At 42.0% G+C, this 1,067,642-nt stretch overlaps 12 protein-coding genes and 10 long non-coding RNA genes across 79 annotated transcripts; 12 read left to right on the top strand and 10 right to left on the bottom strand.

Moving 5' to 3' along the window:
- Window positions 1–7,095: 7,095 nt before the first annotated feature.
- On the top strand, window positions 7,096–11,271 carry LOC119713961 (uncharacterized). Its single transcript, XR_005261109.2, has 3 exons — window positions 7,096–7,355; window positions 7,773–10,401; window positions 10,663–11,271. It is a non-coding gene; the product is annotated as an uncharacterized lncRNA (long non-coding RNA).
- Window positions 11,272–22,395: 11,124 nt separating this feature from the next.
- On the bottom strand, window positions 22,396–59,129 carry PIK3CG (phosphatidylinositol-4,5-bisphosphate 3-kinase catalytic subunit gamma). Of its 3 annotated transcripts, none has more exons than XM_072032638.1 (11): window positions 58,743–59,129; window positions 50,488–52,503; window positions 46,149–46,214; window positions 45,825–46,050; window positions 42,479–42,582; window positions 40,685–40,831; window positions 39,859–39,949; window positions 35,751–35,881; window positions 33,525–33,636; window positions 29,570–29,727; window positions 22,396–24,409 (listed from the first exon to the last, which is right to left on the bottom strand). In XM_072032638.1, the coding sequence occupies exons 2-11, from the start codon at window positions 52,489–52,491 to the stop codon at window positions 24,128–24,130; spliced, it is 3,321 nt and encodes a 1,106-aa protein (XP_071888739.1). In that variant the 5' UTR covers window positions 52,492–52,503; window positions 58,743–59,129; the 3' UTR covers window positions 22,396–24,127. The 3 variants fall into 3 exon arrangements, with proteins under 3 accessions (XP_071888739.1, XP_071888723.1, XP_071888732.1); XM_072032622.1 differs by lacking the exon at window positions 58,743–59,129 and adding an exon at window positions 58,454–58,681; XM_072032631.1 differs by lacking the exon at window positions 58,743–59,129 and adding an exon at window positions 53,757–53,934.
- Window positions 59,130–83,356: 24,227 nt separating this feature from the next.
- CCDC71L (coiled-coil domain containing 71 like) lies at window positions 83,357–85,189 on the top strand. Its single transcript, XM_027459190.3, has one exon. It carries the CDS (start codon window positions 83,532–83,534, stop codon window positions 84,387–84,389), a length of 858 nt encoding a protein of 285 aa, XP_027314991.2. The 5' UTR covers window positions 83,357–83,531; the 3' UTR covers window positions 84,390–85,189.
- Window positions 85,190–99,782: 14,593 nt separating this feature from the next.
- LOC106018386 (uncharacterized) lies at window positions 99,783–122,758 on the top strand. The gene is made up of 4 exons (XR_003497760.3): window positions 99,783–100,049; window positions 104,061–104,347; window positions 119,565–119,739; window positions 121,277–122,758. It is a non-coding gene; the product is annotated as an uncharacterized lncRNA (long non-coding RNA).
- Window positions 122,759–135,683: 12,925 nt separating this feature from the next.
- On the top strand, window positions 135,684–179,453 carry LOC119715581 (uncharacterized). The gene is made up of 4 exons (XR_005262799.2): window positions 135,684–137,257; window positions 171,409–171,759; window positions 175,534–175,625; window positions 176,659–179,453. It is a non-coding gene; the product is annotated as an uncharacterized lncRNA (long non-coding RNA).
- Window positions 179,454–214,333: 34,880 nt separating this feature from the next.
- On the top strand, window positions 214,334–244,539 carry NAMPT (nicotinamide phosphoribosyltransferase). Of its 2 annotated transcripts, XM_027459200.3 has the most exons (12): window positions 214,334–214,501; window positions 224,627–224,783; window positions 225,990–226,093; window positions 228,911–229,039; window positions 229,512–229,670; window positions 230,033–230,169; window positions 232,282–232,507; window positions 233,734–233,853; window positions 236,717–236,734; window positions 239,513–239,653; window positions 239,789–239,923; window positions 242,426–244,539. In XM_027459200.3, exons 1-12 carry the CDS (start codon window positions 214,442–214,444, stop codon window positions 242,537–242,539), a joined length of 1,500 nt encoding a protein of 499 aa, XP_027315001.1. In that variant the 5' UTR covers window positions 214,334–214,441; the 3' UTR covers window positions 242,540–244,539. The 2 variants fall into 2 exon arrangements, with proteins under 2 accessions (XP_027315001.1, XP_027315003.1); XM_027459202.3 differs by lacking the exon at window positions 236,717–236,734 and having other exon boundaries at window positions 214,336–214,501.
- A 32,047-nt stretch (window positions 244,540–276,586) lies between these two features.
- Window positions 276,587–285,530, top strand: SYPL1 (synaptophysin like 1). Of its 2 annotated transcripts, none has more exons than XM_021275353.4 (6): window positions 276,587–276,605; window positions 281,352–281,421; window positions 282,145–282,263; window positions 282,678–282,882; window positions 283,728–283,916; window positions 284,770–285,530. In XM_021275353.4, the coding sequence occupies exons 2-6, from the start codon at window positions 281,353–281,355 to the stop codon at window positions 284,896–284,898; spliced, it is 711 nt and encodes a 236-aa protein (XP_021131028.2). In that variant the 5' UTR covers window positions 276,587–276,605; window position 281,352; the 3' UTR covers window positions 284,899–285,530. The 2 variants fall into 2 exon arrangements, with proteins under 2 accessions (XP_021131028.2, XP_071888693.1); XM_072032592.1 differs by lacking the exon at window positions 276,587–276,605 and adding an exon at window positions 280,962–281,171.
- A 12,740-nt stretch (window positions 285,531–298,270) lies between these two features.
- CDHR3 (cadherin related family member 3) lies at window positions 298,271–331,722 on the bottom strand. The gene is made up of 19 exons (XM_021275346.4): window positions 331,491–331,722; window positions 328,339–328,541; window positions 326,986–327,154; window positions 324,632–324,717; window positions 323,344–323,438; window positions 323,135–323,239; window positions 319,487–319,635; window positions 318,007–318,196; window positions 316,087–316,255; window positions 314,449–314,548; window positions 314,206–314,304; window positions 311,137–311,363; window positions 309,937–310,108; window positions 308,617–308,861; window positions 305,736–305,917; window positions 304,377–304,390; window positions 302,653–302,684; window positions 302,065–302,113; window positions 298,271–299,615 (listed from the first exon to the last, which is right to left on the bottom strand). Exons 1-19 carry the CDS (start codon window positions 331,558–331,560, stop codon window positions 299,314–299,316), a joined length of 2,658 nt encoding a protein of 885 aa, XP_021131021.4. The 5' UTR covers window positions 331,561–331,722; the 3' UTR covers window positions 298,271–299,313.
- A 23,007-nt stretch (window positions 331,723–354,729) lies between these two features.
- On the top strand, window positions 354,730–469,255 carry ATXN7L1 (ataxin 7 like 1). 9 transcript variants are annotated; one of them, XM_038179308.2, is made up of 12 exons: window positions 354,730–355,056; window positions 355,574–355,642; window positions 394,346–394,450; window positions 436,393–436,615; window positions 444,675–444,958; window positions 449,702–449,784; window positions 450,647–450,903; window positions 453,329–453,521; window positions 454,713–454,834; window positions 458,063–459,014; window positions 463,020–463,094; window positions 467,118–469,255. In XM_038179308.2, exons 1-12 carry the CDS (start codon window positions 354,942–354,944, stop codon window positions 467,175–467,177), a joined length of 2,538 nt encoding a protein of 845 aa, XP_038035236.2. In that variant the 5' UTR covers window positions 354,730–354,941; the 3' UTR covers window positions 467,178–469,255. The 9 variants fall into 9 exon arrangements, with proteins under 9 accessions (XP_038035236.2, XP_038035267.2, XP_038035247.2 ...); XM_038179319.2 differs by having other exon boundaries at window positions 354,731–355,056; window positions 466,586–469,255; XM_038179329.2 differs by having other exon boundaries at window positions 354,731–355,056; window positions 466,157–469,255.
- Window positions 463,857–475,145, bottom strand: LOC140001327 (uncharacterized). The gene is made up of 3 exons (XR_011806451.1): window positions 474,720–475,145; window positions 469,743–469,851; window positions 463,857–463,983 (listed from the first exon to the last, which is right to left on the bottom strand). It is a non-coding gene; the product is annotated as an uncharacterized lncRNA (long non-coding RNA).
- A 301-nt stretch (window positions 475,146–475,446) lies between these two features.
- Window positions 475,447–477,321, top strand: EFCAB10 (EF-hand calcium binding domain 10). 2 transcript variants are annotated; one of them, XM_038185762.2, is made up of 4 exons: window positions 475,447–475,701; window positions 475,911–476,075; window positions 476,349–476,433; window positions 476,927–477,321. In XM_038185762.2, exons 1-4 carry the CDS (start codon window positions 475,602–475,604, stop codon window positions 476,961–476,963), a joined length of 387 nt encoding a protein of 128 aa, XP_038041690.2. In that variant the 5' UTR covers window positions 475,447–475,601; the 3' UTR covers window positions 476,964–477,321. The 2 variants fall into 2 exon arrangements, with proteins under 2 accessions (XP_038041690.2, XP_038041688.2); XM_038185760.2 differs by having other exon boundaries at window positions 475,447–475,725.
- A 61-nt stretch (window positions 477,322–477,382) lies between these two features.
- RINT1 (RAD50 interactor 1) lies at window positions 477,383–487,420 on the bottom strand. The gene is made up of 14 exons (XM_038185705.2): window positions 487,027–487,420; window positions 486,437–486,632; window positions 486,033–486,274; window positions 485,643–485,816; window positions 485,416–485,565; window positions 484,104–484,260; window positions 483,469–483,579; window positions 483,062–483,287; window positions 482,246–482,383; window positions 481,334–481,533; window positions 480,314–480,528; window positions 479,474–479,654; window positions 479,270–479,388; window positions 477,383–478,113 (listed from the first exon to the last, which is right to left on the bottom strand). Exons 1-14 carry the CDS (start codon window positions 487,044–487,046, stop codon window positions 477,897–477,899), a joined length of 2,346 nt encoding a protein of 781 aa, XP_038041633.2. The 5' UTR covers window positions 487,047–487,420; the 3' UTR covers window positions 477,383–477,896.
- Window positions 487,421–487,853: 433 nt separating this feature from the next.
- PUS7 (pseudouridine synthase 7) lies at window positions 487,854–508,896 on the bottom strand. Of its 10 annotated transcripts, none has more exons than XM_038185708.2 (18): window positions 508,779–508,896; window positions 507,880–508,045; window positions 506,935–507,013; window positions 505,866–506,259; window positions 503,892–503,994; window positions 503,675–503,776; window positions 502,677–502,821; window positions 498,105–498,216; window positions 496,771–496,848; window positions 494,975–495,103; window positions 494,614–494,739; window positions 494,277–494,338; window positions 493,963–494,123; window positions 492,996–493,122; window positions 492,415–492,516; window positions 489,812–489,941; window positions 488,678–488,769; window positions 487,854–488,220 (listed from the first exon to the last, which is right to left on the bottom strand). In XM_038185708.2, the coding sequence occupies exons 4-18, from the start codon at window positions 506,228–506,230 to the stop codon at window positions 488,084–488,086; spliced, it is 1,971 nt and encodes a 656-aa protein (XP_038041636.1). In that variant the 5' UTR covers window positions 506,231–506,259; window positions 506,935–507,013; window positions 507,880–508,045; window positions 508,779–508,896; the 3' UTR covers window positions 487,854–488,083. The 10 variants fall into 10 exon arrangements, with proteins under 10 accessions (XP_038041636.1, XP_038041657.1, XP_038041676.1 ...); XM_038185729.2 differs by having other exon boundaries at window positions 507,980–508,045; XM_038185748.2 differs by having other exon boundaries at window positions 503,898–503,994; window positions 508,779–508,895.
- LOC106018331 (uncharacterized) lies at window positions 508,304–513,557 on the top strand. The gene is made up of 4 exons (XR_011806452.1): window positions 508,304–508,478; window positions 510,943–511,175; window positions 512,849–512,979; window positions 513,095–513,557. It is a non-coding gene; the product is annotated as an uncharacterized lncRNA (long non-coding RNA).
- A 7,337-nt stretch (window positions 513,558–520,894) lies between these two features.
- On the top strand, window positions 520,895–671,267 carry SRPK2 (SRSF protein kinase 2). 18 transcript variants are annotated; one of them, XM_038176256.2, is made up of 19 exons: window positions 525,524–525,645; window positions 525,750–525,834; window positions 530,211–530,289; window positions 580,292–580,355; window positions 627,008–627,159; window positions 633,635–633,743; window positions 634,242–634,329; window positions 634,565–634,652; window positions 640,039–640,145; window positions 645,099–645,264; window positions 647,418–647,443; window positions 648,951–649,197; window positions 649,805–650,293; window positions 655,108–655,208; window positions 655,300–655,407; window positions 665,012–665,081; window positions 665,796–665,888; window positions 666,323–666,415; window positions 669,628–671,267. In XM_038176256.2, exons 4-19 carry the CDS (start codon window positions 580,318–580,320, stop codon window positions 669,810–669,812), a joined length of 2,160 nt encoding a protein of 719 aa, XP_038032184.1. In that variant the 5' UTR covers window positions 525,524–525,645; window positions 525,750–525,834; window positions 530,211–530,289; window positions 580,292–580,317; the 3' UTR covers window positions 669,813–671,267. The 18 variants fall into 18 exon arrangements, with proteins under 18 accessions (XP_038032167.1, XP_038032148.1, XP_071888599.1 ...); XM_072032455.1 differs by lacking the exon at window positions 525,524–525,645 and adding an exon at window positions 529,695–529,830 and having other exon boundaries at window positions 525,782–525,834; XM_072032498.1 differs by lacking the exons at window positions 525,524–525,645; window positions 525,750–525,834 and adding an exon at window positions 525,453–525,471.
- Window positions 665,834–739,284, bottom strand: KMT2E (lysine methyltransferase 2E (inactive)). 13 transcript variants are annotated; one of them, XM_072032234.1, is made up of 29 exons: window positions 738,398–739,283; window positions 730,622–730,681; window positions 720,281–720,465; window positions 712,421–712,532; window positions 711,835–712,064; window positions 710,196–710,276; window positions 709,357–709,415; window positions 705,368–705,540; window positions 703,982–704,020; window positions 702,039–702,251; window positions 700,530–700,660; window positions 699,357–699,474; window positions 699,095–699,204; window positions 697,916–698,177; window positions 695,812–695,910; window positions 688,602–688,766; window positions 687,453–687,761; window positions 685,117–685,371; window positions 684,799–684,943; window positions 683,800–684,053; window positions 683,606–683,662; window positions 681,537–682,100; window positions 678,582–678,880; window positions 676,578–676,666; window positions 676,359–676,478; window positions 676,113–676,204; window positions 673,695–675,152; window positions 672,307–672,409; window positions 665,834–665,979 (listed from the first exon to the last, which is right to left on the bottom strand). In XM_072032234.1, exons 3-29 carry the CDS (start codon window positions 720,349–720,351, stop codon window positions 665,849–665,851), a joined length of 5,739 nt encoding a protein of 1,912 aa, XP_071888335.1. In that variant the 5' UTR covers window positions 720,352–720,465; window positions 730,622–730,681; window positions 738,398–739,283; the 3' UTR covers window positions 665,834–665,848. The 13 variants fall into 13 exon arrangements, with proteins under 13 accessions (XP_071888335.1, XP_027319503.1, XP_071888542.1 ...); XM_027463702.3 differs by lacking the exon at window positions 730,622–730,681; XM_072032297.1 differs by lacking the exons at window positions 665,834–665,979; window positions 730,622–730,681 and adding an exon at window positions 668,526–669,358.
- A 97-nt stretch (window positions 739,285–739,381) lies between these two features.
- On the top strand, window positions 739,382–765,486 carry LOC106018873 (uncharacterized). Of its 3 annotated transcripts, XR_005264253.2 has the most exons (3): window positions 739,382–740,085; window positions 762,651–762,791; window positions 763,861–765,486. It is a non-coding gene; the product is annotated as an uncharacterized lncRNA (long non-coding RNA). The 3 variants fall into 3 exon arrangements; XR_005264251.2 differs by having other exon boundaries at window positions 762,651–765,486; XR_005264252.2 differs by having other exon boundaries at window positions 739,382–740,110; window positions 762,651–765,486.
- A 9,798-nt stretch (window positions 765,487–775,284) lies between these two features.
- LOC140001311 (uncharacterized) lies at window positions 775,285–779,710 on the bottom strand. Its single transcript, XR_011806407.1, has 3 exons — window positions 778,230–779,710; window positions 777,784–777,891; window positions 775,285–776,514 (listed from the first exon to the last, which is right to left on the bottom strand). It is a non-coding gene; the product is annotated as an uncharacterized lncRNA (long non-coding RNA).
- Window positions 779,711–780,989: 1,279 nt separating this feature from the next.
- Window positions 780,990–794,940, top strand: LOC140001309 (uncharacterized). Of its 3 annotated transcripts, XR_011806406.1 has the most exons (4): window positions 781,159–781,813; window positions 783,057–783,178; window positions 784,884–785,001; window positions 791,322–794,940. It is a non-coding gene; the product is annotated as an uncharacterized lncRNA (long non-coding RNA). The 3 variants fall into 3 exon arrangements; XR_011806403.1 differs by having other exon boundaries at window positions 780,990–781,813; window positions 783,057–785,001; XR_011806404.1 differs by lacking the exon at window positions 791,322–794,940 and having other exon boundaries at window positions 781,432–781,813; window positions 784,884–787,017.
- Window positions 782,823–787,803, bottom strand: LOC119716356 (uncharacterized). The gene is made up of 2 exons (XR_005264254.2): window positions 787,011–787,803; window positions 782,823–786,164 (listed from the first exon to the last, which is right to left on the bottom strand). It is a non-coding gene; the product is annotated as an uncharacterized lncRNA (long non-coding RNA).
- LHFPL3 (LHFPL tetraspan subfamily member 3) lies at window positions 792,125–1,040,328 on the bottom strand. 3 transcript variants are annotated; one of them, XM_072032514.1, is made up of 4 exons: window positions 1,039,796–1,040,328; window positions 868,886–869,122; window positions 826,748–826,775; window positions 792,125–794,649 (listed from the first exon to the last, which is right to left on the bottom strand). In XM_072032514.1, exons 1-3 carry the CDS (start codon window positions 1,040,262–1,040,264, stop codon window positions 826,759–826,761), a joined length of 723 nt encoding a protein of 240 aa, XP_071888615.1. In that variant the 5' UTR covers window positions 1,040,265–1,040,328; the 3' UTR covers window positions 792,125–794,649; window positions 826,748–826,758. The 3 variants fall into 3 exon arrangements, with proteins under 3 accessions (XP_071888615.1, XP_027319673.1, XP_027319670.1); XM_027463872.3 differs by having other exon boundaries at window positions 792,126–794,649; window positions 826,728–826,775; window positions 1,039,796–1,040,326; XM_027463869.3 differs by lacking the exon at window positions 826,748–826,775 and having other exon boundaries at window positions 792,127–794,649; window positions 1,039,796–1,040,325.
- An 11,537-nt stretch (window positions 1,040,329–1,051,865) lies between these two features.
- Window positions 1,051,866–1,055,851, bottom strand: LOC140001413 (uncharacterized). Its single transcript, XR_011806630.1, has 3 exons — window positions 1,055,646–1,055,851; window positions 1,053,439–1,053,654; window positions 1,051,866–1,052,791 (listed from the first exon to the last, which is right to left on the bottom strand). It is a non-coding gene; the product is annotated as an uncharacterized lncRNA (long non-coding RNA).
- Window positions 1,055,852–1,067,642: the final 11,791 nt, after the last annotated feature.

Below are 1,067,642 nucleotides of genomic sequence, written 5' to 3'. Positions count from 1 at the left end.
CTAAAGTGAAATTCACTGCTTTTTAGCACTGTCCAGCCTGAGAAATATCTCTGTGGTCAAGCCAAGTCCTCTGGGGATAGACCACAAGTGCAGTCTGGGCTGCAGAAGATTGCTCTACCAGCAGGCCCTAAAAGTGGCAGAAATTTCCTGCTGTTGGCCAGGCTGGCCAGCACACTCACGCTTTCATGCCATGCCCCAGTGCCGAGATGTCCTGACCACATCTGCCCTTACAAAGCCCTACCAGCATACCGTGCAGCCACATACGCTGCTGTGGCCAAGAATCAAGTGCAGCAGGAGGGCTGACACCTGTACACTGTGGGCAGATGCATATCTTGGTCAGTTTAAAAGGTGTTTTAGCTAGAAATGATTCATTTCTACATTTCACAGTGATTCATTTAAAATTCAAGGAGCTTAAAATCCCTCTCACACCATTGAGAAGGCTCACCTGTTTGTGGTTAGGTTGAGAAGAAACCTCAGAACTCTGAGGAAACCTCCAGGAAGAGTTGATCCTTGGTCCAACTATCCACTTGGTGCCTATCTTCTGTGAGCATACCATATTTCATTTACTGGAGTCTTCCAGGACCAAAGGGATTGTCATCTCTGAGGTCTTGTCACAGCCAGACAAGGCTGTCTATTAATCTAGGGATTTATTAATCTAGGAATTTATTATCAGCATAGAAAAGTGTTTAAGCATGTATTCAAGGACCTCCCTAGCTTGCTAGAGCTTCCCATATGCCCAGACATCATTCAAGTGAAAGGAGATTCCTCCTCTTAGGACATCGCCACGAGTCAGTCTTTGATATCTATATGCAAAACTGGGACAACTTGAACAAGAGATTCCTAATTGGTGGGACCCTGAAGAATTACTCTATTTTAAATTTTTTAAAATAGCCCAAAATATATGTGTCTAGTGAGACTTAGCTTGAGTTTTGATGCATCTCAAAGAAGGGCAGTGAATTTTGTAGTTGAACTTGGTGTCACCTGGTTTCCTTTGATACTTTCTGTTCCAAGGAGCTTGCCTTGACTTTTAAATTGCTTTTAAATCCTTGTAAGGGGGTCAGCTGTCCCAAAATGTGCTATAGTCTAGCAGAGTGAGCAATTAGGTAACGAGAGGATCAGTTCACACCTCTTTGATAAGTTTGATTAATTTGTACCGATTTTCATGTGTCATTCAGCTGTGAGCATCATCTTGAAATGAAAGAGAAAATAAAAACTTTAAAAATCCTTCTGGATTGAAAAGGTATTGGGCAGAACTTTACCTCGACAATTACTGAGAAAATGAAGTAAAGCTTCTGTCGTATCGTTCTCTCTTTGCCAGTAGATGCACTCTTCATAACACACTGCTTAACAGCTTTGCCAATCTGTCCCTTCACCTGGTTTGAGGTAGTGGAAAAAACTAGGAGAATACAGGTAGCAGCTGAGAAATAGCAAGAGCTGTGTCTCCTGCATGACTTTTCTAGACATCATGCTTTCGAAAACAGACTGGGACTGCTCCTGTCAGAGATCAGAGAAAGATCTTTTCTGAGCATGCAGAGGATAATGAACAGAGCCCAGGAGGGAGGACAGACTTTCAAGGCTTGTCTTTACCAGGATAAATGAAGATTTAGTAAATTTAATAAACTTGAGCTAACAAAGTCCATCCAACATCCAATAGCCATTTTCCTGCCAGCTTCCCACTGTTTGCCTGATAGAAACATCTTTCTCCAGTGCTTCCAAAAATGTTCTCTTGAGTACCCGTCTTCTGATTAACCCTGGCTAAGCCCTGCAATGCAATACACACAGAACATGCCCCATACAGGTCAGACATGATTTTCTCTAGAGGGAAAAGTAAGCACACTACTGGAGAACAGGCTTTTAAAGAAACCCACTTTGTCACCTTCTTGAAGGTAAGAAAGACTATCGTTTTCTGGTTGGATCAGCTGCACAGCTAGCCCAGAAATAAGAGACCCCGACCTCTTCACCCATAGTAGTCTCTGCCCTGTGATGGCAACCTAACAGCTCCCCGTGGTAGTTCTCAATGGAAAGAGAGTTTGTATGGTACTGCAAAAATCAGGGTAGAAATTACTGGAGAAATTGGGTGCATTTCCTGATATATTTTTTTATTAAGATTTTTGCTTTGTGCTAATCCTTTTGTCCCGACTTTTAAAATTTTAAATGCAAACAAACTTCGCATTCTGCATGATTAAAAGCTGCTGCTGACAAACAACTTGAATGCCTTCATGTTTTCTGTTTGCTTCCAAATCTCTTTATCTATATGCCTTTGCAGGCTCTTGATCTTGCAATAGCTGGTTTGTAAGTTTTGAACAACCACAGTTTGTAACAACAATCACACATCAATTTCTGATCTTCACAAATGGCTTTAAAATGTCACAGATATATTTACTTTTTTTTTTTTTTCCTTTTCTTCTTCTTCTCTGTTTACAAACCAGCTCACGCTGGCTTACTGGGCAAATCTTACTTACAGAATGTTCTTATTAGCAGATTTTAATGGTAATCACTCAGCCATGGATTCTTTCAGCAAAAACAAACATGCAGCTGTGCAGGTTCATAGTTTCCTGTTTTTCTGTTTTTCTGATTAGAATGATATATCACTATTATTATTCTACCAAAGGCATTACCAAAACCAAATCCATTTGTCAGAAGAATGTTCAGTTCTATCAACAACATAAAAAACTAGTACCTGTAATTCATCAATCAAATTTAAATTTACAACTTAAATTTACAACTCTTTTGCTGGATTCTTCTGTTCTCCTTCTCGTATGTTTTGTTCTGCCTGTTCTTATTGTTCTGTGGATTTGAAACATGTAACTCTTCCTGTGCCTAAGTTTATCGAGAACACAAAGGACCAAGTAGCCATTTGCATACTCAAGCCAAATTCTTACTTACGTCAATGAGGGTTTTCCATGATCTGGCAGAAAAGCCAAATTAAAAATGTGGGGTGGAAGGAATCCACCTCAGAAAACAGAATAACAGTGAAGTAAATGAAATAGCCCCTGCCATTTTCAGCAGCAATTCCTTATCAGCTTAATGTGACCAAAGGTTCAAAGGGTTTTACCCCAAAATGGCACCCCTGCTAACCCTTGAGCGTGGTTTTCTGTCCTCTCGCTTGTATCATCTTTCAGCACTTGTATGTGGTCAATCAAATTAGACACCTGACAGATCTGAATCATCATGCTGACAAAAGAGCAGTAGGAGGAGTATCAGACCATCCTTTTATCAGCAATTCAAATTTAGTTTGGCTTACACTTGCCATGAAACAGTCTTCAACCATCCTTATTTACTGTGATAATCAGGTCACAAGAATTGCAGAATATCAGATTTTCTGACCTCATGTCTCTTACTTTTCCACTCACCCTAGCCCTTTTTTAACCCAAAATCTGGCTTTCCAGGAACTATGAGCTTCATGACTTATTGTGAATGCTGCATACAATGGTTATTTATTCAGTGAATGAATGGCTGTTGATTTTCTTTTAAATCTCTGGTTTTGTGATCCCTGGTATGTATCCATGGCTGAATATTCTCTCTTATAAAATCCATCATTTTATGTACCTCACTTTGGGCACTAACAATCACCTGTAATTTCACAAAAAATGAGCAGAACTTTTAGTCAGTATAGCAAGTGCTGAATTTGCCATTAAAAGCAAACCTTCTTGTTTTAAAAGTCATGAGATAAAATGACAGCATACATGTAGCAGACAAGCTGTTTAAGTATCTTATGCTCATACGGTGTCCTACTCTGTTCACAAAAATGGCATTCTACATTGTCAACACAACCTGTTAAATGGCTAACAGAGACATCACTCAAACTAGCTGACAACAGAAAGTCATCAAATGGAGATGTTCCCCAGGAACTGACAGTAGGCTGTTTCTATTCAACATCTCCCACATTCACTTGGAAGTAAATACAAATGTTGCTGGTATAATTTCCAGGTGACACAATACCCATTTGAATGGTGATATCAGTGAGCTCAGGCAGGTGCAGAGCAGTCTGGATCTCTTGTCCATTTAAATGAACTTTCTTTATTCAGCTACATATTAAGTCATTGACTTGAGAACAAAGAGCGCAAGATGTTTCTGCAGAATGGGAGGACTTTATCTTGGAGAGCAGTGCTTCTGAAAGGGTTTACGGATCCAAATGGAGAAAACAGCTCAACTTGAACGCCTAGTATAAATCTGTAGCGAAATGAGATGAGGAATTTCTTGGGTGTTTCAGGAGGGAGACAGTAAATAGGAAGGGGGGATTTTCTCTTTGTGAAACTATTGAGACTAGTACCAATGTACAAGTGTACAGCCTATAGTTTTGGTGTTCATATGTTCAAATGAATATTGAGAAACAGGATCTGTGCAGAAAAGAGACATCAGAATTATTCATAAGCTGAAGAAAATGCCTTAAGGTGAAAAGACTGGGAGAGTTTGTTATTATTATCAAAAGGAAGACTGAAATTTCACTTCATTATAAATGCCTCCAGAAGAGGAAAACACAAGGTACGGAAGGTTTTTTAAAGTAGCCAAGAAAGACAACCAGGAAACAACAGTTTGAAGTTGAAGGATAGCCTTCCAACCAGAGTCAATGAGTCGTGCATATTTAACAGCAAAGATTAAACAGTTGGAACCCAAGGTAGAAGAGAAGTGGTACACTCTTTGTCCCTTGATGGCAGCTCTGTATTCCTGCTTGGATAACAGACTTTATCCAGAAAAATGCTCTTCTGCTCAGTAGAAGAGGCTTATACAAGATGATCTGAGTGACGAAGGCTATTTTGAACATATGAACACAGTTTAGATAGTCTAGTGGTTCCTTCTAGCCCCTTTAAGGTAAAGAATAGTACGGGTCTCATTTATCAGAAATGGTTCAACATCTTCTCTTGGAAAGTAAATCTGTTTACTGTCTCTAGAGGAATACTTGAAGTAACCAATAATTCAGTGAAGATTATGTCTGTAGTTTTAAAAATTCAGTGTAAAAAGCTCTTCCACTCATAATGCAAATAAAAATGGTGCAGTAATTGATACAAGATATGACACAGGAGCTGCTGTACCACACAGCAAATTATTGATGTCTCTGAGGTGAAATGAAACACAAATATCCTAAAATGGTGCAGTATTTCTTAGCTCTTATGAAAGATGAAGTAATAGAAATTCATGGTATGAATATAATTTTAAAAACCTACAGTCACCACTATGGATGCTTTGGTATTTTTTAAATCCAAAAGAGCTGTCCTGAATGGGTAATTTTGCTTTTCACTTTCCTTGAGGGAGCTGGGGAATCTAATGATTTGTGAAAAAAATGAACCTTCTTGCTACAAAGCTTTTTCTCCTTTTACTTGCACCGAGTTTAGCTCTGAAATCTTCAGATCATCTGCTGTGTGGTAAAAACAAGGTCCAAAGGAGTAGAAATGGTTGTTGGATGGAAAAAGAAAGAACCCTACAATTCCATGCTTTGCATTGCTCAATAACTGCCAGATTTCCTCCAAAAAAAAAGTCTATTATACATTTATTGGGACCTAACTTCTGAAAGGAGGGATTCAGAGATGCAGTCTGTGATTCTAAGTGATGTTGTCCTCTAGGGAAGAGGCAACCTTTTTAGTAAGCATTAAATGTGGGTTTTGTTTTTTGGGGTGTGTGTTTTTGTTTGTTTGTATTTGTTTTAATATTTTTTTTTTTCCTGATAGATTTAATTGCTATTTATTATTTTCTTGAATAATTTAGTATTTATTCTTGGCAGGAAGAATAAAGCATCTGCGTAAGTATCAGTGCAACAGGACATATAAACACCAGCTGAATTGTTTTCCTGATTTTGAACCTTAATGCAGTGGCAATATTCCTGAAAGCATTCATCCTGTGAAAACTAAGAATGGTTTCGTTCTTCCCCCAGCAAGGATGTGTTTCTTTCTCCATTTATGTGTCTCTACACATCTACACTGAGCTTGAATTGGGTAGGTGGACACACAAGGCTGTATGACAGACATGCTATCGGGCATTAGTGGACATCAGACCACAGAAGTTCAGGTACTTCTGAGTCTGTGAAGGAAGGCATGCAGTTGGAAATACCACATTTGAGAGAAAAACCTTAATTCAAAACAGCACATCTTAAAGGACAAATGTGGACACTTAGAGCTGTGCACTGGAGTGCCAAGTCTCCAGTTTGTCTCAGGATGGTTTGTTTATAAGAACTGGTAAATGTGTATTTGATTAAAAAATAATCCAAATGTAATGACCTTTACAGATCCTGGAACAAAAGGACTGCCTTTCTCTATGTCTCTGTCATATGAGTGTATGCATGTGCACATATGAAAAAATACAGGCATATACATACATAGATGCCTGTATATGACAATACTATTTCTATTTTGGCAGAACCTAGAGACCCCATCATATTAATCACTCTACAAATGTAGGTATTTTAGCTTAGTTGACTTGCAGTAAGTTAAAACTTGCTATTCAGTGTAGACTTATGGATCATCAAAAAAAGGGATGGGATTATTTTTGATACTTTTATAAGAAACAGAAATATTTACATTTTTAAGTAAAATTCATAATTGCACCACCCTTTCAATACTCCAGCTTTAGCCCCAGGAGTGGAATACAAACAGTGCCAGACATGCATTCCCATGAGTTTTTTATCGTTGTTTTCGACACGATCTATTTTTGTTCAATTCTATGGGAAATGCACACACTTTGTGCAGTTGCCAGAACGTGATTTCCCAATGCCCCCTCTATATCCAAGTGTGCTTTTTTTTCAGATTCAAGCCTGTTTGCAAGAGCACTTTTTCATGTTTGATCGTGTAAGTAATCCTTGCTCATGCTGAACCCATTTGCTGAGGACAACGGTTACATATGTGGAGCTGAAAGGTCAACCACGTGAGTTAACCAAAGTCCCACCCTGACAGTAACAGTTGGTTCTTCTTCCTTTTTCAGGGTCTGTCATTATTCGTGCTCACTCCACCTAAAGGCTGTGTGCACGTAGCTCCGTTGGGAGCCGATGGGGCAGAATTTTGGCTTTGTTCAGATTCGGCTGAGTGTAACAGACCCCAGCGGTTGTTGGGGTGATGGTCACGTTTTGCTGAAATCCCTCTCTCTGGGCCTACATTGCAGGGCTATTTGGAGGCTGCCCAAATTCGCAGCAGATTAATCCGTAGGAACCATCCACGAGCTGAGGCTAGCCAAAGCACGTCAGGCTTCAGACTGATTTACAACACAGCAGTTGCATAAGGAGCTATGGAGAGGTTAAAGCTGATAATGAATTTGTTGTACAAGAGAGCGGATTTGGCTGTGGAACCTGCCCCAAAAGGACAATTTAACGAAATAAGGACATGGTTCTTAGTCAGCATATCCACTCAAGTCTACATGGTGCTTTTCAGGTCAGCATCATTTTCTGCCCTAAGATCACTTTCACTTGATGGTCTTTTTTTTTTTTTTTTTTTTTTTTTTTTTTTTTTTTTTTTCTCATTTACCTTAAGGGTTTCTTTGTGTGTTAAAATCCATCTGACAATGCCCTTACAGCCATACAACCCATGCTGTTATGTCATTACCACAGAGCCTGGTCAATGTCTTCTGTTCAAACACACAATTGCAGTCCCAGTTCAGTCCTTTCTGCAGTGCCCTAGGCATGTCCAGACAGCATATAAATGGGCCATCACTGCAGAAGATTTCTTCCAAGCTCTCTTGCACCATGCCATGCAAAAGATATCACTGGCCCCAGCCCTGATTCATCTGCAGGGTGAGCCCCACAGCACCTGCACCATGATGTCCTCCATAAATGTCCTCTTTTCTTACAGCATTATCCAGAAGAACCTTCAAAGAAATAGGAAAAGGAAGAAATGTGGTCTCAAGGCCAGATATGCAGGTTAGTAGTCTTCTCTACTTCTTTTGCCTGCCTCAATTTATATATTGTATCTCAAATATGAGCTTGTTCCCAGAGCTTTGGCCTGTCTGATTGCTTGAGGACACTTACCCCCCACAACACATACAGCAAGGAGCCAGGATCCAGAGGAGTCTTGCCCTGTGGATTTCTCCATCATCCATCTAGGTTATGGCACAGCCTCTCTGTCCCTTAGGGACTTGGACCACAAGCAGCTGGGTCTGACAGGAAGATAAACTTATGAAGGAAGGAGGAGAAATATTGTAAAATCTGGCACCAGTGTGGAGCCAGATCTCCATGAACTGGCACAGAAGTGGAGACTCTCAAGCTGGCAACATCAAGAGGAGCCTCAGGGAGGAGACGGCCAGGACCATCCACAGAAATAATTGTGCCAAAAGCATCTTTCCCTGAATAACCAAGAACTCCCACTGAAGAAAGTATGCTCCCGTCCTTCCAGGTCAGCCTCCAAAATGATTGTTTTCAAAAACTGTCTACTGAGTCTATTTGACAAAGAAAATTTGCATTAGGTACATACTGCAGCAGTCTTCCTTCCTCCCAAAAGAACAAAAAGAAGGAAAACAAAACGAAACAAAATTAAACAAAAACAAAACAAAACAAAACAAAAACAAAACAAAACAATAAAACCCACCCACAGTGTAACCAAGAGCCTCAAGGGCTTGTATGCTTGTCCCTGGTAATGTCTCTGGCCTGTCAGGTATTTCTAAGATGTGGGCTCTAAACACTTCAAACTATGGTGCCTATAAGAGATCTGGCTTTGAAAATGAGTTGAGGCTTATTTTCACACAGGTTTTATAGACTGTCATGAGCAATCACCTCAGGACCTCTGAGCGGGAAATGGGTCTTGGCAGACAGCACAGCTTCCAAAGTCCTCTTGGCTCAGCATGCTTCTCAAAATCATATCATCTCCTTCTCCTAAGTGTAAGTGTTCAGAAGGTCCAAATGTCTCGTGGCAGACCCCCTCTAAAGGAGAGGCCACTGGGGTGGAATCACCAACAGGGACTTCAAAACAGAACCTGGCTCCCTGTATAGGAAGGAGATGGAGTCAGTAGATATCCTGTTTTACCACCATTAGTCTGCCAGATTGTCCTGTGGGATCTGGCAGCAAGGTCCAGCCGGTCTTATCCTTATTATAGAGTGGGATAATGAGGGGACAGAAAGATTCTCAGTGTGTGAGCAGTGCCCACACTGCTGCCTTGGCTGGCTCCCAATATGATACCAGGCTGAGATCTTTTCCTTAATCCAGAAAGTGCTAGCCTGGTTTTATGGGCCTCTCCAAGGAATCAGTTTTCCATGGATTAGGATACCTGGAGAAGCCCGGTCATGACTGCAGCTGCAGGTGGGAGGGAAGGATCTGGGATTGTACCGCTCTCCTTACCTGTCCTAGGTGGTCCAGACCAGGCCCATCTGCAAATCTGGTGTGCACTTCCAGAAATGAGACTCTTCTCTGTGAGTCTCTACTATTTTTTTCTTGTTCCTTCCAGATGCAGATAAATACCTACTGTTATTAAATATCCATGATTTAGTAAAGCATTAAACATTGTTTCATTTTAAAAGTGCAGCATTTGCTATTTTAACCTTTAGAACATATAAACATTTTAAAAATTATTCTGTTGTATAAACAAATCTTTGTTTAGAAGGGTGATGTCTTGAAAAAGACTTCTACAAAAAAATTTGACATATTTTAATTGATGGCTTTAGTTTTCTTTTTGTGTCCCAACCATTGGCATACTTCAGTTCAGATGTCAACATTCTTATGCCTGGAAGCTGGAGAATAAAAATAGTTACACTCCCAAAAAGAGGCGGTGCTGAGGGTGAAAGGTCCTGATCTTGCAAGTTCTTGCTCAAATGGAAACTCAATGGGACTACTAGGGTGAGGAGAAATTAGTCACCCAACAGCAATTGCAAAATGAGGCTGAGTTCCACGACTAAAATGGTAACAGCTCAAACATGGAAAAGCTTAATCATTCTGCTGGAACAGGGCAAGCGGGAGTGTAAAAATCTGTGATTTTTAGAGAAGTGACCACGTCTGAAAACCACTGGATATGTTTTGAAAACAGATGAGAACATCCTGCTAAGTGCTTAGACTGCAATGTTGTCTTAAAAAATTGTTGTTTTTTTCTTTTGTTTTTATATTTAATATAGATGAGCTACAGTGACTGCAGAAGGGTTTTGAAGCCAAAATTGTATTCATGTCAATATTAACAATGCTTTAGGCTAGACAGAAAGCTTGAAAGCTATGCGTTAACATAAATAAAAATCAGTGGATTTTTGGAATGACTTCATTCTGTGACCTTAAAAAGAGTTTCCTTGGCACAGTAAGATGACCTTATCCTTGAAAAAATGTACTACATGGCAGGAATGTATTATGTGGCAGAAATGTCTTTATTTCTATTGCAAAGAGGGGTCCTGACACAGGACAGAAAACCTACTTTTATTCCAAGCAATCCAGCTTGTACATATGAAACCCAGAGAGAATGAACACATCAGGACAGAACCATGCCAACTGTCTGACTCCTGAGATAAGGGTAAGTGCCTAATAGCTGCTTTCCAGACAAAGAGTACTCAGCTAAGGACCAGGGTACGTGTCAAGAAGGTTTTAAAGAGGAACATTACTCACAGCTCAACAGTGATTAAAGAATATTGAAATAAGCTGCAGAACCCTCTCTTCTTTCAGTGATCCAAGTGAAGGAAAAAATATCCCTCAACATTTTTTGCCTCCAGACCTGTCTAACCTGGAGCCCCACCAACTCTGATGCTGAACATCTCTGTGCTGATTTTCAATTTAGGTTTGCTAGAAGAGGCAGACCCACTTCCAGGACTCAAGGACTGTCCAGATGGCATGCCCAGATCCTGCATGAGGACTCTGCCACACATGACCAGCTTCAAAGCCATTTGTATCAAAATGCATTTTCAAGAGGAGAAGATCCCTAAATCTGAATCCTTCAAAACATCACAGTTAATGCAGTAGCAATGTGTAGTTCTCAGCTTCTGAAAGGGCACCTAATCTTTTGAATTGCTGGTCCCATCGCCCTTTGCTCCTTTTGTGACATTTCTGAATTTCCCTCTGAGAGATAACGATCTCATGAATACTTATGTAACTTCATAATTTCCTTCTTATCTGTAGTTTGTGGAAGTTACTCCCTAGCTGAAGGTTAGAAATGGAAAATTTCTCCAGCACAAAATTCCTTCATTAGGACATCTTGGTGGTTCTCTCATGGAGAAATTAATGGGCAATACAGAAATCCTTTCTATTGTTACAACGCAATTGATTCTCTTTCTCCTCTATCTTTTCCACTGGGAGAAAAAAATAAATAAATGTCTCTTTGAACATAGTTGTTATTGTTCCTTATATAATAAACTATACAGAGTCTTCCCTTTATGTGTCTAGAGACCCATCTTTAGTCAATGCTACTTCTTTCCTTAGTTCTGATTATCTCCAAAAGTATTTGCTGTGTTTGGAATTACAAAGTAATTACCTTCTCCAGATCTCAGTGCTTTCCTCTATTTTTCTAGATCTTGATGTTGTAAGTAGATGTGTGCACATGGGTCTCTGTGTCTGACCTGCTTTTGCTGTTGGATCAAAGTCTAACATTTTATTTCTCAGAATTGTTTTGTAAACTGTGCAAGACCACAATTTATTAATTATCTGGGGGAAAGATCAAGCGTCTTGAAAAAATCATGGATATCTCATACTTTTGTGTCATTTTAAAGTTTGTTCTTGGAACTTGTTGATGCCTGAGCTACTAGTAACTAGATTGGTCTGGCTCAGTTTGGGGGGATATAATCCATGATCTTCTCATGGATCCATGAAGAAGTTGCTTCTTTTCCTGTGATTAGCTCATTTCCTGAGCAAAGTAAGCCTTCACATTACATTAAGTGGGTCTTCCACAGTTTGTTATTTATTAGAAGGCCTGTTCTTTGTAGAAGCCAATTCCTTCTTAAATACTGCTCATTTTTCTGTGACCCACTCTGACAGCTGTGACAATCTGTTTGTCACAGACGTTAGTGCATCCCAATTTATATGTTAGAAGTAACTGGCGATGGAGCTTCTTATTTGTGGGTTTAGGACCTTAAACGTGGTGTGAAAATTTACCAGATTACTCTATGTTTTTTAAAATGAAGTGTTAAGAAATTTCTCTTTAACTTTGCATTTCAATGAGTTCTCTTGGAGGAATGATGCTTATCTGGAAAAAAATCTGAGATTTCCTGATTATTCTCTGTGTTATAGGTACGATAACATGGCAGTGTGGGAATAGAGCAGGCTGAGGCAGGTAGCGGGCAGTTTGCCATTCTGGGTGAATTGTTTCTGGCTTGGTACCATATGCCTGACGATGGCATGTGTCTTCTCAGGAAGGACAAATTGCTCTCCTTCATGTTTGGCAAGCTCCTGCTGGCAGGCCAACCAGGCCTATATTTAGTACTGGTCCTGTTTAGCCAACAAGCTGGGAAAATTGTCATGATGATGCAACGAGAGATTTACTGAGGCTGTTTTCCAAGAGCTGAAGAAGACATGGTTGAAATGGGCTTTGAATTTCCAGATCTGAGTTTTGTTGTTCCCGTTTTCTTTGGGTACGGTACATCTTGCTCCCAAGCCCAGGCTGCAGCAACAACTAGAGATCATTCCAATTTTGTATTGCTGGGATTCCTATGAAGCGGGCTATTTTGATATACAGCTTGGCACCCAAAACTTTGCTCTCATTTTTCTGTTGAGATCCGGCTGTAGCTTCCTCCTTCCCTGCTACTCTGGTAGCACGTGGCTCTCTGGCTACCTAAAGCATGTCTGCTTCCAGATGTGCTGTGAGCAGAGATCCAGAGTGCAGCAACAATTTTCCTTATCTAAACCCTCTTTGCCTGTCATCTGCCATGGGCATGTATCCTACGTACCACTCGAAAAGCTCCTGATATCGAAGGCAATGTAAGCCCTGATGCTCACTGTTCTTTCCCCTTATGAAAAAGCAACACCAGGAACCTCTCAGAGAAGTGAAGAGGTACCATGGGCTTATCTTATTTATTTAATTCCCACCCAGAATTGGCCACAGGGACATCCAGTATTCAAGCAGAGCATCCAATGTGCTTTCTTCCAGAAAACATTCCTGTGGGAATGATCACCACACTGAGAGGAACATTCGTACTGTTCTCAGTGATTGCTTCAGTCCTGGATACGTACTGTTTGCATTTAAGTTACATTTTCAGCTGGAAATTTAATCTGTACTTAAGCTTTGCACATATAACAGTGTTTAGCAGAAGTATGAAAGAAATTACCTCTTGAGGAGAAAAAGAAGCAAATATCCCAATGTAAACATGATTTTATTGTCTTTGTTTAAGCTGTGTGAAGGAATGGAGATCCATATGGGATGAACTAAACTAAACAGTCCTTTTATTAACAAAACTTTTCAAATGCACTCTGCTCAGCAACAGCTCAAGTCACATGAAAAAAAAATATTAAGGAGGGCTCTACTTTTTTCTTCCTTGCTTTAAAAATCCATACGTCAGGATACTTGCTTGTGTCTTGCCACATATTCTCATACACAAAGGAATTTTGGAGGTATTTTTTAAAGTATTATCAAGAAGTACCATAATAAATCTTCTTTCATCTGAAACAAGCATAGTTTTTGGGTCTTGTAGCTACAGCAAAGCATGAAAACTCAGCTGTGCTTGGGTTAGCTCTATTGGTATTTTCTCTTCTATATACTAAGCAGGAGGTTCCTGGGACTTGCTAACATTGCACGCATGTTCTCTGCATTTGCTGTTTCAGCATTCCTGGCAGCATCTTGCACAAATAAGAGCACGGACTCTGCTGTTATCTCTGCGTGTCCATTCCCTGTATACAAAAATTAGGTTGGCCTGCTGATTTAATTACTGCAAAGACAGGTCATCACTGACGTTTCTTGTGGAAGTTTTCAGTGATTTGACACTTTTTGTTACAGTACAATTTCTAGCTCCTCTCCCAGTGAACAAATGTTGATTAATAACTCTTGGCATCAGAAATAACTCACAGCTTTTGCTTATTTTCAGCAGTTTAGTAAACTGAGGGAAGGTCTTGACAATCTTCATTTGCTTTGATTAGTAGCTGATTGACTGTGTTTGTATCTTTCTCAGCTTTCTGTCCACTGGGCCAAGAACAGTATGGAGAGCTGCTTGTGCATGTCTGAAATATCCATCCTGTACAAATCCCCTCAGATGTTTGTAGTGTTGCCTTAAATAAATTCATTGCAAACTCCTAATCTAGCAAACACTGCCACATAATGGCTTGGGGGTATGCACATTCTCCAAGTCATCTGCCAGAGAGATACTTGCTTCATCCAAGAGTCTTTCTTCCATGAATAAAGTAGTGTAGAGAATAGTGCGAGCTGCAAACCAATTGTTGGAGAGTAGGCACTCAGGAGTGATGCATGCTCCTACCTTTATAGGAATAGTTGTGCTGTTTTCCTTGCAGACTTAAGAAATATTGAAAGAATGCTTTCATTTGGGCAAAACAGCCAAGAAACTAAGTTATGGTAAGGAACAGTCAGCCCAACTCTCATCTCTCAAGGCCTTGCTGATGTTTGGTCTGAAGGCAGATTGTAGTAAGAACTTGTCCTGTTGCATCTCCTCTGCCAGCTGTCCCTTCTTTAAGGCCTTTTTAATCAACAAAACCACTGAGCAGGGATGGATTCCCAGACTAGGTCCTGACTAGTGACAAATAGCACCTTCCTTTTATTTTTTTGCACTTACATTCAGTTCAGCAAGCCACCGTGTGTTAGTTTTAGGTGTTGGTAGAGGTGTTAGAGAAGCATTTTGCAAGTTGGTTTCTCAGTCAGGCAGCCCGGGCTTGAGTGGTGCCAAATGCAGTATGTGTGCATGGGCTGGACTCTTCCATGGGCCTTGCTACTCCCATTGAGCTTCCTAAGCTCAAGGCTTTGTTAACCACAGAATCTAGGAAAAAGCACACAGCCAATTAACAAGAAACATTTTGCTCTGAGCAAATTGTAGAGACTAAATGGGATACATGGACGTGAACATCTATTTAAGACCGAAGGTTCTCGTGTTGTACACCTCTCCCCCTCACAACCTGGGAGCTTTGAGGGATTCTGTCACAGCCTGATTTGCTTTATTGCTGGCTCCCATGTTGTGTGACTGAGTTTGAAAAATTGCTGTAATAATCAGCTATCAGCGGGTAATGGTTTCCTCGGAGTTAAGAAAGAGCAGCCGCCAACTCCTGCTATGCTCTGTTGGATGCATTGGGCATCATCATCAGGCTCCTTGGGTTCCAGCTTCTGGTATTTTGAATGAGGGAAACGATCTCTAACTATTTTTGATCATTCTTGCTGGGGAAGAACATGGCCCATCTTTCCCTATGTGTACCATTCCAAGAGGTCTCCTGAGTATTTTTTTTCAGTACTATTGAGGTATTTGAGTTGCAATGACGATGTTCTCCATTTCTGTAATCCATACTCTAGAGGCAGCTTTGTTTCTTCTTCCCAAAAGTCTTTGGTAGCCAAGAAAACTGGGTTGTTCTGTAAGTTAAACAGATCTCCTAAATTCCCCTAAAGGACTGATTGTCATAAGGGATTCATTGTCTCGTTGATCTCCTTTTATTTCCGGTAGACACTGAAAAGTTTGGGGGAATTATCTGTTTGCGTCTCTCCAGATGTCATTCTTTTTCAGCCTTCTTAAAAAAAATAGATATATTTTTCCTTATGGACTTATATTGATTTTAATGCCATACCTCTATTTATTTATTTTTTTAAACCATACCCTTTATGTATTTGTGAAATTTTGGACATCTACAGATACATCTTTTCCTGCTGGAGCAGAAATGTTGTGATATGGACATTTGTGCCCTAGTCTGCTCCCATGAAGCTTCTCCCCATAGCACTGCTGTCCTAACTGAGGCCAGCAAGTTGTCTACTTCTAGTGTTGCTTTAATTGTTCCAGGAGTTGTGGTATCCATTAAGTTTTTTGGGAGGTCTTGCTGTAAACTACATGTTATTTGCTGTATTTAAACAAATCCTGGCAGGCAGTTCCCATCTGTAGCATGGTTTCCATTTCTTTTTGAGATTTAATTATTTTTAATTGCTTTCCTGTGATTCAGTCTCAGGTTTTATTCTCTTGATCTCGTAAATAGCACTGATGGGTATTTTGTGTGCTTTAACTTTGATGCTGTTGCAAATTAGGGTATTGTGATTATGGTAAAGCCTTTTCTATGAACCTCGTTATTGGCCTCTTTCTTGTGAAGATGATGTACAAAAGGGATCTCTCTGAAGTCTGGCCTGCAAGCGGTGCTGAAGGTAGATAAATCACTTCTCAGCAGGTCCAGTCAGTGATGCCACTAGCTAGACTGGCTAGTTTTGGGTAGATTCACACATGTTAGGATAACTACACTGTGGTGGTCCCACACTATCACTTCAAGCCTTAGTCATCCTAGAAAAGAACTTTTTTTGTTTGTTGCCATGTCCCTCTTGTTATCTTGGTTTATTTCTGTTACTACCGCACTAGCTGCATTACGATGCCACTTTTCCAGTCAAATATGAAATAAAAATATTTATTACAAAGTTCCCTCTCCACCCTGAGCCTGTTGATACCAGTACTCAGGAGGGAGAATACAGAACATTATGCTGGGTCTTCCAGTGCTTTGCACCCTGAAGCGTACAGAGACATCTTTTCCTGGTTTCTTTTGCTGTCAGGTTCCTTTTTGGAAGGGATTCACTGTCAGGAGAATTTTTAGCAAGTTTGTCCCAGTGCAGATACCAGCAGGTGTTGCTGGTATCTGCAGCTACCTGCACTTTTGGCATTTGGTTCTCTCGCTATCATTCCGTGGTGCATTTCCTGGCTGCTAAAAGTGGTCAGTGTACTCTGGTTTTAGTTTTAGAGCTCCAAGGAAAAGCAACAAGAGCTGAGAATTGGGGCGAAGATCCTGAGCTGCAGCAGGGAATAACCATTCACATTATGGCTTTATCCACTGATAAAACAAACAAACCAAGTTCATATTTTATAAAGTGCATTTATTCTCATTGGATAATCCTGATAATATAAGTACTAAGGACTGCTTTGTGAAAAAAGACCTTTTCTTTGTGAAAGGGAAAGTTTTGCAGTAAACTAAAGACCACTCTGCCTAGGTTGGGTTTTTCCCAGCATTTATGTGGGTGGCTAATTCCATAAAAATATTCCTCCACACATAGATCTTCGCAGCTCATGCAAATCTTTATTGAGACACATGAGGTAGCAGAATAGCACACTATTTTTCTTGCATGTTCACTTTTTTTTTTTCTTTTTTTTTTTTTTTTGGTTGCATTTTGTAGGCCTGGTATAGAAAAGGAATAGGGGGTCAGGTGGGAAAGCAGTCCAACAGAGAACTAAGAGAGTGGGGAACAGTTGGTGGCTGGCTTCTTGGAGGGCTGTAGGGCTGTAGGATGCTTGCATCTCTGTGCGCATCCAGGGCCGGCTTTTCAGAGGAAAATATTTGGAGATGCACACAGGGATGGAGGAGTAGAAGGGAGTTAAAAAAGACAAGGCACTAAAAATATATTGATGCGTTAGTTTTTTTTTTTTTTTTTTTTTAAATCATAGAATCATAGAATCATTAGGGTTGGGAAAGACCTTCAAGATCATCTGGTCCAACCACCCCCCTATCACCAATGTCACCCACTAACCCATGGCCCTCTTGAGTTTGGGGTGCAGGGCTTGGGATTGAGCCCCCTTGAAGACAGATGGTTCTTTTCTTCTGGTGCTAACAACTCTGTGAAAACAGTGTCTCTTTCTCTTTTTTTTTTAAATCCTAATGCTATACATTGTTGACTGTGTTTAGATGGCTTGTGGGAATACAGATCTCCAGAGGACAGGGTAAACTAAACAAGCTTTTATATAAGGATAAATAAGGATCTTTGAGTGCACACTGGTCTCTGAAGTGCTCATGGTAGCATTTATAGAAAAAAGCAGAGGGAGAATAAGAAAAGGAGAACAGCAGGAATAAATGAGACTTTAGGAAACAAGTCTTCCAAGAGATGCATTCTGCAAGTCCCTCAGAGGGACATTTAACTAACGTTCAGTTAACTAACTATGGCTGTATGGATCCCGTGAAGCGGTCCTTTCAGTAATGTACCTTCTCTGACAAGGGAATTGGTTTGGACTCTGCTGGTGGTGGGCTGGGAGCCCTCGAGGGGTGTGCATGGTGTCACTCAAGGCTCAGCAGCCTGCTTTTTGTTTGGGAAAAGCTGAGTGCCTGGTGCAGAATGTCATAAAATGGCTTCGGTCTGGCCTTTGGTGCAGCACACCCTTACCTCAAAGACTTAGAGCACACAGCTTATCCTGGCACTTGAAGCCCATCTACTTAATGACTTCTAAACCCCCTTTTACCCTGTTTTGCCCAGCTTTTTGCCAGGGTTGCTGCCACAGGGTTCCTGAGGGCCTGGGAAGGTGCAGCCGCACCCAATGGCCACCGACTCCCCACGAAGCTGGTGCCAGAGCCCACAGGACTTTGAATTCTCCGGTCCTGTTGGAAACCGCTCTTCAGCCTCCATCGGTGTGCCCTCATGGTATCGGATGCCCAGAGAAGATCCCTGAGAAATGAACATTTGGCTCATTAACACCTCCTCAGAACATGAGGCCTGCTGTGGCATAATGAACACCGGCCTGCCCCTGAACTGGCATCGTCCTGACCTGCAGGGCCCCTGCCCGGAGCATTTCGGTTTCAGACCCCTTTAAAGTTACGGAGCTCTCTGGGTATTTTTCTCTCCAGGCAGTCAGAATTACTGTTTTGTAAAGTTTGGGAAACACATCATATTCTGTGGGAAAGAAAGAGGCTTGTGAAACAGTGATGCTGTCGAGAAGCTCATCAAAATGAAAGATACCTTGACTGGAGGGAGAGCGCTTCCTGAAGAGATCTGTTTATCTCGCCGAGATTCTCTTCTGCGGAGACATTTGACAGCAGAGCAGAAGAGCTGCCATCCTGCATCACAGCCAGAACCTGTCCAGCCCGGTCTCCTGTCTCTGACAGAGGCCAGCTTCAAATGCTTCAGGGAAAAATACATTTCCATCACAATGGGAAATAACGTCCCCATGCGATGAGCTCGATGCCAATCCCAGACACCTGCCCATTGATTTGGGGTGGAGGCACAAGACTGACTGTTCCTTTACAATTTATTATTTTAAATCTCAGGTAATTTAACAGTAAATATTCTTAGCAAAATTCAGCTCGGTCCCTATCTTGAATTGTTAATGATAGTTTGTCAAGAAACTGCATTGCAGCACCAGATTTCTCTATGACTGTTACCCAACAGTCGTAGCCTTGGTAGCCTTTTTTGGGTGTAATTAGCTTAGTCTAGATAAAAGGAGATATATTCAGAGGCAAAGGAGGCTCTTGTACAAAGACTGAGCTGTAGTTTTAAGACTGTTTTGCACTATGGGCCATTAACACATTTCTGTTTTCTTTTCCTCTCTCCTTTCAGGCATCTTGCCTGGTTATCCCACATTTAGTACACCAGATTTTACCTCCTTTCTTTTTGTGTCTCAATGTTTTATCTTTTTCAGCAATGCTGCTACATACAGTTTGCTTTTTCCATTTATTTCTTCATGCACTTCATGCAGAGTGTCAGCAAACTCTGGCCATACACACTACAGCCTGGAGAGCACGACCAGCCTTTGCGAACTGACTTGTGAAGCTGAATGCCAGAGATTGCAACAAAGTGTGGGATGTACTCGTACTTACTAGATATAGCACTTCTGCCATACACGGGTCTCTTTTGTTATCTAAAATTAACTGTGTTTCTGGCACGGTGCTGCTGCTGTTTCCAAAGTGACAGCCTCTTCTTTTGCATCCCCAGGAGATCACCTGAGTAATGGTACACCTTTTTCTAAACACCGCCTACCTGTATTGTGGAGGGCTCTTGTCTAACGCTACCTTTCATGCTCTGAAATTACAAACCCCTGTTCCCAGGGGCAGGCAGGGACAAGGTTCTCCTGTCAAGTGCCCACCTGCTCATTATCACCAGACAGGACACCAACCTTTCTCTTCCTGGGTGAAAGACTCACTGGTGCTAGGCTGCTTTCAAAGCTTTTTTTTTTTTTTTTTTTTTTTTAATTGACTGTTGTCAAAAGCTAGGAAAAAAACATGCTTTTCTGATTGTCTCCTCCTGCATCGTATTAGGACCAGTTGCCAATGCCCCGCTCCTCTCTGAAATGACGATATAAGAACATTACATGGCTATAGCCCTATCGCTTGCATCTTTTGATTAGTCTTTATTATTTAATGGTATAAGTGCAGGCAAGCTGCTTTCTTTTCTCTAGCATCAGTTTTGCTTCCTGTAAACCTGCCACAAAGTTTCATATCAGGACTTTTTTTGGCCAGTTCTGCCTCCAAAATGCAGACTGGGTTGAGCGTGGCTGAACCTCTTCCTGTAGATTTCTGTGTTGATTTCTGGGTTGCTATTTCCAACCTACTGTATAATTTGCAGCCAGAAGATTCTTGTTTTTTTGTTTTTTGTTTTTTGTTTGTTTGTTTGATTGTTTGTTTGTTTGTTTGTTTTTTTCAGGTACTTCACTGTTAATGGGATATTCAAAAGGCTCAGTAGACCTTCTAGACATTTTGGTACCTTGGATTTTCACTTTAGGTATTATTTTCAAGGCTACATGACATAGAGTAAGAAACTCACTGGCACAGTTTGCAATCTACTTAATCTATGGCACTACTCGTGGATTTGCAGAGCAGATAGTAATAAAGGTTTATCATGAAAAATACCCTAAAAGTTGTAATTCCCATTTGTATTTTTCTCAAGTCAGTTGTTCTTACCTGTATTTCTGTATCATCAGATGTATTTTACAGGAAACTCAGCTAAGTACGTATTAATTAAGGCTAAATATTCTGCTAATGGTTAAATACCTCTAACAAGTGCAACCATTGCATTCAAGGGAGATCTAAATATCGTGGCATTGTACACCTCAGCCTTACAACCTCTCTTCCTTCCTGTCCCAGAATATATTTAGGCTGGAGCCTTGGAGACACACTCCTTGCTAACCCACATCTTTACGATCCTGCTGGAGCCAAAGCGTACGTGAAGTCACAACGGAGTCTGAGGCACTGCCTCTAAGAATAGAATCAAATTGCCACTGTTAGGTGAGGCAATGACGTGAATTTACGCTACTGGAAAAATATAACGCATCTTAAAAGAACAACAACAAAAAAAGACCTTAAAAATAACTTTAAAAAATAATTAAAAAAAATCTTTGGGATAACAGCAGGAAAGGATGATAATTGAAACCTACTCAGAAAAATTAGTAATTTTCTCTCTCTGCATGCTGTGCTAGAGCCTGTGAAAAACGTGTTTAGTGATTAATTTACATTTCCTGCTTTATAGCCCTTATGAAAAGGCTATTTTGGAGGGCTGGTCTATTTAGAGCGTGCTTAGGCGTTGAAAGACGTTGGGCCCAAACTCAGCACATTGTGGTCCAACTCCCTGCTCGGGCAGCTGCAGCTGTCGTAAAAAAAACACCTTCCAAAGTCTTGGGTGCTCAGCCACCCCTGCACAAGGCAACAGCTGGGCACTGCACCCTGCATCCCACTACCAGCAGCCCCAGAACCTGGCCAGGGAAGTGAAGACCCATCCTCGTGCCCAGCCCTCAGTATGCCCCAGCCACCTCCTCACTTGCAGAGCAATTCCATTCCACCTTGAGGCCAGGCTGCCTCAAAACACATCTCTGCTTTTATTTCCCCACCTCCTTGGCCAAAAAACAGTCTGTTGTGGGCGTAGGTTAAGAGAGGCACGTAACAGTCAACAGATCATCAGCCACATGAATGCATGGCTACTTAAAAACGAAGTGGCAGCAGGCTAATAGCTCGTTGTGTAGGTAAAAAAAGAGTCTGAGCAGCTACCGTTGACCTCCCAGAAGTTGGGCAAACACCCAACACACTGCTCACCGCTGCCTGGCAGCCCAGCTGCATGCTTCTTGGGCAAGATGAAGAAGCCTGCTAATTATTTCAGCACAGTGGTGGTTGAGATGTCTGTAACAAATACCGTACTTAATTCAGTGTAGCACATTGTAAACTGTTGATAAAACTGACTGGTGTAAGCTTAGTGTACGACTAAACAGTCTTCCTCTGGGTGCAGGTTTCTTGTAGACCTTTATCTGCATATGGAGGCTGATTTAGCAATGCCTTTTCCCTTGAAATTGTGATTAGCATTTACTTGACCATGTTGCATTTGAATTTAGCAGTAGATTTACCTGTTCTTTTAAAACCAGGAACTTACTAAAATCTTCAGATTTTTCTTTAAAGAACAAAACAGGAATGAATTAAGTGCTGCTATAAAATGGTAATATTCTTTTCACACTTTACCATTATAGTAATTGAAATTCTAACACTATAGACTCTTAAAATTGAAGATATTTGATATTCTCTGAAGTTATTAATATGGAACTAAAATAATTCCTCTAAGTGGAACTTTGGATATGCTTTCTTACTGAGACTACACAGTCTTGAAATGACTGGGTGACAATATTTACTGATATTTTGGGGGGAAAGTGCTTATTCATGAAGGAAAATCAAATGAATAGAACATGTCAATTTATTTCAGATCTACAAAATACAAATCTAAAAATATGATTTTACAGACAATATTCACCATTTAGTTTATATTTTAGTACGTTCTTAAGCCTATCTTGTAGAGAATGATAATAGAACAACAAAATATTCTACATTTTAACTTTTTAGATTTCCTTAACTGAGTCTGTCATATACATCAAAAATATTGCTGTGCACAGTAACCAACTAAATATCTATATTTCAAAAAGAGGTTGCCTGTGTCTCTTGACAGAGACACCAATTACAGTACATTTATTAAAAATCCTTCCAGAATACACTCAGTAGTAACAGTGGCAGCAGTAGTTAAAATCTTAAAAGTTCTGTGAAATTATCGAAGCAAATGATAACAGAATTACAAAATTCAGTTAATCATGTAAATGTAATGTAAAACCCATGTAAAACTACTATGAAAGAAGAAATTACACAGGCACAAGTGCAAAAAAGCAATATTGTAAGCCATCTTCTCTCTTTGGTAAAAATCAATTAGGAGGAAGTATACTATAATAATTGAAGTCACAGACTAACTCATGCTATTTTTTTTTCTTACTGTAGGGAGACCACATGATTTGCAGGTATCCTACAGAACACAAGTTAAAATTCTGCTTGACACTGCCCATTTTTTCCTCTTTAAAGTTTAAATATTGAAATTAAAGATAAGGTTTCTTTTTCTTTCATAAATAGCTTTTCAGTAGTATAGTCTCTTCAAGAATTTAAAAATAAATAGCAAAATATACACAATTTCAAAGATTATACTTAAATTCCTTATGGGTATATCCTGAAAATATATCTCCAAAGAATAAATAACTTTGGGTTTCTTGAATATTTGGTAAAATGTCAATTACTCTTCTGTAAGGACTTTTCTCTGAGGAGTAAGGAAGTACCATTGCTTTTTCTATAAAGCTTTTACTATACAGGTGGCATTTGAGTAAATTTACAGTAAGAATATAATCTGTAATATAATACGGACCTTCCCCATTAAAAAAATACAGTAAAAAAAACTTCCAAAAATAAACCTTCAAAATTTCAGGTTCAAACCTGAGGAGCTTCCAGGGAACTCTGAAGTTCTCCTGGAGCGACAGTCATGCTCAGCTGTGTATGTCACAGGCTAAAATAACAGTAAGGGAATTTCTTCTAACAGTAGAATCAAAGCTGTTACCTACTGACAACACATTAAAAATCCAAAAAGAACAAAATGTTAGGAAAGGGACAAAGGGGAGTGATGTGGGTGAAGAACACTTGAGTGTAAACCATCCTGAGAAAGAAATACATTTCCTACAGGCATTTCAATGTATTTTAAATTGACTCTTTTTCCCCATTTGAAGGGCTTGACCCTCATGAACAATTAAGGTAATACCACGGAAAATTTCTATTGGAGTTTACAGGTTATCATCTTACTCAAGCTCCTCCTTCACTATTACTAAAGAAAAAAAAAAAGCAGGCCACATCAGCAAAGCAGCTAGGTAACAGAATCCAGCAACTTGAAACATCATTAGGCATTCAGGAAAAAATAAAAAGATCTTCACTGCAGGAAGATCTTCTGGAGCAGCAAAGCAAAAGCCCTTGCCTTTTTGAAGATCCATTTAAGCTGCCAGCAAAGTAAAGGCAGTTTCGACTGCTCATTTATTCGGAATGCATAAATAATAACATGTAGATTCGCTAACTTCCTATTCACACCTACAGCTAATTTACATAAAATGTTAAGCAGAATGCTTTTCTACTCCTTGCTTGATTCCAAGCACAAGATGTAAAAACCAGTTAAATTGCACAGTCCAGCCCTTATCCCTGCAAACCTCTATCTGATCAAGAAAATGCTTTTTGGCATCTTCTTCGCTTTTCCCTACTGTCAGTGCATCCCGGATATATTCGATATCCTCTTTGCTGGTTAATTGGGGCATTCCAGTCATTAGCATCATGGAGAACAGGATGATCAGCAGGTTTGTGTGATGTCGAAGAGCTAAATAAGCCTTCACGCATACATCCTACAAAAGAGAAGAATTGTTTGTTAATTGATGAGGTCAACTGAAATGGATGGTTTAAGATTTTCACAGGAACTCAGGTATGAAGTGCTCTCACTGACCAGCACTATTCAATTACTGGCACACATCAGACAGAGGAGACCCAAGGGAGCTGTTCATCTGAGCAGAAACATTAAATTGATGTCTGCATCCCTTGCTCGCTTTTACTTCATTCATGAACACACCTGAGGGCAACAAGTCCTCTTCTGGTGTACAAACAAAAGGCGCTGTTTAATAATATTATATTAATTGCTAGAGCGTAAAGCCTTGGCTTCACCAAGATTTCAGATTAATTTCCCTGTTGTATAATCCCTTCCCACGACTGTTAAAGAGCCAGCAGTAATTCATCATCTTCCTCTAAAGCTGGTAGGTTCCCATTTAAAGACTGTGGGACAGCAAGTGATACAGAACAAAGCAGCACCTCCAGGGGTCTATTCTTCATTTTATATATACGTCTATAAAACGTGCAGAGGTGATGGCTTGCTAATGGAGAAGGTTTTTCAGGCTTGGTGTTCTGTGGAATTTTTCCATCTGACAGCTCTAGTTTGAACTCAGGCACGCTGCCTGGCTTTAGGACTGCTATGTTTACTGTCATACTGGATTCAATGGATTATTGTTCTTGTTGTTGTTTTTTAATTGCATTTTCACTTCCATATATAAATAATCTGTGCTTAGCAGCATAAACTTTAGAAGAATGAAATTTCTGCAGCTTGGAAAAACATGAAATGCCTTTTGAAAGAATACTTAATGATAAGTGACTGATACATAAATTGAAATGATTATTTCTTGTATTAAATTTATTACTCATTTACTTTTAGAAATAACATTTTAAGGAAAACAATGCAACGAAGAAATCAATCAAACATTACAAAGTTAAATTGGACCTGCAATGCAGAAATGTAAAAAGATGAGAAATATTTCCAGGAAGGCTGCTACTATTAAAACCTAAGCTGAAGCAATGCTGATTTTTACCCAACTAAATATTCATATTAACATTTCCAGAAATTTATATGTATGTATTTAAAAATTATATGAAATGTGTGTGTTTTAACGTAAATCCTACCAAATCTCATTAGCTCTCTGGAATTCGGTTTATTTTTCACATGGTGTATGGGTTTTTCTTGTTCCTTAGAAACAGTAAGAATTGCACAAATAATCTTAACATCTATCACTGTTCACATCAGCATCATCAGGACAAACAACCAGACAGGTTAGGAAGATACAAAGGAAGAAAGATGATACTTTGAAGATCTGTCTGTAGGGTTTCTTTCTTTCTTATTTTTTTTTCTTCTCTATTGCCTGGGCCCTTAAATCTTTCTCTCTAAATTTCCAAATAAATCCTGTCCCAAAATAAGATGAGAACTTACAAACTCTAATGTCAGTTTAGTTCTTGCAAAGCAGAAGATGAATTGCAATGGTCAAAGCACAATTTACAATAGAAAACACAACCATCTTTTCACAGGGATTAGTTTCTCTCCATGACACTAGGAAAAAAAAATTCTACTTATGTGTATCAACTTCAAACAGGGAAATCTTGTCACAAGAGTTAGCGTGTGTTTTGTTCCTCTTGAAAGAGATGAAAGCTCTTTATAGTTATATCAAAGAAGGTTTTGCATTTCTCTATGGATGATATATTTTGCTACTGAAGGTGTCTGAAGACAGAGAAACAATTATGCAGTCAAGAAACTGGCATCACTACATCTCAAAGGCAGTCCTTGTAAGAATTCAAAAGATTAAAAAAATCTGCATCTGCTTGTTACAGTTATTTATTCAGGCAGGAATTGAACAGGGGGTTGAATTAACATCTTTCAAGAAAAGTCATTTTTGTTACTTCTGAGAAAGGCTGAGAGAATCAAAAGTAACACAGATGTGTGTGTCAAGGGTATGTGAATACCATGGGATTAGGAAAAAAACTGTTGACTAATATAAAGCCACGGGCAGAATGAGAGGAGCTGAGGAGAAACCAACCCCCCTTATCCAATAGACAACAAAGAACAATTGATTAATTTGACAGCTTGAAATTGTCATAAGTGTTAGTATCCTAAAGGTCAAACATTTTTTTAATATAAACTGTCCAAGTTCTGTTATATAGGTCATCCCTTTCCTGTACAGTATAATACAGAAAAAGTGTTTTTCAGTGATGAATTGTACATCCTTCGTCTTTCTGTCACCTTTATTTGGAAACAAATGGTACAACCAGAAGAGATTATTGGATTAGCAGTGAAAATACAGACCAAGTCAGCGGGGTAAAGTAATGAAAAAAATAATTAATTAAATAAATGAGATATAATGAATGAAAGTTCATTCATAACTCAATGGAAAAACTAGTAAAGAAAAATTGAGGGGAACTAATGACAGCTATGTGGACAAAGCTCTAAAGACCAGGAAGGTCATCCTACTGAAAAACTTAGATCTTCTAAGTGAAAAACTTGCATGCACATAGGAGTAAAAAAGTTGCACGGGTTTCAGCCAAAGGCTGGAAAGGAAATGCTACCACATTTGACACTTACAGGAGGAGAAATCTGGACAGTACTGAGGCATCTGAAAAATTCACAGATGGTACAGAAAAATACTTGTCTTCTCAGATTAAGTCATGCTTATCAAATATTGTTTTCTGCTAAACATTTCTGTCATGTCATTAATAACCTCTGGCATCTATTTTTTTTTAAACCATTGTGAGAAAAACAAACAAAAAGGGACTCAAAATTCAGACTAACAGCTAATAGAAGTGAGCTTTGCTGCCAGTTTCATAAAGGCTGCCACGCCACTGACAGCTTTAAAAGTTCAGCAATAACTAGCTATACTTGGTGGCAGTGGATTTAATCAAAGTTACCTGTCTAATAAGCCTTCTCTGTCGCCTGCAGTATGAGCTGTGGCTAACATATCTGTAGGGACTCTATCCAATAGGTGACAGAGAAATAAAATTAAAAAACTCATAGATATTTTCAAATATTAAAAGACTAAGGCCTGTAAAAACAAAGGATTCCTCTAAAGTACAACATATTTAATGTAGCTGAAGTACAAATTAATGAGAGATGCTCTTAAAAATTAATGAAGGATAAATGCTGAGACTTCTCCATTAATACTTGAATGAGTCAGCAGGCACAATGAATGAATCCCTATTAGGAAACACGATAAAACCAGCCAGTTGAAAAGTAAAGTTATCATTTTGTTTACTTTTGTACTCTGAACATATAATTTAAAAAGTGTTTCTTTCCAGCAAAATATGTGATGCATGTCCTGCTCCATGTTACTGTTTTACTTGTATAAAAGTATTTTGCTTTCAGCTTTCTTTTTGTTGGTCTTTGAGACAGAAAAGCCTTTCTTAGAAAAACCTTTTAATGTAGTACCAGTATAGCAGGTTGTTAACAGTACGTAATGAAGCAGAACTATACATGAACTCACATTTTTTTCAGTCAGTATTACTCTGTCTGTGTCTAAATCACCCCACTTAAAATGACCAGGTCACATACCACAGTCACAGTTCACAAAGGTAAAGCTTGTTAATCGCTGCTCAACTGGTTAACGACACTAATGGAACTGATACTGGCACTATCACAGCATTTCTGAACAGTCAGAGTAAAAAAAAAAATAAAAATAAGAAATTGTATTCAGTCAAAGCCAGGACTTGCTACTGTATTACAAAGGCATTGCTTACCAAAGAACTGCTAAGACCAAAATCACCTCCTGTTACTTTTGGTATTTGAGCTGCTGCAGTAAAGGTCAGGCATTCTCTGAAGAGCTGCATGATCCATATACACTAACACAACATCACCTCTCTGTAGACAGTAAGACGTTGCTACTCTTCCAATTCTCTATTAGCACGCTTTCATATTTTGAACTGTTTTCTGCTTCCAAACCAGACGCTTTCTATGAGATGAAATATCCCAGATGGGTGTTCTGGCCCCACATGTGGGGAAGGCTTACAGCTGCTGAACGGCCACCCTTCTTGTATGCACAACAGGTTGCAGGCTTCTTTAAGAGCACAGGCTCAGCATTCCCCACTTCCAGAGCAAAACCTACCCTGCTTCTAAACCATTTGAGCTACAAGCCCCCTTCGAAACACCCACACTGTAATAAAGCTAGGCCTTGTGCCAAATAAAGATTCAAAAATCACACCTGGTTGTTTGGTTATTTTCAGAGGTCTGAGCTCAAGGATGACAATTGCCTCGATATTTGCTGTACAATAACGTGTATGTTCAAAGGGATGTATTCACTATCCAACAGTAGGTACTTATAACTGAAAAACAAACCCCTTACCATGTCAGAAAGACTGGTTCATCCAAAGAGAATCCAGACATCTGATTTAGTCTTCTGCTCTGAGTCTAAGACTGGGGGAGACTTTTTCTTTTTATCATACATGGAACTTCCTTTCAAATCAGGCACATATTTAAAGTTCTTGAAGTTGTGCACAGGAATACTGCTCCAGATACACATTTATCTCTGCTCAGCCATGCTCTCAGACACTTCACTAAACATACTAAACAACATTTTGCTTTGTCTCCTCCTTGCCGAGGTCCTACACAAGGTTAACAAAATCACAACTGTTTTTGTTCACTTTCAAACTGAAACTGCAATAGAATAAATTTTTAGCACTTTTCTTCTCTTTCAGAGCATTAAGTCCATCCGCTTCACAAAACCAGAATGTGATATGGTTTAGTACCACTGTACATTTCTGTCCAGATGCAGTAAGCTGAGCCCCAGGACAAGAGAGCAGAAGCAGGAGGAGTAACACTGGCACAGCCAGATGAGGAGCACCTACTTGGACTACACAGAGGTCTCTGCTTAATGCTGTCAGTCTCCTCTACTGTCACAAATACTGATGTCCCCCCCCAAATATTTTCGATCCAAACAAGAAACAAAGAAAGGACTGCCTGTCTGGTCTGCTGCTAACTGAAACCTGTCAGTGTGGCTTTGTGGGTGTTTGCATCCTAGTTCCCATAATCCTACAGATAATGTTTGCTTTTAGCTGGAGCTAAAATATCCCAGAATTGTATTACGATTCGGTAAATTTTATTAACATAATACCCAGGAGCACAGGCCTTTGAAATCTAAGGCACTAATGTTCATTTCAGAGAGTAACAAACACTGCTTAATTGACTTACAGCTAAATATTCACTTTACCTGAAATTTGTGGAAATGGAGACTTGTCTTCTTTCCGGAAGTCCCCATGACAAACAGAAAATCCGGAGTCAGCACAAAAGGAACTCTTTCCTTATTAATTCCAAGGAAGCTTTTGTAATTCCCAAGAATATGTCCGAAATCAATATGAAAAAGGTTACCTTCATAAAAAGAAGTCACAGTTAGGCTCGAATACAATAAATTGTCAAGAACACTTATTTGGATTCAACTAGATTTCCACAATCTCTTTTTTGGGGGTAAATATGATTGTTCTTTAGTTCATCAGAAAACACTATTTTCTCTCTTTTTTTTTTTGAAATACATAATCATGTCCTCCTGGCAAAGCTACTTTTTGTTTGTCTTTGGAAGTTGTTAAAAACCAGGCCCAACTGCTGTGTTTTCTAAATATACACTCACAACTTTTCAAAAATGAAGCAAGGATTAATTTGGATGCCTCAGCTCCCTAACAAACAGATTCCAGCACATCACTGCATGGAACAGGCTTCTGATTACCTTACACATTCCCAGGGATTCTGGCGCTGTCCAGCTCCTTGGCTAATGCCAGGCACTAGAACATGCTTCTTCCTCACCGAGCTGCATTACCAATTTATGTACCTTCTTGTACTGAATAAGTTTGCCTTACCACCCTCTGGATAACTTTGAGATCGTGGTACATTATCAGGTCCCAAGAAAGTGATGAAAAAAATCCATTTTTAAGGACTGCTACATCTGTAGGACCAGAGTGCCCTGCCGCTCTTCAGATTACTTTATTACTTTGGTTGGCAGACAAGATGTAAAGAGAATGTTTACTTAAAAACATGTATTTGTAGTAATTTGTAATAATGGCATATGTACATAAAAAGATGAAACATCAAATGATGTAGGATGATACTTGGTAGTGACCCTTAGGGGGACCATCCTTAGATGTTCCAGCATTTCAGGCAGCTTTCGAGTCCCCATAACCTACCCCACATCCTTCTGGCTTCTGTTGTTCAAGACAGCCTGTGCTAAACTCTCCTGCTAACCTGCTCCTGATTACACATGAATAACCTTTCCTTCACTGTCTCCCTTTCTACTGACCTGTCCCTCAATTTTCTGCCAAGAGGCACTTACACTGAATTACATAATACTTATAGTACTATGTATATATTAATGTTGAATTTAGAGCCTTTTTCTTTTTTTTCCCTCAAGGACTTCTGGTGAACTTTTTTTTTTTATTATTATTGTAGTCTCCAATTAGCTCATTTCTGCCTTCAGGGTACTTCCTCTCTCCAGCCTTCAACTAGTAAAACTTTAACTACAATATGATTAATATTAAATATACAGTCATCTAACTAAGCCCAAAAGTATTTTCTGTCTCTTCACGTTATGTGAAGACTAATTATGAAGTAACAAGCTCATGAAACCAGAAGTAAATTTCTTAGACCAAATAAAACCCCTTCATATGTACTGCTTGATCCGGGGTCCTTTCTGGGACTTACATAGAGAAGTAAAATTGGGGGTGAATCACTACACAGTCACAGAAATAATTGCCAAGATTTGTAATACAAAAAATTTAGGTTCTTTCAGGAGGCTTGCCACCACATGGTGAGATGCTTCTTTCCTCAGGTTTGGCATGGGACAAAAGGGCCACAGAATGCTCATGTAACATGCTTGCACAGCCAACTTACACAAAGAAATCTGTGATTTATCACATCTTTAAACATATCAATGGACTATTCACAGCTGACACGGTTGTGTTGACCTACTGAGTTACTTGTGAATGGTCTAGACAATGTCCTCCTCTAGACATTGATGTTAAGTAGACAACAGTCTGGTATTCACGGACCAGCAACCTTCTGGAAACACACCTGGTGCTCTTGCATCAGCTCTTCAGTCAGGTGACCAAAAGCAGCAACCCTGCAAGAGTATCTCCCCAACTCAAGCTCAGGGTAGCTCTTGTTGGTTGGTCCAGGGGTGCCGCCCAGCGAAGATCTCTGATGTTGCAGAGAGTATGAGAGACTGATAATTTCCCCAATTTTAGTTCATTAGTGGGTGTGATTAATCTTAAAGGTGCCAATTTGTCAAGTGTGCTTTGCCCCTGCTTTAGTATGCTTATGTTTAAATTGCTTTTAGTATGCTCACTTTTCTGATTATGCTTATGTTTAAAAGGAAAAATAGAAGCTGGTGTTTGTGCACCTAAGGTTATCTGCCACTATAAAATCACTGCAGCTTGGCATTCAGTTTGATGTCACTTTGTGTTCTGGTAAACAAGGAACCCTTTTGTCCTATGACAAACCATCCCGCAGACTTCAGTAGCAAAACCACCACACTCCACGTACACTTTCTAGGATTTTCTACAAAGGTATATAAACCAGTTATGTTCTTCCAGTAACACACAGTCCAGTAACATCTGCATTCTGACAGCAGGTGAATAGCTGTCTCCTTTGTGAATTTTTTTGGCTTTTAGATCTTGTATCTAGACATAAAGATTACTTTTACATTCCTCATGACTTAGTTTGCAACAAACTCATCCTTGGAAAAGAACTGCATTGTTAATGATAAATATCTAGAGCTTCTAAGAAGGCCAAAAGGGGCGATGATAGGCTTCAATGTCACCCAAATACCTGAATTTGTAAGCAATGCTGACAGAACTGGATACTTTTTCTTCATTCATTGTTACATGAAATATTTATTAGATTAAAACATAAATCTAGTGAAGTGTAGACAGTCATAGAATCATAGAATCATAGAATATCCTGAGTTGGAAGGGACCCTTAAGGATCATCAAGTCCAACTCTTGACACCGCACAGGTCTACCCAAAAGTTCAGACCATGTGACTAAGCGCACAGTCCAATCTCTTCTTAAATTCAGTCAGGCTCGGTGCTGTGACCACTTCCCTGGGGAGCCTGTTCCAGTGTGCAACCACTCTCTCTGTGAAGAACCCCCTCCTGATGTCAAGCCTAAACTTCCCCTGCCTCAGCTTAACCCCGTTCCCGCGGGTCCTGTCGCTGGTGTTAATGGAGAAAAGGTCTCCTGCCTCTCGACACCCCCTTACGAGGAAGTTGTAGACTGCGATGAGGTCTCCCCTCAGCCTCCTCTTCTCCAGGCTGAACAGGCCCAGTGCCCTCAGCCGTTCCTCGTACGTCTTCCCCTCCAGGCCTTTCACCATCTTCGTAGCCCTCCTCTGGACACTCTCCAACAGTTTCATGTCCTTTTTATACTGTGGTGCCCAGAACTGCACACAGTACTCGAGGTGAGGCCGCACCAGCGCAGAGTAGAGCGGGACAATCACCTCCCTTGACCTACTAGCGATGCCGTGCTTGATGCACCCCAGGACACGGTTGGCCCTCCTGGCTGCCAGGGCACACTGCTGGCTCATATTCAACTTGCTGTCTACCACGACCCCCAGATCCCTCTCTTCTAGGCTGCTCTCCAGCATCTCATCGCCCAGTCTGTACGTGCAGCCAGGGTTTCCCCGTCCCAGGTGCAGGACCCGGCACTTGCTCTTATTGAACTTCATGCGGTTGGCGATCGCCCAGCTCTCCAACCTATCCAGATCCCTCTGCAAGGCCTTTCCACCCTCATTCGAGTCCACAACTCCTCCAAGTTTGGTGTCATCGGCAAACTTGCTCAAAATACCTTCTATTCCTACATCCAGATCGTTTATAAAAATATTGAAAAGTACCGGCCCTAAAATGGAGCCTTGAGGGACCCCACTAGTGACCGCCCGCCAGCCTGACGCAGCGCCATTCACCATAACCCTTTGGGCCCTGCCCGTTAGCCAATTGCTCACCCATCGTATGATGTTTTTATTTAGCTCTATGGTGGACGTTTTGTCCAGTAGGATCCTATGGGAAACCGTGTCAAAAGCCTTGCTGAAGTCCAAAAAAATCACATCAGCTGGCCTCACATCTTCCTCGAAAATCTCAAAAAAAAAAAAACAAACACAACAACCATCAACAAGCCCAAACTCACCTGTTTCTGTAATCATAATGTTATCGTTGTGTCTGTCTCCTATTCCAAGTACAAAGGTTGCCACACAGTATCCAGCACAGGAATAAACAAACCTTTCCACAGCTGCCTGAAACTAAAAATAGATATTAGAGATGTTAAATGCTTCAGTGCTACAAACTAACATTTCTTCAGTCATTCTCAAATTTGTATGCCTTTCTGCCAATGTGTATCAAGCAAAAGTTAAACAAACTGTCTTAAAAAGAACACTGTTGCACAGCAGAGATTATGATCATAACCTGCACTGCACTGGCTGTGGCTCTACACCTTAGCTCAAGTAAAATAAGCGTACAGTTGTTCACACCATCTGAGAAAGAATAAGGGGAAGCGTGGGGAGCCTTTCCTCATTCCTCATTCCCCTGTGCTGCTTGGGGAGAGGGTGCAGAAGACAGTGAATGGGGAGAAGGTGTTTTTAGTTTGCTTTTAGGTTCTCACTGCTCTAGCTTGTTAGTAACAGGTAATAAATTACCTTAATCTTCCTACGTTGAGTCTTTTTTGCCCGTGACAATAATTGTTGAGCGATCTCCCCATCCTTATTTCAACCCTTGAGCCCTTTGCAACGTGTTTTCTCCCCCTTTCCCTTTAAGGAGGGGGAGTGAGAGAGTGGCTGTGGTGGAGTTCAGCTGCCCAGATGGATCAAAACACAACGGGGCATCCACAGCTCCTCTGGGCAACCTGTTCCAGTGCCTCAGCACCTTTTGAGTGAAGAATTTCCTCCTAACACCTCATCTAAATCTCTACTCTTTTAGTTTAAAACCATTCCCCCTTGTTCTTTCATTGTCTGTCTGAGCAAAAAGTTGTTCTCCATCTTTTTTTATAAGACCAGTTAAGTATTGAAAAGCTGCAATGTCTCCCTGGAGCCTTTTCTTCTCCAGGCTGAACAACCCCATCTCCCTCAGCCCTTCTTCACAGGAGAGGTGCTCCAGCCCTCTGATCATCTCTGTGGCCCTCCTCTGGACCTGCTCTAACAGCCCCACACCCTTCTTGTGCTGGGGGCCCCAGACCCAGTTGCAGGGCTCCAGGTGGGGCCTCCCAAGGGCAGAGCAGAGGGGCACAATCCCCTCCCTCCCCTGCTGGCCACCCCTCTGTTGATGCAGCCCAGGACGCAGTTGGCCTTCTGGGCTGCAGGCACACGCTGTTGGCTCGTGTCAAGCCTTTTGTCCACCAGAACCCCCAAATCCTTCTCTGCAGGACTGCTCTCAATGAGTTCTTCTTCCAGTCTGTGCTCATGTCTGGGATTGCCCCAACCCAGGTGCAGCACCTTGCACTTGGACTTGTTGAACCTCACTAGGTTCACATAGGCCTACTTCTCAAGCTCATCCAGGTCCCTTAGGATGGCATCCCTTCCTTCTGGGGTATCGACTGCCCCACTCAGCTTGGTGTCATCTGCAAACTTGCTGAGGGTGCACTTGATCCCACTGCCTGTGTCATTGACAAAGATATTAAACAGAGCCGGTCCCAGGACAGACCCCTGAGGGACATTGCTCATCACTGGCTTCCATTTGGACACAGAGTCATTGACTGGAACTCACTGGGTGCAGCCTTTAAGCCAACTCCTTATCCAGTGAATAAGAATAAGGAATTGGCTTCCTAAATAAAGGAGTTGTGAGTACCCAAACCTGTGCTTAAAATACTCTAAAGCCACACTGCCTCTCAGCGCTCCTAGATGTCCTTTCAATCTGCTCCTCGTGTATCACTTCCAAATAACACTGACAAAGGAGCCATTTCTAAAGCATCCTGTTACTCAGGAGCCCGGCTGCCAGCTGGATGCAGAAGGCTCTTTCACAAATGCTCACAGCTGAGTGAAGGGAAAATGAATGGATTTTTCAAACTCACTTAAGTAACAAAACCGTAAACACAACCGTGTTACAGTTAGAAACCCTCAATTAGTAGGGTGCATTGTAAAACTCTGTGTCCTGCTTTAGGCTGGGGCACAGTTAATCTTCTTCACAGGAGCTGGTATGGTGCCATGTTTCAGATTTAGGAGGAAAATAATGTTGACAGCACAGCGATGTTTTAGTTGTTGCTGGGTAGTAAACTGTCTTCATTTCATCACACAAGTTTTAGGTGTTTTTCCCCTGATTCTCTCCTCCATCCCACTGTGGGGCAGAGTAAGCAAACAGCTCTGTTGTGCTTAGCTTCCTGAAGGGTTAAACCACAACACCCTATTTCAAATTTCAAAGAACTCACCTTCTCCTCAATGACACATCTTTCCTTCAGCCACTGGTTGAGTATTTCATCCTTAAATGCGCCGGTGTTACCAACTGTACTCTGCTGGATTTTGGCAATTGTTGTAGCATCTTTCACAATTTCAATCATTCCTACAGAAAGCAAAGGAGAAAAGCCAGAATTTATATTAAATGTACATTAAAGCATATATAATATGCAAAATAATATTTTAAACTGCAGTTTTTATACCAACCACATAATATCATTGCTTGTGAGCAGCTGTTTATTTTACAAGCAACAGTGGTTCTTGCCCACTCCTGGCTGAAGCCAGCCAGAGCTCCGAACTACCCAGGCATCCTGAACTCTTCCATAAGAATGTAAAACCTTTTAAAATGGAAAGAATCAGGCAATGAGTGTGCGTGAGGCTGCACGAGGCTTTTCCTGAGCAGAGAAACCACCTCTCCTGTCCTGATACCCTACAGGAGCCTGGGTACCACCCACTTGCTGAAAAGCTTCTTCCCAGCTTCACCGATTTGAGGAGCTGAAGAGAAGCCACAGCCTTGGGGTAGCCTAGAAACAAAAGTGATACCAGAGGAGCAGTGATGCAGATAGAGCTATTGTGGGCCCTCCCACAGTAAATCCCATTTAAGCTTTCATGTGCATACACACAAAAAGGTTCAGGAATACCAGCGTGCCAGTGGGTTGCTGGTGGAAAACTCTTGCTGTAGGTGCGTACACGTTGGTACAAGTCAGTAAGGACACACTGCTCTTCACCAGGAGAGAAACACAATCCAACAACCAGTCTTTTTCCCACTGGCCATGGGAGGGTCGCAGCAGACAAGGGTGAAAGTCCCAAAACTGAACAGATCCTCACAAAATCAAATCAGTGCATCACAGCAATATGTGTAGAAACATGGAATTTACCATTCATACTAACAAGTCATACAAAAATAGGGTACCCTAGAGAGAGAAAGAAGAAAGGGAGGCTACATTGCAATGCTGCACTGTAGCCAAGACCAGCAGATGTGGTCTCCTCTTATATTCTATATGCCTGTATGAAGGAAGGTCAGATTTCAGATGAATTTATTTGGTAACTGGAAATATATTTTCTTCCTCCAGTTCAAGTTCAACAGTTTCTTATAGGTAAAAGCCTGGCGTCAGTTCCAGCTGAATGATAAGTAACCAAACAGAAATATCCCTTCCTCTCAGAAGTGACTCAAAGCAGTTTCTGATTTGGATTCAGTTTGACTATCTGAAACAGATTTCTACTTATTCATAGTCCTACTCTTCTGCAAGTAGTGAATTATGTGCAAACTTTTCAGTAACAGAAAAAAGAATAGTAATCTCCAGCTCCATGCATAGATAAATTCTCCTCTGTCTTCTATGCATAGATAAATTCTCCCCTGGTGGTATTTCCTCTGTCATGAAAAAGACGTGGTTTTGTTTGTAACTAAACTATTGTGGAAATATGACCTCCAAAAACCACCACCACCAATTTAAAAAAATGCATTTTGGTTTGTGCTTGTCAAGCTGTTTTCCTCCTCAGTGAGCTCCAGATCACATTCCAGCTGTTGAAAGCTTCCCCCTTCTGTGCTCACAAATCTCCCTCTACCGGTCAACAGCTTCTTGATTCCAGGGGAGTGGAGCTGTTGCAGGAGGCATCTTCTGCTTTCATTTTCAAGTTCTCCCAGCAAAGCTGTATTGATTAGCAGTGTGAAAAGCCTGCAGATTTTAAAGCAGATGCTCACGGAAACCTTTTACTGATCATTCTTCACTGTAGTGCCAAAAGACTGATACAAAACCTACACAAAATGTTGTAGAGATTATTCTGCCTGAGTAAATACTTTAAAGGCACCAAGGTAAAAATAAAAATAAAATGCTGAAATAGTAAATCTCTACTGGCAAAACCCTCTAAATACAGATCTGTCTCTCTGTAGGTATGGTTAGTCTTAGGCTTCAGTTACTGGGAAAAAGTGTCTCAACTGAGCTGCATTCAACTGGGAGGAATCCACAGAGTTTCTAGGGATCTGTGGTACTAAAGCAGGTGACTTTTACATTATGTGCCAGCTTGAACTTTTTAAATTTGGCAGTGATACAGCTTAGTAAGTAGTGATAATTGCTCTGCCGAGCCAGGAACATATGGCAACGTCAAGGGGAGAGATAATAGGGTACGATCTTTTACTGGTGATACACAGAAGAGAAAGTTCTTCCTCCTGAGGTCTATTTGGCAGCAGCAGTGGAGAGGGCAGATGTTTCCTACACTGCAAACTGCATTAAATGCAGATGTCTCCAGCAGACTGAGAAAGATCTATACAGTAGGGGATACCAGCCAGGTGTCAGGAAATCTGTAAGATGCTCGGCTGTTTTCTTATACTCAGTGTAAAATGTGGTATTGTCCTGGTGTAAATACACAGAGAATGCCCCAAGTTTCACGGAAATATTATGAGGTAGGGAAGAAGCAGCTTGGAAGAAAACCACAAATTAGTATCATGAAGTAAATGTTTGCATGTCACCACTCTTTGGCTGTGTTCCAAACACGCATAAGCTCTACATCAAAGCGCCCCAGATTGGGTATTACTAATATAGGCTGCAGGTATTCTCAGCAAAAGGAACAGAAGCCTTTATGTGATTAACCATGCCCCTACTGTGGTGCTGGGGGGGTGCTAAATTCTTACATCTCCACCATGCAAGTAGGAAAACTAACAATTATTTCCTAATCAAAAACCAAAGAATGGGGAGTCAATTAAGAATTCATGAAAGAAACCTGAAGTCTCTAAGTTGGATATGAGAATGCTATGGTCACTAGCAGAATTCCTGCATTTTCCCCAATTATTTCAATATGTTACATTGCCTTAAGATGATTTTAAATAAAATTAAACAAAATCCTGAAATCTGTCTAAAAGAAAATAGTTGTTTTTTTATAACCTACATAAGGGTAAAAAGCCCCAAAACAACACAACTCTTGTATTTACAGTCAAAGTGCAGTTAGGATTTTGATATATCGTGTTCCATTTCCTTTATTAGAATTCTACCAATATGATTTATTTAGGTTTAAAACACTTATATTAAGGAAACTCTTGTGTGTCATGCAACTGATTATTTTATCAGCAAGACTGGGTTCTCTGCATTGCTGAGAAATCTTGAAGCCAAAAGAAAAGATGATAAAAATTTGATGTGGCAATGTATTTTAGAGAGGAAGTATATTGCAGGTATTTATTAAAAAGAATTCTTAATTTTATTGCAACTCAGTTCATCATTCTTCAATCCATAAAGCAAAATATATTGTAGAAAGAAAATAGAAGTAAAAAGCTGGAGATGATGGGAGATATGTGGCAGTATTTATATTATCATTACTTTATCTATCCACGCAGTTACTATCATACTGCTAACCACACAGATGACAGGAGTTAACAACCTTAATAATTTTTACACATGTCCAGGCTTTGAGTAAATGGCAGAGCAGTACTTGTTAATCCGTCTCACTGATGCATGGTTTATACCTGCCAAAGTGTTCTTTTCAGCACCAAAGCTTCATTTGGACATGGCTGACTTTTCTACATCAAGGAGGTTTTTCCTCCAGCCAGTTGTTCATGAACTGGTCAGTAAAATTAACTCTACAAACAATTCTGTATTATCTGGGTACTAGGAAACTGTACAAAGTGGATGTGCTAGGATACATAATATATGCAAACTCAATCACAGTGAGTCAGCTTGGAGCCATCAGAAAGTACAAATTATAAATCAGTTTGGCATTTCTGGGTGTAAATGGACTTTTCCCAAGCTAATCAAGCTGCTCTACACACCATCACATGGTCCTCCTGGAAGCTTCAAAAGCATCTCCTTGATTTCTCCCAGCATAAATTCTAGAAAACAGATGATCTAATGCCCAATGAGGACTATTGACTGAACAGCCTGTTAACTAATGTTGTTGCTTTTATGTAGTACAAGGTATGAAGTTTTAGGTCAAGAAAAAACACAGATGTTTTGTTAGTTTAATCCTTTTCTCTGTTTTGTTCTTATTAATACATTAAAAAACACCTGGAATAAGTCATTCACTTTCACCACTTCTTCATGCCAAGTATGAATAAATGATATTAAATTTCTAATTACAGTAAGCATGATCTCATACCTATTTTGTTCCCTGTAGAAATACAGCCATACGGTAGCAAACAGAGGTCCAAGGATTCTGCTTCCCAAATGGATTCCATAATTCGAAGAATCTAGTAAAAACAAAATGCATACACTAAGTTATTTCAAGTTGTTTGGGCATTATTTATTACTCACAGAAATAATACCACCCATACGTCTGAGACAGGGCTGAGCTTACTTGTCTTTTGCTGCTTGAGAGATAAACACAGAAAGCATTCAGCCATTTAAGATTATCACTTACAGAACCCGGATTAATATTTCCTATCCTGTCCTGTGCTCAGGCTCTCTCTGGTGTTTTATAAAGTATTAATAAGTACCTTGTGTGATTTCTACATGATATGAGATTGAACACATTAGTAAGTACACCCATTTTCCCCCATAAATACTACCAAAAGTGCTAACAAGCCAGTTTGTCAGAACAATTGATGAAATATTACTGCAGCAATGGTACCTGCCAATTTCTTTTTCATTTGTAACTTCACCCATTGCATAAATAAATCATAGAAACTCTTTGGAAACCAGGCCATCTTGCACTAAATAACAGATTCCTTCTCTAGAACACTAAAATGTGGAGTATGGATGGCATATGGCAGGAAAAAACAGGGTAGCAGTAACATAAAACACTGTAGTACAAAAAGAAGATCCAGTTTTAATATCAGCTTCTCATACAGCTTAAAAAATGAAAGACAGCCTCCTATTTCATGTGGACAGTAAAGAAAACGCGTACATTTCTGACAAGTAAAACAATAGTTAAACATTCACACTATTCACTTTACAGCTGTAACACAGCATTTTAGCTATCATACCTGTAAAATAAGCATGTCCTGGCGGAGGTCATCACCGTGTTTGAAGATGATGCCTATGGTTTCATTTGATAGAGCGGTTGGATCTGCACATTTAAACTCAAGCCACAGGGGCTTCTTCTTAGATGCCATCACTTTACATTTTTCTATCTGTGAAAGACACATTTATTGCTAGGCATTGTACTCCAACATAACACAGCTAACCTTTTCATACGTCAGCTACAGAGTAGTTCACAAGCCTTCAACCTGTTATACCACACGAAACACGCTGAAATGACATGTAAAGAATGGTACTCAGCTGCCACCGAAAACCTCCTGAACCTGCAAAGCTTTTAACACCCTCCATGATAAAGGGAAAGGCATGCCCTGACTCTCTGAAACTGGATTTAACTTGTAAATCTGCTTCGGACAGAAAGAACTTTTGAACCAGGAATAAAAGCTTCTGACATAATTGGCAAATATTGAACTTCCCAACAGCACTCTGAGAGCTGCTTTGCAAACCAGGAAAATAATAGTTGTCCAATGCGATTTGCCACATCATCTACCCTCATGACTTCTAGTCACCTCGGTTATTCCAGAGTGCTTGATTTAATTCAATTTCCTAAGCAAATCATTCAGTCAAATTCATGTGGAAAATGGCACTTGTGAAAGTAATTTAACATAATAATTCATAAAATAACAGAATAAACACTCATTTAGCTTTGCTAGATTTTTAATCTTGAGAAGTTCAACAATGAAACTACAGAAATTACATAATTTCAAATGTTTTCTCAACTAATTATGTCTAACATGAAAGAGTAGTATTAACACTTTCCATTCTGAAATTCCTAGGTCTTTGTTGGAACACAACCATGTACAGTAAAGGCATCTAAAATCTAGGATCTAAATCTAGATCTAGGCATCTAAAAAAGCATTTGCACGCTAGTATTTGAGAGCTGACCGAATTAATGCCAGAAAAAGAGTATTTTGGAATATTTGTGTTTTGTAGATTGAGGTTCTGAGCTTGCAGTTTGAAAGAAAACAGTTTTTACAATTATTTTTTTTTAAGAAAAAAATGCTTATCTTCGAATGTACTAGAAACACTGATTTTGCTCCTCATATCTGGTTTAGAATGTTCAAATTTCAGGCTAAGAGGATTTTAAGCTTATGAACAAGTAACACTTGCTAGAATGAAGAAGAAATTAAAGCTTACCAATGTAGCTCATTGTATCAAATGTGTCTGTTCATACAGTTTGAAGAAAAAAAAATGAAAGGCTGTAGCCCATCTATTTTTGGGCATAACTACTTTCCTTTGTAAATTAATTGCTTCCTGTATCTAGGAAGGTCCTGGTAGGGCTGCACGCTTCCTGTTGTGAAGGAAAACTAGAAAACCCTGAAATATGTTTTATTTTGAAGTCTATTTTTTATTAAAATGTTAAATCAATGAAGTCTAAATGTTAAAAAAAGTATAAAAAATGATGATATTTAAACTAAGATTTTGAAGAAGTCAGAAATTTTATATTCTTGAGTAAATAATGTTTGAATTGACTTCTGTTCTCACAGTACCTCTGTTGTGCCCAGCTGGGAGGTGTCAGCTCTTTCGGTCTGAAGATAGACTAGGCTGTAGCCTGTGCACCAAGGCACATGTTTAGTTAGCAGAAACATGGACAGATATGGAGAAATAATATCAGTTACCCAAATGAGTACCCTACTGACTGACTTGCGGGGTATCATCATATTTCATGCAAAAATTTTTACCAAATGAAACATACTTGCAAATAGGAGATTCTTTTTCAAAAAAGGATTTGTACTACTTACCACTAGGGCTCCTGCTCGTAGCCCAGGATCATATGGGACTCTAAAACTTTCTGGAAGTTTGCTGCTCTGTAGTTTTTCAAGCTTCTGTCTAAGCTGTGCAATAACTGCAATTGCAAGTAAGAAAAGTTATTGAAATCAGAAGTTGGAAGGAAAAAAGTTATAGCATATCAAACTTGTTAAGCATCACGATTTAGCTAAGAGAGTCCCCATTTAGTTTTAAATTGCTTTCCTCAAGGATGTTCTCATTTGAAGAAAGAAGGAAAACTTGCTTTATGAATGGAGCTGTTTCAGACACTTAATGCTAAAGTCTTCAAGCATCTCACAAATCATGAGCCCTCTACACGGTGTTGAAAGTACTACACAGTGCTTGGTGTTCTTCTGAAGACTATCTCTAGGGTTTAGGAGATTACATTAAAATGTCACTCTTCATTTAAAAAGAGCAAAACAACACAGTACAACACACAAAAATATATTTTGACCTTATAACTGCCAAGGAAAAATCGATACATCTACTTCAAAGGCTCAGAAGGAAGAAGCAACTAAAAGCACCCAGCATTTTCCATTATTTTGACCTATCTCATTGCACTTACAGCCAGACTCACGGCTTTTGAATTCTTGGAGCATTGTGTACTATAACCATAAGGCATTCAACTACAGAGATACTGAATTTACCATCCAAGGTTTCCTGTTGCAGCCTTGTTAACCTCACATTCCAGGAAGAAGAAAATTTGCAGCTTATTTTAAAAATACAAGGTTTTTTTATGTTTACATATAAACTCAATCTCTTTATTCATAAAACCTCAAGCTTTTGAGTCTTTAGCTTGAAGCAGTGTGCATAATACCATACGTGATGCACTCTGCTCATCTCAGCTAACAGGCCTGAGAAATATAAGCAAGACATTGGATATTACCCTTTGTTAGGAGAAATACCTGAATGCTACTCTAAAGAAAAAATAATGAACCTACACAACAGAGACTAAATACACATGTTCAAGAACTTTTGGTGCTAAAAATTAGAAAGCAAAGAAATATTTTAACGAGAAAGTTTGCCATGGACCTGGATACCTAATATATACAAAATTATGACATTTCAAAACTGCCATCCAATTAAGAAAGTCAAGCAAAGAGAATTCACACAATACACATGGGAAACCTATTCTAAATGCTTTTCTAAAAGAAGTATCTAGAAATGCCAGGCAATTGATGTGAATGGTTAAAAAAAAAAAATAAATCTGACAGCAAAGATACAGGAGCTGACAGTAAAAATTAGGCGTTAGCTGATTTTAAAACACAAGCAAAAGCACTTGCTAAAACAATTTCCAAGTTGACCTAGCTTAAGAACAAAGTACTATGCATTTTAAGAAAAGAAACAGCTGCAAAGGCACATACTTGGAAGACAAATCATCTAATACAGTGGTGATGAAAGCAGACAATCCTATCTAAGCTGGTAATACTATGATCTTAAGAACTTATTTATTATTACTTGTTATGTTTAAGTATAAACAAAGAGATTACATGAAAAGTGAAAGTTTGATGGCATGATTACTACTGGAGTACCACAGACCTAAAAGCAAATTAAAAAAATATAAAAAATCCACAAGCATGAGAGGAAGAAAAATATATACAAGAATTAGAGGAGTCAGCATGACAGAATGAAATGAAACAGTCTAAAGCATTCAGGCTTAAAATATAAATAAATAAGAGTATTAGGAATGGTAGGGCAAATAAGCAATAAGCTAAGCAAGAAACCTTAGGAAATACATTTAAAAAAATTAAGAAGTATAGAACGCCTATAGGAAAAATTATATCCTCAGTAATCTGAGAATAAATTAAACTAGATATGTCATTAGTAGGACAGTCTGAATGGAAGCCTTATTCAGTGGAAATGTCAATTATGTAAGACTTCTCTAACTGTTCTGCTGTAGATTAAATACAGAGATTGTTTAATTTCAAAATCTGGTGGGTGTTAATGTGATTGCTTTCTCCTGAAACTTTTCTTCTTTTCCCACATACCCCTCACAGATAATGCATTATGGAAACCACTGCTGCTACAGACGTACATCTGCAAGGCTGTAAGTTTCTTTCTGAAGCATTTGAATCTGACCAAATGTGTTTAGATTATATAGCACTTTTAGATAAATTTAAAATGCTGTTTACCAAGAATATTTCATATTCATTTAGTAAGTCTTGTGATTCACATTATGTGGCAATGTAACTGATACCACATATATTGAAGAATAAATGCATATTTCCCTTTAAATTTCTTTGTGATTTCAGAAAGTGACTTTTTCAAGTGACAAACAATTTTAGTAACAAAGGCAGTACCCAATGCTCTGTGTTTATACCATGGTTTTGATAGAGGAATCTCCAACCCCAAACAATCTCTCCTACCAGCCAGTAAGTACAACAGGCAGCTCCTCAGAGGCCTCCTCACTCCTCCAGACAAGGTCTGCAAGAACATCTGCATCCTGACCACCACCCCAGCCATCTCCATGTAACCAGAGCAGGAATGACTTTCTGAACCAAGGACTTTGTGGCCTAGAACACACTAGGCTGAACACACGGGAGGAGCTGGTCTCTCTCCACTGCTTTTAGGATTTGAATATTGTCATATGTCTCGTGCACTTAGTCCCAGCTCCAAGCAACTAACAGGAATAATGACAAAAAAGCTTTTAAGGAAGTCGGTAAAACAAAACAAAACAAAAAACCCTGTTTCCAAAGCAGTGCTTACAGGAACTGAAAGCAACAATACCACATTTGTGTCTCACAGGACTCCTATTCATCACATCACAAAGCACCAAAGATGTGCTCTGATTCAGGGCTGATCCACCAGCTTCTTTGTGACCTAGCAGAGACTGTCCTCAACTCTTCCATGGTCTTGCCAAGGGTGCTGGAGTGACTGCTTAGGATAAGGCTGTGTTTCTTGGCAAGTGTCCTTGTTTGTGTTCATTTCCAGTTAATGTTTGTGCCCTGGGTCGGTACTTTTTCCAGTGCTGGCATTGAACTAAAGGACATGTACAAGATCTTAACCTCCCAGTTGCATGGCATGAGGTTCATGAAGATAAGTTAAAGCAGCATGAAAATGTACGGTCTACAATAATAATATTCCTTCTTTTTGGGGTGGAAAGAGCAAACAAATGTATTATTAGTTCAATCACTATCAACTTACACTGGCATTTTATAAAAAGTACTAACAGCACCCTTTGACTGTCTGTGTAGACAGATATCTACAGCATCATCTATCCATGATTTTTTTTAATAAACAGTACAATTTGATGTCTATATTTTCACACTCAAAGGGAAAAACAATACTATTACAAATGTAGAAACGCCTGTTAGTGCATACCTTGAGAAGTGACATCGTATTTTTCTGCAGAAACCGATTTTATCTCCATTGTGACTTTATGCAGCAATTCAATTACTTGAACCTGTTTCATGAAATCGTGCAGCATTGCTTTTCCACAGCCCCTAAGATAGGCTTCCAGGATCACAGCAAATCTCTGCTGGTAGTGCATGGACTGGGCAATCTCGCTTCTTAAAAACCAAAACAAGAAGTGACCGATTCTTTTGTTCTAGAGGTGAAGTAAAACATTACAATTAGCACACGTGACAATTTCTTGACATGTTGCCAGTAATGTAGCATGAGTTGGCTGTATTTTAAAGTACTTACCCTCAAACCCCGTTTTAGCAGAAATCTAGCTAATGCACTGTCATGGTACGGCTCAAATTTCACAGCCTGAGTAGCACAAACAGAGAAGACATGTTAGTAACATATTTAAGGCACTTACATTTTATAGTTGCATTTAATACTTTACAGATGACATACAGAATACACTGATGTAAGAGAAGAAACTGTAATAAAACAGGCCTTTGGAGAAAACAACATTGAAGAACAAATAAATGCCTTTGTTTGTGCGTGCTTCATTCAGCAAGCTCCTTCTATCTGCAACAAGTTCTTTTCAGATTTGTTATTGATGGCACAAATAAAAGCAAGGCAGGGGCTGGCTAAGCAGTGAGACCAATCCGAGCTCATGAATGCCAGTGAAACAACCCAACACCATTTTCAGGCCACAGCAAAAACCAATAAAATGAGAACAGTCTGCAGTCTGCCTGACACAGGGAATGCTTGAAAAGATTATTGCCGAATGAAATTATGTGTTTGTAATCATTTTTTAATTAAATTTTAATTTGGAAGCACCATTTTTTGACTAAATCTACCACCTCAGGACTCAGGCACCAGGGTTTGTGGCTGTGATCCCCAGTACTAACAGCAGCAGCAGAGGATGGAGGAGCAGCTTTTCAGTGCACCTGATCTCAGGCTCTCTGCCCTTCAGCCCCTAACGAACCCCAAATGGAAGGAAGGCTCTGATACATGCCCTATTCTGATGGAGTACAACTAAGAGGAAGACTTCACCAGAGCTTTTTTTTCTTAATGACTCCATGAGCACAGACCTTTTTTCTCTTCCAACAGCCACTCCCTTCCACCCAAGCCCGCAGATATTTCAATGCTGCTGCCAACACAGGGTGGAAACAAGAAGTCAACAACTTTTTTGAAGTGTCAGGACTGGATTATTATTTTTTTAAACTGTTATTCTCACCCTCACCACAACAACCAAGTGTCTACAAAAAAAGAAAAGAGGCCTGTCACATGTTCAGGCACTGGGCTGTGGTGGGGAACTTGTCCACTTCAAGTGGGTTTTCCAGCAGCTTCTTTCCTGTTGATTGAAGGAGCCGAGATCCAAGGAGGATCAGATTGAGGCTAATGGGGAAGAAAGGTAGGCATGTATATCCCGTGACATGAAAAGGGAAGTAAGAAGCAAACAATCTCTGAACAGTCACAAAATCCCTCACGTGGACAGAGGTGGCTGGCGAATGGCGTCAGGTTCTGGAAACAGCGAGCCAGGAAGCAGGGAGATTAAGGACAAAGGGATGTGCAGAGAGCCTGGTGCGTGCTCTATGCTCAGCTTTCAGAAGCATCAAAGTATGCCAACCTCTAGCGATAGCTATTCAACACAATATAATGGCTCTTTCAAGACCACTCTGCCCTACAGCTTGCAAAGGAGCAACCAAGGCACCACAAGAGGCCTACAAAATTCATCAAACCAGTCACAGGGTCCTATGAGCTCTTAAAAGTATCGCAGCACGCAGCTGTATTTTTATTAGTAGTATTAAAATATCAACACCATTTCTGAAATGTAAATACTCTTGCGGGTTTATTCAAGAGAAAAAAAAAATCAACCTTTTTCAGTCAGCCCTCTAGAATGAAGCAACCCATAAAAAGCTGTGAAGCCTTGTTCCTTCCAGCTGCTGAATGACATTGAAGGAAGCCAAGCACCAGACTTGCCCTTCAAGAGTCTCATAATTCTGCAAGAGCTGTCTTGACCATCTCTGCAATACTGTTTTATTTCCCTAAGCAATAACATCTTATTTAGGAAAGATAATGGGTGCTCACAAGCATATATTGATTATAAGATAAATACAACCTTTTACTTTGCCTGCGAGACTATGGCTATGAGGTTTTTTTTTGTTTTTGTTTAATAAAAAAACTCTTTTCACTGCAACAAGGCACCCAAAAGCAATGATTATTGCATAAATTTCAATGGATTTGCTTGCAGGTCCAAGACAGGCTATCACAAACCTTGTTGCGGTATATGTTTTGCTGAACGTTTGTACTGCATATCCCTGAAAAACAACTTCAGAATGAAACACAGCCAAACAACCAGCCATTGTTTCCAAACAAGACCTCCGCAAGTTGCAAATGTATTTTAACATAAAAGAATACTAAAAACATGTATTATGAGTATCCTTATTATGCTTGTTTTTTAGAAATAATTATTTTGTCAGTCTAACTTTTCTTTTTTCTTCACAGAGGCAATTATCAACATTTGAACACCAATAATAAAAGGTAGCCACTAAAAAAGTCTGCTGGCACTTCATCAGGTCCCTGCATGTCAGCGCCTTGTTCGTTCACCAACAGAAAACCTTTACTCACTGCTATATACAAGCAGCTCAATCTTTTTTTTTGTTGGTGTTTGTTTTTCAATGGATTTTGCTGTGTTTTCACTATCCTGACCACGTTTCATCAACTGCACAGAGAACCACAGACCTTTACAGGGAGTTCAGTGGATTTATTTAGGGCATGGCTACTTCTGTCTGGGATAAGCTGGTCGGTAAATAAAACATTCGATTTCTAGCTGTGCTGGGAGGTAGGATGGGAATATCCTGTGCTCAGTGACATAAGCCTTAAAGCTTTCACAAAGGCACGCATGTGGAAAGCGATGACTGTTCTCAGAAGAGACATTTTGGATGTGTCTATCAGAGCAGAGGAATGCCTAACATTCATTCATTCTCTGAAAAGTGTGGATTTTCAAACACGCTGTGGTATCAATGCTCTGCTGCAGGGTGCTGAAGGCCTGTGCTCTGTAATTAGCTATGGAAGAAAAGACGAGAGAGCAGCTGAGAGATGAAAGTTGGGAACTAGTAATTTTTTCCCTCTTGGGGATGACAGTATTTTAATTTCATGATACGTTTCTTACTGAAAATGGCACTGTAATGTTAAAATACTATGACTTTATGCTACACTAATTTAATTTACTGTTAGAGAAAGAGATGCTCTTTAAAACTCTCCAGAATTGTATTTCCTGAAAGCAAATCATTTAAAAAACACATTAAAAAAAAGATTATTTCGCCCTCCTTCTCTTAGGCACGTTGATATCAACCAAACACCATCCCAAACCCCTCATTTGGCTACAAAAGCGAATAAAATCGCTGAGCCACACGTAGACTGCAAACCTTGCAGCCAAGCGTATTTATAGCAGCAGCTCCGTGGGAGGTCCAATGAGGTAACCACCGCGGTTCCTTTGGTTAATGCATAAGTGCATAAATTCTGCCTGGGGAGCCTAATCTTCAGACAAGCGAAGACAAGGCTAAAAAGACTTGTTTAAAGCATTACTGATGTGCAGCAAAGTCTGGAAACCAAACTGCATTTTCGCAGTAACCAGGGCTCTCTCGGAGCACACATAAATTAAAAGCCCCATCCCACAGGTTCCCAGGCTGCAGCATTTCCTTTTTTTTTTTTAAATGCCAATTCTGTCCTCTGATTCTCTGAAAAAAAAATAAAATATATTTCCTGCTCTGCAGGCTGACAGCCCTTCCATGCGAACCAGAGACCTGTCAGCTCGGGGAAGCCTGCGGAGTCGCCGTGCTCCAGGGGACGCGTTTACCACGAAGGGCTGTGGGGTTGCACCTTTCATCAGCCATCAGACTCGGCTTCGCTGCTGACAGCCTGCCCAGCTCCAGCACCACTTTGCGGAAAACAAACTGACCAGTTTGCTTGGATAACTGCTATAAACTTTCCAAGCATTTCATCTAGCAGATCGCACACAAAGCACTGCAAATAAATACAGTAGTGATTCATTTCCACTAAAAACAGTTTTTTTCATGCAACTTCCCAGAATGAATTAATTTTATGTATGGAGACAAAACATCCTTTTATTTACTGTAAAAATTGTTTAGAACCTTCTAAATAAATTTAGCCCCCTTAACGGACCAAGACCATTGCCACACATTACGTAACTACACTGTCATTCTTGACCTAAAATCCAACCTGTTTTTTTATTTGTGCCTTCGCTGTGTTAACATCTGCTTTTGCTTCCTTTCTCTCTAGAAATTGGTAAAGCTGATCAACAGTTTGTCAGTGCTGTGGGATTCAGACCTGACGTGACCAGGGTTAGAGACAGCACAGTTGGGATTTGCGCCCAACATATGCCAATGTTGACAATTTTCAGAAAAACACACTGTTTTAAATACGAGGCAACAGTGCCACAAAAATAATAATGTAGACAAAAGATGGAAGTGGATGGTATGTTTTGGGTTAATTTGGTTAGTACCACTGCTTTGATTAAAGACCAAAGACTTCAAAACCAGGGCCACTCGCAGGCATGGGAATGGTTATGTGGTAATGCAAATATTCTCAGAAGCCAGAGACCAAGAATGCAAATACCCCTTACCTGCACAAGCTGCAGAAGATAATGAAGAACGTCATCATCTTCTAAACTTTCCAGTTTTTGAACTGCCATTGCTCGTACATTTTCATCGGAAAAGTTGCAGTCCAGAAGTTGCATTGTGAGTCCAACATCTAAAGTGCTTTGATCCCACGCCTCCTTTTTAGCTAGCAACTGGTACGTTTTGGCCACTGTTTCTTGTTGTCCCCATTTGACAGAGCTAAGCAGCTTAGGATACGCCTTGGGGTGCTTTATGCTTTCATATCTAAAGTGCCACAACAGTTCTTTGTCCTCGGGAGAAAGTGGGTTAAGTGGGTCAGTTGCGATGATCTCTTCAAGTTGTTTGCGAAGCTGGTTGGGCATTTCAGCTCGAGTCCTGTCCCCTTGGGAGTCAGATGTTATCCTGTGCTTGGGCAAGGCAATTGGGTGACAGTACTTGTCCAGCACGATCGAGATAGCCATGGAGTTTTCTTTATCTGGATTAGTTGCCGATGTGAGTTTGTCTGCATTGATACTTCCTTGTTCTTCCCCCTTGCCCGGGATTTTCCACATGTGGAGCACATACTCCCCACTTCGTAGCAGGAAGCGGTGATCTATCAGCAGAAGGTTTACATAATAGAGAAGCTGGGTTTTGCACTTCGAATCGGAGTTGGGGGAGTCATGAGACTGAAGGTTGGTCTTTGTGGACAGTCCCTGCGCTTTACCACAGTATATCTGAAGATTCAGCAGTGCTCCCTTAGGCAGATCCTTGATCTTGATATCAAACTCCAGCCAGATGTTCCACAGAACCTCCTCGGTAAAAGGCTTCGAGGAAGTCCTCCTCTGCGAAAGGAGCTGTTGCCCGTGTTGAATGTTAGCCTCAACAAACACCGTAAGATCAGTATTTCTTGGTAAAACTGGGATGTCAATGCCAATTATTTTCACCCTAAATTTCCTGTTACAGTCCCACAAAGAGATAGTGAAGACCCTCTCGTGATCTTTTCCGTCTATTGTCAATTGTTCATGATACCCTGTAACTCCTGTACAGTCATCCACCAACGGCCACTCCTCCTTCTGAACCTCATCCTCGCTTGGGTCGGGGGGGTTGTCTAACACCAGGTGGATTTCCTCCCCATTCTTAAGGCATTGTCTTATCCAGTGAAAATCTTTGATCGGTGTCTCTCCAGTAATGTACTCATCTCTGCCACAAATCCTGAGAACGAAATCCAATTCGCTGTGGTCTTCAGGAATATCCATCAAAGATTTCTTCTTCGCCATTTTTGTGAAAAAGCTATGGAGAATCATATCTGGAGTGTCATCTATTGACACTTTAATTTTTTGGCTCGTTGTTCCTCTGTGTATGATTATGAAAATGTTATTATTAGTGATCTTCTTAAACAAATACTCTGGGAGTGGCTTAGATGTAGTCCATGGGTGCATCGCATACAGTTTAGGATCCCTACAGGCTACCTCTATCATTCGTGGAGTGACTAATCTGCGGCGGGTAAATTCTAGCTCATCATCATGCACGTTGCTCACATCGGTAACATCATAACCAATTAGATTGTTAAGCTGCCGCTGAAATTCCTGAACTTCCTCTGATGGTTTTTGTTTCTGGACAACGTATATCTTGCCTACCTTCTTCTGTAACACTTTCCAGTACAGTATGCAGTCTAAGGTCTGTAATACTTGATGCTTATCATAAATTTCATACCACTGCCCCTTCTTCTGATACTGGAGAATGAACTGATCCGGGGTGAATGCCTGGTAGAAGTCTGTGGTTTGGCTCATCTCTATTGCACGCATCCAAATCTGTGCTTTCATTTGCTCGACTGTACAGTTTCCAGCTATTTCGAGTAACATCATTTCCGGTATTTTAGTATGTTTGTTGCTTGTAGGTAAAATGAACTCAATGGCTATCAGTTCCATTGAGGACAAATTACTCGATGTACAGTAAGGTTTCATTCTTCTCCTCCTTCGTTTGTTTTCCTCTCTCATAACAACAGGCTGTTCATAATCCCCCAGCTCCATGCCAGAAGAAATCTAGCAAAACATAGAAATATTCGGTTATTTTCTCATCTAGATTTTACTTTACTTTTTTTAATTCTTCGTAATTAAAATCACAGGCCAGTCCGAACCCTGCTATGTGTTTTTTAGATTTCCTCTTCCCCTTAATTTCTGGCCATAAAAATTTGATTTATATAAACCACTCCAGATGTAATGTATTCAATCGAAAACCAAATATAACAAAAAACCCCAATGATTAAGTAATTAAAAAAGAGTTTTTAAACAGCCTTTCCAGATTTCACTAAGTGGTCTGACTGTATATTTCTGCCATACTGACTTGCTTTTGCTTCTCTTTAATCAAATTGATTCTTCTGCTGCTTCTTCTGTTTTGATGTTGTTGGTATTAACATAAGTGGATTTTCATAGAAATCAAAAGACACACTATGAGCACAACACTGTCCTACCAAGCTCTAGGAAAGGCTGAAATGAACAAAACAAGGACTTAATTTGCAGACTGGACAGAAGTGAGCCTACTCCCATTTTCCTCTGCCTCTCTTCTTAGTAATGAGGAATAAGGACTTACACCCCAAAAAATCCCTTAAGGTTCAAAAGTCTAGTTCTTGAGACAATTGTTTAATATGTATCTGAATTTACACCTAGCGTCCTTCGATGTGCTTTTTAAAAATAAATCAATTCACCAGACTGGTAACACCCAACCATTTTAAAAGCCAGGACTTCCAGTATAAGCTATTACATTGTTACAGAAGAAAAAACACCTAAATTGGGGGTTGGAACTAGATGATTTTAAGGTGCTTTCCAACTCACCCCATTCTATGGTTCTATGACATTTCATTACCCTATACATCCCATCACACCTAAAGCAGCTGTAAAACAATTTTGAATGTCAGTAGTTTACCGTGTTGGCTTTCAGTAAATAAAAAATGTTTGCCGTTAATCTCCATTAATCAATATTAAAGTGGAAGTTATTCACCAAGAGTCCGGGAGAGGAAGGCGGCGTTGGTCGGATGCACTCACACGAGCTGAGTAAAGTTAAGTTACAGCGATACATGAACATCTTTTTCAGATGTTTTTTACAAAAAAACCTTCCTCTAACTGCTGCAAGAACTCAAACGCCATCGTAACGATGCCCTAGCAGATAACAGAACAAGATAAAAATATCTTAAACTGAAACAATATAACGTGCTAATGAAAATTATTTTTTCAAGTCCCGGAAAGCAAACAACTGTGGACACCACCTTTATCACTAACAAAACACAAGGAAATATTACCTGCTTATCAAAGAAAGGCTGAATTGCTGAAGACGACTCATTTGTTTAATTTCTGAAGTTCCTTTTTTTTTTTTTTTTTTAAAGGAAGATCATTCACACAACAAATTCTTTGTTTAAGCTGTTCTGCTTTTCTTGCTCGCCCTCCTATCCAGATGCAAAGGAAGTGCTGCACTTACCAGGAAGGAAGTTTTAACCAAGTTGATTATACATACGATTGCTCATTTTTTAAAAAAGTCAGAATGCTTTTCCTGTTACAACAGTAAAAATACATTTGCCGTACAGCAATTTAATTTTAACACACATGCATACAAGACACGCTTACAGCCTGTCTTTAGCACGGGCACAGACTGCTAAAAATAATGTGGGTGGTAAAACTGATGAATCTAAATAAAACTTCTTTAAAATACTGTGAGGATAAAATATATTTTAGGGAACCTAACTACATTACAAGAGTGGAATAAATCATACTAGGTAAAATAAAGCAATTTGCAACGTTTCCTTATTTTTATTTGCATGGAGGTAGCCCTTTGAGGACTCCCAACTTAAATTATTTACAGTTTTTTAAGCCAATCTTTGTACAAACATCACGTGGAGTTGGTATATTCCAAGGACCTTGCATGGCAGCCTCACTGACAGAACCACTGGGCAATCTCCCTCCTCGTGCTTTAATTCACCCGGTTATGATTACAAACACCCGGTGAAACCCATTGGAAACAATGACTTAAGATTTGGAAAGAATTTAAATTATGGACTTTCAGCCTTAATTCTTGTGATGAACTGCAACCTGAAGAGCTGTTCCTTTGCCAAAAATAATCCCTAAAGGAAAGGATTTGGGAAAGTATTTACAAATCAGAAAGGAAAGACAGAAAAAACTCTAATCTTACCCTTTTTCCTGTGATTTTTCCAGGGAAATACTGACAATTTTGAAGAGCAGTAAGTAAATGCATGCTACAGAAATGATGACTTTAAGAAAAAGAAAAAAATATAAGACAACTGAAAGGTATTTTAGCAACAGTGAAGTGATGGTGTCTTTTTTTTTTTTTTTTTAAGATACACTTTCTTTTTATCTCATTAGACACCGCCTTTACTAAAAAGAAAAAGAAAAAAAAAATACAACTCCCCCTGTATTGGCAAAAAAAGTATCTGATAGCCTCTTACTGCCTCTAACGTGCCATGCACAACCTCTGATATTAGCACTTTGCCAAGGTTAAGAAAGGAAAATATTCTCCAAAGTACATAACTCTTCTTACTCCTAGCACTGTTTTGCTTGGCAATTAAGACTGATTTCTTTTTACAGATTATATTTTCTTTTCTACAATATTTCTGGAAGCAAGTTCAGGGAAAACACACCCTGTCCCAGCTACCTTTAGCTTTTAGAGTCAGTCTTTGAAATTTCTCAAGGAATTTGTGAAGGTGCCCTGGACATTTTGCCACTGCCACGAGATCTAGCAGTTCTGGCAACAACATCTCCACAACTCATCATTTGGACACGTGCAGCCCATCAGCTCTCATCAGCTGCAGCCTCTGCAGGATCCCAGCACTGCACACAACTTTCCTCCCCACTGAAAAAACGTGCATGGTGCTGGAAAACTTGAGCACTCACCCTTCAGCCTCAACAGCAGCACCCAGGATGGTGGAGGAGAAGGAGCAGCCAGTATGAAATGCAAAGGAAAAGGAGCTGGAGGAGTAGGAAAAGAAATGGAGCAATGTTGAAGGGGGAAATGTGTTGGCAAAACCTATGTTTTGACATTCCCTGACTTTGCAGCACTCTTGCAGAGTCTGTATTTTGAAGCATAATATCTAAAACCCATAATATAGTCAGGAATTTCATGTAGGTTTCTCCATTTAAGCATAAGCTATCAGCAGTGTGACTTTTCATGCCGACCGGCAACGTAGTTTTCTCACAAATACCCCTCATTCCAGCAGTCCCCATGCTGACCTTTCAGGTAAACCTGGACCCGTTGCAGTTTCATTGCTTTTTGCCAGACTTAGGACAGCACGCCTGCTTAAAATGTCCTAATTTTGCCACCACGTGATATGCACATAAGGATAAACTTTTCAAAGCCATATACAGATATATTCCATCTCCTCCTAAGCTGTCATAGCTCTTCTCCATTGATCATGACTACCAAGATGCTTTCAAATGAAGCACCTCTGCCTCAGGCAGCAGAGAATTACCCTGCATGCTGCTCAACTGCTCTAATTATTGGGCATTTTCATCCACTTAAAAAGTCCAGGAGAGCAATACTGTGGGAGAATCAGATATTCCCCAGCAAACTGCATTAGCTACAATGCAAAATGTGTGATGCTTGTGCAACTGCCCATACAAGATGCTCTTCTCCCACGTTCATTTACCATGTCTAGTCCAATCTAGACTTCCAACTCCATTCCCAGTTCAGCTCTGAGCCCTCTTCATGAGCTTCAGAAGCAGTTTTTGGACCAATGACCATCTCTAACCTCTGCCCCTGTCAGACTGGTGACCATCTCTAACCTCTGTCTCTGCCATGACAGACAGAAAAGTGTCCCCACTCTTACAGTGATGCCAAAATTGTACCCATTTCTTGCTAATCCATGTGTGGGCAAGGCCCAAACGCATTTCCTCATTCATATACATCGGAAAACATTTATAACTGAAAATCTTTTAAAATAACTTCCCAAAACCTTTGTTGTGCCAAAGCATTACTTCCAGTATTGACTTTTGCATATGCCTATTGCAACACCACCACGAAAAAAATTTAAAAAATCAACCCTTGTTTTTCTAATTCTTGCAAGCCTCAGCAATTTTGAATTTCCCTGTATCAGGAGAAGTGTCCCACCACTGGCTTGTGAATCCTGATGGGGTGCAATGGAGCAGGAGGAGATGGGCCTGTAAAAGGCAACAAAGAAAAGCAAACATGCTCACCTTCATCTCCCATCATGGTCCTATCTAACCACTCAGCTCAGCAAACTGATCACAGCAGCAACAGAAAAAATTGGTTAACTTTCAGCTGGATCAGTTCCTTGATCTTACTCAACACTTGCAGGAGTGGCAGGGCAAGGAAGGGAAAAGAAGGGAGGGGAATGGAACCAGCACTGGTAAGGGTAACAGGGACTGAAACATTCACAGCGGGATTAGGAGATAAATTCATGAGTAAACTTGTGAAGTGATTTGAGAACACTGGTTGAAAGGTGCTTTAAAAAGACAATGTGGTATTATCGTGGTTACTTCATACATTCTGCTGCCAAAACAAGTGTAAAAAAATCAATAGATTGTGTTTGATTTTTACTAGTTTATTCTTTACTAGTTATTATAATGATTTTTTTTTTCTTACTAGTTTCTGCTTCTGGTTTAATTCACCATGTGAAAAACATATTTTAAATTAGTCTTTTCATGTTAGTGTTAACTCCTTCCCAGACAATATAAGCTACAAGAAAATAGGCACTATCAGAGCAAGAATTACCTCATGCACACGTTATGCAAATATAATAATAACCCATTTACATTCACTCTTTCAGATAAAGCTAGCTTTCGAGATAAATGCAGAAAAAAGCAAGCACAAATGACATGACCCGAAGGTTTCCAAGTAACAAACTACATCTGCTTGCCAGCATTGTTCTGTAGGAGACTGCTTTGCATTTGCTAGATAAGAGTAAAATTTATCTCCCTAATGTATGTATTATGATGCGGTCCCAAACTACACAGACAACACACACTCATACATTAAATACGAAAACAACCACGAACACTGTTCTGCTTAGTTCTTTTGTCAAATCCGCTAGCAGCTACTGACTTTCAAGGGAACTAAAACAATGCAGGTTCCCATTAGCAAGTAAACTTCACCAATATAGCCGTGTTCTTCATCAGAAAGTATCCTGCCCAGCAGACACACCTCAACACCTCCGCCAGAAGGCTGTGCAGCGGAGCAGACTGCAATATTACCAGGACTGTGAATATTTTCAGGACCCCCCCTATCCTCACCACAAACCTCTGCATACTTTGGTTTCTTCTAAAGGTGTCTCTTTGGGATAGATACCCCAAATCAAACAAAACCTTCCAGCTGGTTCCAAAAATTTTGGGCAGGGCGTTTGGCAGAGTTCTGGCTGTGTACGTGACAGGTGATCTACCTTTAGAGCAGCGCTTCACAGAGCCTGGAAACACACAGAGCGCAGCTATGGCTCCTGCAGTGACTGTTAGGATACAGCCTATCCTTTAAAGTTGCGCTCCTTTTCCCAAATACCGATCTTTACCGATATTTTTTACACTGAAATCCAACTCCACAACGCCCTAAGCGACGCCTGCAGCCATTTTTGGGGGGGTCAGGGCAGATTGTACGGTCTACACGAGCCAGGCGGGCACGAGAAACCCTAACTTGCGAGACGAGGCAATACGGATATTTCCTGAGGAGCAGCAGAGCTGACTCAGGATCCGAATCCCGGCGGGCACAGCCTGCTCCAGCCGCTTGCAGCACCCCCTGCCTCCAGCCTTCCCCCCAGCCCCGTGCGGAGCGCGTCCCCCGCCCTGAGATGGCGGCCACCGCCGTGCGCCCCGGGGAAGGGGGGGGCGCCTCCAAACCCCAGCGCTGCCACCTCCAGGGGCCGGGCAGGGCCGGGCCGCGGAGCACCGAGCCCCCGCCGGTGCCCTGCGAGGCTCGGCAGGGCAGGGCTTGGGCCGGCCCGGGGTAGGGTCCAGCGGCGCCCCCCGGGCCGCAGCTACTCACCGCAGCGGCGGGGCCGCGGCCCGGCTCCGCGCAGGTGCCTCGGTCTCAGCGGGGAGCGGAGCGGGCCGGGGGCCGGGCGGGAGGCTCCATGGCCGGCGGGAGGCAGCTCCGCAGCCGCCGCCAATCACACGGAGAGGGAACCGGCGCTGGGGCCTCCCCGCCCCGCTCGGCCCGGCCCCGGCCTCCTCAGCTTCAGCCTCAGCTTCAGCCCCGGGCGCTGCGGGGTCCCCGTCCCGTCCCGTCCCGTCCCGTCCCGTCCCAGCGAGCCGAGGACCAGCTTGGTCCTTACCGGGACCTGCCCGGGCTGTCCCCGAACAGCCCTGCTGATGGTGGGCTGCTCCAGGGCTCCGTGGCCTTCTCCTCTGGAAGGGCTTTCATGCTGGCTGATGAGATGTCTACTTGTGCAGGATTAGCCTCTTACTTCTCCTAACCCTATTTTTTTTCTTCCATCTACTTTTGGTTTGAAGGCGCTGGATTCTTGCTGTCCTGCTGGCCTGGCATCTCCAGGCCCCGCAGCCCTGCCTCTCTGCCTTTTGGTCGTGTTCCTCAGCCCCCTGGTGATTCCCGTAGCCTGCCCCTGGGCTCCTGCCAAAGGGGCCGCATGGGTTTTGGAAGGCGCTGCTCTGAGCTGGACACCGCAGTCCTCCCGCTACGGCCCTGCCAAGGCTGCCCGCAGCAGGAGCATTAATTCATCCGCCTTCCAGAGCCAAGACTCAAATTGTAGCACAGGCATAACAAACCCTCTGCTTCCAACCCAAACAAACAGCACCCCGCTACAACCCATTCACTCCCTGGGCTGCTGCCTGCTCCGCTCTGGAAGGAGCTGAGTATTTGTATCTCCTCACCTCTGTTTTGAAACGGGTAACAAAGTTATCTCAGTGATTGTACCCAGACCTTTTCTGACCTTGATCTTGCAATGAGATTCAGAGGTGAACCCCCGTGTGGCAAGGAGCCCACATGCTTGCCCTGAACGACGTGCTGACAGAAGGTGACGTCTTCAGGGAGTGCTTGACAAGATCATAGGTTTCCACACAGACTATAAAAGGGAATCTGAATGCTCTATGTGCTCTGTGTTAACCTCCATAGAGCGAAAAATATCAGAAGAGAGTAACTGGTGTGTTCCTGTGTATTCCTCATACAGATGCTATTGTAAAAGTTTGGATAATTGTCATTATAACAGTGGAGTTCTTTTGACTTAAAAAATCATCTGCATGACAATGCTAAGAGTTGTAATACCAGCCTGAAGCAGAAAGTAATTCAGAAACGATAGTATAAACACGGAGTTTCAAAATTAATGTGTTACACTGAGCAGTGGCTAAATGAAAGTGTAACTATGTACGGCTTCAAGTTCCCTTTTTACAAAGGTGGAAGCAAAATGAAAGCCTTTAACAACCTTCACATGATGTGCCTGCAGCACAGGGGAAACGTGGTGAAGATTCACTGACTTTGTGCTTGTTTTTGTCTGATACAGTTGGTAATATTGGTCAGAGAAGTTCAGCTTTGCACAGCACGTGTATTACTGAATGCTTTAAAATAGATTAGAAAACCTTATCAAATAGGAAGCCTCTTTTTTGTTGTTGTTGGCTGGGTCCCCAGATGGATCACTGCAGGAACAGAAATACAGCCAGTTTGGCTACTAATCCTGTTAAAATCCATGGACTTTATTTGGGGATGCACAAACATATGGAGATTTGAGCAGATGAATAAAAAAGACCTTCATTTGTCAAAAGGCAAATACAGAGGGAATAATTTACAGCCTGAGCAAATGACATGTTTCATGTGTCACTTCAGCCAGAATTGTATAAAATATTTTTAAATAGCTATAAATCAACATAATACTATTTGCAATGAAAGAATAAATTATTTTCTAGACACTATTTGAGAAAAGGAGGTAAAATATTTTGTAAGGTGTTACAGAAAAACTGAAAATCTTTGTCATTTCAGGATTCAGTAGCTTAATCAATTATTATTATTTTTTTTCATTTAATTTTCAGCTCCTGTATATTCTGCCCACTTATTTATTGCCCTTTGTGGCAAGTACAGGCTTTCCTGTTACCAAGCGTGCTCTCTTTATAGGTTGCATAGGTGTTAGAAATATATATTTTAACATTATTTTATCCTGTTGGTTTTCAAAAGTGACTTTAATCCGTTTCCATAATCTATCACTTTCTATTTTTTTCAGTCAACAGCAGTCTGCACAATACATTGAAATGCACATTTCACCATATAAAAATGGAGCTCTAAACATTCAGGAATACCATAGCTTAATGAAGGAAGGTGAAGAATACAATTTGGTATTTAAATGAAGCTGATTTAATCAAAATTAGTCATGCAAAGAAGCAATCATTTTGCTAATATAATCTTGTGGGGTGCAGTCAAAATGCAATTATTTCCTTTATCTTTCAGCTGTAATAAAAATATGACAAGCAATTGCTGTCATGATCTTTAATGGGAGTTTTGGAGGCTGGAAAAATGTAAGATGGTATCTTTTGTGTCCTCTGCACAGTCAAACATCAGTTTTTATGTTGCTTCATGGAGAACTGAGATAAAGAATAACAGACCCATTAAATGCTCAGAAACAACTTTATGTACCAACATATGTTGGAAATTGGTGTGAATGTTCTATTGTCATTGACAGACTGGGTTCATTGCAGTTTACGGAACAGTATATAATAGTTTGTGCTTTTATTATTTTTTTGTTCCTATATTGCTATCAGAGAAACAATTTTAATTGCAGAAACTTTATAGGTCCAACACCAATAAAGCCAGAGCCTGGTCACCTCATGCCAGCAATAGCTCCACTCACTTTTGTAATTGCTTCCTTATGTAAAGCACATTGAAAAAAACATTGTGTGATACGTTGTGCTTTATGATAGAATCACAGAATGGTTTGGGATGGAAGGGACCTTAAAGAACATCTCATTCCAAGCCCCCTGCCATGGGCAGGGACACCTCCCACCAGACCAGGATGCCCAAAGCCTCATCCAGCCTGGCCTTGAACATTTCCAGGCATGAGGCAGCCACAGCTTCTCTGGACAATGGTTGGTAGCTTTCTCCTTTCTTGCAGAATTTATAAATTGGAGTTTTCTAAGTGAGTCATAAACACTTTATGATGCATTCAGTTCAGGATTGAAAATAAATTGACAAAATGTCTTTATTTTACAGCTCTGCCCTGAAAACTGGTCATGTAAATATCCGATCAGCTCTGTTAACTTCATTGTAGTTGCTTTGTCCTTATGCAAGATCATATGTTAACTTTGGTATCAAAAGTAAGTTTTTTGTTCTTGCTATAACTTTGCAACAAGCAGAGGAGTGAGCTGGACTTTCTTTGGCTTTTGCATCGTGTTCTGGGTATGGTGGCTGCTCATGTAATGGCTGGAGCTGACAGCTAAGTGTAGCCTGCAGTTCTGTCTACCCCTCACAAGTTTATTTCATGGGAAGGGAAAGGCAACTTCTCTCTTTTTATGCCAGTTCTCATTCACTGCTTGGGGAAGCAGTAGAGTGCTGCTTCCTGAAGCAGTGAATGAGAACTGGCATAAAAACTGTAAAAGACTCTGGGGGAGAGTGGTGGGATCCAGAAGAAGAGCAAATGAAGGTTGTGCTCTTGCTGCAGAACCCCTCTCCGAAGGGATGCTAACAGGCAGTTACATCCTCTGTAAATCTTTCAAGATCTGTTGAATGTAACCCTGTGGCCTGGTTGAGAACGGCCTCTGTGAACCTCAAAGCAGAGGCAGGAAAGCTCAAATGAGGAAAAGACGAGTCTTGTCCATCTCTAGTCCCTTCTCCTCCAAGAAATGCCTGCTCCTTCCTTTTCTTGTGCTAGGTCTGTGCTCCTGCCGATCTAGATTCTGCCTAAAATCCCTCATTTCAAACACCTCAAGCTTTCAAAACAGGAAGCAGCAGGTGTTCAGAAGGCTTCCGAGATACATCTGCTGAAGGCTTTGTCTCCCATTTTACTGATTTAGGTTCTTGCCCTTCAGAAAAGGTATTTAAAGCACAGGGGTGGGAGTACAAGCTGTTTCCTCCCTGTACCTCTGAAAGTTACATACACACAGCAGTTGAGATGTAAAACTCACGTAATACCTCTCACTGGCTTGAATACATATTTTATCTCTCTCCATGTCTGCGTGGGTTTGTCAGACAGCAATGTTATTCCTCATGGCACCACAGTGTGTGTAAGCAGATCCTTTAAGACCACTGTTTATTCATAAGAGGTGGGTAAACTCACAAGGAGTTTGCGGCTGCTGTCAGAGGTCTCAGTGTTAGGTGGTGATGCAACATTGCATCATCTGGGACCTGGCAGAGGAAATGAAAGAGGACAGAAATAGAAATGTAAAGGAGTGCACACTTTAATGAGGCTTCTAGTCTAATAGAGAGCATTATATTAAGTACTCCTAAATATAAGGTACGGATAGCATTTGCTCAGTCTCTGAAACTCACTCTCACCAAACATAATGAGCCTAATTGGCTGCCCATAGGTTGCAGTGCGAAGCTTCTCTGCGTCAGCTCTCAACTGCATTGCTATTCTCACTGGCCATTATCCTACTGTCTCCATATTTATTACTCTTAATATCTGAAAATTTGCTCTGCTCCATGCTTATTTGTTGGTGCATTCTTCTGTCTGTGAGGGAGTAAATGTGTTCGAATTACATAGGCATTATGTGATGGGAGACTTTTATCAGAGGATTTATGTATTTCTGTTGTTGTAAATGAGCAATGTAAAATGCTTTCCTTTTAAATTGTCTCATTGCATCCTTCTGTGTATTTAAATAACATATCCTTTACACAAGTGTTTCTTACAGGAGTTCTAGGCACCCTGCTGGCTAATTGATCTGCTGTCATAAAACTCGGGAGTACTAAAAAGACATTCACGTAGGAATATATTTGGTCCTCACAGTTTAGTTGGATACAGAATCAGCAACAAAGAAAGCTCTTTCCAAGCCTCATCTTTTCTGGAAACATACCCTTAACCTTCTCCAAAAGCCCTAGCAGATGGCCTTAGCAGACTGCCCAGAAGATCACCACATTTGGGTTATTCCGGACCAGAGATGAGGATTTAGTTCCAAAGTGCTGAGTCCCGTGTGTGTGGGCAGATCTGTTTCTTTTATGAGGAGGCTGGGAATCCTGTTTGGGTGCTGTGGTTGCATCTGCAGCACTCCACATGCAGGAGACAGTACCTCATCGCAGTGAGGCACTTTGGTAAACAAATACCTAGCCTCACACTGGAATACAGAGCTTCTTTCTTTACAGACAAGTCAAAGTCTTGACAGACAGACTAGCATAACTAAAGTTAATAAAAAGCCAGATTCAGACCTGGAACTTTACGTATGTGCTTCATAGAAATGAAAAGGTAAAAAAGTAGAGAACCAGTAGGATGGGAAGGGTCAACCCTTATGCTCAAAAGAGGGCAGTGTTATGCTGTGGGTTCATATTCATACTTCATCACATGGCAATCTGTCTTGTATAGACAGTCATGCATTGAGTGTGTCTGTGAGGGCTAGAGACACATGGGAGCATCACCCAAGTAAAACAGCTGATACTGCCAGACATCGTGTGTATTTTAGGATTCCTCGAGTTACCGTCACAAATATTGCATTACCTATGAAATACATGTCCCATACTTTCCTACCTATAGTTGAGAGCCAGGGTTCTCCAGCATGCTTTTGTGAAACTTCTTTAGTCTTTTCCTTTTTGCAGCATGAAGCCTGAGCTGTTCAGTGGGGGAGGACTTGGTACCTCAGCACAGTTTGTGTGGGACTGTCCTGGTCCATCTTGGAAGGCAGTAATCAAAGTCCTGGTCAGAGCCTGCTCTTCACACCACATGTTTCTTATGCCCCAGCTCTGCAGGAAAGACAACCGTGCCCTATTTTCCTTTGAACTGCAGTTCTGCAACCCTAAACACCAGGGGAATGTAACACTATCTGTCTCTGCTCCATGGCTCAGCTGCAGCCACACCACATCATGTATTAGCTAGTTAGGTGTGTGATACAAATTTTTAATGTTTTTTATTTTTTGCCCTTAAAATTTAGCAGGTGGCCAGAACATGCTTTCCAGAGCATGCAGGGCATGATGATCCCAAGTACATTATTCAGACTAGTGTACCCCCAGGCTTTGTCAGGCCAGCTTGCCTGTGTGCAGCTCTGTGGCTATAAACAGGAAGGGCATGGAGTCGGATCTCTTCACGGTAGTTCATCTGGTTGTCTATCAACTACTGAAGAGACATAGCCCACAATATTCATCTCCTGAACAACGTTCAGAGTCTCTCTGATGCATTTCAGAAGCTACAGGAAGTCCTCCTAAATTCACATAATGAGGCAGACATACAGGAGCCTTGTGTTTCATCCCAGCAGGAAGCAATTGTTCTTCCCTGTGAAGCTGATGCTCTTTCCCAGTATTCTTCCTGTGTACCTCCAATAACAAAATGCTTTGGCTGAGATGATATAATTTTCCATGTCGAAGAGGTGACTGAACACTAGACAGACCAGATGCTGCAGTGTTTCCACAGTATACCTCAGTACCCCAAAAGAGTCAGGTAGGTGGACAATAAAGATATATATATGAGGTACACATGGGAAGATACACACGGGCGCTCCTTCAGTGGTCTCAGATGATCCAAAATACTCCAGATAGTCCTTGGACTCTTCTTGGATTCCATTAAAAAGAAGAAAGTAGATGGGTGGAAGGTGAATCTCTGCTATGCCTGGAGGAGGATGCTTCCATCTAGGAAAGGCCATTCTACCAGGAATGACCTTCCTTCACTGAGGAGTGATTGGTATTAGGGATGAACCTAATGAACAAACTTAATGAATAACCCGATTGGATGAACCCTGAATGAATGAGTGAGTTTGAGGGCTATATTTTGATAATCTCTTGAGAAGAGGCTATTCCCCTGACGGGCCACAGAAGCTCACTTAGCTGAGTTGGTCTTAGACACAGAAGTTCTGGGATTGCACTGCAGATGTGGTGGGAAGCATGTCCTTGATAAGGATGGTGAGAATTGGGATCAGTACCTTGGAGCTGCCCTGAGGAAGGGAGATCTGCTGGCACAGCACTGTGTGATCTCTTGAATGTCAGTGCCTGCACAGAAGATGGGGCCTCTCAGGCTTTCAGCACCTCAGAAAGCAAACCCCAGAAGTGTCTAATGACCTGTATCTTGACAGGCTGAGCTCTGGAGATGGAACCACACTTTGGTTCATCTTTATTTTTGCCTCTGTTTCAAGTAATAGATGGCATAGTGTCTGCAGATGAAAGGGATCTTTGAAAAGGTTTTTATGGGAGTTTAGGAATTGAGGGTGTGGATCCAGGAGAGTCTTAATGAGGAGGAGCAGCCCAGAAGACCATGGCCTGTGGTGTGCTCAATACATGAGATGCTTGTGTTTGCTGCAAAGTAAAGAACAGGGTTTGCTGAGCTTGTTTAAGTCTCTGAGTGCCACTTAGATCTAGCAACAAGATGCTCAGGGCTGTGTCCATCTGCTATGAAAGAAGGCATGTCAAAAGCTGGTTGATCTGAAATCCCAGATTTAGCTTACAAAATGTCTCCACTGCTCCAATTGTCAGATGAGTACCACGAACTAACCTGTCTGAAACCTATGGCAGACAAAATGTTATGAAGGCCACTGGACTCTACAAGCTGTCCTCAACTAACAAGAACATTGTTTAAGTAATTCATAGTCGATGCACAGAAAATAAATAAATGGTCTGTTTTTGTGCGCACATGGTGCATGTGTGACAGTGGCAGTATTGTGTTGGCAGTCATTTCAAAGGGACTTGGCACTACCCCATTATCCAGCCTTAATTCCATGAAAGAAGGAATACAAAAAGCAAGGATTCTCTTCACTAGTGATTATGGGGGAAATAAAAGCTGTTTGAATCTTAGTTAGTCTGATAATCCTGTTTAAACAAATTATGTACGTTGAAACTGTGGATTTCTGAGATAAGCGTATCTGCCACAGGTCCTGCAGGCAGGGGGAGGGAAGGGCTTGTGTTTGATGTGCTGGGGGACACACGTGTGCCATTTCTGGCCCTGGTACTTGCCAGGAAATTGAACACAAGCCTGGATTCAGCCTATGGAGAGGGTTTAATGTCTTTGGAGGTGTTTTGTTTGTCTATCCATACTGACTGCAAAGGAGTCCATAGTGTGACTAGGCTAGGAGTTTCTGTTTAGCTGTCATGAGCGCAGGCATTTTGGTAGCACTCTTGGCCACAAAAGTAAATTAAATTAACTCCCTAGGGCACAGGTTTTCTGCACTGCTGTCCTGTTGGACGACGCGACGTGCCCCTTCAGCCCTGGCAGCACAGAGGGTGGCTGTGGGGCGAGCACCTAGCCCCATAACTAACAGCACCGACGGTCTTTCCCTGCAGCTCCCATATGGAGGCCGCTCCCCTGACGGGCTCTCCAGAGGCCACCCCCCCGCCATGTCCCCGCTCCCTGTGCCTCTTGCGTCACAGCCGCGGGTGTGACGCCATCAGCAGCCCTGGCTGTGCCGCTGCTGCGTCACGGGGCCGGGCGGGAGGCGAGCGTTGTGCTGTGGTGACACCTGGCGGGCGGGCGGGCGAAGCAGCGGGCAGGCGCCATGGCGGCGCTGCCTCTTGTGGCGTGCACTCGTCCCGCGCGGTGCTCCTTTTCCTGAGAAATAAAACGGGAAGGCGAAGAGTGAGGAGAGTCTGGCTGGGGTTTTCTTCGAAGCCCCGCCACAAAGTCCCCATCTTATTTCATGGGGGTCTTTGGCTTCTTTGCTGTGCCCGTCACCGTCGCTTCACTGGGGGCATGGGCAGAAATGTTAGTCTCTGAAGGTGTCCTGCAGGTTTTTGTTGGTTAATGTCTGAAGGACTTAAAGGTCCTTAGGGTGTGGAAATGCAAAGTATTCGTGTGGTTATGGAGGAAAGTTGGCAAAATGATTTTAGCGCATCTGTGCTACAATTATGTGTATCATCTGCAACGAGCATTGGCAGAGCGCGCACATCGCACCGAGTCACCACATAGTCACATAAGCACCCAAAGCAGTTCTAGACACAGTTGACAGGAACAGAACAGGCACAAGAGTGACTTCTCTCTTGTTCAGACAGGAGAACAAGCTCAGGGCTGGAGCACCTCTCCTATGAAGCCAGGCTGAAGAGAGCTGGGGTTGTTCAGCCCGGAGAAGAGTCCAGGGAGACCTTATCGTGGTCTTTCAATACTCAAAGGGAACTTTTAAGAAGGATGGAGAGAGGCTTAGAGACTTTTTACAAGGGCATGTAGTGATAGAATAAGTGGTGATGGCTTCAAACTAAAAGAAAGTAGATTTAGATTAGATACAAGAAATAAATTCTTTACAATGAGGGTGGTGAGGCACTGGCACAGGCTGCCCAGAGAAGCTGTGGATGCCCCATCCCTGGAGATGTTCAAGGCCAGGCTGGATGGGGCTTTGGGCAACCTGGGCTGGTGGGAGGTGTCCCTGCCCAAGGCAGGATGGGTGGACTAGATGATCTTTAAGGTCCTGTCCAACGCAACCCATTCTGTGATTTCCAGCTTGCCTCTTCCACGGGTTATGGCTGGGGGCTACTGGCAGAGCTCACCTGTCCTGGGGCTCCACACAGACCAGCGAGGCTGCTGACATCTTAAGGCTGCTATTATATAGGTCTCTCACATAAGAGGTCAGTCTGAAACCAGCACTGAGGAATGTGACACGGTGGCTGCTGGTGCTGGTGCTGTGTCAGACCTCCTGGCTGCTGTCATCTCCCAGCAACGTGAATCTTCCTGACTCCATTTTCTGCAGAAAGTTTCCCTACCTTATGTGTGTACCTTGCATGAATGCTGCCTCTGCTTTTGTTGTTCTTTTCCAGCAGTTCTACTATCTCCCTTGCCTCAGTTGTACATTGTCTGGCTTTGAGGAATTTACATACTTTATTTCTCCTGCTTTCTAAATCAGACAACTACCCCAAGCATGAAGGGCTGTGTGAGTGGTATTAGAAATACAGAACCTGTCATGTATGATGCATGGCATCAACTCAAAGGTGTTCAAATCTGACCGCCACCCCAGACTCACCTTTTTCCTCAAACCCTCTACCTTTGAACACTCTTAAATGAAAGCTACTGACATCCCAGTTATTAAACTGAATACTGAATATTATCTGCCAGAATACGGAGAGGATGGTGAGAAATTCTGCACCTTCATAGCGCCAGCAGATCTGATTGGGGGTCGATGGATGGACAATGAGCCAGCTTCTGCTCAAAGTCATGAACTGACAGTTATCCCTGATGCAGAAAAGCAGAGTACGGGACAAGGTTATTATTAAATTCAGATGTAAAGATCCTGGTCAAGATATCAGCAAAAGAGATAGAGAAAATACTGTCAGCTTTAGTAAATGAAGTCACATGATTATGAACATAACTATTCCCCCAGTAACGTGAGATGGGATCAAGTTATACTTGATTAAAAATACAAGCAAACAAACAAAAACAAACATACAAAAAAAAAAAAAAAGAAAGAAAAGAAAAGAATATAAATAGAATGGAGGGTGACTTATCAAAATTAATATTTAAAAAGGAAAAGTCACCGTTCTTGGAGATCAGTATGAAGTTGAATGGTACACAGTCAGCGATGTTACTCGATTTCAAAACAGGGCTTTTCTTGAGTGAATGGAATGTTTTAGGAAACTTTTAGCTTGAAGTTGAAATTAAAAACCCTAGATTTCCATTAATAAATTGTAATTGAATTTAGAATAATCCCATAACTCAAAAAAAAGCCACCTTGGATTTAAAAGTTTTCCAGGAAGTCGGTATGGGTGGGGAGAAGCATTAATTGCCCCTTGGGAGCTGGCAGTGGCACTCCCCTTCCTGCCCTGCTGTCCTGAGCCTTTCTGGCCATAGGCGAGGGACCATGTTTGCTAAGTGGCAGGGGGTCTCAGTCTTTCATTGATTAGGAAAAAAAAAACAACCAAAAAAAAAAAAAAAAAAAACCACAGACAATTGCCAGCTCTGGTGAGGGCAAGACAGCTTGTTTCCAACAGGAAGCGCTGGAAGTCCCCGGGAGTCTCAGTGCAAGGGACTGCTGGGAGGGACACTCTGTGGTCTTAGGCTGGAGAAAATCCTACTGTAAATGTTGTTTTATTGTTGGTTTGGGTTTGACTGTTCGTTTTTGTTGCTTGTTTTGTTTTTCCTAGAGAAAAGGAAGAGAGGGGAGAGGAGAGATGCTGGTTGTTTCTGTCTAGAAACAGAAAATATGTGCCCTTTGACTTGATCTGCTTGGAGTGGGTGTAGCTTGATGACGTGTTCAGCCAAAGACCCTCCACATGGAGTGTTCATGTGTTCCAACCTCCATTCCTACCAGTCACGGGGCAGCAAAGGTAAAGGAGCTGCCTGGTGTGTGGGAGTGAGTCTTGCCATCCTCTGCTGCTCTGCAGTGACAGGAGAGGGTATGGATGGGCCAAAGGCAGGATGGTTCTGCCCACAAAACTGGTGAAACCGACGTCATTTGTATTGCTGCTGCATGCAGTGACCTCCAAAGACCTTTAAGAAGGAGGAAATTAATGCACAGAGGTGAGGTTACAGCATTAGTGATGTACAACAGGCAGCTAGAAGGCAAATGACTCATTTGGGCTGGGCAGAGATGGTGACACAGCAGGGAAGGTCTCGTGCTCATAGCCATGCAGTGACGACTGGTAAGAAGTCGGGTGAGGACATTTCAGACTGCAGGGGAGGAGTGCAGTGCCATGCAGTGAAGCAGGGCATATCCCTCATTCTCAGTCAGCTGTGTTTGTCTGGCCATCACTTTATGAAACTTTAAGACAGTTTGCTGTTTTATGGCTTCATTTCACTGTCTTGTGTGCTTTTGCAAGCTCATTCAGTGATGTATCGCACAACCAAATCCACCCAGTAACAAACACCGCGTTAATAAAATAACCTTGATATTAGTGGAATATTTGTAGGCAGGCAGGCAGGCGGCTGCAAACAGCTAGCTACAGATGCGTATGCTGAATTCAAAACTTCACGGCAACACCTTGGCATTAACTGAAGCGCAGCGTCTGAAGGGTGGCCTTAGTTTTGGAGCAACGCTGAGTAGAGGGAGGTTTGCTGTACAACGCCCAGGACACTCTGTCCTGTCCTGGATCACAGGATGCCCAGTTCCAGGATTTTCCTGTGGCCATGCTGACCACAGTGAGTAACAGTGCGGGCAAGGAATGGAGGTTGCTGGTACAACAGCGGCAAGAGGGAGTGTTTCCCACAAGTATCCAGAGCAAGTGTCTGTGCAGCACCAACACTGCTTGGCCCCCATTCTGTCAAAAATCTTTGGGAAAGTGGCAGCAGTATCTGTCCTGTTCCCCCTTTGCCTTATGGTGATCCTGATGTCCATTTATCTTGGGCAAAGGGTGCTCACTGTATCATCTCTGGACTTTTTTTCTTTTTCCTGCTTGCAGTGGATCCAGAAGAATTCTCTTGTATCATCTCAGTACATCTAATGCTTGGACAATGGAAGAGCTGTATGACATTGTATGTCAGTGCCTAGAAAAAGAAGAATGCCATCCTGGGGCATACACACCACCTACTTCAATCTGTTTTAAACACATACATTCAAAACAACTGGAATTGAAAGGCCACTTTTTTTTCTTTTTTTTTTTTTTTTTTTTTTTTTTTTTTAACCTTTAATTGAATAGTTAGGCATTTTCCATGGGCATTTCAGCATTGATGTTAGATGCCTAAACTAAGTGTGCAATTACCTCCCTTCGGTTTCTGTATTAGGACAAGACCAGAAGATATTTTTATTAGCTTTCTGTGTTTCTATTTCTTCTTGTTAAACTACTTCGTCCAGTAACTACTGCCTTGTATTAACATATTTCCAGTTAAAAATGGTTATGGTGATAATTTATTTTTCTTTTATTATTTTTTCTTTTTTATTTCTTATAATTGCAGTCTTTGAGGTCTGCTTATGATTACAGCAATCATGACAGACGCCTTTTACCAGCATTTTTTCCTTTTTAAATCAAGTGCAAAGCTTGTGAACAAAAATCACAAGTTTCCTTATGGGCTTTTCCCTGGCTTAGTTTTCACATGCTAGAAGGGAACCCTGGGCCCCTGTCTCTGCCATGCTTCCCATTCTCAAATTAGGCCCACCCTGTTGCAGTATCCTTCAGAACTACAGTCCCTGTAGTGTTAATTATTATCTTCATCATCATCAACAGACCAACTACCAAGTATGTGCCTGGAGAAGGACTGGCATCTCCAGGCTGTTCTCTGGGCATGATCCTGGGGACACAACCAGGCTTCTCACTAGCACATCCAAACCAAGATCCTGTGGTATGACTTCATTTAATAGTGCTTGGTAGATTATTTTCAGCCAGGAATTTGTCTAATTGTACTCTGAATCATGTCAGCTTCTGAAACCCATGGCATCTTGCAATCGATTCTACAGCTTAACTGTGCACTGCATAGCAAACTGTCCCTTTGGTTTGCCACCTGACAATTTGATTTTATGCCTTCGAGGTCTCGAATTGTGAGCAACAGTGCATGAACATTCCCTATTTGTTTTTCCCATGCACATTTCATATTTCTGCCATAAATCTATTTTTCATAGGCAAAAAGTCCAAGCACTCATTTCTTGCACAGAAACCACCCTGTTGCTTCTTCTCCCCTGTCAAGTTTCTTCCTCACAACTTTCCTAGTTCTGCTTTACCAAAGCTATTGATATACCAAAGCTATTGTGTTCAAAGGGGTGACGATAATTTATAATCACATTGATATTTTATATTGTTCTTTACTTTATTCTCATTTCTTTTACTAATAATGCTTATTTTCTTAAAGAGTGTATCACCAGGACTTAGTTGCCCCTTGGAGAGAGGAGGATGATGGATCCACAGCTTGCTAAATCTCATCCAAAGACTTGTGATAATAGATTCTTGGGAAGGGGCACTCTCAGCACATAGTCCAGTGCTCCACCAAAACCAAAGAATTCACACACAGGCACAGAAAGGGTTTGCTCCTCACTGGCTGGCTATGATTAATCTTATTTCAGGAACTTTGCTTGCATCTATGCAAACACATACTTAGCAAAGCGATGATAGCAGTGTATATTGCTGCCTAGTGGAAATTACTGCCAATGGTAATTTCCAAGCTGTTGCAACTGCAGTGTAAGGAAGACCGAAGACTTTTAGAGCTATCACATCTTTTCTACAATGTTTGTGAAGCTTGGGAGAATGTTTTTTGCCAAGAGCAGCTACAAACATTCCTTCCAACGTGGAATGATTGAACCACAAGTTTCTGGTTAACCCACTGCAACCTATCGAGTTTCACTCTTGATCTCCTCCTTTCTATAACGCCTGTGGCCCTGTGCACTGGATGCATCCAGGTCTTGAGTCTGTGGCACTAATAATGCATCAATTTCTTCATGAAATTAGGTCCTTCTGGTCTGTTGTTCTTAGCCTTTCAGCACATCTCCTTAAAACTCTCTACGTTCTCCTTCTTGCAATTCTTTCCAGAGTAATTTGAACCCCACCTGTTGGTTTCCAGAATGTGTTTGTTGCATAGCAGGCCCCCAGAGTTCCTGGCCAGCTGATGTTGTGAATGCTAAAAATTCATGTGGCTTACAGGAAGTCTGAGCACAATCACAGCCAAGAACTTCACCAAAGCTTTCAGGAATTCCCAATCCCAGTAGTTTGTGGTTAGAGGTGAGGGTAAGGATGGGGGAGCTCTGTGCTAGAGGCAGGATGCTGGGGTGAGCTTAGCTTCTGTGGTCTTGCCTCCAGCAGGTTTACTTTTGTTTCTCTGTGGCCTCTTGGTTGCTTCAGAGCAGCAGCACTCCACCTACCGTGGATGCTTGTAATAATAAAAAGGAGGCAATAGGTAGCTGGGATGGAGAAGCATCAGCTCAGAAGGGTGGGGATACACTTAAAAAAAGAAGACAGCTCCTTGGGGCCACAGAGGAAAATTGGGAATGGTGGAAACCATTCCTTCAGGTGACCATTTGTGGGTTGTGCTGTAATAAGGCACTGTGTGCAGCGATACCACAAAGTCTTGGCTCTTCGCAAACATAACGGGAGATGAAACTTCAGAAGGTGGTGGTGTCAACGACAGCAGTTCCCTCACCATTGACACTGGTGATGTTGACACTGGGAGCTGCAGCCACTTGTTCTTCGCCGTGTTTCTACCTCTCTTTGTTTTTTTTTGTTAGGAAAGAAAACATCAAGGCAGCTGGGAGCAGAGCTCTTGGTCAGCAACTGTGCCTGACCTACAGAACAAAAAGAATTGGGTGAAACCAGTTGTTTTCTGCAGCTGGCCACTACCACAGAACTTCATTCTATCCCAATGTAGTCATTTGTCAGAGCCCTCAGTGCCTCCCCCAGCTCCTAAGAGTTTATCTGGCTGAGTTGGGCTCTGCTTCTTCACTGGTAAGAGCTGTTGTGAATGAAATTAAAGGACTGGGCCTTTCCCTCCTTCCCTTGGGAGCCACTTTGGAGTTGGTGCTCTTTTTCCTGGCCCTGCTTGAGCTACATTGCAGCTGTGCAGCAGCTGTAGGCACTTGGTCTCGTGCCTCCTCAGTTCTGACCTGGACACACTGACTTGACTTCCAGCCTTCCCCTCAGACCTCATCAAGACAGACTTTCCCAGGTGATCAAATGGCTTAAGGAAGACTCTCATCATTGTCTCCAGACTTGTTCCTGGTCTGGACTCACTAACTCAGCTTCCTGATGCCTTGTTGGTGAGGTGCTGCTCCTGCCACCCACAGCTCGTGGCTCACATTCCCTTGGTGTTGTCTTCTAGAATTCTGCATTTTGAATTTAGAAAGCGTTAGACATGGTGAAGTGTATTTTGATGTCAGATAAGCTTGGCAGGAAAGAGGGGTTTTGTCCTGAAGATATTTTTAAATTTTCCAAAAATACCTTCTCTTGCTGCAGGCCTCGGTATTTTCAGAGTAGTTCTGTTGGTGCCAGTGAGCTATACGAATGGAATCCTGCACTGTGCTTGCCAGAGTTTGAGAGAACTCAGCTGAAAAGCAACAATGAGTAAGATAGAGTTGGAAGTCGAACATGGATGAGCCAAGTAGTTTTTGTCTATACCAGGAGCTGTATATCCAAACAACTTTCCAGTGAAAACTTCTACCTAGCTTTTCTAGGTTCGTTCATCTTTAATGTCAGCCCAGGCACATGCCGTGCTGAAAATAATGCCTTTTTACTGGCCATGACTGAATGGTGCATCTCTGGATCAGAACATGGAGATGTTATTGAAAGTGGAAATAGCTAGGGATGTGAAGGAAAATATGAACTGGTAAGGAAAGCTGATGTACTAGAAGGTAGTCCATGGGGAGGGATTGGAGAAGGCTGCACAGGAGCTGAACTGGTTTGGCAATAACCAATTTCTTTTTGACAGAGATCTCTCCACATCTACTGTGAGCATCACATAACTGATGGAGGCTAATTTAGGGAAGAGGTTGGCCAAAGGAAGCAATCAGTCTTGACTGAAAGCATATTTACACCCATGGTAGAATTAATTTCACTATAGTCAGGACTGCTAGAGATTAACTATCTAAACTAGTCATAAAATCAGTCAGATAAATGAATGAAATGCCCAAATCCACCCTGCCAACTAGCTTACAACAGACAGTTTAGCAATTTAAAATGTCCAATTTATTTCACCATCAGGTGAGCCAGTTCTGCCCCAGCAATTTCTCTACTTATTTGCTAATCCCTTTCTAATCCTTCCACTTTTCTATCATTGGCCAACTCTTCATCTTCCTGTGTTCCAACCTCTCCTAGCACAAGAGCTTTCTGCTAGGAAATTCCTGCCAGCAGGGAAGGCCATTGTGTAGCTCTCTACTTTGTTAAGATAGAATATTTATTAGTATTTTTTTTTTTTACCAAATTTCATACAAATACAGATTTTACTTGGCAAGATCAGCAGTGATTCAATTCTTCATGATTGACAATTTTTACTGTAGTCTTACAGTCTCAGCTTTTCAGTTTTCTCTATTGTTTCTTTCCTGGTTTATTTTTCCTTTGCTATTACTGTGTACATGACATGTACATATCAAGAGCTAAATATCACCATAATCATTCTGTAAGTAAATTGTTCAGTTCTATAACCATTGTGGGACTAAACAAGTCACACACCAAGCAAAGCAAACATGTTGTAATATATTAGTCACTGGAAGGAAGCGCTGCTTTTGGAAATGCTGGCTTGTTTTGGCAGGAAGCAAATGAGCAGGAATTTCAGTGATTCAGCTTTCAGTCTGGGAGGGACAATCAGGAAGAATTGGATCACAAAGAACCTAGAGAAGGACAGGAGAACTCAAGGACTATGAAAGGAAAAATAGTTCTAGTGCATGTAATATGTAATGTTTAGACTAAATGTAATATTTCTCTGTTACACTATGTCCAATCCATCTGTACAGACCTGAGATTAAAGACTTTGGTCTTTGTTTCTTAAGCAATTTACTGCATTTCTGAAAGACCATTTTCAGTTACTTGTAAATGAGCCAGTCATCCACCTGAAGCCAGTGAGGTTTGCTGAGGATGAGCCTGCCCTGAATATCAGTGTTTGTGTTTTTTTTGAGACTTTACAATAATTCAGATCATATAGAAAGCCAAGACCTCAGCTAGCATCAGTCATTATATCTGTATTGAAATTAAGATTATCTACAGCTATGGAATATCTTTTCTTTAATTTCAACATGTACGATCTTTTTAGATCTACCCGTTCTCAAGATAGTCTTTAAGGTTCCAAATTTTATATCAGTATTCTCGAAATTAGTCAAAATAATTAATGTGTTCCAAACATCCAGTTTAGATATTTATTCTGTGCTGAGGCTATTTCACAATATTTTTAAATAGGTTATAAGGCATGGTGTCAACCGAGTGTTAGCGAACTGCAAATTATTAGAATATCGTGGGAAATGGATATAAATCACAGCTCGGGCTTTTGGAACTAGAAGCGCAATGAGTAGAAAATAGTGCAACTAAAAATAACACGGGCACACTTCTGGCAGGCTTCAAGCCAGGGAAGGATCTTAATTTGGGAAACACTCCCGGAGCGAGGCGGCGCCTCCCTTTCAGCCGGGTATCCTGGCTGTGGCTCAGGTCTGTATGGATGCTGGCAGTGCCTACCCGGGTTGCTAGCTCTGGCTCAGGTCTGTATGCATGCTGGCACTGCTGCACTCCACAGGCACCCAGCTCCTTTTGCCACCTCGCCGCGGCTGTAGAGGTCCCTCAGCAGGAGGAGCTGGGGAGTGTGGAGATAAGCCTTCCAGGCTTTTGAAGCCCATGCCTAACTCCGAGCACAAAAGAGAAATTCAAAAGGAGGTGTTGATGCTAACAACCGACATCTACATACTAATTGAGTGCTTACAGCACATTCACTGAAACAAGCCCCTTTTCTACCAAGGCGTTTGAAGCTCACACTCCTCATTCCCGTGGAAGTGCCATGAAAGACCCGAAACAGGATGGGTTCCTACCACCTTCTGTAAAACAAACACGGCGGCAGTGAGAGCGGCAGGATTCGTGTGGACAAAGAGGACGACGAAGAGGGAGCCTGCCTAAGTCGTGGTTCAGTGACAGAGTAAAGCTGTTCTAAGTACCCATTTAATAACACCACGACCGTGCGGCATAAATTGCTGAGCCAGTGTGGATTCCCTCACTTATTTCATTCCAAGCAGTCTGAAGGGTAACTTTCTCTCCATGGGCTTTATGCTGGATCACGTAGCATGCCCTCCCTAGGCCAGCATAAAACATAAATCCAATATAAACATTGCATTGTATCCGGTGGCAAGTTCAACAAAAAAAATCAATTGTGTGCTCGCACTGTTCTGGGTTGAATTTGTGCTGTCAGATAATGTGGTAAAGCTCAAATCTGGTAAAGAGGAAGCACACAAAAAAATCATGAAAAGAATTCTTAAGCTGACGTGTGCACTAACACTTGGCATCAAGAAATAACATTTAAATAATAAGGTTATTAATTAATTCTTCATAAACTTTAAAAATTGTCTGCTTTGAGACAAGGAAGTGAAGTTCACATTGGATTTAACAGTCTCAGTACTTTAAATAGAGTGGCTCAGGAAACACAGTGTGACTGATATAAAATTACGAGGTCTACAATGCGTGAGAACCATGTTCTAGAGCAAAATACTTATTTGGAAGCGGAATTTGGAATCTGGAATGAAATTGAGTAAGTAACACCAGACGGATCCATCATCTAATAATTTTAAACCATTGTTAACGTACATTTCAAGACTGAAAACACACCAGTTTGGGAAAATACCACAGAGCATTTTTAATTCTATAAATGAGGATTATGACTTGAAGGATATACAATAGGACCATGCTTTAGACAGAATGTAACTGAAGATGTAGAAGAAGATGAATGTTCCAGGATACATTTTACTATCAGTAAAGAGAAGAAAATTATTATTATTATTATTATTAATAATAATAATAATAATAATAAAGAGAATAACACAAAAAATATATATAAAAAGAAATGATCTGCCTTTTCTCAATCACTGGAGACTTGCAGGGAACTCTGGAGATCATCTAATCCAACCCCATGGCTCAAAGCAGGGTCAGCTAAATCAGGTTGCTCAGGACTGTGGCCAGCTGGGTTCTGAACATCTCCAAGGACAGAGAGTCTGCAACTTCTCTGGGTTACCTGGTCTAATGTGCAATCACCCTTACAGCAAAGACCTTTATTTCTTACGTTGCTGTGCAGTCAGCTGACATCCTTTGACAGCTCCTTTACCCGTGGAACAGCGGAACATCTCCTGTGAGTTAAAAGACCACCTCCTGCTGTTCTAGCCTCAGTGGGAGGCCCCAGGCACTCCCTGCAGCCTGCCACCTGCACAGCTGCATCCTCCCACTGAAGCTCCATCTGGAAGTTGGCCTAGGATAAAATGAGTGGGAACAGAAAGTGGAATAGTGAAATACGTAGTCCTAAATAATCTCATTTATGGAAACATTTATTCTAGAAAAAGATTTTTATTTTTTTTCCCCCTCCTGATCTAGCATACGTAATTTCCACAAGCTGCATGCTGTATCTACACTGCTTCCCCCATTTCATTTCCCAGCCTACCAGCTTAATCGGTGAAGGCAATACAGTGCAGCTACCATGATGTCTCTCAGTTGGCATTGGTTTTCCACACACGGCACCATAGTTTAAGAACTGCTACCTTGTCTATTATAAAGCTAAGATCAGGTGAATCACTTTAGACATAGAAAAGACAGCAGATTTGGGAATACACACAAAGCCAACATGATTGATTAAGCAGATGGCTAAGTTGGACTGAAGGGAATAAGAAAAAAAAAAAAAATATATATATATATATATATATAAAGATGGAATAAAAACAGGATTAGCAAGAAAATTTTTCACTTTGGATATATAAATCACAAACTTTCTAACATTTTAGACTAAGAGAGCATTACTGACCCTCAAGACTGCAGTGACCATCAGCCCTGCTATTATCAGCATTCGTTAATAGCAGGACAATGATATGTGACACATGGTTCATATGGTTACGTGCACCACATACAGATTACTTTCCAGAATGCAGAAACAAATGTTAAACGGCATCTGCTGAAATATCTTCTAGGAGAGCTTTCTGTATCACAGAGCATGCTTCTTTGTGCATTTTTATGTTTACTATTGCTTGAGGGGTTTTTTGAATGTATCAAAGTCTTCTGCTAAAATATGTTTGACATTTTTTCCTCTTCCAAACATTATTGCCAAAGAATGCTATTAAAATAAAATGCTTATTTAAAAAAAAAAATCCTTTCTTCCCCTCTGCGTATAGTCAGTCACTATTTTGAAAGAGTCTTTACTGAGGCTATGAAGAAAAGAGAAAAACGAAGATGCAATAATCAGAACTAGCGGAATACACTTTACCTCAGGCTCCATCTTTGCTGGGTTTCTGCCCTAGCTGTTGATGGGCTCTGTAACCTCTGTACCCTTTTCTCTACGAATGCTTCATAGCTTTGCAGTTCTGTAATATGTTCTTCCACTCATGTTCACCACTTCAAATGGCGAACTCTGTAATGTCTGCAACCCCTTCTCATCTTTACGTTCAGTATGGGGGCACATGTTTCCATGTTGGCACTCAAAAATTTGCTGGAAAAATGAACTCCACGGAGGAATTGTAAGTCATCTGAAAAAAAGTACTTCTTTTAGGTCATTTAAAAATTCTTGCTCCATAACTTCATGTGCTCCCCTTTCATTCTCGGTTATGAAAACTAAGACATAATCATTTCCTATCTGCCTTCTTTGTACCATCACAGTTTCATAAACCGTTAACATATTCCTCCTCAGCCATCTGTTTTTCAAACTGAAGAGCCTCAGCTTATTTAATCTCTCTTCATACAGAAGGTGTTCCAAATTCCTGCTTATCCTAGTCACCCTTCTTTGTATCACTACTATATCCTTTTAGAGACAGTAGGACTAGAAATGCATGGTATCCAAGATCTGTGGAGGCACAATGGACATATTCAGCAGAATGCCGTTTCTATTTTGCTTTCTTTCATTTCCTTTCATAGCATTTCCTAACATCTTATTTCCCTTTTTGACTGCCACTACATTAGCAGTTTCTTAAAAAATATAGACAGTGACTCCCCTTCCCTCCCCCCCCCCCCCCTCTATTTTCTGAATAACTGATTGAAAGACTATTATTGCAAATTATTTGCTTTTGCCTCTCACTAAAAGTACATCAGGAATTTTGCCAGTACTTGTCTGGGCACAACTCAGACCAAGGAACTTGATGACTGTTGGGTAACATCTGAAGCTTAGCTTCAAATATATGTAGAGTCATGCTTGCAGTGTCACCCAAGGTCTCCTGAAAGTGTGCTAAAGACATTCAGGGAACAATGTGACTGAAGCAGTCTGCTAGTTAATGCAACCTCTCAACAGCAGAGGAAAATATAGTGAAAAAGGGTGATTATTTTTAAGGGTGTCAGACAGTAAAAGACTGTCCTTGCTAACCTAAGTAGAACAAAATGAGTTTGCTAGAGGAAAAGCCCCAGCAACAGAAGTGGTGTGACTTAATATCCCGGACATTAGGGCTATTGAGCACGTCTCAAAACTCAGTGTGACCATATGTACAGATAACAATTTAATATTTACCATCAGTTCTTGGCACTAGGCAGGAATTATTTAAGAAATACAATGTCAATGCAGTAGTGTGTCATTAATACTTCATTCCCTTTCTTTAGAATTCTATAAAGAAATTCTAATAAATGGAACAAAGATTACCAGATTTTTTTTCTTCTGTTTCAGTGTAGATATTCACTACATTTTTTAGAAAGGTTGTTAGAAATTAAGGAGATCTACAGAAAATAAAGGCATTGTGTCCATATACCTTAGTCAACTCATTTTAATCCACTTCTTCATTCTATTCATCTGGTATCGAAAGGCAATATTTACTTACATAACTCAGGAGTGCTGTGAGTGATAATTAATGCTTATAGGAAGTGGTATGATTGAAATGAAGATGTACTTCCAAAGCATTATTAATTTTATTATCATCATTATTACTCTACTGGGCTATTGTAAATTACTGAAAGAGCCAATTACCATGGATTTTCCCAAGATGACTTCGTAAGGTATTAAAAGGAGAATGTTACACTGCAGAAAACTACAATGAAGTTGTAAAGCTGAGATTACAGTCTATGCTGTACAATGGTGTCATCCATGCTGGAAGCAAAAAAAAAGTCAAAATAATTTGTAAGTGCCAATTAAAACAAAAATGTACTAATCTGTCCTTTACCTTGTGGATACAGTGACTCCTTTACTGCTGGCTGAAAAGTTCCCACCTCCACCGCAATGACATTTAACTCATATGCCAGAAATGTTTGTAATTTCAGAAAAAAAGGTCATGGTCATGATTATAAGCAACTGGGTTTCTGAAGTTTAATGAGGACCCACTTATCAACTGAGCTGCTGAATATGATGGTGAGGAAGCTCCCACCGCTGAGAACATGAGCACAGGTCAGCTCCTGTGGTCCAGCTGGCAATGAGACTTGGCTGCCCCATGGCTGGAAGCAGGCATGTGTGCAGAGTGTGACGAACTGCAGCACAGCTGGATCAAGAGATGCCTGGCAATAAGGCTTCCAGCTATGGGTTCTTATCCTCTGTGTTATAGGATACCTTCCTCAGGTAAAGCAATCTGCCTGCATCACTGTGCTCTAAAGTGTGCTGTGAAATGAATCCAATTAAAATCTGCACTAACAACATTGTTTGGGGAAAGAGAGTTTTTGAAAATAGAGATCATTTATAAAGCTGGTTTGGAATATGGCTAAACCTCGAGATTGTCCCCATGAAGATTTAAAACAGTTTTGTTAATACTCACTTTAATTGGTTATTTGGATTAATATTCTTGAATTTCCCATGAACACAAACCAAATTATACTGTGAAGAAAATTCACTTATTTCCACTGGCAGTAAGAAATAATTTCTTATGCATAATTTCTGCCTCTTATTTGAGAAGCTTCCTAGACATTCCAATTTAGGTTCTTGATGAGTTGAGAATAAAAGATTTCCCTATTCTAAACTGAAAGATTAATTACAGAACAAAGACTGCATATGAAGAAAAATAATGTTATTCCTCAGCCCGTACTGACGCTTAGAGAAAGTAATTAGTTAGGAGTCTAATCAAACCCCAAGTAGGGTTTGTAGGGAAGGTTAAACCATCTCAGGTCTTGCTGACACTTTGCTGTTCTGGGTGCTGGAAAGCTTTGATTTAACTGAAACAATCCAAGAACCTGAGAAGATACTCTTCCTGTGACAGCAATCTCCGAATTATCGGAAAGCGTGGTCTAGAGGGACAAGGGGACTTATGGCAGCTGACGAAGTTGTCCTATAAAGCTGCAAGCATGGCAGTGTCATGCAGGACAAGAAGGCAGTGTGTACTCATTGAGCTGATGATGCTCATAAAGGGCTCAACTAATGCAAAGACTAATTTGTTTGGGACTTCCTTACAGGACTGCTTTGCTGGGATATGAAGCCAATCCCAATGACGCTGTGAACATTTCAATGTCTTGATGCTGTTGTTGAGTTACTGACCAATGTGTTGACGTTAAAAAGCCCTTCTGCAGGATCAGGATGGTTGTACTCAAACATTGCATGGCGGACTTCATCGTATCATGCCTGGTCACCCATTTTGGGTCAGGCTGGATGTTGGGAAGATGTTCTTTAAGTGTGGTTGTAGAGTGCAACAGGCATCCTGAAGAGGTGGTTGATGTCCTGTGCCTGTCATTGCCCAAAAGGCGGCTGGATAATGCCCCCAACAATACACTTTATTTGGTTTAGTTACTTTAGAAACTTTAGTTACTTTATTTATTGTTTAGCCCAGAAGTGGTCATGCAGGTGGACTTGGTGATCATCGTAGGGCCTTTTCAACTCAACTATGGGATTCTATTCCACGCTGTTGTTTGACTCAGCCTTTGCTCAAGCTCTGGGGCAAGCCCACCCTTCGAAGCCTCTACCCCTTGTGTGCAGCGCCTCGCCCTTACGGCATGGAGGTCGTGTGAGGCCCGCCAGACCCCGCCACCACCGCTGGCCGATGGCGACCAGGGTGACACAACCTCCGAGCACCAAGCTGCCGGGAGCTGTCCCCTGAGGCAAGCAAGATGCCGCCAGCCGGGCACATGGCAGCACATGGCGACATGAGGGACCCGCCCGCGCCCCGGCGCTGCCCCTCAGGGCACGCCCTGCCCCGGGAGCCCTCCACCACCGCGGGGGCGAGTCCTGCCCTCGGGGACGAAGCCCCCCTCAGCACTCCGAGGGGTCTCCACCTCGCTCCCCTCATCGAGGAGCACCCGGAGCCCCCCGAGGGCCGCTCGCAGCGGGCTGAGGGCGGTGTTTGGGGCCGCCGCCACGCGTTTCAAACGGGCCAACCGCCGGGCGCGGAGGGAGGGCGGGCCGCGGCGCAGTCCCCGCCTGGGACTTTAAAGCGCCATTTTGTGCCGGGCGGCCGCGATCGATCGGCGCTCCCAGCCGGCGGGCGGGCGGTGGCGGAGGAGCGGCGGGCGCCCGGCTGGCGGAGCGGCGCCCGTCCTCTCTTCGCCTCCCCGCGCCTCCTTCGCGCTCCCCCCCCCCTCTTTTTTTTTTTTTTTTCCTCGCCCCTCCGCCTCCATGACCCGCAGTCGGAAGCAGGCGGCGCTGGAGAGAGGAGCCGGGAGGATGAACCACGAAGCGGGGAGCGCCGCGGAGGGGGCCCGGGAGGAGGTGGCGGTGGAGGCGGCGGCGGGGGCAGCAGCGGCAGCGGCGGCAGCAGCCGATGGTGGCGGAGCGGCGGCGGCCGCTTGGGGGCTGCAAGGGGAGGCGGAGAAAGTTGTGTACTCGCGGTCGCAGGTCTCCTTCGCCGGCACCAAGGCGCTGAGCGACGCCCTGAAGCTCTTCATGCCCAAGTCCACCGAGTTCATGAGCTCCGACTCGGAGCTCTGGAACTTCCTCTGCAGCCTCAAGCACGAGTTCTCCCCGGTCATCCTCCGCAGCAAGGACGTCTACGGCTACGCCTCCTGCCGCGCCGTCGTCCCCGACCCGCCGCCGCCCTCCTCCGAGCGGCCCCGCCGCCGCCCCGGCAAGCGGCGCCTCCCGGCAGCCGCCGCCGCCAAGCGCCGGGCCGTGGCCGCGGGGGGCAGCGCCAAGCGGCGGCGGAGGCGGCGGCGACGCAGGAGGGGACGGGGGTGGCAGCGCCAAGCGGCGGCGGTGCCGGGCGAGAAGGAGGAGAAGGAGGAGGAGGAGGAGGAGGACAGCGAGCGGGGCGCCCCGGCGCAGGGGCCGGCTTGGGAGCCGTTCGGCGGCCGGTCGCTGGAGGAGATCTGGCAGGCGGCCACCCCCCGCCTCACCTCCTTCCCCACCATCCGGGTGCGGGGCAGCGTGTGGAGCCGGCGGAGCCTGGCGGCGGCGCTGCGGCGGGCGCAGCGGATCCTCGGCGTGGACCTGGCCCCCGTGGTGCGGGTGCGCCGCCTGCCCGTGGCGCCGTCGTGAGGCCGCGGCCGCCGCCCGGCTCTGCCCCGCCGCGGACAAAGAGACCGATATCAGTCACCTGTTTACATTGCTTTCGTCTGGATCATGTCCTTCTGCTGCACTTTACGGCTCGCTCGGACTCGGGACGGGGCGCCGGGACCCCCACCACGACCCCCTTTCCTCTTCCCCCCCCCCCCCCCCCCCCCGGTACCGGGGGCAGCCTGCGGGGCTCCGGCCTCTTGCAGGCTCCGCGCGTGGGGACCAAGTTCCGCTTCCACTTCTCCCCCTTCGGGCTACCTCACTGGTCCAGAAGTCCACCCAAGAAGTTATTTTCCAAAGGAACTTTTCTTTCATGCTTGTATAATAAAGCACCATCCGATTCTCGCTGTCCCCCCCCTCCCTCCCCTTTTCCGACGGATTATGTATGCTTTGTGGTGTTGCACTAGTATGTGCTCAGGGTATTTTGAATCCCAAGCATTCCCAAGTTTCAGTTTACTCTGATCAAGGATGCGTAAAGAATGGAGGTTCAGGACTTGTGGCTGTTCTTGATGGTGCAAAAAAAAAAAAAAAAAAAAAAAAAACCAACAAAAAAACCTTTTTTTTTTCAATTTCATGGGCTTAGTGATATATAAAGATGTATTGCGCAGTATAATTGTTACACTTTTGTATCTAAAGTCATTTTTAAAGTTTTCTAGTTGAACTAAGTATTTGTTTCTATTGAGCACCTAAAGATAGAATCATCCTGATATTTTATAAACCTGTTTACTTTAGGGAAGCTCATTTGGTCAACCTAAGTGAACTTAATAAAAGGCAAAGAACAAGCGGCGTTTCAGTTCAATGAAACTGGACTGCACAGGGATGGGTTCTTTGGTGGCGTACGCCATGTATGTGCCTGGTGAAGGCACCAGGGGTGTCTCCTGAAAACAAATTTAGGGTTTGTGAAAAATGTAACTACTCATCAAAGCAGTTCCTAGGTGTCTGAAGGTGAACTGTGATACGATGTTGGCATTAACGGCAAAAAAAGGAGTCCTCACATGACCCAAACACCACACTGAAGTGCCTATCTCTGCAGCAAGACTTCAAGCCTGATCGCTTCAGCGCTGGTTGTCAACCTGGAGCTCTAAGATGGTTAGAGGTTGATAATCATATCCATGTAATTACTTGCACATAATTATTTTCATAAACCTCTTCTGGGTTTCACAGTGGACTGTGATACAAGATTCATAACGTAGTTGGACTATTTTGCCTGAAAAACACCATCTTGTCATTCTGTCTCGTGGGCATTCCCTCCTGAATATGATTTTTTAAGGGCTTTCCTTAGGTTTTGCCCAGTGTGGTTGGTGTATGAGAGGCAAAGGTATGGGGGGACTTTTTTTTTCCGAGCTTGGGGAAGAACAAGAAGTGCTTGGTGAGAGAGAGTTTGTGTCCCTAGTATCCTAGCAAACAAGAAACTTCTCAGTTTCCACAGTGGAATGAATGACTTCACAGCTTGTTTATAGAATGGTTTGGTGACTTTAAATTTCTTTTCTGATTGCTATTGACTCCTTGTTGCCTGCTCTTCCTGGAGGTAATAAGACAGCTAGATGTGTAGAGGGTGTTTGCAAAAATTTGCTAATGCTAACCTGAAGCAAACAGCTTCTGAAACCTGTTTATATTACATAGTTCTTACCTAGCAAAGCTGCCAAGTTCTTATTCTTCCAAACTAACAATCTATTCTATAACCATTAGGCTTTTGAAATTGTTTACATAACGTTAGACTGCCTGCTGATTGCTGCAGTAGTGCCACGTCACATTTCAGAAGGGAATTAGGAAATGAAAGTTCAAGGGTGCATATTGTTGAGCTATTTCTCTGGCTATAATACCTGCTCAAATCTAAAAGCAACATTGTGTTGATTTAAAACTCAATATGACATTTTGCAGCATGACCAAATGCCAAGGCTCCAAGTATTTCAGTTTTGACTCTAAAAATGCAACTTAAGAGGGTTGTTGCTAATACTTGAAGTCTGTAGTTGACTTCACTGATGTTCTGCTCCTCCTGTTAGGTCGATTTCTTTAGTATACTTTTGAAAAATCTGTGTAGAGAAATGATAAAATTTAAGCAATTGTCTTGTGCAGATTTTTCACATAACCCATCAACAGGAGTGGGACAGACTGGGTCAAATTTCAGGGGCAGAGTTAAGGCTGCCAGAGGTATGATATGGGAGATACCATATTAAAATTTGTGCTGCCTTGTTTTGAGTGTTGTACTGAAATGTTCTTTGTGGGTACAAAGAAGTGTGAAATATCTCTAGCTCTGTTGAGTGACTCTTCTGGTGCAGGCTGTATGCAGGGGTGCAGTGTGTTTTGCTGGTACCCTGTTAGGAAGTTGGATTAAGATCTGCCAGCTGCACTTAGAGGTTCTCAGCTGAGCTATTTCAGTCTGTGAATTCAGTTGGGGGAGGCGGGGGGCGGATCTTTAGTCAGGTTTTCTGATAAATTAACGTGCTGAAATAGCTCAGCAAAGGGCTGGTTTACAGGAGAGAGTGTGAAAGCTAACAGCTTACAGGAAAGCTAACACGGCTTAAGCTCATGGTTGTATTCATGACAGTTTGTTGCAATCCACTGCAGGATTACCTGTAGTCCGGTTCATCCCCTCTTTTCCCTCTCAAAACAGCAGTCCCTAACTACATCTTTGTCTTTGTGCTCATCTGAGGAAGCTACTCACTCAGAAACCTGTTCTATTTTAGTTTTGGCCAGGTTGATGGTTGTCAGATTTTTTTGGTCCTCCTAGCTGCCGACCAGAGCTGAGGACCTTCAGAAAGGCATATGCAAAACTGCTGCAATATTGAATTAGACAATTTTAAAGCATAGAAGCCTTAGGTTTTATATCATATGAAGGATTAATAATGTTATTGTACTTTATCTATACAGATGCTGTTGGAGAAAGTGTAATGGATTAGATGGATTTCTGGTCTTACTCGGTGTGGCTGTTCGTATGCACTGTGAGCAGTGTGAAAGGTGTGATTTGCCTTATTTAACTCAGTGGGTTTCATTATCCTTTCATATGGGGATGCTTCTGAGACTGACAAAATGCAGGCCCAGAATAAATCCAGTGTACAATGCCCGTTCAGTCAGCACGGCTGGTTTCATATTAAACAGGAATCTTGTGGTAGCCTCTGTTGCCAGACTTCTGTTGCAGTAGCTGGTTCCCTCCCATATGAGCTCCCCTCATACAATGACTTTGTGTTCTGGAAGTTGTTCTCTTTCCTTTACCAAAATGTGAATTTTTATCCAATCATTCAAAGATTATTGAATTTCAGAATGCCACAGTGCCAGAAAGAGTTGTGTGATGGCCCCAGACATCAAGGAGAGGTTTGAGACAACCATTGTGTCTAACACGTTGCATAGTGTAGGCTTTGGATTCAAGAGGCAGTGCCTTCCTCTGAGTCATTGTGCAAGCACATTGTTCAGGACTGAAGTTTGTAAAAGGAGAAAGCACTGCCTTGCAAAAATTTTTCCCTACCATAATATTGCGTAGAAGTTTTCACATCAAAAGGATCAAACTGTACAACTGGTCCTTGAAACCATCTGTTGCCAGCTTGTAAACAACAAGCGCTGTATCTGCCCAAGCCTCATGCAGAGCATTGTTGTACAGATTTGCCAATGGCAAGACTTGTGGTACTTGGATTTTGCTCTGAACGGGTAGGGCATGTTGTGTGTGTCTATATTTCCTTGCCTACCAAAAGCAAAGGGCAAAGAGAATCTAGTTTGTAGATTTGATTCCTAACAATTTTTCACTTTACTGCTTAGCAAGCCAGAGTCCTGGGCTCTTCACGCTACTTAAAAGAGTTGATTTGTGCTAATTTACAGGTGATTGATGCTGTAGTCTGAGCTCAAAGTTTGCATGCACAGGAAACCAGTAGTACCGAAAACATCTGTATTTCTTTTTGACCCAGTGGACCGGAACATTAAGAACATTTTCTAATTTGTATATATGGATCAAAACCACTGATTTTATGTTGAACAAAATGTGTTGTTTGACTTCAATTGCTGTGTTTTTAATTGTGTTTACAAATACAGGAAATCTGGAAGCAAAGGACTATATTCACAAGAGGTTTTAGACACTACCCACAGAAAGGGTCAATTCACATCAAGTAACATAATAGATAAGGAATCCTGGACTTCTAGAGACCCAAATCCCAATACCCTCTTTGTCTCATTTGGAGGAGGAACTTAGAAATCCTGTGTCCTGAGGACCAGGTTACAGCAGCTTGAAGTATTTCACTCTACGCAATAAATATTCACTGAGCTACAGAAAATTCCCAGATATTGGGGAATTTAGGGTACACCTTGGCTCTTCATCCAGTATTTATTCTAGCTGAGCATAACTACATTAACAGGGAAGAGTGAGGCAGACCATTCCCGAATCTTCTGTGGTAGGACAGTGACTCCAAATGTGCACTGCTCATGACCATTTATTCCCAAACTATCACGAGGCATCCCATATGTACGGTAATAGGACAATACAGGAGCATTCTGGAATATTTCTTATCCCTAATCAAGGTAAAGCCATTTTTCCATTCTGTAAAAATAAAGCATATTTCCTTAAAAGTAGTGTCTAAATATCTTTATGGAACTATGAAAAAGTTCTTTCAGCTCTTTTGTTGTAGCTGCTACTTTCTTAAGAAAAAAAAAAGAGCCAAAAATATTTCCAGGGTTGTTATCAAGAGTAGAGTCTCATTTATCCACTTATTTACTGTGAAACTCCACAGGAAACTGCTGAATAAGTAAGGCTTGACATTATAGGAGATGGAAGAAATGAGCCTTCATTCATGTAGTTCATTTTTGCTCTGACAGGTGTGCAAATTAGCCAAACAGGAAAGTGCGGGGTTCCCTGTGCTCTCCACTGGGATTTAAGAAAGCTTCCTTACCAGTTCTCTTTCAGACTCCTTATTTCAGATTATAGAAGATGAGGCTCAATAGTCTTGAAGTTAAAATGCTGCCAACAGGAAAACTTTGTCCCTTGCACTGCTCTGATCATTCTGTTTTTTTTTTTTTTTTTTTTTTTTTCCTCACTGCTTCTTCAGGAATGCAGGCAGTCTGTACCCACCATCTTTTTGTAGGCTGGTTTAGAGGAGAGAGACTGAATTGAACAGCTCAAAGGAGATGGGAGATGAAATACATGCACTGAAAGATAGCTTTTTATTTTTTTGGTGTTTTAGTGTCTTGTGTTTAGTTGGCTTCTTCTTCCCACCTTCACTCTTTACTCTCCCTTCAGCCATCTCTTTGCTTGTGCAACTGGTTACTCTGCCTTCAGCCATCTCTAATTACCCATTGCTTTGCTTGTGCAACTGAGCTGCTTATTTGTCAGCTTATGTTTGGTCTGTGCCAAATCAGCTTGCTATAGAATGACCTGTGAAGATAGGACATGCTTACAAGCATATATACTGGTAACAGGTATTATCCTAGCCTCGTATTTGGACAGCACTGGACCGTAGTCAAAATACCAGATGCTGTTTCCAATGGATGGTATTTCCTGGATGAGAGGTAAGAAACTGAACTGAAAGAACCTGATGTGATGATTCTTTGTGGTTGAGGGTGCGTGTTCCAAGATGACTTTTTGAAAAGGACGGAAAGTTTCTTTCCATGTACCCATAAATACATATACTTAAACACTAAGATGAAGGTGCTATGTTATTTTTTTATTTTTTTATTTTTTTTTCTCCACTTGAGCAGTTGCAATAACAACCGCCCACTTTGTTCATCCCAGGGTTGTTAAAATCATTTATAACAGAAATTGTCCCATGGCTCCATAAGGTACCTGGTGAATACTGAGCACATACTTCCAAATTAACAGTGCAGTGTCAGGTTGTGTAGGTAGCCGACACAACACGTTCACCCCCTCTAAGGATATGTGGCTGTTCAACTGTTAGTACAGGCTGGGACTAGTGATGCAAATTTTCTTGAAAAAGAGCATAAAGAGTGGGTTAGGACATGGGCTGAGCTGCTCTTGTTCTTCACGTTAGCCAGCCTCCAAGGTAGTGGTTCTAAATATCAATGATTTCCTAATTGCACAAAGCATAACTGTATGTCAAATACTAAATCTTATAGAAAGTATATATAATAACTTGATAGCTTGTAATTTGTATGTACACACATCCACGCACATAACAAAGCAGTTCTCTTGCAGATGCTTTTCTAATTTTCATTTGTTCAATGCCATTGTGTTCAATATATGCCCCACATTTGTGTGCTATACAGAATCAGCAAAACTGTTTCAAGACCACAACAATCCTACCTGGAAACTACCTTGGATATATAGATGCAGATGTAGAGCTTAGTGATATGGTTTAGTGGAGGACTGGTTAGTGTTAGGTCAGAGGTTGGACTAGGTGATCTTGGAGGTCTCTTCCAACCTAGATGATTCTGTGATATTTCCTAATGGTTATCCCATTCAGAAAACCCTTTCCAGCATGATTTCTGTGGACTTCTACCTTACGTGGAGTCCACTGTTAAATTGTGGTATAATCTCCACTTAGCACTTGCAATCTTGGGAGGCTGTGGGGGGACTTTAGCTCCTTCAGAAGGATGAGTATCTGATCTATCTTTTACTTTTCCAGAGGAAGCAATGACAGAAAGAAAATCTTAAAATCAATTTTTGTCTTAGGTAGAAGACTGAGAAGTGCCATTCCTGCTGCTGTTGACTGGCCTTCAGCAGGAAGGGTCAAAGAGCTCAGACACAAAGTACCTTCCACTTAAGTACTTTTTCCAGGAAGAAACAGAGAGTACCTCTTCCTGTGAAGGGACAGAAATAATGCTGTGCTGATTTTGAACGGCTTTTGATGTCGCTGTAAATGTCAGGTGTGATTTTTTTTTTCATATAAATTCTCAGTACTTTGTACCTTAGCTTATGCCAAAGGTTAGACAGCTTTTCTTTTTATCCCTTTAAGGAACCCAAAGTTTAAATCTTTAAAGTGCTGACCCCACTCTTTTTCTTCTCAAAGATGCATCCATCACTCAGGAAGCTGTGCTGGTAGAACATAGAATAATTCAGGTTTTAGGGCCTGACAGAGGTTACCTGGTCAACAGCATCCTCCACAAGCAAGCACAGATTAAAGTTGTTTTGAAAAGTAGTCCTTCAAAGATATCCTATATACTCTTAAAAAGACAGAGAAGAAATAAAGGAGGAAATAATCAGAAGCAAGAGTGTGAGGAAAATATCTGGGGCTGAAACCCACAATGAAAAAATCAGGTCCCAGTCCTTTATGTTGTAGAATCTGTACATTGTGACAAAAATGCCATTTGGAGCTTTTTTTCGTCTTTTCATGGATGGTCACATTAATGTTGCTGAACAGAAAGATCCTAATACTTGTTTCTGGAAAAGTGGGAAGCGTTAGAAGAGAAAGTGGACGAAACTTTGGACAAATTCTGTTTTTTGAAATCATTCCATCTACTTTACAGCCCTTGCCTCAAATTCCACCCTTTCAGTGTAGTTCTGTAATTTGACAAAGTTCCAAAGAGCAATAAGTTGTGCTACAGATTATACCCTAGCTGCTCTTAAAATACATTAAATATTTGAATGCTGATTAGATCCATCAAATGTGCTCATTTATTAGCAATAAATAATGATCCTTTATGTAAAAGATGTGCATAAATTACTTTGATCTGAACATAAATTTCACTTCATTGTCCAGTATCTAACAGAAGCTGTTTCATCCTGCTTTCCACCAGACCATGTGTCTTTAATAATCCCCTGATGTTTTTATTCTTCTGAATTGGCTTAGCATTTTTTGTCATTGTCCATTTCCTCACTTCTAGCTTCCTCTTCCATATTTCCAAAGTATGTAAGAGTCTTCCTGAATCCTTCCTATTAAAAAAATAAAAATAAAAAAATCCCAATCACAGTGATCACGTCCCACTTGGAACAACATGAATGAGACAAAACCCCAAGGTTTTTGGAGAGCTGCCTGCAATAATCTTGAAAAATCAAAGTTTAACTTCATGAAAAATGTCCTATTTAAAGGAAAAGGAAAACACAAAGCAGCCAATTTTTTGCATGATTTATTTTGTTGACATTTTTATCAAAACATATATTTTATTTTTGCAAAGCGCCTTTCATTAAATATTTAGAAAATTCAATTTTTGACAAAAGAGAAAATGTAACATGAAGGTGGAAGCTGCTTAGCTGTTTCTTACTTTATTTTTATTTGTTATTTTTGACACTTCAGTGTATATAAATGCAGAAAAAATGTAGCAGTTGAGCGCTGGGAACTCACTTATTTTCAGAGATTTTATCCACTGCTTTCTTGATTCAAGTGCCTAGTCCAGGATTTTGTAGGTACCTGTCTAGATGAATCACTGGTTGGATGAGCTGGTCAGATGGGAACTGGCTGGGCAAGAGGTCCTTGTGTTAGGCACACCTCTCACATGCATGGTAGGATATAGGATCACCATGGGATCAGGGACGACCCTGCTGATGCTTAGCATCCCCACTCTCTCAAGGCACTCCTCTGGATGAAGGCAGTCTGAAACCTGGGTCGTTGCATGCTGTGCAGGTTTTTCTCTGGGGGACAGAGTGTAAAAAACCCACCATTTCAGAATTGCAGTGCTCTGTTCTGCCTCACTGGAATTCTGTATAATATCAGGAGCACTAGACAAGGAAATAATATATCATGTCAGCAGTGTTGCTAATTAATGTGTAAATCATTTTGCTCACTTTTCCCCATCACAAGATTGGCTTAAAAAAAAAAAAAATTGAAAGATTTTAAAATGATATATGCGCCTGCAACTTTTGTGAGTCACTAAATTTCATGCTTTTCAAGATTTTCTTTGCCTCCAAGAACGGAATCTCATTTTAATTTTGAATGATAAATAAGTTTTCTCAGTCTAGGAATGGGGACAGTAAGAAAAACATCAAATACCATGATCCTGGCAATAAAATCCCAAAGAGTTGGCAGTCGTGGGTCAGAGAAGACAAGGCTTGGGAGGGAGCCAGAGCCTGCCTGTGAACAGCAGCAGCAGGCTGGAGACAGCTGTCTGGAATCTGTCTGGGCAGCAGGCACCCCAGGAGATGAGAGAGTCATGCAGGGAAGCAGCTTTTTGCTGCTATGGGAGCCATAACATCAGAGCTTGTTTCCACTTAAAGGGGTTTCCTGTTAAAACTACAACTGGCAAACCCTGCCCACGAAGATGAAATTTAGACAGCTTCCCAGAATGGCGCTACATGAGCAGAGAGGAGTCGCTCTGTGCATAAAAGCATCTGTATTAGAAGGTTTGTTGGCATGGTTATGTGGTTTGAGAATGGGTGCTGGGTTTTGTTTTGTTTTTAAATTAGTGGAGGACAAGGCTATAGGAAAGGGAGAGGAGAAAGTAGCAAAGGGATCCTCAAGTTACAAATCTCTAGTTGTGACTGTTAACAATTGCAATATTAGGTCAGACCAGGATTCCGCAGGTCTTAGGACCTGTGAGGAGGTGATGATGGCTGTTGGTAGCAAAGAAGTCTTCTGCTACTCCCATGAAAGCTGGGAATGCTTGTGGAAATGTATCATGAAGTCTGTAGGTTTGCAAAGCTTGGAGCACATCCCATTCTTTGATCTGGGCTTCTTGTGCACAGAAGTCCCATCAAATACACTAATCATGATTGCCAGTTGGAACATGGATCTGAGGTCATGATTGAACATGAGGACATGTTCAGTCATATTATCTATCCATTTTCTGCTCGTCTTGGTGGCTGCAGTCTAGACATAAATCATCTGTGCTGTGCTCAGGAAGACCTAAGTTTCAGAACATCTTCTGGTGGATAATTTTATAGAATCACCTAATTCTTTTCTCTTCAATTCACTTCAATTCAGTTCAGTCCTGCTGATGTCTGTCTAGTGTAGAAGAAGGAAAGCTTGGATCCCTGTGATAGCATAATGCAGGTATTTAAGCTTCCACCACTCCAGACAGGTCTGGAGGTGCTGGGCTTGAACACAAACTCAGGCCTAGGTTTGATGAACAGTTAGGCAAAGCCAGAGAAAAGGCTGGCTGATCATGGAGATCACAACATCTGAGAGTGTGCTAGGCCTGACGAGGCCTGGGGCTTGCTGTGTGTGCCCGTACAGACTGCAGAGTCAGCCCAAAGGCAGCGAGTGCTGCTCAAGTAGTGACCTACTCGGGAGGAAAGCAGCATGTGGATGTGGTTACTAACACCACAGCTGAGCGTGAGTGTTGTGTGAGAAGAGCTGCTATTCCTCCACCTGTCTCACGATCTGCCCACGCTTTGACCACGCACTTGCTCGCTTTGACTATCCTCCCTCGCACCCGTCAGGAGGATCCACACCATCCAGCTCAGACACATCTAAACGGATAGCATCTCCTTCAGTAGGTCTAGAAAAGCGTCTGCTTCTCTTCCCTAATATTACAGTGAACATGGCATTTGCTTTCAGAGATTTTCACATGAATTAAGTGCCTAAGGCTATGTCTGCGGGAATGTTTTCCTTCAAAGCTATAGTAAGGTTTTGAAGTGAACTCACTGACTACTCCCATTTACCATGTGTTGATTTGGTATGCAAAGCAGCCTTGGTGTCTGTGAACCAGCTTCCTTTAGGAGGAGACTTAATCAGAAACTCAACACCAAATGCACACCTAATGTGCTCCAGTGACTAATGAAGATACAACGATCTGGAGCAATGAGCAGGGTGACCTGGCACAGAGTCGTCTGGCATGTACTGCATATGTACCAGCTACTGGAAATCTTCTGAAACCACTAAAAATTTCTGCAACATCCTCAGTATGTTTTCTGCCATACAAAGAGCCATTTTCTTTTTTCTTTTTTCTTTTTTTTTTTCTTTTCAAAATTTCTCAATGTACATTTAGATCAAGAAAAGTGAATGCCACGACTTCAGCAAAAGGGGATCTCAAATTGTACAGGTGTATATCAACAGACCCTGCGTGGTTATGGGATCTAGCAGACCACATAATGGCACAAACAGGGCAAAGTAGTTCAGGGGAAGCTACTGAGAAATGAAGACAGGAAACCTGACTGTACCCTCTAGCTTGCCTTGTTGGAAAGGGCTGAAAGATCTCCTCAGCTCGTGGCTGCTTTTTGGTGTGGATGTCTGTGAAGAGATTTTTGAAAATCAGTTTAGATTTTGGCATACTGGAACGACAAGAGCCCAAAATTGGGGAAGAGGTGATGAATGTGAAAAGTCCCTACAGAGTGGATGAAGGCAGGAGTTTTCCCTTTGACTTTCAAAATCCCACAGAACCAATAGCAGGGCTATGGCTGTGTCCCAGGCAGAATATATGCCCCCATAAAACTCTGCTTATGAGCTCTCACTGCTATCAAAAAACCACTGGCATGTTAAAACACCTTGTTACTAGTGGCAACCATCTTCTGCTAGTCTAATTTCTGTCCTTTCAAGGAGTGGGAGGGGATAAAGTGGCATTTCTTGTTTGCTTAGGAAGCTACGGCATCCTCTGCATTCCTGCACGGGTCAGTCCTCCCTCAGCTGCTTTTGCAGCCCACGGTCCATGGCCAGGCACTTACAAGCTTGTCAGCACTGCTGTAACCCAGTCTTCCCCCACGCTGGTACCTGGAGGCAGACCCGCCCCACCATCTCCTGCCCTCTCCTAACCGGTCACTTGCCCATCCTCATTTTCCCTCTGCAGAATTACTTTGTCTAGTTGAAAGATAAAAATAATTCGCCATTTTCTAGGGACAGATCCTAAGAGACATTCTCAAGGGAAAAGCACTAAGCAGCAGAACAAATAAATGAAGAGTACAATTCTGTGACACAATGATGTTTCCCTGTACTGTGAAATAAAATTGTCAGAAATGGAGAGCAACATTTTTTTTTTCCTTTTTTTTTTTTTTTCTCCAACCTGTGTTCTTTTTGCTGTTCCACCTCTCACAGAATAGCTATGTGTTGCCTCAGGACTTGTTTCCCACAGGGCTTACAGCCATAAAGCACAGGGTGTAGTGTGTCTTGTGAGGAAGTCATGGCCAGTTTGTAGGTCACAGACCAAAAAGACCCAAACCAACATCTAATATGTCCTGAGAGCAGCATTATGAGGAGATTATATCTCTTCTGTGTGACTTGCCAAGGACATCTTAGTTCTTGCCTCCTGTGGTCTACTGTTACAATAAACTGGAGCCCTGTTGCTTAGGCAGAGTTTCTAATAATTGGGAGGAATTAGAGAGAGCTGTGGGAATGCACTGAGGTCCTGAGCACTGCTGGAGAGCCGAGTGCCTTAAAACACTGAAGTGAGATAATTCCCATTTCAGGTCAATACATATTAACAAAAAAATGAAAGTGAAAACCGAGGCACACCGACAGACAAAGAACATTTTAAAGCTGCAGAATTAGTTACTGGGAGCTATGGATACACTAAGTTTAGCCATCAAGCTTTTACACTCAATTTGAACAATTTGGTCTCTGCAAATTAACATCTGCCCATCTCTGTGATGTGCTGTAGAAATCCTGGGACATTCCAGGCATTTGCCCATTCCTTCTCTGCTGCTGTGCATCTCTGGTGCTTGCCCCTGGCTGGAGCTCAAAGGGTTTTTCCCTCTGAACTCAGCCAGACCTGTTCCCATCCCAGTCCTGGCAGGATGACATGAGGCACCCCACAGCACGCCACAAGCACCGGGTCTCCCAGCATGGACGTGCAGCTTATGGGACAAATTGCTTCCTAACACAGAGTACAAGTGGTGTTTTCCATCTACCCTGACCTCACTTCCAACATCAGCTGAGGTCGTGGGATCTGGTTTCAAGATTGGAAGCAAAATTATTGAGAGTAAGTACAACTCTAAATGAAATACCTACATATCTTTAACAACAAGGGACCTTTTCAGCCTTTCAGCCCTTCCACGATGGTGGCCACTCCAGAGCCTCTCGCTGTTGAAGCTGCCAACTCCAGTGCCCCTTGTTTTTACCTTAAATCTGAGTAAATCCTTAAATCCAACTTTGGTTTTACCTTAAATCTGATCCCTTGTTTATTACTCAAGACCAACATGATCAAGCAATGGTCTTACTCTATTTCTTCTAAAATCCTGTCCTTTACCATTTATCAGTTTTGTTCTTTTCCATTTCGCTCAGTGTGAATGCAGTTCCGATGAGCCCTGTTTCCATGTTCAGAAACAGAAAAGCAAATACAGCCTGGGGGCCTGTCCTCTTGGTTTGGTGCTTGTGTGCATGTCTCTTGAGTTCTTCAGACTGCTTCCAGCTGAGACAGCACTGGTATTTGTTCAGGAGGTTTGCTGGGTGTTTCTGCAATAAAGACCATGCTACAAAAGATTTATCATTGAATGATAGAGCACCATCCTTTTGCAGGTGTGGGCTTAGGGCAGGCAGCCCATCTCTCGCAGGTCCCATCTGTGTCTGTAGCAATTCTCAGCTAACTTTTGGCTGGCTGGGGTTGCAGTTTGGTGTTCTCTGTCAGCTTTGCCTCGTGTCTCCAGAGAAACGACACAGGGGAAATTACTGTATGCTAGATACGCTGCCCTGGTCGGTGTGACATCCACAGATAGCACTGCCTTGAAGGAGACATGAGTTCACCTGATCTGAGTGCTTGTAGTGTCTCTCTGAGCTTAACACGGGAAGCTGCTGGGATCGCTGCACAAGTTCTGGGGCCTGGGGACACTGCAAGGAGGTGGAGAGGAAGGGTTTGTGGCTATGACAATGTTTTTCCATAATTTATTACTAAAGGACTCAAGTTCACTTCTCAGCCAGTTTACACAACATAGAGATGTGAGGGATTTATGCACCCATGGCATCAAAGATCACCATTGTTCTCTTCTGTCTTGATTCCCAGACCTTGCCCATCATCCTGGTGTGACCCTTGCTGCCTGCTGATGCACATCAGCACATCAGCCTCTGTGTCCGAGGCTGAATTCCTCAGCACTAGAGATAAGGTGTCCTTGATTGCTGGCCCGTGCCCATGTAATGCCTTACAGGGAAGTCATTACTAGGTATGGCTGAGCCAAATCTGCCCCTCAAGAATATCTTTTTTGAATGCAATAACCTGAAAAAAAAATGAGAGGAAAAAAAAAAAAAAAGCCCAAAACAAAGCAGAAAAAACATCAAGCAAACAGGACAAGGACCACAACTCTAAAATACCTGCCAGCACTCAGGGTGGTGAAAGGCAAGCTGCAGCAATGAGAATCCTAAGAGACAGCATTGCATTTGGCATTCAGGCACTTGTGTGATCTGCATCTTGGGAATCCCTTAGCAAAATGAGGAAAGAGTTTCCAATCTAAAAGAAAAAAAAAAATGACAGAAACTGGGAGTGAAAATTCACCTTGTTTAATTTATGGTGTGTCCATGCTTATATCCTCCATAAATCTTGGAGAAGAGGGGGCCAGTCATAGCTCTCCCACTCACCTTTAATCCACAGTGCTGTTTCTCTGCAGACTTGAAGTTCCAGAGAAATAGGATTTATCTTTGGATTTTATGTTTGTTTTTGTTGGTGGGAGAATTTTTCTGCTTTCTTAGCTGAGGGAAAATGAATCATTGTGCAGTGGGAGGCTCAGACACAAGGTTGAACAAGAATGAATTTCTTGTTGTTGTGAACTGGAGAGCACAAATCTCAACACCTTTAAGTAAATATTTGTTCACAAGCTTTTCACAGTCTTTTGTGGTAAGGAAACAGAAATAATCCATACTGTCTAAAAATATATTAGGAGCCTGTAAAAATTGTACTTTGTAAATACACAATCATCTCAAATATAACACTGTATCTTCTTCCATTTGATATTTTGATATTCTGATAGTTTAATTATGAAGCATTCAGAATTGCATAAAATCTCATTTATTTTTTACATTATGTTTGAAAAGGTAGACATTTTTCATATACTCAAAGCCTAGAAAACTTCAGCATGTCTTTCACATATCATCACACAAACAAAGCACATCGTAGAGCCCTTGTTTTGTGTGAAATGTTTTGACTCAAATAGCTGGTGATGAATAAAGAGAGACAGGTATATATATGTGCGTGTATGTGTGCATATATCTCTGTATACAAAGACAGATTTGATATGTGGTGACTGTAGCACCCCCTTAATCAAATATAATTCAATTGCAAGTTAGTGTACATCTCCTATCTGAAAATAACATGTTGTTAAGAAATGAATGCTATAAACAGGGAAAGAAAATCAGGTTTTGGATTGTTTATGCATTTGACAAGATGCTGAGCATTGTCATTGTCATTCTTCTTTCTCTATTAGAAAATAGTGAATTAATTTCTTCTTTCCTTATAAAATCAGAGAAACATTCTTATATACAGAAAACAAGATTGTGAAATTCCCAAAGTTTGCAAGGAATTTGGAAGGGAGATAAAGGACTTGTAAACATGCTGAGCTGGCTTTAAAAGCTGATAAATTTCAATTTGCATGTGCCCATTCAAATCCATGTATAACCTTGCTATGGCAACAGCATTACTGGAGAGAATTAACATAGAGATAGACTTGGTATTACTTTTCTTCTTGTTTCAGACTGCTCAAATAACAATAGCAAGAGTGGAAGTGCCCGTTGTGCCAAGAACAATAAAGTGGATGCACGGAGTCTGAGAATTCTTGGCAACAAATATCTCAAACCAATTAGGCCCTAATATGAAATATTTTTAGATTTGGATTCCTTTCATTGGATGTGCAGAGGATAAGACTCCTTGAAGCAATTTGCTAGTTCTCTTTTTCCGTTTCTGGAAATGCATGCAATTCTTGTAAGTAGAATCTACTTTTGATTCCGGGAGAAATTCTCATTCATTTTGGATTTATTTATTTATTTATTATTATTATTCTTTAATTTCAGCACACTAACCCAAACTGCATTGTGTGATATAATGAAAAAAAACTGCAAAATGTAGCAAGGGACTAGTGAGAGAGAAGACTTTCCTGGAAGTCTTGAGGTCTCTTCCAACCTAGAAATTCTGTGATTCTGTGAGGAACTCCAGTTTTCTGAGGAAATCATGGTGTTCAGTGTTTTCTGTGAAACACGGAGCACCTCAGCCAGCAGGTCTGTAGGTGGTCATCATGGTGCTGCCTCTAATAATGCCATCTTGAACCTTGAAATACTTGTTCATACTGTAGCACCATGAGTTCTCTTATCACGTGGGACTACATTTCCATTAAAAAGGTGGGGGAAAAGACATGCATAACTCTTAAAACTGTAGAGTATGTGAATTCCAACCTCTTAAAAAATATGACAACTCTAATCTATATTTGTTTAAAATTCTTAATGAATGGATGAAGAGCACAATTTTCAGGATCTGGATTTTATTTTTATTTTATTTTTGCATGGCATATTGTGCCTTTGCTCCTTAAGAAAACAGTCTGACACTAGAAGCAATAACCACAAGGTGAGAGCCTGGACTCTAACATGCAAGGGTTCCATTGGCTTCATTTTCTAATTCTCAGCTTGACCACAGCACAGCCATGGTTCTTGGGTAAGAAGGAGGACAATTTTGGTTCTGCTCCACACAGAACCCCATTCTTCTCCTGCTGAAATCAGTGATGAAATCCCTCTGAATTCAGTGGAAGCAGGATTGAACTAGCAACTTTCAACAAAGGCGTCATTGTTCGGCATCGCAGGGGTCTGGGATGCTGGTGATGCCTTTCCTCTTTGTGCTCACTTCCTCCGCCTCATTAAGGCTGTGGCTTTTGGTTTTTCAGCTCTGGGGTGTCTGTTTGCCGTTGGGTGTCTGCGATGTTTTGTGGGCTCTGGTGTCTACTGCACTAGAAGACAGATGTTCCTGGGAGTCTTGCAAACAAGTCTTATTGCAGGGGAACGGGGTCTCTGCTCCTACTTTAAATGCATAAAATCTGAGATAGGTCTTGCATTACATTCCAGATCACATTTGCATGACTGATTATTTTTGCCTTTTTCGTTTGTTTGTGTAATGTCAGCAGTAAAAGGTAACTTAAACCCCAAGAGGCTGACTTAAGTGCCTTGCGTTGCTTTCGCTTTGTTGTGTCACTCAGCAGTGTTTCCTACACGCAGGACTTCAGCAAGCTTCATTTCCTGCGCTGAAGTGGTAGCAAAACAGCATAAAGAGAGCCTGGGAAATTGAGAATTATGGGAGGTATCAAGACCTCAAGTCTTGTAAGAGGTCCCTGGAGGAGCACCGAGCTGTCGTTGCAGAGATCAGGTACAGGCACTAACAGCCTGGTTAAGTAGGTGCAGGCAAGCCACAGGGAGAGTCTTCAGGCAACTGCAGGGGAGAGAGGGGGCAGCCAGTGTCAAGAGGATAGTAGGTATTTCTGTGAGTCTAGGCTTTCAAAATGATACTGTTTTTTAGATTTTGATACATAATGATACTGATTTTGCAAGCTAAACTATTCAGATTAATTACCGCGTATTTTCATTCTTTCTAATTACTGTAAAGGTTAGAGAGATATATTTGTTCCAAATTAAATTTTATTCTCAAGCTCGAGTACATGCTTAGATTAATTCTACCTGAAGTAGGTGAACTATTTTGGTTTTATGAAGCAATCTGGTCAAATTTCCCAACTGGGCATTTTAAAAAGAGAAATCTGAGACATCAAATGTGCTGGCCGTCCCTTGATGAAGAGACCTTTCCCCTGCAGGGAAATCAGCAGTTAATGTTATTCACTCCACATTTCAAAAGCACTTCGGCTATAAATTGCAAAGGTATAGTTCAAATATATTTTTAATTACCACTAGTTTTTTTGAGGCTCTCAGAGGTGGCAGATAGATTGTTAGAGCGATGTCATATCTGGGTGCATGTATTTACTAGTGGAAGATAATAAAAAAAAAAAAAAAACAAAAAAACAGTCTCTCTGCAAGTCTCCAAACCAGCTGAGGAGGATTTGTCCCCAGCTTCCCCTGTTGCCCTTGGGAGCCAATGCCACAGCCCTTCCATCGCACCCCGACCCGTGGTCCCCTAGGACGTGGGATGAGGCTGGAGCATCTCCATGGCTTGGGAAGAAGCTCCCCATGAAGTGGCTCAGGTACTGCTGCCCACACCTGGCATTTTCAGCTGCACGCTTATGCCAAGGTCAAGAGCCACCAAACTCCTCTTTGCAGCAGCCAGCATTACAGAGCCTGTGTATTGTATCCTGCCTTGGGAGACCTTGAGGAAGCAGCGTGAAAACCGTGTTTATAAAAGGATGTGAGATATAAACTAACACTCCCTTTCTGATATCTGAGGATTTATCTTGCAGTAAAATTCCTCCTGGGAAAGCGGCAAAAATTCAACCCCGGTGTTAATTGGGGATCGCATAAACCCCATTTATCTGAATTTACATACAGAAGAGAAGGTAGTATGATAAAAGAGAAATTTAACTATTCATCCCTCTCTGCAACTATAAACACAATTTTCACTGTGTTTATGCTTGACTGTCTACAAAGGCCCTGTGATGCAGAAAAGGGATGCTCGGTCCCCGGAGCACAACTCTGCCAGGGCTGAGCACTTGGGCCGATGCAGTGGGTGTAGTGAACCCAGTGATGCTCTGCAGAGGAGGACAGGAGCTATGGTCATGACATGGAAGATAAATCCAGGGCAGGATTTCAAGTGGGAAGAGCTGTGGTCAGAGACAGGAGTCAGGAAGGAGGACAGTGTTTCTGAAAGAAACACTGCCCGAGCAACAAGGATGAGTAAATGGGATAATTACCAGGAATTTACAGAAGCATTAGTGCAATCATGGGATGGACTTTACTTGATCAGAGATGGCAGTGGAGGAGCCAGGAGTAAGCTCCAGGTTAAGAGCTGGAATGCTGGAGAATTTACTGGATTTTAATAGCCAATGAGAAGAATATTAATTTAGTTTTGAGATATCAGGAGACTTTGCAGGAAAAGAAAATGAGGGAAAGACATGAGTCTGGCCAGTCATTCACAGCTATTGATGAAGATGTGATTATAACTGGGAAAAGGGATTTAGATAAAGAGGTATAAAAGGAAAGCAGGATAACACCTCCATAGAGTATAACCCTGAACAAAACAAAAGGGATAACAGGAAGAAAATGTCAATAGGCAAAGGATACACCTGGCTGTTGAAGGCAAGGGAGAGGTAGAGAAAAATGGAAAAGCAACTCTTGTTCTAGAGACAGAGGTGGAGGGGCCACTTCAATGCACCAGGGAGTGAGAAGCTGGTTGGGGGAAGAAAAGGAAATCAAAATACTGGGAGCAGAAGCCTTGAGGTTTTGAGAAGCCTGGAGATGGGGGGAGGAGGGAGAGCAAGCAGCGAGCAGAGAGGAGGTGGAGCTGGGCAGGCAATTAAAATGCCCTGGGCTCTGGGGGACAAGGAAAGAAACCCAGGGAAAGACTGGTTGTTGAGAGGCTGGGAGTGTGGGCCAGGGGGAGTGTGGACACATGAGCCAGAATAACAGTTGGGTCAGGGGGTGCACTGGAAAATGAGCAGCAGAGAAAGTTTGGTAATTCATCCTCACACAAAGCCTTTTCCCTTCATATCTGAACGTGCCTGTTTCTGTCAGCTTGATTAAATCAGCCGGTTGATCTTATTTATCCAGGTGATGGGTGGGTGCTGATACATAGCCCTCAGGAGCACATAGAACCTATAGGAAGAACTGATTTATGGGTCAGCAGCGAAAATTAATAGATAAACAAAACAAAACAAAACAAAACAAAACAAGCATGGTGGTTCTAAACAAAAATTACATTCCCACCATTCTTTGTTGTTGTTGTTCTGATGAAAGAACAAGAACAGAAACAAAATTCTCTGCATCCAATGAGAAGAAAAATATCTGATTCCAGGTCTTTGCGAGGAATGCTGGAGGAGCAAAGCAGAGAACTTTCCCTCCCGTTGATGCTGCAGGAGCCGGAGCCGTGCCGTGCCCCACAGGAGTGAGGGGGAGCACAGACCACATGCGGAGAGGCCACATTTCACTCCCGGCAGTGGGAATTCAACCCTGCTGCTCCCTGGTGACTCCCTAAGTCCTGGGCTGGCAGTCCTCTGCTCACCAAATTTTGTACAAGGCACAAATTCCCACCAACAGGGACTGGTGTGTGTCACCTGCCCGGCTGCTCTCCTCTCTGGGAAGGTAGGCAGATTTACATCTACCTCGTGCTCAGTTCAGGCCATGGCTTTTAATAAAATTCCTCCATCTGTCACAAGGGTGTGCTGAGGGGTGATGTTAGGGGCAGCTCTGCCAACCTGCCGGCAGCCAAAGCTGGTCCATGAATGAGTTAATGGGGCAGGAAACAAGTGAGGAAAAGAGTGATTCCATGGCCTGAGTCTGGTGTGACATGTAAAGACCAGAGGAACTAGTTAAATTTGCTTTACAAGGCCTCATCTTTTGAAGATGACAGAATTATTTGGGATGACCTAACACATGGTCATCCCAAAGTGTCCCTGCCCATGGCAGAGATGTTGAAACTAACTGAACTTTAAAGGTCCCTTCCAACCCAAACCATTTCATGAGGCTGTGACTCTACATCCAGCCACCCTGGACGAGGCACAGGACTCCCTCCCAGCTGTCATGCCAAGCCCAATGGGCACAAGGTAGCTGAAGCAGCACAGTTAGCAAACCATGGGCAATAAGCAGCAGCCACTGGTGGCATGTGTGTTTCCAGAGGCTCAGTGTCTCCCTCTGAGCAACAATTACTGGCAAGGACCACAGACTCATTTGCTGAGCTCATTGTGCTCTGGGGCAGCGAATATACCTTTTGGTCTAAATGCGGTGCTCAGAAAAGAAGAAATTAAAGAAGAAGAAAGAAGAAGAAATTAAATCTTGCTCCATGCCCTGCCTTCCTTGCTGCTCGGAAGCTGTATGGCTGATGGGGGTCGGTCTGCTCCCAGCTGCAGAGAGGTGCCAGGTCCCACTTCCCAAAAAGGGCTCCCCGATTTGCCAACCCTGCACCCACAGCTGAAGCAGAGGGGATAAAGCTCTTGGCCAGTTGCTCCATTTGGAGGTACAAAACCCCCAAGCTCTCTGGCTCCCACCACTGCCCTGGCTCAGCCGAGCTCCCTGCACCTCTCCCAGCCCTGCAGTGGGACTCGGCCGGTGCTCGCCGCGAGCTCAGCATGCTCGCGCCGCTGAAGCGAGGTCTGTTTAATACTTGTCTGTGCTCCATGTGTAAATATTATGAGGAATATGTAAAAGAATCTCCTGAAAGCCACTTTATGCTGATGTTACCATGAATAGATTATTGTCCTTTTATGGCTGAGGGACAGGCTTTGTAATTTACAGTGCATTTTATAATCTCTCTGATTTCTCTGGCACCGGCAGTAGCCAGCAAATATCTATTCATAACAAAGAGGACAGCGTTAGGATCGCTGTGTAACAGGAGAAAGAAGGACGGTGGAAGGGTGATTTATGATTCCTCAAACCAAACAGTTTTATCTGCTCACTCAAAGGCAGACTGCCTTCCTAAGAAAAAGTTATTGCTGTGTAAACAGGTGATAAATAATCATTTATAATGAGACAACTTAAACAGGTGATATGAGTTATTTCATAAAAAAGTACAGATAACTTTTACCCATGCTTTGGCAGCAACCTCATTAATGGTAAGGGTCCCATTTAATTAACCCTTGGCTATGCTGCTTTGGACTTTCCTTTACCCGTTCTGCAGGCAGCGTGACCTCCTCCCACCTGCTTTATCGTGGAGTGTTTTTTGTACGACTGAAACTCCAAAATGCTGCCAGCATTTAAAAGATTTGCAGCAGAAGAGAGCCCAGAGGTTTTCTGTTAACCTTAAAAGCAGTGGGGAATGTGGGCTAAACCCAGACATCCAAAGCGGCATGAGATCCAAGAGGAGCTCTTGGCTCCACCTCTGCTCATCAATTTTCCTGGTAGCTGCAGGCTGTTAACTCTGTATGAGGGGACAAACACGAACACAGAGCCATAAACCAGGGCTGCCTCATCTCTGGGAGTATTTCAGCACTTGTAGAGGAGCATCAGAGATAGCTTTTTTGGTGGCTTGGACAGTTGAGGACACAGATGGTCAGGTGGAGCTGTGGAGAAGGTCCCAGGCTCTGATGGATCTCATCTGATCAGGGGGGGTATGAAAGCAGCAGCCCTTTGGTTTGGTTCTTTATATTTACTAAAGGCTAATTTTACGAACATCCCTGGCTGGAGAAAGCGTATACAACTAAAAATAACTTGAAATGAATTTAAGCCAGAATCAGCCCACCTGGCGGTCGCAAACACAGTTATCTCCTGTTCCTTCCTTCCTTCCTCGCCTCCTGCCTCTCTGCGGCTCAGTTTAACCCGAGCACAGGTGTCTTCCTGTGCACCAGCACTGGGGGGATGAAGCGACTGCTCTCCTCTTAAACCAGGGCAGTTTGATCACTGGTGCTGATTTACTGGTGAATCGGAGCAGAGAGATGCTCATGTGCTGCCAGTGCTTCCCTTCTGAGCCTCAGCAATCACCCAAATGCCAGAGGGAGCTGGTGAGATGGGACCACAGGGTGGTTGTCCCACCGGAGCTGCAGAGGTCACCTCAAGGTGACTGTAAACAGACCTGGTGGAGGAAGAGGCAGCACCATGCTGGCCAAAGCCAAATATGACCATGAGCAGTGTCAGCACAGCTTGTAAGATAATAGGAAGTCCTATCCTGGGCTCTCTGCCTTCCCTTTACTCCTTTCAACTTCTCTTCGACTCTCAGTGGTGACCAGCTGAGATCTTCTGCCCATCACAGTTGAAGGGGGATAAGCAGATGTAGACACTTCAGTGGTTTTATGTAGCTATGCTTATTTTGTGTGTGTGTAAAACACGCCTGTCTCATGTTCCTTTGAAAGAAGGTTTTCAAAGGCTGCAATTTCTCAGCACTGCAAAGTTGATCCAAACCTAGATTGAAGGAGAGGTGAGGCAGAGCTGCTCAGCCAGTTCTGCCTCTGGACACAGGGGATCCAGTCACCAGCCGTGGATGTTTTCTGGAGATGGGACTGGGTTCAAGGGGCTGTCTCTCACATTTTTCAGCAACTCCTACGAGGACCTGAGCACATCACTACTACCCTCTGCATTTGCATATGTGAAATGAAGGTAAAGATGCTCACTTTTCTGAATCTCTGGATCTACAGAAGAAAGGCACCACATAGATGAGGTCTGAATACGAAATCAGGACCAAAAGGTAGCCTGCAGGACAGCTCTCAAACCATCTTTGAGGTGTCTATTTTAGCAATCCTCCAAGGACATGCTACTGCCCTTGTGCACGAGTGGCTGCCTGGACCTGTGAGATGTGGGGGACGTGTAGGGAGGTTCCAAAACAGGGGCCACCCCACAGCGCTCTGGAGGATTTCTTGCTTTCTATTTGGATTGATGATGGAGTTGCACAGTGTTAGCCCAGTGTTCCACCACAGGTTTTATTTTTATCTATGCACGTGAAACAAGTTCACATGCTGAATGATAATTTGAAATGTCAGGTTGAACTCTAAATGAAAGACACCAAATACGTTGGCAAGAAAGCAAAATCCATGGCTGCTGTCATGCAGTTTGCTGCCTATTGATAAGCTTTGAGAAAAGGCAGATGTGGTGTGTCAGTGGCAGCCCCAGTTGCTGGTGCTGGGAGTGGGGTGGGAGCAAGCCTGTGCTGCTGTCCCCTCTCTGTGCCCCCTCCAAATCACCTACTGATAACTTGCCTGGCACCTTGTTGCTCAGCCTGCCCCTCAGGACAGTAGCACTGTGCCTACATGGGTGGCAGAGGTGGCTTCTTCCCCTGTTCATCCAACCCATCCAGCAATGGGCATCTCGCTGATGAATGTGGGCCTGACCCTAAGGAACTGCCAGCACATTCCCCTTCCCTGGGAAAATGCACTCACCCCCTGGGCACTGAGGGGAGCAGGGCTGGAGTGGCCAAAGGATGGAAAAAAAGACAGAGAGACAAAAGGAAATGGAGCAGAGAACAAAGTTGTGGTGGGGAAGGGTGCACCAAGTGCCCATTGCTCCCAGTGCCCCTGTCCCGCTGTGAGCATCCCCTTTCCAAACTGCATTCCCAGCATTATCCCCTTCCCTTCTCCCTCCTGGCTCCTGTGTGCAATTTGACTCCTCTGGGCATGGGACTCAACCAGGACAGGACCCCTTGGCCTGGAGGAGAGGATGATGAGTTGGGGGATCAGGTCCGAATAACAGCCCTGCTCTACCAGCAGCTCCCTGCCTCCCTGGGGCCACCACAGCTACCTGTGCTCTCTGGGAAGGGAAACCATAATCCTTATCTACCCGTGGCATGGAGATAAAGAGGGGAGGTTACAGTGGGATGAATTTAGGAGGCATGCAATAAAACTGAAGGATGTCATTACTTACAGTTCTTCATCTGATTTCCCAGCCATGTTCATGCCCATCACATTTCTTCAAACAAGTATCTGGCCCTCATGTGAATCCAGATGAATTATGTCTGCGTTCTCTTTACTCCCCGTGTTCATACTTCCATAAAATATGCAATTGATTTCATACAGCACAAGGTGCTCGTTTTAAGTCCATGGCTGCCTGCTACGTATAGAGACTCTTGCATTATTATTTGTTCTCTTGCTTTTCTCCCGAGTGTGATTAGATTTGTCAAACACAGCAGCCACCAGCATCACTCTTACTGTGTCTTTTGGAAGTTTATATTGCTCTCAACTTGCTTTGATTTGATTCTTGATAGCTCAAGATTTTCTCATGACTGTAGAACAGAAATTATTAGTATTTCTGTTAAGGGTTCATTAACAAACTGCATCAGCTCCAGAGGAGGCCAGACACGGTGCAAGGTTCAAATATTTCATCCACACCAGTTCTTTCCCCACTTTTTCTTTATTCTTGTTTTTACAAACTGCTCCTCATTTTGTTAATGCGCATAATTTTCTTACTGAGCACAGACTGGAACGAAGAGTTTGATATTATTTAATGGGATTTTTTAATGGGACTGAGGCTTTCAGCTGAGATCTGAACACTGTACCAGAGCTAACGTGGATGATTATGGTAAATGATGAAACCTGAATAGGCAAAGAATACATGGAAAAAGAAAGTGTTTTCAAATCTCCTGAGCTTGAAATTCATCCTAAAGGTAGTGGGAGCCAGCAGAAGCAACTGCAGGGCCATTAGTCACTGTCTGTGGGCACTCATGGTGGATGGTTGTGTTTCAGAGGACTAGAAAAAATACGCATGTGCATACACACAAACAAAATATATATCAAAATATATATAAGAAAGGGGAGAAAGAAAGTCTCAGATATTTACAGACCAGTCTGCCAAGATTCAGTTCTCAGAAAAATACCGTAAAAAATAAGAAAACAGATAATAAATAAAGCAACAGCCAGCACATATCTGTCAAGAACATATAATGACAGACCAATTTAATCTATTTCTGAAAAAAAGGATGAGACCTTGTTGATAGGAATAAAGCAGTTGGCTTCACATTTCTTGTAACAATTGTCCACAGATTAATTCAAACTCTGGTGAACAGGCAACATATCTCATGGCTATAGTCCTTTCCAGCCTAATCATCATCAAGCGAGTGCATGCCCTGTCTCTGCCCGGTCAGGCTACATCTGTACAAAATGTAGAGTTTGGTCATTGCCCCTACACCCTCACATCCCCTAGCACATCTAGATGGAGCTCTTTTTACAACCGAGGCCTTCTTTGATCTACCCTTAGTTCTTGAATCTTAGCTTGACTAACACCTTTCATTCATTCTCTCCCTTTTGGCACATTTCTCCTTGAAAATGTAGAGACATTTTAATTTAACCATTGATATTCAGACCCCTGGAGCTGCTGAGCCTCCAGTCTTCCCTGAGCTCTGTGCATATGGGTACAGTCTGTTTTTTGAAGCTCACTTTGAAGTCCGTGTTCATGAAGTCAGTGACCGCACCCAGAGCAGGAGGCTGTATGGGCATCCTCTGGGATGCACATTTTAGACCTACAACCCATCTGCTGTTGGTAGACCTAAGACACTGCCAAGAGTTTAGCACTGGGATTCAAAACCAGCATGTAGCAGAAAACCCTGGAGAAGAAAGTCTGCAGAAATTTCTCCTTGTGAAACTTTTGTGTGCCTTTTGAAGAGGTTAGCATTTCCAGCCCAGTCTGTATCAGCACCAAAGGTGTCATCTATTCTAGTGAGCTAAACAGTGCCCGGGTTGACTTGAGTGCTTGCCTGCAGCCATCCCAGATGTTTAACTGTTGGCATTCTGCCTGGCATGATTTTGTGCCAGTTGGCAGTCCCCATGCAATTCCCAGGCCCAGTTTGGGAGAGGGCAATAAGCCTCTTCCTTATAGGCAGTACGTATGGAGACACAGGAGTGTAGCCAAGTGGATGTGCGTTCTGCCACACCATTTGTCCTTAAGGCAAAAGAACAAGTCCTGGACCAGTTTAATTTACCCATATAAGCAAAGAGACTGCATAAAAACTGTGCAAGGACTTGCCCATTGGCCAAGAGGTAACTGGGTGAGAGGTTTTTGAGTCTAACTCTGGCACAGTACAACTCTGTTCCAGATTTCCTGGAAATCCAGAAGTGAAACTCATCACCAGTATTCCAGCCTTCAGTGACGCTTATGAAGCCAGAAATTGGCTCAAACAACAAAGCTAGAGCTTAAGGACAAATAATCCACAGCAGCAATAAAATATGGGGAAGCAGGAAAAATAGGTCCTAGTGGGGACTATGTTCCTATTCCCCTTGCCAACATCAACTGAAATAGCTGCTTGGGTTCAGTGGGGTGGCATCCCTTTGTAGGGTCATCATGGAGCTCCAGCTCCTCAGATCTCTTGGAGAACAGATGGAAAGCTAAAGACTGAGTCTATTCCTTGGAATTCATGGGGGCAAATCTAGATGTCACTCTGGTCAGTACTCATCTTCTCTGAGCTGTCAGGGGCAGACCGCAGCTCACCTGGGACCCAGTTCAAGTATGGGTCTGCCTGTCTCTTGGGTGTTACTGGACTCTGCAAATAATACTGCCCTATGCCAATTTCTCAGGAACACATCCGCACCATATGACAGGGTCTGCTCTTCTGTAGCAGAAAATGAATTGGCCTGCCATGCCAGTCTTCACCACATTTATCCCCATCATGATTTATCCTTCCTTCCCTGCTAGAGTGGGATCCCTTTCTTGGAAGGCCTGTGGGCCCACAGCCTTTGGCTGCCCCAAGGAAGGGGTAGACTACATGTTTCAGAGAATTAGATCCCAGAGCGGTGAGGAAGGTCTCTTGATGCTGCCATGTCCAAGTATTGGCCAGGCTCGAGATATTCTGCTGTGTCTGTCGTACTGTGCAAAATAAATGTGAATTTATTTTGGGGTTGTACATGAAGCATCAGATTTTCTTCCCAGTCCCATAACAACCAGAGGGACTGAACACACTGCAAATTAGCTCAGTGTCTTCTTCCCATTGTTTCAACAACAGCCCTACTCAGCTTTCCAAGATACTCCAGGCTGATCTGTTTCCTTGGACATCTCCAGAAAATTAACCTGGGCATTCTAATGTATGCTTTCTGAATACTTTTTTCCATAACACTCGTGAATTGCCTCCACCTCTATTCAAACCCCAATACTTAGAAAGGTAAAGGCAGATGTAACTGTGGTCAGCACCATCTTGTGGATGCAGTTTTGACCCCAGGATATACAGATGTTATTGGTAAGGGACCATCTTCTCTAGAAAGAAGCAAAATATTTCACAGCAGGAAGACCTTTGTTCTTTTATTTATTTATTATTTTATTATTTTATTCATGGGGATCAGAAGACATTTTTTTGTCTGGTAGTTTGAATAGGTCTGATTTGCCTTGGTAGGAATCGATTCTGCTCAGGTAAACTGTGAGCTGAAGGACAAAAGGTTGCCCATTAGTTTGGCTAAAGCCAAGTTTCGTCACTTGGAGCTCCTTTCAGGCCTTCACAGAGCCCTGTGTCCTTTCAGAGCAAGGGTGTGCTGAGATGCCTGTTCACTTGAAGAAACCTGAAACAAACCTCCATGCTGTTGTAAATACCTGGGGCACTGTCTGTGGTCACCAAGGAAGAGTTGACAAGTGGGCAATCTTCTTCAGGATATGTTGATCCATGTATACATTCACTTTCTTTCCTCTTTTTTCCTCCTCACAGGAGTCTAGTAAGTGTCTCCATGAGCTCAGACTGAAGCAGTCTGTGGACTTATGAACTTATGGCCTTTATCTTGACTTGGATTGGAGTACCTTAGTACATACTGCTAATATTGATAATGTTTCAAGTGCTTACGAGACACTTCCATCCAGAGATTGGATACACATGTATGGCATTCTTGAAGAAACAATGATGAGTCAGAGAATAGACCTACCAATGACTTCAGCAAGGTTTTGGCATCATTCCACTTTACAGTCTAAGAAAATACAGGCTAGATAAGGACAAATCTTCTGGAAAAATTTGCTCAAAGGATAGTTATCAGTGGTCCATAGTGATAGTCTTCTTTGAATAGATTCTCTACGGACCAATTCCAGGCCACACAGAAGTTAATATATCCATTAATGGTCTTGACACAGGAATAGACCATACTCTCACTGATGTTTGTGGATGATCAAATCTGGGGCAGGAAGAAATGTGAACCCTTTGAAAGGCAGGGTTAGAACTGAAAAAGTTCCCAACCAATTACAGCAAGAACCTAAAATAAATAGCCAATAAACCCGTAAGGAGAAGGGCAAAGTATGATGCATGGGTAGTAATAGGCAACTGCACAAATACAAATTGGGTAACTGCCTAAGCAGCAGCTCTGCAGAGATGGAGCTAGTGATTAAAGATGAATATGAGTCATAGGTTTTGTGCTGCTATGAAAGAAGGCAGATGCCTCATTCAGATATGTAAAGAGGAGTCATAAGGAAGATGCAGTCAGTATTTCTTCTTTGACTTTATTCATCCCTTCAAGACTTCAGTAGTTTTGTCCATTCTGGAGGACTGCACTTTGCCATACCAACCGGACATTTCCTTGAAAAAGTCAGGGAGCAGATTTTTGCCTGGAGAAAAACAAACAAACAAACCAAAACAAACAAAGAAAAAAAAAAGAGAGAGAGAGAGAGGAAGAGAAAGAATTTGGATAGGTTCATCTAGAGAAGATAAGACTGAAGGGGAGAAAAATGTATGGTGTAATAGTCTTTGTATGGTTATGATAAAAGATTGCTACACAGAGTACAGGGCAGCAAGTCATATGGAAAGATATTGGAACAAACTTAAGGAAAGTGTGTTTTGGCATAGATGGCCTAGAAGACCTCAGTATTTTAGGAACAGATTTTAAAATACCAGTGAGGATTCATTAGATATAATCAGTCCTGTGCTGAGGTTATGAGGTGAGACAAGATGGCACCTCTGCTCCCCATCACTCCTGTCACAAATGATTCCACAATTCTGTGATTTGATTTTATTTTTTAATTCAGTACCTGAATTCGATTTAATGAATTCAACGTTCTGCCTGATTTGTTAACCTATTTACTTTATCTCCAATATATATTTTTTTTCAGGTAGCATCCCCCTCTTCCCTCCCCTGCTCTCTGACAGCCTTATCTCAATGCCTTTGCTGTCCTCATTTGCCCAATAGACAATCTTTCATATCATTAGTTTTTCTCACAACAACACCCCATAAACAGCAATTTTCTTCAGCTGCACATTCAAATGTGTTGATTCAATGTGTTTTTCACCTTTAAGCATACAAAGGTGAATCATCTTTTTTTTGTTCCTTCTTTTTCTTTGCATTCTCGGATGAGTGATGAGCTGTGTCCTCCCAATGACAAACATTCTTCTCTCACACCCATGGGCCAAAATCTCTACATTAGGGATCTAAACAAAAGTGTGTTTTACAAGATCAAAAATGAGTGGAAGGGTAATAATAATAAAAAGTCTATTAGAAAACTGAGATTATTAGATAATTAACAGATACTTAGGCCTGTTCTCACCCCAATTTAGATATTTAAGCAAGAGACTTGAGTGGCAACCGTAGCTGGCTTCATGCACAGTGAACTGGGAGAGCGAAGCATTTCTTGTGGGTGATTCATCCTGACTAACACTAAATTGCCTGCTCAGGTTGCCAACAGCAGGACTCAAGGGAGGATCTGGCTTCTGGTTGGGGGCCGTAAAATCTGGCTGGGAGACAGGAGGCACTCAGGTGGCACCAGGAAGCACTGTAGTGACCAGCAACCATTGAGCCTGTTTATGGTTAAAAGGAAAAGGGCAGTAAGTTGTTTGGGAGAGTGGGAACTTCAATTGAAAATGTTTTCCTGAGATGGTGGGAAGATATTTGCAGCAACTGAGTTTTTTTCAGTGCTACACACGGCTGTAATATGTTCCAGGAACCTCATTTCAAGAACTCTGATTTGGTTGATCTTAATATGCTTAATGCTTAATTTTTCCAGGTTTTGGCCAGTTAACAAATTCATTTTGTGCAAGGAAAACAACTTGGTGAAGCTGTGTGCAAATCCTGCCTGTTTGGTTAGCTCAAAGTGGTAAAAAAAGAAAACCCAGCTAAGCTGCACTGGGGAGTGGTGCTTTGACTCATCGCTGCTTCCTGTAGATCCGTATCTCCTCTCCTCTGCTTGACCCTTAGCTGTAACTTCTACCTACAAGTGATCCAGGTGGGTTGGAGAGCTCCTTCTTGCCTGCCTCAGAGGGCTGGATAATTTCAGTTTTCCACTAGATACATAAGGGATCCAAACCACAAGTCCAAGTGATTCAGCTCTCAACTTTGTGTCATGCTCTCTGTTTGATCTTTGCAAGACAGTGTGGGTTTGTTCATCCAAGGAAAGGACTGCATGCCCTGTCTGAACTAGCAGAGCCCTCTGAACATCACCCAGGAGCAAAGAAATAATTTCCCAGCTCTCTGAGATGTGTTTCTAGCACCTCGCTACTGACCCTTCCTTTTCTGTTGCATAAACCTTATCTCCACTCACAAGTCCTTCCTCAAGACCAGTGCTTCTTATCATCTTCCATCTGCCCCAGAACATGCCCACCACCCACTGTCCTGTCGTCATATCTTCCAGAAAACACTTTTGAGTGTCAGCCCACGGCCAGCACTACTGGGGGGAGCTCCCCAAAGCCAAAACCACCTCCATGAGTTCCTCAGGATGGCAGCCACATCAGGCTGAGCCCCCTGCATTGGGTGTGCAGGACTGCTTGTCCTTGTACTCCACTGTTAGTCAATACTTGCCTGTTGTCTGTGGTGCTATATTTAAATGGTGAACTGCTAGGAGCACACCCTGTCCTTTCATTTTGTGATTGCACTGTGCCTCATATAATGGGGTATTGCTTCATGACTTGTGCTGTTAGGAATGGATGCAAAGCAAATAAATAATATTAATGCTAATAAGAATCTTTCCTTATTTCCTCCTTTTGTCTTTCTTTCATTTGTTTCTTTTATATTCGCTGTTATATTTGTGCTTATGTCACTTAAATAAAAGAGCTACTCAAATGCAGCTTGTTTTTTATCTTCCCAGAGAATGTTCACTTCTTTGTCCAAAGTTAAAAAAATGAATACCAAATCAACCAACATGGAGGTTGTTTTTAATCAAGTAATTTATCTTGGCAAGCCCTGCTGCTGTTTGGCAAAACAATCCATTTCTGTCTCAGCAGAAGCCCGTGCATTCTATTGAAGCTAATCCTTGATTCATTTGATTTTCTGTTTAGTTTGATCAGTACCTCAACGAACAGCTCTTTTGTATTAAAAATAATAATAATAATAAAGTAGCTTACACTTTTCTTTTTGATCACTTTAAGAACTGATTCTGAATAATTTACTTCGTTGCTAGAAAACAACCTCTTTTCCCCACAAACACATCATGCAAAATACAAGACATTTACAGCTGTGGCTAGATATTTTTTTTTCTACAAAGAGTAAATTTGTCATCAAATGTTGTTTTAGTTATTCCCAAGCTATTTGTATATCTGAGAAAAATGTGCTAAGTAGTTTTGGCTAGGCACTGGATTCCAAAGTGTGTCAGAGTGAAGATATCCACGTTTTATGTAGCAGTCTTTGGTCAGTGATATCTAAGATGTAGAAGACTTGTCCATAATCCTGAACTTGGCATGCAGGATCTCAACCCTGCTTCTTTGGAGAGTGCTCTGTGCAGCAGCCCATGGGTATTCACGGGAAAGAGTTGACCACAATGTTCTGAAGTCCTACTCGGGGTGGGATGTTGCAACATCCTTTACTATTATCAAGGGTTAGAAAACAGAGCTCCATACACCATAGCAAGATATAAATTGTTAATAAAGCTCTTTTTTTTTTTTTTTTTTTTTTTTTGGTGTTGTCTTATTTCTTAGAAAAAAAATATGTTACCAGATACTTATACTCAGGTAAGCAAAAGAAAAGACTCACATTTTAGGTACAAAATACCAGATTGTCATTAAACCACAGGGAATTTCTGCTTCTAATGTGGTTGGGCAGCAGCCTAATGGAAAGAATGAGACTGCATTTTTCATGTGAGCAACTTGGTCCCCATTTGTATGTTCAGTGCATCCCAGAGAATTAATGGATCTGTAAATGAACTACTGAAATGGTAAGAGTTATCTACATATTTCATTTATTTTATAATAGCTGTTAATCTTACACAGCCTGATTTGATAAAACAGATCATCAGATCTTGATTTTTGTGTGCTTAATTTAAACTGTAATTAACTGTGCATTATACATGTAAATTGCAATGCAGAAGTCTCTAAAAGTACATGAGGATGGAACTACAGTCCAAAAACAAGTGTAAGAAGCTGAATTGGTAAATTCCCCCTGAGTGAGGAAAAAAGCCCCAGACTGTGTGGATGAAAAGGAAAGGCTACAAAAGATAGCAAGCCAACCCTTCTCATTGGGTTCCCAGGTATACCATGAGGAGGAAAGGTAGAAAGTAATGTAGGGGGCCATGTCCATCAGAGCTTCCTGCCCACCATGTCCCTTCTGAGCAGGACTTGCTGTGATAAAGCCTGGCTGCTTCCATGGCTCAAATTGCAGGCAGCCTTGAGGGGGAATGTAAATGTGAATGGGGAGGCAATGCTGTTGCACAGACTAGCTACTGTATTAGTGAAAGGAATAGATATCTGAAGCATAGATATGCACTGAACTCAGGCTGACAATATTTGGCATGCTGACCCTTGGTCCAAACCCTTTATGTAACTCTGAAGTTGAGTAAAAGCAGACATACAAATAATAGTTCTTGTGTGATGAAGTTTAGTGAAGATCCAGATCTATAATAAAAATAAGAAACTTCCCTTACAGTGACTCCAGTGCCTTAACACCAGCTTATGCTCTTGTTCCATGGTCACATTAAGCCAACTTGAATCCTGGTGCAGGTCAAGTCTTGCTCCCCACTGCTCCAGGACACATCCCACCTTTCCTTCTCTCCTCGTTCCCTTCTACCAGAACACACACTGATGTGGCCAGGCAATACACAGGTTCTGGGAATTCATCTTACTTGAAGCATGACCTCTATCCCCCCAAAAGCATTGCCTCCATTTCCCTACAGGACCATCCTTGGGGTGAACCACCAACAGCAAAACCCGGGACCTGCTGGTTTTAGCCAGCTACTGCTCTCTCTCCTTTTAGAGGAGCTAACTTTTCAGGGCCAAAAACTCTCAGAAAGAGAAAAGTTTTCCAAAAATTTTCAAAACTTTTACAGAAATGACTTGAATAAATTAAGTACCTCTGTATTAAGGCAATTAATTGCTCTTTGTACTTTGCCTGAAATATGTTCTTTTTTCCTTCTACCCTGTTGTTATAAAGCTTCAGTAAGGATCTGTTCTTGGTTTCAAGATAAAACAAGAGAAAATTCCACTCTTCTATCTTCTTGACACCATCTGTTCCTTTTTCCCTTCCTCTTTTTCATTTTATCTTTACATATATATTTATTAGAGCACCTTCATATAGTTGTGAAAGAGATTTGAGTGATGTGTTCTCCAAGAATTGCCTATGATCTTCAGCATAGCTAGAGGAAACTACACATTAATATGCCTTAGGTGGAGGGACAAATACCTCAGCAGGCACACACCTTTAGCAGGTATTTATTTTTGAAAATAGACCAGTAAACAGCCGTGCTAGAGCTTGCAAAACCTTTTGGTGTGTAATTATTATTGCCCTATGACTCTATCCCTGTACAATGAAAACTCTTCTATCATAGGTCAATGCAAACATTTAATGAGTTAAGAAAATGCTTTCCTTTGATGGAAATGGACTCTTTATGGGGTGCCAGTGCTAAAAGACCTTGGTTCCTTGACATGTTTTTTTTACACTGCTAAAAAGGAAAAAAAAAAATCTAAAAAGATTACTTGGTTTAGATGTTTAGGGTAACCAAACACAGGTCTCCCCTTTGATTTAAATGTATTCCAAATCACCACATAGCTTGCAGAAAATGAGTATTTTCCCTGTTTCTGTGAGAGGAGATGACAAAAGGTACTATCACGTTTGGTGATACCTGGTGAATTTCTTGGCACATTCAATAGAAAGCAAAAACCTGTTTAAGTTGATTGTACCTGAAAATCTTTTATAGTAAGCACATTGTTAAGCTGAAAGTGAGATGTCCAAAGCAACTGTTGGCATATTTACAGGTTTGCAATGTGTAAAGTGAGGAAAATGGGTCATGCTGTCTACAGTAAAGAGCATGAATACAGCCATTGTCTTGACAATTTGAGAAGACCCCTGTATCTATGCTGCACCTCGTTCCTGTGCAGAGAAAACTTCAGCATATGGGGGTGCTCTAAGGCAACTCACCCCTCACACATGCTAGGACATAAGGCAGAGGTCATTTGCCCCTAACTAATCCTATCATAGATCAGTACTCGTAATGTGATCCATCTGCTGATCTGCAAGGTCATTTCTTCAGTTCCTCATGTCCTGCAAAGTCATTCCTCCAGTCAACATCTTTTCCTCTGGACCTTGGGTCACCTAGCCTGTTGTTCAGTATTGTCAGGGTATGGCCAATGTGTTCTACATTCTTATCTCCACTATCTTCAGCTATTGGTAGTTGTATATACCTTAAATTGTCGTTGTTCTTTAGCTCATCATTTTATTATGAATGCCTGGTGCAGCTCTCTAACTGAAAGTTGTTTAAAGGGCGTTTGATAAACCTATTTCTTCTCCATGATCCAGTTTGTAAAGACTTTATTTGTGTTAGACAAGTAGTCCTTCCCTTGCCCATCTGAACCCTGCACCACAGACGGAGTCACAAGGGCTGTGAGACATACTGCCTGGGTAAATAAATGGGACAACAATGCTAGCAGTTACTCCTTCTAGAACAACGGTGCCATGTAAGGTCATATTTATTTTCATAGCCTTTGTTTTTTGACCTGTTGATTGTAAGACCTTATTGTTTTGCTGTTCTGACTAAGCCATTTGTCTTTTGTTGTATCTCATCTGCTGATGAATAGATATCCCCAGCAAACCGAGGCTGCCAAACACCCCTGGGACTCCAGTCTCCGTGCCAGATATTTGTTACATAGCAGTACACGACACTGCAGGGAGATGATGTACCTTTGTCTATGCCGGCAGTGACATCAAAGCAATCATTTAATTTCTGGTGTACTGAGAAAGCCATTGGAAAACGTGAGTGATTTTACAATGAAATCTGTACATTTTCAGTGTCTTGCTATAGCAGCACCACTGTCAAATGCTTTCTTACAGTCACTGAAGTGTAAGAGTACTAGTTGCCATTAATTTATTTGTTCATTAGCATTATGTAGTGTGAAGGTATGGTCAATGAACAAAGCAGGAGGAAGGAAACCAGATAGCTCTATTTCTCGTCATGGTAGCTTCTCTTCAGAGTAATTGTACAAAGTCCTTTCTTGGACAGGAGCATTATTTACCTCCCGTTGTTTCAATCACTTACATCTTTCTTAGGCAATTCTGTCATGGTGTATTTCCTCCTTTCCTTTGAGGTGAGTTTTAGTCCCTGTTCCCTACTGTAATTTCATTCTTCATATTACTTGCTTTGAGTGGAAGTACACTTATTTTCCTGGCTGTCAGTGTTTATAGCTCTGCAGTTTGCTGTTGAAAATCTTCAGTTCACCTTTGGCAGTCTTTGTGAATATCCAGCTCCTCTATCTTACTTACAGTACCATGTTCAGTCCTGTTTCAGTTGGGGATCTATTTAGTGCACAACAGAAGTGGTCCATGATCCACATTGACATGGCCTGCCTTCCCCTTTGTTTTCTGTGCTTGTAGTGATTCGCTTATCTTTGCTTCCTTTGGAAAGTCCCGACAGAGTCTAAACCATGTCAGGGAATGTGCTTCTGATGGGTCTCTAGGTCTAGTCTACGTGATGGGAAAGGGATTCAAAGTCCTTCCAGACGGAAAATTCATTTGAAGGGGAAGAAGTTGGCAACCATCCCATGATGCTTCCTATTACATGATTGAACTGTTGACTTTTGGTGACCATTTTTAAAGGGCCTTCTAATCAGAAAAACAATAATTTCAATAATCTTTCAATTTCAAAATCTCAAAATTTCAATTTGACCATATAATTATGCCCTTCATTCCACTAGAAATACTGCAGTTAAAATAAAGAGAATAATCTTGCTCCAATCATGAAATACTTGAAATGTGTAAAATATTTATTTTCCTTTGCTTCAAGAGAGCCACATGGAAGAATCTTGATGAGACATAATTTTTTCTTGTTTCTGTGAACTACCATCAAAAGTAGTGACTTGTTTTATATGTAAAATATGAACTTAGGCACTCTGCTCCAGCAACTTAGTTTGTGTAATTATATGCTTTAGTGAATAATATAAGTCATATTACTGTGATTAACATTTGTAAATCACCAAGTGTGTAATGGTCACCTCCAGTTATTAAACCAACAACACAACTATCTGAGCAATTTTAACAGATGTTAAGCTACATGGGCTACAAAAACAATTGATAATGCTGGAGAACAACTGTTTCTGTGGACACTTTTGGAAGGCTTCAATGTCAAACAACTAAATAAGCTTCGATAGGCCAGGAAGTTCTGTACGTAACTGGCCTTTGCCTCATGTCACAGGATAATGATGGTTTTCTTCTTTGTGTGATTAGTTTATGACTTTTTTCATTAAAGTCTGAGCCTTTCTGTCATTATTCATCATCTGCATATGCTTTTCCTTAGGCTGGCACCTGCACTTGAGGCTGGTACCTGCACTTTGCTGAAAACCTCCATGCAAAGACTGACATTCTTGTCAGGACACTTTCAAGAAAACTGTACTGAACCAAGGTCAAAGTTGGCTCGAAACCTCTTGGAGAACACGGTGGAGTGCACTGCCCTTGCATCTGACTCATGGAAAACAGCTGCCCCATCCTGCCTGAGAGCAAAGTGGTTTACAAACAGCATGAGGCCACGCCTAAACCCTTGGACAGTAAGAGATGTAAGACCACAGGAAGCATTGACTTTTCCACACCAAGAACGTGGAAGCTCCTCCATTTGTTAAGTGCTATGAACCAAAAGGCCAACAGACTGCTGTCAGTAAATCCAAATGCTGCCATCACAGCAGCTGCCCAGGAGCACAGAGGTGGGGATTAATAGAACCTGCCAAAGCCAAGCACATAAAGAACTTCATCAAAATACATCAGTGCGTCAGATATCCCTTTGCTTTCAATATTAAGAATAAACAAAGGTCACACTGTCACCAGATCACAAAAGCTTGCCGGGCTTGATGCTATTTTTTGCTGAGTTGCTCAAGAATTAGAGAATAGTTGGCAATTTCATTCACAAATATTTGCACTCCTAATGGGGCAGTGGAAGCATGGATGACTGGAAAAGACATGACTGGTCCACATCTGGGGAGAAGACAAATGAGCTCTAAAGCTACCAGGCAGCAGTTTTGCTGTCTCCTTGTTAGGAAACTTTCTGTTAGAGCGACATACAGAGCTGAAAGCCTCTACTAAAATGTGTTTGGCATCCAGCTCCAACTTCTGAGTCAATGGTCTGGCACAGTCCACCTAGAAAGTGGCTACCAAAAGGAACCAGAGGCAGCAGCTGTGCTGCCTGCCTGCTCAGGAGCTTTGTGCACTCTGGGGCAGTGCCTGCTGCATTGGGAAGTCCCGTCCTTTTTCTCATCATCCAAAAGCTCGGCAACAGCAATCTTCATGTCTCTTTTGGCAGCCGTCCCAGTAGCACAAGAGCACTCTGTGATGGACTCTTTGGTTTCTAGGCTTGGATGACTACTTCTTAGACTTTATAACAGCAACTTTTCATGCTGTCTTCCATGGCTTATAGATAAAATGGCACTGTGGAAGAAATAGTAGGCATAGTCTCTTCAAGAGTCCTTTAGACCTGATCAGGGATTTTAAGCTCTCCTTCTTTAAGATATATGGACCCCCCCCCCCCAAGGAGGAATGGATTTTGAACCTCTGCTCTCAGACAGATCTCCTTTTAACATGTGGAATTCCAAAAGCAATGACAGATTGGAAACTCATGCCAAAGTCGCTGAAGCATTTAATAGAGCCCGAGGAAGCTAGTGTCAATCTTTCCTTTGTCCAGAACTACTTTAACAAAGTATGCGACCTCTTCGAACTCTCTCGATGGCTCGCGTGAAATGAAATCTAGCCTAAGTGCGGTAATCTGGGGGCATTAAATTACGTTTAACCTAAATCGTTAACAGTTGTTGATTCTCCACGTTGTAATTACATTGGCTACAAACGGGATCGAGTCCACAGCACGGAGGAGACGTCAGTGGGGTGACTGGGAACTGACAGGCAGCCGCGCCAATCCCCGGCGCGGGGCTGGGAGGGCTCGGCGAGGGAGGGGGACTCCGCACATATGTCCAGAAATTGCTGCAGTGGATGGCTTGGCTCGGCTCTCGCTGCTATTTAAAGGCACATGAGCTGCATGTTAAATTGGGCATTAGTAGTTGCCTGGCTCGCCAGCTTACAGCTGGTTTGGCAGCGCTGTACAGCTCTCCTCTTGGGGGGCTGAGGACAAAATGAAGGCAGGGGCTGTAAGGACAGAAATTGTAGGACATGAGGGGATAACTCCTGCTTGTCCTATTGAGATGAGTGTTTCATCAGGGCAATTCCTTGAAACAGAACAGCATTAGCAAATTAAGAGCGTAGTCTGCCACTGTGCTTGGAGTTGCCAAGAAATGCCTGGTTTCTTCCACGAAGAGCCTGCTCAGATAAACCTCTCTACTTTTCGTTGAAGATAAGGAGCAGTGTTTGCAAGCAGAGGATTTGCCTGTTGCCTAGCCTGAACAGCCAGCTGGGATGCTCATTGTCAGCAGTTATCCCAGCATGGCAGGAAGCGGGAGTAAAGCCTCAGGACACCTTTCCTACTTACTGTAAGGAAAAAAAAAAAAAAGAAAAAGAAAAAAAAAGAAAAAAAAAAAGGAATCTGTTAAATCCATAAATTGTGGTCTAAAATACCTATCAGCTCACTAACAAACTATTACCAAAGGGTTTTAAAATGTTAGTGAATGAGACAGGAACTATAGCACAAAAGAACTGAAGCTGTGCCTATACTAGCAAATGAAATGTGCCTGGGGCCATTCCCTGGCACTGAGGCCGGTTGGCAAGGAGCAGCCTGCATCCATAGCATTAACCTCTTTTACCCTCCAAAACAGGGTGGTCGCATGGAAACTGGTGCTGGGAACAGTCCCTGGCCCACAGTGCTTCTGAACCCTTCCCAGAAACAGGGCAGGGGAGAGCTGGCTGGCACCGGCCCACGTGCCAAGAACTGTGCCACGAATTTCACCGTGGGGAGGATGGGGAGTGCTTGGAGCACCCCAGTGCTGTCAGACCTCGTGGTGTTGAGTGAATTCCAGCCTCTGCTATGGACAAGAAAAATCTCCCAGTGAATGAGAGCAGCTCCACCCTTTTATGCTCTTGGTTAGGAGCACAAGAACATGTAAGACGTGTACTTTGCCCTGAAAGCCTTGCTGGCAGGAGTCACAGCCCTCGTGCTGTGGGTGGGCGCACACCTCCTCTGCAGTGCAGATGTGCCTATCTGTGCCAAACAGGAGCTATTTAATTTTTTATTTTTTTTTTAATATAGTTTTTCCTATGACTTTTGTGGTGTTTTAAGGCTTTGTTTTCCTGTAACTGTTACGTTAATGTTTCGCCCTCTGAAATTTCTGATCCATACTTTCTCCTCTCAGCCATTTCTAATACAGTTTTGCATCCCTGAATTTCATTTTCATGACAAAAGATGTCAATCAATAGCCCTAAATAAGACAGACGCAATATTTGTTGTGACTGGAAGACAACTGTACTCATTTATTTAAAGCAAAATAAATAATAATAATAAAAAAAAAAAAAGTCACAGGCAAGGGGAATGCCAACTTCTAACAGCAGATTTACTCATAAATCAGAACAATGCAGCGCTGCCTGGCTGGACTGGCCATGTAGCTGGGGCTGTGGTTTTGTAATGCAACATGTTCAGTGGCAATGCTGGTTTCAATTATTCTCACTATCGTCTGTTCCCATCACAGAACTGACATTTCTTGGCAGGATTTTTTTTTTTTTAATCGGATCAGTCCCCTAATCCAGTTCAAAATGCAGTACTGCAAGCAGTTGTGCTGTCACAACCAAATGGGCTGAAGATGAGCAGTCAGGAGAGAGGAGATGGAGAGTGGGAGCCAGGGAAGGTACCTGATATTGAGTTTGCACTGAGTTTATATCTGTTTTCTGTTTCTAATGCGTGCTGTGTTTTGCTTTCTGCTTCTCCAATGGGTGAAACATGATCTGAGGAGATGGTGAGTTCAGGATTCACGGTTATCCCCTCCTTGTTCTGTGCACCTTCCTTCTCAGGCCTCACTGCTGTTTTATCCCACGCTCCTTCACTGCTTTGGCAAAGTGGCACTTAGGCTTCCTCTTTCCAAGAAGGGATCGCTCAGAAGGCAGGATGTGTTTTCACAGCAAATACCAGCTTCATTTACCCCTGTAAAGACTGGTAGATATGGCCAACGTGACTACCCCTTTCAGAGTGAGTCCCCATTCCAGCAGGACTTCATGATCGTCCAAGTTTCTTCATACTTCAGTAAAAATTTAACTGCTATCAGATGGTTAATGCAGTTAACAGCAGTGACGAAAGGGGAAGAACTGAGCACAACAGAAGGAACAGATTAGGGAGAACTCCCTCAATGAGACATTTTCAGCTCAGTTGGGTCCAATGAAAGTCACACTGGAGTGCTTAGGGACAAGACTGAAGCAATCCCAGAGGTTTTTGCAGCTAAACCCAGCTCTCTGGCATCTGTGGTTGAATTACCCAGTTTGCAGATTATCTCTGCCACATATGCAGAGATAGGTAGTGTCTGACATGGCTCATTAGCACAAGAGCCACATGAATGAAGCGTAGCAGATTACAGGGTCATGTTGGGCCTGGAAATAGTCTAACAATCTCCATTCAAGATGAGGCTAAGGCCTTCCCTCAGAAAGTCTGTCCGGATGTGAGCTGACTGCACTTGTACCTGTGTCATATCCCCTGGCATGCTCTGGGAGAATCACCTGCTGAGGTGCAGCGTGAGGAAAGTGGTGGGGGTCGTTTCCAGCCCACTGCTATGCCCATCCAAAAAGCCTTGTTCAACATGAGTTCAAAATAAGTCCAACTAGATCTGAGTTAATTCCATAAAAAGACCTTGGACCATCTCTGTGTTGTATTCCCACAGACCTTCATGGTTCTTTGTATCCATCACCCAGCAGGTTTCAAACCTCCTGGGGCCCCAGAAAGGAGCTGACAGTACCTTGGAGGATTTGTGATGCTGCAGAAGAATGAAAAAGGGACAGACTTAAAAAAAAAAAATAAAAAAAAAAAAATGAAGGGTCAGTATGGGTCAGACCAAAAGGATGAATACAAAAAGCAAGCCAAAATGTCTAAGACCAGGGGGCAGGTTGGCCTCACCTGCAGTCCTGGTGACACAGCCCCTGACCAGAGGCCAGAAGTGGTCCAGCTTGTCCAGCTGTGGTGCCTCTATGCCCCTTCGCCACTGGCTTCCCAGAAGCAGAGGCAAGCCCTGTGCTGCCTGTTGGATCGTGCCGGGGAGAAGAAACTCAAGTATGAAGCTGAGAGCACACAGGGGTTTGCCAAGTGTAAGTCACATCGAAACAGCTCAATATTTTCTGTGCCTCGTTACCATCCTGTTTGTGTCTGTGTCTTTTCCTGCTCTCATTTTCTGGTGCTTTCCAGCATTTCCCAAGGACGCAGGTGATGTCACCAACCCCAGCGCTGGGGAGCTCCTCACTGCAGCCTTGTTCCTGGGAAATGCAGCAGCTCGATGGCACAGCTCCTGCCCAGATCTGTGCTTCAGTGGTAGCCTTTCCCCGGCAGCTTTTCCCAACAAAAGGATCATTTAACCACTGATTCATCTTCTAGACTAGGTAAATGTTAGCTGCTACTCCAAGCATCAAAAGGCTTTTACTGAAATCACAACAACATATGAGGAGACAGAAATGTTTAGATAAGGTATCTAAACAACCCTGCGCCAATTACACTAGAATAAGAAAGAAAAATAAATAGCCTCCTTAAAGCATCTTAAAGTAGCAGTTTAATTCTGGATTGGATTTATGTAGATGTTAGAGTTCCTCCATGACAGCTGTACTCACTCCTACACTACGTCAGTGCATGGTACCTTGCTGGAAAAGGTTGTGCAAGTGTCCTAAATGTCTGCTTCCATACCCCGAGATATTTTGACGTCTGTTTAGATGAAGAAAATCTGCAACTCCAGACACTGTCTGGAAGAATCTACTTCAAAATAGCAAGGATGAAATAAGAGAGATGTTTATCTCTCTGTGAAAACCACTGTGAAAAATCAAGCGCTAATACGCTGTCCCGCATGCTTGGCAAACCACTTCTCCATGTGCCACATCCAAGGAACTTCACTGTGTGATTCACCTGCACTGAGCAGTGATCGTTTCAGTATTTTCCAGCCCCTCAGCTGCTTAACACCTTACGTATCACATACCTGACAGGAGGCTGCATTACACCCGTGACTCAGATTTTTCTCCTGCGGTAATTATACTCCTACAGCAGAAGTGGAGGTTTCGTGCCTTTGTCACCACGGCTAATGGATGTGTCTGCGTGCTGACATCGCTGTGAGTTATCCACCCGTCTCCCAGCTATCGGGGGGAGATCGGTGTGACTCACCCCTGGGGTGCCAACTCAGACCGGCGAGGAAACAGTTCCTCCTTGTTTCTTTCCTCTTTGAATGTTGCTCTGTATAAATAGCAAAATCTGAAACAATCAATCCCACAACCATATTTTAGGGCAGATATAATGACTCAGTTGCAGGATCTCACCTTCTCGCTGATGCCAACAGCACAGCCGTCCATGTCAGAGCTGGTCGCTTTAGGCTCCCTTTCATTCGATGGGGGGAAATAGGCACTTCTAGGGCACGACTCATCCTGATGAGGTTAAATATCAGCCTTAGCGCGAGGTGAGTCATCTCCTAAAAGTGCTTCTTCTGCCTGCTGGCTCCAGGGACTGCCTGCACAACAAGTGGCTGCATCGACGGCTGTGCTGCCGGTAACCTGCAGCGATGGGTGACGAGTCCTGCTCCAGGAGAGTCAGAAACAAGTGCAAATGCATCTAGAGATCTGACAACATATCCTGCCGTGACATCCAGATGTAGCCTCCCACCCTTCTCTACATGACTTCTTTTCCTTTTATTATATTTTTATTGCATAGACAATGTTTGAGCAGATACACTGGATTAAATAGTGTAGGGCAGTATTGCTTGCCAAATATGTCAAAGTTGAGTTCTTTCTTTCATGCCTGTAAGATTTCTTTTTGTAAAGATAAAACACCCCACATACCCTTACCACCACCCCTTGAATCAGTACAGATTTCTCATAATGTAAAACCAAAATCTCTGCTTGAATCAGAATTATCTGGTCACCCTTCAGCCCTGGGTCACCTTGGAAAGGCTCGCAGTAAGGGCTGGAGTGGTGTAGGGTGCCAAGCCTCCAGTACAGGGGCTGTTCCCATTGTTTTCCACTGGGAAAACCCCACGAGCACCTGTGACATAAAAGTCTGGCACCCACTGGAGAAATGGGACACCCAACCTGAAGGAGGCAGGAGCTGCTGTCCCATGTGGTGGCAGGAGGTAGCGCGGGGTGGTGGTGGGACCTTTGGAAACTCTCCTGCAACCGTCTGGACACGGATTTGACTTTTTGCTTCACTGTGTTTTTCTGTTCTGAGCCAGGAGCTCACATGTTGAGCTGGGTGCCCACCCAGATTCAGTCTTTAAAAAAACGAATGGCTGATTTGCCAACCTACCAGTTTGCAGACCTAGTTTCCAAAGAAGCAGCACAATGTGTTGGGATTCTTTTAAGGATTTGAAATGCTCCTTTGGATGTTTTCCCAGGGTGGTTTTTATTTTATTTTGACTTATACATCCAGTAAAAAGGATCATATCTAATCCCAACTCTAATGCCATTGGCTATGTTTTAAGTACAATCCTAGAATGAAACACTTTTGCTTAACACTCTTTTTGGGGAGGGAGAGAGAGAAAAGGAAGGGCCTAGCAACAACAACAAAATCTATAACATTTAACAACAATTTTTTTTAACGAGTCACACATCAGCTCTTTCAGGATTATAATGAATTTTAATGAAAGTAGATTTAAAGTAGTGTTAAGTCAATTTGTACAGTTATGAAAAGTAGATAGGTGAAAAAGAGAAAATGAAAAAGCTGCAGTTTACAATAACTTTGTTGTGATGTCTTGGTCCAAACCAAGTAACAGGGATGTTTACTGAGGAACACCTAAAAAACCTTACCTGATGTTATTTCTGAAACAGGCTGCTCCGGGTGTGGTAAAACCCAACAGTGATGCTGTGCAGAGCAGAACAGAGGCACAGCCAGTGTCCCTTTTCTGAAATGTGTCATCCCACATTCGTGTATGGCCATTCGGGTTTTGAGCAAGGGGGTGTCTGTAGGGTGTCATGCCTAACTACTCTTACATCCAGATCTTCAGCTAATTGTGATTCATTTTATAATTAATCAGTGTTGTGATTAACCAGAGTGCCATTTCATAAACATTTCATGCAGGTTTCCTCGCTCCTTGTTCATAGACAGCCCCATCCAGAACTCAAAGCTCCATTGCCCAGCCTTCTACCCTCCCACTCTTCCTTTTCTGCCTTCGTGCTCTGAAATAAAGCTTTTTTCCCTGTCTTCCTCACCATCTGACATAGCGCCAGAGGATAAGATATCCAGGCACTGGTGTTCTCCTCCCAGTGATAATGAACACTCCTGGCTCTGGCTGGCACTCAGGGCAGCTGGGCAAGTCATGCCCCCGCAGTTCCCAGCTCCCCTTCACCTTCCCAAGAGCCACAGCAATGCCTGATACCACGCACTTTCAAGCAGGATCAAAATAATGTTGTAAAATGTGATAAGGCTCACAAAATGATTTAGCTGGCTGAGGCCATGCATGAGAAACACGGAGGTGTCGGGCGGTAGTGGAGAGAGGCAGGAGGACAGGCTCCTTCCTGACCCTACATCTCCTCAGCCCCCTGAAGTCACGCCATGCACGTGGCCCTACTGGCAGGGGCAGGGTCCCATCCTGGCAGAAAAGGCAGGGGTTCATGCACAGGGTTTTTCAGAACTGCCTCCAATTATTCTTAATGATCAGGCATGATTGCAGCACATTTTGAACCAGGGACCTGGAAAGTTTTGACAAGCTTTATCAAAAGTTTTGCAGTTCATCTCAAGGACTAGCATTACAATTAATGTCGTTTTCTAGTTTATAGTCATAATCCTGGAGCAAGAGCTGACAATTGTTAATTTTATGCTTTCTTTCTTTCCTGTTACCCATTATGTCAGCATATTTCATTTATGCTAGGCTTTCTGAAATCAATCTTCATTTTAATGTATAGTCCCCTATTGCCTTTTTTTCAGTAAACAGCTGAAGATTTAGTGTTGGCTTCTAACACTGAATCCATTTATGATAGTTTACATAATCAGATTTTCAGTGCTCTATAAATCTGTCTTGAAATACTTGGATTGCTCCAGGACTAAACTGGTTAACTTTCTGAACTGTTTTTCATCATTTGTGTACATTTCACCATTTTAAGAAACTGTTAAGATGCTATTTTGGTAGGGCTTTAGCACCTTCCATGTGTCATTGATTTTTTTTCCCCCAATGGGGGATTTCTACAAATGAATGTTTTATTTTAAAAGAAGAACTGCCTCAGTCATAAATATCTCTTAAGCTACTAAACGTCAAACTTTCTTGTGGCAATAGGGTAATTCATCTCTTGAATATAGTGGTTGGCTTTTGCAATTAAACATAGTGATGAAATTTCACTGGGAAGAACAAGCAAAACTAGCCGAAATATTAACATACAGATGGGCGGTGAACCTGTGAAGCAGCTCTGATGGGAAGCAGCTCTGATGGGAAGCAGGAATGTGCTCCCAGAGGCTGCCCAGGGGTTTTCTTCTAGGTTTGGTTTCCTGCTTTTAACTGCTGAGGAGCATCAGGGCTACCAGGAGCAAGATAGACACGGGTCCAATGCACAGCAGTGCAACCAGGGCTTTGAAATCATCCCTCTGCCCAGTGGAGGACCAGGTGTCCCTGAGCATTGTGGTTTGCTCTGTGTCCTTCAGCAGCAGGACAAAAAAGTAACTGGAGAGCTGAACTGATGGGCATAAGGACTGCTGGAGGAAGCCTAGGTGTTACCCAGGGACGTGTTGCTTCACCACCATCAGTTTTAGGAGACTTCAGCTGCGTCACTGCTCAATATACAGGAGCCATGTTCCTGAGAAGGAACTGGAGGGAGAAGCCCCTGAGCTTCTTCTGGCTGGGCTGGAGCGTGGAGTCACAGCTGGGATCACTTGCAATTGCAAGGTGAATTTGACCTGCAGCTGATCCTTCCTTGAAGCCCAATGTGTCTTCCTCTCCAACGCGAGGCCAGCTCTACAGAGTTACAGCCCATTTCAGAAGCTCAGCTGCTAAATTGATCACATTAAATCAGAGAAATTTTCTCATGAGGAAACACACTGACTTGGGTTCACACCTCCTCATATAATGTTGTCTCAAAACAAGCACTTTGAACTCGGTTTATAGCTTTGCACACTGGGGTATTATTAAATCTTTTTTAGAAGCTGAACCATTGTGGAGAGTGGAGAAAATTGCATCTGGATGTATCCTGTAAGTGTGGACTGATGTTAGATATGAAGTGCCTGAGTTCAAGGCTGGGAGATAACAGCTTTGCAAAGGCACAGCTGGCTTGGGTTCTTCCCTGTGATAATGTTCCCTGCAACACTAAGGGTAAGTAAGCAAATGAGAACGTGGGGTTAACTGGAGCAAATCCACTGTAACGCAGCTGCAGTTGGATAAGTATCACTTTGTTTACCTCATACTAATGAAGAGGACTTAACCAAAACAGTCAAATCAGTGTCTGGTTTAAAACATTTTGGTCCCAGCCAACACCTAGATGTTGGGAGGTGTATTTCTGATACACAGACTCCCCAGAGGAGAAGAAAGCTGACAAAAGGAACAAGTGGTGTGGAAGGGACAAAATAGAGGAAAGAGCTAGAAAGGGTCAAGTCTAAAGTGAAGTCTTGGGAAAAATAAATTTTCCTGGGCAGCAAAATTGCCGAGGAGGTACCTGGTAAATTTATGATGCCTTCATGGCTGCACAGCCCCATGGCTGTTGAGTGTTAGATTGCTCTGTTAGACAGAGATGTAAATTCTGCCTAAGCCCTCCAGTAGTTTCTTGTGATGGTGTCCTGGACTTTGCCCCTGAACTCAAAAAGAAAAAAAAAAAAAAAAAAAAAAAGGAAAAATAATCGTGTTGCTTAGTCAAGAACATGTGATCCTTGTAACAAGGGTGGAGCAGCAATGTGAAGTGAAGGAGAGAGTCAGCACCCACCAGTCCCTGTGCCACCTGGTGTAGTCCTCTGTGACACATGTTGAGTCATAACTCTGCCCCAATGGGAGGATATCCCCCTGTGGGGCCTGCAGCTCTCCGGCTGCCCCATTGGAGCTGGGCACAGCTTTGTTGCCTACCCTGGGCAACACTATGACCCATATATATGACCCTAGAGTGCCATCTCAGGAGGACTGTTCAGTGGTTGGGGTATAGCAGGCAGGCAAGACCATCTCCCCACAGCATGGTTTCTCATTCCAGCAGAGATCAGAGGGACGAAGATCCTTTTTACTACCTGTTCACGTCAGAGATCGATCTGAGCTAGGTTCCCAAATTCACATACATTTGAACTTCAACCTAAATGAGGCTGTGTGGTCAGGGACCAAACCCAGAGGGCTAATGTTCAGTTCCTTGAATCAGGGAAGAAGAGAGATGGGCCTGGATAAAAGCGCATGTGTGTGCAAAAGAGAAAGAATCATTGATGCAGGCAGAAGCTGTGTTGTGCACCTCTGGGTTCGCCTCTGTTTCCAGCCCCAGCATACGCAGAAAAGCTGTTCCTGGCTTTCCAAATCAGGCAGGCACAGTCAGTGTATTCATGGACCTGAATCAAGTTACTGTGTAAAGGACGGTCCAGCTGAACATCAGGAGAGTCAGGCTCCTTCTGCCGAGTACTTTGATACGAGAGGTGAGGGATCTCTAACAAGCTATGTTGACATATAACATGTATAAGTGATGTATGACATATAAAATACATATTAGGCTGCTGGTTGCAATCTAATGTGCACAGATTTGTAATGAAATATGTGCGTGACTGTTCATGGGATTGACATTTTTACAAGTGTGGAAAGGTGGAGCACACATTGCTACACAAGGCTACTCCTGGTAATCAGAGCTGTTAGGGAAAGAATGTGAAAAGGAATTAGTGTTGATGGGAGAAATGTGGATTTTGATAAGGGAAGCACCATCACTCATTCCTAATGAGAATCAAATGTATTACTGGTTGTGTGTAAATTTAAAAGGCTCTCTGGTATGATAATCACAAAGCAATGGCAGCCAGACCTTGGGTCTGAAGCAGCTGGAAGAATCACAAAATTATTCGGGTTGGAGGGACTTTAAAGCCCACCCAGTGTCACCCCCTGCCATGGGCAGGGACACCTCCCATCAGCCCAGGCTGCCCAAAGCCCCATCCAGCCTGGCCTTGAGCACCTCCAGGGATGGGGCATCCACAGCTTCTCTGGGCAGCCTGTGCCAGGGCCTCACCACCCTCAGAGTAAAGAATGTCTTCCAAATACCTAACCTAAGTCTGCCCTTTTTAAATTTAAAGCTATTCCCCCACGTTCTGTCACTACACCCCCTGACAAAGAGTCCCTCCCCAGCTTTCCTGCAGGCCCCCTTAGGCACTGGCAGGCTGCTGTAAGGTCTACCTGCAGCCTTCTCTTCTCCAGGCTGAGCAGCCTCAGCCTGTCTTCATAGGAGAGGGGCTCCAGCCATTTGTAGCCCTCCTCTGGACTCTTTCCAATACTCCAATGATGGACTGAGGCTGCAGCCCCTCCTTGGTAGCTTGCTGCCCACACATTGGGGCTCCACGTTAAGTGATCTGCCTCCAACACGCGGGGAGGGCATCAGTGCTCAGCCAGGGACATGCTGCTGACATCCTGGCTTTGGGGCTCTTTCCCACCATTCACCTGATGAAACACCACATGCCCCTTTAAAGAGAGCCTATTCAACTTTGAAAAAAAAAGAATTAGAGAGAAAAAAAAAAGGAGGGTGTAAACTGGATGTCCTCCACTTATACTCAAATTCTCTGATCAAATAACACAGTGCTCAGCAATAGACTCGCTGTTTGTCTGTGATATCCCAAACTTAATTTAGCTACTATTAGGTTGTAAGTTTTAAGGTAGACCACTGAGGTAGAGTCAGGATAGGCAAAGCAGCCCCTGGAGGTAATCAGTCAAAAATACGTCTAACAAACAACAAACTCATGGCATGGATTTCGAAACAATGAGATAAAACAGAGATGGTGTGACAGTGTTTGTTCTCTTTCTGTTTCCTGAGCCTTCAGGGTTCATGTCTTCTCTCCAGCCAGCAGAGTCTGAAATACAACTTTTAAAAGTGGAGGTGCTCCTGTAATTTCTTGACACTTTTAAATGCATGTATAAATGTGATTTCTTAATTAACTATGAGCAGTTGGATGAAGATGTATCAGGAGAAAGCTTTTCAAATCATATTTATAAACAAATTGCTAATCTCTTCAAATCCATAATTACCCATCACAGCTGATGAGCACTGCAAATATCTTCTAAGACACAGTTAACCCCTTATAGCTGTTCAAAATGTGAGTTGTTACACCTTTGTAACTGGTGTTATAGGGAACTTTTGTATGAAGTTTGTACTCTGTGAACTGGGATTTAAGACGAAAGCAAATATTGCAAAACTGATAAAATCTGGAGAACTGGCAGAAGCATACTGGCACGGAGAGCCAAGTGTGAGACACCCAGTACACTCCTGGAGGCTTGTTCCTTAACATGAACAGAAAGCTGAAAGCACTGTTTGGCTGCCTCAAGTGCTAACCGTGCCCATGGTTTTGTCTCTCAGCACTTCCTTTCCTACCTTGCACATCTCCAAAATATGCCGAATAAGCTGTGGATACCACCACTTCTGCTGCTGGTGGGGAGCTCAAGGGGTGGGGAGATGGCTGTATCCAACCCAGCTCCTCCACATGTAGGCTGTGCTTGGGGCAGTCCGGCACAAGCCCCATTCATGCCCCATCGCCTCCAGAAGGTCCAGCAGGAAAGTGCATGATTATCTATTTCATGCTCATGGGCAGACGTCAAACTTCTGGTGCATGATGAAACCATGGTGCTGAGCACTTTTCAGGGCACAGCTTGAAGTTTTCAACCCCAGCTTCCCTGAAGGAGCCACAGGTCAGCCTGGTGCCACATATCTCCCAGCCCTGTGCCCTGCTGCATAAGGAGAGATGTCAGCCACAGGAGAGCTGCTACCCAAGGTAACGTCTGGCCCACTGCTTGGGGGAGAAAGCTGGGGGCTGGCAGAGCCAGCTGGTGCCCTGCTGCCCAGGGCTCATTGTTTCACAGTGTTTGGTAGCCCCAGCCTTCTCTGAACAGCAGTCATACAACTGCCAGGCTTCTATCTGGGGGGCATGCTGGTAAATGCAGTTATTGTAGAATCACAGAATGGCTTGGGTTAGAAGGGACCTCAAAGACCACCCAGTTCCAACCCCCTGCCATGGGCAGGGACACTTCCCACCCGACCAGGTTGCCCAAAGCTCCATCCAGCCTGGCCTTGAACACCTCCAGGGATGGGGCGTCCAACAATGGCAACATCCTCTCTTTACAATTTTATATTATCATTACTAAATAGAGGACAAAAACCTCATCCTAACTAATTTGAATTTTTTACTTACATGATGACTGTGAAAAGGGTGGGTGCAGATATTCCTGGGTTCCTCCCTCAATGCCCCTTGGCAGAGACCATGTTTGTCTCCATCAGTTCAGGATGGATATTTGGAAGATATCAATCTCCCTGTTTTGCCTAACCTGGGATCTGAGCACCCTTTCTGCAGAAACAATTTTTCAGGAGCTTTTTCATGGCTCACACTGGTCACACTTGCTTGTGCAATATGGTATTTGAAGTCACTTCAAAACAGCCCCTGAAATGTGCTGCTGTATATTTAAGAAGCCTGACACAAAGGCTTCAGGAACAGACTGGAAGAAACCAATGGCACCCTCTGATGTGGATATTTCTTGCAGATATATTCCTTGATCTTCCTATTTGGACATGTGGTAATGAAGTAAAAAAGTCAGCAGAGTCTACCTCCACTATCTCATTCTTAAGACTTTTGAGAGTAAAATAAGGGAGCATTTCAAGAGATTCCTGCTGCATCCACCAGCTAATCCCTGGCCTTGAGTGTGCTGTGAAGCGCATTACAGTGTGTCCAAATAATGAGAATTACTGCTGGCAATGAAAGGAGGAGCTTAGCATCAAGGACAACATCCAGCCTTATCATGTTCCCATGCAGTCTGTTGAAGATAACAAAAAGAGATTGCTCCAACCAACAATTTTTGTGCATCTCTAGTGTTTAATAGTCTCAAAAATGATCCCAAAGGCTCTTGGATGGCAAAGACCTTTGCATACAGTAAATATTTTAATAGCTCATTCTCCAGATTTGTTCCTGGCAGAAAATACTTACATTTTTTTCCTAAGTTTGTTTTGAACCTGACTGTATTTATTTTGGGATGAGGAGGCCTGCTAGATGCTTTTTTCCATTCCTGAGACTGGACTCTGATGAAGCTGATGAAACACTAGAAGTGGTAGCACTTTGTTCATCTTCTGGTTTGTCTCCTGCACTAGGCTGAGCTGAAAGTTGAGTACAGGCTTTACCTTAAGCCTTCCAGGTGGCAACCAACACGTGGAGTCCCTGGTCTCTCAAATTAAGCCCGCAGCCTTTCCCAGGGACATGGTGGCATCCCCAGCACTGCACAGCTCAGCGCTCAACAGCAGCAGGAAGAAAGGCAAGATCTCTGCAGTGCTGCAGCACACAGCATTTCTTCCATGAGGCGCATGAGGTTTTGTGGTTCAGAAACATTTTCAGGACCTGGTTTTCTATTCCCTGGAGTTTCTACTCGCAAATCAGACAGTCATATGCCGAACTGCTTGGAGAAAAGAAGCTGAAGCCTTAATTTTAGAGTGAAAAATGTATTTCCGGATAGAGTCCGTAGATTCACGTCTAATTCCATGTTGTGTATTAACACACACAAACTGGTGGCACAGCTTGCTTTGTGGAGACAATGCAAGGCAGAAGTGAGCTGCCGTTGAAGCCAAAGTACTGCTTCTGCGGGCCACGAGGGAATCGGGATCATCTTCAGGAATGGAGGCGAATGAAGTCCTTGGCCAGGTTTCTAGTGCAGCTATTTCATTCCCACGATGTTTCTCTTGGGGCTGCCTCTCCTAAGGGAAAACTCCTACTGCTGCCTGCCTCCTGTTTCACAAAATGAGGGGGTATTTTTCAGCCAGCTCAAGCCTCTGAGCAGGTTTACCGTAAGGCTGTGCTAGCAGAGCAGAAGCAATGGCCCAGGGGCTGGCTGAAGCAAGGGAAGGGCAGGAGCTGGGCAGTGCATGCTCAGAGGAAAGCCCAGGGTGCCACAGCTGCACAGCACAAGCTGGTTTCTGCAGGAAACTAATGCTTCCCCCCTGCACCTGTGAAGAAGTTCAGCAGAAGTTCAGCAGAAGTTCCAAGCTGACCATCAGACAAAATCTTTACTTTCTCAAATTTGTAAGTAATGATTCTTAAACTCTTGAGATTGGTGACATTGGTTTTTGTATGCCTTTCACTCATAGCTTTCCAACCTTTAGTTAAATGACGGTTCCTTCTGAAGGGACACCATTTGCAGAGCTGGGTAAATTCACAGCAAAATGACTGTGGGTGAGTGAAGGGCGGTGTGTTCGCCATAAGCAAACAGAACCAGGACAACCCACTGCTGGGCAGACCTTGCCCTGAAGGCTGTGGGGTCCATCCCCACCACAGCTTCACTGCTAAGCCCTATTCCCTGGTGGCACAGCACAGCGCAGCAGGAAGCACTCACTGCGCACCAGCCCTCTGGGGATTTCCCTGGCTGTCCCTGAGCGTGTCTTGTCAGCATTATCTGGGAGTTCAGGACTCAGGGTGAAGCTCTGTCTCCTTGTTTCCTTCTCCTTTCTTGATGCCCTATGCCCTAGATTTACATTTACAGCTTGATAATTCCAGGCAAATTTCCCTGGTCAGGATGCAGTGGTGGATGGCCATGCACTTTGATACCTGAGATAAGAGCTTCCACTGTTGGCTGACTTCCATACATGTAAGATTTTAAATACTCCTTCTGTCTGTAGGGAGTGCTGACATTGCTTTAAACGGGATATGTGACCGCATCCTAAGCCTAGGTGCTGGCCCACAGCCACTGGAGGGTTTTGAGAGGGTCTTTATCATAGTGGGATGGGGCTGAGCCTCCACACAGGCTTGGTGCAGAGCCCACATTCAGCTGGACTCCAAAATCCATCCTCTGTCTAAGCCATCAATGGTTGCTGATGGTTGTAAGCAAATGCAGTGGTGTAGTGGGCCTAGAACATGGAGGTATTTTGGTAAAAAGAGGGTCTCCAACGATGATGGGAAAGAAAACAGAGTGGATGTGAAGCAGGGGCACAGTCACACAGTGGAACTCAGCACATCAGTGCCCAGGTGCGTGCATGCACACAGAGCAAAGGATGTACATGGAGCTGGGCTTGGGGAGATGCCCCCTCCCTTCACATCTCAAGGCCACAATATCAGCATGGAGTGTTTTGGGTTTGGTGGGTCAGCAGTGGCTGTAGGGCTGTGGGTGGTGGAGGGGGCTCCTTCTGTCCCTCTGTAATTGTGGCCATCAGCCCTATGACACTGGTTGTGGGGGAGGCTGAGCACACAGCAAGGGGACCATCGTGGTGGGGACTGAGCTCCAGGCACAAGGAGAAGCATGGGGCTGGCCTCAGCCATCACCTCCTCTCATGTCCTTTGGCTGATTTCTGGACCTTTGTGTGTCGTGCAGGAGCTGGCAGGGTTTGGGTCTGAAGCTTCCCCACTTGGGAGGGCGATGAGATGCCAAGGAGGATAATTGTGCTGGAGGGAGGGATTTAGCGCACCCCAGTGCCTCCCAGTGCCGCATTAGTCACGAAGGTCGCAGCTATTAACGGACAGAGCCCTGGTGTGTGCCAAGCTGCTCACGTTCCCAGCTTCCTGTTTCCACCCACTAATTTGCACCGGAAGGGAAGTATTTGAGTGTCAGACATTTTCTCTGGGACACGAAGGTCTCAAGGCTGAGCAGAATGCTTCTCCCACCCACTGGTTAATGGGAATGAGGAGAGGAGGGGGAAAAACTACCACAAGGCTTTGCCTTTATAAACTATCTACTTAAACTCCCCAAGGGGGCTGAAGAGCAAGAACTGAAGTGAGAAGCACCCAGAGGAATGCTTCTCCTACTGTCCTTGTGTGTATAAGGAGAGCGCTGGCAGACCCAGCTACACACAAGCTTTCTAACAAGATCTCCTCAAATGACACTCTGAGCATCCACATACAAGCCAGAATTGCCTGAGCAGTGGAAATGAAATGGGAAAACCTGATTCCTGCGAGGGAGCACGTCCATGGGGCGAAGGCTTGGGCTGCTGCTCCAGGAGTGCTTGGCAGCAGTCGGCACAGCTGCGGGAAGCGGTTACCTCCCTTGTGCTGATACAACCCGTAGTGCTGCCGTGTGGTAAATGAGATCAGAGAAATGAGCTGGCAGGAAAATTACTTTTTTTTTTTTTTTTTCCTTTTTTTTTTTTTTCAGCTGGGTGAGTTTTCAGCCAGATCAGTTCCCCAGGCCAGTTCATGGTGCAGCTGCACATCTGCTGGTGATGGCATGGCACGACTGCAATACAAAACCAGGCTGGAGGCACAGACGAGGCAGACTACTTTCAAAGGAAAATGCTCAAATGGCTACAGCCTGAACGAGCTCTGGAGCTTCTCCTTCCTAACCGTTAACAAAAGCTGTGTTAGGCAATGTCCGCAGAGATCATGAGGTTTTGCACTGGGGTAGGTCTGCTCTCCTTCCAAATATCTGTCTTTGAATGCTGGCTCCCCCTCCCCAGCGAACATGTGCAAGATGAGCAGATGAGATAAGGAAGTCAGGCAGGAGGACAGATACCAAAGCGCTGGGTGAGACCCACTGCGGCAGCTTCCTGCTGCCAAAATGCTTCCACAAGTGGCGGGGACCATGCAGAGATGCCCAGCTTGGCAAAGCAGGTGTCTGGGCAGGATGCAGGGAAGAAATGTGAAATGGAGGTGCACACAGAGAAGTCAATCTGCAATTTTATTTTATTTTTTTTTAATGATGAAAAGAAGTTGCTGAGGGCTAATGGCATTGGGTGAATAACAGATGGGCAGAATGGGACACGTATCTGTAAACCTCACCAGAGGGATGCTGGATGCTGTGCCATCGTCTATGTGAGCTGTCCTGAGCACACTGAAAGAAAAGTGAGAAATCTTAATTTTCTCACTGTGTGAGAAATGACATCACTATCCTTGTGTCTGAGAAGCTGACTTCATCCCAAATAACATTACTTTACCGGAATCTTTCCAAGCCCTAAGATGGACATTTTTCAGTGAGCCACTTCCTTTCTGCATTTCCCAGTGCACAGCTGACGTGAACAGACACGGCACGTCACAGCCTGGAACAATTTCCAGCCCTGCCGTAGGTCAGCGGCTATGCCATGTCTGCAGAGCAATTTGGCATATTTTGAGTTTAACCCAGCAAATCAGATCAGCTTCTTAAAATGATTTTGTTTTCTGCACTCCAAGAAAAGCAGTGTACTTCAGCTGAAAGAGTGAGAGATTCTTTTCTCAGAAGACTGACTATAATGTGAGCATTTATTGAGAAATTGCATGTGGGAGTCATAAAGCAAACAAAGATCAGTCCTACAGAAAAGCACAACCACACAACAGAAAAGGGTAATTTCAAGTTCATTACCCAAAATGATTGTTGTCTGTATGAAGGGGAATTGTGATATTTAGGATGTCCACTGGAATGTGAAGCATTCTTCAGTTCTGGGAAGAAACATATTTACTTTGCTGATTGATTCAATAATCTGTGCTTTGGGTAACTAGTGAACACTGGCTCCTTCCATTTAAGAGGAACACTCTGAGGCTGTATTTCTCGAACCCGCATATCCTTAAGCCTTTTTGGGGGGCTTTTCACGTTGCCTTGAGGCCAAGACTGTAACTTCTCACCACTGGATTATATCACGATTGGAGTGAAGTAGAGGCAGCACTGCTTATGTCAAAGTACACACTAAAAAGATTTCAAAAAATAACATTGCTGTGGGCAATGCCTACAGAATACGTCTTTTTTTAGGATCACGCAGACTCTGCAAAGGAATATCTTTATACTCCAAATTTACTTGGATCCTATCAGGAGTGAAACCATACAGATCTGGCAGATAGATAACAAAGAGATGAATTGTAAATTCTGCCTGTACAGATCCACCTGTGCTGTGTCTCCTGATATCCTGGAAATCTTCTTTGACCCTGAAACTCCTCACTCGTGTGCTTGCCTTTATGACTTTAGGGCTTGATCTGCTGGAGTCAGGGGGAAGCTTTGCTCCTGATTACAGTGGGGCATGTCTGGGCTCAGCCTGAGCACGGATGGAGCTGAAACTGCAGCTTTTCTCCTGCCTGCTTATCTACACCTTTGGACTGCAGTTTAACTGTGCCAATTTCACCCAACCCCCTGAGTTCACCTCATGCTTTGCTCCATGCTGTCACCTTTGCTCCCTTTGGGATCCCCTTCTTTACCCGAGTCCTAGCTTACCTATTATTGCTCAAGGTAAGAGCAGCTGTGCTGGTTTGGACCCTCTAACCTGTCTATCTCTTCTGCCTTCAACACTGGCAATACGCAGACACCTAGGAAAATGTTAAGAGCAGAATTAACATAACTATCACATCTCCCTTAACACTGCTGCAGCTTCCAGCTATTTTCATCTCAAAGGATTTCCTGAACCTGCTGTGGCATGGACCCCTCCAAACACCCTAGGAGAGCTTGTAAGCTCCTTGCAATTCCTGTGTCCTTTGGAAAGAACTTCCTTGGCAAGTCTACTGCCTGCTGCATGACCAGCCTCTTCCTTTTGTTTGCTTTGGATTCGGCTCCTAGCTCCATTAGCTGGTGCCTCGTTCCTGTCCTGGAGGCACAATGAACACTCAATCCCTCTCCACCCTATGCTATTAACAATTTCATAGCTTTCTGCATGCAGTAACCCCATCTCATCTCCTTTCCAGTTTGAGAAGCCCCAACCTCCTGCATGGTACAGCAATCAGGCTTTTGCTCATCCTGTTACACTCCTCTGAACCTTTCCAACTGCTTTGCTAACCTTTCAGAGGGGCCAGAACTGCACACGGTATTCAAGGAATGGCTGAAAGATGGATTTATATAGAGGCACAGTAATGTTCACTGTTTTGTTGGCTATTCCTTTCCCATATTCCATAACAGTTATTTGTTCTTTGACTGTTACTGAGCATTGATTTGATATTTTCAAGGAAGTGTTTTCAGTAGATCTACCGTGGCCTCCTTCCTGAGTAGTAATTGTGAGCAGAGACTGTTTTATACATGAAGCTGGAGCTGCTTCTCCCTAAGTGCATTCATTGCTTTACATCTGCCTAGGCTGAGTCTCCTTTGCCATTATATAAGCTGCTAACTCTATCTTACAAGGTCCTTCTTGAGTTCTTCACTGCCTGACCTCATTTTCCCTCCATATACCTCCGTATTGTCATTAAAGTTTGTCACCTCCCTCCTCACCTCCTGCAGATCTCTGCTCCAGCTTTCCTCTGCTGATAACCTCTCTGCCCTTTCTTTGCTTTCCCCTTTGTGAGGACTCAAAGTATCCTTCAGATTTGTTCACTTGGACTCATCACCCATCATGTGCTTATCTGCAGCCTACACTGTCAAGAAGAGCCATCATTTTCTTTATTCTTTTGGACCCTACCAGCACTCCCCTTTGCCCAGCGGTTGTAATCATGGCCTGGCCCCTGCAGAAATGCCCTGGGTGAAGCCTCCTGCCCTGTGCTTCAGCTCAGCTTCTGGGTTCGTGTTCACACTTTGAACAGAGCTGTACCAAACTTTCAGTGCCTGCAGGGAGGCTGTCCCCGCTGCAAGGCCTGTTGTGAGAGATGCCAGAGGGAGAACAGCAGGACCGGGTGCTTCTGCCAGGCAGCTGAAGGAACATTTAGGAATCTTTAGAATTATGCATGATGTCATTCCCAATTTTTTTCGAGTCTTTAGTGAATAGCATCATGGGTTTTGTTATTAGGTAAAAAAAAAAAAAAAAAAAAAAAAAGATTTATTATCCTATTTTGACCCCAGTGGTTAGCCAAAGTTTGGATTGTTTCAGTTAATTCTTTAGCATTGGGTTTGTTTTAAAAACGAGCTGCTTATTTACAAAGAACAGGCGCTGCCTTCTTTGCTTAACATGAGGAAACACTTTGTTTGCAGCTCCGAGCTCTTTTCCAGCCAGTGGTTCATGCAGCTTGTTTTACCAGGCAATACCTGGCAAGGCATTTTGCCGAGCTTGCTTGGCTCCCTCGGCTCCCTCGTGTCATGTGCCTGCATTTTGGATGGTGGCTCCTATTGTTCCAGACAGTTGATTCCATAAAGGATGTTAATTGTTCCTTTTTGTTTAATGGGAACTAAAAGAGCTGGAATACCTTCCATTCCCAACAGTCTGGAACATGATTCATGACAGAAGGAACTAGTGGTCTTCCAGATGTGTTCATTTTTCAAGAAGTAGCATTGTCAGTCTGAAAACTCAACTTTTCTTAACTATTTTCTTTTGTCTGTAAAGCACAATTCAGTCATGTAGTGTCCTCATCACTCGGACACCTCAGTTCTGGGGAAGCACTGCTAAAGTCAAGCCTTTCAGTACCAATAACACACTTCAGTGACCACCAGTGGAAGCAATTTTAGCTAGGCTCAAGACTTTTAGAGATTAACCAGCTGGTTAGTGTTCCCAGCCGACAATTATAAAGTAGTGTGCTGTATCTTTACTTGTTTTCAAGAATTTCTAAATAGGCTGTCTCTAATGAGAGAGTTAGGGAGACAAGCAGTTAATTTGGAAACTAGGGTTGGCCTCACTGACATTCAGAAATTGCCACATCCTTTTGCATGACACAGAAAATTTTCAATAGGTCTGTGCAATTCCAAAAACGCATGTGGCAACCACTGACTCCAGCTCCTGGCTCCAGAGCTTTGCTTCTCCTCCTTGTGGGAACATCTCATGGTCTTTTCTGGTGATCCTTCTCCTAAGGATGGTGTGGTTTTTCCTCCCTCCCTTCAGACTGGTCCATACTACACGAACATGTCTCTGAGACCTCAGGTGACACAGTAGGAGACGCAGACCTCCCACAGCCTGGTACAAGTCCCGTTCTTTATTACATTGCCCAACTCCATTGTTCATAACCACGTTTAAATGCAGACAGGCCTTACAGACCATCCAGGCACTACCACCGTTATTGACCACTTGTCATTCTCTTATCAGTGTGTGGTGTAACACAACTCATTGCAATGGTGCTATTCTACACCACAGGAAGATACCCAAAGAGAAGACAGCATTGTTCCTGCAACCTAGAATCAAGGGATGTTCTTTTCTTTTCTTTTTTTCTTTTCTTTTCTTTTCTTTTCTTTTCTTTTCTTTTCTTTTCTTTTCTTTTCTTTTCTTTTCTTTTCTTTTCTTTTCTTTTCTTTTCTTTTCTTTTCTTTTCTTTTCTTTTCTTTTCTTTTCTTTTCTTTTCTTTTCTTTTCTTTTCTTTTCTTCTTCTCTTCTCTTCTCTTCTCTTCTCTTCTCTTCTCTTCTCTTCTCTTCTCTTCTCTTCTCTTCTCTTCTCTTCTCTTCTCTTCTCTTCTCTTCTCTTCTCTTCTCTTCTCTTCTCTTCTCTTCTCTTCTCTTTTCTTTTTTCTTTTCTTCTTCTCTTCTCTTCTCTTCTCTTCTCTTCTCTTCTCTTCTCTTCTCTTCTCTTCTCTTCTCTTCTCTTCTCTTCTCTTCTCTTCTCTTCTCTTCTCTTCTCTTCTCTTCTCTTCTCTTCTCTTCTCTTCTCTTCTCTTCTCTTCTCTTTTCTCTTCTCTTTTTTCTTTTCTTTTCCCTTCCTCCCTCCCTCCCTTCCTTCCTTCCTTCCTTCCTTCCTTCCTTCCTTCCTTCCTTCCTTCCTTCCTTCCTTCCTTCCTTCCTTCCTTCCTTCCTTCCTTCCTTCCTTCCTTCTTTCCTTCTTCCTTTCTTTCTTCCTTCCTTTCTTCCTTTCTTTCCCTCCCTGCCTTCCTTCTTTTTTGTTTTGCATGTCTGACTTGGCATTTTCTCAGCTATGTACTAGCAAAACAGGCTCTCCACTTTGCTTCAGAGAGAACAACAGAGAGACCTTGCTAACCACCACCTTTTGGTGCTCATTCTCCACTGCAGAGGACACAAAGGCTTTTTCTCAAGAGACAATACTGCTTTTCCCATTACTGCTTCTTCTTGTCATGTTCCACTTTACAAGACATATTTCCAGCTGAATGTGTGTATAAATAGCAAAGCCAAAGAAGCTCTCCAGCTGTGTGAGTTACAGTATGTTACCCACCATGGGTTTGTTCGCTCTGGTGCATGTCAGCACGAGTGTAAAATCCCCGTGGGCAGCATGATGGACTGTTGCAGACACACAAGTCTTCTGTAACTGTAACTTTGGTTAATATTCTTTCTTGGGTTTCTTTTTGCCTCCAGAAGCTCAAAGAGCCATTGACTGTCCAGAGAGAGCCTGGCCAAGCCTTCCTAATGCAGAACTGATGTGAAAACACAAAGCATCAAGACCCTTTTCCACCTTTTTCTCCTGCACTGAGATATGGGCAGCTTTCTGCATGCATCCTACATGTACATTCATGGTTAACACACTCTGAGACAGGGTCTGGTGTGTCCGAGCAGGTCTTCTGGGTAGCTGGAGGTGATCACACGCAACCTGCTAAATCACCAAAAGCTCATGAGTTTCTCTCAATGGCCCTGCCATTATGCCCAGATGAATGGAAACAGAACAGGAGCTGCTGCCTATAGAAAATGCACTCATTTTGCAGAAGCTGTGTGGTTGCAGTCCTTGCTGTATCACAGAGCACTCGCATGGCAGGAGGAGCCTGCAACCTGCTAGGTCTGAGGACTTCAGACAGTGTTGTCCAGGGCTTCTCCCACTGAATAATTCTTCCTTAGGAAAGCCCCAATGTTTTTAGCAGCTGAGCACTGAATTCATGTATTTCTGCACAAGGTACAGTGGGTAGGGATGAGACGCTGGACAGGCAGTGTCTTTTGAGAATATATTAGACAGTTCTACATCCACAGAGGGAACCAGGCTGTGGTGTCACCTCCTGCTGCTAAGCTCCAACTGCTGAGAGAAGAAGGGTGTTGGTGCCAGCGAGACGCCCTGGTTTAGGAACAAATGACACTTTTTAACCAGGCCCATGTGAGATGTTTCTGCAACAGAAAGAAGGACAAGGGCTGCTGTTGCAATGACTTCCGCTGGTAACCATCAGCAGTTAATGCTGAGACAGTGTTTCTTTAGTAATCTCAGGCTTTCAAGTATTTGTTAACTAAGCAAAAATCCTTTATTTGGCAGAAATTTGGCACATTAAATAGGAATTCATTAGGAATTCCATTGCTCTTTTTTTCACCCAAAGAAGTCTGGTGATTTTCTATTCTTCTTTTTGGATTCCTTCTGGCTATTTTAAATGTAAAAACAATTTAAATTATATTGACATTTTCGTACATTTTCCCATCACTGAGAGCATTTTTATGGACTTAGAGAGCTTGTCACTTGTTAATCTATGTGTCATACAAAAAATAGATCAGTCATTATTTGTAGTTTAGTTTCTGTTTGCATTTCTTGCTGACTTATCTCCTCTTGAGCCTGGGCTTGCAACAGCTGCTGTAACAGGCTCGTTACCCATAACCTACATCTACACTTGCTTGACAAACTGGAATGAAAGCAGCGGGTTGAGCATGTCTTTCTGGATAACAGTGGACTTAATTGTCTACTGCCTCTTAGCTGGGTGGAACAAGCACAATGTCACCATATCGTTGTATCGTGCCACATCACTGTATGTCACGTAAGCAGCTCTATGCGATGCAGAGCAGTGGAAAGGAGTGTCTGATGGCAACATGCAGCCCCAGAGGCCTTCGGCTATTTGTGCCTAAGACTCATTCAGGTCTGCCTCAGATCTGAGTGGTGTAAGCTTTGTTTTAAATCTTCATAATAATGAACAGAAGCTACACTAAAAAGAAAACAACAACAAACAAACAAATAAATAAAGCTGTCTTGAACTGATGCAAGCCAATGAATTACAATGAAACCATTCTTTTTATTGGATAATGCAATCCTTGCTGCAGATATAAAAATGCAAAATGCTTGTTATGTGTTTAGTTTGGACTCTAAAGTATTTTGTTGGAAACTAGTGATCTCACCTCTCAGATGCAATTAATAGAAACTTCCTATATAGCACATGTGGTGTAAGTAAGTGCATTTCCCCAAATAATAAAGTAATAATGCACTACACATTTATTATTCATTCCATTGCAGGTTAGTCTTGTTTCCCTTGATCCAATCATAAAACATTAGTTGCAACTCTGAGAAAATCCTTTTAGCAGGAAAAAAAAAAAAAAAAAAAAAAAAAAAAGACAGATTAATAACTCTTGTGAGTGGGGAAGTAGCTCTGGACTGGTGGATTTAGACTCCATTTATGATCAGCTCCTGGTGCACAATAACCTAGATCTTGTCCAAACAGCAGTTCTTCCAAAGGAACCTGGCCTTGAATTTGCATCTATAGCCACTCTCAGTCCAAAAAATATATACATGTCTATATTTTCCTTACACTATACATCAAGAAAGCAAATATTCTGGTGCAGTTGAGCAGCTGCTCAACCTGGCAGACAGAAGCCTGGCAGACAGGTGGGCAGGGTGAAGGACAGCATCAAGCACTGCAGCTAACCAAATGCTTGCTAATCTCCGCCTTTAGCATGCAGCAAGCATGAGGGAGCAAGCTCTGATCTGGAAGAAGATTTGGTGAGAAAGAGCAAACATGCTATAAATTAACACCCTTACTGATGTAATGGAAACCTTCCTGCGTTAACAACCTGCTAGACAGGGGGGTGATGGATCCCACTGCCCAGCAGTGCCCCCTATCACAGGGTAAATCTGCACGCTGTGACAGAGGGGTGGAGATGAATGAAGTAGGAGCAGCTGTCCCAGATGAGACCTGACCTGGTTGCAGCCATGGCATTCCCCACATGCAGCACTGGACCACTGTGTGTTGCACCTGTGGTCCTGTTGCAGTCACGGATCTGCCTCCAGCAGAGGCACAGATGAGATTTGATAAAATCCATGATTTTAAAAAATCATAAACAGCCCAAGTGTGCTGTGGTGCAGCTAGACTTGTCTTCTTTGCCTCTGAAGCTCCCTATTACCAGGAGCCCCTGACTGAGGACAGAGATTTAGCCCCATCCATGCGATGCCCTGCCAGGCTGTGTCACTAGGGCACTGCCGAGAACATGGGTCTGCTCCTGCACCTTCCACCGCATCCTCCCCTGTGCCTCTGCAGGAAACACCAGTCCCTGTTATTTACTGTGGGGAATTCTGCACAGCAATTTCCTAAACTGCCCAGGATCTCAGCCATCTGGGGGAGGACTATACAGGCAACTGCTCTGTCAGCTCTCTTCCTCATGCCTCTTTTGTGGATGTGCGCATGTAATCCCACCAAGGGCTCTGGGCTAGCAGCTTGTGTTGTTATAGTCAATGACAAGTTTGCTCAAAACAAGTGTCTTGCTGTTGTCACTTTATATGTGTTTTTGAGGGATGCTCTGTGGTGTCTGAGAGGCTAGGGTTGTTGAGTAGGGGAACACCATGTAGCAAGGTCAAAAGCCCTGGTTAATCCTGACAAAAAGCTGTTCCCAGCAGTGGGTCTTGCAGGAATGAACTGGGAGGGTCAGTCCAAGGCTGGCCTTTTCTATCAGGAGAAGATGTTTTATGTTCAAGTCTTCCGGTGGTAAAAATGCTGGAGGATGGTTGTTTTCTTCAGCCTGGCCTGAACAGGGAAGAAGAGGGAGGTGTGGTGGTGCTTGACTTGCTGCCCTGCCTTTCAGGAGGCCATGACCAGGATCCTATCTTTGCATCAGATTTTATACCCCTAATAGCTGTCACATGCTTGCTGTTGAGAAAACAAGACCTTTTCACAGAACAAAGCCTAGCATGCAGTTTCTAGTGTCCACAAGGCTGGGTGCTCCCTCTCTGCTTCTGGTACAGGCTAAGGGCAGGTTGGCTTGTGGAGGCACAAATAAACATGTACCTAGGTAGATGGCCTTTTGAGTCTGCTTTAATGCATTTTGACAGCATCCTTTCCTCTCTCTCTTGTACTTCTCTTGCTCTTCAACAGCAGATTTCAGTGTGCGTGACTGCTGGGCTCAGACCTTATTCACTTAGAGCAAGGGACCCTGACTAAGGAGGTTGTTTTATGAAGATCTGATGGAGTAAAGGGATAAATGAGAGGGACTGGCATGCAGGTGCATTGTGTATGTTGGTGCTTCTCTATCTTTGACAGATATCTCTCATAGAAGGGAGTTATTAAGTGGAAAACGTCCATCAGAAACCTTAGCACCAGAGAGGCTGCAAACGATGGAGCAGAGTGCTCAAGCAAAAACGATTTTGGTAAATGAGTAAAAGGGAAGAAGCCACCACAGTTTTTCCTCTCTTGAGCAAGAGGCAGCTCAGATGTCCACGCAGCGTACAGGCCCTGGAGCCAACAAAAAGAATCAAGCAATGGTGCTGGTGGGAGGGCTGAGGCGGAAGTGGAGGACGGTACTGGCAAAGCAGGGCACAAGGGCACAGAAGGGGCTGCTCACACCATCACACCCCTACCTGCTTGGCCCATTTTCATTTTTTCCCCCTAAAAAAAAAAAAAAAAAAAAAAAAAAAAAAAAAAAAAAAAAAAGGCTATTTGTCATGGTTTCATATTTGGGTAGGGAAAATCTGTTCACTGAGCACCAGTTTGGCATAATTTTCCTTTTTGCCAGTTGAGGGTTTGGGCCAGGACTATTTACAATGACGCTGTTAAATCTGAGGTCAGGGCTTGCTGCTGGCTGGAGGTTTGCCCTCTGGTCCTACTTCTGCTTTTATGTCTCTTTCATCTGCACAATTCAGGATGAAATGTTCTCATTCTGTTTGTGGCTTGGTTTACACTTTGGTTAAACAAGAAAAATAAATGTACTGTGCTGGGGTGCTTGCTTGTTCTCCACCAGACATGACCTTACACATGTAGAAAGTGCTTTAGACATAAAAAAAAATAAAAAGAAAAAAAAAAGGCAAAAGAAAGCTGGAGCTGTAGCAATCAAGAGGCAAAAGCTACCAGGAAGGTAAAATGTCATCCAAACACAGCAGCAACGGAGCCACCAGCCAGGTCCTGGAGCCACTCCCTGGCTGCGGCATCCTGCCAGGAAATCAGGTGCTGCGGCCGCTGCCAGGAAGCTGTTGTTTTTTAACCATGTCCCTTGGAATGTGGCCTTAGGCACAACACTCCTGCTGGGCTGTCTCCTTGCAGCTCCATCTCCATGTCTCCTATTCATCCGCGCTTAAATCTCTCTCTCTTCCTGTCTTCTGCTGGTGTTCCTTCACAGAAACCTCTCCCTTCTTGCTCATGAACATGGAGGAGGATGGCGCTTCTTGTGGCATCCTCTGTTCCCAAGGACCAAGGCTCTCTGGGCTTCTAGCAGCATCCTAATTATCCAAATTCAATTTTCTTCCAAGCCTTTCTCTATTGAAATGAACAATACCTCCAGCATCAGATGGGTCAGAGGATCAGGAGTCTATGCTAGCACCATGAGGATTTTGCCCTTGCAGACAGGAGGAAGTGCAACAGAAGGAACCATTTTCTCAGTAACTGTATTTACATGAAGTCTGGCTATCCCATCTCAGTCCTGTGCAGTGTGACACCTATACAAGACTGTATTACCCCAACTCCTCCAAATACCTGTTTGCTTCTTAAGATTCTGCCTGTTGTTTTGGAGGGCAGCAAGTGTGCGCTGAGAGCTGTCAAGCCCTTCCCATGCCCAACACGGTGTAATCTCCCCGTCCACACCAGGCTGACACTGCCTGTCATTTCTGCAAATGCAAACCTCTCCCCCTCTGTACGCATCATTGCAGAGGGAACACGCAGCACAGCTCAAAATCCATCCCTGTGTGCGGTGATGTTTCATAGGATGGGTGCTGCAGACTCATTTCTGCAATGTAGCTAACAGACAACAACATATATTACCAACAGAAGTAAGCAAATTTAAAATTAATGAGAAATCCTTTTGCCCCACATAGTTGCAATTTATTTTCTGCTGGTGTGGAGCCCCGAGGACCTCTTTGGGCTTTTCTAGCATCTGCAGTCCCATGGCTGCTGCTCAGGCTTTTTTTTTTTTTTTTTTTTTTTTTTCTTTTCTTATTTTTCTGCCTATCTTGGCACACAGTTTTACAGTGCTTCTCTCCTCCTTGCCTCTCATGCATGAAACCCTTCTGACACAATACACAGCAAACCCTCCAGCACTCATGTGTTTGGGAACGGGAGAAGCACTTGTGTTTCACTGCAAGCTTGTTCCATCTGAGATCCTGAAATGATTTACAATAATTATGCTCATTTTCAGGCACCACTTTTAGGGTTATTTGGCCTAGTCCCTAATTGTATTAACAGTGGGATGGCAGCGGTACTAGACAGTGTCAGCAGTTTCTCCATATGCTTCAAAAAGGATGTTTTTGCTGCAAAGACAAGCACTATGACAGCTGGTTTCTTCCAGTGGTTCTTTTAAGATGCAAGAAAGAGAAGAATTTGTCTTTGAAGACACAAATTTGTCTATATTGTGGCAGAGCTGATGCCCTTGTGACAACAGAGCCCTGACCAGGCACATCACAGCGCAGGAGCTGGCCTGTTTCTGGACAGCACCTCCAGTTGTGCTCACCGTTACAAGCCCAGCTCCCAAGTTCTACAGCCACAGAAAATACTGGAAAATTTTATGTGATGGAATACGTAGCTTGCCTGAGACAGAGCTCTGCGGAGGCTGCTTAGCTCATGTCACATGTTCTCTGCTCTTGCAAGCCCTTTTCTGAATAGGAAGTAAATTAAAAGGAAGTTATTGAGTGCTTTGATGAGAGCTATTTGTAAACCATTTCAATTATTTTTTCCCATCGTGGAAGCTGTGGAAGCCAACACGTGCTCTTTGCGGGGTGTTTGCAATGAGACATGGCCACATCTGTGAAAGGTTCCTGCCTTGGACACGGGTCCTGCCCAGCCGCTGTCAGGAGCAGGCCCAGCTGGCAAGAGCCGGGGCTGGCAAAGCAACCAGAACGTTTGTGTATCTGTTGGTTTGCTTTTGGGTTTGGGTTGGCTCCCCCCACCCCCGACTAAGACAGAAGACTTCTCCAATTAGCCCTGAGTGATTTACGGTTTAGTCATTTCAGCTGAACACTCTAAAAGTCGCTGCAACTGCGACAAAAGCGTTCACTGAGTTTTACAGGAAAATGAGCCTGCCCTCTAGCTGCTGAGCGCACACACTTTAGGCCTTTCTGTATTGCCGTTTCTGCAGGAGGCAGGGGTTCATGCCAGCTTTGCTTCCTCCAGTGCTTCTTGAGTCCTGCTGCTCCTCGCTGAGCCCAGGCCTCCAACTGGGCCCACTGGGTGCCTCGGTGGCCTGACACGGCCACCTGGGGCTTTGGCACAATGACACTGCTTCTCCATCTGCAGGGCAGCAGCTCACGACATGCATTCATCTGCATTGCCTTCACTGCAGTGATGAAACAGATCCTGAAGGGCAGGAATGTTTTTCGCAGGCCTTGCCGTTGTCACTAATTGTAGTGGTTTTGTGTAGTCACAAGGTGGAATACTCCTGGTACATCGCACCTAAGGTCAGCACCTGAATTTAATCCAGGTGTAGGATCAGAACCACATCAAACATGGGTTCAAGTGCCAATTCATATCTGTATATATATACTCTGGCTAAAATCATCTTGAAACATGCTGGAGAAAACAACAGGCTACCTGTGTGTAAGAGGGTCAGTACTCTAAAATTGTAATGCCTCTGAAATGCTAGAAAGGTTTGGCATTTTGGAGTTTTACACAGTGAGAAGACAAATAAATACTTATTCTTACTTGTATATACTGGTGTAGTGACTTGTGGCACTGTACAAACAAACAGTACAAAACAGAGACGGGGCTGTAGATTAAGAAGCCAACAGCCTGAGGCACGTGTTGCTTCAAGAAACAGGGTGCACCTTGAAGACATCTAAGGTTTTGGGACTGAGTAATTAAAAGGACTGCAAGTAAACAGTAACTCAGAGTGTGGCTGGATAGAGAGTTGGCTTAGAAAAAATGAGAAGAGATGGCACCATAAGGATCTTTCCACTGTATTGCCTCACCTTCTGTTGGTTGCTCTGGAGTACATCTAGAAGGTCCAGAATACAAGATCAAGCCCTGAGCATAAAATAATAGAGGGGAAAAAGGAGAAGAAAGCAAGAATGGAAAAGAGGAGAAAGAGGAGCACTTTCCCCCGCTCAGACTGGGCAGAAGCCATATGTAATCTGCCTTGTTTCATTGGCAAATGCTTTTAAGGGTGCTAGCAGGTTTTCTTGTTGACCATGGTGAAGCCTGGCAATGGCCATGTGTAGCAGGAAGATGTGCCAGAGCTGGACAAAAGCTCTTCAGATAATTTATGGCCCCAAACAACCACTTCTGGAGCAGACCAGACATTCACAAACACAAACTTCTCCAAATGGCCTCAAAGGAAATAATGGAAAACCATTTCAAGAAAGTTGGGAGTCTATTTTTAAAAGGTCAGAGAATTTATTTCAGAATAAGGAAACTTAGCTGGCATTTTTAAAATGGATTATCCAGTTTCCCAGCATTTGCAATGAAATGCAAAGAATGAACGTTTGGGGAAAGGCTCCTTCTTTACTGCTGCCGGTGCCTAATGCGGTTGCTGGAGATAATGTGGTTCAGTTCTGGATCCTTTCTTTTCCCCGAGTGTCTTAGAAACCCATCGCCCAAATGGGAGGATGACAAAGCCCTTCCATTAGTAACTGCAAACATGTGCTCTTGACTGTGACAAGCTGGAGTTGGGCTCATCCTAAGTGACCGTGCTGATGGCAGTCCTCCAAGAGGTTTCTGTCAACCTCTTCTGCAGACAGCATTTCACTTAAGGGCTGGCTGAGGCATAGGGGTATTTATTAACATAGTGGTTAGGCTGCCATGCTGAGACATGAGAAAGAGTAATCAAGTTAACTCTTCTGGAGACAAAACATAGTTCTTAGTCAAAACTTCCTCTTCTTGGAGAAATGCCCCAACCACAAGGCTATACATTGAATGTAGGGCACTCAAAGTGTTGAGCTGAACAACAAAGTCCTCCCTGGCCCTTGTAAGAAGTTACTTGGATTTTATCCAACCTGTGAATTTTGCAGCAAGTGTCTGCCATGACTGAATGCTTGGAAGTAAAAAGTACAAGCTCTTCTCCTCCAGGCATTTAGTTAAGTTGGTGAGAGATAGGGGTATGGTGAGCAGCTGAAGGGGCTGGATTCTGGGACAGCTTTCTGAGTGGTGGGCAAACAGGAGAGCCGTAAACTAAGGCCAAGGTAGTGGAAATTTCTTGGGGGGGGGAGGGAGGCCCAGGGTGCAGTGAAGAGCGAGAACTTGCTACAGCTGATGAGAGGAGGCCCTTGGGTGGGCTGTTATTGGGGTCATTTGCAAGGGTGCTGGCGCACCTTGCGGTGTCTGACCACACTTACATGCCAGTACATTTGTGCACCATGCATACCAGCATTGTGCCTAAACTTGCTTCTTCACCAGCAAGGTGAGAAATAGCTAACTGGCAAAAGCAGTGAGTCTAAAATCATGTTTAATAAGGAATTTCCCACTTCAGAAGCCACTAGGTGGCATATGAGGTGTAGCAGAAGTGAAGCACGGTAGCTGCCGGCAGAACAAGCTCCCCAGCAGGCAGGCATGGTTAGAGGGGCCGACACCTGTCCCGAGCACAATTGTGCAAAAGTCATCTCGTTGCAGTAATTCAGTATTCCAAAACGTCACAAATGTGTGGGAGGTTTTTCTTTTTTCTGTATATATATAAAGAAAAAAAAAATGTAGACCTTGGCAGGCCAAGTGTGAGCTGTTGTAGCAGCTATCAGTTACCTCTCACTGTGTTTTCACTTAGAATTTATACAGTCTTATTTCACATGAACATTCACTGGCTAGGAATTTATCTTGAGCTCAATATATTTCATAAAGGTCACTGAACTGTCACCATTAGTCTGCTGCTGCAGGGGACAGTTTCGAAGCAGTTGCCCAGCTCTGTCACCTCTACTGTGTATTGAATCAATTTGGACATTTTCTTAGATATTTTTAATATACTTTTTTATTGAACAAATGCCAACAAATATCCAGGGCAAACCTATCTGACTGCTCAGGGCTAGCTATTTCTAGCGATAGGTCACAAATACATCTTTGTTTCTAATAGCTGAAAGCATCTCCTACACTGTGCTTTTGATTCATTCCTCCAGAGGAATTTGCAAATAATGCCACAGAAGGCTCTTAAATTCCCCCAGTGAAACGCTGACATACGCCTGCTTGGAAATAATCCTCTGAATCCTGGCCCTCTGAATCACTGCGTGACAGCACAGAGTGATATTTTCTCCCAGCTTGCAGGCATATTGTCATTTGGAAGACAAAACTTGGTTAATCAACTTATGGAATAGCATGTCAAATTATATGAATATTAAGGATCACCTCCACAAAAATGTGGAAGTAGAAGTAGCCTTCACTGTATGCAGAAAGCTACGTGGAACCTACTAAGGGGTCCTGTATCCGGGAAGAAAGAGGAAGAGAGATATTTTAAAAGACAAAGATGGAGATTAGACACATGACTTCTACATGTGACATACTTTGTACAGCCACCATGAAAACTGCTGGCTGGACTTGTGAAAGGTGAGGGCAGGGACAAGCTCCCACGCTATTGCTTGCAATGATAACTCAGGCCCTAATTTGATTATGAATGATGGGACCCGTTATTAGCCCTAGAGATGGCTTCCGGCGTTTGTATTTCTGCCCCAGCCAGTATGTGGGTAGGGTTGGCTGGATGGTGGCCACAGATGTCAAGGTCCGTCAGGATTGTATGCTTTCTGCCACTTGAAATCTTGAGAGGATTGATAAATAAAGCAACATTTTAGGAGTTTTAGGAAAGATTTGCTGGATTGAACACGTGCTTTTTCAGCAGAAACACCACCTAGGGCTTTTCAGAGCAAACTAAAGTGGTTCCTGTTGCAATCTCAGCATTAGCTGTCAAAACATCCCTCTTGGTGGCTCTCTTGCTCCTGTGGTATGTAAGGTCTGTGTGAGAATGGCTTTAGGCTCCGCAGTTCAGAAAAACCTGCAGAACTAAGCAAAAAAGATTGACAGAATACAGCCTCTTAAAACAAACAAACAAACAAACCACCAAACCAAACCAAACCAAACCAAACCAAACCAAACCAAACAAACAAACAATAAAAACAACAAGACAATCCAAACCCAAACAAACAAGTTATTTAGTAATTTCTGGGTTATTTTTTCCCTTCTGTCTAAGACTCAGGCTATAACGATCGGAACAGGGGAGCTCTATACATTTTACTGTTTTGAAGCTCTGTTGTGTGGGAGCACTGCTAGACCTATCCTGTGTTACTTAGAATAACAATAAGTAAACCTGAGTAAAAATTTTGAGGGAGTATTGAATTTACTAGGAAGCTCAACCTGCCTGTCTCTGATTATCGTTGTCTCCTGTGCTCTACCTACTTCTGGCATAGTGCCCTCTTCCTTGCTTTTGCCAAGTGCTTCAGCTTATTTCCAGCTCTGTGAACAAGTGCTTCCCCAGCTGAGGTCCCAGATGATGAGCGTGCCCTTGGCATTTAAGTTCATATAAATGAAAGGACAGCTCACTCACCAACTGGTGTCCCAGACCGTGCAATAAGAAGTAGGTTAACTCTGTACTGCCTAAAGTAGAAGGTGGTTTACTCTTCAATGCATTTACTTTTGACATGCTGAGGTGGCATGCTGTAGCCACACAGGTAGAAAGACCTTCCTGTAGCAAGGACAGGTCTTGTGGTAGAGACCCCATGAGCAACACCCAGATGGAGAAGGGTTTGCTATCCCACAGGTGTCAGAGAAATCAGAGATGTCCATTGTCATATTTGGGGATGAGCCCAGGCTCCTGGGGCTTTGCTGTTTAATAGGAAGGCCACAGAAATCTTTCTCATCTCCATAATAACCTAGAGGTCACTAAAAAGACATTTATGGGCAATGACATACCAAGCATCAGTCCCTGCTCTGACATGGTTTGAGGCCAGTGCTCACCACCTTTTTGCCTGCAGCCAGCATGATTGGATAAGGCATGAGGGGGATCCTTTTCTCTTAGGAGAGCAGTTCCACCTTGTTCTAGTTAAAGGTTGTTTGCTGGAAGCTCAGCCTTGCTTTCCTGCCACCTGACTGCTATCCTACCTGAAGGCTGTTTGCTCTCCCAGGACTGGGGATGGTCTCTCTCAGGGCAGAGATTGTGTGCCCACATTTCTGTAGCATTGTGGCCTTATGTTGGTTGCCTGGACTGATAAGTTCAAGTTTTTGACATTTGTCCTCTGATGATGAGCTGTTTCAGTTCCCAGTAGTGTCGCCTTCAGTTGGGTTTTGACAGCAAAACAGGGTATTGGCTGGGCATTAGCAGATGAATTTGGACTAGGGAAGGAACCTTGAAACCACTTTCCTCTTTGTTATATACTCTGGGATCTACACCACCCCGCTGATCATAAGGAAGGTTGCTGCAAAGGACTAACTGGTACCTCAGGTCTGAGCTGTGGCCATATCAAACCTGATCTGTTCTACAGGGTCCTGGCTGCACATACTGGGCTTCCCACAGCGGGTATGAGCAGAGGAGGTTTCTGTTCCTACTGCAACACCAGTTCCCCTTAGGATTTTAGCTGAGCTCACCACTTTTCCACCCGGCCTTCTTGAAAAAAGATCATTTGGCCTCACTGCTGGAAAGAGCTTGTTTGCTCACTAAAAGCTGGTCCAAAGCCTGATCCAAACTCAGTGATGTAAGGCACACATAGGGAGGAGCCCTGGTATTTGGGCTCAGGCCATGCTAGCAGTGAAGGTGTGCCAGCAGCATTCCTCCGTCAGCAGAGGTGGTTTTTCTGCAATAGCCATGTTGACTGAGAGAGTTGTATTGCCCTACACCCTTAAAAAAATAGTTAATCTGTAAAAACTTTGCAAAGTAGATGCTGATCCAGGTTTTGTACTTTGATAGTGAGGTAGAAATACCTACCGAAGGTTTCTTAGGACAATGGAAAAATAATGCAGTTCCCTGGGCAGCACTAGGTTTGGGTGGCATTTCAGGGAAGAAGCTCATGATTGTGTGTGTTTAATTTCCAGCTGTAGGCTTGTAGTGCACGTTCCTAGCTAAAGTGTCACCTTTGGTTTTCCAGGCACTGTGTAGAGCTGTGTGGTACAAGCCATGACACACGCAGAGGCAGTGCACTTGTAGAGCATGGACCTCTGCAAGAGCACACAGGTCTTCTTCACAGGAAGGTCAGTCATTTAAAGAATCAGCTTGACATCACTTCACAATTAAAAAAAGGCTTTGACACATTCAAACCTTGCATATTGAATGCTGAAATGCTTTGAATGTGAATATTTTGAATGTTGACGTATTTTTATTAGGCTATGAAAAAAGAATGTTCTCTCCTGGGGGTGCCACAATACAGCTTTCAGCCTTACTCCAATGGGTGTTTACATATTTTCTTATTTTTTCTTATGAAATGTCATTGGAATCATCCTGTTTCATGGGGATTCAGAGTTTCAACATGACTGTGGTTTCCTCATGCATGGCTTTCTGTTATAAAATTTTCAGCCTTTTCTAGCTATGTCCCTGGCTAACTCAGAATCAGTACATCTACCTGCGGTACAGTTGTGCTCTAAGAAATTCCCTCAACTGCAGTGTTTTAATAAAAGCTGCACCGATGCATGAATGTTTGAAATCTGGCTAGAAACATCTTACCTCCAGTGCAGTATATTCTGAAAGAGCTTTGCGATTAGAATAAAACCTCCCTTCTCTTTCATCTGTGACCTACTTTACAAGAATTTCTATCAAAAAGCATAAATATCTGCTGACTAAAACTCTATACATTTCATCTTTTACCCCGGGATCTTAAAACCTTTTATTAACATTCACAATTAACCTCTCAGCAGTCCAGCTGCCCCCCTAGGTGACGCTCATTGCATGTTCTGGGAAACTGAGGAACTGGAGGCAGAGGTCTGACGTGCTGAGTTATCACGCAAGCCTAGGAGACTGTCAGCAGCAGTCTCATTTCCCAGAAACTCAGGACAGTTTTGTTTCACTATCTGAGTGTCTTCCCCTGAACCTGGTCATAAAATTAACTGTGAAGAGGAAAAGCTCTTCTGGCACACAGGCCGTGGAAATCCTTAGGATGTTTTGCTCTTCCTCAGTTCCCTTACAATCTATTAGTACACATGATGTGATGTTTTACTGTAAAACTTAGGGGATTCAAATTGCGCTCTGCCAGGAAGTGAAACAGTGAGGAAGAAAAAGAGGGGAGCCAAAGTCATTCCAGATCCTCAGCTTGTCCTTGAGATCCTCTGCCAAAACGTGGTGCCTGCGCTGCCCTGTATTTTTAGTTTCTTTTATCATGAGACTGAAGAGCTGGACAGATACCAGGAAAACTAATGGACTGACTGACTATGCAGAGGCACAGTAAATGGGAATAGTCATCATGTCCTGACAGCTGCACCAAATAAACAAGGTGAGGGAGGGAAGATGTCTTCTGAGCTACGGTTCTGCAATTGCACATGACAGAACTGAGAGAAAACATTTTTCCACCCGGAAACGTTATTCTTTTGGGGGTCCTTATTCTCCTCCTGCAACAGCCTGTTATAAACATGGACAGCACCATGAGTAATATGTCCTAGCTAGAGGTTTGGGAATAGACTTCTTTAAGCTACAGAACAGAAATGCCTTTTTAAATGCCTTTATACCATCTCATTGCAGTGCTTACATTTGCTGGCAAAAATTCTGAAGGGTTTTCATTCTATTCTATTCTATTCTATTCTATTCTATTCTATTCTATTCTATTCTATTCTATTCTATTCTATTCTATTCTATTCTATTCTATTCTTTATTTCATTCTAGCAGATGCAGTTGATAGTGATGATAGCAGCCATACAGTGTAATTAGCAGTGTTGCTCTTCTGATTTTGGCTTAAGCTTCTTGAAGGCAAGGCTTTTGTGAGCTGCAAATCAAGGACACTCTTGTGAGTGCTTTCCTGGCTTCTAGAAGGTGATCAGTAGTGACAGCTAAAGATCCTATCTATTATTTATCAGCTTTATCATAGTTTTGAGTTTTGCCCTTTATATCATGCAGGAAGCGGAGTGAAGTAATAAAACACCTCTGCATGGGAAATGATTTAACATTGCATGGATTGATCTAAAAATAAACCAGACATGAAGCCAGGTATAGGGAATGTGGATGCTAGAAGCTTTATGGAAGAGGCAGGTTGCCAGATGCTGGGCCTTCTTTAGCGACAGCTCTTCATGATCTCTTTCATTTTTAAAAACTGGAGCATCCATCCACACTGAAAATCAGAAAAGGTGGTTTCATTGCTCATGTCTGCAGAGGATGGCGGGCAAGCGTGTCCCAGAGACTATTGTTATTACCCAAAGTGCAACATCAGCTCTGAAAAATGACGTTTCTAGGACCGGTCCTGGCTGAGATTTCCACTGAGAAGCCCTGCTGCTGCCCTGTCCCTGCAGGATGCCCTGTTCCTGGGCACGTGCCTCTCCCAGCCTGCACAGACCTTGCAGACCTTGCCTCATGTTCTGCACCAGGAGGTGCTGCTGCCTGGAAGTCTGCATAAGAAAGGCACTCGGGCTCTCTAAAGTATCATGTAAATATCATTTAAACGCTGTTTGTTAGAGCTAGCACTGTAAAGAAAGAGAGAATAGCACACACAGTTTTACATCCCTTTTGATGACAGGAACCAGATGGAGAAATTTGTCCTGTGGCTGAGGGTTGCAGCTCGACATGGGAAATGCAGTGCATGGATGCATTGGTTGCTCCATGAGTGGCCCACAGACAGCAGTGGTCTGCTTAGGACCACTGCACCAGGCCATGCTGAGGCTTCCTCAGACCCCAATATCTTGCAAAACCTGGCTCCAGTCACACCAACCCTAGGCAGCACGTGTCCTGTGCTCCAGCCAGCAGCACCGTGCAGGTGGTGGGGGCTCACAGGGGGACCTCAGCACTGCAGACCTGCTCTGCACCAGGACATTATGTGCCAAGGATTTTGCATTCATGAGCTGGGCTGCCAGCAGTGGTAATTATGGCTTGGGCATATGGGCTAATCCCTTGCCTCTTGCTGTGAGATCACTGTCCTTGTAGCACATCTTTCAACAAGACACCTGTAAAAAACACTCAGCAAGTGAAAACTCAACCTTAATTCAGTGTTGCCAAACTCCTGAGTGTCACTAAGCAGATGTTCTTAAGCCATTGTAGGTTGAGGATTAACTGACCCAAGTAGGATAAACGTCACTGCCATGAGTGTGTTTGTCTTTCTGCACTGGCTGATTCACCAGGCTTGGTTTTGGTTTTCCATCTATTGTAGAAAAATCAGGTCTGGATCTCCTGTCACACACCCCTGCTGTGATTGCTCAGGCTTTTGCTAAGGGAGTGGAAAATGCCACCAAAGCAGAAGAACAGCACTTGTGCTCCTTGGGACTTGGGCACACTGCTCCAAGCAGGCAGAGGATGCATTGTCAGCGATGAATATTTAAGCAATAACAACAGGTCCATGGTGAAGAAGAAGCAGGACTTGGTCTAAGACCTGCCCATCTCCATCCCTACTAACCCTGCATCCCACTGGCCTCACTGGTGGGTTACCCAAGGAGCTTCCCCCTGGAGCTGGAGGCATGTGGGATGTCTCCCAGGGGAGATGGGGAGCCCTGAGAGGGGTCCTTGGAGCAGGGTGCTACCTCTCCCCGAGCACCCGATGGGTGATGGAGGGCTTTTCTTTATCCCTTCAGCTCAAGTGGGAGAGAAAATTGGAATATGCAGGCACACAGAGGTGTGTGGGGACCCTGAGCTGATAGGAGTGGGGACCCTGGACCCATCGTGCCTGGTGGCTGCCTGGACCACCCCTGTGGTGCTGCGTTTGATGGGTGATGCCTGAAAAGCACTGGTCCCTCAGCTCACAGCACTGTGCAAGGGCTCTACCACAAGGAAAATTGGTTTGGCACTTCTTGCTCAGTGCTTTACCATCTGTTTGGCCAGGATAAGTTTATTTTTCTCTGCCTGAAAGCAATATCTTTTAAATGGAGTTACCTTAACCTCCACAGAGGGTTATTACAAGTTATTTGGGCACATCTGGAGTGTACAGTGCAGCTGCTCAGGCTTCAAAAATCAGATTATCCTTTCCTTTTAAAACCTAGAGGAATGTGATCTTGAGCGGTGAGTCACTAACTGTGACGTAATCATCTGGACTGTTTCTGCTTAAAAAAGAGTCTCTGAGCATCAAACGGCAGTGCAGGGTACTGGAGGATGGACAAAAGCCTCCGGGCACTTCGTTCCAAGGGAAACCCAGCAGGGAATGTGCCTGGACCTGGTGGCAAGGGGCTGTGTCCCTGTGTCTGCAGGATGCAGGGTGCAGGATGCCTGATGTGGGGTGCAGGATGCTGGGTACAGGAAAGGGGATGCAGGATGCAAGATATGGGATGTGGGCATAGGCAGATGGACTCAGCCTGCAGCTAGGCATGCTCCTGCCCCACAGCATGCAGCACAGTACAGGAGGAAGCAATTCAGCATTGTGGAAATTGCACTGACCTGAAACAAAAGCAAATACCCAGGAAAAAAAAAAAAAAAAAAAAAAAAAGTGTGTTTTCCCTCACAGCTGTTAGGCAAATCCCTGGGCTGCAGACTTGCAGCCTGAGTGGGGAGGAAGTCTGGGAGCAGGGCTCTTCTCCTGCCCTCCCACCACTTCTGCCTCCCCTCCAGCATATGCCACCAGTGCGGTCCCTCCTGTCCCCATCAGCACAGCCCATCCTGTCCCCAAGCCCTGCAGCAGGGCTCTGTGCCCCAGCCATGGTCCCATGTGCAATGGGGTGGTGAGGACAGCACCGGGGTCCAGGCTTCCCCCCAGACCCTAGCACAGCAGATATCAGAGAGCACAGTGTGGATATGGTTGGAGAGCAGCCTCTCGCTTGCTCTTTCATTAGTCAATGAGTAATAATGCAATAAGCTGGTGAATGTCCTCTCGTTCCTGGTGGTGCCCCTGGACTTGCAAGTCCCCTGCTTGACTTCAGCAGAGCCTTTTGCACTTGTGTAACCTGGCCGTGCTGTTATACAACTACCTCTGTCTACAGGTGTTCTGGTTTCACTTGTGATTCATATCACGCAGGGGCTGAAACATGCTCGCTGGCTCCAGCAGAACAAAAGTCACGCAGCATTATGTAGGCTAAGGTTCATAGCACCTGGCCTCTTGAGCTGCAATAGCCATATCAAACAGATTGACAGTGGTTAATATTTACAGGACCAAAGATCACAGAAAATCAACAATGTGCGTGAGGTGACCGCGAAACAAAACTTTGAAGCCAGAGCTGATAACACTAAGGTGAAACTTTTCAAATGAAGGGGCCAGCAAAAATAACCATCAGTGTCTGGAATGTCTTCTTTCCCTCCTACACCCCCTTGTGCAACCCTGCACGTACAGCTTAGACTGAAAGCTTCTGACCCCAAAGCCAGGCTTTATATCACATGCTTCAGTAAAAGGATTTGTGATAGGCAAAGGGAGCACCAGGCTAATTCCAAAAGTATCTAGTTCATGTAATGCTTTCTTGGAATTTGTGTAACAACCAAGTATTGCAGGCTGGGGCTCCCTAAGCTGCTTCATGGTCTGTAGGATGTTGGCCAATTGACATTTTTTTCTGGACACAGCTCCCACTTGCAGACCAATAACATTGTGTACTCCCAGGTTTTGGCATCATGCAGGGTGAGATAAGACACAGAAGGAAACAGGCAGAAGAGCATGGCCTCCCCTCCAGCTGTTCAGCTGCAATGAGTGTTTCTGAGGTGAGGCCCAGGGAAGGTTTCTCCTGAAGTCACTCCAGTGCTGCACCCTCACACCAAAGCAAGGATCTCTGGATGTTCGCTCTGGATACTCTGTCTGGATGTTCACACTGCACCTCCTGCTTGGCAGCCCCAGCATAAATCCGAGTGGAGAGCAGGGCAGCAGTCCCACACCTGGGGACAAGGGCTCCATTTATTTTTTTGGAAAGCATCCTCATGCAGGGCCTGTCCCTGGCCAGGTGTCCAACCTCAGTCACAGCACAATCCAACAGTGTACAAAAGCTGGGGTGGAGCAGTGGTGCACCACATTTGCTGTTCATCGTGTCACAGATGATGCTCTAACTGCAGGCTTGTTTGTGGAGCAAGGAGTTAAGCTAGGGCTGGATGCAGATTGGGGCTCAGTCCCCTTGCACTGGGCTTGGGAAAGTGAAGGCAGGCAAAGATGGCATCTGAGGAGGCAATGTCACAAGAGAGGTGCAGAGGTGACCAGTCGTGGCCAGCAATTATGCTAAAGGCATCTAAAGAGGACCAAGTAATTGTACCTGTGGCCACAGAGCTCAGATGTAATCCCAGTAAGGAGGAAGACTTACTGCAAAGGGGTTGTGCTGGGGCTGCCCAGTGCTGTCCCCGAAGGATTCTTCTCTGGTCTTGCAATCCCTCAGCCTTGCATCCCAGAATATCCCTGAAACAAGAAATCTGGGGAAGGAGCCTCCCATAACCACCCCACAACCACCAAAGTTTACCCTTTCACTCCCCACAACCTGGAATGGCTGAGATATTTCTCTGAGATACTCTCCCTTCACAAATGCAGAGCGACCCCTCTGCACAGTTGAGTTGTTTGCTATTTAAATCGGCAGTTTTCAACCTGCAGCCCATGAAGTCCCAAGGGCAGGAGGTAAATAACCAACAAATGGGAAGACTCTTGTCAGAAGGCTTAAATTTGCCCCAGGGGGAATCCCACATCTGTTGGGGAAAATATCTGGGCCCATAAATGTAAAATGGTCCACAGCCTCCCAGATGCGTGTTTGCCCATAAAACATCTACTGTTCTTGTGGAGCTGCATTCCTGTGGAGTTAGAGTTTAGCCACATGATAAAAATAGCCAGGGCTAGCATTTGGAAAAGTTGCCCATGTTTTGTAAATTTGTAAAAAAAGCCATTATGCAAAAACAGTTGTGTCATGCCCGTGTCTTTTAATATCGCAGGGATTTAAATCTTGGCTAACCCAACTGGCCGGGCCAGTTCTTTTATAATCCTGAAGAAAAAAAATGTGAAGTCATGTGTATTCTGTGCGGGGCTCTATTTTTATTTCTCATATGCTTCTAGCTCTTTCTCCATTGCTAAACTGCTTGCATAATACATCGCAATTTTAATTCAGGTAGAAAAACAATCTGTGGCTCTTGGTGGCCCAGGCAGTAGGAAATGTTTTACCAGCAAAATTGGTCAGGTAGTTTTACTTGTAACTGAGGAAGAGGAGGGAGGTTCAACCACGTGAAGCTGGCAGTATTTCTATATTCTAGCATTTATTAACAAGACAAGGCAGGGATTTTATTTACTCTCAGAGGGATTGGTTTTCAATGCTGTGAGGCAATTTCGTGCCACACATGGAAAGCTCTGCTTAAACCCTCCGAAGGGTGCAAGTGAGTTAAGCAGAGACTGTCATTTCACCCGGTCCCATTAAACAGGGCATTCAGCATACAAAATGCTTCTGGGCCGTGAGCTCATCTTGCCACTTCCATATTTATTGAAGATAACACAGAATTAGGCAGCACTAATGACACTAAATGACATTTAGCTCTCTGCAGTGTGATTGCAAATGGCTTCATTGAAGTAGGCACGTACTGCTTGCCGTGTTTTGCAGACATGGAGGCTGAAGTGCAGAGGCAAGCTGCGCAAGGTGACAAAATGCTAACTGGCAGCTGGGGCTAGGACCCAGTCCTGCTATATTTTTGAGTGCCCTTGTGTGACATGTGTCCAGACTTTGCCTTATGGACCAGCTTCGGCTTTGCCTCTGCACTGCCAGCCCTCTGACCTGTCAGCCACTGGGATATCTCTGGGGATTTGAAAGGTTCATCTCCTCCTGGCCCCAGGTATGAACTAGCTGTGCTCCTGATCTTTTACTCACACCAGCACTTTAAACCCTTACATCTTACATCTTCATCCCTGGAAGTTATGTAAGAAAATATTCAGTAGCTGTTGTTGCAAAGTGTTATGTGGGCAGCTGTGCAGTTGGATTAGAGGATCCCCTGAGATCTGCTCCAGTCCTAACCGATTTTACTTCAATGACTAAAAACTGTTGCCATCCAATTTTCTGGAAGAGATGTGCTGCAGCAGCCCCAGCTGTTTATCACCTGCCATCTTTTGAGAGCTGTGGTTGCTCTAGTTTTCATCCTCCAGATCCTTTGCTGAGGCCACCAGTGCCTTAGGACAAATGTACCAGGTTTGCTGTCTAACCAATGGCTGATGGTTTGGATCTTGAAGTTGTAGGTCATGTGCCAGCAGCAGAATCCTCTCAAATTAAACACCAGCTGTCCACAGTACACTTGGTTTTCATCCATTTGGCTTTCTGGGCACCTTAGCCTAGTTGGGAACCATCAAAGAGCCCAGCTAGGCCCCCGCCTGTGGCACAACGCTCTTCACAGAACCACAGAAAGGTGCCGGCCCTCTGGAGCCCTCTGGAGACCATGTACTCCAACCCCTGCCCAAGCAGGGACACCCAGAGCAGGCTGCCCAGGACCATGTCCAGGCGGCTTCTGAAGGTCTCCAAGGAGGAGACCCCACAGCCTCTGTGGGCAGCCTGTGCCAGTGCTCAGTCACCCACACAGCGCAGAAGTGCTCCTGGTGTTCAGATGGAGCCTCCTGTGTCCCAGGTTGTGCCCATTGCTTCTAGGCCTGCCACTGGGCACCACTGAAAAGAGCCTGGCTCCATCTTTTTTGTACTCTCCCTTCAGGCATTTATAGACATTGATGAGATCCCCCTGAGCCTCCTCTTCTGCAGGTCCCAGCTCTCTCAGCCTGTTCGTGTAGCAGACGTCCTCCAGTCCCTTCATCATCTTTGTGGCTCTTTGTTGGACTCTTTCCAGTATGTCCACATCTCTTCTGTACTGGGGGGTCCAGAACTGGGCACAGTGCTCCAGGTGCAACCCCACCAATGCTGACTAGAAAGGAAGGGTCATATAGCAGTGGAGAGGGATCACCTTCCTGAGCTTGAAAGACGCTGATCCCACTCCACTACTAAAATACATCTTTCATAAAATATGAGTTTGCTTTTTACAGGATGGGCAAATCCTTTCATAACTTGACTGGATTTATTGAAGCCTATTGACTGTGCTGTACAAGCACTTCAGCAACCCCTGAAAAATTGCTTAGGTCACCACTTGCAGGGGATCTCTCACATTTTTATGCCTGCCCCATACATACACATGCATGTAGTTTGCATTGTATGTTCAACATGTATATATGGAGTTTGATTCCCATTGTCACATTACCTGAGCACCTCCTTTTGCACTTTTGAGAAGGGAAACACTATTATCCCTGCTTAACAAATAGCTGACTGAGGCATGAGGAGTGTAAAGCCCAGATAAGGGGTGTCTGCACCCTCCCAACCTCTCACTGGAAGTCCAATGGGAATTAGATAAGAAAATGCTTTTGGGGTTGTGCAGCTTAATTACTTTTCTGGGGTCACTGAGCACAGCTATAAAGAATTAAGTTTAGATTTCAAACTAGCACGTTATCTACCAGACCATCTCCCTTTCCCTGTCCATGGAGGTAGAATTATAACATTCACCTAAGACAAAAAAGTTGCTGTCCTTGGCAAGTACTTACATACTTGACTGAGTAGTTTCTTTGGTTTCATAGCTTAATTCAAATCCAAATATGAATCCAATTATTTCTCAGCACCCTAGGAATGTGATTTTTCTATGACTGCTGGTTTTGAATTGTCACTGCTTTGAAATCTTTTAAGCTAGAACTCTTAGACATTACACACATTTATACCTGTCACATTGCATTCTCCTGCTTGCTTTTGAAAAGAAGGAATCATTAATGTTGCTTTTTGTTTGTTTGCTTGTTTGTTTCTCATGGGAAAATTTATTTTCTCTTTCTAGAATTACATTGAAATAGAGAATTAAAATTGAGCCTTTGTGCTTTTTTCAGTTAATTGGCTACTGTACACTATTTTTCTCTCAAAACTGTGTGTTGACTTATTTAATGCATGCCATTGTCATTTCCAAAGCTTTCATTTTGCAGGGAATTTAGATGCACATCTTTGGTCCTTTGAATGTGACACATCACATTTCTACAAACGTTTGCTTTTTCTTAATTCCTCTGTTCTTTGAAGGCATCCTTCTCTGTGGTTGAGATGCATTCCAGCTTAAAATTAAGTTCCCTCCCAACACCAGCTGTTTTCTTCAATTCCCTTTGAAATAGGAGCCTGTATGCAAGGGTATGAATGACATGTGGCAGGTAAAATGCATTATCCCTGGGGCTATCTCTTGCTTCAAAATTTGGTGCCTTAAAGCCAGGCATTTGCCTTGGGAGGTGAAATGCACAACCCTGCACCCTGTTGGGCACCCACGGACCCCTTTATAACGCACACAAGAGCACATGGTCTCAGGCTGGGACCCAAAATGGTCAGCAGTCCAGGCAAGTCTCACAGATCTGTTACACTGAGGGCAAGGCAGGACCTAAACACCAGTCTTCAGGCAGCTCAGCCAGCATTATGGGCTGGCATCCCCAGAGGTGATTCATTAGAGTGGATCATCATGGATTTTTCTTTCACAGAACCAAGCATGACTCACTCTTCTAAAACTGGACTGGAGGAAAAGATGGCCCACATGTTCCCCTTGGCATGATAGTTTGAGTTTTCTAAACAGTCCACGGCAAATTTCCCATTTCTGATTGTACTGTGGGACAAATTTGATGGCATTACCCATCTACAAGCACAAAGAAACATTTCCATTTTTTGTTGAAATCAAGTACTTCTTAGGGCATGCTGGCATTTCTTCTGGTTCCTGATTCCTAGTCAAGAATAGAGAGAGGTGCCAACTCGTATCTTACTATGACTTATAGTGCCTCAAATTTCTTATCAGATGAGGTGATTCAGGAGCTGTGATTCAGAGATTGACTTGTACTTTGGTAGTAAACATTTACCTTCTGGGTTGGGCTTTTTTGTTTGTCTGTTTGTTCTTAGATTTGCTATATAAGGTCTGAATGGTTTTACTGGATAGGCTTCTCAGGTGCAAATCTGCAAAGTCAGTGCAGAAATAGCATGACTGCAGCAATTTTAGGCCTATCAGCCTGACTCAGGGAATGTATCTGGAAAAGATCCCTGCTCAGTATACTTTCAGAGTGCAGTTGTGATAATCGTGTCCAGGATTGTAAATATTACCCTCCTCTTACCCTCCACACTTACCCTGGGAGGTACTTCAGATACCTCTATCCCTGACCTGCAAGCTCTGTCCACATGTAGAGCAGCAGGTCCGTGCAGCTGTCCTGGCTGTGTCCCCTCCCAGCTTCTTCCCACTTTCTAGGGGGGCAGAGTGGGAAAAGGAGAAAGCCTTGGGGCTGTGCAAGCATCCTTCAGCAAGAGCTCAAACATCGACGTGTTATCAACTCTGGTTTAGCCACATATCCAAACCACAGCACTATATGGGCTGCTGTGAAGAAAGTTAACTCCATCACACACAAGGTCACACAAACTCCTGCTCAGGAGGGAAAAAGATTAATTAAATCCCGTTCCCATTGCTTGTTCCTGCTTTTTACACCACAACGTGGCAAGCAACCACACAGGGCCAGTCTGGGCAATAAGGAGAAGAAACAGGGGCTCCCTGCCCTGGTGAATGCAAGGTCCACTAGACCAGTGCAGGCCACTTGTGTTCCCCTCCCTCCAGGGGTGTCTGACACCCATTTTTGTGCCCTCAGACAGCTTCAGCACTAGGGCTCTTCCCATTCAGCCCCAGTTCCTGGAAGAAGTTCTTCCAGATCCTCTACTGGCATGGGAAAGAATTCAATTTACCATGCTTACCTTAGATAAAAAAGCCTGGTATTCAGCATTTCTGCACCTAGTGAGATGCCAGATGTTGCTGGAGTGTGCTGGATGTGTTATGGGATGCAGAACTGGACAGATTCAGCCCCCAGGTTGCCTAGCATGGAGCCATGTCTGCATCTGGGCTGGGACATGGGCACTGAGCAGTCCATTTCTTTTCATTTTTCTTTAAAAATCTACCATGATCTTCAGTCTTTAAGTAGTTAATACTACTATCATTAGCAAGATGCAGGGAAGTGTTCAACTTGAGATGAAATGCATAGTTATAATTGTCTTTGTCCTTTTTTGATCTGTTGGTGCACCAGAAAGAACCTGAGCACTCTATGTTCACCAGGATAACAAAGGCAACCTGTATGTTGCCACACACACATTGACTAGTGCCAATAGTAATTAAATTTCAGTGTCACAGGATCAAGACAAATAAAAATACTAATGGCAGGAAATCAGCTCTACTGTTTATAATACACTCAATTACAGCTGTGTCTATTCAGAGGTGGGGAGGCAAGGAGGAAGTCTGAAGCCTTAGGTATTTCATAGGCCATCAAATCGCAAGATGGAGCCAGATCCGTCCACATAAATATTTATACTCGAGAGACAAAGCTGCAGCACGTTCTTGGCTGATGTGAAGAGTCTTCAGCTGATGTGAATTTTCAAGGCTTGTTCTTTCCAGCAGGGCTGTGACAATTCACATCAGCAGAGAGGCTGCTACTCTGTAATTAGTCAAATCTTGGAACAGGAACTGCTGTCACCTTCCCATCTACCCTGCTCTCTGCGCACAGTTGCTACTTAACCAGCCGCAAAAAGCGCTGCGTATCAGAGCATCTCAACAGTGCACTGAGCAGAAGAATACCTGGGATTCGGGCTCTCTGTCAGACAGGCAGAGCCACAGACAACAACAGCATTAATTCAGGATCTTTAGTTGTATTAGAAGATCAAAGATCAGCAGATCAAAGGCGACAGTTTCTTTTCAAAAAGCCAGATGCAAGAGTCAGGATGAAGATGCTCCTGAGCCATCACTGCTGGTTTATGGTGAGAGAGCTGGTGCAGTGTGGGCGGCCAAGCTCTCCCATCTGGGCACGAGCATCTTCCTCTGATCACAGCCTGGGTCAGTCCTGCACACATCAGGTCTGCAAAATTGGCTTGTGCCCTGAGTGCTGCATCTAGAGAAGCAGTGTATTAGTGCACATAAAATAACAGAACAATTGCTGAGGTGACATGGACAAGAAAAGCCATTATAAAATGGAAACAAAACAAAACAACAACAACAAAAAAGTTAATGACATTTTACTGTATAAAGCGAACACAAAGCCCAAGACAAACCAGGGTTTTCCCATAGGCTGTGCAGGACACCCCTGGCTCCAGTGTGGGCCTGGGCTTGCAGGGCCTGCCCTCTGCCATCGCCAGCGCTACCTAGTCCTCCTCGCCAGGGAGGGCTGCTTCTTCAGCAGCTTATTGCTATTTCGAAGATGTGTTGCCCTTCAGGAAAATCACCGGAGTGGGCGTTTTGTTTCCAGAATTGACTTTTCCCGAGGCTTTCACAGCAGTGCTGTCTGCGTGGGCTCCCACGCTGTTCTCTCTGAAACAACCGAGGTTGATTCTGTTTTTGGCAGCTTGTACAGAATTTGATTGCTTTTGCTCTGGACCATGACTATATTTCTGCTTCTGGTATTTGCAGAGTCAGGACATGCCCTGGTACATGCTGTCCTTAAGGATGTCTGAATACAGAGGCCATCCCCTCTACTGGAATCAGCCCTGGCCACTTCTCCAGTGAAAATCATAAACCTGCAGAAGAGGGTAACCACAAGGCGCCTTCACACACCAGTGCAGATGACAGAAGTAATATGCAACTTCTTAAAAACAGAGTAAAGGGGTAGACGACATTCACCTTGGCATCACAGCACTATGAAGATGGACAGCTACTGCTCTCCTCTCTGACTGCACCTTCTTGCAACCGGTTCTTTGTCAAACAGACATTGACTTATCCCTGAGTGAATACTGTACAGTTTATCAGAGAGTAGATGAAAAGGTAAAATGCTTTCTGACCACAGCTTTACATCACCCCCTTCCTGCATAATTTGATTGTGGAACCTCCAGCAATCTGTGAACATAATTTCCAGACTATTCTTAGAAAGGAAATGTGTGTGTGAGAGTGAGAGAGAGAGAGAGTTGTGTGGGTGTGTTTATATATATGAATATATACATGTTTTGCTCATTGCCCTTTATTACCAAGTTTCTCGACCGCAGCCACATCTGGCCAGACCTCCAACAAGCAACAGCTTTGAGCGTGCAAGACCAGGAATGGCACCAGGCCTGGCTGGGCTCTGGAAAGTGCCAGCGTGCTGCCAGGATGGGCTTGCTCCTGTGCGTGGTGATGACCATTTTGGGCAGCTCTTGGTGTCTGAGAGACGTGAAGAGAGATCCCCATGGGTCATGGCCATGGTGGCCATGTATGGCCTGCAGGGTCCAGTGGGCTGGGGATTTAGGGATCACCACAGGCCACACATAATGACTGGAAACTGCCCGGAGTGCTTCTGGTTTCAAAACCACATCCATCCTGACTGGACTGCTGTTGGATGTCATCAAGGACCCGAAGTCCTGGGGGCCTGGCAGAGGCTGTTGGAGGTGGGTGTGCAGGCAGAGTGGGGCGGCACTGCTGTTCCCCATGCTGGGTCCCACGTTGGGTGTGACCAAGGAAGCCACCCCCTGCCTGTGGGCCTCTTTCTGTGACCCTGCCCAGATCCCACTAAGGGAGAGAGGAGCTTACAAGCCCAGAGGCCATCAAAACATGGCTGGAGCATGTACATGTGTTTGCCAGGGCTTATGGGAGGCTGGGGGGCCATTTTGTGCTGTAGCATAGGCGCAGCTGGAGTGGAGGGATGTAGGAGGGAAGGGGGAACAGCCGTGACGGGCCATTTTGTGCTGTGGCATGGGAACAGCTTGAGTGGAAGCTAGTCTGCATAGGGATGTAGGAGTGAAGGGGGAATGGCTGTGATGGCCATGGCCAGCTGCATAGCCAGGCTTGGATGCTCGGTGCTTCAGGTCCCCTTAATTACCAGCCTGTCAGTCTCCAGTAATATTGGAAGAACTGGTACAGCCGCCATTAATAAATAATTAAAGGAAGGCAATAAGCTTAGTGTTGCACAACCTAGATTTATGAAAGGTATTATAGTCTCATTTTAAAAGTAATATTACAATAGTTTGAGAAATTTGGCTAATAAACACGTGTAGCAATATGCTTAGACTTGTGTAAGGAAGCTTGCTTCATCATAACCCGTACTCTGACTAAGATAAAAGATAAGACAAAATTGACACTGGATCTTTGTCTTTTTCAGGAAAGATCCAGAAGAAAGCAATCATTATTGACAATGTTAGAGGAACTGGTAAAAATAAAACAAACAAGCAAAAACCGAACAACCTAACATGAGCAAATACTGCATGTTTTGGTTTGGTAAAATATATTATGGTATATCTAGGCACAAAAAATGCAGGTCACATTGGCCTACAAGGCAATCTGTCTTGCAGAGCAGTAATTCTGGAAGAGGTTGGCGCTCACTAACCTCTTCAGGAACCACCTCATCGGTTGTAATGAAATTGTAGTGTGATGTTGGGACCTTCAAGGTAAATGCTCGTTACTGAGCAGAAGCAGAAAGGTTTGTGGCCTCCACATTTGGTGCTGGTGCAGCTATGGTGTCCAGTTGTGAAGTGCACACTGCAACAGAGATATCAAAAAATAAGAGAAAGTTTAGCAAAGAGCAATGCCATCTGATTGCTCAAAGAACCTCTTACAGGTTCATCTGCTTGTCTTCTCTAAGCTATGCCAAAGGGTTTTGATGGTACTGACACTAATACAACAGCCTTCTGTCCTTGCAGTTGATAGAAGAGTTTATGTGAGAAATACAATTTTTTATTTTTTTTTTTTCACTAATGAGGGTGATGATTGATTGTCATAGACTTGATATCCCTGGAGAAGTTTGCAGTCAATGTTTTTTGAAAGATATCCTCAAATTCAACTGTAGCTACCTGGCTTGATGGTTAACGGCAATCACACAGCTCAGCTATATGCAGAACTGAAAGTTTGAGTTCAGTTATCTTCTCTTCCTTACATGCAATGTTCGACATCTTGGTGAATGTCAGAAAGCAACTAGATTTGTGTAAGTGAGTGCAGGGCAGGCAATAAATACACTCTTCCTTCCCTCTGGGGAGAGCCAGTGCTTGTGGTACCTGCTGTGTCCCAGTGCTAGCTATGCTGCTCCCAGCATGTACCCGAGCAGCAGAACAGACTTCTATTGCATACTAAGACATGTCAGATGTAAACTGTAGAGTCCCAGTGCTTATGTATCTTGGTGAACTCTATTCTAATCTCCAAGGCTATGCTGTGTGATTGCAGGGCACATCACGACTGATGACTTCACGTGAAGTCACCTGAAGTGTGAAGTCATCAATACTGACCTCGGTGCAGTGGGAAGGTGCCAAGGGGATGCAGGGTCCTGCGAATCCACCTTCATGCAGCCTTGATCCTCCTCCGGGTCCTTATGCTGGCATTTTGGGCCTCTCCATTCACTTGGGGGAAACTTTGCCAGCTGCAGATCTCTGAAGGAGAGCTGGATAGGAGACAGCTAGTGGCAGTGCCTAGGGCAAACTGGCAAATCCAGCTATGTACATGAAGCTCATCACTCCAGCACCTGCACCGACTATCTGCCCAGTCCTAATTGCTGGTAGCCAACACTTTAACTTCACCTCTTGTCTGTGTGGGCTATATCATGCTCTCATCCAATTGCATTAAGAGTGAATGGATGTAAAGCTCTGATCTTTGAAGCTTCTCATGGGTGGCTTTAAAGCAAAGCATTGTGATCATCACCTGCTACAACTCCAGGCTGCCAAATCACCCTCAGTGCCTGTTGGTACTTGCAGCCTTGTACATAACAGTTCACCTGGTGGCCTGTAAACAAGTGCTCCTGAAGGTGCTGTGTGGCTCTGCACAGCACACACAAACGGTCCAGCTGCAGTCCTCTGTCCTTCTCATCAGTCCCTGGAAACAGCATCGCTGGAAAAGTGCATTTAATATAATGCTGAGATTATGTCCATGTGTGCATACACAGATATCCACATAAGAGAGCTGTATATATATAATATATCTATACTACAGACCAAGTATAATACATAACATGTAAATAACATAATCATGAAGTACTACAGTGTATTTATATAAGCTATAGATGCACACACACATATGTACATGTATGTCTGCATGGAGCAAGCAACAACACGCGTCTGTGAGTATAATCGAATGCACGACCACCGCACACACGCCTGTCACTTTTTCTTAGCACCTTAAGCCTGGTGTGAATACACAGCTTATAAGGGCACTCAGCTGATAGCTCAGGCGTGGAAGCTTCTCATTCTGCCCTGTTCAACACTGTCAGCAGCCCTGTGAGCTGCTTAATCCTGTCCTGTTGATGCACAGCAATTTAGCTCGGATGAACCCATTTCTGGTGTGATAAGATATCGAGGCTGGCTGCGAGTAAAAACAAACCTCCAGGCTGGATTTGCACAAGCAGTCTTAACACAGGGGCTTTCTCCACTGTGAGGACTGTCTGTGAGCACTTCAAACCCATTTTTTCCTCTCAATTATTATCTTGAGAAAACGAAGGCTTTGAAGAGATTTTAGAATAAAGAGCAAAAACTAAAAATCTGCCATTCGGTGTGTTGTGTTTAGCAAAATCCTTTATTTTCACTTCGAATGCTCATTTAAAAGCAGGCAGCCAAGAGCACAAGACATTTGATTATTCTGTTGTTATAGGCAAGAAGGTTCAGGAACGAGGACAACAAACCAGATGTCATCACTATTACTTGAGACTCTTCTTTCAAAGGTCACAGATGCTAGGAGGCCAGGTCAGTGAGAAATGCTAGCTGCTTCCACAAGCTTCCTACTTCTTTGTTCTTTCTTTATGACTGTATATTCAAATACAGTAGCTCATCTGCTTTCCCAGCTCAGACTATTAAGATTTTGTGCATATATATATTCATCCCATTTCTGGTTTTGGATTTGATCATTGCTTTTAGTAAGGTGCAGAAGTAATTTTTGCTGTATAATCCTATAAAATCAAAGAATTATTCTTCCAAGGCTTCTTATTTTGTGTTTGAAAAAAAAAAAAAAAAAAAAAAAAAAAAGCAGCTACCAAATGTGAACTGCTTCAGTGCCATGGCTTGGTTTGCTGACCATATTGTAGCAATGAAGTTTGCAAAGCCTCACCTGACAAACTGTTAAAAATTTCCACACTGTCTCATTCTCCACATTGCAATAAATATCACACCCCACCTTAGAAGCAGTCAAAAGTCAGGTCTTTGGGACATTTGATACTTTATTTTTGTATCTTAGGCCACACTACAAAATATGTCTTCAAATCACTTTTTGATTTGCATAAACAAGGAATGTACAATTTCAGGTGTAAAAAGGCACCCAAGATAGTTTTTAAGTCCTTTTTGACTGGTCTTAAGAGACCTGTGCAGTACAAGCTATTTAAGCTGGCTCTTATTGTGTAAGGATAAACACCACAAGCACAGAGAAGTGACTTCCCTTCAAGACCAGTGCCTGGTGCGTAGGTGCACCTGCTGGAGCCGTCCCTTTGTCAGGCAGACACAAGGGATGCAGAGATATTTTTAGTCTTTATACATTTTTTTTTTTCTTCTAACCCATGAAGGACAGCATTCTGGGACAAGAACCACGTCATCCAGTGAGTCACGAGAATTGCCTGTAGGACAGTGTATTGTTTCCAGCCAGCGTGCAGCTTGCCAGGAGCGCAGACATGCTTTGCTTCCCATCAGTTCTCAGCAGCTCAGCCCCTGGCTCATAGCAAACACTCTCCCCTTGGTATTTCAGCAGGAATGCTCCTCAGTCATGAATTTTTCCACTGTCTTTTTACAGGTGCATCTTCTGTTTTTGCGCCAGGGATTCAACCATCCTGTTAGAGGTATCACCAAAATGATATTTCGGAGATATTCCACATTCCCTACACCTCTGCCAGCTCGGGGCAGGAGTCAGCCTGAAGTTGCAGCAGGTGTTCAGCACAAGCCTCTCTGCTTAGCACTTCCCAGCATAGAGACCAGCTTTGCTTATTTATACTTTGGTGCCTTCCTCAAGGATTTATCTCCAGGCCACCTCAAGCCATGGAAAGGGAACATGTGCCCCCCAAGCAGGACAAAGCAGGGCAGTTATCCCTCCACCCGTGGTACTCCTACAGCTGTTGTCCTCATTCCCTCTACCTGCTTGCCCTCAGACCACAGTCCCTGTCTTCTCCACTCAACAGACATTGTCACTCAGTCCATAAAATCCCTCTGTGGATGTTAAATACCCTTTGGTTTTGTTTCTCTATTTCTCAGGCAATGTTGTTGTGGATGGAAAATGTTCTTTTATCTCCTCTCTGTCCTCTCTAGTTTGGTTTCTCTCCATTTACTCCTTTTGGTGGCCAAGTTGCAATCCAGGACATATTACCTCCCACTCTTCTCACCTTCCTGCACCTGTCTGCAAAAGCACCTCATCTGCTTTGAACTGTTCCTGAAATAAAGGTACTGGTTCTGCTAGCAAAGGAGATGCCAAGTGAGACTTCTGAGCAGCTTATGTCAGAATGTGATTTAAATAATGCCTGCCTTTCCTTGGCACCAGGTGATGCTTCATGGGACTGAGCTTCCGAATGCAGAGCTGGGAAGGATGAAATATAACACTAACCTTTAAGGCATCTCCAGAAACTCTAAATGTGTCACTGATGAAATGTCAAGAGCAGTGCTCTTAGGTACTTTATCTAGGCTGTATGAAGTGAAAATCCAAGTGCTTTGCTACATGTGCTAATCGATACGTATCACTGAATCAAATCATTATGTAATACGTATGCCTTATTCTCCCTCTTCTCCATATGCACACTTCTAGGTGTTATCATTTTAAAATGAATGACATTTATTTGAAAATATGATGAGGGATATGTGCATGACTGTAGTATATGGCTTTGGACTCAGTCATCTGAGCGTGCATGAGCAGAAAAATGTCAAAGCTTCATTTAAAAGTATTCTGAGACATTTCTCTTGTGAGAACCCCTGAATTAGTCAATGCAGGGACCAAGAGCCACATCCAGGATGTGCTTCAAGAGCCCCCCAGAAAGCCGAGAGCAGTGCTGAGAGCCAGAACTCCTTTGGCACCAATCTCTGCAGGGCTCAGAAAGGTCAGGGAAGAGATTGTATGACATGTTGCCACTCCCAGAAAAATGAACTCAATGGTCAGGAGGTGTCTGTGTTCCTGAATGGCCGTATCAAGCACGAGTGTATGATCAGATTAACAGACCTTTTATGGTCCTAACCAAGCAGATTGCGTGTGTGTACACTGGTCGTCAGCATGGGAAATTCCTTTGGCTTTCAGGGGCTATTTAAGTGCATGAAGTTAAGCCAAGGTGTGATTGCAGTCTTCACAGCGGTTTTGCATGGCCTCCATTCCAAAACTAAGTTAATGCAATCGGGTCCTTGAGCCCACATTGAAATCGGATCTTCAACTGCTTCCACATGTCCACACTCTTGTCATACAACTTGTGCAACCGGAGAGGTAAAAGCACCTCTCACACAAGCAAAGTAATGGCCAGAATTTACATGGGAGAGTGAAAGGAATTGAAAAATGTGTTATCGTGATAGCACCATCTTCAAATCAGTAGCAGCTGAGAATGAAACATTTTCTGAAAAGATTTAGTGTTGGTTTTCCCAGATATTTGCAAAACTGTGTTTGAATCAAACACCGGATCCAATGGCTAACCCAGATTTCTGTGTAGCAGGCTGCTGTAATTTCCATCTCTTCCTTTGGTCTCATTCTTGGACTTTGTACATCCATTACATCCAACAGCCCAAATTACAACTAGCACTGATGGTACCTTTTCTGGGTATAGCACTGAGGCTCCTAGGACCGAAAAATGGCAAGGACAGAGCTGAATTTATACTGGTCATGCAAGATCTCAGTTCCCCAGGACAACTTACAAAACACCTGAATTTCAGTGCACGTGCTCTGCAGACATTTGATAATCCCTTAAAACACATCAGTTCAGTACCAAGGACTGAGGGTAAGTAGCTTGTATTGAGGAATGGATGGTAAAACTGGTACAGTGCTGCTGCGAACTTTGAAGCAAGGCATCCAGCTGACAGGCCCATGGAGAAAAGGTAATTTATTAAAAAGTTAACTAACACCTTGCCATCAACAGAAATTCATATGTTCAGCCTCTAACAACACCAGCTTCTCAGACTGGCTTCTTCTCCCATAAGTACAGAGACAGCAAGAGTAAATAGCTATATTACATGGAAGAAATGTGATAGGCAACAGTGTTTGTATATATATACGTGTGAATACGATGCATATATAATAAATGTATACACTGCATGTGTAAACAGCAGATTTGGAAACACTTAAATGCAACTAGCATTCTAGTAGAGAGCTACCATGTGTCATTCATGCATGCGTTAAACTTCACATACACACCTCGGCTGTTTACTGCACTGATGCTAGGATAAGTTCCCAGCCTGATTGCTCGGCTCCACAGACCGGGACCAAAACTCTGCTCTGCTCCTGTAGAGTAAGAGATGCCCATGAGTCTGAAATTTTTAAAACAGAATTTGGAATTGACAGTAGCAAAAAATGGTGCTTCTAAAATATTTATGGAAACATTTTACTTCAAGCATTTGGAGGCTGGTCAGGCTTCTGAAAATAAAAACAAAACAAAACAAAACCCTGAAAGAAACTAGTGTGGTTTTCTGTTGTCTTATGGCTGCTTTTTTTCCTCTTTTAGCTACAGGAAAGAAAATACCAGGAAATGATTCTAAACCCCAAGTTTAAACCTCTCACATAGTCCCCAGGACTCTCCTTCCCTGTGGATGAACAGATCTGACTACAGCATGTCTTTTGAAAAGCCATTCTTGAAATTCATCTTGAACATTGATGTTTGCTTCTGTATTTTACAGGCAACAACTTGTGTTCTGAATGCAGTAGAAGCAGCCTCTTCAAACAGATTTTACAATAGGTTTGGGCAAAGTTTTCCTGAGACCATCTTCTCCCCACACCTCCTTTTCCTTTTGCCATATGAGCAGGGCACTTTTTTTTTTTTTTTTTTTTTTTTTTTTTTCTGAGGTGGTTAAACTAATTTGTGGAGACAAGCATGTAACATGTACACTGTAAGAGCCAGCATTTAACTTCCTGGTAGAAACATTTCTCGTGAAGGACTGGCAATGCTTTGGCAGATTTTTGGGTAGAGGAAGGAGAGGGGGATGGAAGTGAACAGAAGGTAAAAAGGGGGGATTTTTTTTGTTCAATACTGCTGCCAGTAAATATGTGATACCCACTAATACTGGTTTCAGACTAGACACCAGTGAAACAACTTGCTCGAGAGAACTTATACCAACTTGTATTTGCTCATGTTGCCTTTCCTTCTTTTAAATATAGATATTGAAGGAAGGCCTTTGGTGGCTGTATTCTGGCTGTATTTTTGTGTTCTCTCGCAGCACAGGCGCTGGAAACTGACGCACATTAACCACAGCCAGCATCACTCAGGTGAGGCACAGGAGAAGCTTTAACAGCTTTGTTGTCAGACAGAAACCATAAGAAATAATGATGGTTTTCCACATATACCCAGCACAATAGCTCAGAATAGATCAGCAATGAGCCTCACTGGCTACTTTTTTTACCTGCCAGGACTAGTGCTGATGGCCACAATGCTTTAACGCTTCACATTCCCAAGGACACCAAGCCTGTGGCCCCCAAAATTTAAGGTTTTACCATTGAGTGTGGACTTGGGCAGTAACCTGAAAGCAGAAGACACACTGCAAAGTCACACCCTATTTGTATGGCAGTAACATATCCCGTACCCAGATCCGAGCCGTTCCCACCTAATGCTGGTTTTATAACACACAGTACCACTCAGGAGCTCTCTGTCAGCAGACCCCTGGAAGTGAATTACTGACGTGGGAAGCCACAGGAGAAGAAATCCAACAGAAACATCTCTTTATTTTGTAGCTGAAATGAAAAAGCATCCCCTAAGGGTGCAGCAGTGCGTGGAGCCCAGCGTTGTGCTCTTAGGTGCCTCTTTCGTTACCTTGACTGCTGTGAGCTCTGGATCCAGCCTCAAACAGGCCCATGGGAGAGCAAAGACAAGAAAGCCTCAACCCCCTACACAAAACCTGCTGCTAGGGCATGGTATTTTCCAGAGATTTACATTCTACTCTGATTTATCTGAAGCACTTAAAAGTTCTCCTGAAGGAAGAGCTCTCACTTGTGCCAAGTCTCAGATTTCTACTCCCTGTTTCATCAGCTGTAGAGCTATTCTAAAACACATTTCAACAATTATTTTATAATGGAAACTATATAGTTTTTCCCCTTCTTCATGTCTTGCTAGGAAACTGATTTATTTTTTTTAAAGCTCGAGCTGACTCCAGGCAGTTTCAGTATTGCTATTGAAGTTCTCTACTCCTCAGTTGCCTGAGGTTTTATTTGGTGCACCCTAACAACCATAACAGGTTTTCATTTCAGAATCTCATCCCACAGTGTTCCTCATTATTGTTTCATGAAATACTTTCTCACAACAGTTGCAGAGGGCCGGTAGGTATCACTGCCTTTCACTGTCTCTGCAAAAGAGAGTTATCTGTCATGACCACGAAGCCAATGGCAAAAACAACGAAACAATCCAGGTACTCCACACTTTATCTACCAAGCCATAAGAGCAGTGTCCCTTTCCAGCAGGTCCCTCGCTTTGTACATGTCACAAAACTTCAGTACTGAAAGTTTCAGGTAGCCAACAAAACCTCTCTACCCGTTTGCCATGTCCTCCTCGGTCAGGCACTGGGACAGGTTGCCCAGGGAGGTGGTGGAGTCACCATCCCTGGGGGTGTTCAAGGAGAGGTTGGACGTGGTGCTTGGAGACATGGGTTAGTGGTGCCATTATGGATAGGGGGGCGGTTGGTCCCATCTTACCAGTAGGGACCAAGGCAAAGGGGTTATCTTGACTGTAGCGAGGCTTTAGATGCTGTCTTCAAAAAAGACATGAAGTAAGGGCTAGACAAATGCCCAAAGAGTTGTGCTGCATCGAGGATTGCATTAGGCAGCACTAGGCCTTCACCAGCAGGTCAAGAGAGGTGGTCCTTCTCTGCTTGGCACTGGGGTGTTGTGTCTCATTCTGGGCTCCCCAGTACAAGGCAGGCATGAACATACTGGAGTGAGTCCAGCAATTGAGTGAGTGGACAAACTGGAGCAAGTCCGTGAAGATGATGGACTGGAGGATCAGTGTGGGGCGAGACAGAGAGAGCTGGGAGTTTTCAGCCTGGAGAAGAGAAGGCTCAGGGGCATTTTGTCAATGTCTATGAATACCTGATGCGAGGAGTAAAAAAGGCAGAGACAGTCTTCACAGTGGCGCACAGTAACAGGAAAAGAGGAAATGGGCACAAATTGAAATACAGGAAATTGCACTTAAAAAAAAAAAAAAAAAAAAAAAAAAGCTTTTTTACTGTGAAGATTCTCAAAAAACAGAGCAGGTTGCCCTGAAAGGGTGTGGAGTTTCCATCACTGAAGATTTTTAAAGCCAGGCTGGACACAGCTGTGAGCAGCCTGCTGTAGCTGACCCTGCTAAGGGCAGGGGAGTTGGATGAGATGATCTCCAGAAGTGCCTTCAAACCTCATCCATGCTGTGGCTCTGCGTTCCTATGGTATTGCTTGTAAGTGCCTCTGATCCTCAGCTCCTGGCCTGTGGCATGGGCAGCAAAGGAGCAGCCTGCCCCTTCTTCAGTGAGGCTAAACTCTCATCAGTTCTAGTCACATCACTCACAGTACGCACAGATACGATGGCTGGGAGCTCAGTGCACAATTTCATCTGCCACCCCTGTCCAGGGACAGGAGTCTCCACGGTGCCAGAGCAGTAATCCCCTCAAATCACACCAGCCCAAATGCTCAAGAATATGTTAGAGCATTTCTATCTGCTTTGAACTGATGCAAGGAAAACAGCTTAATACACTGATAGAAAAAGAAATAATAAAATAAAGTTATTTATGTTTTTATCAAGCTCCCTTTCAATTGTTGAGATAAGGTGGACTAAATCCAGAGGAACTGCAAGTTTTCTTTTATTAGTGATAAAATCTAAGTTGTGGTTGGAAACATCAAGGGGATTGAATAGGCTTAACAAAGAGACTCCTAAATTCCTCAGGAGACCTGTGAGTGTGGAGTCCAGATCTGTCAGAGCTAGGAAGCGCGTGGCACGTTGCCAGCAGTCAGCTCAGCAGCCTTTGGAGAAGAAAAAACCACCTTTTTGTTCAACATCCCTTGGTAGCTTGCCAACCTCCTTGTTACTCACTAACTCAACTGTCTCTAGAACATACACTCTCTGGTCTAAGCCGTGAGATTCAAAACACGGCTTAATAAGTAAGCAGCAAGGAGATGGGAATTACACCATATCAAAACTTTTCAGGGGACACAGATGGTTCAGCTCCTTGACAGCATGATGCCCCGGCTAGTCAATGAGTTTTGCGTGGTGGAGCCACTACTTTGCAGGCACTGAGTCCTCCTCGTTAGCAGTCTGACCTCTTCCCTTCTGGAAAGCAATGGGCTTGCAGGGACACAGAGGGGTAGTGCAGAGGGAAGGACCAAGGGGAGAAAAGCCAAACAAGGGGAGCAGATGGAAGAGCAGCTGGCAAACAAGTCTGAAGCCATGAAATCCCACCTGTTTTCCAGGCACCTCTGCCCCAAGGGGATTCCTGGAAATCGCACTGAGCCTCTGTGGAAGGAGAGGTGGATTTCCCCGATCTGACAGAGGGCCGCTTGCTGCCAGGTCTCATGTTCATTCCCAAAAGTGCAGGGAAGCTGAGCGCCTACCCTCTCCCATAATTTCTCTAGAAATGTTCTCAGAGAGGTTGAAGCATCCTGAAAAATTAGCTCCATTTTGACCCTGGGTGTTTCTGTTCAGGTGGCTGGAGATTGCTGAAGATACAGGGCTCTGCCAACAAGGTCACTTCAATAAATATAAAGTCTCCACATACAGCAGCAATTAGTACCGTGTAAAGAGACATAGGATAAAATGCTCTTGCACCAGTAACTAACAATACTGTATTATAATCATAGTGATCACGAGTCTCTCTTCTTCCCCTTCAAAAAATCCCAAATTTACATTTATTCTATTTTCATTCATGCCTGTCACTGGAGAAGCTCAGCCATGATCACAGGTGACAAAGCCATTTCCAAAGCTAGCCAGAGACCCTGTGGCACACACTACAAGGGGTGGGGGAAGAAAGGGATACAAGGGCAAAGGAAAGGATGTTCCCAAACACGTTGTTTGCTCTGAAACGTTAAACATTTTGCAGTTGCCTTGACCATTTGCAGAGTGCTCTCTATAAAACATTCATCATTTGCTATCCCATTAATCACAGTAAGTGAATCAGTAAATAGCAGTGATGAATGTAAGATATGTGTCAGCAAACACTGATTTTTTTTTTTCTAAACAAAACTCTGTCTAGCTCTAGAGGAAACTCTCAAAAAAAAAAAAAAAAAAAAAAAAAAAGGCTGCATGCTCACAGATCTCAGCAAAATGTGCACAAGAATCCAGGGTTTGGCTGGTTCTCCTGCGTCTGGGAATTCAGTGATTTGCGATGCTTCACTTTTTTTAATTTCAAGTAGCAATGTGAGTTTGCTTCTTCTGCAGCGCAGAGTGTATTGGCGGTGTCATTTCCCTTGAATAGCCTTTTCGTCTGAAATGCAGCTCGTGTTCCCTTCAGCATGACAAATAACACACTTCATATCCCCCCAGAGCCTGGAAAATCTGAGATGAGATTGGCAGTGCAGTATAAAAAGAGATGCCCTCAAAAAGGAGAAAACAGAGGCAAAAATGTTTGGCCTGGGTGGAAATAATCACTGGCACTTCCAGCTGCAAACAGTCCTCTGATTTCAAGCTGTCTTTCAATGTGAAATGGCTTTCCCTCACCACGTTTGTGCAGCACCTAGCACAGTTGCACCCTCATCTTCACTGTGGGTTTCTGGCACTGAAAACAAAAACAAAAAACAAACAAAAAAAAAAAAAGAGAGAGAGACTGAGCTTATAAAGAAATACACAACCACATGCATTCTTGCTTGAGATATCCACTGAAGTCAACAGAACATGCCCTCACCAAAAAATTAAATCCAGGCATGGGTCTTAGTACAGCTTCAACTGTGAACATCACAGAATAATGCTATGTCCAAACAAAAAAAAAAACAAAAACTTTCTCAACTAATCCCACATTTCAGAGCCAGGAAAGTTGGGAGTTTCTTTTTAAAAGATAAAACACGCAGGTGGTCTGCCATTTGCTGTGGGTACATAAAAGGAGTATTACACAGATATCTAAGGAGAAATGGATGGATCTGGCAGATGGCATCACGCTCAGGGTTAGCCAAATCCCCTCTCAGGCACAGGAGCCCATATGGCCAAGCAGAAATGCTTTCTGCCACAAACCTTTTGCACGCCTTTGTGGCATTTCTGTGCTTGAGAGTGGAAGCATGTCAGCTCACAGTCTTGCTGTGATAAAACAAAAAGACATATTTTGGCAAAGCATGTTCATTCTCAGGACCTCCTCAGCCCTGAAACTCTCCTCCCCTCATCTTAGTCTCTGCTTAGTCTGAGTGCTAATCATGGCTCCTGCAGAGCATAGAAGGTGGTTATCAGTGGTTTTGTAAGCCACATTTTCAAGAAGGGACAAACCCCCCGCCTGGCAGGTTTCTGCCTATGCAGAAAATCAGCAAGGTATCTCTGAGAAGCTGGGAGAGTGCTGACCATCTGGAGACAGCTGCCAAGGGGAGCCAGCAAGAGTGACCAGCGCTGATGGTTGAGCTTTGCAAAAAGCTCAATACTTCTCCTTGGTCTTGACACTGGTGGTGCCTCTGATAATTTTCAGCTTGTGGGTTTTAACATATATATATACATATATATGTTAGATATATATAAACACATATAGATATATGTTAAATCCCACAAGCATATGTATATATGTTAAATATATATATAAACATATATATATGTTAAATCCCACAAGCTGAAAATTATCATATATATGTATATATGCTTTGTTCAAATCTACTGGAGGGCTGAAGCATATCCTATACATTCTTACTACTTACATTCACAAACATCCATGGTGTCCATATCTTGCAGTTGTCTCCTACCTGCTGCTTTTCACACTCAGCCCAAGGTGCCACATGCTTGTATCTGCAAGCTTGCGGGTAGGCAGGAAAATCTGGACTGGGGGCCACTGTAGAGACACGGTGACCTTCCAGGGCCATGTACAACAGTGAGATAAGGCTGGGGGAGATTTTACTGAGAGACCCCACACTCAGCACAGTGTCCCCAGGCTGCCCCTGCCTGGTGCTTTTGGTACATGACCTGCACATGCAGAGACCATGCAAACCAGCTGGATGGCAGGAGGAGGAAGGGGAGGAAGAAAAGTCAAAAATGGGAGAAAAAAGTGAGGCAGGGCAAGGAGATAAGAAGCATGGTTTGGCTTAGAGATAAGGGGAGGAAGCACCATAAAAATTTGATGGGGAGAGAGGAAGAATCAGTAATTTTCAACTTCCACCCCCCTTTTTGCCTTTCCTGAGACCTGAGATTGCCTCTTTACCATCTTGTTCTGCTCCAGCCTCACTTACAAACATCCCCAACACCTTGCAAAAGCTGCACTGGCTTTCATTTTCTCCTCCTCTTGTCCCAGCCCTCCCTCCAGCTCATGCTGTGCCTGAACAGTTGGGCATCGGAGCTGCTGCCCCGCTGCTCACTCCAGCTCATTTTGAGCCCATCCAGGCTTGTCAGTGGGATGCCTTAGATTTTAGTCTCCTGCAATAAGCCAAAGAGGGGCAGAGCCCAGGACATAGCACTGGTTTGTGGTCAGCAAAAAAATCATCAGAAAGGTCCTCAGCACTGGTGAGCCCAGGCCACGAGCACCATGCCCAGACAAAGTCAGGGCTGGCATGGGCTGGGGGCTGTTCCTTGCAGAGTCTTTGGATGCAGCTGTCTGTTTGGGGAATAAGAAGGTCGGGCTATATGAACACCAGTCAAAACATGCTGGGGCATCTGGGACAAAACAGATTTTTATCTCCTCACAAAAACAGCCTCATCATCACACAAGTCTTCAGTGTGGCCTTTTTCTTTCTTCTCGTGGCCTTTCTTTTTCTCCAGTAGAGGGGGACAGTCACCTCCCTTGCCCTGCTAGCCACCCTGCAGCCCAGGAAATGGCTGGCCTTCTGGACTGCAAGCACACATCGCTGGCTCATGTTGAGCTTCTCATCCACCAGCACCCCCAGGGCCTTCTCCTCAGAGCTGCTCTCAATCCATTCTCCACCCAGCCTGGGTTTGTGCTTGGGATTGCCCTGGCCCAGCTGCAGGACCTTGCCCTTGGCCTTGTTGAACCTCATGAGGTAGCACAGGCCCACCTCTCAGGCCTGCCCAGGTCCCTCTGGGTGGCATCCCTTCCCTCCTGCGTGTCGGCCACACCACACAGCTTGGTGCCATCGGCAGACTTGGTGAGAGTGCACTCGATCCCACTGTCCATGTCACTGACAAAGATGTTACACAGCACCAGTACCAACACCAGTCCCTGAGGAATGCCACTTGTCACTCCAACTCTTTAAGTGCAACCATCCAGCCAATTCCTTACCCACTGAATGGTCCATCCATCAGATCCATGCCTCTCAAATTTAGAGACAAGGATGTTGTGCAGGACAGTGTCCAAGGCTTTGCACAAGTCCAGGTAGATGACATTAGTTGCTATTCTTTTACCCACCAATGCCATAGCCCTGTCATAGAAGGCCTCCGGATTTGTCAGGCAAGATTCACCCTTAGTGAAGCCACATTGGCTGTCACCAATCTAGCACAGTTTCCAGAAGGATCTGCTCCATGATGTTGCTGGGTACAGAGGTGAGACTGACTGGCCTGTAGTTCTCTTGGGCTTTTTTTCTGTTTTAAAAATGGGGGTTATGTTTCCACTTTTGCAGTCACTGGAAACTTCACCAGACTGCCACGACTTCTCAAAGATGATGGACCATGGCTCAGTAACTTCAAAGTCTAAATGCACTTCCCAAAACAAGGCTAGTAACTGTTGCATCTCCAGGTTTCATATTCAGGATTTTATTACTCTGGAATAAGCACCTTCCATGTCATGGAAGAGAACTATGCATCTCTGTAATTCCTAGCAATAACTTTGCTCACATTATCAGTCAACCTACCATTGCTGCTCGCCTCAGCTTTTGCCTCTCTTCCCTCCTTGTACCCAGTCTCAAGGGTCAGTCTGTCAGGTTCTGGCAGACCCTAACAGATCCTGGCTACCAGGCATGTCAGGATTCAGTCTAACTTTAGGGCATAGGTCACTGAGACAGGAAAATGCTGAATGGAAAGTTCATGAAGTCTCTGAGAGAGTGGGCCTTGAAAGGGCACCTCTGAGGACACAGACTGGAAGGCAGCTGGGTTCCTGCTGGCATGCTGAGCTCAGCACTGGGCGTCTTGAATATCAGGAAGCACTCACAAATTCACAGTGGCTACACTGTATGCCTGGGCTTTAAGAGGAATCCCAACATGGAAGTGGGATTCAATTATGATAAAGTTGACTTATTTTGTTTTTTTCTCCACGTATCACCAGGGGGTGAATTTTCATTCTCACGTAAAAGTTGTCTGCCTCCATGTAGATAGCACTGGAAACCTAACACTAGAGTACAGATGGGAAAATCCCTGTTTGCATAATATTTATTCTGGAACAATAAGCTTGTATTTGCCTTTCTGAGCATAGCCCACTGCAAAGCAGGGGATACTTTTACTCCCCAAATCCTTCTTATCCCATGCTCCCGTTGGAACATGCAGCAGCCTCACCACCTCAGCATGTTTTTATGGAGGCCGCTGCGAAGGGTGAGGTGGCAAAGGCTTCTTGTGACCAGGAAGCCGATGGCCACAGGGTTCAGTCAGTGTGGGCATGGCTCTGCCAGCCAGAAGGACATGTGTGGCAGGAGGACAGCTGCTCACTCCCCGTTGTTGGCTTGCTGATGGGAGGAGCAGCGTTAGCTGGAGGATTGCGTTATCTGTGAGGGTCAGGAAACAAGCCGTCAGCCTGCTCTTGTGCAAGGCTGCGCGTTATAAAGATACGCCCCCATTTTACAGCCGGCAGCCTGACAAATGGCCACAAAATGCCAGGGAGCCACTGTGGTGCCTGGCTGCTCCCTCCAAGCCCTCCCTTGAGCTGGCCGCCCTCAGGCAGGTCAGCCCATGTTGAGCCCCATGCCACCTGTGTCCATTGACCACAAGCTCATCTCAGCACGACACTGCCACCAGCATTTCCGAGCCACTGAGGCATAGGTTGGCCTGGACTCCTGTTTGGCTGTAAGCACAAGAAAGGGAGAGGGTACTGGTGTATTTGGGAAAAAAAAATGTAGAAAATTGGTTTCATTCACACCATTTCATTGTTTTAGCTCTAGTTCAGTTTCAGGAGCTTGTCACCCCTCAGCAGGGATGGCCCTGTGACAGAAACAAAGTCTCTTTGTTTGCTCCAGGTCCCTGGGCCCCTCTGGGAGCAGTCTCCCACTGAACTGTCTCAAATGCTTTTTCCTGCAGTAAGCTTTGAGCTTGTTTCATTTTATCCCACTTCCTTGGGGAGTCATCCTGCATAAAAAGGCTGTAACTCTTTTCCCTGACAGGTCCTTAAGATATATTGTAACTGTATTTCATATGGATGCAAAGAGGCTGGCAGCATTAAATTCAGATGGAGCCATTCATCACAAGAGGTTAGCAAGGGTGAATATAATTTAATAACACGATGAAATTTCTTTTTCTGTTTTTTGCTGGAACCCCAAAGCTGTGGGCAAGAATATTTCAGGCCTGGGATCCAGATCTTGTCACTTTTGAGTCACAGTGGGCACAGTCCTGGGGGCATTGCTGGAGGGAAAGACTGACAAGAGTATGATAGTTCTGGGGGTAGCTGCTATTTTCTGAAACTTTTGCATCTATTTTATTTTCTGTTGATCAGGAAAGCTCTGAGTGGAAACCAGATGGTACTAATTTGCTCAGGGTTATTGCTGGTCAAAATTAAACAGTGTTGTGCTACATTCCCACAGATAGCTATTAAGATGGAGATTATTATTATTTATTCATTGGTATTTCAGTGGTGTTCAGTTCAGAGTGAAGCCTATCTCAGCTGGGCAGTATTCACAAATATACACAGGCAGCGTTACAGTTCTTTGTCCCAAGAAACCTAAACCTGAAGTGAAAGCCCCAGATGCAGAGTGCCTTGACCTCAGGCTGTTATCAAATACTTCTCTCTACTATTTCAAAACCCATTTCTCAGTACTATGGTTTCTCTTTTTTCCTCCTCAACATGAGAATAAGACTAGGTGCCATATTACAGCAACTGGTAGCTGGGATGACTGTGAAGACATGCTTCAGTGAACTGCTTAGGCTGCTTCAGCTCTGCTGCAAAAGTTGTTGATATTGGTTGCTTTTCCTTAGCAAAACACCCTCTGCCACATTCTGAGCTAACCTAGGCCTCCTGCACCCATCTGACAGCTGCTTCAATTGGTAAAACACAAGCAAAACTGCATCTCCTGGAGATTTGTCCCTGGGGCAGTTTTTTTCTTCTTACTGAGGAAAAGAGACTGCATGATGCAGTGCTTGTAACAGAAACATTTTCCTGAAGCAGTTCTTGACAAATCCACTAGCCTTCTTAAAGTCTGTATTTAAATAGTGGTCTAGCACTAGCAAGCACTGTGGTTAGAGAACCTCAGCAGCTGGGTGTCCTACTTGGCAAGTCTGGGGCAGGAAAACAGCACTTCAGAAAGACAAAGTGTCTTTGGGGGCCTGGAGAGAAGAGGAAAACAGAGCCACAATTTAATCCCCATTTACCTTTGCACAAGAAATCAGCCCAATTTAATAAGATTAACAAGAGGGTTGTGAGTCCACCTTACTTCCTCTGTTAGCCTGAACTGCTTTGATGAACATACCTGTTATGCTCCAGTACATGATAACATGCAAATAGTGAAATGCATTGATGGCAAATATCAAAATGAAGAAAAGTTTAAAGTTTGTGTTACTGTTATCCTAACAGTTTACTCCCAATTAACTCCTTATAAACTGTGCTACAAATGAGGGAGAGGCCAGTGATCCTCTTAAAATGGTAGAGCAAAGTCATAGGTTTGGGTAAATAAAAGTATCTGCAACACTGACTGATCATTTTGGACAATATTACAATTTTTCTTGGGAAGCTTAAAATCCAGAAAAAAAAAATAAATGAATAAATCCTTTCAAACAGTAATCCAAGAATAGAGATATTCATATTCTGAAGGCCAAGAAAACATCTCAGTGTGGTAGGAGCTGTTAGACTTAGGTTCTAAATATGAAACTCAAGTCTGTCCCACAGTTATAATTGCAACATATCTGGGTATCAGGGCTGTGCTTCTCAGCACAACCAGTGCACCTGTCAGCAGTTCCCTGGGTGGCCCAGGAACTCCACTGCTTGCCTTCAGAACAGCTCAGTGTGGTGGTTTTACCCAGCTGGGCAGCCGAACTCCACCACAACCATTCTCTTGCTCCCCCTCCTCATAGAAAAAGGGGGAGAAAACACAATGAAAATGGCTCCGGAGTTGAGATAAGGACAGGAAGATCACTGGTTACTATCACAAGCAAAACAGACTCAGCATAGGGAGATTAATATAATTTATTGCCTTTCGCTAGCAGACTAGAACAGTGAGAAACTAAAAGAAAATAAAAAACATCTCCCTCTCCATCCACTCTGTTCTACGTCCTTCCCCCAAGCAGCACAGGGGAACGGGGAATGGAGGCTGTGGTCAGTCCCTAACACTATCTGCACTGCTCCTTCTCGGTCACTCTGTCCTGCTCCATGTGGGGTCCCACAGGCAGCAGCTCTTCAAGAACTGCTCCCACACGGCACCGTACCACAGGGTCCATCCCCCAGGAGCAAACAATTCCAGCACGGGTCCCCCATGGGTGGGTGGCAGCTCCCCCCAGACCCCTGCTCCTGCGTGGGCTCCTCTCCACGGGCTGCAGCTCCAGCCCGGGGCCTGCTCCTGCGGGGGCTCTCCATGGGCCGCAGCCTCCTCCAGGCCACATCCCCCTGCCCCACTGGGGGCTCCTCCACGGGCTGCAGCGTGGAGATCTGCTCCATATGGGACCCATGGGCTGCAGGGGGACAGCCTGCTCCACCAGGGGCCTCTCCACAGGCTGCAGGGGAACTGCTGCTGCCTGCCTGGAGCACCTCCTGCCCTCCTGCTGCACTCACCTTGGGGGCTGCAGGGCTGGTTCTTACTCCTTTCTCCCAGCTGCTGTTGTGCAAGAGTTTATTCTCCTTTCTTAAATCTGCTCTTACAGAGACACAACCAACATTGCTCACTGGCTCAGCTCTGGCTAGCAACAGATCCCTTTTGGAGCTCACTGGAGCTGGCTCTGATCTAACTTGGGGCAGCTTCTAGGCCCTTCTCACAAAGGCTACCCCTGCTACCAAAATCTTGCCATGTAAACCCAATTCAATCAGATATTAGGGCTGGTCTGAGACAACATTCTGCCTTGAAAGCAGGTCAGAACTCCTCGTTGCCTCCATAATTAAGTACTTGACTCATAGGAGTTCTATGCATGGGAATTTTGGTAATTTCTACAGATTCTCCCACATTGCTCCTGCTGCACCTTTGTACACCTAAAAGCGAACGTGTTGATTAACATCCTGGGTGGAGTGTCCTTGAGCTTCTCACACAGTTCTGCTGCTTCTGCAGTTGCAAAAAGCTGTACATAGATAAGACATTTGCAAATAGCACAAACTGTTCCTGCAGATGCAGAAATAGTCATGTAGGACAGGCTTTTGTACTGGTTTTATGGTTAAGAAATTTAAAACATGCTTTGTATGTAGCTGTCATGGACAAAACAGTCTGGAGTTGGGAAATTTTACTTGAATTAATGTATTGCCAGGCCACACCAATTTCTGATCGCTGATTTGGAAAGTGAGGGAAATGACACAATTACACAGACCCATTCATGAATCTCAGTCCTTCCCTGTCTCAAATTCCCTTATATCTGCCACAGTTATAACCTATGGCCAAGTGGCGGGTGGCATAGGAAGTTGAAGTGGTGGGTGTGATGTCTTTCTGCTGCCCTGCATGTAAGTTTCTACCACGCTTCATTTAATGATTCCTGATGCTTAGTGAAATGGTTTCTGCCATGCTGCACAGGCTTCTGCTGCTCTGTCCTGTAGTGTCCCTCCTCTGGAGCGAGTCTCCCATGGGCCACAGTCCTTCAAGCATGTCCTTGCCCCAATGTGGGTCACCCGTGGGCTGCAGACCCTCAGAGATGGACATGCCTTTGGGTGGAGATTCCCCCTCTCCAGCCCCCTGTGGCTGCCAGTTTCTTTCTCACATATGTTTGGATAGGGGGATCCAGTGCTCCTCTGGATGGGATTTTGGCACATGACAGCATAATTTGGGTACATGGTGTGTTTTTTCATCATATTCTTTTAAGTAATTTCAGGGCAGGCTGGAACCACCCACACGTGGTGGGTCATAACCTTACTGCTGCAAATGGCTGCTGCTTTCAGAGAGCAGCATCTGCCCACTGCAGATAACAGCAGTGCATTATGAATTGTCATGCAGGACACGGGGTGGCTTGCAACCGAGAACTTGCATAACCCTTGTAGTTGGGAATCGTGTTGACACTGGGCAGTGACCACCTGCTATGAGAGATATGGCTCCCCTTGTGAGAGCTACCTTATGATAAGATGGGGGAAAAGAGGTTTTCTTTTAATCACTCTGCCATTGAGTGTCTCTGCAATACTGGGATGCATGAGAAATGGTTATTAAAATACCTTCATATAATACCCTCTGAAAGATACAGAGCTCAGTATATCCCCAAAAGTATGAACATGAGAGTTAACTCTGCCTATCAGCAGTTGGTTCACTTAAATTAGAAAATGCACTAACTGTCTTAGAAGTAGAGCCAAACATTATCAGAGCGGATTTTTTTTTTTTGTTTATGCTGCCAAATGAAGGCAGTTTGAAAAGCAGCTGTCTGTCCATCCCTTGGAAAGCATTGCAACGGGAGAAACCTGGCAGCCGGGTGTCTGCCAAGTACTGTTCCGACTTTAGGGTGAATTCCAGCCCTATAATTGTGCTATCTCTGTGTATGTGTGTGTGTATAAGGGGGAATCTGCTGAGATTGCAGAGTGGAAGTCAAAGCCCTACCCACAGCCAGCCTGCACACAGCCACCATCCTCTGTGCTCTTTAAATAGAGATCTGGGACCACTGAGGCTTACATAAAGTGTCTCAAACAATTTGTCTGTGCAGTTACACTCTGAGCTGGGAAAATAGTCTCCTGCACATCACATAAGAGCTATGCAGGCCAGCTCCAGCTGTGCCTGTTTGGGGAAGGGATTAAAGAAAGGTTTAAGCGCATGGGGACAACCTGCAGAAGTGCTGCATTTGGGTGAACTCCATGCTTGATGCTTCTTCTGACTTACTCTGGGTTTTCAGTTTTGGTTGCTTTTAGCACCAACACTGCTATATCTGAAAGTGCAATGACTGCTGTAATTCAATCACTTCAAAAAATACTATGATCTAAATAATTTCTGACAGCTGTATTTGTACTTATCTAAATTTATAAAGAACGATGTAGACTCTGGTAGTGGTTATAAATCCCTCAATACCCTCAGATGTTACAGTCTATGATTAGTGCACTGTGAAATCTAAAGATTCTTTTCAGAATGTGCTTTTAAATGAAAAAAGCCATGGCAGCTTCTTGGGGAATGCTGTTTGCAGTGGCCAGGCACTTAATTTTAATGCTGATCCCTAATCCTACTTCCAGTAATTCAAAAGTGGAAATAAAATTGTACTACTACACAATTACAAAGGCAGTTAATTCTGCCATCAGCAGATGTGATGGCTAAAAGATCCCCTTAATCACAGACACATGATGTCTGAATGATAGACTCCTGGATGAGAGGATAAATACCAATGTGAAAGTGAAACATTAGCAAACATTTCACGTAAAATGGAAGTTACGTATTGTGCAAGAATGTCTGAGTCACAGATATATTATATAGTAATATCAGATGTTGCAGACTGTGAAAATGATACCGTTAGTATAGGAAGAAACTCCTTCTGAACCCACCAGGCAGATATAACACACAGAGATCAGTTAACCTGCAACAAGCTGCGTGCATTGACTATTATGGCAATAGTAATTTAATTTAATTCCTATGTGTAATTTATCTCAGGAATACATAGATGAATAAATGGTTTTGTATATGTGTGTCACTATTTCGGGACTGTTGCAAACTTCTACTATCATACAATAAGGATTTCTCAGAGGGACTCACGAGTTAGTGGTGTTTACCCCAGGGTAATTACTGTCACTCCATATGTTCCTTTCATCTGTCAGATACAGTAAATCGGGACAAGGTCTGCCAAGTGATGAATTCCTGCTTTCACGAATTCCTTTAAAGATGCTCAAACTTCAACGGTTCTTCTCAGACACCAGATGAAAGTAGCTTCAGCCATTAGACAGCTGAGTTTTGCTGCGTATATTCTCCCAAGACCAAGAGAATGGAGATTCCTTGAGGACATGTGAAGGTGATCGCTGACAACATATTCTCAGCTGGCAGTACTTCAGCACATAATAAATAGCTGGAATAAATCCAGCTATTTTGGGGGAGTTGTATAAAGACTAATCTAATTCAGAATTCCTGTGCAAATGTTAATAGGTAAAATGACATAAGATTATTTTAAATCCAGCCTGTCTTCCTCCCTCCTTCTGCACTCTCTTTCTTTTATTTTTCCTAAACATTTTTTTTCTTGGCTTTAAAGTCCCCAATCACATTTTCATAGTACATAATTATATATGGAAAAATCTGGAAACTGGAGGGCTGTTTAATTTCTGTGTATGCATATGGGCTATGCTGTAGTCCATGTGAGTTATTATATTCCTTCTAAAAGCATTGGAAACAGCAAAGGACAGTATGTTTCTGCAACTTGTGAAAGGCTGCAGCTGTCTATTTAATTAGTCTGAGATGGCATTTTTTCTGGAGTCGGTTGAGTTAAGAAGTTGTGAGCTGTGGACTGCTAGCTGTCTAGGCTGACATGCAATAGCTTCAGGGTATTTGAACCTCTGCATTCACAGAGGAAGATAAGAATTTTCAAGGCTGCATATGAGCAATATGCTTTATAAAAGAATATTTAAAACTGTGCAGCTGGAGACCTTATATTCATCGTCAACAAAGCATAGTTTTATTTAAGAGACTGAGTGTCCAAACTTACCTAGATATTTCTCTGTTCAGCACTCGATGAGTAAAAAAATAAAAAAAATAAAAATACAGCTTGGTCATACCCCTGTTATAAGGCATGCGCTGGAAAAGACCTGGCTCAGATTTTGCTTGTTGTGTAATTTCACCATTACAGTTATCTGTAGTTCAAAGCAGGTTCCAGGCAATGTCAGACATCTCGGTGTTACGGAAAACAAATGTTCATCTACATGTACGTTTCTCCCTGGGTATGTCTGCAGAATGCATTTACTGTATGTTCTGGAGTGAACTCCTGGGCCAAAACTGCTGCTGTCAAATTGTTATATCTCACTGGCAGCTAGGATCAGGCCATGGGGTGGCAATACTCTTTTAACACATTCAGCTCAGCAGATGTCTATGCTTCAGATCACAGAGAGAGGAGTTGGACAAGCACAAGAAAAGGGAGGGAGCAGAAGAGTTAGTTCATGCACAGTATGTTAAGGATACAATAGGAAATGCCATTCTCTGGTGAGACTTTATAAGCAACTCTGATTAGTGAGAGAATTGAGCACCTCTTGCTGGTTCAGGTAGTCCCCTGGGAAAGCAGATTCAATGTCTTTGAATACAGAGACAAAGCACTTTCCATGCTTGCTGAACACTTCAACCAACCCTTACTGGCAGTGAAGCAGGGATCTGGCTTGCACAAAGGACCATCTTTGAGGATTAGAACTGGTACAGAGGGACAGAGTCCACCTGATGAGGTGGGGCAACAGCATCTTTGTCAAAAGGCTGGCCATGCTTTAAGAGCTAAAAAGATTGGGAAATGGAGGTTATGACCCACCGTTAAGTGAGGAAACAGAGGTTAGCAGTGGGAAGCAAATGATGCAAGCAGGTGGGAATGAGAGGTATGTCAGGAATGATAAGAGAGGGGAAAAGGACACCTACCTATGTAGTAGGGGTAGATGACATGTTGGTTGAGAGCCTGTGGGTTAGGATCAGAAGACAGGCCAGTAAAGTTGACATTGTGGTGAGACTTTGTAAGAGAACACATGATCAAGGTGAGAAAGTGGATGAAATCTTTTTCTAACAATTCATGAAAGTCTCTGGATCACAGATGTATTAGTTCTTCTGAGGAGTTTCAGCCTGACACCTGCTGGAAGGGCCACAAGGTGAGATGTCAGCAATACAGATTTCTGAAGGATGTGAGGAATAATTTCACAGAATCACAGAACCACAGAATTTCTAGGTTGGAAGAGACCTCAAGATCATCGAGTCCAACCTCTGAAACAGGTTGGACTTTCAAATTTCTTAAACAGGAACTGAATGGGCAAACCAGGAGTGACGTACAGCTGGATCTGATATTCACAAAGAAGAAAGAACTGCTTGTGGATGTGATTATCAGTGGCAGCCTTGGCTGCAGTGACTATGAAAATAACAGGGATTGAGATCCTAAGGGGATAAGGAAGGCAAAAACGACAGTGTAGACCCTGTGTCTTAGCAGAGCTTTATCAGACTTCAGCTTTATCAGACAACGGGCAGGTGGGATCCCATGGGAAACAGTTCTGAAGTAGCTCGGGAAAGCTGCCAAGGCCCTTAGTACAACATCCTCCAAGAACGAGTGCAATATACAGGATGTCAAGTAGCTCTGTCAGGAGACTGGGTGGTGTAAATAGGGCACTCATGACTAAGCCCCAGTGCAATCAAATAGCATACAGGAAGTGGAAGCAGAGATAGGCACCAGATGAGGAATTTAGAAGGCACACAGAGATGGGGTTAGGAAAGCCAAAGTTCAAGTAGAGTTGAAACTTGCCAGAGATGTGAAGGGTAACAGGTACTTCTACCACTACATCAGTAGTAGGAGGCTGAACAAGGAATATATGGAACCCTTGTTGAATGGGGTAGGCTATTTAGTGAGACTGGACACAGAAAGCTGAGGTACGTAGCCCCATCTTAGCCTCATCTTTTGTTAACAAGGTCTCTTGGGCATCTGGACTGAAAGGCCAGGTTCAAGGAGGAGAAGAACTACCAGCAATGATGAGGGTCAAGATTTGTAAGGATTCAGCCCATCCAAGTACCTGGGACCAGACAGGCTGCACCCAACAGTGCTGAGAGAATTTGGCAATATTGTAGTGAGGTCCCTCTGTCATTTTTGAAAGGTTAAGTATATTGGGGAAGGTCCCCAATAAGTTGAGAGAGCCAAATATTTCACCCATTTTCAAAAAAGGCATGGTCAGCATTACTGTAAGTTATGGGATAAGACCATTTGGAGCCCATTTATGAGCACATGAAGGAGAAGACGGTGATTTGGAACAGTGTGCATGGTTTCTGGAAAGAGAAAATCATACCTAACCAATCTCATCGTCTTCTATGATAAAATTATTGGATTTGTGGTAAGGGGAGAGAAATGGATGTAACTCACTTTCGTTTTAGCAAGGTTTTTGACATACTGTCAATTTAATGTCAAATTACATAAAATTGACAGGTAAGGAGGGAGAACCAGTCAGTATTCTCAAGGCCATGGCAGCCACTCAGAGGGACCTGGTCAGCCTAGAGGAATGGACCACTGAGAATCTTCCAAGAATCCACAAGGACACGTGCAAAGTTCTGCACCTGCAGCAGAAGAACCCCAGGCAACTATACAGGTTGGACACTGGCTGGAGAGCAACTTCATTGAAAAAAGACCCGCGGGTCTTGGCAGACAGCAAGCTGAACATAAGCCAATGGTGTGGCCTGGCAGCAAAGGCTGGCAGCCTCCCGGAGTGCATGAATAGGAGCAGTGCAAGTAGATTGAGCCAAGTGATTATCTCTCTTGGCATTCATTAGACTGCATCTGAAATACCGCATCTGCCCTCCAATACAAGAGAGATGCTGATCAACTGGAATAAGATCAGTGGACATTCAGAACAATCAAGGGGCTGCAGCAGATTCTCCAGGAAGGGATGCTAGGCTTCTGTAACCTGGAGAAGAGAAGGCTCTAAGTGATCCAAGGCAGAAGAGCAAAAGATAATGGGCATAAATTGAAACAATAGAGCTTCAGACTGGATATGAGAAAAAAAATCATGAATTTTCAAAGTCAAAAGTCTGTTCTAATTTCAAATAGAACAGATTGTCCAGAGAAGTTGTAGAGTCTCCATTCTTGGAGGATTTCAAGAATCAACTGGATAAAGCCCTGAGCAACATGGTCCAATCTCAAAGATGACTCTGAGAGCTCTTAATGTCCGTTATAACCTTAATTATTCTGTAATTTTATGCACTTCATGGAGAGCTCATTGATGTTGGAGCTTGCCTCTGTGCCCCACTCTCAGTGGGCTTGGATGTGACACACCATGGATTCAGGTAGGGACTGGAAGAAGTTCTAATGGCTTTTAGTGGAAGACACCTCCAACATACACTGGCCTTACAATTGTTTGTGCATGCTGGGGCTGGTTACTGTGAAGATGTAAGAGGTTCCTATCTTGCTTAGTTTTACCAGAAAGTTCTTATTTCTGCCATCCTTTCCTCCTTCTTCTATCATACCACTGGAATGGTTCTGCTGCTGACTGCTTGGACTTGTGGGAATGCCAGTGGGACCTGACAACAGGTAGATGTTTTCCAAAGAGATGGAGAAGGGGACATCATAGTCCAGGAAGTTCTGGAAAAGGAAAGGGGAGTGGGACAAAGTGCTGCACTGATTTTTACCATGTAAGGCAAATAAATGTAACTGCAATATCACTGACAGTAACACCACAACACCAGGCCAATTACAGGAAATGAAAGCAGATGCTGTTCAAAGGAGTTTTCCTCCCAGAACTGCAATCACAATGTACATAACCAACACAACAGTTGCAGTATGCTCTTAACCACAGTAACTGATGTGATGTAACTGATTTCTGAACATAAGTCCTCTCCAGCAGATGACAAAAAGGGGAAAGTCCTCTTTAACAAAACCAGTACACTCTACCATCTGTAGGTGGTCTACAACAACAAGAATGATGGGGACAGATTTAAAAAATGCTTGCATTCACAGTTCATTCCTTTCATGTCCCTTTCTCCCTTCTCTTGGGATTGAAGCAAATGCACAAAGCAAGGCAGTCACCAGTGTTAGGCTTCTGGGTAGTCAAGAATCATGGCATGAAGACTGAAGATGACGGTGACAGAAGAAAGAAGTGGTTTCTTGATTCCACTGGATGGACTTCACCTAGATCACTGTTCTTGATGTTGGATGGGAATGACAGAGTGTCCCAGGTTTCCTCTACCATAACAGACTTTATATGAAGGCCAAACTACAAGCAGCACCACGATGAATGCTCAAAGTTTTCATCTTGATCATCTTAAGTGAAATCATTTTTGACACACTCTTGACCATAGACCCCGTATTCAAAAAAAAAAAAAAAAAAAAAAAAAAGTAGTGCCTGTGCCAATGGGTCCTGCCTGTTGAGTGCAGGGCTTCTTCTTTGAACTACATTATAGGTCATTGAGTAACACAAGCAAAGTGAAGTCAGAGTGAGGTACGCAATGACAAAAGCCCAAGAAAAAATGGTCACTCTACCAGGTGAATACATGGAATAGAAATCAAGGGCTAAACATAATTAAATACTAGAAACTGTTCTGAACCCAGAGCCTGGGACACAATCTTTGCTTCCCCAAAAAATCAGTGGACATTTAAAAAATGGTTACATTTCTGTATGCTTTAGTTTCCCAATTTGTTAAATGAAAATAATGTCGCATACTTGGTATATTTTATAGGCTTCTTTCCTTCAATGTTCAAAGGGCTCTAAGATCTTAAAAGGGTAGACTGATGTTGAACTACAAAACATATTCTTTTTGACTGCCATCTTATTGATCAAAATCTCTCATATATTTGGAAATACTCTCCCTGAATTGCAGTGACATTTCAAAACTACACAGCAGTGTCTGACAACATATGAAAAATAACCTGAAGACCCTTATTCCAAATAAGCTGAAGAGATGAGAAATTTATTCAGAATGCTGGATTAATGTTCTTATGTGTAAAAAATCTCTAAGATTCTGTAAGATAATAAAGCCACAAATAAATCAAAGTATAAATTATTTCATCTCAAATCTCTTTGGGTTTCTGATCTGGCTGCAGCAAGAGGCAGAAAAAATGTTAAATTTCAGATCCTGCAGGAAAAACAAACAAACAAACAAAAAACTATTAAAGAAATCTGCATGTTGCACATAAAAAGGCATTTACCAAGCAATGTCTGTTTAACCAAGTTTCCACTAAGGACGTTTTCCAATATCTGACTGCATTGATGACATTAACAAAACCTTCCAACAATTTTTACATGACAATATAGTGATGTGGACACTTTTATTTTCATTCTTTAATGCTAGACTTGGTGAATATTGCATAAACAATCAGTGACTGATACTTTTAAAGTAAAAATGCAGTCCATTTTAATAAGGGTGTGTACCTCTCATCTTGTCCACTGATAGTCTGGAGAAAGTAAAAATCTACAACTGTTCCTGCTGGTGCTTTTAATATTGACAAACCCAGCTGTTGGGAGCTTAATCAGATTTAATTTAATACTCGTGATTTGATATGCAGTCATGATAATGTGAAATACAACAATTTTATTTATTATTTAAAAGACATAGAATCATAGAATATCCTGAGTTGGAAAGGACCCACAAGGATCATCCAGTCCAACTCCTGGCTTCACACAGGACCACCCAAAGTCAGACCATGTGTCTGAGAGCGCTGCCCAAACACTTCTTGAACTCCGGCAGCTCAGTGCTGTGCCCACTGCCCTGGGGAGCCTGTCCCAGTGCCCGACCACCCTCTGGGTGCAGAACCTTTCCCTAACCCCCAGCCTGACCCTCCCCTGTCCCAGCTCCATGCCGTTCCCTCGGGTCCTGTCGCTGTCCCCAGAGAGCAGAGCTCAGCGCCTGCCCCTCCGCTCCCCTCGTGAGGGAGCTGCAGGCCGCCATGAGGCCTCCCCTCAGCCTGCTCTGCTCGGGGCTGAGCAAACCAAGGGGCCTCAGCCATCCTCATACATCTTGCCCTCTAGGCCCTTCACAATCTTTGCTTTATCAAGCATGTAAAAAGAAATATGTTATTGGTACAGGTCTCTGTTGATCTTTGAAGGACTTAATTGTTATGATTAAACCAAGCTGCATGGATCAGGGAAAAAAAGGGGGGGAGGGAGGGGATTGAAATGCTGCGCTAATTAAGTCTTTTGTCTTTGTTGAATCAGAGTTCACATGCAATAATATATTTTACTTTAACCCTAAGGGGCAAAATTTCAACTTAAATTTGTGAAATTCTGTAATGATTACACCAGTTCTACATAGCAGTAACCACTACTGAATTTAATATGCTTATGCCTCATTTATATCAATATAACAGAGTGAAGCAAGGCCAAAGTATTTTAAATTGACTCTTCTTAACCTTTCCTATTCACACAGCAATGTGTATGTAATTAGTATGTATGAACGGAGTAAAAGTTAATGCTCCAGCAGTGCCCTTAAGAACTGGACTATCTGTACTTGCTCGATTGCCACTAAGTTCCAGGTAGAGCCACGCAGACCTGAGCTGTAGAAGATTAAAGCATTTCAATCCTGCTGCTTCTGTGATAACTGCTAGGGGTTGCTCAGAAAATGTTAAGTGAAGTTCAGGTTTTCCCCAGTCACCTACAAGCAAGAGCATTAAATCAATGCAGGAATTCGCTATCATTTTCTAGATAGCCCCGATGAAGATCAGAAATTTTATAGAAGATAAAATACAACATGATATTTTATTCATGAGTAATTCACAGTAGTGTTCACAGAAATATTGGGAGTTCTTGGCTCCTTATGATGAATTTACAGACTTTAAAATCTTTCTCAAAAAGTAAACAGAAATATCTACATGGAGAAAGATTTCAGTATGTGTTGCTTGTACAGACTCGTCCCACCATCCTGAGCTCACTTCCTGAACTAGAATAACTGATTTACTTTCACATGAACTACAACAATTAGAGGAAGTAGTTACTACAGCAATTAGCCAAAGGTATTTACATTGCTTGTAGTGTCCTTCAGAAGTGTTCTTCAGGCATGCATTTGCATACTACACGCCCTGATCTGATGGGTCTCCCAGTCTGCTCATTGCACCCATCAAGAAAAGAAGTGTGAGGTTAACCTTTGTGAGGTTATTGCCTGTACACAGTAAAAGGGTAACATGATTCATGTCCCACATGGTAGTCATCTTCCTCCCTTGCTGGCATAACATTCAAGTCTTCCACAATCTCTGCCTGTGGTGACAGAGATCACCATTTATTGTGATGCCAATGGCCTTTGCTGTAACCTCCACAAGGAAGTTAGGGCATGTGCAATGAGCTAACTGTTCATCACAGAGCTCACAAAATGCTTCCAGCTGCCCACCAAGCTTGGAATTACTCAGATCTGTATGGTTACAGTCCCTCAGTACTGTATTGTCTGAGCAACTGGTTGGGGAGTTTTCTGATTTAACAGGTATGAGCCACTGAGTAGCTAGAACTAACAGAGCTCATAAATACATACAAGCTTTAAATATTTATTATTATTATTATTTATTAATTATTTTATTATTATTAAAGAGAAGTTCAAATAAAACATTTCCTTGCTTGCTGCCAACTGATTAATTAGGCAAGAGCATGCTTGGACTTCCAGGAACCCCCAGAAGCATGGAAGATCCAACTTTGGTGCTCCAACACAAAGTGAGGACCCCAGAAACCCTGCAACTGCTGAGTCTGAAGCTTCTAGGTTCATTCACTCTTCCCAGCGCTTCCAGCCTGCTAATTCACTTCATCTTTCTGGAACTCCAAGCAGAGCATCCAGGTTGTGCACTGCAGCTGAAGTGGATGTCTGGAAGCTGAGGTCTCTGCTCCAATTTCAACATTTTTAAAGTCTGTTTTTAATAAAATATTTGTATTTATATTAAAAAATATATTAAGAAATTCCTTCGCAGCAAATACTGGCATTTCTACCTTTGTTTCTAACATAAAGATTTTTCATCACACACAAATTGCCCACAAGGCAGATATTTCTGTTTTCACCAGCTCTGCTCAAGATTTGTTCATGTATCTATCATTATGACATGCCTGTAAGACAGAAAAATACAACCACCCTCATGTTACAGAGAAGAAATAGGCAGCAGGCTTGCCAGCTGGTAAAGAGGACTTCAAATGATACACCAGAGAACAGTGATAATAGCTTGCAGTTAAGCAAGGGAGGTCAGGTTGGTAAGTACATGGGACAAGCTGATGGGAGCAAGAAAGCCCTTGGGAAGGATAAAACAGATGTAAAAGGGCCACCTCAGATGCCTACATGTAAACATATGCAGTTAGAGAAACAAAGAGGAGCAGCAAGACTCCACATTTGGATACAGAGCTATGATATCACGTGAATCATGGAGACATTATGAGATAAGTTATACCAGCAGAATTCTGGCATGTTTGGATGGACGGATGGATGGACAGATGGACGGACAGACAGACAAAGGCTCTGTATGGAAATATTAAAACATTGCTCAGGAACTTACAGATGAAGTCAGGAAAGGCAGAGTTAAGCCTTGTGAGGGACATCAAGTGCAACAAGAGCTTCTACTGCTGCATTAGTGAATGGGATGGGTGATTTACTGACTGTGGGCACAGATAAGTCTGAAGTACTCAATAATTCCTTCACCTCAGTCACCACCAGCAAGGTCTCCCAGGCCACTGTGTCTAGAAGTAGGAGCAAAGAATTTCTTTCTCCCTGGAAGAAGATTGAGGCAAGTACCTCTTGAGAAATCTTGTCTCATCCAACATGATCAGATCACTCATACACTATGAGGTGAGGCTGAGCTTTTTTAGCCTAGAGAAGGCTTTAGGGAACACCTAATAGCAGCCTTCCAGAGTCTACAAGATTGAAACAGAGGAGGTTCTAGATGGATATAAGGGGAAAATAATTACTGGGAAGATGAAGCATTTGGAACAAATTGTCCAGAGAGACTGGGGAATCTCTGTCCTTGGAAATTTTCAAGACCTGACATGATAAAGCCCTGGGCAATGTGGTCTGAATTCCGTATCGACCTGCTTTGAGCAGCAGGCCAGACTAGAGATCTTCAGAGGTCCCTTCCAACCTGGACAGTTCTATGAATTATCACACAGAGTTGAAGTGAGTTGCCTTAAATCCATCGGGAAATGGTGAGAAAAGAAATGGGCTAGAGATTTGCCAAGATTCAGCTCACTTTTTTTTTTTTTTATTCTTTCTGATGCATGTCCTCTCTACCCAGATCAAAATAATGCAGTATTTTTAGAGACTACTTAGTACACTGTTGCATCCAGGAATATCTTCTAAGCCCCAGGTCTGAATGTAGAACCAAAGCTCATCCTGATTGCACCTGGAGCTCCCACATCACCCTCGTGAGACTGGAAATTCACAGCAGTCCTCCTTGCCCTGACCCTACCTTGCACACTATACAAAATAATCCCAGGTACATCTCTTGGAAAGCTGATCTGCTAGAATAGATGCTAAGGTGGATAGTCAGCAGCCAAAACACCCATGTACGAAAATGTGAATCGAAACATAAATGAAGATTCCTGATTTAGTGGAACTGCTGAGAACCTCCCCGTAGCCATGACTCATCAGAGGGGTGGGGAAGATTGCTCCAGCAGTGTTTGCATAGCCAAGGATCACTGACCCTTTCTTCTACATGTAGACTGTCATTGTCTTCTGGATCATCTATTTTCAGTCTTTCTTTTCACACCCACTCTTTTGCATTGCTCCAGCCTAGATAGTTTATCCCTCACTGTTCTCTGTACATTTCCCTTGAGGAGGAAACGTTTTGACTCTTTAGTAGTTCAGCATGGAGTAGAGCATTGTTTCTTGAGCTACACAATCAGATTTTCCCCCCACCCCCTCCAGTTTCCATTCTCTATAAAAGAAACCACTGGGATTAACAAATGTACAATATATATCAGGCCATCATAATGTAAATCTTAAAAGCCTCACAAATGTAAACCTTTTAATTGGAATCAAATTGTTATCAAATTAGATAACAAAATATCAAAAGATCTTTGTGACAGTAGGAGTTAGTTGAGCGGATAATGCAAAAACACTGAGAAATATAAGGTGAAACAGAAATAAATCCTCTTAAAAGGAATATGGATTAATTTCCACTACTATGATCAGGTTGTAAAAGAGAGAAAATAGTACTATGTAGACCATAGAAGGAGATACCTGCAGAGAAAAAATAGATCAGATATCAGAAACCTTCTGCCTCCCCAGCAAGAAGAAAGGAAGTGTTGCCAGCAGCAGGAAAAGAGCTGCTTTAGACAGAGAAAATGTATGAGAAGATGAAAATATAAGGAAGGGACTGATTCAATGTAGTAAAATTAACAGCAGCTATGGAAAGTTTCACATTTCATTTGATACCGAGGGTTGTCATAAGCCAACTATTCACCTCACTGGGTTTGTTGGATCACGATACCTGAAACCTTTATGGAATAAATATTACTTGCTACCTGGTCAGCTAGAGACCTGACTTTTTAATTTTATGCTAAAGATTATCCCATTTCCATGTCTAAAATGCAATAATGCCAGAGAGCTGATTATTGCTTCATCCCAAGCAATAACCTCACTGCTGGTTTGACACATAACTCCTGCCTCTAAAATCAGCAGTCTAAAACCTCATGCCTGTTTCTACTCACTTGGAGATCTCAGGATCTAATCTACAGAGACATAAATATTAAAAGTCACCTTGCTAATGATCCCAGAGGAAGGACTAGCTATAAACGAGTGGGGTTTCAGGGGTGTTTTTTAATTATTTGGTTCATTTCTTGAGAGCACTGAGGAAGAAATGAGACAGTAGACAGGAACTGAGTTCAGGGAGCTTGGCAAACCAGGTTGAGAAGAGAAGCTGGCAAGAAAATACCGTGTGCAGGGGGCCGTGCTGTAATTCAGCTCCATGCAATTTATCGGATTGACAAACTCTCCAAATGTTGCCAAAGTGAAAAGGGAAAGCCAGACCCTACAGGTACTTGTTGGGAAGGTGCAATCCAAATAACATTGCTCAAACTGGGATCCCACGTTGACTCCCGATGCAGCACAAGCTGTTACATAGCATGGTTGCCATCTCTCTTCCTCCTGGGCTCAGGCAGCTTTTCCTTCCTTTCCACTGCCTCTTGTAGCTTCTCATAATTTGAGGTAATACGGTGGTTGTTTTTTTATTTATTTGTAGAATCAGAGAATGCATCAATCTGGCATGTATTGATCAGAAATTGATGCACAATCTTCATCCCTATCTCCTCCTGCCACACAGCAGTCTTTCATCTCCATTTTTGATTTCATGTTTAAACAAAGTCTTAAAAGAAAAATAGGACAAAGGCGAGTAAAGTAGATTTAAAAAAAAAAAAAAAAAAAAAAGCATTCATAGAAAACTCTGTGCAGCTGTATATAATGTAGTAGGTGCCTTTGTGTTTAGCCCAAAGACTTTCTTGGTGCTGGTCATTTTGTTTCTGTGCACACCCACAGCTGCCCCAGCACCTCGGCCTGCCAGCATCCACAGACAACATCCCTCTGCTTGCATCCAGCGAGCATTTCTAGGCCACGCTTCATGCACGCTAATGGGATTAAGGTCTTTGCAAAATGCAGCTGCAATCTTTCCCTTCGTGGAGAGCGAGAGCTGAAAACTGCCCACCCATTTAAATGACAGCCCAGCAGAAAGAGGCTGCTGCTCCCAGCGTGTGCCCTCCAGCTGAGCTTCCTGGCCAAGGGAGCCCAGGCTGCCTGCCAACCTGCTCAAGGTTGTCTGCCATAGAGAGAATGGGAGATGGATTGGGTCTGAAAGGGAGCAGAAGAGACCTATGTCTAATCTATACCCTAAAATCTGTGCTGGGAGCCCTGTCTGCTGCTCCAGTGAGTGGATTTTGCATAAACCAGTCAACAGAGATCTTGTGAAGCACAGTGTCCTGTGCCAGTGCAAATATTGTGTAAGACTGCTGTTTTTTTAAAAAAATAACTTTTCTTGCCAAGATCATTTCTGTCTGGGACATCAGAAAGAAAGATCTCCAGCTCTGCAAAAGCGTGCACACAGTCACACACTACTTCATCACTTCTGCGATTATTCACCAAACGTGCTGACTTTAATCCTGCTCAAGTCAATAAATCCACTAACACCCTAAATTTAAGCACACAAGGTGGTTTTTGTGGGTTATGGGTTTAGGCTATTGTTCTAAATCCCTCTGTTTTCCTTCACTGTTACCTTCAGAAGCAACAGAATGCAAACCCAAATATCAATTCCCATGATTTCAATTTCAAATTCCCTGATCTGAAGATATTCTCTTAGACAATTTCCACCTCTTTTATTTTTTTCCAGCTTTCCACTTCTGCACGGGAGAAGCAGAAGCCATGGCACAGCCAGCAGCAGTTCAAATGCACCAGCACTGAGTGAGCAGAAATGATTCTGCATCCGCATGCAGGGCTTGCTCACCTAGAGCTAGGATGACTTAGCAGAACAGCCCTGCATCTGTATGCAGTATCTCAGCTCCAGCCACAGGTACTAATATCCTTGCTGACGGCCTGAAAGGGCTTTAATTTTCCCCATAGCCAAATCCTAAAGCCTGTGATGAGCTGTTATGAAAATGGACATCAGTCCTGGTCCCTTTATCATCTAAATATTCGCACTCCTTGGCAACAGTAAGAGCGAGATCTTGTTCCCATTTAGAAAGGGTGCAAGTAAAAAAAAAATCACACATTTCTTTAAACTTTTAGTGCAACAAAATTTTGTAGCCTTGTGATATTTTTTTTACCAGAATACTCCCTGCTCAGTGCTGCTTGCCCTCCGTACCATTCTTCTAGAGAGCAGAAATAAATTATTCATTATTTTCTCTCTTTAAAGAGACAGTATGCAAGGTCCTGAGCTCACTGAAGTCAGTGGTGGCTTGGACTACTGACTGGGGAAGTGCTGCCTGTTACGGGATCATGCCTAAGTAGAAAGTGTCTGAGTATGTTAACACGACCCCAGTTCAAGGCTGAAGTTCATGTGAGGAGACTGGTTGATGTCACCGGCCGTGAAACCGCCACTCCTACAACCGACGGGTTGAAGCACAATGGTAGTAAGTGTCAGGGCTGCCTCCTGTTTTTTACAAATCTGTTGATTTATCTCATTTATCTGAAAAAAACAGCACAAATGTTACAGAAACTGGGTGATCACCAATCTTCCATGTTGCCAACACAGCAAAACCAGAAATTCCATGGAATCAGAGTTCCTAAAGTACTACAGGTTTTTCTTCCTGAGTATACAGAAGTAAAATAAATAGAAATGTGACCTTCACCTTGCTGGAATGAGCATGGAGACCTGGATCACTGGGAAGCCATCTCTGGGCTTTCTAAACCTGACAACTGTAGTTTGGTGCTCAGATCTATCTGTGGCAGTGTGGTTGGACTTTGCATGTTTTGCTAACACAACAGCACATTGGGAATTGTTAACCTGTTAACCTGTTGTTAATTCTTACCTGGACACACAACTGGACATCTCACTCTCTTTGGAAATGGTTCTTTCAAATACACAACAAAAGACTAGCTTTGTTTGAGGTCTCTTGTCCCTCCAAACCATAGAAAACTCAGTCACACTCCATGGACAATGCAGTTGCTGCTACTGCAAAAATGCAGAGGCTCTGGTTTAAATCAGTCCTTACCACATTAGGCGACAAACAAACACAGAATTAGAAGTGGTCTCAGCTCCAGAGGACTTACAATTTATTGTTTTACTCCAGAGCAGTAAAAAGTGATTAAATTACAAATGTTATTCTACAGAAATGACAGTAAAATCTTCACACTGTACCATAACAGCACAAATTCTCCATCGGCCAAACAATGCTGAAGAAACTATTTAGAAGTACTTCTGAATCCTGAAATAAATTTACTGGAAATGGTTCCCTCTTCTTCCTGTAAAAGCCAGACGCATTAATTAACATGAGCTCTATTTGCCCAATCTGAGCCTCAGGGCACTCTAATGAAGTGGAGGAAATTTGGTTTGGGAGGCAAAGAAAATACTCTGTGCTTACTTGGTTTAAAAGAAAAAGAAACTGAGCTGTTGGGATGTTTGGGAACCTTGACGTGTTGGCAAAGCACAAGTGATCCAGTCTAATATTCATGATAGCTACCCTCCTTCCTCCCACAGTCCACAGATAACATTTAACTAGCTGTGGAGGGTGATTTCAGCTGCACATTGTGCCTCAGACACAGTCAGTGTAGCTCAGAGGTTATTAATACAAAGTTCATTGGCTCAGGTGCAGCGCTGCACAAACAAGGTTAAACAGCGCTGAGTGTGCCGGTTCAGATCTGGAAGTGGCTGCGCCGTTTTTATGTGATCTGGGAAGTGATGAGTAAGCTTTACTGACCAAGCTCGCTCCATTCACTGTGTATCTGAACCACACGACAAAACCAGGAAGACTCAGACGTGCAGCACAGGAACTTTTACTCATGGAAAGACATCAGATCCAGCAAGCCCCAGCTCAGGAAGGTCTGTCTTGATCCAAGCTGGTTCTAGGCAGATGTACTCAAATATCCATGCACAACACTTAACTCGTGAGGAATCTTGAGCAGTGGCAAAACACAGAGCAGAGACACCTGAGTGGCTCTTTGTGGAGGGAGCCTCAGGACTCAGCCAAAGCTGCCAGACTGTGGTGCATCCACAGTGACTATGCAGAAGCAGTCAAGTAGCTCGGCATCTTCAGAAACTTCAGGGGATCCTGTGGCATTCGTACATCTGTGTGGCAGCATTTTCAAGTTATCTCACCTTCACATTACTCTGGGCAGTAAAGTGATTGAACTTTTACTCCCTAGTGAAAACCTCAGTACGGGTTATGCATTGCATGTCGAGAAATAAATATTAATGTGCTGAATAAAGGCATAATCATAACCTGAAATGAGGTTAGCCTTATGAACCTGAAACTCACCTCTTCCAAAAACCAAGGCAAGAGGTCTGGCAGCATATCTGGAAGGCTAAGAATCCAATCCCCAGCTGAAATACATACATCTGCTTCTAAAGATAAGACCTAATGGTGAGATGGAGCTCTCAGGAGGGTATATAGAAAACCTGACCCATTGTGATCCACTTTGTGAAACCACAAAGCCTGATAACCATTTGAAGGCTGGTTGTCCTGAGATGTGAATCTTGCTGCCCCAGGTCCTGCAGTCGTATAAACACCTCTTGGTAGGCTGCAGTTCAGAAAAAAAGATGCTACACCATGGACTCAACAGGAACTTCAGTAGACAGACCACCAAGCAGTATTTTAACAGAATATTTGTTCGTGTATACACACACACACATATACATACAGAGAGAGACAAAAGATCTAAACATCAAATTACATATAATCTAGTGTGGCTGCCCACCAAAAGGCTGTGCCATCTCCCGTAAACAGAGCCTTGCACTGGATTTGACCTTGTCCTATAGCACATTCCTCTTATTTTCAGACGTTACGTTCAGTTATTTATACAGCCTGCATAACACAGAATTTTTAAAGAGTACTTTGAGTTATGATTTAATGAGGCTTCTACACAAGCCTTTGATAAACTACAAGGGAGAAACACCAGTGCTTGCTTCATTCACTGACTATGATTTAAAGTGATGTGTCAGGATTTTCTTTTATTCACTTCTGTGCAAAATAATCCTCTCCATGACTCCCTGTGATCGTGATTCTATTTAATAAGACTATTGATGGATACTGTTTTTAGCAATAAGAATAAAATTCTCAAGCCTAATGAAATCTACTTGGATGGTGCTAAAATCTTAGCCAGTTGTGTGCTGATTAACTCTGGAGCCCCTTCCATGGTGAAAGAGTAGTACCACGAGAACACAGAGGAAGCATTGGGGTGCTGCGGAGTGGTGTAGGGTGGGAAGGGTTAGGAAGGATAAAAGGAGACTGAGCAGACTTAGTCTTGAAAAAAAAAAAAGTCTCCAGGTTCCACTCTTTTCGTTATAGCTCCCAAATAAACAGTGGTATGCACTGAGGTGGAGAGACGCAGATGTCTGATACCATCCAGCAATTCCAACCTGTCAGGCATGGAGGCATTTGGTGCCAACCATTATAAGCTTAAACTCCACAAGTACTAGCTGCACCAACCTGTACAAAACCTAAAGCACAAAGCAGGGCAGCTAGAGCTCTGCTCTTTCACCTACATATTTGAACAGAAATGATGAGTAGTATTTAAAGATAGTCTGTGTACTCTGCTCTGATGAGGCTACACCTCAAGCACTGTGTTCAGCTTTGGGCCCCTCAGCACCAGAAGGACATGGAGGCCCTGGAGCGTGTCCAGAGCAGGGCTACGAAGCTGGTGAAGGGCCTGGAGCACAAGTCCTGTGAGGAGCGGCTGAGGGCACTGGGGGTGTTTGGGCTGGAGCAGAGGAGGCTCAGGGCAGACCTTATTGCTCTCTGCAGCTACCTGAAGGGAAGGTGTGGGGAGCTGGGGGTCGGCCTCTTCTCACAGGGAACTGGTGACAGGACCAGAGGGAATGGCCTCGAGTTGTGCCAGGGGAGGTTCAGGCTGGCAATGAGGAGCCATTTCTGCTCAGAAAGAGCAGTCAGGCACTGGGACGGGTTGCCCAGGGAGGTGGTGGAGTCACCGTCCCTGGGGGTGTTCAAGGAGAGGTTGGACGTGGTGCTTGGGGACAGGGGTTAGTGGTGGCATTGGTGGCAGGGGGTGGTTGGACCAGATGGTCTTGGAGGGCTTTTCAAATCTGAATGATTCTCTGATTCTGTGAGAATACTGACATTTAATTTGTTGATATACCATGGAATTACCACCAACATAAACACAGCTCAAAGGATTGGTCTGAGCTCAGAATTACCAAACTAACCTGAAATTCTTCAGGTGCGAAATTCACACTGTGTATAACCATGGTGTGTGCAGAAATTTCAGTCACGTGGCTCTTCTGTGCAGCTGCGACACGACTCTCACAGCTAGAGGAAATAAATACCCAGTTTTGCAATAGTGACCAAAGTGATATGATCTAATCTCCATCCTACTCTGGCTGTCCTTACACACCTTCCAATACATCAGGCTGAGAACACATTTTCAGGAGAGCTTCCCCCCAACTGCAGCAGCGGGCTACATTACAGGCTTCATATACATAAAATGCTGACTGGACACTTCTACTATGAAGAATATCACTTCTTATCAGAAATCCTCGGGGAGAAAAACACGTCCATGGATTAATATGGCTTTATTAAACCCACCATTAGGGCTCTGTTTATTAGAAATACCTAAAATGAGTACCTCTAACAGTGTGTCATATGTCAAAGGAAAATGTTAGAAGATAATTAATGAAGATCGCCGGCTCTGTCGGTAGGCTAAACGGTGTCAGAACCGATTTAGCTGAACCTGCATTTAAACTGAAGGACATTTCCTTGTGGGGTGCCATCTGAAACGAGAAGTTACACCCCACGTAAACTACAAATCCTTGTTTCGATGAGCTGGGTGATCAGCCCGAAGATGGGTTCAGGGATAACGTGGCAAATACAGCACGGACATCAGGCTTTGGGGTCCCGAGGACCACCTCTCCCACTGCCGCAGCAGCATTTAATTTTTTCCCAGATGTCAAATGCGTCCCCTTAACCAGCAAGGCGTGATTTAACGCGGCTCCGTTCAGCACAGTGCCATTTCCCATTAATGCCCTGACTTTACAATATTTCAGCGCAGATACGGCTTCGGCTGCGCTCACGGGAGCTAAGTGAACCCATTCCTCGGGCTCTGGCACGCCGTAAGGCGCAGGGAGCCAGCAGGAGGAGCGGGGAGATGCTGACAATTAAAAACCTCGTCTGAGCACATCATTAATCGTGGTACCGAGGGCTGGGGGATCCGCCACCAGCGCTCTGCAGCCTGGAAACGTCAGGGTTTTAGGAAAAAAGGAGCCGTGTGGCGTGGGTCTGACTTTTGGCAATTTAGGGGAGCGATGCGATTAATTCACTGCTAATTAGGGTGGCTGTTTTCCGAACGGGGAGGAGGGTTTCCCCGTCGCTGCCGGGAAATGTGGCCGTGCGGGATGCTCAGGGGCAGTGGGGGCAGCTCGCCTTCCACCTCCAGCCCCCCCCTGCCGGGAGAGCCCTGCAGGAATTGGGGCAGGAGCAAAGCGAGACCCCCCCGCTCCCCCCCCCCCAGCACCCCGCAGCGCGCCCCCGCCTCCAGCCCATGGAGCGCGCGCACAGGGCCGCTCGCTGACGTCACCAGCCCCTCCCCCAGGCATCGCGCGGCGCCCCCGCGTCACCGCCGCCCCGCCCTCCTTTCCCCCTGGCCCAATAGCGAGCCGCCCTCCCCCCGCCGCGCGGCGGGGACCAATCAGCGCGCGGGGAGCGCCGCGCCCAGGCCCCGCCCACACAGCGCCCGCGGGGCCCGCCCCCCTCCCGCGGCGGCGCAGCCCCAGTCCGCGCCGTGCCCGTGCCCGCGCCTCGCCCCGTGCTCGCTCCCGCGCCGCTGCCGGGGCCCCGGCGCCATGGAGTGCGCGGCGGCGGGGGCCGAGTTCAACATCCTGCTGGCCACCGACTCCTACAAGGTGCGTGGGGAGCCGGGGGGGGGAGCACCGAGCGGGGGGGGAACCGTTGGAACCGTTGGGAACGTTGGGATCGTTTCTCCCCCCCCCCCCCCCACCCGGTGGCCGTTAGCGGGGCCGGGAGCCCCTCAGGCTGTGGGGGGGGCGGGTTCGGCGCCGGGGCCGGTGCCCCGAGCACGTGTGGGCCGCGGCGGGGGGAAACGAAAGCGCGGCGGCTGCGGGAGGTTTCGTATCCGGCGGGGAGCCGGGCGTGCCCTGCGGCACCGGCACCCGGCCCGCCCCGCAGCCCCTTCCCCGCTCCCCGATTCCGTCGTTTTTCAGCCCAAAACGCCGTCAGCGCGGCAGGAGGTGAGTGCGGCCCGGCCCCGGGCTGCCCGGAGCTGACCCCTCAGCCCCTGAGCACCGGGCCTGCGGGATGCCGAGCGCGGTGCTACACACGCTGCCTCATCACCTAGAAAAAACTAACTTTATTTTCCCTTCAGGAGCTGGCTTGCAATTCAGAGAGGTGTTCGGGGCGCTAAGCACAGCCACAGTACCACTGCTTACTCTATTACAGTCCCTAAAAGGTTTATCCGCTCACGGGGGGCACATTTATACAATTCAGGCCCCCTGTTCGCAGGAAGGTGAGCTGGAGCCTGCAGGATGCTGATAAGATCTCAGAGCATCTCCTCGAGGGCTCGTGGAGCTGCTTTCATTCAGGGCTTAACCTGGCACCGCTGCTCTTTAAGGTCCACGCTCAGTGTTCATTGTTAACCTTGGTTCAAATGTGGAAGATCCGCTTCTCTTCCATGGTCGGGACAAATAGCACCCAGTACTGTGGGCACGGGTTTAAACAGCATCTATTTTAATTCTAACGTGCCACTGCTTCCCTTAAATTCACTGCATCTGGTCAGGGATTAGTGCTAGTGAGGAGAACTGGGATGACAGACGGCATTTGCTTCAGTCTCGTTTGCTGATTTGGTAACAGCCCCCAAGTTGTAGAAATCCTAAAGGAGTCAAGTAAAGGGCTGAGTTTTTTTCTAGTTCAAATTTAATTTGGATGAAGTTGTCTGTGGCGATTAGGAGCGTTTTCTATTGTATCAGAAGCAGTTGGAGTTGCCTGCTTTGCTTTGTTAGGGCCATTCAAATTGTTTATCTTCCCATGTACTTTGTTCCAAGTCTTAAAAGCTCCAATATCGTTGAACAATGCTTTTACAAGTAGCTTCTTTTATCTTGTTAGGTAACAGGAGCGAGCATCACTTACCTTCTCCCTGGATGATACTGTCATTTCCTAATCAATGAAGCACACTTAGTGGAAGCACTTTCAGCAACAATCGTGCTAAAATAGCTGGTAGTCTACAACACCAGACTTCTTACAGGAGTTACCAAGTGCTCTGATTAGCAATTAGAACAAAATTGAGAGTTGATGTTGTGTTTTTCTTCTTTTTTTCAATATTTCTGCTCTATCCGCAGTCGCAGCATCTGTTTGTGTGCAGCACACAACAATCACACCGTGAGGCAGAACACGTAGCTGTGCTGAGAAGTTTGCTTGGTGATCCCGACACAGATCCATACGAGCTAACGGTGGTGGCGAAAGCCACGTGAAAATAAACAGCTCAGGGACAAAATGTGCAGTGTCCCGACCAGCACGGCCCTAGCTCAGGCAGCTGTCCATGAGTAACAAGTTGGGGTGTCCCCGGCTCATATCTGTCACAACTCATTAGTTTGAGGCAGGACAGTGCTGGCTCCGCTGTCCCACTTCTGTGTTGCTACAATGGAAAATTTGGGATGGCGAGAAAATTGGTGACTGGTTTAAGTGCCTATCAAAATCCAGGAACAAGTACCGTAAAGCAAAGTAATTTGGTAGGCAAAGATTTTTCCACTGACAGCTGATCCGGCCTCCTCCCTCCCAAACCGCTTTCCTGTCTGGGTATGTGTCACAGGAGGTTTCATCTCAAGTCACAGACGATTATCAAACACCCAGTTTCAGTATCGTACTTAATTCTCATGAGCTCCGTTTTCCTGGATAGGAGTTTATTCCCAGCAGGTGAATTTCAGACTTCCTACACCCTGAACCCAGTACTCAGATTCCTCTGTGAATCAGGGCTTATGGATCTGTGCAAGTGCTCCATGATTTCGAGATAAGGTTTCAGATTGCCTAGCTTATCTCTAGCCCCAATAACAATATAAATGTTTTAAATCTGATGATTTTTTCCCTCCCTTAGTACTTTGTTGCATATTCTTAAGCTTCTACAAGTCCCCCAAGAGTATAACTCCCCGTGTGCTGGGTATTCAATGCCATCCCCTCCAGGTCTGGGTGTGGGCATCTGGTATGGTGTGTATGTGTCTTGCTAAACAACTAAAAATGTAGGTAAAAACACATTTTTTAATTCTTCGGACCACAAGACTTTGAAGAAGTTGACCCATGCAGAGTTATTTGGGGAAGTGTTTTGTGCTGATGCCCGATGCAGTGATGATACTTCTAGCTGTGAAGCTTTCTGCTGGTGACCCAGTGTAGCTGACAAAGGCCAGCACGTGAGGTCAGGATCCTCGTTGCTAGTTTGAGAGCTGCAGGAGGGGCCATCAGCAACTTCACTCCTTGAAGTTGACAGTGCCTCATGCAAGCAAACTGCATGCTGTCTTGTTCTGTCTGTACCAGGAAGTTCCTCACTCTGGTTTTTCTTTTTTTTTTTTTCTCCTCCTTATCAGGGGTTAATGTGCCCTAATGTTGCCCTTCCTCCCAGCAGGGCTGTATCATTCCTCCCTGTGGTGCCTTTCTCATGCCCCTCTCTGGCAGGTTTGCTCCCTCATGGTGCTTCCCAGCAAAAGGTCCCACGTCCTTCAGCTCCTCATCTATTCGGTGCTGCTGACACGCTGCCTCTCTCCTTTCTCTTTGATTCCCAGCGCTCTGTTCATCCCACGTTTGTTTGTTTGTGCACAGGCAACAAATCTTCCAGGGAATCCCTATCAGAGACCGTCATGGGGACAGCTTGGCAGAGCTGTGAGCCCGGCCTGGAGAGTGTGAAGAGCGAGGGGAAGGGCTGGCGGAGGGAGGCACGAGCCTCGTTTGCTAAAGCAGTGATAGCTTCTGTTGTTCTTACCAGTGGGCTGCCTGGCTGCTGCTTGGGATGGTGTGTAATTAAGCTGATAGCTCTAACAAGCTGCGATGCAATTACTCCATAGGAGGAGTGACTTGCCATCGGGACTGTAAATGAGATCTGTTTCTCTTTCGGGATGCTCCGAGGCAGCTTAAATATTTTTGCTTAACTCCATACATCTTCCATGTTGAATCTTAATTATTTGTCGTTGCGAGTGACTTCTTACGCTCGGTGTGGATGCAGAAGAGCACTTGTGAAGCATTTCACACCGGTGTGTTTATTCTCAGGCTCCGGCAGGCAGCACATGCTTTATTTAGAAGGCTGTAGGTATGCGAGGAAGAGTCATGAGTAGCCTTCAGCTTATTGGGTTTGATTAGTACTCAATGGTGGCATATTATTCTTCTTTGGGGCACATATATGTGGATATATATTTATTTTAATTGATAGGAGTTGGACTCAATGATCCTTGTGGGTCCCTTCCAACTCGGGATAAGCTATGATTCTAATTAAAATCTTCTGGTAGGGGTGCAAATGTGTTTTGTTGCCTCCTGTAATTTTGCCAGTGGAAGATAACAGAACCTTCTGGGCTGGCATTCGTTGTAGGAAGCAGCCTTTGCTCTGTCAGGGGCTGTTATCTTCCAAATTTTGACAGCCACGTGGTGGTGTCCCAGCCCCCAGGTCGTCATCGCTCTGAGGGAACACTGCAACAGGACAGGATTCGGACAGTTTTTAAATGAATGGGAAGTACACCTTCACTGAGTCATCGCAGCTTTCGTTTTCAAAAAGTTAAATGTGTCTCCTTTACATTTAAGGATCAGGAAACTTACAGCAGTATGAGAAATACTACAGAGGACTACTTAAACATGTGTGAACAGCAAACATAAGGTGTTTTGTCATCTTTGTTATGATAATCTTGGATGCAAAACACTGGAATTTGGGGAGGTAAAGAAATCTGTTGTAAAGTGTTACCTTGTTTTAAACATTTTTTTTGAGCATTTTAGAATACGTTTGGTTACAGTGCTTACACCTGACCTTGTTTTGTAGATTAATGTATGCGTGGTCATTTTGAGCATCTCTTGCTGTTATGAGCAGCTTCCACAGAAGTTTGGTTGCATGCATGTGCTTCCCTTACTTTTCAGAGTACTGACTGATCTGTTAACTATTTCTTGTTCACCTCTCATCCTCTTATTTTTTAACCTGTAAGTAAGAGATGATGGATGAAGTAGAATACAGAGACATTCAGAGTGATAGAATATCAACTTTCAGTCTCGGTCATAAGCTGAATTAGTTTCTCCTTCTCATCTATAAGAGCCCCAATATTCTTACTTAAACACTTCCCTAATCTGTGTTTGCTATGCTTGTGCCACTTAAAGTCATCTGGGGTCTCTCTGAGGCTATTTTCTTATGGTAATTCGAAGTTCATATATATGATCAAAATAAGAAGATTGTACTTGACTATTATTTATTTCTTATGCTTGCTTGCAAGCATCTTGCACTTAACAAAAAGGGCATTTGACAATGGTAGGTTAACTTCTTAAAGGTTGATTCTTCTGTGGTTGCCTTTTGTGTTCAGATAAGTTTATTGTTTAACCACACCAACTTTGGGTTTGGTTTTCATTTCTACTTTTATTTGTGGTACTTGTTCCTTATGTGACTGCTTTGGAAGCAGCAAAAGCATCCTTGTTGCATCTGATTGCTAGTCACAGGTTTTTTCTTCCCGAAGAGGGTCAGCAATAACTGCTGTTAGTTATGCCTCATCCCAGTGAGGTATATTTGATAAAGCATTTCCTTTGTTCCCTATTACTGGTTCACTTCCTCCGTTGTCAGCTGTGTTTTCCACAGAGGTTATGGGCAAGCTTTGCTTTGAATCCTTCCATGGGTTGAACCCAATGAAGGGTTAGGTGAAGTGCTCTTTCAATCACTGCCTCCCTCTCCCTACACAAGGTTTTCACCTGGTAATACCAGCACTCCGGCTCTTACAGGTGCTTCCTAGAAGTCTCTCCAGCAGAAATGCCTGAAGCCGCCCTGTAGTAAAGTCACCTCATTCAGCGGGTTGTATGTGGGGGTGAGGATCCCCCAAACACATCTCTTCCAGCACTAGTTAGTTCAACGAGCCGTTCTGACACCTCATCCTACAACTTTGGCTCTTCTTTTTGTCACTTACAACAATTCTTACCTATACTGACATGGATATAGCCCATTTTGGTGTATGAACGAGGCTAGCAGTGGTGAGCAAGCCATAATTTGTGCCCTAATAACTTTTTGCAGATCCTGAAGTGACCCAGTTGCATTGCCCATCTACTAACTTCCTTCATTCCACATTCCTTCAGGCTTATTTTCTCCCTGATTCTCCCTAGTTTCCCCCTGATGCTGTGTTTCTGCCTTGGTTTCAGTAGCTGGGCTGTTCTGTATCTATTTTGCAATAGTTTTCAACTATCCCAGAAAATTCAAGTACCTTCGTAGTTGAACTGGCGTTATCTTATCACTCGTGGAGTTACAGTACAGGCCAGACCCTGCTGGTAGATCTCTGCGTTTTGTTTTCTTTGCTGCAGACGGGGCTCAGAGGCATCTTTCTGATGGTTTGTGGTATCAGCGTGTTGAACATCAGGAATAAACCACTGCTGGAGAATTTGGCCACACCTGACTCCTGTACTTACGTCAGACCTGGTTCCCCTCCTGTTCTCAAATGCTTGATGTGTATAGACTTAAACAACCTTTTTAAAGTAGTTTTACTGCGAACTCCTGTACATCAAAGCTTATAAACGCAGGCTGTTACTCCAAAGGGTTTATCATCTAGCCTAAAAAAAGATTTAATACAGCCCTTTGCCTCAGTTCTCCCTGTTTTGTTATGAGTACCTGTTAATTCATTTCTCTTAAAATGTGACTTTAATATTGGGTGTTTTCTTGGGGTGTTTCCTTGGATGCCTGACCCAAATCTGATTTGTGCTTTATGTTCTTCTCAGATGGCTGACTAGATTTAGCTACACAGATGAAGTCCTCACAGAGGTGTTCCTTGCCCAGCATGCACCTTTTCTTGGATTAAATTTAATAAGGAGCAATCACAACTGGAGGATAGGTGCAGTCCTAGTACATAACCTTGTTGTAGATGGCTGGTTGTCAGACTTGGAGTGGACAAAACCTAAACCACAGTCTTGAACTAAGTACCAAAAGGCATTAGAAGATATTTTGGAGTTCTGTTTTTTTTTGGTGGTGGTGATGGTGATGGTTTTTTTTTGTAAGGGGTCTCTTAATCCCCTACTGGGACTTTGGTTTGGTTTCTGTTTGTTTCTGTAGAACAGGGGTTTTCTGTTGAGTTTCTAGTCACTTCTGCTTATCGAGAGCCTGTCTGTACAGGTCCAGCTTCTGTCATCCCCTACCCGAAAGCATGGGTTTACCAATGCTGTCTCAATCTGTAAATCACATAAAACACATTTCAAATGCCACCCGTTGTCAGGAATTGTTTTTTCTACTCTTAAGTAGAATACAGAGAGAATCAAAACATCTGACGACAAGGGCAGCTCTGGCAATTTTCAAAGTGTACTTTTCCTTGTGCAAGCGCCTTGTAGTTCTGTTTGTGTGGTTGGTTGTAGAGTTTGTTTTGATTTGTTTTCCACTGGCGCTCTGTCTCTTCTGTGAGCGTTCCCACTCCCTAGGGCTTGATCCTTCCTCATATTTCATTTATTTTCTACCCCAGACATTTGACTACGTATCCAAGTGCCTGCCCATCACTCTGGTGCATGGCTATTAATTTCCTACCTCCCAGACATCCAGAAATCCCTGCTAATGGTGAGAGCTGTGGTGATGCTTATTAGACAGATGTGCCTCCTAGGCACCTTCTATGCCCTGCCTGGTAGCTTGCAGGCACAGCTGGGGCCAGACGAGTGCCCTCTGGCTGATGGCTGCGTGCTGGAGGCTCAGGGTGACACCGTGACTTAGCACAGCAGGGACCTGGAGGGTTGGGAATGGATCCAGAGAGCTGCAGCTCCTGCTGAACCCGTCGAGAACAGGGGAAATGGCTCTTGTGGATGACTTCTCACACACCTGGAGTAAGCAGTGGTGGGAAGATTTGGGCCTTTCATGCTGTGCTTGTGCCTTTAAGTACCGAGAAGTCTGTGAGATCCTTGCGGACGCCCAGTGGGGATTTTGATTTTTGTAGCTAAAACCAATAGCTCTGTAGAGCATCAAAGACAAGCATAAGATATTTTAAGATTGCAAAGGTGAAGTTTGCTTAGATGTGAAATATCCTAATTGCCAAGGATGTGTATTTTTCACTGTCCAAATAGATTCTAGTATGTGAAGAATAGAATTAAATGTTACACATGTAACTGTTGGAAAATAAATCATCTTTCAGGTACTTGATGAAATTTAATTGATAAACTGACACTTCTTTCACAAGCAATTTTTATCTAGGTTGTCATCCTTAGAGAACTTTTCTGGAAGCTAGTGGATATACACTTTCAGATTAAGATCTAATCCAAAGTCAGAAAAAAAAATCTAAACCTGTGATTTACTGTTTGAGGAACTTGAGTGCATCTTTTTTAGGTTGAAACTGCCAGCAAGGTGGTTTGATGGAGCTGTTTCCCCAGGCATGCTCCTTAAAGGATTAATAGGGCTGTTGGCTTTCCAGCTGGGTTTCAACATTCAGCTTCCAGTCTACAGCCAGAGCACCGTGTTTTGGGATCATGCTTCAAAGCACAGCTAGGATGGGAAGTCCATGAGGAAAACCGCATTGAAATGTGCCAGGGGAAGGTGGCACCAACTCACTGTGTGCGCTGCACATCTGAAGTGAATCTGGGGCCTGTATCCCATTGACAGAGAGAAATGTTTAGCTGGAGGAGATGCCTTGGAACAGCAAAAGCCAGAGTTGTCTTTTTTTTAAGCTGGTACCTCAGGGTCATGCAAGTTTTCATGATAATGTAGGTGCTAACTTCAGCAACCTGCCTTTGTAACTTGGATAATTAAACTTTGTTAAAGAGACTTGATTTGGCAGTCCCATGTGGATGTAGGTTTGGTTTGTTTGTGGGTTTTTTTTACCTTGCTTGAGCCATTGTGGATAAAACAACAACATTGCATCTTTTTGTTCCAGATCATATTCAAGAAATCAAGGTATTGGTTTGGGGAATTGTTCGGGGGACGCTGGCTGTGTGCATTTGGAGCTGGCGCGCTCTGTCGAGTGCTTCTGAAATCATGAAGCTGTAGCATGCAAATAGGATGAAGAATGAAAATCAAGTTAACCGGAGTTCCCAAGTGATATAATCAAACGAGAAGCCCCAGCTTAAAGTCCTGTCCCTTACGTGCTCACAAAAAAGAACAAATTTTTTCACGTTAGGGGATTGTGTGGGTGCCCATACTCTGGTTAGTCAGCAAGACGTGACAAACAGTGTATTGTTAGACTGCTCCGTGGTAGGTTTTTTGGATTGTTGTGTGGTTTTGTGTGGTTGTGGTTTTGTGCATGTGGTAATGGGGTGAGCAGAACTGCCTGGGCTGGCACTGGGATTCACTTTGTTGGGAGTTCTGCCTAGAACTGGGAGCGGGCATGTTGCAAATAGTGGGGTGAGTCTTTTCCTAATAGAAACCAAATCTGTTGGGCAGTTTTTGGCTTTGGTTTTGACGTGATTAGCAGTAGGCATTCTCCCTTTGGAGATTCAAAACTGTTTTTTAAATCCTTTAATAGACAATTTTATCAATACAGGTAAGGGAAACTTTCACATGTTTTACTTTGAAAGTGTCAGAGGTGCATTTTAAAAAGACAGGACAATGCTAAACTGTCCTTTTTCTAATTCAGTGTGGTGTTGGAAAGGACACTCTTTAGGATGGTTTGGAGTAAGGAATAGCAGCAAGTGTAACTCGTAGTTGAGATAATAAATGTGGACATTTCAGAAAAATCCAGACATGTATTTCATGCCTTTTTCAAGTTTTGTTCTTGTGTGTGATGTTGCTTTACTCAGCTGTAGGAACAGTTTTCTCTTATGGAGTGCATAGACTTGTTCACAGACTTTTCTTAATAATTTTAGAAAAAATGTTGATACCTCACCTCTGGGTATGCCTTAAGCTGCTTTATGTGTCCTGTAATTTCAACATTCAGATTTACAATATCAACGTTACATCACTTTGTGTGTGTGTGTGTAATATGGAATTAGAGGTTTTGCATGGGATTTGCTTTTTACATACTAGTAGATAACAATTTTGCAGATTTAAGTTGCTAATGTTAAAAGTGTAGCTGTTTCAAACAACACATTACCCTAAGTAAATTTATGGGTAGGTTTATTAATTACTAGTAGTTAATAAAAGCTGGTGTGGCTGAATCCAGCTTACCTGGATATGTTCGTGTGACCAATTTCCATGTGGTACACGCTTTCAGACTGCAACTTTTCATGCTTCCTCTATGCCAAATGTGAACTTTGTCAGAAATTGGAAAAAAGTACAAAAGGGGAGGTACAAACCCCAAGCAGATCTCGTAACAGCATTACCAGCAGTAACAGGTTTGTAAGCTGGCTTTAACATAATCTCAGCTTGAGAAATGCACTCTGCCCGTGGATAATGGGACGCTTGGGTAGGTGCCATTGTCGGTGCCTTCTTGAGTCTCGATGGCTTTCACCTGAATTGCGTGATTATAGCCTTCAGCACTTAACTACAAGCAGAGACCTCCATGTTGGTAGTGGAAGACAGCTCTTGGGCTTGGCCAAAGCCTGGTGGAGTGAAAACTGCCTGGGTAGGTAGGTCAGTGCCCAGTGCTGATCCTAAAATCCCAGCCTGTGTCCTTCCTGGTTGAGTGCTGGCCATGAAGGCTACTGGGGAAAAAGGCCTGTTACGGAAGCAAAAAATAAGATAAAGGAGACAGACCTCTGAACTGAAAACTGAAGAAGTGGGAAATCCCCCAAAGACTTGCTGACTGTAGAGTGTAAACAGGGAATAGTCCAGAAGAGTTGGAGTTACTGTAAGCTTTAACATACAAAGAGCTCTGCTGCAAACCCTAATATTGCCCAATGACTTTTGATTTCTCTTTTTGCAGTGTTGTTTCAAGTACTTACTGAAGTTTTTCTTAACGTAGGTTACACACTACAAGCAATATCCACCTAACACAAGCAAAGTATATTCCTACTTCGAATGTCGTGAAAAGAAGACGGAAAATTCCAAATTAAGGAAAGTGAAATACGAAGAAACCGTTTTTTATGGCTTGCAATACATTCTGAATAAATACTTAAAAGGTAACTGACTCAAAAGTGAAACTTTACCTGAAAATAAATACCTTAATTTTTCTGAAGTCTTTCTGGAGTTGTAGAATTTTAAACAATTCCAGACTATTTTGGTGCAGTACAGGTATTGGCAGGCATAAGATTTTATTTATGTGATTTTGAAAATGAGATGACCGCCCTTGTTAAAAAAGTACTGACTTCTAAATTCAGGCACCATTCTACTGTTTCTTTGTGACAATGAGTTACTAAAAACAAAGAGGTGTTTGTATCCATACTTCAGGGGGTTAAATTGAAATGAATTGAAGTGGAACAAGACTTCATAGAACCACACGGAGGTACACTTCATATTTTGAACATGAATTTTAGTCTATTTGCTGATTTATTTAGTGTGTAAGGCAGTAATGTTAATTTCCCTTAGATTTTTGTTGCCACTCAGATTGCTGAACAAGGCAGCTACATGTGAACATGTTTTCAATATTGACAATTTTAAGAGTAACATCTGAAAAATCCATGGTGGCATTTAAGACTTCGCTTGCTTTTTTGCATTATGTGTGAATGTCATCTGTTCTGACCCAAATGCAAATTGCCTTCTGCCAGGCTTGGGAAGGACAACTTTAGCCATATAGCTTACTTGTCTTTTATCTTGAACCAGAATTCGTAAATCTCTCTGCAAGTTCTGCCAGATATTGGAATTAGACTAAAATCAAAGCGCTTGATAATCTTTTCTGTAGCAATCTGAGGATTGTTCTCTAACATTGCAAATAAAAGATTGGTCACAAAGCAGCAGCAATGATTCAAGTAATGCGGTTAGTCTGTCTGTTTGTGTCACAGAAGTGCTTAATCTGATTTTTTAAGGCCTCTATAGGGATTCTTTCTGGAGCAGCATAGCTTGAGACCTGAGCTAGTCAGGTTGTGTCTTCTGTGTGCTGAGTTGCACAATCGTCACGCTCCTCCAGGAAAGCCACAGATAAACAAAACCCTTGACAGGTTATTAACCATCATAAAATAGAAAGCTGAAACTTTTCTTGAGTCACCTGCTGACCCCAGTTCCCTTAGCATCCTAATCTATGTAATAACTTAAATTTGGTTTGAGCATAGCTGATTTACTGCACTTGACATGTTTCCTGTGTTGTTATTTTTTTGAGGCAAAGTAACTTTTCTGTGTCTGAACCTATTTGTTAGTATTTCCTAATCTTTCATTTGTTTCTGGAACCACAGGTAAAGTGGTAACCAAAGAGAAAATCAAGGAAGCCAAAGAAGTGTATAGGGAGCACTTTCAAGACGACGTCTTCAATGAAAAGGGATGGAACTATATTCTGGAGGTAAAAATTTATGAAAATAATGCAAGGTCATCCTGAAGGATTTATGTATAAACTGTAAAATAAATTTCACAGTCTCTTCTTTAAATCAAGATATTTTAACCGTAATACCAAGGTGTGGGTAAATTTAGCTTTTTCATACAGTGTACAGGGAGTAGAAGCAGTCAGAGAATAATCATATAATTGCAAGTCCATGGAGGAAAAACAATTTTCATCCTTTTGGATGCCAAATACAGCTTTGCAGGTAATAAGGATTTATGGCTGCTGTCAGCCAGTTAGAATAAGTGGGGGCTTATTGGCAAGTCTCCATTTATAATATAGTGCTTAGTGGTTGGTTGCATCATTTATATTGCTTTCTGTAACTAATCATAACCATTTTTATTCCAATGCAGGAAGCATTACAACTTCTTGTATGTGTAAATAGTTCCAGAAAATGTGTTTTGTTCAATTGTTTCCTACATTTTCCAGAGATACTTAAGTTGAACTTCATTATGAAATACAAGGCTTGAGGATTTGACACAGAAATCTTCCCAAGTATTTCCTCAATTTTCCTCTTTCCCTTTTGTTTAAAATGTAGCAGTCTTCAAGTAATTGCAAATATCTCTTCTGTGTAAAGCCAGCAGATTCAGAGTAGTAACACTCATCAGAGTTCTAATTTCTGCTGGTGAATTAAATACCAGGTTTCATTGTGGATTCTTATGAATGGCATTTGATGCTTGACAACACAATTTTTAGCCTTTTGCATTTATTTTCATGTGGATACCCTGACTGAATGTATTTTTTGGTGGCATCTGCGAATATATCTGGATGTCATCTTGCAATAAGGGTGAGCCATAAGGAGTGCAAAACAGAAAAGTGAATTTAAGTGTTGAAAATGGCAGCGAGGTAAATAACATTGTTCTCTAAGAGGGACTTAGATGTTTGTAGAGCACTTGTATCTGTTTGAAACAACTACAGTTGTGAATTAAAGACATATTTTTAAGTTATGTTATAGATTGTGGGCTACACTAATCTCTATTTAATCTTGACCCCTCTTGGGCTAAACTGAATCAATACCTTGTTAATGCTGCATGTCTGTCCACACTGAGTTTTGATATGGTTTAACTAAACCTGTTTCAATGGCTTATTCAAAATAGCCTTCCCAAGCGCCCTCTGTGTACTTTATTCCTTGTGTTCTTTATTCCTTGGTCAGATTTTCTTGCTAAAACAATACATATATAAAAAACAAATACAATTTCCATGTTGTTCTTAGATGCTAATGGCACACAAAGTGGAATGGTTTGTTCCCTTTGGGTGCTTGTCTGCCCTTACGAGCACCCAGAGATGTTCCTCTACCCATCTCTACTACTGCCTGCTCTCTCTGACTGTTAACTAGTATGTTGTGTTAGGTAAAGTGGAGGGAGCAATGGCTGTATGAGTGACATGCCAAAATGAATTTGAAATGTATGTACATGAACTTGTACAGAGTAAATGAAGAAGTAAATACCTATAGGATGGAGGGGATGGAAAGGAGGAATGGGATTCCTGTGGAATGAGGGGATGGGGTAGAGGCTGGAAGCAAACAGGAGCTGGTGAGGAGCATTAGAGATGTAAGCCCTGAACATATGGAGTTGATCTGGGCTAAAAAGGATATAAATTACGATTTTTGTGTGAAATGCTTACCAGACACACTCTGCGTACATTCAGGAGATACCTCATTACAGAAGGAAGCTGACTCTACCTGAAAATTGTGAAAGATGCTATAGCATTATGATGAATTACAGTATTTTGATGAATGGTGCTATAGTGTTATGACACGACCCTGTTGCTTTTTCTGTGGACAAAATGAACACCTTTAGCAACTTTTAAATCTGTTTTGTTTTTCCACTAAGTTTACTTCTGATTAAATCAGTAATACATAATTTTGAGCCTTTTTGAAGGCCTCTTTATACTTTATTAAACCAAAGCTGTTATCTCCAAATCTGACAACTAAACCCTGCGTGGTATGTAAACGCAACTTGCTTCAGCATCTTACACTTCAGAAGAAACCTTTTAACTATAGTATAGAAAAGATCTTTGTTGAGTTTGGGGCACTGGTAACAATTTTCGTTACTTTTAAAGAAGTAATATCACGCGAAGATTTCTGTCAAAAAGTACTGACGTGCAAAATGTTTTAAGTATTGTCAGTTTAGCTTGCAAAGTTATAATTACTGTTTTAGAACTACTGTTTGCAACTTACTCTTTTGCAGAAGGCATACTCCACAAAATATTCTTTCAGGGATGAAAGACTGAATTTGACAGAAGAATGACACTTCAGGATTGGATTTCATGTGTAGTGAATAGTTGAGATGACAAAATATTCTTTTTGATAGATGCTAAATAGATCCTACTCTAATAAATTAACAAAGCACGCATCTAGACCAAGCAAAACTAGCGATTTTTGTTTAAGGTCTACATAATAGCTAAACAGTTGGGATTTTTTGCTTTCTTCATGTGAAAACCGAATAGCAGATATTTCTTGTTCTGTGAATAGAGCATATTTATTTTTATTGACTATTTAAGCTTTTATGCACCAAGGAACGAAAGTGATAACCAGAATTTGGATTGATAAAGATACTCTATATAATTTATTTTTTAGGTTATGGAGTTTTTTTTATGCGTTTTTCTTACTCATTTGGATTGGTCAATATATAAACAAACTGAATTATTTTTAAGGTATAAAGAAAAAACTAAAAAGCTTTATCAATAAACTCACAGACTGACTTTTATCCACTGCAGTTAAGTATGAGAAGTAGGTTTCAACGTTCCTGTTACCTAACAATATTGCTGTTTCTCACACAGAAATATGATGGTCATCTTCCTATTGAAATAAAAGCGGTTCCTGAGGGCTCTGTCATTCCCAGAGGAAATGTTCTCTTCACAGTAGAAAACACAGATCCAGAATGCTACTGGCTCACAAATTGGATTGAGGTCAGTTTTGGAAGGCTAGTATATTTTTCTAAACAAATATTAACGCACTTAATTTAAGGGTTGAATCCCTTAATGGCTTAAAGAGATTGTCTAGCAGCTTTCATCTTTTGCTTTAAGTAAGCCTGGATTCTTTCTTCAGTGCTTACCTTTTCCCACTACCTGGCAAGTGACTGTAATAGTTTTTACAGGAAATTCACAGCAGTACTTTTATTAATGAGGAAAAGAGGAGGAAGGGAGATAAATGTCTGTAGCTTGGGAGCAATAAGTCCCAAGATGGCCAGTACTTACCCTACCTTATAAAGGTATTATAAAGGCAAATTACTTTAACCTAAAGCAAAATGTTGGAGCCATCAGTACTTTCTGAATGGGTGATGAAAATAAATAGCCCTTTTTGCAACTGATTAAATACCAAGTGGGGATTTTGGAATCCTAAGCAAACTTGCACCTAATAATGTGTTGGGTTTTGTTTTAGACTATTCTTGTTCAGTCATGGTATCCAATCACAGTAGCTACAAATTCTAGAGAGCAGAAAAAGATTTTGGCCAAGTATTTGCTGGAGACTTCTGGCAGCTTAGAAGGACTGGAATATAAACTGCATGACTTCGGCTACAGAGGAGTTTCTTCACAAGAGGTAATGCTACTTTTCTAGTAATTGGAGAAGCCTGATCCTTCTTAACTATAAGGGATAGCAGCATGTATTTGTTAACAGTTACATCTATGTGCAGCAGTGAAATTGTGAATACACAAGAGCACTGCATTTGGGCTTATGTGGAGTGGGTAAATCTGGGTGGGTGGGTGTGTCTGAGCTGTGTCTGAGTACTAAGCTGGGAGAGCTTTCTTCGACGTAGAAACTGTCTTTCCTGTGTAAATGCATTAAGAGTGTATTGGTGAAACAGGAACTGAGTCAAAGTTTTGCTTCAATCTAGTGCTAGCCAGTAACTGGTTTTAGGCTTCTATATTTGGCCTGGCAACTGAGAGCTGCATCTTTTTCAGACTGCAGGAATAGGAGCGTCAGCTCATTTGGTGAACTTCAAAGGAACAGACACTGTAGCTGGAATTGCATTAATTAAAAAATACTATGGAACAAAAGATCCGGTTCCAGGGTATTCTGTTCCAGCTGCTGAACACAGGTAAGATTTTTGGCTATCAAAACTTTTTTTTTTTTTAAATAGAAAAGTTACATGTTGTTAAACTTACTCATCTTTGTATTCAGAATTTTTTCACTTAAAAGGATGAGGCAGGCTTAAACTGTTTCATTTATACCACACAGTATTAGCCATGACTGACTCAGCTATAATGGCTAAAGTTCGATACTGATGTCTTCTGCATGTTCTAGGGGCATAGCAATGGTATGTTTTTTTTTTTTAACTCAAAATGTTTTTTTTTTAAATGTTTTTAACTATAAACTTCTTAACACAGTCTAAGTAAAGTAGGAGTTGAACTCAATGATCATTGTGGCTCCCTTCCAATCAGGATATTCAGTGATTCTGTGATTCTACATGTAGGTGATTTTTAGAATGGACTTGGGGGCTTACAGGCAAAAGTAGTTATTGAGGATTCATGTTATGAACTTTAAATTTGTTCTAAACATAAAATAGTAGCATGAAAAATTGTGTAAGATGCACCTTTAGGCTTTCACAGATCATGTTCTCCCTCTGAAAGAGGCTGTTCTAAAGCTTCCTATCAGCGTAACTAATTCAGCCAATTGATCCTTAATCTTGCACTGAGTTGTTCACAAGCTTGAGAGTAAGGAACTGGTCTCAAACAGGTAATTGAGATGAAGGAAGAGCTCTTGGTGTTGAGATAGGAATCGTGTACAAGGTCAGGAGTGAGTGCAAATCTTTGGATTTCACTTGTGTGTGTCTCTGCATACTGAAATGAGCACAATATAAAGGAAGGGCCAGTTGTGTTTTTCTCCTAGCAAGTGCAAATGCAGTTCTTTTGAATAGGGTTATTTTCAGTCAGAATTGTAAGATAGATAACACAAGTTCAAGTGATTAGTTCTAACATGATTATCTTTGAAGGTACATCACTTCATATAATTTTCTGGACCATTGCAATAGTGCTGTTCTAAAACTGCTGCTTGATCAGTAGATATAACAAAATTTGTCTGACTCATCTCTGATTATCTTAATACTACAGTTAAATCAAAAAATGATTAATAAAGCGACTATAAAATCCTTTGTAATGAAAGGAAACATGTGGAAGCATCTTTTGTACAGCAAGTTGAAGTGGTAGTATGAGAGCAGACAGCTTTAGTGTGTTAGTTTGTATTGCCAAATACAGACTGCAATAACTCTTTTCAAGCTAGAACAACAGAAGAGTCTTGTGCAAGAGACCCAAATTGTTCCAGAATTGTTCTGCTGTTCCACAACTTCCAGGGTGAAGTTGTGTTGTGTGTGTAGTGTTCACTTCTGGTACACCACCAGGGTGGTTCCTGTGAGTGCCCCAACCTCCTGGAAAAGAATTTTTTGAATCTTCATTACCATGAAGATTGGGCTCATGTACAAAGTCAATGCTAGTATTTTATGGTACAAATTCAATGCACACTAGCTCTTACTGCACACCTACACTTGGTATGCGTGCATTTAGTGTTCACACACAAGTTATTGATGAAAGTTATGTCTGCTGCTCTACAACAGCCACGTACAGGCAGCTGCTGCAGATCAGCTGGCATTCAGTAACCTAGTACCTCTAAGAACAAGTCTGTTTGATATGCTTGCCTGTACCCTTGTACCAAGGGTAATGCTCTGAGGTTCCTGTAGAAGAACCTTTGTATCAGTGAGCTTAATGGCTTTAAATCATTATACAAAAAAGGCAAATAAATTTTCTGTTTAAGTTTTTTTCTTATTTATGCTGCTAGTTCTCAACTTCCCTTTTTATGGTCTGAGGTTGCCAGAGCAGATGGTCTGTTCTTGAATTTGTAGTTCCCTAATCGTCTGAATGTCAAATTTAAGAGAAACTCTAACAAAAGGTTTTTTTTGATATTTTTTTTTTTTTAAAAAGTAACGTGAAAGAAGTTTCATGTGCCCAGTGTTTGAGTTGCAAAGATGAATCCAGGTTGCTGTTAATGCATTTACTATCAGTGTAGCACAGAGCTGATAAACACATAGTTTGTGCTCTCCTGTAATCACATTGCCTATCGTTATCCTGAATTATTTCTTGTAGAAAGTACAGGATGTGAGGATGTGTGATTTAATGCAAATGCTCCTCTAATACGTATTTTTCAATTGACTTCACAGTACTATAACGGCTTGGGGGAAAGATCACGAAAAAGATGCTTTTGAACACATAGTAACACAGTTTTCTTCAGTGCCTGTATCTGTGGTTAGCGACAGCTACGACATTTACAATGCTTGTGAAAAAATATGGGGTGATGACTTAAGGCATATAATTGAAGCCCGAAGTCCAGAGGCGCCACTTATTATTAGACCAGATTCTGGGAATCCTCTTGACACTGTTTTAAAGGTAATGTTTTCTTGAAGTCATTTGTATACGTGATTGGGAAGGACAATTTTTTGTTTTGTAATGACAGGCCAGTAAACATAGGAAAAAAATATTCTAACTTAGTATGTTTATTATGCTTTGGATTTTTTTTATCTATGAAAAATCTAAATGTTTACCTTATTTAAATGTAGATATGGCAACTGTTTTGCAATCTGAATGTTTTTATTGTTTTCTTCAAAACCATTCTTGCATACCGTTCCTTGAAGCCTTTACAAGAGTTACCAGTTTTGATGGACTAATGATGCTGGAATGATTCTATAAAGAAGTATTTCGTCACTTAGTACCAAATAAAAGGGAGAAAAAACTTGAGTATTGATAAATGCTAGGCAAGTAAGACATTTTACCTCCAAGATTAGGTATCTTGGAGTCCTGTATTAATGTAATTTTGCTATTTTATGCTACAAATACATATTTAGTGCTCTTCTCCCTTTTGTAACACTTCCGTTTAAGTCAGTGACATGACCTTTAAGTTGAAAAGTATTTCTTGCCTTCTAGCTGTAGAGAGAGAATGATGATTGTTGCGATTTTACAACAAAAGTTGTTGTTACCTTCTGAATTTGAGGAGCTCTCAATACTGTTTTAATAAGAAAGTAGGGGAGATTTTAGGTATGTTGGTAGTCTATCAGATCCATATAGCTTTGAACACTTTTTTTTTTCCCTTTGGGGCAAATGACATAACAAATAGGAACTTTGAATAATCTTTCTCAGAGCTGATAAGAAAAATCCCATCTGGAGAGTTTAATTTTAATTATTGATGGCTAACAGAATCTTAGAAAACTGAAAGCCTCATTCACTATCTTAATGGAGGTCAAAGGAAGAGCAGAATATTCAGCTGACTCATGAATAGCAATAAATGACACAACTGAAGAGAGAAAGGAGGGCAGCATGGATCTGATAGCTTTTGGGTACAAATGCATAAAGGCTACATATTCTGTGACTGCTTTAATCTAACACCTTTTGCTACAATGGCTGGCATGCTTTTTGTTTGTATATCTACAGGGATATATTTAGAGCAGGATACATGGGCATACTCATGAATTTGTGCTTGGGTTTTGTTTTTTTTTTTTTTATTTGTTTGGTTTGTTATGGTTTGTTTTTAGCATGAATCAAATGTGGAAATTGGTTTCTTTACTGGAATGGCAGATTTTTATTTTTATTTTGAGCTATTTCCCTTCTCCTTCCCATAGGTCTTGGAGATCTTAGGGAAGAAGTTTCCCATTACAGAGAACTCTAAAGGCTACAAACTGCTGCCACCCTATCTCAGAGTTATTCAAGGGGATGGTGTGGATATCAACACGTTGCAAGAGGTAGGAGATCCTGTTCGTGTATAAGGGTGACGCTGGTTATATTGCTGTTTCATCTGGAATCTGTTATGACTAGTCAGGTGTTGCAGCTTCTGTACTGACCCCACCCTGCCCTTCATCCTAGACACTGGCAATGATACCCTAACGCATAAAATGCATTCATTAAAAGCCCACAGGGAGTTATTAAGATGCATAAAAAACTAAGAGGCATATCCTAATCTTACTGTCGTAACCGTTCTACTCCCACTGTCTATCCCTTTGTTTGCTTTTATCCTGCTTGTCAAGCCTAATTCAAATCAAAACCTGGCAGTATTTGGTCCTTTCATTGATACCTAAAGCACACTGCATGACTGCTGTGCTGTAGCAATAGTAGTAATTAACTGGTTTAGCTCATCAGTTATGTATGTTCTGAAGAGTGCTTGCACTCAGATTTTGAAGGTGTGTTTTGTGAAGGTGACCATTTAAAAATGAACATAATGGAGGTAAGGAGTCTACTGATTTGGCAGCTAATGGAATAAAGATTGTTGAAAGCCCCAGAAATTGTGAATTACAGGTCTGTGGTCTGAATCAAATTGGACTATGTTGCACCACTGATGTTTGAGTCTGGTAAATACACAAATTCTTAGTAATAATACAAAAAGGGCAATTTCAGTAAGATCAAAAAAAAATAGTTCTTCAGTGGATGCTGTGTGCTAGAAACTAGTTACAGATTGACCACTGTTTGCTAGATAGAGATACTAATATAATGCAGTTATAAAGGTATAGGCTGCAGATGATGAGGGGGAGGAGGACTTGATTTTGTCAGGCTTGTCCTGGGTCCTTCATCATTAACTGTACTGGAGTTCCAAACCAGAAATAAGTTGGATAAACTTCAGATGAATTTCACTGGATTTTATTGAACCTTGTCCTAGCTTCCGAGGCTGGCACACCTTTAGACTCTTCTTAACAAAGTTGACTTTTGCTGCTTCTCAAATTAGGTAAGAGAGGATAGCAAGCTTATTTTCTCACTGGCGTGAAACTATCTGCATATTTAACATGGGCACATCATGTTAAGCTCAACCACAGAATTCCAAAGATGTTTGTCACTCACATCCTTAGAGAGCAGTTAATACTGACATTGTTTCCTGATGTGCCAGCTGTACTGCAGTTACGCACCGTAGTTTTGTTCCTATAGCCTTTGAAGCAAATTTGTTTTCTTCCTGTGGCTTTTTGAGAATAATTTGTGCTAATAAGCTTAATGAAACACAAGCATGAGAGGTTAATAACTAGAAAGGAAGTCTTATGGTTAGATACTAAGGGAAGAGACTTATTAATAACTTCTCAATGACTGTTAAACAGGATTTAAGCGTGACTTGATGCCTGTGTTAGGCAAAATATGTACTTGTAGAGATTTTCCTGTGTCTGTGACAGGAAAAAAATGGGAACAGTAATCCTTTTCTGTAAGGAACTCAAAAACTTCACTTTGTAGGTTACACCTGGCAAAATTTGTAGAGGCAAGCTCATGTAGTATTGATTGTACTCAAACAGTGGGCCACAAAGATACTGAAGGGAGCAGAGCACCTCTCCTATGAGGAGAAGCTGAGAAAGCTTGTTCAGCCTGCAGAAGAGGACGGATCCCTCAGGGGGATCTCAGCAATGTCTATAAATACCTGAAGGGAGAGGGCAAAGACGATGAAGCCAGACTGTTTTTGATGGTGGCCAGTGCCAGGACAAGAAGCAATGGGCACAAACTGAAACAAAAGAGGTTCTGCCAGAACATCAAGCAGCACTTTTGTACTGTTTGTGTGACTAAGCACTGGCACAGGCTGCCCAGGGAGGTTGTGAATTCTCCTCCTTGGAAATCTTCAAAAGCTGCCTGGACGTGAGGTAGTCCTGGGCAACCTGCTCCAGGGCAAGCAGGGGGTTGGGCCAGGTGGCCTCCAGAGGTCCTTTCCAACTTCAGCCATTCTGTGGAAATGACAAAACTATTGTTCAAGTATTTGTGTTAGAGGATAAAATGAACTCCAAGCTCTAAACAGAGCAGGAAATTAATTCTAGTAGCTAATGGGAGAGGATAAGAGGCAGAAGGAGAAGTTCTTTGTTTAGATGATCTGCCTGTTCATGTATCTTTCTCAATCAAACTGTGGCTGATTATGAGGAAAAGTCTTATCTGGAATATATAGAAGGGGGTTGAGGATTCGGTTCCTCAAGGCTTACGGAGCTGACAGAACTCATTGCTGCTTAGTGGCCGCCTTCTGATCCTTTTCTGATTCTGTAATCTTGCTCTGCACCTCATGTCAGCTCTGGTCATTAAACAAATTTAGCCCACAAATGTAGCAGCGAATGAACTTGGCCAAAACCAATTTTCTTTTGTTTTAATGAACAACATTGACTCATGAAAGGGGCCAGTAACCACCAGTACAACAAAAGAGTAAAACCAAACTGTTGTCCTGAGTTGGGGGAAGCAGAAAAGGAAGAAAGAGACACTTCTCATTTGGCAGCAACAACTATTTTTGGAGCAAAAAGGCCACGAGCTTGCAGCCTAATTTTGGTCATGTTTAAGATGTCGTGGATTTCTTTCCTTTTATGTCAGCAAAACCCAAGTTTCTTCATTTTTTTTCATAAAGAAGTTTACATGAACAAATTTGAATGCATTGTCATGGCTATCTGTTTTTCCCTCTTAAAACCTATGCAAGTGATTGTTCTAATTACTTCGTATCAGCCTTAGACCGACCTGTTGTTATGGATCAGGTGAAAGGTAATTGGTACAATAGGAAAACATAGAATGAGCAATGACAAAGAGTCTCATTTAAATATCAGACCTAGCTGAAAGAAAAATACAGAAAACAGAGTGTAAACTGGATTTTAAAATTCTTTGTTTTAATAGGGATTGCTGGTAGAACAGGTAAGGAACCTTTTCTGACTTTCTTCTAGCATTTTCACTTTTAAAAATCATTCCAATCTGCTAACTCCACAATATACTACACTTTCAAAGGATTTTCTTTGAACATTCAATTTCCAGATGTCTTTAAATGGTTATAAAGAAAAACAAATCCTCTAACCTGGAGTCACAATTGATGTATTAGTCATGCTCATAATGGTTAGGGCAAGCTAGTCAAAACCCTGTCACTGAAGCTGCTCTCTGTATAAGTTTGGGAGTGTGAGGCAATGAGTTGTTCTGCATTGTTTTTCTTCTGGAGGATTTAGTTGTTTGGGATCTCCTGCTTTTCTTCTTCCCCATTACTGCTTCTGTTTGCCATCTCTTCTCCATACCTGAGGAAGCTGTAATCTGGGGCGCTGCCGTGGGTCACTGGTAGAAGTCAGGACTGTCTTTCAGCTTAGTTTAGATTTCCCTTCCCTTCTGCCCCTCACTGGCCAAAGATCAGTCTAAGGAAATTCCTTGATAGAGAATGGAAAGATAGAAGCAAGTTCTTCACCCGGGGTAAGTAAGAAGTTGTACCTGTAGTATGAGATGAACAAACTCTCTAAATTAGATCAGGATTTCCAGCTGAAAGAGGGATCCCATTTCTTATCTAGGCAAAGGGGCTGAGCGGCCACGTCCCAGCTGTGTTATACTTGTACCTGTAGAATATGTTATCCTCCAAGTATTGAAGAATGTGAAGTCTAAGCATGGGCACAGGGTATTGTTTATACCACGTAGTTTTCCTAAATCTTGCAGACATATTCAAGTGAATTCGGTGTCAGACCTGTCTATAAAACTGGATAAGTTGTGGGGCAGAATATATTGGCTCAGGCTTGGCCAACAGTTTACCTGACTTCAGGCTTGGTCAGTGTCTGGACAGAACTTGCTCAGAATCCAGGTGGAGCTTACCAACACCTCCCTTTTCAAAAGACAGTGTAGATAAGCAGAGCCATGTCCGGGAGTCAAGGCTAGCTTCTTTCTGTCTTATTGAGTCTCATAGTTGAAAGGGTATTCAAAATCCCTTTTTTTACCCTTCCTTTATCACATTCAGTAACTTCTGAGGTGCTTAAGGGAGAATCTCATTTGCACCATGATGATACTAAATCCCTTATCCTCCATGGATACCCATTTTAAAACTGCTTCCAGAACTTAATCACCTGAAAACATACCTTCCTTTTGTAGAAGGTCACTGTCTGAAAGGGTGGAATGGCTACTATAAAAATCCACAGGATTTTCACGTAATGAGGCAGTATTTGTTCAGGACATAGTCCTGAAACCCAAGGGTTTCCCTAAGAAAAGTCACAGAGGTGGAGCCAGAGATTGCTTTTGCTTGGTTTGTTCGATGAGGCTGAGTAAGTAGTTACTCAGGGATGAGGAAGACTCGCTGATGATATCTCTACTGGGAAAATCTGCTAAAAATCTAGTGGGAAATTGTTCGAGGTGTACCCTCAAATTATGGCTCTGCAGGCCACCTGTACCCTCAAATTATGGCTCTGCAGGCCACCTTTCGTGTTGGCTGGCTTCTGTCAGGCATTCAGACTTTGAGAGTATCCTTGAGACAGGCAGTCTACATGTGACTAAATGGATAAATAAAAAGAAAACTACTATATATTTTTGTTTACATTAACTACCCATTTACCATTGTCTAAAATTGGAGTGGTCTTTTTTTTTTTCCCTTCATATAAAAGTTTGATTTTGCCTTAGCTGTCCTTTGAAGAAATGACTTCACATCAGTAACTCCTAGAACAGTCGTGTTAAGTGCTACCGTAGTGTTTTCCTTTGCAGGAGGACAAAAAAGATTACCCCATTTCACATGACACTGATTTCTGAAACTCTGCACTGTTCCATGTGGATTGTGTGCTTCCGTTCTGCTCCTCACCTTCCTTTTTCTGGATGGATGGGATTTTGCTATTTCACCTCCTCTGAAGTTTTCTCACCCACTTTTGTTATTGAAATATTTAGGAGATAGGGGTTCAAACACTCTTATTGGGGTCAAAGCCACCTTTTCAGTCTGCAATAGGGATGACAGGTCAGGGAAACAAATCTTGCTTGCTTATGAGCATGACTAAGCTAGCACCCATGACTCCAAGCTAGAGGATGCTATGTTTGTGTGGATAGAGTGTGGTGAGGAGGATGGGAGTGCTGTGGTAAGTTTTAAATTGACTGTTGATACCCATGCAGTTCACGTTAATCTGTATCTGCTTGAGAAGATGCCAAGGCAAACATTTTAAGCAACTTTATGTATTTCCATTTCCCATCCTCTAAATTGCCAATCTTAATTCTAGATGTGATATTTTTTCAGAACTGCTCTGCTGAAGTCATTGGTCAAAGCGGGTAATATCTTTCTGGAGTTGATGAGCAAGATGATTGCTTTGTTTCAGGACACAAGCTATGCTTTGAGGACTGCCCATATTTCTGAAAAATCAGAAGGCTCTGAAATAACTCCCATGAAGTCTTTTGTTTTCTCTAATTGTCTGGGCATTGTATTGCTGTGCTACCCTAGTTTGGAAAGGATATGTGCCAGCATTGTAATAGTTTTTCAGCAAAAACTTTCTATAATTATCCTGTGCTGTAATCGCAATGAAAAACACAAACAGTATGCCAAGTATTGGCAGCCTTGTTACATATATCTCCTGGAAACTGAATGTTAGTTGGTTTAATTGTCTGTAAAAGCATCTTGTTTAAGTAGTAGTATATTTTATGGAAAAAAATGGCGTGGTCTAAAAGCATGTTCCATCATAGTTTTCTTTTTATTATTAGATTGTGGAAGGAATGAAGAAGAATAAATGGAGTATTGAGAATATCGCCTTTGGATCTGGCGGAGCGTTGTTGCAGAAACTAACCAGAGATCTCTTAAACTGTTCCTTCAAATGTAGCTACGTGGTGACCAACGGTCTTGGGGTATGTCTCTTACTACATCTATCATTATGCTGTCAGTAGAGGCCTCTTGAAAACTGTTTCATGTTTCCTGTTACATTACCACCATCAGCATAAGGTACACAAGTCTGACAAAGTCCGATGTTCCTTTCATTTTAGGTAAATGTCTTCAAGGATCCAGTAGCCGATCCAAACAAACGGTCAAAGAAAGGCCGACTGTCTTTGCATAGGACACCCGCTGGAGATTATGTGACACTTGAAGAAGGCAAGGGAGATCTTGAAGAGTATGGACAGGTATGAATTGTCAAGATTTATTACATCATTCCTCATGCAAAAATTGACTGACAGAAGACAGGTTGTAACTTAATTTCACACCTTGTTTCCAATTGTCTTTTTGTTCATCTCCTGTCTCACTACTTCAGAAGTGTCCCCAGTGCCAAATTTGGTAACAATAGAGTGCTAGGATGTTAGTAGAATGTTCAGGCTTGAAAACTAGCTCACTCTATTTTGTTTGTGTTTAGAAATAAGAGACTGATGCTTATTTTTCACAAAACTAGTGTCTCATAATGTAGCAGGACATAAAAACTATGAGTGTCCAAAGGAGAGCAACAAAAATGGTTAAAGATCTAGAGGGCAAGATGTACAAGGAGCAGCTGAGGTCCCTTGGTTTGCTCAGCCCCGAGCAGAGCAGGCTGAGGGGAGGCCTCATGGCGGCCTGCAGCTCCCTCACAAGGGGAGCGGAGGGGCAGGCGCTGAGCTCTGCTCTCTGGGGACAGCGACAGGACCCGAGGGAACGGCATGGAGCTGGGACAGGGGAGGGTCAGGCTGGGGCTTAGGGAAAGGTTCTGCACCCAGAGGGTGGTCGGGCACTGGGACAGGCTCCCCAGGGCAGTGGGCATGGCACCGAGCCTGACAGAGTTCAAGACGTGTTTGGATAATGCTCTCAGACACGACGCTTGGTCTGATTTTTGGGTGGTCCTGTGTGAAGCTGGGAGTTGGACCCCTGTGAGTCCCTTTCTACTTGGAATATTCTATGAGAAAATGTTAACAAAGTACTTTTGTATGAGTCATATATTTGAATAGTAGCTTGAGGAGGAGGGAGGTGGACAGGCTTAACTAAACCTGTTTCTACTTTCGCATTGAGATTTGTAAATAGTTCCTTCAGGTGGTAATGCTCTACCTGGAGTAGTTTCAAGATGTAAATTAGTCTACAAAGTCTGTTCCCTTGTTAAGTCTTTACAATCACAAAATTAAGTGCTATTTCAGTAAAATAAGTGCAATCTTTAGGCCAATCTCAGCTTTTCAGATGGAGATCTGAAGTATTCAGTGAACTGGCAACAGAATGCTGAACTGTATGTTGAGTCTCTTCCTGAATTAAGAGTACTGAAAGTAAACACGTTATCAAATTGCACTTCAGTCATTAAAAGCTGGAAAATTGAGTTTTCTGGTACGTACAGGGACATTTCTGTGCTACAAGGCAGAGGGATGTTTCCAGGCATGCTGTTTAAGCATAAAAGTGAGATCTCTGAGAAATTTAAACATAGAAGACAAACAGTTATATACTCTGTAGATAACGTGCTCTTGATGCAAAGACCTAAGAACAAAAAAAAAGACTCCAACTGGGAGTGTAATAATAGGGCGAGGCATAACTACTTTAAACAGAAATAGGGTAGATTTAGATTAGATATAAGGAAGAAATCCTATACTATGAGGGTGGCAAGACACTAAAACAAGTTGCCCAGAGAAGCTGTGGATGCCCCATCCCTGTAAGCGTCCAAGGCCAGGCTGGATGGGGCTTTGGGCAGCCTGGTCTGGTGAGAGGTGTCCCTGCCCATGGCAGGGGGTTGGAACTGGGTGATCTTTAAGGTCCCATCCAACCCAAACCATTCTGTGTACTTTCAGAGTTGTGTATACACATATGCATGTATCTGTTTGTGATGCACATTCATATATATCTATAAATATATTTGTGGGGGGGTATATGTACACACAAATGGGAGTTAGTGGTAAGAAGGTCTTCCAAACAACTCAGTCACATCCCTTGGGGTCTGAATTAACTTGATGTGTGGTCCCTTCATTTTTGACAGGGGAAAGAATTCATAAAGTAGTTTTCTGTAGTGGGATGTTAGAGGAGGTTTTATATGTGGTACAGGTTCTTTGGAACTCTGGGAAATGGTGGGGAGATATGTTCCTTTGTGGGCCCCGATTCCCTAAAGCCATGGGTCAATAGGTCACCAGGGAAAGCAGCTGTCCAACATTGCTTTTGTGCTAACTTTTCTGTGCAAAGCTATGTGTATTGCCCTTTCACTGTGCTACTTGTGAGCACTTCTTAATACATTTTTATAGATTTTCCTAATGGTCCATTTTGCATGAAAAAGAGTTGTGTGGTTTTTTTTTTCCCCCGTAATTGGTGTAGAGAAAAATAAGATTTAATCTAAACATCTCTAATTTAATTGTACTTAAAATTTGGTTGGTTGTCTCCTTTCCAACTAGCTGGTCTAGTGGGATATATTTAGCTTATGGATTTATTTTTTTTGTCTGTGGCCTGATGTGGACAACTTACTTCAGGGACTTCTCAGCACAAAACTTCTGTCTGTGCACAGGATGGACTAAATCCTTTCTTCTGTCTCACTTTTAGGGAAAGTTACCAGACAGAGCTGAAAAGATGTAGTATGTTGACAGTCAAAAACTCTCGTTTCATCAGTCTTGCTTTTAAGTTTATATGTAGCTTGTGTAATCTGTGTTGTTTGTTCATTTGGCAAACGAATCTTGCTAAAACAGTGGTGTTTCTTGCAGGACCTCCTTCATACAGTATTTAAGAACGGAAAGGTAACGAAGTCGTATTCATTTGATGAAGTAAGACAAAATGCCAGGCTGAAGAACAGTGAACTAGAAATGGCGTCTCACTAAGTTTCATTCCTTGTCCGTGTATGTGTGTGTAACAAGTATGTACTGCATAGCTACTGGGTTTACTGTACAGATTTGTGTGTTTGTGTTTTATGACATTGTAGCCAAATTATTTGTTGGTTTATGGACATACTGCCCTATCTTTTGCCAGTCTTTAGAAAAGATGAAATCAGGAAATGGTACTTACAATGTAAAACGTATTTAATGCTAAAGTGTGCTTTTTAGGGCCCTTTGCCAGTAGTGACTCAATCTGGTATTGATCTTTTCACAAATGAGACAGAGCTGAGAAACTTTTTTATATATAACAGAATATCACAAAATGGATTTACATAAAATTATCATGATTGCTTTATGTTTATATTTAACTTGTATTTTTGTACAAACAAGATTGTGTAAAATATATTTAAAGTTTCAATAATTAAGTCTTTCCAACTTTTCATGATTTTTATGAGCACAGACTTTCAAGAAAATATTTGGTGGGGGGGAGAATCCATTGCCTTTTGTCCATTAATCAGCAAATAAAACATGGCCTTAAAGTTTGTTGTGACATTGTACCATTTGACGACTAAATCAGGACTTGTATCTCCTTAAGATCCCATAGAATTGCTGACCTCACCGTTTCTTGTAGTTGTCTGTATTTAGTTAATCTACATTAAAGAAAATTACTGTTCTTACTAGAAGGTTTAGGTACTACAGACCTTGCTGGCATGGTAAGGTGTATAAACGGAATGCCAAATTTGAAAGGATTCTCTACTGCAACTTAACTTGCCAAGTCTATCCCACTTGGCACATGCACCTCAATATTTTAAGAGTAAAGTTTTTAAGAGATCTCCTCTTCCACTATAGAATATATGTGTAAAATACTGAAATATGGAAGCGGTGTATTTTAAAGTAATTACACTTCTGGGTTTATTTTTCATATACTGTAAGTGACATGACTTTAAAGCAAAATACTGGACTCGGTAGTGCACTTTTTTACTTTTTTGTATTTTTTTCATTGATTTGCCTTTTGTCAGACTGGATGTTAAATTGTAAAAAAAAAAAAAAAAAAAGTTTAACTATTTTTGTTAACAACTTTAATAAAACTTTATGCTAGCCAAACTCCTACATGAATGGCAGACCTGTTTCCCCTTCTCCCCTGTCTCACTGGGGCGAGGAGGGGCTTTTATTTTGCAGAGGGTAATTGTAAAAACAAGGTTTCAGAGAGAGTTTTGAACTGTATGCACTTGATTGTACTTGCTCTCTGTATATGCTTGATTTGAATATCTGCTAGAAGACAAAACTGTTGAGGATTTTATTTGAGAAGCTATGTAGTAACCTCTGAAATGTTTGGTAGTACTGTAGGATGGCTCTCACTAGAAAAGGAATACCTCCCTTATTTAAAGAAAAAAAAAAGCAAAAACAAATGGTTTCTGTATTTTGTTTATGATCAACTGTCAGACAATGACTTAATATACTGATGTAATTAATGCTTCTAATTAGAAAATGATGTTACAGGAAAATGTTAGGGGTCCTCTAAAATCACTTAAGCCTACAAAAATTATACAAAATATGCTTTTAAAGGAAGATTGAAAAGCCATACTTCATTGTTTTTATTCTGTCACCAAGGACCACATCAAAGCATTCACAATATTTCCAGGGTTTGTGGTTAAGACATTTATGCCCAGTCTCAGTAGTTCTTGTTAATAAAAACTTGTTTTCCACTCTTAGTGTACGTAATTATACATTTAAGTGATGTCTTGTTTCAAAAATAGTGCTTTAGTAAAACTTTAAATGCTGACCTTTCACACTGAGGAACTGCCTTCCCTTTGCTATTAATGATATTGTTTGTATTTGGCCAAGAAAGAATTTAAATCTGGACTTAGGATCAATAGCAGGTAAATAGTACAGAGCCTATTTTACTCCTCCAGATATGTACTAGGGAATTTTATGATGTACGGTTTAAAAAATAAGAGTAAATGCTGCTTTCATTCTGTACCAATAAAAATTTTGATAACTATTAACTACCCATAACTGATATTTTTGTACTTGAACAGTGAGGATATGCTGTGGAAGCACTGTTTTCTTGTGTAACAAAGAAATGCATCAGTAGTTGTTCAGTGTTCTCTAAAACTTAGCGTGTTAGCTGGAGACTTAAAGCAGATTTTCTACCTGTGCATGTCACTCAGAAGGTTGTCACGTCACTCATTTTAATAAATGCTAATATCTTTTTAAAGGGGGAGGAGGGAGGCAGAACACCTGGTGCTATTCACACCTGAATACATGTCTTTGTGTTTGGCAGTTTGATGTTCTGGGCATCAAGGAGTTGATAAAACTTACTACAGTGCTTGAACCATACAGTATCCTGATTCTTCCACATAAAAGCAAACAGCATGTTTAAGTTTGCTTTAATTTACTAGATTTGTAGTCATTGATATATTTTAATTATCCCCATTTCATAATATAACACAGTATTTGTATTTAAAAATAGGAATTGGGAGTTTTGTGTTAATACACTTATTTGTAACCATATTTAGCATAAGAAACGGATTTTATAAAACTATTTTTTCTTAAGCTGCATGATTATGAAAAGATGCTTTTTTCATACTTTGAAAGACCTGAGGAGAGAACAGAAGAGTATTTAACTGTTCGGTTTGCCAAAGTCAAAACAACGTTTAAACATTTTTTTTGTGTAGGTTTTTACATTCCTTCTTAAACTGTTTAGTGAAGAATAAGTATTCCTCACTTAAATCCTCTGTTAAAGTAATTTTAATGTATTTGGCATCAAATACCAGTATGTAATACACATGGAAATAAAGTTTAGTTCTGGCAGTGAAAATAAGAGCCATTTGACTGTGTCTTAAAGTTGTGATGTTGGGCATCAGATTCCATTCATGTGCTCTTTGTTGCCAAACACAGATTGGAGTACAGCTTGGTGTCATAGTCTGCTGTAGGAGAACTGCCCTGTTGGCTCGCTTGCAGTTTGTGGTCAGCTTAGTTCTAAAGAAGAAAAGGAAAACTGGATTATTTTTTCCCTCTTCTGTTTTTCTCTTGCAAAGTGTGAGCACGTTTGTACTTCAGTATCTGGTGTGCTTTTGCTTAAAAATGAAGCACTTGAATTTGCTATGAGGTCATATCCTCCATTTACATTTCACATAATCCTTTATCAAAGATTCATTATTTTTATTTAGATTTTTTACCTCTAAAGCAGTTAAAAATGCTTTAGTAGCTATCAAAAATACCAGCTTTTTAATAGAGAGAATGTCTCCAGTCCCTTTGGACAGGATTTTCCTAACTGGAAGGAATAACACATTTAGTCCTACATAACTTTAAATTGTACCTTAAGCACAGTCTCTAACACGCATGTAAAGATTATTTATCTTTGTTTCCAGTCCCTTTAGGTTGTGCTGAACCATAAAAAAGGACACCTGTAGCCTACAATAATGGCCTTTAACACTTGAAATCAAAGTCTGTTGTGTTATCTTTACAGAGAGCATACACAGCATAAGTGGTAGGTAAGCAGGGCTCTTCCTCCTCCTTTCCATGCTGCTGCAAACATTCAGGTGTAACGCTCCAGCTCTTCTTACCCTAGGTAGCCTTGCTGCAAGTTAAAAGTGACTGCCAGTGGTTAAGTGTGCTTTGGTGGGCTCTCAGATCATCGTGCAAAGGAGTCTACAGAGAAACTTCAAGCCTCAAACTGTGCAGGAGAAGGCAAGGGATTTGCAAATGTCTCTCTTTTTGCCCCCCCCCTGCTTCCCCCCCCCCGATTTCTGCTGTAATTATTAAAATAGTATCTGTGCTGAGTTGCTCAAGGCTGGAACTATGAGTTTGTGTTTGAGCAATGGTAATTACCTCTCCATGCAGTAATGTGTGTTTCTGCTTGTCCATGAGAGTCCCATGGGGATCCTGTAGGTACACACCTCTGTGAAATTTGTAAACAGCTTAGTGAAAGGCGATCCCCTTGTTTTTAACCTGACAAATAGAGGCATGTTGTGTGAGGAGCTGCATGCCTTCTAAATAACTTGGCCATCAGAAATAAGGCAATTCTGAAATTGAAGCTACTCCATAAAGTCAGGCTTGCTGAAATCACAATTGTAAACCCTAGACAATTTTTTCATTGCTTTACTGATAGCACAGCCAACCTTGCTAATCATTTAAAAACATCCATTTCGTTTATCTAAGATATTTGTTTTTTATGGTAAGTGATGAGAAGTACTTAATACAGCTTTACCAAAAAGTATTTTCCTGTAGCGTTCTTGTATTGATAGGTAACCTGTTTTCTGCTGTGAGGTAATACAGAGTTATTCAAAAGACTTGGGAGTGAAGTCAGTAGGATTCTTCTCAAGTAATGTATTTTGATCAATATTGTTTCCTTACAGCTCTTTATCTCTGCTTTTTGAATAGAATTTTTAGACTTTTCAATTTCTGATGAGGTTTCCTGGAACCAGAACTGTAGTTCTCTATCCTGCTCCTGGCTGGAGCAGGGAGGTCTCCTAAGGAGAGGGAGGGAGGAGTCCCTCATGACTTTAGTAGTGTTTTTATTTCCCTCTTCTACAACTCCTCTGAGAAGAATGACAAGTTTATAGCTAGTTTATAGCTAGTTTACCATTAGGTCAAAAATCAGAACATTTGGATTTTACAGCCCCTTTTTCTCCAGCAGTTTAGGTTGTATCTAAATCAATTAAGATTGGTTCTAGATCTCTAAGATATAATTAAACAAGGATACATTATTACTATATGCAACACTACGTTGTTGTTGTTTTATTGATTAATACTGTGAGACTTGGAAATCCGATTCTTGGGGGTTGTTGCCTACGCCTGTGTCAAGTACATATATTGGATAGAGCCAGGGAATTATAAATTATTGAAAATGGCTTCAGCATTTTCTGAAACTAAGGTATTTAAGAAATTCAAGTGGATGGATAAAGAATGCATGGAAGGATCTGAGGGGTGGGAATTTTTCACTTCTTTGTCACTAGATTGTGTTATTAATGTAGCTATTTAAAGCTTTCACATCACCTCCTTTTTATGAAAGAGGATGAAGAAGCATAATGAGTATTCATACCACCAAAAGAGTAATAAAAAAATGTCAGGTGAATTGCATGGACTAAAAACCTTATACCTGCTAAAGAAAAGTGGTTATCAGTCTTGATCTTCCTTTTTCTTACTAAAAGGAAGAGAAGAAAGCTCCTTTGTCAGGTTGATTGGGATGCAGTTTCCTCAGCTGACTAAAGAAAGCAAGCTAGCATGCTCTGCCTGTTGAGGGAGTTCTTCATGTTCCAAGAGATGTTACCCTACTTTAAGCCTAAGGAACTGCGGCTTGTTTTTTGGTGTGTCAGAAAGATGACCTATCCAGCAATTGAAGAGGATAATCTGCAGGTTAAATGGCTTTGGGTATGGATACGTCTGTAAGTCACAGAAGGGTCAGAGCATGACAACTAATCTCCCTCGGGTGAGGGTGCCTCCCCTTGATTTCTGTCTCAGCTGAGGAGGTTCAAGTCTATCCTATAATCTGTTGCAAGAAGCATTGAGGCTGTTCAGCCAAAACAGAGGGTGGCCGTGTCCATGTGATAACAAAGCAGTGGTGTGCTAATGTGCCCCAGCCTAACGTTAATCCATTTTTCAAGGCTTATAGCTACTTGTTAAGCCAAATGCTGATGACAAACTTCATTAAAGCTACCATTCTTCCCACACCCTGTGGTTTTTGCAGCCTCGCCTCCAGCACTCTCGCCTGAAGACCATTATTTGCTTTTATTGCAGCTATAAATCTGCACAAGGTAAAGGGAAGATTTCACCTCTGTACAAGGTTTTGCAATCTTTACACCTTTAGACAAAAGCAAATAGATTAGTACAGGAAAACCAAAAAAGAAAGCTGTCCCGGTGCAGCCTTTCATGTCCTGACTTGTGACCATGAAAATGATAATATACATGAGCCTGGCAAAACCAAAAGCATTTGTTCTCTTAAAAATTATACATGCTGTGATGCCATATACTGAAACATACAGTTAGTCTTTCTAATTGCTAAAACATTGCTGAATACTCAAACAGTTTAGCTTGGTTTCTGCAGCTGTTTCTTGACTCACCAGTCTCAGCCAGATTCCAGAGGCTGTGCACACACAGTTAATCCCATCAGACAAGGAGGCAGCGCTGCACGCAGAGCAGCAAGACGAAGTGCTCAAATATACAGAGTGCAATGCTGTGTCTTGTAACCACTGTGAAATTCCAAACACTCTGAAAGACACATCCCGCTGCAGTCCTGATCACCTGAGGGGGGAAAAATGCATTTTTGCTGGGTTTCGTTAAGACTAATTCAGCTCCAGCTCTGCTTCTACCTGTGGATGCTATTCGAGTGGATATTTTGTCATACGAAAGTGTGTGCATGTTCCATCCCTGATTGTTTTTTTTACAGCCTGTATGAAACTGGGAAAGACACGTAAAGAGTTTTATCAGTTTCTTCCATGCTACAACAACAGTCCTGCTCAAAGGCATTGTGACACGAGAACCCGTGTGGTTATTGAATATGTGGTGTGCTGTAAACCAGCATGAGAAGAGCATGAAAGTGACTTTGCAGGTTGTGATATGATCATAAGTAATAACTCCTTCCCAAGTCAACCAATTAGACACAAACACTGTCACTCCGGTGATTGTTGTATTGTAGGAAACACGAGAGAGGTGTGTTGGCTAAGGCTGCCTCTAGTTCTTTTTCAGCTGACTTTCTTTATCCACCACCCCCAGCCTGCAGATCATGGATTTCCCAAGCCACAGGAAACACATTGTATTTACCAACTTATCAATAGTCTTTTCTTTCTTGAATTTGTCCAGTCTCTCCTTAAACACTGTGTGAACTTTCAGCATCTGAGACAACCTATTGTAATAGCACAGCTTAACTATACATGGTGTTAAGAGCTTGGTTTTTGTTTGTTCTCATCCTGCCAACAGCTACTTTCTCGCTCTAAGTCTTCCCTTCAGAAAAGGAAAGAACATATTTCACTTTTTCTAAGCCATTCATGTGTATATAGATCTGTATGGTCATCCTACTCCTGGCAGAACTGTCCCAACCTATGTACTTATTTCTTGTACAGAAGCTCTTCCATGCTCTGGATCTTCATTTTCATCTCTCTAAACCTTTTCTAATTCAAGTTCATCCTTTTCTGTAATGGGACAATATCAATGGAAAGGTGTGCTGGATGCAAGAGAACCAGGGCTTATACGATGGCATAAAGCTCTGTGTTACACTCTCTGTTCTTTCCTAACACTTGAACTGCTTAGTTTGCTTGGTTTTAGTGCTACTGAGCTTTGTACTGGCATTTTTATTATTCTATTGTTTATAACTCTGGGATTTTGTGTTTAAGTGGTAGTAGATTATTCATAATGCATCATTTCATGTGTGAGGTAGAATTATGTGCTATGTACATCAGTTTATGCTTATGTACACTGGATTTCATCTCCAATCTTAATTTGCTGTCATGGTGCTTTATAAGATGCTTTAGCAATTCTTTGCAATCAATACATGTCTTTACTATCTTGAATAACAGCATCTCCAGCAAACTGTCCCCTTGTTACTCATCCTTCTCTAGACTGTTTCATAATATGTTGAGCAGCATGAGTTCATGCACAGATCACTAAGAAACTTCACTCCTTTCTGTGAAAGCTGAGTATTTTTCCTACTGTTTCCTATCTTTTGATCAATGTTGTATATATTTAAGTACCTCCCTCATATCACAAAATTTCTAAGCTTCCTTGGAGATGTCTGATAAGCAAACCTTGTTCTATGCCTTTCTGGGATAAAAGTAGGTTATATTAAAAGGATCTCCCTTACCCACACACCTGTTGTTTCCTTCAAGGAACTCTGGTCTGTGAAACGTGACTTCGTCTTGAGATGTCATGTGGGGACGTTCTTTCCCAGCTGTTTAAGCTCATTCCTACCACCACAGTTTTGGAGTTGAGTTTGTCCAACTTCAACCTCAGCCACTTGGCCTTTCTATGCATTTCTCAGCAAGATCAAGAATCCTTTGAAGATTTAGAAAATCAAACTCCAGAAAATTCATGGTATTTGTCAAACTGATCCTTGCTCTTCTGCTGTCTTTGCCATACTGGAATAAAATTCTCAGTGGCAAATGGTGCAATTCTGCAGTTTTATTCAACTGATAATAGTCACCTAGTTCAGCAGAGTCTCTTGGGACAAGATAATTGTTCTTTTATACATGCTGGCTGTATAGGGATCACATACATTTAAGTATATATACATATATATATATTACAGACACATACAAATCTCTATATATGAATAGACAGAGGAATGATTATGCATGTATATTCTATATATAGAAGGAAAAGTCCATAAAGACTAAAGACATTCTAACAGTGTTCTTTCATGGGCTGTGATCTTTCATGTGCTATGATTTTTCACAAACGCAAACAGGGGTCCTTGCCCTGTTTCTTCCTGGTAGCTTCATTTTGTAGATGGAAGGGTTGTGTAATCAGCCTTTTCAGCTGCCAACTGACTGGTAGCTTATGCTGAAGTGTTCATCTATGATTACTCCTAAATCTGTCTATGAATTATTGCTTGCCAAGACAGTCTGCATGTCTGTCTCTGGTGTTGTATAAGTTGCTATTTAGCTACCTGCTAGTGGGTGTCACGGGACTGTGACCAGGCAAGGCAGGTTTGCATAACAGTAACCCATCTCTCTCCCTCTTCACTACCTTCCAATTTGCATTTTCCACAGACTTTGCCAGCAGCAGTTTTATGCCATTGTCTAGTTCACTGATAAACAAACTGAACTGTAGAAAAATGACCCCAACCCTTTGGCATCCCTGCTAAAAGTGGTCATGCTTGTTGGTGGCTCCTAGTGACCAATATGAGTCATTGATCAGAGATCAGTGAAAGAACCAGTTTTTAATCTATATAGTTAATTCCTTGGTAACTCCATATTGCACAAGTTTTTAAAACCAAATACAATGGTGTACTTATGCCCTGGAGGAATGAACATGTTACCACAATGTTTTTTGCTATCCAACAGATCTGCAATCCCCTCATTAAAAGGACAACAGCATTCAGACCCATGCTCTAGTAATTGCCTTTGCCACTACTGGCCACTAAACTGCTCTGAACTGGAAGGGTATAGATATCTCCTTCTCCATTTAGGACCTCCTTCTCCATTTAGCTTTGAGCAGGAAGTGCTGCTGGCCAAATCCTCCTTTCTGCTGCAATTCCTAATTATGAAAGGAAATACCTTCAGGGAAGGAACGTGCTGAGAATGTTTGGCTGGAGTAAACACTGCTCTCAGGGGAGAGGCAGGAGCCGTGTGTTGGCTTGGTAAAGTCACACAAGAAGAGGAGACCATCACCCTGGGGGCTGGCCTGCCTGGCACACCTCTACCTGACAGCTCGTCCCTCCCTGGGCACAGGTCTGTGTGAGATCAACCTTTCTGAGCCACAGGACCAGAGCCCCAGCTAGGCTGAAATGGGGCTCCTGGGCCATGGGCAGGGTGGACAGGTCCCACCTGAGGCTGGACAGGGCAGCCAGAGGCTCTTGGCACCAGAGCAGAATCAGCAGGCCATCATGCAGCTTGCAGCTCTATTTCTGTGAAATTAAACCCACGTACTTGGAGGATACGGAAGGTGGAAGACAGCTGTGGTGGGCCTCAATCCAGCTGATGCTACGTCCCCAACACGCTGCTTCAGCAACATTTAAAGGCTCCTGAAATGAGCATAAATGTGGAGTTCAGCAATGTTTATGTGCCAAAAGTCAGCACAAAACAGTGAGCAATGCTGATGAGGTAGAAGAAGATAATTGAGGAACAAAATTTGTAAGGGGAGCACAGGTTCTTATGATACACAAGGTTCAGCACGAGCCAGTGATACCCGCTGCCCAGCGGGGAAGGGCACCCAGCCCACAACCCCTGTTCCATGGAAATAGTCAAATACATAAGCCAGCCCAGGTGATTTTCTGTCAGCAGAAAGGAGATAATGCACAGAATAAGTCTGGGGCTTGCTTGCCTTTCAAGGAAAGCCAGGAATGCCATCATTTAAGCACAGGAGTTTTGTTGAAAGTGGAGGCAGAGCTCTGAGGGGCTCTGAAGCTGTGGACATGGGTGGGATGAGCACAGGCAGCAGCAGGAGCACACCACAGGCACAGTGTCTGACTGCTGATGGACTTTTCCACAGAAAAGGCCTCCACAGGTGTCTGGAGAAGAAAGTCCTGGCCTTCCCCATGCTCACAGGTGCCAGGCAGCTGCACAGGGAGCAGATCTGCCAAGGGAGGAGCTCTGTGACTGGACTGTGTCAGCCAGGGCCTGACCACCCGCGGTGGCACCACAGACCCCTCTGGGAGGTCTCTGCGTTTTTAGAGCAGCTCAGACACAGATATGTGCTGTATTTTGGGATTATCTAAGTGTGACAGAGATAATGCACTGGAATACGCCTTTCAGAGCCAGCTCTGGTGGCCTCCCTGGGTTCCTGCAGTCCTGCTCACTCACCAGGAGTTTTCCTCTTCTGCAGAAGTGCTCACACCCCCACCACAGCCCCAAAGCGCAGCTCCTTGGTGGCTGTGAAATTCCTTGTGGGCTAGCAGAGGGCTCTGTTTGGTGTGGTTTCCAGCTGTCCAGGATGGGCCCTGACGTGGAGCAGCCCCTCCTCTACCCTCTGGTGGAGCCACCATGCTGCCCTGCCATCCCCCCAGCTCCTGTGGCCTCTGGGCAGCAGTCTGCAGCTCTGGGGCCTAAGAGGCCACTGTGGTGTTGGCATTACCAGGGCAAACTATGGCTGATGCCTGTGTAAAATTCAGGGTGGTGAGTTACATCCAAACCAGGCCTGGATCAGAGAAGCACAACGTCGAGAAGAGTGTGGGAAGGCCAATGAACTGAGCGAGGATGAAGAGGACACTCCCCCCAAATGCCCATCATACCACAGAATGACAAAAAGGATTTGTTATGCGAGGCATTTTCCTCTTTCATGTCCCTCCCGCTCATCAGGTGTGAGCAGGGAAGGGAAGTCATCTTCTGGCATGCACACACAGTGTTCCTCCATGCTGACCCATCCCAGTGGGATGTGTTTGTGTTTCAAAACTAAACTCTAAAGACAGCCAGGCTATAAGCTGGGGGACAGCACAATCCAGACCACGGCACTCTGCAGGCAGCTGTGTGGATGCTGGATCCCTCTGCCTGCATCTAAAATAGCCGAAGGAATGGGCGCTGCCACAGGAGTCCTGCACAGGCCAGGGCTTTTTTTACCAGTGACCTTTCAGCTTCCAAGCTGGTGACCAGCACGAGCAAGGAGCAGCCCCTGGAGCGACTGCTCCCACCTCCAGTGATGGCAGAAGTACATCGTCTTCAGGAAGCATCAAGCTGCTGGCCAACACTATTGCACCCGCCGGGTATCTTTATGGGGATTATTTCCTTCAGGGAGCTGCCTGCCATCCCAGAACAGGGTGTGGGTTTCTCTGACCTGTTGGTGCAGGCCTGGGACAGAGTATCCCCCACTGATGGGTAGGTGTTGGCAAAGCTGGTGGCCCACGTGAGATGTGCCTTGCACACCGACACTTCTTCTGCATAAGGTCCTCTTCAACAGGCTCTGTGCTAGCTCAGTGCTGGTCAGGACAGGACAGTAGGCAACAGCAGAAAGGAAAAATTATTTCTAAAGTGGAAGAATCCAGGATTCTGTGATGCCTTCCTCTGCCACTTGAATAATAAACCAGCAGACCACAGTGTTTGTAACTAGAGTCTTCCCCGTATTTTTAGCTACTGATCTATGAGATCATTTTGCTATTTTGAGTTGTTTGTGACTTGGGACTTTTCTGCTGGGAACATGCTGAGTGGGGAGGAGAGCATACCCTGAGCTGCCAGTGAGGGTCCGAACAGTACCCAAAAAAATGGATTCATTTTCTGAGCTGTTTACATCTCCAGAGCATCAGCAAGCCAGAACACGAACAATAGTTTTGGAAATGCCCTCAAGGTTGCTTCTCCAAGACACAGGATAATAAGCACAGACCCAGGGAAAGTCCAGACAGTCTTCATTAAACTGAACAGATCTCTCCCTCACACAGGCAGAGTCTGTTTGTCCATCTGGATGCCATCTCCTGTGCCCTGCTCACAAGCAAGCAGCTTCTTGCTTAAAGCAAGGAATGCAGTTCCCACATATGCTGTCATTTGATGCACGGGTTTCAGTGTGAAGTGTCCCATGTGCTATACATTTTACATGAATCCGAGTGTTAACAAAGTGCTCGATGCAGCACCACACACTCCTGCCTGCTGCTTTAGGCACAGCCTTGCTTGCTGTGGTGGCTCCTGAAATGCAGAGCCCTCCACCTGGGCTACAGGCACCAGCAAGTGCCAGACCTCCCAGCCTCAGCAATTCAGTATTTTCAAAGCTTCAGGATCCCCAGCTCAGCTACCAAAGTTTTAAGCTACTAAATTACTTATTTTCTACAGTATTTCAAACATATAAAGTGCCTATAGAAGTCCAAAATGCATTTTACTCCTGTGAATGTTTATCTGTTTTTATTTCCTATTCAGTTAGAGGAGAGTAGAAGAAAATAAGAACTTTCTTTCTCCAAGAAAACAAACTGACCTTTTGACTGTTATGAAAGCCTTTATACAACAACTTCAGCAAAGAGAGCTGGAATTTCTCCTGTGAAGCATATTTTTCCTTTAAAAATGCCAGTTTGTTAAAACCAGAGCTGTTGGCAGAAAGGCTTGGTTTCAATAAATCTGCCCATTGGATGCACAGTTAGCAAAGTTTGGAGACAACTGCTAAACTGCTGAGTTTGTCAGCAAAACCTTTCAAATATTAAGTTTACCTACAAGTTTGAGTTCAATAATAGAATGAATCAAAGAATTAAATAGAACTGAAATAAAAATGAAGTGGTTTTGTTTGTTTGTTTGTTTGTTTTTGCATTATTTGAAACAAAGATGTTTAAGCTGACCTAAGCAAGAAGATGTGATCATCGCTTCATAACAGTTTTGTAATTCCAATTTTGGGGGAGCAGGAAAGTCCACCCCCCAAGGAAGAGCTTTGTAACCAGCCCCAGGAGGAAAATTGGAGGCTGTGGGGCTGCAGCTGCACACCTGTGGTCTGCAATAAGCTGCCAAAAGTTCCAGCATTACTTTCCGGTACACTGATGCAAAAAATAAAAGAAATAGGGCAGCCCCTTCTGCCTCATTTCCCTCGCCACTGCAGCCAGAAGGTGGGACACAGGCACTGGAAGGTTTGACCAAGCCTATACGTGGCACAGGGAGGACAGGTGAGATGTTGGCTTGTCCTTGTTTGTCCCTGTGTCACTGATCTCCTGCTATTTGATGTTTTGTTTTGTTTCTTCCAAATAGCACAGCTTCAAAGCAACAGAGGAAGCATTTCTGGCTCTCTCCCTTTTTACCAAAGGAGTCTAATGAAAAAAAAAAAAAAGAAATAAACTTTACACTAAAGGCACGTCTTGCTTCTCTAAAATATCTAGAAGACTTAGTACTGTTTTGCTGCTGATTTTTATCCCAGAAAGGATGTATTCTTGACTGAAACTAGTGTGATGCATCTTTAGAGCAAGATAAAGGTCCACTCAAAACCCTGTTCTCTGCTAAATATATTCTTTTCCAGGAAATAAGGTGGCTAAGGGAAACCAAAAGACATAATTAAAGATAGGTAAGTAAACTGCCTTTCCATTTTTTGTTTGTTGTTTTTTTTTTCCCCTACTTTCCACACCAGAGAAAGATTTGAGGAAGCACACAAAGCCAATTACATTCACCCTAATTCTGGGAAAAAATAAAAAAAATAAAAAATAAAAATAAAAGTGTTGTTTTTTAATGACCAAAAAAGAAAAAAAAAAAGTCTTCAACTTGGAATGACACCCTCCAGATCCCACACTGGCAAGGTGCTAAATGCACTTCCCAGCTGGGTGAAGTGATGCTGCCTTTGGCCTTACGCCCCATGGCACACCAAAGGCATAAAACAAAGGCTCCTCGCGGGTACCTTTTATTGTGGCTTAGGGCCAAAAAGTCGATGCTAATGACTTATATTTGCACAGTGCGTTTCATAACCCACCGGGGTTGCAGCAGAGCAGGTTGTGTGCAGCTGTGCCCGTCTTATTCAAATTCCTAACAAATGAACGTGCAGGTTTGTGGTTGTTCGAGAAGACACTAAGTGCCCTATCTTTCCCCCTTGTTGCTTGATAACACATCCTGCTGCAATTCTTCCTGAGAGCTGTTGCCGTTGATTTTTATCCTCCAGGGGCTGAAATGACATTTTAATACCAGTCAGTGTATAATCAGTGCCAGCCTGCCTTTGCTTAGGTCCCCAGCTGGAGCAAGAGATGTATTTATTTGAAACCAAGAAGGACAAAACCATTCCCTCGCTGAGATGATCATTTCCAAACTGCTCTCCCTGACAGCTGTACATGAGGAACCTTCATCTGGAATTAATGTCTTCAAAAAATCACCCATCATTTATTTTTTGCCCGCTTGCAGCTTAGCCAGACACTTTCCTGAATAGCCAGGAATAAAATGGCACAGTGATTGTCTCTAAAGTTCACAGCACTGAGTCTGAAAATACCCAAGAATTGAGCTATCATGCTTAAACTTATCTAATAAATATAATAAAGTATAATATACAGAGACTTTTCTGCATCTGAAACAGGTAATTCAAGTGTCATAAAAAATCCCAGCCATAAAGAAAGTCCCCAGAGTTCTTGCAGTAAATCCAGTCTGAACCCTGGAGGCTTGACCTCATCCTGCAGAAGCCAAAAAACTCCCAAGGCAGCCAAACTGCTATAAAAACACCTCCACAGCTCCAGACCTAACCCAGCAGCGTTGGGACTGATCTGCTTTAGTGTTCTCAGCTTGGAGTTGCTCAGCTCTGACAGGTACCGTGTCTCACACCTGGCTTTGCCTTTCCATTGGAAAGCCTCCTGAGCATTGGTTATGATCCTTTACTGCTTGTTTTTGTTGTTGTTTTGTTCTGTTTAGTGAGCTTTCTGTTGTTTTGTAACCCATAAAAGTCATCCATTGATGATATGGTGAAGATGAGGACCAGTCGGTGGGTAAGGAATTGGCTGGATGGTCACACTCAAAGGGTTGTGGTCACAGGCTCGATGTTGAGGTGGAGACCAGTGGCATTCCTCAGGGGTCGGTACTGGGACCAGCACTGTTTAATGCTGACACTATGGAGGGAAGGGATGCCACCCAGAGGGACCTGGGCAGGCCTGAAAGTTAGGCCTGTGCTACCTCATGAGGTTCAACAAGGCCAAGGGCAAGGTCCTGCAGCAGGGTCAGGGCAATCCCAAGTGCAAACCCAGGCTGGATTGAGGGCAGCTCTGAGGAGAAGGCCCTGGGGGTGTTGGTGGATGGGAAGCTCAACATGAGCCAGCAATGTGTGCTTGTAGCCCAGAAAGCCAACTGTGTCCTGGGCTGCATCAACAGAAGCGTGGCCAGCAGGGTGAGAGAGGTGATGGTGCCCCTCAGCTCTGCCCTCATGAGACCCCACCTGGAGCCCTGCATTCAGCTCTGGGGCCCCAGCACAAAAGGACATGGATGGATTGGAACAAGTCCAGAGTATGATCAGAGGGCTGGAGCACCTCTCCTATGAGGACAAGCTGAGGAAGTTGGGGTTGTTCAGCCTGGAGAAGAGAAGGCTGCAGGGAGACCTTACAGCGGCCTTCCAGTGCCTAAAGGGGGCCTGCAGGAAAGCTGGGGAGGGTCTCTTTATGAGGGGTGTAGTGATAGGACAAGGGGGAAAGACTTTAACCTAAGAGTGGAGATTTAGATTAGATACAAGGAAGAAATTCTTCACTCTGAGGGTGGTGAGGCCCTGGCACAAGCTGCCCAGAGCAGCTGTGGATGCCCCATCCCTGGAGGTGTCCAAGGCCAGGCTGGATGGGGCTTTGGGCAGCCTGGGCTGGTGGGAGGTGTCCCTGCCCATGGCAGGGGGTGACACTGGGTGGGCTTTAAGGTCCCTTCCAACCCAACCCATTCTATATTTCTATGTACTTTCTTCAAGGTGAAGTCGTCTGAAGAGCCCCTGCAGCCGGGCTGACTGAGGTTTGCCACAAGAATGGCAAGAGCTCAGGTGTGAGGAGGGCCCTTGGAGGGTGGGAATGGCAGAACAGCTCTTCAGAAATCAGGATGCTGGGCTGATCCAGATGGGACAAAAGAAAACATGCTGATATCACGGCACGAGGACCTTTGAAGGACCTAGTGGCAAACCAGAGTGTTTCTGGTACATGCAATAGGTCTGGGCTGTTTTGAAATCATTTCATTCTGAGGAATGCATTTCCCATATGAAATACCTCCTGCTTTATAGCAAACTGTCTGTCCTGGGCTTGCTGCTCGCGCCCGTATTGCTAAATAAAAGAGGCCAGGGATGGCTGCCTCGCCCCGAGGTGCTGGCTCTGGCCCTGTTCAGGGATTTGTGTGTGGTGGAGGCTGCAACGCAACAGCCACTGCCACAGGCACCACAGGCCGGCATTTCAGGCTGCTGCATGTATTAGAATAGACAGAGCCTTTCTCCTCCCCTTCCTCTCTCTTTTTATTGCCTTTGGCCCTAAATCTTTCGAACAAATGCTTTGTGAAAACAAGTACATTTGGGCACAAATATTTGGCCCACATGAAAATTATAATGAGCCTTGCCTGATTTCGCATCAGAATCAGCAATTAGATTGAAAGCTACATAGGAACCCCACAGTAAGGATCTAGAGATGCATTTTGCCCTGAGAAAGGTTTGATATCTCCTGGAGCAAAAGGCTGGGTTTGTCCTTCTCAGAGGACACCACAGGTCAAAGATTTGTGCCACCCAGTGCTGCCTTCTGCAGCAGACCCCACGTCAGTGATGTGTTTGTTCAGGCTGGTGTGGACTCTCAGAGGCTGGCATCTGCTGGAGTAATCCCATGCACATGACAGCACATCTATGTCTTTCCACACGTAGGTGACAACCAAATGCCTTCACGACTGGGTTGAGCAGCATGTTGGAGCTAGGTCACTTGTCTGACAGCACTGTGGGATGGGATCATGCACTTCTGTGTTCCCAGCACTGGGTGCCCCATCCCCAGCTGACAGCCAGCTGGTGGGGACACGGCCACCACCACCTCACCATGGGGCTTCCACGTGTGTGGACACAGAAACGCCTGCACAGCAAGTGGACAGTGCAGCCTCTGTGTTGCACAAGTCACCACATCATTCATCCCTGCTGCTGCAGCATGACCACTGGGCTCTCACCAATCTGGTTTCTTTTTAATGAAAGTAGGTGGACTTTAAAACCCTGGTGGAGTGACTCCAGGCAGGGGAAGGCTGACATCTGGCTTGGTCTAGCTGGGCAACTCCAGACAGCTGCAGCTGAGCTGAATTTGACAGCAGTTAGTCAGAGTTGGGTAGAGACACAGCAGGACAGGTCTGAAGGTCATGGCATGCTCCCAGAAAAAAAAAAAAAAAAAAAAAAAGAAAAGAAAAAAAAATGATGGCCAGTGCCCACAAGATCAATGAGGACATTGCTCTATGGAGTAGGATAAACAGCAGCTGAGGCTGTGAGGGAACCAAGGAAGGAAGAAGGAGATGCCATGCAGGTAGACAGGCACGAATAGGTTTCTTTTCAAGGAAAGAACTACTTCTTAAGCAAGAATAGGAAAACCTAGAGAAGGTGGGGACGCTGCTGATGCTTCATGCTTTGCTTCCATGAACAAGACAGGGAGGGAACTGCACTGTCCTGGCCCCAGGGCATGAGGCAGAGGAGCCCAAGCATGGGTCCCACACCAGTCCATAATAAATAATAAATAATAATAATAATAATAATAATAATAATAATAATAATAATAATAATAATATGTTTTGCTTAATCCACATTGATTTTAAATTACTCATGATTTGAGTTGGTACAGCTTCTCAGTGGGGAGCCCTGCATACAAGATCATCAAATTACCAAATGGTTGGGGCCAGAAGGCTGAAGCTGAGCTCCTGCTCCAACCAGGGTCCGTGGAGATCAGGGCAGGGTGCCCAGTGCGTTGTCCTCTTGGGCCTTAAAACCCCCAGGGTGGCTGTGCCCGACTCCAGTCTCCTATAGATCCCCATGCATCAGTTACAGGTCCCTTCGAGTCATTAAATGCACATTGCTGCAGCCTCCTGTACAGCATTTCACAAAATCCCCAGTTCCTTGGTGCAGGTCTCCGTTTCTGCACATTTTAAAGAAGGTGAACTGACCTGAGCCTGCTCATACGCCAGCCAAGCTGAAATGTTTGCAGGTGAAACAGAGACTCAGGTTAATGATGACAACTGGAAGAGTTACTAGGGCAAAACATAGCATCTTGGAAAGGAAACTGCTGCGGGTGCACACGAGGCTATTGAGCTGTTTTGATGGGGAGCATCGATTTTCCTCTGCAGTCAATTGCTGCCACACAACTCACAAATACTCCCTGCTCCAACTTTGTTCAAAAGTTCAAATTTGCCTGTGGTGCTGGGAAAGGGTTGATGAAACTATAGCTCTTTTTGACTTGTCTTTTCTCAGCAACACAGAGAGAACAAATTGCAAGGAAAAAAAAGAAACAAGATGAGGTTGGTCCTTTTTGCTGAAAGGCTGAGCAGAGAGCACAGCATCGTCTCAGAGGAAGCACAGAGGCAGAAAACCACAGCAGAGCCAGGAAATCTTAGGTTCTCCCTCATGAAGTGACCTGAGGTCTTTTGGTCACTGAAGACTGTTATCCTCTTCCCCAAGGCAGCGCAAGAGTTAAGAGTGCAAGCAGCTGCCATTGAGTGACAGGGCAATAAATCTCTGTCTCAAGGGCAATGGGAATGAAACTGCCTCAAGTATTATTGGAAAATCCCTCCTCATTTCTTACCGTGTTCAACCAAACAGAATTAAATCACTATTTTTTCCCTACTCAGAGCTGTGCATCTTGTAGATAAAGGAAGACAAATGTGTAACTGTCCACCTCGGGCAGCTTGCATGGTTGATGGTCTGTGCACAGGGGCTGTAGAAAATCACCTTTCAGGGAAGGTGATGGCTTGTCCTTACAGGAATCAGGCCCTATTTTGGTTAACTTGCTTTTTTCTTTTAAGTAGGGAAGATCCAATATCAACATTGCTGTCATAGCAGCAGCACAAGGAAATAAGTGATTTCCTGTCTGAGCGTGTTCCTCCACTCTGTGTTTTATTTTAGTGCTAAACCACAGCCATGCATATCACTCCACCCTGCCCTGGGACACTTCACCCCATTCCCTGGCATGGGGAAAACATCACAGAGGCAAAATATGCCCCCAAATGCTCACTCTGCACTTGCTCCAAATGCCTGCCCCAGAAATGCACTGCCACAGCAGAGTCTTCTGGGGCCTTGCAGTAGCTGAGGGCCCATCTTGCAACACATGCCCCTTCATTTTGGAGTGGTCCATGAAAATGGGGCCAAGAAATCCAACCTTTGGCATGATCTTCACCCAGAAATTGCTCCAGAATCCAGAAGATAATGAAACCCTCTATCTGGCTGTGCAAACCATGGAGAAAAACAAAACAAAACACCAGCAATCCTTCTTCTTGCTTTTTCTTTCCTTGATAATAACAACAACAACAACAAGACAAAAGATCTAACATATCCCAAGAGAGGTAGGATCTGCTTGGGTATGGTGCTGCTGATGTCCATGGCTATTGGCAAGGGCGTTCAGGGGTCTTACCATAACACAGAAATACAGAAAACATACTGCTGGCTGACTGCAAATCTCACAGTCGTCACCTGCTCCCTCACAAGCTTTTGAACGAGCTCTGGCCCCGAGCAATGTGCCCTTGCACCGGCTGGAGCAGGAAGCAGCAGCTGGGTGCAATGTGACTGCCTCTGCCCAACGCAGCTCTCACAGCAACCAAGTCATTATTGGCTTTGCTGCAGCGTGGGGCAGCTCTGGGGGCTCTGCTGCCTCCAGCCCTGGCTCCCTGGAGGCACCTGGGCAATCTTCTGCATTTGTCAGCATGTCGGAGATGAGTCCCAGGCTGAGGATTGATTTTCTTAATAGAACAGTCGAAATAAAGAACATTTTATTTACACACAGTTGAAATATTCTGCTGGATCCAAAATACTATGTTTTGTGTCTGTTTAGCTGTTATTCTATTCTTGTTATCAAAATAGGAAAGTTTCAGAAAAAAGCCTACCTTCAAAATGAAAAATAACAACATTTTAATTGAAAATGTGTAAAAATTAAATCTTTATTTCTATACATGTATGTAACACACATGTAACACACTAATCAAAACTTTTCATAACTCATTCCCTCTCTTGTATATATTGTGCCATTACCTTTGTCCAAAAGTTACTTTCTGAATTAGAAGCAACTTTTTGGTTAATACAAGAGAGGTTTGGGGGTAATAAGACATAAGGCCCAAATCCCAAGCCTTTTTCTAGTTCTGAGATTTTGCATCTGCTCACTTTTGCAACCACCAGCAGAGCTGTTGGCTCCTCTAAGTGCACCTTGTGTGAAATTCAATCCAGTGTTGGGGTCACCATGAAAATCAACCTAGCCAAGGTGTAGAGGTCCTTCTTGAGAGGTACGTGATCTATAGGCTTGTGATGCTTCATCTCACAGGGCTGAATGTGACCTTTAGATCCCTCCTTTGGCTCATCTGCCACCTTGTACATTATCTTTGGGACATTAATCATGGCAGGATGAGCTCTCCAGGGAAATGCTGCAGTGTTGCCAACATGCTGATTGCTGGTCCCATGGTACACAATGTACTTCTTAAGTCCCCAGCTTCTGTAGTCATATGATTAAGTGAGGATCTCAGCTTTCACAATTAAATGTAAGTTTCTAGCCATTGAGACTGCAGAGAAAAGCTGGAGAATGTCACCTCCTAAAGGTAAAGGATCAGAAGACAAATGGAAAGGAATCTCAGCTGTATTAAGAGCCTGATTTTTAAGTCAAGTGCATGACTTGAAAGCTGCATGGTTTTGAGGGCTAACTACTGACTATTCAAGACTTTGAATAAGAAATATTATTATGAAATTATTGAAGAGACAAAAAAATTGCTTCTTGCTTTCTCCTCCTTCTTTCCCTGCCCTTCTTCCTTCTTTTCTACGGCTCAAGCCTGTTGCTGACTCTCCTTGATGCTTCTCAGCCTGGAGATACCACTGGAGGAGGATGCTCTTAGCAGTCAGTCGGTGTGTGAGTGCTGGGGATTTTCCAGGGTTACAAAATGTTTTCCTTGCATCTGCCAAAGCTAACGGCAGCCGTCGCTGAACACGTGCCACTGGAAAATCACAAGCAGGCTGGCTGCCAACTATGCAGAGCTCTTTGGACGGAGGCATGTCAGGGTCTTGTGAGTGAAAGGACGCTGCCGTGCCTGAGCTGGCCGCGGGCACATGACAGCCCACGGCTGCATTTCCAGCCAGCAGGGCTGGGGCTGAGCCAGGCGCTGCCTGCAGATCCCTGCTGCCAGCCCTTGAAGCGAGCGTGGTGTGATGACGGCCCGCTTGCTGTCAGATGAGCACGCTCGGTTGTTAATGGAGGGCTCTACGTGGAAGCGAAGTGGTCAGCCTGGGACTAACAAAATGGCAGCTAACGGCATGCTGACATTCAGTCACAGTTCAGCGGGTGGACCTGCAACACGCCTGGAATCCCGTGCCAAGCCATTAAAACCCTCTCGCTCGGCAATGGGCATTTGTCAAAAAAAAAAAAAAAAAAAAAAAAAAAAGGTTAAAAGAAAAATGCTGAGGAATTAGACTACTGTGAGCACGTGAAGAGAAGTGTGGGGAATTTTACATTTACACTTCCCATGTAAGACATGGGCAGAAATCAATCAGACACATCCGAACACTATCCATACTGGATCATTTCTGGGGCCTGTCTGACCCCACAGTTTGTCCTGTGGTACTGCCCAAAACCAGGGGGAAAGCCCCTAAGGCTATGGAAGGGCTTCTTCCAGCCTCAAATGAGTTGAGACACATGGGATGCTGTGTGCAGTTTTGGGCAGCTCAATATAAAGACATAAAACTATAGACAGTGCCCAAAGGAGGACTGCAAAGACGGTGAAGGGCCTAGAGGGCAAGAATGTGTGGAGCAGCTGAGGCCCCTTGGTTTGCTCAGCCCCAAGCAGAGCAGGCTGAGGGGAGGCCTCATGGCGGCCTGCAGCTCCCTCACGAGGGGAGCGGAGGGGCAGGCGCTGAGCTCTGCTCTCTGGGGACAGCGACAGGACCCGAGGGAACGGCATGGAGCTGGGACAGGGGAGGGTCAGGCTGGGGCTTAGGGAAAGGTTCTGCACCCAGAGGGTGGTCGGGCACTGGGACAGGCTCCCCAGGGCAGTGGGCACAGCACTGAGCTGCTGGAGTTCAAGAAACATTTGGGCAGTGCTCTCAGACACATGGTCTGACTTTGGGTGGTCCTGTGTGGAGCCAGGAGCTGGACTCAGTGATCCCTGTGGGTCCTTTCCAACTCGGGATATTCTATGATTCTGTGGATTTTTTTCAGGGGAGTTTTAGGTTAGATGTTAGGAAGAATTTCTTTACTGAAAGGGTTGTTAGGCACTGGAACGGGCTGCCCAGGGAGGTGGTGGAGTCACCATCCCTGGAAGTATTCAAAAGACGTTTAGATGTAGAACTTAGGGATATGGTTTAGGGGGTACTGTTAGTGTTAGGTTAGAGGTTGGACTCGATGATCTTGAGGTCTCTTCCAACCTAGAGATTCTGTGATTCTGTGATTTGGTGAGGAACTCCATTTGCTAGGGGAACAGCCAGTAAACTGGCAAAAAAAAAAAAAAAAAAAAAAAAAAAAAAAAGAGCTCTTTTGTACATCCAAATGAATCCACCATTGTCACGATGTATGATCCAGAGAAAAGCTGGCAGGAAAGGCTGAATCCATGTAATTGCAGGAGATCATAATTTTGGGGAGTATAGGATAGGTGAGACTCTTGAGTAACGCACACAGAGAAGAGCAGGACATTCCCACAGGCACACACTCCTCTGTATACATCCGCGTGTTAGGTTGATTCTACACTCATGCTTTTGCATTGAAGCCAAATTCTTCAACTAAAACTCTATATTTCCATGGAAGATGCTCAACTGCACTCATTTTTTTAGGATATGACTTCCAAGCAGTTATTCTTGATTTATAGGAGCTTAATGAAAAAACAAATGAAGCTCCATTTCACAGAAGGTTCTGTCAAAACACTTAGGTCCTAAATTCTGTCTTCCCTTAACAATATGCATTTTAATCAGGTACTTGAAATTTACAGCGTAATGTAAATTATGTCTAAATATGTTATGTGCCAAGCCTATATGTACCTGTTTGAGGGAGCTCCAACAAAACCTCTCTCTTGGATGCTAACAGGAAAGTGTAGAGAAGGTAAAATTATTAGGTACTATGTATAGCCCAGGATTCGGTGTGTGCTCAGTGCAGAAGGGATGAAGAGAGGAAATAACAGTGGATTTATGCCTTTGCAGCAGCAGCCAAGCCGGGACAGCCTCACAGTGTGCTGTCTGTGACCCTCTGAGGTTGCTCCAGCTTTATGTTGGAGTAATACGCGCTGCTGAAATGCTGCCTGGGGCCAACAGGCCAGCAGCAAGACTGATTAAACCAGCTACTGAAAAACTCCCCAGCAAGCTAGTCAAAACATAGCACTTCCCAGCACTGAAACAGGACTCCTGGGTTTGGTTGTTTAAATTTTATGTACACACACACACGCTTGTACAGCAGACCATGACGGTGAGGTGACAGCACACCAGGCATTGCCTGCGGCACACCAGAGCCAGAGGTTTAAAGTGCTGTACACAGGTAAGGCACATGTTATGGTCTGTGCTCTAGTGACATGCAGATATTTGCTGAAAGACATATTGCAGAGACGGTGGCACCAGGACACCCCAGAGCTACCACATAATTAGGCAACTTGCACTTCCCTTCCAGGCTTTCTATTCTACAAAATATTCTCAGAGCAAAGGGCTCATTTGTGAATATGATGAATGGCTAACTAAAATGCCTTGTACAGCAGGATGCTCGCAGGGTTGGGAGCAGACACAGCAGTATTATTATTGCCCTGCCCACCTGGCTTCTTGCCAGCCTCTTGCTGCCTTCCATCTTCTGTCTACTGAAAAATTCCCCCGGGAATGATTAGCATGAGAGAGATCACAGGAAAAAAAAAAAAAAAAAAAAAAAAAAAAAAAACAGAGGCAGAAAGAAAGGCAGGTAATGGCTGAAGGAAGAAATCAGTCCTATGAGGACCCACATAAGCACCTAAACACCCGGAGAGGTGCAAGACCAATGCAAGTCCCAGGAACAGGGAAGAAGAAGAAAATACCAGGCAACTTCTTGCTCTGTGGCATGCTGGTGCCCCAGCCCTCCCAGAAAAATGATGCTCTTTGGAAAAAGTCAAAAGTGGCAAGGAGAGCTGCCTGCCCTGGAACACTGTTGGGCATCCCAGCAAACCACTGAAGCACTGGAATTTGGGTACGTGGACTTGCTCCCATGTATTTTCCAGGCATACTTCAGGACTGAGGGTGGTCAAGGGACAGTTCCCACCAGGTCACACAGCCACCTGGCCATGCTTAATTTCCCATAGCTGAAGCACCTCAGGATACTACAGTTTTCTTCCATATTTTATGTTGTGTTTGTACTGCCACTCATGATACTGATCAGGCTCCAAAAATATAAGATTTTTTAATATGTATATTTTTAATTTCACTGGAAAGATTGCCAAAGCAAATCTGAAATCTGATTTTTATGACCTTACTCTGAGGGCCAGTTTGTTTGTTTTTTCACAGCCCAAGTATTTGAAGGTCTGGACCCTTCAGCTAGCCTATAGGAAGATAGGCTTTTTCTTAAGATTTCTCTGCAATACCGTTCTAGGATAATTTGGCAACATTGCAGCATCTTTCTTGACTGTTATCCTCATTTGCTCCACTTTCTGCCAAAATCGTGCTTCTCTTGCAGGCGGGCAGGTATTGGCAGTGTCTGAATGCATTCCCTGGCTCTGGAAGCAGCAAGAGAAGGGCAGGGGTCACCATGCGCCTACTCAGTTTGTTTCTGTGAAATGTCAAGCGCTGAAGCAGTCTTGGAGGGAAGATGTTAAAAATGCAGCTCCCAAATTGCAGTGCCAAGAGTACAGTTTGCTTTTCTACATGAAGCCGGACTTTGCCAAACTCTTGGCTTGCGTGAAAAAGAGAGCTCAGCCTTGCATTTTGCGGGCTATGAACTTTTGCACTAAGGATTTATGAACTATTCTCACTAAGCAGCACTTGCATTAATGACACTGAGAGAGGCTTTTATATTTATACAGGGTGCTCGAGACTTGTTTGTGTTGTGTTTTGGTTTCTAAAAAATTTAATCCAGTCAAATGATAACTGAATTAACTACATAGCAACCCTTTAATTTCATTATGTCCTCTATTTCATTTTTTCCTTTATTTCTCACTGCTGCTTGCATTTTATTTAACCCATATGTATATTTGCAGTTTGTGAACTAAAACACACAGTCTACACAGTGCATTTCATTGCTTCCAAATTCTTAACAGACTCTTTAGGAGTATCTATTGTGTCTCATTTGGCAGACAAATAATACCTGCTTGGCCATCTGTATTTGTATACAGTTGTTCCACCCAAGACTTCCTTTCTCACAGTTTAGAATGAGAAATATTTGTACTGTTGAATAGATTAATTTTTATTTCGTGGCCTCACATCCATGACCCGGATTTGAGTTATAAACCTGTCATGTGTCAGGGCTCATTATCCACTGATTTCATAAGCTATTGTTACCAGGATAAATTTAGAATTAATCTGAAATTCACAATTAATAATTTGAGCAGCTCTACAAGTAAGGTCAGCCAACATCTACTGTCTTTAAGTTCATATATATTTAAGTTTGCTGACAAAATGACTTTTGAGCTTTATCTGACTTTCTTTGTTTTATAATCCGAAATATCTCATTCCAGATTCATATTACTTTGTATAGTTATCTCACTAACTTGTGCATCAGCATGTCTTTTAAAGAGTAGCATATACTAAATACTGTACTGGCAATAAAATACTAAGATCTGAAATTAATACTCTTTATAACCTTCTGTTGTTTTTTCAAAAAATATTATTTTATACTTAGATATTGTTTCAAGATGATTAAGCTGAGTCCTAAAATGTTTGTCTTAAAATGTTGTTGTTGTTTTTTTTTCAAGTTCAATAATGCTTCAGGACTATTTCCATCTGGTAGTAATAGCTCTGTTTACTCTGGAACATCTTGGTTTCTATTATGCCTCTGTGTCACAAAATCTATTGAAATCATGCAAAACACCGATGTCTCTGCCAAAGTCAATAAAATTACTACTTGCTGAAGAAAACAGTAAACAACAGAACTTCATAATGATGACATTAACACATCCTTTGTCAACAGTTGGGAAATCTGGAACCCTAAAAAAAAATAAAGCAAACTAATGTGTTCAGCTTGCTTGTATAATTAATTATACAAAAACTTCTAATGAGATTTGGTTAGAAATGCAAACAATTTTTGTAACAGCATTAACTGCACAGCAGCATAGCAGTGCTCATTCAGGATGCAGAGTGGATAATGCATTTTATTCATCCATCAGATAAATGGGGAAGTCCTAAAGCTGTTTCTAAAGCTTTCCAGGGTCGGTTTGCTACAACAGGTCCTTTGAAACTTAAAACTGGTTTATAGATCTGAGCTGATCTTGAGTCCCATTTGGGACAGTGCAGTACATTTGGGAGCCCAATTCTCCTACTCGCTGTGTTCTGAACAATCCTATGATACTCTTCTGAAAGGGTAATATCTTCTGGTTTTGTTGTTGCAGTGGGACACCTGATCTCTCCTGTGGCAGGCAGGTTGTTTTTTTCTCACTTAGTTTTTGGCTAAGGAGAAATTCCCTAAACAAGGTAGCTAAGAAGAAGGTATTTCCTGCCCCCAGCTGCTTGTTCCTCCCCAAAAACTGCCCCTTGCTTTGTGCCAGCACAAGCTTTTGTGCATCAATTTGGCACAAAAATAAATAAATACAATACAAAACAATAATGGATTTATCTTTTGTCCTGATCAGTTCAAATGTGTGACAGTGCAAACTTCTGCAGACAGCCATGAGTGAAGAATGTGTGTTTTTTTTTAACCAGCACTGCCAAAAGTGAACATACAAGGTTAGTTCTCAGAGACTGGTGTGAGAAAATGAAAGAGGGGAAAGGGAAGGGGTTCTCTGATTTCCGGATTCATCAAAAAGTAAGTTATTAGTAGCACTACAGAGGTGTGCTTTGCCATAAGATACAGATCATATGTATTTGTGGTAGTTTTATCTGGGTGGGCAGCTGAATTCCACCACGGCTGCTCTCTCACTCCTCCTCCTCAAAGGGAAAGGGGGACAAAACATGATGCAAAGGGCTCAAGGGTTGAGATAAGGACAGGGAGATTGCTCAACAGTTATCATGATGGGCAAAACAGGCTCAGAGTAGGGAGACAGTGAGATTTATTTCTTATTGCTAGCATGCTAGAGAAGTGAGAAACAAAGGAAAGAAACCAAAAACGCCTTCCCCCCATCCACCTTCTTCCACCTCCTCCCCCCAAGCAGAGCAGGGTAACAGGGGAATGGGGGTTGTGGTCAGTCTATAGCACTTCATCTCTGCCGCTCCTTCTTGGTCACTCTCGTCCCCTGTGCCATGGGGTCCCTCCCACAGGATGCAGTCTTTGATGAACTGATCCTGTGTGGGCTTCCCACAGGCAGCAGCTCTTCAAGAACTGCTCCAGTTGGGTCCATACCATGGGGTCCATCCCCATGGATGTTGGAGCAAACAATTCCAGCACAGGTCCCACATGGGTGGGCGGCAGCTCCCCCGAGACCCCTGCTCCTGCGTGGGCTCCTCTCCAGGGGCTGCAGCTCCGGCCTGGGGCCTGCTCCTGCGGGGGCTCTCCATGGGCCGCAGCCTCCTCCAGGCCACATCCACCTGCTCCACTGGGGGCTCCTCCACCCATGGGGGGGCTGCAGCGTGGAGATCTGCTCCATGTGGGACCCATGGGCTGCAGGGGGACAGCCTGCTCCACCAGGGGCCTCTGCACAGGCCGCAGGGGACTTCTGCTCTGGGTACTGGAGCCCCTCTCCCTCTCCTTCTGCACTGACCTTGGTGCCTGCAAGGCTTTTTCTCACTCCTCTCACTCTCCCAGCTGCTGAGTAACAGCATTTATTTTTTTTCCACCTTTCTTACACCTGCTCTCACAGAGGCACAAACAACATCACTTACTGGTTTGGCTCTGGTCAGCAGCAGGGCCCTTATCTGACATGGGGCAGCTTCTGGATTCTTCTCACAGAAGCCACCCCTATGGCCCCCTGCTACCAAAACTTTGCCATGTAAACCCACTACAGTACTGAGTGTTAGGCTTTAGTGAGAGCAATGTATATCAAGGGAAGCATCTGATGCCCACACCGAGCTCATCTCACTGACCACACTGGTCTGCATGAAGCAGAGAGTATGTTCTACCTCCTTTTTTCTATGCTTTCCACTTTAAATCAGCACCTATGCCATTCTTAATATTGCCCCTTCACCCAATAAATTCACGGTAAACTCCTTTCTATTGGGTTTCACAAGTAACTTTAATAATAACAAGTTTCACAAGTTTAATTTTAACAATTAAAAATTTTACAAGTTTAATTCTAACAATTAAAAGCTTAACAAGGTTAATAATTAAAAAACATATCTACACGATATATCACACATCAACAATAACTAAATAATTCAGAGGACGGGCAGTTTGCAGAGCGTGCGCTATCCCGGCAGGCCACTAGATGGTACGACAGGATTCCGTCTGCACGGCTGCAGCCACCCAGAGCTCCCAGGCAGGATCCTCCAGTCAGCAGCTGACATTCTTCTGTATGAAGACTGGTAACTCTGCAATGAAATTTAGAGATTTTAATACATGTGCATTCATCGCCATTTTTGTCCTTTACGGTTAATCGCTGTGTTCCAGAGCCAGCGGTGACTTTCTGAGGTGCGTTCACAGAACGCTTCACGTAGCAGCATAAGGCACAGACTCTCACAGCTGCCTGCTTAACACCTACAAAATGATGAGCTATGAAAATTAAGATACAGGATTCATTTGTAGATTGTGATCCCACGTGGAAATTGCACTGCCTGAGAGGCAAGAGAAGCTATGAGAAACTTCTGCTCTGGAGCATCCTCCAGAGGAGCCACCACCTCTCTGGGCCTTCCTTGCCCTTTGGAAATGTACACAGAAATGTAGGGGGTAGGTGACACGACGGCCTGCCTGCTTCCACAGGGATCAAGAAGAATAACAATCATTTTTACACATGCAGCAGTAGGAAAACTCAAGACAGAGAGGGCACTAAGAAGCAACAAAGCAATTCTGAAGTAACTGAGCTGCTATGAGAGGATGAAATAAAGGCAGCATAAATGCCCAGATTTTTATTTTAAAGAAATTGATACTGTGTCTCAGAACATTTAAATTATTTTAACTACAAGACATAAAAGCTGCTTGGATTTGGTAGATGAACATCACATGCAGTAAAAATGTCTCAAGGATTTTAGCAAAGTGCAACACCGAACAGTGATTTTCAGAGTTTTGGAGAAAAGGAAAAGAGGTACCACAGAAGTCAGGGAAAAGGAAACATACAACAAAGTGCTGTTATTAGAGAGCCAAAAGAGGAATACATTGAATAATAAATATACTAGCAGTTCTAAAGAGGAAAGATTTAAAATATCAGAGTGCACAAGAAAATAAAATGATGCAAAGATACTAGAAAACAGACAGAAATCTAACAAAATGGACAGAAAAATGCAGCCTATTGCATCAAGAGAAGTTACCCATAGACAGCTATTTGGCAGGGGAGATTTACTGAGTATGGGAGGAAGAAAAGCACTTTCCCCACCTGAAGTTTCTAAAGTTACAGCAAATCTGCTGAATAGAGAATATTGTGGACAGGGCAGTCCCGTGTAACGGTGTCTCCCCTGCCAGATCAGTATTAAATTAATCATTCTCTCTTGCTTTATCTATAAAACACAAAGCCTCGGACTTCCCTGAATTAATCCTTGTTTGGGCTGTGTAGGAGATTAGCATGGGAAAAGAACATCATGAATCATCACGTTTTTTTCCGCTGCTGTCACAAGCAACAATAACACAAATACTCTGACTCCCTCTTAAAACAACTTTTAGAGCGCGCCTGCTGCTGGAAGACACTTCCAGAACCTCTCACTTACACTTTATGTCCAGCATAAATTATATTCTTTGATTATATGCAGCAATCCCTGTGGTAAAACTGTCTTTTAGTATAAACCTCTGTCTTCCCTGTTTCTATTCTCTGGTGTACTTCAAGACAGCAGTAGTATCTTCAGCTACCCTTCACTTTGATAAGCTAAACCATCCAACTTCTTTCAGTCCAAGAAAATGAGCTCTCCATGTAAATCACCCGGGTACTCTGAATTAATCTTCCATGAGCGTCAGTCAGTGAGGCTGCAGCTCAGTGCTCCAGAGGATGCTCCTTGCACAGTGGTGCTTTGCTGTCCCTGATGCAGACATGTCCCCAGGGGCAGCCAGGACTCCTGCTGGCCTGTCCCAGAGCCTTGCCACACCGGTGGCTCAGAGACATCCTGACAGCAGCTACGTAAACCCCACAGTTTTGTCCTCCTTTTATCTTTTTTGAAGAATGAGACTCAGTATACTGAGACATTATTTTTGCTTTCTTAATAATAATACTAATTTCCAGATTCAGACCTTCCAGCTAGCTAGTTTCTAATTAAATCAGTGTTTCACATCACTTTTATATCTTCCTGCATCCATCAGTCCCAGGTCAAATGTCTTGCAGACCTTGAAATACATTACAGTGACAACTATTAACTACATCAGCCCAGTCTTTTGATCATCACTGCTTAACCACAGGCTTAAGCACAGGCTAATCAGCAAAACCTAACTCCCAAATGACCATATATTTTGACATTAACTACATTTTTCTAATTTAATTCTCTATTAAGAGGGTCATCAGCCACTCCATCTTTTTTTTATTGGGAATGGTGACAAATGTGTAGGGCTAGCATTGCCATAACATCAGACATCTGGATCTTTTACAGTGTTTCAAAGATGATTGGCAATCAGTGTTAATATTACGAGAGCTCCTTTATCAGTCCTGTCCAAACTGGGCTTGCTGGGTATTGACGACTGATGAAAAAGCTTTAGCAGATGGGACTCAACACTCTCCTGAGCCCTGCTGGAGTGGAAAGGATTTATTGCACTATTAGCATATTAATACTTCCCTGCTTTTTCCCAAATACAGGCCATAATATTGGTCCTTCCTGCCTTTTTTTTTTTTCCCTTAACTTGATTTCCATCATTTATGTCTATTCAGTTTGGTATAATTTCTTCTCTTCCTCCTATGTTTTAAAAATGCATTGCTGTTGTCTGCAGGTCTGCAGACCATATACTGGTCCCTTGGTCCATTTGCTTTCTTATCACTTTTCTGCAATAGGCTACCTTCTAATTTGTATTCATTATTACCAGCTTCTCCCATTTGCTGTATAATTTCTCTACTTCTTTCACTTTCTCTCTAAGCCAAACTGATTTTCTAAGTAAAATAACCCTCTTTTTCTGTAGTGGACTTTTTCATTGCTTTTAAACAGTTTTACGGTTTACCTGCTTAAATTTATCCTTGCAGAGATTTGATTCAGAATTGGTTTCAGCTTATGAAATTAGCCTTATGGAAGCACCATCTATATTTAATATGTTTGATACCACTTTGGAATGCAAACCACTCGCAAAAATGTTCCAAAATACTTTTAACCCCAGTGGATAGATAAGTTATATGGAGTGAAAAATTAAGAGCCTTTTACAATTTTGAATTAATGAGCCCATAGCTAGAACACTGTATACAGTTCAGAGTACTTCCATACCTGGTATGTGACACCTGAAAATACATTGGGAAAAAAAATCTATTAGGACCTGAGAGCATTTTTGAAGAATGCTTTAAATAATGAAATACTTTCAACCAACTGACAAGCAGAAAAGAAGAGGAATCAGACACATGCCTGTATGTATTTTTATGGAGATGTATTGCTTACAGGGATTAAGTAGAAGATGGGGAGGAATGAAGACAGACACAGAAATTAAAATACTGAGAAACATTGGATGTGGATGGGAGGATTGCTTGGTTCATTTAGACTGAAACAAGGCTTTAAATGCCACTTAACATATGGAACAGTTTTTCTTGAACATGTAGGATGCAGTGGAGAAAATGACCAAATAGATCTTCCATTTTTATCTTCACCTGTCCCTCTTCTTATATGCTTCTTTAACTACTTAAAGGAACTGGCTATTCAAGGCAGCAAGGCTAGTTAGGGTGGCTTGAAACCTCAGCTGTACTTTTTTAGATTTGTTGGGAGGTTTTTGTTGGTATGTTTTGGTGGGATTCATGTACTATAAAGACAGTAGGGATCATATACAGGCTCCCATAGGGTATGCTTTCCTGGTTGAGCCGCTACTCATTTAACTCAGGGAAAACAGCACTGAACTGTGACAGATCCTTTCTGGATGTGAGGGCATTACGCCAGCTGCATTAAAAATACTGCTGTGAAACACAGAAAAAAATAGTACCAGCTCTACAGAGACTGGCCCACTGGAGTCCAATCCTACAAGACCTTCACAGCCCAAACCAAAGTGCATTTTAGTTGTGCCATTGCAATATCCCTGTGAGAGAGACCCTAGGAGACCTGCACAGCTCTGCTGTGGTCTTGTTCCATAATTTTTTTGAACCATTCAACTCCATTGACTTTAACAGGGATTGATTTCAGCACCAGAATCACAAATTACTGTCATTCCTTTACAACATCAGTCAATAAAGTATCTTATGAAGTCAAGCTGTAAATTCTAATTAATTCTGTAATTCTAACTGTAAATTCTAACTAATGAAGTAGAAGTTAGGGGGGCTGTGAAAAGAGTCCAGAAGCTGCCCCATGTTAGATAAGGGCCGGTTTCATCTGGCTCCAAAGAGACCCACTGCTGGCCAGAGTCAAGCCATGAGCAATGCTGGCTGGACCTCTGGGAGAGCAGATTTAAGAAAGAAAAAAAATAAAAATAAAAATAAAAAACCTGCTGGGCAACAGCAGCTAGGAGAGTGAGGAGTGGGAAACTGCCCTGCAGTCTCCAAGGTCAGTGAATAAGGAGGGGGAGAATCCATCCATCCATTTCTTGGGTGGCGTGGTCTGCACCAACTTTGTTGGTGGGCATCTGCACAAGTCCTGGATGTTTTTCTCCTCAGCCGAGCCCCCAATGGTCTGCTCACATGTTTTCAGTGGGTTCCAAACCATCATTCGCCCATCATCCATCTATATACACCTTCTGGGGGGTTGACCATTGAGGGCATCTATTTCTTGGGTGGATTTCCTCTTCTGTCCCAGACATTCTGTCCCATTACATTCATCCTTTGGCCTTTGCAGCACACCACCCAAAGGCTGGCAGTCCCTGCCTGATTTCCCTGCAACCTGTCTACTCCAAGTCTCCTTGAATTCCAGGTGCAAAAAACTTGGCAAGAGATTGCCAGCTATAGGGCTGCCCTTTTTATGGGGTGGGTTCCAGCATACACTGAGGTGGTGTCAGAGCAGGTGGCAGCTGACATCACAGGAGGCCCCTTCATGGCAGAGGAGGCAGATACTGAGTACACCCAGCATCATTTTGCTCATCCTTACCACAGATCTTAGAAACAGTCTTCTCCATTTCATCTCTTTCATTTGCTCCTTATGTTGCTCTTGAAGGAACTGAGCAGATTCTGAGCTGAAATTGGTTGTGCTGCTGTTGTATTTGATCCATTCTGCTCACGCCTTTCACCTTGCCTGATGGCTGCAGATGTGTCCCTCCCGTTTCAAGGGGGGAAACAGATCCTAGCCCAGGAGCTGGCAGGACTCGTTGAGAGGGCTTTAAACTAGGTATGAAGGGGGATGGGGATGAAATGAGGCTCAATAGAGATGATCCTGGAGTACGTGGAAAACAGCTTCCTGACTCAGATGGTTTGTGAACCTACCAGGGACGGACTGGTGGGAGATGTGGTGGTCAGGAGCCATCTTGGTCAGTGACCACAAAGTGGCTGAGTTCTCTGTTCTTGGTGAAGTCAGGAGGGGTGTCAGTTAAACTGCTACCCTGGACTTCCAGAGGGCAGACTCTGAGCTGCTCAGGACACTGGTAGGAAGGGTCCCTTGGGAGTCAGTCCTGAAGGGCAGAGGGGTCCAGAAAGGCTAGATGCTCCTCAAGAAGGAAGTCTTAAAAGCACAGGAGCAGCCTGCTCCTGTGTGCTGTAAATGAGCTGGTGGGGAGGAAGACCAGCATGGCTGAACAGGAAACTTCTGCTGAGTGTCCAGGAGTAAAAGAGAGTTTATGTCTGGTGGAAGAAGGGACAGGCAGCTCGGGAAGAGTACAAGGAAGTTTCCAGCATATGCAGAGAAAAAAAATCAGGAAGGCTAAAGCCTAGCATGAGCTCAACCTGGCCCATGGCTTGGATAGGTACACCCTTTTCCGGGCTAAAAACTGGCTGGATGGCCGGGCCCAGTGAGAAGTGGTGAATGGAGTGAAATCCAGCCGGCCACTGGTCATGACTGGTGTTCCTCAGGGGTTGGTGTTGGGGCCTATCCTCTTTAATATCTTTGTTGGTGATTTGGATGAGGGTATGTATGTTTGCAGATGACACCGATCTGGGGGGAAGTATTGATCTGCTGGAAGGGATGAAGGCCCTGAAGAGGGACCTGGACAGGTTGGATTGATGGGCAGAGGCCAGTGGGATGGGATTCAACATGGCTAAGTGCCAGGTCCTGCACTTTGGTCACAACAACTACATGCAACGCTACAGGCTTGGGGCAGAGTGGCTGGGAAGCTGTGCAGAGGAAAAGGATCTGGGGGTGTTGGTCAATGCACACCTGAACATGAGCCAGCAGTGTGCCCAGGTGGCCAAGAAGGCCAACGACATCCTGGGTTGTGTCAGGAATAGTGTAGCCAGCAGGAGCAGTGAGGTGATCGCTCCCCTGTGCTCTGCTCTGGTGAGGCCACATCTCGAGTACTGTGTTCAGTTTTGGGCCCCTCACGGCAAGAAAGACATCGAGGCCCTGGAGTGTGTCCAGAGAAGGGCTACAAAGCTGGTGAAGGGTCTGAAGCACAAGTCCTGTGAGGAGCAGCTGAGGGAACTGGGGTTGTTGTGCCTGGAGAATTGGAGGCTCAGGGCAGACCATATTGCTCTCTACAGCTACCTGAAAGGAAGGTGTGGGGAGCTGGGGGTCGGCCTCTTCTCACAGATAACTAGTGACAGGACTAGAGGGAATGGCGTCAAGCCAGGGGAAGTTTAGGTTAGAAATTAGGAGACATTTATTCTCAGAAAGAGCAGTCAGTCATTGGAACGGGTTGCCCAAGGAGATGGTGGAATCACCATCCCTGGGGGTGTTCAAGGAGAGGTTGGACATGGTGCTTGGGGACATGGTTTAGTGGGTGACACAGTGGTGGTGGGGAGGTAGTTGGACCAGGTGATCTGAATGTCTTTTCCAACCTTAATGATTCTGTGATTCTAAGCATATCTAAACCACCCCTAAAGCTGGGGGATGAAGGCCCAGGCAGAGAGCTCTGGCCCTGAGCTCCTAGAGGTCTGATGCTGGGCTAAGCAACATATTTGCAGGAGATGGAGCTTTCTCAAGGCTCCATGTGTTCAAAACCACGCCAGAGCACACACAGGTGGTACAGACCATCTCCTTGTCACCTTGTCACCTTCATTTGGAAATGCAAGGTGCAGTTCTGCAGACTGGTAGTTTTGGTCCCTGCTGTCCTGGGGGCTCCCCCTCCTGTGATACCTCGCTGTCATTTTTAATTGTACAGAGTGTTTTAGTAGCCTGCTCCACAGAGCAGCTGATCACTTGTGTGCTTTCAAGGCATACACAGACAGAAAAAGACAATACCACATTTCAAAAATGAATTCTAGCATGTGCTTGATGATGCTTGCACACTGCTGGAGTGCTGAGAGGTTTGGCACCCTGTCCCATCTGAGTGCTTGCAGAACAGCCTCACTCCTCCAAGGAAAGCTCCGCAAGTGGCATCTGCTATGCACATGCTCTCACCCTTCAGTGCACTCTGCACCATTTGTGTTTTGTACTCACAGATGCATATTCTTGGAGATTTCCAATACAAAAGCCAACTAGTCATTACTTGTAACTAGTAACTAATTTGGAAGTTGATCTTAACAGCAAGGTCACACATTAGTAACCACGTTAATATTAAGCCTGGCAAGCGTACAGCTACATCAGATTTAAAAGCAGTTTACAGATAGTGGTATAAATAGAATCAGTGACACTAATTCATTGAATTTTGAGGCATCAACAACGTCATTTTCCTGTAATAAAGGAGCCTATTCTATTCATTTTAAGAGTTTATATAACCCTCAGGGATGGGCACATCAAAATTTGACAGCTGGGGATTGACTGTATTTCATCTGTGCAGTTCATCTAATGCTCACAAGCACAAATGAGAACAAAGCAGAAGCCACCAGCCAGGGAGGAGGCTGCCAGGCTGGGCAGCAGCTGTATTTGTAATGCAGCAGTGAAAGAAAAGAAGGAACCATCCTTTTCACAGCTTTAAATTTGGACTGCCTCCAGGAGCCCAAAGCAGCAGGCTGATCTCAGTACCTCTCCTGCTCGCCACACAGGAAACTGGGGTAGAAAATTCTCCTTGAACGAAGAAGCAAACTGTGTGAGAATGTCATACCCTGCTGCCAATGCCTTGCAGCAGAGCAACCCCAGGCTAGTTGAAAGCCTGACTCTTTGCTACCGTTCTCAGAAGTATTACCCAGCCTGGCAGCTTCTTATGAATTACCACCCTTGGCCAGCTTCCCACAACTTATTCGCAGTAGTAACATCTGTCACAGATTTAATTCAGGAAAGTCTAATTATTACAGTTGCTCAGCACTGGGGATCACCAAAGGTCTGTGGCATGTAGTGAGAAGGCTGTGAAGGCTAACCAGAACTGCAGGTAAAATTCTGACTGGGATTTGCAGTGCCCACTTGTCCCACAAGCTGAGACCAGCTTTCTCAGGGCATGGTACCTGCACAGCACCGCTCTACTTTTGTGTGATCCTGACAATAATTTGACTGGCAAGCCCATGGTGGAGTTTCGCCTGCTCTTCTTCCCAGGGAGCTGGCAGTGCAGCAGTTCTGACTCACAGGGCACACGTGTGGGAGCTCCTCTTCCTTTCACCGGAGGTTGAGCTAGCTCTGATCACCTCACATTTTCTGGGGGGTGACAGCATGCAGAGTTCATGGTGAGCAGGCTGCTCAGTCTCTCATCTCTGCATATTCTTACTGTGTAGGAAGAGAAATGAACCACATTGCCTAAGACTCTGAGTGTGATGGTCTGTTCTGAGACATTAATGACTGTAATGCAAATGCAGAGCCGTACAACTAACACTGGAATATTTTATAAGGACTCAACGAGGAAAAGAGAGGGTTTTATTTTTTATGGTAAACAATTAAAAAGAAACAACAGCTGTTCCTATTCGGGCATATGAAAGACCATCCAGGAGGGCACTTGGCACCCAGCTACACCTATCTGAGCCTGCATATGTGCAGGCCAGGGCTGGTCCAGTAACATCTCTCTCCAGGTGCCTCTGCAGCCCTGCTCAGCCACTGACAGGGAAGTGTAACAGCCATATCTTATTCTGTATAGCACCCCCCAGCTGCATTTCCCTGCTGCTTCTGGTTTGCTTTGCTGCCATTTCTTTCCGACTTCATTGGATCAACAACTCCTGTAAGTGTTTGACATTTTATTTCATGAGGAAAGAAGGGTGTGTGGCACTGCAAGGATAGAAAGCAGCACAGGTGATAAGGGGAGGGAATACAGAAACCAGAGAAGTCCGTGAGAAGATTCACCACTGATATCTGGGCTTCTGTGCATTCGTAAGGAATCAGTGGTATTTTGTTGCAATTATTATTCATAACTGAGAATTTCCTGCACAACAAAAGCTGATGTTTTCAATATTTCTTGTCAAGATATTCAAAATGTCTGCTATCTCCTGGTGCTCACAGAGGAATAGCAAATGCAGGGAACAATCGAGTGAAAAAACAAACAAACAAACAAACAAACAAACAAAAAACACTCCACTTTCCAGTATCTGCAGATCTGCAGTGGACAGTATTTTATCTATGGACAGTATTTTATGTGTCTGACTTCTCTTCCATGAGGTGAGCTGTGATGGAGGACAGTGCAGGTCAGGCCTGCCTGACTTGGAGAATCAGAGTCACTCTGGTTGGCAGGGACCTCTGGAGATCACCTCACCCAGTCCCCAGCCCCAAGCATGGCTGACTACTCTAATGAGGTCTAATAAGATCAGTAAGTCCCAAATCTGGGTATGGCACACAGGGCGCTCTGAAGCATGCTTGTCCTCTGGCCACCACCCGTTGTTCCTAATGCATGGCTTGGCCACGAGGACGCACAGTCCCGACACCACAGCACTCAGGGCCTCACTGCGGTTTCACCAAACTTCAGCTGAGCACACCCCCCTCAGCCTCCTGGCATTGCCACTGCTGTCCTATCTCACAAAATGGCCGAAGCTGTTCCTTCCTGTGACTCTTCCTGTACTGCTTCCCCAAGCAGGATGCCCCACCTGGAGACAAAGGCCTCCATGGCGGCAGCAACCACCCCACACAGCTGAACTTTCCCTCTAATTTGAGACTGATGGACCCCAGTGTGACACAACAAGGGGCAGGGCCATCCCAGTATGAGGTAATAGGGGCAGGGCCATCCCAGTATGAGGTAACTGGATGGGGCTGCCTCCAGTGTGACATAATTGGTGGGGTGGGGTGGGGTGGAGCAGGGCCACTGGCTCTAAAAGGGGGAGCCTTGGGGCAGGTGGTCCTGGTGAGGGTGTCTGTGGTTGTTGCAGGCTGCTCTGGTGTCTTCCAGGATGTTTGGCTTGCAAGTGGACATTAGTATGCTGCTGGAGCCCCTGGGCTTCATAAAGGTCCTCCAGTGGGTGAGTAGGGCTGGGAAGGCCCTGGGGGAGGCTGCGTTTCCTTAATGGGGCTCTTTTTCCTCCTGGCCTGGGCCTTGCTTTGCTCCTAAGCCTCATCAGGGCAGGCCTCATTAGGAGCGTGCCAACAGGCTGCTGGCTCCATGCTTTGTATTGCAGCTGGTGGCTGCTCAACGAAGCTGCTCTTCAGCCAGCTCTTTGGCTGGGAGGGGAGAAAGCAGTTCTGTAGATTAATAGGATTATGTATTAATTACAAATGTTATAGCTACTTGTGCTGCTCAGTATTGGTATCTTGTGTCCTGGGTACTGTGGGGTTGAGGTTTCCCTAGTGAACAAAGGGAAAGTAAGAGCTACAGATACTGAGTGTGGAGCAACTAGCTGCTTTAATGTACAGTTATGGGTGTCTGAGACTCCTAAAAATGCTTATTAACTGAGAGCTGCTGGGCTGGCTCTTCCTGCAAGCATTCAAATTAAAAAAGGTACCTCTGCTATAAAGCTGAGAAAAATGCAGACAAAACTTTCAAATTGCCTTACCAGTTATGTTGCTCTCCTTTCTTGGTTATAGAAACTCAACACTTTCATTCCCTCTTGACATCACATAAGTTTCCCGTCACTAACTTCATCCTTTGCTTACTTTTTCACTAGCTATTTTTGCCAGAAGTTTAGATTTGTTTCCTCTGAGCTCTAGTGATGTATACTAATACGGCTATGTGTGCACTTCTGTAGATCTTTTCCATTTTTGCTTTTGCAACCTGTGGAGGCTTTTATGGTGAAACTACCCTTTTAGTTTCCTGCAAGGGTGTGGTGAACAAAACTGTAACAGCTGCTTTTGCATATCCATTCAGGTGAGTGTTATCTCTTCAGTTATTACTCATTATATGCTGATTATATTTTCTTTGCTTTCATCTTTTTCTTCATGATTGCTTATGCTGTTAATTCTTTTACATAAAGTAAACCACCTGACTTTCTCTGTGGTAGTTTAAAAAGTGAATATTATAACTGCTCAAAGCATTGTGATTATAAGAGCCCTACAAAAACAAGTAGTTAGAGGGGACAATTCATTCTGTTACTGCTTTGAACTGCTCTACCTTAAACTACCTAGCAGTATGTAAAAGCTGCAAAATTGATTTAATCAGCAAAACAGCACAATCTTAACAGCCTCTTTCTTCATCAGTTTGTAGTTGCTCTGGAGGCATGACTGTGTGATGTTTCTGCTGTACAGCAAGCTCTAACCACATGAAGTATATTATCTTTTCTAGGCTGAATACTGTTGTATTTAGTGAACCAGATCCAGAACGCTGTGGTGGTACTTGGACTGACAGCTATCTCGTGGGCAACTTCTCCTCTTCTGCACAGTTCTTTGTTACGCTTGCAGTGTTGGTATTACTCTACTGCATTGCTGCCCTTGTTGTATATGTTGGATATAAGCATGTGTATCAACACAATAGCAAGTTTCCACTAACTGTAAGTAATACTAAGATTTTTAATGTCTTGCCTTTTAAAAACACAAAGATGGGAACCACTGCTAACACAAGAATACCTGAATTTATGAATATTCAGTAGCTCCAAAAGATAAGTGGAGCTTGTATCAAATGTCTTTCATGTCTACAGCACTTTAGCAGAAAATAGAAATCTATGCCCTTTAATATCTATGGTATGTTACCCTGTTACTGAGCCAAAAACTGGAGTGAAGCTCATTCTTATGTGAAGAGTGTCTTCACACCTTCTTTATCATGTATTTGAATATAGACTTGTTCTGTAGGGTGAGCCTCTTCTGTTAGTCACTAGGAATCTCTCCTCTGTAGAGCACCTGCTGTGCAGATGTGAGTAGCAGAGGGGAAATTGCTATCTTGTGAATTTTATTCACCTTAAGTACTAAATCCATGATCCTCAGAATGAGATAATCCAGAGCATACCCAAAAAATGGATCTAGTGACCTTTCAAGCCAAGTCTTAGCATAACAGCAGTGTAGTCTTAAATCCTCTGCTTTCTTCTCCCTGCTGGTACCCTAGCTTTGTGAAACTTAAATTTTTATAACACATGTCAGGCATCTGATCTAGATTCTCATTTCTTCCTAAGGATCAGATTGTATGCATTTTGTATCTATCAAGCATAAGTACAGTTCTATAGTTGATAATCAAAGATAATCAACTGTTGTAACTACAGTATTGTTAATGTCTACATGTGCTTGTGCTTATTAGTACTGATGTGGTTATTTTGATATAACTGATGTAGTTTCTGCCTTATTTTCTTGTGTATATTCATGCAATTTTTTTGAAAACCTTATAATGAATGCTTTTCTTCTGTAGGACTTAATTCTCACTGTCATAATAGCCTTTCTGTGGCTAGTCAGTACTTTTGCGTGGGGAAAGGCACTTGCTGACATCAAAATATCCACGGGTGCCAGTATTATTTCACAAATTGACTCTTGCAAAGCACCAGGAACAACTTGTCATTTTGTTTCTGTGACCAGAATGGGAACTCTGAATGTGTCTGCGGTATGTATTTCTTACACCACATGGTGTACAATAAATGTGTTACAGAATTAGTCAATAGTACCTGAGAATCCCATCCTACTGATCACACATGTTGCTTCAACTTAAGATTGTTTTATGGGATATCGGTTGTTCAGGCCTAATACAGTGGTAATCATTGATTAGCATTCATTTTTTTTAAAAAGGAAACTTCTTCCTTCAAGGAAATGAACAGAAATGACTTGTAGGGTCTGTCTCAGAATTATTGATATGGTAGTTCCATAAACACTGAAGTTGCCATACTATTTCTATCTCTAGACTAGAGCACCTTACTATGTTGCTCAGCCACCCAAATGGCTTGCTGACTTCTATAAGCATGGAGGAAACACTATGCTTTCTGCTCTCCGTTTGGTGCTGAGCCTAGCTGTTTAAGTGCATGAACTTTTGTGAACTTCTGCATATCAGAGGTTCCTTATAAGACAAAGATTAGTATGGAGTGCCCGTTTTTATAGACAGAACTCTTCCTCACAGCAGGGCAAATGAGGCTCATTGTATGATTGTCCTAGTAAATTTCTCTTTTTAGAGCTCTGGTTGTTATAATTTGGCCCAATAATCAGTCATGCGCTCTGCATATGCAGAGGTACCAAGAGACTGAAAAAACTTGTAGAACTCTGTCCTTTGTATGGAATAAGTTGACTATCTGATTTTTTTCAAAGTCTAGTTAAAATACCCTGTAATATTTGAAAGCATGTGCCAGTTTCTCCTCCCAATTAGAGGTTCCAGAGATAGCTATTGTTTCTGGCTTGTTTTGAAGTCATAATCTGTGTTCTTGATGTCAGTTCTTTCAAGCCTAAACTCACTTTTTCTTCTCTTACAGGTATTTGGCTTGCTTAATATGGTTTTGTGGGGAGGAAATATTTGGTTTGTATACAAGGACACCAACTTGCACAACCAGTCAAACAAAATTTCTCAAGTTGTAGGAATATATTCAGCTCAAAGGATATGAAAATGAGATGATAACTTGAAGTGCTTCTGCTTTCACATCACATTGCCAAGAGCATGGAACTATTAGGATTTCTTTTACTAATAACTGATAGTACAAAATGGAAGTCTATACAGAGTATTAGCTTGACATAAGGTCTCTGTAATTTCAACTGAAATGTTATCTTGAAATATATTATGCCTTAACAAAAACCTGCACAACTTTGTACAATCTTTAAAGAGCAAAATGTTGAGGTTATATAAATGCTGATGCTGTGGGGAGAGTTCTTATGTTACCCTCATAGGAGGGATGGGTAAGGAGCAACTGCATTGGGGTTATTACTGCAACCTATTTAGTTCTAATAAGCCTTTAACAAAAATGAAATGTAAATGCAGCTATGATGCGGGAAATTCCAATGAAAATGTAGTTCAGCTGCCTCCTATGATCACTAACTTGCAGAAGCTATATCATTAAAACTTGAAGCTTTGTCATAGTTGTAGGCATCATCCAGTGACTTGCAGATGATCCAGATTACTGTATAAAATCTGTTAACAGGTCTGACTGTAAGGGTGTTATTTCTGTGTTTAATGTGTTACTACTAAATGCCTTGGGACAAAAAGACTGAGTTTCAATAAAAGATCATTTCTCAAAGATAAGATTATGTATGTGTAATAGCTGACTTAAATGTTAAAACAAAAAGTATGGCTTAACACTTTCACACTTTGGGACACTCAAGCTAATGTATTCTAATAGCTAATGTCAGGGTTTCTATGACTCCCTTTGCATTGTGTGGACAGTCCTCATAGGTGGAAGGACAGGAATACAGTTAGCTGAATATGACCCACTCCTTAATATCCCAGTCTTTAGTATTGTTCAGTTTATTTCCATTTATTTGGAGCACTATGAGTCATCTTATAGACAGCCATAGTGTGATGGTTTTACATGGGTGGGCAGCTGAGCACCACCACAGCTCTCTATGGTCCCCCTTCTTCAGAAGGAAAGGGGGAGAAAATGCAAAGGGCTCAAGGGTTGAGATAGGGTTGGGGGATTCACCTTCAATCCTTCCTGAGGGCAAGAGGATGTGGTGATTGCCCAACAGTTACCATGATGGGCAAACTAGACTCTAAGTAGGGAGATTGATTGGTAGTAATAGGCAATAAATTTTACTAAAGAAATTAGGAAGAAAGGGAAGAAACCAAAACCACCTTCCCCTCCCCATCCACCCTCTTTTATCTCCTGGTGCTGCACAGGAGAATGGGGTTTGTGGTCAGTGCATAGCACTTCATCTCCACTGCTCCTTCTCAGTCCCTCCCATGGGATGCCATCCTTCCTGAACCAGTCTTGCAGGGGCTGCCCACAGGCAGCAGCTTTTCAGAAACTGCTCCCACATGGCTCTGTACCACAGGGTCCAACCCCCAGGAGCAAACTGCTCCAGCACGGGTCTCCCGTGGGCAGCAGCTCCCCCCAGACCCCCTGCTCCTGCGTGGGCTCCTCTCCAGGGGCTGCAGCTCTGGCCCGGGGCCTGCTCCTGTGGGGGCTCTCCATGGGCCGCAGCCTCCTCCAGGCCACATCCACCTGCTCCACTGGGGGCTCCTCCACCCATGGGGGGGCTGCAGCGTGGAGATCTGCTCCATGTGGGACCCATGGGCTGCAGGGGGACAGCCTGCTCCACCAGGGGCCTCCCCACAGGCTGCAGGGGAACTGCTGCTGCCTGCCTGGAGCACCTCCTGCTGCACTCACCTTGGGAGCTGCAGGGCTGGCTCTCACTCCTCTCTCTCCCAGCTGCTGTTCTACAGCAGTCTGTGTTTCCCTTTTTTAAATCTGCTCTCACAGAGGCGCAAAAAATATCGCTTATTGGCCTGGCTATGGTCAGCTGCAGGGCCCTTATCTGACATGGGGCAGCTTCTGGATTCTTCTCACAGAAGCCACACCTATGGCCCCCTGCTACCAAAACCCTGCCATGTAAACCCACTACCCATATGAAGATACTTGACTTTGTGAATTGCACAGAAACAATGTTTGTTTTGATTAATAAACAGATTCCTGTTCAATCTCTCTGATTCCTTTAAACTGTGTCATCAAATAAGCATATGCAAGCTACGGTGTGTGTAACACAAATCTTAAGTGTTCAGTGTACTACAGCTACAGCATTTCTGATAATGCATTTTCACGCTGAAGAGTATAATAAAAGTAGTATGACAAAGGTGCCTTCAATCCTTACTGCTGTGATAGATGCAAATGCATTGTCTTTTGGGACATGGCTTTAGCTGTTGCTGATCACGCAGAGGAGTTCTTACGCTGATGCCTTCAGTTGTTTTTTTTGGTGGGTGTGTTGTTTTGTAGACTTTCTGTTAGTCCTGCAGACTAGAGCTGCCTGCTGCTGCCCGTTTTGTTACTTACTGTGGGTATTCCTTATAACCATCCAGCACAAACTGTGCTCTGCAGACGCTTTCATCTAAAGGGCAGATGAAACCACCAAAGCCTCATTCTTTGGCAGTGATGCTTGTGTCAACTTCACGCTCAAAGGTCTTCGAGCAGTTGGTGACTGGTGTTAACACACTGATTGACCAAGCTATCTCCTTGCTATAGCCTTCCTTGGGCCTATTTTAGATGCAATTAGCCAGGATGTGTATGCTCTGCTCGTAGTCCTACATTCTTGGCACTTCCTTTGCATTGAATGATCAGAAGATGACTCCTGGCTGGGTTAGCGTTCTGTCATTTTAGTAATTTTAATTGGGTCTTGAAGCTTCGTTGGAATTATTGATGTTAAAAGATGAGCCTGATCTTTTCTTTAATCTCTGCTACTAGGTCATACCCAGCAGAATTGCACTGAGCTATAAATATAGTGTGAATCTTCTGGAAAGGCTGCATATACAGTAATTACAATGCTTAGGTGTTAACTAATGCAGAACATGAAGCTTTTATCAAGATTTTTTGTACTGAGCCAGACAATTGTTTATATATACAAGGAAGCACTGTCTTGAAGTGGTCTTATATTAGCTGCTCTCCTGCCTTTCAATAACTCCTGACAAAAAATGACTTGTGATGTCCTTTCTGACCTCTTCTCTTGTATCAATTCTATGTTCCAAGTGCTAACTTTAAGCCTCAAATCCTCATTCCTCCTTGAAGAGATTTCGTTTATCATCTAGCACTGCCCTGAGCTGACAGTTGTCACTGATGGCTTCTTTCGTGATAGTATGTTTATATCACCATGTACAGTTGGGAGGAGAGAAACAAAAAAGAGCTGATAAAAAATAATAATAATACTTTGTTGTTGCTGCACATAGGGCTTTTATTTTATTTTATTTTTGCATTTTTTGTTTGTTTGTTCTTTTTTTTTTTTTTTTTTGTGGTTAAGTCAAACCAATTGAGCCTTATCAACTGTTGTTTTCCTATCAGAATTGTAGACACCTGAGATACAAAAGCCATGTGCTATTTCATCATGATGAACAGCCTTATACAAGTGGCTCAGTCGGGAAGATAGATAATATTTAGAAGTTTTAGTAATTCCATTGCTGTATTTTTAATTCCAAAGCTAAATCTGGAGCCCATTAGTGTTTGTCACCTGATCAAAGTGAGCACTGCTTTGACCAAGGTTGAACCAAGTTTTTTTTCCAGAGGTCTCCTCTTTGTAACATTCTTTTCTTTTCTAACATCTGATGCATCATTGTTTGCCTTTGTCCCTTGTTTGTTTGTTTTGTGGTGTTTGTTTTTTTAATTTTTAACCAGAGGCTCCCTGCTTGCATTGTGCTTGTTTAAAGTATGAATTTCATCCTAAAATCTAAAACTTCTATGAATTTTCTTATTGTCCAAGTTAAAAAACACCGCTACTTATAGACTAATCAAGCTTTTCAATCTCATAATTCTTTGATATAAAATATCAAATATATCGAATATAATTTGATGAATGTATATAATTCATCATATGTAATTCTACATATGGTACGTATAAAACTGTTTTTTAACCTTTAATATTATTTTTAACAAAAGCACGATCCCGTCTATTTATCTACCACCTGCAGCTCCGGTGCTGTGACAAGCTGACTGTGTCCCAAACAGCGCTGCTGGAGACATTCGAGCGGCTTAGTTATAAACTGGTAATTGTGTGTACTTCTGCACATGAGAGCAGGGATGGATTAGATCGGTGTATGCCTCGTTGGCTAAGGTCCAGCCAGCAGCTGAAGCCAAACCAGAGCTGGAATGCTTTTGTTTCAACCAAAACTTAAATTTAATTCAGTCTGCTTTTACGAAGGTGTTTTATGAAGAGGCATTTCTGTCCTCAGCAGGGCTCAAACTTTCTCCTGCATTTTTTGCAGATGAAACGAGTGGGTCCCATCTCCGGAGTGCTTCCCTTGGAAGGCAGAGAGATAAAATACGGCAGGGCTACAACTGGTAAAATACACAGTGACAGATTCAGCGTTGTGTTGTGAAGAAATTCGAGCTGATGACTGCACGCGTGGCATGCTCTGCACAGATAAACGTTAGCAGTGCTGAGGTGGATGTGCTGTGTAGTCCTCAGCCAGCAAGATTTCCGAAAGAAAGAACAGGCACGTGTCCCCTTCTGGTTCATTAGGATAAGGCTTGTTTTGCTTTGCGCGGGGGGGAGACTGGAGCAGAACACCGCCTGCTTTGATGTCTGCTCGAGTCCTGCCGCTGGGATGAGATGGAAAGCATCGTGCAGCAGGAGCAAGCAGCTGCTCGCATTTACACCGGACACCCACAAAGGGCTGAGAAGCCTTTGCCTTTGAATTGACATCACGTTCACGCTGGCAGCGCTGAGATGCTCAGTGCCTTATTTACTCATGAGAGCAGGGAAGGAAAAAAAAAAAAGACTGCTGAGTGATTTACCAGCTTTATCTCGGCTGCACAAGAATCACTGCTGCTAACAGGAGCTGCAGTGTGCTTGATCCCTCTGTACCGAGGGAACAAAGGGCCTGGAAATCTGCCAGATCTCAAAAGGTGTCCTCAGCTGGCAGCAATCTCTTTTGCAGCCATCAATGGAGCAAGCTCATAAAAATCCTCTCAGACTGCCTAAATCCTTCTGGTAGCAAGCTATGGTTATGCAGCCCCGGCAGGTGAACTGAGGGGTGATACATGGTGTGACCGTGAGGCACCGTGATCGGAAACCTGTGGCAGGAAGAAAGGCTGGAGGGTGGCAGTGCAGGAAAATGGAGCTGGGGGGTCACTGTGGGGTACCAGAGGGAACTTCTTGGCCAACAACAGAATCCTGCTGGCATTTGGGGATGCCTGAGGGTGGGTTCCCTCTCCTCCTGTGACATTGGTGTTCATTGCAGATAGTGGAGGTGTCTTTGGGTTGCCACGTCTCATAATTCATCCTCCGGTGAAGGAACCTAGCTCAGTGTTGCTGCTGCCAGAACTGCAGCTACCTGTGCCCCATCAGCAGCGAGTGGTTTGTACTCGATGCTATATCCTGCCAAAATCTGAGTGATTCCTCATTTATTCATAAAATGCACTCTTATCTTTTCTTGGCTTATGAATTTATGTTGGTGCTGCCAGCTGCATTTTCTTCTTACCTGTCTGCTGGGCAATTTGACTTAATGCACTCATCAAGGAGGCTCTGTACTGATGCCTTCAGGCCTGATTCACAGGCTAAGTAAAAGCTGGTGCAGCACAAGCGCTAACAAATTTACACATTTCATTTCAATTTGATTCAAAATTTGATGTAGTTTTATCTAGAAGTAACACTCTCCAGTCCTCAGCTTTGCTTTCTCCCTGCGGCTCACGATCCCCAGCTGTCTGTCCCAAAGCCCCAGGGTCATTTCTTGCATTGTGAAGCAACCACAGTTCTACCTGCTGCACCTCCCCGCCTCGGCATGGTGTGCAATCAGTTGTTACACATGCCGCTGTTCCCAGCTCCTTTTTCATTTACCATTTATGCATATCATCCCCTAAATCATTTTCCTCTGCTGACTTCAAATCTAATTCTCCGCCACTTTCTGCAGATACAGCAGCTATTTTTAATTTTTGCATCCTGATCTGCTTTTGCAAGCATCTAATTTTAGCTTCGCATTTAATATGATCAGGTTCCCTTGGAGCTCTCCGTTGCTCTAGGGCGAGTCGCTGCACTACGCATGTTAATCCTTCTGCTGGAATCTGTCATTTTCTGCTTCTGCAGGTTTATTTTTCCCCTTTTCAGCACTGAAAATACCGTATTTCACTATTACCTTTTTGAGCCGCTAGACGGTACTCGTTTTCAGGTTTCTTAGGATTTTCTTTTAAAACACATTTTTCAGATCAAAGCAGTCATTTTCTGCTTTTACACTGGCTCTCTCAGCACAAAATGTTGTAGTTGCTTCCCACAGCAGTCACAGCAATATGGGAATTGTGCTCTCAAGTTTCACTTCATGGTTTCCACAATAACTGGAGAACACTTACTCTGTGTCACCCCTTGTCCTAGGGGCTGAGATGGCACACACCTTTTTCCACAGAGGGGTCCCCATGGCCTGGAAGGTCTTGGGGTTTTGTTTGTTTGTGTATTCTCTTACATCGTTCTGATCTTCAGGTGGATCAGTTGGCATCAGTTGCGTGGCATTAGTGGCCTGCTGAGGTCTCTGCCTGCAGGGGAGGACCTAATGTTTGGTGTCCAGCAAAGGAAAAAAAGACTGGGCAAACAATGACAGGCACACACTGGCTAGCTGAAGAAACCCTTTTTTTTTTTTTTTTTTTTTTTTCTGGTGCTGTGCAATGCCCTATTCTGAGCACAGCAAGAGGAGTCTGTAATGCCATCAGATCCAAACTGTGCTATTCTTTAACAAGACACCATGGAACAGTGCACCTTGGAAGCTGCCCCCCATTCAAGGACCCAGCACTGCTCCCAAGGTCCTCACTGACACAGTGTGCTTGTGTTTACACCTCAGAAACAGCCTGCAATTAAACTGAGCTTTTCACATTGATGCTTGGTGAACTGGCCAGCAAAGAAGAGATCCCAAGTTGGAAACAGAAGAGGGAAAAAGGAAGTAATATGCTAATAATGGGTCCAAAGCAGAAAATAATAAAAAAGTAAAGAAAGGAGAGAGAGAAAAAAAAAAAAAAAAAGGAAGCAACAGATATCAAGCTGTAAAAGCTCAGGGCTGTACTCCTGGCTTTCAGAGGTTCCCAGCAGTGCCTGTAGCATACAAGGCAACATCAATACAGAATACCGGCAACGACCCCAGGCACAGCACCGGCAGCACGAGAGGTGCCAGTGTTGGGGAAGATTCAGCAGCTGCAGAAATAAACATAGGACTGGTAGGGTCTCTTGCCAGAATATCACGAGTGCAGGTAGATCAAGCAGTTATGGTTAGAGAAGAATATCATGCATGCCAGTGGAGGAGATAAGGGTGATTATTTTTAGCTTTAGTTTCCACAGAGACTGTGCATCAAAAGTAATGAGGAAGGACTGGCAGGCACTGGCGCCTGTGAGGCTTGCACTCACCTCCATGAAGAGCATCTCCAGGATGAAGCTAGACCAGGATGTAAATCTGAGAAATGCATTGCTAAATCAAAGAAGCCAAAGGGCACGTATTCTAATCTTGCCCTGAGGCCCTGAAAGCTCTTAATCAAGGAAATAATAATTTCATTTTGATCTTTCTTGACCAACTGTCTTTAGATGTGGCTGAAGTGTGCTCTGCACAACCCTGCTGGAAATAGAGGAGGGCTGCTGGAAACCCCCCAAATTTCTGCTTTCTTCTTCAAAAGACCATGAACCTGTTCTTCCAGGTGCAGCACAGTTATTCGTATGGATCTACAGCAAGTGCAGCAGGCCTTTGGGCTGGAGTGACAGAGCTTGTATCTGCCATGCATCAGTGCTGGTGCCTCCAAACGGGCAGGACTTTGAAGGATTGGGGCTTCCTGCTGCTTTATTTTGCTAAGAGGTAAGCTCAGGTTGCTTTAACTCAGCGATAAAGCTTCCAGGTCAGTGTTGGGCAGGATCTCTGCAGGAACACCTAACAGCATGAACTGATTTGGCCCTAGCTAAAATTCCATGAGGAAATCCCTGAGACCATCCACCTTTGTCCTGACTTACCTGTCAGAGCAGCACCAAAATACTGGCATGAAACATCTGTCACCTCGGTTCGTCATCGATCTTCTAAGATGCATGATACCTCACACCAAGCACAGCAGTGATGGGGAGGGATGAGAAGGAGCAAGGTACCAGCTGCAGCCTTGCTGTTCCTATGTACGGGCTGGAGCAGGATTGTTCCAGAAATGATCCAGCCTGCTCCACCACAACATGATCCTGTAATGAGATAATTCCTACTTGATAAATCTACATTGCTATGGTGTCCTACAACCCTTTTTCTCACTCCTTCCAATATTTTTAATATTTTTTTCTCAAATTTACTTGTGCTTTCTGCCTTTCTTCTGCAACCTCTTTCCCTTCTCCTCTCTCTTGGCTGGCAGCCCTTTGGCATCGGTGCTGCACCGCACACACCTGCTATGTGTGTATATATCTGTGTGCGGATATATATAGAAATATATACTCAAATAAATACATTAAAGGGACAATTCCCTGCGTCGTGGCCCTGTTGCCAGCCCCGCAGGCTGCCGAGCCGCTGGGGGTCAGTGTTGCTCCGCTCAAGCTGCGCTCCCCGGCCCTGGGTCAGGGTCGGGCACGGGCTCCAGACAGCAGCCCCTGGGCAAAAAGCCACGGGGAGGAGGTTCCTGGGGGATCAGGAGTGGTGCCAGGCTGCAGCAGGAAGAAATATTGGGGAAAGCCTAAGGGGAAGGGGAGGGATGGAGCCCGCTCTCCAGCGGTGTGTTTTGGGGTGTTGTGGGTGCTTGGGGCCTGGTCCCGCACCGGTCACAGCGATGCTGTGGGAGCACGAAAATCAGGCTGGCACTGGGGGTACTGGGGGTACTGGGACCTCCCCAGCTCCCTGGAACAGCCTTCACAAGCTGGGGTGTTGGTGTGTCAGCTCATTTTCACCTGGGTACACAGAGTCCCTCTGGCAAGGCCATCGGATATCATGGGGTGCCATGGGGTGCCGCAGGGTGCTGCGGGGTGCCATGGGGTGCTTTGGGGTGCTGGATGCCCAGGCAGGGCTGAGACAGGCAGATCCTGCACAAACACAGCCCTGCTGCCCTGTTGGAATATCCCCCACCAGTAACCATGGGGTGGAACTGGAGATAAGACGCAACTGCAAGACTGGGCCGAGTTTGGTACCAGAGAGCTGCAACACGATGGCATCCTTGAATAACAGCCAGACACTCACTGAGGCTCGTGTTTGTCATCTTTGATCCCCTGGCCAGGCCCGTGCTCTTCTACCTGGCTGCTCAGAAGCACATCTCACATCTTCCAGACGCAGAATGACCCCAAAGGCAGGTCCCAGGAAGCAGCCTGCAGACCACAGAGCACCGGCAGAGGTGCCTGTTCTCCTCCTGGGATCTGAGCAAGCAGCAGCAGAGCCGAGCTGGCCTCCACGCGCTGCTTGCTGCTGATCTGCAGCTTCCTCAGGCCCGGGTGCAGCAGCACAGACCCGCCCCATCTGAGCACCCTGGGCTGAGGCGCTGCTGATCTGCCTTGGTGTGTCTGGCGTGGAGGCATCGGTATCTGATCGAGGCAGCCAGAGAGAGCTGCTCTTAGGGTGCAGCTCATCTGATCGATTCCAGACAGACGACTGATTTGCAATGAGATAAATAACCCCCAAAGTGCCTTTGTCTCCCCGGTGACTACACGGGGAGCTTGCAGCAACTAGCTCAGATCAAGCACGTCCCAGATGCTGGCACCTCTCAGCTGGAGCCTTGCAAAGGGCCTGCTCTGCTTGCAGATCTCAGGCTAGCGATAAACACAGCAGACCTGGGACACGTGCAGTGTGCAGTTGTGGTCGCTTGCGTATTTCCATTATGGTGTTGCAATCTGGGTCTCATCAGCAGCTAGATACTTTGCTCAAGAGGAGGATTGTCCCCCCTGCCTGACCACCACCTTGTCTGAGGGGGTCCCAGCCCCATCTGCTCCTAGCGAGCAGTCACGGAGTGGCAGCTGCCTGGGCAGACATTCTCCATCTCTGCAGCTGAAACTGTTCTCCTGTGTAGGTCCCTGAACAAATACAGTATCAGCACTTTTTTATTCCGTGATAAAAATGAAGTTACATGGCCAGAAGCTGAGACTTATGATGTTTACTGCAGGTGCTAATTGGTATTGCTAGCAACATGAAAGCAGAGCATTTATGCAGTAGAAGTGTATTTGCTTTGGAGAAAAGAACCAAAACCACAGCAATATGTTCACACAAACTGCAGGGGGGAACTAGGCCCAGTGAGGAAGAGTGACCTGTGCTCTTTCGTAATCCCTCTTGAAACTTCCGTAGCAACTTTAATACAAAGCTACCGTGTGGAGACACAACAATCAAACACTGCCACAGAACTCACACTGCTTTGTGTAAACTTTGGATAAAATTAATGTGTGATGTGTGACAAGCAGCTGGAGGTCAGGAACTGGTGCCCTCAGCCACCCTGCTTGAACCGTCAGACACCTTTCTTTCTCTTAAGAGTCTCAGCTCATCAGTGCCATCACTATAAAATACGTGGCACTGAAATTCACACCTTGTAAACTATATGCACAGAGACTAGTAGAGTTATTGAAGACTAGAGAAGCTGTTCACATCATCTAGTCTGGCCTTCTCCAGCACACAGAAGCTGGTTTTGACTTCTGAAGTCTTCAAATGATGGAAAAGTCCCACGGTCTTATCTAATTGTTCCAATAATTAAATGCTTTTATTGTTTAGAGCCTACTGTAATCCTTGCTCCCAGTCCATCTAGTGGCAGTTTTCAACACTGAATCTGTGTTCTCAAAGACACTTCTGAATGAAAAAAAGAACAAAAGCTGGTTTAACAATAAGATGAGGTTTCTAATATTTAAAGCTGTACTGCAGAGCTCAGTATCTTTCACATATTCATACAAATAATAAGTGTACATCTAGGCCAGTCAGTACTATCTTCGCTGCTTTTGCTCTACAAAAGAGACTAAAATGAATTGCTGGGCTTCAGCTTGGTGAGATGTGAGGCTGTTCTTGATTCCTTCAGTGGGAAAAAAAAGTCAATAGCAGTAGGGGCAGCTGATATTGTGCTGCTTTTCCATCAAGCTGATGCTCAAATAAAGCCATGTTCTTTGATTTCGTAGATTCTGAGCAAGGAGTACCTGGAAGTAGTTTTGGCGTGGCCAAAGTAAGATGAAGATCAGGATGAAGAATTAGACAAAGCTGAAGGTCAGCACCGCACCTATTGAACTAATTGTGAGTCAGGAAGCATGTAATAGGGTCAGCACATTGTTGCCCCATACAGCAAATTGTGTGGAATTTGCGAGGGGACGTATTTTTAAGGAACCTGTTGCCCAAAAGTCTGAATGCACCAGCCAGGCTCACCTCCGCTGGATGGAGGCATCCTGGGCAGTTCTAGCTCTTAGATCTGGCAGCTCACAGATCAGCGCTGCCTCTTCATAGAGCTGTCTGTTGCTCAGAAGCTAGAGTATGCGAGCACCCCCACCAGGGTATCTGCTTCTCACCCAGATGTTGGCCAGCTGTGGGAGACTGCGGCACCAGCAGCGTTGGCCGTGACCATGAGTTTGCTTACACGAATGTTCACAGCATGCTGTGGCACCATGTTACGCTGTTGTTGGCTTTTTTTTTTTTTTTTTTTTTTTTCCTGAGAAGGAAGGAAGGAAGGAAGTTTGCGTAGTTCAGCAGCAGGAACAGCAGTAAACAAAGATGAGTTTTTGTCCATCTCCTTCCAAGTTTCCTGGCTGAAACGACAGCCTGTTTCTGCCTCCTCTTTAAAAAGGGGTAATTATCTCCTAATCACAGAAGTGGAATGAGAGAAATTGAGGGGGATTTCATCTAGCTTCCCTAGAGAAAAGCCAGGAAAATAAACTTTAAAAAAATATGAGAACAATGCAGTTAACTTCTTCAGGTAACGAAGATCTAGGTGCCAGCTGTGCCTGTGGGTACCTTTATGTCGCAGTGACAAAGAGATCAGAGTTACAGCAGAGCTACCAGCTACTGCAGAACTGAGGACAAAGACTTTTGTCCTTATCAGCATGGTGAGGAGAGCTTTAAACCAGGAGAGATGAAGCAAGGGGAGAGTTGTAGTGACCTGAGATGCTTCATGGAAATTCCTCCAGCAAGTGCATGCAGCCAAGGAAATGCCTACAGCTGTGAAGAAAGACCTGGGGGTCCTGGGGGACAACAAGTTGACCATGAGCCAGCAAATGCACAATCATAGAATCAGTAAGGTTGGGAAAGACCTCCAAGATTGTCTGGTGCAACCATAACGTGCCCTTGTGGCCAAGAAGGCCAATGGTGTCCTGGGGTGCATTAGGAAGAGCACTGCCAGAAGGTCAAGGGAGGTGATCCTTCCCCTCTCCTCAGCCCTGGTGAGGCCTCACCTAGAACATTATGTCCAGCTCTGGGCTCCCCAGTACAAGAGGGACATGGAGCTCCTGGAGGGAGTCCAGAGAAGGGCTACCAAAGCGGTGAATGGACTGGAGCATCCCTCACATGAGGAAAGGCTGAGGGAGCTGGGCCTCTTCAGCCCAAAGAGGAGAAGGCTCAGGGGGATTCTGATCAATCTGTATAAGTATGTGAGGGGAGGGGGTCAAAAGGACGGGGCCAGACTCTTCTCAGTGATGCCTAGCAATAGGATGAGAGGCAACAGGCACAAACACGGGAAGTTTGTTCTGAACATGAGGAAAAATTTCCTTACTGTGAGGGTGACTGATCACTGGCACAGGTTTCCCAGAGAGGTTGGGGAGTCTCCTTCCCCAGAGTTGTTCAAAAGCCATCTGGACACAGCCCTGGGTAATATGCTGCGGGGGAGGCTGGACCAGATGATCTCCAGAGGTCCCTCCCAACCTCAGCCATTCCACGATTCTGCGATTCTGTGGCTTACAGCAAATGAACACACACAATGGTGGGTTGGAGCTCTGAAAATGTGACAAGCCCTGTTGGTGCTGGAAGGTCAAACAGCGCTATAACAACCACCACAGCCACAGCAAACTGATAACGTGTTCAGAGACCATAAATCACTCTTTCCTATCTCTATCATTGTGCTCATGACACGCTGGGTTTCTGATTGCGCAATGAAATGTCATTTGACTCAAGATGTTTGGTGCTTGTAAGAAAAGCTGTTCCCGAGCCAAACCACTCCTTCAGGGTGCAGACAAGGGTTGCAGCACTGTGAAGGGTGGTTTTGTGAAGCGTAGGATCCTCAGTGAAATTACCCTGGGCCTCCCCACCCAGGTCCTCTGTTGTATGACAAAAAACAATATGCGTGACAGAATCTTAACTTACTGTCCCTGCTAAATTTAAACCAAAAATTGTCTTTTACCACCTAGCTGAGATCAGTCCCTTGTTGCCAAAACACCTTTTTCTCATCAGAAAAGAAAAGAATCCAAGACACTGAGTATTAAGTCATCATTTATAATTAATTTTCTTACAATTAAAATAATTTTCTGAAATCTTGCAGAGTTTGCTTGTTTTATATCAGGTTTTTAGACAGCACTTACATTATACATGATCACACTTGGAAAAGATTATTTCACCACATGTGTTTGCTGTAATTATTCTTTTGAGTGTGTTCCACTTGATTCTGTAAAACTCTGAATATGCCAGAGGAAATACCAAAGGTGAAGATATTGAATGCCACTAGTGTTACAAAAGATAAATAAGCTAAAAATGTTGACATGACAGCCTGAGATACCATGACAGGTTGTGGGTTGTCTCCACTCCAAAACTGCTTTCAAGCTCTGTTCTTTCCTACAGCAAGACAGGATGGGGAGGAAGGGATGAAATAAAATACTGAATGAAAAGAAAATATTTTTAGCTGTTACCAGCAAACTTTTCAACTCTAATCTGCTTTTCACCCCTTCTGCTGTTCAGACTCAGCAGGGACAGGAGAAGCAATCCAGCCTCACACTCGATGCAGCTGTGCTCCTGGCCCCATTCAGCAGGTCCATGTGTGTGCTGCCTGCCCTGAAGAGCACCTGGCCATGGTGGCCTGGGGGCAGAGAGCTCATCCAGGAGGGAGCTGCCAGCAGCTACAGCCCAGGGAGCAGCAGATGCTTCTGTCCATGACAGTGCTTTCATTTTTTCTTCTTGCCCTTTCATGTCCACCCCTTCTCAAGAAGTAAGCAACTCCTCTGCAACAACCAGGGTCTGTTTTTGCACTTGGAGAAGCAAGGTTTGCATTTCCCCTAGCTCCTAGACCATGATCATTGCCCTGATTGTCACTGCACCTTCCCATCTCTCCCAGTCTTACCAGCACATGCCAAAATAAGTCCAGCTTCATCCTGCCTTTGAGCCCACAGCAGTGGCCACCCAATGTTTTGCAGCTGAGATAGATAAAGAGCTTTCAGGCTGGTGTAACAAAAATGCAGCATTCATTGTGGAGAAGAGGTCAGCATCTGCCTTTGGGGGCTGGTGTGGGTAACCCCCTGTCTGCAGATTCCTATTTCTGCTTTTGTACTTTCACCCCATCCTGGCCTGGTGTTTGTGATGGCCCTGCTGAGGGCTTGGCAGCTGTGGTTGGTTCTTTCTTTGTCTCTGTGGTTGGCTCTTTCCTCTTCTCTGAAGTCTCTTTTTTGCTTGGTGCCTCTGCTCTGCCTGTGTCTTGGCCACCGCTGTTGCTTGGCCACCACTGCTTGGCACCTGATGTTACCTGCATGGCCAGAGTGGGCTGAAGGGGCTCACTGCTCTTCTTCCACCTCCGGGCCCCCGACCAGGTATTGAATTCATAGATTTTGCCAGTGACTTGCAAGGGAGAAAAGACAAGGAGTTAAAATCATGAGCACTTTAGCAGATTACGACATGACAGCTCTCCTCACGATGAGGCTGAAAAGGAAAACATGAAACACCTGGAAAACCAGACGAGTTTGGGAAGGCAGCCCTGAAATCTGCATTTCTGCAAGTGTGGTGCCCTGGAAGTTGTGGAGGCTGCTCAGCGGGGATGCTTTTCCATTAATACAAAAACTGGCTCTGCGCTTCAGAGAATAGGAATATTCAAAACAGGACCTTGTTATCATCCTAACCCTCTATCCGAATTACTGTGGGTTATTGTGGTCAGTGTAACAAACCCATACATAGCCCTTAGTTGTTATGACTTACTCTCCCCAAATTCGTGCCTGTGGCTATGCTGGGAAAGGCCACTGTGTATGTGTGTGCCTATTTTTTCAAGAGGAGTTGCTTACTTGGTATAGCAAAACCTGCTAGGATCACAATACACTGCGTATGCCTTCCAGACCACGTCAGGTCATCTAGGGTGACACGAGGTTCAGAGATCTGGGATTCCCCACGGGTTTGAGCTGTACGCATTGTGTCACTGTTTTAACAAACTGATTTCCTCCCAGCCTGCTGTGAGTACAGTGAAATGAAATGCACTTTCTGTTTGTGCATGGGTATGCCTCCCTCAGATACACAAAATATTGTTAAGTTTTGTTTGTCTAGCACACGTTGCTACCTCTCCTTACTACAAAGATTTTTGGCCCTCTTCAGATTTTATGAGTAATTTCTACTTGGACACTAAAAGCAGATCTCTCCTCCCTCAGTTCATTCACTATCCAGAGAGAGGTGGAAAAATGCCCATCCATCCGGCGTGATTGCCTCACGGTCTGAGTTACTGTCTCTTGCTAAACAGACAGAATCAGGATCTGCAGTGGCACTGCTTGTAATTAAACGCCATTAATACGAGACAAACAAGACTATTGAGGCCTGGAAAGAAACGGTGGTTACGTGTTACTACATGTTACAGTTTGTATCAGAATTAATGGTTTCTGACACATGAACACAATTTGAGCAATTAGAGATGAAACTGGATCCCTTCACGTGGTATTTTTTCAAGGCAGGCATGTTAAAGCAGCCCAGATCGGGCAGCAGTCCCTGACCAGCCCTCCTGACCATATTCAACAGATGATATGCTGGGAATTATCAGATTTCATCTCTGAACTGCCAGCGCTCAATCCCCTATGGTTTGGGACAAGCCATGGAGGGGAGAGGGAGGAGTGAGGAGCCCACAATTCTCTCCTGACCCCACAAAGCCGTGTTACATCTTAGTGCCTATGGCATGTACAACGCAGGTGCTGTGGCTCTGGGGGGCAGTTTGGGTGGGCTCAGCTGGCCATAAGCCTGGTGTGGTTGGGTCTGCTGAGGAAGGGAACCGCCAGGTGCCCAGCTCTTGCAGTGGCCTAGAGAATATCCACGTTTAACATCTAACAAAGCCCGTTACACAGGCAAAAAGCAGGGACTTCTGGATGTCCCTCCAGAACCTCTTTATAAATAGCAGGTGGGCTTGGACTTGGCCCAAACCATCCTCAGGCAGCCTTGTGGATGAACTTCATTGCACAGTAGGGGCCCGTTTGTTCACCCAAATTCTACTGAAGTCCCTGTGCCTAGTGTTTCCTATTAGCTCACAGCCTCTAAGAGCCCAGAGACAGCTAATAAGAAACACGAGGTACAAACACTTGGGTGGAAATTTGGCTAGATGAATCCAAGCCTCAAACAAGGCCAACTTTTTTTTTTTTTTTTTTTTTTTTTCCTGGATAATTTGAGATCTATTGTTTCAGACCTATTTTCAGACGTATTTGTTGAAGACCTATTTTGACCGAGTGTTTTCCACATTCTACCAACCCTTCCTCTCCATGTGGGCCCTCAGCCACCACAGCTGTATCTGAAAGCAGAATGGTCTTCTCTGTCCTTCCCAGCAAGAGATGCTCAAGCCTCAGATAAATAGCAGCGATGTGCTGTTCCTGCCTGGAGGAGGTTTGTGCAGGTGCCAGTAGCTCACCCACCCACCCTGCATCCAGAGAGAGGTTTTGGAGACAGACTCAGCACCCCTGCGGCTACATTAACCCGCTGGCCATTTCCCATGCACGGGGAGGTGAAACCACGTAGCCGTGACAGCAACAGGGCAGGAGGCTGGGAGCAAATTCCTCCTCGTCTCTCACCTCCTAGCACCAGCTCCTCACACTCAGGGTTAGCAGAGCAGCAGTGAATAATCTGACCGGTGGATGTGCGTGTATTCTACCATTAGAAATGTTACTAGGGCACTGTCTTGATTTTCACTATCTGTGAAATATAGCTCCTGCTCTCCTTGGAAACAGCAAATCTGAAATACGAAAAGCAAATGTCAAACCATATTTAAGTCAACTAATCCAGTTTGTTTCCGGCCAAATATTCATATTCACTGTTAATTGCTTTTTATTACCTGGGTCTCTGGCTTCTCCATCAAAGACAGTGTTTAGCCTTGTCATTTTCTGTGAAGGGAGACAAAACGTGGAACGAATCCTGTGAATTAGTTAAGCAAGAAGGAGAAGCAGTGACTTGGAAATGCTGACCTACATGGATGGAGGCGGATTTGTATGACCTGTATAGTGCATTCCTGTAGTCTGAGTTTAATCAAAACTGGCAACAAAGGCCATTTGTGGTGTAGGGTGTTGCTGCTAGATGTTCAAAGGAGAATTAATAAGGTCTAACATGCAAAATACCCCCACGTGTGTAAACCACAAGAGCTTCACCTCCACCCAGAGGAGGCTTGGGAATCCCCTCTCCAAAGAACTTGGGGAGGGAGAGAGCACACTGCAGCCTTTATGCCATTATGGCTATGAAAAAGGAAGGAGCCCCTAGATGTGGTATCTGGGAGAAAAATTAAAATAATAATAATAGTAATAGTAATAGTAATAATAATAATAATAATAATAATAATAATCTATTACAGTGGAAATAACTATGATCATACCACATGATGGGGGTCAAAACTAAACTTTTGTTTTGCTCTGAGGCTGGCAGTACTCACCAAAACCACTTCTTTCTTGGGTTTCTTCTTTCCTACAAGAAAGAAAATGCACATTGTAAAGAATCAGATTTTTTTGGACATTGATTATAGATATTAAAGTCAAGTTTCTCCCCCAAAAATAGAGATTCTTAGTTCTCAGCTTCTCAGACAACTTAAGTGAGTCTTAATTCTTTTCAAAGGGTGATCCCTAACACTATTTGAAAGGCAAACATCTTCATAATGGTTTGGAGTGGCGATTCACAGTTGCCAATGACAAATTAAAAGTTGAGCCTTGAAAAGTCTTGTTCCTTCAGTCATGAATAAATAACAATGGTTTCTTAAAACATCCTTCATAAATGTTATGAACAGATGTAGAAATTCAAATGTATTCATTATTGAAACTTATTCACACATTTGCTCAGTGAATAATTCCTTTTATGCATGCCACTGCACTGCACACTGGCACAACCAGAGTCTTCTTCAGGGGTGAGATGCCCCCACCCAGGCACCCAGCCAGCACAGGTCTGTGCACCACATACCACCTCTTCAAGGCGTGTTTTGAGGACCTGGGTGTTGTAGGGGCCTTGGACTGGCTATCTACTAGCAAACAAGTTTCACTTTGGGGGATATTTGAATTACAAATGTAGATTTTTCCCAAGAATGTTTGTACTTACTAAGCTTGTGCACTCAAACATGCATTTGGAGACAAAACAGGGAAGTGCTGCAGATCCAGTCAAGTCATATTCAGATTGAAGAACAGTTTGGTTATGTGTGAATTTACCACACTATTAACTCATCCCACATGCAAACAAACACAGCGGCAGTGCCACAGGCATCTCGACAGCATGGATTTGTGGATGATACCCAACTAGTTGCTATGATTTCTTCTTGTTCACTCCTTGCTGGTTTGTTTAACGTCCTTCCTTCAGAGGAAGCCACCAATGGGCTTTATGGCCAGACCTGCAATGCTCTGAAATGTTGCAGATGGGCCTGAACCTGAGCATCAATGGGAACCTGTTCTGTCTGACCTTTGCTGCCCAGCATTTGGGAACCAGTTTTTCAGAAAGCACCAAGCAACCATTTTTTGGAAGCTGGCCAATGCTGAAAAGTCTCAGATTGGGCAACCAAGAGAACAGCTAGTTTTGCTGGGGTTTGTTAGTCACGTGTTGTTGTGGTGTTTTCTTTTTCAAGCTGGGCAATACTGATTGAGAAAAGGCACGCCATGCTTGTCAGGGGAATGCTAATGGGATTAGAAGGAAGACTGCTTAAAGAACACCTGGCTTTGTGTATGTAACTTACGCCTCTGCTAAGTTATACAAACACCTTTACAAGCACCAATACTTGAATATAAATCTTCAGGAGTATGTGATGAAATCAGGGCAGCAAATGAAAGGGATCAGAGAACAGGGAATTACAGTGGAGAGGACTCTCGAAGGTGCTTTGGAGCGATAAGATTTTTTTTAACAGATAGCATATGAAATGCATGTGAAAAATACTGTAATTTTTTAGCATCCACGCCAGAATAGCAGGCTACTCTAAACTTGGGTTTACCTAGTAGTTAATAGATCTGAGGACCAAAAGGACCATCTCATGGGCTGGCATCCCATTATCAGCCAGGGTGTTTGATCAGAGTAAGTCTGTACTGGGCCAAATGTATTTGTCTAGAAATGGATTTACAAATTTTACACAGAACAGCAAACACAGTGTTGTTGAGAGGTATTAAAATATAGAAAAGAGGTACGCACCTGGAGCATTTATCCTGTAATGAAAAAAAAAAAAAAAAAGATTAAGAAGTGCAGTTAGCAAATGTCATGCTTATGCCTACATAAAAGTATCATGCTTCATGCTCTTCCACTTGGCAAGAAGGATGAGTTTCCTTGAGTTCTGAGATTTGCTTGATTTGTTTGTTTTATGCTTTCCTTTCACTAAATGCCTGCATCATTTAACACTGCTCCCAAACAGGAAAACAGCCCTGAGCATTGTGCTAGCACATCTCCAGGAAGGGATGATAGTAAAAAGATACAGACTTATTGATGATAGCATTATGGATTTATGTAATCTGGAAAAATGTATTTTCAGACATTCTCATCTTGTTCCATCCTTGGAGGAAGGTCAATTTTTTTGATCTGCGGTGCTCAGATAATACTTTTTAAAACATTTGAAAGATTGTAAAGGTATTTGAAAATATAAAAATTGCTTTTTAATGGAAGAGCCTGCTCCCAATGAATCACTTGCCCTATTAATAAATAATAACAATGGCCGAGCTATATGCTTCTAGATTCATTTGTCATTTTTATCATGAATTGCTAAACTCCTTGCACACACCATTTGAATTATAATCACAGTCATATATTACTTCTTTACATTTTCTACAATTTCTAAATTTAACTTCAAATCCTGAGAATATTTACAGAAATCCTTTTTAAAGCCCAGCCCGCTGACAGAGCTGCTTATCTTTGCTTTTGTGACAATGTCAGTTTATAGGCACTCGGACTCCCAGCAGCAATGTCTCCCCACACTGAACCAGAGCTGTTCCCAGGTGCTTCCATGGCTTTTGCCAAAAAAGAGTGCTTAGAGGTTCCATGAGGCTTTATGGGCCAGAGCCTTGCAGCAGGCCTGGGTAACACTGCAGGAAATCTGCAGAAGCTTTGCCAGAACACAGAATTTGGCGTTAGCGCCAACGTTTGGAAAGATCTCAGAGCTCCTAGGCTGAGAGGGAGGAATATGCAAGTGGTATCTGCCTGGATGGCAGCGCCCTTGCAGTGGGCAGTGGGGACATTTGTGTTTTTGCTCAGCACAGTCAGGCACGGATTCCAACAGGGCCTTACAAGCTTAGCTGCTGTTAGAGGTCATGACTGTTAATTCCACTGTGACCTTTAGCTAATGCTGAAGTATTAGCAAATCCATGAAGAAAAAAAAAATCCATGGACATTTTTCCTTCATTTCTTAACAACAAATATTGCTGTAGCCCGTAATTGCATTTACTACAGCAGAGGGCATACCGCCATAAAGCATTCAAAGCACAGATTTTGTTACGGCTGAAAAGGCTGAGCTCTCCCTGCCCGTGCCAGGGGCTCCCTGGCATGACACCCGGGAGGACTCACAGAGGAGCGCCGTCTGCCTTGTGCGCCGGAGGGCAGTGGGTGCGGAGCCACGTGGCCAGCAGGAGCCCCAGGTACCCCAGCAGTCCCAGGAGCAGCAGACCGCCGAGGGTGATGATGAAGGGCACGTACCACGCTGAGTCGGAGTAGAGATTTTCCTTCCTCGTCACCAGAGTAAAGCCAGGCTTTTAAAACAAGATAGGAAAACGTTTCTCAACGCTGCATTCTTGTCAGGTTACCGACACCGACGGCACCGTTCATCTGGCTGAACTTCTGCACCCAGGCACCTGGCCCAAGCTTGCCCCAGGGCTCTGCAGATGATCGGCAGAGGAAGATAGCGTCTGCTGGAGAAGTGATTCACCCCACGTACCTCTCTGCTGGCTGCCGAAGCAGCTCAGATGGCTGAGATAGGCCACCGAGATCCTGGGCAACCAAAGGCAGGTGAAACGGAGCCCACCCACAATGCAAAAGCTGGTTCCAGATGGTGTTTCAATGTCTGATATTAAAATAGGCGTGCCATGGTGGGGTTGAAAAGCCTCAGATTGCCTGAGAAGCTGCGAGTGCACTGTTGGAGGGTTTGGAAGTTCAGGGAATACTGCCATTACCGAGATAATGGCTTCTTGTTACCTAAGGCAAAACTGGAAGTAGGTCATCTGCACTGCAGCGATCATTCGGCCCCCTTCATAAAAGCAGTTGAACCCTGAGGAATTAGGTTATTGTATAAAATAAATGAAACTTATTTTTTTTCCCTGTGATTCGCTCCAGAAGGGAAAACCACACTTCCTGAGCAGTCGTGATCTCCCACATCTTCTGTGTGCCATGAGACACAGCTCTGAGCTGGCAGGTCACTAGCAGCTCATTCATTAGGGTCCCGTCATGAAACTGTCTTTATATGAATTAGAAATGACTTGATTGCTCTACCTGGGTCAATACATGGTGTGGTTCTATTCATTTCAATCATCTACCAACGTTTTTATTAAATTTTCTGTAAGACATTTATAATCACATTGTGTATGAAGTTCAGTAAGGGTATCTATTTGTTTTCCACCTCGGGACACCTTTGAAGTAACTTATTTAGCCTTGCAAAAATTGACAGGTAGCTGGAGTGGGTAATATCAGTCACTATTAAAAGGAGACGTTTAAAGTGAAGAGCTGTCAGTGTCCATTGCCAGTCAGTTGTGCTGGGCACATCAAATCCTTACACAAAGGCTAAAGTAATCTTAAGATCACCACCACCACTCCATCCTCTTTGGGACTGAAGTCACGAGTGGCTTTTTGGAACGGGGCTTCCTGTCAGTGCACTACCAGCATTACAGCATCCCAGGTTGCTACACTGAACCCAGGTAATGAGCAGTGATGGGAGAAGGTGCTGAAATGGAAGTGCTCTTCTGGAAAACAGTCTGAAAAGGGGAGGCTGATATCTCTGGGCAGGCAGATTAACACTGAGGTATGTCGTCTGTACTGTCTGTGGTTGTAGTAAAGCATGGGAAAAAAAAAAAAAAAAAAAACACGGAATAAGTCTCGTTATTCAGCTTAACTTTTCATTCCTTCATCAAGCAGGGGGGAGGAGAAGGCTGTGAAAAAGCCATTTATTCCTTCCAAACAGAGCATTAGATGATAATTGGGTTATTAATCAGTCTGCAAGTCTGGATTTAAGCACTTTCATAGCAAAGCTTCCGGACTTGCACGTGCTGTTTGGAAGATCCCCTGACTGGCTCAGTTACTAGCCTACCCTGGCACATTTGGGCAGTTTTACAATAAACAACTCTTTTACCCCTTCAATATCCTAATATTTTTCTTCCTGCATGCAATGGAGAAAGGCTAATGCCATCTGCAGGCAGGAAGAAAATGCATGGACTTTGGATGATGAAGATATGATGAGACAAGGGATGAAGGCAGCGATCAGCACAAGGATGGAGGCAGGCTGCTCTGCACCCACCAGGTTGTGCTGCTCCAGCAGGCAGGAGGAAAACAAGCTCTGCTTGTGTCCTGCAGCACCCTGAGGGAAATTGGCTCCAGAGCAAAACCATTGAGCCAGAGCTTGCCTGGCATGGATGTGCCAAGGAGCTGGCTATGTCAGTGGGATGCAGGTGCACAGCTCCACAGGCTGATCAGGGTGCGAGGCCAGGTCCCAGACTGTCTGCCAAAAGCTTTGCAGGCTTCCTCCGCTCAGCTATGGACCACCATGTGGACAGGGAGCTCTGGAAATACCCATCCCACCCACCTGGCTTTGCCCGTCTGAAACCTGCTGAGAACTCGGGATGTTCACAACTGCTTCAGTTCCTGACAGGCAACTTGAACTTTTACACGAGGGTGACCAAGGAATGGAAAAATGGCCTTTGCAAAAGATAACGATTTCTTGTTGTCATTGTTGTTGCCTATTTTGACTTTGGTAGGCACTGAGTAATTCATCCCACTGCTAAAGAAGCAAACAGAAGTACAAGGACGCTGGAGTAATGAAAAGCAAAAATAAATAAATAAATGAAAGAAAAAGGAGGCTGAGCAAAATGCATGAGGTAATTTTAAGGTTCCAGGCAAAGGTTAACCCCTACACTTTCCTTATTAATAAAGCTGCCAAAATCCTTAACTTTCCAGTTACATGGTAATGGCAGAGTGCCTGGTGCTTGGATACTCACCCTTTTCATTTTAGAAACTAAAATACAAAACAGATGTTACAAATCTTTACCAAGAATCTTTCCTGACACCGAGCATATCTACAACCAGTGGCTTCAATGTAAGAACACAAGGCTCAACACTTCCCAAAACTAGACCCACTGTTGGTTTTTGCTTTCCTTTTGCATACATCTACCCTCTTTTCTTCATTCCCATGGCAATTAGCCCATAAAAGAACTCCAGAATTGAGCATAAATTTGAGTGAACTTACCGTGGTGGTAATGGCAGTTGTTGGGTTTGGGATAACCCTGATGCTTAAGGACACTGTACCAGTTTTAACTAGGTGTGTAGCTTTGTCCCTGGCAGATAGTAAATTGTCATCTGTTATATAGACACGCAGCCTGTAAATCCAGCTTTTATCAAGTCCGCTGTCATAGTCAAACCTAGATGCAAGAATCAGCCGAGATGTGTTGGAGCCAGCACTTGGTGAAAAGGTGAAATGATTGTTCACATTGCCTGCAAGTGATAACAGTGAATAAATAAATAAATGAAGACAAAAAAAAAAAAAAAAAAAAGGAAGAAAAGTGAAAAACAATCCCACATTAAAATAAATGCACGAAGCAAACAAAAAGAGCAGTTTCTGTTGATGAGTTTTTATGGATCATTTTACACCTGTGTGGTGTAAAAGCACCAGATGTACTTTGGTTTTGCTTTTGTTGCCCTGTAGAGCTCCAGAGTTGAGGTGACATTGAAGGCCATGTCCACCATCCAACATATAATCGACCACGGGCTCTGTCTCCAAGGCACAGAGCACATCTGTGTAGGCAAACCTTTGAGCCTTCACTCCATAGGGCCCATACACAGTGCACTGGGCAAGGTCCTGGGTTCCTCAGCAATGCCCAGGATCTCTCTGGAAATGTACTGCTTGGCACAGACCAAAATCATGCCAGCAACCACACTTAAAGTTTCAGCAGCGTGTGTCAATAACCTCAGCAACAACAACAAATGAAATTTCCCCAAGAGAGAGTGTTTCCTTCTTTATGAAGCCAAATGTCAGTCCATACTGTAACAGTTCTCCAGATGCAGTTGATTATTAGGTTCAAGCCTAATATATTTTTATAATGTGGTTTTAATGCAAAGGGCATGGAATTAGGACATGCAGGTTTGCTCAGTTACTTACCATCATCTGATTATCATCACCTAAGGGTGAGGTATGCAGAGTAACAAAAGCCACCACAGTTTCTCAAGATTCACTCAACTATAATTGGAAGTTAAATTTGACCATGAAGATCTTTCTAGCTCATTCTACTAAAGTCCTTCTCAATTATGCAGTCCGTTGCCAATTAATTAATGTGGTAGGCAATCCAAACTTGCAAGGGCATCATTCTAGGTGGCAGCATCCATAGCCAACTTATAGAAACATCTCTTTTGGTAAGCAGCAAAATAATGACATGTGAAACTTGGGGATCACAATTAACTCTCCGTGAGAAGTAGCACTTAAACCGTGCTAGACTTCTATTTACAAATAAAACTGAACCATGTGTTTAAGAATTTGTGTGCTGCTCCCAGCTCACATGTTATGACACAGTACCTTCTTTAATGAAGTAACGGAAAGACCTGGGATCAGAATCGCGATCTTGACATTGAATCCTGAAGCCATTTATATTGGTCCCAGCTGATAAACTGACTGGGATTTGAGATGCATAGAAATTGGGTGAACAAACTGGTTCTTCATCATTTACGTCTAAAACATTCACAGTTACCTGAAAGAAAAGAGTAATAGCTAGCTGAATTTCCTCTACTGTGCTGAAACAGAATTTTATTAACTTCAGAAGCTATTTCACTTTGCCCCTTTTGCTCTTCTGGTCAACAGCAGTTGAAGAGCCATGACCCTCCTTTCCACACTGGATTCTACCAGAAAATGCCTGTGATCATTTGACCTTCGCTTCTTGTGATTGGAAATCTTTTGTTACAGTTTCCTTAACTTGAAGCATGTTCCAAAACCACAGGGATTTCAATCTGATGTGGCTGATCATTTGAATTACCTGAAGTGTGTCATAGTAAGAATGAGAATTAATAATAGTACCAGACATTCATTAAACTTCCTTTCAAATGTCTCAAATTGCTTCACAGACATTAGTTGGGCTTCTTAGCATAGTTAATAATAATTCAGAATATGATCCATGAAAGGAAGGAAGACTCCTTATAGACTGACCATGCCAGTATGAGAGAAATGCTGGTAATGGCCTTTCTAAACCCCCTCTGACTCACCCCATAAAAACACAACTCTGATGGACTGCAACACAATTCTTATGTTACACTGAGCATTTTGTAGTGAAAAAAGGTCACATGTAAAATCATAAGTATGTCTGAGCGCCATAGGGGCACTAGATGAAGTCCAAAAAAGACTCAGTACTAGGCATGGATACAGTTAGGCTCTGCTACTTGGCCTCAAGACTCTTTCCTTTTTCTGTTTTCTGGTACATATGTAGCCATAAGGAATACCTTAAATTGGCTAGGGCACAGAAAACAATTTTATTTATCTGGAAGACAAGGAAGAAAGACTTAAAGAAAAAAAAGAATTAAAAATAAAAAAATATTTCTTTAATCCATTTTGTAAGAAACGAATCAAGACAGTAAGCACCATCTCTTTCACCTGACCAATTTACAGTCCTGTGCAGGACTTACCTTTTACAGACCAAAAGTGGTTTGCCCAACATCTTACTGCTCTTGTCAAGAACAAGAGAGAAAAACATAGATAAAGGGGGAGAAGTAGACTGGATTTACTCACAGATGCTGTTGCAGTCTTCTCCTGGTCTGAGGCCTGCACTGTGAAAAGGTGTTTCTGAGTTGTTTCATAGTCTAATCTAGCCAAAATCTTCACATCTCCATTAGTTGGGCTGATCCAGAATATATTTGTGTAATCTCTGGTGCCTCCTCCAGCTACAATGGAGTAAGTGATGACACTGGGTGGCCAGTCTGCATCGCTGGCATGCACTTCTCCAATTCTGGATCCAACTAAGAGGAAGAAAACCCATATTTCACTAACATTTTAAGCATAGAGGAAAAGGAAGTACAGATTGCTTGTTCCTGCAGAAGCTTGATGAAACCATAACTACACATTTGTTTTAGAGTATTTTTCACCCCAAAGAAGTAAAACATAATTGTAAGAAATACCAGTTTACAGTGTTGTGTTATGGCTCCCCCACGTATAGGCTTGCCTACTAGCAATAAATACCAGAATGCAAGGAGTCCGTAGAGAAACACAGCAAAAGTGCTCTGGTGGCAAGAGCCACCCAAGAGCCATGCACTGACACACAAATTACTGCCTTGCAGCAGCCCAAGCACTAGACTCTTTGTCCTCCCTCAGAAATAATCGCTGCTCCTCCTTCTGGGGTGTTTAAAGGGAGGTTTGAATCACCTCTGCATGGAGCATTTATGAAGCAAGCTACAAATGACAGTGCTGTAAACTGTGGGAACTACATTGGGACTGTGCACACCCATCTCTGCAGACTTGATTCAGCCTTGATTCAGCTGGGCTCAGGTCTTGCCAGCTCAGCCAAATTGCTGAGCAACCACTGTGTGTCTCCTGCTCCTCCCGTAGCCCTCCTTGTTTTCCTGTTTTACAGGAGCCAGCGCTGTCAGTGTCCCTCTGCCAGGCAGACCTCCCCTGGGAGCTGGTCACCCTCAGCCTCCCCAGTGTCCCCAGCTCCGTCCCAGGCCGCACATCCCCACACCAGCTGCATTTCCACCACATTCTTCAGTGACCAACGATGGCTTCTTCAGAGGGCACGCAGGAGTGATTTGTGCAGGCCTGCAGACCCTTAGCAGGATCCCCCTGACCAGGGGAGGAAGAAAACAGAGCTAAGGGTTAGGGCTGGAGATTTGGGCCTGCTCCTTGGCCCATGATAAGGGAGAGGAGGTTGTGGACAGGACAGCAGGGCTGCTTGAAATATGCTTTTTTTCCTGTCCCCCCAGGGCACTAAAACACCACAGAGCCCCACAGGTCTGCTGACCACAGGCACAGCTGCCTTTACCCGTGCTTTGAGCCTGTGCTGGCCGTAATCATTTGGTGTGTTCAAGCAGACACTAAGTTATCTAAGCCTGCTGTGTGATGCAGTTGCACATCTTCCTTGTTGGTTGGCCATTGGGACAGGTTTCTGAGTAATACCAGCCCGGGGCAGTGGTGGACGTGCTGCTGTTCAGAAGGGCCTGGCAGGCTGGAGCAATAGGTCAACAGGCCTTAAGGAGCTCGGCACAGACAAATGTAGATCCTACCCCTGGACCAAAACAAGCCCGTGCACCAACACAGGCTGGGACTGACCAAGCAGGACCCCAGGCCCTGGTGGACAAGTTATTCATGAGCTACCACATGCTGGGCTGCATTAATGAGTGTGTTACCAAGATGTGGTGAAAAGTGACCACTCCCTCTCCTCAGCACTCATAAAGCCACAACTGGAGACCTGAGACCAGTTTGGGGCCCCAGGTAGGAGAGACACTAACAAACTGGAGTAAAGCCAGGGGGGATTAAGACAGCATGGAGCAGAGCCCAGAAGGCAGGAGGAGAGGCTGGTGGCACTGGGGTTGTGCAGGCCAGAGGAGGAACAGTGAAAGTGGAATTTAGTTGCTGTACCCCACTACCTAAAAGTCAGGCACAGGGAAGACAGAGATTCACCGTTCTCAGGAGGGAACCATGAAAGAACAGGGAAAGGACACAGGTGGCAACATATGAAATTCCAAATGTGTACAAAGAAAAATTATCTGGAATGAAAGTTGGTCAGCTGAAGCAAGGGCTTAGAGAGGCTGTGGTATCTCCACTGTTGGAAATTTTCGAAACTCGACTGGATGAGGCCCTGAGCAACATGGCCTAATTGTGAAACTGGCCCCAGTTTGAGCAGGAGTTGGACTTGAGACCTCCAGAGGTCCTTTCCAACTTCAGTTTTTCTGTTACCATGGAAAGTCCAGAATGAGGATCAAGATTTATCCAGTTTATATCCAACAGATGTCAGATTGTATTCTCAGCCTACAGAAGGAAGCCAATGCATCAGGTCAGATGAGGGAGAAGATGAAGCTGGGGAAGATGCCATTCCTGTGCCGACCCCTCTGCATGCCAAACAGTACAGCACAGAGTAGGCTGGTGGTCACATCTGGCATATGAGGACTACCAAGAAGGAAAGATGCTGCCCCACAAACTTAAAATGCAGGGCTCATCAAGGAGCAGGAAGGGCACTGAGGTGGGAGTCAAGCACATGAACCTTTTCGAATTCAGTTGCAACAGATTTAAGGCCACGTTTGCAGCAATTGGTCCTGGGCTGTTGTAGGAATGGACAGGACCTTGTCTCCAGCATGAGGAGCTGCACTGGCTGGTGAAGCACGTGCTCCTCATCCAAGCATCCCTATCCCACCCCACATCCAGGACACCTGCTGCACCTGAGGTGAGCTGGGTCTGAAGGGACAGTGAAGTGACAGTCTCACACCATCTCTGGGACAAGGCTCTCTCATCTGTGCCATGGTCTACAGTGTTGTTGTTTTTTTATACCATCATGATCCCTCCAAAAGGCTAATTTAGCAAGAGCAGAAAGACAGTCTAAAACAAGAAATCTGAGTTCAGTTCCTGGCTCTGTCACAGATTTCTTGTGCAATTGCTGAATTTGTCTGTGTCTCAGTTTCCATCTGCACAATTGGAGTTCTTGCCAGTTTTGTCTATTTAGGGTTACTAGGTGGTGTACTGTGAGACCCCAGTCAAAGTAGAACTTTGAGGCGTTCTCCTTATTCAAAAAAATGAAAATACATTTGGAGCAAAAATATATTTGTCAGCATGACAACACTATTTCTATCATGTAGGTGCTACTTACTGTACCTTTAGTAGTTTCTCGAACATTAAATTCATATGATAAACTATCGAAGACTGGGAAAAAATCATTCACTGGCTTTATCCTGATGTAAATGTAAATGATGTCTGGAAATATAACAGAAGATTAAATCATAGTTAAGTATGGCTGTGAAATTTTCTCATGCATATATTCAAAATACATATGGTATTCCTCTCTCCATGCTGTTACAGCACAGGAAAATATCAAAAAAGTGTAAAAGGGATACTTGCTTGAGTAGTGAGGAGAGGCAATATCTCGCACTCTGACAGTCAAAGAATAAACTTCAACTCCTAGATTAGCTGGGTTTTCTAAATCAATACTTCCAGTCATCTAAATTAAAAAGAAACACAATTGTATTTACACTTTACACATAAAGTCACAATACACATGATGGCAATTAGTTTTTTCAGCATTCTGTAAGTGTGGTCTCCCTCTTGACTATGTAGAATTGCCCTGCAGGAGTAATACAGGCTATAAATCAATTACAGGATTGAATTTCAGGCTTTTTCTTTACGTTCACGATTTGGTGTCTCTTGGCAATTCAAAACGCTTTCCTTCTGCCAACAAAATATCTTCCTCTTAAGTGCAGGAAGTTGTATCGTTTGAAGGATAAGGTCTTGGCCTCTTACCTAGTTAGTTCAAAGTGTATCTAATGAGCTGGCTATTTGCTGTGCCCTTTGTTGGCTCAGTAGGAATCTGTGATTGCTAAATAGCAATAGTTACTCCTTCAGCTCATGCCTGCAGACCTGTATTATAGGTATCAGGTTCGGCTACAACTGTTTGTCCAGGAACCAAGTAGCTACCAAGCGGTGGCTCACACAGAGATTTAAATCCTCATCTCCTGAGCTCTGTCTCTCTGCAGGAGCCTCATAAACTCTGGGGTAGAAGCACTAAAGCACAGGCATCCACTGTTTATTGTCTGTAGGGAAACTCCTGGAGGGATGGGACACTTCAGATAACCTGTTACATTACACAAACGTGGTAATCGAAAGGCTAACAACAATAATGTCCTGTGCAGCAAAGTAAACTCTCTTCTTTTTTTGTGTTGGCAGATGAAGCAGATAAGGACAATGGTCATCAACATTTATACTTCAGATTAGAAATCAAAGTAAACCATACAAAATTATTTTACTGCTCCTGTAGCACCCTTGTCTCTTAGGCAGAATGCCTTTGTATTCGCTAATTTTTGTGATGCCTCCTTTTTTCTGTACTTGTCTGTGGTTCTTTTTAAATTAACAAAGCAACCACCACTGCACTTGTCCAGCAGCTGGTGGGGGTTCTGGCAAATGCAAATATTGCAGCAGCTATTAGCATAAGGAAGCCATGTTTTGACACACAAAATCACACACGTGCAAATCCACCACACTTTGGTGAATTTTTATCACACAAAGTGGTTTTACAATTCTGACCAAGGAAGCTGGGAAGCAGTTCCTATGTCTGGGATTTCTCAAGTATTTTGCTTCTTCTTGCTGAAGACCAAAGATCTTCCATGGTCTGTCATGAATAAATGGGTATGAAGCAACATCAGATTTCTCTGCTTATTTATCTCAAAGCTGGTATCTCATACCACCACTACCCCCAAATCTTTTTCTTTTTTTTTTTCAGTCATATCTAGCACTTTGATTTAAAATGGGAGAAGACAGTTTTCTGTTCACCGTATTCTGTAGGATCCATAGAAAGCATCCTACCAAATGGTACGTAGCTCACATCTAGTCAAAACAGCCATTCTCCCCATCTCACTCCACTGTGACATGAATTACAGTAATTCTGTTTTCTTTTTCAGACAACAAAGTAAGAAATGACTTAGTGATATTTCATAAGTTGCTCTCCTAATGAGACAATCTAACATAAAGCCACAAATGACTGACCACAAGTCTTCCGGACCCAGTAGACTCCAGAGCAAAGTTATTGCTTCCAAAACCAGATAATCCGGTGAAATTAAATAGATTGTTTGGTACATCAACATCAATATCTTTACAGTAATTTCTGAGATCAAGAAGAAATGTTCCAGCAGTTGTATTTTCATTTATCTCTTTCCTGTTTAAAAGAAACATGTTTCCCATCAGAGCTCCTTATATTTCTCCCCTTGAACTCTTCATATATTACATGCCAAAACATTGACTTCCATTTATTTTCTAAGTGAAATCCTAGATCTAAATAGACAACAGCTGATGAAGCAACCTAGAATCTGAACCATATGCTGTGGTGGATAACAGCCCTGTGTGATGGGCAGGACACAAACATTTAGCCAGACCCAAACCAAAAACTTGGAACTCCGCTTCACTTCAAAAGCTGCCACGAGATCTTAACGTTCAAGATTACTAATTAGTAATTAGTAAGATTACTAATATTACTAATTACTAATAGTAAGATTACTAATTAGTAATTAGTTCAATTACTAATTAGTATTTTAAAATGTCTTTACAACACTCATTTCTTCAGTGTGTTATGTTTTTTTGAAGAGAACCTCATTCTTTTCTCCTTAACTAATACCTGGACCATTTTCCTGCTTTGTGAAGCTAGCGTTTCTGTCCCTGCTGCTGGCAGTGAGGGTCCCCGTGATGCACATGATGGAATTGAGAACAGAAGGTGTTGATTTCATTTTTTTTTTAATCAAGAGGATTAAGTACAAAAAAAAACAAACAAAACAAAACAAAAAAACACTGAAGAACTAACTAAATGTCATAATGTCATTAAGACCTGATGTTTTTTTTTTCCTTGTGCAGAACTGTAGTTCTTTAGTTGATCTCATTTTCTCCCCCCAAAACTTTTGTTTCATTTAGATCAAAGTTTGAGCTCACTGGATAACAATGAGACTGTTCTGTTATTGTCATGGATGTTGTAACCAAGCAGTGCTCTAAAGAATTCATTTCTCTTCCTGCCAGTCCACAAAACTACGTGATTTAAATGCAAGACGTTTATATTAGCTAGTGAGCAAGCAGTTTAAACAGATACCCATTAACCAGGAATCCCTCACTGCAGAGGGTCTTGGCTTGAGGCACTGGATTTTTACCTGCAGAACAGTCAAACTACCACGTGTGCACTTGAACTCTTTGAGAACTGCACTATGCAGCGCTGTGTACCCTGAAAGATTGCAGCACAGGCACATCAGACACTTCAGATGGACAATTTCTGTTGCTCGGTTTTGACCTCATTATTTCTATAAAATGAAGATAACGTCGCATCCTCATCTACAAACGTAAACCAGCTGATCATCACAAGGGTCTCAGAGAGTTCAGAGCCACAGCAAAAGTCCATGGCTAAATTAATGTGCACAGAGGATACAAGACAAGAGGTGATCTGGACTCTGAAGACCTTATGGACTGCATGAGACAAACACCATGGAGGCCACTAGAAACAGATTCAGAAGAGAAGCTTAGAAATTTCAAAATAAAACTCCAGAACTGCCTGGCAAGCTTTCCCTGGTGAGTGATTCCCCACAGTTTAACATAAAGTAAAAAGGGAGGAGCCTGGATCTGTATGGGTCAGAAAAGTAATTCTGTAAAACACACGGCTCTGATACCCTAATGAATTTGGTATCTGAGAGAAAGATAAATACAGTATCTGACCATACAGAGATATTTTTAGCCCAAATTTCATTTTGCACAAGTCAGAAAAGTGGACTTTCTGTCCTAAAGCACTTAGAGTGAACACTAACCTTCAAAGGCTAATGCTAAATATCCACTTGAACATCTAGCTGTAGGTCTGAGGACCCTAAATGATGTGCCCTAGACATGTCACTGGGCTGGGGCAATGAGGGGGCACTCAGGCAACAAGAGCCTCGATACCTGAAGGTAGAGGGAAAGCATTCTGGTGGGTTGTCATTGATATCTTCAATAGTGATGATGATCTCCATTTCACTGGCGTGGCCACCACTGGGACTGTCCTCCACCCGCACTATCACTGAGATGTTAGGGTGGAGCTTCAGGGGAGGGACATCCCTGTCGATTCTCCTGGTCACCTGCAGCAGTCCAGTTGCTGGGCAGAAAGCAGCCAGAAGTTAGATACTCACCCTCAGGGAGACAGCAAAACTCATGGTGTACACACGGAAGAACAGGAGAGCTCATCAGACAAGTGGCAGACTAAAAATTCTGCTGTTCTGTGGAAATCATGGCTGGTTTAGTTATGTTTAAAAACAATACACGATGGCCTTGAAAATTCTGTGTAAGACTTTCATGGATAAATAACCATTGCTCAAAAATATACCAGTGGTGGCCTCAGCAGAGGCCTCAGATTTCCCTTACACTCTCAAAGAGGTAGGGCAAGTCAGAGTTGAGTGCACTTGCAGACCATCAAGGACAGTGAGCTCCTAATGCCTTGTTCTCTATCTAGTAAAATGGCTTCACTTTCTGCTGCTGTCATTCAAGCATCCTTCAGCACCTCTAAATCTACTCATACATCAACAGATCTGCTCTCAGCTTCTGCCAAGTGTTCTGGTCAGCCATGCAATTAATTTATTGTTTTGTGTATGTTTTTTTTTTTTTCACTTTTGTTAGCCTCTGTCCAAAAAAGAGAAGATTGTTCTGGCAGAGCACAATACTATTCCTAGAGTACTGAGGAGGTGAAGAACAGTTTGTATATCCTCTGCCTTTTGGGGTGCAATTAAGGGGGGCAGTAGCAACATATGGCCAAAGGGCATAGGGAATCCAAAGCATAGAAAGATCATCTTGATCCCCCATAGCACTGTGCTGCGTGGTATCTCTTACAGCTGTGATAAGCAGCTCTAAAACAATAGCAGGTGAGGGGCAGAGCAGTCACTGAATGCCAGCCCTAGAAGCAAAATCTTCAGGTCAGTGGTGTGTGCACCCCAGAGAACCTGGAAACAGCACAAGAGAGGTAACTCCTTTTAATGGCCTTGCCTGGGGAAGGGCATAAATAGAGCCATGAAGCTGAGGTGTAGATTTGCCATGCATCTCAGTGCTAGAGCAGATTTCAGGTAGGAGAGAGCAAATTGTGGTCTAACTACTTGCAGCTGTTGCAAGAGCCCCACAAGGACCACAGAGATTAAAATCCCCACAGATTAAAAAGAAGCCAGCTGATCTCACTTCCATGCAAGGGATCATCAACCTCCAGCCATACTGACTCCAGTCAGTATTTGTCAATAAGTCACCTTTGGTCTACTTTCTTTAAGATATCTTATTTAACCCTGTTCAGCTGATGGAAAAACTTGACCCAAAAAACCTACCGAGAAACTCAGGCAAAATCATTTTTTGCTGTGTGGCGGGGGGTGTATTAGAAGATATGTTGTTTTCTTTTTTTTTGTCTTACATGGATTTATGGAGAAATATGGGACAGAAGACTGGATGCTGTAGAAAAGTCTGCTAGGAGAATCTTCATCATCAGGATCTTTAGCTGTTATATTGGCAACCACAGTCCCTGGGCTTTGTTCCTCTGGAATCCTGTAGTTTCTTTGTTTTCTACAAGAGAAAGCAAAATTCAGAAAAAGGCATGTCTGTGTTTGCAGGAGCAGCTGATCACAGGCTTAGCCGAGCAGCCAGTTGTAGCAGCAGAGCCATGGCCACACTGGGCTGGGAGATGTCAGGGTAAATATCCCAGTCACTGGTTCTGCCAGCTGGACCTGTAGCAGTAGCTGAACTGGAATGTGGGCATAAAGCATGACAAAGCCACACAACCAAGTGTCCTTCCCTTCCCCTGCAACTTGTCACAGGAAAAGCAATTTGACTTTCACAGAACTGTGGAAGCTGAAAATGGAAGGGGCTGTTAAGTCATGCAGTTTGTCTCCCTGTAAAGCCACCAGCCTGTAAAGCCACTTGATCTCATGCTGTCATTCTGCAAGACAAAAACAAAAATAGAAGCACTAATGCAATTAATTGTATTTTGGAATGAATGCTGGAGACATCTGGGGGACAACAGTATTACTGAAAAGCTTGAGCTGGCCCTGCAGCAGGCAGGGGCAAGAGGGAGCCCTGCTGTGGGTGTCCCCCAGATGTCCTCATGATGTTGCTCCAAATTCTCTGCAACATCTGTCTGATTCATTTTACATGGAGAAAACGGTTCTTTAGTGCTGCTGTTTGATATGCCAGTGCTCCCAGATTTCCCATGAAGTGAGTGAATTTTATGGCCCAGGTACGGTCTGGCAGGCAATCGTGCAGGATTGCTTGTAATGGTTGCAGTTGCATGTTCACATGGGTACTCAGGTATGCAATTATGGTACTTGAACCACATGTAAAAGCAGGCGTAGGCAAGCACACAAAAACTCTGCAAGGACTTTATGAGCGCTGATTTATTCCACTGAAACACACAAACACACAAAACATCTGCTAACAAAAGTCAGAGGGAGTTGAAAGTGTTCAACAGTTCAGAAAAGCATTAGGAGCATGTTTCAAGACCGAACCATTTTTGTGCACTTTAAACTTTCCAAGCCACCACGTAGCTAATTGACTAGTCTATAGTTCCTGCAATAGGAAAACATGAGCCCTTTGTTTTCCTTTGAAACCCAGCATTATGGGGCATTTAGCAACTGGAGCAGAGAATTGCAGAGGCAGAGCAGAAGATCTGATGCCTCCAGGTCTTCACTTGCAATTTGAAGAATGGCTAAGAAGACACAGTACTTCAGCTGTTCTGTCAGCTGATGTTAAAAGAGGAGAGCATACAGCAGGCAAATCGCATAGAGTTTTCTCAATAAAAACACCTAACGGTCAGCCAGCAACAAACAAAAAGGTGTTTGTGAAGGCTGTGGAGTCTGTGTACTTACTAAGGCTCTGTCCCACTCTTGGTGTTGGATTGCTTCCTTATTCTCCCATTGCTCAGGAGTTACTCAGAAAGAAAACAAACAGCAACAGATCTCCATCACTGCTACCAAAAATGCCTCCTGAAAACTCCTCTCTGATCAGTGGGGATACGGGAGGGACAGCTCTCGCTGGTTTTGGTGAGACAGCTAGAACTACCAGCCCTGCCCAGACTCATTGCACAGAGTGCTTGTGGAGCTGGGGCCTCCTCTACACAGCTACATCTGGGCTGTGTCCTGCTGATCTACCTGCCGCCTGCCCGTGGTATTTTACAGTATGGTTCAAGCAGACCTTTTGGACGCCACAGTATAATTGTGAAGGAAGCATATGTTTGTTTTCTTGTCTCCTCCTTTGTTTTCCTCGCTCCATGAGTTTTCCATTGATTTTAACATCCAGAATTTCAAAAGGCTGAAATGCCGATGGAGTGTTGTGAACACCAAAAACAGATGTGCCTACATATACTGTGAGAACAATTAAAAAGGCCCTTTGAAACTCTGTTCTTGACAGCTTTGATCAGGAGAAAATAAAGAAGGTTTTCTAACTTGTCAAGTTTCCCCAGCTTCCATCCCAGCACTAATTATTATAGTGTCAGAAAATGCATAGTCCCAGCATGTAGCTCACATTTTAGCAGGGGAGAGGGCATGCATGTGCACAGTGAGGACAGCTCATGAAGTGCAATTTAATCTCAAGCTCTTTACAAACCGAGCTTCTATTTTTGGACTGTAGTGTCAATCTAAAGCGGAAAAGATTCAAACAAATACCAAGCTTTATTTGTGCCATACTACATCTTAGCCTTAGACGTGAGGTGTTAGGGATACTCCAGTCACTGAAGCTTTCGTTATCTTGAACAAATAGATAAATATTTAAAAGAGCTCCTTCAGCATTCCAGACATAAGGATAAATAAACAGAAAGGGCAACATTTGGAGAAAATAGTCTAGAACAAACCATGCAGGCTTTGGGCCTGGGAGGTGGATTCCTCCTGCTTGTATCAGTACAGTAATGTGGAGAGAGCTGTTAACCCTACTGCTTACTGCATGCATGAAATTCAAGTCATAAATAAGTACCAACAACAACAAAAAATCCGTGTCTGTTTCTAATATTTTATTCTTCCAGTTCTTCAGATTCTCCACCCCTTTACCCAGCACTGTCCAGCTCCTTGGCCTCAGCCCAGGAGCTGTGCATTGCTCAGGCCCCACAAGGCAGCCAGAAGACTGCTCCAAACAAGTGGCTGGAGACCTCTTGGCGTGCCCAGGTGCTGCACTGTCTTCTCCCTCTTTGCATAGATATCAGGAGAGAACCCACCATAAATATTCTTGGCAGGGACCTTGTAAAGCTTCAGTATCAGGAGAGGTAAAGAGAGTGTCCAGAATCCAGTCAGTGCCTCATGCAAAGTGACGAAGCTAAATCAAGAACGTAATCAGACTAACCCTGTAAGAACTGCATTTGTCAGGCTCCAACTTCAGAAACAATCACCCATTGTACTTTCCACCACACAATAGCCTTCTAGTAGCATATGGATATTCTCTCCCATTTTGCAAATTTTCAACAATGCTCCTGCTTCCAGCTAGAGCTCCATTAATTTTCAAAAGCTATTTCTGACTTGTGTGTTATGACACAACAATTTCCTGCTTATGACACAGTAAGAGATGGCAACGTTTCAAACAGCACTGGGATCATTTACAAGTGTAAGTGTCTGGGAAGAAGAGGAAAAGACAGATCAAAAGTGAGACCTTTTTATGTCTAGACATTTCTGCATGAATAAACATCATTATGGTGAAATGCACATCTGCATGAAGGGTAAACTCTGTATGATTGTATTCACACAGAGTAAAACTCATGTCTTTGTCTGAACTTGTCCACAGGTCTTTGCATAGCTTTAACCTCTCTAAACGCTTACAAGCACAACAAGCTTGTTTGGTTGCTTTTAGCACGAGGGCAGAACCTGGAAAACTTAAAACTGTTAAAAATATAAATAAGAATAAAAAAGGGAAACTAGAGCAAACTTCTCAGCAAAACAACAGGATTCATGACAAAATGAAAATACAGTTTTCAGTAGTACTGTGTTGTTACATTAGCTTGCCCTGTGTTATGCCCTCCCATTGGTGCCAGGGCAGTTAGGCTGGGAAAACATCTACATTTTCATTACAATGGAAGTTTTTCACTCACGTGGTAAAGTAAGGTCTTTCATCATCGATGTTAATTATATTTATATTCACTGTTTTAGTGGAGTTGAGTCCTTCTGGATCTGTCACTGTTATATTTAAAAAGTACCTGTTAAATAAGAAAACAAAACAATAATCATTCCATGGCTACGTATGAAAACATTGCCTACTGTAAGCTAATAAAAAGAGCACATGAATTAAATAAATTCTCACCAATGTGGATCTTTCTCATAATCAAATACTTTTTTGGAATAAATGCTTCCATTTTCCAAGACCAGGAATGGCACTGATGCAGGAAGCGAGGAATACTGAAATGAAGAGCACAGTGCATTAGTTTTTGTATCCTTTTGTTAAAGCATCCCTCTGTTCTTGCCTTGCCTTGTAGAAGGGGCCAAGGTACAGTGTCTCCTACTATCCCAGACCTGCAACGGGAATTTAACATAGAGGTCAGAGCCACAACACAGCTGGCAAAATCATTTTTGGGGTGGCAGCAGAGTACCTCCATGCAGGAGGAGAGAGAAGGGCTGGGGCTGGATTTGGGAGACTAAAGAAGAGCTGTGCAGGAGGCAATGAAGTCTGGGGGGTCAGGCAAGGGAAGAGGCTGGGGAAGGGTAAGTGGACTTTCATGGGGTGCTTGAGGGAGTGTGAGCTCAGTGTTCGCACAGTGGTCAGCATCTGCATGTAGCTTTAGATGCTTTGTGCGTTGCACAACACAAATGGGTACCGTAACAGTACCAGTGCACGAGATACATCCCCTCGCCTCTGCTTCCCTCCTCACCAGCCCACGGGGGCTTGGTGGTTTGGCTGGGTAAAGCCTGAGGATGGATGTCAAGGTAATTGCTCTCCTGAATAATGCTACACATGGAATTAACATCTTCAGGTTCTGTTCTTGTACATGCTGTCTGTTATAACACAAAAATCAACAAAGCAAAGCTACAAAATGGTTCTTAGGTTAGTGCAGTTACTTTTCTCCTTTCTGCAAACAAAGTTATCACTTTCCAGGAATGTTGCTGATATCAAGAGTATTTTCAGATCTGCTAATCCATTTTCTTAACTGGGGGTCACAGTTTGCCCTAAGATTGTCACAAAAATGAGATTCAGTTGCCTTGCAAGCAGTTTCCTTACCGTCTCATTTGAAAGAATTTACACTGTGACACAATATTAAAAACTTTACTTACATTTAATCACTCCCATCTACTAAAAATGTTTTGCAAGCTATTTTTTTGTAAAGAGAGACATGATTTCTACTGTATCTCTGATTAACTATATCAAATTCTGCCTTCAATACCCCTTAATTTTGGAGTGCTGAGAAATCAAAATACAATTTGAGCCCAAATGTTGAGGCTGGGTTTTCTCAATTTATTATTGAAAATGGTTCTTTTTTCCTGACAAAACCTTTTCCTGTGTTCCTGACGATGAAGTGCATTGTTGAAAGATGCTAGCAATAAGCATTTCAGAAACAGTCAATAATATCATCTCTGGTTGTTTTTTTTCAACTTACTTTGAGTCCACCATTTTCAGGATCAGCTGCATAAACTTGGTAAATGCGTTCAGGCCGTGTACCTTCCAAGATGTAGATAGTTACAGCTGCACAGATATAAGTGTACTAAGTGTTAATTGGTTAAGAATAAAGGACACAACAGCAAACATACTGATAAATTAAAGCTGTACAGGCATATTACTGACTGCTGTGTATTCTCACTTCACCGGTGTAATTCCAAAATCATCACAGGAAATGTGAAGAAAACACTCAAAAGATTAAAAGGAAAAATGCTTATCTGTAAACAGAAAACCATCACTGATAGATGCAATCTGAATTATGCCTTAGGGAGGCTGATCTATACATCAGGTCTTCCCTGAGCTGCTCAGTGGGGTATGGAGTACACATGTGTCTGCCTTTACCATGCAGAGAGGAGAACATAGCTCCGTGCTATGTTCCCATCCCCTCTACAACCACCCTTGTCCCCTGCCAGGAGACCTCAGAGCTTTTCTTCATCTTTTATGCTTTTTCTTTACATCTGTGAGGTAAATAAATAGTGGATGCTCTGCGCTTGAACTTTTGCCTTATTAAGGGTGTTAATTCTGTGCAAGGAGTGTTGTGAGAGCTCCTTTCTCTGTCAGGAGCTCTCACAACTGTGCTATCCCATACTGGGCCACAGGCAACAGGCTTAGCTCTCCTTGGCCAGAGTGATTAGCAAAACAACAGATCTTTAGATCCCATTATTTGCTTTCTGCCCTTTTGTGTCTGCTGGACCTGGCGTTTCTGGACTATTAATTTCCACTGTGACCCCTGCTGACTGCTGCTTCTCATCAGAGCAGTGGGAATCCCAGAGCAGTGTAATGAGTTGTTCCCAGAGGACAACAATATGAATATAAAGTTTAATGAGAGGGAGATGCTTTTTAATAACCAACGAATGTGCAATTAGCGTCTAATTGTGGCTGGTACTGTTAACTAAAGCCACGCAGTTAGACAGATCAGACATCTGTGCTCACCAATTTATGGCAGCTCTAGCTGAGAGTTAAGCTGATGCACTGATTTGTAACAAGCTCCCACGTAGAGTGTGCTTCATGCTGTGCCGATCCCTGAAGTGTCACGTTTAATTATTATTAGATTCCAGCAGCACCCATGATATGCAAGACACCCTTGACACCGAGAAGATGACGCGGCCTTTTCCCTCAGGGAAGCTAATTTGCTTTACAAACTAAGTATTGTATGGAAGTGGGAACGTCAACATGCTCAGGAGGCATTAGTGAGCGGGCTGATTTGAGCACGGCTGTGCTAAATCCATCCCTGCAGCAAGCCCTGCCCTCTGCAGCACTGGATGGCTAGGCTGCAGCCACACTGCTCTGCTGACCATTCCAGGAGCTGCAAGCCATCAGCCTAAATAATACCACTGCTTTCCAGATCTACAGGGTTCAGCAGCCACTTACAAATGCCTACCACGAACAGACCATAGCTTGCTATTCTCAAATAGAAAAAAAAAAAATGTTGAGCGTTGAATTACTGAATGTTCTTGCCTAGGTGCTGTTATGAGTTCAGACACCCCAGCCTCGTTGCTAATGCTATTGCAGACTTCTCCCTGTTGCACCTTGCATGTGGTCTGAAAGAAAAACTGGTTTCAGGTAAGCCCAAAAGGTAGCCAGGTTTACTGCCATCTGCCACAGGCAGGAGACAATTTTTTGCCTTTTTCCATTTACACCACCATAAATCACAATCTAGGAGATCTCATTCTTCAGAATGATTTTCCACTTAATTTTCACATGCAGGTGCAAATGTGATACACAGGTATAAAACACTGGCAGATTGCTGTCTTTGTTTTTCTCCCCAAGAAACTCTTGCATATACAAAACATACATTTATTTAAATTTATCTTGCTTCTCCAAATCAGTCCAGTTTCAACAAACTACTGAAACATGGACCCACAGTATACTGGTTACATCCCCACCAAACTTCATGTTTCCAATATATACCTCAGTGTCACTTCACATCAAAAATAGTGTATATATCTACTGATATAAATAAGCCTGTGTTTATGTGTGTGTATGTTTATATATATATATATATATATATATGTATATATATATATATATTTTTTTTTTTTTTCAAACGTTTTTAAATGGTTCCATCACTTTTGGTCAAAACTTTAAGAAAACAGAAGGGCATCTCCGGAGATTAAGTATACCAAATATTTGTGTAAAATAAAGCTTTGGTAAAAACATCACCTTGTTCCTCCCTTGATTTTCTAAAGGAAAACACTTAGACCACTTTAACCACTGTCACTGTATGCAGTTCTGTTTTGTAAGTGATGTCAGCTTTTTCAGTATTGTTCTTTTCAAGTGACTCTACCATCTTACTTTGAATTGCCATATTTCCTCGAAACACAGGAGGTTCATTTTTATCTACTACTTGGATAGTCAGTGTACTAAGGTCAGTTCTCCCAGTTGTATCTTCAACAAAAATCTGTAAATCAAAGCGCTTTGGCATTGTTTCATAATCTAGGACAGGGTTTCCACTGGTAACAACCTGAAAAGAGAAAATAAAAATATGATTAGCACATTATGAAAGAGATGTAATTTATAATCTATAGGAGAGAATACCAGTTTGATGGACATTTTCCATCAGTAAGCAGTGAGTATTTTAGATTATATGCTGATTGCTGGCACAACCCTTGCCACTGGCTGAAATGTGAGTAAAAAGAGAATGGAAAGACCAAAATATTGTGGCCTCACAGAGCAACTCAAGGACCTCTTGTATAAGGGACAGTTTGGGGAGGAGAAAGCCTGGAAGGAGCTACCGTGCCTTGCGTCAATCCATGAGCTGCAGACACCCGGGTTCATGGTCTTACTCCCCCTACATTTTCTCCCAGAAACATCAGCAAAGAGAAATAGAAAAGGGCCCTTGTATCAATTCTGTGAAAACCTGAATTTCCTTGGAAACTTCCAGAAAAGTGGATTCAAAGGTGCTCTTGAGTGTCGTTGTTCAGGCACAGGCATACAAGTGAGTTGCAACGGGATGACAAGTTATCATGCATCTGAACACTCACTGCCAGTGACAAATGTGAGGTAATACTTGCTAATTTATCCAGCAAGAAAAACTAGCCTGAAACAACCAAAATTACTTTGCATTTTCCACAGGACAAGAGTACGCAATAGATGGAAATAGATCACAGATGTGTGGAACTGTGATAACTTCATACCTCAAGGTAACTTCCTCATATGTCACAGCCCTCATTCCGAGTTAAACTTGGCTTTGATCTGACTCAGCTTACTTTGTTTTGGAAGTGAGTCAAATTCATTTTAATTCGAGGTGAGAGTGTCCAAGTAAGAGCTGCATGTGGTTTAAATAATCCACTTTAAATTCACAGTGACTTCATATTAATTAAGTTGAAAAACTATGGATAAAACCTCAAAACAGAATCAGGTCCTACATGTCCTTCTTTACCTCAGACTTTCTAGAAAATCATGTTTTCGATCCCAGAATAAACAGAATTATTGTGATAAGCAGTTTTTGCCTAGATGCAATTAAAATCGTAATCACTATTGCTACTCATTTGTCATATCTATTACAGCATGTCCAAATAGTACAGCGGTCTGCATTTGCAACTCCTCTGATTAAAAGATGAGTCACTGTGCTCTGTCAGTTCTCAGTAATCCAGGAACCATCAGCCTCCAGGACGGAGCATTGCTCAAGCTAAATGTAAAACTCACCCTGTATACAAGATCTCCTGTGGATTCAATATCAAATGCTTCTGTAAGTGGATTTGAATTTAGTATGGTAGGATGTATTGCAACACCTTCAGAAGACAGTGGAGAAAGGGTGACATTAAAGGTGTGAACGGAAACACCAGCTGGAGAATTTTCTTCAACAGTGCCTGTTGCAGGTAAGCCCCTAAACAACTGGATTCTTCTTCCTGCAAGATGAAAATGAATGAGAAATTACTTCGGGGAGTCTTAGGCTAGCAGGAGTGCACAGCTGGTGCCAGGAGATGCCATTAATGAGCACAAAATGGCCTGATTCTCTTTTTGCTTATGAATGGTGGCATTGCACTGTAGTAAATCCAGCGCTAATGGCAAAAGAAGGCATCTCTAATTCAGCACTATACTACTGTCGCTTAGGGTGCTGATGTTTAAGTAGTATTGTTGCTGTGTTGTTTGCCTACATATATGCCTTCATTTAGTAGGAAAGAAACAGTGTTTGTTTCTATTATTTCATTTCACCCTCCATTCTAGCTAACTGCTGCCTCTGTGCACTAATGGCACCAAAAAGCACCTTGAACCACACAGGCCAGGATGTTAAAGAAGCAATCTTCACCGTGAGCCACGCCACCTGCAGCACCCACTTCCTCCGTTTCCCTTTCCTTAGTCTCTCTGGCATGCTGTGTGCAGGCCCGGCTGGTGAGTTGTGTAAGCAGCATCTCTGGGGGCTGTGCTGGTTTCTCTTCTGCTCCGAGCACGGACGGGCAGCCGTTCATTCCCCAGGGCCCACAAAGGCACCCCGTGGTTCACAACCGCCTGGCTGCAGCCAGGCTGTGGCATCCCGTGGCCTCGTGTGAACTCCCTGCTACTCCGTCAGGCCTCCCCACTCCCCGAGACAAAATCTGTGCTCGCTCTGATGTTTATCATGGGTATTTTTGTGTTATTTTAACAGGGGCCTGTGGCGCTTTATCTCCTGAAGAGTGCGTAGGAAATATAAATGAGGTCAGCTTTTAGGGCATGCCCTGAAACAACATCTTAGTACCCTCATATCCCTAAACTGGCCTCAACAGGAGACCACGGCAGGACTGGATGTTGCTTGGAGGGCTTTGCTGGCCTGTCCAAACCACATGCCAAGGGAGCTAGCTGCCTTCGGTAAAACTTTCCACACAGCCTGTGCCAAGACAGCGGGAGATACTCTTCACTCGAGGGCCAGGCTGTTCATACCACAGCATTTACTGTAGCAAAGCTTCACAAAGCCTATATTTTTGTTGGGCAGCTGCAAGGTAAAACGCTGCTAGAGGAACTATTCTGAGGCCATCAGGGCTGCAGCACAGCCACACTTGGATGCTCAGGTTCAGAATGGAGCTCAAGGACGCCAAAGGGAAATGGGCTCCTGTGCACTACACTATTTGCCTTCGCCACTGGTAGGATGGAACCACTTCCCTCTTTCCTCTTCTTATATGGCTGGGGAAGGATAGTTCACATCAGTTCCCAAAGAGGCATTAAAATTGCCACTGCTCCAAGATCATCAGGATCTTTAATCTAGAAGGGGACAGTTCAGCTCCAGTGCTTTCAATGACTTTAGAAGAAGCCTCGGTGATTTTTGCCCCAAACCATCCCAAATCTTGTTTCTTTGATTCACTAGCAACATTTTGGAGCATTTTAGGGACAGATCACATATGATCTGTTTCTGTGTGTTAGCCATTGCTCCTTTTACTGGACTCTCAAATAATGTTCCCCATAGGATCAAAGACTTAGGATATTAGTGCCTTTGCTTCATAAAAAGCAAAAGTAATAACAGTAGATGAATCCCTGAAACAAAGCATTGAGTCCTGTTTCCCCTTCTTCACAAGTCCCAGAGAAGGACTAAGCGTTTATCAATGTTCTTAAAGATTCTGGAAAACATCATCAACAGAAATCGACCATGCAAATGAGACTGAGCTGAGAGGGCCTTCTGGGGATACATTTCCACAAGTGGAGCTGAACATTGAACTTGCTACTGACAGCAAGCCAGAGTTCATTAATGGAAACCATTTATAAAATCAATGAAATCATTTACAACATTTAGAAATGAAGAAAGAAGAGAGTTGCTATTTTCATATTATCTCTGAAGATTTTCTTGGCAGTTTATTCAGGATTTGTCTTTCTAAATCATAAGCTCTCACTATTTGTTCTTTATTTTTTTTAACTGAAATTTTCCACCCTGTATCTAAATGGCGTCTTCTTCTTCCAACTGATTTTACAAAAGCCTTCCTTCTGTATTCACAAGTCCTTGGTTACCCCTTTACTTCAGAGGACGAACCATGCCTGAAGAAATGTAATAAATTATATATCTGAATTACCAGCCCCAAACATTAACAATTTCTAAGCCCAAAACAAGTTGGCTTTGAGATGTATATGTATGTTCAAGTCTTATTTATGTGTGATTTGTTAGCCTGAGTCACGTCATCAAGCTTTTCTTTCTCTGCAACCATGCACATCAAAAAAACACCATTCTTCAAGAAACATTGAGATTCACATGCAGCGTCCTGATTACAGTTTGGGGGTCATAAAGCTAAAACACCAAATACTGACACGTTTCTGAGGTCTGGAAGAATTTAGTTCCTTGAAAGCAAAGTGATTCTACCTGGGCAGATAGCTTGCTACAAGCAACTCCATCAGCCACACAGATTGATATTTGAAGATCTACTTTAAGTTGCTAACATGTACGTATTCATATTGGCAAAACTTCCATGTTTTTATCCTGGGCAAAAATACTGACACCCTCCTAATAACCTCTACCTGTGTTTTTCCTGTTTGGTTGCTTATTTTACTTCATCAGATAGAAATGTTATCAATATTTGAAAGGAGAATACTGCAGTATTGTTAATAGATATTGTCTCTTGCAGAACTGATCTCCTTTCCCATTCCAACACTTTCTTACTGAGCAGTGGCTATTACACACTGAAGTGCCTCTTCCAGCCAAGCGTCTTACTGAGAGGTCATATTCTCTTCATTATACTGCTGTAACCACAGAGCTCAATCTATTTCAGTAGAAAAATAATTGTTACTTGATTTTTTCCATCCGTGTCTGATCCTTAAATATGTATTATAAAGCTCCCAAGAGAAAGTACAACAGCCAACAGTGTTCTAATTTTAGCTGCGTAATGAAATCATGTTCTTACCAGATACTACTCCCAGCAAAATGAAGAGAAGGACTGTGCTCTTCATCGTCTTTATGACCCTGTCCTTCATGTCCCCAGGATACCAACTGAAGGAAGATTATGATATGTTTTCCCTCCTTTATAATCAGCTCCACCTAAATTCTTCCTCTTTGTCATGTTGTGGAGTGAGAAATTAAACAAAGGACCCGTGTCTCTAAGGGAGTTTCTAAACACCGCCAGCATGTTTGCTTGTCGGAGAACTGCTCCTTGCTGACACTCCATCCACAGACCTGGGCCACACTTGAGAAAACAGACATGAGTAATCCTTTCACTGCAATCATCTTATTTATTGAAGCATTATGTAAAGAAACTAGCAAGTTCTAAATGTGGAAGTACTGTGCTGCTTTTGTATCTCTGGCAAATGAGGTGCTCTTTTCACAGACCAGGATCAAATACTCGTGCTCTCTTACTTACACCAAGAACCTGAATTTTTCTCGTTTCTCTGAGTATCAGAGAATTACTCAGACCATGCACACTGCATACCTGGAGGAGAAATTGTAGCATATGTACATGACAAAGTCAGTTTTGCTGTAGCTGTCTCAGGAACAGCATAAAGCACCACTGACTCCCTTGGATTTAGAGAGCTAGCCCACAATACACCCATGCAATTTTTTCTCTTTGATCTAAGGGCAGTCCTAGCACTTTTTGGAGGAGCGTATTATAGAGGTGGCACTATTACTGGGACTGGATGCAATATAGGTGCATTGGCATCAACTCATACAATAATTTAGGTTGGAAGGGACCTCTGGAGGTCACCTGGTCAAACACCCAGCTCAAAGGAGGCCTAATTAGATCAGGTTACTTAGGGATTTGTCCGGTTAATTCTTAAACACCTCCATACAAACTTATCAGCTCTGCCATGAGGCAGGACTTAGTGATTCATGTTTAACACCACTCTGGAGAAACCACACTGAGTTGTGAGCTAAGCTAGTATCTCTAGATGGTTCTGCGTGACACTCTGTGGCTGTCCCAGTGAAAGCTGACACTAGATCAGGTAGCTCTATCCTGTGCTCCTGTGTTTTGTATAGTACGAGAATATTAATTGGACATGCTGAACACGAACAGCTAGCATAACACTGCGAGGGGCATTGGCTGTGCTTGCATGCACACCTTAAGCTACAGGATGGTTGTAGCTGGGAGGAATCTGCTGCTATGACCCTGGAAAAGATGCATCAGTAAAACTACTGATCGGAGCTGACCCATACCCACATATCTGATACTGCTTTGGGGAATTACAAGAAATGTTCATTTGATGGTTGATCTGCATCTGTTTTAAAGTGCTTCTAGTTCTTGCCAAGTCCAGATGCAGCCTTGGTCTAAAAGTAAATGTGGCCACACTATCATCCTGTGAGCACACACTGCATCGGTCTGTAGTACTGAGGAAACTAATCTTCCATTGCCCCAGGGAATGTGTGCCTAGGTATTATGTTAGGAAAAAAATATATGGAAAACTTTACCCTTAGGTGACTTAGTTATGATGATATGATATTAATGTAAATGTCTTTATATTGGAAAAAAATCTAGCCTGTCCCTTTACATACTAGGTCATTGCCCATCCCTTCACATGCATTTTCTGGATCCACAAAGAAGCTTTTGATCTGAACGGATACCTCACAAAGATGAGGCCTGTGTGCGCCGACATGAACCAGGCCTGGACAATAAGCTCGTGATCTTTTAATAATTACCAGCACAGTGTAAAACTGTTGGTAGCTTTTTTACCTCCTTTCAGTCGCATTGTCTAATCTATCCCATTCTACTGCTGTTTCTTGTACTCTTGAAGAAACTAGAGAAATATCGGGGCTAAGTTTTAAAGTATTTCAGATCATGTTTACACTTGTTTAATATCTAGCTTGATGGACTGTTCCCATCTGATGCTCTGAATAGCCAAGCTTTTCCCAGAACTCAGAGGTCACCATTTTTTATCCTTTATTTTCTTTTCTTATTTCTTAGGCTGTTTTTATTTTATTTTATTTTATTTTATTTTATTTTATTTTATTTTATTTTATTTTATTTTATTGTGTTGTTTGTTTGTTTTTCCCCCTATAAATACATCCTTGTTTTGTCCTTCCTTCATATGAGAACCCACACAGATCTACTTTCAGCAGGAGTTCAGTGTCCATATACATAAATCAGACTTTCCTCTGTACATCTTGTGCTAAAGACACCACAGAGGGATATGGCAGACATGGATAGTGAAGGCATTTGGAAAACATATGTGCTTAAAATGCCAGCCTTTCACCAGCTTTCCCTGGAAGTGCAATGGTTTTCAGGTGCTATGTGAAGACCCATGGAGCAGTTAATATCTGTTTTCTCTCTAAATATGTCTCTAGGGCTTTCAAGTAGTCACTGATAAGCCTCATGGTTCAAGCATGTTGTGAGAGTAGACTGTAAAGGTGACCAGGGAGACGGGGGGAGAGCCCAGTGCAGCACACAGCGAGGGAGGAGAGAGCAGATAAAGGGCAGCTCACACAGGAGGAGCACCTATGAGCAGAAAGGGCTCTGGCTTTTTCTTCTTTCAGTCACTGCCAATATCTCTCAGTACCTTCCTTGATCCCTCTTTTTTTTTTATACTCCTCTGCTTCTGTGGTTGTCTGGTCCATCCTGCCTGGTTCTGAGGAATGAGGTGAGAAAAACACCAAAGTTCAAAGAGAGCCCTGAAAAGGGAGAAAATCAAGTAGTAATAAGTATATTCAGATTGGTAAATACAGAGCTGGTTAGGAAAAGGTGAGCAAGGTAGAAGGAGTTCACTGGTGATGCTGGCAACACCTCTGCCACTGCAGGAATGGCAGGAATGAGATTTCTGGGGATGTAAAGCAGCTAGACAAAAAGAGGTCAAGGCAGTGCAAGCAAGAATATAACCAGGGAGTTTGTAGGCAAAACAGAGGGAGGAAAATATTAACTGGAGCACGTGAAAAGGTGACAAGCTGGGTTTTTAATCATTCCTTCTTTTTCAAGATGATTTGAAACCTGGGCAATTTAGAACGCTGTTGAAATAAATGAATTCTATTCTAAATGTCTTCTAGGGGGTCAGGTAAGATAGAGAGTACAAGAGGAAGGTGCTACACCTTTCAAGAAATTAAGGGGTCTTGGTTCCAGGGGAAAGACCAACAGACTGGAGTGTGAGAGACTGTTCCAGTGTTAGGCTGGGATGTAGAAATAAAGCATATGGAAAGTGAGAGGTATCAAGGGGAAAAGAACAGAATTAGATGTGCAACATTTCAATTGCTTGTCCTCAGGAAAGCTGGGGATTTTAACAGAGGTCAGCATCAGAGACATAGTCTACTTGCATAACAACATGTGCAGGTTCAGGACATTAATCTTTTTTCCTGCACATTTAATTCTCAACTGACTTCCAGTCTGTCAACGGGAAGGAAAAGTTCTCTCGCTTTTCAAATGCATCAGAGGTTCAAGACATAATTTTCTCATTAATGGCTACTTCAGCCAGAGTAGCGGCTCTCTTTTGCTTAGCCAACTCACAGGAAGAGACATTTTGCTCTTACTGTGATAAATACCCGCCAAAAATGGAGCAGCCTGAGGAGAATTTTCCCACACCTGATCCAACTTCAGTTCAAGAGTATTTATTGTTATTTCCCCAATTAAATTGCCCAGACTGTCAGTTTTATTTTCATCTCCTTTCTCTTTAAACAGTACAGCTACTCCATCTGCTGCCTTGGTAACCTTTCCTAAAATATTAAAACAGTACCTCAGCATCCTACACCAAAAACTTATGCACCATTTCATTTGATTTCTCAGCTAAAAGCTTCCTCTGTACCATTTGTGAGTAACAAGAGCAAACTAAAAGCCATGAGTAGTATCCAGGCTACCTTAATCTCACCTAAAGCGATCCCAGCTTAGTAAATTTAGTAACTAACCCCACACAATTATGTAAAAACGTCCCAGACAGATATCCAGGCCATCTATTTTCTAGCATTTACTTGTCAACACATAAACCTGCTAGTCATAATTAACTTGAGGTGTCTGCGAGTACTTCCATCATGTCAAGAGCTTTTTGGGGATCCAGATTTAAGTAAAAGAAAGCCTAAAATCTGGGCAAGTACACACCAAAACCTGAAAACGTAGCTGTTGTCAAGAGTGAAAACAAGTTCTCCCATTGCTCCAGCAGTTACATGTATACACCCTACAGATGAGAGCATTCACAAAAGAAAAATGAATCCCAGGAGTCTGGCTTTTGCCACTTATTTTGTAACTTGAGAATTTGAGCACTCACTTTAGGAGGACCGGGGGCACTAAGGCATTAAGATTGTTCTGATCCTTCCCATTCCCTCTGCTCCATCTTGCCCAATCAGCCTCTGTCTTCCTTTGTGTTGATGTAATGACAAATGTGGACAGACAATTACAAGGACAGGTTAGGAAAGCCCTAGACATACTTGAGTCTTCCTTACAGAAAGGTCAAGTGACTTCTTCAGGGCCACACAGGAAGACCCAAAAAGCTGAAGTTTTTCCACTGAAGTCAGTGGTGCCAATTGAAATGTACCATGACTTCAAACAGTGTATTATTGCCAAATGTTTTTCCCTTTAAGTTCTTGCACTGCTTAAAAATACTATTATTTCTGCATCAACGTAACATTAAAGTTGGTAAAACACGTTATTCATTCACCTGAGGAAAAGTAGATGTTACCAGCAACGACTTTGTGTCATGAGCTTCAAGATCAAAAATGTGTGGTGGTGTAGAGCATTCAATACCTACAAGAATTGCTGTCTTTTGTCCATGCCAGCCACGTACATCACTTGAATTTTAATTGAGTGATTTGTCTTTAAATTCCAGTGAAAGTAAAGAATCGGTGAACAATGTGTTGAGGCCGATGAAGTCTCCTGAACACTGGATATTGGATCAGGGTCTGAGCCCATGTGGCAATACCTCGTACCTCATAATACAGTATTTACTGCACATTACAAGTTTGTCTGTTACTGTAATTGCCTGGCCACCTAAGCTGATCAGTAAATAAATGAACAAGGACTTGAAGTAGCAAATAATGCAAATGCAACAAGAAAGAATGCTCTGGGCAAATATGGGTACAGAAACTCTGGGGTTTCTATGTACACAATGAGATGCACTTCGCTTAGTCATATACTTCAATATACCACCGAGAATTCCTTAAACAGGCCTTTGCATCACAAAACACACTGTATATTGTCTATTTTATTCAGCAAAAGGGATTGGATGATATTTAGCGAAAGTGACTTTGCATTTTAGCACAAATAAAACATTTTTATGATCCCTGTTTTAAAAAAGAGTAGGGAATGAATAGAAATATGGCTTGGCACAGGGCTGGGGCTCAGGTGGTGGAGTTTCACTCAGAGTTGGACAGGTTTATACACTTAAGTTCCTCCAACCCTTTAACAGGAGGACTGAGAACAATTCACTGCTTCATAACAAACTTTGTTTGTTTATTGTTTCGGGAACTTCAAGATCTTCAGCTGGGCTCTGCAGCTCTCTGGGGGAGCAGTGGAGGGATGTGTGATGCGAGAAGGGCATGCAGCCCTGGAGACATCCTGGTTTCGCTTGGGCTGCCATGGCTGCAGTGGGGATGGGCCTGTGCCAGGGCCCTGAGGTACCACAGGGAACCGGCCATTTTGTTCACTTCCTGCCACTCTTGGTGGCTGTTTCAACAGACTGCAGACTGGCTTTTGGGCAGAAGTATCTGGAAGAGGACAATTCTCTTTTATGAGGGGCCTTGAAGCAACTACAGGGTGACTTATTCAGGGCTTTGTGCTTCTGGTACTCCTGCCAGCTTCTCTCCCCCTCAGACTACTGCACATCAGCTGGCCAAAAGTCACTGCAGAGTCATTGCTATGGTCAGATGACATGCAGCAGCATCATACCACCTGAGGATCTGGTATACAATTTTGTTTCTGCTCCGTTCTCTTGCTCAGCTATGTGACACGAGGACGGAGACTTATGAGGCAGAGTTTGAAGCTGGGTTTCTCACTTACGTGATGGTGAAGCGAAATGGTAGAGAAAATTCAGTCTCTGCTGGGGAAGTTGAGGAGTGGAAGAAAGAAGATTGGACATGTGAAGCTGTGTCCTGATCTGAGGGCATAGGAGGACAAGGGAGGCAGTGAACATGGTTTGGGGACCTTGGCTCTAAAAAGTATGTAGCAGAACAGCTGTGGCAGCATGACAGTGGGTTTATGAGGTGAAAAAAAGGTTGTGTGGTGGTGGGGACGTGAAAACCCATTTCAATAGATCTGGGTCTGAATAAAGTACCCTGAAGGCAAACACAATCTTAATGACACAAAGGAGATGAATGCAGTAGTCTTAACTGGCTCTGATCCTTGCTACCTGTAGTTTCAGTGATCAGAAAAAAAACTTTAGAAATATCACACAGGGATAGATCCAAATTCATCTGGGTACAGATACAGGAGCACTTCTTTACAGTTATGAGTGTAGATTACACTTATTTTATCTGACAGTACATGTGAGTGAAAAAATGAGCCACCTGTGAGTGACATGAGGCAACGCTGCATCTGAGTAATGACTTGACTCAGTCTACCACCACATCAATAGGCGAAAGGCAGCAGGAAAGCAGCGCACTACTCTGGATGTAGACACTTCTTGCCTGTGGATTTGAGCACAAACATCATGGAACAGCCTGAGACCACAAAACCTTTCTTAATGAAACAGAAGACCGCATGCAGTAAACATACTTGTCCAACAAATGTTTTGACAGAGAACTGTGAAGCTGTAAAGGTAGGTGGGTGAATGTAGAGAGAGAAAAATATGTCTGCAGCTCAGACTGTCCTCAGTCATGTAAAACCGGGCTCTTATAAGCTACGTGGGTGACAACAAGGAAACAAGGTCAGAATATGTCCCTTTGCTGTGCACTGCTACCCTGACCGTTGCTGGAGCTGAGGGAATATTGCCATCTAGTGCCACACAGAAATCCAGCTGTCTAAACAGAAAGTCATTTAGTTTGTGTGGGCAATGGTTACAAAGCATATTAAAAACATTCCAGGGACATCATCTTGGTCAGTGCCTTTGCCAAGCTTCTTATTGAAAATGGTACATTCTCTCCTTTAAACAAATGAGTGTGTTGTGGGAACTGACTCATAATGCTTTGGAGGAGAGACTAGGATCTGCAGCTCAGAGGTTGTGAAAAACTGCAAAAGTTCTCACACAATGTTTTAGAAGCTAGCAGTCAAAATGAAGAGATGCCACTTGGGTGAGATTTTACCTCACCTACCTTGAGATAACTAAATCATAGGCTTGTATATGTTAATACTATATAGTCACCCTAGGCTTCTTTTGGAAACAGAGGCACTACCAGGGCACAACTATGTGACTATCTCTAGCCCTCTCCTTTATGATGGGATGTGCTCTATTTCCCCATTGACTGCAGTGAAAACAAGCACTGGCCTGTCCCATATTGCATTCCCTGACAGGCAGACACGCTGGACTAGTGTATATTTTGCAAACACCACTGTGGGCAGCAGTAATAGAAACTTCCTCCCATTGTCATGCCAGAAAGAGCCCTGAGGGGTGAAAGGGCAGTGCAGCTCCCCTCAGCCAAGCTCCTGCTGAGCCAGTGATGAGAGTTTTTTAATCAGTGCATATGTCTGAGGTACTTTTAATGAGGCCATCAACTCACTTATCTATGCTACCAAATACATGCCAGATTATAACAATTTCCAGTCATTGCCCATCTGGAGCAGATTCAAACCAGTGGTTGATTTTCAAAAGCAATTCGAAAATCAAAATCAATTAAGCAATCAAATCTTCCAGCTGCAAACAATGTCCAGATTTTCAAGCCAGCGATGTAATGTTTATGTGTGTTGACTTAAAATTACTTAAATGTCCCATCAGTACCTCGGAGTTAATTGGTATGTTATTGCTTGTAGCTGTGACTTTCCCACTATGTCTACCCACTAAGCATGTAAAGAAAAGGATTAAATCACAGAGGTAATCAGAGTCAATAGTGTAAAAGAATAATACTTTTCAGCCTGAGAAGAGCTAGAAATTTGAGACAGCCGCAACTCCATTTTCTTTTAAGTAGCACAAATCCCAATTAAGCAAGAGGCTGCTAACTTAATTTGCTTATATTTAATAAATTCATTATTTCCCACTGTCAAGTAAAAATCCTTATAGGGGATTTTTTCCTCTTACATTCTGATGTTTTATATGCTGAAAAAAAGTGTGTATCACAGATTGCCCCAAATGAAGAATTATTTAGGTACTAAAATGCCTCCCAATAATACTACCATATGGAGTTACTGATGTCAAACCCTGCCAGGATTTTTAGGAGTATCTTCTTTGCTTTAGAGGGAAGGCCATTCAGTAAAATCCTTACATGTGGTATTAGAGAAGAAGTAGAATATCTGCCCTGCCGTGAGTGTCCATAAAAACTGTTAAAATTCCACCTAAAAAAGAACTTAAAAAGCAAGAACGGCAGATTTATAAATATATTTTAAAGCACATATAAATGTGATGTTCTAAAAACCCTCACTCTTATCATCTCACTTCTCCATGACCAATATTAGCTAAAATATCTAAGCTAACAGCTTCCAGAAATAAATACCAAGAAGCTGGCCACAGATTCTGGAATTCCCCCATACCTCTTGGTCAATGGGGACACAGGGCGACCTTTCAGATGCAACACAAAACCAGCTGATTTCCTCGGGCTTTTGTGTGAGATGAAAGCTAGCTCAAACAACTTGGGTGTTGTAAGTAGGCAGGGAAGGACTACTAATATTAGCCCAATATCTTAATTGCTCTACTTAAGTGGCTGTGAACATGCCCAGAGCTGGCTACAGCACAATGAGAAAGTTCTCACTGACTTCTTTGGGATCTGGATCAACCTTTTAGGTTTGAAGGAGCTGGGGAAGTGGCAGGAAGATTGGACATCTTCCTTGCTGCTGTCATGGCTTTACTGACATTTACACCAGCTGAGCCTTTGCCCTGGGATATGCACAGCTTTATGAAATCTATGACAGAAAATAAAATCACAACATATTTTCCCATCCAAAGGGGTAGCAGCGAGATGAAATGCCAGATCTCTGTTAGAATCAAGAAATTGATACCCCAAAATGTTCATATACCAGGCAGTCCAGTTGGCCTAATACTCTTAATATAAAGTAATGTCAATATACGTTTAACAACACTTAACATATCCTTTGTTTCAGTTGACACTAATGGTAGACTTTTTTTATCCATTCAGCTCTACTGAGATCCAGGGAGCTGGATTTATGACTTAATTCTGGAAAAGAACTGAGAACGACATGGCCAAGAATGAATGGCAGGACATAGGGTGCCTGGGCAAGAAAGTGCCTGTGGAATCACAGCCTAAGACTCTTCATTCATGTCCAGAGGATGCGGATTAATGCTGGTCTAATTTGTGGGATAACACTATAAATGGTTTTCACCAGACCTTGAAACCTCTAACCTTGTTGCTGATTTGTGAATGCAGAAATTTAGCCTTGCTTCTGTTAAAAAAAAAAAAAAAAAGTGCTAAACATTATAGTTTTACTTGTTTTCTGTTGAAATGAATTAAATGCTCTGTGAAGTATCAGAGGGGCAGCCACCATGTCCCAGCTAAATGGCTTGTTTTTAGCAAATTACTTTCAATTTCTAAGCAAAAAAGAATTTAATCAAGTGTCAGAAACGAACTACATCTTGACAGATTAGCAGGGTTGCTGCTGTTAAAACAAATTTGTTGCCAGATTTGTTTACAAAACTTCTCTTTCAGGGATGGGTGAACTTCCTGGAATTTGCCAATCTTTTGAATAAATATTGTGGAAGATTTGTAAAATAAGAATTAATTAAATTTTTCCTGTGAGTGTAAATCAGGTTTTTCACTCCATGTAAAAAAAATTGCTTTTAAGCAAAGAGAAGTCTTTGCTTAAAATTCTCTCTTAAGCAAAGAGAAGCCTTTTTTGGGGTGTGTGGAGGTGCAAAGAAATCTGAGCGCTTACTTTTCCCTTCCAAATAGAAATCAGCGTCTAGTGACTATTACTAATTCAGGAATTGCAATTTATTCATTAGACTTGATATATCCCTCTAAGTTTCTTCGTAATTATGAAATGAGCTCAACACATTTGACTTCAGCTTTCCAGTCCCTCAGAGGTTTGTGCATTTTTTAAATGAGTCTTTTTGTTTTGGTTGCTTCTGTACAATATATGGCAGTATATTCATTTCTGGAAGTAGGGCTTTTAGATACTGACTTCTGTATATGACGTGTTGCTCTGCTGAAGGCTTTTGAGTGTTAGTTTCGATGGGTGGTGTCACCACCTCAGACAAAGAGATAAGCATATTGGCATCATCCTTTCATTCTGCCGGGATATCTGAAAGGATCAGATGGTGAAATGCTCATTCTAGGGAGGGAGCAAACAAGGATAAGCATTCGCATTCCACCTTTTCCTTCACTGCAAGTTGGTTTTTGCTTGATTTGTTTTTGTTGTTGTTGTTTGTTTTGTTTAAGTGATCAATAGGAAAATGTGCTTCATTTGTGAAACAGCAAACCTGTCCTTTCATGTATAAAGTCAAGCAAGAGTCACTGATTATCCAGTCTGTGAGAATGATTTTGTTACAGCTCCATAGTTCCTTGGAGAGGAATTCCAAAGATGGTAACTCTTTTCTAATAAACAGACAAGGAAGTTTTTTTGTTGTTGTTGTTTGTTTGTTTTTTGTCTGTCTGTGTGTCAAATGCCACTAACCTGAGATATTCATCCTTGACAGAAATCTTCCACTGCTACCATTCGGAAGACACTGTTTCTGGCTAAGCCAGTAGCAGACATCAGTCTGGCAACTGACTGTCTGCCAGCATCAGCAACAACCTGAGGAACACCAACATCACTGTCCAGGTAAACTAAGCACACGTGCTGTTGGCAGGCCCTATAGATAACTTACCAAAAAGTTCCTGTGTGACTTCACAGAAGATGCAGGTTTGAAAATGGAGCATGATGCATTCAGGCAAACAGTCTTTCTTTGATTCTTCAGGTGTCAAATCAGGAGGGAGGACTGATTCTTCCCAGTTACCTTTCCAAAAAAAAAAAAAAAAAAAAAGAAAGAAAAAAAGTCCAGCTTTTGAAACTATCAAGACTGTCTCTTCTTAAAGATTTGATCAGTTAGAGCTACCACATGCTGCTGCTGTCCTAATTAAATTAAATTCTGCTGGGGCCATCCTTCCAAAGCCTTGCTGGGTGCATGTGAGCAGTGTTTCCCACAGTCTTATGTATGAAGCTGCACGTTGGCAGGACGGATAAGCATCTCTGTTTTAAAGACAGCCTCAAGCTTTTGCTTAAAGAGGCTAACACTGCCACTAACAACTAGGAAATCCTGGCAGATAGTCCACAGGAATATCTCTTTCTATATTTGCACAATGTCAAACACACTATCAGCACTGAATAAATAATAATCAGAGAAACCTGGAGTCAGCCAGGAAATAGCTGTGAATGAGACATTCATATTTTAAAACCTGAAACTGCAAAATTATCTTCTCATGATTCTGGGAAAACTGTTCTTTTCCTTTTTCTCCATTGTTTTATTTTTCTAAATAAGAAGCAATGATGATGATGATGATGATGATGACGATGATAACTATGATGATGATGATGACGATGATGATGATGAAGAGGAAGAAGATACCAAAAAAACCCATGCCTTTATTTGGTCCTGTATTACATAATTTAAGACAACATCTACATCTGAAGTGTCTTGCCTGCATAATACATAAAATCCCTTCAAGGAGCAAAATGAAGAACGCTTCTGTTTTTATCCAAAGAATACGTTTCTAACTTCAGAAAAAAAAATAATATTACAAGTGAAATATAAATATACTATATAGGAGAAAGAGGGAAAGCCATTGAAAAGCAATTTCACCAGACAATCTTGCTCCTAATAATGTCTGGACAAAGTCAACTTTTTTTCTAAATATGGTTAAATCTCCACATGACACAGATTTATATGAGCCATAAATCTTTAAAACAATGAACAAAATTCATGGGGAATTGAGTCTTCAGCTCTATAGAAATAATAGTAAAGGGCAATTCCCTTTAGTAAAACAAGTTCAGTTTGGTAACTCTCATGCAATTCAGACTCTTGACAAACATTCAGGGTGGCTCTTTCTTCACAAAAGAATCAATTACGTCTCCTTGTCTGTTGATGTGTAGCGCTCTGATAGAATACATGGGGTATTTCAATACTGCATTTTTTAAGGTTACAGATAAGAAGAAACAGATTCTTAAAGTTCTTTAAAATCTGCTTTTATAATTGCTGCCAAGGATACATGTACAAACATATTTTTTCTCATTTATCGGTCATCTTTAATGGAAATAGAAAAGATCCAAGAAATCGCTCAGTATAATCAAATCGCAATTAAGTTAGTCCAGGAGCGTTTTCCAAAAGATATAATGGCAAGGATTATAAAGGAGAAGAATAAACTGAAAACGCAGAATGCCAAAAATCACCATCTGCTGAGATGATGGAGTATCATGCTCAAAGCTGTTAAGGTGTTACTAGAGCTGTTGTATGTTACAACATTAAACAGTTAATTGCAGTTCATGGGTTTGAAGTAAAAGGACTGGGGCCTGCTTTTTACCATAGCAACCACGAAAAAGGAAATTTCTTAAAGCATGTATTCAATGTACACCAGAAAAAAAAAATAATAATTATATATATATATATATTTGAGATTCTGCATTTAAACTGTAATTATTTGGAGAAATTCTTCTCTCCAGATTTACATTCAGAGTATCCTAGAGAGAATGAGACATTTGTTCAGAAATTACCAATGGTCTTTCCTGAGGGACAAGGAGATGTATTCGATTCTGTATCTTATCTCACTACCAACTGTTAAGATGACTCCTGCTGCTTAGGTAAACAGAGCAGGGAAGTGAATGGATAGAAAAGAAAGGAAAACTTCTCTCATTGACGTGTGGCCAATTGTGCTGCAGGCAGGATACGGGTACAAATGAATCAGTCAAGATCACGTGTACTGTTGTTCACCTCTTGCTACTCCAACCATTTCTTGTGTTCGCTGAGGTCAGCCTATTAGTGCAAGAGAAGTAAGTTATGAGGACAATGTTTAATCCCAGGTCAGCTCGAGTTTGAAAGGACAAGAGAAAAGGAAAGTAAAACAACAGTGACATCATGAGGGTTTGATATTGATGGAACTTCTTACCCATGTGCCCTTTTGAAATAAAATGCTGGTGAGTTCAACCATCTTGCAAGAAGCGGTCCAGTTTTAATGGATACACCGAGGGCTGGAGGCAATAGGAGGGACTGCATTTCACCAGCCCTGAACTAATTGAAGGTTTGAATAAGGAAATGTTTTTAAAACATCTGTTCTAACTGCTGAAAACAATTATGTCTGTGGTATCTGCCAACTCTCATAATCTTCTGCTGTTGTTTTAGAAGTGTGCATGGGAAATTTTACAAAATCTAGGACCAATAATCCTGTGGCCAACACAGCATGCTCTTAGGCTCTTACACCACAAATGCAGCATAAGAACTGCACAGAACAGTTGGCTATGTTAAGATTCAGATTGACAAGGACAGACTGAGGTTTTTTTGTCAACTGATGTATAAATTTCCATAGGCAAAATTACTAAACCCTGAATAAATGGAGGAATTCATCCACATATGAGCCCCTTCACAACCTAGCCTTTCAAGTTTTCCCTCTGCAAATCCAGGGGACACGTAGTCGTGGCACAGCACATCTGTTAAGTCCTCCAAAAAGACCACTTCTAACCCCTCCAAACTTATTTATCCATTTCTAGGAATTCATATTGTATTCCTATTAAATGTTGTGTTAATCAAGGGACTGTTGTGAGGTCTGTTCACCACCATAATTCACTCTGTTTACATACAACCTCCAACATCCTATTTGTATTTGTTTATAACAGCATGACACAAGTTTTGCTTCACTGGTTAAGAACAGCTCGAGAAATATTTAAAAGTGCCCAGCTATACTATGACAGGAACACAGAATTCAGTAAAATTCCACTGCTTATGCTACTAACAGATTTGACAGAGTTGTAGCAATTGTGCTAATTTTGATGATGTGTGAGGGCATGGAAAGAAAGGCTCCATTGTTCTCCTAACCAGAAGAGTAGACACCTCTTGCCACAGAGGGCTGACAGTCCATTTTTGCTTAGACAGATAATATTCTGCACGAGTTTTCAGCCCAGTATACATCAAGCCTTCTAATTTTGGTAGCCTTTCCTATATCACAGGCTACAATTCCAATAGTACTTCGAATGCATTAGCTGCCGCGATGCCAAGAGAAAAATAATGTTCTTAATGCAGCAGGAAAAACTGGCATTCTATTATCAGCTTATTACAGGGCCCTTGAATGTAAATATGAATGCAAGTAAAAATGTAAGCACTCAAATTTAGTATATATAGAATAAGACTTCAATTCCCCATAAGGAAGAAGAGGAGTTTGTGTTTAAGAACTGTGTTGACTTTGAATATTTTTAATTGATGTTATATAATAATAATTCAGCAGAATTAAGCACAGAGGGAATCTACAGATGTCCACTGTCCCTTAAAGGAAAAGCATTTTTTTTAATCTGTCAATGAAAATGTTCAGAAAACAAAAACCAGTTCTAGCTACAATCTCACATCAAATAAATGGGTATCTAAGCTTCAAAATACCCAAACACGAGTTTTATAATGATTTTTAGTTAACTTTTTTTTTTTTTTTTTCCTAAAACGGTATTGCTCACTTTTTGTTAGTCTTGCAGCTTTTTCATGTATGAGATGTCTCATGCTAAAGCACCTAGAAAACAAGACATAATTCAATGCCCAGAGCTGCACCACTGGAGGTTATTAGCTAGTTAAATATTTGATAGATCTACAACGATTTTCTTAATCTGAGCCTGGAAATTTGGCTAACAATCTTGGCCCCTCTGTTTTTCAGAACTGTGCTACCTTCAGAGGCAAGGCTGAATATTTTTATTAATGTATTTACTTTTGCCTTCTTGACTGCCTATGTTGTATTTAACTCCACGTATCATTAGATCTGTTTGCTTACACTTTGTCTGCTTGAAGGAAATAGTGGCTACTCATCAGACCATGGTTTTCCAATAAACAGACCATCAACGGATGACCTATTTTTATCATTATGAGGAGGATTTAATTACAACATTCATTAGATCTGTGAGACCGTAACGGAGGTCCATCCAAATTTGGTCTCGGCAACCTCAGTGTCTGTGCACAATGTCTGCTGAAGAACTTGACAGAAGTGCGGGCTGGCCTGTGAGACATTTTGAAGAATTAGACTATCAAAAAAAAAAAGTGGAAAAAAAATGCATGTAAGCTGCTGTTTAAATATAAAATATATTTTTTACTTCTGTTGCCTTTAGTTGCCAGGCATGTCACTCACTGTACCCAAATTCCTGCTACAGCCTTTGGGATCCATTTGGACTGTAACGAATTTCCAGATGCTGTACGTGAAGATGCTATCTTTGACTCTGCTAGCTCATGGCTGGAATCTCGTAAGGACAAAGCTCCTTGAACAGTCAGCGTGTCAATGCAAGGAGCTACGGGAGACTTTTCCTGTACAATAGATCAGATACAATTGATTTCTGGCACTCCACTTCCAGCCTCAGCCAGAAATACAAGAAGAACAGGCTTGCGTTCTTCTGTGATTTCAACGTCTGCTTCCTGTACAAGCTGGAAATAGGACATACCATAACAACTGCCAAAACATTTCAGAACCCCAAGCAAGGTTTGATTCGAGCTGGCTCCCTTTGAGCAAGGGCCCAGGGAGCCAATGTGAGCAGGTTTGGCCTCCGCTGCTATCAAGTGATTTAGGGCCCAAACGTGACCACCACCAAAGGCCTCACCACTTGGCCCCCTCTGAAACCTCTAATCTGGCTGGCCTCAAACTTTCAGAGCTGGGCTGAAGGAAACTCAAACGGCTTCTGAATGCCAAGGGACAGCCTGCACAGGCTGCAATTTGGGTGCCTGTACCCTAAACCCCTGTCCGGCCCTGCTGGCCTCCCCACCCTGCTGGCCACTGCCCTGGGGTGGCTGGGGCTCCGTTCTGCCTGGGAGGGCTGAGAATGAGCCCCCATTTGCAGTGGACATCAGCAAGCTGCTGGAGAGTGAGACACCCCAGAATTTGTGGAAAATAGTAGATGGGGGAGAAGGCCCCTGCACCAGGGGACAAACAGAGGCCTCTGGCCTCTGGCCAGTGCAAGGCCGTGGTGGGCTTCTAGCTTCCCAAGGAGAGGCAGAGCTGGCTTTCAGAGCTGCCTGCTGAAAGGAAGAAGAAAAGGTGGTTTCTCCACAGGTGAGGAAGCATTTCAATAGAAGAAACTCCAAACAGTTTTCTGAAGAGAGAGGCAGCTCGCTGGCAGGAGGTGGAGAGAGTCTTGGGGGCTGGGAGAGACATACGGGAGAGACCGGTCTTCTGGTGAGGGAGGCAGGAGGAAGGCAGGCTCTAAACTGCAAGGAAGGGATAAAAAGCAGGGCAGGGAGTATTAACAGACGTGGTGGTGTTTGGCGAGGCAGCTGGGCCCACATGGGAGGGCGATCAGTGAGAGCCTGGGGGCAAGAAACAAACCCCAGGACAGCGCTTCACAAGAGTGACCTGGTGAGAGATGAAAACCCACCCTGCAGTGCTTTGGCTAAAAGTGACAGAGAAAAAGGTACAGAATTCAGCAAATGTAAGTCGGAGAGAAAGAGGGATACAAACAGGAGCAATACGGCCTCTATGCTGAGAAGGAACAAAAGAAAATTGATTATGACCCATTGAGAGAGATGCAGCAAGTTGCTGTGGTGGTGTGTGCTGCCTACGCAGTGCTCAGGTAGCACGCGCAGTGTGGGGGGTGAATGGAAAGGGATAACATGCATTATTCAACAGGGCGAGCTTAATTTTTAATGCAAGTATATTTCTACACCTACACCATGGGAAATGTGTGAAAATGTTCGGGGACCTGCATTTTGTGGCTTTTGTTATTCACACGAGCATTTTGAGGGAGCCAAGTCGAGGAGAGGACCAAGCTGTCTGAATGCAGACTCAATACTGAGGCGAGGTAACTTTCTCCATCCCCAAGTATCATGCAAAATCTAAACAACTTTGTCATGTTTTTCAAAAATGCAAGGAACTGCTACAAGCTTAATGTTTTCTGTCCTGACTGGATGGTTAAGAGCCTATTTTGGATATGGCCATAAAAATATTAGTATTGCCGTTACTTACCAAGAAACTGTTCCGAATAAAACAAACCAGATAAATATTTAATAGGTAAAATACAAGTGATTTTTGCTGCACCAATACTAGATATGCTTAATAATTTTAAGAAGCACTATGAAACATGCACTGTTATTTTGAAACAATCCAACTGTGATCTTTTCTGGGTGCCTCTCAATACAGGGAAATTCAATTTTAGCCTGTGAAGTACTCTTTGACCTGTCATTCGTGTCTCCCATCTTCCCAAACAGTCACACTTAAGTATCTAGCACTCAATCTTCTGCTACCAGTGCACTCCCTGGATCTGGGCTAACCCAAAGTTTCTTGTCATAATTTTGTCTGATGGAGTGTTAGGCGAGGGACCCTGGGTAGTGTGTTTTAAGAAGTGACTTGGAGATCCCTGTTTGATACGGGTTGTACCGTATCACTGAGACCAGATGTTCAGGTGTCTGGTGGGGGCCTGGACATGGGGAACAGTCTTGGGGGAGCTGAAGTATTGGTAAGGAAGATGGGTCTGAATGAACTTCGAGGCTCCCGGCTGAAACCTGAAACCCTTACAGAGAAAAATGAAACACTTGTTTTGCTTCCTACAAGCAATTGGTAGGTTCCGGTGTCCAGCAAAGATGCATGTCTGCACTGTACAAAAAACTCCTCTCTAGAAATACAATGATAATTAGTGTTACTAGCTTTGATAGCGGAGGCACACCAGCTCTGCTAATACAGTTGGTAAGATAAATTATCCTCTTGAAGAGCAGGATAAATTAGCTGCAGTACAGTGCTGTGTTAATGCACTTAAGACTACAACCAATATGTGAGCAAAACTGTTTAGAACAGGCTTTTAGACACTGGAACAGAAGGATGTGCGATTTATTTTTTCACACTGCTTGCGTAACTCTCTTGGGTTTGAAATGTGTAGTTAAGTGTTGATTTCCACCTCTAGCTCATGGCCATTTTTTGGTAGTATTTTTCTTTAAACTTTCCAGAGTTCACCCTAATAAGATAATGTACTGTGCGTTTTCTGGGCATAGTTCTGTGCAACATACCTTTCTTTAGATTTTCTATTTCATCTGATTAGTGCTGCTGTAGTGTTTCAAGCACTGTTTTTTGTTTGGGGTGAAGCAATTTGAAATGCTTGTTTGAGAAATATGTTTTGTTGAGATACAAGAGCAGTGGTATGTACGAAAAATTATACTGTCACTTAGAATTTCTTTTTCAGTTCTCCATTTCTCTGACTGTTTCTTTTTTTAAGTGCTGGCTTGCTGGCTTCTTTGGCTAAGATGGAACCAAAAGCTTAATTTAGACTTTTTTTTTTCTCTTGTGCTATTTCAGGGGACATTAAAATAGATTTCTCTGCTATAAGTGTCTATTTAATCCCGTTTTCTAGCTAAAGGCTTTTATGATGGCATTCGCATAGTGTTTGAGGCACCTTCTGAGATCACAGTGATCAGAAACAGTACAGGGAGTGAACTTCCGTCAGAAACGTGGCTGTAGGGAGTGGGTCAAAGTGGTTTTTACATTTGGCTTGCTAGGTGTTGAGTTGTTTTAATGGCAATCCTGTATGCACCGCTTGCAGAAACCTCAGTGTAGGATTTTTTAGGTATCCATTTCGCTTCACTAATCTAGCTACTGGAATTATCACACAGCAGACTAGGATGCTACGCTGTAGAAAAGAAAAAGTTTCAAAATCAGTTTCACCACAGAAAGGCAGGACTATTTGTGGGTTTTGCACTTTCTCAGTCCCAGCCTCTCTGGTATCGTTTCCCCTGAGATGCAGATTTCGCAATAAGAAATTTCATTTATCCACAGTGGAAAGAGAGACTAACTACAAATAGATAGTCAACAGGTTAAAACAGCCAGCTAGTTTGCTGGGGCTTTTCTTATGCAAACTCCATCACTGACTGTCTTTAAGAAAGTCTTGTGATTCATTTACTGTTTCATTCCCACCAAAGTGGATACCTGGGTTCATAAAACTGTCTGCTCTGTAATAATTTCTGTTCTATAAGATAAAACCACGATTGTGGAAAATCCATTGTAAAACAGGATTCTGAAAAGTACTAATGAATCTTGCCAAGCTGCTTAAATCATAATGATTTTGTCACAAGAACATCATATGTTTATAATCTCGTTATGATATTGAAACCTTATCCAGCTGTTTTTTGTAATACTTTTGCAGCCAGTTTAAAGCCATCTGGTGCACTTGTTGTCAGGTATACATGATTTAAAACAGAGGTTCACGAATTGTTGTTGTTGTTGTTGTGACTGCACATGCAGCTTCAGCGACCTCATGGTATTTTCTCAGTATACGACAGTGGAGCTGAAACGCAAGCATGTCATTATTTATTTGTACGCGGTGATTACATGTGATGTTCCTGACAGCCACATGTGGGAACTGCTGTTTCGTTTTGTTATCTCTCAGCATTTAGATCCTGAAAATTACAGAAATGTTGAATTGATCTCCATACAAACCAAAGGCCAGGACACAACTTCGGATTTCTTCTAAATGCTGTAACTTTCCCTGTGATTTTGCGAAGCCCAAGTCTTTAATTCTAGTAAGTGTACATAGGAACATGTACATGATTTTTATCTCTTGCTTGCTTAGTGGAAAGCTTGCATTTGGAGATTGTCTTATTAAAGACCAGTAAGATATGGATTAAAAAGATTAGAGTTAGGTTTCATCCGTATTTTACTGCTTATTACTTAAACTCCTTAATTTGCTTATAGTTTTCTTTTTTAATTCCATGTAATGATTAAATCAGTGTAGTATTTAGAAGCTGCTACCAAGATCAAGGTTGCATTATACCAAATTCTGAAAAACACATAGTAAGAGCAAGCCCCTACTTTGCATTTGAAACAAACAGAAAAAAATCCAGAGGGACTGAGGAAGGAAAGAAGCACCTTTCCTGACTGACTGAACTCTTTCGCTGTGGAAAAGTGACTTGTTCAAGGTCATAAAAGAACTAAACTTTTGTGTGTGCAGGTGGAGAAGAAATATAAAGGATGTTTCATCTGCACTTTCATGTGCATTTTCTTTACTCACTTCCTGTGGAAGTAAGTCTTCCGTGATTCGAATGTTTGTGCCTTTCCCTCACTTTTTTCCTCTCTATAACTTCTGGTTCCATTAACTCCATGTATAACTTTTAGATCTCTTAGACTGATACCAGCAAATTTGAAAGAGGAGTAAAAAGTCCTAACTAAAATTGTCCTTGTACAAATGCTGTGAAAGAAAAAAAAGGGAGAAGAAACCATCTGAATGCCCCTTTTGCTGCAAAGCTGCAGCCTGAGTTCAAATTCACCACAGCAGAAGCTTCTAAACTGCCAGGTCGCCCACCTTCTTGTCTTGCTGTAGGGCTCTGGAGCAAAACATACAGCTGTCCACACTGCACACACTGCTTTGGCTCCAATCTGGAGTGAAACAGGTTTGAGGAGGAACCCTGGTGCAGAACGGAGGCTGCTTTTCTGCGGTTTCAGGGCCTGCACCCTACAAGCCAAAGGGATGGGGTTCGTTCCTTGGTGCAGATCACACGTGTGTGAGGACACAATCAAAGCAGAGCTTGCACTTTTCAAAGTAAAGGTGGTGATCACTGGAAAGTTGAGCACATCCATTCTGATGATTGTGGAACCATTTGTTTAATGATAATGTTGCTCTTGAATACATATGGTAGGGAGGAGGGAGAATTCCTTTGGGAGGGCTTTGGAAACGTTTCTCTCAAACTGTAAGTCACTGGATTGTTTCTTTTTAGGAGGGAATTGGTACATCTTGCATCTTTGATTTTATGCTAATGTTCTTTCATATGGTCTGTTTCTGTTAGAGCCTAGACTGTAGATCTGCAGTGTGTCATGGTAAGCAGCATGTAGATTAGTGCCATGTGTTAAAGTTGGAAAGTTTCTTCACTTTTTTGCTTGTTTTGTGGCAGCTTGTATTAAATAGTTTCCCCCTCCCCCCTCCCCTTTTTCTCAGTTGTGTGGTTAGGAATTGCTTTATTGCTTGTGTATCCTGTGGCAGTGTTTAATATTAGTTAGATGTTTGGCCATATGTACTTCCCTGAAATCTTATGTTGGTTTTCACTGATGGGGATTTCCTGGGTGCTCGCGTCTTCCTTCTGAATCTTCTCTCCAGATACATTATCTTCGGTAATCACAGAAGCATTATGGCATAAGGCTGTGCAGTGCAACTTCGTTAATTACCAGACTATTTGGCTGTTGTCAAGGCTTTTTGCTCAACTCTCTTGCAGTCAGTTTGAGCACAAATGCCAAACACGGTTGACCATTAACTTCATGACATTTACTATCCCTCTTAAGGAATTCCATCTCGCTATTCCTGACTAAACTTTTATTTGCAGTGAGCACAGTTTAAGGTTTTCTGTTGTAATGTGCTATTGAAATCAGGAGCATGAAGTATTTAATTTTGAAATAGGTGCTTGTTTTAATTGCCAGGAACAGAAATAGTGGGGGCTTTTAAAGGAAGAAAAAAAAAAAACAAGAAATATTCTAGTATTGTAGTGATGGTTTAATGAAAAGTGAAACATCAGATTATTTTTATTCTGAGTTGTCAAGTCCAGTCTCCCGTTTTTGCACGCAGCTATTATATAGTTCATTCACAACCGGAAACCTTCTAATTTTCAACCTTGGTGTAAGCAATTTATGTCTATTTGTTCTTTATTTTTTTCTTCCCCATTGATGATTATGTCTTCTGATAATTAAAAACATCAATCATATCCATTTCCAGCTACATTTTGCTAGACTAAGTCAAGCTCTTCTCATACTGTAGACTTTTAATTCCTCTGATCTCTCTGATACCCCTTTCCGCCCTGTTTTATGGGAAGATTAACTTAAACTATTGACTAGAATTGTACTTAATATTCAAGGTAAATCTCACCAGGGCTTTGTATCATAGCAAGACTGCTCTTCCTGCTTCTGGAAGTTGCACGTGTGGTGTATCTAAGGTTACACATCCCGTGGCTGCTTCACGTTGGTTGCTAACACGCCTGCCGCGATTGACTGATTTTCTTTTGAGGCATACTTTGGCGAGCTTTCTGCTGCTTTGATTGTTTTAATTGTGTTCCTGTAGTTTCTTGTAGCTAGTGTTACATGACTGGAGGCACTCTGGCCAGGCCATATGGTATGAAAGATTTTAGGCTTGCCTCCAGATATTAAAGATGGGGCTTGTATATTCCAGCTACTTTTTGGAAGAGGTGGAGTGTGAACGCTGTCTGTATTTAATACAGCATCTGTTGACAGTGTATACGAGGCAAAGGGAGTTTGTCCTTTACCCCAAGTGTTTATCCATTTTAGTGTCATAAAGAGCCTGATCTCTGTGGAATTGTAAGAAATTCACTTAAATCCCTTTTAGGCTGCAGTGCTGTGTGCCCATCCCCAGGTTGCTTTGCTGACTTGAGCTACTCTTGTTGCTCACCTTTGGGCTCTGCTCCAACCCTTGGGCCGGCCCTGGGTGTTTTTTAGCCTAAATTAATCGCATGCAGCGTCCCACAGGGGGTTGGGGCAGCAAGGAGCGGTGACAAAGGGCCTTGAAGGAGAGGCAGGATGGGACCCCTGGAGGGCCACATCAACACCCTGAGAGGCGTCTGCTGAGCTGGAAGCTTCGCTCTTCGGCACGGAGCAGCGGGATGAAGGGCGCCGTGTGTGGAGCCTGCACAGCGCCGGCTGCCCCCCCAGTGTGCGTGTGCGGCCCTGTGGCCGTCAGTTTATTCTCTCCAACTCCTTACCTGCGCGAGGTGCGCCGCGCTACAGCCTTACAGCCTTTCGGCTCCCCTCGCCTCAGCGCAGCGGCGGCACCGGAGGCAGGGGCTCGCACCACAAAATGGCGAGCGGCGAGCCGGACACCCCCAGGGCGTGTGCGGCAGGAGGAGGCAGCAGCCGGGCTCCCGACACCGCGTCCCGGGCACTTACTGCGGGGCGAAGCGGGCGGCAGGGCCCCGCTGGTGGCTGTGGCGGCGGCTGAGGGGAGCGCAGCGCAGGCGCGGCGGAGCGGGGAGGGAGGGAAGGAGAAGAAGAAGGAGGAGGAGGAGGAGGAGGAGGAGGGGGGGGGCGCCGCGGGCATGCGCGCCGTGCGGCGGGGAGCCCGATCTGATAGGGAGCAGGGGCTGACACTACCCCCGTGTGGGCGGCGGAACGTCCCGAGGATGACGTGCGGCGTTCTCGAATCCCGTGTCTCGCTCGTTCGCTCGCCGCCGCCGCCGCCGCCGAAGGAAACGGGGGAAAGCAGCGAGGAGGGGGGCAGGAGAGCAGGCGCGGCGCCATGGCGGCCCTGGAGCGGCCCGTGCCCAGTCCCGAAGCGTTCCTGGGCCAGCCCTGGGCCGCCTGGGTGCGGGAGGCCGCCCCCCCGCACGCTCACGGCGCCGCCCCCCCGCACAGTAAGGGCAGGGACCGGCCCCGCGGCTCCGCGCACGCCGCTCCCCTCCCCCGGCGGCGGGGCAGGGGCCGGGGGGGCCGGGGGAGGGGAGCGGCGGGGCCGACACCACCCCCCTCACCCCCCACCCCCCTCCACAATCCCTTTTCCTTCCTCCTCCTCCTCCTCCTCCTCCTCCTCGCCCGCCGGGCCGGGCCGGGCCGTGCTGCGGGAGGTGCCGCCCCCCCGGGCGCTCAGCTGACGCGCCGAGCCCCCGCTGCCATGTGTGCCGCCGTGCCCCGCCGCTTGAACCCCCCCCCACCCCAAAAAAAAACGGGAATTGTGGGGAGGGAGAGAAATGGGGAGGGGGATGCCCCGAAAGGGGGTGGGGGGGGGCGTGCATGGGGCTGGGTGCCCCCGGGCTGGGGGTGGCGGTGAGGGGGGAATCGCCCCGCAAGGTCCTCGCCCCCCCCCCCCCCACCCCCAGCACTGAACAATACCTGCCCCCCTCGGGCCTGCCTGACGCCGCTTCTCGCCCGCAGGTGTAGAGCTGGAAGAGGCTGGAAAGGAGGGTGGAAAGAGCAGGGAGGTGATGAGGCTTAATAAAGAAGGTAAGTGGACGGTGCGTGGCGCGCCTCGCTACCTGTCCGCCCGCTCTCGGGGGCTGGGTGCAGGCAGGTGGCCATCCCCGGGGCAACTTGGCTCCAAGTGCGAGGAGCAGAACAGGTGTATTACACGTGATATTATGCGTGAGGCTGGCAGCATGCTAAGGGATGAGGCGGTTTTAAGTCAAAAGGCACCCCCACACGTCAGTGGCCATATTGGATTTCTTTCGAGGACCTTCTTGGCGCAACGATCCACTCGCTCCTCGCTGAAGATGAGCGTGTAAACCTGGGCATCAACTCGAAGCCTTGTGTTATCGTCGCCGACTCCCGCAGAAAACGCTTTTATTCATTGAAATAGTCTCTCGCGATCTTTGAGTTCATTCACTTTAGGTTGAATCGCGTTTTATTCCTTCATTCTCGCTGCCGAGTGTGATTTACAGTCAACTGAAGCGGCCAGCATCTAGTACCACCTTATGCCAGGCTAAGTCATGCGTATTATGCAAAAACAAATATGAAAGGTCATCTGGGTCATAAGGTTTTCTGGTGCCATAAATACGAACAGGCAAATTCCAGGCTAATGGTGTTTGCTAATATGCCATACTTGACATAGTTCTGTCAGTTGCTGAAGGAGAAACTTCACTGGTGAGCGTAGGCAAACCCATCTGACCCATTCTGTTTGTGATGCGTGTCCTTCACACGGTACTGGAGTAACACCTAATGCAGCTAGTGAAATGGTTTGGGACATATATGTAGCTTTCTATTTGTTCCTGTTCTGTTAGGAACAGTGTTATGCACTTGTAACCTTCCCATCGCGAGTAATACTTGTGAAATCGGTTCATAACAAGTGATCCCATCATAGTGAAACTTCTCCGTGACTTATGGGTGCTGAGAGAAATCCCACTATTACCTGTAATGTCATAATACATATTCTGAAATGATGTTAAGCTTCTCATCATATTATTGTTGTCATTACAGGCGTGTTTAATTTTGAGCATCTTGGCAGCTCAATTGAATATTATGTCTTATAAGCGAGCCCTTAGAAAAAGAATGAATTAATCAGTAACGTAAATTTGTGTGATAAACTACAAGATTGGAGTGGAGTGCGCGTTAAATAAAAATATATTAAAAGTAGCATAAAACCTCCACTTTGAAAGGCCTCCGCAGAGACACCAAGCTTGGTTGTATTCCCGTCTTGACTCTTATGTGCCTGAACTCTATTTTGCAGCCCAAAAATAAGTTGGAGACGGAACTGGGATTCTAAGGTAGCATATTTATAGGTAAACACTCAAGGCTCAAACATTCTGTGAGTCCATCCGTAGCATTGAGCATATACTTGATTCAAAAGCAATTGAACAAAAATCTTGCTACTAAAGCTTGGCCTCCATAAGGAGCGTCACTTGTTGAGGTAAAATATTTTGTGCCTAGAAGTCCTTGAGCACAAATTCTCATTGTGGAGTTATTTGAGACAAAGACTGAAGAGCATCACTGCTCCTTAGTCATACCTAATATGCAAATCGTTTCCTAGAACGACTCAGTCTAGGCTGTGAGCTGTAGTCTCTCCTTGTTTGTTTTTGGGGAGTTTAGAGACTCCAGCAAGGGAGATCTATTTAAACGTGCTCTCCAGAAAAATTATTTCCAAACAAAGCGTAATGTCGTTATTGCTATTGATTGTGACAGGTGTGAACTGCTTATTAGTTTTTATAGTGCTTGCATTGCAGTACAGTTTAAAAGAAAAACAAGAAACGAACAAAAATGACTGCTGTATTTAGCAAACAAAAAGCTTTAGGAATTGTTTTGCTTCCAAGTGGTAACTTGCTGGGGATCACTTAGAAAGAACTTCCCAAAAGTTTGAATAAATTAGCGTGTGTCGAAATATTTCTACTGCATTCACTTAAGCAGTCTGTTAATACAGGTGCTTTCACCACACCCACCCGCGTGTCTGAACGCCCACTGTAAATCTTCCCTGAGCCTCGCTATCCTTAAGAGTAAAGGTGGGGAAAAATTTGAAGGGTTAGATTGGTTTACAGAAAACATTGCTGACATACTTGCAGAGACGCTTGTGCTCTCATTCGGATCTTGCACACATCTCTTGCGTGAGGTGTTGACTCTTTTTATTTGCTTTGTTAATAGACAAGGATTGGAGTTGTGGTGGGTCTTAATACCAAACCCAACTCATTTTTGCTTCGCAGTCTTAGGTAATTGTGTAGGGATTGTAAGCGGTGTCCTACAGAAATCAGGCTTTATGTGTATAAGGTAACTGGGGTGACAGACAGGCAGGACTGTGAGTATTAAAAATTAGAGCCCTGTTCAACAAAGACAGTGGAAAATCTGATCTTGCCACACTTGCTTCTTATAATATTTGTCTGAGTTTTGTCAGATTTGATCAATATCCCTTATAGGTGGCTAGGCAAGGGGCACGTTTGGGTGAGTGAAGCTGTTTGTAGGGAGGATGCTGTGGGGAAGGGGTGGTCTCCTCCGTACCGTGACAAGGGGGCTCGTTTGGGTTTGGTAGAACCAGGTGTCAAAAAAGTGCTTCCATCCAGCTTCATCCCTGTGTCGCTGCCTCCTTTCTGGTTGCATCCTCTGTTTATTTAAGTGATGGGCTGCTCTTCTTCCTCCTGGCAGCCCGGGTGGGACTCAGGAGATGATGTTTTGCAGTGGCAGCAGGGAAATGGGCTCCCAAACCCGCCTGCCAACATGGTGGGTACCTCTTAGCACATCCCTGGGCCAAGGGGTCACGGTCCGGCCGTGCTGTTCCTTTCTGTAACACAAGAGATGCCTGAGGCTGCGTGCACTCTGTGCCCCATCTGTAGGGAAGGAATAACGCCATAGGAAGATTGCTCACTGCTTTCTTTTATTCTACAGTGTGTGTGTATATAGGCAGCACAGAGGGAGAGAAATTTCCTGAACGTTTGTTCAGTTTTGTAGACAGGATTGCTTTTTGCATGCTAATACTTACTTTATGTTTTCCTTCAGTGATGCAGTTTGTCCATGGTTGACTTTTACTGGCACGTAGATTTGTGGAGAGGGGATTACGAAGTTGCAAGTGTTCACAGAAAATGAAAAATTTTATGCATAAATGTGTGTGCCAGAGAAAAAAAAAATAAAAACAACTTTATCTGCTTATCTAATCAGGAAGCTGAAACAGTATTGTGTAACTTATCTGAGAAATCACTACCAACCAACCAGCTTAGCTAGAAGAGGGGTTATCAGAATAGGAGATGCACTTGGAATTTATATTGAATTTTAAGAAGTCGAATGGCAGATTTGAAGAATTGAAGATTTTCTTACTGATAGCGTGCATAACAAAAGGAGCCTGTATTTATTTGACAATTTGTGTCCTGTGAAAAGTCACCATAACTGCATGCTTGGCATAGATGCTGTGGCATTTTATTGCCAGTAATAACCTGCAACTGATTTTAGATTAATTTTGGAGGCATATGTTTGACTTTATACAGCATTTAAGAAAACAGAAGATTGTGAGGTTTTTCTTACCTGCGGAACTCTTGTTTATTTGTGTATAAAATCAGGTTAGCAAATGTGCAGGGATTAAGTGCTGGGAGTATTTCTAGGCAGACATGGGCTGTTAAAAGGAGCAAAAGATATCCTGTGCATCTTTCTGAACTACAGCAGGGTTAAATATGACCTGTGGGATTCAGATCTAAATCTGGGTGCTTGGTGTCATAGTCAACTTCAGTTTCTCAGTTCAGTGGGTTTGTATTATTGAGGTTTCAGTCTGATGATGTGTGTGTTTTGTCTTAGATAATCTTGTCAGTAACCAGACTGTTTCATTATTGTTTAGCATTAAGGACGTTACATAAAATACTCTGTTCAGTTTTTCTGATGTTACGTTAAAATTTGGGATTTTCTGCACGATACTTGTGCAGCCCCCAATGTGACCATTTGACTTAAAGATTGTACGTGCAAACCAGAGCTTTTTTATCTATTGGGTGATTGTTTCCAGTATTTTTCCTGTTTTGACTTCCCACGTAAATATCTGATGGAAAGTTTTCTGTTAAATGCCCTGGTAACATCAGAACAAAATTAAAAGGATGCTGATTAGCTCTGCTCTCAGTATTTTTTTCTTCAGAAAAGTATCTTGATGGTTTTATGATTCCTCATGGAGAAATAAGAAGTTAAGGAGGATGGGAGATGATAGGGAACACTTCTGTAGGGGGAAAAAGAAGATGTAGCATACAGCATTGTACTGTATGAAAAACAAGGAAGAGAACTAAAATTATTTATGAGAAGATTGTGAAAGAAGAGAAAGCAAGCAGCTGGTTAATGTAAGCACAGGGAGTTGATTTGATTTCTTTAATTTTTTGTTTGCTAGTGGTTTGTGGAGGGTGATGTCTGTCTCCTTTAAAAACATATCAAAGAAAAACTTAAGAATAAGCTGTTATTTTTTTTTTTAGTTGCCTTCATCTTTCACCTTTTTGTGGTGAGGGGAAATGTTGGGAAGGGCTGAGAGGGAAAGAAAATGGTAATGGCCTGCCGCAAAAGGAAGAGGTGAAGAGGTCAGTGGATTTAGGTCACCTTACCTTAGTTGGTGATTTGGGATCTTTTTGTTTGGTTTTGGTTTTGTAGTGGGCAAAAGAGAGGGGTGAATACTGTAAAATTGTATTTCTCTTCCCTGTAGGCTAATAAGGTCTTCCAGAGATACTGGTTCTTAAGCAGATGTAATATTCAGGTAGAGCTTGGTGAGCAAACAGCCCGAGAATTTGCAGGATACAGAAATGTGTCTGTCCTAAAGAGAAACTTTTCCTTACCGTTCTTATCTTTAAGCTGAGGATAAGAGTAAAGAGCAAAGGTCCTGATGGGGGTTTTTCTTCAGGACGAGAAATGGCAGTGGGTTTGAATCATTTGGGCTCTGGTGTTTAAATTCCTGATCAGATGTTATACCTGCCTCCGTTTATTTTTCTGTGGACAGCTTCAGGAGCGGAGTGGCTCCTGGTTGTGGCCTTAGACAACGCGTCTTGAGGACCGGTGGTGGAGGAAGAATGAAACCTTGTGTGTGATTGTGCCCAGAAATTTAGCAAGAATTGTAGGTCAGCTTTCAGAAAACAACTATGTAACTGTGAGGCTAGAGTCTACGTCCTTTAGCTCATCAACCAACGCTCTGGGTAACAAAAGCAGAGTAATGGGAGTGCTCTCTGGTCATTCTATGGTTTGAATCAGGATTTTGAGGTTTTTGAATATGGATCTAAAACTGATGTTCTGTAAATGACTTCTTCAAAAGCTCTGTTTTTTTAGGTGGAGTTCAGGTGTTCTCCCGGTATTTCTGCAAGAGTTGCTCTGAAGAGCTTAGTCCTCCTTTAGATTGAGGTATGTTTCTTGAATGCCAGTGAGGAAAGCACGTGTGGCTTTCTGTCCACAGACAGCACTGCCACTAGAGATCTGGCACTGACATTCCTTCTGCTTGTTGGAACTTATCTCGGGACTTGAGAGAGAGAGGGAAACGACGTGTCTACGGCAGTGCACCCCAAGCCCTGTTGTCAAAGCTGAAAGTGAAATAACGTGTATCTAATTTCAGTTGAGATACAGAAACACATGTGCTTCCTTGTTGATCTGCCTCTGCATGTGGATTAGAGTTTATAGATGAAATACAGGTTTCCATGCTTAAAGAAGGACTACACAAGTTGCCACTGAGAAATGGAGTAATTTCCAAGAAATGGGCTTTCTGTTCCTAGGTAACTAAAAACCAGGCCATTATCAGCTTCTGTTTTACCTTCACGGCAAAAGATGTTGGCCATTTAGCCAGGGCTGAGGTGTATGAGATGGGAACAGTGGAAAATCCTACGGGAAACATGGTTAAAATACATTTTGTTTAAGTTATGTATTGCTGGAGTGATCCACTCAATCTGTTGGCAGAAAGCTTAAATTTCTGGTGAAATTTCTAGGGGACGTTCTGATGTCTAACACTACGTGCATCACTAAGAAAGATCACTTGCAGTAAAAGTGGTGTATGGATGAGTATTTCTCAGAGTTAACTCCACCATAAGGTTATGCGAGTGCCATGACAGCTTGTTATTAAGAGTAATTTTAGAATAACTAGCAAAAAATACTGTCAGCTTCTATTGGGTATGGATTGATGTCAAGTTACTGAATGGCTCTTGTCTTCCAAGTTCAGCGTGGTGGAGAATCTCTTTGGCTTGTCCTTGAAGAAGCTGATTCAGGAGTTTATGGTGCAGGGTGCCAGGTGAAGCTAGTAATTTATGTGCCAAAAAACCTGTGGCTAATGCTGTAGTGAAACAGTAAGGGTGTTTGACAGATCTCTCAGCAAGTCTGTAGCGAGAAGTCTTTGATGGTTCTCCTCCTGGGTGAGGGAGAGACCCTGTGTGGGTAAAGTGATCCAGTTTCTGTCATCGTGCTGTGCATCTGTCTGAGCTGACTCAGACTGAAGATGGAATCCTGCAGTTACTGAAGACAGATATGGGGCAGAGGAAAACCAGCTATTGCATGCGTCATTTCTCTCATTTCTTTTTTTCTTCCTCTGTCCACTCTGTGATTGATTGTTGGTGATTTTAAGGAATTGGTTGCGTCATAACTCATGTGGCTTATTAAAAGTTATGCGTGAAAGCCACTGATGATGTTGAAGTGAGCTTTCTGATTGCTTGTGGTCTTACGCTAAAGAGAAATAGAGATGTCTGCCATACTTGTGAAATGCCACAATTATTGTTCAGCAGTCTCCTTTCACATTTCACCACGTTATATTAATAATACAGCCCAACATATCTTCCTCCCTGCATTCTTGACAGCAGTAAGGCTTCAGAATTGTTCGGTCTTACTGATTGTTGGTGTTGGTGAGCGCGTGTATATAAAATGTGTGGTGTCTGGGGAAGGAAAGATGTGGTTGTCCCAGATCCCAAGGACTGTCAGCCAGAAGTAGCAAAGGACTCCAAGGCAGAAGTTCCAGGTCCTGTACAGCTGCTGGTACCAATTTATTTCTAGTGCAGTTTCACATAGTCCCCAGGCTCCTCCTGAATCGTCTGCAAAACGGAAGCAGTTGTATTGTGACAGAGCTGTGTACAGCACACAAGGGGCTTGGGCTTGCTTCCCTTTCCGTTTGCTTGGAGCAGGTGTTGGGCAGAAGAGAGAGAAGAATGTCTGGCGAAGAAACATCGAGATGTAAGAATGACTGGCAAAGGACGAGTGCTTGTGGGGTTTGAGTCTGTGAGGGGATCTTTGCTGTGCTCTTTCCTTTGTTTATACGTTGTGTGTTTTTCTTCCTAATACACAGTCTTTGATGTTTTCTGTCCAGTCATTCTTCCTCTTCCTCCTGCGGTGGAGCTAGACGCAGGAGGGGCAGAGACTCTGGGATTTTGAAGTTTTATTTGGATTGGACAGCGCTAGCATCGTGGAAGTAATAGCTGTTGACAAGTTTCTTGAATCTTGCCTACCAAGACAAAACAGGATGGACTGAAACACCCCTGTGGTAGCAGAAGGTGGCTTTAGCTTGTCATTCTTGTGGGTTGAAATGGTCAGAATGGGGGAAGTGGGGATTTACAGAAGTGTAAATCATCACATGCGTTCATCCCTCAGTCTCTGAGGGGTGTTCTCTGCTCTAGGGGAAGCCACCTTCAGGCTGGCTGCTTGTGCAGGTCAGGTCAGTTATCAGGTGATAGTTAACCTCTCCAGTAATTATTTCAGCAGCTCTTAGTTATGCCCCGTGGAGGCAGGATGCTCCCGATGATTTAGATCAGAAAAGTTTGTTGGAGCCACGCCACCGCAGCAAGCATCGACAGAGCCAAAACTTGTTTGTTTGGGGCTGATAATGGAGTCAGCTGGAGGACAATGAGCTGGGTGAATGTAAGTAATTCATCTGTCACGGCCCTCAGTAGGAAGGGAGTGTTGTTGTTTGCAGGATCCCAATGTGTAGGAGCCCTATCAGGGACTGGACACTGCTGTGCAGGGCACAGGCACAGGGCTGTGTGCGTGTGTGTGTTGTGAAATCATTGTGCCACAGAGAGCTATTTTTTTAAATACATGACAAAGCAGGAGTTTTAATATTGACAAATCAAAAAAGCACAGTTGCTCAGCATGATAGATGGTAGACTTTGACTGCTAGTGGCGTGCTTTTCTTAGAATGGTGCAAGAAAAGCTTTCAGGTGAAGTTCAGAGAGCAGTGAAGTAGTGCTGCAAGTGCTTGCAAGGTGTCCTTACTCGAGGGTGGAAGCTGGCCTGAATGCAAATACGGCCTTGGTTGTTAGAAGCTTAATAAATGACCACTGCCATCACGAACCCTCTAGAAACATGAGCAAATGATGTAGGATTTGGGCAGTATGACATAGTTGAGACAGAGGAACCTGAAAAGCAAAGCTGAATTGTTTCCAATGCTTAAAGTTGAAATAGAGACTTGTGCACAGAAGGATGTAGAGTAATGATAGATCATTTTTTCTATTTCCTCAAAATAACTTTTGAAACAGGGTGAATAAGCAGGAGAATGTTTGTTGCAACAAAAATATCTTAGTGACTGCTGTGAGGCAAAGGATGGACCTTTAGCTCGGGAGATCTTGAGCGAAGACTGTCCTAAGGATACAAGACAGGGAGAATCATTTAGATACAGATGTAGCCCGAGTAAATGGATCCAGAGAAAAGTCATTGTCAAAGATGACATCGTATTTCATATCTGAATGATGGGCGAGATGCTGCTGCTGTCCACAGTGATCAAGAAAGACAGTGGAGACAGGAGGGTGGGGAGAGGTGAAATCTAAGGTCTGTTCTGGCCATGCTGAGCTGAAGCTGACAGCTACTCGGTGACGAGAGGTGTCAGAAAGATAGGCTGAGAGTTTTGTGTAGAGATAAATCTACTCTGTTTGAGACCTGTGTCCGAAGGAGCTGAGAGTGTGATTCGGGAGATTCCTAGGCAGAAGGAAAAGGCAAAAATTGTAGCTCGATAGGGCCCAAGCAGAAGATGAAGCTGCAATAAGGAGGCCTTCAGTGACCTGTGACAGAGTTGACAGAGGGAGGAAGGGAAGCAGGAGAGGACAGAATCACAGAAATCAGAAAAGGAAAATGCTTCAAAAGGAGAAATTTATTTTTCTGTGAAAGACACACGAGGGTTACGGAGGACAGATTTGGTGATGTTGCAGTACTAAGAGGTTTTCAGACATTTTAATGAAAGCAGTTGCTTTGGATTGCAAGGGACAGCTGAAGGGAGTTCAGGCTGGAGCTGGAGACAAATTGCAAGTGTAATTTGTCATTAAACAGCTCATAATGAGTTTAAAGGTGAAAGACGGATAGAAAGAGAAGCAGTGCAGTTAGAAAAACACGGGATCAGAGGTAGGCTCCCGGACAGGGGGAATACTGGTTGGCTGGCAGAGCAAGAGGAGAAAGAAGTTGAACGTAAAAACAGGAAAGGAGATGTGAGGATTGGGGTGATAAGAGAGGATTTGGACAGGTGTTCTGCGGTGGTCTTTTTTTCTGGCTCTTTCGTGTTCTTGTATTTGTGTTCTGCTGTGGAGAAAGAGATGGACACGAGGAAAGGCTCGAGGAGTGAGTCAAAAGGAGGAGGAAAAAAGGCTGAAGTTGCAGGTGTGGGTTCAGCTCCACTGGACGAATGGCACGGCTTAATAAGCAGCAGGGAAAGAGAGAGAGGGGGGAAAAAGAATGCACTAACCTCATTTCCAGACTGGTTCCCTTTTCCACTGCAAATTCTAGGACAGGCAAGGATAAAGCAGCGGAAGCGGTATTTAAAAGGCAGATATCATTAAAATGAGCATGGGTTCAGGATCGGTGGAGTCAGACCTCGTCATAACAAGGAGAAGCGAAAAAAAAACATCAAAGGTAGAAACAGAAAGGGCAAAAATATGCAGTAAGTGTGGAAGAGGGTGGAGTGCTGGGTATCGGGAATAATGGGCTGGCAATAACAAGCGGTGCTGAGGGAGTAAATTGATGCCACTCAGAATATGCTGGGTCAGCCTTTGGGTCAGGTTCCCAGATGAAAGATTATTTCGGAGATGACTGGAGAGAGGACTGCTGGCAGCTCGCCCTCCCCGACTGCCCCGCATCTGAATCCATGGCATGCCTTTGAGAAGCTTCAAAGCCTTGAAGAAGAAGAGGAGCAATCAAGAGGCTCTCACCTTTCTCCAAGGAGAGCGATGATTGTGTAGACCATGGCTTTGGCAGTAGAAGGCTCCTGTGCTTTGTTCACTGGTTATATCTAACACATCCCATGAGGGAGATCAAAGGGCTTTGCTTTGCTAGCTCAGTGGTTCTGTTCTTCACAGGGCATCAGGAGCAGCTGTATGCCTACAAGAGCCCTCACTTACTGATCCTGACTTGTGCTTCCTGCTCTGAGAGCTAAGGCAAGGCCATATGATTACATTTTCATGGACTGGGCCCAGGCTAATAAGTCATAATGTGCAGGGTGTAGCCTCAGCGCTCTGGTAAACACGAGCTTTTGCTTGTCTTGCATGGCAGAGCGAGCTTGGCACTGTCTACCTACTACAGACAGGCATGTTTTGATATGGCACTTTTTTTTTTTTTTTTACTTCTGAGGAAGCAGGACTTAATGATTTTCAAGGTGTTACATGGGAATGGCGGCTGTTCCTGATACAGGTGACTCGGTGTTTTAAAACATTAATCTCAGGTTTTCACACTTCTTCTGTAGATCTAAACATCTGTGTAAGGAAAGGATCAGGAAGAGAAGAATCTGAGAAGAAAGAGTTGTCTGCACACACAGAGGAAGACTGAGCTGATCTTTTGGCTTGGGAGGTTTTATTCATTCCCTTTCCTTTCTTTCCCAAGCAGCTTTCTGCCTGTCTCCCTGCCTGCTGTCAGTGTTCAGTCATCCCACTAGTTCATAAACATCTCCTTGCAGTTATGGAGGGTGAATTAATGTTTGTAAAAAGTCTTCAGATTTTCTCTTCAAGGTCTCTTAAGTCCACAGTTGTGTTCTGTGTTTCATGTTTTTGTTGTTTGTTTTTTTTTTGGCTTTCTAGAAGACTTAGAGAATCCTGAGCAAATACATTAAGAAACTGAAAGCATGGCAATTCAAAAACATAAGGAGAAATTGGAGAAAAAATGTTTGTGCTCTTAGAATTATGGTGAGCTGCGCATAGTTGTATTATTATAGACTTATAGTATATTTTGTGCTTGGGGTAAGTTTTCTCCAGCTAATATCAAAACCTACAGCACACTGGGTGTGTGTTACCCAGCTTTGTAGGTATTTAGGCTCTGGAAGGCATAATGCAGCTTCACGTATTTTGGGGTTTCTTATTCATCAGAAAAAAAATAACCTTCTTGACTGCATCTCTGAAATGAGGGAATGCTGCAGGTTTTATTTGCAGCTTTCATTATGTTTCCAGCTTTCAAGATACCTGTCGCTACCCTGACTGTTTTCTGAGTTTTTTGACAAAACAAAACTATGGTGAAGCTTTCTTGCTTTCCTGGCAGTTTATTCTGAATGTGGGGCTTCTTGGATTTTTTTTTTTAATGCCTTTTAAGTAAGTATGTTTGGAAGAACTTTGAAGAGGTGTGTAACTTACATGCTTAAATAGTGTAAAAGAAATGAAAGGGGTGGCTCTAAAAATGGTGAGAGGTGGTCTGTATTTTAGAGACCTTCAAATGTACTTCAGACAAAGCTATGAGCCGTGTGTGTTGTGAAGACAAAAGTCTGTCTATGAATGTTGAAAAAAGGCATGCTGACAGCTATTTTAAGGAGAAATTTGAAGGAGGTAGAGAATAATTAGTTGATGTGGAGGAAGGAGGCATCAAAGCTGATAGTAGAGCATACAGGGAAGATGCGTACAGAAGAGTTTCCTAGTGAAAGCAGTTCATTTAAAAAAAAAAAAAGCCAAAAAAAAGTTTTTGCGTCTTGTTAGTATTATCTTACTGTCTTGGAGCTGGAAAGTGAAACTACTTGTAATTGTTGAACTGCAAAAATGACACGCGGTGTCATTACTGAAAGATAAATCTTATTCTTCCTTAAATCCGTTTCCTAAACATGCTCTCTCTTCTCTAAATACTTAAATATTCCCTTCTTTATTAGGCTTCAGCCTCATCTGTTCTCCTGAAACCTGCCCTGGTTTTGATACTAGCCCAGAACTGAAGGGAAACAAACACAATGTGTATGCACCAGCATTTGTCATTCTTTCATATTCTCTTCTTCTTCACTAGCTCTTTTATGTTCATTTATTTGTGTGCAATGGGATTAGAGGCTAAATGGGATACGAAATTGTAAGCAGCTTTGACTCTTGCTATGGACTTTCATCCTTAGAGTGAATCTGTTGTGACCAAAGTCCTCAGGAGTTTGGATTTGTTTCAGGAGAACCCTTCCAAGGTGGGCTTTTCGTGGCAGGTGTTGGAAGTACCACGTGCAAGCATAGAGTGCTGTGAGAACAACACAGAATGTGCTTTTGGAAGCGTCTTCATTTTAATACTGTGAGGGTGTGAGAAGGACTTCCCTGCGTTTGAAATCATGTGTTAAAACTGCTTTTAGTAATAATTGAGATTGTGTGTGTGTGTATCTAGAGGAAGGATATGAAATGTGATCGGTGTCTGCAGCACACCCATTGCTGCGATGAGAAAGTGAATGAATGGGAAGAAATCACAAGAATAACCAAGTAACGACCGATAATTCTCATGTATCGCCTTTCCTTGGGAAAAAGCCCAAGGTGTTCCACAGCTATGTGCAGAAATCAATCCGTTTGTCACCGAAACGGGGGACTTTGAATGCAAATATGGCTGCTGTTGACAGCCTAATCCTACCTGCGCTGGAATGAAATGAAAGGATGCTGAAAGCCTTCTGTGTGCTGGTAGGGTGGCATCCAGCCCCCCTGAAACATTTTATTGCGTAATGATTTGGAAAGGAAAGGAGTAATACCTCATTTCTAGATTGCAGTGTGAACACAGGAGGTATTTATTTAAAACAAACAACCAACACACAGCGTTTTTTGACCAAAGTACCTCACCTTTGCCTTGTGGGAGGTTGTGGCGTACTTTACAGACTGGCTCCGTGCTTACAAATTTCCAAAAGATGCTCCCAATGGCACCAAATTTTGCTCATTAAAATTAAGTAGTGATCAAAGGCTGCCATCTCTTGAAATGAAGTGCTGGGGCTAATCTTTCCCCCAAAGAACAGTTGCCTGAACCAAGCTTAAGAGAACAGGCCAGTTGTATTAGGGGATAAAGAGGGGGAAAAAAGGTGCTTCACTGTATTTTAGCAAGTCACCCTGAATACTAGTGTGTTGTACACATTCACCATAAATATTAGTGTTAATTCTAGTGCTTTTCTCTCATTTTAAACTTACTTGAAAGTAGAACTTAATGTTACTTCTCCAAAACCTAGTTTGCTTGCGTCTTTCCCCTGCAAATGTAACTAGAGTCATCTTCTTCCCTGCACCTGCTGCGCCAGTGAGGAGGGTGGATACCAGGAAAGGATACAGTCTTACTTTTTATTTTCTTATTCTGGTTACCCTAGCTACTTTGTGGCCATAGGTGCCTTATGTTTCTATCCCAGACAGAAGAGGAAACTGGCTGGTGATCCAGTTGGTCACCAATCCGATTGAAGATCACAGCAGGCAATAAATTTTTACTACACGGGGTGATTTATTGCATTATTAAATCCTCCACGGCTAGCCTACGGCTCTGCCCTTTCACTGCCTCTAGCCTGAAGCAAGCTTCCTTTGTGCCCACTTGATTTTGCTTAAAATAAACTCTGCTGTGTCCACCCAGTACCTCAAGAGGTGAATATACGAGGGAGCATCAGTACGCCGGGGTGCAAAATAGACAGTGAGCAGTGAGATGATTGAAGGAAATAGCAGCTGAAGGAGGTACCTTTAAATCTGGGAACTATTACATGATTGCAACGTCATCTTTTGCTCTGCAGTTTTTCCTTTGTGAAGTGTAGGCATTGAACTCTTATGTTCCATTAGATGTAGAGCTTGTACAATTGGGGTAAAAAAAAAAACACTATAACAAACCAACAAATTTGGTCGTGGTCCATTCTGAGGTGGTTGTGTTAGAAGGAGCTTTCATCTAGAATATAAGTGGAGAAGGAAGGTTTACTCCAGAAGGCTGATAAATTTAACCATGCCTGTGCAAAGCAGCCTTGAAAAAGGCTGGAAGTGCACGACAGGGAAACAGAGCAGGAGGGAGGTGAATACTGCTGCTTTCTCCCCAGCCTTACAGGAAAACTACATCTCACTTCTGATGTATGCACTCAAAAAGGTGCTGGAAAAAATGAGAAGGGGTTCAGAAAAAATCTACATTAATTTGAGGTCTGGATAATCAGCTTTAGCATGGAAGATTTAAGCAGCTCAATCTATTTAGTTTATCAACAGACGGTAGAGGCTACCTGATAAGTCCGTAAGTACTTAGACAGGGCGAAGGTATCTGTCAGTTCGGTGGCTCTTTGTCAGCAAGATTAAGGGGATTCTCGTGGCTGAAAGCTGAAGCTAGATCAGTTCAGGCTAGAAGTAAGTTGCAGTTTTCTAACGATACAATTAAAGAGGAACAGCTTATCAAGGGATGTAGTAGGCTCCCTGTTGCACAAAATCCTTGTGTAAGGCCCTGGTGCTTCTCAGGGAGGGTGCCTTCACAAACCAAAAAGCTTGGCTGTGAAGCTAGAGGATCGTGGTGGATTTCTATGGGCAGAATTAACATAGACATTCAGTCCAGATCATAAGCAAGCTTTTTGTTCTTAATTCTTCCCCTCTGTAAAACTGCATAGATGCTAAATGTTGCTTTTGTTAAAAGAAAGGTTAATGTGAAAGGTGAGGTGGTCAGAGGAAAAAGCCAGCTTGCTGCCAGAATGGGTGAGGGGACTGTCCTCTAGGAACAGGAAAAAGAGGAAGTAACGCTCTCCATTCTCCCTTTTACCAGTAATCAAACCCACAAATATCCCTCCATTTGCTAATTCTAAGAATAACTTAATCTTTTACGAAATAATTGTTAGCCTTCTTAGAAGCATTGCAGGTCGTTTTTGTGCCTTCTCACCCTGGTTCATGTAACTGGCAGCTGGGCCCAAAGATCTTCTTTGGCTTCACTTTGTTTGCAGAGGAAAACAGCTTTTGTGACCGTGTTGTTTTTTCTGGTGCTGCCCTCTTGCCCGTGGATTTATGAGGGCATGGCAGGTCAATCTTTATGGTAAGTAAGAGGCTCTGTAATTTCTAATGAACTGTGGGAGAACTCCGTGTCCTGGTTTAGCAAAAGAAATAGTAGAAATTTTTTGAAGGACTATAGCATTTAAATTATTTAGTTTCTCTCTTTGCTGTAAAATCGTGGGATAGCCTGGGCGAGAGGGTCATCTCTTCTGGTTATATCCACAGCAGGGCTGATATAAGGTACTCCTCAACTTAGAGGCTGTGTATGTGGGCTTAAAGGAAGCACCTAACCTACTGCCAGTGCAGACACACCGAGGTTTCCCCAGCCTCAGTGGTTCTGTAACTGCTGCAAGCATTGTACACAAAAACAGGGGGCAGGTGAATGTGCTACAACTCACGTTTATAAATTCTCCTCCCTCCTCCCCTTACCAGTATTGCTGCCTGCAAAACTTGTAAAATAAGGCTTCGTGAATTGAGGCTCTAAAAAAGAAAATACTCGATATTGGATTTTTGTGTATGAACTGTTAAATTTCTGGGCCTCCACATCCAATAAAAAATAAAGAATTTCAGGACTGCAGATCAGGTTTAGGTTTTGGGTTTTTGTTTGTTCATTTTGTTTTCTGCAATTGGGAAGGCTAAAGCAACTTGTGAAGTGAGAAATGAGATTTGCTCCAAGCGTGTGTCAGTGCACGTCCTGTTCCAGGGCCACATGAATCCTCTGCACAAGCTCCAGCTGTTTGTGGCCGGGAATGTCAAGGCTGTACCTGGCCTGAGCTACCTTGGAGTCGTAGCATGGAGGAGGGTCTAAACGTCCAGAGAGGCTGATCCTTCCTTGGTTCCTTTTTGGTGCTGGGGGCAAGGTGATGTAGGTTGGCAGGTGGCTGATCTGTCAGCTCTTAGTTGGGAACAGAGAACATTTATGTGTGTAGGGAGCTAACCTGAATGTTTGGATGGAATATCACCACCATAATCCCCTCGCCATATAGGTCCCTCTATCCCCAATTTCGCAAACACTGGATTAAGCCAGGATCTGCTCTGAAGAATGCTTACAACCATTCTAACTTCATGCAGATACGTGGTCTGCTTAACCTTCCCCGCATTGTTTAATCCATACTTCTGTTAAGATAAACTGCATATGAGACTCTGGCAAATACAGAAGGTGATACTTTGACATAAAGCACCACAAAGTTCGATTTCTAATCTGAAAGCAGGAATTCAAGAAGGAGGCTGATATCCTGCAGTAGGGGCAGCTTCATGGCAGCTGGGGGAAGCAGTCAGATAGTGACTTCATCTGCCCAGGGTAACCAGCCAAGGTAGTGGTTTGATGGGCTGTGTTTTAGGCAGGTCTAGCTTACTGTCGCTGTCAGATAAAGATCTGTAAATGTATGGAAACTTGTATTGTAGAAAGCTCAAGACAAGGCTTCACCTTCCTGTGAGGTGCTGTTTCTCATCGCTCGTAATCAAGATGGTAGGTAACAGCCCCAAAGATCTTATTTCTCATTTGCCTTCTACAGGAACAAGGCAAATGTTTAAAAAAATAATTAAAGTCGTGCTCTGGATTGTCATGCAGCGGTCTCAAATTCTAAATTGACCTGGACTGTCATCTTACAAAAGCTGTGCTTGCTGTAGGAGAAACAAGCTGGAGAGCTTCAGGGCCTCGTGTAGCTTGTGAGGGCATCCTGAACCCCGAGTTTCACCTGATGTCTGTTGATTACAAAGAAGGCCTTCCTCGCTTCTCCACTCCCCTTATCAAAATGTCAGGATATGCTTCTGCAGGAGACAAGTGACAGCAGAGCCAGAAGAGTTCCTGTCCCTCAAGGAGCTGTGTGAAGGAGCCCGTTAACTGCTATCAGTGCGTGCCTGGCATGGCACGTGGGTCAGGTGCCAGCTCCCAGAGAGGAGCACTTTGCTCTCTGAACATCTGATAGAACTGAAACCCTCACTTCGTGCTGCCAGTCACCTGCTGAGAGAGAGCCGCACCTGTGAGGAACTAAAAAAAAAAAAAAAAAAAAAGGTTGCTTTCAGTGTACGGTGATTCTTTGGGATGCTGTAGGCACAGTGGGGTTTGCAGCGTGGGCTTTGGATGGCATGGAACTGAAACACCTCGTGCTGCTGTGGGAGCCTAGGGGCAGAGGGTTAGTGCACAGCCCTGACAGCTGGATCGGGCCGTCTTGTGAGTGGTGTGCTGGCTCTTGTGCAGCCCGTGAGGTTTTCCACCACATTTTCTCCCCCTGTGCTGCTTGGGGGGTTGTGACAGAGCAGCTGTGTGGTGCTCGGCTACCTACCGGCATTAAGGCACAGCAGCAGTGTGGTGCAAACGCCTGTTTGCAGGCTGGAAAAGATCTGAAGTGCACAGAAAGGTTAGCAGGAACAAGATGAAGGATGGCACTGCAGTGTTAGTGTTTCTACGTGCTGAATTCCTACAGGTGGATTGCAACAGATATCCTAAAAATACACGTATGTGTGTGTGTATAAAAATATATATACATTTACATACGTATATTTAGAAAATTCTCTGCAATCATGTTTTGGGGTTTGAGGTTTTTCTTAATGTCTGGTGATACAAAATGACATTCTTTTCAGGCATCAGTTACAGTCTCTCATCTGCTTTTATAACCTCGGCAGTGTGTGCTGGGGGTCTTTTGCCAAAATGAAAGCTGCTTTTCATTTGTGACGTGTTGGAGAATATTAACCTCTTTGGGCTAATCACGTTTTAATAATTTGAAAAAACGCAAGGAAATGAACATGCTGTGGTTGCCAGTCTCTCTTTTGGATTTCTTATTTTGTGTCAGCTGCTGCTTACCATAGGTGGCTTTAGCTACAAAAAGTAGGTGGTATGTACTGTAAGCGTAACAAGTCTGTGAGGGCTTGGTCAATATGTATCTGTACCATATAGCTGACATTTTTAAATCACCCTTGGCCATTGTCAGCACTTCAGGTGCACTGTTTCTCTTGCTAGAAGTGGCTTTGAGAATTGGTGGAGTCACCGTCCCTGGGGGTGTTCAAGGAGAGGTTGGACGTGGTGCTTGGGGACATGGGTTAGTGGTGGCATTGGTGGTAGGGGGTGGTTGGACCAGGTGATTTTGGAGGGCTTTTCCAACCTTAATGATTCTGTGATTCTACGATTCTAATAGGGTGGCTAAAGGAATATTTATTTAAAAAAAAAAAAAAAAAGGCAAATGACTTTTTGAAAAAAGCCTGATTTTGTATAGATATAAAACTTTTACGTGGATGCTGCTTTGAAAGAAGTCTAGCTCTTAAGTGTTGCTCACTACCAGTATCTAGTCTATCGTGTTTTGCAGGTGTTGGGAGCAGCTTGCCCGTGCCTGTGTTAGCATCCAGGCTCTTTTCTGCCCCACTCAGCCAACCTGTAGCTGACATCTGCTGTCAATTAGGGGTTGCCGGTGGGTCTCCCTGCGGCCTGGAGGCAGTGAGTCTGACTGGGCATGTGTCACTTTCATTTGGCATTACTGTTTTGTTTGTCCCTGCTTATCACCTCCTCCAAGAGTGTAACGGGACATGGGGAGAAAGGAGGGTTCAGGATGTCCTTCTGTAATAAAACACTTAAAGTCTGGAGGTGTTTTTTTCCTATAAAGGCAAATAAGACAAACATGACACTTCTGCATTCAAATGGAGTAGCCTTCCTCGAAGGATATTGTTGTTTTTATTTTGATTTGACTAGCGCTTTACCCTTTCAGAACCAATGAACACAATTTTAATGCTTTAGTAACACACTTGTCTAAAGCACTTGGCAGCCTGTTAATAAATTAAGCCTCTCAAGCTTTCTGCGACACTTCACAGATGGAGAAACAGAAACAGAGAGAGGCCAAATGACTTGCTCCAAACATGGAAAAGAAATCTCCAGTTCTGTTGCTGGAGTGCTTTGGCTGTGCCTTCACTGGGAGACTATGGGAGCGGACTGAGGAAAAGAACTAAGAATTGCTGCTGGCAATTGCTGCATGTAGCACGTTTTCAATGACATTCCCAATAGCCCTATCTCCTGTTCTTTACCCAGTGTGGGTAGCTGTATCTGCATGGAGCCTACATCCCGTTTTGCCTTGCTTTCAGGAGCTGCTGATTTCATGGACAGCAAGGTAGTGGAGGGTGGGATGGGGAACCTGGGGGCCAAGGCCAGCTACAGCTTTACACTGTCTGCTGCTGGCAAATTAAGTTCTAACTCTTCTTTTGTTTAAGGAGAGAGAAAAACTTCTTTTCCGAATCTTTCTAGAAAGTGGGACATGTTGTGGAAGATGTCTTCAGAATCCTTACACTTTGTGTTGTGTTTGTGCTGTACTTGCTGTCAAACACAGCAACATGCTTAGCAAAATCCACTGGCAAACCTTACTTCGGATTGTATTATTTATACAGGAATATATATGGGCTGCACTAGGTAGGTGTCTAACCTGTGTATTGAAGCCTCAGATGCCTTAAAATCAGGTTTTTGTTTTTTTTTCCTCAGTTTCCTTTTAGCTCCAAGCAGATGGCAGAGTAGCAGTTTGATGTCACAGCACTCAGTAACTTGATGGAGGCTTCCTTTCACTTCAGGAAGTATCAGTTTGCTCTCGTAACAAGAATAAATAACTGTCCCAGAGCACCCCTATGGAGTTGGTTGGTTGAGGGAGCAAGCAAGGAACCTAGTGTTGCATGGGATTCCTTCTCTGACTTGGTTTGGAGTTTGTCCCACCATTTTCTGCCATAGCATTGCTTTTAACCAGAGAGGTTTGGAGAGGTGAAAGGGGACAGAGGGCTCGACGTGAGAGGAGATTACCTGGGGGAGGATAGGGAAGAGGAGCAGGGGGAGATGTTACGTTTTGGGAACAAATCTGAAGCTGCTGGGGATGTGTCCTGGCCGCTAGCTTGCCCTCTCACCCAATTTGCTGGGTGTGCAAGTGCTTCAGGTACACCTGGCGGGAATCCTCCAGGAGCCTGCAAGTTGTCAGAATCTGTTTGAAGTCATCGAGAAGCGTGGTAAATGATTAAGTTTCTGTTTGCTTAGAGTGTCCCAAGTTTTGCGGGTGTCTGGGCTACCGCTGGCTTCCAGTTCCCTTGGAATGTGTGCTCAGCACTCTGCCCGACCAAACAGGGGGCAAAGTTTTCATGAACAGCAAGACAGCTCCCACCGGGAGTGATCCTGGCCACCTCATGCGTCCAGGAACCTTTAAACTTCAGGTTTTTGACCGTTTTGGAACTGATAGCATTTCTTGCTTATTTATATTTGGTGGTTTTAGAATCTAGAAGTCTTCCTCATGTATTTGAGAGGTATGCAGATGAATCCAGATATGCCACCGAGGAGCTCTCTATGTCCTCGTAGACATGTCACGGTGCTGATACAGTAATCCGGTCATTAAAATAAAGTTTAGGCCTTTGTGCATTTTATTCTGTAACTTCAATAAAGTGAAATATAATTCAGCCTGCGAAATAACAGCTGGTGACAGAGCTGGAAAAAATAGTCCTGTATTATTTATAAGAATGTTAAGAATACTTTTTGTGAAGAAGTATTCATTTGGGAGGAATGCTTTAATTATTTTTGGTGTGATGTATCTTCTTTTGGTGGAATTTCAGGGATTATTTTATTCACAATTTCATCAACAGTTTTGCAACAAGTTTGACATTTTGTAATACTCTGTTTCCACAGAGGAATAAAAGTCCTTGTAAGGTTATTGAAACATGCAGTTGTAAAGTGCTTGTGAATTATCTTGGAATGTAAACAGTGATTCTAAGCTAGCTACGAGTGCCTTATTTCAGCAAGAATCGGGGCACGTTTGATAATTAACTGGGCGTGAATGATCACTGGTGATTTTTTAATGCATTAAGATTTCTTTTTCATGATTAATCTCTATTTTCTTTTTTTCTTTGACAAGGGGAGATGTCATCAATTAATTTCTGGTAGCTGCCTGTTGATACTGAACCAAAATAAATCAATTTTCAGTGTAATATGGGCCAACTGGCTAGCTTCTGGACTGTAGCTGGTAGGGAGTTGCAACACTCTGCTTGCTGTAAAATACAACTCTTAGATGGAAGTAGATCCTCTCATCTTATGTATGCACAGTTAGAGGCTAAGATTGTGAATCTGAGGATGGATCCTAGTTATGCCCATGTTTTCTATTGAAATTGTGAGTGTATTGTAGCTGAATTTGATAGTTGATGCCTCTGACAGTTTCCCATAAAATTCAGTTGGTGCATGAAATGGCAACTGCAAAGGATAAAGGAACAGAATGGTGATTAGGAAGTTCTTATCTGTGTTTATGATGAGTTTAGGATTATTTAGCCAGAAGAAACATTTTTTGTTGTTGTTACTCAGTAATGTAAAACAGAGATAAGGTCAAACTACGATGAGAAAATGCAGTAATATTACAGGATTTTTAACAGTTGAACTGATGTTGCAAGTATTCTTCAAACAAATATTGCAAATGTAGGAAATGAGTGATAAAGTTATTAGTTTAGACATTAAAGAAATTCATTAAATCAGCAAGGAAATTTATAGTTGAAGTCTCCAAACTGCCTTGACTTTATTGTATAGTCATGCAGCAATTATGCATCCTGGTAACTTACTTCAGAGCATTTGCTTCCACATAGTTAGTGATTTTTACAGCTCTTAGTGGCTTTTTTCATTGCAGAAACATGTTGTTTTAATCAAAATAAAGAGTTGGGTTTTATAAACTTACAAAGATTCTTGGTTCTTTAATGCTCACAATTAAATGAAAGACAAGTTTTAAACTGTGGCCGTTTGACTCTGTTTATGTTTCAAATGATGGACTCCACTTGAACTTGGAGACTTAAAATAACAAATGCACTTTGAGGTACAAAGCTGGTTTAGGATTCTTCTGCCCGTGACAGAAGCTTTGAGGATGCTTTGTATTTGCCATTGTGAGAGGCAACGTGGTCTGGCTTCCAGAGATTCCCTTAGGCGGAGACTTCTCTATCGTGAATGCCTGAAAAAAAATAAATGCCCCGTTGAACATTTCTGCTCTGATAACTAGAGAATATCCTTTCCAGATCTTAGCTGTTAGGAGGACTATTCACAGTAATATCAGAAACAGGACAGTATTCAATCACAGAACAGTTAGATCATTTGCAGGGACCTTACGTTCTCAAGCGGTGTCTGATGCCATTCACGTACCGAGTTCAGCAAAACACCCACATCTGCCAAAGGGGAGACTCAGAAGGAAGGTGTACATCAGTGACCTGAGGCTCTGAGTGATACTGCAACAAGCACCCCACAGATGCATCTGGTCTTCCCTTGCACTGTGCTGAGCAGGGTGTTAGTGCATCCTGCGCTTCTCTTCTCAGGCATTTTGCCTCCTTAACAGCAAGAATTTCACAGCCTGTTCTGGTTAGAATAATGGTCCTGTCTGACATTATATTCATTTACCCTTCATTAAAGCCACGGACCACATCAATCTCAACCAGCTGCTGCCAGCATCCCTGAGGCAAGCAGCTCCCACAGGTCTGGTGCCGCAGCAGCGGCCGGGGCACAGTCCTGTGCTGGGATCCATCACATCCCTCAGGACACGTACAGACCTCCTTCACTCTGAAATACAGCCTCAGAGTTTGCTTCAGATCCTTGAAGTAGTTGTGCTTGGAGAATGTGCAAACAGTTCTCAGTGGGCAGATGTTTGCTTGCATGGCTGTTATACCATATGTAGCCTATTTGCTGCGTTTTTGGTTTTGTTTTTTCCCAAACTGAATTTTGTTGGACTTGGTCTTTTGGGAAAAATAGTAATACCAGGGATTTTGTATCTAGATGGAGTGTTGGGACAGGAATTAGCCCTCACTTACACTGTTATAATTGTCGCATAAACTTGCAGATAAGGCGTTAACATGTATTAAAATGTGTACATTACTTGTTTTCATGCAGGATGCTTTTCATCAGTAAGTTTTAAAATGTTGAATTAGGAGTTACAATGTACATAACTGCTCCTGATGTACAGGGAAAGTAACACGAAGAATTCTAGAAATTTGGCTAAAGGTTTTCCCAGTGGGCTGGTGCAAGAATGCAGGGTTTGGCTCCTCTGTCCACTGCCCTGTCTGCTGGATTGCATGGTAATTAGTAACAGTCCTCTAAGGACCCGTGCAGTTATATAAATGGGGGGTAGGTTTGTTCCTCGTAATAGTTTGGGGGATGTTTTTATTTAGTGGGAGTGGTGGAAAGGTCTCACGTGATCTCCGTCCACGGATCTCACTGACTTTTTGTTGCTTTCTGATGCTGGAGTGTATCTTGAATGCACAAGAGGAGGTGGTTTTTCTTCTCTGTCTCCTTTCTCTTCATCTAGCTAAGGTGCTATCACTGCTGAGGCCAGGTGTGCACCAGAGAACTCAGTGTCTGTGAAAAGCTGCATCTTGGGCTGTATCCAGGAGACCTCTTGTACCAATATCCCTACAATTAAATAAATTGTGGAGTACCAGGAGGCACGGCAGTCTCAAAGAAAAGCTGAATAAACGTGGATCCTATCTTTAGATAGAACTGTTTTGTTGATTTATTTTTTTAATTAACTTTTTAATTGTTGCAGAGCCAGCACGATGCTCTAATATTGGATTAAGCAAATGAATAACCTCTTTGCTACACGCAGTCATTAAAAGAGCATAATGCTGGAAGAGAGATTCCTCCTTATGCTGCAGTCTGATGCCCGACAACTTTTCCTAGAAGCACTGAGCGGTCCGTTCGTTGCAGTGAGCTGGTAGGTGGGCGAGGTGAGGCTGGGAGCTGGCAAAAGCATCGCTTCTGGGACCAGGGCATGTCAGCAAATATCACTCACCTTTCACACGTTAACCCTGAGAACCTGAGACTGTCGCTGAGCAGACCCATTTTCAGCAGCTTGCTTTAATCTTGGGGCAGGTTTCTTTGTGCATGTTCCTAGGATGGTCTTGGCTCCCCAGCAGAAAGAGCTGAGCCCTTTATATCCTGACCTCATCCAGGTGTCAGCAGCTGTGCAGCTGCTGCTGCCTACCTGCCATGAGGAAACCTGTCTTGGGGTTGCTTTGAGAGGCTTGCTCAATGGCTGTAAAACCTCCTTGCTTTTTAGGTCAGTGTAGCACATCACAAGAAATGAATCAGCATGCTGATTCTCCATTGCACGCAGTGGTCTTCCTTCAAACAGAAAAGCTCCTCAGCCGTCAGAAACGCTACCTTGTGATATTTGTGTTACACCATGAAGTCCTAGTAAGTTATTGCTGCTGCCAAATAGTGGAAAACGAAGTAATGTTGTGAAAAAGTGGGCTGGAAGGTTTGTTGTAGTCATATATTTAAGGTAGAGGAAAGAAAAAGAATTATCTTCCCTTATTTTAAGGAGTTCATGCCCCAAATGCCACCTTTTTTAACCTGTCCAGGAAAAAAACAAAACAAAACAAACAAAAAACCTCCAAAGTTCTAAGTTTCAAAGTCTTCATTTGCAATTGTAACAATGAAATTATGAAACGATTTTGTGTGTTAAACGACATAGTGAGAATTACATGTGTGCACATCACAATAAGGTTTCTGCAATATTCAATAGGTGGCAGAGATTGAAATAGCACAATAATGTGATTGAACTAATAAACTACTTTCCCTCATTAAAGGAAAGAGCCCTATTTATAGCTTTTATTATATTAGTGTATATGCCTTTAAGTGGCAATATTAAACTGATGATTTGTAGTATTAGGATGTACTGTGCAGCATGAGCAGTGGAGATGATCTTTTTTGACATATACAAATAGCACGTGCTTCTTCCATTGCTTTTTCATTTCCTCCTTTTGCTGTTTCAGTACTACCAGATTTGCAGGTTTCTTTAAATTTGCTCTTTGAATTTTTTGAAAGCCTTCAGAGCTGAAATAGCGTAATATTTCATAGGGGGAACTTCTTATGGTTTCTTTTATTCATTCTTTAGTTGGCAAAAGCTCTTCAAGTTTCTTAAGACCTATTTTGCCTGATGTAGCGATAACGAAAAATACATAATTTTTCTCTTATCTAGGCAGTGAATCTTACTAGTATGTCTCATCACTATGGTTTGGTCCTTTATAGGATGATGGCTTTAACCACATAGCTTTATTTTGAGGCTTTACATTGTCATTGATCTTTTATCTGTACTAAACTATAACTTGGTGGGAAGTACCACTGAAGGAAGGAGGGGAATACCTCTGAATACAATGTGTACGTATGTTTTAGGGTGCTCAGATCGAAGCCTTGATGGTTATTCTTGTGCGATGTGGGCTTGTGCTGGCCCTTGTGCCATTCATGGCCATGTTCTCTGTCAGGGCTGTGTGAGGTAAGAACTCCCCGAGGTGTGCAGCAGGCTTTTAGGATGGCCCTGGGTAGTCCAGCAAAGGTGCTTCTATCTCCTGGTCTTCCATGTGAAGGAACTTCTTCACGGTGAGGGTGACGGAGCACTGGGACAGGCTGCCCAGGGAGGTTGTGGGGTCTCCTTCTCTGGAGATATTCAAGGCCCATCTGGACGCCTACCTGGGCAGCCTGCTCTAGGGAACCTGCTTTGGCAGGGGGGCTGGACCTGATGATCTCTGGAGGTCCCTTCCAACCCCTACAGTTCTGTGATTCCTTAGTGAGTGAACGGGGAAGAGCTCGCTGTACCACTACCACGTGCCGCGTTGCCAGTCTAGTTTATCTATACTTAATGTGTACTAGCAGGAGCATATTCTGATTCTGGAGATGTTTGTGGTCTGCACGTAACTGTACTATATGTATCTCGGTGTAAGAACTGATTACATATGTATGCTTTTTTGAGAGAGGAAAACATTTGACTGATCGTACTTGCAAGGATAATTATTCCCTTGAGAGCGGAATTTTTAAACGAGAGAGCTGTTTTCTGGAGTTGTGTGTTAGTGGAACTAAAGACTGCTCTTTAATCTGCTAGAAATAGATCTCCTCTTTCAACTGTTTTGTCTGAGTGGCCTTGAGGTAGAGTTTTTGGATGTTTGAACTTTGATTAAGAAGTTCCTCGTTCATATTTCTACATCTTGTTATCCATTAATGACCTTTCTCTCACATATTTTTCTTCGGCATAAAACCCTCTCACTGAAATAAAAGCCCAGATGAGTGCTGAAGTGGTACCTCGATCTGCACATCAACAAGGATGAGAATAAAGTTCGTGTCATTTGGAGTTGTGCGGAGGAAAAAGAAAAGGAGGGATGGCTCCAGGCTTAACCTCCTAGCTGCCATCTTCAAGGCTTTTGCAATATCGACTACAAAAATTCTTCACGCATGCTATATTTTGTGAAATAGACTGTGGAAACAGCTGCAACTCTGAGTTCACAAAGCATTTTGTGAGCAAATTCTGAGACTTGTGTTTAGAAGTCCCTTTTTTTGGGGGTATAGAGATTTGTACATGTACAAGGTATTGTAAGGTGGGGACATCTTTGCCCTCTCTGTCCATTGCCAATTGTTGAATGAGGTGGCTAAATGTTTTTAAGCCACTTAACACTTCCAGGATCTTTTGGAAATACAATGTAAAAGTCATCATTACAGGAAAGAGAGAAGGAGATAAAACATGATTTTGTTGGAAGTCTGTCTGAAAGTAACTTCTCAGAGAGGCATAGGAAGTATTGTGTACTTCTAAAAAAGTAGCTATCAATTAGGAACCAGCAGGCACCTTGGATCTTCAGTAAGAGGAGAATTCCTATATTAAAAGATGCTCTCAGACTTTTTTTTTTCTTTTTTTTTTTTTTTTTTAAGAGAGAGTCAGAGTAACAAAACAGAATGATTGATGAGAACTTGGAGATTGGGAGAAGACAGGCAATTATTGGAAGAATTTGAGATTTGTGTTTGTGGTTGCATAGAAAGTGCCCCCTTGAATTCTTTCAGTCAATATTGTCTTGTTGGAAAATTTACTTAAACGTATTTATAGAGTAGTCACCAAATGTTTGATGGACAGTGCTAACCATTAGTCATTTACTTTAAAGTAGCAACCTAGTGGTAAAAGATGATATTTGCCAAACTTGCACTTCACCGCTGGATATCACATCCTAGGTGTACTAAAGCAGCAGGGATTTTCTTTATTTGTCATAAAGAAATACTAACTTGATTGTAAAAATGTGCAGAACAATTTGGGAGAGAAGGAACTAGATTTGAGATTTCTGTGAGTTTTCTGATGCCTGAGTTGTTGTGTATGAGGGAGCAGACTTTCCTTAGCAGCAAATGATACTTTGAGAGCAGTAACCTTTAGTATATATAGGTTCTTACTCAAAAAGTGTGACTTCTGTAAAGCATACATAATAGTTTTCTATAATGTCGACAAAGAAGAATATTTTTTTTGTAACGATGTGTGCCAGTTGGGTCTGAAAATGCTCCTGTAAAGGTTATGAAGACTTCTTTAAGTCCTTGCAGTAGCATCGCAATTGTCACAGAGCAGTCCTAAAACATACCAAGAGTTATCTTATTCATTCCCTGTTCAGTAGTAACAGAGGAGGCCCAGCCAAAAAGAAGGGCCCCACTGTGGCTGCAGTGTATGGACAAATAGTAAGAGAATACAGAAAGGCTGCAATCTAAACAGGCAAGGCAGACAAAGAGCATATTATCCTGATTTTAGAGATGGGATACTGAGGCACAGAAAAATCTAATCAGGGTCATACAAGAATGTTGTTCTGGAGCCAGGAACGAAGCCAGCTCTCCTGCAGTCCAGTTGTACTGCCCTAAACCAGAGTTGCTCTTCTGCAGAAGATAATGCAGCTTCCCAGGCCTGCACATCGGTGCCAGTTGTGTCTTGCAGGGTGTTTATGATGAAAATGCCAGTTGGAGGATTCAGGTCTGTTGCATGGCAGTCTGCACAGAAGAAATAGGAGTGAAGGGTTGTTTGTTTTTTCACTTGTGGGATTTTCTCCTGAGGACTGATTATGGAGTGAACGTGTTTTTATTGGTTTGTATTGTCAAGGAAATAAGCAAACCTGCACTCCTTGTAGGATTTCATTACTAGCACTCCAGATGATGGATTTACTAAAACAATTTATTACAAATTAATTGTATCTAAAACATTTCTATTTGTTTGGTTTTTTTTCTCCGTACGCAGGAGCCCCTAACATAGATGTATTCAACATTTATTTTAAATTTAAAAAAAAAAAAAAAGGAGGAGGGGGAAGAGGTAAAACATTAATAAATATCAGATACATTACTTTCTTTTCAAATTGTATTTTTTCAGATCACTCGATCTTGTATTAAAGTGCTAAATTATTATTAAGCTATTGTTTTAGCAAATGGGGAAGAATAAGGGAAAAAACACTTTCAAGTTCATTGTGACCCATGACCTATTGCAAAGGTGATCTGTAGTATATTGGTTGTGTATTTTGGAGAAGGGTTATTAATTTCTTTTGATTTCAGGTATTTATTTTGACTCGCGTAACAAAATACTTCAAATCTTTGCACTAAATCCATGCAGAAAGCCTGCTGGTTTGAAATTAAGTAATAAACTATGTCATTAGTAAATATTTATTGATTATAGTGAACCTGTAGGATTATTGTGCTGTAATGAAGAGCAGTAGTTGACAATAATTGATGTTGTCTTCTCACCTCTTTGTCTAGCCACAATCAGAAGTGACATTTCTGGTGAACAAGAACTAAAAAAAATGTCTCTGGTCACTCTGGCAGTTTCTCAGCTATTCTAATAACCTCACAATAGCTCATTGTGTTCCTCGAGGTAGTCAGCTAGCAATTGTCGACTAAATTTGAACATTAAAAGGTATTTGCAAGATTTGCTTTGAAGTAGAGAAAGACCTGCATTTTCTCCTGAATAAAAATGCATTAATATTTTTTTCTTCTTTTAAAAAGGCTTTTTTTTTTTTTTTTTAGATGGTGTCCTGTAGGGAGGAAATGTCTTATGCAGATGGAACAGGTTCTTGGGATCATTGTCACTGTCGGTCCCACTGCTGTGGTACACATCGGTCGTAGGGGTGACTGAGTATTTTTGACAGTCCGTACAAAGTCAGGAATTGGTGAATATCCTGCGTTTAGCTCAAGCTAATAAACGTGCATCCTCAACCCTTTTTCCCTTATCTTTTGTTTTGACCACTGTGATCCAGTGGCCGCCCTCTGGACTAGGCCCTGCTGCTCGGAACAGTCGGGCTCCAAGTGGGATCACACCAAATGCTGACTGAGAAGCTCAGACAGAAAGAATATGTCAGACTGATAAAGAAAGCGAGAGGGAGGCTATATAACAACCCACTTCAAATTCTATGTGTTTAACTTCCAAGGAACTGGAAAAACTCTTTTTTCCACTCCCCAAGCACTGTTTGCCCTGCTGGCTGGCTTGGTGCCTATCTTGGCAATCTTGGAAATCATCTATGTTTGGATGGATGGCTGTAGAGGAATAGAGAAGACAGTCTTCACCACTGCTAAAAGAGAAACCTCCTTCCGCATTAGCATTCTTAGCCAAATGCCTAGTGCCAAACTACCAAAAAGAGGTAGACCTACGATAGGAGCATTTGCATGGCTTGTCTTTCCAGAAAAAGGTTCCCTGATTGTCACTGATACTGTTTTCACCTGTGGCTCTTCACTTCCTAGTTTATTTAGCTTGTCAAGACTCTCCTGCCTTGCAGAAATCTGATACCCTTTCTTAAACCCTGTTAGTCTCAATCTCCAGCAAGGGTTGCCCACTCCTCTCATGAAGGATGGTGATACCAAGCCGTTGCCCTCTGGTAGTCATCAGCTGTTGTGATGCCAAAAGTGAAAGCTGAGGAGGGCTCTCAGGTACCCTCTTCATAGTTTGAGTACTTCTGTAGCTTAGAAATATTAGAAAATTCTGTGAAATACTGAGAAAAACATTAAGAAGGCACCAAACGTTTCAGCTGGCTTTTAGTATCTCTAGATCCTCACCCTTCTACTTCTGCAGTCCCAGTATGTTCAGGTTGTTTCCTTGCCTTTTCAGTGTGTTTGGTGTATCAGAAAGCTTTTCCTGACAGAAAATCAGAAGCCGAAACACTATTTTGGTCACTTATTGTAGCTAACTGGCAGACATGAGATCTCTTCTTGTTTTTTGTGTTGTTTTTTTTTTCAGTGTCAAGGTGTGCTGTCCCAGCAGAAAAGCTGGCAGAGCCCACCTGCTGTGGAGGTCTCTGAGAAAGTCTGTGTGTGGTGAAACCCTGTATCTGTTGCTAAAGGTCAGACGTCTAATTCTGGAGAGCCATACATCAATCCGGACTGAAATGCAGTCCCATCATCCATGATGGATACCGCTTGTGCTGACAAGTCTCATTTGCAACAAGCCTCCTCTTGATACATGTTCAAGGGAGGAAGAATTGTTCTCTTGCTACGTTCGTGGAGGCTCTAGTCAGGTGTGTGGCAGTGACTTTGAGTTATGAGGGAAATGAAGATGCTTTCCAGCCTTTCCTCCATTTTGGCCTGGCTGTGGGCACTGCAGAAATCAGAAGCCTGATGAATAGACAGGCAGTCCTCCTGCATATTCTCTCTCCCATGCGTGCACACCTGTGTGTGGACATGTTCACTCTTTGGTGGTTTCGATAGTAATATATGTGAGCATCTAAAGGAAAGCTACTGCTTTGGCAGGGTAAGAAGGTCTCCTGAGCAGGGCTTCTTCCCCATATTCTCTGTATTTAGAAGCTCAGGAGTAGTTGTGCTGTGTGTTCTACAAATGGGATGTCATCACTGCTTCTGGATATGGACGGGGTCCTAACAATTAATATCCTTAAGATTAATTTCCCTGAAGTGTAATCTGATCATTAAAGAAAAACTTAAGTACAGTCACAATTTTGTAGACTGTATTTTATGTAACTGGGGTTGTTACAGTTGCTGCATGTTCATACATTATGATTATACTTTACACTGTACTTAATTTTAAATAGTGAATTGAGATAAACAGAATTCATAAGCCTTAACTCTACGATCCATCTCTAGGCAATGTTTCTGATCCCTTAGCACGGGTTTTATTGCCCGTCACCCTGCTGAACTCTTTTGCCTTTGTCTTTCAGCCTTGTCTTGCTCTCCAAATTCTTGGATGCATGCTCAGAGGAGAAGGGGCAGTGCAGGGGAAGGTCTGTCTCTGCCCTGGCTGCTCCCTTGCAGGACCACCTCCATCCTCTCCAGTCCTGAGCTGCAGCAACCATATGCAACGTATTTGCCCTGTGCAAATGCTTGTATTTGCCCTGTGGTCGGAAATCTCATTATAAAGAATTAACAACAAAGTGTTAACAGAAATTCACGTAACCATCCAAACAGACCCCAGTGACACCTGGCCCCTTCTGAACATCCTCTGGTTTCTTAGCGTTATTGCCAACACCTTTTGCATCAGAAAGAGAGGAGGCTTGGTCATGGAGGGACAGACAGGAGAGCCAGTGTGCTCAGGAACTGAAAAGGTAAAAATTAACCTGTCTGGTTACATTGCAGAAAATAATTGAGGAGTTAAATGGTAAAGCGGGAACTTGGTTTTAAAGATCAATTTAGTAATCTGAAGTGTTAGAAATGTTTAAAGAACTGTATAAAAGATGATGTGCTTCAGAATGATTTTATAGTACAAATTAATCCATTTGCTTTGTGCCGTCTTTAATTGAGCCACAAGTAACTTTATTTTTACAAAGCTGCTTCTGGAGCTTAGTGCCCTCCTTGAACGTTTCACAGATACCTGTGTGAGAGATTCCAGAGCAAGCTGGCAAGGCTCAGCTGCTCCGCTGCAGTTTTACCTGCTGTGGGTCCTGCTCTCTATTTCTGGGCTGTGCGTTTCCTTCCCCTCCCTTGTGCTGTTAGCAGTGGTCATCAGGCTCTGCAGCGGGACAGCTCAGGGAATTCAACTGCCAGAAAACGTTTTCCTGTTTTGTTTTGTCCTTCCTCTTGCTACGTTGCTCCTAGTTCAGAGTTTTCTGAACGTGACTCCTTGTGTAATCAGGCAATTGATGGCACAGGGGAGTACCAGTGCCTAACTTTGATTGGTCTAAATTCTTTTGGAAGCCTGATTTACAACTGAAACAGAAAACTGCAAAATAACATATTTTGAGTGCCATAAAATGTTACGGAAAGAAAGTTGTTACAGAAGAAATCAACTGCCTTTGCAAATACAAGAGCAGCTGGGCACTTTGCTGGTTTATGCTGTGTTGGAGGCTGTGCTTCGTTTTATTTGTACAGGGAGGGCAATAAAGACTCCATAGGTAGATGAGCTGAGCTGTCTTCTGCCTGCCCCAGGAGGTGCGGGGTGCCTGCCTCCATATCTGCAAGTGTTAAGAAATTAGTTTTTCAAGGAGGAAGAACTTGCATTAGCGAATTTCTTACCCTCTAGGTATCGTAAGGTGTGGAAAGCTGAGGTTTCTTGGTGTCACAGGTATGCAGCGTCCTTTCTGATATGCAAGTTCTGTATTTTCTCTTCCAATATTCTTACGATGCATTAGTCTGATAGTCCAGGCAATTCTCATCCTGTGTTGCCAAATTAATTTTGGCTGGGACTGCAAATAGTCTGCATAAATTTCATCGAGGGCTTCAGAATTCTGCAAGAAGAGCTCTTCCTTGCTCTTATTTTGGTTATTTTCTCATTGTCCTACGTTTCTTTTCTCTTGATGCAGAGTGTCCTGTCCAAAACAGCAATGTCAGCATAGGGCACTTTCTAATCTCTACAAGCAGTTTGTTGTTCTGAAAAGTCCACAGATACAATAAACCCACTACACTTGTTTAGATCTCTAATTTCCCACTTCTGTATGTTTTTTTCATTTGTTATGGGTCTTTGGGAACGGAAGGCACCACTTCCATACCCAACGCAATTTCAAAATGCCTGCCTAATGCGGTGTAGCGCAAAATCTTTCAAAGTCATTGGGGGTGGTATTTCCTGTACAAACTGTAATTAATGGAAAATTGCCAATGTTCTTTAGGATTGCCAGCATCCTCATGATTGCTCTGACCTGGGAGGCAGCATGCCATTCAATGTTACCAGTCTGGTTTGAAGGTGTCACCAGCTAGACCTTTTACCACTCTGACTCTTGTCTGTTCTATTTGCTGTTTCTTTTTTCCCTGCATTTTTTCTATCTTGGTCATGGTTTTGTTTAATTTATTATTGTTGAAAAGTCCAATATTTCTGTATTATTCTCATTAATACTTGTGTTTTTATCATACACAGTCTTTGGTTCCTTATACTAACACCCAAAGCACATCGCTCAGGACTTAGGACAGTTGTGTTTGGCTCTATGTTAGTTGTGTCCTGAATACTTAATTTTGCTTTTTCCTCATTTTCATGGTTACTTCAGCCATGACCTGCCTTTATTCATCAGGAAAGAAATCAGCTTGATCATTACTTTGTCACTCTGACCCTGAAGTTAGCCATGACTTGAGCAAGGGCTTGGACTAATGACATCCAGAGGTTCCTCAGCTTAAATAATTCTGTGATTAATTGCATCTCTGACTTCAACATTTTCAGGCGTAAAATGCAGTTGATATAGGATAAATAATTACTGAGCAACTTAGCTTTTTTTTTTTTTCATGAAAAGTAGAAAACGAAGGAAAATTGTACTTGGTGGAGAAGAAAGCTGATGCAAGGAGCGTGATGCTTATATTTGAGATAAGACTATCCTGTCTATGCAAGCACATATAACTGCTCTCTGAGTAATACCCTGAATATATTGTTTCAGTTTCAAGTTTCAAGTCAACATTCAAATTACTTATTTTTTTTAAGAAATCTCAAATGTGAAAGTAATGTAATACACTGAAAGATTCTTTGCTTTCCCACATTTTTGAATGATGCATGGATTTTTCGCTTCCAAGGAACAAGAGGGAAATACTGAGCAAGTTTCTAGACACAGAATTTGGAAGTCTGTGTCTGCACATGGATTTCTTTTTTTCCCATTACAATTCTCTTCACTGCCTTTCTAAGTTTTTCTTTATTAGTTTTTAAACCAGTGTGACTTGAATATTCTTTCTCCATCTCTCCTCCTCCCCCCTCTTTTTTCCCATATGCATCACTAATATTTTTTTAAAGCAGGCTTTGTGCAAACACTTAGTGAAGCAGCTGATATATAGGAGAATGTTTAAAGTGTGTATAATTTATAGCAAAAGATTATCATTAAAAATTTAATTTCCCACGCAATATTATGAGATCTTGCTGCTCAACAACCTTAATTCTGCAGTGGAAGAGTGTTTTAGATTACTTCTAGCTTGTGTTTTATTGTATGGTTGGATGTGATTATGAATTATATAATATCAGAGCAGGAACTTCATATAAGTCATCTGGCTTTGATTGTTACTAAAAATAATTCCTTTGTGTGTGTTGTCGTAGAAGATAAAAAGTCATATTTGACACCTGCATTTTTATGTTCCTACCACGGTTGTAGAAGCAACATTTTCTTTTGTTTCTATGGTATTTGTGTTTTCAATGCACATTTTACGAAGCTTACAAAACTGTGTCATGTGGCTACAGCTGTCTTTTTATTTGCAAATGTTAGTGATAAAACTACAAGCAGAAGTTGCATTTGTTTCCTAAGCACCATGGCAAAGTATACACACAGTAATATTTGGGTTAAGATTTTAATCTAGGAACGTCAGGTTTCCTACAGTCAGCATTCAGTGTCTCTGATTTTCACGTATCTTGCATATTTTTCACATGATATGGGACACTCCGCATCCTGTTAGTCAAATAGCTGCTTTTCAAGCAAGGCTGTTGGCAGTGTTTGCTATCATGGACCTGGCTGGCCAGAAGATTTCATTCTGATGGGACGATGATTTGGTACTCCGAGGAGAGGCGTATATAGAGAGAGCCCTTCCACAAAGCCTGTGGGGACTGGAAAATCAGTTTTCTGTTCGTTCTTCCCATCAAGACCGTACTCCCAGTCTGCTGAAAGCATGTTCAGGTAAAATGAGGTAACTGATGGGGGCCATGGAGAGCTTATACTCTTCAGAAGCAGTGGGCAGCTCTTGTTCTGCCTTGGACATGTAGCTGTCTGTATTTGCAGGTAGGAAACAAGTGGGCCACAGGCTCCGACAGTGTCGGTAGAAAACAAATACTCGTCACAATCCTTCTTCTCTCTTCTGTCCCTCCCTGTTCTTTCTGTGCTTTAATAATGATTTCAGTATCATTTGGTAGGTGTTCGCCTTATTCATGGATTATCTGCCATCTTCTTCCATGTTCTTACCTTGTCTCCTGAAGAGGGCTTTCCTGAGTTAGCTTTGGAAAGGGCTGTTTTCTGTTCTCTTCTCCACAGTTAACCTTTCCTGAGAAGCTTACCGCTGTTGCTTCCAGCGTAGCAGCCAAGGAGGTGTGATGGTTGGCTCGAGAAGATAAATCTTTGGAGAGGCTGTTGTCTTTTTTGCTGCACATAAAAAGATCTAGATTGTCAAACGGCTGTAATCAGATCTGAGAACAAATTCCTTGTCCAAAATCACCCTTTAGTCCTGGTTGCTTCAAGTAAGACATACTAGCATTAGGCTGTTCTTATTAAAAACAAGAAAACATCTATAAAAAGATTTATGCTTGTTTATTTTCTGCTTCCTTTATCATTTTGTACTTTCCTTGTCTTCTTCATTCCCAATTCTCTGTGATACGGATTGCATTTGTAATACTGTCACACCTAATAAAGTGAGTCTCTGATTGGAATTTCTGGCGAGACAATAGTAAATGCTTGGTACTGTTTTTAATTAAAAAATAATTTATATATACTGTGTGCGTGCTTGCGGATCATGAGTTTAATCGTGAAGACCGATTTGTGCCAATCTTGTTAGCATTGATGGAACTACCAGGGTTAGTTCAACCTGTTTGGACATGATGAATTTTCCCTCTTACAAATTCCTGTGTAATGAGTTTTTAAGGAATCAAGTCTGAATGATAGTCTTCAGTTTGTTTTGCAGGTACTGTGATTAAATAGTAACATTTTATTTGTGTAGTCTTTCTGCTTCTGATTTCCAACTTGTGGTCTTCAATCCTTGCGATTCTTGGGTTAGTTTAAGTAGACTTTTGACAGGTGGCTAGTAAATCAACTTAGTATCAGAAGGCCCACATTTATAGTAGAGGTTTTTCACCTCCACTGGACTATTTCTAAGAATCTGCAAACTGAAAAAACCTTTGGAGGCACTGCTTTTCGGAACGTCTTGTACACCACATCAGCTCTTTGATGCTGTGCTTCTCACGACACCCTCTGGGTGTGATCTCTCACGCATCTGTGCAGTTTCCTTGCACCTCAGCTTCTGCCACCTGGGTATCCCCAAAACCTGAATGTCTGCTGTTTGCCAGGGTTGTGCAGTGAGCTCACAGGTACCAGAACCTGTCCTTTATTGCTCTGGCTCCTTGACCACATCTGGTGGAAAAAGCAGATGATTCAGTGATCCTGTGAATTAACCTGATTTCTTACTCTATGTCCTTGGATAGATTTCTGCAGTATTACTACCTTATGCGTCTTTATAAGTTGCTCCCTGCAGCCAGACTTCATAAAACTCAGACTCAGACCCAGCCAGATTTCATATGCTTCAGGGCTAGGCATATTTTATAGTCTAGCATACAGAGTTGTGAAGGCTAAATGGACTTAAAGAATTTAAAATGGAAAAAAAAAAGTTGCAAGTATAAGCATCTTTTGTGTTTGCAAAGGGCAAATCCTGCATGTTTTCATAGCAAGATTGTCACTGGGCTATTCAAGCAGAAAGAACAAAAGTTTCGAGTCTTTGAGATGTTTTAACCGTTTTTGAAATATCTTGGAAGTGTAATGAAATGGTTGCTTTTGAGCAGAGAATTTGTATCAAATTATACCATGGAGAAATACTCTTTTCTGTGTAGGTTGTCAGTCTGTTAGTGGGAATCTATGTGTTACAATTGGACGTGAGATTTTGCCAGTGTAAGAATTGCTGATGTAAAGTGATCTTTAAGATCATGAGCTTATTCACATGAAAAACAAGGAAGAAAACAGGTCTGCTGTTGGCATCATCAGTATTAACACTAATGGCACAAAAATATTACCTGAGTGGTTATATTTAACTACTGCAGTTCTTTAAGTTTCACCTTGAATGTGTTGATTGCTTCCTTCTGTTTGTGGTGCATTTAAAGCCTTGGGTAGTCCAAGGCTAGCACCGTGAAGGGGTCGCAATTAGGAAACCTTTCAGTGGGATTTCATGGCCTGGTAAGAGCAGTAACATAGAAAGAGGCTTTTGGTTTTCAGGGGATAACAAATAATTCTCATCATGTCAGACCGAGGAATATCTGTGGGTCGGGAGTGCTGGTTCGTGCCCAGGGATGTGTCAGTGAGCCTGTCGCATCTGCCTGTGGTGCTGCCTAAATTAGCATGAGAGTGGTTGTCCTGGGCCCTGTGGGTTTCTCGTGGCCTGGAGACACTTCCCACTTCATGGCTGCCAGCACTGCCATCACAGGCAACTGCACAGCAGGGAAGACCACAGGGCAGAGTCACTTAAAATAGTGCTAGGCCCCAAATGCTTGCTTTTGTTAAGAACTGGTGATATAATGTACTTGCTAAAGTCGCTTTTTGAGATAAATAGCTATTTTTAAAGAAAAGTATGACTTGCACATCGAAAATGTATTGCAGAAGTAAGATTTCATCACTGATGGTTATCGCTCAGCTGCTGCCATGCGTGTTTGTCCTCACCAAGGACCTCCCCATTTTTCTTCCTGTCAGAGAAGCGCCTGCCTGAAAGGTGCCAGGTTGGCGTTTCAGGCTGAGTCAGAAGTCGCACTTGCAGGTTCTCTAATAGATTTTGGAAGCTGCTGAATAACCCTGGAATGTCATTTAGTGTCATCCTTCAACAAAGAGGTGATGTCCTTGAGTAAATGACTGCAACCAAAGATGTCGCGGCCCTGCTCAGGGAGCAGCGCGATCTGCGCAGCTGGCGCCAGGCGCGCGGTCAAAAGGCAGCAGCACCTTCGTTAGCACCTCTGGGTGTGGTAACACGGTCACAGGAACAGGAGTGACCGTAGTGACTGCCTTTGGAGCTGAAAATTGGCGGATGAGTTCACACACTTGTTCTTAAGTTGCAGCAAGGCGGTGAAACGCGCTAACTCACTGCCACTGTCAGAGCTGGGAGGCCTTCGGCAGTAATGGAAGCCCACTGTGCTCGGTGCCTGTAATGGCTTAATGCATGCCTTGCAGTCTGTGTTTCAGCTGGGAGGGACAAGTGCCTGTCATCGTTTGCCTGTCCCATCATTTGATTTCATGCGATTCCTCATGCTGTCACTGGGAAATACCTCAGGAACCGTCTGTGGCTTGTCAGGGAACCAAACGGGAGGGCATTTGGACAAGGAGGGGTGTTTGCAAAGGATCGGGAATTTCACATCATGACACCTGGTTCAAAACAGGGATGGTGTTTCTGACTGGTTTAAGCTGACCTTGGTTATTCTAACCAGCTTTTAAGCAGGAGACTTTCTCCATCAATCTGTAGTCATGCTCGGAATATTGTAACATGGAGCCTCACTCAGGCATCCTGTTTTCTAAAATAATCCTTAGGAAGGGATGCTAAAAGACGTATTCTTCTGCTCTTTCTGTGGCTGACCGGTACAGAAAGGTTCAGTCCACTTGTTGGCAGCGAGCGTTGTTCTGACTCAGACCGAGGGGATGCGGCTGCAGCTTTAGCACAGCTCCTTGAAACCCAGAAGAGGGAAAAATGTCTCTTTAATGTAGTAAGAAGCCCTAATTGAGCAGTGTATAAAATTGTTTTGTATAAGTTAATATAACAGTAATGGCCCTACAGTATTTTCTTTTTTTTTTTCTTAACATATATTTAAAGCCTAATTTCTAATTCTTGTATATATTTTTAACTTTCCCACAGATATGCACTTATTTGGCCATTATCCAGCTCATGATGATTTCTATCTTGTAGTGTGCAATATCTGCAATCAGGTAGTCAAGCCACAGGTTTTCCAGTCACACTGCGGTAAGTGGATGTTTTCTTTCCTGAATTACAGTGCCAAACCAGCGTATGGTTCTCTTAAGAATCCTTGCATACAATCGTGACAGAGGCATTGCAGATACTTGTCCAGTTATCTTGTGTTATTTCCACAGAAAATATCAGGAATGCCTTCAATAGGCATGTTTCCTGTAAAGAAGGAAGTTAAATTAGTTGTTCTAGAAGCTGGGCTTTTCAAGTTGAACTTGTTATACTAAATTAACCTATTACAATAAATAAATCCTGTTAGTTAGATACTAGCTAGCCTAAAGCTGTTATAATATAACATTGGATTGTCTTTTATCAAAGTGGCACAGTGAGTGATACTGATTGATGTTAACCAGAAATTGGATGTTATGATGGATTGTTTTCTGATGGGATTTATATGTAGGAACTTACAGGATTTGTTTTTATATCTCTTATATGGTTTAATTTTTTAAATAATTGGCATGTTGCATCACATTAGTTAAGATTCTATTGAAAGTTGTTCATTTGAGAAACCAGAAATGTGCAGATATTTATTTCTCAATTAGTATGACAATTAGGTAATTTTTATTTTGTTTATTTGTAAGCAAAACTGCTTTAATTAGAATTTTTTGTTATTGATTAACAAACTACTCTCAAATAATCTCTGAAAAACTTCATCTCAAGGTCTGGTTTATTTATTATTTATCTGGTGGTTTACTTGTTATTTGTCCAGTGTTTTGTTCCTGGCTTTTGTTTTTTAAAGGATTGCAAAATGTGACTGGAATGACTAGATTTGCTTGAAGTTTTAAAGTTTTTTCTTCTTAAAATTCAGTTTAATCAAATTGATTTGAAGGTGATTGCAAAATAATGAATGGGAACTAGTACTGAGGATGGTATCAGTGAAATAAATTGATGGGGGGGAAAAAAAAAAAGAACCAGTGAAGTTTGCCTTGACTACGAACAACAAATAGATTTCATAAATCCTGTGTCCCTTTCTGTCTTCTTGACAGCAAAGCAACTCAGTAAGTGGAAAATGTAAAAGTGTATTTACTTTGAAGGAGAGATTAACAAAGTATTACCTTGGGTTTGTACGGATGGACTGCTGACAACCAACCAGTAGCAAGTGTGTTCATGTTCAAAAGCAGTCATACAACTCACTGGTACCTTTGGCCCAGATTGAAATAACTGTGAAAAAACACTAATAAAGGGAATACAGCTTTTAGCATCCACTGAGTAATTTATGATCTGAAAGAGTATTACTATGAAAAAGATGTTCTAAACTAATTGGAGGGGTAGGATGCTAATTACAGGATTTTGATAAGCAGTCCTCTGTGGGTTTTTTATGTTTTTTGTCTTCAAAATTTGCTTCTTGCTCTTATACGCTGTTTCTTCTTGTCCAGCTTCAGGTATCTTATGGTTCTTTTGGTGATAGCAGAAAAGTTTCTCTGTGTGTGCTGATACTTACAGTGGGTACCATAAGCATTGGTGCATTATACAGGGGTGTATGACAGAACAGAAGATAAATGCTGCTGAATTTCTGACCCATAGCTATTGACAATGCTGTGCTGTAGCCTTCGGTAGTTGTGCTCTGTCCTAGACGTGACCACCTGGCCTGGAGAGTGGTATGAAAGCTGGTCCTGTTTTCACGTAGGAGCCATGTAAAACTCCTGCAAGAAGTGTAAAGTGAGATGCAGGATTAGTGTTTTGAATTCTTTATCTTAATGTCCAAGTTTGGTAAAGGGTTGCATAGCCAAAACAACCATTCTGTGAACTCGGCTAGAAAGAGCAGAGGTGGAAGAACTTGCTGGTGATACGTCCTTTAAATGAGATTGAGGATACTGAAGAGCTGTAAAAGGATATTGTAAAACTGAACAGCTGGACAAAATGGTATTTTTTATAGATGAAAGTGAAGTAATCCGTGTTGGAAGGAACTTTTTGAGCTCTCTGGAATTAACCAATTAACATCAGCATTAGTGTGTTGCTTGTGAACTGCAGAGATCCTGTGAGTCACTGCCCTTTTTTCTTTTTTTCTCTTTTCTCCATTTTTCCATTATTTATGCAATCCCTTTTATTTCATCACAATCCTGTTACACTGAACAACCGAGAGTTAAATTCTGAACTACTTGATTTAAGAACCTAAGGTTAATGCAGACTTTTAAAAAGTCTGCATTAAAAGAAATGGAGCATACTGAAAATAATTGAACAGAGGTGTTGCCCCTTGAAGATTGTACTTAATACACTTAACAAACTGATGTAGGCAGATTTATTTCAGGGAAGGTATTCTAGAATATTGCTGGAAGGCCTGAAGAAGAGCTTTAAATACGTATTTTTCATATATGTATGTGTATACAGAATCACAGAATTTCTATACGTATATATATTTGTTATATATATACATATATATATATATATATGCATTGTTTTAAAGAAAAAACAGAAAAGGTGATGTACTAAACCTATATAAAAAGTTTTAGAAGAGAGAAGTGTTCTTGGAGGTCTTAGTAATTATTGCAAAACAATGATTTTTTTCCAAAAAAATTTATTGCTGAAAGTACTACAGGTTGTATTACTGGCACACATTGGCTAACATACAATCATTTTGATATGAAATGAGTAAGATTAAAAGAAGAGCTAGATGTGTATCTTATTAATCAAATTTTGTTTAATTAATTAGGTCATGCAGCAGTATACCTGTAAATTCAGTGACAGAGAAGACCTCAGTCAGTAGACTTTGAGGTTATTTTAGACTGCCCTATTTACTGTAAAACGCATTATTTTACATGTCTTGAATTGCAGCTTTAAAGTTGAAACGAAGACAATGAAATGAGGCAGAGTTAGAAGCCAGCACTGGTGGTTTTTTTGGCTCTTGAAGGCTGCATCCTGGGGAGCCTTTATTGCTATTGACAAGGACTAGTAGAGATTTATCCCAGAATCTCCTGCAAAGTGTGGTTTGTTGCTAATATCCCTGGTAAGATCCAGTGCTTATTCTCTCAGTAAGGATTCAGATCCATGCCAGACATGTGCTTTATGTCTCTAGGTTCTCTGCATTGTAAGTTGAAGGTCTTGGCTTTGGAGCAACACTGGAATGCTTACTTTAGTGAACATTTGGGCTGTGGTACACTTCTCTTGAGTCCTTGATGGCATTTGCCTTTCTCCAGGGTGTAAGTCGACCCAGTGGTTCATTTGTCTCTAATTTCAGACATGTGGCAGCCATCCTCGATGGCACTGGGAAGTTGTGAAGATTGTAGAAGCAGATGTTGTTGTTTAACTTTTAAGGGTTTGCTTCCTGGACTATTGAGCAGAAAAAGACAAAAATCTGCTTGTGGTTCAGGCTTTTAAAAACGAGAAGCGGTGCATCGTACAGCCTCAGACAAGTAGAAATTAGAAAGGTAAAATAAGAGATCTGGCTGATTAGAGGACTGACTTGTTGATCTTGACAGTCTTTGTAATGAACCCAGCATAAAGCTTGGCATTGCGAAGCAAGAGATCTCTCCAAGCCTCTAAGGGAAGTGCTGAGCTATTAAGAGCAGTTTCAGGTCCTTACATCTGTGGGATAAACATTTGCATCCATTTATGAGGATTAAACCATTCATGTTCATATGGTGTAAGTCCAACTGAAAGTGCTACTTGCTGTTATAGGCTGCTGGGTAGGAAATATAAATCAAATACTTTCTGGAGGTCGCTCAGTACTATTGTACACTCTGAAAATAATATATCACCATGTCATCGACAATAGGATTGGAATGGTGTTGTTTGCTTCTGAGTCCAGTTCTTTTCAGTAACTTGTTGCAGTGCAACAATATCTTAGGTTTCTGTTTGTTTGTTTAATATGCGAACATGCAGTTGTTTTGTTTCTCTATAAACTACTTTGAAATGAGGCATCAGCCTAGTTAGATGGCTCGCAGCATGTCTAAGTATATTGGCATGTGGGGAATTTTTGTTTTGAGACTGTTTGTTCTCAAACGCTGACCTCAGTGAAGATGTAGAGCGCTTTTTGGGACACTGGAAGTGTAGTGTTTTAGTATCCCTGAAGTACCACAGTGTCCTTGGTATTTGTTTTTTGTTTGTTTTCCCCGATATATCTGTTTTCTGGAAGATTTTTAGGGTAGCAGCCTGTGCTGAGCTGTCTGCCGTAGACTATCACAGAACTTAAGAGAAGAAGTATCTGGTATTTGTTGAGATGGGACCCGTACCATTTCCCAGGAGATGTTTCTATTTTGTTAGTTGCACTCAGAGCAAAGCTTGATATTCTTATACTGCATTACCCTTTACCAGAATAAAGAGCATCAGATACAGTTCTGGTTGCTTTTTTCAGAAAGGTTCCATACAATCATAGGCTTGCTAACTTTGGTCTTTTCCTGTTGAAAAGAAAACCTCTTACAAAAGGTAGCTCTGGAGCAGCAGAGAGCTTGTCAAAACATCTGGAGTTCCTCTTTTAATATGAGGAAACAAATTAATGTGTTTAAAAAGTGTTAAAAGTAAAGGGGGGGGGGGGGGGGCGGGCATGAATTAGCCAAGCTAAATAGCGAAGCTTGGTTTAAACAATCACTGCAGTATAATCATCAAGGAAAGTTTCCAAACATACTCTGGAATGATTTCAAAAAAATGAGGAGGGTATTTTCATGAGCCGAATAGCTAAGACCCCTATTTGATGAAGTAGTAACGTATAGAGGAGAACACGTTTGTTTTGTCAAGGAAAAATGAATGTGAAGATCTCCTCCTCTGTTCACTTCTCTGCAGGTTCGTTGCTGTCTTTCCTTCTTGTCTCTAAGGTTGTTTTTTTTGTAGGCTTCTGATTAAGAAGTAAAAATTCTTATCCCTTAAAAAAGAAAAAAGCTGCCCTTAATTTTCATTACTTCTGCATTATAAATCCTTGGGTCGACTTATTCATGTCCTCGTGAAAGGAGGAAAAGGATATTTCCTTTTATCCTTCTATTGGGCTGTTTAAGCACCATTTAAAAGACAAACAAGCTTGCAAGTACTGAAGTACAGGAGAATATAAATAAATTATTTTCCCTTCCAGATCATAATTATTTTCTAAGAGAGGTTATATACTTTGAATTACTCAGACTAGCTATTTTACATTGTAATAGCTCTGTGTTACAATTTAATGAACCGCGATTAAAGAAAAGCAGGCTGAGCTTCCAGTGTGAACAATTTGCTTTCTTACCACGAACTGGAACATCACTAGCTGGCATCTCTTTTTGCATAAGGATTTCGATATGGGTATCACTGTCACGTTTGATGGATTACTCTCAGCTTTGATATTATTTCAATTATTCAATGGCTTGCTTTTTACAAAATACGCCTGTTTGGGGTTTTGTAATTGTTAATATTTTATCCACTGCATTTGACCTTTTATCAGGGGAGCGTTCTTGTGCCCTTCAAGGGCAATGGCATTTTCAGTAATTCTCCTTCTGTTGCTGGGATTTTCTTTTTTCACAGCCTTGTCAAAACTTGTTATATGGTATCGCTGCTCATCAAATAACTTTGGGGCTGTCACACAGTGAGGTTTCACTGCAGAAGAGAACTACAATAATGAAAATTACTCTCACCCCCCTTGCTTTTTGTTAAATATGGCAACAGTTGTTTAATGTTAGCAGCTGGACTGGCAAGAATCCAATTTTTTTTTTTTCTTTTGAGGGGATGGGAGAGAAGAAATCGAGTATTTTGTATGTACTGTATTCATACACTTAACTTGACCTGTGCAATTGCCTAGGATACACACATTTTGTCTGTATCTTTCATTTCTGTTGCTTTATATTGGAACCCCCTGGTAGCTACAAGCATGTAAAAATTCTCTCTAGCTTTACCGTCTTTCTATCAGAAATCTTAAGACCAAATTGCAGCCAGTGACCTAACTGTTTCCTGTCCATGGTGAAAATATGAGCTCTAGTTCCTGCAATGGTACTTGCAGGTGATGTAGGTTGGTCCTGACTCCATCGTTGCAAGTTCTGTGGGCCCAGCATAGCGGCAGTCTCTGAAATTGAGGCCACGAGCCATTTTCTGCACCATTCCTGCAGAATTTAAATAGCACGTTGTTGCCTGGACAATCCAGATAGGGTGGATGTTACCCTTGCAGAAGCAAAACTAAAACAGCACTCTTCTGAATTCAGCTCTTTCCCTACATACTCTTGGAGTGCTGTATTTTTAGACCGTCAGAGCAATTCTTGGGATTCTGAATAGGTGCAGAAATGGAAAATCTGTCTTGGAGAGAACAGCTCTGTATCCTGACTGCTGATAGACTCTGGCCAGATTCAGAGAAGTACTTAAGTGCGTAAAAGCTAAAATGAAATTTTAACGTGTAATTCAAATCAAGAAGTAAATGAAAATCTTTCTTAGCTGCTTGTATGCATGAGGGTGTTGGTCACCTCAGTATTGGCTCCTGTGCTCAGCCAGAACTGCAGACAGCTTGGGTTGGTTTTTTTTTTTTGGATGTACCCTAGAGAGAGCTCCATGAAAGAGGCATTGGCAAGGCCATGTTCATTCAAGAATAACAAAACAAAACAAAATCCTGCCTTCTCTGTAATAACTTGGCCAGGAAGCAAGAGATTTGGATTTAGTAGCCTTACCGCCTAGGAGCTATTCTCTCATCTTCCACCTCTTAGAAGAGATTGTCCTAACCAGCAGACGCATCACAAGCCAGACTAAAGCAAGAGCAACAAATGCATTTTGTGTTGGAGATGTATCACACAAAGTAAACTTGAATGTAGAGAGTAACACCCAGCTCCAAGGGACGGACTGTGGCAGGGACTGAAAGATGCACAGCTGATGCTCAGAGCAACGGCAAACGTGGTGTCTTCACTTTGCAGGTTGCTGAGATCTGCTGGAGGCTGGAAGGAGTTTGTCATGTTTTCTTCTCTTAGTCTAGCTTGCGAATTTAAAGTGGAGCTGTGTTCAGACTGGCTGACCTGCTCGCTTAGAAACAAGTAGCACAGTATTTTATGGGGCTTTTTAAATATGTATTTTCTACCATCACTCCACTGCTTAAACTGCTGTCTTGTTTGTTGTTACTAATTCATGACCAGTGACAGAGCCTAAAACAGCCCATAGATATATGGATATCTATAAATCCGTCTGAACTCTGTTTCTGATATATATCTATATACAAGTAGATATATAGATACAATGTAGAGAGAGATAGGGTCAATGAGTAGCGTAAGTGGGAAGCTCACAACTGCCCATAGAAAACTTAGATGCTTCAAAAATTCGCCCTAGGTCAATGCATCAATAATTGACAATTCCTTCATTCAAAAGATTCTTTGAATGAGATAGCAGGAACGTTTTGGCAGGGTTGAACTCTCAAGGGACTGCACTTTGGGGAGCTGGATTTATTCAGCAGAAGACACTCAGCAGTGAGCAGCATGTATACAGTTGTTATTTAGCATAGTAATTTTTCCCCTCCGCCCCTTACCTGTGTATGAAATTGAAAAATTTGAGGCTAAAACATCGATCAGTCATCTTTTCCCTAACTTTCTCTGTTTTGCCTTTACAGTGCCTTGATTGTGCTGTAATTTTGCAGTGCTGATCTTTAAGTCTACAGAGGAAGCAGACTGACAGAGCTGGGCTTTTCAGTGCCCTGAAAGTGTATTGTTCTAGTTTACACCTAAGCTAATTTATAACAATAGCAATTCTCTTTCGCATAGCGTATTCATTGGTAATATTTGTTTAGTGAGCCCTTACATGTTTTTTTAACCTGCAAGCAAATTGTGCTAAATGATACCGTGCATACTCGAAGCGGGTGGTGTTGTCATGGCATTGATGGGAGATGTGTATCGCTTGTAATTTCTTTCAGTCGAGATTTTAATAGAGACGTAGTTTTAAATAGTAACCAATAAGGATTTCTTTTAAGGAGTGTCCATTTATAGAGCTCAGCTGTTGAAGGTTGACTGTAGCATTAGGCTTAAGTTTAATCTCCTACATACTATAATTTACAGGGCTGAGTTTAGGGCCTCTTCCTTCCAACTGCCTCACTGCTGGAGGGCTGGGGCTGCGGTATTGAGGCAGAGAGAAAAGGTACAGTGAAAACTTAACATCATAACCTGTAAAAACCTGACAAAATTAGAAATGGGACTGTTTGTGCTAGAGCTCTCCATAGCATGCCTTCCCTGGACTGAATTAAGTAGATGTCTCCCATCTTAGAGAAAGAATGCGGTGTTGGTGTTTTACAAGCTTTATAATTCACTGCTTGGAAGCGTTTTGCTGAGTAAAAGATAAGCAAGAACAAATCCTTTTTTATATCAAGTTGTGATGTACTGTCCAGAAGGTACAGTTGATGTGGAATCCAACTTTGCCAAAGGCCCAGATCTGAAATCCTTGCTTCTTTGCTGTATTCAAAAGTACAGAAGTTCCAAGAGCAGCTCTCTTCCCTCTGTTATCTCTTTATGTATCCTGCTTGTGATCAGGCAAGAAAAATGTGGTGGGGTTTTTGGGTGTGGTTGTTTTTTGGTAGTGCTACGTTCAGATGTGTTGTACTCAGTGTGTCTCACAGAAGGTAATTAACGTTGGGATTAGTCACTACCCAATGCTATAAGTCCCATCTCAGTCCTGTTGAAGTCATTCCTGCGTATGGGCCTGCCCATCGACAATGACTTCTCACAGTTGCCTAAACATTTTAGGTATAGTTAATTTTCTAACTCTTCTATGCATTTATAGTATGTTATCTTTAGCAATTTCTCGCAAAGCATAGATTTAGCGACTTCTTGCTCTTCATCTACTCAAAGCTGTACCAGAAAGCTGCCTCAAAACACTGATTCTTTTGTCCATTGCTTCTTCCCAAAGGAAAAAGCAGCAGTTTTGGGGCAGTGCCCTCTCTAGCAGCCGACCACCTCCTGTGCCACGAGCTGGGTGAGGTGGGGGGCAGGAGGGGCTGGAGGGCAGTACTGGAGGAGGCTGGAGCACCTGGAGGCCAGCTCCGGCCCAAAATCTGCCCCGATCAGGTTGCCGTGGTGAGCAGAAAGCAAGCAGGAACATCAGTCTCTTACTTGTCCAGAAATACCACTTCTGATGGTCCGAAATTCCACTTTCTGCTGCCACTTCCATGGCCTCTTCTAACACCTACAGGCTGCCTGGGGTGCAGCGTGGAAGACCAAAGTCCTTTGGCATGCCGGAGGGCGATAGGATAGACCCTGTCCTTTTGCAGAGAGGTGCAACGGAGAGCAATTGAAATAAGTATGGAGCTGAGGTTCGAGAGCTTTTGTTGTTTGTTTGTTTTTTTAAGTTGGAAGTAGTTATGCTAAATGCCTTTCATGAATAAATGAATTCATTCTGTATTTTACAAAATGCTCTATTTTTTAGTAGAGGAAAATGTCAGCTATTGATAAACCAGCTAGTACAAGGCTTGCAAATCTACTTCAGATACTTTCTCCACAATATTCAGTAATAATATTTATCCCAGATAAATTCTTCTGAATTTTTAAAGTATTTCTTCTTCTTTATTTCAACATGATTTTTATTTTTCTCCAGTGTGCAAACATGTTTATCACAGCTGCATGTTTAAAATCTAAATGTTCTGTTCGTTTCACTGTGTACTAGTAGTATACAGCGTCTTGGTACCTGACTAGTGCCAAATCTATTCAAAACATTTTGTTTCCATGCATAAAATACTGTACTTAAAATTCTCATCATTTCAACTATAGCTGAAGCTCTTCTGTGTGTTTCCCATTTCACAATCCTGTAGTGATTCATGTAATTATCTTAATAGCTTAATGCTATTCTATTTAACTAGTGGTATTAATGTAATAATTGTCATATTAAAATCTAAAAATATTGAATTAGACCTTCTTCTAAAATACACTTTATCACTACAGATAGGTTAGAAGCACTGTAAGATTCTGGTTTTAAAATAAAATTGTTAAATTCATCTAGATAGAGTAATTAATTAAATTCTACGAGACACAATGAGAGAACTGTTTGAAATACATTAGGTGAATGATGAGGGGCAACTTGTTCACCTCACTAGGTGTGTAGTTTGATTTGGAGTCGATTTTTAATGCTTGAATTAGCTTCCTGCACCAAGAGCTACCTATTGTTAAGATGCCTAAATAAAATTTAGGAAATCTGCCTCGTTAGCTATTTATGCTTGTGAGACTAGTGTTGCTGTTAACCAGGAACGTTTCCCTTGACTGGTGTTCTGGGAAATAACAGATTTTCCCCCCCCCCCTTTTTTTTTTTTTTGGACAGACTTCTGGTATCCGAGAAAATAATCTTTTATCATGCTTAGCATCTGCTCTGCATCTAGTGAAGTATAACTAATACCATACTTCCATAAAATATCAAGCCTTGCATATGAGAAATATGTCTAACGCTAGTGCTAATCTATCATTATTTTGTACTCCTGCTTCCATTTTATTCCCTGGGAATAAATCGTGTGCTGTGTAGGGTTATTCTTTCCATGTGTCTATTATTGGTGTTGTGGTTTGCTAATTACATAACTAGAAAATTATTATTATTTTTAATCGTGTTTTAGGCTTGAGATTGACTGAAAAATTGCTTCGTTTTAAAATCCAGTTTGCTGGGAGAAGGATTGGCAGGGAGGAGTCTCATTTTTTGGTGCAGCTTTTACCTCAAAATACTGAAGCAGGAATACATCTGTGCAAGCTGAAACACGGGCCAGGAATTGGCCAACAATACAGAAAAGGTTTATGTAGATTATACTTGCTCGGATAGATTTAGTTTGTGTTTGCTGATCGGGTTGCACGAAGCGTGCGGTCCAGTGCATCCTTGCGTGTACTTCCAGCTTTCTCACCCTGGCAGGACTACCCGGGGATGTCCAGATGAGTCTGGAGACAAGTGTTTCTCGTTCTGTGACTCTAGGTAGATGACTATCAGTAAAAATGGTGCTTTCGAACTTGGCTAGGACGACAAAGGATTAGTTTGCAGCGTAAGTAAACCTTTTCATTGCTGTCTAACGCCAGATGCATTCAGAGGGAATGCTGAATTGAGCAGCAAAGCTTTTCAGCATTTTCACACGGGCAGGAAAGGCGTAGTCAGACCCAGACACTGCTGCAGAGAACAGCACGGTGCAGAACAGCATGTTTTCAGTAGCAGGGTTGTGAGGGGTTTTTTGCTGTCCATTAACTAAAAACGTGTGTGAAGCCATCGCAGCCTTGGTGCAGGAACTAGCTGTAATAGAAGAGTTTGTACTCGACCGAAAATAGTTCTGTAGAAGTTGAAATCCTACAGTTTTGTATCAGTGCAGATAGTTTGGGTCTGAATCACCGAAGAACAGGATAGCCTTTCATTCAGCAACCTGGCGTGCAGCATACCTTCCTGGGAGATGGAAACGCAGTAAGATGAGGAGGGAAATTCTGTAAAAAAGAATTTAACTTTGCAAAGACCGGTGTCTGTCACTGCGCTGCCAAACAATTTTGTTGACCCATTGCTTTTTGAACATAATGGAGACTTAACAGCTTAGGGTCCTGTGGAAAGGATTCTCAACACCTGGCAGTCCACTGTGTGAAGTACCTCCCTTTTTTTGTTTTGAACTTGTTGTCCGACAGCGAACACTCATTTCCTGTCCACCTTCATAATGAGTGTGTAGCGTAACCCTCCTCTGTCATCGCTTTTCTAGTTTGACAAGTCTGCATCTGTTTAATTGTCACTCCTATAGAGACCATCCCTGTCCTCACTGTGTGTTTTTGTACCTTACCCAGTTCTTTTAAACCAATTTTGAAAGGGAAGCAGTGGTGTTGTGCTGCGTTCCTTGCATAACATTTGACCACCGCAGATCATTGAGATTAATTTCTGTTACAAGACCAGTACCTCATTATTCTGTACTAATAATTCAGAGACCGTCATTTTGTATATAAAGATTGTTTTTTTCTTCCATATTCTTTCACTTTACATTTCTCTACATTGAATCTCATTTACTAGTTTATTACTCCGTTCAGCAACATTAGGTCTTTCTGCAATCTGCTGATTTTCATCTTTAGTTCTCTGAGTAATTAAATACCAAAGATCTTGTTTGCTGGCTAACCACCTTCTTCTCTGGATATGTTGGATAGGTCCGGCCTTAATACAGCCCCATGTTGCATGCCACTGGTGAAATTCTTGCCTAGAAAACTGATTGTTTTCACCTCTTTGCCTTGTAGGTAGTTACCTAGCCTTTGGGTGGAGGGGTTGAATGCTCCTTCCTCTCCCCCGACAGCTACCTTTCCTCTAAGAAACGCAAATACATGGTTTCCTTTAACTTATAAGCTTAAATAGTCCATGTTAATTGGATTTCTCCTATCCACGCTTTCATTTATGCCTTCCAGTATGTTTGTGACTCATAACTCTAACAAACTCCATTGACTTTTCCCCAGTATATCATACTTATCTGTACGTGTGCTAATTTGGTTCCTTATAGTTTCTACCACTCTGACCTGAACATGTTTCAGACCTGCTGCTGTCGGCTTATTTGTGCCCTGCCAAGCGTTGATGGTACTTTCTGATCTTCAGGTACAAGGTGGTTTTCAGCGAGAGGCTTTGCTTGTGGGTTAATAACTCAAAAACCGCGTCCGCGGGTTCTGGAGAGCTCCTGGGTGACTGCAGACGGCCTGGCTCTGCCAACCTGCTCTGCAGCCAGCTTGCCCGTCCTTCAGCTGGAGATGGGATCTCAGTCCTTTGTTTTATTCCATAAAACAAAACCTTCTGGAAAAAAAAATCTGGAATAAATACTAGGGAGTAATTTATTGCCACTTAATGGGTAGACACATTTGAGAAAAAATAAGTTGTTTTTTTTCTCCAGCTTGCCAAAGAAGAAAACACACAGGTTTTTTGTGTTAAAAAGACTAAAAGAGTATAACTAATTTTTCTCTCATTTTCATAACAAAATAAATGTCATGCTGAGAGAGGCAGAGTGTTCCACTTGGCCTGAGTTGAAATCTCTTGTAGGAGACTGAAGTAAAAACAGAGGAAATAAAGGACAACCTTTTCAAAATGATTTCTGTTCCCTTACCCAGTAGTTTGGAGATCAGAACAGTTATGTGTGATGTGGGACACCCGATTTACCCTATTCTTCCCTAATCTGGGGGGACTGGAATCAAGAGCATCTTAAGCAGGCCACCTAGTGTCGGTGGGAGTTTGCGATCACTCAGCCAGACTGCATTCTCATCTGGGGAACGAAATGCTGATGGGAGCTGGATTTATCTCATCTCCCAGGGAGTACCCTAACCACCGTGCTTGAGAGCCTTTGCCTGTTTCAGTGATTGCGTGTTTCATACGGAAAAGAAATGGAAGGAAATGAGGGAGGCTCTGAATTACCTGCTGCCTGAGGGACCGAGTGCCCCTGTGTGGGAAGGCACAAGTTCAGGACCACTCTGATTTCTTCTGTCCTATCAAAGTTTTTATTTTGAATAAAGCTACCACGTAGCTGTTGAACAGAGCAAGGAAGAGCCCTTCACTAGCTTTGACAAATAAGATCCAGTGTATGGTTCAGGAAATGTGTTTATAAAAAGTGAAATAATTTCAGCAGGAGGAAGGGAGAACAAATATCTGAGCCCCCTTGGCAATAGTTTGTCCTCTTCCGCAGGGTGAAATATTTGGGTTCAAATCCATTATGGCAGAAAGGGGAGTGCTTTCATCAGGGAAGCAGTCCTCTAAGTGGGGTTCATCACCTTCCTGATGTTCAGAGCCATTTAAATGGCCTTTTAATAAAAATAATAATAATAAAAAGTTGGAAATATTTTGATCAGTCAGAATTTTAAAAGCAAAGCACTCTCTGAACCAACCCAAAATTGCTGGTCTGTAAGAAAAATAAAGCCAGTCAGAGAATTGTAAATGGATATTTGAGGGGAAAAAAAATCCATAGTGGTATCAGCTCCTGTCCGTATTGGATCAGTGATAGCTACTGACATGTCCTGCATATAAAGTGATGTTGAGGGCGGTGAGGATGCTCAGCCAGCAGTTATCAGGGTTTGGTTGGCTGATAAAGGCTCAGCGTTCCCTCGCGGTGCAGTCTGTGCCACTGCTGGGTGCAGAGATCTATGGCTGTGCGTGCACCGGGGTGAATATTCTCAAGTGCACGATGTGCTAATAGCCCTGCTGTCCTGTAACTCTTGCTCTGTCAAGATCAGGTGTTTTTCTTGCTGAGGTAAAAGGGGGAAGAAAAATAAATAAATAAATAAATAAAATAGTGTTTTCCCCCCAGAGTAGCGGAAGGACATACCCAAGAACATAACACACAGCCCCAGGGGTGCTGTTCACATGTCCTTGCATGGAGTCCTGAAAGTCACGAGAACCTCACCCATGTCTATTTGTCAGTCTTGGGAAGATCTGCAACGCTTTGGGTTTTCTTCCGCTGCTCCACAAGCCTTACCTGGCGTGCTGGGAGTCAGTCGGGTCAGAACGAGCCTGACTTTGCAATTGGAAAGGGACGAGACCGAAAAGGTCAGCAGAAATGCTGAGGCAAGGAACAGAGCTTTTTGCTCTGTTTTGTGTTGTTTTGTTTTAGGGAACTAGGAAGAGAATCCACTCGGGATGTTTTTGCATCCAGCCCATGTTGTGTTCACAGCTTCGCTTGTACCCAACTTTATCTTCACAAACCCAAGAAAGAACTGCGTGAGCGCTAGGCTGCAGCACCCCACAGACATTGCTGGTTTTGGTGTCTCCCAGTTACGGAGATCTTGGAAAGAGAAATTCCCAAAAGCTGTTAACTTCCAATTAGCACGAGCCAAGTGAAGATCCTGCCTGGGCGCACTCTCAGGTCTTTCCTCCAGGACACGGTGTGCCAGCTTTATCCACGTGCTCTCCTGCCTCCCGTCATCTCTCTGAGCCCTCCCAGCACGCTGCTGCCAGCAGGCGTGGGGGAATTGAGCCGACGCGGTGCCTGCGCCCTAGCTTAAGGATGCCTGGTCAACTTCATCCTGTGAGTGGCTCCTTTGCTCTTCCTATGATGAAAACTCAGAAGGTGAAAGCGGATTTTGGAAGCGTGAGCAGGAGAAGGTGAAATCCCTTCCTCCCATGCATTTCTGAGGTCAGTGTCAGTGAAACCTGGCGAGGTTGGCTCCAGGCTCTGCTGCTTCGCCCTCACCCGCAGCGAGGGATTCAAGTTACTCGGTAGTGCGTGTGCTAGGTCAGTTTTATTTCCAGTTGCTTATCATGTGATGCAGTTATATGAAGAAATTATGGAGGTGTTGCCAGCATGTGCACCAGAAGCAAAGTTTAAGCAGACAACGTATTTTTTGTTGTGGTTGTGTTTTGTTATTTTTTAACTCACAGATATGGATGTGTGTGGCAATTTTAGCTAGATGGTATCAGTGAGATAAAGCAAAGTTCAGAAAACAGATATTTGAGTGTAAATTATAATGGTTTCATAAGAGAGCTATAGAAACAAATATTTTCTGCTGAACACTAACAATTCATCTTGCTGAATGCAAGACTTTGTTTTAACCATTAATTACTCACTGAGTAATGTGTGCTGCCTTATTTTTATTTCTGCTCAGTTCCTGGATTTTTGTTCCATACGTAGTTCTGACTTAAAAAAATACAGATTTTTGTTTTTAAACCGAACCTTGGTTCAATGTCAGTTTAGTAGAATTGCCTTATGTCTTGTTTTTGGTTTTTAAGTTTTATATTTAGAGTAGGATTAGATTGATTTTGTTTTTTCAAAAAATATGTAAAGCACAAAAATGAAAACAACGCAATGTTCTTTAATGCTGAAGAAGAGTTAGAATCTATTTGAAAGTTTTGTTTAATGTCACAAGAATATGCTTACAGCAGCTAATCTCTGCAGTCAGAGTTGCACAATTATCAATTGAAAAGCAAGTAAAACAGGTGACACTTTACCTGTTTATCACCTGACAAAGCTGTCATTTTGCTGCTTCATCACGTCACACCTTTACTTCGCAAAATTCCTCTCTTAGCTTCAGCAAATGCGAACTTTACTGCACTCCAGCTGACCCAAGCATGGTTTTGAGGAGTTCACCGCTATTTTTGTAGTAGTTTTTCTTTTCATTTATGAGAAAATACTTCTGAAAATGCGTTACAGCCTCCTTTTAGATTCAGTTAACGTAATCACCTGAAAGTTTTTTGTGTCTGTGCCATACTCAGCTAGCTGAATGTCTGACCTGGGCATTTTATGCCCGTGAAGGGAATCAATACAGAAAGCTTTGCTGAACTCAGTTTTGTAAAGTGGACTTTTGGAGTTCCGTGAGATGCAAAATAGTATTTCCTTTATCTTTCATTTTTTTGTGAATTTTAGAGCAGCAACTTTTCATTCTTATGTGGCTGCACAGCCTTTCCTTAAAAAAACCTTAAGCTCGTTATAAGTTATAAGCTGTTCCATCACAGGTAATTTCAGCGGGCAGTCCAGACAGTGGGGAGCTGGGTGTCTCCCCTGGGTGCCTTGCATCTCCTGGGCAGTGGCCGCAGCCCCAGCGCGGTGCCGGTGCAGGCTGTGTGCGTCGCTGCGGCAGCGGGCGCGCGAAGGAAGCGCAGGAGTTGTGACACAGGAAGGGCTCGGAGCCTTGCTTCACTCGCAGAGGAAGCTGCTCGCTCCCCGGTGTTTGTGTTGCAGAGCGTGCTGGGCTTCTCAAGGCAGGATCTCACCCTGCCTGGCCCTCCTCTTTTTCTTTTCCTTTTATTTTTTCTCTTTCAGCCAGGGTTCTTTTTCTTAGTGCGTTTCCCATGAGACGTTTACGCTGGATGAGGCAGCAGCAGCATTGACCTACGCTGGCTTTACTGGTTAAGCTTTGCCATTCTCCTTTTTATCCCAAACTTTGCTTTAAAGCTTGATTTCGGCTACACAGCACCAGCTGGTCTTAAAAACGTTCCAGCGACCTGTCAGTCGGGGGCAGGTCTGCTTTTCCTTAAATATGCCCATCCCCGATACAGACCCCGCCAGGATGGAGGGGGACCGCGGATACAGCACGGCCACCTTACGTTTTGGAAATCCCTACAGCTGGCTCCTGTGAGGCACCCTGCAGGTGTACCGGTTTGGTTTGGGAGAAGTGGGGAGGGGGTTCAGAGTCTGAAAGGTTTCTGCCGAGAATTTCCTTGCAAGTTTTTTTAAAATTTGATTGAGTTGAGCAGCCACAATGCTGGGCCAACACGGCTCCTTTCATGCTCAGGGGTAAAGCGTGGTCCACGTGGTGCTGGGTGTCCTGCTAGCACACCCTCAGCAACTGCACTGCATGTGTGAATCTGCTTCAGGTCACCTAAAGCAGGAATAATTCTGGAAGTTTTGAAACATTGCCTATTTTGGTGGCTTAAAAAATAAAGTGTGCCTATTTACAAAAACTAACCTGTACTTTTTATTAAGAGCAAAAGTTTGGTTTCATCACCTAGAAATACGCATAGGAAGTGTTGCTGGGTGAATTTCTAGTAATTAATAACTTGTTTAATTTGATGGCAGTTACGTTAAGTATTTAATATTGAACTGTGCTGTGGCTTAAAATACCTTTTTTTTTTTATGTTGATTTCTCTGTAAAAGTAAGATTTTATCACCTGGCTTTCCACATTCTATCATGCAGCATGGATGTAGAGATGTAGGCAGTTGCTCAGAGTTACTTTTTTTAAGATTATGTTGTAATACATCATTGCAGCAATACTTTCTTGTAAGTATGGACCAAATCTCAGACACTGAAGCACAAACAGCTTTACATTGAATTAAAAGATACCTTGCAAATAAATCATTATTTCCTTTAATCGAGCTTCAAAATTGTTTTACAATTCACTGTGTTCAAACACAGATTCCCTTCATGTCTTAGGGAAACTTTTGAAGGCATGTGCAGAATTGTAATTTTCCTCATTTTTTTGGAACTTAACACAGTTAACTTCCAGCAATGTCTGCAGCTGGCTGCCTAATAAAAATAACTTGCATTCCTAGAAACATTAGGTTGTACTGAGGGCAAAAATGACTAAACAGTTTTTAAAATGTAACCCACATTGTTACATGAAAATGTTTTGTCTTAGTATTAATCTAAACTAACAGCTTAGCTGCAGTGATATTTAGCAGTGCTTTAATTAATGTGGATTATCCATCTACAGAAAAGTTCTCCTGGTACTGTATCAGTTTGCTTTGGTATCTTTTGGATGTGCTCCATCTATTATTTTGAACCTATTGAAAGGCTTCCTGATTTCTGTTGCTTTAGTGATTTGTCTTTCCTTAATGCATGGAATACTCATGTGTGGTTGCAAGAAATACAATAACCAATATTCCTGTGGTGCAAACGGACAGTGACGTTTTTATGCCCAAGAGTGTTACACTGTCTTTCATACCAGTTTTTATTTTAACAGGCAACCTCTGTTTTGTTTATTGCTCGCTGACTTCCTGATGTTAATGGAGTGAAACTGTTATAATGTAGAACTTCGTTTTAACGTAGTGAAATTTTCTGAGCAGTGTTGAACTCAAAATATGGCTTTCAGTTAACTCAGACATAAGATGGTGCAGCAATATATTTCTAGTTTGAAAACTTGGGGGCAGAGTAAAAATGCAGAATGTGTCGTCGTTGTTCAAGTTCAGGTTCTGGAGAATTTTCAGCAGCAGGGCTAGATTTTTTTGTAATGAAATCGATGAGTCTCTCAGGCAAGGTTGTAATATTACGATAGTGTTGTGTCGTGAGTCTAGCAAGGTGCCCTGAGTGTGGAAGTGCTGTAGCAGATCCCTGTTGCATGACTTTGGCTTTTCCTAGGTGCACCAGGTCACTGATGAAGCAGGTCTGCCACGTAAAGTAAGCTCCACAGCTCTCGTTTTGGTCTCACAAGTGAAGAAGGCAGGTTCTTGGTGGTGTATATAGATAACGAATAAAGAACTTTTCTCCTTTTGTATCCAGTTCTTTCCAGACCCGTTTGGTTTCTCAAAATATTAGTGTGAGGAGTTGCCCGTCCTTGCCGCGTGTGCCACGTCCTCCTTACCGCGGTTAGCTGCAGCCAGGAGCTGCGTGGCACAACCTATGGGGTGGCCGGGGCCAGAGTGTTAGCTGTTGTTTTCCAAAATGACATCCTTACAAACAGGGCAGTGCTCAGTGATGCTTTGTGGGAATAAACTGTCCAGCCCTGGTAACTCTTCATAGATTGGAAGAGGAAAATACTGGTTTGAGGCTTGGTTGTGAGAGGAACCTGCTTCAGCAGCAACAAAACTTGAAAACCTCGTCATCTCTCCAGGATGCTTTCTCTGCTGGTGACATCGGTGTCCCTTTTACAGCACCGCTGGCTGTCACTGGCCAGGTTGCTGCTTGCTGGGCACCCAATGGGGGTGTGAATTGCCCCAGTGGCACACTGCTGCTGAGGAGCCCGACCTGCTCCTCTCATCGCGCCCGTCCTGCCCCGCTCACATCATCACCTTCCTCACCCGCTTCTGTGGCTCTTCGCACCCTTTAGTGAGGCTATAAATACTACGAGAAAGCTCTGTGCTTTGATTTGGGTAGGTTTGTGCTGTTTTTTTGTGGTTTCACACTTTTCCCCCCTTTGTTTTGGTAGCTTTCAGCTGGCTGAGCAAGCTAAAGCTTGCACAGCAGGGCAGCAGGTGAATACCAGGGGCAGTGGAAAGAAAAAGCTGGGAGAGTACATGGTTCAGGGGGAACAGCAGCAGCAATTAATTATTAAATCGGCTCAGCCTGTCTTATCTAAACTACAATCTTAAAAGCGTATCTTTTGGAAAGGGCATCTGACCTTGAAGATGAAAGATCTGCTGTTTGAATTAACCTAAAAGTGATGTTTTCTGGGCTATGCCTGTTCAGATTTGAGTGTTTTTCCTGCTAGTTGGTATCCACAGACTGATGATATATCTTAAGATTTAGTGGCAGTGTGTTATTTTTTTCCCCCAAAAAGGCATGCTCGTCTCCAACAGGAATTCAGAACCCTAAAAGGGGATGTGGTAGGGAGGAAGTTTTAATGTATGGAGTGAGCCTGCTCATATTATCAAAAAACACAAACTCTGTCAGGGACAACATAACTAAAATTCCATATGCAGTGTAGAAAATTAGAATTAAATGAAAACAAAAAGTGGTGGGGCCTGCTGGGCTGCGTATCCAGAACATTGGCTTCCTCAGCACAGCGTTCAGCAGGGAAGAGGCAGCAGATTGAGCACAAGTTTCTGCAAAAACTTTGTGAATTTACCACAGAACGGCTTTTATTGTACATTATCTGAGCACGTGTATTTAGTGAGAACGCACTGATGTTATGGTTTTCTCAGACTGGAGATCAGAACTAAAGAAGTAAGAAACTTGGTATGTTTGAAACATTTTCACTCTTTTTTAATCTTAGAATTTGGGGGGAGGGAGAGAATCTGGAAATCCGAGGGTGGTACATGTGGTCTCAGAACAAATAATGGAGAAAATTAATGTGTAATTAGTGAATAAGCAAATGTAGGAATAATACCTATATTCCTCCTATGTATGCAGGTGACCTTTAAGACATATTTTCTGAGTGTACTTTTTATGTACAAAAGGTACAAGTATATGTCCGTATGTTTAGATAAATTCTCTCTGGACTATTTTCCCAAAGTATATATTGAAGTTCGTGTCCACAAGCAAGTAAATACTGGTTTGACAATTTCAGGTACTCTAAGTTGCATAGAAGTTGCGTTTTTGCAATACTGTCAAAATACATATATCCACATTATATTAAAATAATTGTGTGAATATCATTTAAATTTAAGTCACTGATTCTAATGCACTACTAGGAGACTGACTGAACCAAAGCCTTTTAATTAAGTCAGTAAGAGATATCAATATTAATTGGAAATGAGGAGTCTGAAGCTAAGGCTAAGAAATACAAGTTTGGGGCACTCATGAAGATTTTTATAGCATTGCACAGATCAAGCAACAAATATGATCTTGTTTGCTCAAAGTAGTTAATATTGGAGACCTTTGCGATCTAACCCCTTAAGGAAGCAAGGTGCATACAAGGACTACAGCAGTAAGCTTAAAACTCTGCAATATACAGCAGCATTGCTGCTATTAGAAGTATAATTTTTGTGATTTTTACTTGTGCATTAAATCTTCACATATCATTTAACGTGAATCCTTTGCATCTAAATACTCTCTAAAAATACTCAGAAGCTTTTGGAGTCCTAGAGCAGTGGAAAAGGTTGTACAGGAGAAGTAATGAAGGCCCTGTTGTCTTCCTGAGCTTGCTCTAAGAATTGCAGGTCTAAATATTGGAGAAGGAATGTTTATTCCTCTTAGGGTTAGTTTCATCCTTTTCCCTAGACGCATGTAAGCCCGATGCTGCACCCAGAGTGGTACTGCTGAGCTTCATGGCACTGGGGAGGTGCCCAAGTGTTCAGATCATCTTCTATAAGTAATTGAGAACAAGGTCTGTTTTTTATATGATTGCTTACAATTAGCTGTAGCTACGTTCTGGGAAGACAGACACCTCTTGGAATTTCAGCTTGCTTAGACAATTTGAGTTAGAAGTTTTACACCAAGAGAATTGTGTTCAACTCCAAAAATAAATAGTTTAATAGTTTATTTTTATAAGTAGCTTACTAGTTTAATAGTTTATTAATAGTTAATAGTTACAGTTATTAAATAGTTTAATAGTTTATTTTTGTTGTTACAATACTTTATTTTTAATGAGAGAAACTTATGTCTAAGGATCCCCTAGGGATCATGGCCAAGAAAGAGGAACCCATTGAATACGAACTTTCTGAAAAGCTGACGTTTTTCCTAAGAAAGCAGATAGTGGGTTGTCTTTTCCTATGCTGGTAAGGTACTCAGAGCTGTTTTTAAAATGTCACTTGAATGTCTATTGACATCCAAATGGGCAACAGCTTCTTGGCCTGGATACAGATTGAAAAGGAAGAGACCTGTACTTGTCATATATCTCTCATCAGGCAGGATGGGGCAAACATCTTGCAAGGACTGACTGGAATCAAGTGAAGGGACTGAAATTACTATTCCCTGCCTGAAAAACAGACAAATTTCAGATGTGCAGACAGAAAAAATGGAAGTGGGTGTATCTCAGGCCTCCTAGGGTTTCCCCAAAATAATAGAATAATTTATGGGTTTTAGGAATGAACTGTTCAGGACTAATGTATGCCTCAGTTAAAGCAGTGTTCCTCACCTTCCAGCCTTCTTGTTTGCAGGAGGTTAAACACGAAGGCAGAATGCCATGGCCTTTCTGGAGGAGCAGCTCTGAAAATTTGGGACTGCATCAGTCTGATGTGCAGGAGAACATAAGTGTAACTTGAATGTCTGTCAAGCACCACTTGTTAGTCAAGGATTTGTACTTTTCCTCCGTACAATAATAGTTGTTTGATTTGTTTATGAAGATCTGTGATGCTTCAAGAGTAGCAGGAATGTTTTATAGGCTGCAGACATAGCTTCGTAGAGTGTATTTCTGAAAATAGATCAGACACTTGATCTACTGGAGTTGTCGAGTCGGGGTACTGGGAATTCATAGAAATCTGTTTGCTGCTAAATATTGTTTAGATAAGACACCTGCCAGTAACTTTTACCAGCAGTCTGCAGAAATGATCAGCTGGAGCTTGAGGGATTCTTCTGAGATGATCTCTGCAGACAAAAGCAGTAGAATTTTGGCTTTCCCAAATGTTCTGACCTGCACTGCTCTAAAAATCCTCTTCTGTCCACTGGTGCTGAGATATCCATGGCACTGAAACACTAGGAAACTGATTTGGGGCTCAGAGTGAGATTAATATACAATTACAGAAAAACCTGAAACAGTGTGGCTGCTGCTCAAATATATGAGCTGGTATTTCATTTCTGTGCTGGGTTAATTTTTTTTGCCTGAAGTCTGCTCTGTTGTTTTTGCCAGTGCTGAACTGCTGAAGCTGTAGCCTTGTTTCTAGGTGGGAAAAAAGCCTGCGTGTTGACCTACCTAGCACTACAAGGAAACAAAATTAATTTTGTCCCTATTTTAGGCCCACGCGGCTTTAGCAAGAAACACGTATACTCCCAACAGATTGGACTCTTGTTTCTGCATCTTAAAGTTTTAGTCACTGAACACGTTGCAGAGTCGCCAGTCTCCACGTACGGGGTGCTAAGAAATGTCCCCAGGGTCAAATAGCTTAAAATGTGAAAGCTCTCCGACAGTAACGGTGTCCATCAGAAAAGCACTTCTTAGATTTGAGGACTCCTCTTGAAAATTCCTTAGGAATATTATTTTGTTGCACAGCACCAAAGAAGTTTCTCCAAAGTGATGCTGGCATGTTGTCCTTTCTTAGTTGGGACAAGCCCAGCTCCATCTGTCCAAAGCTAGCTACAGAGGTGAGATGTTTTCTTTTCAAATTAGTCTTAAAAACACCCTGATAACATCTTCTTGCTGACATCAGGCGTGTTAATGGCTGATTTTATGCACTGGCAAATAGGCAGTCTCCTTAATATTTTTATGTAGTAGTACTATTACCTGAGCCACATTTACAGACTCAAAAAAGCAGGCTACAAAGGAATCACTTTGAGCTGCTCCATATTTCTTAACCTAGTTAATGCCTCTGTGACGAACAAACAGAGTGATCCTTTATTAAAAAATAAATAAATAACATTATTTTCTGTATTATCCACAGTGATACTGTATTTCCCACCCTTGGCTTGTTTTGTTTTCAACCTTTTTTTTTTTTTTTTTTTTTTTTTTTTTTTTTTTTTTTTTTAAAGATTCTGGGTTGTGTAGTTAAAACTTCCATATCAGAATTGCAGAGGTAGAAAGCAATTACTTGCAATGCTTGCTGCATATGATTGAGTGCACAACTTGTCTGTCATTAGCACGAGCTGTCTCTGTTAGTAGAGCATTTTCTAAAGCTATTTACTGGAAGTTAATCTATAAGGAAAATGTTTGCGGTCTTCATCTCTACTGAAGAAGACCTCTTAAATTTAAATAAGAGTTTTGATATTGTTGATGAATTCCCCTTTTTAGATTGAAAACGAAAGCACTGGTTATGGCTTCCTGAAACACTGGCTCAGGCAATCTATTGATGGATCACTTGAGACACCTAATATTAAGATATGGAAAATTGACAACCTCCTGGATGTACCTTAATCAAAAGCTAATATTAGCCTTGCTTTTCAAATAGTAGAATTTTATTTTTCAGAGAGTTGAAAGCATCGTTGTAAAATTATATTTGCTAGGCTGTTTGTATGGTTACTGTGCGCCCCTCCAACCCACATCCCCCCCAAAATAGTGTATTGTTTTTTTTTTACACGGAAGTTAACCCTTCCTTAATGTTACCCTCTGCTATAATTTAAATATTCAGAACCATGCTGGGACTTGCATGCCATTCAAGGACTGGAAGGCAAACTTTGCCACACGTGGACGTGAGGCAGCAATTGCCACTCACTTGCCGTGCTGTCCTGTGGCTCCCCAGGATTACCCACTACAGGGTGCTCTGCCAGCTGCCCTGCAAGCATCAGCCTGAGATATGCAAATGGGCATTAGCAGTGTCCATAGCATCCTAGCCATAAATCACAGAATCACAGAATTTCTAGGTTGGAAGAGACCTCAAGATCATCGAGTCCAACCTCTGACCTAACACTAACAGTCCCCACTAAACCGTATGATGGAGTATGCGACACAATCCGAATTTCCCTTAAGCTTTTAATTTGTCAGCTTTTTATCAGCATGTCTGTAAGCATTTTTACTTAACTATTTGTTTTATTTATTTACACATCAATATTACCTACTACTTCTGTACTTATTACTTGATAATTTTCTCTTTTTTTTTTTTTTAATACTATTTTGTTTCATTATTCCTTTGCTTCTGTGATTACCTCTTCTGTGAGGAAAGTGTACCTACAGGGTTAATGCTTCCCCACTCAGAAATCCCAGAAGCATTTAGTATTATTTTGGTTAGGTAGATTCATACCCCAAATATACAATATATTTTTTGGTTTTGGTTTTTGGGTTTTGTTTTGTTAGGTCAGAGTTTGGACTCAATGATCTTGAGGTCTCTTCCAACCTAGAAATTCTGTGATTCTGTTTTGTGTTTGTTTCTTTTTATTTCAAGCCCCTCATTGAAATTAAATGGGAAAAAAAAGTAATTACAATAATAATTAAAAAAAACCAGGTTCTGTACCTTCAAAGATCTGTAGGCTCCATTACTGGTCTGCCTGGTCTCCATTTCGGGTCCAGTGGGTCGGGATGTCTTGAATCCAGTTCTGTCTTCTGCCCTATGGAAACTGCTGCCAGGAGGACCCGAAGTGCCCCCTGAAGAGCTTACTTACCGTGACTAATCTCTGAGAGTGCTGCTTCTGTATTTTCACACTCCCCAACCGCTTTCTCTCTCCTTCCAGGGCCTCAGGCAGAGGATTCTGTGATTAAGAAAGAGACTCGGATAAATTGGGGCCGTTTCCTCGCCTGCCCCCTGGGATCCCCACAGAAGGCAGGGAGGGTGAGCAGCCGGGGAGCGCAGTGCCCCAGGGAACAGCTTTGAGCTTAATTTCCTGGGGACCGGGGCTCCATGCATGTGTGCAAATATATGCAAGTTAAATCCTGAGATATTTGTTAAGTGCCTCACGATGTGGGCTTGCATGTGTCAGAGTATTTTGTGTTGGTCCCTGCTGTGAGAATAAATTTACATTCAACTGGGGTCCCGTGCTAGGCTGCTGCAAATGGATGTTTTTGGCTTTCTGTACGGTCTGACAACTTCTCTGCTGCAGGTGGAGCAGCTTCTGCTGACGGGCTGTACCTGTGGGCTGTGCTCTTCCCCCTTAATGAATAAATGGGGAGACTTACACCTGAGGAAGTATTTCCAGATAATGGGCAACCTAGCATTCCCAGCAGTGGTCAGCTGCATGTGGGCTTGCTCAGGAGGTGCTGTGGCAAGTGGAGCTCTGCTGTGGCAAGCCCAGCTTGTTCACAGAGCCCTTAATTTCTGGTAGGGGCTGTGCAGGGCTGGCTGATTGTGGGGACAGGAGGGGGCTTGGGGGCAATGCAGTGCTCATGCAGCAGTGCCCTGCAGCAGGGCCCTCATCCCATGTCCTCTTGGATGTGACTGTGTAAAAATCAAAGATAATAAGACCTCAGAAGTGTAATCTTTTAGTATTTTAAAGAATATGCGTTAATTGTGGTAATTTCTGTGCCGTGAGGGTGACAGAGCACTGGAACAGTTTGCCCAGAGAGTGAAGGGTTGGAGTCTCCGTCTGTGGAGATATTCAAACCTCGGCTGTTATTATATTTGTGATTATGTATATGTGTGATTCAAATTAATTACTGTGTGTTATTCTGTGGAGTTTAGCCAGTGCTACAGCCTCAGAGAGACGAGGTGAGCGCATAACCTGGCTGGAGAGGCCAGGGGTTGAGGTAGCTGGCGGGGCGTTCCTCCGGGTTTTCCTCAACTTGAGGCAGGAATTGGACAACTGCTCAGAAGACCTCGCGTCTCCTGGGCCGCTTGGCGAACCTGTCGCCTTTTGGCCTTTCCCTGATCAGGGCGCAGAGGTAAAAAAAAAAAAAAATAAAAAATAAAAAAATAAAGGAAAAAAAAAAAAAAAAAAACACCGAATAAAGCGGCCCCGGCAGCCCGCCCCCCGGCCCGCCAGGGGGAGCCCGCGGCCCCGCGGCGGGCAGCGCAGCGCAGGGCGGCCCCGGGGGCAGGATGGCGGCCGGGGCCCGGCGGGCTCGGCCGGAGGAAGCGCTGCCGGCCGCGGCCCCGCTGCGGGGGAGCCGGGCGAGGCCTCGGGCCACAACCGGTGCTGGAGGGCTCTGGCAGGCGGCGGCGAGGCGGCGGCAGGTACCGGGGGGTGCCCGGGGGGCAGCGGGGGGTGCCCGGGGCTGGGGAGGGAGCACGGAGCGCGCTGGGGCCGGCGCCTCGCGCCCCGCTGAGGAGGCGCCTCAGGAGAGCGCGGGACTTTGCCCCTTCGCTTATCTGTGGTGGTTTTTTTTATGTGTGATTTTTTTTTTTTTATTCTTTCCAGCCGTATCAGCGTGCTGTTGTGCAAGTATCGATCGCTCGCGTTGCCTGCCGTCTCGGGGACTGATGTCTCCTGCGATTTTCGTGCTTGCACAAACCCCCACGAATTACGCCCGGGATTTTGGCTGGGGAGCAGGCGCTGGGTGCCGCTTGCAGCCCGCACCGCTGACCCTTCAGAAGGGTTCAAAAAGCATAGAAAAGCTTCAGCTGGACCCATACATGCAGAGGAGTTATCACGACTTCTCCCTTTTTCATAGTATGTATTTGTACCTTCTTTGCTTGCACCGTCACATCTATTTCACGTGCCATGGGGTGCCAAAAAAACAGTGCAAGCTCCATCTGACTGTATTGATACAAGGTAGTGCTTCAGAAATACATAATTCCTACCTTTTTCTCCTTACTTGACTAATAACATGACAGTGGTACCACAGCAGTTTAAACACAGTCTGCCACTATAGTGGGAAATTGCTGACTCTCGAATTAGCAGCTGTCAACTTCTTAATGGACTCCTTTATGTAAATTCCATAGAGCTTCTTAAATAAAGAACAAGGGAACTACCGAACGTTTGCTTTTGGAGGCTTCAGTATGGCTTGAATTGCGTAAATTTAAATTAAAAGAGAGTACTGTCATGATACTGAGTTATTCTCTAAATATATCTGATTTCTTCCAGTTTGGAGTTATTGGAAAGACAAGGATTGCCTGCAAGCTTTAAGGGCTGCTTACCATCAGCTGTAACACTGGCATTGCCACTTCACCTCTGCTGTGCTGTAGTATGGATTACAGCTCAATTACTTTCTGTATGCAGCAATCACAGCTTTCCTCTATTTGTACTAAATATTTGGGAAGAGAAAGAAGTTCTTTATCACCATTATGTTCTTATTAAACAGTTATAACTAAGTAACCCTAGAAAACTTTTATGGATTTTCCAGGGCAGAAGAAAACCTGCTTGTTTACCTGAAACCTGTGTCAGCTGATGGAGGGGTTACCTGTAAATCTGTGGAAGTTTGTGGCTGCTTTATCTATAGTGCTAAGGATGTTCTGAGGTATCTGACCAGTACCGCTCCATGTTAATTAAAATACAAAGCCAGCATAGCGTAATTTGTTTACAAGTGGCCACATAAAGATTTTGACAGGTGGTTTTAAAGGGGAAAGCAGAAGTCATACAGAGGTAGCCTATTTCACCACAGTCTGTTGCCCTTTACTACAAGAAGGAGTTTTAAGGTGCTGGAGCATCCCCAGAGAAGGGCAGCAAAGCTGGTGAAGGGGTCTGGAGAACAAGTCTTTGAGGAGCATCTGAGGGAGCTGGGCTTGTTCAGCCTGGAGAAAAGGAGGCTCAGGGGAGACCTCATCGTGCTGTACGATTACCTTGACAGAAGCTATAGTGAGGTGGTGATCGGGCTCTTCTCCCAAGCACCAAATGATGAGATGAGGGGAAATGGCCTCAAGTTGCACCAGGGGAGGTTTAGGTTGGATATTAGGGGAAATTGCTTTACTGAAAGAGTTGTGTGGCTCTTGGAACAGGCTGCCCAGGGAAGTGGTTGAGTCACCAGCCCTGGAAGTCTTCAAGAAATGTGTAGATGTAGAACTTAGCGTGGTTTAGTGGTGGACTTCAGTACGAGGTTAAAGGTTGGACTAGATGATCTTAGAGGTCTTTTCCAACCTGAATGGTTCTGTGATTCCATATAATAATTTTAAAGTAACCAGGAAGAGAGTTAGGAATTGCTTGGAAGATTTGTGATCGGCGAATTGGCATAAGATGATTAGGGAGAGTCCTTGGTACAGGGTGAACGTAGGCACCTTGTGAAAGTGGGTTCCCTTTTAGTACAGCGAGTCTGCGAGCCTGTGTCTCGGGACAGCCTGCCCGAGGAAGCAATTGCTGAAGGACTGGAGGTGACCTTATTATAATTTGCCCCTCTCTGATCCTACACCACGAGGCAGCCCTGTATTAATACAAGGTTGGAGGCAAAGGTGAACCAGGAACCTTCTGAAAGGGCAGTGGAGCAGATACAGAAATCGCATCTCTGGTCACGGTACGACTGCGGCAGTCGCACGCGAGGCCCAGTGCTGGCCTCCATGCTTTGCCCCTGGGCCCTCAGGCCATAAAATTTCACCGTCCTTCAGTAAGTGTCACCTCTGAAGTTCTGTGAAAGCGTTTCACAGCCTGTTGCTAATCGTGTTCCTGGCTAGAGCTGATATCTTGTGGCAGGGGGAGCAGTAATGGAGCGGAAAGTTTATTTAAGCACCGCTCACATGTGTGTACTTGACAGATACGCGGCCAGTTTACCTGGAAGCTGCAGGCTGAAATTTGCTGTGGCAGAAGCCCACGTGAAGGGGAAATACCTTGGGCGTATTTCCTCAAACCTTACAACAGTTGAGACTCAGCGCAGTGCTTTCAGGTCGTGTGTTTTGCATTTCTGGTCTTTCCTAGTTCAGTGGCATTTGGCGAGGGGGAGGAGGGGAGCGTTGGCCTGTACCTTGTTACAGTAAATAAGAGGCGAAAACTTGTAAACCTTCTGCTGATATGAGTCGTCAAACATTTGGCAAAGTCTTTTGCCTCCCAGTTGTTTATCAGTAATCGAGTCTGCTCCCTTCTAGTGCTTGTGATGCTCCAGCATTAGTAAGTACTCAAAAAAAACATACACAAGATGTGCAGATACTGTACAGCAGTAGATGCCTCTTCCGTTTTTGTTGGCTGAATGTTATACCACCCAAAATATATTAATTCCTAATAATGAGAATAAACTTAATGTCCAAAGATAAAATAGCAAAGACAATAAATCCTCTGTAACTTCCAGTGCTATCAGCTTTTAGGTGTTAGGCACTTGTAATCTAAGCAGATAAAACAACTGGAACTGCCAGAAGTCTCTGATATGTAGTATTGAGGTGAACTTTGGTTTTGAACTTTTTTTTTTTCTTGAATTATTTCTTTTTCAGACTTTAAGAAGCCTAGAATTCAAGGCATTTAGGACTAGGGAGAAGGAAAGGAGGGGTTTAAAGGTGGTTGATTTAGCACCTGCAGATTCCCACAAGTGTTACAGTGATGTTCTTCTGGAATAGATAGCTGCTTTCTCTACCTTGTGTTCTCTACCCTGACACTTCGGTTTTTGCTAGCCTTTGAAACTACTTTAAGCAGTTCCATGCTATAAGTTGCTGTCTGCAGTGTAAATAGATATTTTCCTTTCAGTATTTAGAAACAAGGTCAGTTGCTCAGGCATGGTTCATTTTGGTTCACTTGTTAGCCATTGCTGGTTAAACCTACTGCTGTGTCTAGCTACCAATTTGCAGACTCAGCAATAAGCTTTAGAAAAGCCTTGCTCTGTGATCAATTTGCCAAATACAGAGTGTAGTTCCTCCTCTGTAATCAAGCTGGAGTCAGCTGATTATAGCTGAGATTTTTCATGGCAGCATCCTGCATGTTGTCCTCCGTCTGCCTCTTCGGCCAAGTTACTCCCAGAGCTGAAAAAGAAAAGAATTCCAAACTCCTCCGATTTGGAAATATCTCGTATTATCTCTAAATAGGAGGATTTCTTTCAGCTATAGCAGCATCGATTTGATGAGGAGAGACAACTTCCAGAAGAGTCTAAAGAGCATAAAGTCTCTTCTGGAGTCTGCTGTCTCCTGGTAGATGGGAGAAAGGATTCAGCCCTGCAGCATGAGCACAGATAGCTTGATTCAGAGGAAGCAATTGGCAGGTAGGAAGTAATGTTGCTCTTTTTTTCCATTTCCTTCCCTGTGTACCTTTTTATTTCACTGCTAATTACAGGGAAATTTTGGCTTTGTGGCCAGGAAAACCGCTTCAGCCTGGACTGGTACCGTCTGTTGCTTTGTTTTCCTTTCAGTTAGGAAAACGCTTACATTTGAAGTTTCCCCTTACTTTAAGTATCTGGCTTGAGTGACCTGGCTGTAAATCATAACCTCAAATGATCTCGCAACTCAGCCCCTCAGCACGGAGGCCATCCCAGCTGTATTTGGGTTTTTATTAGCGTTTGCCATGCTGGCTGGTGCTGGCTGCTGCGCTGTCACAAGTATCCCGCTCTGGTCGGCAGCGAGCTCCCCGGAGTCCAGGCGGAGGACAGCCCTGACGCAGCAGGGCAGGAATGCACGCAGCCAGCTCTGCCTTGACGCGGGGCCTGAGTTAACACAGCTCAGGACCTGGGGCACGGGGCTAATGCTGCAAGGCAGTGCCTTCAGCTGGACTCCGGGCCCTTTTCCCGGTGTTCTTGTCTTTGGAAATGTCATACAGAGACAACCAAAGTGCCTCAGTATAGATCAAAAAGGACTTCGGCCTTATGCTGGAAAGAAGTTGTTGCATTATTTCCAGACCCACGCCAGCCCTAGAAGTATAGGAACATTTGCACTGAGCTGCATGTAGGCTAATGAGCCCAGCTGGAGCTCATTTGTTTCTGCATCTCTGGTACAGATAATCTGACCATGGATAATTGAGTGTTGACTCTATAAATAACCGTCTGTACACTTTGCAATCCTACCCTTAAAACTGTTTTCTCCTTCCTGTTAGCTCCCAAGCTTACTCCCCTTGTAATGATTTCTTGACTGCCAGAGGTTGCTCAGTCCCCTGACAAAGGCTGTGCTGTGCTGTTCAATCTTCCCACCTGAAGTGACGTGACACCAGCTCAGCCCCGATGGGAAATAATCATCCTAAAATGCTTTACCTGTGCTCCAAGTGACTCAGGTGGTTTAAATCAAAACCAACTGATACATGTTAAACGTGATACCTTGGAAAGATGTTTAGTGCATGTTTGTTCTCATAGTTAAATATCTTCAGGCAAAACTGATTCCTTCATGTGGACTCGCTTACAAGTTGGACTTGCAATGATCTTGGTTTGTTTGTTTACAAATCAAGCTCATTGGTGCTGAAACTTGCAGGAATTATTTTGAGTTGAGTTATGCCTGAGAAGTGATTTTTTTTTCCTACTGAACTTGTGCAATTAATTACAGTAAAGTAATGAGAGTGCCTCATAGAAAAAATAACCCCTGTCGTCAGCTGGAGAGTTTCTACGTACTCACTTTGTCCTAAAAGTTTTTATAAAATAAACCATGTGTGTGCTTCTGAGAAGATGCACAGAAAGTTGAAACCACCTGAACTGGATGGCGCTGGAAGTGGCAGGAGGGAAAGCTGCCTTGCACGGCCGTGCTGTCACAGCCTTGTCATGTTGTAGAGATCACACACGCACCTCGGTAGGTAGCTGTAATGGGAATCATCTGCATCTGTCCCCTGTGCCACTCCTGCCACACTAATATGTGGCAGAGGCAATACAACATCTTTGACATGTATCAGTCTCTCCCGTTCAGGGCAGTGATGGAAAAACGGTTGGTGTTATGGCCAGGTACAGGTTTATGCCCAGCAAGGCTTCTGTAATGCACACAGTTACTTGCAGTGACAAATGGGTAAGACACATTCAGAGGTAGAATACCAAGTGCATTTCATATGGATTCTCTTAAGCTGATTTACATCTACGTTGTTTATGTGCAGTTAGGGCTGAGTTTCTTATTTTGCACTGTTAGATGTCAGAAATGATGCAAGTTAAATTAGAAACCGTCTTTTCAGATCTGAAATTGTAAATAAATGGGGAACTAAAGGAACTATGAAGAAAAAGAAACAGCTAACAAAATGCCTTTACAGGTAGGCCTTTCAGCATGGTTTGCTCACAGTTTTCTTCTGTAGCAGGTTGAGGGTTTGGGGTTTTTCCTATTGTAAGTGCTATTGTATTAGTGAGAGAAACACGAAAAAATGACCTCTCAGGAATTATTTTGGACGTTCACTTTGGAGGCTGCGATTTAGGGGGTTATAACCTGTGGGTATTCCTGCAGTGTTCTAAATAATAGGGTTTATTACTTGTGGCAAATGAGGTGCCTGAAAAAACGTGTGAGCTGATTTATCTAAAACATTAGGAATGAAAAAATATTCTACACTGGCTCGCACTCTGCTTTTATTGCAGGTTTGATAATACGGATTGAAACTTAAATACAAGCTCATTCAGTTTTCAGAACAAAACAGCAGTCCTCTCTTGGGCAGGTGTGTTTGGTTAACTTGATTTTTACAAGATGTCAGAATATTCCAAAGGGATCAATTTGAGGCCAGGGAATATCCATGAGGAGTAACGAATACGCAAAAGCAGGTAAAAAATACCATATAAATTTTTCAAATTGAGTTTTCCAGAAAATAATACTAATAAGGCTCATGTGATTACAGTGATTTTGGCCGAAGAATTTTTAACTCCATGCCAATTCGACTTCAAAGAGGCAAAGTTTCAGCGATTTTGTGAAAATCAGCAACTGTGAGGAGGTACCTTACTGTGCCCCCAGGGAACAGAGTTCCTTGTGGCAGCAGCACACTTGTGCTGGTAGTTGTCACATGTGTACCTCTAGACCTTGCTGGGGGAAGTTGGTGGGACAGGGACCACAAAAGACTCTGGATATGGGATGAAATGTAAGGGTGCTGTGGGGTGGAGAAGCTCAGGGTAACTGAGATGGAGAAAATCTAGGGATCAAACCCGTGGACTTTGAGAAAACATTTTTCATCGTTTTTCTGTTTATGGCACATCTGGTTGTTAATATAGAAAAAGAAATACGTTGTTTCACCAGATGCTGGGTTTGGATCCCAAATAACAGAGCTGAAAAAGCCAGAGGCTTTAAATAGTAGGTTACACGCAAGTGCTACAGAGCTATTATTCTGGGCCAATTTCAGTAAGTTACAGCATTGTTTTGGTGGAGTCATGAAATCTGGGTATTTTGCTTAAACAAGGCTCATCTTGATGTTACGTTTGTTTTATTCTTTTGCCTGTAGAGGCATTTTTAACATGTGGAAGTATGACGGACTTCTGCTGGTCTGTGTGATATGGTTCTCACCATTAGCTCAGTTACCTGCAAAACCGTAGTGATTGTGTTCAGCTTTGTAGGAGCTGAGCACCGCTCGTCCGATCAGTTTGGGTCTGAGTGTGGAGAAAATACGTGACACCTAACCCCGAGCTCCTTGTGGAGACTTGCCAGACCACCTCAGCTGTCCGTCCGTACTCGTCTGTGGCTATCTTATCTTCCAAAAGAAGTGTTGTTTTCTCTCTGCTTAGATTAAGCAAAACATTAAAGAAGTAGAAGTACAAATTTTCTGTAGTAGTCTTATTATAGGGGCAACATCTGATGAGTTCCTAAAACATTAATGTATATAAATTATTTTGTAAATATCATTGAAGGTGGAGATAGGTAAAATATTCCGGGGTATCTCTGAAAAATACAAGTAAATAAATAAAAACGGGTATCAGCAGATGACCTTGAGTGTGAAAGATATGCCCTAGGCCCGATAAAGGGCTCTGCTACACGGTATAAAGCGTGAGGGAGCAGCGATACCAGATTTTCCTCTTCTTGCAACAGTCTGGAGTAAAATTATTCCCCAGATTCTTTGGAGAGTGAATAAAGAGTTGCTTTTAAATTTATATTTCTAGTAAACTAGTGTGCCGTTCCTAATGTTATGTTTAATATTGAAATACGTTTAGTTACATCCCACAAATAGCCTAACTAAAGATTTCTCTTCACGTACACAGATCACCCACAAAATTCTTATTTGTCTGTGGTGCTGCCTGTGCCTGAAAGGGAAGTACTATTGTTTGAAAACTTTTTAGGTTAGGGCTGGTAGCGTATTTCCTTGATCTGAGAACAAAAATATAACCACCACTGGTCAGCAGGTAATAAAATAGCGCAGAGGAACTAGTGCAAGAGGATGGTGAGGGCTGTCCTTATGGCATAAGCACAGGGCACGAGGTGTAAGATGCACTCACCCCACACCCTCCCAGGGAATTCGGGATGTCTCACAGATTTCGTGTTGGGCTACCAGGGCATCTCTTCCAGCAGAACTGGAAATTTCCATGCCTAAGCTCTCCTTGCTTTTCTGTAGTAGAGTGTCACGCAAAAAAACAGTGTGTGCCCGTGATTCACTTGCTCTGTTAGGTCTTTTTTTTGCCCAGGGATTTTTGGTCTTGCTGAGCTGAGGAGAGCGTGTAAGTTGTGATAGAAAAACAGGTGGCTTTCCTGCAGTGTCAGGTGGCAAATAGTGATTGCACGTAGAGAATTGTGCCTCCAAAATCTCCAACTTCTTTTTTTTTTTTTTTTTTTTTTTTTTAAGCAAGTTAATATCCTAAATCATTAGTATCCCCTTTTAGAGCTGAAGAAGTAGGCCTTGGCACCAGCATTAAATCTAGGTCTCCTAACGGCGTGACGTGAAGCGTGACATTGTCACCAGGACGAGGTATTCACTCCTTTCCATCCTTTTCCTGGCTCTCTCATACACCAGCAGGGCCTTGGAGCTTCAGCTTTAGATCTCAAAATACTCGCAAAGAAGCAAGCAAGTAGCCAGCAGCTTCGTTTCACATTCAGCGTAATTAATCCCGCCATCTGAAGCTTTTGTGTGCCGTGGTGGAGGTCTGTTCGACCCTTCCTCTTTTGTTTTTTTAATGCTTTAAACCAAAAAGAAATAAGTGTTCTGGGAAATGCTGAGTGTTTTTTATGGAATTTGGCCATTTTTAAGAAATTTAGCCACTTTGGAGTAATTTAGTGTTATTCTAGAGATTAATCCTGCTGTCTCATCTGTAACTACTCTTGGAAAAGCTCAAGGCATTCTTCCCTAAATAAAAGATGTTTCAGCAAAACAGCAGGTTTGCCCCGCTCCCTTAGACATAAACACCCTAGAAAAAGAAAGAAAAAGAAGGAAAGAAAAAAAAAAAGTGTGTCTTCTGATAAAAGGCTGTGCTTCTTGTCGCTTTTAATGTTGCACTTTGGTTCACTTCTGCAGTTCCTTGGGCTGGATCAACAATTCGGGAGAAAAAAAAAAAAAAAGGCACGCAGCCGCTTTCAGGGCTTGTTGTCCTTGGCACGGGCTCAGCTCTGGTGTCCAACTGGTAGGACCTGAAACTTGGTGCTTAACAAGTGCCGGGAGTCAAAACAGGCGGTGTGCGCGCGAGCGCCCGTGGGGTGTTCGCTGCAGCAGGTCGCCCGCCCGCTTCTTGCCGTGCGCAGAATGCCTGCTCGCGCCGCTGCCTTCCTCTGACGGCATCTGTGGCAATGGGAATCGCTTCACGTTCCAAAAGTACATGTTTACAGTCGTCGTAGAATCAGATTAAGTTGGCAGCCTGCTCCTCGCTGTAAGTGGCTCGGTTTACATTTCTTCTCCTCGCAGGATGTTTTGCATAATTTTGCTGATCCTACTCCGTCGGAGGTTTTTGGGAAATGGAGAACCGTTTTCGTGGGTTTATGTCAGAAAGCGAGGCTTGTGTTTATTGTAAATAAACACGAGCGGAACGGCGGTTATTTTAGCACTTGATAATTTCCCAATTATGTCATTTGACCTGGAATGAAGCTCGCAATTGTCGAGCTGCGTTTTGTGCAGCGGATCGGTGCTGGGGTTTGAGTTGGCAGTTTATTTCCTTTGTCAGTTTACAAGAAGTATCAAAATGAAACTGACTGTGCCGTTTCCTTTACAGTGCACGGTGCAAGGAGGGAGGAACGGTTTGCGGATATAATTTCCAAACTTTTTCAGCTGGACTCGGAGTAGTATTTTGTCCAAAAAGCTGGTAAAGTCGTCCTTCGGTCTTGCAACATTTTGCTGTAGTTTGTTAGCGTCAGATCGGAATTTATTTTTAGTTAGCCTCACGTACTGGCTTTTGTTAGGTTGTTTTTTGTTTTTTTTTAGACTGTGGCTGCAAAATGAAAGTGCTTACAAGGTGTTTATGAACTCTTGTTATGAACCAGCTGCCAGTTACTGCAGGATGACACATTTCTGCAAGTAGTCTACTTGTTCAATTTTCTGGTGGCTGATCGTAGCTTTTCGGGCATGTGTGGTTGTTGTTTTTTTTTTCTGTTTGGGTTTTATTAGAATTAATGCCAAGTGCATTTTTAAACTTTGAACTGGGATCAGTACAAGGTGGAAGGTTTCACTTTACTGTTTGCTGAAATTGTAAGTATACATTGCTCAACTGAGCACGGCGAAGGGCTGTGTAACAAAGCACCTCAGGATATACTGTAAATAGCAAAACTGCAACTCGTGCATAGGTGGTGTCTGCTGTTACCATAAGTAACACGGTCATCAACAAGGCGGGTGTACTGCTGGGACACAATCACGCTGTGGAGTAGATACTAAATTTCATTAACATCTGCTTATTGTAAATAGGGAACCATAAATGGTATTCGTGGTGGGTAAAGGGCACTCAGATTTGAAGGTTTATGCTATTTTAAATACTATAAGCTTGAGCGTTGTGATGAACATCAGCTTTTAAGGAGTTTTATTTAAACTAAATCTGTTTATTAACAGCAAATAACTTACATTTCTGGGTGTTAGCAATTATGTTTTGCTTGCTTTTTCCAAATGTAGTACCAAGCTGTAATCCCTCACGCCGGGTCACTGAGATACTCATGGGTCAACTTAAAACTGATTTTGCTGTAGGCCTCTTGTATGCAGGAAGTAGGATCGTGCTGAACGAGAATTATGTTTCGAAATGACTGTTGCTGACAAAGTTCTAGTGTGCTCTTCTGTCAACGATAGAGGGATTTTTTTTGAACTACCTGCAAAAAATACTGAAAGACCAAAGGCGTTATCTGTCTCTGCGCTCAAGCTGTCTCATGACTTCTTTCCTTTGCAGTCTTCTAAGTCTCGCCAGCGGATGAGACGCTTACTGTGGGCAAAAGCTGTTCACTTGATTTGATGAATGTTGAGTACAGCATGTTGGGTAAGAATGGATTTAGGTGGAATATACTGTGCATGGTATTTGTTGGTAGTCCAAATTGGAGAAATCTGTGGTTTCGGTATCATATAAAGGTCTTCTCTGGGTGCACTACTGCTGCAGTGCACCTAGAAATACGTGGTTGGCATAATTTACCAGCAATGTATTTAATGTTGTGTTGTTGTATTTAAGGTTTGCTGAGAGCTAAGGGGGTGTTGCATCTTACATAAGGGATAGTCGAGGCAAAAATTAAAGAAAATACATTCTACTTCAAAACGTGTTTTGCCTCTTTTCCCACACACTATTTGTAGATCTGGAGATCATGTTGCCTTCCTATTGCTTTGCTTTTTTGCTTATGATTAGAAGGAGATGTGGCGTTTCCTGCAAAACAGCTGCTAGTATTCCCCGGTGGCCAGTCAAAGAGGATCCAGTGGAATTAGAGATTCAAAGACAGACCTAGAGGACTTTGGCAGCTGCAGCAAAGGTTTTGGGGAAAGGTAGGGGACTGTGTTCTGTAGGATGCAGGAAGGAGGAGTTGAAACTGAGTGCAAGGGCAGGGGAGAGAAGCTCTGGAGATTTAGGGACTGTTAAGTCTCCAACAACATAAGGACTTCACATCTAGCAAACAATTCAGATTTGGCTGAGAAAGTTGGACTGCGTCCATGTTTCCATAGGACATGGAGAATCTCCTGGAAAAGTTTAAGATCGTTCGCAATGCTACTGATGCAGTTGGCGAGGCGCAGTAGGACAGTCTGTAGTGTTGAGCTTTTGGGCACTAACCAGAAAAAACGACGAGTATCGATCTGCGATCGATTCTTCAGAAAGCGCCGTGAATTCGGGGCGAGCGTGTTAAACTTCTGCGATTCCTGTCGTTAATACATTAACTGTTTGACAGCACGAGTCACATGTTGCTTGTCAGTTGCTGCAGTGGCTGCTCTGAGACAGCTGAGAGGTTGCAGAAGGATTAATGGGGTAAAGAGGATTGCAACTTTGATTGTGCTCTCTCTGTTCTTTGGATTTGACAGCAACTGCTATTTGGGAAGAAAACAGAATGTGTGTTGTTATTTTTGAGGAGCGCAAGCATATTTGGAAGTATTCAGATTAACAAGAAGAGTTGGGGGCATTTTTCATATTTTAAACTTGAACACATTCACAGCACTGTAAGCTTCTGCAGAAACTGAACTGGGTGTAAAACTTGGGTCAGCGTTTTAGGAGCGGTAACTGCATTTCCAGTTGTCTTGCAGGACTTTTTTATTATTTTTAGGAGCAAAAACTTTCATCCTACTTTCTGTTCGTGTATAACCAGTGACTCTGCCATTTGTTCAAGTAAACAGGGACAGATACGTCCACAGCTGTGTGTGTGTGAGTTCATCTGCCCTGCTAGATCTAATTCATCTATGTAGAAACTGCAGATGAGTGTAGAAGCTTCTACATGGATGGTTAGTTATGATCTGGATGTGCTAGCACGTGAACATTTGATTTGATAATATCTATCTGATGTGCAAATGTCTTTTATTCACCTATTAATTTACTAATTAGGCTGGGTAACAGCAGATTAATAATGTAATAAGTGAAATATTAATAGGCAAATTAGTAAAAATTTTTAAAGAACAGATGTGACTGGGAAATTTAGTTTGATAAAGAAGCACAGCACAGAAACAGGAGCTCTTGCAATAATAGCCCTTATCCTAACAGCTCTTGCGAAGAAATCTATCGATATTTAGCTATGATTTGTGCCCCCACCATCAGGATTTTCTATGAGGTTTCACACCTTTGGCAAGCCCAGCCTCCTGCCGCAGTGTCTGCCCAGCTTAAAGAATTGCTTTCTGCCGCCTTTTGAGGAGTTTCTCCTCCAGCACTCCTCTGCAGCCCTCCTGGTAAGGTGCTGCTGCCCACACTAAAGCAGTGTTACCTTGCATGAGTAAACTTGTCGATTTTTCCCTGTCGTAGCGGTGTCCGACACTATCATCAACAGTTGTGCGGCCCCAGCTATTTATGTTCTTCCTGCTGTGTGACTTTAGAGGGGTCACAATTTCCATTTTGCATATAGGAAATTTCAAGAGAAGCTGAGTAACACTGCTAATTCGCAAAGTATCAGAGGCTCTCTGAAGCGCAGAGGGCTTTCTGTAGTTGTGCTTTGGGGGAAGAATGGAGCTGGAGGAGATGAGAGGAAACACCACATTTAGCAGTCAGTTCTGATCGCAACACTGACCACCAATCTGGCACACTGAGATAAAATATATAATCTTCTGAGCTTTTCCTTCCCTATCTTACAGGTAAACGTTTATTTAAAATAGTGGGATGCACTTACTGTATTTTCTTATTACTGCCATGCCTCTTCTACTATTTTATGTTACATCGTTTAAAAAAATGTTAGTGTAGTGTTTGGCTCTTGGGAATTAATGAACTGAAAAAATCGTCTTGGAAAGAACACCAAATGTTCAGCTTTGGTGTTTTTTTTAAAAATGCAGTGTAAGGTGACTCTTAAAAAATAACCTGCTGTGGCATGTGATACTTAGATGACTTTTAAATATAATTTTAGATGGTCAGTATCTTGAATGTCTGTCTTTCCGGAAGATTAATTTTAATATCAGAGTAGTGTATTTCACTTCCAAATATATCCTTAGGGATGATATCAAAGATATGGTTTACCCGAGGGCAGTCAGTCTGGAGAAAAGCAGAAGCTATGGTGAAGATTTGGGTAGTGATTGATCCAGAATTTATACAATTTGTATCTGAGGAGTGTGTTGTTTTTTTTTTTTTTCCAAAGTTTCACCTATGTCACTTGGTTTTCTTGGTTACACAGCAGTTCGTTTTCATCAGCCCTCAAGTAATTAACGGTAAAAGTGCAAATTTTTATTAATCTAATTTAAACTGATTAAATAGTTGCCAAGAAGGCTGGTAAACCTGAACACAGCAGCGATTATTTAACTAAATGAATAATCTGTGAATAGAACTGCACTTCAGAGACAGACGCGTAGCTCACATGGCTGTTCACACAAACGTGGAGTGAAATGAATGTAAATTAATTACATCCTGCCGAGGACTTTTTGAGGCAGGGACTGTACACGGAGCTATGTGGCCGGGTGGAAACCAGCAAATGATGGTTGGCATTGGAGGTTGAGGAGAGCTTCATGCACTGAAAATAATTATGGAAGTTTTGTTCTTCGGTTACAGGAGAATCGTGAGGGAATTTCAGCATTTGTAGTTAAAGCTGTGAATGTATGGAGATCTGGAAGTGCTGGGTTTTGATAGAAAATCCTTTGTTTAGCCACTGGGGATGTAGTAAAACAGTTTGAAATACTCCTCGTAGATTTTTTAAGCGTTTCTCTTTGTTCTTGAGGTATTCGCCTATTGCAAATTAATCATGGATGAATCCCTCTGCTGCTGGCAAGTTTTTACTTGCGGACATGCCTGACAAATTGTCATGTTTTGATTCTCTGTGGGAAAATTTTTCTTCGTTATCCTTGAACTACCAAAGCAGCAAGCACTGGGTTTGGGATGTGACCACAAACCCGTGGAGCAGAAGGTTGCCGATGGCTCCCCAGCCCTCTCGGAGAGCAGCACCCAGCACTCTTCAGCTTCAGTGCTGAAGGCTTTGGACTAGGAAAAATGATGTGTCTAGAAGGGGAGAGTCGCCTTGGGGAAGCTCTGGGTCAGTTTTTAGGCCGTATTGCTGTGCCCGGTGGCTGTGCCCGTGGCCTAGCGCTGTGTGGGCCTGGTCGGCTGCTGACTGGAAACCACTTCTCCCTAGAAAACATCTTTATTTCGAAGCAAATGGCTGTAGTATCAGGGGTAGAACATGTAGATTGGAATATTAGTAATATCAGTGACTAAACACAAACAATTTCTCTGACGGCTGCCTGTCCTGAAGCCTGTTGCCCTGCTGTGGGGCCAGCACGGCCAGGAGGCCCCTCACTTTCAGCTACCGCTCTGTCTTCCTCATGTTGTCCTTACAGCTTCCCATTAAACTGGAGCAAGGCAGTCCTGAGGTAAACTGCCCAGTAACCGGGTCACAAGGATCTGCCATGAGCCCGGATAGAAGCAGTCTCCTGCCTATCAGGGTGTATTTCACTGAGTCATCTGGGCTGGTGCTGCATATCTGAAGGAGCTGGGACACCCAGGGTAGCTCACACAGGTGCTGGTGGGTACCTGGTGCTTGAGCAACAATTTGAGATTTCATCGTGAAATTTTCTGGGAGATATGTGTGGCTAGTTAGCATTTGTTGTGCTCTGTTTACATTGTTCAGAGCACTTTACAGAGTTGATTTTGTTTAATTATCTTTTGGCATGATTACATTCACTACAGTAATGAACTGGTAATCATTCTTTGGATTGTTTAAATCATTGTAACTAGAATAGAGAGGAACAATTTCCTCTCTCTTTTTTTTTTTTTTTTTTTTTTTTAATCTTAGGCTATGAAATGTTGTTAAGTATGTTATTTTTCCATTACAGAACGAAGACACGGTTCAATGTGTAAACCTTCCCCTTCTCCAGCTTCTCCAGCCTGTAATTCCAGGACATCCCTAGTACAGATGAAACCGAAATCCTGTATCAGCGGCCATAACCCTGTCAGCAGCAACTCAAAGCCATTCAAAACGCCCAAAGACAATCTACTTACCTCCAGTAGCAAACAGCACACAGTCTTTCCTTCAAAAGTATCAAGGGATAAACCATGGTAAGTGCCAAAAGAACGGTTAGTTGAGCTGTTGGCGTTCAAAAAATAAGTATCTATATATACACTTCACAATTGCCAAAAAAAAAAGTCTATTTTTGTCTTTTCTAAGTTTGCCTTTTAAGCCTCTACATTTCTTAAGGGAGGAATTGGGATGTCTTTTAAATATACGTATATATATATATGTGAACAGGAAAAAGGACTGATTTACTCTTGTGATGTTCCATCAAATGTCTGCCTTTCTGAGATGCATATAGTAAGTGAGATATTGAGTCAGTTTGCTATCTTCAAGGTCCATCTGCCTTTACAGTATCAGCCCTTAAAACCGATGCTTTTAAATAGATAATTTTTGTGAAGTTCTTAACATTGTTTTAGTTCATGTTCATGAAAACTTACTGGTTATAGTCATTTATCTTCAGTGGCAGCTGCCATTGGAGCTCATTCTGCATTTTGATAATGTGTGCTGCTTTATAAGAAGACAGAAGAACATTCCAGCTGCAAAAATCACTTTTTTTTTTTTTTTTTTGGAGTCTTGCATCACGTACTGTGATAGATAAACACATCTAGGCTTGAGACTGACAGGTTCATCCTCCCATGACTGTGATGATAGCAGCAGAGTTGCAAAGACGTAAAAGAGAGCAGAACTGGGTCACTGTTTTATCCCTTAAGAAACTGTTATTTAGTTATCTACAGAAAAGATGCTTAGTGATTAGGTCACTAGGTTGGTAACTCAGGAGATTTGGGTTCAGTTCCTGCTTCTACAAAGGCTACTGTTACAATTCAGTTTCCTCAGCTTCAGTTCCGTTTCTGTGAATGTGAGATAAAAGAACTTCCTTTTTCTTTTCCTCAAGCTTTATCTACTTATTATATAAGTATCCTTCCCATTTATATGCAGTATCTAGCATAAGAGGGTCATGATTTTAGGTAGCACTTCTGGACACAACTGCCTTAAAGCAGTAAATAAACCATTCACCGGTGAGACAAAACGTAAACTCCTAGCATGTTAAAATAGTGGCTCATGTTTTCTGCCTGAAACATATGCTCCTTGGCACGAGTTCGAAGACAGCAGCATCTGCCTAGCCATAGAATTTACCTTGCACTGGAATAAACCTAGTCAATATCTAATCTTCCTGTAAGTCAGAACCCACCATTTCTATAAATGTGATGAATGTTGTGGACAATTACAGTATATAATTCTGAAAACACAAATTTTGGATGTTTAAACTACACACACACACATGAGATACGGGCTATTTTAGTTAACATATAAGTGCCTCCTTTACTATTAAAAAAAAAACAAAAACACAGAACACTCTTGCTTGAATAGTGGCCTTTTATTGTGAATGTTAAAAAGAGGAATGAACATTTTTATTTTAAATCTAATTAAAAGAAATTCAGAAAAGTCTTCAGAGTATTAATTCTACAAACCTGTTACCCATTTTTAAAGACAGCAATTTCCATATCTATGTTTCAGCCTGCTAACTGAATCTAAACAGTGTCCTCCGTTTTGGCAACAGATGGCTTTCTGTCAGTCAGTAAAAGCTGAAAGGGAACAAAATACCCATTTTCACCAACCCTTTTTCCCATTACTGGGAACATCCCAAACATCTACTGATGATTAAGAAGTTAGATTTAGTTGTTTAAAACTGTTGTACTGACTTGTTAATTATTTAGCAATGAATATGTCAGTAGTTCTACTTTGTGAATTACCAAATTCTTGCAGCTCTTCAAGGAGATAACACTGTGGTTCTGTTTACCAGGGGAAAATGAGGCATCTACTGGTTAAAGATACTGTAATCATCGCACAACAGATCACTGACGGTCCGAATTGGGGATCGGTAAACTTGTCTTTCAGAGTTTAGTGACAAGTGCCATAGATTACATGATTTCTTAGAGAATAAAATCAGTCCGATAATCATCACAATTTATAGTGAGCTGTTAACAAAGAGTTTGTTCCTGTTCCATTAGTGGATTGTCATTTTTATTTAGAATTCTAGGAATTATTCAGCAGATCTGATTTTTTAAAGGAGAAATTACTCATAATTCTGTAATTCTTTTTTAAGATAAGATTATATTTTCCATTCACCGATCTGTACAAGGCATAGAACTTCACCCACTTATCTTTTAGAAAGACATACTGAATTGGCACAAATTTGTCTCAAAAAATACGCACCGAATTCATCATGTATCCATGCATTACAGCTTATCATCCTGTGAAGCTTCCAGTTATTCAGTGCTTTTGTCCGTTACATTGCAGTAATTGAGACACCACAAATACATAGGTTAGCTTCACTCAGGAGCTGTATCACTTGTAATGAGTGCTTTCCAGACCTGGAATAACCTTTGTTGCACTTAGCTGATTCCTTCACATTTTTTTCAGTCTCTCTTTTAATTTTTAGATGCTATATTTATAGCAGTGTTTCAGAAATGGCCTCTGCGACAGCATGGCCCAGTAGATCTCTGTTGGCATGCCTGCCTGCATGTAGACCCAGCTCTTCTGTTAATTCACTATTGATTTGCTTGAGTCATCATCTTAAGCATTGACCCAGCAGCTCGTTTTCTTCACATCCATGTCCTGAGACGTGCTGCAGCAGTTCAGAGGACTCCTCAGCTAATGCTTTAGAAGGCGTGATCAGAATGCTCAGGTGAAAGAGAGCTGCAATTGTTGCATTTTTGTCTCTGCTGTTTTAATCCTTGCCTTCTTGTAGCTGGAATGTGAGAGATTACTGTGAATACATCATCCAGAAATACCTCTCGGCTCTGATTTTTTTCCTGTCTCTCTCTAGCATCGTTGCTATTAATACAGCAGTGCGCAGAGACCGGAGCGGTTGCTGGAGCACGACTGCACTGTGCGCAAGATAAACGTGAACCAGGGTTTTCTGGAGCTTGCAGTTGAGGTTGTAGGAGACACAGCAAACAGGTAGAAAATAGAAAAAGGCAACAAATAAGTTAATTGTTAGTGATAACAATAATAATGAACATGAGATGGTGATCCATAAAAACAGCCCAGATACCATTTGTAAAAAGTGTTCTGGTGCCAAGGAGGCAACAGTTGACTCATCTCTCCACTTGAGCTGATCCTGTCTCTGGTCATCCCTCCTCGTCTCACGACACAGTTTGCTCCCCTCTCCTCGGAGGAACTGCAGCTCTGGGGTGCATGGGCCCCACTGCAGGGGCCTGGAGCTCCTGGCTCCTCCCTGGATGCCTGAAGGACACCACTTCACCTTCCCAGCACTGCCCTGATGCTGTGGGATGTTCATTTCCCTGCACCATGCTCCTGAGGCAGTGTAAGACCAGGGTGAAGTGTTAAAGCCAGCGATCCCAGCTGAAGCATGTCTTCTTGACCTCCCTCCGTGAGGATTAGCTGCTGCCTGCCAGAAATTCTGAAAATAAAGGAAATGAAACAGAAATTTTGTAGTTTTCATCAACATGTAGGGAATTTATGGTCTTTTTGTAGTAAGATCACAAACAAGGTATACCTGTGGGTAACCATTTACGGTTTGTAATGTCACTTACAGGAATCTTTTAACCATCTTTTAGTCTTTATTTCTTTGTGATTAGGAAATGCCTTTGTATGCAGAAAAGATGAGGAAGTGAAGCTTGTCAAGAAATTCTAATGCAACATGGAATTGTGAACAAAATTCGAAAGAGTTAACTTGAGCCATATATTCTAATCACTGCATCAAAAATACTTTCTTACACCTAGAGGCAATCCCAGAAATAAAAAATGGAAGTGTTTTACATTTGTAAATGTTTTTGAATTTTATTTCCTAAGAATTAAAAAACAAATTAAAAAAAGAGTTGAACAGGTAGCTAAGACTTTAGAATTAATATAGCTATGAATGACCAAAAAAAAACCACAGCAAAATTACATGATAGCAAGGGAAAATTATTTAATAAAGCCTGAAGAAAAGGAAGTGTAGGTAATAAGGAGATAGGAGTACCAGTATTGTGACATACTATAACTATTTTTCTTGCTTGGGAATGACTTGACAAGTAATGACTTGGAACTGAAAGAAATTATCACAAGTTACTGAGGAGGGAAATACAGTCTTGTTTCAGGAGTTTGTCACAGGCTCCACTGAAGGAGTTACTATTTACTGTCTATTTAAGAACATGAGAAAACAGGGAAATCAGTTACCTTATCTAAAAAAGAGAATGAGGTTTTGAAGCCTGTGATGATAAAGCACTTTCTGTAGCCCTCAGATATATTCATAGGCTTCTCTGGTTCCTTTCTAATTCATCAACATCAGTATTGAACACTGGTCAGCAAAACTGGGAGACGTACCAGTATAACCGAGGAGATGAGAAAAGTAAATCTGCTCCTTAATCTTGTTTGCTATATCCTTTTCTTTTAATGTCAGCACAACAATACAAGAAAAGCTCATATTGTTTATCCACTGACCACTAAATATTTTTGTCCTTATTTCCAGTATGTTTTCTCCCCATATTTTACTGTACACTGAATAGCTCCTTTCTTCGTGTATAACTTTACATTTGATTCTATTTTTGAATGAATGCATTTCACCAAACATCCCATGCTAATTTTTATAACTTCCTTTGTCTGTCACGGTTTCCCTCAATCCTAATTCCATCAGCAAATGCCACTGACAGGAATCTAGTGTTTGTTTCTAAATGCCAGTGAAGTTTTCAATCGTGTCAGACTGGGTTATGATGGCTAAGAAGTCCCACTAGCAACACCCTCATTGGAATCTCTGAAAACTATTTTTTGATTTTTGTTTGTTTAACATGTGCTTTTAAAGTGTTTTTATTTTATAATGCATTCCAAAAGTTGGAATTTTCACAGTTATCTTTGTCAGCTTAACTGGTAACCTCACCAGAAAGTGAAAACAGATTTCTTTTGCTTTTCAGTACAACCATATGAACAAATTGTTTATCAGCTTGTTATTGTTAGCTTTTCCATTATTCTTTCCAAGACCTTCCAGTGTGGGTTTTTGGTGTGAATACAACATCAGCACTAGGCTGTCTTCTCTAAGTTGCCAGATATTCCAAGATGCAGTTAGAAATTAATGTGCAGACATCAGATATCTCTTCAGCTCTGTTGGAACTCATGGCCATGTTGTCCAGCTTTGCTTATTTAAAAAAAAATATTTCTGATTTTTCAGCTAGCATTTTGCAGTTACTGAAGGAATCAAAAACCATCTTTTTGTGATCGAGGTGCATTATCCTGCTTCATTCTTAGTATAGAAAAAATACTGAACATTTTTGCTATTTTGCGTGCTAATAAATATTTTACTGACCATTAGGTAAATACTGCTATTATTGTTAGTTTCCTTTGTAAAAAAAGAGGAGGAGAACAACCTGTCTTTAATGAATACAAATTTTTCTCCACATATCTGTGGTGATCTTCTGTACCCCCACTTCTCTCATTTTCACTGATTGCCATGTGCCCTTCCTCTCTTTTTGTGTTTGTTGCATGTCTGCTTTCAGCCATTATCTGTACTAAATTTGAGTAGACTCTTTGTGCAGAAAATTGTTTTTTAAATGTAGTAAATAGATTATGGAGATTTTTTAAAATCTAATGAACTTTTTGAATAAATCCTTAATTTTCAATCAAAAAATGGTTTGGACAAAGAACTCTCTTGAAGCATCAAGTACAAATATGGGCGTTTGATTTATTTAGCTTTTTAGTCCTTAGCAGTTAATCACGGTTGTTGGTCCTGTGCAGCTTCCAGATTGCAGTTCAGCTATCAATTCATCTTTATTTGTTATGCTGACATGAAATTAGAGTTCCTTAATGTTGAGTGTAGTTCCCACTGACATTAAGAGGAAGTGATCATTTGTAATTTCTAAAATCTCCAAAAACTTATGGTAGACTACCAGGAGTCATATAGAATGGCCATCTTAAAACACGAGAATGTTTTTATTTTCATCAACATTGCAGTGAAATGCGTAACAAATAATTACACCTATTCTCAAGGTTGACTTGTTGGTCTGGAAAAAAAATGAAGCAAAACCCAAAGCCTCCCTTTGGTTTTGTTCATTTTCACAGTGAGCACCCACACGTACTCTAGGACTTAGGGTTCTGCACACCGCAAAGCAGATAAACTTTTTCTAAATTACCCACATTTAGCTACAAGAACAGAGAAGATACTAGACTCTATCACTGTGTCATCAGTACTTTGAATTAAGACAAACTTTATAAATGGCATGAACATTTGTTCTGCTCTAATATATATGTGTGTGTGTATATACATGTATAGTTTCTATATAGTAAAACTACTTGATCTAGAATAAAGAAATTCTCCTATTTTCAGCAAATTTAATTGTCAGCAGCTTAAAAGCAAAATAAATAAATCCTCACCCTAAGATGTTATAATTTATATCTGTCATTTAACTTAGTAAATTCAGAGCAGGTTAAAAAAGTTACCAGAGGATCAAGTCCTCTTATCATAGCTTCATGATTGCTTTTTTATTGAAGTACTTATGCAATTCTGGTTTTATGAGTAAGTTGAGTTGTTTTCCGTACTGGCCAGCACTGTGCATCTCACTGTAGTTGGTTCTGTATTCTGACCACCTGACTTGCATGTTTATGATACCACAGGATAAGGAAGTTTTATGTAAGTTAATTCCAGCTGCAGGACGTGTCTTGGTGCCTGCATCTTAATTTTTATTTTATATACCTGTTGTTTGTTGATACATTTTTCTTTATTAAAATATCCTTAGACTAAAACTAAACAACTTTACGCTCTAGGAGAGTCCACTCCAGCCACATACGCTGCACTTCCTGATTAGCATCTTCAGCAGCCAACAGGAAACAGGTTTTGTAGGATCCCACAAAGGTCAGGACTTGAGTGATTTTGGCCCCTGCTTCCAGTGCTTCTGTAGGGCGTCCCATGGAGGATGTCCTGCCAAAGCCATCTCTTTATGATCGTAGCAACTTCCTACCTGCTAACCATTCCTCACATAGCAAGGTGACGTTTTTCAGACACAAAAGACTGGAATTATGTGGAATTTATGAATGGCAAGAAACCCGAAAGGGTTCAGTGATGTACAGACAGGCAACTGCTGCCTGTCTTGGGGCACTGACAGCAGCGCGTACTTTGGCAAGAAACTCCACTTGCAGCCTCTAGAGAAACCGTGGCTTAAAGCTCTGAGCATTTAAGCTTTTAAATTAAATATGTATTTTTAAATTAATGTTTTCTTTCTGGGTTTGTTTCAGTAAGGACGGGTAATTAGAATTTTAATTGGTAGGCTAACACATCCAGTTTGGGGGTTGCTTGGAAGATTGAAAGCAGCGACTATTGTTGAATATTTCCTCGTGCAGATATGACTCAGAAATATTGTTATAATTTTGGATTTAAAAATGACTCGCATTAATCTTTTTTGCTACCAAATTGAGAATGTAACTTCTGTTAGCATCACAGATAATGCTGTTGCAGTAGTTAAGTTAGGTGAAGTTAGTTACTGCAAAGCTTATTCTGAAAAGGGCCAATCAAGGTAATAATTGTAGTGGGGATTTCCATTCATACATTCACAAGATTTTATTAAAAACAGTGCTCAATTCATCAAGTATGGTGATACTTTTAAAGGGATCGCTGTTAAGACTGCTATACTCAAAATCTCTTTTCTCCTTGTTCCCAGAATTTATATGTCATTTACACACTTTCAAGCAAATGAATTCTTTTTGTGTTTGTTTAAACTGCAAATATTGTTAGCACACTCCTTCTCTGTCATGGTGAGTTTAGCATGGCATATACACACCTGATACATGTTGGGGTTAATGGCATGAGACCATGGATGTAAGGGGACGTGTTTTGCTAGGCACTGAGGAATCATTTTGTTTATGAATAGTAAGGAAATGTATATTTAAAAATGAAAAGCTTTATTTGCATAATTCTTTACATTACCAGGCTCTACAGATGGCTGGTTTTGTAAAGATTTGATTGAACAAAAGTAGCCAATAACTGTAGTAAGTTTTCCATTTTGGTCTGAAGATGTTTTACTTGCAACAAAATCTTTTTATCTGTGGAAGGGAGTTAATGAACTGTGAATCTGTGATACAGAAAATGCAACTTGAAGATTTTTCTTGGTTTTGCAGTGTTCCTGTTCCAGTAGTCAGTCTAGAGAAAATTCCTAATCTAGTGAAGGCAGATGGTGCCAACGTTAAAATGAATTCTGCAACCACTACCACCATCACCTCCTCCTCAGCCTCTTCATCCACCATACCTGCTCCAACCTTGGTCAAATCTGGTTTGACGTCTAAATCAGTGCCGCCGTCACCAGAAAAGATTCTGAACGGCAAAGGAATTATAGCTCCTTCAATAGACAAGAAACACCAAAATGGCACTAAAAGCAGTAACAAGCCTTACAAAAGACTTTCAGGTGAGTAGTGTCATGGTTTGCTTTTTGATGTAGTCCATCTTACTTCATTTATCTTTCTGTGGCTCAGAAATAAGGTACTAATAAACTGCTGTAGCCTGGTTTTGTTTTGATTTTTCTGCTGTAAGATGCTTGTTTACATATATGAAAAAGAAAGCTTTCAAACTCCTAGCACGTGTAAACAAACTATTTTCAAAATGCATGTTCCATTTAGCTTAAACGTGGAGTGTCTTAATGTATTTTTTTCAATTGGCCAACAAGTCAAATGTAAAATTTTAAGGAAGAAAACTCATTAAAACAGAAAGGCAGAAAGCTTCTTCAATCGATTATATAATACCAGTTTGTCTACAGCAAAAGATAATATGCCTGGCTTGAGTGACTATCCTATGGTCATGACCACGTTGAGCAGCTGAGGTTTAGGACATTGCATTATCCGCCAGGTCGTAACTTTATTTAACAGTCATTTTTCTTGATAGTGAACACTGGAAAATTCCAGGAATGTACGGGCAGTGCTGGGGGAATCCTAAATGTCATAATTTTCCTCCTCCGCTTCTACCTCTGCGACTCACGTGTGAGTGAAGTAAGAAGATGGTAGCGCGGGGATCTTGATCTTTTTGAGGAAGAAAGGGCAGTGAGGCTGAGGGACTGGCATCAAAAATGGAAATGCTCTGGCTGGCCTTAGGCAGTACGGCACTGAGGAGATCCCTGTGCAAATTTACCAGTCAAGCACAGAACAGCACAGGGGGGCAGGTCGGGAGGTTGCCATCTGCTGGAGGAAGATTTTTTTTTTCCACAGAGCTCCCCAGAGGCAACCCATGCCAGCTGTTGGGCAGCGTGTAGGTAATTTGTCCTCTAAAGCCAAAAGCATATTTTTGTTTCGAATAAAAGGGGGGAAATAAAGTGTTTTGGGGGATATACCATTTAAAGCAAAAGCAACTGATTCAATTTGACTGCTTTAGAAGCTGTGCAGGGTCTATTCATCTGCTGGCAGTGCTTTGTGATTTGGGCAGCAACTCCCTGTGTGTACTGAAAGGCTAATTCTGCTAATGGCAGCACGATCCGCATTAGATCGTCTGCTTGACAGAGTTGGTTCATACAATTTCCAAATGTGCACAAGCTCTGAATCAAGTGGAAGTGTACAAGAAAAATGCTTTCATTTCCAGTTAATGAGTGTGTCCTATTTTTGACAGAATATCAGTTTTATTTTTTCCATTTTCTCCAAGTTGGCAGTTAGCTCTTTGGTACTGCATCCATGGCTTGATTCCAGACCAGTGAGAGGTGTTTGCTAGGGCTGTGTGTGGTATGGAAGAATGCCATCGCCTTCAAGGATTCAGCACACTGATTGCTTTCTTAACTAGTTAAAGGTGGCAAGTAAGAAAATGGAGCACTTGTTCATGATAGCATTAAAAAAAAGGCAAAAGTGGCTGGTTCGGCTTTTATAACTTACTCTTTACTTGCTAAGATCCAATTTGTTGTTTATTTTAAACCATTATTTCATTTAATGCTCTATGAGCTTAATTTAGCCGATCGATTCAGATCGATTCTTACTTGGGTAGTTGAAATTGATACTTATTTTCTTCATGTCACCATGTACTGCTGCAGCACTGTAGGAGATACTTGTACCTTTTTTGTACAAGTGCTTGCTGAAATATGCTCATAAAGGAGAATCATTTTTGTATCATTCCTTTAGCTTCCTTGTCGTGTGTGGAGGTGACTCCATCATTATTCTGTCTCTAAGCTGTCCCTCATGATTTCTTCCAGGATAGGGAAAGTTCCAGTGGTGGAAATTTCCAAATAGGCTGGGGCTCTGCACAGGACTATCTGAGCACTCTGATAGGCATTGGTTTACTTTTAGATGGCTAACCAATGCGCAAAACTGATACTTGTAGTAAAGTTTCTTTATCATTATAAGATTTTAAATCCATTAAATCTTGCTTGTGCTGCCCCATGCGTTCGTGCAGCAAGGCAATAAATCAGTGATGATGCAAAGAACAAAAGTTCTGTGAGCCCTGTAAATTAATTGTCCGTAGGTTGTGTGTCACTCTGATGGTCCTGCTACACTGAAGGGCACAAAGCCTGAGAAAAAGAGTTTGGAAGGTCAAGAATATGATCGTTTTAGTTATACCATAAATTATATTCTTTTCACACTAAAAGGAGAAGCTGCCTGGGGATTTAGGTTTCCCTGTCCTCTGCCATGCAGGGGTGCAGCTGTTAATTTTTGAAGACTCTTTATAGGTCTGGCTGGTTTACATCTGTTTTCCTTCCTTTTTAGCAACCTCCACTTTCTCTCATACCATTTCCCTTCCTGTGGCTGAAGGTCTATTTTTGCTTGGTTGGTGTTTTTTTGTTTTGTGTTTGTGTTTTGTTTTGGTTTGGTTTTTTTTACTTTGCTGAGAGCTGGTGCTTGTTTGGGTGATGAATGAACCTGCCCTCTTTTCAGGAGCACTATTGGTGAGCAAGGGGAGTCAGCTCGTGGACCCACAAAAGACAGTCTGTAGCTGCCCAGCACAAGTGCATCAGTGTTCCCTGGTAGCAAACTGGGAAAAAACAACCCCACATATTTAAATTTTCCTTAGTTCTTGTTCTCTTTGGGGTAAAACTAAAAAACACAGATGCCCGGTTTAAGCTTTATTTAAGAATATCTGTGGTGTTTCAAACAGGAGCGTGACCTTCCTTCTGTAGGTGAAGCTACAATGCTCATTGCTCTGGCCACCAAAACCTAGGAAGTGAAATCCATTCTGGAGAAACAGCTTCCTCAAGCTGGGCATGTGCACAGGAATCTACAGAATTCCTAATACAAAAGTAGTCAGAAGCTGTATTTAAACAAGACAAGAAGGTGAAAATCTTCATTTACAGCGTTGCCCAAAGCAGACGTATCTGTAGCTAGGTTTCATGTTCATGACTCCTCAGGAGCAGCCACATAAACTTCAGTCAGAAGTGGTTTCCTGTTTGTTTAATACTTGGTGTTCCTCAGAGCAAGCATGTTATTTTGCTGATCAGTAGGTGGCAGAGGCTTCCACTTCTTGTGCTTGTAGTTCATTACAGAGCTTTTAGCTCTGTATGGTTTCCTGAAAGCTGTCTTTCCTACAATCAATCCCAAAAGTCTTGCTTGGCCAGGACACAAATTGCAGTCTGGCTGTTCCCAAAACGCTTGATTTTTGCAGTATGTTTCCATGTTGGTCCAAAACAGCCCAATTTTGTGTCTTCCAGAATACATTGCACAGCCCTGCCACTGCCTTCAGGACTGATTTTTCATTAGAAGGCACGTTTATAAATCCATATAGTTTGTTTAGGGTTTTTATCTGCTTTCTGGGGTTTTGGCAGGTGATTCAGATAAGAATTCATACACTTGAAAATCAGGAGTAATTAACTCCTTCAACCTGAACATGCATTTTCATCCATTAAGTAGGAAAAATGTTTATCATATTTAGTCATACACAGACCACTTTACTCTTTCTATTGACCTGTAGAAGCCACAGAAACTACAACTGCGTGTGACAGATTTCAGACCATTTTTTTAGGTTTCACCAAAAAAAAATAGCACTAGCTATGTTTTTCAAGCTCAGTTTTTGGTATCTCTCTGCTAGTAGGCCAATAACATAACTTTTTATTTGATGTTTGCTTTATCATTTGTAAGTCCATATATATTAGAATACATATAACTGCTAGTAATTTTGCTATTGGAAGGCAAGAATTATCTCTTGTAGGCTACTTGGCCTCAAATTTCTTCTTCTAGCTGTTCCACTTGCTGTATGGTGTCCTAGCATTATAGCATAGCTGGGAATTGCTGTCTTCATCTTAGCTCTGACTCTGTTTATTTATAAGGAACATTTAAGTACTCGGATTAATTCTTGCATTTAAGCATAGGATATTTATTTTTATCTGAATATAACACAGCTGTAGATTTAAAAATGATTTTGACAAATAGTTTATATCCCAGTATCAAACAAAAGCAAACCAGCCTGCCAATTAAAACACACCGTGTCTAGGAATATAAAGATAACGGTAGGTTTTTTGGTGGCATCAAATAAAAATTCTATGTCTGTAGATTTGTTACAGCTCTGTAGTGCAAAACATAAAACTATATTAATATAACTTAAAGGAGGTGACTATATCTGTGGTATATAAATACTAAAATATTAATGACAATGAAATATGCAAATATAGCACATTAAATATTAAATGCACGCCTAATGTTAATCATCAGTAGAACTCAAATGAGACTTTTTTTCATAATCGCTGCAAACTTTAAGCTCCATGCCGCCATTGACTTAGGGAAATAAGAACTAACATGTGCTTTTTTTTTTTTTTTTTTTTTTAACACTTCCTGAAAATGAGACAGATTTAGATAAATTTTGTTTTTAAAATGTCACCAGTAATCTCGTGTTTACATTTTAGGCACCACTGGTTGTTTTTCAGGGTTTCTGAGTTTGTCAAAGTAATGTATAAAGCACTTACAGTATTTAGTCTGTGTGTGTCTGAAGTGTGTGTCGGAGTCAATCTCAAAGGCTAGATTTGCAAGTGCTGCATTTCGAGGCCTCACAGGCAGCCAGTGTTAGAGAGGGAACTGAACTCACCACTTTTTGGCTTGGTCCCGCGTTTAGACCACTCTGTTGAGTACAGCTTTGTAAGCAGACTTACTCCTGTGAAGTCTGTGATTGAAATCCTGCAAATATGGTTGCTCTGGTTAAAATTCCTCAAATAATCTGCTTTTTTCTCCTTTTTTCCTCCACCCTCATCAAACAGAAAGAGAATTTGACCCAAATAAACACTGTGGAGTACTGGATCCTGAAACAAAGAAACCTTGCACAAGATCGCTCACCTGCAAGGTATTTTTCTTAGAAGATAAAATATCAGATGCTTTGTTATAGTTTAAATCCTACCACAGTAGTCTGAGAGGTCATACCTGCTCCTGTCTTACAGACAATGGGTATGGTATTCAGACGCTGTTTTCAGGTAATTCTTTTGAGTAATTCTGTTTCTTTGAATCAGAGCATCTGCATTATTCCACTGATGTTTCTAGAAAGATGTTTGTTTTTCTTTCCTTGTCATCTCGTTCTGAAAAAAGCATTAATGTTTCATGTAGGAGCTCTAGAGTTATTTTAAATACTCCCTTTTTAGCTCATGTATGCAAAAATGTTGAAGTATAGTCACTTTTTAGTGAAAATATAACGTGATTTTCATATGATAAATTACACGGAGGCTGACTTCTGGTAATAATAAGCCTCATGTTAAAAAGTAGCAACAAAGTAAGATGTTGATAATGAACGTTTGTATGTGTATGTGCTGCCTGTTGGTAGAGACAATCAATTACATTTGCTTAAAAATGTATTCCCATTTTTCAATCCAATGAAATCAGTTTTTCATTGTAAGTTAAGAGCTGTGGTGACGTTACTTCTTAATATTTTACAATTATTGGAATTATGCTTTCTGTGCTGGAAAGGGGAAGTCAATAGAGTCTATTATGAAGATTGTTGCAGAAATAGTTTTAGCCTCGATGTGGCATTTCTTAAGAATTGCTTCATAATTTATCAAAGATAATGTGGAATAACAGCTTTATTTCCATAACTGTGGCTAAAGTTGTTTGAAGTAGATTTTTATCTTGTAGAGAGTTGTGGTGTATCGGAAGTATAGAGGACTCATAAACAATGTCATGCACACACAAATGCTTTTTAACCACCCTATTTTTAGACTCATTCACTTAATCATCGACGAGCAGTTCCAGGCCGTAAAAAACAGTTTGACATCCTTCTAGCTGAACACAAAGCTCGATCCAGGGAAAAAGAAGTCGCAAAAGACAAAGAGCATCCACCGTCTGCAAGGGAAAGCTATCAGAGCCAGCCCACACCAGCACAAGACTCTCTGTCAGGATCCTCAGTGAACTCTGGGCAAGAATCTAAAGTAACATCTCCTGCAAAATCTAGACCACCAAATTCTGTACTTCCGAGGTAAGCAGTTCTCCAGTGTGAAGTGTTGCATTCTGAAGTTGCTGTTAGAAATGTACTAGTCTGTTATACAGGTTATGTTGTAAATATTCGGTATTTGGGCTATTACATGATAAAACATACATTAATTATAAGAATTTCTCTTAGCAGTAAAAAATAGAGTATATTTATATTAACCTGAATCTGTCCACGGTAGCCTGTTGTCTGATTGGGCATGGGGTAAGGAGTGGTGTCCATCCACTGCTCTGAACCTTGGACTAGCAGCATTTTTTGTATAAAATGGCCAGTAATAATTAAGACAGTTTCTGACATGTTTGGAAATAAAAATATATTTACATTGATTTATTTTAATTTTGGATAAACCTGCGTGGTGCCAGGAGTTGGACTAGATAATCCTTACGGGTCCCTTCCAACTCGGGATATTGTATGATCCTATGATTATATATATTGGAGTACTGGTGGCAAAATTCAGCATGTTTACATAGAAATTTTCTCTGCAAATAATTCACCAATTACATCAATAGAATGTCTTTCAAAGAAAGGTATGATTTCACGTATATGACAGTGTAAGCAGCTAATTCTTAAAACTTGAGATTTGAAACTGCCTGTAGCACATCTTTCCTCATTTCAAAGATTTTTTTCATATAAAGGACAAGGACAGGCTTCAGACAGACAGTGTGAACTTCCAAAAATGTCCCTTTAGAAAAACTGCCATGAGGTATTGGAGCTACTGAATTCTCCTTACCCTCTGGCAAACTTTCCCAAGTGCTTTGGTTGGCTGCTGGTTTTTGGAGTGTGTTTTTATTTTTATACTCATTTTGGCTGGGATTGATGGAGCTAAGATTCTTGGTTTTGTTTCATATTTCGTATTTCGTTTGTTTCATATTTCAGTTCTTTGCAGAAGCCTTGGTTAGGATTAGGTGCCCATTTTGGGGCTTTTGTACAAAGTCTGTATTTCCAAGTGATTTTTAGTCACATTTGCTATCTCGAGTTTTAAAAACAGACATTTCCTATGTTTTCTGTGTGTTCATCACGCCATGATGAAATTCTGTTCCTACAATGACAGAGGTGGGTCTGACAGGGCTTGGAGTGAATGAAAGAATACACATAGGTAAACTGGTGAGAACTCAGCATAATCTCTGTTAAAAGAGTGACCTACGCCATCCTCACATGTAGAGGAGCGCAGAGGGACAGGCAGACAGTTTTTTAGTAGGTGTTTCGGAAACAAAACTGGGATGTGATTCAGTGAGAGTCAGCTGAAGAAACTGCAAAGAAAGGTAGTGGTACACGAGGAGAAGGATTTCAGCAGTCATGCATTGTGTTTGTATACTTCTGTTTCTGCTACAGCTGCTCTGTTGTGTCATCTTTTCTGTTTTTGCAAGCAGCTGTGCCAGGGAAAATCCTTGCTACCTCTCTGCTGGGAGTCAGCAAGCCTGCTGCTCTGGTGCTGGCAAGGGTTATGTGAGTGCTGCCTGCTCTGCTGAGGCAAAGTTGTCTGGTTTCACTGAAAGTGACTTGGCTTGACCTGGCCAGCTTTTCCCGAAGGCTAAAGAGCACTCGCACAATGAATTCCATAAAACAGTGACTGCAGCAGCAGTTTCTAGCTGATGGATGTTGTCAAGCAGCCCCTGCTTGGTTCAGAAGAGAGCACCTGTCTGCAGGTCTAGTGGCTGATAGCATAAATTCACTAGGTTGAAGAAGGCTGGCTGGATAGCTTGCTGTTCTTCTCAATTTGCTCAGTGTGTACATCTCTTCCAACTTCAGAGTTCCACATATATATACAAATACATATGTAGATATACACTTGGTTGTATAAACTGTAATTGCCAGTCCTTTACACACACAGGCACACACCCTACCTACCTACCTTCAAATCTGGTTTGTTTCCAAGTTAATTTGAAGGGGAAGATGTTGTGCCCTGTGGTGTACACGCTTTCCCACTTTGTTTTCCTGGATTTTAGGCAGAGGTAAAGAAATCCTCCATGATGTAAGAGGTTCTCCTACTTACTGCACTTACTAAACTAGCTGTGCAGGGAGTAAGCTAAACGCCCGTGTTTATATTTAGTGTGCTAATTTCAGCATAACTGGACACTTGGGATTAATCAAGCAGCAGAGTTACAGTGTTGTGTAAGAAGATTTCACACATCTGGTTTTGTTTGCATATTTAATACACTTTGCCTCCCTCAAGATCTTAAACTCAACTTCACGGCAAATTTAAAGTTTCAGGCAACACGCAGGTGCTTCTGTTAGTGGTAACCTGGTGATAACCCCAATATATTTCTGACAAGGCCAAGTGTCAGGTATTCTTTATCTTTTACTGTCCTTCACATGGTCATTCCAGGTGTAATTTACTTGGAAGCGTTTCTCTGGCAGGCGGGTTTCTGGAGCTGTCAAACACTGATGATGTAAATGTCTGTTCTCCTTCTAGACCATCATCTGCAAATAGCATAAACAGCAACAGTTCTTCAAACCACAGTGGGTACGTACCAGAACTGCCACTGCCTTCCATGGGAGGAGATCTAACCAGTAGATTGTCCAGTGATGAAGGAGAAGCAGATGGAGCTGAAGAATCTGAGAAATTAGACTGTCATTTTTCTGGACACCATCCCAGACCTCTTGGGGTATGTGTCTCTCCCTGGCATGCCTTGCTGTTGTTCTTAAGTCGTTAAAGAGGGGAGAAAAAGATTTTTACTACAGTAAAAATGTAAGGAATGAGGGAATCATATTGCGAAGCCTGCATTCTAAAGAGAACAAACACATTTGGCAGAAAACTGTGGTCGGAATGGGGTAAGGTAGGAGGAGAAGACTGCTCGTTGCATATGACAAACATTGGTAGGTTGCAGGACAAGCAGGAGAAAGTAAGTTCTGGATTTAGATATTCTTCTCAATAGTCTGTAAATCAGGTATAGTTCTGCTAAACTGCAGAGAAAAGCTGCAGTGTTTTAAATGTGACTTGAACAGATAATTTGTTGTCATAGTTCTTACGAAACTCCCTTGCAATTGGTTATAGCTCTGAAAATCATGTGGCAGCAAGGTGCTATTACAGTGCTCGTTGATCTTTGTAGTCTGCTATGAAGCAGTAATTAAATATCATTTATGTGAGAGTGTACGTGGACATTGAAGCTATTGCTTCATTCGTCTAAAAATGGAAAGTAGAGCACAGCATACCCCATCAGCTCTGGCAGGGGCTGAAGAATGTTCTCCGGCAGCTGTTTTTGTCTTTCTCCCATGCTAGTGGCAAATTTTATTGTAAGTAGTAAAGTGCGACCTTGTGTCATTAGATTTGCAGTGGCAATTTGTTTACATTGTAGAAACTAAGAAACAGGGGGAGAACTCTTGAACTTGTGAGTAGTTGGTTCTCATAAAGATCTAGCCAAGGAATAAAATTAGCAAAGACTTCATTTATATGTTTTCCACATGATACGCAGAATAAAATTAACACTGGGGTAACTATAGGATTGTCTATGGTCCTTGGAGCAAAGGAGAACTTTCCAATGTCAGACCACCTGTATTACTGGCCAGAATTACTTCCTTATCAGTTCCTTAGCATTTATATTCTTCCTCTGTTCTTTACCTGATAGTAAACTAAATTGTTAGTGGAGTATGAAGTATACTTTACACTAAGCTGAAAAATTAGGCGCAAATTTCATACATCATGCTAAATAATATTTATGCTGCAGATAGTGAGAAATACCTTTTTAAAGGTATTCGTGATATAAATTACAAAGTTATTACTTTATGTAAAAATGATCATTCTTTCATATTGTAGAAATACTTTTCTATGAACAACGTTGAAATACCTTTTCTTGCAGTTTTGTTCATATGGTAGTCGCTTAATGGGAAGAGGGTACTACGTCTTTGACAGAAGATGGGACCATTTTCGATTCGCACTAAACTCCATGGTAGAAAAACACTTGAATTCACAGATGTGGAAGTAAGTGGGAGTTTTACACTTGGTGGGTAGTTCAACGTTTGTAACTCTGTACAATTACAAAATTAAACTCTCCACTGGGGATTGTTTTTAAAATTTCTTCTGCATTAAGTCACATCAGTAATATGCCCATGCCAGTAAAAATGTTCTCTTCTTCTTTAAGGAATATGCAGCACAGCAGAACAATCTCCTATCCTGATGTGGATTTCTCCCAGATTTAGGACTTTTCTGTAGTCCCTCCAAATCTGGGGAGGAATAATTCACTAGTTCTGTTAACATTTAAGTGCATTAAAGCTCAGTGTTTCCTGGGTTTGGAGATGCATCTTGATACCATGCAGTTTTATAACACAGGTTAGACTTGGCCTAGCTCGTTGTACTTGTGTCACACAACTGTATCACCATTCACACTTTGCTCTCTGAGACTCGGATTGTGTGATCAGGAATTCAGTACCTGTTTGCTAACATGTAAGATGGAATATAGAAATTTTTAGTCCATAGTGCCCTTTAAACTCCCTGGCTTTGAGGTCTTTAATTTTCTCTTTATGACTTAGTATTGAAGCACCTCTGTGCCACATCACTATAAGCTTAGGTTGTGTAAAAACATTAAACTAGACTGCATTTCAAAAAAAAAAAAAAAAAAACATTTTTTAAAACAATATGTACAACTATATTTGAAAGACTCATGGGGTCTGCAGGTACGACTTTTTTAAATTCTGCTGTGGAACATGCATTCTTCTTCCAATATAATGACACTAAAGTGCAGTGTTTCATGTCACTATTTATTATCAGGACTGTGTTATATTCATTGGATGCCAGCCATTAGATAAACAAGGTTTGATTTTTATTTACATATATTTTTGAAACACTAAAGCTTGGCTCATCTGACTAACCTGGTAACTCAGTGATAACAGCGCTGGGAGGCATAGTTTGGAGGTGGGTGGGTTTGCCATGAAAGGGCCAGTGTCATCTCTGTTCAGAGACAGGTGATGCTTGATCTACAACGGGTTCCTCTCTTCTGCTTTGCAAATTTGGCAGCTAACTAGTGTCTGTCACCTTCCACAAATAAAACTAATTTGGTTTCTATAAATAGGAAAATTAAAACCCGTTATCTATTGGCTTTATTTGCCAGGTTAAAAGACATTCAGGCACGTGAGGCAATGTCGCTAGTATCACGCCTTTCATGAAGACCTAAAATAATTTCTGTTGTAGTGCTGTGATACAAGGAATAAACAGGCCTTATCCTGCTCCCACTAAATCCAATTGTAAATGTTTTCTCAAATTCCAGCTGTTTGTGCAATCTCTAATATTTTCATGTATTATATCCATACTTACTTGTCTGTATAACATAGGAAGCTCACAGTGCTTCATCTCTTTGTATTCTTCTGTTGTCCTCAGTCCTCTGGACTGATCTTTTCCTGTCTTTGCCAAGCAGGGGTGTGTGTAAAGCTGTGATTTTATAGCTGATGCTAGTTCAGCTCTAGCTGTGGCTCATCCAGCTGAGACAAAAGGTAAAAGGGATGCAAGGCCATATTTGAGAACAATAGCAACATCCACAGAGTGCATTTTATCCTAGTTCTCAAAGTATTTTACAAAGGTGGGTATAAATCATTGGCTCTTCTTTAAAAATACACCAAGGAACAGACCTGATAAGCAGCTTTGTTCCGAGTTACATAGCAAGTCACAGGCAGTAGGACCTGCTCGTTTCTGGTTGCGTAGTCTGTATGTAATCTCTTACGTATTTGTACCATAAGTGATGTTCTGTCTGAGAGTTGTCATAGGAAAAATACTATGTGAGAACACGAGTAATTAGGATTTGGTTTATGGTAGAGCAGCAGAGGGTGTGTTTTATTATAAACAGTACCCTGTGCTGCTTTATCATGCTTCTTTGAGGACAGGACTAAGTCTCTGCAAATTGAAAAGGTGTCAGTAGTGAGGATAACAAGGGCAGAATGATGGTGAGCTGTAGGTTCTAATGATAAAAACAGGATTAAACTGAGAATTAAATTTTAGTCCAAATAATGAGAAAAGCTCATATGATAATCTTCCAAGACACCATTACGGAAGCCTGTTTCTTTGTTAACACTGGACTGGATAAAGCAATAGAAGGTGTGCTATCAGTGGCTGAATAGAGAGGAAGTTGAACACACTCCACTAATTTCACAGGTGATACTATAGTTTATACTTTGAATAGTGCTCAGCTAGTTATAAAGCTTATCAAGCATTGTTTAATAATCTGTCAATTTTTCAATATTGCTGTAATTAAATACTTAACTAGTTAATCCTGTCTAACCTGCTCCTGGATAAGCTGTTGGGAATAGTACTGCATTGAGAAAGGGATGAGCCAAATGACCTGATTGCTCCTTTTCCTCTTTATGCTCAGTGATAAATAAATTTCAGATGCCCCCCAAACTGACCCATGTACTACCCTCATCAAATCTGACCTGTGAGTTCAGGTTAATTTTGAAACTGTTCTACAACTTGGAGTTTCAGGCAAAACACAGGCAGTGAATGAAACATAGTATCTAGCATGTTGATAGGTACTGTCATCGGGAATTTTATTTGCATTTTTTTTAATTTTTTCTAGTAAAGCAAAGAAAAAAGGAAATGAAATTTTCAAGAAAGTGGTTAATTGTAACACCGTACCTATAATCGCTACATTGCAGAAGTGAAGCTCAATTCTGGTTTAACAGAAAAGTTGCACAGTTTAGAAGTCGTGTGCCCTGGCAGAATTTTGTACGGAAAGTTACGCTGCGTAATTCTTTACCTTGCCCTAGTGCAACTTCGAACTCCTGTCGAGCTACATCTAATCTTCTTCTGTCAGGTCTCCTCTGCCTTCATAGAATTAATGTGCCCCGTTTGAAAATTAATTTCAGATGAAAATACACTTCACAATCCAGTTTTCCTGGATCCTTACAATATTAAAACACACATGCTTTGTGGTAGGGTTTTGCTGTTTGTATTAAATCACACATAACTTAATAAGAGAACCTGAAAACGGAATCTTTTGTTTAAAAAGAAAAAACAGTAGAAGTAAAAGCATTTTGAAGCTGTTGTAGAATGTAGAACTTATTTTGAAATGTGAATATTAAGATGTGTCTGATTGGTAGAACAGGAATCAAAACTAAAATGCCTTTTTCAATAAGCTTTTCCTTCCTAGGACTTGTTTCCCATCTGCATTGTTCAGATGGCATTTTTTGAATGTGTCTAAATCTCCTTTTCTGTTCTATTTAGGAAAATTCCTCCTGCGGCAGACAGCCCCATGCCTTCTCCAGCAGCACACGTCTCCACTCCTTTTCCCGCATCAGTCTTACAGCCTTTCAGCAACCCCAGCGCCGTGTATATTCCTTCAACCCCTATCAGTTCAAGAATCACTTCTTCTTACATAATGACATCAGCCATGTTATCAAACGCAGCCTTTGTGACAACATCAGATACGAATTCCATTATGTCACACACTACAGCTTTTCCTCATGTGGCTGCGAGCCTAAGTATCATGGACTCAACCTTTAAGGCGCCATCAGCTGTGTCACCAGTGCCAGCAGTCATCCCTTCCCCATCCCACAAGCCATCCAAAACAAAAACCAGCAAATCCTCAAAAGTAAAAGACCTGTCATCTCGTAGCGATGAGTCTTCAAGTAACAAAAAGAAGAAGCCGCAGTCGTCGTCATCGTCGTCATCATCATCCTCGTTATCCTTGCAGACATCTTCCTCGTCTTCATTTTCAGGGTCCCACAAAAAGAACTGTGTCCTGAACCCCAGTTCAACTTTGAACTCCTATCAGGCTACATCTTCCTATAACAGCATGTCTGTGCACAATACAAATAACGGAACAAGCCCACTCAGTGCCAAATCGGAGCCCTCAGGACGGACTTCATTATCAAGTAGTTCAACAGACTCAGTGAAACACATGAGCATGGTAGTAAGCAGTATTGACTCTTCTAATCTGTCTGTATCTTCTCTTGTGCACCACTCAGGGGACCACTCCCTGGGAGCACACAATGCAGTGTCTTCTTTACCCCTTTCTTTCGACAAATCAGAAGGAAAAAAACGTAAAAACTCTAGTTCTAGTAGCAAAGCCTGTAAAATCACTAAAATGCCTGGTATGAATAGTGTTCATAGAAAGAGCACTGCCAACCTTATTTCTGCGGTGCCAGATCCTACAAGCAGCTCCATCTCTCGACAGGTAAGGGACTCTTCCAGTTATTTTTTTGACGGTCATGTTTGACTTACCTGCAATATTTCATGCATTATGAAAAAGAAAATAAACGTGCACTTCAGATTGTTTTCCATCGAACAGTGTGTTTTCTAGGTTAATACAGAACTGTATTTGTATTTGGTTTGTACCAATCACAGAAACATGCTGGTGGGGGAAAGTTTTGTTTGTTTGTTTTTTACTTAAAATATTTTAATCAGAATTTTTATTCAATTACTAAAGTAGCTATTTGTATTTTTAAAGTAAAACTGAATGTCCAGAATGGATAAATTAGTTTTAGGAACCAATTTCTGATCTTAATTCTTATCTCTCTGAAATAAATTATATCTCATTTAAAGCAGGAAGATAAGAGTCAGCATTTTGGCTTTTCATTTTCCTAACCTTGTTGCTGATTCATCTTTTAATGTCAATGTGAGTCACCTCATTTGTTTTATGCAAAATGCTTACATCTACCTTTTCCTGTGGGGGAAATCTGAGACGCGTGACCTCAGATGCTGTTTCCTGTTTGAAACTGGGAGAACTAAGAAATTAAGATCTTAACCAGATGACCTTTAATGGACATTTAGTTACCTTTTTTTAGTGCGCACGTGGTCGGAATGGTGAAGTCAGTGCAACAGATAAGGATGCAAGCTCGGCCTTCATTGTCGCTAACAATAGAGCTTTGGCTTTTCTTTCAGTGATGCTGAAGTAGATGTGAAATAAAAGGATGAAAGTAGATGTGAATTAAATTTTGCTGGAAAAGCTGCCAATACTGTCTTTAAAATGATGTACTGGTTAATTTTGCTATTATGTGCAATGCTGTGCAGTGCACAGAAAATAAAGCTCGGTCCTGGCTTCTGAAAGACAGAGACAGAGAGAACAGAATACCTGAGAAATACCAGATGAGGTAGCTTAGGACAATTTTTGATTGGTTTGTTTCTGAACTGCTGTGAAACTCATTTCCTAAAGATGTTGTACATTAAGTGGAACTTGGAACTGGAGAGGGTAACATCTTGGGCAAGGCAATCCACAGGTAATAGCAGACAGAAATGGGCGTGTAAGAAGGGAATGAGCAAACCGATCATTTGAGTAGTTCATGAAAAACTAATACAGCAGCCAGAATGAAGGTGTCAAAAAGATTGAATTGCCCCAGGATAAAGTATCTCAAGTGGGAAGACAAAGTACAGACTGTTAGTTTGGTACAACTGCTGGTAATAGGAAATGGATTGTATCAACTTCTCACCTTACATAAACATATCTGTAGCTGCTGTGGTCTGGAGATGTCCTACAGATACAGGCAATATAAAGAGCTACAAGGAGGTCCCAGGTTCAAACTCTGATTCCCTTAGTGATTGCATCTGTTCCTGTGGGACATTCTTGTTCCAGTGTGTGACGTGTTTCAGCATGTTGCGTAGTAATGGATGCAAATAAACCAGAAAGAATCAATCAGAGGTCTTCTCCAAATACATGTTAACGTGTGAGTAATTCACACTAATCACTTTCCCTTAAGGAAATGTTAAATATATGTAATGAGTATGATGATATGCAGATTTTTAAACAGAATGTTTTTACATATGGATGTGTACATACACCTACAGATGTATATATGTGTGTGTATATATATATGTAGAAGCCATCCCTTTTATCTCATGCTGCTGTCTTTGGAGCTACGCTAGCAATCAAATATAGGAGGTAAAATGAAGTTGATTTTGTTTTAGATGCCTGGCTCATGGCTGGTGACTTTGTGAGAAGGATTCTGAATTGTGCGCTATACAAAATGGATTCTTCCTACTGATTATTTGTGCTATAAACAAATGACACTTGTATCCGCTTAAGTACATGTGTCTCATAATATTATGTCCTCTACGTGTGAATATTAGAACTCCAGAGAATACAATACTTGAAATCACTTTTAACCTCTGCTGTTTTGACTTGCTGTTTTCTAAAATGCAGTCACAGTAAAAATTACACACACAAAAAAAACCACACAGTATTACTTAAAATCTTACTTTATTCCCTGCTGTAATAAGGCAAATCAAATTAAGAGAGTAAGAACACAGGAAGAAGCTCAAATGACTGGTGATAGGGTCTGGATTGTTTTTTTTTATTCAAGTCTGGCCTGGGCAGGCAGTAACTGGAAGTGTTGACTGCTTGGTTTTGCACTGTACTGATAAAGGAAAAAATCATCTGACTCCTGGCCTGACCCCTAATGCTTTCAGAATGTTCCCATCACTAAACACCCAACACAATTGGCAATCTTTCTTTATTTACACTGAGTGTTGTAGCTGCCGAGCCTGTCTGCATCACCCTCCTGTTGCGGAGCACTGTCTTTCCAGCTCCGAGCTCAGACACGATGGTGGGGCAGCTCGGCGCAGAGCTGTGCAGGGAGTCAGTAAGTCCAGTAGTCGGAGGAGCACGGAATGAAGGAAAGGCTGAGAGGTGCGTGGTGCTCCCTCTCGTGACTCCAGGATCCCAGCAAGTCAGAGGCTGTTTTTGTCGTTCAGAAGATGGAGGAGGTGTGTTTGCATTTTGTTGTGCGAGAGTTTCATGGATGTTGCCGTGGTGGATATGGAGGAAAAAGGTTTGCAGGTTTGCCACGGCGTTCTGAATGGCTCGGAAAGATTTTACAAGGCTGCGAGCCTTTGTCCAAGATTTGCATATTGAAGAAAAGCCTGATCCAGCACAGAGCTGCCTGGAGAAGAACAGCTGTGACATGCAAAACATGCTGAGAAGGAGCAGGGTAGGCAGAGGCCTGCCCTTTTAATGTTTGCGTGCCATGGGAACTGCCTTCGGGACTGGCTGTAAATAAAAACGTTAAACATTTCTTCTGGATAGGATGAGTAGAGAAAACTGAGAGTCTCTGTGAGAAAGGGCAGATACGTATATGGATACAAAGGCTGCTTCTCAGTACATACATGAAATGGCAAAATAAGAAATGGTGTTGCAGAAGGGAAAGAGCAAACGCTGATGCTGGTGAAAGCCCTGCCAGCCATTGCCTGAGTCCCACATACCCAGCAGGAAACTCGCCGCTTCATTTCTCATTGCATTTAGAAGACAGGGCCTTGCTGCTCCTCCATCCGCCGATTAGAGCTGATGTTACCTGAAGTCCACTGGCCATGTGGATCCTGTTCAGATCCAGTCATTGCCATTTTGTAACCAGGGGGCCCTGGTTCATTGTTATCAGCCTTGTAACCCCTGGAGAGTTGCTCCTTTGATCCAGCAGCTCTACCCTTTTGTGTAGCAATATCTACCACGTGTTTATGGGGCACTGCAGAAAACCTAAGGCAGACTGCTCTTACAGAGTGCTGTAGCCTTTCTGGGATTGACATACAGATTGAATATCACACTGTTTTAAAGAAGTACTTTTAAAATCAATGTACACATACTGTTAAATGCGTACTCATTCCCAAAGACATTCTCTGACCCAGTAAATTGATACAATTGGACATTTAAACCTCCAGAGGTTGATTCTACTGGTTAATATTTGCTTTATGAAGCAGTGATAAATGAAGAGACTCTATGGGGAAAAAAAAAAACAAAAAAAACAGTAACTTAGGGCATGCTGTGGTGCTTGGCCAGTTGCTTTAAACCGGTGAACCCCAAGCAGTGGGCAGGGTGCCCAGGGCAAGGCAGGAGTGACCCTGAGTGCTCTGTGCACCGACTGAGCTGCTCCAAGCGAGTCCAGTGACAGCTGAGTGCTCCAGTCCAGAGAGGTGGGGTTTTACAACCTGAATTCCACCAGAAGCCGTTTCTTACTGTTATATTCCTACCTGTAATAGTATTTATGTGCCTTTTAAAATGTGTTTGTTTAAAATACAGGCTCTGAGAGGTAATTACAATTCTGTCTGAAGTTGTTGGGTTTTTTATACTAGCAAAATACCTGTGTTCCGAATGCAGAGCAATTAGTGCCACTTTATTCAGGAAGAGGAAGGCCATTACCAGCATCTGCGTTCCACTGACAAATGCTCTCAATGCTGCTCAATTAATGTCTTTCAGATTGGAAAAAATAGCAGTGTAGCTTTGTCACAGTCCAGTCCTTCGAGTACATCAAACCCAGTACACAACAGACAAGTAAGTTGCTTTTAAAAAATTACACTTAAATAGTCTATAAATGGTTTTTGAAATATGTAATATTGTAAAACCTTAAAATACAATTTAATCATAAATGCAGTTCTTTATAGAATCTTTCTTTCAGTGAACTAATAGATTTTTTTCCTCTCACTTAGGATGTTTTCCTCTGAGGTTTATGCATAACAAGTTTTCTGCTTGTTTTTCACCACCTGTGCTGTGGTTCAGGTTGGCTTAGGTGATGCCCGCTGGTTGTTGCTCTGGTGACACAAACTCAGCAGCAGCAGAATCTGTGTCTCCATGGGCTCCAGCTAAGCCAGCGTGCCTTTTCTATTCAGCTTCCGCTGCTGAGCAAGGTGGCATGGCAAGGTCCCCAAACTGGCACAGAAGAGTGAGCATTTAAAAATAGGCAAAAACTGAAAGCAGCGAGGGAAGGACAGAAACAGGACAGAGAAGACAGAAGGCTCAGCTGTTCTGAGAAAGTAATCTGAAAGCGTAATTCCTCCTGGAGTGTATGAAATCTTCAGCACTCACGCCATGCCTGTGTATCACACAGACTTGCTAGTCAGATAACGGTGGTAAATTCTGTAATTCAGCGCCTTTGTGAGGACAGGTGTTGGACCTGTCGCCCAGCCCTCACCTGGCCAGAGGACGGATAGACTGATTAATTTTTTTCATTGTTGCCCGTACTGTTTGACTCTCCAAGCTGGGTAATTTCTCAAGAATTCATTATCAAGGTCCTTGGTGTGAAAAAGGCTTTCACCTCACCAAGCTGTAGTCACAAGTAAATAAAAACTCCAGCAGGTTTTTCTCTGTGGCCAGGCAGTGTTGGAATCCTGTTATGTGGCCTGGCACAGTAGCTACTCCAAATGGCTGTGCCGCTTAGTTTCTGCTACGTAGATGCAGTAAAAGAATTGTGGTTATTGTAGTGGAGAAAGCCCACAACTGTCTCATCAGTAAAGCATATTCTGAATCACTCACGTCCCGAGATGAACTGTCAGATGGTGAAACAACCCCCCTGGTGCTGAATGCAAAGGACTGTACATAGGCCAGAACTACACTGAAGGGAAATAAGTGGAAAGTTTCTTCCTACCCAAGCACTCGCAGGGACTGGCATTTTGCTGTGTCAGACACTGCCAGCCGACTGCCAGTGGCAAACGTGATAAAGCTCTTCTGAAGTGTAAAACTTTCTGCTTTAACCTCCTGCTCCTGTCGGACATAAAATGCACGCTACCCGAGGAGCAGAGCTTGCTGTGATCTGTTGCCTAGATCCCATGGGAAAACCTAACAGGACAAGACATCAATTTTTGTGGCAGTTGTATATAAACACAGGCTATTGCTGAGCTTTTCAGCTGCCTGTTTCCATGAATTTATCAAAACCAGAAGTGTTTGCTTGCTCTAAGCCCCACAGACTCTTTATTGTTAAAAAAAAAAAATACATTTCTGTCAGTTTATTAACTGACTATGGAGTTCAGAATAGAAATACAAAAGAAAATGAAGATGTATTAAGCTTTACTGAACATTTTGTTGCTTGTTTGTAGGGTTTTTTTGTTTTAACAATGACACGGGATCTTAGTGTTTGGAACCATGAATAACGACTACTTGCTTAAAAGATGCTTGCCACTGTCAAAATCAGTCTGAGCTGTTTTGCTGACAGCTTTCATCTCCAATTTGGCAACTGAATAGTCTCTAAACAAACTCCTAGTCTTAAGGTGTGCTGTAATATGTCTTTATAAATGTGTTATTAATTAGGTATCAATAAGTGGATCTCCAAGTGTACGACATGGCAATCAAGTTATTACTGGGGGATCCTGAGCTCCCTTGCTTAGTGTTAGTATTGTTGTAACCATCGCAAGGAGGCCAAGGCAAGGCTGTAGGCAGAGGTGATTTATGTTACCACACTGGGTTTTACAGTTGGAAACACCAGGCAAGTTTTCATGAATACAAGCCTGAAAAGCAGATTTGGAACAATTCAGTTTGAAACAGAATTGCAGCCATCAAGCTAAATACGAGTACAGAGCAGCTCCTCTGGGCTCCCTCCGCTGCGTCAATTGGCCAGGCAATTTGTCAGTTGTCTGGGGGAGCAGAGCGGGGAGTTGGAGGGAGGAAGGCTGCTGGTTCTCAAGAGAAGGGAGAGTGGCTGTGTGAAAACGAAGCATTCAGAAAAAGCTGCACGCACAAGCAAAGCAGTAAGAACTCATTCCCTACGTCCCATCAGCAGAGGGATGCCCAGCCATTCCCAGGAAGGCAGGCCTCATCAACATTTGCTTGGGAAGACAAATGCCACAACTTTTAAGTGTCCTACCGTCCTCCTCCCAGCTTTTATTGCTGTTCGTGATGCCACCTTGTGTGGCGTAACCCTTTGGATGGTCAGGGGCAGCCGGCCTGGCTGCGTCCCCTGCCAAGTGCACCGCCAGGCAGGATGAGAGGCAGGAAAGGCTCTGCTGCTGTGTGAGCACTGCTCGGTGGCAGCTGGCACATGGCAGTGTTACCAGCACTGTTTTCCTTACAAACCCAAAGCGTGGCACCGTGCAAGCCAGTGTGAAGAAAGTGAGCTCTGTCCTGGACAAAACCGGTATGGAGAGAAGGGGGCCCATAGTTCTGATTTCACAAAAGGAGTTTATTTTGGTCATTTACTACCTTTGCTGGGGCACGTTATATTCTCAGGTATTCCTGCCTAGGACTGGCGGGCTGTGATGCTAACTGTGGTGGGCCTCTCTGCTGCCCCCCCTCATGTTAAACTCACCTTAACCTCAGGCAAGTTGTTCTCAATTTACATTCAGTGTGAACCTTGCTGCATCTATTTGAGACCTGAACAAGCGCTTATATACATAAAAGCATGTCTGGTTTTCCAACTGTTGTTGCTATAATTAAAAAATACACTCCTTTTCCTTACTTTTTCCTTACTTGTGTATTAAAAAAAAGTAATGGAATGATAGTTTTACAATCAAACTCTTTGTGCCTATTTATACAAACTGTGTTAAAAGCTTGTTTTCTCCAGATTTTAAACTTTGTTTAAACCTTGTTGTAGGCTTATAACTAATCAAATGTTTTTTTCTTCGTAGTGCTTTTAGGTGCCTTCATGTGTTAATACTTCAAGACCTCAGTATGCGGTGGTTTTTAAATACTGAGTAACTAGATCTTTTTATTAAGGGAAGGTGACAACGTGTGCGCTGTATGGGGTTCCATCATGCATGAAAACACGCTGTGCAGGGAAAAAGATCCTTCAAAGTTGTTGTCTAATTGCTGCTCTTTATTTCTAATGATAAATTCAGTTAATGAACAGAAGATTCGCCAAAGCTTAGTAAAATCAGTCCCAAAAGGAAATAACGAGTTTATTCAAAGCAGGTCCTTTTCTTAAATGTAATCAGTAAGTAGGGATGGACTTGAAATAGATTCATGGTTTGAGTTGGCTCTCAGATGCAGACGTTGTAAAGTATTATGGACTGAAAGACATTTTCTGATTCTGAACCTGGCTCTGGTTTTTCTTTTAGAAGACATCAAACCGGACTGGTAGAATAAGGACTCTTCCATAACAAGGAAAAGGAACCAGCCTATAATCTCTAGCTCTCAGCAGCCCTACTCCACAGGGTTTTTCTTTTCTATGTCCTGCAGATGGATTTAACCTTTTATGAATTTGTGGTTTTAAAGAGAATCAAATTTACAGAAAACTGTAATAGTGATTTGTTTAGTTTTTCACTTGTATTTGCCACTGATCTGTGCGTTCTGCTTGGTTATGTTTCATGCCTTTTGAAGCTGTTAGCGTTGCAATGCTCCCTTTGTTTCCTTACCAGAATACAGTGGACATTCCAAAAAAAAAAAAAAAAAAGAAAGAAAAAAAAAACAGATCATGATTCGAATTTATTTAAAGGACCTCCAAATTTTTTCATTCAATAAAAACTACAGTAATTCTGTATTTAAGCTTGTCCTATGGATAAATATTGAGTGCATTTCTTAGTAATTTGCAAACAGCTGGGGCACTGCAACTTTAGGGACTAATCCTGACTGGTGCTCTTCTACCTACAGCATTTAATGATTTCAGTGGGAATTCCGAGTGTTCAGCATCTTCCAGGATCAGGCTCTTAAGGAATCTATACTTCAATCAATGCATAGAGGATTTTTGCACCAAACTGTGGTTAATGTTATCCGAGGCTCAGCACGCGAAATCCCCCTGTTGTGGTGGAGGTCTCGACCCTTAAGATCCATCCCAGTACTTGATAACTTCGGTAACAGTTTGGCTTTGCAAGGACGGGCGTTGAGCAGATTGGCTTGCATTAATAGAATTGCACTGACAGTGTTTCTTATAGGATTACTGAATAATTTTTTAATAAAATATAGATTTTATAATCAGGAAGCCAATACTAGGTACTGGAACAATAGTACAGAGGAGTTAATTTTTATTTCTACAGTGTTAAAAGTGCACTTATATGCTGGTTTATTTACATCTGGGGGAAAGGCGAGAGACTGCAAATAGGGAGATTATTACTACTTTCTTTTTTAAAAAAAGAAGGCTTAAGGCAAATTTTAAGACTAAAATGTTTAAGCAATTATAAGCAAGGCTAGACCCTTTGAAAAAAAGTTTAGAAATATTCTTAAAATAAATTTTTATAGTGTTAATTTTGTAATAATTTATGTTTTGCTATACTTCAGAGCTAACTGACCGTATAGTTTCAGAAACAGTATGAAACTTAGGAAAGTTTAAGCAATGTTTATATTTTTGAAATGTTCTTTGAATTATGTTTTTATTGTACATTTCTTCAGACTGAAAAATGTGTACATATCTTTGTTATTTTTGCACAATTTTTGTCTTGTTCAGTTTTAGGAGCAGTACTATGTTGATTTTTTTAATTTATTTTGAGTTTTAAAACTGCAGGAGTTTAAAAATCTCAGTAACAAAGTCATCCTCTGTAATCAACGAAATGCTATTTCTAGTTGTTGAGGGAAAACGGTGGTTGTGAGATTCGGTGGTTGCTTCTGAGAACTAATGCTAATCAGTGACTGAAGGAGCGATTTCGTAGTTTTAGGAAGCTTTAGCTCTTCCCATGCATCTTTTAATTGGAAAGCTGGAATCTGGAGCCTGTCCTTTGAATGCTGCTTTGTTTTTTTGTGTCAACTGGCTTACACCTGACAGCATTTCAGGAACGTTCAGCACCAAGTAAAATCCCACAGCCTTTCATCATCAAAGAATCATTATTTAATTACAAGTATCAAAAAATTCAGCCTGAAAAGCGAAATGGAAGTAAACATTTGAATAAATGGATATAAACTGGACCAGCCTATAATGCATTATTAGTGTAGCATTCACTCGGTAGTTCTTTTTCTTGCCCATTTGCCTGAAAATCTTGTGATTTGTTTCCAGCAATAGAGGCTCAGAAGCTTTGGTTGTTACACATACGCAATGCATAGGCCCGTCAGCCATAAAAAGCGACTTGGATAACTTGTATGCCTTCTTTTGTATCGATGTAACAATTGTAAATAGTGCTGATCGACCTTTGTAGAGAATAGTTTATACAGCATATTCTATTATTGCTGATTCTCAGTGAACTATTGTTTTAAAAAAAAGAAGAAAAAAAGAAATTTTTCTATTTACACCTTATATTTTGTTATGCTGTTGACCCATGGCACTTTAACAAAACTCTGTGGGTTTTGCATAGCTGGTCAGTCATGGGGTATATTAAATAACTGTTGTTGCACAGAAATGAATTTGCACCTGCTATATTGTGCTTTCCTACTACAGATTTTAGAACCTTTTCCAGAAGACTTTTGAAGAAAGCATGTCCAATCATTCTAAGAAAAAAAAATGCCATACTTGTACAGCCAATTTCTTTTCTACAATCCATATTTTGTAACACTAAGTATTTTCATTCTTTGTCCTGCACCTTTATGTATTAGCAGTATCAAATAGAATTCATTCCATGCTTGTGATAATTGTAAGCAGAATAAATGTCTAAAGTAGGTGTAAATAGTAAATTCTATGGCTTACAGTTTAAAAAAGGAAAAACAGAACAAACATGTATCTGATTGATACTGCCATGGTTCAACACCGGGCCTGGAGATATTCTCTAGTGAGCGATTGTATTTTTTTTTTTTGCTTTATTATTATTATTTTTTTTTTGTAACATGGCTTTGTAAATAAAATAATTTATATGTTTGTAAGAAACAAATGGGTTTTGTCATTATTTATCTTGGCAAAGTGAAAGGAGTATGTATTGCATGGCTGCCCTTTTTCTTCCCAGAGACTCCAACAGAGCGTGCAGTAGCCAGCACTGAGAATTCCTGGTCCAAAAGGCCTGCCCAGTCTGCACAGGGCTGAATTGTTCTAGGATCGGTTTCGGCACTCGTGTCTAAAATATTTCCGTATATGTGATGATCAGCTGCTGAGGTTTCTGTTCTGATCAATCATTTCTGAATTCCTTCGCTGAGCTGATTTGCATTTTCTTACTCTATCAGTGTAAGAATTAACTTTGCCAGAGCTGCTAGATGTAGGAATTCGGACTTCAATAGGCAGTGTAAAAATAGAACCAGTTTTTGTTTTTATCATTGTTAATTCTAAAAATGCAACTTTTATCTCTAGGCATTAAGATTCTTGTTCTGTGTAAAAGCCTGTTGCAATTGCAGATCAAATGTGACTGAAATTGTTCATTGACTTACCAGCTCTGCAGAGAGGACTGCAGGTTGTTCTCTCACAGCAAACCTCTTCCACAGGTCTGGAGGAGATGTACGCTTTGTGCTTCTTCCATGGAGTACCTGGAAACTTGTTCTTGGAGGTAGTGGAAGGAAGAGACACAGTTATGGATGATCTTCAAAGCAAGAAATTGAACTGCATTTTTTTTCTTTTGTTTTGGTTTGTTTACAAGATGATTTGTTATTTCTTGCAGCCATTAGAAATGAGGGCTATAACCAAGAAAATGCAATATTGCAGCCATGAGTTACTGGTTGCTCACCATCATCATCCATGGCTAGCAGTGGTCAGGGACCACTAAAATTATTTTCCAAATGTGACCAAGTGGTTTATTAGCACTTTTTGCTTTGTTGCACTGGCTCACAAGCTGTTCTCTGTTTGGAGTTGGTTCCCCACACCCCTTTTTTTGGTTATGCAACAAGTGTTTTGCTTGCAGCAGCACCCTCTTGTATTATCTAACGTGCTTTAAATGCCACCAGTTTCAGAGGTAAGCGGATCACTGAGTAAGTTTGTTACTCATTGCACTCCGGTTCTTATGCTTCTGTTTTTACCAGAGAAATATTGATTTTAGAAGGCAGTCATTGCTGTCTGCAACCAGTGTCTGTTTTACTCATCCAAATCTGTCAGAATTCACAATCGGAAGCCAAGCCAAGTACCGATTCCAGAAATACTTGGAGGCGATTCATGCAGCACAGTCAGACTTTTTGTTTATTTCATGCAGTTTTTAGTGCTGTGTTTCCTCTCGAATACCTCCTGAAAGCTTCTACTTCAACCAAGCACACACCTCTTTTAAAACCTATTTTCCTAAGCGAAAGATAACCTGACACCTTAGCAGCAGGTCCTCATTTGTCCTTCAACCCTAGAAGCTGTGGTAGGTGGTGTCCGTGCTCTTGTTTTGTTTTGTTAAAATTCATCACCAGTGACACGGGCTGGGTTGCTTTGTGCGAGAGTGTTTTGGTTTATGCTGCTGGCCTGCAGGAATAGGAACATCCAGTCTGCGATCAGCTGTCCCTGCAGAAGGGAAGCTTTCAGGAAACTTCTCTTTTTAAGGGAAGCTTGCCAGAAATGGATCAGGATCAGGAGAGATTTATTTCGAGGGTAAAGGCAACAGGAGGGGTTCCAGGTGTGCAGAACATTCAGCTGCCCCTCTGCCCTTCTACCAGACCTGAAAGATTGGGCTCTGGAGTTGGAGCTGGGTTTGGTTGATGTGGAGCAGTTAACGAGGTTGATGTGACACCACGTGAGAGCAGTTTTTCTGAGAAGCTGCTTGGCATGAACAAGGCACATTTACAGAACACTGCAGGTAAAAACCTGTTGGTGTAAATATAATAAATGGCCTGACAAACTCCCGAGTGTAACCCTGCGGGTCCCAGGGCCGTAGCACTCTGTTTCCAGCCCGGCCTCTACCGAGCCAGAGAAGGGAATGGTGACAAAGCATCGCTGCAGGAGAGAAACCACCATCCCTGCCAGTGGTTTGGCGTGCTGTGTCACACGAGCTCACAGGTTGATTAAGAAGGATTGCTCGGGCTCTACTCTTCAGCCTTCCCTGCCACCGATGCAGAATGTATAGGCCCCATAGGTATTGGTCTTAACCTTTCAACAGCATCTGCAAAAACTTTCCCTTCTGGCCAGCTCCACCCTTAAATTGCAGCTGTTTGCTCTCGTTTTCCTTTAGTTCTCTCATATTTTGACCCACAGTCAGTTGTTTGGTTGTCTTGTCATTTTTGTTGTTGTTTTGCTTTGTTCGTTTGTTTGTGACCTTGCCTGGAGTTATTCCTTCCCTGTTAACCCCCTTAGGGTTTGTATTTCAGCCTCACAGCCTGAGCAGTAACACCAGCACGCCAGCCTTCCTTCGTCATTACTGAGGAGACACCAAGAAGAGGCAGGGAGCTGGTTTTCACTCATGGTGTTTTACAGAGTGCATCCAAGGCCCGTACAGCTTCACACTCCGAGCACATACACTTCCCAAGGGAAATGCTGCCCTGAAGCAGGATGCTGGGCTACAGCCCTCCTGTCCTGTGAGCCAAACGTGAAGGAAGCAACGGTGGCAATCCACCTCCTCCTTCAGGGACTCATCTAGTAGGGTTGTTTTTTGAAGAATGCACCACAGGGCCTCCTTAAGGCGTTTACCTAACACCAAACCCTGGTCTGCCTGTTACTCATTAACCAACTTTTTCAGTAGCTGTATCTCCCACTCAGAGCTGGTAACACCCGAGGCCATATCATTTTACTTGTCACTCTAATAATTTACCTTTCTTGGATAAATATTCCATTGGATTTTTTTTTTTCCTAAGCCTCTCCCTAAAGACATATTGTAGAGTTTCAGTAAATTTACCTGCTTTGTATCTGGGACAGCGTAGGGCAAGGCAGAGAAACTGGTGTCTACTCTAACAAGTTGTCATTTTGTTTTTGTATTTTAAAGTTCACAGAACCGAGCATTTCAGACATTCTCCAAGAATGTTAGTCTGTTTTTGAGGACTCACAAACATCTTTGCTCAAAGGGTTGCTAATTGTGTAATAAACTAGATGGCATTATTTTCTAAAACCACCCCACTACTAGGGAAGGTGTGGGGAGATGGAGGTCAGCCTCTTCTCACAGGGAACTGGTGACAGGACCAGAGGGAATGGCCTCGAGTTGTGCCAGGGGAGGTTCAGGCTGGCAATGAGGAGCCATTTCTGCTCAGAAAGAGCAGTCAGGCACTGGGACGGGTTGCCCAGGGAGGTGGTGGAGTCCCCGTCCCTGGGGGTGTTCAGGGACAGGTTGGATGTGGTGCTTGAGGACATGGGTTAGTGGTGGCATTGGTGGCAGGGGGTGGTTGGACCAGGTGATCTCGGAGGGCTTTTTCAATCTTAATGATTCTGTGATCCTTACAAGCACACTGCAGATTTGGATGCCATGAGTGAACTACGAGGTGGGTGGAAAAATCAGCTGGACTGTGGGGCTCAGGGGGAGGAGGTTCAACTGGGGGCTGTTAGGAGCAGTGTGCGGCTCTGACAGAAGCCCCGCTGCGTTGGACAAAGACAAAGGCAGGGGCCTACAGCAGGGGAGAGGCATAACCCCCAAGTCATTGACCAGGCCGGGTGCCATCTGGCAAAAGGCAGCCTTGCAGGACAAAGGTGGGCAAGCTCAACATGAGGCGGTAACAGGCCCCTGCAGTGCTGAAAGTCAGCCCCACGCCGGGCCACATCAGCAAGAATGCGGGCAGGGGTCTGAGGAACCAAGCATCCCCTTCTGTCCTGGCTCTTGTGAGGCTGCATCTGCAGAGCTGCCTCCAGCTTCAGCCTCCACAGCACAAAATGCAGTACGAGTGCCGAGGTGAGTCCAGTGCAGCGCTACCGAGCTGGTTAGGAGCTGGAGCATGCGATGGAGATGCTGAAAAAATGATTTGTTCAGCTCTAAGGTAAGGTTAAGAGGGGGAGAGTTCGAACTGCTCTATTCAGCTGCATAACGGGTGAGTGCCACGATGGAGCCAGACTCTTCGTGATGGTGCACAACAAAAAAAGCAATAGGCGTAAGGTATAGCAATGAGAATTAAACACAAGGGAAAAAAAAAAAAAAAAAAAAAAAAAAAAAGGGCCTTTGCAACATAGACAAACAACAGAAGAGGGACCAATAGGTGTTGTGGAATCATCTCAGAGACTGTAAGAACTTCATAAAGAGGTGAGCAACTTGATCTCAGCTTTGAAGTTAGCCCCAGGTATTTTGATTTTTGTTCGTTTGTTGGGGAGCTGGAGGAAGGGGGAAGGAGGTGTCCCAGCGATCTCCAGCGGGACATTTCAACCTAAATTATTCTGTCACTCTATACAATAATACAATAAATAAAATTATCGAATAAGTAAAAGGATTCTGGCTGTTGAGATTATCAATAGCCAGAAATTTGGTGTTTCTGCTATTAAGCACTTTCCTCTATAAATGTAGTGTCGTCTGGTGAGGCATTCACTGGGATCTTGGAAGCCCTTGAGGAAGAGCAGAGGAAAACACTACACACAGTGGAAGGGTAGAGCAGAGCTTTTCCAGAGCATCTACAGGAGCAGCACAGCCCATTCACTGCAGCTCCCCCTGTGCTTGCTGGTGAGAAGAAGCAGCAGCAGGTGAAGCACCCAGCATTAACAAGCCCCCTTCTTATTGCTCCTGTCTCATCTCACAGCCCTAGACTTCTATCTTCTACAGCCTGATTTGGAAAAACATGTCCATCGATTCAGTTCCTCAGTGAGCCAAATACTTCTGCAACCAGCTTCACATCTGACCTGCAGTCCCTGTTCCTCTTCGTTAAATCTTTTAAGATTCTTGGTAGTCTATCTAGACCTTTGCAGTTAGGTAGAAGGTTTAAGTTATTAGTCATATTTTGTAAAATGCTCGCCTTCTGTTACAGCAGATATTAAATCTTTTAACCAAATTTAGTTTTAAATAACCAAGACACTTTAAACACACAAAAATAGATGTAAGCCTTGCAGTTGTGATTGAAATTAATTAGCACTGTTGCTATACTGGAACCAGGAAACTTTCAGATGTTTTATCAAATACTGTTTTTTTGGTCACCAGAAATTTAATTCCTCATACAATAGTCCATGTGAGCTTCTCAGATATTATCCTAAATTATCACACGTTTAGAACCCTCATTTAGCAGATAATATCACATGAACTGTGGCTAATAAATCCCCTACACGACACATTATCTTTTCAAGGAAACAAATTGTGCTTTCTTAACAGTGAAATTAATTTTAAAAATACATACATTCCTAGTAATAAATCAAACTGAGGTTTGTTCTTAGTGATTTTTGGAACCGTTCCTCATAGAAACACACTTCAGCTGTCGTTCCTGTGTGTTTGTGCTTAGAAGTTCAGCCTTCCGCATGCGTTTCATGCTGGTTATCTTTGTTGACCACTGAAGGAGAAACTTTGCCAAACGCTGTCTCCCTGCCCCAGACACTGACCTTTACCTTACCTTTCTCTCCAGACCATCAGTTGTTCCTTCCTGTCAAGTCAATCATCTTCTTATGTTCTCATTTTCAATAGAAGATTTTCTGTCATTATTTCTCCCCTGCTGGCCGGCTCAGACACTTGTTTGTACCCCTCTGCACCTCAAACTACTCTTTCTCCCATTGGTCTTCTTTAGGGGGGAGAAACAGCAAACAAACCCAACTTTGCTAGTTCAAAATCTTCTGAAAGGGAGTAGAAAAGTAAAATGCAGGAATGGGTTGGGTAACCATGAACTGTGTCTTTTTTTTAGTGGGACATTTTGCTTCATCATCTTTCTCCTGACAGTGGGTAGCACAGTAGAAAGGGTACCTGATGTCTCGTCCCTGTTTGCACGGACTGTGCTGCAAAGCGAAGTAAAAATGTTTAAATCTTTCTCCCTCATAGCTGCTACTCATTACTTTTGCAGGCAGGAGGGGGACTTTTCTGTGGGATCTTGTAAAACCCCGTTGGAAACGGAGCGCGCCTGGGATGCCGCGGTTACCTGCGCTGAGGGGTTCGCCTTCTGCGGCACCCTTTCCCTTTCTCCTGACAAACATCTCGCAGAGCTGCACCGCAGCTCGCCAAGCGCGGCAGACAGGCGACAGACCCGATTTCCCGCAGTTTTGCCCTGTAATTTTGGGCTGTTGTCGCCAGCGGGCCGCCGCTTTCAGCCCTCCGCCCTGAGGCGGCGCCGTTCTCCCGCCTTCCCCGCGGCTGACGGAACCCGCCCGGGGGCCCCGGCGGCGGGCAACAGAGCTGAAAAACCCCAAAGGTGGCGGCTGGGCGGCTTCGTTCTCGAAGCTTCTCCCCGTCAGGGCCAACGGTTGTAACGGGCGGCGGCTGCGAGGCCTCCCCTGGCAACGGCGAGATGGCGGCGGGCGAGCAGGGGGGCCGCGACTACCTGGAGCGCCACAGGATCCCCGAGCTGCTCCGCCGCCTCAGCGCCCTGCTGCTCTACCACCAGCCCGGTGCGGCTCCCCCGCGGGGCCAGGGTGGGATTTGAGGGGAGAAAAAGGAGATTTGGGGTCTTTAAGGTGGTGGCTGCTGGGAGAGATGCACCCGGGGACCGGGCGGGGGTGCTGAGGGAGAGGAGGTGGCAGGAGCAGGGTGAGGGTGGGGTGGTGCTGGTGACTTGGTACCTTTGGAGAAAGACCTCGGTGGCTTGGTTCCATTGCAGAAAGACCTCGCCAGTTCCTCATCCAGGTGCTGGAAACAGTGAAGGCCGGCAGGCAAGGCGAGGGGACGTACCCGTGCCTGATGGACGAGTCCAACCTGGTCGCCATGTTCCAGATGCTGGATGTGGCAGACCTGGGCTCCATCACGCCCGTGCAGTACCGAGAAGGTCAGTCCAACCCAGACGACAGTCAGCACACTCCCCTCTGTTTAAACAGTTTTGTTAAAACAGTTTCAAAAGCATTGTATTAAAACAGCTTCAACCCTATCTGTATGTATGTAAAAGCATCAGTACATCTGACCACACAACATGGACCTTGGAAAGTTAAAAATGATCACATATGTTTGTTTTGTTTTTTGTTTATTATATCTAGGCCACTTTCAGGTGTTAAATTATTTTTTTTTCAGATTTATATAGGAAATTCTGTTTCCTTACCTTTAGCTCTTAAAACCTTGGGACTGAGCACAGACAACCTGCACGTTGGTGATGATGAGAATGTCACACTTGACACGTTCAAGGAAGAAGTGTAAGTATAATGGAAAGGGTATGTGCAGAGTTGCTATGCACAGATCTTTTGCTGTGGCTTATGGTTTATTTACAAAAGCACGTCATTAAAAGACTTACTGGTGGTTTAAGCTTACCCACTGTGCACTGAAAGATTTAAACAGGCACTATTGCTCTAGCCTGATGGGTTTGCTCAGCACTTTCCTCAGCCATCTCACATTAGGACCCACACAAAGCCGGCCTGTCAGATTTCCTTCCCTACAAGCAGCCATCAACTAGCCCCGGACTGAGAGCACTGGTCCAGGAACATCCAATACTTGAGCTCCATTGTTGTTTCTGCCTGATGTAGCAGAGGTAATAACACAGATGAAACAAGCTTAGAATTTCTCATTAATTTTTCATCGTTACAGTACGGTTATAGGGAGGATATTTTGGTAACTGTGACAATCACTGAAAGAAAACTAAAACTAGTTATCCTGACTTATCTAACTGGGCATTATTTTATTTTTTTCCAGGAAGAAAAGGTTGCTGGAGATCTGGGCTGTTTATTAGATGGAACAGTGGCATGCTTTATATATTAAAAATAGGCATTTTGCTCCATTCTTTCGCTGCTGTGTCAGCTGTGAACAACTGATTTTAAACAGTGCTCTCTTCTCTTTTTTTTCTCCTCTCTTCCCTGTAGTAGCAATCAGCTGAAAAGGACAAATGACAAAAAATTGTTTACATTTACCAGACACGTGAAAGGTATCTTTTGAGAACTGCATTTCTTAGTAAGATTATCTTGTTAAAAATAAGTAGAAACCTCTTTAAAAAGAAAAAAGCATCGTAGAGTCTCCTCCTTCAGCTAGTAGCTTACTTTGTTAATCATTGGTAATGAGACAGCAAATAAAGTTAATTTTAAAAGTTGTGACTTAAGACTTTTTTTAAACCTCTTTTTATATATATAAAAAAAACAGTTTCAGGAAGAAGTGTTCATGGTTGAAAGATAGCAGTGCCAAGTAACATAGCATTTATTAAGTTTTAAAATAGGCTCAAAAACAAAAGAGGTCTTATTAAAAAAAATGGGAGACTTTGGGACGGAAGAAAAAAGAATATAAACACAGGAAACAAATTGACAAATTCCTTCATTCCATCCTAGGTCCTGCATAGGCATATTTTAGATACAGAACACCCATTACCTGGGATTTAGAGATGTAAAAACGTGTTTAAGTGGGAGTGTCATAGTCATTAGTAATGAAGACTGTTAGCTTTTAAATGTAATGACCAAGTGGTTACGTTGAAGTAAGACCTGTGCAGTTAGAAGCCAAGTCAGTAACGTTTTCAAATAATTTTAGAGTATATACAATAAATGGTAAAGATTAGACCAAACCAATTATATAGCATACAGTGTTGAAAAAAAATAACACAACTATGTTGTAACTTATTTGCTTTGCTTTTGTTTGAAGTAAGTAATCTAGATCAAGTTATTAACCAATTTTGAAGTCTTTATTTTCCTGTATTTGGCCAAATAGCTCTCAAATTGAGAAGAATCTCAACATCCCGTTGAGCTAATTTGTAAACGCCAAGTTCATTTAATGCTGCTGTTGCTGACGGCTGGTTTGGCTTCAGTGACGCTTCATTTTCTGAGGCTGACTGTAGTACATCCTTCAGCAGCAAGGCAGAGCCAACATTCAGGTTCAGGATAATGCAGGCTTCTTTTATGCTATGGGAGGGAAAAAAAGTTGTATGAATTAGTAAAAGACTCACCCATAAGATACACTTAATTTTGTATGCACAGTGACTAAGAAGAAGGCTTCCAAGGATTTCTGAAAAGGATCTAAGTACTGAACTGAAAAGTGCTGCCTAGCATACTTGGTCTTGCTCTCTTAGCACTTTGTGTTACAAGCACCAATATTTGCCATGCTTGGCTTGACTTTTACTTCTTAATTTTTCCACTAGTTTAAATAATACAGAAGAGAAGTTACCATATAATTACCTGTCTAGCCTTCCCAAGCTAGGTTTCTAATTATCAACAGAAAACATTATTTGGTATATTTTAAAAACACACCTTTACAGAAAGCTGCTAGAGTTTGAACATTTTCTCTTATTAATCTCATTAGAGAGCAAACAGATACCCCGCCACATTGTTTCTAGTACAATAGCCACGTACCCACTACACATTACTTTTTACTGTTCCTTTCCGCATCTTTTTTTAAGCTATGAATACTACATAGGTATCGATTACCTTTGTAAAGGTAATGTGCTCAAAAAAAGTAAGATGCTGCTACAAGAACATTCCAATTAAAAATGCCAATATATAACCTTCATCTTCAAGTGTTCAAGACTTCATGCCACGTTCCATATTGATCTTTAGATGTGTAGTAAGATTTCTGTCCCAATTAGCACAGGAGTTTAGCATTGGACTCTGTATAAGACTGTCAGCTATTTAAAAAGACTAACCAAAAACAAGGTTGCTTCTCACCGGCGAAAGCAACTGGACTGCTACGCAGGGCAATTCTAAGCAGGAACATAGTTTAAAGTAGCCTAAGGATAAAGAAAATTTGTTGTGCTGTAACTAAATCTTTGAGTAGTTTCTTTTGCCCCACTTTTTGAATTCTGCTTACATTCCCTAAGTTCATCTATCTGCGCGCAGCAGACATCCTCGCTGTGCTAAACACTCCAGAACATACATCACAGTTGCTATCTGAAAACGTGCTGCAGAATCAAAACTTGCCCTGTTGTAAACACGGAAAGATGATCCACATAGTTCAAGTATTTCTTACCCACTCAAAACTGTGAAAAAATGTTGGTGATGCACAAAACATTCATCTGGATGTTCTGTTCTGAAACACTAATGGATCAGAAGTTTGCCTACTTACTGCTTGAAGTAGTTTTCTGGCCTCTTACAGTAGTGTGAAAATAAAGGGAAGAGATTTCTACTCATGTCAAACTGAAGTTGTGCTGCTCCTCCTTCATTGAAGTGATTCGCCATGATTATCTGCAAACACAGAGGGGGGGGGATCTTCTGTTTAGGCCAGTCATCAACACCTGCACAGTACTGCATACACTTCATAGATACCTACCTCCTGATAGATGAATGTATCCACTTTCTCTGCGAGCATTTGCCAGAATATTTTGAATAGTGAGTGACAGAGCTGCTGTTCCAGTTGGAGCAGGCGGTCTCTTAGGGTCAACAACATCGGGCAAGCTGTGCTCGACAGAGACATTACTGCTTGCTCTGCTTGAGACGGTAAAGATAGCCACCTGAAAGAAATTTCACTATTATGACTTCGATGTGATAAGTATTCATATTACAATAACTGAAATTGAAATTATCCTGTAAGAAAATCTTAGCCAGTTACAATGGTTCAGAGTTGCCTCCTCTCCCATTTCAAACCTAAAGGTAATCATAGTCTAATGCTTTATTTAGATGTCCTTTAATGTTAAGCTGATGCTTTAGTTATAAATCTGAACATGTTTTTTTTCTAAAAAAAAAAAAAAAAAAAAAAAAAAAAAAAAAAAGCTATAAAATCATCAAGCTGTTGTGTTAATTTTGAAGTGCTTCAGAAACTCAACCACAAAAATTCAAGAAACCCTGTGATTCTGTGAGGATAGAAGCAGTAGTTACAGGCCATTTTTAATACTACTTGGAAGAAAGTAACTCTCATCTGAACTAGAGTGACCCAGCATTCTTCCTAGGGTTTTCAAGACAACATGCCCGCTCACTGCAGAACTACTTTAGAAAGCGTAACATCAAAACTGGCTTGACGTAAGGATAAAGAAAAATTTCCAATACTTACTACTCCGTGCCTTTCCTATCCAGGAAACCGATTTCTCTTATTAGCTATTCTTGCCTTTATTTACCTCAATGTTTTTAAACAGAAAATAATATTGGAATATGAGAAGAGAGCAAACAGAATCACCTCTCTTTTTTGTACAGCTTTGCAGCATCTGTGACCTCTTTGAAGACATGATGTACTTGACGACTCAACATATCTTGTTTCAGGCGCTCCAGGAGGTTAATCATCTCATCAAAGACAGAGCTCTCCATTGAAGCCAGCTGCCCCAGCTGTAGCTGGCTGACAGTGCTACTTTCTGCACAAACCTCCAGTTCAGCCTGCTGTAGCTGCAGGAAGAACTAGGGGAACAGAAGCAGACATAAGTACTAGCAAAAATCATCTTATGATGTGAACTTTGCATTTCTCCTTTAACAGACAGGGTTCTACAAAACATGCTCCTGACACGTTTATAAACAAAGTCTTGAAACTTAAAACATCGTCCTGATTCAATTAAAACTGTTTTAATCCTAGTAATGCAACTGATGTGGGTCCCAAACACGACAGCAGATAGGTAATGGCATGTTTGCTGGTCTGACAATAGCAAGTGGACTGAGTTGAATGTGACACAGCGGTAATGAAGTTGGTTTTGCTTTTAAGCACGTCAAGACACTTTTGTAGATGCAGCTGTACAACACAAAAGCTGCTCTCCTATCAAGTCAAGATTATCCTCTGCTACAGACAGTTTCCTGTCAAGACAAAAACAATTTGGAAGCTTCCCATCTCCCACAAAATGCTTATTTCTGCAATAACCACAGAAAAAGTTGACATACTACAGAATAGCTATGGTGCCACTGGGCTATTACAGAAAATAACTGTACCCAACACCCTGTTATCAAAGAGTGACTTTTCCAGACACCACCTGAACCAAGCTGTAATGCAGGCACCCATGCCAAATCCATTTAAACTAGCTCAGCATAGGGATAATTCAAGAAGCGTGCACATTCTACTACAACACATGCACTTCAGCAGCAATACTATTAGTACTATTAGTTCTATTTTTTCCATAATTAATTCTACTGAATACATTTACATAAATAGTGCTGAAAATGTAATATTTGATTATGAAACAAACAGAACTAATTTATTTAAAAAAAATTTACTTACTACATTGTCAGCCCAGTCTGCCAGCACTGTTGCGATATAGTTAACGGCGTTAAGGATCGCACAGTATCGGAAGCCTAAAGAAGCTCTGCTCTCTTCCTTCATTACTTGAGTTAATCGTATCCTGAAATCATCAACTAGCTCCTTCTGTAGCCCCAGGAACTGCAGTTTTCTGGAAGCTGTTGGAAGGTTCTTATACCTGTCTAGAAAGACATTATCAAAATATTTAATGTTTCCCAGCACTGAAGAAAAGGTTTTGAACACGAAGCATTGTGGTCATCTTTTTACATGATGTTACTCCTACAAAGACGTCATACAGTATTTAATTTTTAAAAAGCTGACTTATTTTTAGCAACCTCAAGAAACTACTCAATGCAAAAGCTAAATATGTGAAGAAACAACATATCTGAGATTCCCCTCCCTCTCATGATTCCACTAGCATATTGCATCCTAATACTTTAGGAAATACGTTATCATACCACACCACCTAGCAATATCACGTGGCCCCTAAAGCCAGTCACAGTGTAGGATAAAGCCCTTCAATATACAAATAAGCACCTCCTGAAAAGGTACATCCCGCAGATTCAAGAGGAACAGTAGGATATTTTTCTTACTGAATTATAACAAATCATATTCTCTCCATAATTAATGGGTTTGAATGTGGTAAGTTGCAAATTATCAAATTTTAAAAAATGCATTTGAAAGTACATCACTACTAGCTCAAGATTATTTGTGCTAGATAATTTCCTGCTCATCTTGTATTTTGGACAACTTCTATTAAATTGCGAGTATCACAACTTTGCAAAGTTGTTATTTGCTGACTATTGTTGACACAATAGATATTTAATAAATAATATCTGCAGTTTTTCTACTAGTCATTACGAACAAGAGCAATGTCCACAGATTGGCAGTTACCTGTTATAACTAACAACAGAGTCATAAAAGTTTCAGCGCAGTCTGGGACTTTCATTTCATCTACGTCGGTGATATCTTTGTATTGCGATATCCACGCAGCCTCGGATGAAAGCATGGAGTCCATTTTCTGAAGAGCAACTGAGCACAGAAATTGTAAATTATTTTAGTATTTAATGATGAAAAAAATTTCTAACAACAAAAAAAAAAACAACCCTAAAACCAAACAATATATAAAAATTAAATCTTTATCCCTAGTGAGTTAAAATTTACGTTTTCAGATCATAAAAAAATAGTGATGACTGGCTTCATGACGAACCAATTCCAATAACAGTATCACAAAGGCAGGTATAAGAATCCTGTCGAGGCTTTTTTTTTTTTTTTTTTTAATAGTTGGCTTGTTCCGTTCCAATGTATTTCTTCTGGTTCTCAAAAATTAATACCCTCTCTCCATTTCAATTTAAAGTCTATCCTTGTCTGCACACTTAAATACACCTCTGTCTAAAAATAAGCAGTCTGGATCCCATACAGCTCAGGGACAACAGTCCTATAAACTTCAGAAGCACTATTAGAGCCAAACCATTTTTTAGTCAAAATAAGTGCAGAGTATAAAAATATCACAGAATCACAGACCAGCTTAAAAAACAGGGCTGGACGCAGCATTAGCCTCTGGGGCACTCCTCTCATTACTGACCTCAAAAAAACATCTTTTAGCGTAGCCCAGTCCAAGTGACTTATCCTGTTTGAGAAGACTATTTGTATTCTGCACAATCAGAAAGAAAACGTGTCAAGGCCAACAAAATCCATCACAAGTCTTACATTTTTTTTCCACTGTTAGCCACCTCTGGAAGCAGGACTCTTCTGAGAGAATATGCATGCAACTGGGAAGGGTGCTGAGGTAGCCATGAACGCTGTAGAGCTCTCTCTCAAACTGAAGTACCTCATCCACAAGGTGACAAAAGAGGGCATCATCGTATAACAGGAATGGAATATCAGCAGCCAGCTTCTCCAAAATCAGCATTACCAGAGCACGAGAGAATTCAAGCTTTTAAAAGAAAATAGTGAGTAAAATATCAGACGTGTACAAATATGGGCAAATGTGTATGATCTTAAAACTGTTATTAGGCTGAGTTAAGTCTCACCACAAGTTTAGTGAAACCAGCAGAAGAACGCTTGTACAAATTGACTGTATAAATGCTTACATATAAAACACACAAAGTGCTTACCCCAGCATTCACTGAAGATCCTGCCTTGTCCAATATCGGCTGGATTTTGTCATCAAGGAACTTGGAGTGATTTCCAATCCACATAAGCACTTGTGTTAAATACCATTCAGGCTTATTTAAATAAAAAAAAAAAAAAAAAAAAGAATGAATCCCCTAACATACGTAATACTATTAAAAATGCATTGTATTAGCAACTGTAAGAGCGTGAGTGTATTTACATTTACTCAAGACTGTCAACACAAACAGAGACTTGTGCAACTACAATATTAGAAAACAGCTCTCCAAGTCTGCTGTAGATGCATTACAGCAACATTAACATTTACCTGTAGGAAACCTGCTTCAGTGACAATTCTCAGATAAAATACTCAAGTCTTTGAAGATAACTCATTACAAAAGCAGGTCAGTTTCCAACTGGCGAGGTGGACATCTCTCTGGCCCAGAGAAAATGTTTATGCCTCTGGAAGATCTCTACGTGTTACCTTGGCATCTGTCCCCACTAAGGGACACACAAGTACTGCACAATTTAAGAATCCTAATTTCAGAGAAGAAAGTGTCCAAGCGACACAATTTAAATACAGTAATGTATCTGTTGATTAGAAAAATAAATAAATAAATCACACTGCTTTCTTCCATACCTTGTTTAAGACATTTGTTGGTTTATTTCCAGTGAAATGATACTTGAATCTTTTCTGCAGAGGATTCAGCATGATCTGGATTGGAAGGATAATGGGTGGTGATGGGGGTAAGGAATACTTTTCTGGAAGCTGTTTAGGTTTGGTTAACAATTCATCGCTAAGTTTGACAGTCAAGGACAAATTTAAGTGTTGATTCCTCCAATGGTAAAATTTCAATCAAGTGGCTTTACAGGAGTGAACACTTTAGCTCTACCTTGTTGGCTAAAGGCAGTATTACACAAGGCATACAAGTCCTCAAATACAAACAACACTCAAAATGCTTCCATTTTATAAGTTATGTTAAATAACTCTGGCTGCTAACGATAATTTGTTCAGTGACAGTACAAGTCACTGAAGTCAGTCTGATTTAGGAAACCAGAATCATTTAAAAAAAGAAAAAGGGAAGAAAAAACACCATCATCAATACCAAACCCAAGGGCTATCCAAGAGACATGCATGTTCACGTTTCCTAAAGAAGTATCAGACTCACAAGATTAATAAAGGCTATTCATGATTTTCAACTTTGAAGCAACTGATTTAAGTGGCCCAGTCTCTGATAAAATTGTTACTGGCTCCAGGTTGCCCTGAATGACCTTGTTTCTTCCCGGTCCAGTCCTGCTGATTTAAACATCAACAAAAAAGCTACAACCACTCCAGGAAAAAAAATGAGTAAAAATGGTTGTTTGAACTTCAGCTGTGCTTGATTTCACCCACAAACAAAAGGAACAAGATGAGTAGCAGTGCCTTCTGACTTACCTCAGAGGCAAGTTACTATTTCTGCTCAGTGAAAATTGTTCCATTTTTTAAAACTCCCTTCCAAAACAAACATCTTGAGTTTTCTCTCTCTTCTTTCTGGGACTGCATATATTAAAGTGATTAACACAGATTTCAAGTAACGCTAGGAAAGTAGAAGCATTAACTATGTCTAATTAAAAAAAAAAAAAAAGCATCATCATTTGTATTAATATAGGTAATCTTGCTGAAAGTATAGAACGTAAGGTGTGCACATCATGAAGCCTGAACTGCAAGTTACCAAGAGATCACTGGATCTGATGACTTGGAGTTATGATCCTGCCACTGCTAAAAAGAGGAACTTGAATTTTAATTGAAAACGAGTTTTAAATTCTTGCTCTGGCCACCTAGCATTATCTATATGTAAAGTACCTTATAATGTTAATACAAAGTAACATAAATTCGATTTCATTTTTGACTTTCGAGAGCTCTGAAATCTATTATCCTTACGAAAACACACCACAACTATTTAAAAGGATACGAGGTTTGCAATTTCAGAAGCTGACAGAACAACGTCTCCAAATTGTTGTATATGTCAGGAGCATTGGCTGGAGCAGCAAGGCCAAATGCCTGAGACTGTGGTGGCCCCACAAATGGCCAGCGAAGCTGGGTCAGCACCTCTTCAAAGTCACTGCAACATAAAATATGTACTTTAGCACAAACCTACAGTACAACACAAAGGCGAGGCAGTGACAGTGCATCCCTTACCTTGACAACTTGTCCTTAAGAATTTTATGCCAGAATTTAACAGTGGATCTCACAAAAGCAAGAAGATGAGAACAAGATGACTCCTGAAGTTTAATATCCAGTTCTGCCATAAAAGCTAGAGTACTGGCTGCCTCTGGAACATTGTTGGTCATCAGATACTGCTGAATGTTATCACTATAAAATTCAAGAAAAGTTGAGGTCAGACATTCACTAAGAATCATTTGTGCATCGAAAAATTGAGATAAAACTTAATCTAAAATATTTTAATGAGACAAACATGGTTACCACTCTCATCATGTATATGCAGTGCTAAGCCCTGAAAAGGCTGTGTGATAACATTAGTGAGAATACTCTTAAAGTATATAAGATTTTAAAGTATACCAACTTTACCTTAACTCTTCTATTCGTGAAATCCACTTAAGATAGGACAGGTGCCGTTCGATCTCCTCTACTTGACTAATCAGCACACCAAGCTCCTCCATCCATGGCTCAGCTTTCAGTAAGTGGCTATCAATTGCATCAGATAGAAGAGCTTCTTCCTCTAGAAGCCGATTCAGGGATTTTTTAGAATCTTCTGCATTCTTCAACGCCTTCTGAATTCTTTTAGGGACTTCAGATGAAACTGTAAGTACCTACAGTTACAGAGAAGTATTGAAACTCACATAAAAATATTGTGTTATATAGAGTGGTATCTTGAAATTTCAATACTTTACTTCAATTTAGTTAAATCTTATTTTACTACTTAATCAATCATAAGGCACATTCAGTATATTAATAAAAGGGAAGGTGCTTACCTGTTCTTCTAACTGCTTTTTATTTTCAGATAGTTTATCGATAAGGCTGCCCAGCTTCCTCAGAGAATCATAGTCGTTTCCAACTTCTCTTTCCACAAATTCAGAAACATAGTATGGGATATCACAATGGTCTAGATCTCTCGTGACTTCTTTCTTTGTAACGTTTACAGTTGCCATGTCTTCTTTATCTGCAATACTAATCATATAACTTCAGTTACTCACCGCTATGACAGCACTACCAGCTAGAAACCTCCCGAGGATACAAAACTCAACGAAGAGCAGGGCAGTTCAACTCAAATAAGACATTTAATAATGATCCTGCATTACGTGAGACGAGATGTTAGCTTAAGTCTTAGCTGAGAAATCTTGCTTACATGCGTTCCTCTGGTGGTTTGTTATATATTAACTAATGAAGTGGGACATGAGTGCGACTGGAAAAGTCCCAGAAGCATGACTTAATAATTATTGCAAATAGTTCGGCATGTAGGTAGTTTATACTTAGGCAAGTTAGAAAACATGGAAACATACCAAAAAATAAATAAATAATAATTTTGTGAAGTAGAAAGAGAAACCACAATCCCCCTCTTTACCTGTTCACACACAGAAGCATCAAGTGCTGAGGGATTTATAACTGGCCAAGGCTTCACTCTGGTCTGACGTTACCAATCATCGCTTCTTCTGCCAGAGCGACGGGGTTGGGGGGACACCCGTGAGGAAGCCCCGGCAGAGACCAACAGAGGAGCACGGCATCGCCTCGAGGAGCTGCACAAGGCCCTGGGCGACCCCACAGCGCAGCCCCACAGCCGGGGAGCCCCGGCCCGGCCCCACAGCCGGGGTGCGGGCACCGGGTGACCGCCACCACCGGGTCCCCGCCGCCGGTCCCGGGGCCCTCAGCGCCCCCCGTCCCCCTCAGCCCCTGTGAGGGAGCCGCGGCCACGCGCCCCTCCCCGCCCCTGCCGCGTCAGCGCCTCGCTGCGCAGCTCCAGGGCGCACTGCGCACGCGCGGCCGCTCCCGCCCCGCCGCCGCCTGAGGGAAGGGGCGGGAAGGGGGAGGGGCCGCCCCTGTGAGCCCTGTCAGGGTACGCAGCGAGGTGCCTCAGTGCGTTTATTCCCACTTTTATTCCCGCTACCTGTTCTCGGTGCAGTTATGGGAAAGCAGGAAAATAGGCACAAATGTTTTCTCAAGGAGGTTAAAGCAGCTCTACCCCGTTACAGCCTTGCTGACAGAATCCTCGACCGCAGCAGCACAAGCTTCTTTGAAGATAATATTAACATCTCTGTTCAGTTTCCTGATCTGTAATTTAATAGATCTTCAGAATTTGCAGAAACATTCACTGCTCACCGAAAAAAAAAGCAAGCTAAACGTTCTTCCAAGTCTGAAATTATTATAAGCCCGCTTCTTACAGATGCAGCCGTGTTAAAGCTCAAGCAATGCCTTTATTCGTTCGTTTAAAAGCACCAGTCACTAAAACCTGTAATTATATTACAACCACCATCTTGTAAATGACTACTGAAGTTAAATGCTTGCACTAATAAAAACTTAAAAAAATACAAATCTCTTACTAGCAATCTTTAAGATTTGTACAGAACATGTAAATAGGAAAACACTTTATACATGTTAAAAGCTAAGACATTTTAGCAGCCCATTCAGCGTAACCAGGTGGTGTTCAGTTGTGTCTGGTTTTTTATGCTCGTGTCCATCTTCAGAACTTCTCGAATCGCCATAGTAGCGTAGGTGGATGGGGGAAGGGAGAACTCCATCTTCAGTGCCCTGAACTTACCATCTGTTGTGAGAGGAGACACAAAGCAAAAAAAAGTTAAGAGCGTAAGTAAAGCTTATTCTGGATGTCATCTGAAGTAGACCCAAGTTTTCCACCAACCCCTAAATCCATAGAACTGCCATTACCACCACACTCAAATATGCAAGCCACAGTGTAACATAGAATTTCATAAAAAATAACTTTAAATAAAGTTTTCTCACAGCAGAAAGTGATATCTTAAGTAGTTATTGGTAATGACAGTGATGTTTGTTAAGAATGGGGTTTTCCTCGGTTTGTGTGGGTGTTTGTGTTGCTTTAAAAAACAAACAACCACCACTAGGCTTTTGTTCCTTCAAGATTAAATTCCTAGCCCCTCTTCCTTTCTCCCCCCCCTTCATCCACCTCCCAGAAAGTAGTGCCAAAAGACTTTGTGACCAAATTTATTTTAAAAATTTAAAGATCAGCAAGAACACTAACTTACCTGTAGGAAGAACTGGTAATGGTTTTCCTTCCAACTTATCCAAATCCGTAGTAAATAATGGGATTTTGGGATCATCGTATGCAACAACTTCCCTTTATAACATACATAAGATTTATCATTACTACTATTATTCAAATTTGCCAGGTACAATCATACAACTGAGATGGAATGATTTTCTAATGAAACTGTTATGAAATATATCTTGCAGTAACTGGTAAACCTTTGTATAGAAAACTTGCCTCTGTTTGATGAAGGTTATCACAAAATAATGAACTAGTGAGAAATGACTTTGCATAAGTTATCTCTTTCCTCCCATGGCCTATCAGGATGTCCAGCTATACAAGAAGTATAGTTCATGAAATTAAGGGAAGAATGGTGTAAACTCTTAAGAATACTTGGAAAGAAAATAAAAAGCATTCACTTTAAAGAAAACCCTCTAAACTTCTTTGAAAAGGCTTAAATATATATTTATGTATTCATATCACAGAAATCATTCCATATGTAGTGACTAGGCTGAAAAAAGTAACTAGGAAGTAGATAAGCTTTAAATATCAATAGCATTTAAAATAAAATTAAATATTTGAGGTTTTTGACTCCCACCTAAACCCTCTATATTTTGTCTATTTATCAGTGATGAAGTCTTTCTGCGCATTTATACGGTTACCTGTTTAAAAGGTATTTATTTGGTTGCTATGTGACAAGTAGGTTGTGTCTCTAATACAGTAATTTAGTATATTTAAGTGGTATAGGTCTTTCTGGTTGACACACAGTTAATTGGAGACCAACTTTCTCAGAGCAAGATCACAACAAATAACTATTTTGAATATTATCTATCATGGTTTCAACATGAATAATTATCTATGAAGTGTTTAGGCAAGCCCTTGCAAGGAGAGCAACAACCAGATAGACGTTTTGACACTAATACATCCAAAAACCAGAGGACCGCTGTACAAATAAGGTTGTGGTTCAGTTTCAGCTGTATAAGCAACATGAGGAAAGCACACAGATTTCTCCCTACCCATGCTTCAGTCTATATGTACATGCCATGGGTCAATCTGATGCTTCTAACTTAGTCATCCCACACAGACTCTATGCTGCCAATTCACATCTAAGTTTGTTTATTCTCCTACTTACCAATTGACATTCTGAGGTCGAATAATAATCTTTCTGTATGCGCCAGAAAGTGAATAATCTCTGATCTTATGCCTCATGTTGTTGATATCAAGGTTGTCAGCTACAAGCATTTCCTTGTAGGCCTCACCAACTGCAAGAGGAAAAAAAAATATTTAATCAGAGTGTAGCACAGCTGACTGAAACAGTTTTCATAAAGCATTCTTTCCTTTGTAATTTTAAGTTTTCAGCACATATGGTTACATATGGGTTAAACATTAAACAAAAGTTTAAAATTAGGTTTTTCAAATCTTACTACCTACAATGTTTGCTTATAGAATCGGATTAGTAAAGGCAAGTAACCAAGAAAGAATCTTTTTTAGCAAATTAAAATTCCAGATGAAAACAAAACTTACAAAATACTTAAGTGGAAGGTGTGTGTAAGATGTCAGTGAAATGTCAACAAACTTCAGAAGACTAACCTCAGGTATATGGATTTTAAAGAGGGGGGGCAAAACTACCCCTTGTTCTATTTTTGAAAATGCAGAGACTGAAATGAGTCAAGGAACTTAGCTGATGGGTACCTGTAAGTAGCTCTGACACTGCCAAAAGAATGAGTAATTTTATTACAGTCTTGCATCCCTAAGTAAGGGTGTGAAGCATTCTACACTAAGCAAAGACATGGAAGGCAACAGACACATAAGAATATCCTGCAGCTAAAATGCTGTCCAATGCCACTAGTCCGCAGTGCAATTGTCAGCATTACTTCCATGCAATGGAGAAGTTTGAACAGGAACAAATTAGGCTTCCCATGGGAAAATTCCATTAAAAATACACTGAATACAAAAAACTTTCAGCTTTTCTTTCCAATCTTTTAGTTCAATGTGGTTCAGTGCCATACATTGTAAACAGATCTTTGCTTTCCAAATGTTTCAGAGATGGGCTATGAATGGGATCCAGCTCCAAGACTCGGTTCTGACAGCCAAAGAAAATCAAGATTGACCAGTCATTTAGGGACAGCAAAGCACAAGAACAGTTTACCCAAATATCAGAAGACTGGCTTGGTTAGGTACGGAATTTGTGACTAAGTTTGTATCTAAGAAAGAGATATACAGTAGGTGAAGGCTAGGACAGACTTCAAAGACGGGATATACAAGCACTGCCTAGGCACACAGGGGTGGCATTAGGAAAGGCAAAGCTCAGTGAGAGCCTTTTGTAATGAAATTATTACATCAGAGGATGAGTGGAGAGCCATGAATGTTGCTGGTCTTGCCTTTAGCAAGGCTTTCAACACGTTCTCACAGCATCCTTGTATCCAAGGTTAGAACATCACAGTAGGTGGACTGCTAGATGGGTAAAGAACTGGTCCCAAAGGACAGTCACTGCTGGTTTATGCTCCGCCTAGGAGTTTGTTACCAGTACAGTTCCTCAAGGAACTGGGACATGATATGTTAAATAACTTTGCAGCTCCTCCTCCATCAAGTTTGTGGACAAAACTAAACTGGGGGTACAGTTGATACACTCAAGGACAGGACTGCCTAGGTCCCTCTGATTGGTAAAGGCTAGAAGAACAGGCCAAGAGCAACCTCATGAAATTTGTTAAGTCTCGTACCTGGGAATGATTAACTTCTTGTAATGGCAAAGGCTACAGAGCAACTCTGCTGTCAGTTACTTGGGAATCCTGGGGGAAAGGAGACTTAACAGAGCAAGCTGGCTGCAACAAAAGCTACGCCAGTAACAATTACTGCCCCTTGCTGGGCACTCATTAGATTGCACTCAGAATAGGGTGTTCAGGTGCAGGCACCCCAGTCCAAAGGAGACACTGATAAACTTGAATGAGTTTAAGGACGGCCACCCCATGGCAAGGGGTTGTAGCATACACCTTGTGAGGAGAGTCTGAGACAAATGGGCTTCTTTAGCTTAGAGAAGACATTAGAGACTATTTGTCCTTGGAAGTTTCACAGCTGACAGGACAAAGTTGGCCTTGCTTTGACCAAAAGTTTGGACCAGATGACCTCTCGAGTCTCCTTCCAACTGAAATGATTCTACAACTCTGTCCCTTAATAATAATATAGGGTTCCATGCAGATAATTATAGATTGCCAAACCTATTCCATTAAAAACAATTTAAATTCAATATACCTTATATACAACAGATGAGAGATGCATTATTTTTTTTAGCATTAATACTTATTAACATTTAATTAAGCCAGATCTGTGTTTTTGTTGTTTTTTTTTTTTCCTAACATCAAGCTTTTGGGTTATGTATTCTGTAAGTTCAACTTGTTTTGTAATTTAAAAAAATCAAGTGTGCATACTTTTTAAATAAACTTTTCACCAATTTTTCCCTTGTGCCAAGATAAATCATTTTGCCTCATTAGAAGTTTTCTGGAAAAACTATTTGCTAAAAAGAAATATGAAACGGATTCATGTTAAAGAAATTATAATGAACATTATTATCATAGTGGGAGAGGTTGACAGTAGCGTACCTACTACTAGTGCACAGCTCTGAAATAGCTACTTTTTAATGGTCAGGAAGGTTGCACAGATCTCATCTTCCTTTTAAGAGCAATCTTAAAGCAGATCTGCAGTTTCAGAGTCATTATGTAAGTCAATAGTTAGACTTACTTTTATGCTTTGGATAAATAACATCAAATCCAGGCAAGGGCATCACAACATCATGGATGGTGTAGTTATGAACATCTTCTTCTTCAATGTGAACAGCTGTGGCTACAATCAGGACAGAAAAGTAAAGAGTTACCAGTATGGGTGCCTGTGACAGTTAACATTAGCCAAATTTAAAATGAGCCATTTGATTGAAACAACCCTACTTAGAGGGGGCTAACTACTCAGTTTTATCTCCACTGTAACAGACGACATTTCCAAGAAAAGAAATAATGGTCTTCAAGGCTGTGAGTTACAGCAGACTCACAGCCTGGTTTCCAAAGACTCTTAAAGCTGAATGAAATAAGGACTGCTAGATAAGCAGTCCCCTTACCACCTATCAGGCATACGTAAAGGAGAAATATCATGGACAATCTTACCACAACTAAATGCAAATCCAAGTGAAGAGAGTTTTGACTGAGTGCAGTCTCAGACTGCAGAGAAAGCAGATCTGTTTATGTGATAATGGATATTTGCACCTTGTTTTCCTATGAATTTGTACTACAAAGCATCACCAGCCTTTTGTTGTTGTTGTTTGATTTTACCTCCTTTAAGCGTGAGATCTCCCGGTACAGCTTTAAGCCCATATTCTTCTATTCTCTTGCTCACCATGTTATTCCAGACATAACTCTGGTAGCTATGAATATACATTAAACGATTGTTTCTTGGTATCTGGAGGTTAAACAAAATGAAAAATCAGAAATATGTATTTTTAGGTTTTTCTTTTACTCATAAGCCAAAAATGCACGTATTTGAAATGTTACCTTCTCCAGCAAAAGGACTAATAAAACAACTTTATATACAGACTTGTGTTTTTTATTTGTGATTTGGGAAAAAGGTATGTGAAGAAATAATGCTTTTATACATTTGAAATCCACTGTGAAAAGCACTGTGGTTAAATTAAAAATGGAATAAACTTTTTGTTTTTTTGTTTTTTTGTGTTCAACAGCTTAAACACATGGGGCTGTTAAAAAAACACACTGAATTCATTGTATTCAACGGTCTGAAATCTTAAGTAAACTTTGCAGATATTGAGACATAGCATTATTCTAATTGTGTTCTCCATAAACCAGCTCCTGTGCTGGTCCCAATAATTGCTAGTTATGAGCTACCTTCACCAAAGATTTCAACTTAATTACAGAACTTGAAAGTGATAGTGAATCCACCACCCATCCAAAGCTACTTCATTAACATATTATCAGTTTGATTTATACTTTATAAGCAACAGGAAGAAAGATCATACTGAATTTCTACAAAATCCTCAGTTCTGTATTATACACGGTTACTAAGTGTAGCTGTATTGCTTCCAATTTAAAGAGATCATTGTATAAATTGGAGAGCTCATTATACACTGATTGCAGATGTCATACGTTACCATCAGCAGTACAAGCAGAAACGTAGGATAAAGATTTTACACTTAGAGCGAGAGATGCCTGATGAGAGTATTTCTAATTCATCGTGATACCATGAAAATAATGTTTATTAAATAGCCCACAGCACTTTTACACTCACTATGCCAAATGCAGAGATTATGTTCTTCATTCCATACTTTAAGAGTCCGCGTAGAAGCTGTCCTTCCACGCACCTTTTTACAGGTAGTTTCTTGAGGGCTGCTGCTGGATCTTTAGTCTTTGCCCATTCTTCTCTGCATTTTACTAAGTATCCCTTTTCAGCTAGAACAAGAATGCAGAATAAAAATGTTTTACCTACACGCCAAAAAAACATTCATTTCACCTTTTGTTAAAACAGTTGAGTAATTAACTCTTCACTCATGACAAATTACACAGGTTAACAGAATCACAGAATAGTTGAGGTTGGAACCTTACCTCCTGGTCGTGGTTTTAATATCAAATCCATTACTTCATTCCAATTGTTCTGTAGAATAGCTCTAAGATTCAAACGGGAAAGTTGATTAAGAACTTGCTAAATATATTTTAAGATTGAGCAAGCTTATTTGAAATAAGAAGTATTGTTTGTGTTTATGCAATATTAGAAGTAGTGGCATTATGCAAGGTACCTGCTGAAGCTAGTTCAGAAACAAGGCCTTCCTTGAATCTAAAATTAAAACTGGTACATGCAATAGGGCAGAAAAACCTTCCCAAAAATACACTAGAAGTTTTATGGGGATTAAAGAAAATAAGAAGTGATGAAAACAACACGTACCTGCCAATTTGGTATGTAGGAACAGCTGTAGTTCCAAATCTTTGCATTCCATAGTAATTAATGAATCCAATTTCCCTGAGAGAGTTCATTGCTTGCTCTATCTGGTCATCAGTCCCTGTTATATTTCTAGCATTAAAAAATAAGAGTGTCATAGACAGATTATTAAGGGCTTACATGATTTCATAATCCCCAAAATATTACAGCTCAACATTAGCGTTATGCAGTACTTAATAAATTGAATAGCCTTTTGCCAATTGTTTTTTTCTTCTTTCTTGTAACATAAGATACACTGACATCCCTTCCCTGTAGGGGGGAGGGGGGAATCTAACAGAACTGTCTAAATACACACTAACAATATTACCTGAGAACAACAGTGAAATGGTTCCCTTGCAGCTCTCCTAATTTCAGTGGGTGGTTCTTGTAACTGAAATTTCCTAATTTAAAGTTCATCAGGCATTTATTCAGATGAGCAAGTCTTTGTGCAGTGATTCTAAAGAGAAACAGACCAACAGTGACCACCTTATGCTTAGAAAAACAGGTAAGTTAAATAAATATAGAAATGCCATCATTTTGAAACAAAAAAGCTGTCTAGTTAAAGAAGAGAGATTCTGTATAGAAGAGAACATTCTTAAGGCCTACTTATTCAAGAGAAAACATGTACTTTGACAAAGTGTTAAGGCTGTCTTTTCACATCTATGTTAGCACATGCATTCAAAAAAAAAAAAAAGCTTTTAATATTGAAGTACAGTGGTACCCCACACCACAAGCCTAACTCTGCTTTATTTGAGTAAAGACACCGTGAATGCACTCAGGTTAACTCTAAGACTGTGATATGTAACTAGCCACTGTGTGAGCTCAGTGGAAGTGAAGGAGTATGAAACTGTCACTGATTTCTGTCATTCTGGTTGCGAGGTCTTTCAGAAGTATGTTCTGTTCTTTGCCATCACAGAGCTTCTCCTTGACGCTTCTGCTACAACTGATACCAGGAGAGACAAGTTTATCAAACAGTATGGGCAGCACACTCAGCTCAGAGGGGGCTGGTAACAGGTAACCTCTCCTTCCCCATGACATCTGTCCCCAGTGATCTACAGCAGAGTTTGGTGCTGTGATGCTACTGAACGTGCACCAGAATGAGTAGGTTCCTCCCCGGGAAGCTGGCAATGCTTACAACACACCGAAGCTCTTGGACGCAATGTTAGATGTGACCGTGTTAAAAGTAAACAGAACAGCCCCTGAGATGGTTACACCACAAGTTCAGTGAATTGCCATCGATAGGTGAACTTGTTTTTAGTAACGATAATCTGGGCTCCTCACATCGTTCACAAATTAATTCCTTTAATATGCACGGATGTATGCACATGCAAACCACAGGAAGGAAAATTGTGAACAATTAAGTAGTGAATGCCCTCCTTTTAACAAGAACTTGATAAATTACTGGCTCTCAAACCTCAGAATTCCTCCACTTGAGGACTGTGGTTTTGAAAGAGCTGTAAATATCAGTACAGCAGAATATTCCAGCCAGCTAAACAGATATTGTAATACACGACTGTGAGGCATCCATCATCCTCTGTTACTAAAGTAGCACTAATTTCAAGTGCCTAGGAACCATGTAATTATCTTGAAGTATGCCAAAATAAGTTTTATTATGGGAGTAGGTTAAGGCAAGAAAAATTCCTTGTCTTTTCTTCCCCTCCTGGCTACTCACAGATGAGCAAAGGCAGTGGTTAAGCCTTCTCTGGAGCTGTTCAGAGTTCAGTGAGAAAGGAAATGGGATTCCAGCTGGAGGAAGGGGGAAACAAAAGTCAGGAAGGAAATGCGACGGGATTTTCACCGTGTCATTCTGCTTATCTGCTGTTGCACGAGGGCCCTGCAGTGCAAGAGCACACAGATAATTTGGCCCACTGCTTCAGCCAAACATTAGCTGCATTTACACATACCTAGCCTATGACTCAGAGCACCAGTGCCTGAAAATATTAGCAGTCTCCATGGTATAAAAAAAAAGATTATAGTTTATTCATTAACACATGCTCAAGCACGTAACAAGATCAGGACATGAATTTGCCGTTCATGTTATGTGCATAACGAGTCTTAGTTTTTTAGGGAGGTAGCCAAGCCATCGTGGTAGGAGTGCAAACACTCCAGGGTATCTTCACTTACCTAAGAACAGCAATTTCTTGAACTGTTATAGCCCTTTTATCTTTAGTTCCCATGTAGGAAAATATGTTTGGCTTCACTCTTAAAGGCAACAGTAAAAGATATAAAAACTGTTAAAGTAGCCACAGATTGAACACAATTTTCAGTATAATTACCCAAATTATTAATTTATCTTTTACGTGGAAAATACATCTATTTAAAATAGAACATACATTTATATAGGTAGACTTAAACTCTTCCCCAGAAGCAGACTGCAATTCGACACTCCTAAATATGTGTGACATTTCCTAAGGTCATCTGTAAGTAAATAAAAGTTAAACTTTCCTGTTTTAATTTTATGCAAAAAAGGTCCACAACTGTGCTTTCGAAATATGAGCTTTGAAATTCTTTTCTCTATATATCCACTCAGTTCACAAATAACAGCAGGTCCATTTCTTCCTTAAAATTTCAAATAGCATGTCTATTTGAATACCATGCATGCACATTATATAAAAATATGTGAAGTTAACTTAAAATTTGTTCCATTTCTTCCCTCAAAAAGGAAATTTCCTTTCCACTTTGTGTACCACAACCTGTGTTACCCAGGAAATACATCCCGTTATTCCAGCTATGGGCACCAGGTGGTAGCAGGATTGCCACTAGGTATGTATTTCCACCAAACTACATTCCTAATGTTCTCTTCCCAAATGCAAATATTAGTATTGTATTGCACTGGTTACAGTCTGAAGTGTAGATATTTATTTTTGAATAGGAACAGTGAAGGGCAGTGGAAAAGCAGGGAACGGATCACTGACTTGACCCCATTTGGAAATAATTCTTTGTCTGTAATTCATTGTGTTCACATTATGCCTTTCACAAATCTGGGTGTTGTTGCACTTTGTAGGGTAAAAGGACTTAAGGCTGTTTGTACTGGAGAAATTAATACGTGGAATGACAGTTTATCAATTAGTACTTAGCAACTAATTAGCATATCATCATAACAGTATCTGACACAGACTCATAATATACCTGCATAAAACACACACTTACTCACACACCTGAATAGAACTGGCTTTTAATTCATGTTATTTACATTGAGGCTAAGAGCTGCCTAGCCCTTGTGGGATGGGCCAATTTGAATTGTGTAGCCTTTTAAAATCACTTGGGATCACTTTGTACTTTCCTTTTGAAACGTAGTTTCAAAGCTGGTCTTTTTTTTTTTTTTTTTTTAAATGTCTAAAGATTAGGCATAGTAAATAACTGCATTTCTCTTACCTAACGCTGAGGCTTAACATTTTCAGTGACATGAAGCATGCAGTGGGAAGACAGCGTGCTAGACAGGTTCACAGCAGCCTTACCTTAAAAATTTTGATAGGACGTTAATGGCATCCATAGTATCCTTGTTCTCCTTGTACAGTACAAAATGGCAGTAGCTTCCCCTAGATTTTGGCCAAGAGTGTTTTCTTGGATCTTTAAAAATAAAAAGGTTAACATTTTAGAAGTGTCACTTTTTTATTACAATGAACATGGTTGCCATTGCAGTTCCATTTAAAACAAATATGTAAAAGTCAATTTCTGATAACCTCCATCTGCTTTAAAAACAAATAAATACATACTGACAGCAAAAGCTGCAAAGCACATTGCAAAGTACCTTCTCTCCTTCCACTGGCTGTAAATTTCTGTTTGATCAATCCTGGCACCTAAAAAAGCTTGAATGAAATGGTGACAGCTCCTTTGTCATGGAACTACATAAAATTATCCCCTAGTCACTTAATTGCCATATTACCTGATTAAACTCCTCAAAAACATTATCATTATACTTACTTTTAGCTAGTACAGTAAAAGCCACTCCACTTTTCACCTGGTGCCTTCTCTAATTAATAGATTTGGACCATTGGAGCACTGTTTGTATGATGACTACAGTAATATTTATAGTACTAATATATTATTTATTTTTGTAGGATTTTTTTCTGTATGTAATGAGAAAACATGGATTGTATCTCTATAAAAGCTTTAAAAAGTTTATTTTTAAAAGATTAAGGTGAATAAGGAATTGGATTCAAAAGTCCTTGTGGGTTCCTTCCTACTCAGGATATTCTATGGATATTTTTTAAGTCATATGAGAGAGAAAAATCTGGCACGCTTACAACGTTAACAAGTAATTCAAGTCAGATACTGTGCCATGTCTAGAGACTACCAGAGGGAGAGAACTTCAGCTCCTGCAGACTATCAGCTGATTTACAGTTCTGTACAATTATTTGGAGATTGCTGGAGAGGGAAGCAAAACCGTCGATATATTTGTGGAGCTTCTGCTACACACAGGAGCTTACAGGGATAAAGCTCTCCTCCGACCATCATCCACTGCTGAAGACATTACTGGGAATGAAGGTTCATTCTACAGGCTTTAGCAGCCTATTTGGAGGTGCTTTGTTCATTAATTATTTATTTTACAAGAACAAAATTAAGGATTTGTTTTTAAATAAGAAGCACCTTATCTCTTGGTAGCCACCAAGCAGACATTCATTGTTTTGTACCAAAAGAGCTTTTCTTTACAAAAAATAAAAGCTATCTAAAAAAGCCAGTCCTATTCCAGTATATAAACATCAACACCAAAAGGAAGGTCTTGGAAAACACTGCTGGTTTTGTTCACATTTGTTTAATAAACCTCAGATATCCCATGCAGAGAGTGAATATGTTTAAGCTTCATTAAACTTTTTGCTAAAGGACAGCTCTTCTTGCCTTTTTTTTTTGAGAAAGTGCCATCCACAAACACTCCTGTCAAAACAATTTCTCATGCTACAGTTTGACATACTATATATGTAGTTTTTAATCACTAAAAAATAATTTCAATGATTGTCTTGTACCATTGCTTCCTAAGCAAAGTCCTCCCACAAAACCAGTATAAAGTTTCCTAGGATCTAAACTGAGTAGCATGATCAAAAATCTGTTAAGAGACCTCATGCTGCTACAGGTCTCTGTTCTGAGCCACCACTTTTCTTAAGCACACTCAATGAAATACTGCATTCAGTTTGAAGAACAAGATACCTTCATGAAGAACTCATTAATTAACAGAGAAGAGGGGGAAGCAGCAAGTGATTCACAAGGAAGGTCTTCTCCAGCTGAAACAGTTCTTCAAATTTAACTAATTCATCTTGCACACAGTTATTTTGACACCCTCCTAAAAGAGAGCCCTAATCAAGGCAAGACTAAAAGGACTCTGCACAATATACCCACAGGCTTCTCACCTCTGGGCATCACAGCCACATCCCTATCCCCAGCACTGAGTCCCGGAAAGCTGCAGCTATAATCCCACTATTTATCCACCCCTGGCTCAACACTTTGAAGTATTCATTTGGGTAGATGGACTGAAGGGGCAGCCTGCATTCCTTATTACTATTTTTTCAGAGTCTCATTATGTATTTCACAGGAAAATCATCTTTCCAAGATTTTTTTTCCAAACCTTTTGCTGCAACTGGAGGGCTAGAAGCTCTCTGTTAAGATTGGGACGTGTGATACATACTTTTAAAGTTGTATACATCTGGAGAATGGGTTTTGAAATATAAGGCTGAAACGTAAAGTTTTAGCTTAGTGAAATCAAAGGAAAATTTACCATATTGTATGTAGATAGGTAAGTATGGTCAACCCCAATAATTCACTTCACTTATTACTGGCAGACTCTCTCTGCACCAAATGACTACTGCCTATACCGCACTAGTGAAAAAGAGACAGCACAAGCCTAATTCTTCACTGTTTCTGGGAACTGTAATCATTATTTGTGTGTAGGTTGGGGTTTTTGTTTTGTTGTGTTTGTTCTGTTTTAAATTAATTGTTACTACTTTGGCCAGTCTCATCACAATTTAGGAGGTCGTAATGGTTGGCATTTCATTTTGTTAGCATGAAATGTCAACATCTCTTACCTGTTGCAGTTCTGACCTCTGTCCCAATGCATAGCGTAAAGAGCACAAAAGAGTAGCATTTAATTTTTAGACTGTCAAAGGGTTTTTAGAGGTGAACATGCAGGTTTATGGTTATGGGATCGTTTATGCTTTAGAGAGCATCCAACAGTTAGGTGGTGGATGACAGCAATTTAGACAGTTATGCAATGGAATCGTGCAGAGGCAAACAGTGAACATATGGAAAGCTTCAATCGGAGATGCAACAAACTTCATTTGTGGACAATGATGAAACAGCAATTAACTGACAATTTAGTAAGGCGGTATTTTAAGTATTTTGTGTGTGAACTTGGTATAAACAGACAGCAGCTTTTGATTTTAAGATTTTAGGAAACTATTTTTGGCAACCTTTTATAATATAACAAAAGTAATCAGGTATCTCAGCTAATTATTGAGTCTTGCACACTTCTGAAACGTTCCTTGCCTGCGGAACCTGCTCAGGACTGAGATGTGTTAGTGGCTGTATAAGCATGAAGGACATATAATCCTGACTAATAGGAACTTGCACTCAAACCCTGCATTCATTAGCACTTACACACACCCACTGAAACTGTACACATCTCCACCACCTCACCCAGATGTTTGTAGCACTGTAACTTAAGAGTTCAGCTTTAGATGATGCTCCTCTGCATCACAAAATGCTGCTCCAGAAGATGTTCTAATCCTAGAGATACATCACTAAATTCTCTTCGGTGTATTCCAAACACTTCAATTTTTTTTATACAGTATTTGTTAAATCAGACTGGTCAGCTTAATAACAACCACTTGACTGTAACAATGGTTAAAGAATATGTGCAAGCAGAAGGGAAAGGTGGAGGTAAAACTGTTACAAACCAACAGAGAACAAAACTGGTTGAGGAGAATTTTGTGCTGGTAAGTATACATACTCCATGCATAAAGCATGCAAACATACAGAGTTTCTAAACGATTAAACAAGATATATAACACGTTATAACTTGTACCAATAAAACACAACATTCCCATACTTGCCTAAAAAAAAGCTTTAGAAGTAATAACTACATTGAATGTGGAGATGGTCTTCTTCCAAATTTTAAATTATCCTATTTCCTTCTATTTTCCTTTCTCCATCTCCTTTATCTTTAAAATGAAAAGGGCTAGCCTTACATACTATACCACTTGCAGTAGGTTGAAATGAAATTGGAATAAATCAGTTCAAACCAAACTTTAGAACCTTTAGTTAAGTGTGCAAAACATTCATTTAGACAATCCTCTCATCTTGCAGAAAGATCAAAGTAAAATTATAATACATGTAAATTAAAAAATTAAAACACATTAAAAGATGTAGAACATGTGAATTTATCCCCTGTAACCAAAACAAGATTTGGTAAGAGTGTATATGACACTGCATTTTGAAAATCTTTCATTACTGTAATTATTCCAAAATAGTAACCACAACATAATCAGTATGGACACACAGCTACTTCTGCTTTCAAAACTAATGACTGAAACTATCTTAAAGACCACCATAAATATATTATGCTTATATAAAACTATAAGCAAACAAATAGGTCCTATCTCAATTCAAGTCATGGAGAATTTTATCATGATTTTTCAAGACAGTCAAGATACGCAGAGTGCGTTTCAACTACAAACACAGTGCATGCTTGCAGATCCAGGCAAGTCCATGAAAGCTACGTTCAAACAATACATATAATAAAGCCCCTGTTTTGCCTGTTCCCCTTGTAATACCAAAAGGTCCTCTCACTTCTACCATAAATATATTTAAGGATTTGGAAAGAAAATCGAGTAAAAATTTAAATGTGAGATACCACTTGTATTGCTAGTTACTTTAGATGCATGACATCAGCACAGACAAAAAGAAAAAGGCCAGGCTACAGTTTAGGTTGTACACTCCATGTGAAGTGCTTTCTAATGTTTTTTTGTTTGTTTGTTTTTTTCCTCTTCAGGTTAGTTTTAGCATATACTTCACCCAATTGCTGCAATACTGAAACTCACTTGCCAGTGCTTTTTTCCCAGCAGCATGATAGGCAATGATGTATTTTTTTCCATCTCGATCTTCTGTTTTAGTCTCCAGTCCAGGAAACAAGGACTTAACAGCTTGATGGATGACGGTTCTTTTCTCTTTACTGTCTTCAATTACCTGTGGTAAAACATATGCATACACAAACCAAATAAAATAACACAAAAGGAGAAGGACTCTCTGAGAGTTGAATTTTTGTGTGCTTAAAGAAAGCCTACTCAATCACACTAAACTGAATAGATACACTTTAAAAGTCTGGCCTATTCATTAGCTTGAAAAACAGTTAGTAACTGATACAAAGTCTCAGTATTCAAAACCAAAACTTTTCAAGACTAATTCCCCTCTTTTGTGCTTAATAAAACTCCTTCTTCTAATGAACTCTGGCAAAACCAAGTTTTTCTACATGTATTAAAGGAAAAAAAATCACTAGTTAAGCTTCACGGGATTGCTTATTTAAAATTGCCAGACCTAATCTTACTCATTTCTCTAACTGAAATGTAGTTCAACAGTTGTTCTTCAAATATATCAAATATTTGACCTTTAAAAAATACGAAGCTTTTGTTTTGAATACTTTTAACTTTTTTTGTGACAGAAGACCATATTTATCCCTGGAAATAGTCTTTTTATCAGGATGGATTTTATTTAACCTTCCTCACATAGATACCCTATAAAACACTTCTAGACAGAGAACCAAAATATTGCAAGAAAATTTTAACACCACAGAAATTAAGACATGCATTTGAGGTCACGTGCACAGTCCCATTGAAATCTTAACTACTCATGCGCATGAATTTGAGTGTATCTAAACAGAATTTACAGAATTGCACCTAAATTAGCAACAGTTCAAGTATTACCTGCTGCTACATCATGTTCAAGCTGCTCTTATGCCACGCATGCATTAGAAAGCACACACCTTCCAGTCACTCACTCTTATCCCCTCCCCCACAAATATTATCCCATTTATTAATTTTACCTCGATGGCAACACTAGTTTCTTTATTCTTAAGAAGCTGGAGCTCCTCTAAACGCTGCTTGTCTTCATCTGACAAAACTGTAAATGTTTCTTCCGATGGGTCCTGACATGCATTTGGGGGGGGGGGGGGGGAGGGAGAGAAAAAACAAACATCCAGTAATCCATGTAAAACAGTTTTCAGTCTCTTAATGTTCTTGCTTAACGAGTTTAGCCATTACCTTTACCTCAGAATTTACCTCATCATCCACTGGGACAGAAAAGTCATCTAAATGGCTCACACGTCCATCTTTGCCTATTTCATGAACAACAAAGTCCGAGTATCTGATGGGAAGAAGCATGCATTAAAGCTGTAAATTAAAAAATAAAAACATCCCACATCACGAAGTCCTCTCCTAAGAAACTATTCACTCACAGAATTCATTCAAGGGAGTGCAAAAGAAACTTCAGCCATGGGAATGCTGTACCTATTCCCACCCCTCAGAAAGATACCAAGAAAACATTGCAGAAAGTCTAGTGTATCTAAATCAAGTAGACTTCTTTGCAGATAAGCAAGCACCTGCTGTAGTTATTCAGTCATTTTCCCACTAATTTGGGGAGATCAGTAATTTATGTCCTTAATTGTCAGTAGTGACAATTAAGACTCTACAACATTACCACAAGTTGAACACAAATATACTGTCACTTCAAACAACCTGCAGGATAAAGTGCCTGTTAGTCATTCTCTAAGGAAAGCAAGACAAGCTCAGCTCTGTTACATATGCTCAGTTACAGAGAGCATCTTCCAACAAAAACTGTTCTGCACCCTCTGTGACAGCAACATAAAATTTCACTGTGACATTTTGGATCGAGTTGCTACACTCAGTAATAAAAACATACTAACATTAAGAGAGTAGAAACAGTCTCTGTTGCAATTGATAAATTATTTTTAAGTAGCAACTGCTTGTAAAGAGGGGGAAAAAAAAAGTCCTCAGCTTATGAATGTACGAATGTTGAAAGATCAATAAAAAATTCCAGCATTGGAATGTTTCTATAGTGTCCCCCCTCAAGTCCTACATTTGCCATACTTTTGTGCAGCCATACATCTTACTGGTGGAATTCCTTCCTAAGGAAGAGTGTTTTATGTCCTCTCTTACTAACTGTAGCTGTCTAGACATGCTAGTGACGGTTACCATAAAAATGTTAGGATTAAATTAATTATAGGTGTTATAAACTGGGATCAAAGTCAAACTGTGAGTCTACAAACATTTCTAGCACACAGCTACATCTGGCCACCTCAGTTTGAAGACTGGCAAATTTCCCAGCAGGAGGTTCTGCACAGACTGTGTTCACCAGTGAAGGATTATGCTAGCTGTTTACTGCTGCACGTAAAGATTAAACATAAAACATGTACATATCGTTTTATTATATAATGTGTTCTATATACGAAGCTAGTATTTAAAAACAAGGACTTTTTGGTGTGTAAAACAAAACTGATTTGCTAAGGTAGGGCAACAATGATTTTTTGCTTTGGAGTTTTTGTATTTGCACTCTGAGAGTTTTATTCAAGTATGTTATTTAATTAAAAAATCCTAAAAGATTCATTAAAAAAATAAAAGCTACTATAAGCCAAACATCTTACGAAGTTTATAATGCAAGATTTCATACCCTGAGATATAAAATTCCCTTTTATGTTTTGTAAATGACACTATGGCTGATCGGAGTGTAACTTAAAAGTCTAGTGGACTACCTGCCAGTATACATGTACATGCTTAACTCCTACAGCACTAGAAAGTCAGGGAAAAGCAAGGAAGAGCTGGAGAGGGATGGCTTCAATACTGTTATCAGTGCCTCCTGAACCAGCACTGAAGAGCTGTACAGAAGGCAGCTGTATTGCACAAGGTTTTATGCTGCATGCTGCTGCCACAGATAAAGACAAATGGCAAAGCTTAGTGTAGTCATCAATTTCTATCCACACAGAGCTTCCCTCTCCAGAGTTCCATTTGACAGGAAAAAAAAACAAATAAAATAGAAAAACAACCAAGAAAAATGCCAAATTAAACCTTCCTTTCAATCTCAGCATTAGCAACAGAAAGCGATGAACCTCCCAAATGGCCGCACATAATCCAACTGCATCCTGTGAGTCAGAAAAGGAAAATGGAAAACAACAGCTGCTAACACAAGGAATTAACATATATAACAAGACAAAGAGTTACCTCTCTTTTAAGATTCCAGAAAACCCTTTATGAGAGCTAACAAATTTAGTTATGCCAACATCGCTTTCTGTCAGTCCATGCTTCATCATGTCTGCAAAGCTCTCTGGATCTCCATCTTCATCACTGTCCTCTAGTTCCTCATCTTCTTGCTCCTCACCTTCCTCATTGGGGATTATTTCATTTTTCGTGTCCTCAAGCAGAGATTTGTCAGGTTGTTCTTTTACAGTCTCAACGCTCTGCCCAGAGTTGTTCCCTGTCTGAGACTTCTCTGAGATCTTCTGTCTTTTAATTTCGTCTGCATTAGCCACATCATCCTCAGAATGAGGACGTTTCAAGGATACGCTATTCATTTCTACAGTTTCCATGTTTAAGGCACAGTGTAGGATAGAAAGCCCTGAGGAGCAAGAAGAATGGCTTATTTCCTGGCTGCTCAAGAGCAATATCAACACACAGTATCTTCACTCCAAGGACTGCACTCTGCAACAGTTTGGGAAAACCATAAAACTTTCTGCATTTAAGTTAAACATCAAATAGAGTTGTGTGGTTTGTTTTCTTTTTTACAGCTAGAAACAACATGTACTTTAGAAGAGAGAAGGGAGATATCAAAGGGACTTAATACCCACCTGAGGCAGCAAGGATATAAAGCTATAGAAGAGCAGGATTCGACGCCACACAATGCGTTTGCCACCACTGTCACTCTTGCAAACTCTTACACAGCTGCATTGAGCCCTGTCCATACAGACTCTGCTGCCAACAGTAATTTAGTGCCTAACAAACTTTCTGTTCCCAAGTCTTCTGTCAGACACTACTGTTCTCAGTTATTCCTTGTTCTACCAAGATTTGATCTTGCAAGGATTGAGAGAACATGGCTTGATTCCGCCTAAACCTGAAACCTCACCTTCTCCTTTTCTGTGTGCATCTCTTCTAACACACACAGTCCCACATGGAACTCAAGATGGCAGGAATTCAGACCAAAGGATAATAGGGAAGGGGTAATAAATTTTTTGAATGAGTGGGACAAATGAAACAACAAGCAAGTGAAATGATTGCTGAGAATATGACTACTCACACTGGTGGAGCAGAGATCTGACTCTTCACTAGCAACTTTAGCTGCCACCCTTCTGTCAGCAGAACCAGAACCTAGAGATCTGAAAAACAAAGGAAAAATATCTATTTGAGAAAGTTTGGGAAAAAACAACCAAACAAAAAAAATGATAAACCCCAAACCAAACAAAAATAACCATAACGTTGCAAGGATGCCCTTAACAGCCCTGTGCTCATCATGGTCACTTCCAGCTGGCTCCACAATGGAGAAAACCTACCACATGCCAAAACCCTACTCAAAAAAGGTGCACACGGTGCCTCTGCTCAGTCATGCCTGAAAAAGACAGGAGCTGCTGGTGGCAGCACGGGGGGCACAGAACGAGGTGTGTGAGGACATACTAAGAAAAACCTGTGGGGAGGAATGTGGAAGGGAACGCTGCTGGAGATGTGTGCTCCATGCCAGACCAAGGACACCTCTCAGGGGACCGTGGTCTCCCACTAGGGAGCAATGTCCATCTCTCTGTATTCCTCTAATGTTCGATTTAAATTTAAAGGGTATGTTTTTAAAGGAGGACTCATGACTAATCATCACACGCTGAGTTGTTAACTAATTGTTATCAGTTTAGCTGTTAGCCACTACCTATTTAAATTACAACTTTCAGTTGTAAGGTCACAAAAGTTTAGGGTAAATAGGCAGGAAAGCCACTTTTAGGAACATCTGAAACGTTTTGCTCAAATGAAGGACTGACAACAGAAGCTAAAAAAAAAAAAAAAAAAAAGGAATAAAAAGGAAGTATGTAGAGACTTATAAAAATGCACATGTGATACCTGAAAAAGGGTGACAAAGCAAAACAATCCACAAAGCAGTGTACTTCTAGCAGAAAGCATCACTTTCAGGTTGTCCTCAAAAATATATAAAAATATACATACATAAAATATATACATAAAATCCTTATTATAAAAATCATACCCAAGAGAAGCAATTCACCAGCATTTCTGGATACTCGTATCTTCCCAAATTCATGGGGTGCTGTCAATAAAGCACTGGCGAGGAAAAGGCTTCTAGATACCTTCTGAGTCTCCTTGCATGGTGAACGAATCCACATTGAGCACGCTGAAATCTTCTGGAACAGCTGCTGAAGGAGACAGCAAGACAAATCTCGTGTTTCTAAAGGAAATATGTAAATGCTGAGGTACTAAATGATGCAAATGGCTAAAAGAACTCAGTGTTGGCCGCGGAGGCTCTGAAGTTAGCGGGCACGGCCCGGTCACGCCTGGTGCCAAAATTGCGACCAGCACCAGGGCAGCCGCTGGCAGTGGCTGCGGTGTGGGGGCACGCAGCGCAGGGGGTTTCAGAAAAAAGGCATTTTATTTCCCTGACAGCTGCTGAGCTGCCTCAGCCCTCTGCCCCGCCAGCAGCTGCTCCTCCAGGCTCTGCAGCAATCCCAGCAGGGAGCTGGTCCTGGCATAGCCACCGACTTTCCTGCCGCACCAAGCGGGCGCTGGGGCTTTGCTCCTCCAGCAGGCAGGGCACGGGACCTGTCAGGGAGCAAAACGCGATGGCAGCAGGTCGCGGTACCGTTACCGATACTGATGGTGGTGATGAGCCGAGCTCGGCAGGCGGCCGGGAGCCGAGCCCGGCCCTACCCCAGCGGCGCCCCCGCGGGGTTTGGAGCCCGGGGAGCGGCTCCGGGAGCGTGGCGGCGGCGCCAGGCCCCGGAAGAGGCGGGCAGGGAGGGCCCGGGGCCCCGTTACGGTCCCGGTCCTTCCAGCCGCCTCCTGCCCAGGGCTGGGGCGGGCGGGACGGGGAGGGAAATGCTGCGGGCACGGGGAGGGCTCCGGGAGCTGGGGAATGGGGGTGCCGCTTACCCGCACGGCGGCTCGGGAGGACAGGCCAGGAGGAGGAGGAAGAGGAGGAGAAGGAGAAAGGGGAGGAAGAGGAGGAGGAGGAGGAGGAGGAGGAGGAGGAGGAGGGCCCAGCTCGGCTCCACGCCGCGTGTACGGGGGCGGGCCCCGGCCGCAGCTCCCGGCTGCGCCTCTGCGGGCGGGCGGCGGCGGCTGCCTCAGGCGCCGGCCACGGGGAGAGCCGAGGAGTCAGAGGATTGCTGGGGCTGGAGAAGCTCCCCGAGATCACCTGGCCCAACCACCCCCTGCCACCAATGCCACCACTAACCCATGTCCCCAAGCACCACGTCCAACCTCTCCTTGAACACCCCCAGGGACGGTGACTCCACCACCTCCCTGGGCAACCCGTCCCAGTGCCTGACTGCTCTTTCTGAGCAGAAATGGCTCCTCATTGCCAGCCTGAACCTCCCCTGGCACAACTCGAGGCCATTCCCTCTGGTCCTGTCACCAGTTCCCTGTGAGAAGAGGCCGACCCCCAGCTCCCCACAGCTTCCTTTCAGGTAGCTGCAGAGAGCAATAAGGTCTGCCCTGAGCCTCCTCTGCTCCAGACCAAACACCCCCAGTGCCCTCAGCCGCTCCTCACAGGATTTGTGCTCCAGGCAGGGCATCCAGGGCTGCCTCCAGAGCAAAAGGAAGGAGCTGCTGTCACAGGGAGGTGTCATTAGCGGGATAATTAAAAGAGTCCCTGGCTGGGGCAGCCCAGCAAAGGCCATGCTGCCCAGGGCCAGCTGCTCTGCACACCCTTCCTTCACCTCTGGCCTGCTGAAGTTTTCCTTTGCAAGTACAAATACTTTGAAGCATCTAGGGGAAGCAGGCAAGAACGCACTATAAACTCCTCAAAAGAACAACAACAGTACAGAAAAGCATAATTTCCCCCAGTCAGCTAGAGTCAGTGGCAGGGAGTCACGCCTGTGAGGCAGTCAGTGGCCTTCCTGAACTCTCCTGCTGCGCAGCAGATTGTGCTAATTGAACATCAGTCCCCAGGCACAGACGTGTCTGAGCACCATTTCAAATCACGGCACCATTTTAAAACCAAATAAGAACCAAGTGGATCTGTACTACAAGTATCCTCTGACTCGGTCAGAATGTCAGCGTCCACCCTCCTTTCTGCTGTAAGCAGCAGTGCAAAGAACATCTTCATCATTAACTTGAATACATAGGATTTGTCTCTACTTTCAAGACCCTTTGTGGTATATCATAATCCTAGCCAACCTCATATTTCCTCTTTGTAAGGCTGTTAATGCCACTTTCTAGTTTCTTATACTTATTCTCTAGTCATACTCTGTTCATCACATGTACGTGTGATGAGACTTACAGCGCTGCATGTATATGAGTGATTTATTTTCTCATCCCTGGAACTTACTTTCTTACTCTGCTCCAAGAGGGGAGACAATAAAGTGGAGTACTTTGGTTTGCATTTTAAAAATCCAAATTTTTTAATTTTTTGAATTTTAAAAATTAAAAAAAAAAAAATGCACGTATACATGCATTGCTGTGTGGCTAGCTTACAAAAGACCATATTAAAGAAACACATGTTGCACTTAGAAAGGAAGGAGCAAAGATCTGTGGCTATCCTTGGGAGGGAGACGGATCCACAGAGCTTTCTTTTGCCAGGTTGATTTGGTCTAGAGGATCAAAGCTGTGTCTTTATTACTGGCCCTCAGTGTATTTCCTGACCACCCTTCTCACTTGGACATTAAATATCCTACTAGAAACCAGTAGAGGGAGATGGGGTTTGTGTGCTCCTGCAGACAGGTCAGTGGTGGACTGGACACAGTGATAGACATGGCAGAGTACAGCATTGCTGAGGAATCCAGAGCTGTGACTACTGTTGTTCAATTCCCAGGCTGCCTTCACAGTAGGGGAAATGTAAAAAAGAGCCATGTGTTGTTTGAACATTGCTGTCATCTCACCAATTACTGTAGCTTCTGTACATAGGTGTTGAAAGGTTGCCCCTTGCTCCTCCCCAGGCAGAGACATGATATTATCTGGCTGAAAATATCTGCAGGGGTGATCCTTCAGCAAGACTTCTTCCATGTATCAGTCCAACTTTCTTCTCACATAGCTTCTTGCTTCTTTCATCTTGTGCAAGAGAAGTTCCCTAAAACTCTTATTTTTCCTCCTCCAGATTCCTACATTAAGCACCTCTCTGTCTACAAAATCCTTGTCAGTAATTAAGTAGCTTGTATGTTACAACCTCTGCTTGGTATGGTAATTACCCTACTGTTAGTTCTCCCTGTTGACTGTGTTCGTGTACCATCCATTACCATCACCTTGGATTGAATAGAATTTGGAGTGACGTGAAGTGTTTCACACAGTGAAGAACCAGAATTTTGAAGGACCTGCAGGTGCCACCACAAGGTAAATAGCTAATAATATCATCACTATGCATTTCTCAAGTTTTCTAATACATTCAGCAAAGTTCATTACTCCTTTCTCAAGAACAGTAGCAATCTCCAACATATCAAAGAACTATATGTCTGTGTTTGATAATCTACAGACAAAATCCTTGAGACTGGCCTTCCTACAGCTCAGGGGCAGGAAGGAGGGAATATCTAGTTCTGTTTCTGAAATAAAATGGAGCCATCCTGACAAGCAGAGAGCATCAGACCTTAAAAATTGTATACCCAGTCATGTTCTGCTGTGATCTGCCCCCAGCGTGGTTTCTATGTGCAGGCTGGCAAAGGGCATCTATGTAGTCATCACCACTTTCTCTTTCCCTTAGTCAAATGCCCTTTTTTACATACAAAACTGTAAGAAAATAATGATATGACTGCAGCTTCAGCTTGATTTTTTCCCCTGGTTGGTTTAACAACTATTCAGTTATGAATGGTTTTAATATACCAGTCAGGTGGTATTATGAAAATAATATTTTAATCTAAATTAAAATGTGAATATTGTTATGTTTCCATAGAAACTTAAATAATGCAACCTAAAGGAAGTTTGTTTCATTGAAAAACATAATGACCAACAATAGTTATGGCCTGTAATAAGTTCAAGTTTATAATGGCTCCCTATGCTCAGGCTCCCCAGGAGGGGATATCAGGATAGCACGTATTGGCAGGTGGGAGCATAACTCTGGCTAGGAGGAGAACACAAGCAAAAAGCATATTGAGTCAATCTCCTACAGGCATGCTCTTTGAAAACCCAAAGGTACAAAGTTGAGCCGTTCCCAATCCATTGGAAAAAAAACTAATAAAAGAGAGCATCAATAACTGCGCTCACTCTTCAGTTTTAAGTTTCCCAAGGGCACAGACAATCAGGCTGATAAGTTGTAATTTTACACTCTTTACACTTAACTGGTCTGATTTTTACCTATGTCACTAATAGCACCACAGAGAATTAAAACGAAAGAAATTCTAAAAGCCTAATGTATTTTTCATATGTAGGTTGTTTGCATTGCTAATGCTTATTTTGAAGCCGTGCATGAAGAAAAAAGTGGAGGTGATAATTCATTAGCATGCAAAATCTACAGTATTATGAGAAAAACTGTTTTGGGGGGGTGATAGAGAACTTAATGCTCAAGGTAAGCAATTTCAATCAGAAGTATGTTGAAAGTATCTTTGAAGTATGTTGAAAACAGTCCAAAAACAATCAAACAGATTTGCAAAATAAAGGCAATACTGTTTTTCAGAGTTTTTCCATTACTGAGGCTTAAATAGGTCATCACCTTTAAGTTGTACTTCCCCTCTTCCCTACCCCCATTCTGTTTTAAAAATGAAAAGCTGCTTATTTTTCATGTTCATCTCTCCAAATCCCTTGGTCAATTAGTCTGAAATAGGAGAGAGGTAGAAAAACATCTTTTCTAGAGATACTGTAGGAATTTTAGGCAGAGGTGATTTTTGATCAAGTTCCTCACTAAAAATGTAATTATTTAAAAAGAGCTGTAAACAAAATAATCAGGTACTGTGCTGTACAGGGGAGTTTTAAGTTCAGAATGTTTGTGACTGGAATATTAAGTAAAAACTTTCCATTGAATGTGGGGGGTAATCGTGAAATACATTTTCTTTTTGTACCTTTTGCTTTTCTGTCAGAAGTTCGGTTCAGTGATGGCCTAAAGCTTTGCAGCACTGCAGACAAAACAGGATGTCACTGCCCACAGATCAGATGTTTTTGACTGGCAGCGTTCAATTTTTGCAAAGACAACGAAGAGCAAGTGTTGCAGGTACTAGGAATATGAGCTGGGGGGATAATTATATATTTCTGCCCCCACCCATAATTATCTCAGGAGGCCTTTCTCCTCCAAGAGCTGAAAGGCTTTTTCTGTGTACCTGGGCTAGTGCTGCGTGGATGGGAAGAGGAGAACAGCCGAGACAGGGCACAGAGCCTGAAGCATTACCTGCCAGCAGGGCTGGCTGTTCCTGCTGCTCTCACAAGGGCCACAAAACAGCGAGGGAACTGAGCGGCGCTGGCTGGGATCATCTCCTGCAGCACAGCTGCTGCCTCACACTCAGGAGGAAAAGTAGAAGACTGCAAAGTGGAGCGAGAAAATGAGCTGTGCTGCTGAAGTGCTGCCCTGCTGGGTAGCAGAATGTGCTCTTTATGTGCCTGCCTGCCCTGTCTGTGCCTGCTGTCACACTTGGTTTTCCACGACATTTCTTTGATCACTGTTATTGGTGTGAAATTTTATATGCTATTAAGCTACCAGCAAAACGCCCGTTGTCCTTTGCACAACTGGATCTGGCCACTAAAAACGTTCTCTGAATCACAGCACTGATGTCAAAGGTTGACAGATGTGAAATTAAAATAGATTATGGCAATACCTGTGGTATGATTTTAATCATGACTGTGAATTACTTTAAAATCTCATTCCCCATCATCCATATAGAAAATCACGATACCTGCATTGGACTAACTTCTGGGCTGTAGTGACATCATAGCATCCCTTGCCTAATTCTTCCCAGAGTTTGCAGACAATAAGATCCAGAACAGAGGCAATCCTTCACCCTTGTATCACCCTCCTCTTCCCTGCTATCTGGAGATCCTGTTGATCCTTCTTTCTCTTGCGGATTTGTCCAAACTGATTAGCACTGGCAAAAGCAATCCTTGTGTCCTCCTGGCTGCTTGCCAGAAGGAGCACAGCTGGCTTCCCTCCACTGCCCAGAAGGGGTACAGTCAGCACTCATGATTTCGGATATGGCAATAAGAACGTATTCCACCACAGTGCCATTTCCCAGCAGCTTGGTTAGCTGGGCATTCACTGGGGCAGCACATCACCACTGTGAGTGTGCAAATAAGCTCTCCTGTGCAGCTGAGGATGGGGACCAGAAGCCTGAAAATAGCCCAGCAAAGTGTGCCTGTTGTATGGAATGAGAGGTACTTGCCAATTTTTAATCACTGAGCTTAGTGACTGGCATGACAACATTTTTCTGATGGGGAAATTATTTACAGACAGTTGGAAGGTCAGGAGGCTGGCTGGAACAGTGGCAAAATTCAAGTAAGCCTTTCAGTGAACCAGGTCTCTCAGGTACCTGCCTGAGGGCCCATTGGGAACATGCAGTATATCCTAGGTGCAGAAGCCACCTTTCTGTATGTTTCAACCTAAAAAAGTACCCTATAATTATGAAGGGCAATGGTAGGAAGGATTCTGCTTTGAGTCTAAGCTGGGCTGTGGGACACGGAGCAAGCCATATCGTGGCCTGTTACAGTGGTTTGCTTGATTTTATTTATTTATTTATTTATCAGACACTTGCCAATATTGCTATTAAAAGTAGCAAAAAAAAAAAAAAAAGAAAAGAAAAAAAGAAAAAAAAAAATCTGACAAATCCCTAAGCAATAAATTAGAATATTAGTTTAGTATTTCTGCTGCCAGATAGTCACGCAGTCCCTGGAGTTACTGCACAAGGTTTAAAGTGTCGAGAGAGGAAGAGGAATTCCAAATATGTTTTTTTCATATTCGGATAACCTTTGAATCTAAGCTCTAATAAAGCTTTTCACCAAAATGAGATGTTAATTACTCAACACTTTCTTCAGACTCTTTTGTTAAACATTTAATTCTGCAGGAAGGCACCCAAAACTGCACTGTTTGTGCTACTCTGTTTCTGTGGAAACTCTGTGCTGGAGTGGAATAGGAAAAACAGGGGAGAAGAGGAGAATGATAGTGCTTTTGGCTGAAGTCCTGTTGGCCAGTCCTGGCTTCAGCTGGGATAAGTCAGACAAGCAAGCCCTCAATGCTAAAGCCCAGCCAGTTCTCTTTCCTCCTCCCCCTAACTGGTGCTGAGGGAGGAGTCCTGCTCACAGGCACCATTCAAAAAGTGCTCGCTAAAGCAATTTATGTGTGTTTTCCCCTGATTTTTGCCCACACTAAACAGATTGTATTTACAGATTTTTCAGGCAACAAGGATTTGAGTCAGTCAGTAACGTTAGTCAGTAGCTACCTGCAGTGGTGGAGCAAGCTTTGCTCTGAAAAGAGCCTTCCATTGACAGACACGTTGCACAGTCTTCTAAAAAGCACCACTGTATCCTTGGAAAGACACTCTCCTCTTCCAAGACTGAAAAGACACTTTTTTTTTTTTCACTTTCATTCAGAGGCTTCCAAAATACGCATGTTTTTGATGAATTGCCAAGACAGACAGACAGCCCTGACTAATAAACTCAGCTCTTTATTTTCTCTTCCCTGATAGCTGCTTCACTGACAGTCATATTGCTTCCTCCTGGAGTAAGATGCCTTTCTTAAAGCTAATATGTGAATTAGTAAAATAATGTATTGTGAATTTTTTTCTGTTGTTACCATAATCAACACTTGCCTTCTACCTGTGGATGTAGGCCAGGGTAAAAAATATACCGTGATAAAGTTGTGATTGATAGCTTTATACTCTGGAAGCCGGTGGGAGGGAAGTCTATTTCTACTGCTTACACCCAGAAAATGACTGGCCTGTCCTTGCAGTCTGAGGCTCCAGGTTGGAGGGCCAGGGCATTTTGCTGTCTAGCCTCAGTGCATGCACGATGCCACAGAGGACCAAAAGGAAATGTGCAGCAAGCATTACATCCAATGTTCAGCAGAGACTTCTAAATTGCTGCAGAAAAAGAGGAGGGGAGAGAAAAAGTAGCTTGAAAGAATGGAGATTATGGAGGAAAAGCACCTAAGGAAATGGCATTATCTTTTCAAATTCAGGTATAAGTGTGACCTAAGAATTTCAACAGTTTCTTACAGGTCAAAGCTGAAGGGAAGAGCCAAAACCATAGTGATGTTAGCCATGCGTATTCATGCCTCTTTATGGAGTGAAGAACACCTGCTTCTTGCTCTGATGCTGCTTCAGCCTCTTGGGAAGACAATGAAATATCTTCAAGCCTTTCTGTAATCTGTTTGGTGCACTGAGTTGGCAGCCACATGTAGAGAAAGCTAACCAGAACAATTCAGGGAACCCTGCAGCCCTTCCCCATTGTATGCCTGTAGCGTGTTGTGCTATGCATGGAAGCAGGAAGGGAAAAGAGAGAAAAGCAGAAAAGCAGAGAGCTGATACCAGGCACTGATGCTGCCTTCGTTCTTTTGTGTATTAATGTTTTCAGGAACTACAGCTGAGTTGCAGTTGAACCTAACTTTTAAGGTTTGTTTGGTTTGTAAGCTGCTCTACATTTTTAGAAGTGCTTCTTGTTTCCAGTTGGCAGGCCTGGCTGCACTCATCTGTAGGTTATTCAGGCTTTGAGGTTGACAGCTTAAGAAATATCTATTTGTTGAAGGGCTTATTGCTGCTCACCCATTTGAAATGAATAGGAAGTGCAGGCCACACAAAGACATTATTGATACTGACAGAACATGTGAGAAACACAATGCACTGAAACAACACTCTATTAACCCAAGTTACCTAGCGCAGAAAATGATCACATTTATATCAATATATGCTTTAGGAGACAAATTAGCCTTTTATTCACTGTAATCCATAAAATTCATCAGGCACAAAACAGAAGGCATTAATCAGCAGCTATTTGGCTCTACACTCCTCCCTACAATAGGGTCTGGAACTGCCCTTCACAAATTGAGAAAATGTGAAAAAAATCTCTCCAACACTGCATGCAAGTCCCGTTCTTTGACAATCACGATACCCATACTAAGTAAACAACCTCCACAGTAACACTGTGGCTCACCACTGAACTGTAAGATCACACAGGGGCCATAGTGGCCAGTTTCCACACAGTGACTTTCCTACTTCTGAAGACACACTCTTTCCTACTAGAGTAGACTAGTAGACACTCTTTCCTACTAGGGTAGACTGTTCTTCACATAGGTCCATTAAGTTTTGGAACCGTTGTTAGCCATCACTGGTCTGTATACAAAAGTTCTACTCATCTTCTTGCTCTTAGTTTTCCTACTACAGAAGCACAGTTGAGGGTAGAGCAGCAATTGGAACATGATTCTCTTGGACCAATGCATTACATCTCCAAGTAACACATTCGCTCTCACTCATAACTATATAGTCTAATAAACCACAAAGGTTTCTTCCTGTATCTTAAAGCCTCCTCCTACACAGCTGCTCAATCATATACTCACTTAGGATACAATCAGAAGAGGTCCCTCCAAAGGAAGATTCCATACGAAGTCTGTATTTCCATAAAATGCACTTACCGATGTATGGGCAACAGCTGCATCCTCTAGCAGCTTACAGTACTTGCCATTGATATGATACTGAGAAAAAACAAATACTCTACAACACACTGCAGGCAGATTTTTAGAAGCGTTCTGCCCTGGGGAGTTCAAGGAAAACTCAATCAGTTCCTGGTAGGTTAAGGGAACCAGCTCACAGTGCTGCACACAAGTTAAAAGAAATTAGGTGCTGGTGATAGGATTTCTCATAATTTTTACCAAAACTGCAGACATGACAAGGGCAAGCCACATGACTTGGGCTCCAGGATACCAACATGCTCAGAGACAGCCTTACTTTAAGAATACTTTATGTATTTAAAGAATACCCACAAAGACCTGTCATTATTTGACAGGCACATTGGCAACAATGTGAACAGAATTTAGACATTGGGAAGAGTGCAGGCCAACTAGTCTGAAAAAAAACTAACTGGGAAGAATTGAACAAGGTGCAAATGAGAAAGTATTACCTTACGTTTATTACCCTGTAATTTCTCTTGCATCACTCAATAAGGATCAAGGTTTAAGGCTCAATATTTTTTTAAAAATACTCCTATTTATAAGTCATGATATGATCATAAGCTGAAAAGAAATCTGATAACATTTGAACCAACTTCCTTCTGATTACTCAAACTTATCAAATTTGGAAACCAGAACTCCTGATGTGCAAAACCTTATTTTCTCAAGTTTGAAAAAGATACAGAAATCCCAGGGCGGTGTACAGATTACATGATCATGTATACCAGCTTCTTCTAATTCTAAATATTCATTCACATGCAACGGGTACATTTTTAAGAAAAGACTTAGAAACCCCTGTCTGAAGTTCCATTTTGAAATGATTTGGCAATTAAGGTACAGACAGGTTCCATTCAAAAGGGCTAAGCAAGTGCTGGCCTTATCAAACCACTGCTTTGTTTCATAAGTAGAAAAAATAATGAAAATTGCTTTTTGTTAAACCAATATCCCATGTCCCCAACATCTTCCTACTGTTATGTCACCAAAATATTCTCCCAGTCTTCCTTACCTCCTGCACTTCCTGCCAATACTCAGCTCTCTTCTATATTTCAGATGCCCCACCACAATCTCGCAATATTCCAAGCTCATTTGTACATCCTAGACACAATCTTTGCTCTTTGCTTACCCTTTTTCTACGTGTTGCCTGGACCACAGTAGCAGAATGGGCTTCAGTCACTGGTGAGGATGCAGCAGCTCCTGCCAAATAGGCTCCTGTGTTCTCCTTCCTTTCCTCTCCTGGGAACATTGTTAGTGTCTAATCTTGGTATCTTCGTAGAAACTTGGAAAATTCTAACTTTTTCCGGATTCATTTGAAATTGGACGAAGTCAAAAATTATCAGATGGAGACTAACCCTTCATAGAAATGTTGGTTTTTTAGAAAAAAAAAAACAAAGGTAAGGAAAGATTCATGCAATCCTAAGAGGGGGAAATAAAAGGAGTAAAATAGTAATTAGAGTAGCTTTTGGGATGACTCACTTAGATAATTTAATTAGTTTAGAGTATTGGATTTCTTGCACTCAGTACAAATAAATAAATTTCAACTTCAGAAAAACAAAACAAAACAAAACAAAAAAACACCACATAAGATTATAATTTAGAAAGAGGTTAAATGAGTTATGAAATGAATAAGTTATTCAGAGTTAAAACTTTAAGCACTTATCTTCAAGCATGTGACATTTGCAAAAGTTCTGGTGCTAGCATTTGCTGGCATTTCCAAACGACTGTGTTGGGAGCTGGATTACGCATGCAGGGGAGAGCAATTGGCCACATACTTCTGTTTAGGTTCAATATCTTTGGGCATACAAAAGGATGATTTTCCAATCTAATTAAATTCTGTTTGAATAAAAAAACTGTGGCTGAGTGTCTGAGTTGGCTAACTGAGGAAATCAATGATACACTGCTTCAAGAAAAACATGGAAAGAGGCTGAAATGTCTGTGCTGGGGAGGCATGATTAAGCAGTGTGGTTAAACTAGGAGAAAATCATATTTTACGCACACAGTAAACAACTAATTATTTGTCTAATGTAATCTAAACGTTCTCGAGTCCTGCCTAAAGCGCAGAAGAGTTGTGCTGCACAATATGCCCTGCCCCTGGTCCTGCAGTGCTTTGGATAGGAGCTGGGACCAGAGCGTGGGACAGCTGCTGCCTGGCCTCATGCCTGCTGCTCGTTCCACCCATCAAAACCAGGTGGTGAAGGCTGAGCATGGCTGGATTGCATTTCGGTGTAGCTGTGGGATCTGGGTCCTGAATTTCAGATCTAATTGGTGGTCTGCTGGCCTAGGAACCCACAATGTCTCACTTCATGGAGGACTGCATGGACACAGAACCAGTTCTCTGCTCTGCAGGTCCTGTGTAACTGCAGTTTGTGCTAACAAATTTAAGCCAACTTTAACTAGCTAGCTTTGGTTTCTCCAGCAGTGTATCCTGCTAATTTTCTAGTTTATTAAATCAATAATTCAATAATTTAGCCCACAGTAGCCACAGGACACCAGTAACCAGCTGCTGCTATGAGCCAAGATGGGTCATTAGAAGCTACCAAAAACCTGCTTACGCACCTCGTACTTGTATCTTTGTCTGCAGTGGGCATCTCAAAAATTATATTTGGGAACTCATGTTTGGCCCTGATGACAGAAAAGTAAAATTACTAGGCTATGATGAAAAGCTGGACAATTTCTTCTGAGTTATAAAAGGTCACACAAGGCTGCTGAGGTATGAAAATAGGACGGAAAAGGAAATGTGAGCTACGCTTTCATACCTTGTGGTCTCTTCCTGAAGAAGTCAGGTTAGGAAATGTTCTTGAAGTCCTCTGAGTCTAGTCCTATCATCATAGCCAAGGGGATAAATTAAAGGCAAGTTTTGCCTGCTTGATATCCATCCCATCTATTTTGCAATGTGAACGTGGCTGATGGCATGTGTGCTCAGGTATTACTCCAGGGACCCCCACACTTCAAGGCAAGCTCTATTTTTACCTGCTTACTTCTTCATTTTCCATTTACCTCCTTAATATGAGGGACCATACAGCAGTTTAAGTCCCTGTCTTCACATGAGTTGCTGAGTTTCTGTACAGCTATTTCAATCAAGCAATGCAAAACGATACTCGCAGGGACAGCTGTGTTCCAGCACTGTGAGCCAAATGGAGACTTGCACAACCCTCAGGTAGTCCTGTGGGGTGAGCACAGCAAAGCAGGTCATTTGGGATGGCACATACTTACAGATGATTACTTGTAAATTTGAGGAGGAAAAGATCAAGCAGGGAGTAATTCAGTGCCAGGACAAGAAAATTAGAAGCTGCAAATGCATCTGCTGGCACAATCAGACTGGGCAGCTTTTGAGGCAGAATGGTTCGTCTCAGATTTTAGATTGGGGCAAAAAGGGCTGTACTGCAGGAAAGGCCAGCAGCAGAGGTAGCGAAGTGGTAACCTCAGAGCAGCCAAATGGACAGAGAATCTGTGCTGTGACCATGGATTTATAAGAGGATGGACTCAAGTAGAAAGAGAACTGATGACAGTGCCACCAGGTAAAAGGTTTGTTCTTTTTTATGGGTAGAAAAAAGCATAGCCAGTGCAGGTATTATTGTTGGGGTGGGGGGATAGAAGTTGGTATAGTATGGCCTTCCTTTCACCAAGGACAGAAGTGGCATCACTTCTCTCTCTCCTTTTTCCCCTTGGGCCCCTTATTCTATGTGGGTATGTGCACATAAATCCCAGCTGGGGAAAATTTACCAATGCAATTAACGATTTACTCTAGCAAGGGTTTAACTGATAACTATTAAACTTATTCAAAGCTGGGATTAGAAGGCTTAGCAAGAACCAGGGGCATATCTTTTTTATCTGTAACAGCTAAATTCTGTGAGCAGAGCACTACACTGGTACTAGCATTGAAGCACTGTTGCAGGGAGCAGGCATGACAAGTCCCACGTGTATTAAGTGAAGAAGGCATTTTGTGCTTGCTGTGCTTGGTCTTCTGTCACTTTTAGTTCACAGCATGCTTTCCAGCCAAAAAAGATAAGAAGCACATTTATTTTTAGCTAGCCTTGGCATCTCAATTCAGTATCCTGTTAATGTTCACCTGCATATTTTCCATGTTGCTGCTTGAAGAGTCTTGCAAATGATTAAAATATGAGAAAATCATGGTGGTCAGCAAAACTGCTGGAGAGAGCTCTCTTCCAGTGTGTGCTCTACAGCTTATTAGCTCTTTCCATTCAGTGCCTTGCTAATTGGGCACCAGATTATAATAGCCTTCTACCAGATGCTGGGAAAAATTGTTCCTTCTTCCAGTCTGGGACCTCCAGCTGATTAATATATTCTCATGGCACTGCTGCTTGAAACCCTAGCTGGTAAGCATCCCTTTCATCCCTTGTTGAGGGACTGGGACCATCCTCCCAGTCATCACAATTTCTGTGTAAGAATACATTAATATGAAATACTGTAGGCTCTGTAGACTGGCAGCATGGAGTAGAACTGTTTCTAAGCGGAAGAGAGAGATGAAATGAAGGCATACTAAGCACATAAAATATTAATTTAAGGCTTAGTATGATACAAATCATTACAGGGGTGGTTTTTTTTGTTGTTGTTGTTTTGTTTTGTTTTGTTTTTTTCCTTCTTTCTGTGGGAAAAATTAGATACATATTTGGTGAAAATGACCGTGATCCAGAAAAAACACTTAACAAAAAAACAAAATCAAGAAAATAATGATTCAGGGATAACCTGCTGCAAATAAGCTTTGGATACAGGTCTAACATGAATTTACTACTGAAAAAGGAACTAGGAAGAAAGAAGAAATGGTTGCCAATAATTTAAAGAACAACTGGGAAGCTGGAGAACACAAGTTACAAAATCAAGTATTGTTCTTTGAGTTGTGTTTTCCCCCATGCCCAGTAAGCTGCAGAGCAGATGTTTACCAGACTGTATGTAATATACAAGGGACACGCATTCACAGCAGCAGTATCCTGGGCTACATGAGGCAAAGTGTTGCCAGCAGGTGGAGAGAGGTGATCCTTCCACTCAGCCCTGGTGAGGCTGTGTCCAGTTCTGGGCCCCCAAGTGCAGGATTGATGTGGGCACAGTGGAAGGAGCCCAATGGAGGGCTACCAAGGTGGTGGGACTGGAGCACCTCTCCTCTGAGGGGAGGCTGGGGGAGCTGGCACTCAGCCTGCAGAAGCTCAGGGGATCTCAGCAGCGTCTACAGATGTAGTCCTGTAGGCTGTGGGGTCTCCTCCTTGGAGACTTTCAGAAGCCACCTGGACGTGGTCCTGGGCAGCCTGCTCTGGGTGTCCCTGCTTGGGCAGGGGTGGGAGCAGCGGGCTCCAGAGGGCCCTGCCAGCCTCAGCTCTCTGTGATTCTGTTATCTTCAACTGCCTAAGGAATTTCAGAGTTAAGAAGAGGATAGCCCACCACAAATTCCTAAAGTGAAGACCACTCAGACAGATGTACTTTTTTACATGGGGACCAGGCTGGCTCTAGAAAAAAGGGGAATGCTATGCTGGCAATGCAGATTTCCATTACCATTCAGATTACTGTTAATTTCACCGCAAATAGGATTCTTGAATATTTTTCTTATTTGCAGGTAGATTCCCAATTCTATTTCACACAGTGCTTTAGTTTATAATTGAATTATTGACCTTGAACTATGTATTATTTGGGGAAAGAAAGAAGAGCCAGGGGAGCCTTATCTGAAGTTTTGAACAGGTCATACAAAGATGATATAACCAGAAGAGTAATTAGATAAATCAGTGTGTGGACAAAACCATTAACAACATTATATTTGCACTTGGGTTCCACGCTACAGTTCAGAGGAAGAGATGGAAAAGGCACCCTCTGTTCTCCTGGAAATCCAGGAGGCATGCTCTGAGCACACACACTGGATTTAGCAGCTTATTGAATTCCCAGTAGCATTTTTGTACCTAGTGTTTGTGCCATAGTCCTTTAGTTTTGTTCATGGTTCTGAGCATTTTGTGCATATCTCTCAGAGCTACTCTCTATCAGGGCAGCCCACCTAGTAAAGTCGTGAGTGCTTGGTAATGTGGGTAAAAATCCTGATACTGAGAAGTTACTTTAGATGGATGGACGTATTGTGGGAATGTAGTTTTATAGTGTAGTGATTTTAAAGGCCTGGCTTGAGTAAATAATGCAATTAATGCATACTCTTTAGTGACAATATTTACATTCTTAAAGTTTACTATAAAGTTTTGCAGCTCTGAAGGTGCAAACATGAATATTTCCCACCACAGTCATTTATGTGACTACAATGAACAGCAAAGTGGGTGTAAAACATGATTAAATCAAAACCGAAAAATCAAGCCCACTGAATTCATTTCTAACAATGCACAAGGCGCATTGCACTGGATTAGTTCTCTGTGCTTTGAATGAAAACATAGCTGACTGTTTAGAATATTTTCACTGTTATTTGATGTTATGCATCTTATAGTAGGAGCACGGGGAATTTCGAGTGCCTAGAGGTGGATAATCAGTCTTTATTCAGTTCTTTGAAACTAACAAAGTTTATTCATGAGTGTCCTTTGTGAAGGCTGGAAAGAAATACTGCTTAGCTAACAAACCGAGCCAGTTCTCTTTTAATGATTAGCTGTGACATTTTCTACTTTAAAAAATTCATGTTGCTGTTTTATATGGTATAGATATGGCACAGGCGTATCCAGATAGAATGAAACTGCATGGTTAGTTCACAGATGTTACGAACCAGGCTGTTAATGCTAACGACCATTGAAGCTGGCTGACATTTCACTTTGTAAGATCCTGTTACTGCTAACTTTGTAAAATTTTAATCATATGGGATGAAATATCCCATACCGAGTAATGAAATAATTCATACATTTTGAAGAGGGATGTTTTGATCATACTAAAAGAATCCTGAGATACCTCTTTGAAATGCCCCTCTAGCGCAGTAGTTCCTTGACTACTTTATATGTAATCAAGCCTAATTAAGCAAAAGCAGCTCTATTCTGTGCTTTAATGGTAAACAGTAGTGTACTGTAGCCACTGATGCATGTTGCCTATGTAACTGAGCCATCATTTACCAAATGGTTGCCTCCTACAAAACAGGACAAGTTTATTGTGCTGTCTGGATGAAGTTCTCAAACCGTGCCCAGATAAACCAGTTTGGCCAGTGCTTCTTTACTGGCCACTCCACTAACTCCACTAACAGGAGTTTATTTCAGAGTGCATGGAAACCTGAAACTTCATAAAGGAGCCCTGGTCCTTGCTGAGGTGCAGCACAGCAGGGCAGTGGTTATTCATCACCCAGAGAGGTATTGGTAAGGGCACTGGAGCTATGTCACACTGAAGGAATTGTTGAGGAAAGGACACCTGGGGCACTGCTGACATAACATGGCATCATCATGGCATCATCCTACTGGTGTCTGTTTTTTTGAGGGCTGAGAAAACATCCTATATCAAGTAAAAGTACAGAGGAGGTTGTGGGGAAGAAAGAGGCTTTATTCTTCAAGAAAAAATGAGTCAATTGCTTCCTCTTACACTGAGCTCACAGGCTGTGCCTTGTTGTTTCTATTGTGACTACTGTTTGTGTAGTCCAAGCCAACAGAAGAGGAAACTGGGTAAGCCCACATCTGATTTCTAATGAATTCTCGTCCCACTGGTTGACGATCCCTAACTCTGAGTAGGGAGATTTCTTAGCTAAGACTTCTTAGAAGAAGGCCTTAATACCAAAGATGTGGCTTTGCAAGAACTGATGAAAATCTCCTCAAATGGGGCCAGATTATGAGGCTTTGTAGAATGGTATTCTGCACATGTTGGATAGTGACATGTTAGACTTTAATACTTAAGTCTCTGAGTATTCCACGCTCACGTAGCAGAGAAATCTCTCACAGGCATGACCAGACTGCATAGCTGCCATTCAGAGCGAAAGAGTAGGCATGAGCCCAAACCACAGCTGCATCACTGTTGAGGAACTTTCCCTATAATTGCTTGTGATGTGTTTGGTCAGGAATCTGGGAGCAGTCACTCATCTTCTGGTGATCCTCTCATCCCTTGCTGACATGTAATCGGCATGAAGGAAGAACCCAACTGATTAAAACAGAGACAAAAAAGGTAATAGATTGGAACAAGAAGATGAGGGAGGTTGAAATGAGAAGGGCAAGCTGGGTAAAGAGCTGGGAAACAGGAGGAGAGGGGGATAATAATGACATTTAAGACAGGACACAGGAGGAAGTTTAACTGAGTGTTCAGGAGCCTGCTGGAAGTAAAGGAGGAAGGAAAGACTCGGTGAGTGATTCCAGAAATCTGGGTACTTCAACACTAGATTGACTAAACACAGAAGAAATGTTATCATAAAAACATTGCCACAGTCTATTTTAATCCTCTTTCAGGTCTGAGTTAAGTCATGCCAGTTCATGCCCTATTTTACACTAGTACAATGCATATCTGGGTTGATGCAGCTATTTCTAGGCACAGGTAAGTTTTTAATTTGATGTCAAATTGGTGTTAAGCCAGTCTGCTTTGAACTTGGTGTCTTTCTTCTTTTATTATTAATCCCAATGTACTTGATAAACAAGAATTCTCTACCAATGTTAACTCTGTGCTGCTGGCATACACTATACCATTTTGTAGATGAAGATGAAATCGGATGAGTCATGTAATTTGCTTTAGGAAGAACACAATGAATCAGTGAATGAGCCAGGAATGTGAATTCAGGAATTTCTGACCTCCTGTTTTGTTTGTTTTGTTTTGTTTTCTGGAAATTCCAACTCTTGCTTCCTGCTATATTTTTCTCCAGTTATGTTTCCAAGATAACAGTTCTGCTTTCCTTGTTTAATGTGTTCATTGCTCCTCCTGTTAACTGGAGTTACACTCACGCTGTGATGAGCCAACAGTCCTCCTGCCTTTAAAAACAAACACACTTTATTAGTTGCTGTTGGTAAATACTTCCTATCTTTGTCTCTGTTGCTCAAAACTAAGCAGAGAATTGTTCTCTTTGTTTTGTTTAAATCCTAGAGGGGGAAAAAAAAACAGTGCGTTGGCAGCCAGAAAATTCTTTAAGTGAACAAGAGGACAGACTCATTGTTAGTATGCACACACTAGTGCATCATACTTAAAGAAATGTGGAATGGGGGTGGGAACTGACGGAACAAGAGACAAACATGAAAGGCGAGAGGATGAGAAGGCTGGACTTGCATATTAATAAGAACTCTCCACCACCCAACGTTTTTTTTTTCTCCCTCTGCCTTATGCGATATTTCTTGTCTGTTCCATTCTGTGCAAAAGCAGCATGCAATTAGCTAATACCCGAATTTCTGAGAAAGTGCAATTCAGAGAGCACACTACCACACACTGGGAAATGTAACGCTGAAAGGAATTGGTACAGAAATTAGGGCGAAAGCTTCCAACATCTCTCTGCTCAGGGAAGAATTGTGAATTATTCTCAGAAAGCAGACTATCATGCTTACAGGATTGCTGCTAGATTACTTCTTATTCTGTACAAACATATTTCATTCATGTCTGAAAAGTTAATGTCTTCTTGTGTAAGTGGGATATTTCAAAGACGGGTGGAAAGAAAAGAAACCAAACATCTGTGGGGTTTCAGATGTCTGGTCTGAACAACATTATAAAGAAGTAAAATATCATCCCATAATCTGTTATTTTCTCCTTTCCCTCCCCTGATGTTTGCACCCGAGATCACCTAAATCTGATGTTACTCCTTTCTGTGAAGGTCATATTACCTAAATCTCACAGTGCCCTTCCCCACTGTGAATGAGGTCTGCGGTAATCCTTGTAATAGAACAGGCACCTGTTCCCGTATTATGTTCAAAGAGAGGCAGCCAGAAACAGTTGCATTCTGACCTAGTCCACTGTTCTTTATGTTGTTCATTGATTTTTGCAAACATCTTCTTTTGCTTTCTGGTCTTCTCTCTTTATTCATCATCTATTTTTGTAAAAGGTAAAGGTTGCATACAATAAGACATACTGAAATTAGGATGAAGAATTTCACTGAAATGAGCGGATTCAAAAAGACATAGTCCGGGCAATCCAAGTGCCATGAATTATTTCTTCAATTTTCTGTATATATATATATATATATATATATATTTAATTTTCACTTACAGCTTGGGCTCTCATGGAGTTAGATTCTCAAGAGTCTGAGAAATACATTTTTTTTTTCCTGAAATACATTTAGCCTCTATTTACCTTAATTTACTCTTCAGTTTAGTTAATTGCACATGGTAATCCTCTCTATACATACATAGAGTCTCAGTTCACTTTTTTCACTTCTTCATGAGCATTATCCAAGCAGCTTTTCAGGAAAAAAAAAAATCACAACAAAAATCAGGAATACGTGTTCATTGAATACAGAGACATTGACTGGGTGGAATACACTCACCTGGTACTAACATAACTCCTTCTCTGTTCACTAATAAATTGTTCCCAAGCCTGATTATGTTGCTGACATTATGCTCATGAGGAAAATTCCTTCCTGATGTCAGATTTGGTGAATTTGTAACCCTGCTGATGTAAGCAAAGTTCACAGTTACCTAAGACCCAATTTTCCAATCAGTTCTACATATAAATCTCCCACTGAAGTAAATAGAATTGCACATGAGTAGCTGAAAAGATGTTTGGGGCCCTAATATGATTTTTGCTCTACAGCCAAACCTAAAAGATAACTTGAAGCCAGCACTGCCACTGAAAATAAATAATAAAAAAAGAATAGTCTCACCATTTCTCCATCATCAGCTGCTCATTTCTACCATTGTCTGTACAGGCACAGGCATTCATACAAAGGCACAACTGAACCAATGAAATTAAAATTAGCCTAAAACCAAAGGGTAGATATGTAATTTTCTTTCTTACATCCAACTATTCTTAATTTTCATGTATCTATAATTTCTAAGAAGAAAGACTTCAACATTCCAGTACAGCCATCTGTTGGCTGATCCATCACGCTGAACTATCACTAAAAGACTAACCACAAAAAGGCAGATGCATAACATACCAGCATGGATTATTATTTTTTTTTCCATCTTCCTTTATTATGGAGGATGGAAAACAGAAAATGTGTTGATTTAGAAATGCAGCTGTGGTGCCTCATGTTGGCAGAGAAGAGTTGGAGTTCAGAAACTTCATGGCTCCATTGTTTTCTGTTCACCAGGCTCCCTAGCCAGATGAAAATGTATTACACATTGTGGTATGTCCTCTCTGAGCTGTCTAGCTTTGTATTTCTGTTCCTGTCCCATTTCCAAGCTGAACTAACCAAAGCTACGGATTCAATTTTCTGTCTAGCTGAAATCTCTACGATCCAATTACTTAAGACTAGTGATTATTGCTTCTCTTCACTCTCACAAGACCTTGACCACAGCTCCCTTTAGATCTTCATCCTTGTGCATTCTTTGGCTTGCCATTTAGGGAGGCAGTTCTGCCTTGAAATTTAGTGACCATCCGCTGTTATCTTTCATTATTATGCCTTTGAATTCCAGTCCCACACGCAGATAAAAGAGAGGTGAGACAAGCCTCACACTCACACTGGAGTTCTCAGTCTGACCCAGATCATGTTCAGCATCAAGCATAATTAGAAATTGTGAGTACATGAAATTTCAAAGTCAGAACAAGTGTCAAAAATCAAGGCGTGCTATGTGCAGCAGAAATAGATGACAGCTTTCAACAGGTCAGAACTAGGCCATATCCAAATAGCATCCGGCTTCGTGGGCACCGTGATGCCACGTTACTGTCGTAGTCTGCGGGAAGAAAAAAACTTGTAGAGTTGTCAGTCGTGGCAAATAACTTAGTGAGAATCAGAATTAAGGAAATCTAATTTCCCTGGATTTGTGTCATGAGGTTAATTGCTTCTGGCACCTGACCCCGCAGTTCCCGATAAGCTGAGGCTGACCTAGCCCCGGGCGGCTGCTGGGGAGGCACAGGGGCACTTCCAGGGCTGTGGGGCTCCTCTCATCCTTCCTTTGCCATGACCCTGAGCACGGAGCAGCACAGGGATGATGAGGGTGGTGTTTGGGTGGCTTCACTCGGCTACTAGCTGAACAACCCCCTCAGGGACACCCAAGGGTGGACCCCTGGAGGTGGCTGCTGGTGGAGGGCAGAGCTGCCTCTTTCTGAGCTCAGGGAGCCCTGCACATCTCCATCCCTTCCCTGAAATCCCTCAGAACCGTGTGCTTGGGGATCTGTGGCACGAGCGCCAGATTTCACACAAATACTTAGGTGGTGCTTGGGGACACGGTTACTGGGTGATTGTGGTGGTAGGGGCGGTTGTGTCAGATGATACTGGAGGTCTTTATTCATAATTCTACGAAATAATTCTTTATTAGAACAAGCTGCCACAAAGTTTCCAGCATCCCAGCGCGGGGCGCACCCCCAAATAACGACAATAACTCATCAACACCAAGCCAAGCGGAGCCCAGCCGCTGCCACCCAGGGGCCGCCCCTCGCCTCGCCTCGCCTCAGGTGCGCTCCCGCCGCCACCTGCCACCGCCCCGCCCCCGCCTTTCCGGCCCCGGCCCCGCCGCCAGCCCGCCCGCGCCTGCGCACTGGGGGCCGGCACCGAGCGGGGCGGGGCGGGGCCGCTGCTGCCGGCCGGTGCCCGGCGCGGGGACGCGGCAGGGGCAGGGCAGGGCAGGGCCGGGCAGGGCAGGGCCGGGCAGGGCGCGGCGCTAAGGACCCAGGTTCGAGTCCGGCCGGAGCGTGCGGCGCGGGGCGATGAACTCGCGCAAAGGTAGCGCGGCGGGAGAGGGGGTTTTGGGGCCGGGGGGGTGTCTGGCAAGGCAGGGCAGCCCCAGCCGCTGTGCTTAACGCCGTCTCCCGGTTGTTCTTCTCTCCTCGCGCAGTGCTGGCCCTGCAGGCCCGCAGGCGGCGGCCCAAGCAGCCGGCGGCGGCGGGCAGGAGGGAGAAGCCGCCCCACAAGAAGTGAGTACGGGACCCCCCCCCCGCTCCCCGCCTCCTTCCCCCGCGTTCGGCTGCGCCCCGTAACGGCCCCCGCGGCTCCTCCTCGGCCCCAGCCCCTCGGCGGCTCCGGGCCCGGCCTGTCCTTGTCGCCGCCGCCTCCTCCTGGCCCTTTCCGAGCCCCTCCCCCCGTGTGCCGCCATCTGCCCCTGCCCGCCCCTGCCCTCGCCCCAGCCGCGTTTTATGTTATTGAGGCGCCTGTGGCGGGTGCTGGCAGAGATCGTGGTGTTTCGCCCGCCTGGCTTCGCGTTCCCCGTCTGTTCTCACTCTCTTACACCCGTTTTTAAGCTCACGCCCGTCTCCGTCGTGCTCCCGCTCGGGCGCCTCTTTCCTCGGAGCCCCTCCTGGGATGAGGCGGCGTTGGAGTTTTCCCCGGTTTAGTTTCTCTCCTCGCAGCCTTTCGTGCTTCTTGCGCTGCGTTTGGTTCACGGAGACCTTACCGGTGGCTTAGGACGCGTGACAGCCTCCTGGCTTTGTGTTGTCCCTTGGGGGCCCTTCTTGGTTCTGCCCCGCGCTCCCCTCTCCTCCTGCTTGCCCCATCCTAGGACCAGGGGAGCTGGATGTAACCATGAGCACGTCTGTGTGATGGGGTAAAGGTTTGGCTACGTGTTACAGAAAATGACATAGCTGGATGTAACCGATGGGCACTTGTATGTGATGGGGTAAGGGTATGGCTACGTGTTAGAGAAAGTAATTGAAGCGTAAGGTCCTTTTCTTTTTGATTTCTTTAGGAAGAAATAATAACCTCCACCTGATCCCAGTATTCATTTACTTTTTTTAGTTACCATAAGTGAGCTTTCTCCTTGTGAGACAGGTGAAACCAGCGCAGGATGAAGTTCTGTGGTAGTGGTCGTCAGGCTGTAATGTGGTCTGCACCCCGTTCTGCTGCTCTTTCCTCCAGTGTCACACAGATGCCATGTTACACTTCTGGTGGTGTGAAGTTGGAATTATTGCAACGGAAATAAATCTTGGGCACAATATACACAATGCGATTGGGTTGGTTCTATTGTTTCCCGAAACCTTTCTGAAAGTCAGTTTGTAACATTACGTGGTTTGGTTTTACCACTTTGAAAACAGAAATGTGTCAAATTTTACAGGAACTCTAGATTCCTATAAAAACCTCTAGGGTTTTGTAGCTTTCGTAGAGTCTTAACCAGCAGATTATTAATAACTTTTTAGTCTAGTTAGATCATAGTGTTTAATGATTACTGTTACATTTTTTTAAACCAGGGCTGCAGTGGGATGTCTTGCTGAATGAGTCTGTCAAAAGTTTCCTTTCAGTAAGCACAGAGCTGGTACTCTTTATGTTTGAAGAAACTGGCCACTGTTCAGTCAGGGTGCTCAGTCAGGAGCTGGCCACTCGCCCATACTGAGTCGGCATTTCCAGATGCAGTGGCCCAATCTGTTCAGTTGCCTCGGGAAACGGTGGTTTTGCTGTGGTAGACATCGGAGCCATCATTTCTTTTCTGCTGTGTTTGCTTTCTTTTCTCTCAAACCACATGTGTGGTATTGAGACCTCCTACTCTGTTTTATGCTTCTTGGGAAACTCCTTGCAAGATTTCAAGTCTCTCTGTATGTAGCGCAATACGTGGTTTAGGCCCCCACCGTAAAGTGAACGTTATTTCAGAAAAGAGATCTCATCAGAAGTGTCTGTTTTATCCAGTTCTTAGCCTTTTTTTTTTATTCCAGCTGTTACAGCGTATACGAGTGTGTTAGAGCTCTACAGTGATTGTGGTGTGCATCATGTGAATGAAAATGCGGATATCTGGGGGGCACAAATTCTGTAACGTAACTTCCAAGTAGTGAATTACTTAATTGTGACTCAGTTTTGAATCCAAAGCTGCTTTTTTTTTTTTTTTTTAAATGCTCTTCTCTGTTGGGTTGTAGCTTTATAGAGCAACTTCCATTGTTGCTGGTAACAATGTGCTTCAAAGGAGCTGCAGGATTCCTCTCCTAGAATTGGCTAGGAGAGCTACATCACATTGTAACTTACTTGCAGGCTTTTGTTTGAATAATATTAGGATGATGACACAAGAAGAAATTACAGTGCTCTTTGACGCTGAATAGCTTTTTGTCTGGTATGACCTTGATTGCCATGGAAGGCCGCGAGATCAATCCTGGGACTGCTCGGCATTGACCCCCTTAAGTCAGGAACGAGAACTGGTGAATCCAGATTACTTTGGTAATAGGTGGGAAAAATAAGAAAGTAGAAGGTAAATGACTCATGTTCTGAAGCGAAAGCACTTTGTCTTGGATTAAGACTATATCTAAAATTGTATGTAATAATAAAATATAGCTGGTACAGCCTCACTTCACATTCAGTCACCCAGACTGCTGAAAAAGAGTAATATCTCACTATTTAAAAATTATGGTTAGCATTTGCTTCTGGTAATAATAAATGGACTCTCATGCAGCGTGTGCAAACTATTTATGTATTTTCTGAGTCAGGCAGAAGATTAATCAAAATGGTTAGTTCTGGTCCTCTGTGAATTATTTCTCCTTAGAAGTGAGATCTGCATTAAGAGAGGTCTGTGAAGCAGCATTTTCAACAGATGCCCATGCCCGTGTTTGGAGGTAAACTCGCTTACAGATAGGCAAGTGTGTTTGCTGTCCTTTATTTAGCACTGGTAGCGCCTGGGCGCCTGTAAGAGGTGCCCTGAGGTACGTCTTAAGTTTTGCATTCATCAGAGTGATAAGCTCTTCTTTTTAGTCAGACTGGTATTGGCTTCAGCTAGAACAAATCTCTGTCTTGGATTGTTTTTATTTTGCTCGACTCTGTGTAAATGAATGTGGCAGAAGCCATATGCAATAAGATGTTTGTGTATTAAACGTTTAAAGTAAACTTCTGCCCAAAGTTAAAGGACAGAGTTTTTTGCATGTAGAAAGATCCAGATGATAACGTGAAGCTTATGGATGTATGGAGAGAGGATTGATTCATGTGTTGAATACGTCAGTGCAAATCACAGGAAGTTTTAGGTTGGAAAAGACCTTTAAGATTACCAAGCCTGGCCATCAAATGCTTAAGTCCAGAAATTAAGATCATCTTTTCAGTTTTCTCATAGAGTAGATTTTTGGTTTCGTCTTTAGCAGTACTTCTGAACAGGTCGTGATGACCATGTGATACTTCTTTGAAGTGGTGAGGGATATGTATCTTAGCGAACTTCGGAAGTGCCAGATTTCTCTACTGCATGCTTCCATATAACTAACTTCTTGGGGCCAGTAGGTATTGCACAGCTATCAAGGTTTTCGGATATATGACATCATTGTTGTACCTTTGTGCCTGAAAATGATCCACTTTTGCTTGTCAATGTTTCTCTAGCACAGTGCTTCTCAACTTTCTCTTAATGAGAGTCCCTCTTTGAGGAGGGGAAAAAAAAATACCCTCTTGCACAGTGTTATGGTGACTATCATTGGCTTAAATTATTTTTTGCTTGCAGAACTTTTGAAAACCCTCCAATCCTTTTCATTCACTTTTTTTTTTTTTTTCAAGGGTATGTATATGGAAAATGTGTTTTGTTTATTTGCATTTTTCTGTATATTTTTTTGACTGCTAGTGGTCTGAGGCTGCAGTATGTGGATATCCTAGACATCCATCCTATCCTGGGATGGATCAATTTAAGTCCACTCTCAGTGTCGGATTGGGTTATATACTCAAAATGTGATTTTGATGGGATTGTTATCCTTGGCTTCTTTCTAGATAACCTTTTGTCTTCTTGCTACGAATATTTTAGTCAGAGCTTTATTTTCCTATTTCTGTCAATTTTTGTTAAGATTTCATTAAGCTGTGTGTACCACAAGGCTACAAGTGTTTATCTTGGTTATTTGCCCACTCAGTGTGTGTAGGCTTCAGGTGCTTAAGATTGTACCCTCTTAAAGAGTACAACATAGAGAAGGATTCGGCTGAGAGAAACAAAGTTGATTTTAATAGCATAGAGATAATACAATTCTTCTGTAAAGAAGTAAATAATTGCATATATTGATTACAGAAATGTGAGTAGGAGTTCTGACATGCTTGAGCTTGAATGCCTGAGTGAGTCTAGTGTTCACCTTTGTAATGTCATAATAAAACAGCTATCAAAGACTTTTTTTTTTTGTGGAATCCAATAGAATCTAAAGCAAATTTCAGTGTAAAGCAGCACGTGTGTATTACTAGGTGTGTTCATTTTGACTTCTGACACCTTCTGGTGTCATCTAGGAAGAAAATATCCCATAGCTCTAATCAACCTGATTTCTGAAATGGGAATGGCTCCAGAACTTCTAATATGCTGCTGAGGTCTTGCAGATTTTTGTGTTGACAGTAATTACTGACCGTGAACCCGTGGTTATTTTCCCTGAGCTCCTAGGTGAAGGCTGGGTGGAACAGTCCCTCCCACTGCTCTGTGAGCAGGTTCAAGACCACCTGATGACACTGAACAGGTACAAGCCTGTGGGGCCTGATGCCATGCAGCCGGGGTCCTGAGGGAACGGGCTGATGGAGCTGCCAAGCCTCTCTCCATCATATTTAAGAAGTCCAGGTGAAGTCCCTGGTGATTGGAAAAAGGGAAACATCACTGCCATTTTTAAAAATATTGGAAAGGAGGATCTGGGGGACTACAAACTGGTGAGCCTCACCTCTGTGCCTGGGAAGATAGTGGAACAGATCCTCCTGGAAGCAATGCAGAGCACACGCAGGACAAGGAGGTGATCCGAGACAGCCAGCACAGCTTCACCAAGGGCAAATCCTGCCTGACCAAACTGGTGGCCTTCTGCAACGGAGTGACTGCATCAGTTGACAAGGGAAGAACATCTACCTCGGCTTCTACAAGGCCTTTGACACAGTCCCACGTAACACCCTGATCTCCAAAATGCAGATGGATGGATTTGACGGGTGGACCACTTAGTGGGTAAGGATTTGGCTTGAAGGTTGCACCCAGAGTGTGGTGGTCAATGGCTCTGCGTCCAGGTGGAGGCTGGTGACAAGCACTGTCCCTCGGGGGGAGCGACAGTTGGTCAGAGAGCAGCTTTTTGATCAATCAGATCAGGACAAGGGGGAATGGCTTTAAACTAATCAAGAAGAGATCTAGGTTAGAGGTTAGGAGGAGATTACTCACTCTGAGGGTGGTGAGGCCCTGGTACCGGCTGCCCAGAGAAGCTGTGGATGCCCCATCCCTGGCAGTGCCCAAGGCCAGGCTGGATGGGGCTTTGGGCAGCCTGGGCTGGTGGGAGGTGTCCCTGCCCATGGCAGGGGAGTGGAACTGGGTGATCCTTAAGGACACTTCCAACCCACACCATTCTGTGATTGTCATATAAGCACATCTATTATCAAAGAATTACCTGATCAGGAAAATCTTCCAAGGTTTGTTCCTTTTTGAACAGGCAGTGATTATAGAAACCATCCTGGCACTTTAATCTCATTTGTAATAACTCTCTTTGATGAAATAACATGTTATAACAGTCTTATTAAGGAAAATGAAGTTCAGTACAATACTCCTGAACAAGAGTGCATTGGTTGGGGAGGGAAAATGCCTACATTTTGTGTTTCAGATCATATTGAGATGAGCTGTTGGGCTGTTACTTAAGACAAAGGACAGGGCCACTTGTTCTGCAGTGCATGTTTGTTTTGTTTAACTTGTTCTTCTCTAACTACGGAGCAGGATGGTAATAAATTTTGTGGACAAGGTCCGGGTGTGGAATTTGAAATATAAACATGTCTCTTTTCCTTTCGTTATCAAAATAAGGACAGACTGGAAGTTATTGGCTTCTTTTTTTTTAAACTACAGTTTGAAGATACATATTGGAAATCTTTACTGAATAAATTAGAATGTCAGACGGTATAATAAACTTGATTTGGTTTGACAAAAATAATGTGATTTGGCTCAGTGTTTAGTTTTGGATAGCCTGATTGAATTCACACGTGTTAACATGAAAGAAAGAATTCCTTTATTACTTGGCTCCTTGACCGTGTCCTAAATATCCTTCTTGACCATTATAAAGATTTAGTGTGTGGGGAGGGAAGAAAAGCTGGAGGGTGCACAAACAGTTCTTTTTGGTAGCTGTAGATTATCTGGACAAAGGACAGAAGTAAAACCTGGAAAGGAACCTGCTCTCACAGCTGTGCTAGATATCCAACTTTTTTGTTGCTGTCTTACAGTGTGACTCTTCTCAAAGCTAGTGTTCAGTCTCAAGCACCGTTTGTAGTATTTTGTGTTGTAGAAGGAAATGTGCCTAGCAAAGTTAGGAATTCCATTAAAGCAGTAGAAGGGTGAGATGATGAGAGCATTTTTTCAAAACATTGCGTTAGACTGAACTATCTCTGTTTCCTCATGTAGAGAACTGCTGGTCCTGCTGTGGAACAGACACAATACCTTGTTAGCTAAGTTTATTAGTTATCCTTAAGAGACTTAAGATTTTGTATTTAAAAGCAGATTTTTGCTTTAAATTCCACTCCTGTTTTTCAAGGGTTGAAGTCTTTGGTGTTGCCATCTTTTCACGACAGAAGCTAGAGGCAGCGCGGACTTCTCCGTTAACTAATGAACTGTAGGGCAGTAGTGGAAGCCGCACATGCTCCTTGTAAGCACACGGCTATTTTGAGTATGTTCACAGAGTGCCGACCTGTTTGTTTTCTTATGATCTGTAATAAAAGAGTAAATCCATATCTCTACTGAAAATGAGAACAGTTCAGTCTCTGGCTGTAATTGCTTAAGACGGACAATGAGCTTTAGGCAGTAAGCCTTATCTAGCTTCCTTTTCCTTCTCTGTCTTCTGAAAATACTACTACTTTTTAATATCGTCTACTGTATGGTGTGTGTGTATGCTCACACACCCACGCCCATATATATGTACACACAACTTTTACATTCTATACATGTTACTGTTTTAATCCTTTGAAGGAAGCCTGGATCTAAATATGTGAGGAAGACTAGAAAGCTGATGTGTCAGGATATTACAGAACTATTTTAATGCTTTCTCGTGTGCATTTGTTGTGCTTAAACAAAATAATCATTTTGTACTATGGCCACTGTGACAGCTAAGTTGTGTTTTTAAGAGCAGCCTCTATCAGGGAGTTCCCATGCACGTAGGTGTTTGCTGGGTGGATTGTTAGCTGATCAAAGGCTACCTGGATACCTCTAAGGCTTCCTATAGAGAATGACCTTGCACCTGTGAAGTTTGAGGTAGTCCTGTATCTGCCCATCAATTGTGACGTGTTCAGGGACTGTAAGACTCTGTAAATGCTAACTTAAAACTTACTGTCAGGTGCCTTGTTGCTTGTCGGCACAGGCCTGTGCAAGAAGAGCTCTTACAAGCAAACTTTGCCTTTGAAGGACACTTCTGTGCAGTACCTCCTCATTTTTGTAATGCTCTCAAGCTTTCTCAAACTCTTGTCTGTTCAGAAATAAACAGTGAGTCCAGTCGATTGATAGAGGTGCCTTCTTCCACAGGGCTGGGGGGAGTCACCTGAAATATGATTTTGTGCTTTTCTTAACCAATGTGCATAGCTGTGAGCTCATGACAAGTCGTCGTTCTTCCATATGTAACCTCCTTCTAACACAAGCTTGAGACAGAGGCAGTCTTCTACATGATGACATGTTGCATTGTATTGAGAGAAATGCTGTGGAAAAGAGCTGGTCGAGGAGAATTGTTCTACTTCTGTTTGGTTTTGTACAGCTTTGAGGGCAGTTGCTTTCTGTCCTGAATGGTGTGATATGAAGCAAAGATAATAATTTAAATTCAGAATTTAAGAACGGTGTCAAAAGTGTCAGCATTATTTTTTTTCGGTCTTGGAATGATTCACTGAAGACTGCCGGAGAAAGTCATGTTAATTTTTAATAGCTTTTAAAGAGGACTAGGAAAGATTCAGAAGGCTAGTACCCCACGTTATGCCAATATCTAAGGAAAGCAAGTGAGGTGATCTCAGTTCTGTACAGAAAAAAGGGATGGGATGGTTAACAAAAGTGTTGTTATGCAGCAGTTAGATTGGTAATCGTTTCTTTTTCTTACTGATGATTCCTGTTGTAATTGTGCCCAGCTCTTATCCTTGTAATCTAGCCTGTATTCTAATAATCAATAACTAATTCTGTTCTAATTTACTACCAGGACTTTGGGATTGGGGCCATATTTTGTTAAGACTATTTAAAAACAGGTTTCAAAAGATACTGAGATTTGAAGCAACAAAAAAATGGCCTTTCCACCTGCCTTTACAGTTCCCAGTATTCAGACCTTTAAAATACCATTGGCTTTCATATATTTAAGGTGATAACTATCCTTGCTTCCTGGTTTTCCTGTCTGTACTCTGTTTTTCATGACCCTTACCCTCGCTTTCTCCTTTCTCCCGTTTAATCTGTTCAGCAGTCGTGTTAGAGCACGCTGAAAGAGGGGTGGTGCTGCTTAAAGTCGGCAGAGCTTTGGCAATATTCTTCCTCCTGTGCCCCCTTCGCTACCCCAGCAGTAGCTCCCCTTTTAGGACGAGCTCCCTTTGTGGATTTGAGTGGATTTCTCTTTGATCATATGCAGGATGTCTGTGGAGAATGGGCTGGAAAGAAGCACGGCATAATAAAGCATACGTTACAGAGCGTAATTGCAGCAATTTTTATCTGCTGGAGCAGACAGAAGAAACCTCTGTGTTTAATGGAAGTCATTGGGAATAAGCTTCTGGGCTGAAAAAGATGTCTGTTAAGTTTCAAAGTGAAAATCTGTAAATACAGAAACTTGTTTGAGTTGTGTGTACAGTTTTAAATTCAGGTTACCTATTTGGAAATGCTATGATGAAAACAGGGCACACATTTAAATACCACACGTTTTGGTTTTGTCCACCAACCCAGCTGGCATGTTTTTGGCTTTGATCTCAGAGTCCTGCATAATGAAGTCACGTTAATGCTAAAGACAACCTATCTTGAACCTGTTGGTTAAAGGCAAACCACAGAACAGACTTCTGTGAGATAATGTTTCTTGATACTGTTTTTCCTCAGCTAAGGTTAGTCAATTAAAAGTCAGTAATTTAAATGGAGGAGACTGAAAGCATCAAGGGCTTCAATTGCCTTGAGCTATTGTCAATGCTTTGTTTGCAGGTTCTGAAAAATGGAAGGGAGAGCTCCACAGTTAAAGGTCAATTATATTTTCCTAGCCCTGAGGAAAAAGGTTTAATATCTCTGTTGTTGTAGAGATAAGAGCCAGAACTAAGTACAATATCTCCATCTTAAATTCTGATACTGAAGTCAATTGTTTAGTAATTTTCAAATTGTTTTAGTGATGTTTTTCTTGTATTTACGGGTCTAAAGAAAATTCTCTCTTGGGGCTCTTTTTCTTAACTGATCTGTTTCTTCAGTTTCTCTTCCCTCATCACAGTAACTCTCCTGTTTGGTTGTTTGCTCGCTGCCTTCTGCTGCTGCTCACCTCTACGTGTTGTTATTCTATCTTCGTAGGCTGAGCTGCATGCAAGGGTTTGTACCAAGCACTTAGAGAAGAGCTTTCTAGGTGGTTGCTCTGAGCTTGCAGATGCATGTGACTGCAGTGCTTCTGTGACCGGCTGTCTGCGAGCTTGCGGTAAGAGGAGGAAATGCATAATTGAGCTGTGTTTTCAACGGGGTGCATGCAGCCCGGAGAGCAGGATGGGTCCTTCCTCTTCCAGCACGCTTAAGAAAGAAACAGCTCTTTGCTGTACAGAGCTGCTTTTGATTCAGGACTTCCCTGCCTAGACGCTTGTGAAAGCAAAATTCAGACTGGTGTAAAATTCTGAATTCCTTTTAAGAGACTTCAGAAGCTTGGGCTTTGGTCTGGATTTGTCCTGTGGAACTGTGGGCAGGGAGCCAGGCTGGGTTCGAGCTGTCATTTAAAAGGGAACTGTGAAAGTGCCCTAAGACTGCAGGTTTTATTTCTCCCCCCTACCAGAGTGGGAGTAGCCAGCGGTCACTTGCTGCCTTTGGCGTGGGACATTCGGACAGTTTGAGGTCATGCATCTTGTAGAAAGAGAACTGAATCCCTGAAGAAAATAAGGCAAAATAAGCAACTACAACGCAGGTAGAAAGTAATTGAAAGAATGCCAGTTATGATGTAGATAAGTAAGGTACACAGCAAAACAACTTTATTTAAACAAGACAAATGAAACACAATACTGTACACTAACATGAATGAACTTGTATTTCTGCTTTAAAGGAGGCTGGTGATGCAGGACCTTGTAACTGTGATGAACAGAAGGGGATTTTGTCGTAGGGAGCGAGCTGTGCGCTGGTGACAGCGGTGGAGTAGCTGGAGAAGTGATCATTATCACAGTGGAGCATGTTAAGGATTAGCAGCCTCAAAAGATTATTTGTCTTTGTGGGTTGCAGTTCCATGGTGCTTGGTACATGGAACTTGTTTTAGCGTTCTTACTGATTTGACCGACTGTGCAGGGAGCCTTAGTCACAGCCGAGAAGGAAAAATCTGTGGGTGGAAGAACTCTGCAAATTAACTATAACAAGGTGTAATTCTGAATGATTGTTAAACTCTACAGAGGAGGGCTGTTTCTGGGAATACAAACAGACACTGCAAGAAGAGAAACAATTCTTAATCCTGAGCAGAGCAAAATGTCTGGTTCACAGTATAACTGCTGAAAAGCACTCGTGTGAGAGGAGGCTGATTTAAAAATAAATGGGCAAAAATGGTGGAGGCATTTAGGAACAATTTAAATATTCATACTAAGAAAACCCCTGAGTAGATGAGTTTGGCACAGCTTATTTTTTGGCACAGCCATTGAAATGTTTGAGTGCTAATCATAAATTTAAAACAAGTCATGCTACTATGTAAATAGTTCTTTATATTTGTGCTCATGGTACATCGCTCTCATCTTAACCAGCTCAAAAATGATGTTGTAGAACAAGAAATTGCTCGAAGGAGGAGACGCTAAAGGTGATCAGGGATATGGGACAACTTCATTTATGATCAGTGTCTTTCAGACCTGTAAAGATGGTTAGGCAATATCTTGTAGACGTGCCTGAAAAATCAGAACTGGTACAGAGTGTGAATAATGAGTAACTTGCTGTTTTTCATTACAAAACAATGGTACACAGAGATGACTTTAATACAAAAATATTTTTTTATGCAGTACAAACAACAGAATGTGTCTGCCATATGTTGTAGAGGCCAAATTATAAATGAAAATAAGAAGGATAAGGCTGGATACTAGAACCATCAGTAGCTTTTAAGGGTATTATAGCACAGGTGCAGTTCGACTTCCCAAGAGTTTGCTGAAGCACAGCCATGTAATTTTTTCCTAATATAGAGCGATCCACTTCTATACTTATCTCTAAACATATGTTTGTCACCTAGTGGTATGGTACTGGCCTAGATAGGTATTTGATCTGAATTACTGTGGCAGCTCTTTGATTTTTAAGACCTCCTCGCAAGATGACTCACAACATCTGCCAGAAGCTGTAAGCCTGACCACTGGCCATAAGCCTAGATCCAGAAGAGGCTGGAGTGACCTAACATGCTGCCCAGTTCTGCAACTCCTTCCGGCTTACAGGAAGCTAGCTAAATCATTGAATGAGCAGAATTTATGTTTGAGAAGAGCATTTATAAACCCAAGTACACAAAGGTAAAGAAGAAGAGGCTGGAAGGCATGCCTTAGCCAAGGAGTACAAAATACTGAAGGAGTGGGACTGCCCAAAATGCTGCTTTTGCCATACAATCAGTGCCAACTGCAGCTCAGAGTTTGATGCCAAGGTGAGATTGTGAGTTCAGGTCATCAATTTCAAGTGTTTGGGTTTTTGCCTCTTGCTGTGAACAACTAGCTCTGCTTTAAAGCTTCGGTTCTCCTGCTTATGTAGTAGCTCAGTAATTCACTCACCTGTGAAATAGGAGTTAAGATGCCTGAGGAATTTCAATCTTGTTATTTCAGCCTGCCTTGTGCAAATGTCAATCACGGGATTATAGGCTGTGCTAGGCTTTGGTCTCAGGGAAGGACAATAGCTTTATATCTTTTCTGCTGAATAATCAAGAGCAAAAGACCGATGGAGTTAGAGGACAAGCGATTAAAAGGGAAGCTTTGCTCTCAAGTTTTTCTAATAAGCAGGTATCAACTTGCTGGTTGATTGCGGCCATGTAACTCTGAGTTACAAAACAGAGGTGGTGATTTGGTCAGACTGAGACTGTTTAGATGATTAAAATTATTTTTTTCCTTTTAGCTGCACAGTCACAATTCAGCATTTTCATGAAGCAGGGAGCCCTGAGGAAATCAGAAATGTAAATTTCTTTCAAGTTCCCCTTTCTGGTGTCACAAAGCACAGTAAGACAGACCTCCAGTTGCCAGAATCTTTCCTCAGGTGAATGCTTTAAAATCGTAGCAGCATCAGGGAAACTAGAAAAAGAGCAGAGCAGAAGCTTCACGATCCTATTATGAGATCTAGGTCAAAAGAATAGGAATCGTCTTTATACATAACTGTATCTAAAAACATTTTACCTTTGTGCTTTTTTTTTTTTTAAGGCAGTCTGTTGCTTGGGGCTACCTGTCTTGCATATTAGTAGCACAGTGTTCCAGCACATGTTGTTTTCCAAGTCTCATGATACTGATCGTGGGCATTTAATCAAATTCCAGTCGGATGCTATTACAGCTTTACTTCTATTTTTTTAATGTAAATTGGAAGTTTTCATATACTTGGTGTTGCACAGAATTGCCTCGCTATATATCAACTTGTAAGTCATGAGTCGTGTCAACAATTTTGAGAAGATAACACAGCAATTTTAGTAGATGCTTCCAGCACTGTGCATTTTATAGAGTCACTCTTTAATCAGGGACTGGCAGTCATGGGAACTGCAAGCTTTGTGATGAACTCAGTGTTGCTGTTGTGGGTAGATGTAATCTGGGCGTGCTCACAGTCAAGGCTGGATGTGAAAACGCAATGTGTGAATATTCAATTGACTTAAAATGTGAGAGAGAGCTATAAAGAACAAGGCCAACATTTCCTATTTATTTTAATTCACCAGATACCTGTTAGATAACTGCTGTTTAATAGGGAATAGTTACTTCTAAGTATTGCAGTCTCACTGCTAAACCAAGTTGTGTCATTGTTCAGCATACCCAGCATCTAGAAACTGGGTTAAAACTATTCAGGACACAATCCTTGATTTTCCTCAGTTGCCTAAAACAGGTATTGTTGAGAATTGATTAATTTATCGTAGAACAAAGCTAGCAAAAGTTCTGCATGTTCTACAGGAAACAGTGCAGAAAATCAAATGACTTGTCATGTTATTAATGCTGAGAAATAGAAGAATTGTTTTCTTTAGGTTTTATTTTTGAGGCCAGAAAAGCCTGTTCTGTGTGATGAGAATGTTTGTCTGAGGAATGAAGATCTTGAGATAAACTAAAAGTAGACCTGGTTCCCTTCCCCCTGCCCTTGCACCTTCTCTGGGATTGCTGCTAGTCTTAACCCTTGCCCTGCGCTTTGCAGGGCTGGTGAGAACAGAGTATTTTTAATAGCTGCAATTAAAAAGAGCATTAAAATAAATCACACCTCAATATGTATATTGAAAGAAAACAGTTTTACTCTTGGACCCTTCCTATTTTCATTGCAGTTTTTCCATATAACAGTGCATGGGGTGTGGAATTCATGTTACAGACCACTGGTGATTAAATGGGAGCGTGGTTTGATAGTAGAATTGAAAAAAATCAACAGGCTAAATGTATTTTGGGGATATTTCATTCAACCAAATTGTTTGTGTTAGTTTTGATTTGTCATTTGAAATAAACATCCTTTTATGGAAAACTTCATCTATCTCAGGAGGTGTCATAGGAGAATACATGGCAATCTAAGATGAATCAGGTGTGCTGGGACATCTAGTTCTAAAGACGCGTAGTGCTGGCCATTTTGGCCAGAGGTGTCGAGTTAGAGGCTAAATATAAGTTGACACTACTGGTGAATTTGATAGAGAAGCTTTGGTTGTTAATTTTGATTCACCAACCTTTTTGGTGAATTGGGGGATTCTTTCTCCCTGCTAGTGTGTGGGAACGTATGAACAACAGTCCCACAGCTGGCTTGTGGGCTTTGCTACTTCTCCTTTGCTTCTGTTTCAGTGTCACAATCCTCAGATGTTACTCACTTCCCTTGCAAGAAGGCCTTGGGCTTTCCAATTCATTTTGGTGCTTGCTGTGTGTGGACTGCTCTTTGTCTGCTGCCAGCTTCTCTGTCCACCACTTGTGGTCATCCCAGTAACCTGGTGGAGGGCCCGAAGACGTGTGCCTGAGCTGCCACAGGCTGCAGGAGAACCAAAGAGAATGAATGCTGGAAATGAACAACACACAAAATCAAAGTTTGTGCTTTAGAGTCAGTAAGCTTGCAGTTTTGGAGAATGCAGCAATTAAAAAAAAAAAAAAAAAAGACAACTTTTTTATTACAATGTGTATGTTCTCTGATATTTCTTGTTTGTTCTTTTTTTTTAGGACAGCTTGCTAAATACGAACGTGGTGTGACTGATCGTAGGAAGCATGTAAATGAAATACCTTCTGATGTCGTAACTAAGTTCATTAACACCACAGCAAACCAAATGTTTAAAGGTGTTTGTTTTTTTTTGTTAGACTCTACTTCTTGTAAGATTTTAAGAAAAAAAAAAAAGGCAGAACCAGAACAGAAAGGACATTTGGTTGTTCTACCACAGTACCTGATGGAGAAAATGCAAAAAACGCTTGTGCTGTTGGTTTATTCAGAGTGTTTTTAAGACATAGCACCATGCAAGGGCAATGGAACTGAATGTGTGCCAGCTTCTTCCTAATTAGAGTTCACACCCCTGAGGTATTAACTTGAATTGAAACTGCACATGGTTTAAATTAGTATCTTAAACTCTGAACTGTGGTGCATCAGGACCTGGCATGTCTGATGTAGCAGTGATTGCTGTGGAGCGGGAGGATGAGTTGATAACTAATTCTGAGAGGCTGCTTCTCAAAGCTCCTACTCAAATTTTGTTCCACAGCAGTGTTTGTGTCAGTGCCATGAATTTTATATCAGTAATAAAGCAGTTGTTTGAAAATAGCAAGACTGAAGTGTGTGAGCTTGGTGTTTCAGGAACTATAGAGAAATTGGTCCTCTCAGTGTTGTTTTTTTTTTTTTTTGCCTAATAATATCACCTTTTTTGTGGGTTAGCTTCCTGGGGTGTGCTCATCAAAGCATGACAATGTTATAAGCAAGTGAAGTATGAAGAGGCAAGCTGCTTTGTTTCTGTGTAAGATGATAGTAATTTCCTTCAAACTGCATTACCATAGATAATGTGAAATTAAAACTTAATCAGGAATTAGAAGCACCTTCACCCTGTTTCCTGAAATAGATTTTAATTTCTGCTTTTTATCAGCAGTGACGGGGAACAGGAAAGCCCAGATTTACTGAAAATAAATTTATGCCTAGAATATCAGAATAACAAGTGAAAGTGTGTGTAATGACATTTCCCTGTGTAAGCAGCTCTAAATGATATGGTTGGGGCGTTTGGAAGAAGGAAATAGAAGAGGCTGAGTGAAGGGACCAGTGCTGTAGCAGAAAAGGGCAAGTGTGATTTGCGATGTAGCCTTTCAGTAATGGAGAAGAGTTGTGTACACTCCGATTGCTGTGAGCAAACACCCCAAAGGCTGAAACACTTTTGTGAAAATTGGATACTGGGAATTAGTGAGGTGAAGAGAGCATGCTGTATGTGTATATAAACAAAACTGCTTGCTATTCCCTTTCCTAGTAATACATTGTCCCCCTATTTAGGGGACAGTAAATAAACTTTATTCTGAACTCGTTCTTTTCTTTATGGAGGCTGTGAGGGAGCAAAGCCAGTTGGGGCTCCCATATGCCAGCTATGTTCTTTTCAGCCTGAAGTTCTTCCACGTTCATCTCCCATGTTTGCAGCGTGGTCCTCACCCTCCAGCTGCTGAGGGACTGTAAAAACGCAACTATGTGTCTCCTCAGAGAAAATAGCTACTGGTGCATCCAGCTACATCCCCTTTCCTTCCAAATATGAGAGCCTCTTCTCACCACTTCATTGCATCCAGGCTTCAAATGGGTTGCTTGAATTTGTTTTACTGAAGGTTTTGTTATGAACAGAAGGAATGATCACTGCGGAGTCAGGAATTTGCTGTCAGTCTAGTGAAAGACTTAACGGTGCAATCAAAGAATTATTAATGGTCAAATTACAGTTACAGTAATTTTTATGTTTTGTATTACAGTCAAAATGCTAAATGTACAGACTTTGCAGTCTCTGCTCTCCCTCTGCTCACCCTTCCAAGGCAGGTGGCTTTATCTGGCAGCAGGGAGGGATATGGCCAGTCACCAGCGTCCTGAGCCCTCCACTGGCATCATCGGGATGATGCTGATGTTTGTAGTTTCTTCCTCTTTGCTCTACTTGGGTCATTTTTATGTGTTTGCCAATGCATTCTACAGTTTGTTCTTCACTGTCTTGCAAATCCATGTTAATCCATCCAGATTTACTCTGCAGTGGTGTGCAGCATAGCAGGTGAGTTGTTGGTAGCACTGGGCCTGTATCATCGTGTGTCTTTCTAGCCCTCTGCAGTTGTTCCGTGTCTCTACCCCCTTCTCTGCTTTTTATTCCAGCACATGAAGTAGTCCATTTAACACAAAATACCTGCTATTTATTGCTGTGTTAGTTACAGAGACACATATAACAATAACTGTTGTACCACATGATTGTACAAAGCTAAGCTACAGCTGGGACATAGCAGGCAGTAGTCATTTGATCAGCAAACCGTTGCTGTTGAATACTAAAACAAATCTCCAGGCAGGCCAAGGCAAGTGCAGACAAATCCTGGTAAGTCCTGATGCCTGCGTTAGGAGCAGAACGCAAAGCCAGTGGCCCAGTACAAAGACAGCACCATGTTTACTGGGCTGTGTTGGCTTGCTTTGTGTGGTCTGTAGTGAGGAGCAATCACTGCTCTTTGTTCGGCTAACCTCAATGCAAATTTACTGAATTCATAAAGCTGCTGCCAGGCTCTGACCCTTGCTGCAGCTCAGGTGACTTCAAAGCTTGCAAGAGGCAGCCAGGAAGTGACAAGGCATAAATTTAGTGCTAATCTGGTGATGCCTAAAGAAAATGACATCCTGCATCTTTTTCCAGGGAAATGGATGGCCTTGGAACTCAAAAGATGGTGCTTAGATCAGCACGTCTGAGGGACTATTTTCAAGTAGCTCTCCTACTATGAGCAGCAACGGTATCAAAGAAGGGGGATTCTTTCTGTATGTTTGAAAAATGTTAAGGGGACCAGTTTGGAGTTAAAATTCAAATGTGAACTGCTCTTTTTTAATTTATTTTTTTTTTTACAGAAAGCCTATAGACCTTTAACTATTCCATTAACATTTTAGAAAATGATTTCAGTGCTAGGAATTGCAGTAGTAGATAGTGGGAAAGTTCTCATTTGCAAGATGGCTCTGTAAAGATCTCTTAAATCTAAATCTTGTTAAAGTGGTATGTTAATGTTGGTGGTCTGCAGAGCAGCTTTTGGTTTTGTTTGACATGTTTTTCAAGATTTCATTAGAAAATTGTTATTTCTTCTCAAAAGAACTCTTACCTGCCATTGTAAGAGAAGCTCAAGAGGCTGTTATGTTTAAATAGACAGAGCTATGTAGCATTGTGTTTTGAATAGAAATTTTATCTGAAATAGTCGAAAAGGCTTGGAAGCGTTTACAAGGCCTGATCTTTCTTCATTATAGAAATACTCTCTGTGTTCTAAAGTAGGTTAAAAAATGTGCCAGGAAATAATGGAGATATGAAAATATCTCCAGAAATAATGGAAATAATGGAGAGATACGAATATTGTAGAGTATTTTTGCTGAAAACATCTGGTCTATATATCTGTTCAAGGTTTGAGGGAAAAAAAAAATCTTTTCTTTCCTGACAGTGACATCAGTAGTGATCTTGTGTGAAATGTATAAAAAGTATAATGATAATACTAATTTTTGTATTCCATATATTTGTGTGCAAATATATATCCATATATAGCAAATATATGAGACGTGCTGGAATAATACCAATTAGTTAAAGCAGATAATGCAGATGAAGGACAGTGACTGTGAAGTGGATAATTAAGTGTTATCACACATTTCAGAAGGCTGCATAGATTAGAGGAGTTATATGAAAATCTTTGGTTCTACATGCACTTTCATCCCATACCATGCGTATCTCTCCATCGCAGTAGCCTTGGCTCTCTTTTGCATTTGCTGTGGTTATACCTCTCTGCTCACCATCGCAAATCCCAGGTCTGTTCAGAGCTCTTCCCATAATACCTACCATAATTCCCACTGATACCTTAATACCTTTGCTCTCTCCTCTTCTTCAGTGGGCCCTCTTCAATAAGCATGGCTGTTCCTTGTCTCTTAGCATACCTAGTGCAATACTGACCCTCCCTTGCTGAAGTTGATGGCCACCTGCATGAAGATCTGAGCTTCCCCTGTAGCTATGACCCAAGCCTGTGTGATGTGCCAGCTGGGCTTGAAGAGCAGTGCTCGTGGGGACTGGCTTGGAGTTGGCCCTGGGCTGGTTGCCCAGCTACTGCCTGGCCCTCAGCAGCTGGAAAGCTGGGGTTGCCTCGACTTCCCCTCTGTGAGGTACTGGTAGAGATTTTTAGATTTTTCTGCTGCCATGCTTTTTCATAAAACTTGTAGAGACTTAGTAGCTCTGAGGATTCCATCCAGTTTTTAAAATGTTTGAACTAGTGATTATGATTTAGGGGGAAAAAAATGGGGGGAGGGCTGGGTAGCTTTGTGAGAATTATGTAGGCATGATGCTCTTTTAACCATGGACTCATAGAATATCCCAATCGGGACCCACAAGGATCATTGAATCCAACTCCTGGCTCCACACAGGACCACCCCAAAATCAGACCCTGTGTCTGAGAGCGCTGCCCAAATGTTTCTTGAACTCCAGCAGCTCGGTGCTGTGCCCACTGCCCTGGGCAGCCTGTCCCAGTGCCCGACCACCCTCTGGGTGCAGAACCTTTCCCTAACCCCCAGCCTGACCCTCCCCTGTCCCAGCTCCATGCCGTTCCCTCGGGTCCTGTCGCTGTCCCCAGAGAGCAGAGCTCAGCGCCTGCCCCTCCGCTCCCCTCGTGAGGGAGCTGCAGGCCGCCATGAGGCCTCCCCTCAGCCTGCTCTGCTCTGGGCTGAGCAAACCAAGGGACCTCAGCCATCCTCATACATCTTGCCCTCTAGGCCCTTCACCATCTTTGTAGCCCTCCCTCAGACACTTCCTAATAGTTTGATGTCCTTCTCACACTGACGCACCCAAACCTGCACACAGTACTGGAGGTGAGGCTGCATCATTGCAGAGCAGAGTGGGACAATCGCTTCCCTCGCCCAGCTGGCAGCACCGTGCCTGATGCTCCCTGGGGTACAGTTGGCCATTTTGGCACTTGTATAAGTGACAAGATTAAAAGAAAAAAATAGGGGGAAAACCAGCGATTCTTAAAAGCAAACTATTGGTTGAAAATAATTGTTCAAATTCAATATGTTAGTGTCAGAGTGGAGATCAGTGATGAGCGGCATTTCTTGGGGATCACTACTGGGACCAGCGCTGTTTAACATCTTTGTCAGAGACATGGGCAGTGGGATTGAGTGCTCCCTCACCAAGTCTGCCGATGACACCAAGCTGTGTGGTGCGGCCAACACTCTGGAGGGAAGGGATGCCACCCAGAGGGACTGGGCAGGCCTGAGAGGTGGGCCTGTGCTACCTCATGAGGTTCAACAAGGCCAAGGTCCTGCAGCAGGGTCAGGGCAATCCCAAGCGCAAACCCAGGCTGGGTGGAGAATGGATTGAGAGCAGCCCTGAGGAGAAGGCCCTGGGGGTACTGGTGGATGAAAAGCTCAACATGAGCCAGCGATGTGTGCTTGCAGTCCAGAAAGCCAACCGTGTCCTGGGCTGCATCAACAGAAGTGTGGCTAGCAGGGAGAGGGAGGTGATTGTGCCCCTCTGCTCTGCCCTCATGAGACCCCACCTGGAGCCCTGCTTTCAGCTCTGGGGCTCCCAGCACAAGAAGGACATGGATGGATTGGAACAAGTCCGGAGGAGGGCCATGAGGATGACGAGAGGGCTGGAGCACCTCCTCTGTGAAGAGGGACTGAGGGATTTGGGGTTGTTCAGCCTGAAGAAGAGACACCTTACAGAGCTCTTACAGTACCTAAAGTGGGCCACAGGAAAGCTAGAGAGGGACTCTTTGTCAGGGATGTAGCGATAGGATAAGGGGGAATGGATAGGACAAGGGCGAATGGAAGATATCTAAGGATATCTTCCTTGCGTATAGGGAAGAAATCCTTTACTGTGAGGCAACCTAAACCATTCTATGATTATAAATTTGGTGTGTGATTTTTTTTTTTTCCTGTATTCTGGTTTTATTTCCAAGAGTGCTAAAATAACCACCACTAAATAGTTTGGAAACAATATTGCAGATTTTTGATTGGAATGTAATTGATCCTTTTTTGTCTATTAGCCTCTAGAAATAAGTACAAACGAGCAGAAGGGATTAAAGTGACATATGGTCTTGTCAATCAGCTGTTCCTAGTTCTGCATAATAAGCATCTGGGTTTCCAATAGATACTGCAGAGGATGTAATCTGACCAGAGAACAGAGCTGTCTCTAACTGTAAGACTCTCTGATGTGTATGTGTTGGTTTGGATCAGGATGAAATAGCAATGGAAAAGCTGCATAAATACTAAACCTTTTTTTTGTCTTTTTTCTTTGACTACTAAGCCAAACTTGCTAGCAGAAATGTTTTGAAAGTAGTTTTCTTTTATATTAGGTAAAACAGGGCCTGTTTTGCATTTTATTTCCTATATTTAGGGTATTTAGCTTTCTTGTTACAGCAAGAAGATCTACAGTAAACCAAAGACAGGATAGATGGGAAATATGTTCCTCTTTTTTGTGTTCAAGAAATTGAAAGGAATAACTTCTAAAAATAGGTTTAGTACCTGTATTTTTTTTCACTGAAATCGTGTTTGGAAGAGGTTTGGGAAATTGCTCAACATTGGGTTATTACATAATGTAAACCAAATTATTCGATGTCTTATTCTGCCCATTGAAATAATTTTATTTTAAAAAGAATTTACTGCCTTAGGCTTAATTGTATAAGTAGTCCTTAGCCATTTCCTTTGTTTTGGATAGAGAGGAACATTAAACTTTTCTATATTGGGAGGAAAGAAGTACTTGTTTGTTTTTCTCAAGCTTGCTCTAGATGTGAATGTTTTCATGCTGGCTGTTGTGCTTATTCAGTACTGTTTGAACAAACCACTAGGTGGCAATATCAATTTAAAAGATTCCAAAAAGTGCAATTAAAGTTTTCATTAAAAAAAAAAAAAGAACACCAAGCAGTAGGTTTGATTCAAGTGAAAACATTGAACTTTCTTGTATGTAAAATTGTCCTGATCTAGAAAGGAGCTGCTCTGCACAAACTGGCCAGAGTGAGACTTGATGAAGAACAGTTCTGTGGAGTTCCTCGGCTGGGGAAGGAAGCCTTATTTTCGCTTTCATGTTTGCAATACATATTGCACGTATGAAAAACAGAGTTACTACAGTGCTACTTCCTGATGCAACTTATTTTAGCCTGGCAGTTAGAAAGAATTTATTGGGCTTGTGTCAGTGCTACTCAAAAGATAATTTGTTACTGCTATGATTGTAATGCTGATTTGAAACTAGTCGGTGTAAAATGAGTATGGATTTACTGACTGGCTGTGGATGAACTTACCAAACATCGAATGTGCTTGGTATAAATAGGCACTTGTTAATGGGTGTGCTGATAATATCTTTGGTTTAGGTGCTATTGGATCTGTAACATAGTATGTTTTTTTTATGTGAGATAAAGACTGAAGAGGCTTGTCATTGCACAGCTTGCACATGCAGTCTCATTCTGCACAGCATCACACATACAGAAACCATATCCTTGTGTCACAGACCCTGTCTTATCAGGGGTATATCACCCCTTTCTTTAGGTATGTATATTCAGCAAGTTTATTGAAGATGATGTCGTTAATGTTCCTGTGTAGTAGCTGTTTAAGGTTATATCACGTTCCTGCTTGGGTTACTTTGGGACTATGTGTAGTGAAATTGCTGATGTGCAGACAGCGACATTTCTACTTGGGTGCCTTTCTACAGCCCTCCTACCTGCCTGCTCCACTCTGCCGGTACCATTCCACGTGGAGTTTCCCAGCATCTGTGTAGGATGCTGTTCTCTTGTTTACATTTTACTTATGTGATAGCCTGTCCCTCTTCCTGGTATCTCTATTTCTTTGGGGTTTATTCCAAATACTTGTGCTATCGCTTGGGTAAGCTGTTTGTCCTGTTGCGGTTCTCAGGTATTTTTGAAAAGGTAGTGCTTTCTCTTGCTTTAGTTCTTGGCCTTATTTGGTCAGGTTTTATCATCATTTTATCAGGCAGTGGCCAGAGGAACTAATTTATCTTGGAGTGATTTGTATTTTGACTTAATGTGTATTTTTTTTTTTTCCACAGAAGAAACTTTGCCCTGTTTGTTGGGTATTAGGGTGTTGCACTGACTTTGCTTATCAGTCCTTATGTTGTGAACCTTCTCCTGAAGTATTTCTGGTATGGATGATGCAGTCCCTTAAAGTACTGTTTTTCAAGTGGTGTTCTAAATGCCTACTTTGATGCTGTGTCCAGTTGACTCTACCATAAATTGCTTGTTGGAGAAACTGAGTGCTGCTTAAAATAAGTGGTAGTGATCCCGTAAGTTCCAGTGTTTAGGTATGTGACGTTTAGGCAAGTACAAATCATGCTTTTTTGTTCTTGTTATCAGTTCTACAGGTTTGATTAACTTCAACTCCTTCATGTTTATTTATTTTTTTTAATAAGTGATTATATCATACATGGTGTTATTGTCAGTGTAGCTTGATTCTGTGCATGCACTTCCCTCTGTAAATGTAGGTAGTTTATTCTTGCAATATTACCATAGATGTTTAAGCACTACTGGAACAGGAGAGGATATTGCAAAAACTTTATTCTGTGATAAGATCTATTTCTGTGGAGTCCACTGCTGTTTAGATTGTTCATTGCTTACTAAATCATAATTTATATATGAAACCATCAGAGGACGTGCAGAAAATACTTCATGGGTGTGGGCTGGCTTGGGTGTAAGGAGCAGTAGAGACACATCAATTCTGTACCGATTTGTAATCAAGCAGGGAATGTGAACGCAAAAATGCACTTAGATGGGGGCATGAGGCAAAATGCGTTGGGAAATGCTGTTAAGGGTTTTAGTTCTGTGCTGACCCAGAGCCCAATGCTCTCTTTGTTTTCCTCTTCCTTGTATTCATTGTTGTGTTTTCCTAAAGGTGATCTATCTGCATGCATCTGAGATGCTCTGAGATGTTTGAGACCTTAGTGCAAGGCAGAAACTTAGATGTAGTTACAGTCATTGTGTTAGTTTTGAATTCTGGTGGTGTTTATTCTCTATAAAGAAACGTCTGTGATTCTGTTAGGTGTCCTTTTTCTCAGGGTGTATTGTAGCCAAAAATAATGTTGTGTCATTTCTGCTTAACGGCTTTTCTTCCAGGTGCAGCATGTACTTTGCACAGCGTGTGTCCATGCCCTCGTGGCATTCCTGTTCTGAATGCTGGGCTTTGTGTGCATCTATCTTTCGGAGCACTGGAAGGTTCGTGCTATGAATATCACGGTGGCTGCATTACCACAGGCTTACTGTGTTTGAGCCTTTCCAAATGCCTCTCCTTTCACGCTTTTCTGGAATTTGTACCTTGCTGTTTTTCGCCTTACCTCTTCAGGCAGTTGCTGCCCGGCTGTGTATGCAACGCTATAGAAATATATGACCACAGACTAAACGTGGTTTGCTTGTCCTTTTTTTTTTTTTCTGATGCTTAAATGGTCCTTCAGTTTTCATTTGCTTCTGAGGGACCCCATTAAGACTCAATCCTGAATGCCCTTGTTCCTGTAAAAGTGAGGTCTTTTGTTAATGACTTCAGCTGGGTTATTCACTAAGCAGGTCCCTGGTCACAATTGTGTCTGTGAAAGCATCCTTTTCTTTGAAAAGGAGAATCCTTATAGGTAAAAGCAAAACAAACCCAACCAGACAAAAAAAAAAAACAGCAATAGACAGACTGCTTGAACTGCCTGCCTCAGGAAGCATCCTGTCAGCATTGGTGCTCTGTAGATACCCCTGGGTTTTTATCCAAAGCACATCAGAAAGTGGGAGGTTTCAGGGGACGTCTATTTACTTGTCTGCCTCACGTGCTGCAAACATTAGCTCTGTTAGTTTCTTCCATTTAGTCTAATTTTTTTTTTTTTCCAGTACTCTGCAATTTAAAACCTATAGGCTGGACACGTTTAATATTTTTTTTCCATGAAAATAGCAGGTTTATTTCCCCTTCTGTTTCTTGAGGACATCATGAATTCTGTTGATGTGCCCGGGGTTTCTGGCTCCCACTGTTCCAGAAGAAACCCAGTTTAGTGTCTAGCAGCAGTCAGCAGTGCAGCCTGGGGAGCAGGGGCTGCAGGCTGCTTTTATGGTAAGGGAGATGGGGGTTTCTAAAGAGGGGAAAACCTCATGGAGGCAATCCCCTAAAGCAGGAGAGGTTCAACATTCGATATGCATTGTTGCTAACCAGCAGTGCTTAGAATAGTTTACGGCTTCTTCCTGTGACTTATTTTTTTGTCTGCAGGAAGTGCAACCAGTATGTGTGTGTTTGTAAACCCTGGAAAATAAAAAGTCCTTGTGAATGAATCAGTGTGTTCCTGTGGTTCCTTCAGTGTGATCTGACAGACTGTGAAAAATGATTTGAAGGGAGTTGCAGAACTACGAGAAGCAAGGAGTTGACAGTAAGTGCTGGTGGTGGTCTGAGAAACGCGGAGGGATGACAGGAGTCTCGGCTCCAAAATCTTCAGTCCGTCGTGACCTGGGTGGATTTTAGCTCTTCAGTACTGCGTGCTTTTGAGAAACAGGATCAACAAAGCTGGGCTATATTTTTGGTAGCTGCAGTACAAAAACATTCCTTTGTGTGTAGTAGAGCTATTTTCCTTACTCGCTTTCCCTTTGTAAAAGAACAGCAAATGCAGTGCAGTTTGGCTGCAGGGAATTATGTGACTCATTTAGTAAGTACCCAACACAAAGAAAAATAGTCTTTCTATTGTGTTACAGTTTTCTCTTGTATGTTTCTATTGTCTCAGATTTTAATAGGGAAATTAGCCAAGTAGCCTAGGCCCAAAATGTTGTTTTGAAAGATAACTGAGTCATACACTGCAAAATCTGGGTGCTCCCATTAAATTCGAACCTCTTCCATCTGTGTTCAAACATTTGTTTGTGTTCACAGAGTAAGCATGGAATTTCACTTCATTTCTGTTGCAACAAAAGGTGACTACTTTGTTGGACCTGAATGAAGTTTGAGATCTAAAGGGCTATATAAATGATAGATAATGTCTACAGGGTTAAAAATTAAATTTTAACCATTGAGACAGCCGGTTATCTGTGCTATGAAAAGTTGAGCACATCAACAAACTCAAATGGTGAAGAAGAGTCTTTTCCTTCCCCAGAAAAGTCTTTATCTCATAGTACTCTTCAGTGTGTTTGTTTTTTTTTTTTTTTTTTAAGTCATGAATTGATGATTTGTGTTCAAACTTCCCCCAAGTGTTTGGGAATCCCGTGGGAAGAAGCGTGGCACTGCCCATCAGTTTGTTACCTCTCAACTGGATGCTTGCGTTGACTTTTTCCTACTTCTGTTGGTATTGCATGATCAGTGAAAAGTCAAATGTTCCCTCGTAAAATGCTTTGTGGAGATAGGTATTTAGTTGCTTGTTATTAAGATCATGTGGAGAACAAATGTCAACTGATGAAACTCATCTCCTTGATAGCGAGCAAATACTGCAAGTATCACCAAAAAAGGCGTTACCTGGCTACTGAAAAACCAAAAAAGCTTCAAGATCTTCAGGCACCTAACAGGCATCGAAAGCAAATTTATTGATTTATTTATTCTTTGCTTCTGAGTCCTTAAACCAAATCAGGAGGAGATACGAGTCTGAGCCAAACGTGGATGACAGAGGTGTGGGAGATGCTGGCTGGGAGCTGAGACTGGGGTGTCTGGTATTGGGGGGGGCTGTGGTGACTGGAGGAAGAGGGCAGTGGGGAAAAAAGGTTTAAACCCTAGGAAAAGAGAATTAAGAAATTGAGAAATTCTCTTTGATGACAGCTTTCTTGCAATCACTTCTTTGCGTGAGTATTTCTACCCATTTGCATATCAACTTATTTTGTGAACATATGTGAAATCTGTAGAGTTGTAAAATTTAATTGAAACTGATGACGTTGCCTTAATAAATACTTCCTAACTGTGAAAAGTAATGGGGGAAGGAAAGGGAAATGAGTATTCTTTTTCTTACTTTAAATGATGGGCATTGTTAAATAAAACTTATCCTAAAAAGAAAAAAAAAATTAAAAAATTCTTCAGAGTGAATAAGGAAAGCAGCATCGTTGTGTTTTATAGGAAGATCAAGTTCCCTGTGGTGCAGTGCTGTTCACAGATCTGGTATTTATTTATTTTTGTTTTATTGAGGGGGGGTGGAAGCTATTTCATGGTGTGAACATGTGGTACGACTACTTAGCTGAGTTTTCTTAAAATTTGAGATTTTTGTGGCCGTCATTTTCATTTAAGTGTGAAGATGGCTGTGCCCAGGTTTTTGTCTGGGAGAACTGCTTTGTGTTTGGCTGATGTTAACCTTAGTGCTGTCTGGAGAAATTCTCAGGCTTCTTTATTCAGTTTTAAACCTAATGGGAATTCAAGTGGTGGCTCTGTTGGGCTGCAAGACTTGCTAAAATTAGGATTGACTTGTCAGACCTGAGATACAGCCATAAATGTAGGCATTATGGGATGCTCTTCCATAAAATTAAGCATTTCATTTAACATATCCGTGATATTGAATCTTATTATGGATAATTTGAATCGAACTTCTACAAAACCCTGGAGAAGAGCTGATTTTCATCAACAACGGGGGATCTGTTTGTAGAAGCATTCCTGCTCGGTGACATTTTGACCCGGACTTCTGCTGTCTGCTTGCGGTACGGCTTTGACCCGACCGTGCTGTAGGCATGCCTGGCACTCAGAAAGGAGCTACGCTGCTGTGACGATCGTTCTCATGCCGCACTGGAGATGTGAGGCTGTGGAAAAGATGCTCGAGCTTTCTTCAAACGTGGAACTTCTGTTGAGCGCGAGCTGCAGTTGTGACTCACTGCTGGGCTATGGTGGGAGGGCTGCGGAAGGAAAAGCTGAAGGAAGCTCTCGCCACTGTGTCTTATATGACTAAAATGTAAAGCAAGTGTTAGTTCTTCCTCTGCTGCCTTAATTTTGGCTTATTTTTGGTATCAGGAGTGTGGCTTTGTCTTTACAGGTGTTCTAGCTCTGCTGTACATACTTTTTGACCCGCCAGGGTTACCAAGAGGTAACCACAGGTATCAATTTTACCCATTTTTTTGAGCTTGTGTGGTATTATTTAACAATGCATGATAAGAAGAAGAGGGCAGGTGAAGCTAATCCCGTGTTGTCTCAGTTTTTGACTACCATTAGGATGATGCCACTGCCTTAGATGTGCTGTTTTGCACTTGCAGTGAGATGAAAATAGAAGTGTGTAAGGGGGTCCGACCTCAGCCCCATGAGCAGAGCAGCCAAAGCGACAGCCTTGCCATATGATAGGAAAACACCAAAAAGTACAGTGGGACACAGCTTAATTTTAATATCAGCAGACCAGGGAGAGAAAGCTAATTCTAATTTAAATAAATTAGATCACTGAGAAGGCTGCTTGGGAATTATTTTTAAAAAGCAATAATAGGAAATGGCATATTAAATTTTTCTGGGTCAGGTTTGGGGAATGAAGTCTTAAAACAGACATCAGGGCTTTTATTCATATTATTTGTGAACACTTCCATGGAGATATAAAAACAAAGCAACTAGGAATACTTAGCTACTTATTTAGGCAATGATGGGGAAAAATATCTCAGACTTGTAAAGAAAAACCTTACAGTAGCTTATCGTGGGCTGAAGCATGCATAATTAAACTATTAAGTCACAGTGGATTATTCCAGCACGAGTCTACTTCTGAATTTCCGTCGTTATTTGATTATGATGCTGCTGGTGATGAACTGAAATCAAGACCTTTGATAATTTAATAAATCCAGTACGAGAAAATGAGTATGATTAGACTTGGAATCGAAATGTTATTGTACTGATTTTTAGGTACTTCCAGTAATGCACATATTTGAATCAAGTGTTTTTGAGTCACTATTTCAAAGGCATCAGTAAATCAGAGACCTACATTTAGTCTTGTTTTGGATATTTCAGGTTGCTTATTTTTTTGTTCCTTGTAGCATGTGGATATTCTAAATCAAACAAACCATTTTTTGGTAATAACTTATGCTAGGTAAATTCAAAGCCTTCAGCAAAGGTTGTATCCTGATTGAGCAGACAGGGATAGAACTTCATCTTCTGGAAAGCTTCAGGTTCCCCTTTTCAATGGCATGAAAAAAGTGGCATGTCAAAGGTCGCCTAGGAAAGCATCTTTTTGGTAGACAAAGGGGACTTTTTGTTCCCATCTCAGACATCAGCTGTTGGGGCTCACGGAACAAATTCTTCAGTTTTGTGCATCTAATTTGCGGTGATTAAATTATGAAATGAAAATTAAAGGCCATGTTGGGTAGTCAGAATATTTGTGCAGTGAGATTCTCTGTCAGAGCAGGAATTATTTGTCAGATCTAAACCAGATGAAAAATGAGAAGGGTGAACTTAACATTCATGATGTTTTAAACGGGAAAAATACACTTTTATCTCTGAGTGAGATATGTGCTACAGAATTTCTAGAAGTAGGCTGGTTTTGGACTCATTTGTGGACTTATAAATCTTTTGTATATGCCTGTTTTAGAAATTATTTACCTGTTTTCCTTGCTTGATACTCATATTAGAGATGACTGCAAGTGTTAGAAGTTATCTATAAAGCAATGTCCTTATCTTAACAGTATGGCTGTAAACCTGCAGCCCTATTATGTCATAAATGAAAACAGGCTTTTCCAGTGCTTCTGTAAGGAAATGATTAGTTAAATAAAAGCCTATCAACAAAGGGAAAGATAAAGTCCTATAAATGTTCCTGAGATGTTTAAAGTTCAGGGAGTATTTATTTATTTATTTATTTATTACCATTTGTCTTTTAAGAGAAATAAATCTGTTTTGAGCCTCATTGCTTCCAAATTTTGATCTGAAAGATTTTTCCTGCTGTCAGGACAAGCTGACTTCAGCTTTCAGACCAGTGGCCACTAGTGCTGCAAAGAAGACTCGGTTGTGCAAGGATTGCATGGTGTTAACATGTGCACCTGAAATTCCTTTGGCAGATGATTCTGGTAGGTTTTATAGCAGCTTAGTCTGCAAAGGCCAAAAAAAAAAAAAAAAAGCAAAGCTCTATTTGCATCAGTAGTTTGCAGTTCAAAGTCACATGGCCACATGCACTGCTAGAAATTCTTCATCCTATTTGCAGTTATATTCTAAATCGCTCACACCATGACGCTAATAAATGGGATCTGCAGAACGATTTTAGGCTGAGGCACATCCTCAGCACAGCTGCAGTGATTTGGCCTGGGAATGTTAGAGGCTATGTCTTGCCTAGGAGACTAGTTCTTAGCTCCTTCAAAACCTGTGTTGTCATCTTTTTTTAAAAATAAATAAATAAATAAATAAAGCATGTTGCCACTTAAAAGACATTTTAAGCTTATTGCATTGTGTATTGTATATGTTCTTTTTTTTTTTTTTTTGCTTTGAGGGCGATGCCTTTTTTGTTGTTTTTCCCCCCTCTACGTGCATTTCGTTCTGCAGAAGTTTAAACCTGAAGTAGCGACTTATCTTTTAGATCATAGGCTCCATAATTGTTTTCTGTAAATAATACCGAACATTGTGGTAGCTCACCATCTGCCAGCTCTCCAACAGAGAAAAATAGTTTGTATTCTCATAAATTACCCTCTTAGTAGGTTTTATATTCTTTCATTTGCCTCCTCCTAGAAAGTAATTTCAAGCCGAGGGCTCTGGAGGCCCTGTCTGGACATTCCTCAGGCTCATGAATTCCCTCATCACTAACAACGGCTCTGAATTTTGAGATCTGTCTTTCCCGTGTGGAAAAATAGCTCAAGCACAAACCTGAGTCTGACGACAGTTTGTAATGCCTCTTCTTCAAAGAGAATTATAAGTAATTCTATGTTATTGTATACTTGGATTGTAATGAATAAAAGTGCAGCAGTCCACATGCTGTTAAGTAATTGCAATAGGTATTGCTTTGAAAATGAATGCCCTTTGGTGTATCTCTGCGTTATTATCCTACAAATAAGCATTATCCTATTAAACTTTGTCCCATTAGGTGCCAGAAGTTACATTTCTGCCTTTTTATTTACCTTCTCTGTGTTTAAAGGACATAATTTAAACGCACCACGTTAATCACCAAAGGGGTAAGACATTCTACAATTCAGGCCTACATCCAGACTGCACATGAAGATAAAGCCAACAGAGTCTACCTAAACTGTCCAAAATAAATCCTGCCTGCAGTACAGATGCCCCTAGAACTTGGAAATCTGTGACAGTCATGCTTAAAACTCAATAGTTTAAATAATTTAATTCTACGTTGTTTTTCCTACTTCTAGATTTAGTTTAATGGAATTTATTTAATTGATTGTCTTGATGCTAGAAAAGCAAGGAAATTGCACTGTTGTCCTGACGCTAAGGAGAGCTGGAGCCGAGTGTAAGTGTGTTGCTGATTATTGCCATTTGAACTCTTCAGAGACTCTCCTCAATGAGCAGGTAGTGATTACAATGGTGATAATGCAATGAGATCGTTACACTTCAATTCTAAGTCAAATTATTTTAATAGGGCTTTCTTTTCAAGAATGAGAAGAGATGCAATTGATAGACAAAGAGCTTTTGGTCTCAGTTGGTTATTAGCTGGTATTTGTTTATAGAAAATCATTAGGTGTACACTTAATGAATTTTATATACATAAAAAGCTGTTGTTTAACCTTTGTCTCGCATGAATCAGCAGGCCACACGCAGTTAGAAATTCTGCATGCTAAGTTCTGTCCTTGAAGTAAGTGGTGCTTAGAGCCCTCTCCTCTTAGGTGGAGGAGTTTATTATAATGTTGGATGTTGAGAGAAGATTTAGAGTGAAAGCTGTAGTGGGTGAAGGCTACTTTCATTTCTCTAGTGTCATCAAAGAACTGAGCAAAGAGACCCTGGCCGTCTTTTTAAGGGTTAGTTGAGTATCTTTTGAGGTTTGGGGTCAACTGTAGAAAGGAAACGTTGACTGATTGTGTGACATTGCTGATAATTGCTATCAGCTGGTAACACTGTGCAGCTGCTGATTTCCTGGAGCAGAAATGAGTGAATCTAGAAAGACACAAGTGGATGAAGATGCATCAGCAGTCTCTGTATTGCTGCATGAAGGCAAAAAGCAGATATAGATAACGTTGAAAGTATGCCCTGGTCTTTTTAAAGTAAACGGGATTAGCGGGATATTGCTAGTAACCTTACTACTAAGTGTATAACTCAGTAAATAAAGAATTCAGCTGAGATTTTGAAGAAATATAGATTTAATTGAAAGATCTAGTTTTGTTATCCTAATTAGGTCATGCAACAATTAAGAGTAAGGTATTTAAAAGTATTTGGTTGCAGAGTAATGCTTAAAGATATGGTCATTTGTCCTGTGAGGCATCACTGCAAGGAGATCACCAAGCCGTCCTTCAGGATTCTGTGTTCTGCATGCTATTAGTCCATCATGCTAAAGAGCACTGTGCTGCTAAAGATAACATCTTGCAAATGAAGTCGTGTTAGACTATCAGCTCATTTTCTGTGAAGTTAGTACGGAATCATGAAAACTCTTTAAAAAAAAAAAAAAGCCAGAGTGCTTGATGTTATGGCTATCACTTAAGTTATGAAATGCAGGAGAGAATCTTAATCGAGGCTGGGAGCAATAATACATATTTACATTCTAGGTGGCTTCTCAAGTGGGAAGATACAATTTGAGAGGAAAAAATGTGTATGCCTGCCTCATCCACCAACATGATTACTACAGGATCATCCTTTCTAGTCCTTCCAAGACATATACGAAATGTATTCTATTTCTTATTTTGACCAAATCATCCTTTTAACACTTCTTCATCAACATTCCCTGTTGTGCTGATCCAGCTCTTTTTTTCCTTATCTGCACCTGCCCACCGTGTCCCTCCTTCATGTGCAGATCTCCCTGCTTGTCTGTCTCTTCCTATCTGTCAAAGTGTAAGCCTTGCCCACTCATCCCTTATCTCCTATAAATGCTCTGTTCTTCCTCCCATGATGTTCCTTTTCCTAAAAATACCCTCCAAGACTAACATTTTAGCTGCTGCACTCTTTCAACCTCCTTAGCCCTTTCTGCTATCATACCCACGAGGAGCTGAGGGGATGATGGATATGGTTGGCAACTGCATTACTCTAATAATAAACATCGCGTGTGTAGATGCATTTATAAGTGCTTTTATCTCCCCATGCCTGCCTTCTCTCCCCCCGGTGTATTCCTTGCGTTCTTAGACTGTAAACTCTTCAGGGAAGCAGTCTCGTCGTGGTGTTTTATACGGAACAGTGTGTTCCAACCCTAACAGCGCGGTGCGAGAATGCTTCATTATTATGTAAGATGTTCTGGCCGGTGCATAGAGGAGTCTCAGCAATGGCTGTGAAGTCTGCAACTGATGGCGGTGTTCGAATTTAAAATATGGGAAACAGGACCCTGAAGGAGGCTTTGAGGTCTGTCAGAAACGCTCCATGCCTATAATGCTGAAGGAGGAAAAAAGATAAGGGCTTAACATGAAAGTGCAGCTTAGAACAGCTTGAACACGCTAACGCTGTGTGTATGTGCAGCATCCTTAACCTAGCATCTCCTTGTAGGTGTTCTTCGTAGGTATTTTTGGTGCCTTTACAGACATGTGAAAGAGAAAATGTGAGTGATTTTAATGGAAAGGCAATATAACAATCCTCAGAAAGGGAGAATTGTCATCTCGGGTTCTCCCTGACAATTGGCACTCTCCAGTGCTGGACAAATGCATTTTGTGTTTTGAGCTTTTTGAGCTTTTGCTCCAACACTTTGACAATAAAACAAATGTATCCTGATCCTTACAGGACATGAGTAGTTTTCTGAGGAATTGCATATAGGACAGCAGTCTCTGTACAGATGAGAGGAAGGCTGTGCTTCAACAGCACCATCAGTGACAAGGGTTTTGTACAATGTTTTTCCTACAAAGATACAAAAGGCAGTGTTATAACCACTCTGCCTTGAGAAATGCCAATGGAAAAAAAGGTAATTAATGATTTTTTAAAAACGTTAAAGGAAAATGTTAAACAAAAAAGATTACCAAAGGGATTTAGTGTTAAGCAGGGGCCTGTTCTCTACTCCGCCATGCTCCTGAAAGTTTTCCTTGAGAGCTGAACGTGTTTTTTGTCAAAATGTGTCTTACAGGGCAGAAGCTCTGTCAGTGGTAGATGTCTTACTCATCCAGAGAGCTGTTTTAGCTCTGCTGGTACAGAAAGGCTGAAGGGATCCTTGTCTCAGTGTCAGAAACCTGTGATGAAACCTGCTGGGCAGGTCCTGGAGCTTGGAAAACCCTGACCTGACTGGTAGGGTCACAGGAATTGAATTTATGTGGAAAATACTTAATAAAAAACAACCTGTTCAGGTAACTGCAGGATATATAGCCTTGTGTTTGAAAACGGAAGGCACAGCTATTTACCATTCTGCTTTTCCTCATCACACATAACAGTTTATATGTAGGTTTTCAATTACAGCAGAAGGTCGCTGTTTTTTGAGCCATCCAGACAATGCTGCAGTGTAACAAAGCTACTTGAGAAAATGAGCTCAGCCTGATAAGTTGCCATCTGAATAGATAATATTTGCTTTGTTTTCAATCCATATTTATGATTTATCTTCAGACTCCTACCGTAGGCTTGATCTTCATCTCCAGCGTTCATCTATTCAAATTTTGGCTGAAGTGCCTCTCTAATGTCACACTGCTGTCCCTACATAATCTGTGCTGTCTTGGAGGAAGGAAAACAGCCTTTTAAAATTCTTGTATTAATTGTGGTCCTGCACAATCTAAGGGCAACCAGTAGTCCAAAACATGTTTTCTCTGAGGAGACCTCAGAATAGGGTAATAAGTGACTTAAAACATACAGATGGTTTGTTCAGTGTACAAAAATGGTCTGAAAACAAGGCAAAAAAAATTAAAGACTTGATGTGATTTAAGAACATGTACTTAAAATTGAGTAAGGAAAGGCTGGTAAAGGCCTGCCAGAGGGCTGAATGGTAGCACAGCATGTAAGTAATATATGCATATCACAGGCTTGTTTAGGAATGTGTTAGCAGGTAACGATATGCAGGGTTTATCTATTCTTTTATGGCCAGTACATCATTTTAGCCCTGTAATTGTGTCAATTTTAGCCTAGCCAAAAGATTCTGAAATGACAGACGACTAAATCTTGGCTGTAAACTTTCAAACCCGAGTTAAGGCCAGATTTGTTAAATCAGCAGTGACTGAGAGTATTGGTTTTTGGTGAGTGCTCCAAGCACAGTGGCAAGGAGGAGAGGCCTTTTTAAAAGCACACTAATGGAAAGCTTGACGGGCAGTATTGAAACACACAGTTTTATCTAAAAGCTCTTGCTTGAGGCCTTGAGAACAAAAATGTAACTCTAAGATGGTACAGAAAACTCACCAATATTGCAGGACTTGGAAACAAAGTGATTGATAAAGGCCAAGGTATGTTCTGCCTGCCTTGTTTTCACCCTGAAACCCTGCAAGTAGGGCCAGATGGTCAAGGCTAATACCTAAAGGTCAAACTTTAAAGTGTGTTGCACTGTATGTACACGTATTTGTAACCTTGTAATGCCCAAGAGTCTCACACCTGCCTGGTACTCTGCTATTGCAAGCAGTTTGGCAGGCAGAGATCCCCATCTCTGGAGCTTTTCAAGACTGGGAATCTAATGAGAATGAATGAAGGAAATAGAGCTGAAGTTTCTGTTTCTGCTTTTTTCTCTGTCTGGATTGTTAGTAACGCTTTTTCTCAGCTGACACTTGTGTTCTTCTTTCAGTATTTTTTTTTTGTCTTTATAAGTGCTTACCAGTCTCTTCCAGTACCCTCTCCGATTTGTTGTGTTGTTTTTTTTTTTTTTTTTGTTTTTTTTTTTCAGAGTTTCTTTGAACTTTGTCATATCCAGGTTCTTTTCTTTTTTCAAGGAAGAATAAATATGATTTGAGGCTCCCCTCTATAGAGGGGGATTTATGTATTAGTGTAATTATATTAGTACACGTACCCGTTACTAACGTTCATCATACATGTATTGCAATGAATACTAACAATTTTAAGAAAACTTTGAACACCTGAGTGCCTTCACAATAAAAAAGACAAAATAAGTCAAACCCATAGCCTTCCCTCTTCCTACTTTAAAGAAGGAAAGTGAGGTGATGTAATCAACATACAAAGGAGAGTGACATTAAATGATATTTTCATCCCAGGTTAAATCATTACAGGAATTGATACCTAAACAGGTGAAGATTGTCTGCCTTGATACAGCTGCCTGAAACCCTGCAGTAAAGATGGGACTGACTTGATCTGGTGTGGATGTCTGCAGTGCGTGCGTCTGATTTGGGTGTCCAGACTTATTGGTGGAGTGAAAGTGGCACTTGGGTGATTCATCTTGTTAGGCATTAGATTAACCAAGTAGATGAGAAGAACTCTGTCCTGAACGTCTCCATTCCCTGTCTGTGGCAAAAGGAGCCTACAGTAACTCAGATAGAAACTAAAAGGCAGAATTCATTTCACCTCATTTAAGCTGTCTAAAAGGGGTCTAAAATTGTCATCCTGCCTTTTCAGTCAGCGGACCAAGTTACCATAGGAAGGCATTTACCTCTCCTTTTAAAAATAATTCTTCTGTCCTTAATATATCTCCATACTGCTCTAGGGATTTATACCCTACACATGCCCTAGTGGCTAGAGTTCCCTGCAGAAAGGGCCTTAGACTTATTTCCCTATTAGTAGAGCAGCTTTAAGTAGAACTCTGGCATGGTCAGATGAGCTTTGATATGTATAATAAGCGCAATTTGAGTTATTACTATCTGAGCTCTCTGTTTTGCTATAACAGAGCGGTCAGGTTGGGCCGTGTGCCTCAGGGTCAGCTGGCTTTTTGGGAGCAGCCTTTGCTCGGTAATCAGGCAGACTATTTTTATGTTCTTTGGAGGTCGGTAACCTCTGGTAGAGGGCACAACGAATTGCTGGGTTTGGTAGCTTTTGAAACTGTTCCAGCTAGATTTTGGAAAGGACATTTGGACATAACTAAGTGTAATGCAAAATAACTTAGTCTCTAATTTCTTGCATATTTCTTCTGGATCTTGATCTTTGTCTTCATCTAGTCATCTGAAAAGCATTCTCAAGCCAATTAGCAAAGGAACAAGGTAAGGACTTAGTTTCCTGGGGGGTAAAGCAGGGCTGGATGTTTTCTCTCAGTCACTTTTCCTGTTTATATTTCTAAGTGAAAATAAACCAGGGCAATGTTAAGTCTTGCTGCCTTTTTATTCATTTGGAGGTGATTTGGTGACTCATGTTGATTGGGAATTTTTCCAGCTTTAGCATAGCAATGGGAGGTGTTGCATTTACTTTTAAAAAATAATAATAATAATAAAAAAAAATCTCACTAGCTTTGTAGTAAAACAAGTGTGAAAAATAACAGCAAAATTACACAAATATCTGAGAAGTCCTATTTTTAGTTAATTTTTTTATGCTTTTTATGTTTGTGATGTCCTTCTACTGCCTTGTTTACAATTTTTTATAGGTAAATGCTGAATTTCTAATGTAAAAAAGCAGATGCAACAGGTTCTCTATCTTTTTAAGAGTGCAAGATATCATATTTTCCAATATAAAAGAATCTCCAGAACCTGGTTTTAAGCGTAAGGTGCTGCCTACAACTTACAGACCTGCTCTTTCTTGCTGTTGTCCTTGCTTGGCTACTTGTTGGAGGAGGAGGAGCAATGCACTGGCTGGGGGAGCAGTCAAGTCCCTGTTCTGGAAGAAAAAGAAGGATGTTGTATTTCCAGTACACATTCCTGTGTATCTTGCAGACAGAGCACAAATTCATCTTCCTTCAAATATTCAGAGTGCTCTTGTCTGTCTTCTCCTAAACAAGCACACGTTGGCTCCGTTAAGTTGAGCACATTTGTTACATTCAATGTCTTCCCTTGCAAGACTTAGTCCTTATCTTTTTTTAGTTTGCTTTTCTTCCTACACTCTCCTGAGCTTTTATATCCTTCTTTGCCTACTGTCTTCAGCTCTCTGTCTTTGCCTTGGCAACATACCTTTTCTTCTCAATATTCTTCTCCTGTCCTCTCCCAGAATTTTTGTTGTTTTTCTCCTGCTTGATTTTTCTCTGCACTGAGTAATTTCTGCTGATTTTATTTTGCTCCCTGTCTCCCAATAGTCTCTGTACTCACTCATCTCTTTTTCTTAATCTAGATTTTAATTAATGTTTGAAAGTAAATTGTTGACTCTTATGACTTAACAGGATAATGTTTAAAATTGTTTTGTAGGGGTTGGTTCTTCTGATAATGCTTATTACTTCTTTTTTTCCCCATCTTCATGAATATATAAAAATACCTCATTACAGGTTTTAAACACCAAGAGCAAATAATGATTATATAAATCTATATTAAATATATATATATTTAAAATTTCCTATAAACAGGGCGAAATAGTAGTTGCATTTGCAAATACATAAAATCTTTGAAGCATGTTTCCTTTGCAGCAAGGGGAGCCAGGATGATCATCGGTAGGCTTTGTCTAGGCTAGACTTGCCAGTCCTGTTGAAACTTGAATTATCTGATTTTCAAGCGTGCGTCTTCTATGACTGTAAACTTGGATACTTTAGGGAATGGTAAATAGGATAGTGAAACTGGGAGAGAATTTAGATGATTTAACTTTCAATGCTTTTTCATGAAGTCTTAATTTTATTTAACATTGTTGTTTGTTTCTAATAAAAAATCTGGAAGCATAGTATCAGAGGACACTTTTTCTTTGAGTTTTCTCTGAACCCTCAATGATACCTAATGCAGTAGGTAGAGGATTACCTGCAAATCTTTTTTCTTTTTGTTTTCTTGTTCTTTTTGAGCTCTTTAGAACTCTTTGTTAGTCTAGTTCCTAAGCAAGTTTTCCTTTATTTCAAGTAGGGCTTTTTTGTTTCATTTGTTTTGTGAAAGATGTATTTGACCATGATGGCAGTCTGTTAAACATTGTGCATTGTTTCAAGAGGTGCTCTACCAGCTGCCAAAATTAGTACTGTGTTGTTAAAAAAAAAAAAAAAATCTTGATTTGCAGAGGCTGATGGTGAAATCAAGGCGTTTTGCTCTGTCTGTCTGTGCAGCAGCGGACCAAAAGGAGACCGAAAACTCCAATGTGGTGGTTTGGAGAAGAGGCTGGGTGTGCCTGGACAAGTGACAGCATTGCTGACTCAGTAGCTGCTAGCCGCCGGTGCTGAGAGGAGCCGGTAGGGTCAGAAGACAGGAGGAGGCTGAGTGACGTGGTCCTACGCTTTTAGCGGCATCACTCACCAAAACCCGCTTCGTGCCACGTAGGAGATGGAAGATAATGAAGGCCAGCATGATTAGCTCCTGAGGGGTGTCACCACACAGTTGCAGAGTGGATGGTGATGACTTACCACCTACATCATCGTGTCTTCAGTGCCAAAGAAACTATTTGTAGCCAGCTTTTAGACAAGGCAATGCCAGGTGTCTCGTGATTGCTGAATAAGTGATGGGGAAGTAAGATGGAGGAGGGGAGAGGGTGGAAGAAGAAAAAAGGTAGAGCTAACTTGCAGACCAGCAAAGCGTGCACTGAATTTTTCATCAGCAGTAGCTGATTAGGGTACGATTTAGATGAGATTTGGGGAGGGAAAAAAAAGCAGTGGAGATGTAAATTGCCTTACTGATTGCAAGATCAGATCTCATGTCTGGACAGACCTCTCTGCTTGCTGTAAATTCCTCCATTATTGTGGTTACTTTGAACTCCTTTCTTTCCTACGTAAATATTTTGCGTCTAGCTGCCAATTTTTTTTCTGATAAGATTTTTTCATTTCTTCTACTTAGTCCTTTTCTCAAATCTTGCAGTGAAAGTTTGTAGCTATTTCTCCAGACTCCTTTCTGATCATTTGTTGTTGCAAATGTGTAACGTGGCATGTTTTTTTTTAAATCAACATCCTGTTTCTCCAAAGAACAGAGCAAACAGAAAGCAAGGGACTACTTTGGCATGTACTTGTATATTTATGTTGCATGTTTTAGGTATAAAATTAAAAAATATTCCTGATGGAAGTAATTCGGGACTAGAAAGCTTTCACAGCACTCCCTTAATTGAAAACAACCCATCTTTTTTCTGCCCACTTTTGAATGTAGCGTGTTCTTCTATTTATAATAGACAGTGATAGATAATCAAGATGCATGCTGTAACTTCATTCAGACTTCAGAAAGACAGACATCTGAAGCTTTTCTGTTCCTTGCAGTAAAGAAAGTGTATATAGAAGAACTTGAAGATTTTGGCTGATGGCCAGATTAACCTGGTTAAGGGTGTATTTGCAACACTTCAAATAAATATCTGCTGGTGTTACTGCTGTATCCATTCAGAGTGGAGGGAGAAAAAAAAGAAAAACTTCCTTGTGTCTTTTCATGCAGCTGTGTGAAGCCAGGACACTGGCAATTAAGGATTGAAAATGGTATTTGTTTGTATTGGCCATCAGTTGCCTTTTGTATGAGAGATTAGCTGGAAGGTATGTGCTGAAGGATGCCCAAATCTTCGGATATGGAATTTCAAGGCTTGTTGTAATGCTGTGAAGGTTGCTCTGGGGCAAAGGCTTAATATTTCACGTGGTGGTGCCAGTGATTCCCAGAATTTAGTCTACACAGTTGACATGGGCACGGGCAGGATTATTTGTACGTTACCTGTACAGTCGAAGTGTAGGAAAACTCAGGAGGGTTTGGGTGTGACTGGATGTGTGGGGCCTGCGTCAGGCCTTTGGGCCTTCTCGTGGCTGCTCTGGACACCTCGTCCTTGGCCCTCATTCCTTCTCGGTGTAAAAACACCTCATGTTTCTTTCCTTTTCTCCTTGTTTCCTCCCATGTAAACAGCAAGGGACATGCTTGACTGACACTTGACAGACCACTGTTTAACCAGCCTGATGAGTTGTGTTTCAGGTAAGATCATCAACGTGGCCCCGTGTCCCGCTGGGGCCAGAGGGCCGGAGGAACTCGCTGCTGAAGCGGAGAGGGTTTTGGCTCCGTTTGTGCCCAGGATGACACGTTACTTTTTTGAAGGAGCTTTTTCTAAGAACTGATTGTCGTCGTATTGAGTCCAGAAAAGGTGAAACAAGTCCCGTCTTGTTTTCTGCAGGAGCAGAGATCAGACATGCTCTTTACGGTAGCGAATTCCATACAAAAATCCAGTAAAACTATCTACTGGCTAAGAAATACGAAAATCTTGCAAGAATATTTGGAAAAGCTGGTTATGTAGATACTGTGGTGATGAGCATGATATAAACACATTGACAGAACATACTGAAAAGCATCCTGTGAATATCCTGTCAAAATACCTCCGTTTAAAAATATAACAAGCAAAAACATAAAGCTCTTTAGAATGCTGAATAATAATAATTAGTTAGGAAAAGGAGAAACTCTAACCTGGAGTTTAAGATTATAACATGGATTTAATAATTGTGACCCAATTTAATCCTTCTGGGTGCATAGTGTAGCTTCATCTCCTGTGCAAGGCAGATGTCAGACTGCATGCATGATGCTTGAGCCGTTTTGGTAGTCCTTAGAAGGTAACATATGCTTGACTCAGTTGGGATGAAGAGAAAACTGTTTTATCTTAAGACTGGAATTTAGTTTGTCATGCTACAAGGTTGGAGCAATGTATTTTTTTTTCTTGAGTGGAAAAAATAATAGTATTTGGAAATGTGAATAGAATGTAGGCAGTTAGACTAGTTGTAGACCTGAGAGAAAATGCTGTTGTCAAAAGAATCCTAACACAATAATGTTTGTACATGAGATCACAAAAGGAATAAATTAAAAATATATTTAGTCTAGGAATCAGAAATTATCCATTCTGTTTAATTATTTAAATAGCAAACATATTAAAGTGGTCTAGTTTGAGGGTGTGAGAAAACACTCTATTATTATGTTGGATGTTGAACTTTCAGCTTTGTCAGAAAAGCTGACCCTGCACACTCAGTAAACCATTTGCCTCTCTTTAGACAGGGTCTGGAAAATACTGCTAGTCATTTGTTGTCTTTTGACTAACACTAATAACTCAAATCATTCTGTCTCTAGCCAAATAATTTACAACGGTTTCTACATGAAGATGCTTTTTTGCTTAACAGGGAGCAACTGACAACTGATTGTAAAGGACAGCAGGATATGTTTTTAAGATATTTAGTGACTATTTAGCTGTGGTAGTTTTTTGTTCTTGCGTTTTTCCCAAGGGAATGGATATGCTTGCAGGACAACCTTTCCATTTTCCAGCACCTCTAAGATACGTTCTTAACTCCGTGTCCCTAAACATAACCCTCCTCATAATAAGGACAGATAAATACATACAAATAATGAGATGTTAAAAGTAAGCACAGCCATATTTGGGGTTAATCATATTTTCCTTGATGTACTTTACTAGCATTTAATCTGACAAGTAGTTATGCGAAAAGATATTTAAATTTTAAATGTTTTTTACTTTGAAGATTGGCTTTATGCAACCTCAGGTTTTCAAACATGGGGCAGTGTGGTTATTGGGTCTTCTTTGTTTTCCCCTATTCACACTTAAATTTCTTAGCTAATGAGCACTGGGCAAGAACTGGGCACAAAGAACAGCAGATTTGCTGGTATGGACGGAGGGAGGGAAAAGCAACGGTTTGGTCTTGGGACCAAAGAATGTTGCCAGCCCAAGGAGAACTGGAAGAATGATGAATTCCTTTTAATGTCGTCTTTGTGTTTCAGTATGCATTTTAATGAACGAATACTACAGCCTGGCAAAAGATCAAATGGCAGATTATGTCAACAAGACTTAGTTTAAAATTATGTGGGTGACTTAAAAGAAATTCAAATTCATAGTTACGTTCAACTGTAATGCCGCTTCACTGGGTCTGTAATGGGTCATTCTTAGAGTAATTGTAGCATATCCTTAATGCTTTTTTCCTTAGATACCCAATGCTTTCTCATTTATTTGCAAACTTCAAAAATTTCCACATACAAACATAAAAAAGAAATTCAAGAATTTGAATGTATTTAAAATTCTTTGGAGATATTAAGCATGAGATTTAGGCTGTATGTTTGTGTGTTTAGAAACAGAAAATTTAAACAAGTAAAAGGCAAACTCATCTCTGTATTTTATAGGCTTTTTTCCCCGTTTTGTAGAAGCCAAACCAAACTTAGCTGGATGGTTGGTGTTCTCAAGCTTCTGGTTCCGCACCTGAGATCTCCTGCAGCACATCTTTCCTTCCTATCACATACCGCTGCTCCCTGCGTCCCTTGCTTTTGCCTGTTTTCACAGAACCTTCACAACAAGGAAATGAAGTTTTAAAACGGTGGTAGTGTCACTGTGGTTTGTGAATGAAATATCATTGTTTGGTGAGTTCTCAGTAAATGGTCTTCCATTTATCTCTGTAGAAGTGAGGCGAAGGCTGCCATTAGAGGTCTGTACTGTCCTTTAAATCATCCCTGCCATTCCTTGGTGTTAATGGGAACAATGCTGAACTACTAGCAGCATCATCTGAAGAAAGATGGCTGTCTTAAAGAGTTAGCTTAGGCTTATCATTGGGTATGAACAGGTGGTGGCAGCTGTTTTGAAGGAAGAGAGGCTTTTCTTTGGATTTTTTTGGTAAGTGTTATTTTTCAACCTCAGCTGAAACTCAGGGAAAACTCATTTTAGAAGGATCACAGTGATACTACTCTGAAAGTATTATTTAAAAGCATCAGCACAGATGATTCCTGTGGACTTCTGAGTTTATTGGAGATGTGAAAAGTCAGTGTTTCTGTATCTCTGAGATCAGTAGGGAGTGATCTGAATAGGAGTAAAACTGAAACTATTAGTGTAATTTCCCTTACGAGGGGTATTTTTCAGCGTTAAACCAATATGAGAGCTGCTGTTTCTGCAAACAAAAGTAAACAACACCGGAGACTGTTTGGGATGCCTGGGCACCCCTTGTATTCTTCTCAGCCCTGCCTCTTCTAGATATCCTGGAATCAAACCCCATGAATGTGTGCAGACGTGATGACATGGATAAAACTTTGACACGGTTACTACACTTACACAGGAAACTGGCAGAAACAAGAGGAAAAAAACCCTGTTACAGACAGACCTTCAATTTTCTTTATAAGAGAAGGTCAGAAAATGCAGACCAAAAATTCCCTGAAGACTGCACTGACTTTACACCATTAAGAAAGTAACAAACAAACTTGGTATCAGCTTCTCAAAGTCTGCTGGATGACAATATTGACATTTGGCTTCAGTCCCGTTGTGCTCACTGCCACTTCTGACAGCCTTTTACATTTCTAAGGACTCGTAGGAATTTCAAGTCAGCTCTGTTGTAATCTTGAAATTCCACGTGAAGTAATCTTTCTAGGCTTATTAAAGAGGTCTCACTTGATGCAAAAAGGGAAGATGCCTGCTCTGTGCTTACTGAGTTTCTTTCTGTCGTAGTATGACTAAACCGTTCAGGCCAGCCCTCTGTTTCTTTCTGGTCACGTAAAGCAGTTGGAAGACAAGAAGTTTCTTCACAGAGAAGCACCACCAGAAGTCTGATTTCCATTAATAATGGACTGCCGAACTTCTCTGCCTGAGCATCAAATAACACGAAGTTGGGGCACAAGCACTGTTTGCTTCAAAAGCTTAGCAACACCTGGAAGAAGGATTTGTTCTGGGGTAATCGTAATCTCTCTGCTTCCACACTACCCCATTTTCTAGTTATTTCATGTTCACACTTTGATCAAATTTAAGCTTGCTATGTGTTGCCTTCCAAAGAAACCCCTGTTTTCTATTCCTGATTTTAAAAGTACGTTATCTAAAAGAGGTCAAGGAGTGAATCTCTCAAGTTGTTTGACCATGGTTGCCTAATTTTGTTCTGTGAACAAAAAAATTTGCCTTGGCAGGAAAATTTTAATTTATTGCCTTCATGTGTACTGCTTAATGTATTATTTGCACAACAATTGTCCACAGCTCAGAACAAGAATCTGTCCAGATAAAAGTTAGTAATATTAAAATTCCTAGTTCTTGAAACCGTTTGATTAGTTTCAAGACTGAAAACTTGCTAAGAATGTGTTATTTGGTTGATTCCCTCAGAGTAATATTTTCACATCTGTCTTTATGGCATTTAGGAAGCAGGATTGTTTATTTTGGCACTGACATTAGGAATACAGTCAGCTTATAGAAGGATGAGAGTTTTCATAGTCAAAATGTAAGATTCAAGTTGCTGTAGTACTGTCACGACTTTTTTTTTTTTTTAAAAAAAAAAGAAAACAGGGAATAGATTAGGATGGGCATTAGTGGTAAAGCAGATGTTTAAAGGTACCTTAGGAAAAAGGCTAAAAGCATCCTTACCTTGTGTCCTAACACACATACTGTTCAGAAACAGAAAGAAAAGCACTGAACTTGCTGTTTTATGATCAGGATAGATTAAGAAAATGTGTTAATATTACTTAAACTGAGTGTATTTCTGTTGCTTCTGTTTTTTTTCTTCCTTTTGCATTATTTAAATAACTTTTCTTTGGCTGGTCTGGAGGGTTTCTTCCCTTTCTCTTTCTGATGTTCAAGGTTCATTGTGGAAACTTTTTGAAGGTTTCTCTCTTCGTTCTTGGAGCCTTTGGCATGATGCTTTCCTGAAAATCCCTTCTGTTTAAAAACTCTGCCAGCATTTCTTTGGAGGGCTCCCCTTGCCATTTTTCCAAGCCTCTGGTCTCCTCTTTGTCTGGCAAAGCAAATTATCTCTCTCAAAAAGGAAATCCCTTCCCATTTTAACTTTATCTGACGCCTATCTAATGCCCAACCTACACCCGAGCGTCTCAGAGGAGGTAAACAAAGGTTGTGCGCAGCTTCCTCTGAATGGTTAGCCTCTGCTTTGCTTAGGTTAATAACAAAGCCAAACAAAATAATAATAAAAAAGATGATTATGAAGCTGTTCAGGGCAGTGCAGAGGCTTTCTGAGCTTCTTTTTTGTTTTCATTCAATTGCAGGTTGAATAATATGGCTTTAGAGACTTAGTGTATCTGCTTTGCTCAGGTCTTGGATGGGAGCCAGCGGCCTGACACCAGATCTCTATACAACATAAAGTTACTCAAAGTGGGCTGATGAAGTGTCTGGAACAACTGAGGAGCTGGTGGTTTCCCTACCTCAAATTTGCTATTTTTAGCTCGAGAACTTCACTGTATTACCTGCTGCTCTTGCATTTGCAGGCACTAATTTTCACTTACTTTCATCTTTTTTTTTTTCAGCCAGGTTATTATGATCTGTTCTGGATGTGGCTCTACTTACAGTGCCACCTTTTTGTTACCTCTGAAATTAGGACAGCCCAGAAATCTTCCTGAGAACACTTGTGCTTGCTCATTAAGCAGAGGAACTGGCAGAGTCTTCGCTCTTTGTCTGTATGCTGATCAATACAGTTATCAAATTAACTCATAAAAGCTATTTAAGATGATGCTTTCTCAATCTAACTGATGTTAGTCCTGAATAGCACAGCATTTGCCTCTGTCTTTGTGCCTTAGCAGTTGAGGTTAACCAACAGCTGAACTGATAGATCTGTGTCAAGTTGGAAAGGCTCTTGAGAGGGGAAATCAAGAGACTTTCAGAAAGAGCTGCTCAGATGTAGAACTCTCCCTTTTTCTTTTTTCTTTTTTTTTTTTTTTAACTTGGAATTTAGCAAATATTACTGTAACTTACATTCTTTTGAGCTGTTAAGGCTGCTTGAGTGGGTGGCAGGGTAACCACCATTTGGAGCTTTGTTTTCTTTATTTGGTCTTGGGATACAATTTGTATGTTCTAATATCTTCTGTAGAAGAGCCCAGATTTCTGGATATGTGATTTATAAATATTCACAATAAACAAGTGATAACATTGCTGTTACTGCAGCCACCTTCCTATCGTGGTCTGAATGGCACCTAGTGTAAAACTCACATAGATTTCCATCTGTCTAATCTTGGTGATGATATTTCCATGATCAGATTTCTGTCTAGAGTGATAGCTGTGTTATCAGTGTCATCTCAGGGGTGTGGTGTAGATGTATAAAGATAGAGATTTTCTTCTAAAAATGGGTTTTCTTAGGAAAAAAACAACACTCAAATAGCAGAGACAAAGAGTAAGTAAATCCCCAAAAAAGAGAATATCTCACATCGACAAGAGAGGGAGAGAGAAAAAGAGGTGAACCCCCCCAAATTTAAATAATGTTGTGATGGAAATTTTATTAACTTGTGAATGGGACGCCTCATTAATGCTGCCAGAAATTATTCTTCCTGTGAAGTCTCACCTCATTCAAATTCTCCTTGTCACCATATTAAATAAATCTGTTACCACTGAATAAAAGTGAAGTTCAAATGATGTGCTGGAATAGCCATAAGAGAAAAATGCTCTTGAGTAACTTGTAGAGCACCCATGCACTTGAAGTTTGCAGCAAAGTAGCTTGGATTTTATTTTTAACATCTTGTAGGCTGGTATTTGCAATATAACATAAGTATAATAATCTCTAGGCATCCGTTTTGTATCAAGGTAGTATGAAAAGCCTGTCTGGAGCCTTGCTTATGGAGCGCGTCAGTTGATTGCTTTATTCCAAGCTCTCTGGATTTTGTTCTACTATAAAAACCCAGACTTTTTAATATGTTTATTCAAAAGGAATGAGAAGTCATGTTGGATTGTGAGAGTGAGATACGTTTTCAGTCAGTGTCCAGGGTCTGTGGGAGGGGAAACGAGCTTCAGTTCACACCACCAAACTCTTGGGTTTGTCTCTGTCCAGAAGCATGGGTGAGAAGCTGACAGAGCTTCCTTCAAGGTGCAAAGCCCTCAACAGCTTATTCATACAAAAAAAAAATATATATATATATATATATAGATGTAGAGTGTATTAAAGAGATATTTATTTATTGTAAGCCATATTGGAGCAGCAAAGCTCTCTAAACTTGTAGACTTGCCCATCCCACAAAAATGTCTTTGCTGTAGCCATTAGCTTTCAGTGCTGACAACACAGCTCTTATCAGTGTGTGATGGAGCATCCTGTTCTTGTTGAACCCATACTGGGTCAGGGTGTGAAGAGAGAGTCAGGAAGGAATTGCGGGTGTGCTGGTCCTCAAGAAAAGGAAGTCTGAAGCTCAAGAGCACCTACAGCCTGTGTGGATCAACTCATAGCAAAATGCAACGTAGGTCTGCAAGCTTTGATGTTCCCTGTCTTGGAAATCAAAACTGGAAGAAAGGAAACAAAATTCACTCTCTGCATGCAGGCAGGCTCTTGTGGTGTGCTTGATCGTGTCCAGGAGAAAGGATTTCTGGCCTGTGGGATGCCCGAAGAGGAGAGGAGACACAGAGGAGAGAGGTGCACCGTGCACCTGCCTTTTGTGCAATGAGCATGAGTGGCTTTGCCCTTGTGCATTTTACAGCAGCACACCTCTGTTATATCAACTTGTTGTATATAGATGCTTGTCAAAGCCACTTTTCTCTGTTATCTGAATCTGCTTCAAAGGCAGTTTTGCTCAATTTTTAAAGCTGAAATTCAGTGGAGTAACTTGGTGTCTCTTTATGCTACATTTTCTGTTTAAAATAGAAATATTTTTGCACAGAAATACTTTTGCAGTGAATTTGAGCCCTGTAGTAAATGTTTTTGACTGCACCCTGCGCCAGTTCTGTGTGGTCTTTTACACTGCACTCATACAACTCAAACACAAAGGTGCTGGAAAATCCTGTGTTGGGATAGCCCTAAGGTTATAGTGTCAGCCTTCCTCTGCTTCTTTAAAATGATCTTTAAATTAAGGGACAATGTAACCAGCCTATTACATAATTTGTATGATCAGCACCAATCTCCTAAGTTGCACTAAAGATCTGTTTTAAAACACGTCTGATTGTATAGCTGGAGATTGGAAGGTGTTAAAGGTGTTTGTGGGCCTGTGTGCAGCACAACCTAGCTCTTAATGGCACGTCCAAATTATTTTACTGTATGTGGCTGGTTCTTTCAGTGGATGGGTGGGGACTCAGGTTTTCAGATCCTACCCACTGTGCAGCCCTAAGTCTTACTTCGGAGCCATTTTACATGCACCGAGTACAAAATTAAATCATTCTTTGTGTGTGTGCTCACTGATGTTTTACCATAGGTTATTCCTATTTTATTTTTAAAAACCAGTACCCTAGGGAGTCCAGTGGATGCTGTCACCCTCATCTGATAGCGGGAGAGCTGAGGTAAGGAGTGAGGGATGCAGGCGGCCTAAATGAGAACCGCTCTGGCCTTCAGTGCTGAGGTGAGGTGCAAGAGGCTGGCCCAGCCAGCTCCTTCCCCTCCTAGGGGGGTTGTCTCCCAGTTGGGAGCCAGCTGGGGATACAGAAATTTCCCAGAAGTGTCTTCTGTGAGAAGCATTTGCTTTGGATGTGAGAACTAAGGTCCTTTTTGGAGGCAGCTCCGGCCTGTGTTTTGGGAAGCAGCAGTGGCATACGCTTAGACGAGGTAATGGCCATTGCTACAACCCTGCCACTGGAGCATCAGGATGCTAAACTGTAGTGCTAAGAAATCTTTATCTTATGTTTAAAAAAAAAAAAAATCCAGTTTCTCTTCTGTTTGCTGTTTCAGAGTTTTCTGAGACTTTGTGTTTGCAATATATGTAAAGGAAAAAAATCCAGTTTGAAGCTCTCCCATCATAGCATGGTTAATCCCAAATACCAGAAGTTCCCTTCAGTGATAAAGTACTGAACCTCATCTTAATGCAGCATGGGATTTACCTGTATTTCTATAGGTGGCACCACTATCTCCGGCTACGATAGGATCTTAAAACGATGCTTGCATTTGTGACATTATTCTTTTTGTTTTTATTTTTTTCTGATCAGAACCATCTTAGCCACATACACAGCTCCTGGTAATTCATTTTTCAGCTGTCCCTGTATTTTGCCGGGAGATGATCTTGTGAAGCAAGCCACAGATGGCACGAGAGCACTTCTGCCCCCCGTGCCGAGGGGTCTGTCAGGAAAAGCTGATCTGTTCTGGGGGTTCGGTGCTGGGGCCTGTCGGCAGGCCCATTTCTGACCATCTATAACGTGGCAGCCCGGGTTTGGCTAGCGGGTGTTTCCCTCTAGTTGTTGTGAGTGCTAGATCAGTAATTAATATCTATATTTAAAAAAACAAGGACTGCTAAATGCTACTTTTCAAAGTGTATTTGAAGGAAATGAAATACAGAGCATGAGGAAAAATGAATCCCGGTGTGTGTAGCATTTCCCCTTTCTGATTTCTACCCGTGTATTAAAGTACAGATTTAATACTTCATTCTTTGTGACAAAAATGATTCAAAGAGCCATATTTTTCAGGGCTTTTGAACTGAGGGTTTCCGAGGGTGTCAAACAAGGTTTAGGTAATTAAACAGCGAGCTGCTCCGTGCCATAAATCATCAGTTTCCCTCTTTTCCCCCAGAAACTGCAATTCGTGCCTCAATTTGTAAGCGTTACGATAAGAATCGCCTGGTGCATGTGTCAGCCTTGCCTGGAGAAAGGCACCACCCCTCTGCCTAAAAGAAATGGTTCCTCCTGCTTTCATAAACAGTCATGTGCAGAGTTCAGCAGGGCCTGATGCCTCCGGAGCTTTTTCCTTCCCAGCCCGATTGAATCAGTCTTCACAGAAGTACTGTGAATCTTGTGGCCTCCTTTGAAACAAAAGGGATTAGGAAAAACTCGCTTGGTTAGAAGACTTTGGAAAGCAAGGGCAGGCAATCTCGGTTGTGAATATTTTCTGATTTTTCCAGAAATCAAGCAGAAGATTGAGCTGCTGATGTCAGTTAACTCTGAGAAGTCGTCCTCTTCAGAAAGGTACAGCTACATCTTTTGCATGAACAATTAATGGTGTAGCATTGCAAAGAAGCAGCGCAGGGCTTTTTTTTTTCTTTTCTTTCCCCCCCTTGTCGAGTTTGCTAATATTGTTTCTGTATTGCATGCTGGTTATTGTAACGTATTAATTGAACCCCCCTGTTTTTGGTTAAGCTTTGTGCGTTTTTGCAAAGATTTATTGATTTCCTTTTTAATGAAGTCTACTCGGCTGCAGCATGCAAATCATAATCAAGCAGATCAAGCAGGCTGCTGGCTTGTGTGTACTGTTGTTGCAGACCTCGTTGTTTTTTTATTTTTTACATTTGTGCAAACAGCATCTCGATTTCTAAATTCATTTCTAAAGATTTAGTGTTTTTGTTGTGTTACAGGAAACCGCTCTACACTTACAAAGGGCTCTTTTTGAATTAAGATTAACAGAAAATATAACTTGGTGAAGCATTTTAATGTCCTGTTATGTGGAAAGGGAGTGTCCTTTGCAAAGTAGCTCAGGAATCGCAAATCCCCAAATTAGTCACATTCTGTAAGATAGATGTGATCCCTGTTCAAGTCTGTGCTAGGAAATGGAGCAGTCACTGCATGCAGTAATGGTTCATGCCTGCAGGTAAGGACAAAATGACTCATAAGTGTTTTTAAAGCAATTATTTTATCTGTCAATCAGATTATTACGATTTTAAGTAGCTGTTTCATTTTAAAGGAATATTTTGAGGCACTAAATGCACGTTGAGTTTTCTGACATGAAATGACCTCCTTGCGATTATTTTGTTGTTTTAATGTGATCCAGCCTGTTCACTCCTGTTTTGCTTGCCATTGAATTTTAAGAGGAAATTTTTATTTTGGAAATGGCTTAAATCTGGAGCAGTGGAATATGAATTTTATCTCATTACTTACAGTAATCATGTCAGCTGTGTGCAAAAGACCAACCGGATGTGATATTTTGCCATTTTAATATTGGGCATTGGCAAAAAAAAAAAAATGAATTTTATGCACTCAAACTGTACGTTTAGCTGAAATTATTATCTGAAGTACATTTTATCGAATGGTTCAGTATAGAAAGAAATGCTAATGTATTGAAAGCTGTCTTAAAATAACAGGGTAAAAGAAATCTTTCAAAATCAGTGAGGACTCTGTGGCATGCATGATTTAAAAAAATCAGAGCAGCTTAGTTAGATTTATATTTGTGTAAGATGTGTAGAAGCAAATTGTATTGCCTTTCAGTAGCTGTAATATAACAAAATACCAGCAATGAGAGATACAGAAAATGGTGGGGGGGAGTGGGTTGTTAAGTCACCTTTCCAAAATGGAGAGATACGAGAACAGCTTTGAGATAGATCTTATTGATTTATTCAAAATTACTCATCATGAAAGAAAATTATGTTTCTTTGCTTACCTCTGTTCCACTCCGATGTCTACAATTTTTAAATACAAGACTAATAAAATGGTGGTGATAACAGAGAGGATGATGGGGTGAAAGCAGTAGAGGAAACAGGTGTTAACTTGATTTTTGGAAAGGCTTTTCTGTAGATCTGGCATTGCTGAGGGGGATTATGGTATATAATTGATGTATACATTTAGAAATGTGAATTTTATGCAGCACCCTAAAACAGAACAGTCGGGGTTTGACCAAAACATGCTCATAATTGAACTAAGGCTAGTCCTAGATGGATTGGTCCCTGTAAAGGATTATTACACATAATTAGAAATGGATACATCTGAAATTAATTTAAATGCCATTCATTAAAAAGAAAGATTTTATAACAGCACGATGCATAATTTTGCAATAAAGATTCAAATGTGGATGTTGTATACACACACAGGCTTTGCTCCTTTGAGAATTTAATTATGTGGTACCGTTCACCTGGAGAGTGATTCGGCACATCAGCTGCACAATTTACACGGTCGGTGATGGATTAAAAATAAAAAAAAACAAAACCCAAAAACCTTTATGCATTATCTGAGATTTTTTTTTTAACATAACCACATTCTTTTCATGCATCTAAAAATAGACTGAATTCTTTTTGCAAGCTGTTATGAAACAGTGCTGTCTGTCCTATTAGCTTCCAGTTCCTTTCAAGGCCCTTTGCAAAATTGCTGTGTTTTGAAGAAAAAAAGAGAGTAGTGTTGAATGTCCGAACTGCAAAACTGTCCTCAGACTGCTGTGTAGTGAAACTGCAGTGTGTGCTTATAGCTCACATGCACAAAAATGTGCATGTTTTTGACAGACACAAAGTGAATTCCCACTTGCATATTTTTTTCATTAATTTTTGTCCTTGCTTATAGTTGTTGGACTTCTTGAGGAGCTTGAGTTGTTTGAAATACCAGGTGGGAGATCTAAGAGAGCCCATGGCTTGTTTCTTGTTTTCCACACAAGCAGGCTGCCAGACAGTGCTCGCATGTCAGGAGGGGAAGGAGAGGAGGTGCTTTGTGCATGCACAGAGAGCGAGGAAATAGGAACAGAGAGAGGAGCCCATCGCTTGCCTTCTGGTTTGTTTGGTTTGTGTTTTTACAGGAGAGATTGGCGTTTGTAGCTTTTCCTGCTTGCTCGGCAAGTTCAGTGTGTTATCCTGTCCTAGAGGGAAGAAACAACAACAAAATGGTCAGAAGGAAGCTGGAATATAATGGCTGGTTTGGCTGCTGTTGGAGCTCCAAGTGTTGGAAATCCTGCAGCGTTCTCTCAGGATACCTGCTTGTTAGGTTTCTAAGAGGCTTTTAGGAGACATTAGGAAGAAAGTGAGATGTACCTTTGTGGTGAGGATCCTCTGAGATGTTAAAGATATTATAGCCTTGGAAAGTAAATGAAGGCAAGCCTGAGCTGTTTTTCTTAATGAGATTCCTCCTTCCTTTCCCCGCACCTCCTGCCTAGAAAAACTTTCATTTGGAAGGGCGTGAGATGGGAGGGATGAGATGGGGGGATGTGAGCCTTTTGCTCTTCTGGGGGTGTTCAGTTAGTCAGATAAAATGAGATAGCACCTTGATGTCCCAAAATGCTGAGTGTTAGTGCCATGCTCATCCACGTTATCAGCCTGTGGCATCCCTCTCCCTGTGCTGGTGGGCAGCTGGAGGGGAGGCTGCCCCTGGATGTTTGGGGGCTCAGGTGGCCTGCGCTAACTTGTTACGCCAGCAGGGCTTGCTTGCACATCTGGGCTCTTGGAAATATAGGAGTCAAGAGCAGGAGCTGGGCAGAGGAGGCCGGCCTTGCAAGAACCTCAAAGAAAGCAAAAATACTTTTATTTCTACCACATCACTTATGCCTTCTTCTTTTCCTTGAGTTGTAGAGATTCCTTTTGCCTCTTCAAGGGCTTTGTAGAACTTCTTGTGAGTTTCCGTGCCATTTGGGGAAAAGTCATTCTTCCACCTGCATCATTTTCTGATGCTTAGGCTGTTCTCCGACAAACCTAACGCATGTAGTATTTTTCATTTTCATACTTTAGGGCAAAAAGCTTGGTGGTTTGTGTTTTTTTTTTTTTTGAGCTCTGATTCCAAATTTTACATATGTCATCTTAGTGATGCACTGCTGCCACAAGATGTTCCTGGTAAAGGCTGTTAGCAAGGCCCATACATCTGACACATTTGTCTCTTCTGCTGCCTTTCTGTACAGGCTGCATATACATGATGCTTTCAAATGAATTTATGCTTCAGTGTTCTTCCCCCAAAAAATTAGGAACAACAACTAAAACAAATGTTGGCAGCCAAGCACTCACGAGCAGTCATAAAGTCAACAGCCATTGTGTGTGTAATTCAATTTTCACCCTTCTGAGGGTTTCCGTACATAGCAGAAAAGGAAAAATGCTTTCAAATGACAGTAGGACAGTGAAGTTTTTGTTCAGTGCACAGAAGTATTTGGGGTGGGGTGGTGCAGGCAAGGTTTAAGGACAACTGTTCTTTGTTTTTATTTTTGTTTGGTTTTATTTAGCCGTGAGCTATATATATATATATATATATATATATATACCCCTCCGTCTTTGTCATTTATCTTTGCAGAGCAAGTTAAATGCATGTCTTAATGCTTCTACATGGTTTGTTCATCAGGTCATCTCAAGAATGCAGTCAGGGATAAAGTAAAGGAAGAAGAAACCTAAAATAATGGCGAGGAAGAAAAAAAGATGGAGACCGAATACATTTTGTTTCCTTTTTTCAGAGATCTAATGTTAGTTGATTTAAGAGGCATTGTGAAACGCTGATGTTGAAAGATTCCTTGGGGTGTAGGAACATGTGGTTATTTTTTTTGTTTTGTTTTCTTAATTTAATTGTGGATGCACTGATTCTCCTAAGGCAGAAGTGTCATTTGTAATGAACTATAGAAATAAAACATGTTGAGGAGTGGAAGAACCAGCAGCTCCCAACATTCAGCATGACCCGGCAGTGCTGTGTGTCAGATGAATGTTTTGGAATAATTAGGGGATAACAGGGCGTTCTAAGATGATAATTGTGTTGTTATTTGTGTAACTAACATTGAAACAAAAAATAATTATCAGGATAATGTGACTACTCAATCAGTTCACTAACACTTAAAAATCCACTTAAAACTATCCTTATCTCCCCTCTTTACATTTTGATAGTATAAAAGAAATATCATTTAACTTCCATTACAGGTGGTTCAAGTTATTTTGAGTAGTTGTCCAACTTTAATTTTTTGGTTTTGTTTAAAATAATACATGATAACAGTGAACAGTGTGTATTAGTTCCTTGTTTTCAAAATTGCAATCTAATCCTGCAATTTGTTGTACTTTATCTTAGAAGAAGGGAGGGAATTATCCTATCTTCGTGTGGGATGGAAGCTGTTTATCCAGGGAGGCATTTTCTTCGCTGGAGAGCTAGATGTGTTCAATAACAGTGTGTCTGTGTAACTGTATTAGACCAGATACTTAATTTTAGATTACTAAAATTGGACTGAAACAAATGCTGCCATTTGTGTGTTTTTCATATTAAAGGTTTCACATGCTAATTGTTTTATTGTGACAGGCTTAAGTGAAGTATGAAAGGGATGCAGAGGCTAGGAATGCTGCAGCTTGCCACTGTGCATGTTTAGGGAAAAAAAAAAAAGAAGGAATAACATAGAAGAAGCCACTTGCAGAGCAGCTTTTTCATTCAAGGTGATATTTTTAGGGTCCACTTTGTACTTTTTTTTTTTTTAGAGCTGATAGTGCCTGTATCAGCTCATCAGTAAAGTTTAAAAAGGTTTAGAATTTGGAGTGTATTTTACTTTTCCATGACAGGATTTTTTTTTATTCCTGTCTCTGTCTGGAATTTCTGCTATGTGTTAAGAAAATCACATTTTGATATTCAAGCACAAATAAAATGTATCATTAGTGTCCCTATTTTTCAGATTATCTTCTATTCACTACTTAATTTTTCACTTTTTTATTTTTAGGAGCTTTTCATCATACAGGCATCTGAGATATTTATTACAGGGAGGTTTCTCATACCTTCTGAAAACACAAATCTTGGTTGTTGGCACTTACTGTTGGAACTAAGATGAGAGATCTTGGGAAAGGGAGAGATTGAAGGTGTTGGGGAGCTGCATGAGATTCTCCTGTGTGAGAACTGGCCTTCACTGGAAACTAATTCAAGCAAGCCAGTGATGATTATAACAGTTAATGGCTAAAAAAGCATGAAAAAGATTGAAAACATACGATTTGAACAATGTACTTTCTCTTTCCAAGCTAAATGTATGTATCCAATTCTACTTTGGCATAAAAGGTCTGAGAAAAAGTAATGTTTAATTTTAAGCAAATCCTTTCCTGTTCCGAATTTAGTCCAGTTTCATGACTTGAGACTTTTTTTTTTTTTGCCTAATCATTGTCTTAAGCATGACTTCAGTAAAATTCCCACTGCAGGCCCTAGACAAGTGGTCTGGGAACACTGGCTGACAGATTGCACAAAACACTGTGTACCTATACCAGATTAATGCCTTTCTGTTGTCAGTGCGCTGTTACAGAACAAACTAATTCGAGTTTTTTTGCATGTTCTCATTCTGTACTTCCAAATGAATAACGAAATGTTCAGATGTTTATGTAAGTTCATACATTTAGTGTGATGCTTTTGTGTATTTTCATTGATAGACAATTGATGCAGTTGTCATGAGGTGCTAAGCAACAAGTTAAGCAAATTTGTACCCACTTAAGCATTCTATTTTCTTATATATTTTATCTATTATAAGCATATTATCAGGATAAATGTAATATCTCCGCTTTGAGTTGCTGTGAATCTTGCCATACGGTTCAGAGGATATCAGTCCAGTTTTTGTGTGATTGAAGAATACCTCTTCAAAGGTTTTGTGACCAGGAAGTGTCTTACTAGAAGTCCTTAGGAATTGTACACTCCTTAGTCAGTTTCTAACTTAGATGCTTCTTATTTTCTTCAAGACTTACTCTTAGGATTGGGTAAGCTCTTTGCCAAAATCCAGTCATTATTACCTTTAAATAAAGCCATACGTGGAAGTCATCTCACCTAGGATGCCTACCAAACTCATGCTGCCGATGGTGACTAGGTGGAAGGTGGGTTATTTCCCTTTCTTTTGCCCCTCTCTTCTCTTTTTATTCTTTAAAGCTCCAATTACAAAACAAACATACGGAGCTCCAAGTTCTGCCTGTGTTATATATGTTACAGTTGAAGGAGTGCCAGTTCTTTACCAGGTTCATCTACACAACTCTCCTCTTCTGCTTATGGTTTTAGGTCCATCAGGCTGGTTGATCGCTTCTCTTCTGTGGCTGGGCAGTGCTCAAGGCCAGAACCACATCCCCAGCAGATGTCCTGTTTGTATGAAATTTTGGCCTCTCTGCTTAACAGGATGTTCAGAGGGCACTTGAAATAACTTTTCTGTACTGAGTAACATGTCCTAATCATAGCTTTATCTTGCTGATTTCCAAAACAATAAATTATTGTAGATTGGTGATACCCACGTTTAGTAAAAGATCATATTTGTTCTCCTGAAAGCTTGTGAAACACTTGTATTTCAGTGTTCTGCTGGCTAATCTTTAAAGACTTTTTTCTCCCACAACTCAGAGCAATATAATCACATGGAAGGAAGATGTTTTTAGAGCTACTTAGTTTGGCAAAGTGACGTTGGAGTCATGTCAAATATTTGTAAAGTTTGGTGCTTTGTTTTTGTGAAGCAACTTCTTGGGCCCCAAATCTATCCTTACTCCTCTTGTTCAGTGCTACTGTGCATGGGGAATAGTGTCTATCTTCTGGGGGACAAAGAAAGGAGCGTGTCCAGAGCATGGCTACAAAGTTGGTGAGGGGCTTGGAGCACAAGTCCTGTGAGGAGCGGCTGAGGGCACTGGGGGTGTTTGGTCTGGAGCAAAGAGGCTCAGGGCAGACCTTATTGCTCTCTGCAGCTACCTGAAGGGAAGGTGTGGGGAGCTGGGGGTCGGCCTCTTCTCCCAGGGAACTGGTGACAGGACCAGAGGGAATGGCCTCGAGTTGTGCCAGGGGAGGTTCAGGCTGGCAATGAGGAGCCATTTCTGCTCAGAAAGAGCAGTCAGGCACTGGGACGGGTTGCCCAGGGAGGTGGTGGAGTCACCGTCCCTGGGGGTGTTCAAGGAGAGGTTGGACGTGGTGCTTGGGAACATGGGTTAGTGGTGGCACTGGTGGCAGGGGGTGGTTGGACCAGGTGATCTCGGGGGGCTCTCTCCAACATTAATGATTCTCTGATTTGAAAGCCATACTGGTGTAGAAGCTATTCTTAAGCTATGGTGTTTTTTTTATCCTGTATTGTCAAAGCTTAAATATTAGCAGTAGTTTTGGCAGAAACTGAGAGAATCGTTTTTGTCCTTATAAAGAGGCAGTATTTTATTTTGTAACTGTTACTACAGGTAGAGGATCAAAATATCCAACAATGATTATTTTTTTTGTTGAAGTGGAAAGGGGCTCTGAAATTCATGAAGCTTTCAGCGTGCAACCATTTTGGTATTTTCTATCCAGCATCGTGACCACAGATTCTCCCTGTCTTTTTTCCTTCAGCTGCTCTAGCCACAGCTCAGAAACGTTCAGCTCCTGCCATGCCCCCATACGAAATGGACACATCACCCTCTGTTTATTCCATGCCATAACCTAGAATTGAAGATGTTTGGAATTAGCTGTTTTTTTTTGTTTTGTTTTGTTTTTTTTTTATGAATCCTTCTATAAAAGGGTTACCTTACCCATTGGAGACTGTGTGGAGGTATTCTCAGAGCAGTGCTTTGTCATCTCCACTTTGCCAGTGTAAAGCCCTTGTGATGGGCTTAGGTTATTGCTTATGTGACAAGAATTGGGAATTTCCTCTGCTGCCTGGTGTCTTAGCTGGGAGAGGTGTCTGCTTCTGGGAAAACTAATACTGCTTTGAATCAAGACTTGCCTAAGAGATATGAAAGAAATGATTGCCTGCAGTGATTCTGAAATAAATTTTATCAATTAAAATGTTTCCAATATACAAAGACTTTGGACTCTTACTTAAACGTGCTTTGAAGTCTCACTTGGCTCCATCCCAGGTAATTCATGTGTCAGAGTATTGGTCTAAGTGGCCAAATACAAAAAGATGGTCTTCTTCAGAGTGTTTGCACTTCATAGCAGAAGTGAAAACAGAGCTTACAAAGCAACAAAAACAAAAGTGAACAGAAAATATCTTCCCTGTATTACATTTGCTGCCTGTGGGTGGATTGCTGAGGCCATAAATTAGTGTTGACTGTTCCTTTGGCACTGTGGCTGCAGTATGCGTGGTTTTTTTTTGTGCACACCACTGGTATTTAGAGTTGCAGGCAAACCTGTTAAATATGTTTGTGTAATTTAATTTACATCTGCTTTGTCTTATCAGTATTTTTGCTTTATTTGTGTTGCTCTGCCATTATAATGGTGTACAATTGAGCCCTGACTTCAAAAGAAAACATGTAAGAAAGACCCAGTAAAGATTCCTTTCAAATGTGGAATTTCAAGGGCTATTAAAAGAAGCAGAGGCCGTCCAATTGCAGTAGAAGGGTGCCTGAGAATGCTAATACTTTTTTTTTTCCTGGTGTTGTTTAAATACCGAATTGTTTACAAAATGTAGCAGAACAGAATTGAGTGAGTTCCAGCGCATGCCAGGACACCGTAAACAGGCGCAGGACTTTTTCTCTTGAACTCAAATCAAGGGTGGATTTATACTCGTCTCCTTCCAAGTCTTCCTGATAGCTTTGCTGCGAAACTTGTGTCCTTTCAGCCATGCCAGGTGTTAGAGGTAGCCAAAGCTGGAGGGCTCTGGGTCTCATGGGCATATCTTCCATCCTGCCTAAAGAGATAAGTGCAGGGCTGCTGCAGATCCTGTGTCCCCAGGGCCAGCCCCTAATGAGGCTGAGCACTTATTCCCAGTAGGTGTGCGTGCGTGCACACACACACACAACACACACGAAATGCACATGCAGCTGGCCACGTGGACCAGCAGAGACACAGAACAATGCTGTTATTGGTACCCATGTAAGCACACACAGCACTGACAGCATCTGCACAGACAGCCTGGTCCTGCTCCTCTTCCCAATAGCTCAGGGCTGCAAGTCCCCCTGGTAGCTGTTCTGAAGGGATCTAGTAGCTGGCACCAAGGCTCAGCAGTCTCCCTTTGTTTTTGGCCCCTGCCCCATTCATCCTCTTCTGCTGCTGTTTTCCCATGCTTGTTTCTCCCTTATCCACCTTTGTCCCTGTCTTTCTCCACCTCTAGTGCCTTTCCCTAATTATTTCATAACGCCTTCTGTACTCCCACAATCTCATGGCACGTTTTACACAATCCCAAAGTGTTATTTCTGCCTGCATCCCATAAATCTTGTACCCCTTAAGGCAATAACCTCCAGCTTTTAAGGTGTTTCTGGGGAGAGTTTCCTTCTGGACTCTTCTTTGTGGGTTTCGCACTGGGGGACAATGGTGTCTAGTTGGTGGTCTTGGGACTAGCTGATTGAGGTGCTCCCTTTTCACTGATTAGCTTGCTAGGATTTCTCTGCCTCTTGTTTTTCCGCTGATCCTTGCTGGCTCTGTTTTTATTGTGATTATCCTTCAATCAGATAACCTAACACTAGTCTGCCAGTCGCACCTGTCAAAACTGGTTTTAGGGCTGTTTGAATTTCTGGCAATCTGACACGGGCATCCAAAAGATTACAATCAGCTGAGGATACAAAATCCTCGATTCCTCTTCTGCCACTACTCAGTCTTGAAATTTCGAGTTGGAGAGTTTTGGCTACTTGACTCGTTTGTAGACTTGCCTTTCTGGAAAGGAAAACTGAGGTGTCTTCTTACAGCGTGTTAAATATATACTCTGTGCTTCAGATTTACACCTGCTGGAGTCGTTAGCCTCATACATCTAACGAAGACAAAGCTCAGCAGTGACCACAAGCAAGTAGTGCTACTTACTCCGCCAAGCTTGTCTTCTGTGCTTGTTGCAAAACCCACTTGAGGTAAGGTAGTGCAGAGTTATATAATAATAGGTAAGGCGTTCTGGGGCATAATCCAGCTCAGACTGGCCATCCTTCCTGCTCCTGGCCCAGAAAAGAGCTATCTGATAGTAACAATTAAGAATTATTTCTTCTGCCAATTAAAAACAAAACCAAGCACACATCCTTGTTTAGAAGAGGAGTGGTGTCTTGAAGGTGGACAGGAAGGCTATTGTTAATTTGACCTGCAAGTCCTGCAGATTGCTCAATTCCATTACAGGGTAGCTGAACAGGCAAAAAAAAAAAAAAAAAAAAAGAAAAAAAGACCCACAACACACATTAGCCAATATTTGGCCATCTGACATCTGTATTCAGAAAACCTGGCATGTATTATTTCTAATATAAGAGCCCAAAAGCTAGCTAGTACTTGAGGCTTTGCCAAGTTGCTTCTCTCAGGAAGAAAAATAGATTATGTGATTTGAGGGTTGTGAGATTTCTGTGTGTGCACAGCCCTGTTTATTTACAAAGAATGTAAACAGAGCTCTGTTTGCTTGAGCAGAGTAGAAACAAAGTGCAACAGGCAGCTATTTTGCTGATGTTTTCAAGTCTGCCTGTCTAGCAAGTGCTGTACTTAGGGAAAAAAAAAAAAAAAAAAGAAATACTAAATGAAAAAACCACACGACTCTCTTTCCTGAGATCACAGGCAGAGTATTTTTGCTGTTCTTTTTTCTGCCTGCTACATAGAGGCATCTGTAACTGCGAGCAGTTTTTCCCAACTCCTTTAATTTCGTAATTGATATTTAGAAAATTCTTGAATCCCCACACCTTACAATCCGCCTGGATTTGATGCGTCAGGGTTTTGGACAGTGTTTTCCAGTTTGTTTACTTACAGCTGTTACATAAAAGAGCTAATGCTGCTTTTCTACTTGGACCAAAAAGCAAGGTATTCAGCCCAACCTTCCGCCCTGATCGCAGCCAAGTGCAGAATTATTTAGAGCGTAGCGTGATCACAGCCATCATTTTTTAGGATAACAATGGCAGACTTAAAATACAGCTTTCCAGAGAGGCCTTTATGCACCCTGCAGTACCTTTATTTGCTCGCTGGACTCTGCGGTTTCCTCGCAGGTCAGGCTGCATGGCATCCCAAGCCTCCTGCCCTTTGCTGCAAATAGCTCTGCTCAGGCCTTTCCCCTGGACAGGTGGGAGCTGCTTTAGGATCTCTCCTTGCCATGTTCTTCTGCCAGCTCCTCCCTGGGCTTCTCTGGGACAAGATCCTTTAGGTCTAACCCATTTTGCTTCTGTGACTTGCACAGCTTCCTGCTGCCCTCAGCCTCTTCTAAGCTGTATCTGTTTTGTCCATAAGCAGCAGTTCATGCCTGTGCCGTCGCCTGTAAGAAGAAATCTGAGCTTTGTTTGCAGAGGAGTTTTATCCCAGAGCTTCCCCTTCGTTCCCTGCCTCAGGCCTCGTTCTTGTTGCCCACTCCTTGCGTTCAGATGCCATCTGCTCCCAGTCCTCTGCAGGCTGGCTGCTTTGTTATCCCGTGTTTGATTTCATGCTTTATTTTTTTTAAGTTTATTTCTAAGTGCTGATACATCGAAGGAGATAGGGATTGCATGAAGTGAAAGTTAGAGACATGAAAATAGGGTAGTACTTTGTGTACTTCTGCATATATTTTTTTTCTTCGACAAAGGTTTTATAATAAATCCAGGTACGTTAGCTTAGAACAGCTAGAGTTAACAAGAGGAATAAGAGAATTGATTCAGATGGAGGAAAAAAAAAGTTCCAATTGGAAGGACAAAAATGTTAGGGGCTTAAATTATATTAAACAATGATAAAACACGAGCAGTGTCTCTTGTTTACCTTGGCATTAGCTAGACTTTTGATACTGTTTGCCATGACATCCTGATAGACAAACGGATGAATTAAGGGCCAGGTGAGGAGGACTGAGATGTGGCTGAGCTGCTGGGCTCCCGGGGCTGTGGGCAGTGGCACGGTGTCCAGCTGGAGCCATCTCCACCCCGTACTCCAGCGGTCAGCCTTTGCTGGGGCCAGGACTGTTTAACATCTTCGTTAGTGACCAGGGCGATGGGACAAAGTGCAGCCACAGCCAGTTTGCAAACAAAACAACTCCGGGAGCAGTGCCTGGTGCCTGGGCAGACAGCAACCTCGTGCAGCTCAATCTGGGGAAAGGCCGAGTCCTGCACCTGGGTGGGAACAGCCCCAGGCACCAGCAGAGGCTGGGGGCCCGCAGCTGGAGAGCAGCTTGGCAGGAAAGGACCTGACGGGCAGCAAGATGAACGGGAGCCAGCAATGAGGCCGAGTGCTGCCAGCAGGCCCAGGGAGGTGATTCCTCCTCTCTCCACCATCCTGGTGAGACAGAGAGGGACCAACTGCAGCAGGGCCATGAAGAGGCCGCAAAAGATGATGGAGGACACGCAGACAGCTTCTCCTGTCACATGAGGAGAGGCCTGGAGTGATGGGGTTGTTGAGCCGTGAGAGGAGACGTCTCAGGGAGATGTGTGTATGAGCTGATCCTGATGGAGGCAATAAGGCGGATGGACCTGTCAGTGGTGCCTGGCGACAGAAGAGGCAGAAGGCACAAACTGAAGTGCAGTCAACTCCGTTTAGACATCAGGAAAACTGTGTTATATCGAGGGTGGTTGAACAGAGGGTGCAGGTTGACTTGAGAGGTGAGGAATCACCATCCGTGGAGATGTTCGGCACCCAGCTGGGCATGGTGCCGAGCTCCAGGTCAGCCTCCTCTGAGCCACCAGGTTGGACCTGGTGACCTCCAGGGGCCCCTTCCAACCTCAGCTGTCCTGCCACTCCGTGAACACAGTATTCAGACAAAGCTTAGCTCTCTGAAATTCAGCGAACAGTTTAATAGGAAACAAGCACGCTAGATTTCTTAAAAGCTATTACTTTTTGATCGAAAATAAAGCCTTCTTACATTAGGCGTTTGTTTTTCAGGCTTCTGTACTTCAACTGTAATCTTAAGATCGGGCACGCTTAGCTGGTCGTCTTTTTCTGTTGAAAGCACCTTTGCAGTAGCCAAGAAATTCACAGGAGAGCACGCAGCCTTTGTTTTATGTTGCTCTTTATGTTCTTGTTTGTTGGCCGTGGCGAAACCCAGCTTGGAAAGAAATGCCAGTCCCAAAGACATCTGTCTGGTCCGGGTCTTGCAGTCTTGTTTTGCTTACTGTAATAACAAGGGCTTTTGCTAGGCTTTCTTTCTTTTTTTTTTTTTTTTCCTCTGGCTGTTTTTTAGGATTCACTTTGGTGCTCAGTGTTTTTGCAGTTTTGCCATCTAGGGAGGGGATGGGGTCTCCGACCTACAGGCAGAAGTTTTGTGGTGGACGTGGAGCAGACGAGGGTGCTCAGTAAGGGAGGTGTTTGGTTGCTGTTGATCATCAGCATCACGTATTTCAGAAACACAGACTATTGCTGCATCTTATTTTCGGCTGGTCTGAGTTATTCACAGCTAATTATGCTTTTCACCTAGTAAATGTTCAGCAGATTCTAAAATAAGGCTTCCTTTCTTTTTGCTTCATGATAAATTCATATCCATAATTGTTACGGAGAAAGCTTTTAACTGAATTAATTAACTTAATTAACAATATGGTAATTTAACTCCTTCAAGACATTTGACTGATTTGCTTGTCATAAGCCAAACAATGCAGAACCTTTCCTGTTCTTGGGCAATTTCATCTTAATTCACCAATGACAAAGGCGTTTAAACATTATTTTAGTTTCTGTAGAAACTGTTGGGAGGCAGTAACAGGGCAAACTGCAACAGTTTCTTCGTAGTGAAACATCTGAGAAGTTATTTTTGCCTGTGATCTGCATCGAAGTAATAGAAACTAAACTGCAGATACTCAAAAACAAACAAACAAACAAAAAAAAAGAACACTGCTCATTGAGTACACTTAGGGTTGAGATTTGGTAATGAGAATTTTTGGTAGAAAAAGAGGAGGATTTAGAATACATAGTTTATTTAGTGTTTTATCCTTAAGTGAAATTAAGACAATTGTATTTCAATATAAACAAATAAGGCTAACACTTGCTAATTCTGAGTATAATGCAGTTAAATGCCAGCGTGGATGCTGGTGCACAAGGATTTACTTGTAAAATCCATTGCGCTGCATTGGTGTCAGGAAAGGTCTGCTTGATGATAAGGGGGCTACTGCTATTTTTGTTCAAATGTGAACTTGAAAGATTTATGTTGCAGCAGATAAAAGGAAGGAGGCTGCATTCCAGTCAGTGTAAGTCCCACCTGCATCTGCTTTGTGTCCTGTTTTGTTCCTTGCGTTGGTCGGATAGGACATCAAGTTGTGAGGTAGGTTTTCAGGTAGCGCTGGTAAGCCTGCTGTAACCACTGAAAAATCAGTAGACAATCGAGAAAGAAAACAATTCGTGCTCAATTAAAGTGAATTTTTAGAGGCAGGGTTATGTGGTGTTCATAGGGGAAAATATCGACAAGAGTTTCATCTCGGTCTGCTGGTCTACAGAATTCAATCACAGACTGCTTCGGGCGATCACACAAACCACTTCCTATTTTCACTCTAATAAAATGTATGTTGTTTAAAGAGTTTTGAGATGGTGAACTAAGAATTAGATTCAGTAGAATCCTTTTACTCCGAGATGTTTTTTTTAATTTTTAAAGTTGTGTGTATATGGGCCATGATGAGTGGCTTAATTCATTAAGATTCGTTAAGGGAGGAAGGGATTGGTGAACATAGTGCTTATTTTTTTTTTCCCAGTAATCTAGTCCTTTTTTAATCAAGTCTTCTTGAGTTAGAAATCAAAGTTTTGTAATATAAAATGTAAGCAAAGATTGAAAATCTTGAAGTTTCTTCTGGTTACTTCCTGGCACGTTTGTTGCTGCTGTTAGCATTCAATCCTATAATTTCATAGTAATGCAGAAGCCTGCTCTCAATCACAATTTTGTTTCCCTGCATGCATTAGAAAGTGCTGGATCTCCTTCAAAATACAAAACAGGGTTCTCTTGGGCCAGACTGGAGGCTTTCAATTGCTGTTGTGTGGAGTTGTGTCAGCAAGTAGCAGAGGAGATGATGTGTTCTGAGTGAGTCACTAACTGCGTGGTGAGATGGGAGCTGAAGAGTTTGTAAGTTTTTTCATTATGATTTGGTTTGTTGATAGGACTTCAAAATGAAAATCTTCAGGGAAGAGGCAATTACTAGAAATTACAAAATGCGCTATTTATGTTAAAGTTAAGGAGCAAAAAATGGCTTGAAATATGAGGAAGGGGCAGTAACACTTCTACTGTAGAAATAACTCCATCCTTTCTCAATATCTTTTTCCTAGTTTTATGGGCTTCATGTAACTTAATTTGGGCAGATATGTCTAGTTATTGCTACTTACTGCTCTGGTGTTGCTGACATGGCTAGTTTATTTTTTTGCAAAATCAGTTAAAAATACTGCGTTTTGCTTAAGGCTTGCCATGTACTCTTTAAGGTTTCTTGTTCTTTTTTTTAACAGTTTGAGTTGCTTGTACCTTGTTGTACTGGCGTGCTTCAGAGCAGCGCTTGCTGATGTTGAACTGGAAGCCGTAAACATAATTAAGGCGGTGGTGGTGGTATGATGTAATTAGCTTCAGTAACGATACAAACACAAAAGGGAAATCTGTTATTCACAAGAGATGCTAACCTCTCTTTCGCTGTCTCTTTGATTGTGGTTTGTCTGTTTGCAAGTTTTCTTGTAAGTGACCTGGCTGTCTAAAGATGGAGGTTCTCGTTGTGAAAGATGCAAATGTCTGCTGCTTCCAAATAAAGTGACGAACGAAAGACATGGCATGGGTACTTTCTGAATGATATTTCTACAGTGCTTGGTCTTTTGAAGGAACGAGACTTCAGTTTTGAGGAATTCTGTTTAACAGCTTCCAGCAAAGCATAGGTATAATGGCACATGTAAATACAGTATGTCTTCAGGGAGTTGTTACAAATAGCAGTAGCAACATACAGCATTTAACTTGAGTATTTCTTGCCTTTTTTACTAACAGGAGATGCTGAATTTAAAAATTCACCTAGAGTTCTCTTGCTCTTGTTTGAGGTTGGTCTTAACACTTGAGTGCTCTTTTCTGGATGTTTTTATTGCAGTCCTCACTGCTGTTACAAGTGCAGATTGCAAACACTGAAGCATTAGCTGGAAGAAACAGCTGCTGACTGAGGCAGTAAAACCCTGGTTTTGATGAGCTGCATCAGTTTGGACCTACGCGGGCTGGAAACACCTATCTTCATCCTGTACTCACTGGAAACACCTATCTTCATCCTGTACTCCTGTCTCTATCTTATTTTTATCCAGGCTGATGGTTATACCAGTCTTGCCCAAGGAAAGCTTGCTGCATCTCCCTCTAGGACTCATCAGTGCTGTATTGGAGTTGTCCTTGGGGTTTCGAGCAGAGCAGCAGAAGTCATCACTTTCCCTCAGGATCTGACTGTGCTCTGTCTGAAAAGACCCGAGCCTGTTGCAGGCAAAATGAAAGGCCGGGGTCACTCTCAACCTCTTTTGCATGCCTACAGCTTTGACTTCTAGGGCATTTTGCTCGTTCCTGAAACTGGTGTCAGTTTCATCTCTCCATGTCGTGCGTGAGGTTACGGCTCAGAGAGGAACCGAGGTTTAGTTGGGATCATTCTGTCCTTTTTTCACATACTCTGGCTTACTTTTGAATGTCGCTTGTGCTCTCCTGGAATTCTTTGATGTTACAGAGGGAAATTTGGAGTTGTTGTCAGCCTTTGGCACATGCTCGCTGTGTGCCTGCCTAGCACAGAGCGGTGCTGCAGGGAGCAATCAGCTGCCTGGGGCTGCTCGGGGCTGCTGGAGGAATCGCTCTGTGGAAGGACCTGGGCTAAAGAGGGGAACGCTGGCTGTAGTGCTGGTGGAGCGAGTCTCTTCTGTTTGCTTTCCTGCAGGAAGGTTTATCCCTGGCACAGAACCAAGTATCTAGAGAGCTAGTGATACCTCACGCTGTCCCAGCTGTCTGCTAGGTGGATGTTTCCTGGATTTCCGCTTGGCAAATTCTCCTGACAGGATTTTGGTACTGGTCACGTTACAAGCTTACCCACATTACTTACACATCCCAGTGAGCTACATAAAGCTTTGCATGGGGTTCCAACAGAAGGTCTGGCCTCTGCCTAACAGTTTTGTGACTGAAAAGAGTGATCCTGCCCCTACCACAGCTTTTTCACCTTGTGCTAAGTGTCCTGTCCTCTGTGCCCCCGAGCTCAGCACCATCAGCATCAGGTAGATGCCAGAGCCTGCATGATGGGAGGGAGGAGAGAGCACATGAGAGGGCAATAATTGCATATTCCTCAACCTGCCAAGTGTTTTTTTACTTTTTTTTCATAGCAGTAACAATGACACTAATGTTTAGGTTTTAAAAACTCAAATAGGATTCTCTTGCACTTGTTCTAGGTCAGTCTGTGCTTCAGCATTGTTTTGTGGATTTTTTTTGTGGTCCTCACTATGATTATAACTGCAATTTGCAAACCTTAGCACTTAGCTTAAAAGGAAGTGTTGCAAATCACCCTCTGTGATTCAGCAGAAATTCTGACAAAAAAAAAGAACATGTTAATCTAGATGGATACTTGTGTGTTTGATGGAAAGAATGTGTCATATTTTTCAGTCTGTTTAATGACCAAATGTCTTATTAGGGTTTTTGCATGACTCCACATACTGGGTTCAGTCCTAGTAAGGATTGAATGCAAGCCTGATCCTAGGAAGGACTGTAACTCTTCCTCTGTCAGTAATTCTTCTAATGTCTGCCTTCTCCATAGGCAGGCGTTTCTTTCATCTTAATAAATGACTAGGTAGCGAGATTTTCAGCCTAGTGTACTGCTTAGGATTTGGGGATTACTATATATTAAAATAAGAATAGTAAGAAAAAATCATCAGGTATTCTTGGATGTGTGGTTCCCGTTCCAAAATCACCCAGTCGGCCACCATTTGAGTGCCAGCATAGAAGAGCTCAGCTGCAAAGCACTTCTCAACTTTTGCCCCCGTAGAGCCTTATCAGTAAGCTCCTTCCAGTTTGGGTGGATGAAAGTTAAGACTTGTATTTTGTTTTTGCTGGATCCTGGACATAAAATGTCCTGCTCTTCAGGAGAAGAAATGATTTTCCAATCACCTCTTTTCCAAAACGGCTGGGATAGCTGCCTATCCTAGCATTATACCAGTTTCTGCTTTTTCAGTCTCTCTCCAGCATTAATTAATCCAGTATCTGTCTTATCTCCTCTTTCACATATCAACAGCAACTATTAATCTGTGTGGTTAAGACGTTTAACTTACTGTTTCAGGAGTTCTTACTAACAGCAGTGACCCTGATAAGCTCTGTTAAAGCATTCCTTCTTGACAAAGGTTCAAGAGTAGAGGCATTGATTTAAAAACAAGAATAAAAACAAACAAAACCTGGAAAGGCTCCAGGGGTCCATCAGCTCAGCATATATCTGGGGAACTATAATTACAACCCTCCAGAATTGGGGCTTCTTTCTTGAAAATGGAGAGAGGAAGGCTGGTGCTAACATCTACGGGCCCATGTTGGCTCTGGAAGTCAGTGAGGTAGTAGTATTAGTAGTTTAGCTGCAGGTTGATAACTAGTGTAGTATTTTTACCTGTGAACTTAGAACATGCAGCACACCTTCTGTGATGCATTGCCAGTGTATTTCTGAGAATGAAAGCATTGCTAAGGCAAGGCATTGGCCATCCTTTTAGGATGAATATCAAGTAGTGATGTGCTCCCAGTGTAACGTCCTCCTTAGTTTATCATGCACAGCGACAAGCAGTTACTTGTGGAGTGAGAAAAGGGCTTCTCATCTGTAATCAATGCCAAAGCTTTATTTTAGACAAATCTTGGGGTGGAAAATTCTTCTAAATACTAACCTAGTTCAAAAATAACATGAAAAATAACCTTAAAAATGTTCTGGATTGAAAGAAAAAACAACAAAAAAGCCCCAGAAAATAATCTTAGGAGTATCTTTGTCCCTTTCAGTGATCAGGGTACATCAGCTGGGAGCTAGAGATCTAAATGCCATCAAAGGCTCATTGGAAAAATGAAAGCACCCATTATAGATCAAAACAGCTGCTTTAAGTTCACTGTGCCCAAAATCTGTTATGTTTTTGTTCCAACAAAGATGTTTAAGCTTTAAAGTTAGGACAGTACATAACTGGATGAAGCTAGTATGAAAAGACGTCTGATCATAGGCTTTGTAACCCCAGGAGACAGGGTTGCCTTGTTGATCGTCCTGTTGGGAGGCAGGAAAAGTGTATTTGTGATTCAGCAAGCCTTTGACCAGGTGAGTTGGTGAGGGTGCTGGCATCTGATCTCCTTGGAGTGCTTTAAAAGAAAGAGGGACCTGAGAAATCAGGGTTCAGATATCAGGGACTAAAAATATTGCACGATTCCGCTCCTTTCTGAGAAGAAAGGCAACACCTGGCAAGGGAAGTGCTTTTTTCCCTTTGTCAGGCTGTTTCAGCTCAAAATGGAGCCAACACCCATCTTGATAAACTTTTCACTCGTAGCTTCTCTATGTTATTAAAGCCAACAGCTGTTCAAACCCACTTCGTTTCCTCTTTATGATAATTTACAGTGCAGAATGTCTAATTAATCAGGTCAGCATAGCTTGGTTAAGATGACACCGAAGCCCAAGGAGAAGGCTGGTGGTTTTCCAGCAAGGCCATCCGTACTGCACAGAGTACGAGAAGGTAATGGGAGGGTGTGGTTGTTTCAGTGTCATGACAGGAGAAACATAAGGACCAGTCCCCCATGTTTGTTGTAATTTGAGAGTTTTGTTCTTCACGAGAAGTCAGTAATGAGCATTTAAGCCATTAGTGCTGTGTGTGTTACTGCGTAGCTGTTGAGGCGCCGTGTAAAAGTCAGTGGAGGAGATGCTTCCTACTGCTAATACCCATGAAGAGTGCAGTTTCACAGTTGGCCCCAGTCCATGTTTCAAGTCTCACCTTATCCTCAGCACTTACTCCTGCTGCTCACCGCTAGTGCTGGCGCCGGTGTGCTCGATGCGCTCCGTTGGCTCGGGGTTTGATCAGCCTGAAAATCGCTGCAGAAGAGCGGGGCGAGGGAGCGACGTGGGCACAGCTGCGGGCAGGAGGGATGCCTGGAAGTCTGTCAGACACGAGCAGATGGCAGGGCAGTCCCCTGTGCTAAAAACATCGACCTGGTCAGTTAAAAACAATTGTGAAGCTTCATTCTGACAGTTTCTTAAGAGGTAATTCTGATAAATATCAGTATTGGAGGAATACTGGATCCCTCAAAGTCATAGCTCAATGCCATAATAGGACCACAAGTAGAAAGCTGGGGATTATCAGGGAAGGAATAGTGAGCAGTGTGTAAATATATTGTGTCCCCAGTCTTGAATGTTTCACTCTGTTCTGTTCTTTTCATCTCAGAAAGAATACAATCAGATAAGTGATTGAGTGAAGTCAGGTGGTTGATGGAGGGTGTGAAACAGCTTCTGCACGTGGAATGGTAAGGCAGGCCAGGCATCTTCACGTTGGAATGGGAGTGCCAATGGGGAGGTAAAATAAAGGTTTATAAAATGGTGAGTAACACAAAAAGAGTAAATAAGAAATAATTTTTCACTGTTTCTACCAATACAGGAAACTTGCAGGCAGTTTCTGAATAAACAAAAGGAAATTGTTCTTCAAATGTGGGTAGTTCAGTTGCGTGGAAGGCCTTGCAACAGGATGTTAGTGTTAAAATTTCATCAGTGCAAGAGGTGACAGTCCAAGGTCTTCAGTTCATAGAGAACTACTTCATTGAAGACTGTTAAATACCATCTGTGGTCCAAGAAGTCCCTATGCAATTTGCTGCAGATTGGGCAAGTAGTTGGCTACTGTCATGTTTCCCTTGTTGGGAGGATGGACACTTCAGCCACTGTCAGGAATAAGATAATGGTTTAGATGCAACTTGGTTCTGACCCAGTGCAGCTGTTCCGCTAGCAGAGGTCGAACCAGCGTTGTGTACTGTCAAGACAGGTTTGATTTTTTTGATGAGATTGAGTTGTAATGTGAAAATGGCACAAGTCTAGTTTTTCTGTTGTGGAGAACTAATGGGCCATACTTGGCACTTCATTGCTTTTGAACTCTCTTCAGGTAAGAAAAGCATTTTTAGGATAAAATCTGCAGCTATTGGTTATTCTTTCTCCATGGGTAGAATAACAGCTCTGCTGTTTTGTAGTAGCATTGCAAGGCTAAATCGTGTATCTAACTATGGAGCCTTGCAATTTCATCGGGATTTTTTAAAGAGCTTAGGCGATGGAGATCACTCAATAAAGCCTAAGGTCTCGAGACAAGATAAAGTGAATGTGTGTTGGTTTTGGAAGTGCTCAGACTATACAGTAAAATTAAAATAACAAACTTGATGTTCTTGTTCTAGCAAATAGTTCTGTAACAGTCCTTTATTGTTAAGAACATTTTGAAATGGTGAATGGTAAGTTGTTGAAGCCATTTTGTGTGTTAGGCAAAAAGCCATAGCTATTTTCTCCCTATTTATTATTATTTTGAAAATGCCATGTAGAGAACAGAGAAGAAATAAACTTGTACCTTATTTTTGAAATGTATACAGAAGTTATGAAGGTGTTCTGAACTCTTCCCCTCCTACTCTCCAAAACGTTTTCGATTCTCTCATCCAGCTTTTTTCATGTTTTAAATAGAATTTCAAGTCTGGTATCTCCTCTGTTTTGCTGGAGGTTTTTCTGGATGAGTCAGATGTGCATTAGTAGTTCTCACTGTTTTAATTAAAGTGGCAGAGTTGTTGAATCCTTAACAAGCCAGACTGAGGTGGAGGGGACAACAAGGAAAAAAACCCCTCACATCTCATCTCGATTCTTAGGTTAATCATCCAGAGTGTCTTTAAAGCCATAATCACATAATTCTTTTAGCCACCTACAGAATCTTCCAATGTAGACAGTAGTTTAATGTCTAAAGAAAGAACAAGCAAGAAAAACACTTAAATTGCATAATGATAATTTACAGGTTTTCAAACACTATAAAGAACATATAAAAGGGAGGGTGTATACTCTACACTTTTATGTTTTTAGGGTATTAGGCAATCTGGTAAGCAGCTACAAGATAATTTTTGGTGGCAGTAACAAGGTAATTACAGTATACGTGAGGTAGATGAAAGATCATGGGGTTCACACAAAACTGGACAAACCTTTTTCAGTACTTGCCTGTTTTTGTGGTTGATTTACGTGTGCATGGCATGCATTTTATATGTGTTTTCATAGAAATAGAAGGTCTAGAGGTCACACACAGGATCAGTGAAGTCAGTATATTATTTGGGGGTCCTTTTTTTTTAATGCAAAGATAACCAAAACCAGAACTTTGTGTTGTTAGAAGAGTGATAGGGCTTGGAAATTCTCAGTTCTGTTGTGCTCTGAATTTGACCAATTAACATTAACATCATTATGGTAATGGCTTTAGGTTGCAATCCTGATTTTGAGTTATTCTTCAAAAAACAACCAAAAAAAACAACAACAACAAAAAAAAACCAAACCAACCAACCAAATAAACAAAAAAAAAGTTGATGATCCAGCAGGTCTTTTCTATTCTTTATTCAGTCTTTTGCTTCTGTACTAGTTGAAAAGTTTTAAGCTACCATATAACATTTCTACAGAAAAACAAGGCTCCATTTTTTATTTAGATAGATTCAACTGCTGCTTTCCTGTTGACTTAACTGGTATGTAAATTCCATTCTTTGGTGCTTACATATGGTAGCTGGCATCACATCTGCCTTGTCATTTGTGTGTTTTGGATCTTCTTGATGATTTTCCAGCCTAGTTTCCACCTCTCACAGCTATTTGGCTAGAATTTTGCAACTTAGCTTCGTGTTTGCCTTAGTACTGCCGTGAGATCTTTAGTTGCACCCGTATGCTAATTCGTTTGCCGTACCTTTGGCTGGAAGAACTTTGTAGGTAATGTATTATGCAGAAGTTCTTATGTTAAATTACAGGATTTAGATGATATATGAGCCTAGGTTCAATCAGAATACTAACAAATCATTAAAAAAGTGCAATTGATTTTTAAAAGGAAATGCTGGAAGCTACTAGCCATGTTCAGTGATACTCTGTATACACAGAGATCTAGAGCTTTAGCAATGTTTTAAAATGCTGAAAATCACCCTTGTTTAAAAACAAGGTACACCCCCTTTTTTGTATCAAAATGAGAAGGCACTCTTATATGGTTAGTAGTGAAATTTTGACACCGTTCAGATTAGTGGCAATCTGATTAGATTTTCCACAGAAAATGCTGGTTTAGTCAACTTACTCATCTTGTCTGGTACTGATCAGTTGCTTCTTTACAAAACAGAGGTGATTGCTGTAAACTTAAGGAAATGAAAGATTCCTTAAAAACTTCTGGACAGGTTTTTAGTACTCTTGATACTTTTTTTTTTTTTTAAAAAAAAAGAAAAATGTGCAACCCATTTGGGGGTCTGTAAAGGCAAAAAAAATAATCTCAAAAGCTTATGAAATTGTAACTTCATTAACACTTTCTTGAACCTAGGTTCATTTGGGAAGCTGGGTTTAAAAGATGTGTAGATGTAGTATCTATAAGTAAAAGAAGTTTGTGGAGAAACCACCACACAGTTTGTGTGGGGGATATCTGTGACTTCTGGAATTCAGTGAATGCCAGCTATGCCTCTACTTTTTCTCCACGCTTAATAGAAAAACAGATGATGTGCTTTCTTTGTTAACTCCCCTCTTGGAAAGTGAAGTAAAAACACAGTGAAAGTGTGAAAATTTGTTGTAATTAGAAACTAGAAATAAGTATCAAGATATTTTAGACTTGCACGTCGCTTCTGTTTTTCTTGAGTCTGGCTTTTTATAGAGGCTCTTTAGGTGAACAGTTCCTTGTGGTCTGCTAAGGAGAGTTCTTGTTCACCACCGTGTAACTGCAGCAACTTGAATATAACACCTATTGGTCTATTTTTTTAAATTTTATTTTTAAGTCTGAATGGCAGTTCCTGGACAGTGCTGAAGAGTAAGGTTCACTCAGCCAGACCGATTTGTGATTTCAGAGACAGGTGGTTTGACTTTGGATGTAGGGTATTGTGCGAGTTATTAAGTCTGAACTGCAGCTTCTCCCTCCTGTCAGAAGGGAGGAAAAAGTCTTCATAAGAACATGATTTAATTCATTAGACACTTTTTCTCACAAAATTCAAAGTTATTTTTAACTCTGTTTTTCCACAGAGTGTTCTGCAGCATTGTTATACAGAACCTCCTCTCTGCTAGCTGTCAGGCCCTGCTAGTGATGCTTAATTTCAACAAGAACCCTTTTGATTCTGGAGAGAGTACGATATATTGGCAAGTGACTTGAGCTCTAGGCTTTGTTTGGTATTACTGTACAGGCATTCAGTAACTCTATCCATGTCTAGACGATGCAGTGATCCTCTTTCTTATGAGAAAATTTTTGTCCAAGTACAAAATGAAAGTCTAAATTGGATGCTTTCACGTTATATTTGAGTAATTTTCTTTGTGCCTTGCTACAGCAGTTTCCTTCCGTTCATTTCATAATTTAAGAAAGGATCCGTGGCACAAGTAATAGGTCCTTCAGAAGGACCCATCAGGTTTTTACATTCAACAGTGGCATCTGTGCTTTTCATCTAAAGCTCCCTGGTTGTACTGAGAAGGCTCCAAATACCTGTAGTGCTTTGACCTTACTATGCAGGTGGAGGTGTTATGACAAGACTTGTTGCAATTGCAACCGTAGCTGAGGTAGGCTGCATCATCACACCCTGTCTGACCCTATATCTGACCCTAAAGCTGGTGGTGCCATCAGTACCTGTCAGCTCAGGCACTCTCATGTACACCACTCTTCAGAAATTCCTGGGGCCCTGTGCTGGCCAGGAGTGTGGAGACCTCAGGCCCTGGAGGAGCTGGTGCTGGTGCTGCCGTGCTGAGTGGGGAACGGAGGATGAGACGACAGTGGTGAGGATATGGTTGCAAGAAATAATTTAATACAAGATTGATTCTGTTCTTGGTGAGACTTATTTCTGTGTATCTTCAGGCCCTTATGACTTCAACAACACTGTGGTGCACTGGTCATTGAAGATTTAAGTCCTGTAATAAATGCAGGGTGAATGTTTAGCATCTTGAGATTTGACCATCCATTTAAAGTTTCCATAAAATGGTTCTTCATCCTGCCAGAGTAACATGGCCTGTTCTAATGATCTGATTATTTGCTGTGCTTCCAAAGTATCGGAGATTATTTGGAAACAGTAACACCGATAAAAGGTTAAAAGCTGTTTGTGTTATGGTTTAGAGTTGAGCCTTTTTGAAGGTTGGCCTACTATGGCCCTTCAAGTTGAGTTGGGAGAGGAGAATGCCTACATCTATCAGCTTCTGGAGTGGAGTAGGTCCTGGATTCAGACAGGTTTTGATGTAACTGCGCTCCCTGTCCTGGAAGGATTGAGGGCATGTTCTGCTGGTTTGGAAGCAGACTTGCAGAACTGTCACTTACTGTTCTATTCATACCCTCTTGCAGCAGTAATTTTAAAAATTTACTGCCCTTTTTGCATGCTTATTTTAGGAAGGTAGTTTTGCAAAACATGGCCTCCTTTGTTTTGGACTAGCGATTGATGTGTAAAAATGGGATCTGCAGAGCATATTTTTATGGGAAAAAAAAGTCATTGCAATTTTGTTTTTTATTTTTTTGACGTTCTTCCAAAGACCTACATTCTGGATTTCAATCTCTTGATTTAGAAGGCAAATACAGAAGAACACTTTGTTTGTTGCCGTGCTCTTTCTTTTTTGACCTTAAGCGTTTAACTTCGTGCAGAGGCATTTCTCCAGTCTTAACAGTCGTTTATGCAGCAGTGTATTTAATGGCACGATTATTAGGTGTCCTTTTCATTTCCATTATGGTGATTTTTAGCTTGTAGTAGTCTGACTTAAGATCATGCAAGTGTACAGTTAAAAAATATATATCTGAATTTCTAAATTTAGCTAATTTATGTGGGTTACCTGGTGTGTAGTTGCTCATCATTATTTGATCCTAGATAGAAGAAAGAAGTTGACAGAAGGACTGTTATTTTATTTTCAGCTGTAGTCTAAATAAAACTAGAGAATAATTAAATAGAAGATGTGTTTCTACTACCTGCGTTTTTATATAGCGTGCTTGGCAAATCTGGGGTCTTTTTGCAAGAGTTTTAACAGGTTAGGCAGTCTGTTCATTTTAAGAACTGATCCTTCCCATGAGAGAATTATTTCCCATGAGTACATTTCTTCTAGTCTCTTTCAAAGTGCAGAGTAATTTAACTGGGGAAAAAAAAGCATCTGAGCATTGCGGGCATTGTAGGGATTTCTAAGTCTGTATCCATAAACCTTTTTTAGGCATGGAATCATATGCTCAGTTATTTAGCCTTGCAGAACTGTCACAAGCTGGGAAAATAATACAAAAAAAATCCAGAAACTCATTTCATGTATGTTGCTACGGCAATATTCTTCTGCATAAAGAAAAGTACGGCTTTACAGGTTGTCTCCGTTCCCTTGTTTTCTGTCCTGCCCCCTCCATCGCAGGGAACAAATCCTGCACCCGCCTTTCAGGCGCAACCTCTGCTGTGCTATGGGTAGGAGAACACTTTGAGTTTCATCTCCTGCTTTCTTGATACGTAGCATCACGCATCCAGGTTCTGATTTTCCTGAAAGAAATAACAAATTGACGTATGCAAAGCTGCAGTTAGTTGAGCATGGGGAGTAACAGTGCAACAAGCAAGTTATTTTTTCCAGCGTTTCCAGGTTTTCCAAAAGAGCCGTTCCTTTACAAGCCTAACTGCTGTAATTGAGTTTTAAATTAGCAGGAAAATCCCTTCTAAGCCAGAATGTGCTTGTTATTTGTATAACAAGTAAGCTGAAGAAAATTGAAAGCTTTGCATTTCCCTCAGGCTTGCTTTAAGATATTTTTGTGTTTCGTAGAGGACATCTGGAATAATTTCTCACCCTACATAGGCCTTTCATACATATATGAAAGACCTACAACCGAAGTCCTTTTTCCCAACATTTGTGTGACCCTAATATCCTAGATTTGTCACTGACAGAGATATTAAACAGCGCCTGGAGTTCCCTGAGGAACTCCTTTTATCACTATTTTCAACCTGGACATTGAGCTGTTGACTGCAACTCTTTGAGTGCAACCCTCCAGCCAATTCCTTACCCACCGAGTGGTCCATCCATCAAATCCCTGTCTCTCCAGTGTAGAAGCCAGGATATTGTAGGGGACAGTGCCAAATGCTTTGCACAAGTCCAGGTAGATGACTTCAGTTGCTCTTCCCTTATCCAGCAATACTGCGATCCCATCATACAAGGCCACCAAATTTGTCAGGTGCTGTCCTCATGTGTTTTTCATTGCACTGTGCAAATTACTGCCATAGTTCTGTAAAGTTCATGGGGCAGACTTGCTTTCTGGGCTTAGAAGTGTCTGTCTCTCAAACCTGCTTTTTGAAAAGGAAAAAGATGCATGTTTAAGATAGCCTGTTACTGTCTTGTGTGTGCATGCTCCATTGCTTCTATATGTGTGTGTTCTCATATTTTTGTTTCATTGCAGTACTCAGAATGATACTCTATTCTGATCTTTACGTACCACTAAACTAGACTGTTTTGTCAATTTTTCTTCCATAGGCTGTTGTTTCACTGGCTGTAATGGATATTGGAAAAAATTAGGAAGTGTTTCCTGAAATATTTTATCCCTGTTTGGAGTTTCCTAATTTGTCATATGAAGTACTTTGAATTTAATGTGCTATTTACCATCTTTATTTCTTTTTGGTTTTCATGCTCTGATAAAAATGCAAGGGCCATCTCTACTAAGATGTTCAACTTAAGAAATAAGGCATTAACTTAAGCAAAAGACAAGCAGAAGATAGTGTACAGCAAAGTGAAGGTGCCTTGGCTGTCTTAAGAGCCAGAAAGTCCATTCTCTACCTATTAAATAGCAGGGTCACAGTGAAGGTACATGGAGAATCCTTAGCACTTTGGAGGATGTCACAGGAGAACCTCTGCCTCTGCTGATGGAGATTTTGGTTGCTCTTCTGTGGTTCTGCTTGCAATCCACATGTTGCACCCTCACTCCTGCCATTTCATGCGACTCGGAGCAGCCACGTCATGGCTGCAGAAATGTCACATTTGTATCTGCGAGTAATTCTGCAAGAATGAGGATTTTGTACGCAAAATAACACCATTCAGCAAACCAAAGGCTTGTGACTTAACCAGCCTGTTCCTTGCAAAAGGGAAATTTTTGTCTACTCTTGACACTTCCATTTTTAGGAAGATTGTGATTTATCTTCACAGGGATAATATACTGCATAACTAAGTATCAAACACTTGCCAGAGAGAAATGCTTGAATAAAGGGCAAAAAAAGGAACACAGCCTGAAGGGGCAAACCAATGTAGCTTTTTTTGTCTTAGTTGAGGCAAAATCTTTGGACTTGTTGACTCCTTTGTTTTTACTTTTTTAAACTCCTTTTATTTTGATCTCCATTCTTTAACCAAAAGCCTGCCTTCAGCTCAAAACCTGGCAAGAAAACATGAGCTGTCGCATTTCTGATGTCTCTGTTTTCCTTTAATTGATGTAAATACTTTTTCTTAGCAGAGTCAGAAAATACACAGGAAATAAATGAATGCATCTTCCTGTTTATGTCTTAGGACTGTTGCCTGCTCTCGTTGGGGTAGGTCATCTGAAGGCTATGTGCTGGGAGGCTAAAGTTGGCAGTGAGCACAACCTTGAAGATGCACAGTGAAGTTTTCCTCTAAGCTAAATTTCTTCTAGCTTAGAAGAAATTATGTTTTACTTACGTTTTACTCTGTGGATTGAAAAGAAAATAGAACTTTAAACCCACTTTATTATAATAATTTTGCTTCTAGCCATTGAAACTGATTATTAGGCAGTAGCTTTGGGATCCATTTCAACTCCATGTAGTTCCGCATGTGCTAGCATACAAGGCAGCGTGGTGCTGTTTCCAGTGGGACCTGGCAGTAAGGAAAATACCTTTAAGGCAAAGTCAGAGCAAACTGCCTGAGGTTTCCTGTGAAATTTAAGTGCAAACTGGTATTTTATATTAAAAAGCAGTTTGTGCTTTAAGGATTAATTCCTTAATTCATTTCGTCATTTTTTTTGTAGGTATTACAGTCATCTTACCCTTTTACCTAGTTGATCTTAAACTTCCTCATACTGTTGATGTAAATGCAATGCCTAGAATATATGCATTGTCCACATGTGGAGGAAGATACGTTTTTTGTGTAAGATACTGTGAGCCCAGCTGAATCTTATACTACCTTTTTGAAGAAAGATCAATATGTGTTATATTGATATATAGAGTTCTCATTTGCTAAAATGAGTGTCTGCTTTCAAACCAAAACTGTTTCATATTCATTTTACAGATCTCAATCATTCATAAAAATATTTTGCTTATTTTTTATTTAATGGAATGCAGTTAAGTAGCAGGCACCTTAAAATGATTTTTTAAAACATTACTCTCTTAAATTGCAACCTTCTACTATTTTGTTGGGTCTTTATTTGAATATATTCTTATCAGTTGAGTAACACCAAATAAATACAATGACAAAGGCCAGGTCTCCTATGCAATCATAATAATGAAAAGAAACATTACTTTGTAAAATTCAATAAATATTTAAATATACCATCCTGCTACAAACATATGGATGAGTTTTATTAATTTATAAATTTCTTGAAGCAGCTACCGTTTTCTCTAGACTGCTTAGTCAAAATCTGCTTTAAGCTCTGAGCTGTGTGTCCTGTGCTGGCTGAGATGATTCTGTAATTTTGCAAACAGATAACAGTGCAGCCCGTGCATTTGTTATTAAAATTATTCTCATCTACCTTTACATTCCATCACTGTGCTATCTTTTAGTGCCACTTTTACCAGAGAAGGATTGTTTTCCTGGTCAAAGCTTAATTCTCTAAAATGTTCAGTTCATTTTAGGCCTGTTCTGGGAATACAACCTTCTAGTTATCACTGAAATTTACAGTTGTGTGATGGGACTATTTAATTTTGTCCCCAACTAATAAAAAGCATAATTAGTTTAATATAGCATTCATCATTCATCTGAAATTAAATACTTGTCTTGCTACTTACCTAATGTTTAATTGCCCCTTTTCTGCTGCCATGGTAGAAGGAGTTTAGGACAACTACGTTTCTAGTAGTCTCCTTAACTTACTGTATTGGGAAAGGGACATTTTATCTTTCTGACATATGGCTTCAAATGTGTAATGATGAGCACTATTCCCCTCTTTCAGTCTAATCTTTAGTATCTAGGATTTTCATGCCAATGTTTTCTTCCTGTTTTGTCAATGGCAATTACTTCTTCTTTATACATGAATTCTATGGATATGATAACTACTTTAAAGTCACTGGTTGTATTGATAAATTGTCTGTGTTCTTTTCAAGCTAGATGGAAGCCTGGATAGCATCTCTGAGGCAAAGATAAAATTATCTTGAAGAACATGTCTTATCTGCATTATTTTGCAAAGTGTGTGTTTTATGATGCTGTCTGATGCTAACTAAAGCAGAGCAAGAGCTTTTATGTATTACTTTGGTAAATATTTTTAATTTCAGATCTCTTTACTGTAAAATCTCATTTATTTAAACTTCATGAGATACATAATTATTTTTATATAAAATGATATTTTAAAAGGAAATGTCATTTCCTTTTAGAACTACTGATTAATCTACTTCTATTCAAAGAAGTAATAACTCATACCATAATCACACTCTCATTAGAAAATAATTAGGCAGTTCTGGAGAGCCCCAGCCATATGAGCTAGTCATAGACTTAGGATGTCAAAAACAAGCAAAAACCTGCAATCAAAACTAGTTTCTTGTTTTCCTGAAAATCTGAAAAAAATCTTATTTTGTTTATCTGGTGGAAGCATGCTTTTCTTATTTCCCTTTTCAGTGTGATGGTTCTTGGTTAAAAACTCCTTCAAGCTTAGTTCATTCTGTTCATACCAGCATCTTGCCTTTTCAGCCTGATGGCTCTTGGTCAAAAAACTCCCTCATAGTTCAGTATGTTCACACCAACATTTTGTATGGCAAAGTGGCAAGTGAGGTTCAGTGTTAGTGATACATATTGAAAAGTAATCCTAACTTTTCATATAAAATAATGGATTCTGAGGTGATATTTATTTAGGGAACTGATACTGAAACAGGTGTTTCATAAAAGAATCAGCCTCCTCGTGTTCAATAACGATTTAAAGAAGCAAAACCATGATAAAGAACAAAGGAGGAGATGACAAAGAACAAAATATCATTGTGCCAGCACAAGCCCATCACGCATTGCCTATATGGCATACAAAGGGTACGGCACGACAAGGTTTGGGAAGAGTGGAGGGGAGGATCTTGAATTATGGAGCAGCTTTCCTGTAAGGAACGACAGAACTGAGTAGGACTTTTCAAGACTGAAAAACAGATGGCAGAGGGGGATACAGTAGATGTCTATTAAATTGTGAGCCAGGGAGAGGGTGACTGCAGAATGACTGTTCAGACACTTTCAGTGCAAGAATCAAGGGTGTCAACTGAAGCTATGAGATGGCAGCTGCGGAGCAAACAAAACAAGGTGATTCTTTGGAAAAGGTGTAATTATGCTCTGGAATTTCATGTCATGCGGATGCTGTAAGCTTCCACGTGCTCAAGGGGGAATTGGGTAGACTTGTGCAATAAATGTGAGTTGGGAGTTACTAAATATACAGCATCCCAGCTGGCGGTCTCAGAGGTGCTGTTTGCTGGAGACCAGGAGACTGCCTGGGGGAAGAAGGAACTTTGTGCTCAGCTTTCCCATGGACATCTGCACAGGGCTGTTTCTCAGTTACAGGATACTGGTGTGTGTAGATCTTTGATATGACCTACCAGAGCCCTCCTGATATCACTGCACTCAAGTTCTTGGCTCTACTCCTTTTCCATGGGATTTCTGTTTCAGGAAGGATAGTTTGTTCTAGCTAATGTTTGCAACTTCCGCATTTTATTTGGAAAAAAAGCTATATAGGTGAGAGAGACAGTAAGATTTAACTCGAGCAATAGGCTTTGAGTATTGACTTATGATATAGACTAGAACAACATATATTTGAGTGAAATTTATATCTCAGATCATTCAGATTAGGGATTTGAACCTGGCTTTGAGGCTCTGTCCTAGGCTGTCTGGGTGCAGTGTGTCTGTGCTAGTTGGTCTCCCAGTCTCATATTTCTGGTTAGAAATTCTTCCAGACAAAAGAAATACTCAATTTATGTACTTTTCTAAACACGCTACCTATGAACAAATATGCTGAGGAAGCCTAACACAAGTGAGGAAAATGAGACTTTTTTTCTTCTATGTTTAAGACTCTCCACAGCATTTTCCACCTCCCACCCCCTCTAAGTAGACCCAAAGGGTAATTTCCATTCTAACTGGTGTTTACAGTAAGCTGTCTAATTAAGTTGCTTTGGTATTGAAAGCATTTCTGGGGCGTTAACCATTCATTGGGTTGTTTGGTCTTTGGAAGTTTGAACGTATCTCTTGATCTCATGCCTGGTGTTAAAAGCTGAGCTGTGAGAACTGGCACGGGCTGCCCAGGGATGCCATGATGCCATGGGTTCTTCTCCTTGGAGATTTTTGGAGGCCACCTGGACATGGTCCTGGGTAAGTGGCTCCGGGTGGCCCTGCTTGGGCAGGGGTGGGAGCAACTGGCCTCCAGAGGGCCCTGCCAGCCTCAGCCATGCTGTGAAAGGTGACTGTGTGCGTGTACACAGCTGTCACAGGATGAAATTATACAGGATTGATTTCACAGGATATACAGGCTGAATTTCACAGGATGAAATTCTGTACTTCACTCAGATGAGAGAAGCAGCAATATAGTTATTGATACAACATCATGATCTAACCAAGCTTGATTGTAAATAAGACAGTGACTTAACAAGATCGGAGATGGCAAGGTACACTTGATTATTTACTGCACAGAGGACAGGGTAAGACATGTCAGGGAGTAGTCAGAAAGATGTGTCAGCTTCTAGGCAGAAAAAAGAGAATTGGCGAATTCCTGCAGTATCGTGGCATGAAAATTCTTTGAAAGAAGGGGGCGGCGGGGGGGGAGAAGAAACACATGTCACTTATTAAAATAAGGCAAATAATGAAGGTTAGGTTGGCCTTCCTTTGTTTCAAAATCAGTCTGCTACCAAAAAAAAGTCTTTGTTAGTCATCTATTAGGGCTTTTTGGGAATAAGATGTACGGGGTGTCTCACTTTAAGGAAGAAATCAAATTCTATTTTCCTTCACAGGACATACATTCAAGAACACGGGATTTTATTTACTTACAAAGTATGGAGCCCACCTGTCTCTTTGATTGAAAATGAGGAAAAAAGAATATAGCAAATTCTGCTTTGGTATATATTCCCTGTGGTAATATATATATATTTTGAGCCTAGCAATATAAATAAACTTTGAATGTCTGAATGAAACAATCCACGGATTCTTGAAGCCACTTTAACCAGTCTGCAGGCCTCCCATAAAATCACAGATCCTGTATATACGGTCTCTGCTGCATATTACATAAATATTATTTAAGCTCTTTCCCCACTCACACAGGCAGCAGGAAGCAGGGCCGGTCTCCATGGCAACCCCGCGGCACCGTGAGGAGGGTGACACGGGCCTGTGCTTGCTGGTTTTATGCGAGGGAAGAGATGCAGACCTACATTTTTGGCTAGGAAATGTTTCAAACCACACACAAAAAAACACATTTAACAATGATTATGAATCTGTTGAAGAGGTAGATCTGTGTAACAGTGGAAATGGAAACCTCTTGTTTGCTCTTTGCAGTAGGAAATTGATTTTCATTATGCTTCTCTAACGTTACAGAAAAGCACTGTTAAATACACAATTATTGCTGATAGATTTACATGGAAATCACGAGGAATTTTTGTACTGAAAGCAAGGGGAGCTTAGCACTGATGCAAAACAGGGACAACACAGACCGATTTTTGTCTTAATCCTAGCCTTTTCGGGCAAATTTTCACCTCTCCACTCTTTTAAAATTATTTTCACAGAGGTCTGTGAGGACTTCCAGATAAATCTCATTCTTTTTTGTGGCAATCCTATCCCTCTGCTTTTCATTTTCTGTGGGTTTTCAAAAGAAATTCCTCTCTTGTTTGTTCTTTCAACCTCCTGTTATCTTTCAGTGGGACTTACTATATCTTTTTCTATTTTTAGCATCATAAGGATGAGGAGACCTCTTACGTTGACTCCTTTTATTTTTCCCCTTGGCATGGTGAATGATTAGGAAACCAGGCTCTCATGCCTCTTATTTGCTGAAGACTGTTCAGCAGCTGAACACCATTGCTTCTTCATTTATTTATTTATTTTGCTTACCATGTGTTTATTAAGTGTTAATGTTTGTTCAAGAAATGGTTGTAGCTGATGCACAGAAACCTAAGGGAAAGTCAGATGAAACTGGAAGAATCAGAGACATCCATTTTATGAAGTGTCTTCTATGTACTTGTGAAAATTCGGATGGGGATCAACTGGGACAGCCTCAGAGGTAAAGAAGGTGAAGTTTGTGCTTAAAATAAACAAAAAATTGGCTGCCTCTTACACTTCCCTAAAAGTTATATTTCTGGTTAATTAAATCTACATTGATGAGATCTTCAGGTAGTTCTTCTCCTTTGTTATTAGTGAAAAGCTAGGAGTGAGGAAGGCATGATTGAAAGGTATTGGGTAGCTTCCTAGAAATACTGCATTTTATTTGGGTACCAGGAATCACCCAGGGAAGGGAATTCTGAAGCCTCCACTTCGTCTTTCATCTTTGAGTGGACTAGGGTGGGACATTGCTCATCTCTTTGCACTTCTCTGTGCCTCCTACATTGTAAAGTACTTACTCCACCTTGGAGAAGTGGGATGTTCTGGGAAGTCAGAACCTTCTGAGATGATGAACCCGGCTGGAAGCAGAATTCCTCAGAAGCGTGAAAGGCTCCGTGCATCTCAGTGAATCATCCCCACCCCTAGCACCACACGGCTATTCTCTATCTGGTGTTGCCTAGCAGGAATTCGTCAAATATCTAGAGGAACCTGATTTATCCTAACTGGGACTCTTGTAGAAATTCGAATAGATAAAGTGTTCACAGAGGAGTATTAGCCTCTTCTGTATGTCTGGCACCCTCACTATCAATCAGGATTAAGCTCAAAAGCATTTTACAGCTGTCCAAGGCTTGGCTGCCTTGTCATGCTAATGATTTAAAGATGTCTTGCTTTATAACAGAGTATCTCCATCCCATCTTGCTATCAGCTTGTGTTTTGGCTATTGCCTTTTTAGAGGCTTAGCAATTTAAAGTTCTGCTTTTAAGTGATAACCCGTGTGTGCACTCCCTGAATCTACCTCTTCGTTCAGGAGTAGAAAAATTTATTTACCTCTGTAGTAATTATGGGTACCTAAAGTGAGATGAGCCCAGTATGCTCACTTCCTCTCTTGAAACAGCATTCATTCAGCTCAGAGTTTTCCTCAGCTCTTTTCCATCCATTATTGCTGATCGTCTACATAGCTTCTTGAAGACTTCACTGAGGCTTGTCAGATAACTGAGCCGATGCCAGAGTAGACTTTAGCCAGCTTTGGCACTGACTCAGCTTAGTGAAAGTCAAGGCAATACATCACAAACATATGTAGCAGATCTTAGTTTTAGCACCAGTCAGATCAAAAGCTGTGCCACCACCATAAAACTCAATATTTCCATTTTTGTCAGCAGTAAACTTGCAGTGTTCCTTGGACCTTCGTTTCTGCTTTGAGTATGCCATGTCTTTGAAGCTATGTCACCATCCTTAGCTGTCGTTAGGAGTCAGCGCCAGTGTGTTTCTGTCTTGTACTGTGCCATGCGAATTATCCTTGACCTCTGGCTTTTGAAACCTGGAATCTGAAAATTCTTCAGTTTTTCTAACAGCTCTAGCTAATGTTCAGGACACCATGGTCCTTTTGATAAACCCTGAGATGGGATTATTTGTGTGAAAGAGGTGAAATGGAGTATTACTCCCAGTAGTAATAATTGCTGTCCTCTTCATATTGTAAACTGGGTTCAGAAGTTACCCTTGCAAGGTGAGCTGCCTTTCCTGAGGCTTGTAGGTGGCTGACATGGTGCAGGATGCATTCTGATACCAAGGCAAAGGATATGGAAGGATCTTACTCCAGGAGGCAGGCTCATCCTCACACTTACGTCTTCTCTGCGAGAGCAAATGTCCTCCTGGGATTCCACGACAGCTGGGATTCCTTGATTTTATTTTTTTTTCACCAAGGATCAGAATCGCAATTATTGTTAGAAATAGGAATATTCCAGTAAGTGAGTCATCCAGCATCCGTGCCGTGAGGTGAAGCACGCCAGGGCTGGGATGAATCAGATGGTTGGATAACCCTTACTCTCAGACTTGCTGACACAGAAGTGATTCTGAAAACCTCATCACAGTTTACGGTAACCAAAGCTGCCTCATCCAAGCCAGCTGAACAGGCTGGACAGGGCTTTAAAATACTGAGGTGACTTCCCTTGTTCTCCTGAGGCAACCACCACTTGGTGAAGGTCCAACCAAGGGAACAGGCCTGAGCTGCAAGCTTCAAACAAAATGGAGAGCTCCAAAATGAGCCCTACAGCCCCCGAGACAGGTGGTTGATGGGAATAAGGGGTTGAAAGGTATTTTTCCCTGGGAACATTGAATGAGCAGCACAAGGAAGAATAATGACCTCTGCACTGAGGGAATGTGTCACAGGAGAGGCCGCTGGATGCAGCTGCTTTGGGAAGCATATGGCATTGCAGTTACGTCAGATAAATGGAAGATGCCATATTCTGTGAGAGGCGCAGATGGTTGTTGGGCAAGAGACCAGTTCTAACTTTGCATGAGAGAGTATAAAAAATAAGGTGGAAAATTCATTCTGAGAGCTAGGCACTTTGAAAGAAGATTTATTTTTCCTAGAAACTGAAGCTATTGTTTTTCTTCTAGATCAATCTATCAAGCAATTATCCAAATAAAAAGTGTTCCCAGGTGTCTGAACAGTAATAATTGCTACCACCTCTACAAAGACAAAAAGACAGAAGCATCAAGTGAAGAGTTACAAATGGCATGGCATGCTACCTGACAAGAAAACGAAGAAGGCCTCATCGAGTCAGCCTTGCTGCGGTGTGAAAGTCCACATACCGGAGCTGAAAAGTCAGCCTCTAAATTTAACAGCCAGAATCATGGTGGCTGGTGTCACCGTTCTGGATTGTAACTCAGAGCTAAAGATTGGTCACATTCCTGTGTCCAGAAGAGGTTGCCAGCTGCCTTTTTTCACAACCCTGTTGAAATTTTTGCTGGAAAAACTGTCTCAGATGCCGGAAAGCTCAGTGAAGACAGTGTGCAGACCTGTGCAGACCAGGAAGAATATGCCATGGTTGTGCTTACTGGCTGCTTATTTCTTTGTCCTAGCTTATGCATGGTCATTCAGTATCAGGGTTCCTAAATTATTGCTTATAGTAATATTAGCTATTGAAGAATGGATGCTAAAAAATTTTCACCTCCAGGCACAGGTTCAGCCCTTAAAGTTTTGAGGCTGGATTTAAAACCAGCTGCTTACTACTTGTCTGTATTTGGATGAGAATGAGTTTTCTTAAAACACATACATCTGTAACTTTACCTTTTTCTTACTTCTGGCTGCTTCTGAACTTTGCAATCTATTTACTTCTTTTATAGATTTATGTTATAGATTTGTTATGAAAGCGGATACTTAAATTAATGCAATGAGCAATATGTAGAGAGAAACTGAAAGCAGATGTGTTCATATATTGTATTTATGCCTGCATATATTATACCCCAAATGGAAGTATTTTAATAGCTTAGCAGAATTTTAACCTGACAGTTTTTTTAATGATAGAAGTATTTGTAATGTACATCCAGTACTTAAGGTAAAAAGGTTTAAATTGATCTTATTTAGCTTGTTTGTATTATTATTTACTGTTACTGCAATGCAAGCACAGGTGCTTTCATAAAACAAAATGTTAGCAGAAGTTGAGAAGAACTTGGTTAAAATTCTTGTGAAGTTACATGGAGAAGAAGTTAATAGCACTTGGAAGTTTGGGAGTGGGTTGTGTGTTTTTAGAAAGGTTGAGATCAATCCCTCATGTTGAAAGAAAGCGATCTGTTGGAGAAAAGGAGTTATGATGGCTTTTTATAAAGAATCCGTGTTGTTCCAGCCCCTGGAGAGCAAGGTGAAGAAGATGGAGTTTGGTATCAATGGAGTTCAAAGTGGTGTTCAGAATCTATCACTGCAGCAATGCTTTATATTTGCTGCAGATGAAGAGGTTCCTCTGGCTGCTATGTAACCTCAAGTGTGACCTTACTGCCTCAGGCTCTTATTTTCCCCCTGGCAGTTACATTCCCCAGTGTTTGTCCCATCCAAAACATTTGTCTGTTTACCTATGTGTCATTGCCCTATAGAACTAGGTTCCCAAACATTAAGTAAGCAAGGGGATGAAATTTTTTTTTTTTTTTTTTTTTTTTTTTTTTTTGCATTGGGATGATCACCTGAGGTCAGGATTGCATTAAACAGGTAAAAAGGGGTATGAAATGCTGTATTTATTGACTTATTTCTGCTCAGTTTGATTATCACAATTGTTTGTTTGACTTATAACACATGTAAATGGCATGTGTATTTACTCGTGGTGCACCTGTGTTTATATTAACTCTATGGAAGTTGTCGGCTTGGATTGTTGGGTTGTTGATGTGAGGGGATTTGATGCCAGTTCTGTTAAATCTTCTTGTTTCCAGAGGGGCAAGGAGTGCTTTTGGAGAGCAGAGGATGCTTCTCCTTCCACCCCTTCACAACTTGCAAATTTGTTGCTAGTAGCAACTGTAAAATACTGAAACAACAAGCAGCGTGCTTTCTGATCATATCTTATTAATAGAAAGACTAGAAACACTATAATTTAATGAGACACAGAAAGTAAAGAGCTAAATACTACAATGCCAAAAAGAGAGAAAATAATTTCCATTTATACATGTGTGAGTCGTTCTGTTAAAAGTAACCCATCACAGAGCTTAACCACGGTAATATGGAAAAAGAAGCCAAAGAAATAGTGGCTGTGTCCTTCACTGCACGCCAGTGTTTCCTCTAAGGTCTTCTAGATGGCCAGAAATGGAAGTGTGTGCGCAGGGAGACAGCAGAAGCACCTTCTCAAAGGAGGATTTGGAGAAGGTGAAGCTTCATATGGAGATATGAGACTGGTTTGTTTTTCAACTAGGCTTTTATAATTTTGTTGGAGCGAGCTGCCTTGTCTGTCTTCAGGTGGAGGTTTCTTTTTGCCATCTGTTAGAATGTGCATACAAGAAACTTGTCATTCTCTGCTGATCGGTACATCTCCCATGAGTTAGGACAGCAGGATTTCTCCTCCGTGTCTTTTAGGGATTTGGTGCAATTTTTTAAAATAACCTTCTCAACCTTTATAGCACTTCACCAGAGGCTAGAAACATGGGCAGTGTGTAAGCTGCTGAGTATGCTGCTAGGTATTTTCTGGTTGTGTCACAAGGTGAATCTTTTTCCTTTCTTGACTGTTGACTTTTTTCCCCTCAGAGAGTCTGTAGTGGAGAATGGGTCTGGAAGGCAGAACTTTGCAAGAAACCAGTATGTGAGAAGAAAACATGATAAGTACAGTTAAGATTGAAGCTTCCTGGATAGATATGATTTGCTACCTTGAGAATATTTTAAGAGAATTGCAGCTTTTTGAGAACAAAACTGGGGGGAGGACTGACATTCAGAGCTTGACACCATTTGTTTCTGGGACCTTGGTGTAGCTGTCCCACAGAAAGTCCAGAAGAGCCAGCTTCTCTCATGTCCACCAAGCAGACAGACCTTACTGCTTCGTGTTAGATGCAGTTTGTTAAAATCATAGGCTGCGACTGGTTCCCATCAGTGCTGCCCTTGGCAGTGGGCTCCTCCTGCTCCCCTTGCCTTGTATCTGCTGATGGCGTGGGCACACGGCAAGAAGCTCAGCTCCTGGGTTCAGGTTTGTCATCCCTTGTGGCCATGTAATTTCCAGCAAGGAAAAGGAGAGACTCCGTGGTCAGGAGCAGAAAAAGAAAAGGATGTCTCACAGCAGCAGCACTCTGCTGCTAGGCTGGGGTGGAGGCATGAGAAGGCTGCTTGAAATGGCGTTTATTTATAGTACCCCTTGTTTTGAAAGGAAAAAGGCAGACTTCCTTGGCATTTTACTTTGCCTTCAGTGTATGCTGAAGCCCAGGGTTGCTTCCAGAAGGATAGCACGTGAAAAGGGAATGAAAAATTAATTCTGTCTTGAGGTTACAGAAGCCACTGTGTCTCAGCCTCCCCTGCTGCAGGAGGCGTTTCCATGAGCAGTGGTGGATGCTGTGAGTTATAATGCTGCCTTTGAAAGGAATGTTAACAGTCCCGGGAGGAATGATAATTTTGTTAGATAATGACCAGATGTGGGAACTGCTTCATGCTTGGGACACACCAGCAGTCTCTCTTTATGCATGGATATTCTAGAATTGGAAACTCTATTCTTGGTCTGCACTGATACAAGAACCCAAGTAGAGCTTTTCACTTAAAGCTAGGCTGTCTCAGGAAGTTCACTTGAACAATTCCTTGGAGTTAGTTAAAGCATGCCTCTTCATAACCTGTTTCCTTCTAAATTTAAAGTCTTTGATTCTAAAAACAGTAAAATAATCTCTGGCATAATTACAAAGTATTATAATATGAAATAACAAGCACTGTATAATTGTTAAAATTTTAAATTATTCATAATTACAACAACAATTTAAAAATCTTACATCTTAAATGATTTTCTTCCTTGAAGAAGAGCTTAGGAGTTGTTTTGATTTCTTTCTTATGTGTGGTGTGTGGTGTTTTTTTTTTGCTTGATGTATGCATACATTTATTTAGAAAACCTTCATTTAAGGCTCTCTCAGGTTCACAGAGCTCACTGTTAGCAGGCACTTGTCTAATTAAGCTAAATCTGCATTTGGGAAAAAGAATAGGCAGGAGTTCAACTAGAAAAGCAGACACCATTTGGCCATAGGAGAAAGAGATTTTTAATAATTGAGTCCTTAAGCAGTTAATAGCAGCTGGAAGAGACTTGTGTGCAGAGATTTCAGCTTGTAAGCTCTGCAGCACCTGAGAGTCCTGCCCTGAATGATTTTGCCTTCTGGAGCTGGAGGGAAGCATCGCTGGAGCTCCTTCCAGATGGACCCACACCCACTCGCAGCTCTCTGAAAGCTCACATCGCAGCGTTAGGAGGCTTACAGCACATTTCTTCGGATGGTTACCCTCCCCCTGCCTCCTTGTTTTCTCTTCAATTCGAAATTCCCCGAAGAGCACCCGTGGACATGTCAGGAGATTCATAACATTGTTAGAACACAGTTGTTTCCAGGTTTTATTTTATTTAAATATATGAAGGAGTCATTTAACTTCCTTTTAATTGCATTTTCTATTAGCAAATAAATTTCTCTGGATATGTTCATCTGTAAATCGTAAGGAAAGTTTCGTCCTCCCCTTAGGCTGAGGTAGTTTTAGCCTAGCCATATCATCTCATATATTTCTGTCTCCCCCAGTAGTTCTTCATTTAACTCAGTCTGTTTTCCTTCTGAGACAATCCTCTCCTAAAGGCAGGAGAATCAGGTTTTAGCTGCATTCAGGCTAAAGTTCTGCTACCCAGAAGGTAGTCTTTAAATTAAAAAATGGAGTAGTTCATCATGCCTACAGTGTTCACAGAGAAGGTCTCCTCCTGGGTTATGCCTGTCCCCCACGGAGAGCACCATGCTGGTTTCTTCAAGTAATCTTACAGCGTAGCAATCCTGCCTGCAATGCATTCTTATTCACTGCTTGATAGTAGCAACAAAAACATGATCTTTCTCCAGATGAGGGTTTTGGATGAAGAGGCCTGAAGCCTGTGCTGTGCTTTAGCCATGACAGCGACTCCTCTGGTGAGGAACAGGGAGGAGCGACTGGAGGTGAAATGGCCGCTGCAGGTCAGGCCTGAGGTGCAGACGCCTCAGGAGGAGCACAGGGCTGGGCCCCGATGTGCTGAACACTCTCCAAAATCCATCCATCTCAGGCTTCCCAAGTCAAAGGTGGCTTTGTTTGAGCCATCAGGAGATCTTTCTTCCAGGAGTTTTACTGACCCCTATTTGGGCCTAGGTAAGCTTCTCTCACCCATGCTATCCGGAGAAAAAAGTGGCTTTAGCTTTTCATGCCGCATCACAGAAGTAAATTTTTTTTTTTAATTCAGTGTTTATTCCAAACTTGGCTCCATTTGTGTGGGGTGAGGCAGTGAACAGTCATTTCCTATTCACTTTCTCTGTTCTTCTCAAGATTTTATAGAGCTCTGCTGTCTGTTTTCCTGACTGAAGAGCTCTGGTATGTTCAGATGCTTCCCATATGGAAGGCATTTCGCGTTTTTAATCACCCTCGCTACTCTTGTTTTACCTTTTCTGAAATAGAGGAATAGCAAAACAACCCACCACAACAAAGCTGGACGCCTCTTCCTGAACTTGTCATGGTACAATTTTCTCAACATCTCCAGGTTTTAATGTTACGCTGATTGCTTTTACTGTTGGCTGTTCCCCCGCTGGACCATGGAGCAACGTGGCCATGAGGGAGGAGTAAAATTCAGATGTCAGTAATTTTGTGGTTCTTGAAGAGGGCAACTGCTTTGCTATGAGACCCCACTTAGTATTTTGGCATATATTCATTTGTGTTCATTCTGGAGGAGAAATGCTTCAGCTTTTCTTCTGTCTTTTATGAAGCATTCCCTATAAAAGGAGTTTAAGAATAAGATTTCATTGTATTTTGATCAGCCTGTGCTGTGTTTAGAAATGAGTAAATAAAAGATAAAAACATCCTGCGTAGTGTTTGTTAATTGTTTGTATTGCTTATTTTAATATGATTGTAAGGTTTGTCATTGTAGCCTGTGGAGACGGTCAGTTCTCTGCATACCCGCTGTCAGAATATTGTGAGTCTAGAAATAGTGTGTCATCTTCTTTTAATTAAGTGTTTATGCTCGGATGGTGATGAATAACCTAGTAGTGGTAGACCACAGAGTACCAAGTGATTACTGCAGAAAGAAGAAAAATAGATTTAGGGTATGCCTCTGCATGGGTGTGTTACATAATGCACGTCATTGCATACAACATGGTGGGGTATTAAGAAGAGAAATAACTTGAAATAAGGCGGCTGTTGCATAGCTTATGTTATGACAGTTTCGGACAATGATGTTTCTGAAAAGGAAATGGAGGTTAGCGTGTTTATTACAGCTTTCCTAATGTCTCAATTGTTCATGTCAAAGATGTTTTAAAGTCCATTTCAATGAGAAATCAGTTCACATTTAAACAAGTTGCAGTTCTGTACTAAAAAAAAATCCACAGTGTAAGCTGAATGAATTGTGTATTTGTCATACATCGCGAAGGAAGATATCTAAATCTAAACTAAAAAGGAGTAAATTTAGATTAGACATAAGGAAGAAGCTCTTTCCTGTGAGGGTGCTGAGGCCCTGGCACAGGCTGCCCAGAGAAGCTGTGGATGCCCCATCCCTGGAGGTGCTCAAGGCCAGGCTGGATGGGGCTTTGGGCAGCCTGGGCTGGTGGGAGGTGTCCCTGCCCATGGCAGGGGGCTGGAACTGGTTGGGCTTTAAGGTTCCTTCCAACCCAAACCATTTTGTGTTTCTGTGGTTGTTGGAACATTGACAGTATCTTACATTTCCAATTCAATAACAGGGCTATTAAGAAACAGCAAAACTGGAGTTCTCTCCCAGCCTGATGTCATAACTCACTATTGTCAAGTTGTGTATTGGCAGAAGAGCAAGCATTGGCGATGCTAGCCTGAGCTACTGAACTTGTAGGCAGAATTTAAGCAGCCAAGTCAAGCGCTGAAGACTTGATCTTTGCGTACAGCTCAGAAGCGTGACAGTGAACAAAACCAAACAACAATGTCCCTTGCAGAGAATCCTAAACTAAAGCAAACAGATGGCAAAAGAAGGCAGTAATGCAGAATTAGCAGGCAGGCTGGTGTAACGTAGCGGCATTTCTTTCCCTCGCCCTTCTCCACATCGTAACATTCAATTGCTTCCAAAGGTGCAAGCAAAGCTAAAAGAGCAAATCAAAGATCTTCTCAGTTTAATTCAGTGTTACTGGCAGATAAAATCATAAATCACCCCAGGAGGAAACAAAGTCCCCCCTTCCTTCCTGATGTCTGCAAAGGAGAATAAGAAAATGCTTCTGAATGCCAGGGTACTGAATGCAGCAAGGATTGTAGACAGGAAAAAATAACCCTTTGCAAACCAAAATCAAATATAGTAGCTTGAGAAAGACTCAGAAGAAGCTCAGTTTTGTTAATCAATTTCCCTAGAAATAAATTCCTTCTTCTGGTCTCTTGGAGGGAGATTCTTGGTATTCCTTGACAGTTATTTCAAAGTGAGTGACAAAGTGTGTGAATCTTAATTCCAGAAATGCTTCCAATTCTCTTTAAAACAGTATTTTTATCATGTGAAGAAATAGATCTAGTAGTTGTTTGCTTAAAAGACGAAATCAGCACAACTCCGATGGATTTTTGAAATGACCTGTACCACATTGCTCTAAGCTACTGGATTTTTTGCCACGTTTGTATCATTTTATGTGACCAAAATAATGAAACTGAAACGTGGTCAGAACGAGGCAGAATGATTGTAGTTTGCTCAACATAACCTAAGCCATTGTATTCCAATAAAGAACTAGTTCCAAACATCCTTTTAAAATCTGACCATTTACTGAAATCGTGGAAGAATGATATTTTGTGAAAGAAGTATCAGGCAGATAAATTTGGTATGCGTGCAACTTCCAGTAATGTCCTTTAAAGCAAAGGCATAATAGCAGCTGCTGTGCAGGCGGAGCATCTTGCCAGTGGAATTTATTTCTGACCAACTGTGTACTTGTCTACTCCACATGCTGTCTTTCTTGAACAATTGCAGCGTGTAAAAAAGAAAAAAAAAAGGGGGGGGTGATGAGAAGGATGAATATAGGAGCGGTATAAACATAAATATAGTTTTTATTCATGATCAATGAAGCATTTGAATCTGAGTTTTGGGAGATGAAATACTAACAAGTTGCAGTATTTTTTCAGCTGTGGCTATTTGAATGATAAAATGCTGTTAATATGGTACTTTTGAGACAGCTTAGACCTGAAGTAGATACACATGCAAATTATAGCCGCTTTTGGTGGCACTCATGCTTTAAGTTATTTTGCAAGTGCATTTTGCAAGTATATCATTTTACGAATACATATTTTTTATTTGTATGAAATATGAATACAAAAAATAACAGCATAAACCTGTTTGGAGGTTTTCTTGGTTTTTACACAAACAGATATGCTTCAACCCTGGATTTCATTTTTTTATGTGTACTGAAAATGCTCCGAATTTCAAAATGTCAGTAATTTGTAGGTGTTTAGAAATACCAACTATATAATCTTTCTCATAAAAAGCTGTAGAACACTTTCAGTAACAAAATATTTCGTTTTCATGGTGGTTTTATTTATTTATTTTTGTTTTGTTTTGTTTTCTGAACTGAAGAAGCAAGATAGAGATACCATCTCTTGCTTGGTGGTGGCTTTTTTGTTGTTTTTCAATCACTGCATGTTCAGGAGTGCTGTGTGTGTGCTCATGGGCTAACCAGGGAGATTAATTTCTCTCTCTTTCTTACTAATAGCTGTTTTCAGTATCTTGCGTGCTGATACATTTTTCCATAGTCCCGGTAGCAGCTACCGATGAGAAGTGTTTTAAGTCATCTGCTTTGTGCTGGCGTCACTAGAAGATTGCTTCTTGCTGGGTATTAATGAGATCTTTCTTCATTCAGCTAGCGGGCGAGAGCTTTTGAATGACTCGATTACCTTGATGTCTTCTGAAAAACATTTCTTCTCGGTTATGCTGAAGAACACGGGTCTAACACCTCAATTACGCCTCATAACACCTCATAACACCTCAATTGCTCGGCAGGGATTGAAAAAGCCAGTCCATATCTGATTATGTACTTCCTGTATCTTTTGCAAGCTGTTCCAGTGAACGAGTCCAAATTCACTTGCAACTTGCTTTTGGCCCGGTGAGGTGCATCTCTGTCCGTGCCTCCCTGGGGCATCGCAAGGCGATAGAAAAGATAAGGAGAGATGTGCTTCACTCGCATTTCCCAAAGCATCTTTCCTCCCCTCTCAACAATCGGATTTCCGCTGACCGAGCTCTTCATTAAGTGTCCTCTCTCTTTCATCTCCAGGCCAGAGCCTCAGCAGAAAGCCCCCTCTGCACCTCCACCACCACCGCCACCCCCGCCGCCACCCCTGCCGGAGCCCGCCCCACCAGAGCCAGAGGAGGAGATCCTAGGGTCCGACGATGAGGAGCAAGAGGATCCCGCAGATTACTGCAAAGGTGCGTGCGGTTCAGCAGTGTCCTTGCGGGTGAATGGCATCCTGTAAGTCTTCAGCCAGGTTCTTGTGAGGTTTTTGAAGAACCAGTCCTTCATTATGGGGTTTGTTTATAAAAAAGTCATCAATGACTGTCTGTTTCAGGTCCAAATGTGCTACTGTCTTCAGCTCAACTCTCACTTATCTATGGCTTATGTATGCGTTTTGCAATTAAAAGTGTACAAATATTATATGCCTATTTTTTTCCCAGTTATAAGAATAATAGAAGAAACTTTACTTAATACATAGTAGTTGTAAGAGAAACTAACATCCTAAACAAAGCAAACTCCCCCTCTATGCATTCTCAAATGCTTTTGTGCATTTGATGTCAACTAAATACATTTGGGTCTGTATCTTTTCTTTCTCCTTCTCATAGCTGCACAAGCCTATGATGCATGTTTCTTTTTGTACGTTGCCTTTCACAGACCTCAGCACTGTCTGAGGTTCCCTGCATCTTTATTTCAGTTTCTAAATTCCTTAGTTTTTGTTGTTCCTTACATTATTTTTACTACATTTTTTCATAAGAACAAGTGGCCACTTCTTTCATAAAAACAGGTAACTGCAGTGCAACAGTGTCAATACTAAAGTTTGTTTCAATGTTACTCCTAATGTTTCAAGTCTATTCCCATAAGTATGCACTGTATGTGCATGAAAAATCATAGATAACGTCTATCAGTTCAGGGGTATGAATTTACTGTAGGAAACATCGAAGTTTTATCGTCTCAAATCGATTTTATTCTTATTTTCCATTTTTAGTACAGCCCCAGACCACTCCACTGTGCATACATTTACTATATCTGGTATTCCATGTTCCTCAAATCAGTAAATATTTTGTCAAATATGATGCTGTCTTAATCAGAAGTTTCTGTGTAAGCCAGCCACTGTGCTCTTTTAAGAATCCCTTTTCCCAGCCCTGGAATGAGTGGTTGTGTATTTTCAGATTTAACAAGTGGATGTGACATTTTCATTTCAGTGTAAGAAGTTTTATTAATATGTGATATTTCAAATGTTGAAACGGCTTACAAATACCAGTGGTGAAAACCAAATGGTAAACTCAAACTAAACTTTACAGCCTGCAGCAGGGAAAAGAAAACCCATGGCTAAAGCATCTTTGTATTTTTTTTATTCATTTTTTTAAATTTCTGTTGTTACACACTAGTTTCTTAATATAACTCTTTTGGTATCTGTAACATCTTCCATCAGTGAGTAAGGATAGATTTGCTGTTTAAACATCTGTTTACTTGTAAGCATCTGTATCTACTTGAGATTAAGCATTGCTAGGCCCCCACTTAATTCTTCCCTGAAGGAAGGGCTGCGTTTAATTTCAAACAATCCATTGTTGTCTATGTTCCAGTATCTTTTGCAAAATGTCACCATCTGGAGTATCCAGATCATATAAAATATAAATCTAAGTTTACAGCTTGCTTGTAAGTCACCTGTTTAAGTAGAGTCTGTGACTGTAATAGGTCATGAGTGAGATCTGTTTGCTTTTAAAATGAACTACATGTTACACTAATACTTGAAGTTTCTGGAAAAATTAAAGGCAACTTCTGTGTGCTGGAAGGTGGTTCTGTGTTCTTGAAATCTTCAATCTGTGAATTGATGGAAGTGTACTAAAAATTGGTTCGAGCTTTGGTTTGTTTGGATGTCATAATCATTTGTTTCTGTGAGAACAGTGCTTTTGTTGCTCCACTGCATGATTTGTCTATTTTTTAACTATAATTTCCTGTCAGAGTGATCAGTAAGCTTCCTTTTTTTTTTTTTTTTTTTTACTTGCTGTCGTTGAACTTGACAGGAAGGTCAGTGTTGTATATGCGTCTGAATCAAACGGCAAGGCTGGGAGGATCTGGAGCCATTTAGACTTCATATTCAGTCTGGGGAATGAATCAGTTATTTGGTAAAGAATTGCTGGGATGGTTTTGGATGTAATATTTCCAGATTTTTGGAGAGATGTTTTATTAGCTTGAATATGTTTTCCTGTTTTGGGATATCTTTGTGGAGCAGAAGATAAATATTTGGAGATTACCATGTTTTACTGGAGTGTCTCTTTTTTTCCTAATTTGATCTCCAAAGTGGCAATCCCTCAGGATTTTTGAGTAGGATTTAAAGCATATGTAGTCCATTCTCAGCCCCAGTCTGAAATTTCATAGGAGGGCAGTTTTGATGAGGGAGTATATAGTATATAAATATTTTTAACAAATATAGTGTTTTATCTATTAACTATATTTACCATTGCCTATTACAGATGTTTTTTTAAGAATATGTTACTATGAGCTGGGCTCAAATCTTCACCACATTACATAGTGGCTAGTAAATAGTTGCCACTTGAAATAGTATTTTTAATCAGGAAATTGGATTAGTTTGAATTGACACCTGATACGAAGGAGAGCACCAACAGCCACTTGTGTAAAGCAGACCTACCTTTGTTCCCCTGGGCCTTCTTCCAGAGCCTGGTTAAATCTGTGAACTGACTTCTGTCGATGGCACTGAATTTAGATCAAATGCTTTTCAAATGTTTATTTGTTTAAGAAATGGAAATATCAAAACTCCAACTACATGATTTTTCAAGGGGTACTTAGACAATGAAGCTATTTTTTCTTCTTTTCTGAAATGCCTTGAAACACTTGGAGGTTTTTTTTTTCAAGAGTCTGTCATGTCATAGATGTAATTGGAATTCTTTGCTTCTCTGATCATCTTCTTTGCCCCCTGGAGATGTCTCCCATTCATCCAGTTCACAAAGGGAATAATTCCCTATACAAACATAGAACTAGCCAGCCACAATTACCAATACATTCAGGAGACATTTAGGAATAATGATCTCATTTTTTTCTGACCCTCTTTCTTGAGTGCTTGTAGCTAGCTAGCAGTGTGAGAGACTTTGTGTGTGTGCTGTAGTGAATAGCACAACAGACTTTTTGTTACGTTATCAGCACTACCACTTACACATTGTATATTTTCAAATACCAATATTGTATTTGCAAGATTACATAATTTTTCTCAAAACTCTAATTTTGCATAGATACTTTCTTGTCGTTGCTATTTGGAAGCACCTTCTGTACCATGAAGAACTTAAATAATTGCATTCATCATAAAATGACACCTATTTTTAAAGTACATTTAGCTGTGCTGCTGTGCACAACCTGTAAATGAATACCTTGCTGACCTAGCAGCAGAAATAGGGAATAGCACCTACAGGAATAGTTATTGATTATTTCCAAAACTGCTCCTGCTGTTACTTAGGAGGGTAGAAAATACCTTGTGAAGTGTACATTTAGTTAGTGGATACACACATGTTGTAGTGTTGTAATTAGTTATGAGAGTGCTGTAGTGACCACAGTAACACAGCTTTTACATACATCGTGTCATTGTTCTTGCACTGCATAGATTTTATCTAAATAACTTGTCAGCTTGTTTATTGACTTGACTTCAGTGTCTTTGATTTCTTCTGTAGGGAGTTCTCTTTTCCGTCTATGCTGGGAAGAAACCATCACAAGTTCTTGATTGTTTTTGACCCTTTGAAGCACAAATATACCAAAGGCTGTCTTCACAGAGGCAGATTTGCAAGGCAGTTTTATAAACTACATTGTTCTTAGAAGCACACATTTACCTGTGCTTGAATTCTTCGTAGTTGAGAGTTAATGCTGTTACCATGCTAAAAAAAAAAAAAAAAAAAAAAAAGCAAATATTTTGTTGAGTGGGGAAAAAAACCCACAAACTTCACCATTGTTGTATGTGTTTGAAGGCCCAGAGTTACACCCTTCTTGCAGTACAAAAGGCTGCATAAGTTGTGTGTGATTTCAAACGCTTCTGAAGCCATGTAACTGTGCTCAGGAACGATTTACTAGGACTAGGCATTTAAGAAGTTAGTAAAATATTTCAGAAAATCTTTTATTGTTTAATTTAAAATCTGTTTTGCAAACCACAGATAGACGTTAAAGCGAGGTGTTGCGTTCTTCTCAGCTTTTCTGACTATATCTGCTTGCAAAAGGAGTAATGACTATACAGCTTCTTAACATCTCACTGGTTTCTTGCAGTGATATATGCAGGACAAAAATAATAAGAAATGATACTGCGACACTGAATTGACTTTTGAAGCATTTTAAGCAATCCTTGCTGTCAGGTCAGCAGGCTTGATGTGCTTCACAAATGCAGGCCTTTTCAGTACCAGATAGGTAGAATTGCTGTATTTGTTCCCTTCACCTTCCTCTCACATCTATCGCTTGATCATCCTGGGCAGAGTTTAACGGAAAGAATTTACCGAGGAATAGATTCTTTTTTGATTGTTTTAAAACAGTCAGTAACTGTCTCAGTATGATTACATTCATCCAGTTTTCTTAATATTTTCATCCTCAGCTGTTACTGTAGGGATGGTTAAATGCACAAATTAGTGCTTTAGGTTTTTTTATGGTTACTTCCTATCAGTATGAATTTGTATGTGTGACTTTATTCAGCGAATTTCTTGAATAATGTAAACACAGGAGACTTGGGTTTCAGTTGTACCCAGTACTGTTTCTTTTCCCTAACAAAGTGGAAAGCATAGTAGTCAACATTCACTCTAAATAAGCCTGGACATCCCATTTCCTGGGGCGTAAATCTGGGCTGGCATTCCAAAAATGATCTGCTTTTTTGTTTGAAAAGAGAGGAATTCCCACACGGGCACGCTGCACGTTCTTACTAAGTTGGCACAACCCGGCTGTGGAAACGAAGGTATTTGTTACATTGCTAGGTGAGTTGTTCTGGAAGCCTTTTGCAAACATTTCCTTCCTAAGGATAGCAGGGAGGTTTTCCCTGCATGTCACCATGCTGCCACTCGATCCAGACCGGCCCTGGCCCAAATGAGAGCTTGGCTGGGCTGCCCCACAGGTGCTGTGGCCGTGCTTGAGGTGGTGCCAGCGGCGCGGAGGTGCCAGAGCCCGGCGGCTGGGCCGGGGCCAGGCGGGTCAGCTCTTGGCTGGTGCTCTGGGCAAGCTTTGCCAGCAGCCAATTCAGCCTGGAGATGCACCTCCCCGAACAGATCCCATAGCTGTGTGTTTTAGAGTTTGTTTAGACATACTGACATTCAAATCAATATTTTATTTAAGCGTTATAGTTGTGTTAAATATGCAATCTTTACAGTTCTGTCATAAAATTCTAATAAATTTATTCATCTGCTCTGGAAATCCTTGCGACTAGCTCATAAATAAACTCCTGAACTTCTGTTAGGGCAAGAAAAAAATGTTATTAGCATAGAAAGGATATAAATATATCCGGATTTGTTGCTGCTGTTCCACAGATACGCAGCAGATAAGAGCCAACTCCCCGTTCTAAATCCAAGGAATTAAGTAATAAATTGGCATTGTTGTGTTAACTGGGCACCAGTTCTAACAAGATTTGCAGCGTATTTCAAAACAAATATAACAACCTAAAGGAAGTGTTCTTAAGATTTTCCAAATCTGAAGTGGAATAATCAGTAAGTGAGGGTTCTTCCAAAGGCCAGTTGGGCGTGACATGACGAAGGACCAGCAAGAGCCGAGGAGATAATCCCTTGACAGCTGACAGATGGGTGACATCCTGGAGAGCTGCAGGCTGCAGCTGTATTATTCCTTTGCATTTAGGCAAAATTGTGAATGTTTATTTAGTGTTTTAAGATCTGAATAATAATCTCATGTGATCACTCTCTTTCTGGCGTTTAAGAACACCTCTTAAAATACAAAGGAAATAAAAAGCTTCACGGTGGAGCAATAAACACCAACACTACTTCTTGCAACCTCTTCCCGCTGTGCTGAAACCTGAGCTCCAGCCTGCTCTCAGGTTGGCCTTTCTGCCAGCGGGGCTTTTGGGTAGGTGTGTGGGGGCACAAGTCAGGACTGCGGCGGGGAGAACAGGTAGGTAGCCTGCAGACGCGGGTTCAAATGCAGCTTAGACAAAGCCTGTAGCTACCTGCTCCCTCTGTTTCCTCGCTATAAAACCCTCAGGCTTGGGAAAACGCGCTGCTGCTGTGGGTCAGGAGCCAAGCAGAACAGCATCGATAAATTTGACGTTCGTAATGTTTTCTCAGGAAGTATTTTATCGCTGCCTTTATTAGTAGAAAGCAAATGGGAATTAAAACGATCTCTGTTGAGAGTCTGCATTCATCCAAAAATATGTTGACTGGAGAAAATTCAAATATGATAAAGAAATAACGCAGATCTTTCCTGTACTCTGAACAGATGGCATTACCAGAGATGAAAGCCGTAACAGAGAAGGACAGATAAACTCTACAGTACGTACAGGGCATGAGTATTTTCTCTCCAGGCCAAGTAGGGCAGTATTTTTAACATTAGAGTAAATTTTTTTTAGACTTCCTATTTATAGTACAGGACAATTTGAAAGGGAAAATTTATACTACAGGAATTAATTGAACTGAAAAATACTGTTTGTTTTCTGAATATTCTTTTTTCTACTTTTTATTTTCATTAAAGGAGGCTATCATCCAGTGAAAATTGGTGATCTTTTCAATGGCCGATATCATGTTATTAGAAAGCTAGGATGGGGACACTTCTCCACAGTCTGGCTATGCTGGGATATGCAGTAAGTAAACTATTTATATCCATTTTTTATTCTGTTTACAGTAACTTTTATTTTGCATGCATGATAAAGCTATGTAAATTTGTGCTATCCTTTTCATAATGCAGAAAAACGTCTGCATTATTATTTTGCCTTTGGTTAAGTCCATCGTTTATAAAACCTCTCAGAATATGTGTAACTGTTTTCTTTGACAAATTAGCTTTGCTTATTGAATTTACATGTTGTCTTGAATGTGTGAGAGTAAGCTAATGTTTTTATTTCTGTTGTATCATTAATGAAAAAATATAGCTCTTCTAAAGACATTAGCGTGAAGGAGATAAAATATTCAATAAATGAGGTCGTTAACACAATGTTGTTAAAAGCTGCTTTTCAGTGCTTTATAGTTTTCTGCCAGAACGCATGAAATTATGAAATATTCTATTTAACATTTCCAAATTTTCAAAATGTGTCTATTTTAGCTCAGAGCATGTTTTGAAAGTGGTTTTATTTTTTATTTTCAAGGGGAAAAAGGTTTGTTGCAATGAAAGTTGTAAAAAGTGCCCAGCATTACACAGAGACAGCCTTGGATGAAATAAAGTTACTCAAATGTGTAAGTATCGCTCACTCAGTAGTGTTCAGTACTAATCATGATAGTAGTAACAAATTAAAAAAATGTAGTGGGATATTGTTTTTAAACTTTCTACATCTTTTTTTCTAAATAGCTAATTTATTATGTTACCATGATTTCTGAAGCTCCAAAACATCGTTTCATATTGAAAGCTAAATAATTAGTATTTTAATGTGAATTCTTTCCTAAAATATCAGTGTTTGCACTCTTGGTTTAGGTTCGTGAAAGTGACCCTAATGATCCCAACAAAGATATGGTTGTACAGCTAATTGATGACTTCAAAATTTCTGGAATGAACGGAATACGTATCCTTTTGAAAATGTTGCAACTTCATTAAAAATGATTTAATGAGATAAGTAATCTCTTAGTTCTGGATATTTTTAATTAGTCTTAGTTTAAAATTGTAGTGTACAAACATCAGCATGTGTGCAGATGCAGAGTAGTCCAGTGTTTAGTGCACTCACTGGAGTAAAATAGCTTACATTTTTTAAATAATGCAAAATAATAAAAAAAAAAAAGAAAGACAATCCTGCCATGGTCTACTAGAACTGGAGAATATAAGTTTATTTAGAAATCTTCTACTGAAAAGATTTGTAGAAGGTGAGGCTTACAATAAATATGTATTACCCTTGAGTAGTAAGGAGAAAGAGTCAGTGTCATGAAGAAGCTGATTGCTATTTTCTTCTGAGAATTGTGAGGGCAGGGAGCATCACTTTCTGGTTTACGTGATCCTTTTTTGGCCACATGACCTCTATTTCTTGGCAACGGTTTTAAAGGCTTTTCTTATGTTTTGAGAGAGGGAGACAAAGTAATATGTATGTCTGAATATTGTTCTTAGGGAAAATCTGGGGTCTATGAATACATTTGACTTTTTAGTTGAACTAAAGGCAATTGTCTTTGCTAACTGTATTAGATGTTTTAGCAGCTTATTATATTACTGTCCTTTCATTTATTGTTACAACTGGTATTTATTTGTGTGATTGTGTCTTGGAGGCCTAATAACAGACCTCATTATTCATGGTATCACACTACTAAACAGAGACAGTTCTTGCTTTAGAGAGCTTAAGACTAAATTGAGTTTGGTGATGTGCCTTCAGTCTTTAGCAAATTAGGTTAAGTTACTCTTCACTAGCTCTAGTTCTTTAGGAGAGGAATCTAGGAGGTGACCTCCAGTAAGTTCGAAAGCCCATTGGAAAGCATCCTTCCAGGGAGAAGTGTGCAAACAGTTTTCATGCTACCCATCTGTTTCTTGACATCAGTTAGCCTTTGGGTTTTTTGTGAGAAAAGTGAGTATAGAGACAAGTATTCTCATTTGTGGAATGGGATTTTAACAGCTTCCCCTTTCTTCCATATTTGTTTCCTGATGATTCACTGGTCAGCTACCTTGGTAGAAAGCTACTTAAGTGTAGGTGAAGTCAGCACAGTCTGCTTTTTTTTGTGGGTTTTATCATATCATCACATTAGCATGAATTAAAAGAAACTGTACAGGTGCTAGCAGTCATTTCAAATTGACTATAAACGATTTGTGATCAAAGAAGTTGTTTAACACAATGAGGCAAAGAACCCTGGTTGGGATTTCTCAGTGCTGCTGGGCTGTATAAAATAGGTTGTCATCTATGAGCTGAGATGCTTGCTGAGAAGTACTGCATAAATATCTCTATAGTCTTAACTGTGTTCATTAAAAAATAATGTCACCAAAGCACTTCAGCTCTTCAGTTGACAACTGTGCTATTGAAGAATAATTAAAGTTATTTTTAGAAATCAGAGATTTTCGACTTACTGATTTCATCGTAAAACACTAATATGAAACAGGGAATAAGAAAATGTACTCATACTTATGTGAGGAAGTAATTCTTACCTGTTTAAGGGAGCAGTTTCCCAGTATCATTCTTATGTTACTGATGAGATTCACAGGTATGTAAACATCTGTATTAAAGGTAAAAGCTGTTTCTGAGTATGAAGAATAAATTTTGTTAGCGATAGTATATAAAAGCATATCCGAACTCTTTTGGAGATACAGCATGTAGGTTCACAAAGCCAAGAGAGGTCATGTATTAGTGTAACATGGGCTCAGATAACTTCGTGTTAGTGGATTAACACTGGATAGCTGACACTGATTTATTCTGTTTCAGTTTTACCTTAGTAGATCCTTGACTAGGTCTGTCAAAGTCCTAGTCACCAGTGAAAATATGATAGCTAATATCTTCAGCTTTGAGATTTCCTGTAAAACAGTTTGTGCATCCTGAATCACATTACTAGTTTGATCAGAATTTGGTTGCATTGGTTATTTGATCAAGTCCTTTTTTGCTTCTAGGGAAAAAAAATCTTTGGTGTATATCCTTTTGGGAGGGAGGGAAGGATCAAGTAACTGTTTTTAATGTTCTGCTGTTAGTGGTTTCCATTTAAAAAAAGCCATTGTAGTGCTACAGTGGTGTTACTGAGTTGAAGAGTTTGAGAGAGCAATTTGAGATTTTTTCATGCTGTATTGTTTCTGGCATTCTTTGGGCAAGTCACTAAATATCTGTTCCTTGCTTGTAAATTAAAACAACATATGCTTCATAGAGGTTTGATTATTGATTATGAAATACTTTTAAAAGTTAGACAAAGGAGAGGTTGATGTATCCTTTAGATGGCCAATACCACAAAATGTTGTGGAGCTTGCAAATGGGGAAGCTTGTCAAGAACCAAGTAGCACAGGGCTGTGAGTTTGCAGAGCCACTGCCGTGGCTGTGTGTCTGAAAACAATCACCCTTCTCCTAGGAGCTGTAAGAAGTGTTTATATATATGTAGATTTTAGCAATGTGTGCTATGCTACACTAGACTGATAGTATTTTATTTTTTTTAGCTACTTCTACATTTTAAGAAGACTGCAAGATTTTTTTTGAGGAAATAACAATTCCTGAACTTGGGCACTGTAGTGTTTTCAGTAAGTGTAGATTGTTACGTTTATCTGCACTGGATACTCATTAGAGCCTTAATAAATGATTGAGGGAAACATTTTTAATAAGAAACTCAGACAATCACATAATGAAACAAGTGCTCGGAGATACAAGTGAGACTATAAAGAAGGAAACATTCCTGACATGATCGTGTATTATGATAATTGTATTAAATTTATCTTCAAAGAATATACAGCATTAATTGAATGCCATAGGGCCTAAATGCTGGCAACCCAGGAGCTAGTGAGATGCATGCAGACATGCTCTGTGTTGTTACCAAAGCTTTATGTCATTTAGTTTCACTAGTCTTTAAACCTCATCAGATTTCTAAATATTCCTGTGCTGTGTTTGTAGGAAAATAGATAGTTAATGCAGGATTCTGGTCAGGAAAGAATGGTTTTTAGTACTTAATGCTGTCAGCTGATAATTGTTATGTTTATTACTCTCACTTTCACTATTCTGCTAAATTTCCCCCTTTCAGATATTCTCCAGACTCCCTTCAAAGAGCATTTCATAAGAGACATGTATGCAGCATGGGCTTCAGCTTTCTTTTTTCTGAAGAACTCTTCGGACACACTCATCTGTCAGGCACTTGGTGCTGTGGGATGATCCTGGGGCTTGCGAGGCTGGCTTCCTGATAATTGATGCACAGCTTTCCCCACGCTTTTCTTTGTGGACGTGCTGGCTTGCAGTTTACATGCTTCAAGTCACAGTAGTGAATCAGACAACTGTCACATTTTGACATATCTTCTCCAAATGCTGAGCGTCCTGCTTGTCTTTTCCCCATCCCGCTTGCCTCCCCAGTACTGAGCTTGCCTTGGGTTTGTCAGAATCCTCCTGGTGAAATGCTGGAATCTTTTCCAGGTATACCTCACTCCTCTTTCTTGTGGCTCTCTTTTTCTCTGTCTACTTCTGCCATTCCTCCTCGCATCTTCCTTCTCTGTGTCCTCCCCTTGCTTGCCTCTCAGCTGTTCACTTCCCCACATCCCTTCCTCTTCTGGTTCCTGGCAAGGCATAACAGGCCAGTAAAAACAAGGAATGGCAGGAATGTGCACTGGAGAGTCTGCAGCAGCAGTGGCCTGAAGGACTGTGGGCGGGTGTCCTAAATTTCATTTAACACTGCAGAGTCTTGCCTTTCAGAAATGTGTGTTGCTGTCTTTCTGTAGCATTGCAACTTCCCCGCGTGGGCTAAGTTAATAAGCCCTGGAGTGCTAACATGCTCTGCTCATCCTCTCTGATGGCTCTGTGCTTTATTAGTGACTTCTTGTCATCGGATGCTTGGATGGTAAAGTAAACCAAACTGTTTCCTCTTGTGAATGGAACTGAGTAGGCTGATTAACATGATTGGGAAATGACTATTCATGATCTCTTCTAATATAGGAGTTGAGGAACATCGAGTGAGAAGAATATATAGCAGCAATCAAAGTGAATCAAAATTCTTCACAAAGTACAAAGCCCAGTCTTAAGGGATTTTATCTTTCAGTCCAACTCCATCTTGGGGATGTAGATTTCAAAATTTCACATAGCTTTATTCATATGGGTTAGGTGCTTGAAAAGGATGTGTTAGACCCATAGGCAAAGTAAGTTTCATTTTTACTCAAGTTAAGACAGTGACATTAAGATCATCACCAAGAAACTGGTTAATGAAAACACTGATAAGTTAGGTAAGATTTCTCCCCTAACAGTGTGGTTCCCTATGAATGGAGAAAGAGAGGATCTAATTTCTATGAGATGTTCCTGCAGAATCCATCAGTTATTTCATTTTCTGTCGTTTGTATTGCATTATTCTGTGCAAGGTTATAGTGTCATGTAGTTCAGATTTCAACATTCTTTACAATTTCCAGTGATGGTAAGGTTATTCCCAGTTTGTGTCTAAGGGTTAAGTCAGTATTGTCAGATTGTATGATTTCTTGCTGGAACGTTATGGATGCTAAAACTTGCAATTAACTTGAATATTAGAATATTTTCTGAATAGAAAAATAACTTACCCAGGTGTATTAGGTGTAGAAGCTCTAACTTAAAGGTCCCTGAACCACAAATCACTGGAAATTTCTACATCTTGCTCTGTTCCAATACTCTTCCCTGATTATCTGCTATTGGCAGATAAGATCATGGGTCAAATGAAACTTTCTGGCATTCTATTTAATTTTTTTTTCCATATTGCTGCTTCTGAATTACAAGTTGTCTTTGCACCTAAATTCTTTGATAATTGTCGTTATCCTCTGCAGTTAAAACTGTAGGTGGTTAAGAGATCCAGTCTCTTGCTACTTTGTTGACTTTATCAAGTGTTTTTCAACTGAGCCTAGTCAGAAAGATATTTAGTGTGGTTCAGTTTTAAAACACTGTTGCTGCAGTCTTCTGTTGTTCAAACCTTCTATTCAAATCACTTAAAGTTTATTAGAAACTAGAGGTAATAGGGCAAATTAGTACTTTGAATTGTTTCAAAGAAAACAAAAATGAATTTATTTTTTTTTTTACATATAGCCATTTCAGTGTTCGCCCTAATGCTGTTGTTACATTCAGAAATAACAGACAAGAATTGCATCATTAGAATGTTTTAATTTGGGTACTGTTCTTGTACCTGTTCATATAGAATTGAAATGTAGTACCAAAGCATGTACTGTTTTTTGTTCAGTTTAGGGGGAACTTTTTTCTCACAAGATGTTTTTTGCTTTAGTCAATATGCAAAAATATGTCTGTGGTTCATCTTGTTAACAAGTTTACTTGGAAATTATCCTTAATCAAATCCCAGATGTCTGTATGGTCTTCGAAGTACTTGGACATCATCTCCTAAAATGGATAATCAAGTCCAATTATCAAGGCCTTCCCATCCGTTGTGTAAAAAGTATAATTCGACAGGTAAGATTTGGTAATGTTATAGTTTCTTTAATTTGTTTCTTCCAAAATTGTTAACCGTTTGAGGGTTAGAATGGTGATATTTCAAATGAATTCTTACCAATGGTATCTGAGATTAGATAATTTTATTGGTAAGGTTTGTAAGAGCCTTTTCCTTGGTAGCTTGCATTTCTCCTTACTGTATTATTTTTATAAAGATATCCCACTGATAAGGCAGTTTCCTGAGATGTTATAGAAAATAAAACGCTGAAACAATGAGTCTTTTTCATAGATGTAGGTGTATTCATATTCAATTGCAGTTTTAGTTAACAAAATCATCAGTATGTCACGCTTCTTAATAAGCTGTTCTGGAAATAAAACATCAGGACACTGGGAAGTAATATGTTGTTATAAAACTGAACACAAATTTTCTCTCTGAAAAAAACAGTTCTAAAAGAATCCGTTTTTGAAAACTACCTACATATATTTAAATTCTTGTGGAGTCAAAGGCCTAACCAGATGAAACAGTTCAGAACATTTCACTGGGAGACATTCTTCTAAAACATGTTCCCTTGCAGTAGCTGTGAAAACTGAATTGCTGAGAGGTTATTGTAAGGAGAAATGGTGTCTCAACAAGGCAAAATCGTACATCTCTGTGATTTTATGTATACTGTTAATCCATATGTAGTTAATACCTACCAGTGATCAAAGAAAGATTTTCAGTTTGTCACTTAAGTAATTTGTATTGCCTTTCATCAGCATTACCTCTATTTTGTTAATAAGCTGTCTATTGAAGTAGTTATTTTCTTTGAAAATTTTATTATATGTCATCTGGTGAATATCAGTCTCTCAGCTCTTTAATCAGAATTAGCCAAATGCCCTGCCTGACAAAGCTGTTAGGATGGAGCTGAAATTGTAGGTCCCTTAATTTCTGTACAACCAGGAGGCTCAGATGCTAGAAATAAGGAGTGGTACTAACGCAGGGCTGAACTGAGCTGTGTGCTAAGGAACAGGACTGTGTATTTGTATTAATATGTGCATATAAATATTCACTGCTTCTGCTATACTTCGTATTTTTCTTTGTTTGGAATGTTTTCAGTTTGGTTGCCCCATTGTCCTGGAGTTTGGCCAAAACATGGGAATTTGCAATGTACTTTCTTTATACACTGGCTTGAGCAGCAAAGCCAGGTTTAGGAGCTGCCTCCTGCAGCTCTTACCTCTGTTACAGTGCCTGTTGGCAGGAACAGGAATGGATCCAAGCTGATTCCTTTGTGAAAGGAAGGTGGGAACCTAGCAGAAGAGGACTTTCAGGTGGGGTCTTCAGGGATGGTGACCAGAACCCAGTGAGAAGGGAGATCAGCAAGGAGCTGCCTTAAGGATGGCTTTATGGGGAAGGCTCTCAGTTTTTCCTCAGACTGGGGACCTATGTCGAGTGGCTTTTACAAATGCATAAAGCACAGGAAAGAATGAGCTGGAGTTAGAAATCCATGTGCAGTTGCAGAGCCATAACCTCACTGGGAGCACAGAGCGATAGTGGGACAGCTCAGACACCTGGAGTGCAGCAACAGGCAGGTAAAGGTGCTTCCAAAAGGATGGGCAAGTACGAGTGGTTGAGCTCGTATGTACTCACATTAGTATGGGCGTAAGCAGCTGAATTAGGGCTCTGTTTTTAGCCCTTCAGGATTCTGTACAGTTTAGGGCTCCAAGTACAAGATGTTGGCTTGCTGAAGTGAGTCCAGTAGAAGGCCACCAAGAGGATCAGGGAGCTGCAGCATAGCATGTATGTGAGGACTTGGGAGAATTAGTTTGTTTAGTTTTAAGAGAAGGCTAAGAAAGGCGAAGACTTTACTGTCTTCAGCAAATAGAGAGAAAACAGAGCCAGACTCCTCGGGGCAGTGCCCAGAGATAGGATGAGGCAAGGCAGGTGAGTTGCAAATAGAGAAATTCTTATTACATATGAGGAGGAAATTACTTGCAGTGAGGGTGGTCAGGCGCTGGAATAGGTCATGGTTTGAAGCCTGCATCATGGGAAATGGTCAAAAGTGAACTGGATTGGATCTGATTTTTAAATTAGATTCAGCTTTGAAGCAGGTATGGCTGAGATGGAGAGGGTTTCAATAACACCATCTCCTTCCAACTGAAATCGCAAAACTTGTGCCATGCATGTTTTAAAAACGTGTTTATGGAATTTGAATATGAAAATTCAATTATTGCACTGGTGTTCAGGAAAAGAAACCATTTGATTTTAAAAGGTATTATAGTTCCATGCTATAATGAAAAAGAAATTTTGTATGCTACGAGTTGGAAAATATTTTTGTTCTTTTTTGAGTACTTTTGAGTACTCAGCTGGGACAAAATTAAGGTTTATTTTAAAATGCAGCAGAGAGCTGAGTTTCTTAATAAGAAATTTCATTTCAATTTTGAGCAGTTTTTTTCCCCTGAGGCAGAGTTATATGAAATGTCATGCAAGAGATGACCCTATAGAATTGAAAAAGGGCTGGCTGCCACACTTCCTTTTTTTGCAGTGAAGATGGTTGGCAGTGCAGATTTAATTCTGGAATCCTTATTTTGGGTTGTAAAATATATAGCGTCAGTCTATAAAAGGGTTTATAAAAATCTATAAAAGGATCGTGTTCTGAAACAGAAGCTAAAACCAGCATCATGTAATTGATCAATGAAAATTTTCTCTTTTGCTTTGCATCTAGAATACAGTAAATGTGTTAATGTGATGTGGCTCCCTGAACGATAAAGAGAGAGAAGAAAAGTGAATCTTAAATAGACACTGCAGATGATAACAAAGAGTTTCTTGATGTGAAACTAACCATGTGACATTTAGCAGGGAAAATGCACAGTTTTGTAATTCCCATTTCTAATTGTAATAACAGGAGCCGTCCTGTGTTTTCAGAGTCACACTAGCAGTATACATTTCTTTACTGGTGTGGTGGTATAACACACTTCCAGCTTTTATGATAAAGCAGTCTGATCCACTTTTTAAGCTAGCTAAGAGCATTCTTTCTAATTATAAAATTCTAGCAGTATGGTCGTTACAGTAAGTCAAAGAATTGATTGTGATTGTAAAAAATAATGTTTTCTGTTTTACTAAAAGGGAATCTTCAGCCAAAATGAAGGAAAAAACTGGACCCCTATTACATGAAAGGGGGAAAGGCTATCTTTATAAAGTGGGTAGCAGCAAATCTATTCTCACATAATTCCACTTGTGCACATCACGGTGGAACAGATACTTTTCCTTCTGAATGTTCATGGCTTTTCATGTACTGCAGAATCCTTTATTTTGTCCTCAGATATTTGATGGTAATTCCTAAGATGCTCTGTACCATAGCGATGAAGAGAAAAGCCTATTGTAATCAAACTTTATGTTGTTGTTGCTGCTAATGTCTTTTCTAAAGATTGCAGTCACTTAGCCACTAACTGTCTTCTTAGAATAAGCCAATCTTTCCTTAACATTTCTCACTTTGAGAAATACTGCATGTTCTTTTGATTGCTTTGGCAAATACTCCGGCATAGTTTGGATTTGCAGGGAAAAAAATCCAGGTTGTTAAGCAAGCAACAGTTTCTAGGTATACCTTTGGCAGCGATGCTGAGTCTTGCTCATGCAGTTTTTATAGATAAAGAGCATGATGGAAAGCTTTTCAGGAAGGTTGCTGTTCCAAGCTAGCTCCAGAACAGAGCCAAGCGCTTTGAAGTGTTTCTGGGTGTAAACATCATACACATGCCACTGTTTTTCTCTTACCTGAGCTGCCTGGTGTGCTGTCTGGACATACCCGTCTGGAACTAGCTCAGAACTGGGCAGTACTCATACCTTTGTATTCTGTTACTGCTATTTTGAACCAACACACTTTGCTTTTGAAGTTCACCCTAGCTAGTTTGGTCTTAAGGGATCCTGAGAGCAGGGAGGTTAGCATGTGCTGATTTATTTCTGCAATATCTGGAAAGGCAGGCTGTTCCTGTAGCTGAGGCTGGAGGTCTGCTTCCTGCTGCAGAACATTCTTTAAAAATTCAAAGAATTCTTTTACATGGGGTCAGTTAGGTTTCTGGGTTTTTCTTTCTCGCTGATTTTTTTCCTATTTATTTATGGAGCCTATTTTAGCAATAGCTTGGCTTACCCTCTTATCTTATCCTGTACTGATTAATTGCAGTAATTGACTTGTGAAAGTAATTGTGAAAGTCAATTACTTTTTTCAAGGCTTTTATATTATACCTAGGTCTCATCTAAAATACTTTTAAAACCACATAAGCTGTTGTATTTCTGTTCTAGTCAGAATCAGAGACAGTTCATTGTGTAAAAATTCTTTTTATTTTAGTCCCAGAAGTCGTTTTTAAGACTTTGGATATGCAGGTTTGATATGATCGAGCAGAATTTGCCTCCAGAGAATATGAAAGACTAGTGGAAAAATCCATGTAGCAAATACAGGTAGACAAGTCCTTATGTGACATCTTGATCATATTAAAAGCTGAATTACTATTGCACTTCTAAGGAAAGTTATAGTAAACATTTAATCCAAACATTCCCCTTCCTGCTTTTTACAATAATCAATTGTTATTTATTAAGGTTATTCACAACGCAGATTTCAGTTATAGTATATAGTACTTGTGGTGGGTTTTTTGAATAACATTTTAAATAATAAACTAGTGAGAATCAGCCTTTCTGACTGAGCAGCCTGAATCTGTTTTCCAAGGAAGACCTATTGAGGTTTTTTTCACGTGTGTGCTGATCAACAGAAAAGCACTTGGGAAATAGAAGGTCTGAGAGCAGCTTGTCGTCATCAAGACCATTCAGCCAGCCAATACCTAACTTATGGACATCTCTGGAATTGGGTTTATGAGCTAAATAAATTATCCTGGCAGGCCACGCATGGACTGCTGGCAATAGTTCGAACATCTCTTTACTAACAGTAAATACATTTAACTTGCTCTGGCTAATAAAAATAAATTTCCAAAAATTCCTTTTGCAATTAGGTACTTCAAGGTTTAGATTATCTCCACAGCAAGTGCAAGATCATTCATACAGATATTAAGCCAGAAAACATTCTGATGTGCGTGGATGATGCCTATGTTCGTCGAATGGCTGCTGAAGCTACTGAGTGGCAGAAAGCTGGTGCTCCTCCTCCCTCTGGCTCAGCAGGTATGATAGTATGTTTAAATGCAATTCAGTAAATTTGTCTCTATAAATTAATGCCAACAGTTTTATTTAATGAATATTAACGTTGTAAAGAATTGCATCTGAAAATGTACCTCTAGTTCATTCTTATTGATGCTCTGGAAAGCTCAGAAGGAGTGCTTTCTTCTCAGTTTTGTGTGTTCAGGTTTTTGGAGTCCCTGATTTATTGGAACAAAGACTCACTTTGCAACCTTTAATGAGGTTTATCTGCAGTGGAGCTTTGCATTTTTAACGATGGCAATAATTAATAACCTTATCTAACTTACAAGTCTAATTCTGTTAGAATTTCATCAGTGTGCATTTGAAATTACCTACCTTCTAGTTGGCTATAACTTTATTCTCAGAATGCAGTGACAAATATTATGGTCCATTTTTTCATTCTTGATAATAGAATTTTTTGTACCTGACTGAATTTGTGATCAGCTCTTATTCCTAGCTCTCTGTATGTGAAATACTTTGTTAAACTTGCCAAGAACTGTGAAGGGAACAGTATGTTACGTTCAGCTAGGAGAAACCAAAATAAAGGACCTCACAGCCATCGGTAAAGACAAACAAAAAGGAAACGTGGCTTTTCCAGTGATCTTTAGTGGCATGGTTGCCATTTATTTGGTAATCCAGCACATCAGCTGCAGGCAGTGGAGAAATAACAACATTTAAAGATCTTTGTAATGTTGTTGGAAAATACATTATAGATTAAAATCATTGAGATATAGTAAAAATACCTTCTATATCAGGAACAATTGTGGTCAAAGCCATAATTTTTTCCACTGTAGCCAATTATTTACAGACTTTTAAGATTTCCTAAAGCACTTTCTTTTCAACATCATTTGTTAGACTGTCTTTGACTGAATGTGATTTTTTTGTCGAGCTAAAAATGATTGTGCTGTTTCACAGTATTATATGTGTTAGATATGTTGACATGCAAAAATATATCATTAATATATTGTATTGGATTTTACATACTGCGTGATCATGTAGCTAAAGGCTGGGTGTTACTTGTGTGGGAGGGAACTTGATTTCGTTCATGTAGCCTGATATTGCTTCCTGGCATTAAAATAAACACGATGTTAAGGAATACATTGATGAATTCTTATCACAGTTTGTTCTTAGCAAATTGCAATTAAATGTATGACTTTCCACACAGGAGATGAAGATGTGTTTTCTTTACAGCATTTCAAGTATAGGTTCTGCAAAATTGCACTTTTCAGAGAAGTGATGATACTCAAGTGTAAGAATTTTTTTGAAAACATTGCTCTTTCAGGGATGTACAAGCGTTGTTTTTTTCCCCTGAACCTAGCAGCAGGAGCAGAATCTATTAGAGAACTCTCAACTGTCTCCATTTTTCACTTTGTATTTGTTAATTGCCATATGCCTGTGAGTCTGAAGAAGTTTGTGAGTGGTTCTCCTCCCCCGTTCAGTTCCACTTTCTCACTTTTACTTTGCTCCTGTTTCCCTTATTAATTTTGTGTGTGTGTGTGGCTTGTATTCTTTGTGCATTTTTGCAGTCATTACTGTAATCACATCAAACCTAGCTGTTGATGCTATCTACCTGAGACATGCTTAGGAAGAGGTACACACTGGAGATGCTTTTTCTGTGGTGTAGAGCTTTTTGCCACAGGCACTTACTCATACTTACAATCCCATCAGTGTACTCCGCTTCAAAAGGCAAGAAATGTGACTTTCCTGTTCAGTGTGACACAGTAGTCATCTGTCTTGAGTCTCCCTGGACTATTTAAAAGCTATCTACACCTGATCAATCAGCTGACTGCAAACATTTCATTTGTGACTACAGTCAGCTAATGTTTTCTGACCACTCTACTGTTTCAGACTTCCCTTTTGGACTTTTGTTAACTTTTATTAACCAGCCTCAACAGAGTGAACAGCAATTAATGCTAGTTCCTTCCAATTCCAGATTCTCTAATGGTGACATCAAATGATTTCAGGCAGGAGGCACTTGTAAAGAGCGTAGGAAAAAAAAAAAAAAGCTAAAAATACGATTTTTAATCATTGCCCTATAATTTAGTTCAGAATGTTTTCAAATAATTTCTACAACTTTCTGATTTTATAGAGTTGTTCTTGTAAAAATGTATATTGAAAATTGTTTTTTTTCTTTCTAGTGAGTACAGCTCCACAACAAAAGCCTGTAAGTATTGATATCTAATTTGAATTAACTGTCTTATTTTCTGTGTTTCTGGTAGTATTAGTAACTATTAGACTTCTGGTAGCGTCTACCCTTTTTAAAGGCTTCCTTTGAATAAAGCTTTTATGTTTCAGAAAATGTTTTTATTTTAATGTCTTTGGCCTTACCAGTTTTCAGCACCTTTCTCTGATGGAAATTCTCATAGACTTACAGTTCTGTAGCTGTGTCAGAGGAAGTTAAGCATTGCCATTTTCATCGCTCATAGAATAATCCAGTCAGTTCAAATCCTGACAGCAATGCATGCATGCACTAAATATCAGGCACTGCAGATAGCTTAAGGACTTCAAGGCCTTAATCAGCCAGGTCTTAAAAGGGAGTTTTTTTTTCATGAGGTTTCAAAGATCTTTTTGTCATACACTTATAGCAAGGAACCACTGATAATACAGATGTTTAGTAGTACCTAAGGTCAAACCTGCTTTCTACATTTGTGTGTACAAAACCTGTATATAACTTAAATAAGCATACAACATGTATGAAATTTAGTAGGATCATCAAATTAGCTAATTTTGACTGTAACATAGTTTGTTTTGAAGACAACAGAATTTACAGACAAACCTTTAAGAAAAGAATATTTCTCTTTGTTGCCTGTAGTTTATTTTTGACTTGTATGAGGATTTCTTAGTGGTATCTGAATGATGGATGGAAATTGGATAGAGCTAATTTATCAAGGAGTAAAATTAGAAGTCAGAATTCAATTAAAATATAATAAATTGTTTCAGTCTTAGCTCAGATCTCTCGATAATTTTTTCTTTGTTGTTATACCTGGGGTTGCTAGTCCTTATGTTATATAAAATGTGAAACTTTTCATGATGGCCATCTGTTGTTTGTGATTCATATGTTTTGGACCAGAAAGGAAGAATAAAGCTGCTTTCCTTTTACAGGGAAAAAGCTGAACAGCACAGTGTTCATTTAAAATTCTTTACCATTTTCATTCTCTCTAGGTTTCTCGTATAATTTTTCTCTGCATACTTTCTCTGAGCATTTACCTGCATTGTACAGAGATCATGTATATAGCTTACAGCAGATAAGCATGTAAGATATATAACGTATAGCAGATGTGATAGCAGAATATCTTCCACGTACAATCATATCATCTGTTGATCTAGACTAAAGTTTAAAATTGTTGTGCTAGTTGAGATTATAGGAATTTTACAGTGTCATCTTAGATGTATTTTGCTTTTAAGTCTAGTAAACAACCATGTAAAAATATTTGTATAGCTATGTAAGATTTTGATAGTTTTTTTTATTTCATGTAACCATGGTTAGACAAAGGTCTAAGTTTTTTCATATATAAAATGGAAAAAAAACAGTATATTTACTGTATTAATTGACATCCAGTATTTTCAAATAAAAAGTAGTTACACTGCATGTTTTTGGTCTAGAATGCCTTGAGAGGAAGTGTTCAGTTTTTCTTTTTTTAAAATTTTATTTTGTTTTATTAATATTGCAGGTTGGAAAAATATCCAAAAACAAAAAGAAAAAACTGAAGAAAAAACAGAAGAGGCAAGCAGAGCTGTTAGAAAAACGCCTGCAGGAAATAGAAGAACTAGAGCGAGAAGCTGAAAGGAAAAAAATAGAAGAAAACGTAACCTCAGCTGTACCATCAAATGAGCAAGAAGATGAGTACCACCCAGAGGTGAAACTAAAAACAGCTGATCTAGAAGAGGTTGTAGATGAAGAACCTGGAAATGATGATGGTTAGTGTCAGCTGCTTTTATTGATCTAGAATTTACTGTTTCAGAGGGGAAAGTAATTACAGTATTGCATCTAACGCATTGAACAGAGTTGCCAAACACAAATTCTTGTTTAATATTTGTGGTTTGGAGCATAATTATTAGGGTTTAACTCGTTTTCTAGCTCCTGTGTTTTTTTGTCAGCTCTTTAGAGTTCTGACAGAGATGTAATACTGTCTTTTTTTTGGGTCTGTTTATACTGTGAATTTTCCTGCCTCTGTGATGAATCCCTGTTTGACGTTGACAGAGTTGTAAATTTGTAGTGCTTGCTTTTAAAACCACTTATCTTCCATTCATAACGTTCTTCTCTTCTGAATTGTTCCCTCGGTTATACTATCCTGAACCACTTCACATTGTTCTTTTTTGTTTGTTTTCCAGCAGCCCTATTAGATCCTTCTCTTGCCTTTAATTTAGATTTTAAACTCTTTGCATGTTCCAGTGATATTTAGAGTTGCCTTGTGTGCTATGTTAGAAGATAAGTACTTCCTGAAGAGTTAAAAGTTAGGAATGCCTAATTTCAAAATGATGTGTGGATATGTGATCTAAGATGTTGCTCACTAAAATTTTTCAGGTGAGGCAGAAGATCAGGATGAAAAAGAAGACACAGAGAAAGAAAACACTGAAAAAGATGACGATGTTGAGCAGGAACTTGTCAACAATGACCCTACAGACCCTAAGTGGATAGAATCCCCCAAAACAAATGGCCATATTGTCAATGGCCCTTTCCTATTGGAACAACAGATTGAAGATGAAGACGAGGAAGAGGAAGAATGTCCAAATCCAGAGGAGTATAATCTTGATGAGCCAAATGCAAAAAGTGATTACTCTTATAGCAGCTCCTATGAACAGTTTAATGGTGAATTGCCAAATGGACGTCATAAAATTCCTGAGTCACAGTTCTCTGAATTTTCAGCTTCAGTGTTCTCTGGGGCTCTAGAGTCTGTAGCTTGTGGTTCTGCTGTTTCTGAAGGATCTACTGTAACTGAAAGAGAGGAGAGCAGCCCATCTCACGACAGGAGCAGAACAGTTTCAGCTTCAAGCACTGGAGATCTGCCTAAAAGTAAGTTTTCCTTGGTGGCATATACTGGGCCTGAAGTCTTTTGGATCTGTAGGTTATGTCTGATTGTAGAATGAGTAACGGAAATGGAAAAAGCCTTATGTAAATGTTTTATCTCTGTTCAGTGAAGTTTGTATGCAAAATTTTATTCTTTTTTAAGTGTAAAATCCAGTACCATGCCTTACAGGTAGAGCATCACATACTTCTTTCAGTAGTGTGAAAGCACCTTTCAGTAACAAAGGGAGGACTCTGTCACACCATTTCCCTTATTTTGATTGAAGAGTAGATCTGGAACTTCTCTGTGATGTTGTCTTTTCTTTACCTACAGCTGAAGTGTTTTGAACGTTTTTAGTTTCTGGGATAGTGCCAAACTTACTAATGTCCTGGCCTGCTCCCTGCTTGACTCTGAAGAGTACCCATTGAGAAGATGGTGCCCATGATGCCAGCCTCTGCAGTCAGAAGTGTGTGCAGGCTGCTCCCAAATATTTGCTTTCCTAGGCACTGCTCACACCTGGTCAGAAAGTGGGATATGGGGTCAGATCAGCCATAGCTAGGACTGGATCACAGCTGGAGCCCACTACAGGAAACCCTTTTTTCATTGATGACTAATTTAATCATCTTGGCTTTGTCTAACTCTGAACATTCTGGTCATTGAATATTACATCATTACATTGAATGTCCAGTCCAAATGATCATTATTTTAAATCTAGAGTTTCATCTTAGAAGACTTCTGGCAAAAAAAAAAAAAAAGAAAAGAAAAAAAAAAGGCAGTGCTGATGTCTAAAAATGAGGAGGAGACTTTTATGTTATTTTGGTCCCAAAGAATTTTGGTGAATTTTGGCCTCCTGGGAACAAGTTTCAAGGAAAATAAACTCTGTTAGTTTTGAATGACTTTAGGAAATAAATAATAATAATAAAAAAAAAGTAGAAAAAAGTTTGGGTGGAATTGATGAAAGACTTTTGCCTAGTACCATGGGCTTTGATTACTTAAAAAAAAAAAAAAAAGTAGGGGGGGGAGGCAAGTGAGTGTTATAGAAAGGCAGTGATTAAGTTATGAAAAATCTCTAATAGTCTCCTCAAAGGCAGTGGCTCAGCTGTAAGCATACTTTACATAAATTGGATGCTTTTTTGTGCATTCTGATCCAGGAGCTTGATAGACACAGCTTGGAACACAGCACAAAAGCACTCTTGATCAATTTAAATAAATCTGCAGTCTTAAATTTTAAAAGCAAAGCAAAACTGTTTTTTTTCTGCTGTAGAACTTGTTTTTAAGGGTAGTAGATCAGTTACTGTGGGTGAATTATGTGCACTGAGCAGTAGGAAAGAGAGAAGGAAGATGATGTTTGTCAGTAAGCATTATTCACACAGCTTAAGGCCAGAGGTGATTGTGAGATGATTTAACATGGCTCCTTTTTTATAACAAGGCAATAATGCACCTATCTAGTAAGCTCCAAAAGCTTTGTTTGGCTTAAAACATATTTTGGAAAAAAAAAATAAAAATAATGCTATTGATTTGGGCAAATTAAAGGATTAAAAAAAACTATGTTTGAAATTTTAGAAGAACTGTAACTAATTTGGATTTCTCCAGCTGTGGCTTTTAGCTTGTTCTATCTTTTCTCAGTGATATTCAAAAGTTCTTCAAAATACACTATTTTCATTCATTAATAGTTCTTTTCGGTTTAAGACAGTTCTCAAGCTTTTTGGTAAATCTAAATGAGATTTATTTATTTATTTATTTTGTCTGTGTAAGACATGTTGCCAACCCTCAACTCATGATGGCTTTTCTGTATTCAGCTTGGGTTTGGACATTTACATTTTGGCCACCAAAACTGCTCAAATCCAAAACTTTTGTCTATAAATCCTGTTTATAGAAGACGTGGATGGTGAAATCTTGGTTTCTGTGCAAAGAGCTGGATTTTTGCCATTGAATTAAATGGCTCCAGAGTATTACCCCTTAGGCTTTATTTATAGTGTCAGTGACTAAATGATAAATATATGGGTTTCAACTTCAATAAAGAAAATACTGAGAGACTAAATCTGTAAGCGGATAGAAGAAAATGAGATAGCTCAGGAGAAGATCGCCAAGCCTGCGTGAACATTGTCCCAGATGAAGTTACTAAATTTAAACAGAGCTGTATGCAGCAGTACAGCAGAGTGTATTTCCTCGTTTAAGACTCCAGAAGAGCATTTCACATGGTTTATTTTACAGTCTGATTAAATCAGGTAATCTGTAGGTAGGTAAGAAACGTGAAATGAAATGCAGTTGGGTAGAGCTGAATTTCTGCAGGAGGTCAAGACTCGGGCTAATAAATCCTCCAGTCCCCGTTCCCCCTAAAGGCTCCTAGATGCTCAGTAGCCTCTTCATGCTGCTGGCAGTGCATGGGCAGGAAGCCTCTACTGCTGTTTTCCTGGGGTGCTGTGTAAAATCCTCCTGCTTCCCCAAAGCAAAGCTGCTATTGTCATCACAGGAGCAGCTTATCTCCCCAGCTGGAGAACCAAACCCACTTCATTCCTCCGTGATCTTATCTCGTCAGGAGCAGTTTATGGGCCTTGTGAGCAAAGGAAGGAGAGATCAGTAAATGCAGCCATAGCTCCCTTCTTTCTCAGAAGGAGGATAAGCTTGATGTTACTAATCTTAACAGCACTCGTGGCTTTAAACAGTAATAAAAATGATGAAGGTACTTTTTCAGTATATTTTTAGTACCCTTTTCTGGTACGGACACAGACTGTTTGCTCCTCTCCATGTAGCTATTGCTATACATTCTTAAATAGCATGGCCTCATCTTAATTTCTTCAGGATAGTTGCCTCATTGAGCACAGACAGATTTGCATTCAGTGGCTGAACAACTATTTTTTTCAAGTTTTTATCTTTTTTCATCTTTTTTTTTTTTTTAATTTACACGGTGTGACCAAATGCTCTCAGGACAAATTTATCAATTTCCTCATGACTTCCCTCCTTGTTGCAGTGCTTGAGTGTTTACTAAGTATATTGTGTGGTGTGACTGTGAGCAGAGGAGGTGATATTTCTCAGCTTTACGGAACTAGGACACACAGAAGTGAAAATTAGAAATGCTCACAAAGTTTGCGCTCAGGTTGAGCTCCATAGGACACTTCTTGAGAGTACTTGCTAAGAAGTACGCTCCTTTTGACTTCAGTCAGCTGTGAATGATCAGCATTTGTCAAAATCAGAATGCAAGGTCTCATTCATCTCTCACAAAATACGGGACGCTAACTACTGAGTTCAGGAGAACAACATGAAGGTGGAGGCACTTGCCTGTTACCTTTTTCCAGTCTCTGTTAAGGGAGGTTGAAGAATGCTTTTTTCTAATGCCATACTCAGATATCTTACTAACAAGGCATTTTTTTCCCTTTATTCTCCTGCTTTACTTACTGCAATACATCACCTTCAGTAAGGGGTATGGGAAGGATTTACTCAGCAATATCTTCTTTTTCTCCAGGGCTACTGAGCTGAGAAAGGTCTTGTTAGTTGTTGAATAATGCATGTGATTGTGCTTAAAAAAACCATACTGCTATGCAGCATGCTCTTAAGGGAAGACGTTGAGTTAAGATTACTAATTCCTGACTTTTAAGTGCTGGAATGCAGCCTTAATATTCTCTATTCTTATATTTATATTATCATTATGCCCTATGTTGGTGCTTTGAACTAGAGTTTTGGACTCCATTCCAGCTACTTTAGAGGACTGTTTTCTTGACATCACTGCCCCTCCTACCATTCAGTCCTGCCATCTTCTTTTCCATCCAGACATTATTCTCCATGATTGCCCATTCAGATTTTTGTCCCAGTAGCTCAAGATCTTCGTCTGATTCCAGTCACACCTAACTCACACTGTTAGACTTCCTTCTCCTTTCTCTCCTTGTCTCACCTGTAGTGTATTTTCTTCTTCCAATTCTTACACCAGTTTAAGTGATCATTGTACTGGATCCCCAGATCCCTTTCTTATTTAGTAGATCTTTTACATCTTACCTCCAGTTTCTTATGTAGCTTTTGATGAAGCAGCTGAGATAATTCCTCTGCTGCTGCCTCATTTGTGATCCCTGGTTCTCTCCTCCACATTCAAATCAACCTGCTTGCTTTCCCATGCAATTTAGGAGCCAGTGAATGGTGGTATGCCAAAACAAACAAAAAATCAGCAGTCCTGCACTGTCAGGACCCTGATGTGTGCTAGGGTCTCCGTGTTCCAGGAACCTATAAAGGCTCCTATAAACTGATTACAGTTCTGCCATTTCACTTTAAGTTGTGTTTAATGCAAACAGATCCTTCAGAGAACTTTGATTCAACACTGAATGATCTGTGAAACGGATGACTGAAATTATACAGCTTATATGTATATATTATATTAATGGCTCTGAAATTATCCAGAATTTACTAATTCTTTTTCCCAATGGGGCAAATTAAAACAAACAAAAAGAGGCAGACTGTATGTGCCTTAGTTGAGAATGGAAGTACTGGATTTACTCTCTCAACCAAACTGTTCTAAGAATGTATCTTTCATGTGGAGTTCTTGGAGTTTGAGTTTTAGCATTTCTGTTAGCGAAACATATGCACCATTTTTGCTTGGGAGCTCCTTCAGATATTTTCAGAAACGCAAACAATTTGCACTGGAAATGCGTAAGGATATTTAGAAATCAAGGTAAGAAATACTGTTTGCATTGCTTTAATTTCTCATAACATTAAGCAAATGATTGTGATGTCTTCAAGGTATTACAAAACTGGATCAAGTGTCAAGGCAAGATTGCTTATGGAGAATGAAAAGTATGTTCTAAATACTAACTGGTTTGCATTTTGCTTGTGTTAGCAAAAACTCGTGCTGCTGACTTACTGGTGAATCCACTGGACCCAAGAAATGCAGATAAAATTAGAGTTAAAATTGCTGACCTGGGGAATGCCTGCTGGGTGGTAAGTATCAGGTCAGCTCTAGAGCCTTCCTACTTAGAACAAGCCTTTTTATTGCTCATTTTTCCTGTTAATGTGGTTCTTTCTGTTTTAGCATAAACACTTCACAGAAGACATCCAGACAAGACAATATAGATCCATAGAAGTTTTAATAGGAGCAGGTTACAGTACACCTGCTGATATCTGGAGTACCGCGTGTATGGTAAGAACAACACAATACGTATTCTAAAACCTCCTAAAAACCGTCGTTTATTTAGTGAGCGATCCTGATGAGGATGGTTCTGACATTTTGACACAAATATAATACCATAAATTACGTACTGTCAGATAGCTACTGATGATTGTTCCCCTTTATTTCAGTATTTTAAGCATTCTTAATCAACAGGAAATACTTTGGAGGAGGTTTCTAATTTTCATTTGATGCATCTTAAACCTGCAGTCCAAAATAAGCAAGTTTGAAGGAAAATATAGGTATATTTTAAATGTCAAAATCTAATTGAAATTGTACGACTGCATGTTTCCTTCCTGTTTTAGAATCTGTGCAACCCTTTGCTGTGTTTCCATTCCTTTTTATTACATAAAGTAGCAAAACACTGAAATAATTTAAATTCTTGCCACCTTCAGTGGAAACATTCATCAGATTTGGTTTCCAAATCACAGCTTTAGATTCTAAACTTGAAGAGAAAGAATTTAATTTATTAGTAAAATATATGGTAATGTTCTGTAGAATTAGTTTTAACACACAGTAAAACTGAAATATCTTTATAGAGAGTAGGAAAAATGAAAATAACTTTTTGATACATTGATTCTGTTTGCAGTCTCGCTTTGAGGACAAGCTACATGCATTTTCTCATTAAAGATAGTTTTGGAAATACATTTAGAAATACCTTTGTCTATTTTAAAAGTGAAAACTTATTCAAATCTTTATATTTTACAAATACATGTCTGAAAAGAGTAAGTGTGTGAAGAGGAGGAGAACACTTAAATACTAGACACAGTTTGCAGGCGTGGGTGATGAGAAGAATTGCAGAACTGAGAGGGAGAGGAGGAGGATTGAAAGGAACATAAAATCCTACAGATATTATAAGCTCAGCAAGCCATGTGTTGGAAGTAACTAACCCATAAGTAAATTTGCAAGTATGCTTTCTCTGGAGTTTAATACTAGTTTTTGCTTTAGTACACAGAAAAGAACATCCATTTCTAAATTTACTCTTCGATTATGAGGCAAAATGTTGAATTTTTCGATTACATTGAAAATGAAGCATTGAAAATTTTCCACAGTTTTGATCCTGAATTCTGTGAACTCTTTAATGGGTCTTCTCTTAGCTATCTATAATATTACTGTAGGGACTTATCATTCCTTTTACCTGATATTCTGTTTACCTTAATTCAACCCGATTCCTTGTTACGGTGTTGAATACTCTGTATTCGTCCTTCAAGGTTGTACTGATTCAACCCGCATCCTGCTAACTGATACTTGGTGGGAGTTGTAAATGACTTTCTTGTTCCTTTTAAATAGAAAAGAGATCTTTGGAAGGACGTTAGCTACTGACATGATCTGTGAGTTCTTATCACACATTGTAAGAACTTTTATCCGATTTTAAATAGTTGTAGTGACTGGATGAGTGTTGAGAAACTGTATTGTACAAGAGGAGATGGAGAACATGTGAGCAAATACTGTGTGACAGTCATCCTGCCCCTTACACTTGAATTCTTTTTCATGTTGGGTAGGCTGTATTGCTTTCTTCATGTGAGTCCTTTCTTAAGTTGACAAAAACAAAATCTAAAGAATCGCTGCCACTTGGGGTATCTTAGTTCAGATTCACAGTTACGTATGGAATTTCATTATTTTTGTAAGAAAAATACAATTCTGCTTATTTCATATGTAAACTTTAAAGACAGTAAAGCACTTGAGGCAGAAACACTAGAATTGTCTTCCATCTTCTGCCTCAGACTTTGTATTTTTGCTCTTAAAAATACTGCAGAAACTTTACAGTCTTACAGCACTGCCACATGATAGTTGAATTCAGTTATCTTCGCTGTACAAGTGCAGTCATGCAGAAGATAGAGATCAGTGCCTTAAGCTTCCTCACCCCAGAAATTCATAGTTTGAAAACTCCTTGGGATCTGCTTTTATTCCGGAGCGGTTAGGAAATGGGTCAGAGCAGCATAAGTGCTCGTCCTGAATCAGAGGGAATACAGCTTGGAGGTAGGTACTAACCAAACACCTTAACTGTCTGTCTGCAGAGGACTTTTAATGCGTTGAAATGTTAAAACGTGCAGAAACGTGACTGATGTAGAACTGAAAACTCCCAATTAACTTATTTAGGCCATTTTTAGAAATCATGATTTGATTATCTCCAGTTGCTGTAGTATCGAAGAACAGTGAAGTTCTGAAGCATTTTAATGCCACGAGAGTCCCACTTGCTTCCTCAAGTCTGGATTCTTTGTTGTGCCTAGGTGTGCTTCACAAAACGTCCTCCTAGGTTACTTTGCCCTTGTTTCCTTATTTAATTCTGTAGTGTGTACTTTTAGCTCTGTTTTCAAAGGGACTGTCTGCTGGAGCTGAAGGTGGTGGTTATTTTGCTCTGACGGGCTGAAAATGTGGCTCAGGTATTCTGTTAGCTGTGCTGTCTAAGACTTCAAATTCAATGGAGAGGAAGGTGATTCCCCACCTCTTTGAAATGTTGCTTTGCTTGTATGACAGGTCCAATGTCATTAAGGACATTTTGGAAGCTGTGCTGTGCAAAATGAGTGGTCCAGCAGCATTGCCATTACTTTTTTCTTCATGATATTCCATGCCTCCTTACTTTGCCCAGTGTGATACCACCAGGCAGATGGGTGTCATACCAGCTCACCCCTGTGCTACCTGCATATGGTATTTGCCATTCACTGTTTGAAAATAAATAAATAAATAAATAAATAAATAAATAAATAAATAAAAGAGGGTTGTCTGCTAAGGGCTAGCTATATCTTAATAAATGACTAAATCTGAGGAAGTGTTCAGGGTAAGTAAGTAATTCCCCTGATCGTATCCATGTTTGTGACTGGTATTGAGCATCTGTTCTGGAAAGGAGACATTCGGCTTTGCTCTGGGAGCTGTGACATAATTGCAGGTTTGGTCTTTCCTTCTGATAATGATTTTGACTTTGGCTAAGCTTTCTTGTCTCAATTTATCTACTGAAAGACAGTGCACATCTTGCAAAAGTCTGTGCCTAATCTGAATGATGTGAATTGACACGAGTGCAAAGTATAGCGAGGTGGTATCTGAGCAAAGATGAGACACACTGGGCTTTTAAAACAGGCGCTTGTGACTTTGAATTGTTGGGCATGCTCTCTGAACCTGATCTGGAAGAGAGTTTAAAATATTTTAATCTCATGAAGATGGAATCGCATGCTGAAATGTATCTTGTAGTGTATCCAGGACCCTCAGTCAGAGATTTCTGAGCAGTGTTCTTCACAGAGGCTGGTCTAGGTGAGATTTCACTGCTCTGTGTAGCTCCTGCTGCCAGCAGACCTCCTGCTTCACAGTAGTGCAGTGTTCAGGTACGACCACATGGCTGCCAAACCCTCCCGAAAGAGCTGGGTCCTACGTGGCCCAGAACACTGCTTAGCAGTATAATGCATGCATAAAGACTGCTCAGCTTGCAAAATAGAAGGGGATTTTCCGTCTGTTATATATCCACTGCTGGGTCAGATATTTCTAAATCCATTTAAAAAAATAAAAATGGGCCTTTCTTTGAATTAATTCAGGGTCCGTAGGGTTTCTATGTCAGTAGCTGACCCCTGTATATGTTCATTAGGCACCTCGATCTTTTTGTGTCTCCTGGTTTGTAGGTTTTGTGGAGGACTACCTGGAGTGCATGGGGCCAGGCTTCACCTGGCAGCTGAACTTGGTCTTGTGCTTTATCACTCTCCATTTGAGCCCAAGGCCTTTCATTGCCTGTTGCTTGCTAAGGAAATAATCTTGCTCGTTGGGAATAGCACTGACCAGGCAAGTAGTGCAGCTGCTGCTTGTGTCTGTGGCATTAAGTGTTGCTGTCAGGCATGGTCACGGTGTATCACGACAGCAGCAAGCTCTTTTTCCACAATACCATTCATCAGCAGTTTTACTTGACCTTGAGTATTGAGAATGGAGGTGATGGTGATGTTTTTTACAAAGCAAATGGTGATGCCCTGAGCAGGCAAAGCATCTGTGTCCACGTGTGCACAGCGACTTGCAGAGTCCTCCCCTTATGAACCTGGCTTTGAGGACGTGCTGTGTTGTGTCTGCACAAAGTGCTCGCATTAGCTGGGCTGTGCCAGTGCGGGTTGGCTTCATCTAGCCAGCAGCCCCGTGTGTTTGATGCAGCTTCCTCGGAGAGAACAGTCACGTTGTGTTTATATTATGCTCAGTACGAAGTAGTCAGAGATTCTGATCAGGATTAATTGTGCTGGAAGTCTGCACAAACAGAGTCATGTAAGGACTCTACCCAAATAGCTTGTAATGTAACTGAAGCAGGGTAAAAGAGGGAGAAGTAACTCGGTGCTAAAAACCTTACAGCTCCTTTCTTGTGGTGTTATGTCAGTGAATAAGGAGCATTGTAAGCCAGGAGCCTGTGGGCTGAAACTTCTAATTTTAGATGATTCAGCATGGCTCAGTTCTTGTGCCCCACACAGGATAAGTACCTCTTTGAATCAGATTTAGAGGGTGAAAGGGGGTATTCTCAGGCCAGTACCAGTCCTCTGCTCAGGTAATCTGAATTTTAAGGTTGTAAAGGGGGCAGGGGAAGATAGCGGGGCGAAAACAGGATGAACCATGTCTTTGGAGGCTTATAGTCACTGCATGCATGATGTGTTGTGGAGCTGATGAAAGACATTAAATGCCAGTGGGGTTTTCCAGACTATGACAGAGGAGTTTGGGAGTTTGCTTGTTCTCTGATGAGCAAAAAATGCAACAAAGTGCAACTTCGTTTTTTTTCCAGACTTTTAGGGACTTTAGCATGAGTAATTTTTGTGATCATTTGCTGCACATTTACATATTTTGCTAAGGAAATTACACAGTGCCCTTTTTTTTTTTTCTTTCAACAACGTGGCCAGTTCAAGTGGGATTATCTACTGCTCTCATGCAAAGCTGACACTGGAAATCTCTCTTCACAGTTAGTGCAGTCTATAAAATGCTCTGTTCCCTTGCTGTACTAAACCCTACTTTAATTATACCAACAGGGATGTACATTTCTCTCTCTTTTTTTTTTTCTTTTCGTTTTAACCCAAAAAAAGGAGCAGATCTGGATCCAGCAGTGCCTTTGACAGGACTGAAACCACCCTTGATCATTTGACTTTATCAGGCTGCATTTCCTCTTTTGCAGTGCTGAGGGAGTCTCTTTCTGTGGAGCACAAACTGAGCAGGCACCGGGTGATTTAGCAGTTCCTAAATGTCCAAACCCAGGGAACACAGTGCCCCACTGCTGCTGCAGGAAATGCTGGCGAGGTTAGGGAGTTAACACGGGTCGAGCACATCTCTTTGTGCTGCTCCTGGAAATGACTGCAAACTCCACGATTCCACCTTCTTTATGCTCTTTGGATCAGAGACAGGAAAAGCACCTGAAACGATGAGTCTCATCATCTGACTCGTGTTGGTCATTAGGTACGGTCCTGTTTTAGCTGCGGGGAGGAGATGACTCTATCACAAGCTAGGACATCAACAAGACAATATTTTTTTAGCACATATCAGAGGTGGCTTTTGTGGTTGTGATTCCTGAAATATCTTTTTGTAATGAGAACTCGCCAATACATCATAGCTATAGACCGTCAGGAAGTCTGAGAAGGAGAAATTGTACTTGGTGTTTTTTGTACCCAAAGAGAATAGGAATGAGTAAGGGAATATCACCTTTGTATTGCTGATATTGGGTGAGAGGAAAAAGGAGGCAAGCAAACAGCTTTCATAGTAAGGGAGGATGCTGGTACAGCTTGGGGGACCAGGCAAGCAAGCTCACAGTGGTGGGTTTTATTCATTTATTAATTTATTTTTATTACGAGTCGTTCATTCTGTTCATATGAGACAACTCAGAAGGGCAAAAGGAAGAACGAGAGAGTGCAGTAACTTCTGTTAAATGCGCATATAAGTGCTTGTTGCTCAGCCCCCAATTTAATTCTTTGCATAACCTCCTCTAACGAGGAGCAGGGAGGTGACTCCTTAACTACTCTTTGTGTTGCCAGTGGGATTAAACAGCTGTGTCCCCATAGGACTGTGAGTATCATCGTGCTGGTATGTGCGAGTGGCACACTACCGAAGGTGTGATGGCAAAGCCTCGGTCTGCACAGAAGCAGCATTTTGAGGGAAAATGGAAAATCAAAAATCTGCTTGGGAGAGAAGAAAAACTTCAAGTCACCGTGCACATATTTTTCAGTAGGCAGATAGAGCACAAAATGCTGTTATTAATCACTGTGCACCCTTTTGCTTTGAAGGTGGTGGGTGGACAACCTGAAACATTCAGAAGTAAATGAATTTCCAAAGAAATTGACTTTTCAAGGCAACGCTCAGCATTTGCATGATGCTGAGCTCGGGGTATAGCAAATAATAGAAAGCTGTTCCCTTTCCAAGCATCCCATGTGAGTCTGACCTTTCTTTCCAAGCAGCAACCGTGCAAAATCCCCTTTATATTCCTTCCATTGCCTGGATCGTTAGAGTAAGATGTTCATGGGAGAACAACCTGTTACCCGGTGTGCCTCTCTCTGAAAGCTTCTTGCTCTTCTTTTCATGCCCACACTTACCTGCGGAACAGTGTGCTTAAAACCAAGTCTATTTTTAAAGCGGTTACAATTTGCTCATTCACAGCTCTTCAGTTCAGCTGGGCTGGAGAAACTCCGGCCAAGAGCTGGATCTCGTCTGTCAGAATAATAATTCCGGCCTCTAGTTTGTTGTCCTTTTTCAGCTGGGGCTTTGTACGAGGAATTCAGGGAGCCTGATGAAGGCCAAGTGAATTATTCTTCTCCCAGACATCTCTCCCTAGGCACGCAGCCATTTCCAATCACCGGGCTGAGCACACAGCTGCCGTGCAGTGAGCAGGCAGCTCTTTCCAATGGTGTGATCAGACACGGGTCCACAATGCGTGCTGGCGGTGCCAACAGCTCCGCATTGTGCTTGGTTCGTGCACAGCCACATGGCGGGGAGGGAACTGTGGCCTCTCCAGAGCCTACAAACGCAGCGGGGTGACCATTTATCTGCAACGTTCTCCATCTGGAGCTGGTGAAAAACAGTCTAGACTGTTTTTCTGTGATAGCCTCCGAGAAGTGCTAAGTAGCGATTGCCAAGGCAGGCGGTAAGGACGGATGCTTGCCTCGGGCTCCTGTGCCATATGGTGAGCGTGCTGCATCTCGCTTGGTATCTCCATGTAATAACCGGGACGCCGATTTCTGGGGAGGCAAATGTCAACATTAAGAAAGATAAGATGATCATTCAGAGTTTCGTTCAAAAAAATTGTGTTCTAAAAAAAATATTTCCAGAGGGAAAGAAATTACATAAATATGGCTAACCTGCATTTGCAGCGCTGGAGAAATAACAGACGTATTTTGGCTGGAAGGCATCTGTAGAGGTCCTGTAGCCTTGTCTACCTCCTGCTTGTACCAGGGGTGGCGTCAGGGCTGGGTCAGGTTGCTCAGGGCCTCACCCAGCTGCATCACACACCTCTCAAGATGGCTTTAACACAGCCTTTAGAAGCCTGTCCTGGTGCTCAGCCCGTCTCTGAAGGATTTTTTCCTCATATCAGGTTGGAATTTCCCGTGTTGTCACCCGTGTCCATTCCCTGTTGTTCTTTCACAGTTCCCTCCTGAGAACGGTGAACCTTGATCTTCTCTGTTCCTGCCTTTTAGGTAGTGGGGTACAGCAACTAAATCCTTCTCCTCGCACAACCCCAGCGCCCCCAGCCCCTCCTCCTGCCTCCTGGGCTCTGCCCCGTGCCCTCCCAGAGCTCCTCTGTGCTGCTCTGGTGTGCTTGCTGCTTGTGCTTCTCCGTGAGCTGTTAGAGGTTTTCCAATTTAATCTTTTTAACTCCACACAGACGTTTTGAGCTATTAATACTTCATTCTGGGGAGGGACAGAAGCTCTGTTCTTCTGCAGTGTACCTTTGTGGCTAAATCCATCTCCATTTCCTTTGTTCTTCAGGAATCTGTGTTAAACAGAGATGAGTTCCTTAGTGGCAGGAATCAGCCCCCTCGGCAAGTGCTCTCCTAAGACAGCTGACCCAGCTTTTTCAGTGAATGTATTCCCATTAGATAAGGAGGGGACTCCTGTGGCTTCTCAGTCTCCTCTCCAGAGAGCAACGACGTTCTCTGGGTTGTGTTCTCCACGGATAGCTTCTGGCTGCCCTAACATTTTATTCAGTTTAAATACCCGGTAATAATTTATGAAATCTCAGATTTTTTTTAAGCTGTAAAGTAAAAAGTCTCAAACTCAGAGTAGAAGAAGAAGGAAAGTAAATGACTGTGTGTGAGTGCTTGGTGACTTTAGAAATGCCCGTGTGTAGGATCAACAAAGATGCCAGCAAAGGGCACTGTGGCTTTGTCAGCTGCTGTGTGATCGGGGCGAGTTGGTCTGGCGATAGCCCACTTGGATCACTCTGCAGTTCACAGCTTGAAGAAGTCGAGTGCCCATAAACAGGTGAAAGGTACAGGTGATTGAGCAGCTCCACGGTACAAATGGGAACAGAAAAGTGTGTGTTTAGATTCTATAAATATTGTAATATTTGTAACATTTTATAGTAAATGTTCTGACAGTGACATTCCTTCCCTGTGCCATCTCTGCCTGATTTTTGGAATGATTTTGCGGCTCAGATGCTTTTCCCTGCTCTTGGAGGTGGAAAGCAGTTTGCTTACAGCACCTGGAAAAAATTAGGGTCCTGGGGCTGCTTGAGTAATGGGTGATCCCGAGCGGAAAGGGAATCGGTTGACAAATCAGGCTGGATGCCAAATCAGGCTGGATGCATCCATGCTCGTACATGAGTCTGGGCTCCCATCATTATTTCGGTACTTGAGGCTTTCAGTACACATCACGCCTGTAGGGTTAGCATCCCGTGGAAGCATTGCAGTAACCTGAATGGATCAATCATCCCTCTGCCTGACCCGATTTCCTTCATCAATGGGAGTCCCGGTGTTTTACCCCATGACTGCAGTGTTTACTTTGGGTTCAACAAAAACACCTTTGGAAAAACTTCCCCATTTAGTCATCAAGGAAGCTTACCCTGTTGGATAATTTCAAGTGATTAATTATAAAAGGATTTTATTTCTGATTCAGACTTTACTTTGGTCCCCAACGTTTGATCTCTGACTGGTACTTAGCCTTCCCGTACAAGTGTAGCTCTTTACCATATATGTAGGAATCTCTCAGCTTCTCTACCACCCACATTTAACTGGGTTTAACACGTTAGTCTACTAAATGTGTAACCTCAGCTGACACCAGCACCCTGTCACATCCCAGCACCGTGCCTTTAGCCGTGCCTCTTGCCCTGGGGGTCCGTGCCGTGGCTTTGGACGTGACACACAGAACCTGGTGGTCAGCTGGTGAAGGGGTTTCAGCACTGCTGGTTTTCGGGGCCGTGCTCCCACACACCCCTTCCCACCTCCTCCGATCCCCCCGGCTGTGGAGGCAGAAACGCCCGGGGTTCAGGCTTGTGGGCCTGGAGGCTCCCAGGTGAGTAGCCTCAGGTGCTGCTGGTGGCTGGGAGTGCTGGCTCCCTCGGGGCTCCGGGATAATTGTGGTGTTTTGTTGGCGTTTGGAGATGAAGAGCCTTCCCTCTGAAATACCCATCACTATGTCTGTTGTGTTATAGGCGTTTGAGCTAGCAACTGGAGATTACTTGTTTGAACCACATTCTGGTGAAGACTATTCCAGGGATGAAGGTAGGAACCTTTGGGGTTGTTCCATGAGTTTTGCTTTATTTTCACGTTCTTCTCAAATTTCTAGCGAGCTTACAGTGGGCTTAACTTTTATTTTTTTGAGTGAACTGTTCATACACATTGTTTTCAGAACATAAATGCAATTTTTTTCTTTTTAGTTTTAAGTTCCATCACTAGCAGTGGGTGGGCAAAACCTCCCTTCTGCAGATACTCAGCTACTTAACAACTGCCTGAAGGAATTAAACTGCCCTTCTTGTAAGATTGCATATGTGTGGAAACCTGATTGAGAATAACAACGTTTATAGTTTAGAAAAGAAACCTCAATTTGGAATTTTGTAGTATTTTCTCTATAAGATTGACACCGGAATAATGTTTACGTTGTGTATTTTTATTTGAATTAGGCAATTACTAATTTATTTATTTTTTTTAAAGAGAATTAACTCCTGCTTCCACCTGTATACCTGTCCATTTTCATGCTTGTTTGCTTGTAAATGCCCTTTGCAGTGGTAATGTGGGCATCATTCATCGTTCCTAAGTGCTACTAATGATGCCAGAGCTCTGCTGATCCTGGAAACCTCTGCATGGACTTGCTGCAAACATTGTTGATTTGAAACTATTTCTGATTTTTTACTAATTCCAGTTTCTTTCCTCTTCTTTTTTATCCCATCCTTTCCCTGCCCCTTCCACTCCCGTATCCTTTTTTTCTCTCCCTCATAGACCACATAGCACACATCATAGAGCTGCTAGGCAATATCCCAAGGCACTTTGCTCTATCTGGAAAATATTCTCGGGAATTCTTCAATCGCAGAGGTAGTACCTCTTCTTTTTGAAAGGTGCCGTGATGCAGACAGAAGTGGAGTTGCTGTTGCTGGTTGTAGCATGTCCCGCTGAGGAGCATTTTCTGAAATCATGCAACACAAATTTATTTTTGAAAACCAAAATGCACAGGAATCTGTGACAAACTCATTTTATTTTTATTTTTTAACCTAAACTTCCTGAAAAATAACTGTTTGGTACGTTTTAAAGGACGGAGCCAAACTTGTTTGTAGTGGCTGATACCCAGATGCTGTTTTGAGAAGGAAGTTTTGCTGAAAGCATCTTCCCAAATTAGCCACGGTGCATGTCTTTTTTTCACCAGAATCCATCTATTTCTGTCTGTACCGGGCCAGTGTTAGTGTGTGCATGCAATGTACTGATTAAACTGTTGTATGTTTCTGTTTTGCTGGCAATGTTCTCCAATGCAGACCACATAGCATTGATCATTGAACTGCTGGGAAAAATCCCTCGAAAATACGCTATGTTGGGGAAATATTCCAAGGAGTTTTTCACCAAAAAAGGTAACGGTATTTATGCACCACTAATTTAAAGCATAATACTATCCCAGAGGAGAGTATGTTCGGTTATGGGTACTGAAGAAATATATCCATTTACATGGAGAGCTCTTATTAAAGAAGAATTTCGGTGTAAACTTGGCTTTCTGAGGAAAGCAAAAATTTGCAGCATTCCTTTCGGTGTTTCATTTAGAATTCGTTTTGGGATGTACTCAGCAAAGTGTGAACGTTGACAAATGTCTGTGTGAATCTGTTGTCAAATGTTTGTGTAAATGTAAGCAATCAGGGAACGGGGAGCTCGTAACTTGGTGGAAAATGAGCTGCGGACTGCTTTTGATCGTACACAGTGGTCTGGCAGACCTGGTAAGGAGTAAACAGGGTGGAAAAAGAATTCCTGCCCGGGCAGGAGACATGCAGGTGCGTGCAGTCCTCGGGCTCTGACCCTTCCTGAGGAGGAGGGATGGCTTCATGCCGGGGCGCTGGAGAAAGCCGCTCTCCCGTGCGCTGTGCTGCCTCGCTGCCAACGCTGCTGCTGCTGTGGTGCCCTGGGTCACACCCAGCCCCATGTGGCCTCGCGCAGCAACAGAGCCCCCAAAAATCAGCCCCTCTGGTAGCATGGCCACTTGCTACAAGCAAACAAATCTCAGCGCTGACCTTTCTGACCTCTTTGTGCTCGGGCTTCAAGACAGGAATGAACCCGGGAGGCACTGCGGGGATGCTCCAAGCCCCTCTCATCTCCCCACTTACGAGGCAGCCCCCTGCGGCCTCGAGCGCTGGGGCACGGCTGTGGCAGCACGGGGCCAAGGCCGGCGGCTGGCGAGCGGCTTTCCTGCAGGGCAGTGCCACGGCTTCCCTCGTGCCCGTGCCCCCACGTGCCCGGCGGGCGGCTTGTCGGCAGGGCCAGCGCCGACCAGCCACCGCGGGCACCTGGGGGCGCGGCAGGGCCCAGGCTCTGGCGCTGCGCTGCGAGCGCGTAGGGACCTCGCCTGGCTTCGGGTCCTTCCTGAGGGGGGCACTGGGCTGGGCAGGGTGCAGGAGGGCAGGAGCCGTGAGTGGCTGCCTTACGGGGGAGACCAAAAAGCCTGGGATGCAGTTTGGAGGGGAGAAGGCTGCGTGCGGGGGGAATATGAGGACTGGCAAAGCAGCAAAAGCAGCCAGTGAAACTTGCAGCAATGGGTTCAACACAGCTATTTGCTTACACCCAGGTGGGAGCCTGGAGCTTGCAGTGTCAGCAGGCTCAAAGCCAAGCTCATGCTAACTGACACGAACAAACTCAAGGACAACAGGTCCCTAAGTGTACAAACCAGTAAAGGTCTGGTGCATGGATGTACCCTCCGGCATCCCCAGTGCAGAACTGAAGCGTTAATTTAATTCTCAGACCACACAAAGATAATTTTTACTGTATCCCATCTTCTTTTTTACGTTTTTATGGTCGTCACAGAATTTCTTGTGGAAAACCTCCAGCCTGTAGTGCTAAGATAGTTTGTTCCTCAGCAGAAAAACACTACGGATGTTGTGCTGCTCAGGGCGTGCTGGCCTTAGCTTGGATATTGCCAATTTGAGCTCCACTTTACAAAATAAACAGTGTGAGCTCAGGCTCCACAGGGACAGCCGCTGAACCCCAGGATCCTCAGTTTGCAGCTGTGCCCTTCGTACCAACTGAGGGTGGAAAGAAGAAAATGCAAGCGTTGGGGTGAAAAGGCGTGCAATCGATTCTGCTACAAATGCATTTCATTCACAAAATGGATGATGACTTTGGATTTTCAGGCTTTCCAAAATGTTTGGGTTTTTCATGGAGAATATAATATCGGATATTCTATATATATATATGTATAATATATATAGAATATAATTCCCCATACTACCTAATTTAAATACAGAGGTGAAGGCTGTTGCATCATCCCCCTCTCCACCCCACGTTGATAACTGATTATGGCAACCCTGGCAGTGACTGCTGCAGCCTGGAGAAGTTACAGCCCCAGCCTGTTTTTCTTAGCTTTTTTTTTTTTTTTTTTTTTTTTTGCTTGCAGTCAGTAACAAGACACTATTTTGCTTTTTGGCAGAGAGGTTGCTTCTTGCACAATACAGGAGTGTATACACTTAGAAAATACACTACCGGTTTTGTAAGTAGTGAAATGTTTTTTCAGCACTTCAGTTTAAGAACTGTGTGGGGATTTTAAAGGGCTGAGAGTAAGCCTGGAAGTGAACAAACTTCTCCAAGATGTCTTCTGCTGTGTACATTTGTACTGCGGGTCCGTATAGACCTAAACTGGAGTCTTTTTGCCTTATTTTTTTTGTTGTGGCTTGACTCAGCAGTACTCATGGGCCATACTTGTGCTGGAAATGCCCAGGCACAACCCAGCCGAAGACAGGCAGCCTCTGCTCTCGCTGTGTGAGAGTCTCGCTGCTCTCTGCTTGTGGCACTGTCGGCAAATGGCGTGTGGTGAGGCTGAATGAGCTGTTAGAGAGAGCTGTGCCCTACGGTTGGAGCAGTTTTTGTAAGATTTTGGGTTGTTGGCTGATCGATGAGCGAAGGCCTGCGGTGTTCTTGTGGACAGCGTGAGCGTGAGAGCGAGTGCCCTCCTGTAAGGGCACGGGGTGAAGGCCTCATGGCGGCCTGCAGCTCCCTCACGAGGGGAGCGGAGGGGCAGGCGCTGAGCTCTGCTCTCTGGGGACAGCGACAGGACCCGAGGGAACGGCATGGAGCTGGGACAGGGGAGGGTCAGGCTGGGGGTTAGGGAAAGGTTCTGCACCCAGAGGGTGGTCGGGCACTGGGACAGGCTCCCCAGGGCAGTGGGCACAGCACCGAGCTGCTGGAGTTCAAGGAGCATTTGGACAATACTCAGACACATGGTCCAATTTTTGGGTGGTCCTCTGTGGAGCCAGGAGATGGACTCAATGATCCTGGTGGCTCCCTTCCAACTCGGGCCATTCTGTGACTCAGTGATTCTAAGACAACAGGAAAAAACAGAGAAACTTTGTTTACAGTGGAGTCCAGGTGTAACAGTTTGTTTTAGGAATGATTTCTTGGTTTTGACATCAGGCATGCTCATTTTGAGGACCTCAAGCAAGCTTGCAGTGTGCAGACCTTCCTAAATGATGATTTTCAGCCTAATGAGTTGTGTTTTTTTCTTTTTTAGAGGAAAACTAATCAGGGATTAGTCACTATCAGGGCTGAAGAGGTATTTGTCTAATACCGGTAATGTTTCTGTTTACAGGAGAGCTCCGACACATCACCAAGCTGAAACCTTGGAGTCTTTTTGACGTGCTTGTGGAGAAGTATGGTTGGCCTCACGAAGATGCTGCACAGTTTACAGATTTCCTGATCCCCATGCTAGAAATGGTCCCAGAGAAACGCGCTTCAGCTGGAGAATGCCTTAGGCATCCGTGGCTGAATTCTTAGCAGAATCTCCCAGCCGTAGAAGTAAGCCAGCAACCACTTCCAATGCATCGGACCTAAATGGTGACTGTCACAAATTCTTTAGCAGGATCACACGTGAGCTGGCTTCAATCCTCAGACCTTTATTTTGCTTGAGGTACTGTTTGACATTTTGCTTTTTGTGCACTGTGTTCTTGGGGAAGGGTAGTCTTTTTGTCTTCAGCTAGTAGTTTACTCACCCACTTTCTTCAGAAAACACTTTAACATGTCTCTAAGCATTGTTTCTTGTGTTGTGTGGCATTCAGATGTCAGATTTTTGAACAAGAGAAACTTCCCCCCATGTGTTTTGGCAAGTTTTGTAACTATTTATGAAAAAAATATTTTAGCTGATGCATATTATATAATTTACAAGCGTAAGAAATTTATCAAGTCAGAACTGAGTTACGGCAAGGAATTGTACAATTTTATCTTCTGGCAAAGGGACGTCATTCTTGTATTATAGTGTATGTAAATGCACCCTGTAAATGTTTATTTCCATTTAAATATGGGACTGGGGACTCAATTTCAGAGTAAAGCTACTAAGTTTTAGAGAGCTTTATAGCAAACCAATTGCATGTAGTGGACTTTAAACTGCTTTAAGGAATTGTGTAAACTTTCTATTCTGTAGCAGTTCCCGTTCATTGGATTTTAAACAAAGTGGCTCTGGTTTACAGGATTTCATTCCCCAAATGGCACTTTAAAGGAAGGCTAGACTTCTTTCTAATAAAGTATGCATTATCATTTAGCACTCCCTTTTAGAACTTTTGCCTATTTTAAGTGCTTTTAAGAAAAGAAAATAGCAATTTCCCTTACAATGTGATAGTGAAGACATGGTACCATATGGTGTTGCCTTTTTATAAGCACTGTAAGTTGTACTATACCTTAAGGAGAAAAAAAAATTAAAAGTTGAGCATGAGAACCACTCTCTGTGTAGAATTACTGATCTTTTATAATAAAAGTGTGTGCTTGGAATCAGTTAAGGAAGGATAGCTGCAAATAATTTACAGTGCAGTGGGTAAAATGCAAGAAGCAAGATCATGCTCATTCCATTCATAGCTTTACATGTTTCTAAAACAAATTGCACTAGCTTTATTTTTTTCCCATAACTAGACATACGATTATTCTTTGTAAGTTGCACGCAAGAATTACGTGTTTCCTAGGAAAAAAAGCTACATAGACTGAAGCTTATAGGCAATACAGATTTTAGAATGTAAAATACAGAGGTGTGTTTTGGCCTCTTTTAGAAGTCAGTGGGATGAATGTAAGCTTACTTCTGATTTTCATGTAACTATGGTGCCACTTTTTCTTGACTTTGTCCATATGAAATTTATTCACATGCCTTTGCAATAACTAGATTGTGAGAAGATAGCCCCATGCTGTAACAATAACCAGTTGTTTGAGGTGCTTGCAGTTGTCTAATTAAAGTGTTTTGTTTTTTCAGACAGTGTGCTGGTCATTGGAATCTTTGCTAGCCGTAAAGCCAACTCGTTGCTAGAATTGTGTCTGGTGGGGGCGGGTGGGGGTTAGCCTGGCTGTGATTCCTGTGTACTGTACGATGGGGTTGGTCACAAAATAGCATCACCTGTATAAATCAGAGCATACTGAAGGCTAACAAGGAATGAGGGGCTGTATCTGAGAGGGTGCAAGATGAAACAAGACCAAAACCGAGCCATTTCAGAGGAGGTGTTTAACTTTATGTAAAAAGGCGGCCATTTATCCCCCATTCCTGATGCGCCTGTGCAGCCGCTCATCCAAAAAGGAACAGGAGAGCCACACGAATGCGCTGGGCAGGAGACACTCCTGTGCACGCTGAGGCCCTGCCAGCAGCTGGAGGGCCTTTGAGCATCCACTTCCCTCCTCACATGGGAACGGCTTTTAAATGCCTCAGGGATGACCCTGCTGAGAAGAAGAAAAATAACGCTACAGTGGAATCCAGAGATACAAGGTAAAAATGGTGCTCAGCTTCACCCTGCGCCTTGCTGCAGCTGTTTAGTGGTTTGTTCCTGACTACATCCACGAGCCTGGCACTGGCAGCAGCTGTTTAACTGCAAGGCAAACGAGGGGCCCAGCCTTACACGTGCTGATACAGCAGAACTTGACAAATGCTCATCAGTCTGCTACCCCCTGTGTCAACACATCACACAGCTGCTAAGAGGTAACAAATCATCGCAGCTAAATAGCAGAGGGGCAGGTCAACAGCTCTGAGCTGTGGAGGGTGATGCAGAGATCTCAAAATGAGTGTGAGCCATAGAATAAGGTGCATGGGGTTGTATGGGGTTGTTTTTCTTCCTGCTGTTGCTGGCCTAACTCTGTTCTACTTAGCGCTAGTGCAAAACGTAGGAGCTCAGCCCTTGTGTGTGTTTTGCATAGCCAACAGTTGTCCAGGAAGGCATTTGATGTGTGCTCTTTTTTCCAGTACTTATGAGCAAATGAGAGTTTTACATAGCCCCAATGCTTTGTACATGCTAAAAAGAATTACCACGTTTCACTGGGCAGGAATTGCTGCTTCCCATCCTGTCCTCTTTCAGGTTTTCTAGCGGCCAGAGCAGAGGAAGCTGCACGCTGGTTTTCTCCTCTGGGGTCTGAAAGAGAGCCATCGAGCATTCGTTCCGTTACGTGAGCAGAATTCAAGAGCATTCACTAACGAGCTCTAAGGGCAGGCACACACCATAATCATGGTTTAAGGGTCTCACTTCCTACATTACCACACTAACAGGAGGTCCTGGGGAGCCAACAGGAGAAAACAGGGATGTGCTAAAGTGGGCAGGTGGGAGAGTAGTTTATCAGAACAGAGTAACACCTGCCTTGAGTGCACGACTGCGCTGCTACAGTACATACACAGTGCACGTTAACATTAAATAACCTGGCCCCCTACCGTCCTGTCCTTGAAGTAAGTTTTCCTCACTACTAGACGCAGCAGGGGAAGATAAATCCCCTCCTGCAGCCTGTGCCATAAACCCACAGCTGGAAACCACATGGAGGTGAAGAGCCCCACAGTGACAGAAGGCCTACGGCCCCTTCCTTCAACACACAGCACCCTCTGAGGACAAGTGGTTAAAACTGACATAATTGTGATTTATTAACATGAATTAAAATGCCCAACCAGTGCTGCAATGTGACAGTATATTAAAAAAATTAAAGATCATATACTGTACTACTTTCACAAAGATCACACTTTTTTTTTTTTGCAAAAGAGACTTATTATGTACAATACTATATCAAATGAAAGAAGCTTTAAGCAATTTTACAAGCCAAAGAAATACAGTATTTACAGCACTCGTCAGAGACATTAGAAACAGTCTATACATTAAATTACATTTTCTGCAAATAACTGATGAAACAAAAAGCCATGTCCACACCAAAACTATAAAAATTTGTATTGCATTGTTTCCTATCTCTATGCACACGAAGAACTGTTGACAGAAGAAAATGAAAAAAAAAATTGTTAGTGCCATCACTTAGCCTGTGTACTTATTTAATTACATATGTATAAAAGTAATATAGAAAACATTCACTAAATGAATTTAACTGCAACAATAAAATTTTAAAGATTATGCAGCATCAAACCTACTGCCAGAAAAACAGCTGGAATGTTCACTTACAAAATAAAAAGAAATACCTAATACTGGCTTAACAGCACATTTTCAGGAATTTTAAAAAGCAAAAAATGGAAAGATACAATGAAAGAGCACTGGTGTTTGCTTTTATACAAAGTATCATGTACAAGCTTTAAAAAGTACCTCGAATAGGTACATATGAAATATACACAGTTTATCTTACAGAACATTTTAAAAATGTTTAGAATTAAAGGGATCCATTTTAATGCCACCCTGAACCATGGTAATTGTTCTGAAAAGTCGGCGGCACCTGTGCTCTGTGAATGGGGATCTGTCCAGGCACCGGTGACGCCTGCTGCGGTCCTTGCACGCCGTGGGGGAGGGTTACGGAGCCGGGGTGGGGGCAGAAGCCTGACGCGGGGGGCGTCGCGAGACTGTTTGGTCCTTGAGGTTGGATGTGAGGCCCCTGACCGGGGAGCGGGCAATGAGGTCCTGTTCCAGCAGGCTGATGTTGAGGTCCAGGCCCTAACGTCGTGTGGTGGGGGGCTTGAGAGGAGTAGGAGGAGACGCCCGTGTGGGCGGTGGAGGGGAAGTGTGGGGGTCCTTGGTGCGAGGGGTGGTGCAACCCTTGTGCTGATGCCGGGTGGTGCCCCGAGCCCATTACGTTGGATGGTGGGGGCGGAGGGGGCGGCGGCGCGGAGCTGACGACGTGCTGGTGTTGTGCTTGCAAACCTTGGTGTCCCGTGGGAGGGTGGGGGGGCTGGTGGTGGGGAATGGGGCCTGGTGGCGGAGGGGGTGGCGGCAGGTGGTGGCCAGCAGCCTGAGAGTGAAGGTGGGATCCGGGAGCTACTGCCACGGCGTGAACCGGACCGACCACGTGTGCTACAGAATGCTGCTGATGAGTACTTGGCTGCTGGACAAGGTGAGGGCCCGGGGCAGGCGGGGGCGGAGGAGGAGGTGGGGCAGCGGAGGCCGAAGCCTGGTGATGAATACTGGGGTTCTGGGAGGGCAAAAAATGCCCCGCCGTGACGTGGTGTCCTGGCACCGTCTGCTGACCCGCAGAGCCAGGAAGTGCTTGGTTTGGTCCGGATGAAAACACAGTCTGTTGGGGGATGCTGCCCTTCAGCTGACTGTAGCTCTGAAAGTTTCCAGAGGGCTGCTGGTTTTGATAGTAAGTAGAAGAGGGGGGCGGAGGGGGAGGGGGAGGGGGAGCGTTGCTGTTCAAATTTTGTTGGTTAAATTGGCTGTAAGAAGCTGAAGATTGTCCTGAAGTGGTCTGAGTGAACAGCGGCCCACTCGGCTGCTGCTGATTCCCAGGCTGGAGGGGTGGTGCTGCTGGATAAAAGCTGCGGTGCGTTTCCCTCTGGGGCGTCCCGACTTGAGGTGACTGGGGGTGATGAGGTCTGTAGGGAGAGCCCAGCTGCTGTGAGTGGGGCTTTGGTGACAGGTAACCGTGCTGCATGGGCGCGTGAGGCGTCGATGACTTGGGAGGATTTTCTACGTGAGGAGAGGGGGGGCAATGAAGCTTCAAAGGTGCAGAAGGCAACTTCTGCGAGTGCTCAGCAGAACTGCGCAGATGTGACTGAGATGGATGATTTTTTGAAAGTGCTTGGACATTGTTTGTCAGCTGTTTTTGTTGCAGCTCAGGTTTTGAGTGATTCGCACACTCGGCCTCTGGTGCATTTGCTGCAGTTTCCCAGTGCGAATCTGGTTTTGCCGGTGTTTTCCCAAGTGACTGTGTTGAAACTACAGGACTTGGTGAGGAGGGCTAGAACAGAAGGAAATTCAGTCAGAGCAAGATGTTCAGAACACCCAATGATGCAGGCACTAAAACTACATCTTCTCAGGACAGTGCTCTCTTTCTCCAATGATGGATGAAAAACATGAGGACAAAGGATATGTTTGGTATATGAGAAACAGCGACCATAGAGCTGAAGCCTGACCTGAACTTAAACTTAGCTCAGGCACTGTTTCTACCAAGAACACATGAATTGTTCTTTGAAGTCAAAGCCTAGCAAGTGCACCTGAGAATACGAATAGGAATATGACCACCAAGGCAAGGTCAGAATCTCCTATGTGTTAAAGCTTTAGATTTTTGAGTCTGAAAGGAATAATTCCAGATGACTATTTACAAAAACTAAATATTTTTTAAGAGTGATTTAACATTTTAAAACTGGCATAGTGGAAGCAAACAGACCGGACACTGTAACCTGAATTACTGCCATTTAGTATCATACAGGAAGCTCCTAAACAAGTTTCTGCATATCACTGCCTCTACTGCCAAGCAGTACCAAATCCTGACATGGCAAGAGCCATTCCTCTTAAGGTAAGAGGTACTTAAATCATTTTACTGCTGTCAGTTCTGACTGTCAGTCCTTTGGCATTCAACCTACAGAACTGTGGCAATACCGAGACCACTGATACTGAGACCACTCTTCAGTGTTCACAGAATGCTGTATCGGATGTAAGTAGATACGGCTTCTGAAAGAACAGAACCCAAACCAACTTAGACAGAATTTCCAGATGTTGGACCTACTGCAAGTATTCTTACAGATATTTACCTACATTAAATTATTGAACAGAATTACTACACATGTTCATCTCAATGGAAAATCATGATGGCAATGTTTAAAAAATCTCAACAGAAAATCAAGATGCTAACATCTTAAAAATAAATTGAGACCTGTACATAGGCTTGATGCACACAAACATGTACCTGCATACACACCTTGCTTGCTTTTGAAGGACTCTTACAAGTCTTCTGTGAAGTATCTGGGGACGGACATTCAGAAGTAGGCTCTGGATTTTCAGAATCAGGTTCTAGAAACAAAAACAAGAGGTAAATATAACAGTGGGGGAAAAGGTCTTTTGCCAAGATCACTCAAAGCACCTTGTATTTCACTTTAAAGAGCTACTTAACGTTGTTGCAAGAGACTATTCAATAAGTGCCATACAAGGTCATCTGCTTACTGACCTTCCATACATTCAGTGAAAGAATGGACCTTAAGCTGCAACTGGGAAATGAGATTTGAATGAGATGAAGATGGAGACTGAACATGAGACGGTGAGCAGGGGCTACAGGGTGATTCTCCCCCTACAGATGAAGCAGACCCAAACATAACATTAGAATGATTACGGACTACCTAAGGAAGTGGTTAGATGTATCTACCTCTGGCACGATAAAACAACTCACCATTGTCCTTGTCTTTCCTATGATCACTGAGAAGCAATGCTCTCTGGTAACTTCGTTCTCTCACTTGTTCCACAGAGGTTGATGCAGTCCTGGAAGAGGGAAGCGTGGGTTAAAGTACGGCGATATACTCCCAGGGACCAAATTTAGGACACCGTAAATGCAAATACTAGGTCAGAGAATTTACAGTGTTGATTGCTTGTAAGAGCCAAATAACCGGTCCTCTTAAGGAATGCCATTTGGTTAGGTATACCTGTTTTCTCACACTTTAAATATAAAAATTTCCTGCAACCTTCTTACATTATGAGAACTGACAATTCTTCTCAAAACAAAAAAAAAAAAATCTGTAGATCTGTGGAGGTCTTTTTATTCTTAGTATCTGACAGATCAAAAAGTACAGGTTGTGAGTACTGCTTCACATTCTCAATTTGTAGAAAGCCTTCTAGAAAAGTCTGAAATAGTCATTTGTTTATTAAAAAAAAACCCTTGCTCTTCAATAGCAGATCCATAGTTGCAAATACTGCCCAACTCCGGATGTACAGGATTTAAGCTTTTAGACTTCATTCACCAGATATGGGGTGAAGTGACAGTCTTGTCTTCTGTCTTACCATCAATTACATTCTCACAATCTGAACATAAAGCACAGTAATGGCAGCACTCTACAAAACTCAGTTTTATTTCAGGCAAGAACATATTGCAATACTCTGCGATGCTGTTGTTTTGAAAGTTTGGAGGTTGTCTACAGGAGTATTGCAAAAAAGTCACTAATAAATTCTTCCCAGCTCAGCCTATTTCCCAGACCCTTTGCTTACATTACAGTACACTACATTCTGCGTTACGAACTTGCAGCCACTTCTCAGTGAAGTTTTGAAGACTGCACTTACGTTCTCCCTTCAGCTGGCTCTACAAAATCCTTCTATTCCGGAATAGTTGGAGCATCTGAGCAGAGAGGTATTCATCTGCAAGACTGCCAGGCCTTCTCTATAGCATAAGGAACTTCTGCAGTGTTTATTTTGTGCTAGTAACATTCTGGAAACAGAGCCAACACAGCTGACCATCTATCTTAAGGTTACCAAAAACCACAGTGGAAAATGCTGTGAAACATTTACACGAACCGAAGTCACTCTGTGTCATCCCCCTTCACACTGCACCTTTCCCCAGGCTGCCCGAGTACCTGGCAGGGAGTGCAAGGCAGCATATGGCCTGCACACAGGGGAGCAGTCAGCCACCATAAGCAACTATGCAAGCATCTCCACACGCTGTCTACCTGAGCAGAAGGAACTGTCGGGCAGACTGCATGCATCTCTGCATGTTGCATTTAGGTGACAGCAAACACAAAGCACGCATTCCAGCTAGATCACTGAAAAGCAGACTCCTCAGTCTTCTAGAAGCTTCTGTTGATCAATACAAATTACTCCCTTATTCCACCCTTCTTTCCTACGGTATCTTTGTAAAGGTTTTGAGGCTTAAGATGAAAAAAATTATCTTCAGCCCATAGATGAAGCAGTGACAGTGCAAGGACATTAAATGCAGAGCCAAGGCCATGCTGAGAGTCAGACTCAGTATCTCCCAAAGCCATTGTAACATCCTCCATCCAAACATAGCTCCCTCCACCATGCACCTTGGCATGACTTGTGCAGCAGCATGCCTACTCCGTGCCATTTTCTAAATATTCACAACTGCACTTATACAATTTACAGGCTACAGAACCAGGTGATCTCGCTTGTTCAAGCTAACAGCTATTTTTGCTCTCAAAAAATAAGATACCAAAGCAGACTGAAAATAAGCTGAGCAATATTTTATGGATAACTTTCCATATTCTCATCTTCATGAGGTATCTGCTGTATTTCTGAGGTAAGAGGTAGGACGACTGTTTACTAGTTTGAAAGAAGGGCTTCTGATCAGTAATCCATAACTGCACACTTATTAAGAAAATACTTCAAATCCAAGACTTAGAATTAAGTAAATAATTCAGCAGGACTTTTGTCCTACGCTTTTGTAACTTACCACTGAACCTCTGGCTCACTCTTCTCACTTGATGTCTCCTTAATTGCACAGTTGTTACCAGCGTCTTCTGGAGCTGCGTTATAAACAGTAGTTGGCAGTGGCGCAGGTAGGCTCGCAGCGTTCTCTGTTTGCTCCCCATTTTCACCACTGTTGTTGTACCCATCGTTAGCACCGTTGTTACTACTTATATTCCCTCCACCAGCTGCATGAGGAGATACGGTAACAAGTGGAAAGTTTTCTGTCTTTGAGCCACTTTTTCTAGCTTCTCGTTGTCTCTTACGGTATTCTAATAAGGATACCTATGGAAAAAAGAATAAAAGTTTGTTTCCTTCTTGGCATTTTCAGTTAAATGTATTCCTTCAGTAAGGTACCATTTACTTGGCTCTAAAAGAAGACAGGCATAGTTGAAAGTATCTCACCACACTTGCAGTGAATTTACAGAGCTGGTAACGACTATCAAAGAAGACACAAAGTAAGGCTTCTGCCAAGAGGAGGCACGCATATTGCCTCTGAAGACACTGAAGTTTATGAATCAGCAAAATGTGCACTGCTGAAGCCCTTCTGCTGGTTGAAGCTATGAGAGACTTCACAGCCCCTCCTGGAACTGCAGGCGTTACTAAGAGGACAGCAATATAGTAATGGTAATTTTAAGAGACTGAGTCACTCACTCTGCCTACCTCATGTGAAAAACAGACCAAGCTTTTGCTTCACTCCACTGCATAGATCAAAAGATACTGAGCTTTTTGTATTTTTTTCTTAATATAAAGGATTTGTGACTTAACATTTGTTTTGCAGTTTGTTTTAAATTGGTATCTTTACCATACTCTAAAACACTGATTCAGAGTGTATTTCAATGATAAATTTCAAGTAAAAATGTTTATTTCCAAAACCAATGACCCAGGAAGGGACAGGTGGTTCTACTTTACATGTATGTGTATATTTTATATATTTTTTTGTATATACACACACAATTTTATGTAAACATTAGTGCATAGGCACTACTATAGAATATTAGTGAATTATTTTCACTGAGAAAAAAAGATTATCAAATGTTTTCATATGCCTATTTACAATTTGAAGGCTGAAACACTGACCCCTTCAGACCTGCTTTGTTTAGTAAAAGAATTAGTTCTGTCGAAATTACATTTTATGAATTTATTCCTTTCCTTCTACTTATTGCCAATCTACTCTGAACCCTGTTTATAATGCAAAACGATAAACTGATGTGCAATAACGAAAAATTAAACTGTTTAAATCCTCAATAAAGGCAGACATCCATTTCTACTCAGAGACAGAAACCAGGAGAGCCTGGTTTGTTAGCAGTCTTAGGTGGGAATTTTCTATCTATTAAAAACTCATCTGTATGCCAGGGTACAGAAGAGTCAGAACACTATTAAGAGAAAGTTTAGGCCAAGAATTGATCTTGTTTTGAAACAATTCATGTTATTTCCACATCACTGGGATCCCTTGAAGAAGACTGCTTTAGGCAAAGCTTAAATGTTAAGAAAGGGCAAGTTTTATGAAGCGTGGCCATGACATCCAATATTGAAACAGGATGAACTTGTGTAATGCTGAGAGAAAACAAAGGAAGCAAAACCCATAGAAACACTGCGATATGGGGCGTCCTCTTTTAACGACTGTGTAAGAACACACTTCTTAACAGATCTTAGCAAAAGGCTTCTAATTATTATTCTCCTACAGAAATCCTGAATTCTCCCCTCAACTTAAATGAGAATTATTTTTTCCCCTTCTAGGCTGCAAAGTGTAGTTAAATTTGCGTGTCTGTCCCTGGAAAACCTAAAAAACATTCTTTGAGGGGTACAGACCAAATTATTTCTGGCTGTTGCCTTCAACTGAGACCTTTACACATAAATTCTAAGGGGATGGGGTGGGGGGGCAGAGGGAGAGCCTCTCACACAACTCAGGACCAGGTAAGAACAAAGCTATGGCCTTATTTCAGTTGTATCTTAGTATAAAGAGAGATAAACACAAAATCCAGTTCTGATGGCAAACTTCTAAAGGTACACTCATGAGCAGGATGTCCCAGAGCACAAGGGAAGGGGCAAATGCAAGGGGGCAGGATGGGACCAAAAAAATCAAAACCCCATTGTGCATGCATGTTACCTACACGTGTATACACACAGAAAATACACCTCTAGTCCCCTTGACCATTACTTTCATGAAGAAAATAGATCACATTAATTTCTACAATCTGTTTATGAGGCAGAACTGCATAAGCTGCTGCATTCAAAACTATTGCCAAGGAGCAAAGGGACGACCTGACAACAGGATAAAGACATTTATGCAGGCTGACCTCCAGTTTTGGTTCCAGCTGACCATGACCGAAGAACTTACCTACAGGGGCTGCTTGAGAAGAGTAGCAAGTTTATACTGTGCTTATCTTCCAAACAAAGTGTTTTATAAAAAAGAAATCAAGCCAAAAAAGATTTCTTTTAACTATGGACTTGTGTGGTCATAGCAGCAAACCAAGATACCTTAAGTACATCAAAACTGGAATTTTCAAGGGTTAGTATCATAAACCTTAGCGTGACTTCCAATAGTAACTCACTGAAGATGTTCCCAGTATAGGATAAAATTGGTAGTATTCTAACAGAATGGAATATTTTAATACTTGGTGGCACAAGCAACTATTTTCAAACCTGAAAAGCAATTATTTATTGAGCATTTCATTAAAGACTCATAAGAAATAACATTAAAAATAGAAAAAAGTGGATTTGTATATATTGTTTTTAAAAATTGAATTTACTAATGGATGTACGCAACATTACTTTGCTCTTCATGAGTTCTCCTGAATAATGCCTACAGTGTAGTAAAAAAAAGTTTAGCTATCAGTTTTTGTTTTGTTGTTGTTGTTTTTTAGTATGTTTCTTTCTGTTATAGAAAGGTCATTACCAGACTACGTAAGAAAAAACAAACGATTCTTAAAATTATAACCTTTTTCTTTTGTGGAGGATTCTGGGGTGTGCAATTTCCATCCATCAAGTTGTCGTTATTGACAGTCCTTCCAAAGCCAGATGCAATTCCATCTTCTGAAGTACAAAAAACAGATGCTTCCATGAACATGCCTCTAGCATCGTCTTGAATCAGGCACTTTGACTCGCTTATTCTGAATCCACCTCCTACCTCCAACTGATGTGAAGGGGTCAAGTCCCTCAAATTAGAATTCATTGAGAAATTTACACCTGTCCTGTCGGGACTTTTTACCCAGGAAGAATAAATTGTGCCCCGTCCACAATGAGCAGTTTCTAATTGGCTGTTTGAATCAGTCCTATCATGTGTGGGGGCTTCCAGGTTTTTATGCAGTGCACTTTGCTCAATAACTTCGAGTCCCAGCTGGAGGTCTGACACAGATTCCATTTCGCCAGTGCACTGCCGTGTGACATCAGTCCTATTCCTTGGACTGGAATATCCAATAGTCTTTATTTCTTGCAGACCCATTTCTGTCAGGTTGGAATTTCTGAAAGAATTCAGTGCTAGAATCGATGCTCTGTCATATCCCTGCACGAAGAAAAAACAAGTCAGCTCTTTTTCCACACTGCAACATGATTACAACTATTCCAACATTCATTTGTGCCCTTAAATGGGATTAAAGGCCTTGCAGTACCATGAGTTTAAGAAACAGTTGTGTAGCCAGACACTTATTTCCACTACCACCAATAAAAGTATTTTAATAATGTATGTATGAACCGAAGTCAAAATGAACTTGTAATACCAGGTTTTGTTTATGACTGGCAGAGGAAGGAGAGAAGCTTGAACAGCAACAAGTCCTTAGGTACAAAGACCTTTCTTAACTTAATAAAAGGGATCCTTGTCAACACATTTAAAGAAAAAAAAAAATGTTGGTGGGGGCAAGGGGAGAAGCTTGTCCAAACACTAGAATTTTAAGACCATGTTAAAAATCAGTATTCGGCAGAGGAAACAATGAGAAGTTACAGAACCTGACTTCTGTACTCCTTAAAACTCTGTTAGCCATGAAAAAAACAGCACATATCCATGGCTGGAAATACCTTTTCTAAACTAACCTGTTTTGAGGCTTTCGTGAACCCTTTTAAAATCATTTGCATTACAGTGCAAAGTTATTACGTAAAACTCTTCTTTTTGAGTCACATAAACACTCATTCAATTACACTAGTTTAGAAGTAAATACTAAATTCAATCAACAGCTATGATCACATGAAAAATTGTGTATTTTGACATTTAAGATTTTGACCTAAAAATAAGTAAGCTTTATACATACATCCACACTTGGCCCAAAGGAAGTAACATTTAGACCATTCTTTTGCAAGATCCACTGAAAGTGAAGTTCTCCAGAAATCAACAGCTGATTTTTTTATTGCTGATTACTTCTACCTATTCCTTTTAGGCACTATAAAATTTATGGTTCAGCATATTTATGTGTATTTTGTAGTTATCACACAATTCGAATTCCGTATTGTTGTGGAACTTTGTCACTCTCCTTTTGGATGCAAGCATCCCTGTGGAAGTTCTGGTATCTATGAATCATGTTGCCCTCTAGTGGTTCACCAACACAGCTTGTTCCCATGCAATGGAACATTACCTTATCTGGGAATAATCCGGGCCCACCCCAGCAGCACCTGCTGTACCTCAAATAATCCACATGAAACACATTTGTTACCTTTCTTCTGTACTCTCCCACTCTAAGCATAATTAGGCTCAACCAAAACATTTAAGAGATGCTGGTAACAAGAGGACACGTTAATGTAAACCTAAAAACAGCCTGAAAAGCACAAGTGCTGTTTTTCTGTAAATTGTAGTACTTACTGCTCATCCACAACAGTCACCAGGATTTTTAAGTGACAGTAAAAAAAACAGAGGAAAGCACCAGTTTAAGAAGAAAACTGGAAATATATAATAGGCAAATAAAACCTGTAAGGAGGCAAAATCCCACAAAACGTGCAATGGCCCGTAGCAGGCATTTACCAAAAGCATTGTTTCTTGATGAAATCAAGAAACGTTTTGCAGTTTTTTGGAAACATCCTTACCTCTTGACTGTAAGCTCGCCTTTTTATTTCTGGGGAACTGTCAGGTGAGGAAATATTCTAAATGAATAAGAAAAAATTGCAAGTCAATTGTTGGCCTAGAGAAACACGGCACACTCCCTTGTAATAGGAGCACAAATGTTGATTTACCCAAACAATAAAAATCTAATCACACCAAACTCCGTCATAAATCTCACCTCAAAGTGCATGGTATTCCCATGGATACATGGAGTTACAGGAGTAACTGGTGAATAAATGGGTTTGTAACCATTTCTACAGGTTTCATCTTCTGTTTTTACCCTCGGAGGAGTAGCGAACAGCGATGGCTCTGAGGCAGTGATGTCAGCGTGAGTTGGTGTGGCGTATGGAGAAGGAGTAGGTGTGGATGTTTCTGAGAATGCAGACTCCAACAGCTGATACAGTCTTCGTTTTTTTAGCGGTGTTGTTAGATCTGCTTTAAAATCACAAAAAAGGTAGAGGAGATCTAGATATAGTAATTACAGTTAAGTGCTTGATGCAATAAAATTATGAATTCCACATTAAAACATTAGTAAGCTGACAGATCTCTCTTAGAGGTAGACTTCCTGAAAAATACACTTAACAGCGTACAGAGATCAGTAAGTGTTCTTCTCCTTCCCCCTCCCTAAAGGATGTTGGGAAGAACTACCTACATTTCCAAAAATGTCTCTTTCTTTGTATCTTTAAGACTATTCAGCTAAGAAGTGGAAATGCAAGTTCTGTACACAAGGATCATCTAATATGCTCCATATTCTCACAGTAGCATGGTTTCTAGCACGTTCCCATTTTGTGTTATTCCTGACAGATTACACAACTCTTCCCCTGGTTGCAACAGGGCCACTGAATTTAATAGCATGAATATCCAGAACATCTAACTTCTTGATGTTTATATTCAAAAAACATTAGTCTTTTGTTGACTGTGACCATATGTACAGATTCGCTATGAGAAATGGTTCTTACTTATTTTGTATCAATTATACTTTAAAGAAAATGGGAAAATAAAAACAGCTATTATGCAACTAGGCCTTTCTTTCCAACAACTATCCAAAAGACAAGCTATCAGGAAACAGCGTAAATGCCCCTGGAATTTTCATTAACTCATCACTTTACAAACTGCAGCCCTCCACATTTACCTACTTTGACATAACTTTTATGTACTGTATTAATAAAAGCATCACCTGTTAAGGAACAGCCGTCGTTCAGTAATAGAGGGCTTTTATTTTCACCATTGATGGCTGGACTTCTAGATCTCTCCTGTGATGGTGAACTGAATCTATCAATCACTGAGGAGTTTTCTTCTTCCAAAGCTTGCTTCAACCAACGCTTTAATAAAACACATTGAAATCAGTGATTTAACAGCTTTAAGATATATACTTTAAGAATGTATTACAATTCAAGTGCCAAGCAGCTTTTTTTTGGCCTGAATTCATGCTAACAAATAAAGACTTATTTTGAAGTACTATGGCATGGGGAACCATAATGAAGGGAAGCATTACCTTCTTACAAGAGCCAGTAATGTTTTCCACGGGTTCTTTTTTCCTCCTCTTTTCTGAAAGGAATGGTGAAGTAAAACGAATATAGTGCTTTGGAGTAGAATACACATGTGGGCTGTACGTGAGACCTGGTAGAGAATTCAGCTGAGTAGCCAGAACTTCAGGGTCGGTAGTTATGCGCAGAGGCCGTTCTGAAACACTGTCTGCAGGCTTCCCCGTCTTATCGCTTTTTTCACTTAACCATTCATTGACCAAGTGCTAAACAAAGAGGAAAAAAATTGTTTTATGAGTGTTTTCTATTAATGGCTTTCAGAAAGTTTTCTGTCTTATTACTCATCTAGTCATCTGTTACACAAATCAGAAGACAGCTGGGCAAGAATACGAAGACAGTTTGGTGAAATAACTGGGAGAATGGAAGGGAGCACTATACATTTGCTCTATATAACGAAGCTTTTGTTGTTTTTCTGTAAATGAAGAACATTTAGTTCTTTTAACTTTCACTGAACATACTTCCAAGACACTTAAAATTGAGCCTGAGCACCTAAACTCATGAAAAACTTTGTCATGCTAATTAGACAAAGTCAAGTAAATTCCTTATCAGACTTCCATGCTGTCAGGACTCTGCTTCAGTCAACATGTGAGGCAGATGCTTTGAACATTCTTCCTTATTGTAGTTAAATTATAGCACATTTACTAAAAAGGGTTATTTTTTCCTATCTGGTTCAGTGTTTCTGAAAGACATGCAAGTGGATTTTAGTTCCTGTTGATAAGGAACTAGAAATAAACAATTGAACTCTTAAGCATACAGGTCTTTGAATTAAATACGTAAGAATTTCAGACCCAAATTGTTTCAAAACACGCAGCTTTACTCATCTACTGCAATGTAGAGTATAGAATAAAACTGCCTTCTAAGTTGCAAAATAGTTCTCAGATATTTTTTTTGAGCATTACTAGAAGACAAGGATACTTCTTACGAAAGATTTACACAAGAAATAAAAATACCAGCATTCACTGCACTGTAACAGCTTGAAAAAAATTCAGTGTGGAACGCAACATCTTGCTTTTCTTGAAAGACTTCATCCACTATTTTTCTTATTGTTATCCTTTTTTATCTCTTTTACACAGAACTAATTTCCCAATTTTTACAGAGGTAAGCAAAGCTAAAGACATGCAAAAATAGCACATTAATTATTAATACCATTTTAAATGCTATGACAATCTGTCAAAGCCCTAAGTTGTTTTTTTTTAAACAAACTTATTTAGTTTCAAATCAGGACTTTCTCCTTAAGATATACTGGGTAAAATACAACCAGATATCTACCTTTAAAAATATGGAACAGAAAAAAACTACAGTAAAATTGAGACTCCTCCTGCTTTTTTGTAGCACACAAAAGAGGAGATTCCAGGCTCCCCTCTGACAAGAATTTAGTAGCAATGCAATTAATGCTCTTGCACCAGATATATGAACTCTGCATGTATCTATCTATTTGTGGATTTAATTAAAGTCACCTAGCAATTGTTACTGTTCATCAACAAGAAGTTTCTTCCTCTGCTTCTGCTGCCCCCATTTCCTCCCCAGTAAAACATTCAGAATAACTCATAAGCATGCCAAAAAAAACCAGAAATTTTTAATGCTGTCTGCAGAATTTTAGAGCAGAATGTTTTATTCACTCCTGCAGTTTTCAGATGTTTTTAAGTGCCTTTAAATAGTGCAACATTTCTTCAAACTGTGTGCAATGCATTGCAATAAAAAAATCATTTGAAACAAAGCACTAGAGAGAGTTATGAATACTTCCCTCCCAGATACCCACGCAAACTTTTGAGTATTCAAATCCACTCACTTCAGAACAGATGCCTCAAAAGTACTGGAAACTAATTATTTTAAGATGTTTAGTTCACTGCCACTGAAATATGTTCTAAAGCCTACGATGAATAAAGGAAGGAAAGCTAATTCTACCTACCCCACCTGCAATTAACAGTTTTAATTATGTTTCAGTTTTTTATATATATATATATATATATATATCATTTCAGTCTATTTAGAACGTACTTTCCCCAGAAAACATTTGTTCCATAATTATTCTGTAAGCTGTATTTTGGAATTCTCTTAAACAGTAGGAGGTTCTACTTCTAATAGATATAACTCAACTTTAAAAGCTCAATTTATTACCAGTGAGTGTCCAGGTAATGGTAATTTTTAAAGAAGAAAGTTTTTTTGTTTTTTTTTTTGTTTGTTTTTTTTAATCCATATATAGCTATGATATAAATGTAGCTGTCTATACTTTTTATAAACCTCTGTTCAAAGTCCATCCCCTCCTCCCCACCCTCAAGAGACTTACCTTCTTTGTTTTAGGATACTTAGTAGGGCATTTATTAAGTGCTGGAGCTTCTGTTTCAGTAACCATTTCTGTAACAACAGTTTCTGTTTCGGGCTCAGCTACCAGTGCAGCATTCTCAGTTTCATTATGCTGTGAAGTTACTTCCACATCAGGAGAAGATGGCTGGATATCCGAACACATGCTCACAGTTCTGTGTCGTCTACGCTGTTGTCCAATGTGAGTTCTACTCCGAGAAAAGCTTTTTCTCTGTTTAGCTCTATTAACCTTGGCTGGGGTAGGCTTGGTGGCAGTTTCTTCTTTTGCTGGTTCCTGGTACAAGACAGAAAATTAGTAGATGGATCTCACACACATGTAAAGTTACATATCATTCTTAAAATAAAATATTATCAGTTCCTCCTTCTTTATATGTCAAAAAAGCCTCTCATTTCTGTTTTTAGAGCTAAACACTTTAAAATTGCTATTTCTACTCTACTTCAAGGCAGATTACCATGTTTCCCATACTTTCCTCTCAAGCATCACTGGGAGAGTATTCACACAGACCAGTCACCAGTCAGATCACTGCAGGTTTGTACAGGAACTCCTATACCACATTCATTCATCTATAGGCTAGAAATCATCTGCTTACACTATGATGTCTTTCAGTTCAATATCCTTTTTGTAACTTACAGTTTGCTGAGTGTTTAGAATTGCCATAAAGGACTTAATAGCAAAATACTGGACAAATACTATCCATGGAAACAACCCAAACTGAGCATCTGTGGGATTATTTGCAAAGCAGAACTAGCATCCAGCAACAATAGACTGAAAAAATGTTTATGGTACATTAAGGATGGCCTGTAAGAAGAATTCAGAACAAACTAAGCCTTAATAACTACTTTGAAAGGAAAGACTACAACCTGTTCTGAGTAACACACTGGAGAAGCAAGGCTTTCTCTGCTGGTTATAGAGGGTGCCTAAATAAAAGCAACTCCTATGCATAAAATGAGCATCAAAATGAGCATCTCGAAGTACTATCCAGATTTTGGTCAAATATGTTTGAGTTCAGGTGATTAAGAGAGTTTTATACATCTTAATGTAAAAATCAACATCCAAACTGATCAACATTGCCTTTTAAAAAGCCAGCTTGAAAATAAAGTTCCAGGTAAATACCTGAATAAACTCGGTGTCATTGAGTATCTGTGCTTCCTTGCATTCTGATTTAACTTCAGTTTTTGCTGTGCTGATCCTTTCCAAAGCCTGTTCTCTTCTTTTTTCTCTTTTTTCTAGTCTGGCAAAAGCTTGCAGGATAGCTTCCATTTTCCGTTCTTCTCTTGTCTGATGGATATAATAACAATCATCATCAAATTTCAGTCAATCTTTTGCATCTGTAAATACTGTGAATTTTTTTTTTAAAGTGCTTCAGAACATGTACAGTGTATGCTGACATGCAGATCACTTTCAGCAAAGCTCAGAGGACAGGGAGAAGTTAGAATGACTGCAATTACTGCAAATTTCTGAAGAAAGGCTTGCATTCTCATCAACCGTGACAAACAAGAAGAGAGGGTCCTGCTTTAGATTAAAGAACTTACTAAACAGACATTTACTGGTATATCACTGGCGTATAAACATAAGAACACACATTGCTGGGTTACTTACTATCCCATGTAATATTTAAAATGCAATGAAAAGCTCATGACCAAAACCATGAAATTTTACTGTATACACAGAAGTACCACAAAAAAAAGCTTCATTATCCTCTGACTCAATTTTCCAATGTGCCATGAAGTATATCAAAACATGGAACCAGCATCCAACAATCACTGATTCGAAGTAAGACTGGGTCACCCACAGAAGTTACATTTTCTGTGGATCAGTACTTGAAGTCTAGTCCTATTAAAGAGGTAGCTCCCTACCTGCACAGAGCTCTGCTTAAAACAGCACAGATGCTGCAGAATTGAGGGCTTCTATTACAAGCTTTATTTATTTTCAATGCCAGCAGGTCAACAACAGTGCAATGTATTTGCATCAAAGAAAATGCCTGCAAGTACATCGCTCATTTGAGCGGATGAGGAACAATTTTGTTTTTGCCACTGAGCTTGCCTTTGTTTGAATGGTAAAACACATGCAGGCTTGCATTATTTGAAATCTTCATGATGGAGACAACAGTAATTACATCTGTAACTACTACAGCAACCACACTGTAATGTGGTTCCATACGGTTTTACTTCAGTAAGAATACCAAAGTAAAGCGCCCAAAAACAAACAAAAAAGCCAGTATGTTCTCTGGACCAAAGGCAGTGCATCCAACAGTGTTCTCTGAGTATTGCTCTTCAAAAGCATGACAAGACACTGCAGTACGTTAAAACTAGAGCTCATGCTGTCATTCTTCAGATTTCATATTAAAATGCAAATTATTAACGTGAAGAGATTTTACTTTCTGATGTCAGGTAGAATTAAAAACACAAGTCTTACTAATTTTGCTAATGACAATTGTGGAAGTACTGACCAAAAGGAATGCAAATCCCTCCCCCTAAGCTTCTGTAAGGCCTGGGCAGGTGCAGTTTTGGTGCCACCTCGAAATTAATTTAGAAGTTCTGTTTAATCTGATCTGTTATCCTAATTAAATACAATTTGGTTTCCATAGGTCACAATGCAAGTGTTCTGTTCGCAATGTTTTAGAAAAAGGGATATAACTTGAGAAGTCTGTCATTGACCAAATTATCATCACCCTACCTTAAGGAAAAATAACAAACACTATATAATTATCTGAGGAAAGGAGAGCATTAATAGAGCTGAGACACCCAGAGAATATAAATAAAGAAGAAATGAAACAGTAATTTAAGAGAACATATCTGCAATTTCAGTAAAAAAAAAAAAACAAAAAAAAACCGTTTCAATACTGAAACAAAAATAACGGCTAACATCTGACCACAGTTCTCATAAATTAGTACATGATTAGTTAATAATGTTTGCTACACTTACCCAAAATAAAGATAAAGCCTGATTTTATTTTTAAACATGGTACTCATCCTCCTTTCAGGTTAATAAAATTGTGGTTAATGATTTTGAGTTAGGGATGTCACAGAATCACAAAATGGTTTGAGCTGGAAGGGGCGTTAAAGCCCACCCAGTTCCAACCCCTGCCATGGGCAGGGACACCTCCCACCAGCCCAGGTTGCCCAAAGCCCCATCCAGCCTGGCCTTGAACACCTCCAGGGATGGGGCAGCCACAGCTTCTCTGGGCAGCCTGTGCCAGGGCCTCACCACCCTCACAGTAAAGAATTTCTTCCTAATATCTCATCTAAATCTCCCCTCTTTTAGTTTAAAGCCATTCTCCCTTGTCCTATCACTACACCCCTGACAGAGTCCCTCCCCAGCTTTCCTGCAGGCCCCCTTTAGGTACTGGCAGGCCGCTGTAAGGTCTCCCCAGAGCCTTCTCTTCTCCAGGCTGAACACCCCAACTCCCTCAGCCTGTCTTCATGGGAGAGGTGCTCCAGCCCCCCTGGTCATCCTCAAGGCCTCATCTGGACTCCTAATACCTCCATGTCCTTCTTGTGCTGAAGGCCCAGAGCTGAACACAGGGCCTCAGGAGGAGCCTCATGAGGACAGAGCAGAGGGGTACAATCCCCTCCCCCTCACCCTGCTGGCCACACTTCTGGTGATGCATCCCAGGATGTGGTTGGCTTTCTGGGCTCCAAGCACACATTGCTGGCTCATGTTGAGCTTCCCATCCACCAACACCCTCAGGGCTGCTCTCAATAATGTCTCCCTACTAACAGGAGGTAAATACGCCAAAGCAGCCTGAAGTTTACTTAAGACACAACAAAAAACAAGTGATTACTGCTCGTTTCCCACAGGCACTTGTTGTGTGCTATACTGTAGTTCAAAGATTCCACTGCAGCTTTTGGCAGTTTCATGAAGGGACCTGCAAAATTTATGAAGTCCAACTGCCCGATCACTGTGAGGCTAGCCATTACTTACAGAAAACATTAAGAGTGTTACCCCAACATCACTTCAACACTGCCTGACATGGGGCATCGGCCACCTCTGTAAGAAAACCTGTTCCGGTGTTTGGTCACCCTCACAATGAAGGAATTTTTCCTGACGTCCAGTTTGAACCTCCCCTGGTGCAGCTCTGTGCCATTCCCTCACATCCTGCCATCGGTTACTGGGAGCAGGGACCAGCACATCCCTCTGCACGTCCCCTCCTCAGGAGGTGTGGTGGTTTTACCGTACTGGGCAGCTAAACCCCACAATCGCTCTCTCACTCCCCCTCCTTTAGATGAGGAGGGGGAGAAGTAGAGCAAAGAACAACTCACGGGTTGAGATAAGGATAATTTAATTAAAGGGAAATAATTATAATAATTAAATAAAGACTACCATGAACTAAACAATTTAACTAAGGGGAAATATAAAGGGAAAGGGGAAAAGGGAGGGGAAAAGGAAAAATAAAAAGAAGGGAGGAAAACAAACAAACAAAATAAATGAAGGCTATATGAAGTGCAGAGGAAAGAAATTACTCTCTACTTCCCACAAATGAGCGATGATTGACCACGTCCTTGAAGCAAGGCCTCAACGCACGCAGCCGGTGTTGAGAGGAAGACTGATGTCTTCTCAACGAGAGCCCACCCCTCCCCTCTTCTTCCTGTTTCCACCTTTTATTGCTGAGTGTGACATCACACGGTATGGAATATCCCTTTGGTTGGTTTAGGTCAGCTGCCCTAGTGATGTTTCTCTCCTCACTTTTTGCCCACCCCCTAGGAGGGTTAGAGAAAGGCCCAATGCTGTGCCACTGCTGCTCAGCAGTAGACACAACACTGGTGTGATAACACTGCTGTTCCAGCTACAAGTACAGAGTACGGCACTATATGGGCTGCTGCCGGGAAAGTTAACATTCCAGCCAGACCCAGTACAGGAGGCTGCAGACAGCAATGAGGCCGCCCCTCAGCCTCCTGTTATGAGTGCCCTCAGCCCCTCCTCACAGGCATTGCCTTCCTGCCCTTGTACAAGCTTTGCTGCCCTCCTCTAGAGGCTTTTGAGGACTTTAACGTCCTTTTTTTTTTTTTTTTTTTTTTTTTTTATCATGAAGGCCAGAACTACATCAAATATTCAAGGTGAGGCTGTGCCAACCATAAATGTGGCAGGAGAATCACTGTCTGCCTGTGCTGTGTTTATTGCTTGCCATGGCTGCCATGGTGTGCTGTGGCTGATGCTGAGCCTGCTGCCACCAGCACCCCCATACCCCTTCCTGCAGAGCTGCTCTCCAGCCACTCGTGTCCCCAGCCATGCCTGGCTTTACTCCCTTCTGCACAAGTACTGCACGCATTCACAACTAACAGCTGTGAGGGCCAAGTAAAACGTCATGGAAACGTGGAAACAAAGCAGAAGCTTTTCTACAACACTGATACAAATTATTCAGAAGATCCAGAAGATGATGCTTTCACGAAGAAAAAGAACTGAGTTGCAAAATTAATATGCATTCAAGAGACAAACCCAGTAATGGCAAAAATCTGTAAACAGGTCACGGAACAGCAGGAGCATAAAGCCTTCCAAGCAGGAATTCAAGGCCAAAACTAGCTGGCTCATGCTAATGCTAAGTATCAATGATTCCTCTCTAGTGTGAATAATTCATTTTCTCACCATCTACGTTCTCACTTCACCAAAAAAATTATCTAATCGCACTCTAGCGGTACCTGGTTGGATTTGAAAAAGACTGCAGTTACCTGCAGTGCCATTAGATAAAGCAGATGAGCTACCTACCACTTTGATGGCACATCTTTCAATAAGGCTACTGAAAAAATAGGTGCAATGGTCAACCATCAGAAAAACTCTAGAGAAAAGCTTTAAAGTAATGTTGACAGTTCAGCAAATGGAACAAAACTGTCCCTGTCATTTTGAATCTTAAAATAATGCCTAAGAAATAATTAGTCTAATAACTTTCAGATATCAAAATCAAAGATGGATGTCTACAGACCTGATGAAACATACTTCTGAATATACCAAGTAATTAAAAGCACATTAAGATGAACACTTGTCCTAAATGTGTTGAAAGGACATCTGGTACGAGCAACATTGAATAATGTCAGACAACTGAAATGCTGATCTTGTGATCGTACCAATAGGAAAGATGCTACAGCAGCAATTGCCTTAAGCTGCAGACAAAAAGTACTTTAAATGTCATTTCAAGTCTTTATGCACAAAATAGCTCTTGGCAGGTAATCATACACTAAATCCAGGAGAGAATAAAAAGCAAACACTAATTCAATGACAAAACAGTGTTGTACTAAACACAGCATGATATGAGATAAATACAACAGAGATAAAGGAATTACATAATGGTGTATAGTCTCTGGATCAAACTGAATACTATTCGAGTTAAAATTCACCAACAGAGAAGACGCTAGAATGAAGAAGTTGAGAAAGTGGAAAACAGTGAAGAGTGACAGTACGATAAAGAAGAGATAGAAGGTGTAATGAAAACAAAAACGAGACTAACTTCAAGGAAAGTGAAAGGATAATATCCTTATTGCACCCTGTGTGTACCGTAAATAACCTGATAGGGAAGATGGGGGAGGTGGAGGAGTAAGGCAGCAGGCAGCATGGCCAACCTTAAGTTGAAGGTCCTACTTCCTTTTCTTTTAATATAACATTTCCTAGACTGTCGATTCAACAGCAGAAAGATGTTAAACGTTCATCTTTGTTTCCACATTCCTCCCCCACCAACCTCCAACTTGCCACGTACAACATCCATTCACTATGCCTCTGAATTACTTTCTCCTCCCTAAAACCAGTTCCCTTTCTTATTTATCCTTCTGTGCTACTACATTGTATTTAGCTTTAGGTCAGAAAAGATAAAAGAATGAGATCATTATTTAACGTGCATTTGTTTAACAAATTACAACATGAAACAATGTTGACAATGTTTCCCTCTGAAATTTTTAGCTCTCCTGACAAGCCTAATAATCACCCAGGGCCCTGCAATTGAGGTCCAGCTGTATCAAAAATAGCAGGACAGCAAGCAAGATCTGTGAAGTGTCTAGAAAGAACAGCAACTCATCTAAGTCTATGTACTTAACTGCAGGTGGTTTTCCACGTTAACACACATCTGAGCACAGGCACACATTGTTACACAAAGATGTGAGAATATGATGCTTTCCTTTTAATACAGGGTGACAGTATTACCACTACAAACACCCAGTTCTTAAAGAGAAGACAAATGGTACGTTTCTTCGTATTTTACCACCACAGCACAGCTCCCAGATTTGGCTGCCTTTTTTTTTTTTTTTTTTTTTTTTTTTTAATAGGGTGGGGAGGGAAGTATCAGAATCTTCTCCTTACATTTGGTGGATTTAGCAATAAGTTCTTGCCAAACTCGTGCTGAGTTATTGCCATTAGCAGTGTTTGACTTGGAAGTTAAGGAAGTTAAAAAGAAAATGAAATATACACAAAGAGAACTTGCAAAGAAGATAACCTACCTGAGACACGTGAAGCAGCATTCAGAATTGAATCAACGTGCAGTATTTATAAAGTGATAAATTGTCTTTACAACAACTCATGGCCAAGAAAATAGTTGGTTCTGACATTTGAACAGGTGCAAGTTAGAAGTCTCGAACCATACTTCTGAAAGACTTCATCTCTCTCCCTACTAAGTTAATGCATGTGCAAAAGTTGCACAAATCTAGATATACTCTTGTACAAAGAACCAAGATAAGTCTGTTCAGAAGACTGGTTACAAGTAGAACATTTAAAAGTCACAAACAGTGAAGTGTTAGAATAAAAAGGTTTTCCAAATAAAAATATGTATACAAAAAGTGAGCATAGACAATAAAATGATAGCATTTAGAACGTTCCAAGTACTAGTATTGCATTATAAATCTTGGTCAAGATTTTGATTTAATCTATTTGAAGCATCTCACATTTTGAATGCCCAACACAAAAGCACATTTTATAATATCAGTGTTCATAACACTGTTCTATACCAACCCCTGAAAATTAGGATTTCTGAGGCTTTGTAAGTTGGGAACTCAAAAAAAGTTAGTGCCATCTATAAAACATCCATTAAAAATAATGTACAGTAATAAGGAGTGAAGAAAATCAATTCTACTTGATTTCTACACACATCTTTTTTTTAAAGCGATAGCAAGTTATATACATTTGAAGATAAAAGCAGATTTTTTGTCAGAAAGCGATGATCAAGCCAGATGAAATGCTCTCACTTAAATAGCAAGCCTTGCATTTGAAGTTGAAGATCATGTAAGGATCTGACTTCACATATACTCAGATTCTAAACGCCTACAGAAAGGCAGCAATTAGCATGGGAAGAGCAGGTGTCACTAAGCCTTAGTGACAACTTTAGGCAGCTACTTGCTTCCCAACTTACCATCTTCCTTTTCCTTTCTGCAATCTGCTCCTCTGATTCCATTTCTACTTCATTGCTAATGGGAGTTTTTTCTTCTATATCATCAATAAAATCTGGCTCCTGAAAGATGGAAATGACTGCTTTACAGAAGCTCCACTACTCCTGCAAACTAGGGAATACTAAAAGCTACACAGAACTAAGAATCCTCAGATCACTACTTCAAAAGTAACCAAGCCAATATATCAAGGTAAAATGTAAAAAAGCTGACATCCACTTGTACCTTTGCATAAACCTGTAAATATAACCACTTGACTAGATCTTTTTCAATCTGAGCTTAGAGACGCATCTGTATCTTTTTTCTTAAGTATACTGATCTTACTGAAGTTTTGGGGTCCCATCCCCAGCCACCCACCCACCCCCAGCCCCCCAGATTATGAGAATTAAACCTGCAGTCCAACAGAAACTTGGGCACTAACACTGGTCACTGATCTAGCCACTTCTTAACAAGTTAAAGAATTAGGAGCTTTACATTATACATCCGTTGGAAAAAAAAAAAGGCATTATAATGATGTACAGTGAATGTTGTCATGTCAAAGGGAGAAGTTAACATACTATTATATGGAATTTCTTCTCAGCTCCAGAGTGTATTTCATTGACGTGATATTTTCCGTTTACAATCTCACTGTAGTTTAATAACAGTGCCATGCCACACAGAAACAAAATTTAACTAACTAATAATGGTTATTTGGTTTAAGAGAAGAACACAAAAGGGTAGCTTTGAGGGTTAAGTTTGTTAGCCCTGCGTGCAATTTTACCTTTTGGTTAGGTGACTAGACAGAACTCCTTAGCATTTATCTTTAAAGCACATTTCCCCATATCCTTTCTTTTACCTTAATGTTATATATTTTGTCACAGGAAAGAAGGTTATCAATTGACTAACTGGGCCTCTATATTTATATACATAGTTTAACAGCTTTATTCTCCTCACAATTCTTATTAATTCTTTAATTCTTATTGTTAGGTTCAGTTTGGAAAAAACATTGAGTTCTCCTGCGACTGCTCTGTCAAAGCACTGTACACTATGCTAAAAGTCCAGAAGAAGGTTCCAAATACCAGTTAAAAAGCAACAAAAAGTCATGTAAGATTGTAAAGTTTAAATATTGCCTCTGCAGTTCGCTTTTAACAGTCACATGCCATGCCTTCGGGACTTCCAAGCACTTTAAAGCAACATAGCTACCAAAACCACAGAACAATTTGATCATCTTATGAAAACTGGGGGAGGGAGGTGTCAAATATGCTCTTTTTCCCTGAATTTCCTTTGCTCCTAGTGACACTAGATGAAAAACTCAAAAATCTCTCCTCCCAGAACAAAAACTCTCTCCCTCTCCCCTTAAATCATCATCACAAGCCACTACATTCAAAGAAAGTTTAAATTGTATTTTCCCTACAACAGAGATAGTTACCAAGGTAACAATCCTCTCATGAGAAATACTTCTTTAACAGCTGCTCTGCAAAGCTAGGTTAATAATTAATTTAATGGATCTCTCTCTCATTAGTTCTTTCATACTGACATTAAAAAAGACAGATCTAACAATTGACTACCATGGTATTACCAAGTAGTTTCACCACACTAACTTCAGAAAATATCTTCTTCCTCCCATCTCTCCAAACTCTACTTAAATTCCTTACCAAGTTACAAGACAGCTGCAGCCAGCGCTTAATATGCTGGGCTGAAGTTTTATTTGCTACAGGAGCAGTGTTATTTATTGTTATGTTTAATATGTTACACTTCTGAGTAACGTGGCTTTTTGGTAATCTACATTTCATGACTGTCTGGGAGCTCCTGAAAGCATGACATGAGGCTTTTGCATCAGAGACCCACAAAGAAATTTAGAGGAAAAAAATGTCTAGTTAAAACTGGTAAGGGAACCAAAATATTTAAATCCAATCAAACATTAAAACTGGGAATAATGTAAAAGACCTAAACAGCTTATTCATCGTTTTGTTTTTTGATAAATCCACATATCCTTTTTTCAGTGACTAATTAAAATTATTTTAGTAACTACACAGTTTTAGAGCATTTGTGTTTAAAAGCTTTGCTTCCTAATCATTTCTGTGTCAATACCTGATTATTAGAAATGGAGAGCCTGAGGGGAGAGAGCTTCCTCTGCTTATTATCTGTGATTTTCATTTTGGTGGCTCCTCCTTCACAGTCCAACGTGATGTTCTGATTTTGAGTCTCCTTTTCTCTTGAAACATCTTTCTCTTTCTTTCCCTTTTTCCTTCTGGTTTCATATCCAGTATTGATGTTTTCAGTAGGCTCAGAGCGTCTGAGAACTGGACATTCAGGATTTTCTTTGAGGCAAGCACAGTCCACTTTGTATTTACTAAAAGTAGATAAATCCAAGAAAGAATATTTTGATTAGGCTGTACAGCAGTAAGATTAAAAAAAACCTGTAACTAACATTTAAGCTGATAATTTTCACATATAGAATTAGACTCTTCAATGCTTCAGTTTTTGAGCTGGTGTCAGCTTAGATGTTCCTGCACAATGGGCCAGTGCTCTAGAACACTTCCTACTAGCAGAGAGAAATCATTACAAGATGACACACCTTACATTATAATAAGGCCCATATGGGTCTCAAAAGCCTGATTTTGCCATCAGATTTCAAAGAGGTGACTAAATAACAGCTCTTTTGTATGTAAACAGAATTTAAGTGATAGTTTCCTTTATAATTTCAAAGGAATTCTTACAAATAATGGCAGTTTACTACAGTTTTCCCCAGATAATAAAAGGAGCAGCAGTTATATTCAGAAAAACGTGTATTATAGTATATAATTTAAGGCACTAAGCATGCAGTGTTTTTGAATGTTCTTAATCACCTATTTATAGCTCAATTCCAGACACCATCTTCCCAATGTTATACTACAGAGCCACTCTGAAATACGGCATCACTGTGTAGTTCTACATTTTTTCTTTTCTCCCCGCATTATGGGGCACCTATATACAGAGAAGTTTTCATAGTCCATGTTTGCTCATATTCACCCGAGTTTGCATGTTATCTGCATTACTAATAGGTAACTACAATATGGCTAAAATTAGCAACAGATATTCAGTAATAAAAATATAAAAGAAACCCTGCCTAAAGATACACTATTCACTGCAAACATAAATACACGAAGAGCACTGCATTATTAATGCATGCAAAGAAGCGAACGATACAAAAATCAAGGTCACCCTGAATGCATCACAACTTAACAGGCATTAAATGTTATTTAATGAACAGCGTGCTCAAATACTTACCAATTTCCATAATCAAAATCAAATGCTATTGTAATCTCTGCTCCCTTTGGAATGTTATGGATGGAGTAAATATAAAGATGAATCGTTCCATCTTCAATTACATGCCTCACCTATGTAAAAGAGAACATCATTTTACTGTAATGAAGATTTATTGTTGTTGTATAGAAATTGCAGAAAGTGCTCAAATTATCACTTGGAAAAAATCAAGGGGAAGGGGACATGTAAGTAAATAAACCTAACTTAATTTCATATATATGCTCACCTCTGCATTTGGTGTACATGAACGCCTGATGAATCGAGCTTCATTTCCAAAAGTCCTTGCATCGACACACATTTCTAGCCCATGGAATTTGGAATAAAACAAAACAAATGGGTATGGCCTAAAAAAAAAAGAAAAGAAAAGAAAACCAGACCATTTTTTTACATTCTAAATACAGCCTATTTGATACAAAATTAATTAATGTGAAATAGTGTTGGCAAGACACACTGAATTTGAGGGCTAATCTGAGAACAACCCCCTTGTATTTGAAGCTTCACGTTCTCCAAATATATTTTCAGAATACTGAAAGTTTGAGTCACAGCCCTAAATGCAATTCTTCTGAATGGGATTTAAAAAGAAAAACAAACACTAAACATGGAAGAGACGAGGTAAAGATTCTACATCTTTCTTAAGCTTTTCTTGTAACTAACTCTAAAATGAAACTCCAGTAGAAATGTAGGTGCCTCAGATAATCACCTCAAAAAAAACCAAAAAACACCCCACCCCTGCCTAGTTCTTGCAGTACCATTAGCACCCAGCCTTCTTGAAGGAATTGGGCATCTCAACACTCTGCCAAGACATACTTTAAGTTTGCTATTGCAGTTGCCTGAGAACCCTCCTGTCTTTACTGAGCAAAAGCTCTACACTCACTTCTCCAGCAAGCGTCTTGCAATGTCCCAAGTCAGTGTGAGCCGGCATTTAATGGCAGTGCTGACAATGATCTGCAGGAAGCAGCCACGCATTACTCAGTAACCCACCCACCATGGCAGTTAATAAGCCCGTGTTGACTTGTGTTCCATTCTGTTCTTAGCCTGATAGAATTAAAATCTCTCTCTCTCAAAAAAAAAAAAAGTCTTTACCACTACTTTGCTAATTATTTTAGGATGGCAAGACCTGTCAATCCCTGGGTTAAGGTGCACATCTACATAATTGAGAACGCAGGAATCCTTTAGCCAGGTAAGAACAAAGAAGGAAGAAACTATTTCCTGAAGAGAGCTATAATGATATCCAGGAGAGAGGGGAGGACACCAGCTACCAGCTGCAATTATTTTTAATCAAACAACAAGTAAATGCAAGGCACCACTGGTAATCAAGACCCACTTGTATCTTAGGCACAAGTTTGGCAAAAGAGCATTTAATAGTTACCTTATTACAACATATTTGAAATAAACAAACCTTTTAAAGAAATATCCATTAGCTTCAAATTGTTCTCTCAGCATGAACTTTCCTCTGTATTCAATAATAAGTGCATCAGGAGGCAAGTCTTTGGCAGCTTTTAAAATTTTCTTGTTTTTTTGCACGTAACTCTATAAAGACAGAAGTTAATTTATGAAACAATGGCAAAAATGGGTGGAAAATTATTAACAGCAGATCATACTTCCACAACCACTGAACACCGCTATACGAACCGAAAATTTTGTTGTAATTAAACCTCCAGACTAATTTGATCAAGCAGTCCTGTTCCCATACCAATGTAACTAGTTAAGAACTTAAATTCAAAAAATGCCTTAGCCTTGTATTCTAGTACAGCTAAATCGCAGCATACAGATGTTCTCACTATTCAAGTATTTTATCCCACAGTACATTTAACTGTCAGCACATGTTGAATTGCTGCATTCATTTGCATAATGCTTTCAAAAGGCTTCAATTCCTCCAAACAAAACAGAACATGCAAACATACAAGGACATCCATGATTCATTCAAGGAAAAAACAGAACAGGAAAATATCAAAATAATAAAAAAGAAACCTGAGAAAGTTTGCAAATTTCTTATTTCTGTATCTTTAGATGGAAGGATGTCTTTTAATTAAAAACCAATACATACCCTGACAATTAGTGAACTCTCAAAACTGTCACCGTCAATCAAAAAGGAAGTAGCCTCTATGTAGGCAAAAGGCTCTGTAAGCAGGGATATTCCTCTAAGGAGGCTGTCCCATATGCCATGATGGTCTTTGAGGAAAAGAAGCAAAGATGCTTCTATTAATCTGCTACAGTAACTACTCCTTGAGATTTCTGCTACAAAATGCTAAGGTCTGTTATATGGCTCTGATTTTAAGCTGATCATTAACTGATGTCAAAGACAGAAAGACATTGCACAGTTTCTTCATAAACTAGAAATTACAGGATCACAAGAGTACAGAGTCAAACATCAGTACTGGGATACCACCTACCATCAGAAACATCCTTCATGATGAAAATGAAGTTCTATTCTATCTGAATATCTAAAAATCCAGAACAGACTTACCACATCTCAAGAAAAACACATGCAATTAACATGTCGATACACTTAGTAGAAAAAATATCAAATTGTGATGCTTCTTTCTACTCTAACCATTCCTTGTATTCCTTACACATCAGAGAAACAGTAGCAAGGAAGTTTACTGTGTTACTACCTCCACAACAAACGTTTTAAAGGACAATTCAGGTTTTAGGCTTAGTATAGCATTTTAACTATTTTATGAAAATTGGTATGTAAATATGATTATAATCAAGAGCGATACAGCATGTATGAACATCAATTAGAAACTCTGAAAAAGCTGTTACAACTCTGATGCTTACGTCTTGTGAGACCATATAGAGGAAATGAATGTGAATTCATTTACTTGTTTATTTTTAAGGCATCTAAATTGTTACCTTTGTTATGGTAAAAACACACAAACAACGACAATGTGGCACAGCTCCTTACCTCTACTGGAGGTTTGAAAATCAGATTGCTGGTGCTGACTTCTTTTTTGTCATTTCCATTGCCTAATCTCAGAGCTAGTTTTTGTGCCTCCCTCTGAACACCCTCACTGTACTGGTTGTTACTTGCTTCTTCATAACGATCCATCCATGCCTTGATTTTAGTTTCCCATCCAAAGTTCGAACTGTCAGCTGGATCTATCTCTGGAGCCGAGCCCTATAAATCAGAGTAAGCAACCAGTTATTACAAGGTTAAGATTTTATTTATTTATTTATTGAAAGGTTCCCACTAGTAAGCTAGAAACTCAGAATATGTCTACAACATGCTACGAAATAAAAGGCAGGAGAATGCCATATATTTAAATTTATATGCAACAACTATGATAACTGAGTTCTGTCTTAACAGTACTTTGCATGCACTTTTCCCTCCACTACAGGAAGGGAAAGTTCACTCTATGGGAAGTACAATTTTAATTTCTGTATTATTTAAGAGCACTCCACTGAAATCAATAGTATTACATTTGTTCTTTTATAAACAGCATCATTTCATAATCATTGACCGAGTTCAAGAATACATCCCTTTTCAACAGGGATTCTGGCTTTTAGCAGGATGAGGATGGAGACTGACATCGTCTCCCCCCAAAACTGCCCTGCATCAGGAATCTAACAGTGCAGGAATTGGAGGTCAGATCTCCCTTTCTACTCAACTTTATGAACATATGCAAATATAAAGAACTCCGGCTTCAATTCAATTACACACAGATTCAATACACCCCTTTCAGCTTTAAGGGCTATGCTACATCTTCCTGCTTCACATTTTACAAAGCTTTACAAATCCTTCTACTACTGCAATGAGGTGCAAAGGCTGCAAACTCAAACATTACAGGCTTTGCACACAGCAGTTTTCTCCCCTTGCCTGTTCCTCACTAAACAATTTTCTTTTGCAGTGCTTCGGGTCCTTTCACTTTCAAAGAAAGTACCATTGTACCTCCAGACCTCACAAACAGCAGGCAGGCTGCAGCCAACCAGTGCTCCTTATGGACAGCAGCAGCCAACGCTCCCTTTTCTATCCACCTGAGCAGAGACACTATTAAACATTCATAAAACAGCAAGTAGTTCAGTACTTTTAATTTACCTGTTACTAATAACATTTATTTTGTGCATTGCGGGAACCATACATACAAACAGTGTAACAAAGTGATGCAGTTTTAAAAAAGCAACAGAGCCACACGAACACCAAATTCATAAAGACAGAATTGAGATTTTATTCTGATTTCCTTATTTTGTCTTCATACTTGCAAGTCCCAGTCATATCTGGTATATCTTAAGCCTAAGGTGTGTCCTACGTGTATTTATCTCAAGCATGAATAAACTATGGGAAGTATCTAGCTTTCACATGATTAATACATCTCTCCCACAGAAAATCTGAGGACTGCTATAACATTACAGTCTTAGAAAGCAGACATCCAAACACCATTCCTTAAACTATGCCAGCACTTGATCATTACAGAGACTATGCCAGCACTAGCAAACTGTCCCACCAGATGAATACACCTGTGTATGACAGCAGAAATGCCAGCTCTCAAATGCAACACAGTCACTTCATTCTTTTGCTGCTTACAGTTATTGATAAGTTGGAGTTACTAAACTCAGATGAAGCACGTGGGAACTTTGTTCCCTTGCATAGCACTGAAGTGCCCTAATTCCTCCACTGGATCTTGAGTATCAGGTATTCTTGGGGAAAAAAAGCTCACATTATACTATTTTGGTTAACTTTGCAGAACAAAAACATGCTTTTTATACCTTTAAAATTACTATGGTAACTACATAACTCATTATTAAGAGTATTTTAGTACTTTAATATGAAGCATCAGTGTATTTGGGACTATGCATTCAGTAACATACAATTAAGGTGTATAACAAAAACAAAGCACTGAATCACTCTACCTTTACTCTTGAAGATTTCCTGGATCCTTCTCGAAATGCCTGAAACAAAATTATGTTTATTTTCTTAGGAGGAAATACAAAATCTCTTAAGCAATTCAAAACATGTTTAACAATTACCTCCTCTTTTGTGGACCATTCTCATCATGCAAGAAGAAAACAGACGAGCTACTCAAATCTCAAGGCAGTGGCTTATCTCCCACAGAATATATTAAAAAAATAAAATCAGCATTTCAAACTAAGTGCATATTGGATTTCAGTGCTAGTAGTCCACGTACCCCTGCCTTTCTCCCACATTACAATGTGACTCTAGAAATTCAGAACGCAACGAAGAGTAACTCAACAGTTATTTAGGGAACACCCTTTACTTAGCAGGTTAAGTCTGTGAATAGCCCATATCCTTTACTGCAATAATTATCAAAAGAGGGGAGGGGAGAAGCAGGTGACAGAGAACCTGTAAAATTCACTTTCATTCTGAAATTTCATTCTTTAAGTTATGTTATGTTAGGAGACAAAAAACAGTAGAATACAATGTAGTAAAATTTATATTCAGAACCTTTCATTCAAAAGGCAATATTTACTTAGTGACTGGTATCTTCTTGGAAATATTATTTCTCACTCCTATGTTTAAAGGACAAAATTCTCATCCAAGCCAGTGAAACTTAACTGCAGAAGGCAACTCATTAGTTTAGGAAATCCCATGTACTTTACTTCTTAACGTAGAAAGTATGTTGCTCACAACCAGACGGTACTATCACAATACCCTCTTCACCAAATTATTTCAGTAGCTAACTTTCTGACAGCACACTTCCATACAATTTCAACTCAAATAAATGAACATAAAGTCAACATCAGGACATTGGGCAGCAACCCAACTAGAACAAGTTGCCCAGAGAAGCTGTGGATGCCCCATCCCTGGAGGTGCTCAAGGCCAGGTTGGATGGCGCTTTGGGCAGCCTGGGCTGGTGGGAAGTGTCCCTGCCCACAGCATGGGGCTGGAACCAGACAATCTTTAGGGTCCTTCAAATCCAAACCATTCTATAACCACTTCTGAGCTTAAACTACAACTGATGAGACAATTCTTTGTTAACCAAAGCCTGCTTTGCCTCACCTCTACCTGTATTAAGCAGTTTGGCCAAATACAATTCCTCCTTACAAATTCTATCTCAATTATAAAATTGAACTGTCATGGCTACCTCTTACTTTATGAGAACAGAAAAGGCATGAAGATTGTACCATGTACTACAACAGAATATTACATTTTAATCTAAACCCAGGTAGTAAAATATTAGTAACAATAACCTGGATTTTAAAACCAGTGTCTCTTGGTAAGAAATGTCACACAGCTGTAATTTATAACAGAAAAACAGAAATATTACATTCACTTACTTTTTTACATTTTGCTATGTTCTGCTCTTTCTCCCCACTTTTTTTCCTTTTCTTATCATTGACCTTTGTAACTCTTGTAGCAGTTAATGTAATTGTGGTTGGTGTATGTTGAAAAGCAGTATATAGTTCCACAGGAACCTCATCACCACTCTCTGTTGCACTGGTATCCCCATCTTTAAAAGAAAGAACATTTTGTAAGCAATGACATAACACAGAAGGAACATTCACTAGCTACTCTACACCTGCCTTTGAAAGTCCAAAATGTGTACTGCCAAATATTGCAGGAACTCATACACAAAATTCACCAATAGTTTTAACAGCATGAAAATTAATATCTGTGAAAAGCTAGTAAATTAGCAGATGTTTGCAATGCCAGGTAAGAAAAAGATACCAGACTAACTCATTTTTAAAAATTGAATTATTTTATAGCATTCCATTATAAGCAAAATTAGAATTGAAATCAAAAATGGTTAAAAAAAAAAAAAAAAAAAAGAACTACTCGTCAACTCATCACCTACATAAGGCCTTTACTTGTAATACAGCTTTGGGATTCTCTGATGACGATATTCTAGAGAGGATTAAAATTAATGACTGCCCAGCATTTCTTTTGAAAGCCTATTAATCAGTCATGTGCAAGTTGTAATCAACTACTTGAGATGAAATTTTTAGTGTCAAGTTCCTTTTCCAGGGCAAATATGTCAATGTTGCTGAAAGCCTTCTCTCAAAAAAAAAGAAAAAAAAAAAAAGAAAAAATCCCCTGAAGATCACTCTGCTACTCCCAAGGAAAAGTAGAAGTCTATTTTTCCTTTTTAAAACAAGATTGTACACAAACTGTTATTTTTGTTTTCTGTTGTGACACAAAGACCTAAAGCCAAAGTTTGAAGTTTAGCATACATCAGCATTTATGTCAGACAAATACATTTCCTGACCTGAAACAGGATTACCCTAGTTCTGTCAAGATGAAAGGCTGTCAACTGTGGGGAGGATTGGAAGAGAGATGGTACAAATAGATAGCAGACTGTTCTTCACGTATGCTTCGTACAGACTTCTCACATTTTAGCAGCTTTTCCAAATATTCTGCCTTCAGAGCATTTCACACTACCAAGACTTTTTGAAACCACACAGGGGAAGGCTTTACAAATACTTACGATGAGAGCAGAGAAAACATTCCTTCTGAGCTCAAAAGGATGTTGCCTTTATCAGTGCACTCAACAGTACTATCTATTCTTGAAAACTTCTCTAAATAAAGAGATCCAGATACTGGTTAGTCTGGATTTTTCTTGCTCACAGCATTCCTTAAACAGGATTCCTCTGTGAACAGTAAGCAACCCAGTTTTACGATCTTGGTTCTTTCTAAACTTGTTAGACAAAGCTATACTTTACCTATAAGTTGATGTAGGAATATTTATGCACGTATTATATATATATAAATTTATATAGGTGATCTTAATTTGTTGCATCTCTACTGGGACTATTTTATGAACTATCACTAAAAACACACAGAAGAAACATCTAATAAAAAACTAATTTAAAGACTAGCCGAACAACCAACAATTGGAAAATGAAAACACAAAAAATCCTCACCCTTAAAATCACCTATATTGTATTCCATACACTAATGCCTATAGCATCATTACATATCATGTCACAGGCAAAACCAACCAACCAAAAAAAAAAAAAAAACCAAACACCAACCTGAAAGCCCCCACAGAACACCGCCTTCCTCAGGGAAGCACCATTTCAATACTGTTGTCTTTCTACTCTGTGCTCTAGCTTACTGTAAAAAAGTAATTACCTCAATCAAACATATAATTACACCGAGTTGTTTTGAAACACTCCTTCCTAACCTACATAACCTGCTTTCACTTTGAAGAGCCTTCGCAAAGCACACTAAGTGAAGGTTTTCCATCTTGGAAGGCAAGGTACAAAGTTCCCAAAAGTTTCACAAAAATTACGAGCCCAGACACTTCTCCATAAGCAGCACGTGGCTTCAGCAGCACCTATTTCAAGACCAGACCACCTGCAGCACCATCCTTGAACAAGTAACATATTTGGCTACTGTATCTTTAAATGAAATCATCCTTGACAAAATTAGGTGCTTAACAAAGGTAGCGCACTGAGCCAAAGCTGGCAATCTAATCCACAGAGAGCAACATCATACAACCGTGGGCCCCAGAACAACAGACTAGGAATGCTGCAAGGAAGAAAACTCATATGGTTACGCACACAAGACACTCACCCACTTTCACATCATGGGACATGTTTCCCTAAAGGCTCTTTTCTTGAGGTCAAACAACTGATCTGTTACTTGCTGCCCACTTTTTAGCTCTGGATGCAACATGGCTAACAGCAGCAACACTTCAGAAATCTTTAGAATGAAAACCATTACACGGTGAAGTACTCGCACATCTAAATGAAAAGCCTTATTATATACAAGCCTCTGAACCTCTGTATACATATTTAGTCAGAACACAGAGATCAGGCAACCTTGCCTATAAAAACCTCTAACTTAATACCAAATAAAAATATTTGAAAGCACCAGAATGTTACTGAATTAACAGATCCATTGGAATCAATGCCTTTTTTTCTCTTTCTACTTGACAGCATCTATTGAAACTGTCCATTTTTACTAGTGTCTCATGGTATATGAACATACCTGGAATTACTTTAAGCCTGACTGAACCAAGCCACATCAACACAAAAAGTGCATTTAGCCAAGCAAGTGTATTAGCTGAATGAAAATCAACCAGAGAGCATGTTAACATGAGAAAATGTTAATTTCTAATTACTGTGATTTTTAGTACTTAATTAACAGAGCACTAAGTCACAGCTTAAACAGGGTAGTCTTTTTTTTATTTTTATTTATTTATTTATTTATTTATTTTTACCGTTTTGATACTTAAGATTTACCATTTGCCATTTGTTTTCCTATTGACTACACAGAGCAAATTTAAAAGACTACTTTTGAGTTCTAAATTCATCTAGCAGGTCAACCAAAACTTTATGAAGTAGGTTTAGTTCTGTTAAAATGAAAGCAGACAAAACCAGAAATTATTATGGTGTTCTAAATAAGTCATTAATGTCTAACTGACTAAAGCAGCTTGCACAAACCCCTAGCACTTCTGAGACAGAATTTGAAAGTAAAACATGTTAAGCTCTAGACGGTCTTCTGTGTTACGACTTTTGCAACAGAGCTTTAAAGTTATCACCTGTCAACCAAACCCATGACACGTTTTGACAACGGATTGACAGAACTCCTGACAAATTGATGTCAGTTGAGCTTTGACATTCTGTAAATGGTAGTAGAGCTCATTTCATAAAATAGAGACTAAAAAGCTCCTTGCTTCATCAGATTATCAAAACAAAGAGTTGTTATTAATTTTTGTGGTTGACAAAAATACCTATATATATATACAAATCTAGAGCCAACATATCAGTTAGGATTACCTCTCAAAGCTATGCTACGTTGTTTTAAAGCTCATTTATTATGTAATTCTTCATTAGAGACAGGAGTATCACCAGTAATGGAATAGTTTTAAGATGTTAGTATTAGAATAGAAGTAGTCTACACTGTCAAGGAAGGAGTGACAGAAACATGAAGTCATTTTCTCCCCAAAAGAAAGTGGACTTAGCAACCCTCTCTTATCCCAGTAGTCTCAAACTTTCCCATCTATCTTCAGTAGCTTACTCAGAGCACTCTTGTTACTGTAAAAGCTACATTAATTCTTAAGATACTTTAACAATGTTTAGAATGAATTATTCCACAACAAATTGGTGGTGACATCTTTTAAGAAAACACTTGGAACTTCAACTATTCTGATATAAAGCTCTTATTAACAATAGTCACGTAGCAGGTATTGGTTTACTGAACCTTATATACTGAAGGATATCAAAATTACAAAGAACTGCGTATATGTTCTTACATCTATGCAATTGATATTTATTTTATCATCTTTACTGAAGAAAAATCTTTTAAAAGCTTTACCCACCTGACATATTTTCCCTTTTCCTTTGCTGTAACAGCACTGCCCTTTCTTTATCCAAATTCCTGAAATTAAAAAAAAATAAGTTTCACTCCATGCCTTATACTAATGCATCAATATATCCAAGTATTTAAACAGAACTTCACTGTAATACAAGGCACATGTGGGTATTCAAATCACTTCAAAACATAATGAAAATATAGGTAGCTCATAAGAAAGACTGACAGTTGGCCCATGGATTACAACTAAACAGGAATTAAACCGTTCTTTTGCAGATTCCTTAAATCATCACAATATAATAACAAAGATCCTAAGACAGTATGGTTCAAGCAATTTCCCAGGAAAAAAAAAATATTTGTAATTAAACGTTTTCTGAACACACTTCTTTTATTCACTGTTTAAATGACAATGTGCAATGTAACTAACAGGTAGCATTTTATGCTCTATATCCCAGAACAGCTATTATTAAAGGCAGGTATAATCTACCTACCACAGAGAACTAAATGCCCTCCTGGTCATGTTATAGGACTTCAGGTTTGAGAGGGAGCATAAAAATACCCATTCCAGAGCAAGAAATCCTTGGATCCACGACTCATTGCTATGTCAGTAAGTGTTTCAATGGTTTAACCCTGTCATCTAGTGAGGATAAACAATGACAACTAAACAAGAGAATGCAGACTGGTAAGGTCATCTGCATCAGAAACATAGCTCCTTCATCTACAATTCTCAAGATTATGCTACATGGTCTGCATTTTTAACTGTTGGTTGTTCCAGGACTTTTGTTTTGTGTTTCTGTTTTGTTCTTAAATATTCTCTACTCATACTAGCTGATCTGAACTACTCACCTTGGTTGACAACGTTCACACAGATATATGTCAGGAATATGCTGCCGGTCAATTCCCATGCAGTCAATGTGCTGCCAGACACTACAAAAAAAAAGACCTTTTGGTTATTTTAAGTACAACTTTACACTCTTTGTGTGTAAATACACACACTCTTTATATATATGATTTTTTCCCCTCCTGTCATGATCTTGACTCAGATTAAACACTACCTAAAAACTACTTACTGAATTACTGTCTTCATCAGCCCTCTGCTAGCCTACTGACTTTCTATTCTGCTGATCACTGCAATTCCAATCTTGGGGCTGCCTCCCAATGCTTCTGCTTCCTTAGTCTTTTTTTTTTTTTTTGGTTGAATTTTTTTCTCAATATAAAAAGGGAATTCATTTTCTTTATAACATGCCAACATGACACCCACACCACAGATTCCTTTGCTTGACTGCACAGTCCTCTGTAGGAGCACAAGTCACACGACTGGCAGGACTGTTGTACAACACAGGAAGAGCTTTAACTGCTTCCCACAGTCAAGGAAGAAAGGCTGCTTGCTAGGCTGAATGCTAGAAGTAACTGGGACACAAAAATCACTTGAGAATTTCTCACAGTTCTCCCAGCACCTTACATAAAACCTCTTCTTAAAAACTAGCAGACTACCGGTGACAATCTACAATTCCCCTGCTGAAGGAACATCTCTATTTTAAACTAAGAGAGATCTCTATTTTTTCTAAGAAAGATCTCTATTTTAAACTAAGAGAAAAGGTTACCAGAATCAAGGACCATTGAAAATGAACAAGCTTGTTATGACAGAGGAATAAGACCTGAACTATTGTTTTAATTAACTGTAGCAATCATTTTAGAAATACAACTTAGTAAATTCAGCAACATCAATTAGCTCATTATAAGTATTGAATGAGAATATACAGACTAACACTGAGTAATTCCAGAAATACAAGATTTGTCTTCTCCTGCTACGTGTCCCACCTCTAAAAATTTCAAAGCTCCATTTTCCAAAATGCAGTTGTTCAATAGCATCTGCTTATGTAAGTAGCTATTTGATCATACTAAAACACGAACACAAGTTTAAATATTTTAACTCTGGGTTCCCAAATAAGAATCTGTTAGCTTTAAGAATTTCAGTAACTATCGAAAGACCACGTCTTTTGAAGATGAAGAGTTCCTATCAGAAAGATCACACACACAAAAAAGCCTGTTATTTGAGAGGCTTATGTCATATTGCTTTGCTTCCTGCAAGTTACTTGGTTTACACGCACATACCTTCCCAAAACACTTGATTACTTGGTACCTTTTTATTTCACCATATTGACAAATAGCTTGGAGAAAATAAATACCCTTTTTAGAAAGAAAAAGGCAAAGACATCCTTACTAGAGCAACAATACATAAGTGAAGGTATGAACAAATTGACATGAAAAGTTAAGAGAGACTGGGATAAAGTATGAAATACTCGTTACTTTTAATCAACTACTCTGCCTATTAAAAAACCTTAAACCTTCAAACATTGTTTTGATTAAGGAAGTTTCCTCTGTCTTATGAATCAAGACTGTTAAAACACCATTTAATTGCACTCAATTTGTCAATGCAGCTTTAAAGTCATTTTACCTTTTCAATACATTTAATATTCATTACCTGCATTTGTCACAACAGATCATATATCCATCATCATGTGTAAAGCCACAAATGCATCTGGTAATATCAGTTCCATAGCTTCCATCCTCTGACGTACTGATGGTGGTAGCACTGGAGGTTTCATCAAAGTTGGGAGTGGTAAATATGCCTACTTCATTCTTGTTTATAAGCACTGATGGAGGAGGAGAAGCTGGAGGCGTTGGAGGAGGCCGAGCACCATAGTTATGGTCCTAGATTTTTTTTGAAAGGTAAGTTACAGCTCTTAAGTGTCAGACATTATGATGGTTATTTAAGCCGAAGTATAAGATTAACTTTATAAGAAGTCTCTGAAGTTCTGTGCATTTTTTAAAATTAGGTTTAAACTTATTTCTGTCATTGCTCATTCTTGGTGTGTGTTGTTTTGTTTTTTTTTAACCTTCTAAACTATGTTTTACATAAAATTCACCATGTTCTGTATTCAGCTTTCTAATCAACTATTTTTAGGCATTTTACCCAGCTCCCAATAAAATACAAAACTATAAGCATGAATCAGGAGTTTTTCCTATTTAAGAACAGCAGATTTTACCATATTTAGCACGAAACTTACTGCATAGGGCAAACCAATGTAACTGTGTGAATGCGAGCTGCTGGTATACAACTGGTGTGGATAACTGTTCGATTTTTCAACTACCACAGGGCTAGCTTCTACAGATTCTGGTCTGCAAAACAAAAACAGAAGAATAATAAATAGTTGTACAAATAAATACAAGTAATTTATTAATGTTATGTCAATATACTTGTTAGTTATGATAATTGTTTCACAACTGCTAAGTAATTACAGGCTGTTCCTGTTAAAAAGGAGTATACAAAAAGGATCAGGAATACAACAATCACCACCACCAAAACCACTTTTACTCCCCCAGCTACCCAATTAGAAAAAAAAAACAGCACTTTTCTTTAATCTATAAGGAAGCTTCCAGAGTGGCAGAGAACTTATACCTCTGTAGCTACAAAACTTTTAAAAAAAGAGTACATGCTAAATAATTTCACAGAACATGCAAATCTAGGCAGAAATACAGGTTACACACTTTGTCAGGAACTCATCGATCAGTATGCACAGGTCTATCGAGTTGCAATAAAAGCTAAAGAAAGGACTTCAGCTTAATTAAGACAAAAGACAGAAGCAACAATACACACAACTGCAACCCGTTGAGGACACAGCCCCACATAGCACAGACACTATGAAATTCTGCAGAGACATCTAGTGGTAGCATCAGCACATGACTCTCAACATCTTCATGAACCGGCACCCACAGCAGCACTGTTTCTGCAAACAGAAACCTTAAGTAGGACAAATCTAAAAAAGGCACTCATCGATTTATTTTTTACCTTGAAAGAAAAAGCGAACCGTTTTCTAGATGAAGCTTGGTAGAGAAAGGCAGTGTCACCTCTAATAGAGGAACTATGGTTTATACATACTAAACCACAACGCAAAAGTTGAGAAGGGTAAAGGAATATTAAAACAGGAGTATCTTTTTGAATCCAAGAAATTTCTCAGTTCACGTGTCACTAACTTATTGGTTTTGCACTGCACCATGCAATCCAATCACACCAGTACAAGCTTTAAATTAATGCAGTCACCTAGCTGCATTAAGAATTACATTTTCTGGCTTTTTTAAACACTGAGGCAGGGCGAAATACCAGCATCTTTTAAACTGAAATAGCTTTTGACTAGCATCACAAGTTGAGCCCAAGTGGGTACTTTTCTAATTTTAGTTTCACTGTGCATCAAATCTTTTTCCCCACAAAGATTCAGTAATTCCTTGAGCTGATGTTTTAAAATTGGTCATTCTGAATTCTAAGTTAAAGCAGAAATTCACGTTTTTCTCATTCTTCGTGTTTTTCTTGCATTGATATAAATGCAAGGTTTTTTTTTTAGTATGCCATGAAGTGAAGCAAGCCTGATTTAAGAAGACACCAGCAACTCAAGCTTTCTGCTAACATGTCTGTAAGAATATAATTTTTCTTCCTGGGAAGAACATACAGAACTGGAAGCGTCCCACTAACATCTTTAGCAGCCTGTTTCTTCTCATTAGCTTTTCCCTTTGTAATCTTACTGTGTACAAAGAATCGCCAGTTAAAAATGCTATCATCAGAAGACATTAGTCACAAAAGTTCAGGGGGGAAAAAAAGTCTTAAAAAATACTGACGTTTCTAACAGTCACCATGCCTGGTAGGGGAATGTATAGATCACACAAAGTACTAGCAGATAAGAAACAGAGCTTGTAAGTACAGTAGATTGAGGGGAAAACCAACTCTGAAGTCACTTGCCCTTACTTATCTCAAACCCAGAAAAATCCTCATTTCTTTTTTTTACACCACTTCTCAGCTGGAAAGTACTTTTTATCAGAGTTTGTTGGAATTACATCCCAGAAGCAGCCAGGTTCATCAAGCCCAAATAAAAAAAAAAAAATCAAAAGGACACCAGTTGGAAAAAAACTGTCTTTCCCACAGATTTGCCTTTATATGCTGACCACACCTGCACTGGTGTACAATGCATTTGGGCAGTAATCAACACTATTAATGTTGCCTAGTTAATACTTCTAGGATCTTGCCAGTCCAAATGCCAATTAATCAAGAGCCAACTATCCATCCAATAAACACATCAATCAATCTTAACATGCCCTCGATACCCTCAATACTTCACTAGGTGAACATTCAGCGAAAGATACAAGAAAGGAAGCACACATCCTAAAAAGGGAGGCCATACATATTTCATCAACTGACTACAAAATTAAAAGGCACTCTTGCAAAATATGAAGCAAGACAAAAGACCCTACTCCTTAAATATATTTCTACCTACACTAGCCGTTTAGAAACCACTTAAGAGAAGCACTTTAAAATTTAGAAATTTAGAGGCATAACTTTTGTGGGAAGCAAAAGCATTAAGCTTCTAAAAAGGAAATGCAGAAATAAATACAATCCATTAACCCTAATTATTTTAATACCTGTAGAACACAGAGTGGAGGATTAAAACCAAAAAGGCACAACATTCATCTGAGCAAGAAAAAACAAAAATGGGTTGGGAGAAAACTGGGTGAGAAGCAAAGACAACTAAGCCTTCATATTTAAAAAGGAAAAAAAAAAAAAAAAGGCTTAACAGGCAGTATTTAAGCAGAATTAGCTTTCAGGAAAGCTTTTTTCCCCACCCAAACATTTGGGGCACACCTCTTAGTAAAATTCTTAATTGTACACTCAAAGCATTAGACATTACTTTCAGTTATTTATTTATTTTTTTAAAACTGACGTTCTTTATCCCAAGAATCTAGTCTTCAGGACTCAATCTTTCTACCACTTACATGCCTGAACCATTTCTAACACTCAGAACATGACTTTGGAGCTAGCGTCTAAGTACCTGACTTAGAAGACTGCAACCATGCTTGGTTGCAGACAAAACTATTATGTATGCTGACTATTAAAAATGCAGGAGAGGACAACACAGGGAAAGGAGATGAAGGGAAAAAAAATAGGATACAAAGCTAAAGATTGCAAGTATACATCCTGGGTAGTTCAGTCATACCCTAAACAAATGCTTGCATTCCTTTAAAAACAAAACAAAACAAAACAAAACAAAAAAAAACACCCACTGCTCCCGATCTTTCCACTGGCATTATTACCGGCATCTGAAAAAGCAAATTTTCAAGAAGAAAGAGGAAGCATTCAGATCTGAAAGAACATTGATGTTTTCCTTGCTCTTTTCTTTGACCTTAAACCACTTCTGTACCAAACTGAAATATCAAGCTTGGCACTCTTCTGAGCATGCCACATTTTTCAGCCTTACCTCAAACAGCTGTACCCTAACTATGAGGAGATGGTACAGTATTTTCAGTTTTCATCAAAACCATCTTAGAATATGGTATATTTGGAATTATACCCAAATCCTAATAACATGCTCTGAAACAAACAACTATTACTGTGATACACTGACCATGACATTTTGCTGAAGTGCTGTTTGTTAGGTGTTTTGGTTAGCAATTCAAAACCACGCTAAATATTTAGAAGTAGCACAACAGAAAGGACCCTTAAAAAAAGCAAAGATACTCCTATGTTCCCAGTTTGCAATGACTTGAAACATTCCTGTAACTTGAAAACAAGTGAAAAAATCAAAAGATACTATGTTTTCTTTTAAGAACCACTCAAATTTCAACTCTGCAGTTGAAAACTCTCATGCTCTGGGTTACTTCCTAGTGGTTCTACTTAACAGTACAGTGCAAACTGAAACATATTCTGCACATTGCCAGCAGATGGCATTAGTGAAAAATTAAATGGGCTACACAGGAAATCAGTTCACACACACAAAAAATCAGTCCCTATAAGCTTATAGCTCACCTATATTAAGGGAATAAACTACAAATCATTCTAAGCAATGGTAAATTTGTCTTTAGAAAAGTTCCCCTGTCCCCACCCCATTGCTCTCAAATGCCATTTTGTTTCTGCCTGAGCAGTAATTCCAGAAGAAAAGGTGGCAGTTTCTGACTACCAAAATTAGTCATTGGAATCTGGGGCCCTCAACCTCTTCTGTTAACCTTTCAGTATTCAAATGAAAAACAATCTCATTAAAACTGAAACTGTCATCCTGTAAAGCTTCCCTTAGGAAGGTTAGCTAACAGTACTTCCCAAAACACCTTTAAAACTCCAAATGAAACTTCTTGCTTCCAAGCATGCTTCAGCAACAGCAGCCTGCCATGCACCAGGTTGGCTTGGTCTAATCAGGGAGTCTGGGTTTGCTTTTCCTTTGTACCAGCACACCTGAGCATTATCTGGCTGAAGGTCAGCTCAGATAAAGGAATATAATTTATTTTGTATGAAAAGCAGATAACATTTTCTATTTCAACACACTTCACCTAGCCAAACACATCAGATGGCCTTAGCTACCTAGAGAACAGAAAACTGAGCGCTAATTCTCTACCACCAACTGCTACCTAAACATCCCATACCAGGCCCTACAGGTAATGCTGGCCTGACACCATTTACCAGCAACCTCCCCATTCTCCTATGACACTTTAGAAAAAAATAATCCCTGTTTCAACACCAGCTAATGGGTTAAGTTCTTCCTGATTTTTATTTAATACTGAAACATTCATAACCTTTTCTCCTGGATATTGAGCTCGATAAAATGATTGATACACTGTAGGGTTTTGGTTCAAAGTACATTCATACATTATAAGGGCCTTCTCCAAAAAGTATATACAGATATTAAGAGAAGAACAGTGCTATTGATGGTGTATCTTATACACTGAGCTACACTAACAATCTCTTCAGTCAGGAAGCACATATTGAACTTGGCAAAACAGCTGGCTCTGTATATTACTACAAGGTCTTTAATGATAAAAGAGGGATTCTCTTAAAAAGTGACTGGTATTCAGCTTTAGAAAGCCTTTTACAAGTGAAGCAAAAATAAAGGCAAAATGTACAGATGTGGGGGTACAGGTGTGAGAGAGATCATAATGCTTTGTTGGGCTGCAACAATGTGCAGGCTGCATACTATTACACGTAAAGTTTTCACTGAAATGCACACACAACAAAAAAAAAGGACTCTGACTATGGTGACATAATGAAGATCAATCTACCCCTGGAGAATTTAGGTTCAAGTAACAGAAGAGGAGCTATTGCACCCAATTTAGAAGACACTCACACCTTCAAGGAGGAGTTATGTTTCTCCACCTACCTATTTGACAGAATCACAGCACAACTGTAGGTGTGGCAGAGCCCTCTGGAGGCCAGCTGCTCCCACCCCTGCCCAAGCTGGGCCACCCAGAGCCACTTGCCCATGTGCAGGTGGCTTCTGAAGGTCTCCAAGGAGGGAGATGCACAGCCCCACTGGGCAGCCTGTGCCAGTGCTCGGTCACCCACACAGCACAGAAGTGCTTCCTCCCCACGTCCCTCTGGATGGCAGCACAGCCCTCTGGTGAACGAGGCCCTCCCCCCAGTTGTGTTATCTGCCAGCTTACAGTACCCCAGTGTACAGGTCATTAATGAAGATTTTAAACAGGACTGGTCCCAGTATTGACCCCTGGGGCCCTCCAGTAGTTACTGGCCTCCTTATTAAAAGTATGTAAGTGAAACTGTATGTAACAGATAAACTACCCACCATTAAAAAACCACCACACTAATCCCTTACTTTAAAGCATGTTTTATCCTCTAGGGCTCCTTCTCCTACATAATTAGGTTTGTCATTCCCCCTCTCTCTTGTGTTTGCTCACGCTTCAGTGACTGATGAAGCAACATCAGACCTGTCAGTCACCGTGAAGAAAGTCCAACTCCTCCCACCTGGGAAAACCCCAGAACCTGCTCAAAGGTCTATCTGTGATCACTATCAATACTATCTGTGCCCAATATATCCTTGGAAGAAGACATAAAAAGTACACTTAAAGGAGATAAACAGTGATAAAAAAGGTTACCTAAATTGCTTATGCAGTTGTTAGGTACACAGTTTTGTGTCACACTTCTTTAGACACGGACATGGCTTTTAGATCAGCATAAATTAATCATGCAACTAGCTACTTTTCAGCAATGATATTCTCAGAGATTATATTAATGAAAGTAACTGCTAACAGTCACCCAACATCTGAGGAGAAGCAGCACCTAACTGGGTCTCCATGCCACAGTATCAAGCAAATAACACAGTGAACTATTTTGTTTATACTGACAACTGTATTTATTTATCCTAATTTCAGCATGGCTTGCTGAGTCTGCAAGTAGTGTTAGTAACCTCGGGAACTGTGACCTCCTCGAAACATGAAAATCCACAGAAAAAGATAATGAAAAGAGCTGTGAATGATTCACACTGAATTATTTAACATGGAGTTAAAATCATTTTCTGCACCACGGAAACCAGTGTTCATGATTATGAAAGAGATCAACAAAGCAAGTTTAAAGACTTTAATGCAACAAAGTTTCAAAGAAATATTTTTTAGTTTTCTTTAGATAAGGAGTTCTAGTCACATAGAGTATTGAAATAACCTCACATACAACTGAAAACACAGGAAAGAAACATCCTTTTAAAAAGCTGTTTGAGATCTTAAGTGCGTGACAAATTTCCTTCAGTATTTGGAAGAAAAGACATCTTGCATTGAATAATGTTACTAGGTTAGCACGCACTCTCAAGCTAAGATTTTCTGCACGCTACTTTTACTGATAGCGGTTACTCAATGCACCTGTTAAATGAAGGACCACTTTGTGAAGTTTATTTGCTTTATGGAGAGATTTTAAGAAAGCATTTTAAAAAAGTCTAATCCATTGCTTCAATATCTAAAGCAAACAGACGTTTGTGTGTTAACCAGAAAAAGTAAGTGGCTTAAATATTACTAAAGGCTGTCTGTACTCAGAGGAAAGCAAGGAGTAACAGCATCTCAAACAGTTAATATAAATGACGCATTTAACAGCTTTTGCTCTAAGAAATGAACTGTTTTTTTTCCCCTCTCTATTTACACAAGGCAGCGTACAAACCTTAGTGTGGCTTACACAAACTCTCTTGATCTTTAACATCACTTTTACTGTCTTGACACCCACTTTTTCACAACTCATCTGTCACGTTTTACTAACACAAAAGCCACAGAGGAAACAGGAAAAAAAAATCCAGATACTGCTCTGAAGTACACAGAGCTAAATGGGATGATGTCCTATATAAACAGGTAGAAATAATAACGTCTTGGTCTTTTACTTCTCAAGTTGATCAAAATGTTATTTCTTCTCTCATAACATTCAAGAGCCAGGTGGATGCTACACACATGGAAATGTGTTTACCCAAAAGGAAAGATCTCCACTCACAGCCCAACAACACCTAAACCCTAATTCATCTATACTCTGTAGACTCAGGCGCCAGCAGCAAAAATAAAATTTAAAAAACACTCTGCTTATTTCATGCAAAGCTTCTTGAATTAAGGATTTTTTGCAACCTTTTATAAATGGCTATCCAATTTTTCTAACTGAAAGAGTAATTGCCAAATTACTTTCTGATGATTTTTCCATATAAAATACCTTTGCGAAAACATAGTGTTAGACAATTAAGACAGGCCTTTAACTTTCAAAAATAAAAGGCACCTTCATAATTATTACTGCTTTTTTGCAATTTACCATGCCAGATTTCCCCACCCCAACATGGGAAGGTTTTTATTTTTCAAACACAGGTTAAGAAAACTGAAATAGTAAAATATTTTAAACGTGAAAGGTGAATCAGGCAGTATCTGCATTTCTCAGTCTGATAAGGAAGAAAAACATGCATCTGTAGACGAGTTTACCTTCTCTCCTTTACTCTCCTTAAAGAGAAAGAAATTGACTTAGAAGTTATTACAAATCCAGTATAACTAGAGACTGATAAGTCTTCTCCAACTGTATTAAAAAGCCTCAGTATGAGAAAATAGGCAATTAAAACCAGAAAACTTACTCTTTATGTTAATATACTTACTCTGAGCCTGCAGCCATTTCCAAATAAGAAGTATCTGCTGTGTCAACCCCCAATGGGATCACTATGCTCATGACGTTCGTTTCTGATAAATTCGATTACTACAGAGTCCTATGCATTGGTATCCAAAACACTGGGGCATGCCAGCCACAGTGCTCATTGCAAACATCTAAGTGCATCCACAAACCCTGTTAAAAAAATAAAATAAGAGGACTGAGTTGGATCATCTTAAAACAGGCAATTTACATCACATACGTAAAATTACCATTAGTAACAGTCATTTCAACAGCTTTATTTTATAGAAGCAAAAGGAAGATAAAGTGTTCTATTTTCTTTAAGAGCCGTTAATATCAAATACACTTTGTGATGATCTCAAAGCTTATTAAAGTATTACAAACTAATTAAAATGCTATTGTTCAGATTGGTGATCACTAAAATGCATTCATTACATTCAGTGAAGTGACAAAGACTCGCTTTATAGGTAGCATACCAAACATGTTCAGACCAGGTGTTCAAGACCAGGCTGGATGAGGCCCTGGGCAACCTGGATCTGGTGGGTGGCATCCCTGCCCTTGGCAAGGGCTTGGAACTGGGTGATCTTTAAGGTCCCTTCCAACCCAAAGCATTCTATGATTCTGCGATAAACATCAGGTACACTTGTTTACTGCTCTATTTCATCACAGCCCAGCTGCTGTTAACTTTCAACAGAAATCTGGTCAAAGAATTTTTCAGGTATTTCTCAGAGAGCATTCTTGTTTTGCACATATAAAACACACAAAAACTTCCAATGTTCACAACACAACCTAAACGTTACATGAGAAACCATCCCAGAACTTCCATTCAGCATCTTTTTAAACCAAAATAATTCTAATGATTCACAAATAACGAACGATATGAAGTGACAGTTTCAATCTCATTTTAATGGATCACCAGCGAAAGATACTGTACACATCGGGGGCCAAAGTAACAAACAAAAAAGAATCAGCGGTAGTTTTTAGAGCAATAATGCAATTTGCTTTGACTCAGGCAAGTAAATAAAACAATCCCACCTATGTGGCAGTTATTTCCAGTCTCCCACTCCTCTTGTAGGGCAGGGCAGAATGGCAGACAGCACAGAAGTACAAACTGCCATAGCACCTCATCTGTCCCCATTCAGAGATTAGAGAACTGATGTATTTGTTATATCTAAGACAGACGAGGTTTTCCACATGTAGCCAGGTAATTGAAGCAAAATGCCCCCACCTTCACTACCTGCATAACGAAGTATTGCAAAGTCCTTCCCGTATGTCCAGAATTGCCAGAACAGAGACCACCCAGCAATAAGCATGCAATGATTTAATAAATACACTTCTTCCATCTGACAAAGCGTTCCATCCCAGCTCAAGTCTATGAAAGCCCGACAGTTTTGAGATCAACATATTTTAACACTCCTCCTTGCCAAACGCACTACATCGCCAAGAAAAAGCTAACCGGCCTCAACTGGAAACTGGTGTGCTTCTAACAAGGATTCTTCAGAAAAGAGCTGCAGACTTTGAAACCTGAATTTGCTCCTTTTGCTGCTCAAGTCAGTATCTCCATCTACAACGTTAACCATCCCCAAGGGATGAACGACAAACATCTCTACAGAATGAAATGCCATCAAGTCTTTATCAAAAATAAAAATTTATCTCATTACTAAGTCTGGCAGTTCGTATCAAACACCCTGGCATGCTCAGTGTTTAAACCTACAGTTCATTATTCCTCAAGACAGCAGCAGTTGTGTTTTGGTCCCATTACAGGAGTCACCAAATGAACTAGAAAGCACTTGGGCCAACTAGCCATTGGGTTATCTTGCTTTCCTCAAGTTACCACCGAGCATTTCCTTACCAAGTATCACAAACATCAAACCATATCGCTAGGCTATGCCTAAAATTGAAGGCTAAAACATGCTGTTTTCAAGAAGAAGCAACGAGAAAAACCTGCTAAACCAAAAGCAGATACGGAGTGATAGCAGGCATATAAAAAACTCCAAATCCCTCTCACCGTGTAAGTGAATGCTCATCCTGTTGCCGCATGGTTTACTCATAGGGTAGGAACCTTAAACTGAAGGCTTAAAGAAAGCCTTATGAACAACTTAAAGCAAAATTCGTTTTCCATTTAGCTCCCTTCTGAAAAAGGAACAAAGTTAAATTAATTCCTATTTGTGAGCTGAAACGAAGCTATGAACTTGTTTAATCCATGTAAAGCACATGTTAAGACAACAGGGTCGATGCCCCGTCATCTGCAGCTTCGCCCATGCTAACAAATCCTTACCATAATAGGGCTTTTTGTTTTAGGCCTGTCATTAGGACATTCCATAAAATATTTTTACTGTGTCATAAAGTAGGTCTAAAAGACACGCTGGACACCAGAGCCTGGGATCGAGATCCTCATTTACCCTGAGGTTTCTCATAATCAAAACATATTTTGGTGATGATTTTTTTTTTTTAAACTGGATTTTCTTTAAACACTTCTGACCAGGCAGAATAACAACTGGAAATTAATAGAGCCAAAAACGCCTGGGATACCGATGGAAGTGATGAACCACCCTAAACCAGCTGCCTTGTGTGCTATGACATCTACAAACTTGCATAAAACCGAGGTTACCCAATCATTATCATCACATATTCAAACTACCTTCATGTCAACAACATGAAGAGATGCGATTACCAAACGTGAGATTAAAATGAACTTTTAAAAGAAGTAACAAAAAAAGCAGATTTTAAACCTATGTATAGATAAAAAACCTCACTGCTAACATGTGGTCCATTCACGATTAATGTTTTGATCTCTGACCAACTACAACATCGCTCTTGTAAGGAGGAAAAAAAAAAAGGGGGGTGGGGAAAGGGTGGAAGCAGAGCTGAGAGATTTGAGATACATCTGTTGCAAGCTCTTGACATCCTTAAACCTTAGTCAGAATTCACTCAAAAATCTTAAGGCACTAATTGACACCAAATGAAATTAAATACCTGATCAACTCAGATTCATTCTGCCCAACAGCATTATAGCACAGGTTGTTTCATTTAAGAGGAAATGGAACAAGACTGGGAGGCTACCTCATGATTTTTCACTACCTTAACATTTCAGATCTTCACCACACACACGCACAGAGCCCTCCAAAGCTTTTCTTCTGCCTCTAGCTAAGGCCAGAAGAATTAAAGTCACCAGCTCATGATACCTACACAGCCAAGGTAATTCAAACAAACACAGCTCATCCTCAACAAATTCCCATAAAAGCAAAAAAAAAGCAACAGGATAAATTGTTACACTTAGTAATGTGATCCTATAGACTATCAAATGAGGAACAACACTGATACCAGATTTCAGATGAAGGAAAAGATTTTCTGTCATCTCAGAACTAGAAGTATTGTCACGACACTAAAATATTCCCAGTGTTTTTACTAGAGAGTATTTGGACAGTTCAGAACATACATTAATCATTGGGGAACCTTTCCTATTCATCCTAAAGTGATTGTTTATCCTTTGAAGCTTGGTATTCTAGATAATTCATAAAATACTACCTGCTATCATAATGCAGTACTTTCCAATTTCACCATCTATTTTAAATCTGCTTACTGTGTTCAGCCCTGGGGCCCCCACCACAAGATGGACACGGACAGATTAGAACAAGTCCAGAGGAGGCCATGGGGATGACCAGAGGGCTGGACCCCTCTCATGAAGACAGGCTGAGGGACTTAGGGGCGTTCAGCCTGGAGAAGAGAAGGCTCTGGGGACACCTTACAGCAGCCTGCCAGTGCCTAAAGGGGGCCTGCAGGAAAGCTGGGGAGGGTCTCTGTGTCAGGGGTGTGGGGATAGGACAAGGGGGAATGGCTTTAAACTAAAAGAGGGGAGATTTAGATGAGATATTAGGAAGAAATTCTTCACTCTGAGGGTGGTGAGGCCCTGGCACAGGCTGCCCAGAGAAGCTGTGGCTGCCCCATCCCTGGAGGTGCTCAAGGCCAGGCTGGATGGGGCTTTGGGCAGCCTGGGCTGGTGGGAGGTGTCCCTGCCCATGGCAGGGGGTGGCACTGGGTGGGCTTTAAGGTCCCTTCTATCGCAAGCCATTCTGTGATTCCATGAGGTCATTCTTCCAGAACTCTTAGAATCTGTTACCTGGGGCCTTCAAAACCCAACCAAAACACTGTTTTCATAGGTGCATTTCATTAAAAAAATTGGCAGGGGAGAGTGGAAAGAAGGGTGTTAGAGAAGACGACCTCCTACAACCCAAACAGAATATACACAAACTTGCTGTTTAACAAAGTCTTTCTTCAAGTAGCACATGAACTTGGAAGTTTGAAAGACCAAATTGGTCTGTCAAGTTAATTTCAGGCCCAGATATTTAAAAAGGTGTTACACAAAAGCTTCATTTATTAGCTCTTCACCAGGTAAAGCAGTTCATCTACCCATTAAACTCAACGGTAGACTATTTCCAATTTTGTTGGGGCCCTCTTTACTCTTCCAGTGATATTACTCCATAACCACTGAAAGAATGTTGTTAACTTCTGATATTTGTCATTTCTTTCATTGCTGCCTTAATAGCACAACTTTATTACATGAAAACACTTTCCCTATTTGAGGAAATCTTGCTTTTATTTAATTGCAGCTAATAAGCCTATCTTGTCCTAGTAATATGATTTTCATCTTTATAAAGATTTTTTGTTTGATCTGGTTAAAATGTAACTTGTATAAGAGCATTGGCCTGCAAGAAACTTAGCACCCTTTACTATTTATCGCACTGGTTTACATCTCCTCTGGCAGTTCTTTCTCTCTCTACAGAGCACTCATCACTCTGTTGCCTTAACTGCCTTATCGAGTATAAGATCTTTGAAGTTTCATCACTACTTCTTGTGATTTACTTTGCTTATGGTCCCAGAACCGGTCTTTTTAAATGACCTGTCCTCTACTAGCGGAAGTGTAAGAGCACAATACAGGCCAAATTATTTCATCTGTGTGGCTTTGTACAAAGAACATCATTTATGCACTTAACAACAGAAAATAAGTTACATATTATCCCTGAGGTATTCCACTTACACAACATTATTCTGTGGTTTAACAAAGACCACATGTTTCCTTTCTGCCTTGTCCTTCTAAGATCAATTAAGTGACAGCAGAGGAAAAAACATAACTTTTTCGCTGGTATATGGAGGAGAAAAGGAAAAAACTAACAGAACTACACAGGGCCTGACTCTTGGATCAGAAGTTAAATGGGTAATCTCCTAAATTACATCAGTATTTTTGGACCTAACTATACAAGATCCAGTTCTGATCAGATGTTGGCTGCAGACCAACCGCAGGTCGACTTTGTCAGCCTCCCCCCACACTTGTTTCTTGGGGACCATCAAAAGCTCCAGAGGATGGCTTCAGGCAACAAGCAGATGACAGATCACCTAGACAGAAAGCACACTTGAAAAATAAGAACCTGAAACCTAGCCAAACTGCCCAGATGACTCCAACAAGGTTTCATAATCCCAGCTATCAATCATCCTTTAAGTGTCAGGAGTCCAGATAATTTCTTCCACGACATTTTCCATGTAAAGTTTTTTGTTTTGGTTTGTTTTTTGGAGAGGAGAGTGTGGGGGGAGGAGTAGGAAATCATGTTTGTTCAATTTTACTTGCATTTACTTTCATAGGTTCAGAAGCTGAATTCCCAGTACTTATATTCCACAAGAAAGCAACAATATAAATCTAGGAAAGCTCTGACTTATGGATATTTTATTTTTTTTTATTAATAACACAGTATGTTTTTAAGTCAGAGGAAACCATACAGTACTTGCTATACTGACAAAGGCACAGCTCACATTGGTATCTGCTAACTTTAGTAGCCTACCTCTGCACATTTCACCTTTTTTTCAGAAGAGGAAACAGTAGCACTAAAAAGCCTGCTAGAACCTAAGCTGAGTGTACAAGCATGCTCCAGCTCTTATTTGGGTGCACAGATGCAAAACACTTATGCAAAAAGTTAAAGGTAAGAGTTGGTGGCAGCACCAGAATATCAAGACAATCTCATATACTTATTGCAAGTTGTTTTTTTAAATCCACAGTCAGTCCTAACACTGCAATAACCAAATGAAGGGCTGGAGAAAAACCTGCTTTTACCATTCTACTTAGTGTATTTCAGTTGTGGGTTGTGTTTGTTTTTTTTTTTTGTTTTTTTTTTTTTATTAGACACAATGTCATTGTTTCTTGTGTTTCCTTCCCCATAAATCAGTTTCCATATCCTGTTACCATGTGATAAATAACAAGGACAAACATTAAGTTCAGTAAAAAACACATTATAAACTTGAATAGAATTCAAAGAGGTGCAATACAACATTTATTTTCCAATTTATAAAGGGACATCAGTGAAATTATAAATTAAGCAAGCATTATTTTTTAGCTCAAGATTGAAGAATTTTCAACATGCACAAGACGACTGCATCGATCTCAGTAAGTTGATTGCTAAAGCAATTCAAGTTTCTCCCATCAGTTAGCACTATAAGCATGTCAAGTCTTTTTTATTTTTATTTTTTCTTCCATGTTTTCATTGGGCTGTTTGTACGACTTCTTTATGCACTCGAAGTTCTTCAATACATTTTTCTACCAACTGCTTCTATCAGTCAGCATCTATCAACAGATAATTACAAGATGGAAAAAAAAAATAAAGCAGTTACACATTTTAGGTGTTTCAAGACTTGGGGATTTCACACAATGTCTCTGCAGGAGACAATTACCAGGGAATTATCAGGGCCTCTGCACATGCTGAGCAGAAGTTTAAAGATGAAAAAATCAAATCATAATTTTGGCTGTTTCAAGAGAGGAAAAAGCACTGGATTAAGATATTTTAGATTTAACACTGATGCATGCAACTTTACCCCAAAATCCTGAACTAACATCACTGCAAAGATTAATATGCTAACCTAATTACCACCTCTATACTGTGTCTGCTCCACATCTTCACAAGGTCATATACAAAATATACATAACTGGGGAGGGGAGAAAATTAATCAAAACCTTCTAACTTATGTACATATACCAACTGTCTTTCCTTAGAAGTGATACAGCTTTAAGTACATATCAAATATGAAAAAAAAGTCATAATTTACCTCTGCTTAATAAAATAACTAAGATCTGAGAATTGTCATTCCCGAATATCTGAGAAGTTGTAGTCTGTGTTAGTTCACCCCATGTTTTAGCAGCACTTATTTCCTCTGAAAAGAACTATAGAAGAGGGTCTAATTTGCTGAACTAAAAGTCCAGGTAAACACCTTGCCTCTCACCCTTTAACTATAAGCAAAACATTCAGAACAGTTTCCTGGAGCAGCATTAAGGTATCAGAATACAGACAGCACACGTATTAAGATTCTTCCAGGGGTGTGTACAGATCTGAGAGAATTAAACTGAAGCTTACTGGAGCAAACAAATGAAATTGCTGAGACAAAGTTATTTATCTGCACAGCTGATTTAGTACCCTTGTATGGACCAAGGAAGAAGAGTAAGGGTGGAGAAGAATTATCAGATTTACAGATAAAACCAAACACAAAATACACAAGCTAGCTGCATGACTTTCTTGAGTCAAGCAAGACCTTTCAGCTCAACCAGCACACAACGCTGATCTGGTTACAACTTCAAGTCCATCTAAATGTAAAAAACTAACTGTACTCATCCAGCACTAAGCTCCAACCAAAATTCCAGCTTCTGCTCCCAGGAGAAAACTCATCGTACCACCAGCCCAGCTTGGCTCCACACAGCGGCAGAGAAGTGCTCTGAAACTAACTCCAGGTTTCCACATCAACAGGGTCTTGGGAGCAAGACAAAGAGCTGCCAGACAGTACTGTCAGACCTCGCCTGACTTCTCTTTACAGAAGTCATCTCATGCATCAGAGATACCAACAAATAGTGGTGTTTGATTCTCTTACCATGCCAGGAACGCTCATCTGTATGATACACTGGTGCCTTCTTTCCCCTTAAAATGCTCTAAGGGGAAGCGGTTAAAAACATTTTTGAAGTGCTGGTACTCAATATAACACACAGGAACTCGGTTATCTTAAAATTGATACTATTACAAGTACTGCAAAAAGGGCAATAAACAGAATCGAGGACAGCATTTAAAAATAATCTTCTACATGTAACTTGCCTTTTATTGAGTACGCAATGCAAACGTTTTCCTTCCCCCTCTCCTCAATTACATCATATGTATATACATGTTTTGCAATCATTAACAAAAGCAATTCTTGTCATGCCTGCCTTCAGATTTACAGACCAACAATTTGAACCTGCAATCATGGGAACCACCCTTTCCACAAAGAAAATGCACAAGAATGAATCTAAAAGTCGATATACCCATGCTTTAGCACAACCTATACAGGAGAAATTGCAAAGTAACAATGCACTTATCATTACAGTGTGTCACAGTCCACCAATGCAAAGTGAAGACTTCTGTCCTGAACTGTCAGAGCCAACAAAAAGAGCTTTCCTACTCTGCTTCCCTGCCTGCAAGTTGATTAATTATTTTTTTTTTAAATATTTTATTTGTTGATTGGAGGGGAAGGGGGGGGAAGGTTACATGGAGAAGAGAGAAAAACAGTAAGAAAATTTTACTAAGGAAGTTTTGTGTTTGACTAAATTTCTACTTTCTACCACTGCTCTGAGCACTGAAGCCTTCCCTATACAATAATAAGGTTATCCGGAAAACTAGTGATAGAAACCTAACATTTTAATGGAATATGCTAGATAGGATTCAAATGGTTAACTACTCTGTGTGTATACAGATTTATGAATGTGTCTACACACGCAAAATAATCTGGAACAAATATACCTAGCATACGTATGATATATGTATTTACGCTATGCAAAGTAATCTGAATATTTATTTATTGCTGGCTGTTTCTAAGGAGATAACACATCTTTAATCAGACCTAGAAGCAGAATACATGAATAAATGACTAATCTTGCCCACAAGGAAGTTCCTTCTCTGTTTCCCCCAACACGCTTCCCCATAGTATAGATTTTACTAAGAGATTAGGAGGGATATCCAGCTCCCAAGCGATACATCACAGCCTGCATGCTGCAGCTTCACAGAAACAACTATGACTCCAAACTCAGACCTTTGCTGACTGTTTGCTGCTCTCTATGGTAACCTAACAGAGAAGTTAGCAGTCTATTTCAAATCTGGGCTGAGACAAAAAGACAATTAAGTAAGAAGGTTAAAAAAAAAAAAAAAAAAAAAGATGATAGGCATACTCAGATACCATATACACTGTAGGATCCATTAATGACCAGCTCCTGTACACCACACAGAAGAAACACCTTGTTCTGAAAGCAATCTGATTCCCTATGCATTTGTAGTTTGTGTCCAAACATCCTCACAGACCTCATGTTCTCTGTATCTCTCTCACAGCAATGTCCTCCCCATAAGTAATGTTAACTGGTGCTGGCCTCACCCACAAGCCCCTCAATCCTCTCCTGTGCCAGCCACAGACCTGTGCGCTGTCAGTAGTCGGGTCCAGCTCCGCTGCTTCTCGCATGCTGCTGTGCAGCCAAAAAAAAGAAAACAAACAAAAGTACCTCTACGGCTAGTTTGGAGTTACACACACGAGTCTGCAGGACACACACCAAACAGTGGCTAACATCATTATGCTGCTTCTCCCTAACTCTCGAAGGACAATGCTCATAGCTGCATCCATCCCCTTTTGGATTTTCATTAAACTTTGGAGATCTCAAAGGCACTAAGTTCCTAACTCTGTAAGATTTTGTTTTAAAGCTATTTGTTCGTCTGATGATCATTGGGTCTTTGTCAGTACAACTTGTTTACGAATCAAGGCCATTACAGGCAAACTATGATGGAGGGAGGCTGCTTTTCCTCCCGCTCTGCTTTTAATCCAGTCCCCAATATACAGTCAAAACAAACCAGGTAAAGCAAGAAGATTACTGAAATACTTATGAGCATCCTGATACAATAAACACAACACTTTATAATCAAAGACCCCAGTCACGTTTAGAATGACAACCCAACTTCATTAAGTGGTCCTGAGTTTGGGGTATGGAACAAAAAAATTCTGCTTCTTCCCTGGTGTTCAAGATTCATGCATTAAAAACTTGAGTCTCTGTCATTCAAGCATCGATTCTTCAAGTCATTGCTTACATTGCACTAACTAGTTGGTGAAAATAAAACTGTCCTTCTAAGTGTGAACCCAGAATGAGTCTGTCAGTCAACATTTCTGCCATACATTAGAACTGGCTTCCACTGGCTGTAGGCTATCTCATCCAAGAGCACTGCTCCTGCATATTCTTGAGATGATGGTACTTATGCCAGTCCATTAAAGCATGTGGGAGACTCCCCCTTACCTCTTCTCTCTCTTCACTCCTCCTTTTCTTCTTTCAGTGGAAGTTAAACAAAATATGGGACTAGGAAGAGAAAAAGAATGAGTGGTAGAGGGGAAATAAAGGTAAATGCAGTTATAAAGTATAGAGTAAGTTAAAGAGCAGAAACTGGTTTATTGAACACAAGTGGCAACAGAAGAGGCATACAGAAAATACCATACTTTTTTCTATTTACAGAAACCAACCCTCAAACTGAAAATCAGCTGCCAATCATTTAACCTGCCTACCATACTTCTTAAAGTAGACTCTATACAGAAAAGCCTACCCATTCAAACATTCACAGTTATTTGAAGGGGAGAATCGAGGAGCTGTAAAATACAAGTACATCCTATGAATGAGTATAAAAGACAAGACCACTTTTTGATAGTAGTACTGCTTGTTGCTTGGAGAATGATACACTAGACTCTCAGCTATCTAACATCTTGCACTATATCATCATGAGATGTAAAACTCGAAGATTAAGAAAACTAACAAATAATTTTCCCAGTAAAGGTATCTTTAAGCTATTATTTGCATCAGTTGTTTCCCAGCAAACATTTTTCTCTATCTACTGTGAAGCAGCAAATAACCGTTGATTAAACATGCAGGCATTTGAATGTCACTTACCAATCACTCTCCAAGAAACACCATTTACACCTGCTACCGTAAGCTATTATTCTTAACAAACATTTCAGAATGTAAAGTGTGTCTGCACGCACACAGTGTTCCATAAGCATACGCTGTAACATCTGTAAGTGTAAGAGCCAAGGATAATTTTAAATAAATATAACGATGCACTGAATGGTGAGTCAATCACTGGAAGGTCTAAACTCTACTCTAGGGCCCAGTATTCCTTCCAAGAAGGAAGTATGGCTTTGGGGGTGGAAGGGGAACATGTGGTTGCAAATACATATTTCAAATACATATTTGCAATAGTTAATGGTTTCAACAACCTATTTTGCTGCCTTTATGACATCAGGTAAAATTATTAATTTATGTTTCTGTGCCACCTTAATAAGGCTTGGAAGTAGGCTTGGAAGCCTACTTCTGCGTATTAGATACCTACTATACAAGTAGTAAGTTGTTAAGACTTGCACAACATTTGACATTTCAGCTAAACTAATTTCTACTTCGACATGTTTTCACAGAACCATTCAGGTTGGAAAAGACCTCTAAGGTCATCTAGTCCAACCTTTCATTTTGGTAGATTTCAAAACCAGTTCTCCTGTCTTATCAATGGAATTTGACTTGCATGAATAACACAACAGTGCTTCCATTTCTAATTCTGTAAATATTTTGTAGACATTCACCTGATTGTTACTCTCGTGCTTAGGAATGCAAACACAAGACAGGTCAGAAATTTGCACTCTTTCAGACAAACTTTCATTCTTCTAGCAGTTAGATCTTTTACACAGTTCTTTTTATACAAGTTAACCTGGACTATGTTCTTGGTAATGACACGGCAGTATTGCAAAGCTCTTTACTAAGGTTTTGGGAGGGAGAGGTCAACAGAACAGATTGAGAGGGCCCTTCAAAGGCAGCCACAGAAAACAGTCTAATACCAAAAGATGTTCCCTACTTAAAGGGAACAGAAAATGTTTTGTTTTCAATTGTAGTTATCTTGCAAGAGTATGTTGACTGATTTGCGTGAAGAAATTCAGAGTTTTCCTACAACTTTATACATTTATGTTTTCAAACATGATCTCAGTGTGCATTCTTAATTGTAGTAACAAAGATAAGAAATACGTCATCTCAGAATAAACACAGCAAAAAAAGCTCTGCCCAGCCAGAGAAGCACAAAATACAGCTTTCATCTTTGAATACTATTGCCAAACAGAGAAAAAAGAAGATGCAAAGTTTGTCTTTTATTGCCTCTATGGCAGAAGATTCAAGCGACTGGAAAGCAAGAGACAAAGAATGCACATATGAATGTTACACAGGGCGCTTTTGTTTGTTTTTAATCAATGACAGTAACAACTTTTTATTTACATATATATATTAAATGAACACAAAAAAATCCCATCAAATATTTCGACTGTATGCAAAAAAAAAAAACAACCAGCAGTATTACTACTTGGTAAGGCATCTGAGGGAGTAACTTCATCCTTACAGACAGTAAGGTAATGACTGTATTTTTAAATCAGTTATGGATAAAGCTATTAACGTTTCCCTTGCAGTTCTAGAATTATACCTTCAGAAACCAACTGAGAGGAGTAATCTCTCCATTCCTTCCCCAAAAAGCCCTAAGTAAGCTGTTATAATTCTCAGGCCTTCACCTTCAGTTTAAGTAGTAGTGACTAAAAACATTTTCTCACTCAAAAAGTTTATTGAAACCAACAGTTAAGACAGGATTAACTGTCTAGACTTGGAATATCAGCTGTCTTGTGATACAAAAACAGTCCCATTATACCCATTGCTAATTAGGAGGTAGCTCTATTGTCTACTCAAGGCAAAATAAGAGCATCACCCACTGTGAAAGAAAAAAGTTCTCTAGACCTAGAGAAATTAGAACAGTTAAAAGTAATGAACACTGAACCAGTTTAAATATCCAGAGCTCCTCAGGCTAAAGATCCAAACCTACCACTTCTTGTACATTTTCAATTCTTACTTTGTAAATATAAGATACTTATTTAATTATTTTCTATGTAACCTGTTCATGAGAAGCGCACACACACAAAAAGACCAGCAAACAGCCTATAGGTCCTTCTTTGTAAGTTGTAACCTAAGCTACAATCATGTCATTAAAATCTACTCACACATCTTCTTTGAACTTGACGGCTTTTTTTTTTTGATAAGGATATAAAAGTGAATGATTACCTAGACTATGATAGCATAAAGCAATACACAAAACACAACTAGACATGCAAAATTAAAAAAAAAAAGCTTGTCTAAACCTCAACTTCCATTGGAGCATTTCAATACGTATATCTTTCAAAAATGTTAACCTAAACCTACATTTTTTTTTAAACTAGAATCAGTATTATTTTGGCATTCCCATACTTGACCTGATTTGCAAAACTGCTGGGCCCATGCAAGTGTCATATAAGTTTTACAACACCACATCTCAATCTAGGCAGCGTGTAAACTATCACATGAAAGGAACGATAGTGCTTTCTCAATAAAATATGCAAAATTAACACACATTTTTACCTAGACAGGACACAGCCTGCATGCTACTTCAATCTACTTTTCTTTTTTTTTTTTTTTGTACTTTTGCAGCACACAACTTGCGTGGACACCGATTTACCATAATTCTTACCAAATTTGTTAATTACTAAAAAAAACGACAAATGAAAACCATTTAAGCCAGAGATGTTAAAGAACCCACTTTGTATGACAAAACTCTCTTCAAAGGCTTGCAGACAACCTTAATTATTAAGATTTTCTAACAACCTGCAGAGCTTAAAACCTTGCCAGTTTCATTAACACCACATTAATATATTAAGATTTGTAAGAGGAAATAAAAATTATCTCAGTATCTCCTAGCAAGTATACGAAACCTTGACAAGGTTTCTTTTAAATAAGCTGTTTGTTATGCCTTAAAGGTAACAACAGTTCTGTCTTTGAACGTGATTATAGCAGGGTTTTTTGTAGTATGAAGGTCATGAGCAGAATTTTGGATCCTGAAAGTGATTAGCTTCACTTTTATGGGTAAGCTTTTTTTTTTTTCCACTAAGTAGAAGACTCTGAACAGTGGTAGTTAGGCACATTCACCTCACACCCTTCAAAAGGCCAACACAATTAACATTGTAAATAATCCAGAACTCAAAAAAAAACCCAAAAAGTAATCCACATTCTACATGAACTAAGTAAGGTATCTCTGTACAAAAAAAAAAAAAAAAAAAAAAAAGTAAGCTTTATTCTTAACGATAGAAACTACTATTTGTACAGTGGAAACATTTGAACACAGCAGTACCTACTCCAAAAACACTGTCCAACCAAATTTGCTTTTGAGAGATTCACAAATGATCGTTTGTATGGAAGTCACAAGACCAGTAACATAGCTGGATATCCTTAAGATCTCTCCAGAAGCCTGATTTGGCTTTCGTTTCGTATCTACATCCCCCAACTCAATTTTGTTAGAATTTTATATGAAAACAGCAGAATACTTTTGTTAGAGCTTCATTTACAGATTCATCTATTTAAAACAACTGCATAATTCTTCAGTAACATACAACATTCCTTACCTAAAACCCACAAGGAATCTTACTAAAACCAGCATGAGCACAAAACTAAGGCTGTCCTTAAATCAAACTGGGATCAGCCTTCGGTGCGATGCTGTTTTCTGTATTTCACTCCAACAGATTAACCCGGTTGTGTTGAAACCAAACCAGAGACATGAGGTAATGCAACTCCTAACAGTAATCTGAATATTGGTACTAAATGAAACTTTCCCTGGATACTTACAGCTTTAAAAGTCAGTATTTTTTCCTCTCTGAAACTTCCCAGATGGCAAAAAAGCTTACCCAAAATGCATAGTTATGACAGTTGAGCAGATTTTTCCTTCAGATATGAAGAGCTTGAAGATAGCGCTAAAACCATTTGCGTAACATCCATATTATTTTAACATTTACAAAATTGCATTTGTAACAAAACGTTTGTAAATCAGAAACCTTTTCAAGAATTCTGATTTCCAACCTCTCTTTCAAGAACTTCTGCTAGTAGGTTGGGGGAACATTTCATTTTTAATGAATATATTTTAACCAACCAACATCAGCGGAATTCAAAAAATAAGGGCAGAATTTCCTTTGTAATGTTGTCTCCTTAAACAAGCCTGTTTTCAGATCACAGATCTGTTTTACAAATGGAGAAACTGAGTCACAAAGTGACTCACTAGAACACACAGAAAAACTGGAAGATTTCAAAATTCCCAAAAGGGCCCTAACGCATAAAATTTGTGATCTGTGAGATAAGTTGTAAAAATTGAGTTGGGGTATTCCAATTTTTGGATCTCAATTTTTCCCCAGCGACACTTTCTGTAAACTGTACAAAATTGTTTCTTCTAATGTTAATCTTGAATTGGACATCTGCCCAAGAACATGACTGAGGCCATGAAGTAGAGCAGTGTAGCCCTCTAAGTTGTAACGTTGAAAAAATAAGAGAAGAGGGGTTTTAAACCTAGAAAGAGAAGAAGAAAAAGGCAAGAGTTTTCTAAAAATGCTCATACAAAGTCTTTAAAACTATCCTTTTTAATAAGATGAGAGTATGACATGGCTTATTTAAAAAAAAAAAAGATCAAGTCCATATAATATGAGGAGGGCAAGATGGGAGCATGCATTGTAGGACCATTAATGCATCACTTGGTGGTTGAAATCACTCAGCCTTTGGCCTCAAAACACATGAAAAGCACGCATTAGGACCGCTGAAAGTCTTACCATCTTGCTGTGGAACTTCAGGTATACCTTACACCAACATCAGTGCTGCTCTGTATGTGAACGGTATCTAAATTCGAATTCTTCAGAGACTGAAGACAGTTTTGCCATTTCAGTACTTTATTTTTGATTGTTTAAATCCAGAAGGTTCCAAAGCTATACTAGAATTCGAACTCACACCTCATTAAACCAACGACAAGATTAAAGACAGGCATACAAAAACCAAAGCGACAAATATGAATTTCTTTTTTGTTGCTGTTGTTTGAACATATAGCTCACAGTCTCCACAGTTTGTATCAGAGTACACTACACCAACTACGGAATAACAAATCCTTGTGACTTCCCTTCCCCCCACCCAAACATATTTATAGTGGTGATACTAAAAGGTTCATATTTCATTTCAGAAAAAAATTAGAGGTTCGGCACCGCACTTTCACTTAATTATTTGTACGTATATTACCATACACGTTTTATACAGCAATATGCAATATAAATGAAAGAAAACGTCTAATACTAAGATTACAGTGGCAGAAGAAATTCTGCATCTTAATAGAGTAACAGGTTATAATCTTGCATGCATTATTTCAGTCCGTATTAAGTTCTTTTCGTATTCTCGAACTACGGATATATGGAATTACTACCCCAACGTCCAGCAGAGGTATTTCCTGGGAGATGACCATGACGTTCACAAATGTGATTCCACAAAGAATTTAGCTGACTGTTTCAGCGATCTTAATCTCCTCTTTAGTTTGAAAAATATTATCGCTTTTAGGTTGATAATGCGACGGACGGATACACAGCCTCCACCACCGACGCCGGAGCTTTTCCAAATTATTCGACGACACACGTATTACCTTAGAGAAATCTATACACACCCCTCAAAGAAGCCGCCTGAGTCTGCTGCCTCTTTCCACCCCCCTTCTCCCCGACAGGAGTGGTCTCGTTCACTTGCCTTTCACACACATAACCAATAAAATTAATCAGCTGGAACACAGCATTTTTAAATCGCAGTAAAGCCAAGAGATGTTTTGTACATTATTTGAAGGGAACGGTCTTTTCATTTCCACGGAATAAGACTCTAATATGCTGCAGACAAACGCACTGCATGGGGTGTGGAGGACCCGAGCTGATTAGATTACCACAACATCAGCCTGAGGCCGCCATTTTTAGAATCTCTAAAGGACAAAAGAGGGAAATTAAAAAATTTGCTCCACATTTTTTGAAAAGTAACTTCAAAAGTATCATGATTATAATCAATTAATTACGTGTTATAAGTACAGCCATGGATATATCGCTGTTTTCTCCGACCTGAGCCCTGAATAACTGGAACGTTTCATTATTATTCCTTTAAGATACTGTAAATAAACAGTATAAAATATTCCTAAATCTAGATGCAGCACTAAGCTTCTGCGTTCAACGACACGTAGTATGTACCGTGTTAGGGACCTCGGGGCTTTTCGCCACCGCACGTTCCCTAATGGCCAAGTATGGGGGAATACAGGACCTTTATAATCAGACTATATTATGTTTCTCTACCCTATTTAGTACTACACAGTGAACCGTTTGTTCCTCCTCCCCTATGTCTGCAGCGATAGGGTCTACTCCACCAGCCTTTATTTCCTGAAGATTAAAATATGCCAGCCAAGGAGCACGAACGCTGGCTACAGAAACCGAAGCAAGAAAGGGATGCACCAGTATAACTACTTACAACCTCAAGAAAGGGGGTGGAGAGAATGATCCCCTTTTAAATTGGCACAGAAACTCTTTAGGACAGCTTTCCGTTCGTCCAGGTTACACCACGAAGCTGAGATATTAGCAGGGAGGCAGAGAAGGAGGCGGGGGTGTGGAAGTCAGCGAGATTAGGCCTATAATGAGCCATTTTAGTATCACAAAGCAAAAATATACAGGATGGAGGAAGAGAATAGGCTTCCCTAAGCTTCATAAAACTCAATACGCAGTGCCAATAACACACAAACCCCTTCTTAAAAACCACCAGTCTGAGGAAGCGTACGTTGTCACATAATAGCCCCTCCTGGCTCTTTTTCCAGGCATAATACATAAATCTGGCAGAACTGCCAAAAAATTCTCCTCAGCTCCTCCAGTTACAGTAACCCGCCATATTCACAAGATATAGCGACAGCCTGCCATTTTCGAGCCAAACCCCACAAAAGGAAAAGCGAATTGAAGACAACTTGAGGAGAATTTCAGCACGTTTCGGAGGGGGAGGTGGGAGCCTGCCACCCCGGGGGCAACGAGGCGTCCCCGTCGCATTTCGCTCCCCCTTTTTTCTTTTATTTTTATTTTTTTTTCCCAGCGCCCCCCCCCCTCCCCCCCTCCCCCTCCCTGAGGCACCCCCGGTAAAACCCCTCAGAAACAACCCGAGACTCACCTGTAATGGTGACACAGGCCAGGCAGCAGGACCCCTCAGCCGAGCCCCTCTCCTATCCCGACCAAAACAATGCCGCTGCCCCACTGCGGATGTCCCTTCCCTGGGCAGGACTCACCCCCCTCCTCAGCAGACCCGGGCGAAAGAAAAAAAAGAAAAAGGGAAGGAAAGGAAGAGGAGCCCCCCCCCCTCCCCCTTCAGGAACCAGCTCGGCGCACGGAACCCTACAGGGAGCTAGCCGGGGAGCGCCTTTTGCCTCGGGACCTGCGTACAAACCCCGCTGCCGCTGCTCCCGGGTCTCCCTGCTCGCAGCCTCCTACGCTCCCCTCTATGTCACTGCCTCTCGGGGAAAATGGCGGCCGCTCTCCCCTCCCTCCCCCTGCACGGGGCTCACCCGCCCCGCCTGGCAGGGGCAGGGTTACCAAGGCGAAGCCAAGCGGCCGCCATTTTGCTTGTGGGCTGCTGCTGCTGCTGTTGATGTTGCTGCGCGCCCGCCGCCCGCCGAGCCCTCCGTGTCCATTTTGCAACTCAGCCCCGCGGCCGAGGGAGCGCAGCGAGGGGCGGGGGTGGGCGAGAATGAGGAGCGGGGGGTGAAGGGAGAAGGTGTTCGGCGATATAGGGCGGTGGTGGTGGTGGTGGTGGAGGAGGGGAGCAGCCCGGGCTGCTCTCGGGGGCTGCTCCGTGAGGCGCGGGCGGGGAGGGGCAGCGGCTGTGGTGGCGGCGGGCGGCAGCGGGAGGATGTCTGACTCACAGCTGCATCCTCTGGGGCAGGATCGCTAAAACTCCGTCCTCGGCTGCTGCTTCTTTCCCCCTTCCCCCCCCGCCTCCGCCTCGGCTTCCTCCTCACGCCCGGCATGCCGCTCGGCCCTACCTATCCTTGGCGGATCTCAACCCGAGGGGTGCGTTTTGGCCATTAAAATAGTATACGAAAAAGCCCCGGGGGTCTCGGACATGCTTCACCGGAGGGGCGGGGAAGGAAGGAAGGAGGGGGGCGACGAGCGAGGGGAGGGAGCGGGAGGTTTGCACTGGGCCCGTCTGGCAGGCGGCACGGAGGCTTTGGGCTGCGGCTCCCCCGTGCTGGGCACTCGAGGCTGGGATCTCCCCCGAGGCGTGTGAGGCGAGCGGGGCCGCGCTAGCTGAAGGCGTTTGTTTCTCTCCGCCGGGGCCCGGGACGAGCCGTAGCCGGGGCTGTTTTTCCCGTGTAGGGAACGGGGAGAAAGGTAGGGTCTGGCTTTAGCGGGCAGCCCAGGAGGGCTCCAGCCGAGCCCCCGGCTCCCTCCGCCACGTCCCTGCCCGGCCTCAGCCCCTCCAGCGCCGCGGCTGAGCGAGGGAGGGGAGGCGGCGGCTGGGGTTTCATTCGACGCCCACCAGGGGCTGAGCGAGCCTCCTTCAGTGCGCAAACTCGGGGCACCAGATAAAAGCTGGGCTGGCAGCCCTTACCCTGCCTCGATGGAGCCGCCACAAGCGGGTGACTGGAGAAGCAGTTAGCAGCAGCGCCATAGCCTAGCGTCCCCCCACACCTCGCGCAGAGAGAGTTTGGGGCTCCAAAGAGCTGCTGCTGCGGCAGGAGGGAGCCGAGGTGAAGGGATCCGCTGGCTGGTTGGACGCAGAGGAGGCGGCTGTAACGGGGCGTTGAGCCTGAGGGAGGAGGGGGGCGATTAAACGTCTTGTGATCATGGCGGAGTCTATGGGTATTTTTTCCTGTCTAACTCTCCTGTGCGTGTGTCTCTGTTTTTTCTCTCTCTTTTTTTTTTTTTTTTTCTCTCTCTCCTTAGGGCGCTATGGCCGGGGCTGCTCGCTCGGGTTCTGCCTGTTGTTGCGCGAAATGGCGGCCGGCGTCTTGGTGGGTTTGGTTGTCGGTTTTTTTGTGTAGGTTTTTTTTTTTTTTTTTTTTCTTCCCCTCCTATTCCCCTCCCTTCCCCCCCCTCCTGCCTTGGCCGCGTCTCCGCAGCGAACCGCGGCGGCGGCGGGAGTCAGGCGGGGGGGGGGGGGGGGGGGGGCGGGACCTGCGCGGCAGCCAATGGGCGGCCCGCCCGGGCTGCCCCGGCGCGCGCTGATTGGCTGGCGCTGACATCATCCTGCAGCAAGGGGGCAGCCGCAGCTGGGCAGGGTCGGGAGCCGCCGGGGGAGGCTGGGGCGAGGGGGGGAAGAAAACGGGCGCCATGATCCCGGCGGGCGGGGAGCCCTGAAAGAAATGGGGTGAAAAGAGGGGAAAACGGGGAAAAAACGGGCTCGGTGCCTCCATACGGGGCCGCGAGGAGAGGAGCGGCGGGGCGGGGAGCGAGGCGGAGGGGGCTCGGCGGGGCTTTTGTAACTGCGTCAGCCCAAGATGGCGCCGGGCCTCCCTGGCGAGGGCAGGGCGGCGCACGTCCGCCGGAGGTCACGTGACCGCGCCGCATTCCTGTGGGGCTTGGCCGCGGCCCAGCCCGCCTCAGGCGGCGGCGGCTGCCCGCGGAGCCCGCGCCTCCCCTCACGGCCCCTTCCCCGCCTCCCCTCCCTTCCCCTCCCTTTCCCTTCCCCCGCCGCCCTCGTGAGCCGGGGTGTAGCCGAGGAAGCTTCTGGCTTCCCTCCCTGCCCGCCGCGGCCCCGGGGGGAGGCCCCTCCGCGCTGCCCTCAAGGGGAAGTTCCCCGCGGGGCCCCCTCAGGCGCTGCGTGGATCCCCTCTGGGCCCCCCCGGCCTCCCCCGGGGTCAGTTTCTGTCCCTGGGAGCTGCCTCAGTGCTGTCTGGCCGCCTCTCTAGAGCCAGTGTACAAGCTGTGTGGAGTTGTGCTGCTGGGAGCTCGGTGTGGCTCTGCTCGGTGCACGGGGAGGCTGAGGAGAAAGCTGTTTTGCCTCTGGTTCTGTCTGAACAGCGCTCGGATGTGTTAAAATGTCTGAATTTGTGTCTTGGTGGTTCCTCTTGGAGCAGTGTTTTCCTAGGGCGACGTGGCGTCTGTTTGGGAGCTAGGCCGCAGGTGGCCCGCGTCTGTAACGTGGGGATTGAAGCGGGTGCTGAATGGAAATGGAAAGCCACGGGGTGCAAATATGGGGAGGGTGGCCCTCCTCCTGCTTCCCGAGGTTCGTAGGAAAATGAACTTGGCACGCCAGTCTGGGTGGGATTAGGAGCTTGGCAAATATATTCTGGATCTGTGTTTTATTTCAGGATTTGGGGTGGGGGTGAAAAATGTACGTTTTCCAATCATGACACTTTTCCTCTTCTCTTTTTTTTTTTTTAAAGAGTGCAACTCATTTTACTGTTTGGGTGGGGTTTTTGTGCTTTCAGAGAAATTCGCTGCCAGTTCCCACGTCTTGTTCTTGTATAGTACAATGTAAACTTAGCCTCTGCAGCTAACCCAACGAACGAATTAACAGCTAAAGTTGCTGATGCTTCAAATGTGGTCGTTTGTTCCACTTAGAAATGCTTTATAGCGCTTTTCCTGTTCTCAGTATGTTTGCAGATAGGTGCGATTTCTCTCTTCTCTGCAGCAGCGACCTGGTGGGGAATGAAGCTTGAATTCTTGGTGAATGCGTTGTGTGAGAACTGCTGGAATGAAAGTTGTTGGGTATATGACTAATGTAGAAGAATCCTGTATAATAGACGCTGCTTAATGTGTTACATAAGTAACGTGGTGAGGTGGAGCCTAGTTGCATAAGAAGCGACTGGGGACTGGGAGCTACTGTAAGTAGTCGGTATTAGTTGCAGATAGAGCCTGCAGGGCATGTGTGTGCTGAGGGAGGGGCAGGAGGCCCAGGCTGGAAGCATCTAATAGTGCTACATTTTTTCCTTTGGAGGTTATATAAAGGATACCAGGAAAGAAATGGAGACAGTAATTAAGGATGACAGTGTGAAGCTTTTTCAAGTTTGGAGCCTCATCGGAGCTTAACTTCTATGATGTATGCTCTGTTTTCTGAAATAAACTGTTCCGAGTGTCAGATGGGTGGCTGTCAGCTGAGCCTTGAAGCAGCCGGTTTTGTGTAGGCTACTACAAAGAGCAGGATTCTTGAGTCCTAAAGGTTGTGAGGCTATTTAAAAAAAAAAAAAAAAAAAGCCTTACTGGAAATGGTGTTAAGAGCAGGCAGCTGGTTGTTAACCAAATGTCTAAGTGACTGGATTATTGATCCTTTCTGTATAGGCATAGTGTAGCACACGGTAAATACTCCCTTTGTAATGGAAGCTTCCAGAGAAGCTTTCAGTGTGCAGTGAGCCTTCTGATGTAGAGCAGATTTATTTGGGAGCTGAAATGAATATTTTCTTGCATATATATTAAGTGAGAAACATTCATGTACACTGAAGATGTGGAAAAAAAAACACTTCTATGTTATTAGTCCTTGTGTTTAGGCATGTATTCCATGATTATGGAACAGGGAGCAATTCCCTACCTTGCTGTAAGGGAGCAATCTGAATACTTAGTATTTTACAAGCTACTTTAGAATATCAAATCAAAAGCTTCTCTGGGGTAGAAAGCTTTAATCTGTAAAGCAACCTTTTAGGTAGCTCACATTAATAACCAGGTTTTGCTTTGGTAGCTGAGAAATGAACTATTTTTGAAGTTTTGTGTAGCTGATAGCTTGTTGTAGCAGCATTCGAACCGAGGAGTCTTTATGTTCTTATGAAACTACAGAAATGAAGGCAAATAAGATAGTATTTGGGTTTGTTTCAAGGCTGTCCTACTAGCTGTCCTCAGGGAAGCACTATCATTTTGGGAAGCGGTAACTCCAGTGGTGATGCAGCGAAGCTTCAAAATAACGTCCGTGATGCATTCTGAGTTGTTTCTTCTGCTGCAGGAGATGAATAAACACCAACTGCTTGTACTGCTTCTAGACAAAAACTGTAGGGAAGGGGATCTGCCCCAAGGCCAGTCTGTAACGCCTTTAACTGGGAAGATGAGGGGAAGGAAGGGAGCTGGAGGAGAGGGAGATATTTTTTAAATAGTTTGTATTTATGGTAGCCTACCAGAGAGAAACAGTTTCTACTGAACTACAATTCTGTCCTTTTAAGAAGGATATTTCAGTTGGCTGGGTGTTCTCCAGCAGTTAGGCTTGCGGTTCTAACTTGCTGTGGTATCCTGTCTGTGCATGTATGTGGTCTGTGCCTTTGCTAGGACCTGTTATTTAAACAGCACTGTTTACCTTTGTCTTACAAAGAGACTGACAAGAGTTCAAGGGTATGTAGGGGAGAAGGGAGTACGAGGTGTAATAGATCTGAGCGTGCATTAATGCCATAGCTGAAACAGTTGAAGTGGTGCTCATGCTGAAAGATGATCCTGTACCTTTCCCAGCTGTTCATTCTTGCTTCTGCACCAGCCCTTTTTTGAAGGCACGGGTGTCTGTGTGAGAAGTGGAACAGGAGAGCAGATTTGGCACAAGCCTGATTGTAACGGATGGTTTTCTGATGTGAGTGTGCGCTGCACGGCTTCATAATGCTCCTGCTTGGACAGGAGCAGGAAGAAGCAGCTGCAAGGAGAAAAAAAACGGACATGTGCATGTTTAAACTGTTAATAAAATTAGGTGTGTTTTTACAAAAAATGCACTTTTTTTTAAGGAATTTGAGGGGCAGCTCCTATAGGCACTTGGCCAGTGAAGCCAGAATTGTTGTAACCCTTGCTTAAGGAGTTGGGTGGTGGCATGGTCATTTCAGATTCACTGAAATGGTGGACTATAAAAATAACTAGGCCAGAGTTGGGAAGGAGCAGGATTCTGGTTAAGTGCTCACAGATTTTGGACTTAATGAGCTTATCTTGTTTGAGCAGGGTAAAACTTGGAATAGGCTTTATGTGTTCCAGAAGTGACTGATAATCCAATAGCTGGGCTGTTTGAAGAGTTCCTCTTACTGGAAGAGTTGTGAACTAATCTTTAAAAAGCTTGTGATCTCTGTGGGTCACCACGGTCACTAGGCAAATGAATATGTATTACTTGCATGGAGTAGGGCATGTCCAGTGACCTTCAGCTCATCAGAAATGATCGCTTTCAACAGATCTTCCCACCTGGATGTGGAAGGAGTGCTCAGAGCTTGAACAGCAGCAGGGCAGGTACATCCTTTGCACACCACCTAAGGGTTGGTGTTATGATATTATAAGTCGAGACCCTTTCAGAAAGATGAGTGAAGATTTTCCTAGGGAAGGAAGACCAGTTATTGGCTCTTTGTGTCTTTAAAAATAAAAAATAGCCTCTCACTGAGAGGAGCAGGCTGACAGGTTTTACGTGCCCAGCTAATCTCAAGTTTAGTAGGACCTTCCTAAGAAGTGGAGCTGTATTGTCATTGATTGTAACATACCTCTAGCCTTGGAGCCCCGTCAGTAATGGTTCTTTGAAGATGTTGGAGATAATTAACAAACAGATGGTTCCTAGTGTTACGGTGCAAGCAGTGCAAGCAAACCAGTAGTTCTTCAAGGTCTCTGGGAAGAAAATGAGGTAAAGGCTGCTGCTTGCTGAGAGCTGTGCTGTGCTAGAGCGAGGCAGTTACTGAGCTGTGGGTTCTGGTGTTCCAGAACTGCAACTCAAGGTGGTCTTCTCACAGTGAGAGCGTTTGTCTTGTAAGCATAGAAGCCAAACAAGACTTGGCTTCTGTGTTTCTGTGGCTATTAAGCGTTGGACAAAAGGGGTTCCTCATCTCTGCTGAAACTTGTTAGTGTGACTTGTGTGAAGGGAGCATTCTTAAAAAAGGTAGAGAAAAACCAAAACCATAGAAAATCAATCTCCTGCATTCTTATGGTCAAGCATGAGAGCGCTGTTTGGCAGCTTGTTAATGATACACAGACACGCAGCATTTCTTTTTTCAAAAGGGAAATGGAGCTTGAATGCAGCAGTGCTTCACATCTCTTCAAAGGACTAGCTTCAGAAGGCTACTAGTCCTCGTAGGTGTGGCCTACTGAGACTTGAACTGTTCAGAGGAGCAGAAATCTGATGGGGTGGTGTTTTGAGGATGGGTGGCTGGCTGACTGGCTGTAACTGTGGGCTTGCAAACCTCTGTAGGTTGGCAACTCACGAAGCTTTGTGTTAGTGGGGTTCCCAGTGCGTCACAGCTGATGTAAGGGAACTAGTAGGTATGCTTCCCTCTGGCTGGGTGTCACGTATACGGGTCTGAGAGCTGCTTGATGTGGTAGTGCAGTTGCTGTAGGCCAACCAAATACAAGAGCAAAGCTAGCTTGTGTGGCAGCTCTCGGGTGCATCAAAACTGGGAGGCACGAGGACTTGAGCTGAAGCACTGTCTGGAGAGCAAGGGTAGGTTAGCAGAGGAGCTAGATGCAAGCACATCTTCCTTGCCTCCCATGTTTCTGCCCGCCCTTGCCATTTAGGTCACTGCCATGCGGTTCCCCAAACTGAAGTGAAGTGAGAAATGGAGGTGCAGAGCCGTGCTGCTTTTAGGGTAGCCTAAGCAACCCCTTGAAGAGACTGAGAGTGAAACTGGCTGGTCTCTGAGGTTGAGATGGGCTACAGCCTGTCTTGTCTCTTACCAGCATCATTCTCCTTTGCTAAACTGAGCTGCAGCTTCAGTTTGGGCAGCAGTGCTGGCACCGCTGTTGCTTGATGTAGTCTTACTCGAGATGGGATGAGTCGTCCATCCAGAAAAACCACGGGCGTTCTAATTAGGCTTTACGAGAGCGTGTTACTTAAAATAGCATTCTCACAGCTGCCCTGATTTAGGAGACTGCACTTTTCATAAAATGAAACTATTGCTTTTATCAGGGTAGTGCTACGCTTGGATTTCACCTCCAGCGCTTTGCTCTATCATCCCATTATTTGTATGCTGGAGCAAGCTTGTAAGCTTATAAAGGTATGCTGGGCAGTTGTGAGATGCTATTTTTAAACCGCTTCTAAGAAACACTTGTCTCCTATCTCTGCGCAAGCATAGGAGAGGATATACTTCATGTAGGAGCCACGGTGTCTGGGCTCAGCTAACAGCGAGTTCTGAACTTGGAGTGTCGTCTCCTTAGAGATAACAGATTTGAAACTGCGCTGACTTCTGCTGGGGAGGAGAAATGCCCATAAGTAGGAAATCGTGGCAGTGGGCTGATAACTACTTGTATCCCTTGATCTATGGGACGTTGCAGGCTAGCTGAACGTTAAGAGAAAGAAATCTGGTTGACAAAACTGTCTTTGCTCTACGTAAAGAGTGCAAGAAGAGTTAATGGCAGGAATGTTTTTAATGGTACATCTTGTGATGAATCTTAAATATGGCAGGTGTACTTAACCTACTACTGATTTGAAGCAACTCAATTTACTCTAATTGTGCAATTACCACCATGTAACACCTCTAACATTTCCATTGACTTAGGGAAATTGCCTAAAAATGCAACTATGTTTTGTATGCAAGTAGGCTAGCATCTTAGGGTTTTTCTTCTGTATGTCCCTGATCATCTAATTGAGACTAAGCATGAAATATAAGCACTGAATGTGGGAGTTAGTATTATTGCTATTGGAATGAGGGAATCCTAAAATTGAAGGACCTTTTCAGGGAAAGTATAGTATCTAGTTTGGGGCAAAAATAGACTATTAAGGCACCATTTAGACTTGGTTTTCTTTGTCTTTTAAAATTGGCAGGCAGGAGTATTTCAAATGAGGCTAACTACTGTGAACAGAAAGAAAAATCGTGCTGCTGGAAGATGGATTATACGGAGCAAATTCAATGTACCGAATTCTACACGTCTTAGAGCTCTTTCATCAAGTGACTATGGTTACTAGTGCAGATCTAATTGCTGAGAGCGAGTGGTTGTCACAAAGTGAAATTATTAGGACTGTATCCTGAAAGCTGAAGTTAAGCCTGCGCTGTTTCTGAGAGTTCGCAGTACAGGGTTTTACTATTTTGTTCTTTTTTTTTTTCTTTCTGAAACAGCCAAGCTGTTCCTTCAGTTTTCCCCCAGATTATGTGCTACAAATATTACTGGTCTTGGAAGTGCAGCTGTTAGCTAAATTGGTTTGGTTTGTTTTCTGTTTCAGTGGTATAACTCCTGAATACTGTTCCCATTAGAGTAAATTGGAGGATCTAGCTGTTCTCCTTGGTATTGGGTATCCAAATTTTGCCTTGTAGGCCATCTGTGCTCATCTGGAAGAAAACTTACTGGACCTGTTGTTAACATCATCTACAGCTAGCAGAGCAAGGTAGTCTGTTTGAGGGCACTTCTGTGCTTTATCTCCTGCTTAAGTCAGCTTACCTAAGGATGTTCTTCAGTTTCAATAATGTAATGATACTGCAGCGCTGTTCTAGAACAGTTCCCTTTAAAAAAAAAAAAAAGAACAACTAAACTCAGTTTGGTAACCTGCTGAGAATATCCATGCCCCACTCAGGTCTGGCTCTGTTCACTTTACTGGCTCTGCCTTACCTAGTCTGGTTAGACCTAGGGCCTGTGTCTCAAAAGTCTCATGTGACTCATCCTCACCTCCTTTTAATGCATCTTGCAAATAGCAGAGCGCCAGTAAGCAGAGATTGAGCTGTCTACAAATGCTCCTTCTGTCTGGAAGTGACTTGTTGGAAGGTGCTTATGCCTGTCTGTAGATGTTGCATGAAGCGTGGATTTTTCCAATAGCCTGGGTATTTGTCAGGAAGTTTCTTGCTCCGGGTGCCTCTCCTTTTTTGCTTGAATAGCATTGAGCAACAATTATATACTGATTGCTCTCATTACAAGTAAACTCTACATCCTGTTTAGAATAGGATGTACATATTAACAAGTGTAAAACATCTGTTGCATCTTCCTAGAAATAGCATCTTGCAGACTTAGATATTTCAGCTTCACAGCTGTTCAGAAGCCATTCCATATTTAAAATGCAAGGCTTTTACGGGGTGTTTGAAGTAACGGTTTAAAATAGGTAGTTAGAGCATGATGCAAAATTGAATTTTGTTTTGGAATTGTTAGTCTTCACCCTTCTGGATTGTCAGTCCTTCCAGTGGCATTCCTCACCTTATTAATGACTATCAAAGAGGGGAAAAAAAAAAGGACCAGAGGTTCAAACTGTAGGTCTAGTAGATCTTCTTGCACTAAGACTCCTGGCTGAATCTGAATTTTGAATGTGCCCAGTTGGTCTGGGAGTGAAGGAGGCTTTCTAACCGCTCAGAAACACTTCTACTGTAGCTCTCAGGCTGAAATCTTGTTCTGCTTGTCATATGATAAATAAAGAGATGCCTCATTGAACTCTCAGTTGTTCTTCCCTTACATCAGTCTAACACGTGAGCATTGGGTTTTTTAATAACTTTTTCTGACACTTCCATTAAGCAAGAGCGTGTTGGTCTTGTGATAGATACCCTTCTGAAGTGCCTTGGTGTAGGAAGTGTTCCCTGCTCAAAGGGGACTCCCGGCCCTCTTGAATGGTGCAGGAGAAAAGGATGAAATACATGGTCTTGTAAGCAAGCTTTGCAAATGCTGAGATCCATTTAGTCTGGGTAAAATAACTGTTCTGTGGTACATGACAGGTGAAACAGTCACAGCCTCCTACGTGTTGATACCTGTGAATACCTGTGCTTACAAATCATTTCAAACTACCAAAGGGAGGATGTTGAAGGCCTCTAGAGCTAAATGCAGCTCTGCAGTGGAAGGGATAAAAGGGTGGAGGGGCTGAAACATAGCATATTCCTCCTGGTAGCTGTGGGGAAGTTACTGGAAGAGTATTCTTGTCAACATTTATGGGTTTAAGATGTTCACCTTAAAAAAAAAAAAAAAAAAGGGATGGGACAAAACACTGAGTCCCTCGTTATTAGGGGTCCTGCAGCAAAAGGTGAGAATGAAACCTGAGTGAAATCCGTCTGTATTGGCTACAAAAAGAGCAGGCCAAACCTGTAGTTCCTGAGCAGCACACAGCTTTTAAGTAGCTCCAGGCTATGTCTAGAGTAGGTTGTGGAATTGATCAAAACAGGCACTGTATGCAAGTGCAGAATTCTGAAAGACCAGTTTAGAGTGGGATCTGCATATGAAAAACATTCCTGTTTCAAACACTTGTGCTGCATCGTACATCACATGACTGCTGGCTGTTGTGTAACAGGAAAGCCTTTATTTTTTTTTCCGTTCATCTTGGGGAGCTTGTGGAGGGAAGCACAGATTGGACTTGTATTTAGCTATAACTTCCTTCCTTTTGGGAACCCATCTGAACTTAGGGATTTCAGGCACTTAATCTGCCACGTGGAATGCTTTGGTTTCCTGCCCACATGTGAAGTCAGAGTGAGTTTTGGAGCCTCCAGGGGGTAGAGGGTAACTGGGAGCCATCTTCCCATGGGATGAGAAGATCATTCCTCGGTTGTCTCCTTGCACAGCTTCCTGGGTGGGTACAGTGAGGTGTGCTTTGGTCTACCACGGTTGGCTAGTCCATAGCACAAAATACCTATTCAAGGGTTTTTATTCTCAAATTTAAGGGCTATTAATTTAAAAACTTCAGATAATTTTGCTGTGACCTGAATGACAACCTAAGCTGTTGCTAAACATCAAAGGAAAGTGATTGGGCCGGAGGCTAAGTTCATCAAAGAATTGCAGTTCTATGCCTGAATACTCAGCCTGCCTGCTAGACTTCTCCAAAATCAGCTTGCAGGTTTTCCGTGCTACAAATGAAGATTGTGAAGCACATAAGCCATAGAAACTAGCTGAGCAGAGAGAGGAAGGTTGGCCAAGAGTGAATGCAGAAGAGGGAGGTGCTTATTCTTAATTAGATGTGGCTTTTACTTTTAGTCATGTTTTGAAACTAGACGTTTGTGCCCAGCTCTGCTTTCTGAAGTGTCAGCTGTTCTAACCACCAGGTCGGTGGCCTTGTTACACGCAGGTGGGATGGAACCATGAAACCTGTAAGTGTGCCTCCAAAATACTGCACATGCTCTGTATCAATCACTTGTTCTTTACTAGTCCCTGTTTGTGGGGATTGAGCTTATGTTTATGGATGGAAGCAGAAAGAACACGACTTCGCACACTTCTCATTTCATGTTGTCATGGAAAATCTGCTCGGTGGCAGCTGGCTGCGTGTGCTATTTTTGTCTTTCTACTCACACGGTTTGTATTAGTGTTTTCTCCAGAACACGCTACCCGGCTTAAATACAAAGGTGCTCATTTTCTTTCTCTCTTAATGTGAAAGACTCTACTAGACCTCCTCGTTTTTTCACTTCAGTGCCAGAGGTGCTTGAAGGGGGGAAGCTGGTTCTTGAGCTCTGAAGCCAGAGTCCTGTAGCTTGTTGTTGCTGAACTGACTTCTGAGATACGGACAGAAAAACAACTAGTAAGAGGCTCATCTCTGCCCTCTTAAAGTAAACGCTCCTGTGACAACCTCCTGATCTGTTTGGGTAATGATAAAAAGATACTTGGCAAAAAGCAAGAGTTCTGTGACTGTTTGCCCAGAATATAAATATTTCATGCTGCTTTGAATGCTTGTGTGGCTTAAATATTGCAGCAATAGCGGCTCACTTCTGTTTAGCTTTGGGGAGCAGGAGGAGTGCTAGTTTCCTGCATTCCCCTTCCCCAAAACCTTGGCTACATGAAGGGGGAGAGGTGGAGCAACCCAGAGCTGGTTTATCAGTTCCAACTGAAGGCTGGCCATGCGAGCCCTGACCTTTGTTGTGCCAGGGGCAGGGCAGCACTGAGTTACATTGCAGCCCTTTCTCAGCGGTCTTCCTTCAGAAACAAAGGCATCGAGCCTCTCAAAATGAGAGTGCAGCTCATTTGTTAGTTGTACATGGGTGATCCCCAAACGTGGCTGTTGCAGCTCCCAGCTAGATCTGCTCCTCTGGCTGCTGTCACTGGAACTGTGATGCGATTGCCCAGGCATGACCAACATGAGAAATCAGTGAAACTGGATGCTGCAGCACCACTTAGTATAACGCTTAGGTAATTGCCACTGTCTGCACATCAGCTGCTGCTACTTATCCACAGCTACAAATTACTCCTGCTTGGAAGTTTAGGTATATAGCCTATTCCTGTGCTTTACAGCATAGATGGCTCAAACTAGGCAGGCCCTGCTGCCAAGTTATGTCCAGCTGCTTCCATTTAAAAGAAAAAAAGCTGAATTGCCAACTTGAGCCATAGAAGGATAAGGAGATCCATAGTAGTCTCTTGGATTTTCTTCAAGAGGTGGATAAAAAAAAATGCATATGGCCCTGGTTGTAGATAAATAATAATAATTTTCTTGTTTGTGGCAGTGGCACACAGGTGTCAAAATTTGGGTGAAGTGTTTGGGGTGTTGTGTGGGTATCATTAGCAGGAAGTGTGCTTGTACCTTTCATATAAATCTTTGTTCCTGTCAAGTCAGTCTGCAGCAATCCACTTAAAGTATGGAGCTTCTTGGCACTGCAGAGCATGTGCAGAACAGGCCTGCAATCACTTGGGCAAGGAGCAGATAATTACTAGCTTTGGCATGCAGAAGTGTCCTCGTGTGGAGCAAAGATAGAAGCACCAGGCTTGTCCCAGCATGTTCCTCCAGCAGCTACGCAGAAAGTCCCTGGTGTGTATAAACGCTCTTTGATTCTGGTGGTATGTGTATTTTCCACTATGTATTTTCCACTTACGTCGCAGTGCTGGTCATGCTCTGTTTGGGGGTGTTGATTTTCAGGTTGGTCTGAGTTGTTGTTTCATTTAAATTTTAGGGTTTTTAAAAACTGACCGGATCGCAGCTGCTGGCTGTGATTCTTCCTGCTGAAGTAAATTAATGCTGGTATTAGCTGCTTTAGCAAACTAGCTGTGTACAAAAGGATCCAGTTTAAGAAAATCTAAGGGACTCCAGAAGAAGTGCCTGGTTACAGAAAGACTTACAACCTCTTGCATCATGACTTAGGCGCAGACAGTAAAACCTTAATCCTCCGTCTGAATCACGCTAATGCCACGTTAAAGAGACACGGCACCGTGGTGGCTTGACTGGGGAGAGAGCTGAGCAGTTCCACTTGTCCTCGGATACATTTTTAAATTTCAGATGAGTATGGATGATTTTGCTGCTGGTTACCCAGTATGTGTACAGGCTGCTTGTGCATTTAGTCTGCTTTGCAGCTCCTGCCAGGATGTCGCTTTCATTTCTCTAGGATAATTTGGTATGAATGGAGTAATAACCTAACAACTGTGGGAACACTTAGCAAGTGTGACACTGGTGGTAACTACCCCTATCCAAAGATGAAAAGGAAACGTTAAGCAGTGCACAAGCTAAGGCAATAAACCACATAAAAGGCAGGGGCTTAAGTCAACATATGTTCCTTTAAGCTGTAGGGTCTGCTACCCTACCCGAGTCCACTGTGGGTATTGAAAGGTCTGAATGTCCGCAGGGCTGGTAGCACCACCTATTGTTCTCGGTCTGTTTTCTTAGCTTCCCTAAATCCTAATGATAAAGTTCTAGGCCCTGGTTTGTTTGTGAAGGCCATAAAATCAGGAGTGGGGGAATTGTGCTCCTATTCTTGTTGTGCTTTAGAATAAACGGCTCTTCTTGCTCATGAGAACTAAACAACATCTTGTCCAAGCTGTGATCCTTCGTGGGAAAAGTGTATCTAAGTAGTGGGTGGGGTTTAAGAAGCTTTTGTTTCAAAATGAGCCTTTCACAACTCCTGATGCTGGTCAGATTATGCATACCTCAGTCACATCTGTGATTTAGCTGTGTGTAATGAACCTCTTCACACATCTCTTGCAGGCTGAGAGCAGCATTAGCTGGGTCTACCAGAGGCTTAGGTGAATTCTTCATATAATGGTCACTCAGGTCTGCTGTAAGCAGAGCAGATGAACACATGCTGCTGTTGATCACTTCTAATTACGCTAATACATGGCAGAAAACAAGCCACTTGATTCAAAGCGTATTTTGATGAAGGATTGATGATAAACAGGAAGCTAAGTGGTAGGTTGGCATAGCCATAACAAATATGGGCGAAGGACTTCATTTAGGGGAGGAGTTGGCGCGATGAAGGTTCTGAACAGAGCAGTATCTTGAGCCAAACCAGAAGCAGGAGAAGCTACGATGGCAAAAAGTTTCCTTTAGCAGCAGTGAACAAAAAGGGGGTCTTTTGTGGGCACCTGCTCAAAATTAATGTTTTTATCTTAATGGCAGCAGTCATCAGCAAGTCCATGCGGAGCTTTGCTGGGCCTGGAAGTGTGGGGTGGACAATACCAGCCCGAGGATGGTTGATGGGGTTGTTGGCCTGGCCTTGGGGCTGGAGATGTTGCTGAGATGAGTTTGCTCCCTGGAGGAAAGGACTACTTAGCAGGACAACAAAATAAAGAGTGATGGCAGGACCAGGCTGATGGCGACTGAGGTTTGTCTCAGTGCTGGGACGTTGCCAGCTCTTTTAATGAGCCCTCCCGAGGAAATGGGGTGTCAGGGCCTGCTGTGGATGTGGGAGGCAAAACTGGCTCAAGGTGTTACCTCTGGCTGCTCTTCCCCACTGCTGGGGTTATTGTTCTGACATCAAAGCAGGGCGCTCCATCACCTCACTGATGGGTTGTGAGAATAGGCTGTGAACTAGGGACTGATTTCTTCAGTAGGTAGATCAGTCTCCCACCCCTTTTTTTTTTTTTTTTTTTTTTTTTTTCTCCCTTGGGGGGAGGAGAGGCAGTGCAGATCTGCTGCCTCCCTTCAAAACAGAAGGGAGCTGCTGGGTGATGCGGGGCACAATCCACCCTTCCAAGCTCCTGTTGCTGCAGAAACACTTCTTCCTCTTCTTGCATCTATTCCAACAAAATTTATCGGTGCCTGATGTCAAAGCTTAAGGTAACTAGAAATTAATCACTAATCATTAATGAAAAATGTGGCTTTAGGAATTTTGTAGCATAGGAAAACCATGGCAGAGAGAGGGGACAAAATACCCTCAAAGGCATATTGGTCAATGTTTAACTAGGAGATGCTCTTAGCTGTAGTTTCATTAGCTTGTCACAATTTAACAAAGCTGTTTCTGCAGCGAACGAAGCAGGGGTTTGGGTTTTGGTTATAACATGACAAGGAATAAATGAGGCAACAGCGTGGCCTGTAATTACCAGCCTCATGAAAACGAGGGGTCCAGTTGCCCCAGCAGCCTGTTCTGATGCTTTTTGTCTTCCTCCAGTTTGATACCATGGTGTCACAAAACACAACAGACAAGTTGATTTTCTGCAAGTGTTTCTTCTTTGCATCAAACGTTTTTCTCACTTTCATTTCACGGCTTAAAACAATGCAATTAAAACAATGAGCTTAATGACAGAGCAAGCCTTCATCCCCCACTCCTTTCCATGGTAACTCCAGTACCTCATGAGTTACTAGTAGTGCTGGCAGGGAGACTGATGTTTACAACTGTCTGACGTTTTCTGAATACATTCTTCAGTCTTCTCTCGCAAATTGAAACCAGATGGGAGCTGTAGGGAGCAGAATGGAATCTAATTGTTCTGTGGCTTGTGATGTTAACAAAACTCTTCGGGTATTTTCATTGTTATTTGGCAAGAAAATGGCTTGTAATTCCTCTGGTCCGATCACTGTAATATGCAGTCTTCTTCCAGCGTGTCAGGGTAACTACTGTAAGCCTTCACTGAGATGTTTTGCTTTACTTCTACCAGAGTGATAGACTACAGCGTGAGCATATTATGCTGGTTAGTTGTTGTTGTTGGTTTTTTATTTATTTATTTATTTAAAAAAAAATAAAAGAATCAAAAACTAACTAAGCAAGCCAGAAAAGTTCTCTGCTCATCTGGCAGTGCTGATTCTGAGGCGAAATGCAGTTGTTTTGCAGCATGTCTTTCTCTTTCCCTCTCTCTTCCACTACCCTAGCCAAAAGTACATAAAGTAGTAAGGGGGCATACAGTGGAGTTAGATGAGGGGAGATGGGACTGCTTCAGTTTTGGCTGGCTGAGCTCAAGTTCTTTAATGCAGACAGGAAAAGCACTCTCATGTAGTTAATGCCGTGCTGCTTGCACTGGTTGGTGTGCTCTTGGATGAAAAGAAGCAACCTGTTGAATCACAGAAATGGGGTTTCCTGTTAGGGCTTGGAATTTCCTTGCAGCTTTCCCCTCTGCAGCTACAGGAGCTGGTTTTGTGTAGTACATGTACCCAGGCAAGAACTTGCTGGAGATGAAGACAGAAGCCAAACGGTTCTGCATAGACTGCAATGGTTTCTGACTCAAATTGTGTGATAACTGCCAAAATATGGTGGGGTGTGGCAGGAACTGCTGCATCTAATCCTGCTGAATCTCTGTCCCTTCATAATTTGCCTAAAAGAATACAACATGCTAATCCTAGTTAACATGAAGCTTGGGAGAAGATGTCTTGCTGTCTTCTACCCATTTGGAACCTGCTAGCATGCAAGAATAAGTTTCTATATACTGGAGATCTGTTGGTTTTCTTCCAGTTGCTCAATCTTAAGTCACATTACTCCTGATTTCCTACAGAAAGAGAAGCTGCTTGCAGAAGAAAAAGTTATAGCTTCGTAAAAATTACTCTGAAAACAGTGAGCAGGAAACAATGATAAAGACTCACATTACTAGCTTGTTTTGCTTGGAGTTGACAATATATAGGAGCATGTTAAAATAGTCTGTATGTATTTAGTATTATGCAATACGTAGTTGTTTTTACACTTGTTTTAGTCTTATAATAGAAGCATTCCTAACAGTTTGGTATAGCAGTCTTTTAGTGTCAAATATAAGGTCTGTGCTTTTACCATAAATGTGAACGTTAAGAGGAATTTATATAAAACCTGTCTTCTAAAGTAGTTGTTCTTCATAAACCAGGTTTTACCACTTCAAGAGGTGGACAGACAGGAAAGGGGGTGGTCATGTTTTCAGACAAGTGACACTTAGACATTTAGAATAGACATTTGAAATGAAAAAAACGTAGCTGATGCTTGTTCTTTTTTCATGGTGATCACTCCAATTAAATCTCGGGCTTCTGTAATGCCATGGCTTGCTCGCTAGTGCTTAGGAAATACCAGCCTGCTGCTTTCTGGGAAGCATATTCCTCTGAGGCTTAGTTCAAGGCCCAGTCTAAAGACTCTTAATGCCTTTATTGTGCTGCCTCTGCCATACAACACAGGCATTTGTGATGGAAGTATTTATGTGGTCAAGTGCAAGTTCTTCCTTTTTTTTTTTTTTTTTTTTTTCCAAGCAGCATATTACCTAAATGGGAATACTTCTGCAGCTTTCTGAGTGTGGAATAATGTGAAACAATGCATTTGCTCCTGTATGCCTTTTTTGTTCCTTCTAATCTGCTGTCTCTTCTTACCCCAGTATCTTACAGTCAGCATCCAGAAGAGTGAAACCCACTCAGGTTATCCTAAATCTTTCCCAGGGTGTTGGATGAAAATGCTGCTAGTCCCTTGAGTTTTCATTTCTGTCCTAGGTGATCCTAGGACACGAGCTAGCATGTAAAGCTGTCCCAGTGATGCAACTCCTCTCTCCAGTTTCAATAAGTGGAAGTGATGCTTCCACCCCTAAATAAAGCTCTTGCTGGGATAAAAGGGCTATATATATATTTTTAATTAGATCCAAGTAAGATTCATAAACCTCATTGGAGAAATTCAGATTCTTTTCCAAGTATTTTTCAACTGAAAACTTGCCTTAATGGTGAATAACAGCCATGTAAACTAACGTTAGACTGGGTGACTGTTTGTTAAAGGAAAAGCATGTTCTCAGTGTGGTTTTTGGACTTCCAGACTGATTACACAAGCTTGAAGGCCCACCCTACATCCTGTGTAGAAAACCAGCTCACAGAAATGCCCATTGTTCTTCAGGATTGTGAGTGCCTGTATTTTCTGCCTGCCCTCTTCTTCAAAGCACTGTATGGAAAATAGCAATGCGAAGGAGCCCCAGCAGCTTAACAAGTGCTTGGCCCTGCCAGGTACTGAGCACTCTGCTCCTGCTCAAGTGGGAGGGCGAGCTGCCACGCTGGGCTCCCCGCTGAGAGAACAAAGGTGGTGTGTTGGTGAAAGCAGCTGGGAATGTCGGAATTAGTTGTGTGATTTAATTGATAATTGACAGACTTGGAGCCTGAAAGTTGTAGCTCCCTGGGTATTTGCTGTCTTCGGGGAGGGGGAGGTCGAAAGGAATGCGGGTTGCTGCCAGCTTCATGAATTGTCCTTGGTGTTGCTTCATCCTTGCCTGGTCGTTCATGTAAAAAGAGAATGGGGCATCCGGATTTCATACCCAACCAGAGAGCGGGTACTTCGTCTTCTGGATCTCTGCTCTCACTGCTGAGATCTGTGCCATCCTGCCTACACGTTAACTCGACCTGTCCCCAGAGAAGGGACCTATCAAGTCAAAAATAGCAGAGTTTTCTCACTACCTTTTTGTTTTCCTCCTTCACCTACGTTATCTTGGACAATATTTTTTTTTTAAGATGAGGTGCTATTTGTGATGTTAAATTTTCAAACAGGAGAATGTTTTAAAGTGAACTCTAAAAATATTTTAGTTTTCTCTTTTCTAAAAAACAAACAAGCTCTTATATAGCTTGGTAGAATTCAGTACCCGTTTAAGACCAAAATATTAGCTAAGATAATGCTGTGATGTTGAGCACAGGGCTGCCATGAGAGTGTTCAAGGCTGGGCTGAGCTTTTCAGCAGCCCTCTGAAAGGAGCTGCCTCGCTTCAGTTGCTGCCAGTCTCCTGACTGCTCAGCGCTCCCAAAATGTGTGGCCCATAAAATGGGATTATAGGGAAGGCATTCAAGTAAACACAAGTTCCCTCAGGATGAGATTTGCTTTTTCGTGTGGAGCTGCTGCGTGTTCCAGCTGGGGATGGAGGGATGGACAGACAGACAGCTTCTCTGGGTGACCCCAGCCCCAAGACCCCACACAGCTGGGGGCAGTGGGGAGGGGACTGTGCTTGCTGAGGGTGCAGAGCATGCCCCCATCCCTGTGTTTTGGGGAACGGGCTCCTCCTGGGCCGGCTGGACCACTGGAGCCCCCTTTTTTGGGAGGGCACACCCATTGCAAGAGAGGGGAGCTCACCCTTTCTGCATCTCTTCAGTGCTTGCACGTGGCAATAAACGACTGGTCCCGTGATGCGGGTGTAGCTGCCAAGAATCCGCAGCGAGCCCCATCCATCAGTAACCGCACAGCGTTGCTTCTGTAGCCCGGCGTGGTCCTGAAGGGAATTCAAGGAGAAGTGGCTGTCTTTTTACCTTGACTGTTGTCTTACCTTCGTGCTTCTACAAAGAGCACCGTTATATGGGCTGGTAATAACGTGTTTCTATGGCTGTGCAGTCCTGGGCAGCCTGTTCTGTTGAAACTACACGACTTTGGATGAGTTCAGCCTGTAGTTTGAACGCTTTGGGGTTCTTCGTTGAGTCAAAATATTACATCAGCCTCAGCAACAAGTTTCCTGTCCTGCTCCCTCGTGGTCTGCATCCGGTCCTGGCCTTGGTAATTCAGCCTGCGGTTGCTGCTCAGTGGGATTACACAGTACGGTGTCTCAGGGCACAAAGCCTTCGGGCTCAGCTCCTTGCACAGTATCTCTTCATATTTTTTAAGCACTGATCTCAGGTGCATTTCACCCTTCCCATCCAGTGGATGTTGGTCACTACAGTAATGGCTCTGATTGTAGCCATCCCCTTACAGCCCTTGTGAGACTTCAGAAGCTGACGGCCTTGCCTCAGCTTCTAGAGGTACTTTGTCCCCCAGCATGGAGGCTTTCCAGGGGAAGCTACAATCTTAAATACTTTCCTTAAAACAATAGGAGTTCATAGGTTCATGAGTATGTGTTCCAGACCGGCCGGCATCCTGTTGCTGATGTGCTGCTGCTGGTAGTGGAGGGAGGAGTGTGAGAGCAGGGTCGGCACCGGGCACAACACAGACCCATGCCTGAGGTGCATGCATCATTACACATTTTTTCCATTCTTTCTTTAGAGTTTAACAGTTTCTCTAAAGAGAAACTGTTAACTTCTTGCTGTTGGGCTTAGTGTGAAGCTTTGAACAAATTCAGCAGTGAGGATTTTCAGTTTTCTTCAGAAACCTAGGCCAGAAACTCTCCTTTCTTGTTTCCACACCTGTTAGAAAGAAGCCGAGAGAACAGCCCTGGGAGCAGAGAACCCAACCCAGTTTCTGCAGCACTCAGCAGCAGTGAAGTTGTTCACTTGCCTGCACCCTGTAGTAATCAACGTGAAGAATTACTTGCTGTGGGTTGTAAGTCAATGGTACCTACCCCATTCTTCCAGCAAGAGAAATGCAATTTATTTTCAAAACACAATGGGAAATACATTTACAAAACCAAGGTGGGTGAATTTAGGGCCTGTAGCTCATTCCCCAGCTGACTGCAGAGCTGGCAGGAGTGACTGCACTCAGGTGTAATGCCACTGTCACAGATATACACAGCTTTTGTGTCTGGAGGGTCCCGTTATCAGCCCTGGCATAAAGGGAGGCATAAACGAGAGAGGCTGCCTTAGTTCAGCAGTCCCAAATAACTACTGGCTGTTCTAAGACTTTAATTCTGTTTATGGTTGGAAGTTTTTTGGAAGGCCTGAGGCTTGTGAGTGTGTTTTGTACAGAACTCTGCTTAGAGGCTGAGAGCAGAATTACTCTCTGCCTGTATTTTCTGTATCAAACAGCCATATATTCATCTTACTTCAAATAGGAGGGTTAAAAATAGAGAGGATCGTTAGATCAGATTTTCCAAAGTTTAAGGAGATTAATTATATTCAATATCTCCAGGTTTATAGGATCTGCTGAATTATGAGGGGAAGTAATGACATGATTGCTGTATTTTCCAAACATTAGGTAGAATATATAGATACAGCAGCGGGGAACCAAAAATGTCTCGTGAATAACAGCAGCACCTGCTTGTATTTCATTTTGCAATTTCTGTGTGGGGTCACTTATGTTGCAGAAAATGGCATCTTCTGAACATGCTTCGGAGAGGAATGAGGTGCTGGTAAGGCTGAAATGTTTGATATTGTGCTGTACGGTGGGCTCGCTGCCTGAACCAAAGGCAGGTAGGGGACACAGACGTGACTTTGTGCTCTAAGCTCTGTATAGAAAGATCTGTATAGACGTTTCTAGGACAAAGAGAAGTCTTACCAATAAAGTGTGGTTCAGATGACCCTGTTTGTATGTTTACACTGATAAGAGGTGGCACAGGTGGCTTTTGCGTGACTGTGAAGAAGTCCAGACTTGGTTTAGGCAGCTGCATTTAGGCAAACAAGCCATCCTGGTGGAGACTGAACATCTCACTGTGTGTTTCTGGAGAACAGAGAAGGGAATCTGCATAGTAAAAAGCCAAATGCAAGCATGTATAGGTAAAATACATCATTGGCAGTGGACTAGTAGATTAACTTGGTGTGCAAATCCCAGTCAGCTGATGAAGATCATCAGATTGATGTTAAAGCAGTGAGCTCAGTTTGTAGCAGGTAAGACATTGTCTTGGGGAAAAAAAAATAAGTTTCCTTGTGAAGTCGAAAGGCCCTGAACACCGCCTATCTGGGGACTGTTAGGAGTGACACCAGAGATTACTAAACCTGGAAGAAGTTAAATGAACCAAACCCTTTTCATTTTCAATGTAGCGTGGTCGTTAGCGCCCTTGGCGGTGTTTCTGCTTCGTGCAGTTTTGGTGGGTTTTACGCTTGGTTGCGCTTCCTGCCCTGTGCATTAGCATAATGATGGCACCGGTGGGGAGCATGGCTCTGTGCTCCTCCTGAACCCACTGGGAAGGCTTCACTGCTCTCCGGTAAGGCTTCGGTTCTGCCCTGTTGGAAATCCAAAGGGAGGGACCCCTCTTTGTGAGCGGCCTTTGGAGCAGAGCAGGCAGCAGCAGGAGGATCTCAGGGCATCTTCACCTCGTGTCGGTGAGCACCTGGAGCCTGTGGCGCTGTGGGAGAGGCAGGAATAGACAGAGGGCACTTACCCCTGAAGCAAAGTGGGAGCAGAGCCTGAGCTGTGCCCCTGCTCCTCGGGCTGGGCACCGCCGATCCCAGGAGGGAAGCACCGCGGAGGTCGCACTCCTCCGAGCACCGGGAGAGCTCCAGGCCCCAAACGGGTGTGCAGGGCTTGTTCCTCCGGGAGCTGCTCCCAGCCTCGCTGCCTCCTCGGGACACGCAGGAGTGGTTTGGCTTCTCCGTGGGGAGATGGCTGTGGGAGAGGGAGGAGCGTGCTGCCGGGAGGCAGCGGGCAGGCCCTGGCACATCTGGGGAGGGTCCGCTTGGGTCTGCAGCTCTTCTGCCTCCGAAGAACACCACCCAGCCTGGGCTGTGCTGTGGAAGTAGCAATTAGAGAGCTCTGAGTGATAGAAATCTGTATTAAAACGAGCTCGGGAAAAAAACTTCGGGAAGACTTCATCCTGTTGAAGCTGTCTGGAAGGGGCTCCTCCGGCATGAGTCATCTGCAGCTGGAGAGGACCCTGGGCAGAGCCTTCCTCCCCTCTGCTGAATGGGGCTGTCACCGTGCCCAGGGCCAGGGGAGGGAGAAAAATGCCCTGATTCATTTCCTAACCAGATACGCATGGGAGGGCTCCCCGCAGGGCTGCTGCGGGGGGGGGTTGTGGCTTTGTTTTTCCAGTGGCTCAGCTCCACAGCAGCAGCGCTGGGCAGCTTCAAACTCCCACCCAGAGGCCTGGGCTGCCCCCCAGCCCGGCCCCAGCCAGCACCCAAGGGTGCTGATAGGCCTGGTGCTGCAGAGGAAGTGGCTTCTGGTACAAGCAGCCAGCAAGCTGCGAGAGTCTGGCTGGGTGCCTGCCAGATTCGAGTTGACACAAATGTTTAAAGTCTTTGGCTTTTGTCTTACTCTTGTTCTAAAGATTTCTCTGCTTTCCTACCATTAAAATATCACCTATGCCAGTGTTTTTTTAACAAACAAATACATGCTTTATTTATTTTTTTTTTTTTGGAAAAAAAAAGTCTATAGATCATAAAAATATTCTCAAATGCCCTCGATACTGTAGTAAAACCCAGGCTAGACCGTCTGCAGCCCAAGGTGTTGCTCGGGGCCTTTTTGTGCTCTCCCATCCCTGCAATACGACATCCTAGAGACGGTGTGGGAAAGACTCGGGCTATTTGAGGTATCCGGCGCCCCCTTGTGCTCTTTCTTCTCGTGTGTTGCGATGCCAGGAGCTGCCGAGGGCCCCAGGCACACGCAGGGACAGGGAACTTCAGCCTCATCTTGCTTGGAGATTGGACTGCCCCCCGGCACAAGTCTGCAGAGTTAACCCCAACCACGCAGTGTGCATGTTCAAAATACAGCCACAAAACTGCTTTATATATTCCCAAAGACAGAAATAACTCTCTACATTCATTTAAAGGTAGCAGCATTTGCTAGGTATAAAGTTCCTCCGCTGACTGTAATTTTAAGTGGGGTTTCAAACTTCCCTGGCTCTTAAGAGTATGATGCAAGTTTAGATTTTTTCCAGCCTACTCCGTACTACGTGATTACGTGTTTTTAATTATTCACTTTTTGCTCTGTACAGAATGTGCTGCTGCTCCCCAGAAGTCACGCTTGAGGATTAGATTGATTTAGTCCCTTAAAAATAATTTTTCAAGTTGCCCACTGCAAATGCCTGAAAGGACTTCATTTCTGCAAATGAGGTGCAAATTCCAGAGTAAAAGAGGTAATTATCTTACAGAGCTAACTAAATAGCTACCACTCCTCTGAAAACGTGGCCTTTACTGGTATGCTCTCTTAAAAAAGCACATGTACTGTCTTTTCTGTGGATCCATTGCTAGCAGTAGAAGCTTGAAGTTGTTCTGAGGACACAAATACATTATTTTCCTGGCCTGATGCAAAGTCCCAAACTTAGTGACACCTTTGATGCCAAAGCAATTGACTGCAGCGTGTGCAGTGAGCTCTTCCCGTTGCTGGCTCCTCAGGGATTAAAGATGTTGCTTATTTCAGGTTTATTGACCCACCGTGGTTTTCGTCTGGGCTGGCTGCTGTTCGGTGGTGACATTTCCAGCTAAATAGCAGTGTCTATCAGTGTACCTCTCCTGAGGATTACAATTGTTTCGTACAGCAGTAACAGGAATATAAAGCAAGAGTGGCTATGCCAGGCTTGGCCAGGCTCCATCTACCTCAGTGTCTCCAGCAGACACTGTAAGTGCCTTGATAAAAGCCTAAGAACAGGTCAAATATAAAAGCTTCCTTCTTTACTCTTAGCCTCCAACTGTTTTCACATCCCACGCTGATTCAAGGTTTTGTGTATTTAGCAAATCTTGAATAGATTTAATTTACAAATTGTCGGGTCTTCCGCTGAACTAATATTCCACTTCAGTGTTCACAGCATCCTTTAGTGAAGAGTTCAGGAAATCACCTGTTCCAAGGTGAAAAGCCACCTTTTTTCCTTTGTGTTGAACCTCATACTACCTTACTGGGCATTAGTTCATTCTTATTTTGGAAGGAAAGTGAACAGTTGCCATCCAAGATGCTCTGGATTTTGCAGGCCTCTGTAACATCCTTTCAGTTTTCTCTTTTTCAGCCTGAAGAGTCCTGTCTTATTTGATGAACATGTGACGTTAGAGTTGTTTTTCTGCCTGTACATGATTTTACACTTACCTGTATTGTACCTATTTGCTATTCTCTTGTCAACTAACGCTTGTTCAGTCTATCACCTGTCATTCTCACCACCCTGAATAACTTGTATCATCAGTAAACTGCCATGTTCTTGTCCTCCCCTTTTCCAGGTACACGGAGCTCCATCACAAATCTCTGAGGTTCTGCACTGATAAACTTTGTCTACTCTGAGCCTTGTGTTCTGTTTCTGGTCTCTTACCCCTGCAAGGACTTTCCCTCTGGAGCTATAGTAGCTCGGTTTCTTTAAAAGCCTTGTTGAGAATCATGATTGAAAGCTTTCTGGAACCTCAAATACATTTACCAACCCAACCATCCTCATCCATGGCACTGCTGAGCCCTTCAAAGAAGCCTGAAAAGTGCTTCCAAAGTGTCCCCAGGTTTCTGCTTAATAATTCTATTCTTTGTTATCGTGCATACTGCTTGCTTACAGGTGAAATCATCAGAGATGAAGAAATGGCATTTTTGAATAATTAGACCTCTTGCAAAGTCCTGAGTGAAGCTCTTCAAAAGGCAGCACAACTTTCCTGGTGTGGTTTGCATAGCTGAAGTAGCTAATGGGGATGAATTCAGAGAGAAATCTCCTTGGCAAAATCAGCTCTTCCCAAACACAGGATGTTGTCGTTAATCGTTTGAGCAAAATGTGTGGTCGTTGTTGTTCTTCCATTAAACCTACCTACTTGAAAATATCAACAAAAGGCTCCTTGTGGCTGCACAGCTTAACTTCAGTGTTTGCAAACCTGACAGTGCCAGGTCTGATGCAGCTGCTGGATAAAGATAATTTGCAGATTTATTCCTAAATTGTCCGGTGAAAGAAAATAAAATTGGAGGAGGGGAAGAAATTCTCAAACAAATCCAGCACGTTGGAAGTGTGGTAGCGCTTCCAGTTACCAAGCATCTGAACCACTGCTCGGTGAATAATGCAGTGACAGTTCCAGAAGGCTGGCAGATACTCTGATAAAACACAGAAATGCACATATTAACGTTGGCCTGTTAGCTCTGTGGATGCACTGCATTACATTTATTGCTGGTTTTACTGTGCCTGTGTGTGTGTAGGCTCTTCCCTGTGGTGCCCAATAGTAAGCATGACATAATAAAAATAAACATATCTTGCATTTATAGAAAGGAGGAAGGGGACAGCTAAGAGTGTGTGCATGGATACTCCCCGCAGAGCTGCTGGTTTGTGCTAACTAGCTGGTACATCAGTCCTTACTCTGCATTGCAGTGGTTAACTCTTGCCTTTTTAAAAAATGTATTGTTTAAATCCATATAAAATACTTCCCTAGACACGTCTAGGGGCCGACTCCGAGCTCTGCCTATTGCCACATTGTGCTGTTGCGTGCAAGATTATCTCTCCAGATAAGCATGAATAGGGTTCAAATGAATCTATCAATAATCAGTGGAAAGGATGTCATAACGCCAAGTCTGATACTGTAAAAAATACACAAGTCCTTGAAAACATGTGTTTGGAAAGGAACCGCTTTATTCTTAACATAGCTGCAGGTCTGGCAGCAACAGCTTGTGAAGAGGTGTGGGAATTAGCTGAGTTGACTCCCTGCTGGCAAGGAGCGCTAGGAGGCTGCCTGCTTCCAACACGAGCCTGACTTCTCCTTTTTAAATCCCTTTGTGTAAAGGAAGGTAAATTGTTTTTCTTTGCTAGTGAAACATTGCAAGGCAATGCTGCGTTCGAGAAGAAAAAGATAACCACTTGCTGGAAATAAAATTTCTTTAAAATCAAATGGATTATGGTGTCATTTGTGATTTCTTGTAGTTTATCTTAATCTCCTAGGTTCATCATGATAAATACAGCTGAGAGTGAAAGCCACATAAACTGGGAGATCGAGGAAGGAAGAGATGCTGAAGATAAAACGCACATTTTTAATTACTCACTTCTCTGATTTGGATCTGTTTATAATTAAACTGTTTTCAGCGGAGTTTGTAGCATTTGCTGCAATGCAGTGTGTGTGGTACAGTGCTGAGCCTAAGCAAGAGGCAGTCGGAACTGCTCACCTCATTTTCCATGAACGCCACACTCCCTGTGATTGTTAACGGGGTACTGGGCACAAACTGAAACGCGGGAAGGTCTGCTCAAAACTAAGCAAACCTTTTTCCTCTGCGAGAGGCCATTGGAGCAGATTTCCTAGAGAGGCTGTGGGATCTCTGTCCTTGGAGGTACTAAAAGCCAACTACACCGAGCTGTGAGCAGCCTGCTCTGAGCAGGGAGGTTGGACTAGATGCTCTCCAGACGTCCTGTCCAGCTCCAGTGATTGTGTCAAGTTTTCATCTTGATTCTGTTTTGAAGTTTAGTATAATCACAACAGAAATACCTTGATACAGAAAGAAAATTCTGCCCATTGCTAACATACTTAGGAGCTTCACACATCCTTGCAGCTCTCCTTTTGGCAAATAGCTGGTCTAGGAATGAGTTTGCCTCCTTTCATGTACACATGCACACGTGTATGTTAGTTGATGTTATCAAATATCTTGTAGCTAAGGAGAAATGTACAAAAAATAAAGTTGGGCTCAAGTGTCTCGTTTTGCACTTTTTAAAATGCTTTGTATAATGAAAAATTACAATACAGTGTGAGGAAACGATGCATGAAAACAAATAATGCAACCAACGTAATCACTTTGCCACAGAATAAATTTTCCCCAAATTCTATTTTCTTAGAGCATCACTTAAATGGTGCTTATAAAACTATCTATAATGGTGCCCTCTGGTGACTCCGGAATTTTTTACACTTGAGTGAAATCAAAAACAAGGCAGAATTTGGCCTGGTAATCTGAAAGCATCCTAGGCAGTTGTATTCACTGAAGATTCATGAATAAATTAAAGCTACCTGAGTTCAACCAGGCAATATATGCAAGGGACAGACATACAGTAGTCCTGGACTAACTAGGAGTAAAGGTCTAATGGGTAAGGCAGTCTCACACCTTGCTGTACAAATAATCTCTCATACATTAATGATAAAAAGAAACCTGACTTTTGACACTGCAAACTGGTCATTTATTTTCTTGTGCCTAGACAAGGGAAAATCAGAAGATGAAACGACAAAATCTCTGACTGAGTTTGGCTGGCTGATGCAGGGCATGCGGAAGTTGTTGATTGATTATTTGAAGTCTCAGAAATAAACCATCTGTGAAAAGGAATGTCTTTTGTATACTCTGTAGTTAGTGTGGCTTCCACACAGTTTCTGGAAAACTGTTTTCTTCAGTGCTGTTTTCTCTCCTGGATATTGCTTTTTATATGTACAATCTGTGCAGCATCTATTGTCTTTACTGCCCATAATTCCCCACCACACTGGCATGCATGATCTTCATTGCCCTGACTGGTGTTCAGATGGATGTCACTCTGTTCTGGTTGAAAACAAACCTTTTCTTTGCAGTGTTGTATTATTTTTCAGCCAGATCTGAATAGATCAGATAAATACTAGTCATATAAATACTAGTGCAGGCAGGAGGAAGCAAGTAAGTACGTTTGGCTGAGGTTGGATGGAATAGGCGTGGGCACCCCTTTCAGCATCATTTCTGTTTTAAATCTGGATTGTGAGGACACGTCCTAATCAATGATGACATGCAACATAGGTGATGTAATGAGACTATCGCACTCTGTGGCAATTAGCCCAACAGAAAATTACCCATGAGCAGATACAAGCAAGATAGGAGGTAAAAGAAAAAAGAATAAAACCTGTGTTAATGAATTTGTGTGAAGTATGAATAATTATCTAATAATTTAATCATTATTTACTGAAATTCCAGATTAGATACATACTCCAAATAACTATCAGGCCAAATAACTCCTCTGTTTATTAGCATTATTCTGCCTTGCCATGTTTAATAGAGGATGCATCTCCTCCCATTCAAGTCTTTTGCAAAACAGCCCCGTAGGCACAGTGTAGATCAACTAGCTTTTATGCATACATTCTCTAAGGAAAACTAAAGGAGTAAACAAAATATCTGTTTTGACAAGATGCCTACTTTGATCATAAATGTTAAGGTCAGGAGATGCTAGTATGATTTTATTCTCACTTCCTGAATAATACAATCTGTAGGATCTCCTCCCGTAATTTCTTCATTAAGTCAGCAATTTCCCTTTGAACTGAAGTCTGCATTTTAGGAAGATCCCTTGTCTTGATTTTACAGGGCCATTTTTATCCACAGAAGAGTTTGTGCTATCATGTTGAGGTATTATTATACATAAGGGAAGGATGGCTTTTCTGTACCAGCATTTGCAACATTTCAGCGTACGTATCTTGTGCTCACAGCGCTTCCTCCTGGCCTGAACACTTGGGTGGTTTCTCCTGGGAGGAGCATAAACCCACAGATAAATTCATACATCTTTAGAGCAGCTCTGTGTCTCTGAACACTGTAAGAACACACAGAATGAGAGCTTTTCTCAGTGACCGTGCCTGACCTTGCATTTCTGGCTGGGCTGATGTTTGAGTTCTGCCTCCTCTCCTGGCTGCAGTTAGAGCTGCTCGTTTTCTGTCTGCTGATTATTTTATTTTATTTTATTTTATTTTATTTTATTTTATTTTATTTTATTTTATTTTATTTTATTTTATTTTATTTTATTTTATTTTATTTTATTTTATTTTATTTTCACAAAGCTATGTACAGCTCAGCCAGTTGCATACTGGCTCCTTCTACCCCTGCACATCTTTATCCCACTTGGTGTACCTGGGCAGTGAGTCCATTTATGATGTGTCCTGTCATCTTCCTGCATACAGGAACTTAATTGCTCTTCCATTTAGCCTGAATGACGGGTGGCTGTCAGGCTTGCTGCCCTGCGCTTCATCAGCCTGTGACTGATCAAAGACATGTTTAATGTCTTGTGCTTCCCACGGTCTGACAGCCTCTGGGATTTATAAAACAGCAGTGGAAGGAGACACGATTTTTCATATGGTTGCATGACTGGTTGTGGAATACTGTCCATTCATACGCGTCTTCTAAGCTTCACAAGAGATCTGCACGTCGTCTACAATCACCACACAAAGAATGTGTAAAACAGAACTGGTATGATTATCGCGCCCATTAAATGGCCCTTGCTTTCATTCTCCACCTTTCTCTCTGTGATAGCTCCAATCTCTTAATGGTTTGCTGCTGCACAATGGGGTGCAGAACAGGCTCTAAAAAATAATGATCAAGCAAGAAAATAAAGAGAAGCATACCCTGTACCTGTAAGTTACTGCACAGCTGGCAAGTTATCCTTGCTTAGTACCTGAGGTAACACCTAGGAAAGAAGCATATATTCTACAGAGACTCTGAGTAGCTCGGAAGCTCTTAAGCATTTGGATATAAACATGCTTCCTGCATACTTCTTTACTTATCCCGTGCAAAGAGAACTAAAATGCAGCATTTTCAGGATTAGGCCTTTGGGAAAACTAGTGTAGGACCTTCTGCTATGATAGCTCCTCAACAGAGACTGCTGAAGGGAGGTTTTTGTCTCTGTTATCAATCTTATATTTTGCCCTCTTTTTACCTCTCCTGAAAACTGCTCAAGTTTGCCTTTCATTGTGTCAGTTTCCCCTCTTCTATTACTTGCCTGCTTTACTTGTGGTTTTGGCTTGTGTTTTTTGTAATTGCTCACAGCAGAGTTAGGTCAGTTTTCATAGCAGTTTCCAGCACAGCATACAGCACAGAAGGAGGTTTTTCCACCAGTGAAATGGCTGCAGATCATTGTCCTGGGCAAGAGCAGCAGGACAGGATATGAAAACACCGCAGTTAGCTGGAATTGCTGGGAAAATGAGGTTAACACAGCACACTTCTCCCTGTACCTCCTTGTGAGACATCTAGAAACTTTTGGAAAGTTACGGGCTACAGTTGAGAGGGCTGAGAAATCCAGAGAAGCCTGCAGAGCTAAAAAGAAATGTAACACCCTGAGAAGATGAAGAATTATCAGTACATCTCATTGATGAAAGGGAGTCTCCCATCAGGCAGCTCCTCCACTGACATGTTGGGACAGGTGACTCAGCTCAGCAGTGGAGAAAAATGTCCCCAGTGCTGCTTTCCTCGAAGCACCCTCACCTGCAGGTTTCTCATTCAAGACCATTTGCTTATGAAAACTGATCAGTTCACAGATCCTGGGGTGGCAAAGCTGCAGGCAGATTTCACTCTCACTGATGAGGATGCAAAGCTGCGAGCAAGCTTAATAAGGACTCTGATGAGTTTTCCAGTGTAACTACACCAGTAATTGTCAAGATCTATTAAGTAAATAAAGGTTGGTTGTTCTCAGTCCTGAAGTACTGTTGCACAAGGTTGTAATCATCCTATCTTATCGGGAATGAAATGCATGAGGCATATTAAAGGAGGCAGTGTTTGCTATTCACTGGTGATTTGTTACAAATAAAAGCTTTCAGAAATAGCACAAGAGAGGTCTGGCAGCAGTCAACTGACCTGTAATTCAAAGATTGAGGCAATATTTAGAGAAAGGAAGCAGAGCATAGCAGAACAGAGCCTGGCAATTCCCTTGAGCTTAACTGGAACTCGAGCCTACTATCACATGTGCAGCTGAGACCCCGAGAATCTCCCGCAAACAGTACAGGTTTGTACTGAATTTCATCCTTCTGGGAAAAGAAGAGATGTATATTTCCAACAGAGCAGTTTTACAAGCAGCATTTTTCCTTCCTTTAAAAGATACCAACCTTGTCAATAGCCCAAGGTCTCCTTATTATCTATAGACTTTCAGGTTTTCTATTATCATTTTATTAAGGGCAATCTAACTAGAAAAATCAATTGTTGCAGGGAGTGGCTCGGTTATTGAGATACTAGGGCCACATGCTTAACACCTGTAAGGAAATTTTGCCCAATTCTAGCAGCACAAACCAGTGTGAAGCCTGGTTTGAAACGCCTAGCGTTCCTAGAAGTCATCTGATAGCATGTGGCAGGGAGCTGAAAGAAGGCACATCCTACCAGGTACCTGCTAGAATAGACCCAGCTGGCAACCACAGTGTAGGAGAGGCTGCCTGGAGTCAGCACCTGAATGCTGCCCTCCCACGTGGAACAGGAAATTGTTGAGCATCTGGAGTATCTGCTGTATTCGTTGTCAGCTTTTCAATCTCCTGAAGAAGATAAAACAAAGGCAGTGACACAACGGGTTCGTGGGTCCCTACGCTGGCAGTTTGAGCACTGTTCTGCGTGTGGGAGGGTGGAGTAGCAGCGTGATTAAAGTGTCCCACTGTGCTGCCAGATGTGCAAGTTTATGTCTTAATTTGCTATTAGCCCCCGACCAACCCAGGTGAAAGACGTCTTTTGGGACTAGTGAAGTCTCCAGTTAAATCCAGGGACGCCAGATGGTGTATTAACCTCTTCCTGCTAGGATGTGGTTAACTGCAGAAGTGGAAGTGTCTTAGCCACGTTCACCTGATGACTACAGAGACCTAGCAAACCTCTGAACTGTTCTGCCTGGATTCACTCAAACGTCTGTGTTGGTATAGAAAAATAGATCTGACCCCACGTATCATTAGGATGTTGCCTAACTTCCCAGGACTTTTACATTAAAACTATGAACATGTCAACAGTTCCAGAGTGAGGCACAAACCAGGCTGATTTGCTAGTTGTGTGACTGTGAAGGCCCGTTCTCACTTCCTGGCTGTGACACACATACCTTGGGGAGTATCGGATTTATGCACATGGTAGGATATCAGCATGCATTGATTAAGTATATTTAGGTTTTTGATTCCTATTGCCTAAGAGAAATTTCAGCCTGTCCTTTTGAAATTTCTTGGCACTGCTGGAATGCAAGAATTATTTATTAGGGAGACTTTAAAGTAGAATAAAATAAGAAATGCTATGAGAAAAAGTTCTGTTTGTTTCTTACATTTTCTCCACCCTTCCTTCATGCTGGACTGTTCCATGTGCTTAAAAGGAAAATCTTTTCCAAACCCTTCCAGTCTAAAATATCATCAAATGGAGCAAAAGGAAACAGAACTTGCCCCAGAAGCGTTCCCACCCTGGAATGTTTTAGATGCTCCAGCCCCAGAGCTTTGGCTACAAAGTCTGAGCAGCAAGATGTCCATGCCGTCTGTGGAGGGGTGGATCAGAGAGCATCCCATGCCTCGGGCACTGCAGGGAACTATCTTGCAGAGCAGAACCCATCCTACAATGTGATGATGTGGGGACTCGTGTGCCAACACCAGCTCACAGACTTCTTTCTTATTCTCTGTCCCTGCTTACCCATTTCCATCCCGTGGGGCACCATACTTGTGGCTGGGAGAATTCAATTCTCTACAGACTGCACTGAAGCCTAGAACATTTCTGGGGCAGGGTGGGGTTGTCCTTCAAAGCCAGAGAAGCTCAACACTGATCTTATTTACAGCACAACCCCACAAGTTGTTGCATGCAGGTGACTGACTTCACCCATCAATGGTGAGCTTGCCTGGTGTGCTGAGAAGTTCCTGGAGCTGAGACTCCAGGCATGCCATGAAAGACTCTGCTCTGGCTCCAGTTCCTAAATAACTGGTGCACTGTGGAGCAAAGAAGGGGGCTGTGATCCCTTCAGCCAGCATTGCTGCTTAAGCCCTACATTAACAAATCACAACCCGAGATTGAATGAAGATGACCTGGGGCACATTGTTTGCTCTGAGTCATTGCTGCACACCGCAGGGCTTGGAGGCAAGATCAGGAGAGAGAGGAACATCCAGCTTTGAAGTGTGTAGGGCCTTAACTGCAGTTCAGTGCTCTCAAAACTGAGTGGCTGTATTAGGATTCCTAGAAAGTTTAATATCAGCAAATGTAGTGTCTCTGTGCTCCAGAGCAACTGAGGGAACTTAGGGGTGTTTTAGATGGTAAATTGTCCGAGCTCCAGCAAAGCTGCTCAGTGGATGTACTGTGTCACCTCTTCTCTTGGGATAACGCTGTCTCAACACTGTGTGTAGTAATGGGACTTTGAGGAAAGTTTAAATTCAACAACATAAATATATTCTACTAGACAGCCCTACCTTTCTCTTGTACTTGAAAATGGAGGACACGATGCATTTCAGTTACACAAGACTTGTTAAGATAAAACTATTTCAGGTTTCGTAACTCAAGTCTGGATTTTAAATGATTTGCTAAAAAAAAAAGAAGTTAGGCTATTTTTTCTCTAACAAGTCAACTGTGAGGAAAAGCAATTACGCAAATGCTTATTTTTCTATGACATTTATCATTAAAGAGAAAATGAGAGAAACTGCATGCCAACATTTGTTATAATTTCATTAGGATCCAGGTAGATCTAATTTATATGGGGAGTCTGTTTCCAAGATGAGGAGCGAATGAATCTCATCTGACAGACAATTGAGTTACAAAGGCCTCACATTCAAACTCTTCTCCAACAGAATGTAAACAAGACACATCGTTTAATAAGATCAGACGGATAATAAGGGGCTAAATTATGGCAGGACTCATCAGTCAGCAACACATACAGCTAGACCTTCTCTGGTAAAGCTAAAGGCTTAAGTCTATCTTAATATCCCAGCCTCTCTGGGCGGTGGAAATAGGAGTTGGAGAAAGTTTATAAACGATAATAATAAGACAACTTGTGCAGCAACTTAGAAAAACTTTCTCCCAAGTCTCCCAAGACTTACACATCATGTCCCTGCAGTTTTAGAATACTGCTGTAATTATAAAATCTTACATGAAAAACACAAAGTACTATAGCATCAACTAACATTTGAGACTTAAAAAAGACTGACCGAATCTGCACAAGCAGAACATTCATGTAGCAAAATGGTGAAAGGGCATCCCTGCTAAATGCCTCATGGAAAGTGCTAAGCAAACTGGAATAGTTCCAAGATATGTAGGTGGGATTGCTTTTCACAATGCTGGGATTTACTCCATTATTGTCAGAGTGACTCAGCTGAAATTGTCCACAGTATACTAGACATATTTTATTGTCAATATATTTTTTGCTGACCCTTTCCTTTCCATGGCTACATGACCTTAATTCCCCTATGTTTCTAAACCAGTTGGGTCAAGTGGTTCTGATAACACACTGTCCCTATCTAAATATGATATAAACTCATCTGTATATTCAGGAGGGCAGTGTGCCATCGGCTTCTATCAATGTTTTCTTGGTTGACCTGCTGCCAAGAGAAATATACTGTCCTCCCTGCTATTGCAGTGAGTTCTTTATCTTCTTCTATGTGTGACACTGACAGTTGTTAAATGACCTTGAAGCACAGGAAAGCAACTATTGGGAGCCACCATACTTAATTAAATCAATCAGTCAATGAATCCTGTTTGCCCCTGTGTGGTAGAGCAAATGGACCTTTCTCATGCTAATATGGATTAGGGTTAAATGGGTTTTGCGCAGATAAAAATGCAAGGTTTCCACGCATGTATCTGGAATCTTTATCTGTCACAATGATGTTCCCCGATGCTGTAGTCCACCACTCTTTTTGACAAAAAGCAGTCTAAGTTTTCTGCCTTTTTATTTAGAATATTGCTTGCCTTAGATATTGGATCAGGTTTTATTCAACATATTCACTGGAGTTCCTGTAATCTCGATGCAGATTGAAGTCCAACCCAACATAAGTAATTGCAATATCTTGCTTTAGAGCAGCCAGTACTGGCTATTTTGGAAGAAGGCTGAAGATCCTTAGAGGACAAATATGAAATATAATATAATCTTGAATTCTGTCTCCATGCCATTTAGTGAGGGACTGGGCTCTAAACCATAGTGGTTTATACCTCCAGTACTTTTTAATTCTTGCCTAAAATATGTCAAACATCCTCATTACCCGGATCCTAAACTCCACAATAACAATTGACAAGGAGTTGTAGGTTAGCTGAAGGTGTCACCCTCCTCTGCTCTTCTACACCTGCCACTTGCAATTGGCTTGCTTTCAATTTCACATTTTTTCACAGATATCTATCCTAAGCACCTTCCATCTTCCAGTCCTAGCTTCTTAGCCCAGCCATGAATGAGATGCCTGTGTGCTAAATGTGCCCCATTCCTCTCTCCTGACTTCCCAGGAAGAGAAATCCAGGCACATTGGCCAAAAGGGAGATGCTTTGGCCAGGTACTGTGCTGATCAGTTTTCACCATTTTTTGCCAGGTACTGTGCAGGTGGGTCATTTTCTCCCATTTCCCCTAAGTCTAGGCACAGCTATCCTTTCTGTGTAGATATAATGCTCTGTATGACTATATATTTTAACATGTAACTTTATTTTCCTGCATTTATCTCCATTTTAACTCATTCATTCTCATATAAATACCTTTCTATTCTCTTTAAGATGAAATAAAACATACCAATGCTCTTTATTAAGTCTTCTTGTGTATACTGGATATCTTAGAGTGGCAAAACAGCTGCTTATATTTTATGTTGAAAGAGGGGCATAGATTCAAAAAGTTATGTAAGCACTCAATTCCTTTAAAAAATCAGTGGGATTTAGGCATAAAAATAGCTCCTGAAGTTCTTGACCACTTTTATAAACACAGGCCCAAATGTCTCCTTGTCAAAGGAAGTGTCTTGAAACTTGGTTCTTCAGTTGTGGATTTGCAAGACAAAACATGAGATTCCAGTTCCTACCACTCTGCTCAAGGATAAGAAGGAGAGGCACTCCCTGGAGCAAGCAGTCAGAAAGAGACAGGACAGAACAGCTAATGCAGAAAGAAACATATAAATTGAACTCCACTTGTGTTAGCAAGCCAAATTTTAGGGACTATGCGGATTATGCGGGGTGCAGGAGAAAAATGAGTGACTGAATTTTGGGTTATGTAAGGAAATAAAATTATTGAAGATTTATAGGACGTTGAATGGCACAAGAGAACTATTGGACCCCAGGCTAACACATTTCAAACTACTCATCTACTGACAGCATGTCATAACCAGACAAGAACAAAACTATAAATAACAGTAGGAAACCTAGGTACATCATGCCAAGACAGTGAGTCAGTGTTAGTCATTTGGTGCTTGTCTTAATAATTGGGGGTTTTGCCCAAATCCCTCTGAAAATCACTCCTCTCCCCCTCTGTAATACCAGGGGGTATTTGGTTTATGTGTATTTTCTTAGATTTCATGCCATCAGTTTGCCTGCCCATAGCATTTAACAAACTTCTTAGCATCCTTATTAAAAATTAAATCTGTTTATTAAAACAACTTCCCTCAGAAGTTTTTCAGCAAAATGTCTCAGCCCTATGCAAAATGCAATTAGTATACAGGATGGAAGGCTGCATGGGGACAAGGGAGGACTTGTGATGTTCCAGTGGCCTTAACTCTCTTTGTCTTTATACCTGTGTAATCACTAGTATACAGAAGGATATTTAATAGTGATATGGCAGCATATTTTAGAATCAAAGGTATGCCGTATACAAGGCAGTGAAGACTCAGTCCTTCTTATGTTCTGTGACTATTTTTTAATTTCAGGTTTTTAAAGCACTTCTTTGAAAACTCATACTAACTGATTAAATAGCTATCAAAATAATTAAAAATTTAACCCATAACTATTAAAAGAAGCTTAAGCATTTCATTTTCTCAACATTCAGTGCTTCAAGCATATGTACTTCTGTTACTAGTAAAGTAGAAATAGCTTGTTTAGAGGATTTTGCTAGAAGACCTATTTACCAACATTGTGCCTTATTTCAAAGGACAAATCGTGCCTCAGCTGGAAACATACTTTCCTAATGGCTGACTGCTTTCTGCAGGGCTGATGCTCCCTCTTCTGAAAGCAGAGTCACATGCACAGAGAACTGCTAAAGGGACTGAGCAGTGCCCAGAAAGAACACGCAGCAAGATGGACCACTTTCTGATCTGCTGTGGCAGGTCTGCATTCTCAGGCACTTATTTCTGGAAAAAATAAAACAAAGTGTATGTCAGTAACATACTTTCTATGCCAGCTGTTTGTCCCAAACATGGAGAAAGCCAGATGGGATATTTTATGTATAGAACTGTGTCTTGTGGCATGGTAAATTTGCTCACACTGATAGATTAAATGGGATTTTTTAAACTCAAGTTCATCTGAGAATTCCACAAATAATTTACCTCCATGGGAATATTTTCTCTGTGTTAGGGACAATGAATTAACAGGTTAACACCCCCCTCCCCCTTCCCCCTGCAATTTAGGGTGAAATCTCACCTCTGTTGGCTTCACAGTCCAGTAGGGAAGTAAATCTGAGTGGACAAATGTCCTTTGTCAACACCACTAAACTAAACAGCATCAGGGAGCTTTCTTGGGTAGTGGAGATAAATCATCTTTACCAGCACAGTAGCTTCTGGCCTGGTTTTGGCCTGAGGCAAACATGATCTCCCAAACGATGCTCAAGTATGATTTGGGAATTAAAACGTGCCAGGCCCCATTCCCAGTGGGCAGCCTGGTGAAGCCACAGTGCTTTGGAGGCTGAGACTTCAATAGTAAGGGTGTGGGGCATTCTGTGCCAGAGAATGGTCTCAGACAGGTTTAATTTACTTTAATAAGTTAATTTTAATTTGTATACACAGAGCTATGGAGTGTGGGTAAAACCTCTGAGGGGCAGGGCATGCAGCTGGCTCAGCGCTCCTCCTGCCTCAGAGGGATGCAGTTCTTCTGGCCTCAGTTCTTTAACTCTCTGCTGCTGCACAGGAGTGTCTCAAGCACCCAAATACCCCCCCCCCCCCCCCCCCACATCCTAGCCATGTGGGCATAGCAAGGCAGCAACAGAGAAGGTGTGAAGGAGGATGACCACTGCAGGAGTCATACATGTATCAATAGCAAGATGCAAAGACTGTCATTATTGCCCTGCACTGCTGGGTTTCCCAAGGAAGTCCCTGCTACCAAACAGCTCTTGGAGGGAAGGGAAACCTTTCAGAAAGGAGCAAGGCCTCATGGAGAGACCTGCTGTCCTGTTTCCATCTGCCAGTGGGGACAAGCTGGAAGCCAGGCAACAATGATTGATGAAAGCCACTTATTAAGCGTGTTTCTGTGTTACGAGCAGGCAGCTGGGTTGGTTGTGTTTCAGCTTTTTCTCTGTGTTGATAAACTAGTCAGCACTGACTCGCACACACCGACACGATGGAAAAGATGGTGGCGAGGCCTAGGTAAGCACACAAACTATTTGCCAAGGGCAAAACCCCACTCACCGCCCTCAACTGCAGGCTTGCAGTGGCTGTTTTGAGGCAGGACTGAGAAGCCTGTTGAGGACTGGTGTTTCTTGTGTAAACACCCTCTCACAGGCAGGTACTGGGGCTCTGTCAAAAAACCAAGATAATTGAAAAGATAAGGTGCTCGCGTGGTCTTGAAAGAGCTGGGTTTGCAAAGAATGCACAGCTTCATTAAGGAGATTTTGCGGGTTAAAGCATGTTTAAGCTGGTAAAATTAAAAAGAGGGGTGAGCCCTGATGCCCAGGCAAACACCTGAACTCATCGCACTCCTAAGGCAAGATCTCGGAGCTGACAGAGTTTCTGCTGCAGAAAGCGGCAGAACTGCAAGCTGTGTGCAAAATGCTTTAATTAAACCACAGAGGGGAGCGAGTGAAGGCAGATGTTTCTCGGGAAGGAGAGCATCTCGCCGTGGTTTCTCGCAGGACCTGTCTGAGGCATTTCAGAGGGCGGCGGTTCCTCCAGCCGGGAGCTCTCACCGAGTGCCAGCCCTCAGTGCCTTCCTTCAAAGGAGAAATAAAAATGCAAAAGCGTTACCAAATAAATAAATACATGAATAAACCAACAAAAAACACTGTATTTAAAACGTGGGGCCCTCCGGCGGAAAGCCCCAGTGAGCAGCTGAGGCTCCCGGGGACGCTTTGAAGGTCAGGAGGGAGCGCGATGTGGGCCTCCCGCCCTGGCGGCCTGCCATGGCCCGCCTCAGCAGGCCCCACTCCTGCCGGGGCGGGGAGCACAGCCTGCCTGGCTTGGATGTCCCCGCCGACTCTGTCGAGCTGGTTTTATATATCTTCATTTCTGTTCTTTTACGTGTTAAATTGATTTAAAGCAAACGTCAAGGCCGCACAGAGAGAATATAGGTTCTCGGCAGAAAGCCTGAGAGTTGCTGCTCAGCTGCGTGTTTCTGGCTGTTCCCCGCTGTGGGCAAAAGGGGCGTCAGGGGATGCAAGAGGGAGGATTTTGAAGCTAATTATTTACTGGTTTATAGACTTGCGGGTGTTTCAGCCTGGCAGGTTTGATAAGGAAACCTGGAGGTTCAGTGAAAGCAATTAGCACAACTTCTGTGATGTGTTACAGAGTGACTCTGCCATTATTTATTTCCTGTAAAGCGATGGACGACTAAAAAGGGCTTTGTGTTTTCTGTTTGTAGGTGATCTGTATCAGGGTGGATGCAGTCAGGAGAAGGATGGCAAGCAGGTCTGGGATCACTACAAAGCCTTTCCCTACGATATTAGGATGACTTGCACTTCTCCCCATCTTGTTCATTGTCTCTTGCTTTTATTTTGTGGTTATTAATCATGATTATGATCCTTGGAGCCAGGTTTGTATTGGTGCTAGCCCTTGCCCCAGGAAAGGGGTTGACAGCATGGCAGACTGGATAGGGAAGGGAACAGACTATGGGGTGGACTTATGCACCAGCCCTAGCAGGCTGACAGGCAGGTGGAAGTGTCCGCGCTGTTCACTATTGAAGAAGACAGTGGAAGAAGTAGCAAGGTTGCCTTTGCCTCCACTGGGAGGTTTTCTTTCCAGCTTATATTGCTTCCTGCCAGGCATGAAACCAAACCCCTTTGTATGCAGGAATAATTCAGTCCACCTCAGACCAATTCCAGCCCACTCTGCAAATGAAACATGAGAACTACTAAAAATAATCAGTGACAGGGCAATAAATAAATAATCTGCCACTTTGTCCAGCGAGAAATACTTTCTGACTTGGTCATCCAAAAGTAATTGTCCTTGCTGAAACTGGCTAAGAGGTTATCATATCTACAGTGCATAGCTGATCCTCTCTTTGGAAAATATTGGGCTGGATACTTTTTGAGGTCCTTTCCAGATATGATTGTAAGGATAATGCTATAGAAATTACTTGAGAAACCTCTCATTTGTACAGGGAATATTTGATAATTTTGCCTTTTTTTCTGGAACTTATGAACACTTCAGAAGTTTTCAAGGCCAGTGTTGAATTGTTACAACTCTTGGAAGTAATGTGAAAGAAAAAAGACCAAAGAGCAGAGGATGAACAGAAAGCTTATTTTCTAAAATGTTTTAAGTCTAAGCAAATACTTAAAACCTGTGAGTACCATTACAGCCAGAAAAAGTAGTAGAAAGGAAAATTTTACACACAAAATGCTGTTTAGATTGATATTGGGACAACTGGTGTACTTGTGAAGGAGCAATACCATCTGAAATAAACAGATTATTCCTCTGAAAGAATACCTATAGTCTTCTGTAAGGGAAAAAAAAAGACACTTTTAAGTCTTGGGAAATTATTTAAATTAATGTGAAAAACTAAAGATATTCCAAGGACCTCTGGATGGCAGGAAAAAATAAAATTATGACCTCTCAGGACACTATTAACCAGGAAAAATCTACACCAATAAAAACAAGATTGCCACAGGCAGCACTGACCCTAAAGTCAATTTCAACACTTATTCTTAGGGCTTTAATTCAAGAGTTTGCTGAAGCTTGAGTGGACTGAATAATAAAAAAAGGGAAAAAAAATTGTCTCTGCACTGTTTCACAATGTGACTGAACCTCAGTTGGGCTAATTCTTTGCAGCTGCCCAAGCAGAAAGGCAGACCTTTCAGGTGTCAAGTTATGGGCAGAACAGGAGAAGGAGTTCTGGCATCCTCACAGACAGGAAACTTCTGGGTAAGGGAGAGCCCAGAAAATGTCGAAGTGCCCAGTACTGCTCTCCCACATGGGCTTTGTAAGCACCAAGATAAGAAGCATCCAGCAGGAAGGTAGACTGCAGCGATGGGATTCCAACAACCAGGCCATGGGAAGACCTGGCAAAAGATGTGGCCTTACTTCACTCAGCTCACCCAGGATTCAGTTTTAGCTATTTTAGATAGGAACAGAAAGTAGGGGCCTTGATGCACAGTAAAATTAGTGTAGAGGTTAAAAACCTCTTCTGCTCCATAGTCCTGCCAATGTATGTCATTCCTCCCTCTGCCCTCCCTCCCTCATGCTGACTAATCCTCTAATCCTTTGCCATTTGAGCTCTCCTCTTGGTAATTTTATTTTATTTTATTTTTTTCTGTTTGAAAATACTTGGAGCCCTTCTGATTTCTTTGCTTTATTGTATTTTCCTTCAAACAAGTGCTCTCTGTTAGTCTGTCTTTGACATAGCACCTTCCCTTCCCCTAACATGTTCTGTCTCCGAGGGCATAGACCCTCTACTTTTGCACATCTGCCTGGGTGCCTGAGCTCACATGAAACCTGACACAGTTGAAAACTTCTTGTCCATGCCATTCATGCTTGCATATCAATAAATCTTTGTTCATGAACATAATGTGTATATGTAAGTGAATTCAAAAAAAAAAAAAAAAAAAAAAAAAAAAAAAAAGTGAATTAACTTTTCTGAATGCCATCTTTAGTTTTGTTTCCCAAAACTGTAGATGGTGCGATCAATCAGATGGGATGAATTCAGATTATTAGAGGATGTTTGGGGCACTCAAGTGAAAAAAACAAGCAAACAATAATGTCATCCTTAAATGCTCTTCCCCAAGAGGCTGTATCTAAAAATATCCCAAATTGAGACATTATGTCTACTCTGTGCTGTCATGAGTCACATAAAATCTCCAGGATATCTGAACAGGTATGTGAAATGCAGAGGATTTATATAAATCAGCTTGAAGAGAAAAGCATGAGCCATCTCAGCTGCCACAGAGCTGCTCTCCTGCTGCAGTTTCCTGGGATTCTGCTGAGATAATCTGCCTCCCAATCTTTTCCTTCACTTTGACGGCAACAGGTGAGTAACATTAGCTCAGACGGGGAATGCCCGGCAGCCCCAGCGCTGGCCCATGCCCAAAGCCAGCCCTGGAGAAGGCAAGTTCCCTGCGCGGGAGGGTGGGGTTGTAGGAAGGAGCTGTTATTTCCTCTTCGCTTAGCTGGTTGTTGTTCGGTTTGGAGTGTGAGGCTGAAAAGGGAGAGATTGGGAAAGCAAAGGCTGTTTAGAAATTTCAAGTGCCTTCATGCTCTCAGTGCTTATAAAGGAATGAGCTGGATACTGGTGAGTACCAGCGTGAGCAATCCAGGCTTGCCCGTGCCGTGATGAAGTGTGTGACATGGGAGGTGTGGGGAAAAGGTCAGTGAGCCCTCAGGGATCTGCTGGGGGAACAAAAAAAACCCTGGCAGAAGAAATATTTAGTTGGGAAAAAGGCATCACCTACTTAGGAAAAGGACATCAAGTCAAATGTGCCTGCTGGTGGCTGTGGGAAGAGGTTGTCATTTGTTACTGTGAGCAGAGTCACTCCTCTTTTTTTTGAGGGACAGCTGAGACAGAAGCAAATTATATCCCCTCTCAAGCTTGTAGCCTTTCCTAGTTTGCCCTTGTCATGCAGGTGACCTGGAGATTTGCACCATCAATATGGCCTGTCACCAGTCAAGGTCTGTGTTTTATTTCTTAAATGAAAGCAAAACCCTCTCCTTCTTCTCCAGGAAGAGCGAACAGTCCCTCCTCCTCCCAGCAATATGCCTGAATCTTCTGTGCTCGGCTCCAGGGAGGCAATGTCTTCAGGCTGTGGCCTGGGGCCCCAGTTGGGAAAGGACCTCGCTGAAAACCGTCCTGCCGAAATCTGGTGCAATTCCGATAAAATGGCCCAACCCATCCTGTAAAGATTTCTACTAAAAAAAAATCTTGAAATATTCACAGGGGAAATGACAGGAACTCAGGCCTCCCTTCCCACCCAGGCGAGACACTCCCTGTCTCTTTTTCCCTCCAGCCCACTAAACATGCAAGTATCCCAAGGAAAGGGCAAGGGTTTTAGCAGCAGGAAATCTGAGCCAGAGCCAGCGCAAGGGCAGGCTGAGACGGGAGCCTACCCCTGTGCCAGTCTCCAGGGAGGCGAGCACCCCGCTGCTGAGGTGGGATTGCAGCAATGTGTTATACTCCACGCTAAACTCGCTGTGGGAGTATGGAAATGTAGGGTCAAGTTCAGAGATTGCAGTGGCAGAAGAAGGAGGAACAGAGCAATTCCTTTGGCCGGAGTGACATTTCACTTATATATACCAGCTGTAAATCTTATCTGGAATCTTGAGAGGCTTTAATGTGGTTTTTCTCATTTACATTTAAGAGCACATCCAATTAACAGAAACAGCAGCTGAAATGCCTGTTTTATAAGGGGGCAGGGCTGAGCAGGTTAAAAATGTATAGCATTTCAGATTACACTAGTCCCTCTACAGCTCTGCTGTCCCAAGCCACGTATCTCTAATCAGTGGATGAGATATAAAGAGACCACTCTGTTTTTATCTAGGAGGCGAAGCTGTCATGTTTGATTTCTACCTCGTGGTTTGTAGCACGTCAGTTCCTGGTGAGACGTAGGCTGCATCCGGCTTTTGTTTGATGCCTTTGCAAACTGCTGAACTTCACAAGAAGGTAATAAGGCGTGTGCTGTACTAGCTCTGCATGCTCTGTATGCACACAGAGCAGTAATCTGCATGTAGATGACAGACTGGGGAAGCAAAGGTCTTGGGAACTGTGTTCCTAACTCCCTTAGATTCACCTGGGAAAAACAAACAAACAAGCAAAATCCCTTTAATTTGTGGAATTGTACACACCGGTGGCAGCAGCATGCAAGTGGCAAGTCTGAGAAAACGAGGTGCCCTGAGCAGAGATGTGGCAAGATGTGGTGGCTGCTACAACTCCCCCCTCTGCTGAGGTTCCTTCTGGACACTGTTGCCACCACCTCCTGCTTTGTCATTTTCGCAGACCATCGCCCCTTGTCCTGGGTGGTGGCAGCAGCCAGCAGGGTTGCACAAGCTCCCTGTACCTTTTGCATAGCTCTGAGATTCATAAAGACGTTCCAGACTCCAAAGAAAGTGCGGAAAGCCTGTTCAGCCTGTATGGAGGAGCTGATGTTGCCACGAGGCAGGGAAGGGGCCTAAGAGCTGCCGAGTGATCTGGCCAGTCATGGGAAAAATCGTGGAAAGAAAGAAGCGAGCAGGCTTTGCTCTGGTCTCTGGGAATCTGCAGTCACTCTTGAGCTGTAAACTACTTGTGGCAGGAACTGTCATCCCTGATGAGACACAGTGGGTGGCGTAGGCCACATAAAATACATCTAAACCCCAGTTCAGTCCAGAATGTAAAACTGGCTTAAAGTGAAAACAGATCCAGACTTGGGGAAGGGAAGAGCTTCTTAGACTGCAGACAGTCATCGCCTTTGGGGTTTGGCAATTCCCTCGGGGCCCCTGTCAGTGGGTCGTCCTCTCTGCCTTGCCAGAGCCTTCTGCGTGCTCCGACCCGGTGACGCAGAGCCCCGATTTTATTCCTCTGGGCACTGGCCGGAGGCAGTGACGGGCAGCTGCAGCTGGGCTGGGAATGGAAACCTGCTGGCAATGCCCCATGCCGAGTGCCGCTCTGTCTGCGGCATTCTCGGTCAGAGTCCGATGAAGACGTTCCCCCTTCTCAGCTGCTTGTCGCTGCTCCGATGCCAGGGCTGCCCTGAGAGCCGCTGTCAGATCAGGGCAGGCTCTGCAGGAACTCGCTAATCCCCTTCAGGAAAGTTCCCGTGGCTTATTGCAAACGCGCGGTTCAAACTGGTTAATCTGACCTGGTCGGTCTGGCTGGCGGGGCCGGCAGGGCCCTGACACACACGCGCTGCCACGGGTGAAGGTCGGCTTCTGCTCAAGGGCGGCAGCGAAGAGCAGCTGGTTCTGCTGCTTCCCGCGGAGACATCTGCTTGCAGCCTTCAAAACATTCAGCCCCAAGCCCATGCAATCCTGGGTTGTTTCCTGTGCAGCTTTTAGTGCTTTTCGTCCTTCCTTAGGTTAAAACAGGACTTCTATTGTTTCTCTGGTGAGGCTAGTAAAAGCTAGGAGGACGTTCGTCTTAAATTGCCCCTTTATATCTAATTATACACCTGGGTAACAAAGCAATTTATCCTAAAGAAGCAGATGGGGGTGAAAATGCGACTGTTTTGGAGTTCTGCAGCACAACTAACAGATGCCATTTAACCGTGAGCTGTTTTTTTGCTGTAGCACAGTTTATCTTGCTCAGGAGAAATTTCAGGAAGTTGTGCAGAGCAAAAGGGTGCAGCTTGGCTGCTCATTGTTTTCATTTCTCCTCCTCTTATATTACACAGGAAAACAAGGGAAAATATCCTCTTTCTGGGACCCATTCCCATGTTTCTCATGAATGTTCCTGTTCCTGAAATAAAACGTCTATAAAATGAAAACCGAGGGAATAAAAAATACGTTGGGGTAAGACCACGTTCAGTGCAGTGCACATATTTCACAGTGAGCTGAAGTTTATTTCTCTTAATTCTGTAGCATTTAAGTAATGTTGCTAATATCTATACATAACTTTCCATGATGAACAATATCAACCTTGAATCTGAAACTCATTTGCACTCAGGAAGATTCAGCTAAAACTGGGTCTAGTTTCATACAAAACTAATTAAACTTTGGATTTTTTTTTCAGCCATTTAATGGTAATTATCCTACACTCACACAACACGTTTTATGACAGCTAAAAGCCAGACCACTTTGTGAACCATCTGAGGACACTCGCAAATGCACTCTGATTAGTCCCCTGCCTTTGGTTTAAGTTACTTCTCTCCAGCTGTGGCTCCTCTCTTCCATCCTAGCTCCTCTGCTGAAGCTTACATGCTCACAGGAATCATTAGGCTGAATCCTCTGTGCCAGGTCCTGGGTACACTCGTTATAATTGACAGTTTATGACAATTCAAGACATTTTATATGTTAGTGGCAAACTCCTTTCTGCAAGCCCCGTGACAGGCTTGGCAACCCCTGGCAGTGAGGTGGAGAGAACAGCTAGGGGCAAGCGCTCCTTGAACACAGCAGAAAGGTTTGCTGAAGCCTGTCTGTCTGGGCTGCCTGGATTTTACATGTGGTGATACACAGTCTCTGCACACAAACTATTTTACACAGAAATGCCTTGATCAAGGCCAAACATTTATTCACTGAAAAAGATACTCAGATCTTTATTTGAATTCTGAAATGGAGGCAGCCCCCCAGGTAAAAACAATGTATGACCCTCCTACTTAAACATTTTTGGCATATGTCTATCTGAATTGCTTCAACTTCCAAATGTATGGAAGGCTTTGTTGTCAGATTAAGAAACTCCATAGTTAAAGTTATCTCTCTTCCCTTCCATGGGTAGTATTTGCAGCTGACTCAACTGCACGAGACTCACCTGATGCAATAGCCCCTCTGCTTTCAGGACCATCCTGAGTATACAGGGAGGCAAAGGTAGGAAATTTGGGATGTTGCAGACAGAAGGATGGGTGCAGTTGTTGTTGCCCTAGAGAGATCTGACCTTCCCTCAGATAATCCTTCTATGTAGGGAGCATTGGGCACATTTGGTGTGTGCTGTCCAGGCGGCCAGAGTTGTCCATTGCATCCTGTGCATATGAAGTAGAATTAGTGGTCACACAGAGGTGGACTTCAGAGCACGTGCCCTTCACATCTGATACACCTGGGGTGCTGTGGATCTACTGTGCAAGCACTGGGTGGGTTCTTCAGACTATGCACACAAAGTGTCATTGTGGGGCTGAGGTGCACCAGATTTACTTTGCACGCACAGTTGTGGTGTGGGTTTCCTGAACTAAATATGCCAAGCTACTGCGGGCTGCCCTTTCGGGCCCCATAGTGGCACCCCCCAGCACTTTTTGGTACTGGTAATCGTGTGGCCGTAGAGAAGGTTGAATCAGCTGGCTGGTGCAGCTGACTGTGCAGATACATAAGCTCTAGTGCTGACATAGGGGAGCTGATGGGAGCAGGGCAGCAGCAATAGCACATGCCTAGATCAACAAAAGCCAACTGTGACACTGTGTCCTCGGTGATTTGTCTGGGATTTTAGCATGTCAGACAGCCCGGGCAAAATTATGGCTGGGGCTTAGTGCTTAGTGAAGCTGCTGGAGATCTGACAGCACAGTGGAAAAACTCCTCTACTTCTGTCTGGTAAAGGGGACATAACTGGGATCCTGGGACAACTGGTAGTTCTGGATGGAGCTGGCCTGCCCCCGGGGTGGACTAATCCCTGCATACCACAAGAGCCAGGATCAGTGAGACCACATGGGTGGGGATCCACAGAGAGAGAAGTTACACCTGGCTTGAGTAACTGCTGCTTATCTTCTAGGTGAAAGTACTGACCAGTCCCAAGAAAAGAATTATATTGCTTTCTAATAGCTGTAGCATACCAAGTAAACACATTCTTCTAGCAACACATCTGCCACAGCTCTCCTTACCTCAGGCAGTGAAGTCCTGGGTCTTGGTGCTTAATCCCTTTTGATTCTCTGTCGATTCATTCTGTGATGACCCCCAGATCTTGACAAACTAAAGCAGATCAGTGATTTTGAGCCTTCACTTGACATTGGCTCCCCTGGGGAGTTTGGAGGTATCCCTGGGCTTCTCATCTAGCTGCCACAACCTGCAAACAATTAGTGTTGGTCTGGGGCTTTCTCTACAGGGGCACACAAACCATTTCTGGTCTACCGTGTCTTCAGAAATGCTTCTCTTCCTTTAACCTTTTGCAATGATCATTCAGTTGCTAAAGTTTCCCTCTGCTTCCTGTTGTATTCTATAAATTCCTTTGCTTAAAAGTCTCTTGCTGACACCAGCCATCTGTCATCTGGGGGAGAGGAGAAGACACGGGAAAGACAAGTTAAGTGCCGGGTTGCAGGTCAGAAGTCTCCTCTGTAAAATCCTCGCAGAAGCATGCTGAAAAGGGAAAGAACAGGAGTAAGGACTGGAGAAACTTCTGCTTCAGGCGTTTGTTTCCTGGCTCAGTGCCCAGCAGGCACTGCATCAGGCAGCTCAGCCCGACAGCTTGTTTTCGCTTCTGCACTCTACTTCATTTTCTGGCCTGGGACGACATCTGGCTGGCGTGTTCTTTCCCACACCCCAGGAAGAGCGCTCTTTTTAGCTTGTTACTGCAGTCCTGGGCTTTAAAATCTAGTGAATCAAGGTGTAAAATAACATGAGACTGGCTCAAAAATAATGAGATTTAAGTACAGTTGAGCTTTGAGTTCATTTGTCTTATGGCTTAGAAACTTTTAGTAGACATATTAAGCATTTTCCTGCTTTCCACCATGATTGTGAGTGCTTGGAAGTCACTTTAAAAATAAAATAAACAAAAAGCAACCCCTCCCACCAACCCACACAAAACCAACAAAAGCAACAAAACAAGACCCTTTGGTAGGTTGGGTGAGCTTAAATGAAATACATCCCCTTCAAGTACAGCAAAAATATAACTCAATGTCAGTGACGAGTTAGCACTATGAATATATTAATTTTTAACCTCTATGCACATGTCTACAAGTTAAAAATGTACTGTAAGGACATGGGAATGGTTTCCCTTGAGAGTAGAGCCACACAAATATCAGCTTGTCCTGGTCGATATTTACTTCATTATTGACTCATTTATGGATCTAATTAAGCATTGGAGCTCAGAAGCACTGTGTACTCTTTACCACTGGCATTTATGAGACCAGACTGGACAGAGGCCTGACCCCGGAGGTGACCCTGCTTGGAGAAGAGGATCAGACAAGATGCATGAATGCTCTGTGATGCTGTAACTCCTGCCCTCTTAGACATGGATCTAAGTATCTGAGATTTTTACCTGCATTCCCTGCATCCCACACAGCACACTTTTACTCATGGTTAATGTATGAATGGCCTCCTGAGTTCCTGCTTTGCTCCTCTTGGAGCAGGGACTTTATTCTCCAGCCTGGCAATCCATAATCTCATCAGATTTTAATGTGCTTGGTGAAAAGGCCATCCAAGATGGCATAAATCTAATGTCCTGTTCCTTTAGGGTCGATCACTTTCATGTTCTGTCACCTCTGAAGATGCTCATGAGTCTCCTATTGCACAACTGGTTACTTCATGTTAAGCTGTGTGATCCAGTAGACTATCTTTTTCCTCTGACCAAGCTTAAAGTATTATATTTTCTGGGTATGGGATTTAATGGGTTGAACAAAACACTACAAGGGAAAGAATGATAGAGAGGGAGGGATACAGAAGAAAACAGTGACAATTAACAACTCTTGGGAAAGGGGGTTTAGGAGTGAACTGAATCCCCAGAGGAGTATTTCTGGAACAGAGATTTTCAGTCTGAGATGCCTGGAAGACTTCCAGGGGATCTTCAAAAGATCACTTGTTGAATACAAGTCCTTGTATCCTACAAGGTTAAGTGTTTATGAAATTTAGAAAGATCTGGAAAATTTTTAGGGATTTGCAAACTAGAAAGAATAGAAATCCACTAAAAACGTTCTAATAAAGAGAAGAGATTGGAGTGAACACAGGGAGAGGCTGTGTATACCATCACTGAGTGCACCTCAAAGCCCGAGCTGAAGTCATATGCCAAGAGAGAAGACAATGTCACCATCACCCACTGGGTCCCTGAGAAGGTAAGAAGGGAATTAGTGTCTGTCCCAGCTGGGGAATGCAGCAGCCTGTCCCTGGGAAGCACTGCATTGGAAAATGCTTTTCAGATGCTAGGCAAACTTCTCATCCACATTTACCCAGATGCGGCTTCTTCTCTTTTGTCTTTAGAAGTTCAAATGAAAAGTTGTCAAACTCGATAGCTCTCCAGTGTAAGCTAACGCACCAGCGGTTCAGCCTCTTGATTTTTTCCCCGTTTCTGAGAGGCGCAGGAGGTTACCTGTGCACTGTTTTTCCTCCCTTCATCTCCATAAATGCAAATGCAAAGCTGCACTTGGCAGCAAGCGCCGGGCAGCCACCCCGAGGATGCTGGCCGTTAGATGGCAGCACAGATATGCTCAATATCCCCTGCTCCCAGCTGCTGCTCCAGGAAAGCCTCTCCATTGCTTTCAGCACCCCCAAGGTACCTCGTGGCTGAAGAATTTTTAGATTACTGAATGCAAAATTAATTAAGGAATGTAAATGAGGAATTTCGTGTTATATTACAACGGACAAAATAATAAAGTGGTAGCACATATTAACCAGGAACCTCTTTCAGAATTGCTGAGTGATTTTATCCCGTATCCTTCTGAAGTATCCAGGGAGTTCACCTCTGCAGAATAAACCAGCTCCTTTCTTGATGATGTGTACAGCAGCTGATAGCCTAAAAGCTCTTCCAGAAAACTCCCATCAATTTGATGCCCCCAACCACGTCAGCTCATTGCCTGAGAATCTTACTGTTTCACTATCTTTTCTACTGCCATTTGAGAGACACGATAAATACAGTGAGACACTTAATTGAGCCTCGGAATACTCCAGTGACATTCCAGCTAAGTTCATTTTATTAGTGGAAAAAATGAGGCAAATGGAGAGGAGAGCTGGCTTTCCTTTCACACCTAAATGTCGTCCACCTAGCTCAGTGCTAATTTTGCGTTGTGTTGGCATAATGTCAGATAGAAGAGAATCAGGGTGCTGATTACATTCCCTGAAGCCCGACATTTGTGCTGGCATCCTGGTGCTTTGCCTTGTGTCTTGTGAGAAGGCTGCGTTTGAGAGTTGTCGATGTAAGGAGGTGCCTGGCCCTCCCTGGGGCAGCCTTTCTTTCTGCACACATTGAAGCCAGAGCAAAGCTCCTGCTTTTCTCTGCCAACACCCTATGGGAAAATCCTGATTCTGTAAAACTAAAAATGTAACTGATATTCTAGATCATTTTCTGCTGTAAAAATGGGGATATAAATATATATATATATATATAAAAATTATATATATATTATATATATATATTTAAATATATATATATATATTTAAATTGGTAACCATATCGAAGAGACTTCAGTCTAGTATATAGGATTTTGACAATCTTGATTTTGTTTTGTCCTAATAATAGTAATTAAATAGACTATAATTATTAATACATAATTATAATACATATTTGTTAACTATTAATACATCAATTGTATTCATTATTAATTATTCTTACAGCTATGTTAGGCTAATGTACAACTAACTTGCACGTGACAGAATGAGGAGTAGTATCCCATACTGTTACGCTAATTTAAAACCAGTTTGTAGAGGCAATATCAGGCCTCACTCCCAGATTTTTAGTCTATTTTCTTCCAGACTGCCTTCCCAGGTGACTGAGCTGATGTTCAGACTTGGAGGCAGGTCCTGCACCCCTGGTTTCAGTAAGTGGTTTGTGGCCACTATAGGAACCACTCCAAAAGCAAAGAAGCTTTGTGGTGTCTCATTACTCAATGTAAAGGGAGAGCATGATTTTTTAGACTAAAAATTCTACTTTGAAAAATTTTGTTTCTTCTTTGAAAGTCTGATATTAAAATTCTAATAGAGTCCAATGAGGATGGTGGGTCAGTGTGGAATGGCTGCAAGTTTGGTTCGATGGCTACTGCATGCAGGTATTGCCAGCTGCTGTGCAGAACTCCCTAGGAAGGAGAAATGGGTAAAGCTTCAGTGCATGAAAAAAGAGCTATGTTCCTTTCTGAGACTCAGTGTGTGGCTGGTTTTCAATGTGTAAACTAGCTTTATTTATTTATTTACTAATTTATTTATTTATTTATTTATTTATTTATTTATTTATTTATTTCCTGTCTAATTCTTATTTCTTTTTAAATCCTCAGAGATTGGGAATAATTCAGCCCCACTCACAATCATTTCTAGATCAACCCCAAACACAGATAGCACTGCATCAGCACCATGGAGACAGATCCAGCACCCACTTGACACTAAAGTACCTCTTGCTGGTGCAGGTTTTGGGATGAGGTACATCTGTGACAGCTCTTGATGACTCCAGGAATTTTGCCTTCAGTGGAATTTCATGGAGTGAAATTAGTGGGAATCAGCTTCTGAGCTGTACTGTGTACTCCAAATCACTTTCTGGAGTTTTTCAGGCTATTTTGGAATATCTGAAATGCATTGTCTGTTAGAATGAACAAGACTGTGACAACCTACACACCTGGCAGGTCTCTGTTTAACTATAACTAAGTTCTAAATAACTTACATTCTTCTTCTTCTCATTGTAAAGCTTTATGCCAAAGTAACCAGGAGCTTTATATTGCCCAGATGTGTACAGTCAGGTACCAAAGGATGCAGACGACTTACCACCAAGGTAATTTTTAGCCTTCTTAGCCTGTAAATTTGATGCATGCACACAAATCCCTGCCCTCACAAAGGGACTGGATTTTGCTCAGACTTTGCATACCTCAGGAATCTGTGTAGGCACAGGCATGTAGGAGGTGGCCGGGCTTGTGTTTACGAGGTGGACAGTGTTTCCAACAGGAGTAGCTGTTACCAGAGATTAGCTGAAGAAAAGCACTATCACACTTTATTTTAGTATGCTACAAAATTCATTGTTGAACTTTATTAGGTACTTTAATACCAAGCATACTTTAAAGTAACAAAAATTATTGTTATTACTTTTTACAGAAAATCAGGTATTTCAACAGTTTTCTTTACAGTCTTTGTTGACTTAAAAAAAAAATTACAGTTGACAAGTTACAATGGAGTGGAATGGGAAAGTAGTAACATTTTAAAAGGTAAAACATACTATTCATACTGAATCAACATTTAGTGATGTACGTCCTTGTAAGTCTTTCCTTCTGTTTAGGTACAAATGGTACATTTTCACTGACCTGCCCTGGCAGGGTTGCAAGGTCTTGTGATGACACTTTTTTTTTGCAACATTTGTGTGTTTAGAAAGGACTTTTGTGTTACACAGTCACCATGGTGCAAAACATAGTAGTCCATAACAAAATAATATACTACAGAGAAACCCTGTTTTGGTGATTTCTGTCGCAGCAGAAGTGCCATGACTGCAATAATTTGGGATAGACATAAACCAAAAGACCAAAAGAAGTTGATGATACAATGGCACATCCAGATAGCAAAGCTTTTCACAGGCTTTTGAGATGACAACGTGTGTGTGAACCAACAGGAGCCGTGAATGAAGACAGGTTTGCTGAGACACCATTCACAGGAGCTCCTGGGTGCCCAGCTTTTTAGGATGTGCGTTTTCTAGATGACACTGGTTGGGCTAATCACAGACTTAAAAACCTGTTTGAAGTGGGACCTTAATGACTTCGTGCATCCCCATGTGTAAATTACCTGGTTTTCGGCCCACTTCAGTTCAGTAGCAGGTGCTGGGATCATGCTTATGGTGGCTGATTGATTTGGGTGGGATTTTTTTACCAGCTCTAATGCTGGTCCTGTAGAAGTCAAGGGAGTCTCCTACACACAGTTACAAGAACAGATTTAGATTAAACTACTTTTATTTTAAATGCTACCCAGCTTCACATATAAGTTTACTTGGCAGACATCCACATCAATGTTCAGTTTCTAAAATAAGCGGAGCCACAGTGGTACCTTGGTAATTAGATAAAAGAGTTACCTATTTCCTTGAATTTATTTATTGACAGTTTTCTTGAAGATAATTGTTCAACCAAAGATGAAATTTGTTTTCTGAGATTGACACACTAAATCCTTGAATACTTTGTGTTGTGCAGCGAATAGTTAAAACCAGCTTTAACCCATGCTTTACTCATGTCCTCAGTGTGTCATGGTATTTAGGATCAGCAATAACAATGAATTATTATTGTAGCTGTTTCCCCTGAAAGCCAGAAAACGATGCAACAGGCTTAAAAAATCTGCAGAAACTAGCACTGCAGTGCTTGTTTGGGGCTGGACTCGGCTGTGATGCACAGAAGGGGGCAGGAGAAGTGCTGGGAGCTGCCCGGTCCTGTGCCAGGAGGAGATGTGTGCTGTGCTGGGCTCAGCGGAGAGGAGCAGAGAGGGAGCTGCTGCCTCCCTCCTTCTCCCTGTGCCTGGTGCATCCAGGTCTACCTCCATACCCTGTGTCTCACTGGCTTTGGAAAGAAAGTGATTTTGTGGGGAGCTGGCTGAGCCCCCCACTTAGCCCCTGTGTGAGCTGCTGGCAGCGTGCATGAGCTCCTGCTCTCTTCAGTTACCTGTGGAGCTGAAGGCCAGAAGGGATCGCTTGATCACCTAGCCCGATGGCATAACAGAGGCCAGAGGTGTCTCTTAGTGGTTATGTAGCAGACCAAGGAAAAGAACAGAAATGCCCTCACAGCCAGCAGCTGCTTTAATACATTTAAGGGGTAAATTAGTTTTTTTCCTATGAAAAAGAAATCAAGTGGTTTTGTTTTGTTGCTTTAAATGCAAACAATTCTATGTTGCCTGGGAAATTATAGTATCATGATATTCAGTCAGACATATCTTATAGTATATATGCTTCATAGAACTAGAATATAGGTCAGAAATAATTTTCCAGTCTTAAGTTTGTTACAGACATAGATTAATTGGAACACATACGCAGTAAAAATTGAGAAGCTTTACAGTTTTAGTCAACGTATTATACACTGAAGTAAATGAGGTGCAGAAACATAGCATTAAAAGTTATGCTTTTTCCACTAGGAGATGGAAACATTCAGAGAGTCTATTTATAAATGCTAATTTAAGAGAGATGTCCTATCAACTTCTTGGCTACTGGGATAGGAATAGTCTGGAGTTAACTGCCTCTCTACTGTGAAAGGTTTTAAAGCTTTTTGCTTTCCGTCTGAATAAAAAAAATGACATTTACAAACCTCTTCAATGCATATATATTACATATGTTTATCTAGCAACAACTACACCCCTTTTAATTTATTCCCCAAATGTGACTTTTCATGCATGTCTTCTGGATGCTGTATTCAGCAACAGTTTCTAATGAGCTGGTGTGTAATCCATGATTGCATTTCTCTTCCAAAAATCACTTCCACGTCTGGCTGATCTATGTTTAGAAGGTGGCGCTTACCAATCAGGCATTTTGCTCTCGTCAGCGTTCTTCTCTCTCGGAGGCCCTTTCCCAAGCTTCTTCCCATTTTAATGTTGATGTACAAAAGCTGTTATTCGGTTTGTTTTGTGCTCATTCTAGTGAGGATTGGCTTAGAAGGACTGTACAAAACAGAGAGAAGAGAGAAGCTGGTTTACTGCCAGCAAACATAAAGATGTTCATACTGTACTTGGCTCAGGCTGAGCATCTGATCAATATTCAAATACACTTCGCTATTTGTATTTCCATTTATCAGGGAAAATGGCAAGTTTAATCTTCAGCTATGACAATGATTTGTAATCTGGAATTCTTAAAAATCATCTTTCATCAGTGAATCAACATGTGAAGTCAAAATAATCAGATTGCTTCATTTAAAGTTTGAACAATATGAAAATAAAGATACAGTGCATACAGTGCAGGAATCACATTCGCTGCAGGAATATCATGAATCAAGATAAAATCCTGACGTTCCTGTTCCACATCGATAATTTTTCACTCCCCTGAGCACACAATCCACACTTGTAAACAAGATAAAACAGCGTATGGTGATAAATTTCAAAGGAACAGACCCCACTGAGGACTGAGGTGTTTTCAACCCAATGCCTACCATAAAATCTGAAGCTCCCCCATCCAGTTTCACTGTACCATACACAGAGCAGTGTGTGCAGGACAGCCAGTGCTGGCTGTAGCTACACTGTGAGCAGGGTGAGGAAGGCTCCTCAAGCCTTGCTGGAGGTGGCTGCCCATAAATCAGCCCTGGAGGGGACAGCTCATGGGAACAGCAGTGTAATGAGAAGGTCTGTGTGCAGACACACATGTACACGTGCATGCTATCACCATCGTTTGCTCTCCGGGCACTCAGCATGGGATGGCTGTGCTCTGACAACCTCTGCCAAGCACACGGGAGCTGTGCTGCTTTGCAGGTGCATGTACATGTGCCAGCAAATGCAAAAATGTGACTACTCTGGGGCTTGGCTTTCACCAAAATGAGCTCTTCAGATCAAAATGAGCTCTGCAAATACACCGTTAGCTAAATTCTCCCGATGGCTTGTGCCAAGCTATGTAGTCCTTCTACAGGCAGCCTCCTCGTTGTCTCCTGTGGTCAGAGCTCCTGCAAGCCCACAGCCTGTGGGAGAGGACGACCACCTTCATCACAACCTTCATCGTAACACAGGGGCCACTGTGGGACACTGCTGGGACTCAGGACTTGGGGAAATCATGTGTGTAAAAATAGAAGAATAAGAATGGATTTAACTCTGAAATGGCAATGAATGAAGAGTTTCAGAACTAGAAACTGTTAAACATGTTAGAGACAAATGTTGTATTCCCCCTGAAGTTACACAGACCAGCCACCTTCTCCTATCCCCAGTGATTCCTTGGACTCCTTGGCCTGCTGCTAATTCTACCACGGACACCGGGGAGCATGAAGCCCTGAAGCAGGGGCTGGTGGTGCCATGGATCTGGGAGCCCAGTGGTGTCTAATCACCAAATGTGGGCCTTGGGCACCCGCTTCCCCCATCAACTTCCAACAAATTGATGTTTTTCAAGCAAAGTTGGTTTTGGCAGGAAAATTCTGACTCGTTATAGCCCACACGTGTTCAGCAATCATCTGTAGTCCAGATGTATTTCACAAAGAAGACATTTTTAATTGATACTGCTGACACTAGAAACTAGGAAATAAATTATCCAAGAAGCATAAGCTGAGCTTAAGGAGGGCCCTGCTGAAGATGAATGGATCTGTTTTCCTTTTGTCAGAAAATGAATATGCAATATAGTGTTCGCTGTGGTAAAAACATTCTTAGGATGTGAGTATATAATGGGACTGACAATTTCCAGTTTTGAAAGAAAAAAATGCCATTGATAGCTCCAGGAGTTTCTTTTGTCCCTTTAAAATGTGGCAAAAAGGAAGGATAAAGAACGAATGAGAAATGCACATATTTGTGATAAACAAAATTTATTAAAATAGCCTAAGTTGGGAATTTCAGTGTCTTTTACTAATATGGTTATTAACATAATTAGTAGGGTAATTATTAATATAGTCAAGTAGCACTGCTAAATACAAGAAAGAGAAAGTATCTGAACCTCCAACGTATTTATTTGCTGAGTGAGGGATCGTTTTTGAGACTTTGGAACAGTGAGCCTGTGTTATTCAGATCTTTAAGAGTGCTCATTGGATTTCCAGCAGTGTTTGAGTTGTAACAGTGCTGGGGTTGCTCAAACCTTTATTAGCTCTTTTGACAAATTTTGCACACAGGTGATATAGACATGGAAATGAAGGTTAATAAATACCAGAGGTGCCTTGCTGATAAGGCAGAAATAAGTCATTCACATCCAGCATCCCTCAGCCTGGTTTGTATCACATCATAGGCTCTCGACTTCTTGAAGTTTCTTTTTTTTTAGAGCTACTCACAGGCCTTTTCTAGTGCTGTTGCCTAGAAATCAGTAATGGAAGCAGTCTTTGTGAAAGCTGTATTGCCCAAACCACCTAGGTACTATGCTGTTAAATTCTCTATTTAAAGTCTTGGAAGGCTGCCTGTGAGGCTGACATCCTGACAATGCATTTTTTACTCGTGTTTGAGCCATTCAATTAGGGAAGTCACTTCTGTTGATGGCTGGGGTGCAGTCACCCTGTGAAAGATTTACAGCATTTTAATGTTTATGTACATTTTCAGAGAGGCCACCAATATATCTTTGTTTTGAAGATGAAAACACATACTAAGATTTCGAAGTTGCTCCCTGCCAAGGTATAAAACACCTACTGAGTTTCAGGTAGTCCCCTCCATGCTGTTACTGTAAAGGCAGTCAGATGGATAGCAAATACACAGAGAAAGGCACACCTTCCAGGTCTGAATGTATTTTCTCTCCATCAGACTTAACATTTTACCCCACTAATTGTCACCAGACATATTTATGCGATCTTCTTTGCTGATTGTTTGACTGGTAGCCTAGAAAATAACACCTTTCCAAGAGCTGATCTTATATCGCTGGCTCCACACACACACAATTACTGTGGATGCCTGAACTAAAGAGCAACTGGCATGCATGGTCACACCCAAACCAGTGTTGTTGCAAAATCACACCAGCTATCAGAAGCCCATGGGTGATGAAGCACCAGAGATTGGCTCCCAGCATCTCCCCTGTATTCCTCTAACCTAGGGAGCAGCATTATAGCTCTGGAAGACTGGCACCGTGTTTGGTGTGTGGCAGGAGATGAAGGAGGAGAGGAACATTGCTGTTGAAGGTCTGCAGCTGGAAACAAATATGCTGAGGCACCTTGGATAAAACAGCTGCCCAGGCAGTAGGCCAACAAAAAGGGGTTTTAATGAGGTGCTTTGAGTTCTTGCCTTTCTGCTTGTGATCTGGGTCAGCTCCTCATAACCGCAGGTAGGTGGTTTTGTTGTTCACATCACGGTTGGTGCAATGCTAAGCACGTTCAAACTCCACTTGTAGCTACTGCACTCCAGAACTCAAACAGCAATGTGCAGTCAGGTCCTGGGCAACAGCCAGATGCGTATAATTAAAAGGCATGAAATGCAGGAAAATGCCCAGCAGCAGTGGGCAGATGGTGTCCTGTCTCCTCTCCTTTCTTTGAAGATATTCCCTTTAAAGCACGTAACAAAAACTATTTTGGTTGCCTGAGAGCAATATTTTATTTTCCTTGTGATGAGAGAGGAATACAGGGTTCTTTAAGTATGTGTTCTCCTTTGCTTACCTGCCATGGGTGCTTTTTCCTGCCTGATGCATCCTTTGCCCTGGTCTTTTTGGGTGTTATTATGCATTCAGAGAATCCTTAAAGTTGGGAAAGCCCTCCAAGGTCAACCACCCCCTACCACCAATGCCACCACTAACCCATGTCCCCAAGCACCACGTCCAACCTCTCCTTGAACACCCCCAGGGACGGTGACTCCACCACCTCCCTGGGCAACCCGTCCCAGTGCCTGACTGCTCTTTCTGAGTAGAAATGGCTCCTCTTTTCCAACCTGAACCTTCCTTGGCACAACACCCTGAGAACCACCCAAATATGCTCTCAGTAAACAGGCAGGCAGCAGATCAGGTCCTCTCTTAACACATAAGAGTCCTGGTGATGAAAGCTGAAACCCTAACGTGTTTTTGGAGATGCTTCCCATAGACAGTCCTGGAAGAAGATGTGTGGTCAAGAGATGAGTGAGCCGTGCCTACTGCTGCAACACAATGTAGACACAGAAAGGAAGGATCGAGTTTCCCCTGTTGAAATGGAAGGAAGAACGGAGAGAAATTCCCGATCTATTTTGCTAGCAGCTTCCTTCCTGGTGTTTTACCATTCAGCATCTTCCAACAAAATGTGATAAATGAGCTGTCCACACCGGAGCTACCTGAGCCTGTTTCCTCCTCCCCCTGGCAAGCCAGCAGGCAGAAGCTGGCAGCTGCGGCTCTGCAGCCCCTCACAGTGCCTGGGAGTGCAGGGGTAATGAGACTGTAAGAGCACACAGCAAACCTCAAAGAGTTGCTAAAAGGTTTACAAAACTTTGGGATTGAAAGTGGGATGTTTTTGTCCATACAGCTTAAGAGGAGAAGCTCATCTCGACAGAAGGGCACATGAACTAGCTCTTCTGCTGAAGTGCTTCCTGGCAATAAAATAGAATCAAATCACATAAATAATAACAAGTTTTTTACCGATTCAGTATGCAAACCCCATGAAACCAGATCTGAGAGGGATGATAAGGCCTATTTGACCTGCTGGGTGGTATCTTGTGCATCTTGCTAGTGGCAGCAGCTGAACTCCAGGGGCACGGCTGTAGGAAATGTTTGTTCCCAGGGCTGTGCAAAATGGTGGGAGCAAAAATTTTCTAAACATCCAGTGAAAGGATGCCCAAGCTGTTTTGCACACAGAAGGCTCAGTTCATGGCTGCACAAGGGCATCTCTAGTATCTGAGAGGACTATTTCAGGGCCACAAGGAAGCTAATGGTTGGAAGTAAGCACTGAACACAAGAATGCCTTTTCAGTAGACAATCTTTTCCAACAAGAAACAGAAAAATGCCTGAAGGATCCCACCAGAACAATTTTGTCAACCTACTGGTATCCGTGTACAGGCATAAACAACTCATGCACTGTCAGTCACAAGAATAAACCCAGAGCATTGCAGGCACACTGCAGACCCCAAGCTGCCCTCCTTGCGCCTTCAGTGCTCCCACTGACTGCCCTGCTGGTCACATCCTGCCCTTCCCCACCAAATCCTAGCCGCTTCTTGTAGTTTTAAAATCCAATTTATTTGTACTTTTTTTTTTTTTCCTTTTTCTTTTCCTGTTGCTGTATGTAAAGGCTGACATGGGGCAGGAGGAAAAGGCTGTCAGTTCAGAGAGGCTGGTTGTAGCCAGTGTGCTATGGAGGGGAGAAGAATGGCACAACATTGCTATGCTATTTTCTGGGTTGCTTTCTTTTATTTCTCCAGGCAGAACATGTTTTGAAGATGTTATGACAATAAGAAAAGGTCTCCAGAGAAAATTGTAGTTATTAAGACAAATTAATTAAAAAAATAAAAGGATCAAACAATTAAGTCTGATGACCTTGTGCCAACGTATGAAAGGAGAAATATATTGGGAAATTAGGTCTGGAGCCAGAGTGCAATGTGAGTTTCCCTCTTTGTTTTCTTGGTTTCTTCAAGTCCATTTTCTTCTCCAGATGAAATTTTTGAGGAAGGTAGGGAGCTTTTTTGGGAGGAGAAAGAATATAGAAGATGGGCTTGGAGATGCATCACACATAGCAGCAGCTCTCCAGGAGTCAGGCATTGAGTGTGAGGCCCAGGGCAGGGACAGGAGACTCATTTCATCTGGGGATGATTCCTAGCACAAGTGAACACATGTTGGCTCCTGTAGGACTGTAGACATTGGAGAAGACTGGAGACCTGAGTCTGAGATGCACAGAGTGAGATGTGTGAATCCTGGACAATGGGATTTATAATGGTCCTGCACAGAGCGATTAACAGCATCAATGGGAACATAAAGGAAGAAGCTCCTGCCCACACAGAGATGATCTGCAGCCTGAAATATCAAACTATTAGGCTGTTGTGGATTAGTTTCTTGTAACAAGTTGCCAGAGAGCTTGTTGAGCACAGCTTGAGGGCTGGTATTTTTAGTCCTGTTACTTATCAAGCAACTGCATGCCCCCACTGCCTTTTTGGAGGGGTGAATGGCTTTACAGGAGGTGAGTTTGAAGCTTCAGCTCCATCCTAGGAGGGCTGAGCACCCAGGATGATGAGATGCTGATGGGCCTGGTGCAGGGCTGCAAGGAGCCGGCCAGCCTGGTGGGAAGCGTGAGCCAAGCTGCGTATCGCAGCCAGCTCAGCTGCTCTCGTCAGCAAGATCTTACACCAGGGGCAGGTGCACTGTGACTGCAAATGTTGAGAACTGGGGCTAGAGCTGCTTCAAGAAGCACCTCATCGCAGCCTGACAATTTTATTTCAACAAGATCCTCCTTCAAATGCACCTAAATATAACCAGATGGTGGTGACAAGCTCTGAAACCCCAAATTTTGGCTGGCTTCAAGCTCCCCCTCCCACCCTGCCTAGTGCCTGGCTTGGGTGGCCTTCTGGTTTGAATGTGGCTCCAAGAATACAGCATATGCGTGTGCATTGGTGAGAAAGGCAGGAGGAGAGTGACAAGCAGAGGGAAGAGAGACCTATCCACGGGTAGGGTAAAGTCATAGCTGTCATCCCTGTCATCTGTCAGCAACAGCCTGTGCTGATGGGAACGGGGCTGCCTTGGGCGACAGCTCCACTGCCTTGCTACCAGCAGCTCTTGGGTTCCTCAGCTGGATGGCTCGGTGCCAGCACCACAGGATCTTCGGAGCCAGCATGACTGCTCCTGTGCCATACAGTGAGCAATGAACAAGGGGGGAGGCTGTGCCTCTGCTCGAGGTGGGCACCGAGACACTGGCATGTAGTGACCAGATACAGCGGATCAGCGGGGAGCGTTTTCTTCCACTTCAATATTTGCTCTGTGCCTAACGAGAAAATGAAGATTTTTTTATCACAATGAACAAACGGAGCAAAAAGCCTCCCATTCTTTCTCCAAAAGAGCTTTCTTTTACTGTGGAACAGGAATTCAGGAGGCATCAGAGAGCTGCTCCTTCCTCCGGTGGTTCCCCTCCAGAAGGCTCATCAATTTGTCTTTTGTACTTGCTGATGTTTCTGGGGTGTTTGGGATGGCAGTCACGTCTCAGGACAGGTTTGCTGGCATGGGGGATCTAGTATGTTGTTAGAAGGACTGGAGAGAGGCTGAAATGCCTTCATCAATAACGTCTTTTACGTGAAGTAGCTTCCTGCTCCGCGGAGTTGTAGGCTCAAGTCAAGCAGAATCAGTTCCTTGTTGCTCATCTGTTTTTATTTCCTCCTTGTGGTTTGCTGCAGTCTTTCTTTACCCAGATGGTCAAATAAATTGCTGTCACTGAACAGTAGTCCCTGAACTGTGATTCCCAAGCCCTTTCTGTTCCTTAGCTGTTGAATGAGGAAATGTTTTACTTCTTTCACATTCCACACATTTACTGGCATTGCTTTTTAATTTCTTTCTTGGAACCCAGAGGATCTGTAGGTATTTTTGTTTGTTTCATGAGCCTTCAGGCTGCGTGATCAGACTGCCCAGAAAGCTCTGCATCATCTTTATTTAAAAACTGTTAGGAACTTTGATCTCTACTTGTTTCTTGTGAGCCCTGCTGAGGACCAGGCTGTGTCAGTCTAGGCACCTGGATAGAGTCCTGAGCAGAAAGGCCAGAAAATGTTTGGATTGTCAGCTTATATTTTTATATAAAAAATATTAAAATATATTTTTATATATTTCTTCATTTTGTTAATAACAACAGCTTTATATCCACTGTAACTAGCTTTGTATCCTCCAGGAGCTTCCTGTACTGTGCTGCATGATGTTAGAAGCTGCCATCAGCGTACCTTTGGTCTGGGAAAACAAATCTTGCTTACATTGATGCAAAACTCTACTTTTCTACTTTTTTGGCTAAGTAATCGGAAAGAAGCCAAAAACCATCCTAGGGTGCCAGGGGCTGTGAGCAAGGCCGAGCTCGGGGAGAGCTGGTCACCAGCTCCCATGCAGTGTTGGTTTGAGCCTGCCCGTGTGTGCTGCAGGGGAGAGGAGTTTGGCCCAGGGAGAGAGCCAGGATGCTGGAGCAGAGCCAGGAAGGTGCCAGCCAGGATCTCTGGATAAGGAAACCACTACGGTGTGGCTCATTTTGCTGTGGTGAAAGAAACGGAGCCTGGCTCTTTTTCAAGAGATTGGATTTCTCCAGATAATTTCCCAATCCATGTAATAAGTTTTTCCTCCCAGCAGAAAGAAGCAGGGCCGTGACAATTTGCTGGCCATTCTGCCATGCTAAAAGGAAATTTTACATGAATCAAATTTCCTGAAATGATTCATTGATTTTCAAATGCTGTACTTCATTAAAATAACTCCAAGAAATTCAGTTTCAGTATCTCAGAAAACAATAAAAATATCAGTGCTAGCATTTCTTAAATGCTGCAGAATAATAAAAGCTTTTAAACTCTCTTTTCTTTGTGTCAAATTCATCTCCCTCTTCTCTGGCTAGTGTCAAAACTGCATGGCTTGGGAGGACCATGCAAACCCGACCCAATCTGGGCAGGATTTGTGCTGCAACCCTTGCCCTGGACAGCGCGGGCAAGAAGGGGATGTGGTGGCTGTGTTTTTGGGGGCCATCCTTGCCCTAACACCAGCTCTCTTTGTTTCATCTCCTGATGCTTATCCTCTGCTGGGATGAATGTTTCAGTGAGGATGAATGTTTCGGTGAATGCTTATTCATTTTGAAGCATTACAAGTGCATCAGCTTCTGCCTGGTGCTGGGAGAGTCTCTGATTGCAGTCCAGATTTACATGAAACGAATAAGCAAGGCCTGACCATCAAGGGACTGCATTCCCATGAGGAGTCATCACTACTCACAGCCTTCTCCAAAGCTTGCCCAAGAAAACTGCTAATTGCAGTGGAGAAAATAAACACTGAACTGTCGCAATGTGGGGGGAAAAGCACAGATGACCCTGGGTGGCTGCTGGGGCTGGAGGTGAAGGAGAGGGATCCCACAGCCCCAGGTCTTCCTCCTGAGCACCTCAGGGCTGGGGCTGCTGACCCAAGGCTGCAGAAACCCGGGCTCTCCATCCAAACCCGTTAATGAGCTGCCAGCATCGATCCCCTTCTGGCCTCTGTGAGACGCAGTTGCCAAGTTACGTGCTTGTGGGAACAGAAAGATAACGATCTGGGGAAGCTTTAGTCTGAGGCTTCAAAACTGCAGCTTAATGATTAGCTAATGGCTTACCTAAGCATGGAGATGTTAATTAGCTGTCTATATACTCTCTGGGCAAATAGGAAATAACTGGTGCCACGCATAAAACCAATCATAATTTCCAAAGCTATGAAATTACAAGCAAAACTCCTCCTTACCAGAAAATACCCTAAAGGACTCCCCATGGGGTTCAGTGAAATTTAGCTGGGTTTAGGAGATGGCAACACCAGAGTCTAAAGAGAGGGAGAGGTTTTCAGGGACCACAATCAGTCATGGAGAGCTGTCTGGCAGGCAGCAAGGAGCATGTGGACCTCTCATGGTCCTGACGGAGCTCATGACAGCATCCCTTCAGTCATCTTCCCTTTCACACTATCCTGCAGGATTGCTGCAGAACTGATGTACGCAGGCTTTGGACAATATATCAGGATTTATGACTGCTATTATTTTATATTACTCCCTTAAACATTTTTTTCTGAGTTGCTTGAGGAGTGTTAAGTGTATTCTTGCAAAAGAAAAAGAGGAGATTCCCTCCCCAAAGAGCTTTCAGCACAGAGAGAGGGCAGTGTGCAGCAGTGCAGAGCCAGAAATCCTTCACGGAGAAAAAAGGGGAGGACTCACAGCTGAAGAGCATGCAGGAGGGCAGCCTGCTTTGCAGTGGCCCTGAATCACAGCTGTGGCAGCGCCCAGGCCATGCTCCTTCTCCTTTGGCTCAGAAGCAGGGAGGTGACAACTCACCACATCCAACAAGCTCTGTAGTTTTGGGCATGTGAGGCTTAGCGAGATGTGGAGTGGAGGTGGCAATGGAAAGAGCATCATTCCTAGAGCTGCCTTTCTCCTTCCCATGGGAACTGGTTGTTGGAGGGAACTGTGGTGCACCGTGCAGGGGTGAGACCATCAGCAGGTAAAGGGTGTTTTTTCCTACAAGCTCCTGCTCTCCCATGAAGGCTTCTCTAACCCTCAGATGTGTAAATAACTCACCTTGTTCCCTACTCTGAGGTTATACCTCATACAGCATAGGCTTGGCTCTAGGGAAGCCTTGGTGGCTTCTTTCCCCCTTTCTCCTTATGCCTGATTCCCACATGCGCCTGAACAATTTTCCATGATTTTGGTCATTCCCACCAAGGACTGTAAGATAATGTTCATATAAATGTCATTTAACCTTTCTAAATAAGGATGTGGTTGCCATTGTAACAGCAAGAGGCAGCAGGGAGGTCTCAAAAAGCCAACAGCTTGGCTGGAAAGAGTAATGGAGAGTGGAAAAAAACACAACCCACAACCTCAACCCAACACCTAGTTTGGATTCCTCAAAGCTCATTGATCAGTCACCCCTCCTCAAAGATAATAACAGTTCAGCACAACCCATTAAAGATGATGCTAAAAAATGATGGATTTGCTCAGAAATGAAAGTTATCAGTAAAAGAGGGGGGATTTAGGGCAAAGAGAAAGTGAGTCTGCCCTGTGCAGCTGAAGGCCCCAAGGAGCAGTGAAACGGTGCCTTTTGCTGCACCTTGAGCCCTAAGTACAGGTGCTACTGTATTACCTTGCTCTGTAGCTCTAGTAAAGAATTCACAAAGGCTTTCTGCCCTGAGTAAATGTTTTTTGTCCATCATTCCCTCTCGTTTTCCTTCATAAGGGTATGTCTCTGTGGCGAGAGCCATGGCCTGGTGGTGGTACCAGGGATCTCTGCTGCTCGGGGACCTGTCCTTTGGCACTGCTGAGGCTATTTTGTGCCAACTTCCCAGTACAGGTGCCTCCAGCACTGAGAATCTGGTCCCCACCAGGACGCCTCACTGGTGCTCAAATCCTAATGATGGATTTCTGCTCTGGAGTGACGGCTGGTGTAGTGCGGCTGGGTTAATGCATGTCAGCTGTCATCGTCCTTGTCAGCCGCTGCCGTCAGCGAGCAGCGGGTGAGTAAATCTGTGATGATGAATATCCCAGAGAGGGCAGGGATTAAATATTTCATCGCTTCAGACACTGAAACTTCTCCTCATTTGGAATAATTTTTTTACGTCCTCTAAGATCACCCTGGCCCCAGAGAAGAGCAAAGGCTGTGTGGGTCTCCTGAGCTTCAGCCATGGTTGCAGTCAGGTGAGTGTGGCTGTCTCATGGTGTTTCCCAAAGTTTTCCCAGGGTCACCAAACCATGGAGATGAGCTTGGTGTTCAGCCTTATGGCCCCTGCAGCACCCTGTGTCCTTTCTCCTTCTCTGAGGTGTCTCTCAAAACCCACCACTAGCAAAGTGTCACATTATTGATTGCTTCGGAGACAGAAAAAAAATGCAGTTATTCAGATTTTTAGTCTCCCAGGCTTTCCTGGTGTTACCCACAGGAACATTATATTAAAGGAATTTTCAGTGCAAAATACCAATTTGTTGAGACTGAAGCTTTCTCGGGTGCTTCTCTTTAATCACATCAAAAATGTTATTCTGGGGGAATATGAAAAATGAAAGGAAACGCTCTGATAAACAAGGTCTTGGCTACTTTGGGAACTGGCTCTTTTCCCCTATCAATAGAACAAAATAAAAATGAAAACATCTTTTTTGTTCCATGCCAGATGAGCGAGGAGAGCCCTCCTGTCATTGCTCATGAGATGAAGTCCTTGTTTTCCAGAAAGCCTTAATGAGCCACAAACCTCCACAAACCAGGGAGACGTACAAACGCGAGCTGAAAACTCTGATTTATTTCTTATTTACCTCATGTTTCTTGAGGGCAAAGGGTTTTCTTTGCAATTACAAGGAATTGAAGGGTGGGTTTTTTTTTGAAAGCTGACATTCAAGTGTAAGATGAGATCCAGAGGTGGAACACGAAAAAAATAGCTTGAGCAGTCACGACATTTCTAAACTTGTAGGTAACTGCACAGTCATTTCCTCTTCAACCTTTCCTCCTCTTTATATAAGCTCATCTCCTTCCTTTGTTGTGCTTTTTATCTGGCCAACAAACAAGCAGTATTTTCTGTATGGGTACATTCCTATAGGTCTGTGGTGCCACTGACTCTGGTGTTTGAGGACTCAGCTGGACCCCAGCAGAGGAGGGGTACTATGGACTTGCAGGTGGATCTTGCTGCTTCTCCATTATGTAAAACACCAAAATCAGTATTCATCTGTGCATTGCAAAGTAGCAGCATTTTTTTTTTTTCTCAAGCAGGGAAATCATAGTTTGTGCCATCTTATATAAAAATAGCAAATCTTATGAGAAGCTTTTCCCTCAGGCCCCATGGAATAGAATTTGTTCCTTAATAACAGACCAATGTGTTTTAATTGCTTACTGTAGACTATTACCCATTAAATTTAGCTGAAAATGTGACATCAGCAAGAAAACTTCTTTTCTGTTTTGCTTCCTTCTGCTTTTGAACTGTCAAATAACTTCAACATGTAAGGATAAAACATGACGGATGACTCAAATATGTGACAGGTCATAAAATATTGATTCTTAATGTTATCTTCTAATGAAACACATCTCACTGTGGGTACATCTTCTTTAATTGGGATTTCTGACTTCTGATTATTACGAACCCACTGTAGGCAGCAGTCTAGAATTAACAAGTGTTGGGTTTGGTTCCAGGGAATTGGAAAGCTGTAAATAAGGACTCAGTTTTACTTCTCTTAAACCAGTACTTCAAATCTAGACTCCCAGCCATATTTTCTGTTACAGTCTGTCTTCTGTAAAGTCTTTTGGACCTTTTTGGTCCTTTTGGAATCAGTAGAGCCAACCCAACTTTTACAATCATCTGATAATGAGAAACACGGTGGCTCTATCAAGGAATCCCCTCCGGGACTTTTCCCCCAAGATAAGAACCTTCTCTTGATTATGTAGGAAATATATAAATCATAGTTGATAGATTATTTTTCAGGGCTTTGGGATTTCCCTGATTAACTTTATGATTTTCAGGCTTTTTAGGTTATTTTCTTTCAGCTAAGATTCAGAGTGGTCTTTCTTACCTGTTCCTCCATGAAAAGAAGGCCTTTTTGGTCAAATGAAGGCCATGCTTGTTGGCTAGACATCATTACGTAAAATGTTGGGGCAGCAAGAAAGAGATGCTGCCCTACTCGAACCTGCCTTTAAGCAAAATTCTGGAAAGTGATGTTCAAAATAAGATTCCCAATCTCTTTTTGAGCAGGTTTTGTGCAAGTCTGGGGGCCAGAAAAAAATGCAGTGCTTGCGCAGTGAAGTGGCAGTAGCTGCTTGTCTCCTGACCTGAGCCTGCACAAGCAGAGCCGTGTCACATCTGCACTTCTAAGCTCCTCTCAGCCCATAATTGAGAACTTCTGACAGGAAAGTTAACATCATCCCTCCTAAAAGGAAACCTTTATAGCACGGTGAGCACACCCTTCCTAACAGCATAGCCACGTGCTTGTAATGCAAAATTATCTAGGGTCATAAGATCCCAAACACAAGGACCTGCTGGGGACTGGCTGACATTCAGCTCTGAGAAGAAATTTTGGAGTCTGCCATGGTCTTTGCTGCTGTTGAGGAGGAGATTCCTGCTCTCCACACTCCCACACCTGGGAAACCCACCAGACCACGGGGGCAGAACTGAAGCCCTGCTCCAGGCAGGATGGATGGTGCAGAAAAGCATGGAGCGACAAGGAAATGCACTTTAGGCTGCTTTGCTGAAGGACATATGCCCTGTGTGACCTGGGAGGGACATTCAGGATGCACCATGAAACTGTTTCCAGGGCAGATCCAACCCTAGGAGTGCTGGAATTGTGGGATAACACGTGCAAGGCAGTGCTGACCTGGCCAGGGTTGGCAGCAGGACTCACACACAGCTTTGCAGCTGGGCTGCTCCTGGGCATCATTTGCCACATCTGGGTGATTTTGATGATGCAACTAGATATTGTGGGTATGTATCTGTGGTTTTATGGCATCCTGTAGCCAAATCACAATGAGAACTGGCATTTTCACAGTACTTCACACAGGGACAGAAAGAAACAGGGACAGAAGACCAGACCTTCTATCACATCAGCCTCACCAATGACAGGTGGAAAGAAAAGAGACTAAGGAAAGGGTGAAAGAAATGTTAGATAAGCTTTCTGATGATGCATGTGTGTGCTTGGAAGGTTGTCTACTTTCCATTTACATAAGCCAGTCTACTAAGTGACTTGAACCATCTCTGCAAGTCTTGTCTCTGGTGTTCACCACAAGAGATACAATCTGAGAAGTGTTTGCACAGCATTTAGGAAACACAGCTCAGATAAACTGCTGTGAAAATAACTGCAGCACTTGTTGGTAAGGCATATTCTTAAAGTAGTTATCAGTGGTTCACTGTCTGGCTGAAAGTCTGCATTTGTTCATTTCATGCAAACCCATCTTAGGTCTGATACTGTTAAAATATTTTAATTAACCACTTGCATAATGGAAATAGTGGATCTCTTCCATTTGCAGACTGTGGTTATCCAGGAAGGGCTGACAGTGTGTTGTAGAACAGAATTAGTATCCAACATTCGGAATGAATTAACGAAATGTCCTGAAAAATAGGACACAGATCAATAATGATATGTGCATGGGCAGAAGAAACAGCTGTAGAAAATATAAGCTAGGGATCATCTGACTGCATGAGTCCATGGCACCTTTCTGTTGTGATTGCCTTTTGGGCACTGTCCCTGTCTTACACCTGCTGCCCCTCGTGGCAGGTGTGACAGCCCTTTGGGGACGCTGGACCACTGAGGCTGTTTGTAAGCCAGGTGACAAGTGAGGACTTGAGGTGATGCTGTTTGCAGTTTCCCCTGGAATTAACTGGAGGAATTAACTTTCATTGGGGCATCATGCTTGCTCCCCAGATAGCTTACAGCGAGGGCATTTCCACCACTCAGGGAAAGAAAGACTCCCCAGCCTTCATTTCTGTGCCAACTGTACTGCCTATTTTTAACAGCAGGCTCCCATTAGCATTTGTTTGCTAAAAATAAACATATTTCAAATACAATTCATTACAAAGCACATTAGGGTAAAGGCAATTTATGCTTCAGCCAGGAAGAAATATTTTTAAGAGACAAATTGGCTCGTGCATATATACGTGGCTTGCTCTCGGTGCGTGTGGTGCCAGCTGAGATGATGCTCTGACTTCAGCGGATTGATGGGATGGGTCACAAAATTCAGGAAGCTGTTGAAGAGCTCAGTGCAACATCCTCTTCTAACTCAATTAAAACCATGACCATAATTAGGTAAGAGAAAAACAAAAAAAGGATGAGGCAGGTGGATGGGTAGAAACACTCCTCCCTTATAGCTGCATCACAGCACAATTGTAACAAATGGGTGAACAAAGTGTTTATTATTTTATTTTATTTTATTTTATTTTATTTTATTTTATTTTATTTTATTTTATTTTATTTTTTTATTTTGGGGGGAGGGGGTTGGAAGGAGAGGATGTCTTTATTATATTGAACATAATGGCTTCCTACAACCTCTAGTCTCCACATTGCTGATTCTTGCTTGCAGTACAGGGGGATATTACAAGGGTACAATTTTGAATCAGAAAAATTGCCAATGCATAAAGATTTTGAAGTGGGTTTAGATGACCTGCTGAGCCAGGAGTTGCAGCTGGAAGGTAACCTCTGGTGGATCTCACCTTCATGAATTGCCTAGCCTCCGTTTGATCAAAAATAAAATAAAATAAAATAAATAAATAAAAATCCAGTCTTCCAAAGTATTCCAAAGCCTCCAGTGGAAATAAAGTATTTTAAGCAAAACTTTCTATCCCTGATGGCATTTTTAGCAGGAGGATTTCTAGGGCATGTAGAGAATCACTGCTCTGAACTGAGATTCATGAGTAGGAACAGAACCTGAGCCTCACACACCCCTCATAAGTGCCCCTCTCTCCTCCCTGTTGTAATTCACTACTAAAATAACATACCATAAATAACTCGCAAACTGTCAAAACATAACAACGACTCTGAGTCTCTAGGATATTTGGGGATAAAAGCAAAGCTTTCATTTACAGCTGGTGCTAATGAGCACGGTGCATGGGTCCTGAAAAATTGGGCTGGTCTGATTTTACCCACTAGAGGGGAGTGCTGTACCTAAAGTTACCAGCTCCATCACAGCTACTGAGGGAAATACTTGTAATTTCAAAGTAAGTGGCATTATTAAGAAAATTAATTAATGTTACTTGAAATTTAATTCAAAACGATATAAAATTGGAATGTGCACGAAAATGTTATTAAGTGTTCAAAATCCAAATATAAAAACTTTGCAGATTTAAGATCCTTCATTAAATGATATTCTGGAGTTACCAGACTTCTATTATTTTAGAAAAAAAAAAAAAAAAGCCTACAATTTTATCTGATTTTTTTTTTTTCCCTATACCGTTTCACAATGCATGGATGAAATTCTTTTAATTAAAACACGGTTTGTTTAACCTCAGATATTGTATATGTAAAATCTCCCGATGATTCACAGTCATTAGTGTTAAATGTGCAAAACCCAATGCCCCAGAATAGCATGGTGCCAGGATCCTCAGCTAATCACTGACACCTGAAACAAAGTGCAAAGAGGGAGGCAAGAGCCCAGGTGTGCTTCCCACCACCTTAGATGTGCTGCTGGGGAAAGGCCACAGCTGGTGGGAGAAAGAAGGCCCTGAAGGTGGGGGCAGAGAAACCTCTCACCCCTACATCTCTGTGGCTACTTCAGCCCACTCTTCCTTACTGGTTTTGTGTCACAAATCCTTAAATAAGGTTGCATATTTTGAATCTGCCAGGTCCCTGCTGTTCTCTTGTCTCACAGAACACCTGAGATCAGTCCCTGGGTGTATCTGCTCCAACCCTCTTGCTCAGAGCAGGGTCAGCTACTGCAGGCTGCTCAGGCTGGTGTCCCATCAGCTTTTTCAGCATCTCCAGGGACAGACTCCTTTCCTGACAAGCTGTTTCCAGCTGGGCAGTCCCCAGCCTGTCCTGGTGCCCAGGGTTACTCCTTCCCAGGTGCAGGACTTGGCATTTCCCCTTGGAGAACATCATGAGGCTCCCGTCCACTCATTCCTCCAGGCTCTCAAGGTCTCCCTGAATAGTAGGACAAGCCACTAGTGCACCAACCGCTTCTCTCAGTTTTATACCTGCCCCATCATCCAGGTCACTAATGCAGATGTTAAACAGTATGTATCAGCCTTGTTATCAACCCCTGGGGTGCTCCAGTGGTGACTGGCCTCCAGCTGGACACCGTGCCACTGATCACATCCCTTTAAGCCCAACAACCAGATTTCAATCTACCTCACTGTCCCCTTACCTAGGCTGTACTCAATCAGTTCGTCCATCAGGATGTAAAGGCAAACCACGTCAAAACCCCTGCTAAAGTCAAGATAAACAACATCTACTGCTTTCCCCATGTGCACCGAGCCAGTCATGTCATTGTACGAGGTTTTCAGGTTTGTCAGGCACGACTTACCCTTTGTAAGTCCATGCTGACTCCTCCCGATCACCTTCCTGCCCTTTGTGTTTGGAAACAAGTCCAGGATTATCAGCATCACCTCCCAGAGACTGAGATAGCTCTGCTACGCCTATAGCCCCCCACGCCCTCCTCTTTGCCCTTCCTGAAGACAGGAGTCACACTAAATATTTTGTTCCTGGTATGCCTAAAATGACTTTTTTTTTAATTATTATTTTAACGGAAAATAATTTCCCTGCTCATCTTCTTAGTACTGGAATGGCAATGTTTTCAAGTGCCCACAAAAGCAATTTTCTTTTTTTTTTTAAAAACCCTCTTTCTTCTTTTCTTTGTTTTCCCTCCTGGCAACGATGTCCTCGCTCAGGCAGGACCCTGTTTGACAGAGGCAAGTTTTGATGTCTCACGGATGATCATCTGGAGGATATCCCTGCTGGGACAGAGGAGGAGCAAAGGTAATTTTCTTCCTTCTCTTTCCCACACTTCAGCTCAGCCACCCCAGCTGTCAGAAGCTGTTTGGGTGTCTCTCCTTCCTCTAGTTCCCCCCTTGCCTGCTGTGCTCCCTCCACAGGTGACAGGCACTTTTCTCTCACTATTAAGCTTTTCCCTTCCTATGCCTATCACAAGCTTCAAGCTCCTCTCTCCTCTCCTGTTCTTCATTTTCTTTTTTTATTCCAAGTTGAAAAAAGCAGGGAGCACTGGCATCCCAATTATTTATATGTAAATATTTCCTCTACGTTTGCCCTGATTTAGCAAAATTTGGAGTCCTGCAGGAGCCGAGAACAGAGCCTCTTGTATTCCCATCAGACATCCCCGCAGCTTCATTCCTGGCTAGCAAAGCAGTTTACAAGAAAGATGGAGAACTGACATTCTTTTATCCCTGATGCAAAACTTGTTTCGTAATTCCTATTTTAAAATGTATATGCGGTCTTAATCCCCCTAATATGTAGGGTTTAATATGTATAAAAAGCCTGCTATGTACATCTTCTCAGCACAGAATTTCAATTGCTAGAAAGGCTGAGACTGAATTAAAAAGGAAGCACTGTGCATGGCAATGAGCTCATTTTGATGGGCTGAATTAATTTTAAATAATAAGGAAGTAATTTCCATCTCACTAAATGCCTGCATTTCTTCTGCAAAAATAAAACAGTATAGTCAGGAAGATACTCTTGAGAAATGAGTCTCATAGAGATAAGTAAACCAGATAGCAATTAAAAAAGTAAATAAGTCATAATTACAATTGTAAAAGGTAGTATTAAGTATTAATGCACTTCAAGCCCAGCTGCTTTGATTGAGATCTGCTTTATCTCATTAGCTTTATAATCAGAAAAATATCATCATTTGAAGATCCATAGATTTAAGCACAGACAAATACCTACAGCAGCCAGATATGGCTGTTGTGAGGAGGCAGCCACAACTGGCTGATGCAAAAGAAAAGACCATGAGAAAAAGGGATGGGAAGAGGCAGAGGAACAGATTCCAAGGCACTCCAAGGCTTGGAGGTTTGAAAATGCAATTTTTCTCTGGATAGGCACACGTGGGACAAGACTTTCTGTTTTTGAAGCATGACCAGAAGAAATGAGGGTGCTTCCTGGGAGAATCAAGACATTACAATGCTCATCCAGGTAGCTGAGATGAGGAAGTCCTGTCCTCTCCCCAGAAGGGAGCATTCAAATCTGTTTTTCCACCAGCAAGATGGGAACACAATGAGGCGCTGTGCCTTGGTTTGCACTGGAGCCTCTTGGTCCACCCTGAGCACTGGTTTGTGGTTTCTTCAATGAGCTGAGCACAGGGAGATCTGTGAGCAGCACCCCCATGCTCCTGCATTGGGGCTGTAACCTGTAGGCACCCTCCACATCTCTCCATGAATACAGAATTATTTTCTGCACAGCACCAGTGGTGGGATCTAAGTCATGGATGCCCGTGTTTGCGTGTGCTCTCCTCCCCTCCAGCACAGCTGGGGTATATGGCCCTGATATATTTTTGGGGATTTGGACAAAACAACCCTCTTTTTATCCAGCATTGTGGTGGTTTTAATATCCACCAGGAGCTGGGAGATCCTGGTTCTGCTCTAATCCTCACCCGAGCTCTTTGACTGCATAGCCCATAAAGTTCTGTAAAATGCAGCTTTCCCTGTCCTGTAAGTGAAACTTGGAGAAAGGGAATAAAAAAGCAAGATCAAGGATGACATTGTAGCCTGGTGACAGGGGCACTAAGCTGTTGAAAAGGTGATCTGACTTCCACTCTCTGCTCCCATTAATATTTAATAGTCATTAAATTAAAAGTCAGGGATGTGTAGGATTAACTGCAGGTCAGCATCCTCATACTTATATCTGAATGAGTGAGATAGTGTTCGTATGGATGGAAATAAGCTATTAGCAATGAGCACGGCCAGGATGTCAGTACCAGGCATAAATTTAAATGATTTAAGCACTGTCCCTGAGACAAGGGAAACAATGAAATGGCCGCTCCAGGACACGGGCTCACACAAACCCTGCACCAATGCCTAAACCTGCTCCAGAGCACACGAGATCTGAAACCATTTGGCACAAACAGCCCTTTCTCCCTGTGGATGCACTCAGGGGAATGGGACCGACACTGCCAATTGCTGAGAAAACAGCCGTAAGCAGCTTTCCATGCACTCAGGAGCACTGATTGCCGAGCAGCAAGCCTTCCAAGGAGGCTGCAGCCAAGCCCCCTGTGCCATCTGAGGGAGGAACCCAGCTGTGCCCACTCCTAGCCACTGGGCTCGCTTCTGGCTCGCAGGCTGGAGGGGCTCGTGGTCGTGCCATGCCGTGCCACCGAGATGCAGGAGCAGCCTCAGCCTGGCCTGCGGGGTTTGACCAGACAGCTCGCATCTCAGGTGGCTTCTTTTCCCAGGGTTGCTAAGAAACCCAAGCAGATGTCTCAGAGGCTGAAACAACTGCTTAGTGATTCCTCCCTGCCTTCTAATTCTGGGTAGCGGCAGCTTTAAGCCCCTCGGGACTTTCCCTGTGCTCCTTGTGGTGAAGAGCTGGGCAAGCAGGATGTTGGGGAGGGAAGTCTGTCCTCAGCAGCTTTTCGGGAGGGATCTAATGGCAAAGGTTGTTTCTGTGTGTGGCCAGCAGGACATGCCCTGCACTGTACTGTCTGCGTGGCTCTCAGAGGCACTGCTTATTCACTGGTGTTCCTCAGGACCCCTTTCAGCAGCCCCTAACAGCCTCCACCTGAATTCCTGGAGCTGTTGCTCCAGATATGAGCCTGGTGAACCCCCCTGTCCAACTCTTACTGTACAGCAGTGGTTCAAATAACAGACCTCCATTTATCCCACTGCCTGATATCTGCCCCATCCACAGGGTGCCTGGGAGCAGGGAGAGTGCCCACCACCCTGCAGGATTTGGGCTGCGCTTGCTGGAACATCTTCAGGGAACAGAGTGGATGGTGTCCCCACAGCAGTGAGCCAGGCAGCCTGGGAGCCAGCGAGGAACAGCAGCCCCAGAGGAGCTTGTACTTGCAGGGAACATCACCCAGGATGAAAAAATCCCAGCCACACTTAGCTGCAGCAATTAAAATGGGTGAGAAAATGGACTTGGGCAAAGGGCAGGGAGCCGATCCCACATCCAGGCAGAGACAGGTCTCCAGATCCATTTTGTGCATTAGCGGCACAAGGCGTTGGCCTCTGGCTGGATGGACTGGAAGGCTGATAAAAAACCTCAGGGAATAACCATCTCCTGCATAAATGACTCTGGGAGCCTCGCTTCTTTATTTCTCCATCACGCAAAGATTTTTCAAAGTTCAGCTGCTTGTTCACAATTAATAATAGGTCCAACTCAGCAGAGACTTGTAATGTCTTGGAAATGTCATCTATCGAGATACACAAATGAATCTAAAACAGCCTCAAAATATTAACTATTGTGTGTGTTTGCTAACTGTGCTGTGCTGACTGCCAGGGCTGGATTGCCTTTCCCAGCACAACGCCTGTAAATCCTGCCTGTTCCCCATGGGCTCAGGTTGGTTTTATTAAGTGGTTACGTGTCGTGCTTCGAAACGCCCTGCTTTCCGACGGAGCTGTGGCTGGGACAGAGACTTACAGCCTTTCCTCCCGTAGCCTTGACGGAGACTGTTTGTTGTATCGCCTCATATATTTCCTCACTCTGGCAAAAGACAGAAATAAATCTGGCTGTTGTGTACATCCGTAAAACAGATCTCTGCTGCACAGGCCAGACCTGACACAGTGCTGGAAGTGAGAGTGGCCTGGGCTGAGCGTTTGAACTAAGGCTGTTCTGATGAACCAGTGCTCCTGTGGGCCCCAGATCCCTGCTGGGATGTCTGTGATGGGTACATCACTGCAATGATACGAGCAGTGGGTCGGTGGGAGTATGTGGGTACGTGAAGGGCCAAGGCAGAAGGAGAGCAGCCACAGCCAGCAATGCTCCTTGGGGAGTGGGCATTCTCTGGGTGGCTGACTTTACATTTGAGGTCAGGTCAGAGGCCCTATCCATACCTTATTTTTCTGGCAGTGGCCAGCAGCGGATGCCTAAGACAGAGCAGAAGAACAGGGATATCTCTGGGAACGGTTCCCCAGAATATTGAGCCATATAACTGCTTGCCCCTTGGACTTGTGGAGACTCCTACAAATCGTTGAATGGAAGAAATCTGCTTGGCTTTCTTCCATGAATATATTCAGTTGCTTTGTTAACCCTTTTTGTATGTATGGTCTCAGAGAAGGAAATATAGGACAGTGAAGTCCAGGTTGAAGAGGGTGTTGCTGCCTGCCTGACCTCAATCCACAGCCTGATGTCAACCACCAAACCACCTTCCTCTCCTGAGGGTGGATTAGCATTGACCGAACTTCTTACTCCTCAGCAGGAACCATTCACCCAGTCAGTCATTAATTTTTCAAGTGCTGCATGTGGTTTCAGATTATAAAAAAAAAAAAAGGCTGGCTCCTCAATTCCAACAGCATGATTTACAGATTTTTTGTGTGAGCCCCAAGCTAAAGCAGAAAGGGAGATGTTTCTGCAGGTCATGGAAACAGTTATGTCAAGCACATTTTCTGCACCTTCTGGTAATATCACTGGTGGTGAGGAAAAATAAGAACATGAGGATTTCTGATTAGCTAGTTAAATGGCTATGAAAACTAATTGGATTCCTCCAGACAGCTGCTATCCTTAGTAAGAAACATGACTATACTATTCTATAATTGTACAGTGTTTAGCAAATCCTGCCAAAATAATATATGATCCATGTTTTTTTGTTCCTCTCAGCAAAATATTGATGTTTTTCTCCAGGATGTGTCTATCAGACAATGTTTAAACACATATTTGGCTGACTGACTGAGCTTCCTGTTTCTAAAAAGAAGCTGGAATAAGTCTTCAGGATGCTCAAATGGAGCTCCTATCCCAACAGGTAGTAGGAAGAGACTGTCACGCTCCGAGCATTACTAGGGTGAAGTGTGTTTAGCCAAACTGGATGATTTTCCACTAGAGAAGTGACATTGCCTATTTACTGTGTTAATATAAATCCCCAGGCCAGCACTGGCAAGAATTACTGCCTGGTTCTTAGTTTTTTCAAGGAAGTCTGAGTGGCCTGTGCTTTTGCTCTTGTGGGTAGTCTATAAATACTGCCTGTTGCCTTTCATACAATGTGCTTTTCAAAGGTTATGGGAAGGGGGCAGTCTTTGTGGGACTCAATAAACTTTACCACTGTCAGTGATAGAGTCGTCTTTAAAGCTGATGGAAAGCTGTGCACTTTTATAAGTCTCTGGACCAAGATTATGGAGAGAGATTTATTATTAGGACCATGTAAACTACAAATTAATTGAATTCCAAGCATGTGAATGGAGCATCATAGTATTTTATACAAGCTACAGTTAATTAGACTTAAAATGTATGAGCATTGCAGTTAAGTTATGACTTGCACATATTTGGCAACACTGAAAACCTATTACAAATGATTTGACAATTTTTGCTGCAGGACATAATGTCCATCATGGCTGATACTGGCCAAATGGGATTAGCCTGTTCAAACACTCCAATTTTGGATGTAGCTTCTGCAATATCTTCATTATTGAGGAAATATAAATAAATAAATGAAGTCTACATATCCCAGCTCTAAAAACTTAACCTGTCAAGTCTTGCAGTCTTGTGCAAGGTGCACAAAATTGCCAGCCACCTACAATAATCATTGTGGGCCACAGACTTGAATAAATTTCTCTTGTTCATGCTTCCTTGAGTCATTAGTATAAAATAGGTGTACTCTTTTTTGTTTATTAATTTTGATATGTAATTGTGAAATCTAATCTCTACTCTACAGTGATCCATTTAATCACAATTAATTCTTGTTACTTAGAAATCTTTGTGGCGTCTCTGATCTTCCTAATCTGTCATGAACACTGTCTTTAAGGAGTCTGAAAATTCACTTCTTAATTACAAAGTACGTCAGAGGCAGCTGCCATCAGGCAAATATTTTTTTTCTTTATTTTGTAAATCACAGAGCTGAAACAAGATGCTCAGGTAAAATGGTGTAGCTTACAGAAAATATTTTTAAGCTTCATATTCCAGCTCAAGCACCATATACAAGGTAGAGGTACTTACAGAGTGAATGTCCTCTGGATGGTGGGTAGTATGTAGAGCTCTCTTTGACAGAGTCTACTCAGATAGTACTGTGTGGTTACGCTGTCACTTTCCTTTTTTCTTTCCCCATGAAAAAAAAAAAAGGTTCTGGACATAGACATTCTGACACATTTTTCTGTTTCAAAAGTCATTCATAAATTCATTTTCATTTTCCAGAGGGATTTTTCCCCTTATAATGTAATGTAATGTAATACAATAAATATAATATAATACAATATAATATAATTTAAATATAATGCCAGGTCTTTTATAGGCATGTAAAATACCCTCCATTCCTAATAATTTTATAATGGAGGAAGGAGCCATGCAGCAGCTGTGTGTCTCCTAAAAAAATGGAGATTTTCAACTCAGGATGAACTTAGGTCCCCTGCTACAGAAACTAGTGGCAGATGAAGACTGACTCTGGCTTACTCTGAAGAAAAGTCGATGCTAACTTGGGCAGGAGCAAGGCAGTGATTTCTCCTCCTGCCACCCCAGACATATGTTGCCTCTATGGAGGACGACAGAGCAAGAGAGCTATTGCGTGTGTCTCATCAGAAGGCAACACCTTAATGCAAGAGGCGGGAGAAAGTGGAAGACAAAAGATAGACTCAAAAATGGCGTAGATAAGTGTGATTTCCTGAACATGGCTCAAACCTGTGGAAAACTTGAAGATTGGTATGGTTTGAAGGTCACTGAAGGTGGCACCGGGGGAGGATGTTCTGTGTTGCAGTAGGCCTCAGAAATGGGTGGCCTGGAGTAAATGAGGAATCACCCAGAAAACCCATAAGAGTGGTTTTATGGAAACTTTTGACAGATTGGACCATGAACTTGACAAAGAGGATGAAAGTGAATAAATGGAAGGATTTAGCATGGTTTGTTGGGGAACTGAAGCAAAGGATCAATTTTAGCTGTGACATTTTGAGGGAAGACAAGGTGAACATCAAGAGGGCCAGAACAGAGAAGGTCACAGAGACTGAGGATGAAGCTACCAGGGCCTTAGAGAGGGAACAAATAATAACGGATATTTTTGTGTGACACTGCAGAGGGAATTTCAGCAGGATTAAATGACAGCATTGGTCTCAAGAGGAGAGGAGAGATGGTGATAATGCTGGAAATTTGCTGCAGTCCTGTGCTGCCTGGATGCAGAAGATAATATTTTTCCCAACTACAATCAAACAGGATAGGCATGCGAGGTAAGATAAGGGGGTCAGTTTTAGTTACAGCTGCATAATGAAATAAAAACATGACTTTACAGTCCTGGAGGGCAGAGATCTCCCTACAGAGGAGGGAGGGAGGTATTTTTAAAAATAAACACCGAAGACTCTGGGGGACTCAAGGAGTTGTCCAGAAGTTGACATTGCTAAGGAAGGAGGATTTAGGAAGATGGTGGCAAACAGCTGCATCAAAACAGGTGAAGGAAGAAGAGCACAAAATAGACTTTGACAGTATGAAGGACAGAAATGGGGTGTACAGGGAGAAGTCAGGCTAGAAGAATTCTTAGTGGTATCTCTGAAAAGCTATCTAACATCCACATTTTTAACCCACTGTAGCCCCACCACATACATGTACTCTTTCTCTGTTCATAAATGTTGTCTCAGAAGCATTTGAGGATTTTGGATGTTTGCCCCAAAGGTTTATCAGGTCAGAGGTGCACCTGTGCAGATCCATGCACCATGTGAAGTGTGCTCACTTGGTCCATGCTGCATGGCTCACCAATCCCATGGGCACGTGCCTGGGATGATTCAGAGTTGGATGTTGCAGTACCCATGAGCATGCACATAAACAGGGACCCACATCCCTTCTCTGCTCTCTTAACACGTGCTACTTTCCCATGTGTCTGGGCAGAAACAATTTGTACAGACTGAAGGGATTATGTGCTGGATTTTGTACATACAATCGATTGTACACATTGTGCACATCTGCTCTCTACCAGGGACCATCTGACCCACTGATTTTTGGATGGTTGGGTTTATCATGGCCTTGAGTCAGGCATCTCAGGTTTGTCCTACATCATATAAAATATTCATCCAGGGGTGAGTGCACTCCCTACAGAGATGCGCTATTGATAGGGAGATGTAATGACTTAGATGAAATCATTACTTATCCTTCCTGTAAGTCATGTCCTGATTTAGTAACAAATTCCATTTGTAGATCATATTGTCTCCAGTGAGTCTGCTTTACAACAGCAGTGCAAACAAATTAAGCAAAGTTTTGATATGCTTTTATCAAAGATTTGTCTCTAGTGTCCTTTGATTTACTTCTTGAGATCTCCTCTGGCACAAACTGGATGGAAGCAATATTTTCTCCCCCTCAAAGCTGATCTGAGCTCAAGCACCTCTGAGAATATATGAGCTCTGCTTTCAGACCTGGCTTCAGGCATTCTGGAGAATGACTGCACTCCCCTTAATATATAACAGGCTGAAGATAGTTGTATGTCTTCATTTCAGTGATATTACTTTTTTCTGCATTTCTTTGGCATCCAGATGGTGGTGCTCTGTGTGTCCAGTGCCAATATCAAAATGAAAAAAAAAGTTGCTGCCTTTTCTCACTGGTTGATGAAGTGAAGAGCTATAGAGGTATACCTTCTTCTTGCCTTCATCCATATTTCCATCTAGTGAGGACCAAATTCACCAACAGATGTCATCGAGCAGGGAATATTCTTGCATTCTGTGATTTTTGTAGATGCAGCACAGAGGTTAGAGGTGGGAATAACCTTTTAATTACAATTTACACCACTCCATGTATGCTGAAGATGGTTCTTGACAGCAGGAAGTATGGTTTCCAGTGAACATTTTGATATGAAACAGAAGTCTGGAAAGGGAAAAGAACACCCTGTTCCATGGGCAGCAGCAGAGAGTTTCTGTTTCTAGTCTTTCAGAGGATCATTTTCTTCTAAAAGTGCTGTGATTATGAAGATGAGCACTTTAGGTCTCATGGTACTAGCATGATTGCCATTAAGGCTACAAAAGGAAATATATATTTTAAGATAAAAAAAAATGCTCTTAAAGATGAGCCCACTGGACAGCCAGGAAATCCAAAATAGCCATTTGTCAGGAAGACAGGTAAAGCAGTGTGTACAACAGTATTATCCACTTCTAGCTCACCTCATGTATAATAACTTGCCAGGTTAATATAATGCCAGCTTGATAAGACGCTAATGCTCTGTCAAGGTTTCTTTGCCTCTCGCCTGTCAAATTCTTTGGGCAGTCTCAGTGCAGAGAGGGGATTTCACTCACTGCTGTTAGGAAGGAAGGGCTTTCAAGCCAACGATGCACAGCAAATGCAACCCCTGCGACAGCAGATAACCTCTGATCATTTGGCCATGTGTGGTGAGTGTTTCAGCCCTGGCTCCCATGAACTGTGGTTCCAGCAGGGCTGGCAGTGTCCAACTGACACAGGAGACCCTGTGGCAGGGCAGGCTCTGGGGCTGCAGACACTAGCACAGCCAGACCACGTTGGGTTGACCAGCCAAGCTTCTTCCATGCTGAGTGTGGGACAGGGCCCTGCCCTTGTCTATGAACTACACCAAGATCTTTGCCCTGCTTCAGATCATAATGATCTGTCTTGTAGCCATCGGCCATAGGAAAAGGTTGGCATTTTGGGGATTCACAATGCAGAAAGGCTGGGCAGCCCTAATTGTACATTTGCTCTGCTGTGGGAAGGAAGGTTTGAGGTCAGCTGAGCTTTACACCATCATTGATAAAGACCCTGCAATGTACACACATCAGGTAGAAGGACAAGCCTTTGGGTAAGGGAGGTGCTGATATTCCACTGGGCAGATTTTGCTTTCCCAGCTGTCCCATGGGCTTTTGGGAGCAAGTCAGTCTCTGGCGCTCAGCCAGAAAACCACTTAGATGGGAGCACAACTCTCAGCCCATGGATCATCCTGCTGAATTCGCTAGGGCTCCTTACGCCCTTCCAGGAAAGAATGTGCTTTGCTGGGCTGCGTCCAGCCTTTCTCTCATCCCCATTTGTGTAAAGTTCTTTCAGGTCCCTTGAAGCCATATTAATATGCTGGATAGGCTGCAGGCACTGCCCAGGACTGCACTGCTTGCTTTAGGCACAACCACTTTCAAAAATGAAAGCGTAGACCCTAGTTTTGCTTCCAGTTAAAAAGTGGCATTCTTTAAAATTGTGAGGAATATGGACATCAGGAAGAGGGGAGCTGTGCCTCTGCACTGTTCCAGCAGTACTCATGTACCCTTGTTTACTCCCTGAGTAATAAGACTTTGAGCTCATACAAAACTGGCAATGCTGGAGGGTGCAGCACATAGCTGAAAAGGACAGTTCAGGGCATGCTGTGTTACTTTCTGTTGTGTTTTGTTCTGGTTTTGTTTTTATGGATGGATCCCAGAGCTCCAAAGGTGGCATGGCAGCAGCAGCTTGAGTGAACATGACAGGATGGGTTAAGTGGAAATATTGGGACAGAAGACCTTGTGGGGACAGGAGACCTTGCTGGCAGTGACCAGCAGAAATATCAACTAGGAAAAGACTGCCAGCGTTAGGGCATGACACAAGAAATGCCCTGCTCAGGGCAAGCCTTGCTTCATGGTGCAGAGAATATCTAACCACATAGAATAGAGGAAAACAAGCAGTAGGAAGAGAGCAGGGCAGCCTGATGGTATTGGAGAGCACTGGCTGTTGTTCAGTGTTGCTGTTGGAGAAGGCAGCAGTGGTGTCAACAGATTCACTGCAAGGAGCTGTGGCCCTGCCTGGGAAGCCTGGAAAATGTTGTGGGAAATCCCAAGGCATGTGTTAGTGTTACTGAAAGGCTGTGGAGAGAAGCCACGTATGGGGGTATGCTGAAAACCAGACTCCTAATCTGACGTGGTCAGATCTGCCTATGGCCAAAGGTTGAATGAAATTGTGTGGGGCCATTCTGATTAACGATGGCAGTCCGGGAATGACTTTTTGAGGAGCTAGCCTTCGCATGAGGGATAAAAATGCTGTAGGCAATAACGAAAATCTATTCCTATCATTTGCTCAGAATGATGTAACTGCAGAAAGTGGCTGTGTTGAGCACTTGGTGAAGGATGGATGCTCTGATGCTTGAAGAGGAAACCAGCCAAGACAACCAGGTTTGCAGAGAGCACAACCCAGTGGGACTTGGGGATAACAGGCTTGTGATTCTAAGCTGAAAACACCAAAAAAAGGGAGATACTCTGGTCACTATATGCTTGTTTAACACAAGGTTTTCAGCACTATGTGCAGATAGCTTATACTCCTTGTTCTCAAGAACAGTAATTAACAACTTAATGGCGTTGCAGAAAGGCTCAGCAGATGGCCTTTGGACATGATGGCTGGCTCTGTGGAAACTGCTGAAGCTGGCTGACTACGTGATATCATCCTTTTTCCATGCTGAGAGGCAGAAGCAGTGTGTGGTGGACCTGCACCCATGTGTGTATGCACACAGGTGAGACGGTGACATCCAACAGCCTGCGGCGGTTCTGCAGGTCTGCCCTCTCCTACTGATGAATTTGTGTCCTGGTGTCAGGCACTTAATGTGCACACCATTTAAAACGGTGATTAAATTTTGTGGCTGCAGTTGTTAACATCATTTAAAATAACAGGATCATGCAAAAACGCAGCAGGAGAGGACTTAAGGAGGTCATGCAGACTGCTCCTTGTCCCAAGGCAGCCTAATTGCACTAATGTCACTTCTGCCAAGTTTGACTGATTTGTCCTAAAGCTTCCCCAACAGTGGTAGCTCGCAGTACCTTTAGGGAATTGTTTCCCTGCTTCGCTCTCAGAGCTGAGAAGAGGGAAGTGGCATCTGAGGGGAATTAGCCCAGTTTGGGTAATCTGAGTTTTGGACCAAGAATAGATTAGAGAAGAAAATGGGAGCAAAAATGCTTAACTAGGTGCTTTAGGAGGATGGACTATTTCTTGTTATTGTGGCACGGTGCAGCGAGACTTGAAGAGCTGAAGAAGGAGCACGATGACTTTTTAGCAAGTAGTAACAAGGGTCTACAGCGTTCCTGCCTCGGGGCCTCATCTGAGTCTCAGAGACTCTGACTGCTTGCAGGAACTCACCCAGGAGAGGGAGGCACTGAAATCACAAAACTGCTATTGACTTCTTGCTTTTCTGCAACCCATCCCCAGCATTAACTGTATTTGAAAATAGAGCTTCCAGGCTGCTTTTGCAATGGTTTCAAAAAATAATCTTACCTCTGTAGGGTCTTAATTTGCCTGCTCTGTTTTCCCCTAGCTTTTAGTTCACCATTGATGTTAATTAGGACTTCCTTAGCCTTGTTAGCCTGGTGTTTTCCTTTGTTACTGACGATAGAGAAGGTGACCTTGCTCACCAGGTGGATTTTCTCAGCTCTGGCATTAATCATTAGTGTCTTAAAGAACAGAGGTAGGGATCTTACATGGCAAAATTGAGAAAAACTGTAAAAAACATCACGTAGACAGCAGTCAGTGTCAGTTGGCATAGGTCCAATAACTTGAAAGTAGATATGTTTCTGATAAGTCATTCTGCTCCCACACAACACCTGCTGTAACTCCATACATATTACATGTATAGTGTACAACAGAGTGATGTTTTCGTGGCAGGATAAGAAAACACAACAAATATCTTTGTGTGTAGCTTGGTTGCAAGTATCTGAAGTGGTTATACTGAGAGTAAAAACTAGCATTTTATTATTCAGAAAAGTGGAACAGTGACTGGTGCATTGACCTCTGGTGATCTAGCTTCAAATGATAACTTAAAGCACAGTGAAAATTATTTTGGTAGCTTTACTCTACTCTCCACAAACACAGTCAGGCAATTGTAGAATCATTGAAAAATTTAAGTAGAAAAGGACTTCTGGAGGACAATCCAGTCCAATCTCCTGTTCAAAGAAGTTCCAACTAGAACAGGTTGCTCAGGGCCACGTCCAGTCAAGTTCTGAGAATCTCCAGGGGTGAGATGACACTACCTTGGCTGGGCAACCTGGTCAATGCTTGATCATCCTCATGGTAAAAAAATACGGTGCACTTAAGACAACAGTGGCAATCCCAGGCAAACAGAAACCCAGGCGGGGAATAACTGAGCTATTCTTCTCAATACTAGACAGCACCAGGACTCCCATGTGGATAAATATGTTTCAAAGATACTGTGGTTTGTGTCACCTTCATAAGTGTTATAAACAGTAAGATTAAATCAATATGTAAACAAAGGATTGTATCATTTTTAGAATCATAGAATAATTTGGGTTGGAAGGGACCTAAAATACCACCCAGTTCCAACCCCCTGCCATGGGCAGGGACACCTCCCACCACACCAGGTTGCCCAAAGCCCCATCCAGCCTGGCCTTGAACACCTCCAGGGATGGGGCATCCACAATTTCTCTTTGTTCATAGTAGTCTTTTTTTTTTTTTTTTTTTTTAAACAGAGTACTGTGAAAACATAGCATTTTTAATTCCAGCGTGGCATCTGTCACATGAAGTAAGATGTTGTACAACAGAAGAGTGGTGACAAAGCATTCACATGGCGAAGGCCCAGATGTGCATAGCAGAGCTGTACGCAGCAGCCAGATGCACAAGTATCAGGCTTAAATTTTGGAAAAGGCAAACAGGGAGCTGCTGCTTTTCAGCAACAAGCACAGGAGAAGTGTAGATACCGTTTCTGATCCATTTGAATTTCAGACTTAAATAATTCTACAGCAGGTTTCTGAGGAGCCATATCCAACACAGCCCTGATCCTTGTAGGGGCTTCTTAACGCTACTCAAAATAACATACATAGCTTGCAGATTTGCCACTAAGCAGTTGCCACAAGCTACTGAAAAAGGCAAATTATTAAGACTGTACAAAACCAAAGCCGGGAATATAAAAATCAAATGGAACACTTACATGTTGCTGAACATGCCGCCTAACATCAGAAACACAAGACAACAGCAGAAAGCCATGCAATGTATTTTGGCAGAAGCGCGCAAACATTTCACAGCTTGTCCCCTGGATGCCATGCTCACACTTACATTAGTCTGTGTCACACTACCTTAACTTGTTTTAAGCATTTCCATCATCTGTGAGGTAGGGAGGGAAAAACAGAATAGTTAAGGTATAATCAAATGAGATTTCACACATTGTAGTATAATTTATAATCAATCTCATTATTTGCTACAGTGTGGAGAGTGTGAATTGTTTGGATTTCTGTCTCAGTTTATCCAGACAGGGAACTTTCTGAAAGCCAGGAGTGATTCAGTGGGTTACTGAGGAGGTGGATGAAAAAACTTAGATTAACAGAGAACAAATAGTGACAGAATATAAATAAATACATAAAAAAAGCAAAGTAATCTAAAATTATTGTCTTGCCTTTTTTTTTTAATCTGTCATTATAGAAAAAAAATCTTAGTAACATCTTTTGATCAGTGGACAATGTAAGCACTACGTTAACCCTGCTTCTTCATAAATATTTGAATAAGGGTGTAAAATAATAATAAAAATGCACAAATCAAAGCAATGATTTAGATTAAAGATAAAACCATGTCAGTAAATAAAGATCTACAGAAGTATTTCTTCTAGATGAGATATAAGAGTAATAAAGTACTATATCTGAACCTTGATGATACATTGCTCATGATTTTTGATCATACTTCCAAAAACATTGGTACTATCTGAAAGAACCCAGGCTACCAAAGCCGTATATGCACAAGACATCCTAATTGCTTAGATCTGAAGGGCGGCTGCAGTTTATGTTTTTAATAATGCACCCATGGAAGTCTGCTCTGGTGAGATCCTACACCTTTGGTGCCCCAAGGCAGCCCAGGGGAACCTGAAGATACTTCAGACCTCAGAGGACAGTATCTTCTATCACCTACTCAGATAGTTTATTGTCAGTTTACGGTACTTTACGTAAGTGCATAAATCTTTTGTGTCTGATCAGGAAAGGTACAAAAGGTCACCCAGAAGCTGAAGGATTTATATCAAGAGAAAAAAGTGTGCTTGCACATCTATATATGACACTGTTGAACAGCTAAAAATCTGTGACAAGCATGGAAGAAGGAAGAGTCCCTCTTGCAGGAGTGGCAGAGCAATCAATTGGGCTAAATTTCTGCTGCTCAAGAGGAACCCCTAAGGAGATGCTAAAATAGAATTTGAATCTTAAAGCAATCATTTCTTAAACAAGAACACAGATCAATGGTTCCACTATCATCTAAAATATATAAAAATATATCTATCATCTAAAAACTGTTTGGAAAATAATTTAAGAATTCAGAAGTGAAGCTGACGTATAAACCACAAGTAGCCAAAAGCATCAGACATATTTTCTCACTGAAACTAATATAGAAGAAATGTAAGATGCACCAGTAAAATTAGACACATAGGAGCAGTATCTAAATGGATTGATTAAACTACTGACATGTTCCTGGTGAAACCAATCAAAATATTAACTTTTCTAAAGCTTCACAGTAAGCAGTAAGATTTAAAAAACAACAACAAAACAAACAAAAAATATTTTGCTGGATTTCTATCTGTCTTGGAAGCTGTGACTACATGTGTACTGTGACTGGACAGCCTCCTGAAAAAAGGAGCTGGCTTGCCTCCTTCCTTTATTTAGGCAATGAAAAATGGAACAGGGATGTTGAAGGGCATGTACATTGGCTGAGTACTGATGTATAAAGCAGAACAGCTCTCTTCTCTATAGTGCTGGGAAAACAAAAGTGAGGTAAAATACCTTGGCCAATAAGTGATATTGACAGCAGTTTACTTTTTCCCCTATTTTAGTTTTCACCTCCTGTGTTGCAAGAGCAACAATTAGGCATTTGTAGGGATGTAATTGCACTTGGCTGCCTGCCCGCACATCCCGGTCAGGTGGAGCCGGGGCTGTTTGGTGCAGACTGGGGTGCAGTCATTACAAGTCAGCAGCATTACAACAATTTGGCACACCTGGGAGAAGTCCTAGGAAAGCCAAAAACCCTGTTGAAGCACGCACCGATGGAAACTCCTTTCCTCCCTGTACTCTGCCTTTCCTCAGACACGCGAGCTTTCCCCAGGGTACCTGGAGACATTCCTGCTCCTGTTCCTGCCCCCGGGACACGCTGGCTGTGCAGCCACCAAGGGACGTGCAATCTCACCCCCAAGATGCTGTGAAGAAGGTCCAGGGGAGCTCAGGCACTTATCGCCTGTCCCGTGGGCCTTGGTTGAGGCTTGCCATCCCCGTGGAGATGAAGGCTTAGTTACCACCCGGTTAGCACAAAACGTATGCAAGTGAAGTCAGTTTCCCTTTTCAAGTCTCCTGGGGCACTTCAAGCTCCAGACAACTTCTCTCAGCAGGAGATGCTCCTGACAACCTTTTAATTACGTTAAAGACTGTTTCCTCTCTGTGTGTGCATAAACATCACCTAGCCATAGGAAGAATCATTTCTGGTCCTTAATTGTTTGATTATGTTTTGCTATGCTCAGACATAAAACTCTTGTCCTCCTTTTGGTGCCTTCTTGGCATCATTCAGCAAGGGATGTACCTCTCACTGGGCCTTACTTTCTGCATCAGTCTGTACCCCAAAATACACATACAGTACAGGCTTTTAAGCGGGTTAAGTGTATATAGTGGCTGGGTCGCTTCTGAGCAAGTCCAGTCATGGGAACAACCCGCAAGTTGGTGATGAACTGGGAATACTGGTCCCCAGCTGCTTTTCCTAGGTAAACCATTGCAACGCTCACACAATACTGCCAGGCTCAGGGCCACCCAGGGATGTGCCCACACTCATGTTTTGTCTGGGATCGGGAGAACATTTCTGAGGTGAATTTCCCACTCACTGTGCTTGTTCCAGCCGATAATTGGCAGCCATGGGGCCAAGCAGGAGCTCAGCTGAAATAACGACCTCTCTGTACCAACCCGCTGGTGCGGGCTCTGGGCCCCGAGCACCAGCTGCTTCGCCCTGCAGTGCTGCTCCTCCTGCTAACGCAGACATCGCCTCGGAGAATCGTGCTGCCTTGATTGATCCTATTTAAATCAATGCAGTTGTTTGTGCGAATAAAGATCTGGCCCTAAGTGGCATTTATTCTACCCTATTATTTGGCATATAAATCAGCAGTTTGGGACAGTGGCAAATGTTTTTTTTACTATTGTGAATTTAGGAAAAATCTATTAAAGTCACCAAAGAAAGTCCATATTTACAGTGGCATAACTGATGTTAGCACTTGACTTTTTATTTGAATGTGTGTAAAGCAGTCTTGCTCTAGAGCAAACCTAAAGAGAATTGTTTGTCTTTTGGGATCCTTGAATTTAGAGCTGGTGGAAGAAATAATCAATTTTGTTATAATCCCCTTCTTCTCAAATATCATATACATGGGTAAATTTTGCATTTGGTTATGCAGTTGTAAAGCTGGGTATTGCTGTTTGTATCCAGTGAAAACATTCTTTTTACTTTGTTAATGGTTACGGTAAAATTCTCCATGATGTGCATCACAGGTAGTAATTTGCATCTAGAAATACTGATGATGTCTTGCCTACGGCAATGAACAGGTTTTAATACAACAGTAAAACTTGCCCTGATGTGTCTTCTTAATTAGTCTCCATTGATTAAACATGCTGATTATTTACAAAAAGCCTAACACAACTGAAAGGAAGAATAACTAATGCAATGGTTGTATTCTCAGGATCACACGCAATTCATCTTTACTAAGCTGGCTGAGCCTCTATAATCTCAAAGCATTTATGAAATAATAGGGAGAAAGCTTTAGGTTAAGCATATTTGGTATAAAAAGTATTTGTTTAATTTGTTTCTTAAGATGAAATTCTACTGTTGATGGAAAAGGAAAGATTTGAGTGAGTTAAAGCCACAGACATCTTGCAGTAAGACATTAGAAGCCTTGTTGGATCCCTAATGGAAGCAATCTTTATGATGCTGAGATTTCATTTCTTATAATTAAATATCACAGTTCAGCCACTGAAACCTGTACCATCCTCGCATGCCCTATTTTACACATAACAGCAATTAGAGAAGCACATAGTGTATATTTAGACAAAGACTTTATGTCAGGAGCTGGTGATGTAGTGACTCAGCAAGGCATCATCAGAAGGCATTAGCTAGTGCTAAGGCTTTGTGCACCTCCATGGGGGCCAGACCTGTCAGATTAATACAAGGGGCTATTTTTGTAACATCCAGCAAGTTTCTGCCGTACATCAAACCGCACTAGCTGCTTATTTTAGATGACAGCGATTCATACATTTTTCTTGAACAATAAAGTCTTTAGCACTTTTTGGTTATGCACATCTCCTACGACGAATCTTTCCTTTGAAGCATTTTGCAGAGGACAGGTTTCCGAATGGGGATCATCAGAGTCATTTTTACCAACCTACCAGTGAATTACCAGCCCACGTACCAAAGGCAGGTAGCAGTCGTGGTGTCAGGCTGCCTGGGTATCAGGGAGTACTCTGGGCACATAATTTGGGAATTAGTGCCCTGCTTCATTTGGCTCAGCCCTGCGTGGTGCTGAGTGTCAGGCTTTACAGCAGATCTCAAAAGAAGCTCAAATCATCTGGCAGTGGGATGAGGCCCATGGGTCCTAACAGAATAATACGACTTGTTTGTAGGTTCACATTTGAACAACAACCTTATTGTTATTCTCTATCATTTCTTTTCTTGATAATTATTGTCAATTCTTTTAATCTCCATAAACATCTTCCCTTTAAATCCAGCTGTAAGAACAGTCACAGCCATTATATATTCTGTAATTTCAGAAAAAATGAAATCTTGCCCCTTTTTCCTTCATTACCTCCCTCTTCTTCTCCAGTGAAATGTTTCACTTCTTCTCCAGTGAAACACTTCCTTTCCCACACACAGCCCTCTCCACCGAGCCCAGCTCTCCTCCCTCTCCATTTCCCCATTCCAACGGGAGCATCGTCCTCTCATCTCTTCCTCCTGCACATCCTCCACCATGATCTTTCCACAGTTGGAAACTGGTTGTTATTTATCCTGTTCATTTTTTTTCTCATCTTCCTTCCCATCCATGCTATTGTCTTTATTCTTGAAAACAACTTGCCCCAAAGCTGGCATTTTTGCTTTGGTCGTTGTTGATGCTGGGTCACATGAATGTGACATGCAGCCTGCTGCTAGTTGAAGAGCTGTGTCTTGGCTGCCCATAAATCTTCTTGTGATGTTTGGAGGGTTAATCTAAGCCCATGTGCTGAGCATTTCACCCTCACTCACATCTCCTTTCACATCCTTTCCCCAGTGGGGCAGATCCTGACCGTGAACATGTGAAGTATTAGAAGACACCAGAGAGTTCCTAGCTGTGTTTCCAAGGTCAGAAATGAGGACTTCAAACAACTTTGAGAGAGATAACGGAAATTACTACCAAAGTCAGGTAATCTCACTAAAGTTCATTAATACTTGGCTTTCACAATGTGCTCTTTGGGTAAATCTCAGAGAGGCATTGCTAAGGAGGTCACTGTTATTAACTCTGTTCTAATGGCACAGTGAAGTGAAGTTACTTGGAGAAGGTGCCACTGGAGCCATCAAAAGTACTGAAATAGAAGTGTTCTTTTGGAGTCACAGGCTGACTCTCAGCCCTCTCAGTCCCCGCTGCCTCAATGCAACTGGATGCCTGTCTCCCCTTCCCTGCTGCCCTTCTGTGGTCCCATATCAGCTGCCCATCCTTGCTCACCAAAGCACTTACCAAAATGCCTTAATTGGAATACGCTTCCAGGTCACACTTGACAAAATTTAGCTGTGTCTGCACTTTACTAAAAGTAAATGGGGATGGATTAATCACACATTTAAAAGCTTTGCTGGATGGAGACTGTAAAGCCAGGCCAACCTTCATTGCTGGAGCCTGGAGAGAGAAGGAGAAGGCATTTTTCTCCTTCTCACACACTGCTTGGCAGAGGGATGAACAGAAAGAGCTCTGACTTGGTTTCTGCATCAGAGCAGGCAGCACGTAGCTGTCAGCAAAGCAGGAACCAGAGCGTGAGGCTCTGAGTGCCTGCTGGCATCCTGGAGCTACCCCGGGGAGGCTTCTAGCAAGGCTGAGTGGCAAGGGTAGCAGTAGTTCTGCCACATTTTTAACACAAAAATTTGAAGAAAAGGTTTCTCTATTGACTTTGGAAAAAAACAACAAACCACACCTGAAAAAAGAACCAAACATTTTTCATGCAGGTATTCATTAATAGCATTATTAATATAACTTGTATACTAGGATAATTAGGAATAAGGATAATTGCCTGCCTAAAAAGCTGCTTTTTTAAAAAAAAGAGTTGGGTATAAGTAATACTTCTGATTAAGCAGCTCTTTAATAATTGTGTTTAAACACAACTTCACTTTTCATCCCTTTGTGTTGCTATTGTCATTGTATGATTTTTAAAAAATCAGTTCTTGAAGTTCTTTCCCCTCTCAAATGTTTTGGTTTTGCTTCTGAGGCATATGTTTTATCCTTATGTAGTAAACTCACCTGTGATATTAAGGACAAAGATCTCTTTGCTGAATCACTACTGTCAACAGGAATTTCAATATTTATCTCCACGGCAGTTGGGCCAGGTCCCTTTTAGTTTCTTTCCCTTTTAAGTTGTTGCTTTTGTCTCAGGTCTCCCCAGACTCCCCGTATCACTCACTGCAGCATGAGTGCGGGATCTCTCTGCTGGAACTGTAGCAGCTATTGATTTTATTTTTGGTTCAGCAGCAGAACCAGGAAAAAAGGAAGCTTTCTATCAACCTTCTGAAAAGAAAACCTAAAAATTTCAGATCAGCTAAATACAAGATTTGAGGGATGAGTTATAAAAGCAGAGGAAAAAAATCTGGCACCATGAAGCAGAAGAGTCAAATGGCAGCCTTTCTTCCCTGACCTGGTCCTCGAAGGAAAGGGCATTCAGTGAGGATTCTGCTGACTGCATGGATTTGAGGCAAAGCTTTCTTTTACCAGAGATGTTCTCCAACTCCAGCCAGAAGTCACCTGGAATAAGATGTTCTCCAGCTCTCCTGTGGTGGCTGTTTTACTTTTCAGTGCAACTGTGCAAATATGCAGCAGTCACAAGGGAAAAGGCACACGCTAGAGTGACTCTACCTCCTGCTGCAGCCTCCGGTTGGGTACAGCACTGCTGGGTTTGTGTCTGGTGGCAATGACCACTGAGGCCCCTTACACCATATTAAACCACATTGAAAGAAGAAATTTCAGGCACTTTCCCCCGTATTTCCTGGCAGCATGATGGATGTGTTGTGGCTGTCCTGTAGGGTGGGCAGTGGTAGCTCCTCTTTCCTAGGGAAGAGGTGGGCTGGAGCCACACGTCCTGCACCATCACCAGTACACCTGGCAGGGAAGAGGGAAGCAACCACCTAGGTTGAAACTATTTCTCGGATACAACTATTGCTGAATTTGACCCAAATCCATAAATGTGTTATGACCCCCAGTGGCACTTTTAATTAATAAAAGTAAGTACTAAAACTGCTGATGCTATTAAACGTTGTTCAATGCTTCTAAACACCACGTGCATCTAAACCACCACTTTGTGACATCCCATGCCCATGAGCTACTCCTGCACACACAGGAAGGCTGCTGGGGAATATTTCAGCTCCACCAACACAGTAGTCAAGACAGTATGGTCACAACCTCATTTCCATGGTCTTTGCCACTCTGTGAGCCAGCCCAAACCCAAAGGATCTGCACATGGGTGCCGTGTCACAGATCTCACCATTTTTAGGTTGGAAAGTTCCAAAGCTGTATGGCAGCTCTCTTGCACACATTATTATTTTTGTATCTAAATCTTCTTTAAATATCAGGCAGACTCTTTTCGTAGCTGAGCAGTCATTTCAGCAAGTGTGGAGGTTGATTTACAGTTTTTACTTTGTACACTTTCTGTAGCAGAGCATAAAATTGAAAGGCTTATGTCAAATTCATTCATACATGGACACATTCAAGAACAAATTAATTTTAAAGCACTTACAGGGTATATAATGATTCTATGCCATGCCTTACAAATCTATAAAGTAATTTATAACATAAAGTCTGCTTTAGAAGAGAGATGCAGTAGAACAGATAGTAGGGCAATTTAGATCTAAAATATCCTGGTGCTATATTCCCCCAGATATCTGCAATTCAGATCTGATAGGAATCATGAGTAATCAATTTCTGAAGCAAAATTATTATACAGGGAACAGCTCTCATTACAATGTCCACTTGCAAAACCAGGCTATTCTAGGACAAATTACTGTGCAGCACACTAGATAAGGGTTGAGATTCAGGTCTCAGACCGGTATAAATCAGGAATAACAGTTATGCAGGACTAGAATAAAATCATTTATGTAAGTATTGGAGAAATGCCATGCGTAAGTTTAATAGTAGAGCCATTGTAATTAAGTTCAAGAGAGTTTCCACCCTGTCCTTAAGAAAAGATGTCTTCCAGCTGATGCTACTGCCATAGTCCTTCTCCTCTGACCTGCATGGCCAACGGAGGGCACTGCTGCAGAGGATGAGCACTTCCTTTGCACCACCTGAGCATGGGTCTCCTGGTGTCCCATCCAAAGCCTTGTGTTTTGGGGGACCACCGTCTCCCTCCTGCTTTCTTCAGCAGGTGCTGGAAACCGCCAGCACTACTCAGCACCCACCGCTCTTAGCAATATCATGCCTGAAAATTCCCCCCACGTTGAGCATTTATCATTAGCAAATGTGGTAGGCAATCATTAAAAATGTTCAAAGATAAGTGGCGACCTAAATTCAACCCTGGGATGAGCAGCTACACTTGCCTGAAATTGCAGGCTGGAATGAGTGCTGAGCCTGACGAGCTGGCAGCCAGCTGGTGTCACGGCTCCCCTGCTCCCGCCTGGCACCCCTGCACCTGCATTTTTCAGGGGCACTCTCTGCAAGCAGCAATTTGGTGTACTGCCACTACAAGGAGTATAATATACAGCAATGGCTGAGAACTGCCTCTGTGCTCCTCTTCCCCACCACTCATCCAGCTTGGATTGTATGGGGCACCAGGGTGGCCAACCCTGCAGTTCAGACACTGTTAGTGCAGTCCCTCATCTCCCCAGGAGAAAAAGAGACCTAATTAGATTGAGGTGAACTCCAAAAGGTGCACATTTCAAAGGCAAAATTGTAATATAAAACATTCAGAGAAACCATAACCAAAGTATCATCTGTGTATGTAAGATGGAAGGAAAATGTCATTCTTCACACAGCCAGTGGCTGCACACCAAGGGGCCTAATTCAAAGCAGCCATTCCTGCTCCTTACATCAGAGGGAGAAAGGCCTAGTTTAAGTTCACCCTATGCAGTGAATTTTGAGTTATTTATAAAAAGTGGAACAGTGGAGTGCAATAAAGGTCATCTCAGCCCAGCTGGGCAGGCAAAAAGACAGACACACTGGCCCTGGGCGCTGCCTCGGCTCTTTGTGGATGCTCATGAAGGATGGAAGAGCTGCTCCTTGCCCCTCTCCACCACTGAACACTGGGGCCAGGCTTCTGAAATGTAACTATAGATATTGGGTGCTTCCAGATTGGAATTGGTTCTGTTGGATGTTCCCTTTCTGAAAGCCACTAGGTCCCCCAAAAGACAGAAGTCCTTAGGAAAAGGTTGACCACCGCAAGCCTTCTTGCAGCCCACAGCAGCCATGCCAGTGGTAGGTGTGAAGGGAAAAAGCCCTTGCTCCAGCTGGAAACGATGAAGAAGAAAGAGTTGCTAGTCTGAAGCACTGCAATGAAACAGGAGACAGATTTCAAAGGAACCCAGAGAAAACTGGCATCCAGCCCAGCGGGAATGCCTTAGGTACACACTTCACCTATTTCTGCACAGAAAGCCAGCTAGCGCTGCAGCCTGCACCACTGCTTTCAACAGAGGTACTCCTAAAAGGTGCTTTATCATCCAGAGGTATTGGTATGCAGCTGGGAACAGGAAGAAGTGGGGCATAGGAGGAGCCCCTCACTTCTCCCAGCCTCTGCCCCATGGCAGCTCTACAAGGTGCTGTGCTGTACACCTTGCACCTAGCTGAGTGTTTTGCATGCTCCTGTTTGCAGTTGCTTTTACAAACCCACAATGTTAATCATCTAGGCTGGAGTTTTCTGTGTCTTCTTCCTGCCTGTGGTTGCATTTTTTTTTCTTTAAAGTTTCAGCATAACAGTTCAGCAGTTTTTGAGAATCTGTATGATAGCCTAAGGAGTTCCTGACTCTGAGAAGACAAAATTCATCAGTTTTCCCGAAACTGTCACAGTAGCACTCAAATATTCAATATAGGATATTTACATGGAGCTTTTCTGATTTGTGATTGTGAAAAACAGTCGTACAGATCTTAATAACTAAATGTCAATGTAGACATAGCATGCCATTGCACTACTGCAGTGGTCTAGAGTGCTCTAAGTCTGTTCACGCCTTAGAGCACTCTTGGGGTTAGATTCACAAGGTGGTCCTTGGTAGGGGGTTGGAATTGGGTGATCCTTAACGTCCTTTCCAACCCAAACCAGTCTATGATTCTACGTATGATCATATGGAGAAGACAAGGGTACAAGCTGCACTGAGAGAAGTTTTGTCTTGATTTATATTAATAAGATTTATTTTATTTTATTTTTTTTACAGTGAGAACAATTAGTGACTGGAACAACCTCCCCAGGGATGTGGTAGAGTTCCCATCATGGGCAGTTTTCAAGATGTGATTGGACAGGGTGCAAGACAATCTCACCTAATATCCCTTTTCCCATGAAAGGTTGGACCTGATGATCTTCTGAGATTGTGACCAACCTGGGCTGTCCTGTGATTCTGTGATGACCTCCCTGGCTGCTGCACTTGTTCCTAGTCAAAGCTGTCTCCTTTGGCCATGAGGAACTTCAGGTTTGTAGTGTGCTGTCTGTAATTTCAGGTAGGAATGAATGCTCCTTAGATATTGCCAAGTATCCCTTCCATGTCAAAAGAAAATCTCCTATAGGTAGATTCTCCCTGCATGTAGATAATGGAGTCATCACCAAACAAATGCCTATGCTTGCACAGAAATATACTTATTACCAAATTACATTTGTTTCTCAGTGTTAGCACTGTCATAACTTTCTTGGTGAATTGATGTGGAGGAGTTTCTCCGTTGAAATGGCTCTTTAATTGCACTGCTAATGAGGTAGGTAGGATACCAGGGTAAATAAGCACATGCAGTGCTTGCTACTATTATGGCTGGAGATTGCCTCCAGCTGCTGAACTAACACAACAATATCGAAGCCTCCAGTGTAGACAAACATTTTCCTACTGCCCCAGCTTTCAAGTTTACATACAAAAATTTTTGATGTATGCAATTAAAAAAGACTTTAAAAGGTGTTTGACTTGATATTGCAGGGTATAACATTACCACTAAGTAGGTTTAATAAAGCACATATAAAGCAAAGGTTATGAACTGTTTAAAACCGTGTTCTCTGAGCACAATTTGCCAACAAGCCACCATCATTAGATAGGGGTGTGACTAATAGGGGGGTGCAGAGGTTGTTCCTAGGCCTAAAACTATTCATCATCAGATGCCACATTAGATGATGGCTGATAAAATCTGGAGCTTACACAAGAATTGATGCCATGTAAAATGGTGAAGGGAAGGACCCTGTTGCTTGGCCAGCTGGGTCTGCTGTTCCTAAAAACAGTCAAACACAGAGTTAAACTCCAAGAAAGAAGAAATAATGGCCACTCCTGTTAGGTGCTATTTTTCCTGGAAGGATTTAGAGGCCAAATAATAAGAAGATGAAACCTCAAGCCCTGGTATATCTGAGAAGGCTAATGAGACCTTGGGGGGATAAACACGGGGTGCTGGCCAGAGGCAGGAGCTGGCTTTCCTCTCTGGCAGCGCTGAGGCTGATGTGCACGTGCTGTGTGCAGTCGTATCCATGTTTCACCAAGGATGCTGAAAGACTGGGAAAGGCACAGAGAACTGCAAAAGTGGGGCAAGGACTGGGGAAGGCACGTAACGGCGAGAGAGATTTAGAAAGTACAATTTGTCTAGCTTATCAAAAAGAAGATTGAAAGGTCTTGATTACAGTGAATAACTATCTTCACAGGGAGAAAAGAGCCCTTTAATCTAGTGGGGAAGGATGAATGGTTGAAAGCTGAAACCAGATATATCTGAAGAGGAAATTAGGCAAAACACATTAATACTGAGGGCTGGAAACAATCTGCTCAGGGAAGGGAAGGCGTCTGCAGTGCTTGAGGAAGATGGCATGATACTTTTTAAAGTGCGATAATTTTCATATACATGTGTTAAGTCTCAGCCCACCCCGAGATGGGCACAGGCGGGTCAGATTTAAAGAGTGCTGATAAAATCCAGCTCCAAGCCCTGCAGCCCTGTTGGAGCCATCCAGACTTGTGCAGGGGCTGGTGCACCAACTGGGGCTGTGTGGGGAGAAGGGGCCCCTGCTTCCCTCCTCCTCCTCCTCCAGCAGGATGGTCACACCAGGATTTCCCAGGAAAAGCCTGTCTGGCCGTGCCTTGGGCCCGTTTCCAAAATACACAGCAGCACGGAAAACCCTTTGTTCATTTTTCTATCTGAAACTCAATACTTTTTCTGAATTGAAATACATTTCCTCCCTCCACGTCTCTCTCTCCATCTCACCATGTTCCACAGACATAAACAATTATTTCTTGCCCCAGTGGAACAACAACATCCTTCACATGCCTATTAGAGAGCTTCACCCTCACTTAGGTGGCAAGCTCAGCTGTGCTTGCTCTTCCCATGAGCCAGTGCTTGCAGCCAGACCAGCCGTGCTGTGCTGCGGCTGAGCCCTTGCATCTGGCAAATGGTTTCTAATACAACCACACTGTTTTCAATCTGCAACAGGATTGAACTCAATGGGGCTAAAAAGCTCAGAATAAGATGGGTGTGACATCGCCTGCAGCAAAACAAGAATCCCCACCTTCTTTGAAACTGGGTGTAGTTATTTTTTTATTGTTTTATTTTATTTTTTAAAGTTGTCAGTCTTATGGCAAAAAGCTGGCAAAAATTAACTCCCACACTTGGCTCTGCAAAAGGAAGGTGACTGCATCATGGAACGATGTTTCAAGCTTTAATAATTTTATTTGACAAAAGGCATCTCTTTAGTGAGAGCTGAGCCTGGCTGGGAATAAACAAGAGAATTCTAATATCCTAGCGTGATGCCTCTAGACTTTTTTGTGATGGTGACTCCCTTACTCAAAGTTCAAAAAAATGGTCAAAATCTCCATATGCTTGCTATAGAAGGAAGAGTGAAAATTTGAACAGTGCAATGGTATGTGGCTGAAATAACCCTTGGAGAAGACAGGGATGTGGCCTGTAGTTCAAATTGCAGTGCCTTGCATTATCCCAAAATTAATTTCTGAGACCCTTCAGGATCTTATCCCTCAGGGAGATAAATTTTCCTCCAGGTCATAAGTGGTTCCCAGCAATCTCCGCTGGTAATCTGCTGATCACCCATGGATGCTCAGCAGGTAATTGTCTGGTCTAATAATGATATTGACAGAAATCCAAAATTCCTCTCTCCTCCCCAGCTCACATTCCTTCCCCTAGGACCTCTCATGTATTTTCTTTCTCTTACTTTCCAGAGAAAGTAGTTGCTCCTGGGATGCAAGGGCACAGGTAGCTGAGTTACAAAGGAGAAAGCTGTTCCTTGAGCAATGCCACTCACTGGTGGTTAAGCTCAGAAATATTCCCTGATTTATTTTTTTAAGGAAATAGAGAAGGCTAACAGACAATAAGACTAATGGCTCTGTGAGGCATTTTCAAAAGGATGGAGAATGAGTTATTTGACTGAAAATTGAATGGCTTGATTGCAGTCTCTAGTGAGCCTATATCAGTTTGGCCATGGTATAATCCATTGACTTTCCTATAATAGTCCTAATTAAACAATCAGAAATGAAGGGCAAATTATAATCTAACTGTACATTTCTGGGCAATTAAAACCATTGCATTTTAGCTGGTAGAGAGGAACATTTAATCAGCTGATTTAACAACAATTAAACAAAGCCTTGTTAACCTGTAAAATAAAGAAATCAATAGAAAGATCAAGATAAAACACCTGGAACTGCCAAAAAGAAACAGAGAAGTGGAAATTAATGACAATTAAAAAAAAAAAAAAAAAGTTTTCATAGCAAAGAGCCTTCTAGGGCAACCACTCCACAGTGAGGAAGAGGAAAGCAAAACTTATGAAGACATTAATCAAGGTACAAGTGAAAAGAAAATGAGATGCTTTGGGGCATAGAGATGACAGAAAGTGTATCTGTGGCAATAAAGGATGATGGAAATCGTACAGAGGGGAATAAAACAAAGGCTACGTGTGGAAAAGGATGCAAGAGCTGCAGAACACCTACTCTGACAATATAGTCTCTTGCTATTGCTAAAAGAGAAAATCAATAAACTCTGTGTAAGAAGAAAAGCTTATTAAATGATTGACTGTCCAACTGGATACTCCTGTTGGCAAATACATTGCTTGGTGTGATAGATGGACACCGGGGTCAAGAGGCCATCCGCTGAAGTGATCAGGCTTCATAAAACGTAGATTTGCAAGCAGCAGAGGCAGCGGGGACCCGGCAAAGTTACCGCTTTCAGTTTATTTCTTTGAGCAGACACCAGCTGCAGCACGGCGAGCTCATTTACTGCACAGTGGAAGGGTTTCGATCAGTGAGAGCCTGCTCGTAGCTCCGGCGTGGGGCACAGCAGGCCTACCTGCCTGGGTGGCCACCAACTCCACACGCTTGGTTCTCCAGCCTGAGGGGCTCGCTCCCCACCAGGGCCCCTGGCAGGGCAAGGGTCTTGATACATCCCCTCCCCATCTCCATACACCTCCAGCCCTGACACGTCTCCCCCACTTGTAAGAGGGGAGTAGACATGATTTGGTCCTCACCAAGTGCTGCCTGGTCCTCGGCCTGCCCTCCCTGTTGGCTGATACTGGCAGATCCATGGCCCCTCAGACAAGTTTCAAAGCACTGCTCCTCATAGCACTGTCGGCACCTCACCCTTGGGTGTGCTCTGCCTCTAGGCGAGGCTGGAAGCCAGGATGCTCATTTTAGACTGATGGGGAACCAGGCTTTGAGGCCACCTGTAAACCCCCAGATCCTAAATGCCTTAAGTTTACTTACTGTGGATTGGGATCTACCCAATTTGACCTCAACGAGAAAGATCATTTTCTGCTTTTTCAGAGTTTTAAGTTGGAGAAAGCACATAGTGGTTTTCTTTTTCTTTTTTTTCCTGGAATACAAAGTGCTGTATCAGGCTTACGAACACTTGGGGCTACTTTTGCCTCACTTCTGTCTGAGGAATGACAGGGGATCAAACTGAGCATTGGCTCTTTGGTTATAAAAAATTTATTTAGAGATGGTTTCTCCTTCACAAATTAATGTCAAGAAAATCTTGTTGCTTGTTGTTGAGGAGAATTTTTACATTTCAGTGCATTTCTCCTGAATGCTAGCAGATTAAAAAAAAAACAAAAAACAAAAACCAACAAAATGGTTATGTACATTAATAATAGAATATAGGCATTAAGATAACCTAAGATTAAAATTAAGATAATCCCAATTTCTCTAGATTGCTGTTACCTTTTGAATGCGGATGGATTAAAAAGAAGAAAAATATTGAAATCTAAATTAAAAAATGTCCAAAAAAGAAAAGTTGATTTGTAATCACTCCTTGTGTTCCACTATCAAAAATAATCTTTCTATCTGCAAAGAATGCATTTCTAACCTTAAATAGTTGATAGTATTCAAAATAGCTATAACTTAGCAAAACTCACTTTCTTCCTCAAGTCATAAATTATTTGTTTTTCTAATAGAAAGTAAAGCTTGACTGTATTTTGCTGTGCTCACACTGCATCGTCCCCTTGATATTATGCTTATTTAGAAAGAGAAAATAAAACTTTTTCTTTTGTTTCTTCTGGAAAAATATTTTTGCTCATATTAAGGTTGGCAGGAGTCCCAACAGGGAAAAAATGTCTCCACTTGTTATTATTATTATTTTCTTTCCCCCTGCATTTTCAGTTGTGTTTAGAAGCAATACTATCTATGGTCTGTGCATATGACACACTTGTTGAACCATGAAAAGCAGCAAAAAGCATAAAGGTCAGCTGTGGTCTGTCTTCTGTGTCAGCCAGCCTGGCTGATGTGTGCTTTGCGATTTAATGATCTGCTTGCTCAAGTACCAAATTTCCTTAGGAGCATTCAACCATTTGGAGGTTTCTACAAAAATACTAAGAAATCACATCACATGCAGTGGAGCGGCTGAAAACCTTGCTGGAGGTAACCTGTCAAAACCAATGACAGGAAACCAAGCGCCAGAAATGTAGTTTGAGGAACTTATTTTCCAAATTTAGTTACATAGTAGGATTGTACAGAATTTATCCACAAATTACTCTGGTAGCAGAACCTTTCAAATTATTTGCCTACTCACACATGTTAAATCAATTAGGCTTGTATTGAATGTCCTTAGTTAATAGGTCAAATGTATCACTGGGGCAATTTTTCCAGGATTTGATGGACACGATGCCAGGGAGACACTCTGCCTCATAAAGTTTCAAGTGGTCTCTGGTCTACATGCTAAATAGGGTGGAATATTTAGCAATTGGCACAATCTAACCCTTGAAGAAATTGTATTGTGACACTCAGGAACTAAAATGGATGAAACCCTGGTTTTAATGAAATTTGTGCAGACAAAGAAGGGCTGGACAGACCTGGTCCAGCCTTAGCCTGTTGTAGTCACTGACATCCATATGGAACAGAGGTGTAAAATTAGACAGTGGAGAAAGAATTTATTCAGACGTTTTCTCTGCAGCGTAACTGTATGAAAATAGTTTGAGTTATCACTTCCAGAATGACAGATTAATCTAATTTGGGGGGAAAAGCAGAACTGACACTGATGGATGACCAGGCTGGAGGAGGATCTGAGAGTAGCACAGGGCAGATGTTAATGCCAGTGCTGCATCTGAACTGAGAAAGGACCTCCTGGTCCAGTACTGATGACTCGACAGGGACAGATATTTAAGGACGGGTCCTGCTCTGTGTACTTCAGAAATTGGCTCTGGAAATTCTTTTTGCATGAGGGTATGCCTGCAAGGTGCTGTGAGCTCCCCTGCTCCTGTTCCTGTCCCCTACAGAAGCCACACAGTAAACTGCAATCCCCAAACTAATTGGTACGTTTCTCATTTGAAAAAACTGCCACTTGAAATATTTCATTTTTCAATTTTCTTTGTAACCATATGTTATCAGATTTATTTGATGCCTAATTTAACTTGTTTTCCACATGTCATTATGTTTATGAAACATTTTTATCTTTCAGTGAGGCAGATGTAACCACAAATTCTTTCTTTTTGGCTTAATCTCCAACTACTTTTTTTTTTTTTTTTTTTTTTTTTCCCTTAAATCTGGGCCAGCCTGATAGACATACTTAATTTACAGTTTTCTATGCCCATTGCCCTTGTCCAAAAGGCTAACCTGGGAGCCCTGCAGAAGGAAAAAACTCTGAAAACTGCCAAGGTCAAGAGAAAGATCAGGTTAAGGTTTATGTTGTTTTGTTGCTTAAGTAAAGAAAGGTAAGTTCCAGTAATAGGGATGGTTTTAGGCCATTGGCAGTGTGTATTTACTGTGGTGATCTAGGGCCAGGGTGGGAATCTTCTGTTCACATGGCTGGGAGGGACTGTGCAGGAGCTACATGAGAGGATATGGAGGGTGATTTACCAGAGCGTGCTGGAGCGGGAAATGAAACAGCAGAAACAACAGGAAAAGCCCAGCAGCACAGAGTGCTGCGGTGTAGGAAGGATTTACACAGCCTGCCAGAGCAGATCTGCAAGCTAGGACATGGGGTTATGTCTGTACCAGTGAATGAAAACCAGACAAGTCCTGCTTTCTAGTCCTGAGGGTGAGCAGCATACACAACATGCATCTGTTCTCTACTCCCCAAGCCCTGCCTCCCTCAAGATCCTCTCCACCCAAAATGATCTCACTAACACCTAATGGCTCTGGCCGTTGTCATCTCCGAAACCATCTCCTAGAAACTGATAACCAGAATGGGTCAAAACAGGGCCAGGGAATGTGCCAACAGCTCACCAACCACCTGGATGGCCCAGGACAGTGCTTCAGCCCCTTCCATGCCCACTTTTATTATTAATATAGTTGCTACTAATGTAGCCAGACAGTCCAAACTAGATTTGGAAGAAGTGCACTCCAGCAGATTTCAGGTGGTCCTTCTCTGATGGAAAAGCTGGCTTTGCTTTTGTACTTCAGTTTTATTTACACTGGTAGGAAGGCTGCAGTGTTCATTAATTGCTTAAAGACCAGAAATCTGATCATGCTATTGCAGCAGAGACATACCAGGAATGCAAGACAGAACCAAATGAAAGCATTTCTACATTGCAGCTACCTGGTAATGGGATCACAGCTTGTAATCATGGAAAAATGCGGGTAGCCTGTGGCCCATCCTCTATTTAGTAAGACTTACAGCAGTGTATGTGTAACAATGCAATCATCATTCACAAATATTAACCAGCATGGATTTATGTACCCTTTTGTTTAGCCTGTGCTGCTGGTTCTCTGTTGCTAGCTACTCTGGTCCTTCTGCGTGGAATGTGCTTACATCCCTGAACTGTGGTGGAAATGGAGGTTTGAAGCCCCCAGATAGGCCAAAGAACTGGGCAGCAGCCCTAATTCAGATCTTGGTAACTCAATATTTCTGCTCAGGTCAGACAGGAGAAGAAGCAGAGCTGGTCCTGTTGGCCCTGTGAAGGTCAAGAAGGATACAGATGTCATAAGCTCCCTGGTACAATGTGCTTGAAACCAGCATATAAACTCCATCATCTGCTTGCTGCATTAGGAAATATCAAAGATAGGGAGAACAACCTATATCATGCCAGGTACTGGAGGCTGAGCCTTGTCTGAACTTACAGGGGATGCACCTTATTCCCTGGCAGCAAAGTACAGGGATATCTTCCAAAGTTTACGAGAACATGATTGAACTGTGAGAAATGAAGAGGAAAAAGAAACAGCTTCTTGAACAGAGAAGCCCTGCTGTTCAGGAAAGTAAAAGTAAAGAATGGAGTGGGAGATATATACGAGGAGACACTGATATAGATATTTCAAAATAACCATATGGACTGAATGGAGAAAGAAACTGCAAAATGAACTGTAAACAGAACAAATTTACATGAGACTGAACAAAACGAGGGAAGTTATACTCACTATCTTTATCTTGTGTGAAGGTTTTATTGTGCCTTCAGGATAAAAAGAAGCTTGAAAGGGTTATACATCTCATGAAACACATCTGCTGAGCTTCTAATGGTTATGCTGCAGGTAGAAGGCATTGCTTATCAAAGCCTAAATAATGTTCTCACTTTCACATGTAAAGACAAACTGTAAAGTCTGTGAGTGGGATTCCCCAAAGCAGGCTCACACTAGAAAAATACCTATTCATTGACTGCTGGCCGGGCTGGGAGCCTACAACTAACTCTGCATCAATTAGGCTACTGATCTGCTGTTAATCCATGCACAAGTCCTGTGGGTACATTAATATCCCTCAGTGCTTAAACAGAAATAAAGCGAGATAAAGACCAAAACAATAAATTATTGTTTCCTATGCATTGTCTATGCTTGTGATCATAATGAGACTGCAGCTTGGCAAGGTGTGGAATAAATGAGCTAGTCATGTTCCCTCTCACTCTGGAAATGTCTTAGGGCTTAGAATTTTCTCAGCTGAGTTTAATGCTTACAGAAAAATATTACATTGACAGCCCTGAAAAATTAAGCCTTTGTTTCCAGACAGCAAAAGCATGCCCAGTAGAAGGATGATTTCTCCGCAATTTCCCATCAATAGGCTGCCAGATGTTCTCTGGAAAAAGGGATTTTCTGTGTGAGAAACACAGCTCCTGAGCCTCTTGTTAACAGCAGAATGGCCATCCTCCTGCCTTCTGCAGACCCTCCTCGGCGGTGTGAGGTGGCAGCTGTGCTCCTTGCTGCAGGGCACCCAGATGTTGTGAATCCAACAAAAGCTATGTACATGTCTGTGCTTGTACTCTGCAAGCTGGATGATGGCCTCCAGCATCTTCCCTTGGAAAATGTGATTGCACCACAGCTGCTGCCAGTACCCAACCCAGCCTCCTCTCCATGTTCCTCATCTTCCCTGGTGGCACTAGGCCCTACACGTTGTTTATTTTCTGTCCAGATCTCTTTATATAGTCCTGTTCTGAAAATTTTCTGCCCTTTGCATGTGTTCACAACTCTCCTATTTGGATCAAAGCCCAAAAAGATAAGGGTGGATTCAATCCAGTCAACCACCATTCAGGTGACACAACTTCTCCAGGTTCTCAAGCCACAGGCACTAACTCTTGCCTATGAAACTTTTGCTATGGAGCAACCATGCTAGAAAATGTTACAAAACTGTGCTTGAGTATATGGAACCCAGAATGGTTCTTTTCAACATTTACCTTTGACTTTCCACATTCCCATTCATTTGACAGTAAAACAGCACCAAGAAATATGGAGCAGCATTTCTCTCATAGGGTACAATGGGGTACCATACTAAGAATTTTGCAGATTTGCCTGCTCCCCCTTGGTATATATTTTTAAGTGCCTCGATGGGTTTAAACATATTTTAATTGATTCAAAAACATTCACATAATTTCTGTAATGGTTTTTAATTGTGCAATTAGTGTAAAGACATATAATCATGTAATTAGGCTGTGTAATTACAATGTGTAATAATATTGTAGTGCTGTTATATGCATCCTTTTTAAACAGAAAGAAGGCATGTGTATAACTCTGAAACCATAACTTGTGAGCACCAGAGTGCCTGTAAATATTTCCTCCTGTATGTCACAGCTTTCCTTGTGTAATCATGGAAGTTTGAGTATAGGGTTAAAATTGTTGGGGTGACACCAAGTATTTTTAGGAATCAGCTGCACTAAATTGTGTGGTACCAATATGGAATGGTTGCGTTCAGGTGGGGCATGCTTAAAAGCAGATGCTGAGGAAAGTTGAGGGAAATTAAGTTATGTGATAATAAAACACATTAACTCCTTCCTGCACTGAAAAGGTAATGGTGTCTTTATAATGTGGCTGAACTCTCAATTTCATACAGTGGGATTTGATACTGACCAGACCCAGCTCTCCTTGAGGTCTCCTTGAGGTTTCCTTGAAGAAGCTCTTGGTGGCTTCAGCATGGTAAGAGCACACTCCCCACCAGGCTGATCCCCCTCCATGAAGTACTTTGAAGGACTTCTACCCTCAAAAAGTTGATGCCTTATTCTGCATCCCTTCTGCCCCTGCTGTGGTAAAGTCACTGAGGTTTCAGGTGCAATGTTCTTGGATTCGTGTACCTTTCTGAGACAGGATGATGTGTCTCAGAAAGAAAGAGTTATTGCTGATGAGTTTTATCAGCTCCCAAGTGGATCAGACAATCTATTTCATAACACTGAAAAGTGTTTCACAACTCACAAAATTCTTCTAAAATGGGATTAATAGCTATAATTACCGACTTGTTTTGAAGAGTTCAGGTGAATGTCTCCAACACTCATCTACACTTCACTTATTTTAAGGAAAGGGTGGTAAATCCCCAAACCAGACATATGTTGTAGGTTTGCATATGAGACATCCTTCACCCCCAGCTGTGGAAACGGCATTGTAACTGTCACTGTTTTTGTACAGAATTAATGAACAGTTTGCAAAATGTATCACGACCTTGCTAGTTGATGGATGTGTTAATAATGCCTTATTTAGATTTTGCAGAAACATGACCTAGTTTCATTCACACATTGGCACTGCAGTTAACTACAGTGAAAGGAGTTTTCAAGCAAGCAGGTGCAAATGCTGGAAGCAGTCTGTGCAGCGACCTGGGTGAAAGTCTAATGCTCCTCCTAACAGTGCCTCAAATGAGATGGCACAGCTGGGTAATACCTTCTATGCGATATATAATCACACAGTCATAGAATATCCTGAGCTGGAAGGGACCCACAAGCATCACTGAGTCCAACTCCTGGTTCCACACAGGAACACCCAAAAATCAGACTGGGTGTCTGAGAGCGCTGCCCAAATGCTCCTTGAACTCCATCAGGCTCGGTGCTGTGCCCACTGCCCTGGGGAGCCTGTCCCAGTGCCCGACCACCCTCTGGGTGCAGAACCTTTCCCTAACCCCCGCCTGACCCTCCCCTGTCCCAGCTGGAGATGGTGTGATCTTTCTGTGAGCTGAAATGATTGCTAACACAACTGGAATGTATTCACTTTTCCTGGTCTGTAAGTTCCAACATGCAGCACAGCAGCCACCAAGGCAGGGGGATGGATCTTGTACTTTGGGGCAGAGCGGTAAGGTTGGGCAGGAAATGGGACTGCCTTCATTTGCTGGTAATGAGCTGTTAGACCAGCTCCTGTACAATGGACATGATTAGTAGGACTATCCGGAACAGCATCCAAAGCACCCTACTGTGCCACAACAGAAAATTTGCTAATGGAGGATATATATTCTAAGAGACTAAAAGCATGTATACAAAAGATAAATGGACTTGCAATCTAATATCTTGATTTTATGTTCCTTCACCGGAACCAAAATCTTACTTTTGTATTGCTGCTGTCTTAGGAAAAAGCTGCTTCTCCTCTCCACAAAGTGAAAATAATAGTGGTTCAGATGAAAAGCTATATTTCCTTGCATTGAAAATGATTGGTTTCAAACCAATTCATACTTTCTTGTTACTTAAAAAAATATGGATGGAATGATATGTATTATAATACTCAGGCTGTTCAAGCTTGAGGTTTCAAGTGCTACTAAAACATTAGCCATGCATACAGCCTGCAGTAAAATCCAGATGAATACATCAGGAGGGAACTCTATTAGTGAGAGACATCCATCCACCTGCCAATGGAGAATGATAATGACCAGGGGCTGGAAACACCTCCTGATGGACAGGGCAGTGCCTTGTTTGGAACATGCCTTCACATTGTCCATTCACCCCCTTTACTGTGACATTCCAATAGTCATGGCACGACCTATACCCTGAGGCAGAGCTGAGTGAGAGAGGAACCCTCTGAATGAATGTGTTACTCAGTGAATTTAGCTCCCTGTTTTCTCTTGGTATTTTCAGGGTTTGATTTCTGCACATTTACTGGTTATAGTCTAACCTGCTTCTACTGCTGTTCTGCTCCATTTTCTGCTTGCTGTTCCCATTTGTTTGGGGAGGGTGGCCCCTAACTTCATGTGGCATTTTTCTTCTTCCTGATCAAATACCGGAAACTTTCAGAGAAGAGAGAAAAGTAAAAAATTGCCATCTAACAAGGTGAAGCCACAGAGAAAACCTTTACACAGACTGATCTTTGCAACGTTTTTTTGCTGGACTTTCTTGAAGTCTATTGTGAGCAAGCTGATTGCTGACATGAATGTTTGCAGCAAACGAAGACCGAGCTATCAGAACAACTGCACAGCTTCTATTAGTACGCATCTTGGTGAACCCTTCTTGCTGCATTTCTCAAGTAACTCAGCCAAAACTGTTGCAACATGAGTTCCTCAACATGCACAGGTCCTGCTGAAGCTGCTGATCAGTAATGTGTAGAGTTTTTTTTTTTTTTTTTTTTTTCCCCAGTATGGCAAAGATTCTGGGGCTGCTGCTTGCATAAGTGAAAAAGCAAAAGTGCAGAGCAGGCTGGAGCACAGAGTCTGGTGCCTTGACTAAAACAGCACTGCCTTTCAACTTTCTCAATTTGACAGATGTTTCATGAGAGTTATTTTTAGCAAATTGTTTTTCATGGTAATATGCACTTTTATCATATCTTCTTCATGAGGAGCACCAACTGTTTCAGTAGTGCTGATTGAAAAACCCTTGCAGAAGATGCTGGAGGCAAGCAAAGATTGCTGGAGCCTCTGCAGGACAGGGAAACTGAGGCACATCTATGTGCTTTGACAAAGTAACATAGAATTGGGAACAGTCTCTCCACTCCCTAGTTCTCTGCTCTAGCCTCTAGGTGGGGACTGCTTCCAGTTTCCCCTCTTTGCTTCTGTGGTGGCTTGAGCAAAATCAGTGCTATGCTGCATTTGTTTTGAATGCAGGTAATGGTAGTTATGCTGGCAGTGAGTTGCTTCGCCCTTTCCTGTACCCAACAGCATGTCTTTCAGTTGCAGAGGGCTGGGCAGAGTGGCAGCCAGAAGGCATAGGGTTTTCTGCATCACACAAGGTGACACAGCCTAGAGGGCACTGCGGAGATGCCTGCATCTGAAAAGACAGGTAAGCCTGCAAATCCTGCACATCAGCAGGGTTTATTAGATCTGATTGCACTGCAATAATGCACCTGTGTAGCTGCAAACACCTGTTTCCCATGTCTGTGTCCTGTTTTGATTTAGGAGACCTATGCATCATGCTCTCTTATGTGATACACACACAAAAAATACTTGCCAGGTGGAAACAGCATCTCAGTAACATCTGGAGGAGGGAAACAACACCCAGAAACTGAAAGGCAGAGAGCAGAGCTCATTCACTTGGCACAAGGTACTGTGCAGACATTAGATGAGGATTAAAACCAACATGGCCTTGTCAGCTTGACTCTGTGCTGAAGCTCCTTGTCTCCAGCCTTGCTGCTGGGATGCAATCATGCTGGCCCAGCTGCCTTCACACCTGAACCACTCATGGCCCTTCATGGGCCAGCATTTCCAACCCTCCCCATGCTGTCACCATGTCCTTCCCTCCAAAGCTTGAGGGAAATACAATGCCACAGGCTAAGGTCTGACATATCTAACATACTCCTAAACTGCCTCAGCTTATAAAGTAATGGAATTATTTTGTTTTGTTTTGTTTTGTTTTCTGTATTTCTCAGTGCAAATTTGCATCCTGCCCATCTTTTTCTAGATGCTTTGAACTAGGAATTACCATCAGGCTGGAGATCAGTCTCTAGGGTTCATCAGCTGAAGAGACGATAACAAGATTTTTATTTCAGGAGGACAAAACTGTCTCCACGTTGTCCACGGGCACAAGATGACAGGACTTGATGCTGGTCTTGCTCACACTGCTGACGAGGCTACAGTACTTTGCTGCAGTCAGCAGAGATCAGATGATGGGGGTTTTTCCTGGACACTCCTGCCTCGTGCTGTCTGTGGGAGGTGCTGGGCACAGGCTCAGTCTCAAAGGTGGCCAAATCCTGAGCAGAGCAGCTGAGCACAGCACAGCCCTAGCACGCTGGTGCAGAGCTGCTTGGCTGAATGCTAATGGCACTTGCCTTCATCCCACCTTTTCCTTGGTTGTAACAAAAGAAATGCTGCATCCTCAAAATGCTGAATTTCCTAGACCAGCTCTCTCTATCTTTGTGTTTTTGAAAGGAAATTGCTGCAAAGTGTTGATTGACAGGATTTGTGAATACAGCTTTTTGCTTATCCACAAACCATTTATACTGTGGGTGCTATGTGCATACTGCTCATTAGGAAGAGTTAATATCAATTTTCTGGAAGATTGAAGTTCCCCAGGCACGGCCCATACCCCACTGAGTTTGTCAGCAGCAGTAAGCATCACATCTTCAGTCAGTATTGTGGACTTCTTCTCATGAAGCCAGTTCATAAACCCTAGCAGCATTTGGCACATGCAAAATGTAATCTGGAGATGAGAATCGATTATTTTGTATGCACTGACCTTCAGGAAAGTTTCATACAGTGGTTGCTGAAAAGATAGCATCTCCTAGGAAGATTGCAATCTGCGGAGGCAAGTAGCTTGGTTCTAACTTGTTTATCTTCAGCCAAACAAGGAAACAAATTCTCTGAAGAGCAGCCTGAGATTCTATCGGCCAGAACTTAATAGGAAGTTCTGGTCCCTTGGCATGTTTTGGGAGCTGTCCCCACAGCTAAGCTTGTAGCGGAAGGTACAGGCCATGCCTGCGTTACAGATATTTTTAGATATAACTGTTAGGTAAATAACCATTTTTTCACTTCATTGGCTGAAGCAAGCTGTGGAAAAAATAGTTTGGGTCTGAACCAAAACAGAATTTTACTTTTTTTTTTGGAAAAACAGTGGCCTCATCACTTCCTATTGTATTGTTTTCTTTACAGTTAAAGCAAAATATTTAATGAGATACATTTTCAATTGTTTAGATGCTTGAATAGTCTTTTTATTGGTCAGCTTTAAATGAGCCCAATGCTGCAAAAGCAGTTACACTAAACTAATGAAGCCTGGCTTTCAGTGAACAGCATGTCCTCCTTCTTCTACGTGTCCTGAGCATGACCCAATTCCTTTACCATGGCCCAATGACCCCCCCATGTCAATACCTTGTTTCCTCTTACACCCAGGTACTTTCTACCTAAGATAGTTATCTCCCTCATGAGTACTTCCAGCTCCCCTTGTATCCCCAAAACGTTCCATACTCCCATGGCCCAAATGTCCCTTACAGACTCTCTCCCACAGGACCCTTGGTTTTATTCCACTTTCCCTACATTTTTATACACACACGCAGAAATACTTGCAATGTTTTCATATACTCAACCTAACTTGATTTTGACAGACGATAGTGACACAGCAAGCAGTGCAGCATATTAGAAATGAGATTTGTGCTGACTTGGCCAGCCAAGTGCTGTTAAGTGCTGAATCTCCTGGCTTTCCCTTAGTGTGATTGCTAATTAATGCTCTCTCTTTTATCCAACCATTGATCTTTAGAACACTTCTGGGAGTAAAGTATTTTAAGATGTTAAACTTTTGACAAATTTAGTTGAAATTCCATGATGAGTTTAAAAGTTATCAAGGAAAAGGATTAGTAAACAGGTGAGCAGATAAGCAGCGTCATTCCATAAGGAAATTGTTTTGAGGGAAAAATCAGATATTTTTGCTTTAAGATATCAAAATGAAATGAGTTAGCATAAAAAAAATAACCGCAATAAAGCAAAATATTAAATTCAACATCCATCCATTAAAAGGCTTTCTTGAAATACTATTGCTCATTTAATGTGCAGTTTGTCAGAAAAGGTTCTATAATAGGGTTTTTCTTGTTTTGAGATCCAGATGGTATCCGTTGCACTACAAGGAACCAAGAAGACATTATTGAATTAAAGTCAGAATTCTGACTTTGTTGATTATTTTAAGAACCAGTCTTTGAAAACTCCTATTTCAATTACTTTTTTTTTGCCTCAGTCTTTACTGGCAAGAGCTGTAGCCACATAGCCCAAGACCCAGAGGCAAAGACAGAGACTGGGAGAATGATGAACCACTCACAGTATGAGAAAGTCAGGTAGGAGACACTCTAAGGAATACATGTATAAAGGTGCACAAGTCCATAGGAGCTGATGAGATGCACCTGTAGGTCCTGAGGGAACTAGCAAATGTAGCTGCTAAGCCACTATCCATGAGAAGTTGTGCCAGTCTGGTGAAGTTCCCACTGACTGGAAGAGAGGAAACATAACCCCCATTTTTAAAAAGGAAAAAAAAAAAAGACCCAGGGAACTACAGTCCAGTCAATCTCACCTCTGTGCCTGGCAAGATCATGGAGAAGATCCTCCCGGAAACTATGATAAGTACACAGGAAATATGGAGGTAATTGGTGACAGCCAACAAGGCTTCACTAAGGGCAGATCATGCCTGACCAATCTGGTGGCCTTCTATGACAGGGTTACAGCATTGGTGGATAGGGAAAGAGCAACTTAAGTCATCTGCCTAGACTTGTGCAAAGCATTTGGCACTGTCCCACATGTCCTTGGCACTGTCCCACACTGTCCTTGTCTCTAAACTGGAGAGACATGGATTTGACGGATGGACCACTCGGTGGGTAAGGAATTGGCTGGATGGTTGCATTCAAAGTGTTGCGGTCAACGGCTCAATGTCCAGGTGGCAATCAGTAACGAGTGGTGTTCCTCAGGGGCCAGTACTGGGACCAGTGCTGTTTAACATCTTTGTCAGAGACATGGGCAGTGGGATTGAGTGCTCCCTCACCAAGTCTGCCAATGACACCAAGCTGTGTGGTGCAGCTGACACGCAGGAGGGAAGGGATGCCACCCAGAGGGACTGGGCAGGCCTGAGAGGTGGGCCTGTGCTACCTCATGAGGTTCAACAAGGCCAAGGGCAAGGTCCTGCAGAGGGGCTGGGGCAATCCCAAGCACAAACCCAGGCTGGGTGGAGAATGGATTGAGATCAACTCTGAGGAGAAGGCCATGGGGGTGTTGGTGGATGAGAAGTCCAACGTGAGCCGGCAATGTGCACTTGCAGCCCAGAAAGCCAACTTCCTGGGCTGCATCAACAGAAGCATGGGCAGCAGGGTGAGGGAGGTGATTGTGCCCCTCTGCTCTGCCCTCATGAGACCCCACCTGGTGCCTAGGTTCAGCTCCAGGGCCCCAGCACAAGAAGGACATGGAGGTATTAGAATGAGTCCGGAGGAGGGCCACAAGGGTGATCAAAAGGCTGGAACTCCTCTCCTATGAAGACAAGCTGAGGGAGTTGGGGTTGCTCAGTCTAGAGAAGGCTCTGGGAAGACCTTCCAGTGGCCTTCCAGTTCCTAAATCATAATCACTGTAGACTAAATTTCTTGGAAATTTTAGAGAAAGAAGTGTCACATATTAGATTAATTCACTTTACTAGTTCGACAGGTTTTAAATGCTGAGATGAAGTGGGAGTGCAGAGACTGCTGTACTGTCCAAGGCATTGGTACAAGCCATTGAAAGTTAATCTCTGGCTCTACTGTATAGCTCTCCGAAAATGTATCAGCTGTCTCATAATATATTCACACCACATCCATCTCCATCACATGCCTGATCTACAAAGGCAGTCTTGTCAAGAACAAGCAGTTACTGTCCTTCAGAAGAGACCTCGAGATGATTCACTTTTTGGGTGTATGATATTCCAAATTGACAACCAGATTTTCAGAGATTTGAGTGATATGTCTAGGTGTATTCTGGAAATAGGTATTAGATATCTAAAGTTAGGAGGCTAAAGATGAAGGCATTCAAAGATGGATATGTTCTCCATTCACTTCTGAGTCTTCCTAGTGAGATTGTTTAGACTGATTGTTAGTAAAGGTTTAAGATATATGGATTTTTCTGTTATTGGCATCTGCTAACAGCTGAGCAGAACCCAACTTTTTGTAGTTGTTGTTATTTGTTTGTTCTATGTTTTTCAGCTATCAAGATATTTTCATCCTCTAGATTCAATTTTTGGCAATTTTCATCAAATATGTGCTATACTATAATTTATGATTTAGAAATGAAAAGTACCAAGTGTGTCAAACTGTCAAAACTAGCCTGTTCACAAATTCAACTCTTAGAAAAACGTCACAATACGTTAACTAGACTGGACAAGTGTTGAATTGCTGCATTCTTTTCCTGTTGAAAAAAGTAATAATAATTGGTCAATGCAGAGGGTTTTGATCTGAGTGATAGCCATAAAAACCGATGTATACTTATTACATGATAACATTCACCTCTTCCCAAGCAGGCTAAGAATTACAATACCATTTATAATGTTTCTACTGTTAGAGTTTAGAAAGTCATACAAGTTATACACTAAACAAAGAAACTAACAACAACAACAAAAAAAACACAACACACCACCACCACCAAACAGAAAATTTCCCATTTGCTTCTATTTTTTTGTCTGCTTAACTGATGATATAATCATTTCTTCTATTATTAGGTACATATAAATTGAGAAAACACATAGCTGTGGGATTATGAAAGTTGAAGACTAGAAATAAAAATGAAATAAAGAGATTTGCTAAGCAACTGGGATACAAATGCATACTGTATGAAAGCATAGGGAAGAAAGAAAAGAAAGAAAGGAGAAGCACGGTGGAACTGAGGCACAGTCCAGGATATCTGCGAAGAAGAGAAAATTGAACAATAGACATTATTTATTATAATTGCCTAGTTTGGAAGAGATTAGTGCTTTATCTCTCAGCAAGTTTTTTTGAGGAGGACCTCAACTAATGGCTGAAACTAAATATAGGTCTAGACAAACAGAAGCTGACCTCAATGCTATGCAGAGCTTAAGAGGATATTCTGAAGAATTATTGGAGAAAATGTAATGCAGGTTTAGTAGGTGTTGTACAGTGTTAGACTAATATGACTGGTTTCAGGTGGAACTTAAAAATATTAAAAAATAATCTAAGCATCATATAGTGTGCCATAATGGGGATTGACGTCACCAGACTCCAGATCCTCTTTCCTTGTCAACATGAAGAAGGTGACGTCTTTGTAAATTTTTTGTGATCATAGGAACAGGATCTGATATACAAATTATTTTGAAATATGAAATCCAATCAGTTCATGCTGTAATCTACAGTACTTAGCAGTTTTACAACATTTTTGTACCTATATTAGTTCCTGAGTACAATTTTATTGTCTCTAACCTTTTTGAGAAGTGGTTGATAGATGAGCAGACACAGCCTCAAATGCCAGCTGCTCACTAGTGTATAAATGATTGATCAGTATATAAACCTGATGATCTTCTGGCATCATTGCAAACGTACAACTTCTAATAATTTCAAAGAGCTCTTTTAGGGATTTATTTAAGATAAGCTTGTCAGTCCTCTTCAGGAAAATAGTTGGTCTGGTAGTTATATGGGAAGATTTATTGTACTTAATAATATGTCATCTTTGGCCATATTGGATAGGAATTAGCATCTACAGAGCAGCAGGGAGAATACTTATAAAATTTAGGCAGAACATTAGAGGTTAGTTTTGCTCTTTAGATAGCTACCGCCTCTGCTTGGGAAGTGCTGAGGCCACATGCCAATGAATTCTCAGAGGTTTTCAGCTATCATTTTAAATTCTACAATTAGATGCTGCAGACTTGTTCTGAAAGGGCATAGAAATGCAGCCTTTAAAGCTGTTACAATTTTTTATTTTCCTAAGGAAAGCTTCTCCTTAACCATTTGTCACTATTTTGTTCCATGTTACCAAATCCAGTGTTTCTACTAAGGATGCAAGTCCAGTGTTCCTCTATGTACAACACCTTCCTACTTTGCCCACATGGCTTCTGTACCCAATTTCCCTTTAACACTTCAACAATGTTTTTTTCTTCTTCACATTTGAAACACACTGAATGATTTCTAATGCACTGACATTTTCCCTAGTAGAACAGTATTTGCCTCTGTAGGATATATGATATCTGAACTTCATTGCTTTATCAGTTTTATTTGTAAGGGATCAGCCAATTGTTATTGACAGAGTGTTATGATAATTCTTGAAAGGAAACGTGGTGCTGTTTGATACACACCAACCATTAAAACACCTGAAATATGTCGTTTGAAACTCTGTGCCCAAGGATTAATATAAGTAAGATTCATGACTATTTAAAATGTGCATGAATTGCTCTAATGGATTCAATTTGCTCCCACCCTCTAAAATTCTTATTGATTTTCCAGCATGAAGGAAACCACTGCATAATCATGTCCAACATGCCCAGTGGAAAAGCTTTGAGGATTTTGGTTCAATAATCTACTTAAAAATAAAAAGAATTGTAGTAAACATTTTGTTTAAAATGAGTCCATTTTAGCTACGCCAATCTAATTTGGTGTCTGAATTTACTTTCTTTGAAGTAACCATTAAATAACTGAACTATTGTATTCTGCACAGATTTCAGATGCACCCATTTTAGCAGGCATTTACATAACACTGCTATTTTTCTCAATACTTATCCAATGTGCACTTATCTTTCATATGTATTATTATGGTAGAAATGGAAAAAATACAGCTAAACTATTGCTTCAGTGTTCAAGAAGCAAGAAATAATCTCCCTTTACACTTTGTTACTGGTAGCAATGCTAGTGGATTTACCCAGTATTTCAGATGGTTGTCCACTTATTAGACCCTACAGTGGGAATTCAGGGTCTTCAGCTATGTCAAACAGTAGTGCCTATTCATCCTATAAAGATCCACTTTTATAGACTGAACTGTCCATGTGGATTGAGAGCTTATGAAACCCTTGGGAGAGTGGGGAAGGAAAACAAAGAAAGACATAGGGATGCACAAAGTGCCCCTACACTATTAGTTCAGACAACAGTGCATTTGTATCTCAATTCAGTGCACATGTAGAAAAGAAAGATGTCTGCTCCTAGTCTCCTCTTCTTCAGATCTTTACCCCTTCTAGTGAGAAAGACGGAGAGAGACCTACAACATCCACATTTTCTTGTCTGCCGGGAGTCAGTGGCAATGCCCATTGACTTTCTCTCAGCTGCTGTGGTGCAGAAGACCAAAGAAGTCTTCATTTGTGTTAGCAAATTGCTCATTTTATAAGCATGGCCTGATGCAGAATGATACATCACGATGCAAGAAACAGCCACACATTGACAGAGAACATGTGGAAAGTCAGCTGAACACAAGCTGGAGTGGTTCTGGCAAACAGAAAGGCTACCGAGCATCCTGGCTGCAGAAAAGAAACCCTGAGAAAAAGCAGAGGGGTTATAACTCCTAAGGGATGACAGAGTTAGAAACACTCCTGGAAGTGTCCAACTCTGATTCCACAATGTAAGCAATGCTGACAAGCCGGAGGGAATTCAGACCATCCTACAGCTTGTGTAATATTGGAGAGTAGCTTAAATGACCATGCTGATCTTTTCAGCCTCTATCAGACATGGAGTTACACAAAGAGCAGAGAGCTTTGGTTTTAGTGTGCATGGACTAGACATGAACAATTCACTCAGTGATTAGGAGAGAACTGGTTGGGAACATCAGAGGGCAGGGACTGAGGGAAATGGCCTACAGGAACTAGAGCAATGGTCTGTCTGGTGTCAAACGCTGCCACCTAGAAGGGTGTAAGTACTTTGAAATTAAAGACTGCTTTGAGATGAATGACTATGAAAGGACATCTTCATGCCAGCTCATTATGAACCTGAAAATTTTTAGATTTACTAAACTTAGGTGAAGGTGGTTTGTAAAATCAAATGTGTAGGGGTGTTGTAAATACATTTAGTCAAATGAGATTGCAAGAAAATGTCTATTTTCAGTTTTATCATGTCTGTAGAACACATTTTATACTAAATGCTCTTGAAGTAAGTGCATAAAAATATTTCTGACAGCTGGAGTGCTTCCATGCCAAATGCCTGAAAGACTAAACTTAATAACATGGTCCAAGTGCTGTGAACAAAGTCATTGATATAATTTAAAAATACAAATTAAGAAAAAACAGATAGAAAAGGTATGCAAAACCTTGATTGACTCTCTGGATTGCAATTTCACTTTTTACCCATTATGTTCCTTTCTAGCAAATGAAGTTAGCATACACCTACTGAAATCTTGACTGCAATGTCACTCATGAATATCATGTTTCTGTTTCCACTTCCATTGGCATTGTCTGGTGTTGTATCAAGTAAATCTGTACAGACATGGCAAAGTCAACAGAGAAAGATCTTGGCAGCCATGAGCAGTACATTAACTTTCAGCCCCAGCAAACTTGTGCCTGGTAGGGTCACTCCAGAGCCAAGGAACTACAATACACGTGTGCCCTAGTCTGGGCTTGTCTTCCCAGGCATCTTGGGTTTGGCGTCCCAGGCATCCAGAAGAGGTCAATGGGAATGAGAGTCTACCAAGCTTGTCATTCAAAAGAAGACGAGGGATTCAACAGAAAGTGCAGACCAACTCTGGAAGTGGTCCAGAAATAATACGAAGAGTTTCAAGGTTCTAGAATAAAGCAATATAAAAATAACTGGCTTAATAGAGAAAAACTACAGTGCCAGCACCGAGCTGATCATTTTTTGTTTGTAATAAGCTGTCTTGGACATTACCTGTGACAGAAACCAGAAAGAGACAGATATCTCAAATATCTCATTAGGTATGACTTACATGTCTCATTGAGTGTAACTTTGGAAAACAAGGCTATTTGCCTTGCTTTCATTTGGAATTTTGGATAGATCTTTCATTCTAAAGCTACTGACAACATCCTTTGTTTCTATTGACATTATGCTCAGATAGGGACATTACCTGATTTTTTTTTTTTCAGATGCCTTGTTTGCAGATAGAAAATGATGCTTGCTTTATGCAACTACTGAAGAAGAGTCAAAACAAATTCACAGCAAAATGTGATAATGCAACTAATGACTTTTTAAATAATGAGAAAGATTTCCATAAAAATTACTGGAACTTGCTTTAACAGGGAACAAACACAGCTCAGTTCTACAGGCTTCATCTGTATGCAAGAACAAGCCATTAGGACTGGTGTGAACATATGGACAGCCCAGGCAGTTCGCTGAATTCGCAAGTTGGACTGGACAGCAAAATGTCCTTATAGATCAGCTGTTGCTCCTAAGTCTAGATTATTGGCACAAACCTGTCTTCATTATTTAGTCTGTGTTAACATGTTGTTCAAAAACACTTATGCAAGAACGGCTGAGTCATGAGCTTTCCTGTTCTCTGCTGTTTCTTCTAAAAATGTGTCTCCTGCCAATAGGGATGAGAGCATGGATGGTGTAGGGTATGATAATTTTTGTGAGTGACTAGCTCTACCTGGAATGAAGTATGTGCTGGCTACTTCCCTTTTGGACATCTATTTATTATAAAATATCTCTGATTTTTATCCAGACTTCAAAACATTTCTAATGCAACTACCAGCGATGGCGCAGTCAGACATGTTGCCTTCTAACTCAGTAAATACTGTCCTGCTTGGAACAGGCCATACACAACAGGCTTTATGTTAAGTTAAAAATACAGACCTCCAGATCTGTCAGGCTTTGTCTGAACATGTCTAGGCCAGAGTTTTGTTTTAGCTTGTAACAGCACTTCGTAATGACCTAATCACCCACTGCTATACATCAAGTCACTATGTTTTTTAATGTTCAACTCCTCTGTGGCTCACTGCCCTGCAAATTTTTAAGCAGAGCATAGAGCCTATACAACACATCAACTTCCCCATACCATTTAAAAAGTGTTTTTTTAAGGCTGGCTATCTCTTTGTGACCAGCATACCTTGAAGTCCTGCTACTTGGTCCCTCGTATCATGAGCTCATTAAATGGAAAGATAATTTCTTTAACCGAGCTGTTGTACGAGATTCTTTTCAGAGTGTAACAGCAAGTGGGACCCATCTTTCTAAGAGACAGAAAGCAGTTCACCATGTTCTTCCTTCATTAATCAGTGGGGAACTACAACTCTTTATTCATGGTCTCCAGCTTCTTCAGTTAAGTAATTAATGCGTATACTTAGGACTAATTTTACTTTCTCATTATAGAAAGTAGAGTTGGAAAGGAACTGTTGGATCAGCTGATATATCAATCAGCACCACTGCAAGATTGACCTTTATTTAATAAGGTATTTTAATCAACTTTTGACTTTTAGTTTTGATGCCTCATTTGCCTCCCCTTAAGAGTATCACCATTTAATGCAGTGGTAAAGTACATCCCTGATGAAACACTTTTTTTGAAGCTTAGTCTCCGTATACATACTTTTAGTAATAATACCACTATTCAGCTTTGCGAATTCACCTTCTATTGCTGAAACACAACATACCCAATCAAAGTCAGTCTAATTTGCTCTATTTAAAAGATGGAGAAATCAAATGATAGATCCAAGCTTGGTAAGAAAACCAGGAATCAAGCTCATCTATTCTGAATACCGCTCCAGGGTTTTTCTCTTACTGCCATGCAGTGCAAATAGAAAAGTCTAAGTAGTTTCTCACACGTGCATCTCACACACTCATAAACACTAAAGTAGACATTTTGAAGTGGAAGAGTTTTTTTTCTGGGAGTGCGAGTGTTTTCTAAGTCCATAGTGAAGCACCTTGACTTCTGATCTTGCTCCCTGTCTTCCTCCCCTCAGTTTCTACTGAAACCTCCAAAATACTTTGATTTTCTGCCTGTCGTGGTTTGAGGATGTTCTTTCCTCGTGTTGGAGTTTCTCAGTCCTCCAGTTCTGATTTCCAGCAATAGTGTCCCACACAATAAATTGTAGACTGCTGTGAAGTCAGAAATCCTCTGGCTGGAGTTATTCTACTCTGTGTGATAGAATTCAGTATACACTGGGCAATAGAGCACAGGACATTAGAACAGTGGAAGGGAAAGTCCAGGATTTTGATCCAATAACTGTTCATACAGTCCTTGGATGAAAGTTTATATCTTGGGCATAGACCCTACAGCAGTGGTATGAGAATCTTATGCCAGGAGAGATAAAGTTCCCTCTGACATTGATCACAATTAAATATCCATGTTTACCTTAATATTTTCTCTATTTTGTATTATTTACATAGTGGAAATCACGGGCAAATGGTTGCCGTTCTCTAAAGGTGGAATTTTTGTAGAAAAAAGTCTTTATAAAATAATGTTTGGCTTCTACTTGCAGCCTTCTAGGTGAAATGCTGGTACTATTTGCCAACTGCTCTGTACTCAGAGTTCCTTCCAACTTACGGAGATGATATCCAAAGGAAAATACATGTAGGTTGCCATTGGACAAAGAAATAGACTACTGGAGGTAATTGCAGTGGTAGATAAGCCACTTGTTGGTTGAAGCTGAAAGAGAACATGAGGGATTGTCACAGCTGTGACAAAGCTTTGTTCTTGGCTGACATGGCAGAGAATCATGTTTTGAAATGAGAACTGAGGGCCAGTAATTCCCAGCCTGGAACCTATGTCTGTGGACTTCAAATAATACCTTGATTCTGCCTTTGAAAAGCAGGGCACCTAAATGCTTCTCCTTTGAGGCAAGATTACAAACTTTTGACGTAGTTCCAGCTTCCTCTGGCCAGCTGCAGTCTAGGGAGCACATGTGGTGGGCTGTCTACAGCAATCCATCACAGATCACTCTGCAGCGACTTTCTTCCACATTTCCCTTCTCAAATGGAAATTCAAGTGGCCAAGTTGGTTCCGAGTTCAAAGGCACCTTAAGTGCTTTGAACGCTGAGCCACACCAAAGCAGGAAGAGGCTGAAGTGAAGTCCCGTGGATCACTCTTGAACTTCAGAAAGAAATGATGGGAGGAGACAAGCAGACATGAAGAGAAATAGGGAACAGAGTAACAGATGTGCTGCATCTTGTTTTTGAAAGAAAAGTGTATGTTAACTAAAATGAAAATGTGCATATAGCTGGAGAAGTCAGGGGTACAGAATTTTACAAAAAGGAACTATATGATTTTATCAGGTGGAAAACATGGATATACAGGCTGTACATGTTGTTCTGGCTGGATTTGTAGGCTTTATTACCAACAAGAGCTGTTGGCAACTCTTTTATGTATTGCAACTATATCAGATATCAAAATTCGTATGTTTATTCACCCAATTTTGAACAAGTTACCTTGAATGTTTGCAAATGTACGCCATGAGGACTACATGCCGATAAGCAGGGCCTTGCTATTTTGCAGCAGTTTGCAGAAAGTGCTGTGACCTGAGCTATTTTCCTTTCAAGGAATGACAGCTGCTGTGCACTCTGTCATATAGTACCTCAATGGGACAAGCACACTGCTGGCCTCTTGTCGCTCAGCTTCAGATAGCAGGACTTCTGCAGACAGTTTTCTGTTGCAGCTGAAATCATGTGGACAGACTATTCTTGTTTACAAAGATAACTCTTGCCAGAGGTGCACCGATCTCTGTGCAACCTTTTCTTTTTTTTTCTTTTTTTTTTTTTTTTTTCCCAGAAAACTGCTTTGTCACCAAGAAGCTACTTCCCCTGAGTTTCTTTCTTCAAGTTTGTATAGTCTGCAGTTTCTGAAGCTCATGCAGATGTACAGAGCCAGCCTTCAACAACCTCCATCAGGTGCTGACAGCACCAGTATGGGGAATAATGAGGGTGCAAATGCCAACAAACTGTTAAATACCCACTTTGGCATCCTGCACAGAGCTCCATGCCCAGCTCTCCCCAGAGTGGCTGCTGGGAGCTGCTTGGTGTAGCTTGAATCTGTCTGCATGAGCTGCAATCACTGCAAGGTAGATGAATCCTTCAGATCTCCCATCTAGCTGCCTGGTTCTTTTATCTATTTCAGCCCTGGGCTTACAGCTCTGGGAAATCTCTAGTGCAAATTGCCTGTCTATGACCAGATGGGCCCCAAAGGTAAGTCAAATGTTAAACGTAAACACTTTGTGAAGCTGCTCCATCCATCAGAAAAGGCACAGCTGTCCACAAAGTGCATTACCCACTTGGCCTGACTGATATTACTTAACAGGATAGTTTCTTCTGAATGCTCATGTATTTATCACCCATAATACAGACCAAATTACCACTTTCTACCATAAAAGTAATTGCTTTGCACCCTCAATTTATTTTGGAAACATCTTATTTTGTCTCCGCACCCTTTGGGCAGAACTTTAATTTTATGTCATTAAAACATTACAGTTGAAGATGTTAAATTCTGCCATTACACAACACATTGATTTTTTTTTTTTTCCCCCTGATGTTGATGGTGATGAAGCTTAAAACTAAGATGAATTCTGGCTATTTTTGTTATCACCCAGAATGTCATTAGCTTAATAACATGCAGGCCTTTAAGTCATTACCATTTTTTCCTATAAATTAAAACAAACCATGTAACACTGCTCTCCTCTCTTTTTGCTAATGGCATAAACATAATGTAAAAGTCTTTTTAGAAATATCTTTTTTTCTTCAAAAGGCAGTTTTTAAAGTGAGAAAGGTACGGATTGTTGTGTAAAATTTGCATGATTAGGAAAATGCATTAAGTACATTGTACCCTGATAAAAATCTGCTAAACTTCAGTTTCAGAGGTGAAGCTCACATGGTAGTTTACTCTCAAACCTAAGCAAAGAGGAAATAAGCACGCACTATTTTTATCATGTAGCGACAAAGGAAACTTTCTTGGATGGCAAAAAGAAAAAGAAGCAAGCAACCAACCAAAAAACAAAACATCTGTCTTCTCTGCGAGTAATTTTAGCAGCCAAATTCCTTACATATGAGCATTCATTAACCTATGTAAATACACAGCACTGTAGTAATCAACAGCATACAGCAGGTGGTAATTCAGCATGATAAGTCTACAGACAAGTACAGCTTGCTCTTTTTCTGTCTTTTTCTCACCTTTTCACCATCCTTTTACATACTGTATACTTCTAAATGTTTACTTACTGCCAATACTCAGAAACAGCTGTGGCCCTGGGTACTCACACAAGCTCTAACAGCCACAGCAAGCTCTTATTGATGACTCGGTGGGAGTTGATCTGCAGCAAGTCCTCCAGACCTGATTAAGGAAGCAGCTGCCCAGCTGTCTGATCATTGCTTCATAATTCATTGTTCTTGAGGATTTTTCCACAAATGAAAACTGTTGTAACTCTCACAATTTATAGTTTCTTCTCCTCTGTTAAGCTACTGTATAGTGCTGACGTGCATGGGGCAAAGCCCTAGCAGCAGAGGAAGAATTGAGAAGGTAAGTGGAGGTTCCTCTGATGCAATCACTGTTGGTTTCTCTCCAGGTCCATTCTTCCAAAAGAAAACCACACTGTGAAGTCACAAGGTTTCCCTTCAAGGGAAGCCTTGCTTATCATGGGCTACAGGACATTCAGCCCTGTGACAGAGGACATCACCACCACCAAGGGGAAGGAGTTCTGGGACACATAGACAGTCAACAGCCCCTCACCAGCACTCCTTGACAGTCTGGCCACATCTTTTCCTCTTGGAGGCCAGCAGCAGCCTAGGGATTCCTCCTTGAGAAAGGGATGCTCCTGATCCAGGTGTGCTAATCAGAAACAGAAGCCAGTACAAGCCTGGAGACTGGCACCATTTGGGTGAAGAGGGGAAGAAGAGATGGGTGACAGTGTTTAGTGTTCAGAGCTGCTTGTTGTGAGGACTTCACATTGCAAGAGTAGCTGAGGAGACTGAAGGTGGGATTGCTTATATCCATAGTTTTATTTTCTTGTCTATATGGGAAGTACTTTAGTGTCATTTGCATATTTCAGTATTTTTCCTGACCATTTCCAAGAGATGCATGCATATGTTGTATATGGACTAATGCTGTTAAGTATTTCCTCAGAATCTAAACCCAAAAAGGGCCAATAGGACATAGTTTATGGGGTAAGTGTCAAAGCCCTCAGGCATGTGCACTGCATGCCAGGGGTACAGACTGGAGGTTGTTTGGTGCTAAATCACAGACAAGCTTTGGCCCTAATCTTCTACTAGCATCTTCATTATGGTGTAAGTAGTTAATATGCCCTGTAACCACAGACCACTGCCCCAGACAGACCACCTAAGCCAGCATTCAGTGACTTCCAGGATAACAAAATCTGCCTCACAACCCTGGCTATACAGACCCAGAATCTTCCTCCTAAACACCGTGGCATCCGTAGCTAAATGACTACTAGATGCAAAAATGCATCAGTGCTACCTGTACATCCCAGTGCCTGCTTTGGAGTACAGCCTTTTGGGAAGAATCTGCTCCCTGGTGGTTTCTGGGCCCCAAAGCTCCATCAGCACAGCGTGGGGAAGAGAAGATCACAAGAGGGAATTAAGTGCTCTTGTCTTCTTGTATCAGTGGGATATTAGCTCAGGCTTTCCTGGAATCCAGAAGGCCAGAAGAAGGACGGATCTCTGGCCAGGAATGCCAGGAAGCCACAGACACCAAGGGCTGTGTTGGCCCTGTCCCCAGGTGAAGGTGCCAGCCCTGCAGCCCCACCAGCCCTGCCAGGAGCTGGCACCTGCAGGGACATTGGCAGCAGCAAAGCAGAGAGCTCATGCCAGACTAGTGCCTGCCTTGTCCCCCTGTGGGAGATGTTGTTTGGCAGAAGCTTTTTGTGAAGAGGGAGGAGATGATGTCCTTTTTAGAAGGCAGGTTGCCTCTTTTTCTTTTCATCTGAAGGACAGTTTAAAGTGTGGTGGATATTAGGCTCGACTGTGAAGGACAAAGTGGGGCAGGTCCCATTTTGAGTTCTGGTTTGTATAGAGCCTGATGCTTTGTTACGTTTCTGTGCTTATTCCAAGGAAAATGAGCTGCTGAATGATTTTGTCCGACATGCTGAGGATCAAATGTTCTGGCACGAGCTCATGCCAGCGATGTGAGAGGTGATGAGTCTCCAGAAGCTGTTTTCTGCTCACAAGGTGCCAAAACAAATGAGGCCCTTTGATACAAGCTGTTGTTGGGTTCATGAGCTTTGTACGGCATAGACAAATTAAACACAAAGCTGGTGGCAAAAGCACTTGTGGCATAGCTGTGAATACCCTTCTTATAAACCTTTTAATTTTCAAATATGGATGAACGTTATCCTTACAGAAAAGGGCCACAGGGACAGTCCTTGAAACAAGTGCCCGCAGTTTACCCACAGAATAGATGTACATGGACAATTGCAAGCAACACACACTTTCCTTAACCCCCAAATCAGTAGCCTATAGCTAGGTCTGGAATTGTATGTGAATTTCAATCTTCAGGTCCATTAATCTTAGGGCTGAGTGTGCTGACTGTCTGCAAGTCAGCAAGCTGGGGCCCAGTGCTTTCAGATATATGGATAATGGTCCTTCCAGAGCAGGGCTGAGACCAGCTATTTTTGTACAACACAGGCTGCCAAACAGCTCTTGATTTCCAATCCAGCACGGAAGGTCTCCCAATATCTCTGCTATTATTAGAAGCAACCCACAAAATTGCAAAGGTAGTAGATGAGCTGAATGCAGAATCCTGCACTGGTAGACCTAGGGGGCACTCAGTGAAATTAGTAGGGGATCAATTTGAAACAGATAAAGAAAGTACTTTAGCATTCAGTAGTGAGCTTTGGGAACTTGTGGCCATGTGGTGTTGAAGCTGCTGACAGTATTAGAAGGTTCAGAAGCACTTAGGCAGACCCAGGGAAAACAGGTCAGTTAAAAGGAGTAGGCTGGGACATGAGGTACATTATTTTTCATTCCTGGCTCTTATCCTTGCTCTAGGTCTACTGGTGCCCCCTGGCATAGGCGGTCCCATTACATAGCTGAGTACAAATCTCCCAAGCCAAGAACTCCCTCCTCACTGCCTGCTCTGCTAACACGTAAAGTGCAACCTTACATTACAGACATCCAAATTACAATGCAAAATTCTAAAGGAACCAAATGAACAAATCTTATAGGTATAGAAATAGATATAGGTATAGGTATAGAAAAAGATGGAGGTAGTGAAACTTAAATGCTAACGAAAAACACTGTACAAATTGGGAACACAAACACATGTCATCTGCAGTTCTAGAGAATGGTAAGGATAAGTCATGCATAGTACAGCAGTTATGGCAATTTCAAGCTTTCTTATGTTTTGGAGGCTGAAAAGTAAAACTTCCACTGCTCTTTGCATTTCCTGTTCTCCAACAACTTAGGAAGTAAGCCAGTATGTTAACTTTTACATATAGAACAAAATGAATCAGATAATTGTTTTTAAGCAATAGCCTCAAGGCCACCCAACAATAGTGTTTCTAAAGCAGTCCTACCTTTGTTTTCCAACTTGAGCTCCTCTGCTAGCAAGCTGTCTTGTCTGTTGCCAAGCACAAATGCCAGAAATGAGAGGATCAGGGCATCCAAGATTCCAATAATAGCCAGGATATAAGCCCAGCGGACTGAACAAGCCCCCAGCGTGTACTTGTCTGTCTTTTCACCACACATCCGTTTTACCTCATCTGAATCCCAGCCATCAGGAAAAATCATACAACCCAGGACGAGACAGGCAGCTTGGAGAAAAAAGAAAAGGAGAACAATGGGATAATGAGACCAAACTTTCATTTTGACGAGAACCTACACAGTTATCATTAAAGCAACACGCCTTTTCATCCTGAGCTTCAAAGCTAGTTTACTTAAAAACAAATCACAAAATAATGTGTTGTGATTAACTATTAAACATAAAAACCTAAGACACAACATCAACTTGGCACCTTGTTTATTTAATTTTAAATGTTACATCATTAATCCCTAGACAGTTTTGTACCAGTACAATCACATTTTCACAGTGAGACTGAATTCTTTATTGTAATATGAAGGGATCCTCCAAAATAAAAGGGAAAAATTATTATTAAGGTGGATATTCAAAGGAAACATTGGACTACCATCAAATGGTTGGGCAAACAAACCAGAAAAAAAAAAATAGAGAAAAAAAGCCTCTCTCTTGATTCTGATCATCTAATTGCTTGGAACACACATAGGTAATAGCAAGGGTGGTTTTTTTTTTTCTTTCTATGTAAGTTGGCAGTACCACTTTAACTGAAATATGTTTTATGCATAAGGTTTGTACTCCTCAAAAACACAAGTTATGACATTGGTCTGCAAGGAAAAATAAGCTGTCAACATTGCTGCGAACTTCTGATCTGGTTTACCTGAGGAATCAATGCATGACATCTTGAACACGAAAAAGTCCTGATCCTTTTAACACCAATAAAAAATATGGAAAGCCTCTACCCTCATGGAAATCTAGCTGACGTGGACTGCCAGCCACTCCTGGTAGGAAAAGAGGCAAAGGATGGGTGTTCGGATGCTCATTCATCAGCTTGGGTGACCACTAAAAGAGGTCCATAATACATTGACCATAACACAGGCAGAGCAGATGGGTACTTGCAGCGAATTCCCTAACAGAGCAATGTGTTTGAATAATGCTCTGATATGCCCCCCTTCCTTGGAATATCACGGAATATCCAGAGTTGGAAGGGACCCACAAGGATCATAGAGCCCAACTCCCTTAGCATGGTTGATGAGATTCAGTGGATCCTAAACAATCAGAGAATGATTAAGGTTGGAAAATACCTTCAAGATAATCTGGTCCAACCATCACTCTACTACCAATGTCACCTACTAAACCATTTATAACTCTTAACATTATACTGGTACATATATTGCGCGCGCACACACACACACACACACACACACATTTGTGCACACAGAACATACTTGCTAATTGAAAGGAACACATTGTGCAGCCTTCAGCCTTTTAAATATTTGCTGAACTGTCCCTCAGTCTGAAAACCATAGATTACACATGAGTAGCTTGTGCAACCAATGGCTGCTCTGTGTTTGGGAACTGCAACAAGTTCTTGTCTTTTCTGGACAAGCATAACTACTGGCATTTTACACCCACCCTTTAATGCCCACAAAGAAAAATACACCTGCACTGAATCAATCTGATGAAATGCTGCAACACAGAATCACAGCATGGCTGAGGCTGGCAGGGCCCTCTGGAGGCCAGCTGCTCCCACCCCTGCCCAAGCAGGGACACCCAGAGAAGGCTGCCCAGGACCACGTCCAGGTGGCTTCTGAAGGTCTCCAAGGAGGAGACTCCACAGCCTCTCTGGGCAGCCTGTGCTCAGTCACCTGCGCAGATATGAAAACAGGACTCAAGAATGATATTTTCCTTTATATAGCTACCCCATTGCTGTAGAAAAAGCCTCAAAAACGTCTGTGCAAAGCATCTGATGTAGACCTGCACCTAGTATACTTGATAAATTCCTCCTGAGCAGTTCACTTGTGTGAAAATGTAACACCTTATAATACTTTCAAGGACAATTAAGCATAGAAACAAGGACAATTAGATAAGGACTGATTTACTCAGCATATGCAGGTTAGACAAACTGTAAGTTGGCTTTTGCCTTGCCTGAACTCATTCATTAATGTGATTTCAAAAGACCTTCCAAAGCTTTTTGAGACAAACTGTTTAATTTTCTTTCTTTAACTGGTTAAATGAACTTCCAAAAGGATGATTTCTTGCAGTCAACACATCAGCATTGCCCTGAGTTGTGAGGTACTTCTTTGAAATGATGCATAAGAAAGGCCGAGAGAGCTGGGGATGTTCAGCCTGGAGAAGGCATCCTTGAGACCTCATTGCAGCTTTTCAGTACTTAAAGGGGGCTTATAAATTAGATGGAGAGCAACTTTTTGCTCAGGCAGATAATGATAGAACATGAGGGAATGGTTTTAAACTAAAAGGGGAAATTTAGATTAGATGTTAGGAGGAAATTCTTCACTGTTAGTGGAGTAGTGAGGCCCTGGCACAGGCTGGAGAAGCTGTGGCTGCCCCATCCCTGGAGGTGCTCAAGGCCAGGCTGGATGGGGCTTTGGGCAACCTGGTCTGGTGGGAGGTGTCCCTGCCCATGGCAGGGGGTTGGAACTGGGTAGGCTTTAAGGTCCATTAACACCCAAGCCATTCTATGATGATTGTGATAAAACGTTCATACTTCTGGTGTTCTTAAAAATGTCCACATTTACCCAGGTGACTGTGACAAATTTTTGCTATAAAGTAGCAACTACCCCAACTAGATTATTTTATTAATCATTCTCAAAATGGGATGAAGCTTAGTGCTCAGTTAATGATCAATAGATGAGGGACTTTTTTCTGTTAATTGCATAAGAACAATTAAGAAATACTGACATCTCTGTGTTTTTCTTTTATTACATACCCCATTAGACGTATGTTCCCAATACTTCCTAAAAATAATTAAACTTTATTCTTTTCCACCCAGGCAATCAAAAATATAGGCCCCAATGTCAGGAATTCAGTACACAGCTTTCCTGCTGAGTTCTTCAGATTTCTGATTAAATCATCTTTCGTGAATTTGGTACCTGGACTTGTAGATGTACTCCCTGAACTTCTTGGAGTTATTCAGTTGGCTACAACTGGACTTCTCTTGGTAATAGGGTACAAAGTCCAACCATTATGGTGGTTAGACTGGTTCCCTTTGCATGAAGGCAGACATCAAAGAGGGGATATTATTATCTCCTCTGCCTATACAGATGCTTTCTGCTAGATAGCTGCTTGGTCAAAACTTTAGACACAGGAATCATACCTCACCTGGAAAGGTTAACAAAGTAGGATTAGTCAACCTCAAGTCTTCAGTTGCTGAGGGAACATTTTGCTCTGAATGCCTGTAAGAATACATACTTGCTCAATAGTATGAAACAGGTAATGATTCATTTATCAGCTACAAGGCTGAAAAGACAGGTATAAAATCCACCTACAGATCTACTTTGTATTGCAAGAAATTTTTTACATTTTAATCCTACTAAAGAGGATTAGAAGATTTTCTCTAGAAGGAAATTACTTTTAGTTTTCTAAAAATTTGAAAAATGGAAACCACTTTAAGTTACAATTGCAGTGAAACAGCTAACAGATGATTTTATAACACAGACATGGGTCCCATATCTTTGTCTAAACTTCCACTGTCTCTAATGTCAATGCAACTGAAATAGAAACATGAAAAAATATGAGAGGATACACTGCTACACTTACACTTTCATCCACTTTTAATAAATTCAGAAACTTTCAGATTTGGAAAGCTCACCTATTGAATGAAAAGACTTAAATCATTGGTTCTTACAGACAATTTGATTCAAGTAAGGAAAAAGTTAAATAGTTAAATCTATGTTAGTTGAAGACAGCCTTCTGTGTGCAAGCTGAATGCACTGAATTGGCGTCGGCTTCCTGAGCCTGCTGACAGACCACTCCAATAGCTCTGTAGCTAATCAGAGCTTGTATAAGAAGCAGCCGGGGGAAATTGGTAACAGAGACTGATTAGTGTAACTGACACTGTTCAGAGCTATTTGGGCAATTGTAAGACTTATGAGAATGATATCAACATTGTTTTCCCGTTGTTTGCCTAAAAAAGCTATTTGCAGGAATGGTGCCTTTGTAGTGATGACCCTGGACTTCGTTCAGTCCCTTCTCTAATTTTCTTACAAGCTAACAATTTTTTTCACCTACATATTGGAGGTGGGTGAAACTTTTGAAGTTTTTAAAAAATAATTCCTAAATTCTACTTAAACCTGTCTGATATCCATTTACTTCTCTCTGTAAAAGCTTTTTTCCCATATGAACAGGAGCTGCAACATGGTTTTCCTTTAGGGCTCTGAGTGACAAGAGAAATCATTCATTTTAAGAGGGAGAATCCAGGATTTTGCCTCCTGGGATGTAAAGATGCAGATATGACACTTTCAGAGATTGGAAACGGACCCTAAAATGGGTCTGACACTGACATGGCACATGTCAGCTGGCACCGACATGCTTGTGATTCTGACCAAGCTAATATTATCACAGCCTGTGCTCTGTGCATTATCTCAAATGGTAATTAGCAAGCAAGTGGTTCACAATCCTATGTTTGTGCCAAAGATGGTGACATTAATATTACATTATTGCATGGAATGAGGTTATATTTATAAAAAGGCTGACTGTTATACAGGAAACCAGTGCTAAGAGATTCCTGCTGGCAGACTCTTCTCTCATCTTCATTCTTTTCCTGATAACATACCCGATTTGCTTGTATTTAGAGTATGATGATGGTAGATTTCCTGATAAAAGAATAAAAAAAATGGAACGGGAATTACATTGACCGACTATCTTCTTTCCATACCCACCTATGCAATAGCCTCCATGGTTCCAAAAACACAGAGAATCTTTCTTTTCAGGTTTATTATAAATGGTATTTACAAAAACAATTGCTCATTAAACTTCAATAAATTGAACATGTATAATGTGGACTTTTGGTCCAGGAGACCAAACTAATTCTAATCTGAAGTAAAACCTTAGAACCACATATAACAAAGCTTCAGCATTAATTGTATTAATCCATTGATTCCTTCATTTTGCATCATCTTACTTGCTAATGTAGACAAGCCTGAGTGTCTCACAGGATTAAGATCGTTTGCAGACAATGTTAAAGGTAAGAAAAAGGATTTAAATCCCTGTGATAATATATAAGACAACACAAATTATGGCCACCTAACCTATTAAGACATTGACTTCTTGATGACAAATCTGATAGGAAGATCAAGCAATATGTATATTTTCCACACCAATTTGAATATATAGAAGAAGTAAAAAAGAACACCAAATATTAAGTGACTGGACAGCAAAGAGAAAGAAAATGATGCTGTGGAAAGCAGTTGTGAAGTAGATGCTACAGTCAGGAAGAGAAGACTCACGATAACCTATCTGGGTTGACAAAGAGATCACTGGCTTTTTTGATGCCCACTGAATGAACTTATACAACAAAATGGAAGAATTTCATCAGCTGTTGCAAGATGTGACACTGGATAACTGAAATGTGGTTGACCAACAGCCATTCCCAAAGACAGGCACTAAGAGAATGAGTTGTTCAGAAAGGTGGAAAAAATGGAGTAATGTTATATGTGGAGAATGTGTTACGTGTTAAACTGTGAATATGTAAGAAGGAATGGCAAAGAAAGAGTGTGATCTACTTCAGTTAGGATCACATAGAGGATGAACTGTAAGAGAAATTTTACTGTACTAAGGGGGGCTGTTTCAGACCTTAAGTATTGGATTCATGTATGGATAGAGACTTTTTTGGTATTACAGAGACAGAAATTCTGTGAGGGGTGGTATCATCATGGGAGCATTTAACTTCCAAGTTCTGATCATTAGCCATGATAATTAAGCTTTGAGATTAATGCAGATCTATGAATAATTTAGTTAGTACAACAGCTATCTTAGCTTAAGCATAAAGATAATATAAGAATATCTCAGGTTTTTATGAGTGTATGGCAGGTGACTCACAAGGAGTATCCCAATGACTCCATGTGAAAGACCACGATTCTGGTGTTCCAACCACAGCCACATATAATTCATATTTATAATAACTTGTCCAGAAAATAAATGGAAACTGGGGACTATTAATGGATAAGGGCCTAGTCACCATGTAGGCAAAAATTCCCTAGAAATGTCATGACAACGGATTGCTAACAGCTATAGCAGAGGTAGATGACTAACTGATGAAGAATGGTTAAACTGAAGTTATATAAGAGAAATTATAAAAATATTTCTTTACCATGAAGCAGTTATGGGATACAGATACCACCAGGTATATCATACAGGTACCACCAGATATGGTGGTATACCTGGAAGGTTAGAAGCCCATAGGAAGGAACACATCAAAAGTTATATTTATGTTGTGTCACCCTCTGTGGTGTGCACTGGCCCTGAGATCTAGATTTTTTTTCTGATTTTTTCCATGTAAAGTGTCTAAAATAACACGAAGACTGTGTCATAGCCTGCCAGAGTTTTTCTAACATGTCTTTATGACACAGGAGGTATGTATTATGAGCTCAGGTTGTCCACTGAAGGTTCACACCTAGAGATATCATGGGAATGAAAAAGGTTCTTTGCAAATCTGTGTGATCAGAGTTGGTCATAACCTGGCAGTCAGCTATCGTTAAGCCAGGTTTGCTGATGACGTGGGGACATCCAAAAGTCCCATTTCTTGCGTGCTAGTCTCCTAAAAAAATAAAAGTATATCTAATAAAGGAACCAGTTGTTTGCATTGCTTCTTTCTTTTTCTCTACTTTTTTGATTTATTATTATTATTTTGTTTGTTAGATCACAGCTGTCATACACTTTTGGTTTGGCTTTACTTGGTAAAAAATTTACTATTAAAACTGTTTATTTTAAACACTGTAATAGTGGAGTGTTACAGTTTTCTAAGTTAATGTTAACTTCCCTTTGTAGAACCTGGTCTTTAGCCAAATCATGTCAAACCAAAGCATACTGACTTGTGCTAGATTTAATAAATGAAACTCAATATACATGTAAATACAGTGTGGGCTACGGCTGACAGACTGGAGAATAGGTGCTATTATGAATGGCATAGGCTAGACATCCCTTGATATTTATACAACTGGTGCTTCTTCACAAGTTACTGATCCAAGTAGTGAAGTTATTTTAAACTTGGTTTTGGTAAAGAGGAGGAAGAACTGAAAGTAATCTGGCTCTCAGTGATCAGGAGTCAGCTCAATTTAAATAAAATGATAACATGAATAAAAATATTTCTGAAACTATGTTTTAAAAAATGCATATTTCAGAGGGACAAACTTTGATAAGCTAAAGGAACTAGCTAAATAGTTAACCAGACTGAAGATGTTCATACTTAATTGTGGGGAATGCCTTGAATTTCATTCAGCTAAGAATTTCTGAAGTATCTTGAGAAGATGAACAAGATTTCAGGAGTACTTTTACCTCTACCCAAATTATTAGAATACTCTATTTCCTTCCGTGCTCACTACACATAGAAAAGGGACCAGTTAGCATTTTTGGAGGTTAGATAATGAAAGCCTAAAAGATAGTTTGCCAAAAATAACCTGTGTTAAGTCTTTCAAGAGAAACTGAAACAAAAAATAAAATAATCTTAAATCATATTAACACAGACATAAAAAGAAAAGCAGAAATGGACTAAGGTTGGAACCAGGAACTAAATCTTTGCCTCATTTTTGAGTAAATAGGAAGATAACAGGAGGGCAATCCCCTTACAGCTGATGGGCATAAGCATTCGGAAATGGAAACTCCTGCCTCCAAGCCCATAGCATAACTAAGATGATTATAAAATGCTCAAGCTAGAGGAATAGACCATCCAATCCCAAATAGTGAAATAGGCAACACATTGAACTGCAAAGCTGCTAGCAAGTTTTTAAAACAAATTTATTGTTGAAATAATTGAGAACAGCATATGTGCTACCTTATTTTTAGAGAAACAAAATCAAATTGAGAATTGAAAAGTAACTGGAGCAAACACTCATCCATTAGACTGATCTCAGATCTTTGAACAATGGAGATAAAAACGATGTGGGGTGACATCAGGATGGGTTTATCTAATAACTAGAAAGAATTACAGAATCATAGACTATCCCAAGTTGGAAGGGAGCCACAAGGATCATCAAGTCCAACTCCTGGCTGAACACAGGACCAGCCGAAAAACAGACCATGTGTCTAAGAGTATTGTCCGAACACTTCTTGAATTCCACCAGACTTGGTGCTGTGATGTTATAAAAGAAAGGTAAGTAACATGATCTTCACAAAACACTGTGTCACAGAGAAACATTTATTAACCTGGAGAAAGCAGAGATTAGCATGAGAATTGAATGTGGTTATCTGACTCATTTTTGGAGAGCTGATGTTTCAAGGGAAAGACTTGAGCTTTTGTGAGGATACATGGATTTGTGTATGTACGGCATCTCAAGGATGAGTCTGGGAATCAATCAATAATATTTTCACTAGCAGCTTTAGCAAGAGTAGGGCTTTGGCATTAAACCCCATTGATGGGAGGTACTATCAATGCAGGAGACTATTGGAATAAATGGTGAAGAAGACAAAACATGCGAGTATGTTGATCAGTCATTGGAGGACTATGAGCTACCAGTCAAATGCACCCATTCTTTTACCTTTCTACCCAAAGGTAAACACAAGTGTCAGTAGTACCAGGGAAAATTCTTTTTTTCAGCAGAAAGGAAGCACTGGAACCATCTGGCACTGCACTGGTGGGGCCTGGTCTGCACTGCTGGTCACAAATGTTCAAGAAAGATGAATTCAGCTGGAAAAGATGCCAGACAGGGCTAGCAGGATTTCTGGGCATAGGAGGGGTTTAGCGTTCAGAAGGGGATAAAGAGAATTTTCTATATTTAGCCCTATAAGACAATGGCTCATGTTGGTGGTGAAATAAGATTGTTCCCTACACATGTATGAGGAAAGTAAACTTCAGGGTGGTAAACTTCAGGGGCAGCCAAAGCTATGTAAGTTAAAGAGAAAAGCTGACACTAAAACAGTACGTATAAACTGCCCACAAGTGAATGTAGCCTGCAAATTAGAGAATTTCTAATTGTTAGAAGATTGATGTTTGGAACAGCCATTTCATTACAGCAAGATTGTTTTAAGATGCAACATGGCATTTCAGGAAGGGTATTGCATGATTCTGTAATTGCCTATGATAAAGGAACCAGGTTTGATGATTTAGTAGTTTTCCTCTAGGCCTCTGTTTTTATGAGGCTGGGGATAAACACCTTTAAAATTAATACAGAAGAAGGACGTCTAAAACAAATAGCACCCAGAGAATGAGTTGCTAGATAGAACTGCATAAAGCTAAGATCAAAAATAATGATGTCTATATCAAACTGAGAAGAAAATCTAGTAGGATAAATGAGGGTAAGAGGCAAAGAAGGAGGTCACCATTGGGCTCTCCCTGCAGTCTTTATAGAATAATTTTCCTTCCTCCTTAATTATTAAAGGTTTGCAGAAGTGATGGCAAAGAAAGAAGAGTGGCATAGAGTGATTTTCCTTTTTGTCCCAGTCCTCATCACGCTGTCCTGACATCCCTGCCAAACATCAAGTGACTACAGCAGCCTGGTTTTGTGCTTGGGCGGTGCATGCACCTGGCTTGTTTCTGGAGCTACTGCAATAGGAAACAAACCTCAATATGCTGGTGAATGGCAAGTCAGGGAGTGCACCAGCCGATGTTTTCAGGATCAACACCACAGTTCTGATGTGCAAGCAAGATTCAGAAGCAAGATAAATTTATACAAAAAAAAAATAATACAATAAAGTCTATTAATAATAAATGTCATAATAAATGTCCACTGTTTCAGTCTTTTGCTCCCTCTGAAGACTAAGAACTTTGCAACCAGTAAGTACTTAATTACAACAACAAAAATGTACAAACAAACAAACAAAAAGAGTGAAAACCTTAAAAAAAAACACTATGTATTATTGCCTAGAGAACAGATCTGCATGCCTTACGGTGCTGGTGCACTGAAGAATATTATGATTACTCTGCATAAACACAAGAGAATGGATCCCAGAGAGGGGGAAGAGCTATTTAACTGGAAGGGAATTTTGGCGCCTGAACAAATGGATGTAAACTGTCCAGGAATACATTTAGGCTGTAAAGTAGAAGGCAATTTTGAATAGTCAGGGGAGAGGTTTTGGCACATGCTCTCTGTAGCTGCAGTCAGGCCAAAAAGTTTAAGGTGCCCAAGCTGACGCAGTTAAACAGTTATTAAAGATGGAGTTTGATCAGTATACTAACAAATTATTAGGATAAATTTCTCTGTGAGGCTAAACTCAGCTACCTTGGACCTTTAAGATATATAAAGTAAGAACTTTAAGGACTACATTCCGCAGTCTTACACCAGGTATCTTCAGATGTCAGAAGCCTGGGATCATCACTTATCTCAGCATATGGCGATTGCAGTACTGCAGAGCTGGATGCAGGGATGTGCCCAGCAATGCAGACAGCACCTGCTCGAGCCTTAGGGCAGGCACAGTGTTGAAGACAAACTCCAAGTTTGAGCACTATGGGTATTTTGCTGCAAAGCTTCAGATTTGTTTTCCTTTGACCATAAGTTTAGCAAAACTTCTACCTGGGTAAATCCTGCACTGTATTGCAGCGAACAAAGCCTCTTGCTGGCTTTTTTTTTTTTTTTTTTTCTTTTTACTGCCTACATGAATCCAGCTCAGCTTATGTTGTATAACCAGTGAGTTCACAACCAGCCAGGCTTTCCTATGCTGTTACTGCTGCAGCCCTCAACTGCAGGGGGTTGCTTGCATCCCACCTGGTACACGCCACGGAGCACACTAACAGTAGTGGCGTATTAGTAATGCATTAAAGAATCAGCCCACACAGACTGCTGCTTGAGAGAAACATCTGGTATGACGTCCTGCTCATGTTCACAGTTTCATTTCCATGACCACTTAAGGGTATTTGACAGTCATGATTAGAAATGATTGGGAAACAGGGTAACTCACCCATCCAGTACATGAGATAGCATGGGTCAGCAGTCAACAGCTGACCGAGTGATTTCAAAATAGCTGCTGAGAACCCAACCAATTGTTATCCAACCTCTGCTTCACTGGCTCTCATGCCAGGAAAGAAACACAAACAATGAAAACACATGCAAGAGGAGATGAAATAAAATGAGAGGGGGGAAAAAAGTATTTCTAAATGTGCTGAGTCTCTCCTCCCTCTTTGCTGGGCTCCCCGATGGTGCTGGCAGAATTCTGTGAGCCAGATGAAGAAACGTGAGCAGTACGGGCAGCTGCCAGACAGATGCGTGTGCCTGCTCTTGGTCAGTGGCCAGCCAGAGAAACCTCTCTAATGGAAGCTGGTCAGGAGATTCAAGAAGTTGTATGGTGGTGGGCAAGATGAATAGTCACTGGCAAAGTTTTCTTTCTGCAGTAAGCCAAGGTAGGAGTTCATGGTCGCTGCGATGTTCTCAGCCAAAAGCAGGGCTATGATTCCCAGAATATAATGCATCATGATAAGGAAATGTGATCTCATTCTGAAATGAAAGGTGGGTTTTGAGAGCTGCAGTTTACAAGCATCCATCCCTGTGTTTGTGGGCATGATGGTTACGTTCTCTTTGCCCTCATTTTGATATCTTCATTCTCTGTGTATTTTTGTAGGTAAAATGAAGTTTCTGAGGAAGCAACTGAAGGCAAGTAAAAAGATGATGTGATGCACAAGGAAATATTTGATCAGGAATAAGGAAAAAAAGACATAAATGAGTGCAATGAGGGAGAAAGGTGAAGGCTCTTGTCCTTTTTTTTTTTTTTTTCTTTTTTTTTTTTTTTCTATAGCATTAATGTTTTGCTAGAAGTTACCTGCTGTTGACTATAGGCCATGTTTTATTGACAAGCAGGAACTGTGCTCACTCTTTCTGATATACTGGTTCCTCCTCCAAGTGTTCAAATCTGTTCTGGATTCACCCATTTCCTTGGGGCTGGGGAGCCCCTGCAGTGTGCTCTGTCAGAGTGGAGATCTGGCAGGAGGACTCCAGCTAGCTCCTTCTGAAAGAACCAGCTCCAAACTGTTTCCACTCCCTCTCTTTAAAATCAGCAGCCTTCCCAAAGACAGCCTGCACCCCACTCCCTATCTCCTGTGAGGGAGGGGACCCACACCCGTACCTCAGAGCGGTTTGTGATGCAGGAAAAAAAGGAGTACAGGTTTTGAGGCACCTTCATGCTGTAGGCGATGCAAAGCTTAAGCCTGCAGAGGGGAGAAACTCGGTGTGTGGAGGAGGAGGCAGCTGGAAGGCAGCAAGGAGGGGCAGTCCCATTGGCAAAGAGAGAAGGGGAAGCAGCAGAAGGCAGCCTCGCTCTTGAGATGCGAGCGTTCAGGTTTGACTAAAGACATTGCAATCATTTAAATCTGATTTCCAAAGCAGGACTAGCTGATATCGCAAATGGTCTGGCACAGGTGCAAGACAAGCTCTAACGGATGATAAAGGCATTGACTTTTGTATAGCTCCTTCCAATGTCCCCGAGGCACACGTACGCGTCTTTGTGCCTGCACGGCTTGTCATGTGCTGTTCTTCACTTATCTCTGCTACAGCTCTTCCTGATCTCCTACCAGCGTTGTTCGGGAGAAAAGAGAAATGGACAATAGGCCCTGAGACTGCCCGACTGCATTGCTTCTTCATTAAAGCTGACATTTGGCAACGGCACCTTCCTGCCTCTCAAGAGCTGATATTTCATTGAAGGCAGCAGCAGCAGAAACATCGGGGTGACAATGTCTGTTTCACGGAGCACATGAGCTTTAGATGGTGGCAGAGAGCCCTGGAGGAGACCAGTAAGACTGGTGATGTTTTTCTCTCTTGCCTTTTTCCTGGTGAGGCACAGATACCCTTGTACCCAGGGATGAGCCTGTGAGGTTGCTGAACCTCCTCATCTCATTGTTTTTGACAAGCCAGAGCTGAGAAAGTTTAACATCTTTGAAAAAAAAAAACAAAAAAAAAAACTTGGAAGAAATCTAAATTAATTTTGTGAATATTTTATTACTGTGTATCTATATTGGCAAGCATATCTAATTTTCCAGTTGCTACCAAGTCTGTCTAATCAAGTAACGTGTCCTGTTTTGATCTGTATGACTGCAACCTTCCTTGCTTGGTGCTCTGGTAATCCTGACTCCCCTATCAGCAGCTCCTAAGTGGGAGGGTTAATTCTGGAACTTCTTTTCACTTCTACAGAGGTACATTTCTATCCCTTTATTTTTTTTCAGTCTTGCCAGTTAGCCCCAAGATTTGCACTATGCAGCAAAGTATATCAGTTTAGTTGTCAGCAAATCCTGGTGTGCATGCACATGCAGTTTCAAGTCCTGTCTAGGTTTATGATATCACGCTCTAATACCTTTCTGAACAGTTCTGTAAGTCCAGCACGTGTACTGTTCCAGTGCTGCAGTGCCTTGAGCTAAAGCAATCCTCAATACTTCCAACACAGCAAACAACCATGCTGGTGCTGATTTGCAGCACTGATGCCCAGAAGTCACAGAAACTAGGTCTGCCTCCATTTAAAATTTCCAGTGTATGCCTATTAATACATCACTGCTGGTGATTTCTGTCTTAGAAATCAAGATGTCTGTTCAGACGTTGCAAGGACTGGGATGATGTGAGGCAAGGTGGCAATGCAAGGTGTATCTGACAGTCCTACCAAAGGCCAAAGAGATGGACATAGGCTGCCTGAAAAGCTGCATACCTGCAAGGCTGGGTACAAAGCTCAAGGGCTTGCTAGGTGAACTGAGAAAGCCCCAAAGTGTGTGCTCCTCACCAGCTCATTAAAAGGATGAACCAGGAGGTGCAGTGTTTCCAAAGGGAGTAAACTGGCTCTGGCCCAGCTGAATCCAGAGATGGAGCCAAAGGAAAGGAGAAAGTAACTGGCATTGTAGTTATGTTGTCATCTTTAAAAATTTTTGAAAAGACTGAAGCTCTACATCCTTTCCCCAGTTCTCTTTTTCTTCTCAGAATAGTATCTGAAAACACGTACAATACATTTGTTTTGGGAAGTAGTTTAGTTTAACTAACAGATTGACACCAGCAAAAAAGAGATGGAATGCCATAAGTAAATTAAAATACTCCTGAATGCATCAGGCAGCAAGCATTTCTATCAATACATTGCAAGTAGTTGAAATACGGTGTAAAGAGATACTTGAGCATTCCAATAAATGCTTAGAAAATGTAATGTTGCCCCTGCAAGCAATCTAGTGTCTTGCCATTCAAAACACATGATTCCTTTAAATGAAAAGTTCAAAGGAAACATAAACGTCAGGATCTCAGACCATCAGAACCAGCCGTAGTAAGTCAGCGATCTGTAATGCAGTATTCCTGCACCTATTGCTGGTGACACCTGTGAATTCGTTTCTGTCCCACAGGGACTATTTGCTTTGGAAAATGTTACTACAAAGCGACAGGGGTGAGAGCATCTGACCTATTCTGAACAAGTGCTTTGGAAGTAAATCCAATTTAATTCAGATTTCATGACAGTTTTTTTGGAAAATGTTGGTTTGGGGAGGCACCTTCTTCAATCTGCTGACAAACACCCTGACCATGATGATGAAGATATGGACGCATGCAAAATGGTTCTTGTTATTTTTCCAAAGGTCCCAAGTTCAGACTCCATGAAGGAAAGGTGAAGCGGCAGTGCTTGGCTCAGGGGAAACAGAGGGGCTCCAGAAATGCACAGAAAGGTGCTCCAAGGTAGTGCACAAGTCCTGAAAACCAGAGTCTGTAACATCTGTGCATCAAACTTCCTTAAAACCTGTATAGTAGCAGTCCTTCTGCACGGACTCTGTGTTTTTGGCATTCGAGACAATACCATGTCACAACTGCTTCTCATTAAGCCCAAGGGAAAAATAAAGATTGCAGAGGCGACTTGTAATTCACATAGGAATAACAGCTAACACTTTGCGCTTTAATTTTGCATGGCTAAAGATGTATAAAGTTTGTCTTTGAAAATTGGCATTCGATATCTCAAGGCCCCTAAATAAGTCCATCACATTCATAAAAATGTGCTAGCAGTTTGCTTACAACACCCAAGTGTCGATAGGAACGGGTTAAAAGCAGAAGATTGATGAGGAGAATGGGGTGAGAATGGTGAGGAGGATTGTAAATATGCTCAAGTGACCTTGCAGCTGGGAATGAATAAAGTCTGGGGAGTAGTAACATAGGGAAGCACATAAATCGTACCTACTGCTGTTTATCCTCTGTGTGTCTGGCAAGAAGCGTATCTGTGTATAAATAACACAGGTGTTTGGTAGACCTGGAGGCACACATCCTACACACTTGAGCTGCCTCGGTGCTGAGCCACCCAGAATCAGCCCTTGTAGATTTTCTGCTATGAGAATAACATTTCCCAACTTGGTTCACTCCTACAGCACAAAGATATACCATTGAGCCTTAATAACATAAATATTTGACTCACGTCCATCCAACCATGACCAGCTCAACGTGTTTTCAGCCTACTGAGAACCACACTTAAGATTCATCCATGCAACTGCTCAGACAATAGTGAACCTTATACTTGGTGAAGTCTTAGAGCAAAGAGCATCTTGGGCTCCTTGAAGCACAGCTGGTGCTGCTAACCCACCCCTGACCACACTGCTCTCAAGGAACATCTCACTTGCAATGCTGCATTTTTAAAAATTAATTTCTCCTGAACTCTCTGTATTCGTGCCTATGTAACATCCTTGCTGTTTCACAAATTAATCTGTTAACATCTAAATCTACTTCTAACACATCTGTGCATGAGGAGTGTAATCCCAGTTTGGATCACACCTGATGACATGCTACAAATCAAGAAATCCACTGCAGCAAAACTCGGCTCTGCTCAGATGGGACTCCTTCCAGCTTTGCAGAAACCCAAGACCAGAGAAATGTACATCTAGTAACACCTAGATGAAAAGGCACTCAGCTATGGGGATAAATTACACTGACCTTGCCCAGTGGTTAAACTGAGCAATAACAACAAAGTGTTTTTGTTTGGGTTCATTGCTAGAATTATTTTTGCGTAGCCAGAAGGTGCCATGTTAAATTGTACTGATGGTGTAACTGTGGGAACAAGATAATAAAGCCCTGATATAAGCTTGGTGGAAGTCATTTGTGTATTCAAGAATTATGCTGTCATGTGTTACTTATCTACTTCTGAAAATGAATGTTTAGGTTAAACGGCAAGATTAAAACTGGTTTGTTGGATCTTTCCCTTGGGTGATGCTGGGACTCCCATGATGTCCCTGTACCAGCACAGCACCTCGCTTCTGCCTTGTAGGGCTAAGATAAGCAGGCCAAATAATTATTTTTATTTTGCCAACTAAAAAATGTATTATTTTCTTTCTGCTTAAGCAAACCATGTTTTTTTTTTTTTTTGTCTTTGTTTTTATTTGTTTATGTTTGGTTGGTTGGTTTTGGTAATAATTTCCTTGTGTCTAAGCAGAAACAAACCTACAAAATGTAATCTTTTAAATTAGACCCCATTCAATTTAACCAACATGATCTGACAGTAAACAAGTCATTCCAGTAGATCCTCCACGAAGCACAGTCTTGTGCAGAAAAACCCACTAATGGCCTCCCTTAATTGGATTTCAGTCTCTCTCACTATAGATTTCTGCCCCTACATCCTTTGCCAGCCAGGACTGCCTCCCCTCTTACCAGTGTCAAAGTCCCTCTCATTTTGCCAGTACTGAGTGAAATATTTCATCTGAAATACTTTTTCCAGTAAAGACAGCAGCAGGTTAATGGGAACATTTCAGATATGCAGGTTAATCACTGTGAACTCTACCAACTGAAGACAAACCAAAAACATTTCTGAGAGAAATTGGAAGCTCTCCATTTTTATTGAGAATCCCTCAAAATTAGCATTAACTTTCATCAGAGGTAGAAAAGATATAATTTGAGGTTTATCCACAATTGATTTTTCTTGCCAAGGTTTCCAGAGCTGACAGTAAACTGACAGGGAACTTCTCTGCACAGTGCCAGTGTGGGTGCTGGAACAAGAGACAGGCACAGTGCATGGCTCTAGAAAATATATTTTTTCACCCACAAATGCGCTGTAGCCCCTCCTGAGTCTTCCAGCTGTGTCTCCTGGCCTGATCCCACCTGCTGAGGTTTGGTTCCTAAACACATGCTCACTCCAGGAGCTGCAGCTGAGAAGCAAATATGCCCCCAGCAAGCTGGCAATATCCACGCTCTCCATCTTCTACATCTACCTGTTCTCTCTGCTGCATAAGCAGATGCTGTACCAGCTGTAAAGACCACATAAAACAGATCATCTGACCCACATATATAAGAAAGAGGAGTGTCCAGCTGATGAAATTGCAGACATTTAAGCTAATCAGTAGCTTAAAAGGTTTCACAGGGTGCTGATGGAGCAGTAGGAGTTTTGCTGGGATAGATTCTTGTGTAAAAAAAAACACCAGAGGTGACATCTGATTGTTTTCCCCACCTTACTACATGTCAGTGCTTCGGGATGGACTTCTGAGCTCTCTTCTCTGTGTTTAACTCTATTTTTTAAAAAGTTTTTCTCTTTAAATGTTACCTGTCTAATCTCTCTGCTAAGAATTGCCCCACTTCTTAGTCTCAGTTTCCACATGCTTCCTGCAAGTGTTTCTCTGCTGTCTTCCTCCCCGAACTCTTCAGCAATGTTTCCAGACTGATTGTTCCCTTGGCTCCATCAGTCACTCGGATTCCTGCTTTCTCTTTCTAGTGAGCTGCAGCTGTGTATGGTTTTGAAAAACTCAGATTTTCCTATAGGGACCAGGGATTAGTTGTCTTCATTTAGGGCATTATTTAGGGCACTTTATTTAGGACACTTACGCAGGGTTTTACACTTATCTGAATGCTTACCATGCCTGTACATTTGGAGCCCAGAACCCCTAACTATCTTTCATTCCTATTTTTAATGCATCCAAATCCCCACAGACCAGTAGCAAATATAAGTGCTGAAGACTTTTCTGAAGGTTTCTGTTAGCACTGCATTTCTGTTCTTTTTATTTCAAGGCCGTAGTGCACCAGCAAGCAGGCACCTCGCTGTCTGGCTTGCCCGGGTGGCGTGTCGGTGGGGACGGCTCTCCTCCTGCACCAGCTCAGAAGTGCTGCTTTGTCACTGCCCTGTCACTTACAATAAAGTGTCCAGCATCTGCAAAGCAACTGCCCTTTACTCATATGTATCTTCGTAGTAGTAGACTCTGTATCATGTGGAGATAAGGTCTGTAAGCTTCAATTTGAAAAAATGCCACCGTCAATGCTAATTTTCTAAAGTAAAAGAACTTATTTTGACAGTAAATGAGTATATATTATTTAGGTGCCTAGCACTATATGACTGTTTTAGCTCCTTTGAAAACCAGCTGGAATGGGTAACCCAAATACCTTTACTAACCTAGTCCTCCACCCATCTGTGTGTGGCTAACAGGGGCAGATAGTGCAATCACAAAGTTCAGGAGAACATAAAAATACAAGAATGTGTACCGGGCAGGTCAGCTCCTTTTCCTTGTATAAATATCCTCAGTCCCATTTCCCCATGCCCTGTATCCAACAGCTGGCAGCAGAAGAGAGTAAGCATAAGGCAAACATGCAACAGCATTTCCCCAGGTTGTTCTGCCAGTCTCTAACAATTTGCAGCTCACAGAGTAGTGGAGATATCTTTATACTTAGTGGGATTTCACGATTTTTTCCTTCCTCATTTAATGTGTTCAGCTAAGTTTTTATCCTTGCAAACTGTCAGTGTCCACAACATCCAAAGCATTTTACAGCTCAGTTATCCATTAGATTAAAAAAAAAAAAAAGTTTCAAATTTTTCATTTGCTAGCTTCATTTAACGGTTCTTAAGTCCTGTACTGGAAAATACAATGGAAAGTATTGTTACACCAGATTTAGTCATGTACCTCTTACTTTTATGGACCATTGTCTTATCTCAGCTGAATTATGTCCTCTGTAAGAATGGGAAATCCTGGTCTCTTCAGTCTGTCCTTGTACAGGAGAGGTTCTCCGTCTCTGCTCATCTCTGTTGCTCCTGTCTGAGCCCTTTCTGTTTCTGAAATCCATGTTGACTACTCTGAATATTTATGTCATATTTTCTGATATAGCTGCTAATTCAGAATTTCTACCAACTTGCCCAGTATAGATATCAACCTTATTGTTCTGCAGTTCCTCCACTCTCCTTTGAAAACTGATATCAAATTAACTCTCTGCCAGTTCTCTGGTGTCAAGGCAATTTTCAACACAAAGTTAGACTCTACTGTTGAAATGTCAAATACTTCATCCTTGATTTCCTTTAGTGCTCTTTGGCATATCTATTCCTGTTGATCTTTCAGATATGTTATCATTCATTTTCTCTATTTATTCCATGAACTTTTCTATCTCCATTTAAATTTGAAAAAAGAACATTCGATAAGTCTCCCAAAAGGTTGATTTCCAGTGTGAGAATCTCCCCAAACTCCTCGAAAGTAACTTTGTGTACAGAATATATATATATATATATATATATATGTATTCCCCCCCTTGAATATCCCTGTCTTCTCTGAGACTTTTATCAGAGATGCTCAGAGACTGTATACTTTGATCATCTTTCTGGACTTCTGGCAGATTTCCTCCTTCAGATTTTTTTTTTTTTTTCCAGAAGGATTAGCAGTTTTTTATGCCTTTTACTAGCTGCTCTCAAATCTTTTTTTTTTTTTTTTCTATTCTTTCTCTCTCTCTCTCTTTTTTTTTTTTTTCTGCCTCATTATGCTTTAATTCAAAGTCAAATTGCCAGGGTTTAAAGTCTTCTTTTTCTCCCTAGCTCTACTGTTCACAGATTACAGTTGTAGGCTGCATTCTGAAAGAAATATTTGAATTTGGTAGGGACTCAATACTCCATTTGCTCTTGAGAAAAGTCAGAGTAAAGGTTTGCAAACTCAGATGTTGTTGAGCATTTGCATTTCCCAAGGTATATGAAAAAGAAAAATTAGTAGATTTTCTATCCTGTTACAGGAAATGCGGTATTTTTGTTCATTATTGCTGCTTTTTATCTCTGCTGACTCAGTAGTTGTACATTCAGTGAGTCACATTAAGAAGTGAAATGCTTATCTCAGAACATGAGAGAAGCTATGTATTTGTTCCTCTTGGAGAAAATCACAGTACCTTCAAATGTCACCTCTGGCTGACCACCCTGAATGTTTGGGAATGTTGTACAAGAACACTTCAGGGTCTGATAATGATCTTCATTTCAAGCATGCAACATATCAGTGTTGTCAGATGTCATGATTTGATTGTGATTCTCACAGTGTTTTTAAATGGTTACCTCACTGTGAAGATTTTTACTTTTTCCTAACAAGAAGTCATTGAAAGTGCACCTGAAAGTGCACCTGAAAGGTGGTATGCAGATAGAGTAATTGAAAGTAAATAGAAAAAAAAATCCAAGGATACTACTTTAAAATTAAAGTTTTCTTGAATTTAAGCTGACATGATAGCAAGTTGTTTAGTTTCTCTGACACTTAATCTCACCAACCGCTGTAAGAACATCTAGTGATGCCGCAGCCTTTCCCCCACCAGACACAAAACTAAAAGGATCCTTTTGTATTCCTGGACTTGTAACCAGCCCTTTCCAGTGTGCAAACTCACAGTCATTCCTTTGAGATGTACCATGAAAACCTTAAATAAGTGAGAAACTGGATATTCTCAAAAATATTGGTCACTGCAGCCCACCAAGGCAGCTCTTACACGCTTGTCCCTCTGTTATGGCACTAGGTAAACCACCCACTGCCACACGCAGCTTGGTCTGCAGGCAAGTCAGCCTATGTGGACAAACCTACCCATATGTAGTGGAATAAGCACACTGATGTTTTCATTAGCAGGAACTCTGTTCCACTGAAGAAAAAGGTTTATGTACTCCTGGGCTTCATCTGCACACGCTACTGTCCACAGGATGCTCTACAGGACATTCAGAGGTTGAGTGTGGTGTGGTCTTGCTTGTCAAAATAATTTATTTTTGTAGGATTAACCAGTAGATTGAGGGCTGAAAAGTATCATGAAGCTTATGAGAGGCTTCCTCATATCATAAACCTTTCATGAAGGCTAATGAAAAAGAGAAAGACAGCCACTTAGCTCTCTTATCACATGAGAAGTGATTCTTCTTTATCCTGTGCTGCAGAAGGGAGCACCACTACTTCGGTCTTCCACTGGGTTCCTGCACACAGGAACCTGCACCCTGCCTCATCTCCAGCAGCCACAGAGAACTGGAAGTTCAACCTAGATGCTCACTGCTACTTGGAGAGCACTTCTAACACTCTTAACTTCACTCTTTCTTAAAGACAGTAGGACCTGGCACTCACACTGTAGGATCTGCCGTATGTACCACATCTCCTTCCTAAATCTTGCTGTTGTTTAGAAATGGAAACCTTCATGGCACTCTGTTTTTGCTCCTCAAATCCTGATATTTATGGTACAAAACTTTCTGGATCCAGCACAGATGCATCATCTGAAGACTGCTCTTCTGGGAAAGAGAGCCTGGGAGGGGGGCAACCTCTTCTTGGGGTGGGCAGAGCCTCCTTCCAGCAACACAGTGACCTGTTGGTGCAAGAGTGCTGGTGCCAGGACAGGTAGGGCTGGCTTCTGGATGTAGAATGGGAGAGGAATTAAGTACAGCACTATCAAAGACTCACTTTGAAATGCATGACATTCACTTGCTGTTCTTTTAAAACACACCAGACCCAAGCAGACTAATTTCAAGCCCCCAGACTAATTTCAAGCCCCATATATAACAATGTTTCTAAAGCTTTTATGTAACTAGAAATGTTTGAACACATGCCTTTTTCCTTACTGTAATGTTAACCAGTCTTCTGCTGTCAAACTTCTTATTTGACATGTTTAAACACCCTGATAGGTTAATAATAGCGTCTAAGATCTCAGTGCTTGTAACGGCTTCAAACTCCAGGCAACACTTTTAGATGTATCAGTACATTTTACAGACAATGTAGATAATATTGCATAATTTGTTCATAAAAGATTTACATTATGGCCAACTGAAGAAATACATGTGAGATATCTAATATTTATAAATACATATGCACAGGAGCTGAAAAGCTGCAAGCACAAACATCATCATAACATTTTCCCCCTATGCACTCCACATAATGTTAACTACTGAGACTATGCTTCACAGTGTGCCACCCAGTGCTTCAGTACATTTGGCTGGGAAGGCAGTTTACTAAGTAAAGGCACCTACAAATATTTTCCTCAGCATCAAAGACTGCAGCTGAGATTTTTCCAAGTAAATGCATAGTAGAGAAAGGCAACATGCATAAGCCAGCCTAAAGTACTGAGAATACTGTCTATCAAAATAAGGAATTCCTTTTAAATAGGATGTTCACTGCACTGAAAAGCACCTGAAATTACACTGAAAAGGTGTAATTTCCCCTCGATGTGCATGCACTGATGGTTCATTTTTGCTTCTACTGAAGTCAAGTGCAAGATCCCCTTTGATTAAATGGCACCAGGGTCAGTCCCTCTGCACACATTATGAAGAAATAGGGAGTTTATTTCATGAACTTAGGATAGATATTGTTACAAGATACAATATTTTATAGATCCTTTGACTCAAAAATATTCAAAGTGAACAGTTATTCACAGGGACATGTAGGACATCTTTTGGTATTTCAACATCCAAATTCAAGCTCCAGAAATGCAATTCTTATCCCAAACTCTGAAGCTTCAAAGGCTCTAATGCAAGTGTAGCCATCTTCATGACTTTCCCAAAACCGTGCAGGGAGATTAAAAACTTCTGAAATGGATTTGTTTTCTAAGGGGAAGGTTGGCTATAGCCGTGACCTAGAGTGGATCCTGCATTCAGCAGCATTTAGGGGTGCGACTAGAGGGAACAATGCCTTTAGCTTCTCTGGTAATTCTTCTCTTTATCTACTAATAATCAGCAGAGACCGAATGCAGATGATCACTACAGTCCCTTAACTCCTTAAAAATGTAGCAGTCATAGGAAAATAGCTATGGAAAGATGAAAAATCAGGAGCGTTGATTTTAAGCACCTTAGTCTTTGGTTATTCCAAACACACAGGCAGATCTGGTTAAGCAGCCGAACTCCATAGCTGTGTAAGAGGTTCTTGCTCATAATGTCACCAAATAGCATTAACATACTTCATTAATATTATTATTATTTTTAAGATTCATTCAGTAATTAATTCTGACATGAGTAAGAACAACCAGCACTTAAGTTGGCAATGTACACAGAGATTAAGACAGCTAAACTGAACTGTTTACAATCAAACTGTAGTCAATAGAGATGTAGTCAATACAGCCAGTGGAGTCTAGGTGGCAATTTTAAAGTGCTTCCAGGTGAGAAGAATACTGGCCTTTGGCCAGATGTACAGACAGTGGAACCCAAAGGCCACTGGGTTCCACTGGCTGTACATCTCCAGTGGCTGGACACCAATACTGGACACCAATATATTGGACACCAGTGTGCTGGAGACCAATGTTTCTGGGCACTCAGTGCACACATAGCCCTGCATATATGGCTATGGAAATCAAAGTATTAATTTGCAAGCTGAATCCCACCCTTTGCATTTCCACCCTATGCACTGGTTTTAGTAATATTGGCATTTGAGCAACTGAAGGAATAATTCAGCTCTAATTGTGTCCAGGACAGAATTAAATTTTGGTCAAGAAAAGGATAATAAACTGGAACATATTTCTGTGTATTATCTGAAACACATCACAAGTGATTTTTGATTGGAGACACTTTTCAAAGTACTATACACACGACAGTGCTTTGGAAAATACTTCTAGATTCTTCTAGGGTGTATTTCTACTTTACTTCTGAACCAGTGTTTCTGAAGTCTTTCTTCTGGTCCATCAAACAAAATGTCTCTGTAGTGTAAATCCAAACTGCATGAAGTGCCATGAAAAAAGACATAAAATGCTATCTGTAGGCGAGGAAGGCCAGAGTAACCACGCACTACCAACAGCTCTGATTTTAATTAGACATTTATTCATCACTCTATGAGATTTTTCCATGCCTCCTTTCTGTCTCCCGCTCCACATCTAGGGATTTATTTTCCTTTTGCTGTATAAATAATAAACCAGGAACCAAGGTAGACATTTACTACTGTAAAAGAAAATTCATATGTATTATGTATGTTAACACTATTCTGGTAAACTGTGTATAGAAGAGCAGGGGTTGGATGCTGTTATGTTATTGATATGCTATTGATAGATCATGAATATTCTACTTTGTAACTGCAATCATATTAGAAGTGATTCTGGCCATATTTCACTTGTAGTTCTTACCTTAGAGTGTTGTCTTTTTTGATGGTTTACCATTTCTGAATGAATAATTGCTCAGCATGTCTTTTTTTTTTTTTTAAGATTAAAAATAAAGCCTACTTCAGCCTTCTTAAACACAACTCTCATTGTATCTTTAGAGTTCTCAGTTCCCTCAGCTATTTCCTAAGTATTTCCATCTATACACCAAGCACAGACAAATTCTGATCTCAAACAGGGTAGTTAAAATGCATTTAGTCTGATTTTTTAAATAGAATAATGAATGTGCAATAAATGTACTGTAATATTAACAGAGTCCAGGCCAGAGAAAAATGATCTGGCTGAAAGGAATTACAAGACAGATAGCTTTAGAGACAGAAGATGGCACTTCATCTTATTCAGCCAAAGGATATTTCAGATACTTTTACTCAAAAAATTGTTTTTCTTTTTCTGGTCAGGGTGTTCTTCTGCTACAGTAAGAACAAAAGGGATCCCCTCAAAGGGATTTAAGCCATATCCAGCTTTCCATCACAAAGTGCATGATCATCTGCTGCATAATAATCTGCATGCTTCATCTCACAAGTTAGACAGGTTTACATGTTGTGCTCAAGGAAAGCAATATAAATTTAACCAGATTTTAATATTTGATTTGGTTAAGCCAACACACCCTTCCACATCCCCCCCACCCTGCCACCCTATGTCATTTATATGTGTTTTCTCTTTAATTAGTACCAAAACGTCATGGCATTTCACACACATGACATACAAATGCTGAAGCAAATTTTAACAATAAAGCACAATACACCAAAAGTGCAAGGGAGATAAGTCACAACAGATGTGGAGACCATAACAAATTTCCTTACACTTTTGAAGTTTAAATTCTCAGAAAGTGTAACTTCCCCCTGATAAGCATTTTGCTTTCTTTGAATGGAAAATTATAACTAGAAAATGATTTTTATCTGTGAGCAATGCCCAGGTAACCCCAAGAGCAGGACCTAAACAATGAGAAGCATAGAAATGCTTATCTGAACAGATGTTCCCCCTGCTGAGAGTAGTCTGGGAAATCATTTTTTAAAATCTAATTGTATGCTCCGTACATCAGAGCCACTTTCCCGCTGAAAGAAACATTTTCCATACACAATCCTTTTAGATTATGAGTGAATTTCTGTTTCCAGTTGGAAGAAATTATTTATCTCAGCAACAAAGCAACGATTTATTTCATTCAGTATGTCAAACTGTTGTTAGTTATTAACCGCAACACTACAATTTTGACTCTAAATTCAGAACTAGAAAACTGAAGATGGGATTCCAGAAACAACCATAACATGCTGATATTTTAAACTACTAAAGGCAGGATACTAAAGGCAGTGTTTTCCCATAGCACATGCATACATGCACACTCATACCTCTGCCTGTGTTATACGTGTTATGTATGTTTACTGAAATGGCAATGTTAACCTGCAGATTTAAGGATTTAGTGTACTTTAAGTAAAAATGTTGTTTAGTGGGATATTGCTGGCACAGTCCTGTTGTTACAGCTTAACACATAGAAGTACATCCTAGTGTAGTCGATATATCAATCTGGGGAATTGCTCTTCAAGACACCCTAGTCTGATAACATGAGATTATGAGAAGTCTGCACAAATGGAAAAGCTGTGTATTCTTTACAAATGACTTGAAATATTTTCATATAGATGTTTTGGTTAATGTTGTAATCGAAATAAACTGTTATACGGTGAGTTTTCAGGGGGATGGTATATGTTTCCAATTTGTGGCATCTAGTGGGAATAACAGATGGACTCAGCTTCAGAAGTCACTCTCAGCTGCTCACATTAGTTCTTTTCAGATAGACATTTGCCAGTCTTCTACAACTTATAAAGTTTATGGAGTTACAGACACTTTCTCAAGCATTCATTTAACTACCTCCAGGTACTTTTTTTTTTTTTTTTTTTTTTTTTTTTAATATAGAAAACCTGCCAAATCTGCTCTTTGACTAAAAGATGAAAGCAAATTCCCATGTCTACTGTGCTGCATGGCTAGCTTTCCTCCCAGCTGACAAAGAAAATGAAAATCAGTCTCCGGCCCAACAAGGGTAGATACAGAATGAGCTTTGTCCTTGAATTCCAGATAGCTGCCTCTGTGTGCAGCGTGCTGCTAAGACGAAACGTGATGGCTGTTTGCTGCTTGTTATTAAGCTGTTGATTAGAATGCAGGAATTGACAACTGAAAATTGTACATAAGTCAGTCCAAATGAGCTAAGCATCACTTGATTAAACAGCAAAATCTAAACACACTGTGTGGGGAATAGAAAAATAGTGGTTTTCCCTGGTGTTGATTCATCAAATTCAGCACTTGTGAAATATGTGGTAGTTAGCAGTATGGAATATATTCTCACTTACTTTACTTGTCATTGAACATTGAAATTGAAAGATATTTTTGCTGATCCAAAGACCTTGCTGCCAAGGGTTGCATGTAGCTTACTACACAAGGCGAGACAGACGGTAAAAGGGAAAGCCTCAGGGGTAGCAAGAAGAAGATGAAGGGATAGTTAGTGGGGCATGAAGATAGTTTCATATCTGTTTCCTTAAATTTCTCTCTTTTTTCTTTAGGAAGGCAAGGTGATAGAGATGAATGCTCAGATGGGTTCTGAGTGGATTGCTGAAAAAAGACTAAACTTGGTAGAATGGGAAGGAGGAAGAACAGGTGGCTCCCTTAATGGAGGAGGCTGTGTTGGAGAGAGGACTGGTAAAAGAAATGTAAAGTATAGCCAGAGAAACAGGAGGAGGCATTTGGGAAGAAAGAAAAGAAAACCAAAACTGAGTACTATGCCAATGGGAGGTTACTCCTTAAGAACAGCAACAGATAAGTAAAACAGTAATGGGAAGATCCTGACAATATAATGGCTCATTTTTTAAGTCAGTGAGAAATCCCACTTCAGACTGAACAGCAAAATAATGGTGTTTTCTGGAAGCCAGCTCACTGTTTGGCATTTTCCATAGTTCTGCTCTATTAGCCTGTATTTAACCCATGTATTATCATTTCTGTCCAGGCGGTTCCATCATTTATTTTTCCATGCTGCCTCATTCTTTTCATTTTCACAGTTACAAAATTAAAATGATAACTGTTTGTTTAAGATAATTAAAATATACTCTGTAAATCATGTAGACGTTCAACCATTTCAAACTTTCAAGATATTATTAACATTCAAGTTTTACTGACAAATTGGTATAAGGGAAGTACTTCATGCAATAATGTCCTGGAAGGATTTTGAATTCGGAGAACTCAACACAAATGATGTGCATAAAGATATGTAAGAGAATAATTTAAGAATTCTTTAAGAGCAGCTGTGAAGATTCATAATTATTTTGTATCAGTTGTAAGTGTTTCGAAGTGAAAATGCTGGCCAGTATTTAATTCAGTGGCATTAAAAATACAGGCTAGAAAGTTTTTCTGGGAACAGTAAAACTAAGAAGTCTTTTTATGGTTTGGTGTCCAACATCACTAGGTCTCAGATGTAACATCTTAGTATCTCCAAGCCTCTTACATCTTCCCTTCATATTCTCCAAGCATAAAGATATCTTCTTAATCCCTTGCCACCTAACTGTTGACCAGAAAAAAAACAGCAGATTCTGTAACTGGCTCTCAGCTTCATGCATGTTAACTGGTACTCACCAACCTACCACTAGGGCAAAGGGAGCAGATAGATAACAACTGAGCTCATCGTCATTTTTCATCCAATGAATATATTAATTTCATTCATTTGTTAATCTAGTTGGTGATTTTCTTTAATATCTCAGGACATTACTGCCTTTGGGTTCCTTCTCTTGTATTAAATCTGACAGAAGTACACCCAAGGATAAAAAAAAAATTTCTGAGAAGGACCTGACAGACAGGAAGACTGCATGGCTGCGTACGCCTCATTTCCAGAGGAAACCAGGCTAAAAATCTCGTTATACAGAAGAGTCCATAGGGTATTTTTGTTAAGTATCACACAAAGCTGAACTGAAAGCTCCGTGTATCTCTTGCTTTATGTAGCATGTCTAACTGATTTTCATGTGTTTCTCACAGGGTCAGATCATGTTGACAAGCAGAATGCAACCGCCTAGCTGGGCAGCTGTCAGAGCCCCAGCTGCTGCTGAAATTGTGTTGAAATTTCAACATGAGGAGGATAAGAGCATATAAACCAGTAAGGGAGTATGTTATAGTTTCAGTGATCAGGAATATCCATTGGAGAGCCCTAGAGATCAGGGTTTTCTGCTTAGAAAGCATAAGACATCCAGAGGACAAGTCATCCATCTACAGATAGGTGTCTATGACAGGCCAAATGAATCACCCTGCAGATGTTGTCTCTCTCTGGTAATTACTGGAGGAGAAATAACTTCTAGACAGCTACAGATAGGTAAAAGGAATCTCATAGAAACTGTCTCATGTGACAGAATTTTAAATAAATTGAAAGTGTCCTTTAATGTAAAGAAGGCTGTGTAAGTGTTAAGAATGAAACTACATTACCCACTATTTTTTGTGCAACCTTTGGTTGTATTTTTTCTAAGGCTATTTTTACCAGTAAGGCTCTGATCCTGCAAGCTAGGTGTGTACAACTCAATGGATGCCTCTTGAAGACTACAGGTTACTGACAGGAGAGATTGCATTTGTTTCTATCACTGCCTCTTCCTTCCTCCCATTCCATTCAGCTCTCTGGCTGCAGCTCTGCAGCTTCCTCTTAACATGAGAGCTAGAAGATGGAAAGAAGTTTTCAACATTTAATATTTCTCAGTGTGCTCTTTCTTTTTTTTTTTTTTTTTTTTTTTTTTTTTTTTTTTTTTCCTTTTATAAAGAAAACAGAACTACCTATATCCAGGCAAAAAGGTGTACTTATAATAAGTAAATTAATCTCCATTGAGTCAAAATGACTACTAATCAAACAGGAAGTTCATGATTTGAACTGTCCCCACCTCTTTGTGACATTTCTAGAAAGATTCTGCAATCATAGATGAAATATTCCTAAGAACCTTGTGTACAGTGAGAGGTAACCTCAGCAAGTGCATTCACCCAGAAAGCCTCCACATAAAACAGGGCAACATCTGAAGGCAAATTCAACCCAGCATGGCTGGGCATATGCAATTTAACAAATTCCACTGTGCAAACTGCACTGGGGAAGGGAACAGTCTTAATTGGTAGCATACTTCTTATACTGGGCTGGTCAGAGACGTTGTGCATCTATGTTCCTGCTTACTTGTCAGGAAGCCCCTCTGCAGTTCTCCCAGGGTAGTTACATCTCCCAGGCAGGTATGTCTATAATGTGCACTTCAGGAAAGTGCAGTTTCCCAAAATAATGCTGACATAGCAAGCTCTGAGAGTAGGAGAAACTCAACTTGTCAGTGTAGACCCATGCCCAGGGTAATCTGCAGTGCTGAGGAACAGAGATGATGAGCCTGGGCATAGCAATGGTACCAATGTGGCTAGAACTTCAGGAGCCAGCTGCCACCTTTGTGCAGCACTGTGCTCTGCTGTACAGGTGAGCTTGCTTGGAATTACCTTCAGTGTCTGTGAGTTGCAACTGCTTTGTACAACACATACATACCCTTTGACAAGGACAATATGCTGTGACTGCCTGGGGATTCGCTCTAAGAGCTAACACGGGCAGTTGACATATCACTGTGATATCTTCTGGGAAAATTTCCCTTTGCTTAGGAGAGAGGAGCTATCTGCTGTTGAAAAATTTTCAACTCCTGAACCAATCATGTAGAAATTTTTCCTATTACTGAATGGAACATATTTATTCAAGCCTAGAAATAATCAATCATTAGTCGACAACCCCATGCCATGCATGGATCCTGGAAAACCAGAAATGTTGCCTATTCCAGAAAGCTCAACAAAACAAAACAAAGACAGGATATGAGACACAAGAAAAGCATGATCTGATCTAAAAAGGCAGTTGCTGTGCTTCTATAATAGCCATATAATCGGATAGAACATGTTAGGTAATGTTGGTGTAAGGAAAGCATAGATTAATTGACAAAACTGAAGAGAGTAATTTCTGTCTTTCACGGAATTAATTAATTTAGTTTTAAGGATGTTTATTTCCAACTGTTGTCAAAACTCACTGCATAATTAATTTTAATTGTCCAAGTGGACATAGTTAAACCAATATGAGTGGGAAAAAGTAATGAGATTTGTAAAATTTTCAGCTGTAAAACAGGATGGTTCCTGACACAGGATTGTCCAAATAGCATCCAGTGGGCAAGAGCAATCATTGCATCCACACCAGCACTGGAAGAGACAGTGGGGTTGAAGTATAAATACAAGAAAGTGCTTGGACCTACAAGTTGCCCCCTTTGCTTTCTCATGGTAGGCAAAGGACAGTCTGAATCTGTTACCTAGCCATCCCAACCTACAGCATTACAGGTAAGAAAGCTGCCACCATTCATCCATTGCTGAAGCTGAAGAACCAATACAAAATGTACCTTATGACCACCAAAAGTAAAATTTTCCTACTTATCCAAAACATCCAATTGCCCTTGACTACGGTTATAAAGATGTAAGTCAAATCACATATTCAACAAATTTTTTACAAAAAACCTGTACCGTTGGTAACCAAACACAATAATGCTTTCCTACCTTCACTCCTCTGTTAAGAAGTACTCCTCTAATTGTTTAAAAAATACAAACATGTACATAGTGCAAGTGTTGCTAGTTTTAGATAAGTTAATATGAATTTATTTTTACTCAGACAAAAGATCACCCATCCCCTCTAACCTTTATCAGAGAACAAAAGCAATAAGATACTGTGTTTAACATCAGAAATCCACACCTGAATAACAGAAAGTCACTGTAACCAGGGAAACTGAGCAGTGGCACGGACAGGTTTTTCATTTAAGCTTAGATGGGGGAGAATTAATATGATTATTGCAGGATACTGGCTTTTGAACAACATCTGTGCATTGCAACTTCAACATTATTTTTGTGGTGAGAAAGAATGCTGTGTGTAGGGAGAAATCTTTAAAGACAAAAACAGTACAAAGTTTCTAAACTGATCAGATTTGCTCTTTGTCACAGATTATGATAGATAACGTGTTCTTGTCTGGCAAGTGTTTGGAGATGGTGCTTACAGCGGTGTCTCCTGTTAACAGAAACAGAAGCTGGGCTATGGGTATGATTACCACCATGACCCATCTTCCTTCTTTCTGTAATCCTCAGCAGTGAATGAATTGGGTGAATATATAAATCTGCAATTTTTACGCACCAGTAATGAAGGGAAGGACTGGTGCCATGCTCTGGTGACAGTTTTGAGAACACTGTCCATTACTAGCAGTATTTTCAAGTTATTCACAATGGCAACAACCCTGGCAGCAACATTACAAGCAGAAAAGCAGGATTAGAAAAAAAATAGCGAATACTGTTTGGATATTATTTCAGTCTTTTCTTGCCAAGCAAAGCAGGTTCTTCCTGAGTGATCTGCCAGGATGTGGTGGTTTTACTCAGGTGGGCAGCTGAGTTCCACCACAGCTGCTCTCTCACTCCCCCTCCTCAAAGTGAAAGAGGGAGAAAATACAATGCAAAGGGCCAAAGGGTTGAGATTAGGACAGGGAGGTCACTCAACAATTATCGTAACTGGCAAAGCAGACTCAAAGTAGGGAGATAGTAAAATCTATTGCCTATTACTAACAAGCTGGAGAAGTGTGAAACAAAGAAAACAAACTAAAGACACCTTCTCCCCATTCACCCTCTTCCACCTCCTCTCCCTGAGCAGCACAGGGTAACAGGGAATGGGGGCTGCGGTCAGCATTTCCTCCGCCACTCCTTCTTGGTCATTCTCTGACCCTGCTCCAACATGGGGTCCCTCCCACAGGATGCCGTCTTTCTTGAACAGATCCTGGCCTTGCCACAGGCAGCAGCTCTTCAAGAACTGCTCCAGTTGGGTCCATACCAAGGGGTCCATCCCCCAGGAGCAAACTGCTCCAGCACGGGTCCCCCATGGGTGGCAGCTCCCCGCAAACCCCTGCTCCTGCGTGGGCTCCTCTCCAGGGGCTGCAGCTCCAGCCCGGGGCCTGCTCCTGTGGGGGCTCTCCATGGGCCGCAGCCTCCTCCAGGCCACATCCACCTGCTCCACCGGGGGCTCCTCCACCCATGGGGGGGCTGCAGCGTGGAGATCTGCTCCATGTGGGACCCATGGGCTGCAGGGGGACAGCCTGCTCCTCCAGGGGCCTCTCCACAGGCTGCAGGGGAACTGCTGCTGCCTGCCTGGAGCACCTCCTGCCCTCCTGCTGCACTCACCTTGGGGGCTGCAGGGCCCCTCTCTCCCAGCTGCTGTTGCAGAGCATGTTTTTTTTTCCTTTTTTTTTTTTTTTTCCCTTTCTTAAACCTGCTCTCACAGAGGCACAAACAACATTGCTTGTTGGCTTGGCTCTGGTCCAACTGGCCCTTATCTAGTATGGGGCAGCTTCTGGGCTCTTCTCACAGAAGCCACCACTGCAGCCCTCCACTACCAAAACCCTGCCATGTAAGCACAGGATGAGGAGACAGACCCATCCCAGCAGTTTCTGCCTCTCTGAGAGCTTACCAGTGTATCCAGGTCTGCTTTCCTCACAGCACAAGCTGCCTGATACTGATTTCACACTTCCCAGCTGTTAGCTTTCTGAGGGCTTGTGGAAGGCACTTGAGTCTGGACATGATGACCCTGAGTATTTCAGGGGCTCAGCAGGAGCTTTTTGCCACTAACTGATGCTGCTCAGCAGGAAACGGAGTTATTGTGTGGTCCTTGGTACAACAGAGAACTCCAGCAAGAAGTCACCTGCTCATTGGCATCTGTCCTGCTTCATACAGAGCTTCCAGGAACACAGCTTCTCACCTAAGCCCATTGTCTGAGACTTGATGAAAACAAAGAAGAAAATCGGACTAGCAACTCATCCCACATAGCTCAGACACTAACCTCAGCATGACAAGCCTAGTTCCTTAGAGGTACAGACCTCCACTCTCCCCATTAACTGCTGAAGTAGCCTGGAAAACCAATTTATTCTAGGTTAGCTTTGTGAAAACAAGCCCAGGGAGATAGCTGTAAGACTTCACTTTCCACAGATCAAAATATTAACCGCTCAATCCATACTGAAATACCCAGTATTTATAATACTGTACAGAGGGCTCTCACAGCCTTCTCATTACACTTGCGCTTTTGGTACACTTTATTCCTGAAAGCTGCTCTTTGAGCAAGGCTGGTCAGCTTGGAGGTCTGAGGAAGCTGACAGTCTATAATTTAGTAACCCTTTTTAAGATTAAAATATTTATTCTGAAGCCTTTCAACTTCATATTACTCTTTATTAGATGGGAGAACGGTAGCTGTATGTCTATCTGTCAGTACATGATCATAATATTTATATCACCTCTGAGGACCTTGCCCGTACACAGCAGAAAAGCAAATGCTTCCTAGACAAAACAGGCATTCCTCATTTTCTCTGAAGGCACCTGAGCACTGAAATTTGCAGGGCAAGAATTTTCCAAAGAAATCAAATATTTGCATCATCAGAAAAAATGCAGAAAGAGGTACATGGATAGAGGAAGTTCTGGACAGGGCATAGGAAGAAAGATGCTTGAATTTTTTTTTTTTTTTTTAAATCATCTGTGACCTTTTTCAAATGTGAGGCCAGAGAGGGGAGTAAAAATTACATAGGAAGGGCAAAGTCCCTGGCCTTGTAAAGGAAGCCATGAATTACAGGAAAGCATCTTGGACATCTGGACACCATTGACATCTCAAGAAATGTTGATGTTTGATAGAAAGCTGAAGGGAGGCACTATGCGAACTGGTTGCTCATTGTATTTGATTAGATTAAGCTTATTTTATTCTGTCTGAAAAGCAGTTGAGATGGAAACCAGTGCAACAGGCCTACCAGAGAGCTTTCACTGTTTTCTGTCCCAGCACTGATGGGGCCACAGTGGAGCAAGCTATGTCAGGGGAGCCTTGAGGAGGGTCTGGAAGCCATCTCTAGCACCAGGACTCAGGAATTTGAGCTACAAAGTCTCAGCCCTCCCAGATGGATGCCAGAGGAGTTTCTGGTCCCTCAGGAGGGCCCAGAACCCAGATGCCATCCCTGCAACCTGCTCAGGCTTGTGGAGCATTACACAGATGGGAGCTGAGACTGAATACAGCATGGCTGGGGACTGGGGAGCAGGAAGGTGAGGGAGCTCTCGACCAGGGCAAGGAAAGTCAGAGAAATCACCTAGGATGACCGCTGTGCGAGGTGCAAAGCTGCTTCTGCTTCAGACAGGTGTGGTTAAAAAATGATTTTCTGCATGTTTACCCATATCACTGCAAAAAAATGAAGATGGCAGGTGTTTTTTGTACTCAACTCACAGTTATCATTTACAGGGTGTTTGTACAGGGTTTCTGTCCTCTCCTGAATGTCACCCAGGCACTAATGTAATGCCCTCCAAGCTCTGTGCTTCAGTCCATAGCAGCTACAGCTTCCTTATGCCCAGTTACTGCTGGTCTTATTTTGAGACCTAACTCTTGGACACTGGAAATTTCTACTCATGTAAACTGGCTCCATGGGGTTCCAGTCCCAGCAGGGGCCTTTAACTGCTGTTTGAAAGCAAGCAACATTACTAAATTCACTTGCTGTGAACATCCATGTATGTAAAACTTCACCACTCAATGTTTATGAAAAGCAAACAATGGGTACAAGTAAGCCTAAACTGAATGAGTTATTTGAAAGTACACATTGGCCAAAAAGATTTTTTTCTATAATATTTGACTATTTCCTATTAACTAGAGAAAGCCTAAACCTCCCTCAGGAAAGGAAAATTCCCAGTTTCCCTATCCAATTTCTGTAAGGGTAACATTACCAAAATCTGGAAATATCTCTTAGAAATAAGAAAAGTTTTTTTTTTAGTCCATACATTTAGGTAAATTACTTATTTTTAGCTTCCTGTGTTCCACAAGCAATAAAAAAACATCTTTTTTCTTTCCCTTGTGAACTGCTAGCAGGGATATTCTTTGCTAGCAATTCCCCTTGAAATAATTTGTAGAGGTAATTAGAGGAAAAGGTCTCTGAAGACTTAGATTCAATGTTCTTCAGATTTTCAACAACTAAAAATTTGAAAGCATCCACCTTTATTACCAAGTTGTTCATCTTTTTCTATCAAAACGTCCTGAAAGCAAAATAACAGCTGTGCAATTTGCCACTGAAAAGGTTTCATTCTAAATTAGTTATTTTTCCTTCATTGCTTCATTGTCCTTGAGTCTGCCAACTATACCTACAAAATTCAGCAACTGATAAAATCTACTAAGTCCTTGGAGGTAGTTGCATGACATTTTTAGACCTGCCATCAAACCTCATGATGAAATTTACTGATTCAGTATCTGTTAACTGTTGACTATTGAGTTGAACCTTTTAGACTAATGTGTCTCTAGGAGAATTTAATGTATGTATTCACCCACCCAGGCCACCAATCAACCTGTGGTTATTTTCTATTCACAGTTCATGTACAAAATTGCACCTCACACTTTTAGATGTCTGCATTGGAAAAGAGAAATTCAGACGATGTTTGTATGGACCAAGACTGTAGTATCCTCCTAATGAAATATTGGATCAGAGCTGCAGTATCCCCACACTTAATTATCTCTGTGCTGTTGCTCATATCACACAGCTTTTACGATGTCTCCACGTTTTCTTCAACAAATTGTCACACATTTAACTTCAGCAGAGAAAAAACAACCAACTGAAAAGAAAAAAAAAAAAACACAAAAAAACTCCACAACATTCAGGGGCAACAAGATTTTTACAGGAGCCAGAGCACCAGTAGATCTGCTGTGGGTAGAAATATCTCTCATACCCAGGAAGTAAAGTAAAGGAGCCTTCTAAAAGCAAATTCTTATTCTTGCTGGTAGAAGCATATCACACTTCAGTGTCACTCCAATCACACAGCTAAATGGAGAGAACTCAGAAGATGATTTAAGAGGGGGAAAAAAAAGATCTGAAGTAACAGCTCTATGGGGGAGCTTGACGTGTGTTGATCTGTTTTCTGATACCACAGGAATAACAAGAATATAGTTTGGGTTGCAGGTAACTATGTTTCCTAGTCATCATGCAGTATCACTGCTCTAGCATCAGGAGAAGCCTGGTGATTCAGAATGTACAGAACGTGCAGTATATACAGTACAACACGTGGTTTAAAGACAAGCAGGACCCTGGGCACTGAAAGTCTTCTTCCTAGTACCTTTAGTCAAGGACATAGTGTAATCTGGAGGATTTATGTCCAGATTCCTATTTAAGTAAAAAATTCAATATAGAGTTGCTAAATATGCAAAATGCAAACTGTTCACTTTGTGTAATCAGATCGAATGCAATCTAACTAGACAGAAAATCAGAGATTTCAATCACCACCTTCCTAGCCCTTCCATAACACCTGGAATTACCCTAGGAAGTACTGAACAAGTCTATCTATGGGTGCTGGACTCCACAGCTGGACTGCACAGATGGAATGCCAATCAGAAGATGGCATACATCAGTGAAAAGATTTCCCTACTAGGCAGGGTCACAGAGGACCACCCAGGTGGCACAAAAGCATAAAACCCCAAATCAACAAGAGTTGATATTTCATAGTGAAAATCTACCCTTCCAGCTCCTCCTGCATGGCAGATGCTGAGTGTGCTCTGGGTTTCACTCCCCAGCAGAAAACTAGGGAGGGAGCTTAAGGTATTCAGAGATATCCATGATAGGAGTTTTCCTGATAATCATATACACAAAACAGGAAATTGTGCTTCTTCTAGTCAAAACAAAGCACAGCTTTTCATTCCATGATCACTACTTAGAATTGTGAGCCTACTCTTTTTTCTCACACGCCATCCCATTAACTTGAACAGTACTATTTCTGTCTCAGTTAGGATTACTAGTATGAGTAAGAGTTGCTGGATTGGGCTGTGTGTTTGGAGTGTGATTTTTATTTTAGGTGCGTGGGAGCAGAGCCCTGAGTTTGCACGGAGCGATGCTGGTGTGAAATGCTGAGGAAAGAGCATCCAAGGAGCTCTGTGAAAAGCAGATAAAGAAGTAAGTGAGCGAGAGGGAGGATGAATGGACTGAATGATAAAATAGTCTCATAACAAGCCACAGACATTTGAATATTTATTTTGATTTATTCAGGTTGTGATAGCCCCAAAGAGCACTTTTAAGTGCTTAATTTGCTTTGCTCCATTGATTTTAATTAATCTTGCCCTAGGCTTTCAAACTTGATGAACATGGAGGACTTAGGGGTAAAAAAAAAAAAGGGAAAAAAGCCTTTTTCTTCACCTTGTGACATGTTTTTACCTCCTTTCAGCACCAGCAGGCACAGTGGGGATGTGCCAGCCCCAGACACCAGCACCCACCATGCCAGGGGAAAGCCCCACAGAAGGGTCTGTAGGGAGCCGCTTCCCTGTCAGGTGTTTGTGTGGGGTGCTAAATTCATCTGCTGAATTTAAAGCAGAAGACAAGTATCTAACACCGAAGGCATCCCTACATACAGATCAGATCCAGTTTTTCCTGCAGCCAACAAAATGCCAAGTACCTGTCTGGAAGCTCTGTCACAGAGGTAGGAGGCAACGAGATGCCCAACATCATGGGCAGCTCTGACAGCGGTGGCTGTATCTACAACTGCTGGTGATCAATCATTTGGCTGGGGGAAGCAGCAGACCACCCTGTATTGTGAAGTAATAGTGGTTTTTCCATATCCAAGTCTCCACAATGTTCTAGAACTGCAATGGATACATGGACATCACACGTCTATATTGTGAAAGGCTCTAGGAAGCACAGAGACACGTTGATGGAGGCAAGTTTAAAAAGAAACGGGAGATCTGCAGGAGGAGATGCCTTGCTGGAAATAATGGACCCAAGGTAGCCCTTTCAGTGACACATCTCCTGGGATCTTTTAATAATGAATGATGACTACTGCAGCTTAGTGAGAGAGGTACTGACAGAGGTAGTCTACCTAATAAAGATAAATTTAACTAATGCCAAATAGTTGAGTGGTGTTTAATCGTTTAAGCAGCTGGGAGATTCAAAGCTCCTGCTCCTTTACACAAGCCCCCAGAAGCTCCTAGTTCCTCTTCACCCTCTCAGTGGGTAAGGTTTTTGAGTGCTGGGGGGATGCAGGGGTGTCACCCCCAGGCAGCACCAGGCTGTGGTGAGGAGCCCTGTCCCATCACGCATCAGGGTGGTAAGGTCAGTCATCAGCTGGGATTTACACCTTGTCCTCCTAAAGGGCAAGACACTGACCAGCATTAACTAATCAGTGATTAAACTGCTACTCAGAAGCCATAATTTGACATTCGTGACTTCTTTAATTGCTACTGCCTCATTCTGCATCGTGCCTTCCTGGTGAAAGTTATTAGAAGGTCATATGTTTTGGATAATAATTAGTTGAATCTCATGCCTATGAATAAGCAACCTCATATTCCTAACATCTGTAATTCTGAATGAGGCTATCTGGATAAACAGTCCTAAAAAAGAGAGGAAAAATAATTTGCTTTAGCAAATGAAGGTATTGTATACCCACAGGAGACTTAACAAGAAACCCACAAATAGATTAAAGTAATTAATTAAGAACATTAATCAGTTTCGGACTATCACACACTGTAGTAATCAATCATTCTAATTAAAAGGAACCGTGCATTCTCTCACTGTCTTTTACCTCAGCCCATCTTTCCCCAAACAGATGATTAAAGACATCATATTTCAAAGATGCTAATGCAGTCTTGATAATCTTTGTTAGAGGATTTCACAAAGCAGCAGCAGGCTCCGTTTGTATTCAGATGCCTGTTTGTGCAGGGAAGCTTGCTCAGGAGGAAATGTTCACCAGCTCCAGTGCCCGTGCTGTGTGTAATGTGTAAGGGAGGAGAGAAGACCTGATCACCTTATAATGAGAAGAGGCAAACTGACCCACCCTCTTCTCTCCTGGACAAACCTGGCTTATTGTGAACACACAGAAATACGCTGCCACTGATTAATTGTCCTCCCTCCACCCCTCCTGAAGGCTGAGATTGATGGGAAGCCACCATGTCCTCTGTGGGGAGTCCTCGTGCCCAGCTCACTTGTTCCAGCAGGATGGAAATTACGGGCTAGAGACGTTTTTGAACAAACAACTCTAATGCCCTCCCATATTTCTGAGGATTATTAACAACTACCTAAAAAAAGAAAAGGAGAAACGAAACCCAAGGCACTTCCTTTTTGGGGCCTCCAATGAAAGATTCCTTCTGCCCAGTCTTTTCTTCAACAGTTGCCAATAGCAGATACCAAGGAAAAGAAGGAAAGACTAAATAAACAGAGAAAATATATAGGAATATTGCCAGTATGTTGCAGGTCAGGAGCTTCTTAAGCCAGAGGCAGGGTTTAATGGCTTCAATGGATTTTTTCATGCCAGGCATTTATTCAGTCCTTTTTTGAATCATTTAATGAGAAGAGACATATTCTTTCTTTGGAATATAAGCTGCTTTGTTCTGTAATTTACAAGGCCATCTAATACTAAAATGATGGGAAAGAATAAAACACTTTTGCTCTTGTAAGTAAGGAAACAGCTTTGCTATACTCATCAACATGTTGCAGTCTTCTAAGATCAAAGAGTGCTGCAACTTTTCCTTTAGGAACACAGGGGAGAATAAAATAATGGAAAATGCATTTATAAAGTAGCTATATCCACCCTTCTAAAAGGTTCCTCCTAAAATTGATCCTGGTATTTTAATACCTGCTGATTAGCTGCTATCTGCCTCTGTCTATCAGCATGAAGTTTCAAAGGATGTCTGGCTTCGATGATGTCTAATGCTGATTTAATTTAAGATAAAGAATGACAAGGCTGTAAAAGTGAGAATCAGCCAACAAGAAAGGCATAAGTCAACTGCTGCAGCAGGAAGGATTTTTTTTCAACTGTCCTTTTATTGAGTAGGAGGAACAAAAGGCAAATGGATTGGTCACAACAGAGATTCTCGTACTCTCTCTTAAACTGTTGCTGTGACAGAAGGATTCAGAGGGATTGTTTCATTTTTCAGCACCCTAGAAGGCAGTGGATGAAAACAGAACCAGCTGATATAATTCAGCAGTGCTTTCAAAAAGCTACTGGCAAAGTTCTGTACAAGACGATAAGTAAATCATCATAAGAAAGATAAGCAGTGATGCGACCTGCAAACACTGTAGGATCAGATGCATCAATAAAGGGTTGCTTTTCAGTGTAATTGAGGGTTGTACTCCAGTGTGCTGAAGTCCCAGACTGAAACTAGTGGTACTAATTATACGTAGATATGAGAGATTTTTAAAAATATATCTTTAGATTAATTTAATCAAAACTAAAAAGAACCACAGGGAATTCTTCAAGTGAGTCCTGATGAAGCTATGTGACAGGGCTGTCTGAAGACTATGACACAGAAAATCTGAAGGAAATGGTTTGAACTACTCCTCCATAGTACTTGCTTGGAAATTTAACACTGCCACAAAGGAAAAAGACCCCTGTGTGTACTCAGCATGAACTCCTGCTTACAGAAACGGTCAAAATATTGGGATGCATAGAGTGAACCAAACATTTTTCATTGATAATATTCTAAGGTAAATGAAACGCTCACCCTTGCCTTTAACTGTGCATTTGTTCTGAGCTTCCTATCTCAAAAGAATATAGTTTAAATAGAAAGATATCAGAAAAGGATAGCACAAATACTAATGGAAATAGGGTAATAAAGGTAGAAAATAATTTCTGCATCAGTGAGAAACTGAAAAGCCTATGACTGTTTAGAGAGTAAGTGAACAAAACAGGACATACCAAAGGTACTAAAGAATTAATTGTATAAAGGTCTTTCTGCTCTCTGCCCTTTCATAAGTCAAAATCAAAGTACCATCTCAAACATTTGGAAGGCAACAGTTATCTGACTGTGAGACAGGGGAATGCTCTCTTCTTAATTTGAAAACAAAATGGTTAAAGAAGCCATGGATGTCATCAGTTCAAGGAATCATTGCAGCCAAAATATAATAGACGTAATGAGAATAAAACATTTATAGATCTAATAATACTCACTGAATTTAGGTAGAATAAAATAAGTCGATATATAAACCTTCTATCTTTCTAAGTTAGCTATTAGCTTGACCACTATCAGATTTTCATGGTTCATGGACCACCAGGAACATGTGCCACAAATTGGTGGATGATGGCCACGTGCCTGAATTAGCTCGTGTAGCGCATCGCAGTGATCCCTGGACTAAATTCACCATCTCTGGTGTAGGTGCAGTCCAGTCAGGTGCTTTTTCTAGATGAAAGACTGCCAGTACTGACATCAGGTGGCCATGCTGGATGTGGTACCAAAGCTCCCCAAGCACTGCTCTACAACCCTCTCCGTAACTACTCTGCTGGGCTCCACTGCACTCTAGGCACATGGACTCAGGGATACCTAATGGACCAGGTGGACTTCCAGTCTTGTTTTATATATTGCCTCCTCTGTTTCCAAATGGAAATCAACACCACGTCTACACTAACCCTAACACTGGAGTAAGAGGCAGCAGGCTGAGACTGTATTAAGGAAACAATTAGAACAAGTCCAACTCCCCAGCTCCATTCTTCTATTCTATCACTTTACTGTTTATTCTCCTAATCAAAACTAAACAGCACTCCTCATTGCTGCAATCCTCATTGTAATACAGCCAAAATACTTTGCAATTCAATTCTGTGCTCTAAAAATGTGCTTACTTCAAATGATCACACTTGGGGTTTCCTCTAGTGAAACACACAGAGCACTTACAGACTGCAGAAACCAGCTTGTCTCTGGGCAACCTCAAATGCTCATAAGATGGGAATTCAAGTAAAAGGAAGAATTACTGTAAGAAAACAAATGGGGAAGACTGACAGCTGTTTCATTATTTTGACAGAAATACCTTGTGGATGACCTGAACATTTGTTTTGGACCATGGTATTGGCTTGAGAATAAGTGAATTATTTTGGAAAGAGCTCTTACAGAAACTTTTAATCCATCTTTAATTTTTAAAAGAAACATGATTGCCAGTCTTCATTTAAATAGATTTGAGACGCAGTTGCCCTATGTGGAAATGGCCAGGCTCACTTGAAGATACTTTCCATGAAATCTACCACTCGTTAATATTTATGAGACTGTTCTCAAGTTTGCTAAAGTGCAAATACACATCTCCTTTCCTTTCATGAGTCACAATATTTAGAGTTAGTTAAAAATAGTTTATTCGCACTAACTCTAATGTGAACAAACTGTTTTAAAACAACCCGGCCAGGCAAATCTCTGCAAAGTATCTCAGCCTCTCCTATGGAAATAGCTTGCCCAGCCCTGCAGCACAGCTACGTGAAAGCCTGCTCAGTGCTTTTACAAGTCAGAACATTTCAGCTGCCTATTGAAGGTTGCTCTGTTTGAACCTAGGCAATCTCAGATACAGTCTCACTCTTTAATTCTTTCTTCTGCTGTTTCTTTGTTTGCAAATGCAATAATTACTAAGACTGATGATAGAAAAGTAGTCTGCAAACCTTGAAAAATTACACATTTTGTGGATGAAGCTCGCCTATTGACACCTTATGGGCAGAGCTTTACTGGATCTGTGCAACAAAAATAATAGCATAGGTACAGTTCCTGCCCTTTTCCAGTATACTTTATTTTTCTTTAATTTCTTTTCTGGCTCTCTGTGTATCCACACACTATTTTTGGCTTGGCATTTAGCCAAAGGCACACAAGAATGAATTGCACTGTTGTGTCATTTAAATTATATCAATGCTGAAATGCAGAATAGAGTCCTTTTCTATTTTATCTCTAAATTGAATGCTTTCACAGAGAGGCACTGTTATCTGCATTACAATTTGAGAGCTACATTAGTAAATCTTGAATGCTCTGAATTAGAGTATTCAACTTTTTAGATGGATGGTTGAGCTCACCAGAAAAATGTATTAAGATGGAGATATGGCTTCATTTAGAATGAACATAAATTTTGAAGAACATCTGTGATTCAGAAACTAGCCTAAATTTCTCAGGGTACCCACATCCAGATGCATGTTAACCACTTACTTTTCAAATAAAATCTTTTTAGATTTTTCTGTCTAAAAAAATATGTCTCCAGAGTGATTCTCCAGGCACTACAGGAAATTATGTAAATTCACAGTTTTACACAATCATTGGAGCTGCCTGAAATGCTGCCTGGGAGTGGAGAAGTTTCCCAATTCTTTTTCCACATTATAAGTGCACCAGTAATGGTGCTAGTTCACTGATGTTGTGGAACTTCTATGCTGTGTGGGTCTGGAGATACGAGTTCAGTCTTCTGAGTACCTCAAAGGCTTTATCCTTAGCACTGCAGTGATACAACAACCCTTTGGTGCCTTGCCATCACCCTCGTTCCTTCTGGCCTTCAACCGGTCTGAAAGGTTTTAGGATTCTGAGTTGTTGTGTGCCAAGCCACGTGCATCCATGGTCCTCAGCAAAGGGGGAACATGCCTGGCAGCGCAGTGGTTGTAGGAAGGAAAACATCTTCCACTTTCAGAAAACAAGCAGAACAAGCAAGTGGATTGAAAAACTGTGCCTGTGGGATATGCAAAGATTCTGATGATCATACAGTGCGATTCCTCTGTGACAACTGAGGCCTGATATTGGGAAACACATGTGCCGAAGAGTGATTGCTGTGCATGACCCAACTGGCAGTGTGTAAGAAAGGTGTTCCTTCAGTTAATAAGATAATGTCAGGAAATGGGAATCCCAAAAGAAGGCCTTTGCCACTAAAATTGTTTCACTCAGGAAACTGATAAAAAGTTATCTGACTGGTACAATATGTGTCTCCAGTACCAGAATTATTGCTTACAGGGATAAAGCTGACCCAGAAACCTCTCTGTGTGCTGGAAAGTCAAAGAAGCTCTGTTCAAAGGAGCTAGAAAAAGACTGAAGGAATCTGGGGAGGAAAACCAAGAAAAGCTGACAACCTATGTATATAAATCTGACAAGAACCCCAGAGAGATCTGACCGTGGCTGGAAAGCGACTGAAGCCACCCGTGGTAGAAGGAGCCAGATCTCACGCTGCTGAAAAGAAGTCAGGGCTGGGTCTGGAGCCCACCTGGGCTGGGCTGAGGACAGCAGCAACCTGGTGCTGCAGCAGCTCCACTGCCCCATCCAGCCTCCTGGGCAGCAGTGGTGAGGGGCTCGGTCTGTACTTTTAGCCCTTTCCTTTGTTTTGTTTTTGTGTGCCTGTGGCTGATTTTCTTCTTGGAGGCTCCTTGCACCAGAGATGCTCTGCTGCCACAGCTTCCCACCAGCACCATGCTTGGGGAGAGCAGATGTGGTGTTCCTGCCATCATCGGCCCCAGCAGCACGCTTCAAAACCAGCCTACAGCTCACCTAAACCTCCCCCTCCTGAAATTAGATATATTCGCCAGAGTACAAGGCAGTGTCAGATACTGAAGCTCAAAACATCCTGTTTTCCAGACCTGTTGAGAACACAGAAATACAGAACCTTTCCCCCTTTGCTTGAAAAACGTGTATCACCTAGATGGGTTCACATCTGCTTTTCAGTTAAATGAATAATATTATTTATTTATTTCTGTATTGAATTCTGTCTGCTTGTGATGCCCATTAGGGAACCTGTTAGATATTTCAGCTGAAGGCTTGATCCATTTGATCCTGACTCCTCGGGGTGAGGAACAGGTGATCTTACTTTGATCTGAAGTACATACAGACACTGCCTGATCTTCCCGTGACCCGAAACCTTGTCTGCATATTTTCAGCAACACCACATACAGATTTCTTTCTCTATGGAGTCATCCCAAGCAGAAAGAGGTGGCCCTGCCAGGGCAGAGTTGCAAGTCATACCACATCTCTGAGAGTCTCACTTCTCCCTTCATCAATACAGTTACAGACCAGTATTTTCACTTGCTTATATCAGTCATGCAGGAGTCAGAGTGAGAACCTGCTTGTCTGATGGGTCATTGTGCATGTACGCTCATTTTATGTGTATTTACCAGGCACAAAAAGCACAGCTTTCCTCAATGCATCCCCAGAGTAACTGAGTAGTAGTAGTAGTAGTAACTCCCCAGTAGTGACATCCCCTGTAGTAACTGAGTTCAATCTCCAGAAGCAGGTTTTTTAATATTTCTTGGGATCTACCTCACCAAAAATCATCATCATAGTCACAGTTGGTTTGTCCAAATCCTGTTTTCTCCCTCCCCTTAACAGCCTCATAGAAGACAATGAGTTTTCTTGGATTGCTGCAGAGAGCGTGACTTCCTTTTAAATCCATCAATTACATTACACAGCACCCTGCTTTCTAAACAGTACTAATGAAATGCTTTCAAATCTGTGAAATGTGTAACTTCCATTTGAATTCATTCTATCAAATGCGAATCCTTTTTGGTTGATTATTGCTCAATAAATTTATGTTTATAAAATTAAGAAGCCAGTTTCTACCCCTGCCACACTTCCTGATGGTTTGATTTGCTCACGCCACAGGTGCCTGCTGTGCATACATTTACCTTTATCAGACTGAACCTCACTCCTGGTGTGCATCTGCCCTACTGTAGGCAAATCCAGGTAGCTTAAGCTGGCTACCATGAATATTCGGTTCACATCTGGGCAAACCCTGCTCAAAATACTCAAGCCTGCACTACCTTTTGTGCTCCTACAGCTACCCTGCCAGTGATACCCAAGCTGGTGGATTAGATTTAGCTCAGGAGTGTCTGAATGGGCTCCACCTGCAGCTGAGGCAATAGGAAAAATGTACCTGAATAAAAAGGATGTCATAGAAAAACTCCTGAGCTGTTAGGAAAGAAATGCATTGCACAAGCCTGGCAACTTAGGGGAATGCCTTTTATTGTTTATCTATTTTTGTCTCTTTTCTTCTTAAAATAGAACTGTACTGCTTTGTTTAGCAGCTTTATGAAAACACACACTCATATTCACATATAGTACACAACCATTTTCCCACAAAAGTCAATGGTTTCCTCATGGGTTACTTTGATTTCAATTGAAATCTCTTCTCTTTGTTTAGAGAATCACAAAGACAGAACTTTTTCCAATGTATCTGACACTTATTTTACAGTTCAGAGCCGAGAAACCAGGAAGAGACTAAAATGTATTCAGATTGAAGTATCAGGAGGTATCTGTCTTTGATCTTATTTTGGCTAGGATCAAGGGTACCCACCAGCTTAATGACACCTGTGGCATTTACGAAGCAGGAGTACTAGAGAGCCTTTTGCCTCCAGCACTTCTCTCTGATGCTATAAAATTTATAAGCTGTGTATGCTACCTGGACCAGAAGGTCTCTGCTCTTGCGGTGTTTACAAGCTTTGCGGAAGTGCCAGGCAGGGAGTGAGGACCCCTGAAATCTTCCAGAAACTATTGACATGCCAGAGATGTAGACCAACAAATCTGCAACTCTTACGCCCTTCTTTGCACAGGCAATAAATTTCCATCAATCAGGATTTATTGGGTGCTTCCTGTGGGAATACCTAAGAGAAATTAGCCCGACCATCTCACTCTAAAATGGTAAAAGGCTCTAATCCTCTAATCTGAGGTAATGCAATAAACTGTAGCTGTTAAGTGCAGCGAGCTGTGAGACAGGATTTCTGCCTACTTTCCTCTAGCTAGTAGTAGCAAGGTAGAAAGAGAAAGGTTTATAATGTTTTTTGCAAAGGTGGAAAACTCAGGTATGTTAGGGATTGTGTATGATGGAAATCGGTATTGAGTAGCCCTGATGTTGCACTCCAGCTTCCTCTACTAGGAGACAAGATTACAATGTATGAATATAATTTTGATATATGTTCAGGTAGATTTGCCATAAATGGCATGAAAATAATAATAAAAAAACCTTCTTATAATTTTAACCGGGATTTTTTTTTTTCTTTATGAAGCTAGGCTGTTGAAACACAGCCATACAGAGAACCTTAAAAAGCAACACACAGTTTAGTTATTATCCTGCATACACCATATGATTTAGTGTCAGAGACAATACTGAAGTAATGGCAGACATAATTCTGAAACCCATCCTAACTGTGAAACCTGAGAGCTGATGGATGTCCAGCAGAGAAAAATAAATTAAAATCTAAACTGCTAATAAAATTCTCAGTTCACTACAAGCAGGCTCTTGAAGAAAATGCAAAGCTTACACTGAATGTTCCCTTAAATAACGTTTTAAAATGTCTCAATTTTTAAAATTTCATTTAATATTACATGGGTCATCTTATGTGATGCAGAAGGAGAAAGACCTTGACTACATTAGGGGGAAGAAACCTTCAGATGAATAAAGTTGTACCTCCTCAGTTAGGAGCTGTGGGAGTGCTGGGGCAGCCAGGCTCAGAGTGAGAAAAGAAGCAAGACAGATTAATCTCAAGGTAGAGCTTATCTGCAGAATCATCTTCTCTGACATTAAGGAATTGATGCAGGAGCAAAGACACATCTGGCAGGTGAGCTGAGGTACTAATTGTACAAGACATCAGCAGATTCATAAGATTGAGAGGCATATTCAAAGTCCTCAGCTTGGAAAATAGTGATGAGGGATAGAAAACATTTAGAGATAAGAAGGAAGGGTGAGGAAAGAGCTGCTTCCTATCATTCATCTCCTATATGCTATGAAAACATCTAGAGGAGCAGCTTCCAATGGATCTGGCTGCAAATCACTTAAAAATTCAGATGAGTCTCCCCCAGGTCAGCAGCCTCTGGAGGTCTACTGGAATTAGGAGGGCTGGGTTCAGCTGGAGCTACGTAGCTCTGCCCTGGGAGACTCTGTGAAACGTCCTATGGTTTTCTGCATCTTAAGTGATGCTGAATATCTCATTTATATAGTTCCACTTGCCAGCAGACCTGGGAAATAGCCCTTCTGGAGACCTTCTCCTGGTTATTTTCACATCATTCTGGAGTTCACTGAGAAGCATACTTACATGGTCCCTCATCTTCCCCAGGTCATGCCTCCCTGGTCTGCTGCTAATAACCTCCCAGTTCATTGGCCAGTTTCAACTGCATTGGACAAAACACAGAAGGTCTCAAAGACAAACAAAATCCTACAGACTCCATAGAAAGATGCAGGCCACACAATGGAGAGACTGAGGCTTGGATACCCACGGTCTTACCCCAATCACTTCTTAGTCTCTTGGCTGAGATGTGCAGTCAGATGGCTGCCTGCATGTGGCCATCAAATTACTCCGCAGGAGAAGGTTGTACATGTATGCAGAGATAACAGCAAATCTCACTATAACTCAGTCATAAAGCCATTCAAGCAAGCAACATAAATCTGTAGGAAACTAGGCTTTGTAAGAATAGGTGCTTGCAAAACTGCTTGTTAGCAAATTAAGTTTTCTAGCCATTCTCTACGTGCTGTTAATGGTCTCTGTGTGAACGTTTATTTTCTGCCCAAGTCTGCAGACCAAAACACTAACTCAAAATGCTTAGGATTAAGTGATAATATCAGCACTGCAAGTTCCTCCTGATGGTGTATTGAAGACCGAATTCTCTACTCAGGGTATGCTGATTTTTCTTCCTGTACTGCCTCAGATGAGAGTTTCATCTACACAAGATTTAGCTGTAATTGATAGTAAAAGAAGTGATCCTGTGCAATGTGCTCACTTAACTCATTTGGGAACAAGTCCTAATATACCAACGCAGACAAAACTCCTGTTGACTTCCAAAAGCCAACATTTTTAAATGTTTTATGTCAATACTCAATGATTTTGCTGTTGATCACTGGTTGACTATGGATACTTCCAGAAAGTTCAGAAATTAAAGCTTTCGTGTTCACATACAGTTTGTGGAGAGACAGGAAGACTTTTAGGCAAATTAGGAGAGGTTTATTGCAAAATCAGAAGGAAAAATCACAAGGGTGTAATTTTGAAGGTCATTTTGAAGGTCAAAAGTGGGGAAACTAAAATGTCAGCCAGCGTCTTCTTTAGACTGGGGGAGAACAGCTCCTTGTGTAGTCTCATGCAGCTCAGTAGGAGTAAACCTGTCACAAGGTGGTATTTCCCTCAGCTAAGAGTATCATAATCACAGTTGTTAGTCAGAGATGAAGTTATGTAAGAAGAACAGGTATTTTCCCTTCCCACTAATTTTGAAAAAAAAAAAAAAAAAGACAAAGAAAGCTGTTGAAAGGTATTTTCATCTGTCCATTAGCTCCCATCACAACCCAATTAAGTCAAATTACAGGTAGAGATTTATTTTGTGTGTGTGTGTGTGATTACATTAAAATAAGAATCCAGTGTGATAACTTGACAACAAACTGTGAAAATGTAGGATGGTACATAATGTACAGTTTTACATAAAAAGCAAATTTTCAAATTATGCACGTGCACTATTAAAGCTGCTTAGGATATAGTTTAGGATCTCGTTAGTTCCCGTGTTCTTGAAAAGTCAAAGAATTTAAACTCCTTACATTCTCTATCATTTAAATGGGCATTTTTAACAGCCTGAAGCTAAAATACTTCATCGTTAGAGTATCAGTTGCAGACAGTGGAATGAAAGGATTTGCTTCTGCATCACAAGACTTACTGTGAGTTCCAGTGCAAAGCTTTATGTTTTGGAAACTGTATCTCAAGACCTGAAGGTCAGATGCTCTGCAGTACTTCACTGTCTTTCAGGCAGGTGTGCTTTGCCATTTTGAAATGCGAGATTAGAATCTCTGTCAATTGGAAAACCAAACTTCAAAAACTGTGAAGGAAAAAAATCTCATAATCAGATGTCCTAAAAGGCATTCATTATACAGGTAACATCCTTACCAAAAACCTTCCCTGTTTTCTCAACAAAGATTACACTTCTGAGCTTGAAAAAGTAAGATAATCACAAACGAGGTGAATAAATAACACAGAATGCCCATATCTTCTGAAAGTGCTCAAACCAGTCATTAGCTTCTTTCTAAAATAATAACTTGCCATTAAATATGTTCTAGACATGCAAAAGAGACATCAGAGCTAAAAAAAGATCTAACTATAGAAATGAATTTTTGTTGTGCTCTGTTAAAGATTCCAGCTGTGCCTTTTTTCAGTAATGGACCCGAAAGTTGACAAAAACACATTAGACACAACAGAAACACATCCTTATATAAAAACCTGGGAAAGGGAGATATGACAAATTACACGGGCTAATTCTAAATAGCCTGGAGTCCCAATGGATCCTGTGAAAAATGAGGCGTGTGAATTGGCAATACGGGCAGCAGAATGTGTCTTTCCAGAAATGAAGATTCGATCCAACTTTGAATCATTTTTCTGTAAAGGAGGAGCATCCTACTGAGGCCAACAGTTGTGTAAAAACCAGTGGAAAGGAGATCAGAACTGGGAGACAGAAATTCTGAGACCACAAACGTAAAGGGGAGAAGCTTGTTTCTCCTCTGGTATAGCAGAAACAAGGCAAGGAAAGATGGAACAGCTTACTTAAGATGAAACGGGACATAGCATGGCAGGTTGTTGGGGAAGGGCAGCTTTCTCCTTAATCCCTTGTTCTACTGTTATTGGCATAGAAAGGCACAAGTTTATTTCCCAACAGTTTTTGTTGTGAGATCCCCTACATTGAAATGGAGCTGGAGTAAGGAGCAATAGGAAAGACATGCTCATACTCTGGAGCAGCCTAGACACAAACGCAAAGTAATAAAAACGATGATGATGTTAATAATAAGATGGTATGTGAAATAACTATAGCTGACACATGATCTATTGATTAAAGTCTTTCATATGACAGGATGTCAGCCAGCAGAAATAGGAAATCAATACCTCATTTAACAGCAAAGAACATATCAGCCTTCTCCAGGCCAAAGAGAGGCTGGGATGTTTGAACAGAGATGATATGAATTTATTTGATCTATTTTTGTGAAAGAGAAAGGATTAGTTATACTAAATAACGTGTTTCCCTGAATTCAGCAGGGAGGTGGGTTTGTCAGGTAGCTTACGAGCAATTAGTCAGTCCAGCCAAGTAACAGCTGTGTTCGTGCATTTCAGTGTATGTTTCTGGGACGTCAGGATTTTCAGATAAACCAATGTATTCCAACAACTGCAGATGCCAGCAAACATGGATTTAATACATATAGCAAACGCATGAAAGGTGGTGTTTTGGGGGCTTGAGTATTATTCGTAAGTTGGCTACAAAATGCAGATTCTACCAAGAAAGTTGGATGTTTGCCTGTGAGGCCTTGGCAGAGGGATGCTTTTCCAACCATATGCAAATGCACCCCTCTGGGGAGCAGGTGGGCATGTTGGTTGTACCTCCTGGTCTCCTCCATCACAACAGCTTTCTGATCCAGGCTACTGAACCCACCCAGGCTAACAAGTACTGCACGGAACAGAAAGAAAAGGAAAGCACTCAGGGCAGGAACTAGGCAGATATGCACACAATGATGAGTTGTTGGCCACATCCCACTTTTTTATAGCACGTATTTTAGGTCTTTTATTCTCCCCCCCCTCAAAAAAAAAAAAAAAAGGTGTCTTCACTCATGAACACCAATCTTTGGTGAAAACAGAACTAGAAAACAGAAAATAGAACTAGGAACAATGCATTTGTGATAATCTCCATTTGCAACGGAGAAAGATGTTTAACACAGGAACACATGATCAATGTATGTGGTAGACTATTGTATGACATTTTTATAACAGGACTGCATTTTAAAAATATACTGCTGTGTGCGTCCAAATTTACTGGGAAACATGAAGAATCCAAAGGGAGAGAATTCTCTGAATTACTTTACTGGCTGTGATTTGTGGGCAGCTTATAAGGACTCATACTTGCCTTAGTTCTCTTTCTAAGAAGAGAATGAAGAGAAACAAACAAAAAAAATCAACTACAACAAAGCAATTTGTAAAACTATGTGGGAAAACTCCTCACTGCAGCAGAAATATTGCATTTTCATGCATGCAACCTGCAAGTGATCTGTAGAGAAAACTGATTCTTCACAGTTTCACAGAGGACAGGGGTTAGACCTGCAGTGTCACAAGGAAAGGTTTACCATCAGCACTCTCTCCACCCAGTATTTCCACCACGTTTTTCCTGCTCCCTCACAGTATGCCCCTCCTTGTCAGTCCTGAAGGCAGAGACTCTTCAGGGTCACGCTGGTCTCCCAGTGTGCAGGATGCCCGTATGGAAACACAACACAGATAGACATAAAAACTGAGAACCTCAACAGTACTGATGTCTGGGCCCTCATCCCTGGAGGGCAACGGCGATTCCCTTGCTTAAATTCATTATTCTATCTTTGCCCTAATAGCACTAAACCTCCCCACAGCGTAGCTATTGCCTGTGCTTCACATGAGTTGCCAGGCTGGGGGCCCTCTGGCTGCCGATCAACAAGAAGGGGCTCAGGGAGGGACTGAAGTATTGCCACCAAGTTTCTCTTTGTCCATGCACATCTCTGCTCTGACAGATGGGGCCCAGAACAAAGCCAATTTCCAGTTGTTTCTTTTCAAGAATTGGAGTTAAAGTTTGATGTTTCTCTTCTCTTTACTCCAAAATATATTCTATAGCTTGTTTTAGCAAGTATACAGAGTATTTGAGAATTTATATTCAGATGGATTTTATTTAAGATTATGATTTACTACCAACACAACGATTCTCTGACAACACATGGACATAACTGATGTTTTCCTGCAGCCCTGTTGACAATCTCAGCGAAGAGCCAAAGATCGAAAGAGCATGAATGCTAAGTAACTCTTTAATCAAAAATACTGGAGCTAAAATTCATTGCCAATATATTTTGGGGAAATCCACACAGTCATTGCTAAACCCTGCCTCTTCTCTGCTTTAAAAAGGCTTCAGTCTCCAGAGCAAAAAGTTGTTCACAAAAATAAATTAAAAAAATAACAGACTATGGAGAATTAATTAATCCATAATTTCAGTATGGAGAGATGAGGATAAAAGCATAGTACTATGCAAGCGTGCAATTTTATTATGCTGATTTTTGTGGCATACCCAACTAAGAGCTAAATTATTCCTGACTTAGTCAATAATATATATAAATATGAGCTCACATTTCTAAAGTTTTCCTACTAATATTACTGTTTTCTATGACTACCACTACCAAGCTTCACACTCAAAGTATCATACAGTCTCAGTACTTGGTGCAGCTAACTAATTAAACCCTATCACACATCCTTAGGAAAGGCAATAGCCCAACCAGGTAGTAGGCTCACTAGCTATAAGGAAAACAGCAATTCTTCTGAGACGTGGAAAAGGCTCCAACATCTCACTGGCCTTTTCTTAGTAAGCAAATAATTAGCTGGCAAAAACAGTGGTCTCGAGGAGTCCCCTTATCGCAGCCGCATGCCCAGCCCAGCCAAATGCACAGGGATGATCTGCCAGAGCAAATGTTGCAGCGTGCCACAACCTCCTGCAGTGCCAGCTTTGGGGGGGCAGAAAGGCTCAAGCCTGAAGGCAGCCTTGGAGCAACATTGCTTGTAAAACCACAGCTTTGCTTGGCATTTTACAGTCCAGTATCACAGAATCACAGAATCACACAAAGGTGAGGCTGGCAGGGCACTCTGGAGTTCATCATGTCCAACCCCTGCCCAAGCAGGGACACCCTGAGCAGGCTGGCCAGGACCATGTCCAGGTGGCTTCTGAAGGTCTCCAAGGCAGAGACTATCCACTTCTGGGCAGCCTGTGCCAGTGCTCTGTTACCCACACAGTAAAGAAGTGCTTCCAGTAGCACAACATTGCAAAGAACAAAATTTTATTTATTTATTTATTTATTTTGCCTAATACAGGCAGACTACTGCTTCCAAAGATGACAAGTACTATTTTTGTATAGAGGTATAGAGAGGTGGGAATGCACATGTTCATAAATGGGGTGATGTTACCTCTTTTAAGAGATAAAGCACAGGATAGTTTGAGTTTTAGCTGCACAGTTCAAGAAAATCAGTGCTGACGTGTAGCTGAGGCTGGGATGTCCCATATGAGGACCTGCCCTAAGAGTGGTGCTGGGTCTGTGCCCAGGATGAAAAACATTACACTTAACTGGACTAGCAATGAAAATTAAAAAAAAAAAAAAAAAAAAATGTTTGGAAAATTTCCAAAGGCCTGATGACTGTGAGCTGGCTGCTGATGCTGGGAGCAGACACTGGTCTGGGTACTGACAGACACTGCAAAGCCATAAATACAGAGGACTTCCTCACCACAAATTCTCCCTGCAGTGATGTAAGAAAGGCACAACCCAAGGACATCAAGACATGTAAAGCTGTATTTTGCATAATTCCATGGTACTGTCTATTCAAGGATTTTCTATAATAGTCTGCAGCATTCTTTTTAGCCATCTGACAGCCCACGTGAGAGAGATGATCTCCTCCTGAGAACCTGAGGCAGACTTTCAACCCTGCACTGTGTTTCACTTGGGGCTCTCCAGTCTGTCTCCCCAGAGAACTGCCTGCAGCTCCTTGTGTGCTCCTTTGAAGTGCACAAGAGCAATAGTTGGGCAAGTGCTGTAACACCTGAAAGCTCACTACCACCACACACTGCCTCGAAGACGTCCCTGGTGGCATCAGGGCAGAAGTGAAAGATCCCACACCTCACCATAACCTTGACTGATGCAGAAACACTCATGTCCTCAGCCAGCACTGGGCTTTCCCCATGCTTATGTCCCCAGGCCTGGTATCTCAGATCTCCAAGGCTGGTGGAGTCCAGCCATAACATCACTACACAAATACAATCTTTTTCACACAGCAGAAACTGGGACATAAAGTGAAATATAGCACAGCCCAGTTAACAGCTGTCTTGTTATTAGAGGGCTCTGAGACTTTCAAGCATTGCACCTGAAACTATATAATTTAAATATTTCAGTCTGGGCCATTCAGTAGTGCAGCACAGTAGCTGACATCTCAGGAGGAATTTTATGAACTGGTATACATTAATTATCTCTTATATCCACAGATGATTTCTTTGGCAGACTTGGACAATTTGTTCACTAAGTAGTGGCTAAAAATGACTTAATTTTTCACTTCAAAACTATTTTTTCAGTTAATATTGGGTATGAACAAGTGCTCTTTATTATTATTGTTCAATAAACCAAGTATTCATTAAGATTCCTTGAAGCTTGACTCTCAAACACCAAAGCTAGATATGAATACTTGATGCTTGTTTTGGATTGAAGCCTCATGTAGCACAGGCACAGGGAAGCTGATGTGTTCTGTTAGCAGTATGTTTTTAAGAAAGACTGATGCCAGAGGGTAGATGTGTTGTATGTGACAAAACCTTCTCATTTATTTATCAGATGTCTTCCTGGCTTCAGTGAAGAGAAAGGAAGGGGAATTGGCTGTTCCTGGGCTGCAGATGGCACTGGAGCAGGGCAGGGCTGGGATCAAACCCTTGCTGAAACTGAGAAATGGCAAGGTATAAAGTGTATGGGGTTTGCTTCCATTTCAGGCCCAGCCCTGAGCAAGTCTGATGTGTACTGGTAAGTGTTAAAATAACTTGCATCATGTTATACAAAGTGCTCATGCTGTTATGGCCATGCACAAGTCAGAAATGAAACTGAGAAACTAATAAATCTGAGTGTACCTGCACTGTGTCTGCAGGTATTGGAGAAACCCCTTCGGGGCCCTACCAGCACAGCAGACTTCAATAACCTTGTGATTCTCTTTCACACCCTTTTCCAGCTGCAGCTGCAACTCTCTACTGTGCTAGAAATCTCCTAGATAGCCATTAAACTCCACTGAGGTTGGCGCTGGCCAGATTTCCTCTGGACAGCTGTAACTGTCCTTTTCCAGTCCCAGGTCAAGGAGGGAATTAGCCGAGTCCTCCCCAGAGACTTCTGAGCCCCGGGGCATGCTGCTTGCATGGAGCAGTGTTGACTACCAGGACTGCCTTTTGACACCTTCAACACACTCTGGTTACAAATTGACTCTCCCCTGAGAGATGGAGAGGGTATCAGCAAGAAATATGTGGCCTGAGGCATCTCTAACTAGGACGTCTTTTCTCCTTGATCGCAGTGGGCCTTGCACAAGACTGAAGCCTTGCAGGACATAATAGTTTAGGATTAGCTAAGGGGAAAGTAACGGGAAAGATATAAACACCACCATGGTTTAGGATTAAGTTAAATCCTGCTTGGCTGCTCATTAACTTTGGTGTTTTCTAAAAAAAAACCCATCATGTAATGTCAGGACTTAAAGCTGTAAAGCAATCTCACAAAGCTTTGCTCATCTATTACCCACATCAGTAACATCTTTTTCCGAGGAGGAAGTAAATTAATGTTAGTTTTCTTCTTTCCCGTGGTGAGAACAAAGGGCTGTTGAGCAGAATTTGTGTGTGGGCTGGTGAACTTCCTCAGCTAAAGTAAAAGGCTGACTTTAATGTGTTACTATCACAAACGGTGGGGAATGAAAGGCGTTATGTTGAAGGCATTTATGAAAGAACACTGAAACCTGAAACCTACTTTAAAGCTGGTAAATTGATTCTACGGCATGGATAATGAAATGGGAGAAACCTACTGGTGATATGTTGCTCCAATGCCACCAGAGATGTTAAGAGAGCTTCTTAGGGTGGCTTGCTCCAGGAAAAGCCCTGACTGGGCAGCAGGAAATAAAAACGGGCACTTTCTGCCCAGACCTGATTTCCTGATGGTTGGTACTGTTGACATGACATGAGACACTGGTATTTTGGCATCTCGTGCTCTTTGATAATGTCTGGACCAGAACACCAGACCAGTCAGCACCTACACTAGAGCGCAACCTCCTCCAATGCCAAACTGCTGCAAAAAGTGCCAGGGAGGAGGTGATAGGAGGCCTTGTCTGGGTGTCTTCCACCTGGTGTGAAGTACCTCAAGAGAAAAAGCATATCACAAGTCTGGATTTGATTTTCATTTTTACCTAAAACTTTTCCCACACTCAGTTTTGAAAAGAAATCTTTATGCTGTCTGCAGAAAACAGCCACTTTTCTCCAGAGTGTAAGTCTAGGTAATAAGCTACTGAGAAATGGCATGAAGGAAGCTCTTGACCAGCATTACTGAGAGTCCTTCAGAGTAAACCCTTAGATTTGATAGCAGCAACAACAGAATTCTTATTTGGTAAATCTTCTTGTATCTTCCAGATGAAATCACTACATAAGATGGATTTAAGCTGTACTCATGTAACCTATATCTCACACAAAACACTGAAATGTATTTTGAAAACAACTACCTACCCAAGCTGAAAATGCTGTGTAGTCAGAGGACTTCCAAGAGTACTTGCACACTTTTTCTTTTTGCAAATGTCAAGATCATGAAGGGATTAACTATAACATTGTATAATTACATCATTTTTTGCTTCTCAGTAGTTCAGAAAAAATCATTACACCACCACAATTTTACTTTTTTTTTTTTCCCCAAGATTACTAGATCAAACACAGCCAAACCAATTATCTACAATTCTCAAATGATTTGAACAAAAATATTTGCAGCAAAGCAATAAAAGTGCCAAATTCCTTTGTAACACAACAGAAAAACAAGGGTAGCAATAGTTTTAAGTACTTTAACTCTCAATGGGGCAATACATCAGGTGTTATTGCAAGGTCGGCTCAGCTGAATGAAGCTGAATTGCACTCAGCCTCTGATTTTGCAGCAATATATGTCCTTATGTCACTACCTGAGGCTAATGCAGCACGAAGCCAGAGTATGATGTGCTCAATTTGACCTTTGGTTGCTTTGCTAATCGAAACTATGAGATTTATGGAAGAGTTGCGTGAAGCTCCTAGGATTCATTTTGGGAATATGTTTGGACAAAGCCAGCAGCAGAAGAGTGGTCCACTAGGGAGGCAGGTGGACGCTAAAGCAGCCTCAAGTTGCTTGAGTCGCTGCACTGGCACATCATCACAAATTGATGTGGCTTCATGACTGCAGCGAAGGATCCATCCATGGTTATCTGATGTCTCTGGAAGTCTCCAATGTCAATGCAATTCCCTGCCTGCTGTGAGTTGAGTACCGTTGACCTAAAGAGCACGATATATAGTTATGCAGAAACATAATTTACGCCCTCACAGTCCAATTGCATAATCACATTGCTATGTAAACAGGCTCTCTGTGGGGGGCTCGGCTGGCACATTTGATAATCCCTTCATACATGCAAACTAAGAGTCTCAAATGCTGATGGGCAGTGATGCTTGAAATGTGAAAACAGCACATGGGAAGTTCAATATGCAATTAACCATAAAAGCAGCATTGCCTCACTTTTTGGGAACATTTACAATACGACGCCTGAACTGATTTAATAGCACAGAAAAGACAGCAACTGACAACTTCTCTCAGGGGAACAGAATGAATGCAGGAATATTTAAGTCACATACGTGTGACAAAAATGGCAAGCTGGAAATAAATGTGGGCAGCTGGTTATGATTTGGCTATACAGCTGCTGTTGTAGATGAAGATTAAAAAAACCCACACAACAACAAACAAACAAACAAACAAACAAAAAACACAAACAAAAACCAAACTCTAAAAAGCTTAGTATAATTTTGGAGGTATTTGGGATAATCGAGACCTGTTTTTCAGAATACACTGACACTGATTCCTTCCTCTGAAAGTATCTGTGTGGTTTCTCCTAGAGGGTACCCAGGAATTGTGGCATCCTCACCTGATAGCAATTTTTAATGCCAGTCACTAGGAGAAATAGCTTCTCAGGAGGCAAAGATGTCTGCTCACACTGCCTCTCAGCTTCAGGAGAGATGGACACAGACTGCTCTTTGTCCCACTGCTGCGATACCTGAGTGTGACCCGAGCTTACTCACCTTGAGCTGTGTGGCTGTGGGACTAAGGGACATGGTTCAGTGATGGGACATTGTATGTTAGATTGATTGTTGGTCTTGGTGATCTTGAAGTTTTTTTCCAGCTTAGATGATTCTATGAACTGGGGTGTGATTTATTATTTTTTAAGAAAGTTCTTTCAGGATTGTTCCATTTTGAGAAAGAACTACAAACAGCATGGGAAAAGACAGCTAAAACTGCCCTCTCCAAATAATTGATCATTTCTAATACTGTGAAAAAATATGCATGCAGAATAGAGAAAATCAAAAAAGTGAGAGAGCCTCAGGGTGAGAGAAAATTGGGGAAAAGCTTCTGTCCTTGAGTCATGATAGAAAGACTGAGAGTTCAAATCTTTGTGAGATAATCCAGGTTAATCCCTGCTCATCTTCTCTCTTCGTTTTCTTCATGTCCTTCGCTTCTCTCAACCTGCTGCCTGCTCTCTAGCAGATCTCAAGCCTCAAAATCATCCTTTGCTTCAAATTCTTACACATGCAAGTTTATTTCACTCTTCTGAATGGAAGCAAATGAATTTTATTTTCATGGCTCACTCTCCCAATGTCTTCTGCATGGTCTGATACATTAATTCAGATTATCATTCTGTGCACTTTTTGCATTAATTCTCAACTGACTGACCCTCTTCATCTGTAATTATTACCATGAAGGTTTTGAATATCATTAAGCTCTTCTCACCGACTGCATTAACTTTAAAAGGTAATTTGATTAATTCTGCAAGCCACTGGTAGATGGAGATTTAACGCCTCATGGAATTTCTGCATTATCAGTATTTTGCAGCAACTAGATCTGAAAGATAAACGAAATCCTTGGAGACCAGATGAAAAAGGTTGGTTGTTTTTGTGAAAGATTTTAAGTAATTTCGTTAAGCTTTAAAAACAGTGTTCTAAATTGTTTTTCCCAGAATTACAAACAGATCATTCCTCTGCATTCCCCTGCAGTACTGATTTAATAACTTTTCATTTCTGTGAAACGCATATATTTCCAGAGCTCAGCCAAAGGTTCTTCACTTGGGAAAACACAATGACTGTGAGGCAGCAAAAGTTATCAACTGATAAATTGTAGAACAATATAGCCTGCCAAAATAGTCAACATGTAAAGACTTCACATAACTTCAGAACTTCTTGGAGACCAAAGAAGCATGCTAATGCAGTTTTCTGTGACTGGTGTCACCTATATCTGATGATATCATGTTTAAATAAAAGTGCTTGGGGATGGTAATGGTGTAGAAGACAGTGCATAGTGTTACTGAGCAGCAATGTGTTGCATTAATGACCCAGTGTAAGGAACTGCAGATAATAACTCCCTAGCAGAAATTCCCAACTTCTTTTGCTCCATAGGCATGACTGCTGTACTGGCAAACAGTGCTTTTATGCATGTGTTACTTCAACAGTAGTAGAAAGCAACATCCATTAAAATTTCATAAAAGTTAATAAAGACACAAATTAAAGAGATTACGGCAGGGAATTAGGGCTACCTGTTTTCTTGCATGACATATATTGAAGGGCACTGAAGATACGAATGCTTCAAGGAGCAGGGGTAAAGGGAGAGGCAGCATTTGTAGAAGCTGTCCTGACCCACGCCAGAGCACATCAACCCCAAAGACAAACACTAACCTAGTGAGGCTGAGCTGCTGGAGATCAGGTGAGGTGAGGGGACAGCTGCTCTACTGGGAGGTACAAATTTATCACAGTTTCCATTGCATAGGCGAGAAAAAAACATTCTCTACTGTGACACATGCTAATGAGGACACTTCCAAAGAGAGTGAGATGGCATTGGGCAGTGGCAGTTGCCAGTACAAGAGCAGAAGTGTCTGGTCAACCTCTAGAAAAGACTCCCTAACTGAAAACATGTAAACGTATTTCTGCAAGAGCTGGAACGTTCTCCTTTGCTGGTTCTGCCTTGCTGGGGTCCCTCATCACCCTTTCTTCCAGCAGGTTGGCACAGAGCAAACTGCCGAATAGGTAAAGGCTATAGGTATTTCTTGGCATTCAGCTGGTTATGAAGGCATTTTTTTGTTGTTGTCATTGTTATTTTGTTGTTGTTGTTTTGCTCTATGGTGTCTTTCAGAAATCAAGTTTGTTTTTTAAGGTTGTAGATTGAACAGGTGTAAATACGCTCTGCAGTCTGTGAGCTGGCTGTAACAAGCACATGGCAGCAGGCTGGAACCCAATTCTCTGGGGAGAGTGCTATTGTCATGTTTATTTCATGTGAAGTCTCTAGCTACTAATTGCAATGACCTCAAATAATCCTTTAAACTGAAACATCTAATTAATGTGAGTCAAGGAAACAATACTTTGAGCTGTGTCAGTGCATGAACCAACAGTGCTGGGACGTGGGCACTGGTCTGTTACTATCTGAAGCTCACTGTTCAGTTCCTGGCACGGTTTTGGCAGGATTGTCCATTTTTCTCCCTTACAATGCTCGGAAATGGCTCAGAGCTTGGCATGCCAATGACAGTTCAAATAGGTTGTTGGATGTTGCTTCCTTTTGGCTGATAGGATTAATTAGCTCTGTTTATAAGTCATGTCTAACCCGTTGGCCACGGGGCCATAGAATGGTCCTTGGCTCATTTTAGTTACTGAGGCAGACACAACGATTGGAGGGTGCAAAAAGAGGAAAAGGGACAACATTTGGATGGACAGTAACTTCAGGATTGTCCCAGTCTCTGCTTCACCATTCTGCAGTCTCGTACCAATGGATGAAAGCTTTTTGTCTGTCTCTGGAAGAACACCACTGCCTTGCTTCTCCTCAAGACATGTTCCTTTGGCCTAGCAGAATATGTGGTTTTGCAAGTAAACTGCAGTATAGACTATAATTTTTATAGTCCATATTTTGCAAGTAATCTGCAATATACTTCGCAGAATTAAAGTCCTAGGAGAAAATTTTGGGCAGCTCTACCTACCACATTTGTAGTTGTGTTTCAAGCACATGCTGAAGACTCCAGCTAGGACTGAACGGAAAATATGAGGTAAAAGAAGACCTGGAAAAGCGAAATGGTTTGCTCGAGGCCTAGTAATAACTATATATTTACGTCTTTCATGGAATAGATAACAGGAAAGTATCACAATACTACCTAGTGCTGTGATACTATTAAACATACATAACATTGAGGATGAAGAATGCTGTAGCTGGGGTGGCCTTCCTCTCTCCCATCGTCAAGGCCCTGAGGTCATTCCCTTATCCTGAGGGGTTTTGTTTTTCAGGCTCAGCATCAGCTTAGGCAGGTTGTCCAGCCTCAAAGAGAGTTGCAGGAAGCCTTAGTCCAGGTTTCTCAGGAGCTGCATTTAAGCTGAATCTCCCACCCTTGCTATTTGGCTGAGCTATGCAGCAGTCTCACAGCTCCCTGATGCTGACCCTGAGTGGCTGGCTTGGCTCCTAGGCTTCATCTCAGACCTATCTCAGTGCTACAGACTTCTCCAGTGATCTGGACTCTTTGGTGGATGCTGGTCACCGTGCTGTGATATGCGGCTCCTACCTCAACCGCCCTGCAAGGTCATGGCCATTGAGAACTCATCAAATAACTCATCAAATACCAGAGAGAGTGCATCCAATACCAGTTTGGCCAGTGTTGTTCTGAAGAAGCTGCTCACACTGTATCTAGGTGTGCACGTACAGAAATTTCATGTGGTGGAGTCTACTCAGCATACAGAGGACCTTCTAGGTCCTCTCACCCCACTCAGGACCTTCTAGGTCATGGGAGATGGGTGTGGAGACAAAACCTGCTGATCTGTCTGACTTCTGCTAGGCTAGGTAAAACAGTGGGAATGCTCCTGTGCTGCTGAGATGGATGACAACATAGCTCTGAAGGACATGAAAAAGGTGCATAGGGAATGATTTTTTGCTGTTTCTAATAGCACAAAAACTATGAAGAGTACGGTAAAATCACTAGGCATAAGGTTTATAACAAATAAAAGGAATGATTTTTTTTTCCTCACAGAATGAGTAATTGAATGGCGAGCACCATACTGCAGGATGCTATAGAGTAAAAAATAAATAAATGAATTAGAAAAGAGGCTAGACAAATCAATTTAAGAGGATAAATTCAAACCGATATTCTTACAATTTTTCTTCTGCTATAAAATTGGGGGCAATGTCATGCAAAAATTTAGTTGTCATATTTGTGTTGAACAATTATTCAGTAATAACAGTGATCCATGGAAAGAATTTATCACTTTGGCTTTTGGGGATAATGAGTATAATTTGTTCCTCCAAAACTAGCACTCTCGCATATGACATTGTCTGCTGCTGTGGTTTGTCTGGGAAAATGTACTGTAGGAATGAGTGCTGATCACCTGCAGGAGCACAGTGTAATGGGGCTGATAATGGTGTGAGGGTCCCGCACCAGCAAATGGGACTCACACTAAAAGCTTTGATGATGAAAGTTCAACAATGCTCAGAGCTCTCTGTGCACTTGCTGGTCAGCCACTAGAAACAGCTCCATCCTTAGTTATCATCTGCATATGGTCAAACTGCTTGTATGGTTGCTATCTCTGCAAGTCATAGAGCTAATTAAAAGTCTATTAATGAGCCCTATTGTTATATCAACGCAGAGAAGTTGATCTACATAAATAAGTCAGGATTTCCAACCAGGAAACCTGGCTTTGTTCTCAGTGCAGGAGAAGACAGCATATGTTTGTTCTGCCATATTCCAAAAAGGAATACCTTCTTCAAACTGTTCTCACTACTTACTTCATTCCAAAATGTGTTGATCATAATATAACTGTGTGTTCTGGAGCACAGCCTACTCAAGACATGCAGAAAAATTCACAAATGTGGACCGATTTAATCCTACTCAGAAAGCTAAGAAATATCTTAATTTTTAAAATATAACCACTGAAAAAAACAGGAAGTGTTTTATTAGGGGCTGTTCAGGTAGTTCATGTCCTGGCTTTAAGGCCCATCTCATACCAGATCCCTCAGACCTCACAGCTGAATGACAGCTCCATCTACCATCTTTGACATCTTTAGAACTTGGTGCGTTAGTTGTGTTTATTTGTTTTGTAATGTAACAAAGGGGTAAGATGAACTCAAATCAATTCCCAGAATTTTCACCACTTCCACGCTAAAAATGAGTAAAAAAGGTCCAGCGGTCAGATACAAAGAACAAATAAAACCTTCCCAAAGACAAATAACCCAAAGTTTTGAAATCCAGTGCAAGACAAGGCAGTAACACCCAGAGCAGTCAAAATGCAACAACAAAAAATAGAAATAGAAACACAGGCCCAAGTCCAGTGTAACTAATGCAAACATCTAAATTGCACGTGGATGGGAACTATAGCTGCACCAGTTGTTTGCAGTGAGGAAGCAATGAGCTTCTCCTGAAGAAGATGCCCAGGTTTTCTCTAAAATCGCTATGGGGAGCAAGGCAGCACTGGCAGTGTGTGGCAATGACCCAAAATGAAAGGTAGGTCTCTGCTGAGGGTGCAGGGGACTGATGGAAAATGCAGGTATCATCATGCTCTGAAGATCAAGGCTGAGCAAGAGGGTAATATCATCACCGTGCCATCTGAGCCCAGTAACTGAGCAGCTTTCCACAGGTCTGGCTTTTCCTCTGACCCCAGGCCTTCCCCTCCTGGTGATAGCACCCGGCTCTCCTCTTGTTGAAGGCTGGCAACCATTGAGTCAGAAATAATTGTGTCAGAAGAAGAAAGCAGGGAGAGGATCTGCCCTTCACCCAGCACAGGGCAGACCATTCTCATGGTCTGTGTGTGCATCAGCTTGCTAGAGACCCAGGAACCAGAAAAGTGGCAGGAGCTTGGGACCGCGGTGCAGAACCAACCGTGTGCTCTCAGGGTCAATACAATTACTGGTGGTTTTCCTCCTGTTCCTTGCAGTGTGACTTTCAGCACACATTCATGACCCCAGGGTCTCTTTCACGCTGTTTGCTATTGCTATAAAAGCTGACAATAAAATAGGTGGCTTTTTGTTGTTGCTTTTGTTTTCTTGTCCTTTAGTTTTGTTTGGTTTTAAAAGATAATTAACCTGTCTGGAGGTGCCTCACCATTAACAGCATGAGCAGAAATGTTGCCATTTAAGATGCCAACTTCTCTCCTGTATATTTTTGCCCTGATTCTGCAGAAAGCAGCAGCTCCTGCCTCCCTTTGCCTTGTCTGGGGGTAGCTGTGAGCACCCTCTCACCCAGTGTCACCAAACTGGTGGCCAGGGATGGATGCATGGATGGATGCTGCTGCCCAGCCTGGAGAAGTGATGCTCTGAACAGGGGAATGGGGCTATGAACAGGGCAAGTTTCTTTTCATGCACTGTCAGAGGCCAGTTACTGCAGCCTGGGGTATGTTCCTGCCATGAAAGACCTGTGGGCATTTCAGACCGCCCTTCTTCAACACAGGCAGACTCCAGACAGTGTCTCCAACCCTTGGATGTGGTCTCTGAACTCTGGCACTGTCCTCTGCAGAATGGTGCCTTTGGGTTCAGCTGTGTACCCTTCAACTCTCCCCAACTTATTAACACTCTTCCCAGAGGGTAGGTATCCATCCTCTGATCTACTGCTTCATGTGACCCTCGAAGGATACTACAAAGATTTTTCAGAGAGATTTCTACCCCCAAGACACTTTGCTCATTCTCAGGTAGCTCATAAGAGAAACAGCGAGGAGTCAAAATGAAGAATAATGGTGCACCAAACCCTGCCTCCATTTCCTCTGAACTTTTGAGCACTTACAGATTAAATCTGTGCTTTTATAGCTCCTGGATTCCCTCAGCACATTCTCTTTTTTCATTTCTCCTATGCCAGTGAGTAATCAAACCACTGAGAACAGTCTTTGTATTTTCAGAGCTACTGCCTTCCTCAGGACATGGTAATCCTGTCCTCAGGGATCCATACATGGTTTGTGTTCTTGCTCACATAAACATTCTTCTGGATATTACATTATAATTATATATTTATGCTATCATATCTTATCATGTTACTGCATGTTATGTACAGCAACTCAATGCCTACAGTAAAAGAGCTATACTACATCTAACCCATTGATTGGGTGTAGGGTTGGGAAAAGTCACGCAGTGCTTATGATCCTTAAGTTTTTGGCATTGTTTTGGAATTGCATCCTCAGGTGAGGCCACGAGGAGCATGAAAATCTTTTAATCAAACTGATGCTCACAAAACTAAACTGTGTTTTTTTCTTTGATTGAAACACACACACTATGTCTGTGCAGAGAGAGTACACAGGGTTATTTCACCTGTTGTAACTAACAGTGTTTTAACCATTTAAAACACATAATTTTACTTCTCTTACTGTGTGTACCTCACTTTCTGGGCCACATGGCATTATTTCTGCTTCCTGAGTGGATCAGATAAAATAGTGAAATCATAGATAATGGACAAAAAGCTCCAGAGACAAATATTTTGATAAATAATGCTGTTTTGCTTGAAAAAACACACTTTTAATTAAGATGTTTTGGATCATTAATTTTCTGTCTCAGTGCAGTGAAATGGACCTAAGTCTTTTCTAGGCCTGCATTTCTATTATTCTGTAACAGATTCCTGTTTTTCACAAATAGGACATCAAAATTTTCACAAATACGACATCATTACCTTTAATTAAACTTCCATGTTGTTTGAAATTCCTAATTTTTAAAAAGGTACACACTGTGAGCTTTGCAAAATTCCTACCTGATTATGCAGAGATGTGATGCTCTTGAGTTGTCCTCAAAAAACACCCTGAATGATATTCATAAGATCTGATTTATCAATAAATGTATTCAAGAGAGGAAACAATAAGCTCTTATTTCCAGCCCCAATCTCCTTTTTTGCCAATTCAACTGCATATGCATATATTTTTATATATATATATATATATACTTTCTTTTTCTTTGTAAGCTTCAGCTGCAATGGCACCCAATTACAGTAAAATGATGATTTCCCCTGAACCTGGAGTGAAAGAAAATGTATGAAGTTCAAAATTAAACAGCAAAATGCTGGTTCCAATATACATTGCATAACAGTTGATATTATGACTAGGCTGGAGCGTGACAGCTGGAGGACAGAGCACAGCAGCCACGTGCAGCAGATGCATTGTTGTGGCGTGGTGGGATCCATGGCAAGACTGCAGAGCCCACCCTGCAGCTCTTCTCTCATGTACCCCCTTCGTTATATTTCCTTTACAGTAAATCAGAAGATGGACGTTTCAATTCACCTACTATTACTTTCTGCATTTTTTGAAGTCCTTACTAATCACTGGGTTACCTCACTGCACATTACATAAATTAACCATACATCAGCTTCCCTACCGCTGCCATATGGCGCTGGTTAGAAAAGGCACTTTATAATTCTCTCCACAGTCTTGGCATCACCAACTGGCAATGAATCCTTCCCTTAAACTCTCTTTGAATATATATGTATATGTAGAATATATATAATACATATATTAATGTGTATATATATATTATACACGTTATATATATATTAGTATTGCATTGTGAGTTATTGGCATTGCAATACTGTTTTTATACAACTTTAAAATGTTTGAATATGAAATTCATAACAGATGGCTTTTTGTAATGGAAAATAAAAGAACAAGGCCTGATTTTAATATTACTTGTCAAATATACTAGGGGAAGGACCGGGCATTGGTAATATCACACAACCCATAATGTTTTGTAATGTGTTTTGTGATTACTTTGCAGACAACAACAAAATTCAACCTAACGTATACTTTGGGGATGCAAAACAGACAATAAAAAGCCTTTCAGAAATTTGTGACCAGATGGGAGAGGAAAATAAACTGGGTTCCTGAGATGCGATACTCTCCCTAATCTGCCTCAGAGTGGAAGCAATCTCATCTAAAGTATCTGAGTGTTTTTCAGTGGCTTTGAATACGAAGGAGATGCATTTAACTGCTGAAGTGCCAGAACCAGGGAAAAGGGCAAAATGTTAGTAATGATGTGTTTGTGCAGCAACTGCATCGTACTGTACATCCCTATTTGTCGGCCTGACTCTACCCGTAGGGAAGTCTGCTGCCTCCCTGGGGCCAGGGTCAGGGACGTTGCCAGGAAGCTCCCCAACCTGGTACGCCCCTCAGACTATTATCCTCTTGTGATAGTCCAGGCAGGTAGTGATGACATTGATGACAGAAGCCTGAAGGCTATCAAAAGAGACTTTAGGGGGCTGGGACGGTTAGTGGACGGAGCGGGAGTGCAGGTAGTATTTTCGTCCATCCCTACGTTGACAGGGAGGGGTACGGAGAGGACAAGGAAAGCCCACCTGTTAAACACGTGGCTCCGGGGCTGGTGCCTACGCAGAAATCTTGGGTTTTTCGACCATGGGGCAGTTTACTCAGCACCTGGTCTGATGGCCGTAGACGGGTCCCTATCCTTTAGGGGAAAAAGGATCCTGGGCCAGGAGCTGGCGGGGCTCATTGATAGGGCTTTAAACTAGGTAAGAAGGGGGATGGGGCTGAAGCAAGGATTGTTGGGGCTGTGCCAGGGGGAGCAATGGCAAGGCCGGAGGATAAGGTAAAGGCCCAGCTGAAGTGCATCTACACCAATGCACGCAGCATGGGTAACAAACAGGAGGAGCTGGAAGCCATCGTGCAGCGGGCAGGCTACGACTTGGTTGCCATCACGGAAACGTGGTGGGACCAGTCTCATGACTGGAGTGCTGCGATGCCTGGCTATAGGCTCTTCAGAAGGGACAGGCAGCACAGAAGGGGTGGCGGTGTGGCTCTCTATATTAGAGAGTCTTTCGATGTTGTAGAACTCGAGGCTAGGAATGACAAGATCGAGTCCCTTTGGGTTAGGATCGGCAGGGACAACAAGGCTAGTGTCCTGGTCGGGGTCTGCTATAGACCGCCGAACCAGGATGAGGAGACGGATGAGGAGTTCTACAGGCAGCTGACAGAAGTTGCGAATTCGTCGGCGCTTGTACTCGTGGGGGACTTCAACTTCCCTGACATATCCTGGAAGCACAACACAGCCCAGAGGAAGCAGTCTAGGAGGTTTCTGGAGAAAGTGGAAGATAGCTTCCTGACGCAGCTGATTAGTGAACCTACCAGGGGTGGTGCCCTGCTAGACCTTCTCTTCACAAACAGAGAAGGACTGGTGGAGGATGTGATTGTCGGGAGCTGTCTTGGGCAGAGTGACCACGAAATGGTGGAGTTCACTATTCTTGGCGGGGCCAGGAAGGGAACCAGTAAAACCACTGTATTGGACTTTCGGAGGGCTGACTTTGGGCTGCTCAGGACACTAGTTGGTGGAGTCCCATGGGAGGCGGTTCTGAAGGGCAGAGGGGTCCAGAAAGGCTGGGTGCTATTCAAGAGGCAAATCCTAATGGCACAGGAGCGGTCTGTCCCCATGTGCCCAAAGATGAGCCAGCGGGGAAGAAGACCAGCCTGGCTCAACAGAGAATTGTGGCTTGAGCTTAGGAGGAAAAAGAGGGTTTATAATCTTTGGAAAATTGGGCAGGCCACTAAGGAGGACTATAAGGATGTAGCGAGGCTGTGCAGGGACAAGATTAGGAAGGCCAAAGCTCATCTGGAGCTCAATCTGGCTACTGCTGTTAAAGATAACAAAAAACGCTTTTATAAATACATCAACACAAAAAGGAGGACTAGGGAGAATCTCCATCCTTTACTGGATGCGGGGGGAAACTTAGTTACAAGAGATGAGGAAAAGGCGGAGGTGCTTAATGCCTTCTTTGCCTCAGTCTTTAGTGGCAAAACCGGTTGCTCTCTGGATACCCAGTACCCAGAACTGGTGGAAGGGGATGGGGAGCAGGATGTGGCCCTCACCATCCACGAAGAACTGGTTGGTGACCTGCTACGGCACTTGGATGTGCATAAATCGATGGGGCCGGATGGGATCCACCCAAGGGTACTGAGAGAACTGGCAGAGGAGCTGGCCAAGCCCCTATCCATCATTTATCAGCAGTCCTGGCTATCGGGGGAGGTCCCAGCTGACTGGCGACTAGCAAATGTGATGCCCATCTACAAGAAGGGCCGGAGGGCAGACCCGGGGAACTACAGGCCGGTCAGTTTGACCTCAGTACCAGGGAAGCTCATGGAGCAGATCCTCTTGGGAGTCATCATGCGGCACTTGAAGGGCAAGCAGGCGATCAGGCCCAGCCAGCATGGGTTTATGGAAGGCAGGTCCTGCTTGACGAACCTGATCTCCTTCTACGACAAAGTGACGCGCTGGGTGGATGAGGGAAAGGCTGTGGATGTGGTCTACCTTGACTTCAGCAAGGCTTTTGACACCGTCTCCCACAGCATTCTCCTCAAGAAACTGGCTGCTCTTGGCTTGGACTGGCGCACGCTTCGTTGGGTTAGAAACTGGCTGGATAGCCGGGCCCAAAGAGTTGTGGTGAATGGAGCCAAGTCCAGTTGGAGGCCAGTCACTAGTGGCGTCCCCCAGGGCTCGGTGCTGGGGCCGGTCCTCTTTAACATCTTCATCAATGATCTGGATGATGGCATTGAGTGCACCCTCAGTAAGTTTGCAGATGACACCAAGCTAGGTGCGTGTGTCGATCTGCTCGAGGGTAGGAAGGCTCTGCAGGAGGATCTGGATAGGCTGCACCAATGGGCTGAGGTCAACTGTATGAAGTTCAACAAGGCCAAGTGCCGGGTCCTGCACCTGAGGCGCAATAACCCCAAGCAGAACTACAGGCTGGGAGAGGAATGGTTGGAGAGCTGCCAGGCAGAGAAGGACCTGGGAGTGATGGTGGACAGTCGGCTGAATATGAGCCAGCAGTGTGCTCAGGTGGCCAAGAAGGCCAACGGCATCCTGGCTTGTATCAGAAACACTGTGACCAGCAGGGCTAGGGAGGTGATCGTCCCCCTGTACTCGGCTCTGGTGAGGCCGCACCTCAAGTACTGTGTTCAGTTTTGGGCCCCTCGCTACAAGAAGGACATCGAGGTGCTTGAGCGGGTCCAAAGAAGGGCGACGAAGCTGGTGAGGGGCCTGGAGAGCAAGTCCTATGAGGAGCGGCTGAAGGAGCTGGGCTTGTTCAGCCTAGAGAAGAGGAGGCTCAGGGGTGACCTTATTGCTCTGTATAAGTACATTAAAGGAGGCTGTAGAGAGGTGGGGGTTGGCCTGTTCTCCCATGTGCCTGGTGACAGGACGAGGGGGAATGGGCTAAAGTTACGCCAGGGGAGTTTTAGGTTAGATGTTAGGAAGAATTTCTTTACTGAAAGGGTTGTGAGGCACTGGAACGGGCTGCCCAGGGAGGTGGTGGAGTCACCATCCCTGGAAGTCTTCAAAAGACGTTTAGATGTAGAGCTTAGGGATATGGTTTAGTGGGGACTGTTAGTGTTAGGTTAGAGGTTGGACTCGATGATCTTGAGGTCTCTTCCAACCTAGAAATTCTGTGATTCTGTGAAACCAGCACAGGTCTTAATTAATGCAGTATTCTTCATACATGACCAATGCTTTGAAATCTGCAAGATTATTTACAACTAACTGAAATATTCAGACTATGCTGTTATCTCAGTCTGTGTTTCATATTGTTGGTTTTGAAAGCTCTTCTACTCTAAGAGGCAAGGAGATATTTGTTGTACTTCACTACAAGAGTAGAGGAAAGTAAGGCCCTATGGATAAAAATACTTTGGGTTTTAGACATTCAGAAAACAAGAGATTCAAGTCATCTTTGTCAGAGAGACAGAGAGTCACTGTCCCTGAGTGTACCCACAGATATTTCCCTCACTGACTTAATTCATACAAAAACCCATTGGAAATAAATGCAGCATGTTGCCTCAGGTAAGAGTTTGGTCACATTAAGGGATGTCTGGACTTAGAGATCATCGTATGTAAAACATAACTGGCCCCATTTACCTGTGCCTGGATGGCTGATTTTCTCAGTTCCACTCCAACGCTCATAAGCTGTTTCATTTTAACTAGAGGTAAATTTTGAGAGACAAAACTGTTCCAACAATCCCTAAAAGCTCTTAATCTACACCATAGTAAAGAATACTATTAAGCTTAGCCTGTCTTTTCTGAGCATGATGTAAACACAAACTGGCATAAATACAAAGGCAATGAAGAAAAGAGGACGCGCTTGGGAAAGCGTGTTCCAAACATAACCCAGCTAGTTGAAAATGAGGGCCTGAAGGTGATGGAGAAGATCTATACAGTGAGATGGGTAGACATGTGGGTGTCACACTGTTACATTTATCTATTTTTTTTTTAATTTTATTTATTTATTGCTTTGAATGACACAGTGCTTCACCAATTAGGGCACTTCATCTCAAGACCAAGATTTTTTTCCCAGAAACTTAAGAAAAGGTACACCATTTGTGTTCTGCATCTTGCCAGCTAGTCTTGTGGTTACAAGTATACAAGATATTGTTATTTCTTAATCCAATAACTAAACGTAACAACTGTTGTCCCTTCGTGCTTAATTAGAAGCAGGATAGCAAAGGTGCAAAACCCTGATTTCAGATTTTTCAATCTCGGAGGATGATGGCATCACTGAAAAATCTGTAACTTTTCAAAGATAAATGAAATCACCTTATCAATATTTTGCCAGCTTTTTCAATGCTCTTTCACTAAGCTTATTTTCTTTAGTGAAGTTTTTGCCAGGATGGAAATCAGTATTCAGTGCTAAGAAAAGCGTAACAACAACAGCTTGCTGAATCTCCTGATAGAAGAAATATTTTTATTTCTTGTATCTTTCCTACAAAATTTTAATACACAAGTGAGAGCCCAATGTAAATAAGAATTTATTACTAACACAATAAAATAGTTTCAGCACAGAAAAGTCATTGAAAAATGTAGAAAATATCTGAAGCTTCAATATCACAGAGCTTGTAAATTAATATATAAATTAAAAATTATGTCTTATTTTAAATGCATTCCTAATTTCAATGCTCTGTCCTTCTCAAATAATTGTAAAAAATTAATTGAAAATATAGAGTATTTTAATAATTAAAAAAGGCCCCTGATTAATTTATAGGATTTATCTCCTTTCATTTTTTCTTTAAACGTTCTTGCACAGGTGGGCTGCTCCATGAATGCAGTTATGAGGAAAGAAACAAGGCAGAGAACAGCTCTTTCCTCTAGTCAGTAGATTATTTCAGACTGCTCACAAATGCTTTCTTGGTTGGCAAAGTTTGGTAATGCTAAAGATTGAATGCATACCTTGGATCAGATAGAGCCACCTGTGTTAAAAAATCATGTAATCAGGTATCTCGGATATTTAAACAAAAGTTAGCTAAAGGAATTTATCACAAGACCTTCTGGAAATGGCGCCAGCCTGAAGAGTTGGATAGGGAAGGGGAGTAGGCAGGGATGATGGAGGAATACTTGGCAGTGGCTGGAGAAGATGGCCAGACTCATGTGCTCTCCCCAGATCTTTTTGCCACAGCTCAAAGCGCAGTATGGAATGACATGGACCACTTTCTGTCCTAGCACAGCATTTCTTATGTTTGCATTTACACACCTGAGATGCCAAAGCAAAATGCCACTGAGCAGAAAAAAGTCATATGCTCACCAGGCTGGTCTCCTTCCAGGAAAAAGGACAGCTCTGCCTCAACCCTTGGCTGCAGGTGGGTGCCCCAGCTCACCTCCAGCAGGCATGGGCTGGTGGCAGTGCCTGGCTAGGTTGCTAATGGGTTTCCCTGTTGCTTCTTGGATCTTCTCCTCTTCCTCTGTGCAAGCTGTCCTCAGAAAATGGTGGAAAACCTCCTGGAAGAGGGAATCAACAGTACTCTTGAAGAGCAATGCCTGTCCTACTCCTGTTGGCCTCCACAGCTTCGGCTGCCTCCTCAGCATGACGGAGAACAGCTCTATCTGCAGGGTGGGTGGACTTCTAGCTTTTAATGTAAAGCTAATATTAGCAGCATATATCTACTGAGGAGAGTATGCTGTCAACACCATTTATCATGCATGGGACCTTGACTGGGAATGGCATTTTGATGAGATTTAAATAATGCTTTATACTCTCAATATTACCTATTCAGAAGGAATGACCATAATCTGAATTGTCTCCCTGACTGACCTCCTAAACAGCTTCCACTAGTCTGCTGAAGCAGCTCAGGTGGGACTCGAGCATTTTGAAGGCTTTTGAAAGCAGCTTGCCCTGATACCAGGGAAAATCACCACTGGGGAGTGGTGCTCAGCTGAGGAAAGCCCCAGGAGAGGTCAGGGGATTGTTCTACACGCTGCCTCCTGATGGAAATGAAATTGGTGTCTGCATTCAGCTGAGAACAGAAAAAGCTGGCAGGATACCTATGGCAAGCACTGTGTTTTGGGGGTTGGACAGCTGCAGAGAGCAAACATTTTGTAAGGTAAGAAGCTTGTGGCTTTTCAGTGCTCTTTGAGGAATAAAAGCCAAGAACCATCATTTTTTTTTTTTTCTGCATACAATGCCTGTGTTCAGGAGAATACCGCGGCAATCTTTCTTTGCTTTCAGCTCTGAGCTAATTATCCCCCCTCTTCTCCTCTTTACAAGGGTTCTTTTGCTGTGTGTTTCATTAGGAGCCTGTTAAAATGAAGACATTCATCCATTGAGTGCACTCAGGAGTCATTCCTGCAGCGTCGGTGGGGAGTTTATGGCCGTATCTCTGGGAATTCCACAGACAGAGGAACTTAGGGAAACCGAAATCATCCTGTGACTTCTGCACTGTGACCAACACCAAAATTACCCTCCTGCTCTGCAGACAGTGACAGGTCAGAGCATCGTGAGTCAGTGAACGCAGGCAGGGAGTTGCTCCCACCTGTTACCCAGAGCACAGAAGCACGAGCTCCTTCAGAGAGGTTTGCTTCAGGTAGAAAGCACGAAGCCCCTCTGCACATCCCTTCTCACAATTTCCTGCTGGCATGGCTATCTCTGACCCTTACAAGAAATCCAGGAACGGGAGCAGCAGGGAAGCCAGCCTGTCCCCCGTCCTCCCCTCTACCCACCAGCATGGCAGGCAGCCCCTCCCTGCTCTCTCTCTTTCACAGTTGGCTTCCAGCTTCTTAGAAAACAAACCATTACTCATCTGAGAAAAAATATTCATACTGTGTCTGTTAGCATACAGCAGAGCTCATAGAAAATGCAGGATGGATGCAAAATCTTCTCTGGACAGCTTCAGGAGGGTATCACAGACCGATGGGACTGCCTGGCATGACAGCCACCACGTGCTGGGGGTGCTGGTACCAGCCAGGGCCCAGGGGTATGCTGGTGCTCTGCATTTTATCCAGCTTTCATGACATCACCTTTTAATTTGGACAAGAATTAAACCTAGTGAACTTTGTCTCAGGTCCCAAGATAGAGCCTCTTGGAAGAAGAAAGGCCTCTCCAGTGCATGACCCATCCCGAGCAGCTCAGAGAAAGGGAGTGATCAGCCTTTGGCTCATGTCTCTCCATGGATTACAGGGGGCTGGTGACTGGTATGACTTACACAGCTATAGCCAGTTCAGCCCAACCCAGGTAAGGCAATTCTTTCCCTTTACCAGGATGTTATAAAAAAAACAACTCAACAGCAGTAAGACATTTGATGAACTGTATCATCCCATCATCCCCCTGCTTTTTGTACTCCTCTGGGTACATTCATCCCGTGTTCTCTTACACCTGCATTACACCCGACAGCCTTCACACTCTGCGTCTGTGCAGCACCCAGCCCTGCTGTGCAGGGCTCCTTTGAACAAGAACAAAGCCCATAAATAATAACAAGATGTGGCAGAAACATGGTGTTTTACTGAGGTACAAATCACTGGTTGCTGGGAGCATTTCTTTAGGTATGTTACAGAACTGAGCTCCCTGCATGCTGTGGGTGAACCTATATTAAGTATCAAGATCCCTGTAGCTGACTTGTGCCCTTCCAAGAAGTATGGCCTGATTATTCTCTGCAGACAGCTCAAAGACCTTAAAAACACCTTTGAAAAGCTCCAAGGGAAACATTTCAAGCAGGACAGAATGAGCCTTGCTCACCTGGGCTATTACTTTGCTAGAAAATCTCCATAGGAAGTAATGCCAACCCAAAGAATTAAGGGGTTTTCCAAGGAGATGAAAGCAGCTTAATCATTGTCAGCCCCATTTCCCTGGGCTCTCTGATGGGCTCCCAGGAGGCATGGATTAATGGTGCTGGGCCAAGAGCCTTGCACTGTTAAAATAACCTGAAATATGGTCCTCTGCAACACGCAGGCTGTGTAGCTGGCATGCACAGCCTGCATCTCACTTGAGTCCTGTGTCCTCAACTCGCTCCTGCAATACATACAAATGGGACAGATTTCGCTGTTAGAGCACATCCATGGGGGCTCTGCTCATCTGCTCCCACTGCCATGACCCCGCTGACACCCTTGGCATCTCTGCAGGGATGAAGAACACAGCAAGGTCTTGATGTTTCTCTTTACAGCTTGAATTTCCATCAGCACTGAGGAGTCCCAGGCCAGTCTAAAGCTTTTCTTGTGATTTAAGATGCTGCAATATACTTGTTATCCTGCTAGCTTAAATGTGTTTCTGAAGTTATGCAACTGATCTTTACTTTTCTGAAGCCAACCGGGAGCCAAAATCTTTGGAAGTATGCAACATTCATTTGTATTAAAGAGAAATTATGTATGCTTTCAAGCCCACCTTTTGTTAGAGCAGAATTTATCAGTTGGCCACATCTGTACTATTCATTTTTCTAGAGAGATAAGCCTCATTTTTTACTTCAAGAACATACCTTTATTTTTTTCTGTACTAACGCAACATCAGTTAGCAAGGTGGGTCATATGAGAAAGCGCAACATCACTTAAGACTTGGAATAGACCTGTAAAGTGCTTTCTTCTTGGAAAAATGCTTCAGTATTGAAGTCTGTGGTCAGAGGTATAGTCACAGGCTAGAGTAAAATGAAACCCAAGAAAAAGTGAAAACCAGGCTTCTGGGAAGGGAAAATATCAAACTGTAAGTCCCAGGAATGAGTGAACAGATGTAAAAAAAAAAAAAGCTACCAGAAGCCTTGAAAATGACAATGTTTTCTTTCCATTTCCAACTTGCACAAATCAATTTATATACAGCAGACTTGTTCAGGGTTAAATTTGGCCTGGAACATTTCTAACCTGGCTGGCCTGCCATTAAAACTGTCTTTTTGTCCCAGTCCTGCAGCAAGAACAAACACATGGATTCAAACAGATTCCTCATGTTTCAGAAATACAAGACAAACTTTAACAAACAACTACTGGTAAGCCATGGACTTTCTCATCTGGACCTTAGCATCAATTGTGTACTCTACCATAAATTTCACCGTTATGAGCATCAACTTGCTTATTTTGTTGGACCTCACTTTTTGCCTCCCCATGGTAACCAGTGCCCGTCAGGTTTGTGCAGTGGGATGTGAGCCAGCCAGGTGGGTTAAATATTTCTGCAGTAATGTACAATAGTCATTGTTAAGCATAAAAAGATAAGTTTCTGTAACGTATTGCAGAAATCATACTTCAGTTGTTGGGACGCTCTGCCCACATAGAAAGTCACCAAATTCCAGGGTTTTCATATTTCTCCTCCTGGAAAAGCCAGCCCAGGCCACTTCCAGGCAGAAATGCTATGGCTGATGGAGTGACTATAGGAAACATCCAGAAACTCTCTGCAAGGATCAAATGATCCCTGAAGTCTGAAGAACATTACATTATGGGCACTCAGCAAGATGGAAATCAGAGGAAAGTTTTGTCTAAGTCTCATCATAATTCAGTGATGTGGAACTTAAGTGTGCCAACAAAAGTGACTTTGTAGCTTTGCCTTTGCAAGGTCATTCTTCAATTTACCCAGTTCCCCTTATTTTCTTAACATTTTCCTTTGTTGCTGTGTCCTTTTCTTACCCTTTCATTTTCTTCCTGACTTCTATGTTCCTCTCCTCACAGTCCTACAGGAACTTAGGTTTCTATTCACTTTGAAGAAATACACATTTCAGACTGATTTTGATGGGATACATTCTGAACTGATTGAGACACTTGGTAAACTGCATAAAAGTAAAAATGTTTCTTAAGAAATAGAGGGAGTAGGTACCAATTATGATCCTCTGCCCTGTGAGCACTGATTATATCTGCCAGGAGAATTCCCTCATCCTTCTGCACAAATTTGCCTTCACTTGTTAAATTGGATCTGAATGTAGGGCAATTCTTTGTGTGGAGACTTAATAGAGCAAAGTCTCTGCAAAGAAGTTGGCAAAGGACAAGGGCATTACATGGAAATTTGATGGCAGTACCTGATACTATGGATGAAAAATTGGTTTCTCCATAAATATGGTGCTGAACTTGAGGGAAAGTAATGTTCTCTTTCCTGCTTTCAACCTGTTACAGAGAAATTGTTCTATATTGCATGCTATGTCCTCTCACCCTCTTCACTTTAGAGCAAAGACAGTTCTAGTTTAACCCAAATAAATCTTCCACGATTTTCACAGAGAGAAGTGACCCTTTGGGACAGCTGAAGTATGCTTAGAGTCTGTACTGAGTTGACCATGTCTGTATCTCCTTGTGTCTCCTGTCTTTGCAAGGCATTGCAGAGAAACTGGAGGCAGATAACTCAGGGTTTTGGACCCTGTTCTCAGCATCAGGCACCCTAAATGCTAGGTACTGTAGCACTTGTAGGTGTCTCCTTCTTTTTTTTGGATCTGGTCCAAATCCTTCATTACACTAGCTTCTTTCGTTATTGGAAAAGTTTCTATTAAGATTAAAATTTATCACTTGCAAAATTTCAGCCTTTAAAGACTGATGATGTGTATTACTCTAAAGCTCTATGCTTTTTTTTTTGCATTGCAAGAGTAATTCATGAGTGGCAGGCCTCAGAGTTTTGGCAAACAATCTAGAAAATTTCAAAGATGAATTATGCACATGTGCAAAAGGTGAGAGACAGAATTTTATGTTACCAGTCCTGTAAAGAATATGCTTTCACTGTGCCAAAAATACCCAATTAAAAACTTAAAAATAGATTTTAAAATAGGTGTTTGGTCTGCCCACGGGTCAGTGCTGATGCTATTTCAAAGGAGTAGATTTGCCTTCAACTCCCCCTGGAGATTAGGGTGCCTTTCCGTGTGCACAGCCTGAGGAGTTAAGGTTGGTTACAAGAATGCTTTGTGATCTTTTCTCAGAGCATTTTCAAGCTCCTTGTGCTGAGGAGCAGGGAAATGTGGCTTTAAAGTCCCTTTGAAAGTGACAACCATGAGCAGCTCTCAGCTGTCTATGATCTGGTTCATAAAACGCATCAGGGCTGCAGAGATCTGACTTGCATCCAGTGCCTGCTTCAAGAATACCTCGGGGCTGTGGTGGGACTCTGGTCAAATTAATTCTTATTTCTCTGCTGCAAAGCAACATGGTTCAATGGTGACCACAGTGGGTGGCTCACCCTTCTGAAGACAAGAAATCTGAGACTAGGTCAACTACACTGGAAATTCTGGCAAATTCTTGAGTGTTTTTGTGTTTGGATTGAAGTATGGCAGTGTTTTTGTGCAGATGAAAACTGTCCATGACAAATGTGACCTGTGGGAAACTGTAGAAGTACAATCTTACAGTCATTTTAGGGTTTGGTTTCACATAGGTTTTGTGTATCTCCCATTTTGTATACAAGATGGGCACTAAGGAAGCATTTAGGAAAAGGTGGGTGCAGATATTCACAAACTGTATTATGTCCAGATCTCTCATGTTAGCTCAGGTAAAGGCAAAGGTACATGTCGATGTTGTTGTTCAACCCCAGCAGGCAGCTCGGCACAACACAGCTGCTCACTCACTCTCCCCAGATGGGATGGGGGAGAGAATCAGAAAGGTAAAAGTGAGAGAACTCATGGGTTGAGATAAAGATGGTTCACTAGGTAAAGCAAAAGCCACGTGCACAAGCAAAGCAAAACAAGAAATTCATTTGCTATTTCCCATCGACAGGCTGGTGTTCAGCCATTTCAAAGGAAGCAGGGCACATCACACGTAATGGTTTCTTGGGGAGACAAATGCCATCACTCCCAATGTCCCTCCTTTCCTCCTTCTTTACCCCAGCTTTTATTGCTGAGCATGACACCACACGGTATGGGACCTCTCTTTGGCCAGCCTGGGTCACCTGTCCTGGTTCTGTGCCCTCCCAGCTCCTTGTGCACCTCCAGTGCAGCATGAGCAGCAGAGCTGCTCTGTGTAAGCCCTGCTCTGCAACAACTAAAAACATTAGTGTGTTGTCACCACTGTTTTCATCAAAAATCCATAACACGGCATCATACAACCCTCCACAAAGAAAATTAACTCTACCCCAGCCAAAACCTTGACAGTAGGTCAGGTAAAATTGGTTTTGTTCATCCTCAGAAATATCCCCCTCTTCCACATTTGCCAAAGATGCAAAACATAATACAAAGATCAGAATACCTTTCCCAATAAATGCTTGTTCTGTCTCTGCCATGGTTCTGAAGTTGTCTGCAAAAATCATTTCTATTATGGCTCCCTTCAGCTACTTCTAAGCACAGTGCAGCTTGGGAAGTTGGTATGGCTATACCAGTACAAAACATTTTAAAAGAAACCTAGACTGATTAAAGTCCCTGGCTTATCTTTATTCAGAATTTGTTGGTTGTTATTTTTTTGTTGTTGCCTATAACTTTGGCCAGCCAAACTGAGTTGCATGGGGAATTTGAAACTGAAAATGAAATCGTGTGCATAAGACCAAATACTTATTGGACCTCATTCTCCTCATATGAGTTGCCATATCACATCACACTATTGCCTACTTCATCTCAATTTTGTTGCCAATAATGCTAAATACCAGATGTTTAGGGATGATATACAAGAAGGCCTGATGTTAAACAGTTATGAGGTGATCATTCTCCAGGGAAACCTTTCTTCTTGTACTGGAAACAAGTGCTGAAACATGAGGCTTTACATTTTCCCAAGAAGTTTGTTGTTTTTGTTGTTTAACCTTAACTTGTAAAGGCCTACTAGTTCATTTTTTACCTTTATAAATATACAGTCTAGTTTAGGATCCTACTAAAATATCTTAGAATATCATAGGATATCATGAGTTGGAAGGGACCCACAAGGATCATGGAGTCCAACTCCTGGCTCCACACAGGAACACCCCAACATCAGACCCTGTGTCTGAGATCGCTGCCCAAACACTCCTTGAACTCCGGCAGCTCGGTGCTGTGCCCACTACCCTGGGGAGCCTGTCCCAGTGCCCGACCACCCTCTGGGTGCAGAACCTTTCCCTAAGCCCCAGCCTGACCCTCCCCTGTCCCAGCTCCATGCCGTTCCCTCGGGTCCTGTCGCTGTCCCCAGAGAGCAGAGCTCAGCGCCTGCCCCTCCGCTCCCCTCGTGAGGCAGCTGCAGGCCGCCATGAGGCCTCCCCTCAGCCTGCTCTGCTCTGGGCTGAGCAAACCAAGGGACCTCAGCTGCTTCTCATAGGGCTCCTCTCTAGGCCCTTCACCATCTTCATAGCTGTCCTTTGGTTTATGTCTTTCTTACACTGTGGCACTCAAACCTGCACACAGTACTGGAGGTGAGGCTGCCCTGGCATAGCAGAACAGGACAACCCCTTCCCTTGACTGGCTAGCAATGCCGTGCTTGAAGCACCCCAGGGCATTATTGGCCTTCCTGGCTGCCAGGACTCATCTTGGCTTCAGTGATATTTAGGGGCATGAGAATGTCAATTCTCACTACTTATAATGCAATTAAGTGTTTTTCTTTTGAATCCCCTACTTTCAGATTTATTGACCCTCTTACTTGTTTCAATTCCTTGATATCACTCCTATTTTATGTCTTTTTATTTTGACTCTCATTCTCAAAGTAATAACCCATATAATTTTAATGCCTTCATATGAGCTTTTCCTCCAATTGTTTTTGACAAACAGAAGTCTGAAAGGTTGTTAAGGACAACTACTGGAGTCACTGGGACATGCAGTGAACACCCAAAGGTCTGGCAAGGTGGACCATCACCTCTTTCAGATGGTTTATTCCCCAGACCCACAGATAATTTGCTGAACATGCAGGATGCTTGTATTCACTAGGAATGGAGGCAGATCCACAGTTTGGAGCTGAAATAATCAGAGCACTAGCTTGCCACTTCGGATGCTCCCTGGAGCAATAATGTAACTTCAGAGTAATTCTTGGTAGAAAAGCAAACCCCAGTACACGGTAGCTAGCTCCATTTCTGTGTATTATATACAATCAGCTATGACTGGTCATGTGTTACCAAATGATGTCCCTAGTCAGTAATGCAAAAAGTATGAAAAGATCTTTCCTCATATAAAAGCCAGTGGAAGCTATTGGTAGCTCTTAAGTGTTCTGTTGTTTTCAGTTTGTTTGTTGATCTTTTTTGTTGTTTTAATTTTAAATGAGAGAAAGACATTTCTGGAAGTACTTTTACCCATTTTCATCATTTTTATTCCCAACAGCATTAATGTCGCGCTACACTGATTCTTTGAAGAATACAGAAGGGTAGGGAAAAGAAGAATGAGGACAACGCGTCCAGATGCCAGATATAATTTCAGCTTCACAAGCAATAACCCTGTTTAAATTTTTGTAAGACTGGTAATTACACTCTAAACAATCTACTGCTGAATCTAGCATCAAATCTTTTTACTTGGCAATAACTGCTACAAAACGTGTCAAGAATGGTTGAATAGCATAACCAGAACTTGGGGATAAAGAGCTTCAAATATATGTTTTTCTCTGACACATTTCTACATAAACTCTAACTTTCTCAGAATGACTTTGCTGGTACCTGTTTCTTCAGCTAAGCTTTATCTAATATGCATTTTCACAGAACAAACTACAGTTTCTTCTATATCAGCTATCATTTGTAACACCTAGAATTTCACTGCTGGGATGAATGTGAATTAGTTGCTCTAACAAAAAGCCAAGGATTTCTGAATTCTTTCAGAACAAATCATTTGAACTTTCTCCCTCAAATGGTATTTCTTCAAGACTTGCACCGTTCTCTACATTTTCTGGTACCTCTTGAGGTCCAGTTGCTCTTGACCTTAACAAATTTTTTTTGTGTCTTTCCTTTAGTGTACTCTTTCCTACAACTTCTTAATTACTCTTCTGGTCTAAACCAGGATTACTGAGGAGCCTGGGAAGGAGCAGGTTTTAGCTGAATCTGACTGCTTATCAAAACACTCAGTAATCCTTGCGAGGCTTACTTTCTGCAGCGTTTCCTTGCTGCTAAATGAGAAACAAATAAAATTTGCTATTTCCATACGGCATGAAATGTTCTCTTACTTTAATAGGGAATGTTTGACAAAAACACCAAAAGGTTAAGCCCAGTGAGGAAGTAGATTTTTGAAGAACAAGGGTAAAGGTAAATCAGGTTCATGGTGAGCTTAATCCTGGACCCCTAAGAGTCGCTAGCAGGAGTACCAGAACAGGTTTAACTCTGTCAAATCTGCTTCACAGAGATTTTTTTCAGATCTTGAAGCAGGAATGTGTCTTTGAGGTGGTCAGAATAATCTCTCCAATTTCTGCATGCTGGGAATCACAGTCCCCACAAGCTCAATGCCAGAAGAAATGTCAGGAAAGGCAAAGAACACTCTAAACAGCTAAAGAGATATTAAGAAAGGCAGCCCAGGATGGATGTTTTGGGTGAAATTTTCATAGTGCAGCAGACAATCACTCCATTTGGGAAGGCTGGAGGGTAAAATCAGGGATTCATCAGTGGAAGCAGGGTTTCAATAAACATCTGTGTTTTTGCTTGTTTGTTTGTTTGTTTTTATACTAAAAAGCAAGTCCAGACAGTACCAATATGGTGATGCCTTATTGAAGTATGGGGTTATTTTTCCCCCCATAAAAACACCTGAATAACCACTTGTGACCAGACATGCTGACCTTCTAGCAGCCAAAGTCTGGATGAAGAGGGGCACACCAAGATTTATGCCTGAAAACACTTCACAAGATTCAGAAGAGCTATAAAAGCACCACTATAATTTAATTTCAAACAAGTGCTGTCCGGAAGACCTGTTGACTTCCCTGTTTTTCTGATAACTTGTAACTCTGATACATAGAGAAATCCAAATACTTCTCTTATGTAATCACATTCAGAATTTCTTCTCAGCTACTTTTATCTACCAGAATGTTATAGATGCATTTTCAAATGTATTTTTCATCTGTTTTGATTTAGGGACTTTTTACGATTAATAATTTTGTAAGATTTCAGACTGAGTTTATATGTATTTCTGGATCATTTTACTGCTGGTTAATCTGAAGAACACAGTAAGATGACATTCTGTACCTAGATAATTCACATCGGGTCTCTTAAATTTGAATCCAAAGTATTTGTATCTTTAGAACAGCCAGCAGTGTCTGTGAACTTCTTTACTTCTTGCCTGGGTCAGGCTTCCTCCTAACCCTTCTAATAGCCACAATATAACGAGAGAAAGTAATTCATTTCAGAAACCTACCCATTCTCAGAAGTGTCCTTGGTTCCTAAACCAGAAAATCAATGGAGGAAATTCTTTTTTCTTCAAATTCTGGTGGTATATTGACAAGGAACAGAGGTAAGGCTGAGGTGCCTTTCTTGCCTCAGTTTCTACCAGTAATATCTCCCAGGCCTTGGTGTAGTGTAAGTGTTCAATGAAGAGAGTACTACCAGCAGTGGGTGAGGATCAAGACCAAGACGGCTTCATAAAACTTGATCCATACAATTCCATCGGACTTGATGGGTTACACCTGTGGATACTCAAAGCTGGCTGATGCCCTTGTAATGCTGCTACTCGTAATACTTGGAATGCTGTAGAGATCAGCAGAGCTTCCTAGCAACAGGGGAAAAGCAAATTGTGCACATTTTCAAAAAAGACAAAAGGCCACAATGGGGAACTGTAGGCCAATCAGTCTCATGAGAAAATCATGAAGCAAATACTCTGTGAACACATTTTTGTGGACATAAGGAGAAGATGGTGACTGGGAACAGCCAGAACGTATTAGCCAGTGCAAATCATGCCTGACCAACCTTCTATGGTAAAATAGCTGGGCTTGTGGAGAAAGGGGAAGCAGTGCATGCCATTTACTTTGACTTCAGAAAGGTCTTCAATACCATTTTCCACACTACTCCTGTATTCAAGCTAGGACATCGCAGTCTGGATGGATGGACAACTATATTGGTAAATAATTGGTTAGGTGGTGGGACTAAGAGGGTAATGGGCTGCACTCTACCCGAATGCCTGTGACAAGTGGGGTACCACAGGGTTCTGTCCTGGGAACCTACTTAACATCTTTACCAGTGATCTGAAGGAGGCAGCAGTGTCCTTCAGTCAGGTTTGCAGAAGACCGTTGCCATACAGAGAGACCCAGACAGGCTGGAGGACGGTACTAAGATGAATCTTATCAAATTCAGCATGGACAAATAAAAATCCTGTACCTGGGAAGGAAGAAAACCTTGCAATGACACAAGTTGAGGACTGACTGGCTGGGGAGCAGCTCTCTGGGTAAGGCCCTGGGGTCCTGGCAGACAGCAAGCTGCATATGAGCCACTGGCAACAGAGAAGGCCAGCTGCACCCTGGACTGAATAAATATGAACACAGTTAGAAAAAGAAGTGATTACACCCCTCTGCTCAGCACTTATCAGACCACATCTGCAACATGATGTCCAGTTTGGGGGCCCCCAAAACAAGAACAGCATAGAAAAACTGGAGTTCGGGACAGCAAGATGGTTGGGCCTGGAGTATGGGCTCTGTGAGGAGAGGCTAAGGACCTGGGGCTTGTACAGCACCAGGGGATGTGACAACTGCACCCCACTATCTATGAGGAGGTCATAATGAAGACAGAGTCAGACTTCACACAGTGGAGCATGGACAAGAGATAAAGGGCAAAAGCTGAAGTGTTAGAGGTTCAGGCTGGGTATAAAGAGAAATACCTCCCCATGAGGATGTCAAGAGTGGAGCAGGCTGTTCAGAGAGATCGTGCTGGCTGTGTCCTCAGACTTTTTCAAGACCTGACTGGATAAAGCTCTGAGCAACCTGGTTTGGCCCCATGATCTTGCTTTGAGCAGGAGATTGGACAAGACTTCTTGAGATCCTTTTCAGTCTGAATGAACCTAGGATTCATCCTCTGGGATGAACTGCTACTGAACATAGTATCTCTGCATCTCTGCATGAACCATTAATACGTGATTGGAAAGATTGAAAGGTGTGGTTTGGATGGAACAGGAATGTGGCAACAAGCGCAAATGTGTTTGGACCAACTTTGCCAGGACTGCTGGGTGATTCTTAGGAAGGGAAACACAGGACACTTTGCACCTGAACTACAGCCAGGAAAGTGAGTGAAAAGTTTACACCAGCTGCAGTTTGTTTGTCCCCAGCCTTTCCTATATGCATTGTAGGAATAAGCTCTGACAAGGTTACCCAGGGTTCACTGAATCAATGAATTGGCTTAGATGGTTGCCAGTGTGGATCTAAGAATATCTGCCCTAAATTTTTTTAGCAGTACAAATACTACAAACACTCAGCCCAATTGCTTTCCAAGGGAATTATTTTTCTCCATTGAAAAGCAGCCAGCTCCACAAAGCTGCCTGAACTCAGTTATAGCCTGAGCCAAGTTGATTTTTAACATTAAATAATGTTTCTAAATTGCTTCGGGATCCATGGATGACAGTTCTTATGAATTTGCAAAGAAGGGTTTAGCTCTGCAAAGACCCAAGTCATACAAGCAGTTCTTACTCAGTGATATCTTCTCTAATTTTCAATGGGACCAAGGGTTTTTGTGTGTGTGTACATGAAGTATCAGATTAACAGCATGCCAACTGAAAAAATTACAAAACATGAGTAAGTCCCATGAAAAATAATGTCAACTTGAAAATTACAAGATTTGCAAGATTGTTTTCACATGCTATTTTTCCATTGATAATCAGTCTCGGGTATATTTAAGAATATTCCTAACAGGCAGATATCTTTGACTTGGTTTTAGGATTGTTCAGTGATGGATATACTATAATCTTCCTCAGAAATATATTCCAGAGCTTCAGTATTTTAAAATAAAAACACTAATTCTCAGCTTAAGCACACTGCTTCTTATCCAACTTAAAGGGGATACAGAGAATCTCAGTCCTGGGAGAGGCAGCAGAAAAAGGGATAGGAGAATTTTGGTGTTGACACATGGTGTCCATCAACCTTCTCTTCTCTGGTCTAAACAGTTTACTCTCAAGCTTTCCTATTAGGCCACTCTTGCTCAATCTCTGATTACTCCTATTGTTTGAATTTGTTTATATTCCAATAAAGTTCACTTGTTTCTGGCAATTCAGTGTCCAAATCTGCACTGATTACTCCAGTGAAGGTTTCACTAGTTCTCAGTGAAACATTTTGTTCATTATTTATTTGATGGCTTATCATGGCTCTGCATCCCACAGAGGTGGTTAGGTTTTCGTGGTTTACTTATTTATTTATTTTTGAGAACAATGATACTGCTGATCCATGTTTGTCTTGAGATCCACTGCCTCTTACATCATTTTCTCTGGGTCTGCTGCCCAGAGGACTCCACTGCCACATTATGGACTATTTGTGTAATGAAGTCACAGTTAAGGCAGAATCCTACCTATGCTCAGTGCTTTGCAAGAGCTGCTGCTGCTGTGTACAGCAATGCTACGGAGCTTGGAAAATATGCAGGCCAGTTACTGTAGTAATGCATTGGAGTAGAAAGGAACTTGCAAGTGCAGCTGATGAGCAGCTAGATGGTGTACTGACAAGACAGATGTGTGTAGCTTGCAAAAAGACAGAAAGGGGCTTACAAAGACAGTGTGGATACTGGTACAAGACTGTATGCACAGTGTGTCAACAGTTTGAGTTACCCACTTCAAATGTGCATGGGAGGAATGCATGAGATGCCGTCCATGGAACTCATTCCATGTGCAGGAAGGGAAGCCGTGGCTTGGACAGGTTTTGCTTCAGACTGCTGAACATTTGGGCTCAGCATGTTCTGTTCAGACTCCTGTAGAGAGTCAAGCTCACCACTTGCCGCACCGTCTGGATAAAGAAAACTAAGTGATGAGTCCAGTCAAGTCGCAAGGTGTGAGTAGACAGGTCTGCTACCTGTAAGAACTGGAATTACAAACAGGATCTGGAGCAGACAACGGTGCCTGGAGGCTGAGCACCTCCTTTTTCCCCCATTTGTGTTTGAAACCCATCCTCCGACTTCTTTTAGTCTTTGTCATGAGTAAATTTAATAAGTATCCAACTTATACCACTGCTGTAAAGACTAAACAGTTTTAGGTTCAGAACAGAGCCTTGTGGAGCTGCTTGTTGGAAATTAAACAATTGATTTAATTCTGTGAGCACGGTTATGCAGCCAGTGCCCACCTACGCTAGCACAATTTCACCTAGATGACACTCTTTCCCAGCTTGCTTCAGAAAACGCCGTGTGAGACAACACTGAAAGCCTTGCAAAAGGTGTATGATGATGCCTCTTGCTTTCCCTCTGTCCACAGCATCTCTTGCCTAAGTTCTAGCAAGGAATTGTTTTGTTCTGACATGATTTGTTCTTGACAAACTGATGGTGTCTCTTTCTTGTCATTGTACTATTCCTCTGTAATCCATTCCAAATACACAAAAGCACTTTATAAATACATAAACGAATTAACTAAATATTTCCTACCTAATCTTTAATGCAATCTACTCAGTCCATAAAAATATTTATACAGAAACACATTATTAACTTTGTGTTTTTCCAATCCTTTCCATGTAACTGCTTAACGTAGCTGCTCCCTGCACAAATAAGTTAATTCCCTGTAAATGAAGTAAAAAGCTAAGCCTTAATTTGTGAGGCCAGTCACTCACAGAAAATCCTGGAACAGTCTTTTCCAGTGGCTGAGAATGTTTTTGGCTCCAAAAATTACAACTCTGGTATTGCCCTACAACTCATTTGAACATTTATTCAAGAGTTGAAAAACATTTTAAATAACATCAAGTAGTATATTACACATCAAATCATTTTGGTGGATGTCAGGAGTTTCATGAGCTGATTTGAAAAGTGCATAGGAAATATTTAGTTATTATTTTAAACCATTAATTTATTCATAAAGCATTTTAAAGGGTCATAGATAGTTTATGGGCATGTAATAAAGAGATAAGTAAGTGTTAAAGTAGATTTATCAAATCAACCTAATCTCAAAAGAGAAGGTTTAATTAGCATTTCTACAAAAATCTCCTGCCCTCTCTACCATCACATCATAAATGTTATGGTTTTCAGCAAGGCTGGGATAAGCTGTGGTATTCTTTCTTAAGCATTTATAATACAGCAATAATTCATAGTTTGGATGCCAGGGTGCTGGGACTTTGATTAATATAACAACATATTTTATGGTATCTCTAGCAGAACCTATGAGAGATTACAATTCATTCTGAAAACTGAAGTCAGAATTCTCATTCAGAGCAGAAGGTTTCAAGACAAATGATACACTACCCCATGGGTTTCTCGCAATGGTTATTGATTGTATTTTATTAGGGAGTGGTGCAACATGACCTTAAGAAATACTGCATACATTCAAGAAGCAATTTATTATGTGGTTTATGTATCAAATGAAAAAAAATATCTCTTGCCCACATTTAGATATTAAAATACAGCACACAAACCACAGCTGATAGGCGCTGTCCCCCTCGGATGTTGCTTGTATGGGAAATGGGAACAGATAGTGGAGGCCGAGACCCAAGAAGGGTATGGAAATACAGCCTTGGAGAAGCACATACATGTAAGAGCACACACCGTGTAGAAAGGCCAAAAGCACCCCTTCTTTTTGCTGAAATGAGCCCATTGCAAAGCTGTTCTTTGCCCTCTTTCCAGGTCTTAAAAATGCACTGTTGCAGGGACAATCACCTGCAGAGGACTTCAGGCAGGCACACACATTGGGTCAGGCTGAGGGGCCCATGCTTCCCACCCCACAGGCAGGAAGCAATGTGCAAAAGGGAGTTTTCCATTCACCTGCCCTAAGGTCTGAGGAAATGTAACCAGATTTCCCCAAAGAAGTTGCTGCATGAAGGTGAGGATCTGTTCTCCAGCCCCCACATAACCACCAGCCTCCAGGAGATTTTATCTGTCACAGCCTGCCAGGTTAGAAAGCCACCACCACCCCATCCTGCAATGTTTTTGTAGGAGCAGACTTTTGTTCTGCTTCTGACACAGACTTTCAAACCAAAATAAACTCCAGGCCTCCCTCCAACTTTCAAAGCCTTATTTTCTTAAACACAGGAAGTATTTTTGTCTCACATAATAACACAGATGATAATTACGTAGTCTTTTTAGCAAAAGCAACTGAACAGCATTATGCCACTGCCAAAGAGCTGGACAGTCAATGAAAACCAGTACTGAGTATCATAAATTATTGTTTATTGCTAGACAAATAAACGACTGTCTTTGAAAACGGACCTACTTGTATAGCTGAAGTTTAAAACAGTGTTTATGGTAGCAATTTAAGCTCTTAAAATATACCCTTTAAAAATAAAAAGACCCAGTGTAATGTCTCTCAGCTGCACTTCTGCAGAATAGTCTTAAATCACTCCAATTACTTAATGCAGCCTGTAATTCATCAGCCCAAATAAGTTAGGCTTGTCAACCACAGACTCAGATATATGTAATTGTTAAATTACGTAAACTTCATGTATGTTATGAACTCTTAATATATCAAATGGCTGGCTTTAAAATTTATAAGTGGTTTGGGGTGTAATGTATCTTTTTTTTTTTTTAAATTTATTTATAGTCCTATGTAGTTTTGCAATCTGGGAATGTGACTGACCAAAACAGGGTTTGAAGTGAATTTGTAAACTGGGGAAAGAGCAAAAAAAAATGGAGGAACCCGTCGTGTTGTGTAAGGTCATACATTAAAAGCTTGCACATGTATGAGGTGAACATCCAGAACTTCCAATGAAGTCAGAAGTAGTTGTGTATCTGAGTCATCACTTTGGCCAGTGCACATAGTTGCTGCACACACAGGAACCTTGCAACATTATACACCTCCTAGGAATTTGGTAACATAAATAATACTATTTAGAACTTGATTAGTATTTTCATGTTTGCATTTCTTTACAAGTTAATTAACTGTAATTAACCTGTAAACCTACTTAATTAACTCACTCACCAGAACAACTGAGTATTATAAACTCTGTTAATCTGACAGGTAGATATCAGTGATACTACAGAAGAGGCAAGAGGCAGAACTGGAAGATCTCATTGGGATCCAGAGTGCTCAAAAAAACATATGAGGGTGTCAGACTGCCACAGGGCAACTCTGGAGACTCATGTCTCAGGGGTGACTGTGGCTGTCTGCTGTCAATAGCAGGTACTGGTGGTAGTGCCAAAGCCCTTGACACTACCCATTTGACCACGTCAGTCTAGGCATGAAGTAGGCATGAGGATGGGTGCTAGGTGTGTGTCTCCTGCATGAAACGTGATAATCTCTGCATGGATCATTCCTTTGCCAACCTGACAGTGTCGCTGTACATTGCCTGTATTACAGAAGAGGTTTTGTAAGTGGGCGATAGGCAGTAACACTGAAATTCAACCTATGTGAAAACAATTTTTAGTGTTGATCAGTGGCTCCCCATCAGTTATTGCCAGCAAGGCAGCACGAAACGGACTGTCCCAAAAGTTACTAACACAGTTCACCAGGCTGTCATCACCTGATATGACCTGTACAATTTGGGAACCTGGAGGCTACCACAGGGACCCATCTCAAGCCTTTGCAGGGCAGTGATACACAATGGCTGTGCCATGACCTGGCTTCAACTATCTCCACTCATCTCAACAAGCTAAGGCGTTAGGGTGGAGCAGTAGCAAGGGCAATGAACCCCAGAGAATGCTGCTGGCTCCCCTCTCCTGTCCCTATTCACATGGGCCAGAATCCACTCTACTGGGTCAAGAACCTGCTTGCCTTGCGCAAACAGTCACTGAACTTATGCATACTGCTGAGTCAAAGTGGCTTTAGAAGACTTAAAAAGACAGATGCCCATACATTTTTTTCCCCCCACAGGATTTTATGAGCAACTACCATAAGCAAGTCTGAAACTCCGTTTCACCTTTTTCTCCACATTGTACTTCCTCTTTTTCTTGAATGCTCAATATCATTATGCATACAGGCTTTTTTTTTTTCCAGGTTTCATGGTATAATATTTGAATACCAGATTTCATTGAAGTAGAGAACAAATTTCCATTTGGTACTATGAAATACAATAGAACAAATACTTTCTGTTGTAATAATGAGTTCTTACCAAAGTTTCCTTTGTGCATAAAATGTATTACAGAATTTTAAGAAACATTTAATTTGATTAACAGTTTTCTACATTAATCCTTTGCTCAGTCACTCTCAACAGCAGCACTAATTTAACAGAGGCTTTGCCAGGCTGTCTGCATGGACACGGATCAATATCCCAAAAGGCAACGATGCATAAGCTTTGATTTGTGACTTTATGATCAAGTAAGGAAGTCTATCCAGTATGAATACTAATTGCAATACCCAAACCATTATGCTTACTTTTCTAGATTAAAATATTTAAAACTGAGCTACCAGCAGAGTCTGCAAACTCATGTTACACTTTTGATATTGCTTCTGACTATGAATATGTTCAAAAGTATTTTAAAATTTGGATAGTGTCCCAAGTTCTAGGCATTACAGATCCACTCAGTCCTGGATGCTTTTATGGGTTTTCTAGTATACACAACAATATTGCACAGCCATACTCTGTTGTAATAAATAAATAATTACATAAGTACATAAAAATGCATCACCATAAAGCAAGCACTGCTCTTTACATTGCTGGGGAAAGTACTGGGGATATGATCCTCCCTCTTCCAAGATCCCTGCTGAACACTTCCCCAAGAAGTAGAGGCAGACGTGCAACCGCATAAGGCCAAACCAAATAACCTTTCTTTTTTTCTCAGTGAATTGATGAACTGCTGGGCATTCAGTAATTTTCCTTTCTCAAAACTAATCTTTTCCGCATAAACAAACAGAAATGTATATTCACATAGCCAAACTGACATTGCTGGGGCTGCAGGGTCTGTAATTGTTAAAATTAAACCTGAAAGCCCATGATAAAGAGAGTTCAAAACAACACTGCTAGGTTAAGCACATATTTAGGAGAGAAAAAATAGATGGTGGTTATAAGAATAGTAGGGAAAATGAAGGAAGAAATTAAAGAAGACCTGATGTTTGCAGAAGAGCATTTAACTTCTTCACTGAAAAGGGCCTTGGGGAATATTTGCAAAACACAGATTAGCATTACTGCCTCCGTGTGTGGGATTTTATTATTCAAGGTAACCTCCCTATAACCAACATCTATTTAGTATTAAACTGTATTTCTCTGATGTATTTAATGGCTGACAAAGGGAAAGTTATTAGTTTCAAAAATTTCTGTTAGGGGCTGAAAAACCTGGAAGGGAAAGGAATAGGGAGTGGGAGCATGGACTTACTGTGTCTCAATTCAATTCTTGGAGTCTTCCCCTGAAAATTTTCCAGTTTTATGTTACTCTAACACACAGACAGGAACTTAAGATGAAGCACAGTGGAGGTTTTAACATATTGCTTCAAAACGAAAATGTTCAAATTAACATGTTTGTTGAAAGATTGCTTTCACACTACAAACTGCCAGTCCCACTGCACTTCTGCATGGCACAAATGGATTCAGTATCATAGCCAGAACGACGAGGAGGGTTTAAGGACAAGATCATTTGTTGCCGGATTTAAATCATGTTTAAATCAGGTTACTAAAATTGATGCAAATCCTCATGTAAGAATATTACCCTGGTTTGCATCAGTTGCTTTGTTACATGTGAAGCAATTTAGAACAGTAATTTGGTGAAGCTTAGGCTTTCAGCCGGGGTACAGTTTACTTCTGTGCATCTAGAATTGCTCTTCTGTTTTTCTTCTCCATCTTTACTTTGTGATTTTGACTATCTTGCAGTGGTTCTATCTTTTTTTTTTTTTCTTTTTTTTTTTCTCCCCTTCCCACTGTCATTTTTTAAAAACTTCAATTCAATTTTTCATCATTCATTCTGTTGCCCTTGCCAGTTTTTATTTTCCCCTGTGCTTTTCTCTGAGCCAAGCACTTTCTCTCTGACCAGCCAACGTCAATCTTCTGCAGTTGCAGTTTCCTTTCGTTGCTTTCTGAAGGTGAATTTTGCCTTCATGTTAAATCTCTTTGTCCCATCTCCATACATTCTCTACTTCAGCTTACTGAGTGATAGGCAATTGATAGTTAATCAGTGCCATTTATCTCGGCTGTCTCATTTGCTTCCAATCGACCTCCAGATCAGCAGATCTGCTCCTGCACTCGGACATACAGCTCTAGATGGATAGGAAGGGAGGAAAATGGTCAATAAGTGGAGCTTCGTGGGCCAAGCTCAGCCAAGTAGCTTCATGCCACTTGTGGCAGAAGAGAAAGGTACTTGTAATACAGAAGAAGAGAGAATGGTGTGTGGCAGGATTTGCAGGCCACTGGACCTGTATGATGAGCTTTCCCATAATTTGCTCTAGAAAAATTAAAATTTAAGTCTGTAAAGCTCTTAAACTACTTGACTCCACAATTCAGTCAACTGCCTTTTTAAGCTGCTCTATTTCTAGCTCTCTGAGCATGTACAACTTTTTACGGTGGAATAGATAATTTGATCCATTAAGTTTTATTAGTAGATTTGGCTGAATGCCATTAAGCTCAGGAATAAACCTAGCTTAAAGATTGGCATGTAGATCTGGTAGATAGCACGGAGATTTCATAAAGTTTGCTTCCTAAATCATGACTCAAACACTACAACTTTCCAGTAGCGCTTTCTAAAGCAACTTGACCCCCTTCCCCCAGAGAAGAGTCAGATTTTCCTCTACACTGTCAGGTAAAAAGTTCTGGGACCTACTGGAAAACAACACCACTATATCATGCTGTTTCTTATCCCAGAAGGTGATTGCTCTACACACGATCCTCCAGTGACCCGCTGTGAACACCACACAAACAGCTAGTGGAAGTGAGTGCTACATCTTATGTTTGCAGAAAAGAAGCTCAAGTCTCTTGGGCTCCACGGTTCCTTCGCTTAAATCCAGTTTGTAGGGAGACTGTGAAGGTGCTTTGAATGGAGGTGCCCTTCAGACTGATCTAGCTGCTGGTGCTGGGGAGCAGTTTCCCAGCTGTAGCTGTAACCAAGCACCTACTCATGCTGAGATGGGCAGGAAAGCACTGACGGAAGCTTCCTACTTCTAGATGCCTGGAACTTTATAAAAGGGAGACAAGCTTACAAGGACCTCAAACCAACCCTAAAATAAAGTGACTCGGTTCAAATAGATGTGATGTTCTGCTGGCATGAAGAGTAGCTATAGGAATAAAAACTATTTGCAGTATATAGAGAAAGCCCACTGGTGTCAGTGGCCACTTGGTCTTGACTCCCCAGTTCTGCTAGCTCTGTCATCACTGGTTATTATTTATTTATTTTTTAACATTGTATAAGAAACCCCCAAATGAACCAAAGACTCCTGAAAGAATTAAAGCTAACATGTAGAAAGTTCATCCAGAGAAAGACTAAGGTTTGGACTAGGTTAGCTCTTTTGGAGAGCCTCCATTAGCCCAATAGGAAACACTTTGCACAGAGCCAAAGAAATAGATCCTGTAGAAGTGATCCATGCCATCTGCCATTCAGCATGGAGAATACAATGTCATGAATCACGTCTTCAGAGCAGTAATCAAACACAAGAGCCTGTTGGGGTGTTGGGTTGGATATTTAAATTCTGAAGGAACTCCACACCTTCTTTTGACACCTAACCTCCATTTGTGACAACAGAAAAAGGACACCTGAGATCACTCTCCCAGTATAGATGGGTTGAAGCATAACAAAGTACAGTAAGCTTTTAAAACCTAAATGAAACATGACATGGAAATGTTTGAGCTTTCCATCCACTGTAATGGGAGTGAGGGGTGTGGACAAGTACCCAAATGAGCGCGTGATGCTGAAGGAGTGATACAGCCTCCCACCACCTCAGCAAAACCCTTCTCAGATCTTTGGGCTTATCAAGCACTATCTAGAGAATAAAGACATGAAAAAAGAAAATTTTCCATGGGGTAGGCTGGATTGACAGTAATGGGTGTTTTCAGAAAACAGCTTATTGAAACAACTTACACATGTTTAGGTTTGGAAATCAAGTACGGAGCCTGCACATTGTGAAATACAATGGGTGTTCATACCAACTGTAATTGTCTATTTATTTGTATGCCACTGAGTATCATCAGACACTTATACAGCTAGCAGTGCAAGGCTGAGAAGACAATAATACAATGTCAAAACCAAGTCAAACCATGTCAGCATAAATGATACACTGCAAACCAAAATAAATTGATCATGAGGTCTTAAAGCAGCAGGGAGGGTGAGCTTAGAGAACACACAAAATCAAGGAGCTTTTGTGATATTTCTAATTATTATCAGAAATTACACTTTAAGAACACATTTGTTCATCCATGCTTCAGCTCATTCTCAGCAGGTGTGCATGGCAGGCAATCAATGTAATCAATGCAAGCAGAACAACTGCCAGCTCCTGTATTGGTCACATTGGGTCAATGCCATCTAGGAAGACACAAACACCACTGAAACTAATGCCTCCATCAGCTGGATTAGCACATTATTGAGTAGCTTCCTCAGAGATTTTAAAGCTAATGATGGTCCTGCTCATTCCCTGTTAGGCTCTGAGAAAGAGGAGCAAATAACCCAGTCGTAGACCTAATACCAAACCTACTAGAGCCCTGTTCAACCTCTTGCCAGGTGAGCCTATGGTGCAACTCCTTGCACAAGAACTGCTGTAACTGATGGAGCTCCCGCTCCAAAGCTACTGGAGCTGTGCCGCAGTGTAGGCTACCTTCCCTTCAAAACAAATACACCTGTCACTGTCTCTATCTTGCAGATAAATAAAATGTTTTCAGCAGGAAATTTCATGTATTTGGTTTCAGACCTCAGGGCACTATTTTTTTTCCTAAACATCTGAACTTTAGATGTTTTAGCTATTTTTTGCTGGGAGAAAGGAACAAGGGGAAAGACATTCGTTTAATGCTGGAAAAATATTTTCACAACCTTTTGAAAGGGAACAGCTGTAAAGCTTGGGGTGGGAAATCAAATTCTTGTAGAGAACAAAGTACATTCTTCAATTCAGTTAAAAATACCAATTAATCCTCTTTCCTTTTTTGTACAAGAGCCAGTCTCTTTAAATGTTTTGTAAGCGAAATCAGTAAATTGACAATACATTTTTCACCCAGACATGTTTTGCTAATTGTGATGGTGAATGATTCAGCTGCATTTATTCATAAGTCTTTAAAGAGTTTTTTTGTTTTTTTTTGTTTTTTCCTAGTAATCAATTTATTCATCATCTATCACTATCTTAAATATTTTATTTCATTGTTCACCCTTTACATTAGAAATTCTCTAAAGGATGTTCATTTTATTTCTCTTAAAAAAAAAGAAGTTCATTTTAGCACTTTCTTGCTAATTGTTTTATGCAGTGAATCAACATTCATGGTGTTGTTATCAGGATTATTACTATTATGGAATTTGCAGCAGCTGTTGCAATATCCTCCCACTTCTCTGTTGGATAGCAGATAATTATTTCATTGTTTTCAGGCCCATAAGCAAAACCTGGGAAAATACCAACATTTTCACAGGAAACTTGTAGCAGGGATCCAAGCAGGGAAGAAGCGTAGCATGCAAAACCCTGAAAGGTTCGCTGGGGAATTGTCAGTGCTCTTGCTTAATCATGTGAAAGTGCTACAGAGTGTGGCCATGCATGTTTCTGCTCTGCTGCTAGATGCCTGGTGCTTTGCTTGTTTTCATTTGTTGTAAAAGTGTTTCTGTCTGTACCTAAGTAACATTTTTGGAATAATGAGAGAAAGAGTCTTTCCACATGATTTAAAAAAAAAAAACAAAACAAACCACCACCTAACACTAAAGAAAAGTCTGCAGAATGTCGTCCTGGGAGGAAGTTCGTAAACAGATAAATAAGTAAATTAAACTTCATTGGTGGACTGGCTACAGAGTACTAAGCAGCCTCATTTTCTTCTTCTTATCAGTTCTCACCATTATTATTTTTCATTAATATTGGACTCATGGAGTCTCATTACTCCATAAAATTCAGCTTTTCCCATTTTAAAGTTTATTTCCCTCTGAGAGGAAGAAAAAGTAAATAACACTGCAAAAGGAAAGATGAGTAATCTATTTACTTTTTAAAGTTTTTACAAGTTTTCTATTATAAATCTAATCTCATTACTCTAAACAATATAATAATTCTTAAATTCACCCCTACTTCCTCAGGGTTGGGCTTAGCAGTCCCCTGAATAAAGGAATTTATTGGAAAATAAATTATTTATCGGTGTATGATTCATCAAGGCATTAATTTTTTGAATGCTCATAAAAATAAATCCCTAGAACCATTCAGTACTGGAGTGTTTTTATAGTAAGTGATTTTGCTCAACAATAAATGTAGTTATCTACCTAAGTGCTATCAAGGGAAAGATGGATGATAGCTCATGCTACTGTCATACCTTTGGTTTTTCCCTAAAATTCACCCAAGTGTGTTGTGTAGCTGGAAATAGAAACCCCTGCAGTAGTACCCATGCTATTTCTTCTGGGACATGAGTGCACAGGGAAAATAGGATTGTATACAAGGGGAAAGAGGGTGGGGGGAGAAGCAATGGTGCAGGCTGGTTTCCTGAAGTGCTGAGCTCCCATCACCTTGGGAAAGCTGGTGGAAACCCCCCTTCTCATTCTGCAGGTGAACAGTCAAAGCTGGCCACTGAGGATGAGGGGCTGAGCTGCACACTGTGTTACTGCTGTATTTGGTGCAAGTTGCACATTAATTGTAATACAGAACCACCATGTTGGCATCGTATCAGCGAATTTCCCTACAGCAGGCCCCTGGGATAACCTGACAACATCCACAAAGATGATGAAATGCCTGGTTTGGGTAAAAAAAGATGCATGCTGGATTATTTCATAGCTATTAAATATCATAAGGAAATCATGCTTAGATTTTTTTGATCTCTCTCTACACTGGCTTCTCACAGACATACCAGAACAGCACCTAACACATATTTCTTCCACTGTATGCTAAATGCCTGTGACTTTGTCTTTTAATCACTGTGAAATAATTTTTTAAAAAACTTTTTTTATTGTTTAGGGAACCAGATGCTCCACTTCCAGCAAACACAAGCCCAGTAATACGCATTTTGGGGGTGAAATTACATCTTCCATGTTCTGCAGTTACTATGGTTACCATCCTACAGCATCCCTGCATGCACCACTAAAAGAAACAGTGCAAAAATAAATGTGCATGTTAAAACAAAAGAAGAATCCTGACCTACTAAAAATAACCAGAGATTTATTTTCCACAATGATAAAGGATGAGGAATTTACCTGTGGTCTTGTTTATAAACTCGCTTGCTTAGGCTTTAATTGCTGGAGTGGGTTCTTGCTCCATCTGAATTAGGAAGATGGATGAAACATGGCCCATCCCCATGCTCCAGAAATTACCTTCCATCACAGGAGGTCTGGGAATGGGAGGACAGCTGTTGTCACAGCACAAGTAGGAAAGTAACTCACCACAACAGTATTCAGGCTTCTAATGCTGAGCTGGGCAGCCTGCCTTCCTCACAAGGGCTGGTGGGATGTCAGGGTTACAGTAAGACCTAGAAGCTCTAGCCCTGTGAGGGATCAGGTACACTGAACTAAAGGACTGGGTGGCTACAATCAATTTTGGTTGAAATTATGCGCCTCAGCCCATGGATGCAATACTCAAGATCAGGCCAAACCCTGTGAGGAACCTGAATCTGGAGTTGTCCCCCATAGTAAGCGCTCTTCAGGCAGATTTGCACATCTTGGTGCATCTTTTGGACCAGGACCATCAGCCAGAAGCTCCCATGCCAGTGCTGTGAGGGGATGGGTTCAAGCAGCTTCTTGGGATGCATCTGAGCATCCTGCCAGGAGTACCTGTATGGCACAGAGGTCTCCCGACACCTCCTCCACAAACATGTCTGAAGTTGGTGGGGACAGGGACATCCCTGATCAATTCTGCATGCTGAAACATCACGGGGATGACATGACAACACTAGTCCTGGCTGCTGAGGGTTTGGAAGATCCACCTGCATGGGTGATGGTGATCAACTCCTTGGCTCTTCCCTCCTGAGTAGGCAGGAGGCAGCTCTGCCCTATGGGAAACTCTGATAGTTGGCAGGACATAACTGGAGAGTAGTTGGAGCAGAAAGGGAGAGCAAAATGAAACCCATCTCTCTGATTAAAATGCTTGGCTAGGAGAAGGAGACCCGAATTCTCACCTCTCCACCAGGGCTAAGGCTCTATATGACTGTAATCACAGTGGAGGAGGTGGGAAGCTTTCCTGGGAAGTGAGAAATGTGAGTTCGATCGCCCCACAGGTCAGCTGGATCTCTAGGATAACTAGATACCTACAATACTCACACCCACAAGCCCTTCCATGCTTAGACGAATGTGTATGTAATACTTTTGGGCAAAGACACCACTAACTGAAAGCTCCGGTGGCTGGGATTTGATGAAAGAACCTAGAATTGAATACGTTTGTTTCAAAACTCAACTAAAAAAAAAAAAAAAAAAAAAGGTAAACAAACAAACAAGTCACCCATGTGTTGAACTCCGACCAGCTATATATCCTAGGGATTATCTTGAGGTAATGGTTACTCTTGCCTTCCCTATGTCAGCGTCATTGTGCCATAATTTTTAGTGTTATCTCTGGAAAAAAAATGCAAACTGAATATTACAGCATTACAATATTGAAAAACATATCTAATTATTTTCTTCTATGTTTGTTTATTTGCAACTGCAAAGACAAGAAGGTTACTGCATTTCAGGGTCACCTTCTTTTTGTATCTGATCTACGAAGGTTGATTGAAAGCACAGCAACATCTGAATGGTAAGCTCTTCCTTCAGTATGTATCTTTGAAATCAGGTACAATTTCAAGAACAAACGACAACAAGAAAAGTTCTGGATGTGTCAGACTCATTGTCCCTGTTCTTCATTAACAAATGATTGGCATAGGGTGGTGTGAAATGTGAGGGAATAAAATAGAACAAAAGTGTGAAATGCATCCTGTATTTCCCTGAGCTTCCTTTGCTGTGTCCTTAGGGCATTTCAAGTCCTACCTTGGAAAAGGACTTTGCATAATAATCACTGCTATGATTAGGTAGGTGTTTCACATTATATAATGCGTACAATTCACCTGATAAGCATTGCAAGAGGAATTACTTGCAATTAAAGTATCAAAATGCTTCAGATTCTAGGACTTCTCCCCCCCAGCTAACAATGCAGCCCCATTAGTTTTCTCAGCAGACCCCCACTAAAACTCACTTAAAAGTAAGAACATTCTTCTAAATTCCTTCCAGATACTTACAAATTCATAACAGCAATGATACCAGCAGCCCCAGGGCTATAAACAACTCACCAATGGTCAATTGCTTGTCAACAAAGAACTGCAGCCCTGAGAGGAAGGTAAAACCACTTTTAGGAGGGACAGGAAGCACAAAGTGCCCTACACATATAAGAGACAGAGTAAAGTTGAGTGTAACATGAACTTGCGAGCCAGTGTAGAACCAAGTTGCAGTACACATTAGCAAACAACAAAAAAAATTGATCTCAAGCGCATCCCAGAGGGAAGAGGAAGAAGAAATCATCAACACTGCGGGATTCAGGATGCTGATAATGCTCTGTACCCCAAGACTGACGCCATCAACCACAGGACCCAGCAGAACAATGGAAAGATGGGCAAAACAACAGAGAAATGGATGGCTGTTGGAAAGTTTTTTGTTCATATAATTTTAATGGCTTGAACCTGTTATTGTAACTGGAGTCATAATTTTTTCATCAGGCCTTCTGACCTGCAGTAGACTAAATGTTTTGTTTTACATCTAATGTGCTTTCCTTTTGCACCCAGCAAGATTTCTAGTGTACCAAACAGGCAGGACTTCAGGCACTGTGTTCTGTAGCATGCAGCAAACTGGTAACAGTCATCCTGAGGCATAGTGAAACGTGCACCTTGAACCCCAGAGCTATGGTCTCCTGGGGAAAGGCAGGCATTACTTTTCATGAATTCAGGCTCCAAAGCTGCAGATGGACATGGACAGATGTAGAATCAGGGTACTAAGAAAACAAACGCCTGAAATAAAAACAGCTAAGAATATGGGGCTTCTTTTTATATATAGGAAGCAGGGAAAAGCAATGAGATATAATTTAGGGTCCCCCTTTTCCTCCTCTTGCTGATTTATATTTGGGTGAATTGTATTTACAATTATTTATGTTCCATATATACTTCTTCATGAAAAATAAGTATGTCCTTTGAGTACTAAATCAACTTCAAATACTATGGCAGACTTAATCATAAAGTATAGCTTTGTAAAACCTCCACCATGTATGGAACTTGAATGATTTTCTTCCTTTTTAGCAGCATTTATTCTACTAATTTAAAAGCTATTAAGCAAGATAAAGTATTCATGGGCAGTAAACTGTAATTCTTAAGTCATTAGGGAATAGTTAGTGCTCAATACAAATGCTAATGCAGTTTAAACTTGATATAACCTTCCTAGACTTGAAGTCATCAGCAAATAAAATGTTAATAGCAACTTCCGGACTGTATCTAGATTACTTATTTGCATTAGTAGGCTAGCTATTACAGAACAAAAAATAACCAAAATCTATCTTCTCAAAGAACTGTTTCCAGTACAGCAAGTACCAGTAAGGGAAACATGACAAGAAATCATTATTCATATGAATAATGGATCACAGAATCACAGAGTGGTTTGGGTTGGAAGGGACCTTAAAGACCACCCAGTTCCAACACCTGCCATGGGCAGGGACACCTCCCACCAGCCCAGGTTGCCCAAAGCCCCATCCAGCCTGGCCTTGAACACCTCCAGGGATGGGGCATCCACAGCTTCTCTGGGCAGCCTGTGCCAGGGCCTCACCACCCTCTGAGTGAAGAATGTTCTCCTTATATCTAGTCTAAACCTACCTTTTTTAATTTAAAGCCATTCCCCCTTGTCCTATCACTACACTCCTGACAAAGAGTCCCTCCTCAGCTTTTCTGGAGGCCCCCTTTAGGCACTGGAAAGCTGCTGTAAGGCCTCCTTGGAACCTCCTTTTCTTCAGGTTGAACCACCCCAACTCCCTCAGTCCCTCTGATCATCCTCATGGCCCTCCTCTGGACTCATTCTAATACACCCAAGTCCTTCTTGTGCTGGGGGCCCTAGAGTTGAATGCAGAGCTCCAGGTGGTGTCTCATGAGAGCAGAGCAGAGGGGCACAATCACCTCCATCGCCCTGCTGGCCACGCTTCTGTTGATGCAGCTCAAGACATGGTTGGCTTTCTGGGCTGCAAAGTGCACATTGCTGGCTCATGTTGAGCTTCTCATCAACCAGCACCCGCAGGTCCTTCTCCTCAGGGCTGCTCTCAATCCATTCTCCACCCAGCCTGTGTTTGTGCTTGGGATTGCCCCAGCCCAGCTCCAGGACCTTGCCCTTGGCCTTGTTGAACCTCGTGAGGTAGCACAGGCCCACCTCTCAGGCCTGCCCAGTCCCTCTGGGTGGCATCCCTTCCCTCCTGCGTGTCGGCCGCACCACACAGCTTGGTGTCATCGGCAGACTTGGTGAGGGAGCACTTGATACCACTATGCGTGTTGCTGACAAAGATGTTAAATGGTGCTGGTCCCAGTATTGACCCCTAAGGAACACCACTCATTACTGATCACCGCCTGGACATTGAGCCGTTGACCACAATACTTTGAATGCAACCATTCAGCCAATTCCTTACCCACCAAGTGGTCCATCTGTGAAATCCGTGTATCTCCAGTTTAAAGACAAGGATATCATGGGGAACAGTGCCAAATGCTTTGCACAAGTCCAGGTAAATGACATTAGTTGCTCTTCCCCTATCCACCAATGCTGTAACCCTGTCACAAAAGGCTACCAAATTTGTCAGGCATGATCTGCCCTTAGTGAAGCTATGTTGGCTATCACCAATCACCTCCATATTTCCCGTGTGCCTTATCATAGTTTCAGGAGGATCTGCTCCATGATCTTTCCAGGCACAGAGGTGAGACTGACTGGGCTTTAGTTCCCCGGGTCTTCCTTCTTTCCCTTTTTTAAAAATGGGGTTATATTTCCTCTCTTCCAGCCAGCAGGATCTTCACTGGAGTGTCACAGCTTCTCAAATATGATGGGCAGTAGCTTAGCAACTACATCTGCTAGTTCCTTCAGGATCTGCAGATGTATCTCATCAGGTCCCATGGACTCGTGGATCTTCAGGTTCCTTAGGTGGTCTTGAAAATGATCTTCTCCTAAACTGGGTGGTTCATCATTCTCCCAGTCCCTGCCTTTGCCTTCTGGGGCCTGGGCTATGTGGCTGGAGCCCTTGTGGGTAAAGACTAAGGCAAAACAGTCATTGAGTACCTCAGCCTTCTCCATATCCTGGGTGACCAGGTCTCCTGTGTCCTTCTGGAGAGGGTTCACTATTTTCCTAGTTTTCCTTTTATAAAAGAAAGGGAAAGGGAAAGGGAAAGGGAAAGGGAAAGGGAAAGGGAAAGGGAAAGGGAAAGGGAAAAGGAAAGGGAAAGGGAAAGGGAAAGGGAAAGGGAAAGGGAAAGGGAAAGGGAAAGGGAAAGGGAAAGGGAAAGGGAAAGGGAAAGGGAAAGGGAAAGGGAAAGGGAAAGGGAAAGGGAAAGGGAAAGGGAAGGGAAGGGAAGGGAAGGGAAGGGAAGGGAAGGGAAGGGAAGGGAAGGGAAGGGAAGGGAAGGGAAGGGAAGGGAAGGGAAGGGAAGGGAAGGGAAGGGAAGGGAAGGGAAGGGAAGGGAAGGGAAGGGAAGGGAAGGGAAGGGAAGGGAAGGGAAGGGAAGGGAAGGGAAGGGAAGGGAAGGGAAGGGAAAAAAGAAAAAAGAAAAAAGAAAAAAGAAAAAAGAAAAAAGAAAAGAAAAGAAAAGAAAAGAAAAGAAAAGAAAAGAAAAGAAAAGAAAAGAAAAGAAAAGAAAAGAAAAGAAAAGAAAAGAAAAGAAAAGAAAAGAAAAGAAAAGAAAAGAAAAGAAAAGAAAAGAAAAGAAAAGAAAAGAAAAGAAAAGAAAAGAAAAGAAAAGAAAAAAGAAAACTGCATTTCTGAGAAAAAAAGTATCAGCAGAAAAATGATATTAAATGCTATATATACGTTGAGAAATCCACAATTATGAAATCAAAGCAAATTTGGCTGTAAGTAATATATCTGTCAATGAGTGACACCTTCTCTTCAGATTTATAACTACTTGTAACAATTCGTAGCAAATCTAATCTCAAGCAAAAGTATTACATTGCATAAGCAACTTCCATGTTTAATGTTTATTGCCCTTGTTTTGTTTTATTTTTCAAGGTAGAGTGACAAAAAGTACTTGCAAGGAGAACAAAAACCACAGTACCAAATACAATACACGGTTTGGCAAGCAAATGTATTTTGAGCTGAGTGGAAATACTCTCTGCAGCTTTACCAGAGGCTGCAGTGGAGCACTGCCAATAGCCTGAGGTGAGGGAAACCCATCTAGTTCTACGTCTGCTCATATTATTGCAAAAGCAGGCCACATTTCAGTTAGGCTGAAATGTTCAATGTTTTATGACATAAAATGCTCATGAATCTACAAGCCAGCCAAACCATAAACACTTCCCGAAGTGCTTTACTGCCAGATATGCTGTGTTGTTGTAGTCCCAGCCCACTGCCCACCTCCTCCACGGGGCAGCTGTCCCGGGAATAAGGCTGGGTTTGGTGGGACCTGCCAGCGAGATGTTGGCCGGAGACCCACTTGCCAAACTGGCCCAGGAGTGAGAGCCTCAGGAACTACAACTTTAGCCTGGTAGATAGGGCATGGGGAGGAGGAGGTCAGAGAGACCAACATAGGCCCAAGAAAGATATGTTCCAGAAAGGTGTGTATATATACACACACACACACACACACATATATATATATATTTTTATTTTTTATTTTTTTTTCCCATAGGAAGCACCTTCCCTTCCTGAAGGGCCTTGTGCTCATTTTGGTGTCATCAGCTGCAAAGACATCTTCTGGTAGTAGTGGGGCCATCCCTCCCAGTGGAGTTCAGGCCTGCTGATGGCACCATGCACAAATCAACCCAGATCTGAGCAGCGAGATTTCACCTGCAACACTTCCTCCACTGCCAACTGATGAGGGAAGGGCTGTTGTCCACTTCTGGAAGTTCACAGATGGGTCCAGTTATGGCAATGGTGATACTGGACACTGTCAGTTATGGCAATACCGACACTGGTCATGGTTTCCAGGTACAACATTATGTAGCACTTTTAGTTGCTTCTGAATGGAAAAAAAATGGGCATTTTGAACCAAAAGCATCCCAAAGTGTCACACAGCAGGAGAGCACATGAAGCTCAGCCCACTATGCATCTCCTCGCTGGCAGCAGCAGTATCTGTGTGGAGGGAGAGGGGCTCTGGAGGGCATCTCTGAATTACTCCAGGCTGCCCTCACCTGCTCCCCGAGAGACCTCAGACGCAAGTGCTTCACTCGCTGTGGCTCCAGTCTGTAGAAACACGTCTGTGCTGTAAGGTTTAATTATATAACTGTATAAATATTTTTGCCTTGTTAATTGAAAATCACTATTGCCTTTAATGCATTCTGTAAATGAAAATACATGAACTATAGAAGCTGTGGCCCCGATGTATAAATACTGATTTATATTCATACAGTCTGCCTATTCCTTGTCATATTATGAGCCTAATCCCAGTGTTCAGGATATTTTGTTTGCTTTGGTGAACAGATACAGACTTACATTTCTGATATTTTTAATGATAAATCAAACAGGTGTAATTCTTCCTGCAGGCCCAGCAAAAATCCTCTCATATACTTTCAGTGAGTAATCTATATTCACAGAAAGAAGCAAGCAGACAAACAAACAAACAAAACCAACACAAACCCCTTAATGTCATGGAGTCAGAATAAAAGTCCCCCAAAATAGACATGGGGCAGTAAAGCAAAGGGGGTCATGAGGGACTTTCTCTGGGAGTTTGGTGCTACATCAGAGAGGAGCAGGCTGAGGCACTGGCTCTGCAGCACCTGAGTGATTGCTCCTGAGAAGAAATGGTCAGATCAGCACAAGGACAGAAGTATGGGGAACAACATCAGAGGATCAATAAAATTTTTTTCCACCTCCCACACAGTGAATCACCTGCGGTGCTACACAAAACCACCAAGATCAATTTCTCAAGTTTGGTATTGGCTGCTGAAAACCGGGAGACACACTGAGTTTCTGCTCATTAAATCAGGTAATGTAATTAATAGAGCAATAGGAATAAGAATAAAATCTGAAAAAATCAAATTGTATACTATCTACATAGAATTTTAAATAGACATTTTTTATTGCTAAGTTATTCTTGCAGCAGCACTCCTAGGACTCCAGCCTGACGAGGACTGTGCCAGCAGCACTGGGTGGGGAGTGACAGAAGAGACAAAAGATTGTCTTCCTTCTCAATTAGCTGAATATGGAGTTTAGACAACCATGCTAAATCCTTCGAGCAAAGCCATTCTGCCAGTCAAGACTCTACTTGCTAAGTAAGTATTAGAAATCATTTATGAATATGATTTCTTATATATTTTTTAAATTCTGAAGATAATGACAGAGATGACAGTTTTTATTGTCATAAAGGGAAACTTCACGCACCAAACAGCAGCACTAACAGTTGGGAAGAAGTCAGGATGCCCCCATGAGGAAGTATTTTCTCCTAAAACACTCCATTTAATTGTGCCCACAACTGTGAAAAACAGATTAGCGTGCTTTCGTTTTGCAGCATTTGTTAGTATAATTCTGAGCCATTTGTCTGAAAACAGTACTCCATTTCACTGCTTCTTGTTCAACAAATATATTTGATTAGCGAGAACTATGTTGCTCTTGTGAAACTTAAAACTGTATTTGGAATTAGGACCTTTTTTATTAGTATGCATTAAAATCTGTTATTGATCTCCTAGAGGTGCTAATATAAGTGTCTCTTGTAATGCAAAAACAAATTAGATTCTGATCAGGTTCAAAGTGTTCAATCAAGGACTACCTAGCAGCATTTTTAAATGAAATGCAGTTTGTGTTTGGCATTTCAGATCAGCTATTTGATTGAAAATCAGGAAGAATTCCCAGTGATGTAGCATCTCTCTTCCTTCACTGGGCATCTAATATGCATCTAGCATGCAGAGGCTGCATAACGTTGACATATTGTTTTGTTCGGTCCAGAGCACTTCGATACTTAATGTATGCTGTGTTGGCTAACTTCAAAGGGAGCACTGCAGTACATTAGCTTAAAAAAACATTTGCTAAACATTTTAAACTTAACTTCTCTATGGCTAAAGACTGTCATGCTCATTAACAGAATGCAAATGTGCAATATATCACTTGTGGTATTGATCCTTTTATGATAACAGTAGCCTTCATAGATAAGTGACAAAATAGATGAAGCTGTAACACAGTGAGGGGGGGCATCTTTTGAGACCTAAAAAAAAATCAGGGACTCACTGTGCAAGATGCTGTACCTGGGGCTCTAAGAGATGGACTCTGTTTTTCAGAACAGAATTTGTTCTTGAATTTGGCTTGAATTTATACTTGAAAAGCGAGATGTAAGGCAGATGCAGTATTTCAATCATATCCACAATGCCATTACAAAACACGGATGTTTTCATCTCACCTAACTCACAGAATCACAGAGTGGCTGACGTTGGAAGGGACCTCTGGAAGTCATCTGGTTCTACCCCCCTGCCAAGCAGGGTCACTTAGCACATACTCCATGCCTGAGTAAATCATACTAGGCCTAAAACAGTCAATTGAGAGAAAGACATTTTGAGGATGCAGTTTATCTGATCTCTGCTTTAGCAAAAAGCTCTCCTCTTTACCAAAAACCACAGAGCCAGCTGCCTTTGCCAACCCCAACACAACCTCCTGTCTTCCCAGATGAGATGAGGGGCTCGCCATCCTCCATCCACACAGGCTCCACTCACGAGCACCTCAGACATGGTCACCCATCTCCTCTGTGCTAGAGGAAATCAGGGGGCTTACTCTGGGCTGGAAGCCAGAGCCCAGAGAGTGGGGCTGTTGAACAGCGGGCTATCGTGAAACCGCATGGAGACAGCAGAGACCAGAACCCACCCCATTTGGATGCTCTGCATTTAAACCAGTGTGATTTTAAACAGTTTGGTTTTGCAATAGATCTGCTTAACAGCACAGCACAAAGCCTCCAGGCTCAACACTGCAACTCTGACGTGCGGCTACGGCACACAGCGATTACTGCAGCCAAATGATGCTCTCAGTGGTTTAGTCTGTTTATTCAGATTTAGACTAACTCAACCAAAAAAAAAAAGCCAATGTTCTATTACAGCTAAAACAAAATTAGACAGAACTGGCACAACATACCGCCTCAAAATACTAGCAATTAACCTCCTGGTCAAGCAAGAACTCCAGCCCCTGTGCACACCAGATCCTCTCCTACAAAGCCAGCTGATATCTATGGGACCGTCTCCTGCATGGCAGCACGCAGCCCCTGAGTCAGCAAGAGGCTCAGGCTACTGTTTTTGATTCACCTGGATACCTTACGGTGCCAGCCTTTGCTCAGATTTTTCTGTCTTTTTACAGTAAGTGACAATGAAAGGTGTGAGTTTGCGACCCGTAGACCGAACTCTGACCCATAGACCCAGACCAAGCCCACGTGAAGACAGACCAGGCATGGGGAACTATGACTCGGAAGCAGAATGAGAAGGAAAGGGTGTCTCATGTGCTGGCTGCTAAAGTGGCCACATCAACACATCCCAACTGATGAAGTAGGAAGGAGGATATGTAAGCTTCACAACGAGTGAGTAACCTTTTTTCTCCATTGTCCTCTAATTTAACATGTGCAGAAGTCAAAAAAGTGATCACTGTAACTGCCCCATCAGAACCAACAACCTCTTTGTACCCTCCTTCAGCAACACCTTTCTGAAGTTCCAGGATGATGGGAAAACTAAAGGGCAAGGGTTGCTGCAAATCCCACCGAGAGGTCTAAGCAGTAAAAGCTTTTCCTTACGTGTGAAATCCTCTGCCTGCACCACACCTATAGGTGTGCAGGTTCTGGCGGGGCTGCCTGTTGCATTCAGTGCAGCTAGAGAGAAACAACCCCTTTCTCCAAGGGCATGTCACCCTGTCCATTTACAGTGCAGATGCCTCCCACAGCTGCAAAACCCCTCATTTCCCACTGGCTGGGGAGTTCATCAAATTCAACATCTGATGACCCTTCAGGCTCACCCATGGTGGCCAATTTAGTGTCCATGTTCAAGAGCTTTATGAAAGTTGAGCAGGTGAGACAGGAAGGGATAAGAAGCTGACAAAAATGCTCCTGACCTTCTGATGAGCACATCCCCAAGATGGGGAAGGGAAAATGGGGGTGACACACGGGGGGGGGGTGGTGTCACTGCGTGTCACCAGCAAGCATCCAGCTTGGCTGAGACCACTCTGCTGCAGGCACTGGCAGGGCTCAGTACTGCTGTATTTAACACTGGGTGCCTGTCACCACCAAGCAGCACTGATGCTCTTCCTCCCTTCCCCATCCATGTTCCCAGCTGTACCAACAGCTCCTCATTGCCAACACCACCAGCTGCATCTGCACCTCCTGGTGCCTCCACCATCCGCACACATCCACCAGCCCAGAGCCTTACGTCAACTGGTGGCATCAGCTCGGCTCCTGCCAAAACCAGATGACAATTTTAGCAACCCGTCTGCAGGAACAGCATCAGGCTTGGTGCTCCCAGCAGAAGTGTGGCACCAGGATCCAAACACAAGGCGATGCACCCAGGTGTCTCCTTCGTGCGCTCACACCAGCGGGTGAGGTGCCACCGCACATGGGTGGCACTCGAGCTGGGGCTGACAGGGAAGCTGATGTCCTGAGCTCCAAGCATGGCAGCAAACCAGCAACGGGAAAGCCCTGCACTTCCTGGCAAAGCGCTTAATGGGGCTTGTTCCAAGCCTAATCAAATTATTATTTCCAAATAATGAAATTGTTTCACACGCACCAATTTCATTCATATTTTTTATTAACCAAAAGTCAATCATTCGCTGCCCGGTAATAGAATTCATTATTGCACAAAAGCACATGGCATGTCGTGTCTTGCTGAAAGTACGCTATATATATAACGAGAAGGCTGAAAACCACCCTTAAGCTAACTTCATCAAAACCAGTTACTCCAGGATTGGAGTAACTGCAGACTTAGGTCCTACTTTCTGAGGATGGAATCGATCCTATGGTGCCGATATGGTGCCTATAATTTGTGTGAGCACCGTTATTTAGGTAATAAATGGTGCTCACATGAAAACTACTCACATAAAAACTCACGTGTTTTTAAGTACTGGAAAAACTTTTTTTTTTTTTTTAAATTTACTGCAGAAGCACTCTAGCCTGCCTTTGAATGGAACCTGCAAACTGCTAAAGTTGTGACATTTGAATATTTTCAATTAGTTGACACACCAGTAATTTGGTTGGTACCATCTTAAATAATAATACATATTGTGACTGAATTAATTTGGCAAGCAGCCAATAATTAATTAGAAAAAAAGTTAATTATGTACTTGTCATGAAATGCACTCTATTTGTGGCAAAATGTGTTGACTTTAAGTCAATCTTGATATTTTCAGTGCATTAAAAGTTACGACAGAGTGTAAGTGTTTATACTAAGGATGAATCGTCTGGAGGAGCAAACAGGAACGGGAAGGAGGTGCTAGTAGTGCCTGGCTGGGGAAGGCTGGGCTGGGGTGCAGAATCCTATTGCAAATCCTCAAAATCATCTATGCAGACTTGCTTTGCAGACTGCCAACACAGAGGAGAAGGAGCCAAGGAGGGGCAGCTGGTCTTCATCAGGCGCTGCCACAAACGGGCAGGCAATGTCTCAAAAGAGTCTGATAAGTTCTGGCAGACACCAGTTGTGCCTTTGCAAAGACTGGAGAGCAAACCTAAGCACACCATGCGAGGTGCCCAGCTCTTGTGCTTCTACGCTGACTTTTTAGACCAACCACAGCTCCAAACACAGCCCAAACACAGCCCAAAGCTGTGTTTGGAAACAGATAAAAGACCTGCTAGCAGCCAGGGATGTACTACATACAGAAACTGCATAAATAAAACCCTAAGGCCATATACAAAGGCTCCTTCTTGGGTGTCTCTGTGCTAGAAAGCTCCACAGCTTGTCCCAGGCCAACGTCACAGTGAACACTTGTGGACAAGCAGCACGTACAGCAGTGTGTGTGGGCACTGAGCAAGCAGTTCGGACTATCAGCAGCTGAGGTCTCTGTGGCACTGAAGGGCGTTCTTCAACCATGGAGGCCAGGCCCAGAGGAGCCAGGCCCAAACAGACCAGAGGTGGCCAGCGCTTGGAAGGACATTTCTATACCTCAGCAATCATGAGGCCTATGTGGTAGCATGCTCCTAACACAAAAGGAAACACAGCTTTTCTAACACATTCTCAGTTAAGATTCCATAAGTAAGACAAATTTTGAGCACGGTGCTAAAAAGACAGTTACTGCACAGGAGAAGGGTTACCAGAGGATTTCCTCAAAGATTAATTTTTGGGATCAATCTCATTAAAGACTGTAACCAGAAGAAGGGCTGTGGTAATAATTTGCTGATGATACCTAGTTAGGAGGAGCTGTCAATTCATCAGAAGAGAACTGGGATTACACACAGCAATAACTAGATGACCTTGAGGTCTGAACTAATAGAAATGGGTGGAAATCAATTGTGCAAAGTGCAAGGGCCTACATCTAGGGACTCATAATGAGCATTTATAGTATAAGCAGAGAGCTCATCATTTGGAAAGGCGTAGAAGACAGACAGCTTGGTATCTGGACAGACACTTCTAGATATCCGGAAGCACTGGCTGATCACAGAATCAGTGCAAACCAACATTGTGAGGTAGCAATGGTAAATACAATCCTAGAATGTGTCAGAAGTATTTCCATAGGGGAAGCATTAACAGCATTGCACAAAAAACAGGTGAGTCCTCCCCACAATACTGTGTGTGAAAATATGGCATACTTACATGTTTAAGAAAGGTGATTTCAAAGAGGAACAGAACAGAAATCATAGAAACAAAGAATCGTTAGGGTTGGAAAAGACCTCCAAGATCATCTGGTCTAACCATCACCATACTACCAACGTCACCCACTAAAGCATGTCCCTAAGCACCAAGTCCAACTTTTTATTACATGGAAGATAAACCAACATGAAGAGACAAAAAAAAACAAACACATGGTTTGTTGGGTTAAAAACAGAGATCAGATATGATAACTCTACAGGTACCTACCTTAAAGGAGCCTGTAGCGAGGTGGGGGTTGGTCTATTCTCCCACGTGCCTGGTGACAGGACGAGGGGGAACGGGCTAAAGTTGTGCCAGGGGAGGTTTAGGTTGGATATTAGGAAAAGCTTCTTTGATGAAAGGGTTGTTAGACATTGGAATGGGCTGCCCAGGGAAGTGGTTCAGCCACCATCCCTGGAGGTCTTTAAAAGATGTTTAGATGTAGAGCTTAGTGATATGGTCTAGTGAAGGACCTGTTAGTGTTAGGTCAGAGGTTGGACTTGGTGATCTTGGAGGTCTCTTCCAACCTAGATGATTCTGTGATTCTGTGAATTCAGTTTAAATACACCAGTGAAGTAAAAATGGGCTTATTTAGTATCAGGAAGGAAAAACAGGTTACACTAGTGGACACTACAAAAACAAACAGGTATAGGTGGATTGCTAACTTATTTATACCCCAAATAGTAGTGAGGGCACTAAGCTAAATACTTGTAAGACAGAAGGATATACAGGTATGGAAGAAGTTGCATGTGACAACTGCCTGCAATCTGGGGGCTGAAGCCTCTTGAGAGTATCTCTTTGGTGCCTGAGCTCCACTGAGGACTTGAGCAGAAAGTTCTGATATCTGGTGGGACTTTTCCATCCGACCCTCTTGCAGATTGAACTTGCAGCTAAAAAAAATCCCATGATTCCATATAAAGAAGGTTTTTTATTGTTGTTTTGTTTTCTGAAGGAGCAAAATCACTAGCTTTCTGGTGAAAGAACTTCATCAAATATCATCTCAGTCAGTTCTGTCATTTCTTCCCTATGCCAAATGCAGAAAGCTAGCTGTTTCTGCCTCACACCCGAGTGACCTAAGTGGAACACATTGTCTCTAATTAATCCATAGAAAGGATTATTAGCATTCATTCTATAAATATTTGCAACATTGGAATCCCAAAATGGAGGGTATTCAAACATCCTGGAGACGGCAAAACTTTAGTATAGATCTTCAACTTTTATCTTGATTTCATAACCCTGAAAATTCTCTACTGTCCATTAACTAGGCACTATTCCACAGTGACAAAAAAGTAGCTTTATTTGAAATTTTCCAAACTTGATACCAGAAAAGTGTAATTTATAGACCATTATTATTATTGCTATTACTAAAATAAAGCATGGTTCATTTTCACATGGTTATATGAAACAATCTTTTCAACCTTAACTTCAATATATATATCAGGTACATGTCTTCCTGTCCATATTGTCTTCAAAATGAGAGCTAAAATAACATAATCGGTATTAAATCATCAAATCAAAAAAATGCATCAGCATCTTGTGTTGTTATGAGAGGTACTATACAGTACAATTTACAAGGTAATAGGCCTATTCATCATCAGCACATCATTCATTCTGATTTCTCTGCTCAGGTGATGCAGGGCAGGAATTTTGATAGACTATTTGTCCTTGCTTTGATTAAGAATAAAACATGCCTGGAAAATAAGAAACTTTGCCTGCCATTCTGCATCTCTGAAATATAATTCTGGTGTTAGCAGCATGGACCAGAAGTACTAAATATGGCGATCACAGAATTATGAAATCAAAGGTTGTACTCAAACCCTATCTTTTCCAAGTTCACTGCATCAAACTGAGATAAGGATAAAAAAGAAATCCATTTATCTTTGCATTTCTAAACTGCCCTGCTTGGGCAGCAAGATAACCCAGGTGTTAATCCTGGACTCAGTGTTCCTGGATTCAATTCCCTGCTGTGGCTCAATCCCATCTGACCTTAGAGAGGTCTCTTAGGCGACAGAAAATGATGCATCTAAATACCTTCAGCAATGTCCCTCGCAGACTTACTGACTACATCTACACCAAATCTGTTCCGCTGTTTTCATAACGAATAGAGACTGTGAGGCACATGGACATTATGGAAATGAGGCTATAAAAAACTTAGCAATAATTTTTAATGGAGTGGCAAAAGCATATCCTGCTCCTTGACATTACAGGTTGGCCTTTGCGTGGCTCTCACTAGAAGGAAATGCTCTTGCCTTAGATGTGCTCCAGCAGAGATTTTGCTCCCACCTCCTTCTGATTTTTCCAGAGTGCTCTTTTTATTGTGATGCACAAGATAACTGAGGCTGTGGGGATCCCACAAGAGGAGAACAACTTTCAGAAATCTTTTTTTATGAAGATCTTATCTAGTTTCATTCCAACAGCAGATGTGCTAAAGGCAGCTGGAGCACAGGGGTGTAAGATGCTCTCTTCACCTTAGCTCACTAACTGAACAAAAAAACATGCTGTATGCACAGCTGGAGCCAACTGTAAGCAGGTATGAAGACTGAAATCCTGCTGAACCCCCCAGCACTCGCCTCTCCGTGTGAGCCAATGCACCAGGCAGCCCTCTGTTAACCTGCTGACTCCCGACCCTGCTTCTGTGCCCACCATCACTGCCTTTCCACCAGCCTTCTCAGTGTTTCCTGAATAATCAAGAGAAGAAAGCATTGCAATGCTCTCCTTCTAGCATGATGAAACACTCTGAGGTTTATTTTTCAGTGGCATAGGCAACAATGCCTTTGCCAGCTGGAGGAGCAGAGGAGTGCTTGTGGCCACTACAGGTGTCCAGCTGCAGGACCTAGGAGGACTGCAGCATGATCCCCAGGCTGCACACTATCCAAAGCACAATTCTGTCCTGAAATGTCATTTGGAATTTTCATTTCATGGTCCGGAGCATTTCAAGTTTTTCTTCCCATATTAAATATGCCTGTTTCACAAAGTACAAAAGCAAATCTCCTTTAATAATCCTGTACCTTGCAAACCCACACTGCAGCCTGAGAATTGATCTGAACCCTCTCTCATGAACTAACATCTAAAACGTTTTAAAGGACAAGATGAGCTTTTTTCCCCTTTGCCTCTCTTCAGTTAGCTTGGTACCAGGTCACTGTGTACTCCCTCAGTGTCTCCATCGCAGCCCCAGCTGGCCTGAGAGCACTAAGTAAGCTTGAGAAGACACATCTGCAACGTCAAACCCTCTGCAAACACCCCCTGGGTCCAACATCTCTCTTCCTCCCGGTAAACAGAACTGACCCAATCCTTCCTTTTAAAACAATAAATGACTTGCGTTTTGTAAAGGAAATGTCACTGACATACTCCAGGCTGGAGAAGGCCATTTTGGTAATCCTTACAGTACCAGGGGGCACCCGCACCCCTGCTGCTGCTTTGGAGGCCTTTCAGTGCCTGTGTTGTACACATCGCCTTTCAAATCCTTTCCAGCTCAATCACAAACATTCGTCGCAGGCTTAAAACTGGCATACATGATTGCCAGTGACAATCCAATTTTTTAAAACTATTTTTCAGAATAATTTGTACTCTTTCAGTGCAGCGACTACAAGACAATAGAAGCCTAATGTGTTATAGCGCCTATTACGGAATGATCTTGGAGCTGCGAGGAAGAGCCCTCGCTGTAAATCATCATTACTTCAAGTACTTGCCACAGACAGACAGCAGGTAGGGCTTGATGAGGCGCAGTTTGCTTGTGGATGCCAGTGCCTCAGCACTGATGTGAACGAGGGCAGATTCGGATGCAGGCATTGTTTTCACAGTCACTGGCAAACAAGTGCCTGGAGGAGGGAAAGGCACAAATGCTTTTTGTTTCAAAGCTGGGATTGGCATATGCTGACAAGAAGCAGGAGGACTGTCATATGGAAGGGCTGTAATATAGCCAGGCATGCTTGTAAGCTCAGGGATAGGCGGGACCATTGCAGAGAGTGAATGGGTTGTCCTATCAAGAGTGATGGCAAACTGCTAAAGTAACAACAAGGGTGGTCTTTGCATGTGCGTCCCCTGAAGGTCTGCTGCCCGTCGTGCACCCTGTTTTGCCATCAGTACAGGCAGGGAGGGGTCTGAAGTCACAAGCTGGCTGGATGATAGCAAATTTGCTCCCTGCTGTGGTCCAACAAGGAATGTCAGTCCATTAGATAAATAACCCACATTTTTCAAAAGATGCACCTAAATAAATGCTTATTTGATGATTGCTTTTGAAGAGCGTTTTGCATTATCAGCTAAATAGTACTACATGTTTGCAAAACAGGGTAATTATGGAGCCATCGTATTTATTATTTTATGAGCCTGCCACTGAACAAGACAGACCTGCTGCAAGATTAAAAACCAGAATTTGCTCATAAAATACTGGTATCTCCATCTATGTATTCAGAACCATTTCAGTGGAACACAGAAAGGAAAACCGCAAGAGGACGGACTGATAATTATTTCTCCTTAATTACGATTTGATCTTTTGTACATTAGAGGGATGAAAACAAGCACAGATACTTACACCCCTATTCATTCCGTAAATGATGTGGAATTGAAAGCAAAGAGGTGAATCCCTCACTTGATAGGCATACAAAATTCCCAGTAAAGGTAGTGGCGATTTTGCTGTGACCAGCATGTGTTTTGAATGTTTAATGTCCATCGCAGGTTTCTATTCAATTAGATCTATTGGCAGCAAGACTTAAACACTAAGGAGGAAGGTGAAACAGAGGTTAGAAAAATACACTAATTGCTTCTGCAGTGTTTTTCAGAACTGCAACATATGTCTGGTCACAAACCCGTATCTCTCCATCCTTTTCTCTTCCACTCCCCCACAGGGTAGCCTGTGTAAAATGTGTGCAGCCTCATACTTGTGATGGCAACCTCAGAAATGAAGAGTTTCTTAAGAAGTGAGAGCAAGCTGGATGCGGGGCTATTTGCTGTCAGGACTTGGAGGTCAGAATGAGCAGCCTGCTTCACCATCCAGACAGGAATGTCTGCAGAGACAAGTGCCCTTCTGCTGCAAAGCCCTGCACCTCCAAGCAGAATCACAGAATCACAGCTCTGCATCACGTCCCCAGCTTTGTGGCACAGAGCCCCCCTGGCTGGGATCCCTTTGAGCCACCCATTTACATGCATTACATGCAGCAGGTGGGGTCAGCACTCCAGTGATGGTCTGGACTGCACCCAAAAAGTGTCTGTGTCTTCCTGCAGTGGGTGAAGGGATAGTAGCAACAGTAGGAGGAGATGAATTTTACTGCATTTTCTCATATTTATGAAGTCTACTGGAAGCATACATCACTTTATTTGCTCCATCAGCTATTCATATCCCACCTGTGCAGTGACAAATACACCAGGGAAGAGCACCTGACACTTGCCTTAACTGGTAAATCTAATCCCTCGTGGTGCTGGGGCTGCAGCCCTGAGCAGGTTAGCACTAGCAGGGCTTCAGGAGACTCTGCCTGCCCTGCAGGGCTGCTGGGGAGAAGTCATCCTGCTCTGCAAAAGCTGGTTTTCCCCCAATAACTAAGAAGCGAGAATGAAAGCCTGGTGTGTTGCTACCCCACATTATGATAATGGGCTGGTGTTCATTTTTTCACTTTATTTTTGATATTTTATGAAGAAAACTTTGAAATCAAACATATTTTCCCCACCGTAACACTCATTCTCATTTGAGGAACATTGGATTATGGTCCTGGTACACCTAACACCACCCTGCTTCCTTTTGTAGCCTTTTCTTAGCCCCTAAAACCAGGTACTATCATCAGAAGTATGTCTGTCTGGGAGCTCTGAACTTCACATCCTTTCCTAACAAAATCAAAAACAGCCTTTCAAGGTCTGGCCTGCACGGAAGTGTTTCCTTGCTTCCAACAGAAGTTGATAAGAAAGTGAAAATTAATAATTTATTGATCATTTGACCTCACAATGCATTAACAGATATCTTCATAAAAAACTACGGGCTTTCTAAGAAGAATTACTTGGAGAAAGCTATGAGCCCAGTTTCCAAACCAGTGAGCGTGAAGACAGAGGAGTCACTGCTCTGATTTCATCTGTGTGAAGAGGCACTTACACGCATGAAGGCAAGACACATCCACCCGGCCCCGCAGACCTGCTGCCAGACCCCACAGCCCTGCAGCACTCGGTGCAGGGCCACCAACTGCCCCTGTGCCGCCACCGCTGCTGTGCGTGGCAAGGAGGCAGCTCCTGGGCACTGATCAGCACGTTGTTTGTTTTGCAGTACACGTCAGAGGGAAGGGGCAGATGGAAATTACCCTTGGTTATCAAATTGTGGTGTCTCTTTGTGGTATTTAGGGCTAGGTATTACCCTTTGTGTCCTCCTGTTTCGGCAGGTAACCTCACCGGAGTCGTTGCAGTAAGTGCTCGGTAAAACGGACTGGATTTGGTTCCAGAGAGCAGTTTCTAAATCAGATAACCATTTTCGCAGGTAACTAAAACAAATCACTCAACATTTGATTCCCTTTCATTAGAACAGTGATCAGTCCTGGTATCAAATGTAATATACTCTAAACATTTCTCTGCAACAAACTGAAACTGTGGCTTTTGTAAGCATCTCATAGGATTACATGATCACCATGGCATAAGTCAGCAGAAAGATCTGATAAGACCAGAAATTAGATAGGGAAATTATGCAGAAGAAAACTTCTGTAAAAGATTCCTTCGTACATCCTGTACATTTTGATGGCTTGACATACAATTTCAGAGATAAGGAGTTTCCCTCTGCTTTTGAATATTTATGGAGAGAAATAAATGGCTCAAAACCTAGCAGGGAATCAGGGTGTGAAAAACAGCATCACTCCTTTCTTCCTTTATCCCTGGTAAATTCTGGATGTGCAGGACTGGCTCCTTCAACAACACTGGTCTATAAGCAAATGGAGAACACGGGATACAAAGAGTGGCACTAGAAATCCACACCAACAGCGGATTTCCAAAGCTTTTGAATATAGTATTTTATAGTATCTTAATATAGTATTTTGCATGAGCACAAATTTCACTTGAAACGCACAAGCAAAAATGCTGTGTTTGGATATAACCACACAGAATCTGTCCCATTCTGAGAATATTCTGCTTCACAAACACCAGCAATTTGCGCATTTTGTGGTGTATACAAATAAATGTTAAGTGGGTAACCTAAATCCCCAAATGACTTAAGCAATAAATCTAATTTAAAGAGTGCTGAGTATAATAATAAACTTTACAGTATCCCTATGTCACTGTATGTGACCAGCCATGCTAAAATGTTGCTACCTCTGAATTTCAAAACTGAAAGTGAACTATTATGGGCAACAGCATACCAGGCTGGTACAAAGCCCATTACGATATACCATCTGTGCAAACGTCTGTCCAGGAGCACGTTTTATTTATGAAATAAAAATAATGGGCAGGATGTAAAAGGTGTGAGAAAACCTCAGAACTAATTAGGAATTAAAACTTGGTTCTATATAGGAATGAACGTTCTAAAATAAAGGTGCCTAAAAATATACATTTGTCTATGTTTAGTACAAGGAAAAGCACAGCAATCTCGCACTGTAAATCAGCATCACCAAGATAAAACCTCTTCCTAAGCAAGAAGGATTCTTCAATGTCATGGTTAAGTAATAGCGGCTGCAAGGGAGAAGCAGTGATACAGGCCAGGAAGCAGCAACAAGAACCTCTACCTCAAAGATAACAGCATGTTGGAAAGCAAAGATAGGACTTTTAATATATGATTTTTGAGAATTTTTTCCCCCTCTGACTTTGACCAACTGTTCCTTCACACAGCAGCTAATACAGGCCAGGGTGACATTGCAGTCTGCTCACATCAACTGTAAGGTCAACGCCAAGGACTGAAGTTCTAAAATTACAGCTTTTTAGGAAGTATGTGATAAAATTCAGGTTTTGGTAACCTGAAAGTAAAAAATGCCACTCCTTGTTTGTTACAGCTCAGTGCTTCATTGCTGGTATGGATCGAATAATGAATATTTTCATGTTTGTAAGTGCCAGAGCATCAAGGTACTTTCCTCATACAATGGATCCATTAATTAACACTATTCTGCTCCCATGCTTTGTCTGACTCATTTTTTTTTTCCTGCTACCCCCAAATCTTTGGCTCTTGCACAGCGGAGTGGCAAAAAAAAAGTCTTGTCACCCAGAGCAAGGGCATCAAGATTTCCCCCAAGGATTTTGGGGTGTCTACTCTTGGGTGGGGGCACATGTCCCTCTCCATCCCTCTGCGATGGCTCTGTGGCCATTTGGCATTCCCAGGAATCATCCCACTGGCAGCAATCTGGAGAGTTTAAAACCCTCCCATCCCCAGACAATTACCATCAAGGAAGCACTGCATTAATTGCAGTGGTTGGTACTGTTGAATGTGGAGCAGTCTCAGAAAACCAATTTCCTTTCCACCATCTGTTTTCTGATTGCTCTGCATCCCTGGAGAAGTGGACAGGTGAGGAGGTGCTGCTGCATGGACATCTTCTGGCAGAGGTTGGGCTTCCGGACATGACAGCAACAGTATTGTCCCCAGGGAAATTTAAAACATAACTTGGTAATTATTTTATTAGCATTCACATTCCTTTGGAAACATATCAAGACCAAGATAAACTCCTCTATCTGCAAAAGAAAGTGTGCAGAGATAGCTGAAGGACAGAGGATGCCCTCACAGAGTTCTGCTTCTGCATTTCCTCCCCATCAGTAAAGCAGGGTTTGCTTCCCATTGTATGGCTTTAGGTCCATGCTCACGGATGGACAGAATTCACCAAAAACACAATTTCCTATTTTGGCTCTGTTTCAACCTCACCTCCACGCTGTCTGAGCACTGAAGGTTGCTGCAGTCCTGCCCCATGCCAGACACTTCCATGGAGGTCTCCAGTAAAGTGGCTACACAGCTGGGGGAGAACTGTAGAGTTTTTTCACCCTTTTAACCTAATTTCTGTGAGCCTGCAAAAAAGAGCAACACACATCCCTCAAGGTCCTGCTCTTGTTCTTCTGATTTTTCTTCTAGTTTCAGAGTTTCCAGCAAAGCAGGAAAGCTCCTTGCTTTAAGCTGACATCCATTCAGATGAAGCAACTGCCACAACATGCTGGTCTGGACCTGCTTACTGTCCACTGTCACTGTCAGAGAAAAACAATGTAAGCATAGGCGAAACTGTGGGATGCTGACCTTTGAAGCCCTTCACAACCCTGGTGCCTGCTGTTGGATGCCCTTGTCAAGCAGCCGAGCTAACAACGTGCCACTAATGAGGATGCTGCGGCCAGGAGAATGGGAAGGGAAGAAAGTGGGACCTCTCTTTAAGGGTTTGGAACTCTTTATCTATTAATTAGGAATGAACGTAATAAAAACTGCACTTTTTATTTCTATCAGAGACCACAAAAGAGCTCTAATTTGGATCAAGAGCCTAATATTTATGAAGTGGAATATGTAAGCAAGGACTTGTAGTAAAGTTTCTCAGGCTCAGAACTTCAGCAATTTTCCAATTTGTTTATACTTCTGATGACTGACTGAGAAAAAATATTGTCTGACAAGCCCAAAGATAAGTAGAGAAATGTTCAGAAAGTAATAATTTATAAATGTGACTTTTATGTCCCCACTTATCAAGTCTCTCATATAACCAGATGATAGAGGTAATATTAAGATCCTTTGCAATCAGAAAATTGTTTATCATACAAGCCACATGGTATCTTTCTGCCTGCTAACATCTATTCATTATTTTTACTTGCTCATCCAATGTGAAGTTTGCTACATATTTTGGTTATCCTCTAAAGATATCCCATAAATAACAAAGCTATATGTTCTTATTTTTTTCATCATTTTCAATAATGTGTTCCACATGCAACCAAGAATTTCAAGAGATGCTTGTGCCATTAATACTCTTCTTCGTATGTGAGGATGTGAGCTTGAAGACAACTAGAACAAAACTCCTGTTGTGCCAGAGTTTTCAGTAGGTCGTATTCAGACAGCTCAGGTAATTAAAGGCTTGTCAGCCTGACAGTGATCCCAGAGAAAATAATGAAATGGCTGAGAGGGACTTGATTAATAAGGAAATAAAGATGGCTAATATAATTACCGCCAATCAACGTGGGCTTACAGCAAGCAGATTTTGTCAAACTAATTTGATTTTTTATGGGGCTTCAAGTTGCTAAAAGTAACAACAATGGTATAATAGACTTCTAAAAGCTACTTTAGATGATGCTTACTACATGATGTTTTGATTAACTTGAATGATATAAAAATCAACATGACATAAAATTAAAAGGATTAAAGTCTGAGTAATTGATCGACCATTAGGGAATTGTCCTTGAATACGTGTTTCCAGTGGGAACCTAAAACCATTAGTTCTTAGCCCTGCTCTTCTTTACATTTTATCTCCAATCTGCAAGAAAACATAAAATCATTACTACTGAAGTTAGCAGATGGGACAGAGGTTGGAGGAGTGGCTGAATAATGGAGACACAGAGTCAGCAGCATACAGTAGGTCGGATTGCTTCGAGAACAAACATCAACTCTGGCAAGTACAGATGGAGACCATACTGTTAAGAAAAAGGGCTCACTTCTCAGGAAGAGAAAATATAAAAAGAGCTTGGGGATACCGCAGGGTTTTCAGCTAAACTTGCATTTGAGTAAGATGCTCTGCTAAATGAATGAATGTGATCTGCACATGTGGAAATACTGAATGGGCTAACAGGTGTTTACCTTAGCATTTGGTCTTGAAATGCCGTGTCCAGCTTTGATGCCCACAGCTCAAGACAGATGTAGAAGAGACAGAATGAATTTAGAAAAGAGCCACAAGAATGATGAAGGAGTTGGAAAACATTTCAAACTCTTGGTTCACATGAGTTTGAAAACATGAACCATGTTTTTCTTCTGGAAAACTTTCCTTTTCCAGTTGCAAATCTTTTCAGTCAACATCTTTCTTTTTCACCCACTCCCAGAGTTTTAAGAGGTCAGTTCTAGACCAATGATTCTGAATTGTAATGTCCAAAAGGCTGCAAAGTCCTGACAGAAATTGAGACTTTTTCACAGCAAGAAAGCTAAGATAGAAACTGTAGACAAGAGACCTCAGTTCTGACCTCTGCTCCCAAGATGTTTGAAAAAAAAGACTATTCTCCTAAACAACACTGGATGGGCTGACAAATGGTCATCCTAAAGCTTTATTACAGTGCTTGGCTGGATTCATATTGATAAACTACAGATGAAAAGCTTTGTAATCAATACCCTTTCTACTTGCCCTCTAACTAAACTATGCTTTTTCTGCATATGTGTGTATCTATAGTGAACTCATACTTTAAATGATCTTTAGCAGCTGAAATAATTACCCCAAAACATTGTATTACTAGAGAAATCAGTGAACCACAAAAAAATCACTAAACTTTGCTACATAACCTGCAGAAATTGAGCAGAATAACAGATGGCTCACAGTATTCTTCCTCCAATTAATGGCTAAAGAGAAATAGCTTACTTGTGGGAAAATGACACTTTCAATTTAAATTTGAGGCATTTAAAGGTAATAATTTAGGGAAAAATCCAGAAGGCAATCAGCAACTGTTATGACCTTTCATATTTCAGGACTTGATCCTTACAAGGGCCAAACCCCTATAGCCCTGGACTGCCTCTCAGGATCACATCTTTATTTTATGCTAAGTCTTGTTTCTTGCTCCCATTAAAGTCACTCCAAACCCAAAATCATGAGATAAAAAGGTGGTGAGAACAGATATAAATAATATGTGCAGTGCAGAATAAATTCACATCTAAATTGCAGGCCAAGAGAAAAAACAGCTTCTGCAGAAGACTCATCACATTCACTGCCTTCCTTTTCATATCTATTTTTCTTCCTTCATTCCCAGACCATTTACTGTTTAATAACTCATTCAAGGTCTTGCTTGAACGCTTTGATGCTTCTTGCTTGAATAGATTTTCTTTGGAATATACTCCCTGAGCTGTATGTGTTACATTTGCTATGAAACATTTTTTTGCCCAATATATTCTCCTTAAAAAAAAAAAAAAATCAGCAAAGTTTTTCAAGACCGTCCCTGATTTCCTCATACCCAAATTTATCAAAATGGTCATTGCAGGGATGAAGGGAAATTCCTAGCAAGATATCTCTGATATATTTTCATTTAAGCCACTGAGTTGAATTTTACACCCAAGCTTCCAGATGTTCCTTACTCTGCATTAGTAAAAACACTCCAAGAGCATCCAGCAGAATTGTGCAGTCCGCATGCACACAAATTTCTCAGTAAAAATGAATTTTATCCATGGAGTGACAGTGAAATCAGAGCATAGGAATGATTTATTTGTGACACTGTTACTGGTGTCTTTGTCTTATCAAGCTTGACTCCTACTGTGATTAAAGTTTTGTTTCTGCTGTTTACAATGCAAGGAGATTTTATCCACCTTAATTATTCCTAAAGATTTTCCTTTTCACCACATTGAATTTCCGAGCATTCAATGGCTGTCTCCTTTTTTCTGATTCATTTCTCAAAGACACTTGAAAGTGCATTTTTCTAAAGTTTTTTTTTCTTTTTTTTTTTTTTTCAGTCCTTTCTGGATGTTGTAAATATTTTTCTTCCCTATTGATTTTTGTCCTTTTTTCCTTCAACAAATGCTAATTATTTTACTAGAGTTAACTGAAACTGACTCATCTATTTTTGTTTAGCAGTTTCAATGCATATATTGCTGTTATGCTTCCATAACCTTTCCCACCAGCATTATTAGTGCTAATACAGCTGCAGGAAAAGTCTGGGTTAGGTGAATTGTTATTTTAATTAAAGATAATAGTTTTGGTTGAATTCTTTATTCTTGTGTATTCCCTTAAGAACTATAATGCTAATTACTTCAAGGTATAAATAACACGTGTAAAAAGCTACGTTAAAAGAAGCCTAGGGTTGCAAAGTCAAGCAGCCAATAGATAGGAAATGGCAAAACTAACATAGGCATACATGCCCAATTTGAGCTTCTCAGCATCATTTAATACAAATAATGGCAGTAATTAAACATAAGGATGTATTAAACATCCAACAACAGCTTAATGTATTCGGCAACAGTCCTGCATCTAACTGTGGATTATTATCAAGTATTCCTTATAAAAAGGGTAATTAATCTCACCTGAAATTGCAGCTCAGGGCACTGCCAGGCTCCTGCTGAGGCCAGTGGGGACTCGCTCCCCTAGGTCGAGGCAGTGGGTACATAGGGGAAGGTGACAGAGTCCTACCCACAGAAGGCAGGCTGGGCAGAAGCCAAGCACCCTCCTTTCCTTCAGAGTTCAGCATGAGCTGAAATCACTCAATTCATCACAAACTTCAGTCTTTAAAGTGTAAAGGCAAGAATTCCTGTATGCTCTTCCAGAGGCTTCAGAAAGATGAGGAAAGTAATATCTCGATGCCAACAGGCGTATGTAGCAAGTTTTATTAAGCTAAGTACATAACTGAATGTTACACGGTGTTAATCAGAATAGAAAAATAAGTTGCAAAACTGCACAAAGATTTTGTCTAAGATCTGTTTTGTTTTGTTTTTTGGCTGCAACTGATCTGGGGTGCCAGAAAATCAAGTGAAATAGAGCGGTCACACCATGCTTTGTGGCTGAACACTTTTCACCAGGATCCAAACTGATGTTCTTCCCAGAGTGCTTTACTAGCTGTGAGGAACACATTTAGAAAATTGGAAAGCGTGAGTTGGGAATAAAACAAAGCAACCCATGAAGCCCTGCTGCAAAGCAGACAGACTGCACAGTAAAGCCAGGGTTTGGCTCCACAGCAAACCAGGAAACCTCCACCTGAAGAAAATTCAACTAAGGGGCTTTACAAACTTAAGCCTCTTAATTTCTCAGAATAAAATCTCAAGCCCAGTTAGAAATAAACCCTACTTATTCTGGACATTGACCAAATCATCCAGAGGAAATCCACAAGAGCAGTGCAGAACTGAAAACCTCATACCTCACTACTTATCTCCATGTACTTTTTAATTCAGGGCACCTCATGTTCTGCAGCAGCCACCATACGGGAGGGCCTTAGGCCTCAGCATAAGCACATCCATTTTGTTTCTTAACACAGGAGCCCAGGCAAAAATTTTCCCATCTAGTCAAACACAATGTCTAAGCAGATTGCTACAGCATATGCCTGCATTACAAAACACAAATATGAGCTCAGTAAGTCACAGTATTATCTCCTTTAGCCAAAGAGGAATATGAATATCATAATTTATATCATCATTTACTTCAAATGAAGGCTGTGACATATCAATCACACCTATCATACTGCCATCTAGCCTGTCATTTTGCAACCCAACCTGTATAAGCCAATTATGGGGGTAAAACATGGAGTAAAAAACTTGATTTACAAACGCTGAGGTGCCACATTGGAGGTGTAGGAAAACTTTTACCACCGCTATCCAAACAGCTGCCTACTCTCCTCCTCAGGCATTGTATTTTCTTTTTCCTTCAATGATTATCTTCCTTAAATGAGTGCTATTATTCAGCCTAAATTCAGTTTGCAGTCTCTCAATGCTTCTCACAACCACCTTTTTCTACTTTCCAGGTAGAAGTCTTGGAAGTGTAAAAAACACATGAAAAACCTTATGACACATGGCAGACAATCCATAAATAGAGTATTTTATTTGCCTAGCCAATGAATATTTTATTCTAATAGCAGGCTTTCCCTTCTGTGATCACTTCAGAAAAGGAGAAATGCTTAGTAATTAGTCTGTTAGATGAAGTACATATGTACTCACAAAATCATTTTTGTAGTGGCTTATGTGGAATGAGATGAAACTTCTGAGCTTTGACTTTCTGCCTTAATGAATATAAGCAATAACATTTCTAAGAAATATCTACTTTATTCCTCAATACTTGGATAAAATTAAAATTGTCCCAGAGAGGAGACACAACTTACGTAAAATGAAGTAAAATGTCAACTAAGTATAAGGTCATTTTGTGTTGCACTTCAGTTTCAGATCATTTAGCAGACACCGATCTCTTTTTTTTCAGCTAGTTGGTTTATTAACTACGCAAATAAAAGCTTTTTAAAGCTTTTTTAAAGCTTTTTTTAAAGTCCATCTTTACTCCCGTTCCCTTTAATGCAGACCTTTGCTTGAAAATTAGATTTCAGACTATGTATAAAACAGTTAGTTATTGTTACACCAGGGGCCACAGACAGAAAAAATTTAAGGTAAAAACCAGATGTGGAACTAAGACAAAAGCCCTCTCTGTATCAAGAGAACATGGCAAAAGGTAATCTATTTGTTCTGATCTGGTTATAAGGTTGCAGGTCAATGTGTATTATATATCATCTGAAAAGTGGCTCCAAGGAATAAGTATATTTGCAGTCTAAAGTATTTGGAGGGCGATCCACCTGAGCAAATGCAGGTTTCAATATGGTGAATAGGTACATCTGGGCTAGTGGCCTAGAGTTTGCATAAAAGCAATAACAAAATGAGGCAATTTGAAAACTCAGACATTTCTGTGATGCAATTTCTCTCACCAAAAAAAAAAAAATAGGACAAAGCGACTGTTGCCTCTTACGTAGCTATATAAGAAGCTTCAGATGGAGACAGCTTAAGACTTCAGCTGTCTGGTTTTAGTCACAAGACAGGTAGCCACTTAATTCAGCATACAGTAATCAATTTTCCTTCTTACATTTGAGACAGTGTTAATTAAATATATATATATGGAATTACTTTCCTGTGAGTTATCTAACAGTAAGTTAGTGCATGCTGCTACAGAAGTATCTTTGTCAGAACTTTAACAAAAACCTGGTGTAACTAGGGAATATAGTCTCTCAATATTTTACAGATTCTTTTCTACTGTATAAAGATAGTGTCCTGGGCTTTTCCCAGATTTTAAATTGCTTACAACCCTTTTGGTCTCTGTTTAAGGCTACTGACTTCTCTAATGTAATCGCAACTTTCTGGAGTTTGATAAAATTCAGAACTTTACTTTTTAAATTCTACAGTATAATTTCCATTTCATAATACATACACATTTGTGAGGCACCCTGAAAAGCAGATTTAAATAGATCTAGAATGTCTTATCACAGTCCCTTCAGTTATTATTTAAAAAGTTTCTTCCTCATGATTTCTCCTTCCAGGTAGATAAGCTAGAATTTTATCAGCTTTGATACTCTCTTCACAAAATGTGGCTCAAACCATTTCATTTACCATATTTTTCTCTCAGTACAAATCAAGTTTTTCCTTTACATTTATGTGACTTTAACTGCTTTTGACTCCTGTATTCTTGTGAAGAATCTTCTAAATCTTCTTTGTCTTTCTAAAGACATAATAATTTCCATCTGATTTTTCCTCCTTCTTACATTACCAAATATATCAAGAGGTACTTTCCCTCGGTCACTATTTGGAGCCTTCTCTTGAGCATACTTTCTATTTTCAGAAGCTGAGGACCATTGCAAACTGAGTATTTTCTTTATTTTTCTTCTCTTTGGACTTGCAAGAAAGCCACATAATAGTAAGATTAAGATCTACTAGATAGTAATAAATATAATAGTAATAAAAGATCTACTAGAAATGCCAACAAGCTCAATGACTTTTTTAGTTGTCTGTGCTTTTTTCTCTTCGCTGCAAGCACAATATTCTTGACTATGGATGCAGTATTTGCCACATTATGGGGGAAAACAGCACATATTTATCAAATATACATAATGATCTTATGTTTCTTTGCTACTCTATCTTTATAAGAAGTATGTACAATAATAAATACTATTGAATGTATGAATCCTGAAACAGATTATTATTTTGCTGAGTTTCAAAATCTATTCAATGTCAATTTTCCACTTGGTAAAAATACAGTATCTACATTATTCCCTCTCTTCAAGGATGCATGAGGTGCAAGCACTAGGTTCTGTGTTTTTCTACGCTTAGAATAAAGTTGTTGGTGTGTTTTACAAACGAGGATTTATCTTCTAGATATAAGTAGTTTACCTCTCTTTATTTCATGACAGTTTTGATTTAACATCTTCAAGATGCTTATCAGCAGACTCTCATCTGAACCTGGCTATTTTGTACTCTTATCAATGATCTTTTAAAAAGTAATACTAATAAGTACATATTGACTTTTGCTGAGATGAGTATCAAGGTTTATTGACCTCAGGGTAAATATTTACCACAGCAACCTCCAGTCAATAATTTCCAAGTGGAACAGTAACTCTTGACATTCACAGGAATATGGAGACAATGCTGAGTATGTACATAAAAATCTCTCTAACCTACATTATAAGAGACTATAAACCTACCCCAAAAGTAAATTTCCAGGTTACTCTATCACAAGTTCTGTACACAACAGTACAATACTTAGTTCTCCTTTAACTGAAAAGGAGCCTTAATCAACAAAAAAGGACTAAGGAAAAGCTAAAGAGACTTCATGAAGGGCCATTCTGTTCCCATTTCTTCAATGGGATCTTTTCAGTGAACACAGAAAAATGAATGTTGCGTTACTGCAGAAAATAACTCTTACTTCCACTCATGCTGTGCATAGCCACACTTCAAACACAAACTTAAACATACAAATCAGGAGCTCATATAATTTACTCTGTCTTTTGCTGCTTCCCAGTTTCTCTGGTAATTAAAAATATCCTCCCTCATGGAAGATGAAATTTTTCAGCACAATATTTGAAATAACAGAATTCCCAATGATTGATTCTTTGTGTAACAAAATTTTGCAGAAGAAAAAAGATGGCAAAGAATTTTGAAGAACAGTAATTTTTAAATAGCACGTCCTACAGGGGAAATCACGCTTAAGGGAAAAAAAAAAAAAAAAAGAAAAGCACACAACACAACAAAACAAACAACAACAACAATAACAAACACTTTTCCCAGCCTCTGGTTTAGACAAACACTTCTATGGAGCTCAGGGGGACCAACTGGGGGGTGCTAATTTGCCTGTGCAAACAGATGCTGCACATCTCTGTGTTAATGAACTTGGACATAGCAAACAGTAACTTACTGACTCACGGCTGGAATGTTTACAGCCATTAGTGTAAGCCAGAAAATGTATGTGGATGTTTAGATAAATTATCTCCTCTTCAGTTAAAACAGCCTCTTCTGAATTGCTTCCATTGCCACCTGAAATATCCCTGTCTACTATGAACCCTTCAGCTGCCATGATGAAGCCTCTACAGATTGTTCATATAGAGTCTAATTATATTTTTTTTCAGCTTTGTGTTACTGCAGCTTTTCTAATTTCAGCTTGGTATCTCCACTTTTACACCAGGCTGAGCAAGACTCCAGTCTGTGGCTTGTACCCATCAGTAAACCCAAGGGCTCATTTACATTTTTGTTCTTTACATCTCTCAAGTCTCCGGACTAAAAGAACAAAACACATTACCTTCATCGGCAAAAAGTTTCCTCTTCTTACATCTTGTCATTTACTGTGCTTCTCATTTATATTCAAACCTTCTCATTTATATCCTGATGTACAACTGACTTTTCCTCTGCATTTTAAAACAAATCTATCTACCCACTTTTTATATTCATCATCTTTGAATCAGTAGACAAGCCACTGCTTTGCTTTGCTTCCAGAAAAAATATCTTCAGTTTACTGTCTCTAGACACTTTTACCTCTCCTTCATCCACCTTCCTGGCATACTCTACCACTTCCACTGCAACTCTCTAAAATATGTCTTCTTTTTAACTTGGGGAGGGCATGTTTTGATCACCTGTCAACCCACGCTTGGGCTTTAAACACGGCTGTCCAAACAGAGCAGCTGGTTGTGCCACTTTTCAGAATGTGGTTTGACACTCAAGTTAATTAAAGAGAGTATTTTCAACTGCATTAACTTTATTGAAATTAGTAGGGTTAGCTACCACCATTCACATAATTAAAGATGACAGAGAGACACACATTTACAGTCAAAATCTAGGCACGTTGCAGAGTAGGAACTCAAAGATTATAAAAGAAAAAAACAATCCTGAGTATTTTGGGGGGCAGGAATATATGGATATGTGGTTGTATGTATGTATGTGGGACTGCATAGCCACGCATGTTTCAGGGAAACGATATAGAAGAAGAAACAGGAATATATTCCACAGGAACTACCTCAGGGCATGGCTGCATTGGATAACACGAGTAAGAACAGAGCTCTGGTAACTCTGTGCTGACAGAGATGAGCTACAGCAAGGATAGTAGAAAACATCATGAACATCAGTTCTGGTAAGATATTAAAGGATACGCAAGGGAGAGGAGTGGACAGGAGCCACTGGATGCCCACTTGGGCCAGTCAAAGGATTTATGCTTTACAAAGAGACTGAGTGATGTGGACAGGGATCCTGCTCTTTGTATCCATTATCATAGAATCAATGAATGGTTTGGGTTGCAAGAGACCCTAAAGACCACCTAGTTCCAACCCCCTTGCCATGGGCAAGGACGCTTTCCACTGGAATAGGTTGATCAAAGCCCCATCTAACCTGGCCTAGCTCATTCCTGTATGTGAAAGGAAGAGGGATCAGCCAGACAGCTCAAAGTACAGGGAAAAACAAAACAAAACAAAACAAAATAAAACCACACTTTACATCAGAACTGGCTAGAGAAAACTGAGAACAAAGAGAAATTGTCCAGTACCACTGAGTACTGTATGAAGTGTCAGTGAAGAGGTGTGGACTTTCTCAGCTGGGCTTGGACTTACTGGTATCAGGAAACAGAGGCCTCTGAGAGGAATTGTGATTTGCCAATGAATTTCAATCTTTCCTCATAATAGCATCCCATAATAGGAAGCAGGCACTACTGAGAAAGACAAACTGCCACCAGCTCTGTAAGCACAGCTCTGTATTTAATATGTATGAAGTTAAAGAAAGATTTGTGATATGTAGTAGACAAAAAAGAAGCTAAAAGTGGTTTATAAAGCAATGGGAATGGGGATCTAGTAGAAAAATTATGGGATCTCGTTTAACTCATGCCTGCATGGTAGGAAAAAACATCCAGGAAAAAAGAAAGAAAGAAAGGAAAAAGAATAGTTTAAACATTAGAAAATAGCCTTATAAAATAGCCTTGTTTTTGACAAGGCAATTATGGACTTAACGTGAAAGTCTGTATTCTGATCAGGAAGCAGATGGTTAAGAGGAGGAAGATAGAGCAGCAAAGTTGAGATACATGAGGACAAGCTTGATAGTTTATGTTTTGTTTTACAAAATGAGAGAAAAATGAAAGGAGAGATGTAGGTCAGATGAGATAAATCATATAAATCTGGAGGGCAGCAAACATTGTTTTTCATTCTATGGGAAATAATAAACTGATGAACCTTAAGCTTCAAGAGAGTTTATGACTGAACTTTTACCACATTGTGTACATATGATACCCAAAGATCCTGCCCACCAGTTTTCAAGATAAGGGGCCTGACTAGAGTGTTTGTCTTATATGACAGTGTTTCTTTCCCTAGGAAAATGAAGAGTTTTAATTCCCACCCCAGTATGGGATCAAGAAGTGGTCAGGCAAAGAGGGCTAAGAGCTCTTGCTCTGCATCATTTAAGACACAGAGGACTTGTTCCAGCCCAGAGATCCAGGATGTTTCTGGTTAATAGCCAGGAATCCTTTTCCCAGTACTAATTCAGTTTGCCTGCAGAAGGGCAGCATGAGAACGGCACAGGAGGAAAGCAAGCCACCCCACCCTCACCTTGCCCTAGAGCAATAGCTGAGCAGCCAGTCTCTGCACTCATACAGAGCTTTGGCTAAGAAAAAATATGGTAGAACTCAGATCGGATGTGGAGAAAATTAAAAATTCTAAAATTACTCGTCCATTATTACATAATAGAATATAACCTGTAGTGTGTCCATCCCAGCGAGATATAAAAATGGGTCCAGGCAATTTGAAGCAGACAGAAAGGATGGAAGAAACTGTTTTCACAGCTGGACGCAGACTGTGGCCGTGTATAGTGACATTCCTGGCTTTGGCAGTGTACCTGCCAGATCTGATAGCCTTACAGAGAAATCTATCCTTACAGTCTGCCTCCCTCAGCTCCTATGTTATCTGCAAATGATAACCTAAGGCCAGCTAAAAAAAATCTCTGCAAGAACCGAAATATTTAAAATAATCCTGAGATAAACCGGTAACTGCTAATCTGAACCTAGAGCCAAAGAAGCGAGGGTTGTTACAAAAGCCAGGAAGTTTACTGGAGGTGTGTTATCAGCAAAACAGAAATCTCCATCAGCCTAAACAAGGAAGGCTGAGCAGTGAACTTCCACTGGGATCAAGTGCTCCCTCACCAAGTCTGCCGATGGCACCAAGCAGTGTGGTGCAGCCGACACGCAGGAGGGAAGGGATGCCACCCAGAGGGACTGGGCAGGCCTGAGAGGTGGGCCTGTGCTACCTCATGAGGTTCAACAAGGCCAAGGTCCTGGAGCTGGGCTGGGGCAATCCCAAGCACAAACACAGGCTGGGTGGAGAATAGATTGAGAGTAGCCCTTGGGACAAGGACCTGGGGGTGCTGGTTGATGAGAAGCTCAACATGAGCCAGCAATGTGCACTTGCAGCCCAGAAAGCCAACCGTGTCCTGGGCTGCATCAACAGAAGCGTGGCCAGCAGGGTGACGGAAGTGATTGTGCCCCTCTGCTCTGCTCTTGTAAGACCCCACCTGCAGTACTTGCATTCAGATCTGGGGCTTTCAGAGAGTCCTGGAAGAAGGACGTGGATGTATTGTAATGTCAGATTACAAATTAGGAAGAAATTTTTTACTGTAAGGGTGGTGAGGCCCTGGACTGGGCTGCCCACAGAAGCTGTGGATGCCCCATCCCTGGAGGTGTTCAAGGCCAGGCTGGATGGGGCTTTGGGCAACCTGGGCTGGTGGGAGGTGTCCCTGCCCATGGCAGGGGTTAAAACTGGGTAGTCTTTGTGGTTTCTTCTAACCCAAGCCATTCTATGATTCTATTATAGAAATTTAGCTTTTCGCATAAATTACCACTGTTGCAAAACTCTCTGTGGTTTGGGTGAGAAAGATTCTGCATCAGCAGACTGGGATTTGCCACTTCCAGAATGGCAAAGACCCTTGTGATTGTCCCTGCCATGGCTTATGTATTTCCTACTCCTCTTCATACTGGACAGAATAAATAAGTCATAGTTTGGGAATGAACAAGAATTTGGAAAAGTACTGGTGCAAGAATATGATGAATTGAAGCTGATGGTACTTGATTAGAAGAGAACAATTCTTTAAAGGAAAATCACTGTACAACCTGAAATGAACCCTGACACTGGTTACAGTCACAGACCACAGCTTGACCCACAGAGAGAGTTTCTGATCAAGCACAAGCATCCACCCCAACAATGCCTCTAATAGATTCTGTAAGCCTGAGGAGTAATTTGCTACATAGCTGGAAAAACTGTGCCACTAGGATTGTGCAAATTCACCCAGGCACAAGAAAGTGCCTTGTCACAAATGCCTCGTTGAAGTGATAGATTGCAAACACTGCCCCAAGTAGGAAACCAAAAACTGATTTCTCAAAGGAGCAAACATATTGAGGGAAAAAAAAAAAAAAGAAAAGAAAAAAGAGAAAAAAAAAAAGGGTTCTCTTCTCTCATTCCGTAAACTGCAGAAAGGGAAATGTTGCTGATTTATTGGCAATAATAAATCTTTTGGCAATGAAGTGGGACTGGAGGAATGGATGCCAGAGCAGCTAGATGCTTCCTACGCACAGGGGCTCCACTTTCAGAACTGCATATGAAATAAAAATTACAAGTGCAACCCCTTCCTCTCTTCTCACAGCACTCTGAATGTTTTCTGCTATGAACAAAAAAATACCACCACTTATGTGAAGGTATTACCTGGGTTAGGTTAACCTTAGATTTGTTAGAACTCAAAAGCAATTTAGTTTTATTTATACTTAAAATTTGAATTCCTAAATAAAATACCTTATGTCTATGTCTTTGAAAAAATAAAATAAAAATAGGTTTAACTACACAAAAATGCAAGGATCCAGTCCTCCTCTGCCATACCTGTGTTCAGTTCCCATCAATAGGCCTTGTTCCTGGATTCACTTCAAACAAATGAAGAACACTATCTTAGAGAATCAGTGGGAAGGAATTACACCTTGTAATTCAATTGACTCTTCACTGATCCTTGGGTTGGCCTGTTCTTTTTGAGACCTCACCTTTTACCACTGCAATTCTCTTGAACAATAAGAACAAAATTCCTGTTCTGCGTAGCCACTCTTTATAGTAGTCCTAATCAATTGGATTTGTCACATCCCTAAAGGTAAGTTCTCAGCCTTAACAGTCAGGGTTATTTTCTGAGCGTACAGCTTCTGGGTTAGCATTCCTAGCTTCTGCCTACTCAGACAGCTAGGTCCTTTCACTAAAAGGACAGAAACTGTATTCACAATCATGATCAAATCCACAGTGAAATATGTATCCACAAACTGAACAGTTTTATCTCCCTGACCAGCATGTACCTTGAGATAGGCATCAGCTCTGATGAATTTCAGCAAACATGCTCTAGAGAGAAAGCGACTAAAAGTTCTTTTGGTGTGAGAAACAGCCAGTACACAGAGCACTTGGGAAACAATTACATTTTCCCCAAACCACCAGCAAGAGTTTGAAGGTTATACAAGTCTTTTCAAGGAAAAGCAGAAGCAGTCACAAGTAACCAATTTCCCTTTTGTGCCCTGTAGAAATCTGGGTGGTGCAGCTGGCCACAGCCTCCCTCAGGGATGGGGAACACCTGTGAATACCACCCGAGCTGCAGCCTCCAGGACAAGACAAACGGAGAGCTGCTGCCCTGCTGTGATGGGGGCACATGGAAGGACTGGTGGGAGTTTGGAGGAGGAAGGCAGAGTGATGAAGTCCCAGGCCTCTCTTCTTGGTTCTTCGAGGGCAATGCTGTAGGGAAGGGAGAGCCTAGCCACGTGCCATGCTGCCCCTTGCTCACAGACATCCCTGATGGACCTTGGAGCTGCCTCCTCACCATGGTGGCCAAGCCTGGTCACCCTTACTTGACTCTTTGCACGGGTTCTGCTGGTCCAGGTTGAGATCTGCTATATCACCACAAGAAGCTGAACAGCCCTCCCAACCTGCACAACTGCTAGCTTTATTTTAAACATTTTTTTTTAAATACCATGCTCTTTTGTCTATAAAATATTTAATTTCAGGGTAATTAATATAAATTTATTGGAGACCAATCCTTGTTGACATTCAGTTTGCGAGGTGTTTCAAAATCTCTAGAAATAAATTGCATTTGACAACTGTATAAGGGGAATTAGCAACGTGGCAAACTGCATGATGTCTTCATGGACCATTCTGCTGAGCAAAGGAACACAGGAGAGGAATAATTTCTGCATCCAAACATTTTACTCAAACATCAGAGTGCGAATGCATCCAGAGGTGGTAAATCCTGGAGGCGTTATATGCATTCTCAATCAATTGTGCCCTTTAGAATTATGTTCAGATTTAACACAACAGAAGTTCATTGTCTAAAACACTCATTTATATGTTTAATGTCTTCCATGTAATTCTAGCTATTCTTAAAATATTCATGCATGTCTGTGTGTACACATTTTATAGAAAACTACCTATGTCATGAATTGCACGTAATCAAGTTTTCTCGCCCCAGCAACATAAAGTTATTTGGCCCTAGCTGCAGAAATTATGGTTGCTGTTTTAAAGGTTGTAATAAAGTATTGGAATGGTCCTTTCTCTTCTAACATTTAATGAAACTAGGTACCTCTAAAGCAGCAAGTAAGTAAACTGTGGCTTCCTTTATTGGATAACTTATTTTAAGGTGGTCAGCGAATCATACTGCCATCAGCTCTGTGGCCAAAAAAACCTTTTGACAAAGTGTTAGGGACTGACTGCAGCCCCCATTCCCCTGCACTGCTCGGGAGGAGGAGGAGGTAGAAGGGGGTGGACAGGGGGAAGATGCTTTTAGTTTGCTTTTAGGTTTTCATTGTTCTAGTCTGCTAGTGATAGGCAATAAATTATATTGATCTGCCTACGGTGAGTCTGTTTTGCCCGTGATGATAATTGGTGGGTGATCTCCCTGTCCTTATCTCAGTTCCTGAGCCCTTTCCATTGTATTTTCTCTCCCTTTCCCTTTGAAGAGGGAGAGTGAGAGAGTGGTTGTGGTGAAGTTCAGCTGCCCAGCAGGGTAAAACCATCACAGAAAGACAACTACCACTGTGTTACTTGCCAGTAGTTGATGAGCTAATCTCCTTTCCTCCTACGCTCAGATCTAGCATGCATTAGATTCAATCTGGGACACACCCAAGGTGTGTTTTTCAGCACGCTTCTCCCATTGTCCGTAGGATTGTGTGGCTGTCCTCAGGTGGGCTTGCTGCACTCCCTTCTGACTAGTGGGCTCCTTGCTTCACTGACTTGATCACTGCAGTCACCGACACTTTGAACAACAGTTTGATGATGCTATGGCTGATGTCACTGAGTCTGCTTCCTGATTCCTTGCCCTGGACATGTGTTAGGCACAAAATCAAAGATACCTGTTTGCACAGGCAACTTCATCACCTACATTTCTAGGGAGTAGCGATTTTCCTTTCCAACTGACTTGCAATCTTTTTGTTTCCAAAGAGGCTGTTCCCAGTGTTCTTCACTGAATTTTTCTGCTTCTGAATCCTTTTTTACTTAATCCAGAATTTTGCTGTCATCTCAAATTTATCTTGCTAAATACTTTTGCTTTCAATTCAATGACTCCCACTCACCACCACTTACAGGTAGAAAAGATGAATTCAGATGAGTAATAAACATACACTGCATGCACCTTCTGAGCTCTTTACTGTTTGCAGAAATGTTTATTTGCCACAAAGACTGACAGTCTATCAGCCAACACAATATACAGAAAACTCATCAGTTACATTTGAATTGGTAATAAAATCAAATGTTAAATGCAGATCTTTCACACAAAGAGAGCTGGATATATTAAAATGTCCCCTTTAATCACTATTCAATTTTAAAATGACTCTGTATGGAAGTGACAGAAATTAGCTGTATTCAGTAAAAGCAGTAGGGAAGGGTTAAACAATGACACCCCTTGTTCACTTTGGCCTCTCATTTCCTGACTCGAGCTCATGCTACCTACCACTACTCGGGTTCTCAGGTCAAGGGATAAAGCAGGCAATCATGTAAATGACTGCAGTGCAGACCTGTTCTCCCATCTGCCTGCAAACAGAGAAAAAGAGAAATCAAGCTAAAAGCAATCACTGTTATTTCAGCCATCTAATTTATCTGGAGCTTCTCACATCTCACCATGGTTTCAGTGATCTTACCTACTTCAAATATAGTCTACAAAAAAAAAAAAAAAAAAAAAACACAAAAAAAACAGGGAGTGAAATAAGCTCCAAGGACTGTCAATGAGCACAGGAAGTTGCTTTGTCCTTTCATAAGTGAGCCTTGATGAAGATGTTAGTTTGTAAGTAGCATGACAGTCCAAGAGAAAAATAAAGCTACAAGGCTTTTAAAACACTTTCTGCAGCTCAACAAAGACATCCACAAATGCCTATCATTACGCTACACATCTTGCAACAGAAATAGATTCAAATTGTTTTGATATAAAAAGATACAAATAATTAAAAGGAGGAAAAAACAGTTATGAGCAGGGAAGTGCAAAGTTGCAGCATTTGCAACAGAAATGTACACAATAATAAATTGGTGTATTTTGGCTTTTTATGGTCACATACATGACATTTAGAAGTAACTGTTTTGACTTCGGTTTCATAAACTGAGATGTTGCTTAAAGAAAAAGAAGCAAATGGACACAAGGCCTGGGGAAGACAGAAAAGAGCAAGAGAGAAGTGAATGGTTGGGGAGGCAGTGTTCCTTATCAACAGCCAGCAACAGCTCATCAGCAAAGCCAGGACAAGCATCCTTCACCTGTGTGCACTCAGCAGCCCATTGTAGCAGATACCACAGAGGCAAGTGGCAGAGAGGGCCTCTAAGACAGCCAGATTCAAAACTGGTCAAAGATTTCAACGTTTGTAGAAGTTGTAAAAGTTTTGCAATAGACTGCGGCCAAGACAGGACACTGGAAAGCTGAGCTCAGTCTGACATTACCAGTTTTGCAGTCAGTGAGGTCTCCCCTTAAATGGGACAGTTCCCCCAAGAGGCAAAGGCTCACAATGATGACAGTCACCAGAAGAGCTGGATTTAGGGTTCCCTGTACCCATATGAAGTCAGATCCCATCACTTCTCACTGCAGTCACTATTTCCTGTGACGAATGTAAATTAAGATCAAGACAACGAAGAAATCACAAATTTCCCAAGCCAGCCCTGAGGCTTGAGTCCCATCCTGCACATGGAGGCCCATGGACAGATTGTTGGGCCTGGACCAGCCATAACAAAATGACTTGCAAAAGTAAACTTCTGTGATCCATTTTTGCAACATGATTATTGCTGTCATGCCTAGCCCTTTCTAAGTCAATACAAATGGCTTAGAGGTCTGCTGTAATAAGTTTTCAAGGAAAGTTAAAAATAATCCCAAGTACAATGTTTGTGATTGAGGCACCACCCTTTGGCTATACAGCAGACTATCTGCAGGCTCTGTAAGGGATGATTTCCTCTTTGATAACGCCTTAAGACTCATTTCTACACTGATATATACAAGAAACATAGTCAAGCAATGATGCTGAAATAAAGAAACTATTGAAGTATTTTTTTTTAAAGAGCCACCTTTGAAAATATATTCTATCCTCCTACTGTATCTGTTGCCTGATGACTTAAGAAAGTAAACTATGTGGGGTAGGTACTGCTCGTACAGTACCTAGCACTCCGCTGATGTTACTGAAACAACAGAAATGAATCACCCAGGCTGGACTTTGTAACACTGCCTCATGCCAAACCTTGCCAGGTCTAGGGTACAATCCAACAGGTTGGTCACTAGTCCGGTAAATTTGTGAACTGCATTGAAAGAACTTCAGGACCTCCATTTGTAGGACAGACAGTGATGTGCTATAGTTATTACTCGAGTGGCATCAAAGTTAGCTTAATATGTGGGCCACATAATCAAGCCAGCGTTTACAGGAACATCAAATCCATCACATTTTCAAATGGCATGGGAAATGACAGAGTATTCCAATTAAACTTCCAATATCTGTATTCAGCCAAACAGGATGATCTGAAATGCAAAGGATTGTTAGGCTCCTGTACATCTTCTACAGACATTCATCTGCCCTATTTATCAAGCTAGTGCAGTAATAACAAAAGAACAAAATGGAAAAATTAAAAAAAAATAATCCATATCTCATGTAGCAATAGGTAACAGTCACTTCTGAGATCCCTAGAGCCACCCTTCGTGCATCTATTATGTCAGCCAGTACATTATATTATTTTTATTTGGAATATAACAGATATTAATGTAAATGGAAAAGCACCAACTGAAACCAAAATGCTACTTAACCAAGTTAGAGTAGTAGTGATTGAATAAATTATTGAAAAATGCAGCAAAACATGCTAATAATGTGGATGTGACCTTGTGAGTACACTCATCAGCCACGAAAGGATAAAGTACATTTCTCTTTAATATTAATCTAACACGGTCTACATTGCCGTCTATGTTTTGATACAGAATTTGATACAGAAAAGCTCCCCAAAATGGCTAAAGGCTGTAGCTTTTAGTCATATAATTACAGGTAACGTTACTCTCTCTCAGCGATCAAGGAAATTAATTTTCAGTGAAGAAAGTACTCACATTACTTTTTTTTTTTTTCCTTCAGAAGGAAACAGTAATGAGATTTTAGACAGACACAATATGGATTATAGCAAGCTTTCATTATTATCCCCATACAGAAACAGGCAGCGCAATACAACACAATAATACCCCTAGAAATACTTTGAATTCTTATAGAGGCAAGGAAGGACAGATATTAAATTTGGGGAAGTGCATGGGAATGCTTGGTCTTTAATAAGGACTTATTCATTTATTAATGAGAACCGGTACTAGAGGGCTTCCTGTACCTTACAAGGCAGGAGGGAATAGGATCCAAATACGATTAAAGAGCAGCCATTGATACACCGCCTTTGGCCTTTTTCATTTATTTATTTGGCCTATTTATTACCTCTGTAAGGGGCAAGCACAACAATAGCCTTAAGACTTGATGCTGCCAAGCTGCACAGCAGGGAAGTGCATGCAAGGAAATTTCTCCTCCTTTCCCGAGTTAGCCGTGAGCGATGGGCAGGATCGCTGCTGGCTGCAGGAGCCCCGCCAGCAGCGTGGGGCAGAGCACGGGCACAGCACAGGCTGCAGCTCATGTAGGGACATCTAAGGGACTCATGGGCTGCCTCTAGTATCTCTGCAGACGTGCTACCTGCTTCAAACTGCACAGGCTAGGGTGTGAGTATTTTTTTTCCACTGGTGTTTAACACTAGAGGATGGTCTCGTGTGTGTGCTGTTAGGGGTGGGAATGGCTTTTCTGCACAACTTAGAAGCTGCCCGCTCCTCATCATGATGCAACTGAAACCTTTCTGAAGTTTTTCACATCAGACGCATCCTAGAACAGCCAATACACTGGCAGGGCATCCTCCTGTGTAAGAAGAGATTTCTAAGCTTCAAGGATCTTTGCTTTCCACTTCAAGGGAAAGATTCGATAGTGGGTGTTTGGCATTCCAGACAGCAGGCTACCCTGGAGTATTCCCCTCGGTAACTCCTACCCTGGATGGGAGATGCCTTTCCCGTTACCCTTCAGCTTTGATGAAACTGGCACGGTGCTACACATGGTTTTTGATTATTGCAAATCAGCATTTTCCAATGAGAAATCTCTTTGTTAAAATTTCCTGCTATATGGATTACCCTGGAATCACTCCACAAGGTTAGCTCACAAAACATCCAATTTCTCCCAGGATGTTTCCTCCGATGAATTTGGAAACCCCTTTGCATGCATTACTTTTGAACCAATGTTGTCGCTAAATCCTATAAGCAGACACTGGAAATGTCTCCTTATTGCTGTTTATCATTGGATAAAGCAATTGCAAACCTTTTACAACATAAATTGGTAGTAGCCAAAGCCAGAGCGCAAATGATTCATGTAAATCAACAACTCCCAGCCATATCATTATGGATTACGGATGTGAGACCCAGCATTACCAGCAAGCATCTAGGAAATGCAGAAAAGCTGAAAAGCTTCACCTCCTACAGAGTCCCCCATCAAATAGCAGGACAGATGCCCTAACATCTCGTCTACTCAGGCAGAGAGGACACTGTGGAGCACCATTAATGGGCAGGTCTGGATGACTGGGTAGCACTTGCCTGTTTGTTAGTTCAGATGAATGCAGCATGCATTATTTATTTAGTTGTGCTACATGCGAATTAGCAGTGGTGGAGACTGAAAAGCTCAGTTAGTTAAGAGGTTAGACGTGCTCGGTCACAATACTGCAAACCCCCAGCCATCTGCCCCAAGGTGTCAGTGCCATTTGCAAGTGCTCTGTTATCTGCTGCAGCAAAGCAGGGTAGCCATGAGCCTGTATGTTCTTGTTTTGTTTTGTTGTTTTTAAATATTCTTGTTCTTTAAAAAGACATCTAAAATTTAAGAGAAAGAAAAAAAAAACGCACATAACATAAATAACCTGTGGCCTTTCTAACATGACCTTCCATCACTTCAGGGATTTGCAGTAAACAAATACATTGGAAGTGGAGTCAGGAAAAACAACCAATTTTTGATTTAGAAATCAGGTCTTCCTTCGAAGCCAGCATTTTCTGCACCAGCTTTACATGCTGTTAACTGCAGAAAATCTCTTAGTCCCTGAACAGTAAGATTTTTTAACAGAACACCAGAATTTAATGTTGGACTCGTTCTCTGGTGTTTCATCTGGATAGACTTGACAGCCAGGTAAGCTCATTGACCACAGTGGATTGCTAAATGAAGACATGGATCGTCATCACTGAAAGTGGGCTGAATCAGGTAGATACGTGGGCAGGCTTGGCACCAGAATGGTGAGAGGAAAATTTTGGCAGCTGAATGTGGTAAAGACAAAGGTTTGACCTTCACAATATGTTTAAGTGTAAGAGCAGCAAAGTTCATTACAACTGATACAACAGAACAGGAACTCCAGCCTCCTCGAATTTGTGAACATTTTGGTTTGCACATCCCTTTCCTGCTGAAAGCATATATTAGTGGGAAAAGACAATCCCACCTGCAGCAGCTAAGTATGTTCATGTTGCAAACAACATACGGATGTTGACATACTTACCATAGACAGCTATCTCACACAGCACCAGGACTACACTGACTTTTGTACAGCCTGATCCTTGCTGCTTCTTGTTAAGAGAGATCTGCTCTCACCAGCCAAGCCAAGCCAGACATCTTGACCTCATGCTTCAGGTTGGAGCGCAACCTTGCCCCTGAAGGGCTTCTGAGTCATGTTCCCCTGAGAAGAAGGGATGGAAAATAGCACAAATGGGAAGAAAACCTCTGACTTTTCACAGTCTAGCTGCTGTTGGCTCATTCATCCTATACAGTGACATGGCAGAAGCCTCAGAGAGGTTCTGAGGTCAATGAGCTTTTGGTTTCCTAATCTGAAGCCCAACAGGTACTGCACCATAAAGTATCTTTTTCCTGGCCCTTCTCACCTGTTGACCAGCTTCAAAAATTATCAGTTTTGAAGATGACAAGTGACATAATTGCTTCCTTCATTACCTTCAGGTCTTGGGATGGAAATTCAGCTCACTTCACTCAGAGCACACCTGCTCTCTTTCTTCTCACAGGCCTTAGCTCCCAGGCTGTTATGCAGTGTTTTTGCTCCCTTACAGTCTCTCAGTTACACAGCAATAATGCAAGCTAGATTCTTCCCATCCCTTCTCAATCCCCCAGTGTTTCTGCAATGAGTCCTTCCATACAGTCCCATGCAAAGCCTTTGACAGGAATGGAAAAAACACACACTTTGCACTGTCCCACTGTTCTCCAACCCAGATCTGATCTAGAAAGAAACTGGAAATGAAATAGAATGAAATAGTAACTGCATTAGAAGTAGTATGATAAAAAGTTTTGAAATACAAGGTGGTTAGGAATCTGATGGACTGGCAGGAGAATCCAGTTTCTTTTTTTTTTTTTTTAATTCACAGCAGAGACAATTCAGGGAAGCCCTGTAGGACACATTAACCAGAAGGTCAGACTAGATACTCCAACTGGTCCCCTTTGGCCTTATAATCGGTGAAAATCAATGAAAATGAATTTTTTTGATGAAAGAAAAGACACTTCACTCTCCAGAACAGATTCTAGCAGAGACCAGCTTGAAGATCAGTGCCCAACCTCTTTGCCAAAGCAAAAGGACTTATAACTTAATGCAAATTTGCGCTATTCTCCAAGCTCCTGCACTCCTAAGGCAAGGCACCTCATTCTTCTGGCCTTTTACATAGACAGCCTGCTCCTCTTTTAGCCACTGTGCATCAGCCTCTTACAGACCAGACTACACAGGGGTCCCTGTATGTACAAGAGAGAAGGCTGCCATTTGAGAGATTTCACAGTAATAGGCTCTCCATTATATGGCTTAACTGCAAGGTTATCATCAGCTGCACCACAGCACTGTGACCTTAGACAAACCCGGATTCATTCCCACTTACAAGTCATGGAAAGAAAGTGATGGAAAAGGTCATTCAGTACTAAATAATATCTCCTCAAAAATACAGCACTGAATTTTTTGTTAATTTAGGCTGCATATTCCTCCTAGGGTCACTGGCTGTGCTCTGGTTGATATAGATCTCTCCAGGTCCAGTTGCAGGCAGTTTATAATGCCGCACCACAGCTCCATTTAGAGGAGTGTTAGGCAGTCATTGCAGGGGTGAGCTGGTTATTCAGCAGTAGGCTATGTACCTGGACATGTCACATCTTTCCCAGGCAACCTTGACCAATTCCAGAAAACCGGTACCTTCAGACTTGTATTCTTGAGTCAGAACTGTTGGTGTTAAGTTTCTTTGAACCTCAATTTTCCCCTCGTTAAGTAGCAGCACTGCTGCTGGGGTGAAGAAGCTCATCTCATGAATGTTCACAAAGTGCTGCCCCATTCTCAGATCAGACAGCAAAGCAGCAGTGAGAAACCTTTTCCTTCCTGAGGACCAAAGAGATTTTTAGCTGTTTGGTTACATGCTAACCTCTTGTTCTCTCACAATAATTTCCAAGGAAATGCAACTGATATAGCTGTGATCTACATGAAATGAAGCTATGGGTTATATCCAAATGTATCTTTAGCACAGCACAATTTACTAAGCACTTGTAGAAACATTAACTATCATGTTTCATGTTAGTCAAGCGAAGTCCCTGCTGACTGGCAAAAGGGAAACATCACTCCCATTTAAAAAAGGTAGAAAGGAGGACTTGGGGAACTACAGACCACTGAACCTGACCTCTGTGCTTGACAGTATCATGGAATGGATCCTCCTGGAGGCAAGGCGAGGCACATGCAAGATGAGGAGGTGATCTGAGGCAGCCAGCACGGCTTCACCAAGGGCAAATCCTGCCTGACCAATTTGGTGGCCTTCTATGATGGAGTCACTGCATCAGTTGTCAAGGGAAGACCAACCGATGTCATTTACCGGGACTTCTGTAAGGCCTTTGATATGGTCCCACATGACATCCTAATCTCTAAATTGGAAAGATATGGATTTGAAGGGTGGAACATCTGGTGGATAAGGAATTGGCTTAAAGGCTGCACCCAGGAAATGTTGGTCAATGATTCTATGTCTGGGTGGAGGCTGGTGATGAGCAGCGTCCCTCGGGGGTCTGTCTTGGGACTGGTGCATTTCAATACTTTCATCAATGACATGGATGATGGGATTGAGTGCACCCCTAGGCTTGCAGATGACACCAAGCTGAGTGGTGCGGTTGATACCAAAGAAGGAAAGGATGTCATCCAAAGGAACCTGGACAGGCTGGAGAAGTGGGCCCACATGAACCTCATGATGTTCAACAAGTCCCTCTGATTGTGCCCCTCTGCTCTGCTCTCGTGAGGTCCCACCTGGAGCCTTGTGTCCAGGTCTGGGGCCCATGGCACAAGAAAGGTGTGGACCTGTTAGAGTGAATCCAGAGGAGGGCCACAAAGATGACCAGAGGGCTGGAGCACCTCTCCTATGAAGAAAGGCTGAGAGAGCTGGGGCTGTTCAGCCCACAGAAGAGAAGGCTCTGGCAATACCTCGTTGTGGCCTTTCAATACTTAAACAGGTCTTACAAAAAGGATGGAGAACAACTCTTTACTCAGGTAGATAATGATAGGACATGGGTGAATGGTTTTAAACTAAAAGAGGATAGATCTACATTAGATATTTGGAAGAAATTCTTCACTGTAAGGGTGGTGAGACCCCAGCACAGGTTGCCCAGAGAAGCTGTGGATGCCCCATTCCTGGAGGTGTTCAAGGCCAGGTTGGATGGAGCCTTGGCCCACCTGATCTGGTGGGAGGCATCCCTGCCCATGGCAGGGGGCTGGAATTGGGTGGTCTTTAAGGGCCCTTCCAACCTAAACCATTCTATGATTCTGTGTTTCTACAGCAGACCTAGGTAGTAAGTAATCTGCATCCCTAATTTAAGGAAGGAGAAATAGTATGATGTGCCCAAGGCCCCATTGAGTTTCCAAAGTACCAAAATTATGGTTCTAAACTGGGAAATCCTGACTTTTACCCACTGTTTGATCTGAGAGTAGGTGGCCTTCCACTTAGAGCTCAAACTCCACATGCAAGCGATTTTCCATTCCTACTCAAATTGCTTTAGCTATTTTTAGGTCAGATGAGTAGAATAAATATCATTAGGGATTTTTCAGGCATTTTTAGAATTGCTTTCTAACTAAAAAAAAAAAAAAAAGAGATCCTTTCACAAAAGTATATCCTCTAGTCATTCATCCATAAAGGCACTAAGACTTTTTGATATTGTTATAATCAAATAATGAAAAAATACGAGTTAACCAGATTAGGAAAGATGATGCTGTATATTTATGGAAGCTATTCAGTATAAAAAAAACTTTTAGTGGGCACAAGCACAGCATACCAGAGATGGACTGGACCCACAGCCATGCTGTGCCACACTGAAGTAGGGAAAGAGACCAAGCAATTAGAAGTGAGAACTGTGGAGTATGTAATGAGCACAAGTATCTCTCAGTGAAGTTTGGTAGAACATTCTCTAAAAATGTCTCACTTCAGTTCATGGAAATTTGTAGAAACAGCCCTCCCAGCATCACTGCTGAGCAGCAGAACTCAGTGGTTGGGACTGGAGTATGGGTCTGGAGATGGAGTCTGCACTCCTGGCTCTGCTTGAGCTCCACGCTGAAGTCCCCCCTTCCACTGCATTTTGGCTAAACCACAACACACTCATAAACCCATGTGCTGTGTACTTACCCCTGGATTGATTGGGTCTGCTTCACTATGTAAACAACAACATTGTGGGACTCTTTTTCCTCCCTACTGCCTTTCCAGCCCTACTGCCTTACCTACATGTCTGGTATGATCTATATTTTTGCTTTATCCAGGTTATCCCAACACCCTCTCCACTACCAGTTTACTGGAACAACATCCTCTTCTGCTTGGCTGACTGCAAGAAATAAAATTCAGTGTTACTTGCCTACAGTCACAGGAGAAATGCATGCAGATGCAGACCTACAACTGAAAGCTTCCCTGACCTTTGCCATCACCAAAGGAATATCCTTCCCCTCAGGAAACATTCTTTATCTTGACAGGCAATAAGTTCCTGTAACTACTGCTGACTTCAGTAAGACCTACCCTCTCGGGCATTTGCCACAAATCCTTTTGGTCAATTGGTAGAACAGTGTCAAAAGAGAGAAAAGACTTTTTGGAAAGGATTATACAGAGAAATAAAAATGACAGCAGAGATCTAGAGAACACAAGAAGAGTTCAGGGAGGAAGCAGGATACGAGATACTGTCCTCTCTGTATCTCTGACACCTAGGCTTAGACTGGAATGGATAATGCCATTGCTTCCAGCTGCCCAAGCACCAGCACTAAAGCCTCATGGCCACTGCATCTAAAACACAGCACAGGGTGACCAAGGAGCTCTCCCAGGCTCCAGGTTGCACCTCCTCTGCTGCCAGCTGTCGTTAGCTGTCTGCAACAAGCACAAGGCTACAATATGGTAATAGAGACAGGCTGCGGAGACAGAAGAAGTTAATGAGTAATTAAATGTTCCAATCAGAGTTTCCCTTGCAGTATTACTCCTAGTACCCAAAGAGAAGGATGTGCTCATCAGACACCAGGAAAGAGTCACTGCTCTGAGGAGCTTGCAAGCCTGAGTGCAAGCAAGGTTGGGCAATAAGAAAAAAAGAATGCAAATCCCTTGATCACTCAGCAAGGCGTATATATATATATATATATATATTGATAGTTCAATTAACTGAGACATAGCTTCTTCCTGCTTAAGAATGCCCTTCACAGTAGCAGGGCACTGGAATTCAGCACCGTGCAGTACAATGCATCAGCAAATGTGCAACAGCACCTCAGGAAATGAAGGTGGATACCAAGTTGAACCCCAAAATACTCTTCCTAGGAATCAAAAAGAAACAAAGAGACAACTCTACCTTCACCTCTTTAGCTAACCTGAAGCTCAAATATACATGCTTCACAGAGCTATTTGACATCTTCTGTATTTTTACCCCTTTTATAAAAATAGAGCGCAGCTTTCCAGCTTTGGCAGGGTGGTTGGCTGGTTCACATGCACAAAAAGTCTCTGGTCTTGAAACCAGATAGACATTTCATCTCTTTGTCCAGTGAATCTCCTTCAACATAGACCAATGTGAAGAGCAATCCCCAGCAAATGCTGGTTGCAGTGAGGGATTTTCTGCTCCGCTACTTCTGAACATCTCCAAGCAAACACTGGACAAATTGCACGAGTAAGGGGTCAGTGCCATCGTGAATATTTCATCTAGACAGCACAACAAAATCCAGCTTAGAGAATAGAAAGGGAGAAAAATCACTTATCAATTATTCTTTTACTCAATACCACTTGTTCTTCAATAAAACACTGCAAAGTGATTTCTCTTGCAATCAGGAGGAGAAAAAAGCTCTGCTCTTGGCAAACTATTTTTGGAAGCTGAAAATCTCATTCTTTTTTTTTTTTTTTTTAATTCCTGCTTAGAGGAATTTTATGATAAGGATGTAAGCCTTGCTGCTTATTAGAAATTATACAATTACAATTTATTTTAAAAACCTACAAGAGTTGATTGTTTTCTACTAAACTTCACTTTTACAGGCAGTCATTGCATTGACAAATTTATCTCTTTTAGGTGGGTATTTTTTTCTACTTTGTAACACTTTCCTACATACTAGCACTTAACTGTCATGAATTTTCTTGTAGACACATTTACCCTTTCTGCCATTTTCCTGTCCTCCATATAAAATCTTTTTTTTTTTTTTTTTTTTTTATAGGATTATCAAGCCTCTCATTTTGCCTAGGTGTCAAAAGTACTCTCCAATTAACAGGTTTTCCCACTTAAGTTAAAAACTATCCTCGTCCTTTCCCCCCTTCACCCTAAAGGACATTTGGAAATGTTCACCACTGAAGCTCAGGTTGCAGTTTCTGGGGCTGTGTCTTGTTAATTGTCATTTTGTCCCTGGTGTTTCTCACACTGAGAATTTTACCAAGTGTCTCAGACATTTGGCAATTAATCAAAGAAACAGCTTCTGGAGACCTATGTGTAAGCAAGAATGTCAGGTTAACCTTCAGAGTAGTAGACCAAACTCTGGAAATGAGAATTAATATGACTCTAAATGGCAATTATTCCTTACCAAACGTATTCATTTTTTATAATGTTATATTTTTATGCACACTTTTAATTCTCAAGGGTCTTGACTCATGACTGCTCATGTCTAGTTGACTCACGGTTAGTGAAAATCAGATTTCAGAATTCACCTATCATCAACAGCTGCATCTGAGTTCATGTTGCTGCCAGTTCTGCTTCCAGCTATATAACATACCTTCAGCCCTCGTGACTGGCATGAGTTCCACTCCCACCTTTGACTTCTCATCCTCACAGCTTCAATCCCATCACCTCCTTGGGACTGCAGGGACAGCAGCTGCATTTCAGAGGTGCCTATCAGCCGTGGCAGTAGGAGTCATTGAAGCTGTGGTCCTGCACTCCTTCTGGCTCTTCCACTTGCAGAACCACTGGCCCTTTAAAAGCCTATGTCTGAATCATATCAGTTTGGTCAGACCCAGAGGACAAAAGAGTAAAGGAAGGGGATGGATTCTATTCTGGGCTCTGCTACTCATGTACAACACAAGACTGGGCAGTCAGCAAAGCCTTTTGTCCTCAGCTGCTGAGACTGAAAAAACTGGAATGGTGATAACCAACCCTATCCTTACGTATAAAGCATTTTGAAACAGTTGGTTGAGAGGCACTATATAAATGCTAAGTATTATTAGACACTGCTCCTATTTTAGGGTACTTTTCCACTCACAGATGTTACGCACAAGCCATTTACTAAATGAGCCACAACTATATTTTTGAAATCATAAGATACCTGGAGGAGGTAAACTCAGTAGCCATCTCCTGGGAAGCGAAAAGAACGATCCTGACTGGCAGCAAACACTCACTGCATCTTCATTACAGGAGAGCAAAGGAACAAACATTAGCATAGCCGGGCTCTGTACAGCAATAGCTTGGTAAAACTCTATGGTGTGTGCTACCCGGTAAAGCTGACTAATGAACCTGTCCAGCCTTACAGTCTATAGATCTGTGAACTCATTTTATGAAGAGAAAAAGTCTCCCTAAGCACTTTCAGTATAGCATGATGATTCAAACCAAGATGCGGATGTTCAGGCAATCCTCTGGCAGGCACTTTCTGCTGGAATAGGCCGCGGCCCACAGGAGGAACAAATAATCTGTTAAACCTACCTGCAAAGGAGCAACTAATGCACAAGCACTCTTATACATGGTGAGATTCAAGGTTCACCCAGCCTGCAGTGATGTTCCCAGCAGCAGACAGTATCAGACACTCAGAAATATTCAGTGTTTTTTGCCCCACCATGGCCTCCTTACTCCCACCATCTGCTCCTCGGTGGGTGAGTCGGTGACAACAGGCCGATCAACGTTCAACAGCCATTGCTGGATCTCTGCTCTCTTACTCATCTAGTTGGCTTCTGAAGCAACATGTGCTTTGGCTTTCCACACCCTGTGGCAAAAAACTGGAGCCACCACCCTGTACCTGTCTCTGGGATCACAGCACTGTGCTCTGCACTCCGTGGGGAGAGCAGAAGGGACCAGGTCAGCTCCTGACTTCGTGTCCTACACTACAAGCAGCATGTTCAAACCACAATCTGGGAGAATTTTCTGCCGTTCATTTCTCTGACCCAGAACACAAGCAAACAACGCAACAAGGCTGCGCTGAAGAGCTGAGGAGCTTTCCAAGAGGCAAAACGAGAAGATGTCTTCCTTCCTTTTCCAGTGAGCTGTCCTCCCTGTTGGACACCCATACCTTCACTTCCCAGCCTCAGGGGAAAACTCAGAGAAGCCAAGATCAAGTCATCTGGAGGTGAAATGAAGGGTGAGAGAGGACTGTAACAGTCCCAAGCATCTCCAGAGGACTGGTACAACCCTGCATCCAGGAAGAGCATTCCTTTCTGTGCTTCTTCATGGATACCCCTACAGACTTCTCTTCCTCCTGTCACTTGTCAGCAAACAAATATGTTTGCATAACCTGAGTTAGATGCTACAGTCATCCCTGTTACTCCTTGCTTAAGAGTGCCTACCCTGTACAGCCACCACAGCTCAGTGTATTAGGGGAGCACTCTGTAGCAAACCCTCGTGTTCTCCTGTACACGAACACTTTATTCACACACATTTTAGGCCATCAATTGGAGATGACAGCGAAGTAATCAGGAGAGTATCATACTGTGCCTCCTAATTCTCCTGGGCCTCCACTGATTATACAGGAGAAATCCAAGCAGACATGGAATTAAATCACTTCCCTCATGTTGGACTAGCAGAAGCTGTTCCTTAAATGACAGATTGCTAACAGCTCCCTTAATGACATCACCCAATATGTCATAAAATTGCTGCCAACACTACGGACTCTTTTTTTACCCAGCCAGAAGCATTCTTGGGCTGTGGAGCAGAAGTTTCATTGACAAAACGTGGCTCAAGAAATAACCTTTAAAGGGTTCTCAGTGCATAAGGCAAGTACCACCCAAAAACTCATTGAAGAGTAAAATTATACTTCTTGGCGCAGCTTTCCTGGAACAGAGCCCCACGTCAGATTTCTCTGTCTGTAACTGAAATTACCCATCCACCATCTCTGCAGGTAGCATGAAAACTCACAGCTCAGGAATAGTATCCAGATCTTTGCCAGATTACTACCCTTGGGTGAAAACTGTTATCTTCTTATCACTTTCATGCCTTTTGGAAGGAAACTCTTCCCAGATGGGTATTAGCATTAGAGAAGAAACAGATATACTTGTAGTACAATTGCAAGGATTATTTACCTGGAGTTTCACTATTATCCATCTACTCCCAAGCTCACATCAGTTTTTCTGTCAGAAACACAAGTCAAGTGACAACTAGTGCACACATAGGATGAACAGCTTTTCAGAATTTTTAAGAGACAATTTGCAGGTTTTTCTCTATTCCTCAGACACCAGAGATCTACCCTGCAGCAATGCACCACAAATAACTCTATGTTTGCTTTTAAAACATTACAGTGGAACCCACTTAGGCAGCCACCGACCATGACCGCACAAAGGGTGCTTAATTATGCATTCCTCTGATTCTGAGCTACCTGCATTTTCTCATGAACATCTATGTTGTACTTTATGTAAGAATTAGCTCAGTTGCATGGGCTCAAGAAATGCATGGGCTGTTTTCAAAAAGGCCAAATACTTTTCTAAGAAAAATACTCCAGTATTTAGAGCCAATAATGAAGAAGGAAAAAGTCTTCCCTCTTTATTTAGACTTAAACCGAATTCTGATTTATACTAGAGAGCATTGAAAGTCCCTGAGATTTGGTCCTTTTGATCAAGGTGAGATTGCTCTTCTCCATTTATTTGCAGAAAAATCAACATTAGCTGCTGTTCCTCTAAGTCACTCCGTAAATAGATCCTCTTCCCTGTGTATGCTGCCTGTCTTGCATACCACCATCTACCATTCAAAGCAGTCATGGTTGAACAAGCAGAGCATGTATAGGAAGAAGGAAACAGTGCAATGATAAATTTTGTGGGAACATAAAGCTAGTGCATTCAGCTGAGTGGTCCCAAGATATGGCTTGAATATCTTTGGTAACTCCTTGGATATCAACAGTACTTCTGTTCCCTGCAGCAATCCTTGCCAACAGAAAACCCTACAGCATGCCAGTATGCTGGGGATGCTGAAACCAGTGGTCTGAACAATCTGTCACTCATGTAAGTTCAAAAGAGAATCACTGCGGTGGCACTCACTGGCACTGTGAGCAAATGAGCCATGAGCTATATTTCTGGATTTGATACAGTTCTTTCTCTGAAAGAAAAAAGCAAGTCAAAAAGGAACTGTAGCACTCTGCTGAATGCTGAAGTGACCAAATAAATAGAAGCAACTAAACCTTGGTTATATGTCAGTCATTCTTCCCTATGTGACAGCATTCCTTCCAAGTCTGCCCATGATGACCATGGCCCCAGTGCTTGGGTTCCCAAGTTGATGCATTTCAACCCGTGTCATCTGCTTACATTACCAAGTCACTTTTGCCCTGCCATCCAAGGGAAAAGCCCGGTTTGGCGCAACGTGCTACATCACCCATATTTCCAGTGCACAGAGTGAAAGGCTGAAATACTGCCCATGGATTTTGTTCTCTGATTCAGCACTGCACTGCCATGATTGCAAAGTGACAGATGTCAAAACTGAGTGGAGTACCTCATTAACGCAGAGATAAACACACAGAATATGTTGTTTGGAATGACGACCCAGTGTGTTTATATATGTATGCTACTATTTATCGTCCTACAGATGGCTGCTCACAGTGAGGTACATCCACAAATGTGTTTAATTTTGCTTTCTCCTGTTCTAGGCAGTTACCATTTCTCCTTGTTTACACCAACTACTACTAAGAGGGCCTAGAGATCCCTGAGCTTTTGTAAGGGTGAAGGGTTATGTTGCACAAAGCAAACCCATGACCTGCGTGCCATCAGTTCCTTGCAGTAGTAATAACCAACACCTGCAGAGCATTTTTAAAGGAATTACCTCACTCTCATTTTACAGATGGAAAGACTCAGAAACAGGGAAGGACTTACCCAAAGTCAGCCAGCAGGCTCTGCTCAGTACAGTTACTATCATTGCATATTGGCTAGCTCATCAAACTCCTGCTACTCATACCCGTCAAACAAAATTCAAATAATAATTATTATTTTTACCGCAATTTGCACTGCAGCCAGGGCTGGAGGCCACAAACAAGAGTCAGCTATGTTGGGCTCTGTTAAAACATACAATCTAGCACACAGGCCCTGCTCCAGTTGTCTCGGAGGGACCCAATTCTGTGGGAACACAAACACAGCAGGATGGGAGGGAGGGACAAGGAAGGGGAACATGAATGCAAGGTTTCACATTGTTCATGGTAACTGCAAAGTATGGAAGCTTATTATTATTTAAATAATTTAGGCGGGTAAGAAATATAAGCATGCTCCTGACAGCCACCTGTCTAGTTATTTACTTAGCAGTTTATCTTCATAATCATATTTGCTCAGATACTTTACTTTCACTCCTTGGGTCTCTTTGCTTATCCTGACAGAAACCGGATCCTAGAACTGATTCTTTGAGGGACTGGCTCACCCCACACTAACCCCAGACTTACATTACACTGTACCTTCCTCCTACGGGGCACATTACACTTAATTTTACAACTCCTCTCAGATCTGCTGCAAGGGCAATTCATGCTGAAGACTTTCTTTATATGATATCTGCTTATGCACTCTAGCCGTGACAATTCAGTATACTAGCTATAAGCTAATGAAATCATTCCACTCGTGCTAATTTTTATTAAAATCTGCAGTACCATAATATGTATTAAGTCCCAACTTACTGTCCGTCCTAATGTGGCTATACGTTAGCAATATGTTATGTACCAAAAGGCCATATAGCCATTCCTCTTTAGAAGACTTAACTGGGTATAAAATTGGTTGCACAAGGATCCCGTTATGTTTACATCATAAAGACAAATTTTCTCTTCTTGTGGAGTCACACTGGGTTTCATCTGATCGTACAGCAGGATATTGAACATTACAAGTGTGCAGCAAGATCTCGCTATAATGTCATACAATATAAGAATTAATAGTTCCTCTAATGCTGAATGGCACAGACACAATGGGATTATTTGCAAGAGTAAGGTTGCTCAGTACCGAGTCAGGATTGCTGAATGGTCTTTAGAAGTTAACCCATTATCTTTCTGGCATGGATCTGCTACACCATTATTTATTATAATGTATGCATTTGTGTAAATTGTGAAAAATGGTATCAAGCACATAGAGGAAATATGGGATGATTGACATCCATAATCTCAGATGGGTGGGTATTTTTTCTGCATTTCAATTAAGCCAAGCATTTAAAGCATGCTTCCAACTCATCAAAGCCAGGAGTTAAGCATGTGCTTAAATCCTTTGCTCTGCTGATGTTGTCCATTGCAATAAATGGGCATCTTTCCATTGACTCTTAACAAATTCTAGATCAGCACAATAACACCATAATGTACTCTAGAAAAGCCTGAGAAATCACAATTTAAATACATTACTTTAGAGAACAAAAGAATAAGCACTTCCCTGTTCCTATTCTCTACTGGCCAAATCCATACACAAATTAATGACCTATCACAATGCCAGTAAAGGATACAGCATCAAAAATGAGGGCATTCCAGAACTTACATAAAAATACTTGCACAGTTTCATTTCAGACTATTAATACTTTTCTGAAAATGATGTTATGTATGCATTGCTACCTGTGTTTATTCCTGTCTGACAGGTATCACTGAAGCTCACCAGAACTGAGATATTTACTTAAATGATTAGGATCTGACTTTTAGTCCTATGATAAATGGAAGCAATAAATAACAACAATTTCATTTAGCAATTGTCAATATCTATTTTGCACCTCTTGATACACTATCCACTAATCTTCAGCATCAGGTAATTCAAATTCCTTTATCATATTTCTGATACTGGCATTTATAACACTGGCTTTATTTTAATCCCAGGTAAAAATACATTAAGAAGGAACTATGATTGATAGTATACTGTTAATTTAGAATAAAATACTTTTAATTATCCCTGAACTTAGCTTACAAATCCAAGACACAGGATTTTATTTTATTTAATAAAATTCAATATATGAAAGCATAGCCTACGTCTGCATTACCAAGTTGTCTATCACAACAGAGTGGATCTGAAAAACAGAGCAGATAGCACTTAGGACCTAATATCCACAAGACGTCTTTCAGAGGTTTCACTTTGGACCAGCTCTAGTCTGGTCCCATGGACTGCACACATGTTAGTGGTGTAAGTCCATCAGGTGTACTCCTAGAGGACATCTGCTTGTTTAGTTTGCTTAGGAAGAAATCCTGTTTGCATACCCCCAGGCTGCTCTGCAACGTGAAACAATGTGTAGTAGGCATGTCCAGCTGGGAGATTCACTTTAAAAATACACTTCTGACCCAAACTAAAATGCAGTTTTTGTCACTCCCATGGACGGTCCTTTTGCAGACCATGGGCCAAAGCAGTTGTAGTTGGCTGCAGAGCCATTCAGATAACTCTAGGATTTCTGAAGGCTTATCCAGAACACTGATCAGCCATGCCACTGATGCCTGGTGGCTCTGCTCAGAGCAGCTCACATCCAGGGCTTCTTAGGTGCCTGGGACCAGGCTGGCTTCAGTCACAGAGGGTGGGATTTGACTCCTGTTTGAGAAACCTACAAGGAAGTCTCTTACAGAGAAGCTAACAGTATAAGCTAGGGCTTGATTCACTTGCCAGCGTGCTGGTACCTAACGCCACCAGGCCTGTTCTTCAGTCTGTGGGACATCCCTGTGCAGATGGGAGGTATGGCAGAGAACCTGTGGAAGACCTGCATCCCTCTGGAAAAGTAGCCAGAGGTCAGACGGGATCCTTGAGGCATTTTAGGCACAGACACTTGGACACAGGCAACTGCTTGATGGCTTGGCTTCCACAAACTGAGCATATCTCCACTGGCCAGAATGAGAACTTAGGAGACTTGTGCTCAAACGCCTGCACTGAGTCACTTCATCTCAGATTGACCTCTACCCACACGGCAGCCTCTGTACCGCAGTTGTCAGTGCTCTGGTCTCACAGAATATTTATTTCCAGTTTATTACAGTATGGCAGTAAGCAAACACTGAGAGAGCTTAGCTCTGACATTGTATCTTAACTAAGACCCTGAGCCCTACTGAATTTGCTGCAGAAACACTTGAGTGGCCTTGCAAGAGCCAGTTTAGGTGTGCCAAGACCTGTGAGACCGTGCTACTGCAGTCTGACAGGCTAAGCCAGACCTGTGCAGTCAGTGCACATCCTCTGGCACATCCCCTGTATTGTACCTATGCTTACCTAGTATCTGATGTAGCACAACTCCTCTGTTCCCCCATAAAATGGAGCTGTCCATAAAGATATGCTTTGCGTTTGGTTCAGATTTGACTTTGGAAAAGGCAGTCCTAAGGAATACAGAAATTACACCTCTTGGGAAGAGACAAAAGTGCAGTTATAATTTCCCAGACAATCTCACTTTTGCCTTGGCACAATTCCCACAGCATACCACATAATTAAAACTAAATGAAATGTTGCCTTATGTGTTTAACACTCAGCGATTAAACATACCATCTTAGGTTAATATAGAGACTCGACAAATTCAGTGAGGCTAAATTTCAACTCAGATACTTGTGTCTGCAGATCTGTCCCTGAGGGTGTAAAGTCCTGATCAGGCATTTTTATGTACGCATACTGCATCCAAAAGCTTTCACGGAATCAGGGAATCATTAAGGTTGAAAGAGACCTTCAAGATCATCTGGTCCAGCCATCCCCCTACCACCAATGTCACCCACTAAACCATGTGCCTAAGAGCCAGGTCCAACCGTTCTGTGAACACCCACAGGGATATTTCTTTCATAGAACTGACCATGATTAAAAGTGTTTGCATTGAAGCTCAGGGTGTGCCCTCTTCCCACAGAGTTCATACACAGTTTCATGCACTGAACACTTGTTTATCCTAATCACGCAGTGCTCCCTACCCTCTCTCCCTCTCAGGTGGTTTCATGAGGCAGAAAAGAAGGCAGAAATGAGGGGACAAGGAACAGCATTGCTTCCCTTCCCATCCTGCACCCACGAAAACTGCCCAATGAGCTCATTCTTTCTGCAATACACAGTGCATTTGACACAAGAATGCTCACCAGAAATGAAGCTCCCAGTAAAATATCAACCATATGAAGAGATTTTACCTCTTATCTCAGCTATTGAGGAAGATCGCTTAGGTAGCAACATGATATCAGAAAATAATGACATGATGAACAGAGTGATAACAAGGGATAACTTCTGTAAGAAACCTTTTTAGCTAAACTGCATCTCAGGTTAGCCATAGACCTGATGATTTGTAAACTGTTTTGCCTGAAAACTTGCTATTGCAGAGTATTTTAAAGACTGATTTTCAACTGCTTTCACAACATCATTGACAGTATTACATTTTCCTAAAGGAAATTAAATATCCAAGTCACATGAAAATGTTGAATACAAAGGGAAAATGAAGCACATTACTGCAGCAGCTGTTGAGACTGTTTTGCTGGGAATTTAAGGAAAATCCTGGCTTCTTTGGTCAGAATGCCAGGCAGGAATCGAGACATCTATTTTTAATTCTAGAACAAACTGAGATAGAAGTGGTTCTGTTTTTGAAAAAGAAAAAACAAAACAGAACAAATGAGACTAGAATAGCAAAGACCATTCACCCAGATTAATTAGTTCCGAGAAATGGGAAACGGAGGAAGAAGGCACACTGCTACAAACATCTCATCCTGTAATCTCTTCCACACACTCATCTGTTTCCAGGGTACAGCTCAGTATTTTGCCAAATCTACTCCCTTAAGAAAGTTGTTGCAGAACCTTGCTGCTCTACTAATTAGAGACTTCCTTTTAATTTCCAGGCTGAAGTGATTTATAACCAAGTTATATCCATTTGTTCTTGTCCCACCGTTAGCCACAGGTTTAAAATCATTAGTTTTCAATCTGCGGTCCATGGACTCAGGAGGGGTGCATAAACTACTTCTAAGAGATTTTTAAAATGTAGTGGTAATGAAGCAAAGCAGACCTAACAGGATGTAATTTGCTCTGACAATGCTATAGGGTATGCAGTATTATCTTTGGAAAAAGTTTAGGAATCCACAAATCAAATCAAACTGAAAAACACTGGCTTAAATTGTCCTTTTCCCTTCCTCTTGTTTATTAGCCCTCTGATATATTTTCAGACAGGAGACATGGCATCTTCTCAACATTTCTCCTTCTACAAAAAACACAGCAAGTTTTCCTAGCTTTCTCCTTGCTAGAAATGTCACCGTTCTCCTAACCACCCTGCTCCCCTTGTAGCAGCTCTTGCCATTTCAAACAGAATTGGACACGGGTGACCGGGATCCCGCATGTGCTATCACGGTACATCACACAGTTATGCTAACATTGCCCTAAATCGGCTGGAAATATGGGATGAAATCCATCCCAGGATCACGTATGCCGTCTTCACAGCTGTGTTACATTGGCATCTGACTGTTATCCTTTGGTGTACCGATGTACTCAGGTGCTCCCTTCACTCATTTTTGTTCATCCCCAGCTGCACAGCCTGTCCTCTGCATTTGTGTGCCCATGCCACTACTGTCTCCTCACTCCTCAAGGCTGGCAAATCCCTTCTGCGGGGTATTCCAACCTGCCCTTGCACAGAACCACGAGGGCATGTGCTGAACAAGGGGAGAAGCATCAGCTTGGAAACCTCTGTTGATGAAGCCAGCTGATGGTGCCACACTGAAGAAGCCGATCACACACAAAATGCCTGACATGCATTAAATGCAAGTGATTGTGGCTGGTAAATCATCTATGTATTTGGATTTAGATTAAAAGGGGGGATTTGATGTGTTATTTTGAAGCCAGATAGTCATCAGTAGCCAGGTTTCTAAAAGTGTTCAGCTCCCATTTAGGCAGCTGAATAAGGTGCAGCACTGCTATGCTGCACGATGCCACTGCCTAGGTAAAAGCAAAGAAAGAAAAGATGGCTTTAGTTAGAAACAGGGCATACAGCATATTTGAACAGCCCAGGTTATACAGTTTTTATTAACTATCAAAGTGTGCCTAACAAGCCCAACAACCATTATACCCAAGTAAAAAGTCTAGGTTTGATTTCTCCACTTTTATCTTCGTATTCTCTATCCATACACAGAGGAAGGCAGATCTAGAGCAAAACTTCTAGATGCCTAATACCAAAAAACAAAACCCCAAACTCCACCACCATATTTTTCTTGTATAATGACCATGAATTGCAATTTCAATATTTTTTTTTTTTACTAACGTTCTCCTATTACTGCACCGGTACTAGGAAGGCTAAATACAAAGCCGCAGCAACCAAGTGGTAATTAACTTTCTGTAGAGGAACATAAAGCTACAAGGATGAATAATTTTATTGCCATGGAAAGTCTAATACTTCTCTCATGGAATTAATCTTAAAATTTTGAATTATCTGTTTGGGAAGCTGCATTGAATGTCTCTCAAGGAAAAACTCAATGGGTAACAGTTTTACCATATGAGGTTCAAAGAGGTATTAACCAAGCTGAAGGTACCTAGGGAAAATCTGATTTTGAAGCATAGGGTATATACATGTAGATCAGAAAGAAGATCCATTGATGGGTTTTATGCTCATGGGCCACGTTTTCCCACTATCTCTACGTCAAACACTTTTGTGGCTTTTTCTACAACATTTTTAATAGCTTTTTCCTCCTACAAAGCTTACAAGCATCTTTCTTTTTCAGGGACGTTATTAAGTCTAGTTTCAAAGCTAACTAGACCTCATGCAAATTTTTCATCCACAGATTTTTATTATTAATTTAAACAATAAAAATCACAAATGAATACTACGGCACCGAGCTGCAGGTACAAATTGACTTAAATTGAAGGAATAAATCCCATGCCACCTTAAGTTTCCTGCACAGATAATTCTTGAGATCCTCATTTTGAGGCTCTGCTGCACACTGGTTATGTTTATACAGATAAATTAAGCGGTGCCAGGGAACATTCTCAGGCATCAAAACTCAATTGTCTATGGTATTAAATTGTTAGAATTGTCCCACAGCATGTGCCACAGGAACAATTTTAGTCTGTTCCAACTACCACTCTTCCAAAAAATTGCCAGGGCACAGTTTGCAAGGTAGGATGTGCCAAGAACGGTTCCCAAGAGGCAGTTTCAGTTGGGTGACCCAGTTTTAGAAGGGAAAAAATGGTAATACATGGACATTGCGCCAGCTGATGCTGCAGCAGGGGCTGGTTTTGGACTTGCTTCACTCATAGGTACGGACACAGCCACCGCATCCCTCTGATGGGCTCCGGCGAGGTGAGGAGATGCCTTGATACTGAATGGCCTGAGCTTAGCTTTGAAACACATTAATCTCCAAGAGGCCAGCAAGAGCATGTGTAGCTGCTTCACACTCAAGCTGTCATCCGGGCTGCTGCAAAACAACCCTCTCCAAGCTTCCTCTTGCCCACATCAGGGGACTCTGCGTTACAAAAGGAGCTCAGGACGCGCTCGCTTTGCTGCAGGCACTCCAGGTGCCTCTTACTGCAGAGGAAGAAGCAGGAGGTCAGACAGGAGGAAAATACGCTGCTGCCAGCCTGCCCCCCTCCCTTCCTGCAGAAATCTTCCTGATCTTGAGACCTTGCTCGATTTTGTTCACCCTTCTGCACACAAAGCTTGTGACAAAGTACTGTAAGACCAAGGCTGCAGAAACAGTGTAGCCTGGCAATACAAGGCACGCTCTGGCCGTGTTACTCCCCGAGATTACTGGCCTTATTCAGTGAACTTCTGCAAGTAAGGCACGTGGCTTTTGACTTTTAGTGGGAAACAAAAAATCTCCCAAGGTTTCACGAGCAGCATCTTCTCAACATTTCACCTCGGAATATTTATATTTGACCTTGCAAGTACAGCATGTCTGTCTTTCTTCCCTATAAACTTTTTCTTTCTGAAAGATAACCATGAAAATAAGGAAAGGGGAATGGATGTGTGACATCTCATCAAGGGTTTGTAATAATTTATTTAAAAACGTTTATTCTGTAGCTCTCTCCTGATGCAGTTTCAATTACTTGATTGAATAATATTCTCTGAAATAGCACATGATGTGCTTGTGTCAAAGAGGCTCTCCACAGAGGCCATCAGCTACCTTTTAAAATCAATGAAATTCATGAATTTGCATCTGGCTTCTCAAGGAGAAAATAAAGGAACCTCTTCCCCCGGTATATCTGACCTTCTCGTTCTAAGGCCAGCTTGTTTCGAGTCTTCTGCATCTCTGAACACTGACGTGAAGATGGATAATATCATTCTTGGAGGAGATAGATCTTAAAGTCTATTATATTCCCCTTCTTAAGGATTCCAGCCATAATTCTCTCTTAGTAATTGGGATTTGCTCACTGCTCCACACAGTAATGCATATTCTAGCTATCCACTCTGTCATGCTGCCACCGCGTTTTTAACAATGCTGATAGCAACTGATATTATCGAATTCTGCAGACTTTTCAGGCTCTAGGCTTGTCCGTGTCTTTTTTTCATTTCACCATTTCTGAGCAAAAATGTTTTTATTTTTTCCTCTGTGATGCCTCACTGCTGTGACCCTGCCATTCCTCACAGCTGGATCTTGTTAGTTTTCAAATATTGAGCCCACACTGCCTGATCACGCCACAGATTTTCTGTCCTGATATGTTTGCTGTCTTTATGTTTGCAAGATCAAAGCTAATGCTGTTTATACCACAGCGCTAGAAAGGTTCACTTCTCAAAAGGTAAAATAACCTCGGTGTTTGAAAATCTAGCCTTATTTTTATCCCATGTCTTCTACTACTGATAATATCCGTGTGTTTCTCCTTGTCCTTGCTTCGTTGTTCTATATAGCAATTTTCTTCATTAAACTTTTGGAAGGAATTTTGGAGAGAACTCAGCAGCAGCCCCATGCCAGTGAAGCCCCTTGGGTTGCAAGGAAGTAGAGCTGGGCCAGCGCCAGCTGCTTTCCAAAACCCCACTTCCATTTGTGCTTCTCAACAGTATTCAAGTTCTCTGCTCACCAGATTCTCCTCTTTTAAATTCTCCCCCAGTTTCTTTCTCCCCTCCTACACATTTTTTTTTTTTCCAATGAAATGGAATTTGTCCTCAAACTGCCTGGCTAACTTCATGCTTTTCCTTTTATACCTTACTATTCTGTTATCTTAGCGTTTCTCAAACAGTGGACCACAACCCCCAGGATATTCATAAAAGGCAATTGGGAGAGTTATAAGATGCTGAAATTTTTATTACCCTGTAAAACAAAAAACATCTCTTCTCCAATCCCAAAACACCTTTATCCTTCGAAATCCAGTTTTGCTATCAAATTCTCAAATCCCTCATACAAATAAATGATATACACTTCTTAGATGATACATTTTACTCAGGTTCCCTACAGGATCAAGGCTGTGTGATTTTCAGCCTGATGACCGTATCTGACTGATGGCAGATATCTCCAGGACACTAAACTTTTGCAAGTTTTGTGACAAAGCTGGTACCAGGACAGAGCAGAAAGGATCCCGAATTCCCACCAGCAGAAAGATAGGGAGAGTTTAACAAAACCAGGCAGCAACTTGAGGGCACGAAAGCAACGCACAAACAGCTTTCAGCCAGCTGTAACACTGCCATGTCCTTGTAAAGAACAGAGATGAAGAGCCTGTGAGGAGTCTGTGGGTTCAACTTCCAAAAGGGAACTGATGCTCTCGGAGGCAGGGATGTAGGAGAAAACAGGTGATGCTGTGGATACAGGGTATTTGGGGAAAGAAAGGTCTGTTCAGGATGCAGAGGGGACACTGAGGCAGAGCACTTCTCCCTCAGTTCTCCTGTTCACGAAATACACCTTTTACCTCCATTTTTATAGCTGAAGCATAGAATATGTGGAAATGCTTCCATGTAATGAAACTGGGACAGCTGCACAGCCTCATTTCTCATCTCACTCACAATTTCCCAAAACAACTTTTAGTTCTTCATCTTCAACCCTCCGTATCTTCTGCCAGAATTTTATGCCAAAGGTCGGACACCCACTGCTGCTCACACACCACTGAATAACCTCAGCTCACCTGGTGGGTCAACACCAGTGCCAAAATCCAGCTCAGAACTTGCCAGGTGCTCCTGGACTTGCTTTCCTCACCCTTAGGCTTTCTACACACCTCTCCCTTTGCAGGAGGGGAGCACCACAGGGGGAAGAGTGGGCAGGAACAGTGGTTAAGGACCACTGATCAGCCTGGGATGTAGAATAATCCCAAATGAACATTGAGAAGACCTCAGTCTTGCTCTGCCTCACAAAGTCCTCTGCTTCTGGTAGGTTAGGCCGTATCTCTTAGAAAAAGGCATCCAATTTTATTTAATGACTAAAGTGGCAAAGAAACCACTGTAAAGGTGATTAACAAATGAAACTTTAAGTTACAAAGGTATATACCTCATGGATAATGCAAATTTGCGTAACTTCAGCTCCCAAATAAAGCATTTGTGAAGTTAAGGAACACTGCACTGCTTGAAATCTCCCCCTGTAGGTCTCCATACACCGTAATCTGTCAATTTTTAATCTTCTTTTGAATAGCAAGAAAATTCATCCCTTTAGCTGTTCTTCTTTCATTCACTTAAATCAGTCCTGAAACCTTTTCAGCCTTACACTTGAAAGGGAATCTTGACAGGTGTAAGAACTGGACAGAGTGTGCATGGGCACCACTGCGGGCAACTGAAATCCCTTTTTTCTGGCATACATATTTAGGAACTACATTGGATTTCTTAAGTGCAGCACTGCAGTGAGAGTCTCCACTCAGAGGGCCATCTACCACAGCCCCTAATTTCTCTTCCAGATAACTGTTTTCTATAATATGGTCTCCTATCAATTGGCTGCCTCCCACATTTTGAAGAAGTCTTACACCACATGTGGTATATCAAAAAAATTGGTTGTTCAAGCAAGCCCGGTTTATTGTGACATCAAAATCAGTCTACAGAATTATCTGCCCTTCCTACAATTTAGCAAACAACTAATTCTTGTGCTACCTGCAAATTTCAGTGGCAATTAATATATGTTTCTGTTGTAACTAATTGGTAAGGAGAGCGAGGAACACTGGGCTGCAAACAAGATCCTTGTCTGACTCCACCAGACACCCTGCTTGTGTGCTGGCATGAGATTGGATTTTTCTAGTCTTCCACAATTCACCTCTATACCAAGATCCAACAAAGAGTGGTAACAAAGGCTCAGGGAGCATCAAGGTCAAGCCTTTTAAGACTCTTATATAAAAGTCACCTGGTCCTGCAGACTTCTTTCAAGTATAAAGGCAAACAACAACACAGCCGCAGAGAAGAATTTCACCTTTTCATTCCGATCCGAAACAATGCCGTGTTTTAGAGGAACTGTGGCATGTAACCTCTCTCTTATGGCTGCTTTGGCTCCAAAGAACTGGAAATTGGGTAATGTATAACCAGTTTCTGAGAGAGTTCCAGGGAAAATCTGGGGAAGCTTGGAAAGCAAGGAAGGTAGGACCAACACAGCTACTTTAAGTCACTTTTCACCAAACTACTGGAGCACTCTGAAGAAGTCAAAAATACACATACCGTGGGAACGTGGTTAACGAAGTCCGCTTGGATTTCGATAAATCTGTCATTCACAGGTCTTAAAAAAATGAAACTCCCAGAGGATAAAAATAAATGTCCTTGCAAGGAGAAATAATTAGAAACAGATGGTAGGAGAATACTGTCAATTTTCAGAGTGGAGAGAGGTCAATGGTGGAGTCCTGCAGGGATCTGTGCTGGAACTTGGGAGCTGTTCACTTATTTATAAATGAGCTGGAAAACAGGGTAAATAGTAAGGTGACAAAGTTTGCTGCTGATATTCATTCAGGGTAGCTGTGATAAGGGCTGACTCTGAAGAAAGACTTTCCAATACTGAGTGACTAGGCAAGAAAAAGGCAAATTAAATTCCGTGTAGATAAATAAATATGAGGTCATTTCTTTGAGGGGAAAATACCTAACCACACAAAATGATGTGCTCCAAGGTGACTATTACCACTTCAGGAATGAGATCTTGGGGTTATAATAGGTAGTTCTGTGAAAACATCAGCCCACTGCTCGCTAGCAGTGCAAAAGTAAGAATTAGGAATTACTGGGAAAGGAACAGAGAACGAAAGAGAGAATATTATTATGGCATTGTATAAATGGATGGTTTGTCTGTCTTGAATGCTGCATGTATTCTGGTCCCACCACCTCTGAAAAGATACAGTAGATTGGAAATGATTCAGGCAAGGGCAACAAAGACAATCAAAGGCATGATACAACCTAAGGACCAAGGAATGATAACGTAGCTAAAGACTCATCAGGTCTCACAAACGGGTAAGGGAGGGGAGATGACAAAGGTCTAATCAGGAGAAGTACTGGGAAGGTGTTTGGGGATCCGCTGTTCGCAGCCTCTTCCAGTACATGAGCCCAGGGGTTGCAAGATTCAGAAAGGGATTAGATGAAGTCATAATAAAGAAATTCTATCGAGAGCTTTCAAATGCCAAGGCTCTGGCTCAGGAAAGCCCTGAACCCCTGTGCTGGAGGCCAGGAGAGTACCATGGGCCAAAGTGAGCTTCCCCTGCGCTGGCACTTTTGTGGGCACATTACAGGTAGCTGTGAAGATAAGACATGGGACTGGGCAGGCCTGAGGTTTGGCACAGGACAGGTGTTTTGGGCTGTTTTGTCCAATTGTTCTCTTACTACACACATGGACTCAGGTGTCTACTGGAAAGCACGTATGTTGGCTTTATCCTACTTGTCCGGGGGACATTTCTATGCCTTTCTGTAGCTTTGCATGCTTTTATCTTCTCTGTAACTTGCAATATCACAGTAAAGGAAAAAGTAACGACAAATGTCTAATTCCAAAAAAAAAAATCACAGCAAAACTAAGTGTACTTTATTTAACTTTTATAGCACTAAGTCTCAATAAATGTCTTTATTTGTGAGGTTCCTTGCAAACTTTAAATGCAGCGTATTAAAGAGCAATAACACCTCATCTCTAACACCTTCACTAAGTGGTTTTCTTTGTACAGCTGCTCAAATCAGCTAAGTGTACGTGCAAGCATTCATATGTATAATTTTGAAACTGCAGAAGCGGAGGCTAGAGGCTGGAGAATGAGGTTTTCAATGATGGCTCTCAAAATATGAAACACACCCTGACAGCATTAAGTACATGGAACAAAACACAACAATATAAGCAATGGCAAAAGCATAAGTCTAACGTATGAAATACTCACATACACACAGAAAATACCTTTTGTTCTACAATTTTTCTGCTTAATCGTGTTTATAGACATGATTAGATAGAGACACTGATTCAAAATGCATGTGCCCAGGATATTGCTTACCTTTTCCTTATTTAAAAGCACCTCTTCAAAACAAGAGCTATATCATGCTGACGATTTATAATGACTCATGCTACTGAGAATGGGATCAAAATGTTTCTTTTAAAGAACTGAGATCCTGAGCTATTATTTGCAATCCTAAATCAAGTATGACCCTATGTTGAAAACGAACTTCCAAGGAGATTTAAATTACACAAAGTATTATTGTATGATCTAACAATACTCACATTACTGTGATAAAATTTTGTCTGTATTTTGTCTGAATTTTGTCACATTGTCTGTAATAAAAAGCAAAATCAAAGCTACACTCACATATTTGTTTATTTTACTACTTCAGGTTCAATTTTGCTCCTGTACTATGCAGAATTATATGCATATGCGGTTGACATTACTATATTGTTACCTGGGTGATACGCATCTTAACCTTGTTCATTACTTGCTCATTGCTTATACTCTCAAAACAATAAAATAACAACAGAAACAGATCATATAGCCTACAGGAAAACTATCAGAACTCATTAAAACTCTCTTGTCCTGTATGTTTTGCTCTACATTACACTTCTGTCCCATCACCACAGCTTTCTTCTTCAAAGGATGCAATCCAAACCAACCCAGATTTTCTGACAGCTTTCCCTCCTTTTGAGGAAACTTTTTTGAGGTAACACAGAAACGTACAGTCAGGTAGGTGATGAATTATGTTACAACATTCAGCAAACAACAAAATCAGCATCTTGCAATAGGCAATGCTGTTACAGTTCTTTTGGGGCATTCAGATACAAGCTGGGAATGATGGCCACTAATCACTTGCTATAGAATTATTCCCCTATTATTCTAATTTTGGAGTTAAGCAGCTGAAAATTGGTTCTGCCACTGATGTAAAACTCATTTTGTTAACTTTTAATGCCAACAACACATTGACTAGCTTCAGAGATGATGAGAATTCCATGTTATTTTGCCTGAAAATATATCTTCAGTGTCACGCCTGCACATGTGCAGGATGGTGTACGCTGGTTGGACTCCCGTGGGTCAGCTGCATGCACTGGTTTCTAAACATTATTCACCTGTGCAGAAATGCAGCAAAGGAATCAGATTCATTTTTATCTACCTTCTAGTGGCATAAAACAGTAGAACCATATGAATAAAAAACACTGTTATCCCTGATATCAGTAAGTATAAGAGATTTGGAAATTGCGCTGTCCTGCTGCATATGGGACACGAACAAAACAGGCTGAGGATGCACCAAACTGGTAAATATTCATGCCACCCTTCAGCAGAGGAGCAGTAAGGAGAGGAGACAGCTGAAAGCAAAAGTCCTTAATGGAGCAGAGGAGACGTCAGTGGTGCAAAGATGAAACAGTTTGCTCTGCCTGGAGCCAAGTGACATGACTATGTACAATTAACAGCACCGTATCAGAATGCGTGTTATTGAACAGAAGAAGTAGCCACCAACGTCAAACAGGAATCCCAATGCAGAGAAAATGAACCCTGTCCTAGTCCCGCTGGGACTGAGGGGAAATCTACCAATCTCAAGTGACTGCAGATCAATCCCCAAGTGATAATGAAAGAAACTGCACAGAAACGTTAAGTAAAAGAAACAGCACGAAATACACAGAACACGCATATAAACGGCATCGCACAGAGAAATGGATAAAACTGTTTCACGCAAACCAGAAATTTCCAGTAAGCCTCATGGACAAGGTGGCAAATCGAACAATGCTGAAGCTGCTCGGCAAAGAAGTAGGAAGAATTATTGCTCACAAACTGCAACGAATGTAGGTCAATTTGGGGGACTGGAAAAGTGCCCGTGAGCCCATTTTGGAGCCATCTGGCTCTGCTTCCCTAACAGCAAACCCCAAACTTCTCAATTTCAGGGTCCTATTGGGAAGATGAGCAGAAGGTATGCTTTGACTCCAGACTTTTTTTTTCCCAAAAAATTATTTGAGGTTTGATCTTTTCTACCTTGCTGAAGCTGGTTTTATTAGTATCTCAACTCCAGAGCCCATTCTTTTCTCCTCCTCTGCCTGCCCGCTGCCCACAGCTGGCCAGATCTCCCTAACTCAGGAGGGCTGTGCTGGAAATGCACAAGGGGTGTCCTGGTGCTCTCCCTCCTCCTCCTCATGCGCTCTCCTCGGGGAGACTCGGGATGCGATGGGGAAAGTCAAATGAAGTCGGGAGCCCTCCTGAGCCCAAACCAGCGCCTGAGATGTCATTTTTTTTGGTGTGTGCTCCTAACACACGGAGGCACAGGAGCCTTGAGCACGGCAGGAGGAGACCCAGACCCCAAGCCCAGCTCTCGAACCCCAATGACCTCGGCTGCCCTTCCAGCCGGCCGGCAGCATCCCTCGCCGACCTCCCTCGCCCCTCAGCTGCCCGAGGAGCCCCTCGCCTCCATCTCCTCCCCACCACAAGCCCCAAGGGACGGAGGAAGGGGCCGGGGGGGGGGTCTCCTGCTGCCCCCCGCCGAGCCCCCCCCCGGGCCGGCGCCGCTGCCCGCACTCACCCGAGGTGAGCTGCATCCAGGCGCAGATCTTGTAGACGGTGGCCGTGTTGCAGAAGAAGAAGAGGATGAAGCAGACGATGCAGGCGATGATGAGCATCATCGAGAGCCCGATGAAGAAGGAGGCAGCTTTGAAGGCTCCCGAGGGCAGGCTGGAGAAGTCCGTGAAGCTGCCCCGGCAGGTGAGTTCCCGGCTGAAGCCGTTGCCGATGCAGTAGTGGAAGAGCCCGAAGTAGCCCGCCTGCGGGGTGTCCACGCCGTCCCCGATCCAGTAGGGCTGGATGAAGCACACCACGTTGACGATGGCAAAGCAGATGGTGAAGATGGCCCAGAGCACGCCGATGGCCCGCGAGTTCCGCACGTAGTTGGTGTGGTAGATCTTGGCCGCCTCCTGAGCCGGGAGCATCCCCGCTGCTGCCGCTCCTGCCGAGCCCGCTCCCGTCGCCGCCGTCCCTGCAGCCGCTCCGGGCATCCTCGCCGAGAAGATCCCCCCTCCCCTTCCTCCTCCTCCTCCTCCTCCTCCTCCTCCTCCTTCTCCTCCTTCTCCTTTCTCCTCCTCCTCCTCCTCCTCCTCCTCCTCCCCGCTCACTCCCCTCGACGCGACGCGCCCCTCCGCCGGGCTTCAGGCCAGCAGCAGCGCCAACATGGCCCGCCGCCGCCTGCCGGGGCTCCGCGCTGCCGCCCTGCCCGCCAAGGGGCCGCCGGCGCCCCGCCGCCCTGCGCAACCGCGGCCCGCGGCGGAGGGGAGGGTGTGGGGGAGGCGGAGCGGGACACGCCTGAGGCGGCGGAGGGGCCCTCGGAGCCCTCCCGCCCCGGGGAAGGGGGCGCCCGGGGTGGGAGAGCCCCGAGGAGGCGCTGAGGTGGCGGCCGCCGTGGGGCGCGGGAGGGCTGAGGGGAGCTGAGGGGAGCCGGCAGCCCCTCAGGGGTCGTCGCCCGGCTGGGGGTGCCTGGCCGGGTGGCGTGTCCCAGGGGAGGCGTTCAGGCAACATTTAAAGTTTAATCCCCCCCCTCCACACACACACACACACACACCGCTTTGGGTTTTGGTTTATTTCTTTTAAACCTCTGTTAGCTGCTCCTTTGCGAGCTGTGGAGCTGTAAGCGCTCCTCTAGCTGCGGTGGGGCGAGCAGTGCCCTCCTGCGCAGCGCAGGTGCTCCCCTCTCCCCCACACCAAACCCCTGCCAGGCTGAGGTAAAAGCAGCCAAAGGCAGGGAATCAGCTGGGCTTGCTTCCCTCCTCATGGGGTGGGGAGGCAGCAGCGGGCTCTGGAGAAGACCATCACTGTGCAAACAGGCCGGAATCACCCCAAAACAGCAGCGGTGCTGAGGCTGCTGCTCCTGGAGGGGCTCGGTGAGGTGACACCAGCGTGGAAAAGCCGCTCAGCTCCAGTCAAGCGACATCGGCCTGGCACGCAGCGCCTTGAACGTTTTGGCATGCAGCAGTAATTAGCATATATTAATGAGCAATTAGCATCTGGTAATAATCATTCATATGCCAGTGACACTTGGATTCACAGTCCCCGACCTGTGCATTGAGCCCGAGTTAATAATAATAATTGATGGCGCATATATAGAGCTCTTTGAAGATTGTTCTCCCCCGAGAGGCGCCTCAGCCGGAGCGGTGGGGACGTGTGGGGAAGCGGCTGTGCGGGCCCGGAGCCGGCAGAGGGCTGCATGCGATGAAATATTAGTGATGAGCAGCCCCCGGCAGGAGAGACGCGTGTGGGAATCCTCCCTGTCATCTGCTACAGCTTTTCAGCCGCTTCAGACAAAGTTTGATTTCTCAGACAACTGGCAGAAAGTATGGGCTGCTTGAAAAAAAAAAAACACACGGTATTTTTTTACACCTCACTCCACCTCATCTTGCTCCTAGGACGTGTGACCAGACTGCTCGTCTGCTGCCTTTGGAGGGTAGCTGAACTCGTTCAAGCCTCTGGCTGCAGGGGGAAGGATGGTCCTTCCCTTCAGTGCTTGTTCCTCTTGTCTCCAGGCTGGGGTTAGCTGGACGGGTCCCATGGGATGCCTGATATCCTGGTGCTCTAAGGGGCCATCAGGCACAGAGGTAGAAAGGATCAGGGCCAAGCCTAAAGGCATCCAGGACAAACAGCTTAGGGATGGATGTTGGAGTGAGGGTTGGGCGAGGAGTTCTGAGAGCTCACAAAAAAAAGGAGTTGAGGGGGTGTGGGTTGAGTGGGTTAGGAGTAGTTGGCCTGAGCATGTGCACACAAAGAAGGTGAAACCTGGAATCAGGGTGGCAGGACCTGGGAAGGAGACAGGAGAGCAGAAAAGAGGTGCTCTGTGAAACAGGTGGGCCAAGGGAACTGGGGAGGTGGAAATACTGAGACTGGAGGAGGAGCTGGGGAAGGAGAGTCAGACTCGGGTCTCAGACTTGGGTGAGGAGGGCAACATGGGAGCCAGACTGGACAAGAAAGGGAGAGGACAGAAACAGGGAAAGGGACTAGGACTGTGTCAACAAGCTGAGAGAAAGAGTGTGGGAAAGGAGATATGAATCCTGTGTGCAGGCCGTGGCTGCTCTGGTTGTCCTAGGATGCCCTCTCTGGCTTCCAGCACCAAAAAGGCAGAGATTTCACATCAACTCTAAACAATACCCAATAGTTCTTCAGCTTACCATCTGAAATGGTAAAGCGGTACCAGGTATCTATTTTTGGGGGCACCTGAGTCACTCCAAATGTGTTCCTTGATAGAACTTTGAATCCTCAGAATCAGAAATTTCTGTGAAATTCAATCCCATTTTCTTCTAGTCCCATCTCCTTCTAGGGTTAATCTCTAGAGAATAATAAAATGTGAATCCTTGATCTATTACTCCAGGAGTTCGAATGGCAAAACCCTCTGTGTTGAATTCAAAAGTTCCTTCCAATGTAATTAACCCAGTGGTATCAATATTCTGTCACACGAAGAAATAGCGCTGGTGTTTTTGTAAATGATGAATGGAAACATAAACAAAAATGCAGAAGAGCTTGATTAAGATTCAAAATCAAAAGTTAGAAAAAGACAGGATAAAGATTATCTGTGCAATCCTTAATTGGTTCTTTTGTATTTGTTTACTATGATATATTTTCTAATAACATAATCACTTACTTTTCTTTTCTACAGGCGTCCTTGCTCATTTGATTTACAGCACTGGCAGTTGCTACTTGATGAGAAGCTTCTCCAGAGTTTGTTTTTCTCTCCCTGCTCAATGTGCAGCCCAGATTTGCTTTACTGCACTTTGTATTTGCCACTGAAGACAGGCTTAGGATGCTTTTTTATGCTTCTTATCACAACTATATGGGTGCTTCACAGTCTTGGAAAACATCATGTCTCTATGAGATAGGAGGCTGGTATATTCTGGACAGAACAGTTAAGGTAAAAGACAGCTGGGACTTCATTTCTCAAAGCAGAGCTCCCATGGATTTTGTCTGCAGCACTTCTCCAAATGAGGCCTTAGTAGGAGCCACACTGAGTTGCTCTTCATCTGTAAAGGTTTTAAACATCTTGCCTGCCATCACACAAAAACTCTGTGGTGGAAGCAGGGATAGCCTCAAACCCTTTAGGACAGCATTCATCATCTTAATCTTCAGGAGATTATCCTTTCTCTCCAACAACCCCCTTCACACCTTCACTATTTTTTTTTCTGCTTGGAAATTAACTGAGTCCCAGCTATGTGGCTGCCATCTAGTTTCATCTAAAAAAGTACACATCTTAAACTACTTACGCCAGGCTTTTCCCCAAAAGCTTCTTCAAAAGATGAGGCAGGATTCTCATCACCATGATCTTTCTTGACAGCAGACACAGTCTCACGCACCTGGTAAGGCAGGATCCTGTTTATAAATTAGCGGGTAAGTATGCAACACACAATAAAGGGGATGCAAGTCATGTGCTATGGACAGCTCCTTTTTTTGGCACATCCTACTGAATACTGGATTTTACAGGAATAATGTTATTTTTAGAAACATTTGTGTGTGTGTGTGTGTAGTTATAAAATGGGCAAGTTTAAAGTGAATTTATATAATCCTTAAAAGGATTAACTAAGGGTATATAAGGATATTCAAGAAAGGATATAATCCTTCCTTATTGATCAGTTTATCAGATCACAATGTCCTCATTTTTTATGTGTGTAGATTATTACACAAAGCATAAAATAAAGGATGCTGCTTGGTTTATGTCTCCAATAAACTACTCTCTTTGGAACTAATCAAGCTTTTGCTGTGGTGGAGCGGCTTAAGCAGTTTGTCTGTCTGGAGTGCTTAGGGGAAGGGCTGTGCGCTGCGGCAGGCAAACCTTTGGATGCTGTGGGTGAGAACTACAGATGGATGCAGTCTCTGGGCCAGGGGCCATGCCTGGGAAGAGATGCACATCTTGGTGTGATTAGTTTCACCGTATTTGAAATTAAGAGACAGATAATGGGGAGGAGGAGTGAAAGCATAGCTGGAGAAGCATTAGCAAGAAAGAGAACTTAGCACAGAAAAGAAAGAAGCTTACGAGGAAGGTGTGTGGTAGTAGGCTATTATATGTTAATGAATAAACAGCAATAAAGGTTCCTGACAGTAAATGAAAAAAAAAATCTGTTTTGGTGGGGCTGGACACTGTTAGCATAGCAATTAAGGGAACTGGAAAAAAACTGCTGAGCATGTGAGAAGGTGCCCACACGGACACATGCAGGCTCCCATGGGAGGGAGATGTCCCTGGACACCCTGCAAACAGCGTCCCCCATCTGACCCTCTTGAAAAGCAGCTCTGCCTTAGAGGTTTGTTTTTGTTTCATGGCTGAGTCTAGCTGCTGGGTAGCTTTTAATACCTGTAGCTGCACGTAAGAGTACATCAACTGCTCCACTTCTTTGGGACTTCCCTCCTGGGTGTCTGCGACATCACTGGCTTATCCAATGCCTATCAACAATTGGTAATTTCACTCTGAGCCCACTTAAATAGCTACTTAAAACTACTGTAACCTATTAACACAACCGATGTAGACATTTCTAAAGAAAATGCTCATCTAATTTGGACTGGCCTAAATCTTGAGGTGGGAAGAGGAGAAATGCAAGCCATGGAAGTCTTGAGGCTGCACCAGCTTGCCTCCAGCCCTGTGAAAGGATATGTGGGGCACCCAAAGCAGAAGAAGCAGAAGCTGGAAAAGCCTCTGCTCTGCTCCCTCCTTTCCTCTGTTCACCGTGAGCTGAAGGTGGGACAACCCTTGAGCCCAAGCAAGAATTTCTGCACCACATCGTTACCGACAGAGATAACCTCAGCATGCTTGGGGCTCGATCACCCCTGAGTGGGTGCCAGCGCTGGTAGCATCTCAAAACACACATCCCACGCTGTCTGAGGAGCAGAGCGGGCTGCAGCTGGTGGCTGGCGACCACCCAGAGCAGCGGGCAAGGCTTCCCGTTAAGCCTGGCAGCGGCGATGCTGCGGAGGGGAGCGCCGAGAGCAGCGGCAGCCCCAGCGTGCGGCCCCGTCGCCGTGGCAACCCGCAGCCTCGCCACTGATGAGCCTTTGCTGTCGATCAAGAAGCATTAACTTTTACATTATGTCTTTTTTATTACCGTTTCTGCACATTTTGGCTTCCATCCCCCCCGGGGGCCCGGCTGTGCTGGCGAAATGTTCCTTCTCGGGGCGTGGGGATCAACATGTCTTCTATTTCTGTAGTGTTTACGGCTGTGGGAGAGACACAGCAAAGGGCTGGCTGGGATTGCTGTTATCGGTGTCAGTGAAACTGTCATTGCCATCACAGTTTCAGTCAGAAATGGTCCAATACAGGTCTACCCCAAAAATTTGAGAGCACTTAATTTAGAAGATTTACCCCACTTCTCTTGAATCTAATCCTGCTCATCTCATGTTGGTGATAACAGAGGTGGATCCTGTAGGGAACACATAAAACAGGGCAGAGCCAGGAAGCACAGCGTGGCCATGCCAGAGCTGCATCCCTTCAGGCTGCAGGACCAGATTTCCCCCAAACCGGGTATGGAGTGCAATTGTCAGGAAAAAGTCACATATCCCAAAGTCTGCCCTATAGCAAGATAATTGTGTGCAAATGAAAGAAATCCCCTTTGGTGGGCAGAGAGGGGCTGGCAGGAGGGTGGTGGTCAGGCAGGGAGCAATGGCTGCAGTAATGTGCAAGGATGTGAGGAAGGTGAGAAGTACCTAGGCTGCATTTGGAAGCAAGGATTGAAAAGAAGGAAACATCCCAGCAGCTTTCAAAAGAAAGGCAGAAGTGGTAAAGGGACTAAGTAGCATGGCTGCCAGTGGCAGCAGACAATAGGTTTCCATAACCCAGGAGAGGTTCAGTTCAAGGTTCCTGTGAAGAAGCAAGATGAACAATGGCTGTTGAAGGGGAAGGCAGATGGGGAGTACAGATGAATGTGATGAAGTAAGTAGAGTGAAAGTGAGACCATAAATAATTGAGATCCAGATGGAAGAAGAAAAGCAGCACTGTCTGGCACAGCTCAGCTTCCTTCTCTCAGCCCATGTAACTTGGAGAAGTTGTAATACTACTCCTAAATATCTTGTGGCTAAAATAAAACACCGTATCCCCCCAAAAAACTATTGGGATCTAAACTTTCCAGTCCCTGCCCACCAAGAAATGCTTCTCGTCTAGTCCTGCTAAACTGTCTTACAATGCCAAGGACGTTCTGCACTGCCCAGTGCAGTGTCTCACTACCCAGGGCTTCTCTGAGCAGGTCAGGTCAGTCCCAACAACAGCCACACCGTGCATTTCTCAGCCTTGCTAGCACATCCTACTCGTCAGTGCCGCTAATTAACTCAGACAGAGCTTTCAGGTGGCTTGCTGTGTTGTGCCGCTCACTGACATCTTCAGAGACTCCTCCTGCAATGCTGAAAATTTTGCCTCCCTCGCCGTGGCAGCTGTTTGCCAGAGGGTCAGTAGATCCAACACTAAAGGCGCTGTGAAATGCCGTGCTGCAGGCTATATCCTGTACATCTTCAAAGATAGCTGTGCAGTGAAGGCTGGTGTCTAGACATGTTTTTCCTACAATAAAAGTTGAGTTGAGATATGTCTCCTAGTCTGGAATTTACATGGAGAAAGCCTTACGTTTCTCTGGACCAGCCTAGTTTAAGATAAGCACATCAACTTTTCTGCCAACAGGATACATTTTAGGTTTCCTTTCCAGACCCCCTAGCAACATGGAGGTGGCTGCAATGATACTACCAGGAGCCAAGTAGCTGAAGACTACACAATGCTCAACATTCAGGAAGCTTTCAAGAATTACACCTGTGTAGTGCTGAAGTACCCTCTCAGCCCTTACCAAGACAATATTAGTGCAATCAGGATGTGACTTATGATGTTCTCAGGTAATTTTCTGCAAGGCAGAGAAGAATGACTAAACATATTCTAATTCACACCAGTTAAAAACCATGCTTTAATTAGGTGAACATTCTAATCCATTCAAATATATATTACATATATTTCCAAATATTTCTTCTTGGGATGTTAAACACCAGATCAGTCAGGATGTAGCAAAGGACCTTCTGATCTCCAGATTTTAAACTCCAGTAAGTCAGAAGCTGGCCAATTACTTCACCTGACTGACAAGCCAGTTAGGATTCTGCATAGCGTTTCTGCTTGTTCCTAATTTATACAGCAGTGAGGCACGAGTAGGTGATATTAACTTCTCTGGCATTGATCTGCTAGAATCACGGTATGCCTGCAATCTAATATATTTTCAGGAAAAACAAGAAAATTACCACTCTCCTAGTATAGGTATCAGGGACGATGCAGACCTTTCTGACGCACAGGTCGTGATCAATACTTGGATAGAGGAATCTGCAAGGGAAGCTCGGGAGCCTCAGAGAGTGCTTTTCATGCTGCGCAAGATGATATTCTAGCCTAGAGCGAGCATTCACCCTGTCATTACACAACATGCTACAACTAAGTCCACTGTGTTTCCAGATGGATTTATGGTAAAACAGTTAAACGGACCTAAGTGACCTGCCAGTAAATCAGCACTGTGACCTGGACCAGACTGTGGAAGGAGATTAAATGGAAAAAGAATGGAATTTCTCTTTTACAGAGTATCTCTATGGCATAGTGCAGTGCCATTCAGGGATATCGCAGCTACTGAGAGCAATGTAGCCACATTAGCAAGATGTTAATGTGCTTAATTAGCCCTGATGACAAGCAGGTTGTACAAACCTGTGCACGGCATCATGCTTATGTACTTAGCTGCTTAAGTCTCCAGAGTGCTTGCAGCTCACTTAGGTTAATATAATCTAACGAATTAATAAGCATATAACCTGTTTCGTTGTTCAAGCCATTTATAACAATATTGACTAATACCAAACCCAAGGCAGACTCTTGTGGAACTGCTGAAGACCCTTTCAGCATATCAGTGAGCTAAGAGTAGCCACTGGCTTAAGTGCTCCTTGTCACCTACCTTGTTCACCTTCCAGCAGCTTTACGTAAACCACCTTACCTCATTTGGTTGTGAAAATATTACATAACAAGGTATTAAAAGCCTTAGAAGAGCCAAGTTATAGGACACTTGTATCTTTGTATTTATCCAGAAAATATTAAATCTAACAAGATTGTTCCTCAATAAATCCATGTTATGTGTTACTCATCCTGTTTTATCTTCCATATATTCATAAAAAAAAAATAAATCCATATTTTCCTAGGAATTAAAGCTTGGCAGACTGATCTGTAACTCTTTCAGTTCTATTCTCCATGTTCATATTCTTCCCTCATCCTTTTCTAAACACAGACACTGTATTTGTCTTTTTCTAATCTTCTAAAACTTCTTGTTCCCCATGGACGCCATGATGTTGTCCTAGTTTTTTGCCTGAAAGATTTTAATTTCCCTCAGTAATTTCCATGGAGTCCCCTGATCAGCAGACACATCTAAGGAGTATCCAACCTATTCCTATTCTGCATCTGGATTCATATCTCATTACGATAATGCTTATGATGTTAATAATATAACCAAATTTGACATTACTGGTGAAGAAAAACAAAAATGATGATTTTCAGTCCTGATGTCAACAGTTATAATTTTTGCTTTCCTCTGAGAAAGGAAACACCGCTTCCTGTAGTCCCTCGGTCTTTCTCCTGCTGCTAACAGGTTTCTGGAATTTTAACTCGTTTTTAGCTCCAGGATGTCATTTGAATAAATGTTTACTTCATGTGTACTGCTGAAATAATCTTTCGCTCAAATACATCTCTAAACCTGTTCTTCATTTTAATGGTGGCACTGAGGAAAAGATGTATGAGTAGAGTCAACACTTCAATAGCTCTGAAAAAATTATCAGGACTTTCACAGTGGGACACTGGCAATACTACACAGTTTGCATAAACTAAGTGTGCATACAGTAACGGGGAAAAATGATGGAGATAACCACTAAAAGGAAGAGGCTAATGAAACTGATGATCAATAAACAATAGGAGTTAACAGAGTGCAAGTTTTACCCAACATACAGTTTTTCCAGGGGCAGTATGAGGGAAGGGAGGCTGCCTTCTGATTTCATTGAAGGACTTGCTCAAAGTATTCCAAGTGGCTTGGCTGGTCTTAGTACCATGCATTATAAAAACCTTTGGAAAGACAGCAAATATAATAAAAAACAATATTTAACCATGTTGAAGAAATATTTAGTCACATACCCAGTGGGTCCTTGTTAGATACAATTTTAATTAATAGCTTCATTATCTGAAGAAGTCAATAAACATCATGTTAATGAAACTTGCAGTAGAGGCTAACTAGTTGTAATCACAACTAACAGTAGAAAAAATGAAGGGGAGCTTAATGTGAATGAAAATATAAGAAGATAGCATCTGGGGAGAACCACAAATTACTATATCTGGCAAAAGCAAGTTTCCATACAAGAGCAGAAGGCTGTGGAGAGCAGTGTGTTGGAAGAGAGGCACTTATTTATAGTGAACAGAGTTGTGAGAATAATTGATTTTTCTGTTTGGTGGCCAAACTGAAAATAAATTAGGGAAAACTAATATCCAATCAGATATATTATTCCATTTTCACATATTTCTGCCATTTATTAAAATGAAACTTAGATCAATTTTAGAATGAAACAATATTAGATAACAAAACCAAGACCATTTCATTTTGAAAATATTGGAACAGAGCAGTTCTGGTTTTTTTTTTTTTTTATTCCCCTTGTACTATTTCTCAAAATGAATTTCTCAGCATGTGAATTGATTTTTGATTCATAATGTAACTTTTTAGAGAACTCAATGTAATAGACTCTTCGGCAAAACACAGGTCATATCAAGTCACCCAGAACTTCCTGCCTCCACACCAAAAACGTGTTTGGTCTCCAGAACGTGTATTTAGGAAAACATCTGACAGTTTTGAGGCTTTTTCTGTCAAGCAACAAATCCCTTTTTGTCTCAATGAAGTCCTGTAGAAGTCGCCATGGATCAGAGCACCCATTTGACAACACTGGCTTGCTCCTCTCCAGCCACCAGGAGCCGAGCACCTGGGACAAAGCTGTAGAGGTCCACCAGCAGCACCCAGGGTTTGCCTGATGTACCAGTGAGGTTATTAGTGCAGGGCCCTGCAGGCTGTCTATCTGCAGAAGCCCATGATGGGCAGAGGCCAAAGGCACCCAAGAACCTCTCTCCTTGCTACCACCATTGGAAATGCCCTGGCCAAGGAATGGTGAAGGGTTCATAGAATCATTCAGGTTGGAAAAGACCTCTAAGATCATCTAGTCCAACCTTAATTAAGCCAAATGAGGGTTTTCCCTCTGGAAATCAAGCGGTGACACTCAGATCTCTCTGTGCAGCTTCTCCATCCACTGCTGAGTTGAATAACATACCCGAACATTAGTACTGCTGGAAAATTAGGACATGGGAGACATCCTCAGTCTGTCCTGATGTCTTCTTTTGGGAAGATCAGGCGTAGTTTTTGATCTTTTCTCCAGGTCAACTGATTTGGGATGGAGGGCAGTGGGACGTGCTCTCTGATGTTAGGTAGAGTAGCAGCTCTGCAAATATTTCAGTGACTCAGAATGGTCCCTTTGAGTCATATGTCCCAAACAGTTTTGTAGTCCCTTACTGGTCTCAGGCACAAATCCTACAGTTGACATGCCTGGGCTCAGGGTGACCTGGCAGAGGGAAGCTGCCTTCAGGCTTTGCAAGTTTCAAATGCTGCAACTCTTTATGAAAACTATTCTGAGTAAAAAATACTGTGGTTATTTCCTTTGTAGTGTTCCTTGCTGTGCCTTGCCTGGGGACCCTAGTGCTGAGGACAGTAAGTCATCAGAAGCTAATGTGGGCTACGAAATCTACATGCTAGACTGGAATATTAGATTTGTTTTGCAGATTTACTTGTCTAAAAAAGTGTCTAGGGACGGTCTGTGACCAGATTTAGGATACTAAATAATTATAATTGTTTGTCTAGATTCAGCTTCCAGGTATTACATTTTGTTATACCTTTGCCTTACAGATAACAGAGCTGTAATGTAGCAGATGCTTTCTGCTTCCCACGTACGTACCTAAAGACCTTGATTGAGTTATTTCTTACTCTTTCAAAAAGCCAAGCTGCCAGAGATCCCTAATCACCATAATATGCACTTCCCAGATTGTGGATTACTCTCCTGTCTTGTTTCTGAACCTTTGCCAATTTATCAACAATCTTTTGACTTCTGAGATGGAAGAAATGTTTAGGCAGTGCCCACAGCATTATTAACTAGGAAGTACAGAATAAATGACAAATATCAGCACCTGGCCCAGGTCCACTCAGCTATTTGCTAACATGGTGCACGTAACCTGACCTGCTCAGGCCAAGGACTCCAGCTTCAGTGAGGCTAAAATTTTCTTGCTTCCCAGTACAGCCTTACAGTGACAGCACTATCACAAGTGCTTATGGTCAGCTGATTCATCTGTCATGACCAATAAATATTTTCAGTCCTGTTTATCCTAATGTAATGGTCCAGTCTTCACAGGCAGAACTGCAATCTGTGTTCATGGATATGTTAACTTTTGTCAGGCGCTGTTAAACAAGCCATATGAAGCCCCATCCCCATCTCTGTCAAAGTCGGTAAGAATCTTGTCATTGGCTCATTGGCTGCAGTAGGACATTTTCTATGCTTGTCGTTGTTGCTGTTTTTTTTTTTTTTTTTTTTTTTTCCCTTCAATGTGTTTGGTTTATAAAGCAGTTCAGAATCACTTTGCGTAAGTTCTCATCTTGATTTGTCATTCTGCAAGTGTGTGAATTTTGGCAAGCTTTATTAGCCAGTTCCTATTTTATTAAAAAGAAAAAAAAAATAAAAGCACTGGGCCAGGAACTCATCGCTGCAGAACGTTTCAGAAACACCTTCTTCCATTAAGCATTCTCTTTCAGAAATAACCCATAAAACATATCGGTTACTTTTTAATCCACTTAGTACCTGCAGTATTGAGATTGGATAGCATTACCTGTTAAATCAAAATGTCACACAATAGGAGGTTAAATGCTGTATGGAAATCTCCCTATGACACACTAATCTGACAAAAAAAAACATTTCCCATTATTTTACTGGGAATCACCATATCATTGACTGACCTACAATTTACTGGCCATCCATTTAGCACGATTAAAAATGCCACATGAGTTTCAAACAGAAGTTCAATTTTTCCAAGATGTATAAAGACATATTAACATTAATGGTTTACAGAATTTCTGCTTTAAACACATGCTCAGTAACCTCAAGAATGGTGGGAAAGTTTTGCCACAAGTATAATTAAATCCTGACTCTTCTAAAAAGGAGACAGACTTGGAATTCAAGACTGTGTTACAATCCACTTTCAATTATTTGTAGACAGTTTCTTTTGCACAGAGCTCACTTGGATTTTCATCTGCTTCAGCGTTCTCCTGAGGATGTTGGATGCATGAAAGGAATCAGAAGCTGTGAAATCCCACCATAACATCTTCTCCTGACCTTACCGTGTTCTCTACTCCCTGGGTTACACTGTGCATGCATGGTGTCCTCCACTGCAAAGGTCAATATTGACAATGGATTTTTGTTCCCAGTGGTAACAAAAATGAAAATTCTGGAATCGCAGAAGAATTCAGTTCATGAGTGCTAATATGGCATTGTTAATCCACCTTATTTTCACTAAATGAAGTAAGAAAACTAGTAAACAAACTTCTAAACATAACAATAGCAAAGGTTACAAAGAATTAAAGGTTACAAAGGGTTACAAAGAATTAAATGTAAGATTCCATCTCAGCCTTGAATTTATAGGAATTTTCCTTTCAATATAAATTAAGTTGATGTAATCTTTTAAAACAACACAATTGCATTTCTAACAGAAAACTGCTTCCAAATTTTTAAATCTTTTGTTGTACTTTCTGAAAATTATAATCATATGCTGTTGTTGTTAAAAGTAACTGAAAAAATATTACAGTGTCTGGGATCCCCATCTTCTCTGCAGGAGGTTAAATATAACTATTTGTCCACTTCTCTTGGAGTTTGAAAATAGTTGTTTTTTAACCTGCGAGTTACAAATCCTTAGCAAATCATGTCAGCTGCATAAAAGATTGAATAAGGTGTGCCTGGCTTTCTCACAAAACATTTATGAATAAATTATGCTTCTTAAATTGGCTGAAGATGTTTATCTAACACACACAGACACCTCTGAGCTGGCTCAAAAGGCAGCGATGCTGAGTGCTGCAGTGCTCACCGCCCTGTCCCTACCTGGGAGGTTGGTGGGTGGCATTGGCAGCGGCAGTTTGCCCTCCAGAGCTGGCTACCAGAGATGTCCATGGCTACAGACAGACTGTTAGATGTCTTCACATGCAGAGATGTGGCCACTTGTCTCCTGATCCCTCTTTGTGCTAGGAGAGGGAAGTAAAGGAGCACAAAGTGCACATGGGAATTAGGGCTAAAGATGCACCTTGCTTCTGTCCTGTTCTGTAAAGAATAGAATGAAATTACCTAAAAGAATGGAAGGAATGCACCAGACCAGAAGGAGAGGTGTCGTGGGCAGAGGGATAGCACCAGTGGCACAAGAGACCCCAGTGCCCAAGGGACCTCCGGCGCCCAGCCCACAGAGAGATACAGGCGGCACCATTGGCACCGCAACGGTGCAGGGAACAGACTGGCCCTTCAAACACCCAGCGACAGGGGGCCTGGGCCTTGCCACAGGAGCAATGGTGGTGTGGGGCAAAGGTGGGAGCATCAGACAGACAGCCACAGGGAGCAGAGGCGTGCCCATAGTCTAGAACACAGTGAGGGACCCAGTAATGGCCATAAAACAGACAACACCGTCGGACCTATGCATGAAAATCAATCCAACAGTGGCATGGGACCGAGGCATGGAACTGGACAACCCCCTGGTTCAGCACCCTGGCCTGAGGACATTCTGGATGCAAGGCATCCCATTTGGGCAGTCCCAGGCAAGGACTGGCTTAGCCTTCTGCCAAGCACCATGGAGACCATGGAGCTGGATCCACCAGATGTGGAGGAACAGATGGAAGTGGATCTACCTCTGCCAGGACAGGCCTGGGACTACCACGGCATGTCTTTGTGCTCTGTCATTTGGGAACACCAACAGCATCGCAGAAGTGCCCAGCAAGCCCCCTACTCATTGCTCAGGCTCCATTGCAAGCATTAGTTTGTAGCCACCAAACACCATGGACATCCTGCAGGCTTACCTGCAAGATGTCTTGGCAATAAACAGCCCTTGCTGATTCTCAGGGGTTGTGTGAGCGCTTCTTTTTTGGGGGGAATGGGCTAAAGTTACACCAGGGGAGGTTTAGGCTGGATTTTAGGAAAAACTTCTTTACCAAAAGGGTTGTTAGGCATTGGAATGGGCTGCCCAGGGAAGTGGTTCAGTCACCATCCCTGGAGGTCTTTAAAAGACATTTAGATGTAGAGTTTAGTGATATGGTTCAGTGGAGGACTCGTTAGTGTTAGGTCAGAGGTTGAATTCAGTGATCTTGAAGGTGTCTTCCAACCTAGGTGATTCTGTGAAATGCTTTGTTGTTGTAGGTAGCCACATTCTGTTTGGCAAACCTGACCCATCTGAGGGCTTCACTGCACACTTCTGCTCCTTCTTCTGTATTTTTTTAAAATTATTATTTAGATTGGTATCCTTGTGTGCACCTTTGTTTTTCCTTATTCTAGGGTATTTTTACTCTTTTCCAGGTCTGCACTTTCTGCTCTGTATCCTTTTCCTGCTATCAAACTTCCTCTCAGCAGCACATGATGCACCGCTGAGACCCAGGGTGGGAAGTCACCAAGGTGCTTGTTGAGACCAGCTCTGTCTTAGGGAACAGTTGTTTCCCACCTTGGGTCTCAGCGGTGCATCATGTGCTGCTTCTGACAACGATTAAGTGATGGTGGCACCAGCCTGGGAAAGAGCAGTCCAGCAGACACAGCGGAAGGACCAGGCTGTGCCTCTGAACCCATTGTTCAATACTTACATGTCACATCTTCTTTGCCACCTGCAGAACTGCCTAGTTCCCTTCCATTTCTCACACATTTTGCTTAGGAATCTGCACCCATTGCTGCCTGCACAGGCTGCTAGGGCAAGCAGAATGAAGCATGCTCATTTCCCAGATCATTTTCCCAGCAGTGCTGCACCAGAACAGCCACTGTGCCCCAAGCAGAGTCATGTCAAAATCCCCAGTCATTTCCAGCTTGAAGAACCATAAAAAAGGGAAGGTACAGAGCTGGTGTAAAAAATTCTGAAAAACCAACAATAGACTTACCTTTTACTGACACTTCAGAAACAGTCCAGTGGTTATCAGCAGACCACAGTCCAACCTCACTGGGTTATGGTTTACCTAGCATTTATGTTCCAGGAACAAGCAGAAATCCCAGCCTCCAGTGGTGGACCACAATCTTCAGCACACTAAACATCTTATCTACACCTTGTAAGAGACAGTTGTATGCCTCACCTGAAAGCTTGTGGCTGATTCAGTGGCTCATGTTGGTGGCTTCAGGACTCAGCCTCTTGCATGTTGTCTGCTCCAGGAACATGGCTTAGGTAGACAGGAGAGAAAAAGAATCATAGAATCATGGAATATTGTGAGCTAGAAGGGACCCACAGGGATCATCAAGTCCAACTGCACGCACAGGACCACCCAAAAAACAGACCATGTGTCTGAGAGCACTGTCCAAATGCTCCTTGAACTCCAGCAGCTCAGTGCTGTGCCCACTGCCCTGGAGAGCCTGTCCCCGTGCCCGACCACCCTCTGGGTGCAGACCCTTTCCCTAACCCCCAGCCTGACCCTCCCCTGTCCCAGCTCCATGCCGTTCCCTCGGGTCCTGTCGCTGTCCCCAGAGAGCAGAGCTCAGCGCCTGCCCCTCCGCTCCCCTCGTGAGGGAGCTGCAGGCCACCATGAGGCCTCCCCTCAGCCTGCTCTGCTCGGGGCTGAGCAAACCAAGGGACCTCAGCTGCTCCTCATACATCTGCCCCTTGAGGCCCTTCACCATCTTTGTAGCTCTCCTTTGGATGCACTCTAGTAGTTTTACATCCTTATACTGTGGCACCCAAACCTGCACAGAGAACTCAAGGTGAGGCCACAGCAGCACAAAGCAGACTGGGACAATTCTTTCCCTTGACCAACTAGCAATGCCATGCTTGAAGCTCCCCAGGGTATGGTTGGCCCTCCTGGCTGACAGGGTGCACTGCTGGTTCATGTTCAACTCTCCGTTAACCAAAACCCCAAATTCCTTTCCATGGGGCTGCTCTCCAGCCTCTTGTCTCCAGTCTGTACGTACAGCCAGGGCTGCCCTGTCCCAGGTGCACAGTCCAGCACTTGCTCTTGTTAAACTTCATATTGTTGGTGAGTGCCCATCCCTCTAATTTGTCAAGATCTTTCTGCAAGGCCTCTCTACCTCCAAGGGAGTCAGCAGTTCTTCCCAATTTAGTGTCATCTGCAAAAAGACTGGAAAAGGAAGTTGTTTACCAGGTTTAATACTGCCCACAGAAGTTGTGTTTAGCAGCACACAGATCTGCTGAGCTGGCTTTCTAACAGATGAATCACTGAATCCAGGAAAAATTTAGCTGATCAAAAAGTTTTCTCCCCTCCAACTTGTTTGTTGTTGTTGTACAGAGGAACAGAGCAGGGAAGTTCATGAAGAAATCTTCCTGCAGAGAAATTTTCTTAAAGTCTTTTTGTCAACTCTTTTGCATGGATGGTGCATGATATTACTTGGTCCTCAAGCAGAGGTTTAAATGCTTCCTGCAGGAATGCAGTGGATAGATACACTTTTCTCATCGTGTATGCCCTTGTTCTCAGAATGCTGTGATGTTTAAATACTTCCTCTTACAAGAGAAGGTCACTGAACCTCCTCTTGTCACTTGGCTTTTTGTGAAATCCCCAATAAAGCAAAACTGTTGGCACATTTTAAAATTTTGTTTTTAAATAAATATATCCCTATACCAAAACAAGGTAGAATGCTAAAAAACCCTCCTTTGTTACTTTCCCCAAAAGAGAAAATACTAGTTGTGACTGTTCAAACATATTTAGACAAGTGACCAAAAAAAGATACTGTTGTTAGTTTCTGCATATCATACAAAAGCAAAACATGCTAATATTTGCTCATCAGAGGTAAATTATAGTGTATAGCAAATATAGACTGAAAGAACATACATATATATATTATTTTATATTATTATTATATACATTCCCAGTGACTTCCCTGAACTTTGAAAAGTTTGATTGGACTCGTCTAGAAGTTTTAAAAGACTGATCAGTACAAAAAGGGTTAGCAGCTCCTAGGCAGAGGAACATTTCACTCTCTGCAGCCTTCTCAGTTGTGCATGACCAGCTCAATTTCACCTGCTTTTCCAGTGCACCATGCATGGGAAGCTGGTGTAATTCTGCTTCTCAGTGAGTGGCTGTCTAGATGCCTCACTTGAATGTCTGCAGGCAATATTTGTCTGTGAGGGTGCAGATAAGCAGGAGATGAGTGTGGGGTTGTGAACACCTCACCAGGGTAGTTATTCCTCAAGGACAGCGGGGAGAGGACCTGCATTACTGCCATCACTACCACCAACACAGCTACATCTCCTTAAGGACATTCAGTCCTTCCACCTGCTTTTCACAATTTCAATGCCATGCTGTATCACTAAGCAGGCTAATAGCTGTTCTGTATAATAATTACACGTCCCTTAAATACTACCGAAAGTGTCCAACCAATGCATTTTTACAGGCTGAATCCATCTCCAGACATTTCATCTTCCTGCACAGGAAATCTACAAAGTAGGGCTACTATTTTAATTTTGCATTTTGAATGGGATCGATGTTTTGAGTCGTTCTAATAGCTTTAAATGATGAGCATTTGACTCCTTACTGTTCTTGTCATATGCCTCAACACTGAAGACAACAATTAAACGAGAGGAATCTCACTCCCACAGATGCCATAAAATTTTTCATCTGTCCTGACAAATAAAAAATAGAAGATGCTCAATTTTTAGATATACAAAATACCATCCTTAGGAAAACTGAATAAAAACCTTAAGGGCACTAAAATACGAATGATGAAGAGCAACATCACTACATTGGATTTGTACGGCTAGCATCATTAACTGCATTATGCCAGCAAAAGTAACAGTAATTCTCCATAAAGTCATTTTCCTAGGATCACTTCCAGAGATCAATTTTACAGAGCCTATAGTCTCTGAAAGTCCCTCTCAAAGAATTATACATTATACATGTAATAATATAGTGGTTAGATAGTGAGACAGACAAAGCTTTAAGTCCAGATAACAATTTCTTGTGGGATCTGAATCAACCTTTATTACACATCCAGAAAAAAAAAAAAAAAGGAATTTACAGAGGCATCTTTGCTTTTGAAGGAAATACTATGTACTTACACAATACCCCTTGGATTTCCATGTGTTATTTAATTTAGTACTGCATAGCATTTCATTTTGCAAATTGAATTTATAAATAATCTACATTACATATGAATGATGGAGAGCATTTCTAATAGATGTGATTTTGTGATGCACATTCAGAAGAAAATCAAGCTGAAGTATCTGGCAGTGGTACAACTAGTATGTCTAATGCTGGTACCCCAGCTAATGAAGGTATTGATTAATTACAAATTGTTCAGAGAAAGGTCATTATAGCAGTGAAAGGAGAAGACATGCTTTAACCTGAAAGACCCACATCCCAAATCTGTCTGATTAGCAAAGGTAAGGATGCAAGAGGACTTGATCGATCCATGCATGTATTCAGAAGAGAAACTTGGTAATAGATGTCTTCTTACCATAAGACAAAAGCAGATGATGATTCAACTGGCTAGAAATTGAAGTCAGATAAATTCCATCTAGATACAGACTCTTAAAAGCCGTGTCAGAATCTGAAAATTGTTGATTCCCATGTCCCAGGAACCCTGTAAGTAATGAATAGAGGTCTTTTTAGGCAAATATTCTCTCCAATGCAATTAATTCGTTCATTCTGACCTGAACTATGCAGATCAGGCAACTTCCACCCTGTTTTATAAAGTAGAAAACTCTGGCTTGGGGTTCACATTCTGTCTGCAAAAGAATGAAGCCACCTTCAAAGATATTATAGTTTTTAAAGTACACTTACATGGAGATAAGCATTTGAAATAATATTTTTTTTAATTTATTTGTATTAAATAATAATAATTTGTATTAAATGTATTTGTATTAAATAAGTTGTATGGAGTCCAAGACCAGCGTGCTTTGTACACATTCCCCATCTCTGTATTGCATAAAGTTCCTTTCAGCCTGTTCTTTAAAAAGTACAGGACTGCAACAACAACCTCTGATTGGCTCTTTCATATCTTCATAAAATATTTAAAAAATGAAGAAAGAAAAAAAAAAAAAGAAAAGGGTGAAAAAAATATTTCAAACAATTAAAGAATCAGTTTGGAGGGATTATTGAAGCCCAGTCCTGTTCAATAAGATAAATTGAACTCAGGCACAGAAAGGAAAGAGAAAACCAAAAGGAAAATAGATGGTTAAAAGAAAGAAAGGAAAATTACTCCCAGCTTCAGTGTCTTTCTTTATAGCTTGGTTTCTGATTCTCCAAACATAATCACACAACAAAAATTCTTATTCTACACATCCAGACACTGTGCTGCCTGGATGATGCTGAGGGATGTGGGGTGATACTGTGCTCTGCTTCTCACTCCTCTTCCTCCCGGCTAGCTCCTGGCAAGGGCCCATTCTGTCCCTGTTGTGGCACAAAATGCTGCAACCCCCAGGCCCATACTTTCCAGATAGTGAACAAAACACTCCATTTGCTGAAAACCCATCCAGCAGGTGCCTGCAAGCACCGATCTCTTTGAATTCATGGCCTCAGAGGTTCACCTCAGCTTCAGCAGCTTGGCAAGTTTAGCTATGAAACAAGATAAATGGAAAAGCAAAGGTTAAAGTCCTGATCACAAACCAAGTTCTGGAAGGGAAGCAACAAACAACGAAACCAGCTCTCAGTGTACTTGTCATTGTAAGCTATCTCTGGGACACACAAGCCAATGTGACAAATTAGCAGTACTCTGCTCCTTCGGTGGTATCTTAAGGATTCAGGATCTCTCTTGCGCTTGAGTCCCCCCTGTGACAGTGACAGTTGTAGGGTTGCCTCTTGAGTGCAAATGAAGTATCAAATGATTTCCTGGGGACTTCACTTCCCCTTCCTCCTTATCTTCTAATTTAGGGGAACTTAACCGTGTCACAGCTTTGATTAGCTCTTCTCTGTGAGAATGCAAACATCGCCAGGCTCGTCTGGGACCAGGATGTGTTCTCTCTGCAGAACCTCTACGCAACATCGATTTCTTATCTGTGCTTTACCCTCCCAGACAGTCGGATGTGCCATGGAAATCTTTTTGTTCATTTAAAAATATCTTATAAATCATAGCTGATAAATAAGTATTAATTGTGCAGTGCCCTGGATAGCCTGACAGTATGTGAAACTTCACTAGCTTTTTGCAAAAATAACACCTGACATGTTCATTGCAGAAAGAAACAATTCACTATTCAGAATGCCTTCTCCACACTGCTTTGTCATTCACATCTCCACATAATATTAGGGAAGGCTTTAGTAAATACATGGAAGCTATATGCAGGGGCTCTCTTGGGTACCCCAGCCCTAACTGGCAGCCTAGAGAACATTGTTTCAGTTCCAGCTGCCATCTCCGAAAGTCCTCCCTTCATAGGTCTCTACTAGTGCTTGTCCCCATCTTTCAGTTGCCCAAGGGTATTTCATAACATATTTTCTGGAAACCAAGTAGAGACCCCTTAATTTCCATTACTGCAGAAGAAACCAAGGCAGGTACCTGTTTTTGAAGATACATGGAAATCCACGTACATTTCATACCCACCCCCCAAAAACTATGTTATTCTAGGCCTTTATTCTGAAGACATGAGTACTTCCAGTGACTCCTATATCTGAGCAGATAAGTATTTGTGTTGCAAGAAAAAATGTTTTTCCTATTCAACAGATTTGCAAATGCATTCAGGACTCTAACGGTTGATGTGTTCACTGGAACTGCCTCTGTGGAAGCAATAGCCATGATGAGAAGCTGTGTTAGCTCCTAGAAACTAATCTTCAACATCAGTTGTTTTTTATTTCTGTTTAATGTAGAGCTGTACGTTAATATATATATATTTTCTGATCCTTAGCAGTTATTTACTGCTTCACAGACATTACTGTTCAGCAGCTCTGAGTCAGTTTTAAGGGCCCTGATTTATACACTTGACAATTTCCTGACAAAATAAAATATATATATATATTTAAAAACAAGGGCTTGATTTTACAAGATTCTTTACAATTTGAAGATAGCATAAATTTTCCCTTAAGTCATTCTTGGTAGGAGAAATCTTTGGTAACATGTAGGCACCGAGTGGGCTTTTGTGTTATCCCCTCTGTTCTGGCACCATTCAAAGCTTGGCTAAGAAATGTCGATCCTCGTGATTTTGTTGAATCCATTGACTCAGGTAATTGTAGCAATGGGGATCAATGGTGCCTACTCTCATTTCAGGGGACTTTCAGGCTGCTCTGACTTGTGCTAGCAGATGATATTAATACCTCTAGAGATAACCTTATCTAACATCTGCTTAAAGTTGTGCTGTCGCTGCCCTCAGCAGCAGCCAAGAACTGGAGCCAAGTTCTCAATCTACAGAGTAAATGATGGTAAAGTCAGAAGCAGTGCAAATAATGAGGAATAATGCAATCTGCTTCCAGAGGACATGGATCATTAGGTTGATTAGACCAGCAGATGGTAAAGGAAATTCATTGTAGAATTCTGTAAAATAATTAGTCCAAGATCGAGGAAACAACCCAAGAAATAGGTGCTGAGTGGAACAATCAAATGAGACTGGGAGCATGTATGGAGGCAGTAATTGGGATTTTCATTTCCACAAATACCTCAGAAAACAAAATACACCTAATGTTGTATCAGCAAAGGATAAACTACAAAAAGGTGATGCTTTTTCTGTATAAGACACTTATCAAGCACTATTTCAAACACCGAGCACTACATCAGTCACTGCACACATCGATAGGTTATTATTACATTGGAGCAGGTACAGACTAGGTCAACAGAGATTGCTCTAGCTCTTCAAAAGGGGCTGTAAAGAAAAGTTAAAGGAGCAGTCTTTTTATTAAAGAGTCCTCAAGGGAACATAGTGGAACTTCTTTCAGGTTATGAACTAGATCAATACAGTCAACGTAGATGATGTTCCTAAACCAGTACAGGTAGGAATGAAACAGGGAACATGCCATTAAAAATGGTAATGTGCCAAATGAGTTATAGGATAGGCTTGTTGGCATCTGAACTGTAACATCACCATACCCAAACAAGGGAGAATTAGTTATCTGGTCTTCTGAATAATAGTTTATGAAAAAACAACCAGGAGAGGCCTTTTTGCTTCTCAGAATATGCAAAAATCCATCCAGTAGTTAATGATATTATTAACTGCTATCGCACTACTTACCCCGAAGAATCCAAAATCCATAGGTTTCAAACAGACCCCTGGGATCACAATTACAGGTAGCCTGTTCCTGATTTGCACAAACTGGCTGAGTTTGTAAAACTGGATATGAAGCACCTCAACTTCTTTGGCTCTTAAATCAGCTTTGCAAAGTGCTTTGAGATAACTAAATAAAAGGCACCAAAAGAATGTAATTGTTAATTGTTTTTCTTGCTGTGTCTCTTGTTAGTGAAATAGAGAGCTACTAATTTCTCTTTTAAAGCTTTTTCTTAATTTACTACTGGTTGAAATAGGACTGTCACTAATGCATGATGTGCAGAAAGTATGCATACCAGAACCTCCCAGGTGCTGCCCCAGGACAAGTATCTTTCATATTAAGCTCTTCACACTTGTGTTCTGGAGCTTCAGGTTTTCTGCCTGTTCTGAATTGCTGGAGATTGGCTGCAATAATGAGCAACTGCATTAGATTATCTCACTGTCAAGTCCCCAGTCCAAATCTTAACTAGGGCCAAATACGGCATGTGCAAGTGTAGGAAGGAGTACAAGGACTGCACAAGACCAACAGCCACTGAAGCTTTAGGACAGAAATTAACAGAACTAGAGGCAGTGCTTGGTAGGATCTAGTCTACAGCTGGTCCTGGTTTGAACACTATCAGTAAGAGATGGCCAGAAATACATGGGGTGTACTTGCACTCATCTGGTGCTCAGTAGGTGTATAAAAGAAAGTGTCTCTTATGCTGGAAGGATAGAATAATGCTGCATAGGTGGAAATCTAGCAGGAGGATGTGCTTAATAAAGTCAGCCCTTTGTAGCTTCACTGCAGTGACATGAAGCATTCTGGAGCATGAATTCATGCCTGGCAAAGGCAGGCAAGAGCAGTTCAGCTGAAGGCAGCTGGGATCAAGGGGTGATGAAAAGGGGAAGTGTCTTGCACATTCTCCTCCCTTGGAGCAGCTGATCATGATCTTGTCCTCATTTTACAAATCTGCAATCCTGCTGAGGTTTTTGGATGCTTTGTGATGCCACTCAGACAAGATATTTCTCAAAGTACTCTCAGATGAGACACAAGCCAAGCACAGCTGGGTTTCTGATCCTGTGGGCTGATCTGCTCTAGCTTTAACTTGATTAAAAATATCATGATGTAATTTATTCAAGATATTGATAGGCACAGGAATTAATTAAAGTAACTTTAAGCCGTTTCTGAATTCCCTGTTAGCACCTGCATGGCACAGAGGCACTGATTCAGGAATGGGGAGAATCTGCAGCACTGATGGTGTAAACACTCACCCTGGCAATATTTCAATGGAGTTCCCTTCCTTCCCCTCTTCTTTGTACTTACTTCTCACAATATTCATTCCTGGAAGCCCAATTATTTAATAGGGAGCCTAGAGCCAAGAGGTGGCTTCGTATGCACACAATGCATGTGTGTAAGTGGGTCACCAAGGTTGTTCCTCCTCTTGTCTGCTTCAATTCGCAGGTCAATGTAAAGTAGGTTTTACCACTTTGCTCTTTAGTAGTTTTTGCCATCCTCAGTTCTCCTTAGTATTAGCTTTGAAGTCTTGAAGTTATGGAAATCAATTTAATAAAAGCAGTATTACCAAAATTAAATGGAAAACTTGAGGTCTGTTCAGAGGGAAGTCCTTTCCATTTCTGTGGCATTTCTAATACCATCTGTATGCCCTCGCTTGTGTTATTTGCAGCAGGCTTATCACTGAAGGCTGCAGAGGTTTATGTAAAGAAATGACCTGCACAGAGAAATAAATCACTTTACACACACTTCTGAGAAAACCAGTGAAATCTTTGGGTAGCAGAATTTGAATTTCTCTTGTTCAGTTTTTGCTTCTGTTGTGGGCTCCATGGCTGTGAGATTTAATCCACTAAGACTTTTATACGATTTTGCTTTGCATAAGCGTATTTCATTTTATATTATATGGACCAAATTCAGCCATGGTGTGCTATGTGCAGTTCCTTTTGAAGTCATCGGGCTATTAGCTCCCAGAAAGTGAGCTGTAAAACTGATTTTTGTCTTTATCTCTCAGAATGGGCTCTCTGCATTGAAGAATATAAATAATAAAGCCCACAAAATAAATAATGAAATCATGTAAGCAATTCACATTCTTTGATTTTTTTTCCTTGGACATTAAAAGAGTCTAAACTCTGATTCTGGTGGCTCAGGTTTTCACAGTCTCATTAATGAAGCTTTGTGCACTTCCAGTGGCATTTGCATCTTAAAGGTTCATAATAAAAATGCAGATAGCAATTTTTTCCAGCTACTTGGAGAATGGTCTTGTGATCCCCAGAAGTAAATTATTTGTTTACCTTTATACAGAAGATTTAATAGCAAAAATATCCTCTAGTAATAAACAATCTCTTGTATTTCATATGGATTTAGGACAGCTGATAATGAGAAGTAAAATGTATTTTATAATGTTACTGACCGTAACCTTCTTCCCATCACAGCTGCAGTCATTCTCCAGCTGAGGAAGAGCCCGTGGGTCCTTACCTGTCATTTTCCCAAAGCCCAGAGAAAACTATTTACGTCCTCTCTTCTGCTGAGTGCCATCTGAAGTGCTCAGTGCCCCACAAAGGAAAGGGGATGGGGTGAAGGAGGAAGAGAGGATTTCACCTCCCAGCTTTGCAGATCCCCAGCTGAACACGGATGGTCCAAATCTCTGAGAGCACCATACCTTTTTCACGTTGAACAAAGTCCCCCATGCCTGTGGATCAATCTTCCCTACTTAATTTCCAAAACTCTACACTGCTCCCAAAATGGTTTACTGGAGGAAGTAGAAGACAATATAAAATTTACAAGAATAGTATTTCTAATAATATTTCTTATATAGGAAACAGTAAATTTTACTAAATTCATACTCTTAAATTAAACTAACAGCTACATTTTACTGAATTAAATAGAATAATTAAATAATACAAGGAATCACCCCTAGTCATACTGAATACAATCCAAACCTCCTTTTAATTCACCTGAAGCTGTTGAAATTATCTTTTTCATCGAATTCATCTTTTTTTTTTTTTTCCTGCCTTTCTGCCCAGTTTGGCTTTGGTGTGCTACAGCCTCTCTGAAGGCAGACAATGGAGGGAATAAAAGATGAAGTGATTTTCCAATCAGCCATGCATCATAATTACTTTTAGTACTGCCATCTTCTGTAATTAACACAAACCGCAAATGACGTCGTGCACAATTCCTGCTGTGAGGGAGGAAGCAACACCAAAATAATGCTTCCTGGAAGGATTGCATTATGAGGATCTGATGGGGAAAAATATTGTAAGTAATTAGTTTTTCAAGAAACAAAATGCTCTAAGATTTATAGTAAGATTGTGTGCTGCTTTTTTTAGTAGCTATCTTCATACTGTCCTGAACTTTTTTGTAACTGTCCTATAAAATCTATTTTTACGTGTTTTGAGATCGTCTTCCGCGAATCACTGAGGAGTAATTGCTCTGGGATGTTTCAAAAACAGTTTTTAATTGAGGGATACAAATTTACTCTTTAATGGAGATGCCATGAATCTAGCTGACGTTCTGCTATGTTTCCTAAAAGGCACGTGAGGCAGGTGAAGCATTTAATGAATACCCATGCAGAGAAAGGTCACACATATCTGCGGGATGTTAGCCAGGTAAAAATGCCTTTGAAAAATAACTGAAGATTCACTGGCTTCCCTGAAGTTTTATCCCTGGTTTATTACTGAGACATATTTTAAAATGACTAGCTTTGATAAAGAGACACAAGCTGAAGGGAAATATATACAAAACAATTTTTTTCCTAACTTTAATCTCCATATGTCAGGGAAAGTGCTTGAAGAAATATTTTGATCTTTCTGCCTTTGAGCAAAGTGTCATCTCTTTTAGGCTCGAGGAGTTTTGACCTAGTGCTGGTGCCTTCACCACTCCCCTTTCCTCAAACAAATGAATTATTTCCCCTGTGGCTAGAAACGGTAAAAAATAAAAAATAAAATCACACACACACAAAAAAACAGAAGTTCAATTTATTTTCATAAGGCATCCTGCATACCAAAGCTAGGGATGCTCAATAATTGCAGCAAGGAAAACCATTGTAAAATGTAGCAGTATAAAATCAGAGGAAATATGGGGCCATAAGTGAGGGAAACTTTGGTAAGAGCAAGGCAGAGTGTGGGGCACAGCCCGCAAGGCTATAAACAAAATGACTTCAGCAGTTCTGAGCTGTAATTTTGAAAGAGATGATGTGTTAATAAAGGAGTTGTGTAATAGATTATACATAATAATCATGTTTGTAGCTGGTGTGAGAGCAGCACTGAACCCTCTAATGGGAAAGAAGGTCCAAGGTTACAGCTCTGGCTGGTCTTTGGTCTAAGGTGAGGCACGACATTGGGGTCAGTGGGAGCAAGCATAGCAGTGTGCACAGATACCATCCATTAGGCCCATTAAGGGACACTGGGATCATTAGAGTGTTTTTGTAGCTGATAGGAAGCCAAGAGAGGTCTTCCAACAGGGGAGTATAGACTGGAGAATATTCCAATAGTCTGGGCAGCACGTACAGACATGTACAAATAAGCAGCAGGAAATTTGCAGATGTGGTTTATTCTGTGGCAGATCCATAGTAAATTGTGCAAAATGCAGCAACCAGCAGGGTAAAGGTCATTTTCCAGGTGTGGGTGACTCCAAAATTGTAGGTTTTTCTTACGAATTGTGAAGACATGATCTCTAAAGGTGATGGATGGGACAAGGGGCATTTTCCTTGCCAAATGCAATGTTCCTTTCTGGATGCTCAGCTCCAGGAAATGAACCCCATCCAGCTCACAGAAAGGTTAGTGTGGGAGAGGGAACAGGCTTATCTGAAGAAGTTTTCAAATTGGCTAGTGTCAGCGAGCAGTAATGAGAAGTGGAGGTGATAATAGATAAAATAATAAGTAATCTGTCCAGGTGGGGGGAGATGAGAAAAAGACATTAGGACACAGACTAAATTTTCTGGCCTACCACAGCCAT

This window comes from Anas platyrhynchos, chromosome 1 (genome assembly GCF_047663525.1).
Source record: "Anas platyrhynchos isolate ZD024472 breed Pekin duck chromosome 1, IASCAAS_PekinDuck_T2T, whole genome shotgun sequence".
Taxonomy (NCBI): domain Eukaryota; kingdom Metazoa; phylum Chordata; class Aves; order Anseriformes; family Anatidae; genus Anas; species Anas platyrhynchos.
The sequence above is the reverse complement of the archived record's forward strand: the minus strand, read 5'-3'. Positions and strand labels throughout refer to the sequence as shown.

What these genes read in the sequence shown, in the direction of transcription:
- RINT1 (XM_038185705.2), bottom strand. Translation starts at nt 487,046, where the DNA reads ATGCTTCTGTGTGTGAACAG. An exon ending in CAACAAATGTCTTAAACAAG is followed by an intron (nt 483,580 to 484,103) that starts GTATGGAAGAAA and finishes TATTTAAATAAG; the next exon opens with CCTGAATGGTATTTAACACA. An exon ending in CAGACTGGGCTGACAATGTA is followed by an intron (nt 480,529 to 481,333) that starts GTAAGTAAATTT and finishes CTGTTCCCCTAG; the next exon opens with TTCTTCCTGCAGCTACAGCA.
- PUS7 (XM_038185708.2), bottom strand. Translation starts at nt 506,230, where the DNA reads ATGGAAACTGTAGAAATGAATAGCGTATCCTTGAAACGTCCTCATTCT. An exon ending in TCTGGAATCTTAAAAGAGAG is followed by an intron (nt 503,995 to 505,865) that starts GTAACTCTTTGT and finishes TCTTCCCATCAG; the next exon opens with ATACTCGGACTTTGTTGTTC. An exon ending in GTCCTATCAAAATTTTTAAG is followed by an intron (nt 496,849 to 498,104) that starts GTAAGGCTGCTG and finishes GTTGCCTTTAAG; the next exon opens with AGTGAAGCCAAACATATTTT.
- CCDC71L (XM_027459190.3), top strand. Translation starts at nt 83,532, where the DNA reads ATGACCCGCAGTCGGAAGCAGGCGGCGCTGGAGAGAGGAGCCGGGAGG.
- LHFPL3 (XM_027463869.3), bottom strand. Translation starts at nt 1,040,264, where the DNA reads ATGCCCGGAGCGGCTGCAGGGACGGCGGCGACGGGAGCGGGCTCGGCA. An exon ending in CTGGATGCAGCTCACCTCGG is followed by an intron (nt 869,123 to 1,039,795) that starts GTGAGTGCGGGC and finishes TTTTTCTCCAAG; the next exon opens with CTGCCTGTCTCGTCCTGGGT. An exon ending in GCTCAAGTTGGAAAACAAAG is followed by an intron (nt 794,650 to 868,885) that starts GTAGGACTGCTT and finishes TGTTTTGTACAG; the next exon opens with TCCTTCTAAGCCAATCCTCA.
- SRPK2 (XM_072032455.1), top strand. Translation starts at nt 525,797, where the DNA reads ATGCATATCTGGGTTGATGCAGCTATTTCTAGGCACAG. An exon ending in CTCGCCTCGCCTCGCCTCAG is followed by an intron (nt 529,831 to 530,210) that starts GTGCGCTCCCGC and finishes CTCCTCGCGCAG; the next exon opens with TGCTGGCCCTGCAGGCCCGC. An exon ending in TAAAAAGTATAATTCGACAG is followed by an intron (nt 640,146 to 645,098) that starts GTAAGATTTGGT and finishes TTTTGCAATTAG; the next exon opens with GTACTTCAAGGTTTAGATTA.
- KMT2E (XM_072032234.1), bottom strand. Translation starts at nt 720,351, where the DNA reads ATGAGCATAGTGATCCCATTGGGGGTTGACACAGCAGATACTTCTTAT. An exon ending in TGTGAACGTTGTCAACCAAG is followed by an intron (nt 709,416 to 710,195) that starts GTGAGTAGTTCA and finishes TTTTAATTTCAG; the next exon opens with GAATTTGGATAAAGAAAGGG. An exon ending in GAAAAGGGAAAATATGTCAG is followed by an intron (nt 705,541 to 709,356) that starts GTGGGTAAAGCT and finishes TTTCTTTTAAAG; the next exon opens with ATGGGGATACCAGTGCAACA.
- ATXN7L1 (XM_038179308.2), top strand. Translation starts at nt 354,942, where the DNA reads ATGGCGGCCCTGGAGCGGCCCGTGCCCAGTCCCGAAGCGTTCCTGGGC. An exon ending in CCAAATTCTGTACTTCCGAG is followed by an intron (nt 450,904 to 453,328) that starts GTAAGCAGTTCT and finishes TTCTCCTTCTAG; the next exon opens with ACCATCATCTGCAAATAGCA. An exon ending in ACCATCCCAGACCTCTTGGG is followed by an intron (nt 453,522 to 454,712) that starts GTATGTGTCTCT and finishes CTTTTCTTGCAG; the next exon opens with TTTTGTTCATATGGTAGTCG.
- CDHR3 (XM_021275346.4), bottom strand. Translation starts at nt 331,560, where the DNA reads ATGAAGGACAGGGTCATAAAGACGATGAAGAGCACAGTCCTTCTCTTC. An exon ending in TGTTCGAGAAACTACTAAAG is followed by an intron (nt 311,364 to 314,205) that starts GTACAGTAAGTA and finishes TCTTCCTCTTAG; the next exon opens with TTGGATCCAGAATTGGAGAA. An exon ending in AGAAGACTGCAACAGCATCT is followed by an intron (nt 310,109 to 311,136) that starts GTGAGTAAATCC and finishes CTTTTCTTTCAG; the next exon opens with GTAACTGTGAATGTTTTAGA.
- PIK3CG (XM_072032638.1), bottom strand. Translation starts at nt 52,491, where the DNA reads ATGGAGCTGGGGGATTATGAACAGCCTGTTGTTATGAGAGAGGAAAAC. An exon ending in TACGAGCAGGAGCCCTAGTG is followed by an intron (nt 40,832 to 42,478) that starts GTAAGTAGTACA and finishes TGTCTTTCACAG; the next exon opens with ATAGAAAAATGTAAAGTGAT. An exon ending in TTCTACAGGGAACAAAATAG is followed by an intron (nt 35,882 to 39,858) that starts GTATGAGATCAT and finishes TGCTTTCTGTAG; the next exon opens with GAATGATTGAAATTGTGAAA.
- SYPL1 (XM_072032592.1), top strand. An exon ending in TCATAAAGGTCCTCCAGTGG is followed by an intron (nt 281,422 to 282,144) that starts GTGAGTAGGGCT and finishes GCACTTCTGTAG; the next exon opens with ATCTTTTCCATTTTTGCTTT. An exon ending in GAACTCTGAATGTGTCTGCG is followed by an intron (nt 283,917 to 284,769) that starts GTATGTATTTCT and finishes CTTCTCTTACAG; the next exon opens with GTATTTGGCTTGCTTAATAT.
- EFCAB10 (XM_038185760.2), top strand. Translation starts at nt 475,602, where the DNA reads ATGGCGGCGGGCGAGCAGGGGGGCCGCGACTACCTGGAGCGCCACAGG. An exon ending in GGCTCCCCCGCGGGGCCAGG is followed by an intron (nt 475,726 to 475,910) that starts GTGGGATTTGAG and finishes GTTCCATTGCAG; the next exon opens with AAAGACCTCGCCAGTTCCTC. An exon ending in GACACGTTCAAGGAAGAAGT is followed by an intron (nt 476,434 to 476,926) that starts GTAAGTATAATG and finishes ATTTTTTTCCAG; the next exon opens with GAAGAAAAGGTTGCTGGAGA.
- NAMPT (XM_027459200.3), top strand. Translation starts at nt 214,442, where the DNA reads ATGGAGTGCGCGGCGGCGGGGGCCGAGTTCAACATCCTGCTGGCCACC. An exon ending in GATGGAACTATATTCTGGAG is followed by an intron (nt 226,094 to 228,910) that starts GTAAAAATTTAT and finishes TTTCTCACACAG; the next exon opens with AAATATGATGGTCATCTTCC. An exon ending in GTTCCAGCTGCTGAACACAG is followed by an intron (nt 230,170 to 232,281) that starts GTAAGATTTTTG and finishes TTGACTTCACAG; the next exon opens with TACTATAACGGCTTGGGGGA.